This window comes from Nipponia nippon, unplaced genomic scaffold (assembly GCF_047370975.1).
Source record: "Nipponia nippon isolate SJK-2023a ecotype South Korea unplaced genomic scaffold, ASM4737097v1 scaffold_16, whole genome shotgun sequence".
Lineage (NCBI taxonomy): Eukaryota > Metazoa > Chordata > Aves > Pelecaniformes > Threskiornithidae > Nipponia > Nipponia nippon.
The window spans coordinates 7,460,794-8,502,272 of NW_028262332.1; the positions used below are offsets into that span (position 1 = coordinate 7,460,794).

Here is a 1,041,479-nt window from a genome sequence, read left to right on the forward strand (position 1 = left end):
GGGCAGCTGTGAGGGGATGAACCCCACAGCCATGAGCTCGGGGTCTCCCTCAGCGCCGCGGGGCCCAAGCATGGCGCCTCACGGGCTGACAGGAGCCGGGGTGCGTTTGGTGGCTCTGCCGTCCCCCAGCCCTCCTGCTGCCTTCGTGAGGGGCCGGGCACCCCGCCAGGCCCAGCTCCCTCCCCTCAGCCCGCCGGGGTGTGTGTGGGGCGGAGAGAGGGGCTGCGGCCGGAGGCAGCCGCCATGGCCGCGGCTCTCCCCCTCCCGCCGGCCCTCTCCCCTCAGCACCGCCTTCCCTTCTCCCCCCTCCATCTTGGGCCGCCCCTGCGGCGCCGGCGGGGCCCTGCAGGCGGCGCTGTGCGGAGGGCGGCGGCGCGGCGCCCTCCCGCGCGGGATTGACAGGCCGGGCCGGGGGAGGAGGAGGAGGAGGAGGAGGAGGAGGGAGCGGCAGCGAGAACCCGTATCGCCCCGCATCCCGCCGCCGCCGCCGCGCAATCCGCCGCCATCCGTCGCGCCCCGCGCCCATCGTCCCTCCGCACCCGGCTTCCCAGGAACTCCCGGCTCCCCGCCACCACCACAGGTGGGTATCGGGGGCCGGCGGCGGCGGCGGCCGCGGATATTTGGGGCGGTGAGTGGGGCCGGGGGGGAGGAGGAGGAAGGGGAGGGAGAGGGAAGGTGGGACGAGGCAGCCCTAAAATGGAGCCGGAGCCAGCGGCTGCGGCACCCCGCGGCCGCCCGGCTCGGCCCGGCCCGGGGGAGGAGGCGGTGGCGCAGCCCTGGCGGGTCCCCCGGGCCGGGGGCCTGGCGGCGGGGGCGGCCGTGGGGCGGCCCCCCCACCCCGGGCTGCTGCAGCCGCCTGTGTTTATTGTGCGGCCCCCCCGCGGGGATGGAGGCGCCAGGGGCACCGCGGGGCCTGCCCGGGCCGGCCCCGGCCCCATCCCCGGTGAGGGCCCGGTGGGCGCCGCCTGGGCTTGGGCCCCGTTGGCCGGGCTCCTGCCCCCGGGCCTGGGGAGGCCCGCTGCGTGCGGCGGGGCTGGAGCCCCCCTCCCCGGCCGACCCCGCTGCCCGGCGGGGTGCAGCAGGGGCTGGGGGCGAGGGGAAGCGGGGTGGGGGGGCTCCCCGCCGCAAAGGCAGGTTGTTTTTCTTCATCGTCTGGAGTGTGACACAAAGATATTTTTGTCGCGCCGTGTGTGTGTGTGTGTCTCAGCAAAACAAGGAGGGGGGTGGCATCCAGAAGGCTCGGTCGGTTTGTTATTGTGCGGGAGCCTACAAAAGGGTGGCTGAGGCCGAAGGCTGAAATGCGGCTTCGGGGCGGGGGGTGTGCGGGGCAGCTGCCGAGCCTGGGGGCCGAGGATGGAGTTTGTGCTGGGTAGGTTTGAAAAGGTGGGGGTTTTGGTTTACGAAGGAGTTTTTTCATCTCTGTGTGGGAGCAGATGTGCTGCAAGCTGGGGAAACCCTAATGCGGGTCCTGGGACACATGTGCTGTGCATCTTCACCGGGGGGGGTGGTTTGTTTAGTAGCGTTGGTTGTGAACTAGGAGGGTTTTTTCGTGAAAGTGGTTACGAGCAACCCCCCTGGTCCCCAAAGTCAAAGCTGGCCGGTGGGGTTTGAATGAGCTGGGAGTTGTGGGTTTTGTTAGGAAAGTTGTTATGTTTTGGTTTTGTCTTCTGAACCTGCAAAGGGCGAGGTACTCCTTCGAGTATCAGCTCATGAGATATTTGTATATTGATGTTACTGGTGTTTGGGGTGATAACATACAATAAATATAAATGTTTAGGACTTTAGTAATTTTGTTTCTTTCTAGGAGCGGGTATTAAGTATAAGCACATTGCAGTGCCTACATCATCTGCTGTAGTCTGCTTAGGGGGAAGGCATCCCGCCTCTTCCAGGACTGAATCGAGGTTTATAGTGGAAATTTTGTTTGTGTTAAGCCTTGTCTTGCAGATGCACGTGGGGCCTCCACTGGAGTGGGCCTTTTTGTGATGCATAAATAGCTGGTCCCTGCCTTGGAGAGCCCAAGTTTGGAGAATCAGTTCCTGATGAGTAGATTTCTCAGCTATAAAGTGGCAAGGATGTAGCTTTTGGATCTGCCTTTTCCATGCCTTTTGCACGTTCACTTTGCGCTGGGGTAGTTAAATCCCAGCGTCCTAAAAGCTGGTGCTCTGGGCCAGGGACTGGGGAATAAAGTCACCTGGGAGAGGTAGGGAGGAGGAGGAGGGAGGTTGAGACCATATTCTGAAAGTGGAATTTAAAGAGAGGAAGGAAAGTGATGGTTTGGGGATGATTTCTGACTGTAAAGTTGAAATATCTACCTGCATTTTTCACTTCAAATGAAGTATTGTAAATGGGCCTGGGTTTTATCAGGAGCGCATCTGGGGTCCCTGAGATCTTCATGGGTTCATCATGGGCGATGCTGCTTCTTTCAGGACTGTGGCCCGAGGGTCTTCCTCGTTGGCGGAGTCTATTTTTGGGGTATGATAAACAAGACCTCCCCTATATCACCTCTGAAATGGGCTGGTACATTTCTTTTTACAGTTAAGAAGTTCAGATTAAAAATCATACTCTGACAAATCACAAATACTGTTTGAGGTTGCTGGGGGTGTTTTTATTTTTTGTTTGTTTGTTTTAAATTACATGTTTCTTCAAACGAGTATGAGTACGTCTGCTGTTAGCTGTATTTTGATTTTGTGCTTAATTTGATATGTACATTGAATGTAAGTAGATGCTTTTTTTATTTGTTGGTCTGGTCTGCTTTTCTGCACAGCTTGAGTAGACTAGATGTCACACATTTTAGGATGCTTTCAGCAGTCTTTGCTGATCAGAAAATATATTTCTACATGACTTGAGCAGATACCTTTCCTTCAAAAAGAAAATAGTAAAAACACAAGCTTTATATAGGTGTCCAAAGTTGTCATTATATAGTGCCTTGGTGCTTTGCTTTTTCTAAATTTGGAGTATTTTTAATTTGGTCTTACAGTGCATTTTTTGATGAACTGTGGGCTTTTTTTTCTTTTTCTGTGTGTGCATGGGAGCTTAAACGTGAAGCTCAGCCAACTGGCTGAAGCTGGAAAAGTGAGTAAATAGTCCATACAAACGCTGGAAAGGAGGAGATGCTGGGTTTAAAAATATTTTAATAAATATGAGTCATGTTCCTAAAGAATTTTTATTAAAATGATTTAACTTTATAGTGACATTTTAATAAAGCCTTTTATTAAAGCTTTGGGTAAAACCTAACTTCAAAGGTTAATTTACTCGAACAGCCTCCTTCTAAAAGTAGGGGTGGCATTAGAGTCCGTATTTGCCTTGTGCCTGACGCGGCGTGCCGTGGTATCTGAGCGATGGTATAAAGACAAACGATCCTCAATCCTCGTGTGTGGCACTGATGCTTTTGCACAACACCCGATTCCTGTACCGTGTCCTCCTCGTCCTGTAGTGTATCGCGTCTGAGGTGTAACTGGGAAAAATCAGGACCGTGGTTTTGGCATGTCTGGTAGGGCTTCCAGTTTGCCTGAGCTGTACCGTACAGAGCCTGTTAGATTATCCATTACAGAATTACCTGCCTATTTAAGATTCAAAAGTGTTGGTTGCTCAAGGCCTTCGTTGTACTTACCTGAGTAATTGAAAGTATTTAAGGGCGAGCCGAGCTAACTTTCTTAAGTGCTGCTGCATTGAAAATAATAGTAAGCCATTTTATTTTTTCTTTTATGGTGATACTTTGTACAAAGAGATTTTGCTATAGTGGCATTTCCACTTGTAATTGTGTATTTTCTTCTTGTAAGAATAGAAGCAATATGAACAGGAGAAACTTACTGAATACAGGATGGTAACTTTAGGGGAGGGAGAGGGTTTATTCAAGGGCTGGACCTCTGGTCATCCCTGCTCCTCTTTACTAGATTCCTCATTTATTCTGCAACTTGGCAGTGAGTGCCTTGCTCTTCAGCTAATCATGCCTTGTAAGTGGGTTTTGTTTTTCATGTGGCACTGACTCATTCTCCTAATAGGTCGATAATTTCACAGCTCCTTATCACTAGTTTGTCATTTGGAACAGAAGAAATACAACTGTGAGTCTGTCAGGTATTAGACAACGAGGTGAGAGCACAGTGAACAGGTAAAGGCTGGGGAGGTGCAGCCGTCTCCTTTGCAGAACATCTTTTTCTAACTGCTGAAATTAAGTTACTTTGTTAGGGAGGTCCTGAGAGCGTGCTCCTGGAAAGCACCTTCTGAAGGGGGTTTTGCAGATATGGGCAAAACCCATCTCGTTTGATTAAAGAGTTGTTGTTCCCCATAGAAGGGAAAAATGGGGCTAAAGCAGGAGATTGTGTTATAATGTTAAGCCTCACTGAAAAGTAGCTCGGGCTCATTTTTAGTTAGTAACTTGTGCTGGTATTCAGGATGTCCTCTGTGTGCACAAGTGCTTCCTGCACAGAAGGAACTGAGAAGTTCGAGCTTATGGGCCGTTTGTTTCAGAGCAAAGCTGTTCGGATGGGTATAGCTGTAAATCCTGATCTCTTTTTTTGGTCTGGGATCATTGGGACCATAATTGAAGTGGACTGGAGGCTGCTGTAGTAGCCCTGGGTTGCTCTGTATTTACCCTGTGGCGTTGGTTCGTTGTGAAGCTGCTTGACTTGCAGTGCTGGGGGGTCTGGGAGGACAGAAGGTGGTTTTGAGGAGTTAAAAGGTGTGCGTGCAGTTCTGCAGGGGGCCATTGTACTTACAGCCAAAATACAGTGTCTGTATTTTGGTTCTGAGCACTTACATTTTTGGGAAGGTGCTGGTAACCTGGAAGGGCCAAGAGAGCTCACTGTTACATCTTTGTAAGACACTACAGCTATTAATTTGTGGAGGACTGGTGAAAACAATCATACCTTGAGTGAAAGGAAAGAGGTACTGACCAGATTTGAAACATGCAGAAGCAAAAGAGGAGGTGAAGGTGAGCCAGGCTTAAGTGCGAAGAAATACAGGAGAAATACCAGGAAGAAAGGGAGGACTTGCTAACAGCACCCTAGGGTCTGGCCAAGAGGACTGCTACTGTGTTGGACTGCAGTACTTCAATGTCCACAGGGCTTCAATTAGCTCTTGGGAGCATCCTCAATAGCCTTTGAATTTCAGGTGAGTAGCACTTAAGAGGAGTAAACTATATAATATTTGTGGGGTTTGCACGCTGTTGGAAGAGGGTTGGTGGAGGAATCCTTCCTGGGTAGCCGTTGAGACATTTTGGACAGGAATTGTAGTGATGGTGCTGCAAGGAGTGAATAGAGACATGTTTGAAGAGCTTGGACTGGGACTTTGCCTCCCACAGGCACTTCTTGTGTGGGAATATAGTGATTTTATTTTTTTTTCCCTAAGAGTTCTGCTGTGGGGTAGGTTCTTCAGCTGTTCCTACCTGTATGTGGGCTGGGAGCCCGTACAAAAGCCTTGAGTGCTCTTGTTCAGAGTTTGGAGTGGGCTGTGAAGCAGGCAGGGGAGTAGGGACATGCTCAAGACATGCTTCTTCATGGCTGGAATAGTATGAAGTATGGTTTTATCTTTTTTTGAAATAACCGAAGAATCAAGCTCCCACCTAGCAATTGAAACTTCACGAACCGTCATTTAGGAGCGGATTCACGAGATCTGAGTGTTATTACGGTGTTAAGTGTTCTGCGTCTGAGCAAAATGTTGCCTTTAGTGATGCCCGTGATCCTGTTGCAGTGAAAGCGGTGTGTGGGGTGGTTCATTTAGGAGATGTTCGCAACGTTCCCCGTCCTGGCATGCAGACCTGCTCCTCCAGAACTCTTCTGGAGCAGGGCTTCATGCTGCTCCTGGCCCCGCAGCATTAGGAAGGCACTGTGATTCAGAGGGTGGTTTCCAGCCCCAGAAATTGGGAGGTGAAGGGTCTGTTTCTTGCTCTGCCACTCAGTATAGCTGCAGAGTTCTGCAGTATCATTTTCCTCTCTGGAAAATAGAAGTGATGATGCTTACACACCTTGTCAGTTATGCACTGCAAATATCTATGTAAACTAAAGCATCTCTGAAATGTTTTTGCTTCCTGTCCGGGTCGGTGTAGTCCAGCTGTCTCGTGCATAGTCCGAGTTGCTTAGCTCTTCAGAAAAGCTAAAGCTATCTAAAGATACGTAAAGCTTTTTTCTTCAGAATACTTGAACCACACTGCATGCAACATTGCGTTCTTACCACTTTGTACCTGTGTCCTTTTCCCATCAGAATCCTGTTAGCATCCTTGGCATTCATTTGTAGTGCCAATGGCTCCTGTGAATAGGCTTCCTCTAAGAAAGGTTGCTGTGCAATGCTGCTTTGCTCTAGTGGTGTTAAAATTGGGGAACCTGGAGGAATACTTCCTTGGAAGCTTCAGCATCTGCAGTGTTTATGAACTGCAGGCTTGTCTGAACTGCTTGTAATCTTATTAATGGTTTGAACTGGCTGCATCAGTCTTGATGGCTGGGGGAAATCAGAGAAATTTGATAGAGAAAGATCTATTCAGCTCTTGCCAGGGCAGCTTTGTACCCTGCAGCGTGTGTGTTGGTGCTGGCCTGCCTGGCTGTAAAGGTGCCTGCCGGAGGAGCTCCCATCAGCGCCTTGGGGAGGAACAGGGCTTGAGGGGTCTGCTCAGCAGGGGTGGACAGTGTGGGATTGGCATTTACTGCCTGCTGATTAATGTCATTGGGTTTTATCTCTAGTCTCTCTCTTCATAAAGATAACCTTTTGTGCATAACCTGAATGGGAGCTGAGGCCCTGAAGTCAGCAGAGAGCCTGAGTGCGCAGAGGTGTTACCAAAGCCCAGGTCTGGTAGTGAGGCTCGTTGGCACAAGGTAAACACCCACCTCCCCATTCCAGTGTGATTCTTCTTGAGGCTGCAGAGAACACAGGGCTGCTTACTCAACAGTGAATGGCATTTGTGTGGAAAGGGCTGTATCCGTTCCTGAAAAAAGAACTGTTAGCCCTAAAGACTGCCAGTTTTGCTCTGATTTCATCTCTTGGAGCTGTGACATCTCTGATTTCCTCTCTGCTTGTTTGCTATAAAACCTATGTTTGCTGCTGAAGGATGGAGTAAGTTGCTGAGCTTTGGACTGGGTAAAGGATTTGTGAAATGTTTGAGAGTTCACTGGAAGAACTTCTGTGGTCACACCTCAGAATGCATCTGTTCCCTGGCAGCAGTCGATGGCGGTCCTTCCAGTTGTCCTTGCCCTGGCTGTGTAGGGCTCTCCAAGGTGAGCTACGTCTAACGACTCGGAGGCTTACATTTGGGTTCTGGAGCTGGCAGCACAGGTGTTCCACTCATGCCACTCTTCCTGTATCTCAACTCGGTTATATGGGTATCGTCACTGTGATGGTTTTTAAAAGTCTGTGTGGCACAAGTGTCAGGACTAAGGGAATTTCACAACCTTAAAATGCAGTGGTGTTCAGTTCAGTTGTTAGTGATGGAAGCGTCTTTGTCTTGAGCTGTCAGGCCTAAGACCTGATGCGATGGCCTGAGAACAGTTCATGCTGTGTGGGTGCCTCCTGCCCTCCTGAGCTCCTCTGAAGCAGTGGGCAGGATTGGTCTACTTTCTATTTCAGTGGACAGTCTCTTCCACTGGAAGAGATTGTTCTAGACGTGGCAGATGCTGCTGCGATGCATTCCCTCCTTGTTTGACTCTTCCTTACAACTTTGTCCATTGTGATCAAGAGCTGCATTTTCTTTGAGGGTCTTGGCGGTGCAGGTTTGGGTGGCTGGGGCAGAAACCTGAGCTCTGAGACCTCTAGTACTGCCTACAGTGTTACCTGAGCAAGCTGTTTCTCTGCCTCGGTCACCCAGACTGTAAAATAGGACTGATAGCACCAGCCCTGTTGCCCATCAGGAGATCCCTACCTCAGGAGATTCGCAGTCTGTTGTTGTTGCTCAGATACCTAAATGCCCAGTTTACCTTACAGTTCAGCTGAACGTTGCCAGGAGCTTTCTGAACAGGTTTTGCCAACAGAGCATTATGCCAGGGATTTCTTTTGTATTTGGATTTAAATTGCTTGCTCGTGATCAGCCTCCTTGCTTTGGCGTTGAGGGAACAGGTTTTGTATCTGTGTATTCTCTCCGGACATTCAGCTCTTGGAGGGACCTGAGCAGGGCAAAGTGGAAAGCAGAATCACTTTGGAGGATGTAGGTAGTGTGGAGGAGCTAGAGCGTTAAGTACAGCTCTTAAGGGTAAAGATCTGCATTTGAATATGAGCCCTCCTTTGTGCAGGCAGCTCGTGGAGATCACTGGGTCACTTCCCTGTCCTCTTGTACTGGAGCGGTTGGGGTCTGGATTTGTTGAAGCCACAGGTGGTTCTTGCTGAACTGAGCTGCTCTGTCCTCTGTGGGTTTTGCTTCCGAGATGTGAAACAGCAAAGAAATACGCTCCTTTATTTCTGTTGTGTCTTGCTGCAGAAGTGCCTACAGCAAGTCATGGTTTCTGAGCCTGGCAAGGTTTATAGATAGGGGCATCAGAGTCAGTTTGTGCTGGGTCTTGTCTCATTTAACACCTTTATGGTCTGGATGAGAGGGCAACAAGTGTGATGTTGGTAGTTGGTGCTTCATAAGATACCTTGCTGCCTCCCTGCAGTAATCAATTCCTGATTCTGAGGGGTGTGAAAGCCCTGCAGCGCTTCCTCTTGGGTCAGAGATACAGTTAGTCCTTCCTGGCAAGCTGGCACAAAGGGGTCAGCTCTTTCTTTACAGCATGATGGGGCAGATGGGGCAGAGGGGCTCTGTTTCTCTGGAGGGCTGCTGTAGGCAGACACTCCTTTCAAGAAAAGAATTTACTGCACACCTTGGGTTTTCTGCTGCTTGAAAAGGAGGGGGAGTTTCATGAGCACAGGATCTCCTAAGTACTTTCTGCGGGCTGTGGACCAGCTTTCTGGCTGGATTTTTTTTTTTGCTCCATGCCATAGTCTTGCATCCTCAGGATGAAGTATTTCTTATCTTTGTCTGCATCCTCAATTACTGGAGGTCAGGGCTCCTTTTCCGGGTGTGGTGTTGTCTGTCCAGCCCTTACAGAAAGGACCACAGAACTCGTTAATGTTTTTGTGTAAATACAATTGAGCTTTTCTCCAGACTCCAGTCTGCTTTATCTGTTTTACAGTAAGTTACAAATCCACCCTTTCTGGCTGCCTTTCTCTGCTGCCTGCCTTCCCGGAACTGGGAAAGCTGTTTAGGAGAGAGGTGAGGCTTCTGTATTTCACAGGCCAAACCTGAGATTATGGAGATCTGTCTTCTCTAGAACTGTGCAGTGGGTCAGTAACAGTAGTTGTGATTCCCAACCTGTTGGTACACTTATAAATAAGAGGGGGCAGCAGGTGAGCTTGGTGAAGACAGAGCTGAGAAGATGAGGTCAGGTCATCTTACAGGCCATGCCCTTTCTGCCCCCCCATGTTTTATCTCTGCCTGTACAGCTCCACACCACAGAGTTCGTGATAGATATGCTGTCCAGAAGACTTTGCCTCTCCTCCTCATGGTCCTGCTGCACGTCTCAAATCCAGGGTGGCTTGGCTTAGAGAGGCCTGATGATGGGGCTGGCCAGCGGGCAAGTCTTCTGGCAGACAGCCTCCAACAGTATTACTCAGCTAGCAGCATACCTCTGCAATAAATCATGGGAGACGTGATCCTTCTCTCCCATACCCTGTTTTTACAAGGAGACAAGGTTCATGGGAGATGCAGAGAGAAGCTGGAATTGTGCAGAATTAAAAAACTGGTATTGCCAAATATACCTGTTCAGCTAAGCAAGGAGGGTCCCCTTTTGTGAATCAGGAACTGTCTTTGCTACAGGGTGTCTATATTTTCTCTGCACTGCAGACTGCTGACTTGCTTCTCCCTGTCTGGCAGAACTCGGTGCCACATTCAGGGTCTCAGCAGGCCCTTTTTCAGGTGTACCAACAAATCTTAGCAGCTCCCTTTGGAAACAGTGCAACAGAATGACAGCAAGCGGCTTCTTGTGGCCTAGACTCGTGCTGCAGCCTCTGCCTGCTGCACAGCTCTTCTGCATTGATCCTATTGACTTTGTACTGCCATGCTGATACTCTCCTGTTGCTCCCCTCCTTACTAAGCAGTCTCTCCTAGGAACTGAACGCTTGTCTGCTCCCTTCCCCGCTGGGCTGATGATCCCTGCCTGGCCCAAATGGGCCTTCTACGGGATGTAAGTGCGTCTGGCACCAAGCCCCTAGGGCAGCTGGTCGCCCTCTTTCACCAAAGCTCTTCCAAGGGCAGCCAGTGGTGTCTTTCATCACTGAGGCTGGTGGTGACCGTTTCACGAATAGGCGATTCTTGGTGGGACGTGTTCCAGGAGAAGTAGTGGTATCTCCCTGTTGGCAGTTAAATGTTTAGCTATGAGAAGTACCAGCAAAGTTGACCGTGTGTATTTAAAGAAGAGCGAACATCACTAACCTTCTGTAAAACTATACTATGTTTTTTAAAAGGTTTCATATTACCAGTAACGTTAGAAACCCCAATAGATTTCAGCTTAACATCAACTCCAAACACTTCTCTTTTCTGAAAGAACAGTTCAGCTTTTGCAACCTGTGAGTTTCTGAACAATTTGTATAAAATTTCAGGTCAAAAATCTTCCTACTTCTGGAGAAAAGCCTTTTCACTGTTAATCTCCATCCTGTTGCTTTGTTTTGTGTTTGTGACTGCTGCTGTGAAGTGAGCAAGGAGTGAAGGTCTGCAGTGGTCTCAGGTCCTTTGCCCGAGTGATTGTGCTCAGTGTAGAGCTCAGTGGTGTGCGAGCAGCTGAAGAGATTCCTTCTAGTGTGTGTGTTACCTTTCATAAATCTGTTTGCCCTGCTCAATTAAGGCTGGCTAACTTCCAGGTATTCAAGCTCCATTGAAGTCTTGTGAATAAAACACCAGCAGCCCAGCCTCCTTCATACATAGATGTACAAAGAGCTTTGCAGACAATCCTGTTTGTCAGGAGTCTCTCCCTTTGGCTGTGTTTTCAGCTCGGGGGTTTCCAGTTGTTACCAGTGCCACTAACTCAACGTTTTCACATGGATCTTTTTGCAGGACAGGCTCCCCGTGCTCAGTAGGTCCCCGCTGTATCTCCAAGACAATCCTCTGGTGCTTAAAATGTCACTGTTGCTCTTTGGATTAGAACGTACCCCTTTAAAAGGCAGCTAGAGGGGGTCTATACCCACATGTGAAATCCAGGGCAACATGACGTGGATATGAAGACTCCTGGGTGGTGGAGCTCTCCGCCCAGGAGGCGATTCTGGTGCAGTTATTTGTACCCTGGGGTCTCTAAGGTAACTGGTCACACTGCAGTGTTTTCTGATTCCTCAGAGATGCTCAGATTTTGCACTCCAGTGCTGTCCCTGCATATTGCAGGAGACCTTGCTAGTCCTGAGAATGGGAAGAGCTAAGCTCCATGCTAAAACTGGTAGCAAACCTTCCCCCAAAGACCTCTATAAACGCAGAGAGAAACCTTGCAGAAACGCTGTCGATTTTTTTTTTTTTTTTAATAATTTCTCCACAACAGAGGATAATGCTTTCTTCAGGGTCAGCTATCGGGCACGGGGACCCTGAGCACAGGTCAGAGGCTTTGCCGAGACTGTCAGTTTTCAGTTGTCAGCATCGACATGTGCCTTCTGGTTCTAGCTCTCCTAATAATAAGCATGCAGGCTGGCAGTTCAATTCTTAATGAACTTCCATTTTTATTAGAAATGGCTTCGCTCTGCAAGACTGGAAGGCCTTGATGATCCCTGCCTGGATTCCCTGCTTGACTGTGTGGTGGGAAAATAGTCCAGTATCGTGACAGCCTTGGGAGGCTCTCTGGCCTTTCTGAAGTGCTGTGGGTGGGCCTGGGTGCCAAGCGATCCCCCTGGCCAGCACACCCATGGGCTAGCTCGGATCTGCAGCTGGCTCCTGTCGGGAGGGACAGGCACCGAGGTCCTGTGCCCACGGGATGGCTCCGAGGGGACTCAGCGCCTCTGCAGCCTCTTTGCACGGCGACCCGATGGAAAGTGTCTCACCTCTCCATGGACCTGTTTTCCCCTTTGGAGCGCGTGTGTAACGCACAAACAAAGCTGTTCCACGTTTTCAGCTTCAAAGCGTTGAAGGAATTCCAAGTAAATTTCACTTGTCCAGACAGCAGTTGTGGCTGTCCCAGAAAATGTGACAAGGGGCTTTATCCCGACATGTCCCCAGCTCATCTGCTCTGAAGTGGTTGTTTATTCCTCCCGCATCCTTTTAATGATATAAGATGTAATCAAGAGGCAGCTGAGACCCAGTTACATAACTGGTTGTCAGGGTTTCTCTTTGGCAGCGTTACCCTGCGTGCTGTTTGCATGCTGACTTTCAGGAACTTGGGGATTTTCTGTTAACCAGCTAACTCCTGAACCTGATGTGGTAGTTGTTTGTTGGTTGTTTGTTTTTTGTTGTTTTTTTTTTTTTTTCCCCCTAATGCCTACTGATTTTGCCTAGTTTGAGTTTTCTAAACCTCAAAGTGGATTTTATTGCTTGGGGTTGTGTGAGGTTGGTACAGGGTTGACGTGGTCCGGGTAGACCCCGCGCCGGGCTGGATGTACCTGTAAAAGCAGGTGGCTGTGCTCTCGCCAGCGCAGCTGAGGGCTGGTGTGCAGCACCCTCTGCTATTCGCTCTGCTCCGGGGCTCCCCACTGCTCCGCCAGTTCAAACAGGTCATTGTTCTCAGTCCAGCTTCCACTTTCCTGCCAAGTCTGTGCTAATCAGTGTTTTTTCTCCCTTTCTCTTTTATGTCTGTCCTACTGATAAAATACAGTGCAAATGGGCAAGTGAGGGAGGAGCTATTGTTTTCTCTGGCACACGGTGACCATCTGAGCAAAGACTGAACCAGACTGCAGCCAAAGATCTGTTTGCTGCTCTGCAGGAAAAGGTGCCTCAAGAACGCCGGCCAGCCCTCTTGCCTCCGCAAGCCTTCGTGCTGCGAGGCGGTCCAGCCGAGATGGCTGTGTGGGGCTTCTTGTGGAGCCCGGTGTTTTTCCAGAGCATCCTGTGGATGCTGTTACTGAGTGACAGAAAATAGTTTTCTTCCACTATCCCCAACTGTGCTGCTTGCTGCCCAGCGCACAGCTGCTTGCTCCTGCCAGGCCCGATTTAAATCCTGCAATGCAAGAACAAATGCTGCGTGGTGCCAGGTTTATTGGTCAGAAACTTGCCCCCTGGCAGCAGCCTTTACATGGGCTGTACTTGGCTAGTTGCAGATCGCAGTACATTCTCAAAACCGGCTGTATCCAACATGTTTGTGGTCTGCGCTTTATTTTGTATATAGTGCCTGATGGACTAATCCTCTTACCTGGAAATCACGTTTGATGAGGCATTGCTGGTGGAGGTTGTAGCGTCTGGGCAAATACAGTTTCTTTCAGAAAGAGTGATTTCTGACTGCATTCGAAACATGCTTTCAGCTGGATGAATTTCAGAAAGGGTGAAGGGTGGGAAGGTCCAATATATATAGCGTCTTACTCCAACACAGAGTTGCAACCCTAACATGGGACCTAGCAGATGGTATAATTAAACTGCCAGCAGTTTTAGGCTTGAAGTGGAGGCTTTACAACAAGAAATCTGCAAATCTAAATTACGTGTGAAAAGGTTAGATTAAGCTCCTAGATTTGAGAAAACTTAAAACAGAGAATTATGCTTGAAAAAATGAAAGAAAGGTCCATTGAAAGTAAGCAAAGTTTCTTTTCTGACATAAAAGTTGACCTACAGTGTTTGCGTTCCTCATGTTTCAGCTTTGTCCTAGGCTCCAAGAGCCAAAAAGTGAAAGCAAAGAGACTGCCTGCATGAAGGGTGTTAATCACAGCATGTTGTGCCAGCAAAGATCAGAGCGAAAAATTAACAAACCACATCCATTGTGAAAAGTATATTTATAGCTAAAAATGGTGTTGAAGGTGCCAGCAACAGAGAAAATGTAATCTTTTTTTATAAAGCATTTTCAGGATTCATACTAGAACTGCTGAACTTCAGGTTCAAGAATCTGAACTTGTTTCATTTGAGCAGTTTTTTTGGACTCCTTAACTCTCTCATGGGCAGCAGATGGGAAAAGGGAATTTGAAGAAATAACTGTTGCCTTCAGGTGATGCTTTCAAAGCGTTAATTGCTGGTACGAGTCATTAACTGTGGCCAGTGTAGAACCATAATCCTAAACATTAGAAACCTGGCTACCAGTGCTTCAGTGGGAAACCCAATGATAAATTCCAGTGTGGTATAAGGTAGTGCTTTTCTGTCATTTATGTTTAGGAATCCTTGCGCATAGCTGCTTGTTGTTAGACTTATTCTTTTAAAGCAAGGACTATGTTGACCACCCTCTTTTGTATTCTCATACTTAAAGAAGCTCACTTCTTTCAGCACTGGAGTGTCAGAAAAAAAAAAAGGATGCTGTGAGCAGTGTGTTCCTGCCGTTCTTTTCATTCAGTTTGTGAATCTTAAATCCCACAAGCTTCTTGCGACTAAAGAGAGGAGAGGGTTAAAACCTCGTAACTTAGTGTGTCTGCTCGCTGAATATCTCCAGTTCTAGCAGTTGTGCGTGTTTTACTTTTTACTCGTCTGTGGCTAAATAATCCGTTTGACGGCGTTTCCCTGGTTCTCTTTCATTAAAAGGCAGATCGGGAGCGGCGCAGAGAAATTTCCTTACTAGATGACATTTCATCGCAATGTCCGATCGTTTGGGGCAAATAACCAAGGGAAAGGATGGGAAAAGCAAGTACTCGACTCTCAGCCTGTTTGATAAGTATAAAGGAAAGTCAATAGAAGCTATCAGAACTACAGGTAAGAAATGCCTTCAGAAAGCTCCTTTTGGTGTCTTCCCAGAGTGTTGTTGCAGAGCTAATTCAGGTTGTTGGCCCTGTGGGTAAGATGTCCAGTGGGAAGCAGCTGGGTTGCAGAGCTGTTTGTGCTGGTGTCTAAGCCTGTGTTTCATTAGGTCTTTAAGGAAAATATGTGCGGTTCTTTGTGTTGCTGTTATTCTAGAGACAGGGAAGAATTACAGCAAAACAGCTGGGGGACTGTTGGCCCTTTTGTTTAGCCTGTGTCCCTGCTGCAAAGCAGTCAGGTTGCAGACTTGAGGGAAAGCCTTACCAGGGCCTTAGGCTATACCAAGACAGGGCAGTTAAACTGACTGAAGTGCCTTAAGTTGGTCAGACCTTGTGTGAGGTGAGAGTCAAGGACTGAAGCCTGTGGGCAAGAAACTGAGTTAGTTTTGTGGTGGAGATGTGACCAAAAGTAGATGGTGGGATCAGAAAAATGGAAGCATTGCCTGGACTGGCTCTGGATTTGGTGTGGGAGTAGAAAACCAAAGAAAATAAAATACCATCTTAATAAATGTGATCTGGTGGGGAGAGCTGGAAAATCTACACCTCAGGACTCCTGGGTTACGTTACCAGTCTGTCTGCTAAGAGGTGGACTTGGATGGCCATTTCCCCACGCTGTGAAAGGGTGATGCCGCTCCTCCTTGGTGAAATGAAAGGGGAGTATCTGCACAGGTAGCTAAAGACTCTGTGGGCGTTTTCTGTTAGGGAGAATTATTTCTCTCTCCCTCCCGGCTGTTGTAGGAGGCTGCCTGTTAGCCAGCTGCTATGACAGATGGCTGCTTCACCGTGGTCCTGTGGGAAATGACCTGTTTGTTGACATAGCAGCAGCGGTGCTGCTTGTCGTAGGGTTCTGTTGGGACTGCACCCAGCCACAGTATGCTAATTAAGGTTACTTATCTAGCAGGATATAGCCCTATATGACCTGCCATTGTTCCTTTCTCGCTAGTTATTCCTAGACATGGCTTACAGAGTCTTGGGAAAGTTGCTGCTGCCCGGCGCATGCCTCCTCCTGCAAACTTGCCTAGCTTGAAGTCTGAGAACAAAGGAAACGACCCCAACATCATTATAGTACCCAAGGACGGTACAGGATGGGCAAACAAGCAGGATCAGCCAGACCAAAAGAGGTAGGTAGAACTACTCTTTGCGAAGTTTTGTCAGGCAAGCGGCAGCAGTTGTGCGCTGCTGTGCTGTGTGTTGGACCTTACCATGATCAGGTCTCGGTTGTCCATGCCAGTGTAGAGCCAATATTAGCTTGATCATTTAGCTACTCCTATATTGCCGGAGTTGTTTGTCATCTTGCCTGCCTTCCCCTTTGATCTCACCTCTGCTGTCTCTTTTCAGTTCCAGTGCGACGGCTGCACAGCTGCAGGAGTCGCTGCCGCAGCAGGGTTTGCAGAAATCTGTCTCCAATTTACAGAAGCCGACACAGTCAATCAGTCAGGAGGTGGGTGCAGGCGGTCTCTGTGACTGCCACCCTGCTTCCCCTGTCCCCAGACAGCTTGAGGGTTTTCTTTAGTTGTCTGCATTGCCTTGCACAAGTAAGAATCAGCAGACTGCAAGTTACCGAACAGCTCCTGTATAATCAATTCTTGTCAAAATGATTGTCTTGACTCCCAAGTTACTGTGCCCCAGGAATGCTGTGCTGCAGTTAGAGTATAATTCTGTGCACGTTACCTCTGTACCATTCAAGTGTGTGCAGAAAATCTAACTTCAATCTAGAAAGAATGGCTGGAATGTGGGATGGCTGGTTAGCACTTCTAAACTATTTTACTTTGGGTCTAATTCAAGTGTCGCTTGGTGACAACAGATCCAGCTTTTGCTCCCAGCCTGATGAGACTTGATAAGAAGAGATCTGGTCATGTGGGAGAAGTAGCCAGTGTCAGGACCTGAAAAAGCTACTGGCAAGTAAGAAAGCTTCCCCAGAGAGTACAGGGACCTGGCCCCTCTGTGCTGCAGATTTCACACTTTTAGTTTAAAAAAATTTCCCAGCCCTTGAGGTTCAGGGAAATCGGGACAGGAGTTATGTTTTGAAGAGGAGAAGAGTGGTTTAATGTATGAGAAAGTAGGGTAGCCTTCAAGCTGAGGTGTAGCACGGAACAAATCTAGAAGATTGAGGGACCATTTGGGAAAATGCAACAGAACAAAGGGAAAACTTGATTAGAGAAGGAAAGCAAGAGGAATGGTTTGAGGAAATAGTTGGTGAAGATGAGTGGAGGAGAGATGAGAGGCAGGGCAGAGAAGAGGATTTTTGCTGTAGCATCGTAGCACACTGGAGTGGGGAACAGCTAACTTTAGCCCCAACAAGAAGCTGGGGAGACATGTGGTATCCAGTGACATCTGGGTGATCTGGAGGTCTGAACTATAACAGGTGCCAGCCAGGAAATGAGAAACAGTCATGAGACTTCACTGATCTGTGGGCGTTGGGGGTTTTTTGTGTTTTGTTTTGTTTTCAGAGTACAAATTCAGTGCCAGGTGGACCAAAGTCATGGGCACAGCTGAATGGAAAGCCAGCAGGACAAGAAGGTGGTGAGTATGATAAATGGAAATGGAGCTGGGTATGTGCCTACTTCTCTCAGGCAGGCATGAGATGGGATGGACTCCGTTTCTTCCTGCCCCCCCTGTCTAGACTGGTGCAGAATGGGACACAGCTGTCTCAGTTACAGTGCAGTGAGGACATATGAGTCTTGTTTTCAATCTCTGTAGTGTGTTGGCTGGAATGATGCAACTGCATCTGTTCAGGTCTGCCAGTGCAAGGCATAGCTTGAACAGAATGTGTCTCATCGCCACCTTGAACCAGAATGACTCATGCACTCGGGAAGCAGCAGGGAGTTCTGGGAGGTGAAGGTTTTGAAGGAGAAGGGAAATATTTGCCCCCTCATAAGCATCTTTCATCAGCCCAGAAGAGCATGTAATAAAGGTCCAGAAAACAGAGTGGAAGAGGGGAGGGATTGGTTTAGAAGAAAAGAAGAAAGGAGAAGAGAGGACATGGGAGACTGGAAATGCAGGCATCTCCATGGCTAGTAGCACGGGGAGCTTCACCTAATGAGGTGGTCAGAAGTGAGGCTGTAATGATAATACTCAGGGAGGCTGTACACAGCATCTGTGGTCCAAGGGTGTTACCGTGTCAGTGGCTGGAAGTGGCATTGAAGCTGTTGCAGGATGCACTTCCTTACGCCTTGGCTGAGGCCTTTCTATTAAGTCTCCCTGAGTAACTGTGCTGCTAATGGCTTCTGCTTGACTGGGGATCCTGAAGCAGTGTTAACATAAATTGGGAGTTTAGTTGTCTTCAGATGCATCCATTTCCACACTGCTTCCAGCTGCACTGAGTACTACCATTAAAACTGTAGTGAGAGTAACAGCTTGGTTCCACTGTTTTAATGTGAACAGACCTGGAACCATTCAGTTGTTGAGTGAAATTGCAGAGAGATTTGAAAGAATTGAGACAGCTGCGGATTGCAGAAATGGAGGGGACAAGCTTATGCTAAATTAAATGAGTCCCTTAATGAGAGGGTGTTTCTCAAAGCTAAATGCCAAAGCAGAGACTTGTGCGTGCCTGAGGTTGGTGGCTAGTGCAAAGACTGTGTCTTGTTTGGTTAATTGGTACTTTTTTCAGACAGTTGCTGTGTGGACCTCCTGTACAGTCATTTTGAAATCTGATCATCTAACAATGTTCTTAAAGATTTTTTGAAAACTCATTCTAGGTCACACTTATCAATATAGAGTTCTCAACCCAAGAAAAGAGTTGCATATGTGACTAAGAGCAGCTTAATTAGAAGGTAATTGAATCACAGAAGCACCAGAAATCTGGCTGAAAGGACTTCTTAGCGCATCCCATCCTCGCACCTCTTCTCCAGTGGCATTGAACAATTGCTTTTCCTTCTAAGCTAATACAGCAGTTCCTAATATTATTGACGAAGAGGAAGGTCTTTTGCTTTTTGCTCTCTTTTAGGTATTACTGCTATAAAATTTTTTTTGGAGGGCGTATCCTGAAGAAATGTGGTCTAGTAAATTAATTATGAACTGCTCCATGCCTGTGTCTTCTGTATAAGGGGCATTTGGAGGAAAAAAAAAAAAAAAAAAGATGCACCAAACTTTTATCAGTGTGCTGCTGCTTAGGGTTAGAGTGCAAATTGTTAATACCTGCACATTAACAGTCATTACATTGTGCAGCCTTACCTGGTGGGTGGAAGTCTCCCCTGAAAGACGCTTACGTGTTGTTAATATTCTCGTTGCCATTCCAGTTCAGTAGAATAATGCGGTAGAAATCAGAACTGTCGGCATATCTCAGATATTTTGTGGTGTATTTGAGAAATGTCCATGTGTATTCTCATCTGTCCAAAATATTTGAAGGTGTTGCGTGCAGCAGTTGCAATGTCTTCCCTGGAAATCTTCAGTTGGAAGGTCTTGTGCAGTCTGCAAGTTCCAGAAAGTGAAAATGACTTAAAGAAGCCAATCCTTCTTGACTTTAGGGCAAGGAAGGATAAAGATAGATGAGACTCTCTTGTCAGGTCTTCAGTACTCATTGCTGATACTTCTAACATGGTAGTTCTGAAATGCCCTTTTTAAAAAGAGCGTTAGCCAAGTAACACCAAGAAACAGTTCTCAAAAAAGCAATTGTTTTAATGATTAGTAGTGCAATAATGCTGACAATTGCCTTTTGATCAGTGTTATCTTGCCAACAGGTTTAGGAGAATTGCTGTGGGTTTTTTTCCAGTCACTGGCAGATCTTTAGGATGGACAGAAAGCTGTCACTCTAGGGTGGCTGGTGACTCAGCAAGACGTTTTGCCAATGACAGGAAATGAACCTGGCCTGATCCGGTCAGTGATCTGCATCTTAAAAATGCTGCAGCAGGGAGGAGAGCGGGGTATAGCATACAGCACTTGGTCCTTATCTGTGGTCTTTCACTGAGTATATTGCCAGAAATCTGAACAATAGACTTCCCCAGCAGAGAGAGATCTGAGCAGAAAGAGTCTGCTTAAAAATGTCAAATACTTGATAACAGGGTGTCACCTATAAGCGATCTTGCAGAATTTAGCTCTCTGCCTCAGTCTGAATTTTGTACTGTACAAAAATAATTGGAAGCTGAGAAAGTTCACTCTGACTTCGTTGAACATGAGAATTTAAATGAAGATCCCAAGTTAAGAGTGTGGGAGTACTGGATGAGGACATGCGTTGTCGTGTTGGTGACGGTGTCTTAGAGTGTTTTGGATGTGAGCTGAGGTGCTGGTACGATAGTAATTTGGGTTTAAATATGCTGGAGGCCTAGATTCTCAGGAAACGCCTTTCCAGGCTGATCTTGTAAGGGAATTGAAAGAGTGGAAAGATCTTTTCTGAGTCCCACACTTATTTGTCTGACAGGTTCAAGGGCCTCAAGCCGACTGTTATCCTTCTCTCCCGAGGAATTTCCGACGCTGAAAGCAGCTGGCGAGCAGGACAAGGCTGGCAAAGAAAAGGGCGCCTTAGATCCGTCGTATGGGCCAGGACCAAGCCTCCGCCCCCAGAGTAAGTGAATGATTGCATCTTTCTGCCTTATCCCAGCTCTTAACCCCATAGGCTGTGTTTTGGGCAGGGGAATGCCAGTTCACAGTATATCAGATATTCCGTCCCTACGTTTCCTTCTGTCTTTTTATGAGTTCACTTGTCAAGCTGCTTAGCAGATGACCGCCGATTCGCACGTAGTGCTGATGTTCACTGCCTGAGTTCTGTGGTCCAGACAGTCAAGTATGGACTGTCGGACTGTCGTCTACTAAGTTGTTTCATAAAAATTGCTGTGTGATGTTGCAAAGCAGCCCCCTTCCCCCTGGGCTAAGGGAGAGTCAGGAGCGAAATGAGTGGGTGGTGTAATGTGGCTTCTCTTTGAGTGTTTGTGCATGATCTAATTGGCCTTAATTCTGCAGGATAAGGACAGTGGAGATGGGGAGCAAAGTCGGTTTGAATTTAGGCTTATTGACAAATAAGAACACCACTGGTGCAGCAATTACTTAGTAATGGCTGATGCTGCTAGTCTCTTAGGAAAATAAACGCCTTTGGAAATTTTCCTTGGTCCCTGATGTTTTTCTACATGCTCAGTGTAATTAGGGCTTGACCAGAGTGTTTGAGTTTCGAGACTTTTTGGCAGAGTGGCTGCCTGCATTTAGAAATTAATTTAACATAATTATTACCTCCTTTCCAGATGTCACCAGTTGGAGGGAGGGCGGTGGGAGGAACATAACCTCTGCTACATCTCTGACCGCCTCCCCTGCTGAGCTGGGCAGCAAGACCTCTAGTACCGGAGACGGAGCCCCCTCCTCAGTGAGTGCCAGCGATCCGAAGGAGCCGTCTCTCCGCCCAGCTCAGCCTGTCCGCAAAGGGGCTTCGCAGTTCATGGGAAATGTCTACCAACCACCTACATACCATGACATGCTACCTGCTTTTGTAAGTTGCCCTTTCCCCACAGCTGCCTAACATCCTTGCCGCTTATAATGTGCATGTGTGTTGAAGAAGTTAGCTGATATGCCTGTTTTCTGGACTCTCAGTTGGTTCCCAGGGCTTGCTTAGGGATCCTTCTCTTGATCTATTTTTAGTTGCCCCTGTTGTGCAGTTACCCTTTCGTGCTAGAATGGTGTAGCACAGCCTTGCTCAGCCCAAGGAAAAGTTGCTGCTTTCCCTCTGGAGCAGGAGAGGGTAACCATTAGCACGTGGCCTGTTAGGCAGCCAGATGTGCAATGTTTGTTTTCCCTTTGTGCAAATGCAGCTACTGTGCTCGTGTTGTAGCCTAATCTGTGTAAGTCTTCCTGTGGCAAGGAATAAAACCAGACTATTCTGCTTTGCTGTGTTCCAGATGTGTCCACAACAGCCATCTGAGACCCCTGCATCGCTGGACCGAGGGTCTTTCCCCCTTCCTCAGCTCCGGCTTGAGCCCCGGGTACCTTTCAGACAATACCAGATGAACGACCAGGATGGGTAAGGCTGCCATGGCTGTCCCGCTTGCGAGGCAGGTTCAGCGTGTGACATGAACCTTAACCTATGCAAGAATTTGGGCCGAGGATCCAGTTGTGTGGGTGAAGCTGCAGGCAGCCACAGAGGAAACCTGATTTTTACCCAAAGAAGCAGTGCTTTGCTCCAGCTACAGCAGCATCTGAAATGTTGCAGGACTGCAAGTGCTGTGTGTCTGAAGAGCAGGTGGGGGTGAGAAGTAGCTGTGTGTGATCCTGGACTGGAAGGGTTGCAGCTCTGATCTGTAAGCCCTAGGAAGTAGGTACCTGGTAGAGAAGGGAAAGAAACTTTGTTGGACAGGGAGAGAAATTTGGAGCCCTTGTATGTAAGTGCATGGTAGAAAAGGACTGATTCACTGTTACAAACTCAGCTCTACATTCTTTTCTTTACTATTTGCTGTTTCTAACCATTTCTTTGCATTTCCCTGTAGAAAAGAGAACAGGCTCAGCCTGTCTCGCCCAACACGTCCAGTTCGGCAGCAAGTAGAGAGAGCACCTCGGCCCACCATTATCAATGCAGAGAACCTCAAGGGGCTGGATGAACTAGACACTGATGCGGATGACGGGTGGGCAGGTAAAGTGCTTCCGTTCTCTAGCTTCAGGCAACAGCTTAGGAGGTGAGGCAAAGTAGTTACTCCTCCCTGAAGTGTGAAATAGCCAGGATATTCTGGTGGCTCTGTTTCACTTCCACAGAAGGAAGGGGAGGGGAAGCAAAGAATGGTCTGTGTGGTTGTGAAATTGCTGTTGGTGTAAATGATGACACAATGGATCCTTCTGATCCTTCCATCACACTGTGCTCAGGGAACCGGATCTGAAGACTCCTAAAAGCTGAAAACACCAAACAGTAGGAGGATAGCAGTATGGCTGCTGGGAAGAAGAGTTAGTCCTGCCTTTTCAGTCACAGTGTTCAGTTTCCAATTACACACAGTCTAGCTTGGTGGCTGTCTCCTCATTTGCAGCCTCCATTCCCAGACTGTTTGCTGCTCCTCTTCTGGGAGCCCAGCTTTGCAGCAATGTGGGTCCACACTACTTACATTGTTTCCAGTACCTGTGGTGGACATTTCGTTTTCCAAGTAATTTATGCCAAGCCTGTGTGTTCTCTAGTTTAGTGCCAGAGAAGGCATAAGCTTTATCAGGACAAAGGACCTGTTTTTTTCCTCTCATGTATCCCTTCTCCCATCCTGCCTTTGTAGGCATTCATGATGAAGTGGATTACTCTGAGAAACTGAAGTTTAGTGAAGATGAGGAAGAGGAAGAAACTCTTAAAGATGGACGACAGAAGTGGTAAGAAGTGGCTGTATTGGCACCTACAGTTGTTTCAATAAAAGTAAACAGTACCGGGATCTCTTTAAAACTTGCTCTAAATGTTGAGGCTTGGTCCCCCGATCCATACTGTGACTTTGATGGCTCCACTGGCCACCATTTGAGTGGGCCTCAAGGATGTGCGTGGCTCTTGAAGCTGAGTGCCAGGATGCCAGGCTTTTTTCCTCCTCCCCTTTCTGTGTCTCACTGTTATCCTGCTGCACAATAGTGGTGTTAATCCTTATGCACCTTAGGAGGAAAAGTGCATTGCTTGTTCTGGTGGGTTTTTTTTGTTTTTTGGATCTTTACTTTTTGTTACAGTTAGTTGCCTTTGCCACTTGATAAGACTGCAAGCACTTTTTGAGGCAAGGAGCAAATATAACAGCAAAGCTGTTGATATGACAGGAACAGCTGGGATCCCAGAAGGCAGCGACAGTTGTCCCTGAGCTCTGCAGACAGTGCAGATGTCAAGCACACCTTGGAGGAAGGAAAGAATTGGGGCGACTCAGTTGGCTTGTCCCGGCCAGTCCGGAAAGTGCAGGATTCACAGCAGCCTCCGAGGAAGCTGAATGGCTGGAGCTCTGCATCTGAATACCAGGTAGGTTGAACTCATGTGAGTGGGCTTGTGCTGCTGGATGCGATGCATCGCTGTCCTTAGGAGGCTAGTTTGACATTTTATTGAAAACGGGATGCTGATGAATTTCTCAATTCTTTGTTTATATCCAGCTGGAGAGAAATCTATCTGCATAGCACTCCCACTAGAGAAGAGAAATTGAAGCTGGTCCAGAGCAGTGGGGTTGTCAGGCAGTGAGAAAATGGAGATGTTGAACCAGATAGCAATAACTCCCCACCAAAAGGGAGGGGGATTTGCATGAGGATAGAGGGGAGGGAGTCAGGAGGGGATTTTCTCAGTGTGGAATGCAAAGCTCAAGATACAGGAGATGTTTGGGCCATGCTTATTGAGGAATGTTTTTCCTTTGGCAGAAGCCCACACTGGGAAATATTCTCAGACAGCAGTCCCTCGAGGATAAAGAAGAAAAGGTGCCACTGAGACAGAAGTTTGTGCACTCTGAGATCTCGGAGGCTGTCGAGAGAGCCAGGAGGCGACGGGAGGAGGAGGAGCGGCGAGCCAGGGAGGAGCGTCTGGCAGCGTGCGCTGCAAAGCTGAAGCAACTGGATCAGAAATGCAAACTGGCTCAGAAGAATGGGGAGACCCAGAAACACACAGAGAACGAAGACCTGCGACCCCCAAGCACAGAGAAAAATGCTGTGCAAGAGAATGGTCATGCTTTCCGTAGAGGTAAAGAAACATTGCTTGCCTCATCATGTAAAAAGTGCTTTTTTGCTATTGTGCCAATCTCTTACCTGAAGTGTGGGGGGAGTTCCCTCCGAATGCTCCCTCCCAGGTACTTCAGTTGCACTGGAGATCAGCTGCTTCGTGTATTCTGCGGAGTATTTTGGATTGGTGATGAAGGTTCATTTAAAAAAAAAAAATCCTATTAAAACAAGTGCAGCCTTCTTTTGGTTGCCTTTGTCTGTGCTCAGTCAGCTGTGCTAGGAGAGGCCTTGTTGGAATAGGCCTCTTGATCTTCTCATGATTGGATGATGATATTAAGAAAGTGCTCATGGGCCACAGATCAGAAAATCAGTTATCAGTAAGTGCTGGCAGGTTTAAGGAGTAACAGGGGAAATGGCCTTTTTCCTCCAGTGCTTAAGCAGAAGGCTGATGGCAGAGGAGGATCTCGTAATTTATCACTAAAACAAGATGGACAAAGCCCTCTAGAGCTGTCAAGGCAAATCAGGGAGATTGTGTGATGTGCTATATATGATTCTAATAAAATTCAGCCGTGTAACACAGTCAGGACGTGCCCACACCTGTGTATGTTGTGATGTGGTGGTGCACTCACAAGCCCTGTCACAAGCAGGGCTCTTCAAGGCTTATTTTCTTCTCTGCAGCAACCCCTGAGTTTCACACACAGGACGTCTCTGTTGGCTATCTGGAAGAGGAGACTCCTGCCCCAGCAGCAGCAGCCCAAAGCAGCAGTGAGGAGGAGCTCAGAGAAGCTCCCTCCCCAGCACAGGAATTCAACAAATACCAGAAGTCTCTTCCCCCACGATTCCAGAGGCAGCAGCAGCAACAGCAGCAGGTAATAGGTGTGACACTCCCACCCCTCTTCCTTTGGACCCCCACCAAACCATTGTGTTTGCTTGGTTCTCAACACAATCAGCCCCAACTAACCAACCGTCTTTGGGCTGGGAGGTGGTAAATAAGAGTTTTACCCTGGCCTTTTTCAGTACTTTTGATCACAGATGTATCCTGTCTGACGGGGTAAAAGGGCTCTATACAGGTTACATGAATTTTATGTGCACCCTGTGATGCTGGAGCTGTTGTGGCTGGGGAGAGGCGTGGGCAGGCCAGGTTTGTCACTTGCCTGGGGGAAAAGTAGACACTGCTGTCAGAAATATCGCCTTGTCTTGCACGGTTGTCTGGGTGTCTCCTGCCAATGTGAAATCTTAGGACTACGTGGTTTGTAGCAGAGCTCTGGTTTGCAAATGTGTGTATGCAGGAGAGGCTGGGGATGTTTCCCTTCCCGTGTCCAGAGTCAAGAGAGCAGCAGTGGCTACCTCGGTACTTGCTGTAGGCCTGATCTGGTGAAGTCTCTAATGCCTTTAGCTGGCAGTGAACCTGGTGAACATCTGTTCTTATTTCCTGGCACAAGATGAGAGCCGCTGTTCTTCAGCACTGCTGCAGTGACAGGGAGCTGAATGTACAGGCCAAGGGAAAGGAAAACCTTTGGGGATCGGCTGCTTCCATTTCACTTGGCACTTGTTGTGCCCTTACCCTGTTAGCTGTGGGCAGCCATTTGCTTGCTGGGGCAAACTGTGCTTAGGTTGGCGGGTGGTTGGACTCTGCTCCTGGGCTGAATGTGAGACCTGTGAAGCGGCACACTTCTGGTTCCACCTCCTGCCTTTGCAGAGGAGAGGTGGGTCCTCTGCATCTGCTCTCATCTTCTACCTACCCAGCTCTTTTTCTGTGAGGCTCTTTCAAATCAGTATTTTCTTTGTACCATAAATGGGTTTGGTCTTAATTGTTTCACTTTTGTTTCACTGAAAACTCTCCTCTGGGGAGAGGCCAGCCTGAACTGATTTATATGTCTTGCCTCTTGCCTGGCCTTGCAGTGCTGTATGTGCCATACATACTGTTCAGCTCTTCTTCCTGATGCAGTGAGCCTCCTTAGGGGAGCAGAGTCAAAGCAAGGGACAGAATATTCAGGCTTGAGATAATGCAAAGTTAATTGCCATTCTTTGTAGAATAATCACTTGAAATGTGATATAATCAACACTGCTGCAAACCTTAGTGAAGAGCTCACATTTGGCTTTTGCTTGGAAGCTCAGTAATTGCTCTTTTATGGATGTTCCCCTGTGCTTGTTACTGGGCAGTTGACATTTTCATGATTCAAATGTACAGCAGCAAACGCTGCCAGTGTTACTCTTTAAAAGAGATGCTCTTAAACTAAAAATAATTGGATGTCTTTGCTGTCATGCTAATAATACCACAGGTCATTGCTACTGGAAGAACATGAAATTTTCATTTTATTTTCTCTTATCCTCTGTGTCATTAGTGTATATGAGGCAATTTGTATTTTGGCTGGCTTGTATTGCTGCTTTAGTAGCAATGGTTCCATGAAAAGAACAAAATAAAAAAGTGTTGGTATCATTAGTGAAATATTTTCTCCAAGGTACTGGAGCACTAGATAACTCGGATATAATCTTTGCATTTATCTGAGTTTCTCTCTCGCTGTAATGACGTGTCAGGTTCAGATTTAAGGGTGTCTCTTGCTCTGCAGTAGGGGATTGGCTTTTTTTATAAACAGTTACAGTATCTGACACTGTTGTAAGCTTAGTAAGAAAAGATGGTGGAAAGTTTGACAGGTAAATAGATGTATTTCATGTTAATTGGAGCTGTTTACCTTTTGAAAGCTTTCTTTGGTACACAAAGCTCCTTTCAAACACAGGTGGTTCTTGGACCTTTAGCAAAAGTTAAAGGTCAAATGGGATCAGTGTCATGACAGTCCTCAGCTAAAGGAAGGTGAGCTGGCTGTGTGGGAGATGGGGGACAACCCGAAGGTGTCAGCCCATCTCTGGAGGATGCACAGGAAATACTATAAAATATTAATAGCTCTCTTAATTGAGCTTAGGCTGTTCTTATCTAATCTGTTCGGCTAACATGAGTAGAACTAATATATATGCACACTAAATAACTTATAATTGCATTTCCTCCAAAGAACAACCTCATCTGAAGTGTTTGGTTCCAGTTAGGAAATTGTGTGTGACAGGAACCTGTCCTGTATCTCACAGAAGCGTTGAGAAAATGCAAACTCCAGTGTTGAAGCTGATCCCTTGCATTTGGCCATGTGGTGTGGCCCATAGTGGTGTGAGATTCTGACTGCAGCATATTCTGGCTGTTCTGGGTATTTGGAGAATAACAACTGCCACGTTCCCAGCTGGTAGTGAATCGCCCTTACCTGCTCTGCCCTCCCATCTGATCTGTTTCTGAGCCTCTAACACCTGGAATGTGTTTTCCTTCCGCTGGCCAGTTTGCAAGTGTGATTCCTGGCACCATGACCGTTCATGTCAAACGGCCCATCCTTCTTCCCTGCAGGAGCAGCTGTACAAGATGCAGCACTGGCAGCAGCAGCAGCAAGTCTATCCTCCCCCGTCCCATTCCCATCCCCAACGGACATTTTATCCGCCACACCCCCAGATGCTTGGCTTTGATCCTCGCTGGATGATGATGCCCTCTTATATGGACCCTCGCATGGCCCAGAGTCGCACCCCTGTGGATTTCTACCCTTCAGCCCTTCACCCTTCAGGTAAGGTGTTTTCCGTGTTTCCCTTCATCATGGCTGTTGACTTGGTCCATATCTGGAAAGTTGCTGTGCTTCACCCACCTTACCTCTGTCCAGACTTTGTGTCCTGGCTGGCTGTGATTGACCTTCTCTAGGGATGAGAAAGAGCCTGTTGCAATGAGAGCTGGTGAGGGAACAGAGGAGGTTGGGAGGGAGGACACCTGCCTGTCCATCCCCTGCGCTGCAATGGGAGATCTTCCCTAACAGCTTTGGAGCCTTAGCGGGTATAAAAGCAGATCTTGCCCCTTGGAGGAGAAGGATCAGTTTGGGAGTTACTGTATCATGTGACATCTTAATAGACCCCCTTCAAGAAATGTGATGGAGAAATTCTGTAGTTCCTGAGCTGTGTGCTCCCAGCACCTTCCTACCTTGTTACTAATCTTCAGAGGTGTGAATATAAACATCAGGATGTATAAATCGTTCCCTTGAGTTTGTGGTTTGTTTTCACACACCTGTTTGCTTCCAAGCCAGTGATGTTCTGCCAAATAGTGTTCTGTGCAGGCTGGGCTCTGAAAGCTGTGTCACCTTCTGTGCCACTCCAGGTGTTTTTCCCAGCTGTGTATTTCCCAAGCACAGGTTCCCCTCTACCAGAAAGGTTTCCATGGCTGCAGTCACTTGCAGCCCTGGAAGGGGAGTCAAGCTAGCTGTGGATCGTCAATTCTTCTTGGCTCTGAGATCCTAGTGTTAATGGTATAAACTCTGTCATGACCAGGAATTATGAAGCCCATGATTCAGCAGGACTCCATCGGTGGCAGCAGCTGTCGGTCTGAAGATCAGAACTGTCAGGCAGGGCAGGCAGAAAGGAAAACTGCTCCTTTGGATCCTGTGCCAGTGTGGGGCCAGGAGAGCTACACATCTCTGCAGAGCAAAGGGTACTCCCTGTCACATCAAAAACAGGCTGACAGCATGGCCATGGAGGGGCTGCATGCCAGGTGAGTGCAGACATCCCCTGTCCTCATGCATACTGTGATGGGAGGTGCTGCCATAAATCATCTCCTACTGAAAAGCAGGTGTAGAGTTGAGCCAAAGGATGTCTCTGAACAGGCCAAGGTAATGATCTGGTAGCACCCTTACACTGTTGAGTGTTTATATCGTGGAGGTGCTTACAGACTGAGCTATCCAGAGTTTTTCTCTATCTGATGCCAGTCGAGGCTGACCAGCTTGGAGCCTGTTCAGTAGGAGAGAGGCACTTGTCACCTACGTGAGTAGGTACAGAAAACAATGAGTCAAAAATTTTGATACTTTGTAGTTTGTCTCCTAATTCTTTGGGCCTTTCTGAAACCAATTCCTTGTTTTCAGATCTCCACATATGTTGGAGGCTGAATCTCCCTTTATTTCTTAAGTTTGCTGCCCATCATAGGAACTGCTTTCTTTATCCTCCATAGATTTGACAAACCAGGCAGTAAAGCCTGGGACCACAGCAGGTCTGCCCAGCATTCAGGTATTCATAGGCTCATTGCCTCATGACTTAGAACAAACCCCGATTTATTTATTTGTTTCCACCTCTTGTGCCCAGCCTGGGCCCTTGGAGATGTGCTGTGCTCTGCATTAGCTGGCTGACTTTTGTTTGTTGTTTGTTTCCTTCTCAGGAATGACAGTTACTCTGCTTCTTCTGGAAGGCCAGAGAGTCTGAGCACCCAGCGAGATCTCTTTGAGGAGAGAGGGGAGGAGTACTTGAATGCTTTTGACAAGAAGGCCCAAGCAGACTTCGATAGCTGCCTGTCTTCTCAGAGGATAGGCCAAGATCTCTTGTTCCAGCATCAGGAGACCGTGCAGGAAACCTGTCCTGCTGGCAACCGCCATGCAAACTTGAGGTGTTCACCCCTAGAGCCTGATTTTATCCAAGCAGAGAAGAAGCCTGAATATAATGGCTGGGATATCAGCCACCATCAGAAACCTGCAGAGACCGCAGCAGAAGCTGCCGAAGAAGTGCCCAGGGATGAGCAGTCATTCAGTGCTGACCCGTGGAAGAAAGAAGGAGCAAATACCAAACAGCCCACTGAAGAGACAACAGAGTGGGCTCCTGAGAACCGGAACACCAGTGGTCAGCACCAGGAGCAAATGGGGAGGACGCGGCGATCAGGCCCGATTAAAAAACCAGTCCTGAAAGCTCTCAAGGTGGAAGAGAAGGAGAAGGAGATGGAGAAGGTTAAACTGGAGGGAGAGGACACCTCACGCCCACTGAAGGAGAAGGCTGCTGTTCAGAAAGCAGAAAATGAGCCAGATGATTCTGCAGCCTTACTGAACTCCACGCGTTACCTGCTGGATGACAAAGGTTCTTCCCAAGCCAGCCTTGCCCGAGAGGCTGAGAAATCCCAGGAGGAAGAAGAGGAAGAAGAAGAGGACGAGAAGCCGGAAAGAACCTGGGAGAACAAACTATCCCGAGAGTCTGGTGATCTCCCTCCCACAAAAAGAAACAACTGGATCTTCATTGATGAGGAACAAGCCTTTGGTGGGAGAGGTCAAGGGCGTGGGCGAGGGAGAGGCTTCAGAGAGTTCACTTTCAGAGGCCGAGGCACCGTTGTGGGCAGCCGGGGAGTCTATAACAACCAGCGGAGCAGCCGAGGGCGAGGGCTTCGGGAGTTCAACCAGCCAGAGGACTTCCCCAGAGGCAAGCCAAGGCGCCGGATTGCGAGCGAGACGCACAGTGAAGGGTCAGAATACGAGGAGCTCCCCAAGCGTCGCCGGCAGAGGGGCTCGGAAAACAGCAATGAAGGCTCTGTGCTGGACAGGGAGGACAGTGATTTGAAAAAGGGAGACTTCAAAGAGTCTTGGAGGTCCAACAAAATCTATTCAGATGATCACAGTAGTCTGGATCCTAAGATGAGGGCTCCAAGAGCTTTCGGGAGATCTCTGCCGCCAAGACTGAGCAACTCCGGCTATGGGCGAAGGGGTTTCATGGGTAAGGAGCCCACCCAGTGGCAAGGCAGGAGCGGGGGAGCAGGGTGGCAAGAGTACAGCCACACCTCTCCATCAGACAATTTTGGGAGCAGGCAGCAGTCTGACAGGGACTACATTCAGGATTCTTATAAACACGTGGATTCCTTCTCCAGCCGGGTTTTTGACGAGAGTCATCTGGATGACAAAAGGCACTTTTTCCAGGAGGATTACTCAGCGGATCAGGAGAACATAGAGAACAGGCCATTCAGGAGGAGGCGTCCCCCCCGCCAAGACAAGCCCCCTCGATTCAGGCGCCTCAGGCAAGAGAGGGAATCGGTTGGCCAGTGGAACCCTGAGGAGGGAGGCCCCAACCTGCTGCCCAGCCAGTGGCCTGGACGACCCAAGCTGACCACCACAGAGAAGAGCAGCATCTCGGGCAGACGGTCTCCTGAGCTGTCCTACCAGAACTCATCGGACCATGCCAACGAGGAGTGGGAGACAGCATCTGAAAGCAGTGACTTCAGCGAGCGGCGGGAGAGGCGAGATGGAGTTTCAGAGAGCGAAGGCCAGCTGGAGGGTGGCCTCGGGAGTGGGAGCTTAGGAGAGAAGAGGGAGCTAGCAAAGAGGAGCTTCTCAAGCCAAAGGCCGCTCGTCGACAGGCAGAGCCGCAAGGCCGAGCCAGCAGGGTTTGCAGAGCAGTCCATCAGGACTGGTGTAGGAGCAGCTTCCAGATACGAGAGTCAGCAGAACGGGACACTGATAAAAAGCAAAAGGTAAAGTTGCATTCTGATGTACAGATATCTGTTATCTGATATGCAGATATTGGAGGAGCAGAGAGAGGCTGGGCTGTGGGTGAGGGGCTATTGGCTGTGTTTCTTTTCATCTAGTGCAGGTGAGTTCCTGCACTGTTTATCCAGCCTTATGACATCCAAGGGTTTCTTCATTGTCTGTTTTACAACTGATGGATGTCTTTGCTTCCATGCTGGGAATCCAGGTTTATGGAAGTTGCTGAGATGCTGTGGGCATGACATGTGCTGCTGCTCTTTACCTTAGTGTGGGGTCAAGATAGCTCTCTACTCTCTGGACTGCCTCTCACTAGAGGCATGAAAGATAATGAAGGAAATCCTGGTCCTTAGCTGCAGATCTGTTGTGTCCTTTCTCTGTTATCATGGGTCCCCAATGGAATGTAACAGAGCACAGAAGTGAGGGTTGGGTTCTCCTGGGATAAGGTGCTGTGAGCTGTGCGGGTTGAGCACCTGGATTCCCAGTAGTGTGGTTGTGGCATGAGCACAACGTGTGACATTGCCAGTCCTAGCTTTGCCTGAGCAAATATTTTCTTAGACCTTGGTCGAGAACGGTGATGAATAGCAAGCAGTGGCCTGGTGGGAGGAGTTCCTCCTGAGAGTATTTTAAGACAACTCCGACACTAGGGATTAAGTATTTCCTTGCAAATGTCTTGTGAAAAATCTGATGATCGACAGGATACTGGGTTAGGTGGGCCTTGGTCCTGGGCCAGTTTGACAGCTCCCTTGTTACCCTTTTCCTTTAACAGGAACAGGAGAAGAGTCTTGTGCAGTTGCATTGTATTGGGTTTAAAGCACTGATAAATAGGCAACTTGTTCTTTGTTTTCTGTCCTCTTGTGACCCATCTCCCTCAACTCCTGGATGTAGTAACTAATAGTAGTTTATATGGAAATAAGGGGGAGGAAGCTGATGTCTGGAAAGACGTATGCAGGTAGAAAGGGAAAGGAAGGGAAGGGGGGAAGCTTTTTTTTTCCCTCCTTCTTTAACCATGCCTCTCTTGTGAGTTGAATGCTTGGGAATGATGTGTGGTTGGTGGTCAAACGGGCAAAAAAAGTTCTGGGAGAAACAAAATGGGAAAATTATTGTTTTTTTTTTTTTTTTTCTCAATGTCATCAGCCTCTCCCCATCTCCCTTCCCCTTACCTGATGCTTGCCAAGAAATGTGTGTTAATTGCAAAGAGGAGCAGGGGTGCTGTTAAGCAGTGTCATAGGAGAGCAGGAGATGCTGTACAGAAGCGGCGCCCTCCCCATGGGGACAAGCTAGGGTACTAGCTTTGTTGTGGGGGCAGCGTGTTGGTTGACTCAAGAGTACAGGTGGTGTTCTCTTTCCATCCCCCTTTCCCAGTAACGTCCTTGTAATGGTCTGTGTGCCCAGAATTCAATGTCCACTTCAGTTGAGCAAAGGCTGGGGAAGCATGAGGTGTGATTAAAAAAAATGGTAAAGAAAATATAGCCCATATATTTTCTTCTTGCTACTTTTACTCATGTTCTAGTGACAGATCTAATTCCTTTCTCTTCTTTCCTTGTAGGTCTCCAGAAGAAGGAGGGGGCCTTGGCAACACCAGTGGTGGGAGCAGCCACTCCATTTACAGCTTGGATAGGGTCTCCCATGCAAACTCAGAGAGTGCTGAGGGGCCAGGTAAAAAGCCAGAGAAGGAGCCCAAATCCACTGCGCAAAGAACGAGTGAGAAGGGAGAGGCCTTGTCACAGTTTGAACTGAGTTATGGAAGTGAGTGTCATAATTAATTTGTTTCTTTAAAAGGATAACACATTGTGGCTGACTTCAAGCCAAACTGATTCAATTCAGTGTAATTTTAAATATCATGTTAGATTTTTCCATTTATTTACACAAACAATAAAATTTTAGTGTATCTGAATAGGGAAGACATGGAAGACAAAGATGATTTTAAATTTTAAACCCAAACTTCCAGCCAGCTCTGACAGTCTCTCAATGTTTCTTCTACGGAAAGTTTGGTTTTAGGGAGAATATTTCCATATTTCTATTTAAGATGTTAAATTTCAAGCCCAAAATACCTTATGTAGTGCGAAGGAAGTTGAAGTGGGGAATTTGAGTCTGAGCTCATAGCAGGGAGGCAAGAAATGAGTATCTCTGAAACTGTTGGCATTAGGCCATGACTCAGCTTCTTGCCGTTTGTAGAACTGAGGTTTTACATCCCGAGGTGATGGGTGTGTTTTCAAAAGTACATGTGCCTGTTTTGTCCTTGCTAATATTTGGAAAGGTGTGAGGTTTGTTTCAACTGATACTACACCTAAAGTTACCAGAGTTACCACATGGCTCACGTTCCCAGCTCTCCCAGCTGGAGTGTGCTCATCTTGAGGCAGAGGAGAGCAAAGCCCTGCAGGATAAAGTGACTGGTAGATGTCATCAGATTACCATGGCTTAGTTTTTCAAAGCTTAGCTGCAGTGCTGCTGGCTGAACTTGTTTGCCTGTAGCATGGATCCTATTTGGAATGGAATGCACTCTTTAAATGATTGCAATTATAAAGCTTTATATGCATACACACATGCACTGTTTTTTTCCCCGTCCATGCTTTGTTCAGGTACCATCATCGATAATCGGGTGTCGAACACAGCAGAAGAGAATGAAGTAGGTTCTATGGCAGGTGAAGGCTTCATTGAGGTTCTTACTAAAAAGCAGCGTCGTTTGTTGGAAGAGGAACGAAGGAAGAAGGAACAGGCTGCTCAGGTGAGGAATGGGAGGCAGAAGAAGCTTAACCTGACTCATTGTTTGGACTGCAGTCAGAGGAACAGGGCCCCAAAAAGTGTTCGGGTGAGCAGAAAAACATGCCGTTGGCCAAAGTAGTACAGATCCTGTATAAGGCTCCAGAAGCATATTTTGGCTCTGATGGGTAGGGACCATTGGTCTGAAAAGGATGGTTAGATTTCTGACCTTGTTTTCTAGCAGAATTGTTAATTGTGAGTTAAGGAGGGTTTTCTAAAGTGATCCTCAATCAGAGCAACTTGGCTCCCTAAGCCAGTTGCTGGCTGTAGTTGGTGGGATACTGGGCAGCAGTGAGCTGTGGAGGACCTCTGCGCTCTTGGTGTGTCAACAACGTGTTCTGGCTAGAACAGGATGTGGTAGCTTCCTTGCTGGAGGTGTCATGTTTGTGTCTGGGCACCTCACCAGAAAGAAACAAACAAACTGGAAGAAGCTCTGACAATTTTGTGTTCGTAATAGGGTAAAGGAGTTGATTTACAAGAAAATATTTAAGACTGCAGTGAGGATAGCTTAGCTAAGTAATGTTTATGAGGGGGCATTTGTCTATGTGTACTGGCAGCCTGCAGATTCTAGGGGGATACGAGAATATTTTGACACGAAAGGAGACTTAATGAAATCTGGAGGACTAAATGCAAATGAAAAGCATCGTTGGGAAATGCTTCCTGACAAGGAGGGCTTGTGGTAGGTTCAGAGAGTCTCTCAAGCAAAGTTATAAAAGCCTGGTTGCTTGGCATCTTTAAAATTAAGCTGAGGACAGTGTGTGAATGTGCAGTGGGAAAGGTCTTGCAGTTGCAGAGAAGTGCTCTCTTTCTATTCAGATCTTGGGTCTGTGAAAGAGCCATCTCTGTATTGTGAAATTACCAATCTTGCTTTAGCTGGAGTAAAAGAGAGGAATTAAGCAGCCCAAGTCTGTTGTAGTGTTAATTTTGCTTTGCTTTGTATCCTATCCCCCCACCTCCCCAAGAGAAAAAAAAAATCTCATGCTGCTGAAGGCAGCTTTTTTCACTGCCTTGTTAGACTGGGGGAACCTCCCAGTAGCCACAGGGTCCATGGGGGGGGCGGCAGGGGCGGGGAAGAGCAAGGAGGGAGTCAGAACTACTTTGCATGGTTCTGTTACATGATTTGGGGGGTTTTCACATTGCAGCATTTAGAAATGGAGGGTTTGAACTTGCCAGGAGCAGACTCTGGTTAGCCCAGTGTGGTGACAGGTCTTATGGTCTGTGCCTTTTCTCTCTCAGGCACCAGCTAAGGCCCGCGTCCTTCAGTCTCGCATTCCTCCTCGATTTGCTAAGAAGCAGAACAGCTTGTGCTTGGAGCAAAGTGATGTAACAGTTTCTGGAAACAGCCTGGGCACAGAGATCTGGGAGAGCAACAGCCCAGGTAAGTTTGGGTCGGTCTGTTCTGGAGTGTTTGACACAGCCGGGGAATCCTCTGGTGTGTGCAGGAAGGACAGGGTGTCTGTTCTTAAAAGGAGACAGCCTTCTCTTGTCTGATGCTGGAAGTGGGAGGGGAGCTAGCAGACACCTGGAGTAGCATCTGTTCAAAGCTGTACTGTTCAACCATCCTTCTCCTCTTGCTGACCACATCAGTCTCCTAATCTATTTCTTGGGTCTTCTTGTAACATCAAGATCCTACATAGCATTTTCTAGTCTGCTGGGCTGGATCTACTTCAGCCATTTTCTTACTTTGCCTTCCTCTGTTTTCTCATCCTCTAGCCCTGAATAGCTAGTACCTCCCTTGTTTCTATCTTTGCTCTTTCTCCTGTTGTTTTCATGTTCCTTAAGAAATCTCTTCCCTGTTCTCTGCCCTTGCTTTCCATACCCTGTCTTCTCTGTCCTCTGTCATGTCTCAGCTGAATGGGCAGCACTAGCTTTCTGAGACAGTGAAAAAGTCCTACCTCATGGCTAGAAACTGAAAGTTAATAGTGTAACATGCACGGTGTACAAGGTGTGCTCACAGTTGTGTTTCAAGCAGCTGAACCCTGCCCTCCGTTCTCTTCCAGCTCTTTCCGTTCAGTCTCCTGGCAGTGATTCCTGGAGCAAGCCTGTAAATACCTTTAATGGTACTGAATCTAGCACCGCTGAGGTAAGTGGCACCTAATGTGCTATTCAGGTATTGTGTGTATAAAATATTAACATAGGTGGCTTATGCTTCTCATTGCTCCATCTGTGCTTAGCGACTCTCAGCTCTGCTTGTGCAATTTTAAACTGTCTCTTTGCAGTTCTAATTTTGAGCTTGATGCTGCTCAAATCTTGACCTAGAGGGCCAAACACTACTTGGTGTTACATGTGGGTATAAATCTGGAGTAACTGTCTGGTAGAGCTATTCCAGGGTTATGCTCCTAACTGGACGCAGAGTGTGGTCGAGGATGGTGGAATCCCATAGGTCATGTTTGTGTGCCTCATGCCTGTGAGCAGTGTGTAGCTGTAGCCTTAATGCAGGGAGGGCGGAGGAGGACGTTCCTGAATGCTTCACCTCTGGAGACCAGAGTTCAAATCTGGTTTGGGTCACAAGTGAAATGAGTTTGGCAATCTCAGCCTAGTTGCTATGTGGGACACTTTTTCCTTATTCTAAAGCCATGGTCCAGTTGGTGCATTGGTTAACCTGTCTCAGGGTTGTGTAGAGCTGAAGCAGCAGTCAAGGGATGCTGCAGGTCAGGCCCAACTCCTTTGCAGTTAACCAAGAACGTGATTTGAAAAGGGGACACGGTCTTGCTGTTTTCTGGGATTTTTTTCCTCCTTTGTGGAGCTGGGTCGGAGTCTGGGGCTTTTAACACATTTCGTGCTTTGCATAGCAGGGTTTTAAAAGCAGCCAGGGGGATAGTGGCATTGACTTGAGCGCGGAGTCTCGGGAATCCTCCGCTACCTCCTCTCAGCGCAGTTCTCCATATGGCACCCTCAAACCAGAGGAGATGAATGGGGCTGGCCTGGTGGACCCAAAGCCTGACTGCCAGAAGGAGCAAGTGCAGAAGCAATCTGATAAAAAGGTAATCTGGATTTGCAGCCAAGCCAGAGCACATAGTGAGAGACCTTGTGAAGTGGTTGTGTTGTTCTTGATAGCATTTTTAAGGCTTGAGATTGGGTTATTCAGTCTTTGTGTCTCAGCCTCTCTGCTTTCCTGTTAAGGATTCAGATCAAGGCTCAGGACAGAACAAGGAACACAAGCCTGGACCAATCGGCAACGAACGCTCCCTGAAAAACAGAAAGGGTTCGGAGGGAACGGAACGGCTGGAAGGGAATATTCCCCCTGTTAATGGGGTGGAAATTCACGTGGATTCTGTACTTCCTGTGCCACCCATTGAATTTGGAGTAAATCCTAAAGTGAGGATTGAATTTAATTTTATCTTCTTGGTGATTTGAGCTTGTTGAGATATGAAAGGTGATTTGAGGCAGAAGGATTATTTAGAGGAAGCTTCCAGCTGTAGATTTGCCTTAGATTTCATTACTGACACAAACCAGGTACTCAAGATGTCTTGGCAAACACGTAATATCCTCTTGGATTGTCCCAGGGACCAGCTGGGGTGGTAACAGAGGTGAGGGACAAGATTATGGCCATCTAAGCCTTTGTGTGCCTCTGGGGGTTGCCTGCTGCTGAGTGCTGAGAAGTGTCTTTTTGTTCTCTTCCAGCAAGTCTTACTGGAGGACAATCTTTAGTTTCTAGTGTCATGATTCAGGCTAAAGTCATTCACCATGAGAAGCAGATGGGTGGCCCTTGGACCTGGATTTGAATTTTGTGTATTTTGATTTTTCAGGACTCTGACTTCAGCTTGCCACCTGGTTCTGCCTCTGGCACTGCAGCTAACCCTGTCACCAAGTTGCAGGATGCCTTGGCCAGTAATGTAAGTATTTCTTTTTTTCTTTTGGCATTGATTCATCGGAGATGCTCCTTAGTTAAACCTCAGATGCTTCCAAAGAGAGCAAGCATACTTCTTTGCAGTTGACTTCACACTTAATGCTTAGGCAGCACACATGACTAAAATCCATAATGGAAATCTGTGCCCTCAAGGTACCTTGATAAAATGGGCATCACTAGCTCAGAAGTGACATAGGGAGCAACTCCATTATCATTCAGTGACCTGTGTAAAGCAAGAGGTATTGCAGATCTGAGATCACCGTTCTCCTCCTGTGAGAAACAAAAGAGTGCTGGTAATGGACATGATGCAGATAGTGGCATTTTTAGGCCCGGACTGCCACCTTCCTCAGAAGGTCTCATCTGCCACAGTAAGGCAGAGAACTGTAACATTAGCCAGGTCCTGTTGGAGGTTTCCTAGCTTACTCCAGCCATCTGGGTATTTCATTATTATATGTGAAAGAGTGAGCACACCAGAAGCTCAGCTGTGGACAGCAATGTGAGAAACTCATAAAGCTGCTTTTGAAATGTCTTCAAGCTTGTAGGCCGTTTGATTTTGGAGGTTTGTCTTAAAGGGTGTTTCTTTTCAGAAGTGCTCTTTCAGAAACAGGTTTTGTCTGAAATGTAGGTAGGTTCCAAATACGGGACAGGAGGGGGAACTTCTCTGCAAATTGAAGTTACTGGGTCAAATTGATGCTTAAGTGGAAGCTGGTGTAACTTGACATAGAGGGTGTCATTGCACATCACCGAAACTTCATTTGTTCCAACAGCAGAATGGATTACGGTTGAATGTGGTACTTAACTCCTGCAGTACCACTGAGGATTGAATCCTTTGAGGTGTAGTTACTAGAGCTGCCAGCTGAGGCTCTGTCAGCCTTGGTAGCTTATGACATTCTCATAAGAGTTTATAGAGTATTCACCGTTTACGAATCTCCCCTCAGGCAGGGTTAACGCAGTCCATTCCCATTCTGCGAAGAGATCATCACCTCCAGCGGTGCATTGGCCTGAACCCAATGTCCTTCCCCACTGCAGACCTTACTCTTAAGGTAAGCAAGCTGGCATGTGTGTTTGTCCTAGGCACGGATGCCATGTCTCCGTGGCCAGAGTAGTAAGGATGGAGAGATCTTTCCCAGAGTGTTCTGTTAGGTACTGCTAAATATTTAATTAGCTTCTGGAAAAGTTGTGCATATATGCTCTTCAGGATGGGTGGAAGGGTGTGTGCTTCAACAGTCCTGGATGCTGAAGTCATCCTGGATTTTAGAACAAGTGCAACAGAGCTTTCCTACTATTTAAGTGTCTGGGTAAGATGGCTGTTCAGGGATCCTAGGTGCCTGATGGTTTAAAGAAGGAAAAAACAAACAAACAAAAAACCCCAAAACGCAAACATACAAACAAGAACAAACCCCAGAATAAACCAAAACAAAAAACACCATTGCCCCAAACCCAAAAAGCTCAGCAAATACCAAGGGCGACTGAGTGTTTGCGAAGGATGCTTGCCCAGTGGGAACTGGTGTGAAACCCCTTGACCTGAGACCCACCAGCTTTCTGCTATGACTAGACTAGATTGAATTTGAACTAATAGGTCATAGATGAGCAACTCTAGGCTTCAGTATTGTCCTCCCCATTTGAACTGTCTGTAGTTATTGTCCTTCATTTCCATAGATGGAGTCTGCTCGTAAAGCTTGGGAAAACTCTCCTAGTTTACCAGAACAGAACTCCCCAGGAGGCGCAGGTTCAGGCATCCAGCCTCCTTCCAGTGTTGGAGCTTCCAACGGTGTCAGCTACAGCTCTTTTGGTGGAGTTTCTATGCCTCCTATGCCTGTGGCGTCCGTAGCACCTTCTGCATCTATTCCAGGTACCCGCAAACTGCGGCAGCAGTATTTGCATTGTCTGGTAGGAGTCATCCTCGGATTCTAGTAGAGGAGAGCATGGTGAGAAGAGCTTCCATGTAAAGTAACTGGCTGGCTGGTATTTAACAGATTCTTGACAACAGTTCAGGGAAGACAGAAAGAGGGACCATCTCCCCACTTTGGAGAATGTTACTTGAGTGTGGTATAAACTTAGTACAAGGACGACTTCCCCTCTGTAGCGGCAAGTCTCTGTGATGTCTCAATAGATCCTGCTTACCCTTCACTGTGTGCTCAATTGAATAGAAGGGAAGTGAAGAAACCCATGGCTGAGAGACTTCAGCAGTCCCAATACAATATCAACCATTCCTCTGTTCATTTTGCTATTTAAGTCACAGGTTCTGAGCACCTTCTGCTCTTTGTACGTAATAGCAACAGCTTGCTTACAGTTTGCAAAACTCTGGGAGATGAGAAGGTGTTGCTGTCCTTGAGTTACAGAGGGAAAGCTTAAGGTCAGTCATGTTAGGTAGCGTGTATAGTTAGGGAGAGCAGCTGGAAAAAGGAAATGTACTTGGATTCTCTGGCTGCTGGATCCCAAAGAACCTCTCATGCATGCATGATCCTTCTCACTCAAGAATGGAGTGGAATACGCTGGGCAGAACTGACAGTGAGTGGGCCACTGTAGTGACTCTGTTACTAGCTTCCACTTGGAAAACAGATTGTTCCAAGGCAGGTGATTTCCTTCCCCACACACTCTAATTTTGCTCGTAAATCCCATGGTTCAGATCTGCACAGAACCACAGGAGTGGCACAGTGCTTTCTAATTAGTGCCACCCTTGGGGTGAATATGGCTGTTAGATCTCTTGTGTGAAGGTCTCGAGCACCATGTTTGCTCTTTCTGTCCCTCCTAGCTGCAAAGATGAGATGATTGCAGAGCAGGTTTCTGGCATTTAGGAACAGTTTGGAGTGCAGCTCACCAATTCCTGACCTGTTAGTGTCTCTGACTTTTTTGTGGAGGTGGGAAACCTGGGTTTACATTTAGCCTCTTAGAGAAAAGTATGATTAATTCTCACAAAGCCTGCTACTGTAAGTAGCCTGCTGGCTTTGGTATGTGGACTTAGGAGTTTTACAGGCTCTTCTGAATGGGTACTGTGTTTGTGTTGACTTCTGAGCTGGTTGCTGAGATGTAGGAAATAGTCTTGCCTGCAGGTCTCTGCAGTGTACTGTGCCTGTATCTCTCCCGTACCTTGAATTTACAGCCTGCCTTCTCTGATGTTTAGGTAACCATATTCCACCCCTGTATCTGGATGGCCATGTGTTTGCAAGTCAGCCCCGCCTGGTCCCTCAGACAATACCTCAGCAGCAAAGCTACCAACAGGTAAGGGAGAAATACAACTAGCTAGTGGTTTCTCAAGAAGTCGTCAGGGTGGCATTTAAGAAATGAGGAGCCCTTTATCTCTCTGATAGCCCAAAGAGGCTTACATGTGGCTCCCTTTCGGTTCCTTGAATGCTGCTTCCCAGTGGGTGTCAAATAGAAGGGAGGGAATTGAGGGTGTTTTCCCCTTTTGTACCAGTGCCTTTGGACTGGGTTTAACTGAAGCAGATGCAGAGGTGTCTGTGTGAGGTAAAGTGACTTTCAGTAAACTCCACGCTCAATACTGATGAGCAATTTCACTAGCCTTAGTAAATAGGGTGTTGATAGGGTTGGTGAGAGTCCCTTCAAGGTAAGAGTGCAGGCAAGTGAGAGCTGGGATTGCCAGTGCCTGTTCTGTATGTGGAGCACATTGGTCCCCTCGTGCGTCCATCAAATGCCTCTTGCAGGCATCAGTCTTCCCTCTCGGGTGCCTATGCAGTATCTTCCCCTGCCAGTGTGCTGCTGTTCTGTGGAATGACGCAGGGGCTGGGTAAAGCTGCAGTGTAGGTAATTGTCATGGCAGATTGACTCACAGAGGAAACTGATGGATTTTTAACAGCCTGGGAGAGTTTCTGGCTCCTCTTGTACCTCTGTCATCTTAATTTCTTCTGCAGGCTGCTGCTGCTCAACAGATTCCCATTTCCCTCCACACATCCTTACAGGCCCAAGCTCAGCTTGGGCTGAGGGGTGGTCTGCCTGTTTCCCAGTCCCAGGAGATGTACAGCTCCATACAGCCCTTCAGGTAACTGCTTCCAGTTTTTCATTACCTTGTGGTCTGAACTCTTATGTTCCTGATGGCCACGTACATTGATCAGATACTCCACACTCTTTTTCTCTCCCCCCTTTGTTGGCATCCTGCTTCCTTCCTCTAGTAACATTGCCAGGGTGGAGAGCAAGGATATCGGGGCACATAAGGCTCTCTAGCATGTTGGGTTTTTTTGTAGGTTAATGGCAAAGACCATCCTTGGAAAATTATGTTCAGTTGCTCTGCCTACCCTCTCAAATGGTGAGGCAAATCTTCATGTAGAAAGAGGAGGTTTGTGGGCTGGCAAGCAGACTTATTAGTGAGAAAGCCAGAGCTAACAGCTTACTCTATTTGGCTTACTACTGGGGAGAAGACGAAGAGACAGCTTGAGCTTGATCAGAGCTGAGTACCTGCGTAGCAAAATTAAATAACTGTCTCTATTTGATACAAACTACAAGACGAGAACAGAACAAATGCCTGTGCTTTGAAGAAAAAATTGTAAGATTCAAATTAGGAAATCAAATGCAAGTGTAGCAGCAGCAGTACTTGGCTACAGGAACTGCTTACTAGAATTGAAGGAATGAGACGTCCACTTCAGAGTTGGTCTGGCTGTGGGAATCATACTCTGTACCCCCTTCCTTGCATGAGATGAGAGTGAACGATCGGAATAGTCCTTCATGGCCTCAAAAACCTAGACACTGAGGTTTAAAAAAACCCTTACTTTGCTAGAGCTGTTTGAATCTATAACTTCTGATTCTTTTCTGCTTTGCAAAACTGCTGCAGACTTCTGGTAACCTGAATCCTCCCTTACTACTAATCCAGAGCTTATTGTGCAGGATATTGATGCATCAACTTTGGATAGGACACAATGTTATTCTGTTGAATATTCCTGCAACAGAAGGACATGGTTGTAAGGGTTTAAAAGTGGAAGTGAAAACACCTGTAACTAAAATGGAAAGTGGCATCACAGCTTATTTCTAAGCTGTCAGTTTAGTAGAGTCTGAGAACTGCTTGCTGTTTGCAGGCCAGATATGGTTTGGCGGGGGGGTGTGTCTGTAGTCTCCAAAGGTTTTCTGTGTAATGACTTGAGCATGTTTTTTTTCTCCAGGTCTCAGGTGTATATGCACCCCAGTCTGTCTCAACCCAGCACCATGGTCCTGACAGGAGGCACTGCTCTGAAGCCTCCGTATTCCGCCTTCCCAGGCATGCAGCCCTTGGAGGTGGTGAAAACCCAGTCTGGGTCCCCCTATCAGCCCATGAATGGAAGCCAGACGCTGGTTTATGAAGGCCAGATAAACCAGGCGGCTGGTATGGGAGCTTCCCAGATGATGGACTCTCAGCTTACACAGGTTAGGAGCAGGGCTTGCAAGCCACTCCCTTGTACAGGCTTTTTCACAGCCACTTGTTTCTGAGACTGGTTTGAAGCTAGTATTTGTGCTGAGTCATGTGTTTGTGTGAACTGAGCTCTTTGTAAAGAGGCAAAAGATTTCCCCAAGAGACTGTTCTGTGAACCACTGTTTCAAATGTGCAGCACCTTATTTAATGAGATTCTTGCTAATTACTTGTCTGTCCCTGCTGAGATGTCGTTTTGTAACTTGGAAGTCCTCACCCTCAATATAGATGTTTCATGCAGGTCAAACCTTGCAGTGCTTCATGCATAGGAGGCCGTGATGCAATAATTGTCCTAAAAGTACCTTTTCCGAGAGCCAAATCCCAGTCGTCTCCAGATATAACTCTGCTGCCAGGGTAACTAGGACCTTATATTAAAAGCTCATCTCCTCTCAATTCATTTGTTATCCAGGTCTTATTTACAACCTCTGCTGATCTGTTTGGCGGCATCTTAACAAGAATTTAATTGTACGAAAAAGCTTTTCTAAAGCATGGTTCAGTTAAAGACATTGAATCTTACTGGCAGCATAGCTGTATTTGTGGACATGTGTTCTGATTCACTGGAGAAGTTTGATACTTTTATTAAACTCATCTTAGATTAATTTTGTGCAACATGTTAAGGTTTATTTTTTGTTTAAAGAGGGATTTTTATGTTGTGACTGACATGAAGAGTTAATCCTGAAAGTAACTTAGCTGAGGAAAATATAGAGAATACTGGCAAACTAAATATTTGAAGAAATGCTTTATCCATCATAAGCAGTAACTTGGTCTCTTTTGCCAGCCTTAGATTTATTTATGTATTTATTTATTACAAAGTGTTGTCATAGAACCTCCCAAATCCAGCAATTGTGAGAACTGCCAGATGAATTAGATGGAACAGGAGGCTCTTGAGTCCTGAGCTGCATTTTTAAAAAATTACTCTTTAATTATTGCCATCATCAGTTTGAAGCTCACTGCAGAACATAGAGCTGAGGTCACCATCGCTTTCTCTAGAGGTCCAGTTCCCAAAATGCTTTGGCATGAAAGCATAGCAGACTTTCTGGTTTGGCATCAAAGCTGCAAACAAAACGCTTGACACTGAGCTGTCTGACATTGCCATCATATTAAGAGAAAACACACTCATGCAGCGACCGTGAGGAAGACGAAGAACTGGATGAAGGTTCTAGGTGAGGAGGAAAGCTCTGTGTCTGAGTGCAGTTATGTTACATCGATGCCATGTTAAAAGCCCAGCTGATGGGGTGTTGGCAACACTACCAGAACATGCATTTCAATGTGTAAGTCTCTCTGTTCCATTGATTTGCATTTATTCTGTGCCAGACTGCACTGTTTGTGAGATTCCTCTTAGCAATGCTGTGCTTTCAGGGTATTAGGAGACAGCGTGTCAAACACAAGGCTGTTACCACCATCAAGTAACTACATGTCCTTCTCACACAGCTAACAATGCCTGTGCCTGGCTCCCAGCTTCCTCTGCCCCGCTATGGCTCTGGCCAGCAGCCCCTGATTCTACCACAGTCCATCCAGCTCCCTCAGGGGCAAAACCTGCCTGTAGGAGCTCCCCGAAGAATCCTCCCTCCTGGATCCCAGCCTTCTGTTCTTGCTACCAGCAGGGAGGTAAGGATTAACTCCGGCGTGCTCATCTTGGCATTCATTAACCCCTCCTGCATTGAAGTTTTGCTTCTTGATCTTGCTTGTTAAAGGGGAGACTGGCTTGTTTGGGATCCTTAAATATCAAAGCCAAGGATTGGTGTTAAATTGAAGGAGCCCTTTTCCCCTCATCTCCAAAGCACAGGCCAGCAGTTTTTCAGGTTTTGCTGCTGGTCATCGTTCTGTTTCCAGGGAGCCACATCCTGCCTTGATCCAGTTTGGAGTCTCCAGTTTTATTACATGTTTACACAGGTTTCCCCAGAGTGCTTGAGGGGTGGTGAGCTCCAGACACAGTTGGAATACTGCCCAGATATTTCACACTGTTGTGAAGCTTGTCCATTTGAGTAGGTATATTAATGTCATGTCTGGTTTGATGGATTCGTATCATAAGTTTGTCTATTATAGGGGAGAGAGAGCGCACAGCAGTTAACTTCCAGGTTCTGTGTTTGCTTGTGCTGCTGGCTTGTTGGTTTAATACAAGCAGATTATTTCACTCACAAGCCTCACTTTCTTCACCTGAAAAATGTTTCTTCTTATAATGGGCACAATGGGTAGAAGGGCAAAGATTTGACTTAAGTGTTGATATGAAGTAATGAGTGATTTGTGAATGCAAAGATGATACCCTCTCTCACTCATTTTCCTCTGTAGTCCTCCCAAATGGAAATGAAAGGGTTTCATTTCTCCGATGGTAAACAGAGTATGTCCTCCGGAGGGTCTGTACCATCACCACATACATACAGGTAAAATGTGTACAGAACTTAGCCTCTGTAGTCAGAATGGGGAAGAAGTAGTGTTCCCCATTTGCAGTGACATGGTGCATGCATCATCCCTGTACAGGATTCACTTGCATTTTCATGTGTAGAATGTGCTTACTGTAGTCCAAATATCAAAATCCACAATCGTGGCTTCCGTTTTTGGGTGTGGGCCAGTGTGTATCTGACTTGGCCCTTTGTGCTTGTGGGAAGTGCATAAAGCTATTTGTTTACTGTGTCTGAAAGAGAAATTGGAATTGGTGGGTGCTTTTGTGTCTTCCTTGTTAAGGTGGAAAATTTGAGGATCATCGAATAAACGTTTTACTTTTCAGCATGGTCCTCAAGATGAGAGGTGCTGATGTCTAGACATACCAAACCTTCAGGGCACTGAGCCTTTTGGGACACGCGGTTACTGTATATTTTTTTTTCTCCCAACCAATCTATGTGTTGTCTCTTGGGCTGGGGAGCTCACTGGTCTGCACAGCACAGACTCGTGCCCTGTCTACTGCTGCTTTCTGCTGTCTTTTTTTGCTTTCACACATGAATAAGGTTCTCATTCCATTGTAGAATTTACTCCATGAATATTGTCGACTCTTCGATTTCCAGGCCTAGCTCTGCCAGCCCAAGCGGGAAGCCGTCTGGACCAGCAGTTAGTATGGGCTCTGTGCAAGGACACTATGTACAACAGGTAGTGTACATCAGGACTTTGTCTGACCAACAGTATCTGCTCTTCTGTACTGTCACGCTTGTGCCTTGGACTTGAGGAGTGGCAGAAAGACCTGTGTCCTTTGGGAGCTGTTATTTTCCCTGTAGGGAGAGTGGGTGGGCGGGTGTTCCACCGAGTCCAAGAGTAATGCTGTGTGATTCGAAAGTCAGGAGAGATTAGAGGATTACTTGTTTTACAGTGTCCGTGGTGTGTGTTGTTGAGTTTTTATGGGTTATTTGCATTGCCAGACATGTAAGACACTTATTGATCCTTACCTGTAAGGTGTTTTAGGACAGCAAAGTGTGACAGAACAGAAGAAATACCTGATTTTTGGAGCAAATTTGATGTCTTGCATGAATGATGGTTCACAGTTTGTTTTTTGTATCTGCCTAGAGGTCTCTGTGCTAGCTAATGCTTTGGTTTTGTATGTCAAAAGGCAAAGCAGCGGGTGGATGAAAATAAAGCCAACCTGGGAGCAGTAAAGCTGCAAGAAACAGCCTCCACAAACCAGATGAAGCCAGTGCGCACAGGGGCGATCAAACCTCAGGCGGTCAAAGTGGAGGAAAGCAAGGCCTAGGAGCACCTCTGATGCCCAGCTGGTCCTGCTGCCTGAGAGGCACTGCAGCTTAGACTGGACCCCACTGGATCTCCTGAAAAATCTCTCCCTGCCCCACATTGACTGACTACAGTGACATCATCCAAGTCCCTCTCCCAACAAAGCAGTTTGAAACAGTGGATATGACATTGACCTGCTTGCTTTAAAACAAACCAACCATGTGACTTTTGAGTGGCTCGAGCCATTTTTTTATTTTATCCCCCCCGCCCCCCCCGCCCCATCCACAGGTAGCTGTGATCGCTCACTTGGCAAAGCCCATCCTTCTCCTTCCCTACTTCTGTCTCAGCAGAGTGGCAACTGGGGGAGAGGGGTTAGTTTGAGGTTTTTCATTTTAAAGGCAGCTGAGGTTTTTACAAGAAAGCTATATCTTTGTTTATAGCAGAACTTTTATATGTTTCTCATTTCCCCCTCCCCTTTTTTCTGCTTTCCTCATTCTTTCCAGAAAAGAATTCCCTTCAGCTAAAATTGTGTTCTGACAAAACTCTGCTTAATTTTATATATGGTTCTGTGCTATGTTGAGAATCATGACTCTTCTAAATTGAATTTGTTTGGGTATATTTTCCCCAGATGATTTAGCCTTTCAGATTATTTGATTAAAAAAAAACAGGACAGTTATGGCATTCATTAATTTTTCAGTATTTTTATTTTAAGCTAGAAGCAGCGCTTGCGTTAGAAGTAAATGTGTACTAGAGGTATATAGTAGATCAGTGCATTAATCTTTAAACTTGCACCACTTTAATTGTAGCTTTGGAGTGCCTTGTGCACAACAAAATGTGGCATTTTCATTTTAAGGAAAAAAAGCCCCACCAAATTTCTGTTGCAAGCTCATCTGGATCTAGGGGCTTTTTTTTGTGTGTGTTTGGGATTTTTTTAATGACTGCCAAACATACAACAAAATGCAAATCATAGATTTATGAAATGTAAAATCTGTTGAGAAAAATCTCCTCACCGCACATGGGTCAGAAGAGTTGGCTAGAGCCAACGGGTCTGTATGGACTACTTTTTGTAGTTGTGATGCTCTCTTATGCTCCCTGCCTTGGCCGCTCTAATTCTTCATGTCTCCAGAGACTTGTTCTGTATTGTGTTCATCCCTTGGGGCTGCTCTCCTAAGCTTTGCTCTTCTCCCTTTTCCCTAGGTCTTGCTTTCTGTTCCTCTAACTCATGGCCTTTTGTAAAATTTGCATAGAAACGCATCGGTAAGGGAGCCCCTCTGTGAAGCAGCCGTTTTAGCACACTTGGAACCTCTTTTTTTGTGTTGGAAGCGCATGGTTACAGAGGCAGTTTGGAATCATCCTTCTGGTCTCCTTCCCCAGATGAACAGCAAAGGGTTCTTTATTTCTGATGTAGCTGCATGTAGTGCGTATACAGCGTCATCACCTTACACTTACCAATATTTCCAATACATCTTACCGATACTTGATCTATGAAAGGAAGGTCCCAGTGGGAGGGAGTTGGGGTTTTATTTCTTTGGTTGTTGGGTTTGGTTTATGTGCGTGTGTGTGTGTGCGCGCGTGTGTATAGATTTTAGGACGGACTCACAAGTTCCTGAAAGTGCTTGGAGTCCTTCAGCTGACAGTAGTCTTAAGTAAACTCAACTACTTTCAGCTAACTTGGTTTGTGCTGTTTAGCTCTTTCAAAATGTAAAGTAGGCTGGTCACTCTGGAGTGAGGGAAAGAAAACTTATTTTTGCAGGAGATGATAGCTTGCTAACTGGCTGTGCCGTCTGCCTCTGCTAGGTGGCAGCAAGTCATTTGTTGGTGGTTCCAAAGAAGATATTTTGAACAAAGAATGTATTTGGGAAGGGATCTGAAAGGTGTTCTTGTTTCTTCATTTGCTTTTTTCCCCCCTTTCTGGGAAAGATCCTTCATAACTTTCTAGGGATGCATTTGAAGTTTTAAGCTAGGTATAAATAAGAATTTTATACAGTAGCTTTAAAGAGCTTAGAAACCTAAACTAACTTAGAGATAGTAATGTCCCCTCTCCACAGGCGTCCCCATTGACCGTGGCAGAGAACCCGAAGGGAAAGGGATAGGATGGTACTTTAAGAAAAATAAAAGCTCTTTTTTTTTTTTACTCATGTTTTATGGATTTTTAACTTCAGAGCAGAGTGTGCCAGTATCTCTCTAGCATCCTCCTTAAAGTACAGGGTTTGAGATTTAGTGACAAATACTTCCCCGGCCTTCAGATGTTTCCCAGACCTGCATCCTCATCTGCTAGCCCTGCTCCCAACATTTTCCAAAGATTGCTCCACCAGTAAGTGATCCCAGCCCCCTTTCTGTTTTCTTCCTGGGAATATCATGAACAACAGAATTGTCTGTTTTTTCTTTTTTTCTTATCCTTCTGCCCAGCTGGCCCTAGCTAATATCAGCCCAGAATCTAACTGTAATGGCTAAAGAGACTTATCCGAGCCCCCCTCTTCTCATCTCTTTCCTACCCTAGACACACTACTTAAGCTTTACAAAGACACTAACCTCTTTCCTCCCACCTATATGACTTCAAAATGGTCAAATGTGTTGGAGAAACTGGGTTATTGCTAGATACAAGTTATTGCAGTCCCCCTGGTGTAAATGCCATCAGAACTACAATACTTCCTGTTGAAAAAGGTCACCCTTCTTTCTCTTTTAACCCCTCCATTCCTTCCCCCAACAGAATAAAACACTAGAATTTATTTATACGTATTTGATGTTGTAGGTCTAGGTGAAAAAGTAATTGTTTCACTGCTCTATTTATATATTATGTCTGAATTATTCTGTGCAGGAAAGGCCAAGAAATGCATGTGAGCTTCATTCCATTCCTCACCTTTGCGTGACTGTCAGCTGCAGTTGGCAAGACTCTCTTTCACTTAATGGAGTTTTGTGTGATGGAAAGCAGTTTTAGAGCCCAAATTTCTAAGGTGCAATATCCTTCTTCTCTGGTATATATTTTTGTTTGTTTGTTTGTTTAAAGCTAATACAAGGTTAGTGTAGTTTGTGGTGCTCTTGAGTCAAAAGGAAAGTCTCTGATCCTCAAGGTGCAGAAATGCCAAGGGTGCTGATACGCTGATACAAATTCAGCTTGGGGAAGAGAAGAATGGAGATGTCTAGAACGTGGATATGGCTTATAGGGGGATAATTCTGCTTGCCGTCTCCACTGCTGAAGTGTCGGGCCGTAATGATTTATTCTTTTCCGAGTTGCTTTTGCTTTGACTGGAAATCAGCTACCAAATTGCAGGCTCCTTCTGCTAGGAAAGGTGCAGTGGGAGGGAGAGGTGGAATCCATATTTTTAGCAACAATGGGTGAAGCAGAAATATTCAGAGGCTGACTTTGCTGCTTTTTGTTCAGCTGAAGGTCTGAAGCACGTGCGTAAACAGTTCTTTTATATGCAGTGATTCATGGCCTAGCAGCTGCATTCAGTGCTGCTTTCCTCTCCAGTTCAGCCTGCTTTTAGCTCTTAATTAAAAAAAAAAAAAATTGATGTTAGGAAAGAAAAAAGAAAAAGAAAAAAGGCGCTCTAGTATATTTGTAAATGACAAGTGGAAGCAGCACAGTCACCCGTGAAACAGGTATTATTGTTGATCTTCCATAGTTCGCTCCTGGCTCTGCCACGCGGGAGCTGTACAGTGGTCAGTAACTCTGAATGTGTTTGCAGCCCATTGGACTCCATATGTGTTTGTGTTCATGCAGAGGCACTCTATTTAACAGTTTCCTTGCAAGAATGCTGCAAAGCTACAAGCTGCCCTGTGGTTCCTGTGTATTTATAGATAGATATTAAAAAATGAGCCTAGCATTTTTGCTATGTCTCACCTTTTGGCAGGTTACTTATATTCACTTTCAAGCGAGCGCCACTGCATGCCAAGGACTTGTTCTGTTGCATTTTGTTAACCTTCTGTTTTGCTTCTGACTGGTTAAGCACAGGTTAATTCCTTGTAGCGCGGGTTATTTTTGACATATAGCAGCCCAGTTTACCTGTAAGAAAGATGCATTTATGAATAAGAATTAATTTACAGCAGGCATCGGGATACTTGGTTGTGGCCCATCCACAGAAAAGGTGCATTTTGCCGAAGCGGTGGAACTGCTGGCTGTGAAGAGACAGCAGCACTCCAACTACTTTTTTTTTTTTTTTTTTTGGGTTGTTTGGATTAAAACAAAGACCACCAGATTTTCCTAGTGGCCATAGACACCCCCTTGGGTTGAATGGCTCGTCCTGGCTCCTCAAGATGTCTGCAGCCACAGCCTTGACCATTCCCCTGGGAATCACAGCAGCAGCAGTGAGGCGCTCACCCTTTAGCATGTCTTGAGGCGTTGTCCTTAGCTGGAAATCCTTCCTCTGGTTCTGTATAAATTGCATTTGTTGTTTCTCAAGGGGATATTGTACTCCTTAAAGCTTTTAACCTCATGACCTGTATAGTAAATTTTTTTTGGCCTTTCCTCTCTTTGTCTTTTCATGTAGACCAGATATTTGAAAGGGCAGACGATGGATAATTGTGTAACGTGCAACCTGTTTATATTTTTTGGAAACATTTACTTGGACCGGAACTCGAATCACGGAATCACCAGGCCAGTTGCGGCACACTCTTTATTGCCCTTTTTCCTTGTTTCAGTACCTATTGTTTCTCCTTTCAAATATGTGATTGTATTAGCTCTTTCCATATGAAAGAATTCTCCTTATTTAAATAAAAAAAATAAAAAAAAAAAAGCAGATTATGCTTTTCTCAAATTCCCAAGTCCCTTGTCTGGTTCTTTTGGTTAAAAGACTTGCATGTATGTATATATATTTTTTTTTTTTCCCTTCAATGGAGGTGGCCAAAGCACTGATGTGTGTGGCCGTGCTCTGGCAGGGACACACGGGGACGCACAGCTTTTGGGGCGCTCCTGCGCCCTCGGCGGCGGTCGGTGGGAGGCCGAGGGCCGCGCTGGGGCTGTGGCCCGGCCCGGGCGGTGGCGGGGCCCTCACGGCCGCCATGGCGGGGCGGGCCGCGGCCCGGTCGCCACACGCTGGCGTTGCCATAGCAACAAAAGGGCGCTCTTCCCTTCCCCACCCTCACGGCGCTGCGTGCGTCTGACGCCACATCCGGCGCCGCGGGATGGCTCCTCCCCCCCCCCCCCCCCCCCCCCCCGGCGCGCTGAGGCGGGGGGGCCGCCATCTTCTCAGGGCCGGGGGGTCCCGGTGCCGCTGCCTCCCCCGGGGCACGGTGGGGCTGGTCGTCCTGCGGCCCCTCCTCGCCTCCGTAAGGCTCAAGCGGGCTGGGCCGAGGGCTGATGGCGGGGTTAGTGGCGCCGCTGCCCCCCCTCCGAGGCTCAAGGGAGAGGGGTACGAGGCCTGGTGGGGGGTGGCTGGTGGCCCCACTGCTCCCATAAGCCTCGAGGGGAAGGTGGGAGGCCTGGTGGCGGGTTAGTGGTCCTATGCCGCCCCAAAAAATGCTCAAGGGGGGCTACAGGGCTAGATATGGGGTGGCTGGTGGGTCCTGTTGACCCCATAAGCCTCAAGGGTGAGGCCTGGGCGTGGGGTCAGTGGTCCTGCTGCCCCCATAGCGCTCAAAAGGGGGAACAATGCCTGCTGGGGGGGTTAGTGGTCCTGCTACTCCCTCATAAGGAAGGGGATGCAAAGCCTGGTAGAGGGCTTAATGGTTCCTTGAGGAGGTGTATGAGGTCGGGGGGGGGGGGGGGCAGGTAATGCTGCAGTCCTGCCCCAGGGGTCACGGCCTGCCTGTGCTGCAGGGAGAAGCAGGGTCCTCTCCGTCAGGTTGTTCTTTGGGGTCTCGGGGCCTGCGAGGCGATGGCAGAGTGCAGGTGATGTCCCAAGGCAGGTGGGGCAGTGGTGTGCTGTCCCCAGTGCCAGCAAAGAGCACAGCTTTACAAGGGGCTTCTTACAAACGCCTGTTTCACAAGGCAGTGCGCAGCTGAACAGCGCTCATGTTTTGTAGATAGCGAGAAACAAGGACGGCGGCACCGCACTTGGTGGTGATGTGCTGGCATCTTGCTTTGTTCTCCCCTGATCAAAGCCATCCGGTGGATTTATTCCAGTAACACTCAGTCATATTGAGGTGAGGAGAGAGAGCACTGATTCTCTACTATTTTCTGACCTAGCTTTTAGCAGTTCTGCCTAGAGGAGTAGAGGTTCAGTCCTGCTTCCTGCAGCGCTCCCCCTAGGCTGCGCTAGAGCCCTGCAGCACCTACACCTCTGCTCCAATAACCAGCTTTTTAAGACAGAGGATGTTTGCGGGTTCTGCCCCCTGCCCCCCACCCAGTTTGCAAGGAAATGACTTTTTTTCTTTTTTTTTTTTAGCTACCTGAGCAGCCTGGTGCCTGAGCATGTGGTTTGCCAATCACTAGCATCAGAATTTGGGCTGGGAGGTTTGCTTAGCGCAAAGCAGAATATAGGCTCAAATTAAACTATTGTGTGAATTAAGCAGAACCAGTGTAAGAATGAGTAAAGTTTCTGGCTTACTATTGATGACAGAGAACCATATGCATGTAGAAGCAGGGTAGGTGAAGAGTTTAGTGTGTTAGTTTAGTAACTTCATTTTTACAGTTACTCCTGTAGATACAGCAGAAAACACATGAATGTGGAAAGCAAGAGAACTTTGGAAGATCAGTGACCATGAGCTGTAGCAGAAGTAGCAGTGTATGCTTTCTGTCAAATGATCTTCAGCTAGCGTTGAGCAAAAGGGTGACTGCTGCTCTTCTCTCTTTGCTCTCGGAGGTTTGACAGACCTTTGACAGGATGTTGGGATTTCTGAAGAACCCAGTTGTGGTTACTGCGGAGATAAATATGAACCTTGTGGCATTGACTGTGATGGGATTAATAAGCCGTCTTTGGGGACTTTCCTATCCACGGGCTGTAGTGTGAGTAGAATAGTTTATTTTCTACTTGAATGACACAGACTTTTGTTTTTTAAATGTTTGTGAGTAAGAATGCAGGAGCAGAGAGCAGAGCTTGCCCGATGTCAGCCTTTGTAAATATGGTGATAGTGTTTCCCTAATAGAAACTCCTGAGGGGAAGGCAAGGGGGCAAAGCCACCACGCTTCATTGTATTCTTAGCCTTCTGCCAGCAAATTAGTCTTTCCTTCCCTAGTATCCCCATAGCCTGCAGGATACTTCCAGTTAGACTTGACATGTTTCTGCCTCTTGTGTTTCAGTTTTGATGAAGTTTATTATGGCCAATTTGTTTCCCTCTACATGAAGAGGATCTTCTTTGTGGATGACAGTGGCCCACCTTTTGGCCATATGCTGCTAGCTTTGGGAGGTAGGACGTCTCCTGAAACTGGGAAGTGTCTATTGCCTCTTACTGTGGAAGAGAGAAGTGCTGGTTAGAAATGAGTTGTCAGATCCTGTTACTGGGGAAAAGCTGAGAGATTCTGATGTAGAGAGAATCAGCATTTCCCTTATTTAGTATTGTTAGGGGGCTATAGCATAAGTACTGGGGAGGCGACGGAGCCATGTGTCCATTACCTCATTGTTATCCAATCCTTTGGATAAAGAGAGAAGTAAGATGAGAACTGCTAGTGACTAGAAACAGTAGGCAGACTTTCAGGCCTGGGTTCCTTTCTGTAGCTGAGATATGCACAACATAAAAGTGTCTGTATGGGAAGGAGAGATTAAATATACATGTAACTTTGTCACCGAGAATCTGTTGTTCCCAATTAAAATTCTTCATGCCTCTGCACGTTATCAAGGACTGCTGCAGGCAAAACAGTATGAAAGGGGACCCGTTTGGGAAAGAGGGCTTTAACGTGTGGAAAAGCTATGTGTTTGGGAAATGGTTCCAGGACCAATTTAGCACCAGTTTTTATACTTGTTTTGAGATTGGAAATTCTGAATTGTTGCTCATGTTGTAGGTTACTTAGGAGGATTTGATGGAAACTTCTTATGGAACAGGATTGGAGCTGGTAAGAGCTGATTTTAACTGTCTCATTCTTCTGAGAGAATAAGCAGTATTTCAGCAGGTGACAGATTCTTTGTGCCTGACTAGTGGAAATAATGCTTTATCTGAAACCGTCACTTCTCCTCTTAAGTAAGTCTTCTGCAGGTCTCTAACAGAAGTTTAAGGCATTATGATTCCATAGCACAGATTTTTTAAATTAGTTAAAACAGTCCAACAAGATGGACAATACATTACTAAGAGTAGGAGTTAGATTTAACAACTTCTTGTAGTCATAAGGAGTTCTGTAATGATCCGTCTTCTCTGGAATTAATAGTTTCTAAGTTTGTGCACCACTGTTGCCTCCTGTTTCAGAATATAGCATGAATGTTCCTGTTCGGTCCTTGCGACTCCTGCCAGCACTGGCTGGTGCTCTCTGTGTGCCTTTAGCCTACCAGATTTTGGTAGAACTGCAATTTTCCCACTGTGCTGCACTTGGAGCTGCTCTTCTGATTCTCTTAGGTAAGATTATTCCCCTGGGCCCCATTCTTCATGCAAGGGGAGAAGGGACCCTTTTCCCTTTGTGAATTTTTAGGGCACATAAAAGGCTGGAGTAACATCTCCCCACAGAATGCTAACAACACGTCGGAGCCCACTTTTGGCCCTGGCCTGTATCAGTCTCTGCTGAGCCTCTCCAGTCCCCTCTGTCCTTACAGCTCTGCAGCAGGCTGCCATTCTAGGCTAAGGCTTTATACAAATTCATTTCATTATTAAGCAAAGTGGGCAGCCTTAATAGCCTCACAGAAAACCACGTTTCTCGTATCCAAGGAGGCCTGTACTCTCTTCCTCAGAGGTTTACAGGATGAGTTACAACACACTGGTTTTTAACAGCAGGGTGACCCTAGTTACAGTCAGAGCTCATCAAATTTCTTCATCTGCAGCAAACCAGTCTGTGTCCTTAGCACCATGATTTGACACTGTTCTGGTGTGTAGAACTCAGGTTGTTTTTTTCCTCTGAGGGTCTGCTGGCAGCTGCCTGAAAGGGAAAGAGCCTCTGCACAGCCCTTTAGCAGCCTGATAAGAGAAACCTGTCCTCGCTACCAGCTGCTCTGATTCTGGCTCAGGGAATCCTGCACAAAGCAGCTCGTTGCAGCTCCCTTTCTTGAAGATTTGTCATCATGCTCATTGCCTGCTGGGGTCACTGCCTTGACTCTCTTTGCCTTGAGAAGCACTTCTCAGGATTTCCCAGCATGATTTCCTTTGCCTTTGTAGGCAAGCGCAGCACCTTTATCTGCCTCCTGCCAGACTTTACTACTTGCCCACCTCTTTGTCCTTGGAGGCAGTTATGGCCATGTACTTTGCCCCTGCTGGAAGGTTTTTGTCCCTTTAAACCCAACACCTCCCTATTACAGCCAGTAAGATTTTAAATGAATTGGCTGCCCTTAAAGGGGCAGGTCCTTCTGCTGGATAATGATGTGATTGTCTGAGGTAGCACTTGCCTATGGATAAGTTTCTCTAATTTTGTGTCTGTCTTTCTTTACCAACAGAGAACTCTTTGATCACTCAGTCAAGGTTCATGCTCCTGGAATCAATATTGATTTTTTTTATCCTACTTGCAGTTTTGTCCTACCTGAAATTCTACAATTTGCAAAGGCACAGGTAAAGCTGGATTGTCTCCCATCCTTTTGGATATTCTTGTGGTGACTCTTTTTTTTGTCACAGACTGTGTGTTTTTTTCTGTGAGTCACTTCATCATTCTGCAGCTCACCTGATCTGTCTGTAAAATCCAATGCTTTGACAAAGTTTTCTCTTCTGAGCGGTGTTAAAGACTGTTTTAATTGGTAGCAAGGTTGTCTTTTTTATTTTACAATAAAAATAAAGTGCCTTTGGAGCGCTCCTTTGCCCACCCAGATTTTTTATTGGATGGTTTCCTTCTGTGCACAGAAACACTGATGATAACAGGTCACTTAACGCTCCTTTATTACTGTTCACAGGCACTGAATTTAGAGATCTTTGTCGCTTTTCTTGTGACTTCATATGTTCTCTGATCCTTGCAGAGGATAAAGTAATCTTTAGTAAAGTAAAATTATCTTTAAACCGAGCCCAGCAAGTGATTTAATACATTTCTTTTATCTGTAGTGTTAGAAGGCAGGTAGCATTCAGTTTTGCTTTCCAGGATAGAGAGAAGTACATTTAACAACACTCTGTACGTCAGGGCTGAGAGTTGGTGTCATGAGAGGTTCAGAATGAGATGCCTCTGAGTAGAATAAGGAATAGTGGAGTCATGCAAGTTTTTTTCAAGTTAAATTACCTGAATTCAGGACCCTAAGAAGGTGCCCAGCGTAACATCCTTTCCTTTGTCCTTTTATTTAAGTTCCTTCTCTGGAAGCTGGTGGTTTTGGCTTCTGTTGACTGGAGTAGCTTGTTCTTGTGCAGTTGGGTAAGTGATGACATCTTACTTACTTTTAGAAAGCTGACTTTCCTGCCTGCCATCTGAGGTATCAGTGGGCTTTGGATTTTGAAGACCGATTCTTGGTGCTGTTCTGAGCAGACATCTCCATGACTTTTTAGTGAGTTAGATCGTTTCTATAGAGAGGATGTCAGTTCACAGTGGGCAATACCAGGCATTAGAGGGTACTGTCCAGGGAAGAACAAAATGCATTTCTCAGAGATGGCTTTATGTTATAAATCAGCATCAGCATTTGACTCCTCCCTCCTAGTTGCCTCAAGCTTCAGTAAGTCTGAATTTAGGGACTCTGTGCTTTGTGATCTGCCACCAGGTTCTCTGTCACTGCAGTTATTTAATGTATTTATATATTTAATGTAATGTTGTGAGGTTATGCAGGGAAAAGATTAGAAAGGTGAAGGCCCAGCTAGAACTTAAACTGATAACAAAAATGTTTTTACAAATATATCAGCAACAAAAGGAGGGCCAGGGAGAATCTCCGTCCTTTGTTGGATGCGGAGGGAAACATTGCCACAAAGGATGAGGAGAAGGCTGAGGTACTTAATGCCTTCTTTGCCTCAGTCTTTAATAGTCAGACTGGTCATCCTCAGGGTTTTCAGGCCCCTGAGCTGGGAGATGGAGATAGGATGCAGAATGAAGCCCCAGTTGTCGAAGAGGTGGCAGTCACCGACCTGCTCCTCCACCTGGATGCTCACAAGTCCATGGGGCCAGATGGGATCCACCCGAGGATACTGAGGGAGCTGGCAGAGGAGCTTGCCAAGCCACTCTCCATCATTTATCAGCAGTCCTGGTCAACCGGGGAGGTCCCAGATGACTGGAAGTTAGCAAATGTGACACAAGAAGGGTCAGAAGGAGGATCCGGGGAACTACAGGCCTGTCAGCCTGACCTCGATGCCGGGGAAGGTCATGGAACGTATCATCTTGAGTGCCATTATGCGGCACGTGCGGGACAACCGGGGGATCAGGCTCAGCCAGCATGGGTTTATGAAAGGGAGGTCCTGCTTCACTAACCTGATCTCCTTCTATGACAAGGTAATCGTGTAGTTTTTAACCATGTTCATTTTTTTAATGTGCTTTCTTCTCAGAGTGAAATACATGGGCCTATTTACCTATATGCTGCTCTTGGCCATCGCAGGGCTCCACTTCTGGCACATGATAGGAGACCAGAACTTGTCAAATGTAGGTAGCACAACATGCAAAATATATTATGTGTAACTGTTCAGTACAGGAGCCAGCCAGCTCTGCAAGCCTGCAGATAACAATGCTAAATATCCTTGTCATAGTCTGCAAACTCTTGTGTCATAGAACAGTTTCCCAGCTCAGTTGCTGGAGAAGATGGAGTTAAATTTAAGATAAGCATGTGTGCGCGGCTGGCTTTTCTGCTCTTATCCATGTCTTGGTGATTTGTGGCTCAAAACCTATACTGTTTCACATACCTCCTGCTGGCGCCAGTTCATATCCTCGGAGGAAGTTATCCAGCTGTCCATGAAGTTATAGCTGAATGAGGGTGGTTGCGGAAACTTAAAAAAGACAAACAAAACAAGCCAAGTGCACTGATATTTTTAATATTTTTAGTATCTGGAGCACAATACCATTGAGTTCTCCGTGTTCTTCTAGGTTTCCTTGATGTGCCATTTTCTAGCTAGGGGACTGGCCCTCGTCATCATCCCAGTGGCAATGTACCTGTCCTTCTTCTATGTTCACTTGACTTTGCTGTATCGCTCTGGGCCTCATGACCAGATTATGACAAGTGCTTTCCAAGCCAGCTTAGAGGTAAAGAAAACATGGTTATGAAACTGATTTATTAGGGGAGAAGAGGAGGAAATCTGTCTTGTGTTCACTATTAAAAGAAAGGTGTGCATTCTTGTTCCTTTGGTCCTGCATATTTGTTCCTTCTATGTCATTTAACTACTTTGCTGCTGTACTACTGCTTTAAGATTAAGCAATAGTGCCTGAAGTCCTAATAATGGATGAAAAGCTTTTCCCAGTGAACCAAGAACAATATGTTCACTCTTCTGCTGAAGATTTGTCCCTTCCTACAGGAAACTCCACAGAAGTGGATACAGTACTGAGCTCTTAAGTGATGACGTTGTATACTACAGGATGATAGTATGATTTTCTGTAGAAGAGTGCTTAGTCTGTCTTTTAGAACGGTATAGCTTTAGGGATATTCCCTAAGACCCTGTAGTCTTTCAGGCATTGCTGTATTTACTGTCTGTTGCAAGACTTGATTTTTGTAGATACAACCAAAAGAGAAGGCGTTGTGCTAAGATACTGCTATGACTAGTGACTCTTAATAGAATTTAAACAGTGTCTGGGTTCTTTCTTCTTTCCACTTATCCTATCATTATGCTTCTCAGGGCGGGCTGGCTCGAATCACTCAGGGTCAGCCCTTAGAGGTGGCCTACGGCTCTCAGATTACCCTGCGGAATGTGTTGGGCAAGCCCATGCAGTGTTGGCTCCATTCTCACACAAATACTTATCCCATCAGGTGAGGAATCTGGTTGGGTGGGTATTGTTAGGGTGAAAGTATGCTCTGGTCCTTCACCTGCCAGTCCAAGTATCTCAGTTTGGGTTCTGGCAATCTCTTCACTAATCCTTCAGAGCACAGTGCAGATGCGCAGATTCTCTGTGCTCTGTAGAATTGAGCCAGTGATCTGGTGCTGGTTGGTATTGCTGTGACTCTGTTGAGCTCAGAAATGTACTGTTACACACCTGTGGGGTTTTTTTAACCTTCTGTACAGGTATGAGAATGGCCGAGGTAGTTCCCATCAACAGCAGGTGACCTGCTATCCCTTCAAGGATGTGAACAACTGGTGGATTGTCAAAGATCCTGGAATGTGAGTATGCAAGAGATTTAAATGCCAATTTAATGCGTAGCTTCTATATGCTTCCAAAACCTAACCAGGGCATAGGATGGATGGTCCATAGCTTGGATCGGACATAACTATTCTCTGCTTATGGGCGTAGAGGCCATGTGTGATCCTGAGCAAGTAATTTCAGCTGCAGAGTTGGTAAGGGCGGCTGTTTGCACAGTCGTCCTCAATATGGTAAAAGCATTATTGAGGACTCCGAAATTCTGTCTGAACTGCTTCTGCCAGAACATGGGCTGTGCTCTGCGCAAGGGGAACTTTAAAGGCTCATGAGACTGGTGGGAACTCTACAGGTGCTTTGCATGAAAGGGAAGTTCTGCTTTTTGAAGTGTGTGAGCCGTGGCATTAGAGTGCCTTGATGAGTTTTATGAAACTTGAATGGGTCTCAGAAGAGAGTAGAAATCACTTTTGCAGAATGAGTATTTCTTTGTATTTAAAGTGGGGGATGAGCTGTAGAATCTGCCTCATGGGGAGAGGGATTCCAGGTGGGTGCCTGTGCCTGAGAGGCCTGGTTCGTGCTGAAGTGTTTTGCCATTGTAACTGTCAGTGAGGAGCAGGACTCTCTATTCTTGTAGTTTTGCCAGTAAAAGCCCTTGTGTGATATCATTTCATACTGATCAAAAAGTTGCTTTTGTAGGCTTCTTATGTTGCTCTGGGAACTGTATAAACAGTCCTAGCAGAAGGACTGTGTGCCACTATAAATCATATCCACATTGGGAAGGTTTGTCCACAGTGCAGACCTTTCAAGCAGGGACTCTACCAGAACCACAGAAACCCGGTATCTTCTTAAAATTCTTCAAACTTAAGACTTCTACGAGCCCCGGAGGATATGAAGTCCTTCTATAGAACAGTAAAATAGAGGCAGCATTTAGGTGAACTGCAGCGTTCCCCCTTGCCAAAGGGGGGGAACCTGTCCAGAAACAAGATGAGAGTTTGGTCTTCATGGTGGAGATAGCCATTGATCTCTCTTATAATTCTGCCAAAAGTGACATCAGTTGTAGTAAGAACACCTGTCAGATGTCACTGAAGCACTTACATTTCACAGAAGCCACCAAACAGCTGCGTGATGGGAATAATCTGAATTCGCTCCTGACTGACCTGGATTCAGATCACTGACCTAATGGCTGGGGTATCGATATCCCATTACCGATCCTCTGAGTCATTCTGCCCTTAACTCGCCTTTGGCTCGATGAGCTTTGTTTCTATTCTGATACAATCTATAGATGGCTTGAATTTCTCAACTGCCCAAGTGTCTGTCCCTGCCTGCAGCTTCTTGACCCAACAGTTTGGTCATGACAAGGTTGCATTATATAGAAAACAGAATGTAACCACTTCCTCTTGGCTGTCACTCCACCAGGCAGCAGCTGGTGGTGAGTAACCCACCCCGTCCCGTCAGGCACGGACACATCGTGCAGCTGGTCCACGGCATCACGACTCGGTACCTCAACACGTAAGTCCTTTCCTCATCCTCTGCTCTGCCGAGCCTGCTGCCTCATTCTGCTTTGTTGGCTCAGAATAACTGTTGAGGGGGTTGATTCAGATGTGCTATAAACTGCCTGTTATTCATGGATTCTTAAAAGGGTGGGACTAGGAGGGACCTCATATCTTTAGTTATATAAGCCATCCCTGTGGCCCAGAGAAAGGACACTGTTTATTTTTTGCAGTTGACTTGGCAGTAGGATTTGATACTAACCACAGACTGTTCAGTGGCTTCTAGCTGTTTCTGGTCTTCTCTACTAGTGGCCTTTAGAGGGGCTAGTGGTGGTTTCACCCATGTTCACAATTCATGATAGTTCTGCAGTCCTAAATACATAGTCCCCTTGATGAGCCTGCATCCTTGCCCCTTCACTGCTTCCGCTCCAGGCAGGTGCAGATATTTAGTATTTTGTGTGACTGTTAACCCAAAGTCATCTACAAGCTCCACTGATTTTGATGGCATACTCCTGCATGAAGGTTGTGCTCTGACAGTTAGGAAGATGTGTTAGAGCTTCCTGCAGCATGAAATTGCCTCCTGACTGCTTCCCAAAGGGTGTCTGCGTGTACTTGAATATCACTCAGATTAGGAAGGGGTTTGTTCTGACCTTGGGTTTTTGCTATGTCCCTTCCAAACCTAATTTGTTCATTATTGGAAACCCCAGTGAACAGCATCTCTGTTTGTCACAATCAGTGCTTGTTTTTCAGCTTGGCATAGCGTGCATCCATAATGGCTTCCTCTGAGCCTGTTCCTGGCAGCTCTTGGTAGTGGGGAGTGTTCTCTTTCACAATAAACAGTGCAATCTGCATAAATGAGTTACTTGGGTTTTGCATTATTACTGAATCTGGTCTAAGCCAATTCAGTATGGGTTTTGCTTTTCATATTAATTTAGGAAAGGTGTTGGAGGATCTTACTTTACTTGTCTTCTAGGCATGATGTTGCTGCCCCTCTTAGCCCTCACTCCCAAGAAGTTTCCTGCTATATTGATTATAACATCTCCATGCCAGCACAGAACCTCTGGAGAGTGGTGAGCGGTCAAAGGGAAGGGAGGAGCTCATCACGTTCCAGCCAAAACAGCTGAGGCAACATGATGATCAAAAGACATCTTTCTGTTGCAGGAAATTGTAAATCGGGAGTCTGACACAGATGTGTGGAAGACGATTCTGTCAGAAGTGAGGTTTGTTCATGTGAACACCTCTGCAGTGCTCAAGGCAAGTGGATTTATGTTTATTTGCCTATAGCTTTTCCTCCATGGAGCTCTCGTAATCTCATAAACTACTAATCTCTCTGCTCCAAAATGCCTAAACCACTAAAACAAATGACCAAGGAAACCTTAAACTTCCACGATGTGATAAAAGGGCAGCGTGTGTTTCAGGTAGTCGTACTCATACCTCATTCCTTTTCAGCATGCAGAGCTGTCCTGCTTTTCAGGAGGTTGTGACCACTATTCACAACTGGGCCTTAGATACTGTCTCAAAAATTGATGCTGAGTCTGTGTGTAGTATGACACACAGCAGCTGGAATAGTTACGAATCTCTTCATGGAGTTTGTCAGAATGACTGACTTTATGGCTGTAGCATTTGCGGAGACAGTATTGCGTGGTGACTTCACATACTTTCTAGCAGTCCCTTGCTGTGATCCACTGCTCAGGCAGGGCCTAGGAACTTCCAGCCTGAAGTTCAAATTGGCAGGAGTGTATGTTTACAGTCATCTTTCACTTTCAGCTCAGTGGAGCATCTTTACCCGAGTGGGGATACCGGCAGCTGGAGGTGGTTGGAGAGAAGCTGTCGAAAGGCTACCACCAGAGCATGCTGTGGAATGTGGAAGAGCACAGATATGGCAAAAGTACGTCTCAGCCATGTTCTTGAAGCAGATTTCTGTGACTGTCTGTGTGTGTTCAGCAGGCTCTGGCTCTACCATGATGTCAGAATCCTTACAAATCCCCTTAGAGCACTCTCGTAGTCGGACTATGTATTGGAGAAGGGCTCCCAGGAGTCTGAGGAGCCAGGGGTATATCACCTTGTACCCTCTTCCCTTTCTAGCTTTCTACCTGTTATGTGGTTATTTCTGAGCTATGCTGTTTCCTTCCAGGCCAAGAGCAAAAAGAGAGGGAAGTGGAACTCCACTCTCCCACGCAGATGGACATAAGTAAAAACCTCAGCTTCATGGCAAAGTTCACAGAATTGCAGGTGAGTGTCTTCGTACTCCCTTCATCTTTGCTTCTGCCGCAGAGCGGGAACCTGGGCATTTCTGCAAACTCTGAGCCTGAGGACTCATTGTTTATTCCTTGCTGATAGAGTAGTTTGGCTTCCTTGCTGAAAAAAAATATTTCTGAATGCACTTAGAAGGGCATTGGAGAACTGTGCAACTATGCTATTCAGTAACGAATACCCAAGTAAGTGATTGTGTAAAAAAAGGAAGGGGAGGAAGATCAGTTGGGCACCCAGAAGCTGTCTGAAACTGAACTGGAACGTGTTGTATATGCAGTCAGTGGTGTTGACACCCCCTACTAACATTGCAGAAATTCACTAAGAAAAGTGCATTATATAATAAAAATAAAACCGTTATATTGATCGGTATTCAGTATGAGATAGGCAAAAATCTTTCTCCACTCCCAGGTTAAGAACTTGCCATCTTACATCTGGAGCTGTTCACCTATGCCTGCTCATTGTTCCAAGTCTGAAAGCCTTCTGTTTACCTTTTTTTCCTAGTGGAAAATACTCACATTAAAAAATGAAGACACAGAACATAAGTACAGCTCCTCTGCTCTTGACTGGATCACAATGGACACAAATATCGCCTACTGGCTCCACCCAACCTCTGGTGTAAGTACGAGAGGTAGAAGTAAACGTGAACCTGGTGAAGAAAGCAGACTTCAGGTCAGGTGTGAGCTCCATGAGTGTAGGTGAGAGCAGGGCTGCAGTTCCAGCCAAGGAGCTGCTCCAGGATGGACTCTTCCTCTATTAAGAATATTTTTTTCCCTGAGGGTTGGGAGTGTTTTTTTTAGCATGTGATACAGCTTTGACAGTAGTTGGTTTTAATTAAATTATGTCGTCTTGCACATTTTTTTTGGTAAAGGAAAACTGCAGTTTAATATATTTCCATTATTGATTCCATTTAGAAGATGAGTTCATCTCCAATAGCATCTTTTAAATGCCTTACTTTACAAAAGAGTCTTAAAGCAGCAAAGTCTATCAACTGGCTTTGTTCCAGGAAAGATCAGGTTACTAGCCAAGCACATTCTGACATTTAATTTAACAAGTATAGGTAGTATTTAAACTTACCTAAAAGAACTGCAGCACGCTCCTGCTACTGGCTTAGGCCATCTTCTGTTCTTCAGGCCCAGATCCACCTCCTTGGGAATGTTGTCATCTGGGCTTCAGCTAACGTTGCTGCTCTGGTCTACATCTGTCTGTCCCTGTGGTACTTGGTACGACGAAGGAGAAAGATCTACGACATTCCCGAAGGTCTGATTCCATTGTGGGTGTCTGTGTCGAGGTTGGGGGGTTGTCTCTTGTTGTGCTACACTTTAATGGATCCAAAGCCACATTTTTTTGCAACTATGTGCTTGGCTATGCTAGCACTTTTTCCTGCCCCCTAACCCTGAAATTTTTATTTGAGACACACAAACATCTAGAGTAGCCCACAGAGAGACTGATTATGGTCATCACAATGTGCCCATCGCCTCATGAGACAATATAGTAGCCAGCATAATATTTATTTGAATCATTCCCTGGATGTAAAAAATCACCAGGCATTAGATTTGGATTCGACTGAGCCCTTTTGTGATGACTTAAAAGAGGTGGGTGCTGGCTGTGTGGGGAGGGGTTTATTTTAGATGTTCCTTCCAGCAGAGGTACCATCTCCTCTGTGTGGCTGGGCAGTTTTACGCTGACCTTTCTGGCAGTACATTTTATTGTCATGCCGTGAAGCTGCTTCATGTTGGCTGTAATCTGCCTTGATGGGTACTCCATAAAAGTGTGACAAAATTTAACCATTTCCCTCCGTTGAGCGTGGGCAAGTTAAAGGTCATATTAGCACAAACCCTAAAGAGTGAGGGAAAAAAAACATACCGTGCAAGGAGGCAACCTCTTGGAGACCTTAGGTTTCCAGGGTCCATGCTTTGAGATCTCTCCTGTCTCCTGCAGGTGCATGGCAGCTGTGGGTGTCAGCCGGGGGGATCTGTGTTGGAGGCTGGGCTGTGAATTACCTGCCCTTCTTCCTGATGGAGAAAACACTTTTCCTGTACCACTACCTGCCTGCCCTCACATTCCAGATTCTTCTGATTCCCATCGTATTACAGCATCTCGGCGATCACCTCTGCAGGTATTTGGTTTTAACAGATAGACAAGTGATGCAGTTCTCTCCAGGGTTGTCACCTTGGCCAGCTGCTGCAGGGAAAGCAGTGATTTTTTCCAGCAGTGGCCATACTTTGGCATTTAGAGAAGATAGGCCATAGGTAGGTCTTCCTTTTGGTTGAAGTGTTTGGCCAGCCTTGATGTAACTTGACTGCTCTTTCCCTCTCTCATCCCAGATCCCTGCTTCTCAAGAGCATGTTCAGTGCATTGATCGTAGCCTGGTTCTCCTCGGTTTACCTTGTCTATTGCACATTCAGCCCCGTGACCTATGGGGAGCCCTCGCTGTCTGTTACCGAACTCAAGGACTTGCGCTGGAAGGACAGCTGGAACATCCTTATCCGAAAACAGTAACGATTACACTCTTGTTACAGGCAAAAGGGAACACCTTTTATGCAAAGCCAAGAATTTATTGTTAGTATAATTGAAATCTTAACAGTCTGATCAAATAACTGATAGTAGTCCAGATGATTAATTACAGAAAAAGAAAATAAAAGAATACTGTTACAAAAAAAGGTCTGAACAGTAACATAGCTGTTATGAGCACAGTTCCCCATCTCTACCCCGGTTACATTCACCCTTCCACTGCCCCTCAGGGTCTGAAGGTTGCTGACTGCAGTCCACAGCATCCCAGGCCCTTTGCTGGGAAGAGCATGCCGCAAGGGTTTCTTCCTCCTCTTCCCTGGGATGATGTTGATGGTGTCTTCCTTCTTGCACCATGTTGCACTTAGGGCTATTCTGTATGTTCCCTAGCACCTTGGTCTGCAGTTCCACCTTAGAACAAGTTACTATAAATGGATACTCTCCAACATAGCAGATACTTTTCTCTGTTTTCTTTGTTACTCCTAAAAGCTGGGTTTTCCCAGCTCCAAAGTTTACACATCTTTAGCTATCAGTAATCAGCCTTGCAGTCCTCAGCATCATCCCATGACTCTATTCCTCAACAACGCATTATTTGCCTCCACTTTCATTACTCTGCTATCTGTCATCCCTGTTTCATTACATTACACCATTAAGCTAAGTTTATAAATAGTTCGTTCTGCATAGAATAACGACTTGTTACTATTATCTATGTATAATCATTTGGCATAACCATAATTTTTATGAAGCTAAGCAAAAATAAAACAAATAGACATTAAAAAATTGCTGTTACAGCTAAACAAGCTAAAACAAAGCTTCGGGCAGGCCAAGAAGCCAGCCAAAGCCAGAAGAATCCTGTGGCCTGTTACTAGCAATGGCAGTGTTGTATTTACTGGGCTGCAGGGTTACACCGCAGATCCCCTGGGAAGAGGAACTCTGAGCAAGGTAGACCTGATCGTGCTGACAAAGAAACCTGTTCTAACTTGTACACATGGGTTCAGGGTGAAAACAGTGTAGGTAACTCAGCCCGTGCCCTGGCTTGCACCAGCAGTGGAATTCACAGGGCAGGAGAAGGTGCAAGTGAAGGACTGGGGAATCTGTAACACAACAAGGGTTACAGTACCTACGCCACAGGTGATTTTTTTTTTTCCCCACGCGGCTGCAGCAGCAGGATCTTGCAATACAGCTCAAAGCTGACCAAGAACAGCAGTCCTGGACAGACCAGGGTGTTTTTTACTGCTCTAACAAATGCTATTCAAGGCTGGCTTTAGCCCCCTTCTCCCCCCCACCAGAGGAAGGTATGAGCAACCACCAGAGTCATTCAAAGTAGGTTTTAGTGACTATTTTGCTCCTACTTAAATCGGCGCCAATAGCTAATGCTTCGGTGCAGCAGCTCACACTCTGTCACCCTGAGCTAAACAGCACCCAGCAGCAGTTAGGAAAGGAACTGCTTTCTCCTCAGCATTACAGAGGCGCACCGCTGAACTGTGGTGATCGCTAATAGCTAACGAACCTTTACCAACTTCCAGTGTTGAAAAGACTGTAGGGATGACAGTGCAGACTGCAAGTTTTCTCTAAAGCTTCAGCCATTACAGAACTAAAGCTACCAATTCTGCATTAAGGGGAGAAAGAACTGTCGAGTATAAGAGCAACCTGAACACCCGCAGTGTTCCCTTCTGTACCTTTGTGCTGGTGTCGTGCAAGTAGCACAAACACCTTTTATATAAAATGGTCATTTCTGCTCACTGTTTGTTCACTTGTTTATTAGCCACAGTAACACACCCACAACCAACACAGCCAGACCCTGGTTTTAGAAAACTAGCAAATATGAAAAAGTTCCTCTTAATGTTTCCCCCCACCCCCATTCTTAAAATTACACCCTAAGTCCAGATGTAGGAAGGATACCGCAAGGGCATTTTCAAAGGCTCACCCGGCACTTCATTTCAGAATTTTTTTTTCCAGAAACTTCATGTTGCTGCAGTATCACTGATCCGGAGTAAGCTACAGGAACTGGGATGTCACTGTTTATACTTCCAGCATCTCATCCGCTCTTTTTAGAAAACAGACATTCTTGAGTTTAAACTGCCTGAGTGCAGGGCAAGCGCTTTGGCCCTGTTTGAGGGTAGGAGCGTGTCCAGAGAGCTGTTTGTGCCATCGGGAGGGTCTTGCAATTCACAGCTTTCCCCCTTGCCGATCTCGCCTCCCAGCTCTGGAAGGGGATGGATTCCGCACAGCAGAATCTGCAACCAGCACTACAGAAACTCCCTAAAAGCCACTAATACTGACAAAGTCAGGTTTCTCTTTCCATGAGCAACTCAATCCAGCTGGAGCTCACACATTCAGTAACCCTGATAAAGGAGACTATTTAGGTACAAAAAACCAATCATAGTTGTAACAGGGTTCAGGAGCTTAGACAGGAATACATTAGGAACCAGAATCGCACAACTTCTCGGGCCTGTCCCCCGATGAACTGCGAGTTCCCATTTGTCCCAGACAGTCTCTGTTTCGCCTCTATCTCAGGGGAGAGATTCCTCTACAGGGCAATCCTTCTGCCCCCACGGGCTAAAAAGGAGGCTGGCCAGCGGGAGAGCAATGCCAGAACTCAAGGTCCCAACAAGGTACAGAAAAGCAAGGACTGCACCTGCTTGTTAAAATTAACAGGGTGTGAGCTAGTCTTGGATAAAAAGAGACTGGTTTTTTCATTTGAAAAAACAGGCAGCTAATTTTCCTGCTAAGAAAGATCAGCATCAGGGAAATGGGGTATCCTGCTAATCACCTGGTAGCACTTAATTTTCAGGGGAGACTTCAGCATTAGATCTCATTTTGAAAATTAAAAAAGGCAAGTAGCACTGCCTTTAACCAGTTCATCAAGTAACATAATTACTCCAGACATTGCAGGGAGAAAAGGGAGGGGTTTTGGAGGGGAGAGGGGCTGTAGGCCAACTCCCTCCTCTCCCCTCGGCGAGAATTTTCCACCATGGGACGATTTAAAGGGCACTTCACCAACCGTTCTGTTGAAGTCCTTTCCCAAAGTTGTCTTCAGTGTTGGTCTGGACCAGAGGCAAATCCTTCAGCCGCTGACAGGTTAGTGCGGCCGGCTGCTGGACTCCAGGTGGGAGCGCTTGCCGGCCGCCAGCACGCTGCTGCTCTCTGTTTGTTCGGGGAATGGGCGCTTGTACGTCCGACCGTGCCCGTTCATTGCCCCTCGCTGCCACTTGCAGATGTCTCCATTTAGGATGTCCTGGATGTGCTGCACTATAAGGTTTATAGCAACTGCAGAGAGGAACGGGAAACGCAGGACATGAGGGCTTTCTTGGCCGAGATAGCTAGAAAATGCGGAGCACCCAGCCCTCTTCAGCTCAAGTTTTAACAACAAGCCCTTAAATGAAACCATGCCTGCCCCCTGCAGCGAGGCCAGACCTCAAGAGAAACCAGCAACCGCAGCACCAGCTTTGACACTGGTGTCCTGCTCCGCATCTCCGATGGCATGCCACTTCTCCCAGCCCTCCACAGGCCGAGCAGCTCCCTCCCCTCCAGCCAAACACCTTTCCCTAGAAGCAGGCAGGCAAGGCGGCGGTGTGCCGCCTGCTCTCCTCCCAGCCCCAAAGCGGTCTCCCCAGAGAAATCGGGCGCAGAACTGAACTCCCTGTTTACCCATGTTGTCGACTCCTCGGGGGATGATCACGTCCGCATACTTCTTTGTCTGCAAAACAGCAACGGTGGTGGAGACTGTTAATGGGAAAAGTCAGCTTTATTCTAGGGAGAGGCTACCAAACACCAGAAAGCTGGGGGCAAAGATGGAGGGGTTTCTGCGCTCTGGGGCTGCAAGTTAAAGCTCTCCGTCACGGTAACACCTAAACGAATCGAGAAGTACTGGCTAACACGGACTGGATTTAAGGTCAGGGATTGTTCTTACTGTCCCTTTGCAGTGAATCACCAGGTAGAAGCAGCAGGTCAAGCGTGGAGGACTTGCTTTTACACTTCTGAAGGGTACGCTGCCTTCAAATGGGTCGCCCGCTTCGAGGCTGAGGTCTGTTTGCTAAGAGCTGGTTCTAATCAGCCTTTCACAAGCCACTGCTAAATCTCTGCCGAGAGCCAAGGTACCCGAGCTGCACGTGAAATCCCTTCCTGCCGCTGATGACATTTTACTGATCTTTACCACCACAGAGCCCCTGCTTTCCCCCCGCCCCCCCTTCTAGAAAGGCTGGCAAATTCAGCATTTCTAATGAGTGCTTTTACAGTCTCAAAATTGCTTTGATCTAGAGCAAGAGGCGCCTGAGCTAGCCTTTTCCATCTTCTTTAAGCCAGACACAGGATTTTGTTCTCAAAGAGCTGGGGGTTTTTTTGGTGTTTGTTTTTTTTCAAATTAATTTGATTACGTGCGCACCTAAATTGGCCCTGCATTATATGGCGTAGCAAGTAGATGCTATAATGGTCTGCTCCAGGTTTTCACCAGCGTTCCCTGTTGAGAGAGAGTCTGCTGGCAACCAAGCTCGTCTTTCTTCCTGCAAGACTTAAGAATAAATGCAGAGTGGGAGTGTTTCAGTCAAAGGGACCCACACTAAAATAGCCACGGCAGCCAGCCGTGAGAAAATGCCCACAGCCTCTAGGGATTTCCACGGTGCTTTGCCAGCAGAAGGGACCGACCGTTTAAGTTCCTTAAACAAGCAGCTTGTAACGGTTTCATAGATGAGGCAGAGGGGAGAGCGTGGGACCCGTGAAATATGAATATCAAAAGCCGCCGCTGCTGCATCTACAGTGCAGCGAAGCCCCAGGTGACCCTGCTCCTTCTCTCCCCCCAAAAAGCACAAATCAAATTAGTGAAACATTCAGTACCGGTAAGCAGAACTCCTCAAAGGCAGGCTTGACGAACGTGGTGTACTGGCTGAGGATCTGCTCAAGGTCCCTCCCACGTTTCATATCTCGCAGAACTGGCACGGGAAGATAAAACCCATGAGTTTTACCGCATGGCGGAGTACGGATAAGGAACACGCGCTGGCTGACGCTGCCCGTGACGGCAGAGCGTTACCTCTGCGGGACAGCCGGACATCGGAGTCCGTGTCGACAAAGAGCCGGAGGTGGAACATATCCCGAATGTCTTGATTGTAGAAAACCAGGATCCCCTCAAAGAGAACAACGTCAGCGGGATAGACCACCGTCGTCTCTGCCAGCCTGCCAGGAAAAGACACCCAGCGCACGTTGGGTCTCGCACCGCGGTCAAGCGGGGGACACCCACGCGCACGCCCCACGACTTCGCACAAAACTGAGACCCACCTAGAATGGGTCACAAAGTCGTAGGTTGGTACCTCAACCGTTTTGCCCTCGACAATATTTTTCAGGGTTGTATGCATCAAGTCGTTATCGAAAGCATCTGCAAGAGGAAGGTTTAAAGAGGAGGAAGTTCAGATGTTGCTATATCCAGTGTTCTGCTCAGATTTTCTGCTCAGATTTTTTTTCGAGGAAAAACTCTCTGTCCAGTATTACACCGGGAAAAAAGGAACTTATGGCTTATTCTTTCCTACCAGCAGCAATCCAACGCTCCCTGCCCAACCTAGAATTGCTGTACTTGGTTACAGAGTTCAGGAAGAGAGAATTTGTTGTTTATAAGCAGCTACAATACAATGAAATTAAGAACCCAAATGTGAAGTTGGTACTTGTATAATTTTGCCAAACCGCTTGGTAATTGTATAATTTTGTGCAACTCTTTTAGTCCGTTAGCTAAGAGTAATTTAGGAAACCTCAGACATCTTTAAGGCTTCTCATCATCCACCCTGGTGAGCCTACAGCGGGCTCTAGGCAGATCGCTGGCCCATTTGCAATCCCGAGAGCAGCTGTTTATGTGGACGAGAAACGTCAGGGAAGGATTTGGGGAGGGATGCAGTTTATTACAGATCCTCTCAACAGCCGAGAAGGAGGACATGGAGCGCCGCGCAAGCCGGGACGCTCTCCAGCTCCCCAGCATCACTCTCTGCAAAGGAGCGCCCAAAGGGCCGTCGGCTCTCACACCAACGCGTGCAGGTGACAGACAGACATTTTGGTGGGGGAAAGAGCATTTCTGTTATCCGATACTTCCCATTTTCTACGAGCCCTTTCAGGAAGCCCCAGCTGCTCTCTGACCGCGGACCCAACCGCGGCGCAGACGGGGGGAAAGGGCCGCGGGGCCCCAGGGCGAGCGGCCTCACCCGGGTGGTCGAAGTTGTACTGGCCCTTCAGCGCCTTGGCCTGCTGCTCGGCGGTCAGCACCTTGTAGAAGCTGTCCTGGCTGAGGATGAGGACCTTCCGCTGCCGCCGCTCCACCTCGTTCTGCCCCAGCAGCTCCATGATCTTCTCGCAGACTGTGGACTGAGGGGGGGATCGGGCAGGGCGGCAGGGACCCCGCCCGCCTCCCCCCGGCACCGGCCCGAGCCCTGCCCGCCGGCTGCCCGAGCCCCCCGCCCGCTGCCGGGGGCGGAGGAGGGAAGCGGCGCCGGCCGCCCGAGCCCGGGCCCGCCGCGCTGCCCCGGGGGCCGGCAGCGGCGATGCCCCGGCCGGGCGCTGAGCGCCGACCGCGGGCCGGGGCCCGGGCGGAGGCGGCGGCTCCCGGGTCTCACCTTGCCGCTGGCGGTGCCGCCGCTGACGCCGATGAGGAAGGGCTTGGGGCGGGGGAGCGGCCGCTCCGGCTCGGCGCCGCCGGCGGAGGCCATGGCGGGGCGCGGGGCGACCGCGGGGCCCGACGGGAGGTGTAGTCCGGGGGGCGGGGCCGGGGGGCGGGGCCAGGGGCGGAAGGGGGCGTGCCCACAAGGGGCGGGGCAGGGGCGGGGACAAGGCGGGGCCACATGAGCCGAGCGCGTCCGGCCTCAGCCCGGGGCGGTGCAGCCCCGCCGCGACGGGAGCGGGCAGAGCTCATCTATAGGTCTCAGCTCATCACCTATAGACCTCCTATAGGGCACCGCTCGTCTAGAGACCTCCTATAGGTCTCAGCTCATCACCTATAAACCTCCTATAGGGCACGGCTCATCTAGAGACCTCCTATAGGTCTCAGCTCATCACCTATAGACCTCCTGTAGGTCACAGCTCATCTAGAGACCTCCTATAGGTCACAGCTCATCACCCATAGACCTCCTATAGGGCACAGCTCATCTAGAGACCTCCTGTAGGTCACAGCTCATCACCTAGAGACCTCCTGTAGGTCACAGCTCATCTAGAGACCTCCTATAGGTCACAGCTCATCACCCATAGACCTCCTATAGGGCACAGCTCATCTAGAGACCTCCTGTAGGTCACAGCTCATCACCTAGAGACCTCCTGTAGGTCACAGCTCATCTAGAGACCTCCTATAGGTCACAGCTCATCACCCATAGACCTCCTATAGGGCACCGCTCATCTAGAGACCTCCTGTAGGTCACAGCTCATCACCTAGAGACCTCCTGTAGGTCACAGCTCATCTAGAGACCTCCTATAGGTCACAGCTCATCACCTAGAGACCTCCTATAGGGCACCGCTCATCTAGAGACCTCCTATAGGTCTCAGCTCATCACCTATAAACCTCCTATAGGGCACGGCTCATCTAGAGACCTCCTATAGGTCTCAGCTCATCACCTATAGACCCCCTATAGGGCACAGCTCATCTAGAGACCTCCTATAGGCATGTGTGCACGCAGACACCTGTGTAGGTGTGCGTGTGTGCATGCGTAGGTGCGTGCGGAAGCACACGAACGTACAACATAGAAGGGCACGGACACAAATGGGTGTATTTGTGTGCGTGTATATGGGTTTGTGTATGTATAAATACGTATATTTGTGTGTATTTCTGTATATGCCTATACGTACAGCGCGCGCACACGCGCGACGTGTATGGGAATATATGTACGCGACGGCGCTTGCCGCAGGTGAACGTCGTGTTTTAACGGACAGACGATTCGGACCTGGGGAAAAGAAAGGGTTTAAATGTGTGTAAATGCCCACCGGCCCCGTCGCCCCCGGGAGCGGGGCGGGGAGCGGGGTCCCCCCGGCCGGGGGCGACGGGGCCGGGGTGGCCGTGCCGGGCGCGGCCCTCGCCCGCCCAGGGCCCTGGGCAAACACCCGGTCAATGATTAACCCGCCCGGCCCCGCACCCGTCCCGCCGGCGCTGCGCTCCCGGCCGGGGCCATGCGGGGGCCGGGGGCCGCGGCGGGGCCGTAGCGGGGCGGGGGGAGGGGGGTGTGTGTGTGGGGGGGGGGGTCCGGGCCCCGAGCATCCGGCTGCGGGGACCCCCCGCGGGCAGCGACGTGAGTGGGGACGCGGCTGGGGAGGGGGGCGGTCTCGGCGGGATGGAGGGCGAGGCGCCGGCCGGGCCCCGGGGCTGCGGCCCCGCAGGCGAGGGAGCGGGGCGGGGGGCGACGGCGGGGCTGCCCGGCTCCGGCCGCCGCTGGGAGCCCCCCCCCGGCCGCGGGGACAGGCCCGCGGTGGTGGCGGCGGTCACCAACGCGGCCTTCGAGGGGGACCCGCCGCCCTACTCGCCCCCGGACCCCAAGAGCGTCCATCTCCTCTACCCGCCCTTCCCGGCCGGCTTCTCCCAGCAAGCGCCCGTCCTCTACCAGCCGGAGCCGGGGCTGGGGTCCTTCCCGCCCCAGGGCATCCCGCCTGCGCCCCTGCCCTACCCCACCGTACGTATCCCCCACCCGCCACGTCCCCGCCCCGCTCTGCAGCGGGGTCACCCCTCATCCCCCCCCCGCCCCGGGTTTGTGGGGTCCCAAGCGGCGCCTGGAGCACCACAGCCCGGGGGGGGGGACGACGGGGGGCACAGGGGGGCACGCGGCTCTGACCACCACCCCCCGTGTCGCAGTACGACGGGCAACCGAACGCGGGGCCATCGCCCGCCGGCCGCGGGCAGCGCCTGCCCAAGGACTACATGGTGGAGTCGGTGCTGGTGACCGTCTTCTGCTGCCTGCTGACGGGGGTCGTCGCCCTCGTCTACTCCCACGAGGTAAGGACGGCGCGGTTCTGGTTTACGCCGAGCCTGCCTGGCGCCTCGGATCCCCCCGCCCGGTGCCGCGGGTCTCTTCTAACCTCTCTCCTTCTCCTGTGCCAGACGCGGGCTGCGCTCAGCCGTGGGGACATGGCCCAGGCGAACGTGGCATCCAAAAGGGCCCAGTCCCTGGTCCTCTTCAGCCTCCTCTTCGGGTTGTTCGCCTCCATCAGCTGGGTCATCTACGTCCTGGTAGCCCTGTACCTATGACAGGGGCCCCGAGCCCCGGGGACACGGCGCCTGCGGGGGGCTCCTCGCGGCTCCCCAGGGGCACGGGCAGGTGGAGCGGCCGCAGCCCCCGCCTGGCATCGCCGGGGCTGCCGCGGAAAATGGGCGACCACAAAGCGTTATCGATGGGTGACCACAGCGCGTTATCGGGGCTGAGGGCCGGCGTCCGGCCTTCCTGGAGGGGCAGGAGCCGCTCCGGAGCTGCCCGCGCCTTCGCCCGCCCGCTCTCAGCCCCACGAACCATAGCATGGGCCGGACGAACCCAGACTGAAGCCATGCCGGTGCCGTGCCCCACCGGAGCCGGCTCTGGGCAAGGAGCCTCGTCGGAGCGGCGGCACCAGGTAGGGGATCAGGCTCTGCTGCGGGATGCTGAATCCCATCACCGTGGGCTGTCGCCTGGAGATGCGAAAGGGGACTCTGTGGCAGGGGGAGCGTCTTGCTGGAGCCGGAGCAAATGGCCGAGGCGTAAGGGAGAGGCCAAGGTGTGCGGCTGCTCCGCCGCAGCTCCTGCTCTGGGCGTGTGAGAAGCCCTCACTGGTAATTAATAATGTGAGAAGATATAAACCCACGTATTTAGCTTCTATGGTAATTTTGCAGGCAAATACACACACATGCTGTATCACCACCTTCTTGCTGCTTCCAGATTGAAATAAAATACAGGTGTAGCCAAAGCTGCTGTTTTCTCTGCACACCAAGGACCTTCCCCCCACCCCGTGGCTTTTTTCCGCCACAAAATTCAGGGCAAGTTCTCCCGTAATCGGGCAAATCAGGGTTTCCTCCGAAAGCAGGGGGGTGCCGGGGCTCCGGCCCCCGCAGGCCCTCGGGGAAGGGGAGCCCAGACGGGGCTGTGGTGGGGACGCAGCAGCCCCAGCTCCCGGGGTGCCACCCGCAGAGCCGCTGCGGGGACGGGGAGGACGAGCCGCTGGGTCGTCCCAAGGCTGCTCCGACGAGCCGAGCGGGGATGTAACCGTGCCCCGTGCCAGGCACCGGCTCTACTGGCGACCACGCTCACGTCTGCCTGCCGGGGGGCTGTGAGGGACCCCGCGGCCCCCTCGCGCTTTGCCGGGCCAGCGGGATGCAGCACCGTGGTCCAGCCCCGGCGAGCGAGCGGTGGTATGTGCTTGGTCAGTGTCTGGGCATCCTCCTCCCGAGCTGGCCAATGCCGATTATTTCCAGAGGAATTTTGAACCCCGTCCAGGACTGAAATAGTGCTCGGCCGCCCCGGGGGTTATTTATAGCCCTCAGCCGCCCGGCGTGCGGCCGCTGCACAGGCTGGGCCGTGGCTGGGCACGCACCCGCCAGCGCGCCTTCTGGGGAGCAAAGCCCCCCGGCACGGGGACATGGGTGCCCGGAGGAAGGTGACGGGAGCAGATATCCCCCCTCAAGTGTGGGGCTTGTACGGGGGCGAGACCATCTCCCTGGGAGGTACGGAAGAGATTTACAGGGGAAAAGTAAAAAGGCAGAGGAAAACCCCGAGGGGCACACTGGAAAACACGAGGCCACACCAGCGCCAGAAGTGGATTTGATTGTCACTTTAATCCACAGACTGCTGCATGCACTGTAAACAGGATCATCAGGCAGGTTTGTTATCGGTGTTTATTTGTCTTCAATATAAAAGGTACAGGTCTGAAATGTTCACAGAAGATGCCACCATCGAGACTCAGTTAGTGGTAAATATATATATAATACATCCGAACAGCTGGGGAGAGGCCTGGGAGCGGGGCCGGGGGCTGGCGACCGGGACCACGGCTTCTCCCCGCTCCCTGCCCCGCACGGGGAGGGGACCGAGACCCCTCCCTCCCCCAGAAAAGAGAGGCGACGGCCCCGAGGACCCCGCCTGCGAGACAGGCGAGCGCGGTCACGGCCAGTCTTGCAAAGGGCTCCCGCTCCCCAGGGGGCTGCCCTGGCGGGGGGCGTCTCTGGTCAGCAAACCTGAAGCTGGCCCCTTCTCTGGGGCCCTCCCAGCCCTGCGGGCCCAGCCCCAGGCCGGGACACGGGCCAGGAGCCGTGGTGGACACCCCGTGCGGCTGGGGCTGGCCGCAGAGCCAAGGGGAGAAGCGGGGTGAGGAAAGCCGGGGGGCTCAGCCCCACCGCGCTGGACAAGGTACAGCGGCCGTGCAGACCATGCCGCGGGCTGAGCCTCCGGCTTTCGGGGGGCTGGCGGAGGGCAGAGAGCGAGACCCCTCCTTTGGCACTAAGAGGGTTTCAAGCGCAGGGAAAAACCTAGAGACAGCGAGAGAGGAGGCGAGCACCCCGGCAGGGCTGAAGACAAGATGCACCCTCCTGTCCCCGCTGTGGCATCGAGCCCCAGCCATGACCGCTGCACCCCCGCGGTCCCCGCACGGGAAAGGGGAGCGACGGGCTGCGGCTTTAGTGCTACCACCACACACGACACTCCTAGCTACGCCGCAGCACACCGCCCGCGGGAGGTGCTCGGAGCCGGCCGGGGGGAAGCCCGCGCCAGACGCGGCCTGTATTTGCCTTTTCACAGTCTTGCCATGTTGGGTTTTTTTTTTTAATCTTATTTACAAAGGAAAGCACAAGCATTACTTCCTGCGTGGAAGGCTGGGAAGCCTTTGGGGATTGCAGAGCCTCAGCTGGATACGACACACTGCTCCAATGTGCCGTAAAAATAAACTGGTTTTGAAGTGTTCTGGCTTGGACGCCGCGTTTCAGCGCAGGAAGATCCCCGCTCCTCCGGCTCGGGGGTTGCACAGCACAAAGCAGTGCTGTGCCCCACGCTCTCCTCCCCCAGAAGATGCCCTCGTGGGTGGGGGGGTCTCCCTGCGCTTCAGCATTTGGCCACGGCGTTGAGTCCTGTACATAAATCTTCAGGAAAATAACCGAGCTGGGTACGATCCTACAAACAGGGCGATGCCGCTGTCGCTCCCTCCTGCCGCCCGTCAGGCAGAGCTGCCGTCTGCAGGGAGCTGGCTAAGACTTTCCAAACTGTTTGTAGAAGGAACTGTTTGCAACTGTGATTCACCCAGAATAAACAGAGGCTTTAGCAAACACGGAGCTGCTATTGAGAAATAAGTTAAGGATGCTCTGTGAAACACCCCGTCTGTATTCCCTGCAAGCCGCTGCCCTAAAACCACAGGATTTTGTTAGACAGAACTCTGTAAAAACCTGTGACCACACGACACAGTGCTGAGAAAGGCCTGGCAAGGCTGCTAAGACCTACAGCGTACGCTGAAACCCACAATCCACGCCGTAAACCATCGGATAAGGAGCGAGAGGAGGGACGTGGAATGGCCTGGCTGGGGCTGCGCTGGCGAGGATGCCCCGGGGGACACACGGAGAGGGGACAGAGGGGCTGAATAAGGCACACCGAACAGATTGGGGTTAACGCCGCGTGGGTGGGAAATGAGACCCCTCCTCGCTCTTCCATGCCGGGCCGCCCCTGCCCTGCTGGCTCTGGCACGGTGGGACTGGGGACGGGGACCTGCTGGGGCTCCTGCCAAAGCATGGATGACAAAGCACAGCACCAAGGGTCAGCCAGACGGGGACCCCCCAAAAAAAAAATTTGGCAACAGTGAGAGGAGACAGGAGTGGGGTGGAGGAGATGGGGCGGCTCGGCCGGGCGCAGAGCTCCTTCCCGGTTCCCATTTCCAACCCCAGTACGGGACCCGCGGGCTCCTTCGCCCGGCTCCTGCACCTGCTCCGCAGCCAGCACCCATGCGGCCGCCCCGAGCCTCCTTTCTTCCAGCACTTGGAACGACATTATCACTGGTTGTGAATTGTATACACACTGTTTTGCACTTTTGTTTTTTTCCTATAAACCCATCAGTATTCAGACATGCATCAAAAAAATCTTCAATGGATTCTAACACTAGCTATTTACAGTCTTGTACACTACAGCATTCACTGTGCAAAAGCTAGTACCATTGCTAAAAGATACGGGTTCCCAGGACAGGTGAACCGCCGTACCTTGGGTAGTTGATGTTTCCAGGGTTTGGAGAGATTACTGTTGCTTAAATAACGAGATCTGAGAGGAGGAGGGGGATACGATGACTGGAGATGGCGGGTCCCTGCCCACATTTTCAGTGCCTCTTCCATATCTACGACCGGTGCCTTCCTCCCATGAAGAAGGCGCGAGACATCTGGGGTAAACCGAAGACCCCTGTAAACACAAGCAGCTCTCTGAAGACAGAGCTCCTCTGGCAGGCAGCGGGAGACTCCTTCGTCCTCATCTCCTAGGGATGAACACGTTTCGAGGTGGCATTGCAGGGGAGACTCAAACCCTTGGCTTCCACGGCTGCTGCCTGCTGAACACCACTCCGGAGACAAATTTGGGGGTGCTGAGCTCTTGCTGACCCTCCTTCGTGGATGAAAACAAAAGCCTGGGTATTCCCGGATGCAATCGGCCAGCAAACCAGTAACACGCTTGCATGGGACCCTCCTTCCACAAAGCTCTCTCCCCGGGTTTAAAGCTGATTCATGGCACAGAGGGACAGGAGGAGAAGGAGGGCGAGTGCAGCGAGCACCGGCTGATCTGCACCCTTCGTGGCTGACACCTGCGGTCGCTTCTTGCCTGCCGCGAGAGCCCGACATTCACACGCCCAGGGATCACTGCCAGCTGGGAGGGAGGGTGCGCCATCCAGTAACAGGTACAAACACTGAACTCCAGTCTCATAGCTGCCCTCGGTGCGTCTGCGGAGCAATTCTCGCTCACACAACCCCTCCTCCTAGGTTTTCTCTTCTCGGTCTGTTTTCCGCCTCGTAATGTTCCGAGGTTTGATTTTGAGGGACAGTTCCCACAAGGCCTCCTCAGCCAGGTGGTCGCTGAAATCGTTGAAGAATGACACTATGTCGTCATTTCTTTTGATGTCGTAATGTCTGGAAAACCAGAGTAGGGCGGCAGTTAAACACGGGGCGACCTGGGGACCTCTCCCAACTTCGAGCCGCCCCTGCCCTGCTCTAAGGGACGTTCAGCACTGTGGGGTCTGCATTACCTGAGCCTGATACTTGTGACTGCGGCGTGACACCAAAAAGGGGAAAACCCATCATGCCCATCGCTGAATTGGGGGAAAAAAAAAGACCCTATCACGCTGAAATCAGCAGTTAGATCTGCTGCCTCTGCTGCAATACAGCAGTGAAGAAAACCCTCCGTGATCTAAAGAACATAGGAACCAGCAACAGCAAAACCAGGAGGAAAAACTATTGTCTGAAAGAGCAGTGGCAAAACTTTACTGCACTGGATCTCAAAAGTAATACAGGAAAAATGTCTTCACAACTTTTAGTCATAGCTAACGTAGTGAGGGAAGGAGACTGTGACCAGAGCCCCGTCGTTCCCAGGTCTCCTTACATCTCCATCACGATGCTTTCACCTCAGACTCCCTTCCCTCCCATGGGGGCTCCCGTGCCCCAGCCACCCCCCCGTGCTGCCTCGAAGCCAGCTCTGCCCCCCTGTTGCTGCACTTACACTTGTTGGAAGCACCTCATGCTGTCCAGGATGTTAAACTGCTGCCAGCGTTTGGAAAAGTTCACTTTGCTGTCAATGTAATCAGGGTTTCCCAGATGAACAAAGGTCAGGTCCTGCAGAATCAGGCCTCTGAAAGAGAGAAAGGGGCAGCAGGCCAGGGAGTAGGCAAACAAGTACAGAGGTTAGTCACACAGGCAGGACAGCCAGCAAAAAGGCAGCCACAGGCAATTTAACGGCCTCCTGCTGCTGCCACCATCGGCACTGCAACTTTAAACTAGAGGGGACGTCCCTCCCAGCAGCGGATCCAAAGGTGTTCGGGTGCAAGGCGCCCACCATGCCCAGCTGAGGGACCTCTGAGGCGAGGCACTCATGGTCACACCAAGGGCGCTGAGGTTGCTCTTTCGCCCTCCATGGAAAGGATGACCAGGCTGGAAGAAGGTGGCGATGGGAAGTGCCTGCCAGGGGTTAAACCTTCCTTCCAGCTTTAGGCAAGAGGGTTTCCCTCAAGCTGAGGTTTTTCTAGCAAGGGGGTCTGTGCTCCCTTCCTCCCTGGCTCAACCACGTCTCTGCACGGTCCTGCTGCGGTCCCCTGCCAGATGAGATGCCATGTAGCTATTCAACCTCCTCCTACAGAACTCTTTCCATGGAAGAAAGCAAGAGCAGGAGAAGCTTTACTGGTGTAAACCCAGAGTAAATCTGGTATCTAGATCAGAAGGCCCTTACGGAGAAGGGCAATGGCTTCAACCTTTCATCTAGAAACAGGATGAAGCAGTGTGTTTGACAAGGCAGACTTCTCATTTATCAGCTCTTGCAGTCAGCAGAACCAGAGCTGTCGTAGAGGAGCAAGCAGCAGCTTGAAGCTGTGGGATCTGTTGCATCTCATGGGAAAACTTCTCTTTCTGCACACAGACCCCAGAGAAAATATAGTCAAAAAGCATCAACTACAGATCCAGGCACTTGATCTTTCCTTTTCCACAGTCAATTCACAAAAGCCTTCTTTACCAAAAGACAGCTGCCACCCTGCTTTCCTCTGCTACAGGACAAATTGCTCCAGAGAGGGCGCGTGGGTTGATGTGGCACATTGCCGTCTTATTCTAGATGTAGGGCAAAAGGCAAGTGCTGAGCTGAGCCGAAGCTGCTGAGAAATCCTTGAAGGAACGATTTGAACATGCAGAAGTAACGGCAGAGGAAACAAAGTACCGACTCACAGGTAAGGTATGCAGGGAGGCTCCACATCAGCAAGAGCTGCTCGGTAGGCGCGGAAGGACGAGGAACTGTCGATCAGCGTGCAGTACTCAGCCAGGCCCTGGCAGAACACAAAGCCCATGGTGACACCACTGCTGCAAACCCATTTTCTTTGTAACCTCTTCCCAGAGAGCCATGCAGGCCAGGGAGTTAATGCCATCCTGCAAACACCTCCAACCGATTTCCTCAGCCTGACCCCGAGTGCGTATACACAGAGCCTCGCTGCCTTCAGCCTCACCAAGCCTTCGATTTGCAGGGAGGAGGAGGAGGAGGAGGCTGTTCTCACCCGTGACTGCGCTGGCACTCCTGCAGCTGTCAGAATGCCCAGCCACGCTGCAGGCTTCCAGCACTGTGGCATTACACGCACTGGAGAGCGGTTATCCGCCATCCGTTGCTGAGCTGTTAAAACTACCCAGCCGTGTCACACCATTAACAGTTATCTTTTTCCCCTGAAGATGACAACCCTCGCTGCTCCTCACCTCTGAGGTTTGTTTCTGCCACTCCAGCCTTCGGATGGGTGCAGAATCCAGTGCAGAAAGAATGGCCAGATAGGAATTAAAATTATTCAGCTTCCGTAAGTGCTGTGAAGAGGGAGAATATTCCAATTACTCCGGAGGTCTGAAAAGCCTTCTAGCATCAAACAGCTCTACCAAGCAGAAGGTCCCACTCCCCTGCTCCTTTAAGGAGCAGTGTGTCTGATTCACAGCAAGAACAAAGCTCATACCTTCATAATCTTTATAAATTTAAGGAGTAGCCTCTCTCGGTCTTGGGCCTTCTCTTGTAGCATAATTATTGAACGGACCCTGGAAGAACACAGAAAAAGAAGATAAACCCACGTAAGCAGATCTCAGATTTCTTCTTGTTTCATTTAAAAAACTGATAGCTGATAAGGATGGGCCAACAATACTAAAAAGCTCATGATACCTCCAACTTAAACGGAGCACTTTAATTCACAACAAAGACAGAGTAATTTCGAGGATGACCACAATAACCCTTCACAGAGTACATTTATTCGCAAGGGGAATGTCTGTTGGAAGGGCTGAATGGTACTGAAAATAATTCCTCTGGGTTACAGTGCCCTCCATAACCCTCCCGATTTTCTTTCTCGTGTGCTCTGGGGTCTTTGATGAGTGCCCTGCATCTACTTCCGGGCCAAAAATATATGTTATCCCACTTTTAACAAGGGAACCCAATTCTGCAAGGAATATTTTGAATATTTGTAAGGCGCTGGAGGTTAAGCACAGTTCAGGGCCAGGTTTGTTCTGAGCTCCTTACCAGTAGGACATGTTATTAAAGTGCTCTGTGAACTGGGTCAGGTTGGGGCTCTTCTCTTCATTTTGCTCCTTTGCCCAAAGCAAAACTTCTGGGATCTGCCGAGGAAGAAGAGGAGAGGGGTGGGAAAATACCACACATTAAAATGGGATTTCTGCCTCAAGATTCCCAGTCGCAGTCTGTGCTCACAGCCACTTGCTGACACAAGTTCAGCTGTCTCCTACAACGCAACAGATGCGCTTGGAGAGCTGGCAGGGCATACCAGGGATTGCAGAGGGTATGTGGTCGAATCCCTCCCACCGCCCTTACCCCATCCTCATCCCCGTACCTCAATTTTATAGAAGAGTTCGGCGTCTAGGAGGGTCAGCTGCTCGGCTATTTCATGACTGTGGAAATCATGCAGGGTCCCTGGCCTGTAGGAAACAAGGATGAAGTATAAAGGCTCAGAAAATGTGACCTGGTTTTCTTTTTCTTTCTTACATTTTGGACTGAAAAAACTCTTGTGTCCACAAGAAAGGGATGCCCTGCCTTTCAAAGGACCAAGATATGGCTACGTGCATCTTTCCTCACCTGGCTGCCACCCCACGGGCTGCAAGAGGTTTGATGGAATTGGCGTAGCTCAGCATTTTCTTCTGATCCACTTTATCAAGGATATTCTTGCGTAACACTCTGGCGAGGCTCAGCTCTCCGTTGCAGACCAGTCGGAAGACCAGGTCCATCAGCAGCTTGAGAATTTCCTCCGTCAGCTCCACTAAGCTGAGTGAAAGATGGAAAACCCAGGGAAGGCATCAGAGCTACGACTCTGAGCTAGAGAGTTTGTATCTGTACAAAGTCTTGTTGCTCTTTCCCACAAGCAGAACCGAGTGACTGAAATTCCTCCCCTTCCCAGCTCTTCCGTTTTTACAGATTCCCCTTTTACTAGTTATTTTAAAATCCCTGACAGGCACAGGACACACCGAGAAACTGCTGAAGAAGAGGGTTCAGCACTACAGGTGTCTCCCTGGTCAGGGTAGGGGATTTCAGCTGTCATCATAGATGAGAATTAAACAATACATCTTCGTAACTGCCAGACTTCTGTATTGTTACTGACCCCGCATCTCCCATCCTGAAGCGAAGAACGCAACTCACCACAGCTCATCCACCACTCTGACCAGCACGAAGAAGGTGTTCTTACTGACTCGCTTCTTAAACGTGTCTGGGAAGTGGCAAAACTTCTCATATGTGGTTGCAAATTAAAGAATCAACTGAGTGTGGTCAGATCAGCATCAGTGCAACTAACAGCTGCCTTGAGGAACATTAGAATAGCTGCTATTCGGTCTTGACTGAAACTGGTGTTCAATTTCCAGGAAATAAGGGACGCCAATATGGCTCTAATTAACATGGTATTAAGCTGCCACCAGCTGCAGGCAGGAGGGGTGTGAGGAGGTACTTACACCTTGCAGAACTGACGCTAGAAGAGCAGGTGTACCCTGAAACTGTTCTCTCTAAGGTGGAATTTAATGAGCAGCACTCCTCTACTGGGATCTCCCCCACTGGTCTGTGACATCTGGTCTCAACAGATCTCAGATGTCACCTCTACCTTCCTCACTGCCCAATTTGCTGCAAGGGGAATGGCGGCAGGGAAGACGGCACAGGTTGAAAAAGCTTCTGCCAGGTGGACAAAGGGAAAGAGAAAAAGGTTACCCTTAAGTCAAGTACTGACAAGGGCCTGCAGGAATGCCCCAGCCTGTATTGTCACTGACAACCGCTCTGCAGTGAGATCTGCTGTGTCCTTGGCTGCGCTGATCCCAGCAGGAGCAAGGGGAGCAGCGGCTCTGCTGCAGATGGCAGTGATGAGCTGCGACGCAGGACAGGGTGACGTCAGGCTCCCTTTGACGTGCGTGTACAGGACCAAAGCCCACGAGGCCTTTGCACTGCCTTTGCACTGCCTGAACGGAGACACTGACCCGCTCAGCTGACGGCGAAGGGAGCCACGGGAACAGAGCCAAAGGGAAGGAACTGCAGGCAGCGTGCTCAACAAGAAGCCTTCTCCATACTCTGCCAGAAACGTTAATGCTCACCCTGCCACGTAGGGGCCCTCGCCTTGTTAAGCAGTTACAAGCTCAGTGCAGAACTGGGAGGCCAAGAGGACATTATCTTCTGTGCTGCACGTCTTGTAATAAGAGAGAGAATAGCTCTTGATGGTTTTGTCATCTCTAGTATCAAACTACACCTGCCCAAGCAGGCAATCCCCACGGCCCCGCTGGAAGGCAGAAGGTGGGGCGATCCCCATTCTACAAACGAGATGCCGCCAACAAATGACCAATTCCCCAGTGACGTACAGAAAATCTGAACTGCTCTTCTCCCCTGCCAGGGCCCTCAGGAGACTACTCTCAGGTCTCTCTACTCCGCCCTGCCTGGACCTGCCCAGCAGCGTTTCCCATTTGCAGTGTGCAGAGGTGAAGAAAGTCCTGCCTGGGACACCTCCAGGGCAAGCACATTACTGACCATGTTGCCAGCAGGCTTTTGACCAAACAACTTGCCACCAACTCCCTCCACGATGACTGCTCAGCTCTGGTTCCTGGTGGGGGTGAACTGCCACTCATGCAAAAGGATATCTGTACTGCAGCTTCTTGATGAGCTCTTCAGGGGTAATAAATGTCCTGTACGTAGTCAGAAAGGCTTCACAGTACAGCACCAAATCTACAGAGAAAGACAAGAAAGCCTCAGTCAACCCTGCTTTCAGAAAAAGGAAGCTCCTTGTAAGGTTGAATCCAGTCTTACAGGAAGAGAACACGGACGCATTTTGACACGAATGGACTTCACAGAAATGCTGTGCTGTTGTTTCTTACCAGCAGATGGACCCTACGGCACAAGAGCAACAGCGAAACTGCCCTGTCCCCACCAGCCTGGCTCCCATTTGCAGCACTCAGGCTTGCTGCTTCGCTTATGGGACCACCAAAGGGGTCAGTGAAAAACACCTGTTTGTGGGACAGGAACTTTCAATAACGGGTCAAGGCAAAATGCGGTTTAGACCTTGGGGATACTTTAAAGAGAAGATCTGATGGTGAGAGGTGCGTGCCTGTGCTCTGTCTTTGCCACTTATGCAGCACAGAGCCCTGCAGAAAGACACGGTCACCCTTCCCTCCTGATCAGGAACGCACGTGTTTCAACATGATGATATGGTGCTGCAGACCCTCTGCCCTTGCTATGTTCCAGGAAATCTGCCCCAGGACAGTGTAAATATAAGATTATTTTCAGCCAAAAGAAGAGTAAACTGCACTGCAAAAACCGATGCTACCATGACCATGACCCTGCCACAACATAGACGCTGACACGGTGCACGTTTATTAATCTGCAGCAGTGGGTGCTACAGGCCCCAGAATCGCAAAGGCTTTGGCCATCATCATGGGCACAAAGGACGGAATTTGAAAAAGCAGGAGCTGCAAACGGGAAAGAAGATTTCAGGTCAAGACTGCAGTACACTCGCAGTCCCGGGCGAGGTTTGGTCACTGTGAACAGCAGTGGTCAAAATGGAAACTTGTTAGCCCTGGTATAAAACCACGCAGCACTGCAGGCAGCATGTGCAGCGGGATGGCACGCTGCCCCTGCCCGGTGCACTGCAACCACCGGCAGAGCTTTGTTAGGGGAGAAAAAGCTTCTGCCGTGCCTGCCCAGGCTAGGCTGTACATGTAAAGCTTGTTTCAGCCAGGACAGGGATCACCCACACCCATCTGCTGTAACATCCATCCATCGCGTGTGGAGGGTGGGAAAGAGCCGGGCCCAGTGTGCTAGCTGTGCCTCTCTACCTGCGGTGTTTCTCTTGGCAGGAGCCTGACAGAGACGCTGCTTCCTCCTGCTCTTAAATCAGAGCGCGCTGCTGCCTTTTGGTTAAAGGTAATCAGACACAAGCTCTAAAGCCGGAGGCTGGGTGGTCATGTCAGGGGTGAGTCCTAGGCCTCGTCCAGCTGTAATCCTGCACGCACAGCAAGCGCGTGTGGCTGTGAGGACTTAACTGACCATGGATTTTATTCCTAAAGACCACAAGTCTCTCTTTATCCCTTATTCCATTTAGCTCTTTTAGAAAACTCAAATGGACAAGAAGCATCATGCAACAGGGCGTGGAGTTACATTTATTCTGGGTTCCCATCTGCCCAAAAGGCAACGTGAGGTAATACAGCTGGTCTGCTCTGGCACTTGAAGCTGCCAAGAAATTCATCTTTAAAGGAAAGCCTCTTAACTATACCCCTCTGTGCCGTTTGGCTGATTGATTTACAAGCCCTGAATTCTTCTCATTGTAAGCTTAATTCATTAACCCTCTCAGTCACCCAAACACTGGGTTAGCATAGCAGAAATTCCTCCGTGCTCCATTCAGCTCAGCGGCTTGGCCGAGCCTGCGAGGCTAAGCTCTGTGACTATTCTGAGAAACGTGCCCCGCAGAGCTCCCTCCACCCAGCCGCTCTCCCTGTCCGCACCGCTGTGCATTCAAAATCCCGCTCTAGTTTTTCCTAGTCTTGAGAGATTCTCCACGGCTTCCACCTCACTGCCTGCAGCACCCTCAGAGCTCCCCATTCATGAACTGGAGCTCTAGCCACATCCCTTCACCAAGTAGCCGTCTTTCAACAGGAACAGTAGGCAAGTTCCTCCAATGTGATGCTTGTTCTGGAGAACAGCAGGAGTAAATCAGAGCTTCTCTGTTCCAGTTTCAGCATTTTTATAAGGGGTATTTCCACCACCTCATTTAGACTATTTTTTTTTAAATATACATATGTAGCCTTTGCGCAATCAGTTGCCTCCTCCTCTCTAGAATGTTCCTAACTTTGGTCCTTTCTGCCTGGATTCGATGCCTGATGTAAACACGGAAACACAGGTGTCAGGGGAAGGATTTTCTTGCTAGCTGAATGGTGCTGGTAAGTAATTGCAAACACCTTATGCTATAGTAAAAACCCTGCCATTTAAAAATGCACATTGAAGGTATTTCCCCTTTGACTATCAAACCTCTAAAATATGAGCGCTGAGTGGTTCAGCGGGTTACTGCATTTTGCCTTGCATCCCAGGAGATAAGGAGATCAATTCTGGTTAAGGCCATCAGCACAAATGTGTTTGGCAGGTTCAAAATCACTCTCTGGAAACATTGCAAAGGCTGTCTTTGCCACAGGTCTTGGAAAAGAGCTGCTTCATGTGGGCAGTGACTGGGTTTGGAGAGATAAAGTGGGGTTTTAACAAATCTAGAGCTAAGGGTTGCTGGCCTCCCTTTTCCTCCCCCACATCTCCTTCCTCGTACTGTGGATTCCCTCTCTGAACCGGTCTGGGTGGCTACCAGCATGCAAGTGGCACAGAGCGGGACTAGGAAGTAACACGGTAAGTTGAAAATGAGGGGTGTCAGCAGACCAGCGCCTGGACAGCTTGCCCGATGCCCACAGGTACTGCATTAGACCCAAACCAACGTCCGTCCTCTCCCGCTTTGATGCAACAGTCACTCCAGCAACCCCTACATCACCACTGCCCTGAAGTTCAAAGGGCAAGGAGCACCTCTGAAAACAGGCTCCGTGCCAGAACGTGCCACGGTCACACCTGCACTCGCAGAAGGCGGTGGCCTGCCTTGGCAGATACAGACACCCCAACACAGCACTGTCACCAGCTCCACTGGTGCGCCTCGCCTTCCAGTTCTGGGCAAGGGCTATGAGGAGTTAATACCATCCCTGCTGCTAAACAGAATGAACAGGCGCTTATCCAGCTTACCTCTGTTTCACCAAAGATAAGCACAATCCCCCCCGCAACTCGGAGGATCACGAATGCAGTCCTCTCCACCCCGGCCCAGCTGCCTGCAGTCGCATCGCGACTGCGCACGCTACAGAGACGCAGAAGACAAGCAGCAAAAGGCCGCGCCAGGCTGCGCTCCTCAGCGCTGTTTTGTGCATCCACTGTACCTTTCCTGTCGGTCTCTGTTGCGTGCACTAACAAAATATCTCCGGATCCACCGCGAACATCTGGCCCATCATCTCCCTGCAATGAGAACAGAAACACGTTAGGCATGGCCCAAGCTCCCTTCGGCCTGGTTTACCATCTCTGGGGTTCAAGCTCAGCAACAACTGGCAGAGTACGCAATGTTCCTGGCACTGCTCACGGCGCAAGCTGGGACATGGCCTTCAGTGCTGGGCTAACCCTGGAATTTGAATAAAACATTTTGCGTCACAGATGAGGATCTGGGCTGATCCTCACTCGGGGTCTCTGACTCCTTAAGGCCAGGCTGTGAACCTCAGTGAAAGCTGAACCTTCTGTCCACAGCAGAATGAACAGAAATGTCCCAGACTCCCAAACGCTCCCAGAAGGCCATTAACAGAGCAGTAACACTGCGGGAACTGTCTCAAAGCGCGGGATCACGTACCGCAGCGGCTGTGGGGTGAGAGGTCGTGCATTCAACCTGCATGTTCCTGGAACATCAAAACCTAGCAAGTTAATTCCCTAATCTGGAACTATTTGGCTGGAGGTCACCTGAAGTGATCCAATAACTGGGAGCAGAAAACAGCCCTGCTAACGGCTTGACCCCTGCCTTACCACTCTCTAAAAACATCTTTCTTCTAGCTACTGCAATTCACAACTAAAAATATGCAAAACTGATCTATCACTCAGCCAGTGGTTCCCACGCTGCAGGAAACAGCTCACAGTGGCAGTTCTATACCGTTTCAAACACGTAGACCGTAAAGAAAAGAAAGAAAAAAGAAGTGAAGGGTTGACACAGATCTGCTGTCCCAAATGTTCAGAAATCACTGGTTTTTAATTGTTTTTAAAAGGAAATATTCCTGCACAGGAGACTGGAGTCATGCCTGGCTTCCCTTAGCAATGTCTTTGTCATTTCAATATGCAAAACACTGAAAAAACCATGGATTACAGCCATGGAGCAGCTATGTCTAAGATGTGAATTTTTCGGGTGACTCTCTGGCAAGACTCATGAAATACTACTTAAGGAAAGAGTAATAGCTTCTCACTCTCTCCTGCACATCTCGGCTGACCAAAGAACACTCCTAAAGTGCCAGTAACTGATACATTCTCTCTGTGTTTCAGACTAGCGCCCTGACAGTCTGAAAGCTTCAAAAGCCTGCATATTCCCTCAAGCTGCATGTCAAAGACAGCTCGGTTCAAGAGCATAGTGAGCAAAGCTGTCTGGGAGTGCACCCAAGGCTAGAAACAAAGCCATTTCTCAAATATAGAAACAGTTACTTTGGCTGCTCTTCCACATCAGTAATTTAACGTCCTGCTCGGGAAATCTGCTAAACCTGCCTTCAGATTGAAAGGCCAACACCATAAACCCGCACCTGGATTTACTGTGCTCAAGCGCTCAGGTGCTTTATTTCAGACTGTAGCAGGTTGAAGAGGTGGGAAGGAGCAGACTGGGAAAAGGGCACAAGATGAGCTGGTTTCTAGATATATCTCACATTTTGTTAAAGCCTCATTCCTTGCTGATGCTCCCTGCCTGTACCAGCATCTCATACTTTCACAACAGCCTGCACACATAAAGCTGCATACCACTTCTGCTGCAACCTAGTTTTTCCCACCAAATAAAAGCTGATTGTTTGCCTTGCTTGTGCATACAGAGAATCAAATTTCAATACAGCATAAACCAAAGAGTATGAAAGCAAACCCTGAATGCACCTACCTCTTGCTTCAGTGTTAACCTAGCCATAATTTCACTGTGGTCAATAAGGGATAGCTCATCTACCTCTTCCCCCAACTGTGACGATTCCAAAGCATCTGGTGACTGCTGCTGCCTGTAAAAAAAAAAAAGGCAAATACCCATCAGTGTCGCTGCCCATCCGAGGGAAGAGATGTTGGGTCCACTCGAGCTCAGCGTACAAACCTTCATTAAATGACAGTAAGTACGCAGACAGTCTGGAGGTAAATCTTTTGCAAACAAGCTCAAATGTCTAGCTCTAATTCTGTTGCTTTGTGCATCTCTTGAAAAAGAGAAAGATGAACCTCTAGGACCTGAACGCTTGTCTGCTTGCGTTTCTGGCAGACAGGATTTTACTATGCCCTGCATAAATACATGCTTCCATGTCTCCTTAATCCACCAAATTTTTAGTGCACACAAATCTAAGCCCTTCCTCAAATGTACAGAGACTGAGCATACTCTACACATATATATCTTAGTCAGCTCATGACCCATTGTGCTGCTACAAGAGGAGATGACAGGCTCTCTTTTTGCAGGAAGACAGAGCAGAAAGCTCTGATCACTTTTTTGGTGTACATCCACAACTCTAGTATTCCTTCCCCCAAAGGCTGGTACTCTTGAGCCTGGACACATGCTCTCTGTGCCTCTATTCCTAGAAAAAAAAAAAAGTACGCATGTACTTTATAGCTTTCCCCAGGCACAGGCCAAAATCCCAGGCACCAGTCAGTACTTTCAGCAGATAGTGAGCTGTGCACAGCACTCCTGCATTGTCTCCTTCACTGCAGGGATTAAAACCCCCAAACCAACTGCAGGAAGATGGGGGAGGGAAGTTGACTGTCGCACACAAAACAATGCTGTTCTCTATTTTTGCTTTAGAAATGCAATTGAAGAGCAATCTCAAGCAGCAGGGAAGCACGCACTCCACTCCTCCTGAAGCCCATCTGTTACAGCCTGCACCTCTTTATTTACATAGACAAATGATAGCTAAGAGCATTAGAAGGGATAATAAAGCCTCCTGCTTCGGGGCCTCCGCCAGCCTCTAACTGGCAGGGTTTGGAAGAAATTCCCCTCTGAAAGACTATTTCCCAACCAGACTTTTTTTTGCACGTTTCCCTGGAAGCGGGAGGGAGCAGCCACTGTCAATGACAGGACTGCCAATTAGATGGACTTAGGATGGCTAACACAGGCTGCATTAACCCCTACAGGCTCCCTGAGTTAAGTAACGACATCTGGCCGGGATCCTCCTTGTTCAGCAGGATCCCACCGCTCGCCAGTTGTGCAAAAAAAGTGGGCTTAAAGTTTAGAGAACACTGAGAAGGCTGAGGGCAGAGCAGGCAGGCCCAAGGACGGTTTGGTAGAGGGCAGGGCTAAGGGGACGTTGGTGAGACTCTGTACCCTTCGAGGCTGGGAAGCAGGGGTGCCAGGGGAGGCAGGCTCACCTTTCAGCACCATCTTTGCCCTCCTTCCCCATGGCACTGCTGTTCGAAGTGGAGTCTTTGGAGTGGCCGTCTTTGATAGAGGGAGATTCCTGCGAAGAGAAGGAAGTTTTTTGTTATTACATGGGGTCCCACGCCACAGCTAGCCTTGCATTTACAGTCTGACTGCCTCTAAACGGCCCTTTACTGTAAATTCCTACAGAGCGGTTAAAGACTGATGCAAGTTAATGCCAAATGCCAGGAAAACACAGAAGTTAATTAGACAGGAAATTTGGGACCATCTCTGGAGACTAGTGTAATTAGTACTGTTTGCTTTTAACATTGTGAAATGATGCTGAAAGTTACAACACAAGTCAGCTGTTGTCTTGGATTTTAACCCCCTCTCAACTTTTTTTTTTTCTGCAGCCCTTACTGTTGAAATACACTTGCCTTCTGCTTTAATCAAAACGGACACAGCCAGCTCTAAGCTCTCCCATTTCAGTTCCCCTCCTAGTCACAGCCCCCAAAACCAGCCTGTCTTAGGGGGTGGATGCACACTGTTCCTACCTCCCTTCTCTCCCATCAGAAGAGGTCACGCCATGATGCAACCTTTCCACTTCACAATTCACGGCTGTGGAAATGAGGCTAATGCAAAAAAGCAGAACCATCTGAACCTGCGGCATGGAACAGCAGGTAGAGAGCTCAAAGCAAAGATATAGCATTTTAAATTAGCTATTTATTAAGGAGAAAAATACCCATGAATGGCAAATGGGAATATTAATCTAACACTGCTAGAGTTCAGAATTATTTAATACCATGTAGACTGAAACTTGGAAATTCAACCTACTGAACAGACTGGACGGAAACCACCCACACGCTATCCACCTAGCCTGGAAAACGCACTGGTGAGTTTAGGTTTCTTAGTGCCTGCAGAATTTTTCCAGACTATATCTGTAAAGCCCTTTGCTTCGAAGTTGAGAACCAGCTCGCAGCTGCCCAAAAGCATGGGCCTGCCTAGATGTGTCTCTTGAAGGGAAGCGATGGGAGCGTTATCTCTTGGAGTATTTAACACCAGCACAGATAAAGGTCTCGGAGACATCCTGCAGGAGATGTGCCTTCCAAGATGAGGGCAGGCAAAAAGATCGCCCCAGACCTCTGCCGCTGCTTCCTATGACCCAGCAGGAAGACGGTACCTCCCTGCAATGGAAAACGCCCTGTCTCCTCTAGGAAATATCTAAGATACAAAGCTTGAGTAAAGGAAGAAACAGTGTGCGATTACAATGCTAAATCAATCACTTACTTTGTATCTAAATGGTGAAGGAAAAAAAAAAATAGAGCACAAGGCTTTCTGTATTAAAAAAGGGAAGCCAAAGCAGTTACAAGAATAGACACGGCCCCAGGACAGCGCTGGTCAGGGTGCAGCTTTCTGGAAGGGAACCTCACACAAGCAGCTCCAAACAGACAGCGAAGCACAAACGAAACAGCGTGGCTGGAAAAGCTGTCCCTACCTCCTGCCGGGGCTCACCGCGACCCCGAAAGCATTGCTGCTCTCCACCCAGACCAGGAGGCCACCCAAGCCTGCAAGCCAGGAGTGGGCAAGCAGAGGGACTGCCAGCAAGGGAGCAGGGGAAGCAGGACGGACACAGGAGCTCCACGGTGTGCAGAAGGGGCCGGTGCCAAGCGTGTCAGCCCTGGCGTGAACTCAGCATGCACCAGGCAGTCCCTTCCCGGTGTCCGGCCCTCTCCAGGTTACTTACTCCTTCAGAGCGAGGGAGTTCCCCGTTGCTCTGGCCAGAGGAATACAGATTGACGTATTCACCCTCACCAGCCTCCTCACTGGCGTTTTCACTCTAAGGGAGACAGGATGAAAGGAAATACATGATGCTGTCCCCTGCCAGCACTTAATGTTAGTGAGTGAACATGCCCACGGGCTGGGAGGAGAAGCGCTCTTGGCGGCTGCTGTCACCTAACTGGGAGCCCTTCCTCCGGCTCAGTGGCCAACACCGGCCACCGAGGCTGTACTTCCCCGGAGGTAATTATTTTCTGGTTCTTGAGGACTATCCCGAAGGCCCTGAGCTGCAGCAGGACAGCAGCAAGCACTGCTTTGCAAGAGCTGCCACGGACTCCACGTGAGACTGCGAAGGTGCAATATGCACGTGCGGATTTCAAGGTTATGGTAGCTGAGCGTTCAGAGCTTGACACACAAGCGCCTGTCCTACCCGCGCTGTAGTCCTGCCGCCGAACACAGATCAGCCCTGCAGCCCAGAGGGTACAAAATGTGTCTCCCAAACTATGCTGCAAGCACAGACTAGAGCCATCACGCCCAACTAAACCAAATTCGAGGGCTTCTGGGCTGTAACAAGGACCTAACGCAAGGAAGATGCAACAGCAAGGTCAGGTCCATAGTGTGAAAACTTGATAATTTACTCTGCAATCTGTGTCCTTCTTCCAAACTTTGTGAAGAGGCAGCACTACCGTGCACTGTGCTGACAGCTCTAATCCCATCAACTCTAGGCTTTGTAGCAAACAAAAGAGGAACTGCTTTGAAAACAAGGTGTTTAAAGAAGTAGCTGTAACGCACAAACCTGCCAAGTGATCTGCAGAACTGACGTGGAAACTTAAACTAGTCGTGCGGTATCAGCGTGGGAACTGTGTTAGTCTAACTTCACCAACACGCCACGCTTTGCACCAACGTGCGCTGCCTCCAAGCACGCAGGTAGGGCTGCTGGCAAGTGGAAAGAGCAGGAGCCTGGAGAGAGCAACAGGTTTATGCACAGGAGAGAGCGAGCTGGACTGCAGCCACCGCTGCTGGGGCTCACCAGTGGCTTAGGAGGGAGCAGGGCAGCAATCACCAAATCCTGCCATGGCAGCAACTGCAGGATGCGAACCACTGTTAGGAGTCCGTGTTTAGAAACCACCAGCCTCACAAAACACTCCTTTACCTTCCTCAGCTTTGTATTACAATTGCAGGAAGCTACAGCAACTTCTCCTCTCCCCTTCACCAGCATTTGACGTTTTATGTTTCCTACAGATGCGCTAACATTTTCTCAAACCTGCTGAGGTTGCTAATTTTTTCTAGGCACCATTTTTATATGAAATTACCTCTCTGCAATTCACACGCATGTTCGGAAACCAGATCACATTAAGCATGTATTAATACAAGAGACATTTTCTTTTAAAAAAAACCAAACAAATAAACCCAGCCTTGTGTTAAGGTGCATTATCTCTTTGGATAGTCTCACCGAAGGCGTCTGGAGAGAATCAGTGAAAGAGGTTTCAGAAGGAAGGCAGACAGGAGCATTCCCGTTAAAGCTGCTCTCCTGAGAAGAGGAGTTTGGCACATCCACAGTGCTGGGTGACCGGCTGGCTGCGGCAGGCACCGCTAGGTCAGAGCTCTGAGATGGATGGACGGACGGGAAAGGTGGGGTGGAGCAGGAGGAGGAGGTAGAAGAGAGGAAAGGAGGTATGGAGACTTGGTTGTGAGGCACAAAGTCCTGGGAGTAGGACCTAAACACAGATTTGTACTACAGGACACAGAGACGTACAACACAAAAACAAGGAAGATGGGGAAAGGAAAGAGACAGACAAAAGAAAAAGTAATTAGATCGGCAGTAGCGTAGCAGTGACAGCACAAGGTATTTCTAACACAGGCACCTCTCCGTCGAGAGGCCAACCCGAACCGAGGCAGCACCATTTTATCATCCACATGTTAGAGCAGGAATTGCCACTGGGACACGTCAGCCGGTTTTTTCACGGAGAGGCATGTTCTTGCACAAACAGCAGCCGGGCTGCTCATCTCAGAGGGAAAGCGGGCATCAGGGAGTTTACCTGCAGGTATCCAGCCTCCGCTACAGAGGGAGAAAGACTGGATATCTCAGTACTGTTAATGACAAAGTGCAGCCTGAAAATCCCTTGAGCGGATGAAAAGATGCAAAGGCATACAGAAACCACAACTGTGAGCAAGCTGGAAATATCTAGATAGAGAAAAGTACTCCAAGTGCTTATTGCTTTTCTGGGATTTTCCACAGGATCCAAATTTAAGATGCCGTTTGCTCCAGCCCTGTAATTTAACAGCTACTGTGTCAAGTCTGTTCCAGAGCACACAGCTCCCAGGGAGGAGTGGCTGGATACTGTCTTCAAAGTTACACTGAAGGATAAAGAAGATTACACTGCTACTCCTTCCCATTTGAGAAACACAGGGAGCAAAAATGGTAATTGCCCTCAGGAGCGATGAATTCCTTATCAAACCGATCCTTTAATGCAGCGCCTCGAAGAGTCAGCTGAAGAGATGAAAAGAGATCATCTGCGTAAAGCTTTATTTCACTATCTCTCCTAATCATCAGATTACTGTTCAGATAATATTAAACAGGGTACAGTGGGAATACGTTGTGCCAAGAAAAACAAGAGCAACCCTCTGTCTTTTAACATCTGGTGCTAGCAAGATTTGCCATCAGGGTAAGTCCAAAACAAAGCCGACACCCACCAAAAAAAAAAAAAAAAAGACAATAATGCTAAACCTGCTGGAGAGGAGTTTATTTTAAAACCTGTAGAGCTCAGCCACTAGCAAGATCTGTGTCGTAGCCAAGTGGACTGAAGGAAGAATCACAAAAAAAACCCACGCTGAAATGACGCTGTGTCGCTCAAGTGATCTGCTGCAGAGGCATGGTGCACGACAGAGCTCTCAAGCAGCACAGACACAACTTGCTCAAACCAGGCTGAAAAGTGACACCGCTGTGATGTAAAAAGGAGAAGGGGAAACAAAGGCATGAATCGGAGAATTCAGGCTACATTTTCTCAGGGGAGCTGAGCGGGTGATAAAAAGCAAAGCTCAGTCTCACCTGAGCCGAGGCAGCAGCATCCTGTTCAGCAGTGGTATTTTTTTTTTTCTACCTAGGAAAGATGTGAGCTTAAAAATCTAAACTAAGAACAGCCTCGGGCCAGAAGCCTGACCAAAAAAGCTTTTCCACTACAAAGGAAAGGAAACGTAAAGGTCAATGGCTAGATTTTACCTTCCACCACCTTAATCCTTGAGTGGTTGCCCTCCTCCGTGTGTGGAGCCCGGCAGCGCTCTGGGTGTATTCTCGCAGCCCAAAACAAATTGCAGGCCACAATAGAGAGGAGCAGAGGGAGGTGCTTTAGAAGGAGAGCTTAAAAGACTACTGAAAAATAATTAAAATGCAAATCCCTACCACATGCCTGTGGCTAAAAGGCGACTAGCTCTAGGACAGGCTCCTCTCTCTTCCTGCCCGTTTCTTTCCGGATGAGCAGCCCTGGCTCCAGGGACACCGCCAGCTTTTGGTGCTGCCTCAGTAACAATGACAAATCTAATCTCTGTATTTACTTTCTGCCTGGATAAATGCTCTACATTTATTCATTTTCACTTGCATGGCACAAAACACTAAATCCCTCATAAGACGCCAGGCTCATGACATCATCTTGGCTCAGCAGATTCATTATGCCTGCCCCGTCTCCCTGGTATTTCATGATCTCACCGACAGTAATATGCCAACTATTGCCCCAAGTCCCAGGCTAGACCCCCCCCCAAAAAAAAAGAATAGGAGCAAAGCAGATGGAGAACGTGTACGCCCACCAACCACTGCTGGGTCAAGGTGGCACTCAGCAAACTGCTGTCCCGATAACAAGATCCGCTGCTCCAGTAAAGAAAATAATTTGCTCAAACAGAACCTGTGTGCCAGCTCCCCTAGAGCTGGGCTTCCTGCGCCCACATGAGACAGGCGGCATCCGCTGGCCTTCACTTTGTAATTGATGGACATCTTCCACCGAGGAGTCTCAAGGGGTTTTGTCTCTGACCTGCCGAACCCAGAGAAGAAGCCAGGTTTTTGCAAAGCAGCAGCGGAGCTCACGCAGGGCACGAGTGAAAGGGAATCGCTGTCCTCAATCATGTCACTCTGGGACAGGCAGCTCCCTGCGAAGCTCTCGCGCTGTGTGATGGTGCTGGCAGGGTTAGTTCGGGCCAAACGCCGGCCGGGAGGCTCAACAGCTGAGACGCTGCCTGGTGCACTGCCTGCAGGCTGAGCTAGCAGCTTGGGGAGATGAACTACTGCTTCTGGGGCAGGAAAATTTGCACAGCTTCTGCCTTGCATAGTTTCAGAGACATTAATTGCAATTCAAAGGCAATTTAGACCTAAATATAACGTAACATTTCATAAATTTTAAAAGTTTGAATGCAGATACATTACTACTGACAATCACTGTACATTCATCTCTCCTCGGCCTCATCAATACACCTTTCAAAACAGTATCTTGGCATGAGATGTGTTGAAAACACTGGTTTAAGGCCCAGGTACCCAGGAAAATGCATTAATCTTCATTATGTGATCCGCAAACAATCATTTAACGACGCAGACATGCTCTCAGCATGCTGTTAACAAAGGGAACAGTGCAGAGAAGCCTTTGGTGCACTGGCATTAATTAGCCAGGCTGCTCTCGACTTCCAATCCTGTTGTAAAGTTGCATCTTGTAGAAAGCAAGCCAGGGAGCCCCCTCCTTCCTCCAGAGTCTGCAAGCAGCTCTGGAATTCCAGCTATGCAGTCATGCTGGGACAAGAGCCAAGAATGAAGCGTACTTTTAAAGGGGAAAAAAACCACCCTGGTGGAGACGATGTCCATATGGCACCCATTCCTGCTGCTCCCCAGTCCAACCCAGCCCAGCCCAGCCAGCAGCTGCAGCAGGAATTGCGACAACGGCTTCCACGGGATTTGGGTGTTGTACATCTCTTGGAAGCCCTGTCATCCTTTAAAAGACATACTTCTTTGGGGAGGGGACAGTCCATTCAACAGAACTGTCACAAGCAAACCAGTCATCCTCTAGCCCTCTCCCCGAGAAATCACAGGCAACAGTTTATCTTGGAAACAAATCAGTGCTTGTTTTAATCTGCTTCTTAGAGGTTTCTTGCAGGGTCAGTAAGGCCTCAGTTATGGCAGTACTGACACAACCTCCAACTCCACGGCTTTGCTTTAAGTGAAGTGCTTCAAAATAATCTCTGGGAAAGCTAGAAAGCAGGGTGCAACCGTATCCTTTGAGAAAGGATGCTTTCCTCTATCCAAACTCCGGCTGTGCTGCCAGGCTCCCACCACAGGACTAGAAGTTGGTCTCCCAGTACGAGTGATCCTGACCTACGATGGCAAATGGCCAGCACAAGGAGAAGAGAGAGAGATCCCTCTCGTCTCACCAGTAAAGTGAGTTTTAAAACAGCCTATCTGCCACTTGGGAAGTACTTCCACAAAGCACGCTTTGAGCTCAGAGCAATCTCGTCTCCTGGGAACAGCAGGAAGCTAACATGGCCGGACCTGAACGGTTACCACACACCGTGACACACACAGGTCTTTCAGAGATGGCATCTTTCAACGTTTTCAATTTGCTGCCTTTGATTTTTTGCAACGGTCAATATTTTAGAACAGCTTTCCATCATTAGCAGCAGTGTTACAGGATGTCCCAAAGGTCAATGACATTATGACCATTTATTTGGATTAGATGGCAGGAGATAAACGCTCTAATAGAAAACTTATTTCAGGAGTGATGCTCCTGTACATTGACTAGGCATGGCTGACCACAAGTAACAGGGAGACAGGGTGTTTATATGCAGGGAGTCACTGGTTGCGAGTAACAGCAGTCTCCATCCTAAATTCAAAATTGAATTCAATTATATGGCTGTCAGAGCATCTGCAGCATCAGCAGACACAGTCTTTACCTTTTAAGCACAGCCTTCTCAGTTACCCTACGGACTTCTTCTGCCAAATCAATCTGCAATCCTGCCAGACACTCCCAGATCAGATAGAGCATCAGATTTCCAAAACATGAAGCTATCAGAGGAAAGGATCAATCTTTTAGATCTCCTCTGCTAATGCTATTAAGAGAGCGACGTGGGCAACGTGCCAGAACTGGATGCCCAAATTCTAACAGTAGAGAACTACGTTCACAAAATACTGGGTGTTGTACAAAACTGCTACACCCTAAGAATATAATTGCATAGACAACTATTGGAAAAGACTTCCTATCTCATGACAGAACGCTGGGCTTCCAGGTACTTTTGCTAATGAGGAAGGAAATGCTCCTACAATGAATGGCTGGAAACACAAGCTGCCAACAGAATGGCTTCAAGCACTGCCACAGGAAAGGCAGCAGCTCCTCATGCTTGACTGTTTCTCAGCAAAGCCTCTGACCTGGCTGCACAGCTGACCTCCCTGTTTTTAAGCGACGGTTAGCATAGCAGATGGATGGATGGGGCTTGCTGTTCCCTTGGGAAAGGGTCTCCTGGCTTCTGCACGAGAAAACGCAAAATCCAAACTTCTCCTTAAGTGAGAGGGGTTCTTGTACATCTTTGCAACAAAACAAATAAGGGGGCAGGGGGGGAAGAAAACATGTTAGATTTATTAACCATGCTATCATGCATCCCTCTTTCAAACTATCAGAAGAATTCAACCTGATCCCACCTACAGCATCAACTCTTGTTTAGCCTGTAGACAATACCACCGTATCTAGCAAGCAGATCTTTAAAAGGCAGAGCCTGCAGACAACGACAAGGCTCCTAAAAAGTCAGTCACACAAAAAATGTGACCTATGAAGTCAATGGGGACTGTTTAGAGAGATCTGCACAGAGACAGGTAGTGCTCCAACTGCAACAAAAATGTATAAACCACCGGAGGAAGTGGTTCTCAGAAGCAGGATTCAGTGATGCCAGCATGCAACAGCACTATTAATACCACTATCCAGGCCTGCCGTGGGCAGTGGGAACGAAGACAAACGCAGAAGAAACGCTAAACAGGAAAGGCAAAACAATACCTAGGCCTCAGCAGCTGGTTAAATGGATGCAAATCTTTTTTTTCCCCCTTCCTTCTGCTCCAAACTAAGGAGCCAAACCCTGCTTAGGACAGAAACGAACTCACACACTATGATCTCCTAGTCCCAGTTTGATCGTGGCTCCCACCATCGGACCACCATATGAGTCAAAACAGCTCAGTCTCTGCTGAGGGCCAGAGCTACGGCGCGTGTTGCAGACTGGAAGTGAGCTACACGAACAGGAGCGAGGCGGGGAAAACATGCGAAGCACGTGTCTGCATTGGGCGCGTCTTTAAACACTTATCTGACCCTCCTTTTCCTGAACAGACGTTAGCACACGCACAAGAAAGAAAAACAGTTGCTGTGAATTTTCTGTGTGCTTGCTCAATTTGCTCAAGAATGGTGGGAACAAGTGAGAACATAAACGCTGAACTGGAGCTTTCATAAGGAAATTACTTGCGCCTTCTGCTGGAATCCAACACTCAATTTAGTTTCTGGAAAATTACTGGAAATGTTTCTTAATTAACAAGAAAACATAAGAAAAAACAGCATTTTGAGAAAGGCAAGTTAATTCTCCATAGTGGAGCACGCAGCCAAATTTCCACTAATGGCATGTACGTGCCCCGGGGAAACAACTGTGTTCCTTGTTTCAGCAAGGAAAAACTTCCTAGCTGTAACCAAATGCAAGACTTTCTGCAGCCAGTGGTGGAAGTGTGTGGATGGACAGCAGTAGCGCTTGTCACCGGACTGATTTCCTCTATCAGTGCAGAGCTCCCCAGCTGCCAGGGAGTAACGAGATTTCAAGATTTGATTCCTGCCGTTTGGCTACCTGCCCACCCATTTCCAGTCAAACAGCACAAGGAGTTAATGAACCAAAGGGCAGTCTTCACAAGAAGAAGGGAGGGAGGTGATCACCTAGAGAGAAACTACTGCCAACAATGACCAAGGAAGATGATTTCTTATCGCATCCCTCCTTTCCCACTGTTTAGAAACAGAAATTACTTTCAAAAGAGATGGGAATCCCTAAACTGACTCTTGACGGTACCATCCAGTTGTCCCCCCGATACGGGATTTAACAGCTTAGCTGTGCATGGGATGGGGAATATGATGCTGCAGCTCCTTAAAGTATCAGCTCACGCTACAAACACGACCCTTGCTGGCACAGAGGTTAGACGTGAATCGGACTCAGTTAAAAAACAGGCTCAACTTGCCAAACCCACGAGGTTTGATCCAGTTGCTCAAGATCTGCCTCTATCCAGTAAAAGCCATTACCTCTGACACAATTTCCTGCAAAGAAGGGAAAAGCGCGATTAGTGGGTTGACAGAGCGGCGGTGGCTTCTGGACTGCAGCAGTGTCTGCAGTGCCGATTGGAAAGAAAAAAATCTAGAAAAGAAATTCATACACTAAAAATGAAGAGTACAGATGCTCTGAACAACTTCACCTCTTTTTTGCTTCAAAACACTGCCTGAAAACAGTCTTAAGCCCTGTAAATCAGTTGTAAGGCACTAGTCCTTCACCTGGAGAACAGAGCGAATGGGCTAACATGCAAACATGGTGTAGGCTCGGCTTTCCTGCTGCCGGCACGTGAACAGATGGGTATGGGGTCAGGTCCTCCCTCTGGGATTGAATCCTGCTGTCCACCCCCGGACAGTCTCTAGGGAAGGAAAAAAGCACAGGGCACTTTCTGAAAATTGGCTACGCTTGGCAAACCTGGAGTGCATTGCTCACGTTGGGTCAATGGACAGCCATTCCGTTTATCAGCTCTGACTTCCTGGGATCGATCTAAGGAGGGTTTTGCTTCCTGTATGGAATGGATAACGATTAATGTAGGAGACCTATCATTTTAAGAGATTTGATAATCACCACTGATATATGGGTACACAGGAGGCCAACTCCTCAGTCGGCTGGTGTGCTCTCCCTAGCATTAACTCCCTTGCTGGGGCTGGTGGAAAGCTATTGCTTATTTTTTAACAGGTTTATTGTTCACCGCGGTGCTCACTTGAGTGGCCTTTCTTTTGTGAAAGAGTTAAAAATGAAGACATGAGAACAAGAGGAGCAGAGCGATGTCCTTAAAGCGTTACTGGTGCAGCTCGTGGCATCCCTGGTGTGAAACCGCACGGTCCTTCCAGCCAGTGCTTGGGAGTAGATTGCAAGAGGGGCTCTGGTCCTTCTTAGTGCCGAAATGCAGGGTGTCACCCTGGGAATGAGCCAAACCTTGACAGCTGTTTCACATCTCTGTCTTATTAGGGAAAATGGGATAAACCATGGTTATGGTATTACGTGGGTCAGCTGTGATGCATGTAAGGACATTGGTATTTTGCAGCTCGGAGACAAAGAGACACTGTCATAGTGAAAAATCTCATTTTTGCCTGTGAAAAAATAGACCAGCTAGAGTCATGAGCAACTATGAGATTATCATAATTTAAAGGCATTAATGGAAAAATCACCATTTTTAATTCAGCTTATTTCCTTTGTGCATCTGACAGTGCACTGCCTAATTGTTCTCGTTGTTCCACATGCTCCAGCCATTTGTTTTCCCCTCACCAAATCCTTACAAAAACGAGTAAGGATTTTTTAATGCAGTTTTAACATTTCATAAAATAATACATTCACAATAATGTAGTCCAAAGCAAGATGAGAACAGGTCAGAACAATTTAAGGTAGTAACCATTTAATCCAACCAGGACACTTTTTTAAAGTGCCACATATTTTTAGAACATTATAGTATCATATTTATAGCCTCTCAATTAAAACAAAAATAGTCAAGTGCTTTTACCTAGTCTTACAGTTCTGTGTTTTGCTTCCAAAGATCACTATCAAACAAGAGAGCTGTACAATTCAGAACTTCTGCATTACTTCAAATTTTAGAACTGTTTACCACAAATTCGTGCAAGCCCTAACCTTTCCGCACCTCAGCCTTTTCATCTGTGCAGCAAAACTATGATACTGCTCTCTCTCACGCAAGTAGAAGCCAAAAGCTTTAATTCATTGCTTGTGAAGTAGCACTACTTGTAAAGTACTTGAATACTTTCTTCTTCTTTGGACCAACGATTACCGCTAATTTTTAGAGAATGAGTAAGTGTTGAAATGGGAAGATAGCAGTAGCACAGTGGGAGGATACAATTTTCAAACATTTAATATTAAACTAATTGAACACTTCTGAATTTTCTCAAGTCTTGCCTGATAATTTCTCCTCCAGAAGAAGTCTAATTTACTAAACATCCAGGTCACTGTTAAAAAATAGTCTATTCTCAGTTGTCATCACACGGCAATCAGAGCATAACCACGTAGTTTTACATGCAAACGAGCCCCATACTGATGAGCTGGTGGAATCCCACGGTTAGATTTAATTTCATTATATTAACACTTTGTTATTACTACCATTTAATTTAAGCAGCTGATCACAGATTTAAGCAGTGCTCTAAGATTATTCTTATTTTGATTTAAATCATTCTCAGCTCCTCCTGCCGTTCTCTCAGGCTGCTCACAAGTGCTGTAGGAAAGAAAACCCTGCTCATTCGTCAGCAAATCATACAAGCTTACTGAGCTTCTCTGGGACCATGGAGACGTGAAGGGAAGCAGACAGGCAAATATGAGATGAAAGATCTGGTAGAGGCCATTTTCTAGAAAAAAAATTAAGGAGCTGCAGCCACTGTTCCACTCGTTTGACTAAATCCATGTATTTCGAGGACGGCATCTTGTTATTTCTCCAAAGGCCAGGCTCACACAGCAGCCTTTAATCGACTCATCCACATCGCTGACATTATGCAACGGAACAAAAAGACTTTGCAGCTCCAGCATACAGCCTGGGGAACGTGTAGGTTAAAGGAGTGTGCCCGGGCACACAGGCCAGCTCTCCTTCGTCAGTCCCTCGCCACAAATGTCAATACCGACGTGTATATAAAGTAATGAAAGCCACATCTCCCCTGTGCTCCATTTAGTAGGATTTACACACAGGTTTTCTCGCCTGGCTGATTACTACATGAGTCCAAAAGCCCCCAAAAGACCCTTCACCTTTACCTGCAACTGAGAGCATAAGCGCAGAATTTGCACGCAAGCGTTAAACCGAGACAAATACGTATGCACGCATGTTAAAGTGCGGAGAGCAACTCACCGAATGCACAGGAAAGGAGCTGTGCCGGTTGAGAAAGGAGTTAGAGACTGACATAGTGAGGCCCTGAGTGGCACCGGTGTCCTCGGGGGTGAAGGGCACTTTAGTTTGCTGGACACAGTAGGAGACAGAAGAGAAAGAAGAGGCAGCATAGGAGGCCTGCTGAAGAGGGGGGAGAAAGCAAGAGACAGAAGACACAAAGAAAGAGAGCACAGAAAAGGCTATGAATAAAGGATACGAAATGCTATCTGTAAAACAATGCATATAATGGCTTGCTAAACAAACAGCTATTCATACAGTTCATCAGAGCCAGACACACCAATATGCCTTTCTTGAGCTCAAGAGGCATGACAAAAATCACAGTTCAAATCTTCTTTGTTTCACAAATCCCTCAAAAATAAACTCCCGCGTCCCCCTTCCAGTTCACCCATGGACAGCTGCTGTGGGGAGAGGCAAACTGTTCCTTGTTGCCCTTTTTTCCCCATGGCACGGGGGGCAGATGCCCAAAGGAGGAACTGGCTCTCGCTTCCAGCTGTTAAGCCGTCAACTCTTGCAGGTTACTATTTTTCTGTGGCAACCTGCAGACTGGGAACTTGGTCTTCCAGTGTGATCTATGGGCCCTCACTGGTACTGCTGAGATACTGGATAACAGTGATGTCCAGCCATTTTTCAGTCCAATCCAAAATGATATATCATTTGCATGAGAGGGAGATATTACACTGTAAGTAACAAATACTATTAAGGAATTTCTCCTGAATTCCACTATAGTAAAGAGTGTGAGGGAAGCTGAGGTATATCTAGGTTTTCTCAGCTCTGACTTCTTGAATATAATGTACAACTGTTTTATAAATAAGATCCAAAGCTCACAAGAAAGGACTTCCTAATTATTATTTTATAGAGGAGTCCATCCAGCAAAACGTGCCTACTGCTAGAGCGGCCGATGCCCACGTGATTTGCTGTTTCAGAAACTCTCACGGCATCAGGAGCAGAGGAACAAGAGTCTGGTGGCTTTTACAATGATTGCTGAATAAGCCATCGTCTGCTTGCACCACTTTCCCAACAGAGGGATGAAGGTAAGGGTGGGAGGCTGCACTTGAAGAAACCTTTGCTTCAGGGGAACTGCAAGCAACACCTTGATGGTATCAGCTTGCAAGACTACAAGGATGCCTAGCAGGCAAACCAGTGACAACGTGGCTGCCCAGACAATGATTAAAGGGCAGCAAAGAAATGCTTTGCTTCAGCTGACAAATTCAGAAGAGGAGCAGAATTTCCCGTCTGCACAATGGCTACAGTAAATCTGTGCTTTACACACCCTCTCTCGTGACCATGTAGACCAAGTCACCACTGGAAACTATCACTAGAGTGTAGCCACCTCTAGGAGGAGGAGGTAGGGCAAGGGACTACAAGGTACAAGTGACAGCGCAAGGATCACACTGACAAGGGGACCACGGACTCTGGAGAACTGCCTGATCCTTCAGAGAGGAGTCCTGTAGACTCTTCAGTGCCCCTGCAAAGCAGATGGGACACGGGCATTTAAGGTCTCATCCCCACAAAGCAATAATGCATAATACTCAGTTTAGCGTAGCTGGAAATGTTACTTTATCTTTTTAGGACTCCTACCTGCATCACAGGAATGTAGTTATGCAAATCCCAAAATTAGAGTTCTTGGTTGCTTTTCGCATTTGATTAAAAAGTAACACCCTGGGACAGTCAAACTTTAGCATAGATAACATGAAGAAATACTGCAACAGTCACTCTCACGATGGTAAGACCATGGCTCTGTTCCCACATTTGCTCCTGTTTCGTTAAAGCTATGGCGAATTTGTTCGCTACATCAGCACAAAAGATACTTGCTTTTTTTTTTTTTTTTAAATAGAGCAAATCAGATAATTAATATAAACAAAACCCCTAAGGCTGGAGTTAAAAAAAAAAAAAGAGAAAAGAAACGAAGACCCTTAAAAAGAAATAGGACAAAATCCCAGCTCCACTGAGGTTGGAAACAAAACTGCTGCCACCATCACTGAGGCCAGGCTTTCATCCCCCACGTGGAAAATGGCGCTCGTTGGACTGTTAAACCCACCACCCAACACACATACACATGTGGATGTGCCTTTTTGTGCTGGGAGTCTGGGAGGGCCAGCAGAATACTGAAAAACAGGTAAAATCCTGATCACGCAAGGGGACTAATGTGGAGAAAACATGCACAAGTTCAATAATGGCTATACCAAAGCTCTGTGGCTCTGGCAAAGACTGAGCCATAAAAGCAGTTATTATGTTTAAACGGTTATTATTAGTGGCATCCTTGACAACAGTTTCAAAACAGCATTGGGAACAACAGTGCAGCAATCTCTTGAAAATCGTCTTGCCCAGCATGTCAAAATCTTGTCGTTACACAAGCCTGTAGTCTGGCATAGATTCAGCCATGCCATGCGGAAGACTAACGTTTCATTTTTAGGCATTTTAGGACTTCGGAGTTTATGGAGAACAGCCTGAACATGGGGTTAGAAAGCAGATCAAAGTAGATGATGCAAAATGCCGAAAAACACGTTAACAAGATGACAAGGAACACGATGCGGTAACACCACCGAGACATCCTCCCACCACCATAGCCTGTCAGAAACAGGAGCAGCAAGAACAGAGCTGCTCCCGGGAGGCTGGCGTGCCCCGCCGGGCAGGGCACTGCGGAGGTCACTCACCAGCTGCCGCTGTTTCGGTGGGAGAGCAGGAGGAGGTGCCAGATCTTGAGAGGGGTCTAAGCTGATAAAGGAGTCATTGAACCCATAGACTTCCATGAGGTGCTTGTTCTTCTGCTGGTAGATGTGCTCGTTCTGAGGGGTCTGGTAGAACATGGACGGCTGTGGCTCTGAGTAGTCTTCCACAAACTGCATATAGGCCATCACTGCAAAAAAAGGTCACATCACTGCTCCTGGTCCGCACGCTGCAGCTGCAACAAGCAGGCATTCTCAAAATGCTGTAAGAGTAAGGCCATGCCACTCTTAGTCGGGCTCTGCTGCAGGCGGGGAGCAGCAAGGCATCCGTGCCCTCTTCACAGGTAGCTCACACAGTCAGCTGCCATCCACCTTGCAGGAAAGGATCTGAATATCCCATCCTGCAAGCCAGCACGCAACAAACATAATCACAGGCCACGAACACATCTGACAACAGTTTCAGGAACCAGTGAGGTCTCCAAACAGCTACTTGAGAAGTCTGATTCACTGACTCTTAGCCCGAATCCCTTTCTCATGTAACCCATGGCAATTTTGAGAACGTTCCTCAACAGCTAATGCCTAAAGTCACCAAAAAAACCAGAATAACTTCAGTCTGCTTTCTAGGAGGCACAAATCATCTTGTACAAAGATGCAACCTTGACAATAAATCTATATAATTCTTGTACCTATAATAAGGCTCATGTGTAGTCAGCAAGCTTTCTAGAACGAGGAGGCTTACAGCCTTTCTCCATTCTAGCAAGCTGATAAAACTGTTATTGGAAAACACCTACCTGCGAGACTGGGTGTACCCCTCCCTCAGCTATTTATATGCCGCTGCCAACGCTGGCACAAGAGACTTACCTTTTAAAAGCACCACTGATCATGCCTTCCTACCTCCTTAGCTCAAATCCAACAGCCTTCGCTCGCATCCCTTTTTAAAGTATCTCATCATCTCCAATTCTCGAATCCAATTGATTCAAAAGCTTTTCTGAGATGTGGTTCGATGGAAATATTAAATGGGATCAAATCTCATTTAGAGGACCTTTCCATCTGTACAATATCCTTCCAAAATCTATGAAAAAAACCCACACAGGTCTGCCTACGCAGTTCTGACAAAGGATTAGTTACTGCTGCAATATTTTAGTGTTGCAGAGGGAGAATGACACCCAGTGTCACAGGAAGACTACAAACCCCCAGAGTTATTAAGGATCAGAAGTGCACTTAATAAACGTAAAATAAATGAAGAACTCTCTTCTATATACCTGAGAACAGGAGCAACAGATGTACGTAAGTGTCATAAAAAGGACTAACATAGGCCTTTTTGTAAATATGCTGTCATGCACAAGATACTCTGTGATCATTCCTCCCTTTTTCCTGAGAAACAAGCAGTTGTCAGTTTTTGTAAATCTGGTCATTAGGTGACAATTGTTCAGCTTCTGCTGGCATTTCAGCTGTACAGCTGAAATGAATGGATGACTTCAATGAAAGCTATAAATACGACGACCACAACGCAGTATTTGCACATCGTGAAGCTGGTTCCCACACTAGCTGCACGGCAAAGCCCTCTGTTCACCTGCCAATGCAGATCTACGGGCCAGCCTATTTCAAACAGGATGCAGCCGTGCAAACGTGTCGGCAGGAAGGAGTCGCTTTGCACCTGTCTTTTGCACCTTTTTTCAGATTTCCTCTAATATTTTAAACTGCATTTAGAAATGGAGCTAACACAGCTGCCCCTTCCCACAGAATGATATCCCTCCTCCAAAAAATAGAATAAAGGGGGGGGGGGGGGGGGGAAGGTCGTGGCAATCAGAGCGCAGGAAACCTCAGCTGATGGATTTCAATCCCGACCGGTAACACCTGCTGTCCCCATCCTGTGACCCCACACGGTGCTGCCAGTGGACAACCTGTTCGTGTCCCGCAGCACTGCCAGCTCCTGCACAGCTCTGCCAAGCTGAAAATCTGACCTCCAATACCCCCTGCTACCCGAGCTTCGCTCCTCTTCCTCCCTCAGCCGCCCTCCTGCCTTCCCAGCACCACTTCACAGATGGAAGTCACCACCCTTGCTGGTTCGGACCTCTCCTTTTTGAAGGGAGCGTGACAGAGGTTTCAAACTGCCTGCACAGGCGTGTTGGTGTGTGTTTGTGCCCCCTCACCTGCCAGTGTCAGCACTCATGTTAAAGCCAAGATCAAATTTGCTCATGCACGTGAATTCCAGCCTAAGTCCTAACAGTGAAAAGAAGCACATTCTGGTAGTATTCTCTTATTTGAATTCATGGTGAAGGAGTCTTGGTGTAGAAAATACAGAATTGCAAAAATACTGTTTCCAAATACCAGTGATTTGGTTGAGTAAGGTACTCCTGTTAATACCCATGCCCTGAAAAATGCCTTGGTATCATACAACAACTTTAGGGGATAAGATCTAAAGAAGGCTTATGAAAGATATTTCTCTAGCAGCAAAAGTGAACTAAGGATCAAGACTCCTTGGAGAAGTGTAGAGGACAAGAGCTTGAGGGAAAAGACCACATTTTGAGTGCTCATCAACTGAGTAGGACAAAAGCCAAGAAGTCAGGCTTGGCAGTCTTGGTATCATGCAGCTGACATTGCTGAATTCAGACCAGCCCTTCATGTGGAGTCACCTACAAAACCAGTGCTTCACTGAACGTCCAGATCTTAAGACAACACTCAGGATCGATAGCCGTGAGTTCCCGGGTTCAGACGTCTGTATGACACTACAACCCGGGAAGTGTTGGCAAAAACAGTATCACATTAGACACTTGCGTAAAATCAAATTACTGTAACTCAAGGTAGTAAGCCTGAATGCTGTTGAGAGCCTTAACTCAATCTGCCAGGGAATAATGAAGAGCTCTTTTATCTCAGCTCTTTATGAGGCTAATGCATCCCATCGCCATGGCAGCTCCCCTGCCTTGCTTGTTACAACTAGTCCGGGGCGGGTGAGCATGCCTCTGCTTCTACTTTGTCTTCTCTGTTTTTACATGAAGCGAAAAACAGTTGGGATGGTGAAATACAAACCTGGCTCGGGAGTAGAGACTGCACAGTGCAAATTAAAATGCGCGTCAATAAAATGCTGCCAATCTGGAACAGGAGAGTAAGGGAGCAGGACCACTCCTGAGCCTGCTGTTTGCAAAGGGTCTTCTCTCCCCCCTCTCCCTCCATCCCTTCCCCTCTCTGCCGTGGTATTTAACAAGGCAGAAATTTAAAAAGCAGATGGGAAATTACATCACCAGCTCAGATCAGGCTGCACGCCCCGCAGCGACTCTGTGCAGAGGGAGGGATGGGGGCTGCAACCTCCACGGCGAGCAGCCGGGGTGGAGTGACACAGTCTGAAGGCAGCACCCCCGGGAGAGAAGGGAGGCGTGAGAGAGAAACCTCTCCCATCGCAGTTCCATGCCAAGCTTACATCAGTTCTGAACCTAGACAGAAAATATTTGAAATTAAAAAAAATAACACCTCTGAGGCTAGGAACACCTTCCCAGCAATCCGCTTGCAGTGCCTTGGCTGCCGTTTCTGAAGGAGCTAAAGCTGCTCAGGGATTTCTATCACACGTGGCAGAAGTCACAGGTATTGCTCGAGTGCACCAGCAGCACCTGAGCCAGCTCGCCATGCAGCTGCTGGTCCTGGAAGCTGTAAGGAATTGCTAGAAGATGATCAGCAATAAGGCACATCTGCAGTATAGGTAAGGTATAGGAGTACCTGATGAGGAGGACTCACTGAAGGTCTAGCCTGACCCTCGGCACCATGTCAGCAGCCTGTGTTACAACTGGCCCTGAACAAGCGCAACAGATTTGTGTGCATGGGCAAGAGCCAAAATAATGGAAATTCTTAAGCTATACCGCACATCGACTCACTGGAGAAGTCAAGGTCAAATAAGCCCGTCTTTGCTGTCACCTCTGGGAGGAGAGCTGTTTTTCAAAGGGCTCGCATTATCCGCTGGCTAAGCCCAGGCTGCCCTCAGCATGGTTCCTGCAGTTAAATACCAGCTGCTTACAGGGCACCAGGCTGCATTTTGTTCCCACTGACAGGGAGGGAAACATGAATAAGTGCCTGGCTTCTAGTCTGCAAGCTGTTTGCAGGGAGGAACTTGTTATTTCTGACTCTGGGCTCTTCATGGCAGAAGCTGCTCCGTGCCCGCGTCCTGTACAGCAGGAGCAGGGTGCTGGTGCTCAAGCAGAAGTCTGGAGTAATTTGCCCTTAGCACAGTAACATGCACTCTTACAGCACAGTAAAATAACAATAATTCATGCCAGACTAAAAAGCTTATCACTCCTCTGTTTAAATTATACAGAAGTCAACTCTTAGAGGTCCCTCTGAGCACAGCTCCCAGCAATACACATGGTTAACCCTACCAGGATTTGCTGTATATTATCAATAAAAAGACCATTAAAGTCTCTGCTGCAACATTTCCTGCCAACTACCAAAACATGACCAACAACAAAGGGACTACAACCAAGTCCCATCTGTGTGAGCTCTAGATCTTTTTAATAAATGCATGCATCTCCTCCGGATCCCAGGAGTTTGTTGGGGTTGCGGAAGCAGCACTGCCTCACCTATGTGATTACACAAGAATATCTACATGCATCAGCCAGCCTCCAGGCAAAAAAATCCTGGGTGCTACCATACAGCCTGAGTAATGTTTTACTGCCCTTTTAATGTTGAAAATAAAAGTAAAACTAACAACCACAGATCTGTGGTATGATATACTGTGGAGTAAAGACAATCTAAAACAAGTTCTCAGTGACACATAAATGCAATTAAAAACTCTGCAGCAGTCAGGTAACAGCCCAAATACTACTACAAGCTTTGCAGGGTGCTTTATCAAACCATCAGAGCTGACAACACATTAGATAAGAGCTTCTACCTTTCCTAACAATGCAATCTGATCAATACTATGAGAGCTTCTGATAGTGCCAGATGACCAATGACAATTAACTCTATTCTAACATCAAAGAAAATTCACAAACAAGGCCTTGGTATCGAGGTTAAAAGGGTGCACAGGCAATAATGGAGAAGATAGCTTTTAAAATTTTTTTAAAGTAACTCCTTGACATCTCATATGATAAGAAAAAACAAAGGTCTCTCTTTCAACTGTCAAATTGCCTCTTACCCAAGGTTCACGCAGGCGTCTCTCCCTGCTAAAGCTGCCTACGTGTACAGAGGTGCATTTCCCTGCATCCATCCCAGTCTGCGTGGTGTAAAACCACCTGGACCCAGCCCTTGTTATTAACATGCAGAGCCCACAAGGACCTGATCCTACAGCAAGGAGCCGCTGTACCACATCCCCTTGCAGATGGTACTGCTGGCAAGTATTTTGAACAGCACGAACCAGAACAAACAACCCTGGCTATGCCCTGTGCCAGCATTTGTTTCCTTTCTGGTTTCTACAAACATCTCGGCTCCTTTTTAGCTGCTTTCAGTATCTTTTAACTGCTTGCTTACCAGAGAGAGATAAAAGTCATTTCCTACTTATGGGGACACTGACCCTCACTTTCAGGTGGGTCAAGCCTTGTGGTTCGATTAAAATCCCAGAGGGTTACAAATGTGGACTCGTCACTTAGGGATAATGGAAATGCTTTTAGCCAACACACTTTTAAAAAAAAAAAAAGTGACTGGCACAGTAAGCTACCATAGAAATGGACAGAATACTGACCCTGCCGCACGACACACCAGTCTCGCTTCCCCCTCATTCTCAGTGACAAGACTATGAACTGCAGAAATGAGTCAGAAGGCCAACTCGGCACTTTCGAACCAGCTCTTCACTTGGGCTGCCAGCCATACAACGTAACGTTGTTGATCCAGATCTTGTATACGCTACCTCCTCATGCAACGTACAACTGCAAAGCAAGCCAGTGACTAGTAAACTAACATCTGCTGGATCTCACTATGTAGTCCGCAGCCTTCCTTGGCAGGTCAGTATGGCTGCTTTTTTGGCAAGAGGTTTCACATGTTTTCAGCCATGAACATTAAGAATATCAGAATAAGGTCGTGAGCTTGAGTCGCAGTCAGTACTGGTGTGCCAGGAGTCTGGCTAGGGATGGCGAGCCTTCACATTTAGAGGCTGCTCATATTAACGATGTGGGAAGTTCTTAGGCATCCAAAGGAAATGAGATCCCCTAGCAAAACAGCCGTACTGGACACTAGGTTAATAGTGTTGTCTTGCACAGCCATGTGGGTGACTATGTTCCTATTGCCAAATAACTGCTCTGGCAATGCTCGCTTTTGGACAGAAAAGCAGCCCTTTCTCTGAGCTCTTGGAGAGTACCCAATTCTTTTCTGCAGTGGGAAAACATTTATAAAATGGGGGCAGGGGGGAAGGAATGGACACAAAAAGGGAGGATAAACCAGGAAGATCTGCAAGGCAGAGTGCCTCAAAGACTCATGCTCAGGTAAACAGAGAAGTAAAATAGTCTCACTACAGTAATGAAGATGCTGCGTGATGCCAGCTTCCCTGGGCCTGGATCGGTCCTGGCTCCAAGAGTCACTCCCTGCCCGCCGAAGGACTGACAATTCCCTTCCATGCCTTGACACTCACTAACTGATTTTGACACTCAGCCTCACGTAAGCAAGGGCATTACCCTGGGGTTACCATTACTTAGTGGTCATCAGATGTACAAGAACTGCAAGGAAAGGGAAAGGTGAAAGTAAAACCCAAACACAACAACTTGCTTACTGTGTTTGTTTTTCTTCTCTGGCAGAGGTGGTGGCTTTTCTGGGTCACTGTTAGAATCTGGAGCAGCAAAGTCAGCAATGAATTCAACTGGTGCTGAAGAGTTTCCTTGCTGGAAAGGCAAAACAGCAGCAAATGGTGTGAAGGGGACTGATGGGACAGACGCTGCATTCTGCATGTCATCCTCCGAGATGTTATCGTATTGGGAAGGGTGCCTCTCATAGGACACCCTGCAGCCTGAGTTATCTGAAGTCTGAGAGGCTGCGCTCCTCCTCTTCTTTTCTGGTAAAGCTGGAGGAGTCTCTGTTGGCTGTGCTGCTCCCGAGAGGCTGCAGAATTCCAGTGGAGGAGAGCTGCCCTGCAGGAGCTGGAAAGCATGCCCATGGAAAGGGGAGCCAGACTCACCCAAGGACTCTGGCAATGGGCTGAGGATACCTGGCACCTGCTGAGGTTGATCAGCATTGGAGAGGTCCTGCTGCAGGAATTCATAGTCCGGATCATAGTGATCTGATTGATCTGGTTAAACAGAGAACACAGGAGAGTCATACATTAGTTTCTCTCTTTCACTGTTCAGCCCTTCTCAGTTCTGCCCCTCCCATTCCATCAGTTAATTAATCAGTTCATTTAATCAGAGTGGTACTTCCTTGCAGCAGGGACCGTCTTGCTATACCTTCTGTAAAGTCCAGCCTTAATAAAACTCTTTATTATCTCTTTACACTAGCAAACAAACAACAAAAATTCAATAGGTAGACCATTGCAGGATTATTTATATTTCTGTTTTATTTTCTTTCCTAGTACGTAGAAACAACATCGCTTTAGTCTACCAGGACTGTCATTTCTTACTGATGTCTGCAGACAAGGCTGAAATCAACAAAACATTCCACTTGAGAGCTGAATTGAGTTTGAACACAGAATCATCTATAGCTAGGGAAACATGTTCCCCTGGGCTTTTTCCTATCCGACAGAATGTAATTCTGCATAGAACCGCCTGCAGCAACTACAAGATGACAGTTGCAAGCACAGTCCATTTACTTCTGCATCACAGCTACGACAGCTCCCAAACGAGAGTGATGGGGGCTCCTCCAGCGGCCCTGGACAACCCCCCGCTTACCTAACGTTTCACAGCTTGTGTTGCGGGAGCACTGACCACTGTCGCGGTCCAGAGAAGAGAGCTGCTCGTCAGACTTGCTGAGTTTGCCGATGCTACTGCACGGCGAGAGGCGAGGAGATTCCCCCCCATAGGAGTGGCTTCCACCCGACAACCTTCTCTGGGCATAGCAGTCAACATCAAAATCCTTAGGCAAAAAAACCAAATCACCGTCATTCTTGGCAGCTTGCTAGCAAGCTAGATGCAGCTCGAGGAGCAAACACCTCACAGCTGCATTAAGAAAACCAGGAGGGGAGAGGATGGGTGCTGCTAGCTCTCTCTAGTTAGACAAGCTGGTCAGGACCACAGAAAACCTCTGAGTTGGTAAAGAGCCCATGCCAGGGAGCTCTGTGTGTTCTTGCTTCCAGGCAGGGCATGCTGTGACCCACACTGGACTTCCCAGATGCTGAGAAGATGACCGTGTTCCTCACCACTACACAGGTCTGATGACTGCTTGTCAAGACACCAATACTAGGTAACCAGACTGCAAGATTTCTCATTAAATAACTGGGGCTTTAGCAAATACTTGGTTAGCTCAGGTGCATGCAAAGGGAAAATAACCTATAGTGAGATACAACTTTCTGTGCTTATGACTACACGTCTATTTCGGAGATTACCTCAAGCTTATCAGCCTGCAAGTGAACCCCTCAAGTATTCCCACTCCTGCGAAACAACCTAAGTGTGATTGTACTAGTAACTGAAGAACTGCCACAGCTTTATCTGGGTCAGCCAAACAACTGCAGAGGCTCCCTAAGCCAGAGCTGAGGCTTTGGGGATGAGGACAAGATTTGATTTTGGTGCAATTTAATATGGTTCAGGCCCTCACTGCTGAGTTAGTAAGTTCCTGAATGTGTAAAGCAAACCCAGCCATTTACAACCTCATAAACCCCAGACTAGCACCAGCAATGGAATATGACTAACACACACATAGTCCCAAGTTTTCCAGTTTTCTACCAGAAAATTTACAAATTTCCCCAAAGCACCAGTGGTCAGAGCAGTTGCTCAAACTACCACTTGGGTTAAAAGATGTTTTAAATTGTGACTGGATGAAGACAGACTTCTGATCTCAATATGCCACATGCTCCCTTGGCCTGTTAAGTAAACCTTGGCGAGATCTCAGTAAGCTCAGCCAGCCGCTTTGTACCCTGATCTGTTCAACATGGCAACACTCAGCCGCTCACATCTTCACACTCTGGTACAGCTCAAGGCAACAAAGTTTGTAGCAATTTGTTAATTAAACCCAACAGCACTGTAAAAAAAAATTAAGCTGTTCACATTATTTATTATACTGATGTTCCTGCCACTAAAACTCCCGCTCCAGAGCTCTCCCATACAGGGACAAGCAGAGGCGTGCAGGGAACTGCGTGGCTGCACATCACAGCATCTCTCTGAGCTTTTGCTGCAGTTCACAGCACGTTTCCCTTGGCTTTCATAAAGGGGTTATGCCATTACCTGTCTGTTGATTCCAACAGGTAAACTGGACCCACTGGTGGCTCGACTCATGGGGGCCACAACTGCCACTCTGGTTGGGGAAGGTGCCGACTGCCGTTTTTTAGGGGGCAATGCTGGTGGAGGGCTGCAAGACACAACAGGCGTTGATGCTTCCATTACTCATCTAGCAAAAAGACTTCTAGAGGCTTCACAAGCTTGTTTTCCAGAAAGCCTTTGACTTGCCAGGCTCAAAGCTCACAGGTTCTTCTTCAAAGCTGGCCATGAGCTATTCAGCAAAGTGTATCCACTAACAAATACCAATTCAGGAATACTCTCACACGTAAGGTCCTGTTCAGTGATTTATTTTTTAATGTTGGAAAAGAGTTGGTATTTCTCAAACAAAAACAATTGCTGTTTTAAAAATTATTTCTAATGGAGCTAATTAGCATGGTAATTATTTCTTAATAAAAGTGGTGAAAATCCAAATTAAATGTTTTGGTTGACCCAAGTATTGTTTCCATTCACAGAAGTCCCTCCTCCTCAAACCTTCCAGGTTTGAAATATGTTCAAAGTTTCAAAAATTTACAGGACAGGAAAATTCTTTTTCTGCCCTTTTACTCTCCCGGTGAGCTTCAGGGAACAAGACGGTCAGTGTGGCTCTCACCATATGACGGCCCATGTTTTGGCATGAATCTGTTTCAGGTACACACATCAGCAGTAACTAGTAAGATTTTAACCACTGTACTTTTAGGTTTTGCTTCTAATGACTCATAGTTCTGGTAATCGTGAAGCCTGCGAGGTTCCCAAGAGCACACATATTCTGTTCCTGGAACATACTAGGAAATTCTTATATAACCCGTGAGAATTCATAAAATACATAGAAATGTGATTTTTTTTTGCCAGCCACAGCCCTTGATGCCACATTTTCAAATTAGCACAACATGTATTTTTCACACCATGCATTAACACCAGTACCAGGGAAGAAAAACATCATACACACAGACCAAAAACCTGTAAATTGGGGGTTTTCTCTTCCTTCTCAAAATAGAACACAGAAACTTTCATGTGGTTACTCGTAGCACAGGGTAAGAACAACCAAGTAAAAGATTTTTTTCACGCACTGTTGGCTCCTTTCACTCTTAAGCAATGCAGAACAACCTGGATGTGCAGGACAGATTGATAATTGCCAGCTAAGGTTAACAGAACATTTCCCATTGGATACAACAGCACCAGACACCTTTGTACAGTGCGGTATTCACATCGTTTTAAATAAGGTTCTTATGCATTTATGTGATGCCTCTCAGGCATGGATCTGAGGGCATGGCACTATCTTCACATAAAAAGAAGGAAAGGGTAATGAAGGGTATTGCTCAAAACAAGACAGAGAGGACACAAAGTCATAAACAGAGTCCAGGAGCAGGGAATAATTACTCTGAAGGACTGGAAATTCAGAGGCATCACTAACCCTGCTCACGACCTCTCTTGTGCACATTTTGCAAAATTGTTTAAAAACCGAGAAGCTGGTAAGAGCCACTGGTATTCCTCAGTTAGCTGGTTGGGCAGTATTACCTGTTTTCTGCCACACGAATGCTAGGCAGAGGGGGTTTAGGAGGTGCAACTTCTTCATCCATGGAGTCAGTCAGTAGCTCGTTGGATTGAGTCATATTAGTTGTTTTGTTGAGAATCTCCATTTCTCGGTCTGTAAGGGGAAGTTCTGATGGGCTGCAACAAGCAAAATACAGATTGCAGATCATAAACCACAGTTGGAATGCAGCATGCTGACAGTTAACTACATATTTTAAATCATATGCAATATGAGAGGTACCTACAGGAGAAGGCAGAATTTGCATCTGCAGGTGGAATTTCATGTATATGCAGAATACAATGTGCACGTGTCACGGCCAAGCCGTGTTTCATTGCCAGATTTTGGTATCTTCCCTATCAGAGCATATTGTTCTCTTTAAGTGGTCCCACTGTAACAGATGAGGCTACATAAAGAACACTACGCTACCCTCTGTGAAGAATAACTGAAGGCTTTAATTCAACTATCAGTAGCCAGAAATTACCCCTTCTATATTTGTCCTGCACACAGAAGAAATCCTTATCAGTGACCCACCTGTCAGAGTTACATGCTGGTAAACTGGGTTTAACTGGGCTTGTGGGAGAGGGATGCTCCTGCTTCTCAATCGTGAGTCTGACCAGCTCCTGATGGATGGAGAGGAGAGAAGGAAAAGAGAATAATCATTTTTCGCTGAATGCTGCACTCAAACACCCTAGAACAGAATGGGATGCTACTGCAGTAAACGCTTGGTTACCCAGGTTATGGATTAACGATGGCGTGGACACAGAGAGAGCTGAGCTGGGTCTAAGTCTGGTACAGAGCCATACAAATGATGCAGCACTGCCTCTAAGGAGCAGCCTGCACCCAGCAGTAGTTTAACCATATCTGAGTTAAGTTCATAAACCCTGGCCCTGTGGGGATTCTGCACAAACCCACATACATGTCTTCTTGCTGTGCTTCCTCTTTCCTCTATCGTCACAAATGTGTTCCAGTCCCCACAACACCCTAGATAATAGCAAATTCACTTTACATACATAAATACAAGTACAGAAGTCTTACACAGTGAAGTACTTCCCCTAGCCAGTAAAAGAATTAAAGAATTGCTTTATATTTTAGAAACAAGTATGTATTTGTTTCAGAAAGCGAGTTTTCTGTAAGACGCCCAACAACAAATTAAATAGTGAACACCTTTATTAAAAGGCCTGCTTCCCCTGAAGCCATCTTTTAACATGTTAGCAATGGAAGTCTTAATCATTCAAGGAACTGCTGTAATGTATCTGTTATAGGCAGATAAGGCTCTGGATAAAGAGATAAGGGCATGATAATCCTGAACTACAAGTCTGCCAGCAGTCAAAACAACAATCATTCACGCCAGAAAGATGGAGAGAACATTTTATGGATGTCTGAGGCCGACAAATAGATCTACTGCTAACAGATACAAACACATGCCCTCTTACAGGCAGGCTGGGAAACTGGCACTGCTTCCTGACAGTATTGGCTTCCCAGCATATTATGCAAAAGCAACTACAAGGGATCAATTTTTAATTTTTTTTTTAAAGCAGTCTGAAGTACAGTGTCATCATTCCGGTGCTGTCTTCACACCCATGTCTGTTGAGCTTGGAAACAACTGTCATTGCTCTCTCAATGCAGTAACTGCAACTGGAATGTCATCATCATCATCCTTCTGAGGAAGAGAAATATTCTAGTTCTCGTATTTTTATATAAGGCTCTATTTAAAGCTGAACTTCTATGGGTCAACACATGCACAGCAAGAGGAATAAAGTACTGCACTGGATGTGCAAAGGATGGCAAATGCAGTCCAAATGTCCACCACAGCTGATACTCGTTTTAATGTTCTACTTACATTCTTGGTGTGACCTTGTGCTCAAAAATAATTTACACCATGTCAACCAAAAACAGGACAAAGTCAGCTTTCCAGTTGTCCTGGAAAATCCCACACGTGGGGAAGGAAGAGAGGGCACAAACAGGGCACATCAGATGTCCATGCAGGCTAATGCTATGAAGATGTTCCTGTCTGGGACAGACAGACAAGAGCCCTGGCGAGGAACAGCATGTTCTGAGAAGTGCCCTGATGAGAAAAAGCACAGCACCAAGTCGACCACAGCCGACCAGCTCCCACCTCCAAGGAGGGCCACGTCCCCCAGCGGGGAAATACTCTGCAACAGGGAGCAACAGACCGCCAGGGCTTTTGGCAATCTATCAGCTCCGCGGTGCTAATGTACGTTACACAGCGTATAGGAAAGTAAAATAATTGAGGCCCTTCAGTCACAGAAGAGCTACGGTGGTAACAGGGACACTGAAATGACCTCAGACTTCTCTGCTGAGTGCCCCCAGTTACTCAACAGAAACTATTTTTAAAAAATGTACTTTCCTCCGTTTCATCCTCTCTTTCAGAATGAACAATCTTTAATTAAAAACTTGCTATTCCTTTTAGACTTTAGAAATTCCCCTATAAAGTTAACAGAATATCACTAGGAAAAACAACCATAGGACCTGGGAGCCTACAAACCCCAAACAAGGCTTTTCTGTAAATCGGACGATTTGGAAATCCCACAGTGACACCATTTGACTCTTCTGGCGGCAGCTGGCACCATGCTCCGAGTTGCCATCAGGAGCGAGTGATGACACAACGGATTGCCACCGTCCTGCCCTCTGGACAAACTTCCACTGCTGAAGAGGTTTCTGGAGACGTTCGTGCACTTCAACAGACTCGGTGTCAGACCCCGTGGGGCTATCGGGTACCCGCCAGCAAGAACAGTTGCTCCACACAATGCGTAAGAGCACAATAAGGGAAATAAAATGTATGGGCATTCAAACCAAAAGCCAAAATACTCCTTAAACATCCCCCTGACAGGGCTATGGAAGGGAAAATGTTAACATCGCCTTTTTGCTCAACTCTCTTCACCACATTTAACACCTTAAACCAAACCAAGGCCAGGGTTGCAGACTGCGGTGGTGGCAGCTGATCTGCAGCAGCGCTCATGAGCCCCTGACACCCGGGGCTGAAGCCCTCAGTTCTCCTATTTTGCCAGTCGTAATGGGCACACCCTGATCCACCACATGGGAGTGTAGGTTACAACAGGGGAGAAAAACAATCCAATTTGGCTCAAAAGTATCTTTAGAATGATTCAAACCATTGCTGCTGTGAAAAAAAACCCCAAACACCTCCCACCAGAGACAGCGAGACAGCATGTGATTGACAATACATGAGAGGATCCCTTTTTCCTCTAAAATTTAACAAACACCACCAGATTCCCTGGACCCTGACTTTTTCTCCTCCCTACTAACCCCAAAAATGAGAACTAGTGTTTGAAAAATCAAGCCAAGATCTTCAGTGTACACACAGAGGTAATCAGCACACAACCAAGCCAGATGCACATTATGCTATTCCTTAGCAGCAAGTAGAGATTCCTGCAGCAGTAATTAGAGATAATTAAAGCCTCTCTACAAACTTATGCTAGTTCAGCAAGCTGGAAATTCCAAAATGAAATGGATTTTCAAGAAGTTACGTAATCAAAACAAGGATTTTTTTTTTCTTTTTATATATGCCTAGCAAGGCACTAAAACCTGAGATCAGAACAGCAAGTAACATAAGTGAACAAGTGACTCCTTTATGCTCAATTTTGAAAATAAAGGGGGAAGTAAGCACTGAAATGTGGAAGTGGATCCTGTGTGATCTGCCAGAAAACCAAAAAAAGGCTGTCCACAGCAGAGAAGTGTCCAACTTCTCAGTTCTGCTTCCAGATCTGAAAGCTGGCTTGGCCCTTCTAAAATAAACCTTGTTCCTCACTATGCAGTAGGAGATGAGCGCACACCGCTTCCAAATGCTGACCTGTTGATGGGCAGACACATTCGCGCCTACCCAGACAGCCACACATCTGCTGATGCTCCAAGCTGACCAGACATAAGCCAGCTCCAACTGGAAGGCCAAAATAACTTTAAGTCTTACAACAAAGTAGAGACCGATATAGCCATGCCGCTCAGCGGGGCTTAATAGCTCAGGCTTAGCACTGCATGGACATGCCTGCATCGCTTCCAGCCTAGGCTGGCTCGCAGCGCGGGCAGAGCAGGCATCCGAGACCTTCCCCCCATCCGCACAGGCACGCTACTTTGGCTGGAAGGCAACAGGTACCGAGGGTTTAAATATTGCTTGAAGCGCAAGGACAGCGGGTGTCCAAGTCTCGTGTGATGAGACTACACAACTCTATCCTGGATCCGGTGATAACACAGCTCTCCATGGGATCGTGCAGATTCATTAAGTGATAACAGAATGAACCGTCTCGTTATTTGCTGGGGTATTACAGTTCAGATACCACAGCGCAGATTTTCACGTACTGCAAATTGCTGCTGAATTCCAACACTAACAGCAGCTGAGACTTTACGCTGAACTCTTTTTCTCTACCCTGCTGTGCAAATTTAAGATCAGCTTTACTTTTCAAATCTGGAGCTTAAAGGGCATATTGTGCAAAATAATCCTGGAAAATCTGTCTTCTTTAGGTGATGAGAATAGTTTGTTTCAAAGATGTTTGTTTAAAAGGCTTTATAAGTAATAGTAGATTATAGTATCTGTGTTTGAGCAACATTAAAGAGATACTCAGAGAATGAAAACACCACACCAAGACTCCTGAAAATGTGACAGCCAAACCTTGGGAGATCCAATTCATTTTTGCATTCAGCTCCAGTTAATAAAAACTAAGCTGAGTTTGAGTGCAGTGAAAGATGCCTGTTCCTGATACACTAATCCAGGTGAAACACCTGCTGCAGTTCTCAAAACTCTACCCCAACTTTCCTTCTGTACTTGATCTAAATATTCCCCTTTAGATTCAGCCCTGCTGTTGAAAGAGGCTTAACTTCCTTTACAGTTTGCAAAATAAGGTTCCCAAGAGATATGATGGTCTCTCTGCTGGTGCCCTGAGCCCAGGTCAAGCAAACTTTTAACTGCAGTGCTAGGACAGCTGAACGAACAGCCTCTGTGACCATCAGCCCAGAGACGAGCCTGGGAAACAGAAATAATGGGTACCAAAAGCTTACCGGGAAGCAGAAGGAAAGCCAACAGCTTTCCCTGGGTGGGGCGGGGAGGGAATGCTATAAGCAGGTCTCACAAAGGATACAAAGGTTTCTGTTAAACGTTTCCATTAGTTATGTAAAGTTAATCTCCAGAAAACTGAGTTTAGCTCATCACCTGTTCCACACCCTAATCCAACTGCTGAAAGCGGTGATGTATCACTGACGAATGCCTTGAAATTTATGATAAAAGATGGAGCTGGAGTCTTTGATTCTCTGTGGGCATTGAAAGGAAGCATTTCCATTCTATTTTGCCTAGACAGAAACTATGCAAACTCCATCTTGTAATCTGCACAGGAGACTGGGAATGACTTGCTGAAAATGTAATACAACGCTCAATGAAGATTTACTGTTTCTTCCCATTCATCCAAATGCCAGGGTGAGCATTTCAGAATTGCACACTAAGAGCCAAACCGTTTGTGTTAGTCTTTAACCAGCGCACCAAGCAGGATCATTTCACTTATGGAGCAGTGGATTTAAGAGGTAGTTTACTGAAGGCAAGAATAGGATCTTTGTATTTTACCTGCACTTGAAAACCTCTTTCAACCAGATCTCTTCTAAAATACATTATTATATACTTTATATAATATAATTTACAATATTTGTCTCATGTACCTTGACTCCATCCAGAACAGCTTTTATGACACCCTTCACTGTTGTCACCATCTCCTTGTCTTCTGAATTCACACCTTCCAGCATCACTTGATCAGACCAGCGAATTAGATTGGCCAGACTCTGGTACACGCGGCTATAGCAGGACGAGATGGCAGAACTGGACGGCAGGGGAGGAAAGAGTTGAGGAAAAAGAACAAAATGAAATTACGGAGATACTATCAAATGTTTCGGGAGTGCTTGATTTAAAGCACATTTGACGCTGTTAAAGATGTGATTGTTCTCCTTTTCTCTCTGACATTCAGAATTTGTGTTTAGCAGGTGACAAAGGCCGGGTTTCTCCTCCGCTGCAGTTGCTCTCCTGTCCTCCAGCACCAAATGGGATGACAGTACAAACAATCAACACTTTATTCTCAGTTAACAGAAGGAATTATCTGGGCTGCAGGTTAACACAGCAATGCTAAAAAGAACATGATTTCCATTTAAACAGCTCCGTCCTCTGCCTTAACTTCAAAGGTAAATATTTAAGTCCTATACTTAAGTCTAAGTTATATTATATCAGTTTTATCTATGCTTTCCTTCTTCCTTATTTACTCTCCCAAAAAATGTCTGGGATAATTGAGAGCTGACTGTATTCATTCCTTTACAAATCATTTCCTCACTGTTTATAATGCCTGAAAACATATAATTAAAGCCTGCTTCTTTACAGAAATGGAACTGAATGAATTTCAGGTTTGGAATAGGAAGGGTGTTGCTTTGTTTTGTTTTTAATGAGAAACAGAATTGAAGCTATTGTTCTGAAGGGGAAAAAAAAAGGAATTTTGGAAGGATGACAACTCTAAATAAAAGTTAACTGTAACAACAGTGCTCACAGGCATTTTCCTGGCCATTCCGAAAACACTTACTTCATTACTAAACAAGGTGTGTTAACAGTGCTGCTGATGGCAACGCTTCAACAATTCTTTGTAAAGCTAAATCAATTTCAAACTGCATCAAAACCATAAACAGATAAGAGAAGGTGTAATCTTACCATCATTACTGATACAAGCGTTCCAAATCGCCCCATTTCTCTTTGGTATCCATTTTACACTGGCTTAACTCCAGTAATTTCATTATCCGTGAGAAGAGAATCAAGCCCACAAGCTTCAATGAGATTATTTAGGTGACTGAAATTTGCAGGACCGGGGAAAGAACTATTGTCAAGTTACAACCAGGGGGATACAAACAGCGGCAAGTACTTTTTTGTTTGGCTGTTTGTTTTTTTTTTAAAAGCATGCTGCTTGCCATTTGTTCTAATTTCAAATGACATTAGCTTGGTAGGAGATATTTCCTAAATAGGGCCCTCCCCCATCTCTAAGGCTTTGATTTCTCTGCCATTAATCTTCAGCCTGCTTCCTTCTAAGGAGGCGGTAATTGAAAGCCAATTTTGTGCTAGATTTAATTACTTTTTTCCTTGATGCAAATGCTTCCCCTAAAGCGAAAAGAAGTCCAGCAATAATCGTAGGGCTTTCTACCACACTGACACAATTCTTGCTCACTTTTCTTGAGGGAGATTTGCTATCAAAATCACCCCTTTGTGTCCTGCCACTACTCAAAAGAAATAAAGTGCACAGGTAGGCACGAAAGGACATGGCTTTTTGAGAATGCCAGATCCCTTTTTTCTGTGAGGCTGAACAAGGCAGAAGATACATAATGGGATCTGTGCTGTAATACATACCGTTTCCAGAAAGAGAGACTTCTCACTATGTCGAGGACTCCAATGACTACCAACTATGAAAATTCTGCTTATATGGGTAAATACGGATATCCAACTGTCAAGGTTGCATTAGTTCACTACTAAGAGAGAGCGTATAAGGAATTTGACGAATAGAACTGTCTGAAATACTGCTGCTGCTGAAGACCACTTAGTTGATATTTATTTCCAAATATATTCTCGGAAGGAAAGATCACCCAGCGAACACCCAGTGGATACACAAATCAAAGCAAGCAACTATAAAGATGACATGTTCTATCCTAAAAATATTTGCTGACATTTTACATGTTCTCCTGGTGTAAGGGGAATGTTCATTCTTTCTTTTATTAAGTGAAAGCAGGTGCTTGTCAGGAATTTAATGGCTGTGGGAAACCTGATAGCAACTGAAGAACCTTTTGTGTCTCTGTCCAGAAGCCTGATGAATGTTCCCATTCCAACAGCTATTGCTCTTTGTAGTTCTACAGATCTAACCTGAATTAGGTTAGGTCTCTCCTGTCCCAGCCACAGCTCTGATACTCACCCATTGCCTCCTTCCTTTCGTACTGTCAGATACAACCCTGGCCTATGCATTAGGGCCAAACACAGCCAAGCATCTCTGTTTGCAAAATATTTGGCACCCTACTGCAGTCTCGACCACACTGTAAGCCTTTCTTGCACCAGAATTGAAATAAGCATCCTGAAACAAAAATTTTGGAGATGCTTAATGGGAAAACAAATAGGAACACCACAAAAACTGGCAGGATTTCAGGAACCAAACACCTGCATTTCTCTGCCTAGTTTTGTGCTTTTCTCTGTCTGCGCTAATTTTGCTCTTTCTATATTATTCAACGACGTTTGCTTGTTTTGTGTGAATCAATTATTCCAGCATCTATGGGATGAACAGCAGCTGTATCTCTATGGCTTGGCAACTCTACAAATTCTTATATCCATGCCGAGCTTTGCTGTGGCAAATTTGTACTTCTTTTCTGGCTTCAAACCCACTGTCTAACTGGTCAAAACATAACACACATCATCTGTTAAAACATAAAACAAATAATCTGTTGAGAGCGCATAGGAATGAACTTGGCCTGGTTAATCTACTGAAGTACATCTGTTTACTTCTGTATCTGATCCAGTAAAATCAAAAAAAGCAGTTAAGAGTGCAGGCTCAGACTTCTCTAGTATCAGGATGGATAAACTGAACACAAAGAGGGATTACTTTGAAGATAAACTCTTTTTCAGGTGAAAGCTATTGGATTTGTTAGCTTTTAGGATATCATCATGGACTGCAGAAACAGTACAGCATCTGAGGAGAATCCCCTGCTAGTAAATGATGAATTTCCAAGTTTATGCTAAGAATCAGCCCTTCCTCCTCTCTGAAACCATTCCGATTTGCTTTATCTTTCCACAGCACGGGCTTCTTCGCAGCAGGGAATCTGCTTTTAAATTATGTTTGAAAACTACCACATAATTAGTAAAAATAGCCGTCACTTCATTAGCCACTGCAGCATTCCTGTCTCCTGCATGATGCGATTCTTCGGACACAAGAAGGGGAGAAGCTGGGAGCCTGCTGGTCTGTCACAGACCCAAAACCCAAGAAGGAAACTCACCTTTGCTGGATGCGTGGATCGGTTTGCACCAAGGGCAGGATGGCTTCCAGCACTTTACTTGCTGAGCCTGGCAGCATCTCTAATACTTTCTTATCAATTGCCATTTTGTCCACAATAGTCTTAAAGTAGCGCAACGCACTGACGACCTCCTTCTCCTTCTCCTCTAGCCATGATACATTCTGAAGAGGAGGAAAAAAGGAGAGATATGTTAAAACCTCAGGATTTTTAAGGGCAAGGTTACTTTAACTTACCTGAAATACAGCAACCTTGAACGAGGTACATTCCATGAGGACTGGAGAAAACCCCTTCTACCACAAACACTTTTAAATTGAATTACTACTCTGTCAAAAGAACAGTCAGTGCAAAATTGCACCCACGCTTTAACTTTCTGAATTACGTGCATTCCAAACTGAAGGCTAATCTTGATCAGTTTTAGGCCAAGATTAACACTACTGATGACATGAAGGGCACTGCTTTGAAACCCACATGCCAAACTGGGAGGGTGAAAGAAAAATAGTATATCATTACTACCTGCACTCGGTAATGCAAGAAAGGAAGCAACAGCTACTGGTTTTAAATAGAGCTGCCCCTCTGATGAGATCAAAATCCTTTTACCTTAAGCACATCTCACTATCAAAACGTCTTTTCAATCAGTAAATGCAGTGGATCAGCCAAAGGGAAAAACAAATCAAAAACAGAAAAACTTCCAAACTCCAGAACAATCCAAACAAGATGCCTCCATTTTTGTACTCATCCCTGATAGTTTCAACGACATATGCGGTGTTCACCTGTATTATTCCTTGTAATTCTGCTGACTCCAATATGCCTACTTGTATGAAAGTGGGCGATAGTCTTGTCTCTCCATTTCCAAACAAAAAACTCCATTCTGATCAGCCTCCAACCTAAGTCATTCTGTGATGCTGCTGCAACAAGGGAACTCGCACGCTTTCCAGGGGGACAGACTGTGAAAGCTAAGTTTTGGCATCGGTGAATGAATGTTGCAGAAGGGAACAATTCATTGGAATAAAGCTGAGTTGTGGTCACCAACTTCTGTGCCACCACCAACACTAGAAGAGGAAATTCAGAAGTGATACATGATATCTTAATGGCATTCTGGACAGGGATATTTTTTAAAAGTTTACCAGAGTATGCCTGGAGGACTTTTAAAGCCACAAGTAGTTCCTAAGTGAGATTTAAATTAACTACTGAACACTGCTAGAAAAGGAGCAGAGAGCTTAGCAGAGTCAGGTTTCATCCATTATCTTCTCAGTAAATTCAGCTTCAAGAATTAATGACCTATGGGCGTTGTGTGCTCCCCATACTCTTGTCAGCTGCTAAACTGCTGCTTTTCTGCAAAATCAGGCCAGCAGCCCAAAAGGTTTTAGGAAGAACAATTTATAGGCAGCACTGGTTAGTAATTTGGGGCCAGTTGCATAAAAGGATTAGAGTCCCAAGTCCCATCTAGCTCCAACTTTAGAAGTCCCAATCCAAGATCTGCAAACCACCCTGTCATTTTCCATCTCACCTGGGAAGTGCCCAAACTCTGCTGCCGCTTCCACTTTTTGACAATATTGCTTGCCAGAAACCTCAAGTTCTGCTCTGCAGCCCACAGCACCCCAAACTCCCCTGCTGAGGAGCATCCCGGCAACTCAATGATGTCGAAAATGCCGCTTCCCATTTTTCAGCATGTGCCCTAACCACTGCACACTTTATTCCAGGATACGGAGAGGCTCAGTCCCTCCCATGAAGGTTTTGCACTTCATATGAAATGATCACACATTTCAGGGATGAGGGAGCCCGTATATTCCCCAAGCGAGTATGACTATGGCCCAGTGGTCAGAGCTCTCAAACTGGAGTGAAAAAATGTGGATTGCAGTTCCTGCTCTGATGGTTGTTTATGTATTTCATTCGACAACTGTTTCCTGTAGAAAGGCTTGCGACTTAATAGCTTAAACACTCTCCTGGCGCAGAGGAGGGATGGGCTTCACTCTGAGAGTTCAGTGCTGAGAATGACAAGTGGAAACACAAATTCTTCCGCTGAGCACATCAAGGCATACAAATCCAGCCACCGGACACTATTTGGGACACAGCCCTTTCTTTGGAACTTCCCTTTTAGCTCTTTGAGTAACAATCCCATAAGAGCACTTTTTATGAAGGTCCACATTTTTGAGGTCCAAAGGTACCCTATATACGTATGTATACACATGCACACAAACACACCCAAAGAAAGCCTATACATCCTACACAGGATTGCAGGTTCTGCTACAGAGCTCAGATATGTAAATGTCAGTTGTTGCTACGAGGCTGAAGTTTCTGGTGTTCAGTGCTTTACTCACTGAGGCCTGAGAACAACAGCAATAAACGTAGAGAAAGGAATAATAACCTGGTGGGATGGATGGACATTAATACACTCCCGTGTCTGCATCTCACAAGACTAATGAGATTAAGCTCTTCCACCAGACATTTTAGTGTGTTCCTAAAGCCAAAGTAAACATGCAGTGGTACCCCTCTGGGTTGGCAGAGAGGACCTGAACTGATCTCTCATTTCATTTCTCAGTAGAGGTGAACTCGCCCCAGCAGTTACCTTACCCCAGCGAGAGAGCAGACTGGTAACTGGGAGCCGCTAAAGCGGCAGGACCGCTGGATTCACCCATTTCCCTTTTGGGCATTAAAGGAGATCAACTTAACGTTCAGGCAAAGCAGCATCTCCTCTCCACTCCCCTGCCTACCTGACACATAGAGATATTTTTGCATGATTTTTGAAGTTTTCCCTTAGATAATCGTTACAAATGCATCACGTATGAGATACAGCTGACCCAGAAAGGGTTGCAGCGAGCTGTACAGAATACACCTGATTACAAAAGCTGGAACGGTCCCTTTTTTTCCCTGCATTTTGGCAGTGAAAAGCCTATTATAACTTTATGCATATAGTGTTGAAGGACACTACTGTTCCTACAATATGCCCTACAATAAGAATCAAAGATAGGGTCCATGGGACAAAAGAAAGCTCTGAAAAAAACTCCCCCTACGTTGCCCAGATCTAGGTATAAAGGGGAAGAGGAGAAGATGTCTGCGTGGCTTGAGCATAACCTTCAGGTTACACGTAGTGATTTTGCATTAATTTTTAGTATTGCTATTTCTGCTCTACAGTGATTATCTACTTCAAAAGTATAAAAATAGCATCTTAAGCACTTAAGAGGGAAGAAAGGATGATATTTGGTTTATCAAGTGTGTCTTCTGACAGAAAATCTCCTGTTTGTCAACTGATGTCTGCATTCCAGTGAGAGAACCTGGTGACAACCCAGGCATATCCTCTTCTCCACTCCCTCCTCACAAAGCTAACAAGCTGACTACATCCAAATAATTGATTAGCTGGACAGTAGCTATTAAAATAGATAAGGAATGAGCCAGAAATCAACAATATTTCACAGTATAAAAATGTATACAGCTTAAATAATCATGTACGATAATAAAATTATTGCAAGTGTTTTGTTTCCCAATAAACAAACTCCCAACCTGTACATAAAAAAAGGTTTTACATGTTCAGCATGCCTTATCAGTAAATCCTCTTGCATTGTTTTTTAGAGAAAAGAAAGAAAAGCAAAAACTTCACTATTATTAACATGCTAATATATATTTGCTATAGAATAGCATTTTGAAAAGGGCTCTTCATTTTCTAATTTATTTAATATGTGGTTAGATATCAATTTAAAGGAAGGCCTCTAAATTATCTCAATATACCATCCTGTAACATCGTTGGAATTAAAAGCCTTCAAGGAGTACTCCCAGATTTTTTTTTTTTGTTTTATTTTTTAGTAGCAGTCAGCAATACAAGGCGCTCGGCTCCCTAGAAAGCATAGCCTCCTGAGGAAAAAAAACCTACAGCCTAGGAAATACAAGCCTCATCATCTTCCACCTGATGGTGCAGAACAAGGCTAGGAAGCCCTGCAGTGACTTCCCTGGGTGTTAAGAACATCACACAGCATAAGATAACTGTATCTTCCTGACTGCTCTCAATAACACAACAACCCTCAGCAGAGATTATCTAAACAAGTTTGCATGCCTGGCGCTGCACATTGGATGAGACTTTCAACAACAACTGGGAAAGATTTTGAATTATCATAAATAACCTTGACTATTCTTAACTTTGGGCTTAGATTTATACTTGAAAACTGACTGCAAGAGTACTGTTGCAGAGATAGTCTCCAGTCTACATCATCAGGTCACAGCAGCAGAGGAGATAACGCTTTGATAGGTTTGTGCTGGGAAAGAGTGGTGACCTCGGCTCTTAGAGGACTTGAAATACGTTGGGTCTGAGGAACGGTGTGCTGGAATCAGCAGCTGCTTGAACGCATCTGTTTGACTCTCCCTGCTGATGTCGTCAGGATTAAGCACATCTTTGGACCAGCTTCAAGGATGTGCTCGCCTGGGTTTTGGGGTTTTTAAAAGGATCACACCCCAAAACCAGGAAGTTATTTGGAAGCTGTAAGCCTAACCATAAGGTGTGCATGTGGGGAGGATGTGTCAGGCCATAAACTACATTCCATAATGAGATATTTAAACACTTATGGAAGGAGGTCTCATCAGGCTCTCCAAAGGGAAGTACACGCCTTAGTTGCTCTTAATTTATATAAAGTAACCCTGAGAATCCCTGAAGAATCTGCAGAATTCTGCAGAGGACAAAGTCACGCACTGAAAGCAGGGCCGCAGATTTTGATAAACTGAGTACCAGCAAGCAAGAAACCAGCAAGACTAACAGAACGTGTCCTTCGTGCTTACTTTGTTCGCTGACTTCTCTGGTGTTTTCACTGTCAGGTCAGCTTGCTTTCCTTTCTTTGAAGGGGTTCTCTTTATTTTTGGTGAATGAAACTTGCCCTTCAACTTCATAGTGAACGAGGAGAGATGGGAACGCTCAGAATCTAGAAAGACACAGAAATGCGTTACTGGATTAGGGTAAACTTGTTGAAACCAGGGAAGTTGTGTTACAGCGTTATCTGGAAGACCAGGCTATGAAAAACATTGCAACCATGTAAATTTATTGAGTGGAACAGGATAAAAAAAAAAAAATAATTTGTGGCTCCCTATTATGTTTCCAACCGCAATATCACCATCATTTCCCGCTTCCCCTCGGAGGCAGCAACGCTGCAGTGCAAAGGCAGGAACAGCGGGATTGCTACTGCTCTGTGCCTTGGAGAGAACAGGAAAAACACCTCTCTTAAAAGCACTTCTCTCCAGCAGATCCCAAAGTACTTTACAAAGGAGGTAATCATCGTCCCTCTTTTGCAGATGAGCAACTAAATCAAGGGGATGAAGTGACTTGTTCACAGACCTCTGGCAGAGCAGAGCGCCTGCCCGTGTCTTGGCTGGGGGTCAGTAGCCACCGTGGGTCTGCAGGCAGGGTCCTAGCCGGTACCCAGGACCGGTGGCTGCTTCAGGAAAGGAAAACAAGTCCAATGTAATGCCCTTCCCTGCTGCTGATCCCTACCTCCACCCACTTGGTAGCATCACCTTTGAATGCAGCTCCATGGAGAACGTGAACAAAAATGCCAGCCCTTGTCGTTCGCAATGGGTTTCACTTCAAATGTACCAGACAAACCAGAGAACAGGGGAACTGCTTCAGTACCGGGGCATCCTTGAAGAAGCGTAATTACAGAACTGCTCAACCCTTTAGAAAATTTTATTTTCATGGGGTTTTTTTAATATCTAAAAGCAGAAGTCTCAAAGGTTTGCAATCATGCCGTACGCAGGCTTACTGTTGAAATGTATTTTTATCTGTTTAGCCATGAAGCTAAATAAAACTAAGCTGCCTTGTAGAGAGCAATTTAGAATGTATTTTGAGCAAAGAGCACTTTAATAAATGAAGGTCTGACTTGCTCTCCAGTGACGCAGATAATTCAGCAGAAGACACCAAACTTGTCTTTAACTACATTATCAAGAAAAGTAAGCAGTTTTGCTGCATGTTTCATTTTTCTTATAGATTATTTAGGAATTGACTGCAGTGGCTGTAATGAGTCAAAACGACACAGTCCCATGCATGCAGCACTGCACCACCTTGTCAGCATGCAGACTGCAAACAGAAAAGGCTGCTGAGTCAAATCTAGCACCCAGAAGCTAAATACCACAGTGCAGCGCCAACACTGCCCCTCGTACTCAGAAATTACCTAACCACAACTCGAGGGAAGGAACCTGTGCTTGCCTCCCCGTAAGGGCTGTCTCCCTTGAAACGTGGTTTCCTGGTAACGCGTTAAGACCCTGCCATTAACACCTTCACCGGAGCCAAAACTCTGCTTAGATATGTCCTCTAGATCAAAATTTTGCAGGCATCCTATTAATGGAAGCTGTATCAGCACCGATTCTAATCTAGTCTGGCTGCAGACCTGCTTTCCGTTTACAGGAGTAAATGTTTTTTGAAGTTTTCTTTGTATCATGAAGTCCTGTTTAATGCACTGAGGAGGGAGGCACTAAAACCTTGGTCACTACCAATAAATCCAGACCTATCGGTTGGCCTCTGAAGAATCACTTACAGCAGCTGGCACCCTAACTTAGCAACAATTTACGTCATTGCTTTACATCCACAAGGGGATCTCCAAACCTTTAAAACCTCTCCGGCTCCACAGGCTGCTGAAGGTCACCACTGAAAACAGTTCCTGGCTGCTGTGATAATGCTCTTGTACTGCCCCCGCCCCCCTATAATTCGTATTTATTTCATACACCATGTAAGAATTTCTATATATGCACGTGTATGCACGCTTGCCAAGAGAAGTCATGGCTTTGAATTTATTTTTTTCAAGACCTAGCAAACAATTACAATAATTAATCTACAGGGAAATAATGGTAGCAGCAACAAATTGCATCTGGCTCCTCCACGGGCTGCAGCGAGATCCAAACTGCTAGTCTGAGTAAGAAAATGTTCAATACCCACAAAACCCTTGGTTGCTTATGGTGATAATTTCACCTTGTAGGACAAGAAATTTGGAAGGGAGAAAGATTTCAGAAGACGACAATTTCCTTTTCTCCTTGCCGCCAGACATCTCTACCCACCTCTATGGGGCAAGCCCACGAACAGCTGAACCAATGCGTGTGTACGGTCTGGAAACTCAAAAAGGAGATGTCTTCTCAGCAGAGAAAGTTTCTCTTCTGCTGACAGCACATTCCCTTCACCACCACCACCAGCCTAACCATTGCCCTTCACTCTCTTTACCCGTCTGTCACATCAAACACTGGATCATTTGCGCTCCGAGGGGACACAGACCAACAGAGCGAGGACAGGAGCGAGTGACTGGAGCAGAATAGGAACTTCTTAAAATAGTACTAATGAAGTAAACCAGCTGACATTTGCAAAAATAATAAACGTTATTGTTTGAACAGCCCTGCTAAGTTCTACTTTGAAGATCACAAATGAATGCAGCTTTTTACTACCATGTCTTTCCATCTACAACAAGCATTTTCCAGATCTTATCTGCTCATAAGTTTCTGATGCATTTGCAGTTAAACAAATGAGCCACAAACCAATATTCCCTTACACTCAATTACACTTAGCACTTAAAATACTGCTTTTCTTGTTCCAAGCACATTACAAACATATCTTTCTCATCCTTAAACAGTTAGGTCTTAACATTACTCTGCAGATGGGAAGCCGGCACAAAGGTGAAGCAAGTTGTCTAAACGGAGCAGAGGGTGGGTCAGTGGCACCAGTACAGCATCTCCATCAAACTGCAGGCCCTCGTCCCCCTCCCCATCTTCATGAATCAAGTGGTGGAGCTACTGTGATTATATTCAGTGACGGCCAACAGACATTATCCAGCACGATGGGCTTTATGGTTTTCAAGCAGATACATCATTCAAGTGTTACAAACAGAATTTGCATTTTAATGAACCTGGATGAAGTGGTATAAAAGAGAAGTTACACTTAAATAGGAAGGTATCCTAGCTCCAAGGTGCAAGTTACCTAAGCTTTTACAAATGAAGATGAATCTCTCTTGCAAAAAGCACAGCTGAGCAAGACTTCACTTTCTTTACACTATATCCTAACTTGAATGTCTAACATGTCCTATGTCTGTCCAGTTAAAAAGGTCAAACAGCACAGCATGCCTTTACAGATCAAATAATTGGATAACGTACAGAGAGAAGCAGAAAACAGAGCCATGGCAGTGCGCAAACCCCTTCTCCTGTCCCTCTGCTCCTTCTTGCCTGTCTGCAGTAACCAAACCCCTTAATGCAGCATTGAGGTTGTTCCTGAGCTTGGTAGCCAGCCCGCTGGAAATTGTTCTATCGTATTACCCTCGCCTCTTTCTGATGAATAACCGGCAGTGTTTAACTGGAGTCCCGGCACCGGCTTTCTGAACTTCTCTTTCTCCTTTCTGATGTGCAGGAGGGTACTCCGTATTTACTTCTATGCAGTGTCCAAGTATTTGTAAGACGAATAGGAAAAGACAGAGTAATAAACTCAATGCAGTTATTTCAACTGGAAGGGGAAAAAAAAAAAATACTGTTGTATGTACTGCATGTACTGTTCCGTCCCCTCGTATTTCGTCTGTCTGGATGCTCTGTTGCTGCACACAACTGCAAAAAAAATCCCTTCAAAATTACTGTACTATGGATTTGAGTTTCTTGATTTCTGACTGGAAGTTTTAATGCGTCACTCGTTTCATTGCTAATTCCATCCCCCTGTTAATGAGGCTCCTGCTCCGTTGTGCTTGAACGTGCTCCAGCTGTTGAGTCACGGCCCTGCTCAGCTCTCGGGCTCGCCTCCCCCGGCCGGCACGCGTCTGGGGTCCCAGCACACACACAACACGAGAAAGCTCACATTAGGCACCTGATCCAAGCAGCCCGGCTACCCGGTGTGGCCAGAGGGTTTTTTCGGCACCCCGTGAGCCCCCGGGGCCGGGGAGGCCATGGCCGGCTGGGAGCCGCCTCATCCCCTGGCAGCTCCACCAGCTCCAGCAAAGCGGTGCTGCCTGCCAGTTTGCTGACAGAAAGCTAAATCTGGTGAGGAAAGAACTGCAGATTTTAAACGACGACAGAGGATTAAGAGGCACAAGGGAAGGCAGATAAATCAGCTTATGCGCTTGTGGGCGAAGAAACTAGGCTGCTTAGGAGAAAGCCGGCAAGTCAAAGCCCAGCGTCCACCGCTGCCATAGTCAAATGGTCACTTTCCACTCGGGTTCAAACAAATGCCAGAAATTAGATCGAAACACACTCATGCTGGTAAATTCCACCAACCTAAGCCAGCAGCAAATTATTTACTTTAAAAGTCAAAGTGAAAGTTCAGCCTTTTACAGAGCTCAGTCACAGCAGACTTTCCAGCTGCCGGGTCCTCCTCGCCGGCCACGTGTAACCAGCACACGGGAGGCTTCAGGGATGGGACACAACCCCCCGTCTGCTTCTGGACCTCCTGGTCATGGTCCGGCACAGCTCAATGGCAGGCGGGTTCCAGCAGCAGGGATGGGCAATTTAACTGTTCAACTTGTCTAGTGCTTGGATCATACAAAACAAATTGAAAATAGGCGTTTTTTTAATTTAAAAAACCCAACTTTAAAATACAGTACCTTTTATTTCCTTCACCTGAAAACTAAAACCCTCCATCTTCTCTCACTCTGTATGTGTTCACACACCAAAACCCTGCAGCTTTGGAGGAGACAAAGCCTTAAAAAAGGGTTAGTTCATTTTCCAGCTTAAACCGACTCTTGCGGCTCGTTAGAAAGAACGAAGCAGAGTCTAAAAATCTTATCCCACAAATGGTTCCCTTTTCAAAGGCCATTTGGGTCTCTGCTGGATGCATATATTTAAAAGCTATCATCAGATTAAAAATAACAGCAGACATCTCTCCTCATGTCATAATGAAGCTATTGTGCACATTTTTAATCAACCGCTCCTGCCATTTATGCCACGAGTCCTCCGAAGGCAGAGGTGACTTATGTAATGAGTTATACAACGATGCCCATTAAAACGGCATTTGTTCCCTTGGGCTCAGCTCCATCATTTGTGGAAGACAAAAGGCAAGTTGCAAGGCTTCAGCTAAACCCTAGCTGACAGGGACTTTAAGAGTTCTGAAGGAAAAGGAAAAAATAACGAGCTGGAGTTCCAAATGACCTTTCCGCTGAGGATGTCTGTTTGGCGCTGCGATGTGCTACCCAGCGAGAGGTTACAGGGTTGGGGCTACGGCTCTGGCTCCTCTAGACCCAATTCTGCTGTCAGAAACACAGAACAGGCGGATTCAGGACGGACAGATGGGCACATGAGAGCTTCCCACGATAATCACAAAACATGCCGCAAAGCATCGGTTTTTCAAGATTTTATATGAATATTGCTAGTGTTCCCAACCGTCCTCCTTCCACCTTTAAGGCAAGGGCTGTATCTACTAGATACCTCTAAGTACACAGATCCATGGGTCTCTGCCTTGGCTAAAGCTTTTGGGCTCTCCTGTAACGCAAACATTAAAATAATAGTAATTGACAGAAAATCGAAGCCTTTGAGCTCTGCAGAGATGTTGCTCTAACCTGAAACTCAAACAGCCTCTCCCAACAGCCGAGTTCCTCCGCAGAAGAGCTGGCAGAGCCGCCGCGGGAGGCACGATGGGAAGCTCGCCGGGGGGCTGTGGGCAACAGAAAGCTACCGCGGGGGCACTTTGAAAAATGATTTTTAATAATTTTATGGTGGAAGGCATCTCTGTCTTTCTTGTGACAAAACATTCAAGCCTGCCAGTGTGTAGCTATGAGGATGGAGAGGAAGCACTAGGCTTTCAAAGAGGGTTGAAGAAAGAGATGAGGCAAACCCCAGATATGTTCTCGGCCCTTTCGCACCTGCAATGTAACTCAGCTCTCGCATTACGCAGCAGAACAGCCTTCTGCTACGTTTCACGCCCTCTTTCTTCAGAAGTCCTGGGGATGTTTATAAGTCTAAAAATGCTGATATGCAGCATTTGTGCGATGCTCTGTGTTCTCAAAAGGATGAACTGGGATCCTGAATACAGAAAAGAGAGCGTGACAGAACAGAATTAAAATATTCTTTTTAAACATCTGAGCGTATCACTGCTGCATCATGGGTGCTACAGAAGCCTCAGACCTACCACTTCCATCTCCGTGAGTTTACTTTTCTCAACTTTGCCATTACCCCCAGAGACTGAAGCAAAGAGAATTTATTCAGAAACAAAAAGAGACTGGGCAGGAGATCCAGAAAGGAAAAAAAAAAAAGGGAGGGTCCGGTCTCAATCAGGAAGTTTGCCCACCCTAACCTTTGTACCTTAGGTGGAGCTGTTTGTAAGCTGCTCCAAGTCCCTCTCCAGGGAATCCGATTGCTAGGAGAGCCGCCAGGTTTTAGAGGAAAACGGTGGAGGAAGGGCAGCTCGAGAATCAAACAATCATTCTTGAGCGCTAAAGAAACTTTAACATCACGTCACCTTCGAAGCAGCCAGCTTTTGGGAGCGGAAAGACCGAATGCCCTTTTTCTTTTTTGGCAACATTACAGTGAATGAGCATAAACCAGCGAGCATTAATGATGTGCAATGACAGCACACAAACTTCTATGGAAAAGGGAGGCTCAGTTCCCTCTCAGCTGGCCAGGCAATGCTCACTGACTCACAGACTTCATTATTTTTTATGCCGCCCTCTGGGGCCTCCAGAGGAAGCAAAACATTTTTATTTGTCAGAGAGCACATTTTTATTTTGATTTTTTTTTTTTCTTTCTAAGCAACCGTGAATGAGGCATCTCCAGCTGCAGCAACCTCATGTGGAAAGAGCTCACAGTGTTCGCGAGGGAATTGGGAGGCACAGAGGGCAACTTATGAATTCAGCCACGTCCCCCGACTGCAGCGAAAAGGATTGGGTCAGTCAACAGCATTAATATTATGGTGCATTACTACTACAGCTCTTCTTCCTTCCAGCTTCATATTCAGAAGCAAATCTTCAGGCCGCAAGGAAGAGAAGATGCACCAGACCAAGCAGCAAGTTCAGAGCAGCTGACCGGGTTCCCTCCTAATGCTCTTTTAACCTGAAGTATTTCAGAAGACAGAAATCTCCTTGCATGCAGGCACATAAACCAGGACTCCTTCAGCTGCTGAAAAATGCAGCAATGCCACCAAACCGATTTACAGGGGAGGGAAAAAAAAGGAAAAAGGTACAATTAATTGAACAAGGAGGGATATAAGGGAGTAGAACTTTGCTACCCAAGTTCAGTTTCTTCCAGCACACCAAAGCTGGCTTTGAGACTTCTTTTTGAAAAAGATACTGTAATTTATTGTTAAGCAGCAGACAGGGCTTTTGCTCTGTTTCATCTGAAAGCAAGCCGCTCCAGCAGATTGGTCCCATATCAACTCACAAGCAGAAATGTTGCCGTTTACCGAATCACTAGCAAACCTTTGTGCAGCATCTGGTGAGTCTCTGGTAATTTCCCATTTAAGTACTGATTTTGCACAGCCCTGCAAGCCCGAGAGAACTAATGGGATTACAACACTGGTAACATGACTCGTAACTCCCCCCGTGCCAGCAACACTAAAACAACAAGAGAGTCAAGTAGCTTCCAACATCAACATGACTGCTGTGGTCCATGCTCACCCTGCTCTATGCGTAAAAACCACCAAGGTTGTTAACTAAACATTTAATTTTAAATGGAAAAAAATAATCCAGCTACAAGGCATAGCCTCTGCATTACTTCAGCAAACAGCTCTGAGCACAGAAATTGCAACGGTTGCGAGGGAATCTGTTGAATTTCTCTGTTCACCAAACATGACTTAATATGGGGTCCGTGGGCATCCCCACTCGTCTAGCAGCTTTATGAGGATACGGTCACGACAGTGATTCAGACATCTAAAAATAAAGCCCTGAAGGCACAAATATGCATGCATGCTACCTGAGTCACTCCAGGCTGTAGGGAGCATGTGAGCCAAAGCTAATTCGTTTCATTCACACTGCTGCCATGGCAAAGCAAAAAGCCTTGTCACTGAGCTCCACTTAAACTCTTTCTCCCCTCCTCTCATTTTACTTGAGCACATTTAGACTCTTTCCACGTTGAAAAACCTTTGCTAGGCTTGGGTTTCAGTCATATGGCTGTCAGCTTTGAAACTTGGACCTGAAAGCTTATAATCTGATGTTGCTGAAGCTGTTTATCCATCTCCAAGGTGACAGAATGTCGTCACTGGCACTCTGCAGGTCGGCAAGCAGAAATGCATTATTTTAGATGCTTTAGGGACAAGCCTAATTGCTCACAACCTGCCTACAGGTTCAATAGCTGAAAAACAAGGTCGTAAATGAGAGTCTTGACTTCGCATCTGCCCCACAGCACCAGTTTTGAATGGGAAAAACTCAGCCCTCTTTCATCCTCGGAGAGTAACCTCAGCTCTCATTCATTAGGCGATGGAAAAAAAGACAAGCTGGCTTGGATCTGTCTGACACAATTTCCACTTGCTTTGGACATTACTAATTATAGTCATCTTTATTTTTGACCTCTGATTACAGACTCTTTGCACATTCAGTCTGAATTGCAAAGCTAACCCCTCTTTTCTAGTAGGCTTGGGAGGAACCTCATACCCTGCCCAAAAGCCACCGCCCACACTCATCTGAGCTGAGCCCAAGAAATAAGATCAAAACATGGAAAGCATTTGCTTAAACATGCTCAATTTTGTTTCCTTCTTTAGCAAGTGCCATAGATTAAGGGCAGCAGTCCAGGTGAGAATGTGATGTAAGCTCTTTTCCATGCGTGTTAAGAGATGAGCTAACTGCTCTGCAAGGAAGCCTCCTTTCTCGCTGTTCTGACTAGCACTGTATCCTCGGGGCTCAGATGCTGAGAAGCAGATATTCGGTTCGGTAAGATTAAACATGTCTGCACAACTCCAGTGCATCATGCTGGGGGCTCAAATCTCTGCAAGAGAAAGAAAAATGAATTTCAGGAACCAGGCCAGCACTATCTCCTGCAGAGGCATTGCAATACTAGCGTAAACTTCCCTCCTATGGCTTACTCAATAAAACAAGGCATCACAGGAGGGCTATGCAAATCACCAAACTTCGAGGTACTACTATACTGTTGCCCCAAAGGGCCAGCACTCTATCTCCACATACACAGACAAGCATGCGTGCAAAGTGATACAGCGGCACCAGAGGTGTGACGTTGCTGATGTGATCAGGTCAGAAGCTGCTTTTACATCATTGTTGTGCTGCTTGCATAAAGGGTTAACAAGCTGCAGGCCATATCCTCAATTCCATACCCTATTCTATACCTGATAGGATCTGCAACCAAACCACCAGCTTTATTGCCTGCCTACAGGCAGTAGGAAATTTTAGCCTTCTATAAGCACGATTTGAGACATCAGTGCCTCCAGCAAGGGGAAAATGAGATGTTAATCGAACTGAACAGCCCAGGAGGGAGAGGAAACACAAGGCCTCCTCTTTGTCAGCTGTAGGATTAGCACATCCCTAGACCATCATGGCAGGAAACACGAGGTAGCTTACGGAGTCTAACTGGGACGTCTGTCTTTCACTCTACTGCACCTAAACATTAAAAGTTACTTTAGCAGTAAACAATTATTTGTGACAACTCTCTACTTGATGCCCAAATGAGTCATATCTCCTCATGCCTGAATGCAAATCGCCTGCTTGCATCGCTCCTACAGACAACAGGTTTCAAGGAGAAGGCATACTGCTTACAAACACCTGCAGTTCTCCCCAGTCTTCTCAGCAAATCTCAACTTTAAAACAAACAAACAATCTTAAGAAAGATATAGAACAATAAACTTCTACAGAAGCAAATCCTAGCGGATCTGTACAAGCATCACCAGAAACACGAAGGGAATCTGAAGGAATCCATGCTAACACAACCAAGCCTATGAAGGCTTGAGGCCTCAGTAGCGTGGAAACAGTCACTAGGATTTTACTTGTTAATTTATGCTGAAGAAAAAGCAGCTATTCCCCAGGTATTTCAGAATATTATGTAGCCTAATGCAGTGACAAGTTTGGAAACCCACTTAAGGCGACAGCTGAGCCTGATTTCTTTGGAGCTTATTTCTTTGCTGATGTGCAATGTTATTTCTTGTATCACCCTGGCTATCGGTATTAAACAGTTACTGTTATCTTTCATGGAAATTACCAAAAGTGGGCCCTACTAAGAATCAGTTTCTATTTTTGAATGAGCTTCCAGTTTACTGATAGAGGAAGCTGGACTGCATTTCAAGAAGAAACACCTTCAGTGCTAACATACAACAGCCAGGCCATAGCTAAAGAGAACTAAGCTGAGAGGATATTTTACCAAAAACAAAGTTGAACCTTATCTCAGCATCTCTTTACAATCCTGCTGAAACAATGATTTTATCACTGAATAAATCTTGGTCAATTAACAGCTACCTGAGTGAGGTTTTTACTAACAGCCCATTCCCTTATCATACCGCATCCCAGGCAGAGCATGGCATCGGCTTTCAAAAGCGAGATCTTGCCCAAGAGCCGTACCTGCCAGGGAGGCACAGGGTGCCACACCAGTGCATTCAAAGACCACAAGCCACTCCATGCAAAAAACTGTGTTTTAAAACCCCGTGCCCAGATTCGGTGGCAGAGAGACCTCAGGGTTCTATAAATAACAAATAATTTTGTACAGTATTTATATTTAATTTGGTTTTGACAGAGCAGCAAAACCACAACTGCCAAAGCTATTTAAGTCTCTGCAACACAATATGCGATTGTGTGGCGATCCTGCCATCCAGCCCTGAAAGGTGAATCAATACTAATTTCAGCTCGTGGTACATTGAGCAATACTTCGGGAGCTTAGGAGGTCGGGTTGGAAAACAGCAACTACTCTGTAACGGGAAACTTCAGCTCCATGAGGCCTCAGGACGCGCGGCGCTGGGTCTGGCAGCCCCGGGAGGGCTGCGGGTCGGGTCAGGCTACGCTCCGTCACTGCCTCTTCGGTCAGGCTAAGCCTGGTGCTTTGTCAAAGCTTCAGGGTGATTAACTTTATGCTCTTTCACTGTGAAAAACATTCGATGACCTACTGATTTCTGCAGCGGATTTAGTAGGTCATAGCAGTTGGGTTCAGAAAGACATAAAGACATGTTTATAAAAACACCTTTGGTGCCATTATCAGAAGGGTAAATACCTCCCAGACCGTCTCTGCTTAATATTATCAACTGGTAGTGCACAACCACCCTGCACAAGCTTCATCCCTGTTGGATTTTGGGAGGCTTCAACAGGGTCCAGCTAATGAGTCAAAAAAATTACACTGCAGTAAAGCAACAAGAAACGCTGTAAACCATCTTTCAACTAATAAACAACTGCCTAAAATGTTGCAAACACAGAATTGATTTTGTACATACGATTCATGTTTATTAATATTATTTTGCAATATAAGAAGCATCTTGTACTAAGCTTTGTGGCAGCCTAGTTAAAAACCACAGCTTTCTAATTGCTATCTAATAACACGAGCTAAAAAAATACTTACGCCTAGGAGAGTATGTGTCTGAGACTCTGCAATAACAAAAAAAAGGGGGCAGACTGGTGGCCCCACAGCCCATTTTCTCTACTCTTATCTGAAAACTCATGGGAGGCATGTGTGGGAGGAAAAAAAAGGAGGAAGAAGAGGAGACGGGGTGCTGCTCGGCAGAAATGGCCATGAGTTGTGGGAGGGGGTTGAGAGGAGTTGAACACTGCAGCCATTGACTGCAGGACCTCAGCAAACATCTGCTCCCCGCAAGGAGAGCTCTCCCACGACGCCCTGCACGACTGCACAAGGAGATTTCCAACCTGAGCTTGGACTTCGTTTATTTTAGCATGTCTTTTGGGGGAAACTTCCCTTTCTAACCTACTTACAAATTTACACAACAAAATCAATTTGCCTCCCTCCCCAAACAAACAAATTTTGCCTTTTTTCTTCTCTGTGTACTCATGAACTCTACTCTGAAGCTCAGCAAATAAGCTCTCAGCTACATCTACTTCTGAACTGCTGATTTCTGTAGAAGAATGACAGATCTCCCCTGCTTCATTTTTGGCAACTCTGCAGTCAGGAAAGTCTGAATACACTAAACGTGCCATCATTCTTCGTTAACCTGAAAACCAGCTATGTATTTATTGCAACGAGTGCAAAACACGAAGATGTCGCAAACAAATCTTGGAAAAGGCATTTGACTTGGGAAAACCTACTTCATTAAAATGTGTTGAGAGTCCTGAGCTCCTCCGCAGGAGGCCCCTACAGTCTATGTGACTTTAAACAATACCATTTCCACAGCTATCCTGATATTACACACAAGCCATAGGTACGAAACACCCGTAACGGCTTGACTGCTGCTGTTTGTTAAAAAACACCACTATATATAGCAGTCACAACGTTACATTATGAAACTGAACCCACTCATATGGAAACTTTGAAAGATGCCCCTCACAGAAGACATTTTCAACTGGGATTCACATCACTTATAAAAGAGAATTAGAAAATATATAGAGAAAATACTTCAATACTTCAAGCACAGTCAAGTTAATTTGCCATTCACTGGCAGAGAACAGAGCAGGTGAGAGCTGAGCTGGTTTTCTGGCAGCTGTACAAATCTCTACTTTTAGGGAGATCACTTGAAACTATAATACACCGGTAATTTATCATGATAAACCGTACCAACATGCAAAGCCACAAGAACCTTATAGCTCAGCCTTTATAAATGAGAGGGCTTTTCCATCCAGGAAAGTTAATTCAAATCAAGGCGAAGGTTGGAAACTCACACACAGTATTCCCCATTAATTCCCTACATCGTTTTACTTTGGAGTAAGACTGCCCACTTGCAAAGTGGAGTTAGCTAATTAGAAGCCAAATTGGCAATAAAGGGAAATATTTAGGGATAATTCTCATATATATGGGAAACAGTTTCTCGAAGTCCAGCTTTGACAAACACACGTAGATGACAAACCTCCACAGAGGGAATTTTTCTTGTAGTCACTCTCCCTACAATCCAGCAACCTGTTCTCAAAACCTTTTGCATATATTTCTTTTTTCCCAGTTGGTAGGAGTGGTTTTATTTTGTCATTTTTATTTCTTTAAAGGGCACTCTTGTGGTAAGGATTCAGGAAAGCAGAGGAACTAAACCTGTTCCTCCAACAACATAAACCCAACATTTTCCATTGTAAAGCAGAAATTCCTGTTTTGTGCTCTCCTGTTAAGAATTGGGTCTGCATTTGCAAAACAACCTAACAAAGAAGTGCCAGCTCCACTGAAATACTTTGTCATTCACGAAGCCAGTGGAAGTCAACTGTAGACCTAGTAGCAAAGCTCTAGGCTTATTGTTTAGACAATAGTCTAAACAAAGCCTCACCTAGCACCAAACAGGCATCTAGTTTTCACATAGGAATTTGCAGAATGTTTCTTTTGCCCCTTTAATGTCAAAACTGCCACCTCTCTGTCTCTGAAATGACTGTGCGATGGTTTTGCATTTTACACAGCCAGAAATTCATGGCACAAATGGACAAGAGAGGGGGATTCAGAGCAAGTGACGCTAGACATCAGTCCCATGAAAAGCTAATGCAGAACAGGCGCAAAACCACGTCAGTAGTGGCGGAGGACCTACCTGGATGATGGCAGCTCAATTCTTGATGTCACCATGAGTGGCATTAAAGGACAAATGGCCTAACCATCATCCTGAAGCCACGTAATATTCCTATAATCGGCTTGAAATGCACTGCCAGTCAACAGGCAGCAGATAGTAAAGAGTTTGGCAAAGCTGTCCAAGCAGTTACCAGGTTACTGTGAAAGAAATGACCAATATTCACAGCAAATGACCCAGCATAACCAATCTCACCATCCCTAACAACTCTCCAGATGTAACAGTCCGAATGCTCATAGTCGCTTTCAACATTTCAAACCAAGAAACCACTCCCTCATATTCTTAGTTGCTTCCCACAGCAAGACAGACGGGGATTTGGAGTCTCCATAAATTCTTACTAGTAGAGAAATCATCCCATTCATTTTCCAACATTAAGTCTACCAGGCTTATTTTATAAAATTACTAGCCAAACCAGAGTCCAATAATGAGATGATCTATTTGCAAATAATATTTTGCTTGGAGGAAGAAGAGAAACACTCTTTTCGTCTATAATACCCATAAATCACTTTATTTACAGAGTACACCTTGGGGACTCAGGGCCAATCTAGTGATAGGATTTCTCTTCTATTTGCATCATGTCAGCATCTGCTCTCTTCATGTGAAAACAAAAAGCTGCCCAAGGACATTATAGCACTTTCACACCCTGAACCACCCATATCCCAGAGAGCCTGCCTAGTTCAGTCAGTTATAAGCACACTACATTTTGCATTTCCTACCATTGCAGTATCGAAAGTGTTTAGCTGAATATGTGATAACACTGACTGGTAGAGCAGCTCTTGTTCAACTTCAAACAAATATAAAACACTTCTTTATTTGAAAAGCTGAAGTCAAATGCTCCAAGACTTCTTTCAGAAAGTGATCATGCGGCAAAACGATGAGCATACAAGGTGAACACCAGTAAATACAGTCAGAAGTACACGCTCCACTCCCAAGACTTGTTCCTACTGTTCAATTATACTGTGGTAGACATGGCTTGTTAAACGATTTTCACACGCCTAAGGAGCCAAGTCTGGCAGTGATTTTTTTTTTTTTTTAATTTAAATAAACATTCTACTCCTATATATACATAGTGCTTTTAAAGAGAAGCTCTTGATTGTGCTGACTTACTGTATCAAGAAACAGTCATCTCCAAGGTAAAAGGTAACAGCCAAACATGAGAAAAATCACAACAGGAAGAAGAGAAATGATGTTCCAGATATGAGAGCAAACGACGCTGCTTTCAAAGCATGCTAGGGGCTATGCAGAGCCCACTTATTGCAGATAAGAATTCAGATTGAATTTTGGAGGTCTAATCTGAAATACAGAGGGTCATACTATTCCTGGGGGTAAGCAGCTCCAGAGATCATCAGTGTTACAGGAGGAGGCTTCTTCTACCAAATTACCATCACTCTTACTTGAATTCCCATCTTCTGGTTGTGTATTAACACAACGATCTTGTATCATCTTAACCTCAGTCTATCCTTTTACCTCCACAAAAGCACAGGCCAGAAAGGGAATTCCAGAGTTCAAGCTCATTCTCTTGGTGGATCATAAAAATCACAGCATAACCATATCATACAAAAGGTCACCCACTGGGACCTGATGAAAAACAAGGAAAAACAAAACAAGGAAACCAAACAAGGAAAAAAAGCAAACAAGGAAAATCCTTAAACAAAGAAGGAAAATCTTTGAAATCATCAGTCCATCCACATAAGTGCTGTTAATTCATGATGATCTTGATTCTTATAGCTAGTTCTAAATTTTCAACACAGTATGTGTCTTTTTATTTAAAAAATACAACCTACATTTGAATTTCTACATAAGAGCACAGATGTACACAACACTTTGCATGCTAAATACGTGGCTTTATAGTGGCTTAAATTTCACACGTGCCCATTATTTCAGTGGTAAATCTGTTCTGACATCGCTTATTGTTATGGGATCCAAAAAATACAGAGAGTGCCTAACATGCGAGTTTTGATAGCAAACAGGCTATCTACAGGGAGGCTCAACAGACAGTGAAGGAAAAAAGAGGACGATCAGTCGTCAGTCAGACTCTCTTTAATCAGGTTGAAACGCTTTGCTGTGGAGAGGGGGGTTCAATCTCTCCAATCCACATTCCCATCCCTCATGCTGCTTTCTTAATTAGCAGCAAGTGGACAACAGCTGTCAGTAGCCTGGAGGCCAGAAAGTTATCAGCAAAAAGGGGGCGCACGTGTTAAGGAGAGAGGCATGGGGGCAGCCACAGAACGGGTCTGTTAAATCCATGAGTGGTCAAGACACGCAAGAGAACCGGCCGCAGCCGAAATGGCACACAAACGCAGGGCCTCGTACCCTGACACTGAGAGGATGCTCTTCCTGCTGGCTTTAGTCTGGTTGTTTTAACATATGACTAATTGCAATTTTTTTTGTTTGTTTTTAGTATTCCCATAACAGGAAAATTTTAACTGAGAATAGAAGGAAATGGGAAGGCCATCCTAATGTCTTGATGGAAATACATGGGGGTCAATTCGAAGGCACAGTGTAATAAAGTCTTCAAGACTGTTCCTGAGGTTTTAAGCAGAAAAATTGAAGCACAGGAGAGAGGGGTAGAAAAGATGTTTTACTTAAACAGCAGAAAGAAACTTTAGCAGAAGATATAAACTCAATCAGAGGCAACTAGAAGCCATAACCTCAAATAGCATAGAAGAAAAAAAACTCTACTCAGTCATTATTATTTGTGTATTAAATCCTATGAGTCCAAGTCATTGGTTATGACCTTACTGTGCCATGATCAAAAAGAAATTTCTGTCCTAAAGAGATGATACCCTCTGGTCAAGCCGTGTGCTTATCTGACAACACAACTCCCCGACTCTCTGGATGATCATGAGTCTCTGGGAGATCAAGAAATAAAAGAACAGCTTCCCTGTTGGACATACTAATTACTGTCATTTGTAGCAATGGGGGAACTCGATGCAATTGTAAGCAATAAAATGTATTATTAAAATTTCCCACTGCCCATTTATTAACAAAAAATTGCCATCACCCTAACTTCAACTTCTTCAAAAAAGCCAGGCTTCTTTCAAATTTGGCTTTAACCTACCCAGCAAGCATAGATTTGGAGCAATTTTCTGAGGGCTGTCTGGCAGGCTGCAGTCCTGCCAGTTCTAAATATATACCAGCTTTCTGAGCTTGAACCTACACAAGGGAAGCTGGCCTGAAGATGGAAGCGTTTCCCCAAGCTGCCAGTAGACTAGCAACACATTTAAAAACCCTCATCAAATTAAGTGCTTAATTACAACTCAGACTTTGAGACTCTGGAAATTAGGATAATCTTCTGGGAAATTTATTAGTCTCCCGCAAAAGCAATTGCAACATACAAGCCAAAAAAAGCACAGGGCTTGGAGAGCGTTAGCCCATCAAATCACACCTTGTACTAGATTCCTCACCCTAATTCCCGGAGAATATGAGGTGAGATCTGCAACTTAATTTCATATTCTTGATCCTCCGTGAAAGATTAGGATCAACATAACCAGGAGGCTAAATCATGAACAGTAGTCTCATGTAAAAAGTTGAGAAATGTTTGTTGAGAAGAGTTGATGGAAAGCTAGCTGTGCATGGACCCTCTCACGCTTGACTTGGTGAATGTACTAGAGGCAGGGCCACAAAGGGCACCGCTTGGAGAAGGTCTCAACATAGCCATTCGCACAACCACCTCAATTTTGCCAGCAAATCATGGCAACAGCCTTGCTGGCCCGCTCCATTCCTCTAGGTGGCATGCTCTTTGCATGCAATATTACCTGCATCTTCCTACAAATGGAGAGATGCCACCACTATGCAGCACGACATCTTCCACTCTCGCTACCTAATGTGATCTCAAATGCCTTAAAAACATGAAGTAACAACCCACTCACAGGGTATACAGCTCCAGTGATAAACTGAAAAGCCCACAGAAGCTTATGGAGAAGTAGACATCATCTGACCAAAGTAACAAGTTAAATCATACCAGTAAATGAAACGAGGGCAGAACTTGTACTCGCTATTCTCACCTCACTACAGACAGCACTTCCCATCACCACCCATCATAAAGTCAAAAGTACAGAATATATGCTTGCACAACACTCTAAAAATGTAAAGCTCTAGATAAACACTAAGCATTACACATTTTCCTTTTTGATTCATGAAATTATTGCGTCAAGGGAAATTGAATCTTGTTCCCAAAATAAGCCAGAACATCCCCCATTTCCCATTGCTACCACCCTCATGAGCCATGGCCTGAGAATGGCAAGAGAAGCTCTACTGCTTGGGCAAGATGTGTATGTAAGTTCCTTTGCTGTGACATACGTACCACTATTTGCTGGCACATCCCTATACATCTCCAGGACAACCCTGCTGAATCAAAACCCTGTGACACAGGCTCTTAGACAGGATGCATAACAAGCAACGTGATTGTGCGCACCAAAAAATTGTAAACTAAGAGAAACAAAGGGCAGTGAGAGGTGGCAAAGAAGGAATCATATCCTGGTATCAAAGACAACAAGGAACAATACAAAATGAAAAGCAATTCAAACACAGAGCTCAAATGCAGAATGAAGGAAGTAAAACTGAACATGGGTTGGAAGTATCTCAGAGGTTGAACTAGGAAACTATTGCATTGGGTTTACTTGTACAACGCATCAGCTATATGTCAAGGGTTTTCCCCTTCAGCGGCTTATCTCTGCATACTCAGCTTCCAGACAGGTTCACATTTGGAGTGCAGTACTTCTTGGTTACTCTTTTTTTTGCAAGCCAAAGGTCAGCAGTTCTGCTACAGCCACCCGTAGCCAGGAAGAGCCGACCGGAGCCCGGCGCCTCCTCCGCTGCTCGCAACTGGCATGGCTCGGAGGGTTTTGGACCAAAATAGTAATGTCTTTTTCCAGAAAATGTCAACTACAGAAATTCACTGAAATGTCCATTAACGCAAACCAAACTTTTTGGTGGAAAGCTATGGAAATCCATGTATCAGCCTCGATAAAAGTCAGCTCTGTGATTAAAAACAGAGACAGACTATAACAAAAAAGCCCCAACTTACTGATTAGGAAACTCAGGACAGGGAGGGGACGACATTTCAAGTGTGTGCCCTGTCTAATACAGGCCTTGGTAGAAACCCAGTCTAAGTAACACTGGTGCTACAATGCTAGGGAATGCTAAAAGCCACAGAGCCAGTTGAGATGCCTACTTACAGAGACAGAAACTGCTACATCAACTCAACATGTGATAAATCAAATAAATTTGCACCCTGGAGCAGGAGTCTGGGGAGTGTCCAGACAAGCCTTTACAAATATTAACTAGCCTGAAGTTAAATACCTCTCTGTAAACTATCCTACAGACTTTGATTCCATAAGAACCAGAACCTTTTTCCGATATAAAATTCTGAGCAAGTGACAATATGAAAACAGTTCTTGATACAGCTTAACCACGCTGTGGTGCTGATCATTTAAGCTTGCGCTGCTGCCTACTGATATTAAGGTTTTCACAAGATTTTTCATATGGCTTACTCATAATGAACAGCTGCTCTGGCAACTGCTGGAGTCAGCATGTACTTCCTGCCTTGAAAAAAAGCCATCAATATATCTCAGTGCAGAAACTCATACTCTCTTTAAAACAATTCATGATAGGGTTTAGATATCAACTGGCTACATGCCACCGACACTCCCTTAAACAATGGTTACACCCTCTATACAGCTAAACATTAAATAGCTGAAAGGGAAGACGTTTTATACAAGTTCCCAGGGTGAAACACATCTGAGAAGCACTGGTCTGGGACTGACATTGTTCCACTAAAAGAATAAATATCTGAGTCCAAATCATATTTCCTTCACCACCTTCCCAGACTCGCACAAGAAGAAAATCCATCCGAGCTTTCCTTTTACACTTCTGGTGCTCTGTAACAGAACGAAATCCCAGCATTTTATAAAACTGTTAAATAAATTAGAAGTGCTGCAGCTTACGATTTAACCTTTTGTTGACATTGCTTGCAGCACCAGTGAGACCGCTTGCCAGCCAAAGAGAGGTCTGAAACTCTTTCAGTGTTGACTTTACGCTGAATACAAATGTTGAGTGATCTGCCTGTACAGCGAGTCCTCAACCATAGAGATCTCCTCGCGTAGCAATGCTGCTTACAATGCCGCCACAGTGAGACAGGGTGTCAAGACAAACAGCATTGTATTCATTGCATCTGTTGATTAACCGGCCCAAGAACAGCCTTGTTTCAATCATAGGCTTTGTAAGACGGTACTGAAATGTTACTGTAAGTGTTGAGATGGATGGTCAACAGCTAAAATACAAAAGCATTTGTAAGGAGACTCTCACTGGAGTAATTTGATAAGCTGCTCAGCTACACAAGATGATGGTCTTTATTGACATAGCTCTCTCATATAGTCCGTAACTGGGTTTTATGTTTCAGTCTTGGTTTTTGCAAGCTTTCCAGTCAAAGCTGGGCAAACACACATGTACCGTTACATTTGCAAAGGTGAAAGATGGGTAAAGATGTGGAACCAATCTGAAAATTGTTTATAAAGTTGTATTAGATACTAATCCTTCTCACTTGGGGAGTTTACAATGGCTCTCCTCCGCATTTTGGAAGCTTTCCTTGACCTTGTGGAGTGAAAGACCTTTCAAGCCAACAGAGAATGTAAGACTGGGGCCTTGGGGTTCACACCAACGCAGGAAGCACTGGCCGCACACTGTAGGCAAGCCTCTCCTTCCATTCTCACCTGGCTGAAATGATTTCTGCGATGCCACGCAAGGTCAGTAGATTCAAGTTACTAAAAAATGACATTTTAAACCTGATATCTCTCTCATCCAAAACCCTCTGCAATTCATCTTTTAAGGCTGAGATTATTCATTCCGGCGGAATTATCCACTTATCAGCTTTTATCTCCAAACTAGGTCCTCATGCTTGCAGCTAGGCAAGAGCTCAGGCTGGCAGAGGTTTTGGTTCGCTCCGCTCTCACCAGAGGCCACAGTAACACAGAACAGTCTCAAAAATACTTTTGATTGCAACTCCATGACAAAAGGCAGGTCTGTGCTAAGGAAACTGGCACCAATTTACCGGCCAACACCTCACATAGCCAAGGTACAGAGGCACAAAGCCAGGCTTCAAGTTATGAATCCCCTCTACTGGGCTGGGCCTTAGTTCTTTACATCTTCCTGCACAGGGAACCGTTGTGTGTGTTTCTTCCCCACCATAATTTTATAAAGTAGAATAAAACCCAAGCAAAACCAGAAGGCACAACAGGAAAAGGGCATAAGGACTCCAGTGTTTCCCCCAAAATACACGTAAGCAGAAAGTGGTCAGCAGTGACGTTTGGCTCTGAAGCACACTGGCTCACTAGCCTGGCTGCTATTCTGTTCAGTACTTGTCACAGTCAAGTGCGAAACTCAAGAGGAGCGTGTGGTCAAGTGAGTCAATACCCTGGGTTCTGCAAGTCCTTCTCCCCTACTTTTTACATCTCATCCTTTTGCTACAGCCCTGCCCTGTTCCAGCAAAGCATTTCGTATCGACTGCTCATTTGCTACAAAAGCGGTTGGTTCCATTCACTCGCCCATACTATGTACCAGCACGAAATTCATTTACCTCTCCATCCCTCAGAGCAGATATCCCTGTTCTGCAGGGGCTTCAAAGTAAGATGTGTCCTTTATTGGCAATTATCATGCAAAAAAATCAAAAATCCAGGCAGGTAAGTCACCTCCTGCATTTCACCCAGAAGCCAAGGCAACTACTGCAAAACCTGCAGTTTGCATCGGTAAACATGGCAACGGAATAATGTTGGTTTATCTAATTTTCAATTTTGAGAAGTATGTAAAAACAAAACCAAACAAAACTCAACCGGATTTCTCCTGACAAGCGAGCTGTTGAACTGGCCAAAAATCATATTTTACCCACTGCAAAAGAGAAATTCTGGAGATTCTTCAGCTGGTATGATTCAGGATAAAGGGCATTTTATAGCTGTACAAGTGAGAACATTTTGGGAAAGAGAGATGTTTTTAATTCCCTCTGGTTCATTTAATAAAATCTAAACATCATAGCTTAAAATAATCCTGACAGACAAAGCAGGCCAGACCTTCCCATCCAATACAGCATAACCATGTACTGCATCAAAACTGTTCTATATCCACTCCTTGGGTAAAATAGCAGGGGTGGAGAAAAAGAAACCATTTACATAGAAGAGCAGGAATCTCTCGACCCAGACCCATTTGTTTTACTCTGCAAGTATTGACAGATGAGTAATGAAAACTCTGCTGCAGACACGGGCTCTTCTTCAAGGCAGCATCAGTTAATAAACCACAACCACAGCTGCAAAAATATTAAGGAATTTAACTAAATGACTCCTTCAAGGGCACAGGACTGCAGGAGGAGCCAGCTTTTGTGCTTTGTTTTCATCCCAAAGGTTAAGATCATAGTGTGCAGCATCAACACAAACCAGTGTTACTTTTCTGGATATGAGAGCTTTGAATAACGATTTCATTAAATGTATACTACTAGTATTTCTAGCATGATTGTTTTTCCCACTATGATAATATTTGAAACTTAGCATACTAGGTTGCCAAAGCTTTTAGATGTGAAGTACCTCATCTGAGAAGTATTAAATGATAAAAACAAATGAAAATAATAGTAATAATAAAACCCACAGCCCGTTAGGTCTCCCCACAGGACAAGCCACAGCACTGGTAACATTGCCAAGAATGGTCTTTTGCATGAATTATCAACTTTGGATGCCAAACTCAGATCACGACCTTGATCAACATTCATGTTACCAGCACATGCACGCTGGGAATGATTTCAGAATCAGTTATGCTTTCAGTTGATGGGGGAATTTTTTTTGCATATTGCCAGTGGAGCTCCAACGGCCTGGATGACCAATGGCTGTAACCTTAGCTGGTATTATTTATACCAGCCCCAAGTACTGACAGAACTTGAGAAGTATCAAAACAACGACGTAAGCCATCAACAACCTTCCAACGTTGTTACTAGCACTCTTACACACCTTGTTGCCAGAGACTCTCAGGATTTAGAGATAAACTCATCTGCCCAGCTGCCAGAAATAATCCCTCGGATGTTTCCTTAGTTTTCCCTTCTTTATCATGTTAACTTCAGCCAGAACAAAAAGTGTAAAATACGCATTTGGGTAGTAACCCCGAACACAGATAATTGCGATCAACTGCCAGGGAAGTATTTTTCCCGTGTGCTGCTCCACATAATAAAAAGCCACAACAATCCTTACAACCCCAGGCAATGACACCGGTTACACCAATGTCTGGTCCAAACGATGGGTTTGATCCCTTGGACCTTGGCGCTCCCCAGGCTGCCAGCCAAATGGAAGCTCGGAGTTGTTCTCCTGTGCATCGCTTGCGGTATACCTGATGTCCCCAGGGAGCCCTAGAAGTACTACCAGTGAAATGTACACCTCGGATTTGAGGTCTAATGAACAAGGCTGTAATTCAGGATAAAACCTAACAGTAAGAGCTGTCAATGCATATTTAAAAAATTTATACAAGTGCTTTCACCCAAGACAGACAGGAGCAAAACATCTTTGTTTAAAGTCTACCTGGAAATATACACAGACAGTAATGAGAACCAAATTCTCTCTTTACACAGTGTTTAAGGATTCATTTGCCCTGACATTTTAACTATGATACTTTGGCTTTTAACAGCAACCCACCCTTCACTGCCCTCGATGGGCTCCTCTGAGCTGTCCCCAAAAGACACACATATTTGCTTTTCTCCCAAAGGATTTTGCTTTTCCTTGGTATTCCCTGTTCCAGGCCAACCAGTTCACAATTCAAGTAGTCTTTGTTCTAGCAGCAAAGGAAAACATATTTTTAATCAGTCTTTTTACCTTTCAGCCTGATGCCAAATCATCACAGGCTTTTCCTATAGTCTCTGGTGAAAGATAGGCATTTCCAAACCAACGTAACAACTATCAAATCCTTTTGACAACTGCTGGAATCCACAAGGGACTAGAAATTATTAGAACAAAAATTATATATATATAAAAAATATTTGAGACTTTGTACATTTGTCTATTTCAGTACAGGTGCAATTTTGAGCCAGCTTCACAAAACTGACTAATTCTGAATAAGTATATTCTCAAATCACCATAAATCTCTCTTTTATGTATTTATCTTACCTTCACAAATTTAGAGGCAAAAGCTTAAATGACACAATCAGTTTTTAATTAATACAAGTGTGCTGGTGCAAGAAGTTTAGTGGAGAAATGAGGAAAAGTTTCTAGGGAATAAAGAATTTATATTGTTCATCCTTAGACCTTGCCTATACATGAAGGTTGCATCAATTAATCCAGCTGAGGTTAAACTGGAGTAGCTCACTGCACAATTTTCCTCATATTTTTTTCAAAATACAGTCAGATTTATCATAGAATCGTCAAGGTTGGAAAAGACCATGCTTGTGAATTTTACAGTGCAAGATAAACGGAGACAAGTTTAGACTGACAGACTGCTTATGCAACTGAATGAGCATAAGCTCCTAACGTTAGTTAAATCATCAAACAGCAAACTACATCATCCAGGTCTTATTTAAAAAAAAAAAAAAAAAAAAAAAAAAAAGCTTTTTTCTATGAGCAGCAAAACTGGTGAATCTCTATCTATTCTTCTTCCAACACAAGAAATCTAGCTTCTTTGCATCAACCTTGGCACCCCTCTGAACAAGAAGCACTACGTGTGTTAGTGATTGTGAAATGACGTGTGTACCAGTTGACATGTGGGACAGCTACATTTTCCCTTTTGCCATAATGAAGGCACTATTTGTGGTCTCTTCATTCTACTCAGTCTTCTACAGAAAATGTGGAGAAATTTAAATAAATTTCTAATATCAATTCCTCTGTAAAGTTTGACTGAAATTGGCCAAGAGGTCCAAAAGTTCTAACAGAGGACGGATAAGCCATCACTATTTCCTTATGAAAAGATGCTACAGATTAAGTAAGAGAGGTACAGACAGAAGAAGCAAGCTTACCTCTGAGCAGACGTGCCAAGTTACGCATCGAGACTCAGTGGTTCTTCTTTAAAGGGATGCTATACACCCGAATGTCACAAAATTGGCCATATTTGAGAGAGCCAGCTCATTGTAAACAATGTATTTTAAATACCATTTCTTATATTCATTAGAACGTTTCAACAGAGTGGTTCTACAACTTTCCAAAGTGTCTCTCCTGTAAACTACAACAGACCGGACTGACAGAGCAGGAGACAGAAGTGCCACTGTGTCCAGTAACAAAGAGAAAACAGCTATTCAGAGCAAACAGAAAAACTAAGCTGAAAACAGAGAAACTCCCCACCTCAGTTTCTGTCAGTTATGTCCTCCTAGGTATTGCTCATAAAGACACAAGAAGGTGGGGTTTTTTAAGTCATGTAACTCTCAGATGCATAATGTTTTTTTGGTACTGCAAATTTCTCCCACATAGTAGCCCTGGAGAAGTAATTCCAAGCAGTGAAAGAGTAAACTCAACCCCTGCACCACTCTTACCATGCTCCATCAAAAATCTGGCATCAGACTTAACATACGATTTCATGTGACCTTTGCAAGGATATTTATACAGACAAACCACCTCCTGCACAAACCAGTGCTCTACATTTTCTGTAAGTCCCTGTAAATTCATAGATGAGCTCTAACTAAACCTGTTGGTAGACCTCCCTAGTTCCTCAAACTTATTACTCTTGCATATAATTCAGTTTAAAGCTGCTTCTAATTAGAAAAGCAGAAAACATACACTTAAAAAAAAATAAGATGGAAAAAATACATCCAGATAGGGATATTCAATTTCTTTGTATAGGAAAGCTGCAGCACAGATCACTCCCAACACTGAAATGCAAGGTTGCACTGTTGAGCAAAAAGTGGATGGGAACCATCTGCACTTTCTCTCCCCCTACTCCAAATGACGAACCTAAGTTAATATAGTTAGAGCACAAAATGAAAGGATAATACATCACCCAAGGAAAACTGTGTTTTAAACAGTATTGTCCTGCTAACTGAAGCACATCATCAGATGGATTCACTGAGCTCTGCTCTCTAGAATTGGTTGGAATGTGCATCCAGAACTAAAATATTGATTTCCCTGGGTGCCCTTTATCGCATGATGTTTGGTTCATAAGGGAAACTTTCTAAATACAGAATTAATCCCTGAGGCTATTTTACCACCTCTTGGGCAGTATGGACAGGACAGATTGGTAGACTGAGAAGCGCAATAAAAACATCACAAGGTAGGGGATAAAACAACGCATGCTGTACGTTGGGAACACACTCCTTTTGCTCCCATTTTAAGTATTAAAGATTACCTGCAAACTACAGTTTAACAGATACAGAACTACATATTCCGTCTCTTGGTAAAATTCTATCAAGGTTTAAACAACTAACCAAGTTGCAGCATCTCCTTACTCCAACTTTACCAGCTATGGGTAACTATTCTTTGATTTTAACCCTTACTGATTTTTTTCTTTTCTTTCCGGAAGCCTAAAAAGAAAATTCTCATCTCTTTTCTTTCAAAACCCAAGATTTTTGTACATGTGAGGGATGAAATTAAAGATCTTGTTTAGAATATAAATGGGACTGGTTCAGTGAATATGTTAAGTACGCAACAAAGGGCATCCCCACATGAAGCCTTCAGAGAGAAAGAATGAGAGCATGAGAGTGCAAGCAAGCTTTAACCTTTCTCCCTCAGCAGAATAATGATTTAATATTTCCTTAGAGGCACTGATGGCCGTACCAAGATGTTAACTTGAATCATAAAATGCAGAGTATTTTCATGATACCAGAAAAGCTTTACACAAAGCAGCAGAGACCGTCACCCAGGTAAAGTAAGATAACGCAAAACATGCATTTGCTTAATTCAAAGAGCCTCAGCCCCATAATTAACAAATCTCTTCTTCGGGTGCCACCCATGCTCAATCGACCCTCTCGGTGGTATGAAAGGGGGATGAAAAAAAATGAAAGAAACGTGAAACTGAAATGCTAGCCAAAGCTTAGAATCTCCATACAGCTCTTGCCAATTCTCAAATCTTTTAGATTACTTTCCTAAATATGATAAAATAGAAAGCAAGTGTAGGAGAACCATTTCTCCCGCATACCATCGATATTGTTATCTCCCACAACACTAAGTGAACGCTCTGATACAGACCATCTTTTTCTTATACTTGTTTCTATTCACTTCTTCCTTGCTCTCAACATGAAAACATTATCTTACAAACTCCAGAGAAGGTGAGCCATGGTAGCAACGAAAACAGCAAACAGATTTAACATCAAGAGACTGTTTCAAAGCTGAAGAGCTTTAACTGAAATATGCAATGCAAATAAAAGTAGACCAATAATCTGATCCATCGACTTTCTCAGGTTGCTTCACGGATATGCGGGGATATAATTTCTCTCTCACATAGATGAAATCGTTTCCTCTATCAGCATCAATGTCATCCACCACAAGAAGAGATCTGAAATGTATTTGTGAGATCGGATGCTCTGGGTCAGGTAATGTAGCTGTAAATTTGTCAGGCTGCAGTAACGCAAATAGCAGAACTGCAGAACATTCCTTTGGCAGCACGTCCCAACCTGCAGGATTCCTGCAGCTTTTCCGGATTGCTGAAATCCATCTTCTGTCTCTTTGCTTTGGAACAGACTCCCGTGAAAGCCGCCGGGAGCCTCCTCCTTGTCCGCTTTCCCTTTTTGTCATCCATCTGCCTTTTCCTATCTGCTCTACTTGCGCACAACTTGGCCCACCGTTCCCTCCTCTTCTAATATCCAGGGCTTGCCCGTCCTCTCGCTCCTTTTCTGGTCTTTCCAACCATTCCATCAACATCTCCACTTGTGATGTCCCTTTTTCCTTCTCTGGCCACCTTTTTATACACCTTGGAGTTCTGGGGCTGCAAATCCAAACTTGCAAAGGTGAATAAATCTAGCTTTCCTCCAACCAGCTCTCCCTTTTCCTCTAATCTCTACGAGAGCCCCGAGAACGACACACTGTTCTGTTACCATCCCCTCATCCCATTATGCTCTCCAGTATTTCTCAACTGTACACCATGAAAGCCAAGCTTTGGTTATTTAGACAAAACTGACAAATAACAAAGCTAACATTCTTGCAATAGCTACATGATTTTAATACTCCTTCCACACTGCTTCCATGACAATGGCTGAATCCTATAGTTTGCTAACGTTAATAAAAAAAGACAGCTGTAACACCAAAGCAGCATTTCCCAAATATTCAGGCACTTACAGAACAACAAATTTTCGATTGTTTTCAGAGAGAAAAGCCTATTCTGTCATAAATTTGAGAAGCTGAAGGATCCCTCTCCATGCACAGGTTTTTCTCCAGATAATGTAAAGGCTCCACAGGAAGAATACAGACTGGACGGATTCATTTCACTGCTAAGCGACAGCACACAGAGGTCAACAGCTTTGCAAACCGGCAAAAGACCCCAAAACTCCAGATCTCTAGTTTCAGCAGAAGAATGTCGGGATGATTTGCATGTGTGGTGAGGAGCATGAGAGGAAGGCGGCTATCAAATCACCTTACCTGTAGCTCTGACATGTAATTTGTTGTTTTTAATAAAACTCCAACAACTATGTTGTATATCTGGCATAAAGACAGGAGATGCTCTCTATCATCTTACCTTCGCTGGGGTACAAGGATCTTCCAAATTAAACGGTATGATAACTAACAATTAGAGCTGTCACCTCTCAGTAGCCCAACTGAGAACTATCCAGACATCTCCTGTAATACACATAATGATTGAGTGCTTGAATTAAATCTGATTAGCCATCAAATGCCTCTGCCAGGGAAAGGTAAAACATCTCTCTAGTTTCTTTAAAATAAAGTCTAGAAAGTTAACATTTCATGTTCCTCTACTTGTCTACTTGCAGTTAAGATGCTGCAGGCTTCGGAATCGAATGCTCTCCTTTGAAAGGATTTGTAAGTCAACAGCATGGCTCGTTTTGCCAATTCTACCCACAGGCTTTCAACTTTGGAATAAATAAGGAGTTAATGTATAGTTTTTTAAAAAAGACCCACACCTCTGCATCAGAGTCTTTCCAATACAGCACAGATGCGCTTACAGACAGAGTTATTAGAATATCAGCTGAGGTATCAACGACAATTCAGAACTTCCAAAAAGATGAACAAAACCCCAAGGAAGCCTTGAAAAGCAGTTAGAGATATACTCCCTTCCCTAGGAACAGATACCAGGTTTCTTCCACTCATTGCAACAAGTAAAGCCATGCCGATGGATACCAGGTCCCTTACAAATAGGAAATGTTCTCTGCAAGTGAAGCAATGGACCTGGATGAGGGACATTTGCGTTACGATCTTGACTGACAGCGAACATCCACCCATCTCTCTGCTTGCCAGGAGGTTAGCAAGAGCCAGTAAGAGTTACCACCACATAAAAATCACACCAATAGATATATTTAGTCATTGCGGTTCAAAGAAAACGACTGCTTGCACTGAAAATAAATTTAGCAATTGTTTCCAGTTTCTGCTTTTTCACTGACTAAGGCACAACCCAGCTGCTTCACATTCCAGTAGACTTCAGCTGTCTTTTTTCTCCACTCCTTGTCCACTTCCTTCTTACAACTGCTATGCCCATCTCAATCTTGCAGCAGTTATCCCACAGGCTGCATTTCTGAACGCTCCAGTCTTGAAGCTATGCAACAGAACACCTGTCAAGCCTATGCCGACTTAGAAAAAATGCAAAATTCTGCTCTTTGTGCCATTTTGTAGGAAACACTAAATAGCGATCACCTCGTACCTGTATTTTGCCTCTACACAAAACAAGACTGAATTGTTGATGCTTTTTAAACAAGTTACAAGAAAACACACGTGCAATGTCACTATCCGAGGGGCATACAGTAGGAAATGCAGTCGGTGCTAAAAGCCCAAGTAAGGAAGACTTGGAACTGAATTTTTAGGGTTGTGAAGTGAGTCTTGAGAAGAGTTTAATTTTCAGATTCCGGGACAAGTTTTACAGAGAATTTTTACTTCGTTTGAAAACCACCAGTAGAGCAGCACTTACACTGGTCAACTGCAAAACTTCTAACCTGAAAGCCTTCACGTATACTGAAGAACATGGTACGGTGGTGAACGCACAGCTGCACTGAGAAAGAGTTCTCCCTAGTAACTCACCTAAGCAGACCTTAGACAAAGAGAAACTGCAGAAAACTGTACAAGTGTAAAAAACATGCAGGATAATTTCCATAGAATGATCCAAGAGATGATAACAGTTCAAAACATATCCTCCCCAAAAGTAAGATTCCCCGGGAAACTTCACATTAATACAAAAACATTGACAGACGCATAATTCAGAATCATGTAAATTGGCGTGGAGGACTCTGAACAAACATTAAGTTCCTATAAAGACGGGAATAAGCTGGCCTCCTGAATTGTTTCTTCCGTTTTGCCATTTTCCTTAAGAACAGAGTTCTCCTGGGATTACCCCTAGATGTTTATACCACCAATACTAAAGGAGGAGACTTCAGAGATGAATTTGCTTATCAGGGAAATGCTGATGAGTAAAAGGTGAAGACAACAGCATTTTCAGTCTGCTGGGAATAAACACATCCAGTTGAGTCCTGAGCAGGACAGAGATAACTGACTGCACTCCAGGTAGCTAATGCTTGAAACAGTTATCTCAAACAGCCTTTAGCAGACAGCTATTGAAAAAGCAAGCTTACGTGGGATATGAAAACCCTGCAAGAAATTACAAGATTAAGACTGAAAACATCAAGTAGAATAAACCTTCAAAGTATGGCACCCATATGTTCTTTGGTTTTAATAAAGGGCATTCTCGAATGGACCTGCTTCATGGAAGAGCTTTTGTTTTGGACCTGATGGTGTCTAACTGCTCCCTTATTCTCCCTGAGCGACGCAGAATAGTTCAACTCCCTGGAGCACGTAATCCACCAGGTAAATAAACACAGGAATTCATGCATTGCCATGGTAACAGGAAAGCCAAGCAGAACCTGTGACCATCCCCACTCTTTCTTGGCATCCCTATTTTGGATTTTAGATCAAAACTGTAAGACTAACTAGGGTGAGAGCAAGTATCTCCTGCAAGTGAAGACAAAAAGTCACAGTTTACAGTCACGAAAAACCCACACTGGGTGCCATTCCTTCTCTTCAAGTTAATGGGGATTCTGCTTCCAAAAAGTATTTGGAAGCCTCCTGGCTGGAGCCTAACGAAACAGGCGGTCTAATACTAGTGAAAACAAAATATACTGTCTCACTCTACATTACCAGATGGCTCCCCTTCACTCCAAAGCAGTGCTCTGAATCGCTCTACAGTGACCCTTCTGTTGATTAAACAACAGTACAGAGAGGCTCCAGATTGAGCCCTGTCCGCTCTTCTTGGTGGAGAAGATGGTAGCTGTTATTTCTAATCATTTACTATTGTTTTTTATTAAGTGCCGACAAGGTGTTTCATTTAAGGACCCAGGGAGCAGATGTATGTAAGATCTCTAGGGATCTAACCCTATAAGGTAACACTTCTTTTCCCAGCAGCCTGACTAGATGAACATGAGCGTCAAACCAAAGCCCAAGCCAACTTCCAAGTTTGTCAAGATGGCTTGTTATCAGGCAACAGCCTATTTTATTTACAACATAATGGGTTTTGCATGTATTTCCGTTCCCATAAGAAAAAAAACAATTTCAAATGTACACAAATACGCAGACCTTAGACCTCATAGCGTTTGTTTCATGACTCTGTATGCTTTGTTCTGCTACTGTATACATTTTGACAAATACTATCCCAGAATTACTGCGGTATTACAGACTGTGTTTATTCGGTGATGCTATTAACTGAACTGTTTGTGTCAATCAGAAGTTCAAACATCCAGAAACAGTGATCAAGACTGTACTGCACTGAAACAGCTGGCTTCCAGCCCTCCTTCCCTCCCCTTCCCTGTCTCTTCTCCTCCAGTTTATATTTGGACTGGATTTAATTTTTTTTTAAATACCCTTCTTCCAGAAACGAAAGTACAAGCAGTTGAAAGAGGACAGTTTCCCAGATTTACAGTTTCTCTTGTTCAGCAAATCATCACTACGATACACACCCACTAGAAAGAGTGCCTCCACATCAAGGCTTCACCCACTCCATCTTCAAAACTGTACATTTACAGCACTGACCTGGGGATGGATCCTGCATGATGTCTTGAGTTCTTCAATGGGAGTTCAGTGTGTTGCAAGGTCGGGTCTCTAGGTTGCGCAGCGTATGATTTTTGTATGGTATTTTTGGCCTTTCTGTTCTATTGTTTATGGAACCGCACTGCGTTTGTGTGTGTCTACAGAGTCATCTTCCCGCGTTTGAACTCTTCACGCTGCTTCGCTGGTGTGGAGTTATATTTACTATTCTCACAGGGTTATTTACTGCACGCGAATAAACAAAACGTGATCACTTATTTATACATCTGTAATTACTGTCTATAGCACTATCAGCAGTTACTAAAATCCCAAGCCAAATTCACCTCTAGCATAAACAAGTGGCAATTATTTTAGAGCTGGCCCCAGGTCTACATATGCTGCTAACACCTTCCTTACTCAGTTCCCCACTTCCCAGACAAACAGTTGCAGCGATATACCAGTAAGCATTGAAAAGACATAGCCAGAATCCCAAAGCAAAGCGTTATGTTGCGATTCTATGTAAGGGATCGTGCATCAGATTAACCTATGATATTTCTGGAGTAACATTTGTCCCGTGATGTGATGCACGCTTGTGAGACAGTAACTTAGCGCTACGAGCTGGAAACATGCCTACGTACTGCACTTAAAAGCCGGCTGCCAGGCAGCCAGTCTGCTTATCCCTGGCGGCTGCTCCAGAACCCCTATCGCAGGAGAACATATTCGTATACAGTGCAGCGCAGAAGCCAGAACAAACCAGGACTGAATGATCAAAACCAGAAAGCACTGCTACCAACTTTACTCCTTTGAAACAGGAATCTTTCCTAAACGGGTGGCTGCTGTCCTGGAAAGCTTGAACGCTGTACCTCCCACGCCCTGACTCAGACCTCTACGCTACGTTCCCCAGTTGGAAACTGCCTAGCTATTCCTTACAATAAAAAATACAAAACAGCATTGATTTTTCTCTGCTAATTAAATGCAACATAATTAAACTGAATAACTTCACTGCTTGATTTGCAAAACACTAATTGAATCTTTAAACATACTGCTCCCGCTACACAGAAAAACAGGGACGTTCAGCCATCTAAAGTGACAACTGAGAACCAGACACGACTCCAGAAGCACAGAGAGACAACATGATCCGTGCCTGAGCCTTTCCTTGCGAGAGCAGAGGAGATCTCAACAGCCTCCCCCGGCTCTGGCTCTAGGCGAGCACCCCAGGTTGAGGGCAGAGCTTTGCAAGAGAGAGGAAAAAATGAGCAAGTTCCCTCTGACATTTGCCCACAGACTCATCTTTTCTGATCTTGCACAAACACCAGAAGAGGAAAGTTGGAGAAGTTGCAAGTAATCATTGCGTGTAGGCCCGAAAGCGTTGCAGCGCCCCGGCTTTGCTGATGCTTTGCTACATGGAAAGAACAGCAGGGGTGCGGGAAAATAAAATAAAAAAAAAAATTAAAAAGGAAAAAAGGGGGAAAAATAAAAAGGAAAAAGCGGACGAGAAGACAAAAAGCCTGACCCAAACGGCGCCCGGGCAGCCCAGGACCAGCCCCCGGCAGCGCGGCGGTGGGGGCGCCGGGCAGAGCATCCCCCCGCCGCTCCCCAGGCCCGGCCCCGGCCCCGGCCCCGGCCCCGCTCCGCCTTGACAGGAGCCTCCCGCCGGCCCCGGGGCGCCGGAACCCGCCGGCGCGGGGGGCCCTGCCCGCCTCCCCCAGCCCCGCCGGGCCGCGCCAGGCCCGCGGCCGGCGGCTCGGGCAGCTCCGGCGGGCCGCGGCGGCGGCGGGGCGGCGCTGAGGGGAGGGAGGCGAGCGCGGCCGACCCGGCGGGCTCCCCCCCGGGCCTCCCGCGGCGCCCGGCCCGCTCACCTGCTTTCTCGATCTTGCCGGACATGTCGGAGCCGGGCTCGGCGCTCAGGCCCGGCCGCGCAGGTAGCCGGCTGAGCGGCCGCGGCGCGGCGCGGGGCGGGGGGGGGGGGGGCTGCCAGCCGCCGCCGCCTCCCGCCTGCTGCCGGCCAGGCCAGCCGCGATCCGGGAGAGGCGCTGCGGCGGCGGCCTGTGGAGCTCGGCGCCGGCGGCGGCGGCGCAGGCAGCGCCCGCCCCCCGCCCGCTACCGCCGGGCCGCGAGGGGAAGAGGCGGCCCGGGGCTCCCGCCGCACACGCAGCCCCGCCGCCCCGGGCCGCAGCGCCGCCTGCCGCCCGAACCGAGGAACCGCCGCCCCGGGCCGCCGGGCGGGGCTGGCGGCGGGGCGGGCAGGGCCGCGGGCAGCCCCCGGGTACCTCCGGGCGCTGGGGGCTCCGCAGCCGGGGAGCGGCGGCGCCTCAGCGGGGTCCTGACAGGGGCCGGCGGCGCTGGGGGCAGGCGGCGGCCTCGGCAGGGCCCCCCCGGAGCGCTGGTAGGGGACAGGCAGGGGACAGGCAGGGCCGCGGCGGGTGCTGGCAGCGTCCTCAGGGAAACCCTCGCCCGGGTCCCCGCGGCTGTCGGCGTGGCGGGACTCGGGAGGCCGCGGAGCCCCGGGCAGCTCAGTGCCAGCGGGCCGCTGCGGGCCCCGCTCCTCTCCCCGGGCCTCCACCGAGGGGATGGGGGAAACCCGAAAGAAGGAGACGTCCCTGGGGGCAGCCCTGGGCCTCTTGGGCGGTTTTCCCCCCAAAACGCAATCCTCTGTATGCAGGTTTGGGAAGAGCAGGGACCCGCTGTCCTGCCCGCCCATGCTCCTGGCCCTTGAGAAGCTCGTCAGGCCTCGCTGGCGCGCTGCTTTTTTCCAAATTTGCTACTACGGCAGGATCTTTCTCTTAGAGGAGTCAGCAGCAGCATTACCATTAACCAAAGGGGAATGAGGGTAGGATTTGTGCAAACCCCAAGACGTTTTTTAACTCAGACCTGACATTGGTGCTGCTGCCACAGAGCATCCTGTAAATACCCCAGCTGCAGCACGCACGGTGGCTTCGGCTGACGCAAGCCCAGGGTCGCCCGCTGCTGCTTCTGGGAGCCCTGCAGGAGCCGCAGGCAAGGGCTGTGCTCCAGCTGCCAGCTGCCCGACACCCGGAGCTCTGCTGTGCTCCAGCTGCCCGACACCTGAAGCTCCACTGGGCTCCGGCTCCCGGCTGCCCGACACCCAGAGCTCGGTGTTTGCCATCCTGACCTAGGCGCTGGGTTTCATTTGCGCCCAGGAAGCGGTGGCAGCTCCCTGGGGAGAAGTGGGTTCCCTCTAGCGGGAAGCGACAGCAGGGACGGCCCTGGGCAACAATAAAACGCTTATGGTCCTATTTGAAAATTAACTTATTTCTACAACTTAATTAGGGACAAATGTCACAGCAGTACCTTGACTTGCAAGTTGTGCCCTGTGCTATGGGCCAACACATCTCTGAAGCCTGCCGAGCCGTCAGAGGCTGTTTACTTCCCCCCTATCGAATAAATCATTCACGAGTCTGCTGGTTTTGTAAGCTTCACACGCAACTTTTAAAGTGACTTCATCAGCTTGTTTAAACACCTCACACAGTTGGGGCCGGGCACAAGCTATAGGAGGAAATCTCTAAAAGGGAGAATATGCATTTTTTTTTCTCATTAATTTGTTTTTGAGAGGCTTGTGGAGAGTTCCTGAGTGCATTTGCTTAATAAATCTAAACGAAAAAGATTTGGGGACAGATTCTTCTGTTACTTACACAGGTGTAAAAGGTCTTATAGCCACACTGAGCTGTGCTGAGTCACTCGTATTAGTGAGCAATAGTAACTAGGAGCCGTAGCGGGTGCTGCTAATGTGAGCAGAACCGGCTGTGAGTACACACAGGAAGCAGATGAAGTAAGAAGCTGCTATTCTTACACCCTCCGTTTTCAGACTTGGGCAAGGAAAGAGCGTGTGTGCAATAATGTGTGATATGAACAGAACAGCTACTAAATTGGAAGGTCTTTTCATAGTCTCTGATATAAAAAGCCCCGTTTTGCCCATGATGGATCGCCTTCGGGGGATGCTGGAGTTTCTCTTGTGCTTTCTGCATTAAGATGTAACTCACAGCACCGGGAAAACCTGATGTTTCTAAATATCCCATTGAGTTGATCGGGGGAAAAAAAAAAACACCCCAGAGCTGATTGTGTCAGCGTGAATGTGCTGTTACGGACAGAGCCGGGGCCAGAGAGCAGGAGGAGAGCGGTGAAGACAGACGTGACTTTTCATGCTGGTACGTAGTGGCGTGAGACCCTCTGGAGGTGTTTCTTGCTGCAGGCTGGGGAGAGAGAGGAAGGGGATGACGGTAGCTGGTTACCTTCAAGAGGGAGCAATACTGAAGCACCCTGCAAAGAGGCAATTTTTCACGTGCCAATGCTACGTCAGGAAGAAGAGGAGAAGCATGTGTTGGATCTTGGTACCGATGTGGATACCTGCTTTGTTATCAGATGAGAGTGCGGTGCTAAAGTTCACCTGGCAGCAAGAGGCATGCGAGGCGGCGGGGCAACAACCGGAGCCTCCTTCTCCAAATGTTTCTTTGCTGGGAGAAACTACCGGGCAGCAAACCTGCCAGCAACTCTCGGCCGGTGGTCGGTCTCCATGTGCAAACCCCTCCGACTGAGGCTGCTTCAGCCTTGTCCACCTGTGCTGACAGCAGCTAGGGAAGGCCAGCAGACACCAACTGCAGCCCCACAGGGTCAGTTCCTGCAATGAGTCACGGAACTCTACAACTGACCCGTTGAGCAGGGGAAATTGTGCAAGAAATGCCAATAAAACTATTGAGATGTGCAATTAGAGAAGAGCTCTCCTGCCCTCTAGTGCCCTTCCCCTCGCCCGGGCGGCTGCCTCCCACCCCAGCCCTCGCTCTCCTGCTCTCCTCCGGCTTGTGGGGTCTGGGGTCGGGGCTGGGGTGATGCAGTGTCCGTCCCTGCTGAAATGCCAGGAGATAGCGGCATTTCACCCCCAAACACAGCTGTCCAGGTGGGTTTCAGTAGCAGGGAATAACTGGGAGTACATAGAGAAACACAATTTAGCCGACTACCTTCTTGCATGATGGCTTCGGGACTAGCACTGGCCTTGATAAGGTCGCTGGTCAGTGTGGTTGCAATTTGATTAAGACACAACCAGTTCCCCGTAAAGACCTTATTCAATATGCACGAGGATCCCCGAGTGACAGCTACACCGCGGTGACCTGATGTGCCCCTGCCGCCACGCACGCTCGGCCCTCAGGGTGGAAAGCTTTGCAACAGGAAAGAGGTGAAAAAACTTTAGTGCAAGCAAACTAATGCAAAAGGAAAGATTCCCACCTCCTGTTAATGGCTGCAACTCCTCTGAGGTCTTCGGTGGTGGAAAAAATAGTAGTGAGATGCCAGCGTATGGGGGAGGAGAGGAGTTGTTCAGGGAAGGAGCACGATCACGGGCGACAGGCGCTGGGCGAGAGACTCAGAGGGGCGATGCAGAAAGGGCCAGAGCCGTGACTTGACGTAGGCAGGAACAGAGCTTCTGTACCAGTCCCCTGAAAAAATAGATACGTGATGTCAGCTGCATCACTTCATACGAGCAAAAAAAAGCACAAATGGGAGACCTTGCTTTTGGGTACACCCCCACTTTCACCTCCGTGAGGCAGCCTCTGTGTTTTGCGGGGTTTTTCAGGGCAGTGCCTGGCTGGTGGTCCCAGCTGCGGGACGGCCCCTGCTGTGCTACGCGCTGGAGGGAGAGGCAAGCCGTTATTCGGAAAGCTGGTGGTGTGGGCAATGGAGCAGGCGGAGACGTGGTTTCCCCTGTGGATCCCCCCCATCGCTGCAGTCCGCGGCCGTGGGGGTCTCTCCCTGCCCCGCACCCCGCCGAGCCCCCGGGTGGGGGGAATTTTCTCTGGTTCAGCCACTCCGATACATGATTGACAGGACTTGTTCTCTACCAGCTTTTTTTCCTTTAAAAAAGGGAAGTTTGGGTGCTGACTCTAGAGGGCAGCAGATGCCGGCACATGGGGCTGGGGGGCCGCCGCGCTGACCCCCCCTGCGCCCGCCGCGGCCGGAGCCAAGCACCCGCTCCCCTGCAAGGAGGGAGGACAAAATTCCCGGCGCTCGTTATCCCGAGGAAGCGGCCGTGAGGATGCTCGCCGAAGGCGCCCGCTGACCTCCCATCGGAGCGCAGAAAAGGGGAGACCCGGAGGCAGGGAGACATCAGGGTGGGCAGTGAGGGGGCTCATCCCCGTCTGCAGGTGGGACATCCAACCCTGAAACATCTTGGTCCTTTCCCTGCTTGGTCACAGACTTTTGGGTTGGTTTTTTTTTTTTTAGTTCCCCAGACAAATCTCCAAAAGGAATGAAGTACCAAAACCAAACATGGAAAATCTCAGCCCAAATCCCCAGCCGCTGCCTAGCCCCGCGAGCTTGTGCCCCTGCCAAGGCAGGGCTTTGCATCCGCAGACCCCCTGCCTCGGGCTCGCTGCTGGCTTCAGGAGTCCAAGCCCGACAGAGCCTTTGGCTGCTCGAGATGTGTCGCTCACTGTTTCAGGGCTCCCCACCTGTAAAACACAGACAGCCCTGCGGACTGGATGCGTCGGTCACTGGGGCTCGGTGGGTTAACCAAAAAATAAATTGCATTTTCAGATGCCTTAAAGTAGCAGCTTCAAGTGAAGATTTTTGATATCCCTCAGTCTTTTGTGAAAGCAAGTAAATAGGAAACAACTTTTTGGCCTCATGCTGCCAAAGGAGGATGAGGTGGGTTTGAGGAGGAAGGCTGAGAAGAACTTCAGGCCCTGGGATTATTAAAAAGAAAAACAGAGAGAGAGATTAACAATCCCCTTGTACATTTAAAGTAATTAGGAAGGTGAGGGTGAAAGGAGAAAAAGCTATAAAGGTTCTTTCTCTGGCTTAATCTTATCCCTCTTCTGGGAACTATATTTCACAGTGGGAAAATAAGCATGTGAATCACCACAAAATATATATTGGCTAACACCAAAGGGAGAGGCTAACAAGCTGTCTGGTACCCCAAGGTGTTTCTGTCAGCACTTGCTTAATGGTCAGATGTCTGGCTGTCCTTTCACCGCGCGCAGAGGTTCACGTCGATAGCTCATCCTCTTGGGGTTTATTGAGATAGTGGCATGTAATTCAATAAAGATCTTTGCTGTGCCTGGTTGGATCTCAGCTGCTGACTTTGCTGACCAAATCGTGTGTCCATCCTTGCTGTCCCTGAAGAGCAAAAGCGGCTCTGAGCAGGGACCCTGGAGCCTGTCCTGACTCGGGTGCTGTGAGTTACCTTCTGCCTCTGGAGTCTGTGTTGCTGAGGACAGCAAAGGTGGGAAGACTCTCCTTGCTTTCAGAGCCCAGGGGACAGTACACCCTGGGCAGTGCTTTCCGCCTGCAAGCTCTCAGGGCATCTTCCCAGAGACACAGATGGTCCCGAGTCCGTCCCCATAGGACGGCTTGCACATCAGCAAGCACCACTCTGCATCACAGAGCCCGTAGACAGGCACTGTAGCTGGAGCTACAGAATTAAATGAAAAAAAAAAACCAAAAAAGGAAAAGAAAATGTGGAGATTTTTCTCCGACCACCAGCTGCTGCTGTTGCAAAGGGGACGGGCTGGGTGGCATTTCCCTGTGTTGCAGTGGTCCACTGGCAGCAAAACCGAAAGAGAAGTAACTCAACCCACTGAAAACAGCACCTGCGTGTTTGCCCACAGCCAGCAGCCACCCGCTCATACAGACCGTGACCGTGACCGTGACCGTGACCGTGACCAACCTCTGCACTGAGCAAGCAGAGAAGAGGGAAGTCTGTCCCATCATGGCACAGGCTGCCGGGTGCATCGGCTCTGCGGGAAATTTAGACACTGCCTGGTACAACCAAATTTTTCCCTCATCTGAAGCATCATTACGGGTCACTGCTGAAGACGGGACAGAAGGAGGTAGACATGCTTCTGTGGCAAACCCTCCCTTTCGATCAGAAGCTGGTCCTGCTGGTCTTGTTGCCCACAAAGATCGGAGGAGCTCCACATCCAGACCTGCTCCATCGCAGTGCAGTTCACGTCCACCTCCATGAAGGACCTTCTGGAGAGGGAGACAGGTCACCACGTAGGCTGGGGGTATTCAGGAGGGACAGGATGGATGGGCCCAATTGAGAGCATCATATGCAAACCCAGCCCTCCTCCACGTGACCGCTCCATACACAAGCACTCTTTAAAACCTTGCTTTTCTTCCAGGTCATTTTCCATGGACAAGTGACCCTTCCTGCCTCACGCTACAGAGCAAGCAGAAGTTGAAGGTGACCCAAATCCCTCCCTGCAGGAAAGAGTGAAACCAAAATGAATCAAAAAAGGAAATCAAAATCAATATTCCAAAGTCAAATAATAAAAATCGTGTTATGGAAACAGAGGTCACCCAGAGAAAAATGTAATCAGACCTGACAGCCCAGCTCTGATCTCCTCTCGCTGCCAATCCTGGGTGGGGAGACCTTGTGCCCAAGCCGAAGTGTCACCTGCCCATGTTACTGAAGCACCATACGGTTCGTACAGCTGCCAGCAGACACACAGACTGGGAAGGATGGGGGAGAGAGACCTGAGGGAGCTGGGTGAGATGCGGAGGGTCATAGTTTGAAATAGCAGAGGTCTTGCAGGGCAGGAACGAGCCGTGTTGGCAAACCTGCCTGGGGAGCCCAGCACTGAATAAAAGAGGCTGTGGCAGGTCAGGATTGAGATGTGCTGAATCCTGAAGACTGTATGAGAGCAAAGGATCCAGGCTCGGGAAATGCAGCGCTCCCTCTGAGCAGCGAGCGGCACCAGCACAGAGGCTGTGCACGGGAGAGAGGAGCTGCATTTGCTTGTGGAAGGGCATTGCTTTCAGTGCAGAAAGCTAACCTGGCACAGGCAGGCCTCTCTGTGCCTCAGTTTTCCTTTTTGTAAAAGGGCCCTTTCACCTTTGCAGTTAGACAAGAAAGTCACAGACTCCTCTGGACCTCACTGGCGAGCACAGCAGCCGGCCTGGCAGCCGGTACAAAGACGAACCAGTGAGTCTCACCCAGCCCCTCCAAGGTCCCTCTCAGAAGTGTGCGGGGTGATGAGCTGCAACGTCTCGTGCGAGTCTATTTTGGCTGTTCTGTCCCTGGAGGAGGGACCGGCCCACCCCCATGCCGCTTCCATTACGCCACAGAAGTCCCAGCTTGCATACATTTCAGAGAACATTGTAAATGTGGGGCACGTAGCCCTGATAATGATGCAAACTTCAAACCATTATTTCTCAGCCCAGAGCGCTTCTCTTCATTGTCAAGCCAGCCCTGATGGGTTGTTTAGTGTAGTCTTTTCCTCCTTCCTTTTCTTTTTTTTTTTTTTTTAAACTTGACCTCCTGATTCTGCCTGGGAATTTATGTAGGATTCTTTTTATTATTGCTTTTTTTTTTTTTTTTTTTTTTGCACAAAGTTAGCAGCAGGGAGATAAACTTCCCATGAAGTCCATTTGCCAACAAAGCTTTCTTTAGCAGAACAGACAATGGAAAAGCAAAGCTAATGCTCTGGCTGGACATGACATTTCCAGCACCATGGTGACCGCAGCGGCTGCTCTCTGTCCCCCCGCAGCCGGCCCAGGGGTGACCTTCAGCTCCATGAAAGGCTGATTTCCTTGTCAGCTCTGTCAGCCTACCTGGGCTGAGGGGTCCCACCACAGGAGCTGGAGCTACTCACCTGTTTGGCAGCCCCGTCTCGGCAATCGCCTCTCCAATTGCTGTTACCAGCTTCGTTATCTTGTTTTGCTTCTTTTGGTCTTCAGTGCTTCCCTGCAGGCTGGGCTATTTGGGGGATGTCTCCTGTGCCCTTAGGGGTGGCTGGATTTAACTGAGGAATAAGGAGAGAAAGTAAAAACTGTGGTGAGATGGAGGGGTTGAAATCCCAGTCAGAGTCCTGTCTCCATTAACCAGGGAAGCTCCAGGGCACTGGGGAGAAGGCACAAACCTCACAAACCTGAATTCTCCCCCTGTCTATCTCTGCACGTCTAACTGGAGCCCCTCAAAGCAGCCAGCCTGCCTGGGGAGCTGTGATCAGCCCCAGGCTCCCAGCTCCCCGGGCTGGAGCCCTGCGTGGGGTGATGGCGTGGTGGCGATGGGTGGGCGCAGCCGGTCGGGGTGCTCCTGTCATCTCCTGCCTGGAAGACGAGGCACAGATGAGCTTTTCAGCAAGAGCAGCCCCTGCACTCCTGCAGATCATTCAGCCTTCATTTCTATTGCCATGGGGCCAAATCCTGTTTTCTCCTCAGCTTAAAGGTGGCTGGGGTTTAGTTCCATTTCTGAGAAAACTGACACAGCTGCAGTCTGGATGGCAGAAAACCGGGCGTACAGCACATTTCAGATGGACGTTAAGACCCATTTCCTTGCGGCTGTGACAGGAAGAAAATAAACCTCCCATTAGCCCCCCCAGCAAGCTGGAAAAGCAGTAAAAGCCAAACCCCAACCTGAAGGAGACCCAAGGGATAAAATCAGGGAATCATAGACCAGTCGCTTTCTAATAACAAGGAAATGAACCGATTTAACTAATAAAGTATCGAGGTGAGCATGATGAGTGGGGACAACCCCTTGGCAAAGGGGATTGCCCCCCAAGACACCCCAACAGCAGGACACACAGCGCAGGCAGTGGGGAGCACTGCCTGCCACCCCAGGCTTACCACGTCTCCCAAGAGCCCAAAGAATTTTGTTTAAACTGGGCCACCTCCCCATTTAAATGGGACCCTGTACACTGCCTGCATCCCCTGCCCCGGTGGGTCTGGATTTGCAAACGCAAGAAGCTGCTGAGGCTGCGGATGTGCTGGGAGAGAGCTGGGGCTCAGCGGAGGCCGGGCGGGAGCGAGCCCAGGAGGGGGAACGCAGTCGCTCCCTGTGACGCAGGGATGCTGCGAAGGCATTGCACGGACCAGTGGCGTTGCTTCTGGGCCCAGAGAGGCTCTGGACTGTGCAGCAGCAAGACCTGTGGGGGATTCAAAATAGTTATCCGAGAGCCAGTGACAGCTGAGCAATGCCAGGGAGAGCTCAAGAAAAGAGCAGGGGCTGGGCAACACAACTGCGGCTCTCACCTACTGTGACAACTCCAACACCAACAGACAGGGAGAAACCCACAGATCCTTCTGCTGGAGGATGGGGTCTTACTGAGCGCTAAGTTCTGGGGGAAGCAGCCTGGGGATTGCCGCTGGCAGGTCCAGGAACGTGCAATGCAATGGGCAGAAGCAGCCCCTTCCCCAAAGTCAGCGGGTTTGGGGAACGCGGGGAGAGGCGGCAAACCTGCAAATGTTGCCGTGACTTTATAAACTTCACCTTCAGTGGGAGTCTGCTCTCATCACCCCATCATCTCAGCAAAGACAGAATGGAAATGGAAAAGATCCAAAGTGCAACAAATAGTATCAATAATCCATGAGAAGAGATTAAAAAGATTTAGGACTATTTAGTTTAAGAAGAAGAGGGAATGGGATAGAGGTGAAGATAAGGAGGGCATGGCAGAGGCATACAAATACAAAGCAATGGCTGGTGTAGAGAAGGTGCCTGGGAGCACAGATTTGCCCCTGCAGCACCAAAACAGAAGACATTCAATGCAATTAGAGGATGATACCTTTCAAATCAAGAGCGGGGAATACTGCCAGGCACAACTGCAGGACTCCCTGCCACGAGCTTTCACAAGAATGTGGAGTTTAGCAGGATCCAAAACACCAGTGGGCATAAACCAGAACTACACTGGTGTTTTCCAGGGTTAAACTGAATAAGATACAAACTGTCCTGTCCAGGATTTTGTAGCTTTGGGGTCTCCGGCACGGTCTCTCCTGAAGACAGGACACAAGGGTGGGGAAACAAACCTCCGGGGGTAATTCCTACACCTCCAACAGCCTCATGTTAAATAGCCCGAGGACAGGCCTGGAGCTACTGATGGGGAAACAGGAGCTGGATTTCAGCATCTGCCTGGAATAGATCCTGTAAGCGTCCTTGAGGGACTTGGCTGTGAGATGAGAGAAATACATTTGAGGACCTATTAAAAAAGCAACAGTGAAGAATAATACTTGGCACCTACGGCGTGCCCTTCATCCCTGGATCTCAAAGTGAGTGCCTGTGACTCTCTCATGTCTGCTTCGAGAAACTGAGGCACGATGAAACACGGACACACGTACGGCAGCTCAGCTGAGAGACCACAGCTCCTGCACGCGTGTGCAACGCACCGACAGCTTTCCCTCCCTAGAGCTGCACATCTAGCTGGCAGCAAGGTATGTAAATACGAACGCAGCAGAAAAAAAGGAAAGCAGATTATAAATTCAGGGCCAGGTGGCTACTCGAGGAGGGCTCAGGGATGGAGGAAAGGCTGCTGGCATGCTGCGGGTGCTCCTGAGGCATCAGCTGCATCGGCTTGCCCCACTGCCCTGGAGCAAACAGCATCCCCAGGGCGATGTGGGGACAGTGGGGTCTGCAGCCAAAGCAGCTCAGGTGCCTCCTTGCATAGCGAGGGGGATGGCGGCACCGGCGGGAGGAGGGACAAGCCACGTCTGGCTCGGGGCAACGGGATAGCGGGAGCAGCGGGGACCACCTGGTTTGTTTGGAGGGTTTTGCTGGTTTGCTGTGAGAGGCCAAAGAAGAGGATTATACAGGAGCCTCTCAGGAGGCCAATGACATTTATAAAGTATTAAGCCCTGCGGTGCGTCACTCGCCAGCATGTTTGATAGTGGCTCTGTGCTGGCTCCCGTGGTCTCTCCCCTCTCTGCCGCTCAGGAGTGGTTCTGATATGCTTCAGGGACTTGCTGGATATTTTTTTTCCCCTAGTCACTTTTTCTACCAGGAATTCCTCCTCCTCCTGTCCCACAGCCGGTCTCTCCTCCTGGATTTACTGCGTGGCTTGCTTTGATCGTCTGCTCCCTCCCTTCTACCCCAGGCCCCCAACTTCTCTCCTTCCCAGACACAATCCCCAGTGCCGTCTTTGCCAGCTCAGCCCTATTTCATCTTTAAACGAGGCTTAAAAGACTCTTTACAGGGGTACCAGGGGGAGAAACAAATATTCTTCCTCCATACATATGCTGGCACCCCCGTGCCGATTCCCCGCCAGCCCCAGCCCGGCCCAGAGGCACCCAGCCATGCCGGGCTCAGGGAGCATCACACCGCGGTGACACCGCCGTGACAACTTCTGTCACTTGGCTGCCCTCAGGGAAGAGAAAATGAGCAACTCTAGCTTTAAAACAAAGATTAGATGCAATTTTTTTCCTCCTCTCTCCCTCCCTTTCTCTCTCCTTTTTTAAAGGGAACTTGTCAAGGTTTCCATCAATAATAGATAATGGTGCATCACTCTGGCAGGTTACACCCGCCGGCTGTTTTGATATTTTCCAGAGAATTTGTCAGCAATCTTACAGCAAAGGAGGGCTGGGGGAGGGGGGTGGGGGGGGAGAGGCCTCATTAATTTTTTGTCATTTGCATTCCCACTGTTAAATAATGTATTGATTGCTCTTTCTCTTTCCCTCTTTTAATTCTCTCTCTTCTGCGGCGTCTCACAGCCGATGGCCCTCACTCTGTGACAGATGAGTTTGTCAGAGGCACCAGACAGCTCACGCTCTCCGGGACAGGGCTGGCAGAGCTCAATGTGACCCCGGTGCCGGCTCCAGCATCGCTGCACAAGTCATGGCTCCGGCGGCACCGGCTCCGCGCAGGGCGACGCTGAGGTCTCCCTCAAACCAGTTGCTAAGACATCCCAGTCCATGACTTAGTGCTTCACCTCCATACCCAGCTCCTGCGGTTCAGGAGGTCAAGGACAACAGTGCTTGGACGTCATAAAAAGCAGGAACGGCCAAAAAGTTGGAGGAATGGTAGCAACGCACAGCCAGGGGAACCATCGCCCCTGCCCTCGCCTGCTGCCCCGCTGCCGGCCGAGCTGCGGGGCTCTGCAAGGAGCAGCCGCAGGAAGAGCCAATGTGGGCGGCCCTGACCTCGGGAGGGCAGGAAAATGGAAACGTTGAAGTGATTTTGCTCCTCCTAACTAACTTCAGCAGGAATCTGCTTCCCTAGCCCTTAGATAGATCTGAGCCCAAGGTCCTGGGAAGCCAGATACAAGGTCCATTGAATTGGCAGCTGAGCTAAACAAGAATTTGCACGTGATTAGGGCTTTGCTCGGCTTAATGCGGCTTGGCTTCCTTTTTAATTAATAAATACTTAATTACATAGTTAATATTTTAATATTTCCTTTTAAAAATGTCTGATTTAATGGAGTTACTGCCAGCTATTTGTTTTGTATGACTTTTATGTTTATCTTCCTCTTTCATTTCTCGTTCCCCCCCCCCCGCTCTAATCCCCGAAGCTCCTGGTTGATCTTTGCTACTGGAAATCAGCAGCTGGGCTTTCAGCTGAAATGGAATCTGGCCCTTGGTGCTGACATCCATCAGCCAAAGGTGCTAATGTGAGTTATTAGCACTCAAGATACTTCACTGCAAATATACCAGCCCCTGGGGAGGAGAGGGGAGGTGAGATGCTGTGGAGCCGTCCGGGGAAGGGAGGTGGGAGAGGAGCCGGGGTGGTGAGTGGGTACGGGGCTGGGCCACCCCCAAGGTCATCCCCAAAGGTGAGGAGAGCCCAGAGCCTGTGTTTGCCATCCAGCCGAACCTTACCCTCATGCACAATTTGTCTCAGGAGCAGCACAGAGGTGTCTAGCGGTGTCTAGGGATGGAGAAGGGCCCCACAGTGAGGATGAAGGGGTGATGGATGTGACTCCCTGCAGCAGTGATGGCTCCACACCTCCTCTCCTAAGCCTTTGTCTCCTTGCTCCAGCTCCTCTTGCTCCAGCTCCTCTTGCTCCAGGGTGGTGCCCCTGCCATGCCCTGCACACAAGCGGGTGGATGCATTGAGAAAGACACTGAATTAAAGCAACTTTGGCTTCCCGTCCCCCCTGTCCCAGGCAGTCCCCTGCCTCACAACCAGCTCACCCGACCGGCAAAGCCCGGCTTCAAAGCAGCGTTCCCATGGCACGGGCAGACTGAGCCGTGGGCTTGTGCCTCACCGGGGGTGGCATATCTCCTCCAGCCTCTCCGGAGGACCACGCGGTGGGGAAAGTGGGTGTTTTCGCAGTAATCTCCATGAGCAGCTTGCCGGGATAATAAAACAAATAAACAGAAGAGTTATAGCCAAGGCACTCGGGGCACCATAAAACAGGCTAAAAGCAAATACAGCATCGTTAATCCATCATAAAATAACAGCCTCTTACAATCCTGAATGCATCAAAATGAACGGGAGACCAGCGGGGTCGCAGTACAACCAGGGACGTGTTGAATGTGAAGTAGGGCTGTAAGCGGCGGGGTGCAAACAAACCCCAGCCTGCCGGGTACAGGGTAAATTAGGACTCCAGGAGTTCAGACCTTCCTGCCCAGGTGGGTTTAAAACCAGTAACACCAGTTCAGACCAGGAAGAGAGTTGTCCTGCACACACCTTTGTCTTGTCGTCTCCCTGCCTCCCGTTGCCCAAGAACTGGGATATTCCCGGCACGGATGGCACTAGCAGAGGCCGGCCAGCTCGGTGCATGTGTGCTGATGAGCAATGTGAGCACAGGCCTAGCGTGGGGCCGGGGACATCGCTGGGGTCCCCATGGCTGGGCAGGGGGAGCAGGGGGTGACCCAAGTCCCCGGCGGGACACGAGCACCGCGGTGCTGGGTCCCAAACCCCTGTGGTTGTGGCAGGGCCTCGCTCATTCTGCCAGTGAAGCTGGAGGTGACGGGGCAGCATGTCAGGAAAGGAGGAGATGAAACAAGTTGGGACGGAAGCTTAACGGGACTCTTAAGTGCTCTGTCTTCCCCGCTAATGAGGTCTCTGCATGCGCGAGGGCGAGAGAAGAAAACCCACGGCGCGCTAATAAAGCCCCGTGACTTTGCTGACTGGAGGCACTGGCGCTAATGAAGTCACCAGAGATTTGGGATTCCTTTGGCAGGTCTGCCATTGTTCTGTATAACTGTTATTTTAATTCAGTCTGAGGAAACAACAATAAAAATAAAAAAGCCACGCACGGGTGCGACATGCCCGGGCGGCAAGCGATCCCTCCGCTTTGCCCGGTGGCTGCAGAGCCCAGATGGGCGATGGGTTTGGGAGCGGGGATGAAACGAGCCCCTCGAGGGATGGGGTGCTCAGGTCACCCACGGAGAAGCTCAGGTCGCCCCAAAGCTGGGCTGTGAGCACCTCCTGGGTGCTCACGGGGGAAACGCAAGCCCCGTCCCAGAGCAAGGAGATGCCCCAGGGCTGTACCGTGCTGTACCAGGGGCCCTGGGGGCACGCGGGCAGCAGGAGATCAAATGCGTGGAGAGGAGGGCAGGGACAGACGGACAGGCAGACACTTACCACCTTTGATTTCATAAATGCCTTATGCAGACTCAACGCCGCTGACAGAGAGCCATCCGTAGAGAAAACGCCCAGCAAGGTCCGGTCGATAACCCTGCAGGTTGAAGGTTGTTTTCTGAAAGAAATGGCTTTGCATATACAGACATATATTTAAATATATATGTGAAACATATTAAATAATATCCCTAAATATACACCACCACCACCCCATATATATATAAAAAAGCTCAGGGTTTTAGTCCGGCACCAACAGCAGTGACTTTGGCAGAGACTATTTTTGGAAGCCTCACAAATGTCCACTGGGCTCCCCATTTCTCCCTGCAGCGTCTTTTATTTGAGCAGAGACGTTAAGGAGGAGCTGCTTCGGCGTCTGGGAGCCACCGGTGCCCGGCTGTCCTCGCTGTCACCTCGCGGGCAGGGAGGAGCGGGCGGACGCCCCTCGGGGCCCTTCGGTGCCTCTTCTTAATTAGAAACCTTGTCTCTTAAGTCTTACGTGCCCTTCCGCAGGGTTAGTCGCTCTCACCTGCTTAATCCTGGGAGATTATTTTCTGGTCTCTTTTTTAAAAAAAACCAACCACCCCAAACCCTTCAGTCTTCTTTCAATTCTTTTCATTTCACTTCATTTAATTCCTTGCCAGCTTAATGACTTGGTAGTAATGAATAAGATGAAAATTAGGGCTTAATAAGTGTTAAGAAAAGACAGTTTTCTTACTGATGAAGGGAGTGTGCTGGTGGGAAAGTGGAGCCTGAGGAGAGCACAGAGATAACCCCAAAGCTCTTCCTGACCTTGAGATGGGTGATGCCAACACCGGTGACAGTGACAGGCTGCAGCTGGGACCAGGGGCACGCCAGTCCCAGGAGAAGGATGCTGGAGGGAAGCGGGATGGGATGGATGCAAGGTGGGGCTGGTGCAGGGGCTGCCGGAGGGGAGGCGAGGGTGCCCAGCTCAGCATCCCAAATGCCCCATTGCTCTCTGGCCAGGGCAGGGGCTGCACTGCTGGGGTGGCACTCACTGGGTCTGCGGCCAGGGGACGACGGAGCCCAGCAAGGCAGCGGTAAATCCAGCCCCAGGACTGCGATTATGGGACCCAAACTGCTGTAATGTCACCATGCACGTCACTGACCTGCCGCCGAGCCTGCGAATGGGGCCAAATTCTTCTCTGGTCACCTCTGTGCTGGCATTACGCTGGGATCAGTGTCTGGCCGCAGATGGCATCAAACTGGTAGAAATGTAATATTGCACCCGCCGCTTTGTTTGCCGGGAGGTGCCTGGGGAACACCTCCGACAGCACCGGTCTTCCCGGGGGCACAGCCCGGCACCACTGGGTGGGTGGGATGGTGCTTTTTGCTGACTCAGCCGGAGCGAGGAACCTGCTGACTCAGCAGAGGCGTTGCTGGCAGGAGTTGCTGTGTAACGCTGGCAGACCCGGAGCAGCCGATGGCTACCGGTACCCGAGCACCGCAGGCTTGAGTGTGACCCTTGGCACGGGCTGTGCCGGTGAGGACGCCGGGACACGTAATCAGATCAGCCGTGGCCTCTACCCCAACTGCAGCTAATGACAGGCCAGCTGGCCGCTCACGCTGCATTAGCTGGCTCTGGATGTACGCTCTAATTAACGATATTATTGGGACTGACAGGTAGATCAGGGAAAAAAGGGCGCAGAACTAATTGACCTGCCAGAAAAACGTGTCCAACAAGATTCACCCCGCCGCGCACACCCAGCCCCTCCATAACGCAAACACTCCCCTGCCGCCCCTCCCCAAACACAGGGCAAATGCCACCGGCGAGCCTGAGCGCTGGGCACTGGCACGGCCGCACCGCGGGCAATACTGATGACTTCCTAATGGGCCCTGAGAGCCATCTCCATCTCTGCCGCCGGCCACATTATTCAAGCGAGCGGCTCCTCGATCATGTCGTTTGCGGGACCCCCGGCCATCCCCTGCACCTAATCTCTTTTGGGTGTCACCAGCGCTTTTTCCTCCCAGAGATTGGTTTGCTCCTTCTGCTCCCAGGCGCTGTCACTTCAGAGATGCTGGTCATTTTTTAAGTGCGTTTCTTGCTCTTTTGATCCTCATTTTACTTCCCTTGGAGTAACTGGGCACGACCAAGTGAGAATACTGGATCCGAACCCCGGTTAACTTGTCTGCGTGGATCTGCAGAGGGCTCTGAGCACAGCCCAGGTTAATTCAGGGCAGGGCTGTTTTGGAGAGAGGGTTTTTCCCAAAGCAAAAGCATAAATCCCAATACCTCTAATTAACCCAATGAGGCTGCCAGGTGGCAATGCTGGCAGTCCTGGCTGGGACTGAGGAACAGGTCCAACCCTGCCACCATCCTTGCTTTGCTTGGCTGAGCAGGGCCGTGCCAAGAGCTGCGCATTGCTGCAGGGCCACGGAGGAGCGGTTTGGGTTCAGTGTAAGAGTGTTTCCCATTAAAGCCATGCGCTGGAGGACTGGGGTGGATGCACATCCGTACACCCACGCTGGGACGATGCGACATTACACACATGCAACTTTAATTCCAGGCTTTCCAGACGCAACGAGACACTGAAACCCCACGACCGCAAAGCTGCGCAGGGTTTGCAGGCGGCGGAGCTGCCCACCCATCGCCGCCTCCTTTTCCAGGCGCAGAGGGGAGGATTCAGGCAACACAGGGGGATTTTGATTCCCCTTTGCAAGGAAGAGAGGCTTTCCTGGTGCAAGGACTAGAGGTGGCTTTCCAACATAGAGGTCAGCCAAGCTGCTGAAATCCTTACCCAAGGGTGATACAAGTAGAAAAAGAACTCCCGTAGGCTGAAGAGGAGAGTGGATGAGAAGCTCAAAGAGATGGGGCAAACCACACCAGGCTCAGGAAATTCCCTGAGCCAAAACCAGTTGACACTAAAAAACTATTAGAGGGCTCAAATGGAAAATATTATGGGGAATCAAACACCCTGACCTGTCCCTGCTCGCTCTTGTGCATCTGCTTATGGCTACTATGGGAGACCGGAGACCTAAACAACACTAAAAAGCCACTATTTTGTGGCAGGCACCTCCAGCAAACCCCAGCGGGGAGGAGCACGTGGGAAACCCCAGCCGGGCGAGCTGGTGTGGCGGAGCAGCTGGAGGCGGCGGTGGGAGCTGCATGGGGCTGTGCCGTGCCGGTGGGCGCCCGCCGCCGTGCGCCCGGGCTGGGTGATGAGGGGGTGGGTGCATCTATTTTGAGGGGAGTGCGTCATGCTGGGAAAACAACTGATTTAGATGGGGAAATTTATTCTTGCTGGCACTGTGTACTATAGATCCATAAATAATCAGCCCTTAAAAGCAATTGCCTCAACTAGATCAGAGAGGCACATAAACATCCCAAAGCTGCATGACTAATAAAGGGAAATTATATCGTAGAAGAGGCTTCGCTATTCGCCTTCATGTCTGCGCGGCAGAGCCCGTCCTGGAGAGCCTCTCCCCATCACTTCAAATGCGGCGGCACAGACGGCAGCGGTGTGAAAGCTCCCCAACGCTTTGTGCTGGCGGAGGTGCCCCCATGGCAGGGAGGGCTGGGAGCAAACGGTCCCATTTCACTGGCCATGGAGGAAACAGGAGGGAAAGGGAAAGCAAATGCTGCTCTTCTTGCAGGAAAAAGGCAATGACCAAGGAGGGGATCTGGGATCTGTCCCACCGACATTATCCTTGTGCATCCCCTGGGTGCTGCAGCGGGTGCAGGACGGGCTGCGTCCGTCCCTCCGAGCACCCCCACACACGAGGCTCTGCCAGACCAGCAGCAGCAGAGAAACCCCCAGAAACCTCTTACCTTTCTAGTGTCCCTTTGGAGAAAGCTCTGCTTAGGCAGCGCTGGCATTGTTTTCCCAACCTCCTGAGAGATGAGGTGCCCCACAGCGGAGGAATAGGCCTGCACGTGGGCTATGTCCTGTGACGAAGGTGCTGGGGCTGCTGCTGAGAGAGATGCAGGAATCGCTGGGGCGCACGTGGGCATGCACAAAATGCCGCATCCTCGAGACCTCATCGATGGCACGAAGGTGAACAGAGAGGAGCCTTCCCCCTCCCTGGGCTCCAGGTGCTGCAGCACCCCCAGCCCCCCCACCTGGACCAGACCCTGGTGTGCCCTGACCCACTGCTGCCCACAGGCTTTTATTCATTACCAGACCAGAGAGCAGCACTTGGATTCAAAAAGGATGCTCCAATCCCTAAACCCTCTTTTTAATTTTTTTTTAATATTTTTTTTTATTATAAGCCCTATAAGTCTCCTCCAAGTCTGGTCCTGCTGTGACAAGCAGCTTCAAAGAACTCCTCCCCATTAAAATTGGATCCTGCTCCTGCACAGCCCGAGATCAGAAACACCTGCAGTGGGGATCGATTGCCTGATTAGGGGGAATTGATTGCCCCAGGCTCATTAGCATATCGTTAGTGCTGACCCTGTGGCTGGCCCCGCTCGGGCGGGCCATGACCTGGATGGATTAAAAAGCGCAGTGCGCCGAGGAGGGATGGGAAATCAGTAAACAAGAGAGGGGGAGGCAAAAACCCCAGTCAATAACATCCACCTCGTTACCCCGCTGAGGCTTCGGGCGCTCGACACCCATCGGCCCCGGGAGCATCACAGGGGACGCAGCCCCTGGGGCGCGGTCCCCTGCCCATAGCGGTCCCCAAGCGGAGCATCCCCCGTCGGGACCATGGAAGGTTTCTTTGGGAGCTCCAGCCCTTTTGAACGTTGACTAACAGTTTGTTTTTTTTTTTTTTTAGTGCCGTGAGTCAGTAGCCCCATATAGGATTTCCATCTGCGCTGTGCGAGGCCTCGCCAGACTGTGTTTTAGGCCTCCGTCCAAATGAAGCTGAAGAACTAGTTGGGTTTGATTTGTTAGGGTTTTTTTTTTTTTTTTCTTCCTAAGTTTTGCACACAAAAGAAGGGGAGAGGAGCCCAGGCTGTTCCCGAGGCCCCGTCCAGCCCGAACCTTCCCAAATGACTTACCCAAGGTCAGAAGGGAACGTGCAGCAACGAGCCTGGTCCAGGCTGGTACCAAACGGGCGGTGGGTCACACCGAGGGGACGGAGAGCCCCCAGCGCCCAGCTTTGCAGGAAAATCGGGGTTTGCCCTGAAGACCTGGGCTGCAGCACATCACAGCTCTGCTATCGGCATCCAAGGAGACACAAAGTATTTCACTTTGATCAAAGGACCACGGACTCTGGGAGGGAGTGGAAAGAGCAGCTTCATCCAGAGACCTGGGATAGCTGCTGCCCAATGCCCCAGGGTGACATTCACCCCGAGCTGAGCTCCAGCCACATCCCTGGAACCAGCATAATCCATTCTGGGACTTTTGGGCTCTCCTCTGGACTGATTTGCACAGGAGCCCCTGTGCATCCTCTGCTTTCAGCTGGAGAAGCCATTCCCAGCCCCAGGGAAGGCAGGAGCGTTAGGAATGCAATCAAACATGCAGCACCAGCCCTAATATTTGACTGCAAGCTAATGAAGTCCTGGGCAGGAGCAGACTGGGCATTTTTCCAAGGCCCTGTTAAGCACCCGGGGCCGTTCAGGAGGAGTCAGTGCCAGCAGCCAGCCCGAGGGTCCCAGCCGGGATGGGAGCCCCAGAGGGGTCATGGCCACGTGTGCAAGAGCGGGATCGTTGGGGAAGTCTGTTCTCAGACATCCTTTGAGCATCCAGGATCAGTTCTCTCCTACTTTTTTGTTTTAAAAATCTGATGTGTAGTGAGAGTTATGAGGAGCCAGGATGCTCAAGGACCCACATGTGCAGCACGGGTGACCTTGTGCAAGGGCAGTTGTCCCCAGGAGGTGGCACTCAGGCATGGAGACCCAGGGCCCATCTCGGGTGACAACACCAGGAGCCAGCGCGGGCTGGACAACGCCGGGAGCATGTGGGGTCCCCCGGGGTCCCCTGCCCGTGCTGTGCTGGGGGGATGTGGGGATCCCGCCTTCACCTCCGTGCCTTCCCTGTCTGCAGCGTGGAGGTGCCCATGTCTGACTGACAGCAGCACCTCGTGTTGTTCAGGTTTATGATGCATTTTCAAAGTAAAAGGTGCTAACAGCAAATAAATGCTGGTTTCCCAAATAATCAGCCCGGATTTCGCAAAAAAAGGGTTTCCTTGCTTCCTCGCTGCCATTTGGGATGTTGCTGCAGTGAAGCTCCCGGCTCCAGCCTTGGATGCAGCAGTATCCCCACCTGGGATGAAGTCCTCCATGTCGATGCTGTCCATCAGCTCTCATTACGGTTCGTTTTCTACGTTGGGTGAATTATTGCAAAAGACTCCTTGCTGGCAGTCCCTGTTCAGCCCTTTGCTGGCCGGATACTCTAACACAGCAAATTAATTAGCAGCGATGTGATAACTACCCGCGAATCTCATAACTGTAATTGCACCGCAGTGCTCCAGCAAGGAGCATTTGATCTCCTATCGATTAATGAAACAGGTTTCCCCCTTCCACAAGATGTCTGGTTTCCTACTGGCTTTCATGCCACCATTTGTGAAGGAATAACTTGACCGAGGAAGAGCCGGAGCGCAGGAATCGCAGCTGCCTGTGGGACGGATGCAGCAGCCGGGTCACCCCGGTGCTTGCAACAGTAGTAGGGGGAGAAGAGGTCACCCAGGGCTGCCGTGCATCCCACAGCATCGCTCAGCTTCTACAGGTACCCCAGGAAACGTGGGACAGAGCCCTGCTCCCTCCTGCTTTTTGGCTCTGGAGCCCTGAGGCGGCACTCAGAGGCATCCTCGTCGCAAAGCTGGCATGGAGGTAACAGAGCGATGCTGCACAGACTCCGCGGGTACGGCTCTGAGACGAGGCACTCACTTTGCCCCTCCGCAATGGGACAGGGTGGGAAGCTGCTCTGTTCTTCACCTGATCAACAGGGACCGTGTTTCAAGCAGCTTTTTCCAAGAAAAAACCTTCCCGAGCTTTCTCTGTGTTTTTCTAACTGCAAGAAAGGCAAGTGCCCCCGCTCCCCTCCAGCACCGGAGGAGCCTCGACCCCCTCAGTGCCGGGCTCTGCCACCCCTGAAATGGAAATGAGTAAGCAGGATTCATCTGAATTACAGTGACCCTTCCAACCCCAATGCTTTACAGGAATGATTACACATTATTTTATGAATACGTAATGTCTTGCCACGGATTTCCACCTGTTCTGAGCATCTCCCTGTGATCTCTGTGGCTTTCAGAAAGGGAGCTGGAAACACAAATCTATTTTGCAGGCAGCAGAGATGTTTGAAGCCTCCTTCATCCCGCGTTTCAAGTGTTTATCTCCTTCTCTCGGCGCAGCTGTGCCTCCTTCGTGGCAGGCGGGTGTGACTGAGCAGATCAAGCTCTTGATGGAAAAAGTTTTCGCTGCTGCGGGTCCATCTCCCCGTCCAAAGGAAAAGTTATCCTGAACATCATTAAGCCACCAAAGAGAGAAACGAAACCCAGCTAAACTGAGTTGGCAGCTGGGTCCCAGAGACTAATTCATTAGCTGATTAACCATCCATGTGTCCAATGTGGGCAGCTTCTACGTCGCTTTGCTCCCCAGCAAGGGGAACCTGGGGTCTGCAGGGAGGTGCTGGGATGGCAGACGCGCTCGCCGCGCTGCAGAGGGGAAGGCAGAAAAGCCCTCGTCCGCTCGGCCCGGTGGAGATAAGTGACTTAAATATCTTCCTTCTCCTCTATGTAACAGGCCAAGAATTAAATAGCAGGAATTGCTTCATTGTCCCCTACCACCTCCACCTACCTGGCAAAAGGCAGAGTTATAAAAACTGCTGTGACCTTCAGGAAAGAAAAGAAAGAAAGAAAAAATCCCCCTCAAGCTTCCTCTTTCCTTCCCCTGTCAAAATAAACACATGAAAAAGATACTGAAAATGTTTTACCACCAACCCTAATGTCTCACGCTGTTTAGGTGTTCCCCCTCTTTATGAAATTAGAGTTGGCCAAATTTAGTTATTTTAGCATCATTTCAAAACAAAGAGTCAAGATACTCCATTTCTTAAGTATTATGAAGAAACATTTTGACACAAAACCCAACCCCCCATTCATCAACTCCTTGTCTAATTCAGCACAAGTTCATGAATAATTTCCAGCAGCCTGAAACCGCTGATCGCTGGGGAGCCTTAGCCCAAAGCGCCTGTACCGACGTGGGCCCCCTCCCCGCTCCCGGGAGAGGCAGCAGCGAGATGCCCCCAGCTCCTGGGCGCTGAGGACCTGCAGGACTTGCTGGGAAAGGTGACCCCAAAGTCCCTGCCAATCTTCTCCTGCGTCCAACGTGGGGCAGACTTCATCCCTCTTCTTGCTCCACAGCAAATGAACGAAGACATGGATGAGTCGGGTGAAGTGGTGCAAAACCTCCCAACACACCTTCCTCCCCGCAACCTGGGAATATCCCAACAAACATTTTGCACCAGTTTTGCTGTTCTGGCAAACAAGAGCTGTTTGGAGCAACAAGGAAAATCCCACCCTGGAGTGAAAGCCACAAAACAGGGGCCTGTGGAGCCACCGAGGGTCCGGCCCCAGGGTCTGTCCCTGCACCCCTGGGGAAGACCTTGGCCACGCTGAGCGCGAGGGGCTGTGGTGGACACGTCTCTGGTCTCGGCTCTTCTCTCTCCAGAAGCCCCCAGCTCTGCCTCGCCCCTCTGCACGCCCCGCTCCCCGGGAAGGGGCGCGCTGGGCTCGGCCAGCAGCGCTGCGGGGCGACCTGGGGGGCTGGAAGGCAAAGAGCTCCCATCTCGCCTCCCTCCTCTCCGTGGCAGGCCGATGGCAGCAGCGGTGCCTGCTGCCCTCAAGGGCTTTCAGATGGCTTCACACACACCTCAGCAGGGCAGGGGCTGCCTCTTGTTCTCATTTTCCTAAATAAGCTTTGCTACAGCAAAGATTTTTTTCTTGCACTGATTTGTATTAGCATTAGCGGGTCCCCCCCAGATTCAGATGCAGCCCCCCTGCACCTCCTGCCTCCACCACCACTGCGAACCCAGCTGTAAACCAACGCAGGAATCTGAGTCTACAGCTTGCAACAGAGTATTTTTATCATTAATTTTTCCTTATGAAATCTTTTAAACCATGTTTTCCCTTCCTGGGATCTCCTGGAGTCAGCGCGTGGGTGTTCGGTGCGGTTTTGCAGCATCCAGCTTCACAGCGAGTGTTGATCAGTGGGGTTAAGCTGGAAGCTCTTCTCCTTACGACGTTCGCAGCTTTGCACGGTTGATTTTAAGCAGTTGGTAAAGATCCAGCTAACAAATGCTACCAGATAACCTGGAAAACATTAACCACCGGTTAAAGCACCCGTATGGTGTCAGCGGGGTGGAGCCCAGGGGCCAGAGGCAGTTTTGGCAGCCCGGGGTGGCCCTTTGGGCAGCCGGGTAGATGCTCCCAGGGGGTTTGCGGTCCAGCTTTTCTAGCAACACGCCCCAAACACCAGCAAGGAAAGGTCCTCAGCCCCCACCGAGCCGCCCCAGACGTCACCCGGCAGAGCTCGGCTGGTGGAGCCATCCGCTGGGTGGGATGCTGCCTCTGCCCCAGCCACCCACCGAGAGCCAGAGGAACAAAACAGGCCTGGGGGGGGAGAAATAAAAAAAAAAAAAAGAAGAAGAAAAAGGAGATTAAAAATTATAAACGGCAACAGACAACAACAACAAAAATATACAGCTTTCTCCTCAAACTGTTCTTTTAGTCCCAACAGCGTCTGCTGTGCAGAGCTCACGTCTCAAAATTCACAGCTGCTCAAAAAAAAAAAAAAAGCTCATGAATTATTCATCCCCGCTCAGATCAATCCTTCAGCATGCTGTCAGCGAGGAATCAAAGCCCCAACAAGGCAGGCAGGGGAGGAAGCGGCTTCCAATTCCCCCGAGCGGCCGGCGGGTCCATCGGCTCACGTGCCACACCTCGCCCCCTTCCCTTCCCTCCCCGTCCCCGTCCCCGTGCGGCCGCGGTGCCCGTGCTGGCAGGAGCCCTGCACACGCGCCCCATTTCTGAGCTCCTTCCAAGACCCTGCGTATTAATAATTGATGGCAAAAGCTTATTTTAAGGCACGTAAGTCACCTTGTTCCCAGGGAGGCTTCTCTCCCTCAGCCCCAAAATTCAGCCTGTTTCCACCAGCATGGCACTAATCGAGGGCGCTTCGTTCCTGGCTCTGCCTTGCCCTCAGTGACTCCATCTCCTGCCTGCAGCCTCTGAAACTCTTAAAATCCTGTACCTCTTGCTGCAGCCAGCACCTGCCTCCCTGCTGGCTGTTTTCCCCCGCAAAGTAACAGGGAAGTTAAAAAAGAGCAATTGCAGCAGCCGAGGGAAGGAACCGACCCCGTCCCTGTCCCTGCCGTCCCCCATCTCTTCGGGGCTCTGCAGGTGTCTTTCGTGGAGCTGCAGATGCAGAGGAGAGCAGAGGGTAGGGGCATGTGGGGACTGGAAAAATACTGCTCATCCCCCCTGTTCGGTACGGAACAGAATGGAGGGTGGGATGGAGAGAGAGGAAACGTTTCAGCTTATTTTTCTCTTTGCTTTTCAGAGGAAAAATCTAGCCTCGCAAAGAGAGATGGGCAACCGCCCTGCGTGGAGGGATGCTCCAGGCTTTGCATCGTGACCAGGAGCACTCGCGGCACGTGGAGGCCAGGCTCTTCTCTCACCGCCCCGGCGAGGCCCACGGGAGGGTTTGCAGGGGAACAGCACAAGGCGACGCTGGTGCCGGGGCAGCGGGGCTGGACGGCAGAGCCGCTCGCGAACCCGCAGCCCAACGTGCCGCAGCAAAGCACCCCAATGTGCTAACTCGGTGCTTTGCCCCGTTGCTTTGGGGATAGACAAGAGCTTCCCCAGAGGAAAGCATCCCTCCCCGCCATCGTTTCTGAATTTCAGGACGTTACATCCTTACTGACAGCAGCGAAGAGCCCAGCGCAGCATCTGCTCCCAGAACTGCTCCCTTTGCCATGAGCTCCACCAACCCGCCCTAAAATTCACTTGGGCCCCCCAAAGCCCTGCCCCGTTCCCAGGGGGAAGACCTCTCCACCTGAAAGCGCTGGTTTTGGTCTTTCTGGCTTCCCCACCCCAAGCCTTGTGCTGTCAAAGCACCGGTCTCAACCTCTTTCCCACAGCACCTCTCCTAGAGCATCTCCGTTTCCCAGGGTGGATGCAACGCTGCTTACTTAGCCCCTGCAGAGCGCTGGGTCCGTTGTTAACCTCCCTCCTGCTCTCGTCCCGGAGCGCATTTTGTGATGCCGCTGCAGCTCCGCTCCTGCAAAGCCCAACCGCAGCTCGGCAGCTGGAGGGAAAGGCAAGAGCAGGCGTGGGAGCCGGCTGCACCCAGCCCGTCCCCTGCCGTGCCCCGGGTCCTGTGCGAGTTTGCCTTTGCCTGAGCCGGCTGGCAGGCAACTCCCTGCCAAAAACCCAGACAAACTGCATTTCCCGCTGCCTTAACCTGCCTGTACCCCACTCAGCAAGGGGCGGTGGGTGCACAGGGCTCAGCTCTTCTGCTGGTGCTGGCCCGGCTCCCCCTCCACGCTGTCCCCAGCCAACACCCCCGCGATGCTCCGGGAGAGCATCCAGCGCAGCCCTGAATTCCCGCAGCACCTTCCCTGGTGCAAAGCCATTTATCACCGCATACAAACAGCTTGCTCGCTAAAGGCCACGCCGTGACAAAACGCCAATAGGTGTATTTACATTCAATATGTCCCGCTAATCTGGCCTTCAGAAAGCGTCTGCTGAATCTGTCCTTTCGTTCCTGGGCATCACCTCTTTAATCAGTCTCTCGTTACTGATCACAGATTGATTTCAGTTCCAGTAGCTAATAGGTTTTCCTTTTCATTTTCACCATCACGTTTAATTAAAGCAAGGTGGGTCCGACCCCATCAAATCATATCAAAGTCTGTCTAAGCCCCAGGTGAGTGAAAACACCAGCATAAATTATTGATTAATCTTTGCTCAGATTAATCTATCACTGCCTTTCCCTGGGCAGCACGAGGACGGGGCTCGCGAGACGTTTGTCTCGTGGCAGCTGTTTTGAGGCTGCTGACGACAGCGTGGTGTCTCCAGCCAGGGAGGCACGGCGAAAGCCTGGTCCCCGCGAGCGCCGCGTCCCTCGCCCCCTTCTCCCAACAAACCCCAGCCTTGGGGCAGAGCGGGTGCAGGCTTCACCCTGGGAGATGTTGCTAAACTTCCAGAGCTTATTATCCTCTGGGAGAAGGACGCAAACTGCAGTGAGAAGTGGGATTAAAAAAAAAAAAATCCCCATTTCTGCACAAAGCCCAGACTAAAGGCCCTTGGGCTGGAAGGACGAGTGATTTTCCCCCGTCTGGGAGGCCCTGGAGCTGAAGGGTTGGTGGGAGCGATGCTCGGGACAGGGAAACCCTTCCTCCCTGCCCGGCCGCTGCTGCCGAAACAGATTTCCAAGTGATCAATGGAAACCACCACAAAGCTCATACCTGGAGGTGGGTTTATGTCAGCGTGCAGAGGAGATGAGGATTGACAAGAGATGGCTGTGATGGGGAGAGAAAACCAAGCAGACATGAAGGGAGGTGCCCGCTGCCGCTCGGCCGGCAGGCGCTGGCGAGGTTTGCCCTGGGCGAGCTCTGCCAGCGCCAGCCCTGAGCCGGGAGGATTTTCTGCCATTCCCAGGCTGGGCGAGAGCCTGAGCTCAGAAATGATCCCGAAATGCTAAAAACCAGCAGAGCCTTGGAGCACCGGAGCGGTCCTCTGCGGCTTGGCCGGAGCCAGCTCCTCCGGCACTGCAGCAACCCAAACCCGGAGAGCAAACACGCCTTTCGGATGATGAATAAAGATCGAGGCGAGGCGTCCCTCCCGCTCCCGCCAGCAGCCGGCTCTCCTGCCTGAATACTAATTGCCAGTCTGAGCTGAGACCACTTAAATGCAGCTTTGGGGCCAGGGTCTGGAAGAGGCAATGGTGTATTTGCACCGTTTGGGGGAAAACAGGTGGCTTTGCTGGATCCAGAAAACTTCTGTTCTTGGAATAAACTTTGGATGCTGCCAAAACCTGAGGGGGGTGAAGGGCTGGATAGAAATAGCTGGAGACTGGGGAGGGATTGCCAACAGCATCAGACCGGCTTGTGAGTCAGCAGCATTAGCTCTCACCTCAACAAGCAATCTGCAAATTGTGCAAATCTGCTTTTCACAGTTCACCTCACCTGCTAAATGGCCTCAGATTTACAGCCTGGGTGTTCACGCTCAAAAATGACTGAGTTAATGAAGAAATGGAAGGGAGGGGGGGAATTAAAACAAACACACAAGAGTTTGGATTTCATTTGAGGAGATGGCGGCAGCCGCCCCGCGCGAAGGTTTATGCCACACGAGGCTTGGCTGAGCTCGTTTTGCAATTACATCCCTAGAAACACCTGAGACCGGTTCCCGAGCTGGGCATCCCTTTTGCTTCCCTGTTTTTCCACCTGCTTGCTGCAGCTGCAGCCCCCAGCTGAAGCCCTTGCCATGCAGGGGGGCTCTTTGATCAGGTAAAGATTTCCAATCCTTCTGGATTAAAATCCTCCCGTCATCAAATGCAAACCGGACAAGGGGATCAGTCCATGCAAGGAGAAGATGAAAGGGGCCGTGTTTCCCCTCCCTTTGTAAAGCAGTGAGATCAATACCGAGTTTCCACTGGGATAAAAGAGCCAGCTCGGCTGCGGGGGAAATTGCCTGGGAAGGAGGAGGCAGGAGGAGAATGGTTGGGTGGAAGGAGCCACCCCAGGGTTTACTTTTAAAGTATTTTTAGCACCGAGCTTGGGAGAAAAAGCTGCAACTGAATAGTTCAGAGCAGGACAAGTAGAGGACATCTGCGTGTCGTGGAGTTACCTTTGTGCAAAGGTCCTCAAAGCAGAGCCGGGAACCGACGAGGGGGCCAAGGGGAGCAGAGAAGGTTGCGGCGAGTTCGGCTGCTTCTTGCGCTGAGCTGCTTGAAAGCGTGTGAACGGAGGATGGTGGCTTTAAAGTGTCTCTTGGGGTCTCACCCCTTGGCTTTTAGATCTTTGAAAGAAAATCTATCAGCTCTTCATGCAGGGCTGTGCGTGGGAAGGTACCTGTTAGTCCCACACGTCCGATATCGCGGTGTTCAGAAACCCTCGGGTGATGCGCTCGATAATCTTCAGCATTTCATGGAGCTGTGCCACCATTTGGTCCCTTCGGTGCCATCCCAGCCCCGAGGCCGAACCACCGTCTCTGAGCAAACACAAGTGCCCACGCTTTGCTGCGGGCCAGGTTTAATGCCGATCTATGCATCGGGGCTTTTCCACGGGCACAAGCACCTTTTCCCACGGAAACTGGGAATGTCGATCCCATTACAACCCTTAATTCAAACGGTGTTTGCTCTCTTTCCAGATAATGTCATCTTAATGTTCTCCAACTGGCTACTATTAATCTTGCACCGCAGACGGATCATTATGAATGGGGGGAGTGGGGGGTCTGTAGATTGGACAAGCACGTTACAAAAAAGCGATGTGATTTACCTCTATATTACACCACACGTTAGGATATTTCTATAAGCCAGTCCCTGAGCAAATACAAGTACGTGCCCCCCACACAACGGCATCGTTTCTTTAACTATCTGTGTAACCACAATGTGGAGACACTTAATGGGATATAATTAAATCCTGGGAGGAGAAACACCTTCCTACAACCAGTGGTTGGAAAAGACGACAGTCCAGTGCACCTCTAGCCTGTGCTGGGGACCTGACACCTCCCCTGGCCCGGTGCTGCACGTGGGGCACTGCGAGGGCTGGCGGGTCTCCCCATGGAGTGACCCCCCCAACCCCTCTTCTTCAGGTCTGGACCCCCCTTCCCTCTATTTCTCAATTCCAGGCTTCATTTCCTCTTCTCATGCAATGCAACTGTGAGATGAGCATCAAAGAGTTCATCCCTTCTCATCCAGCAGCCCTAACCCCAGAGCCCACGGGCACCCCTGGGAGCGCCCCACCTCACCGGTGCCCCTGCGCCGGCCCAGGGGCCCTAGGCACACCCCGCTTCTGCTGAGCCTTCGTCCTCCCGCGTGTCCCGTGCTCAGAGACCGCAGATGACACCCTTGGAGGTGTTACCAAACCAACAGTGGGATCCAGGCTCTTTGCCCAGGCCCATCTCCGACCTCTTACTGCTTGGGGGGTTCACAGATGCCTACCCACAAGCTACCTCTATTTTATTCAGCCTGATAAAGCATCTCCGCTTGTCCTAGAGCATCACCTCATGAGGTTTAACAGCTGCTGCATTCCCTCCCAGAGATCGTTGCATTGCTGCACCCTGGGACCGGTCCAAGATCTATCGAAGCCAGTGGAAAACTCCCATTGACATCAATCAATCCAAGATTAAAAAGGGTTTGCAAAGCCTATGATACCTCAGGGATGAAAGATAAAAACATTACTAGTTTCAAAATTTACATTTTAAAGAAATCTGAGTTTTCATGGCCAACAAAAAAACAGCATTGCCTGTTGTAATGAAAATCAGGAGATCGTTCTCATCCTACAGACACTGAGCACGGGGGGAAAGCTGCTGAAATCTAAGCACAGACTTGGAGGACGGAGTGGAGCCCCTGTGCCAAAACCCGCTTCTGAGCTCACGTTGAAGAACGCTACAAGCCAGGAGGTTCTTCACAGCACTGATGGCCTTAAGTGCAATAAGAAAAAAGAGCAAATAAACCCTTTTTTTTGCAGCTTCCTCGAAATAACGCAGGAAGAGGACAAAATGCCAGGTATCCAAACGTGTAAGTTATTTCGTTGGAATAGGAGCCTAGGAAGGAACAGCTTTATCTAAAGCTGGTAAAACAACGGAATTAAAATGGCATTAAAATAGACCAAGAGCATGTTACTTTGTGCTAACAGTCTTTCAAGAGAAACTTTTGGTTGGCGGCACCAATTTAAAATGCACCTTACAAATCACTGACTTAGGGGTGGGGGCTCTTTTGTTTCTGTTTTGGGGCTTTTTAGATTTAATTACTTTGCCTTCTGGAAGCCCTTTAAAAGCTTTACTTTTGCCATGTTGCGTCTCTACCAGGCCGTTTTCACACGGTGCTTTGCAGAGCTCTTACGGCGCTGTGCTTGGGGAAAATAAAGTAAATCCACTTTTAATCTCAACGGCTGAAGGTGTTACTTTTTGTTTATATCACCACTATTTAATGATAAATATTTTCAGTGCTTCTGATAACCTGGGTGAGGACGTATCGATTTCTGTACCTTGTGGCTTGTATTAAAAAAGAGATAACTCAGCTCTTTTCTAGTTCGGAGCCTGCTAGGAAAAGGCCCATGTTTGACTGCTTTTTAAGTAGTGGTGACCACCCCCTTCCCTCATCCTCAAGAAAACCCTTTAGAAATGTTCTTAGATGAAAAATAAATACTAACCTTTCTGCTGAATTTTGTAACAGTCCGTTAACAGTAAAACAACCAAAAGAATTGTTAACAGCAGCAAACAAACTGGTTTGGAAGCTGAGATGTCAAACGTGGGACAACGCCCAAGGCTTAGAGTTAAATTTGTGAAGAAACTGTACAGTTTTAAAGCGTCTCGAGCGAGTACGGGCATTTCTTTCTTGCAGAGGGCAGCGTCCCCTGCACGCTTGCAAACTGGACTGGTGTCAGCTGCAATGATGTCTGAGAGCTCCCCTCGAACCCCCAACACCATTCACCCGCTTGTCAGCAGAGGTTGAGCAGGACTTTTCTTCCTTTCCGATCACCCTCTGCTCCTTTAAGGATGGAAAAATGTCACGGCGCAGTAATTGTAAATGTTTCATAGCACAGCTTCTCCACTCTCCTACATCAGCAATTTGCAGTTTTAATTTCACGGGTGTCTGTAATTATGTGAGCACAGCGAGGTGCACAGTAAAAACAAAGAGAAACATCTTAAGAGCTTAGCAGCTTTACTTTTTGGCATGCTTTGTTAAATACTCTCGGTTTAATTTCCTCATGTTTTCAGTAGGAGAAAAATATTTAATACAAAGAGCCTAATTTGACTGTAATCTTCCACGGCTGTTGCCTCAAAACCATGTGCAGTGGTGGAAACTGAATTGAATGGGAGGGCCGGATCATGAGCACATCGTACCTCAGCATCAATCACTCCTCGCCGTGGGTACAGGGGGGGAATCGTCATCCAAAACTCGGAGGCGAATTCACCCGGCGCCTGAGCAAAACAGACCTTTGCGTGAAGGACCGGCACGGTTTCTCTCCCTTCCCTTAGCTGGGGGCACAGCTGAGTCAGAAAACCAGGTTTTGGGAAACTTAGGAAGAAGGGTTTGGGAGGTGCGTGAGCGTTTCGTCAGAACAGGGTCACCTCTTGGCTCAGGAAGAATTTATCACAAGAGCTGGGTAAAACCTCAGAGAAAGAAAACAAAATGTAGTTAACCCTCCTGATGAGGTCCTGTTTTAGCGATTCTTGCTCAAATCCAGCATTTTGAGACCTGACCTGCCCCCGGGGCTGGAGAGGCTCTTTCATCCCGGCCCAGGGACCAGCTTTATTCCCTCCGCGGGCTGCAGACAACAACCAGCCCCTCGGCAGTGGGTCCCTGAGTTGCCATTCTCATCTGACATTTCGCTTTCCTTCAGGTCCCCCGGCGGGTTCCAGCCTCTTCAGCTATAGGAACCGGCGGCTGGCTGACTTTTGTTATCTGGCAGAAAACGAAGGGTGTCCACAGGTCGCCTCTCCCTGTAGCTGCTCTAGAGATTGTTCTGAAGCACGGGGAAGCCACAGCCCCATTGTCATTCCTGAGCCCTGGCCGATGGGACTTCAGCGCCTTTAAAAAAAAAAAAAAAAGACTCCTGCTTTCTTCGCAGCATTTTAAAGAGGGATCGTCAACAGTAGCGAGGCTATAAGCAAAGAAAAAGGACTAAAAATACCTTAATAAAACAAAAATGCATGCGGGAAGTGCAGATGGTGAGAGACAAGGGCATGGCAGCGCTGCACAAGCACAGGCTGCTGCTCCCCGCTATCGGTTTTATTTTTATACCAAGGCTACGGTGCAATTTCCTCCTAATAGTTCTTCACCTGCAGATGCCGAATGAGCAGCTACTTGTGAAAACTCAATAGCTGAAATGGTGGTACCGTGGGTTAATTGTAATTGGGTACATAAATCCCAGCCCGCGTTACTGTTTCACCAGCGTAACTCTTACAATCACATTCTCAATGCAAATATTTGTTCTCATGAATTTGAAATTCTCTCACCATTAATATTTTTCACATAGTTGTTGTTTTCTGGAAATGTTCCTCAGCTGATTTGCAGGAACTTGTTGGAGATGTTGAACGACGACCGACCCAAGGCGTGGAGCACGCAGGCATCTTCAAACCCAGAGCGACTCGTCCCAGCACCCGAATAACAAAACCGCTCCGTCCTTGATCCCAGCCCTCTGGTTTTCAGAGCAACTTTTTGATCAGCACAAACCCCTCTGTTACCAACTACAAGCACTCTCATTTTAAATTAGCCTCCTTATTAACATTAAAAAGTAAATGAGAAATGCTCAGCTGCCCCTGTGTTCTCACGATCCGACGTACAATAAAAGACCATTTACATTCCTACGCCATACTTCATTCTTTTAATCCCCTTTCGTTTTTACGACACAAACCTGGTAATCAGGTATTAGTCCCACTGTTGAGCTTTACAGAGGATAAAATGCAGGATGATAAAAAAAAAACCCTGGTTGTTGCAAAGGCGTACACCCCTGACCTCCCCGAGGGTTCACCGCTCCCCTCGTGTTAACAAGGAGCACATCTGGAGATGCCTCTTGTTTTGATCACTTGGTTTTAAAAGGGGAGGAAAAAAGACGACCTCAAAAATTCTAACAAGTTCCTGACACATACACGGCTTTATAGCAACTAATTATCTGATATTGAAATCGGAGTCCCTCAAAGCAAGAGGTGACACAAACCCCAACGGCTCCACGCCAGCTTTGTTGCAGGGCTGTTGCTCACAAAACAGCCAACTCCATCCGTACCCCGGCTGCTTCCGACCAGCAAACGACCACGGGCAAAAAAATTCTGATGTAAAGAAATCCAGCCAAAGGCAACACTTACCCCGTTTACTTGCAGCAAATCTCTCCTGAAGGACACGGGGTGAGTTTAGGAGAACAAAAGCCTGGCCTAGCAATGGTGCGTTCGTGATAAACTGGGGACTTTGGCGTGGGCTGCGAGGTTCAAACCTGATGGAGGAGGCAGTGCTCACGCAGAGCTGGGGGGAGTCCGGGACATGGATTAAGGTGCTAAGCTTACTGATAAAACCTGCATTAAGAGCCAGCGGTGAGGTTGATCTGCCACCCTATTGCATGTATTTGAACTAAATCCAAAGTATGAATCTGTACTGAGGTCACACAGGGAGAGGCGTGGACGGCAAGAGAAAGATTTCAGGTTTCCACGCTGTGGTGGGCAACAGCTATTGAATCAGACAACCGAGCCTCCCGCTTAACCACTTGGCTGTGAGCACGCGGAGCCGCATCTCCCACCTCCAGGGGCTCTGCTCTTTGCGTGTCTTGGTACAGAGCAAGGAGCAATCGAGTCCCAGCTAAATACCAGTCGAAAGACCAGTCACAGGGCAGTTACAGGGGTGTAAAGATGCCTGGTCCTGGCACTGCCTTTATGTAAACCCTCCATCGACGGCGGCCTGGCTCCTTTGGAAGGTTTTGCTCGTCTTCGTAATTCACGGATCCGGAGACATCAGAACACGCAGTCGAGCCAACGCTCGAAACGAGGATCCTCGAGACATGCTGCAGTTCCCCATTTGTGCTCTCACGGCTCAGTGCTACCTAAAGGACCAGCACAGGACTGTGGCATCGCTGCACAATGCAGAGCTCTAAGGCTTCCAGCGAGACACAAATATCCTGATACTGAAGCTGCATTTTTACCTTGAAAAGCAATTTGCAAACCCACAGAGTGATTCTGATAAGCTTCTCTGGAACCACATGTACTGAGTTTGCAAGAAAGATGCATTTACCCACCAGCCAGCCCCAGGATTCAGGTCAGATGAATCTCCTTTCACTTTATCATCATCATCGCTTAAAAATGTTCTACAAGACACAGCGGGTCTCACGTACGCTGGCAGGAACTCATGGTTTGCAGAGCACGCAGGCAGCGGTTTGTACGAAACCTGATGAGCCTTCGGTGGGTTTAGCTGCGAACGTTAACTTGTGCAGCAGCACAGCCTGGTACCCAGCGGCCAGGTGCTGTAGGTATGAGCGGGGGTGCTGTACCACCGCGGGGGCCTTCCTCTCTTCTCAGTAAAATTTAAGGCCGTTGGGAGAGACCAAAGAGAAAAGGCAAGCACTGTCAGTCGTCTTTAAGCCCTTCTCCAAAAGCTTCGGCAGGAAGGATTCTGGCTTTGAAACGGCAGACCGTACCTAGCACTTCCCGCTCTTCTTACATCTGATGGGTTAATATTTTGATGTGGATTGCTCTCGGTGGCGCGTAGCTCCCAATTAACCTAGGGACTAATTCAAAGAATGTATTTGTTTCCAAGTAGACATTAAAAACTTCATAAGAAGGTAACAAATATACAAGAAAGGGAAGAGAACTAAAAGGCTTTGGTTAGAAAATTAAAGTTGTTTGCCATGGCTTGATGGCTTAATCAGTCGATCAATATTGTTCACAGGGCAGGCAGGGAGGGAGCCATGAGCTGTGATGAAAAATGCATGAGGGGACAAGGGAGACCTGGGAGTAGAAAATTAAAAAGTCAGCCTGTTACATTTGTCCAATATTGGCAGAGAAATTAAAGTGGTTTGGGGAGGGGTGCTGGGAGGGAAGAGGGGAGCCGGCTGCAATATGCACTGCGTAGCTGCTGCGGGTTGCCTTCACGAGGGAAACTTTCACATTAATTAAGTCGCTTTCTTAGCAAAAAGATGGATTTTGTAACCTTTAGCACTTGCAAGCGCCACAAGCGCAGTAGGTGGGGTTTGCACATGGGAAAATAAAATGGGATTTCTTCACATCAGGGATGCAATCGAAGACTGCGTGTTCGGATTAGGGCGATGCTAACCAGGGTGAGGCAACGCGCTTCTCCTGCAGGGGAGATTCAGAGATCATCGTGCTATAAACAACAGTGCTGGAACGATGCAGCTCTATACCACGCACAACCTGAGCCACTAAAAGCAGCACTGTTGTTTCTGCACGTAGATTGGTTTCCTTTCCTCTCTCTTAAATTTGGCTGCTAGGATCCTGCAGCGGTGCTTGCCCTGCAGAAACAAGTACCAGGAGCAACGCCCTAGAAGAAGGGAGAGCCAACCACCCTTCAGGGATCGCGGTCCTTGCTGTTTGCCTTAAAGATTTGCGCTGTTTTAAAACCTGCAACAAAGTCCACTGATAAAAACCAAGCAAGGTCGCTCATCCTGCAATTAAACTGCCTTTTGTCACCCATCCCTTTTAACTAAGGGTAGAAAAATAATAATAATGTCCAGTAACCAAGCGACAAAGCTGAGGAAGAACAGCAAAATGCTGCCTTGCGAGAACAGCTTTTTAGCTAGAAGCCATCTCCCAGTTTCTATCCCTCACATTCAAAACTCGGAGCGAGCTCCTGCTTGGCCTGGAAATCCAAGTCTGGGTGACCATCAGGCACCGGCCACCCAGCATTCACACTTGCAGGACAAGAAGTAGAGACAAGCACATGCTGTATCCAAACTGCCGAAATTCGTGAGCTTTAGAAGGATTTAGACAGCTCAATTCCACTCCCCAAACGGCAATAGTCCAACCTGTTGCACTTAGAGGCTTGCAGGGACAGAAACCACTGCTTCTCCCCGGGCCTCTACAAGGGGAGGAGATTCCCTCCCCCTGCAGTTTTCCAGGGGAAGGAACGTGGCAACGTCGCACGTCTGTAAGACAATTATTTTTGTACTGAGGTGCCTACAGTGAATTTGATGACTCTCCATCAGGCTCGCCAATTACAGGTTTAAAATTTCAGGCTCAATTAACACACAGACTGGCTGATGCTGTTTTCTGCAACTAATTATCTCCAAGTGCCAAGACGCGATTCCACATACAATACTTCCGCGAACTTCGGGATTTGCTTTCTACACCATTATTTAAGCGTAAACAGAATGGAGCAGACAGCAGCGCCTAAAGCAGGCTGGATACCATACTATGACCTTTTCATTAACAAAAAAAGAAATGCTTACACTATCAGAAACCCAGGCCTTCTAATTAGTACAGTAACAGGACGGATAGCAGGGACGCTTATTTACGAGGTGCTCTCTCATCTAAGATGCACACGTTGCTGTCTTGGGCGATCTCTGTACTGAGAAGGCTACTTGGGTCAAGCAACAGCGCGGCAAGTTGTCATTAGGCAATTCAATGGCAGCCGGATTTGAAACGGCCGTTATCCCACTGCTGCGGCCGTGTTTCTCTTTGGGGATTGAGAGGAAAAAAAAAAAAAAAAAAAAAAAGAAAAAATGTTGAAAAAAGACAATCTCACTCACCACCATCCTCCAACAAATACACGCTCGTTCTTCACCCAGAGTGTTGTGCCTCCAAAGAAGTCACAAACATGTATTTCCTTTCAAGTTTCTCTCTTTTCTACGAGCCAGTCTCGCACGGATTTCTATACCTAGAAAGCTGAAGTTCCCACGTCGCGCGCTGTCCTCGCAGGAAGGAGCTGTTGCCTTTGGGAGCTCAGGCTTTTATGTTACCAGCAAACACAGTTAATTTAGTATCACCCAAGTACAGCGTGATACTCGAGTTTCTTCATTTTTCAGTTCCACAGCTATGAAACGGGCTGTTTCATAAACAGTGTAGGCTCAAATTAAATTCAAACAAGTGCTTCAAAAATCTCTGAACACCTTATTTCAATCAGCTGCAAAAAAACAAGAGTCCCTCCCCTTCCTGCCCTGTTTTTTTGTGTCCCCCGCCCCCGCCTTTTTATTAAATGTGATTTACTTCACTCAGCATTCCTTGCTGAAAACCAAACCAAACCTTGCCACCACCAAAGCCTCCGAGAGCGGTGTCTTTTCTTTCTGCAGCAGCTTTTCACACTGGCGGAGGGAACCTCAAAAATTCGTCTGCAGCACGATACCTTAATGTCGGCTTAGCTGACAATTAACCAAGTGACAAAGCTTCCCCAGACCTCCCCTCACCAGCTCCCCAAAGCAAGCTTATTACCGAAGCCTTTGTGGCTTGTAAAGGAAATAAGGGCGCACTAGCAGGAATGACAGTTGAATTAATCAAATCGGCTATCAGGAGAGGACAGATGAAACGTACTGTCCTCAAGAAAATACCAGAGGAGACACTTAACCCGCTACAGCCCCGGGCCAGCGAGCATTCAGCTGGGCCAGGACCAGGGACCTTCCCGGTCTCTGGGTGAAGGAAAAACGGCCGGGGCTTGCAGGAGCTGAACACTCCCATCCATCCCAAGTGCAATGATTACCAAGGGGGATCTTACTCTTTGCTGGCGTGTTGCATGTAAATTTTAAATCATTTAGGAAACATGCTGTATGTGCCTGTCCTGCAGAAGCTGTGCTTCAGGGCTGAATTATTTTACTACTTTCAGTCCTAAACCATGACGAATTATGCACACTGTCACTGCTCATCACACGTTTTCTAACCACTTAATACACGCGGCTTTTGCTAACATTTTTCATTACAATTTTAGTAAAGGGAAACATCTGTTTCCCCCCGCCTTAAAAAGTACACTGCATCTTCTGAGCTGCCACATGCCTTTGAAATTCCATGTTTAATCAATGCCACAATCTCTTCCAGAAAAAGACCAGCACTCAGATAGGCAGCCTTGCAACAACAACATCCCCCATCATATCAGCATGCGTGTTTAAATGCTTCCAGTTTTTCTAAACAAACGAGCAGCGTTGAAAAATCCACACTGAAACCAAGGGTTTTGTTCATCAAATAATGAAATAAATAGCACAAATTCTGGCATACAAAATTTATTTCAAGCTTATAAAAGTCTTCAACATTGCAAATTCTGTCGCAAAACACAAACTGTAGGCAGATATTCTCATTAAGGTTTAGAATAATGATTATTACTGTCAGATCTCCCCAGACATATCATTTCAGCTCAGAAGCATCAAGCAATCGCACACAGCTTCTTACCGTCTTCTTCAAAATACATTCGTCTCATGTGTACCTTGCAGACTGATGGCTTTTAAACAGCCAAATGTATTAGTGCAACCTCACTACTTAGGACAGGACGAAAGGTTCAGAAATGGAACCACCTATTAAAGCATCAGCTCTCCTCCGAGCCCGACAGATTGTTCACTCCTCGTGTATCAACGGCTGGGCTACTATTGCCTGCAAGTGTCATGAAAAGCTTCAAGTGTTCGGAAATCCCTCCATGTGGGTGGCAGGCCATCCTGCAGAAACTTTCCGCAGCGCTGGCATGGAGCCTGGAACAGCTTTATATAACTTCTTAACCAGGTCTAAAAGGAAAAGAGAGAGAAATTAAGAAAACTGGATATGGATGTTCCCCTTTGTCATCATTCTTGTCAAACAGCGATAGCAAGGACAGAGAATGTACTTTGGCAAGGCCCCAGTGAGGTATACAGTGATTTTATAAACAGAAACATGCCGAAGATTACAAGGTCACTGTATAGCTGAATTCCCACTTTATTAATCATCTTTTGCTTTTTTAGTCACTTAAGCAGATTTGTTAATAGAAATTCATGCACTCTGAGCAGGAGGTATTCGCAGCTAGAGAATCACGATGGCAGGCAAGTACTGTAACGCTCCTCGCATTTTTACTGGGATATAATTGTTCTTGATAGGTACCTTCTCAACCGAATATTGGTTTGTCTCTTCCTATGACCATCTATCACGCCCCTGCTGCAATCATACTGCAACGGTCTGAACTCTTCACAGCTGAAGACAGAAGGACTTTCGCAGCAAGCTAACTAACTTCCTCTCTAATGCAATTTTAAGATCAATACTCATTGGTCATAAAAATACTGTACCATTTTAAATCTGATTACACTGATAAATATATATATATATATAAAAGGCTAGTGCTGAACCACACAAGAGTAAGTTCAGGTGTTTCCAGGTAAAGCTCCTGCCTCTACAGTGGATTGTTCCCACCGTCATACATCGCAATGAGCATTACGTAACTCAATTCCCAACTCAAGGAGATAGACAACTAAAAAACACCTAGACCAGCAGACTTATACTGTGAAGGATGCACATGAATCTTGTCATTTAAAGTCCTATTGAATTACATCGATAAGAGAAAATTGTTCTCTGAAGAAGAGGTCAGCCGAGTTTATTGAAACAAATCCTTCCATCTTCATCAGAGCCTTCTCTATAGCAACCGAACCTTTGGCCGTCAATAACTCTCCTCCAAAAGAAGTAGATCTTCTCCGGGTTTAGCAGTAAATATGGGGACAAGGGCAACAGAACACTACAAGTAAATTGCTGTTATTTACTTCAGCTTGGATGGGCTTTGCTTGCACTACAGAGGAATCGAATTTTCTGAACCGTAATACAAAAATAGGTAAATGAAGTTAAATTGTGCACTTGAGACATCTGTTGAAAGAAAAAAAAAAAAGCGTTCTTCATTCCCATCAGAAAATGAGGGCTTCGCTACATCCTGTCATGTGGATTGCACACTGACATGTGAAAGGACCAACATATTGACACTTCTGGTGTACATCTGGTTTTGCTTTGTTAGAAGTTTTAGTAGTGTTTTATCAAATCAATAAGGCAGGTCCATGGCTTAAACAGACGTGCTACCCATTCTATTAAACATCAATTTTCAGAAACATGTTGAAACATGGATTTGACCAGTAAGAGTTGCTTTCACCTTTCAAAACCTATTATTTTAAGATGTACTCCAAGAGAAGAGACCTTTGCAAATCTCTCACCTTAGTGGCCTTTTTATTAAATAAACAAACCAGCACAGCAGGTAAGGGAGTCTGACTGATCTGAAATTACACACTGGAAATTAGAGACATAGGAGACCCAGTGTTACTGTGCACACCTAAAGACTGTGAATGGCAAAATTAGATGTTTGCTTTCAAAAGTCCCAGTTACATTGCTCCAGGTGAAGGGGTAACGTAATGGAAGTTAAGTGAAGGAAAAAGTCTGAAGAGCAGAGAAAACTCTCCCAAAAGCCTCCTTTGGGAGACTGCAGGGCTGCTTGTATACAAGTTTATTTCACAAATAAAATTCTAAATACAAGCAGAATTAAAGGTGATAAACTTAAATCTGCATACAAGGTAGAGCAGTATTTGATTAATTTTATTCAGTAAGAAAACAGCAGAATACTTCAGTAAGCATCTCCTCGATTCCCAAAACCACCTGCTGCTGTGCCGGGCAAGCACATGCAATTCCTTAGGAACAAAGTTGGGGCTGAAAGTGGATACAGCAGAATGGACTCTTCCCAAAAGTTTCCTCTTACTGGGGTACTTCCAGTGGAGCGGACTTTCTACATACAGAACTCAGCTCCTTGCACAGTACGAACAGTGTGAAAGGGCTGGACCATCACGAAGATTTTGGTTGAGAGAGTTTTTCCTATTGTCTTTAGAGATGACCCAGAGTAGCTTTGCAAATAGGAATCATCAAGCAAATACTGAGACCTGTGACAGAAGAACCGTATACAGCTCAGTCTTCTATCACCAGTTATGCCAGGGTAATGAGAATGAGCTCTTCATCCTTGCTCTGGTATCAGATACAAAGAATTACAGTCATTCTCTACTGTCTAGCTTGTTTAAACAGGGGAAATTACAACTGCATCAGAACTGCCTAATGTCAGTCACTGTAAGCATGCTGAAGTCTATCTGGAAAAATGTATTTTGCAATACACTTACCATGAAAGATCTGACTACCACATCTGGCATTTGAGGCAGCTGGTAGTGCAATAGAGCAGTGGTCGCATGATCTGTCACCTGTATCAGACAAAAGGAGAATATACGCTTATTCATTCTGTATTTCAGACCAAGCAGTGTTAATCTGCAGGAAAACAGTATAAATTCCATGGGGAAGTAGCAAACCAAGGATTACGTGACTCTGAAGACATTCTCAAAATACTTTTGGGTAGCTTTTGCCAGCTAGCTTCCACTCCCTCCGCCAACTTCATACAACAATCAGCTGAATCAACCATGATAAATAACTTCATACGCGTACAGTAAAATCAAACACACCTTGGAAGTTCAAAAACGTGATAAAAGCTAATAGTGTTGGTAAAAGAATCTAGACTGGTGGCTAATGCAAGCCAAGTGATGAGGAAGGCATCCAGCTCTATGCCACATGGAGCAGTACTAAACTAACATGCGTCGCTTCCCACTTTGGACTACCAAGCCAGCCATAAAAAGGAAAAAAAAAAAAAAAAAAAATCTTCTGTACCATACAAAATAAAAGCATCCATAGCAAATAATTTGCCTAACTTTCAAATGACTACAGGGTAAGAGCAGAATCTGTGCTTCTGTGATTGAAATCCCATGTATTCTGTGAAATCATAAACAAGCAAAGTCATCAAACAAATCATGTCAGAGGAAAGCACTTTGGTCTTCTCTTTAAATGTTCCCATTTTTGCTTTGGTCATTTTTTTTTAGAGAATATATTCCCTTAATCTATGATGATTTGCTCAACAAAAGAAAAAAACATTATCAATAATGTAGCTAAATTAAATAGTTCTGGAAGACTAACTTCTAAGAATAGAGGTTAAGACTTCAAAAAAACCCCAAAGCTTTGATTTTGCTCTGTTTTAGTGAAAAAATACCTCAACCAAACAAACCCAAAACCAAAGCCTGCTCCCTCCCCATAGGATAAAATACCCTGAATTGAAACTGCATTTTTACAGAAAAATGGGTACACTCCATTTTTTAATGGGAAAACTTAAAATATTTAACTCTTGTAGTCCTAATTTCAGGTTGCTTACATTGAACAAACAGGAATTGAGCTCTCAGTTTCATTTCCTCTGAAACCAGGAATCAATTAATATGATGATGGTTTATAAACACTTGCACTAGTAAAAGATTTCTGATAGAAAGCTTTTTAATTTCCCAGGCAGAGGTACAACATTATCTTACATCTGGGAATTACAGCTAGACAGAATACATATAAAATGGGTATTTATAATAACAAGAATAATTAAAGAAAAAAAATCAGGAAAACCAACCAATGCTTTGGTAGATCTTTTTTTTTTTTTTTTTAATCCTACCATTTTAAAATGTCAGCTGTCAGCTTCCTAAGTTATTAGCACAGTCAACAGCTTGCTGCTTCTCAGAAGGTCCAGGCTTAATGCAGAAATTCTTGGCAAAATTCTTTGGGCTGGACTATTAGAGAATTCGAGACAACACAACCGCAAGAGCTCCTTCCCATCTTGTAACTTGTACATCTATTAACGGTCCTCATCAGTAATATCAAAGCATCCAACAAACTACATGATTGTCTAGTTAGCGATTAAATTGTATTTTCTAGTTTTAACATGGAGAAGTAGTGCTCTTCTCAGGGCCTGGCTATGTATTTCCCAGGGCTTGTCTATATACTATAGTAAATTTTGAGTAAGATAAAGTGTGAACTGAAATTACAATTGCTATTCCCAGCTAACTCCACTTGTTCCTAATTTGTATTTAGTCTAATTCAGCAATGTGAATTGTGCTGAAGCACTCAGACTTTCACTGGAGAAAGAGAGGCTCATGCTTGAAGCTATTCAGGGAGGTGAATCTGTAAAAGATATATTCCTGAATAAATGCATGAATAGACAGGCTCTAATTCACACCATACAAACTTCCTCCGCAGAACACTACATCAAATCAGTCTGTCCTACACTGAATCCAGTTTTAAGTTATACTACAATTTTAGAAAGGGATTCTGCTCCCCATCATTTGTGCACATGCCTCACTCCAAAAGCAGCTCCATTCAGTGTGAATACGGACATGAGATTCCGACATTTGGAAGGGAAAACTTTGGGCACTGTGCACATTCTGGTGAGTCTGCAAAAATATTCACAAAATGGACCTCAACCTGCTTAAGCCATTTATATGCTACCATATTAAAAAAAAAATTAGAAATAACGTGATTAACAGTGCATTAATAGCACTGCATAATTCAAATCAGTCAATTCTTTTAAACACATCTCATGTAGCGTTCAGAAATTACTGTAATCCAAGCCCTAGTAGCTATGTGAATTTTTTTCTTTTAAGATGGTGCTTTTATAGGCTAGTACCAGACATGTCAAAGAAGAGAAAGTTCTGAAGATATTTATGAGCAGCCGCTCTCCTTCTGCTGTATTTCTACTTCTAACAAAGTGTATTTTTTTTCCTGAACAACAAAGTTGTTTTCTCTTGGCACTGAAGAAAGTTGCTTTAAAAAATACTGCTATTAACAAATTTAAATTGACTGGCCACTTTGGCAAAGTTGCACATATGCTGTTCCTATTGTAATGTAAAGCTAATGAGATTCCACAGGGAGATAAAAGCCATCCCAGCATTGCTAGAACACTAATAATGTTTTCCGAACAAAAAGGAGGCAATTTCTACCATAAGCAAGCGCTGATAAAGTGCTTCTAAAAAAGATCAAAGTGGGTGTCAAATGTGAGGAAGGGGAGCAGGGGATGACCCCCACCCCCCAACCCAGCAAAGAACACGATGTCGAACAGAAAAGAGCCGGGCGGATGATGAACTGGCCAGCGCATGGGAGTGAAGGAAGAATCAAACCCCCGCAAGGTAACAGAGATGATGAGAGAAAGCACACACTGGCCAAGATTAAAAAAAGATTAAAAAAAAAAAAAAAAGAAAAAAAAACCCCAAACGGGGGGGAGGAAGATCAATACCGAGCTTTACTAATGGCAATACGATTTCACACCAAAGCAAAGCAAAACAAACTGCATATGCGCCAGCTCACTTAAGGGACACGCTTTTTCTTCCAGCCAACTTGGAATCACAAACTAATTTATTCTGGGTGTAGGATGACATTTTGTACATTTCAGGGTTTGATTTTATTAACTTCACTTTCATTGCTCTACCTTACCTACTGCTAAGTTATTGGTCACTTTCTAATTTCTCTACCTCTTTTTATAGGGAAACATATTCAGAAGAGCACACATCGATTGGGACAGCTGTTGCTCTGTACCTTGAAATAGATTTTCAAGAGATCTTGCAGAAAAGCTCAATATTTCACAATTCATATATTGAAAAGCACTTGGAATTTTTGTCCGAAAAAAAAGGCAAGGCAAGGCAATCTCCTGAAACACAATTTTGCTAAATAAAATAGCTATTGTTTAACTAAGCACTTTGAGACAGAGGAAAAGAGACTTCAGTTACATGGAAAAAAAGAATTCTGGCAGAGAGACTCAATTTGAACAAGAAAACTTCCCTTCTTGTTAATAGCTAATTGTATCACCTGAGATTTTATTTTTTTTCTCCTTTTCTCTTCCAAATTCAAGTTGACTATAACCATGTACTTCTTAAATGCATCTCTGCTCCCTTGTCTGGGGCACCGTACACATCAGGAATACAAAACGGACTGATACGGGATCAAACTTAATCTTCATTGCGACTTCGTGCAAATGAAATCCTACATGCTTGTCACTCCTGGCGAACAACCAGGCCCCAGCGGGGCTGTCTGGGTACCGGCCCGCCGCGAGAAGCTCCCTGCTGAGCCCACGCCGCTGCTATGCGGCAGAGCGGGGAGACACGGACTCCCGACGTCCCTCTCGCAGCCGACTGCTCAGCTTGCCTGCTCGGTAAAGTTATAAATAGCCCACGAGACCAACACCCAGCGATGAGCAGAAAAAATCTCAACCGATCCAAAACCAGCCATTGCTATAGCATTTCTTTACCCGCTTGATAGTAACGCTCTGCTGAAAGGTGCTTTCCAAAGGTGACACGTTCAAAAAATGGCATTATGGGGCCTTGATGACACTTGTTAGTCATATAGCATTCTCAAAGCTGAAAATTCATTTAAAAAAAAAAAAAAAAGCATTCTACAATTCACAGGTTGAGAAAACTGAACAAGTGCTTCCTCTAAGTGGAATAAGAAGCACAAATGCAAAGACCTATGGTGTAGCTTTGCTCCACCGTAGACTAGGTATGTTCCACAGATGTATGAAGCTATTCCTGGCATAAAAACTAAAACATAAAAATACAAACATCACACAACTAAATTATAGAAGCTGTCTCTCTCCTAGTATTTTACCTGACCGCCAGTAAATAAGCTTTTCAAAACTAGGTGCAAAACTTCCTTCAGGAGTCATAACTTTCCTTGCCACTTACTTATTGGTTTATTCCCTCAAGTACGGCACTGACAACTCCATCTAATATAAAGGGATTCTCTAAGTCCCCTGAAAGTTTTTTCTTTTTTTTTTTTTTTTAAACCTTGCTAAGTTCATGGCCTTAACAGTAGCCTGTAACAATCAGTTCTGGAGAATGACCACAGCACTAAAAGAAAAAAAAAAAATTTAAAAGGAAGTTATTTTATTAGTGTTTAGACCTTTTATAGTGTGGAAAACTGCACGAGGGCCTTTGTTCATTTCCAAGGATTCCCATTACTCAGTCTTCTCTCCAGGACCACATTTGAGTCTCTCTGGAGGGAATGTGGTGCACAGAACCCGGTGCCCGAGAGGCGCTCGGAAGGATGATAAATGGTGCCCCTACGAACAGGCACTGATGAACTCCACACAAATCCTTTACACAGCCTTCCCCACTCCCAATTCAGTAAAGCACTACCAGATTTCTCTGAAGCACAGGATTTATCACTTGTTTTCAAGAGCTCACAGAGTGTTTAAGTTTGTATTTCGCTTGTTCTGCTTACTTGGACCGGGTCATAAGAGATTTTATTTCGCCTAAGCAGGTCTTTGAACAGAGCCAAGTACTGATCGTGCACAGGAGCAATCACGCAGGTGACCCTGGAACAGTCCATCTCCTCTCCTTGAACAGGCACCATCAATAGCCCAGTATTTGTCTCATGCATGCATTCATCCTGCATGTGATTTTATTCTGAGATTATTGACAAGAATACATCTTCATACATTACAATACTTATGTGCCCTTGTAGTGGTGAAAATTGTGCTCCTGAGTTCCATCGCTTTGGGATCACACAGCTCACAAACAGCTGGATAGGCACAAGCAGCTTCTCAAGAGTTTAGGTTAAAACATGCCTTGGGAAGAAGCGTATCGAGCCAAAACAAAAACAGTTTGTGGCATGCTAAAATTGATAGACCATTTAGGTGAAAATAAGAATAGGACTCTCAGATCAGAATGAAATATATGGGTTAAAAGTTACGAATATTGCACCATTCTCTACAATACGTATTTTTTTAATCCTCTGCACAATGACCTGGAATCATGCAGCCCTCAGGTACACTCTTCTTCTCACCAAGATTTAAGCCCCAAAATATTTCCTTATTTCTTGTTTTGTTCCTCCTCTTGCGCTAGTGGATCAAGAGATGCAAGGTGTTAAAATAAGGAGGTTTAAGATCAAAACAGTTGCCTCTCCTGTGGAGTTTAAATGTCAGACCAACATGGAAATCTGAAAAACCTTTTCTTTGCTCCTTGTGCTTTTGCCCTTTCAGCCTTCCCTCTCTTATTTCCCAGCTCCATTCTCTGAATCTAAGCCTGCTGGTGGATTCAATGCCTATAAAGCTTATTCACCCCAGGACCAGATTCAAGGAGTCTCCAGGGAACTTAGAAAATGACTGTACACTTTAACAGTAATGGGCCCTCTGGGAGCCGTCCCCCATCAAATTATACACAGACGGGTATCCTGCCTAATAAGAAGGAGAGAGAAAAGGCTTGCTGACACAGCCAACGTTTGCAAACAAAAAGTCAGGACAAATTTAGCTTCGTTTGACAGGGTTGGATTGAAGATCAGAGGTCTCTGGTCCTTAACCCAGAAAGTCATGCTGCAACCCTGTGAGAATTTGACAGGCCTGCAGCTACCACTGGCAGGTATCTCGCGAGCTCCAGATGTTGTTATATTATCATTGAAGACAGAGCTGGAGAACTTGGTCCAGCTTTTAAAGAGAAACGGCCCTGCCCTTCAGAGGGGTGATTGATTTTACAGTATTAAAGGCGGCAGAGCTGAAAGGGCTACCCAGCCTCCGCGGTGGGAACAGCTACTCATCCGTATTTCTCCTTCTCGGCACGGCACTTCCACATCACGTTACTGGTGAGTGCCATGAGAAACACATTTAAGGAACATTCAGATGTGCTCTGACACATTTACTGATGATTTTTTAACGAGATGAAAACATTTGTTCTGAAGATCCTGCAGTACAGATCCCACACTAGTAACAGAGTATAATAGTTTCTCTAACACTATTTTATCTAGTTCCTTTATTTTGCTACTGCTACATTACTATTCCTGGGTATTATAAACAGATACAAGCGCGGCTTCAGAGAATAAAGAGAAAACCAAACCAAGCACAGCACCACAGGAAGAAAAAACTTACTATGCTGAACCACAGCATTTTCTATCATCTGTTTGAAAACCTGATTTAGGTCCTAGCCTTAACTTCTTTAACTAATCAGCTCAATAGTACAGAATGTATTGATTAGAAAGTACCATCACCTTGCATTTTTATCACATTTTTCATGCAAGAATCTGACAGCGCCATGCAACCAATTCAGCAACAGCTCCTGTGAAGTCAGCAAGTATCACCCCAGCCTAAGGGATGCAGAAAACCGATCCAAAGAGAGGTTAAGTTGCCCAAGGTAACACAGTGACAGAGCTGGGAACAAAAAGTATAAAACCACTATAAAAAAATGCAGACAGCTCTTCAACTGGTTACAGGCAATGCTTTCTCCCGCAGTCTTTTCTTTCTGTTTTGGTTTGGTTTTTTTTTTTGTTTGTTTGGGGTTTTTTTGGTAAATATTAATGCATTTGATCTTACTTGCAGAGAGGGAACTGGAGAACAGGAATTTAATATTCAGGGCACATCACAATATTTTAGAGAATTAGGAAGAGAATAAATATTCTTATTTATCCATAACGCAGCCTCACAGGCAGCAGTAAGAGGGGCGTTTCACGTTTCCTCACTGACCTCTTCCACCTTTGGTCTCAAGGCCATTACCTGGACCTGAAGAGAAATTTACTTTACGTATTTATGCTGCCCAAGTCCCTAACTTGGACTTCTAAGCAAACTGTACATTTAACTCTACTCTGTTACCTTGCATATAGACAATTAAAATTATATGATCAAAACCTCACGATTTATTATCATTTAGCACAAATTATGCCAATATGACCTAACCCTTCCAAGTTATTCTAAACCAAAACATCCAGGAAGACAATCTTATGCCCAAATGAGCTTACAGCCAAACACACACGGGGAAATTGAGATGATGCACTTAATTACAGAACCGTAAATTTATTCCATTGCAAAAATTACTTTAAAGCATACTGATAGACAAGTTACTAAGATATACGCTGTTTTACTTCCTGCTGTATTACCCTACTTGACACTACATATTTTTGAGGAGCAAGAAAAAAAAGGAAGAATATTTAATCCACTAATCTCTGAGGTAAAGAATCAACTGCAGGAAAATTTTGCTTTAATGCTAGGCAGAGAGGGAGAGCAACCAACCTCCCCAAAAGCTGTCCTTTGATCTCTAGCAGGTTAATATCATAGGTCAAATGCCTTCCCTTCTGACTGCATCTGAAATCTTGGAAGGAAGATGCACAAATACAGCCAATATGCCATACTTTTCACCCCCGCTTTTATGCCCTTTCGAGTCCCTGACCCCTATTTGTTACACAAACTACAAAAGTAGATGAAAGGAAGCTAGCCCACTAGTAGCTGGAGACTCAAGCTCCTTGAACTGTGGCTTGAATGTAAGGAAACCGGAATTTAAAGCCAGATCAATCTGAACTTACAGCATTTTGACAAGAGGCCTTCAAAGAGAAATCTTCTCTTCCCTGCCTGGAAAATAGCAAATTTCCAAAATTTCCAAAATACACTTCAGCCTTCTTAGTAGTTTTATACTTAGTGCTCCCATTCTCTCATCGGTCTTCTCTTACTTTCTGGAATGGCGTTCATTTCACTAAGTTATTCCTTTTGCTTACACCATCATGGGAAGAGAAGCAGGCAAAATAACGTCATGGAAAAAACTTCCAAACTCGTTTTGGGAAGCGAGTTCTACTGATTTATTAAACTCAAACCCCCACGAAATGGAGGAAACCAAAACCAATGAAAACAACAAAACAACATCCAAATGAACCTGAAACAGTCCTTCCTCCCCCAAGACTTAAACTAAAAAAATAGTACTTGAAGATTCCTCATGAAATTTGAAGACTAGAGTAGTATAATCTCCAATTTCCTATTCCAAACCATGGACTGGAGCAGTGATGGGAAATAAATCCAAATTAAATAACAGCAGAAGTGATCTCCTTTTCTACTCACAGTTTTCCATTATTACAGATTACTGTTTGTTATTTGCAAGTTGTGATGACAAAGGAATAAATTCTGAATTCTTTTACATAGGGCCTAGATATTTAAAATAAACTCTGCATATCTCCTATACACATTATGTAGAGAGAAACGATGTGAGTCTTACCTTCTGAAAAACTTGATAGTTGGATTTAGACCATATGTCAAGCTACAGTAGGGGGAAAAAAAAAAAAAAAAAAAGAAGAGTTATATATTACCACATGTGGTTACGGAGAAAAATAAGCTAAACAGCTGTTCAAATTAAAAGAGCAGGCAAACAGATCTACGGATTTCTCAGTTCACTATTTTGACCCGTTGCCTTTACCTGTTGCAATCCAAGAACGGGAATTAATGACGTATGATTTCCTTTGTATTGAAATGAAGAAGGAACACAGTTCATCACTGTTTCAATAAAAAACCCTATATATATAAGACCTGTTGAATTAACGCGTTCTCTTTAAAAAAAGCAAAATCTTCATTTGTATGGGGTTGTGGCTGATCTATGCAAATATTCATCAGCTTCAGTCTGTTTCTAAAATGAGGGCATTTTTACTAAGTTTATGCTTGTCTTGTGTCTGAATAAGTGGTTCAGTTACAAACGACACAAAGAACATTTAGCTGAATTAAGCCAAAGCACCGGTCTACTGGGGCTAAATAAAACATCCCTTAGGAAACTGCATTTACATTTGCAGACAAAAATCACACTAAAAGAGATTTAAGGTTGTAGATAACTGCACAGATCCATGACTTAAATGTGTGCTCAACTACAGACAAACTAAAAGAACAAAATTGAAATGTTTTTTTATTAACCCCAGAAACCAGAAGGTAAGGCTGTCCTTGTTAAACAACCAAATGGCTCACATGTTAAACCATTTCAACTGACACGCTAATGCTCTTTTAGCCCCGGACTGTGGAATATCTTCTGCTCTGTCAAGGAAATGCAGCAGGGAAAAACAAGAAGAATTTCCTTCAATCCCAGACTTGCAAATCATTTTTTTCCTGCAGATCCCACTGTACTCAGAAATTCCGTACGCACAAAACTTGTCACAGGAAAGGTGTTGCTACAGTATTAACCTCAGGAATCTTAATCTAGGCAAAATCATTTCTTGAGTGAATTTATGAAGCAGGGATAGCTCCTCTAGTGCTTGATAATATGGTCAGACACGCTTTCCCACAATGGGGGTTTATCTCCTTTACTATAAAGTACAACTGATTATTTTAATTCTGGCTTATGGTACTGCCCCTAAGTTCTAGCTGAATTTACAAGTCTTCTAAAAGGCACAAAAATGAGAGTCCGAAATGAAGGAAGCTATATGAAGTGAGTAAAACACACGGGGCGGGGGGGGGGGGGTGATGAAGGAGAGGGGGAAGGATGCTGAACCCAAGTAATTAATTCACATTGCTAAAAGGGTTCAGAATGCTAAAAGTTCTCATTCTTTTAAGAGGAACACTGTTAAGTGGCCCACTTCCAAATACTGGTACAGAAGTGACTCTTGAATCCCCAGTCTTCAGTCTGGGCAGGAGGTGATGTTAAAGACTTTAAAAATCACGTCAGGATAGCTGTTTCATGGCTTAGTACTGCTGACCTTGCCGTGAGACAAAGGCAGCTGATGTCTCGATGCCTTTCCCAGGTTAGATGAAGACAGAAGTACCCTGAGGCACAGGCCTACAACCCTTTTTACATTTACTGGCTCTTAGGGTGGGATCCACAACCTGTGTGAACACCAACAGCATTCATACTCTAGAGTCCACAAGCAGCAGTTCAGCCTGGACTTGGACCTGAGCTTGATTTACAGTGTAGTAACAGACCTGGGCCTGTCAGGAAGGAAGCACTGCATTTCCATATTAGAAAAGTCTACATTTGAAAATAAAAAATTAATGCATATTTTTTAAAAACTGTTTTCATGTTATTTAAGGCTTTCTTTGACTGCAGACAGAGTTGCTATAATTGGAATGTATATATGGTTTTGCTAATCTCTAGTGATCAAACCAAGTATGTGATCTTCTCTAGTTAGACTCAAGCAAAAGAAAAAAGTCCACTTCAGATGCTGCATTAAGATGAGTCCAACAGGTTCTGAATGTTCATTAGTTGGCATGAAGATTGAAAAGCTGAAAAAGTAATGAATGTCTGTCTTACAGACATGGTGTTATCCAAGTTAAAAGAAAAAAAGAAAAAGCTACCAAACCCCCCCAAACCACATGCACACATCCTAAATGACTGCCCACCTTTCGCCCTGAAACTGAGGATTACGGCAGAGGCGGATTAAAGAATGCATCGTTATAGGTCTATTATTCTTCAACTTTTCACTTTCAATCAAGACACACATTTGTAACTAAAAAACTGCTGAAAGCACAATTTCAGGGCATCCTCTGCATGTGAATTAAACTGGGGCTTTTTTTCCCAATGCCCCACTCTCCCCACCCACCCCCAGCACAAGCAACAAGAGGCTATTTTCTGAAGGTCGTCTGAACGATTTCAAAGGCGATAACAAATCAGAATGTTCCCTGCATCTAATATCAAACAGGTTCGGTGCCAACACTTATTAGAGAAATCGGATTCAACCCCCCCTTCACCCAAACACACACACATCCAGCTTTGAAGTGGAAAGAATGCAGGGATCAGAAATTACCCAAGAGACAGCTCTGCCTGTCTTTGAAGCTTTCCTTTGATACTACTATTTCTTTTTCTCTCTTACGCTAGGAGGCTAAAAGCTGCCTTTTCTTATTGATATGGGGTAATTAATGAAGCCATAGAATTAACATAACCCAAGTTCCTTAACATGATAATTCAACAGAGACACTTAGTGTTTCTTCAGTTAAGTCTAACGGATGCAAAAATAGGAATTTGTCGAGGCAGTGATATTAGGTACCCACTCTAAATACGCCCTGTCAAGGTGGTTCTTAGTCTCGGCATCCAAAGAGAAGCAGAGTATTACTATGCCAAAAAATGCCAATATGTTTTTATTTTTATTGGCAGACTAGGGCCACTAATAGCTCGGCTGACAATAAGCCTACCCTGCAAGGGTGAGCTGTATAGCTTCATTTATTCAGGAATCAGGACAACACTAGTAATTAATTACTATCCATGGTTAAATTCCAGCGCACAATGGAGTATGTCAGAGTTTGAAATTAAGGGTGGCACGGTGCCATCACTAAAACCACGGGGCTAATTGAAATGCATCAGTAGGTGGTGGACGCAACGGGTTCGTACGGTAAGCAAGAGCGACTGCAGAGCGATCAGCATCCAGAACCCACGACGTGACAGAGGCTGCCAGATCTCACCTATTGTTTTTGCAAAGTGTCACCAAAAATGTCTAAGTTATGCAGCTGGCAACTTGGCAAAGACATATTCTGCAGGGTTTGTGAATAATTCACGAGAGAAGTACATGAAGCACTTAAGAAATGCGATGATTCTTCGTCTGTATAAGCAAAGCTTGAAAATAAAACCCCAGAATGTAGCGTCTTATTTTACTCACTGCAAGCTTAAGACTTCTATTTTTTCACCTTGATTTTGAAAGTATTTAAATCTGTAAGAGGGAGTACCCAATTTAACTAGACTTCATTACAGCAGAAACGACATGAAGCTCGCACGTAAGTACCTGTCAACCTACACAGCACAACGTACAAGCACACAGCCAGCTAAAGCAACCTGGATAATGCAACGTCAGCTTTCCTGTGCAACTGCTAGTATGCCACCATGCACAGTTCCACAACTACAAGAAACACCCATATTTGTTTTTTTCCAGACTTGCCTGACTACCAGAAGACTATCAACGCCTCTGCTGTTTGCACTCACCTCTTCCTTTTTTCTTCCCAGGAATGCGAAATTTGCTAAAGCAGTTGTACTTTCAGAGATAAACGATGACTCCCCTGATCCGCAAGCAAATTGTCGGCCTCTTCTGTGCACAGTCAATTTTTCACTTATTGTCTGTGTGATCATTCAGTCTCCTCATTATGGCCATGTCTTCTTTGTTTGAATATTGCTGAATGTATTTTGTTGCCCCAAACCCCGCTCTACCTGGAGAAAGCCCCCCACTGAATTTCACTTTCGTTAGTTAAAGGACCCTCTGACCCGTGCAGTCAGGAGGACGACTCAACAGACTCTCATTCAGCTATTTAAGTGTAAAGAAGCATGACTTATCCAGTGTCCCTTCTTCAACATGGCTTACAGAACAGACAGGAGCTTCGAAATTGCCATGTTGTACGATACCACCTAGCTAATCTTACCGCTGCTGTTTACAAATATTAAATGCTTCCTAGGAATACGTAAGCAAACCCTCAAATCAGCGATTACTGTGTAAACTGCTCCCTGGAAAAACGATCACCTCCTACTGTGATCCTGAGGGTTCTCCGTATTTTTGTTATTTAATAAAGATACTCGCTGATCTTCTCCTTTTTCATACTCCTCTGTGTGTCTTCTGAATGCTAGTGCAATTTTCCCCCTATCAGGCTAGAAACTGAGAAGCTAGGCTAGTATGGTGAAACCTCACTGGAGTACTTTCCCAACAGCATCTGTTGTGACAGAGAAGGAATTGGAATGGACTATGTTTGCAATTGACTGTAATCGCTCATTCCCAGCAGGCACAATAAGTAAAGCGAATCATTGCAAGAGGACAATCTTACTTTTATTCTCCAATTACCAGCGTAGTTAATTAGTGAAAAAGAAGGAGCTCGCTGTTTGTCAATACGCGCTCCAGTTGGCAAAACTCGCAAGCTATGCATTTATTCAATCTTCCAAGCCAAATTTACTCATGATTTAAGTGGCTGCACCTCCAATTCTCCTTAAGTCAAATGAAATGTTCCTATTTATACCTAAAACGCAGACCTTCAGGGATGGCCCAATGGAATAGCAAACTGCCACGTAAAGGTCACAGCTCCATGCAGCCTCGTGGGAGCAGTCACATAGCCTAGCTTTGGACACAGAAAGCTGACTTGGTAGAGAACAGACTTCCCTGCAGACTGGCTTAAAGCAAGAAAATGAGCCAGGTGTTAGCACCGGTGCTCTGGAGAAGCTGAACTGCTCCCCACCGAGAGCAGACAAAGGTTAGTGCCCCGTGCCCAAAGCTGGCCTTGGTGAGTCCCGCTCTCCCCCTGGCAGCAAACGATGACAGAGAAACGATATACGGCTCTCAGGAGAGTTAACCTTGAGCTAAACAGAAGCCCAACGCCAGATGCCAAGTTTCAGAAAGGAACTCTTTTACTTAGCTTTTTGGTATATATAACATTATTATATTTCAAGGGAGCTTCAAAGGAAACTGGATTCATCAGAGAAAATGAGCACACCCAAATGAAGTGTGACACAGGAATCCATCAAGCACTGTCAGCGCTCTTTAGGCAGACTATCATTTCACTTCCGAGCAGAACCTGGGGTGAAGAGGGGCTGGTGCTATAAGCCTGTATTTATATGCTAATATACAGGGAGTACAGTGCAGCTGCTTCTGCGGCAAAGTGGTATTTAAACCTGCATATTTGAATAATGCAAATCAAAATCAGGCAATTTTTATTTTACTACTTCTTAGGCCAATCCCCCGCCCTTTGAGTGAGAATCTCTCACCTGGGAAATACAGCTGCACTATTTCCTTCAGCAGATCAGCTCCTGGCCTTTTCTAGAGAACAGAGGTTCAGACTCAGAGCTGCTGAACTCTGGGCCAGTAGACAACGTGCTTCTGTGTGCTAAAACACAGTTATCACTTTTGAAAGGAAAAAAAAGTCTCACCTCATTATAACATGGCCTATGGGTGCCAAGTACTCATCTTGATATAATGAACTTTTTATTTTAATAGGCTTCATAATCAGAAGAGAAAGCTCCAGAGAGAAAATGTGAAACATCGAGGTATTTAGTACTGTTACTGGCAAAGGACAGTCCTGGCGGATGTCTCGGTAAGAGAGACCATTCCACCCCGAAAGGAGAAACAAGCTGAGCTGAAGGCCGTCAGGTCCCATTAACATCTCCTGATGCGCTAAAGAGAGCCATATGGAGCGTGCGCAGTCAGACGGAATTTGAGGGTTCAAGCAGGGTGAATTGTTCACAAAACAAATCACTTGTGGAAACAGGTAACGCTTGCTTCAATAGCTGCTGTTCAAGATGTGCTATTACTGACACGCAAATTATTGAGGACTACCTACCAACGATTCTCACAGTTGCGTTTATCAAGTTGAGCACAAAACTAGCCCGAGATTTCCCAATGGCTCTCGGGAAAGAGAAATCTGAACCTTGGGCTATTGATGTGCTGGTACACTGAAAAAATGTTTTCTCAGTAGACACTATTAACGAGGCAACTGGGGTCTAAGGTGATAAATTAGAAATTCAAGCGAGGGCTTCAGAGCTTAGAAAGAAGTCAGACATTTGGGTATGAAAAATCCAAGCAAAGCATGATAAATTTAAACTGGAGCATTCTGCAAAACATCCAACGAGTCTTTTGACAGTTTTATGTTTCTAGCGTACTTGTGATGGGATTCCTCTTCTCTGACATTTAAATACCAGGTAAAAATAAAATTTAATGTTGCTGGATATACAATAACCTACCTTGCCATCTTCAGTATAGACATTTTCGTTGTACCCTTTTACTATTGTCCGGTCAATGAAGAGGCTCCGCATCACCACTATCACTTTCAACACTTTTCCTAAGGTAACCTGTGAAGAAGAAGAGAAGGACAGAAACAAGCTGAAGGAGAGTCGATTCACAAGACCATCAAGTTAACAGCTTAAGTTGATGCAATTTCAGTTTTCAGTATTTTATAGACAGACCAAAATAAAAGATCTAAAACCACCGTGTGTGTTATGAGGAAGAGATAGACTATAAAGCGCAGAACAAACAAACATTCATTTGCAACTGAAAATGTATGAATTCACAGAATTCCCTTGTGTAGACATGACACTGCCAAGCAACTCTCTCAATTTTATTAACATCACAACTCAATAACTTGTCAAAAACAATGAGCAAACGTGATTATTTTCGATGTATTTGGTATTCTCCAATATAAGCCCACTTAGAGAAAAATAATTTGAAAGAAGAATCAGACTCTTCTAATGCTACCTTTTAAAACCATGGCATGAGTTTAACGGAAAACATTTTAGGTTCAATAAAAATGTAAAATTATTTAAAAGGAAACTACAGCTACAGTGTAAAAATGTTACATTTTCAAAGGTTTAATTTTGTTCTGTGAAAGCGGTAAAGAATAAAACTAGTATCATGGAAAATATATAGGGTCAGTCAGAGTATAACAACAGAAATAAGCCTAAACTATATTATTGACAAAAATGCAACAACGAAGGCATTTTAATCTAAAAATCAATTTACATTTCAAAGATGAACTTGCACTTCAATATTGTTACGATGTGTGTCTAATAATAATTCTGTCATTGTGTATTGTTATACAGAGATTACAGAGTTTTTCCTCACCCAGAAAAGCATAACACTGCGATAAAAAAAGAAATAATTAGTTCATTTTAATATTTCCCAACCAGCAGCAGCTCATTTTCCATTGCCTGTGTTCCAACACTTCGTCCAGTATAGATTAACAGAGGCTAGAACAATTGTGTTCCTAACCTCAGCAGACAAATCCACACGCAAAGAAATCAGTCAATATGCATCTTTACTGATTTGTTACAGGCTTTTTCTTTTTAACTCCTGCTAATGACTCCTACCTACCACCTTGTTTCAACACGAGTAACCTCAGCCTGATGCTGACTAAGAGACTAACAGGCAAATCAACTCTGAAGTGCCAAGATGCTTTCCCCCCAAGGAGGAAGACAAAATCTGGCACAAAGACTCCACCTCAAAGCTGATGGGAGCTAAGGAGGGTTAGGAGGGGACATGGTGGTAGGAACGGGATGACGATAGAGGACTTTGCGGAACAGTTACCCAAACTACTCTAAATGCTGCTTATTACATCACTATATAGCAGGACAGAGTTACAAATACCGAAAAGAACTGATGACAATTCTTTGGCATGGGATATGGAGAAAGCAACTCTAGGACACGAGAATCTAAACAACAGGGAAGAAAAAGTTGATGGCAAGGGAGGGGACAGGGAAATGAAAAGGGGAAAAAGTGTCAACTTCAAGAAGACAGGCTGTTAGGTATAATTTTGCAAGAACATGAAGAGAAAGAGCAGCTCAGAAGAATGGGTAACTTTTTGAAGAAAAATATTACAGGCTGAAGGAGGGTAACTTGTACCAAGGCCTGAGCCATGCACATACCATGAATAGCTTTTTCTGGTTCCTACCTTCTTACAATAAACTGGGATTTTCTGAACATGCCTAGTGTTCTCAGGCAACCATATCATGGTATCAGGTACTGTGAATTTGGGTCTAAATGTAGGATCTTGCTGGGATACTCTGTAATAAGACCTAGTTGGTTTGCAAATAAAGGAAACTGCCAGAGTTATTTCAGCATCTAGCACTGTATCAATTCAGTTAAAAATACAAAGTCATGACCCAGAGGTGCCCGATCTATGATGCTGATCGTCCACTAGAATCACAGATACGGTTTTGTTGTAACTGCTAAGATGAGGAAATGGAGTCACTTTGAAAAAAGTTGTCAGCACACTTGGAGTTAACAGGTGTTGATTTATTTTTCTACCTTAGTAAGACTGGCACTTCTCTACTAAGAGAACTAACTCTTAGAACTTCACACCAGGCATCAACCATATACACAAAAGGAGGAAAAGAAGAAATCTTAAACAAAAGGAAAAGAAATCTTCTTAACGGAAAAGCAAAAAGGCTGCCCTACAAACACCCAGACCCAGCTTCATAGATAATATTTTCTATCTCCATTGCCTTCACACACTTTAGTGGATGCTCACTTCTTTCCTCTTCCCTTACGTTCTGCATTCATGATATCTCACGTTGCTGCCAGGTGGAAAAAAAATTGGATGATGTTGATCTGAAGCCTGTGTGGGATGTTCCTGAAAATCCTCAGAGTGAACAGTGGAACATAACAAGCCAAAAAATCCCATGTTTGGCACTCCAGCTTGCTTGAATATACTTATTGCTGGCCTCAAACCTCCCCACAAGATTTACCTGCACAAATGCTTTCAAAATGCTTCTGCATTAGCTCATTGCCTTTTCCCAGGTCATCTGTTTTCATACCCTTCCAATGATTCGCTCCACCCTTTCAGAATCCGTCACAGCTACCCAGACTCCAGCTATCATCCATCATGCAATACTGAAAGGTCAAATTCTGCAGACTGCTCCGGGACAGTAGCCTCAATCACCCATTTGCTTGAATGTCGAACAAGCAGGGTTACACTGTCTCCCACATGTGTAAGGAGCTGTGTAAACCCATCCTTAGGTGGGTACCTAAGACTGTGAGCTCTCTGAGGAAGCCACTACTGTTGCAATCTCAACTTAGACCACGGTTTGTGCAAGGGGGGTCCTCTGCGGGAGCAGGGGCACCCAGGCATCATGGTAATACAAATGAACGATCAAATGCATCGCAGCTTTGGCCGGGTTAGTGCTAGGTTGTCTGAATTAGCTCTTTCAGTGCTCTGGCACTGAAACAGAAAAAACTTCCCTATTTTGTGCCACTATTGTTTTAACGTGGGATTCCTGTAGATTTTACACCAGCTGGAAGAGAGATCGGGACTTTCAGATGATTTTTGCAGGATCACTAGTTAAGTCTGACAGAAGTAGAAATTTTATAAAACTAAGTGTAGCTCAGAGATATTATAGTTCATCATTTTAACATCATTGAAAGAACGAGGCTAGTAGCACAAAGAATGAACAACAGCCTGTCACTGGACTGGAGGATGCTGTTAGATTTGGAAGCCAAAAGTACACTCCACAGGTATTTTCAGGGTAAAGCACATTGCGTATTGTACACAATAAATGGGTTATCCTTTATTTCTTCCTCTAATAATCAAGACTTGTAACTGTGTGCAGGACTTAATGTTTTTGTTCACCTCAACCGTATTTTACAAATCATGTTTTCCAGCAAACCATTTTCTTTCAATGCCTGCTCAACTTAGCTACCTGGAGTCCACGTTCAGAAAAGGTCTATGTATGGGATATAATTTACACCTATAGTCATACAACTGTGTCCCTACAGATCACCTGAAAGAAGGTAATAAAAAGCTAATGGCTCTGGTAAAAAAGTAATTCGATAGTTCTACTCTAAGCTCCAGTAGTGCAGGTCTCTCCTTCTGGAGGTCGAGACTCACCCAGATGGTCCCTATTTAATGGGCACTAAAATGTCCCTGCATTTCCACAGGTATCAACTGAAAGAAACTTCTTCCATTATACAGAAAAGATACCTTTCCATTGTGACAAAAAGGCAACAATTTCCTTTCTAAGCCAACTTTTCCTATTAAATTTCAACAACTTCTGTCGATATCCTGTTAAGACAGCACTTGCCTTTTTAATATTTCGCCTGAAGGATATATGCCAACTCGTCCTTGATGTAGAAAATTTTAATTCAAATCAATACATGTACAAGGTCACTTTAAAATTCAATTAATATGAATGAAAAAATATGCCCCACAGTTCTGTAAGCTGAAAATGGAACAGTTGCAAGTTAAATACTTCTGTAGCTTCTGTTTTGGTCTGGGTAATAACAATGTACTTCTAACTTCCTTTTAACTAAAGTATACTAAATTCAGACAGTTAAGTTATTCATAAATCCCCTGCTTCCTAAAACAGCAAGCTCCAGAAGAAGGTAGGACAGGCAGCTGATTGAAATCTGCAACATTATGCAGCTTTTCTGACAAAGATATATAAAACAAAAATCTTCTTGAAATATCCCAGTTTTAAAAATATTTTGTCTATCACCAAGATAATTCTCAACGAGCATATGACAGACACTGTATGCCAAGAAAGGGGGAGGGGGAAACAGAATAATCAGTGAGAATGGCTTAGATAATTTCTTGTAAGACTGCTAAAAAAGTTCCCATTTAACATCACTTATGATGGGAAAAGAAATAAGTATCTCTCTAAATAAGTCAGAACTGGGGGCAAAATTAGTTTACAAAATGAGAAAGGATCAAAATTAATTTACCATGCCAGAATTCTGCCCGGAGGAAATAGCTTGAAATCCCCCCCTTTAATTTTGCCCCCTCGCCGAAACCGATACCAAATGAAAAGCCCTGTTATAAACATTTTTTAAAAATGCATTAACAAACATTCTTTCTTCTAATTTATTTAAAGGCTTGATATTAGGAAAACGTATGCTGACAACACCACGCTCCAACACTTTACAAAAAATTCCCAAAGCTCCAGATTTCCTCTCAGCATCCCAGGGCATTTGCTGCTGATTTGAGCTGCAGATGCTCTGCAATGCAGAGCTAAAAGAAAGAACACATTATTTTCAGTTAACATGGGTACCTCCCCGCTTGTATAAAAAGGAGCACAAGTTTGGATGCGTTTTTTATTCACCTTAGAAAACAATAAGGCAACATCAAACCAGAGCTGTAACCAAGCTGTACACATTTCCAGCAAAAGGCCAGACATCTGCTCCTAGAGCCAGCCATAAGCTTGTCCTCCCACTTGTGTGTCTATCTTACTAATCAGTACAATGCCTGGAAATCATATATATATGTGTGTGTGTGTGTATATATATATATAAAGTAAAAAAAAAAACCAAACACCCAGACTTTCAACTAGTTGTTTTTTTTTTTTCCTAGGTCTCATCTGCTGCTGGTATGAATGCTGTGCTTTCCCTCACATGCTCATTATTCTTTAATGACGCCTATTTGTAAATAGCAAGATAAGATGCAATTAAGCCATTAGAGTCTAAATAAACAAACATACTAATTACGTTCTTTACAAGGATTTCTTTTTTTATGTAAGGGCTGGAATTTACCTTTCATTAATCTAACCTAATTGCAATAGTGCATGATAAAAAGTCAACATAAATGAAGGACTTTAAATGATTTTGCCATATTAGGGATGAGCGGGTGATCCCCTCCCTCGGTAACGTGGCATATTCTCTTAATAAAGCGCACAAACTCGCACAGAATAGCGTTCAAAGGTGAAAAGACAGATTTTGCCAGTGGCCAGTCACGCTTAGGGAAGGGTCACCCTAGTCCAGCATCGCTACGGATGATGAAATGGATTCTCTCTCTTTTCCCATTCTAAGTTATAGCACACCAGGAATTTTACAGGGACGAAAAAGATGTCTGATCTTGCAGAGTATAAATCTATGGGAATATCAACACAGCCCCGTAAGCCTTTGGGACTGGACGGCAACCCTGGGGCACAGTAATCCTGTGGAGGGAGTAAAGCCGAGGAAATTTCTTTGCTGATTCCAGACATTCTTCCTCCACATACGTGACCTCAGATGCTGGCTTAATGCTTTTTAAATGCTGCTTCTCAATCTTAAAAGACAAACTGTGAAGCCACCGCAGTCCCAACAGTCCCATTTTGAGCTCAGAAGTGCTTCCTCCAGATTCAGCTCAGACAAGAGACCCCAGTACCTCCATCAAACACCAAAACCTAGCGAGTGTCTCCAAGAGAGCAAATCCCTAAATTAATGTCCATCATCCGTGCCTAAAATTAGGTGCCTAAGCCACCAAACGTGATCATCAAATCTACATCCCTGTCACAAAGCTGCCTACCTCTATCCCGTGCCTCCTCTGCTCTAGTTTCCTCCTGAACCACCAGACTGGGAAGGAGAAAACCTTACGCTGCAATAGCGTTCTGGAGAAGAGAGATTGTTTTGAAAATAACAGCATTAAATTGTTTCTGATCAAGTATGACATCAATACCCATTTCAAACCACTTAGCAAATTTCCCTCCCCCCAGTTCTTCAAGATCAGGGTCTCCTGAACAAAAATCAGTTTGGTGGCCTTTCTTAATGGGCAAATAATACATTTCAGAATCCAGTTTTCCAACAGAAAATAATAACAATTTTATGTAAAACACTGATAAACAAAAATGAGACACAAGAAATTATTCCGTTTTAGTGAACAGATGTCTAGCCTATCTGCAATTAATACAGCCCACTTCCATATAATCAGACTGTTCAAAATGCTTGGAACAAGACTTGGAAGTTGAAATGCAAATGTGTCTGATTTTATGGAGAATGAATAAAATTGTATTAAAACATGTTTCATATTTTTATGTGAAAGATCTAATAAAAATCTAGGCATCGGTATAAGTTTACCAAATTAATTTATCATCAAAAATTTGTAAGATAATATGAAAAAGAGAAATCGTGATTGCTGCCATGAGCTTTGGTTTGGCAGAAACAATTCAATTTTTCAAATTGGAAGTTAGTTATACATATCATTATCCTGTAGAAACAGCTCGTAGTACAGAAAACTAATCAATTATCTGTAAAAATATTTACGCCGTGTTGGTAACTTCTATAGTAGTGCTTTTATATAGCTTTACAAACACTGGGGAGACAAACGATTTTAAAGACAAAGTAGTTCCCAGATGAAGACAACAAAATAAGTTTCTACACCTGACTAGGACCGGCTAGGTACAGGACCCTGAGGAAGTTATATTTGTCAACTGGAAAAGTGGGGCTAATGTTTACTGTTTTCTAAAGTATTTCTCATATTAATGAATGAATGAATTGTACACAGGAATGAAGTGTTTCACACTGAAAAAAAAATATTCTGAATGCTGATAATGGAAACAAGGTGTGTGAAACAATCATCTAATAATCACACCATCAAGTTATTTTATTAGAAAAAATAATGTATATCTAGGAATACAACTAATCATTCGAAACAAGCAAAAATCTAGGTACTTTTCATTAATTAAAAATCAATTCATGTTTTCTTAACACACGAGATGACGTTTATCTATTTACAATTCCTGGCATTTGACCAACAAAATCTCACAAAAACCTTAAGGAGTCCACAGTTCCCTCTGCTGCTGCTGGAAATTAATTTTGCATAACACTGTTATTAAAGCTGATATAATTCTCTATTTAGTCTTTTTTATGTCTATTGCGATTAAAAGATTAATTGAAAAATCACTAGTGAAGATTGGGATTAAACAGCACCTTGAAACGCCATGATAAACTGCTTTTAAAAATCAGCTGAGGATTTCACACAGCTCTGAAAGGTTTCAATTATTTATGTGTTTGGCCTGTGTAGCATAAATCCAGGCTAATGAGGTACAATTGCTGTGTATAAATCTAAAGTATAAAAAACCTCCTTATTGTCTGGAGGGAACAGTAACCTCAGAGGACTAGGGGGTAGCAACCTTTCAAGACACAGCACTTATGCTCTCAGGAATAGTTTATTTTTCTCTTTGCTTAACGTTCTCAGCTTATGGGAAAGCTGTAACCTGGTTAGGGAGAACCCAGCGTAACACAAAGGTTACTCACCAGAAGAGCTTGACCAGCAGGCTCACATGGCTGCTAGTTATTCCTCTTGAAACACCGGATGAATCTTAGACCACGGAAGTCCCACCTCTACAGCTAAGGACATTAACTGACTTCCACGTGCACATGAAGTTGTAGAGTCTGGGGCTGAAACTTTCCGTGTTAGGCCTTTTTCCTAAAGATGATTTATTTGGCAAAGTCTCCAGCTATTCTGAAGTTTCAAAGAATCTCACAGGCGCTCCCTTCCCCTTCTTCCCCATCTCCTTCCAATCATTTGCACATTCTTAAAATATGTATAGTGCTTACCAGTGCCTTTGAAGATGCATAAATATTTTTTTCTGGTAAATGGAATGATTGTGTTTAAAGATGTTTTAATATAACAACTACACCTCTGCGTCACAGACCGTCAAAAGCAAGGGCAGGTATGATATGAACAGTCCAAGGATGAAAATGGTTGAGATTATACAGTTAGTTAATTAACTCTGGGCAAACAGTATGGTTGTGAAATATTTTTAAATAAAATAAGCATTATCGGAATCCTTTGGTATTGTGGTAAGCCACGCTGCTGCAAGGGAGCAACTCCAAATCTAACTTGGGAGAAGTTCAGAGTGAGAAATCACAAGTACTGAAAAAACCTCCCTTCTTCTGGGGGAGGTGCTCTTCACACTGCCCATCCTGCAGCACCTTTCACTGAACGATCTGTGGCTGAAAACAGCAAAAGCTTTTGTAGCAGTCAGGGCCAGATGGAAAGTGCCATATTGGCAACATCAACTGAGACAGATGGGAAAGAGGGAAAACCTGCCTAAAAGAAAAAATGATAAACCCATCACACAATCACATGCAAAAATACTTTAAAAAACAACCTTTTTGATCTCTGATCCAAGGAAAATATGCATACCACTGGTTCAATACAGGGCTGCTACCTTGCAGCAACAATAACGTCCTTGATTTAGAGAGAAACCGCAACACGGAATTCACTAAATTACTACCGCTTGTAAAATGGGCTTCTTTTACGGGCACCACCCTTCCACCCTACCTTATTCCTTATCAGTGACATCCAAGATAATTTACCTAATTTCCTCATTGTGCCTGAATCTTGAAAAGCGTCATCTATTTTCTGACCCCAAAAAGCCATCAGAAGTGGAAGGTACTTACTGGATGCAAAGAGGGGCTCTAAGAGAATGGAAAGGGTTTCAAAGTAAGGAAGGAAAACCAGACATTTTTCTATAACAAAATGGTTAAATATGAAGTCAGCTTAAGAGGAAACGCAAAAGCCTCCAACTCTTATAGCTCCTTAAGACTGCACTGATTAATTCAATTCTTTTCTGGAATATATTGTTCCACTTGGTGAATCCAACAATTGCAGATTAAATGTTTTAATGCCAGCTGTTTATTTTAACCTCTGACTCACTTAATCTCTTGCAAATTTGGGGCAGTTCAAAGAAAGTTAATAATGGGATGTTAGACAGTTGATTAATTAAAACTAAACATAATCACAGCTATACTTACTATAGAGAAATTAAGAGAACCTTTGAAAAATACAGGCAAAAATCTAACCATAACAGTGTTTTAAAGTCAACAAGCTCTAAAAACAATATAAAATCTAAGGAGCAACCCTAACATTGACTTATGTTGACTCAATAATTTTGTTTTGACAAAATATCTGATTTTCAGATTCATTTTACCATTTGCTTGAAAACAAGAAATACCCTCACACATACACTACGCCCAACCCTTTTGTAACAGCCTATGTGAGAAAGGAAAAAATAAGTGCCATGAGAAATTTGAGATGGAAAAGACTGATCTGGTCTCAGTTCTTCACCTGTGTATACAGTACATTTTCTAGTTTTATTTAAAATTTGGCAAAAGATGCAACTTCTGCCTTTCACCCTGCTAGAGGAAAATCAGCATCCAACTGCTACGCTACAGACTCCACTTCCACGTTGCTGCCTTAAGAGTAAAAGCTTTAAAGACTTCTCTTGCTATAAGCACAACAGCTGCCTGTGAAAATTGATGTGAACAATAGGTTCTTCTGGAATGAAATCTTGCTTGGTCAGGCAGAAATAAGTCAAATGTATTGGACTTGTTTATCTCTAATCCAGCCTTTACTGCTCATTTACTTCAAAGGCAAATTCTTGACTTCATCATATAACAGAAATTCACTGACCCAAGAACAACTTGAACAAATTTAAATCATATTGGTTTCCTTCTTCTTTTCTTCCTCCCACCACTCTTCTCCTTCTTAATTATCATGATTAAGACTCACTCATTGCCAAGAGTGCTGAAAACCACAGTGAATATTTGAGTTTGCACTCGTGTTTCTACAATCACATTTAAGAATAAAATGTAATAGATCTTCCGTTTAAAGGTGAAATTCTTTTTATCACTCATTTGCCTAAGAGTAAGAAAGATCCTACATTGCTGTGACAAAAGAACAGTATGTTTCTGGGGGGAAAAAAAAAAAAATCTTTAATAACCTGCATTTTAGCAACAGTAATTCAATCCCTTAAGAAATCCATCTCAAGGGATTAACTGATCCAACTTACCAGAAGCATTGCCGAGGTTCCATTTGGCCGGGATAGCTGGATAGACATTTCAGGGAACATCCTATCAATGCGATTGATCACATCATCAACGTATCTAGCAAACAAACCAAAACAACAGAATTAACACACACGCTCCTTGCCACAGACTCAGATTATTACTCCTTTTTAACAATGTCCACAGGACTTTCCTGAAGTAATTTCTCTTTGATACCTGCACATTCTTCAAAAATGCATGCAAGCGTAATTCAAAAAGTTATTGGTAAGAGGAAACATACCAAAGCCCTATGTAAGTTGTTTTGAAAATTAATTACTCTGCCCTTAAAAACATGCACTCACTTAATTTTTAGTCCAAATCTGTCAGCCTCAACTCTTGCCATCATATTGCTGTACTTTTGCCTCAGGGGGTCGAAGGATACATTATCAAAATTACTATTCCAGCACAGGAATTCATAGGTTGTCATCTCCTTACCCTCTCTTTGATAAACTAAACAGAGGTTTTCGCAAAGTCTTCACACTATTCTTAGGGTTTTTTTTTTCTGAATCTTTCCAATTTATTTCATATACTGGTGACTCTGAAATTGGCTAGGACATTCTAGGAGTTTCTCTGGGGTGATCAAACACAGAGGTAAAATAACATCCTTTCTGCTGGGTATAATCCCTCGGCTTATGCAGGCCAAAGCGAGCCGGCATACATTTGTCTTGGTTCCCTGGTATTGTATTAAGAGCTGACATCCATTAACAGCAAAAACTCCCTTTCAGAGAGCTTGTTTCCCAGGACACATCGCCCCATCCCATGGGCACGTCTCACATCCTTCAGCCATTCCTCTGGACACATTAAAATGCACAGTGTTTGCTTTAGCAGAGTTTACAAGACAGCCTGCCTCATCTGTGCCCTCATCTGTCCTCCGGTACTACTCTCCGTTCTCCTGAAGTACGCAGAAGGGAGGGCCGCTGCTGCCTTGCTATCATATCCATCTACAAGCTCTGCAACTTGACCAGATCCATCAGTTAATTTATTGATAAAACTGTTTTCATGCTAGCCCACATATATGCTCTGAAAAAAAAGATTTTGGAAAAATCAGTAGCCCCAGTTAGATTTAACAGTAAAACTGAAAAACCTAATTATTTCCCTTTAACCTGATTAAATAAAGGCAAAAAAATATTGAATTCTTGCTCTTAGAAGTTATTCAGTTCTAATGTTAGTTGCTAACCCCCTCCCCAAAAAACAATGCGGTGCTATGCAACAATTGCTATTTCGTAAGGGATTAAAAATCATCAGAAAAAAATAAGATCAGGAAAGCTTCACTTATACAGCTGGTAAAGTCAGCCCACTTTTAAAAGTAACAAAAGAATGGAATTAGTTATGACGATTTTGCATAAAAATCTTAATCCGCACTTCTCCTTGTGCAGAAAAAGTTTCCCCATTCACTTGAATGACTCATTAACAGCTTGCTTGCTGATAAGCAAAGTCAAAACATCCATAAGCCAAGAACTTCCATAGCACGGTGGAAGAGGAGACGCGTAAGACAGTGCTTCAGGATGAGTAAGCCACACATCGACAGTACGCACCTAACTAATTTTAAACATTACTGAATCCCAGAGGTTTTTTTATACAGCATGAGAGTTCATACTGTTTCGTAAATGCAGTTACTCCAGGCTCTGCAAATAAATTATCGCTTGTCGTGAATAGAGTTTCTGTGTTTCTTGATTAGTATGTGGTTAGGAACATGTCTTACAGCCTTGCACGCTACGATGCAGATTATTGCATAACTTAAGCTTTCTAATTTTCCAAGCTTTGGGCAATAGTAAGTTAAAAACAATCAAAATATGAAGTTGCATAAAAGAAGGGCTGCTTACACACTGACACAGTCTATATGCATTAAGGAAGGAAAATTCAAGTAATTTTAAATCATACAAGCAACAGTTAGACTTGGGCATTTGATCTGCTTAAGTCCTTCTGAAAAATCCCAAGGGACATGTACATTTATTCTTTGAAAATGTGATCCAGGCTGGTTGGAGGTAACCAATTCTTCAACTCTTTCTTAGATCTGATTATTTTTGAAATGTAAAAATTGTCTTGACCGTGTGCCTCAAAACTTCACTCAAACCCAAGTGTCACCTTCTACTACCTGAGCAGTATAAGGCAGAACAGGGAATTCACAGGGAGCTTGTGAAGAGTCTTCCCTTTAAGGGAAATCACACATACAGCAAAACAGAAATCTACTTTGTATTAACCAGCTCCTGAAAGAACCTAAAGATGAGTTACAAAGATACCTTGGGCTTAGAAGTCTGTTAATTTTCATACATACATACATACAATGTCCTGAGTTGGAAGGGACCCACAAGGATCATCGAGTCCAACTCCTGTCCCTGCATAAGACAACCCCAAAATTCACACCGTATGTCTGAGGGTGTCGTCCAAATGTTTCTTGAATATTGCCAGGCTTGGTGCCGTGACTACCTCCCGGGGGAGCCTGTTGCAGTGCTCCACCACCCTCTGGGTGAAGAACCTTTTCCTAATGTCCAACTTAAACCTCCCCTGGCATAGCTTCCTGCCGTTATCTGTTTCTATCCAGCAGTGTAAATACCTGTTTGATTAGAAATTACACCCTGCTCCTGCAGACATGTTTAACTTTACAAACCACTATATATCAAATAGAGTCAGATATCTAAATAACTTTGCAGATCTTGGCCAAGATCTCTCAGCAATTACTGCAAATTCATTTCTATCTTGTCTTAGATCACACCTTCAACAGGAAAGCTCAGGTTAGCTGCAGCATCTTCTGCACCCACACGGTGAGGCAATGCTCCAGAGGATCACCAGAAGACAGACTTCTCATTTTCTGTAGGCCTTGGCCCGGACAACAGAGCCACAGAACCTGTACCTGTAACTTGGACATCTATGGACACTTTGAGATGCCCGCAAAGACTGTCACAATTTTAAAGAAAATAGCCACAAAATCCCTTGGAGATGATGCCATTTAAATGTCTTAATTCTTTACCTATAACATTTGGAAAATGTAACTACAGCTTCTTACACAGGGATCAGATAACAGGTTTGGGGTTTGGTCACGCATCATTATTCTCTGAAATATAAAGCAGTTCTTTGATATACTCTCTGATTGACATTTAGTATACTGGCTGTACATAGAAAACAAAGTACTCATATTTTTTCAAACATACAGCCATATGCATGTATTCCCAGAACTAGAGAGAGAGAGAGAGAGATTTTATCTATGTTGGCATTTCAGGAACCTAAAATTTGTAGTCGTTTTTCTTAAAAAACATCATTTAACCTTCCAAAGCTACAGGTCTAAGGTCAGTTGCAGGCCACTCGTACCACTCAATTTTGTACCACTCATCACAAGTCAGTTGACAAAAAAAGAAAATTAAAACCACACACTTAAGGAAATAGAACGTTTTGCTTTGGCAAGGCTCAGCAACTCTGTCAGGACCATCCACTCGGGCAGCCTTTTCCTTCGCTTCCCAGTTAAGAGGATGCCAGAGGAAATCCAAGCCCAATGTGATAAAAGAGCATTGATGTAGATATCATTGTTTTGCCCCTTTGCCTTTTTTCAAGTAGACATCAGGGTTTCCTGAGGACTCATCAGAACAGAAGGATTCTTCAAAGATGCATATATAATTACTAAATTAGCCTGACTACATGGCGGCCTCAAATATAAAATGACAAACAACCTAATCTAAGACAAAATTCTTCTATAGATATGCCCTTCAGAGAGGACATCTGGTAAAACATCTTGCGAAGGGATGGATATGATAAATCAGATGCAGCAAAGTAACGTAAAAGCGTAACTGGTGACGACTTCAGAGAAAACTGAAGAACATATGATAAAGTGCACTCCTAAGGCTGTCTGGAAAGAGGGTCAGAGAAAAAGCTGCTGGCTGGAACTTATTTTACAGAGCTGAAATACATTAATTTAGTGCCAAAATAAGCAAAGTCACAATTTACACATCTCCGTCCAATCCGTTTTAGCTCAAAAATATGATAGTTCCTATTTATGTTACAGAACCTCTTACACAGTCTCAGAGAAGCGTAGCACTTAAGGATGGAGAAAAGTCTAATTTTACTTTGCCAATAAGCACTTCTAACTTTTGACATACTTACCACATCTCAGTTTTCTCCTACTTACAAAAGATGCTGGTTGGAACAAGCGTTTACAAACCCAGGAGAAATAACACAAAGCAGGGAAAGGCAAATGGAAATAGATTTGCTCAAACATTTGGCATATCTTAATCTTAAGAAAAAAAATCATGGAATTCTCAGAACTAAATGAGAGCTGAAATGATACAGTAGTAGCTTCCCCGCTCGTCCTAGGACAGGCATTGTTCCACCTACAACAGAACAGAGTTGAATAGAGTGTCTAGGCAAACGCCCTCCCCATAGCTTTTCCACCATGCAAAGGATGCTCAAAAAGGCCTGCAGACAGATCGCAAACGACTGCGAAAGATCATACCCAGTAATCTATATATTCAATTACAGCACAGTATTTAAACTCTCTATAGACGGAATTTCATCTTACTTATTCTTCTAGGCCTCAAAAGACAATACATTAACACCTTATAATTGCGACATCCTAAGTTAGTCCCATTCTATTCAAAAAAGCTTCAAGTAACTTCATCAATACCTGCATCTTAATCCAGGCCTGTACGCATCCTAGTCAGGAAAGAACAACGGACTCGACCGACAGGACTTCCGATCCTTAAATCATATCAAATACTAAAGCAATTTTGCTAATGTAATTTTACCGGTCAGAGGGAGGATTTTTAAAGAAGCTTTAATAGCAGGTTTGTACCAACTTCCCTCTCCCATTTTTTCTCATCCTTCTCTCCTTCATGACACAGATTCATAATTTTTAAGGAGGTTTTAAAATTATATTTTTGACAGAAAATCTTTATTTTAAAAATGATAAATAGTATCATTCAGGGGTATGCATCTGAACGTGCAACAGAACCAGCCAGTAAGATCAGACCTGACATCAGATGCTCTCCAAGGCTGTCAACACTAAAATTCGTTATTTTTATTTTAATTTAGTAGGATGCTTTTTCTACAAACACATTATATTAATACTGCAGAAGTCAAAACACAACAATCTACTTCATGAACATTAGCAAAGACTAAAATTAATTCGAAACGTTATACCCCAAATGAAGTCTTGTTATGAACATGCAGAAAAATCAACACTAGAATAAAGCAACAGAAATATTATTTGAAAGTCTCTCCGCCATTTTGCCAAGAAGCGTATACATAAATCCTTTAGTCCCTATTAGAGGAACAATGCCTGCGACAGAAGACGCTTCTGAAGCCGGTTTGAAAATACTGTTTATAAGGGACTCGTTAGTTATGCAAAATGCCAAATGAGAAGTTGCATGCTAAAACATCAGGCTGGCAAGGTAAAAATAATTCAGGAACCATCTTTGTAGATAAACAGTCTTGTAACATCTCTTTGATTCACACAAAGGCCCCCCAAAAGACAGTAATATAGAAAAGTAATTCACTATAAATGCCTTTCAATTCCACACCGGACAGATGGTTTAGTTTTATAATGTGACCTCTCTCTTTCATTTTTTTTTTTTTTACTGGATTAGATCCAGTGATCCAATGTTAGTGTGATGCTTAACAGCTTAGACAAGATTTAAATAGCATTTATCCCACACAGCGTTTAACTTGCATGCTGTTCATTTTTTCCACTCAATACAACAATTTAAAGATTAGCAATATAAGTATCAACAATAATTTTCTGAGGAGGCCTTTTGGAAGAAAGAAAATTTTGCTAAATGATCTTAGGGAGACAGAGAAAAAGAGAGAGAGAAGAAAAAAATACACATTTGCAATATAAAAGAGCGCAATCTTTCCTATACGCTCAGTGGAAAACGCCACATATGAGATGAAGAGGAACTCTACGATTCTGTTGAAGCTGGATTCATGATATTCTGGACAGCAACAGGGAAAACGCCACACATGCTCTCACTTACTAGCACAGTATTTACTTGCTCCCAGCTTTTTTTTTTTTTTTTTTTGCTTTCAGTTACTATTTTCAACACAGCTAATAATTTCTTTTCACATGTCTGGTATTTCAGCAGCATGGGCTGGCCCTGCAGACGCTCGCTAGCATATGTAGTGTTCGCTAATAAAGGCATCGGTGCAAAGAGCTGGCCGGCACTTTACCGAGACCTAAGGAACAGCTATTTTTTGCAGAACCAGGCTCAATATGTAACTTAAAGCTTTTAGCAGGGGCAGGATTTTAAATATTACAGATTTCATACAGAGACTAAATAGTTTTCAGGCAACTTGACTAGAGAAATATTATATTTTAAAATTTACAAGGTAGTCACAGTTCTAGTGTGATTTATTAATCAATGAATTAAAGTTTTAATTTGAATCGGGTACCTGCTGAGCAAGTCTCTGCAGGTAGCAAATTCAAGTTGATAGAAGGCTTTTCAGAAGCATCAATTAACAATAGTTATTCAAACAGTGACCTCTGCCAGCCTTTGTGAGATGATGCTTCCTGCTTGGATAGGCAACGGAGAGCGTGAAAAGAAATTCAACCACTCTCAGGCTCAGAAAGCGACTTTCAAGTCTCAAGACTAAATGAGACAGCTAGCACAATCCGTGACATCTGTATGTCAGTCCTGGGAGTCTATGCCTCTCTCCCCAAATTCCACAGGTTGTGTTGTTGTTTGGTTTTTTGTTTTGTTTTGTTTTTTTTTTTTTTTTTTAAATTGTTAATTCAGGCTCTTGCTCTTTTCTTCTCTAGAGCCTCTATAAAAAAAGCTCACGTTTCCTGGCTCCAGTACTAAAATCCCTTGCTTGTTCTGACCAGCTTCTCCTCCAGCTATAAACTTCCTTGCCAGGCTGTCTTTTCTTATAGTTGTTAACACTGTCCCCTTGTCCTTTCTGAACAAACTGCTTCAGTGGCTTCCTCTCTCTCCTCATCCCATTTCCAAGTTTCTGTTGGTGGAAGACTCCAGCCGGGCTCCTCCTGGCTCCTCTTGTTTCCTTCTGTTCCCTTCTCATCTGCACACTAACTCGGCTTCTGCTGTTCCTTCAATGCCTCCGTTCCTGCTGTGAAATCTTTATTCATGATATGTTATAAAGGAAAAACGTTACCTCTTTCAAATAACTAACTGACTTCTAACTACCACGAGGGAAGTTGAGGGCAGAAGGGGCAAACCTGACTCTCTCGAGTTATACACAGTTCTTCAACACACGAGCAGCATGAGGGAGTTTCGGCACCGAAGCGTCTTGGTAATATGAATCCACAGGTGTGGGAAGAAGCAATCCAGAATGCACAGATTGTAAGGAACAAATTTGCTAAGAGACCTTAGGCAAAGGTCCTGGGACAAAGGTCCTAAGGAACAAATTTGCTAAGATTCATGCCCAACTCCACCCCACCCTGCAGCGGAGAAGTGAAACAACACACACCTGAAAGCACTGACAGAGTCAACTCCAAACCTGAAAGAAGGCAGATCTCTATTTATTCTTGCAAGTTAGCTTGTTTTCAACTTTCCTAGAGATGTTATTTCGGTCATAGAGGAATTACATTTTATTATTGAGTGGATGCAAAAGATTAAGTTATGTGCCTAAATAGTCTAGAAGTGTTTACATATAAACACAGGGTGGTCTGCTTCAAAAGCATATGCACATATAGCTGCATCAAACACTTAACCATCTGCACTTCTCACTCACAAAAGGCCAAACCTGGTACAGCACTTAAGGATGCATGTGAAGTCGTTTGGACAGTTCTCTAGAAGCCAAGACAGAGTGTTTAAGGGTTGGATTTACAAAGACATTTAGAAACCTGAGGCTGTGATTCAACAATTTTCAGTCTTCAGCACCAATAGTGCCATAAGGCACTGACACATCCCCTCCCGCACGCTGCAGCGTACAGCCCCCTCAGCTGTGCTGTGCTGGGAGAGCTGGATCACACAACTGATCTGGCTTAAAAAAAAAAAAAAAAACACAGAAGAAAAATGTATTAGTTTAAATCTAAACCGGTTTCATGATTCAGCTCCCTGCGTGGCTGCACACGCTGTGTGCCAGCACAGTTCCTGCTGGGACCATGCATCGTGGGCCAGGAATACTGTACATGGGGGTCAATTACAACAATAAAATACTGGTTTATGGTAAAATGTGCTATTTATACTGTATTGTTTATACAACAAACACAATTCTGAATTCTTCAGTGCTACTCTGAATCCACTGATAAGCAACGTGGTGTACACCTGCGAGGAATGTCCTCAAAGGTACGAGCCGAGAGTGGTGCTGTAAATGCACGCAGGCCCTCACGCTGAACGCTTATGAAATGCAAACCTGCCCCTGAATCAAACAGCCTCTGGACATCTGCACATTTAAGTTAAATATGAACACCTCTTTAATGCACTCTGAAACCAGAATTTTGTCAGTGCATAGTTTGTTTTTTAAGATAGAGCAAAAAGACGTGTTCACAATATTAAAGTCCAGTGCACCACATTAAAAAGCGTAACTTTAATAAGGAAAACTTTAAGTTATAAATAGAGACCTTGCAGTCAAATTCCCATAGATACTTTATTATATTGTTGAAATAGCTTTCTTTATACTTATGTGGAACACTCTTCAAAATGCCTTTAATTCACAGCAGAAATCAAGAGAGGAATATGGATATTAGAATGTGTGAAAGCTGGTTAACAAAACAAGCATGCATCTACTTTACAGTCATCACCAGGATCTTGTCTGAGCCTGTTACTAGTCTGTGCTTTATGGAAAACATTAACTCCTTTATACGTACCTCGAGAGGAAAAAAAAGCCCTTCCCAACTATGCAGCATCAGTAGTAATAGAATTTCAGAAGCAACACTTCACAGCACATATGTATTGTTTATATTTCCACTTCTGCATGAAACTAGATGTTGCTCCACAGCCCAACAATAAATGCTAACAACAGTAATTTTCATGGGCCTGGATGAGAATCAGAATTATTACGTCAGTGTTTATCTACAAAGATGGTTCTTGAATTACTCCTAACTTGTCAAGCCATTTCTGCCCCACCTGTTAGCCTAAATTTGCACATGCACATACGTGTTTCCATACAGTAAAGCCGTGCCAAAAGTCCTCAGGAGAAACTCAAGCCAAGAGATCCAGCAGGCCTTTTAAAAAAAAAAAAACAAACATAAACACACAAACCCAAAAAGTTTGCACAAACTACAGACAGTTCTCCCCGATGGGGTGTCAGAGGTGGATAATCCCCACCCTCTCCACCACCACCTGTGGCGCAGCTGAGTTCACCTGCGGTCGCTTGGGTCCGCACTGTAAGGTGGAACCACCTCTCCTGCACCCAACAGTCAATCGTGCAGCGAGGGAGAGAGGATTAAACTGTGGCATGCTGATGTTCAGTAAACACCAGGCGGTGCTTTGACAAAGGCCTCAAAATAACGCATCAAGTTCAGCCCTGCTTCTAGAAAAGACGACGGGCTGGGCTGGTTTTCAGCCCGCCTGCCCAGCCAGATTCCCAAACAAAGTAACCGGGGCTCCCTGCAGATGGGAAAGGTCCCGTCGTGTGGACCGGCCGCCTGATGGGATCCTGATGCTGCACATTACTCCATGCTCTGCCTCCTGAATTCAGCCTTCTAAAGCTAGCATTCAGTATTTTATAACATGTTATTTTCAGCTCTGCTATTGAAGAATTACTTCAATAGCAAAGTCTTCTCACTTTCTTTGTGCTTTATTTCTCCCTCAACAGAGCAGAAATTACAGTACTTACCTCCTTTTATGAAAAGCAACAGATGATGCATGATACCTGTTATGTATTCTATACCTATCAAAACCAGTGAAATTTTACCTTTGGGTGGGGAGATTGATGAATAGGAAACACACTGTTTTGCACAGTTAGACCTTTTTATACACGATGCTTGACCACATAACTAGCACTGCTGGAAGGAAGAGATCTTAGCAATCATTTATGTTAGGCACATCAAGTCCCAGAACTTAATGAAGGCAACAAAAATTCCAGAGGATGGGAGGAAGGGAGGATTAAGGGAATGGCTAACATACCAAAACAGGAGAGCAGAGCGGACCATTTCATAAGACAGCTTTTGTTTGTACCAGTTAAGTTACCAAAGCCCTGACATTTTCTGCTTTTAAAAAAGTGTCCTCTACTTAAATCCTACTCTGACGGTTTGCAGGCAGTATCATGCGGTTTTAAAACAATCTTTAAATTTGCAATGGCTCAATACTCTGAAACCTGTCTCATCCTTACCAAGTTTCTTTTAACTTTGGCTAAAACCACAATACCTTACTGTCTCTGCCACGTCAGCATCTAATGCAGGCACCCGCATGCCTACCAGCGCTTCATCATTTATTTCACTATTTAATGCATGTAGGGTGCGTTGTGCTGTACTGTTATTGACTCTATCATATCTAATATTAGTTTCACGACCTGTCAGAAGCTACTGGGATAAGATACCCAACCTTTATGCAAAATGGTTTAAATTCTACAGATCGAAGCTAAGACTTAGTGCTATCTATTACCTTAGAATCTGCACTGGACTCTTGTTGTATTTTGCAAGCAGATTTCTAAAACTTGTAACCATGCTACCATCTAAGCACACTTAGGTAACGACAGAAGTGCCTGAAGGAGCAAAGTAGGCAGGAGAAAAAGCACAACCAAAAAAAACCCACCACAGACATGAAGGCATTATAAGTATGGCCGCTGACATTTTGTTCAAGTCCTCACAGTGATGTATTATTATATTTCTAATTTCTTCCTTTAGAATTGTATTATTCTTCTAGAACAAGATGTTGGAATCCATAGGACTAGGAAGTAAAGACTCAAATTTTAGGTCTCACCAACAGACTTCAAGCAGCCACTCAAAAAGAGCATCCACTTCAAGATCTAGTGCTTTATTAAAATTACAAACTAAGGTTAAAAACAGACAAGCCTTAATAGCACTAGTTCTAAGGGTACTTGGGATACTTGGTATCAGCCTTTAAGGACACTTACGATTCATTTGTTCTTCTAATTAATAGGGAAGTAAAGGTGAAGAAAAAAACCAGAAAAGATGAAATACTGTAACAAGTGATTGCTTGTACAGCCCAGTGCAATTTATTACACAAACTTTTACCAAATACCCATTTCAACTTTTGTGATCACCTCCTTTAAGTTTTCTTGAGGGAATTTCATCATTAGTCCTGATTTTTTTCTCTCCAGGATTATGCTCTAAGTATTTCGATCTGCCTGTGATACTACAGAGATGAAAAATCTATCTTAAAACTCAGAGGTTTATCAAAAGACTCCTTCAAGGTCATCTTTACACTCAAGTACAAAAACTGCATATAACAAGTACAATTAGACATTTATAAACTCAAGATTCTCCCAGTACAAACATTTTGCAGAGAGAAGTCCTTCAAAATATTATTTTCTAAAAAATACACTTTCATCACTTCATCCTCCAACATGACAAGCTGTTCCTTAGGTTGGGATTTTTATAGGGCTTGTGGAAATTAATTGCGTGGCTTCCACTGAAAGTCCATGTGGGGGAGGAGGGCTAATTCCCTTAAGCAAATTCTCTGAAAAAATTTTCTCTTTAAGCATCACTGCCACCAGCAGAAGTAAACAACAGAGTTGGTTAAAGGAAAGGGCTTATGGCAGTTACTCTGGGCTTGCCAAACACAGTCCAGACACCTCAGCAAAGCGACTGCAGAAATTCGTTACACCTTTTTGGCCGTTTTCCCACTCTTGTAATCAGGTTCTTTCTCCTCTGATGTTATTTCCCCTTGCAGACAAGGATCAGCGTGCAACCACAGCGGAGATCAGACAGGCTTTGTGTTCACTGTGGCTTTTCAAACGCTGGAGACTCTGCTTTGCCTGCGTTCCTCCACTGCACGAACAGGGAGAGCAGAGTTTAAAGTACTTCGCAGGGCTGAAACCTGGACTAAAGCCAAAGAAGTACCCCGGTAAGCAAATACAGTTATGGTCATAAGTATATTCTTGTATCTGCATCGCTTTACATTACCTGCAGAGCTTCCCTAAGAAGTAAAACATAAACCAGCCTTTATACCAAATATATCTAAAGCAGAACAACCGCTTTAGAACTCCTGTGCCTGGTGCTATCAGGGAGAAATGTTCAGCCTATTAAAAAAAACAATACAATTCTGTTTATGTACGTATACTAACGGAAAAAACTGCCTAAGTGAAAAAGAAGGAGTGAAGATCCCCTTAGGTAAATACAAACATGATTATTAACGCTGCCTAGTTTTGTTCCTAGATATGTTTCCCTAATTCTCAACATCCACCTCACGAATATCGGGCTCAAAACTTGTAAAAGGCAGGTTCCTTTAAGGAATGTCAAGTTGATTACCCAAAGTAAAGAAATTCCAAATTGTCAGATAATTTCTAATAGTGAATAGGTACAAATTAAAAAAAAGGAAAGTGTCTATGCATTCACAGTCCTTAATAAAAAAGAAAAAAAACCAAAACTGCCCTCTGTAACGTCAGTGAGTGGCATGAGATAATCCAACACCGGATGGGACCGCACATGGTCACAAGCGAGAACCTGGACTCTGCCGAACAGCATCTCAAAAGTTCTGCTACAGAACAGACAATAAAAGATTTCTTGCAGACCCTGAAGACACCACCAGCCTGATCAACCTTTTCTCATCAGCAGCAGCCAAAGCGTCTCGCCTGTCTGTCAGTGACAGTGTCTCTCAGCAGGGAGTGGTTTATTATTCTAATAAGATGCTATAATAAAGAGAGGGTCAGCTATGAATCACTACCATGAGAAGATTTAATTAGATTTTTACACTGACTAAAGACGTTCCCTGCACACAGAAAAAATTTTAAATATGGAGATAAATGATAGCGTATTTTAAGGCAAGGTCACTTTTGGTTTTTTTGTTTTAAACTTACTGTTTACATTCTTCCTTTTATTGAGATTGCTGCTCACATTATACAGTTGCACCGTCCAGCTTAAAGGTTTCTTGTGAAAAAAAGTTCAATAATTTTTTGATTAAATACTCTCCAGACAAACCTTCTGAAGCATTCCACCCAACAGAAAGCTCTATATTTTCCTAGGAAAAGGTCTGATGACAGCATAAACAAAAACCTATACCCAACTAAAAAAACGCAAAAAATCTCTCCATCGCAGAGTAAAAGCTACAGAATAGTTTGATATCAAACACGTGTACAATATATACCAACGTATTATTGTAGTACGGTGTTTTAATTAAAAATATACTGCATTAAGAAGAGACTGGGCCTTGGCTATATTAATACATACGGCTGCAAACTGTCTGTATTAGCAGACAGAACTTTCATTAAGAATAACCTTATATCAAACATTTTTCTAAAAGCAACCAGAGGAAAGTTGAAGTCAACCGTGAGGGCCAGGGCTATTACAGCTATTTCGGTCATTAGGAAACCATTATCTCAAAGTCATGCTGCTACCAGGATACAGGTTCACCTAGTAACATGACAGCAAATTATATGATTAATTAGCTAACATGTAGCTACTGAGAGTGAACCAGTTGAAGCCGATGCCCTACAGAAACAGATAAAATATTACCAAATGTTATCTATCACCTCAAAGGATTGTCCTGCAGTTATATTTCCAAACATCAGTGAATTTGCAAATGTTTCAAGGGAGCTCTCCGTTCCTGCTCACTTTGCATTCAGTACTCACTGCATTGATGTGCATTTCTCTTTTTGACTTCTATCTAATCATTTAATTATTCTTCACTTTTTGCCTAATCGCAATCATCAAGTTTTCTGTGGATTCAAAACACAAAGTACAATCGCATTGATGTAATAAGTCAGGCACATTCTTAATAGCATTTTATAGGTATTTTTTAAAAGGAGACAAAAATACTAGCCGTCGATGGGATTGTATAACTACTTGGCAAAAGACACGAGACCAACATTGCACAACATCTCCGAAAAGGAAGCATGAAGATGGGAAAGCCAAAAGCCTGACTGAAAACAAAACAAATGCAGTTATAGTTACGTCCTCAGCACTACGCAGAGGTTTGCTGCTTTGACTGTCCTTCTGCAACCCATCCCATTATACTGAAAACAGACTTCTTTGTAAGCTGCAACTAGTGAGAAGTCAGCAACAGTGAAAGACAGTAAATATGGGCAAACAAAACACAGAGCTCATTTTACTCTTCTCAAGGGCTTAAAAAAAAAAAAAAAAAACAAACCCTAAAACACTAGCTTAAATATATGTGTGTACATACATTTCACAGTATCACAGAGCAGTCGAGCACTTTCCATCCTTGCATGCCGGACTGCATCAGTGCTAACTGACACATCTGGAGAGGTACTACGCTCAAATCAGAGCTGAACTTTTCTTAATATATACTATCCTTCACACTCAGGAGATGGAAATGAACTACTTATTTCGATTTGAAAGCTAAGGGAGTCAACTATTTGGACAGACCTTATGTGAGAGAGAAAACCTCTTGAAATTCTCTGAAACAACCAACCAGAAGTAGTTAACAGATAAGGAAATATCTAAAACAACCTGAAAACCAAGGGCCATCCAAAAACCAGGTTCTCTACGTAGCTTGTTTACGTCAGCATTTTAAGATGCATGGAGAAGAACTTCAGCAGAAGGTATCTGGGAGATTTGCAGATCTTTAAGATCCAGTATATAGTTACACTTTAACAAAGCAATTAATAGCAAACAAACAGTGGTTCACTTGCATAAGAGCTTGCTGGTAGAAGATGATGCCCAAGACACAAAAAAAGTTAAGTGGCTTAAATACATACAAACATTGCAACAGATGATTCAACCATGGTACTGCAGACATGCAGAAGTACATAGCAGGAGAGAAGGAAGGATATTAAAACACTCAGGCTTCAATATCAAAATTTCTATCCTCATCGATGACTTAATAAAAAACGGAGGGAAGACGGCAATTGTGGAACAACAAAAAGAAATTAGTAGCAGCAGATAGTATTTCAGCTGTACTAACAAAAACTATAATTGATTTTCTGTCTGTGGTGTTAAAGTTGCTATCTTCACATTGAAAATAAATTTTCATTTTAAAAGCATAATCACACGTTAAAATAGTTCTACCTGGCATTTTCTGTCAACAGGCTCATTTTACAAGTGGCACCATTGCTCTGTCATGTCAAGATACTCATTTCGCTTCCTTAGAAATACCTAAGATTAGATGGCATTAAATTTGCTTATCGTCTGTTATGCTGTAAAATCACGTTGTTGAAGAAGTAACCTTTTGTCTAAATGAAGAGCAACTTTCAAAGTAGAAAGGATCATGCAAGCAACAACATACAAACTGCTCTTAAGCCAAATTTTAAATTAAAAAAAAATCATACAAATATTATTTTAAATCCCAAGTACTCCTCCTTGTAGCCTTCCTTTTAGTTAACTCACCTGCTTCTCACTGTCTGTTTTTTAAACAGGCTACTATAATCTACATTACTACTTAATGCAGATTCTCCAAAAATATTTGCTTTTTCTCTCCATCAGCCACCCCCCCAAACCTTCCTCAGAACAGGGTGATTTTCAAGATGTGGGTTTTCAGCAGGCCTGTTTAAACAAGAACAGCACTAACCTGGCCTCTAGAAGCAAGTGAACTGCCTTGATGATAGCTACAACTGTAGTCTTCCATCCCTGGAGGTTTTCAGGATTCAGCCAGGCAACTTCATGGCTGATCTGATCTAGTTGTGACAAGAGACCATCTTTGAATGGGAAGCTGGACTAGATGCCCTCCCGAGGTCCCTGCCAACTCAATCTCCAACTAGAAATCAAAGCGAATTCAGAGTTGAGAGTCTGGAGCACCCACTGCCACCGCAGACTTTTCCATTAATGCCTACTTGACTAGAAAATACAAAAAGCTGCAGCAGGCAGAGGGTTAGCAGAGGCGGTAGCTGAAGAATGAACGCACGGGAGAACAGCTGGAGGAATTACAACTACGGAGTCTATTCATTGCACCCAGCGGACAGATCGCACTTCGGTAACTGAAACACCAAACCAACGATTATCAACCAGGAATTATTTCCTAAACTTTCAAATTTATGGGTTACTTGCTAACAACGCACCTCAGCAACATACAGCTAATCAGTCTAGTACCCTCTTTTCTTACCTTAAATTTAAAATTGAACGATAAAAAAAGTTAAAAAGCAATAAATGTTTAAACTTAGGTATTATTTATAATAAAGTACTGTTAGATATGACTATGATTCTTCAAACTATGAGTCTATCACGTAGCTGATTAGCCCTGAATTTAGATCCAAGTTTGATTTGTCTTTCAGTCCTTCACAAAAGGCTCTTTTATAAGACCTGTCTACAAGGCACATACAAATTTGTCATGAGCAAAACCATCATCTTTGCTGAGCAACTGTCAAAATGCAAAAGCCAAAATGAAAGAAGGTTTTGCATGTAAAAATAGGAAAGTAGCGAAGCCTGGTTTTTGGCTTGAGGGGAGCTCAGTTTTATAGTGCTATTTTGGACACAGCTATTAACTTTTGATTTAAAATACATCAAAACAGTAGGGTACTTTCTGCCACTTCTAGAGCACATTTGATTTTAACACCAAACACTGAATGCAACAATCAGCAAAAGAGCTCGACAATTTAAAGATTCAAGAAGTTTAGGGAGCTTGACACAGACTGACAGGCTCCAGCCAAGCTTGCTGTGTAATTATTTCATGTGTCTGCACTTTGTCTTCCATCACTGAAAGGAACACCTAAAGGCAAGAACACAAAGGATACAGAATAATACATCACCATTCGTTTATCAGAATGAACGCTGACAGTGGGTAGTTAGGAAGCTCTATTAGGTCTTGCAAGTAGGGATGATACGGTCATTCATTTTTCACAACGTGCCACTCCTGGACTTTGAATTTTGTAAAAAATTAACTGGTCTTGAACAACCAGCAATAAAAGACAAAAATCCAGACTCTTCCCCCAGATGAAAGCATCTGCTTTATAGTTAATGCTTTCTCTTATCCTAGCTTTGTACAAGTATTACTCGAGTCGCTCTCGGCACTCCTGCACAATTTCCAGATGATACAATTCACACAGTTCACATGGGGAAACCGAGGCATAGCGCAACTCAAAAAAAAAAAAAAATCAGTAATTTGCTCTGCAACAACTTATTCAGCAATCTCTGTGTCTTTAAGTGCTTTTAAACATCTGTGGTACGGAATGAAAAGGCTGAACACTATTCCACAATCATATTCTGTGCGGGATGGAAACAAAGTATTATAGGCAATAATGGAGCACAATGATCACACACAGAATGTAATCTTTATTTCGTTTCATTCAAGGTGGCCAGGTAAACTTAGCAAAGGTTAAATAAGCGATTAACTACTTTACTATGATCTCTGTGCCAAGCTGCTTCCTTTCCCAAAATAAAATGTGTAAGAACAATGCTGAAAAACACAAAAGAAAAATTTAATTTCAATGCAAAAATTGCTGCACGGAGATGCTTTTGGCTAAAATTAGAGGACTTAATACAGGATTCCCCTGGCCATGACTCACAGACAACAAGGAGATTTCACACAGCCACAGAAAACAGTCAAAACTAAGTCTGCCAATATTAAGGTGGTCTTCCCTGTCCACAGGGAACATACTCCCTATGTTAACCATGCAAAAGTAAGAATCAGGGAAATAAACTAAAGTAATAAGGCAAATGTATCTATGTTGAATTAGAAACGCGCGTTACATTATTAATACACTTGTTTTCAAAATGACATACACATACTACTGAGTAACATTACTGAAATTACAAAGACACTGCTAAGACTTCATTAGGTAAAACCTATAGAGCCAAGCGGAAGCGCTCTGCAAAATTAAACCATCAGGAATGAAAGTAAGAGTAGAGTAGCATCTATAAAGGGATGAAAACCAAGCTGCTTCACCCAGTGAAACTTCTAACGGTTGCATTTTATTTATTTTTTCCACTGTCAGTTGGGAAAATGGGACAAGCACGTAATTGTGCCAAAATACTTCAAATCATTACAAATGCAGATTATGTGTAGAGGAAAACACTATGAAGTCACCAGCTAGAATTTGCTACCCAAGCTTTTTTCATTTAACCCATCCATAGGGTTCCTTGTAAACACATGAATACCCAGAGAATGCCCTAAAGTGAAATTAAAAAGTAATAACATTTATTTTTCACATGAAGTAAAGAAAGCAGAGCAAAGCAGTTCTCCTACTCTGTATCCTTTCTAGTTAGAAAGGGCATTTAACTGTCTCAAACTCAGAAGTCCGGTCGGTTGATGGGTGCTGAACACAGCCGCTCGAGGCAGCGCTGCAGCACGCCAGCGCACCATCCACTGCGCTCCTCAGGGAGGGGAACCGCCGCTTTAGTCCCCAGGTAAATCCCCATCCGCGGTTCGTTACTTCGGAAAACTTTCCCTTTTTGTAGAGTTACTGTCAAAACTACAGGGGGCTTTCTAATTGCCTTTATTTTCAGGTACGACTTACGTTTCAAAGTTTTCTTACTGTGATACACCTAAAGCTTCCTTCTCCTTAACAGTACAGGTTTCACATTTGAAAGTACTTTTATCCCCTCTCACAGTATAGCTGTTTAGTTTTCCTCTCAAATAGCTAAAGGCTACTTCGAATCCTGTAGAGGTACAGAAACACGGTCATTAATAAACACATTCACAATATGTTCATATTGCATCACATTATACAATACGATCGTGCAATAATGCCATTCCTGCTAAGCCACCAAAATAGACCTTCTCCCTCCATCTTATTGCAGCTCTGCTTTTTTTGCTCATCCTCTTTGACAAGGGAATATACAACCAATGCAGATGGAAACACTTGCTATAATGTGTTCCTGAATTTGGCAAGCAGCAGTTTTAATTTATTCTTTTCAGATTGATTGTCTGCTGCAGGAAAGCAGCCTCTAATCCCCCTCCCCCAAATAGTCAAGCTAAAAAAAAAAAATAGAGGGTTAAAGCAATCATATGATAAAATCACAGCTTTAGCAAAAGCTTTGATATCATTATTAAGTTCATACAAATTTCCTCTCTTTTCTAGCTTGTTCTTCACTGTCTAATTAGTCCAATCACTGGTAGCGTGTTCGTTTTTTTCTTGACACAGAAAAAAGCAGTTAAACTAGTATTTGCAGTCTTTAATTACACATTAAAATCTTCATCCTTAACTTTCTTTTTTAGTGAAAGTACAGGGATTCCCTACAGTGCAATATTAGCATTCTGCTCTAAATGCTGCAAGGGCATCTTTTAACGGCTGGGACTGTGGAACAACTTTTAATTAATTGCCACCTTTTAATGGCACGGTTCTCACACAAACATTACCTTTAAGGCAAACATACATCAAAGAGGCAGAAATTTGCTCTTTTACAAGAGAGCTGCAATCCCCAGTAACCCTGACGTTCACTAAGGGCTACACGCTGCTCTGGATCTGCGCGTATTCCGGAAAATGAACACGCGGATCAAGGCCGGTACGCGGCCCCAAGTTTCCAGAGAGATACGGCGGTTTCATCCCCCAGATATGGAGTGCTCCAGCTCATCTGCAGCAAAGTAGGTGGGAATTACTTCAAATCACTGTGCTCAGTCACACAGGGCTGCACATCACACTCGGAGCAATCCTGTTTGCGGGATTAGTTTGTGGAATATGACACCAAAATATCAACAGCAATCAGCCCCAGGCCCCTTTTGGCTCACGTCTTCAAGGCAGAGATGTTCACGGAGGTGTTCACTACAAAGACATTTGAGCTAAGGCAATCAGTCCGTAACAGCTCACAACACTAGTAAGCGAAGCTCTATACACTGTAAAGAAATGACAAAATCTTAATTACATGCACCCTCCTTCCACAGTGGTTGATTAAAATATTTGTTGAAAAGTGAATAAATAAAATAGGTTTTTCCTTGCTGTTAAAACACACCATAAAGTTTTACAACACAAGTAACGTACATTTCAGCAATTTACTAGGGCTAAAGCGATATCCAAGATCCTTGTCTCTTGTACTTGTACGGATAGAAATTATTATCCTGTTAATGAATATCATAAGGAACATTTGGTTTTAGTCAAAATCTTTCCTTTGGACAATCTGTGTTGATCAATGCCTGCTGGTTTTTTGTAATTACTTTGTAAGAAAATACGCGGCTGTATAGTACTTAATGGAATGAAATGAAATTCAGCATATAACTATAGCCAAAAAAAGCACTGATCTGGTATAACAAAACAAAGAAGATTATAACAGAAACCCCTGCTGTCAGATATATCAACATATTACGAGATTAGATCAAGATTAAAATTTTTAAAAGAATCATTTCTAAAGATGTTGACTCAGTACTGAGTTACCAAGCATCACCAGGCTCTAGAATGGCAGCTGTTACAAAAACCACAAAACAAAACCCAAAAAGCTTCCACACAAAGTCACGTTGTACCCCAGTAGCGGCAACGCGGAGGGTACCCAGATGACGACTACGCCTCCGGCAACACTCGGTGGGCTTCCGCAGCAGTCGCTCTATGACCCACCTACAGACTGCGGCAGGAGAGCGTCACGCAGGGAAGCGCCTCCTCACCCCACCTCTCTTCACGCCACACGTACTGGGACCAAACCTGCTAAAAACCACACCAGTTTATTATGGAACTCCTCCCTCTTACCAGTATAAGGGCCTAGTTTGGATCCTACCCCACTCCTCAAGTCATACAGCTCTATCTGGGGCTCCAACACTTGGACTGATAGGATATAAACATAAATGAAAATCCAAAATATATTAACACTTTAAGAGGGTTTCTCCTATTGTCCAAATGCTGGTTTAATACTGTTAGAGTACTCAAGTTTACAGTGCAAAAACAGTTGGATTTATATTGTATTACAATAGGCCATACAAAAATTGAGAGATGCGGATGTGGGCTGTGGGTCCCTGCAGCTCTCTGTTGTAGGACTGAGAGCTACAGCGCATTTTTATCATCTACAAACTTTAAAAGCAGATCACATTTTTTCCTTAGATTTCAGATTCTCATTAAATCTGTGTTGGTCCACTATTCAAAACTGTCCCTAACTAAAGAAACCGCACACATCCTTAATAAAGCACAGAAAAGGACAATTGACTGACCTCAAGAGCCCCGCAGGACAAACAGGGAAAGAAAGAAGGGGGGAAAAAAAACCAAAAACCAAAACCACAACAAAACACCAAACAAGCGAACATCTGCCTGCCTTCTGTATCTTTGGTACCTAAACAGGTTACAAAACACATGTATGGTTCCAAAGTTCACATAACTCAAGTGAACAACAGTGAAAACAAAGCAGAGGCATAAAACAAATTAACAGCACCTTATTTTAAAATTTACCTTTTACACTGAAATCGAAAGTTCAACTGGATTACCCCCTTCTCTCTTTTTTGGAGCAGAGCTTGGTAACGTATCTTTGGCTACAAATAGTAAGATGACTACTCAATGTTATATCTGCAGTAAGTTATTGGATTTGCTCTTGTTGGAGTTGCCTAATAAAGCCCCTCATAATCAAAACAGTATTTTGGATTTTTTTTCATTCCAGTTAAATTATACTGAGCGCTGAACAGTAAATACCACATAACCAAGAGACAGATCACTATTACATTTAATAGCAGGCTGCTTTTTCCCCCCAGTATTTAAACAAAACACACAAGAGGAAACAGGAGAAAGCACTGGCAGGCCCAGGACCACCCTGTGCCCGAGAACAGCCGGCCGCTGAGCCCTACGAACTGCTTGTCCCTGCTGTTGACATGGGCCATTAGGGAAAAAAAGAAAACAACCTCTCTTTAAAAGCTTAGAATCATCTTTCATCCAAATGACAAGGACTAGTTAACTCGCTTGGGTTACATTCGAAAACCAGAAAGAACAATGTGACACCCACGTGCACAGCTGTTCTCCTGATAAAACTCAGTCCAATAAAGTTTAATGGTGTGTTATCACCTCGGAATTTTCCCTTGTAATTTGTAATACAATATGGGTTCAATCACGGCAGATGCTTCCCCCACTTTGGGAATCAAGAGTGTCCCGGCTACTGAATCTGAGAAGAACCAGACCAGCTCCAAGCTGTCTATTAAATGTTGCCATTGAGTTTAAGGATAACTTAAATCAGAATTTCTAATACCGTGGTGGCAACGTACTTTGGAGTAATCCAGACAACCAGATTGCTGAGCTTTCAGCGGTGGGGAAACATTGTTGAGAAGAAAATGAGGAAATTAGGACTATGTAATTATAACTTTTCCTCCCATGTCCTAGAATACAACTTTAATACTTTCTGTATTGAAGGAAACTAGAAGTACCCGAGGGTCTCACTAAGCCGAAAACGCAAGGTGTGCTCTGTCTCTAACAGGGTCCAGTCCCATTTCCCCAAAACAACTTGTCTAACAGCAATTGTTGTCATCTCTGCTTGGTAGGCAGAAAGGAAACCTGAAGAAAAATCCAAAACAAACCAAAACATGTGTGTATCTTAAAATAACTTAAAACTATCATATTTCCAATAGCTGCTAAAATTCATTATGATCTGAATTTCTCAGCACTCATCCTCCTGTAACAAAGCTGTCAAAATAGTGGCTTCCTGTTGGCTCATTATTCTCTATTATATTCTATATGGTTTGAAAAATTCGCTTGGGGACGTTGCTGTTCTCTGAAGCAGGGTTGTAGGCGGCAGTTTGAATAGGTTCATATTATTTTGTAGTCTTCCTCTACAGAAACTAAGTACTACATATACACTATTTGTATTCCTTTGAAAAATTTTAGGGGAATGCACACCATGCAACGGCATTGTCGCATCGTACCACCCCACCACCACTATATTTAGAAAAGAATGGAATACTAACCCCTGAAAGGCATAGCATGGATTTTGTAACTGAACTAGATTTTCCTCCAGGGAAACGCTCACAAAACGACCTGTTTCATGAGCACGATCCTTTTCGCCAGAGGTTACTAAGAACTAGTACTCTACCTAGCTAGATTAGCCTTGGTAGTTAAGATACCAGTATCTGAGGGGGGGGAAGCCAATATGTTGGACCTTCTGTGCAAAATTATGGAGCTTATTAAAAAGCAAGACAAAGAAGTATTTAACAAAGCTTGACCATATACAACAAAAGCATACACATGGGCAGGAAAAAAAAAATAAAAGAGCAAAGAACCAATTGGCTAAGATTCTTTAAGGGAAAGTAAGAATTATTTAACAAGCTGATGAAATACAATATAGAAAGTTTTAAAGAGACTTTCTGTTTAGTTGAACCAGGTGAAATATTAGAGACTTGAGTATCAAAGGATCCTGGAAGATGTGCACATAAACTCCGAACACACTAAAATCAGTATACCAGTTAAGGATAAACGCAATCTCACTGCATGGCCATACACTGCAACTTACACTAACGCAGCTTCACAAAACATCTGCAGAACAGGCGTTCATCGATTTACTAAAGATAAAAAGAAAACAGTACAACGATGTGATCCAAACTGTGCACAAGATACCAAATACTAAAATTACTGTTCCATCTACATGGTACATGGCTGCAAAGTAATTAAACTTATTCATGTAAATATTATTGTCTTACAATATAAAGAACTAATTTTTAATCTTTTTTCTTCATCTAAAAAGGGATTAATTTGCAGAGCAAAAGGGTCACGTAGTTCAGCAACACGTTCTTTTACAGTTCCTGTTGCACTGTCTTGCTAAAGTCAAGCTAAAGGAATACCGTGAGAAACTTAAACATGAACAGGGATATTAAATGAGCTCCTAGTATTGAAAGTTATTGGAAACTGATCTCTTCCTTATTAATACAATTCCCCATCATGTACAAAAAGATATCTCCATGTTCCAGAATGCAAACAGAGTTTTAATCTTTAATTATATTCTCAACCTCAACTCTTCTGGAAAGAAGTGCAGACGTGGGTCTGAGGATTATTGCTTTATTACATTATCATCTCTGTGGTATTTAATGAATATTGATACTTAATGCAGCTTTGCCAGTAGGGGGAAAGAAGAATTTTAGAACTGCACAAGGAACTTCTAATGACTTTTCTCAGAACGGAAAATACAGCCACACACTTCGCTCTTCTACTCTTGAATACTTGTAAGAAGAGGCCCAAATGTTAGAGGACAGCTGATGATACTGAATGCGATCACGGCAATGACAACGCTTGCATGTTGAATGACCGCATTCCCCACAGCTTACATACCAGGTGTCACACTGAACTGGTACACTGCGTTCTGGGTTTCAAAAGATGAATCCCCGGCTGGGATTTCAGACCTCAATAACACAGCGAGGTCAGACTAGATAAGCATAATTTAAACATACGGTCTTAAAAAATACAAAACCTATGAACATTTATTGGCTTAAGCATGCTTTGCCATTATCTTTAGAATAATCTACCACTTGCTTTCATAGTGAAAAACCCTAAACCTAGGAAGCAATTAGATGCTGTTTATAAAACAAAATGCTGAAAAAAACCTTTCCTCCAAAAACTCTTGGCAAAGGGCTCATCAGGATTTTTCTTAATGTAAAAATGATAAATTACAGAAGTTAAGTTCCAAATAATTTATTCTGGCACATCGGATGACTGGGTGTATAGTTTATATATATACACATACCTTTCAGTTAACTGTTAAAAACAGCGACTTTTTTTTTTTGAATAGTACATCACTGACTATTCTAAATTAAATCCCTTCCTCAAGATTCAACTTGTATGTCCTGAAGAAAGCTCTTGAACAAATACAATATAAGTAGTACTGTAAGGTGCTATGACAGAAACATTAAAACTGATAGGGCATTAATGCTATGAAAGAACAACACTTTGACTCTGCTGGTATTGAATCAAGCTACAGTAAACACAGAGTTCGGGATATCTGTAAATTTATTCTCCAAATCCAGATGGAACAGATACCTGCTGAGCCAGTAAATTAAGCTTTTAAAGGAGAGCACTCACTAAAGAGCATCTTTTGCTAATGTAGCTCCAAAGGATGGAGGAAACATGGACTTCATTTGAACATATCCATCTTCTCCGGAAGAACCTCGATGGATTCTGAGGCGTAGAGAGCAGAATAGAGACCTCCTCCATCTCATCCAGCACAAGTGGCAGAAACAACCTGGCCCTCCTGGGTCTCTGCCCAGCACTCTATCCTCAAGTCCTTATCTCCTAAAAGAAAAATTATCTTCACAGCTTTTTGTTGCTCATTTACCTAGAACAATTTCATGGGCAGCACTGTCTTTTTTTTGTTTTGTTTTGTTTTGTTTTAATACAGGAAAAGTAATTTTGCTGGTCTGCTCCTAGCAATAGAGTACAAATTCACAGAGATTTTTACTCAATCTATTACAATGTTTTCACTGTCAGGTTAGGGCATACATCAGCACACAAGAGATTTACAAGACAAGTTGAAGTGCCCTAAAACAAAAAATTGGACTCTCTTTTACTCAAGCATCTCTGTCCATTGAGCCTGAAGTTGTCAAACAAGAACCAGACTTCTACTTGTTTATTGTTTATAGTCTGCTTATTTCCCCAAACCCGCAAATGTCACAACAAATGACCCTAAAAGGCACCATAAAGGGCAAGAGTCTCAGTACCTTTTGTGGTGAGCAGTTCTTGTTCTGGCAATTTCCTTCCAGACAGAGAAGACAGATGATTAATCTGGGAACACTGAGAAAGCCCCACACAACAGAGCTATCCCAGTCACAAGGTTTTCAGTCGAGACCCCTCAAAGTTCCCATTAAAACTAACTGACCCTCTTGTGTGTGCCAATGAACACAACTGCAAGAATACAGTCAACATCCTGTGCTTCCTCCTTTCCTTCTTCCTCCTCACCTCACAGTAACTCACTGCTGTCGTTTTCCAGCTAGACAGTGGCATACCAGAGTCTGCTGGGCTCTCAGCAGGGTGGCCCACTGGGCAGGGCTACCTCTGAGGGCTCACTGCTACAAGCCACTCCAGACTCTTTGGGGCACAGCCCTCGGCTCCCGTGGGGTTGAGGAGCCAACTTCCTAACCAGGAATTTGCTTTTGAGATGTGGTGCCAAGCAAAATAATACAAGATTAATTAACTGCGTCAATTACTACATTTCAAGAGGAAACTAAAAAAAAAAAAACACCTAAGAGCCATCATTTCTTATCATATTTATTTATTTATCTCAAACCAGAAGCAGCCATCCCAGTTTTCAGAAGGGTTGCACGTATATGCTTTCCTAGCCACTTGGAAGGAGCTGACAGCTTTCAGCACTTCAGCAAACACTGCTTTGGGATTCTTTAACAGAAGGAAGGAACCAGCAGCCAGATGAGAAGCATGTGAGGGAACGCATCTATTAGCAAGTACAGGGAGATGTCTTGTTAATAGAAGACAGAAGGAGGGACAAAGCAGGGAGAGAAGGAAGCCAGCAGTTAGTCATTTTCTCATGCAGATACATTTGGCTAGAAACGAGGCACGTATCAATCTAGTATTCCTTTCTGCACTTTCAGAGACAGTGAAAACCAATACTGAAAAGCAAAACTGAACACTTAAAGGCCTTTCTTCAAACCTGTTCAGCACCCTTAGAAGCCCTCAGATAACAAAAACAGTGAGAAAATGACAATTTTACTGATAGTGGTTGCATAGGACAAAGACCTTCAATTTTTAAAAATAACAACTTAATTCAAAATGGCTGCTGCTGTTTCAGATATCTACTAGTGAAAAACTAGAGGTTCTCACTTCCAAACCAGAGCACCTAAGGCCTAAGACCTAAGGCACCAGAGGGCCTAAGGCTAGCAAGGGACAGATGAGTGGGCCTACCAAGAACCAGCTTTGCCATGAGCAAAACCCCTTCTCCGGCTCCTTCTGTGAGCATAAGGTAGGAGAGATGGCTGAGCCTCCAAGACAGGCTGAGAAGGTTTTGGATTTGTTTGTTTGGTTGGTTTGTGGTTAGTTCTTTTGTTATTGTTGGTTTTTTCTTAAAGCCATTTTGGAAAGCAACGGAGAAGAAAAACCACAGCAGGGAGAGAGACTAAGGGCTCAAGTGAAAAATGAGTTGACATGGCACAAGAATCAAGTTTTGTATCACCACCCTCATGAGAAGAGACACTATTTGGATATGTTCAGTCTGCGGAATAAAACTCAAGTCTCACCACAGCAGTAAGGACCAAAGATATGGATTAGCAAGATAATTGCTCAGCTTGTGTCATTACCGTTAAGAACGTGATGTGCCATAGCAAGTGTTACCCGTGCAGTTTCTTCAAGGAACAGGAACATAAACAAACAGATCAGTAACTGCTCTCCAATGCCACCCTTAAATTAAGACATGTTCGATATCAAACTATCCATATGCAAAATCTGCATGAAAATAAAACAGTTTTTAGAAGATTTTTTTTGTCCAAATCATCACCTATGCTACCTCATGAGTAACAGTGTTTCCTGCATTCCTTTGCTGGCTGAAAAGGATTACTGCAGTATTGCTGTTTGCTCCCATCTACTATACTAAAATGACATTTGGGCATATAGCCTCCTTTAACTACTTACGTTTAAGAAAAGCTCTAGATAATATAGTTGCTCTGAACAACATTTAATATATACTTGACTCATAGCACATTGTTACTCAGCCCAAAGATTGTCACTAAACTTAATTTTAATAGCATACATTAAAGCAAAAAAAGACAAAGGAACAGGTACCCCTTCCCTGACTAATCAATAAAGCAAAAAAAAAAAAAAAATTCCCTGAATTACCATGGCAAAATTAGTATGCAGTATGCCCTTTCAAGGAGATACGTAGTTTTGCAGCTGGATGCTTTCTTCTTTTGCACTTTAGAGAGAATGAAGAGAAAGAAAAGAAAAAAAAAAAATCACAGCATGATTCATCATTATTTGCATGAAACTACAGCAAAATCAAGATATTAAAATCCATTTGCCATACTTCTTTAAATTCTTTTCATAAGTCTATTTTCATAAGTCTTTTCATAATCTGCTTCTGCCTTGTGTTGGAGACATGATATTGAGCTCAACAGGTATTTGATTTACTATTATTCTCTTCTTAAGACACACCAAGATAGCAAATAAGGACAAATATGGAAAGGTCAAAGAGAAGCCAGAGAGGAGGAAACCAGGCACAGATAAAGGGCCAGCTCAGCATAAACATATTTTCCCTGTGAACAATGCGTAAAGCGGTAGTAAGATACCGAAACATAATTCAACTACTAGCTAAAGTTTAGTTACCACACTAAAATGTCATTCTATCTGCAAATTCTAGGTAAATGCACCACTGAAGGAAAAAATCACCTGCAGATAAAAAGACACAGAATACTTTTAAAAGTGTATATTACATACCTCATATTAAGATTTATACAGCTGCAACTGTTTAAGTACAGTCTTTTCTATGCAAAAATAGAAGCTAGCTCTTTCTCTGTCACTATACGTACTTTTAGTAACTGGAGATGTCATGATTAAAAAAAAAAGCCACCAAAATATTTTAAGACCTCTGAATAAAAACTGTGACAACTGGTATCACAGTACTCTAGTTTATAGACTTCTTGGAGAAGTTCATTTTAAGCTCCAAATAAACCCGATACCCCAACAAAGGAAGAGAACTGATTAGCCAGTTTGTCACAATATGTCGCAATATACCCCTGTTCTTTCACAGGTGTAAGAGAAACAACATCTGGTTTTCAAACCTGTAGTTCTGACAGAGCTGCCCTTCTAACCATTCTTCTTCGTCTGACATATCGGTAAAGCAATAGAACATTTTATGGATTCTTGAATTAGCAGCCCTTTAAAGGTTAATATACAAGGGGAATGCTCTGTTAACTCTGATTTTTTTCTCATTTCATATAAGCAAAAAACTCTAAACTTCCTTTGATTTTTTCATCAGCTTAGGCCTGTGGACTCTGGTGACAACAGGGACTTCTTTATTACAACTATGAAGTTTTTAGTAGCATAGTGTTTATACATCAGTGACTCTGGTTCTGTGAAAAAAAGCAGGCAGTTTCCACAAACTACAAGGATGCTCAGTACAATGAATAATTCCTTAGCACTTCATTTTCTACATAATAATCATTTTCTTATATGTAACTAAATATTTTAAGCATTTTCTTAATTTATAAGCTTAGTTGTGGACATCTCTGTGTTTTTGGCATCAGTACACAGACTGCCTGAAGTGTTGATGCTCTATGTCCTCAAACAGTTTCTAAGTGTCCTCATAATTGCTTGTCACCTGTAAAAGAGGTTTAGATCCAATGCAAAATTAACATATGGTGAACAGATGGACTCAGAACAGACGTTTGTCAAGGAAGTACTCACACCAAAGACTTTTTGGCTTCAGCCTTTTAGGACCTTCAGAAAAGTCCTACTTGAAGCTCCAAGTCATACTAATCAGGGGAACATCACTCCTCAATAACAATCTCATGTTGCAAAAACTTTTATGACCTGCTACAAAGAAGAATCCTTGCAACTTTTCTGTTGTCGCAGTGCCTCCATAAACAGAAGCAGCAAAATATTGTTTCCATAGGGTACCCCACCCATCCAACAAGAATAATTCACCTTGTATGAAACAAAAATGCAAGCACAAAGCTGCAATTATAATGATTTAAAAAAAAATAATTACAATAAAAAGTTTTTAAAAAAATCCCCCCTCTCCCACCCATGCAAACTCTTCAAAATATTCCATTACTTACTGAGCAGGTAAGACAAGAGTTGTTGGCTGGGCTTTTGGTCTGCGTTTTGCAGATACTCCCATCTGGTTGGCTGAACGTTTCAAAGACTGCTGATTCAAAAGGCCAGATGCTAGCCCGGCATGGTACTGCAACTGGATAATAAAAAACACATATATTAAAATACACACCACTGCAGTGTTATGTCAGACCTCTACTATCTGTATCATCTGATTCAAATTACAGCCAGTCAGTAAGTTAATATATGAGATATAGATATATATATTGCTTGGATGGACGATTATATGAACAAAAGCATATAAAAAAGTCTGATGTGAAATAGGTATTGCAGGGAAATCATGCTATAGGGCAAGTAAGATGATGAACCAAAGACTTCCTCTTAAGTCCTAACTCTACTGATACTTGGGTTTGCTTTTAAACGTTAAGACCGTTTCTCCTCTCAAGGGATCAAGCATCCTTACTTTTTGGAAGAAGATACAAGGAAGAGAAATGCAACCCTTTCGCTACATAAACCAGCTTTTTAGAAATAACACTCACCTTTTTCTCTTAAACATAAAACCACAAAACATTCACAAAGAAGTTTCTACCACTGTAAAGAAAAATCTAGCCTTTAAAATACCTGCTAGCACGTCTCCATAGCATTGCAACAGAAAGATTCACATTCAGTAGCTTTCTCCTCTAACCTTTTATTTTGCTTGCCAACGAAAGACAAATTTTTTGAAGGACACGACGTGAATCTGCAAGATTTTGAGTGCATTCCCACTGCTCACAGATTTAAGAACAGCTACAGCGCTGTGTCAGTCCTGAAACCAGCCTTAAGTGCAACAAGTTACAAGCTACCTCTGAACACTTTCCATTTACATTCTTAGTTCCCCATTTCTGAAGAGAAGGGGGTGGGAAAAAAGCTGAAGATTCACTGTCAGACAAATGCAATTTCCTTCATCGTTCTAGTCCCCACATCAACGCGCTCATTATCTAAAGAGCTGTTCTGAAAAAAGGTGAACTGTTTAACACATTAACAAATCTAATGCCGTGATCTGCATATAAAAAAAAGGTTGCAGTTAGGAAACTATGACTTACAAACGTTCGGAAAATACAGTGGTCCTAGGCAAAGCTACTCGGCAGGGTACTGAAAATGAGGGAAGCAAAGCTTGGTAAAATGATCTACTTCAAAAATGGCTATTAAAATGAGTGAAGCTATCCTGTGAGCCAATTTGACTCACATGTCAATGCTCAGAGCATGCATAAGGCTTTTTAACAGGCTCCTGATTTACTCGGCTGCGTTGCCACGTGATCTCGGCGGTGGCACAACATGAAGACACATCGCATTCCTAATGGAAAGGGAACCGTGCTCCGCCAGGGAAGGGGGGGATTGCATTGCCCCAACAGGGCTGCTTAGACCAAGGAATTTTGCTCAAATTTGTTTTTCTCCGACAGATTTCTGAAATGGGGGGAGGGAAATCAATGAGAGCAATGGACGGTACATGTTTGAAAGGCAATGTTTCAAAGTGTCAGGGGCTTAGTTTTCAATCTTCGCTACCAGAATTTGCAGTGAGTGCAATATGCAGGGAATTAAAGGGAAAGACAGCTCTGGCAGAAGAGCCCTCTGACTCCAGGAACACGCTTTTCTCTTTTCTTCTTGCATCTTATTACGAGCAGCCCTCCTTCAGCCATTTTCTGCTCTTGACACCATTCCCTTGCGCTCGCTGCGCAGAATGACACTGACAGGTATTTCACGTAAATAACATCATTTGGACGCTTGCTCAGAGACGGAGGTAATCACAGGTTCTAATCATCGATGAATTATAAAGGCAACCTTTTAAAAACATTTCATAGCCTCCCGGCTAGTCTGACATTTAGTGGTCAGGCAAAAAAAAAAAAAAAGAATGAAAAATAAATATATTCTAAAACACAATTCTGTCCTTGAAGGCTCGCTCCCAGTGATTAAGCTATTTCTACTAATTGTAAGTATTTCTTCATAATCTACCTTTGCCCCCAGGAATGCAGATCCAACTGTCAAAATCTATAAGGGCCATTAAATATTTACCAAACCATCCTTATAATGGGAGAAAAGGTCAAAGTTAATAAAACTGACAGGCAGCTTCTGTCCAACTTGATTTATACATTATTAAAGTATCACCTACTGCACTGCACAGAATGCATTCCTTTTTGGGGGCGGAGGGGTGTTAACTGAAGAGATTGGGCAATTGTTTCTTAATCATTTGTTCTGAGGAACAGAAACAAGACTGCAAATAGTGCCAAAGCAGTACCACTAGCATCAAAACTATAGCCGGGAGATTCGACGGTCCTGATGGATTACAAACGTACCATTCAGTTCATTTTTCCTCTTGCAAAATAAATACCTTTGTCTGCCAGCATCGGCCACGAGAGCAAATCTCAGGTAAAAACATACCAATCCCCTCAAAATTTTTGTTTACTAACAAGGGGATGCCATTTCCTAACATGTTATCTTCACCTTAGGGAAGCCACGTGAAACATACTGTCAGAGGATATTATGGGTGCTAAAAGGCTCACGCAGGGAAGCTGAGATGAGCTCATGGGACACAAACCCTTGGAGGTTAAACACACAGAAACCACATTTAGCTCAAGAAGTCCCTGAGACAGAGACCGCTGATGGCCGGAGGAACACTGGGGAGAACATTGTATACAGACACACGCTCATAGCTACTGCTGGAGATGAGACACGGGGCTACACGAGCCTTTGGTGTGACCCGGCAGAGCCGTTGCCTTTCAGTTAGTGTCTACAGAGGGGTGGTCCACACGGGTCTAAGGGATCCTGCGACCCAACGCAGCCAAAAGCGAGGCACTTGTGGATGGTCACGACTGCCTTCTGCAAGTGTATTCCCAACCACCTTCCATCTGCTTGTGACAACCGTGCTCATTTAAACCAGCAGAATGGTAAACAGCAATAGCTTTATCCACAAAATATGCTAAATACTCGCTGAATTTGAGTATTGGTGCAGCACTAGGTAGTACTGCAAATCATCTCTTCATCAATCGCTAAGGAATTCCCCATCAGAGGCTTTATTACAGCAAGCATCCGTGTCTTTCAGCTTTGGGGAATTCCAACTGGTTTATGTGAAGCTAAGCTCTTTACTTCCTAATGAAATATTCCTCCACAAAATTTCAACAAGATTGATCTTTTTTCCCCCCAATACATGCAGATGAAACATAAAATCTATTTCAGAAAACCAAGAAATAAAAAACAACAACAGCAAAAAAAAAAAAATCAATTTATAACACTTAGCAGCTAGGCTATACACCAGTGCCAACTTGTACAGTTTTATGATGAGTCTCATGATAGCTGATACTTTTCTTAAAACTGTGGTTCCAACTAGATGTGTGAATTCCACATTTTAAAATCAAAAGAGACTCTAGTTCTCAACGATGTAGGAAAAGTACTGAAAATAACACTTCAATACATACAAAAGCTTTACCTGAATGTAAATAAAAACAGATCCTGGATTATTTTTTAATTTCATTATTTCTGAGATTCATGATTTTTCTATGTTAATGACAACATGGCCTATATTTTCTAGAAGAAAAGATTATCACTAATGTTTTACAGGTGCCATAAATCACATTTTCACAGTGTTCCTGAGTATATGAAAGCAACGTTCATATATTAACAGCTCTCAATCTTCCTCACAAAGTGAAATACATCATAACAGAGATAGCACTTCGGAGTCACTTTTCTCACAGTTGTAACTGTAAGGAGAGCAATTTCTTCATTCACGTAAGATGTCTTTGGCTTTCACATGAACTATTTAAACAGAGAACGTGTATTAGAGAAACACAGACTGGATTTAGTTCCAAAAGCATTAATATTTTCTTAAAAGTTAATCACTTAGTATCTTTTATTTATTCTACTCTGGTGACTCTCTTCTTATCAGAAGCAAGGCAACACACACCCTAAAACAATCGAAACAAACAAAAAAGAACCCCTTCATCCCCCCGAAAGATCACACTGTCTTCTGCAGATGATCTTGAAGGTTTAGAGCAGACAGAGAACTTCTGCTACAGCCAAAGGGCTTAAACCAGAACAACGCAGAAAGGCCCCTTCATTCAACAGCAATGTACCGACCGTATCGCGACAGCTTATATTTTGGCCTATAGGATTGCTCTACAGTGTATGTTATGAAACTACGAACATGTACACAGTGCTAATTTAAAACTTTTAAAATTAAAGCTTCATCATTAGAATCATGCTGGGTCTAAAGGTCTTTTGTTTACATAATTCATGGGCTGGAGATTTTGCGTGTGCTGACTGCTGACCAAACAAGTCATTACACTCCACTTACTTACAAGGCCACTTAAAAGTTGCAAAAACTGGTTGGGTAGGACGAAGGTAAGAATCAGGGAGGGGAAGAAAAAAACCCAATCACTTGGAGCGCTTACAATGGATCATGTCAACTCACAGTTGCACATTAAATTTACATATTACCATTATTTAAACTTTTTAAGCACCAATAGGTTTTCTTTAAAAAAGTGAAATCAGAAGAACAACTTTTCTTTGTGATCACATTACCCTGTTGTGATATTTTTTCCATTCTCATGTAAATACTTACAGACCACATACATAAACAGAAAAGCATTTTCTCAGATATAGGCAATATAAAAAAAAAAGTTCATTTCCATTCCTCCAAGAAATGGAGTTTTACAGAATACTTGCTCATCACGGAATTTTCCGAGTTCACTGTAATACTGGTGAATGCATGCATATTTACCTCCTTTTAAGATGCACAGTACTTTGCCCCTCATCATTAAATTATTTCTCCCTTGCAGCTAACAAGGGATTTGTCTCTTATGATAAAACCCTAGTTGTTCTTCTGAAAAGAGCAATGAGCCAGCAAGCAGGACACTCCCACAGTTTCATCTCTGCAGACTAAAGTAGGTGAGAGAGAAATTACACTACCTTAATTGATATTTTTAAGCTTCTCTCAGATAATGAGGCCAGTTTGGAAATTCTCTTTCTCTCCTAACAATGTTTGATCATTTTAGGATAGTTGAATTCTTGACTTGGCCAAAACAGCATCAATAAACCACGAGAGCAGTCTCCAATTTATTTACTCATTGGTCTTCCTCTTATGGAACTAGGTTGCAGGCTTTTCAGCTAATAGGAAAGCCAGACTTTGTGCCTTTGCTCTGGTTTACAATTTAATTAGCACACTTTGTTCTATTTTTTTAAAGCATTTATGCCCCCCAAACACTTTTCAGTTTACAAGAATATTTAAGCAACAAATACATTTCCATGACGGGAACAAAGACTACCCCCATTCCATTCTTTTTAAAATGGCTGTACAAAAGTTATTGCATCTTTTCCTAAACACCCTGATCCAACTAAACTGTGAAACTAATGAACTCGCACTTCTGTTAAAAGCCTCCCGCATGCCACGGCTCTTATTTGCATTGCATTGAGATGCACAGTGCCACTGCCTCCCCCTGGTCACTAAACCAGGAGACAGGGAGCATCCTGCGGACACCCACCTGCACATGCCCCCGCCCAGGCAATCCTGCTTCTCCCTCAGGTCTCTCCTCCTCCCTCCCTCCCTCCCAAGGCTAGGGAGTTGAAAAACAAGTTTAGACATTTATACATATATATATATAAAGATACAATAGTAGGCAATGCATTGATACACATCGATACCCTGTTCCTTTTAACATCTTGTCTTCACTACATCTTTTATTCCATTGTCTTTGAATTCCTATTTTTGCTGAGAGCGCTGTTTTAATTAGTGTCGGATTTCAGCCTTAAAGTGTGTTCTTCCCCTGCTTTTCTTTCGAAAACATTGAAGTCCTGCTGATGAATGACTGTATCAATGTTCCCTCGCTCCAACACTGCTTGCAAGTCTTTGGCTTTTTACCATGCAGAGATAGCAAATCTGGTGGCACTTTCTTCAAGGAATTGGTCAAAACTTCAGCAGCTGCATCCTTACTGCCAATAAAATTATCTGTGCTGTTCTAAGTCTCTGCAAAAGCCACTCCTCCTCCTCCTCCTCCAGATTTTCTGGAATCCATTTAATAGTTACATCGGTGACATATTCCTGCTTTTTGGATAATGTCAACAGAAAGGCACACTACACAGCCCACAGGCTCTGAGGTTTAAAGAGATCTAGTATCTGAAATGGATGAAGAGGCAGAGTAATCATAATCTGAGGCTACACACTACCTTATTTACCTCTTCATAAGAATAACTATATTTTATGCTTAAGATGTTTATAAACACTTCTGGGTGCTCTGAAGGGCTTGAACATACATATTTCCTGAAAGATACCTAAATGAACTGGCATTTCATTGGGTATGCAACTACAACCCAGAAACATATACAGAATCACAAAAAGCGGAGTAAAATTATTACATTGCGTTCTGCATCTAAATGAGAAAAGAAAACCACGTGCAGTAACAAACAGTTGTATTTTCAAGTAGCCTCGAGCTCAAGACTAGTAGTTGGTACACAGGTTGTCCACTAATACGGAGACAGTCTTAGTGTTGCTCTATGTGATATATTCACACTTGTGTGTTCATTTAGTGGAATTCATTGAAGTCTAAAAACCCAAAAAGTGCACTTCATCAATATTTGACAGAAAATCCGAACTCCTTTTTGACAAAAGTATTATCTTTGCATAGGACAAATCATCTGTAGCAGGGAAAAGTCGTCATTAGACCTCAAAACTGACCAAGGACACAGTTATCTTCGCCCAGTGCTGCTGTGCTCCCTTCAACAGCCACCAGAACTCTGAACTGAAGACACTGGTCTCGTGCTACAATTAATATTTTCTAAAGCCCTAGACTCTGTCTTTGGTGTCAGGGGCTCAGGCGGCAGCTATGTCAGTATAAAGTATGGCCTGATGCCTCAGCGACAGGGGATGCTCAGGTGCTTATATAAGAAATGTGAAGATACTTTAAAACTGAGTGGTAGAATTAAGGGCTGGAATCGGCTACAGAAACACTCTTCAAACTGTCTAGCAGCGTGCCACGATTTGCAGCACTGTGGTTGGGCTACAGCAAACAAACTACTTTCTCAGGCAAATAAATAAATGAATACTCTTCTTCAATAAAATGTCTACAAGGTGCAGCTTTTGTAAATCCAACTAGTCCAGTTGTGCCATCAGACAAAGGGGAGAAAGGCAGTCAAAGAACAGATGAGAGGGAAATCCGTTATTGGATAAGCAATGTAGCAGTAATGACCCCGGCTGGTACTTGTGCTGCTAAGTTTGGGGTTTTTTTCTAACTCATCAAATTTAATTATTTTAACTTCTGTTAAATGCCTTTCCTTAGCTTCGGTCACTCACACAATAATTAGAATGCACCACATATTTAGACTAGCAAATACCCATACCAAGTGCCAGACAGTAGCCACTAGCCTCGCCGTCAGCCCTTCTGCCAGCACAGGGCAACCTGGCTTTACTCGGTTCCCCACGGCCTCCCTGAAGGGGAGGCTGTACTCAAAGATCGGCACTCCAGCACGCAGTTCATCCTGACGCGGGTGTGCTGGGGGCACATGGGTACACTCTGCAAAGCTCTACCAGACATCACCACTCTCATCTCCTAGAGGTTATCACACTACCGCGCCAGCAGAAGGGCTTGCATGAATACGGTTTAAACTCTTTGAGCTGGATCTGCCAAATTAGGCGAGAATTCTTCCTCAAACGGTTACATTGCTATTATCTTCTTTCTTTACATCTAGCAGGCATCCCAAAGCAATGCTGCTGGGAATGCTAATTTCCAGCCCGCCAGCAAGGACAACCAACTAAAGCTTGAAGCAGGACAGTTAGATCTGAACAGAATGTATGTGGCCTATTTCCCTATATGAACATTCCTACTATAGCTTCAGAATATTCGCGATCGGACTAATTTACACTCCTTCCAAGACAGTATAAAGTAACCCACAGAAAGCATTCATACACAAATAAGAGCAACTGATACAGGTGACTTAAAAGTGGTTAGAGAGAGAGGTTTAAATTCTCGCCCTCCCTTGCAACAACAGATTTTTGCAGAGACAAACCCCAGAGTCACCATAGGTGGCTGGAACTTAGAGGTCAGCTGCATTCTGGAGGATGAGTATCAAAAAAGAAACACATCACTTTCCCCTGTAAAACATACTGCATTCAAGACTGCATGGACATCTCTAGAATACTTGTCGGAAAAGATGACCATAACCACTGTACTTGCAAGCAGAATGCTGGAATGTCATGGTCAACACAACCTGAAACTTTTTTTTCCCCCCACAAGGCAATTAAAAAAGAGCTCTTCCGCCCTTACTCAAGTTTTCTCTGAATCCTGTCTTCAACCTCACACCGACTTTTGGGAGACAGAGCAATCCTGCTGATCACTAGCAGCAGCGTGAGCTCTTGTTCTCCGAGAAGTTTTGCTGAAAATTTTCTGTAGCTAAAGCAATATTATGAATTAACTAAGAACTCTAAATTAAAACACACTTTTTTTTTTTTTTTAAACCCTTCAGAACAGCCATTTATGGCTTACAACATGGACTTTCAGGAATTTTGTCTGAAACAGAACACCAGGCTTCAGAAAAATTAGCTCTCTGCATTTAATTAGGACACTTACATGAGAAGCTGGATAATCACAAATCTGCAGTCCTTGTCATTTGTATACAAGGTAGAGAACTCATCTTACTCCATACTGCTGGAGACCAAAACATGTTTTACTACATCAGTTTGTGCAATGCACTATTGATAATAGCAACATATGGCCAAATTTTATTTAAAAAAAAAAATAAATAAACCCCCTACCCTTAGTGATTTTTGAATGTCTCTGCTTTTAGGTGACCAGGCTGTGATGCATGAAAAAAACAACTTTTGGAAAATCAGTTTAAAAGGTATTTCAGGTTAGACATCCAAAAAAATAGGTAGACATTTATAAAAGTCTTAGTCAAATTATTTCCTCAGACTTCAAAGAGTTAAGCTATGAATGTTTTTAGGAATGAAAAAAGAATCTATCAGGTTTGATTGATAAAAGTGTAGCTTTTAACTAAGACTGAAAAAACTGAAGACTGGCAACATTTCTTCCAGAATAATATGCTTCCTCTGCTTTTTTTCAGCACGGCGCACATAAATCATAGAAATGTTAAAGAGGCCCATACATCACAAGCTGGCGTTTCTAAACTATCTACAAAATCTGTAATAGTCAAGAGGATGGAAGAATATAGAAGTGTGACCAGCAAAGTTACTGAAAGAAAAAAAAAGGCAGTTCTACCATCCGAGCAGGGTTAACTAAGGTTGGAAACAACTCTTGATTGTAGAATTTAAATATCCTAAAACAAAACAATCCTGATAATGCAGGGTTACAAAAAGCAAACAAGACAGTGTATCAGCCAAAACAGAGAGAAGGTGGATTTGAGCAACATGCTTGTTCCACAATGAAGCACACAGCTCTGAAAACAGATAGAGCAAATGCTCTAATAAGGCTTGAAGTACGTACAAAAGCAGGGCTGACTTTGCACCTGCAAAAAGACAGCCCCAAAAATATCAGTAACTCCGGTGCTTAGCTACGTATCCATCAAATTTTCACATCCCGACATCTTAGCATACAACAGACTTTTACAGATGAGGTTTTCCTCAACAACTTTTACAAATGAGAATCTCATCTCCTCTTATGAAAGGAAAGACATGGATTACGGAAAGTTTATCTGTCCATCTGTTGCAGATGTCACACTCTGACTAGAGAGTGCAAAAAGCACAGAGATGTTTTACAACCAAATCCAAAACTTACTGTAGTCTGAACTAGTGTAAAAGCCATATGCGTTGCAAAAACACCTCTTTTGCTACACATTTTTTTACCACAGCACAAAGAGTAACAGTTCGAAAGCTGCTGTTCGAAACAGTTCAAAAGCTGCTTTATTTCTGAAAATAGATCACATATTCTTACTCTCATCTGCCACGCTTGGGTAAGCTAACCGATCAGAAACCAGAAAAACAAGGAAATACTACGCCGTGCAATGAAAGCTAAAGAAGAGACGCTTCGTTGCAAGAAGTTACCCGCGGTTCAGAGGTAAAGCAGCAGCTCAGCGAGCCCAGGACAGGGAACAGGACGACGCGCCCAACAGAACCCTCTGGTGGGACGGCACGTAAGGCGGTTTTACAGTTTGCTCTGTCGGTGTTGAAGACTTCCAGTAGGAGTATTTCAGATGAAGCCAGGGGACCTCAGAAATGTCTTTAGGAGTAAAACAAATGGAATGCACGTCACATTATTTTCATGGGAGCTTATAATGATATTGTAATTAACTCAATTACACCACAAGATTAATAGCCTTTAAAACGCTCCCAGTCATTCATTACAGGCCTAATTAAGACTCTCTTTTGGTGCTGAGCCAGCAAGAAGTATGAAACTACTTGCTAACTAAATACCATATATAATTATATATGGTATTATCTTTATCATGCTGTTTGTTTCCGTGTTCACAATTCAGTGAACAGTTTGATTTGTTTTTTAAGAAAATAATGTCAAAGACAGAAGAAAAATGGACAAGATGCCACTTTAGAGGCTTCAACACCTGCAACAGCATATCAGCTCACTACAGCTAACCAGTTTATTTCTAGTTTTGCTGCAACAGTTAAGGTCTTCTACAATAGCAGATGCCTCTCCTCCCACACATCAATTAATTTGCAAATGCACTCAGGTTGTAGAAATAATGACGTGCTGAATGCTTTTCTATTGGCAAGTTTTGCTGTCAGGAGGTGGATGCTGTAGGCGAGGTGCTAAAATGCGCTGCTGCTATATGCATGCCAAAGGAAAGACATGCCACATGAAACTTGGTCGACAGCTAACAGGGCACATCAATTATTTTATTTATCCCTCTCTCACTGGAACCAAAAGAAAGAAACCCTCCTCCAAAAGTTTTGTATTGTATTTATCTAGGTATTTATAACACACTGTTTACAGTGAGATTTGAGCTTTCGTGCTGATCCAAGAAACATTTCATATTCCAAAGCTAACATAGAGGAGGAGAAAAGTAGTGTTTTCTCATGTATTGTTATATATGCTAAAAAAGTTATATTAAAATGGTTAAGGTTACAAATGAAGTATTCAGTAACGAGGAAATGCTTGAATTCATATCGCCTATACAACCTAAATCAGTCTGCTTGCAGCAAGGATTCAGACTGATTACGTGCTGCTTTCCAAAGGACCTCAAGTTACCACAGTCTGCAGGATCGCATGGATGAACAGGCAGTTATTCAGCACCCATTTTCATGCACAGAATGTTATTTACAGTATTTCACATAATGTCCATGCTTATCTTCTCAGATGTCTTCTATCTTCTCCTGCTTTATCTTGCTTCTTTACAAATACTGTTAAATTTACCTTCACAATTCTTATTCTACCCATGCTGGGTGCGGATCTGAGGAATTTCAGATTTTAAAAACATTTAGTGTTCTTAATTACTTCCTATATTTGTACTAGACTTCCTATAGATAATAACTGCAGTCAAGTGCTCAGCAAGTCTTTGAAGCAGCGAGCAAAAGCTTTAAGCCAGGTCATGGCAAGGTTGGAATCTCTACCCCCACCCACTTCTATCACTTGAAATAAAGGATCAGTCAGTAGCAGTTCACCATTACTTTCTGTCTCAATCAGCCACGAATTGGAACTGAAGCACACCTTGACAGCTATTCTCTGAAAAGAAGTTAAAAACTGAGATTCTGAACTTCCAAACTAAATTCTACGCTCTGGAGGACAGCACGTTCTCATGGACACAGACCCTTCTCTGAGTCCTCAAATTAGAAGGCATAGAGTTAGTGATCACAGCACAGGCAAAGGGGAAAAAAGAAAAAAAAGTTACGTCATGGTTAAGAGACTGGATTCTTGGAGTCAATCCTTTCCATAAGCTTCCTAGGAAATATTAAGTCAATCTAAAATAACCTTTGTGAACATTTAGTCTTGCCTCTTCCCTAATTCAAGTTACTTTTGTGTTTAAAATTTAGCAAACATAGTTAGAAAAAACAGAACATGCATGCGCTCACCTTTCAAGTCTTCCAAGGAAGGCAAGTCCCGTACTATTCCCCTCCAATTGTTCCAGTGCTTAATTACCACGAGTGTTCAAACCATGCACCTCAGCTGTAGTCTGAATTTGTTAAACCTCTATTTTCAATCACTGAACTTTTTTGTCTTTGCTTGCTATAATGAAGAACCCTCTTATCCACTTTTCCCCCCCCTCAATAAAGATGTTGGTACAAAGCAAGTGAGTCATCCGTTATCTTTTCTTTTATGAGTGAAATAAATTGAACTTGTTTGATCATACAGAAGGAGCACAGGAACTCAAATACTTTTGATCAGTTCTCACGTCTCTCAACTAGAAAACCCCAAATTAACAGGCACGTAGACACATGGTAACTAAGTAGTTTTACGTTAAAGTAATGCTTAAAACCATTTTCAAGCTTTAATAACTGAAAATGTTATTAGCACAGGTACTAACAGGTAAGGAAGTTTGTTGTTAAAAATAGATGATTTTCTGCTTTTTACAATACGCAATTTTCAGGCTGACCTTGTCCCTGTTAAATTTTTATAGCATCTTCAGTTCCAATTTGAGATTTTCATATGGGGTAGGCAAACCTTCTTATGTTCTATATTAAATGCAAGACACCTTCTTGTCATGATCTGCAATATTAATAATATAACAGTACCGATTTCAGGAGCAGCAATGTAGCATCAACACACGCATACCTACATGAAGGGAATTTAACCATGTATATCACGGAAATCTTTAACACATCATGGAAAAAAAAAAGCAGGTCTAAGACAGCTCAAACACAATTTGAAGTTTCCTCTTTTGCCATACAAACACATGACCTTGTCACGCTTCACAAGGTAACACCAACGTAGCTGATGCAAGGAAACATATGCTTCTCTTTACTGGACTCAAAATAGGAATAGAGGGGAAAGAGAATGATACTCGGGGCCAAACCCAGGTTTCTGAAGACTAGACTTGCAGCTGTCACTGTATTCAGCACAAAACGTCCCCACCCACACAAACCCTACCAGCACTCCTATCGCTAATTGCCACAATAGAATTTGAAAAGTACTTTTTGGAAATGATAAATACTACAGCTACTTTATTTAGCTAGGAATTTGCACTGATGTTATGAGAAGAGTCTTAAGACTTTGAGACTGAGCCATTTTTAAGTTGCTGTGGGACACAGTTAAAACCACAGGAAAACCTAAATGATTAATTTTTATGGATTTCAAAGGGGACTGACATACATTTGACTTTTCATGCATCATCTGTCTTCCAGGCACTCTTCAAAAACCCAATTACCACTTAAATGTCTACCATCTAACCCACAGGCATTTCAGCTCCTCATCTAAATCTGCACATACCTTCTTATTGCTATATCTTGATATCACTAAGAAAATCTTACCGGATCAAAAACCAGCAGTTCATCAGTACCCCAGTTTGAGGCACCAAGTAAACAGACACTCATCTCACTGCTTTGTGGACTTCATTATTAATGAAGTAAAAATTGCAGACATCAATCTATTGCTTCAGGTGGCCATCATAAGAAAAATAAATAGAAAGTTAATGTGGCTGGCCACAGTGGCTTATCTGGCATATTTACTGGAAGGTAAATTAAGAGCACTAATGACCACAGTGCTACAAGCAAGGTATTGGAATAGAAAATTCTTCTATACAGCTTCATCTGACCAAGAGCTGTTTCCTCCCTCAAACCATAAAACAAACTTCTGTGACTGTTTCAACTACTTTACCCTCCTCTACTGAAGGCCACGCTGCCAACAAGCCCTGAGGATATACTGGTCAGAACAAACGGATGCTACTACTACTTTTTCCTCTTTTTCTGAATGCTCCCCATTACAAAGAGAAAAAAAAAGTTATATAATCACAACATTACTTAGTCTCTTGAAAAAAGGTAGGGAGGCTCTGAGGAGGTTCTCCTTCCCCACATCTCTATCACCCAGCTCGCAGCTCCCCAGAAGGGAGCCCCCAGCGAACAGCAGAACTACCCTGGCACGGCACGCCGTGGCGGAGGCTGCCCCGCGCAATGCTCCCCGCTGCCGTACCTTGCAGCCCGACTGAAATAGCAGCAGCAGCAGCAGCTTATGAGGCTTCAGATGCTATGGAGACTCAAAGCCTTCAGCTAGATTTGAGCTGCCTGACATTGTATCTGAAACACAGAGAGGGCAGAAGCGTTTTCCTTGCGGTTCAATTCATTTCATGGTATATTATCAAAACCACTCCTCTAACCTGGGCTACCTGGGCTGGAAAACTCCCAAGTCCAGCTGATTTAGGGGAACGACACCGACTTCCCTACACACAGTTTCCATTATACTAAAATTTCAGTTCCACCCTATTATGAACTGGTATCCACCTCACCTTATCAACTGCTTCTCATAAAATCACGATGCTCTGATATACATGGTCTGCCACCCTCCAAAACTTGCCAGTCCTGAACAGCCACAAAATGCTGTACCCTATATTCTCACTTAGCCTTACCTTTCTCACCTCAAAAACCAAAGCAACCCCTTCTCCTCCGACAGTTTTGAGCTGCCCAGAAGCAAACACCTGACGGAGCTAAGCATGCCACGGTGCCCATCGCTGCAGCTACAGTGGGTGCAGCACCCCAGAGAACTATTGGAAGTGACTAGTTTAGCCTGAACAGTGAATTGAGAAAGTAAAAACATATTATACATGTAAGAAAAAAAAACAAACTTGCATCTTTTTGGTCTTAAAGATAGGCAAGAAAATTACATGAAAAAAACTGCACAGTTGTTACATTACAATTAGGTTTTGAAACGGACACAAGCTAATAAATTCAGCATTAAGTTTTCCAAAAGTATCCTTAACTCTTCAGCAGTGCACGTACTTACACAGCCTTCTTACTGCGCACTTACTTCACACAGAAAAGGATCTTTCTGTATGAGATCACGCCGCCAGCAGTATGACAAACTGGCAGTGTGCATTTAAGGAAACTGGGGCGGTGGGGGAGCAAAATACTGCTTTTCGCAAACCATGATTTTTTTAACTTGTTTCTATCACTTCTCTAGCTACAAAATCTTTTGTAAATGAGGACACTACCTACCTACCTCCCAAAGTTTATTTTATCAAGCCAATAATTCAGCAACATGAATGACCGACAATTGACTCAACTATAGTTTTTACCTGAGGCATTACAAAAAAAAAAAATAAAAGAGCAAGGAAAACTTATAAATGGTGCTGAAGACTTGCTGCCGGCACACTAAAACAAACAGGAACAATCGAAAGCCACGGAGCAGTTAGTAATTTATACTACTGAGCCTAATGCTTGGACAGTAAGGACAACAGATGGCTCTGCAATATGGAGATGGCTCCATGAAAAGCAATCAGCACAGGGATGCTGCAATAACGTAGTAGCAATAGTTTGTCTGGTCGTTGCAACAGCCACAGCAAACTGAATTGCATCATTTCAGGGTATAAAACAAAGCAAAACTTAAGCAGAGTAAAACAAAACAGAACTACTTAGTTCAATAAGCTTATATTCCTTGATAAAGCATGGTCTAGTCTGTTTTTTCGGACAGTCCTCAACAGTTCTGTGCAAATAAGTGAGCCTAATCCAGCCGGCACTAGCAGTGTTCCTCTTCCTGTCCCGTCCTCCTCCCAGTAATTCTGCATCATACCAAACGCCTAGGAACGTCAGCTATTTAGTTCTACTTTTAGCTCTGCTTTAAATAAAAGTGTGCTGAGTGCAAGCTGCATAATGAAGGCTCAGAACCATGGAGATGGCACAGACTGCAATTGGGCAGCATCACCAAGCTGTGGGGTTTTTATTTTTTGTTTTTTCTTTCTGGCAGACTTATTTAATTTGTGGAACGAAACCAAAATTTGCCAAGGGAAGTTTCCGACCACATGCTGGAGCAGACAAGCAGCTGGCTGGTTTCAAATGGAAGTCCTGCTTCAGACCTTGAGGACATACTCAGAGGCAAAGGACTCACAGTGCACGTGCACACAGAAACACATGAAGAACACGTGAAGGACTTCTTGACAAATGCGTAAGGAGCTCAAATTCATTTGTTTTCTTTAAGTATTACATTTCAAGGCCATCATGACTAAGGAATACATCAGTCACACAAGGACTTTTAATAAGCTAAAAATCTAACCTGCAACTTTTCAGAAAGGCCAAATCATTATAAACTCTTTGACCACAGGAACCTCTTAAAATATATATATATGCTCTCTAGGGAATCAGAGCACAGATGAAAACCTAGGTTTAAAGCCAAGCAAAAGATTCTTCTTCCTCTGCAACTTTCCTACAATAAACCATGTTGTTTAAAGGGCAAGGTCAGTAGCTGGAGTTAACAGAGGCAGCATCATCTTGCCCTGCACACCATGAGAGGTGCTGCTGTTCAGCTACAGATTATGCTGACCTATTCTCTGTTTTAGCAACAAGACTATTTGAATTTTAAAACATCCATTAAAACAAGTGCTTTACTGTAGAATATGGCTATTATTTTTCTTAAATCAAAACTCACTGACACAATTGCTGATGCTGGTATAAGGCAGTGGAAACCAAAAGCCTCAGCACACAGTTTTACAAAATGGTTTAGAGCCAGGAAACTCTTGCCGAAGCATCAGCCCCCCATGCCTCTGTGAAATATCTTCCACATCCAAACTTTCCTTAGTTCAGGAATTTGATTAAAGCACTTTCCAGGTATTGTTTACTCAATAACGTTACTTATCAGTGTTTCCTGAAATCCAAATGTTTCCCTACGAGGCTGCAACAACTTCTGGAATGCAAATTCCACCATAAATCCTGTTGAAGATGAGAAAAGTGAAATTTGTTGTAAGTAAATACACCAACATATACATGGTGTTAGAGGTGACAACTGGAGTTTAAAAAAAAAGTAGAATAAATTGGTCTGAAGCATTTCCGACGTGCAGGGAAAGCGCGCTGTCTGAACGCTGATGAAGGCGTAAGCTCAGCAGTGTTAAGAAGGAAGTCAGCATTAAAAAACAAAACTGACTGCACTTGCGTTTAGTTTGTAAAGGAAGCATGAAAGCACAAGTTTATTATCGCTCTCAGTGAACAACCAAATATTATTGTTCTTTAAAGTAATAATCAAGCAAGACATTAGTTTGTTTTAAGGAAGATGCTTTCAAAATACATTTCTCTTCTTCTGGATTTAAGCCTGATAAGTACATTGTACAACAGGAATTAGAACAGAACCTGTAAACTAATTACCAGCATGTATATTCACAGCATTTTGCCAGCCCTGACTGCTGCTACTGGTATTGCTCTTCTCAACAAAACAAACGATTGAGATTGATTAAATACCTACCTTGCTGAAAATACTCTTGATAATAAAGGGATTTTTCTTCCCCTTTTCTAATAGGTTTTTTTATGTTGGCAACTGATGGATCCTATATTAAACTGTTTTCATTCAAAACAGCACTCTGCTGCTACAATTACCAAGCTGAAGAAAGGAGGGATGTTAGAGCCCTGTGATTTGAAGGGAAAACAAGAGGACAAACAGGCATAAAGTTTGCACGACACTGTAATATTCCTGCTGACAGGTTTTTTTTACCTTGCAAACTTTCTTCCAGACAGAAGCATTCTTTTATAACTTGACCGTTCCCTGTGACCTGGAAGCTTCATGAACGTATCATGTACTCTTGTTTTTAATCTCTTTGAAGTCCCTGCAATAATCTCTTTCTAACCTACTGATCAGGATGACATGCAACTGCGTACATGAAAAGAGCAATCACATTTCCAGTACCATACACGCACTACTTCTGCACTTTAGAAAATTCATTGTTTCCATAAATACCCTTCTAATGAAGGCAGACATCATCAGGGGTTTAAAACAAAAACAAACAGATTTAAGCAACTTGCAAGAAAACAAAAACCAAATCAGGCAGTCAAGGTACTGTTCTGACTTCATCAGCCACTGGGAAAACCACAAAGGATTTGCTGCTACTCCAGTTTGATCATGCAAGCCTCTGAAAACTTTGCCTGGTCCATTATTTATTTAAAAAAATATTCTTTCCATATTTACCATAAGCGTAGTGAACATGAGACATTAGTTTCCCAGACTGCACCTTGTGGCTGACAAAGCAAAACGCATACTGAAGTTAGATGGCCATCACAGCGCGAATCTCTGAAAAAGGCCACCTTAAATAAATGCACAATAAATGTCTCCTCAGTCCACTGAAGCAGAGTCTTCAGCCACTGCTCTATGTCAGTGTCTATTTTAAAAGCAGGTCATGGATGCTTATAGAAAAGCTACAGACCCTTGATTTCTACACATCTGGGAATTACTACATTTTGCAAGTTAGCACATATGAAAATGCACCAAGGACAGTACTCTCAAAGTTAATTTAGACTCTGGGAGTTCTGCTACAAATAACCTTTGTGAAACAGTTAGCGTTCCCTCCAACAGATTTTTTGGAGGTAGCGACTCTTATGAAGAGTCATCTTTCTGCGTACTGTTAACGCAACAAAACCTTTACTATAGCATGACCATCATAAAATATGCATTTACTAGCCATACAAAATCATAAAGTTACTTCCAAATTTGTTTGAAGATTAGCTAAAAGCTTTTGCAATGCAGTATTCTCTGATTCAGGAATGGTTCCCGTGCCATTAAAGCCTATTGGGTTTTCAACACTTTTTCTCCTCTGTTGCTCTATGGAAGATCTACACAGAAGGACAGCAAGTTTACCACTACAGGAAAAGAGCAAAACTTGACAATGAACAAAGTCCTATCAAATTAATATAGCAATAATATCGTTCATGAGGGAAAAATCTTGAAGAATTGAAAATCTTGAAAATCTTTTGGTTTATCAACTTAAATTAAACCATCTTTTTCCCCCATCAACCCCTTTTTCATTTCAGGACTCCTTTTGGTTTGTTGCAGGGAAAATGAATTGTATCTGAGCAGGTGAATGTTCTACGTCCCTGCTGCTTTTAGTTCACCCAGCCTGCTAGGGCAAAGCAGTTGTCTCATTTGGGTTGCTGCAAAAAATTAACAAGAGACTTATTCACCTCTCTATGCAGATATGGTTGCCTATTACATGGAAATAGGACTTTAAAACACCATATTTACAAAACATAATATTCCAAAGCTGCTTGGTCTCTATGGACATCTGTATACTACCAAGCTGCCACATCAAACACTACTAATGAGATGTTCTTTTGATTCCCCACAATCAAAGATCTCCACCCATTAAGAGGGTTATGCCAACTCTCTCTTCCATCTGTGCCGCACTTTGAACGGACAATATCATCCCTTGGATGCGTCAGCTCTAGCAACTGAATGGATCATCTAACGAGGCAGCTAGACTGCAGCTTTCCTCACAGCCTTCCCCCAAAAAAGAGATTTGTTCCTTCCATTTCTGTAGGGTGTAGCGGACTCCTCTCCACTCCAGGGCTTCCAGAAGGAAGGTGTTGGCTTGGAGGAAATACAACTAACTAGCTCCCTCATCGACAGGAGAAAGCAAGCACGTTGACTCGTGCCCTTTATGTATCGATGCTTTAGCTGAGTAAATTAAGATGTACAGGGGAAAAGCAAAGAGTACCAGAAGAGGGTGTATGACCCAGAAAAGCAGTCTCACTTTCATATCTTCTTCAATCTTCCTGAAATGTGATTACAGTTGACCTTTAAATCTAGTAGATCAACCAATCAATTCTGCTGGAACAACCCTGTATATGTGATTTAAGAGTGTACCCATACTTAAAAAACTTCCAATGGCTGCCTGGCACAGTCATTTTATTTTGCTGTAAAAGTTACCAAGATTTGTCTCCATTGATTTTACTTGCAAGAAAAACACAACATCAAAACTGCAGCATCAGCAGACACTAAAGGTCTTCGCTTCTTGCAGGATGAATGCAGTATCAATAGTTATTAGGATGTATTCATACAAGGTACACAAGAGGGATGGAAAGAAGATGCTAGCGATCTCACTTAATCCTAACGCAGCCCCAAGTCAGGTTCTTTAGACTGCGGGAAAAAAAAAAATATGCAAGGAAACCAATAAACACTCCAAAGTACTTGCCAGGCAAAATGTTGAATTTGGAACTGAAAACATATTTAACAGCTCTTTAAGTAGTAAAGCTTTTGTGTTGTATTAAATGTTAGTTTTATTTCAGCTGATAAATTCTGCTTTAACAAAATAACCCAAAAAGAGGCTTCAGGATGGTATTCACCCATAGTGGGCTCAGAAGCGAGATCAACAACCACCAGTGATCCTATTTGTATGCAGCATCTCTCTCAGATTTCTCAGAGTACTCGTTCTGTAGCACAATCCTCATTTTATAGATGGGAAAACAAAGACGTGCATAACAAAGTGACTTGGGAAACCTCATCCACCAAGCTAAGGACAGAGGAAAGAAGAGGACGCACAACTCCAGAGTCCCTCCAGTCCCGTTATAAACCTGGCAACACTGTCACTCCCGACACCTTCAGCCTCCTCATCAGAAATGTTTTGAAATGTCCACACGTGGTATCATCATACGCTTGTGTGCACACAGTCAACTAGATAGCAAGTTCTTTTATGCAGAAAGTCGTAACTTCACTCCGTATTACATGCTAGGTTGCCCAAAAGAACCAGAAAATTGGAAATTTAAGGTTAGCTTTTGCTTTAGCAGGCACAAGAGAGCTTACAGACTTTTCTACAAACAGCTTTGGAAGAGGCACCAAACAGTGCAGCCAACCGGGGGGGGAGGGAGGAAAAAAAGAAAAAAAAAAAGAAAAAAAAAAAAGATGGCACTGAGCAAACTGAAAATGCTACATTGAAAATTCTGAAAATACAAGGTTTGACTCCAGAGTAAAACTGAACCATAAGGCAAGCCAGAGAACTTGTTAAGTCTGAGTGCAGAGACAACTGCAGAGAAAACTCTAAATAGAACCCAACTGAAAGCACATGGGTAGGGCAGGGAACATTAGAATAAAAATCTAACAAATGTAAAACACACTGATGTTTTTTCTTAAAAGTCATGTAGGAAGAGAAACATATATCCAGCCTCATTGAGAGAGAACCCTGGGGGGAGGAGGCAGCTATTATTCTTTTAACTGCAGCTTATTTGATACAAAAGTGACATTTTCTCTGAATGAAGAATTCTTTTAACATAAAGAAAAGCCAACTTCTGAAACGAGAGAGCACCCAGTAACACTGCAGTAGTTGAGAATGTCATGATTTCCATCAAAAAACTGTTTTGCAGAGATTAGGAACAGCTGTTTCAAACTGAATTAGACTAAAACTGGAAACAAGCTGTCAAGACCCAAAAAATATATTTTATACATAAAAGAACGTATTTGATTCAGCTGTTTTATCACGGTGGTCAGCCAAAAGGGAGAAATAAAGTAACATTCTGAGATTCCAGACGTTGTCGCAAAGACTCTCTCATTTTTAACACTCTTTATGTAGATTTATTCCTTTGAGCATTTGGAATAGGAAAAATGTCAAACAGCTCATATCACAGATCCTTGAATATTTTCAAACCATGGGCAGCTTAAAACAGTTTAAAGACACCTGAGGACTCTTTCTGCTCTAGACCACGTTCTCTGCATGTTCTGTAGCAGTAACAGGATGTTGCAATAAGGAAAATACAATCAATTACTGTTGACATGAAGAGATTAAAATAATTCACTTTAACCCACCACTTGTGAGTACCAGTACATGTGTACAGCTCCTTTTTGTGCATGCTTGCAGATCCTAGGAGGCTTTTAGTGGGTATTTTCAATATCGATTTCCACAGGAATTGCAGTTGCATATAATGAGAAGTAAATACATCTATTTTAGAATATACTGTAAAATGTCACATCTAGATATAATTCCTTTGTGTCTAATGGCCCATGCAGTATACAGAGCACCTCTTATACTAGGACGCTGCCAGTTACAGAAGCTTAGAGAATCCAAATACAACAACCAAATTAATCAAGACTGGTGCTAGTTCTGAATCGAACTCTTTGTTCCAAAGCGCAACTCCAAACATCAAAGACCCCTGTGATTTTATTACATGCCCTAAGATGTAGCCATTATACTCTGCTTTCCAACCAAATCTAAAGAAATCTTGAAAATATCCTTAGCATTTCAACATGTTCGTTACTTTTCATAATAATGATATATACTAATTCTACCCAATAAGCGCATTAGTTATTACTGTCAGCTTGTCAGTACATGTGCTTTTGAAGAAGAGGTATCTGGGAACAAGCCAATTCATGAGCATATAAAAAAATGCACACTCCAAGAAACGCACTTTTAACTCGCTAAGACACCAGGCAAGCGTGCAACTGCAGTCGTGCACCATTTCAGCTTTCAGATTACTCACACGGTCTAGCTGTAGGCATTAAACTTGAGTACTGAAGTTCTCAGCAAACTCAGTGGAGCACCAGAGTACGACTGAATGCTTCACACTAAGCCAAGAACCTTACAAAAGAGCACAAGAAGATAACTGCTGCTCAGCATACATAAACTTTTGATCTTTCTGTGAAAAGATTAAAAACGTGAAAGACTAGCACCTGGTAGAATCAATCAGCTTTCATTAAATCTTCTTTTATTAATTCAGAGGACATCTTTTTCTAAGTATACCGTAACTGAACAAATGTCAATGGCTAAAAGATTTTATTCATGTTTTTTGTTTCTTGTGCAAGTGGAAGCCTTACATTCAGGCATTTAAAATTAGATAAAATGAACTGCTATACATGCTTGGGCTAATCTTGCATCGGCAGAGAAAGTGATAACATGTACTGATAAGTCATCTTTACCTCCAGAACGTCAGGATTTTACAACTCTGATCGATTTAAATGCTAGCTGACACCAAGATGATGTACCAACAACAAATGGAGTTAGGAGTGAAGTAGCTCGGAGTGCAATGTTCATATTCTCATCTCTACTCTATTCTATCAACCCCCAAGCCTGCCTGACTGTGGCACTACTCAAACTTCTAGGAGAGCCAAGATACGTTTCTGCAACTACCGAACAAGCCTGACAGTCAGCCATAAAGTCACATAGGCTACAATTCTTAGTACCACGCTTAGAATATTGTTTTTCCACATTTCTACTCCCAGCTGACCCAAGACAGAAGAATATAATTACAGGGGGCAGCGGGGAACTAAAAAACCCAAGTCCATTTCTCAAGAGGCAGCATTTTACAACAGAAGCAAAGTCTTGGTTTTCTATAGAAAGAGAGTCATTCATCAGAGCTCCTGCAGAAAGCAGAGCACCAAATTCAAGTATCCCCAAAAGCTGGATCAGATACCCGGACAGATCTGAAACAAAGTTCACCTGCAAACCCAAACATTTTCAGAAGAATGTAAAATGGCCACATCTACTGGAAAGCGTGGACTTCCTTAATGGCTTCCTTAGTGTCATTAGTGAAATCTTACAACTTTGGGCAGAACAGACAACTTGCTTCAAATTATCAAGCAAAATTTTATTTTATTAACAGGAATACTTTGGAAGGAGAAAATTCACTCTGAAAAGTCATCCAAGATCAACTGCACATCTTTTTCAATACACCTCTATCTACATTAAAACCAAAACCCAGGCACAGATGTGAACAGCGATGGCACTGATGTCATGGTCTGTAATTCCTTACTCACATTCCTCAATCCTCACGTCACAGCATCAGAGCCACAAGCAACACTCCTGCAGGGCAGGATTATTCTTTCCCCCCAGGAAAAGAAAAATCAGTATGCATTGATCCCAAGAGGCAAGAGATTTCAAGAATCACTGTAGACCTTCCGGGTTACATGCCTTCAACATCAGAAACTCAGTATTAACTATTGCTGAATATAAACTGTTGCCACATTTTTGCCAAACGTACATTTCCATGAAGCAGTAACCAAACCAGTGGTCTGAACTGCAATTTAATTACATACAGTTCCTTACGCAAACTATTTTCAATTTTATTAGCTTTTACGCGATTTCCACGTTTTGTAGCCCAGTTATCAATAGTATCTGATTAAGATGTAATGAGGAAGAACTGAGTATTGCTTATATGCAATTCAAACAGTTAAATCACTCTGTGAACTGCCTGAGGGGGCCAACATTAGCAACTCCAAAAGAGAACTCCAAAAAAGATTAGAGATGAGTGCACTTCTGCATTAAAAAAAATCAAATAACAGTCACACAAAAAGACCTGACAACAACAATAGTAGAGAGCAACAGGGTGACATCATTATATTTTCCATTTTATTTGATTTCCTCTAGAAGCTATAAAAAAATCGTTTCCATATAAAGAATACCAATGGGATGCTTATCACCTGTATCAGTTATTTTATATTAGTGTTCATATTCCTTGAATGCCCTTGATATGAAGGTCCCCAAACACTTTACAAACACCTTTAATTTGCCTCAAAGAAAGTGAGACACAACTTTGAGTCTCTGAAAACATCCTCTGTGCTTTCACAGTGGCCACCATCCACTGGAAGATAAACCAGGCTTTCACCACCAGCAGCAAGCCAGTCTGAGCCACCAAGGGCTGAGATAGCAGGCAAATGCGAAATTCAAAGGAGCGCTGGGTCCGAGGGTTTCTTACAATGCTCTCCTTGTTCTGCAGTCCTACATATTCTTCAGTTAATCCCTAGACAACATGGGTTTCCAGTTATACTTTGTTATATTTCTCGACTGCTAAAAGTAAAGCCTTTTCTTCCGATCTAACAGTTGCACCATGGCTTATTCAGCTACATACTGCATTTCTGTGCCTGGGCACGGCTTAGTTCGATTCAAAATCTGTTATTAATACAAAGCGTTGCAGTTTTAATCAATCTGGTTTGATGACCACATTATACAGCTTAGAAAGGGAAAGTGATCACTGACTTACAAAGTACATAATCCAGCCATCCGACATTAACTGTATGAAGAGTTCTTGCAGATGCAAAAAAGGAGTTAGGGGACAAGGAACCGGGAGTGGGCAGAAGTGTTTTGGTTAAAATAGAGCAACATCAATCATTTCCATCCTGAAATAGGCTAACAGCTAGAACATTAATACTTATCAAAGAAACAGGGGAAAAAAACCACTCATTAGCAAATAAAGGTGTTGTAAAGCATTAAATAATTCCCACCAGCTGACAAGGGGGCTGTGATTTATAATAGTGTGTATTGATATGTCACTTCCCATAATTAGGAAAAGTGAGACTGGTACAGCTTACAGCATTATTTTGATCAGAGCCTTGAAAAATACGGTTGAATAACAACAAACACCAGGCACAACAATAGAAAAACACCCTATCATGCTCTCAGGCTGCTTCAGATTTGAAACAAAGTATTCGAGCAAAATTCAGTAAGAAAGGCACATTCTGTTTGGACGCATGTAACCTTGTTTCACATAGCATCCTAGTGTGAATTACTACTGTTATAACTCTGAGAAGATCACAGATATAAACCATCCAACTATATAACAGACAAGCCCAAATCAAAGGCTAATTATATCTCTTTTTTTTTTTTTTTAAGCGACAAAGGTACTCATCATCACTTTTCTCTTCCTGAGGTAAGAAACTAAACTCAGTCTACTAAAATGTCAATGAAATTCAACTAACCTTCAAGGGAATTATACTGGCACAAGGCGGCAAATCCTCACCTGCCATAGCATCTTTCCGGCAGCGCAAAGAAAAAAGAAACTGGTAATTTTCATTTCTTTTTGTTCCAATTATTAGGTGTCAAAACCACTTTTATAGTTATAGGTGGTAACAGTAAAATAGTTAGGATCGCCCTGGGTTGGACTTCTGTTCAAAACCAGCACAGGAATCAAAGACAAAGAAACACAGGAATCCAAGAGCTGCAGGTTCCAGGGACTCCCAGCTGAGGAGGGAAGAGGCACCCTCCAAAAAGAAGCAGGACGTAACTGGTGTTATCCGTCTCCAATGCCCCCAGATGCTGCTTTAGGCAGGATCCCTAGGGAAAATAAAACCCACCCAACATACAGTAGCTGGTGATTCTGCCTTCACTTTTACTGTTGCTATTATTATAAGCTTCCTTGTTTTCATTATGGTTTTCACTATTTTTCCCTCTCACTATATTCACTTATTTTTAATTAAACTGCCATTGCATAGCTGGGACACCCTCAAAAAAATTTCTTGTCCCACCTTTTCCCTTCTCCGGTAAAGTATAAATAGACTATTGTAATTCCTGTGCCCCCCCCCCCCCTTATATTTTGGTACAAGCTCTTTTTTCCTCCTCATAGCTGTTTCAGTGCTTTTTCCTGCAGCACTGTAATATCGAGGATAATTTGCACACTACCTGAATTTGCCACCCCTGTCATAGTTGGTCACTAAAAATCTACTCTGCAATAATAAAACTCAGTATTCTCCAGGCAGACAACTGAGCAAGAATTAATAACTATGGCAATTGGAGGCAAAGAGCTAACCACCTGTTTCTTAGCCATATTTAAAAAAAAAAAAATTGCCTAAAATCACACAAAATTAAAAGCCCATAGAAGGCATTTTTCCAGACTGCCAGGTAAACAACATTAGTCACTAGCAGTATAATATTTGGCATCTACAAAGCATTTCTGTCCAAAGGACCCAATGCACTTGAGACACATTTAGACTAGAAACTCTCCCAAGAAGTAGGTTAAGTATTATTATCCTGTTTTATCCATAAGAAAAATGAGGCACAGAAAAATCACACATCCTGCTCAAGGTTACAACAAAAATTAATAAGAAGAGCAAGAATAGAATCTAAGTGGCCCAGCTATTTTGTGCCCCCTGTGCAAGAAAACACCAGTTCGTGCATTGTTCACTTCTCCAGTGCAAGAATATAAACTCCCATGGCTCATCTGCACAGGAAAGGAGCCCTCAGGCGGTAATCCCCAAGATCCTTTCCCCTCCAACTCCCTCTATGAAGCACTGATTCTGCTCTTACAAAACAGATTAAAATGTGCTCTTCAGAATGCAAGACAGATATCCTTGTAGGAGCTTGTCACTTCGCTTCAATTAAAATCTTATTTTATTTTTTAATTTGTTCCCTTCTGTAAGCAAACCAAGGGATTTTGGTCACTTCAAATCTTTTCTGAAGTAACTTCTTTAGCGCTCCCGCTCACTGAGAATACCAGTATCTCAAGCTGCACCGCTAACCTTCCCACTCTTACCCCAGCAAGCACAGGAGATCTTCAAAAGCAACCTGCAGAAGCACTGGGCAAGCAGATGATCCAGTTACCATGATATAGTTTTCCTCACTGCCACACATCTGTCACTGATACTACGGTACACCTGAAAAGAAAATGTTTCCCAATTTGGGTGGATGAAATCTCAGCAGAATAAGCTGGATCTCCAGGTAACAGTATGTCACAATATCACAACACGGCATTTTTGTAGAAAAAAAAGAGTCCTGAAAGGACAAAATCTTGGCCATCTGCCTGAACTTCCAAAGAACTGCCAACATAATAATTCAGTTACATTGTCCATGCTACTGTAAAACTACATTAAATTCAAGTTTGAGCACATCCAAAATTTAAAATTAATGTTCCTTGGAATGAACACTTTGCTTTACAATCAAGTTGAACCAAAAAAAAAAAAAAACCAACCAAACCACCTTCAACAGTGTTCCTCTACTATTATGGTTAACATTTAATGTCATTTATTGTCATTAAACTCAATATTTGTGTCTAATCAATACTAAGCTACCAAGGGCAGTCGTAACAAGTCTGGACTTTCTCTACAGGCTCTATTGATTTCTTTTTTTGAGACCTACAACAAACACAATTTATACAAATAATTTATCAGGGAACACATCAAAATAATTTAATAAACAAAAACTATGTATTCTTTTTCACTTCTGTCATGTGACAGAAAATCATTTTAACTCATTAACGGTAATTATCTCAACAGTTCGATTTTAAATTTATGTAAAAACAAGAGGAAGCTATGAAGTAACAAATTTAAATCCAAATATTTTTTAGTGTATTTCAACATGCGATCAACAGTGTATTAATTTTAAATAAATTTATGACAAATCCTGTCCAGCTTTGTTCACTTGGAATATTTATTTACAATACACTGATACTGTAAAGTTTATGCAAGTTGCCATAATCTTCTTTTCACAGATGAGTAAATTAATTAATTTGATCTAAATCCCACTCACCCAGAGAGTCACAAAGTCAGAAAAGTTGATTTTTTGCTTTCTGCTTGAAGTGGTAGATAACAGCCTGTCCAAACACACAGCTGTCATGGTTTTTAAGTACCATTTCATGATGATAAAACAATACCACCACCACTCACATATACCTACGTACGCAGGTTCAAACTACAGAAGTGTTGGAATTGGAGTATAGCAAACGGACAAATGCAACTCTGAAAACCGTAGAGCATAGACACTGCACTTCAGTGAAGGTAAAAATCAAGGAAAAAACATCACCTGTTCAAGACTCCAACTGTTCTAAATTTCCTCCACTTCTACTGCTGCTAATAATATTACTTGAAAGTCTGAAAACAAACTCTTTACTGCAAAGGGGGAAAAAAAGGAAAGATGACTTATAGAAGACAGTATTTTCACTTGGGCAAGTAAACTCTGCTAATACTGCTATCACTCAGCAACGCAGGGAAGATTTAGTTCACTGTTATCCAACAATCTCAATGTTTCTTCAGTCTGGTGGAAAGAGTAATTCTACAGTGTTGGTTTGGTAGTTGATCCATTTCGCATGTACCTTCCAATTAAACAAACAAAAGCAAATAAGCAAAAAATCTACCAGGGATTAGAGCTCAAATGTTGGGCAGGAATTACTTGACAGCACCCCATTGCGAGAGAGGAAACTTGCCCTATAAAAGCATTTGCCTTGCTCAGTGGACATATAATACGCTGTATATTTTCTGTTCCACTGGAGTCAATGCAAACACCTTAACAGACACTGCCTCAGGCATGCACAGGGCTAGGGTATACAAATGCTTTGCCAAGGGCAAAGAGGATGAACAAATACACATTACAGGCAATAACTAACCTCACTAAAGAAGCAGATGGAAAACAAAAAGTTTATCCCACTCAAATAATGAGTTCAAACTCCTGGATTCCAAAAAACCCGCATCTACCCTGACTGCCAGCATTACTGTAGCTGGATCAGGCAACCACACCATCACAAGCTTTATTAAACATTTTACATATGGATAAGTAGATAATATTGGTTTAATCACATCAACAAGTATCTTTCCCCCCACAAGACCCCTCTGTCACCCAGTATTGAGAACAAATATTAAGAAACATGCAGTTGCTTAGTAAATGATGCTCTTACTCATGAGATCATGGTCTCATCTACTGCAGAAAAACAGCACCCAGGAACACGGAAGGCCAGCGTAAGGGCATTTGTTATAGAAGCGTCCTGCAGAGCAACAGAAGCAAGTTCTTCAAGTGCTCTGTCACAAATACAAGGTCACATCTCTTTTTATAAAAATCAAAACTTAATCAGTAGTTCAGTCTAGTAAGTGACTTTTAAAAATTCCTTTCATCTAAACTTAGAGCTGATGCACTCTCCCCTGTGGCAGTTTCCCTTGAATTCCAAAATAATACAAGAAGCAAGCACCTGGTGACGAGGGGTAAGGCAGCAGCACCCTGCAGCTCCAGTCCAGACTCATCCAAGTAGTATCAGGCCACGCACATATAAACCAGAAACCCTTCCAACTGCTACTGTCAGATTTCAGCTGCTCAGACACAACAATCATATTACAAAAAAATTCCAACAGCTAAGACGTACATAACCACTAAAACCAGAATTCAACTACGATTACTAAACAGAGACAGTCCACATGAAAAAAACCCTTCTGATTTCTACAAACTCCCTAACTTACTGGTAATGCTTTATCTGCATTACCCATACAGAATGATAGCTCATTTTTATCTTATCTAATATTGTATCTTCAGTAGTATATTAGAGGGCACGTATGGATCCTTCTGGGAAACAGAACTTCAATTGTAATGAAGAAAACCTCTTTTCTTAAATAAAACTGAAGAGGAGGGGGAAAAAAAAAATTATCAAGTAGACCTAAATACTGTTCCACGGCTACTACATGCCTCCATGCACCCCACAGTCAGCAAAGTAATTTACTTGTATGATTTCTGCTAACACATAGAAGAAGCTAAAGCAAAGACAAAAACCATTTCGCTCTTGCTTGCAGTAAGATCAACTTAAACTTTCTGTGTTCTTCAGCTATAGCTTGGAAGCCCTGTTAAACACCTGGAAAAGTCAAGTTCCTTTACAGCTGCATGTGTATGCAATTAATGCATTCGACAAACTGTTGTGTTCGCAAACAGCTGCTTCCATTATACAGACAACTTTACCATCTGCAAAACTATTGGGTAAACTACAGTAAGTAAATATCAGGATAGCAGGTGCTAATAAATAACAAGCGCTGCCAAGATAACACACTTCTGTAAGGAAAGTTTTCATTTTTCCCACTGTACTTTTCCGTACCTCTGGAACGGGCAAACTTAAGTTACTCAGAAACAGAGGAACTAGCGCTGGGACTCGCAGGAGCAGTAAAATAAGGTTTGGGGCAAACATCTCTGAAATCACAACTAAATGCAATTAACCTCTACTGCACTAAGCCAAAGAGTTAGGTCAGTAAATTTGCACCTATAAGTGAGTCTCCTCACAATACCTAACCAGCCACAGCTACACGTATTAAATGTGGTAAATAAAGCAAGTTGAAAAGTGTCAGGTAAGTCTAATCTCCTATGTCAACATTCATATCTTAAACAAAATTTTCTATTTATGCCTGTGACTATGACCTTCACTACACTCTCCATCCAGCACCGCTACTTAACCCAAAAAGCTTGTCCATGCATCCAAGACCAGACCAAAATTGGGCATTTGCTTGACCCAGCACCAAAACAAAGCTGCAAATATAAATAAATAACTGTTCTAACATCCAGTACCTCAGGAACCACAAGGAACATTGATTGATACAGCCTCAGCTGAAATTTAAGAAAACAAAACTAAACAAGCTCTTACTTGTGCAGCCAATTTTGCCGGAAAAAGTAAGAGTCACATAGGTAGATATGATCCACCTCCAGATTTACAAAACTGCTTAAGTTCTAGGTACATTCATACACTTAAAAAAAGAACCAATTTGGTAGTACTGTGCTTTAAAGAGCTTCACGTGGTTTACGGTATTTGCAAGATTACTGTCACTGTATTCTCCAAAAACTGGCTGAGACTATCATTTCCAAAGCAGAAACACCGATATAAGTGGACGAACTAAAAACCTCAGCTTTTAAACAGACTATTATATAGGATAACTTTTGAAATGGTGGGTTTTTTTTTTCTCTGGGTTTCTGGTGGTTTGGTTTTTTTTAAGGATTACCATTTCAGGCCTCTAATTGTTCTTTCAATTTTAGATAAAAAATAATGCACCAAAGCTATTTTTTTAAATATATAGTATTATGTATAGTGCTTTGATATACTAAACAATAATTCGCTTCTCATGAGATAGCTCAGTTACTACTACCGACCTTACTCATTCTTGTCCTACAAGCTACTACTATCAGCTCCTCATGTTTTAAAAATAAACAGAATGCATTGAAACATGCAACACAAAGTCTGTGCACTCATTCTCCCTATATTTCACAAATGCCCTTTTTGAATTACACCATAGCCCTGAAACTCTCCTCCATCTATCCTCCCCTGGCAGCCATGTGGCTGTTCATGCCATCAGTAATGCATGAACAATCAAAGAGAGAGGAAAATGCCCTTATCTCAGCTCATCAAAAATACAAGCAAGCAAGCCACAAAGGGGTCACAAATTAAAAATTAAATGCAGACAGACATAAAGTGTATTGACACATCGCCACATCTAAATCCTCCCTTTGAAGCAACAGAAAACACCAGACCCATGTAATAAGAACAGAAGGCGGCCAAAAGATGTACTGAAATAACACTTATTCAGGAAGTGTATTTAGCAATGAACAATAAAGCAGCCATAGACACGAGCATCAATAGGGTCTTCGCTGCTAACGGTAAATCCGGCAGCCAATACCCTCACACAGGCAACGCATCTGCTGTTAGAAACGGGCAACCTCTCCATGCCTGCTGGTTACTGCAAACCCTAGAAAGGATGCTTGCAAAGTTCAGGAGAACCATTAGGTAGAAAGTAGCTATTTAAATACAACTTAAACAGTATCTTTTATTTTAGCTGTATAAACGGAAGTCAAAGACAACAGAGATAACAAAAAATACTGGTTTTCTCCTGGAACATATAACTGTGTATATGAGCGCACAGGATGCTAAAACTTTCTGCTTTCTGAAATCAGAATCCACTATTACAAAAAACTGCTCTTCAAAGCTCCGGAACACTCTACGTTAATAAAAAAGTCCATTAGAACAACTCTGCCAAAGCTATTTCATTACCAGCCGAGTTTACTCCGATAATAACCTAAAGAAGTAATTAAATCACTGAAGACTTAACTGCATTACAAGTTTAGAAGTTTTCATGTATAAATGTCAGATGGTTTCATTTTTTTCTGAAAGTAGCAAATGAATTATTTTTTCTTCAGTGCCAATAATCTGCTGCTAACAGCAAGAAACACAAGTAAACATGAAACATTTTCTCAATTAATAAATCTCTACTTAAAAATCCTTCCTGTCCCTCATTTTCCAACCATACCAAACTTCTGTCAATGCTGAATTCTACTGATTTTAGAAGACGTTAACACACATTTGTATTCTGAAAAGTGACTGTACAAACATTAATGTGGTATTCATACAAACATTATTGCAGTATTCTATTTTAAAGCTGAATAATATTAGATTCGTTGGCTCAACATATAACAAGAATTTGCCTATGAAGTACTTGTGTAGTCTGAAAGTCTTCCTTGCTCGTGTATCGCAATAAATAATTTAAAGTGGAATTGTTTCTTTTAATGCCATAAATATTTTCAGATTTATTATTCTTGCTTACTCCTGCTGTCTTGTATAAGGTTGTTAAAAGCTACAACTCTGGAATCTCTCACTAATAACAATTATCATAACAGAAATTAATCCACCTTTTACATTTTGTAGCAGCTCACTAGTATTCCAAAGATAATTTTAAGAAAGCTTTTAAAGATATATTCATTTAAATATTTCTATAAAAAGTAATAAGCATGCTCAAAAAATTCAGGATGGGAACATGCAACCTGAAACATAATGGTGCTCAGACAGAGACCAGTAATAATTGCAATAATGCAATGTTTACTTATTTATTAAAATCAGGTGTGAGGAAAGGAATATTTTTGACCCACAAGTAGACTATGTTCAGAGCAGAGAAGGAAAGATACCGATCCAATTTCTGTCTGTAGATATAGTCAGCATACAGGTTTATACAACTGAATTATGCTCATGAGAAAGAAGTTTCTTTCAACAAAAACAATTTTTTAAAAATGCAAAAAACTGCATTAACATTATCTGCCTTTTTTTTTTTTTGACATTATTTAAAATTCAATGCAATATAGACAACCTGAAAACACTAGGGATGCCAAAGCTGTTAATACAAAGTTACTTCTGAGACCAGGTGCAAATTCTTTTTAGCAGCAGCAAATGGTATGGAAAGGCATCAAGATTTCGGATGATGACAACTTCCCTATATGTTTCTTTCCTAGAAATAGGTTTGGAGGTGACATAAGCTCTTGATTCTCTCTTTTAATATCCCACTGCTCTCTGCTGCAGTGTTTACTGCCAGATGCAAGGACACAATATACTTTTATATCTACATAAGATGCTAAACAGGGATGGTCACACTCGAAGAGCTGTGGTCAATGGCTCGATGCCCAAGTGGAGACCAGTGACAAGTGGCATTCCTCAGGGGTCGGTATTGGGACCAGCACTGTTTAACAGCTTTGTCAGCGACACTGACAGTGGGATTGAGTGCACCCTCAGCAAGTTTGCTGACGACACCAAGCTGCATGGTGCAGTTGACACGTTGGGAGGGAGGGGATGCCACCCAGAGGGACCTTGACGGGCTTCAGAGCTGGGCCTGTGTGAACCTCATGAAGTTCAACAAGGCCAAGGGCCAGGTCCTGCACACGGGTTGGGGCAACCCCAAGCACAAATACAGGCTGGGCAGAGAATGGATTCAGAGCAGCCCTGAGGAGAAGGACTTGGGGGTGCTGGTTGATGAGAAGCCCAACATGACCCAGCAATGTGCGCCTGCAGCGCAGAAAGCCAGCCATATCCTGGGCTGCATCAAAAGCAGCGTGGCCAGCAGGGCGAGGGAGGGGATTCTGCCCCTCTACTCTGCTCCCATGAGACCCCACCTGGAGCCCTGCATCCAGCTCTGGGGCCCCCACCATAAGGAGGACATGGACCTGTTGGAGCAAGTCCAGAGGAGGCCGTGAAGATACTCAGAGGGCTGGAGCACCTCTCCTATGAGCATGGGCTGGGAGAGTTGGGGTTGTTCAGCCTGGAGAAGAGAGGGCTCCGGGGAGACCTTATAGCAGCCTTCCAGTACCTGACGGGGGCCTACAGGAAAGCTGGAGAGGGACTTTTTACAAGGGCATGTAGTGACAGGACAAGGGGTAATGGCTTTAAGCTGAAAGAGGGTAGATTTAGATCAGATATAAGGAAGAAATTCTTTACTATAAGGGTGGGGAGGCACTGGAACAGGTTGCCCAGAGAAGCTGTGGATGCCCCATCCCTGGAAGCATTTCAAGGCCAGGCTGGATGGGGCTTTGAGCAACCTGGTCTCATGGAAGGCGTCCCTGCCCACAGCAGGGGCATTGGAACCCGATGATCTTTAAAGGTCCCTTCCAACCCAAACCATTCTACGATTCTTTTCTGCTTGGGAGTTAACTCCCCCTTTGAACGACAAGGGCACACCTCGGTATCGCAGAAAAGTCTCCTCTCAAGCACCATTTTTACCCTTAAAAGTACATTTAGGTACATATTATGCTCCTGAACTTCATAACAAACTCAGCCGTTTTGACAGTCTCAAACACTCAGAGGTCTCCTGTACCACAAATCAAACATTCTGTAGGAAATACACAACTAAATTACACTGATGTATTCTGTTACCTTATTTGACCATTTGTAGGCTTGAAGAAGTTGGCTGTAAAGTGGTGTTTTGTCCTGAACAGGATCTAGGCTCAAGAGCCCACTATTGTGCAGGGGATGGTTCTCAGATGGTTTACCAACTAGGTTGCTCAGACGCTCCAGTTCACTGAAAGAAAACAGAATGGCATTTTTAAAGTCAGATTTGCAGATACAGATATCCGAGATGTACAGTCCTCCTGGAGGGACAGCAATCACGCATGAACTCTAATTTAATATCTATGCGAGTTCTAAATACCTGCCCAATTCGATTAAAAAACAAACAAACAAAAAAACCAACACCGACTTAATCACTGTCATGCTTCTAAGGAGAGAAGCTCCTGCTCAGGTGGCCAAGAGGGCCAATGGCATCCTGGCCTGTATCAGGAATGGCCAGCAGGACCAGGGAGGTGATGGTGCCCCTGTACTGGGCACTGGTGAGGCCGCACCTCGAGCGCTGTGTTCAGTTTTGGGCCCCTCACTACAAGAAGGACATCGAGGTGCTGGAGCGTGGCCAGAGGAGGGCAACGAAGTTGGTGAAGGGTCTAGAGCACAAGTCTTACGAGGAGCAGCTGAGGGAGCTAGGATTGTTTAGTCTGGAGAAGAGCAGGCTGAGGGGTGACCTTATTGCTCTCTACAACTCCCTGAAAGGAGGTTGTAGCGAGGTGGGGGTCAGTCTCTTCTCCCAAGTAACAAGCGATAGGACAAGAGGAAACGGCCTCAAGCTGCGCTAGGGGAGGTTTAGGTTGGATATTAGGAAAAACTTCTTTTCTTCACCGAAAGGGTGGTCAGGCCCTGGCACAGGCTGCCCAGGGAAGTGGTTGAGTCTCCATCCCTGGAGGTGTTTAAAGAACGGATAGACGCGGTGCTCGAGGACATGGTATAGATGGACTTGGCAGTGCTGGGTTAATGGTTGGACTCGATGATCTTAAGGGTCTTTTCCAACCTTGACGATTCTATGATTCTGTGATTCTATGAAAGTACAAGCCAAGAGTCTTTGTAAGACAACCGGGAAAGATTCAAACTATGGTGGGTCCTGCTCACAAGTACTTCCAGAACCCAAAGCATCCTCTGAGCAATGCATACCCTCAGAAACTTCAAAATTCTGACTTGAGCATTGGCTGCAATACTAGCGGCAATACAAGAAATACTTTTTTGCCCATCAAGCAGGCAGATGCCTCATCATTTCATTAAAGATCTAGAAATTAAAATTGTCCTCATATAAATACACAGAAGAGCTGGCCTTAGTCCTAAGCCTGGAGATGGTCCTGCAAAGTCTGTGATTACTCTCAGCAAGTACACACATTCCAAGTCTTCAGGGCAAGGAAGCATCTTCTGTTTTCCACAGGCAATTTGTACATTTGTAGACGTGTATAAAATACTGAACTAAAGCATAATAAGCACACTTTTCCCATGGAAAAAAGCTCTGTGAAATGATCTATTATTGCTTCATATCTCATTTGTCAGACACTACATTTAATAATAACAAAAGTTAAGCAATTTTTAAAACTTGCATTAATCAGCTGTAGAAGAAAGACTGGCTACTTTGCACAGATATAAAATGCAGTTTTTCAAGTGACATGACTAATCAGGTGCCTTTCCTTTTGATTTCTGAATGTTACAGCTTACTCTGAACTTCAGAACTTCCACTAGATTAAAAGCAGGATTCAGACCCTGCACAGGGTGACTTGAAAATCTCTGTAAAGAAAAATCTCAAATGTCTCAATTTGCATTTAATGAAGGTTACGAAAATAAATGCCAGCAATCAGGGAACTGGCAGTTAAGAGACTTCCATACTTTACTACTACAAAATTCTCCTTTATTAATCATCATTCCTTCAAGTTTCCATGGCCTACATTACTTCTAAGCCTCTGGTGCTGTGAACACTCATGAATGTGCTTAATATTTCTTGACAAAATAATATAATAAAATAAATGTGAATAGACATAACAACTAAGGATTTGTTGAACAGGGATCCCAGTCAATACTTTCATGATATGAGCCAAAAGAGACAAATCAAATATACTCTAAATATTAAAAAAAATAAGTTATCTTGCAAGGAATCAGGAAAGAAATGGTCACCAAAGCACTGATAAGCATATCCACTAATGGTGTGGAAGAGATGGTGAAAAAGGAACCGGTGAAGTTTGATGATGAAGCTGCTCTCAGGTATGGTAGTAAGGACAGGGGCTGACTGCAAAGAATCACACAAGAACTTCACAGCACTGAAATACTGGATGATAAACTGCAAAGTAGAGGAGTGTAAAATATTACACACGAGACAAGACAGGTCAGAGCCAATTGCTATCTATTATTGTTTGGGAACAAGATTTCAGGGTAATACTAGATAATTCTTTAAAAAGCTACTGAGCAAGACAAGAAGGATCACCAAAGGAATGGCACAGCTTCCACATAGGGAACCATGAAGCCTCCTCAACTTGAAAACAATAAAAACCAAAGGGATACAACAGAAGTCTATAAAGCTGTGTACAACATCATTTGTAAGAATGATTACTTACCATCTTTCCCAAGAAAAGAGAAGAAGTAGGTAACAAGTTATATTACCACGATCAGAACCAAAAATCAACGAGGCCTGTTAGCCAGCAAGAAACAAGTTCTTGTACACAAGACCCTGAACCCTAAATCTCAGGGGGCCAGATGATGTGCTGGGAAAGGGTGATGCACTCACCCTGCCCTCGGACGCCTCCCAGGACAGCACTGATGGCTTCCAGGAGGATCCAACTGAACCCAACAGTCCACAGGATCCACATGGACCTTAAGCCTCAACAGGTTCTATTTATTATTTCTATTTATTATTTTCTCAACAGTCTCCATGTACCTGAAACACACCTGCTGGCACTAAACAACTACACTTAACGTGTACTAACTTTCCAGCCTTCCAAGTCTGGGTCATGAAATGGTCATTCTTGAACTGCTTGGAAGCTACTGAATGGTCGGAGCCTAAAAAGTGATGATTTTTAATTAAAAAAACCCAAAACCTTCAGAAAACAGAGAAAAATCTCCCTGCAACCAAAAGCATTCCGCTTGCCAGCGCAATCCCACCGACAGCTCCTTTTTTAAAACAAAACAAGAACAAAACCCAGGTAAACATTACGAGCAGCACTCATCCCTTCGGAGGCTCTGGCATGAAACACCACGGAGGGGTATCGCGCACCACGCTGGAAGGAATAAACCGGGGCGTTTTCGCATTTATTTGCCTAAAACTTTCTCCGGGAGTGGAAACGGCACCGCCGGGCGCCTCCGAGGGGCCAGGCCCGGGGGACCCCGGGACCCCTCTCCCCGCCGCGCCGCCGCCCCAGGGCCGGGACCGGGGGTCCGTCTCTACACCGCCGCGGGTGGAAGCCCCCTCAGGGCCGGGTGCTCACCCCAGGTCGCGGCTGACGGAGTGCAGGCTCTCCTGGAAGGCGGCCACGAAGCCCTTCTCCCGGCCCTCCAGGGTCTCCTTGTTCCGCATCCCATCCTTCAGGCAGTCGAAGACCCGCGTCACGCTGGAGCGCAGCGCCTGGATAGCGGCGATGGCGTGGGAGAAGGCCTCCAGGTTCACCCCGGGGCTCAGCACCCCATCCGCCATCTTGGCCGGCCGGGCCCGGCCTCCTCCCGCCGGGCCCTGAGGAGCGCGGCGAGGCCGCCGCGGCCCGGGGCAGGCTGGGAAATGTAGTCCGGGCTCTGAGGGGGGCGGCGGGAAGCGGGGCGGTTCCCTCAGGGGCTGCCCCCGGCGGCGGGCCGGTTAACCGGCACAACAGGTCGCTTTTAAGCCTTTTATCCTCTTTTTCTAACCTCAGGGATTTCTTCGGCAAAGGCGGGTCTGCCCCGCGCGTCCTGTGCCCACCGCCTGCGACGGGAGCGGCTGAGATGTCTGCCCGGCCCGGAGCAGGAGCCAGGGGCAAAAGAAACGAGCACTGGCATGTGCATCTCTAAAATACCTCTCTCCTTCCTCTGAATAATTTTTTCCAGTCAAATGTCCTCTTTTCGTCTATTTTCCTGTGCTGTGCATCATTCTCTGCTTATAATACAGGCTATATTCCCTCCTCTGGATGCTCTATATGGATTTTTCCAGGCATAGAGCCAGAAATAAAACTATTTAAAATAGGAATCCGGGGCCCCCGTCCTGCTGCAACCGTGCTTAGCTTTAAGCAGGCAAGAATACTTCTATAAGCCTTACGCTCATGGACAGACTGAATTCAGATGTTAAGGTTGGGCTCCATGTTGCAGTGCATGTCTCAGCCATGATGTCTACTGAAATCAACAGGACGAGGACCCGGCCTTCGTTATCGAGTGTTTGCAAAGCACTGCAAAGTTCAAGACCGCTATCATAGCACTAAGTAGTACTAGCTGGCCTTTGTAGGAGCTGCTTGTGTTTCCGATGCCACCGCCAGCTCTTTTCACCCTTAGAGTGCAGCTAAAATAAACAGAGCTAAAATAAATGAACGCTGCGCGGGCCAATACTCAGTCCACACAGAGTGAATTGCAGCACAGGGCTAGGTTTTCTGTTTTCTCAACTTCTAAAGTAAATAACAACCTCTTTCATAAAGGTATTAATTAAACTCAGTAAGCACAATCCACACAGACAGATCCTTTAGTCAAGGGTGCTTTTTTTTTAATATGTAAAATGGAAATGAGTATGACAAGGACAGGCAGATGTGTCAGTGGCCAAGTGAAGCGAGGCTTTGCCCTCCACTCAGTGACGCTTCTCTGTCTATCAGGCGGCAGATTCTGAAAATTGCATCTGATCAATTAAATGTTCTCAGACAACATGCAAGGTATTGGTAAGTGAAACCCTATTACTTAGCATGAAGAATGAGAAAATGAAAAGGCTGTGGTTCTACTTTTCTTGAGTGTAGTATCTAAGTGCAGAGGTAAAGCAAACCTGGAAGCAATATAGGCTGAAGCAATGTAGTTCAGCCTACATAAATGGTGAAATACATAGTGGTGTACACCAAAGAACCAGCAATGGACTGAGCACACTTAGTAAGGCAAATATGAACAAGATAGACATAGTTCTTTATGTAAAAAAGCACTGAATCAAAGAACAGCAGCCAGAAGCGGAAAGGACAAGACTATCTCAGCCAGACTGGCAACTTAAACTGTTTATGGATCTATAATATTAGATACGTTAGACATAAAATACATTTCTTTGGACTGTAATAGATTGGTCAAGAAAGTATTGTGTTATTACAAGGGAATACGTGTAGGTTGAAGGATCATTCCGGCATGGCATTATTCTTTTTTCCTCTCACTGCAAAGTTCAGACTCTGGGTGCACATTGCAGATGTCTGTAACTTGTTTTATATGTTATCCCTTGGAAATGGATGATTCTTTTCCATTTCTTGCCCTCTGATGTAAGACATTATTTTTAAACATATATTTTCAGCTCTTAATATCACATTTATTTTAACTATCTCCAAGATCCCTGTCATTGTGGTGCCCAAGTGCAAGGATTTCGGATTTTATATCCTACCTGGAACAGTAAAAGGGTTTGACAGTTGGTTTGCTATTTTTAAACTGCAATGACAAAACAGTGGCTTGAAAAAAAAAGCCATAAATACATAAGGAACCATTTGGAACTTGCCCCTAAAGAACAAAGAGCACAGTATAGTTTTGGCTTAGAAACTCAAAGGAAGGCATTCATGTTGTTTGCTTGAGGACTCTGCTTTTCCTTGCATAAATGAGGAGCCAAGTCCTCCTGAACAGGCAAGGGGTAATTCAGAGCACTACGAACTCTGTTGGCTCCGTGGGGAGTTAAGGCAGACTCTGTTTCAACACCTAAAGATAATGGCTAAAGAAGAGAGCCAGAGTTCCTGTTCCTCTCATTACTCCTCCTCCGGTTGTGCCGCATCTAGAAGGAGAAGACTGCATAGTTTGGTGTGCTCATTTGTAGGGCATTGCCTTGCCTAAGTTGCTCACTGCTTTCTTTTAAGCAGTATTCCTTAAGTGGCAGCTTGCCCAAACCAAGGCAGTATGCTGATTTCATCTTCATTATAGGTATATTGTCAGTGGGCATTATGGGCATAAAATACATGAAACCAGGATCTCTCTAAGGTATTGATAAAAATCTTTTTGCCTTAAAACTACTAGTAAAACATAAAAGCAAGAATCCAGCTGATATTCAAAACACCCAAAAATCTTACTATCCGACAGCTGTTGAGTGGGCTGCAAAATTATTTGGGTGGCCCAATATGAACATGTATCCACATCTGAGCAAGCGTCAGAACTGACATCTTTTATCCTCCCCACCAGAAGTTCAAGGACGTAGTGATCTCCCTCCACAAAAAGATCACATTTAAAGCATATGGGTTATATCCACATTGCACAACGCAGTGTCAGATAGAGAGATGCAAACAGCAACCGCAGTGCTGGAAGCAGCCTGTTCTGTTATTTCAGCATTCTGACCAGGCTAATAAACCCTGCCTCTCAGCATTGCTAATTAGCTCTGGCAGACCACTGTGCTAACACGGTGATACTACAGCTAGCCCAGTTATCTCCACACACTGCTGCACCGTGCCGTGTAGATAGACTAAGAGATGGAATAGAGAAGACTGCAGTGAACTGCCAGTTCTGGATCTGTTCTGTGGCTAAAGAGAGAATTTCATTTTGGGTGCTGTCAGTCTCGTAACGTACATAAGCTCTGAATTCACTTGGAGAGAAAGGGGGAAAAAAAAGTAACAATCCAACCTGGCATCACATGCAGCCTGACAAGAACAGCACAGTTCTCTTCTGAAGCAGAAACTTGACTGGGGAGCATGTAATTAAGATGAACCTTTCACAGCAAAGTATGCTATGGCAATGTTACTCAAATTGCAGCTACTAAGAACCAAGTGGGCTGTAATTAATCAGCAACATCAAAGAAAAGGGATGATTTCAGAATCCTTGCAGAGGAACCGTAAACAATTTGTTAGGGAAGAAAGTGCCCAATTAGAAATGCATTCTCATTTAAGAGAAATTAATTTTGTTGTCAGGAGAGACAACTAATGGTGACTATTGGGTTTCATACCAAGCACAGATAATCTCACATGAAATGCCTGGACAGGACTCAACATTTGGAATAACTGACATCATAAGAAACGATCTTTATCTTCCTCTGAGATAGATAAATGCTGGTATTTATTCTGTGGCAAGCTGGACTGATATTCATCAGCAGGGCCTCTTCATTTCTTCATACGTCATTGCTGCATTCTTGACAGCACTTCAGATAAATACAATAAACTGACTTTTTTTTGTTCAAATAATTGTGATGTTCAGTAGTGCAATTGATAAGATATTCTTGCTATCTTTACATTCCTATTAATTTCTTTCAGGTTTTCAGTTAGCCACAGAGTTTACTACACGATGCATTATTAAAACAGAAGAGAAGCTGGGGGGTTATCGACTCACGTCTGAGGCTTCTGCCTAGAGGAGGGAATGCGTCCTGCCTCCTTTTAGACAAGGTTGGAATGGCAAGACATTTTCAGTGTGGGGGAGCCTTGATCTTTGGTGCTATTTCTTTCCTATTGTTCCCTGAATCAGAATCTCCCACTATATCCAACAATAGTGAGTGAAAATCTTATCTGAACACTCCTGCCAGAAGAAACAGTGAAATAATGAACTGAGCTGACAATGATGTAGTTATCATCAGATTTCCCGTGGGATGAATAGAGTTAGCTTAGTATTGTTTCAGGCTCTCGGGCGACCTGGCTCACATTCGAAAGGATCTTTCCCCACATCATGGTGTGTGGAAAACAGACCCGGAGGCCTCCCAGTCCCCTTAGGGGGTCACTGTAACTGCAGGAGCTACAATTTTCGGATGGCTATTCAGTTCCTTATCCAGAGTGTTTTGTTTCATTTTACGGCTATAAAGTGTCCACATCACACAGAAAATCCAGCACGTAACAGATTTGTCTGCAGAACCACTAAGGACTGGATGGATTATGATTCTTCAATTCCCCCTTGTCTGATGAAACTGGCACCCTTGATATCAGTTTTAAGATAATTCAAAGAGATCTGCTGTTATGCTGTGCTGCTTCTGGAGTTTCGGTCCCTGGGGAAGTCAACTTAACACCTTATCCCAGCACTGAATTTACATGAGAAGTGTAAAGCAAAATACAAAAAGTAAACCGTACCCAGCAAAACTCCTGGTGTTATTTTATGCATGCGGAATTCTGGCCCAAAATATGTCAAATTTTACTTGCAAAAATAAAAAGGCTGCTGTTTTATTCTGTATGTGTGCAATCTGCAGAGAAGTATACTCAGCCACTTCTTTCCTTCAAACATTCAGTGATCAAGTGTGGAATCTGATGTAAAACCGAATGGGAAGAAAGTATCATTATTTAAAGGCTACATAACTGCTTAAAATTAGAGCTGTGAAGGCATCAAAAAATACCAGAAATCACAGATGGTTTGCAGATAAATTCACATTGCATTTAGTCCACTCAACATCTAAAAAAAACCTATGCTTTTGCCTTGCTTTTCAGTCTATCTGTTGATGCCTGCTCAAAACATACTTTCTTTAAATTGGGCTTTGAGTCGTGTTCTGTTGCCCTATACGTTCAGATTCTAGTCACTTTGAAAAATCTGCACAAATACATGTATTTTTACACGATGTAGTTAAAATTTAATATATTTTGCACATTTTCCAAATGACAACTATCCTGAGCAGGTTAAATAAGACATTAGCAGGGATGAAATAGGAGCAAGAACAGAGAAGTAGTTCTGCAAAATGCAAGTGGCTGAGGCAGAATGACCCAGTTGCTTCTTCTTGACTCTATTGATGATTCTGCAGTATTAGAGTCAGTTAAACTCATTGTTTTCCCTATCCGAAGACTGCAGGATCAGGCTTTTACATAATTCTGGGATATTTGTGTATTCTGTAATTTAACTAGTTAAAGCCTACTTGCCTTTTTTAATGCCTGGGCTGTATTTTCAAATGTTCGGTCTTGTCCCCTGGGTTTTCTCTGACACTGGTTTGCTCTGGGGAAAATTCCACCTCCGTTATCGTGAAGGGCCAGGATTTGGCACAATCATTCCAGCTTCACTGCCTAGCAGCAGTCAGCAGAATTTCCTTGAATATATAATGCTTGAGTTCTACTCCTTACCAGTTTCTTGCGGAGGTAGGATTTTGCAGCAGGCAAGGGGAAGCTTGAAACATGATGGTTATTCAATACATGGTTGAGCACATCCACTAGCTATTGCTCTTCATTGAACAGGCGCATGAAAGTTTTAGATGGCAGTGTATCCGCTGTTACGACAGTAAATATGATGGAGTTCATGGTACAATATATGGTATTTCTTCTTGCCAGGAGCAAACTCTAACGTGCAGCTTGGAAAAGCAGAGGTTGCTTTTCCCCAAGCTCTTTAAAAAACCTGACAGAGTAACAATTGCTGAGACAAGTTCAAAGTGTTCTGAAGTTCCTGATTAGGAAATATTATTTGAGAAAAGTGTAATCTCAGGACAATAAGGCCTGGCATGAACCAGATTCAGGCATGATTTTGGCAATCTTCAGCTTTATTCCTTCTAAATACGAATGCAGCATGCCAAGCAACCGTCCTGCCGAACTCCTGAGCTTAGCTTTCCCCGTTCCACCAGCCACTTGCCAGGAGTCATTTGCTCCAGTACTTCTTACAAAAGCGAAGCTACTTCTCATAACTGTCCATCCTAATTAAGGTACTTGCTGGCTGTTATAATCACCTCTCCATAAACCAATCAATCTCAGCAGGATTTCTAACAGATGAAACTGGGCTGATCTCCCCTTAAAGCACCAGCCATCCTGAAACAACAAGGTCTTATTTTTCACTCTTCAGCTTTTCTTGCATGCCTTCTTTCATCTCTTTTCCAGCTGTAAAAGAGAGAAGCCAACAACAGAAGTAAATATAGTCAAATATGCTTAAGGCTGAATGAGGCCATAGAAACCTGCAGTTTTCCAGACAAGCCAAGCAGTTGCAGCAACTGCATAGATCAGTATTTTCTTTCAAGCTGTTTCGCACTCAGTATTGTTCATCAATCCATTAAGAAGGACAGACAACCATGCTTCTTAACAGAAATCCAGACAAAACAGGCAGAATAAATCAAAGTTCTGGGATATTCAGAACTTCAGCATTTCAGAAATTCAGTACTTCAACTTGACCTTTATTCAAGAAAGCGTCTGAACCAAACTTGGAGTACATACAAAGGGCCTTTTCAATCGATAAGCCTTTCTACAGCCCTGCTGCCTGCTTCAAGACCCTGTTTCTGGAATCTGTAGGGCAGCTAAACTGAACTCAGTTCACAGAATCTGCAACCAAAAGAGCATGTCCTCTGGCGTGGGCTCCATGTGGAAGGCACACATCCGAAAACTGCGCAGAGCACCCCGGGGTCACTGCAGCACTCTACAGGTTAGCAGGACACAACTGGCATTGCTCAAATTGCTACCAAATTGCTACCAAATTGCTACCAAATTGCTACCATGCTATCAGCATCCCCAGCGAGCATCTGCCCCCTCTGGGTGTTGCTCCACCAAGACCAGCAGACCCAAAAGCAGCATGAAGGAGCGTGTGTTGTAGGTGCTGGCCTGCTGCCACGCTGGCGTGCCAGCTACCAGCATCCATGGGCTAGGGAAGGACCACAGCCATGTGTGGCATGATCAGCAGATACAGAACACATTGGATTTTTTCCGAAGGCTATTATCTGAAAAAGACTTTGCTTTATTCTTGGGCCAATATGGTAAACTGTGTCCAGTTAGCTCAGGGAAAGGTCAGAGATATTTTAAAGTAAAGAAAGGCCATCTCTGGCAGCTGTATCTAATTCAGAGAGATATATTATCCCTGAAGGAACATGAGAAAAAAAAAAATCCTTATTTATTTTATTTCTGCATATTCCACTTACAGTTACCCTGCTGCATTCATGATACGGAATTGAGCTATGTTTTCAAGCAGAATCCAGCCCGTCTTTCCTGAAATGAGACAGAGATTGTCTAAACAGACAATCACTTCCTGGAATTTGCAGGTCTAATTCCATACTTCACTATTTAAGGTCTCCAAAAAAGTGACATCCATCTTCCCGCTTAAAAAGAAAGAAAGAAAGAAAGATTTTCCTTCTATCTAGAGATTATTTAGTGCTCTGTTATTGACACTGTTTCTATTGAAAGATTTAAAGATAAAAATGCAGTGTATTCAAGTAGCGATCATTTTTCATCGTCACTTCGTGACAGTGCAGCCCGTAGTCAATTGCAGCAGATTTATCTTTTCTGCTATTGATCGTGTGGGGGGCTAAGCTGTTTGCAGGTACCTGGCTGTCTCTCTTCTGAACGGCAGCAAGAAATGCAAAAGGAACGGACACGAGTGGTGCCAAGCAATCTTGTTTTCATTCTAAAGCTGTTTAGTTATTTCCCTGTAAGTGGTGAGATAAACTGCTAGAAGATCATTTGTTTATGGACACAAGGCATTTCCTGCTGGAGAAAAGGAACAGCACATAAATGCCATTTCCCGGCGTAGCTCAGTCTACAAAGTGTCCCAGGGAAGTGAGTTCAAGACACTAGATGCAAATGAAAACTTCAGGTATCGGAGGGACAGAGGTTTTATGAAAAGTAGGGGCTGCCAGTCAGGTCCCTAAAGCAAACCTCCCTTGACCTCCTGTGGTGAAGATGCTCTCTTGTACTCTCGCGAGGATTCCCATCACATCATGGAAAGATTCCTTCTGCTTTTTGAAGCCCACAGAGAATGGAAATTATTATCCCAAGGGTTTGGAGCGCTCCAACCTCCAAAGCTCCGGGAACAATTTTTATACTTAAGACATAGGGATTAATTCTGGTCACCTTCTGAGTTTAGAGTGAAGCTGAAGGAGAAAAAAACCCAAAACATTGAGATGCAAGGTAGAACCTGCTTGTTATCAAACAGTACAATATTGGATCCCAGACTCCTGTCTCAAACACATCTACTATTTTAAACAGAGCCAGACTTCTATATATGCTCTTGTGCGCTTAAGCCAAATACATCGGTAAGTGCTGATACAGAGGCTGTGAATTTGATGGCTGAATAATGCTTGCGGGAATCCTTAAGAGACCAAGAAAGCTTTCTCTAGGAGCTGTCGTGCACCTTCCTGATGGATCACAGCTCACAAACCATAAATGCACTTAATGTGGGGAGCGGTCAGGACCAGATCTTTAGCTTCCTACAGCAGTCGCTCTGTTATGGAGCTAAAAGGTGCGTTTGTGCTTGTTTCTCTTACCAGGTACTAGCTGAAATGTCACCCAGACACCTTTAAAGTTTCTATGTATCAGGCGTAAGTTTTAAATATAAGCTGGAAAAGAGGCATACAAAGAACTTCAATGAATGAACAGACCATGGTGCCTCAGTGCTATCTGCAGCTTTCTCATCCAAGTGATGCCATTTATCCACGGTCCCCACTCTGACTTTGGGTCGCTCCCTTTGTGGATACTGCCCACATGGATTAGAAAAGGGAAAGGCAAGCATTGGCCGTTGCCTGGACACGGAGACCTATTCTATGCCTTGTCCCCCTGCTTTTTCCTTCCACTCCTGCTGGGGAGACCCATACAACAACATTCATACAACAGCAAAAAGCCCCAAACATGGTAACTGCAGGAGCTACCCTGAGATGAAAATCACATACTTTATTCTAGAGGCAGTGACTTAACCAAAACCAAGCAAGCTATACAAATAAAGCACATAATATAGGTTCACTCCAGGTATGAACTTTACAATGTTCTAGCCCTTCTCTCCTTCCTTGTTAATCATGCGCTGAGGTTCATTTTCTAATCACTTCTACGAAAGACATTCTTCTCCTACAGAGACCTAATCTTTTTACACTCCTCTGCAGCTAGCTCTGACTCCCTTGTCATTTCCTGATCCAAACCCTTTTGATTAATCATCTCTTAACAGGTTTATCAATCTGTTCTGAAGCCCGTACACAGGAACATACATGTTCAGCAGATATTTCCTCTATAACTTTCTCTGCTACACTATTTTGGAGAACTGTTCCAAGCTGTGCCAGCTAACTCTTGCTATTTGCAGACATGGGAGATGGGATTCTAAACCATGAGGATTTGCCAAGGTAGCTATATGAGTATACTAGCAAAAGGATATTTCTCCTCTGTATAGCTCATTCCTGTTCTTCAAATAAACTGTACTAGTAGAAGGACTTCCACTGCCTCAGCAGGAGGTTTTTGTTGATAGGAAATTAGTTTCACCTCTTGCATTGCAAACCAATATAGCAATGATAACGCAGCTTTTGACCAGGATGAGTTGTTTTCTCCTCGGTATTCACAGCTGCCAAAAAAAGGAATGTGATCACTCTCCTAAAGAATAAAAAGTGGCTTAATTCTGTCCCCCAAAATAACCTGCACTTTTGATCCATTCTGAAGTCTTTTTCTTGCAAGGCTTTCCTGCACGGATAACCACGTTAAACAAGTTAGCAAATTACTCTCTCTGCCAGAGCCAGGTCATATTTCACCATTAGAGAAGGAGTCTGATTTTTGCTTGGGTGAAAATAAATCCACAATAACAGTATTTGCTATCATTCCTGTCTCAACATTCCCCCTCAAAATAGTTTCATTTTGTTATATTTAATGCTTCAGCATTACATTTTAAAATAATGTCAATAATTACAAATCTCACTGTTTTATTTTAGGCACTGTTCTCCCGGAGTGACAGGAGCACACAGATTGAAAATGTTGCTGAAAAGATTGCTGGAAGATAGGAAAAACACATGCAAGCTTTGCCTAAGTGGTAAAAAAGAAAGAGATGCTCTTTGGGCACAGCAGCAAGGAGATTACAAAGTTTCTAATGTTCATCATTTGCTTAAAGCCCAAACAGGACTCTCTGATAGTAAACGAAAGCATTGCAGTATCGTGAGTTCATGCTGTACTATTTTGGCCCTTGTGGGATGTTATACTGCAATATTGAAATGAAGGATCATACTCTGAAGTCTGCAATCTGGTGCCCCTCTCTGGCTGTCATACCTGATTCCAGACAGAAGAAACCCAATAAAGCATATTGATCAAACTCTGTCTGATGTGTCAGGTAAAAAATAGCCTTTCACATGTAAACAAAAAGCTACGCAGACCAAGAAAGTCTTCAAAACCTTCCTCTCCTTCAAGTTATTAAAGCTCTTCCTGTTGATATACAATGAGAATACTTTTATAAGTTTTATGAGCTCTATCACTGACCTATTCATTTTCTAATGCCTGAAAAATTACAGATCTTCTCTTGCCCATTGAATAAAAAAGCAAAGCCCTTTACAAGCCTATTAGGAAAACAATATTTACAACAAAGCACCAAGGAAAATCCTCCCATTAAATTTTACAGCAATTTCCTTGGAAGAGTCCTTTCCACTAAGAACAGCTGGACTTAATTGCAAATGAGCTGACTGAAGGAAGTACATCTGATTGCAGATGTAATAAAATTCATGCTTGACACCTTAATTTTTTTAATATATATTGGCCACCATCAAATCACTGCATTTGCTGGTTTGCAGGCTAAAGCTATCAAAGTTCTGGCAGGAGAACAGACAGGGAACGGAAAAGCTTGTGGAGTCCTTCAAAGCTTGGTGCTTAAGACACTGCTTTTTAATGCTATTGATTCCTAACAATCAATATTTTTTTCAATAAGAAAGTCTCATATTACCCCTTTTCCCAACCACCCTTCACAATGAACTTAGTTAGGATGAAAAAGCACTTAATGGTTTTCTTTTGAGGTCTTTTTTTCATGTTCATTGCAGTCTCGTCTTCCTTACAAAGTTCACCTCCCTCAGCCCTACTGGCTGATACTATGTGGTTGTGGAGTGGTTGGCCAGATTTTCTCCAGCATAACAACCTGCCATCAGGTTAGAATTTGACCGAGAAAAGCTAACTTCTTTGAAATTAATGAAATTGCAACCACATCAACCTATTGCCTTTAAGGTTATTTGCTTAGAATCTACCACAAAAAGCAAAGACTTGTACTTCTTCCTCATTCCTGTTGTCTTTCTGTGAATAACTTAGCTAGGAATGAGTTTCATGAACAAGGTTTTAAAGTACCCTTTTACCGTTAAATTTGAACCAAAGCAGTCATTTCTGATGGGAGTCTTATACGATGACTTTTCAAAAAGTAGGGCTGGGCATCTGCTGTTGGCAAATGCAGTCCTTTTGCATCACGAGAATACGAAGCTTTGCTTAGAGAGAGAACAGGGGGAGTAAGAACTGTGATTGCTGCCACCTGAGATTGCCTAAGAACTGAGTTTCATTGCTGACTAATTGCAGGCAAATTGCTCCTGCTGGAATGTATGTTGAGTGAACAGTAGCAACAGCGTTTGCCTGTAGAGCAGCAAGTTTAACAAGGACGGAATAAACACTAAATGCTGCCGGAATCCTCCTGCAGTGGAAGTATATAATCCCCTTTCCTCTTCAGTCTGTGATATGGGACCGTGATATGTGATATGGGACGTGTTCTGCTGAAGAAAACATTGGGATACTCTTCCGATTCTCTCCTGTCCCCTAACCTGAGAGGATTACTCCTGGACAGAAACACCCGTTGCTGTGAAAGGAAAATAGCTCTCTTTCAGCAACGTGTTGTGAGCTGAAACTAATGATCAGGGCTCATTACAAACGGAGGCTGCTTTTCCTTTCATTTTTTTGCAGAGTAACGCAGTGTGTGGCATCCCAATACTTTAAAAATAACCTGCTGCTCCGCTGGTATCTAGCATGATACTAATAAGAGCTTCATATAAGGGATGTTGCAGAATCTGTAATAACGAGCTTCATTTTTTTAAAAGGAGTAGCATTCTCTGCTTGCTTCTGTAAGTGGCTGTTTACCTAGGCCTACCAAACATTGCAGATATACATACAAATGCATTTTAATCAACCACAAAACCACTCTGTAGCATAAGTAGTTACACAGCTATGCCCACAAGAGCACAGGTAAGTAGGCTAGTAAATATTTGATAAACTATTGTTGCATGGGATAGTAAACATAAATATTTAGTATAATATTTATTTACATTTATAGCCTATGTTTAGAATAATATTATGTCTAAAGACAAGTATACATTCCAATGTTTGGTCTAGTAATGCTACTCCTAGCCATGTGCTTAGGTAAGATATGTAATACAGTGTCATGATGCAGGCAAGAAAATGAAAAGATTAGGTTATAAGATAGATACACAGACACACAACTATATACATATTTAGTTTTCTTTGTGGAGTAATTGCACTGTAAGAAACAAATGCAATATAAATATCAGCATCTCTGTGCAAGGTGGTATATGTTGGGCTTGTAACACACGACTTGGCAGGTGGTAGGGAATGACCTTGGGGGGCTGCATTACAAAATGCCGGACTGGCATGAGGGCAGATTTTCAATGAACACAGTATGAAGTGCAAATATCACTCCCCCAAGGCGTAGCCCCAAGCACAGGCAGATTTCATGCCTTTCTTATAGAGGAAAATGGAGGGTTTGGTGATTCTTTAGAGAAATGCAGGATGCAATTACTGCAAAGAGAAAAATTCCTTGCCAAAAGCCCTGGGAACGCACCAGCTCCCTAGCAGGGCTGCGGCTCATCCCCTGTAAGGCTGTCTTTTGCCTCCGTCCTGAAATAGAGGTGGCGTGCGGTTTGACACATTAATATTTATTACAGCTTGCAGTGCAGCAATAGTCCTATATCAGAGCTGACTCTATTAAAGAAAAGACCTGCATTATAGCAAGAGGTGGCCCTTTACAGGGATTTGGTTTTTCTGCCTAATAACACGTTTTGGACTACAGAGTCTCTATATACATTGAAAATTCCTTTTACAGCTACATCGCATTTAAGATGACAGACAGCCTTTATCTCCAGTTGAGGGCCTTTTCAAAGAGTTCCTTGAGTTCTGATTTTTTTTTTAATCAATTAAATGAGATTTCTTGCAAAATATATATCTGTATGTGTACATGCAGGCTTGGGTACTGTTTAGTGCCATTTATTTTGGACGCCTGGCCAAAGCCGTGATGTCAGCTTGACCAGAAGATTTTGTGCCAAAGTAGAGAAGTCGTCTTTGGAGGACCAGTAAAGCAGTAAAAAGCATTTAATCTCTAATTCATGGGCTTACATATGGCGCATGTTACTCAGGACTGTTTTCACAACTGCTCCACGATGACCTCCGTGCGATGTGGCAGAGCAGTGCTTCCCGTCTTGGTGGATACTCGTTGCCTGTTGTACAAAAAACATTGTCACTGTTAATATCTCCGACAGAAAGACCTATGTGCCGTGTTGGGTTTTGTTGCTTTTTTTTCTTTGCACGCACTGTCTTTTTAGCGATACGCCTGCTGAATATTAACTGCGCTAATGATCCCAGCGCAGCTTCATAGCACTGCTGCTTCCTTCAGTCCTAGCTGAAGTGATTTTCTGCCTTGGTAGCAGTTTCAGTAGAGGGGCCAAGGACTGGCAGAACTACAGCAGCTGAACAACCTTCCTCTTCTTCGCAGGCAGCTCCCAGCCAGGCACCAGTGCTGATGCCCAGGGTGGGAAGCTTTGGTTTTGTCTTATTGATACCAATTCTGTAGCGCCTATGCCTTTAGACCTAGGCTCGGCTCTGCTGTGCACCACACAAACACAGGGCGAAGAGATGCTCGGTCCTCTCAGAGTTTATCTCTGAGAGTTAAGGACTTGCTTACACGATCTCCCCTGGATGCAGTTGGGCTGGCTGACGTGGCGGCTGTGTTTGGAAGCCCATCCCTGCAGGAGGACACCGTTCTCCCTTCTGTCCACCAGCTTGCCTGGACTGCACGGGGTGAGGGAAGGATGATCTGGGTCACAGGGCCAGCGGCTGTCTAGCAGGGCTGGGTGAGAGGCAGAGGGTGGTGCTGGGTTGGGATTACCTCCAGCTGGAGCATGCAAGGGAGCGGGAGCGCAACACGCAGCAGAGAGCATACAAGGCAACCGGTCAGCATGGCGGGCAGGAGCAGGATAGAAAATGAGCGAGTAGGAGGGGGCTGAAGGAGCATGAGGTGGTTTCTCAAACACTCATGGAGGAATTCCCTCATGGGGATATACTAGAAAGTCAGAGGAAGGGTGCAAAGAAAGGTAGGAAAATGCTTCTACTGGCAGCTTCTGTAAAAACACAGGAGGACAAGGCTGTGTCAGTCATGGCCGAGAAAGGATGTCGGCTTTATCAACACACAGGAAGACAAACCACGAGATTAAGTCTAGGCCTGAATTTTGTCGATGTGGATGGATATCAGAGGCTGCATTTTAGAGATGCTACACAGAAAAAAATCCATACAATCTAAACTGGAGTTGAGGACAGGGTGGGAGATGCAAGGTGGATGGGGTGCTGTGGCAGGCCTGAGTGAAGGACTGGCATGACTGATGAAGGAAAGCCTGTGGTATTCGTGTTTTGGGAACACCAGATGAGCTTTCAACAGCATGAAAGGGAACTTGTACAGGAGACGTATCAAAGAGCCTAACTAGAGCAAGAAGGGGCTAGGAAAGTTTCCGAAGAATTCTGGAAGACAAACCAAACAAATATAGTCAAAATAAGGAAAAAAAGACCACTTGAAATGTCTCTTCCACAACCGGGAAATACTGAATCCACAGCCTTACTTGGGGAGATGAGCAATGAGAGGGAACCGCTTTAATCTGCCAGTTTCCTGGGTGAATTAGTTATTGCCAGGTAGGGAATGGAAACACAATACCTCCTGTGTCGGAAAGTGAGCAGGTCTGGGAACAGAAGAGGAAGGCTGAGCACAGATGCGTTGACACAGGGTCTGTAATCCTGCTGCTCGGATCCCAACTGCACCGGGGAGAGTTGAGAAGAGGCAGGAGGAACTAAGGAGGAGACCAAACTGACCTCTCCCATGTGCTGTCAGCATTTCACCCCTTCAAGCGCTGCTGCTCCTTCCACCTCACCCAGCTGCAGCCAGGACATGCTGTGCCATCCGGGGGAACGAACCCATCCAAGTCTCTCCTAAAAAAGGGACTCCTCCCTCGCTCTCTCTGACTTGCCCCCCAGCCTCCCCCCAGGCACACTTCATTTTTCATTGACTGACTGGTAAGATTGTGCCTGACTTCATTGAGAGGCTTTTAAAATCTTAGTCTTTGCTATTAGTATTGATTAGCTTTGTCCTCTTAATGGGCTATTTTTTTGTCTCCTGGCTTGTTGCATCACTGGGTTATATATTACTGTTCAGGGTTCTTTGTATGGATTCATAAATGTGAGTACAGTTGGGGACCAGCTAGAGATGCTAATCTGCCGAACAAACCCCCCAAGCCATCTTTCAGTGTTTAGGAGACCATTCGCAATGAGAAAAAGGATAAACAATCTGGTCATTGCATTGGGGGGGGGGGAAGGAAAAGAAAAAGAGAAAAGAGGGAGAGCAAATTGCTCTTCCAAAGGGACGGTGTGAGTATTTAGTAACTTAGTGAGCCAACGCACCAACCTTATCCCTGCAACTGTGGTTTCTCAGCTTAAAAATACAAAAGTAGTAATTAATAGTTTGCACTTATGTAGCATTTTTGCAGATTAACCTCTCCACCGAAAGGTCACCTAAATCTAAATGCAGCCATTTCTGGAGTGGAAAATAGTGGGAGTTTAATAATGCATAGAAACACCATGCAAGAACTCAAGTCAGGAATATTATACAGAAATAAAAATGCAGGGGCAAGGTTCATAGTGAGAGAACTCTCTTGCTCTGGCTCGAATTGCTTCACACAGTCCGGCTAATAACCTGCCTTACGAAGTTGTTGCTGAATTGTTAAAATATTACAAGTAGGTATTACAAGTACACTTCAGTTCCATATCTCATCTTACAGCTAGCATCTCCCAGAGCATGGTGCCTCCAATCTAATACCACTGCATTAATCCAGTATTGATTCTAGGGAAACAGAGCTTCTGAGCCACCCAAACAGTGTTTTGCAGCACAGAAGGTTTCCATTGAGATCTGTCCTCAAGCCTCTGACCCAGCGGTCCTGTTAGATTGTGAGAGCTGCAAATATCACCTCGCAAGGTGATGTGGGTGCAGCCCATTGATTTGATGCTCTCATCCTCATCCTCTGGGAATGCATCCATTGCACAATTTAGCTTGGATGTCAGAGAAGTACTGCAGGTGAGAGAACTGCCTCAGAAACAGATGATAGTTCTCCCAGTTTTTCTATTGCTAGAAAATGCTATTTGCTATTTCTACGCCTCATTCACAGTCTCCAGTCCTTACAGTAGTTTGGCATCAGTCGCTTGCCATGGGATGGGGAGCAGGGGTCACTTTTAGCCCTCTTCCTTGGGTGCTTGTGCCTGGGGTTTGACATTCAGCCGCCTCAAACACATGAGCTCACCGATACCCCCCGTGGGGTTTGTTCAGCAGCGCCCATTACTGTCAGCTATGACCTCTCCGGCAGCTCACGCCTTGGTCCTTCCACCGCAATGAAGATGTCCTGCGACATCGGGAGCTGGAGATGTTGCTCACGTACAGCGAGTCCAGCTCCTGAAAGAGGGAGAATACACTACCGAGGGGACGTTTGCTCGGCGGCTGACCCCGGGTGTTCCTTGGTGGGACTCTGCTTCCTTCAAAATTCTCTCTTGAGGGTTGAGCTCTAGTCAAATTAATTTGTCTGCTGGCCCGCGAGGGATAATGGGAAATCTGAAGTCCTGAAGGCTTATGGAAATTTGCCCACATGGAGCATATAATTTTTAAATATAAAGGAGAAAACGGATTTGCAAAAGAAGCTATAACAGAGAGCACAGCAAAAGGGAGAAAAGAGTCTAGAGAATACTGCAACACAGCTTGAACACAAGGGTTTTGTCTGAGAAAAGCAGTTGCTTGTAATTTTACTGGAAAGGCATTTTACTCTGAAAATGAAATCTAGACAGGATGTTACTGATGGTCCACATCTTATTTTCAATAAATGATGAACCTTCATGTCCCATGAAATATGAAAGTAGAAAGCTGCCTTCTGTTATATTCAGCAAAGGTTTTTCCCCCTTTTGTTTAAATATATTCATTATCAAAGGTATAGTGCCCTTGAGAAGCTAAGGCAGTTGCTTGTATTGCTGTGCAAGGAATTTAAGATACTTACTAAAGTTTTTACGAACGATGATGCAGAGATGTGTAGCGTGTCTTTCAAGACCCCCAATCCATCTATTCAGAGCTGACACTTAAGCTGTAGAGAGACATCCTTGTCAAACTACTTACATATTGCATATACAATGAGATAGCTCTTCATTTCTAGCACAGTAGTTGCAGGAGTTAGAATTTAAAGCAGAAGGGCTCTAGACCTCTTATTTCAGACTCTTGTGGCTCCATGGGTGGAAATCACATTGGCAATAATGAAAGTTCAGCATTTACATTGAATGCATAGTACATGAGAGGGCATGAAAATATTTTGATGAAAAAGAATCTGGCTAGATACAACAATGTTTCTGTCCTGCGCTTCAGAAATCGTTAGCGCTCTGTGAGGCTGGAGGGGGGGGCGAAAGGACGATACTTGTTTGGGATGCAGGTTGTCCCCACACATCCTTTGTCCTGCTGTTCAGCAGTGACACTCAGGAAAATAAATACATTTGTATGTACCATACGGACCTACAATACAAAAGAGAGAAAACAATCTCCGATGGCTGATTTCTGAAAGTCAGTAAGAATAATAAGCTTCAGTTCAGCCCTCAGATACATACCAATGGTTCCATCTTATGATTTCTCTTTACTTTCTACACTTCCTACTTTTACTATTATTTTATTTTGCTAACACTTCCTAACTTCTACCTGTCCTTTAGACACACTGATTACTATTCCATATAATATTTTCATTTTTAATATGTGCTATGCCCTCTCACATGGTTTAAAAGCAGGAAGAATTATTTGTCTTCTCAAAAAATAAGAGTGGTGGCTATTAACCAGATTTTGGTCTCTGCTGTGCCCTCAAGAAAGGGTGGCTCAAGCGTCTTATAACCCAGGCACTGAAGTAACTAGAAGTCGATGCCTAAGTTGACAAGAAGCTTTCTCTTATGATTATGTATTTCAAAGGAAAGAACTCCATTGGCATGTGGAGTGCCTACACCAGTCACGCTGGGTACTAGCCGAGCTCCATCTTTATGCCGGTTTTTGTCCATGACAACTTCTCATCGGCAGCCACATAAAGTGATGTGAAAAATCTGAAAATGGATGTTAACAGTTCATTTTCTATATTTGCTTTGTTACTGTAACTTAATAATTTCCAGGTACCAACAGCTTGATTGTGCCTGCTAGAGTTCACTAGTTAAGTAGTTCTCCCCATAAGAAAAATCTCTGGGTAACATGGGCATCATCTGAACCAACTCGTTCACTGCCAGAAAATGGCAAGATTTCTTAGAATAACAATGATCTGGGCAGCTTTTTTACAAATCAGTATAAGTTCAACAACTGCAAAAAGGGTTTCATGGGGAAAATCTCCCAGGTACAGCACCGCTCCGGTTTGGAGGCAGGCAGGAGTTTAAGATTTCCTTCTGCCTCCACGACTCCGCGGGAACGGTGCCTTTCCCCCAGCGCCGTTCAGAGCAGCAATAACACTGCACAACACCAACTCGGTCTTAGACAGGCAGCCTCCCAAGGCCGCTTCAGCAGCTGGAAATCTTTAGAGGTGCTTTATAAATATGCCCACTCTTACAGCAGGTGCCACATCCTATTCCACCAAGGAATTCTCCTGCATCTGCTCCACGCAGAAACCCATGCGAGGCTGAAGGTCACAGCTCTGAGAAGTCCTTGCATTAAGTGACCTCAGCTGGCTAGGATGTGGTACCAGTAACGTCTAATGGGTTTCATATGACTCAGGTTTTTCTCCTTTGTCCTTCCCTCTCCTTCACCAGCATGCATTTTGCTAGTTAGTGGTTATGCAGCAACAGCTGCAAAGTACCATTTTAAGGCAAATTATTATTAATACCACTTTGCCAAATTGCCACAAACTATTGAATATCATTCTTCCAAGCAGCCTGGGCGCTGCAACCCTCCAAGCAGAGCATGCATTTTCGTCTTCACACGCATTTTTATCCTAAACCAGTGGTGCGTAAGGACAAAAGTCAGGAGCCCTGCCTGCCTGCCAGCAGAGGCGGGCGATGCTCTGAGCGCAGCTCCACCAGCCCAGGCTCCGGCTCTCACGCCGGGTACTGAAGGCAAAATCTGCTGTAGTGAGCAATGTTTCTGCGATGTGCCAGTTCAGTAGGTGGCACATGAAAGCTAATGCTCCAGTGCGATACTAGAGGGCACTGTAAACCTGGCAGTTTTGCCTTCCGAGTGGGATGGAGTAAAAATTGAAGTGTTTGCTATTTGCGGTCATTAAAGCTCTCTTGGTACTTCGTGCAAAATTAGTGCTAACCCCTGGGTCCTGAACAAATTAATTTGTGGAATTACATTCTGCTGTCGTAGATCCCCCCCTTACAGTTACAGTCCAGGCTCCTTATTCGTTGCCAGGCCCTGAGCTGCTGCATCCCGCTGCTAGAGGGGCTCCACTTCCAGTAAACGAGCAGTCGGCATAGCGCTGGGAGCAAAGGGGAGCAAGAACCATTATGAGAACTCAGGAACTTTTTTTAAAGCTATCACTTAACAGTAATGTGTTCATTAATTGGCAGGCAGACCGCTGCCTGACTTCATTTAAAAACCCGATGGTTTCCTTTTATTGTGGTAGCGCAAGGTTTCATCCTGCGTCTTTTGTATATGCCAACATCAATTTTTCCTGTGTGCCTGCATAAGGATACATGCCTATCAGAGAGCAGGAGAATTCCTGCACTGCGATAAAACAAAGTTGCTTTTAAAAGAGTCTTTTAAAATGTATTTAAAAATAGGAATACGCTGTTCTAAATTAAACACTCCAATCAATGTGATCGATAGATTTCAGTATCTGTCTCCTCAGATATTCTTCATACACCCATGACTGTAATTTATAATTCAGTATTCAACTTAAATTAGTAAGATTTAAACTGAAACAACAACAGACCGACAAGTAAACAAGTCTGCCCAATTTAAATGTAAAATGTTTACCAAATATGCAGAATCAAGCTCTCCACTCTCACAATATCACCGCCACACACAATACACGTAGAACCACAGGGAATAAGAGGAGAAGGAATCTTGAGAGGTCACTTAGGCCACCTCCTTCCCCCAGGGCAGGATCAACCCTGCCTAAGGCGGTCTTGACAGGAGTTTCTCTAACCTGTTCATCCCTGGAGGTTTGGGGGAGATTCCACACGCTCCCCAGGCCGGCTGTTCTGGATGTCAGCTATTCTTACAGATGGAACATTTTCCCCAAAGTCTAACCCAAATTGCATTTGCTGCAGTTTAATCCCACTACTTCTGTCCTACCCCGGTGGATGTGGGCAAGAGTTCATTACTTTTGTAGCATCTTTTACATTTTGGGAGATTATTACCGTATTTTCATCAGCCTTAAGTAATCGACCACAGTTCTTTCCTTCTTTCATTCTCGGTAGGTTTGTTTTCTAGAACTCTGACCGTTCTTTTAATTTTCTGTATTTTTCTGGAAGTCTGATGACCAAAACCGCTCCTCCCCAGCGCTCAGTACAGATGGGAGCAGTGCACCATTCCACAGTCTCTTTATGTACCGCGGTGGCAGCTTTGCTTTTCTCACACCAGGGTGCCACAGTTGGCTCAGGGTTAATTTCTTGCCCACAATATTCCCCCTTTCCCTCAGAAATGCGGCCTATGCAGCCATTTCCCGACACACATTTCGATAGTTCTTGTACATTCTGCTTTGCTCTTGTCCTTTTCGAACATCGTTCTATTCTTTCCAGCCTGTTTCTTCAGTTAAGATTTGTGAATCTTTCTCCTGGTCTCTGAGAGCACTCGCAGCCCCTCTGAGCTTGGTATTGTCAGCAGACGCAATAAGTCTACTCCATATTCCATTACCCAAGTCACTAATGAAAATATTGAGTAATACCAGACCCTGCACGGACCCCTGCAGCGCCGTACTCAAGCCATCCTTCCACTTCAACAATAAACAGCCGATAGCTTTTCAGTGTGCTTTCCCAGCCAGTTTGGTACCTTACAGCATTTCTCCTCGACCATATTCCCCCACCTTGCTCCTGGGAACGCCCCGTGAAACAGTGTCAGTAGCCTCACTGCAGTCGAGACGTATCGCATCTCCAGCTTCTCCCCTCTCTGAGCCCTGCTGCCCTGTCACAGGAAAATTAGATTGGTTTGACATGATTTATTCTTGACAAAACCACGGCTTGTGGGGCTACTGTACACCTTATGCCAATGCCTTGCCTTTGGATCTAGCGAGCAAAATTCCATCCCCATTGAAGTAAGGGACAAAACTCCCAGCATCCAAGAAGGACTTTACCGTGTCTAGATTCCAGCCAGCAGGCAGGAGCAGTGGAAATACCATTGCACCAGTGCTCAGGTGGGTAAGCAATGGTTTATTGCCACTGAGAGCTGCAGATGCAGAACGTAGTACAGGGATATCGTACGTGGGTTTGAGCTTTGTACACCCCGAGTACCACCGCCTTGTGTGCATCCCGTCCCCTGCCTGCCCGAAACTGCATTATCTGGTGCTACCTCATTTCATCAGTATCCTTGGTGCAATGGGTCAGATTCAATATAGGTGGAAGCGGGTATAATTTACACGCTGAAGGGAGCTGGAAGAAGGTGTAAATTACTCAAGCACAGACTACCTAAGATTCACTTAAAATTCACTCTGAATTTGGCACCAGATATATAGGAGATAATCAAGTTTTCCTTTTCGAGATCTTGTGTATTTAAAACCTGCTGTGTTTAATTTTTGCAGTCACAACAATGCTCATTCATAAATATTTCCTAATGTTTGATCCTATTAGTATGTGCAGCGCAATGTTTGATTAATGGACTAGAACAATGGGATCAAATATATTTTGGGCTCCAGAATACCACTTTGTAATGCCTAATATTTGATAAGATATTACAGACAGGCCTGTCTTCTGCCTAGATGTGATTGCACTTGAATTCTGAGAAACTCAGATACAGATCTTGGATAAGATCTGAATTTCAAGTGAGTCCTAATTACACAGCACGCTGGACCAAACCTTGAGGTCTGCACATTTCCAGCACTGGATTCTTCACAGCTGAGATGCAAATGCTGTGCCTTAGCCCTCTCTCTCAGGAATTCATAACATATTCATCAGCTTGTAGTACCTAAGAGGCCTGTCCAACTGTATTTGGAAGACCTTAATTTGACTCCAGTAGAAGTTTAACACTATTAACAACTGATATTAAACCGGATTCGTAACGGGGATGCTAGGACAATACCCTTTGATCACTGCATTACTCTGGTGCAATTGTGTTTATATCAGCCTCGTTCATCCCATGTGTGCTCAGTGCCACCTTGGCACGAGTATGGAATATGCAAATCTGGGGGATACACGCTAATAGTGGGGCCATCTGCTAGGATCTTTTATTAAAGAGAAGTGTGAATGCAGTTGCCATGCAATACACTCTTACACACAAAGACCACGAGTTACGAAAACAAGAGAAAACACCTCAGGCTTTTGCCTTATTGGTATTTCACATTCCTCGTTTCTGCAGCCGCTTTTCGTTTTAATTTAGAAATTTTCACAAAAACGAAATTTGAGTGAAAAAGCTCAACAGTTAGCAATGACTGTGCGTATACACGCACGCACATCTCTTCCTCTCTAGTGACAGACAGGATATTACTTTTCCACTGCATATGAAATTAATACCAGAAGCATAAGAAAAAGCATGTAAATTCCAACCCTTAAAGCCTGAGCTGGATCTCACTTCTGCTGCTTAAGACAGCTATAACCGAGAGGAAAACTATCTGTTCAAGTTAAAAAGAAGATAATCCAGAGCTGCTGAACGGGGAGTCAAGCCCGAACTTCAGCTCAGCCTTGAATATGGAGTCATAGCCCAGTGCCTCCATAGGATACGGATGAACTGCTGTGTGCTGCTATTTCACTTTTTCTGTAATAAACAACTCTTTCAACTCTATCCAAAAGGAAAAGCTCCTATGGCTCATTATTCTTGTGAACCGCTGTGTCCTTAGCTTGTCTCTCCCGTGGATGTGTGCTGTTCCATGCTAATAGTTTGGGGGGAGTATGCCGTAATTTATTTAACAGTTGGCGGGTCAAATCTCTGTGCCCTAGATATGCAAGTGCTGATTCGGATGTGGAGTGGAGAAGGTGTCCTGATGACATAAAGTCAAAGTATCCATCTCGATGAGCGTTCTTAACCCAGGAACTGCCTTTTGTCCACCAGCCTGCAGGTACGGAGAGCTTTTGTCACCATAGCTAGTTCTGAGTCTCACTCTCACCCAGAAGGCCGGATTGAGCAATCGCTCCTTTATTCAAGGGCACTGAGATCTGAAGTACAAAGAGGGCCCATATTTTCCTCCTTGTTTCACAGATATTTGAGTAGGCAGGAGAGTAAGCAAGAAGAGAGGTTTTTTCCATATCTTCAATATGCAAATAGATTAGTGAGCTCAGCTCTCTATTCATTGCTTCCAACATACATGACACAGATGATGCTGTTCCCATTGTCAGACTAAAACTGGGGGCTTGATGACAAGAAATTCACTGAGTTTCCATCTGCATAAAGCTGAGATGATGGTTGGGTAAGGAAAGTCACTGCACTGGAATGTGTCAGCTCCACTGTCTACGTCCACAATTTATTACCTGTGTTTGGGATCTGAAAAGCCCGTTAGACTCCCAGTTATTCCTGCACGATCAGCTCTTAGTGCTACTCGGTGTGGCCTCATTTGTATCTACCCAAGGGACTGCCACCTTTCTCCCTTGTACAGGTGCAGCTGCTGTAACCTGGGCTGCAGCCAGCGAAACGACTGAAGTGAGTGTTCAACCAGCACATGACTCGAGAAAGTTAAGCGCTGCGATTGATTATATATGTATTTATTAAGTTCCAGTGATGCAAACAGCATATTAGCATAACTGGGTCAATTATTTGGCAATCGGCACATGTGTGCCCGGGAGGGAAGCATGTGCGTGTGGCTGCTGGCTTTGTGCTGCTGAACACATCACCTGCTCGGAAGAGAATAAACGTGTTTATCCCAATGCTGAAGAAAGAGAGAAAAAAGACAAGTCAACCTTCCACAGCTAGCTGATTATGCATTTTCCACATCAAATTGTCAGCGTTTATTCAATTACTTCACTCATTACAAGTGTGTTCTTCAACCACTAACCCAAAAACCCTCCCCGCTGCTGTCAGCTCCATTAGAAGTGACACGTTCCTTCCTCGGGTTAAAAAGCGTTTGTGGAAGGCATCTCCTCCCCGCGCGAGGCTCGGGGCTGCCGAGGAGGCACAGCCCCGCGGTGGGAAGGGAGCTGCTCTCCCCATCGCCGCCGGCCCCGAGCGAGGCCGGGGGCAAGGCTGGGTCTCCCCGTGGGAACCCACCCGCGGGCTGAGGCGAGCCCTCCCTGCGGTGCCAGGAGTTGTTTTGAAAGCACAGACACGCTCCCAGGCAGGGATTAGAGGAAATCGCAGGGCTCTGTCAAGGATACGGAGGAGATCCCCAGAGCCAAAACCGTATACTCTCAAACACTTCCATTTTAATAGTAAGTTAAAAGGAAAGTTCCCCTTCTGAGGGGTTGTTAATTATAGATCCCTCCTTTAAACGCTCTCCTGTTTTTATCCGTACTTACTCCCCCACAGCTGGTAGAGACAAGGAAAGCTCTACCTTCCCCAAAATCAAATAAATCTTAAATGCTTCCTGAGCTGATTCACTTGGCTAAGCTCTGATTTGATATATGAAACAAAAGCCAAGGCAAAAGACAAGGCAACAGAAAGCAACATATTTTCCCTGTGTCAAGGTGAAGTACTTTCCATCACCCAGCCCGTCTCTGCTGGGGTTAACGTGCATCAATAATATTTAAATGATCTAACTTTTTCAGCAAAGACAGTGATGGGTTTTTTTCTGACTTGTCATGCTTGTTTTCCTTAAAGAGGCAATGACCGGCCGTAGTTAAGGCTTGCCGTTTGGCACGCAGGAGCATTTTGAGAAGCGTTATCTCCCTGACAGAACAGCAGCCTCATGTTTCCCTGCACAACAACCTTTCTTAGCCTAAAATGCTTTGCATCCCATTTCCTTGATCTGGCTAAGTGCTTGCATGCTGAAAATCCCACCCTCCCTCCAGCTGTCCTTCTGGCAGGAAAGAGACAGCATCTTCTCTCTAGAGAGTACCGTCACTGCTCCTTTGGTTATCTAATCAGGGAGGGCAAAATTCACCCAGGGCCCTGTAAAACCGTCTGAGCTGCAGAAAATGCATCTGAGGTCTTGTGCAGGAGGGTGTGAGGCAGGGAGCCGGGGGAAGCCTCCCCTCCCAGAGCAGATGCTCTCTGCCATCTCCCCAGTAGCTTTCACAAAGGAAAAAAATAAATGTAGAGTACTCCAGGGACTGAAGCATTCAGCTCTTCCCTCTCCTGCTCTCTGGGGTATGTGTGTGCCTAAGAGCAGGGGACCGGTTAGCGTCTGCGAGTCTGGCCCTGAGGCTAGAGCAGCGATGTGCGGGAAGGGCAAGAAAATAAATATCCCCCACCCACCCTCCTGGACTGCATGTACCAAAGCTGTCTGTTGCTCAGTTTCTCAGGCTTTGTGTGGGTTTCCCAGCATTTCTCCTAACTACAAAATATTATGTCTCTCTTCCTTCTAAAACTCAGTGATTTTGTCTTTGCACCATGCACAAGGAACTGGGAAGCACAAACCATTCTGATCAAGCTGGAAGCTTTCTTCACGTTCAGCTTGCTCAGAACAAAAGGACGGTGCGAGGGGGGTGAAATGAGACAAGCCTGCCCCCGACAAGCGCAAGGTTCGCGCAGCCTTCCCCTCCATCACCCCTAAAACAAAAGCACCTTTAGTAATTTCCTCCCCTTTTCTCCGCAAACTTCTCCCCAGGGGTCCCGGCGGGCTGGAGAAAGCCACCGCTGGCACAAGGGGTCAGGCTGAGCTGTGCTTGTCAAATATTACCCGAGACCCTCCCTTGCACAGGGGTCTCTCGCCTGCTCCTGGGCTCGGAGCACAATTACGAGCCTTGTGTTTCCACCTAATAAAATGCTTACTCACTTGCAGTCGGCACTTTGACATCCTTGGCCGCACATTGCTAGATAAGGACTATAAAAAGAACGTATTGCTATTATAGGTGATACAGCAATATGTATCCTCAAATGAAAGATCCTTTATAAGCCTGGTTATTATTCTGGCAGTAATCTCGGATCTCTCTCCACGGACTCAACTCAGCTCAAGTGTTAGCAAGCACATCACCACCGAGAACGGGGACTGCGAGGTGTCACGTTTACCTTCTGTTGTTGCAGTATATCCTCTACCATCCCAAGTCGGGAAAACACTTCCCTCTTCTCCCGCGCATGTCAAAAGCACCGTTTGCCATTTAGATTTCGGGAGCCAAATATAGCCATAGTATAAGCAGGTGCGAGCCCACATATGTCAATAGAATTACACCTGCTTGTAATGGGTTTACATTTGGCCCTTGAGCCCCGGGGCTCCCTTTGGGAGCAGAGGCTGTATTAAATATTAAGGGCCTTATTCTCCACCCCTGCCTACGCTGTAGTAATTAAATCTCAGTGCAGACCCATTGATTTTCAACCGCGCTCTCCTTGCGTGAGAAGGTAGAGCTCAGCGCGAGGGAGCGGGCAGAGCTGTCCCCTCAAGGAAAAGCACATCCATTTTGCTCCTCGCAGAAATTTCACCCAGAAGGAAACAATACCCAGCATTAAATATTTGCAAAATGTGCTTGGGCAAAAGAATGCAAATGGTCTAAAATTAAACATTTGCTGCAACTCTTCCCCATTCCCTCCTGCCTGTGACAGCAGCGCTGCCGGCTGCTTTGCGGTCGCTTCCTTTGGGCTCCGGTGTCTCTGAGTGCCACGACGAGCTCTCTGCTTCCCAGCATAAGGACCCTTGGAGCCAGACCTGTCCGTTTGCCCCAGGAGCGGGAGCAGTGCGATTTCCCACCCTCCGAGCTTGCTCCTGGATCTCCTGAACCGCTGCACAACCTTGGACAAGCCAGGCAGCTGCCGCCCGCCTCTCCGGGGTATTACGCTGATTAGTTAATTCTGGTGATTTGCCTGGAGCTAGCACCTTTTACCTGTGTCTATACGCGTATTATTGCTAGCTTCTGATCTTTTGAGCTTGCAGGGCTGAGAAAAACGACTTTGGTTTTTCTTTAAATGCCATGTAGTTTAGAAGTGTGACAACTCATACTGTGCTGTTATTCTTTCCAATTGAAACCTAATGATGCGTGCATATCACTTAACTCTGATGTCAATAATCAGCACACCACTTGGTCTCTGCCGTGGCTATTAGAGGGAATGAAAATGAAATACCAACTCCTTTTCATCCTGTTACCGTACCATAATAACTAATAAAGGAGTAATAAGTGAGACACGGGGAATTTCCAGGGGAGTCATTACTACAGAGAAGACCTAAAGGCACAAAGTGAAATCCAGGAATATTAGCCAGCCCTGAATTCCCAGCCAGTGCTTCTCGCTTAAGTAATACTGCTGCCGTAAAATGCGTGTTTACAGAGAAAATTACCGTATGGAAAGTGTCGGTCTGTGCCCTGACCAGAGGAGCGGAGTTTGAGCCATAATCAAAGACAGCCTTGCAGGTAAAGACCACCCTGTGCATCAGCGCAGCATTTAGGCTGGGCCACGGTCAAGATACACACCGGCATTTCATAAATCTCACTTACGCTCCGGTATATGGGAAACATTTCCCAGAAGAGCTCTAAATCACCTCTGCCCGGTCACAGGATGGATCGCACGTTTTCCAGGGACTCTTAGATGGGAGAAGCCACAAAAAGACCTCAGAGCAATGGGCCAAAGGAAATCATATAACAAAATACTGAGTCGATGAGACTGCAAACCACATGCAAGTTGGACAATGCACTTTCTGGCTTAGAAATTATTGAATTCTCGGTTAGAAAGGAACAGTCATTTTTTGGTGGTCGTGTACGCAGGGGGCAGTGGGGATTCCTTGGTTTTCCTCCCTGTAAACGGACTGTCATTTATCCGTGTGCATGTCAAAAACCTGTCGCTGCTTAGGAATGATCCAGTCTCCATCATCTGCCTGGTGCAGGGCAAAGCTGGACCTTTACCTGCCACGGTTTTATCCACCCTGTCGATAGCTGGAGCCGCCTCTGCCCCTCCGTGTGGACACAGGAGAGTTGACCTAAGCGACGCCTATAGCTTCTGCATCCTCATGCTGGAAGGCGTTATCGCACCTGACACCCCTGTGTGTTAATCCCCTGCCTTGCCAAAGGAAACCAGGTTTGGTTAAATCCCAAAGCACATTCCCACCATTACCAAAGCGTTTCCCAGCCATCTGATTTCCCCATCTCCGAGTTGCTGCTTTGTTTATCCTATTAATTCCAACCACCCCCTCTTCCCCCAACACACGCACGCAGCCTCGTTTACAGCAGCTTCGCCAGCAGAAGCCTCCCCAAAATATTCAGGGCACACCAACCGAGAACTTACACGTGCGGGGAAACCCTCGTGACTACAGATTTCCCCCCCCCCCCCCCCCCGAGCAAACATGATCTCATGATTTTTTTATTTTTTTTTAAGCTCTTAAAGGGAAAAAAAAAAAAAGAAAAACCCCCACCAAGGAGCGGCTCGCCGGGCCTGCCGTTATCTAAGCGGCGGCAGCGGGCTCTGCCCGGCAGCCGGGCCGGCGCGGATGCTGCATCGCCCCACCGGGACCGCGGTACCCGGGAGCCGCCGGGGCTGAAGGCTCCCAGCTCGCAGCCTCCTCTTCCTCGGGTGGCTCTCCTCCCTCCTCCCTCCCTTCCCCCTCCCTCCCCGCTCGCATTTCCTCCCTGCACCTTTAAGAAGCACATTGCTCGCCGGTGGGATGGTGTGTGCTAAAGCTGCACAGAGGAAGTTACGCAGCCGGGATCAGGCACGGAGATAAAAGCTCCGATTGTGATTGAAAGTGAGAGCAAAAGGGATTTCAGCCTCGGCATTAACTTGCGAGGGGAGCCGGGGATTGCACAAAGCTTCCCCGGCCATCTGTCCTTGGGGGCCGGCGGCCGCCCGCCGGGCTGAGGGGGGGGGGGGGGGGGGCCCCGGGCCCCGAAGTTCGCTGCTCCGCCGGGAGCCCCGCGCCGCAGAGCTCCCTCCCGGTAAGGACCTGCAGCGCCGAGCACCGGGGAGAGGGCGGGGGGGGGGGGGGCGGGCAGCGCGCGGGGCCGGCATCTGCCCCCGTCTCCCCACACCCGCGGGTCCCCCCCTGCCCGGGCCGCCGAAGTTGCTCCGGGGCTCTCCCGGCGTCCGTGTGTCCCCCCCACCCCCGGGGCAGCAGCGGCTCCCCCCAACGGGACGGGTTTTATTTTTTTCCTCTTCGGAGTTTGGGAACGAGGGGCTGGGGAGGCGGGGTGCGCCGCAGCCGGACTCCTCCCGCTCAGAGCCCAGCCTCGCCGCCCCCCAAAGTCCTCCAAAAACCGGGGGTAGGGGGGGGAACGGCACGGGCTCGCCTGGCACCGCCAATGCACGAAGGAGAGCGGCTGAACGTAAGTGAGATTTACAGGTTTTTCTGTCGGGAGCCCGGGGCTCCTTGGAGCTTTGCAGCGCTCCCGGAGGGCTCAGCCTCCTGCCACGCCGCCGGCAGAGCCGCTGCCTCCCGGCTTGGCCCCGAGGGCGGCGGGGAAGGGCCGGGCGGCGGGGGCACGAAGCGAAAAAGTCACGCTTGGCCGGAGGGGGAGAGGGGCCGGGGTTGTGTTGCAGGCAACACTTCGGAAAGAAAATGGAAAACTCCTTCCCTGAGTTTACTTTCTGCTCTTAATTCCAGAGCCGCTCCGTTGTTGCTCGGTGTTGTCTCTTTATTTCAATAGGGTGTTAATCCAATAAGAATAATAATAAAAAAAGGAACCAGCTAAGTCAAGATACAATCTAATTTTGTGTTTTTAATACTCTGGCTATCAGTCCCCAGTGGTGGCTGAGTACTCTTCAAAGAAAACAAAGAGCATTGATGCTATTTGTTCCCATGAACTGCAGCTTCTTAATAATATCAGGTGAAGATATATTTTCGAAGGATCAAACCAAATCAAGCAGGGCAAAACCTTTAATTCAGAGAGTCCCTCTCCCCCGTTCGCAGTATGCTGCCTTATTTCAGAGCAACCTCGTGCAACTCGTTCTGCAAAGGGACTCTGCCGGCTAAGTGTTGCACCGCAGACTTCGCAGGCAACCAGCACGCCTGCCTGCCTGCCAGTAAATACATTTCTCCGGCAAATTTTTTATTTCCCTGGGAATCTATGATATTTAGCCAGCATAACAAGAAACTAATAGATATTATAGATCCTTCCTGCCCGGGTTTTTCCCCAGCAGCCATTCAAGTGCAAAATATAATTGTTAAGGCTATGAAAATAGATCCATAAACTTAGCAGCGCTGGAGTCCTCATTAAAACTACCCTGCTTGTTTTCTATACAATAGTGGAGTCCCGCGCTCTCCGCTGTTATTAGGCACTTGGCCGTGACCACTTTGATGTAATAATTAGGAACTGACTTGTTATAACTGAAAAGACAGCTCTGATGTCAGCGGGACTTATAAACACTGTGTCACACCGGTTTATTATTTTTACTACATTTACTCATAATGTAAAAATAGCAGCCAGTCTATTCTTTCTTGGGGAGTTTATTCAGGTCTAACGCAGCTATAATAGGCTCTTCTTTGAGACCTGGCGATGAAGCATGAGAGAGCTTCTCTTTTCTGAACTCATTCATCTCCATCAGCAATCTTTCAACCAAAAAGGGGGGAAAGGGAGATGGTAGCACAGCGCTGTGAAGCCCCCGAACACGGATCAATGCATCTGTTAACCTGGAGTTTCTGAGCTTTAGTAACTGAGCGTTATGAAAAAGCAAATCCTGAACGTGCTGTTTGAAGCAGACATCCCTAAATTGTGGAAGAAAAGTTGGGGACTCAAATAGAAAGGGAATTATCCAGAGCTAAATTTCTGTTCTGGATACGTGCCTCCCACCTTCTCTTATGAGATCTCCCTCCTGGGTCTAATACTGAGAGGGTTCGACTTTTTTTTTTTTTTTTTTTTAGTTGTCATTTTGTAATTACTTAAGGTTTTTATAGCTCTACTGGAAAGATGACAAAATTGCAGAAATGTTGCTCTAACCTGAAATGAATACTGGGGAAGGTCACTGCTCTTTGTATTAGGTGAACCTTAGATGTTATTAGGACTTTAAATTGTTTTTTATTAAATGTTATTGTTCAGATAAATCATATGTGGGGATGCTGGACAATGTATCTGTCTCCCCAGCTGTCTTATTTATTTGCTTATCTTTTTAAGACTATCAATTTGTCTGTCTGTCCCTGCTCTGTGTCTGCATATTCTCCATCTTCTAATGACCTATAGCTGCTGCTTGATATTATTTGAAGACCCATTAGAGCTCTTGTTGTCCAGCTGCTGTTACAAACCAGATACCCTAAATGGGGCAGCGCTCCTTCCCATCTCCCAAACAGCAGAAGAGCCATAAGCATCTTACTATGGATTTCTTTTTATTAAAGTTGTATATCTCCCTTTACAGAAACCTGGCTCGTGGCTCGGGAAGCCCAGCTGAGGGCTGTCTCTCCTGGGGCACCCCTGTTCCTACCAGTCTTGTTGCTCCAGCTGCCCCCCCTTGCTCCCAGCTAACTTATCTTTCAATTTGCTGCAGGTACAGGCTGCTGATGAACTCTCCCTTTGCCCTGACCATGAGAGAGAGAGGAGACCTCAGGTAGCAGCATGGCTCGCAGCTGAAGGCTTGGGGAACTTGATGCTCAGTTGCCAAAAGGCAGAGTCAGACAGAAATCCTCACCTGCGAGTGCCTCGCCACCGCTGCAAGACGCAGAGGGAGAAGCAGCAAGGCCAGTGCCGCTCCTGCCCGCCCAGCGTCCTACTGGGACCTTGCCACCCAACGTGTTTGTGTTGACACAACCATCCTTTGGGAGAAAGGCATTTTAGCTCCAAAGAATCTCTCTTGTCAGAGTCATACTGATGGCCAGATGCTATACTTATTTTATGTATTAATGTTGAAAAGCCCCAATAATTATTTAAGGCAGACCACGGTTTAAGGCACTTTCCACAGCGACGCATTTGCAGCAGACAAGAAGGTTGAGGAAAACCTGATCCAGCACCATCTCACAGCCTCTCCAATTTACTCCTATCAAATTTCATCAGCAACTCAGAACTTGATCTTTCTATTGATTGACTGGAGTCACCTCTAAATATTTTCATGCTGATTTGGAAGCCCTTTCATACAATAAAAGGGGGAAAAAAAATGAGGTTAAGGAAGACTTTTGACCACTGATCAGCAGCTCCGGCCAAAACTTTTCCAACCAAGTGATTTGCAAAGTTGGCTTCTGCGCCAAGAGAAATTTTCCACGTCCCCATACAGCGTGCGGAGTGGGATCGTTCCTGTTATCATCTGGATCTCCTTAGACTGGATCATTTTTAGATGAGGAGTTTCCATGCTGATCCCGAGAGCAACCCCTAGCCCAGTAGCTGCCTTCCTCGGGACTCTCGGCACTGCCCTCGCCCAGGGATCCCGCGCTTGGCCGCAGCTGCCATGCTCTACCTGGTTGCTCTCCTCTTGCACTGTCTCCCCTTGGCCATGGGACAGTATGACATTTGTAAGTCCTGGGTGACCACGGACGATGGCCCGTCATGGGAGTTTTATGCTTGTCAACCCAAGGCCATGCGGATGAAGGATTATGTGACGGTACGGGTGGATCCGGCAGGAATCACTTGTGGGGACCCGCCAGAGAGGTTCTGCACCCATGTAAGTGTTTCCCTCCTTATTTGATGTGTTATAACAGACTCTGCTTGCAGGTGGCCAGAGGCAGTACCCTGCCGAGATGCCGTTATAAGGACATTTTGGTTCAGGGTGGCAACAGTGGCTGCTGCCTTGAGCTCTCAGTCTCCTGGTCTGTAAAATGGGGAGAAGGTGTCCTGCCCATCCTGGTGCTGTGCCGACGAGAGGTTGGCCCTAGAGCAGGGATGGCGAGGAGGAGCCAGGGGGAGCTTAGCAAGTCCTGGTCTGGGGTGGTAAAGTCTGGGTTTTGGAAAAGCTCTGCCCCCAACAAGCACACGACCTGAGCTGCTCTGAGCACATCCCTCTGCTTGCCAAAGCGCGTGGGCTGTGTTCACCAGTCCCATCCCAAACGGCTGCGCCGGCACCGGGGTTTTAGGAGAGGTGGGCGCATCGTCTCCGCGTGAGAGCGAGGGGCAGGGCGGGGGAGGCCAGCGTGGCCCCGCACACCGGCAGCTCAGCTCAGGCAGTCGGTCTGACAGCCACGAGTTTCACTGGCGTCCGTGAAAACGCAGCTCTCCCTCTTTTCTAGCCTCCGCATGAAAAGACTCTCTGGGCAGACACTTGCCCTTGTAGTTAAAATCTTTAACTTATTTTCTCTTAAATATTAATCATCGCATTTCATTCCGTGCACCACAAAGCTCAGCAGGAACATTTGATTTATAATTCACAAGGCTTTACGTTGTTAAAAAGAGTTCGGGGGTCAAAGCAAAGAGCAAAACAGCATGGCTGTAACATCCCCTCCCAAATGTCCTCCAGGAGTGGTCTGAGCACACGCGTAAGGCACGGTGACCGAGCCAGTCCGTGCTGACAGGGTTTCTACTGGGGTAAGCACTGGACAAGGAGTATACTAGCATATTACCTGCCATGAGAAGGGGAGTTCTCCTCCCTCTAAATCAGTGGAAGAGGGGACAGGAGTCCCAGTTTCTATTGCCAGCATTACCCAGACTCAGATACCCCGTACCTCAGTTCCCCACCTAGGAAATGCATGTACACGTAGAAAATACCCTGGCCCCAACCAGCTCAGGGCATCTCTCAAAAATCCAACAGAAAAATGCTGCTTTGGTACCAGGAGATGCCAAACATTTATGACCATGAGAACATGCCACCACTATTTATTTACCCAGTTCTCCCCAGCCTAAGGGGTCTCATTAGTACCAGGGAAGATATTTTCACTAATTCCCAATAAGTAGCAGCTTTTCCTTTTAAAAGATCATTTGAAAAGAAAGATTAAGTCAAAGGCTGCAAATAAAACAGTTAACTATTGATGGGTCAGTCTGTATTTCCATTTATCTGACTGGCTGCGAAGGATTAAAAGGTGAACACCAGATTGCTTTCTGCTACGTTCACTGCAGCTATTTGCAAACACTTTCTGGCTAAGGATGCTCCAAGACTTCAGTTCCACTGACCTCCAAGGAAGCAAAAGACACAAACTGCAATCAGCTCTCTACATCTCTTGATTCAGTCAATACTGAGCTAAAATCTTTCTATTCTGGGCACCAACACTATTTCCTCGTAGCGTACGCCTGCCATGTGCTGGAACACTTGCAAACACAGTGTACAGCCGTGAATGGGAGTTACACAAATGCAAAACATGGATTTACCTTCCTGTCCCTGCCTCACCCCGGGGTGCGCGCCTGGCCCAGCATTCATCTCCCAGCACAGAAACCAGCATTCACCACAACATCCCCGAGCAATTCCCTGATGCAGAATCAAGCTAAGAACAGGACTAATGTATTGCAAGTTATTTTTTAGATTTTTTGGATAGGTTTATGAAGTCCCACTGTATTCATGGCCCTTTCTCCCCCATCTCGCACCGCTGCTGTCCTCTCCAGAGGATTAGAGAGCTTTAAAAAACGAAGCAGATGAAGAGCAGCCCTGCTGAGGTGAGCCAGGAGCCCCCGCAGCGCTCGGTGCAGAGCGGGAGGTGGCTGCAGGAGGGGTCCAGGCTCTAGCCCAGCCTAAGGACTTGGGTGGTGTGTGCTGGGAGGCCGTCGAGGTAAATTTTCACAGCCTCTGTCCCAGAGGACAACACATGTCCATGTACTGCTGAGCCTCCCCTTATGGTCAGTAGAAAGTGGAATCAGCAAGAAATGGCCTTTCCATCGCCGGTCCTGGGTGGTGACTTGACGCCTATTGACGGGCAGAGAGAGGCGAGCGGAGCCCGCAGGGGATGCTGGCGGAGCTTTGCTACCCCTGCGCAAAGGAAGCACTGGACAAAAATCAATGTCGCTGCCCACCGATCATTACAACCTCCGAGCCCCGGCCCTTGCTGCGAGAGGGGAGGGTTAGCGGCTCACGTGAACCCTGTGCAGCTCCTTGCCTGCTCGGATGCCTTTTGGTGTCCTGTTATCCTTTCTCTTCAGGTTTTAATTATTTTTATGTAACAGGTGGGTTCTCATAGGAGCCTGGCTTTCCAGCAGAGAAGTTCTTACAGTGACTATATTGCTTTCTTAGGTGTCTTTCAAAACAGCAGGGTACTGTCCGTGCAGTTAAACTAACGTTACTCAGAATTAAGCACAGCCCGGCAGGACGCCTGCACTGCTCAGACAACTCAAATCAAAATTAAAGACACACAAACATCCCTCCTTGCTTAAGGCAGACAGACAAGAGGGAGCCGGACGATATCGCCGTGCGGGGCATCGCTGCGGGCAGGCAGAGGAGGAGAGTCCTGGTGAAAGTCAGGGCCCTGTAAGGCAGGGAGGGTTTCCTACGGCGCTCTACCGGTGCCGAGGGGGCATCGCACAGCCCGCAGGATCGCACGCTACGGTTTTCGGTTTTAACAACTTCGAGCAGCACTCACAGAGAGTTCTGCAAAAGGTGTCTGGGGGATTGCAAGAATTATTTGGAGGATTGTCTTTTCTGTTTTACAGCAATTCTAGTCACATCTGGCTGCTCCCTTCTGGTTGGGAAGCGTTTTGCTGCTTATTAAAGTCGGGGGGTTTGCTTTTTCCACAGTTCCTGAACCTTCTCCTCTTCATGTCACTGCCTTTCTGGCAGGGTCACCTGAAAAATGAATTGTACCTTCCCTTTGGGTAGGGCAGGGGGAGCGGTGGGAGCAGGAGGACAGATGGATAAGTAAATAAAAGCCTGAATGAGTCTAAAAGTGTGACTGAAGACTCATAGGGAACAGATCTTTTAACCAAGGATGCCAAAGGAAGGGTGAAACTTCCAAGATCACATCCAGGGCATGGCACAGAGGAGCTAAATGCAGATTTCAAATGAGAGGGGTTTGCAGGAGAGGCAGGGCTGGGGAACGGCAAAGCTGCAGGGGCTGCCTGGGGCAGAGGGGAGATGCGGCGTTACTTCGCCAGCCCACCCTCCCGGGGAGGAGGAGGATGGCACCGCGGGCAGGGTGCTCCCAGGTATTGAGATATTCTGAGATGCTGAACCACTTCTTTGATACCAAGCAGGGACCTTTGAGAATTTCACTTTCAAGCGCTGGCGTTTTGCACGCATGATAAAAAAATATGCAGGTTTTGTGGGCAATTTACACAGAGGGTGGGCAGCGGGGAGCAAGCAAACACCAAAGCTGTGGTCCCTGCTCCAAACAGGTTTGCAGCTCAAGGGGTTTCCAAATCATTCTAGCAAAAGCAAGGTGGGGCATAGAGGAGAGGTGGCTGGGGCAGCCTGCCTGCAAGCCCACGGCCATCACGTAATGGTTTCGCTGCTCCTTGACGCCCCGGTGAGAGCTCCCCGCGCCCGGCCGGCAGCGCAGGGAGCCCAGCGCGCTGCCGGGCTGGGAGCCCTTCCCCCCCCGCCCCCCCGAGGTGTCGAGACAGTATTTCTTGTTCAGACAATGCTCTTTGATGCAGGGCCGAGCTCTCAGCCCGTATTGATGGGTCAGGGGTATTTTTATTTGGCATCAGCATTGTTTCATCAGCTAATAGAGCTTGTTGATTTTGGCACGGGTACATGAAAGGAAAAGGCTTTATTTATTCATTACGCATTCAGCCAAATTTGATGTTTAGTTTCATTCTTAGCTAAACTTTTCTGAATGACATGTGGTGATAAGGCTTGTACTAAAGAACTATTTCTCTCAGTAGACCGGGTGCTAAAATTGGAAAAAACAAACAAACTTTTGGGCACAGAAACCCTTTTTCCTACATTCTTAGCCTATCTTGTACAACTCCACCCAACCATATCTTCATACCCCTGTTTAGGTGCAAACAAAGGATTGTGGGTTTGGGGATGATTAACACAAGTCAAAGTTTTTAAAGTAAGAAGGAAAATGGAGTCACTTCAGAGGTGCTCTTCCAAAAGCATTTTTAAAGACGCAGCATGATCTGGTGATTAAAGGATGGATTCATCCCTTCTAGTACCCCGAGCAGAGACAAAACCCGCAGCCCTTCGCCAGCCCACCCGTCGCAGGGAGGTGCCCGGGCTGCCCCTGCGCCTTGTTTCAGGTAGGAGAACCGGGGGGGCAAAGCGCGAGGGGTCCTCAGCCTTGCGACCGCCCTGGGGCCCCAGGGCAGCCTTTGGGCTGAGCAGAGCCCCTGTACAAGTGAAATGAAAAATCCTTTCCAAGAAAAGTGGATGTTCTCCCTCCTCCTTGACTAAATCAGCGCTACCCACTGCTGGTTGCAAACCCATCCTTGGCCTTAGCAGAGGGCTGGGAGACAGAGCTCCCCTTTGCCCTTCCTTACGGGACCTGTATGGCATTAGGGACAATTACTTTGCCCTTATGCCAAAATTCAGCAGCACAGAAAATCCACTCTCCGCTGTCAAATTGCCCGTGACAGCTCAGACAGGGTTGTGGGGACAGAAAGCCGCATCTTTCTTCTCACATCTGTAGTATTGGAACAGCCCCCCTTCCCCATGACCCCCCCCCCCCCCCCCAAACATTAAATTAACACCTAGAAAACATTCCCCTTTCCTTTGAGGAGAGCCTGGAAAAGGCAACTGCTGCCATTTCCATCTGGATGGAGGTTTCCCTGATCCACCCCCCGCACCCGTCGTGACATTGCTTTCGAGCGTGGGAGAAAGGGCTGGGGCCTTTCTGTTTTGTGCCCACCCATAATCACGTCTCAGCATCAGGGCTGCTGCACAGAACACTTATTTGAAGTCAAGATCAACGACTCCTTGCCCTTGGGGCCAGACCCTTGGCTTGCATGTTATTAGCTGCTCAGCAAATTACACACTACTCCTCTGCTACCACAGAGGCTACTCCGGAGTGCGGCAGGATCTCAGTGTTACAAAAGCAGAGGCTTAACAGAAAATGAAAGAATACAATTCAGCTTTAAATTAGAGAGTGCTGAGCAAACGGGATTTCCCCTCACAGTCTGTAGCAGTTTCCTTAAATGCCCAGTTCGGGATTCATCTTGTTGTAAAGTGGGATGCTGCTCCCCTAACAAGGATCATTTCCACTTGCTGATGGAAAAGACACAGTGATAAAAATCAGGCTGTCAAGTAGATGTAATTGGTACAGTGAGCGGAAAGTTTACCCCCACCTTGAAAGAGATGGAGAAGAATAAACTGCTTTTAAGAAAAGCTTTGCTCTTCAAAGGGAAGAGCATCCAGATGGGAAAAGCTGGAGAGAACTGACTCCGAAGACTTGCTGGGGAGCGTGGCCAGAGCCGGGAGAGCAGCTCTTACAGCAGCTCTTGCACTCACTCATACGCCAGCTCCAGGTATCACAGTTCTCCACAAGCAACTTTTGAAGCTGAAAGGATTCAGGGAAGTCCCTCCTATTTATTTTTTTTTAAATCTTTATTGTATTCTGTAGCATAGATCTGATCTCCCATTAAACTTTAAAAGGAATTCTCCCTGCAGACAAGACTGCCTGAGTGGGAAGGGGTGCTCTCCTACCACGTTCTGCTTTCCCTAAGTGAAAGTCCAGTTTTAACCTTAGTTGAGCCCGATTACAGTTTCAGACCCCGAACACAATCTTTTACCATCGGGATTTTGAAGCATGGGGTTTAGGCTGTCCCAGCCCCACGACCCTGCCCGTTGTCCCACACCGGTGACAGCCACGTCCCCGCTGGTCCCCCTGTGGCAGCACTACAAGCTGCGGAGCCACGGCCGGTCGGACCAGTTCAGTGATCCGTCTGGAAAGCACCTCTGCAGAACGACCCAAACCGCTTTGCTTTCTGCTCCCGCAGCAGCTGCAGGGCCGAGCGCTTGGCTGCAGCGCTGCATGCACCAACGCCTGGGTCCCCTGCAGCAGCGACAGGCAGCAAACTGCAGAAGTGGGGTTGCAAAATCACGTACGGCACTGGATGGGCACCTCTCCCCCCACGGTTACGCTCTGGGGCAGCACGGCAACGAGCAAGCAATCCTGATGTCCTCAATGGGCGCCATCCAAGCTCTGCCCCTGGTCACGCCATTGTTTTGGCGAAGCCAAAAGGGAAACATGCCCAAGCAGCACCAAACCCTCTGTCCACGAGTCAATCAGCACAGCCCCTTCCTTCGCAGCAGCCTCGTTTCTCCTGCAGCCCCCACAGCACAACCCAAACAGCTCAACCTAAAGGCGCGGAGGGGCCTTTAGGAGTGGCTGGCCCCATCCGCGCCAGAGCCACGGGCCCCAGCACCAGCGGCTTCGCTGTTTTCTGCTGAGCTCAGCCCCACTCGCCAGAAGCAGCCAGACCCCTGCATCCCACCGGGGAGGTGGACGGGGCGGTGAGGAGCCAGCGGTCGCTCTGTGCGCATCGCACACCGTCCCTGCCCGGCGGGGTACAGAGCTTACAGCAACGCAGCAACGGCCGGGGGGTCCCCAGGTTAATGAATTCCTCCTCTGTCCTAGATGGCGAGCTCCATCAAGCGTGAGCAACAGCAGCTTGGCAATGCTTGGCTAACAGAGCCCGAATTTCTGACTTGCCGGAGTTATTATGCACATGGGCTGTTGCTGACCTGCTTAGCGAGTGTTCTCCACCGAGATGGTGTGAGCACCACTGCTGCTGCCACCTCTCGAAGGCATCCATCTCCTCGGGCACCCAGCCCACAGTGCTGAATACGCCCCGGGCATTGCTTGGGCAGTTCAATACAGTACATGGGTTCCTGTGCTGGAAAACACCAAAGGGGCTTTTTCCTCTATGGACTGTGAAGCGCTGCTTGATGACCGTCCAGGAATGCCTATGGGGAGAAGCCGATGCCTGGAAAGCCCTGGCTAAGACCCACCAGCAAACAGCAGTTTGGACTTCCAGCCTTCGCCCCAGGCAGATGTGCCATCTCCTCCCATGCAGCGCCCTAACCCTGCCTGCAGCCTCAGATGTGTCCCGTGAGGTCCCCTCAAGTCCCCCCATCTTTCAGGCAGGGTCCCCGGGCCCCGCAGAGGGTGCACATTGCGGCACCAACCCCGCACCCACCCTGCTCCACTGCCCCGACCTGCGCTTGCTCCAGCATTTGCCACCGGCGCCTCCGTGCATCTGCTCCATGCTGTGAGCAGGCAGGCTGAGGGAAACCTGTGGCTTTTGGCTCCAGGGGGGTTTCTCCATTTGTCATCTGTCCCCAAGCTGGCTCCAGCCGCGAGAGGGGACTGGTTGGGGCTGCTCTTCCAGGCGCTCCGTGGGTGCAGGGACGCAGCTACGCAGAGCCACCAGGTTGGGTCTCATCCCAGCCGGCTCCCACCTCTCCCACTTGCTCACATCTGTGCAGAAGCCACCAACGCAGCAGCCTCCCGTCCCTTTTGGGGGAATATCCCAAAGGGAGAACTAGCACAGATTCAACTGGTTTTTACACCCAGCCAAAGGGTTTGCGAGCCCCCATCCCCTGGCCAAGTTGCCTGCTTCAGCTGCATGGTGCTGCCATTAAGGGGGTTTGGGGGAGCCCTCTAAAGGAGAGGATTGCAGTCCTGCCCTCGGGGCCAGCCTCCCGCAGCAGCCAGGGCACGTTTCGGGCTGACCACAGCACCATCCCAGCCACCAACAGGCACCTGCTGAAACGTTACCCTTAAAATAGAGCATAAAGCAGCCAAATACTTTGCATGCAACAGCAAAAGCAGAGTGCTTGATGCAGCAGACACAGGAGCCCTGATCGGAGCGGTGTGGGTGGGCGCAGGGGTACCCACCACCCAGCCACGCTCCCCCCGAGAAGGCTTTCGGGGAGATCTGCACCCGCATTTGAGGACGGTGGCAGCACCTCTGCTCCCTTCTCTTTCCCACCCCCAGCCTTCGTGTCCTGCCCTCCCCCATTCAAACTATCAGGGCCTCTCTTACAGAATAAAATATTAATAGCAGCGTAGCGAGCCTCTCTGCAAAGGCTGCATGTATTGAGCTTACAAGGCGCACAAGCTTTTAGAGAGCAGGACACTTTTCCTACTTCCTAAGCATTTTCTGAGTCCCGAATCAATAATGCACTCGGAGCCCAGCACACAGGTCGCTGCTGTTGCGCTCCTGCGGGTAGGGGCTGCGGACATGGATATGTCTCCGTAGCAAGATGCAAGGGCTTAATAATCTGGCAGAGAAGGGATGGGGCAGGGTCCAAGCAGCTTAATTTGTAGACAAGCTTCAGGGAAGTGCCCTGCGAAGAGCAAAGCTTGCAACTCTTGGGTACAGAAAGTCCAGGTTTGGAGACGAGCTAAAAGACAGTCAATGGGATTAAATGGCTGCGTCTTTGAACGTTTGCCCACGGTTGCTGGCTGAGGGTTGTCTGGGTCATCCGCTTCTGATCTCGGGCTCTGGGTCACGCTGTAATCCGCAGACTCGCAAAAGGAGCAGTTGCAGGGGTGCAGCCCCGGCAGGGAGGTGGGTGCGGAGGTGAGGCCAGGGCGCCAGGAGGGACGGGTTAGAGCGGCTCGCCGGGGGATTAGCAGTTCACAAAGAGCGAGCTGCTCAAAAATTATTCCATGAGAGGCCAGGCTGCGGGTGATGCGTGTGTGTGCCCAGCACAGATGAGATTATCTGCTTAGGAATGGAATTTTCCGGGTGGTGTTAACCCTTGGTTAACAAGGGATGAGCCCACAGATGGGTTGCACATGCCTTTTGGGACAAGGTGCTGGGTAGCGGATCCGGCAGCAGAAGCCGAGCTGCTGCCCAGCCATCCTGGGGCTTTGGAAATGGACATGCTGCCCCGAGGTCACCGTGCAAACAGCGCGCTCGGGGACCTTCTTGGAGAGGTCACCTGCGGACGGGGCTCATTTCAGTCTGGAGGCTAAAATTCATCATGTCACCAGATTTTCTGACCGTTTCTGGCTTAGCCAGAGCGGGCGTGAAGGGATTTGTGTCTGTGTACGAGCGGCGCCGGCTGTGTTGCGAGGGCGGACAGTGACTTGGGCTGGTCCTTGTGTGTGACGGGCAGTATCCCCCTCCGGATCCTCCCTTTGCGGAGAGGATGCTTCCTGCCTGGATGTCAGCCTCCCGCAGAGGTTGTACCATCTACGGTGCAAAGATGAGTTCAGACTCTTTTCGTGGAGGTACTAAACAGACTACAGACAGAGTTTCAGAGACGGCATAGGGTGAGAGCAGAGATTTCCTTGACCTCCATGGTCTACCTTGACCTTCACGTCAACACTGGGTGAAGGAGCCACTACTTTGCCCAACTGCAGGTGCCTGGGGGAGCTCGATCTTCAGAAAGGTGGAGGCCCCAACACTCCCAGTGAAGCCCAGACCTGCTCCTGAAATCCCTCCCTGCCTCAGTTTCCCCGCCTGGAGCCAGGGCATTGCACTGCCACCACACAGCCCTGTCTGGCGCTGCGATGTTTCCCCACGGCTGGTGGAGAGAAGGGCAGAGCTGAGCTAGGATGAAATACGAACAAGATGCTTCTCGAATTCAGAAGCAGGCTGGAGGGGGAAGGGGAAGAGCAGCCGTGAGTAGGGGTTGAATCTCCTCTCTGGCAGAGAGACGGGCCCAGGGGAGCCCAAGAGCCTTGAACAAGCAGCGCGCTGTTCGGTGAATGAATATCTGCTTCAGGCCAAAGGGAAGAGGCAAAAAGCACAGCAAAATGTCTCGCTGAGCGCGTCCCGGCGTGTGCTCGCTAAGAGCCGTACCGCGAAGCCAGCGGTGCTGTTTTCTGCTGACTCACGCTCTCCCGAATCCCGCACGCAGGCAAAGTGTGTCCTAACGCCCGTGCCGAGGGGTGACCTTGTGCTCGGACAACCTCCGGTCCAGGAGGAAAGGGAAGAAAGCAGAGGAGCATTCAATCCCCCGAACCACGGCGCAGGGGGAGACGGAGGGAGTGACATTCAGCTGAGCCAGAATTAGCAGCAGATCTGTGGAGGGACCCCATTTCCACCCTATTAATAATTCATTCCAGCTCTGCCTTTACCTGCTCATAAACAGCAAACAGCTTGTTAGCAAGGATGGTTTTCTCCCCCTTTGCTATCTCTGCCCTAATAAGAGCCCCTTGCAGATGGCTGGGGGGAGGGAGGCGGCGAGGCAAGGGCACACGAGCGAGCAAAGCAGCCCACCCTGAGCTTCGCATCCCATTCCATCCCTGCCCTGTCCCCTGCCCCGGAGCCCGCTGCCTCCCAGCCGGAGCTGCCCTTCCCCTGCCGAGGTGAAGCTGCAAAATAATCCCTCACCGCCCCGTGGAGGTCTTGCCAGAACCTGCCTACACGCACAGGCCATTTATAAACGTCTCTTTGGAGGGTTACCACGAAGAAGGGAGCGATGCGCAGGGGCTCTGCTCGTGGCTTGGGGCCATGCTTGCTTGTGGGATGTGGAGATGCTGGAGCATTCCCCAGCACCCAAGCAGCTCTCAGGCAGCAGCCACAGGGGCGGCCCCTGGGAAAACCGCATCTTCTACCATACATGGGAAATGAGAGCACCTGGATTATCTAAAATATATATATAACTTCACTAAAGTGGTATTTAAAAAAAAATAGGAGAAAACACCACATCTTGAAGAGAGCTATTAAGATTTCATTTCAAAAAGGCACATTTTGCATTCAGAGCATCCCCAGCATCCCTGCAGTCCAATGCTGCAGTGCATGGCCCCATCCAGGACCCCTCCCTGCATGCCAACAGGCATCCCAAAACAGTGCAGGCATCCCAAAACGGTGCAGGCAAAGCCATTCCTGAGACATCTGCCGGGTACGAGTCACAGCCGTGCTGCAGGGAAAGCCGCTTGGGCACCGGGGGACGGGGTACTTAGCGCAAGAGGAGCAGACCCTGGCCAGGCAGCTCCGCGTGGCCTCCCCATGGCTCCCGGCGTCCCCCTACATTCCCCAGAGCATCAAGCGAGGAGGGCACAGACCTTCACCAGGGCTCACAGGGAAGGGCTGGTGTGGGGCTGTTTGGCTCGAGAGGGGCCTCGTATTTCTCCTCAATTATCTCTGTGCTCCCAGCCATCTCTGCTGGTGAGTTATGCCACTTGCCAGCTGTTGGAAATAATCGCTGTAAATTAATTACAGTTGTTTCACCCCTCTGATCCCTCCCAGCCCATGAATAGAGTGAAAATTAATTGTCAGAGAGTATTTCCAGTTCTCTGGGAGTCCCATCCTGGCCACTGGCAGGTTATGGTTTATGCCCTGAAGCATGAGATTTAATTACCCACAAATGTTATTTTTGATCATAAAATCACCTTGTCTTTTCATAAATCTCGATAGAGCAGTTGACCCCTCAGGTCAGAAGCAGCAAGAGCAAAACCACCCTGTAACGACGTTAGGATGAGCCCGCGTTTTCTCCCGGGTAAATGCAATTCTATTTGGGAAAGAGCATCGTGTCCTGGGGCGGTTATTGGAAGAAAAACCAAGGAAGTTGCCCAAAAGGCGCGTTGCTCAGTGTGGCCCTTGTCAAAAATTTGTGTTGCAGAAAATAGATTTGACTCAGTATCCGTGGGGAGGATGAAGGTGGTTGTCACCAGGGCCGGGTCGGAGACAGCATCTTCCCCGCTCGGCGGGTTATTTCCCAGGGCTGAGTCCTGGTGCTGACAGGCACCAGAGCGAACCCACAGCCTGGCCGGGCTGGGGACAGGGATCCCTGCAAAGCCCTGGCAGAGTCCGGGAAGCTGGAGCAGGGGATGGAGGCAAAGCAAAGCGCCATGGCTCAATCCCGGCGTGAATCGGGGGAACTTGGCTAGGCGTAAAGAAGCAGGAAAGCAAACGCGCCGAGACGATCATTTCAGCTTTATCCTGCAGCCTCCTGAGCAAACGGATCCAACTTGGTGCTGGACGGGGAAAGGGAGGGGGAGAAAACAAAACTTAGCAGGGAATGTGTGCCAGAGCACCTGCAGGAGAGGCAGGGACAGAGCGGGCTGGCCCCTGCTCCCCTCCGCAGGTTGGGGACCCCTGTCTCCCATGCCCATCAGTCCTCCCCATGACGGACAGGTTGTTCAGGGAAGGGGAGGCTGCAGGACATGGCTCGCCGGTGGCACCGCTCCATGGCGGGGACGTTAGCAGGGCAGGCAGGATCAGGTGCACACAAGGATTTTGCCGACGCGGTTGTTTTGCAGGATCTGGAGGAAATTTGATACGAACCTAAGGCTTTTGTTGCTGTGGGAGGCAATGTGGGGACTTTGTGAACCTCATCAGCTGACCTTTCAGCAGAAAATCAAAGGCAGCGTCGTAGGTGCCCTGCGAGAAGCAGAAGGACCTTGGGATGCACCAGAGAGCGCCTTAAGTATTCACGGCTAGATGGGGCGGGCACTAAGGAGGGGACTGTCCCCTCCTGGGTGGAGGTGGAGGTTCAGAGCAAGGTTTCCTCAGCCATGGGTGCTCCCGAGAAGGAGGTTTCTGTGCTGTCGCCTGCCCCACTGAAATCACTCCAACGACCGCCCAACTTGCAGGCCAGCAAAATACTGCTTCTGCGCAGGGATGTTTTTCCCCTGGATTCATAGAAGCATAGAACGTCCTGAGTGGGAAGGGACCCACAAGGATCATCGAGTCCAACTGCTGGATGAAAACCTACAGATAAGAGGGGCAGCGCCATGCAAACCCTCCTCACCCATGGCCCCTCCACCTCCCGCAGCGGTGGCGGGTGCCGGCTGCTGCCAGCAGCCCCGCAAGGGCCAGGAGGGCCAGCCTTGGTGGGCACCAGACCTTCTCCTGTCTGCTCCAGGAGCCTGGTCGTTAAGCAGATGTCTCATTTCGGAGCCTGCAGGAAGCTCCTCCTCATGTCGAGGGAGCCAGACACGGCTCTTTAGGCTATGGAGGGGGAGATCAAACAGCCCCCAGTCCCAACCATCGTTGGCACTTGCAGGAGAGCCTGAAGACACCCAGGGTCTGAGAGCGCTCTGGTTCAGTTTGAGCACCGGTTCTTGGGGAAAAAAGCCCTCTACAGAAGACAAGACCTAAGAGAAACCCACCCAACAGCATAGATCTTTGTGCCAAAGAAAAGCATTTAACTTTTTTCCCCTTTGATAAGAATCTTCCTATAAAAAAGCCCCTCACCTGAAAAAATAGCAAGTTTGGATTTCTGAAACTAGTCCAAGTCGATGAGACCTTGCCATTACTCTTATTAGGAGACTGTAATTAAAAACAAGTTGATCCCAGGGTGACCTAGGTTTTAGCAGAAACCTTGGCTTAAACAACACAACATCATTGGGCAGAAGAGACCCCTGAAAGCAAAGCGACTCCAGGGGGGTTCCCTGGCCAAGCCACCATCAAACACATCACACCGGGTTGCGAGAGCTGTGATGACCATCCTTGGCTGAGCAGTACAAACTTTCACATCACCTACATAGTTTTCCTTGCTCAAATCTTGGGGCTTTTTTTCCTTTTATTATTATTATTATTATTATTATTATTATTATTATTATTATTATTATTATTATTATTCGTCCTTGTGCAGCTAGTGGTTGCAATTGCTTTCCAGCTTCCCTTTGTCATGGAGATCTCCTAAAAGCTGCAGTTTTATTTCTGTGCAGCTTTCACCATTCACAACAGATGTCTAGTTTGTTTAAAATATTCAACAGCTTAATGATTAATCAAGTAATTTCACCTACAAAAATATATAATTTTATGCTGTGAGGCTTAAAAATGGCATTATCTGCCAGAAAAAAAAAAGCAAAACAACTTTGTGCGCTCATTAAGAGCCCTAGAAACCAGCTGGGCTTTGTAAAACCGGGGCCTTTTATTGCGGCTGTTTTCCCCCATTCCCTCCCTCCCCAGCAAGGTGGGGAGCAGCTTCGCTGCAGCATCCTGGATTCCTGTCATCACGCCTTGTCAGAGCAATATCTGGTTTCTTAAGAAATCCTCCTCAAGGAGCAAGTCCCCACTGTCACCTTCAGAAAGTCCCTTTTGCAGCATTTCTGCCCAGCACCGACCCCAGGCACCGAGAGGAGGCAAAACCCAAGGGCTGGGACAATCACCGGGACTGGGACACGTTTCCAGGCACGCAGCTCCCCACCAGGACACTTGCCCCGTGGAGGCACAGTCTTGCTGTGATGACATTTGTTAGGGCCACTTGTCCTCAACAAGGCTCTTGCAATTTGCCCCCGGGGATTTGCCCCTTTGGGCTGAGCTGGGGCGAAGCAAAGTTGCGGTGCTCTTTGGTGCACCCTCAAGAAATGAGCAACCAGAAGAGCATGCTGGAGAGCTGGAAACCTGCAATGTCTAGTTGCTGTGAGGACACTCACGACTGATTTAATAGTGTGAGACTCAAAATGAACTGGTTTATTTTAAGCTCGCTGAGACCAAGTTTGCCTGGCTAATGCATTCTGACTTTTAGATTGAAGACGTAAATATCTTGAGACTTTGGACAGATTCTTTGGAGGACACATGGCTTGGAGGAGGAAACCAGATTCAAAAATAATACCTGGAATTGTTTCAACAGTGCTATAACTGACCTTACCAGGACCAACAGAGCAGCCAAAGTATGGCCATATGTTTCCGCTCCCCCCTGCCCTCCCGGCTGACTTTAAACCACCCCACCAGCAGAAAATGCATTGAGCATCCCGTGGAGGAAGGACAATTCAATAAACCTAAAACCAAAAAGGAACACTTCATTTTAGCAGAGGAAGCCGTAGTGATGTGACTCACTCGGTGGCTTTTGAGGCTCTCCCCTGCCTTTCAGCACTGTCACTTAGAGGTTATTTTTGCGTTTGCCCTGTTACAACCACGCAGCTCTCGAGCTGTGTGCCGCTCCAGAGCATAAAGACATCTTAAAGGTGCTTAAAGACATCTTTGGGCTTGCTGCCTGCTGAGCATGTTAACAGGTTGGGGTGTACAGGAGCCATCAGGGATTGTGCACCTCCATTCCCTGATCTCTGGGACGAGCATACGGGAGACAGGCAGAGTTTTGGCTTAGCTTCTTCCTGCTCTTGACCTGCCAGGTCCCCTGCCAGGGACATGCCTGGCCAGCCCTGGCCCTCCAGACGGGACACTGGGAGGGGGATCACGCTTGTCAGACTCAGTTGCTTCCCTCACTTCTTCTGGGAAACCTGTCCCACCTCCCACCCTGGCCACCCTTTGCTGGTTTGGGTAATGTTTTCTTATTGTGGTTTGGTCACAGAGTCCTCCCCTTGTGCAGTTTGGCCACCGCTTAAGGAAGCCTCCAAAGAAAACCTTGAGAGGAGTATCATCCCTAGCCCTGAAGGTGAAGCTGGCCACTGTGGCCATGCTGGGGACAGCTCTAGTGGCAAATACTCAGTGGAGATTCATCTTACCGATGGCTGCCGCATGCAAGGAAAGGAAGCCACATGGCAAGAGAGCTCTTGCCAGGACGGCTCCATGCACACAGACTCCTGCTCATACAGAGCTGGTCTGAGCAGCAAGGCGCATTTATCGGGGAGTTTTGTGCTGCCGCCTCGAACTAATTCCCCACCTGAACCCACCGAGACGCTGCACTGCTGCACCCTCCTTCAGACAGGAGGTGAAAATGGACCTCCAGGATGGTCTTTTTGGGACCGTCCTATTAAGCCATCTGTATGACCACATTGGCAGTAGGACCATACTGCAACACAATATGTTGCCTCAGCGCAGCAAACGTACCCAACGCCCCCAGCGCTTCAGCTGATGGGGATTTTTCTTCCTTCTCCATCAGCCACCGCTGTAAAGCCGCGCTAAGAGGCAGCCACATCCCCCAGCAGGAAGCTGTGTCTCATTAGCAGAGGTAAACAATTCCTCTGAACATGACGAGTCAGGAGAGCATATTAAATATGTCAATATCTTAGGTTTTTTTAATCCCTGCTCCAGAACAGCATGTCGCAGCAGGAGAGGACCCCCCAGCATGGCTCAGAGCCCTGCTGCAACCCAGCTGGCATCTCCCCTTGCTTGGGGCATCTCCCCCTCTTTGGGAGGGGAGGGGGGAGCTCCTGGGCAGGTGCCCTCACCCCTCGACCTGACCCACCTGAGCAAGCCTGACCACTCCATTGATTTCCCTTGCTCAGCTGGCACAGCTGCAAGCAAGTGAAAAATAACAGAACTATAGCCATTTGCTTTCAAAACATCCATCAAAGCATCCATTTAGTAGCCTCCCTGCTCCGGGGATGGGCACAGCACCGGAGCTCAGCAGCTCCGGCTGCAGCCCTTCCTCCCAGCACACACGGAGATGGCAGAAGGCACCCGTCGCTCAGGTTAAGGCTGTAACAGGGGGAGCAAATCCCACCACGGCACTCGTGGCTTTACCGTCGGGCAGGTGTGTGTCTGAGCACAAGACAATGTTAAAAACAGTACGAGTTTTGTCCCATTTTATCAACTTACTTCTGCTGCTTTCCCTGGCAGCCTCGTGCACACACACACGACAACGCATGCTTTATTTACAGGCGTCCCCTTTTCTCCCTAAGGCCGCTGCAAAGGAGCCTGTGCTCACGTACAGATCAGCTGCTCGCTATTTTGTTTTATCCCCGCTGCTGGCGGAGCAGCCTTCTGCCTTATTTACAGCGTGCTACTCACACGCTGCTCAGAAGACAGAATTATTTATGTCCTCCTGAGCTTTTCTAGGCTTCTCGGTGCTGTGGCCTCCACTCACTGTGCAAACAGTTGCTCTCATTCAGCGCGGATCTCCGAGCTGCGGGGAGGCACCAGGGGCCCATTTTACAGATGCAGAGTGGAGAAGCTCCAAGTAGTTCCCAGGACTTTTGGTTGCCCAACTGGAGGTGGCAAAGCCCAGATTTTCCAAAGCAGTTCACGTTACACATGGTTTTCCACATTCAAAGCACAGCCACACTTTGCACCCAAGACCATCCATTTGTGGGAGCCAGATCCTCTCCTCTGCTTTGCCCAGGGTATACACAGGGCACCCTAAAAGCAGGTTACAAGCACTTAAGACTCCAAAAGTTTCCCAGGTCAAAGCAAGCCCGTGGTGCAGGATCAATCCCCAGTGCCATGGACACAGGAGCAGCATCTTCCCGCGCTTCCCAACGCTTGCAGCGGGGCTCTCCCTGCCCCGGGACACAAGCAGCCTGCACAGACCTCAGCCCTGTGCCTCATTTGAGCCCCCAGGTACCAGCATCAGCTCCCTGCGAGCCGGGGACCAGCAGCCACCTGCACCCCGGCACAGCCCCAGTGCTGCAGGAGGTCCCCGGGGCCAGGCAGGAGCACGCTGCTCCCCGCACGCAGCACCTTCCCACGGGCTCCCGACCACGCACAAAGCATTCACAAACCAAATCACAAAACCCGGCTCGGTCTTACCTTGCAAGTCCGCTGTGCTCGGGAGGGCCAGACCTCACACCCCAGCCGGCTCCTTGCCTCCAGCCATCAGCTCTGAGCAGCTCCAGCTGCTTTATCACCTCCTCCTCTGCCAGGTGGCTCTGCCTCCCTGACGAGGGTCCCACCGCAGCAGAGCCCGCTGTCCTACCAATCCCTCTCCCTCCCCGATCCTCTGGATTTTGAGTCCAAGAAGGAAGTAAAGCAATAGCAAAGAGATGCTTCATATGCAAAAAAAGATTTCCAGTGTGTTGCAGAGTATTTTTATGGACGGTACCCACTGTAACACAGCCCCACATCATCCCCAAAGCAGGTCTGACCACGTGCTCCTGGAGGCAGGGGCTGCAGGGCAAGTAATGAAGGGCTTTAACACACATAGGGATGAGCAATGAAGCCGTTGGCACAGCTAACCCTGATGCCCGCCTCCAAAACTTCAGCATTTGGTGCATGACCTTGACAATATGTCCCTAGTGCAGTTCAGCACATGTGTCCCTGCAAAACATGCAGGCTTGGCCGTGCATTGTCACTTGTGGGCAAAATGGGATGGCTGGACCTTTTCTCCCCTTGCCCAGGCCTGCAGGCAACGAGTGACGTAGCAGCGAACATTGTCATCTGGGTGGGATGAGCCATCCTTCCCACCGTGGTCCCTGCGGGTGGGCGAAGACCATTGCACCTCCTGCCTGCAGCTGGGGAAGGCAGCAGGGCTTGGGAAGCACCTGTCCCCGCGGGCAGCGGGACTGCCGGGCACAGCTACGTAACTCGCTTTCTGCAAAGACAGAGGTTAAGTCATGTTCCCTTCTATTTGCTATGGGCGCCTGGACAAGCAGCAAGTGGCTGGGGAGGGTGTTTAGGCTGCGGGAGTCCCGGGTCCCTTCTGGGCGTTGGCGGGTGGGCACAGAGCTGCCTGCCCCGTTCCCTTCCTGATCCCCTGTCAGCTCGGCCGCTGGTTAGCTTGGGTAGGTTGAACTGAGGAGTGACCAGCAATGGGCATCACATCGGGCTGCAGGGTGCACCCCAAGCGTACCTGCTCTGCATGTCCCTGAGGCCAGGGTGCTCTCCTGGGGACAGCAGAGACACCGGCCGCACAAATCTCTGCTCTCTCTGCTACCGCCTGGTCCTCTCCCAGCTCAGAGCTGGGGAAATCGGGTTTCCTTCCTCCAGCCGTGCTCAGAGGCGCTGGGGAGATGGTGTGTCCCCAGCCCATTCAGCATCAGGAGCCATCAGAGGCATGGATGTGCTTGGGGGATTTCAGCCATTAAGATCTTGCAAGGGAGCAGGGGTGAACGCAGCTCTCCGTAGGCTTGTAACTCAGCCAGCCTTAAGCAAAGTTTCTCAGAGACCGTCTCAGGGAAAGCGCTTTCTATGAAAATTGCCCCTGTGCCAAATTGAAAGGCCCTTTCCCAAAGGGCCTTTCAAAGGAAACAGCTCAGCCGTTCTTAGAGCAAAGGCAAAGCCATGTATTTCTGTCTTAAATTCATGCTCAGAAACAGCATCATCCAGAGCCAAACCCCCGGCATAGTCCAGTTCAGCCCAGCAGTTAACGTTTGACACAAGCAGCTAAAACCAGGGCCCAGTAATGGTGTGAGCTCGGCCGCGTGCCCGCGATGCCCACATGATGCCCACGCGATGCCCAGGCGTTGCCTTCTCTCGTGACCGTTGTTGTTGTTCCAGGAGAACCCGTACCTGTGCAGTGACGAGTGCGATGCCTCCAACCCGGACCTGGCCCACCCACCGAAACTCATGTTCGACAGCGAGGACGAAGGACTGGCCACGTACTGGCAGAGCGTGACATGGCGCCGGTACCCGGAGCCGCTGCTGGCCAACATCACGCTGTCCTGGAACAAGAGCATTGAGCTGACGGATGACATTGTGATAACCTTCGAGTACGGCCGACCCACCATCATGATGCTGGAGAAGTCGCTGGACAACGGGAGGACTTGGCACCCGTACCAATATTACGCAGATGACTGCATGGAGGCCTTCAGCATGCCAGCACGGAGGGTCCGGGACCTCTCCACCACCAGTGCCAACAGGGTCCTCTGCACGGAGGAGTATTCCCGCTGGGCGGGCTCCAAAAAAGAGAAGACCGTCAGGTTTGAGGTGAGGGACCGCTTTGCCATCTTCGCTGGCCCCGACCTCAAGAACATGGACAACTTGTACACCCGGCTGGAGAGCGCCAAAGGCCTCAAGGACTTCTTCACCGTGACTGACCTGCGGATGAGATTGCTGAGACCGGCCCTGGGGGGCACCTATGTGCAGAGGGAGAACTTGTACAAGTACTTCTATGCCGTCTCCAACATTGAAGTCACCGGCAGGTAACGGCTGCTGTATTTCTTTGGGCATCTCTTCTCGGAGGGATGAGAAGAGGGTTACTGCTAGAAAACTAAGCCATCAGCATTTCTGTTGACCGATAAGATTATCGGTGTTTCTTCCTCTAATACCCTCTCTCCCAAGGCAGGGCAGCATCAGTAATAAAACAGATGTGTCCTTGCAGGGAATGTCTGGGGCACCTCCAAGGCTGTGGCAGGAGCATCTGAGAGAAGGGCTGTGTCCTCCCGGAGCTGGCGCAGGGGGAGCTGGGACACGGCTTGGATTGGCAGTCGGGGTCTGAGTTCCTTCTGAGATACCCTGTCCCCAGCTGTGCACACGTGGGCAGCCTCTGCCCAGAAATCTCAGGGGCGATGCTAGTGGATCTGAGGGTGGTGAGGAATGAGGCTCGCCCCACTAAACTCCAGCTCACTGCCAGTACAAGCAGGATGGGTCATCCCGAGTCAGTCCTGCACCCCCGGCGCAGCCCCGGCTTCGGCAGATGAAGTTTGGGGTGAGGGTAACCCCCCGACAGATCTGGGGCAGGGGAAGGCAGGAAGGGGTGTGTTTTTCCTGGTTTTTGTTTTCCATTTCTCTGTACCATGCCATATGTTACGTTATGACATCAACCGAAAAAGCAAAGTAAGGTGGAAAAATGCCGAGATGGCTAATTTCCCATCCAGCTTGTGGATTCAGCTTGTGCGAGATTTACAGGTGAGAGGGGAAAAATCTCCCCATCACCCACCCTGTGCTAACAAGAATCACCACAGCGACAGAGGAGCCGTTTGTATCGGTTCCAAACTGTTTGCTTCCGAGACTTGCAAGCAAAAATGTTTCGCAGGTGCCACCAAGGCTGGCTTTGAATGAGCTCCAAGGGGAAGGAAGCTGCAGCGAGGGATGGGAGAGCCCTTTGCTCCAGCGGGGGGAGGCGGGAGGCAGCGGTGAGGGCAGCAGCAGGCAGAGGTGCTTGGCCTCTCTCGTGGCATGGTCGTCTGTGTGGGATGAGCAGCCGTGGCTCTCAGCTCAGCTGGCGGCGGCGGTGTGCCCGCCACCGGCGTGTCAGTGTGCCCGCCAGCAGTGTGTCGGTGTGCCCACCACCGGCGTGTCAGTGTGCTTGCCACCAGTGTGTCGGCGTGCCCGCCACCGGCGTGTCAGTGTGCCCGCCAGCAGTGTGTCGGTGTGCCCACCACCGGCGTGTCAGTGTGCTTGCCACCAGTGTGTCGGCGTGCCCGCCACCGGCGTGTCAGTGTGCCCGCCAGCAGTGTGTCGGTGTGCCCACCACCGGCGTGTCAGTGTGCCCGCCAGCAGTGTGTCGGTGTGCCCACCACCGGTGTGTCAGTGTGCTTGCCACCAGTGTGTCGGTGTGCCCGCCACCGGTGTGTCAGTGTGCTTGCCACCAGTGTGTCGGCGTGCCCGCCACCGGCGTGTCAGTGTGCCCGCCAGCAGTGTGTCGGTGTGCCCACCACCGGCGTGTCAGTGTGCTTGCCACCAGTGTGTCGGCGTGCCCGCCACCGGCGTGTCAGTGTGCCCGCCAGCAGTGTGTCGGTGTGCCCACCACCGGTGTGTCAGTGTGCTTGCCACCAGTGTGTCGGCGTGCCCGCCACCGGCGTGTCAGTGTGCCCGCCAGCAGTGTGTCGGTGTGCCCGCCACCGGCGTGTCAGTGTGCCCGCCACCAGTGTGTCGGCGTGCCCGCCACCGGCGTGTCAGTGTGCCCGCCAGCAGTGTGTCGGTGTGCCCACCACCGGCGTGTCAGTGTGCTTGCCACCAGTGTGTCGGCGTGCCCGCCACCGGCGTGTCAGTGTGCTTGCCACCAGTGTGTCGGTGTGCCCATTACCGGTGTGTCAGTGTGCTCGTCACCAGTGTGTCGGTGTGCCCGCCACTGGGATTGCTCAGGGAGGAGCCCTGGGGAGCTCACTCACATGGGCAGAGGCGTGGGAGAGCACTGCTGCACGCGTCTGCAAGCGCTCAGGTCTCGGTGTAATGTGCTTCTGTATAGATATGTGCAGAGAGACATTTTACACCTGCCCATAAGAAGTACTGCCAGGCACACTGAATAGCCACAGTCCTCAGAACAGGTCAGGATGGGGCAAAATAGCAAAGCAAAGAGGGTGAAGGGAAAGCAGGCAAAGGCGGGAGGAAAGGCCAGCATGTTGCCTTCCCCTCCACCCCAACCACAGCCAGTCCTGGCCCCAGTTCCGTCTGCCGCAGCCCTGCTCCCCCCCGGGCGGCCGAGCTGCCCGCAGGGATGCTTGGTGCTACCAGCAGCGGTGGCAAAGCCACAGGGATGAATTCCCAGCCAAAGCCCATGCTGGCCGGGGCAGCTGGCAGGATGGGTTGGAGCTGGTGTATCAGTTTATCCGGGCTGGTTAAACTCTGTAGCAGGGATGCAGAATTTTCAGCTCAGAAAGTGGTAAATTAGGATTAAATATTTGATGCCCTTGTGCAATGACCTTTGGCTTCCAAGCACGGAGATGACTGTGCAGGTAGCCCAGGACTTGCTACTGCACCTACAGCACCTTTAGGATACCTGATGCTTTAAGATACATGTTAAAATACTCAGGGTGTCCCATGAATGCCTTCTTCCCCAGAGGCTATCACCTTTTCTGCCTGCCTTGTGCCGGATATGTCACTTCAGTACTTTTAACTTCTGCTGTGCTGGTGGGATTCTCCACAAACCAGCCCCTTGCTAGTTGTCAGCTGTCTTCCTCCCCCCAGCAGTTCCCCAGCATGTTATGAACTCACTGTCCAAATGTAATGCCATTTAATAGCAGTGGAGATTGATTCAAGAGAGAAAATCCCTACAAACTTTGTGAAAAGAGGCACCTGGGGCAGGGGAGGAAAGCCCCTTCGAACACCCCAGGGAGAGGGGGGGCACAACCTCTATGAGACATCCGAGACTCCACAGCCACCTGCACCCTGAGGACAGTGCTGGTGAGGGAGGGTCGGGCTGCAAACGCCCGGTGGAAGCTGCAATGCTGCTTTTTTGCTGGGGCCAGAATGAGACGGGCTAGGGTCTGTTGGCTAATTCCTGGTGGCCTCCCCCCAGAGCTGGCCTGCTGCCCGCGTGGCCGGCTGCCTGCGTGGATGGCTGCCCGCGGCTGCTGCAGAGCAGCAGCCCCTGCTCACCTTTGCTTTCCTCTCGGCTCTGCTCACCGCGAGCTGCCTGACAGTGACTCCTCCGATGCAGCAGGGAGGAGAGGGCTTTTCCTTGGCTGGGGACAAAGAAAACTCCGAAATCTACTTTTTCTGGCCCAATCTCTAAGTCCTGAGCTACAGCAAGACCCAGCTTTGCTTTGCTCCAGCTCTTCCCAGATGTCCCCGCTTGCTGGGCTGGTCCCCAGAAGAAGGGAACACTCATCTTGGACAGGGAAAAAGCTGATGCCTGTCCTGGGCTGACTCTTCCAGCTTCAATGGGCGCAGGGCAGGGCAGGACGACGGGCTGAGGAGCTGTGGATAAGTGGTGTATAAGGTGGAGAAGCTTCATGTGAATTAACTCTGCTCCTGTGATTATTCTGGTCCCAGCAAGCAGGGGTTTTTTTCTGGAAAGCAATCTAATTCCAGCTGTAAGCAAAGCCAGTTACCGTGCAGGGACTAAAACCAAATTAAATCTTGTGTATGGCTCAACAAGGGGTGGGTTATTGAGAGGAAGAGAGGAGAAATCAATGTGAGCCTGACAGGAGGGCTGCGCGGGGAAGGGGGAGGCAGGGCTGGGGATGGGCGCACGCTGCCTCTTCCAGGAGGTGGGAACGACCACGTTTGAGGAACAGGAGGGAAGTGCCTAGATGAAATGGGGGGGGTGTTAGGGAGTCACTACAGGGGTCATGGAAACGAGGGGGAAGATGATTATGAAGAAATGAAGGCTCAAAGGCAAAACATAGCCAGAAAATCCCACCAGGAGAGCAGAGGCGCCAGTGACTTAGAGATGTGAGCAGTCCCAGGTGGACAGAGGAGCGGTGCCCGGCAGCGGTGTCTGCCATCAGAGGAGCAGTGCGTGGCATCGCCTGCGCCCCTGTATGGCGCCAGGATTTTGGCAGGCAGCTGGCAGTGCCCGCAGGACGATGAGACACTTGGCAGCTCATTTCCAGTTGATGTTCAGGGTCAAGGGAAGAGCAAAATGCTTTGCCGTCAGAGCAGACCAGGAGCCTGGGTGGTTCCTCATGCTGCAGCCTTAGCTGGTGGGTTCAGAAAGGTTTCTCTGATGCCTGGGAGCCACATGCTCCTGGGCCCCCATCCAGGCACACCCCATCCTTCACCCCTCTGCTTCCCACCAAGGAAAACCCCTCACCATGATCTCCCAGAGCTTTTGGGAAAAGCAGAAAGAGACGGAGCAAAGGACATGGGAAGAAGGGGAAGGAGTTTGCTGCCTTCTCTCCTCCTGTGGGCCAGATGGACAGGGGCGGTCAAGAGTTCGCCAGGATCTCCCGAGGGTCTGGTGAATCCTGAGGGTCACTGCTTCCTTCCTGGGTGTTGGTGCAATGGGCTGGTGCTTCAGGGCCTCCTCTGCCCGCTCCGTCCTCATCTCCTCCTCCCACAACCTCAGCCAGGTCCATTTCTCCGTTCATGGCCGACAGTTTATTTTTACTCTCCTTCTTCTTCTTGGTATCTTTTCTTTTTTTTTTTTTCCTTCTTCCATCCTGTCCCTATTGATCTGCAGAGTAACTGGAGATGCAGAGGAGTCAAGACAGGAATAGACACGAGCAAGCCCTTGGCCTGTGTGCTTGTGTGTGTGCCAGGCAGGGTGGGGAAGGGAAGCGGAAAGACTTTTCCCCCGCAGATCTCTATTCACCGCTTAGTTTTCTCCTCGGTGCAGCAATGAGCTCGGTCATCTTCTCAGGAATGGGTGAATGAGCTTTTCCTGGCCGCCAGGACTGACAGCCGGCACGATGAAAGCTGCCGGTTCTCTTTCCATTACACACTGGGTCTCTTTGGAGTAATTTTTTCCCCTTCATAACATCAGTCAGCGCAGTGCTCAGCAGGGCACGCTCCATCACGGAGACATTAATAAGCCATAATTGAAGTTAATGTGCCATGGCCAGGACATGTGGATCCAGTTAGGAGAAATCAGATTGAGCAGAAGTGAATCAATTTTAGGCTGATTATTAAGATTTCTCTCCTTCGTCCTCCCCTGCCCCAGTGTATGCTCTGACTGTCTGTCTGTCCATCCTGCTGGTGATGAGGAGTCCCCAGAGGACAGGAGGAGGGAGCGTTACTCATCACCAAGCAGCTCCATGTAACTGCCTCATCTCAGGCTTTGCTCAGGCCAAAGAGGCAACGACAAGAAGATGATGTTTCCAGTTTTGTAACGGCATTTCCTTTCTCCTCTTCACCAATTGCTTTTCTGAGGGTTTCCTTGGCTTCTCTTTTGCTCACACAAAAGAACTGAAAGGAAAGGCCTTCTACGTTCCCCTGCTTTGATCCCTGCCTTCCCCTTTTGTGGTTCTCGGTGCCATGCGTGTATGCTCTCTGGGAGGCTTTGCTCTCTGCATGACTTGAGTGGTGAGTTTGCACTAGCAGAGCAGAACAAATTTGCCCAGCCTGTTATGCTGGTGCCAACAGACAGGATCAGGCACTCCAGACCTGGAGGATCAAGACCATCCCCCAGAGCACCTCCTTCAGTAAATCAGGCTGGTTAATCATCAGTGGTACCCACATGCAGGGGATACTCTTTTCTGCCTGCTTGGTGACTCTTGAGATGCGGTGATGCTCGACGCTGTATTGCTGTTCAAGATGAAGCAGCTCCTGCTCAGCCTGGAGGCTGCCTCCTGCTTCTGTCCTCCGGGCCAGCACAATGACGGCAGCTCAGTGCGCTTCCCCTGCGGTTGTAGCGCAGCCTGAACTGGGGGTGCCAGCACAAAGCACGTCCCGGCTGCCCCAGGCTGCTTTCCCCTGCTTGGACGTTCCTCCTTCTGGCTCTGTTGATGAAGTTGTTGGAGAGCCTCCAGCCAATCTTGACTTCTTCAACAAAGCAGTCTCTAAAAAGAAGGAAAGCAGCAGGTTTGGTCCATGGAACAGTCTCTTGTTGAGGGTCTTAGATTTTGTGTAATGAGCGATGCCCCCATTGAGCACCTTTCCCTGAGGAGCAGGGTGGGACCTGCTGGCTGCACCACCGCTGCTTCACAGAGAGGGACAAGCAGGGACCTGGGGTCCTGATCTGTGAGAGCATGGGCATCCCAAGCTGAGCCTGCCCAGCCCCAGTGCTGGAGCATCACCCCCAAAATAGCCACAGTCTCACCCAAACATCCCCTGAGAACTAGCCCAACGCCCCTGCAGCCCGCGGCCAGCCTCCGCCCGTGCTCAGCAGCTTTGGGAAGACGACAACAACCTGGGCGAGCATCGCCTGCGCCTGGCCCCGCTCCTTCCCCCGCAGCTCCTGGCAGCCAGACTTCAGTTCCCAGGAGGTAAGAGCATCCTCGTGTCAAGGACGGCCAAGTCTGCGCCAACAGTGCACCGCGTTCCTTGGCTTGTCCTCGTCTCCGTGCCGGGCAGCCCCCGAGAGCTGGATGGCTGAATTTCCCTGGCATTCCTCCAGGCTGGAATTAGCTTGAGTTCAAGCAAAATCTTGCTCTTGGTCATATAGTTAAGTTAATGCACAGCAACTGTTTGCTTGGCTTTCCTTGAGTCTCATAAAGGTTTTTACTCCCACTGCAGCAAGATGGAGGGGAAACTTGCTGAGTGGGAGGGAGGGAGTTAGCGAGAAACCCGGAGAGCTCCTCCTTCCCCCAGACACTTGTGACACTTTGTCAATAGCCGGAGACAGATGCCCAAGGTCCTATTACCTGCTCCTGGCTTCGGTTTGTGAAGGTTTTTATTACCCCTCCGATTTTGTTGCCGAGTTGTGTCCGGCCCTGAGCGGATAATAGAATTTCATCGATAGACTGAGAAGGTGATGTATGTTAAAGCACTTAATATAAAGAGACTTCTACAGGAGCCCAAATTCAATTTGACCAATGAACTCAATTGCAGGCATTATTGCATTCCAGGAGAAAGACCAAGAGCATTTATACACATTACTCTGCAAATATTTATGTGCACGTATCCGTGTGATGTCCTCTTCACCCTTCCTCCCTTCTGTTGCCCGACCCCCTAATGGGGAAGTTTGGTTTCATGTTTGCTTTTTAAGACAGCTTTGAATGTAAATAATGTTCCACCAGTCAGCAGGATCTTGACAGCTGGCAAGTGTCAACTTATTTAAAATAAATAGCCTCTCGAATGGGAACAGCCAGCTAGCGTGCTCTCCACTTTGGCATCTTTTAAATTGTCTCCTCTTTGTAACCCAAACCTCAAATCATTTCAAAGGGCAGCAAAGAAGGTTCCTCCCCGCCAGGAGGACTATCCGTCCCTACCACACAACCAAAAGTGAAAACCCACAAGGAAAAAAAACCACTCACATGTCCCTCTGACCTAACCCAGGGGGGTTTTTTTCAGTTTTTTGGCTCTGCAAAAAGCAGTGAAACCCAGGAGCCTCCCTCCCTGGTTTGAGCGGAAAAAACCAACACGTTAAAATGGCTTTTCCTCCCCTTTCAGCCCCTGGACCGCAGGCTCAGTTACGCTCCCAGCCCTGCTCCTGGGATGAATGAGCCACCGTTGCCTTCTTCAGCCCTTTCAGCCCTGCTCCGCTCACTGGCCATAGCCAACCTCTGCCAGAGCCATCTCCCAGCAAGGCGAATCCTAATGTAACTGCTCTCCACAAAGGGACAGTGCTTCTTTCGTGGCCCAGCCATTAGAAGCTATTTTTACCTGCTTCTGCACACACAGATGGGCCAGAAACAATCCAAGCTCAGCGCCTGTTATGCTTTGCCCAAAAGATTTGCTCCCTGCTTTTGCTGAGCTGCCAAAACAGTTGCAAAGGTGCAGGTAAAAAGTGTGTGAGCCATGGCCAGGCAGCTGCCGGAGCGTGCTGCAAGCAACGGCTGGGGATGACAATAGAGAGATGCAGAAGAGTTATTCATGTTTCCCTGAGAGCCGAGATCAGTTGAAACATCGTTTTCCTTTGGGATGGAGAGGAAAGAGCTCCCTTCAAACACATGGTCCCATGAGACTCATTAAAGGCTCATCAATTACAGTGAGAGCAAACAATTCAGCGGAAAGCTATCATAAGCCTTCCTTCGGATGGCAGTCATTAGCAGCTCTCCGCTGTGCGCTGCCTCTCCGCAACGCCAGCTCGAGCGAGTGGAAAGGGAGCAGGGGGGCACCACTGCCAAGCCAGTGATGGTGGGGAAAGCAGGAGACCGGTGGCCTGGGAGCCAGCAGGAGGGGACAAGGTCTCCACAGCATCCCTGGGGCCACGCGGCTGTGCAGTAGCATCCTTGTGGGTGGAGATGAGAGCACAGGCTGGACTGGAAGGAGACTTGGAAGGGAGGTGGTGGCCCACCACAGTGGGCTTCTGTTGCCCCATGTCCTCACCCAGGCTCTTTTTTAAGGAGCTCAGGGCAAGGCAGGATTGGGCCATGGTGGGAGCTGGGCGAGAGGTGTATGGGGATGGAGCAGCTCTCTGGGTCTCCACCCAGCCAGCGGTTCCTCCAGCCCTACCCAGCACAGCAGCGGGGTCACGGCATCGGGCCTGAGCACCCCAAGGTCTGGCTCAGCCCCACAGGGAGGGAGGGGGATGAAGAGATGCTCTTGCCTTTCTCTGCCTTACTTCCCTGCTCTGCAAGTGGGGTTACAGACAGAAAAGAGGTTGTAAAACACATAAGAATCCTTGGAAGGAAAGCAAAGGGCTGGGGTAGCTTTTTAAAATTATTTCAAAAGTCATTATTAATGAAAGCTCAGGGACAGGGGCTGCTTCCCCACTCCCAGCATGGCTCCTGCAGGTTTGCGGCACTCACCCCCGGCTACAGCCCCTTTCAAAGCCTGCGCACAGGCATCTCCTTCCTTCGTGCGCAGGCTTGGCACCAGACGCCTCTCCAACCGCTCGCTGCTGTGACCTCCAGGATGCTGACTTGGAGAAATGCAGGGACGGCAAAGTGTTCTTTATGGCAAAAAAAAAAAAAGAAAAAGAAAAAAAAAAGGACGCTTTCCTGTAAACTTTCCTTGGCTCTCCAAGCTCCATGATGTTCCCTGGTGGAGGCATTGGCAGCATCAGACCACACTGCACCACTCCGAGGGAAGGCAGCAGCGGAACGACCTGCACTAAAATAAACTCATAAATACCCCATCGTGCAAACTGTAATGCATTGGGCCAGTCATTGCTCCAGCAACTTTTGTTGAGGAGCATCGTGAGCCAGTTTCTGTTTAATGCAAAACACAGTTGTGAGCACCTACTAACAGCCCAGTGCAGGACTTGGGTGTCCCCGGGCCATGGAGGGTGCCTGTGGGTGCTGTAGCTCCTCCAGGCTGTGCCCCACCACGGCTGCGTCCTACGAGGGCTCTGAATGCTCACCGAGAAACAGCACCATCACCGCCAGCCTTGACCCAGGAGCTAGAGAGGAGAAACACTCCCAGCTCTTCAGATCACCTCTGGAGCCAAAGAGACCATCTTGCAACCAGCCCTTCGCTGGAGCAGCCTCGGGACTGGAGCGGGGCCAACACTGCCTTCTGCAGGACACAGCGCAGGTGTCTGCCCCACTGCTGCTATTTAAGCCTCATTGCTAAGTAGCTCCTAACCTTTCCCTTCATCCTCTCTTTCCTGCGATGGCCAGCCAGCCGAGGAAGATGAGCAGAGGCAAGCAGGACTAGCAGCTCCCACGCAGGGGACTGGGCTAATGTCATTTGCTCCAGTCTCCACCAGCTGGATCTTGGCTGTGGAAAGACGCTGTGCACAGACCATCGGTGAGCGCATGTCCTTGGGCTGCAGGCCCAGAGAAGGAGGCAGAGAAGCCTGAAGAAGGGGTTAAAGCCAAGCCACCGAGCGAGAGCAGCAGGGAGGCCCGGATGCAGAAACCTTCACACAAAATGGGGTTGGCAATCAGGGCTGGCTAAAGGCACTCAGCTGTTCGCTATTAAATAATGCAGCCTGATTGATTGGGCTGAAAAGTGCTGTGTTGCGGGGTCAGCTTGCTGGGGTTACAGTTCTCTGCTTAGATTGATGATCCTCAAAGGTCAGATTCAGAAAGCAATTCCCCAGTAAAATTGATCCTTTGGATAACAAAACTTTTGCACAGTGGCGAAGGGCCGAACAGCGAGAAATATAATGACCTGGGCACAGGCAGGCAGGGTGACCAGCTGCCTCTGGTTTCTCTTTATTTAGTTTTCCTTGTTTACACCAATTAGGAAGTGAGGGTCTTCTCTGGGAAGAGCAGTGCTCCACCAGCCGTACCGGCGGTCCTGGGGGACGTGCCTGAGCACCCAGCCCTGTCCCCGTCCCGCTGGCAGGGAGCGTGCGGGTGCCTTTGCAGGGGAAGAGGCAGCTAGGGGCTGTCGCGGGAGCCGGTGCTGGTTTCCCAGCCCTCAGCAGCAAGCGAGCAGGGCAGGCGTACAAGCAGGCACGTCCGAGTGCCTCCTGCATGCATCCGTGCCGCGCTCTCCCGCTAGCGAGAAGGCTGGGTCCTGCTGCTTGGCAGAGGTTTTGTAGCTGGGGCCAAATGAACGGCGAGCGGGTTTCACCCTCCTGTGCGGCAGCAGCCTGAAGCCAGCAGAAGCACCCCAAAACGGCTGCTTGGCCCTCAGCAGGGGATGCCAGGAGCAAAGATGTGCTACGGGTGGAGGGGGGTGATCGAGGCTGCCCCAGGCCACGGCGGTGACCAGGTAGTGGTCACCCAGGGCTGACGTCCCCACTGCGAGACTAGGAGGGTCAAGCACAGGAGCCAAGCGCTACCCTCCACGTCGTCCCAGACTTCAGAGAAAACGAGGGGGATGCCAGGCCCTGCCTTCTTTGTATCCCCTCCCCTGGGGCTCTTAAACTCCCCCTCAGCTTAAGGCTGCGCCCTGGAGCTGGTTCCCATCCCCTGGCTCCCACCAGAGGTAGGAGGGAGGAGAGCTGCAGCTCCCAGAAGCTGTTGCTCTCATTCAGGCTGAGCCCAGAGTGGCTTTGACCTGCTTTAACCTGCTATCTTGCCTGCTTTCCTCCCGTCTGCTCATTTTGAAGTGAGAGAAGGAGGCCACGCTGTGTGGACACTGAATAATTCAGAGTCAGGCTCCGCAGCACCTCAGGGCCGGGCATTGCCTTTGCCAAAGGGCTGGGACAGCTCAGCCGAAATCCTTCCTCACCAGAGGCTGAGGGGACACAGAGCAGCTGAAATACAGCATCCCTTGTGTGTAGGTACCAGCCAAAGCCACTTCCTTCCCTGGACGCTCGGATTCACAGCGTGCTCCCAGAGCACTGATGCTCGGAGGCTGTTAGTGCTTTCAGCCGTGATGCGGCATCTCCAGCTCTTGCTAACACACAAATCCAAGTGGAGCATGCTGAGTGTCTCAGCCTCTGCTCCATGGACCGCATTTTCTTCCTTCCTCCCTTTTAGAGACTGCAACATTCCCTCCTGCTTGGTCAGAGACAGGGCAGGGTTGTAAGGCGGGGAGTGAGACCGTTCATCCAGCTTATGCTTAGCCTCTGAGCGGGGTTTGCTAGAATTAAGGACAGGGAGAGGAGGGGGAGAAAAAAAAAAATCATACATGAGGTCAGCTTATCCAGCCATGCGTGAGGAGGAGCAGAGCAAAGGCGGCCTCACTGGGTCAGGCAGGCGGCTGGGGAGCATCTCGGGGGGCTCCGAGGGAGAGGGGGAGAGGCACCAGGAGCTGGCGGGCACGCACGGCACCAGCAGCCGGGAGTGACCCAGCTTGCGGCTCCCAGCCTAATCCAGGTTATCCCAGCACAGACAGAGCATGAGAAGAAGCAGGCCATGTTCCCTCTATCTTCTCTGCAAGCCATTTGTTCCCCTCACCTCTGCATCTTTGGTGCAATTAGCCCTGTAAAACTAAGGACTGCCCGGTCGGACATCTCTACCCATTCACATAAGGCACAGCATTACTGTTTTCTAATGGTTCTGCTTCTGAGGGTGTAAATTCTTGCACAAAGCAGTGAAAAACCAGTGGGCTGTGCTAGGGATCCACTGTCTGGAATGAAATGAGAGGTTTTGGTCCCCAAAGTCTCTGATGGCCTGAGCTCGGGCCCGGGCATCACTAGAGCCACATGTGAGTTATGGGCTCAGCCTCTGTGCTCTGTGCAAGTCACCCCCGGAGCTGAGCAACAGGAATTATTGTGCACGGAGATAATTATTCCCTGCATACTGCACTACAGCTCATTAAAAGTTTGTTAATGTTTGCAAATTGCTGAATAGTGTTTTTCGTTGTTGCCTTCTCTGATGAGGCGGGGACTAAAAGGCGGATTCTGATGGTGACTTGTTCTCTGTGTTATTTTGGTCACAGCAGGCTGGGGCTGCGCTGCACACAGGCAGAAGGGTTTGTGTTGCGCAGCTTCACACCACAGGAGAAAACGCTCTTGATTTTAGCTCACTGCACAAGGGCTGAGGGGCTGAGTCCCACCAGTGTCAGCTATGCTTCCCCATCTAAAGCTCGAGACTGTCCTCTCTGCCTCCAAGTAAATTCCTACATCTGAGCTGATCACTCAGATTTCTGAAAAAAATGTATGTGGCACCTTACTGGAGTCTCAGCTGGAGATGTTGACTTACCATTAAATGATCTGTGCTACCGCAATCGGATGGTGGGAGTAAAGTATCTCTCGTCTTGGAACAGAGACCGCAGATCCACCCTGGGCGAGGATGCGGACGTTGTAACCCCAGCACCAGAACCTGGGGAAAACAGCTGAGTTCAGTGAAAAAATCCTGCAGAAGAAACAGGAAAGGGGTAACCGGCCCAGCCCCACCTCTACATTTTCATGCGCACGGACAGCACTACGCCAGGGGCAAGGAGGAGTTGCAGTAATACCTGACAGCTCTTCTCCTGTCTTCCAGGTGTAAATGCAACCTCCACGCTAACCTGTGCACCTTCAAAGAGGGCAGCCTTCAGTGCGAGTGCGAGCACAACACCACGGGGCAGGACTGTGGCAAGTGCAAGAAGAACTTTCGCTCCAGGTCTTGGCGAGCAGGATCCTACCTGCCTCTCCCCAACGGGTCCCCCAACGCATGTAAGTAACCTGCAGTGAGCCAGCCCTGGCCGCACTCCCACCTTGGGCTGCACAACGCCCACAGATGGGAGCAGATTCTCATCTTGTCCTTCTCCATCTTGAATCAGTGCAGGATGCTCAGCTTTCAAAAGGGAAGCGAGTATTTACCCGTGTCTTGGTACACAGAGAAATGAGAGAGGATCTGGGTGGATGCAGAGGTGACTTGTTGGCTACTGGTAGATGAGTGATGAGTCCAAATGATGGTCGAGAATAGAAAGGATAACTTTGGGCCAAGATATAGGTCCATGGCTTTGTGGCAATGCAAATTACTGTCCTTTGAAGAAGACATTATTTAGCCACCGTAGGGCACTGGCTGCCAAGTAGTCCGTGGGCTCAGCACTGGCACTGCTCAGCTGCAGTAGTGCAGGTTGGTTTCTGGATTGCTTTCTGGATCCTGTTCTGTGTACATCGGTATTTCAGGCAAGCGCCACGAGCTGCGGTCCCTCTGCGCAGCTCCAGTCTCATCCAATTGCCTGCTGGAGCGAGGCACTGACAGAAGCAAAGGCGCACAGACGAGATGAAGGATGCATACCCACCATCGTTCGAGCAGGGGAATTGGGGCAGGAAACATCACAGATGGGCCAGTTTCTCCTGGGTTTCTGTCCAGTCCACATTAGCAGACTTGTTTAAATGTCACGGAGCCACAGTAGCCACTCCAGCCTTTCAAGCAGCAGCTTTGAGCATTACCAAAGAGAATCTTTTCCCTCCCTCCCCCCAAATTTTTTGAAAGATTTATGTGCTTTAAGATGATCAAAGCTGAAATTCAGGCTCCGAAGGCCATGACGGGAATGTTTTGTGTGTGCCAGGGCTGGTAGACAAGCAGGTTCTTTGAAAGGGAACGAGCTTGTCAGCTCCCACCAAGCGGCTGCATTGCTTCAAAGGAGCCTGGGAGAGTTTCTCGTGTTGACAGGCACAGACATGCTGTTCTCTCTCTTTCCCTCCCCTCCATTCCTTGTGTCTCTTCCTATTTCTCTTTCTCCTCTGCTCTTTCTTCTCCCATTCATCTCTCTTCCCATCTGTCACTCAGTCTTCTTCCCCCACCCCACCCCAACTCTCTCTCTGTTGCTTCCTCCTCTCCCATCAACATCATCCTCTTCCTCTGCAACAGAGGCATTTCTCTGAAGTCCTCTGCTCTAGATTGTCCTGCCTCTTCCATCACTGGTCCTGTGCTTTATGTTCATGCAAAGCTGAGACTGTCCATTGTTCATCCACTTGTTACAGTAGGGAGAAACATGGCCATTAGTCTCCTGGGTGCCAAAAGCCAGAAGCTGGTCCTTGGATGGCCTTCGACTGGCGGGTTTGAAGCCGGTGGCTTCGCAGTATCCTGTTGAGCAAGTGCTGCAGTGGGAAGGGTGTTCAACCCTTCCCACTCACAGAGAACTGCTCCAGGTTCAACAACCTGGTTCAGACCCCACAGCTTGTACTTAGCCCAGTGAACCTCAGAAGATGTGTTTGTCCTTTGCTGGGCTTTATCGGTAGGTCAAGGAAATGGTTAACAGAAAAACCCATCAGCAAGGACCACGCTGGTTTTTCTTCCCTAGGTGAAAGGCTTGAGATGCCAAGACCCCAGGCAGCACTGTCTGGTTGCCTCTGTGGTTTGACAAAAGCAGCTTTTAAGATGTTGCAGCAAACTGATATGCCTAGGAGCAAGACCCTGCTAATTAACTGCTGTTCGGTCCCGCGTCGTGTATCTGTGTGATCTGCTGGTATCAGAGCCGACGGCATCCTGCTTCCAGTGACCGGGCTTCTTCTTGTTTTTTTCCAGGTGCAGCTGCAGGCTCAGCCTTTGGCAGTAAGTAAAAATATAACTGAAATGCTGGCATTTAACACCTCGGTGCATGGTCCTTGTGGATGTCACTAGGAAAAAAAAAATTGTTATTTTCTGTCCATTATCATTTTCCAGGCAATAAGTCTTCCCTAATTATGCCTCATTTTCTGTCCTGTCAAAGAGTCTTATATTTTCTTCCTTTGACTTCAGTAGACTCATTTTGCCTCTTCCTCTGGCATGGTTTCCCCCCATGAGGTTCGTTAGTATGGCAGCCGGAAAGGAAATAAAAAAAGACTCTTCAAAACCACCAGTGCTCGCTGTGAACTTTTGCCCCCCAGTATTGCAGACTTCTGCTCTGAGAAGGAGCTGGGTTTGAATTATTTGGCATAGCATCCAGTCAGGGTCACCTTGGGCTATCGATAAAAAAATATGTATAAAGCGTGTGTACATCAGTATGTATATGTGTATGTGTATGAACATATGTCTACGAAGTGTCGGCAGCAAAGACGGTAGAGCTCAGTGGGGATTTCTATTGAAAGATTGATGGTACGATAGGACTCCTTACTTAACAAAGCTGGAGGTAGTTTGATATCAAAGAGCCTTGAGTTTTGGGTGAGCAGAAGCCTGGGTTTGAGTTTTGTGGCTCGGAATTACCCTCCAGAAGAAACAAATCGGAGAGCTGAATGAATAATGAATTCTTTGGTTTGCAGGCAAGTGGAAAGACTTGGAGGAGAAATAGTTTCAGGGAAATGCAAATGCAATTAGGAAAAATGCACCTAATTGAAAAGTGGAGGACGTTTTTCTGGGTAAATGAACCATATTTAGATTTTAAGCAGTTAAATTTAAATGGTTAAAAACTTCAAATAAAAATTAAAAGTCTCCCTTAAGTAATTTAGGATTTAAAAAAATTAAATGTCTTAACAGTCCAAAATAGTCTTTGCTTTTCGGGTCAAAACCATTTTGATAACTCTTTTTTTCCCCCTTAACAGAGCTCGGCATTCTCAGTGCTACCTCTCTTTCACTGGAAAATGTTTCCCATCACGTTTTGCTGCTAGGGAGAAGCTGAGGGGGTGCTGGGAGCGATGCGCAGGAGGTGGACAGGAGGGATTTGTGTCCAAGGCCAGTTAAGGAGAGATTATTTAGCCTGCATAGGAGACTAGAAGTGACCTAAATTAAGTATTTAAACTAGCTCAGGGCTATTATGAAATTAAGCATGATAATCTGCATGAAGCAGTGGGACAAACAAGGACAGGAGGGCAGCAGGTGTAAGTTAAGTAGGAATTTGTGTTCCGAGCGTTATTTTAGTTCAGGCTGTTGTGGCGAGCGCGGTGGGGTGGGCGCCGCACCCGGGCTCCCTCCTGCTCAGCTCCACGGGGGCTTTCTGACGTTAAGCCATCAATTAATTTGCCCTGCTGAATGAAGGGTGCCAGTGGAAATGAATACATGCCAATGGTATGGGTTGGTTTTGCTGGTGCCTGGTAGTTTGCTGCCTGTGGGGTGGCAGAAGGGACTGGTGCTGTTTGTGAAGCCGGGGTAGGCAGGGCTCTGCCAGCCGGCACGCAGACATCAGGCAGCAGAAGCACAGCTCCCGGCAGGGCAGGCTGGGCGTCCTCTGCACCTCCCGCCCGCTCTTCGCCCCATCTCTGCCCAGGCATGCTTTCATTTCCCCTTTTCAGCTTAATTGGCAATTAGTTTATGATAGAGCTGTAAGTATTTAAGCCAATATCTGCACCAACAGAGTAAGCTGATACAGCCACAGCCTCCGGCCCCTGCACGCACGCACTCACTGCATCCAGCGTCATCGAGCCGCCATCGCCTTAATCCTCTCGGTGCCCCAGTTGTAACCGCGCTGAGAAATCGGTCACCAGTTCAGCCCCAGCAGCAGCAGCCTCACGGGCGTGCGGGCTGGCAAGGAAACCCTCCATTCCCCCCCAGTAAGTGCCTCCCACCTCTTCTCTTTCCTTGCTAGCATATGAGCGACCGCAGCGGGTTACCACCACAAAAACCACCACCGCAAAAACGACCACCACAACAACGCCCACCACCACCACCACAACCTCAACCACAACCTCAAGCACCACCACCAGCACCCCCCTACCTGCCACCACCACCCAGCCAGGTGGGTGCCATGCTCCCTGCCTTGCTCAGAGGGCCAGGACTCCACCACTGGGCTCCTCTTTTCGGCTGCTTCCCATCCCGGCTCCTCCGGTGGCGGTGGGGGACGCATGGGGCTGCTGTGTCGGTGGCCCTGGTTATCTGCTCTATAGGATGATAAAGGGACATGGATAAAAATCACCCTGACTCGGTTCACATCCCCCAGCCTCTCAGTAGTCCTAGTTTGCTGTTCTCTCTATTCAGTCCAACGGCACTTTGACACATGTAACACAGGCCAGGAGCAAGCTTTATGGTCCCTATAAGAGCCAGCCACCATGAGTCCACTTCAAAGCCAAGAGACAACCAGGCCATGGGCTGACATTCCCCCTCACCGGCTGATCTCACTCTGCTGTCGCTGTTATCATCAGGGCAGCAAGAAGTGAAGCCAGGACTGGATGCAGGGGAAGCAACGCTTTTCCCTTTTTTCTCTCCATTTTGTTTTTTTAAAAAGAAAAGGTTTTCAAAATCCATCCCTCCTAGAGCCACTTGGCAACATTGTGCTGCACAGGACTGGCAGGGCTGCAAGAGATGCTCTCCTACAGCTCCCATCACAAGGCAGGGCAGGAAAGCAATGAAGGCTTTACTGTCCCACCGTAAAATTAAACCACGTATCCAGTCTTGCCTGGCGGGAAGGAGCGGGGAGTTGTACCCCGTCCTGCTCTATCCCTGACCTCCACATGCAATACCAGAGCAGGCAGGAGAGCTGCCCCCGCTGTACTTGCTGGGTGCTGCTCCCAGAGTGCGATGGGGAAGGCTGGGTGCTGCTCTGCCCCACCAGCCGCTCGCTTGGATAGGGAACCTTCCCTGTGGAGGGCTGCTGCCTCGGCACGCGAGCAGCCCGACCCAGAGCAGCCCGCAGGTTTTGCTAAGCCATGCCAGGGACAGGCCGTCGGGTCAAGGGAGAAGGTGGCTCTGTCCTTGCCAGCTCTCCCAATCCTGCCTCAAGTCCCTGTGGATGTAACACAAGCTGGCTGCACCTTCAAGGGCAGTTTTCCTAGGGCAGAGCCGCACTCTAACATTCCCCAGGTGGCCGCTGTACGAGCAGCCAGGGAATGTGCAGGGCTGGAGCTCGCACACGCGCCAGAAACACCCTTTCCTAATTTCTAAAATCACCCCGTGGAGAAAAACTTTTGTCCTTTTTCTGGGGGTTCCTCCTTCCCTCCCCCTGCGAACAAGGAGACAGCCTTTTCACTTGTCTTTTGGAAATGAGCAGATAAAACTTAACAGCAGGACATTTTTTTTAAGCTTCTCATGGGGGAATTAGACACGCATTCCTCCCCTTGCCATGCTTTCTGGGCCTGATATTTCCCAGGAGGACGTTTTACACCCACAGTATGTTAGTAACAGTCTGTCTGGGGGAGCTGCCAGAAGCCAGTCAAAGGGATGAGGAAACTTGATTGCATGTTTATGCAAATATAGATATATTCATGGAAGTACCCTGCTTGAGTAGTTAATCGGGAAGCCGAGGGTTTAGCTCCAACTTCCATGGAGTTAGAGTGACCCTGGGCAAAAGAGTGGAAGTCTCTCGTCTGTTAAGAAGTGCTCCTCACCCAGGTCCATGCTGTAGATGAGCAGGAGGAGGCTCATCCACCACCCCTGCCCAGAGCTCACACCATCACCTTGTCCCCGGCAGCAACAGGGGATAATGCCTCCATCTGCACCACACACTTGGGGTCATTTGATTTTTATCCATGCTCACCCATAGCAACATTTTAGGTCTATTTTTCTGCAAGTGCCATGTACGTGTGGGTGGTGTGTTTAGTGTCTATCTTGTGTATGATTTGCAGTGCTCTGCCTCGCTTGTGTCGTACATCTGGGGCGGGCAGGACGGCATCTGTGTGGGGTTGGGTCATGGGGGGGCACAGTCTCTCCTGCCAAACTGCTTTGAGGGACCCAGGAGACGTCATGCACCTCGGGGTTTATTCCTTCTCCAAAACCTGCTTCCTGGGCAGAGAAAATGTTTTCATAATGCTTTCATTAACTGATGGCAAGGGACAAAATAAATAAATAAATTGCAGTCCAGCCGCCACACCTCTGGCTTGATACGGTCAGGGCTGAGCTCGGAGCTCCTCGCCCCTGTCCAGACCCCCGTCCATGTTTCTGCACAGCCAGGTCCAACCCCAGACTGGTGTGTCTGGGGATGGGGACAGCCCCTGGAGGGGCTGCTCCAAATAAGAAGGTAGTCAGGGCCAGCCAGCAGCTCAGGGACCTGCTGTCTTACCTGGGCAGCACGCTGGGTTTGGTGCCGAAGGTCCGTTGCGTGCCTTTGACCAGCAATAGGGAATCAAGGCACAGCCTAATTCTGATCTGCTTTTGACCAGAGACTTTCCACCCCCTCCAGTCCTGCAAAATATAAAGTACTTCTTTAAGCACCATGACATCCCAAAGGGGCCGTGAATGTAACTCGCTTGGACCTCAGGAAAAACACCTTGCGAAAGAGATGACCTTTGGAGCTCCTGGTAAGACACCCGTTTGCAGGAGACACAATAACCCCAAGCTGGGTCAGAGTCCCAAAGGGAGATAACTCTGTCATTACCTCCCTTCTCAATTTTAGAAGCATTAAACAAATCCCTCCTTGCTTTAAAGCCAGCTCAGCCAGCCAGACATTTAAAAAAAAAAGTCCTGCTAGGGCCCTGCCCCATCCCTGTGCTGTTTCACCCTCTAATCTACACACTGTCTTCTGCCCTCTGAATTTCTGCTTCCCACCGCAAGCAAGCATCATCAGACCAGCCTCTGAGTTCGCTGCCTCTGTGCCCATGAGAGAAACACAGAAAAAACCAGGTATTTAAAGCCAGACTGATGTGTTTTTCCCTTCTCCTTCATGCCTCCGCACACTAGTGGGTAGCGGCAAGGCAGAATGCAACGTAGCACGTAGGCTAGAGGAGTAGATTAGATTTGGGTTGTCTCTGGGTTGCATGGATCTGCTAGACATCTGCTTCCTTTGGCTGCTCGCGGTGTTTTCCGTGGTCAAGGTGGAGCTGTGGTCGTGTTCCTAGGACGCTTTTGTGCTCGGTCGCCTGCGGCGAGAGGGGGGAAGAAGAATGAGTTTATGGGCACGGTCTGTGGTCTGAAGGCAGTCGAGGCTGCCAAAATGGGTAGAAAGAAGGGAAATCGCAGAGTTACCCTAAGGAGGATGAATTAAGTGCTATTCTCATTTGCCTTCTGCAGTTCTGTTATTTCAAAACCTTCCTTGAAGCCTATCAAATTCTTCCTTGCCATTTGTTACATTTTTTCCACATTCAAAATAAGCAAAAAGAGCTCCCCCCCCCCGCTTCCATTTCCCCCCCGGGTTTGCAGCAGTTTCAGCAGTGCCAGTTCACCTCTGGGAAAAACAAAACCAACTTGAGCCCTGCTTGATGGTTAAGCAGAAAGAAGGCACCAAAAGCCTGGCTTTGCGTAGGTCCTGCAGAAACAAGACCCCATGTTTATGTTTTGAGGGCTTTTTTAGGGTCCTTCCCCACTACTCCAGTGCTGTTTCCCCCAGTCGTCTTTGCTGTAAAGCTCAACTTCTTGGGTCAATTTATTCTTCTTCCTCAGAAACCCACCAAGACCAGTGATTTCCATCAGGGCTGATACAAGCCCCCGAGATAAGAGCTGCCCAGCATTTCCCATTTGTGTGAATTGGGTTCGGGGGTGAAATGTGTCTCTCCCCCTCCTGAAATATAAAGCTGTCCATTAATGTCCCAGAGCTACAAGGGAAAGGTTCTCAGGATAATGAGCATTAATAATTTTCCTGGCTCTGTAAATGCGATTGAGTGGAGGTGTATGTGAATGACTAAAAAGCAAAATGCCTTCAGGGCTGTTTTTTATTGTGACTCTAATTAAACCCTTGCCAATTTGCACAGGGCTTTTTTCATATTCTCTTTAACACCATATTAATATCAACTGGTTTCCACTTTCCAGCTGAAAAGGACAATGTCTATCACCTTCTTAGAGCTTGTCATTAAAAAAAAAAAAAAAAAAAATCTTTTTTTTTTCTTTTTTATTCTGCATTGTTTATCATCCCCTTGACGAGGCTGGGAAATCACATTTCTCTCCTGCTCGGGTTTGTCCTTTGAAACTTGGCAAGGATCGAGATTTTTTTTTTTTTTTTTCCCTCCTCCTCCTTATGTTACCCAACTGGAGCTTGAAATTAATAATATGGCTTTTAAAATTTTATTCCTTGGTTTGTTTTCTAGCAAACCTGAAGATTGTTACCAATATTGAGGAGACGGGGAGGGGTATGGAGCCAGTGGGGGTGAGGGCTCGCAGAGAAATCAAACAAGTGATCTATAAATTTCTTGCTGGTTTAATTTCTCTGCAGTGGTTTGCAAATTCTTGAATTGGTATTTCTGAGGGACGAGCAGAGCCTGAAGGAGGGCCTAGAAGTTTGGATTAGAAACCAAGGCTTTGTGCCTCCATCATAAGACACCCGTGCTAATTCTCAGTTCCGTTATTTCAAAGCAAAGAGGGGCGCAGATCAGTGGCCGAGGTCCTTACGCAAACACATGAGCAAAAGGCCGTGTGTTCAGCTGGGCTGAGAACGGGCAGCTCAGCACACCGCTGCCCTCTGCATCGCAAGGGCTGCCCGGCCCCCCCAGCGCCCGAGGGTGCACCAGCTGCCCAACGCCAGCAGCAGCACTTGCCTCGAGCGGGCAAGGCACGGAAACCTGCACGGCACAGGGTTGGGGCAGTTTTGTCCTCCAAAGCTTGGCCCTCCATCAGAGCGCTGCAAAGCTCCCCGCTGGTTGCCACATTCCCCCCAGCGCAGCCGGTAACACAGCTTTCCCCTTTGATCGCTGCAAGACTACAGCGGCTTGTCGGCAGCTGCCCCGCTGCAAGTGGGCTCTCCCCCGGCCAAGGCTGGCCCAGGAGCAGAAGGTAGGAGACGCGTGGCTGAGCTGGGTCCTGCCAGCAAGTACCAGCTCCTGACGCTCATCGAACGCTTTAGTTTCTAGTGCTGCATCTCTGTTTTCCATGCATCTCTCTCCTCCTCCCACTTGGGAAAAAGCTCAGGGTTTGTCTGTGCCACACAGCTGGGAATCTGGTGAGGCTGGATTGAGCCTCAGGGTTTAGTTGTGTACATGAAAGATGAGGATGGTAAGTGGTAGAAGAGATTGTTCATAGCTTGCTGCTGGGGTGAACGGAGAGGATCATGGAAATCTTGTCATCTCCTGAGACCGGAGTCTGTTTGTAGAGCAGAATAACTTTGTAAATAGATAGGCTTGTGTCGTTTATAGCGTAGATGCCTTCTTATGTATTTCCTTGCTTCAGGTCTCCTGCGTGACTGCCTAAGGTGAGCTGCTCCTGGTGGGAACCTTGGGAGGCTTCATGCTGGCTGTTGAGGCTGAAGCTTCTCCTCCTCAGGGTTCCCACCAGCACACACACTTCAGCAGATGCCTGTTGGTGCTCAGCTCCCGTTTCCCATCCGAGATGCTCGTAGCTTGCTCCAGCCATAGACATTAGCATCCCTTCCAGTGCAGAGCACAACAACTGCTGAAGCTGGGCCCAGGACACAACCCAGTGTTTGGAAATACTCAACTGGGAGGCAGAAAGAGCTGAAATTGAGGCTCTTTGGAATCGTTGCGCTTTTAGACCCGTCTCTGGCCTCACAGAGAAACAAAACTGTATTCAATACAGTGACAAGGGATAGGCCTACACCATGGGCATCAGTGCCAGGTGATGCTGACGGTCTGTGCTGAACATGGGGGGCTTCTGAGTCTTGACAGTGGTCTGCAGATTTAGCTTCTCTCCATGCTTGGGCAGTGTAATGACCACATGCCAACACTCGCCCATCCAGCAGCTCTCACGCCCTTCCCTTAGGAGTACTTTTTCTCTCTCTCTTCACACTTGAAGACTAATTTCCAGGAGACTTTGTCTCTCATTCCTGCTTCAACACACCCTCAACCAGATATGGCTTCACCAGCCCACCCTAGATACCTGCCTAGAGCTCCCAGTGTCCCTTTGCCACCTTTTTAAGCAAACAAGAGGAGGATCTGTATTAAATCTGATGTTCTCTCTAACTGATGCTACCGTAAGCTGTTGAGCTCCTACCAAGCACAGCAGCACTTGGACTCAAGCCGAAGCCACCAGACCCTCCCGAGAACATTCGAGGTAAGGCCATGCCCATCCCCAAGGATGGGGCAGGACAGGTTTCTCCCCCAGTGCCTGTAGGCCAGGACAACCCACCCATCCTCAGCATGACCCACCACCGTACAATCCACTCTCCTACTCAGAGGGTCCACCTCAGCTCAGTTCTGCTCATCCAGCCCCATAGAGATCTTTTTGGAGATGTGTTTGGGGCTGGGATGGCTGCAGGGGTGTCGCTGGGCCCCAGGAGAGCCCATGGGCTCCTCAGCTGCTTTGGGAAGGGGTTTCTTGCCACAGGGCGAGGGGCACACACTTTTCCCTGGCCAAGATTAATTGGGCTGATCAGCTGCTCTGGCCAAGCCTTGTTAGCAGGTCACCCTGCTGCCAACATCCCAGGGAGCCTCCTCATGGCCATGGCCCCGTCCTCATGAGGGATAGGCACCACCATGGGGGCTTCTACACAGGGATATGGCCCCTAGAGCCACCACCTGCAGTGACACGGGGCTTAGGAGCACCCCAGGGACACACTGAGCTGCTCCTTCCCCTCTGGGCTGCCCCACTTCCCTCTTGGCAAGGACAACAGGCCCCGGTCCCCCTGCACTGTGCCGGTCCACTGCTGAGTGCCTGTGAGGAGAGGCTGCCATGGTCCATGCTCAGCCATAGTGCCAGGGGATGGAGGAGGCTGTGGTGGCAGAGCAGGGCCTGGGCACCATGGTGGCTTGTCATGGCCATGGAGGCTGGAGAGGCCATGTTGGTGGAGGAGGGTCTGGACACCATGCCAGCCCACCATGGGAAGCCATGGAGACCTGAGGAGGCCCCGGTGCCACAGCAGCCTCACAAATGGCATCAGAGGCAGGAGTGGGCACACTCTGCCCATGGCTGAGCCCTGGGGGTGGGGAGCACGGCCACCTTCTGCCATCGCTGTCACTGTGGGGATGTGACCAGCACCGGTGGGACATAGCTGGTGATGCCCACCCAGCAGGTCCCTGAGCACCACAGCACTGCGCAAGGGCTTGCACGCCACAAAAACCAGTGGGACCCATTCCTAAACACCCTGTGGGATCTCAGCACTGCTCAACCTTGCCCCTCGCTGGGGTTACCAAAGCACCAAACCCCATCAGCTTGATTTGGAAGCAACAGCCTTTACCCCCAGCGCCCCAGTCATTCTGTGTGGGACGGGGGTCTGGCTGGCAGCACAGCCCCGAGGAGGCACCGTCCCAGCCGGGGTAGCGTCTTACCCTGAAGGATTATCCCAGCCCAACCATGCTGGGCTGGCCCTGGGAGCCAACAACCACAGCACTCAGATATGTTTTATCCTCTCACGTAGCGGCTCCGAAGAGCAAAGCAGGGCACACAGCACACTCTGCAGGCAAGCGGCACGGGAAGAAGCCAGGTACGTGCTGGCAGGGACAAGCTGGTCTGGAGCAGCGCGTGCTCGGCAGGACCCTGTAGCAAGCCCTGCCAGATACCACCTCCATAGCATTTGTGCTCTTAGCTGTACTCCTAGCAGCTTTTTGGGTGCCGCTTGGCGTGACCTCCATCAAACTGAGGCCACGGCCAGTAGATTTATTTTAAGCTGTTTAGACTTGTAGATCCTTATCCTGAATAACCTAATTTGTGCCACCGTACGTGCATAATGGGGGGACGTGGGAGTAGCTCCTCTGCCTCAGCTCCCGGCTCTGCGCATTGCAATAGCGCGGTGCATTGAGTTTTTCATGCATCAAACTTTGAAGAGGGGAGAAGAGGAGAAATTTAGCAGCTACCAGCTGTCTGGTGCAGAAATAGATGCCGGCACTGCCAGAGCGGTGTTCTTGGCTCGGCTCGGCATTGTTCTCGTAGCAGAGCTGCTTGTGGTAGGGTAGGACGTGGAGCAGTGCTAAGCGGCGAGAAAAAGCGTGTCTCTGATTTTTCTTAAGCATCCTCAAAGAGCTCAAAACTCATCCGGCTCAAACCAGACTCTGGCCCAGTGGCTCCTATTGAAACATATAAAGGTAAGAGAAGGGAGCACGGTGCTCCAGGGCTCCCAGTCTTCGCCCAGGTGCTGTGGTCCAGCAGCCTCTGACATGGAGAAGATGGGGAGGGCTTGCCTATCTGAGTCGTGGTTAGCTGTACGTAGGAGTGCATCCCTAGGGTGAAACAACACTTGGGAATTGCAGCAGCCAGAAGTGTTTGAGCTGAAATTCTTTGGGTATTGGTCAAACAGGCAGAAGTTGTTTCACAGAAGGTCAAGATTACGACGTACTCTCAGCTCCTCCTCAGGCAGCTGTGAACCATGGGGAAACCTCTGCCCTGCTCCATCTTCCCTGCTCATCATTTCATTGAGACGTCTCCTCCTCCAGTCCCGAGTGCATGCCAACCCACACCCTTCCCTCCCTTCCCTCTGCCATCCTTGAATGTTTAATGTTAGAGCTTGGGAAAAAAACCAGCTCCAAGCCTCCCTCCTCCTCTCCAAAGGCTGGAGAAGCTCAGACCTGGCTGACACTGTTTCTGCTCATGCTGGGCCACAAGGCAACTAGGGTACCTGCTCTCCTCCTGCATTATGCTTTTAAACTTCCAGAAAGATCCAGCATCCTGAACCTAACACTGCAAGATAGTCACCATCCCATCATGGTAATAAAAAGCAAACACCAGAAGCAAGTAATCAAATTCCTCTGGCTACAAATTAAACCTAGCTGGTTGTTTTCTAACATGTGTCCACAGCTGGGAGAGGTCAGCCCCGTGTGCTGGGGACAGGAGCGGCGCTCGGCCAAGCGATGGTGGCATCTCCCACCCCGCCAGCACCTTTGCAGGCACCCTGTGCTGTGCCAGGAAGCCCTGGTTCAAACCCTCACACGCTTGCCCACCATCTTTTGAAGGACCCCGCACAAGATATGCTTCCTTGCACACACTTATTTTAAGCATTTAACCTAAGAGTCACCATACTTCACAACCAGCATTCATTTGGGAGGTACAACAGCAAGGGGGATGCTGAGAAGCGACGCTGAGGGGAAAAAACAAGAGAGGCAGTGAGGTTTTACCTGGGCACACAACAGCTTCAGCTCCACTTCAGCCTTGTCCAGGGCCTTCCCATCGCTGGGGGCAGCGAGCGCTGCTGCACCCTCCGCCATCCCCATCCTGCGGGCCAGTCCCCTCCTCGCCACAGCGAGGCAGAGCGCAGCCTCCAGCAGAGCCTTTGCCGGGGCTCTGCGCCCCAGCACAGCTCCCTTGCAGGCCCTACAGCCCCACCAGAGCCAAACCCAGCTGAGCTCTGCTCATTAACAAGGCAGCTCTTTAATGAACACCTGACTCCCCTCCACTGCCTGCTCCCATTATTATGCATTTCCTTAAAGAGATCGTGTCCTGGGATGGCCGGGGGCTGGCTCCTGCCTGTCCTCACCCCAAGGGGACAGAGGCCCCTGGCCCCGCTCTGCTGTCTGAGCAATGACTTCCAGCCTGATCCCCCATGGCAGGGAAAAACGGCAGCCGCTCTGCGCTCATCCTGCCCAGCCCACCCCAGCCCTGCGTCGGCAGCGGCCGTGGCATTTCCCCGGAGCAGGAGCCTCCTCCAAAGCCTCACGGCTCCTCTCCTCCGCCCAGTGCGAGGGAGGATGCTCCTGGCCCAGCTCCCCAGCTCTCTCCTCCTCTCCGTAGACTGCGAGTGCTACGGCCACTCCAACCGCTGCAGCTACATCGACTTCTTGAACGTGGTGACCTGCGTGAGCTGCAAGCACAACACGAGGGGCCAGCACTGCCAGCACTGCCGGCTGGGCTTCTACCGCAACAGCTCGGCAGAGCTGGATGATGAGAATGTATGCATAGGTGAGCGCTCCGGCGGCCTCGGGCTGGGGCACCGGGACGTGGGATGGCTCGTGAGGGACCTCACTCTATGGGGTGGGCTTCAGTTCAGCCCCTCTCTGGAGGGTGCTGTGTCCACCTGCGTGCTCCCCAAGGACAGCAGCCGTTACGGTCTCCACAGCCCACCAAGGCTTCTCTTCCCTGAAAACAAGGCCCAAATAACATCTTTCCAGCTTGATTCAGATGCATTGCTCTACCAGGAGCTGCTCAGCTCCAAAGGGGGGTGGTCTTTGCACCCATGGCTGTTTGCACTGTTGGAGCTTCTCATGAAACCACACATTCCTGGTCCCTTGGTCTCTAACAGCCCTCCCGTAGCATGCAGCCAGCCTTTTCCAAAGGCCCCAATACCTCCCTCGGGGCGTTAGCGGGCACACAGCCCCCAGGCAGGACAGGCACTAACAGCCCTGTCTTTGGCCAGAATGTAACTGCAACCAGATCGGCTCCATGCACGACCGCTGCAACGAGACCGGCTACTGTGAATGCAAAGAAGGTGCCACGGGGCCTAAGTGCGACGACTGCCTGCCCAACTACTACTGGAGACAGGGCTGCTTCCGTGAGTACCCCGGCAGCACCACGTCCCCCTGAGCCAGAGGGACAGAGGGAGGTGTGAGATGGGTCCAAACAAGAGGGGGATCTTCAGCACCGCCTGCTCGGGTGCCCCGTGATGCTCAGGGTGTAGGGTGAGCAGACTCCAGCCATTCCTCCCAAATCCAAAATGACTTAATAGCTTTGCCCCTGGAGTTTGCAGCTCCCACTGTGTTCCTCTGGCCTTGGGGCTGCTCTAGCGCTACGAGGACTGGATAATTTAACCCCTAGGAACTAGAGAAGAAAGCCAAAAGCTTCTAGTTTTTGCTGTAGCCAAGGGGTTTAACATACCCCAGATTAATAGCCACGTCCTTCCCTCCCTCCCACCTCGTAGCCAACGTCTGCGACGATGAGCTCCTGCTCTGCCAGAACGGCGGCACCTGCTACCAGAACCAGCGCTGCATCTGCCCCGTGGGCTTCAAGGGGGTCCTGTGCCAGCAATCCAGGTGCGAAGCTGACAAAAAGGACTGCGACGGTGCCCCCAGCGTGCACGGCAGCCTCGGCACCATCCTCCTCGGGGTGCTCGCCCTCCTGCTGCGCGGCTGGGTGGACCTCTGAAGCCGCAGAGGAGGGAGCCCAGCCCAGGCACGTCACCCGAGGGACCTGGGGAGACTAAGGTAACGGGTGGCTCTCCCCACCGTCTCCTCCGCCTTCCTTCACGCTAGGACTTGCACAACGTCTTCTGGTCCACTTTCCAAGCAGAGAGGTATGCAGAAAATCAGGGGCTGACTCCTGCCCACGAACCCACCCTGGCAGCAGCCGGGTGGCCGCAGCGCAGAGCCGGCGGCCAAGCAGCAGCACAGGGACTGCACCAGCCTGTGCCGGGGCCGCGGTCCCGCAGCCCGCTGGGGACACGGGGCCCGTCCTTCCCTCCGCGCAGTGACTCTCCTTCCCTGCTCTGCACAGGGCGACCTGGGGCCGGGGCCACCAGGGCCCTGGTGAAATAGTGCCGCGATCCAAGGGATTTTTTTTTTTATTATTACTTTATTTACTTTGGTATAGGCTGGGGTGTTCTTTTTATTTTTCCTCTTCTTAGTGTCCTATTCTGAAAGAGCCTGTCATGCCAACTCCAGAGCCCCGTAACACAACAGGCAGGGGAAGGGGAGGGGGGGAAGGGGGGATTCTGGTCCATCCTTGCTGCATAGTCCCACGTCCCATCATCGGCCCGGCCTGGCCACGCACATACTGCTGCCTACAACTCTAGTTGCTGCATTGATTTTGTATTTTCATTGCTGGGTTTTGTTTTCTTGCACTTACGGAGAACGCAGGGGCCATTAGGCATATGGTACGTGAGGAGTGCAGTGTCTTATCCACAGATTTCCGTATAGTGTACGGTTCAAATTCTTTTTTTGGTAGAGACTTATTTTTGTTTGGATTAAATGTTATAAAAGAACCACAACTTAAAGGGACATTCTGCCATGAGCATTTGATTCTGGTGTATTCTCCTCCAGTAAAGCAACTATCAATTGCTGCTTGATCACCACATTTTCCTTTTTGTGTGCACAGTTAATTACAGGTAAAGACTTATTTTTTGATTCATAACGTCCTCTTGTGTTTTCTGAGTCACTACCAAGGCGCACCACACGGTGAGGGAGAGGGGAGGGAGAGAGAGGTTGCCTCATCACCGAGAGCTGTTAATTATTTCTCCTAATTACTTTGCTGAACCTAGGTTAGACTACTCACTGTAGACAAGGAACAAAGCCTGAGTGATATATTAAGCACTGGTCTTGTGCGGAAAGGCCATTTCCAAATGAGCCCACGGCAGGAGACGGCTGGGTAGCCCGGGGATGCTTCTCCAGGTGGCCCTCAGCTGCGCAGCCCCATTGCGGCCCCCCCAGAGCTGGTGCCACGACACACCTTCGCAGAAAAAGCTGTTTATTTTGAATACCTTTAAGCGCCAGAGCCTGGGACTTCAGCATAGAGCTCACAGGGACTAGATCAACTCATTTAAGGCTTATAAACATGCCGCTATCAGAGAAAGCGTTTGCAGTCAAGCACATAAACGAAGGCAGGAGAAAACAGAGAGAAGAAATAACGTAACTCAATCCGAACAACGGGAATGTCACGAACACAAGAGCTTTAATTTTTGTCACGTCCAAAGATTTGCCAAACCAGGAGCTGACTGAGTGGAGGATTAAAAGACGAGAGACCTACCACCTCCAGCACGTTCAGTCCTGGGCTAGTTCTCCTGACAAGGCAGCAGCCCTCGGTCACCACCCCAGCTCTACCCAGCCTGCCTGCTCCCCGAACCAGCCCAGGAGCCCCACGCAATCCCGCCTTGAGCCTCCACCGGTATTTCCAGGTCCGGTGTCCTTTCCAGCATGCTACTCCGAGAGCTTCTCTTATCAACATCTGCTCTGTTTCAACGCTCGGTCTCCGTGGCCCTGTCCCCACAGCCCTCCCTGCTCAGCTGGGGCCTGTGCTGGGACCAACCCGAGTTTCAGAAGCGCCAGAGCCTGCAGTGTCTTCCAGCCTAACCCTGCAGATGCTGTGTACACAGCCCCTGCCCCCCAAAATGCAGCCACCGCCACGGAGAGGGGGGCAGCGAACTTGTACTTTGAAAAAGGAGAAGAAAACAGGAGCGAAGGTACAGAATAGATATTGTCACTTCAAAGAGCAACACAAACCTGGTGCACGTTTTGAGCAGCATTTAACACCGCGGAGGCAGGTCACAGGACTTCGTTAATCCCCCATAAAATAAATGAGGGTTAAACTCACCCTGCTGAGATTAGATCTTTGAGGCAGTGGGCTGCACGAGCATTGCCTCCCTTCGGTGCAGTCGGTTGCTGTCTGTTGGTATTGACACTCGCTCTTTCCATGTACTTTCTGACTGCCTGCAATAGATTTTAAAATCCTCATCCTGTTCTTACAAGTAATAGCATAGAAAAGACTGTAACGAGATCAAGATCTCTAATGGCACTTCTAGAAGGTGAAGCAACATTCTGCTTTCCCCGCACTAGTGTTTTTCTCTAGAATATTAGATCAAGCAACAGAAAATTTGCTACTTCATAAAGCCATATCCCAGGCAAACTCTGCACCCAGCAGACTCCCTGCAAACGCACGCTTTTATTGCGATGCAAGCAGGAACGTGTCAAGCAGCAGCACCTCATTCCCATAGAAAATAACCTCGGAAGGGCACGACAAAGCTCAGAACAGCCCAGGAACGAAGACTGCGGAAGGTGATAGACCACTGCACCGGACCTTTTTAGGTTTGGGGGATTTTCTCTTGGTTGATTGGGGGCTGGTTGGTTGGTTTGGGGGTTTTGTTTGTCTGGTTTTAAGATAAAACATCATTGGCTTCCTAACTCATCTCCAGAGATGGTACCACCTTCCTATGAACCCAGAATACCAGTAATGTTCAGTCCTGGACCTTCTTTAACCAAAGCCCAAGGAGTAGTTCTGGAACTTCAACCAGAAGCAGAAAGTTGTGGTGCTAACCCTCCTCCAGCTATTCCAAAGGACACCTGAAAAATACTGGGGAGCAAAACACGAGTCTGCCCTCCACACTACATATACCATTCTTAGGCTCTTCCTAGTCATGCAGAAGCAAAGCCTTCTGTGAAATAAGCCTTCTGTCCTTCTGCAAAGGACAAACACGACATGCGTCATCTCACAGGGGAAATCAAATGGCCTCTAGGCTGAGAGCGGAGCCACAAGCGGGGGTTTCAGCCTTCCCTCCTGTGGCTCTGCCCGCAGACGGGGCAGCACAGCTCACCTCCAGGCTCAGACACAAAGCTCCCGCGGGGTGGAGATCAGGACAGCACTTTACCTGTCCCGTGGTCCTGGAGGACTTGCAATCACGTAACACAAACCACTGCAAGACAGAAAAAAACCTCCCACACAAAACTTCAACTCGGTATTTAAGAAAATAATTTAAAGCTTCTGAAAGCTTCAGCACTGAAGATCTATTAACTGCAGACATCTGTTAGCACACGGGCGTCTACACAAAGTGAATAGAGCATTATTGAAGTAATACAGAGAGAAACCATCACAGCACGTACCCGCAGATCCAAAAGTTCATCTTCTTTAAGATAGAAACATTTATACATCGGTTAATGCTTCCAAATGGGAGAAGTTGTCCAATGAGCTTGGTACTTTACTTGTGGAAAGGTTAACCAAAAGGTACTTCTCTTTCCGAGAAAAGCCACTTGCGCTCTTTCAAGAGGTTTTCATGTGCATCCTGTCGCCGGTATGCAGCTGGCATTTGATTCATTTGAAAAAGTTTTTAAATCACAATTCTGTCTGCAAAAAAGTGACCTCTTCAAACAGTACAAGTAGAGCTTTTGATTTTTCTTGTTTACCTCCAATTCTACTCTGGTTTTAACTATTTAGAGTACTGACAAATCTAAATAACCCAAAGCAACAAAAATGCGCCTGATGTGAGAGACCGCTGCGGCCAGGCTGAGTCCGCAGCCCCAGCCGCAGAGAAGTCAACAGCCTTTATGCGTATTTGTTCACTCCCCAGATAAAATGTTAAGCCTACGGTCCCTGGGAGCTGGCGACAGAAGGAGGGGGAAAAAATTCCATTGGCACTTCCCAGGTCTGTTATTTGGTTTTATGAAGATGAGGAAGCAGACACCTCATCTCCAAGAGTGATTCGTAAGGAGCCCTGCGGAGGCTGGAGCAGCAAGAGAACCAACGCTTTAGTGGTAATAAAATTAACGGTCTCACCAGCCAGTTCTGTTCTGTAATTGGCTTTCATGAAAAGTCCCAAACGTAAATAAAACAAAAAGTAAAGGAGGAGCTGAGCGTTCTTGCTCAGAAATAAGAGCAGAGCTGGGTTTTGAAGAGGTTTGTATTGTCATCTTCTCAGCCCTGCCGGCAGGGAGTTGGAGAGTTTGGCCGCTATCATGCAGAAACGCTGATTTGAGACACAGAGAAGAGCCTCAGACTGTCCTAAAGGCTCCTTGGTCATTTTGATCCTCCAGGTGTCGTAACAAGTTTCACCGCAGGGTGAAACCTGTGAGGAAAGCCTAAAACCACCCATTTTTACCACCTTCCCTCCTGGCCAGCAACAATACTGGGCTCCAAAAGCTCCATCCCAACCCCGCTCTGTGCTATTTCAGGGATTCAAATAAAGAGAGGGGAAACTGATGGGGTTTCTTTGCACAAAGGGAGTTCTTGGTCGATACAACAGTGAGATTGGTGACAAAACTGACAGCCACGCCAGCGTAGCCCATCATAAAACAAGGTTTTCTACGTTCTCACAGTACCAAGTGTAATGTGCACTCCAACCACCTCCCTTTTCATTTCTATCACTATTTGCCTGGGAGATGGTGGCAAATGAGCCGAGGCCTTAGCAGACAGGTACCTATCGCTGGGAGGTCTCACGTGTCAGCGATATTCCATGTACAAAGCTACTTAGCTTACATTTATTTGCACTAAAGAGTAAGGCATTGGGCTCCTTTCCAAGCAGCTGAAAAAGACAAGAAAGGAGACCTTATATACGACTTGGGAATGGACCCGTTGTGGCAGGAGACTGTATTATATCATTAACATTATAAATTCCATTTACAATACAGCAGCCATTTCATCCATCATTTATCCATGCAGACTAGAGAGAACGTCTTGCATTTTTAGGACCATGGTTCTGCTCATCCTTGGTATTGCTACAGGCGCTGGGCTGTGAATGAGCAGCCCAGCTCCAGCTCTTGGCTACTCCGGTCTCTCCCTTCCATACACAAAAGTAAACCCCACACTTAAGTAACTGCAAAAAAACCCCAAAGTCTCAGCTCGGAAATTACTGGGGCTCCATGTTATTTTTTTGGATCTCAGCTGGGACTGGGAACGTTGTTCACCCTCAATCGATACGTTTGGTCACCTCAAGCTCACTCTTGCTCTGGAAGCACGCGGTGCTCGGTGCTTCCCCGCCATCGGTACAGCAGGGGTGGGGGCTGCTTCCATTTTACAGACGAGCCCGAGGAAGAGGCCGAGCGCCTTGCCCGTGTCCGCGCACCTTGCACGGCTGTGTCTCCCAGCTCCCGTGCCTCCGTCCATCGGGCCCAGCTGCTCATTCGTTACGGCACTCAGCTTATCGAGGAGACAGTACTGTAAAAGCTCGTTGCCCCACCAGTGCAACCAGCACTGGAAGGGTGAACGTAGACAAGGGACTGGGAGGAGAGGCTGATGCTTTCCCAGCCCCTCAGCGGCGTGGCACAGCTCTCCCGGCTGTGAGGCACCACCAGCCCTCAGCGTTCCTCAGGCCCAGCCGCTGCCACCATCACCCCACCGGGGAGCGACCGCCCTCCCTGCTGTGCTCCTGCAAAGGGCTGGTTTTCCTCTGGTGGGTCAGCAGACACCCGTAGGTGCGACCCATAAAGTCACCGTTAGTAAGGCAGCACTCCATAGCGCAGTGCATGTAGAATGAAACATAGATAAGAAAAACGTATTAGACAAGTACCTGGTTGGATATCATCATTAGAGATAGGGCGCTCGTTTGTTCTCGCATCACCATAATTTGGAGTAATGACATGGAAAACAATTACAGTAAACCTTAAAGGAAAAAGGAATAACCAGAATTATACTCCGCCTTTACTGGAAAGCCTATTTAGTGTACAAAGAATTAATAAAAAACCCCAAACTTTGAACAAAATATAGTCCAACACTTACAGGAGATTTTCCCTTCTTAATGATATCAAAGACTAATAGCACCGCAGAGAGAACTGGTTTTGCACTGAGAAATTAAGCTGCCGAGCCTGGAAGAAGCATGGAAGCCTCTGTATAAAACCCTGAATGCTGCTTCTTCCAAAGGTTTTTTGGCACAAACTCCAATTAAACTGTTTTACATTAAGTTGTGTTGAATATGTTCTTTACTGATTTTTCTGACTTTAACACTCAGCGGAAGAGAACGAGCACTGAAAAACCTCCGCGAACTGTCACTGCTTCTGAGATGATATTAAATGAATAGAGGAAGCCTACCCCCAGCTTACCAACACTGCCTGCCCATCGCTACTCCGGATTTCGTAACGCGCGGTGGAAACAGCAGAGAAGTTATGAAAATTGTGCTGATTGTTCCCCAGTGCAGATTTTATTTGAATCAGTGAGAAGTGCGCTTTGGCTTGGAGTTTGCTTTTCCATGTTATGGGTATTAAAGGGGGGGGGATTAAAACTACAAACCTACTCTGAGTGATATGTGAAGAGGGAAAAGCATTTTAAGTTCCAAATCCCAAACATTTTTTATTCAAGAACACACCATTAATGACACAGACTAATAGGGCAGCAGTAAGCTACCACTGGAAGATGGAAGAAGACAACTTAAGTCAGATAAATCTAGTACTAAATAAGCAAAAAAGTCTCTGAGCCACTGACCATGCCTCAAGGCTGATTTATGGAAAAATACAGGCATTATAGTACATGACCCAAGAAAAAAAGAAATGTTCAAACAAAATTCCTTCCAGCATGTGGTAAGTATAGCTCTCAGAAGAACACATTTTGAAATGCAGATTAAGGAGAAAGAAAACTGGAAGAAAAGTTTCAGAGAAACATTCTTTTGACAAAATTATATTTAATGGCCAGAAAAGCATTTCTTCATTCACGCAGTTGCCAGCTTCACTTTATTTACATCAAAACAGTCTAAATGGCTTCCACAGCCATACGATCCTACAGCCATTTGCAGAATAGCAGCCTTTTTAATGTGCTAAGTAGAAAGAGCAGGCAGGTCAGCACAGCCCTGCCAAGAGGAGCCAAGAGGTTTGAAAGATGACAGTATTTTTAAATATTCCTATTAACATAAAGGGAGATAACACACAGGGCATGGATTATGTGATGCGGGAGAGACCAAAACGTCCAATTCGTGACAGTCCGATTCATTCAAGCAGCCTTCCTTCTCGCACAAGGTTCACAACATCAAGGAAGAGTCAGAGCAGTTTTATAAGCGCGTACGCTGCTGACAAGACGCGGTCAGGGTTCACTGAAGCGATTAAGATTGCAACATAATGAATAACTGAAGCTAAATAATGCACATAGGCCGATTTCACTTCACAGGCATCTCAGAGATTCTCCCGTTACCTTAAAACGCTCTGGACTACACAGCGCAGTGAGCCGGACAGTCACAGACAGCAACTAAAAGCCTCCCAACATACCTACAATGCAGTCGGTACCAGTAAAGCACGTTTGTTCTGGGCTGGGACGCATTAAGGATTAAGTTTTACCAGCAACCGCAGTTTGAACCACTACCTGATGCTTTGTACGGCAAGGCACCTGTATTTCACTGAACCAGATCGCACGTACCTCTTTGGCAGCACGTTAAAAGGACAAAGCTAACACCAATCATTGCAATGAACGTGTCGGGACAGAAACAACTAAAGTTTATGGCTAAATTCTGGCCAGAGAAGTCCGGCAGCTCATTTGCTTAGGGAAAGCCACCGCCCTTACGTTGGTTAAGCCTAAGTCAGTTAGCAGGGGACAGCAGGATACTGCCTGCTTCATAGCAGGCTGCATTTTAACAGGGGTGGATGGAGGCAGCCCCCTGCCCCGCTCACAGCACACCCAGCTTGTATTAACGTAGCAAGGTGCTGCGTTCTCGGGCAGAGGCGTGCTAGACTATCTCCGTGCAAAACTGTGCACATGAAATGTTGCTCTTCACCTCCTTGAGACAGACAGCTACTCCTGAAAGTGATACTTCACAGTGACCCAAAGGCATTCGTAATAGAAATAATTCCACTTTTATTGTGAAATGTATGACGAGAGGAAGGTTTCTTAAAAATAGTTCGGTTTTTTCCCCCCACCCCATTTTACTGGTTATATATTCTTCATCAACACAGTGGAAAGAACACCTAGAATGAACTGCTTGCCCTTTTTACCTCTGTAGATCTCCGAAAGCTCTATACAAGGAAACTCAAGTGTCATTACCAGTAAGCGTTAACGAGATCTTTGACTAAGATTCCACAGTGCTGTTGATTATTCATCACATGGGCTCCCTGGGACCAAACAGACCTCGTAGGCTTTAATCTGCACTTTCTGTTGCCACTGCAACAAGAAAAGGATTCCAACTGATGAAGCAGCAGCAAGAGCAAAACTCAAGGCACATTTGTATAAACAAAAGCTCTTCTGTTCCTATAAAAACAGGCAATAAAATATACAAAATAAGTAGAATTCTCTCCATTCAACCAATATACATCCACCTTCAGTCTTTCCTGAGGCATGAGGAAGAATCACTGCTACCACGTTTTCAACATTCACTCTTTGCTATCAAATAAATTAGACTTACTAGTGCAAAGGGAAAGAGAAGTCTGCCTGCTTTTTGGATTTTGGGTTTTTTTTTGTTTGTTGTTTGTTTTTTTGGTTTGTTTGGGGGTTTTTTGGGGGTTTTTTGCTTTGCTCTGGTTCTTCATAAAAAAATTACATCACTAAGAAAATAGCATTTGCACAAGGAAACAAGAAGCTATATATTTGCCAAATTAAATCTTAAAATAATTTTGTATACTGTACAAATATACATTACATGTTAAACATTTACAACCTTAACTTCCTAGATGACAAAATTCACTGCTCTTCCAAGCAATGCAGCTATCCCAACTTTTCTTTTCAAAAGCTCAAAGCTACCAACTGTCAGGTATAAAGTCCCCTTCACAGTTAGGGACAGGATGGGAAACAGAAGGATCTACTGATAGTAGTGGTGTCAGTGTAAGGGAGTTCCAGGTGTCCTAAACAGTTTAAAAGACAGTCTTTGCTAGACAGAAATCTGGGAATAGATTTTCAGTAATGAGCCAATACTGAAGTCAGTGAAAGGTCTTTCTTCGCTTGGCACTGTTTGATCCTGTGCTCTGTGGCGATTCCTCTGATGTTCTCCTCGTTAAAACACGACAGCCTTTGTTCCACTTACTGCTATGACTTTGACCTCCTTCGCTGCGGGCTTCTGAACTGCTTTTCGATACAGAAGCTCTCCAGTCAGCCTCGTGCCGAGCTGCGTAAGACGATGCGGAAGGCATGTCGCACTGTCCCATTGTTTGCTGGGGCTTCTGAAAAGTTTCTGTTCTGGAAATCTGATCCCTGGCCGCTGCGGACACATTGAGGCCTTGCTGTGACGTTGATCCTGGATTGCCCTGGCCTGACCGATTGCTGTCTTTTGAGGCCTGCTCCTTCCCTTTTGTTTCAGTTCTACTAGCCATACTTGCCAGCCTCGGATCACGCGGTTTCTCTTGATCAGGAAGCACTGCAGCATCCACGGGTGCGGAGGCACTGCCTCTCCTGGAGTCTGCAGCCTGAGCCCGCTGTGGCTGCTGGGGCCCTCTGCTTCCTTGTGGCGCTGCATGGCCAGCACCAGCAGCGAGTTCCCGTGCGCTGCTGGCCTCCCTTGGATTTGCAAGCTCACCCCTCTTGCTACTGGAAGAGCCAGCCTGCAACAGAGATGTCTTTGTCCCTGCTTTGACTGGGGGCTGTACCGGTGGCTTCAGCTTCAAAATCTTAACCGCATCTTTCCTGTAGCTTTTTTCTGATGTCTTGATAATGGCACCTCTTTTCTGAGCATCCTGAATCAACTCATTCCAGTCCTTATTTTCCTTTAAAAGAAAAAAAGAAAAAAGACACCCCCCGCAAAAAAGTTACCAGGAAGAAATCAACACAAACAGTCAGAGGTGTCAGAGGATGCACAGCCTCTTTAATCAAGGTACCTGACACAACTGTCATGGAAACCACTGATATGTTCCTTCTGGAATGGAAGAATCTTATGTTTCACTTGCAAAACAGCAATAGGCACTCTGGCTGCTGTAACACAGGGAAGGTACTTTCAGCCATCAGTGAGCTACTACTTAAAATGACAATTTCTGTATTTATGAAGGCCACAAGAGTTTGCTCATACAGAGAGTGAAACAGGAACGTGGCTTTAATGCCCTCTAGTGGTGTAGCTAACCCCCCAGCCTTGGAAAAAGAATAAAAACCAAGTACTGTAAGACATTAAGTCTATTCAAGAGCACTCCCTGCACATTCAGCGGGCCTCTATAGTCCCCCCAGATACGTAGTTCTGTTTCAAAGACACGTGTTTCAAAGAGTACAAGCAAAGAGTATCCTCAGAAACCACAGGACTACACAAAGCAGTGTCAAAGACAATAATAGGAAGATCAGGGGAATGTTTTGGGATCATTTGTTGGGTTTTTTGTTTTTTGTTTTTCTTTTTAAATCATTTTCCTTGCTCAAGTATCCAGTGACAGCTGCAATAGCTAAAGCAACAGTAAGGATCAAGCAGGAAAGTATCGCTGCCATCATCCTGTCTTACCCGTAGAGAAAAGATTTTTTGCAACCCTCACACTTGAATTGTAAAGGACTGTATTACAATTCACTTACTAAAAATATTGCGACAGTAACTTTCTAACTTTCCTTCTTGGAAGCAAGGAAAAGAGTTTTGTTTTTTTAAAGCTTGTATGACAGTTACAGCCCAAGCTTTCAAGCAGAACCCTTCACAGGCCTGGATTATACTAATTTAACAATACGCTAGAAAACAGTCCCCTTTCATAGACTGGAGCAGTCTGAGAATGGTTTTCACTTCCCCAACCCTGACTTGACCTAAAAGGGTGGATCACAGAAGATCATCTGATTAACACTGCACCTACCATGAGCGTTTTCAGTCTTCCAAGGATAAAGAGGCTGAATCGGGCTCGGGTAATTGTAACGTTCAGACGCTGAAGACTTGCCAGGAACCTAGGTGACAAGACAAAACTAAGTTCCTAAACCAGTTCTTCCACGAGGTTTAAGTGTTATGAGAAAAAGAGAAAATACTCAGTTTCAGTGAAATGAAGAAAACAGAAGCATTTACAAAGGTGGCGGCAGTTCATGACCCATTCCCAGATCCCACTGCAGCAGCCCTGCCTTACATGAAGGACTTGGCATGAATTGTGTTTTCTTTCTTTCACCATTCTGGTTCATTGCAGGGAATTCCAGTTCTTTCCAGCTCTTGCCGTTGATGTTTCCTTTCTTAGAGCAAATCCCCTCTTAATGCCAACTACTGCTTCCTTAAACATTCCTCAAAGTACAGAGGACATCAACCTCACGGCACCTATCAAGACTTTAAGCTTCTTTTTGACTTGAACTAAAATAGATTAATAATATTTGGCATGACTAATAGGAAAATTTTCTACTGAAATACTGAACGCTGGACATGAATATTTTATTTTAAAGGTGACCTGCACTGGAAGCGCATGAAGGAAGACTTTTGCTTTGTCATGCTTCAAGAGTGAAAGGTATATTCTTGCAGAAAAAAATTTTCATAGTGCAAATATCAGACAGTCTAGTCTGTTTCTGCAGGATCACAAACCAAGGTACTGAAACCTAAACAAACAAATGCTTAGTGTATTCTTCAAGGTTGATTTCTGCTAGGGCTTATTTACCAAAACTCAAAAAAAGGTTTGTGAAACTAACATCAACTATTTTTTCTCTAATTAAAAAGCTCCCAAAATGCACAGCTTGTTCTATACCAACAAAGTCTGCAATATGAAGTCAGGTCTTTGTGCAACTTCATTTGAACAGGTCCAACATCAATGTCTGGTACTGTGGTCACAGCACTGAAACCTGCTCTTCAGCAAATTCACTACGCCTGCAGTAAAGACTGCAAAAACCCCAGAGCCACCCCAGAAAATTTGGGCAGTGCAGGAAAAAAGATGAGGCAAGCAGCAGACCAGGGAGTGGATCCAGCAGCACAGCTATCATAGTTCTCTAGGTCTTGGGGGCAAAAAAAGGGCTCTTGAAAGCTACTCAATATTCCTAACAGCTTTTAAAACTGAAAGACGAGATTATTTTCTCAGGAAAGGAAAAAAAAAAAAATCCGTTGCCATTTCTCGGAGAGTTTTCTCCTTCCTTTGCAAGTTACTTTCAGAGTAAATTTAATGCTGGACTAACAACCTTGGAGGCCAAAATACTTTGCTCAGCTACAAGATCGTAGGCAAGGGTGATGCAAACTTTCCCATCACACCTTGCCAATGACACCTGATCCTGAAACAGCGATGTCCAAGTCAACAGTATGTACTGCTTCTAAGGCATTGCACTGCCAAAGCTTTAATATATAAACCTTCAAGACAGGAAGCTAGAAAGTTTTCTTCCAAAAGACCAATAGAGGTTAAGTCCCACGTCAGCCAAAAGAACTGGCAGGTTCTAGCTGCCTTCAGTTTCCAAACTCAATCAACTAGATTAAGAAATCTTCAAAAAGCATCATTGTTGTTTACTGTAGGATTTGGATTCTTTCTCTTCCCAAAGCAGCATGGATCAGCACAATTAAAAAGCCCTTCATCTAGCAATCAGAAAATTAGTATCAGGGAAACATAAGTAGCTTAGTGAAACCTGGTATGTGGAAACAAAGATTTTTGTTTATGCAAACAGACTTCCCATAGTTTAACCTAAAAGCCAATGAACTATCAGAAGGCATATTTCCACTACCATTTTTTAAACTAAAATGATCAGTAAGTTACAGAAACAAATCAACAACTGCTGTAACAGCCTGGGGGTAAACAGCACACACAGTATCTAGTTCCTTCTGTTTCAGATAGGAAAAACCCATATAAAATTATCAAATCTGCTATCTTGAATCAAGACTTCCTGCAAATCTCCTCCTAACTCAAAGCACATTCACCTACAAATCAAAGATCCAGCTCATCTGCATCACACTCCTAGCGACATAACTCCTTAACAATACTTTTACAGACAGAATGCTGTATTAACAGGATAGCAACAGTCACAGAAAATGGATTTCATTTTAAGAGAGCAGCATTCAGAAAGTTACAATATATATATCAAAAGCTACAAGAACAACTGCTGCAGCACTAATGCAAAGAGCCAAGTTCCCAAGACCAATCCTGCCAACCTGAAACAGTGACAGGCTAAGGCAGCCACGCAAATTCATCAGCATGCAACACAAAACACAATACTTAGCATTTCCACGCCCCTTTTGTTCAAGAGTTCTCAAACCAGTAACGTTAATTCATGCATTAAGATACCCTTTAATTTGCTGGCTGTAGTGACTTGTTCTCTAACAACTTTCTTAGTGGTCCTATTAAAAATATAGTATCTAGAGTGTCATTGGAAATGGGATTTGCTAATCACTGAAGAGAAACATACCCAATTGACCCTTTAGTGGTGTTTGCCCGGACGCACGTCACTATGATGCAGTCTTTCTCTCGTCCCTGGAATGCATCCACTGTGTCCACTTCTCCTGGGCTGTTGAAGAAAGAATTACCAAGCCATTACATTATGTTAGTTGACTTTTTAAGCAACACACTGATGCAAATAGCCTAAACACTATCCTTAATGATCAACTGTCAAAATAACCCAGGGTAAATTTTTGCTTCAGTGTATGAAAAGATTCACTGTGTGAACCTAAAGCTAGATTTGCTTTTCTGATGCCAGCATCATCGCTGAAAAGCTGTTCAGGTCCACGTAGCTTGGAACTTTAGGTTTCCTTTTAAATCAGTTTTATTCAGAACACCAATATAATCAAAGCATGTGTCGTGGTTTAACCCCAGCTGGCAACCAAGCACCACACAGCCACTCGCTCGCCCTCCCCCACCCCAGTGGGACAGGGGAGAGAACTGGAAGGGCAAAAGTAAGAAAACTCGTGGGTCGAGGTAAGAACAGTTTCATAATTGAAATGTATAATAATAATAATTATGATGAAAAGGAAAACAACCAGAGTGAGAGAGAGAGGAACAAAACCCAGGAAAAACAAGTGATGCAACGGCTCACCACCCGCCGACTGATGCCCAGCCCGTTCCCGAGCAGCGATCACTGGCCCTGGCCAACTCCCCCCAGTTTATATGCTGAGCATGACGTCTATGGTATGGAATAGCCCTTGGGCCAGTTTGGGTCAGCTGTCCTGGCTGTGCCCCCTCCCAGCTTCTTGTGCACTTGGCAGAGCACGGGAAGCTGGGAAGTCCTTGACTTAGCGTAAGCACTGCTTAGCAACAACTAAAACATCAGTGTTAGCAACATTATTCTCATCCTAAATCCAAAACACAGCACTATACCAGCTACTAGGAAGAAAATTAACTTTATCCCAGCTGAAACCAGGACAACATGTATACAAGTAATAACTAAGAAATGCTACAAAGAAGCCATGCCTGTTTTAAGCAAAAGGCTTACATATCTCCCCTTTAAAGGCATGACTAAGTACAGATTTTGGTAGCACGGAAAAAAGTTTGAGAGTTTTTGCCATTAAGAGGATAAACAAAAGTACTAACATGCAAGAGCCAAGTCCCATTTGAAACCTCACATTTTCTTTACCTGTTTTTCTTTACCTGTTATTCTTAAACACTCTGTCCAATTGTTCTTGAATTTTCTTTTTCTGTGCACTGTAAGGGGTAATTATTCCAATGCGACGAAGACCCAGATCCTTCCTTTTCTCTTTAATTGTTCTAATTAATTCCATCACCAGCTTCACTTCCTGAGGATTACTAAAAGAGCTGAACAAGACAGAATGGAAACATTACAGAAACACGTTTGATGGGATCTTTCAAATTCAACACTTCAGCCCAATTTGTAGGGGCATGGCGAGTCAAAGCCCCTGTCTTGAATTTCTGCAGCCTCCTTCACATAGAGTCTAAAGAACTTGGAAAGCAGGCCCTGAGGAGGAGCTAACAACAATGAGAAGTGTTAGCAGTGAAAGGCTGCACTTCGCATTCCCTTAAAACTACATAGCTTTGCATTCCTTACAGAAGAGGCAAAAGAGAGGACTGAGCCTGCCACCTTCTGGCATTACCTCAGCATGCAGCTGTGAAAGGCAAGTCACTGATAAAATTTAAATCGGGAATCAGAAACTGTTAATAGAGTTAGCAGAGATTGTAGGCATTCACTGGCATCTAGCACAGAGTCAAACCAGGATTAAAACCAGTTTCAGACAAAAAAAAAAATAAAAAAATTAAACACCTGCTTTTTTTAACACCTGCTTTTTTTTGTAAAATTAAATCAAGTCAAGTTGAAAACGCAGTTCTGGCTACTTAATGCACACTGGAAACAACAGAGGAGAGAAGACAACTCTTCTGCATGTAATTAATTCTCAGCAAATCTAAAATTTGGCAGAGTAGAATGCAGGACTTACTCATTATCTCGCTCCTCACGACCGTCTCCTACATCAAAAATAAGGTAGGGCTGGAACGGCCACTCTGAAGAACATCTGTTCTCTTCTGTTGCTCTGTAAATAACATTTTTATCGCAAGGTAACCATATAGAACTTCTAAGAACTGATACTTCATTTATTTACACCATAGTTATCAAATACAAGCAACTTTCAGCTTTTTTTCCCCCCAGAGTCCTTAATTTTCACAGGGACCTGCATATACTGAGGCCTGAAAATGAACCCTAAGCAGTAAGCATGCTCAAGTTTAAGTGATGTAGTTAACTTACGTATCACAGACAGCACAGAGATGGAATGCAAGTTTTCTCCCATTAAGCACCTTCCCCTCCCCACAACCTCAAGAATTTTTACTCAAAAGATTATCCTGATATGAAAAGGCTTCTTTGAAATACTATCTGCTCAGAAAGGAGAACAGAGACCTACTCACTTGTCAGTCTTTAGAGTCCTGCCATAAACATAATTGGATGGGAAGAGGCAGATGTCTGGGTGCATCCGGTACTGCACAGTCAGCTGCACAACTGGCAGGCTTCGTAAAACATTCTTCTTCACTTGCTCCTCCAGGTGTCTGTGCAGGCGTGCCATCAGGGACTGATCGTAGCCATAGTCCTGAGCTTTCTGCCAGAGGGAAAACATGAGATTGACTTCTGGAGAATTATTTGCTTTTTGGACTTAAAACTATTTGGTATTTTCTTTTAAACTTCTAAATCACTGACAAAATGACAACTACTTGCACTTTAATTTTCTATTTGTATTAGTCTTATTATTTCAGTAAAGATCGCCTGCATAAATCCAAATTTTTGTCAGTGTAGTCTTCAGCAAGACAAAACAACTTTCCTTTGTGAGTCACAACATAGTAAAATTTTAAAAACATCAACAGTAATGAAAAGCAAGATCTTGCAGGTGGGATCTCATTAAATAAGCACACAGCCTCCAGACAATTTACCCTTCTAGAGAAGCCAGTCTGGTTTTCCTCCTTTCTTTATCAGATGCTTAAAACAGTCCTCCTTACTGTTGGATACAAGAAAGTGCTCCTATACGTTCACCCTTAGAGCATATCTGCAGGGTGAGGAAGTCCCCATACGAACAGGTAGTCTTCATCCTCCATTCCTTAAGGAACGTGACGCTGACTGAAGCTCACATGATGCAATAACAGAGCCTGCCACAACACAACGTCCATCACAAACCAAGTGCCAACTTGCACTGAAGTTTGTGTTGCCATAGCTATCCTTAATGGTGCATGATATCAGTTCCAAGCTACACCAGGGAATTCCATAGAGGTTGCACTCTCATATCTGCATTAGCTTTATTCTCACATCTGAAGGCAGTATTGATATGGTCTCCACATAACGGAGACTAAACTTGGCAGGGCAAGTTATTATCTGATACACATCACAATCTGACATTGAAGCGCCTTTTTTCCTTTTACACGTTTTTCTATAGATACTGTTCTTGTACTATAAAGCATGCAAAAACACAGTTTGAACACTTACTACTGATTTTACAGTAGGAGGGAGCTGTCTGGGATCTCCAACAAGGACAAGCTTATTACAGCGATGGATCAGTGGAATCAGTGTTTCAACCTCACAGGACTGTCCTGCCTTTTGTACATGCAAACAGGACAAAAAGTAGAAGTTGTAAGCAAAGGAGTGGAGGGAACTATGTTAAGTTTCCTGTGACGGAGTCAGAATAACTCAGAAATGCCTTCTGAGGCTTCTTAAAAAAAAAAGGGGGGGGAGGGGGAGAGAGAGAGAAAAATAATTTTTTCCTAATAAAAAACTCCGAACAGATTTTTCTTTTATTATTAAAACACACAGAGCTCTCTCCAAACAGATACAAATATAGTCCAACTATCTGGAAACCTCCATAGCAAAAGCCACACTTCAGCCATGATTTTCAAGTAAAAACCGTCTGCCATTAAAGCACCAAATAAGTCAGAAAATGAAGCAATTAAAAGTTATTCTTTCTTCATATGGCTCTACATGGCAGGCCAGGCTGGTTATCAGTTAAAAGGCGGGGATGGGGCAGTCAAGCCACAATATATTACCCCAGCAGCCAAACAATCACAAGTAACTTAAGCAGAGAACAAGGCAGACCTTTAGAGGGGGAACATGCTGTTGTTCTAAATAGCTTTACCGACCTCATCCACAATCACACAGCTGAAAGGATCAAGTCCTTGCCGCCAAAAAGCAGATTCCAGCAGACTTCCTCCACTTGTGCTCAGTGTGCAGCAGATGATGTCGGACTCCAAGATGATATCCGCCTGTACTTTCTGAGAGCGCACCCGAACCTTCAAGTACAACAGGACACCATGTCTCCTCTTTTAGTTTTCTTGAACCACCTTAGAGCAATTTCTAACTGCCCGGACAGTTCTAACTGCCAAACAGATCATGCATAATGCATCATCCCAATGATACTATCTCCATTATTACAAATTAAAGTCACAAGTTGACTTAACTGAACTGTTACTCTCACTTTAAATTATACCACCTTGGAGGTGGCAAACTGGAAAGAAGTATTCCTTTATCTCTACAGCTATGCAATCCAGACACAGTAACTACGAGCAAAGTTTAGTTTGCCATCACATTTGTGACTCCAAGCCTCCATGACCATTAAGAGTCAGCATATATTTGTTGAAGATGAACCTTCATTCATCTCATGGTTCATGCTACTCAGTCTTAATTACTGGTTTTGCTATCAGCGCCTATTTCCACTTTCAAACCTATCTCTTTCCACACACAAAGAAAATTCTTCCAGCTGTTGCTTTACTTAGAAACATTGAAAAGTATCTCAGCCCCAGTAGGACTGTAAGGGGCATGAAAGTGGTGATAAAGATGCACCCTAGAACATGAGGGTATGCACATTTCTATTACCTCCTTTGCTAAATATACATTCTGTTTAAAATTAACTGTAAGAGTGAATATTCCCATCTTTTTCATTTTTTTCCCCGCCAATATAGAGCCAGAGTACACCTGGATTTCACACCAGGCTGTCCATAACTTACTCACCTTATGATCTTTATCTGTTTACCTACTACTTTATCAATACTCCCAGCCACATCAAAACCAAATATCCACCAGAATTAAAAGATACCCAGTATATAAATAGATTAGCTGAGGTTTATTAAAGAGCTGCCCTAAAGATATATTCCTACCTCCTTTAGCTGAGAAGCAAGCTGTTGTCTCTCCTTTGAAAGTCTGCCAATTTCATCATCTAACATTTGACTCTAGATGGTGGGGGGGAGAGAAACCACATAAATATCTGGAATAATTAACATACATTTCCCATATACCTTTTTTCCTCCCATATCCTAATTCATTTCCTAAACATTTAGACTTCTTCAGACTGTCTTTTAATAACAAACATGTCTGAAAAAGCTGATCAGTTTCTTAGAAAATGGTCAACATATTTAGACTTCCCATACACAATACTACACTTTACATTTCTGTGCAATTGGGAAAGCAGTTTACCATCAGAAATCTGTAATTTGAGCACAAATGCCAAATTTTTAGACAAAAAAAAGGACAAGATTAAGTGCAACACATATCCCAAAATCTCAGATTGCAAGGTATCTTGCTACTCCCAGTTTGTAACAGAGTTTTAAAGTACACAAGTTAAATCATTAAGTTTTATAAATATGGTGACACTGGTCATAGAACCAAATGAAGACTACTGAACACTAGAGCAAGAAGTGGCACGATTGACCTGCTGAAAATACCAGTATCAATAGACAAAAAAATATTCCAGATGTAAAGTTCCTCATTCCCTTTCTAACTAACAAACACTTCCATTAGTTGAAAAAGCAGGTGAAGAGACAGTTACTGCTCAGAGATGGCATTAAGAGTTCTTTACCCTTTGGATTCAGTTATGAATACCAAAAAAACACAAACAGGATTAAAAATACTGTTGTCTTGCTACCTCCTTCTTCTCACATCTGTGCATGGCACGCTGACGAGACAGCATGTCCAGCTGTTGATCCAGAGCTTGCTTCTTCTTCTGAATATCCTGGTCACAGTCAGCTGGCTTTCGTTCTATAATAAAACAAAGGAAAACATAGAGGAGGAATAGAAAAACGATGTTACAATAACACTTGCTTTCAGTCATGCATCTTAAGTTATGAAGAACAAATGGACAAACTCATTTTTTGTTGCATTTTCCCTTTTTCTACTGAGGTCTTATCTTGTAAAACAAAGATAATGAGACTTGGTTCCAACTGCAGGTCTCAGATGCTGCATAGCCGCATTGCGTAAAAATGATGGCTTTAACATGCATTTGCTATAATTTCTTTAAAAAAAAAATCCAAACAAGAAGTCATCTTGTTTATTTCTTCAGCTTTGCTTAGATTTTAGGCCATATATAGAATCACAGAATCGTTAAGGTTGGATATAAGCTGACACTTTCCCAGTAAGACTGAGAAAAACAGTGCTTATGAAGCACTGTTGCAGAAAAATCTTTTACCAGATCTTCCTTCTTAAAGGACACATAGTCCCAAGTGTAAAACATCATCAAGCTCTTAAAGAAGACTGAAGAAAAGTCTGATTTGCATGTTACTTACTCATTCTGTGTTCAACTTGCTTATCCAGGCTAAATCCCCGGACTTCACTGTTGATTGCTTTTTCAGCACCAAGTCGCACTAATTTGATATCACCACAATTTCCTGTTTACAAAATCAGAGTCAAAATGCTTTTAGATTCCTCCAATCATCTCTGCACTTTGGTATGAGGAAAAAAAAATTTAAACATCATGGACATCAAACAAGGCTTTTCCTTTTCTGCTTTTCAGGGGATTGCAACAATTTACTTGTACTTATCTAAACAGAGCTACAAAAATCTAAAGTAATTCCAAATGCTAAAAAAAAAAAAAAAGACCTTGCCTATGTTTTAGTGGTGGCTAACAGTTAAGAATGTTATTTTGAATTAACAGAACCACCTCTTATTCTCAGGCATCTTTACCTAAAACTTACAGAATTCCTAATTTAGAAAATTACTGAGTACCATTGGTAACGCAGCTGGTAAGTCAATACTGAATTAACATTTGGTTACAATGTGGATTTTTTTTTTTCCCCACCACAGACTAGATGCCTTGCTCAGAATTCATCTACTTTGTATTAGTCACAACCTAGGAGGGGAAAAAAAAGCGAGAGGCTGTGACACATCAAAATTTTCATCAGTCTGTTTAGAATGATCAGCAAAGTCCAATTTTATTCAAAATCAACATAATGGTCTTGCGTTCAAATCTTTAAGGAGTACTTAAAAACTGGTGAACTGAAACACTATGAGGAAAGGGTCAATGTCTAGATAAAGACAAAGTGCAATTTAACTAAAAAAACCGTAATTCATCTTTTAGAAAAGCACACTAAAATTAATAACAGTATCAGGATGTAGCAGTCACGTTCTGCAAGAGAAAAAGGCTTCTCAGAGTAGCATGTAAGTATGATATGTAATCAGCTGTTCCAGTTTCTCCTTCAGGTTTTGTCTATTTAACATATAAACAGAATTTTAAAATAAACCATACCCAAAGGCTCCTGTCTGTTTTGGCATTTTTCCTTAAATGCAATGATGATCTTTTTCATGAGTTCATCAACAGCAGCATTTGATGGTGCACAAACTAGAAAACGGTTTGGCTTGATCTTGGAATTTGTTTTTTGACTTGCTTTCTGATTCCTAGTGTTCTGTAGATTAATTAACAATAAACCAAAACAGGCTCTTTAGATTGCTTTCATTTGTGATTTAAAAGCCAGACTGTATGCTCATCTTAATCAGCATGCAGAGTATGAGGACTATAGCACTTGAATATATCTTAAGGTATGCCTTAGACTGAGTAACAACAAGTCAAATTAATACTATTTGCACAAATTCCCTTCAACAACGATGTACTTGATGAATCTACTGGATGCTAATATGAAAACCATTAAATGGCACAGGCCAAATAACATTCTTTAATACATCAAAATATTAAGGTTTTTTTTATGTAACAAGTGTTTATACTACAAATTGTGCACGTTCTCTTGATTTTACTTTTTGACTTCCGTAAAATAAGTGTTTTCCAAGATGCCCAAAAGGTATTATTTCCACCCTATACAGTACAGATTTAATTAAGTCAGCTTAATTAATTAATACCCCCAGTAATTACCAATACTACACTTCCATTTAGTTTAAGCTATCATTGACTTCCATTGGGAAACCAAACACCAGCACGTGACGATCACATCACGTTCACTTACTTCTCTCAAAACACGAGACAGAAGTCCAACAATAGTTTTTGATTTCCCTGTTCCAGGTGGTCCATGGATGAGGCAGATCTTGGGAAGCCCTGGATGTTGCTTTAACATGGCATAAGCTGTCTCAATGGCTCTCTTTTGACCTTCATTGTACTCGTTCATATCGAATGCCTGAAGGAACAGAGAGGGGAAAAAATAATTAATTACTTAACATTGATCAAACCTTCCATGTTAATTTTAAATATTTTCAGAATGTCCCCCACCCCTCTAGCTACAACTCAAAAACCTGAAGGGCACGGAAGCTTTCGATTCTAGGTTTGCTCTAGATGCACACCTAATCCCGACTCGAAAGCTGTAATGAAGGTTTCGTTTACTCTACGCACCTTTATTTTGCATTACCTTTTCCACACCATACCTTATTTCCTGAACAGACACCTCTCCAGTAAGGAAAAAAAACTGAAAGCTGCTTAAAGTGCACTACTAGTATTTATGTCAATACAGCAGAAACACCTGAGCAAATTCAGACTCCTCTTTATCCACCCACCCAACCAACTCTGAAAAGCACAGTGCCTCGGTGCTTTTGAAACTTGTCTGTTTGCACTCGGTCATCTCAAAAAAAAGCATGCAAAACTAGTTTTGCAAAACTCATGAGATCCAAACGCCCACTTTGTCATCCCTAACTATCACTTTTAGCTGCAGGACTTACAGCACTTTCTGAAGCTACAGGCAAATCTCTGGGACAGAAGTCATTGTAACTTGGATTTATGATGGGTTTAGCCAGGGGACTCCTGCTCAATAGTAGTAGGCCTTTGAATGTTCGGTGTGTGGTCACCAGGGAGCCAACCACCACACACTTCACTTGCTTATTTATGAAGAATGACAAATTGCCTCGAGTTTGCACAGAAAGATGACAGAGAGTATGCTGCTCCTTTTGTCCTATTAAAAGAGGAGGAGAAAAAAAAAAAAAACAACAAAAACCACACAAGTTGTTAATTCAAAGAATATCTGAATTGTTAACTGAAAGATATTCAAACAGGTCACTCACAGAATTCACCAGAACCAGGTGCTGCCTGCTATTAGGGAGCCAACAACTAATTCTTGCAAAAACCCAACACACCCCACACCCCCCTCCCCTCAAAAAAACAACCCCAACCCCAAAACAAACAAACAAACAAAAAAAAAAACACAGTGCTCTGTAAAACAACTGAGATCACTGTTTTAATCAGGCAGCATTAATCTTGATACTTGGCAATCCTGGCAATTCACAACTTCAGTTCCAGAAGATAATGAACATTTTAGTCAGTGAGACCACTGGCACTTCAGTGAGTTCACAGCACTTAGTATCTCACAGCAGCGCACTTGAAGATGTATGCAGAGCACTTACTCATCAGTGGTTTCTGTTCTTATATAAAGTATTAATATCTGCATTGAAGGAAGTCCCTAGAAAAATGCAGGGAAAGCAGGTCTGCAGCTTCAGTTCCTGGCTTTTTACAAAGCTTCTAGCATGGAACAGAAATGCTACAGCAGAAAAACAATCCCATTTCCTCTGAGGTAAGTGGCATATTACAACTATCAACAGCCAGCTATGAAGAAGCATTTCACGGTACCAAGAAGAATCCCATTTTTATTTCAACCCCATTTACTTACTAGTTGAACAGCCAGACGCACGAGAAAATCGTGTCACAAGACCAACGTGACTCACTATATGGTTCTCCATCTCACTTTCTTCCCTAAAGTTGTCTTTTTTCTTTTGGACCACCAAAAAGATCAAGTCATCCTCCTTTGGATGAAGCTGCCTTGCCAAATCACTTTCTCGAAAATGAGCTACCCAAAACAGATTTTAAAATTAGAACATTTTAGGAAAATGGTTACAATTACTTCCTGACTAGAGAAGCACGATTAACATATTACATACACTCCAGTAATATCCATCGTTTAACTCTTAAAGCTATTAAAAGCCATAGCAAAAGACTATGAAGAGTTTTAACTCTATCCTCCATTTTTAAGATGGAACATAGCCCTGTATAAAAACAGAGCAAGTCCAGGACTATTTTATTTACCAAAAGAAGCTGAAACAAAATCCCAAATGAGCGAGATGGAAAGTATTCCAATAGCAATCAAGTAACTTTTTGTACTGAATACTTAGGGCACAAACTCCCTGCAAAATACGTATTTCTGTTATGTGCGTTCTGTAAAATAGCAAATTCAAGATCCTTTCTGTATTTAAAGCAAATAAAAATTTCTATCTGTAACTGCTAGCTCATTACAAGGCATTGTCTACTTGAAAATTAGAAGAGGGTTTTATAAAAAAAAAAAACCACACAAAACTCTTACCTGTAAAATCTGCTGTATTCAAGTCAGCACAGAAGTTCTGTAAGTAGAAGCAGTAACTCTTTTCTCTTACTCTCTGATTTTCTATCCACTCTTGTGCCAGCTACATGTTGGAAAGTAAAAGCTAAATACAAATACTTTGAAGGGTTTAGTGTATCAGAAGAATACCTTATCATGACTCAAAGTGCAAACATACTAAGCAGAAATAAAAGCTAACAGACTGTCAAGTACAAGACATCAAAGAGTCTTGCCCATTTCTTTTTTTTAATATATGCATACGCATTTACATATAAACACACATGCACAGGGCAAACAAAAGTGCTTCCTCTCCAGCCACCCCCCATTTAATGTACTTTCTTACAAAGCTCTTCAAAACAAATGTGGGTTCCCCCGATTGCATTTTCGCCTTAAAATACCAGTATTATCCTGGTATTGACTTCATTTTCTATCTTATTTCCATGGGAGAAGTGATGCAATGACTGAATTTGAAAGCATACAGACTTTAATTGAAGAAACACTGCATATTCTCACTATTAAAGTTAAGCTGTTTGGAAAAAAAAAACCTTCTCAGATTAACCTATCCTCTCACCTAAATTCTCAACATAAATCAAAACATTACGTTGTTATCCTCTTTTTACAGATGCTGTCATTGAAAGACCTCAGTTTCTTAAGCACAGATTTCTGTTTTAAACTTTATATGCTATAAAGAAAGAGGAACCACCTCCTTTTCCCCTCCTTTTGCATGCTATTGTGGATGCATGCCCAAAAAAAAGCTTCACTGAGGTAAACAACACTGACAATCCCCAATCTTAAACATAACTGTCTAGATTATTTCCCCCAAATCATTCCTCTATTCAGATCTGTATCTGAACATTTTCAGAAGGTAAATAGAGGACATAAAACAGGTTTTAATATCTTGGTAAAATTTACTCGGGTTGATGAAAACAAACCAAGAGGCAGACAGCTACTTACTGTTTCAAAGGCATTTAGCATCATCAAGGGGAAAAATGTATTAAAATAGTCATTGTATCCCTGAAATTGGACAGGAACAGGGCCTACTACAGACTGCAGGAGATTCCTTGGAGGTCCGAACTGGCTGGAGTTTGCAAACATTTCGTAAGTCCACTTCAGGACTTCATTAACAAAAATACTATGATCACGCTGCTGAGCGCCAAGAAAGGAAGAATAATATGCTTCTTGGGCAGGCCTTCTGGAAATATTTGAAGCATTGTTGTTCTGTCCGTTTTGTGACTGGAGAATGTTACTAGAAATACGGGGTTGAGGTACATTACTGAAACTCGGAGGCTTGCATGTTTGATTCCCTGTTGGTACAGCCTTTGCATTCGGTGGCCTGACTATCACTGGTTTCGCTGCATTCGCTTTGCTTTTTGAAGCTGGCTGTAGCTTTTTAACATCTTCAAGATCCTTGCTGAAGGCTGCATTCCGTGAAGAACTTGCCGAACTGAAAATTTTGGTAGTGGAAGGCTTTCTTATTTTAAAAGGTGGCAGGAGAGAAGGTTTGGCAAACAAGTGATCTGTTTCTGAGCCGGTGGCTGAATGCTTACTACAGTACTCTCCTGGTTTTTCCACTGTTTCCATACAGTCTTTGTACTTACATTTCACAATATTTGAAGATTCATTCTGCTGAAGGCTTTCAGCAGTATCCATTTCCTTTGGGTTTTTACTAGCCGTAGTAGTATCGCGAACACTTTCCTCCTCGGAACATAATTCCATATCCACAGGATCTAACTGAGTTAAAAACAGATAATCATCATCTTCACTGTTTTCATTTGGTTTACACCCATCTTCTTTTGAAGTTGTCTTCTCAGACTCAGGCTGGACAACGCAACCTCTTCCTGAATGTTCACCTTTATCATCTCCAACAAGTGCAGCAGAAGAGAGACTTGAATCCATAGGTACAGGAGGAACCATCATACTGTTATCCTCTGATCTTCTGTTCGAGTCTGAAGAACTAGGCATTTTAGAGACACAGGTCTCCTCCTCCACAGAGAGGCTTTCAAATTTTCTCTCACTGGCAGAGGGACAAACAGTCTCCTCCCTTTTTTTCTCTCTTTGGTTTTCAACAGGTCCTTCAACAGATGCCAGTTCAAAACTTTTAGGGTTTTGTTTCATAGGTTTTGCATCCACTTTGCTAACTTTTTTGTCTCTACTCTCAGAACTTCCTGCAAGATTTTTCACTCTGACACTTCTTTTGGGCCTTGTCTGCCTTAAAAACTGAAGGTCTTGGCAGGCTAGCAATTTTTTATTATGTTTTATAGACAAACTCTGAGGCGCAATTAGTTTAATCTTCTGTCTCTGTGCAGAGTTCTGCCCAACTCTCCCTGCAGCCGCACCATAGCTGCGCAATTGAGCTAGACTGTCTAAAGAGCGCTGGGATAATTCAAATGCTTTGCGGGGTGCCTTCTTCAGACCAAGTTTTTCTACAGTTGATGCTGGTACAGGACACTGCCGAACTTTTCTTGGAGGAACCACAGCAGGCATTGACCTGCCAGGCTGAGAACTTTTTGACGTACTTTGAAGTAGTTTTTTATTTTGTGCTGTTTTAAGAACAAGAGGCTTTTTAGGACTTCTTGGAATAGTTCTTGCTACTTTAGATTTTGCTATCTTCTTCCGTGGGCTTGCACTATTTTTCTTAAGGGCCAACTTTGAAGCTAATGAGATGTTAGATGTGGATGCTCCGGGTTCAGTCAGTTTTAAGTCCAGGGTGAAGTTTTTAGCAACAGTACCTTTGTCTGCAAAATTCTCCAGTTGATCTTTTGCATTGTCCTTACTAATAGATTCTTGCAATGTTGAATTAGTTACTTCTTTTGTAGTATCAGCTTCTTTCTGATGAGAAACAGTTTCCATTTGCTTTTCTATCAAGTTTATTTCTTCCATGGTATCAGCACTTGTGTAATCCTCATCATAACCCCATTCATTTGTGTGATCATTCGGTAAGGCATCTGTATTACTACTATCAACCGGTGCTGAAACATGATCTTGATTATACTCTTGAGTTGCTTCCATTCTATACGCTTGAGTATCTTGCCAAACCGAATAGACATCAACTTCTGTTTCAAATTCAAAGCACTGAGACTCACAGTCTTCCAGTGACAAGGCAGAGCTTGGCATCTTTGACTCTAGTTTGGTACCACTATCAGAAACGCAGCTGGAAGTTGAAGGCTGCTCTTCCAGACACACATTTTCATTCATTTTTTTTGTTTCCTCCTTGTCAGCCACACCTTGTTCTTCATCAGAAGAGTCTATAATTATGACAACTTTATTGTCAAGACAATCTGCATCACAGGGAGACTTGGTACTTTGGCCATCATTGGAAGATCTTACAGCACCTTTCACTTTCCTTTTAATATCACATACATTATGATGTACTGAGCTTTCTTGGCTTGAATCAAAGGAAAAATTGACACTTTTGGCATATGCAGCTAAAGACAATTTACTGAGTTCTCTATCAACCTGGGAGTCTGTTAAAGTATTATCTTCAGAAACCGTCTTCACAAAATCCGACTCTTTCTTCCCCACCAAATTGTTTTCTCTCTTGAAATATTCTGAAAATTTGAACAACCTGTCACTTGATTCACACTTCATTGACAGTGGCCCGATCTGAGAAGCAGGCTTGAATATATCCCTCTTGTTTTCAGAGCTAGATGGAACACGACCGTTTGCTGAAGTTTTATCCATACAAAATGTCTTTGAAATTTGACCTTTACAGTCATATTTAACCAAGTCATTTAAATTAGGCTGTTCCCGGTCTGAAGTTTGCATGTCAGTGTCTGTCTTAAACACAGACTTCAACAATGAACTTGATTTTTCTTCAGTAGATACTTTTTTCAGTAAGGTGTCACTAATCCCTGAAAACAGAATATCATCATCTTCATTTTCCTGCATACCAGGTTCATTTTTCAAGGAGCTAGAGCAATCTAGTGGTGTTTCTTTTGATACTTGTTTAGGGGGGACCAGTCCGGATTGAAAAGCACTGTTGACACTTTTCTCCTGGGTACTTTCACAACTCCTAGAAGGTGGAGTATCAACAGAGATTTCGTTTTCACACACAGTATTTGCTCCCTGATGTTTATGACAATCTTTGCTTGTACACAGATAGCCAGTGCAAAACTTAGGTTGCTCTACCTCTGCTTTTGAAGCACTTGTTGCTATACTGCAGTTTTTCAAGTCACATGGCTTCGCTGACTGTGATACTTTTGAGGGCCATTCAGTTTTCTGTACCTTGTTTTTCAAATTTGTGAGTCTGTGCACATCTATTTTAAACTTTGAAGAGGAACCGGAAGACATACTGCTTTCCTTTACATCTGAGCTGGAAACACATTCTGGAGAACCAACATGAGTTTGAGCAGCCAGACACATTGGTGTTATGGGTCCGGTTTCACATTTGTTTTCCAACTCTCCGCCTCTTCCGAAATCTGCAAGCTGGGCATTTGGATTAAAGCACTGCTTATCCATGTCATATTTCCCTACCACAAGATCATTGTTCCTATTTTCCTGAACTTTCCCACATACTTTTGTTACCAAAGAGTTCTGTGGGCAGACATATTTCTCAGCTGCCAAGTCATTAGCTTCCTTTTTAACATTCATCAAGAAGCCTTCTATGGATGTCCAAGATCTTGAACTTTTAGATGCATCTCTACATTCCTCTTCCCAGGCACTCTTTCTTTTAGAGAAAGGGTTCTCTTGACAATCTTCATCTCCGCCTTCCTTTGATATGACAGCAAATGGTGAACAATGGTCATCTCTGCCACGTAGACTCATCTTGCATCCATCACCACGTGCACTCTTCTCTTCCTTTACAGAAACGGTGGGCAAAGTTGTAGAGTTTGCATTGTTTCCTCCAGGCACAGGGCTATTCAGTGCTCTGTCCTTTATACTTTTTATAACTTGCCTCAAACACAGTCGTAATTCTTGGGTTTCCTGGTTGTTCAGCTGCCAACCTAAAGACAGATTTCCCCGCAGAAGAAGATTGAGTTTGTCTAGGTATTGCTTACAAAGAGCATGCTGCCCAATTTGATAGCCTTCTCTAAGAAGGCTGCGTATCAACTGCACACAGGCATGCTGCACAGAGTTAGAAGCTTGTGAAGATACTGCCGATGAGCCTCTTGCAGAATGTCCAGATGCTTTCTCAGTGCACCGTGTAAAAGCTACAGCTGGAAGCTTAGCACATCTCACCACCGCTTCCACCCATTCTTGGGAGCTAACCCACAGCAAATGCAGGCACTTTTTATTTCTGTGTAGTTCAACAATGGACACCAAGACCAGGAGAAAAAATTCAGAGATTTTGTCACACTGATGGATTCTTTCATTAAGAATATCTTTGATTTCCAAGCAGAGGTAGTGAATGACCTCTACTATATATGCTACACCCAAGTCCTTGAGATCCATAAGCGACTGAACAAAAGGGATGAACCACAGAAACGTGCTGTGATGGACACGCATATCTCTGCCAATATCAGACTGAAGCACATTAGCCAGTGTTTGCATATCTTCATACATGTTGGGGCAGTAGTCTGGACAAATGGCAGTCTTCCATCCAGTATCCTGAAAAATAAATTCACCACACATCATCCTCATTATACACATCTGCACAGTTCAATCTGCCATTTTTTCTTTCTAGCCATAAAGGTTACTTTCTCTCAAATATATGTTGATTAAATGATAGCATCTCTTATACCCTAATAAGTCGTCAAAATCTAAATTTAAAAAAATGCAAAAAATAAAGATCAAGCTAACACATGTATAAGGAACTCCTTTCCTAAAACACAACCTGTGAAATAAGTGTATAGTACTTCCTTTAAAAATCATTGTGAAACCCTCCAAAGATGTTGTTATGCTGACATAATTTAACCTCAGATAATCAAATGCACATTTAAAGCCTTTAAAAGACATTTCATAAGCACAACTCACCAACATCAAGAGAACACACTCACAAATGTTTCTGCTGCTTTATAACAAGAAAAAAATGGTGCCATTTTGGAGCACAGTCTAACATTTGAAAGTACATCAATGCACACCTCATTACTCCATACTCAATATATTAGTTCAGAATACTGAGAAACAAGAAGTAAAATACAAGAACTCAATCAGCAACTTTTCTTTTAAATTGAATTCAGAGTTTTCATTGAGGTACCAATGTTTGTTTCAATCTTGATACGAATTCTTGGGCTTTAATGCCATCTCTGCCTAATTCACAAACACATTCTTCTTTCCTCTTACAGCCTGAAAGTACCAAGTAAACAAGAAGTGACCAGACCGGCTGCTATTTAAGGCACACAATAGTTACATACATCATTTAATATTTTTTCTTTATAACATTACTAGTAGAAACAGAGTATCTTCCCCTCCATATTGTATAAATTGTTTAAACTGACAGTGTTATTCAGTGATCAGAGTTTGAAGAACAGGAAAATAAATTTTTTAATACCTTTTGAGGCTTTTCTGTGTTATAATTATACACAATTTGACTGCAAGTAACCATGTCATCATTGTAGTCTGACTCCGGTTCAGATTTTGTCCTAAAAAGAAATACAAATCATCAGACTCCACACAACTACCTTAAACTATACGACAGCCAACTGGCCAAGACACAGATTTCACTTTTCAGAGACTGACCACGTGACTATTAGAACTTGTCAGTGCTAAAACATACCTATGAAAAGATATCATATTTTAAGTTGTAGAGTTTGTTCCATCCTGCTTGTAAGAGGCGGAAGAAACGACTGCCTCAGGAAAAAGAGCTTTCTACCAAGTCATGGATTTGACTGCCTAGAACAAACACCCAGAAGAATTCCATTTCCCTTGAATTTTCCGTGTATAAACATAGCTCATTCGTGCCTACATACTCATAAACTTTGTATGCAACTATCTGAACACAACACTCAAATAGCTCGTTTAACAATCTCCTTTAATATGCCTTCCTCAGCTACCTATAACATTCCATATATATATATATATGTATCTGTAGTGATCTATAACATTATGGACCGTGCGTATATAAAAATACTGAACATTTAAGATATTGTCACTCAAAGTTGATTAAAAATATATCACAGGAAAACAGTAAACAACTGGTATGGTTATCCAGGTACTATTTTCCACGAATGTTTTTAAATTAGACACAGCTTCAGTTTTCAAAAATAGGAAGTGTTCCTCAAGTCCTGACACCTGGATTCTTACAAAAATCCTTAAAAGGGACAGCATGCCAAAAGACGGCGTTCAAGCTTACGTTAACAAAATTCTGTTCCCATAGAAGCTGTTTCTGGACTTCCTAGCAGTGTACTCACCAACCACTTCTGCACCGAACAAGCACTTTACCTAATTAACTTTCTGTTCAATACTGACAATACTGTCACTCAGAAGCGATTCAAAAACTCCATTTTATCTTAGGATTTAAGTATATGAAAACAAAACCTTTCAAAAGAGTATCTGATGCCTGCTATGTGATTTAAAGCACTTCCTTTCAGCAGTTCACTATGTTATCACTATGTATCACTGTGTTATCCAGGCCAGTTCCATGATTTGCACTTTATTACCTTCCCTGAAAGGAATACATTCAGAAAAGGAATAAAATTTTTAAGAACATATAGTACCATTAAGTAAATCTCATCTTGGGAAATATTTAAGACTTAACACAAGCTGAAAGTAAGCTCAAATCAGTTGTCATCTGGAACTACAATAAAAGCTAAAACTATGTCATCCACTGAAAATTCTGGAATTCCCATAATTTTACCAAGAGTCTCAGACATGGCAACTTTCATTAAATGTAAGAGCAAGTTGATTATAGCACTAAATAAGCACTAAACAATTAGCAGCCTTCCTGATGCAGGAAAAAAGTCCTGAAAATTGTAACAGACATCATAGCAGTCAGAAGTGAGCATATTTTTTTAAAAATAACCTCACAACTTTAGGGGACCTACTTCATCTTTTCACTGCTTGAAGTTGGCAACATCTGATTTTTTAACTTGCCATCTCCCTCCCCCAACACAAATTAAGGCAGCACTGATAAGAAAACCAAGACCAAGCTACTACACTACCTGGTATTAATAAAACTGTTCTAGTCTTAATAAAACTGACCTCTTAAAGCTACTGCGTATGTTTTTTATTTCATTGTTGTAGCTCACACTGTTGATAATGGTTTGAAAGGCTTGGACAGGATCAATAAGCTGACCCCATACTTTAGATCCGAGCTGATCCAAAATAACCATGAAACAATGCAGCGCTGGCCAGAAGGGGTCAGTAGAATCATCTGAAACATAACAGTAATATAGGGGAGAGTTGAAATGCAAGAGTCCTGTACATTCTTAGACTAAGCTGAAGTTGAAAGTAGTTGGTTTTCATTGACTTTTTTCTTAAATACTAATATAAAGATAGGTATTCTAGTAAGTTGCAACTAAACTTTTTAACTGGGAAAAAGAAAAAGGATGAAAAAAGCCAACCTCACTTATCTGTACAGACAGACACTGCTCTTTACACAGTCTTAAATCAGCAGGAACCTGGATAACTAATACTAACATTTCCCAACTCTATGAAACTGATTCTACCATGCTGATCCTTACAGTGCTGTTTTAAGAAGTAGGTACAACTTACATTTGACAATTTATACTTCAAATTTAAGCTAGAAGCAATTGGTTTTCTTTCAAGTGTGTTCTTCCTTCTTCATATAAGGTAATACTGTATCCTCAATAAACATACTAAGCTTATAAAGACCAAGTCATTTAAGCAGCAGCCCCGGTCTTGAGCTCATGTGCCATTCCCGAGCTATGCCATGGCATGTGGCCTACAAGAATGGCCCAAGAGCTACTAGTCTAAATTCCCAGCTGCAAAAGGGGTTCCCTCAGACGGACAGAAGAGTCAAAATTTAAGTTGCGGCGATTCAGAAGAAGGTGTTTCTTTATTTTAGGAGTCAATATTCAAACTTCATGCCACAGTGAAATGCACATTCCCATGTGACTTGTATATTGAATTAAAACAATACAGTAGAAGTTATAGATTTGTCCTCTCAAAACCTCTAAGCCAGCCTTACCCAAAGCACTGCTGTCTCTTCTCCACTTAAGGCTTTGTTTGAATGTCATTTTTCAGTATTTGTTAGTATTGCCCAATTACTGTTCAATATCAGCCATCTTTCAGAAGATAAATAAGCCTCAGTTAAAATCACCTCAGCATTACACTACTAAGAATTTACTCAATTAAACAAGGAAGTTTGATAAAGATGAAAAACAGGCTATGAACTGTCTTAATCTCAGTATCAACATTAATTACCAGCTGCTTCTTTTTCCATGGTGTGAAGAATAGACTGCATGAAATCGTTTTGTTTGTCTGGGCCCAGTAGCAAGGAGTCCATAGCTTGTTCTTCCAGCACTGTTAGCAACATACAAATCCCTACAAACAAACAAACAAGAAGCAACCTGTCCGTCTATTTGCAAAAAATTTGTTCTAATTTTCACCAAATCAAGGATAATTTTCCAAATGCCATTATCAGTGTAACACTTGACCAAAGAGATCATCAGCAACATGAAACTAATTAAAAACTACCTCACTACTGCAGTTGTGCAACATTCAATTTCCCCATCTGATATGCCCCAAAATAAACAGCACCTACAAAACAGTAGAGCTCTGACTTGAAAGAAGCACTTACAAGAGAGGCTACACATACAAATTCACTTCTGATCATAAATACTCACCTAGCCAATAGTTCTTGTAGTTGGCAGTATCATATAAATGAGATGGCAGAAGGACGAGTTTACCGTTTTCAATCATTGAAGAGCTGTAAATATCTGGATTGTCAAAAAGCCCCAACTCAATAACTTTGAACAAGCAAGTCAGCACCTCCTGTAAGTCATAGTAATCATCCCTGTCAACCTTCCCTAAATTCCTTGCTGTTAGGATGGCCCATCGACGAATCTAAGGATTAAAACAAAAAAATTATCTATCAATAAAAAGAACAAATAAAATCACAATGCTGTACGATTAGGAAATGGGACAAAAGTATATTTTTACTGAAGTAAGGTCTCAACTGCAAGTAAGAGTTAGTCTTTTTCCAAAACAATCTTAGAAACAGGCTTACTATACCTACCAGAAGATGTTGGCAACAAGTTAAAATTCAGGGTAATATATACAAATAAAACTCCTTGGGATTCATGTGATAACATTTTCTAGTTAGATAACTGTATACTGTAACAACAGATGTTAAGTTGTGCTGTCAGCACAGGACACTTGTCATTTCTTGCCTTGGTGGAATCATTCTCGACCTACTGAGAAAGCTTCAGAGTTTCAGCAAGCGCGAAGTACAACACTATTAAATCTTTTACTGTTTCTTAGGACAACTTGAAATTTTCTACTTTACATTGGTGTTTAAGTCAGTCAGTCTTGGAAACGGTACAGCCACACCCTGCCTGCCAGCCACAGCAAATGTAACCTGACTCTCCAGAACCGCATCAAATGAGGTGGAAAAATGAAGGTATGAACTCACACTCTCCGATACAAACAAATAACCCACTTGAGTTACAATTCAATACTCCTTTGAGAGTTACACATCCAAATTCACTTTACACAGATAAATACACCACACAGGGACTTTTCTAAGATCGTGCAAAGCAAGCACTCAATCTCCCTTCAGTATTAGCACGGTGCATGAAACCAGGGTTCACTGTTCCACCAGGCCCTCCCAATTGTAGCAGGGTGGATGTTCCTAGGTTCTCTGTATTATCACGATTTTTCAGTACTCTTCCTTATTATTGATACCAGGTTCACTTCTAGGCTGTGTACATGTAGTCAGAAGGAACAGCCTTCTTGCAGGATAACACATCACCTTCAAAACAATGTGGAAAAGTAGGCACTCAGGCACATCTGTACTGCTTTGAGAACCTCACGTCTGTTTTGTAATCTCTCAAATCCTTTTAACCAGCAAAAAACCAGAAATGTTAGTAACAACTGCAACGGCAAAGCCTCTCAACCCCTTCAACCTACACACTTCCAGTATTCCAAAACTTCTCTTTTTGTTACTTTAAGAGATTGGATTCAAAAAGAGAGCAGTCTCTGCTATGTACACTAGCATGAATGACACTAAGACCAGTTGACACTTGTAAATATCATACAGATTAGAGCTCTCCTGTTCACACTTCCAAATGAACTTTTGATCTCCGACTGTTCAATATTAAAATATCCTGTACGGATTCAGAAACAGGCCAAAAAAAAAAAAAAATCACAAAATACACAAATCCATTAAAACACAGTATTGCCTCCTTGTAACGACAAAATTCAGTGACAATTAAAGGGCATTTCAGAGGCAGTACACTGCTGAGCATCTCTTCTTGCAAGTAACTACACTATTCTCACTTTTTCAGTTTTTAAGGTTGTGAACATTACTAATATGTGAAAGCTTCTAGAGATGGAGAAAAAAAAGGAAAGGAGAAGAGGATTAATACCTGGCCCACTTGAGAAGAACTCCATTTGGGAGTATAGGGCATAAATTTACAATTCGGTTGAACACCTGCAACTTCTGCTGACTAAATGCACACAGTAAAGGGATTCTAGAAGATATTGCAAAAGAAGAGTCTTCTCTCCTTCAGCACGAGTAACTATATTCCTACTGAAATCTCATTTATATATGTACTGCTAGAGAAAAATACAGAAAATCAAACACTTAAAATTCTGAACGCTACTATTTTCATATTCTTGTCATTAAAAATAAGAATCTGTTCTGATGCTATTTAAAACTAAGTTTTAGCGGAACAGAAAAGGTAACTTACCACTTCATTCGGGTGTACCAAAAAGAGATAAATTCCTGGATATTTCTCAAAGACCTGAAAGGAGTTGTGACTTTGTTCCATTCTACAGAGCACTTCTACACACAGCTCACCTAAAAGGACAAACATAGTTATAGTAAGGGCTAATTTATATGCTCACAAAATAAGAAAACAAAACCTATTCAGTGTCAAAATAAATAAAATATACACACACACTGGTACTTTGGTTTAACTACTATTTGTTATTTGAAGCTCCTTCAGTAGAAACAATACCATTCCCTTCCAACTGTATACGATAAGATACGTACTGACTTTCTCGTGCAGCAGCAGATATGGGTATTTCAGTATTTCTAGAAGGGGCACTCGCAGGTTGTTCTCAAAATCCGGGCCCACAAAACCAGACAGCTGTGTCTCTCCATTTTCATCCACTATAAACAACTCATCATCTTCCCCAACCTCTTCTCGCATGGATTTCTCAATGTGGGCCACAAGACGGGAGGTTTCCAACTGCCACAAGACCTATTCAGTGGGGAAAAACAACTAATCAAAGTGCATTTGTGAAGAAAGTGATTAAGGACATTTATTATCACATGCAAAAACCTTAACTAGACTTTCAAAACTTAAAATTTAATTTTGAAAAGTTTCTTTCCAAGCGTGGTGTGAAACAATAAAGCTTTGACATGGCATTCAGATCGTGCAAATCACAAAACTCTCACTTCAGAGTTAAGATTATAATTTTTAAAAGAGTGGCATTCTGTGGTGGTGCATTTCCCCCCCGCCCCAGACTGCTTTATGATCTCTGCACATCAAGGCTTGACCTTTGTGCAATGAGCTGGCAGTTACGCGTCCCTTGACCGTACCAGGAACTCCTGCATGGCTAAGGTGGGAGTAGCACTGGCCGTGCCAGGAAGTCCAGTTGCCTGGCCGAGGTGGGGAACGACAGCGGGAATAACCAGTCATCCCCTGACAGCCTTGGAAAATACCATTGTGGATTGTAACTCGGTACAGGAAGATCAGTACCAGCATTGCTGGAATTTTTAAGAACTCCAGTAATTACCGACCTGGACTATGGCCAGTATAGAAGTTTACTGATGCCTAAAGTCAATCATCTCACAACCCTATAAAGAGTGGTACCAAGTGAGACTCTTTGAGCTCTCCTGGACCGCAGAGGGCTGCACCCAGTATCTCCCTCTGAGTGGGATGCTTCTCAGACTTTGCGAACTCTTAAGTTTGCAAAGTTCACAGGCCTGGCAACAGGACCCAGGTGAAATCCGGGTCGTCCCCCCCCACTCCTTGAAGCTCGACCTTCGCCCATTGAGACAATCATTTGAAGTGAGTAATGCACTTAGCTCGAGGGGAGTTTTTAACAGGTACGTTTATATGCATTGCGTGTGTGTGAATCGATTCAAATATTGTAGTAAATCCTATTTCATCACTTTGTAAATGCTAAATTAACCAATGATTAATTGCTGTTAAATTCCTGTGATTCTCTCTTTAACTAAACCTTAAACTGCTGCTAGACATATATAATCCTTAGACATAAACTGCTGATAACGACTACGGCGAAGCCTGGATCCAGCCGCACCCAGGCTCCTCTCTGAGGAGGAGTTTAGAAAGCAAGGGGGTCCATTCTGAACCTCCTGACTCAGCCGGAGAGCCTCCTTTACCCCCCTGTATTTTCAATCTCTGTATAAATCATTCTAAAATGCTTCTACCTCGGGTTTTTTTTTTCTTTATATATATTCCATTCATTTAATAAGTAATAGAGTGAACCTTGCCATTGAACTTTGTTAAATCATACTTATTTATAAAAGTATGATTCTATTAAAATCACTTCTTGCAAGTATCTTTGATGGTAACTTTCAGTGATCTAACCACTCATCCATGACACATTCAAACCAGAAGCATTTTTATAATTCTGTTAAATATTCATAAACAGTCTCAACAATTATTTCAGGCCATAGGTTAGTCGCAAAACTTTGTTCCACTGGCCAATATAAAGAAGTGCACAATACAGAAAGTGATCCTATCTAGGAAGACGGGAAAAGCAATTTTTAAATCTTGCCTTCTCACATATTTTGCAATGTATCAGTGAAGTGAATGTAAACAATGCGAACAGTCTGATCGATTTGCCGAATATTTGTAGGGGATTCGGCTCACATAACATTACTCATCTGAGGTTAACTGCTCCAAACCTCAATTAGAAACGAAGGTTATCTCCGACAGTTAACAGGCACAGAAAGGAACTTTCAGCAGTCCAGTCACTCCTCTTATTTCCAATCTATACTCAGATGGGATTGCCCCCCAGAGAAATCTAGCTGACTAATTTAAAGAGAAACCTTTTAGACATCTGTATTATGATCAGTTAGCTACAAATATTCATTTTACATACATACACACATAAGGGAAAACAAGCTTTCCAAAACACCAAATTGGACACTAATGAGGCAGAATTATAAAAGGCTTATAATAAAGAGTTTTTAAACTTTTTTGATTGTTTTTAATCACCAAATCTCACAGGCTTGCAAGATCAGATCTCTGAAATTCAAGCATACTAGAAAACTATGAATGAGAAATGAAGGCAAACAAAAAGAGGAACAAACCCAAAGCTGAAGAGAACCAAAGGAAGAAAATACATTAAAGAAACAGAGCTCTTAGTTTCTTTGGCAGGTGTTCTTTTTTTTCAAACGTCAAACCATCACAGCATGAATAAAATTCAAGCTGTAACGTCTAGTCAGCAACTTCCCACTACTGTTTTAGTTCTCACCGATTTGAATATATGCAAAACAAGAGGGTCCTCTTGTTTTACAATCGGCTCTTTGCAACTCAATATAAAAAAAGCAAGACAGTTAAAAAGCCACATACCGTATTCCCAAAAACTAATAAAACACAACCCCTGCACAAAACTCCCCCCTACACGGAGGCTGGACCCAGAAGTCTTCTGAAGTTTTCGTTCAGTTCCAAGTCCTCCCGCTCAGGAATAGACAGGAGCCAAATCTCTTAATTACCTCATGCAGCCTTGGCAATTTTTCCCTTGCTTTGTGGTATTCAACCACACACTCCAGGCAGTAACAGAGATCATCGTTGGATCCTTCAAGATCTTCCGGGGACAACCGTTTAGAAGCATAGCTCTTCAGGAACTCAGTGGTGTCAGAACCACTAGGCGTACACCATCGGCATGTGCTCATTCTTTGGATGGAGAGAAGAAGGAATTAACAGAAGTCCAAAGACTGAAAGTAGCAAAATATTTCCTTTCAGCCACAATAGTACCTAATTTTCAAGTGCGATGAATTTCAGGATTTATGTAACTCATTAGCAGCATACATGCATGTGTTCTTGGACGTTCTTATATCATATAGGCGCATGCAATTAAACAAAGAAATACAGATTAAAGCATTAAATGAACATTACAAAAGAACGCCTGCTGAATGGCAAATATTAAAAGTAAAGCACTGAAAAGAAGACAAACTACATAGTCTGCAAGCTACGAAACGACAGGTGAAAAATCACTGTACATACAAAAACCCCCCTCGTCCACACTTAATGCACACTTTCCAGAACTACAATGCTAAAGTTCATTATCTTGTTTTACTGGTATCTGTGGTATCTAGGTCTAATGAGTACAAAATTTAATTAGCTTTTTTGTCTTAATCTCCTGCTAAAATTTATAGGTCAGCAAATCCCTATTGTCAAAAGCAAAAAGTATTTATGCAGAACTTTCCTGTCCTCATTATTATTATAGTTAGAAAGCATCATAAAATTCTCACCACAGATTGCTTCCTCTAAAAACAGAAGTTCTTCACTAAGCAGCAATACAGTCATCTCAGATCCTACTAGTCTGAAAAACTCAACAGAATACTGGAAAAGCATGAACACTTGAACTAACCATATAAAAGGAATGACGGTAAATGCTTGTTTTGTAGCATAACAAGGAATACAAAAGGGAAATCTACGTAAAGTAAACCCATACATTTCCTCGTACCTATATACCGGGAAAACAAATTGTGGTATTTACCTTTAGAAAAGGAGGCTACTTGCTGTGCAGGTGTGCCGGCTCACATGGTGAAAACGAGAACCGCGCTGGCCTGCAGCCAGGGAGGGGGCTGGCACCCTCGGCCATACGCCGCCTCCGGACAGCACAGCAAAGCGGCGTCTTCAGCAGCCCATCCCCTGGTGACCCGGCGTCGATGGTGTTTCAAAGATCTACAGCAAAACAGCAATCATCAGAAATCGGTGCAGTTCACACGTTACAGACTAAGAATTGCTTTGGCATTTAGATTAACGCACTTTTTACTAAACACACATTGACTGAAGCGGTAAGTATGATCTGCAACTGAACCCCTTCTGTCGTTCGTAAGCGGGCAATACAATATCTAACTCTCCTTTTTCAAAAAAAGGCGTAAACACTTACCTACGCACAGAAAGCAAGGAAACGGCTTAAGCGAGCGCACACGGCCGCATAAGCCCCAGCCGCGGACAGAACGCCTTCCCTGTAATGCTCCGCTACCGACAGGCTTTAACGGCTGCTCACTGATGGGCAGCGACGCCTCCTCCCCGAAACGCCCACGCCGAGACAGAGAGCGAAAGCAGTTTCGGTTTCCCGGTTTCCCTCCCCCGGATTCTGCTTTCCCTCCGGGCCGTCCCGGCCGCCCGCGGACCCCCCCCGCACCCTCCAACAGCTCCTCCGCGAGGGCCCCGGGCGCGGCCGCTGGAAACACCGCCTCCCCCGCGGCCCTGCCCGCTCCCGCCGCCCAGGGAGACACCACCCCCTTCCCGCCAAGCAGCCCCGGCCCGACCCGGGCAGCGCCAGCCCTGAGGCGGCGTGAGGGAGCGGGACCGAGACAAAGAGAAACCCGAATGAAAGCCGGCCTCCCCCGCGGCGGCGGCAAGAAGCGGTGGCGGGAGGGAACCTCGCCCCGCCCGGTTCCTCTCACCTCACCTCACCTCACCCCGCCGCCGCCGCTCGCCGCCCCGGGCCCCCCCTCAGGCCGCGGCGTCCCCCGCGCTTCCGGTTCGCCGGCGGAAGTGGGCTCCAGCCTTCCCCCTGCGGGCGGGGCCGCCCTCCTCGCGCGCCCAACCCCGCCCCTTCGGGGAGAGCGGCGGCGCCTTAAAGGGCCAGGAACGAGGGGGGAGCGGGGGCGACGGCGGCGGGGAAACTGAGGCACGCAGGGATGGGGGAGGGGGGAAGTTGCGCAGTATCATAAGCGGTGTCAGAGCTGAGGGCACTGCCCGAAGGAGAGAATTACTTAAGCACCGAAATAATAAATTCCCACCCCAAATCCACGATCGAGCCAAGCGCAGGGCGTTGCCCAGCAGCCCGAAGCGGTAGCACCTGGGGGGAAGCGTCCTCACAGCCTCTGAGGCAGTGGAAACCTCTCCCACAGAGCTCCGCAGCCCCCGCGCCTCGTCCCGCACCTCCCGAGGCGGGAGAAGGGTTGGTCACCGCCGGTCTTGGAGACGAGGCCGCTTCGCTGGAGGCTTCTGTCCCCGTCCCGTTGCCCACTGACCCTCCAGGGCCCAGGCTGCGGGGCTCCGAGGAACCAAACAGAGAGTAGTTGCCTTTCTTCAACTCCTTGTTTAAGACTTTCCGGGAGAGGGGGGGTGAAAAAGGCAAGGCCCTGTTTGATCTTCAGCTGCTGCCACCGTAACACTCCTCAACTTTGAAGTGCTTCTCTGCTGCAAACACGACTCTTGTAACTCAGCCGTCTCCACCTTTGATAACGCCACACAGCCGAGACTTTTTCTTTATAACACCCTTCGGGCCATTAACGCACCAGGAAAAATGCTTGAAGCGACACAGCTGCTTGAATCACCAAAGTTTTGAGGGGGCTCGCGGTGCTTTTTAGACTTGAAGGATCTGTCATGCTCTTATTTATAACGCAGCCTGATAACACTGACAAAGCTTTGTGTATTTCCCTCATCACTCTGTGGAGCCTGTTTGTTTGTTTGTTTTTTAAACCTCTGCACTGTGTTTGCTGTTTTCAATAATATTCAAATACCTACATGAAACAATTGCCTCCCCGCCTGCGCTCCCATGCACCTTTATAAGATGATGGCAAAGGAAAAAGCCGCTGTCTTATGCCCTCTTAAGTGCCATTATTCAGCGAATGGGAAATTATATTTCAAGTATTAACTAATATAAATAATAGATATAGATATACATCTATATATAAACATATAAACAAGTATTCTTCCCCTCCAACCAATCATTTGTCCCCGTGCAAAGAGATTACAAACACCAAATTACCAAAGGAGACGTGGGTAAGGAATTGTTTTCCCTACTCCCTTCCCAGGGATGGGAGGAGGACAGACACTGTCTCCCTTTTTCCCTGTGCAGCAGAGATCAGGTTTATAGTTCCTGCCCTGGCTTACTCACTTGTTCAAAGCAGTTTCTCTGCAAAAGAAAGTATCAGCAAAAGTCTTCCTTTAAAGAAGGGAGTTCCCTTAAAGTTTCCCTTTAACACAAAGAATAAAATAAATCTCATTATCGAGGTAGAAGTTTGTTTCTGTGAGATCTATTCTACAAAACTCTACAACCATGCAATCGTTTGTGCTCTAGCCTGCAGAAAATTCAGAGGATCTCCATCTTCCAGGAAAAAAAACTTGAAAAACACAAACCGCTTCAATTTCAGAATTCCAGCTTTCAACCTTCAAACCAAGAAGGCAACAGAAGCAAGTCAAAGACCTCAGTGCAAGGGAACTGGCACATGTTTCTCCTCCCAGCCCTGTTTTACCTCTTGGCTGGAAAACTTACCCTTGTGCAGGTGGCTGATCTCATGGGGTGTCCTGCCTGTCCCACAAAATCGCATTATTTTCTATCTTCAGAGAGACTAAAGCCAGACTACAGTTAAATACGGAAAATTCTCATTTAACGTCCTTTGCTAGAAGTCACAATCCAGAAAAACCTCCCACAAGGCCTTTATTTCAAGCCATTGAAAGTTCTGCATTTTCAATGACAATTATTAAAGAAGGAAATTCTCACTTATCAACATGACCATCAAAAAGCAGTATGTCAGAGACCAAGTCGTCTTGCCTTACTTTCCAATACTTTCTAATAGGAAATATAAACAAGCCACACAAATACTTTACACGCACAGTAAGATTTTTTTTTTTTTTTTACATTCATTTGGTCAATTTACAAACAGTCACTCTAGGCAGATAGTTAAAGACATCATACGACGACAGGAGTACAACCGCCATCTTATCCCTCAACTTTCTTATTAAAATGTAGAAATTCTCCTTGGTGCAATAAAAATATATATATGTATGTATATATATATATATATACACTGTCCATTTTGTCTCTGTATTCCAAATATTAACAAAAACATTTTAAATGCATTGTTCTGGTTAGCATGAAATAACATTACAATTTATGAATAGTAACAGACAAATATCCCTCTTCTCTAGAAGGGCTGATAAAAATACAAGTCTACATCAAAAATAAAAATCAGTTGCTTTTAAGAACAAGGTATCTGTTAAAAAAAAAAAACACCTCAAAGTCACGCTGTTTCCATCAACACAGATGTCTTAAGATTTGTTCATTGTAGAGATTTAAAAGCAAATGGAAAGCCTTTTCCCAGTTCTGTGAATTTATTTTTTTAAAATGATTTAAAATTCATTCAAGTTCTGAAAACCAAGTTCATGCACAAAGGGTAAACAGCAGCTTTCAACTCCACAGAAAACAAAGCAGTGGAAAACATACTGGTTTTGAGACATTCAGAAAGCAACTCGGATGCTTAAAAAGACTTCTAAAACCAGAGCTAAATTAAGGTAACAAAAGGTGGCAGAAAAACTGTATTTACCTCAGTCTTCAGTGTGAAACAAGAAAATCAGACATGCATATCTTTACTTTTCCCATTACTAGATAGCCTGTGTACCTGCAGTTGTTGATCTGTGCCCACTTTCAACCAGACGCATTTTGCAGTTAAATATGCAGACTAGGAATTGTTTTTAAGGCCGTCAATTAATCGCTCTCTTCACTGGAGTCAAAAATGTCACTGAGTCGGAAAGCCTTCTTCTGTTGCTTGGCTGTGAAATTGTCAGAACTGAGCTGTTTCCCTTTCCTTTTTTCTAACTTTTCTTCAAGTTCTGGAAGTTTCTCTTCAAAAAGATAATCAACAATTTCTTTGAAAAAAGAAAAAAAAAAGTAGTCTTAATTGGATCTGTAGGGGAACTGGATGCCTAGGGGAAACAGGATCTCACAGACAGAAATGATTCTGTCAGCGTTAAATGTCAAAAATCTCACTATTCTGTAGTAATCACAGTGGCCGCAGGATAGATCAGTCACATACATACATGCAGAGATAAACTAAAAAAGCACAGTCATAAAACTTTTAAAGCCAAGGTATTAAAGAGAAGAGGTTGATAAGCACTGCATGAAGATGCCATTGAAAGTAAACTTATTAAAAAAAAAAAAAAAGCATTTAGTAAAAGAAGTATAAAGCCTGAGATTTTAGCCAGTTTACTTAGGGGAAAGCTAATTAAGAAAGAATTGAACTAGAATACATATCCTCTTAGATTCAAGCAAAAACCTTAACAAGTATACACAAACACCTGGGATACTGACCAGAAAAAGTCTTTTTTTGCCAAAAAGGGACACAGGTGACTTTTAGCTTATAAAATTTTGCTTGAACATAGGCTCTAGGGACATCTCTGCAAAGAGAAGAGTTCAAAGAATTAGTGGTGCAAGGAACTATAACAAGGTTTAGTTGTTACCGAGTTACCCATTCATGAGAGTGACGCCAGTCAAACAATATCTTAGCTTTCGGTAGAAAGGATGGATTTCAAATCCTAAGCAGAAGAGTTTTTCAAGACAGCAGTTCCTCTTGAAGGTAAGAACCTAAACCATGCCATTATACACGTGTATTATATGTTTAGTGAAAAGAAATAGTAAATGAAACAAAGTATGTGGAAAAAGAAAAAAAAAAAAAAAAGCACTGCGGAGAAAGTATAGCATTCACAGTATTGCTAATTTCATATTCAATGCTCAGTTTGTTTGAAAGAAGACTATTATATTGTGTTAAACATTCCTGTAACTATGCCTTTTCCTATGTGTTGATTAACACCTGGAAAAGTCTTTTATCAAAGACTTTAGCACAGACTACATAACACAGTTTTAGTACACAGAATGCACTGGGAATACAGTAAGGGTTGCCTGAAGTGGTTAAAATTAAGCTTCAGAGCTTACAGGCATGGTTTATTGCTCAGTACTATGCAAGGACATACAACTGTATGTTACCAAACTAAATGACATTTTCTGTAGTTGCAGAGGCCTACGAACTTCGATTCCTTTGTGGAATTTTTAAGACTGTCTGCTTCAACTATCCTTTGTATCCACAAAAAGAGGGAAAAAAAGCTTACCCAATAGCATTACTGAGTTCTTCCCAGTTTACTTCATTAGCATCCTCCGCTTTCATTTCATACAATCTGTGAATGTAATACAGAAGCAGTTTGTAGGCAGAATTCAAGAAATAATTCAACAATGCTCACAGCTCCCCCAGGCAGAAGTCCCAGGACATTTTGTCCAAAGAAAGAGCGGTTGCAAAACCTGTATGAAACCGCAGGCATGCCGTTCTCACCCTGCAAGCTTCTATAAACACAACGCAGAACGATAAGAGATGCAAAAACATTCCAGTAACTCTGAACGATACCTTTTAATAAGGTTGATCTTGGCCTGTAATCCTTTGGTCCCCCTATATAACTGCTGCCCTTTGGTCATCTTGCTTGTTAAAATTGTAGTCCTTTGAAAACACAAACAAAGGTTTCTATCATTTCAAGAAATTCCAAGCATCAAAAGGAAGTGTCTTCAAGATGCTACTGCTGCCACAGAGAAGCAGAAATCAGGCTTCACTGTCACAGCAAGAAGAAAACTTGCCACAGCTAGCAGAGTTATTTATTTGTCTCAGACACATTTGCAACACCTCTTGTCTAGTCTACAACCTATTTATTACCTATCTTACTAAACAGTTTTGCAGGACAGAGTTAAATACTCCCCAGAACACATTTTACTATCTCAATTTAGTATAAAAACTTACCATTTCTGTTTACATTGTCTCCAATATCGAGTTCCCACTTTAGCTTCAATCTCAGTCCATGGTAATTTCTGGTACAGTTTCTCACGGTCAATCAAGAGATCTCTATGTGACTTTTCCGACGATGAAAGAGAATTGGCATCTTCCATTTCCATTCTTTTCCTCATCACCTCCTCCACTGCATGCATTAACTTCTGGGTCTCTTCCTTTGACCAAGGACCGTAATTAATAGCTAAAATTGAAAAATAAGGTTAAGGCATCATTTATGATAAAAGTCTAGGAAAAAAAGGTAAAAGAGCAAATGCTTCACTTCGCATTATTCTTATTTACAGGACCAGCTTCTTAACACACTGCCCGGAAACTCTTCTGCATACCAGATTTGAGAGAGGAGTTCAGCCTAATCACTAAAGAATAGCCCTGATCCCTAATTTCTGTCTTTTAAAACTTGGTTGCCAAATTCCTCCCACCCTGCCCCTGAAAGCATCTATTTAGATGCCTATTCTATTTAATGAAGAGTTGCATTTGTTCCACTTCTTTTCCCTTTTCTGTCAGAGACTGTTCTTATCCCTTCCATATGAAAACACAATCAGTGATCTGGAAAAAAGAACCACCACCACAAATTAATTAAAAAAAAAAAAATCCACTCTAGGGATTTTTTCCTAAAGTTTAGGGCATGTGCAACATACAGTTAAAATAACTTCTCAAATTGAAATACACAGAATGAATTGTTTTCCTTAAAATTACATACCTGACTTGATTTCAGAGTATTTCATAGCAACTGAGAGATTAGAACGGGACATCATCTCAGAAATCTTCTTCCAATCATTGCCATGCAGAGCATGATACTTCTTTAACTTTTCTTTTTCTTCCTTAGTGTACCTAGTTGAGGAAATGGGCACAGCTTCAGCTGCAAATTCAAACCATTCCAATATCTTAAAAGAGCTGTAATCTTTACAGGTGTTTCGATGTTACTCATCACTACTACTTCAAGTCACATATTAGAACAGAGAACTTGATAAGGGCTAGTCAGAAAAATGAACTATCAATTAAATCACAGTAACTGGCACAAATGGGAGAGATAATCTTCATTTATATCTATTTTTAATGTACAAATAAACATCAGAGACTGATGATGAACATTCAGAAACTCTTTTCAAATTACTCGCTTACCTCCCTTTATAATTATTTGGGTCAAACATCTTCCTTGCTCGATAATATATCAGCCTCCAGGGTCGTGGTATGCCCTCAGCTAGAAGGTAAACGATTAATTTTTAAGCAACATTTCTCACACTGGTGAGGCCACTTCAAAAAAAAACAAAACAAACCCAAAACCGAACAACGTACATTTTCATGACCATGCTGCCAATGATAGATTCTCTCCATTCAAGAGAACGTACTCTACAACACTTCAGTAACTGCACAGCAAACAGCCTGAACAGAATCTCCTGAGGAGTTTGAAAGATGTAATTGTTACGACCGTGATAAGATTGTGAATGCTGACAGCTGGTAAATAATTGTGTATGTGTGTGCATACCTGTGGGTGAGTATCAAAAACTGAACTTTGGAACTCTCATGCACAAACTTGTTACTCACTAGCTACAAATTCTACGGACTGGCTGTAAATTTTTATAACGTATGGATCAAATGCAAGTCACATGCTGAACCCTCCCATTAACAGAGAGACAAGAGAGAGCCACCAATCAGGAGGCTGATGAGATATTGTGCTTCTGCATATACACTAGTTCGATGGGGAAACCCGGGGACTGGGGGCATCCAGCAAAAACAAAGTGAAGATCCTGGCTGAAGAAAAGATTCTTGAAGTGCGGGAAGATCCACAGCGACCAATACCTGGGAACACGTAACAGTCTTGGTCAGCAATGCCCGGGAGAGGGAACTGCAAGCAACTCGCCTAACACCAACAGGACTTCATGCCCAGTTTTCCCAGACCAGGAGCAATCTCCCAGATGGGAAGGGAAGTCAACACCAGGCAAACGTGATGATGCAGAGGGAATGACTGTGTGTGTGAAATGATCAAGGAGGAACAAATCTGTAGCCTCATTGATCCTTAAATAAATGCTAGTATCCAAATCCATTACAGGTTGTCATTTACTTTGTCTTGCCTATACTAACAGTACAGAACAAACACAGAACAGAAAGCCACTGAGAAAGTACACTGACTGGATTCATCAGAGATGTTACAAAACGAGCATGTTTGCCATATGAAGCGTGAATGTTTTCTAGCCAAGAAACGCCTAACAAAATGAGGAAAGAGGAAAAGAAGAGATGCTCCTCCCGCAAACAGAATCTTAACCATAAGAATTTTATTTTTCTCATGTCTTGGAAAATGAACTACTTTGGCTAGTGACCTAATTTCTTTCAGTTTCTGCCATCACTCAGTCCTGAACCTGCCACCTATTTATGTGCTCTAAGAACAGTTGACAATTTCAGACAGGACTTAATCACACCTCCCATTAATAAGTCACTACACTTAATTATAGCCTAGCAAATAACGCGCCTTAAGCCATAAAGCCCAAATGCAAGTTTGAAAGGCTGTAAGTGCTGCTAGTTGTGATGATATTTTAGTCCCTAAACTCTTCATACCCGAGAAAAGATCATAAGAACATTATACCGTACAGATTATCAACTACATACTGTCAGCAGCATGCTCCTTTTTGGCCAAATTTAGCAACATTAGTGCTTTTCAGTAAAAAATTATTTTAGAAAATACACCGTGATTCACCGGGTTGTGGAACGTAACATTCAGCTATTTGAGAAGGAGCTTAAATACTTACAAAGTTTTTCACAAAAAAGATGTTCTGCTTTTAGGCGATTGATAGTTTCTTTGTCTTCTGGATACCTCGAGGTAAACAGGAGTTTTTCAGCACTGTCTATTCCAGTAATCGATAAGAACTCTTCAACATTTTTCCGGATTTGATTATTTTCCTTCTGGGAAAATCTGCCAAACTTGACAGCAATACCTAAAATATACAGAAAGTTTTATTAAAAAAAAAAAAAAAAAAAAAAGAAAAATTATAGCAAGCCTCAAGTACCATCTCTTGTACATTTCAGGTTTTAGCAAAGGTATAATGAAAGATCAACAAATTCAAAAGGCGAAAAAAGAAAACTGAAAAGAGACAAAACAAGAGCTGGGAACAGGTAATTCACACGTAGGCTTTGGACTGTAAATTAACAATGAGGAAGTAAATGCTGTGAAGCAGAGAAACAGAAAATATGTCCGTTGGAATGAAGTGAACCAGACTCCATGGGTGTGATAGACGTGATACAAAACCAAACAATTTTCTCTCTATTGAAACATTAGCACAGCTGCACAGTCCTTCCTCCTCACTGCAACAATATTTTGAGAGCTCACCTTGTTTTTTAAACTGCTTAAACCTCACCAAGTCTCTTCCAGCCATCTTCCTGATTGAACTGTCCGATATATTCCTCACATGAGGAATAAACTCTTCCAATTCTTGTTTTGCAGTATCCAAATCCATGACTGAACACATAGTAGAGTCCAGGCACTCTTCGTCATCCAGACTAAGCTCATCAGAGGCTGCCATTTCAGTAAAGGAACTATTCTGGTCCTCATTTCTGTTTGATGCCGAGGGTTCCGGTGTCCTGATGTAAAAAAAAGGAGTAAAATAAAATACACCACTAGAGCCCCAAAACAGAGATTTTGTTAGTATCTCTACCATTAAAAGAATGAACATGTTCATTAATTAAAGAACAAGGAATACTTCACACATCCACCCCCTTCTATTTCCAACCTTTTAACACAGATGTAATTTATTATCAAATTTCTATACTTACAATATTCAGAGAGCTTGCTGAAGGTTTGAAAATCTGCACCTTTCCCACAAAACTCTCACACATGGACATACAGAAGAAATAGTGTCTCTTGCTACCACTGGCAACACAGAACTTTTCCATGTGTCTCTTACTAGTGGTCTTATTATGGGTTCTAGACACTGTAAAAGCACCAAGAGCTATTTACGTGAGCATTTGTTTGCACAGAACATTAAATTCTTTAGTTGACCTTACTAGTTGCTTGGTAAAAAATGCATGTTCGCTATAAATACCGAAACTTAACAAATTAAATCCCTTTCTCCTCCCCCCCCCTTTTTTTTTACTAAATATTAATTGCTTGCACATAAATTATTTCTATACCTACAGTTTTTAAATAGGAGAAAATATTCTACTTCGAAGGCAACAGTAGTGTGGTCTTACAAATTTTCATTATACCTTCACAAGATAACTATGCTCTTAAAGTAAGTCTCTATAACATCTCAACATACTGTAAAGGTTTTTTAAGTTGTTTTTAAAAATACATACAAAACAGACTGAAAACTCTGGGACCCAAATAATGTGATAGAAACATATGGGGGCGGGGGATAAAAAAAAAAAACCACAAAACAAAATCCCAAACAAAACCTAAACTTACATTACATCAGATTCTGAAGAGCTTTCTTCCATGACAAAAGCGCTGCTTTTTTTTTCCTTTCTAGCATGCACTGGAGTTTTTCGAGGAGATTGATCAGCTGTTTTACTCAGCTTGGAAAAATTAGCAGGTACATCCATAGAATCTTCACTCACGGCGGGAGAAGCATCACAGTCGCCATCTTCATGCCATCGCTGGGGCGTTGCCACACCACCCTCTTCTGCAGGTGACGGCAAGAATGTGTCTTCCTCTTGCCTGTTTTGCTCTGGAGATGACAACAGTGACTGGCCAACGGTTACATCTGCGTCTTCCTGCATATCTTGGGTACTACGGCCTCTTTTCTTCTTCTTTTTCTTTTTTGATCTTTTATTGTCATTTTTATCGTATGTTTCTGAGGTAGGCAGCTTGTGTACCTCATCCTCTTCAGACAATTTCTGTTTTCTTTTCTTCTTAACAGATTGTTTTAAATAAACGTAATCAGCATCGATCTCTTCACAACTACCACTGCCATGCTGATTTACTGTGACACAAGTTACATCGCTTTGCTCACCTGTACTATCGTTATACTTCCGCTTCCTTTTTTTCTTTTTCTTTTGGGAAGTATCCGCTCCAGTTTCATTACTAATTTCATGTTCCAGTCCTACACAAGAATTATCTACTGAAGACTGTTGCTTCTCCCCGTTGGTTTTGGGTTTTTTCTTCTTTTTACAGCCTTCACCACTCCGTGCTGCTCGATCTTCAAACAGCAGTGGAGAAGCAGGGCTAAGCTCTGCATTTTGTGTACTTTCTTTTTCATCGTTTTCATGTTTCTTATTGTATTCTTTGTGTTTTCTCTTCTTCTTTTTGAGAAAATCCCGAACTTGAAAATCATCTGCACTTGCTTTTTCTGTCATATTTTTTCTTACCTTAAATAAAAGATACAAGTTTTACTCAAGTGCTATAATCCAAGTGCTATAATCCAAGTGCTATATACCATTACACACTGCTACACAGTTAAAGAAAAAAAAAATTAAAAACCCATAAAAATACTATGGAACTACTCAATATTTTCTTAGAAACATATAATAAAGATACTTACTTTTCAATCCAGCTAATTTTGGAAACCGACTATGAAAAAGCGACACCTTCTTCATCAAACAGATGTGCATCACAGCTGTGTTCAGCCTTACAATTGCCTTCCTATAACAAAGATATACTTTAATAACTATTAGCTTTAAGTTGATTTTGAATAACTAAGCAATATATCCAATATATCTGCTATATCCAACTCTGCTTTCAGCACTGAAACAGCAACAAGCAAAAGTAATAAAGAAATATTGAACTAATGAGCACTAAAACCGAGTTCTCTAACTAGAAGGCTTCTGACTGGCTTTGGCCACGTTCAAGCAGGCCCAAGCTTGGCCGAGACCTGCCAGCTCCAACGGACTCCGTGACCAGAACAAATCTGCTCCTCAAAACCAGAGTTACACAGAGCAGGCAGAGTATTTTTTAACGCGTTTTCTACGGCCGGCACATAAAAAATACCTACAAAACAACATCTCATCATCTCTGAAACACAAGTCCTTGAATTTCACATCCCCAGCAGCGTTCCCAGCGCTGACCGGTACCAGACATTGCCGCCGGGAAGCGGCTGCCCTGAACCCCCGGGGGCAGACGCCAAAGCGCGCAGCGCCGCACGCCTCGCCCCGGCGCCCTGCTAGGCCGCGGGCCACAAGCCGAGGCCGCGGGCACGCCTGAGGGCCGGGGCCGTGGGACAGGGCCCCGCGGCAGCCCCTGCGCGGAGGCACCACCCACCGGCCCGCCGTTACCCTCCGCCTCCCTCCGGAGCTACCGACGGCGGCAGCCAGAACAGCCGCAGACCTTTCGGTGGCACCGAGGCGGGGAAACCACAGTCCCCTCAGGAACCCTGAGGCCCTCCCCGCGGCCTCCCGCCGCCCCCGGCCGGGTCTGCGCCTCCCGCCGCCCCCGCGGCGACAACGGCCTCCCGCCGCACCTCCGCGCCGCGCGGCTCCACCGGCGTCCGCCCGCAACACTGCTCCCCCCGCACACACAGACCCCCTGCTACCGGACTCTCCGTTCCCGCCACCCAGCGGAAGCGCTTCCCGGCCGGACCCATCAAAGCGAAGGACCCACGGCTTGGGGCGGCCGTTGCTAGGAGACGGGCGCCGCCACCGCCTCCCCCCGCTCACGGGCGGCAGCCGCAGCTCCGCGGCGAGGCCGAGAGCCCCCGGCCCGGTCGGCCGGGCTGCGCGCCCACGGGCAGGGCAACGCCGCCCACCTCGGCCCCGGCTCTGGTTCCCCCCACCCCGCCCGCCGCGGCGCGGTGCGGCGACATGGCGGGAGGCGGCGCTGCCCCCCCGCGGCGGCCGCTGTCCCTGGCCGAGGTGGAGCCGGGCAGCGAGAACGAGCGGTTCGGGGTGGCCCGGGACAGCATGCTGCGCAACCCGCTCATCCTCAAGGTGAGCCCCGGCGCCCCCCGGTCCCTCCCCTCCATCCCCGGCCACGGCCCCCCCATCCCGGCGCCGGGAGCGGCCACCAGGCCCCAGGGGGGTCCCTGCCGGGGACCGGCAGCAGCGTGGGATGGGTTTTCCCTCCGAAGCTCGGGTGTTTTTTCCAGCAAGAGCCCCACGGTTCGAGGAGCGCTCGGGGACAGGGACGGAGATGTCACCGCGGCTGCTCTCTGCCACCCCCCGCCGCGGAGGGGTCCCCACACAAACTCCAACCCCCAAAATTAGGATTGTAGACCGGCTGTAGAGGTTACGGTCACTTCACAAACTCCTGACGCTTCTCTCTTCCCAGTTCCCTTCGTATCCCCGGCCTGGGGCGGGCTGAGCTCCGGCTGGGCTTCAGAAAGCTCCGGGCCCCCCGGCTTCGGCCGCCTCCGCCCGACGACACCGCAGCCCCCGCACGCCGCGGTTCCACCGGCCCCGGCCCCTCAGCTGAAGTACAGCTCTCGTCCCCGGGGTGGCACTCGCGGAAAGCCTTCGTGCCCAGCCGGCTCCCTCCCACCCCGCTCCCCACCGGGGACCCGCCGCCGCCCCGCACCGACCCCCCCGTGCCCGGCCTCGCTCCTCTGAGCGTCCCGAGGGGGCGAAACGGCGGCCGCAGCCCCCGGCACCGCGCCGTTTGAGCGGCTGCACTTCTCCTCTTCTCCTGGGGAGGGCAGCCGGCTCTGCTCAAAAGCCTGAGTTGTTTCCCCACAGCGGGCAGCGGTGACATTTACACCGCGGCTGCGGTCGTTACGGTCTTGAGCTCCCCTGGTAATCGTCCCCCGGCACCGGCAGGCTTGGGAGTCGGCCATAAAATTCTGGAATTTTGAATATGACAGAAAATTTGAGTCTTGCAACATCGAACATTTTTTTTTTTTCCCCTCATGAAACTCTCAAAATCGACTTGGAAATTATATTAGGAAGGCAAAGAAAGAAAAGCAGGTTTTGCATCATAACTCAAAAGCAGCTTCGTTTTTTCAAATCCAAAACTTCTACTTTCTTTCTTTTCTCTGGATCCTGTAAGCCTGCTAGGAAGGGGCAGTATCTTTGCGCAGAAGTGGAACTGGGGCAAGATTTCCTCACCTCCCTGCCCCCCAGAAACAGCTGGTGGGGACAGATGTGGGCAGGGCGAACCTCCTCGGGGTGGAGAGGAGGCAGCGCCGCATCTTCCCCATCCCTCCGAACTGTTTCTGCATTTCTTAGAAGAGCGTGCTAGTAAATACATTTTTAGGTGATGCATGAATATGAATCAAAAGAATATGTGATTATATAGCATTTAAGGTATGCTACGGCATAATTGCAGGGGTTGGGTTGATCCTACTTATTTTCAGGATGCATTTACATTCTGTAAATTGAAATAGATATAAACCACCCGTCAGCGCCGTAAATCCCAGGTCTACGAGTATAACACTGGGGTAATCCTATAAAGGGCGGCTCCTCTCCTGTAGCGTATATGTTGCAGGTAGATTATGTGTGGTCATTAAGATTTGTTGATCTATGTGGGAGTTTTGCCTGCCTGGACGGGAGCATTCGGCCGAGCGCTGTCTGTCCCTAGAGCTCAGCTGATGTCTTCTCCCCTCGGATCCAGCAGTTTGCTCAGCCCCAGCTTCAGGGCTTGAGTTTTTCCTCGGCATAACTGTCACAGAGCATCCTGGCAGTGGGATTTCTGAGCGGTTATAAACTATGGGATGTTTTAATAAGACTCGATCTGGATTTCTGCTATGTGGCCAGGTGAAACTAAAATTTGAGCAAGTTTTGAGAAAAAGTAACGTTAAATTTTAGCACTATGGACAACTTCTCTCAGGGCTTCCTTGCAGGAGGATTTCCTTCACAGTAAACCAGCTGGTAGGGAGGTAAAGAGATCTGCATCCACCTGATGCAATTCTTTAGCATAAAGTAACTGGGCTATAAACAGGGATGCTTTTACTCTAGGAATCAGTGGAAATTACACCTCATTAAATTACATTGTAAAGTTTGTGCAGCAAACCGCTGACCCCCTGCCAACCACCTTCCCACACTGCGTCGTGCCCCACTGAATGCTGAATTTACCAGGGTGTCCTCCGCTGCCAGGAGGTGACAGTGACGGCGTGGCAGTTTACTGCGTAAGGACTGGCACCAGCCAGTCCCGCTCACTGGTGCACACACTGGTAGCGGCATACTCACAGCATCAGCCCTCTGCCACATCTCCTCTTCGTGCTTCCAGCTGCAGCCTAGGATCTCTTCCCCCTCACCCGGGAGAGCCCTGGGGACAAGGCGTTTTGGAGAGAGCTGCCGAAGGGGATGGCCAGCAGGTCCCAACCCTCATGCTGGGCAGTGCCACCTGAAAACCAAGGACACAAAGATGGTTTAGAAGAAAGGGACAAAAGGTTTTCAGACAACTGCTGCTTGGACAAGTGCTTCTGGCAGCCGTGGGAGGGCACTGAGGGACGCACAGCTCCAACAGCTGTCATTAAGATTCACAGGACAGCAAATAGAGAAGAACCTGAAGCCCAGTTGTGATGGATGGGACGCTTACTGCCCCATCTTCCTCCAACTAGCATTCGGTCCCCAAAACCTTAGTGCAAGTGTGAGAGACCTCCTACTTTGCAGCAGCTAACAACAGAATCCCCTACTTTCTCTCCCAGTTCTCTCGCATATCTTCTAAATGAGGCATCACGTACCCAAATGGAGACCGCTGCACAGACAACCGCCTGCGTTTCTGGCTGACCCTCCTGCCTCAGCTCTGCCCAGCCCCATCCTCCCACCAGGATGTGTCCACACACGCTGGCTGTCGCGGATTAAAAACATCATCTTTTCACATAAAGATTTCTAGGGATGAATGCTCTATTTTTCTCTGGTAGAATGTATGATGTGTTTTAATTAATCAAGGAATTAATTTAGTTTATCAATATATATTTGCTTGCAGCATAAAACTGAGGAAAGTATTTCATCTACTGATGCCAGTGAAAATCTGAGCAAAGCATTTTTGGTTTGTTTGTTTTTACCAGTAAAAGCCTTAGTCAAGCACTTTTCCCAGTACAAATGTACTGAAAACTACTGCATTACAAAAATAAGCCAGCTCTGGGCGGGAAACAAGACTTCACCACACTTAACCCCCAGCATGCCTGACACGCACTCCAGAAAAAGCGGCCCACGCCAGTTTGGTTACATTTCTATTAACATCTTTTGGAGAATATGCCATAATTAACTTCAACATATTGCTGCCAAAGTCATTGTGCCACCAGCCTGGCATGGGACATATCCCTGGTGTGCGAAGGTAAATGGGAAATCCCGGCTGCCAGCCCCACGTGCCAAAGCATCCTCTTACCTATTCACGTGTGGCCAGTGGACATGCAGAAAGTGGGGAATGGCTCTCCGTGAAACGCCTTCAGAGCTGAGAGGCATCCAACTCGCCTTCAGCACCCAAACTGCATCTCTCAACATTTAAAAGTTGTTTCAGAACTGGCAGTTCTGAGGAGGAGGAGGATGGTGATGGTGCTTTGCAGGCCGGGAAAGGCTGGCATCAGGTCTCAATCCCAGTCATCCAGGCTGCAGGAGAACCAGATTTAACAAACAGAAGTTTTCTGCACTACTGGAATGCGCAATATTTGTTTTAAAAGCTTGTTATTTACATGACAACTGATGCCAGGCTCTTTTTATTGGTCTGAATGCCAGGTCATTTAGGGTTCATTTTCCTAAGCTTTTCTCTCCAGCCCTGAGGACTGGAATTGTTTCTTTTTTCCAAATAAGATTGAACAAAAGCTACATGACTCAGGCAATAAAATTTTAGCAGCCACAGTCTCCAGAGGAAGAATATATGATGAAAAAACTCACAAAACCACAGGAACCGGCACACTGATAGCCTTGGTTTTGGCAATCCCAGGAGAGGAAGAATTAACTAGGCCAGGGAGGCCGAACTGCCCTTTTTACTGGAGGAGGGGGACAGGCAGGAGATCTCACCCCACGCTCGCCTGGGAGCCTGCTCCATGCCCAGGGAGAGCAGCTCGGTGCGGGTGATGGCAGGGCACCAGCCAGGCGGCCGTGGGACTCCACTCACTACGTGGGTACCAATTAAGGCAGAAATCACTCACCACATTTTTCTTTTTCCTTTCATGCCTATTGAGCCTTATAATGAAGTATTTTTGAGCCGTCTGACTTGTCACAGAGCAAGACACTGCAGAGAGTTGTTGCAAACTCATTTTGGTTTCTGGAGCGATCTATAGAAAGGACAGCTAAGAAAAGGAAGCAGTGGCATTTTATCAAACTAAAATTGTGTCACCTTGTGAAAAAAAGCTCTAATTATATGAGAGAGAAACACGGACAAGTGCATGGTGTGAAAAAAGATATTTACTTTGAGTTGTTAACTGCATGCATCACAAACATCTCTTGCAACAGTAATCACTGAAAGAGCAGGTTTTCCATCACTCTGGAGTTGAAACTTTTATTAATAGACCTGCATTGTGGCTGTAAGGGGGCTTTTACACACCTGAGCGTTGTGCTCAATCTTTGAGCCTTTAACCCTCACCTTCCTTTTTTCTTTTAAACCTTCTCTCCAAATCCACTCATCTTCGTCAGCTCTCCCAGCACCGGTATAGCAAAGAGCCAAGGTGAACCTGGAACGACACTGCCACCGCGCCAAGCCCTTTTTCGGGGCAGAGCCAGGAGGCACCACTCACCTTTGTAATCCTCATCCACCTTTGTGCAAGGACTGCTAACCTGCGCAGGAAGGGAAGGTGATGAAATAAAGGCTTCCTTAAAAATATACCCATGGCTGGATGCTCACGGAGCGGCCACATGAGCCATCAGAAAGCGTGCAGGTGTAGCGTCTGTGTGATGGCTGGGACTGGCAGACAGCAAAATCACTCCCTCTCCGCAGAGCACCTACGCACCAAGCGTGTCGAGACAGCGCAGGTCCCCGCGGTCTCCACAGCACACCTCTGCTCTCCCCGAATGATCTGGGCGTTCAGCCGCAGCCGAGATCGCATGGCTGCTTCCGTGTTGACCAAGAGACCCACATGTGGCAAACTGCACTGACACCACCACCACCCTGCAAAGCATCTTCCACAAGCATTTGGATAACTTCCCTCAGGTGTTACCTTTGGTGATTTAAATAACTCTGTTCCCTCTCCCAATACCTGCTTTCAGCTGTTTGGAATCAATGCATCTATTGAAAACTTGGTCAAGGACCAGATTTTAGTTTCTCCATCTCAGGTGAATAACCCCTGTAGCACAGAGCAGAGTAGCCACAAGTACTGTGAGCCATATTTGGAATAAGGTCATCTTTTATTTGGTGTTAATTATACTATTTACCTCAAATCACTCCATGTGCTGAGTATCCTGCCTTCTGTGCTTGCTGCTTTGGGACGCTGAGGATTAATTAGTGTTTATGCAGCATTTTGTGTGCTTATTACTATTATTATTATATGACTGCTACTATTATATTTTTGCAATCTAAGGCCAGTGTTGTGCTTTTAAAAATGTATTCTGAAATGTCTACACAGTACAGCTCAATAATTCATTAGAGAAATAAACTAATGAAGGGCTGGTTAGTCAAATAATCATTAGGTTTGGTTCTGAGCTTTGTTTTGCCAATGCTCTGACTTCTAAGGGTTGTCTTCTCAGCAGGAACTCATTTAAGATTTTAAATTAATTATTTGGTACACTAAAAATTAAACTCCTTATGAGCTTTAGTGCCCTCCCATATTTTGCACAGACACCACTGAAATAGATAAGGCATTTCCAAGAGGCAAGTAAACATTCTGCATGAATGAAAGTAGTGGGTTTTTCTCCTGGTTTTTTGAAGAGAGGACTTAGGCTGCAAACTGCCGGCTGTGATTCAGCAGCACCGGGCATTCGTAGCTGCTCACCTCCAAGAGCAGCAGGCAGTATGTAAAAGCAAGCAAAAGGGCATTTTGATCCTTTATGTGAACAAAACAATGCAAATTGGCGAGACTAATAAGCCCAGAAACATTACAAGGAGAATGCCTTTTATGTTCATGAAAATCTTCTATGTTTATTTGTCTGGTACAATGGAAATAAAGCTTCAAAGGCCCTTTGATTTAAAAGTGCATTATTGAAGTCAGCCAGCACAATAATAACCATTAGACCGAATTGTTGCATTATGACCCTAGTAGCAGCATTGTCATAGCAGAGAATATCTGCACTGCCTCTTGCCTGAGTTGTTGGTGATGTAAGAGCAGAAATTAAGCCAAAGGAAGAGAGAATGTAGGCAGAAGAGGAAAAAAAAAAAAAAGAAAGAAGGTCACAAATGGGTCCATGCGCTCATAGTGTATCCAGAGCTGCGGCAGGCTATAAATTTTTATGGTGAACTTGAAACTCAGGCTTTATTGTCTGAAAGACTTAAGAAACTTTGGGGGAGAGCCAGCACGTTTCCAGCATTGGCCCCAAACCACATTAAGCCAAGAGATGATTTTCAGACTAATTCAAACCGAAGGCACCGTGCAGAAAGTCAGGGATATTCCAAATCCCGATAACATGCCCTTACCCGCAAAGCCTTCTCCAGAGACCCTGAACCCAGCAGGCTGAGAGCAGCACCAGAGACCCAGCGAAAACCTGTAACAGCACAGGAACATCTCTGCCCTGTTTCCTCTCCGTCCTCAGCTTCCCACTCCACCAAGAATAAATATCCCTCCTTCTCTGGAAGAGGCACAAGAAAACGTCCTGAGCATAGAGGAAAAGCTGGTGGAGGCTCAGTCAGGACTGTCCTGGACAGGAGGGCATTGGGCAGGCAACCGGTGGCCAGCTGCCCAAAGAAAAGGCGAAAAGCTCTTCGCTTTTAAACCTTTGCCATGATCAATTCCCCTCTTTTTGAGTGCTGCCTCACAGAATATAGAGCAAACGAAGCATGTTCACAGCGATCACAGGGACCAACATTTTCAGTTCCACATTTTTGCAAGTTTTCAGCCACACTTTCCCCAAGGGCAGATTGCTTTCCATGCAAATTCTTAGAGATGCTCTTATGCTTAATTACTGAATTCAAGAAGCCTTTGTCATCTTGCAGAGATTGTTTTGTTCTTGCTTGGCTGCTCACATTGTACAGATTAGACAGAACCTGCATTTCTGAGGATATTTTCTTTTTTAACCATTTATACATTATAAAATGAATTACACTGACTTTTCTACTCACATTTATTTGAAGTAACGTAGATAAATGAAAGTGGTACCCTAGTACTAGATTTCCTATGACAGCCTTTAAGAAAACTTTGATATCAGGGGAAATATTTCTAGTTTGATTTTTTAAGCAAACCAATGTGGGTTTTGTGCCTAAAAATCTTACAAGTGAAATGCAATTAAAAATAATAGCGTAATTCCCAGGCTGGGGGGAAAAAAAAAAATCAGAAAAGCAACACAGTGAACCTTGTATTGCTTAGGGAAGAGCCAACTAGCCTGAAAAATAAAGCTGGTTTTAATCGCGAGCCTCGGGCTGCTCGCTCAGGTAGGAGAGCCCCTTTGTTTGCAGCACGCTTTTCAACTTCCCAACATCCCTTTACATTTGCTCTCTCCGATCACCCTCCTGCTCGCTGCCCGGCCCCTTTGGTGGTTCCCAGGAGATACCAATCAGCTGGTCAGGAGGCAACTGTAACTACACTAATTACCATGTATTACGGTGTGCTAAAGCTCTAATACACGCCGAAATGCAAGTTTCCCCGCACCGGCGCGGCTGCATCCACCGCCGCACTCTGCCCCTCTCCTCCCTCTCCGCGGTGCCACGGCGAGGGGCTGCCGCGCTACCTCTGCCGCCATAATCAGGGAGCTAAAATTGTTATCAGATTAGCCCCAGCAATGAAAAGCACAGTCCCAGATCACACTCGCAGTTAGTTAGCATTTAGATAGGCTGGGACGGGTGTCTGTACAATAGGCATCAAAGCTGAACTCTTGGTGCAGCGAGAGGGATTAATTTCTTTAACCAACATGCCTGATCTGGCCTATCTCATTACCCTGCCTTGTCAGTGTCGATATTAGATTTGATTGAAGATTATACCATTTAGGCCTTTCCCCTGTTTTCCACAGAAATCAGGCCTATTGAATTGCACATTCTTCCATGGGCCCCTGTCAATACTCAGTGGCCTGAGCCTCTAATTCTGCTTCATTTAAACTTCATCAACTTTTCCAATCAAGTGGAAGGATCTGAAATAGGCTCCGTAAGCAGAAAGGCCCTTTTTCCTTTTGTCAGATAATTTATTCTGTTTTCTCTTTCTCTCCCCCTCGCTTCCCCACCTCTTTCTCTTTTTCTTCTTTTCGCTCCCTTTCCCTGATGCTGAAAATGAGATTACAGTATTTAAATGACTATGATAATCAATCGGGGGACCTTGAGCCGAGATTGAGGTTAATTTTTCTTAGCAGAACAAAGAAGCGTGATGCCATCGGGGATTTGAAGGTGCAATCTGTGTTTCATGCTTGTATTCCTCCCCCCCAACCCGAAACTGCAGTTTTAGGAGTCTTTTCTTGTTACTAACTAGGCAGTTGTTGTGATTTTTAACAGAGGCAACCCCGAGGAGAGAAGAAATGTAATTTTGGGCTGATAAATAGCTAACAACCTTCAATCAACAATTTTAATAGGAAAAAAAAATTCACTTACATGGTGTGACTGCAGATCTAATGAAAGTGCTAGCATTATCTTATTTATTTTTAAATATACTCGGAATAATTTTCAGCAGTGCTATAAGTTAGTCCTTCCAGCCTGCACAGCAGAGTTGTGAACTTTTAACTGAATACCCCTTTCATCCAGCCACTCTTTCTACTTAGCAGCTTTCTTGGTTGCCTGGAAAAAAGTCGAGACTTTTGTCATGATTTTGCTAATCAGAAACGGAATCACTTATGTTTGTCTCAAAACCTGCATTGAAATGGCTTTTTAAGTCTTTAGATGATGTATTTTTGGTTGTAACACGCCAGCATTCGCTCACCTGGATCTTTCCCCTACCCTTCTCAGGAAGAGAGAAAGAGAAAAATATGCATTTCTTTGCTTCCATCCTAGCTGTCTTGTCAGTGCTGTTTTACATGCTGCCACCCAATGTTATCTTTTATTTGTGTCAGGAGAGAGAATTTGACATGTTCAGTATACAATGTTCATTTGGCAAGGCAAATTTTTCATACCAATTTTGAGCAGAAAATGAAACCATCTTTCAACACAACGAGCAACATCATTTTTGGACAGACTTATTATGAGAAGAAGAATTGCAAAACTTTATTTCCCTGCACGATCCAAAAAAACCCTGGAAATGAGACATTTAAACAAAAAAATAAATATATGTATGAATGTTTGAGGCCATCACTTTGTTTTAGAAATAAAAAATAACCACAGGCTGCTGTCAGGTAGCTGTGGCCTCCTTTTTGTTAATCAGATGCTGCTGAAATTGGTTGCATCATAATGTAGCTTTGTTTCAAATCTTTTAAGCTGTCAGAAGATTGGGAAAGGCAGACCGATTTCAGAAGTTTGTCAGCATTCGCCAAGCAAAACAGTCATCAGTCAACAGCACATAGGCTGAGGTTTGCAAAGATGCCCAGGCCTGAGCGAGGGAGGGACCTGGGGCGTTTCAAAGGGCTCTGGGTGCTTTGCCTCCCTCCAGAATCCTAAATGCAACTTCTGACGGTACTAAATACTCTGAACAATCCAATTAATGGAAAAAAATCTCGTTATAAATTCTGCTGTCCTGTGTGTGTCCTGAGTTACATGGGTACAGCAGGTTCCTTGGGGATGAGACTTTTGTTTTTGACAACCCCCCACCATAATGGGCTTCTGGTCCACGACAAGGACTTGCTGGTGCAATGGCATGGCGAGCACCCAGGACAGTTTTAACTAAATATTAATATTTAACTAAATATTTTCTAAGGAAGACCATGCATTGAAAAAGGGCTGTCAAACCTTCACTGGGTGACAAGTTCATTTTAGCAGCCAGAACCCCTGCAAGACTGGGAGGTGCAGCCTGAAAGCCACGGAGGGCTGTACGTCGTCCACGTTCTGCAAGTCCGAGGGAAACCTCAGCCTGTGGTGGGAATTGGGATGCTCTTTGATGCCCCAGCTACGACCCTCTGTGAATTTTACCCCCAACAAAAGAAGCAGGAGCCCCAAGATGCCTCCTTCAGCCCCACAAACTTGGAAGAAGCTGTGTGTGTCTCGGGCAGTGGTTTGCTCTGACAGTCTTCTCTCTTTAAGCAAATGTTGATTCACCATGGGGAAATTAAAACTCCATTAGACTATGCCACATTGTAGAGCAGACCCCATTACAGCGGTCGAGTTGCAATTAATTGGTTTCCTCAGATATTACTTAATTCTGGGAAGGCACAGATAGATGGGAAGGACAAGGCTGATCTAAACAATAATTTCCCAAAATAACATAATCTAAATAAACTAATGAAGCGATTACATAATTATTAATCTAAATATAAAGAAGAGTCAAGAGAAAATATTGGGTGTATAGCAATTTAGAAAAAACAGTGGAGTTAATACCATTCTGGTTAGACTCATCATGAGGCAATCAGCATTTGTGCTTAGGGATGGATGCTGGTTTAGCAGATTAATTATATTTCATGCAAATACCTGCCATTTCAAAGTGTCCCATCTTCGCTTTTGTTTGCTCTGTTGTTCATGCTACTTAACTTTTCAACACATAGATGGAAGGGGCCACTGCCTACGCGGCACTGCAGGTTTGGGGGTTGTTTTTTAACTAAGGTTGATGTTGGATTAGGAAATATAGAGCAAAGTAACCATAAAAAGAGACTCCCTTGCATGCAGATGGAATAATTAGTAATTTGGAAATTTTCTGGCCCAGGGAGGGCACTCCACAGGCAGTCCCTCTGCAGAGAGGCAGCAGGGAGCTGCATGCTTGGGGCGCCGGCTGCATCAGTGCCTTGGGTGCCGTGGGGCTCCCGAGAGCCGTGCAGCGTCCTCCCAGCCTGCTGCCAGTGCAGGGAGCAGACCTGGCCATCTCCCACATAGCTCTTCTGTGCAAAGCTCATTCGCTTGCATTATCAGGGTAAGAAAGTATTTGGCTTCAAAATAATAAACAACTAGGCCTTATAAGTCATTAAAAATGTATTACAAGAAAAATACAGTGTGGCTATAAATAGAAAACAAAGCAACTCCTATATAAACTTTTACAATGACTGTTACTCAGAGTATTCTCTCTGTTTTTAAGTGAGTTTAGCATCTGATCACTGGAGACTGATATCCCTTGAAGCTGCAGTTCTGCTCAGGCACTGGCAGTGCGCTGGCCTCTCTAAGCCTCCCCCAGCTTTGATGACGAGCCTTTAGTGACAGTGGCTCAGGCTGTGACCTGCTCAGTCTGTCCGAGTGGAGATGAGCTGAGACGGGGGCAGAGGGGCTGGTCAGTCCCAAGCTGGAACCTTGCTGGTTTTCCCTTCCCCTCTTTTTTTTTTTTTTTTTAAGTGGAAATATTTCACTTATTTCTAATTCACTTACAGTCTGACACACAGCAGTTACTTCCATAAAAGATATCACCTCTCCCTGCAAACCTCCACATACAGTTCTTGACTTAATATGAATTGAACTCTATGTAGCAATACATTAATCATTCAGTGATACATCATTACTGTCTTCCCTTTTGTTATTACTTAAACAGTGGTTCATATAGGTAAAGTCAAGTATACCTAGTCATTTTTAAACCCTTTTTGAGGAACATGCACATTTTTTGAAAAAGCTGATACTATCTTCACATTCTGCTTAGTGCTCCAACTGAAGTCAGGGCAAGCTTCAGGGGGAGATGAACTGCACTTTGTGTTTTCGGACTTCAATGTTAAGAGTTTGTCCCCTCTGGTCTGATTTTCTTTTGTCATATCAAGCAATAAAGTGGAAGAATTAGGTGGCTAATATACCTTAATGCAACTTGGCACCCAGCAGCAAAGAAGATATCTCAAATTTTCAGCTAACTTCAGCTGTGTGACGTTATAACTTTGAAAAATCAAATCCTGACTGTGGTCCCAACACGAAAACTCCATGCTAGAGTACTCACAGTGCTTAAACTCCTGCGTGCATCTAATAGGTTGCTCCAAGGTAAAGGCTGGGTTGCCTGGACAGTGATGAACAATTAGAGATCGCAGCACCCAGGTGTACTGAAGAGTCCATAGTTACATATTCAGGTCAGGGAAAGTAGGCCAGAGATCTAACAGGTGAATCCTAATAGTCTGAGACGTGGTTTCTTGGTAAGGAGGACATTTTGTGCAGCTTACGTCTTCAGAAATGTGATGTTTTCATCGCTGTTCTCCCAGACGCAAGACAGAAGCTGCTGCAGGATGGTCCAGAAGGAAAATGTTCTGTTTGTTTGCAGGACTACAAAATAGCCAGGGGCTGGAAAGCAGTGTTCAGATCTTTCCAAGTGTTGGGGAATTTAGGATTCGGGGTCACGCTGTCCTGTTCCTTTCCATTAACATGTCCCTGACTCATGACCCTGCAAGAGAGTGAGACATCTTGGTTTGCATCTGATTCCCGATTGAAACGTAGCGACTCAAACTACTTTCAAAATAAGCCTGCGCACTGCAATGGGGGTCAGTCCCGCGTTGCATGGGCGTGAGGGAGAGCAAATTTGCTCTTCTGCATGGACATGCACTCCGGACTGCACTCCCAGGTATGGAAACTGCTGGCTGGAAACACTGGCTGAGCGTTTCTTAACAGAACAGACCCACTGGGTTCATTTCTGCAAAAACGTGACATTCAGCAAGTGATGATTGGAAAAAGCAATCTCCTTTTCATGAAATGTGGGCGCTCGTTTTGTTTTCATCCTAAGCTCACAAGAACCTGTTTCTAAAACACTCCACCAACCTTCCCCAGTTGGGGTCTCATTGCTCACCTCCCTCCTGCAAGGCTGTTAGCGTGCAGCAGTCCCTTTAATTTGGGAATTTAACAAATAATTCTAAATTGGGACGTCGGGAAACCTGTGATCCTATCTACCATGTCTATCCTATCAGACGTGGTTCTGTGCTTTCACTGCCTTGAAAACAAAGGGGAAGAAAGTTGAACACATGGTATCCTCAACTAGAAAGGGCTTTGCTGTAAGAGGATATTGAGTTGTTTTATAAAGCCCAATATTACGCTTGAATTATGCCTGAATAAGGAGAAAGGACATTGTTAAAGAGCCCTAAACATTGACCATAGTGGATCTTCTTTCTTCCAAACCCTTCAGTGGTGTTGTTTTTGGCTGTTAATGATTTGGTATTGTATTTATAAGCCGGCAGGGTAATCCAGAGAGCAGCAGGAGGGGCAGTTGCCTTAAATAAAGCTTTACAATGCTGCTAATTAAAATGATCCTTCCTCTCCCTGTGATGACTAATGAGACAGAAAGAAGAACTGGGGAGGGTTAATGAAAATGTTGCCATGAAATTCCCTATTTTTAATTGGTCTTTTTAATGTTTTAATCTCCTTTATGGCGTGGGGGTGGAGACAGAGAAATTTTCTTTCAACCTTTCTTGTACCGCGCCCAATAGGTTTGTAACGCATGGCATTTGAAACCTGTATTTCTAGCTATATATTAAGAGTCTGTATCCAAAAGTCTGAGACAGAGTGTAGCCTTGAGATGGAAGAAGCAATTTTGGACTTAACTGAGAACAGAAACAAGAAATGTGAAACCTGTTTTTAAGCTCAAGCTTCCAAAACTCCAAGGGAGCATTCGTACCCCAAGGACTGAGGCTAAGATCTATTGTGAAGGATTGGCACTGATGCTCAATAGTATTTAGAGCTTTTGGTCATGATGCTCTGTTAAATGCAATATTTATCCCATGAGCATGTCACAGTTCACCTCAGATGTCAAGAATTCAATTAATATTCTATTTAATAGAACACACCATGACCTAACCTTTTAATACTCTTAGTGCGTCTGAGCCTTCCTTATTAGCGTCACTCTCTAACTTTCCTTCTCAGCTGATGCATCTAACAACAACTGGGATGGGGAAATTGGGAGCAAGGAGAGAGGGGAAGAGATTTAAATTACTTTTGGACCTCACTGTGAGGATTCAGCAGCTTTATCCCTTGTAAAACCCAGTTCGCAGGGGGTTAGCATACCCGCTTCTCCCATTTTTATGGGGTTGACATCTTGCAAGTTTCAACTTTCTCTTGATTCAAAACCACAAAAAGCACCACCAAATTTTTCATGGTTTGAGCCAGTCCAGTTTTTCATGGAAACAGTATTGCCCCTGCCTCACACCACGTTATCAAACTTGGGGTCAGGGCAAACCATTCATGTGGGTAACACCTGCAGGATGAAACCTTTGGCTTGAAATTTTGTCTGTGTACTGTGACGGCGGGTTACGAGTACTCAGAGGGTTTGGAATCAGCACTGCAGAAATTTCCCTGCATTGCATCTGAAAATTGTCTCTGAAAGTGAAATCCCTTGAATGCGTTGTGATTTTTCAGATCGGACTAGAAAATCACAGGACTCCTGGCCTTAAGTCTTCTTTTCCCTGTCGCTAGCAGCAGTGCCACAGCTGCCCAGCTCCCCCGTTTGTTGCTGAAATCAGGGGTGCAGAACCAGGTTTTGCCGTCCTTGCGTCACCTCTAGTGGGCTACTAGGAGAAAGCCATAACATATACTGTAAATTGTGCATTTCGGATCATATGAAATAGAAGACAGGCCTAATAATCTGATGGGTTTTATATCTAGCTTTTTTAAAGAATAGAATTAATTTTAAAAACTCCTAACGGGGATCTGCTTCAGGCCAATATCTTTTCTGTGCAAGAGCCGCATAACGCATTAGGAATGGAAAGAGACTGAAAGCGAGTACGTGTTTTAAATCATTCTCTATCCTGTAGCCTTTACATTTTGAGAAGCAGGCTTTTTTTAAGGCAGCCTTTCCCTGACTTCAGCCAGGCGGGTAGGATGGGGTTAGCACAGCAGAGAACACCTGCCTGCTGCTGGGAGGGGGCCACGCTATTACCACACCTGTGATTTCAGTAAGATTTGTTGGGAAGATCAACCAATAAATACAGAGTCTGTACTGCAGCTCCTTAGAGTGGGAGGAAGAAGAGACATCGTGCCAGATATTTTCATGCAACTATATTCATTATTTATGCAGAAGAAGAGATATTTCAGGAAAACAGAGCTGAACCGTGAGTGACAAGGTATCTTTCCAGAGCGTAGGGTGCAGGAAAATCGCACTGAGGTTGACAGCTTTTTAATGTAGAGTCTCTATTTCACTGAATTACTGCATGTTGGCATTTTGAAAGTACAAGATGACCTATTTATTAGCTGTGAATCAAACAGAAATTACATGCTAGAAAATAAAAAAGTTGTATGTTTCTTCCAGCTGGTAAGATGCTTATCCTACAGAAATAATATATACATAAAAGAAAACCTGCAAACAAAGGATCGTCAATCACAAGGCACTAAATTTCATGTCGTAGCACCTATATTCATCTTGTAGTATTGCGATCATATGTGCTTGTTCCCTTACATGTGATGTAATATTAAATGTATGTGTGTCATAATACTTTAAAATTTCACTACCCTTGCTCTGCTTAGGCTCCTATCATCCTCTTCCCTTTTGAAGAGGAAATACTGGCTTGGAAACTTGGCTTCAACAGTAACGTGTATCCTAGAGCAACACAAAATGGCTCGCTGAGATCAAGCTTTCCATATTCCTAGCTGCCCTCTTCAGGCATGTCCCCTCTCCGTGTACAGACCGGGGTCAGAGGCGTCCCTGATTTAGGGATGCCAGGCTGTCTAGTCCTGCCTCTCAGTACATGCAGCACTTCTTTTAGCTCTCAAAAATCCTAGCCAAGCTCGAACAAGAGCTGCCCGACATCACCTGTAGTGCAGAAAGCAGCACGTTAGGAAGTAATAATGTAATCGCTGTGACCAGTAGCAATGGATTATTTTATACAATATGAAGTATCCATCTTGCTATGCCACTGGATCTTCCAAATCCAGTCATCCTGAAAACGCAGCCACTATTCTTTTATGTAGAGGGCCTCCTGCAACACGTGGGAAAGGGAGGTGAATATCGCCCATCTAATGTCTCTCAGGCACACATGGATGCGCTTCTATTGTCCATCTAATCGAAGCAAACCCACCTGGCAATACTACTGTTCTTATTTTTCATTTGATAATGACGCTGTATTTCATTAGAGGTGGCATCATCCCATGGCTTTCAGGCAATACTTGTAGGTCAGCAATAGCCAGTGAATCTCAGAGCCTCGGTTCTGCCGCAGTCTTTCGCGGGCCACCATTAGAAAGGCAGCTGCTGCTCAGAGAAAAGCATGTTGTTTACTGCTGCTTTAAAAGTGTAACAGAGGCACAGCCAGCCCTGGGGCTTCTCTGTGATGTTGTAAAATAGTTGGGATTTACCCACGGCTTCCGATACAGGGAAACCACAGGTTTCTTTTAAGAAAAAGCTGAACATCAATATACAGTAGAAACCAAGCACTGCGTATTGGGCACGTGTGAGAGCCTGGAAGGAGGTGTCCTCTCCTGGTCCCTCTCTGCCTTCCTGTTTCTAAACGGGCAGTGCTGGAACCTCAGGAGGAAGGTAACCAGCTACCAAACGAAATGCTAGAAACTGCCGGGCCATGCAGACAGAGCATTTCCCCGGGGGAAAGGCAAAAGCAGGAGAAAAAGCTGCCAAAAGAGCCCGAGTAGTAGCTCTGCACTTTGCCAGAGAGGCAAATGCCACATCTAAAAAAAATACCTTTACAAAGCACAGCTTGTCATTTGGAGAATGAAATTCAGCCTTCCCTGGGAACTTTGATATTTAGGATCTGAACAAAGGCCAAGAAAGAAAAAGCTAAACTTGTTGGATGTGGCAACTGACATTCAAATGAAGGCGGAACAAGTTCCTGCCTGCTCTTTCCTCATGTTCTTACATAAAGAATTTAAGAGATAAGTTGCAGCAGCAAATGTCCAAGCCCAAACCTGGAGCAACGTTAAATACAGCTTTATGAATGTATTTTGTATACGTTTTGGCTCAGAAAGTAAATAATTTTATTTACTTTCCATTTTTCTCTCCCAAGTATCACAACCATCAATATGAAAAGTAATCCTCACACAAGAAAAGGCCAACGCATGGAATATGAAAGGATGCAGAGCATCATTCGAGAGAGGCATAGTAACACACACAGTTGCTACAAGTATGCAAGAGCGTAGAAGGAATACTCTGATGTACAGATTGATGCAGGCCACCAGCAGTCTGTAAATACAAAAATCCGCAGTATCACAGCGAGTAGGTGGCCTCATTTCCTTCCTTCGTCAATCCCTCCTGTTCCCCCCCACCCTCTGTAGCAAGAGCACAAAGTCTCGGTGTCTTACTGCGTGGCCTGGATGTTGTTTTCCCGATCAGAGCAGCAGGCTTTGTAGGGAAGATGAAATGATTGCTGACTCTTTTCTTCTCATTAAGTTTGTTTACACTGTGGACCATTGAGGTTTCACTGGCTTTGTGTCTCATGTACTCTGCTTTGAGAATCCCCAGCATTCATAAAAGTGAAGCCAGCTAAACCTGCACAACTCTTACATTACTTAGAAAAGTCCAGTATGAACTTTTATCACATGTGCATTGTTTTTCTTTTTTTTAAAAAGAAAACTGAAACCCACAAATTGGCTGTGTAGAAAGAAGATTGCTCCTAGGTTTATCCTTAGACCTGGCAGTTATCGTACCCAAACTCATTCTGGACCAGCAGCCTCCAGAATCGGGGCTGCATTATACTCCAGTGACTATGGCCAAGAGCACCAAACTCCTCCCGACTTTGCAATAACCTGACATGCATTTGACCCCTGTCCTGAAGAGGGCAATGAGCAATAACCTCCCAATACAATTATCATTTCTGCTAATTGATCCATGTGGCAGGGAAGGGGAGGACAGCATTAAAAACTGCTGGTCCAGCTGACTACGCCAGAAGGAAATGAAGAGAAGGAAAAATATTACAAAAATTCCTGTTGACTTATCTGAAACCCATTAGCAGAGGCACGTGATAAACTTTATAACTGCACCTTTGGCTCTGCCACTTTACCCTTCTGGGACTGCAAAACAATGTCTTTCACCAACCGTAAATTCAAATCAGCTTTGCGATTAATCAGCACCACTTGCATATGTATAAATTCTATCAATATAATTTTCAGACTTATCAGTATAGTGCCTACTTCCTCACAATAGCTGGATAAAGCGTATTTTTAAATACATGCTGATCCAAGTGCGTTTGCAATAGAAGCAGGGCAGTTATTTCAGCATTGCACATCCATTCTGAGCTAACACATAGGATCTTCGGGGGAAAAAAAAAATCTATACATTAGAAATATTTAATTGACCACTTGATATTATTCCAATCCCTCTGTGTTGAATCCTGAATGGTAAAACTTAACACGACTCTTTTTTGCTTGAATTATCCTCCTGCTCTTGCATATATACAAGCTACATGCTGTAATGCAAGACTCATACATTCGTCTTAGTAATTTATCTCATTTCCTTTGGAATGGTGTCCCTCAGTGGCTCAGAGAAAGTGGAGCGGTTGTTTTAATAGATTTGAGTTTTATCTGCCTCTCTATTTGCAGCAGGGCATAATAATAATAAATTATGATACTAATAAGTAGGTTGTGCAGAATGGACTACAGTGGTACCACTTCCCTCCCCCTCCAAAAAAGTAATTTATGGGTACATTCTTGTGACTTTAGGGGTGTAATAAATTATCAGGGTTCGTTTTTCCATCCAATTTGAGGCAGTGCAGCTGTGTTTTGCAAGCAATAAACTCTCTTGTTGTATTTCTTAGCTAAGCACTGAAAAACACAGTGTGATTTTTTTTTTCCCTCCCTTCCCAATTATTGTTGCAACGCCTGGTAGCTTCTCTGTAGTTAAGGGTTTGCCAGTGCTTCTATTATAAACCTCAATTTTCAGGGGCCTATAACTTTGCTCTTTTAAATCATAGAGGGCTAGAACTTGGTGTACATCTCTGTCAATCTACATGCTTTTTAAACTGAGAATATAAGCAAATTTTTTAAGGAGTCCAGAACTCCCAAATTGGAGCCACGTGTGGAAGTCAGAGGCACATGGATGTGAGTAGCTGGTAATGCTTGGATACCGCTTCAGCTCCTGAAAAGCCTATGAGTGCCTCTTATTTTAGACGCATCTTGGGGCAGTTCTTGGACCTTAATTATATTTTTGACACAGTGGACAGCAAGGGTAGCACCGTGTGCCACTTTGCTGCTGGAGGTTTGGGGATCAAGTACGAGTCAGCCATTTGCAGAAGCTTCTTCCTTAAAGGTGACGCCCTGCTGTTGAGTGCTGGCCCAGTGGTTCAGCATGCCGAAAATACAGAAGGTGTAACAGAAACTGCAGCAATTCGCCCTTCCCAAGCGCCAGCTTGCAGTCTTAACCAACCGTATTGACCAAAACACTGTCACAGGGTCTCTGAATTCAAGAAGAGGTTAAGAGCCTTTGTGGACCATTCCCGATACCTGCCCTCTTTGCATTTAGCCTGACACAAGCAAGGGTCAAAGAAGGAAAGAAGGAAATTAGAAGATACAATACCAACACTAGAATTGCACAATCTCTCTACAGCAACCTTGGAGACCCGGGGCTGGGAAGTACAGTACACGTTCAGCTCTGCCAGGAAATGGTGCCTTCCCTCCCCTCTGCAAAAGCTTCCTGAATGGGGAAAAAACACACCTGATTTTCTAATACTGCTTTGCACAGGTGCAATTATGTCCTGCTTGTATTGCACAGGCATCGCTCTGCAATAGGGCACCAAATACCTTCCAGCACAAGGCAGTAAACCAAGAGTGGAGTAAAAATGACTCTGGGTTTCCAGGGCGCTCTTAGGGGGAGCGTCGCGGCAGGGAAGGAGCAGCTCGCAGCCCCTTTGTGCAGGCTGCTGTTCCAGCCGCTCTCATATCAGGCCGTACCGCGCTGCCAGACTAATGCTTCTGCTAAAGCAGCCTTCTACGTGATCAGCAATTAAGCTGTGAAGTCAGCCCCTTAATATTATGTTAACATAGTTCAGTATATTAAATGTAAAACAAGTCATAATTTTTAAAGGTACCTCGGCTTACTGAGTTTAAATGAAGGCAGCAGTAGGACTATCACAGCCATATGCAAATCACCTGCATTTTAAAGCTAACAATAGATTTTGCTTTATTGTTTTGGCATTTAACGAGTGGGAAAATAATAAATTAAGCCACATGGGGAATCCCTGGTGCTTTTACAAACTGAAGCAGTGCCCATTTGGAGAGAGAACATTCCCCATTTTTCTCCCTAGCTGCATTTCTCTTAACCCACCACCTTATTAAAGCTTATAGGGCAAAATTCTCCTCTCATATTCCTCTGGCAGCTCTTAGTCCACGTTCAGCTCTCCCTACCTTCCTAGCTGTCTTTCATCCTACGAGCTCTCTTTGCAGACAGGGAACAGAAGAAGAGTAAAGACTGGCTGGGCCATGGGGAGTCAGAAGAAAGATGTTGTCATAGTTTTAGGAGGGTTACAATAGCTATTAGAGCACGGACAGCTTTTTCTGCCTGTTGTAATGAGGGATGCAGTCGGCAGCTACCAGTGCAAGGTCTGTGTAAGAGGCAGCTGCGTTAGGCTCTGGTCAGCAGTAAGCAGGATCCGTGCAATGAAAATAATAGGGCCTCTGCAGCTGCCTGGTGGGCCACCGTGCCAGGTACCAGCTACGCCACCAGTGTTTGCTTGGGGCCGCAAAACCAAAAGGAGGAGGGGACTAACATCTTAGTGAGATGACTTGTCTCGTTTGAAGCGTTTTTGAGTAGGGTGTTAGACTGCATCACACAGGACACAACCGGGGGAAAAAAAAAAGTGCAGTATTTTCATTTTAACTCACTCAGCTCTTCCTGATCGGAGCCAAAAGTCAGGCTTAGCTGTGAGGACACTGGTCATCTCAGGCTGACTCAGCGGGCAGGTGTTGATCTTGCAAATGGCAACATTTAGCTCACTTATCAGTAGCCATGAAACGTGGGTGAAAGCAGATCACATCGTGGATGTTGGCTCCTGAACGCCATCCTAGATGTGTCTTCTCCAGGCCATGTTTTTAGAAGTCACCAAAGGGAAAATAGACTGCTTCATTGCCCACGCTGCTCCTCTGTGTCAACAAGTGCAGAATTTCCTTGTGCAGAGCAGGCAAACGAGCACGTTCAATGCGTGCTTGCTTCCTGTGTTATCTGCGAGAAGTATCAATTATACATGTCCATGAACATATCCCTGCACCTGCGTTCCCCCAGGAACACTGTTTTACCAACACCAAAGGATACAACAGAAATCAGGAACCAAGGTAAACCAGCCAGCCTAAAGTTAACACAACGCTGCAGCATTAACTGGCAACAGAAAATTGCCAGGGAGAGTGAAAATTTAAACAAGACAAACAACAGGAATGTAAAGAAAATACTTTGAATGGAAACCTGCAAACCTCAGACAAGTTTGGAACGTGGCTAGGGATAATTCATCAGCTTCCATCTCGTGGCGCTGTACAATTTCTTAGAAAAGCCCCTGCAGTCTTGCCACACCTGTCTGTTTTCCACCAAATCTGCTGTTTGTCCTATTTGATGCATTTCATCTGTTGTGTATAACATTCGCACTTACGTACGTGCCATGTGGGGAAATTGTAGATAGAAGGGTTGTGCAGCCCTCTAAATATATGAAGTGCTGCACAAGGATTGTGGTTATTCTCATAATAATTCTCCACCACTGCCTATGTTTGAAGTCCGGGATGTCTGGTGGCTGAACCAGAGAAGCAGAACACACACAAAAGCCCAATTAGCTTCTTATCTCCAAAGCTCTTACAAACACTAATGCATTAATCATTGTAAAACTGAGAGATGAGCATCGGTCTGTACTCCGGGCTCAGTTCAGTTGGGCTGTAACTTGACTGATGCTCAGAATTACCTGAGGAATCTTGTCCGTTCATCCCCACTGTGCAGGAGAGGAAACAGAAACAAAGGCCGAGCATCCCACTGGCCACCCCGGTCCCAGCCCACGATGTCCCTTTGTAAAACTTGACCAGGCCTCAGCTCAGGAGCAAGCACATCCTAGGCTCAGGTTCAGCTGAGCATCAATCCTCCACGCAATGCTTTCTGTTACCCTTTTTAGAAAACCCAGATGCTGCTTCAAACATGGAAAGTCTAAAAATGACACAGGAATAGACATGGAAGAGCTAAACAGCAAAATAAGTGTTTGGTTCTGTAAGAGATGCAGAAACACACAAAAGCAAGCCGGCTCTAGGAAGAGCTTTTCCGATTACTTGAACGTCTCTTAAAAAAATGGATTAAAATACAGATTCCCCCTATTATTTTTCAATAATAGAAGTGCAGCACAGAACAACTCACTAGTGCCACAAACTACTTTTTCATTTCTGTTTTTGTTTCATGCTTCAATATCTTCTTCCAGCTGCTCATGTCTCCTTTTCCTTCTCCTCACTTTGATCTATTAGTTTTCCCCAGAAATGGGCTTTATAAATCATTGTAATGCAGCCCTGGGAAAGACGGTGCTTAGTGCAGGGAGAAATACATTGCAGCTAACAGCCACGGCAGGGAGGAAAACTCTCACCTCGTAGTGGGGCTTTGGCGACAGGTTACTGATGGCGCTGGGTTATTTTATGTCTGCATTCGTGCCATCAGGGGCAAGGCCGCAGGGAGCGCTGCCTGTACCCCCTTTGCAATATTTCAAGCTTCCTTCTGCAGGCAAAAACAAACTGCTCGGGGGCTCGCAAGGGAAAGGGGGAGGAAAAATTGCCAGAAGAAGGGGAGGGCAGGCAGGACAGGTGGGGATGGATCACTTAGTTCCTGCTTTTGCACAATCGCATCTTTTTAAAAAGAGACGTTTGTCTCTAACGCACCCTGAAAAGATGCAAATTTCATGCAAGTCCCATCTATTGGCAGCAGTGGCAGGATCCAGCTCGCCCGTGAAGATTTCCGCTCCTTTGTGCCAAAGCTTTTGTGTTCCCATTTTGCATTCGGGAAACTTTCTTGCTGGAGGCCCATGGGCACGGCCAACCCCAGCATCACCGTACGTTGGAGTCAGGGTGTACCGCAGGAGGAACCCCCTCCAGCGCTGCCCCTGTTCAATCCCCAGGAGAGCGGATACAGACAGACCTGCTTATGGTGTTCAAAAATCTTTTTGTATTTGAAACCTAAGGGTTGGGCTTCATTTTCTAGTCAGGCTTTTGAAAGTTGACTACAGCTATTAAAAGAATAATCTAAAATCTGAAGTTGGGAGCAGTGCACAGCTGGGCACCAGGTCACTGAGCAATCTCAAAACAGCCTTTCCAGGCCAAGTCGGTGGAAGGGCTGCTGTAGCATTCATGGCACAACACTGTGGCCAGCCTGGGGCGAAGGTCTGAGCATCCCCCCAGCAAGAGGAGGTCCCCTGAGTCCCCTCCCGGGAACAAGTGTTAGTCCTAAATCCAGAAAACCCAACATCAGCTATGGCCAGAGACAAACCTCTGTCAGCAGAGGTTTAGGTACTTATCTCCTGCCCTGGGGTATGGGATGGATTAGGGGAACCTATTGCCAGCCCTGTTTAATTAGGGAGGAAATCTTCATAACCTCCTAAGAGCAGCACAGTCACACACAAGCTACAGGCTCTTTGAAGCACTTGCTGTGTTTTTAGGATCTCCAGCTCCTAATAAGACCACCCCAGGCAGACATGCCATCCTTTAGTTTCGAAAGCACACAAAAGAGACACCATGCTGGAATCTTACCTCTATCTTTAACAAAGCATTACCCCCTCCTCACCCTCTTCCCCATAATTGCCTTGTTATTGTCATTGGTGCCATTGTTCATTGGCTCGGCCGTAGAGAGGCCCGAGGGAGCAGTTCTGCCTTAGCTAAACCAATATCTCCTGCAATAACCCCCTGCAGTTTCCCCTTTGCTATCCCATGTTGAATAAATCCTCCATCTCTGTTTGCTGAATGATCATAAAGATATGATTGAAGTTTCAGATTTATGGTTTCCTTCGAATCGAGGAGCAACTCCAATAATGCCAGAGCCTGTTTGCTGACTGCTTTTGACAGGATATATGTAAAAGGAGATTTGTAAGAACAGAAACAGGAATGCAAAGATTAAAGCAACGTATTTTTTAGACACGCGGTGCACACATATGCAGTCATGTGTAGGAGTTGAATTCACACAGACTTTCAGAGCATCCTCTGTGCAAGGACCTCACTGCGGTTCCCAAGCACCCTGCAAGGCAGAGCGTGCGCACAATATTTTACTCTAACAGTGAATCTGTCTCGAGTAACCACACAAGAGACCCACAAGAATTGGTTGCCTAGTAAAGGAGGATCCTAACTAAAGATCTCGCACAACTGTACTGAAAACTACTCTAAAGTGGTTGCTGAAGGCTGGGAGAGGGCTGTATATTAAGGTGGTCCTTGCTGTCAGCTTCCCTCTCTGTATCCCATGAGTTCCCTCTGAACTGTGTTAATGCAATCCTCTGGGTGCCCGGGATGCGCTTTGGGGAGTGCAGAGAAACCCTCTTGCTCCTACGGGAGAACATCCCAGCTCTTTCCTCTGATCAAAGCACCAACATCCAAAAAACCAACCAAAGGGGCGTTACACTTACAGGCAAAAGCAGCTGCCTCCTGAGGACACCCAGCATTGCACCTTCACCCTTGAGGCAACAGCCTCCAAGGGCAAACCCAGGGAATCTACTGCATGACTGTAAACTTCAAGCTGGGGGTGGTTACCACCTTCCCCAGTGCTGCTGTCTTGGCCTGGGTGTCAAAACCCTCCTTTCCCCGTCAGCCCATCCCAGCAGCATTTAGTGAGCCATCTCTGTCATACAGCTGTATCCCGGGAACTGCACATCGTGGGGCACGTCGGTATTCAGATTCAGGTCAATATTAATCTTTATCAGTAAACCACCACAAAGCTGCAATGAAATCAAGTTTGTGACTTTGGTGCCAAAATCTGAGCAGAGCATCTGAAATGCGTTCCCTCCAGCCCTGTGGCCACAGCACATTTGCTTTTCCCCGATTCACAGCCATTTATGCTCATTCTCATTTCAGCAAAAACCTATAAAACTCTTACAGCACGATGCAGTCCTAAATTAAATGCACTTTAACATCCCTATATAACAAGAGAGTCTTTGCTCTTTTAAATTAATGTGTGTAGCTGAGAAGGGGACCTTTCCTGGAAAATTTATTCCACTTTATTTGGAGACAGAAAACCCCACCTCATTCCTCCTTCTCTGAGAGCAAAGATTATTTTGTGTGTTATAATGAGGAATTTGTAATAACGAGAGCGTTGTGTGTTAGACTAACTACGAAGCGAACAACAGAAGACTTCTGTGAACAGCAGTGTTTGTGTGATGTATGGTAATATTTTTCCTCAGTGCATTACAAAAGAAAAAAGCAAGATAAAAATATCTTCCATTTTCTCCCTAATTTGTAGTTTTCTGGTGTTAGCAAGGCTTATAAGACACATGCTCCCAATTAGCTGCTCCTCTTAATTTAAATGCTTCATAAATTATCTCCTGCGCTTGTGGATTATCACTTCATAATGCGAGTTAGCATTTAAATAAATAGCTGCGATGTAGGAAATTAGGGAGGTTTACAGTCTGAGGCGGCAGCATAATGAAGGAAAATACCACAGCAGCTGAACAGGGGTTGGGAGAGATGTGATGAGACAGAGATTTTTTTTCCCCCCCTTTACCTTTTAGCAACCAAATTTGGACTGCAGCAGGGAAAATATGGGTCAGAACTCCAGCAGAGCAGGAGCCTTTTGTAATGGCTGAGCACGAAGTGAACACAGAGAATTCTTAAGTGCGTAAAACTTCTGATTTAGCAAATATGATGCAATTATGAAGTGACTTTCTCGAGCCAACTCTTGGTTGCCTCACAAGGTAGCCCCTTTGAAAGCAATTGGGCTACTCATGTACGTCACCTGAGCAGTATCTGACCCCTTATGTTCTACCCTTTCAAAAAATATAGGACTGGAGAGAAAAAAAACAATAGAACAAAGCAGAGCTGAAATTGTATCGAGAAAATTTGGTGGGGAAAGCAATGAGGGAGTCAGATGTAGGATTATGGGGAATTTTAGAAATATATATATATATATATATATATCTCTTTCAAAGATAACAAGCATTAATTTGTAAGCCAGATAACTTTTGACATGTTTTTAGCACCTTTAATAAGATCAACCCATAGACAACGACAGTTTTTAACCATTGGCAGCAACTTCCCAGTGCTATTTCAGCCCAGTTTCGCAGTTATTGTCATAAATGTAGAAAATTAGGAAGGCAGGGCAGAGAAAAACCTCACGACAACTCCTTGGGGGACTAAGGCTCTCTCCAGTGCTTGTTGGTCTTGCCTTTGGTGTTGCTGCTTCTTTTTCTGCCACAGGAGAAAACTCTGGGCAAGGTCCTGCGAGCAGTCAATCACGCTTGACTGCCACTGACTTCTTTAGGAGCTGAAGACACGGAGGCACGGGTGGGCTCAGGACCCTTTGGTGTTTGTCTTGCAGAGCGCCCAAGGTCGAGCACTGCAGCTCTCGGGGAAGTTCAGCTATTACAGCTCCCTGCTTGCTCACACGCAGAAGTCCCAACGTGTCAAAACCATGGATATTTTTTCAAAAACACATGGAAATCATAGAAGCCTTGACAGCCTTGACCAAAGTCCAGCCTTAGGCAGGAGTAAAGTTATTAGTTACCTTATTTCCCAGAGAAAGTCTGACACATTAGGATTTCACAGTAGCTGGCTGTAAGTGTAATGGGCAGGGTGTGATTTTGCTCGCTAGGTTTTGCAGTTAAATTTCAGCATGTTGAATACATTTTGCTGTAGGACAGAGCAAATGAATCGAGCAGATTCTTGCATTAGCACAAGACCCTCTGCGCTTAATGGGAATTCTGTCTAACTGACAGCACAATTTGGGTCTTCATTGTATTTAATATACTTCAAGAGCGGGGGTCAAATTGTCTCATCATTTACATCCGTACAACCCTGCTAATCCCAGGAGAACTGCAGAGTGGAAGCTCAGGACAACCTGTAACTGACTCAATTTTCTCTGCTTCGCACCTTCCAGTTAATTTTTCTAGCAACGTGCCCCAAAATGCCCTTGGTTACAATCCCAGTTCTTCCCAAGTCGACAGAACTGAACATGGGCAACTGGGCTGAAGTCTGTTGGAAGGGGATTTCTGCCTGGACCCCTCAGGACGCACTGGTGGAGTCTGTAGCCATTGCTTGGATAAGATGCAGTTCACCCTGCAGAGAGTTCAAGTCAGCACAGCAGGATCCCCATTTCCATCCTATAATTTTCTATTCTAACACATAGTGTTTAGAAAGTGAAAAAGGGACTCATCCCGCTCCAACCAACATCTGAAATGTTACAGGAGCTCTTCATCCCTCAAAGTTTCCGGGCAGTAAAAGAAAGGCTCTGTGGGCCAAACTGTACCCGTGCTCTGCAATGTCTGTCCTCTGCGGCGTATTTGCATCTCTGTTACCATCACTTTGTCATCTGCACCGAGCAACAACACAGGTGCTACTGGCTTCTTCTTCTGTGCTTAGAGCCTGATAAGCCTCTGTTTTGCTGGAGTATGAGGACACAGAAACCAGCTTTCCTCTCCCAGCTGCAAGGGCTCTTCAGGTCTAAGAAAAACATGGCAGATGTGCTGGGTGCTGAATGCAAGGGAGAGGACTGGAAAGCCCAGGACTAGATTCCTTCAGGGAGATGGTGCCACTTTTTACAGAATCACCTTTTCTTCTAAAAGGGCATTTTAAATAATAAAATTGGAAGCTGCCGCATATATCTTTCCAACTGATCTACTAATCATATTTCTTCAAATTTTATATCCCTGACCCTTGTAAAGGGATTGCAAGGAAGGCGTTTTTTAAGCTGCATTTTAATAAGTCAATATGAAAGCTCAAAATTATTTAAAGCTTCTTAAATAGGATTATATTTGATTTCTTGTGGGAATAGTGGGGGATAGTCTAGTAAAGACGTTCTGTCCTGCTGAGGTTTTATTACATTAAAGAAACAGCATCCTTTTTTAACAGCAAAAACTTCATCTATTCTCTAATGAAAATGGAGATTATTCTGTACATGAGGTGACTGAAGTTGGTAAGTTCCTGCATCTGTGATCAGAGATTAGAGTTTCTCCTTGAGTGAAAGCCGAGAGATTCCTGAACCAGAGGTTTGCCCGAATTTAACAGGTTGTCTGTTAGTCTGAAATATTTGAATATTTTGTTTTAGGAGGTACCACAAGTGTATTGACTTCAGGCAAATTCTGCTGTGAAATAACAGGTAGCTCTGAAGGCAGCCGGTGTCTCACTTGCAGCCAGGGATTGAATTTGGCCCTAAGAATCGAAGGTCTGTGCCACTGGGGAACTATTTTGCTATATGGGGAATGTGGCCATATTCAGTCTGCTCAAAAAGGCCCACAGTCAAATTCTCACTTGCATTCAACTCCTTTAATGTCATTGTGGCTTATATGGATGCTACGCTGGCAGCATTTAGCCTAATAGGTTCTATAGCGCCTGAAGAAATTCAAGAGGAGGAAATTAAAGCTACCTCTATGGAGTTGAAGGAGCCAGCAGCAAGTTACACAGTGTAAACAGCAGCTTCACTAAGTTGAGTTGTGCTGGACGTAATCTGGGGCAACATCTGGCCTTGAGAACATAAGGGGATTTTTCTTGGAGTAGCAGATGGGGAGGTTTATAGAACAGATATTACTAAGGATGAAGCACAGAGAAAAGGTCATAACTGCTGGAAGGGGAAGGAAACTTTTTTTAAAAAACATTGTCCCATCTCTTTAACATTTAGAGAATGTTCTCTCCCAATCATCGAATAACCCACATCCTGCTCCCAGCTAAACCTCGGCGCTCCCACTGGACCCAACAGACCCCGAGCAAAAGCATTCCCTGGCAGCTGTCCTCAAATCTCTCCCAGGCTGATTCCACCTCTTAGAGGCAAATGGTGGCTGTAGCTCAAGAAAGATCAGGTAAGACCTCAGTCTAGCGGTAGCTATAAACTGCACCCATCTTCGTTCAGCCCGAATAACCCGTCCTGCCCGCCAGCGGCTGTGTCTTATGACTACAGACCACGCTGCTGCTTTAGGGCTTGCAAGCAAGCGGAGGCTGATGTGAACTTCACAAACTGTGACACCCACTGCAGAAATGTGTACGCTTCTTTGACCTTCAATGCTGGCACAAAACCTTACACAGATACAAATTTATCTTAAAGTCAGGAGCAGATTTAATAGAGCAGGAGAAGATCGTTTTCAATATTTCCATCTCAATTATAGTCAAACACCTCTGTGAGTCTCAGCCTTTGGGGCTGTACCTGGGCTGCCCGCTCCCAGCGTTGAGACTGTCAGCAGAATCAGCAGAAATAGCACAACTGGGCAAGGCGGTGGTGATTTATCAGTGCTGAAGTAATTCATATTGACATGGAGGCACTGAGGAGGAGCTCGGGGTCCAGCGGGTGCCCCCAAAGACCTGAGAGTTATATGGTGCCACACACCAACAGCGGCAGACTTGGGATCTGACTCCCAAGCAACAAGCATCCTTTTTTTTCCAAAATCATTTTCAAACAGCAGAAAGAAGCAGCCCTGTTACAGAGAAAGATAATTTTAACACTTGCGATACCCTGCTGCTAAAATTGTCCCTCTGACAGCGCGTTATCTTCTAACTCAATAACGAGTGACTCGTATTCAGAGTCCCAGAATTTGGGGGCAAACAGGATTTTTCAATGGAAAACAAGAAGGTGAATACACCCATGAAGACAAATGAAAGTATTGTGTACGTAAATACTTTCATATCTGTCTGGCCCTTTAAAACCAAAATGATAGAGTTCATTTGCATTTAGATCTCTTTGGCTCCCTCTTTTCATCTAAAGACAAATCCTCACAAAGGCTGCTTAATTAGACCAAATTAGATTTCCACCTAGTGGCTTGTCATTCATTAGAAAACGCTGTTCTTTTTTTCTGTTTTGGTAATTATAGGCTGGTCTCGCAGTGTTCACTTCAGGCTCAAAGTATGACTTGCATTCATGATTTTGTGCAGATGAGAGGAAAATTATTCAGTCGCATCAAGTCTGCCCATTTTACAAGTTGGATAAAGATCATCACTGGAGTCTTTTATGTAATGGGGTATACTCTTTCTTAAGTCTTTAATGATTAATTGTAATAGCATATCTCATGGCAATTTTCAAGACTAAAAGCTAAGTACAAACCGTTTGCACGTGAAGCTACTGTACCAGATAGCGCGTGTGTTTCCTTAGATATGGGTTTGTGTCGGGAACCCACGTGCGTGGCCCTCCGTTGTCAGTGTTACGGCCCCACTGTGAGCAGAGAAGATGGGAAGGGGCAAGCTGGTGCCTGGGGTTGGGTAGGCAGAGCCCTGGGCTGGAGTTGCTGTCTGCAGCCCAGTTGTGCCGCCGGTGTGTAACCCAGTGAGGGGGACGCCTGCGTCCCACCCGTCCACCCAGTCCTCTGGTGCCTGCGTTACGCAGAAAGTAGCTACTAGAGAGGAAAATCTTTCATATTTAGACCTGACACTCAAAGGTTTCTAGCTAATAAGGCTACAGCCCCCAGTGCAGGTCAGTCAGGAGCACAGGTTAGTGCAGACTGCATGTGTAGACATATTCTGGGTCAGCAGTGTCTCTACCCTGCCTGGGGTAGGGGTTAAACTCACAGTAAGATCCCTGAGCTTTACCATTCCCGACTCCGAGGGCAACAGTTTGCCCAGCCATCACCCTTTTCTCTGGAAGACTCACACCGCTGTGGGACACTGTAATAATTTGGTCTCCCACCCTGAACACAGCAGAGTACCCGAACAGTCCGCTTCTCTCTCCAATCCAAACTCCATTCCCTTTGCTGTCCTGCATGGGCACATTAGTTCCCTGCCTCAGTTTCCCCACTATTACAGCAGGATTAATGTTCAGTGGAATGTTTTGAAGCTTAATAAATCAAGGCCAGATTTCACAGTCCTTCATCAAGCAAAACTTCCTTTCACTTTGATCTTTAATGTTTATGAAAAGCTTCGAAGACAAGTGCCAACTTGTTATTAATAATCTTCTTGGGAGTGGAAGTTACAAGCAATTAGCGGCAGGCAGCCCAGCAGCCACCAGGCCCTGCTAGGATTTCTTCTGCACTAACAAATCCAGATTTTCAGGTGTTTTTCTAACAACATTCTTGTTTTCCCAACCATTTTTTGTGAGAGAGGGCAAGTAAGTTTTTCCCTCCACCTTTAAAAAAAAAATCTGATCAAATTTGCCTTTCTCAAAACACTGAACATTCCCTTTCTCATCTACCTAAACCTGATGTTGAGTTACTGTCCCCCAGAGGCTTTCAGTAGCTCAGTTCTGATGTATCCCTGCACTTTGTAGCTCACTGCCTTCTTAGAGTGTAATCAAACATCAAGCTAAGTAGCAAATAAATCTCCCGATCTCATAAGCTGCACAGCAAGATCATGTAAATGCAAATGAAGGGCTTGATTTCAAGCTGTCGCGGGGGGAAGGAGGGAAAAATGCTGGGCCTTGTCACCGCAATCACTTCACTCTGCAAGTGCAGTAAATCTGCAATAATAATAGTAATGGCAGCGTGACGGGAGGCTTTACTGTACAAGGGGGTGTAATGAAACGGGGAACAGAAGGTGGGGAAGGAAGCGGGGCCTGACGGGCTGAAAACGCACCGGCACGGGGTGTGCAGGCGTCTGCAGGGCAGAGCCATCGAGGAGGGGACAGAGCAGCCCCGGCTGAGTCGGAGCAGAGAGGATTCATGGATTTGCCCAGCGTCCCCTCCCAGCGAAGGGCTGCCCTAGATGCAGGGATTAAAAATCCATGCCTCCATCTCTCACCATACCTCTCTGCACAGACACGTCTCCTACCCCTCTCGCGGTCTCAGTCATCTTTAGAAAATTGACGCAATGTGTGCCAATGGGCCATAAATACCAGGGCATGAAACACAAATAAGTCTTGCAACAAAACCTGGAATCCTTAAAGGTTTTGTACTTCTTTACAGCTTTGCCATGCACCCACCGCTTACAAACAGACCCATTTCCGAGCCTTCCTTCACAGCAAACATTTTCCAGCACACTAGACACTCAAATACAAATCCAGGGCTCAAACCCGGGGCTGCACAAATTGGAAACTACCTGGCAAAGGCCAGGGAGCTCGATACAGCCAACACTGCTCCCGTTGATCAAACACCCCCACCACTGCGGTGCGGCCAGGCTGAACGTGGCACCCTCCAAACCCAGGACAGACACACCTGGTTCAACAACGAAAATTATCGTGTCCAGGGGAAAAGGAGGCAGTAGGTGAGTCCTTAAAGACAGTTTAAGAGAGCAAACAAAGCCTCAGCGCACGTCTCTCGCAGCCCTGGGAGGAGGTGATGATCTCCGCAGGATGCTCTGGGAATGCTTCAGGAAAAAGTCTAGAGTTGTCTTTTCCGAACAGGCTGGATAAACAGTATTTAAGATGCCAGATTTTCCTCACTGAGGTCGTAAAGGGAGAAAACTTGCAGAAGGTACCCAGAGAAAATTAGGACCGCCTGGGATGCAGAGAGAGATGGTTTTAATTAGAGCCAAGAGGTGGGAAATAAGGCAGAGAAATGACATCTTAATGAGGTTTAATGAAGTTGTCTGCTGATGGGCACAGCTGTCAGACAGATCTGTATTCCAGCCAAGCAGCTTTGTGACAGGCTAAACCTGAACACGGGAAACGGTGCTGGAGCTGGGGAAGAAAAAAGGCCCTTCTGCATCAACTTCGGCTCGCTCTCCCTGCAGCTTTACGGCACAGCACACCTCCGACAATGCCCCAGGACAAACAAATGAAACCAGCCCATGAGGCTGCAACGACGTTTTGCTAATTTATGAATGAGAAAGGCTGTAATCTTGGATTACACTGAGCAAGATTCATTCCTGCTACCTCCTTCCCATTCTTTGCTTTTGTGGGTAAAAGATGTTGGCAGGCAACCAAAGTCCTCTCTCTGAGTCCGTTGATTTTCTTCAGGCACGGATTCTCTCCATGTTCAACATATTGAACCAGATTTTTTTTTTAATTAATTATCCAGCACCTTCAGCTTTATTCAGTGCAAAGTGACTGTAAAATGCCACCTGATCATAAAAGGAAACAGCACGCGCTCATTTTGCAATGGAGTAAACACCCAACTGTGTTAACTTGAGGTGCTCTGCAAAAGAGAATCTTTAAATCCCATAATTTCTTCCATTCTATGGAGTTCTGCGTTCAAAAGTCTGGAAGCAGCTTTGCCACAGGTTACAAGCCTCTCTCCTCTCCTGCAGTTTCTCAGCGATTTTCTCCCATCAGCCACACCTTCGCCGTCATAGCGGATTTCTGACCTCACTTAGCTGAGCCAGTATCAGAACACGATCCCTGGAAAAAGCCTTTTCTCATGCACCTGAAAAACGCTACACCATTTCTCTTGTATATCAGAGACAACTAATCTAAAAATAGCTAGCGTACAAATGCCTGTAAATACAGGAGAAATAGATCAGCAATGAAAGCTACTTTATCATCCCTGGCACCGGTTTATATGTTTTGCGCAATCTCCCTAACTCGCACACAGCATGCACATATGGTTTAGCACTGCCATGTGATATTTCAGTTGCGGTAGCGCTAAAAGCCCACTCGCTCCCATCGTGTTCAGTGCTGGACACATCTACAAGGGACAGTCCCGTCCTCTGCTAGAGGTTCACAGGAGGCAGCTGGAGGAAAGCAGCCACGTTATGCACAGGTTGTATCAGGTAGCTGAATCAATTGCTTTCAAAAAGCGAATTACTAAGGTCTGTTTGCAACAAAGGATGTATAGCATCCTAGCACAGGGCAAGGAGCCTGATGGGGTTTTCAAGTCCATCAAAGGATCTTAGCAAGCCCAGAAAATTCATTTTCTGGTGAAATTGTGCTCCTGAGAGTCACGAGGATACCATACCTGCTTTATAGCATCACAAGTGCATGGATTTAATGAGACCAAGATGAAGAACCTCCCTCCCAGACCTGGGAAGCAAGACCCTGGATTTACCTGAAAGCATCACCGTACGGGCTTGCAGGCGCAGAGGATTTCATCCCTATGATCACAAGCTGGCAAAGCTGACAGCCAGTTTGCCAGGATCTGCAAAGGAGCAGACCTTTGCTCTTGTGACCTGTTGTCACAGTACGGACAAGTCACTCAAGCAAGCGGGCACAATCTCACCCCTGGACATGCTGGTGAGGAGCCCGGTGCCACAGCCACTACGTGCTTTGAAGTTTTTGTGTAGCTGCATGTACAGACAGAAGCTGAGAAACCCCAAACTGAATGCACAAAAAAATGGCTCCAGGCAAAAAAGTTTGAGGAATTATGAGCAAATTCTAGAGACCTCAAGACAGAGCCCTCTGGAAAGGTGCCTATTTTGGGCAGGGGTTATTAACCCTCGCTCTCCAGGCAAAACTGGCTCAGTGAGAGCTTTGCCTGAGCTAAGGGTGATGCAGAACAGCTCAAGCTGCTCCGCAGCACCTTGGCGAGTACCCTTTAGCAGCACATTGGAAAGGGGCCACCAGGCTGGCAGCGTACGGGAGAGCCATGGCTGCTCCAAGGCCCTGGCCAGGGTTTGCACAGTGCTGGCTGGGAGCAGAACGTAAATTTGGGGTTGGATGATGTTGCTATACAAGCAGCTCTGGTATCAGCATCACTTATCGACCGCTGTACAGCCTTAACCTGCCATAGTGGCAAGTTGGAGGTGGTTTGTTTTCAGTCTCACTCTTTTCACTCAGTCCTTGCAGAAAGGGCTGCATTTGATTCAGCATCTCCTGATCGAGAGCGCGTTCACTCTGGAGTGTAATAATGGTCATCTCAATATTCAATGATTCACCCGTGAGAAGCACTAGAGCAGGATTTCAGCACTTTCATTCTCCCAATAAGACCTGCCACCACCTACAAACCCCCATCTTCCCCAACACCCTTCCCATGGAAAATAACCTATCCAAAGCACCCACGCCATGCCTCGGGGCTCCAGGAACTTGTTGCCTGACCCTGCTCCAGCTTCCCTAGCAGGAGCACACAGACCCAGGCTGCCAGGCTCTCACCCCTTCCCTCCTCCAACGCCTCCCTTTCAAGCGGCAATAAGGTTTCAAGACACACACATCCTGCAGTGCCTTCACCATGGAGATGGGGGGGTAGAGACAAAGGGGTGAAGGGAGGTCAGTTAATCCCACAGACACCACCAGGCTGGGACACACATGGGCTGGGGAAGAGTTCATTTTAAAACTAAATAGAAATGAGGTTAATGAGCTCAAGTTCTCTTCTGTGCTATAAACCCCAGGCTCTGCTCCCCCTTCTTCATCCCTCTTATCCTCCCCCTGCACCATGTCTTGCGTCTTGATTATTCCCAGGCAGACATGGTGACGTCATTGTGCTTGGGGAAGTTTGTGCCAGTTTTCTAGGAGGGTGCACAACTTGGAAATGAAATAAGTCAAAGGAAAGTTAAGATCAGCTGCAGAGTCTCCCCAGCAGACACCACGGCTGGGCATCCCAACCAAAGGAGAAATTAGCCAAACAAGGAGACTTCAAGTCCATACATATTGAGTCTGGATCCCTATTTCCAGCAAGGCTAGGTTGCTTTATAACTCGGGTAAAAACTTGTGTGAAATTCAGCATCCCTTAGGCTTCAGCTCTGGTGAAGCCTTCATGGCTGTGAGTTCTCCTTTTGCACTGTCACACTCACTTGTGTCCGGACAGCGGGATTCAAACCCGTGCCAAGCAGAACCAGAGCCACTCCTGGTACCTGTGGCCGCGTTCTCTTACAGATTTTTATTTTCAGAGGTTTTAACTTGTCAGGAAAGGTCTTTACACTTCTCCTTTCACTTCACTCTTCTGCAGGCAGAACTGGGGAAGCCCCAGAGAAACTGCTACACCCTGCCAGGCTTTGATTTTTCATACGGGCTGTACATCCACAGGACAGATGGAGGAGTCCCTGAAGGTAAGACAACACCACTAAAACATAGTCCTAATGCTATAGGAGGGACTCTCCTCTCCTTCCCAGTCTCTTCAATACTTCTCATAAAGCTGGAGGTGAAGAACTCCCTACTTTCATTAATATCACCCAAATTGCATGGTGACTAGTGAAGTTTCTCTGTCACATTGGAAACTTTTCTGGGATCACGCAGAGCCCAAGCAGAGAGGGGTACGGCACCTGCAAAGGGTGATACATAACTTGAGAGAGCTCTTACTTGGTGCTCTCAGGGACAATTCCCCTGTGAAATCGGACTTGCTGAGCAAGCCAGGGTGGAGGGTGAGAAACCGTCCAGTTCAGATGGGAGATGTCCCCACATGAAATGCAGTGGGATAGGATACGAAGGTCACTCCACAGTGAAACCGTGGCAAAATGCATGCAAGCCACACAAGGCCCCTGTGCGTGGTGCACAAACATCAGCCTGCCTTCCCAAATAGGAGTTACCCGAGATGTCCGATCTTTTTCTCTTTGCCTCTCATGTTTCCTTCCATCTCCAGCAATAGGCCACTGGAACACTGTAAAGCCCAGGACTGCTTTAGTTCAGAAGATGCCCCGAGACTTCATCACCATGAACCGTGGTGCTCTGAAGGCCGGTTATACCACAGCCCATGAATTTAATTTGTACTACAAGGCCAAGGACATTCGGCGCAAAGATGATGAATACAACCGCTTCAAATGTCCTCCTAAAGTGCCTGCAGACTTGACTTACGGCATCACAACACGGTAAGGGGGAAGGCTTGGGGCCCTTCTCAGAAGGAGATTATCCCTTCCTACCCTCACATCTGCATCTCCCCCACGTCTCAGCTAGCAGAGTCCCCAAAACAGAAGTCCCCTGAATCTGGCCATGCTGCAACTGAGTCACAGCATCACTTCCATGTCTGATTGCGCCTGTGTCTCAGATAATCAACTACCTAAATTTAATCTACATACCACTACACATCCCCATTTCACCTCTGGCACTAAGGGCTTAGAACCTCCTAAAAATATGTTCAATGCCAATCCTTTAACTGAAAGGAACATGAAGAGTTGTAAGCCAGAATAATGGCTTCCCAGGGTCAGAAAACCAGAGTCACAGCATTGCTGCCTGTTTTCACTGGTTGAAATTCTCTGGTGCAGTTGAGGATCAGTTCAAGTTCTTTATTCTGCTCTCTCCCACTTGTTAGTTCATCTCCCTGCATCAGGCAGAAACTAGTAGTACAGCAGGATGGAGGCAAAGAAGATTTTCACTGCACTCTTCTGCTTTCTTGGCCTCCCTCCCAAGGGCTGGAGAGGGGCTGGTACCTGCTGCTCCCTCAGCAGCCCCTCTAGAAGGGTGTAAGCCCACCCGTTCACCCCCTGCAATACAGCAGGGTGTTTAAGGCTTCACACTGAGTGCGGTCTTTTGCATTGCAGCATCTTCCAAAAGATTTTTATAAAGCATCCAGCATACGCGAGCCCTGCCTGACATTCAAACAGGTACAGCATTTAGAAGTGACCCATTTAACGTCCCCCTCGCGTACCAGCTCCCAACTGCCTGCTGTGCTGATTTCTCACAGGGAACTGTGCAACAGGGAGTCCGCAGGGGAGAACGTCGCTTAGACTTGCTTAGACTGACTTCTGGGTCCTTCTTGCTTAGACTGCACCTTACTTAGGCTGACTTCTAGGTCCTTCTGCTGCCTGTCCTCCACAGGAGCACGAGGCTGGAGGGGAGAGCCGTCCAGAAGAGCCAGCACAAGTCCAACACAAAGCGCTCAAAGCCTCTGAAAGGGGCTCCGAAGCAGCCCTGCTGCTGCTGGGGCATGGAGGGTTTTCTTGCTCTGTGCAGGTCTGGACCAGACATTAGCTTTCATTTTAAGAGCTGGATAATAATCAGTACCAGAAAAATAACAGCTACAAATTCTAGAGAAAAGACATGATGAACGGCACTGTGTATTTTACATGATAGTAAATGGGCTTTGCATATGCAAATTGAATGGATTTTAAAATGGTATTTAATGACAATTTTCGTAGCAGACATTAACATTAATTGCATCAAAATGAAAATGTAGCATTAGCTTGCTGTTAGCTGCAAATGCCCCAGCTATAAAGCTTTATCTTTATCAGTATCAGCCCTCACCGATGTGACAGGGCTGCTCTGCAAATTGCAGGCAAAAGGGCTTTTATGTTGCAAAAGTATCCCCCAATGTAGACAAAAATCAACATCAATTTTGCTTTATTTCTTCATAAACGGAGGTTAAATGGCTGCCTGTAAGAAGTCTAGGCACGTTTCAAAAGTTTTAAGGAAAATCTGCAGACCCCACAACAGCAGAAGTAGTGGGAAAGGGCTTTTAATTTAAAGTTGTTATTGTACAACTTGCCTGCTCCTTAATAGCTACCTTTTATTCAGACTGATTGTATTTATCCCTTTACTTTAAAAGCATGTTATAGACAAAATCAAATTACTGGGATTACCAAGGAGTTGTTAGAGCCATTTCAGTAAAAGTGGGAATTTAACACACTTTTCCATGACTGGCAAGTTGAAGATACCAGCTTTGGTGAGCACTCCCCAGCCCAAGCCTGTCCCTAGTCAGAGCTGACCAGGGCCAGCGAGACCTGCCCTGTTAAAAATTATTTGGTTGTCAATGGATTTAGGTTGCTTCTGCTTTCGGACTCTAAGCCCTGTACGACTGCGTTCTTAGTGCTGCTGATTGGGAAGGCAGCCACAACTAAGACACATGCTTGTCTGGGGGCAGAAGAGAACGGTGGCATACGGACTTTTTCCATGACTCCATGCACTTGCTTATCTTTAGGAATGTCCACTTTGATAAACAGCTCAGGTGCAGTGAAGTTCTGCAACAAGAACAGAGCCTGCATGTCATCCCCTAACCCAAGGCACGGCACAGACAGTACAGATAAGGTGGCCAGAGAGCAAAGGTGCCTTCCCATCGCCCTGGAAGTTGCTGCAGCCAGCCTGTCTGATGATGGCAATGCTCTGGGACAATCCCCAGAGCGCCAATGCAAACCCTCCCCGTCTGCACCCCCAGCCCTGTTGCAGCCCCTTCTGCGCAGCTGGAATCGCCAGTAGTGCCAGCACGCAGCCTCGGGGCTGGGCTGCCTCCCCGGGAACAGCAGCACAGGGGGTTATCAGCCCAAACAACTCGGCGGCTGTCACAGGAACGTGTTTGTGGTCTTGCAGCTGTCAGTGGGTAACGTGCAGGGGGCTTCCCAAGCCCTGACACCATATCCAGCCCCTCCTCAGGCCCTGGGCTGCGCTGCTGAAGGCTCCTGTCTCCTAAAGATACCAAGGTCAGGAGTGCTCCCCAGGCTCACGAGTATGAGCTCTCCTGGATCATCCCAAATAGAAATGAACACAAATGCTGTGGTTGCTATTAGTGCCTTATTAATCACGCCCTGGCCCTGCTGCTCCCTCTAGCACAGCAGATCGCTTATGCCTCTGCTTTCCACTCCTGGTGGATGTGTGCTGCATGGAACATTTCACAAGGCAGCATCAGACACTGGAGTGAGCTTTCTGAAGCTTTGAGGCCTCTTTCCTTTCCTGGGATATTTACCTTCAAAGGTCACCCATACCCCTCTATTAATTCCCCGTGGGCATCTTCCAGGGGAGAGAAGCAGCTCTGCTTTTTTGCTGATTCCCCCCCATTCTCTCCCTCCCTTTTCCCAGAGAAATGTTTGCTACGAGTCATGTGGCCAGCTTTGTTGCAAGAGTCATAAAAAGGACATTTTTCATCTCTCCTTTTTCCTGCTCTCGCTCCCTTCTCTCTCTCAGTATCAGACAGAGATTTATTCCCTCCCCAATGCCTGTGGCATTCGGAGCTGGGAGGGGTCAGGGGAGGCACTGATGGGACAATAATAGATAATACAGTGGTTCCCCAGGGTCTTGTCCAGCTCCGTAGACGATCCATCAGCAGGCAGTGCTCATGCCAAGGTCAGCGGTAACGAGGATGTGGTAGGGTCCCAGCCTCCCCCATGGGGCATCCTCCAGTCAGGCTCCCCCGATTCACAGTCCGGCTTCTGATCTCTACAAGAGCCACCTTGTGCAAGCCACGATTTGCAAAAAAAGCACGTGTCCACGGAGCGCAGGCGCTGGGGTAATGACCACGTTACAGTGCATGCACGCTCAGCTTCACCTGCCCCAGCCCTCAGCCCCACCACAAACAGGTCTGCAGGTTTACTTTCAAGGAAAATGCCCATCATTGGCAATACTTCCCCTCCAGGAGCTAAACCCATCTCATCCACGTGCTCTGTGCATGACACATTACATGGCTATAAGGTGGGTGCAGATTAGGGTTGCTGTCCTCCTGGACCCAAGTCCTAGGTCCTTTAATTTAAAATAATCCCACAATGCAGTGCTACTAGGAGGTGTATTCAGCCCCCATACTCTGTGTAATGACCTTGTTTTACAAGGGGGAGGACGCAGGGCACTGAGCGGGCTGGGTTTTCATTGTACTAGAGATCTAAAGAAGACCTCCAGGATCTTCACTGGTGTCAATACAGCTTGGTATTCAAGGTGCATTTGGAAACCCCAATAGATGTCCAGACCCACATTTATCCTCCTAACCACCTTTTCTGATTGAAGTTCACTGTGCATTGAAATTAGCAGACCTTAAACGGTCATTTTTGGAACTAGAACTATGCACAAAGATATGGATGCTGTCTACAGCTAGATTTTAGATTATATTGATTTGCACAAGGTCACACAAGGAGTTTGAAGCCAAAACACACCAGCACACAGTTGGTACCCCAAGCACAAGTTTTCTCCCCAGGAGCTAGCAGTGCAGAGTGCATCCCCAGCGGGAACACACTGTCCAGCATTTCCAGGGCTGCTTTTAGAGAAAAGCTTTCTTTTGCCTCTTAGTAGTGCAAGTTTCCTAATTCTGCATACTGTGTCCCAGAACATATTCCTGGACACAAGGACTGCACAGACGTGCCATTCTCTGCCATCCTACACCTGTACCTCCTTCAAACCCTGCATGGCCATAACCCTGCCTCCGACGTGCTGCCATCCACTTGGCAGTTGGCCTGTAGGTTGGGCTGACCTTGGGTGTGCTGGCAGGATTTCCCTGGCACTCTGTCATCCCCATGTCTCCTGCCAGGTCCCCCCTACCGTCTGCCTTCACTTCAACCATCCCTTTCCTGAATTTTGCATCCCATTTTCCTTCTAACTTCATCTCCTCCTAACATTGCACCTCCCATTCTCTAAAACTGGTCTTAATCCTTCGGCAGCTGCTTTCACCATGTTCCTGCAGCAAACTCAGCTCTCTCAAGCATTTGGTCACTGCAATCTCTTCTTCAAATTGTTACAATTGGCCAAGGGCATCAGTTATCCAGTACCTCCTCTTTTCTTTGTACCATTTGCAATTGTCCTAATGCTCTGTTGACAATCATCTCGCTGGCCTTTAGCAGCTCAGCTGTTGCCTTGGCTATCCCTGCAGCTTCCTGGCTTAACCAACTCCTCTGTCCTTAGCTTTCACCTTCCCCGAGAAGGGAGGTTTCAATGCTCATGCTTCTGCTTTACAAGCGGCCTTTCCACCCGAACTGTCCGTGATGTTTGCACACAGCCAAAGTTTAGAAAGCTGCCCAAAAGCTGCTTAGATATTTCCAGCAGCTCTTTGGCACAGAGAGGGCACTGGTAGGTTCATTTCTGAGAGACTTAAAGAACATTTCAGGTCATTAATATATGGCCCTGGAAAAAAGCTAATCTAGCTATAGACCAGCTGCAAAAATATGTCAAAGAAACAATACTGAAGAGCAGAGGGTGTTCCTGGAAAGAACCCACCAGGAAAAGCTGGACAGGCAAGAAAGATGAATATTGCAGCAAGCCCACATCTGATCCACGATCGCTGGAAGCCAAACGAATAAAGAGTGTAAAACCACAAAAATCCAAAAGATTGAGGCAAACAAAAGTTTTAGAAAAAAAAATACCTGAGCACTGACAAAACAAATTATAAAAATGTAACATAGTGACTGGAACCACTGTCAGGCTGAAGGCACCAGAAAAACGCAACCAAGTTAAAAAATATAGGACTCATCAGTTCAGATAATTGCATATCCTATCCAGTTCCTCAGCGGAAGGCACTTTGTGTCTCTGCCACCGTTCTCACGTTGCTAAGATAAGAATTTCTATTTCAAGAATCATTTTCTTCTACTGGAGACATTCCAGGCTGGGTATGTGCTCACGTCGCCGTGCGTATATTAGCTACCGCAGAGCTCCCAGCCGCATCCGCCTGGATCGTGCTGCCTTGCGCCCAGGCAGCTGCAGCACCTGGTTGGGCAGAAAGGCCTGTTACCCCTTCAAAAAATCCTGAGTGCCCCGTGAAGATACTGGTTCTCCTCCAGTGTAGTTACCGACTGCAGTTGTAACGGTTTCCAACTACTTCAGGCTCCCGGATTAAGAGAAAATAAACAGCCAAGTCATGGTTTGGCATAAGGTTCAGGTCCTGCACATCAGCCGCAGAGCTGGGAAAAAAAGATCTAAAGAATAGAGATTTAGATCCCTTATTACCAATTGCATTACACTGAATAGGAAAGTAATTTACTCTCTCACACAGACTGGCTGTTGTCCCTGGGTTTATCTCCATTGATTACGGCTGGCTGAAAAATTTCTACCATAACTTTTACCATCTAAGACTACTTCTTGCCACAAGTGGACTTTGTCCCTTGCAGACTGTTGCTTTTGCAGTCTGTGCAATGAAAACCTGGATCGGGGGAAATAGCCGCAGAATCCTTTTTGTGAAACAAAGCTTTTCAGCCCTCATTGACATCTTCTCCTTTCAAACAAAGTAATGTTCCCACCCAGCCGGAGAGATTCAAGCATGGGACGGAGGTCAAGGGGAAGACCTTGCTCTTTGATTTGTTTTGCTCAGTGTTGCAGGGGTTTCTCTTGGTTTTTTACTCATCAGGATGTTTTGCATTTGTTGATGGCTGCAGACTGAGCACTGTTCACTCTCAGCCATGGATCGAGACCTCCAGGCAGAATAACTCTGCCCCATAATCACGTCCCACCCGAGTTTCTCACAGGATAACAGCGGATTTCCAGTCAGCAGACAAATGCGTTGAAGACAAATCTAAATAATCTTCACTTAAGTCAGCCAAAGGGTATCTCCAACCCAAAAAAAAAATCAATGCTAATGCACAAATTCCAGCTTGTGAAGCCAAGTATTTAATGGGTAAGAGCTGGCTTGGTATCTTCACTGCAAGACACGTGTTTCCATGTGTGCATTTAGGACCGTTCCAAGTATACATCTCACTCTGGGCCTAGGAGGGAATAGTAAAGCAAATTGGTGCTCTTGTAACCATGTATACTCCTAAGTACAGCTATGAGCATCTGATAAATCTTTTAAAGTGCATGTTTACAATGGATTTTATTCTTTTTACTGTTCTAGACATACGAGCCCTCTGAGCAAAATAACAGATCCTCTGACACTTAGAAGAAGCCACTGCCTCATTGGCTGCCCACAGTGAAATAATTTATATTGTTATTTCCTCATCCAAATTACAAGGATTGTAAAGAAGCTTCCAAAATTCGGAGTAATCAGTGCTTCACCAGCACGGATCCTGCAGCTGCCGCACGGGTGAAAGACCCACTATTTCAACTGAGAGTTTTGCCAGCCCAAGGACTGCAAAAAAATTGGTCCCTGAGTGTTTTCTACCAATTTTTCTCTTGTTATTTTCTTCAGTGGTTAACGGAAAGTGAGGACAAGTGGAGATCATTTAAAAATGATCTTTCAGGCCTCTCCATGGGTTTATGGCCAGGACCTATTTAGAGGACCATAAAGCTGTAAGGGGCCTATAACTTTACCGTGTAGTCCACAAGCTTCTTAGGAAAATGAAGAGCCTTTACATTCACGCCCTGCTTGTTTTGCCATCTCTCCCTCTCCTTACAAACACGCCCGCACGCGTGTGCACGGGGACTGCTGGAGCCGCTAATTGAATTCACTCTTGTGAAAATGTTAACAAATTGTAAGTGACCTTTTATACAAATTTCAAAGTCAAGAATTCACCACTAACTGCACATCCCTCTTCTGCCATTCACTGTTATGCAAAACCCACAAACAATTAAAAGAAATAACGAAGAGCCCAGCGGCCCTCTTTCCTAATTAGCTGCAGGAGGCAATGCTTGGGAGTGTGGCTAAGTGCTTCAATTACCTCGGCCCTCCTCACTGCCCTTGTTAGAAGAGACAGGTCCAGTGGCCAAAGGGGAACAATTAAGGCGAGGCAGAGCCAGGCAGTTTGCAGGGGGATGCCGGGGCCATGCTGGCTCTCACACAAGGGCCAGAGCTGTAATCATGCCCCAGATTCCTGCTGGGCTACACAGAGACAAATTAATGGTAGATAGATGGCTAGCTCCAGCCCATCAGTAACGAGGGAGGAAGGGAGACAATATAGCAGTACAAGGGAGCTGTAATCAGAGTTTTCCTGTGCTATCAGCCCCCTTTCAGGGCAGAGGAACCTGAGCACTAATGGCTTACTGCTGCCTGCATTGGCAGTACCCCAAGGCCCCGAGCAGAATCACAGATCCCAGCTTGTGCTTTATTTGCTGATGTTAATCTGCACTGGCTGCACCAAAAAGCCCCGCGCTCCAGAGATGCTGGAGACCAAACTGGTTCCCAATAAGAAACCAATCTGAGGTGGTGGGAGCTGGTTTGGCTGTCCCAGCCACAAGCCGGGGGAGGATCTCTGTATGGACACTACTACCACGGGACAAATCCTTCCCACCATGAACTACACAAGAAAGGAATACAACGGCGGTGCCCCTGTGGCTGCCTCCCCTGCGGACTGAAGACCCCAAAGACAGATAGATCCTGGCTGTGCAGCAAAAGCAGATCATCTTAGATGGAAGGATGCCAGCAAGGACTTGGACGGACTCGATTTTAAAGGTCTTTTCCAACCTAAATGATTCTATCCTTCTATGACTAAACCCCCCTGAAACCTCATTAACCTTTCAAGAAAGGGTTAAAGTTTCAGGATAGGCAGTGGTGTTGCAACACAGTTTTAATATCATGACTGTAAAAAAAAAATACAATATATGATTTATCTGTTGCATAAGCACCCACGCAGGGCCTGATCCTGCTGCCACTAAAGCTGCCATTGAAATCAGAGCAGTGTTTTCGGCACAGCCCAAACAGCTGCAGAGCCGCCGGGGAGTCGATGCCCATGCACATGTCCTCCGCTCCCTCGCTCCGCTCCCCGTCGGAGCCCGTCCTGACCAGCAGTGGGAAGAGTGCTGCAGGAGCTGTCTGCACTGGCTGGAGAGCTACTCGGAAAATCCAAGGGCTGAAGTTTGCACTAAAATATTTACAAGCCCCTATGCTTTTGAATAATACAAGAAAAAGGCAATCACAAGTCAAGTTTTTACCCTTTTACAACACAACAATCAAATTGATTGTACCTTTTAAGCTGGTATAAACCCCCTTCCTGAGCAAAGTCCTTTGTATCCAATTTTGCCAAATACCTTTTATTCAGTTGATATATAAACCTTTGAAAATAAGTTTGAGGGGAGACTGACAACCTTGAAACCTCAAGAGCACCATGGCATTGATGGGTGCCGCTCCCTGAGCCGAGTATTATAGATAGATTTTAATTTCGTTTTAACAAAATAGCTGTCTCCAGTGGAAGAAGCATCAAGAGCTAAATGAGGACCCATCTTGAGCTGAATCACGTTGAACAGACCTCGGCACTGTCATTGATTTTCTGGGAAGAAAAAAAACGCCTCTGGCTACTAAACCAAATTAGTAGTCACTGATGACCAATTATTTTGCCCCGCTGTGAACGGAGAGGCGTACTAAAATTCCAGTTTGTCAGACCCAAGGCTCTCTTCTCAAACACCTTTCAACAAGCATGTACCAAAAGTCCCTCAGATGGTTCTGACGCCTTCCTGTTTTCGGCAACTTCTCCTTCTCCAAAGTTTTAATGAGCTGCTGCTCTGAGGATGGCCTGCCAGAAAGGGAGCCTTACCCAGCACTTTGGAGCACTATTTGGCATGGCACAAATCACAGCTGTCACAATTTATACACACATACACAAAAAAGTGTCAGCCTAATGTTTGCAAATTATAATTACCATTTCTCTTGCATGTCCCTGGTGCCTTCATTTTAGATAAATCCCAGCTCTGAGGTATCAGCTGCAAAGCACTGAAGGCCCATATTGAATAGAATAGATTTAACTAGTTTGTAGCTCATTTAAGGCCTACACTGTTTTATTTTAATATTGTTAATACTTTATTATACTTTTTAACATTGTTTTCACAGTAAAATAGCCTATTAGGAGGCTGCAGCTTCTTTTCCAGGAGATTTCTGGCAGACTAGACTACCACATTGTATAACCAAGCTAGCAGGTGCTTGTCATTTCAGTTGAAAATAGGTCTGTACCCTGACTCTTGAAAGTAAATTAGAGAGAGAGTCTATTAAAGAGACAGGAACTGTTTCAGAGATAATAGTTTTGAAAATGCGCACAGATAAATTTTAAAATATTTAGGAAATGTCAACATTAGAAGTGGCTCCAACTATTTGACTATAAAAGGAAGCAGCTGATTATTTTTTTTTCCCACAATTGTAAATAATTTGTTACATCCTATCAGAACTTCTTCGCTTTTCCTTTCTGTGGCAGGGTGCTTGTGCCAAAACAAGATCATCTGAGTTACTCTGAACAAGATGGGGTTTAATCCGCAGTAAGCGTTTTCAGCGGATGCTTCCTCCGCTCTCCCCACAGCATCTGCAGATAACAGCAAAATCCTCCCGGTTCAGAGGAGTGACACCTGGGCAGGGTGACAAAAGGAAACGGAACACACAAGCCATTCATTCCTGTCCTTAAGTAACACTAAGGCGAGAGGATGTTTTCCCAAAGGCTAGCTGCAAATGAGAAATATTGTCACGCTGCCAAGCGGCACCGATACCGGGGCCAAAATTCCCCATCCACTCCGATGGGATCAGCGTTTGACCTACAAAGAAAAAGCCACCTCACTGAAATTTCTCCGATAACCTTAGTCAAAGAAGTGTGTTACCTGGTATCCCCTGCTTTTCCCCACTTTCTCAGTATTTCTCTCAAAGAGGCAGGAAAAGCCAGACGAAGCCTCACGTCCTACAGCCCCACCAGACCTTACATCTATAAGCACACGAGTCATTCCCACCGATTTCAAAGAGGCAGTTCATGCGTGTATTATTCCAGGCATGATTCTATACTTTGCTGGATCAGGACTTAAATGCGATTAATCACACGGCAGGGAAGGATCTCTGAAGAGCATCAACCCAAATGTGTCCTTTCAAGCATTTACTTACAAGCCAGCTGTGGACTAATCAGTCATCAACTGGCTGGTCCACTGGAGATGGTAAAAGTCACCTCCATGGAGATGTGAAAACACATTCAGCTACCACAAAAATCAATAATCAAACACTACATACAAAGACTCAATGTTTTCCTGAGTCCCTCCCCGCTATTCCTGCACACCAGGAAAGCTCCTGCCTTGGAGAGCAAAGGGACAGGCCAAGGCAACAGGCCCATGTGCAAAGCCCACCACGTGCTTGTGCCAGGACTACCAAAATTTACACCACACAATGAGACTGGAGACCCACGCAGACAAAAGACACTCGACCACAGGTTTGCCACATCCTTTATCCACTGTAAATATTTTGCCCAGCTCTGATCAGTGTGAAATGCCAAACTGGATGGGAAGGAGCAGGGAGAAGAGGGGAAGACAAAGGGTAAATGTCAGTGTCCCCTTTGGCACAGGGTGTCTCCAGATAACTGTCTGGAGCAGCACAGCTGATTTGTAAGCAAAGCCTTGAAAAGCCCTGCAGCATGTGATCTATGAAAACAGGAGGTCTGCAGAAGGATATCTCCTCTGATATGAATGCCCCCTTGGGATGTATATTGCTGGATCGCACATCTAGCATCATTAGAAAACACGACCATAGATTAGGCTGTTTTGAAGCATGTGGTGTGCAATAATTAAGTAATAAAAGTCACCACAGGGGTGAAGGAACAAGAAACAGAAGAGTTACTATTTGCATACACGCACTGCTGGTGCCCTCTGTGATCATCAAAGGTTCTCCAGACTGTGAAAAGCTGGCTGCTACTGATGTTGGACCCGCTCCTGCCAAAAGCCATGAAGCACCAGCTCACTCCATGGCACATGGGCTCTCTCTGCAGAAAACCACCTGCTGGTGGAGCTGGTGGCCCAGAAGCAGCCCAGCAGGCAGCCCAAGTCCCCAGGGTCTTGCAGGTGGTTCGGACAGGCAAGGAAAGCACTGCCTTTCTGTTTCAGGAGCTGCAGCTGAAGGCACTGCAGGCTACAGGTGGGAGCAGAGCCAGGGCCGATGGCTCCACACTGTCACAGGTTGCTGCTGAGATGGGAAAAGTCCCTCCCCAGTGAGGTGTGCAAGGACAAGGACCAATAAAACTTAAGCTCGAGGTCCTCCATCACCTTCAAGTGCTTACTTCTGGGGGAAAAGGATAGCAGCACGACCACAGCAATAAGCGATAGGCTGTCCTCAAGGCAAGAACCCTGCTGCTGCCACTGCTGGTTCTGCCTCCCATGGTGGCTGATGAAGTTAAAGTATCCTCACTCGCAAGGAGCAAGGCTCAACAATTTCAGGCTGCAGCTCTGCCATAAGCTGGTCAGGTTAATGCCAGCTCAGAGCAGCTGAACGGGACACTGGCCAACAAGTCTTTAATTTTTACTGTTTTTCTAGAATCATGGTCATCTGCAGCTCCTCTCTGCTGCTGTCCCCTCCTGGCCAGGAGGCTCCCTGGTACCCTGTTTCAAGGGGCAAATACATCTGGTCTGCACAGCTGAGGCACTAGGCCAGGGCTCAGCAGTTCAGCTCCCCTTTCTGCTGCAGACACCTGACCATCTGCATCGAGTCCATTTTTATCCCCATTTAGATTGCTTAGGACAGCACTTACTCCTCTCACCCAATCCATCATTGCAGCTGTTTGCGGCTTTTTGGTATACCACAGTAGTGATATTTGAATAGCAAAAGCAACGTTATTTTAGCAAAACACACTTTGCACCCAGTGGTTCTTCCCAGACAGCTGCCATGGCTGTGTCAGGCTAGAGGGGACCCAGCCCGTCTATCTTCAGCTGGTCAGAGCCAGAGCTGCTCCTCTGAGCTCCAGGGTGGCAATGCAAAGCCCCAGCTCTCTGCTTCTGGGCATTGCCCCGCTCAGTGCTTTCCTTACCCACCATCGGGTACCAGCTGGGAAATGTCCTTCTGGAGCCATGGCAGGGCCCGTGGTTGAGCTGCAGTTTGTGGTGCTCCATGGTCCTTCCAGCACACTGGGGCTGGAACACGGGCAGTGGTATGGGCCCTACAGGCAGAGGTGTAAGTTGTGCCCGTTCTGAGGAATGCCCTAGCACAGTCCTGCTGCAGGTTACCAAAAGCACATGCAGGCTGTGGTGTATTAACTGCAAATGAATGCGGGTTTGAGTCTTTTTCAAGGAAGAGAAAGCCTTTCCCAGTGCAAGGGTTTATTCATGTTCCCACCAGTCACATTTTCCAGGAGCAGAGATGAGCATGGGAAGGTAAAGAGAGTCATTAACCCTGGAGATTATATTGTTGTCTTTTCCATGTTTTCCAGGCCTTGCACTCCCTTTTTTGACCTTCTCCAACACAGGTACAAGGAGTTGTGGATGGAGCAGCAGAGAGCACTGACAGCAGCCCAGCAAGTGGAAAAGAAAAAGGTGATAGTACTCCAGCAGTGCTCTTCCTTCCCGCACACAGCACTGCTACCAGGCCTAACCCCCCACTGTCCCACCCCACGATGGAGGGACTTTTCCCAGCCAGGGAGAGGGGTCTCAGGCTGGGAAACCGTCCTCCCTGACTGCTGGAAGGCTGGTGAAGCCGAACAAAGATCAGCTGCTTCCCAGCCAAGATGAGCCTGGCTCCAGCCAGAGCCGTGTCCTGTGGGGCGATGCTGTGGGAGAGAACACTAGATGTGCAAATTACAACGTGTGTGCACGTTGAAAGAGCTCTAGAGACAAAAGGGAAGGTTTTTTAAAAAGTATTTTTGTATCTGAAGATATACACCGGAGCTGAGCAAGCTCTCCAGGGCAGTGGTGCTTTGGCCAAGGCCTTTCAAAAGGCTCATCCCACAGAGACACCTTTCTGTCCATCAGTAAGCATCTCTCTGCATCAATACGTGTCTGGTCACAGGGTGCCCGGTTTTACTCCTGGTATCAACTAAAACAGAGGCTCTGCTTCTCTCTGCATCACCACAATACTAAAAGGCCCTGCTGTAACAAAGAATTAGGCTTCAAGTGATTTTTGGTATTTATGTCATCCTCATGCCAGGAACCCTGCAGACTGTCCTTTGGACAGCATCAGCTCTGCTCCGGTTACCTGTAACAGTGGACAAAGCAATGGAACAGCCAACAAATGTTCAAAGGACCATCACCAGCCCTCATCCTGGCATGGCGTGGTTGATGCCGGCACCCGCAGCAGTTGTTAGAGTGCAACGCTGTGCTGTTAAACATACCAATATCGTAATAACATTTAAAAGCAGCCAATGACTGTTTTATTAGTTAATGGCTCAAAGAAGAGTCGAGCTAATATGGTAATGACCAATTTCAATGGGCTTACTGCCATCACAAACTATGCTTTATAGTGGAAGTGCAAGAATACAATGTTCTTAATTAGCAGCTACTTTATGAATACACAAGCCTGGGATGTTGGAAAGTGCATCCCTACCTTATCTATTAATGACTGATGCTTTAAATCACCAAGTTCCCTCCATCAGGTTCCTGAAGCCTGCAGCCACCAATTACTGAGTTAAACAACACAAACCTACGCTCTAGACCACAGCGCAGGCAGGTTCCCCAGGGTTTCACACAGTGGCCGAAACATTCACCAGGTACCTGCACCAGCTTGTGCTGGGACTGTCAAGCACTGCAAGCTGCAGTTAATCAGGAGAGCAACACACAGCAGACAGCCAGGAAACCCCAGACTGGAAACCCAAACCAGGCACTTGTGCTCATCAGTCCAAAGTTACTTTTAGTCTAGCTCATCCCAGTGTCGTTACATTGCATGACACCAACCTGATGTATATAGCTGTGCATTTCAACCCACTCTTGTTTATCTTTGGTTACAGAAAGGCAAAGTGTGCGAAACTCGCACCACGTTTCTGCGAAAACACCCACTACCTGCAAAGGAGGAGTCCTTCTGGCACCTGCCCCGCTTGGAGAAGGTATGGAGCACTTGATTGAACTCGAGGACACCTCCTAACCTTGCCCACATGCCCTGATAACACCCTTAGCACACAATGCTCTTACCTCAGAAGTCCCTGAGGTCCAGACCATAAAGCGCTCCAGCACTGGATGTGTTCAAACATCAGCCCCTTTTGGACTTAAAGGTGGGATGTTTTTTGCAGCCATAAGCCCTGGAAGATAGGCAGCAGTTGCCCAGATAAGGACTTAATGACTTGTTTTCTGACTTGTGTGCACTTGCATGACCTTCACCAGAGGAGAAGCACCTTTTTGTATCTCCCTGCTAGTACTGAGGGGGCCTTTGTTCTCTGCTGGTACCCCCGCAACCACCCCCCACGAGTAGGACAGTCAAACCTGCATTTTGGTAGCCTGCCATTTTATCAGCTCTCACCATAACTAATTCAAACCACACAAGATGTTTCAAGAAGCATTTTCACCCCAAGAATTAGAGATTTCCAGAAAGCCTGCACTCTTGATACCTCTCTAAACTACCTGATTGATAATATTCACCCTGAGACTGAGCAAAGGGTCTAGCCAGGTTACAGATGTGCATGACACTTCCTTTAATTGATCCAAATAAGAGCCAAGGAGACGATTTCTTGTTCTAGTGATGGGATCTAAACATCTCCCTGAATTCATCTGCTCATCCTGCTGTGCTCTGGGGTACTTGTTTGAATTCCATTAGCTTTGTTTGTGGTGTAAATTACAGGGAAACTTCAAGTGAAGAGCTAGGGGGCATTTTAGGAAGGAAGGAAAAAGAGCTGGGCAAGGGGAACGGAAAGGAGACACCAGAAAGTCTGAAAGCACTGAAACCCTGCAGGGAGTTTACACGGCCAAAATCATATCTGGCATTGATAGATACCGCTGCAAAGAGCCTCTCAGCCCTCCGCCCTAGCCCTTGTTCTGATGGGGTTATTTTTTTTTGCCATGCTGTTGATTTTTAACCGCGGTTTAAAACAACGAAGAAGCCTTGTGACTTGCTGAAGCTAATTTACTTGTACAAGTTGGAGAGTTTCAACGAAGAAATGTGTTTTGCACCACCTTGATGTATTCCTCTTACATCCTGTCTAAGACTGTCCGATTAGCATATGTCAGTAATCATTTATCCTCGCTGCCTGTCAGCACAGAGCTGCTGCTGCGGCTAGTGTCAGGGAAAGAACATGACCGATCGCTGTTAAACAGATTGTGTAAGTCACACGAGATACTGGGGCAAGCCTCCTCTTTAGAGCTCCTCTCACCCCAGACCTTTCCATCACTATTCATTTTTCAGCCTGTGTTTTTCTTCATGCTTTCCCTTTTGTTTCATCCATAACTGTGGTTGGGTTCCTCCCCCAGACACAGCTCTCAAACCTCCAAGTCTTTTCTTCTTCTCTCTACCTTTCTCCTTCCTCTCCTCTTCCCTTCCTTCCCGGGAGCAGCATCCAAGGGAGGAGGGACATCTCATTTTGCAGAGCCTCTGCAGATTTTCTGTACTCCTCCTTTCTCATTACATTAACCTGGAAGGCTTGCCTTTCCCCAGCTGCAGATCTAACAGGCACGGCCCATGTTAGAACTTGGATCAGGAAATTCATTGCTCAGCTGAGTTTCAGTGCATTGTTTCCTCCATGGAAAGAAATTCTCTTGAACATCCATAAATGTTTACCCAGTTAAAAGCAGTAACAACCCAGAGAAAGTTGATGGTTCCCAAAGACACTTGGTAGCCTCCAAACTGTGCTTTAACCATCTCTGTAAAGTTGGGTTCTACATAGGTGGTGGTGGTGGAAGGGTCTTGAAAGACAAACTGGCCTGACCCTTCAAGCAAACCCAGGGACTCCAGGAGTCACTCTATCAATCCCTCCTTTACAAGGATGACAATAGAGAGCAGTGCTCCAAAGAGGTGAGGGAGCTTGTTCTTGCAGCGTTTCTGTCCTCATGAAACCTTTCTCAGGCTCTTCTGTGGTGATAGCTAACTACTTTATGGCTTTTTTTAAGACTCAATGGCCTGGGGAGGCCAGCGATTAGCACTGACCACTGTAGGCACTTTACCAAAACACTGTCTTTAATGCATACAAAGCTCTCATCCTACTGTGCAACAAGCAGTAGGAAAAGCAACCACAAAAATATCACTTTACAGAAAGCTTGTTAGCAGACTCCCATCTGCATATTAGTTCAACCTTCAGTGACATTGTCCTGCTCTGGCCATTACAGAAGATGCTCATGACCTGGGAACAACTTCCAACTCTGGACAACAACGTACAGAGACTCCATTGCCCTGACCACAGCCCCATTTTGGACTATTTTTACATGTGACCGAGGCTAGTGCAGGGGTGTGACATGTCCTCAAGCCACTCATCCTTGTCACTCAGTCACTGCCTGTCATCTGGCATGATGCCTTTCAGTCCAGCCTGCTCTGGGCCTGGGAGGAGCAATGCAGAGCACCCAGCTACCGAGATGGTTGTAAGCCAAAGCAGGGGGCAGCAGGAAGATGAGATTTTGTTCCTTTAGACCCATGAACATCAACAAGGAGGATTTTTCTATTCCCATCCTGACCTCTTACAGAGAGCTGCAGAAACTGGGCATGGATGTCACTACTGGCTCTTAAACTGGACTTGTCATTCAGTCCCTGCAAGACTATCTCCTGGCACCACGCTAGAGCTTGCAGGGGAAGCGGAAGAGAAGAAAACAAAGGAGCTTTGCCCTCCCCACTCATTGCCTCTGCTTGCTGCCTGCATTGCCAGGGCTGCACGACATTACATAGTCATTCAGTCAGTAAAGTATAGACAAATTGACTATATTTTCATTTGGATTTAGGTTTCAGCCCCGCTGCTTTAGAATAATGGCCCACGCTATTAAGCTAACCGGGTGATTCACAGGCTTTCCCACACCGGGTGATCGCTCCTGCTCCATGTCTCGCTCTGGAGGACCAACCTGGCATGTGGTCTCCTGGGCCCTCCAGCTCGCTGAGACAAACAGGTTGCAGGGAGCCAGTCATGTCCTGACAGGCAGTTCATTAGGGAAAGTGACTGAATTGGAGCATTTAAAAAAAACAACAACAAACAAAAAACCCCACAACAAACAGTTTAACTCCTTACTCACCTCAGCAAGATGCTTCTACTGCCCTTCTCTTCCTCAGTCACCCCCTCAAGGCAAACAGCCTCTGCCTTGCTCTGCCTGCAGTGACGTGACTCCTGGGCTCAGGTTTTGCCAACACGGCTGTGACTGTGCACCAAGACTTCATTTATTTGTAGACATGGGACTACACTCCCTGGGGACTGTACCTCAGGCAGCCAGCATGGACATAAATACTCCTGCCCGGCATGTTCATGGGACGTGTCCCGACCCTGTGTCACTCATCGCTAGCATCATGCTGGCCCAGGCAGGATGGCATCCCTGGTGTCAACCAAACCTTGCAAAGGACGTTGCTGCCAAAACACGGCATCCCGACAGCCCTGCCTATGCCAGCCCACAGCGAGGCTCCACCTACCTCCATCTGAATATTTGATAGTCACAATCCAAACCAGTAAGTCAATGCTGGCCACTCCGCAATAGATTTCCAGGGCTCTGTCAAGTCAATCCAGAAGGATTTCAGTAGCACACCTCATGTAGCAGTGATGTAGGACAGAATTCACCCGTGTGTCAAAATAACTCCGTGCACCGCATGTCACTGACACACCAGGGTTTTTCCTTTGCTCATTAGAGAATTCCGACTTGCACAGACATTCAAGGTGGTTTTCCAGGAAGAACAGTCTTGTTTACTTGACCAAACAGGGGGAGGAAAGAAAATGCAGCAACTTTGGACAAGACTTTTGTCAACACGCGCTGCCTTCCCGAGCAGATGAAACGAGCTGCGCTCGATGCGCAATATGAATAAGCGATAAGCAATTGACGAGCAAGTGTTCGGGTACCTTGGCAAAAGACTTAATTTGCAACCTGGCACAAAATCAAAGGCTCTGTCAACGGCTGAGCGGCTCTCCCGCATATGCCTTGCGTTACCTGGGAAAGCTCTGTCAGGTAAATTTCCACTGAAAGTAATTAGAGGAATCCCCACTGTATAAACTTTGCAGCAAAATTCTGGGCTCCAGAATTTGATTCTCACCAGGGATCCGATATCTGCTCACAGCCTGATCCTTCATCAGAATTAACAGTTGAGGTTTAACACATACACACAAAAATGTTCCACATTTTTTTTTAATGCCTTACCTCTATTTTTGTCTAAAGAGCTGAACTGACAAGCACAGCTCATGTAATCTTGCAACTGTTGTCTTGTCAGAAAAGCCATAGACTCTGCTTCAATAACCTAGGCTTGATATGCACAGCACATGGTGGGCTGGCTTTTCAGATACGGTGTTTATCCTCCCAGGTGTGAGGACAGCAAAACTTCATGGAGTGTTATAAAACTTGTCTCCTGGGCCCTAGATAGTGCTTAAAGAACAAAGCAATGAGTTCAAGAGCTTTCTGTCACCATGGTACCAGACCAAACCTCCCCTCGGCTGGGATTTTGGCTGACCAAAAAAAAAGAAAGAAATCCATGTCACCTGATGGCTGATGGCTGTTCAATGGCCCAAGTGACATGAATTGGTGGGTCCCAGCCCCACAGTGACGATCCAAAGCAGCACAGTGCTGGCCTGCCTACAACAGGCACAATGTAAAAAGAAAATACAACACCCTGCAGGGTTCCAAATGGGCAGCAGAGACCCAGCTACCCCAAGCACGATCCCTGCACATCTCCACTGGGCCCAGAGCAGGGATGTCACCTCCCGCACCGCAGCCATTCGGTGACTAAATGCAGGCTCCAGGCCCCAGTCACCATCACTACATTTTCTTGCAAATTCGTCAGGTTTTCTTGTTTTGCCTAACAGCTGAAATTTCCAGCAATGCAATTGCTCAAATCACAGCAAAGCATTTCCATCATCCAACCTTTCCCAGTATCCCTTTGCATGTGCCCTGGACACTCAGCCTCTCCATCACACCCTAATGCTGCCCTTCGACATGCTCAGCTCAGCCCTTCCTCGTGTCTCCCTCAGAGACATGGTAACCCCTCATTCCTCTGCCGTTTTCGTTGTTCTCCAACATCTCCTAACTGACACAAGAAACCACCACGCTTCCCTGTGCAGCCTTACAGCCTGGACCATCTCGAGGGCAGGCTCCACCTGCATCCAAGCCCTGGTGTCCAAAGGCAGCACAAGCAACTGTTGGCAACCTACGTCCATTGCTGTTATGGAGATATTCACCTGTAAAGGAACAAATCTGGGGTCCCTGCAGCCTCATGGCTTGCAGTAGAGTAAAACCACACACGCTGAGCTGGCTTACAGGTGAACACCTACCATTGCTTTCGGTGCTACCTGCTGTTTTGTACACAAATCCACAGAGGTGCTTTTGAAATGGACTTGGGGTTTCATTCATGGGCCAGTTCCGCAGAGATGCTATGTACCAACAGACAACTTCGTTTGAAGTAAAACTCTTGCCTGGCATGAAAAGGGTCAGGATTCAAATCTCAGAAACACTTGAGGTCGGTGCAAAAGCTGCCGGTTCTGGTCTGACCCCTGGCCATCTGCCAAGGGGGGCACACGCCAGGTTACAGCTCCAGTGCATTCATTCTCCTTTACTCACACTATTGCCCAGACCAAGTGACCAGTGAGCTCCAGCAAACATCTGCGGCCCTTATTTTCAGGAAACAAAAAAACTAATCCCAAATCTCCATGGGGCATTAAATACAGCAGCCAAAAATCGCTGAGCACTTTTTGAAACATTCCTGGTCTGAAGCAAATAAGGATCATTTAGCCCAGACTCCCTTGTCCTGCATTTCCCTACATTCTTGGAATTAGAAAGGTGGGGAGAGAAATATCAACTCCATTCATTAAACTGTTTAAGCGTGCTACTGCCAGGAAAAGCCACAGTATTTGTAACCCTAATAATCCAACACACACCTCCGAACGCAGCTCATCTTGGACAGAATAACGTCTGTTTTAAAAATACCTGCCTCTCTCTAACTTGTCATGGCATTTGTTGACAACCCTATTGAAAGCCGCTCTCCATGCAGCTGTGAAGGATCTTTCAGCACCTCTTTCTCTTTCCTAGACAGTTTTTGAAAGGGAGGGGAGAAAAAAAAAAGCCATCAATACAGGGGGAAAAAGGCATCAGCAGCCAACATCGGCTGATGAAGCACCTCACCTGGGCCCCCAGCGCACCGCCTCCAATTAAATCAAAATGGTTTGTTTTTAATGGTCTTTTACACTGACAAGTGGGCTATCATTCCAGGCCTAGAGAGCTGTCAGGGAGCCGAGGCAAATCCTCCGTTGATAATGCCCAATGCTTCCAATTAGGAGCCGAGGCCGCTCCTGGCGCACTAACGATTCCCCAGCCTCCCCCAAGGCCCCTTCGGCGCTGGCTGTTTCGTCTTCCCTCTTCCTCCGCCGCAAATTACTGACACAAAACGGAGGCGCCCCGGTGCCTCCTCACCACGCCGGGCCCCGGCCCTGTTGGATTTAATGAGGCGATGGAAGTTTTTGCGGATCTTTCGCTAAATTCTTTTCTTGTTTGACAGCTGCTTGAGTGTTGACCTTATAAAAGATTTAGTGTTTCTCATTATTTTCTGTCAAGCTTTACAAGTGATAGCTTCACGGAAATCATTTGCATCTCGATGTGCGCGCGCACGCGTGGTTTTTGTCTGTACGGGGATGCTCGGCGCGGCGTGCGTCAGTGTGTACACCCTACCCCTCTCTGTATTGTGTATTTTATTCCCTTCTCCCCCCCGAAAAAAATCTACAAACATGGCACTGTTGTTTAGTGTTGTTTTGGGGGAAAAAAGAAAAAAAAGGGAGGACTTAAAAGGCCCAGGATTTGTTAGACTCCTGTAAATGAGGGAGGTTTTGAAAAAGGAATAGAGATTGGTTTCCTGTAAAGAGAGCTCAAGAAAGTGTTTTGTCACCCGCTAAAAGGATTCGATCAAATGGATGATGGAAAAACTAGGCTGAGTCTAGGGGCGGCTTTGTTGTTAAAGTGAAAAATCGTGCAAGGCTGGGAAGCTGCCTTTGAGCAGGCGGGCAGAGCCAGGCAGGTGCCGTGAGGAGCGGGTACAGCCCCACCTCCCTGCAGCCGAGTGTGGATCCTTCCAGGGCAGGAGGAGAGCCAGGAGCTGCTTGTGGCTTGCTTCAGCTCTTTGCATGAGCTCATTCTCAACACCTCCCCCAAGTCATCACAAACCATTTAATCCAGCTATATCAATTAAAACTTTCCCCCCTCCCAGTGCAACTCTCACTTACCTTTCCCCCCAGAAGCTAATCTCACTGACCACCCAAGGGTGCTCACAGTGCCCAGCAGCTATGGCACACACCCTCCAGCACCCATCTCAGTGTCAACAAGCCCAACAGCACCCATGAAATCCCAGCCTCTGGGGTATGTGCTCTGCTGCCACCAGGGGAGCTCTGCCTTCCCTGTACCAGCTTAGCCTTTCTGCATCTTACAGGATTTATTAGTCCTCCATTAACAGACCTGCTTCTGCTTGCTACATGCATGTGGCTGTACCAATGCTTGACAAATGGTCATTTACAGTCCTTTGATTTCAAACATTATCATAACTGAGAAACCCAAATGAAAATAACCCCCCAAATACATATTTAAGTTTTAGGAGTGATAAGGCTTTTTTTATTGCCCCTCTAATTCTTTGAAGCAAGCACTGACATTAAAACATCCCAGCTGCAAGTGTCCTGCAGGTTTTAATTTGTCAATAACAAATGCAATCAGCAACAGCAAAACATTGCTTCCGATCAGCAGCTGAAAACCATTGCAGCTCCATCATCCTGCAAGGAAAACCACCAAGCTTGTGCCTACAAACTCTGTTCCTGTCCTGCTACAGCCAATGCTCCAACTCCACAATTCAGACAAAGTCCTGGTATAACAGCCCGTAACCCCATCAGAGTAATGGTAAAGATCATCAGCTGTCTCTAGAGGAAGTACCTTTGGGTTCATCATTTAAAATATGAATTAGAAGAATCGGAGATGAGGATTCATCACTGGCACTGACATCTCAACACCAGTCTCTGTCATAATAAGACCTTTGACCCAAGGACACCCTTATCTTGACTCTAATTACTGGCCTGGGACTAATCCATATTTCTCAACTGTCCCTCATTATGAGAGGGTTTCTCATTTTTTAAAACAGCACTTGTCCCCTGTCCTACACCTGGTGCTTCCCACTTACTCATGCTGAGGGCAGAAGCTGGCATCCCTCACAACTTTGTCAAGGGCTCCACTCATTTTAATTACTGCCAGTTGTGGCTCAGTGTGACATTTCTCACCTGGGAGCTTTGTACCAAGACTAGAGTGAATAAACTGCTCTTTCCTCCCCTGCGGCTTCAACCCAGTCCCAGACAGAAATTTCCCCCTGCCCAGTTCCCAGCACCAGTGGGCGGGGAGCACGACGGGGAAGGCAGAGGCACATTTGACAGAAGCAGCTCAGCTGTCCTTACCTGCCAGCACTGGGTTTTTCTAACAATTCCAGCTTCGAGGGAAAAACTCCTGGATCATTAATGGGAGGTTGGAGTTGGCCCAGCTGGGGCTTGTCCCTGCCAGCTCCCAGGGGCTGCCCACCTACTTTGGCAGCCCTTGGTTCTGCCTCTCCCACCTTTCCCTCCCGGAGAGGGGTTGTGTCACTGCTGCTACTTCTGAGAAAGCAAAAACATCCAGAAACAACTGTCTGAAGTTAGGCACTCAAATGCATATTTAAGTACCTGAATGCCTTTCTCCAGAGAGGGGGAATAGCTAAATACACTTTGTTTGTCTTGATTAATGAGATCACTAGCAAGCTTTTCAGGGCAAAGACTGCTGTGTATTTTTACATATGCAAAGCCTGACACCCAGCCAGCCTGAGCAGGGTGGGGGAAGCGGGGTGCAGCTCGGCACATCCACACAAGGCAGATACACGGCAGAAGGAATTGCACTGGGGCAGGTAAAGCCCATGGCCCCCCATGGTAAACCCACTCCGTCCACAAGGACGCACAGCTCAGTAACTCTGCACCTACTGTAGAGGCTTGCTGCATGCCGCTGTGTGTGAACCCCACCGCCCACCCCAAAGGGCCCTGGCACCTTTCTCCCCCAGGTGACTTCCCTTTTGTTTCTTTGTCTTGGGCACTTGTTCACCCCCTCCCCACCTCGAAGGCAATTCCTGGGGAGAGGCTGCCGGGTGCTTGTTGGTCATGCAAGAGTCCCTGACCCTGACAGGGGCTTCCCAGGAGCTCTGAGCCCATCCTGGCCCCCTCAGCAAAGCACACAAGTCCTGGGTTGTAGAAAACAAGTCATATTTATTTCAGGGTTCACCTTAAGGCACGCCAGCATTTGAAAACATCAGACAACCAACACACCATAGTAAGACTACAGGACCTTGTTACTAGAGCAGAATAAGAATCTCCTGAAGTCAATCAGAAAACTAGTCCTCATTTCAAACAGGTGAAGCGTTTAACTTCAGCTGGAGCAACGTCTCCCAAACAGGCAAAAACCCTTGCACCAATCTGCAGTCTCTTCCCTGTTTGTGCTACAACCTATTTTCTTTGGCTGGCTGCTCACTGTAACCAATCCTCTATCTGCTCCTTTCATTATAGGTTGGGCCTCATCTCAGTACTTTTCCAGACTGTGACACTCGTAAAAAGGCCTTCAATGCCTCCCATTGAGAGGTGCCTGCGAGCCGTGGTCCCCTTCCCAGCGCATCCACGCAGCGAGGACCGCAGCACTGTGCTGGGCACCGCAGCCCTTAGTGTCTGCGATAGCCATAGACGATAGGCTTTCTCTCTGGTTTTAAAAAGTTCCATTAATGCAGATACAGCAAATAAATGTGAGAGGAATGATTCTGTCTCAGCCTGTTCATTGCTTCGTGTGAGGTGCACAATACCTTAGTCTGATCACCACAATTCTCATCACGCTCAAGGTAACAACACTCACAGCAGGAACAGGGTAGCGCTCACACCAGTGCAGCCCCAGAGGGAAAGCAGGACAGCCTCCTTCGCTGTCTGTTCTGAACAAATATATTAAATGCAACCATATCCCAGTCGATATCAAGTCTATAATATCTCATAATCCATCAGTCCTTCTCATTTCGTTGCCAAGTAAGCTTCCCATCACTGCCTGCTTCAGCAAAGCCCTTGCCTGTGTGAAGGCATCCAAACACCTGCCTTAAGTGCTCTGCCAAACTGAGGCCCCACCGCAGAGCGATGCCTTCGCTTGAAGATGGCCCCAGTTGGTTCCACACTCGCCCTCAAACAGCTGCTGGTGCCCGGTGCCCTCAGGGCTGAGCCGCTCCGAGCAGACGCTGAACAAACTCAAACTCCACCAACACCAACTCAACGTCAGAGCACCCAAACCCCAGCCTGGTCACCAACAGGTGACAGCAGAGGCTCAGACAGGTACCAACACGTTTAAAAGCCATCTCCTCCCAACAGAGCATTTCACCTTAAGAAAATACCGCTTGGTAATAACTGCGATTGCTTTAACTGTGCAGCTCCAAGATTGCTAGCAGAACAATTAATTACTCTTAAGTAGTCTGCTTCCCACATCTACTGTTACATCTCAGATTGTACCAGATAATATTTAAGTCCAATGTTAGCTTTCAGTCTTTGTATTCATCATCCCACTGGCACCCAGAGAGCTCAGGTGTGCTCACCCCAGGACAGCCTGGGCTCCTCAGGGCCGTGGCCTGAAGGGGTGAGATCTGCAGCCCTGGGCAGCCCCAGCTCAGGAAGGGGCCGGTAACAAGCGCTGCAGAGGGGGTGGATGTGCCCAGCACAGCTTTGCCCTGACACCTCAGCACTGGGGCTTGCCCAGCCCTCCTGCACAGACCCCCCGGCAGCCAAGGGACACAAAGAAGCCATGCTGAGCCCAGGGCTTGTCCCCCACCAGATCTCTAGTCAAACTTTTAAAAGAGCAAAGTCCTTCATAACATTAAATTGTGCCATTTGAGAGACAAAAAAAAAAATGAAGTAAACTGCAGGAGCAGCTTTTCTTACCTCTCCCAGGACAAGGAAGGCTCCACACCAGCTGCAACACCATTTCCCACCCCTCCTTAGGGGCAGCTTGTGCCTCCATCTGCCCTTTATACAAGGAAGCAGCTGTAGCAAACTCCAGCATGCCCACACCTGAGCTGAGGGAGGAAAGAAATCACCTGCTCCACACAGGGGAGACCCTGGTATGCCGTTCCCTCTTTTCAGGACAGGCCTCTCAGTAAAACCCATCTAAAATAACTAGGAGGATAACAGTAGGGTTTGCCATGCTGGCGGGGGTGGATTATAACCAGAGACCTTTCGCACCTCCCCAGGGAGAGACAAAGCTGGGCCTTAAATGACTTGTCTGGCTAAAAACAACACTGCTCACAAGCGCGTGAGAAACGCAGGCACGAGGTTTGCCCTGCTGCTCTTGGTCCAGCCGCAGCATCTGCGCCTGCCTGCAGCAGCTGCTCAGGTCCTTGGGGCGTGCAGAGGGAAGGGAGCATCTCCAGCGAGTCCTGCATGGCTGGAAAAGGGCTGGCAAACAGACGCGGTGTGAACCAAGCCTCCACGGACCTGCTGATTCGGGACAGGTCCAAGAAGCCACCAAAGAGACCAGAAACCCAAAAAGCAACAGCCGAGTCAAAGAAAGTGCATTCAGGAGGGGACACCGCTGCGTGGGGCTTGTAGCCGACAGACCTGCCCCACTGCACCCCGAAATCCTGGGCAGAGTCGTGCCCCAAACGGCCCCAGTCTTACAGCTCGGAGGGGCTGTCCGGCGGGAGCATGGGCACCGCTCCCCGCCGCATCGGCACCCACCTGCACCCCGATGGGGAAAGCCCACCCTGCCCGGCCCTGCCGCGGGCTGAGGGCTGGAACCGGCCGGGCGACCTCGTCCCCGACCCGAGGCGCCACCCCGGGCCCGTCCCCGCCGCCCCCGGCCGCTGGCCAAGCTCACCGCGGGGCACAGCCGAGCCGCAAGCCGGGGTCCCCCCCCGCGCCCCGGCCCTGCCGGCCGGCGGAGCCCGGTGCCGCGGTCCCGACCCCCGCGCAGCCCCGGCCGCCTCCGGGCCGGACGCTCCTTGTCCTGCAGTGACACCCACTGGTAAAGGGGATTTTAACGCCGCTGCAGCTTCCCCGCCGCCGGGCCCTGCTCCTCCCGTCACCGCGACCCCCGGCTGTCCCCCCCCGCTCTCTGCCGCCCCGAGCCGCCCTGCCCTCCCCTCTCTCCCGCGAAGCCATTCACTTCCTTACCGGAGCATCCCACCGAAGCCTGTCGCTGCTGAGCATCCCTCTCTGCGCCTGCCTGGGCACGGCCTTTCCCGGCACCCAGGCTGGGTTCAGACAGGAATTCCGTACAAGCCTCCGGGGATTTTCCTCCCTAAGCCAGGCCCTTTCAGGATACTGGGCTGTGCACCACCCGCAGGTATTTCTAGACTGACTCTTGCTACAGCCATCACCACAGCCCAGCAGCCCGCGCCCTCCAACCCCTGGCCTGGCTGTGGAGGCATCCCCTGGCCCCGTCAGGGCTCTCCCCGCGCCCCAGGCCTTCGGGAACGCCTGGGGTCAGCCCTGCCCCATGGCCCCAGGCCCAAACCCGCACTGGCGACTGGTGCCAGGAGAGCCGGACCCTGTCGGTCGGCAGCACCCGGTGAGGTGGGATGCACGGCAGCTCCAAAAGCTGTCAGAGCCCAGGAGTCAGTCCCGGGGTGCGACTGGGGCTTGTGAGGAGGTGACTGGAAACGCAGCTGGCATCAGGGCTCTCTCCTTCTCTGGTGCGTGCCCATGTATCTGTGAACAGGAACAGCCTAGGAAACGGGAGTTAAGGGCAGGCACGCACAGGGCAGGCAGTGCACGCCGCTCGGAGGGCTGGACGGGGGATTTCCTACCTGTGCCACAGACACGTCGTTTGGACCCTGCCTGTTCAGCGTCCAGAGGTGTAGGGGGGACACCACATATGGGCAGAATGGGGCATGTTTCTGCCTTGGGGAGTCTAGTTCTGAAACAACTTAATAATAATAATATTAATAATTCATATTAATTAATGTCATCCACACTGACATTAGAACATGAGTAGCAAGTGCATCAAGTGCATCTGTAGCTGCTGGGAGCTCCAAGCGTGGCCTGGCAGCGGCAGTCTCTGTCCCCGGGGCCTTGGCTGGGATGGCACAGTACAGCGTCTGCTCAGGGATGCAGATTGGACCCCCTCCCTCAAAATCTTGCACAGCATCAGAGTGCAGATCTGATCTGGAAACATCCTTGCGGTTGTTTGAAGGCAGGTGCTTTATTCAAGAGAAGGAAATACAGCAGCAGACCCACCAGCCCAAACCTGTCCCTGCATGGCTGCTCCAAATCCTGATTCCAAACCCACTCCCAGCCCTGCTCCCTCTTCTGGTCCCATTCCTGGTCCCAAACACAACCTCAGTGCTGGTCCTGATCCCAGTGCCTATCTCCATCCCAAACGGGGTCTACTGGTTGGACAGGGAGGCTGCCAGAGCCCAGGAGCCAACACAGTCACCCTGAAAAGAGCTGGGAAACCCATCGCAGTCTCTGCCCCATTTCTCACTGGGACCAGTTCCTGCACATCTGTTGCTCTGGTCCAGCCTAAAGCGGCGCTTGGCCCAGCCCTGCCCAGGGAGGCAGAGGCTGCAGAACCGACCCCCAGCAGATCAAGACCCTTCAGCCTGGCCCCCAGTCCCTGGCACTGGGCAGCACCTCTGTGCTGGGAGGGGGACAGGGCAGAGCAGCGGCAGGGATCCTTCCCCCAGCAACAAGGGGGGACAAGCAGCCCCCAGCGCCAGGCGTGCTGCACCCCCAGAGCTGGGGCGGGCTGGGACCGGGACTGATGCTGATTTTGTCCCTGCACTTCTCCTCCTTTAAGGCTCTTTTGTTCCGCTGCCCCGATCCCAGCCGGCCCCGAGCCTGCGGGGCCGAGGGCAGGAGGTGCCGGGGCCCTGCCTGCGCCGCTGCCCGACAGCTGGCAGCCGGGCTTCCCGGGGGGCTGGGGGGGCTCTCCCCTCGCTGATCGCCTCCAAGCTGCCGGCCAAGGGCGGCTTTGGAAGAGGGACAAGATGCAGCTGCCTGGCCGGGAAGAGAAGAAATCGAGTATTTGAGAAATAACCGGCGACATCGCTTTAAAGTGGCGCGGCTTCACGCCGCCGGGTGTGGACATGTTCCTCACCTCCGCGGCCGGGGGTCTGCCCCCAGGAAAAGCCCCTAAATAAACCCTCGAGGAGGCAGGAGCCAGTCTGACCGGGAGGAAGGTGGGAGCCCTGCGGGAGCCGGTTCCCCTCCAGCCTGGGAGACCACCAGCAGCAAACCCTCCCGACGGGGCGGGAGGGAGGAAACTTGGTGTCTCCGGGAGAAACGGGCAGGGTGCGGGCAGGGCGGGCAGCCCGGGCTGGGTCCATCGGGGTTTTATTGAAAACGGGATTCACGGCAGGAAAAATCCGCCCTGAGCGCGATCCCTTCCCAGTTGCGCCAGTAGGTACCGCCGCCGGGCGCTGGGCGGGCGGAGCGGCCCCGGCTCCGCCGCCCGGGCGGGGGGCGATGCCCGGTCCCCGCCGCTCGGGCAGCGCTGGGAGGCCGCCGCCCGGTGGCCCCGCGTCCGCTCGTGCTAAAGGACCTCTCTGCTCGTTGGCGACCGATTTCCAGGAGATTCAACGAAATTCGCCGCTCCGAGGCTCACCTCGGGCTCAGAGCAGCCGCCTCTGCGCTGGGGCTTTGGGGAGGGCTTCGGTGCTGTTCCTTTTCCTTTTCTCTCTCTTTTTTTTTTTTTCTTTTTTTTTTTTAAATTTTAACACCCAGCAAAACTTTCCCTGCTTGGGAGGGACCGGCAGCTCGGCTAATTGCGGGGGGAGGCGAGCAGAAAGCAGCAACCCTTCGGCACCCCCCCCGGCTAATCACCCCGTTGCGAGCCCCATCAGCGGGATAATGACGGCAAAAGAGGGCGGGAACCGCCCGGAAAGCGCGGGGATGCGGGCGGCAATTAATTCTCGTTAATCAGGCTGCAAGGTGTCGCCGCCGGGGAGTGAGTGACATCCCCCAAAACGTCTCGCGGCCAATGGGCGCGTTCACACGGGGGGGAGGGTTGGGTGCTGGGGTCCCCGAGCCGGAGTGACACAAGTTCATTTTTCCCCCCCATTTTCCCCCCTCTCCCCCCCGCGCGGGGAGGGCGCGGCGCTCCCGCCGCTGTCCGAGGTGCTGAAGGCGCCGCCGGATCCGGAGTGACTCCGGTTCCCCCCCCCCCCCGCCGCTGTCCGAGGTGCTGGCGGTGAAGGGGGGCTGCCGCGGCGGCCCGACGGCTGGCCACCCCCTCCGCCCTCCCCTCGCCCTTCCCCATTGATTTCTGGATCATTAAGTGGTTAAGGCGCTGCGAAGCCTCACTATCGATCGCTGCCTCCCCACCTCCGGCTGGGAGCCCCCGGGCTGCCCCCCGGCCCCGCGCCGCCGCCGCTGCGGGCTAGGGTGGGGTGGCCGGGTAAGGGGCCGGGACCCCGGGTGAGGCTGGGGTCCGTCCCCCCCCGCCCCCCCACCCCTCTTCGCGGCCAAAGTTTGACTCTGCCTCCCTCTCCCCCCCTCTTCTGTCTGTCTGTCTGTGAGTGCAGCTGGGCGCGATGCTGAAGACGGAGCAGCCCTGGATCTAACGCCCGGCGCCTCGGAGAGCCTTGCAGCGATTGTTGCCCGGATCCCAGTCTGAACTTTGCTCCTTTTTTTTTTTTTTCTTTTTACCTTTTTTTCCCCCCTTTTTTTTCTTTTTCTCCCCCCCTTATTGTTAATTATCATTATCAAACCCCTTCCGCCGCGCCCTCCCCGCCAATGCCCGTGTGAGCGCCGGCACCTCGCGGGGGCCATGGAGGGCTCCACCGGCTTCGGGATCGACTCCATCCTCTCCCACCGAGCCGGCAGCCCGGCCGTGCCCAAGGGGGACCCGCTGGTGGGCGACGGCCGGTCCCCGCTGGAGCTGAGCCCCCGCTCGGAGGGCAGCAGCGGGTGCCCCTCGCCCCGCTCGCCGGGCCGGGAGTGCCTGGAGGCGGCGGTGCCGCGGCCGGGCCTGGATGCCCACCTCCAGCCGGGGCAGGTCTCGGCTCCCTCCCAGTCCCGGACCGTCACCTCCTCCTTCCTCATCAGAGACATCCTGGCCGACTGCAAGCCCCTGGCCGCCTGCGCTCCTTACTCCAGCACCAATGGACCTCACGGCGGGCAGGAGCCGGCGGGCAGGATCCCCACCAAGCCCGGCGAGGACTTCAGGGAGAAAATGGAAAAAACCACCAGCAGCTCTTCCTCGGACTCGGAGTACAAAGGTAAGCGCCGCTCACCCCCTTGGACTTTGCAGGGCGGCCTGGACGCGAAGCCTCCGGCGGCCCCGGAGCAGCCCGGTGCGCCGGCAGCTCGCTGCCGAGCCGGCTCCGGCGGGCCCCGGTGATCGGGGGGTCGTGGCACCGGTCGCCCCCGAAATGAGCGCGGGATCGGCACCAACTTGGGAAAACTTGGGGGGGTTCGGGGCTCGGTGGGGCTGGGCCCGGTGGAAGGGGCTGGGGCGACCGGTGCTTCGCCAAGCGCGCCCGGGGGAGGCTCCGGGCTGGTTTCCGCGGGGAAGATCCGGCTGTTTCGTTCCTACCCGCGGGGAAAGGGGAGAGGAGAACCGGGGGCGGATTTCTGCCTGGAGGAAAAAAAAAAAAAAGAGAAAAGAAAACAATAATAAAATAATGACGGATTTGCCGGTATTTCCCCTGCTCCGGTGAGAAACGAACAAGAAAGTCGGCGGGGTTTGATTCGATTTGTATTATTTCTATTATTATTTTGGAGATGGTTTAAAAACGAGCACGGCAGAGAGTGAGCCCCGGGCCGCACCCCCGGCGCCGGCGGGGAGTGGGGCTGGATGCGGCGGCTGCCGGCCCCGGGCCGGGGGCTTCGGCCTCCCGGGCCCCTCGCAGCCCCTTCCCGGCCTCCCCCTGCGGCGCCCGGGTCGGGGGAGACACGGGAGCAGCACGGGGAGGGGGGTTGAGGTCGGTCCTGCCCCCCGGAGCAGTTTATCCCGGGTACCTTCACCCATCCCGCCCCCATCACCCCTGCAAAAACTTTCACCCGGGAAAATTGTTTGCCGGGTGTTTGCGAGGGGAAGGCGGGGGTACCCAGATGGGGGGAGAGAAAGGGGCGGCGATGGCTCCTGATGGATTTGGGGGCCTGGCAGGAAAGTGGGGGGACGGGCCGAGCCCCTGCCCGGCTGCAAATGCGCCCTCGGCCCGCCCGGAGCCGGCGCGCTGAGACCCGGTTCATGGAGGAAGAAAATATTCACCCAAAAGAGCCTCTAAAAGATGCCCCCCCCCCTCCCCCCCGGGCATCGCGGGGGGATTTTCGCTCTGAACGAAGGCCGGAGCCCGGGGCGGGGGCCGGGGCTGGCAGGGACCCGGCGGGGAGGCTGGCATCGGCCCCCCCGTTCTGCAGGGCCGGGGTGGAAAACAGCCGCGATTCCCACCTTGGCGTTTTGTTTTCGCCTCCAACATCCCCCACCCCGAATTCCTTCAGTTCTTCTCCCCTTCCTCCAAATCTCCGAGAGGCGAAAGCAGCGAGGAGGGGGGGAAGGACGGCGGGTTCCCCGCAGCCCCGAAGGCGGCCGAGCCCGGGCGGGAGGGGCCGGTTCCCGGGGGGGGGCCGCTGCCCCGGCCGCGCTCGGCTCCTCGCCTGCCCCTGCGGCGGGCAGCCACGGCCGGAGCACAACCGCCGCTTAAATGGGGGGGAAACCTCCCTTAAATCGGGGGGAAAAAACCTCCCTTAAATCGGGGGGGAAAAACCTCCCTTAAATCGGGGGGAAAAAACCTCCCTTAAATCGGGGGGAAAAAACCTCCCTTAAATCGGGGAGAAGCCACCACTTAAATCGGGGAAAAAATACCGCTTAAATGGGTGAAAACCACAACTTAAATGTAGGGAAAACGCAGCTTAAATGGGGGGAGAACGTACTTTAAATGGGGGAAAAACACAGCTTAAATGGGAGAAAACACAGACTAAATGGGAGAAAGACACAGCTTAAATGGGGGAAAACACAACCTAAATGGGGGAAAACACAGCTTAAATGGGGAGGCAACCACAGCTTAAACGAGGGTAAAAGCACGGCGTAGATGAGGGTAAAAGCACGGCTTCTGTGGGGCAGCGGGTGAGGGCCCCGCTCCCGACGCGGTGCTGCTTGGCGGCGCTGCGGGCGGCCTTCCGCGGGCAAACCGCCCTGACTTACCGCAAAGGGGCTGCGGGGCCGGGCCCGACCCGCCGCGGCGGCGGCAGGATTTAGCCCATGCCAAAATGCCCAAAAACCCGTAATATATATTTATATATATATATATATATTTATATATATATATATTTTTTTTTTTTTAGTATAAGGGGGGATATATATTTTTTTAATATAAGGGGAAGCCGCCGCCGAGCAGCAACTTTTTGGGCGCCGAGGATGCGGCGGGGGCCGGGGGGATTTGCCTTCCCCGGGGTGCGGGAGGCCGGGCCCGGCTTCCCCCCGCCGAAAAACTCCGCCCAAACTTTCGGGTCTTTCCCGGGAGGGAGCGGGGCCGGGCCCCCCCGCCCTGCCCGCCCGGCTCCGGCCCCTTCCCCGGCGGTGCCGGGGCCGCCGCTCTCCCCGGGAGCCGGAGCCGGGTCTCCGTGGTCGAGGCCGGTCCCCGGCTCGGGCTCTGCCTGCTCGGCCAGAGCCGGCGGTTCTGGTTGAAGGGTTTCGCTCCCCGGTGGCTCAATTAACCGGATTATTGTCTTCCTACAGAGAGAAATCAGCTCCGTTCGGCCGCAGCCCCGTCCCTGCTAACCCCCGCCACCGGCAAATTTAACATAAACCCCCGTAACAAAAAAAAAACAACCAAACGCCGCCGATTTGTATAAACTGGGCCTTTTTGCTACCTAATCTCCTCCAGGAGGGTGGAGAAGGCGAACACAAACGCGGATTTCTTTTTTTTCTTTTTTTTTTTTTTTTTTTTTCCCCTTCCCCCGCTGGAAAATTTTCCCGTCACCCGTAACGTTTCGCGGCGTAAATCTCCGCGTCGCTCCGCCGGTGCGTAGGGACCGGCCGCGGTAGCGAACCGCCGCGGCCCCGCTCATTCCGCACTGCCGAAGCTCAGCGACGGCGGGCGCGGCCGGCGGAGCCCCTTCCCCGGGATTTCGTTGTGCGCCCCGGGAGGGGAGGGTTGCTCCGTGCCCCGGCAGCATCCCCGGGAGGACGGAGGCTTCTCCGCCGAGGGGGAGAAACAGAACCACCCCGGCGACTTTTCCCTCCACGAATGTGGGCTCAGGGTTTTTATTTTGGGTTGGTTTTGTTTTGGGTTTAAAGAAAGGGAAAAGGAAAAAAAAAAAAGAGAGAAAAGAAGGAAAAAAATATCTAAGCGTGGAGAAAGCTGTTGGGTTTGGGGGAACAAGCCCAGAGCAGGCTCCTGCCCCGTGAGAAATGCGGGGTGAGGGAGATGCGGGGGCTTCTCTGGGCAGGGGCGCGGCGGGGCCGGGCTCCCCGCAGCACAGCCCCGCGCTCCGGCCCCGCTCCCGGGCCCCCGGGACGGGGAAAGGCCGAGCCCGGCCGGGGGCCCCGCCAGTCCCCCGTGGGCAGCCGGGGTTAAAATTCGCGGGGTTGCAGAGCAAATGCGCCGTGAGCCCGGTGCGGTGCCTGAGCCCCTCTCCTCCGGCTCAGGGCTGCAGAGGGTTACCCCCTCTTTGAGGGTATTTCCCTTCCCTTCCTGCCCTGACCTGGCCTCTTTTCCTCCCTCTCGGCCCAGTGAAAGAAGAAGGGGACCGAGAGATCTCCAGCTCCCGGGACAGCCCCCCGGTGCGGCTGAAAAAGCCGCGCAAAGCCCGCACCGCCTTCACCGACCATCAGCTGGCCCAGCTGGAGCGCAGCTTCGAGAGGCAAAAATACCTGAGCGTGCAGGACAGGATGGAGCTGGCCGCCTCCCTCAACCTCACCGACACGCAGGTGAAAACGTGGTACCAGAACAGAAGGTAAAAACTGCACCGTTCCCTCCTGCCCACAGCGCCGGGGTCCCATCCCGCCCCTCTCCCCGGCCCCGCACCCCCAAACCGGGCAGGGCTTTTGCAGCTCCCAGCCACGCCGTCCCTGCTGGCACCAGGAAAGGTGGGGTTCCCCACACCCCCCTGCCCGCCCCGGGCCTGCCTGTGCCCCGGGGCCTTTCACCCCCAAGTACGGGGGAGAAAAGTGATGCCGAGGCAGGGCGGGTTTGGGGCGGGGGGGGCCAATCCGTGCCCCCAGCCCCAGAGAGCCGGGGAGACAGGACCGGGCTTCCAGCTAAACACAACAGCATAACACATCGGCCCATTAATAATAGATACCAATTACTGCTTTGGGCATCAATAATTAACACCCCTTACAGTAATGACACAATTATTATTATGATGAATAATTTACTGATGGAAATAGGTTTAGCGCTTCAGCGACAAATCTGTAACAGGGCTGGGGACAGGCGGCTGCGGTGGCTTTACCGGACACCCCCGTAGGCGCCTCCCCCGCCCCGGCCGCCACCGCCACGGCCACGGAGCGAGGGGCCCCCGGCTGCAGCCCCCACCCCGTCCCCTCGCCCCCCCCCCCCGGGTTTTAACCCTCCTTCTCCCTCATTTCCATCGGCATCTGCAAAGAGCCGCGACTTCTCAACACGTCGGGGGTTGGGGAGTTTAGGGGCGGCGGGGCTGTGCGCTCACCCCCCTCCCCAAATCCCTCCCGCAAGGACGCGCCGGGCCCGGCCGGGCCCCGGCCCCGCTCCCGGCCAGCCCGGCCCGAGGTGGGCGAGATCCCGGGGCCGGGGCTTCTCCCTGAGATCCGGCACACACTCGTGTGTATGCACACATACCTATATGCACGTATATATGCATAGATATAAAAATACACATACGTACATACACACACGCGCGTATATACGCCGCAAACGAATGCCCCGGGACGCTGCCCCACGCGTGTCTCCCCGAGGGGCCCGGCGCGGCCCCGGCTGCCCCGGCCCGGGGGGATCGCGGAGCCCCGGGCGCGGAGCGGGGCCGCGGCGGCCTCGGGCCCGAGCATCGCGGCGGCGGCAGCATCCCCGCCCGGCGGCGGGTGGAGGGGCCCCGTCTCACAGGCGAGATGCCGTACGCAGTTCCTAATTGGCAATCTGGAACTTACAGCCCAGGAAGGGACTGGAATGTTGGTCGCGATTTGTATCGTGACGTTTTACACCCCAACATCGGACCCCAGCCGGGCTGTGCCTGCGGGGAGGCTCCCTGGGCGCTCACGCTGGGCTGCCGCGGCGGCGACACCAGGGAGATAAAGCCCCTCGCCCCGTTAATGGGGCCTACGTCCCCCCGCACCGGACTGGTCCCCCGATCCCATCCCATCCCATCCCGTCCCGTCCCGTCCCGTCCCGTCCCGTCCCTGCCGTACAGGGGGACTGGCTCCGGGAGCCAGCGGCGGGGAGAAGGGATGCGCAAGGAGCAGAGCCCGGGGAAAGGGGATGTGCAAGGGGTAAAAAAAAAGAGCCCGGGAGCGGCTGTTGGAGCATCCCTCCTTCCTTGACCCCCTCTCTCGCCTTGTCCCCCCCAGGACCAAGTGGAAAAGGCAGACGGCGGTGGGCCTGGAGCTGCTGGCCGAGGCTGGCAACTACTCGGCCCTGCAGAGGATGTTCCCCTCGCCCTACTTCTACCCGCAGAGTTTGGTCTCCAACCTGGACCCCGGCGCCGCTCTCTACCTGTACCGCGGACCCAGCGCCCCCCCCCCCGCCCTACAGAGACCCTTGGTGCCCCGCATCCTCATTCACGGACTGCAGGGCGGCAGCGAGCCCCCGCCGCCCCTGCCCCCGCTGCCCGGCGTCCTGCCCCGGGCCGCGCAGCCCCGGTGAGCCCCGGCCGCCCGGGCGGCCCCCCCGGCACCCCCTCCCCGGGCCGGGGGGTCGGAGGGGGCCACCCCAGCTCCGGGGCTGAGAGCAAGCGACAGACTCCCGCTCATCCCCAAATATATATATATAAATGAGACCTCCCCCCGCTTCCTTTTTTAAGATATATGTAAAGAGTGCAAGAAGCAAGGGCGGGCTTGGCAGGACGGAGAGCGGCGGAGCTGCCCCCCGCCTGGGACGGCGCCGGGAGCACGGGCAGGGGCCGGTTGAGCCGGGGGGGGCTTTGCCTCTCCGCCCCCTCCCCAGGAACCGTCGGGGGGGCCGAGCCACCCCTGCCACGGCCGGCTCCGGGGAGCCCCCTCCCCGCCTTCCCCGGCTCCCCGCTGCCGGGGCACCGGCCCCGCCGCCGGGAAGGGCCGGGGGGGGGCCCGGGCCGCTGCCCCCCGCCCGCCGCAGCGAGACTTTGGGACGTCCGTAAATAAAAAAAAAAAACAAACAATAATAATAATAATAATAATAGTAGTAAAAAAAAACAAACACAAAAAGCGGCGAAATGTAAATACGGTGCGCAAAATGTATATGAATTATTTATTTGTGAACCCTGAGGGCGTATTTGTGTAAGTGGTTCTTGTCAGTCTGTATCCCGGGGCCGGCCCGGCCGGGGCGGGGGCGCGGGGGGCTCGGGGCGCCGCTCCCGCTCCCGCTCCCCCCTTTTTTAAATGTGGAAATAAAACTTCTTTACAAACAAACGGCTCTCGCCTCCGCCGGCCCTTTCTTCCCCTCCTGCTTGTTTGCTCTGGCGGATCAGCCGCCGCCGGGGGAAAGGGAAAAGCAAAGAGGAGTTTTCCCACCTCCCATCGCAGGCGGCCGCAGGGGCTCGGTTCCCGCCCCCCCCCCCCGCCCCGGGGCTCGGTTCCCCCCCAGGGCTCGTCCCCCCCCCCCCGGGGCTCGGTTCCCCCCCGGGCCCGGCCCCAGTGCCGGCATGCGGGGCCGGTGGCTCCGCCGCGGGGCCGGGGGCGACGGGTTGAGGCGGGGGGGACCGGGGCGATGCTGGCCGGGGCGGTGATAACCGCCGCGCTGGTGAATTATTAACGCTAATCTTAAGTGTATAATTGCCTAAGTGCTTTAAATGATCGCTTTGGAAAATGGATTGTTTCCACCCTTTAAAAGTGTCGCTCATCTGGCTGCGGCCAGCGAGCCCGGCAGCTGGTCCCCGGGACAGCCGGGCAGCGGCTCGCCGTCTCGGGGAGCCGACAGATGGGCTGCGGGCTCAGCCCGCCCGGCCCCTCCGCCGCTCCCCCGGCCCCTCCGCCGCTCCCCCGGCCCCTCCGCAGCCGGCGGGGCCCCCCCCGCCCCTTCCCCGGCACCCACCGCCCGCCCCGGCCCCGCAGCATCCCCGGGGCCCGGCCCCAGCCCCGTGCCTCCGGCCCCAGCCCGACGCCCCCGGCCCGGCCGGCCCCGGGGGGGCTTTGGCCCGGCACCCCGAGCCCCGGCGGCCCCGCGGGGAGGGTTATTGTCGGCTCGGCCAAATGCACAGCCACGCCTGGAGGAGAGAGCCCCCGGCCTTTGTGGACGGGGCTGTTCCTTTGCATGTGAATGGGGGAGTTTGGTAAATCCCCGGGCCTCGGTTGGGGCGAGGAGGAGGAGGAGGAGGAGGAGGAGGAGGAGGAAGGGGGGGTCGCTCCCAGCTCGGGGTTAATGAAGTGGGAAAGGAGTCTTTCAGAGAGGCCTGCAAACAACCCCCCTCCCCGGGCAACAACCCCCCGTCCCAAATCCTACATGGATTGACTTAAACCCAGGGGATAAGTGCTTTAAATTAATCTCATTGAATAAGAATGAGGCCAAACAAAACTCTTTAAAATCATATTAAAAATCTATCAAAGGACAACTTGCAGTGGGTGTGCTTTTCATTTTGTGAGTGCAAAGGCAAGGAGCATACAGCAACCTTCCTCCCATTTACACAGCAGGAATGTGAATCAAAGACATTCTCTAATATTTAATTGTCCTTGTAGCCATAGCAGATTCCTCCTCTTACATTAATGAAGTACAAGGCTTCGTTACACGTTTGTAATTGCAATATTTAAATTTGCCATTTCACATCTGGAAGAAGCTGGAAACTCCTCTGAAACAGCGGGTCTGAGCCAGCGCCGTAAGGCGGTGACGGGGGCCGGTTGGCGTTAGGAGGACGGTAGGAGAGAGCGGGGCAGAGCCCCGAGGAAACCTCGGCTGCAGGAAGGGGAACGGCCGTGCCGGGTCTGGCGGGGAAGGAAAGAGGGGACGTGAGGGCTGGAGCCGTCTCCTCCAGGGAGATCTCACGCAAGGCAAGCTTCAAAATCAATCAGTTTAGGGAAGACACCACGCGCTGTAGGCTCTCGTCAGAGAGCGCTGCGCTCGCCACATGAGCAGCATCTTCTGCAGGAAGATTTCAGCAGCCTCCAAAGCTGCCGACGGCCCAGCCTCACCTCCAGCTTGTGCGCGGGGACTGAGACGGGAGCCCGCTGCCCGACAGCGGACCCCACACCGGCACCGGTCCTGCACCTACAGCAGCCCCAGACCGGCCTGGAAACTCATTTCCAGAGGCCGGTGCCAGGCAGGCACGATCCTGGCGCGTCCTGAGGGGTGGGACAGGCTGTGCCGGGTTGAAATTAGATGAAGCAGTAAAAATGGCACAGTTGAGAAGGAGCATCAGTCCCATTAAGGAAACCTTTGGAGTATTGCACCCGTTCTGCTCCACCGATTTCTCCTGGGGTACTGAGACTCCAAGAAGCAGGCTGCTGGAGGGTGGCTTCTGTCAGCTCCAGGCTCTGGATCTGAGACACAAAGCAGTTAGTGCAGGGGGTTTGGCAGGACCAGACACAACCTTGGCTCTCAAGCCCCTTCTGGGCTTTTACGCAGCTTGAGGGCCTTCTTCCTCCCCTCCCGACGCAGCTTTAACTGGGACTGCCACCCTGGGAACAAAGAATGAAAGCTGCTCCTCTGAACATGCCAACCCACACAAATTCAGTGAAATCAGTAGAATTGCTTCTAGCTGAGCTATTTCACGGTTTCGTCTGAACACCAAACAAAATTATGCCAGAATGGAAAGCCCAGAACAATCGGCGCTTTCCCTGTCCTCTCCCCCAGCTGGTGGAGAAAATAAATTGTTGTAAAGAGGGAAGTTCTGTTGCTTTCTAGCCTGCTTAGTTACAGGCGCTTCTCAGCGGTGGCTACCAGCGCGAAGGTGTCTTGGGTTTGACCTGGACACTGAAAGCACGTGTTCAACCGTGGCCCTCGTGCCAACCGACCTCGCCTCTGCCTGTCCCGCAGCCTCGAGGTGTGAACTCACGATGTTCCAGCTGCAGAGGAGCGGAGGATGTGGGCTCCTATTGCTGGCAAAGGACACGGAGCCAGACGAGAGCAAAGAAAAGGCGCAAGAGCATCTCCTGGGAGAGGCAGGGCTCCAGGCGCGAGAGCAGGGAGCAGCAAGGAAGGCAAACCCAAACTCACCCAGGTCTGACTTGGGCAGCTTTACATAAAAGCTCCGTAGTGCCATTATTTCCAGACCAAATGCAGAAGCTTCAAGCCGCAGGGCAGCAAGGCCCCGACCATTCACCACAATTAAGACAAGAAAGCAAACCTGACCAAAGCCAACGCCAAAACTGCGGTTTCACCGACCGCTGCCAAGAGCCGATCTCCCCGCCCTTAGGAGCTGCGTAGGCAGCTCCCACCCAGCCAAGCCCCTTGCAACGCACACCGCATACCTCGGCAAAGTCAGGAGCCGTTCAGGGCGACGTCCACCCGCTCCAAGCCAGGGCTGGGCCGGGGGATCCCACCGTGACCCCAGCAGCTCCTCCAGCATTCGGGTGCTCAAGCTCCTGCTGCCAGCTGCTGGAGCTCGGCCACCCCTGCTCCAGGCAAGTACCACACCCTGCCCGGCCTTGATGAAGAGATGCTTTGAGGCAAGCGCAAATTAACTCCAGACCTTCCAGGTTCTTCCTAAATTGCATGATGCACAAGGATAAAGTCAGCTCAGAGCCAATCTAGAGCTGCCAAAGTGTAAATAAGGGCAGAATTTGATTCCCAGCTACAATTCAACCACATTTTGCACATTGGCCTTCAAGTTTATTAGGAGCAAACTCGGCTTAGCTTCAGGTGTGTGTGCATTTAACAATTTTCCTTTCTTCTTTAACAATCTTCTCCTTTTCCTTTCCCTAATCACGCAAGTAATCCAGAGCTATCTGCTAAAGGATGGTGAAGCTGAAAGAAAAAGGCATTCTTTTTTTTTTTTTTAATCCCATTATCCATCATAAACGTTTGGAATGCTACATGCCCCGTTAATGCAGACAGCAATGAGATTTCCCGACGCCCCTCACTGACGTGCTGTTGGCCTTTATTCCCATTATTCTGAATTTGCCAACAGTCCCTATTAACTCATACGTGACAGCCAGCCAGGAGAAGGTCATGTATTTTCCCCTCATGCCCAAGATCATGAGTTCCCAAACTTACACGCTCTGCATCGCTCTCTGAGTCATTTTCATCCTCAGGGGTTTCTTTTCTGTATAAGTTGACATTTGCCTTAGACCTGATGGCTCTTCCGAACAGTACTCACAACAAAATCAGGAGGGCTTTGTTGTTATTTTATCTTAATCTAATAAATGCTAGTAACTTAAATAATTTTATACTGGAGCCTTTTTAACATCTTTCTTAAATGTTCAGAAAAGTATTGCAGTAAAATCAGCGTGTTTGGTAATTGCCTGGGAGGAAAAAAAAAATCATTTTGGTTCTCAAAAGTTACATTCACTTCAGAAATTAAATACTTTTGGGCTGATTGCTTCCCTCCTACAGTCCTTAGCATGACTCACTGCCGCCCAAAGTAGGCGCCCTCAATTCTGTATTCACAAAGTGAGTATCCTTTTCACCTGGTTATACTCCTTTTGCAGTACTTTTTCCTTTCTGGCACCTGAAATTACCCCTGGATTTGAGCACTTTCTGGTCCTGCATTAAACTTGCCCAGCTTGGGTCACAGGTGGGTTGCTCTTCCTCATCCCTTTTCTTGAGGAAGACACATGCAGGCAGCAGAAAGTTGTGTTTGGGTAGGGTTTTGCACTGTTTTCAAACGTGTACTACTCGGTGCTTGTGTTCTAGGAGGTGCTGGAAGCGGCACAGCGAGGAAGACAGGGAGAGGGAGGCGGGTGCTCACCTGTGGGTCCTGCGGGAGTTTGTCAGGCTCCCGCAAGCCTCGGGGAGCGCCCGCTCTCCCCCAGCCTCGCCAGCTCAAAGGGGAGTTTTGTCACGCGCTTCACCAGAGCTCGGGCTCCATTTCACACGCTGGGCAATGGCGAGTGAGCGCCAGCCTCGGCACAGTTGGGGCCATGCTGCATCCCTCTTCTCAGCAGCACCAATTCTCCGATGAGAAGGAAGAACGAGAAAAAAGGCAAATGGGAAAAGCAAGAAGCGAAATCCATTAGCTTGGGACGTGCTCAAAAAAGGCCTACCCAAAGCAGGGAGACCCCCGAAAGCCGGGGTTACTACTGGCAAGTGTTAGCAAGAGCTGGCAAAGGCTTCACTGTTCAGAGAGGCGAGACTTTTCATACATACTCTGCGTTGTATAATTAGGTATGACAACACGCTGCAGGCAAGGAGAAGCTTGGAGACTGCTGGATTCCACACTGGCTTCTTCCCACATTGACGACGTTTGTTCCCAAACTCAGGAGTTTTGACATGAAGTTTTGTGCCCATGAGCTCTGCCCCAAAGGGACCATGTGTCATTACCCTGAAGAGCTCTTCACAATCCTACCGCTTGCACTGAAATCGGGGAGACTCCTTCTAGGTGGCAATATCTGACTAACCATCGGTGTCCAGGGGCAGACCTCGCCCCAGCGCACAGACGACGGGAGAGAAGGTGGCAGCAACCTGGCTGCGTTACCCGAGACAGGAGCAGAAGTGCCCCGCTGTATAACGACATGTCCCCTGTCAGCCTCTCCTCTCCTCTTAAACGTGCTCCTAACACCTCCTCTGCCACTACTGTTTATCTGGTTAAAAATAAGCAAGCAAACAGCGTGGAGTGTTTCTACAGGTCTTTTAAACAGGGAGGCATCTCCTGTCTGAGTACACTTGTCTCCCTTTCATGTTATATAGACATCACATTTCTCTGAAAACTGTGTTTAACACTTTTTATTTTTCTTGCAAAAACCACCTTGGAAACACGGTGCATCTTCAGAAAGCCACATGTAATTGTGGCAGTGCAACAGGACACGCCTGGATTCGCTTCCATTTGGACCTATGGAATGAGGGGGAGGAGGCCAAGATCCCCAAGATCCCTCCCATATTTGCCTGATAAATTGAAGCACTCCTCAGTTGATTTGGCAGGTCACCCCGACCCCCGGCTGAGGCGCTCAAGCAGGTTTTGCAGCCAATGACTGGAAGGTCCCGGCTTATGTTGGAATCTGCTGGTTGCCAGGTTTTCTCCGTTTTTTCTTCTTCTTGACCTTGGATACACCAGTGTCCATCCCACTGGAATATTCAGATCGCAAGATCTCAGCAAGGCGATGTTTGCCGTGGGTCTTCTTGAGAAGGTCAGACCTGGGCAGAGGGAAGAGAAGAGGAATTAGATTTCCTTCTCTCTGAAACGCTGCTAGGTGGGTTACTTATTTTACAGCTGTGGAAAGTGACATTTGCGCATTAGCAGAAGAACAGCTTCCTTTTCTTGAGGCTTGATTTGAAATTCTGTCTCATGCAAAATTAGATATTGTTGTGACAGGTTTTCACAAAGGTGGCAAAATATCATGCCGTTTTTAAAAGCAAGCCTTTGTTCTGTACAAATGCTCTTGCAGGGGTGGCGGGGAGAAGGAGGGAAGGTTGTGTGCTGAAGGCTGATGAATTAGGTGACACAGCAGTTTGAAAATTATAATAATAATAAAAAACCTAACAGCCTTAAGACATTGAACAATGGAAACATTTTATAAACAGAGCTTAAATCCAGAGCTTGAAAACACAAGAAACCCAAACAAACAAGAAAAAAAAAAAAAGTCAGGAGTTTAAACCCAACAGACTCTTTTCTTGCAGTGTCCTGCAGACATCCCATGCACCTTCCAGCCTCCCTCTCCAGAGACCGGCTTTTGCAAAGGTAGCTGCATTCTGCCCAGCCGCTCAACATGGATCTCCCTGTAGCCCTAAACTGCCAGCTATAAATATAAAAACCCACTCAGCATTTTTCCACCACAAGTTCTGCCACTGTCCTGCTCTATGACCTTGGGCAAATCTCATCCTCATTGCTGCTGTCACCCTCTCTTGCTGTTTAAACTGCATGCTCGTCAGTGCAGGACCAGTCGTTCCCTACCACGTTCCCACGGTCCCGGGCGCAACGGGATCTTCACGGCTATTGGCGTCTGCGCATACCATTCTCCTCCTTATGATAAAGGCCAGTAATAGATCTCAAAAATTTCCAGAGACGTGAACAGAAATCTATCTGTCCCTCTAAATACAACGGGGGGTTGAACAGAAGCCCCACATCCATGCCAGCGTCCATTTATGGACCTCAGCGGTCCTACAGGTCGCAGCCTTATAGCCCTGCCTCTCCTAATTCCTTCAGGTGTCCAGAACAGTGTTGGGGATCACAGGAGAAGGAAGCATTTTTGGCTGCAGCAACAGATCAATCCATTCATCAGGCCAAACACACAAAGAAGGGAAGGGAAGCAAACTCTTGGCTGTCTGGGGTATATGCTTGCCCCCTTTTCCACAGCTTGTTTTCCATCCCTGTGTAGGTTTCATGGCTGGAGTGGGTTTGGAAGGATGGATCAGAATGATAAGAAGGATGGTGTGATGATTACCACTGAAAGATGGTTTCCCTAGAAGGGAAAGCCTGGAAGACACAGGCGAGAAGACTCTGGTACCTTCGCTGTAGTCTCCATTCTCACACTAATTAAACATTCGAGCTCTGCGTTGGCAGAAGGGCTAGAGACTGCACATACCGGAGAAATAAAACGCACAGCCACCACCTGGTTTGAACCCTCAGAAACTAAGGCAAAAAGACAGAATCAACTCGAAAGCGAGCGTACAGCTAACGAAGCAAACGTGGTAAAGCCGTCCCTGCAGTACCCCCGCAGCAGAAGTGCCTTGCCAACCTGCCTTCCTGAATGCAAAAGCCACAGCAGCACGGAGGGGTGCTTGTGGGCGCACGCGCAGCGCCGGGCCAAGGTGTGCCCCCAGCCAGCCCAGCTGCAAAAACTTTGTAGTGCAGCTGTATCCTCCGCTCAGTCCCCTCCATCACTTGATAAAGTTTCTATTTGACACTGTCACTGCATCTCCAAGCATTTACTACAGTAATTCGAGGGTTACCAAGCAACAGATCAGTTTACTTAACAACAGGGAACTCTCTGCTGCAAAAGGACAAGTAATCCACCAGTAGCTGCCGGGCTGAGTTTCAGCTCAGCAGGGAGGTTGTCCAACACTTTATTATCAATCAGGTGAAATCACTGCCCAATTAGTAAATCAATACCCCCTGCTGTGGTGATCAGCTGTACACAGAAAAGCAAGGATGCGGGGAAAAGGCAGGTTTCTCCCTCTAACCAGGGCCACAAAAATCAATGGAGCTGTGCTGCAGAACCTGTGCTGATCACTGAGAGAAGAGGAGCAGCTGTCAAGGCCCTGTTTAAGCAGGAGATGGAAGAGCCACAGGCAACAGCAACAGTCTGCAGTGACAGCACACCAGGAAAAGTGCACCAGATCAGGATCCCTGGCTGGATTCTGATTCCTGTTGTAAACCTGTAAATTCCCCTCTCTGCTCAACTGGTGAAAGCCTCTGGGGCTTTGCCAGAGCAGTCAAGATAACATCGGTGAGGAAAGGCGCCCTGTGGTTATGAGACAAAGCCCAGGAGAACAGAGCGAGACCTTGATACTGACCCTCTGAGCATCCTTGGGCAAGGTATTTAATCTCTTTGGCCTTCATGTCCATTCTCTCACCTCACAACCCCGGATGACTGCATTTTCCCTATTGCCGAAGGCTGGTGTGACCTTAATTTAAGAGAGCTGTGTGGTGATACTGAATACTGTGGCAAAAAGCTTCACAGAAAGGCTGTAAATATAAGATGCACTTGCAACACAGAGAGAATCCATGTTCCCATCACTGAATAAACACATGGATTGTCAGCATCTCTTTCTGTGATCTCACGGCTAGGTATCATGGTATATTGAGCCCTAATGAGAACACATCATGTTGATAATGGGCAGAGAAATCCCCAGCCCTTTAAATCCCTCCCTCCAAACACAACAGTCAGTCTTTAGGTGGGGAACTACAAAACAGTGCAGCTCAGGGGAACTTGCAGGGGAAAAAAGATTCACTAATGACCGACCCATCCCAACGTGCTACAGTGCCAAGATTTCAGCAGGGCTTAAAGGAGAAAGGAATGTTCAAATGGATGAGAAAATAGCCACTTTTATTAGCTGGGGGAAAATGAGACAGGAATAGAGAAGTCATAACTCAGAAAATCAAACAGCCCCAACACGAGTTAGGAAGAACCCGTCCCTGAACACAAGCTATTTGACTTCTCTGTGTTACTGTCCAGCACACTGGGTGTTGAGTGCTGTGACATATTGGATGCCAGGCAGCAGCACCACTGGACTACCACTCTTTTATGCTAGATATGGGGTATCAGGACTCCCATAAAAGACAGATGGGAATTGGTAAGTAGTCAGAGGAGCCAGCAGAGATGAGTTAGCACCACCTTCTAACTTCAAGTGGGGGACACAGCATCCCTTCGTTTGCAAGGCTTAACTCTAGACCCAACCACTGCTTTGGGCTTTATGTGCCAGGTATAGGTCAAAAACCATATCACCTCAAGATCTATCTAATCACCTCATTATCAAGGGGAGGGAAAGGTGCTTTGCACAGTGAGGAAGGGAAGGCAGAGCACCTAGTAATTGCTTGGCATGGTCTGAGAAAGCTCCCTTCCTCCTCATGGAGACAGAGGAAAGAATAAAAGACCCAGGTTTACAGCTGCCTGTGCACATCTGTAATTAAGTTGCAACCTCACAAAAGCTGGCAACAAGAGCCTCAGCAGAGGGACAATAAGGAAATAGAGGAACTGTTCCCAGATGACTCTGTTATATCCTGAAAGGCTGGGAAAGACCAGGACAGAGACAAAGTTTTAAAGACAAAAAAAAGCTCTGTCCTGCTCTAGAAAACTGGAATGATTTTATTCACTCTTTAAACATGAGAGACTCGTGAATCTTGCTAAATACATTACTGAATGATGAAAAGGCAGGAGAGGAGCATTTGGAAGAAACAAGCGAGAAAGAGTGTCCAGTGAAGGAAAGAGAATAAAATGCTCCTTTCCTCTGCCTCAGTTTCCTTCTGCCTCCGTCTGCAGAGCCACTCCCAGCACCCAGCAAGCTGCTCCCCTTCCCTGTCCCACTCAGGAGCCGCAGTGGTCTGCAGGGGTGCTGATGCTGCCCAACCCTCCACCTCGGAGGAAATCTGAATGAATTGGACCAGTCTCCTTTTCTGGCCCCTTGACTCTCAACTCTTTGCTTTGCTCAAGAGTATCAGAAAAGATTCAAGGCAAATCTTTGTTCACATTATTAAAAAAAAAACCCAAACCCAAACAGGTGAATGCAGCATAGGTGATTAGCCTGAAATCCTCTCTGTTGTTTCCAGCTCTGTCTTCTGCTCTGCCACACGATACTAACTCACCACAGAAGTCCCACCTCGCTTACATGCAACACACCTTCACCACACTCAGTTTGTGGCTTCCACACACCCTGGGCGATCGATGGCTTTGCGAGCTCTGAAGACACCATCCGCTGAATTCCACCATCACTAGCAACAAGATGGTAGAGTAACAGAGACTATACTACGGCAAAAAAAAACCAAGACAAGTATACTGAACTAAACTTTGAGGATGTTCAACATAGCTGAGATCCTGTGGACAGCTCCAAGGCACAAACAGAAGAGTAAGAAAAGCATACACAAACCGTTCTGTTTCTATATAACATCCCATTCATCTCCCAAGCATTACTGAAAAGATCCTAAGAATGATCAAGTTTCTCCAGCTGATTTCATCAGATTGAATTTGTTACAATATGCAAACCATGATCCTGGATGTAGAGACTCTCAAACATTCAGGTGTGAAAGGACCAAGTGACAATGGTAAGAAAAGGAATGAGTATCTGACGCCATTTTTCAGTTTCATTTCAAAATGCTAATATGTGTGCTTCATTGACACATCTGCTTCATTAGAAAACTGAATCACAAGCTGATCTCCAAGCGAAGAACTCCTACATTCCAGAGTAGTGGTACATATACATGCATGGCTTCTTAGATATCATTTGATGGCTCAGAATATGCCTCTGTTTACCTAAATGGTGAGCGAGCTTGTTCTTAGAGATGTCTCCTTCAACTTGGTTGGCATTGCTGTCTGTTCCTTTGTCTTGCGCTGTGTGAAATGCTGGTGCAATGCAGTGCAGCAAGTGTAGTGACCTTTAACCAGCTCGCAGCATCTGCAGCAACCAAAGGCTCCCAAATTGCTCCAGCTGAGGAAGAAGGAGTATAAAGTTCTGACGCACAGTCCCAGAACTCATGGTGTGTCTTTGGAGGAGACAGGAGTAGGCTGTTTCATTTATCAGAGAACATTTCAACATGGATCGCACTATCAATCTGCCTGACAGCACCTCCAACAGCTCTTTGAAACTGTGCCAGCAACAGAGCTGGGTTACCTCTGGGCCAAGGCTGCTGCAACACCTGCTTTTTCTACTTACAGTGTTGGATGAACCATCTGCAGCCAACACAACCCTGTTTGGGTTGGTTTTTCTGCTGTTGTTTTCTGTGGAGTGGGGGCAAGAAATTCATCAGCAATCCTACACTGCTCTCGACAAGTCAACAGATGGCCTAGGTACTCTGTTATCAGCTGATGCAAATGCTAGCTTGAGAAGATCAAGGAAAATTATTACCCAGTCAGACCGAGCATCAAGCACTGTTCCAGAATAGGCAGAGCAGAGCAGTCTTCACGCCGAGACATGCTGAACAGTGAAGCCCACCTTACCCCTACTGAAGTCAACTGTATTTCAGCTACAAAGAGAGAGACAAAACCCCACAGCTTCACTACCATCCCTTGGTTTTCACCCTATGGAGCACCACTGGGAGGCTGGGAACCTGCTTCTGTCAGGCTCTTTCCCAGCCTAAAGACAGAATATATTTCAATTAGAGGGAGCTGATCGTTTTTTGGTGCGTATCGAACAGCACAAATGTTTTCCAGCTCCATGTGCAAAAGCCCTGTTAGCTTGCTCAAAGACGGAGCAAAGGCTCTGTGCTGCAGCCACAGTGGGACAGGGCAGTAATAAAGAGCATTGCTGCACGCAGATGACAATCAGATGGATTTTACAATTATAAAACTTTAATTTCGTAACAGGACTTTTTTATAACATCATGATGTGGTAAGCAGGACTCATCTGTGTCCCTGAACTGCCTTCATGACGAGTGATGGTGATGTTTCCTTTCATAGTAGCCATGTCTCTTACTCTAATTTTTGGATCCGTTTGCACTCTAGTCCATGAATACACACTCTTATCTGAGCTCCAGTCTGGCTTTCTAGAGCAGACTGCCCAAACCAAGTGAAATTCCCAGTGGACAGAATTCCAAAGTTGCATTTTGACTAATTAAGTGATATTAGGAAAGCTGTAAATGGCACGCAAAAACTGCAGGAAAACTGCTTCTAATGATTAGACAATTGCTGTGCAGAGAGACCCAGCTGCAGCCTTGATTCGCAAGCCCTGTCAATAGAAGCATCAGTCTTTCCAAAATTGTCAACGCCAAGACGTTCAAAAGTGGAATCAAGGATACGAGGTAGGAGAGAAGGTAAAACGCTCTTAGCTTCACCCAAAGGAGACTGCTGCCCTAGCCGTACAAAGGAGGACACGCAGGGTTACGAGGTATATTTCCCAGCAGGACTCTAATTCTATCCGACCACTAAATGCTGAAGAATGAATTGGTGCAATAATCTTGCCGTCAAAACCTTAAGGGCATGATGATATCCATATCCAGAGCAATGGCGGTGTAACAGTGATGTAAATCAACCCCCTCAAACAGAAGCACCCCGGACAGCTTTTCTTGATCCCATTTTAGTTAAGGGTTGGACTTAAACTCTGAAGCATGAGGTGATTTTCACCTTAATTTTTATACTCACTTTTTGCACATGCTGTAGCAACTATGAATATACTTGATACTCATATGTAAATTAAATCTTTCTGAGCATTTCTGGCATCAGAGATATCCTGTAGCAATGAGTTCCACAGAATCTATCGAACTTAAAGATTTATCTCGTTCTTTGTAATGGCTTGAATTCACAAATGAGGCAAATTAAGTTGCAGCTCCTCATTACAGTGAAACCCTTTGGGGACATACACCAGTCTTCCAGAGTTCAAAAGGAGAAAACAGACCATCGGTCGCCACAGAACCCCATAAAACCCCACTGATCCAAAATGCAGAAGATTGAGTAGCACAGGGGTGCTGGGTGGAATGGCAACAGGACTTTGGCATCTGCATTGTGAAAGAGTCAAAAGACATGTCTATCTGGCGTGTCAGCTACTTCCTGTGCATGCTGCTTCTCTGCAGTCAACGAAAGACAGTTAATCCCCCAATGGAAGTGGGATCAGCTTCCTTGAACCTACCCTTCAGTAAAAGCAAGAGCCCAGACACTTACTAAGCTGATGTACTGTAACTTAATATACAGTATCTGGTTCATGTGCTCATCTCTTACCTAAATACAGCATTTCAGCTTTCAAAAAAAATCACGAGCAATTATTTTTCCATCTTCAGATTGGGTTTTGCAAGAACGACTAAAGCTAAGAGACAGCTGGTTTGCACAGAGAGGTTTAAAAAATATACGGAAGTTTTACACAATGAATGCACATTCAGGAGGAGAGGGCTGCATCCACATTTCAGCACTGAACCATCACACACCTGGCTGCTCTGTCTCCCTGTCTCACCTTCCCCAAGCAGGCTCTGTAAGGAGGTGCTAAGCACAAAAGGAGACTTCAAAAGAAATGAAAAGTTTTCCTTGTCCTCTTAAGGAAACGTTTAATGATTGCCTTTACCCCACTTTCAACCTGGACTGCCTGTTCTTTATTCTCTGGCCAGGTGCTGAGAGATGAGACTGTAGCGAGCAGACTGATTAAAAACAAGTATCGGATGTTTGGAGACAATGTGTAATACGACAACCAACACTCATGGTATCATGTGAGAAATACAATTAAAAAGATTGCTCTGTGAGTATGCTGTTATAATTTCAAGCCTTGCATTTTACAATTAAAAACCATTTCTCTTCGAAACGGCAGGCTAAATTCTGCTTTCTGCTTTGTCAGCGTGGAATCCAAAGCAATTCTCTGTAAGTTAACAGCACTAGCTCGAATTTATGCTAGGGGAGACTGAAGTTGAATCTATATTCACTTTCTCTAAACTATCCTATAAATACTAATATATCTTCTCTCTTTTTTTTTTTTTTTTAAACACACACAGAGGAGGTTGATTAGAAACAAGTTTCACAGGCAAGAACAATTGTTGCACGTCAGAACTCTGGCTATTTCTGCAGGGTCTTAACTTTCCAGATGCTCCCGGATTTGAAATCTGGAGCTTGAGCTGTGATGAACCTGTGCAAAGTCTGCCCACTTTCCCTGAGCTGCAGTTATATGATCCACGTGCAAATGAGCTTTCAAATCACTCTCAGACCATTTGTTCTAACACCTCCACATCCCCCAACCCCACGCGTCCTGGCCGTAAACTACCTACTGTATCTTGAGCTTGTCTGTACTATAATAGGATGAAGACTTGGGGAGGAGGAACGCCATCTAAAAGAGGTTCGTAACAAGGGAAAAAGTAGCTCTAACAGAGTAGCAACATCATAGGAACAGAGAGAGGCATTGTTGCAGGCCAAGTAATCCTGTGACACGCTACTGTCAGTCATAGCTTGACACCCTGCTGGGCCAGCAAGACATCAAAGCCCACCCCATACCATCTTACATGCTCTTTATCGGCTAATCAGGCTATTCTTCCTGAAATAAAGCTCCGTTAAATCCCCTGCTCACAGGGGCATTCCCATCCTGTTGCCCATCTGCTGGTGAGGGTCAGCTGAAGCAGGAGGCAGATCAGTGGCCTGTCCCTGGTGGCTTCCCTAAGAAGGACAATGCGGTCTCCAACTTTTTATTTTAAAATCCCTTCCCCTTGCATTTTTTTTTTTTTGTTTTCCAAGACATGTACATGTGCAAGAGATGTCACCAGCCCAGGAACAATTACGTGGATTAGTGCTTTAATTGCACGGCTAACGTTTGCTAATGGAGTTTGCAGCAACGATTACAGGGAAAAAGTCACAACTGATACTGATAAAAGAAAAAAGATTTTCCTCCTTTGAATTATGGCAGTGATTTTACTGGCAAGCCAGAGGTTTGTATCCTGCCATTGAGCTACGGAAGACAGCGAGCCCTTAACATTGTAATCTCAAAAGGGAGGATTATCTGTCCTGGGGAACCAACTCAAAGTAGCTTGGATTGCATGTATTGAGCGCCTTCAGCTCCATTTCAAGCAGAGAAGAGGATTCAGGGCTCTGCTCCTCCAGGAGCATCAGGGAGTCTCAAATTCCTTACACAGGAAAGGAATACCCAGGAAGAGCCTTGTTCACACACCAAAGGGGGTAGAGCTCTAACTCTAGGTTTGCTACAGACTCTTCCTGGGAGACATCCCACATAATTCTGCAGAAATGCTTTTGCCAGAACTACTTAAATCTACTTAAATCTAAAACTAAAAAAATACACTGCAGTCCTCCCCTTTCCTTCAGGTACTAAGCTAATGTCTTCTTAGGGAGAAGAATAAGTAGCCCAAGCTGCAGCTGACCATTCTAAGGACGGACACAATTGGCCCCGTGGCAAATCTGACAGCCAGGAAACTGCTGGTGGAACCGCAGGAGAAAGCCCACAAAAGACTGCCTGTCTAGTGTAGAAAAGGTGATAAAAAAGGCCAGAGGAGGCCACAGAAGGCCTTTAAAGACAGTAAGACACATACTTTGCTCCTGATGCAGTGGTATTTGTCGAGGCCAGAAAGGAAGAGACTATCTTGTGAGATAAATCAGCACTCATAGAGCCTTGCTCATAAGGCGCAGGACAGTCAACTTCAAATTTGAGAAGTGAAAATATTCGTTTCTCTGCTATTTCCTTGATTCTTTTATCATCCCACGCCCTACACCAACAGCGAGTACTTATGAGCACAGCTGTATCTGTGAGAGCCTTTACCTCGACAGGGATGAGGACAAAGAGCTGCTGCTGCAGTTGATGCTGAGCCAGGGATCATAGCTCTCTGCAGGACCATGCGACTGGAAGTGGGGATGAGAATGGAAAAAATCTGGCAGCTTCTACTATGGAGGTGCTTGGCCACGACAACAGGACTGCTGCTGGAGTTCTAGCAACCAAGATCTGCACAAGAAAGAGAACCACTCCAATACTGGGGAAGTCTCGTGCTTCGTTCTGGAACACTGCCTGTACCCTTCCTCATCCTTCAAGGTAGCTCTCGAGTGAAGTATAAATAAATAAAATTTAGGCTGCTTCTGCTCATAAGGCTCATAGAAGATGGTGTTTTCCAAGTGCTCAGAAAATGGAAAAGCTGCAGAAAAACCCAGGCTAGTCTATGTAGGTGCATCTCCACACTTAGCAGCTTCCTTCAAAAAAAGAGCATCTTTATCAGAAGCTACAAAGCGAGCTGCTTGTTTTTGTTTTGTTGTTTTTTTTGTTTTTTTTTAAACTGAATTCCCACTTAAATGTTCAACCAAGTTGGTTTAATGAATGTAATTTTTAGGCCTTCGAAAGCCATTAGAAAAAGGGAATGAAACAACAGCTCAGACAGCAGTGCAACCTAAGCCAATGGCTCAAGATGATTTAGCCTCTCAGGAACAATCACACGTGACCTGCCCATGGCAGGGGGGGTTGGACTTGATGATCTTTGAAGGTTCCTTCCAACCCAAACTGTTCTCTGATTCTATGATTCCTGGAGCAAGCACAACAACCTTGAGGAGCAAAGCACACCATAGCTTGTCGTGGGGTGTTCCTCGGCTCAGGAACATCAGATTGGCCTACCTTTTTGGTCTTGGTTTGGTTTTCTTCTTTGAGCCTGCAGTTGGAAGAGCAGTCAGGTTCTGAGGGGCATCTCTCAGGCCAAAGCTCTTGGCCACGTGACCCAGATGGAGAGATTTGATGTGGAAGATGTGCTTGAGGTTCCTGGGATATGTGGTATAGGCACAAAGGAAAGACTGCAATGCTGAGGGAGAGGGGAAAAAAAAAGTTAGTTCTGTTTGCTACTGCATTTTTATTTATATATATATACTTAAAGATTCAGCTGTTCCAGCTGAAAGGACATTGGTCTTGTCCTTTGGGACACCTTCTGGTCAGCAGCTGGTAGAAAAGGTTGGTATGTTAAAAATCTGTGAAGGTTGTACAGTACTAGTACAATCCCGAAAGGAGAAGGTAGGTGGTGGAGAAGCGTTGGGAACTGAAACAAAGCTACATTAAGTTGCATTAGGTTTGCCTCTTGCAAGGATGCCCCCTCTGCCAGACAGGGTGATGTCTGTAGCACATCTCTCAAGAAGAGTCATTGACATCAAATGGTAGCAGATAAGGGGAGAGAGGGAATAGAGATACAGGGATGAAGAGAGGGAAGGAGAAGCATGGAGGTGGCATAGGAAGTCTCCTCTGATATTACAGTCCCAGTCGTCCATGCATTTTTCACCAGTTACTAGCTAGTCCCTTATAAATATCTGAGAGCCAGATGGATTTCCTGACTCATCATCACACTGAGAACAGAGCTCACCTTCTCAAAAGGGAAAAATAATAGAATTGCGTGCAAATTTCCCTTCACATCTTTATATTCCTGTAATGCCCTTCCCTCAGGGCTCATTGCTCTAAAGACGATCATCCACTAATATGAACACTACCACTCCTCCTCCATGTACCCGAAACATTAACTACACCCAGGCTGTCCTCTCTGCTATGGGGAATAGAGGGACTTTTAGTAAGGCAACGCTACAGCTCAGAAAATGCCTCCCTTCAATCCCCTGCTGCTCCTCTGCTTGCTAAACCTTCCGTGTCCCCCCAGCCCTCGCTCCAACCACCACCTACAGCTTTCATCTCCCTCTCAACCCCTGACAGCAGCAAGCTCTAAACTCTAACCTCTCCTGCCCTTGCCTGTTGAGCCACCGGACCAGCAAGTTTGCCCACAGCTTATGTCTAATCTCTTGGCAGCAGCCAGAGATTGGAGTTTATGAACAGTAATAAAAATGTCATTTTAGCAGATCAGCTCCTGGAAGGACCCAGGGAATCCATCAAAGCTCTGTTTACTGAGTAAAGCGAACTCCTTTTCCCAATCGATGAGAGAAAAAGATTGAGTTTTTTGCACCTTCTTCCCAATTTCACAATGCTACTCTTTTAGAGGCATCTGAGCATTGAGAGACCTGTATTTTCCCAAAAAGAGAATGCTAAATTCCAAATACCCTGTCTCATCTGAAAGCCATCCTTCTGAGGGATTATGAACTAGTTCAAATGCTCTCAAAAACCCAGTCTGCTGCTTTTTTTCCAATGAAGTTATTGGTCAAATTCACCTGCTATGAGAAGGTGTAACTCTTCAAAAGGAACAATATGAACTTGCTCCCGCTCTGAATTTGGTCCCGTTGGAGCTAATATAGCTGTCTTTCTCGCAGCATTTGAAATGGTTGATACTAAAGATCCTGTTATTATGAAGGCTGAGCTCACCTCCCACAGTTCTTCAGATAGGAAAGGCTGCTGGTACTAACTCCCCAGATCAGAGTTAGAGAATCAAAGTGTCCAAGGCCCCCCTCTTCCCAAAGTCCTGACAGACAACTGGCAGATCCAGTCCTGAGTCAGAGCATGCAAAACCAGGGAGAGCTGCAAGACACTAATCCAAAGCTGAACTAACAGCCCTGCCGCACCAGCAGGTCGAAACCTCACCTCATGCAACTGTCTCACCGCCGAAGAGCTCAGAGCTGCTAACGTTCATTACAGCACCCATGAGATTTAAATGAAGAACTTTGTGGGCGAGATTCTTTTTTTAAATCTTTACTATCTATCAGGTCTTTAGACTTCTCAGTGTTGCCAGAGTCATGTTTTCCAGCTTTTATGTGCAATTATAGTGGCCAGATATTAAAAGCTTTTTTTTCTTTTTTAAAGTTGAAATTCTTCTATAATTTTGTGATCAAAGAGATAAAGCTTTATGAAAACAACTCAAAAAGACTGGTAACAGTGCTGGTCAGGCCATACTTCACATAAAGGTTACCTCAGCTTAAGGCCACAGGAGCAAAGTGCCTGAGCTGTTACAGTTTTTGCCACACCAACATGAGTCCAAGGCAATATATACCGGCCTGGGGGGGATTCCGACTTGCACTCGTGTAAGAGAGTGGATTTAGAACGGTCCTTTGCACCTGTGCATCCCCACTTTTCTATAGGAAATGTAATTGTGGAAAGTCAAAGGGGGGAAAAAAAAAAATAGAAGAGCACATATGATGGAGGTTAGATAGGTTGGTTTGTTGTTTTTTTAAACAGGGGACAAGAGGGTAATGAGATATGAAAGTGAGACAGGTGACATAACCTGTTCACCATGCTCTCAGCTGGCAGCCAGTTCCCAGCGCCGGCCCCCGAGCACAGCCTCAGCCGCACAGCTGGATAAAGCGGTGGAGGCATTTTGCCAGCGTACGGAGCATGTGGGAACGGGAAGGAAGAACGCACCAAAGCCGCCATGGATTCAAGCACTGTGCCACAGCAGTGGGCTCCTGTTACTCTGCTGTCCCTCTCCACACAGGGGTGCTGAGGACAGAAAGGATGACACAAAATGCTCAACTATTGGCTAAAAAATGGGGAAACACGGAGGAGAAAAGCAGGGTTTGCTTCCTTACCCTTTCTGTAACCCCAGTGGCAAGGTGGCATGAAGGATCAGTCTCCTGAGCTCTACCTGTTCCCACAGCTCCAAAACAGAGTATCCGTCACCATGCAACCCTTCGGGTGAGAGCCCTCCATTTCCCAAGAGGGGCTCCACACTTCATGAGATTCATCCTTCAGGTAGCAGGGCCCAGCCGTAGCCCTCCTCCCACCCACCTCACCGCTGATCAGTCAATCAAGTTTGAAGGGCAGCACCTTCACTGAACCATTTCATTTGAGTTTGGAAAACACGGGACCAAGAGGCAGAAGGGGCGAGTGGGCAGGGAGCCACTCGGCTTTTGAAAGCAGGCTGCAGTCAAAACACTGCTTATTAACATTGACTGGGTCAGAAAATGGAGAAAAAGAGAAACAAATGCATCTCTGGCACAGTTTCCAATTGATTGTCTGCCATGAAAGCAAAAGCCAGCTGCCATGTTAATTATTCATGATGCCTGGCGCAGAGGGGAGGAAGAGGAGGCTTATGGAAGCCACTCAGCAGTGCAAAATTTGCATATGTAGATAGCAGAGGAGGAAAAAGAGGTGGAGTGCTCCTGTACCCGATAAATGGGATGCACAACATTTCAGCATTTCCTGATCTATCTTCTGTACTTCTTGTCTGTGGCTAAAAAAGTTATTAGTGCTGAGGCCAGCAACAAGTGTGTGTGTGTGTGGGGTGTGTGTGCGCACACAGTGACACATGCTGTACAGAGAGAAACCACAGAGGTTTCCTAAGTGGGACCAGAGCCATTCAGTTGTTCTGCCTGTCACAGTCATTTCAGGTTAGAAGTTCGCATGGGGTATAAGGAATCTCAGGGGAGTAACAAGAAGCTCATCCATGCAGAATCAAGGATTTGATCATATTAGTCACGTGCTTTGAGACTGTGGACTTAAAAGTGCAGCTATAAAAGTAATTACGCCAGTCAAGTAGCACAACGCAGCTGAAAATGGGTGCAAGCAAGCCGTTTGCGTAGCAAGCCTCTAACGCTTTCACTGTTAGGAGAAAGGTATTTCGAAACCCTGAGGGGAAAAAAAATCAGCACTGCAACTGTTAGAGGCACGGGGGTGAGAATCAGTACAGTGACACGCAGTGGCGGGGAGCAGAGCAGAGTGAAATGGTAGGATTTCAAATACCTCGCCCATCAATACGGCCATGCGTCACTAAAAGCACGCAGAATAATTTGGGGTAAGCAGGTAGTTACAGTACGAGCTCTAGTCGTTCTGCTATGTCATCACCTAACAAGTTAGTACAACATCCAGAGAAAAACAGCACCTTTGACCTCTTGAACAATCGCTTCTCGTGACTGCAAACAATTTTAATGCTGAACTTAACTTCTATCTTGAGAACACCCTTCCCTTATCCAGTTTCTACGATTACATTGTACAGCTCAAAGGCCAATTTCCCCATTTAGTTTTGGGCCCCTTAGTATGCGATTTATGTAGTTTAGTACATATGGTACTCTTTTACGCACACGCATACAGCAGGTATATAGAATGGTAAACAGAAATGATGTAGACCATTAAAATTCATGTCATCAGGACCCCTCTCTTCCAAACCTAACTGGAATCGCTGCAGAACTGAAATCAACAGGACTTCTGCACAAGCTTAGACAGCAGGATTTGACTCAGATCAAAGTGACAGATGAGGTGGAAAAGAAAACAATCAGGAAGGGAGACATGTGGGAAGAGGAGACTCAAAAAAAGGGGAAAGGCTCTAGTCCTATATATTGTGAGCAAGAGCGGTTTAGTCTCCTGCATAAAGAGTTTGCATTTTGTGGGCTTGTCTCAATATTTAATAACCAAATTCCACGTAATTGTCAAGGACCTTTGGGGCCTGACTTCCCGCATTCCCTTTACAACAGCTATTCAGTTTTCAGGTGCACCCAGGTCAGCCTTACTGGGCAACAGAACAGTACAGAGCAGAGGGGTGCCTACATTGCACCACCTTTTTGGCTCCTCTCAGGTGACTGCTTAGTGTTCTTTTTCCTAGCACATCCCTGGCAAGTTTTTAATCTTTCCCCAAAATCCACCTTCCTCTGGATTTTCCAAACTGAGAAGCAGCAGGGAAGAGTTTCTTGTACTGCTCAGTGACGATTGCTGTGCATCCTGCTTGGCAAAGATGGGAGATCAAATCCCAGATTTGCACCTAGCTACAATTATTATTAAATCCATCCCAGTTTTTCTTGTTCCTGCCTTTTTGAGTAGTTGCCCTCTCTCTCATTTTTCTCCCATCCCACACAACAACCTCCAATCTAAGATCCTTGCCTGTTAAGAGTTTCTCCCAAGGCACCCTGTCTTACAGGCTTCAAATTCGTCCCTGGTGTAAACTGAAAGCACCTAACGGGTATTGCTCCAGGATGCGGTTAAGCAGGTCACCCATGACCTTCCCAGCATAACACACATAATCTTTTCGCTCATGCGATTGGGTCAGAGCCCTCAGATGTGAATCCTATCGAAAGCCAAGATTAAACCTCATTTGCACGTAATACGGGAATGCAAGAAATTAACATTTAATATCATCGCAAAGCCTTCTGGGTCCATCTCAACCCCCTGCAGAGCCCAATGGCCCCAAAATGTTTCTTCCAGGCCTTTTCCCCGAAGCTTTCCCCCAGAAGAAAAACCTTGGCAGCTTATATGAGCCCTTCTGGAATAAACTGAAAAGAAATGCACTGACCTTTCTTTGCCCACCGGACAGTCCCCTCGCTGGAGTGAATGTAATTTTCAAATTTTGTCTGCAAGACCGTGGCCCGCTCCCGGACTTCCTGAGGGTCCGTGCCACAGGATTTCTACAAGGGCGGTGGGAGGATTAGAGGAAAGAGAGAATTTGAGTCAGGAATAATGAAGCAGTTTACAATAGATTTAATAACAGTAAAATCACACAGTAACCACCCAGGGGCCAACAAAGGTAATCCTTTCAATATTACTAGAGAAAAAAAAAATATAGATAAAGATGTTAAAGTCAAAGCAGCCAGTGAGCGCTGTGTGGTGAGGAGAGCAAATCAGTTTTAATTTTGTGTTTTCTAACATCTATCACGTACCTTTTTCCCTCGCTTTTTTTTTGTTGCCCTTTTTTTTTCCCCCTAGATTCAACAGGCCAGATACCACCGCTTGTTTCCAATAGAGTTATTTGGAATAACTCCCCCCAGACTCCACACTAACAGTTTTAGACTGATGTTGCAAGTTCCCCTGTGCAATTCCCCAAAACACCTGGCCAGTTCTTGCCACTCGTGGGGCAGGAGAGCAACGTTCACCCCCAAGCTGCAGAGAACGGACCAAATTCAGTACCTGTGAACAAAGCCAACTAAGTGAACCTCTCACTATTGATGCCTACATGAAGTTTTCTCACTGTCAACAAGTCATGCTTAACGGTAACTGCCATCACGTGGTTCCTCTAGAATAAGGCAAGCGCCTTGCACCAAAGACATGACAGAAGAAACTTCCTTAGATCAAAAGGGCAATTTTGCACATGCTCAAGCTTTCCCAGGATGAGACTATAGGATGCAGTTCAGGAAATGGAAAGCAAACATTCCTGGGAGCAAGCTGTTACCGGGAGGAGAGAAGAGGCTGGCTGTCTCTCTAGTACCCAGGCAGAGAAAGGAAGAGTGGACAAGAAAACAAGAGAATTTGTGATGGGAAGTTGACAGCAAAGTGCAAAGCCAAGCATCCATGGATGCAAACCTCTCCCAAGAAAGGGCCACAGTTCTCAAAAGCCACTCAGACAGGAACCAGCATCCAAGTCTAAGAGTGCCAGATCCAGGGCAGTAACTTGATATTGGTCAACTCCTCATCTGACCAGGGCTGACTGAAAGCAAACATCCAGCTCCCACGACTCCGTACTAGGCCTGTGCCAAGGCAACAATCCTGTTGTTCCTGCCTGGTAGATTTGCATGCTAATGCTGCATAACCCTCCTTCCCTCGCAGCTGCGAGCATCACCTCTGCACTGCTGCCAGTCCAGGGCAACCATACCACACTGACGCCCTGAACCTCGGTGATCATGGAAGCCAGGCAATGCTGCTGGCACCCTACACAAAATGTTTTGCTGATTCAAATCTGCCACTCTATAGCCTAACAGCAAATCTGCCCAGAGACAGCACCCGAATCGTCTGAATTCCATGCACAGTGCCCTCTTTTGAACTCAAGACCCCACAGCTTCCAGTCACTGGGTTATTCTGCAACGAAGCAAACACACGTGGGGACTAGGGTTCCTGCTCACTCACCACCTGGACTGACTGTCCATCTGCACCTCCAGCAAAGACAACGGTGGGTATTTTAAGGCCACACGAAGAGGCTCCCAGACTTCTGGTCTCTGCTGTCTGTCTCCCAATCCACTCGAGAAAGACTCACAACACAGCCCGTTTCACAGATGCCTTTTAGTTTGACTTAACGCGCACCTATTAATCAGTTGAGAGTCTCCAGTCGAGGGGCCTCTGTAAAGGTTTAATAAACTACAAGTGGAGCTGCCTCCCCGAAGTGGACACTCATTGCTGTGACTAACAAGTTTCCATTGACGTGAAACATAAAACTTTCTCCCCCCGCCTGCTCCTCCTAGCCCCCATCACTTTCCTTTTGTTAAGCCTCCTGGCAGCACAAAGTGTCACCTTCCCAGCGTTTTTTAATATGAATGTGAAATTAGTGAGGTTTGCCCTTTCCCCTGGCGGACAGAATCCTCTGTTATTAAAAAGTAAAGCACTTTAATAATGAAAACTTTTTCTCTTTTTCCTGTGTTTTAACTGTTTAAAATTAATGAGAAGGGCATAACGGTTGTCAAAGCGATATTGAAAGCCGGGTAGCCAGGACCGAATAAGCACGAAAATCCCTCCAGAGTGTTAAATAAACAGTGCTTCAGCCCCCTCTGAATCCCTCTGTTGGTTATTGTATACATTCTGTAACAGCACTCAGAATAGATCTGAGCACCGGGGAGGCAGAAAGGTTTCAGAATTCCAATAAAGGCCTCAAATTAAAGACAGCCTGGTGCGAATTCCAGGAGAAAATTAAAGAGACCTCAAGCTTAAGTGACAGGTGACTTGCTTCTGTGTCACAACTGTCAGGGGATTTAGTGATAATATGGCAATATATTACAAAGGACTTTTCTTATTCCCCCCTTTAGGTTTCAAAATGAGGCATCTCTTCTTCCTGGTGCTGGGGGAAAAAAAAAAGTAAGACAAAAATGAGGGATAAAAAACTAGGTGCATAATTTCCAAAGTGTGAGGTCAGTCCAAGAGAAATAAATGAAAAAAACCCAAATGGCAGGAAACATAATGTACTCGGAAAACAGCTTCTCCCCTCCTCCCATCTCCACCTTGTCTTTTATCCCCTTCAGCCCCTTGAGACAGACCTCATTTTAAAATTGCCCCCTAATGGGGATGAAAACAAGCTGTGTTTGATTCCTGCCTTCCAGAGAGGTTAATCTAAAAAAATATATATAATAATAATAATTAAAAAAAAAAAAATCTAAATTTAAAACTGACTCAGAGCCAAACTGTGAAAATAAAACCTGCAACACCATGAGAGCGCCTGGGCAGATCAAATAAAATGGTGCTACTGGAAGTGCACTGGAAGCCATCCTGTATGCTCTACTCACACAAGCAAGCTTTAATCCTGCTTGTATCCTGGGTCGGATGAATAGGACAATTAATTTGAGACCTTACACACTTTTCCAAGACCCAAAAGATAAAAGCCTACCCCAGAGGCCTGGTTGATCTACTCTCCATCTAGATGAATTTGTTACATCTGTTAAGGAAGAAGCATTATTGCCATTATGGAGAAATAGTGCGACAGGAGAACTTTTTCTACCCTGTGTTTGCTTAGAGTCAGAGCCTATTCTGGCAGATCCCGAACCACCAGCATAATGACTGTGATCAATAACAATATCGATAAGCTAAAAGAAGAAATGGGCCTAGTTATAGTGTTATTTAACCAGTTCAAGACATCAGGGGGACTCCCCTAACCACCAACTACACCAGGAAAAGACATACTTATCTCTTTCAGAAGAAAGAAACTTCTGCTTATAAAGACTGCAGCTTTTAGGTTTGAGAGGTTGGGATAAGTCCTGAAAGCCTCTGATTTCATTGAGAGAATATGTTAATGGGAGAAGGGATTGAAACACAATAAAACTAGACTGAGGTAGAAAAGTTCTTCCTTAAAACAGTAAAAAAAAAAAAAAGGGAAGGGAAGAAAAAAGTCCAAAACCCAGGCTGTAACATCTCCTGCTTCCATTATACTTCAAAACAAAATGAAGGATTTTGTTTTAATAACAACTTTTTACTAACCTCCACACACCTTCTCAAGAACTCACCAAGTCCCCCTGCCCCCCTCCATAAAAGCTGAAAGATCAAATTTATTCTCTTTGTAGGCAAGTGAACATTCACACACCCAGACATAGCCACATATATATTTTATACACCTAAATATAAAATATACATTTTACAGGCACTTCAGCTTGCTCCCTGGCTGCACACAGAAGCCCAAAAAATACATGTTCCAACGTGGTACTTATAATGGACTTCAGTTGAGGCAATGAGAACCGAAGAGCATTATAATGAGGTTCCTGCGTGCACGACTATAATATATACATGACTCAATGCATGGAGAGCTGATAAGCAAAGCTTAACTCTCTCGAATGGCAACATCACAAACGGATCAGGTTCAGCTCCTCACAACAAGCCCTCAATCACTCTCTATCCTATGCAATGTCCCATTGCATTCCCAGCTTATTGTACCATCTTTACGGCAAACTTATAGAATTTAATAGAGATTAACCCTCCTGAAAACTTGGAAACATGCCCCTGCAGCTTCTGAGAATGCATTGCAGACCATTTATAGAGCCTCTGATGTCAATAAAATACAAAGCTAACAAACAGAATGAGTCCTTGATTGCATTTAATATATTTTCCAAGTAATTCCTGAAGAAGCCTATTTGATACTGACAGAACTACTGTAATTTCATCCCCGTTAAATGGTATAGGGTTTTTTTCCATAAAGAGAAACTCTATTTCTGAGTCCCAATCCTTTCAGATTCTGAGTCACATAAAAATAGGTTGTTCTGTATTTATAAGTTCCTGCAGCAGATTCAGACCATCCTACAGCCAGTGTGGATACATCTCAGTTCCAGTGAAGTCAACAGCAAAATCCCATTCACTTTGATGGCAGAGGGAAGAGGGGAATTCAATCCGACCTTTGACTGCAAGTGAAAGGAACCAGCTCCTTCTGTACCTGCCCTCATGTACAGCACCTGGCATGGCAGGGTATGCCCAGGCAGCACTGCTGAGTAAAAACTAGAGTAATAGCTACTTTCAGTGTAGTTTGGTTGTTTATTTTTTTTTGAAGGAAAGGGAGTAAGACAAAAGAGGAGTATTTAGAATATTCTATGCTTAAATGCTTAGAGTATTTTACAATTTGAAAGCATGGTAGAAATACCAATTTGATCAGTCCTGGAAGCAAACAGGCTCGTTAGCTCTTTATCGCTGTTCCAAAGGCAAGGGTACAAAGGCACTGAGATGTTTAGGTGAGAATTTTCAAAATGGATCAACGATTTTGAACCTCCGCAAGTACTGGGCTCTGACATTCAGTAACATTCAGCAGGCATTTTCAAAAGCCAAATCATAATTTCCTAGAAAAAACATGTTCTCTTTTTTTCCCACTTTCCATGAAACAACACTTGTCCTCAAGCCCAGAACAGATAATATTCTGTCCTGTGTCAGCAACAAATTAAAAGTGCAACTTCTGCATAAATGTAATTGCTGAAAAACTCACCAAAGGAAACCCAAAGTTACCCGCCTATAAGCGCATTCAGGAGAAAAGGAAAGTATTTATACACAGAAGAACTATTTAAAATAATTTCTGCATTAACAAAGCACAACTAAACTTTTACATATTTGTTCAATGAGTTCAGGGGTCATATCCTAGGCATGTTCCAGACATTTAAAATACAGGCATTACAGGCTGATTTCAGTGAAAACTGCAGTGGTGGAAAAGAGCTTTAACTAGAGCTGTATCTCATATAAGCCACAGATCTGGCTTTCCGTGAAATATAGCGCATGTAGGAAAACTGAACATCTTTCAAAAGCATGTTTACCAAGAACACCACAGTTTGTAACAGTCATCCGCAGGAAACGAGAAGGCTCATACATGGTATAACAGAAAGAACGAGCAGGCAAAACAGCAACAAGAGGGGAAAAAAAAGCATGCTGCATCATGCTTGACACATTCTTGACTTCCATTCAAAATGAGGGTTGTTGGAGGATTTAATTTGCCAGAATGCAGAAATGCGAGAGACATCAACTGCAAATGACTGAATTCTGTGAATTAGCAACTTGAAGGCCGACCCAAAGCTTGCTGAAGTCAATGAAAACATGCCTGTCAACCCAGTGAGCTGTTTTAGGCTCCAAGTAAATACAGATAACAAAAAAAGCTATGTAACACATCACCAAATAAATTCTCCTTACTTCTTCAAGGAAGTTTTGTGTCATTTGTGATCTCCAACCATATTTTTGCACAGAAAAGCTAAGGAGAACAGAAACATTGTGGGGAAAAAAAACCAAAGCTTTTGCAGCCACAAACCTTTACTGTCTGTTACAAAAATATTTGCTGAAGAGTTAGAAGCAACTGTTTTTTGGGGACAACTGTTTAAAGATTGGACAATTGTGATACAAGGTAGTTCTATAATTATTTGCACTGCCTGACATCATGGATATACCAACCCTCGTATTGTAAAGATGGAAGCTAAGGGAGGAATACTTATGATGTTTAACTGGTAAACGAAAATCAGAGCAATTCCAAATCAGCAGAATAACTCACCTTGCTTCCTGGTCTGTGCAACTTGAAGCGATCATCTTTCATCAGACTGGATAATACCTTCTCCATCTTTATCTCTGAAACACTGAAGCAACAAAGACAAAAAATTACTCTTTCTCCTACTTTTCAAATACAGCGCGTAACGAGCCACAGGCTGATAACGGATAGCAAAAAGACTGAGATTTACAAATTCAACTTAAGAATTTATCCCTGAAATACATGAGGTTTTACCCCAAACATTCACTCAGCAACCCTAGAAGTGTAACTACTGCAAAATCTCGACTCCAGCTGAACTGGTGCTTTCACTGGAACAGAGACACAATTTTACCCGCAATCTTGTCCCCGTTACAAGTCCCCAACACACACTCCAATTCTAATAGAGCATCAAAACGACTGAGGGTGGACTTTCAGTTCACTGAGAGTCTCCTTGGTTCTCAACCAGAGTAACTGATTAAAGAAAAAATTTAGGCCTTAAATTATATTTCCGTTGTTTTAATAATTTTTCTTTCCTTGCATTGAGAAGCACCAAGACAACTGGGAACCATGTGCTTACATTTTCCACTAAAAGAAACTCAAAACAGAGTTGAAGCAGCTCGTAACACTAATGATTCTTGTAGATTTGCTTTACAACTATAAACAACAAGATCTGTAACCTCCACTTTGAAACCACAGGGTGTCAAACATTTTATTGTACGTTAGGTGCCGTGGGCAGGGAGCAGAAGGTGTCTGCATTGGGTTGCCTGTGCAAGCGTGAGAAAGAGACTGACTGAAACGTACACATAGCGGCTGGAAAGACGTGCTCTGCTTACTTTGCTACTTCTACATCTTGTCTCTGCGCCAGTTTAACTTCCAGATTCTCTGGAATCAGAGCCACTGCTCAACCCTCATTCAAAGGAACAAAGTGCTTGGATGTTTACACACATTTTTTTCCACCCACGTTAGCGACCATGCTCCCAAAACTAAAGAGCTGAAACTAAAGCTGTGTAAAGACACAGCTCCTTCCTCTCATAGTGACTCAAGCTCAGAGGGTAACAACAGGATCCCAAGGAACTTTTCCTATCAAACCGACTCTCCTGCAGCTTCCTTCCCTCTGGTCACATCATTGCTCTTTCCCACAAGATCTTACATCATTCCAACTTCTTTCTACATTGCTGGGGTCAAAGCTCAGAGACACGCTTACTGATGGACACACTCACCATCCAATTCACTTACAGCTTCAAAAGCCACCTCTGACACCAAATCCACAGTTTGATTTCCTTCCCCATTCTGAGAACTCACCTTTCCTCTCATTTGAAGTGTAAAGCCAAAGCCTGGCCCATTAGGGACCTCACAGCATTTTTTTTAAATACAGGAGACTCAGTCAGCTGTCCTAGCCAGGCTTCACACTGGGCATTTATTTTCTTTCTGTCGACTCGCATTCCTCCTGCAGATTCAACCAGGTGATTTATTCTCCAGTCCTGCTTGCAAGACACTGCTGGGTACTGTTACGGCCCAGATACTGGAAACGCTTACGAACCTGCTTAATTTTAAAGTGAGTGGTCCTACTTAGAGGTGCATTTACAGGAGACTAGAAATTCTTCCTCCTCTTTACCACTGTCTTGTGGGGCACACGCACACCAGGTGACACAATGCAGGAACAGCTGTGCAGCTCCAGGCCATTAATATAACAGCTGCATCCAAACTGGGTCCCATTTCCAAGGGAACTACTCAGATGATAAAAGCTGAAGTTTGTGGGCCCAAATTTTCAGCAATGGGCAAAGGTAATCTCTTGAAAAGAGATTCTTTTCTTTTTTATACCAGAATAAATAATAAATCCTGCATGGAAGCCAAGGAGTTCATTTGAGGTTACATCAGTCTAAGGAAGAGAGAAATCTTGGTGGTCCAGCAGTTCTCAAGACTCCTGAATCTCAGATGGTCAGAAAGATGTATGCAGTTTCTGCAAGGAAGCTCTGCTGATATTCTTCAATTTGTAAAGTATAGCAAGAAATTATAACAACAAGGATATCCGTTTTCTCTTCACGCAAAGACCTCTGAACACCTGGTCAGGAGGAATGGATGACTCTTTGCCACACTGTGTAACAGGATACCATGAACCTCGCTTGCCCCCCAGTCCTTCCCAGTTAAAGCAACAAATACCTTCACTTTTGCAATCTGCCTTTTCAACCTCAGCCAGCGCACCACCACAACATAAGGAAAGGAGAAGAGATGGTCCAGAGAAATGGCCATCTAGCCTGGAAGGTACAGGCCAGTGTGGCCACAAGACATCCTCTATGGGAGACAAGCCCCGTCGCCGTGCGGCTGGGACTCCTGATGTAGCAGATTCCTCTGCAGAGAATGCAGAGACAGACAGGCGGGGGAGTGACGGGGGAGAATGGGAAATGGAGCATAAAAAGACAACTGAGGGTTTCTCTGTTTGTTTTTGAAAAGTATAACAGTAAATTAAAACATAAATGGCAACCACTTAAGCAAGAGAAAAGTATACCTCCCCATCCCCCCCAAAGGTTGCTCTGACACCGCTATGAATGAAAATGTCAAACCTTTGACATTGATTTGTCTGAGATGTCCCCCCCGCTCCGATCCTCCTCTCGCCTGGCGCGCTGCCAGCTCGCAGCCTAACAGATATGTGAACTTGGTTCACAGCGGGGAGCATCATGTGAGGGGAGCAGGGGAGGGGGGCAAGCACAACTGCAGAGAAGGGAGAGAAATGACTCGTGCCTTCATGGTGATGCGTTTTCCTTTATAAATTAGTTAGGCCGCCGTTAGGAGATAAAGAAATTATCTGATAGCTGTCGAGGCAGGCACTGCTAGATTACAGTTGAAGGAACTGAGAGAGACATAAGGGGAGAAAAAAAAAGTGAACCTCACTGACTTTCTTCTGCTTCTTGCCTTTGAAGGAAAATCTGTTAGTTACGCTTAGAACCAAGACAGAACATTTTGGAGTCTAACCTTTTTTTTAAAAAAAAAAAAAAAGAAAATAAGAAAAAAAGAAAGAGGAAATGTACAGAAAACATGAGTGTGCATGTGTGCGCACACACGCATTTACAGTTAGGTAGAGGAACCACAACTTCAAGCCACACAAAGACCAAAAAGAAAGTTGCAGAGAGAGGCATGCAGCTTCCTTGAGCCCCAACGGGAATTACTGATCTCAGCAGAGCCAAAGTGAGAGCGTTTTGGCAAAGGCTAACGCTGCCTTTCCACAGTGGAAGCCAAGGAGAGGCTTCAGGTACCGGTGAAAATTAATTGCGAGCGATTTCCAATTTCAAAGGCAGTCATCCCTAATTCCGAAGTGAATTTTCATCCAGGAACAAAGCCACGTCTGCTCTCATTACTTCCAACTCTCAACATTTCTGGACTTACTCCCATGCATGCTGGGGTGGGTGGAGGGGCTTAAGAAAAACTCTGGGTCAGATCCTCATCCAATGTAAATCAGCACGGCACTGCTCATTTACACCAACTGAAGGCTGCGGGGACCCGTCTCATGCTTTGTCTTCTTAGAAATACATATTTTATGAAGTATTTACATTTCAATACACCCAGCGGGAATTTCATTTAAAAAAGAAAAAACAAATTAAAAAAAAAAAAACACAACACAAACTCATCCCCAACAAAAAACAAGAGATTTAAAAATTAAGCAAAGAATAAAAAAATGCAAACTCCAGTAACTTGTGCAGTCCAAGTCAAAAGCTACAAAGACTTAGGATAAAGAAACAAAAATTATCAGCGCTTAAGAGGATCGGTGACAGTCCAACACATGCTGTCTTTCGCCCTCGCACTGAATTAAATTGTCAGGATTATCACCATAATGCTCTGTTTATGAAGGGTAACGGCAATTTGTGCTGATGGCACTTGCTGCCTTTAGCTTCAAGCTGCCTTCCTGCATCTTCTCTGTAATTCATCAGCTCTCTTTTCTATCCCGTTGCCCCTTCTCACACCATGCGCTACTATGTAGGAAGAGCGGAGGATGCATGACTGCAAACAGGCCGAATCGCCCACCCATGCCAATTAGACACTCATTTTCTTCCATCTGAAGACGGGGGTCAAGGAAGGCAAATTACACTCCTTTTTTGGCAAGTGCCTCATCTGCAGGGCAGCACGTTTTATGAAGAACATAAAACAAACAAACAAGAAAAGACAATCCCCAGAGTTGTTTGGCTGTACTGATTTGAGAAGTGGAGGAAGAAAAAAAATATTCACATAAACCTCCCGCCGCTCATTCAGCACAGTCTTCTACAGATTCCTGAAGAACACTGGCTAGCTCAACAACAGGTCTCCTTAGCAGATATAATTACCAGCGTGAGTGACACTGCTCCTTAAACTTGTTAAAAAACAACAAAATCAGATAAAAGCATTAACATTTAAAATAAAAAAAAAGGGGGGAAATTTCCCTCTCCTTCCTCCAACACTTCGAAAATATTATAAAATAGAAAAATAGAACTTTCCATTTGGAGTTAAAAATTCACAATTATATGGGATTTCACCTTTAAATGTCAGTGCTGTTTGTTACATGAAAAAAAACCCTGTCAGCTTAGCCCTCCATGTCTTGCTGGTGTCTGCTTAATAGATAGTTACCTGGGATGATGGATGGCTCTTTGTTAGACCACTAAATGGCTCACAGCCTAGAATAAGCCTGTATTTACTGCCAACATTTGTTTGTTTCAAGGATGCAAAACCAAATTCGACTCCAAGCAGCTCCACCCGACATAAACACAAGAAATAAAAGAGAACTAATTTGTGCATGAGTTTACAGGGCTCCATCAACACTAGTACAACACTAAAGGGACTTGACTCGGCTGATGTTCTGAAACGCCGAGAGACAGCAGTGCGGGGAGCAAGGGGAGTCGCATACATCCAGCTGACTGCTGAGGAGGCTTGAGACCTGATAGCACTCCCAACTAGCAATGCTGAGCAGCGAGTTTTTCTCCACAAAAGGACCATTGCACAAGCAGCGCTGGACTAAAATCTCATCATGTGTCGGCCATCAGGTAGCTGACTGCGCTTGGGGCTGGTCCTTACCCAGCCTGGCTTGCTCTCCTTACTGTCTGCTCCCCAGTCCGAGTGTAAGGTAAGCTTTCTCAGCTAGCCTGGAAGCACACCCCACTTCTGGTCTGCAGAGCCCACCCCCCTTACTGCCTTCCAGGACCATACTGGGCACTCGCCACTTGCAAAAGCCTCTACTATTCCCGTCACAAGGCACTTACACAACGCATCTTGGCCAATTACCCGCTAGATATAACCCACAGCTCCCTAGCTATTTCTCCACCGGATCTCTCCTGAAGAGAAAGCGCAATCTCTGACAATATGGTGCCATGCAGGCAGATGGCCAGTTAGCATTTGACAGGCTCATTTGACTTGTGATCTCCACGTAGCCACGATTTGAACCCAGGGCCAGAGAGGTAACAACGGAGTGCAAAGGATCTCCGACTATCGTCTCCTCTCTGCCCCTCATCACACACACTCACTCACGCACAATCTGTCAGGCTGGTGATTTTCACACACTTCCCTTTTCTCGTTTTGCTAGTCTGGGGCCGGTCCTGGATCACAAGAATTAATAAATTCTTATTAAAACCTGCACAAGACACAGTCCCGCTGAAAGTGCCATGGAAGGTTAATTAGCAAGGATGAGCTGAAACTTTTGTTCGCGTTTCTGACTCACTTAATCTTGTGAGAAGCCAGCAAGCTGACATATTCTGCCTCTGAAGGCGCCAGGACAAGCAGGCTGTTCCCGTGACAGCCAATGCGAGCCGTCCTCCCGATCCGGTGGATGTATTCCGCAGGTGAAGCCGGAGCGTTATACTTCAAAAAGGGAACATGAGAAGGGAAAGGAGGAATTAACAGAACACAGCATGTTAATTATAAACGAGACACTCAGCCCGCTCATCTGAAACAAAAGGGATCTTAGCAAAACCCACATGCTGTACCTCCCTTGGAATTGGCCTGTTTATAAAGAGCCCATCGGGCTCATCCCTGTAACCATCACTCAGCCCCCTCAGCCACAGCAGTTTTTGACATGTGAATGTGACACATTGGCCAACTTTCAGGTAATAGGACAGTTTCCCCATCTCAGTGTCTCTGTTTGCCTTTTACATTTTATTTCTATACAGGCACATCAGGAATCTGTTTGCTTCCCTTAAAAAAAAAAAAAAATCTCGCAAAGACCTCAAACCAAACAACCCCCAGGACTGCCCATAGAGAGCAGGAAGCTGCCTGCTCTGCATTTGGGAGAAAAGCCATAAAATACAATGGATTCAAATTTAGAGTTGGGCTAAATAGCTTTGTTTTGATTAAAACAAATCATAGATTTCTTCTATCCGGTAACCAGCTAAGAGAGATGAGGGAGTTAAGTGCTTTCGGCAGCATATGATACAAGTAGCAATTGTCTTCCCATGCACAACTATCAGGCACTATGAAAACGTTGCTTAAAGCCCCCCCTAATATAGCAGTGCCTCTCATTTACTTCACCGGGAATCAAAACTGCCCAACCATTTGCAAGATCTGACAAAGGGTGACATATTTCCCTCCCTTTAACCTCCCCCTATTCTCCCCCCGCCCCCTTCCTGGAAAAATGAACATGCACAGAGATACTGCTCAGAAATGAGCCCTCAGCAGTTTAACTGGAAAAAACCCAACAACCAAAGCCCACTCTAGTGTTTATACCTGTGCCCTCTGGCAAAGTTTCTACTGGCTAGAGGTGTGAGTAAGATGCTGTGAGCAATCTAATTGCTCCCTGCAGGTCCTTGCTCTTGGACACAGCTCTCAGGACAGCTGAGATTTCGCCTTCTGGACACACAGAAGTCTCCCAGGGCTTTAGGTAATTTGCACTGCGTTCTAACACTGGCAACTATATCTTTGGTTAAATTATATTAATATACAGATCTGGGAATTAAAGACTTCACTTCCCCAGCCTTCTCCAACTAGCTAGCTGCTACACAATCTTTCTTTTTTTAAAAACACAAAATTAAAATCAAATTTGTTACCTGAAGGGATGAGGTAGAAATTAAAAAGCTTTGTTGAGGCTCTGTGCCCTGTTCTTTTTACCCAGGTATCACCTGATACACGAGAATCTCTGGATCAGTTTTTCCTCAATTCAACTAACCTTTTTTAATTATAAATCTTTTATAAAAACGAAATCTGCTTCATGCTCTCAGCTTCCTCTTTGAAATGACAGGCTGCTATTTTTAAGGTTCCATCCATCTCCCTTAGTTTTTGGTTTTTTTTCCAAAGACAATATTTCTGTCAACAGTAATGCAGCAGTGTTGGGTTTTTAGCTGGTTTTGTTGTTGTTTGTTTATTTTTTTTTTCCCAGGGAAAATCTGAACTATGCAGTTCTATTGAAAGCTGCACGCTTACAGCTACCCAGCCCCAACCCAGCAAAGCCTCACTTGAAACATTCAGGTCATTGCACAGACGCTATTGGGCTACTCAATGTTTAACATTAGGATCACACAAACTCCTCATGGAACTGCCTCCCCAGAAAGCTCAGAAAAAGAGAAACACAGAACTGCAAGAGAGGTGGGCAGTACTTGACAAGATTTGGCTTCCTGTGGGGGAAAACAGAGGGTCTTTCCTCCCAGCCAGTGGAATATTATTACACAACGGATAACAATGGAGTTACTGAAGAGGAAAACAGGCTGTCAAAACCAAAGATATGGTAGCAATGCTGTATCCTAGCAAAACCTTGAGTCCCAGTCCTGCAGTCAGGAACACGTGGGTCTCCCACACCTGTAAGCATCAGCACAAAGACGAGCAAACTGAAGAAAGAGGGTCTGGACTGGAAAGGGATTTCATCTGAGCAAGACTGCACTTAATACATAAGCACACACATACATACAGAGCAAACCTACCTGTACGATCCATGTAACTTGAGGCAGGTCTAGTCCACGTGCTGCAACATCCTTTAAAATTAATAAGGAAATTACTTTAGTAAAAATGCTTTGAAGACATCAGCAAAGTAAGAACCTTTCTAGGATGGCAATTATGCCAGGAAACAACTGGCTATGCAAGTAGGAATTTTATGTGCCTAGTTTGGGGAGAGATGGACTGAAGGTCAGAAATAATGTTGAGGGTTTAAAACACAAGGAATATTGTTAACAGACTAATACAACAAAAAATGACCCGCTACTATGGCCCAAAGCCTGGAGGATATAAAACCACCTACTTCAGGAGAGTGGTGTTGAATTACAGCAGTCTGCTACAGTCCCTTTACATTATATCTGAGAGAATCAACTGTCAATGGTAGCGATACCTTTGGTTCTTCAGTTTGTTTCATTGATGAAAACAGATCTTCTCGTAGGTGCTCGTAGGCATCTACTACCCAAACAGTGAGAGAGGCAGAATTAAATCTCTGGAAGGCAACACTATTTCTGAGCACAGCTTTTTCCACAGCAAACCTAAGAACTAAAACCAGGCTGCTTATGACGAAAAGGAAAATGACCATAAAGTAAATGGTCAAGGATCCTAGGCCTTCAGTGGAATGCCCAAAGATGCACTGATCTCCACCTACAAATAATTAGTTGCTTCCTAGGTGATGGTCTGAAGGTGAGGAGCAGATGACTTGCAGGTCACCTGGCCCTACAATAAAAGGCCAACAAACGAGTTAGCAGAATCTGCAGGAAGCTGGAGTACAGCTTGAGGAGAGGGGACTTCAGCTATCCCTTAGATTTTCACCAGTCTGGCTTTGCTTTGGAGAAACAAAACTCAGCCCCAAATAAAAGAGTCTGAAGCTGCTGTCGGGAGTGTTATTTCATGTGCCAGCTGGTGAGAAAACCCATCAACTTGGAGAACGACTTGCATGAGACCCTTTAGTTATCCACAGCCGGTATAGCTCAAAAAACATACCCTTTCAAAGAGAAAAGAGAGTTTAAATACTGTTCAAAACAGAGAGAGAGTGCAAACATGTTTCAATCTCCCTTCTTGATTTTCCGTTCATTAGTAATGTCCTCACATACTCCTTGGATTTTACATTCACCACGCGCAATAGCAGAGCAGGTGTGCAGATTTAACTCTGTTAGGAAATGTTTTGGAACACATGTATCTTTTAGCTAGTTGCAAAATAGAATATATTAAGAACGTAAGCAGGAGCTTAATGTACTAAAAATGTGTCAGCCACCCAGTGAAGTGTTTTCATGCAACTCCCACACACGTTAAAAGACTAGGAAGCTGATGTTTTGGCAGCAAAGGCCTTCCCATAAGCACTAGCCAGGTTGCTTTGTGGCTCCAACTGCAGTAAAAGAGGAGACACTTTCCACAGCGCCCACTCTGAAATCATACACGCTTTCGCTCCAACACGCTCATTAAGAAACTACTTGTTCCCAGAGTCAGAATGAACAGATGTACAAAAAGCCATTTAAAGGAGGTTGGAGAAAATAAATCAAGAGAAGTCGGGGAACGCGTACAGCAGTTACCGGGATAACAAGATTATAAACTCTACAGCACGATCAGACAGGAGCGCTGACGTCTGATTCCGATCTGGCTGGCTCTGTTATATACTTCCATGCTGACAAGTCTTTGGTCTTTTCCTATACTGTGCTCTTTCTCACATCCAGTAGTCTAGGAAAGGCTGCGTTTGATGAGGGCTCTGACCTTGGGACAGGGTCAGTTTACCCAAAATAAACAGATAGCCAAGCTGTCCCTGTGGTCAGGAGCAGGCACCTCCAACATGGCGAGAAGTAGATGGCAGGGGCAGAAGCCATCCTTCTCATCCATCAGAATTCTTTCCCTCCTCTTCTAAGATACCTTTTCTCAACACCTCTGGCTGGGAAACTACTGCCACGGACAGTATTGTTCTCATGTGCATTTGCCAAAGCGAGCAGGAAAGTTGAAAAGGTCAACCGAAAGCCTAACAGTCAGGGACAACATTTTAGGAGGCGCTCTCCCATCATCAGCCTTGCATTCACTATTGCTTTCACAATGCCACCAACTCCACTCAGCTGTTACTGACACATATCAGCAGCTATTCTCCTGGGGTTTAACTTGGCTTTCTTTCAGAAGTGTCTTGGGATTTACTGGTAATTGGAGTGTTTTGCAAGCTCTCAAAGATTCCTCAGTATCAGTCCACCTGCGTCTCCTGTAGCTCCCTTTCCTCAAAGACCCTAGTAGACAGCAGCAAGGTAGAATTAGGATAAAAAATTTGAGTTGATTTGCTTTCCTCCGCTGGCAGAGCCCATGAGCTTCTTGCTTCTCAGATCTTTAGAAAAATACTTGTGGGTCACCTTACCGGGAAAGAGAGTACAGTTCAAGCAACAATTATCCAGTTTTACTAGCACTACATTTATTCCACACACAGAAGCACTAACCTGCTGCCAGTGCTCTTTCGAGAAGCCCCATAGATTTCCAATGTACCACTCTCCCTTCTTTTCCACTGCCCCAGACGGCATTCCCCTTTTCCATGCATGACCTCACACCACCATGCCTTAGTAACAGGGAAATCAAGAATACGACACCTCAGCAGGTCACCGCTGATTCCTTTCAATGGGCAATGGAAGGGAGAATTAAGTGACCATCTCACAGGAGCAAGGAGAAATAACCTACACCAGTGCAATTTTAAAGAAAACCCAGATGCCAAGCAAACATGATGATCTGAAGCCTTGTTCCTGCCCTGATCCCAACTGCAAGCCACAGAATGGCACAGTATCAAGGTACAATCCACCCAAGGACCCCCAGAAAGGCTGACAATTCACGTTACCAGCCTGTGCTCGTGGTGGCGGGGTACAGAGGGGTGGGTGCAAGGGAATCAAGGGCAAAAAGGCCACACCGAAAGCAGGGCGTATCGGTGCAGAAGATCGGAACCAACACAGCCACAAAAGTTTTGCAAGGGCCTTGGTTTGCTCAGTCCCTCTCACACAATCTAATTAGGGCAAAGGAAATTGCTAAAGTTGCTTTTGAAAGACACTCAATGGTGAGGTCTTGAAGGCCCTGAGCTTGACAATTGGCTGCCTACATGAGGCCTAGAAGTACAGATGGAAGGCAGCTTGCTCAGGTGCCAGGCTGTCAGTTGGATTAAAATGACTCATTTATTTACCAAAGAACCTCACAAAGTGCTTTAGTTAACAGGCAGAGAGGGCCTAACGGCTCTCCAAGCTGGGGAAGAAGCTCTCGCGCCTTCCCGGCCTGCCAAAAGTCATTACTGCCGAGTGTGGAAAGCCATCAGCAGGGTAGAGACCCCCGTCGGCAGGGTGACAGATTGGGCTGCGTAATCAGAGGAGGAAGGAGAGAGCACAGAAGCTGTCAGAGGCGAAAGCTCTTGGCTGGGGCCGCCAGAAAACTGGCAAGATGAGTTAGCGTGACTGAGTAAACAGCAAACAATCTCCAAATGATCTTTCCTCTCTCCCTGGAAGAGATGAACTTGTTTAAAGGCACATCCCAAAGGAAGCCGCAAAGAACTTCAGTGAAGGAGAGAGAAATAAATCTGGATGAGACCCTCTGAGATACGTGGCCCTTCTTTATTTTCTTGTCTGCCAGCTTATATTGTCTGGCAAAAATATTTTATGCAATATATTAATATACATATGACACAGAGCAAATTAATAAAAGGAACAGCAGGTCCCATTGCTTACTAGAGCGGAAAGATGGGTGGAGAACACGGCATAAGGGACAAGGGAAGGACGGCAACATTATTTGCGTTGCTCTTTTGTGAGCCAGGTTTCAAAATTTTGTGGGCACAAAACGCGATTTTGCAGTGAAAAGAACAGAACCATCTTTCTGCAAAACATTTTTGCTGATATGAAGCAAAGTGTCAGAAAAAGCAATGCCCTCAGAGGCAGGAGGTGGTCACGGTGCCTGGCTGCCCTTTGGACATCTGCGTTGGGGAGGCACCTGTAATGTGGGACTAGCGCAAAGTGTATCTCTATATTAAGGTGTCCATATGGTCCCCATTACTGTGGTAACAGGCCACCTCCTGGTTTCAATGCATTTGTCCTCCCAACATCTCTGTAAGATAGAACAGTGCTACTATCCCCATTTTACAGATGGGGAGCTGAAGCACAGAGAGATTTTGGACTCAGACACACAACTTACTGTGCTTAACGTGCTAACCATGTGCCAGCTGAGCCACAGTAACTGTAACTGTCAGGATTTGCATCCCTGCCTTGCAGTAAATGCAAAGTAGCTTAGATTGAAACGAAGGAGAGTTACAATAAATGCATTACCTTACGCTACCCTCTTCGCGGCAATCTAGGTTAATTCACGTTACCTCCCATTTATGACAGGTCAGGAGCAAACACACAACTATCGCTGCTCAGCTGACATGTGGCTACTTGCCTTGTCATCACAGTTCCACATCCACTCGTACGGAGTCTGTGGCATGGCAGGAAATCAAACCACATCTCCAGTGTCTCAAGAGGGGGATCCCATCCACTGGGATTTCTTTATCCAACTTGTTCTTCTTCCTACCTTGTCAACAGCTGTACGTTTCCTGGCAGATTTTTCCTGCCACAGGCTGCATTTCCCCTTCAAACGGTCTCACCCAGGAACTAATAACCCAGTGATTGCAATGATTCTATTTTCTCTTTGTCTAAAATTGAGCATTCACTGTCTTTCCAAACTCAAATTAAACTGAAATTTCTGTAACAAGACACGTCCCTGAAATTTCTCAGTTATAGACAGCACGTGCATGAAGGAAGACAAAGTTTAGCTATTCATTATTTAGAATTTACCAAACACTTTTTATCTTCAAAACACTTAACCTACACCACTGAATGATTTAAGCTATGCTATCCTCCTCAGGTGAGACACTTAAGTATTACCTCTGTATACAGGGAAACCAAGTTATAGTTACACTGATGCATTGCAAAGATGCATTTTGACCTTCATCAACTCATTGAAAGGTTGTGCACACAAGCAGGACCAAGACTAGCATGTAACAAGTACAATTTTACAGGTGATACAATACATAATTTGGCAACGCTAAATCAAACACTCCTACATAAGTGGCAGTCCTAGTTTGAACTGCAGGCATAAAAATAAGATAAAATTCAGCCCCCACTCTCTGAAAAAAATTGCAACTGGTTTCCTTTAAGAATAATGTGCTGCAAGAACAGGAGTCGTTTCAGAGCTGGAGAGGGTTTCTCAGCTCTAATTACTCCCGATCGCTGTAATTTACAAGTTTGCGGTGGGTAGAAATCGCCAAGATTCACACATTTTCAGATCAACAGCTGCCACTATTAGAGAGCAAATCGTGCAGCCTTCTGCACCACTGCAGCAGGCTAGCTGTGGCACCGACAGGTCAGAAACGAGAAGCGGAAGGTGCCACCACAACACAAGGGTGCCAGCAAACTTCAGTAGAGGACAAGAATTTCTCCCTCAGCACCCTTGAAGGAAGCTTGAAGGGCAAAGCATGGAGAGCAGCAGAGCATGTGCATTTCTAATGACACCATTCTCCGGTTGGGCTTCCCTTCCGTCCCTGCAGGTTTTTGTTTTTAACCTTGGGGTAGTCATTAAGATGGGAAAGACCACATTACATCCAATCTACCTGGCAGTTATGGGGCACACTACACATTAGGATTGCGTTCTACTGACTGCATGTAGAGGGCAAGGTTCCAGCTTCAAATGAACAGATTTTTCCAGGTGTAAGACCATGCAAAATACGTAGAGGCCTCTTGTATAAGACATACACTTTTTTCTGTATATGGTACCTTGCAGGAAAAGATCATGTAACAGTTTGCAAAGAGGGCACCAGTCCTTATTTAAGATGTGAGATGCAGAAAAAGGAGATGACTTTCCTCAAGGTCAGACAGCGAGCTGGAATTAGAGCTCAGTGCCAAATCCTCTGTTCTACCATTAGGTATCAGACAGGCCCATTAGCGTGGAGCTGCAAAGGGACTCTAAGTTACTTACAGTGCAAAGCAAGATGCCAGTCTTGGATTTTAGGAACTCCTGGAAGACCTCTGTTCTTTCCTAGGGGATTGAAACAGAAAAATGAAAAGAGTGCTTATGCACATTACAATCAAACGTAAAGCAAATTAGTTAATGTAACAATTTGACAACTATGTCTCATTCACTATATCATGTACAGCTTCAAAAGCAAAGGAATGGACTTCATGAGTTCCAGTCAGACTTTTCCTGCAAATGGGGGGAAAAAAAAAAAAAATCTATGGCATACAGGTGTGGTCCCAGGTAGGAAGGCACAGTGTCTGGGGCAAGCCTGAATGCATTTGGTCAAATCAAAGCAGCCAACACCTCCACGGTTTGCACAGAAGCATGGCCTGTGTATGTCAAAAAGCAGTAACTATTTTACACGGAGAGGGGATCCACAAAACATTAGGCAGCAGCAACAGAAGCACTGAGATACTTTATGGGAAACACAGGCTTTTGTGAATGCAAGAAAAAGTTGGACATCTTAATTGCTGTCTGGCCAGTCACACGATGGGCAGGATAAGCCCATTTTGTTGACACAGCGATATAGTCACATCACAAGAGATCAGCCACATCATGTGCCCAGTGGGGCATGCAGACAGTTACTGGACTGACTGTGTAATTATTGAGTATCGGGGATGCTCAGCTGCACAGTTGCTCAAGTGAACCGTTGCGGGATAAGTCTTCAAAGTAACAGGGCAGGAGAGGTGAGACCTTGGCCAGAAACCCCTGCCCAAGGGGGCAAGGAGGCATGACTCCTGGGCCCTGCAGGCAGCTGCCACAGAGCTCCCAGGGCACCCTCCCACGGCCTTCCCACAAGAAAAGGACTCGTAGTGGCAAGAGCGACCAACAGGGCTGCTGACACTGGGAAGGAGGTCGTTCCTTTCCACAAGTGTCAGAGGCAGGTGCTTCCCAGCCTTGTCCTCATCGCTGGTCTGCACCAGCAGAATTCCTGCAGCCCCGACTTCTAACACGAGCTCAGGCTCCCAGGCAGGGCTGCCCACAGCCCCCAGATCCCCAATTACCCTGCCAGCAGTCTTTGAGCTGTTGACCCCCAGAACTGCAGGAACCCGCCAGCACGGCTCCTCTCTTACCTTCAAAAGCCTCCTGCTTTGTCAGTCCCAAAACCTTCCTGAGCACACTACAATTAGTTTAACTAACTACTTTGGGGTGTGGTTTTTTCTTGATAAAAGCAACAGAAACTCATTCTCCAGCTCACATTACATCACAATGATATTTGCTATCACACAAGACAATCTCTGAGCACTAGTAACTGAAGGCGTCAGCAGCATTTGGTCTTCGCTTGCCAGTACCACCTACCCACCTACACTCCCTCTCTCCTTAGCTGTGGGAAACAACCGCACACCCACACTCCCTCGATCTGATTCCATTTTTCAGAGCTCAGGCTGTCTCTGGCCTCAGAAACACCATACCCCTTTCCTTCCTGTCCTTTTTGCTTCCTCCTTCCAAAACATCCTTGCTTCCATGTTTCAAGCCTTCCTCCTCCCAGTTAAGTGAATGTCCTGTTATGCTGATGATATAGAAGAAACCTTACATACTTGGCTCCCAGCTAGAGGTACTGTTCTAGGAAAGAAGGGAAACTTGGGCCTTGCTGACATGCTGAACCCTCTGCTGACAAGAACTAAAGAAGAGAGCACGCTGTATCTTGTTGACAATGACAGCAGCCGTGCTCAGCAGTACCATATGGGATCCACAATTTAGCTCCATTAATGCTCTTAATTTGAAGACATCAAGCACTAATTACACACTGGGTACTAAAAAGGCAAAACCCTTCCCCTGGTGCCAGCTACTTAGTGGTGTTCTGTTGGCTTAACAGCTGGTCAGGGTAAAGTTGGGCCAGACCAGGCCTGCTCACTCGCTCAGGCAGGCAGGTTGAGGAAAGGCCAGACTGCAGGGACAGCAAAGCACATGTTTCTGGTCTCCACAGGATGGGAATGAGTGAGAAAAACAATGGGTCTTCACCTCTTGCTTCTGATGAAGAGCTCTATTCATTCACCGTCTCTGCTGTGCAGCTCAGAGTAGAGCGCTAACTCTCTCCATCACAGACCAAGGGCAGGATCAGGGGCTGAACTTGCAAGGGAGGTGAAATGCTGCAGTGACAGTTCATTTGCCACTCTTCTCCTGGCCTCTCAGCCCTCCGAAGCAAGCTCCAACCTCATCAGCCAGGCCTATCTGGCTAAAACCTAGACCTATTTTGGGGTAACCACTGTTATATTGCTATTATCCCATCCCAGGGAAAAGAGCAGTCTGTCAAGACACTGTTCTTCAAAACAAAAGCCAAACTGCTCCATCTTCATGTAATGGGGGCAACTTATTTGGTAGTAACGTTTTGGGGCTTGGATGAGGTTTTCCTTTGGCATGAAAAGCCTGTCTTGACTGCATCAGAGAACACCATAGATACACAAATGGTTAAGCGCACCCACTGGGAATACAGAATGGCTGCCTCAGCCTGCTGAAATAACACCTCTTACCTCTTCAGCTGTGTTTTTCAGATATAGCCACCAAGGTACTTTCCAGAAGTGGGACAATATTCTTATTCCCATTAGCAGATGGAAGACTGAGGCCCCTAGAGGTGAAATGACTCTCTGTCCTCTCTTCTGCCCTCCTCCCCAGAATAACCACATAATAAATCATAAGGAATAAAACTGTGTATCCTGACATTTTGAGAATGCTTACTTCCTGTTCCATGTTGCCGTGCAGTCGTAGAAACCGTAAGTGTGCAGAGGAGAGAGATAAATATTCGGGTTGTTCTGACTCTAGCCCTCCTGAAAGGACCTTTTGGAGGAGCTCATAGTGGAATTCCACTTGTTCACAGCTGGAGAAAAAGATGATCATCTTGTGGTGTTTTTCAAACTGCAAGAAAAACAAGAAAATTGCACATGACCATTTCCACAGGCCTCTCCCAATTCCATGATCATTATAAGATCTAGGTGGCTTCCACTTCTGGAGATAGGACTATCCGGGAAACGGTTACGGAGTTTGACACCAAATACCGAGCCCACAAGAGAAGTACGAGTACATGCTGCACAGGTATCTCACTGCCAGCACGAAAGACATAATAGCACCTCAGCTCTCATGTAGCTCCCTGTACACTAGATGCACTTCGAAGCCCTAGATCTAATCCATGCTATCCTTGACAGAGTAACAGATAAAGGAGTTGGAAAGGGCAAAGGGCTACTTAGTAATATAAATGCAAACAGAGTCTCACCTTGCATTTCTCAAGGATAAAAGCTGCTAACGTGACAAGCCTCAATTTGCTGGGGACCATCATGACATACTGCTTGAGCTTCTCCGGAACAGCAAAGTTTTCCTGCTCCATGCAGTCTGATGAACTACTGGCTTGTCTATCCATTTGTGATGCTGGTTTGAGTGCCTTCTGGATTTCATCTGCTATGGAAATGCTGATGGGATCGTTCAAACTGATATCGGCCAGCCGTGTTACTCCTAAATCACAGAAAATGAAAAATACATGATGTCCAGTCTGGGGTGCTGCTGGGGAGGGCGATGATATATTCACATAAAAAAACCCAACTAACGCAATTCCAGTGAAAAGCGGTGAAGGGCAAGGAACTAATGAGCCATGCCTCAGACACTGACAGAACACCTCCACAAACCTCAGACTTTTCAGGGCTTAGCCAGGCTTAGTTGCTGTGGACTCCACCAAAGGCATCACAGGACACAACTTCAGCCAACTGTGCTATTTTACATTACATAAATGTCTTGACCACACAGACAGCATTTGGCAGTGCTGTTTTTTAACTGGGGGGCAGAAAGAAACAGGAGATCTTCACTCTATCAAGAGTGCAGGAGTCATGGTGGGTCAATTCCTGCCTCAGCAACTGACTTCTTGTATGATAGCGAGCAAAGTACACAACAGCTGTCCTGTCCTGTCGTTAGCTTTTTGTCTTAATTCTACATTTGTAAAGCAAACAAACAAACCAGCGCTTCCCAGGTTCACAGTGACTTTACTCTGGAATTCGAGAGACGTATGTAAGGACTATGTAAGTATATACACTGACAGAAATTCCAGTAACAAGGGACAAGTGTCATAAGCCCAAAGAAATCAACAGGCATTACCCCACTTCTGCAAAGGGCTTCAGATTGGGCTGTAATACAATCAGACTCAACCAACTACTTTGCAGTTGCCTGTGCATTATTCAGCTAGAAGAGACAGCACCTGTCTATAACCTACCTTCTGTGAGGGTGGCTGAGAGCAGGACATTCTGACGTGTCTCTCTCTCAGCATTTAAAGCATTGAGTATCACAGCTACATCCTTCTCAAAGCCAAGGTCCAGGATCCTACAAAAAGAGCAGAAGTGATGAAAGATGCTGTAAGGAAGGAATGAGGAGAAAGTCTTAATGCTACATGAGCCAATTAGGAATAGGGGAAGTGCTAGAGCTGATCAGATCTTTGGCCCATCTAGCTTCATGTTCCATCTTCAACTTTTGCCAGGGTCAGACATGTCAGAAGACACTGAGAGAATCTGCAATGAATAACTGTACAATAATCTGTCCAAAGGGGACATTTCTTCCTAATCCCAGACATCTGGTGCTTGGCTGAGGCCACTGAGCATGAATGGTTTAAGATCGCATGTATGCTCTCTCTCTTATTTTTTTTAAATATTTTGTGAATTATGATGCAGAGGGTATCATAATTATTTTCCATATCTCAACACTTGGAAGTTTACCTGTCTGCTTCATCAATAATCAGCCACTGAGTGCGACGGAAATGTATACATTCTGTGGACTTGATGTGATCAACCAGGCGACCAGGAGTTGAAATGAGAATATTTATCCCTTTACGTAATCTGTTTAGATTAAAAAACAAAACCAAACCAAAAACCACAAAAAAAGGAAAAGAAACAAGAAAAAAGAGAGAAAAAGAACAAAATAAAAGAAAACATACAGGTTAGCAGTAACTCTGGAATAGGAACCCAGAGCGAGGAACTGGAACCTACAGAGGAAAACGTCATGGCCATAGTAAAATTAGCAGGGACAGTACTTTCTCACTGATTAAAACTGAAATTTCTTGCACAGCTGAATTTTATCCTTGATCATCACAGATACTCAGAGGCATACTCAGTGATAAGGACAGGGTGGAAAGAAATATTAATAATATTAAAAAAAAAAATCTAAAACACCCAAGCTAGGTTTTCTTTTCTAATTGAGTACTCTTTTTACTGTCAAGAGTAAACTTCTTTTTGTGTATGTTTATATATAGAGAAATGAAAATTCCATTTTGGATTACCAGCTTACAATTCAATTCTTGAAAAGGGAAAAGAAAGAGATTTTTAACACCAGGAAATCTCTTCTCCAGAAAGCAATTTCCCCCATAACAAATACTGTAGACAGCACTCGGTGGTAAGCAAATACAGGTGTTTGTCAGAAGAGAAAAAAAAATACTGACACAAGAGATGATCTTCTCAGAAGGCTCATCAACATTTTAGAAATAGATCCAACTGGGGGAAGCGAATGCTTCCTGCTGACCCAGCCCCTGTGTCTGTGTAAGATCCAGGGGGATCATGGCTTGATCCAAACTGACAATCCTCTCTCCCAGTAAGAAAAGCACTCTAAAGAAGAGTAACAGATAAAAATGCTGTAGAGCAGAAGAACCCAAAATACAATTTAAGAAGTTGGCTTCCTACCTGGCTTTTTCCGATTTTCTCTTTTCTCCCCCCATTAGCACTCCAGGCACAATCCAGGCAAATGGCTACAGAAAGGGAAACCGAGACCAATATAGACTCTTCTTAATAAAGAGACAGAGCCTAATCCAAAAATGATGTTTCTTGGCAAAAAGAGAAAGGACTGGGGCTGACAGCAGTGTGCATCTGGTTTGATCTAACAGATACAGTCTACATGCACTCTCTCACCCACAGCTACATATCAACGGCACCTTTAGTTCTAGCCATGTAACTTGCTTCCCACATCGTCTAGGAAGATAGAAATGCAATCATTTTTGCACCACTTCCAATCACATAGTAATATTTCTTTTCCTTCTCCCCATGTAGCCTAAATGTTCAAAGACAAGCTACAATGCCATTTCTTCATCTTGCCTTTAAGCATATCTTCCTGTGGCCAGGGAAAATTTAAGAAAAAACACAGGATCTATAAAGTTTCTATATACGTACACAGACCTACATGCACTCGGTCACCATGTCTGTGAACATGAAACGTCAGTCTCATTGATATTGGCAGGAGTTTTTGCCACTTACTTTAATGAGGTCCAGCCCTTCATTGAATCCAATATTGCCCAATATTTACAGGGGAGATAATCAGAGTACTGCCATTGCCTCACTCGAGAGGAAATGCAGGACAGAAGCAGAGCACAGCTTGTAAGGACTGCACCAATGCGTGACTGGTAAATAGGCTTAAGTTTGCACGGGTCACTGTTTGCCAGAAATGCTCCAACAAAATAGTTTCTACAAAAAGAGTTTCTTTTTAAGGTTTGAAATAAGGAAGATGTCTAAGCCAGATCCAGGCAATATAACCTCAGCAGCTGGCATTAGAGTAACTGCGTCAGGAGCAGCTCCACCAGCCTTTTTCTCTCTCAGTAACTACATAACCACATTGCACCCTCCAGTCGTCCAGCCCTTCCACGGTCCAGTCAGACCACGATCTAAATCTTCTGCTTTGGGTCACTACAACAGTTTACACTGGATTTGATGGTCACTACACATTATGTATAACAAAGAAAAATTAAAGGAGGTCAGTCCAGACTTTATCCTTTGAAGCACATCAAAAGTCCACTCATAACAACTTCTAATTACTATGGAAGAAGACCGAAGTATTTAAACCTCGGCATGACACAACAAAACCTTACTTGGTAATTCCAGCACTAAAAAAGACTGGAAAAAATGCCTAATTATTTCAAGGAAAAAACAGAAGAGGGAGTGCAAATATGGATTGGATAAACAATTTAGATACCTTCTAGCCCCATGGTAAGATACTCTGCCTCAATTAAAAGGAAAGCACTATCATTTAATGATTTTAAAAGCCTTCTAATTTCTCCAGCCATTCAACTGGTGAAGCAGTTCAAGTTCTACTCCCCATCTGAAACCCATCTGTCTAGTATTAGTTTCAGTAAAGCGGTACTTGTCATTGTGAGAGCTTCCATTCATAACTCAGACTGAAACAATGGTAGGTACTTCTAAAAACAAAACACTAAAAATCAGCTACGCTTGTTTATGAAAACATGGGCAACTAAGGTGCCATAATTAATCACTTAATTGTTCATGTAATAGTTTAAAACATGCCACAGGGAAATCACACACTTAAAGACAAACAGATTTATCTTTAAGGACTATGTATCTTGCCAGATGCTGGATTTCCTTGAACATCCAGTTGAATTCACAGGAACCGAAGTTGCTTACCACCTTACAGCAAGAGACTCAAGGAATAAGAAGAACACAGAGGACTGAATTCTTACCTTAAGTAGTTTCTGCATTGTATCAAAACTCTGAAGTGCAAGCTATGGAAATCAACAAAAGAAAGTGAGCTCTGAAAAAGTCCCTGGACTACAAAGATGGACTACAAGCCCCTTTGGCCCAACAATCTGTAAGATAATCTAGTTACATATATAATCAGAATTCTAAGTATGTCCTTAATTTTTCTTTTAGAAGCTGATTATTTTATTCTCCTGCATACTCCTTTTTTTATATTTGGACCTGTTAAAAAACCTCTCTATTGGTTCAGCTCCACAAGCCAGCTCTCAGACTTCTGCTGGCTTCTGTGAATGCCCCAGGGAGAAAATAAGCTGAAGTCACAGAAGATTTTGCTCCACTGGAAGAGTAAAAGGGAAAATGGCACAATTTCTGGAAGAAAACCACTATGAAAAGGAAATGCAGCCCAGAGGTTAGTTATCTTCTGGCAGTCAGGGCAGACCACATTATTCCCTCACCTGACCCACAGAGCGATCATACCAGTGGATCTTTCTACCCCTCCGTTTCCCAGCCAGCAGAACAGAGACGGTACGTACAAAGCTTGCAAACCGAAACGTCCCGTCAGCAGGAAGCATTTAGCTGTTGGGTTTCACGTGCTGTCTGACAGCCATTTCTGCTGTGGCAATGAAGACGACCGAGAAAAGCAATGGTGCCACCCTGACTCATTCATGGAATGAGTATGTGAGCAGGGCTTAGTAATGGGAGTAAAACTATTCTAAATGCTCTGACTACACATGCTACATACTATTATTTGCCAAGCTCTCAAGAAAGGCCATTGCTTTCAATGCAAAGTAAAAGTAACACCAACTGTAATTACAAATTATCTTCCTAAGTACTCTCAATGGCAGCCCTTTAAACAAGCTTATGAACAGTTTCCTACATGCTTAGTATTCATGCAGCATCCAAGAGAGGCAGTAAGTTTGCTGCTGTAAAAATTTAAATAGCTTCAGAGCTTTCTCCTTTCATGGAACTGAGCTGAGATATTGCACTGCACGTTGCATAAAATATTGTGCCCCAAACTAGATACCTGCAATCAATTCTCCACATGGAAGTTATTATTTGACATACCAAAAAAAAAAAAGTTGATACCCTCCTCTGAAATTGCCTTTGCAATTGCAAATAATATAAATCAAATACAAGAGAGTTCAGTGAAGAAGCCAACTCTTGGAAGCCTCATCTTCAGCATTCACTTATGGATTTGAAAAAGCTGCTTGAAAAATGAAACATTTGTATAAACCTACACATTTGCAAAGCCGATTTCATTGGTTTTACTTACTCCCCCTGTGTGAGCTAGGCAACCTTCTCCCTCCCATGCACCGAGCTAGAGAGTTTCTCCAATTTTCACAATTATTTCCAACTGCAGGAGGAAAACTTAGAGATTCCTTCTTTCTTACTTTGGTATGGCACTGAATAAAAATGAAAACACACATCCAGAGAGGAAACACTCTTTCTGTGAGGGCAAGATCTGAGCAAGAGGACAGACGACGTTTCCCAAGACAGTCCCCGGTGGGCCCACATCTACACACTAGAAATCAGTGTTCAAACACTCAGATTCAGACAGAATCAGAAAGAAAAAAGGCCACCTACCTCTCTTGTTGGGACTAATATGAGTGCATAAGGCCCATCACTGCGCTGGAAACAGAGAAGACAAAACGTCCACTGAGAAGAATGTAGCAGTGATAAACAGAGCACTTCCACATATAACTGCTATTAGCCAACAACGTGAATTCTGAAAGGTTTTAGCACAAGTTTGTACACAACAGTTTGGGGTATTTCCCCCCTCCCAGCTTTTAAAAAAAATCAACAGTCTTTCAAATATCAATACTGCATTGCCTTCTCTTTCCTGCTTCGAAACCTGCTCACAGTCATACCCAACGTTTTATTCCATACACATATTATTTCACTCTTGTATTTCTGAGTTGCAGAAATACTCTCATGGTTGATGCACAGCAACAATCTGTAGGTAGCACCTGCAGAAAGTAACAATCCAGGATGGGTTGGAAACGTTTCAACCCATAAGGAAAGTCAGGATGATCTCCTTCCAGAAAATGCACAAGAGATGGCAGATCTGCAGCAGCATTTTCTGGTCAACCAGATGATCCAAACTGGGAGCAAGTATCAAATCTCACTCCGTGTCAAAGATTAGAAACATGGCAGTAACCTCTGTTTTCAGTTCTCCCAGCTTCCAGACCATTGCCTCTTCTGCACTCGACCTTCTCCAAACTTGACAATTTAGCCTACTGCATGAAGTAACGGGGAATGTGTAACATTGTTCTTGTATCATGTGTATCTCAACAGTAGAGGAGGATCACACAAACCACATGTACAAATAAAGGGGAAGAGAGACTGCTTGACCTTTGTATGAAGAAGAGACAGTGATGACTACAAGATAAGAGCTGGATTTTATTTTTATTGATCTTAATATCCAAAGCAAATGTATTTAATTCTGTTGCACCCACCTGTATTTTGGATTCCATTCCTTGCAAAGACTGCACAAGCGGAATCCCATAGGCAAGAGTTTTACCTTTTTAAAAGGGAGAAAATTGGAAGACTTGCCATCAAAAAAAAAAGTGGCAACTACAGCACTCCAGAAAATTAAAGTACCATTCATCCTACTGTTCTTAAACTGAGGTCAGAGTCTGGGAAAGTTTTAATTAAGTAGAAAGTTTCCAGAATGGAAGACTGACAGGCAATTCACCAAAGGGTTAAATTAAGAAGAGGGAGGCGGTGGTATCCCACTAAGATCTATCTAAATAAATATCCCCACCCACCCAAGGAAATGAGACATCCAGACACAGTTTGTTGTAGAGCAAGCACATAAGTTTGCACGGTAGCGTGTGTGCTGCTTAGCTCTGCTGGCCTCCTGGATCTGCATCCCCGGCATGAGCCCTGGAACAGGCCCCCGTGCAACGGCTGGCAGCTGCACATCAGCATTCAGGCCCACCGCTGCGTTGTTACAGAAGTTTGCCCAGCATCTGTCTGTGTCACGGCAGTCCCATGCCAGGCTTCCCAGCCTGTCACTTTTATGAGCCGTACTGGGAACGTGAGGTTTTGGTTCTGTTTAGCACACCCTAGGGAAGGAGACTGACAATTAAATACTGACCTGACCCAGTCTGAGATCTCACTAGAGCATCTTTGCCTTGCAGGAGCACAGGAATTGTCTGCTTCTGAACACTGCGTAACAAACAAAACAGGTTAGGAAATACGAATGCAACACAGGATAGAATCCTAGGGTTTTAACATACAGCGACTGTTTCAAAACTGTTTACCCCAAGTTCCATGCATTCACCTCTGCTGTGTAGCTACATCAGTAGAGGTGATTTCTAAGGAAAATCACTAGATAGGCATCAGATGTGATAAACTGAAAAAAGATAGTTTTATGATTCAAGTACCAAATTAGAAGGCAGGGCCCCAAGGTTCCACCTTCAGCTGTGACAAATGACTTGCTGTGCAACTTACAAGTTATTTCTTGTCCCAAATTTTGAAAGCAACAAACGCTGTGGCAAATGGAACAGCTTAACTGTGGTCTTCACAAACCAATTACATATACTGAAACAATCATAGATGATTGGCTTTAAGGGGTAGTGAAGTGCAAAGTTTTTATATGAATTTGCTTACCTGGTCATGCTACTGATCTTCAGGACAGTGTTTATTGTGGATATCTAGAGAGATAATAGAGCAGTAAACAGGTTTCATTGTCAAACTGTTCCTTTTGCTACTTTTTGTAGCACAAGACAGAGCAAAAACCAGAAGACTGATGCTTATTCTCTACATTACTGGTCCAGGGCAACTGGATGTAAAAGTTCCCAGGTCCTGAAAATACTTCTTAGTTAATCAGACTTACACCATCATGAAATACCAGACCTGTTAAAATACTGCACTCCCAAATAGTTTTCTGTGGGTTTTTTGGCATTACAACTGCAAACAGCGAAGGGTGCTGGGACAGTGTGTTTGGGGATGGGTCAGGACACTGGCCAGCATGCTGAGCTCAGAGACTACAACAACATCAGGCAAAGTACTGGCGAGTCTGTCCAAGTCACCATGAATAAAGGTGCATCTCTCAGCTCTCTAACCCGCCCCCCCCAAAAAAAAGCACATTTCAAGGCACACAGCCTTCCTGGCACTCACCAGATGCGGATGGAGGTCCAACTGGCTAAAAGAATCCGTAGTGAAAACATTTTCTTGCACTTGTTGTACTACTTTTCTGAGTTAGGGGAAACAAACCAAACCAAAACAAAGCACATGGCATGGTTAAAAACTGTACAATAGTAGTCTACATAAACAGCAATGAAACTACACGTACCAAGCAACTGCTTTGCCCAAGCAAGGGCAAGAATTCAAGACACTGAATGTCAAGGCATTGAAAGGGTTTTTTTCCTCCCATTTGTCTAAAATACCTGTGAATTTCTGGGATATCAGGGTTGTTTCTAAACAGGCTGGACGTCTTAATGAAAGGTTTGCTTTTCTGGCTTTCATTTCGGTTGTCAGTCAACTGCTTCTTAGGAAGAGATTGTTGTGATGAACTTCCCTTTTCCCTGATGTCAGCTTCTGTAGCACGTTTCTTGAAGGTGCTTATTGATGGCTTACGTTTACGTTTCAAAGGTGGGTTTCCATGTGGTGACTGGAGCTTTCTTTTCAGAGCGTTAGACTGCTTTAATGTTAACAAACAAAGCAAACAGCAAGAATTCCTTAGTGACTGAGAATTAACAGCACAGTATCATGTTGAACACATACATAAGCCTACAGGTTCCAAAAGATCCCTTATTTTTGGAATCCCCTACCCCATGACTAAAGAAACCAAGTTTGATTTTTGCAGCAAGACAGTTCCTACTCTAACAGATTCACTACCATGACCTCTGAACACTACTGAAATGCAAATAGAAATCTAAAGTCATACATAGTGCTCCTCTCTAAAGGATTTAATTTAGCTTCTCCAGTAACTGTGCAGAACATGCTTTAAAAATCTCTCTGCAAATCTCCTTACATTAAAGCCACCCCTGTAGGCTTCCTTCTTTCTGTGGGCAGGAGGGATGGCCTCTACCTCACTCCAACTTATGCTTCTGACAACTTTCAGCATTTCTGAGCTCTTTATTTCTTCTTCTGCAGCAATCAGTTTATTTTACTGATCTTCCAATCATCTTAAGAAAAACTTTTGCTCTCCCCATTTCCCTCCAGAACAGTAAAGAAGAAAATTAAACTTTTGTCCTCAAAGCTCCTCAGTGTCCCCCAGCCCTTTATCAATGAACTGATTTTTCCTGACACGACTGCAAAACTCCTGAAACGTGCGAAACGCGAGCGCAATCTCGCCCGTCTTTTTCTCTCTCTTCCCCACTCCTAATTGCATGCTCTGATTTTCTCTGTCCTCCTAGGAACCATATTGTTTTCAAGCTCTATTACTTTTTTCACTTGTTTCTTCACGTTTTTAGCACCCAACCAAACCCCAACCCCCTTCCACCAATATTCACTATCAGAAAAATGATGGTGGTGGTGCCCTACCTCAAAGTACCTAACATAATCAGGGTAAATCCTGGCAAACACTTCACTCTCACATACTTTTGCATAATAGTTTAAGAACGATTTAAAAATTAAGAACAATAATTGAAACCACATAGAATCTCTACAACAATAACTTTAAAATTGAAAAATGCTATTTAACCCATTCTTGTTCACCTCAAACTTATGAGAGTAAAGCACCCATTCCTGCAACTCACAGCATTCCTACAATTACAAGTTTACTCTGAAACATAAGAGGACTTCCCCTCCCTGGCAGCATTTCAAAGCACCTCCAAACGAGCAGAGGCCTGTAAGCGTTCCCCGCAGCTTCGGCAGCCAGCCCCCAACGAGGCAAAAGCCGCGAACACCGTGAGGAGAGCGCAGAGCCGTCCCACAGCGGCCATCGAACGGGATCGGAGAAGCTCCGGCCCGCCCGTCCCCACCCCCTCCCCGCCGGGCCTTCCCCCTCCACAGCCACCACCCGAGGTGGCCGGGCCGCTCTCCCCGCCGAGCCACCAGCCCCCCGGGCAGGTCTCAACCCCGTCTCGGGGGCAAAGAGCCAAAGGCTCCATTTTATGAAGTTTGTAGAGGCTGACTCCGCCGCTGCCCGGGCTCCCCCGGGCCAGCCCCCAGCCGCTGCCCCCCCAGGTCCAGTCAGGGCACCCCGGGCCCCGGCAGAGCCAGGGCGGCGAGGGCTGGCTCGGGCCGGGCTGCCCAGCCTCCCCCGGCCGCACCTACCCGGCGGGGGACGCCGGGCCCGCGGCCCCGCGGCGCCGGGCTGAGGTTGAGGAGCAGCGTCCCGCTGGCCGCCATGGCCCGCCGCCTCCCGCAGGGCCCCGGGGCCGCCCCTGGGGCCGGGCCCAGCCCGCGAGGGCGGAGGGGAGGCGGCCGGGGCGCCGAGGCGGCCCCCCCATGGGAACGGCCGTTCAGCCCGGGGCCCCCGGCCGCGGCCGCCCCGCCGCAGGGGCTCGGCGCGGCGCCGCCCGCACCCCCGGGCCCACGGGGCGGCGCAGGCGGGCGGCGGGGCAGCCCCAGCCGGGGCGGCCGGGGGCTTCGGCGGCGGCGGCGGCGCATGCGCGCGGCGGCCCGAGCGGCCCGTGAGGCGGCGGTAAGATGGCGGCGGCGGGGCGCGGGGGCAGCCCCTCGCTGTCGGCGGGGGAGGAGGAGCCGCCGCTGGGGCTCGACTCGCTGGTCGAGGAGGCGGCGGCGGCGGTGCCGAGCGCCGGGTTCCGGCTGACGGCGGTGCGGCGGGAGCCGGCGGTGCGGCTGCAGCACGGCGTCAGCGGCTTGGAGCCGCTGGCCTGGTCGGAGGACCACCGGGTGTCGGTGAGCACGGCCCGCAGCATCGCCGTCCTGGAGCAGCTCAGCGACGTCCACAGCGGCGGGCAGGAGATGGTGATCCACCGCACGGCCGTGCCCGCGCCCTCCGCCGCCTGTCTCCTCAAGGTGAGCCGCCCCGCACAGCCCGGCCGCGGGCACCGGGGCTGCCCCGCTCTGTCCCCCCGGGCGCTGCGGGAGCCCCCGGGGCCGCCGCCCCCCCGGGCTGCTCCCGCCCCGGGCACAGCTGGCGGCAGCGCCCGCTGCGCTGATGGATTTTAAAAGCAGGAGGGGGGGACAAACACATCTATCCCGGTCGCGTCAGGGTGCGATACCGGCACGTATCGAGCGGATCTTAGGGATCCTAAAGTTTAGCTGTTTTTCTAAGAATCACTTGAGGTCCAGGACTTTGATGACACTTACTTCACTAACATTTTAAGTAGAAATCTGTCTTGGTTTGCTACCTAAACTGAAAGATTTTCGTAGCAGGGACTGTCTTGGGCTTCAGGGGGGCATCTGACAGCATCCTTAGCACAGAGGGGTAGCAAGTCTGAGTGAATCTCTTATTAAATAATAATTCTGTTGTTGCGGATCTGATTTTTTTTTTTCCAAAACAATGCTGAGAATATGAAATAACTTGAGTTGAAATATTGAGTGCTGTACAGCTTGACTGTTACGCCAAGTACCTTTAAGTACACACTTGAGAACAGAAGTATGAAAACAGGCTCTCTGGTTCAGCAGACAAAGATTCAATAACTGAAAGTCAAAACTATACAAATTTAGGCCAACGACGAAGCTTAAGTCTTTAAGAGTGAGGTTAATTAACCACTGGACCAGTGTAGCATAGATTGTGATAGAGGATGCTCTATTTCAAGGGGGAAAGTCTTCCTATAAAAATGTTCTACAATTGTTTTAAAAGCTCTTTTTGTTGTCTTTTAGGTTGGTCCAAAAAAGGAGGTAGCAGAATGTAAGGAAAAGTTCGCAAGTTCCATGGATCCAACGGTTAGTCAAACTTTTATGCTAGATCGAGTGTTCAATCCTGAGGGGAAGTCGTTGCCGCCTATGCGAGGATTCAAGTATTCCAGCTGGTCGCCGCTGGGCTGTGACGCGAACGGAAGGTGCCTGCTTGCAGCTTTAACCATGGACAATCGATTGACCATCCACGCAAACCTCAACAGACTGCAGTGGGTGCAGCTGGTGGACCTGACAGAAATCTATGGGGAGCGTTTGTACGAAGCCAGTTACAAACTTTCTAAGGCTGACACTCCCAGGGGAGAGCTAGGAGACTTCTCTGAATTTCAGCGGCGGCACAGCATGCAGACTCCGGTGCGCATGGAGTGGTCGGGCATCTGCACCACGCAGCAGGTTAAACACAACAACGAATGCCGGGATGTCGGTAGCGTGCTCTTAGCAGTACTCTTTGAAAACGGTAACATTGCAGTTTGGCAATTTCAGCTTCCATTTCTGGGTAAGGAGTCAATTACTTCCTGCAATACCATAGAGTCCGGAATAAATTCCCCAAGTGTGTTGTCTTGGTGGGAATATGAACATAACAACCGAAAGATGAGTGGACTTATTGTAGGGAGTGCTTTTGGACCGGTTAAGATCCTTCCTGTCAATCTAAAAGCAGTCAAAGGGTACTTTACGCTGAGACAACCCGTAGTCTTATGGCAAGAAATGGACCAGTTACCGGTGCATAGCATCAAATGTATTCCTCTTTACCACCCCTACCAGAAATGTAGTTGTAGCTTAGTGGTGGCTGCAAGAGGAGCTTATGTGTTTTGGTGTCTCCTGTTGATATCCAAAGCAGGCCTGAACGTCCATAATTCCCACGTGACGGGGCTTCATTCTTTGCCAATCGTATCTATGACTGCAGACAAGCAGAACGGCACGGTGTATACGTGCTCCAGTGATGGAAAGGTAAGGCAGCTGATTCCTATATTCACAGACGTTGCTTTAAAGTTTGAGCACCAGCTGATTAAGCTCTCGGAAGTGTTTGGCTCTGTCAGGACTCACGGAATAGCTGTTAGCCCATGCGGTGCGTACTTAGCAGTTATTACGACAGAGGGCATGACTAACGGTCTTCACCCGGTTAACAAAAACTACCAAGTTCAGTTTGTAACCCTTAAGACTTTTGAGGAGGCAGCTGCGCAGCTCTTGGAATCTTCTGTTCAGAACCTTTTCCGGCAAGTGGACTTGACGGATCTTGTACGCTGGAAAATTTTGAAGGATAAGCATATTCCTCAATTCTTACAGGAAGCACTGGATAAAAAGATTGAGAGCTGTGGTTCTACTTACTTCTGGCGGTTTAAGCTGTTTCTCCTGAGGATTTTGTACCAGTCCATGCAGAAAGCTCCCTCAGAGGTCATGTGGAGACCTTCACACGAGGATGCAAAAATCTTGATATCGGATTCCCCTGGGATGGGCAGCACTGAAGACGACCAAGAGGAAGGAACTTCTAAACAAGCCAGCAGGCAGAGCCTATGTGACACAGGCAAAGGTATGGACATAGATGACACTGCAGATGATTCTCTTCCTCAGTCAAGTGACGTAGGAGGCCGTGAGCCAATGGAAGAAAAGCTGCTTGAAATACAGGCACAAATTGAGGCAGTAGAAATGCACTTGACACGAGAACACATGAAACGGGTGTTGGGAGAAGTTTATCTACACACATGGATTACAGAAAACACCAGTATTCCCACCAGAGGAGTCTGTGACTTCTTAATGTCCGATGATGGCTATGATGACAGAACAGCACGAGTAAGTGCACCTCTATGCTCTGGGGATTTGGTGTTAGAAGTGACTTCTTTCTCCCTCCTCCATATCCTTACATGAAAATACACCTTTGGGGGTGGGCAAGAGACCTGTAGTCATGTCATCCTTGCCAGCCAGCTTCTATAGAGCATGCAGCTTAAGTTGTCCTTCCTTGAAATTATGGAGTAGGAGGGAATGTAAATACAGATGTTGAAATTTGGATCAGGTACAAGAAAGAATAAGCATGTCTGGGTTTTTGCAGAACAAGGGAGAGGACCACGGTTATTCCGCTGCTCTTGGTGGGTTTAGAACATGTACTGATTGAGAGGGACGTTTGTTTTCATGGCTAAGCTTATTTAATCTATCTTCTCTACAATACTAAACTTAGGAGGTGCTTCTTCTAGTCAGTTATGTCTGCAGTTCTAATTTTAAAGAGTTGCAGTATCACTTCTTAAAGTATTTGTAACTGAAAGTACTGTGACCGTTCAGGTGGTACATCAGGTCTTGTCATTGCTCCATGAGCCTTCAGTGGAGAGATCAGGTACAGAGGTTCAGAAAGTGATTGTGTTTTGTGAGTTAAATGCAGCGATTCAGAACTTTATGCAGGACTTTCAATTAACCAAGCTGACTGAATGTTATAACATACATGGCCTGAACCTTCAGGCACCCTTGCATTTATCGACCTACAATAAATAAGCATAACTGAATGCTTGGCCATGATAGGAACTCTTCCCAAACTTGCAATACTCCCTGCCAAAGTAAAAGCATCACTGCAAGGGCAGTACCCCGACTATGGCAATGTGTAGAGTAAGCATTTGTGGCAGGAAATAAGCGATCAGTGAAGCCTGCGCTGGGCAGTGAAGTTTTCTGAATAGAGATGTCAGACAAAGGGAGCTTCAGCGGGAACACTGCCATCAGCCTCCCGGCTCTTAAGACTCGATGACAGGAACGTCTCAGATGTCTCTGTACCTCTTTGTATGAGCAGAAAACACTTCTTTTTGGTACCTAAGTCCTTAAATCACTTGAACTCTAAAAATCAACCTGTACATTGCACCCAGAAGGACAGAGGAAGGAAGGACATTGCCATCGCTGATGTAGCGTGGTGGTCTCGAGCTGCTGGACTTAAAGCAAGCAGGCCACGCAGTGTGGCCATCAGTAATTCACTAGGAAAGTATTCTGGCAGAACTGCTGTGTTTTTCTAGCATCCAATTACTATGAATTGAAGGTTTGAGAGTTTGCTTTTCTTACCTTGTAAACAAGATTCCTCTTTTTATAGTGATTAAAAGCTGACTTCCAAATTCCATTTTATCTGTTCACTTTGCTGTCACATTTTAAAGGTCCTTGGGATGTGGTTTATATCTATTGAAATGTCAAAACCAAATTTGATCACATAAATGTTCTTCTGTAAACGTTACGTATACTCTAAGGTGACTGCTGAAGACATGCATCCAGGTAATTTCTGAACAGGATTTTTTTTTTTTAGCACAACCATTGTGATAGGCCTGAGAACGTGAAAGCATTGCTATAATGGTCAGTGGCATCCTCTAAAGTGGTACGATACCAATTTCTTCGGTACTTTTTAAATTTGCAAGTAGCTTAACATAACACGATGGCTCGTTAACTTCTGTATCCCTTTACTGTGGGACAGAAATCTTTAGGAGATGACAATAAAATCAGAATAAATTACTAATCAATGTCTTACATTTCTTATGCTTTTATTTCTTTGAATTCAGTGAAGAGCGTAGATCTTTGCATCCTCTATCACATTCCGAAATCACAATATCCTGCGAGATGTTTCCACCTTTCAGCAGGCAGCTGTCTTGCTATAAATGATGCTGACTGCTGTGTATTCCCAGGTGCTGATTGGGCATATCTTAAAGAAAATGAACAAACAGACTTTTCCAGAGCACTGCAGCTTGTGTAAAGAGATCCTGCCGTTCACTGATCGCAAACAGGCAGTCTGCTCCAATGGACATATTTGGCTCAGGTAATTGGTTCTTAAAGAGTTTTTGCCCTCCTCTGGGTAATTTAAACATACTTAAATAGCTAACCTAAAACACTTCTTCGTGTTTCAGTAAGAAGTCATGAAGCTTGTTATCCATGCTGCAGTTAATTGCAGTTTTTGCTGGCTGTTTTCTGTTCTCTTCCATGAGAGAGAGAGGGCCTTGTAGATTGGATTTGGTTCTCTTATCAGTACACTGTTTTTAAAATAAAATGCTTTGGATGGTCTAACTTTGTTCTTCAGGCAGGGGGAGGATGGGGGCAGGGAGAAAGTAGGTGAGGGAAAATCAAGCACAAGTCATCCTTTGGAACAGCACATGAAGGAGGGTTTGTTACAGCTACTTCAGCATTTGAAAACAAAGTAATTTAACAAAAAATGCTTGGAAACAGCCACACTGAGAAGTCAGACAAGTTCTGGAACATCTAGAAAAGGAACTCTTCCAACGTCAATGTATCGGGTACATGGTGATTGTCCCTGGAGACTTGGCAAGTCAGTAGTCTGTCACAAAGGAAAACCTTTGCCTGGCAGATATTATGTGCTCGTTTGGCTAAATAGTCATTGCCTTAAAGACACCGTGGTTCTTCCCCTGTGCAGTAACCCTCAAGCTTTTCGCCTCTTCTACTGTATGCTAAAATTTTTTGGCCAATGATGAAACTTTTTTCAATGGTATCTTGATTTTTGGCCTTTTTCATTTTGGTGACCATGTGGAATTGGGTACACTTGTGAAGCTTCATTTACCTGGATTAATAAATTATTAATTTTTTGTGTTTAATATGGCTCATTACTGCCTTTACTCTCAGAAAGCAAGGTCTATTGGGAAGAGTACCCAGCCTCCAGTCAGGGCATAGGAGCAGGTCACAAAACAAAACAGTAGAACCCCAAGCCTCTTGATAAAACTACTTATCCTTTCACAGGTGCTTTCTAACCTACCAGTCCTGTCAGAGTTTGGTATACAGGAGGTGTTTGCTTCATGACAGCATTGCACGGCATCCAGCCCCAGAAGGTAAACCGTTCCCGTGGCCCAAAGGGCCAGGATTATGTATTCTGAAGTTTTGTCCGCAAAATGGCTTGAATTAGTTTCACTGACTTTTCCCTTTTAGGCAGTTACCATGTGAAGTACTATACTCTGCACTGCACAGTGTCCTGTTGTCCATGCATTAGTGGCATACATTAATGACAAAATAGTGACTGCAGAAGTTAATTTATAAATACTACATTTTAATGAGAGCTGGGCAAACACATAATCTGCGCTGGAGTGCTACAACAGTTAGTTTATATTCAAGTTGAATATATTAGCGTCCAGTTCTGCAAGAGCTGAGGATCTTTGACATTCTATTTCAGTGCAAGCTGTATTCAGCCAGCACAGGTTAAGAAACAGTCGGCACCTTGCTGGCTTAGGTCCCAAACCTGCCCTAAGTACATCGTTCAGAGACAATAATGGCAGGCTGTGCGGGCCAGTCAACCCTTGCATTTTCAGAGTTTGAGGAAGGACAAGCTGTGCAAGAAAACTGTTTTCTTCCCAACTGGTACACTTAAAAAAAAATAATCATGGAGTTCTTTAACAGTTTGTCTTAAAAAGTGTAGGTGATACTTTTCCACTCCCCATAATATGTGGGTATTCCTGTCAGCACTAAGGATCAACTACAGAACTTAAACCTCTGTAGAGAAAGGCTGTAAACTTAATTTCCTTATATTGGAGAGGGACAAAGAAACAGGAACCGAGGACCGCATTATGCGAAGGACTTAATTTCAGTTAAGAAAATGAGAACGCTACGTTTGTGGCATGGTGATCCTTTAAATTTTTTTCCTATATAGCTATTTAGATGAGTCTGTAATGATATAGCATGGACTGTTTCACCTTAATTTTGTCCCCTGATGAAGTGGGATTTAAACTGGCATTACTTGAATTTCAAGACAGAAATGGAGTTGGATTCCTCTGAACTCTCAGTTAATCCTGCATGGTGAATATATACAAACTGTTTCAGGGTTGCTATTTCGTTTGTCCATCTCGGGTGTCATTCCTGCGTTTGTCTCTACCTCCAGCTTTAAACAACTTTTCTTACTTGCAGATCCTGAATGGATCAAGAGGTTATTGCAAGGACCTTGCACATTCTGTGATTCTCCTGTGTTCTAGAAAAAAGCTATGTAAAGATGGAAAGTATTTTCTCTACTGCATAAGCTCCCTTCAGTCTCGAAGGATACGGAGCACAGGAATACAGACTCTACTGGAGGGGAAAGACATTGTCCACAACCCTGTAAATACAACATCGGAGGTTCTAGAAACTCTGTAAGTCCAGAGCCCATTCCATGCTCCAGAAACAGGAGTACACCTGGAAGAGCGAGTTTATAAAGCGGTTTGGAAATGCGCCCCACTGAAGCATCAGCAGCTGGACACGCTTCCTTTGACTGAACAGGAACTGAAGTCTTAAGCACGCAGCGTGAGCTGTCCTTCCTGCCCGACAACCGTGCGATTTCCCAAAAGCTAAGACGGGAACAGCGGAGCTGCCTCTTGAATGGTCTTGGTGGGTAGAGAAGGCTTCAGCTTGTAGTGCTCTCGTTTGCTTGTTAACAAGCACTGGCACTTGCTGCAGAATATTAAACTATCAAAATAATTTGTGGTTTTAATTTCTTGCAGAGTGAAGCATATGCCAGTTACAGCCATATGAAAGAAATTGGCCATTATTTTCGCTTCACTTAAAGTCTAGAAGAATAACTGCCTCTTAACTGTTATAACAGTATTGCAGTCAGAAGGGTAATATTGGCTGCCTGGGTCAAATATGGATCAGTAAGAATAATTTTTAAATGTAATAATTATTAAACGAATAGCAATTAGATTAAACACTAATATATATATATAATTTCCAATGCTCCTAAGTCTCTTGCCCCACTTTCTTTTTCTGAACTAAGTTCTAACTGCTTCCTAGCTTTTGCCAATGTATATGCCTTTTGTTTCACGTAACCCTCTACCACGGCAGTCATCTTTTCCAGTGTACCTCAGTTACCAAAACCATTACCAATGTACCTTATTTTCAATTGAATTCAGAGTCTCTCTCATACAGAAACGGAGTTTTACAGATGTTTGGCACACAAGTAATCACTCCCAGCTGACAGTTTCTCTTTGCATAATAATGCAGTAAAAAAACCCACCCAAACCATGACCCAAAACCCAGCCACCGCCACGGCCGAGATGCTATAGGTAAAGTTTCCACAGGTGGCCATGGAGTCTGGTGAAGCTGTTTGTGCATAACCCTGACTTTCTCCTCAAGAGGTTCATGAATACACCAACGATGTAGCGTGGCTGAGCCCAGAAATTCATTCTGCCTTCTAACTGTCCTATCAGAAACAAACATCTTTCTGTCTTTGGCATCTGGTTCCTCTGGGGAGCAGGAGAATCCTTTTCAACTTCCTATGCAGTGTTAGAGGAATGATACCTCCAGAATGTGTGTGGTTATTTGGTACGGTTTGTCTTGTTAACTGAACTCCATGTTGTCAAATAATCCAAAGTTCTGTATTTACATGCTTCAGAGTACCAATCTGGACACGCAGATGTGCCGCCCTCTTTGTGATTCCTGACACTTCGAATTGCGTGTGAAGCCCTCTGTAGTTATGTGAGAAGTCAAGGAATTGCCCCGAGAGTATCGGTCTCCAACAGCGCACGTGTGGATTGGTGCTTAAGTTTCCTTGATCTAATGACTATGCATATTTCCTTAACGTTCCTTCACCTTTAGTAGGAGCAAATTTTTTTCAGCTAACATTAAAACAAGTCAGCTGTCCTTACTATTCAGTGTTTCATGCATTAAGCATGATAGTGCTTTGACTGAGCATATTAATATAGTAGACTAGAAGAGCAGAAGCACATTCATCTGTAAAATAATTAGCCTTGTTTGTAAATATCCTTGGAAGCGATACCATAATTGTATTAAAGAAATGTTTAGTTTTTTATTGCTGTGCATTGAAAATTGAAATTACTTCAGTGTGTCTGCCAAGAAAGAATGCGTGCGTAGTTTGAGGCCAGGTACCGCACCTGGGGCAGCGTTTATCTTCTCCTTCCCGGCGCTGATGGGGTGTGGGGGCAACAGAACGTCAGTGTCCGGTATGAGCTGAACAGGTTTAGTCACCGTGGCAGAGAAGCGTTTGAAGTGGAAGCTGCAGGTCCTTGCCCAGGCAGTCCTGACCAGTTCATCAGATTCAGAAATTCCCCTCACTCCGGAAAAGGCGAGAGCGCTCTCCACAACCCTACCAAAGTGCTTTAAAAAAAAAAAGCACAAAGAACACTTCTTTGATGTTGGTGTAGGAACCATAGCATCCCCATCTGCTGAAACAAAGTGTAAGTCTGGCTGACCAAAAGGTTCAGCATGATATCGGGAGATTAATTCCTGGTGATTACTTGTAGCAGTTCTCTTGAATTTCCCTGGATTGAGTTTTAATGCTTTAGACACGTAGAAGCTCAGTACACCTAGCATTAATGTTGCAGCATTAATGTTTATTTTCCTTGTCTTTCAAGGCAGTAGATACTCAGTATACCATTGCCAGTTTATTTAACCTGATTTATGACTGCTGGGAGAATGGAATTTTAAAGCCAACGGTGTCAGCTTTGTCTGCATGCCAGTGGAGATCCTTTAGCACAAAGCTTTCACTTCTCACCCTGACTCATTCACAACAGGTAAAGAGGTATTGCGATTTAATTTTTTTTTTTTTTTTAAAACCATCACTGGTCCCTAAGTGTGTTTTTAACTAGCGTAGGCTGGAATAGCATAGCACATCTCAGACCAGTAACGTTTAACCTCTGATGCTGATCCTGCTGGATTTTTCTGCCCAGCTACAGCCAAGACTTCCTTCAGGAAACCTTTTATCTGTTTCCGACTCTGGCGTGCAGCTGTAGGAACGCGGAGGTCAGTCCCGTTCCTGTTGGAGTACTGTCACAAGCTGTAGGGCTGCAGCAGCACCCCGATGCGTTATCCCTCACGTCGTCCTAACCAAACCCCTTGCTTTCACCCCACACCGGGAAGGCGAGCGGGCGCGGAAGGTACGAGCACCGGCTCCCACATCCTCCTGCTACTTTACCATTAACAGCGCTGCCTTCTCAAACTAATGGATAGCCGAGCTATCCAATATTAAGGCCCAGTCTGTTTTGAGACATAAAGTGAAGCATTCAAAGAATAAATCCCACAAAATCCAAGTTTATCTTGCTAAGTTTTTCCCTAATTTTTGTAAGGTAGCTCAAACAAGTGAGTAGTTGAAGGTGCTCCTCAACTGCTTCGCCATTTGGTGGTAAACACTGTGGCTGTTCATGGTGCCTCATCTCCAGAGGCAGAGTAACACGCAGCAGAGCGACTGAGCGGTTCTCCATGCACTGCTTGCCTTTTTTTTTTTTTTTTTAAAGGCTTGTGGTACTTGCTGTTACATCTGAGAATTAATAGCCAGAGATGCCGTGTTCTGTGTCTGAAGCCAACGTGTCGCTGTCCTTGATAAGCAGCTTCCGATAGCATTTAAGATTTGCTACTCATGCCAGTAACAAGAGGTTATCCCTCTTCCGCTGGGATGAAGAAACGCAGGCTAATCCAGGTTCGCTGGGGAAGCAGAACGGCTCTGAGCGTACAGCTGCTCGGTGCCTTGGTGCTCGATGCCACTGCCTGAACTAAGGGGGAGGTCTGGGGTCACAAGGACTCTGCTCTCCAGCCTGCACCCCCTGCTCTGGGACCGGTGACAGCGGAGCTCGTTGCTGCCTCTCACCTGAGTTCAGCTATGGGTTGGGGATGTCAGTGTTCAGTCATCCTTTCCTCTTGTATGTGCCCCCATCCCAGAACTCCTACTGTATGTTCCGAGAGAGGAAATAGTATGGTTGCTAATGCGTACATACAGGCAATAAATATTTCCCTGATTTTCCTAAACTTACCAGGTGTTCCACCGGCTAATGTATCACCAGTGGTTATGGGCAGCGTAACGCCATTTATTCTATCCTCATTAAGGGTTTCTTGACATGAAAGAACTGAACGCAAACATTTACAGGCCCAGTTAAAGGCTAACAAATCGCACTTGTGCTGGTAGGCCCTAAACTAACATTTACAGGGGACCTGTTTGTCCAAGTTTAAGTTCTCACATACGGAGCCCTTCCCCTGTTGTCCACCGTTTCACAAACCGGGTGGCCTTGCAGGCACAACTGCTGGGCTCTCAGTTGCCACCTACAGGTACGGCACCAGAGAGAGACCGAGGGGGAGAGCGCGTCCCCGCTCCCCGGAGCCCTCGCCACGGAGCGGCTCGGGGTTCATCGCTGAAGCTGCCGCTCTTCTGACAACATCTGAACTCCGTGCGCGAGAGAGGTGCGCGAGGCCGGTGAGGTCCATCGGCCGATGGATGATCTCCGAGGGGGAGGAGGGTGGCTGTGGGAGGAGGAAGGCACCTCCTCGTTCTCTCCAGCCTCCCTTCTGCAAGAGCGGGGCTGGGTGGGTCAGCGAGGGACCACCGCGTGCCTGTGTCCTGCTGCCAGGCGTGGGCAAGTGCTTGTTGGCATCTTCCAGCCTCGTTCCTGCTGTTCAGTGCGTTCTTCCCGGCGGTCACCTTGCAAGCGTGCAGTCAGTACCAGTCCAGTACTTAACAATATACTCAACTTCAAAATCTGTTGCTGCAGAGCACCAGTTCGTATTGTTGCAGCTGAAGGAAGGGCAGTAGCAGCCTTAGCCTCGGAGCGTTGGCAGCCACGGCAAAAGTCAGATTTACTGTAAGCAGCTAAATTAACTGGAAGAAGGCGTTTATGGATTCTCAGTAAACAGGGGTGAAATGCTCCAGGTAGTTACCAGTACATCATCTGCCCTCATCCCCCGCTTGTGTTCCTTTTGAAGCTTTCTGAATCAGGCTTGTCGACGCACGGATTACACTGGCTTTACTCCAGACTTACCTCGAAGTGGGTAGGGTTTACTCTTCAACCAGAACTGGTACAAACGTCTGCGTGGAGACGCCTGCTAGTTTACAGCTCTGCTGGTAAATACCAGGTTGGAAAGCTGCTTTCCGCCCCCCCACGCGGGTAAACGGGGACAACTTGAGCTTGGCTGTGTTCATCGGGTCCTGTCCTACCTGTCGAAGGTGCAGGAACCTTAACAAGATGGAGTCGAGCCTTCTCTTGGAAGTCTCAATCCAGAATAGTTTTTCACAACTTGTAGAGGTTACTGTGCGTGTACGGCGATGCTCAGAGCTTTAGTTTTCACTTCTAGCTGAGGAGGGCCTTGCGTACATACTCTCATTTAAATTTCCGTCTGTGCCAGTCTTTGGCTGTACTCGGTTCCGACTCGTACGTCACGCTGGGGACATTCCCAGACCCTTGCTGTCCGGTGGCATATTCTCACTCTGTCACTATTTTTAACACTAACTCGGTTTTTAGCACTCTTCGCTCGAAATCCGTGGGGCGGGCGGTGCCCTCGGGAGCGGCGCCGCTGCCCGTGGGGGACCGTTTGCATCGCTGCAGCGCAGCTGGGGCACGCGTTAGCATGAACTGCACCGCAGTTTGGGGCAGAAAGCGGGGTCATTCCCTCTGCCGCCCTAGGCCGCGGCTGAATCAACCCAAACGTGAACGTTTGGAGCACCCAGGAGGACTCGCGCTGCCGAGAGCCTGCGGCAGGAGTTACAGGGCTGCGCCAGCCCTGCAGCGTTCTTGACACGGAACGGGGAGGCCAGCCTGGAAAGGGAAAACCCAGGAGCCACCCGAAGGGAACCGTTCAGAAGAGAGTTTAATTTAATTGCTCTGCTAATCTAGTTGATCTCTTCATGCTACTTTAATTCCGTTCTGGGGTGCGAGTGTTGTAGCTGGCCGACCAGGCGGTCGCCAGGCTGAATGAAAAGCAAAGTTGAGTTTTAATCTTTAGTTTCTGGATTTTGCCTCTGAGACTGGGTTCGCGGGAGGGTCTGGCAAAGTTGCTGTGAATATCGATGCTGTGTATATGGCGCATTTTGTAAACGTGAAGCAAGCCTGGATGAATGTTTTGTATACTGCGACAGTAGCATTGTAATCCTGCTCCTTTTTTATTCTAAATAAATAAATAAAGTACTTGTTTGTAATGGCTGTGCTTTAAGGGACTGAATTCCTGGGATGCCACGAGCTGAGACTGGCAAGAAAGAGCAGTGGAGTCAAGCACCAGTCCTTCAGCACAGGACTTCACACTTAAAAAAAGCTTAATAATAAAAATCTGACTGTGGCCGCTGTCAGAGGACACCGGTGGCAAAGCCTGGGAGGGGACCTGGGGCCTCAGAGTGCCCTTCAGCCACACAACCATTCCCATCTCGCCAGCGCCGGAGCCAGCCCTCTCCCCGGCCTCCCGAGCTGCCGCGTGGCAGCGCTCCGGCGCCGGGAAACCATCCTGCTGGAGACCCAGCTTTCCGCGATGAGAGGGGCCTGACGCCGCCTGTTCTGTTCTTCCGCAGAATCAAAGGGTTCTTGCTGCAGAAAGAGGAGAATAACCCAGGAGAGCCTGCCTGTAGACAGCTTTCCGTACGAAGTACACACGGCGAGGCAAGAGCCCCCTTTCAGGGTCAGTTTTGGCAACGGCAACACCGCCGGGCAGTTGCAGGGCCACAGCCGCAGTCCGCTCCTCCTGACGATCGGCCCAGCTCCAGCCGCCCCTCTGGGAAGCCAAACGGAGGCCCAGGCGCTGCCAAGCCGGTCTTCGCTCTAAACCAGATCTTGAGGACCTGTCCGCACACCTTGCTGGCCCTCCCCGCATTACAGCCCCACAGCTTCCACAGCACCTGGTGAGCGGATGGTGGCAAAAGCAGCTACATTTCAGGTTTTTGTGCTGGCATCGTCAGCCAAGCCTTACGGGGAAAGGTGAGAAACCAAAGGCGGCGGCAGGGGAAATCTTCCAAGAGCTGCAGGGGGTCCCCGCAGAGGCGGTGCTGGAGGATCGGGGCTCCAGCACCCTCCCACCGCAGCGTGCTAAAGGATCTGTGTCTGGAGCAGGACACGAAAGTTTGTGGAACAGTTGGACATAGTCGTCTTGTTGCTGAACTACGTAATTAACAGCATAATATATAGGGGACAGCACAACCCCCACGCAGCCCTGTCTGCAAAGCATCTTCGGAAAGCGGAGTGATAAAAGACGTCCATTGCAGAACCGCGCAAGCTGGGCAATAAGTAACGTCTGGTTCCTGCTGCGTTCTTACCACCTCCCCTTTACCGTGTTTTTCTCATTGCTCAACATTTGTTTGGCCAGAATAAGATGCTAATAAAATCAAGCGTAGTTACCAAATTGGTTTTCAAGTGTTGCCTTCCAATTATAAAAGCCTAATTCCTCCTTCCACCCACTGAACCTTTTTGGTATTAACAGGCTTTACTATGCAAAGTGATGCAGGGGCTGTTTCGTTTACAGTAATTAAATGAATGTCAATTGTTTTAGTTGTTTCTGAGGGAGAGTTCTACATGAGTATTAGCATGTTCTGCTAACCCTTACGTTCTGCACTTCAGGCCTGCTGCAAACCCTTGGGGGTTGACCATTGACCTGAGACTCCGTACCCAGGCATGCCAAGCGCATCTCAATGAGACGAGCTCTTTTTCTCAGTTTCTATGGAACCAGCGGAGCGGAACTAATATAGCGTCCGCATATAGATGAAAGAATGAAGAGGAAAAAGGGCTTTACAGCTAAATTAATTAAGCAGATGTACCTGTCTAATTAAAGATGCACTGTCCCTTTTGTACCCTAGCTGCAGTACAAACAGTATTTAAATACACTCTCTATCCATTTCATCGATCAAAATATTTAGTGGGAACACTCAGATGAAGGTGATATTAGCAAGATGAGCTTCCCATGTATTATTAATAGAAGGGCTCCCAATTATGCATGAATGCTACAGCATATCTTTATAGCAATAGCATAAAAACCAGCTGCCCAAGCAGGTTACCAAACAGCACATTTGTATCAGGTAGAGCGGTTATAAAGGCCCTCGCCCAGCTTTACATGAGGGCTTGCGGCTGGGCCCCGCGCCGTGGGAGCAGGCGCTGCCTCGGCCCGGCGCTACGAGCCGGAATTTCCCGGCGCAGGAGGCACAGAGGACTCGGCTTGTGCCGCTGGTGCCAGAGGATTTGGCTTTCTTAGATTTCAGAGACATTTATTCTGAGATTTTTTCAAAGCTGCCCTCGAGGCTGGAAAGTCCAATTCTCATTCACCAAACCCCCCCAAAGGTATTGAAAATCCTGACCTTAAACTCTCCCAAAATAACACACTATCCCCACAGCCATCCGGATAACCAGGGTCTTCCCCCCTGAATTTACTCCACAGGAGCGAGGAGGGAATTTGGCACGTACGTCCCTGCAGCACTCCATACAGACCTAGACACACACGGTCAAAGGCAGCCACAGAGGCGCAAACTTATTTACAGAATAGGATCAGAGAAGTCACCTGAAACCAGAAGGCTCCCGGAGGCCTGGCCTCCCTGCCAGGGCAGGGCAGGTGCCTCCCGCACCCTCCCAGACACAGAGAAAGCTGAAACTCCTGCCCGTCCCCCGGTCAAGGGGAATTCACACTTGTACACAAGGGAGAAACAGAGGGAGACAAAATAGAGGCATCAAACTCCGCGCTCCTCTGAATCACAACAGCAAATCACGCCCCTTCCTTGCAAGTATTAGGGATGTGCATTCCCATAGCCACACTCTGAGCCAGCTAACAGCGTGCCGTGCTTTTCATCAAGGATTCTCCAGTGAAGAAAGACTTACCTGAGCGTTCACTGCAGCCAGATCCAGCCAGAGCCAAAAAACCTGGCCCCCACGCTGCCCAGCCCCAGCTCAGTCGGGGCAGCCGCAGGCGGAGCCCCCTCCCCGAGGGAACAGAATTTAGTAACCTCTCTGCTCCTGCAGCTCGTTATGGCCTTAATTGGGTTCTGAAAGTGAAGAACCTGCAACCAGTTTTCCAGGGCTCTGGATACTTTTTCTGGTTGTTGTGAGTCGTTCTGCCCGGCCGCAGGGTTGCGCTGCTGAACAGGGTGACGGGGACGGCCGGTGCATCTGCAGAGCGACTGTTTTGCCAGGACTTTTTAAGCAATCTGAGTTAAGAAGGGAGTAAAAACCTCTGCATCCTGGCCTCCAAGCACTGCAGTTGTCTTTGGGGAAAGCGCACCCCAGAGCTGCAAGCTTCGGTTTTCTCTTTGCTTTTGTGTTTGCTCGCAGCGAGCGTGGCAGTGAGGCAGACAGGTCGGGCGTGGGTGGTTTTGGTGGACAGCGCCGAGTGAATTAAGACACAAACACATCTCGTAGCTTTAATGCTCCAAATTGGCTTCGTGGGTATTACATAGTTAAGACAAAACTTATTCACCGAATCACAGAAACAGAAAAAGATATTTGAATTAAACACAGGAGCTTCCCTAGCCACAGTGCTTCGTACCTTGGATCACAAAACAAAAGCTGAAAAAAATTTCCCCTAAAGCAGAATTTCTTGCTCTCTGTACTTCACTCAGCCTTGCTGAGCTTCAGATTTAAGAGAGCTTGCGGGACCTCCTCTTCACGTGCGATAACCTGCCACGTCAGTGACCGGCCTGCAAACGTTCCCGGGAAAAGTTTAAAATCAACTGTTCCAGAAATCATCCTTATTAATTATAAACTTTTTAATTTTTTGCATGGAAGGGGCTTAATGATACAGCTTTCTATAAACTCAAAGACAACATGAGGGTCTTGGTCAGCATTGACATAAAAGGCATCTTCATAAAAATCCTCCAGTTCCTTGATGTTCCTGTAATAGGTTTCCACGCGCTTCTCAATATTTTCTTCCTTGTCTCTAGGGTTCTGCCTGAGCCGGGCTTGGATCTCCGGTGTGGGTGCTGGTCTGAACGTAGCGTGGTATCTGAGGATGAGATACAAATGCCACTGCTTCAGCTCAAGATGAGGATGCCGCAGCCATTTCCTAAGATACCGCGTATCACAGTTCCTTGGAAATGCCTCTTTCTTCTCTAGGTTGGGGTTTTAGAACAATGATTGGAAATTTCAGGGCAAGTAATCTGTCATTCCTGGTCTCAAGAATCCTGGATACTCAAAAGCCAAGAGTTTCTCTGGAGGTGACACAGAGCGAGGGCTGCTAGCGTTTATACACTTTACACAAGGTGTGGAGAAATCCCTACTACGTGCCCAGTGCTCCAGGTTCAGAAGCATTTCCAGATCTGCTCCAGATCCACTCCCCAGGTAACACGCTTTACTTGTAATCTTTGATTCCTATCTTTAAAAAAAAATCTAAAAAAGCCTAACCTGAAACCTTAGCATCCGTTAACAATCTTTGCTGTGGTTCACTGTTACGCTGATGCTGGACATCAGTCAGGAAAAAACTGCCGAACTTTGAGTGCTTGCTCTGCGTTGAATCAGCGAGCCCAAGCACAGCCCCGTGTCCAGGCACTGCCGAAGGCCCTGTAACTTAAAATGTGCTTAAGGCTCTCAGACACTGGGGACTTTCCTGCCAAGATTCAAAAGTGCAGCAACAGGGCTGGGATCACCAATATTAAATTTTGAAAGTATTTCCTATTAGCACGCACGTGGCCGAGTGCTTCCAGCGAGCGGCTGAAGGGTAGCGGGAGCACAGCCCTCGCTCGACACAGGCTCCAAATCACCACAAGCTCCAGCTTGAAAGACAGGTATGCTTCCTCTTGATACGCCACTACAAGTCGGGTTAGTACTGTGTTTGCTAAAGATCAACAAGTTAAGAAGACACAAATACTCTACCTCAGTCTCTATTTCTGGGCAGATACCAGCTAGACTGTAATTGCTAACATCTTTTTATAATAGCTGAAGATAAAAAGAGGTTAATTCACTCTGAGGTAGGTTTTGGTGATTTCAAATTTCCAAAATGCCAGAATTTGGCTTCCCTGAATTCACAGCTGTAGGTTCACTCAACCAGTCAGCAGGCTTCAGCAAGACAGAGGATCTTCGTCATCGGCGTCCTGGAGCAGTGCCGCAGTCCGGCTCGGTCTGCCCGGACCGCTGACACCAAAAAGAATTCTGACGATGTTTCTGCATTGCCAGAGGCTCCCAGCAATCACTAACGGCTCTGTTGCAAACACGTATTTAAATTTCCTGCCACACTAATTCTACTTCTGAGTAAATGTCTCCTGTGCCCTAATACAAACCCAGTTTATCCCTCTTCCCGCCCAGCCAAATTTTCTGAAACTGTTGGGGTAGATGCAAAACCAAGGAGAGAAGCAGAGCCTCGGTGTCTCTGCGCAGAACTGCGTTACAGCTCCGGCTGGTACAGTGACGTGGACACAGAGTTCATTCCACACTAGAAGTATTTAGAGCACAGCCGAAGGCCACCCTCTTCGCTGCACTGGGGCCAGCGGTGCAGGTTTAACATAATGCCGAGGATTAGATACAGCATCTAAAACAATTCAATTCACAATGAATTTGGAAGGAATAAAACCCAGAGTTTGGAAGAAGAAAGCGTGTTAACTGGAGCAGATACCGAACAGGCTAATCCTAATGATAAGAAATGCAGAGATGTGTGAATGATTTGCTTCACGCTGTTCATTTCTTCTGAACAACTGCATCGCTTATTGCTAAAACAAAGAGAACAGTTCCAGCAAATCACTGCTGCTGTCACAAGTTAATGTTGCACCTCGAGTGAGATGTCTGCATAATCATGTATCACTTTGGGACGAATCCAGTATTTACGGCCTTAATCTTTGAGGGTTCAGTATTTGTCCTGGATTCAATAGGATGCATTTAACCATTAGAAAAGTCAAATAGTGGTTTAAAATTTAAGTGTGGGGAATCACACAAACAGAGCACAAGTGCAGTTGCAAATCCACACCAATTCCAGCAGGTATTTAGGAAGATATTTCCTTGTTACTTGTTCCCCGAAAAACAAGGGTGGAGGAGGCAGTAAACCTGAAGGTCACTGGTGAGAGAAGGCGATGCGACTGCCAGGGGGATGAACTGCCGCATTCGAGAACCCAACCTTACAGTGACTCAGTGACTCAAATGAGTTTGCTCTACCGAGCAGGAAATATATTAATATCTCACAGCAGACGGAAGCATCACAGGAGCTGGGGGAAGTAAAATGCAGCAAGTTTTCCATTTTCCCTGGCTGGGAAGCCTTCAAAATGCCCACGGGAATGTCTGAAAACCATCTCCATTTAGGCTAGGTTTCAGACATCTTCCCTCAGCGTTATTTTACCAACCAACTTAGTTACCATTAAAATGTTAGATCTGAGCTACTTGCTACTGTAGATTTCAGGCTCCAAGATTTTAAAATGCCCTATTCTGAGAGCAGGAGCTTGCTGCAGCACGTAGGTGGGTTGGTACTCCAGTCCCTAAGCAAGAGTACAACATTCCTGAGTTTCCTTAGATTTCTACGAAGTCTGTCTGGTGCTTTCATCTCACTGGCACTCTTGAAAAATGTTAAACATCAGACATTAGTGCTAACCTTTCCCCAGTGACGGGATCAATCCTCCGTTGAGACAGTCGTTCCATGATGGATTCATAGGGGAGATTAAAGAAAAATACCCTAGGGAGAACATAACAATTAAGTGCATTAACATGCTGAGAACATCACTTGTGACATTCAGAGTATGAGTTAATCCTTACCCAAACGAACGGCACACACAAACGTGGAAGTGCCAGCACCACTCAAACCTGTGGCACCAGAGACCACTAGCCTATGCACAGGACCGCTCTTCTCTGGTTCTTCTCCTCACATCTTGGTTAGTCTCCAAGCGCACCAAGGCAGCAGCTCTCTGACACCCAGTACGCGTGGTGCTGCGTGCACTGTCAGGGCCTAACGGACAATGCGGTGTGGACAGCAGTGACTGAAATACAGCTGGAGCCGATCTCAGTCTGTCATAGCTCGCTCTCAATCCAGCAGTTACCTCTGAGCTTCCCCTGGATCCAGCGTCTCCACCCAACTAGCAAATACAATCACAATGACATTCTGCAAAAGGTAAATAAAAAATTGCTACCGTTCTGTCAAAGACAGAAAAAGAGCTTGTCTGCCAGTATTATGCATTCTTCCCTAATAACAGCACTGCACGACTCAGTGCCCATGAAAGGGATTTTCCTCTTGCTGTTTTAGTCCACTTCTTTTGCCCTTGCCTCCCCACACAGCCCCGCAGTGCGAGTCCTCCTGTCCCCCACTCCCGTCCCGCATCCTGTAAAGCAGACTGAGGAATAAGACCTAATACGTGCCACGTTACGATGCTGACAATTCCCCGTCCCTTCCGCTAGCATTGACCTGCAGAGAACAGCGCCAGGGCACAGAAGGCAGCTCGGTACGGCTTAACCCACTTGACAATCAGCCTTGCTGTTGAGACTGCTAAAGAGGAAATATTAATGTTTGATTTTAAGATCAAAATCTGCAATTCCCATTGAGTCTGAACAAGACCTAGGCGCTCAGCATCTTAAAAAGTCAGACCCTCGGTGTCAGTGATGTGGGTTCCATGCTACGAACAGCTTTTTACCAGAGCGGGATGGAGCGGGACTTTGCCAACTCATTTCGTTTAAACAGGTTACGCAAAGGCCCTGATTTCAATCATGGATGCAGAACCAGAAAACAACATACACCACTATTGACCCCAGTCACATTACACTGTTGCATAGAAACTGGTGTGCCCATCTCACGTTGACTCCTCCTTGGCATTTTGGTTCATTATAACGGTTCTGTTTTTTAGAATTTTACGTTCTAGTTCAAAAGCTCTTCAGCAGAAAATTCTTGACAAACTGCTGAGGATGAGCAGACGCGAGTCCCCTGTCCCTCAGCTTTTGGAAGAGGCCACTGCAATAGGAGACTAAAGCAGATCTGGACGAAGATCACATTCAATGATTAATTCAGAACAAAATAAAATATAAGGCTTCCTTTGAAAACTTATGAAAAGAAACTTTTCCCAACCAAACATGGCCTGAAGGCTGTAAATACATCTTTCTTTATAATACACCTTCTCCTGCTGCTGCCTTCAAGGCCAGGCTTCCTCTTTTTGTTTGTGTCTGCCTCTCACAACAGATACTGCATGCTTTAGACATTCACCAAAGGAACATTTTACACTGACTGGGTGGGATCAGACCAGATGAAAGGCTGAGCTTTACCTCGGCATGCACATAGCAGATTACTAGAATCCTTTGTAGGATTTAAAGTTATGAAAATCATCTCTCTTTTCAAATGTTTACAGATAATGACTTCTATTCACACTGTGGTAACAAAATAACAGCCGGGAATAAAACATTCAAGATCTCGGAGATTCCAAAGACAGGAAAAGAACAACAGTTTCTACACTCTTTTATCCCTTACACTCTTAACATTTTGTTTTTCTTTGTCTCTGTTGCCCAACAATGGCACAAAAACGTGACTGTCAGAACAGGTAACATCTGATGATATGTCTCAAGATGAATATTCTAGTAGAGAGGAACAACATTTATACAGTCATGATAATTGATACGGCTTCCTATTATATTCTGAAATAAACAAAACCACTAAAGCATTATAACCTGGCATATCAAGAAAGCTTGTCGTAATTCATAGATACTAACTCAAAAAGTATTACGGTATTTGAAACAGAAGAGCCTAAAAAACTCCACTTAAAAAGCTGCCAACAAAATGAACTCTGAAAGCCTTGTCTGAGATTCCCTTCTTTTTTATACAAGATGCTTCTTATTATCCAGTCTGGTGTCACCATTAAAGAAGAGTGTAGGGGGAAGATGTGGGAGAGTATAGACATTCCTGCTAATATGGATTTTTTTCCCCACATGCTTTGTGTAACGGCACACAGAATACACTATACAACAGCACAAACTCCTAATCCAGTGGTCCTTCCAGAGGAAGGTGGGATGCCTTACCCTGCCACACCGTACATCTCCTATAGATAAGAGAAAACATCACTCCCCGGGGCTGTCAGTTTAAAATCGTTCAGAAGCAGGAAAAAAAGATGAAGGGGAAAAACACTGACAGAGCCACCGTCTAGACTTAAAATACTTCCAATTAGAAAGCTTTATTATCATTTTGAAGGAGACACATACCACACACAGTCTATTATACAGCCCCAGGAGGCTTACTCACATGAGTAAAGCCTATTTACATGTATGCACTCTCTGTGAAGTATAAGCCTTGGGCATATGATACATCTCCTTCGGCTCCTCAAGGTATTTCTGAGCAACATTTCGCCCGTGTCCCTCTTGCAGGCTACTATGACTCTGATCACATAACAAACCTGACCCTCCAACTGTCCAGGTAACGTCTGTCGGATTTCTCCTGGAAATCCTCGTAAGATAGAGGGCTGCACCGACGACCTTGATTCAGCATTTAGAGCAGTAACTGGAACAACTCCTTACAAGTACTGGATTCATCTCCAAGCAGAGCTTGGCCCCTTTCACGTACCGAGTGTAATTTTTTTCACATAAATGCATCCTCTGTAAAGCTCGCTTTAGGAATCAGCCAGGCTTTGTATGTTGTAATGTGTCACAACTTCTATCAAGGGGAAATATGAAACAGATGTCATCAGAATTGGTAGACAGGGAGGCAAGGAAACACAGCCTCATATCAAAGTATACTACATTATACTGCTAGATTAGCATCTAGCGCAGCTTCTCTTTCAGAGTTGGCAAGCTGTTAGTTCAGCTCCGCAACAAGTGAGTAACGTCAATCAGCAGCAAGGCGAGGTGCGCGCCGGGGAGGGCTGGGCAGAGAGGCACCAAGAATCCTCCCTCCTGCATCACGGGCTCAGCATCTACCTAGCGGCAACCCAAAATCGTTGGCATCCAGTTACAAACTGGTGCTCTGCGGGGCATAACTCGGTAGAGCCTCTCAGCCCAGGCCTCGGAGGACAAATGTCCCCCTAACTACCACCGAGCAGCAACATTGCTGCTAGACGCAGGACTGAAGCCAAGTGATTCGTAAGCAAAGCTCTGTCCGCTCTCCTTTGTTCTCTCTCCCAGGAGAGGGATGGGAGAGAAGGTCCAGTCCTGTCAGCTAGCTTTCACAGATAATAAAACCGTGAACACAAATGTTAAAAGGGAAAAAAAAAATCTCGTGTCAGAATCCTGCCTCTTCCTCACTGTACTTGACACCACTTATCTAATCTATCACAGCTTTCAGATACATTAGAGAGATTAAACTCCAACAAATTAATAATGTTGATGACACCTTCACCGTGTACCTAGTCAAATGAGAACCAGTCGCCTTTGGATGACGATGAAATATATACGGCCTCTAACAGCTGGAATACAATGTTGTTTTCCTACCAGCCATCTGGCATTCCAAAAGGGTATTCCAACCGCTTCTGCCCTCTGACTGTTCAGACAGCGTCGTCTAAGATCCTAGAGGTCACCAGAGCATCCCGATAGCTTCCCTTGGCAGACGGCGCGAGGAGAAGGTAAAAGTATGGGTGGTAGAAGTTTGATTTCACACCTGATCATGAGACAGCATTTTTGGAAAAATGCATCACAACCATACAATAAGTGAAGAAAGGTTTTTTGACGTACACAACAGCATTCACCTAATCCTGAACTGCATTTGTTCCAGATGGCAACCAACCTAGTTAATCCAAGTTATTAACAATTGACAGTGCTCAGAGTTGTCCTCAGGAGAATTTTTTTGGTGGTGGTTTTCCTGTTTTGTGAATATAACATCACTGACTCAAAGCACCTATAATGGAAAAATTATGAGTGTTGCCGTAAGACAAGCAAGTGCCGTGTGCCTGAATCCTGGTAGCACGGAGCCAGGGATTAAAGCACGCTCCTCCTGCGTCCTGACAGTCACCTTCCAGGACAGCTCCGCTGCCTTGCCAGCTGCCTTCACATCTCAAGAGAACTGAAGCTCTGCCTGTAAGCCACGGCCTTTCACCAGTTTTGGTCTTGTAATGTAAACATAGCTTTTTTATGAGGCTAACCTAGACGGATCCAGATGTTGACTGTTCTAGACCTGAGCTATTTACTTAGGTCAGACTCTCATCCTTGGCATTTCCCATTACCTGCAGTTGCTCTGGGCTGCCATTGGTGGAGGGGAGCCCAAAGCCAAGCCCTTTTTGTAAAATTATTGTCTGTGAAATTTGACCTATACCATTAAATCTAATTGAATTCATACCTTGTTTTCATTTAAGGATGAAAAATGATGTAACATGATATCTAAGACAGAATCCTAACTCCCTAGCTGGCTTTTAAAAACAGAGACTACTGCCTTGCTTGTGGCTATATCAGGGCCAGATCAAGCCTTGCAATAAAGTTAGGATGCTTGAATTAAAAAAAGATACAACACCAAACACCACTGGGCCACTTTTAACATAGCATTTGAACTTTAGAGTTGAAACCGCAACTTTAAAAATAGTAAACTATTAATCTTTCCCTTATTTTCTTGACTCCTATATATCTTCTCCCTCGTAGGCAGGTACCAGCTGCCATATTCCCATTCTTCACGCTCTGCACTCTGCAAAAAAAAGAGGCCCCTGCTGGCCAATTCTTGTTTAAAATTGTGCATAATTGATAGTGGCAAATCTACCCCAGCTGTGTCTAAAACCTCTCCAGGGGCAAGAAAAACACTCTCTGTGACTGTCATTAACTACTAAATTAGCAAGTGCTCCTGGCAGTTTACAACGTACCACATCAGTTTGCTTTAAAAAAAAAAAAAAAGTGAAGATCAGATGCCTGTGTGATCTCAAAGTTACAGCAAACTTTGCTGGCAGAACTTTGACAGAACCCCAGCTACACCAGAGCAAAAGAGAATGGGAACGAGAGAGCAAGAGAGCGAGCGAAAGAACGAGAGGAAGGCAAGAAAGGAGAGAAAGGAGAGGAAAGGAGACAAAGTTACCCACTTTTCCAGGCAGACAAATAGAAAATGTTGAAGTGAAGGCTAGAAAATTGAGCCTTTCGTAAGTCACAGAACATCTTACTCAATATGGAGATATCAATACAATGTTACCTGATGCTATGGCACCATTCCCCATGGAAAATAACTCTCCTGGAAGACTTAGTTCTGGCAATGCAAGGGCTACAATTTTTGTAACTGAGATATAAAGCTGAAAAAAAGAGATGAATTTGTTGAAGTGTACGGATGCAGTAGCTCTCTAAAAGGTTACCACAGGTAAAATCCTTATGTGATCATTGGCACAAATGCAAGCTCCTCCCTTTGGTTCATAAAACAGAGCCAAAGCAGGCGGAGAAGGAAATAACACAGTTCTCGCAAAGGATGGAAAAGCCCTGGGGGGCATTACGGCCTGAACTGGCAGGGAGACAAGTACCATCTCTAGCCACTGTCCTGAATTCGGCTGAACTGTAAGACCCATTGTTAAAATTGACCATATTTTTTGGTTTTAAAAGCTTCCAAAAATGCACAAAACTACAAACTTCTGGATCCTACAGGGACCACAAGCCAGACAGGGGTGGGATGGCAGGCTTGGCCCAGATACAAGAACAATCTGCATTGCAAAAAGGTCTTTTTCTTGGGTAGCACCATTGAATTATCACGATAATATGGCAAATCAAGTTAGTGGTTCAAGCTGACAGGTAGAAGGAAGTTCAGGTTTGAATCCAAGTGACTAATCCCAGCTAAAACCCAGGTCATCTTGCTTTATTGACTTTCTAGCCGGAGATACCTGACTTGGATCAATCAGTTCCCCTAAAGAATGCTCCCTTTCCCGTAGTATAAAGACACCCTGAATCTGAAAACTTGGCTAAGCCTCTTCTCGAGAACTAAGGGCCCAGCCACAGGATCCTGAGCACATTATATTTCCATCATTACATTCTGCATCCCCAAATCCCCTCTTAAAAATTAAACTGGTTACATAGGTGCCATCTACCTTTTCCCCAGCCTCGTTCAGGTTTCTCTCACGGCAGCGATAACCCAGGTATTTTGCCCATGGGTAACCAGACTACAAATGATCTTCTGAGGCTGCGCTACTGGCTGGACATGGATCTTAGTTCACTTCCTACCCTAAATACCGCTCCTGCACGTCTCTGCAATGGATGAAATGATCCTTATCTCTTATTTATGGAAGGAGCTGTTGGGAGGTTTTATTCACTGATGTCTTTCAAATTCTGGGATATCTTCTGATGAAAGATGCTTGATGCTATTTTGGGAAGTAATTTCACCCTGTAGGTTTTGACCATAAGGGAAAATACATTGCATAAACACTAAAACACAGGTTAATCGGCACAAGTGTTTTGCTCATTGAGCTCCTATAGTGATTCATGGGATGACAAGCGATTTCCAGCCACTGGATCTTTCTTTTCAAATGGATGCATTTCTGTCGAATAACTACAAAAGGCAGCTGAGTGGGGCACTATTCCCAGGACACGGCTTCTGGCCAGGGGAGCGAGATGAACAACATCCTTCGTAGCTGCAGATGTTCCTTCCCTTCACCAGCAGTGCAGAGTAATGACTGTTAGATGTTTTCCACCCACCAGTTAGACGTGCTCGGCCTCCAACAGCCCAGACAGCCGAGGTGGCAGGGTCCCTCCCGCACCCCACCCCACCAGCCTGGTATCTCAGCAGCATCTCAGCGGGTGCCGCACCAGCTTAGGCAGGGGGAACAGGCGCCGCCTTGCCGGGTAGCACTGTCTGTCTGTTTTACAGAACAATGGGCTGGATCTCGAGCTGGGATAAAGCAAAGTAGCTCCACTGGCGTCACGCGGATTTACACCAGCGAAGAACCCCAGGCCTTTTGGCAGCGAGAGCCATTCCACGCGACAGTGGTCTGAAGAACTACCGGCTGTGTAAACGTGACAGAAGCACAGCGAAAGGCACGCGTAGACAGAGCAAATGGTTTCATACGAGGGGCTTCAATGCATTTTTAAAGCTTCTTTTGAGACGGCAATATTAACTCTTTCCACATGTAATAAGTGACTTGGATGCATTAGTACCTCCATTCAAAACTGCTTTACATTTCTCCCCTCATTTTTATTCTTTGCCTCCTTCTTACTCTCAGCTGTTATTCTAGCATCTTTGCATTCCCCCTGGAGTTCATTCCAGCGGTGCTTTATGAATCACAGAATAAGATGGCAGCCAGCGCTGCTTTAGAGTAATGTGGCTGGCACGATTTCCACTCTCCGCAAGGTTAATCAAACTCAGTCTCAGATAATCGAAAGCCTCTGCAGCCCCAGAGGCCCGAGGTCAGGAACCTGAACCCGCTTCCCCAAATGCAGTCATGTTTCCTTAGATGCTTGCAACCCTCCCCTGCAATAATTAGATTCTGCAAAGCAAATCTTGAGCGGAGCAAGAACTCCAGGGTTAAGCACTAGCAAACTCATACCAGAACTGATGGCTTTGCTACCTGTCTGCAGCTTTTCTCTAGTACCTCCTGCTCCTAACAAGGAAACCTGTACTTTTCTTCCTTATTAAATAAATGGAAACAAATTTATAGTAAATGATGTTTAATCTTAAGTGTTCCTATAAAATGCTACATTAAACTCCCCCACCCCCATCACTTAAACGCTAACTTTTGTTGTTGGTAGGATATTTGGTATATAAAATAAAATAAAGAACTGACACCAAAAAAATGTATGATTTGGGGGCAAAGGGAGGGAATAAAAGAATGGATTATAATGTGTCATTTTATATATGTGTCAAAGGAAACCGATTTCATAATAGGGAATAAAAATTCCCTGTTTAAATACTGTCAAATAAATCCTCAAATGTAATAGGGTTCACTTCTGGGGAAAAGAAAACTAAACCTGATTAAATATTAATGTGGCGTAGTATTAATTAAGAGAGAAAAAAGTCCATCAAGAGAACCCCAATATGTTTACTGTGTCCCCGGGAAGCTGGAAAATTTCACAATCAAGTGTGTAAATGTTCTAAAAAAGGCTCCTGAATATTTTATGAATATTTGTCATAAAACAGAAATAATAACCACTGTGCAGAGCTATTAGAATTAATATTTATGCTGCCCGCCATGAAATATTCATGGGGACAGAGAAAGGGGGGCCCGTAAGACAAGAATTAATTTACATTGGGCTTGGTTTACCCGCTGGCTTGATGTTTAAAGACGGGTTGACAAGCCTCCGTATGAATCCGTCAGTCACTTGCAGCAGTAGGTGGGGTGAAGGCAGGGGGAGGCGGGGGAAAACGGGTCCAAGCTGCTGACAGCTCACAGATTGAGTTTCTGACAGCCCTTAAAAAACCTAAACGGCCCCCCACCTTTTTTTCCTTCTTCCATTGCCCAAGGCGCTCTGTACTGCCACCGTTCATCCGATCTCCCCTTCCATCTGCTGAAATTAAGGAATTAATGAGCGCTATACACTTTACAGCGGGCCCCAGGAATGTTTACTGGTGATTAAATTATAATGCAGCCAAGCTGTATAATTCATGAACCAATTAAAGGAAGTGTTAGTTGATTTGATGGGATGAGGACGTACAAAAAGCATTTAACTAATAGGGAACCGTGGGCTGCCGGTCGCTTTGGCTTTCTCGGATTACGCGGCTAATTGCTCTGCTTTATAGGGCTGTCACAGATAGCCATACATATTTCATTGTTCTCAAATACTTCAATTGTTTGCTTTCGTGTTGCTGCTGTAATATGTAGAAGCCCAGCCAAACTTCAGTGTAGTTAAAGCACTACTCTGCAAAAGCAGGTTGCTTGGGGAGGAGGGAGGAACGAGAGGGGCAGAAGGAGAAGGCTGGCTGACAAAGGAGTAACTTAAAGCCTCAGAGTTAAATGTCACTCAGCAATTACATGATTAAAAGGTGCAACATATGATAGTCTTTTGTTTTACAACTTTTTGGACACTAATATTCTATGCTGACTTCACCGCAGAGAAAATATTGGTACACCAAGCTGCATTTTTTTTTAATACTGAGGAGCAAAAGAAGAAGGTGGGGAGGGAAGTATATTTAAAAAAATCCAGCAGGGAGGAGCTAGATTGCTGTGGTTATCAATACATAGTGTTTTAACTTATATAATTCGATATTCTAAAATACAGGAGAGATGAAGGAGGCTGATTTCCCATCTGGGAGAATGCTCAGTGTCTAATTCAGAGAGCTGCTGAATCGTGCTAGCTAGTCATCCCAACAACTTCAGTTTATTACACAAGGAATGTGGGGATTTACCATTTCTGCTGTTTTAGAAAGCGCTCCCCCCCAGCTGACAGGCCACAGGATTTGATGAAACGGATTCTCTTGATTTGAAGAGGCCTATCACTCAATTTACTCCTGTCCTCAGTCAAAAACAGGCACGTTCTTCTAGCAATGAAATTCCCAACCCATATACAGTAGTATATGTATTGCCGGAGAAATTAGGTACTATCAGATAAATATCACAAACACGTGCACTAACTTGTAGTTAGACCCTGAAATCTATTGAATAAAGAACAAGCTGGGTAAATATGCTATTTCTGTAGCTCAGTGATGAAGACTGTGATCTTCTCTGGGTCCCTAACAAGGTGTATTGTCACCCACCTGAGGAACGATGTGGTAAATCTTGACCTCCTGTCTAATTTAGAGCTTTAAATTTCCAAGTCTTCTACAAACACCAGCTAAATGACTTTCAAGATATCCTATTATGTAAAGCCTATAATCTGGTTCATCCCTTTCCTCGTGCCCGTTCCCTCCAGGATCTGGCTTCGGAGAGCAGTCCCTGCGGCGCGCCCTCCCTGACGCCCCGGTATGTGCCTCTCCTCCCCACGTGCTCCACCCTTCGGCGCAGAGCGTGAAATCCCCTCTCCATATCTGCCCGCTCCGGAGAAACAAGGGGGTGTGCTGCTCTGCCAGAAGCAAAACTGTGCAACACCGCACCAGTTTTGAGAAAGGTTTTGTTAGGTAGGGGCAGCCAACAGCTGGTGCTCAGGAGAACTTCAAAATGTGCCAGCTTCACTTTGACATCCCAGTTACGAACCAGCTCCCAGCCAAGCGCCACAACACTCAACTAAGAAAATCCATCTCTGCCCTCCTGTTGGAATTGTTCTGTTTTGTATAAAGAATTGCATCAAACCAGAAAAGCAGAATATCTTTGCAGTCGAATGCGTGTGTTCAGCAGGGAGGCAGGAGACTTACATTCAGTGAATACTTACTTTTTTCTAAAAAGCAGAGCAAGCGTAAGGAGCCCCAGAAGGAAGGAGCTGAGTGTCCCATTTCCCAGGACAGCACTCAGATTAGCAGGCTAGGGGTTGTCCAGGTGGAGAAACAGGTGGGAAAAAAAATCTTGGGATACTAAAGAAAAAAGATTTCTCATATAGCTTGACCCTGATGTTTAAAAGGTAGTATGCCAAAAAAAGAATTATTTTAAATAATTTCCTTTATTCAGAAATACGATATATTGTTAGTTTGTCCCTAGCTTCTGGGTTAAGTAATGCAAAACTTTGGCTTAAGACATTAGTTTAATAGGCAATCTCTGAAATAAGGGATAATGACACCAGTTACACAGCAGGAAAACTTGCCATTAACCCACTGCGTGGTTGAGTAAAATGGAAATTGGATTGCCTGTTCTAGAAAATAGAAAGGTTAAATTGTCTGGGAGATAAAGTTGATCCTAAACTCACCTAAGTGGGCAGTGCCTAGGATCTGAAATCTGACTAGCCAGATAATCATCTGGACAGTTACACACACAGTTGAAAGCCAACATGTGATCTTGTAGGCTTTGAATCATACCGTTGTTGGATTAAACACATCTGTAATTTGGTAAAATCCATTAAATACATTTATGACACTCAGCACCTGGGATAACAACAAAGTGCGTGTGTGTGTGTGCGTGCGTAGGCAAACTAAATGACCTCATGCACCGGTCCCAGAAACAGCGAGCTGCATCGATGTGGGCCTTACCTGGGGGAACGCAGAGGTGAGACGCAGGCCCAGGACTCACTTTCTGCCAATGACTGCTAACAAGAAACGTCAGAACTTGGCAATGTCAAGAAATGAGAGGCACTGCAGCAAGTATTTTCTTTGTTGCTTTTGAAGTGCCCTGGATACAATCAATCATATCGAAAAAACTGTATTTTGGTTCAATGCGGAAAGGGCTATTTGCATTTCAATATGTTCAACTTATCGTGCCAATAAAAACATGGAATCATGAAGAAGAGATCAGGCCACTGGAGTGAAAAACAAGAGATGACATCCTGCAGACCTTTCAGATAAAACAGCTCCTTGCTTGTAACATTTCTGTTGACGTCCCAATATTTCTGAATGATTGGGTTTTCAAATGAGATCAGTCAGCATGCAAATGAGGAAACAGGATCAAGACATCTCCTATATCTGATTGGATAGAGAAATTATCAAAAGACCCTTTTTTCATATCGAATTTCCATCACAAAAGGTCAAACTTTCAACTCCCATTACTTTTGCTAACTGCATTTCACTGTGCCTGCCAGCTCATTGCTGCTGCTGTTTTCAGAGGAAAAAAAGAGAAGTAACAAATGATTACATCTTCTCCCACATCTGTCATACAGGATGGACAAACATTTTCTAATCTTATTCTATTTTTCTCTACAGCCCTCAAAATCCTTGCAGCCAAAACATCCTTTCTAACCTGATTAGCTATTCCTAGGTTGTTTTTATTTTTCTTATAGGTTCTTTTCTTATTTTCTAGCCTACAGACTGACAAGAGCACCAGCTGTGTTGCCAGAATGTTTTGTTCTACAATTTGGCCATTTAAAATACTGTTTGATGTGTGCTTTTCTAAAATATATCTCCTTGTGCTGTCTGGCTGGACTGATGCCTAAATACTCAAGTAAGGGATGTTCCAGAAAAACAAAAGACAAAGAGAGAGCATCATTTCCCCTGAAATCCTCCCATAGTTATATTTTCCCTGGCAGACCATCCCTGACAGCAAACGCTGCCTGGCCTTCTGTAGGTTTTGATCCATTCCTTTAGTGAACAGATCATGGCCTGAGACTCCAAGGCTTTGCCCTGCCTGCTCAAAACACTCAGCTCATGCAAATTCAGAGAACTTACACCCTCGTGTCCAAACAGAGGAGCAGCTCAGCACCCCTAGGGCTCACAGAATCATAGAATCGTTAAGGTTGGAAAAGACCCTTAAGATCATCAAGTCCAACCGTTAACCTATCACTGGCAAGTCCACCACTAAACCATGTCCTCGAGCACCACTTCTACCCGTCTTTTAAATACCTCCAGGGATAGAGACTCAACCACTTCCCTGGGCAGCCTGTGCCAGGGCCTGACTGCCCTTTCCGTGAAGAAGTTTTTCCTAATATCCAACCCAAACCTCCCCTGGCGCAGCTTGAGGCCGTTCCCTCTCATCCTATTGCTTGTTACTGGGGAGAAGAGACCGACCCCCACCTCGCTACAGCCTCCTTTCAGGCAGTTGTAGAGAGTGATGAGGGCTCCCCTCAGCCTCCTCTTCTCCAGGCTGAGCACCCCCAGCTCCCTCAGCCGCTTCTCGTAAGACTTGTGCTCCAGACCCTTCACCAGCTTCGTTGCCCTTCTTTGGACACGCATCCACTGCTTTTTTAGGTTTAGAGCTGAATTTTAGAGCAGCAGAAATAGCAAGTGGGGCAAGCACAAGAAGATGAAGACATTAGTAAAAAGTGCAAGACTCAATGTATTTGTTGCTACTGGTCCCATAAAAATTCTCTCTCAACATTATTATCATTGCAACATATATAACCCATCAGATTAGTACCTAGAGATTTCTACTCTTCTTATTTTCTCTGTTCTTCTTATTACTCAACAACTAAATGTTTCACAAAGCCATTTCCTGCAGAAATATTTATGTTCCCAAATGTTTATTGGCCCCTCTATCATGATCAAGCTTTTATGAGCACTCCATACAGAACTCTGAATTAAATACGCAATTCCTGATCTATCAGATCTTGGCTTGATGCTGTGTTTGTCTGTTTTATACAGCAAGGCACTGTGGCAAACTACAGAACACCTTACAGAAAAACTAATTTATACAATAAAGATATTTCTGTTCAACACTGACTGTGTGGGTTAGTGATTACAGAAAGCTAATGAGGACCAGGAGGCTGTAGGGATTAAATTCCAGCAAAGGCACTTATTCATTGTGTTAGGTTTCCTAAACAACGTTTTTAGGTAATTTCTACACAACTACGGACATTAGGCTCTGTACCATCGCGTGCTGGAGGGAGATGGAAGATGCTCCTTGTAGATGTTACACCAACACTTCTCCCTCACTCGCTCCATGCCACGCAGGTGTCCGCAGCTCCCCAGAGTAGGGTGCCCTCCATCAGTGGCAGCTGGTTCTCTCTGTTCTTGCTGGCAGCTGCCAGTCACAACCAGTGAACAGCTCAGACTCTTAGCTGGCTCCAGGAGCTATTCTCCCAGATTACTTCCTTCATCTTTGATTTTTTCATTTTTCTTCTCTTCCCCTTCTGACCAAAAGTGCTTGTGGTGATTTGTGAATGTCTGTATGTATCTAGTGAACTAAAATTTTGGCCTCTTTACCACATCAGATCAAGGCAATGTTCTCAGCTCCTTTGTACCCAACAAATGCCAGTCGCAGAATGCAGGGAGACTTTGTGCATGTAAGTTCTCCAACAGCAAAATCGTGGTGATTGTATTTTATCTATTGGTCTCTATTCTTCACAACTCTATTACTATTGAAACACTAATCATCAGGCCACCTAAACAGATAAAAAGTCATTCTCTGGAAGGTTAAAATTTGTAGTGTTCTCTTTTTTTCCTGGGACAAGTCTGGTCAAAGGCTGTTCCAGGATGAACGGGGTATCTTACTCACTAGGTAAGGTCTGGAGTTCACCTGATTTAATAATGGGCTCTTCAATGTGGCTGAAAAAAATCTAAAAAGATCTGCTGACTGGAAGTTATATTTGACATTCAGATAGATACATTCAGAACTGAGGTGTGGGTTTCTAACAACGATTAACTGCGTAGCAAGTTACGCAGCCTTGGATTGATTGCCCAGGCAACTTTTAAACAATAATTTTTTTTTCAATCGAAAAGATACTACAGTTCAAACAAGACTCTGTCTGAATCTGTTGTGAATTACAACGTGTTTGGAATTAACCAGACAGAACCTGACATCTAATCAAAAAGAAAAAGATGGATTTTTATTCTTAGAACTGTTTTAAATAAAAAAGATTCCTGTTCCTTAAAAGGCCTAACAACTTTGCATAACTGTTTTTACCTAGAAATAAATTGAAGGTAAGGGCACTCACCTTCACTTGCAGTTTGTACATACTGAGAAACTGTGAAAAGCTGAAGAGTCATAGTTATTTTCTCCCTAATAAAACATAGATTCCTGCCTAACACCATAGTGAAAAAAAATCTTTTACAAAATCAAATCCTCCGGTTCTTCCAAGGGCAAAACTCCCAGATTACCTAACGATTAAGGATTTTCAAAATACCCTGTTCATACAGCCACACAAATTCACTGGCACAGCCCTACTTCATGCACCATGTAAGAATTAGGCATATTCAGAAATATCAGACCTTTGCAGCGCGTTTCTGCAAGGGTCGGAAGTAACCCAGAACGGGTTTTTGTGTAGGCTTCCAGTAAAGAGCTTACACTGCCATTACCATAAATCACCCCAGAATGTCAGCAGTGATATAGCGTCTTTCATTAAAAAAATACTGCAGCTTCTTTCAGAAGGACTGCCACTTGCCATTTCTTTTAGGTAATCAGATAGCCGTTAATTAATAAACCTGTCAGGTGAATCGTCCTGCTCCGGTCACCATTATCCATTCTGTAACAGAATCCTGCTATCATCACCGCCATCCACCCCATAGCTTCCAGCTCAATTAACTTAATGCTATGCAAATGAGAGGCTCTCCTCATCATTAGCTTATAGCCCACAAATGTTAATAACATAATTGGGCCTTCAACAGGGTAATTAGACACGATTTCTTCCATTAGTCTTACAAGGCTAATTATTGTTGATAGGAGAGAGGGGATGAGTCCCAGTGCTGCATGCAAAGAGGGGCATCTGGTTATAGCAAATATAGACAAAACATCAACATGGTAAAACAACAGTTGAGATCTATAGCAGGGTCAGGTAGGGCTGGGGGGAAGGAAGACAGCATGGTGAGAAACTTGGGAACCGCTGGAGAAATTCTTTACAAGGCAGGAACTAAAAACAAATATTCAGCCCGAATATGGAGCTCTCCTACACTTAGCAGTAAAACAACGTGATGCTTAATAAGTCAGAGGAAGCTGCTCTCAAGTTTTTGCAGACGGGACAATTTGGAAGCTGTACTGATCAAACTTCCTATGTTTGTAGTGCAAATATGCAGCCAAAGAAGGACATAGAAGAGACTTTAAGAAATTAATCTGTTCTTAGTTCTCCCTCGTCGTTACGCCCAAGCTTCTCTCCTGCCAACATCGATTTTGCTGTGGTTTATGGGATGATTTTTCTGAGTAACAGCTATTTACTGTAAGAATGACAGAATTGGAATAGAAGAATTTTTTAATAATCACTGAGCAAAATGCATTTCAGCTATTTATTAACAGAAAGTTAATAAAAACCTGCATTCAGTATAATGGACGGGCAGTAACATTTTTAACACAAAATGGCAGCAAGTTTTTGAGCTGTGATTATATTTTGAACGGTGGAATGAAAGCTGAGGGCTTGCTCCTATAGCAGGTAATTCTATGCAGTCTCATCCATGGAGGTCAGGAACGTACAACTAGAGTCAGAATTCTGTGAGGAAACCGAACTTTTAAAAGGAGAAAGTAAACTTTACAAAAATACGGGAAGTTCACCATACCCATCACTTTGCTTTGTGTTTTCCTGCAAACACCGCTAAGAAAAATATATGTCAATCTGAAGAGTCCAAGGGGCTCAAGGGGTTGAGGCACCACGTGGTTGCTTTATTTTGTTTCTGTTTTCTTTGACTTTGGGGCAAACTCATGGCCAATACAAATCCTTTGATTTCACTGCAAGTATGTGAAGAGGAACTCTTCCTATATACTTGGCCTGAAAATCAGCTTAACTTATGTTCAGAAAAGTAGGAGCATTTACTAGAAGGTTAAATGAAACAATTATTTTTTAACCTGCTGTACCTTGATCTTTGGTCAGTTCTATCAAAAGAACAGACTGTCTTCTGGATCATTTGCTCAGTGTGTATCAGTGGGATAACAAGCAGCATTCCTATCAGAACAATATTAGACTACAATTTTTTTTTTAAATCATTTTTAGCACATGCAAAGCATGATAGAGGTCTTACTGAGCTCAGAAATACAGCACATGTTAGAAAAGGATAACTTTTAAAAGCCCCTGTGGGACGGATAAAAGCCTTAGTCAAAATGTATTTCAAGCCTTACAAAGGACAGAGTTCTGTAACACAGAATTTTGTAAACATAATGTATTTAGGGACAGAAAATATGATCCTTACACAGCACAAAAACACTGGGTCACCACTTGCACCTGAGCCAAAGGAAGCCAATTTAAGTGATGGTGATTAATACATTTATGTGCCTGCAGGTGATCTAGACCAAGAGAATTAGATCCAGTGCATCTGTCAGACATAAGGGATCGTTCCTACATCTTTCCTGCAGAATAAGCTATGACAGTATTCAGCTCCGCTCTCTTAAATTGCCCTGCACTTGCTAAATTTACTTACTAGAAAATTCTGAACAAATATCTTGTTCCAAGGCAAACAGCAGTAAATCCACTCATGTTTTAATGAAGATTACACTTTCTAATCCTCATGGTAATGACAAACTAGTCTCCATTCAATATGCAATATTACTTGACAGTTTTAATCACCCAAGCCGTATTATATTTGCTACAGACTGGTGCACTTGTCTTCCCAGATCTTCAGCTTGGAGAATCTAAGCAAAAGCAGCGTAATGCCTCTTCTGCCTGTGGTTTTCAGTATGGGCCAATTTTGCCAGCCACACTAGCTCTGAGCAGTGGCTTACTCTGGGATTAGTCTCAGATCCAAAGAGACTACTAAATCAGAGCACAGCTGGCACAATCTTGTCCTAAGTTTTTACTCCAGAATTCCTCAATTCTAGTAATCCAAGTAGTAGGAGTTCAAAGGAGTTCAAAGGTAACATACATTTGTAATGTAGTTCCTCTAAAAGTAATGCCCCTGTGTTCTCAATATCAGACAGCAAATGCAGTAACAGACTTTCATAAACTCCGTTTTAACCTGTCCAGGCGTAAGGGTGACCTTTCTACTCTCAATAATATTCAGCCAACTTTTGCTACCATGCTGCTGAAGTAAATGGTAAGAGATCAACACAACAGGAGATACCTGACAACACCGGACAGCCCTCCTTTTCCTATCGCGCTTTCTCAGACACTAAGTGTTTATCCACAGCTCTCACACATGCAAAACTCTCATCTGTTTTATCGATATGTGTTCTCTTACAAAATGCAAATTAAAATGCTGCCACACCATTATATTTAAAGTTTTCCTCCCTCAGTTATTTTTCAAAAGTTTTTCTGGTTCCAGTCAGATCTTGAAACCAGTATCTTCCTTACAAAAAGGTCCTAAATCCTAAAAAATCAGACCTGCATGTATATGGTTCTTATTTGTGTGTGAACTACTGAGGAAATTAAGGTAAAATTTTGAAAATGACTGCTTTAGTCCATGAAGAAATATTCAGAATTGACAAAACACATAATATTTTACCCTGCTGAGATGAATCAGTGTTAGGTTCCACAAAATGCACTGATGGTGCATGACTGCGTGCAGCTACATCTTTTCCTACATACCTGTCTTAGCAAAATTATTAGTTAAAAGTGACTCTATACCATACAGCCTCAGAGAAGAGCTGCAGGAAGGCCCCTCAGGTTCAGTGCTACAGCACTCAAACAGCACTTTGAATACTGCTGGATCCCAACCCAGAGTCAGTCATGGAGAGCAAACTGGGAGACCCGAGGGAACCCAGGTCTGGAGTTCAGTGAGCTCTCAGGGATGCTCTTTGGTGACCAAAATGTGTGAATAAAAACCTAAGCAAAGGGAGTGCAGAGGGGAAAAGCACAGGTTAGATGACATGACTACTATTTAAATAATAACACCTTGATTTCCATGACTGCTTCATTTTATTTCTTAAACAAAAGTGTGTCTTAGGTGAATGCCCTGAGCACCCTTTGTTGATCTGCAGAGATTCGTACCATGAAGTTGTCATTGTGAATTAAGATTTTAAAAGCCTGGTTCTTCTTTCAGGCAGTTCTCAGATCTCCTCTCAGAATAACATATTTTCCCCTGACAAGATGGAAATGTGCAAGTTCCCCATACTGACCCCAGGACGCCCTTCATCTCAGCTTTCTGAGTAACACAGGAAAGGTTTAAATGCAAATGCGTGACAACTTGGCTAGTTGGTTCATAAAAATCTTCAGTTTCTTCTAGGAACTAGAGACAATCTCAAATAATAATACCCCATAGTAAATATTTTTTTGTCTATAAGGATGCAAGCCAGTCCTTGCCCTGAAGTGACTGAGAGCATGCAAGGGCAGAGGACTCGTGTGTAGCCGACCAAACCAGGCCTTCTTGGAACTTGACTCTTTCTGAGATGTTGCCTGATTTAGCCAGCTCCATCCAAACTGCAGAGTCAAGTATTCAAACAGAAAGCTTCCTGTAATGTTGAATTTGACATCATTCAAAGTTCTTCGACTCTTCAAGATTCAAATACAACCCAATGTCACCTACTCAAAGTCACCTTGTTCAAATTGCTGCTGCTACACTGGCGTCTAATTTTGGCAGCCAAAGGAGGAGCTAGGAGCTCTGCCTTGAAAGCACGGATACTTCATGGCAGTTTGCGAAGAAGCGCTGAAAGCATAAACGTTAAGTCCAGTGCTTTCACAGTTTGACTGTATCTGTTCCCACGTGGAGAAAGCAGAGACGTTGTGGGTTTGGTTTGCCTTCTCTAAAACTTGCTGCCATTGCCAAAGACATGAAAAGTAGCCCAGACTCTACTGCTTTTACAGAGGTTTTTTTCTCTCTCTCTCCCCAGTTAGGTATCGAGTGCAGAAAGGCAACCTTGATACCGGTGGCATCTTCTGAGAAAAATGGTTTCAACATAAGGGCAATCGGGATAGAAAGTGTTCAGGTTTCCTAATGTCTTCTCATTTGTGAGAGATAGCTACTGCAGAAAAATATCCCTCCTTTCAGCAGCAAAAAGAATGAAAGGATTGTGATGTGGTTTTGGGTCCTTAAAAAACAAAAATAAAAATATTGTCTTAGAAGTAGAAGCTTTTCTTCTTTCTCTTCCTGGAGACTTAGGAAGCTTGCTGAGATCAGAGATCTCCTTAATTGCTGTATTCAGGATTTCACCAAACTCCAGCCATCAAAAGGAGCTTGTATGAGGTAACTTCTAAAAATAATACCTGCCTCCCACAACTGACGCCAAATATACCTCCTATTCTTGTTGGAGCAGAATAAGCTTGCGACAGCAAATGCAGCATCCTACAGAAAGCCCATAGAAGGATTGTAAAACTGATGTTTTGCTATTGTTGGCTCAAGATGCATATTAACGCCTTTCCCCAGGATAGAAAGGCTCTCATGGTACCAATATAGGTCAGGCAGAACGTGCAGCAGAAGTGACACAATCTTTTTGTTGTAATCATCCAATTTTCTATATTGGATTATTTAATAGCACTAGCTTCTATTCAGATTAGCGTTTTGTTATGAAGGAAGAGAGAGCACAACCTACTAAGGACGAGAGGGAGAAGAGAGAATAAGGGTTCCCCACCAACAGCCAAACCTCAGAAATCTGCGTAAGGAGCTGCTTCCATCAGTTTTGTGTAGGGTAAAAGACTGCGTGTGCACAGCTTTTTGCACTACATGTGGAGAATTAGTTGTCACTATTAAGTAGCCCGTGGGCGTGACTGCTTAATAGAGCCTTCATGCTGGAGCAATGTATACCTTTTTATGCACAGCTGTTACACATAACGTAACGGGAGCTTCCCTGATCTATTTTGCCCATTATGGAGTGCTCAGCGATGCCTCTTGCAATAGAGGCAGATCAGGAAACAAAGGTAAATGACTTAATTAAAATCTCATCAATGAACAGGGTAAGTCTCAAAACACTGGCATCAAGAGATAACACAATGACTGAATCATTGTAGCTTGGAAAAGGCTACAGGGGTAGCAACCGTGGATTAAACTGATCCCACTCACCCAGTGAAGCAGACGAGTCATTCACCAGCCCAGGTGAGAGGAAGATTCGTTAACTTTGCCCAGGAAGCACAATCTGTAACGGATTCTGGCTGGGGAAAAAACCTTGCAATTTTTATCACTTGGCCAGGGTGTTCTGCTCCCTCAGAGCGTGGCTATGCGCGTACCTGATGTACAGGCAGTGTAGATGAGAGGTGAGTACCTCCACTGGACTGGGGAAGAAAAACAAGAATTCATCACCTAAAACAGTCTGCAAAATATGTTTTTATTTCATAAGCATACCATAGACTTCAAGAAGATCCTGCCCTTTGAGCTCCCACTGTCTTGCCCCTTGGTTTTTACCGAACCAGTCAGTCTGTTTGACTTTGAACAGGTGACGGAGGAGGAAGAGGCTAGCTGAGATGGGAGCGCTGATGTGCAAAGTGCTAATAAAAAGGAAACCAATTAGCGTTAGTGAAGACAACAGTCAATAAACCAGCAACCACATAATGGCTCTGGTAAAAGCGAGCTGCGTTCTAAACAAAAGACACAAAAACGAGAATGATTGAAACAGAGAATTGGTCTGCCTATTATTTTTACTACTTTCTTTATAAATTGAGCCAAATCCTACATAGGTCACTTGGACTTTTCCTACTGTTTCTCTCTCTCTCCCTACTGCTGGCAAATTTTATTGTACTGATTTAGTACCTTGATTACCGCATCATTTTTCTGTTGGTTTTTTTTTTTCCCCTGAAGATGAGGAGAAAATAAGAAGATATAATTATAACATTTCTTCTTTGTTACTCATCAGATTTTTGTATGCCATCAATTAAAAACACATCTATTATAAATACACAATATCCATCATTTAAATTAGGCCAAAGTTTTAAAAATGCCCTGTAAGATTTTTCCATGTCAGAATAATTCAATCACTATTATGTTTCCTTGATGCAACTATTTTGGGACTTAGCTTGTTCCTTGATAGGATTTTAATTAAGTCATTTACATTTAATTTCCAAATATGTAGCTGTTACAGAAGGCAGCAAGGAAATGAAAAGACAAAAAGAAACCTGAAGACAGCCAATCTTTAACAAAAATATTTCTGATATAAAAATGAATCTGAGGAATACACATTCAGTGATAAGTATTCCAGTCCATGTCTGGTAAACTCTCAGATAATGGCAGCATGGTAGGGTCACTGGGGTTCTATTAGCTCAATTAATGAGGAGTAAAATAAGGCTAACACCTAGCTCTTCAAACGGCTAAAAAATAGAGCTGATAGTAATGGAGTTATTAACCTTCGCCAGCCATTGAATTTTGCTGCTGATTCAAACTCCATTTCCTAGTTCAGGCCTCCATTAATAGGCTGTTTATTATCCCTAATCCACATTGGGATCAGCTGCAGAAATATGAAAGACCCATGTAAAGACCAAATAGTTAAAAAAAAAACCAAAATTTTCCATTCTGATTTTTCCCTTTTCAACATATTCACAGATTCTACCTTAGAAATGAGGAACTTCATTATCCTAAACTCTTTGAGTACAGGTTCTCGGAAGTGTGATGAAAAAGAAGCTTTAAATATGTTATGTAAAAAGATGACATCATCGGGGATACCGTCACATCGTTTTGAAGACCAAATAAAACACTGCTGGAAAACTTGCACTGGAGAAGCTACTGCTGTTTATTTTCCCTACTGGGAAAGAAAAAACTTTAATATTGGAAAAATGGGTATTTGAAATATGTTATATATGTATTGTTAGGTCAATCTTCAAGTTCATCCCTCCCCTGCCCAGCTTTGTCTGTCCACTTGTTGTGTTGTTTGTAGATACTACTGTAAGACAATTAATCAATACTGAAATGTAAAACAACCGACCCTGGATTCAGATCAGATGGAAAAAACAAAGGAAATGAAGGAACAGAGGAACTGGGAATCCCAGGACGCCCTTAGCAGCAGAGCCCATTGGCACAGACGGAAAGGCTTGCTTTATCAGCTTCAGGAGAACTCTAACACAAACCTGGCTACAAGTTTAACTACAGAGATCTTTAATTCAAGGGTCTTTAGGCTCCTTGCTGAGTTTGTACACGCTCAACTGAGATTTATGACACTTTGTCATTTTTCACTGTATTTTCAATGAAAGACACACTGTATAGTTACCATAGTTTACACACACAAGACATTCTTCCAAAATCTATCACAGTGACTTCTAATAGAATATCAGCAATATGAGTAACGGAGCTAAGATAAAAATAAAAAAAATGGTTATGGCAATATATATACATCTAGTATACAGTGCTACCCTCAAAACTGAATGCAGTTCTGGTTGTCCCACCTTAGAAAAGAAACAGCTAGAATAACTTAGAGAAGGTAGAGAACAGGGGGGCAGGATGGTCGGAAGAGTGAAAGGATTTTTGGGAAAGGACAGGATAACCAGACTGAGGCTCTTTGCCTAGGAAAGAGATGACTGAACGGGCATATATAAGAGGCTTATAAAATCCGGAGTGTTGGGAGAGCATGAACAGGGAATGCTTATAACTGTGTTTCAATAGAAGAAAGGAACCGGGGAAAACCACTGTGAAGTATTTTCATATGACACCCAGTGAAAAAGTAAAACTCCTTTCCGTACAACTTGGTGGAAGCCAAAAGTACAGTGTGTTGAAAAAGAGACTATAAAGTCAAGGAAAATGGGCTATTAGACAGTTGTCCAGATGACCCTCTGGCTCAGGGAATCCTTAAACTGCTGATTGCCTGAAGCTGGCCTGGAACCAGCAGACAGCTGGTCATGAACCAGCTGAAGCTAATGACAAGAGATAGATAACAGATGACACTGTTGCTGCTGAATCTTATTTGAACTGTAAGTTTGGGAGAGAGCAGAAGGGGATAAGAAAGATTTTGGTAGATATTAAATAGAGTTTTCTGTGTATTAGAACTATCCATGACTACACTATATATTTCCTATTGTTGCTCAAGCATTAACAGTAAAAAAAGTTAAAATACCTATTTACACTCACTTGGATGAGGAACTGAATTCAGTCCTTTGCGCTAGTAGTTCTGAGCTTCAGATACCAACCTGTAATTGTATTTGGATTCCCGCTTACCGTAGGCACTAAGAGGTTAATGGTGTTCTTTTACTAGATAGCTGAGAGACCACTAATAGATTCAGCTTCTTATTTGCCCTAAAGGCTGCCACAGTTCAATGCGATTAGGATCCTGTCCACTTAAGCAGTAACTGCTTCACAGGGAGGAACGCAGAAAGCAATGCCTGTCTTCTCTGAGGACAGAAAGAGCAGTTCTTTGGTAGACAGGTTTTGTCTGATACGGGCAGGTTTTCCTGTACCAGTCTGTAAGCAAGCCTGGGCTCTACTGCAAATTCTAATTTAAAGAAAACCCTGTACCTTACTTTTTCAGGGGAAAATGAATTATTTTCCTTTTTGTTCCAGGGCAGTTCTTTGGATGCAGTGGCTGATGCTGTATGAGTTTTTTTTATTATTACATTTTAACAAACTTTATAGCCCATTTTGTTTGTTTTCAAATAACTTTATTTTCCTTCTTTTCTACCATCAATTACTAGGTTTGTTTTTCTTTCCGTAAGATGGAGGAGTCAGGAGACTGATCCTGCTCAATGTGGTATAATTTAGTATTATGTGTACTAGCTTTATGAGGTGGGAGTCAGATAAAACATAGTATTTGAACACTAACCATTTATTAGCTCTAAGGAATAGATTTATGACTTGACAAGCAGACAATAACTCTGTGTTCTGATCAACCAAAGAGGTCTACTTTGAGTTCAAAACACAGAGTAACATACTCTTTCACAAATAATTTTGTTTACTGATGTGACTAGATTTTAATAATAAACTTGATATATATGTAAATTTATTTTAATCTAATTTCATCAACAGAGCCCTCCTAAAAATGAGACTTTGTAGATTGTTCTGTGTCTGATTTATAGATTTCTGCATCCTATTCCCAGATTGATTTCAAGGCTATAATTCTATCAGGTTTTTCTCCTGATGTCAGAAACACCACCTCTGCAGATAGTGTTTTATAACTAGCATCACAACTGAAACTGAATTACTGCCCTGCTATCCTATGCTGCAATATGTCCTTTTGTTTATAATCACCCTCTCTCCCTTATATACCTACTACAGTTTCATGGAAAGTATCAGCTCCAAAATCAATCAGGTAGCATGATGTCTATTTTCGTCCCTTACTTCAACCCCCGTATAAAATAGTAGGGGCCAAATTCTTAACTCAGATACGAATGTGCAGAGCTCTTTAAAGAAAATGGAAGCTGAGCAAATGGATCAGTGCCAAATTTCCACACATACAATTTTATAATGAGTTGTTGTTCCTCACTTGATGAGGTCTCCATCCTGGAAAGGAGCACATGGCACACACACGAGTATTCACCCCGATCTCAGGTACTCACATACATGCGTAGGGACTCAGGACCCACCTTCTAAATGCACATGAAGAATAATCCATGGGAAATGTTATTTAACTGAATCTAGCATAAGCTTCAAGATTCTTTCTCCCTTTTTTCATGAAATGGATTCCTGTTTAAGATGCATTTTGTCTTACTGTCAATAAATAAAGCTGCTGCTGTTTTCACATACTTTCATTTTTAAAGCTTGATGGCGTGGCTGTTAGCTCCCTCGCTTTTAACTCTCCTCTTTTCTCTCTTTGCTGGTTTTGGCTGGGATAGAGTTAATTTTCTTCATAGTAGCTGGTATGGGCCTATGTTTTGGATTTGTGCTGGAAACGGTGTTGACAACCCAGGGATGGTTCCTTACCGCTGAGCAGCGCTTGCACAGAGTCCAGGCCTCTTCTGCCTCTCACCCCCCCAGCAGCGAGCAGGCTGGGGGCACAAGGAGCTGGGAGGGGACACGGCCGGGACAGCTGACCCCAGCTGCCCAAAGGGACATCCCACACCGTATGGCGTCATGCTCAGCGCATAAAGCTGGGGAAAAAGAAGGAAGGGGGGGACGTTCAGAGCGATGGTGTTTGTCCTCCCAAGTCACCATTACACGTGATGGCGCCCTGCTTTCCTGGGGATGGCTGAGCACCTGCCCGCAATGGGAAGGAGGGAATGAATTCCTTGGTTTGCTTTGCTGGCGTGCGTGGCTTTTGCTTTACATATTAAACTGTCTTTATCTCAACCCACAAGCTTTCTCACTTTTACCCTTCCAATTCTCTCCCCCATCCCACCGGGGGGGAGTGAGCAAGCGAGCTTGACCCAAAGGGAAAATTACCTCTGCCCCAGCCAAAACGAGCACCTCTCTCCAACTCAATCTTACCCTTTTACATCTTTCCACTATACGCTGTACGGGGAGCGGGGAGGGGATCAAGGGCAGCCACAGAGAAGACACAGGAAGAGTAACTTTGCCAACTTAAACACTTCTGTGGGTAATATACCTTTTCCACTACCAGTTTTTAGATAAGAATAAGCTTCCTGGAAGTATAAAGACTACAAATTTCTGATGTATGCCTTTGGAGTGGCCACTGTGTCAGCCAGCGGTATGGACTGAACCAGGAACCCCTGGAGGGGAACGGAGAAGCCTCTCAGCTTTGATGAGTACATCAGCATTTCAAATTCACACCACCCTTGGACCAGCTGTAAAGAGTAACTCCATTTTATTTGCCTGGCAGTCATAACAGTTCTCTTTTGATGCTCATTTCTCTTATATTACATTTCTGAACACTTCATTATAGCTCAAATAAAACATAATTCTCATGTTGTTTTTAATTATTTCACAAAACCCAAAAGTCTCATAATGAGCTCCTCGCAATACTAATATAGTTCCATGATATTACGCCACTGCTAAAGAAAGAAGATGTAGATCCCCCCTTCTGCTGCAAATAAAATACACCTTCTGATATAATCCAAACTTTAATCCATTTCTTATGGTTTGCCTTTAGAGGCAACTCAAACAAATAACCAGAAGAACAAACCTTTTCTCTCTCCCACAGTTTGGCCATCTGGAGGATTTGTAAGGCCAATGCTCTATTTCCTACTCTCCAGGAGCAAGACCCCTTTTCTAGCTAAGGAAAGAATAAATAAATAAGATGCAACAGCCTATACAATGTCAATAAAGACTTGTATCTTTCCATAAACAAATTTTTCACCTATGTAATGTCGTGATTGCTAAATGTATATCTTACCTGTTTGGACTAAAATGCGATTTTTGCAGCTGTTCTCCCTGCTCTATGTCTCTTGGGAAGCCATAAAGCACCCACCCATTGGTCATGCAGTCCAGTGCGTTCAGGCGTTCCGCCAGGATCTTCGTAACAAGGTTGTCTGGGACTGCAAAGGATTAAAAAGATGACATTTGTTTTGTATGCTGAGTCTGCAATTAAGGAGGATACAAACTACTTTTTCTGGTTAGACTGCTACAGGAACTAAAACGCAGGGAGTTATTCCTGTTTATGATCGACAGATTTTGGAGAGAGGAGTTACTGTTGACTTTGCATATTTACTGTGCTATCGTGGAACCCCCAGACTCATAAGGAACTGTAGGACTAAAACAAAGTATTTGGTAAGAACTGATACCTACATAATTTTGCAATGTACTTTTTCTCTCAGCCATACTGGGCTGATGTCACAATGAAGCGCGTGACATAATCTTATCAAAATGCAAAAATAATTACCTGAGTTGTGTAAAAGAAATCCTAAAACAGGAAAGAAATTTCTGTAGCTTTCTGCATTTAACTTAGCAGATGATAATGGTTCTGCCACAGCAGGCTAGATGCGGTATTTCTCCAATTTGCCCAAAGGCTTGAAGCTTTTATAACTGAAAATAAATTTCCAAAATGTATTTCAACCACTGTAATTACTGCATTGACGACTCCCTAATTTTAGAGATAAAAGTTCTCTTTCCTCTATTATTATTTTTCTTTAGGGCAAGGGAGAACATCAGCAAGATGCTGGCTGGGATTACAATTACTATGCAGCTTTTAAAATTCTATTTAATGGGACACAGTGGTAAGGAGGTATCCTGCATATTTTCACTACAGCCTTCATAAAGTAAAACATTTCAATTGAGATACTTAAACTTATGTACCTTGTAATTTTTTTTCTTTTTACAGAAAAATGAGATGATTAGGTTCAACAAGAGTGACTATAAATTTTGCAAGGACTCTTGCAATGTGTTGGGTTTGGTGTCAAATAACCCCAAAGAAAGGTCAGCAAAATCACCTCAAGCTACTGCCCCAAAAAGCAGCCAAAACAATTGTCACGAAGCAATGAGAGTCCCTTCTCTTTATTTGTACAGTATGTCTAATACACTGTTGCCTCTACTGGAAACAAGCAATAAAAAAACGCTACATAAATCCACATCATGGAATGCTGATGTTTTGATACTCACCCTGCCATTGCATCTGCATACAAAAATACAACAACAAGTGCTTGTAGGAGAGCATATGCGTCAGATTTCTAACAATGCAATTCGCTTTAGGACTAGCTGACAGGAATGCGCCTGTATTTTAGTAGAGTATATTATTATCAATGCACATTTATACCCTGGGTACAAGCAGGTTTTAAACCGCAATAATAGAATCCGTTCGCTTCCTGAAATTTAACATTTCCTACAGACTTACACCTCGACCATGAAATTCTCCTTTAAATAATCAAATTACTGAGTTTACAGAATTGCACTCAGGATTCAATGTACCAGCAAAAAGGGAGGAAAACCGCAGGGAATTAATTAGAGAACAGATTAGTGTATTAATTGAGGATACCGACTTCACATTATAAAAAAAAACAAGTTAAGGAGAGTAATATCTGCTAACAGAAAAAAGGAGTGGAATAAAACCAGACACTTGACAGAGAGCAAAATGACAATGCAAAATGAGGCATTCTGTTAAAAATGGGATTCATAAAATTAACTATACAATAGTGCAGCAGCAGGCAGAAATGTTATTAGGCAGATGATACTTATCGCTCCAAGACCCGAGCTGCAGGCAGGTATAGAGGGGATAACAGGAGAATTTCAGCACTCTTCGCAGGGCACTTCTCCCTGCCCTCCAGGTTACAAGAACTAATACAAACCTGAGACATCCCGGTAGGAAGAAAGAAAAAAAACATCCCACCTTCTCTTTCCCCAAAATACATTCCATGCAAAGACCAGTGGAATTTTCCTGGTAGTCCTGAATTTCTGGCTGCAGCATTAAACTTTCTGTCTTGATGCATGTTATTTTATCATGATTCCTACTGGAATCATTAACATGGATTTACAAAGATGCCAAATGACGTGGGTTTTTTTGGAAACATTTTCAGAATGCTTAAAGACAGTTTTGCAAGGGATTTGAATGAAACCTATAAACCCAAGAGTAAAACTGCACTAAGGCAGGATTCTGCTGGAGCCGACATCCCTGTGAGATGAACGGGGAATCAGGGCAGAGGCTGAAAGCCCCAGGAATGGCACAGAGAAATAAGTGGGTATACTGTGTGCTGTTGAGCTTTCAGCAGCTCATAGGAGATTCTCCAGTTCCAGGGGCCAAGTTGCTTCCATCCTGCATACGGGAAACACTACAGCCTACGAGAAAATTAAAAAGCAATTTGTGATGGGAACCAGGCAGCATCTCCTTGATCTGATCACTTCCCATAGGCCGCCTGATGATTGAAATCAATCCGGATCATTGAATCGATCCTGATGATTGAAATCCCCTACTTGGGTCACTATTTTCGAACTAAACTGAAGCAATCACAAGAGGGAAAAAAAAAAAAATCTAACAAGATGCAGTGACAATTAATTAACAATTTATCTAACGGCACGCCAGGTTTGGGTTTTTTGCGTAATACTGGGGATATGTGGCAACCCCGACGCCTTACTCATTTCAGCGATGACTGACTAGAAGGTATCAGCAATACACTTTGGATTGCTTGTACGCTCATGTACGTATATACATCACTGAATAATATAGATGCTTACATATTTTCTGTGCCTCTCTCTAAAGCCTGATGGTGAGAAATAAAACATAAACAAGTCAGACAGCAAGCTCTGCTCTCCTCTTGATTAGCAAACGTACCTATCACTTCAACACAATAGGGGAACATAGCGTGTTGGCTGTTCGATGGCATTACAAAGTACATCAGCTGCCCTTGAACAGGAACAGTCACACTTAAAACAGCTGCATTAAAACTGTAAAACATCTTCCACAGACCAGAGGGGGAAAAAAAAAAAAAAACGGGAGAAAAAAGGAAGAAAGAAATCAGTATTATTCATATTTTGCTGTGGTACAGGCAGAGTAGGTAATGAAGAACTCTGCAGTATGGTATTCCTTTTCAGTCATGTGGAACTGTCTCTTGAATGTAAGGCAAATTAATAACCTGTAATTGGAGGGGCACACAGTCTGTAAGTAACTAGCCAGAGGTCTCCTGGCCTTAAGCACATGACCCAACGGGCTATATAGCAAAGTAAAATTGAGAGCTTTTCTGATGAGACAGTCAATCTACATGTTTTAAGTAGATTATGAAGCACAAGAGCTTTGAATAATCAATTCCTTTTCAACATAAGCTTGTGTGAGTTTCCAACTCTGAAAGTTGGGGGAATGAGGCCCTAGAGAGGTTTTAGTTTATCATTAGAGAAGTCCAAAGATAAGTTTCTTGTAAAAATTACAATGTGCTAAAAAGAGATATCCAGATTAGGTAATGTGGAAGCACATCTCTATTAAGGTGGGAAATCAAGGTACGGGAGTAAAATTCCCCCCTCAGAAGTAATGCTGCAGAGCTGCTGAGCTACAGCGATAGCCTGTGCCGAGGGCACCGGACACAGCTGCGGACCGAGGTCCCGGTGAACCGCAGAAGTGGTATACACGGCAGAATGAGGCCACGACCAGCTCCATACGGAAAGGTCATTCGTCCGTGCATACATTCTTGCCTAACATCAATACTGCACACTGTATCTCCTTTATCTCCCAGCTTGTCTGGGCCACGTTAATGGTCTAGACTATGCAGCTGAATTAGCAGCCGCGGACCTAAGAAGTGATCGAATCAATTCAAGGGTATGATCAGGCAGGGTACAGGGAGCCGAGGCTCAAGGTGCTGCTGTTCATGCTGGCACTGCTGCGTGGACACCTAGAGATTTTCTGTCTACAGGGCTGTCAGTCAGCACCTTCCAGCAGACCATTTAAAAAATAAATTTACTTCCCAGAGCTTCAAAGGTTTTCACAAGTAGAAAGTACTTCTCATGAAAAATACTTCCTTGTGAAACTCATAGGAATGTGGCCTATTAGCTCTTACCCAACCCACAGATCTGCAGGACTAATAGAAAACCGTATCAGGCAATCAGTTGACAAAATCATACCATCTGCTCCAGACAAAAGTAACAGAACGTTAAAGGCAGAGTCTGAAAGGCAAAAACACTACTTGAGAGATTACAGGACACTATTTTCCAATAGCTTCAATGCTGTCAGTGCTCCAAGCTATACAATTATCATATTTAAATTGATTCCTCCTCCATATATTTCCCTTTAAAACAGACTTTTGAAGGGTATTGACTCACTTCTCCAAACCTACAGAACCTCCATTCTAAGTACAGCATAAATGCATTTGCAGATATAAATTCTGTCAGCTTTGTGCTGGAAAAAGTTTAAGGTCCTTTTGACAATATTGTCCATTTATCCTTCTCTTGGAGATGATTTTTTTTTTTTTTTTAGCTAGGTCTGAAGACTTTCACAGCTAATTCAGACGCCTGAGGCTTGATCCCAGTACTTGACAGTTAACATCTTGCCCTGAGTATAAGCCACTGCCAAAGGCTACTTTCCTGGATTGTCCTGTCAACCCTCAATTTAGCAAAGCATGAGATTTGCTTGTCTTATTGCCCTATAAACTCTGGATTATTCACAAGGGGTCATTTTATTTGGGTCTTTCAGAGAAGCCTTCTGCATCCTTGTCCCTATTAAGGTCTTCAGAGATTGCATCCATTTGTTTGTAACGTGTTTGAGAACTATTTAACAGTGCTTTACCATCAGGTAGGTTGATGAATATTTTAATTTAATCCTGCCAACACACCAGGCTTGTTAAAACGAGCTGTTTTTCCATTTCATAGCCAATTTTGCTTACTCTAAAGAATAAAAAAAAAATAACCCAAGAGCGACTTCAATGCAAGCGGGGGGGGGGGGCGGCGGCGGGAGGAAAAGGCCCGGTTTTGCTCCGGTGCTGCAAGGCGAAGGGGAGCGTTTCCTCGGCCGGCGGCGGCGGGGCTCGGGGGGCGGCGGGGGCGCTCAGCCCGCGGAGCCCCGGCGGGGAACGGGCTGGGTCCGGTCCCGCTCGGTCCCGGCTCGGCCCCGCCGCCGTTGGTTGTTCTCTACCGCCACCTGCCGGGCGCGGCGGGCAGCGCGGGGCGGCGGCGGCAGCCGGTCCCCGCCCGGCGGGCAGCAGCCGCCGCTGCGGCAGGGACGTTTAACCGCCGAAACCTCGGTAATTCACGGGAACGGAGACCGCTCCGCAGCCTGCTTAGTCCTCCTTAATTACGGACTCCGCCGGGCTGCCGCGGAAAACCTGAACAGCGCTGGTTTTCTGATTTTTTTTGAAGCTAACGCGAAGCCGGCAAATAAAGAGGCAGCACAGCAAATAACAATATTGACGTGGCATGTGCAAAGCGCCGTCACACTTATTTAAGTCATTTCCTCAAATGGAAAATTTACACAGAAATACAGCCTCCGCTCGCTCATTTTACAGATACAGCACTGCTGAGAATGGCTTCCTGTAAGAATCGGAATAATTATTTTAATACAGTAAAATAAATAATATGATAAAATAGTTCATTTCCACATTTTAAATATTTTTGTTTCTTCGAATATATTAGAACCTCTTCTTTTTTGGGGGGGGGAGGTTAGTCATTTAAAATAGGAATGAATTGTATTAAAGAGGAAGCGATGACATTTTTAAAGCAGGTATGATCCCAAATTATCAATCAAATGATACATGATAAATCAAGACTTTCAGAAATGCACATTAAAGGAGCGCATCATGCTTTCCCACAGTTATCAAGCCAGAGATTCAGGAATCTACACCTGATCACATTTAGTGACTCGATAAGGTTCCAGCCCCTTACGCTGCTTTACCTGTTAGTGGCATCTTCAGATTTGGAAATTCAGTCCAAATTGAGTATCCAGCATACAAACGCAAAAAGCTTTTTTCCCCTAAAACCAGCCCCTGCGCTGTTGGCAGTGCCTGCGTGCATTTGCCTGATGGCGCAGGCTGCCAGCGAGGCACGGGATGATCCCGGGGCTGACACTAGGGTCCGGACCTGCACCGTGGCTCCAGATGAATTCGGTTTTCTGCCTTAGTTTACCCACCTGCAAGGCAAAAGCTACTCTGAAATTACCTCACGGGGATGTTTCTAACCTGGAAGTTTCTAAAACTGGTAACAAAATGTATATCTGCACTACTTCTTTTTACTCCTTCAGCTTCTGCAGAGAGAATACAGCTAGACACAAGACGGCAAGCGCAGTTCTAACCCATCTAACGCATCATTTCCATTATCAACCAAGTTCCCTATTTCCTCCTTATTTCTAAACTAGTTCAGCTCTACAGAAGAACACAGGGCTTGTGACAGGAGAGAATTTGGCCTACAAACCCCTTTTTGACAGTGATAATACTGAATATTGATAATATTCAAAAAAGAATAAATTTGGTCTGATAAACATGGTGAAAAACATCTTGGCTTTCTGTACCAAATACCGATTCACCATGCGATGAGAAGAGAGGACGTTAAGGGGTTTGTTGTCCCTCACCAACGATGCCTGGTGCCAGGACGCACTCCAGATCCCCAGCAGTGGGATCAGCTGCCCAGTCCTGTGTCTCTCCCCTTGCTGCTCCTCCTGACACCTACCAGCCACATTAAGGCCACAATCAAAAATGTAAAGCGATACACAAGAGCTATTCAATGTTTTGCCTGTCATAAGAAAAAAGTCTGTTTCATACAGGAACCTGCTTCTGTATGTACGGCACCCGGTGAAACAGAGCCAAAGCCAGAATTTGATGTTAAACTCCAAAGACCATATGCTGCCAACATGCAACGTGCTTTTCCTTCCAGTCGTCTTATAGAAACTCACGTGATTTCCCCATCCCAAACTCCAAAGAGAATTCAAGTCAGCAGCCCTTTGCTGAGGAGCGAGTGCTGCAAGCAGAGTACCAGGAAAGGAAACACCACATTTCTGAGTTTTTTAACGATGACTATCAGCAATGAAGATCAAAATAAATAGAAAAGATAAATACTTAGCATTTATGGTGTGCTTTGCTGTTTGAAAGTCCCTGCCAACCATGAGTCCCTGGCAAGCATGAGGCAAGCATGAGACCCTCACATCCACGAGGGTTCGTGGCACTTTGGTGGGGCACAATGATGCCCGCGGACCAAAAATGGGAACTGTGGGCACCTGATACATTTTAGCTTACAACCGTTCTACCCCCTCCCTCATGCAAACCCACAGACTCAGCAGCACTGTCCCTCTGAGCTGTGATGCCCGATATTGGACTATCGATACTGCAGTAACAATAATAATGGTGAATATCATTGCAAAACCAGGAGACCGGCAAAATTTATATAGGCAGGACCATATCCGCTAACTGACTGATGACCACAATGGCTCCAGAAAACAATTGCACCAGACTCTTAAATAAAAAATCACATTTATGTTGTCTAGTCTGGCTTCCAGGGTTGGCTTTTTGGGGTGGGTTTTTTTGTTCTTTTGTTTTGTTTGTTTGTTTGTTTACTCTTAAATGTGATGGCCTTTAAAAATGTCTTTGTAGACTGAGTCTCCCCCGTGTTACTTCAGCCCTGAATATCTGCTAGCCAGATACAGCAATTTTGATTGTTGCATGTTGTGTAGAATAAAGAAAAATATATTCTAGATTTTCAAATAAAGGAAAAGGGGACTCTGATGTATCATACTGTAGTGATTCAACGCCAAAAAAAAAGTAAAATTCAGGAAAGAAGATGACAACTTACTGCCTATATGCCTTCATGTAAAACTTTCTATTCTACAACCTTGCATCTTTCATTAAAATATGGACACCAAAAACAGAAAGAAAAAATATGTAAATTTTATTTTGTTCTCTTGACCACCAATTTTCTCCTAGTAGGAAAAAAGACTGCTACCTATTTTCCATAAAAAAAACCTTTGTAGCAGTCCCAGAGGAAAAGTCAAAAGTTTGACTTGAAAAACGGAGCTACTTCAAAAGCATTGTCAAACAGAGGTGAAGGTTTCTTAAAAATGCATACATTAAAGTATGGTGTATTCATAAATATCTCTGTAACTTTACACAGTATATTTGTGATTGAGGTGCATATATAGGTGAACATACAGCATCGTTATAAAACTAACTTAAATAAAGTAGAAAATCAATTTGTTTATTAGCTACTGTTTGGGCTCTGTGTGTGTGCGCGCCTGTGTGTGTGCATGTGTGTGAAAAATGAAAGAAAAATGGAGAGTTTTTTTCAATAATAAAAAGGGAGTTGCACTGCAGGGCCCCTAAAGCTTGTGAAAAATTAAACTCGACGGATTCAAACTGTCCTATTTCCACTTCAAAAGAGAAGAGGCACTGAGCTCTTCCCAACTTATCTTCAAACGCCCAGCACCCTAGAAAGTTTCTTTAAAAAAAATAAAGTCTCTAGTTCCCCCAAGCACTGTACCCGTTACTGTAGCTGCTGTCTCTCCCTCTTCTAATTATACCCATGTGAGTCTATTAATCAACTTGTAAATTATTTAGAGAGCCATGCGCTGTCTTCAGCTAGTACAAACACACTGCATGCAAAGACTTGCTGAAAACCAATGGAGCTCCCAAAGGGTCTCTCTCCAATGTTCAGACAGCTTGCAGCTCGCCAGTACAGCGCTGTTAAAAACAAGAAATAACACTAAGCTTACCTCCTCAGATATAAAGATTTACCCAGCCTTTCAACTCTGAAACTCTTTGCAAGTTTTTAACAAAGAGGAAGCTGCTCTATTGTCAAATCTTTACTTCACACTTAGTGATGAGAATATTAATTTGATGTCAAAAAAACAAACCCAAGTGCTTTCAGTGAGACTGTGATCACAATCACCAGGGGACCCCAACTTTCAGAGGCTACACCAAAAAGCACCCCCTTAAAACCATTCCGATTTAAAATAAGGGGGGAAAAGAAAATCTACATTTGTACAGTAATAGTTTTTATTAGAAAATAGGAGAAATTAGGGAATTCCAGATTTTACCCCCCACATGCAGACTGCCATTGGGGACAGCTTCAGATATTACTACTTAAAAAATAGAAAAAAGAAGGGAAAAAACCAACACAGATTGTGTGTGCTCAACTCTAACAGGCTGCTAACAGTGCAATGCTATCTGTCTTCCATGAATCAGCTCTCTCTACCACCTGAATCTTCATTTGGGTGGAAAAAACAATTACCCAAACTAATAGCGGTTCCCCCAGCTGAAAAGCAGGATCCTACTGGTTTGGGAGTGGGGTTGTTTTTTCCCCCCCCTGCTCTTCATGCTGTTTTCCTGTAATTTCACTTTTCTTGGCTCCATTTATTGCAGCCTTGCAAACAGATATATTAATTAGCAGTGACCACTCCATGCTATTTCACCATGAAAACACAGAAAATTGAACAGACAGAATGGGACGCAAATTTCTTTTCAACTGACTGATGACCTTTCCTATTTTTGTGATGCCCCCAATGCCAAAATGCTCCTGCTTCTATTTTCATTAATAAAATGCAAACGTCTCAAGGGGCAAACACACCGAGGACATTTACGGGGAGGAGGGAAGCAGAAACGCTTTCTGCAGGTTGGCTTTTTTTTTTCCTCACAGGGTATCAAATGCCGAGACACACCTTTAAAATGGTAAACTTAGATACTGCAGATGGAACTTTAAATTAATGCATGCCCACGTCCAGAACACAGTCCAGCCCTCTTCAGAATTAGAACAACCTGAGGACATGAATTCTGCATAAAGGTCTTCATCAAGCCAGTAGGGTCTATGAACAGGCTATCTACATATGCATCGTTTGTCCATGGCCTGAATTACTAGAAGGGGAGGACCAGTCTATGGAACAGTCTCTTCACAACGTTTCAGAATCAAACTGAATTAATTAATTTATGTGAGTTGTCTTGCTGTCTAGGGAAGGGTTCTGGCCACTATGCTCACCTCTTACTCCAAATGGGAGTCCTCCTAGGCTGCCCAAGCAAATGGTGTGCACTAAATTTAGCATTATTGAACAAGATTTAAACTAACTGGAGGTAGTGACCGGAAGACTGGTATCAGACTCCAATGATGGTAATTTTCTGCCCAGAGTATAGTTAGCAATAATTGCCTAGTATTCACAGAAAACCACAATATCCTAAAGGAAAAGTCTGTGCATTTCAGACTGGTTGTCCAAGGAACAACTCTATGTTTATGACAGACAGAAAGCAGTCAGGTTGCTGAACTTTTCACTGAAAATGCATTTTTTAATATTTAGTGTGCACCAACTGTAGACTAGAATGTCCTGGGAATTAAAAAATTAATGGGCTAAAAAATATCCATGCTACCTTCATTAAGCAAAATAAGTCACCATATACAAAATTGAGAAGTTTGATAAAGCAAGAGATAAAGTCTTTATGAGACAGCAAACACCAGAAAATACAGAAAATGGGAATGCAGTGAGTTGCCTTCTGGAGTGAATAATAGAATTGTCTGGGCTGTTCTTGAAATACATGCTGTATACATGAAGCAGTATTGCAGGAAAAAGCAATACAAAGAATGTTTGTGAATCCTAAAACCAAGAAGAGATCTGAGTGAGTCAACCAGAACTAGAACAGCATGGACAGTGGACAGCCTCAATACCTCAATAAGGAGTTAGCTTTGAATAAGCTGGTTTTGGAGCCTTTTTATGACACCACAACATACCCTTTTGGCATATCTTAAATGACTAATCGTATGCAATCAATTGTGACCAGAAGAAGGGATTGTGAATTGTGACCAGACCACACTGAGATCAGTCCCCAGGGCAGGCATTTTAAGAATATATGAGGCGTGCCCTCAAGATTGTATGGCACTAGTTTCATTTTGACTAGTAATGATTTTAGTGCAACATTTCTCATGGTCTGTCTTTGGTTCCAGGGTATTCTGTGATAACATCACTCGCATGTTTCCTTGCCCAAAGGAACAACTACACTTACTTGGTAGGTAACTAGAAATGCAATGACAATTTTGAAGTTCTAATTGCTTTTCCCGTTATAACACTGTCTGCTAGTGACTAAACTAACTCTATTCAAATGTGATTTTCTTGAAACTGAATGTAGTCAATAACAGTGTGAGAATCTTTCCTTTGTATTAACCTGGTTGTAACTCTGTAGCAAGACAGTAAGGAGTCTTTGCTCATCTTTCCTCTTCAGTACACTATGTTCTTTCATTTTCTCCAAGCCTCTTGTGAGGGCAGTAATGAATTCTTGTTAGTGTTTACTGATGTAAATTCATTCTTTGTTATCCCTGGGAGAGGAGGATTAGCAAAATGACAGAACTTATTATTTCTGGTATTGCTATATAATATTTACTTTTATTCAGCCCTTAATTTTGTAGTATGTCCCACCAAATAAAATACATGTGCATACAAGCAAAAACTAAGGGAGAATTTTTTAGCACAATGCACAGAAATATAGTTATGATTCCCATTAACATTCAGAAGCATCGTACAGATTTATCCTTGCATGCTATATTAAAAAAATTGATCTAAATCTGAAATAATTTCTAATTTGGAGGAAGAAAGGAATTACAACTTCAATTTCATTTTCCTGAAATGAAAGCAGCTCCCTTGGACTGAGGATGTGCATATTTTTAGGACTGGCTAAAAAGTACAGCCTGTGCAATTATTTTCCTCTACTGGGAATGCTTTTGGTATCTCCTTTAAGGAACTTTAATGGCTAAGATGAAGTTCATAAAATACACAAAGAGCGTTTTAGTAAAGAAAGCTCTTAAAGGACCTATCTTTGAATAAATCGATCATCCAAACTCCCATCTCAGCCATAACTGAAATTTAGAGAGCAAAATTTACAGTGGCTATCCTCTGCTTCACAGAGATGAGAAGAAAGTGAAATTACAGTACACACATAAGATTCTGAAATTAATGGATACCATGAAAAAGACAGAAAAGGCCCAGAGCTTAAAATGATCTCCACATGTGAGTTAGACTTCATACACAAGTAGCCACATTCAGGTCAATTGGGCGATACCCACGAAGAAGGGTACATACATAAAGATCTAGGATACATTGCAATTAATATACGCTAAGACCTCTTGCCTTTGTGTTAAATGGCCGTTCTGATTAGCAGTATCTCTAAATCAGAAAATCCTCTCCTAGATCTCTGTGCCCATGTTACAGAAGACCCAGCTTCTCTCTTCGGGCTGTAGACATTCATGCTTTCCACTCCCACGGTTCCTACATAAGCTCCTAGTCCCAGCAACATGGTGGCTGCCACAGAAAATTAACGCATTGAACTAGCCAAGTTACTGTATTACGAATAAATGCAATCCATTCACTAGAGATGAAGTTTAGAGTTAAAATGTGGCTCGATAAAGTGACTGACAGAGGGATAGAATGCCCAAAGCTGCAGGCTGCCAAAGGTCTTTTTGAAACGCTTAGAAAAGTACTGAATCTCTTGGTATGGTATCAAGGGAACCTCAGTTAATTTTATAGGCTCATGTTTCAGATCTGTGTAATTCAGTCTCAGAATTAAGCTATTGTGCAAAAAAAAGGGACTTTCAAGCTTTCCACCTCACCAAATGACTTTCTTTGCCAAAAATAAGAGACAATGAAGATTTCTCTTTGCTCAGGGGGGGTTTGCTCAAAATTCCATTAATACTGAGGCTTAACCGAGATTTCTCAATCTTCAGCAAGATTGTCTCCTTATACTTGTGTCGTTGGTAACCATTTGGCCTCTTGCCAGAAACAGGACTGAAAGTTTCTCTTCCAGGCCACTGTAATTCGGCAAAATAAACATTCTTCCACCCTACTGAAATACAACTTATCCTTTAGAACTACGGATCTTTTCTGATTTTTAATACCCACCACATACAGAGAGCTATCCTTGTGCAAGACAACTAGCAAACAGGTAAGTTTAAGCTGCTGCCCTAAGGAGCTTACAGCATTTATGATTTATCTGAAATCACTGCAGAGCCTCCCAAAAGCAAAGTATGCTTAGATATTCTTTGTGGTAATCCCCTCCTACAACCAAAAATGCTGATAGGAATGAAGTGCAAAGAAACTTTATTTTTAAGTTTAAAATATTTGCGTGAAAGTAGAGGAATCTACAGTAGCATTCTAAAAGTCAAAATCCATACACAAAAGCAGAGTCTTTCTTACAGCCCACCTGAAATAAAAATGAAACACAATACTGTGCTTTAAATAACAGTTTAAATATTTTAAAATTATACACCTATATCAGAATTCTGATTTTGATTTAGAGATAAAAACACGGAATTCAAATTTTGGAATGCATACGAGAAATCTGAATTTCACTGGAACAGTGAACTATTTGCTTTGAAGATATCGAAGAGCTTAGAAATCTAACTTCTGTTATGCAGTGCTACAAATCACATGTAACGAGTGGAATTAATCAACTTCCAGATTACTCTGATGTAACTCAGATTAGAATCCGACCAAGAAGAATTCACTCACAATTTATTTTTCACCACAAATTCGTAACTACAGTGTAATGAGACAACAACGTGCCCTACCTGGGTATCCATTGTCAATATAAGGCTTAATGAGTTCTCCAAGTTTTGTCTTGTCTGCAACAGCTTCCTTTAGCAGTTGCCCACAGCAAACTAACAGGAAGGAAGAACAAAAAAGACACAAGGTTAAATTTTAAAAAGGAAGCACCAAAGAAAAGAAAAAAAAAAAACCCAGAAGCTGCATACTGGAATAAGGTCACTGAATAAAATAAAAGTTGTAGGTTTTTTGGGTTTGTTGTTAGGATTTTTTTGGTTTTGGCCAAGCAGAGCAAAAAGCAAAGAGACTGAGCAGGGGAGAATACTGAATAAAAAAGAATACATTTGGCAAAGAACATATTAAAAACAGAGACAGAGAGAAAGATATTAATCAAATATGTTTCTGAAATAATAACTCAAGGGATTGCTAGCGGTTTTCACTTTTTATAAAACTTATAATTACTGAATAAAGTTACACCTGCTGAACAGCATCTGAACCGCACTGTTGGAGGTGCAGGATAATACGCAGTTCAAGGAAGTGACTCCCTGGATCATTTAATGATCATGTAAGAATTATATTTTAAAAACTGTGCTAATGCAATATTATCATTGACTTCAAATACACAGAACACCAGGAGATGCAGACTTAGAGTTTTAGTCAGGACAGCTGTACATGAAATAATGCTGCTTGGGGCTCGGGTAGCACTTTCTGACCAAATTTATTGAGTCTTACTGCCCCAGGTGAGTTAGATACAACAGTCCTGGCCCTTATTTTACGGAGAGGGAACTAAGGCATGGAGAGGTTACACAACATCACAACAAGTCCTAGTTTCAACTCAGTTTTGGTAAATATTAGGTAACAGTCACTCTGTCCATTACTGCATGACCTTTCAATTAATAATTGTAAGTTGATTCCACCCTTTCGGAAATCAATAGCACCAACATCTACAGTGGCACTGACTTTAACGGAAAAAGAAGCAAGCTCTTTCATCTGCTTTATCGCTGTTAATCATACTGTTTGGCAAACAAGAGTAAGAATACTCCACAGGAACATTTCTTGGATGAAGTTGATGAAGTTAAATGTTTAAGCAACAAGGGATGAACACAAATTTTAACAGTCACTACTTGTCCTGGAGAAGTAAATTCATATTCACAATAAATGGTGTAAAAACACAACAGAAACTCAGTGCATAGACCCCAACTTAAGAAAACTAATATCTATACACTAAATTCAATCCAATTCATGAGACTATGTAAATATAGCATTAAATTTTTAAGCCTGTTTTTCAATCCCTGTGGCCTAATTGGAAATTAAGTATATGCTGAATACTGTTCTGAAAAATGATGGTCTTCCGACTCTGTTTTAAATACTTAATTCTTCTAAGTTTGTTTATAGTATACTTAAAATTCAACATATGGGTAAAGCAGTGGTAATGCTATTTAGTAAAGAGAGCTGCAACTCTCTCATATAGTAGTCACTTTTAAAAAAAATGCAAATTTTGACCTAGATGAAAATACTGTCAAACTTTAACACATTCAAACATATTTCATTTTTCATTAAGCCAATTACACAATTATTAAAAATATAGCTTTGAATAAATCTACAAATATTTATTTTTAGAATGAAATCATAAAACACAGCAATATTAAAATAACTGATAGCATGAACATTCTATCAATTTTATTTGTACTTACCAGTATTGTAATATAGATTTTTAAATAATTTAAACTTACCTTTTTCAAGTTCACTGGATATCATTTGAGTCATATTCATGGGTTTTTTTTAAACACTAAAATAATAATGAAGATTTAAAATACAAAAATACTAAACCTAGAACCCCAAACTGATAGGCAGGCAGTTTCATAGCTGTTTCTGTGCCTTTAATGGAACTGCGCACACCTAGGATTAGCCCTTAGTTGGAATGATTATATGGAAGGCATACGGCTTTTTCTGAAGGTTCAAGTTCGAACTTGAAAAAATGTATTTCTTTTCTGAGCAGATCTACCAAACCTGTAATTGAAAACAATACTGCTCAGATCTTGAAGTTGTTATTCACATGTAAAGCCAAATCCAGGTGCAATGAAATCTTTTGACTTCACCAGGAGTTCTGAGAAGACACTAGCAAACTGGCACATCGCTATGGACAACTGAGCGAGTTCCACTAATTAAAGAATCTCCCAAAGATAAAAAAATCACTACCTACTTAATTCTGATTTTTTCATTTGGTATACATTGAAAGAATACTAATGAAACAAACATGCATTTTACTTAACAAAGAGGATATGACTCGTCAGCAAATTTTACAGGTATCAGACATTTGTTTAAAATAATTTATGGCTACTCCACTATTAGAAGACATTACGGAACACGGACACCTATTGCATTGATCCTATCACCAAGCTGTGTATTCATATTATAGGACTTTTTAACATTAGCATGCTAACCATGAACAAGCCTCATACAGAATTTTCTGGGCCTCCTTTACAAAAGAAAAGAGAATGCACTTTTAAATAATTGCTTCCTTTTCTAACACATTACTTCAGATGCACAGAACCTGAGCCTTCATTAAAGTTCAGAGTAAATTCTATTTTAAAAGTGCCCCAATTCTGGTCAGACAGCTGAAACTGCAAAGACATTACTCGTGATCCACTGATCCACAGAAGAATTCAGAACACTACAGGAATCTAACACATGGAAAAATACTGATGTAAAGGGTATAAAAAAATGATGACTAAAAAAATGTTAGAGCTGGTTTGTCACAGAATGTATGCTCTATTGGTTTATATTTCTTCATTGAAATACTTTTCACTTCCCTCAAAAATTTGACATCCATAGCAATGGACAAACAGGAATTTTATGAGCAAGTAAGAAAGACAGACAGCAAAAGATAAATGATCAAAAAGAGAAAAGGGGAATTGAGCAAAGTGCATATTTACTAAGAACTTACTGTTGACAACACCGTATTTCTGAGCTATTAGTGCTGCCTGCAGGCTCTTCCCACTGCCTGGGGGTCCACAAAAGAGAATCCGTGGTGTAAAGGGGGCAGCTGATCGGTGCCGTGTTTGGACATAGGTAAGAACTAGAACATGACAGAAAGGCAAGAAATACAGTTTATAGCCTATTTCTTTTTTTAAAAAATAATAAAAACATTGATTAACTACTCTCTTTTTTTTAAAAAAAAAGGTTGTCATGTTGATCATCATTTATTTTATCACTGAAACATCTAGATACTCCAACCAAAATCAGGACTCTGATAAAACTGTCATGTCAGCAACTTACACTGAGAGGCACTATAGAAATCTTACCATCATTACGCTCCTATACTTTCTTTCATCAGTAGATGTCAAACCGTTTTAAAGAGCAGATTCAATTAATAATTGCTCTTTTACCATGTTGTTTTTAGCAGAAGTCATTTTTGCTTGATAGGTACAATTTTACCATGCAAATTATAGAGGGATATAATTACATTTAATACTTTCTGCAGTTTCTGAACAAATATTTAAGTGTAAAAACTCAGGATGTTATATTAATATGACATTTATCCAGCTATGTGTGTGTGTGTGTGATTAACAGACTCCTAATTACAATATTATAGACTTGTAGCATAGGGTGTCACGACACAATACCGCATTGACAACACAGGACCGAGTATGATTTTATTCTTTTGTCCATCATTTTTGCATAATATGTAAAGGATATTTGAGTTTCTCTGTCTGATTCCACTCCATTTCTGGACATCATTCCTCTACATTTCATATCGCGTAGGAAATACTACATTCAGGTCTATCTACAGATTGCAAGAGCTTTGGAAAGACCACAGGACACATGAAGCATCATCAACATTGCTGTATTAGAGACAGCTGAGCTTCATTAGAATCTCAAAAGAGAACCTGATAGATCACCAAGAAGCTAAAAGACGACACGGCTTGGCAGTGAGGACAAATTAGATCGTATTTGGACACAGCCAAACACTCTTACTCTCCGTGCCCCTTTTATGGCTAACAACACTAGCAAAGTGAGCAGCTCAAGCTTCAGCACAAGCCATGCAAGCTTGCTAGGAATCATAGATGCAAACGCCAAGGCTAAAGCTCATGCCACCGCATCCTGACTGCCATGGTTATCCACGACTAAAGCAGCAGGGGCACACCTACACGGGCGTTGATTGCCTCTGTAATTGCAACGGACACAATTAAGTGTTAGCCCAGACATCTTCAGTTCATATAAAAGACTCTCTAGACTAAAGCGTCCTTGTAATAAAATGGTATTTTAGTCTAAGAAATAGGACAGGCTTAGACGTTAATGTTTGTATGAATCATAAGCCCATAGTAAAAAAAAAAATCACAAAAGGATTGATGGAAAGGATCAGTATTTTAACTACCATTGATAACACATTGCTGTATACTAACTAACAATTTTTCTGAGGACTCTGCTAGACACTTTGGTATCATTATAAAATCTTTTCATAATACAGAAGCATCTCCAGCAAACTCCAGCCCTACTATTTCTAGACAGTGGACCAAAAGTAACTCAAACTGCAACCACATGGGATCACATACATCTCTCTCTCCAGTGCCGCAAGCTGTACTGGGATATTACACTGTACAACTGAATGCGATGTCACGTATCCTAGGGTACATTAGCAGTAATTGCATTAAAGTTTAACTGTTTACAAAATTTTATAATTGTATGAAACAATCCATAATAATACTAATATTGATGAGAGACCTCCTCTTTCTTTTTTAACTCTATCTGTAGCAGTAAAAATACTTAACAAAAAAACCTGGAAAAGCGTAACAGAAAATAGTGTCTTTGCTGCATTAACGTCCTAAAACAGAAGTATCAGCTACCCAAGGAGTGCTCTAGTTATTCTGAACATTTTCCATAACCCAGTGTATTGAAAAGCACAAACATTACAGGCAAAGCACCCTGCTTACAAATGATGCTTAATTTGCAGTAAATAACCAAGTTAATTAGGAGTAATGATCCCCTAGACAGTCTCCACATCTAATTATTCTTTAAAAAAAAAATCTGGCTGCTTGATGCACTGCAGAAAAAAGATCTAGAGAGGATTTTTTCATTCCAGTTTTCAATTTATCTCACTACATTATTAATTAATAATAATTAATATTCAGGCACTCACATTTTTATTTACAATTCAAGGCATGAATTCTTTATGAATGATGATATGAACTTTTAAATTTAATTAAGTAATTTAGAGGTAATTAATGTGTAAATTCAGAATTATAAACTTCCTACTTGTTTATCTTAAAAGTGCAGCACTTGTTATTAAAAAAAGACCTTTACGAGATGCAAAATTACTGGGCTATAACAGATCATCTACAGACTGACAGCTACAAAGTACATTATCAATTGGTCTTCCTGGCAGTTTCCTTATTCTCTTCTTGAAGAATCAACATTGAAAGTCAGATTGCATTACAGTCAAGCAAAGGCAAACGAGAATTGTTGAACAGAAAAGCTACCAGCACAAACAGCTTTTAAATAATGAAATGTTACCGGCTTTGAACTACTCCTACTTCTTGTTATCAGACTTGTGGAAGGTACCAGCCCTTTGGGAGCCAATTGAGCCACAATGCAGCCTTTTAGAAGAGACTCTCGCAGAAATAACCGTGACATTTGCTCTACTGAGTCAGCTATTCCTTGGCAGGACTGTGGAACTAAGACTTCCCAGTTATCTGCACTTACGGTAGTCCTGTAAAATAATTACCAGGAACAGCCCAAACGCCGTACTAGAGAGAACTCAACTCAGCTGGGAGCCATCTGTGTTGACTAATCCTAATCCTACAAACTGGCTCTAACGGCTAGGAGCTACCTTTCAAATAAGAGTTTATCATCGATCAGATTTGCCATAAAGGTACGTATTTACCCTGTGAGAGGACATCCATGGAAGGCTGGTCTGCATTGATCGATTTCAAAACTTTTTGGTAGATCTGGAAAACTCCAGGGAAGTTTCTGTGATATTTCAGCAGTTTCTTTGACATCTCCTGTTCAGATAGATCTTCTGGTTTCACCAAGCGTTGCTGTACCAGTGGATCACTTGGCCAGTCGAAGGTCGTATGGTACACCTCTAGAAGTTAGACACTGATTAGGAACTAAGAGGATGATTTAATAGGTCTTGCTCAGCAACAAAAGGTTTCCTAAACAAAATCAAGGTCTTTCTTTAAGCGTTATATAGAAGCAATAACCTAGCAATAACCTAACAATAATATAGAAGCGTTATATACAAGCAATAACCTGTGCGCTTCCCTCCCTACTTGTACTGATAGCTGACTATTGCTCTGCAGATGCACAGATAGGAAGCGGCCAAGGTAACTGCCCACCCATGCAGCCAAGACACCACGATGAGTAAGACCCAGGAACTGGGAGCAGCTCTCCAAATTCTTAGACTGAAACTTAAGCAAGACCTTTGATAAGCAGATCTCCTTTATAGCAAATAAAAGCCATTTCTTTAGTTAAGAACGTACCTCCTAATTCCACTCCTAAAACATCCAACGTGATTTTTTTATTGAGCAATGTCAGGATTTTATTTCGTGATGGATGATTGATACTCAACAGACAATACAGAGCTAAGTCTATTTGACAGTCATGTAATGGAAGATATCTAAAAGCGTATCTGCACCTCAAAAAAAACAGGATCTAGCAAAGATGCATAGCAAAATGTAAGCTCATATGGACAGATCTAACCTTCAAATATTCTGTACTGCCATAGCTTGCAGGCTCAATACTGAGCTTTACATTTTCCCATATTTTATTGGCACAGAAAATAATGCAAGGTCAACAAATACTTTTTATAAACCGTTTAAATTTATAATTATAAATTCCTACTAGTTCTTAGAGGGATACCATTTAAATTGTAATCCCCCTGGTATTACAATGTTTCTGAGACCAAGCAACACTCCAGTTCCTAGTGGAGATCAGGAACAAACACATACTGCACCTTCTGTGAAGGGGTCAAGCCTTTTCCCACTGTTCCTCTCAATCAGCACAGTGTCTGGAGCATAAAGCACAACTAGGCACAATAAAAAAAAAAAAGAAAAAAGAAAAAAAGAAAAAAAAAGAAGAAAAAAGAAAAAAGTATAGCTCTTGTTATTTACTTGCTTTATTTCCTGTCAGGGTTTAGATGTAGCCTAATACTAAAGATGGACGTATGTATTTCAAGCACATGTGCCTCATTCTCCTTTCCCAGCTTCTACCTGCAAATGCTTTACTTCACTTTTAATCAGAGTTTTGATCCACCTCCTAAACAGTATAGTGGGACAAAATATGCATTAATCCAGTCCAGTACTAGCTGTCCCTGTCATCCATACCAATTAACAAGGTTCTCCCTTACTCATGTTGTATCTGGAGCCTAGGATGGAAGTACCCACAGATCACTGGAGACTGATTCTCTTCTATACCACAAACAATTACTTTTCACCCAGGTACTTTGGTAGTGAGACCAGGGAAACTTATTTTTCGATAACCTCACAGAAAAGTGTTCAAACTTGATTGAAAGCATCAAAAGATGGAGAATCTGTCAGTTCCCTAGGTTACTTTTGGCTAATCATCCTCACAGTTAAACACTGTAATTTAATTACTATTTTCAGTGCATTTGATTGCAGGTTTCAAACAAGTTCTTGTTATGACTTTCTTCTCTGTATCAAATAGCTCTTTCAGACACTTTTCTCCCTATTAAGGTACTCATACACCATAAATCTCATCTCCTCGCAATCTTCTTTTTGATTAACTACAGACTGAGCTTTAAGATTCTCATTCAGGTCTTGGTTGCACAGATATAATTGTGAGCAAAACTCAACTTCAGATGTTATTAGCTATATTAAAAATACATGCAAGTACTAGACATTAAACATTTTTGCCTAACTCTATTGCAGTGATTCCGAGTTCTTCATTAACAGTCAAATCTCATCCAAATCAAATCCAAAGTGACAATTCATCAAGTTCGCTAACATTCTGTTCACTATCCACTGGAAAGCTCTACATTTACCATTTTACACTGTATTCCACACAATCATAATGATTTCTTACATTCTAAGCAGGTCCTTAGACAACTGGCTGCTTCTAGGTGGCAAGGGAAGTTGTCAAGGTCTTGCTTATCAGTACTTTGACAGTAAACAAATGTTCTTCTCAAATCAAGTCAGAATCCACCCATACTCTGAAAGGTCAAGCTTAAAATCATGTTTCCGCTTCACTTGGTGGAGTAAAGTTTGCTAAGTTTGCATTCTCTAATTCAACAGAAGGACAAATTTGTATTTAGTACATGAAGAATTGTTTTGGCCTGAGGATCACTAAAGGCTGATTTCTAGAGACTGAAGTCAGAGAAAATTTGGACCCAACTCCTAGGACAGAAGCAAAGCTGCATACAGCTGCTCAGAGACACTTGCTGGGGTGGTTTCGTTGGTTTTGTGTTCCCCCCGCCCCGAAAAAAATACAGAAAATACTTACAGAGCTCTAATGTGTAAGAAGAAAAGGGTGAAAGACAGGATTTAAAATCTCAGAGGTTACCTCAAGTTTTTGAATGAATCTGAACCATACTGAAATATTCTGCTGTCTGGTGACTCTGATGTCTTCAGTATCGGTATTGAATTTATTGAGGACTTTTCGGGAGAAACACTTCTAGCCTTTCCTACTGGATGAAATCACACATAAACCTTGTGCTGCTTACCAACATGCCTAGGAATGATGCCAGATGACTGCAGCATCCATGCCTGTTCCTGATTTTCAGGGAAGCCTTCCAAAATCCATCCCTATTGAACAAAAACATGAAACAGTTATTGATCCTGGAAGAGAAAATACAAAAATTAGCACTAAATGTCAGTGCTATTCACACAAAAATTACCTCATTCTGATCGCACAACAGCACGTTATTTGTTATGGATGCTTGTGAGAGGAGAAAGCAAACATGGAGCATTGATATTTTTGTGAAATGGCATGCACTAATACCACTGCCACAGAGCAATGGGAACTTACGTATTGTAGCAATGATTTTTTTTTTTTCATGTTTCAATCTTAAAAAAAAAAAAAGAAACTTCTATCTTGAATAAAAAACATCTCAAAACAATTTCTACAGTTTTGAAATATTCAAAAGGATACCAGCCCACACTGTGTATAAAAAAAGAAGCTAAACAAATCTAAAGACAGATTTAATGCCAAGAACAGTGAGGAAAATATGCACGCTTTCATTATTTTCTTAAATTATACAGGAAAACTCACAGTAATGGAACCAGCGTTCCCAAAGCTAATGAAGCAACAGAGCAAAAGAAAGAAAAAAGAAAAAAGAGCCTTTTGCTCCCTTAAGTCCTTGTTATAGCCAGCTAAGTGTTGGATTGAGCATCTTTAAAAAAACATTTACAGATCTGTGAAATACCGTAGGAGAGCTGCAGCCTCACTCAGTTTCTGTGTGATGCAGTATTTGAAATCTAATCCACTTCCCAGCCTCAAGTCTGAATCTTCTAAACTTTGTCTAATTTATCTGTTAGTTGCTTAACCACACGTGTCCTTGGTCACTATATCCTACACCTCAAAATAACTTTGTGATACTACAATAAATCTGGAAACCATCTTTGTACTGAAATAAAGAAGATATTTTAATATTGCATTAGCTAGCAATCATTATCATCTCCCACATAAATTTGAAGCTCTGTCAGTATGGGGTCCAAAGGTTTTAGAAGTATTTCAGGGAAACATATCTCCATGACTTCTGTAGGAGGAAATTGGGACATGCCAATTATACAAGAAAATAGAGTAGACTATTTAAAATTCCTTAATTAGCCTGGTTTCAGGAACATGTCATCCTGCTGATATCTGTAGAAAATAAGAGACTCAAGTAACTGCAAGCCATTTTTGCCACTCTCAGTGTTTGCTCTATCGAATTAGAATGAACCGCTGTCTAAGGTCACACAGGTGCTGAGAAATCAATTTATCCCTTGGGACTTGCAGGAGGCAAGGCTGCACAATATTTTTAGCGGTATGCTAGGAACTTCAGCACTAGTTCTGAATATATTATGCCTGTACAACATATATATAGGCCCAGATCCTCTTCTAGGGAGAAATGGCATCAGAGGTCTGAAGGCAATAAATCTACGCCAATTTACACAGACTACAGATCTGGCTCACTTTCTCCACTCCAAGTGCAACACTTTTGGAAACTAAAAGAAAACAAAGACAAACCACCCCACAAAACCATTGCCTCTGCTGTCACTATAGCTTACTGCTCAAAATCACATACTGAGCAACAGGCAGTAAACACAGAATATTGTTTTTTAACGATGTATAGTGAAATTCAAGAGGTTTATATAAAATTTTCAAAGGTCCTCAAAGTAGGCAATAAGCAATTATCTAGCTAAAAGTTTTTGCAATGTAGGAAAACATAGCTCAATAAATAGCTTCCTGCAACAAATACGTTTTAAGGCATTAAACAAATGCAAAATAAACACACACTACAAAAATAGTTAGCATTTTGGATCTGATTTCCAAAGGTCTCCGAGTTCCAGGGTATCAGTCAGTCCCTAATTAGAATACATTATCCATCTACTTGACACTTCAGTGAAATGTCTATTCCACCACAGAGCTGCAGCTTTGTTCAGAACAGGTTTATTGATATTCTGCTGCATTCCCTCTCCATACCCCCAGTGGCTTGGTTCTGTTTTATCACACATCAAAAAGGCCGTATGCTCAGGGCACCCCATGCACAGCTCAGAGCTGGAGGTCTGAACAGCTGCAAGTAGTATGGTATCACAGGAGGGACAAGCTCCAAGCAGATGTCACAGATTAAAAAAAAAAAAAAGAAAAAGGAAAAAAAAAGAGTAAAAAGGGAGTGTGGCTTGGGAACGAAGCAAGAGGAAGCAAGACACAGCAGAGCAAGACCTGACTTAAAATATGCCTATCATGCTTTATGCAAACACTGGTCTTTTTTGCCCTCCTGACTATCATTAAAGTGTAATTAGTAACTTCACATGGTAAATTTGTTTCTTTAAGAAGTCATCTATTTTTTGTTCTTGATAGCAGTAACCTTACATCCATGCATGGATTGCACCTTATCACATCAAGGGTGGAACAAAGGCTAAAAGTGAGTAATTCCACGGTGCCTTTACGCTGTGGTCACTGTTCCCTCTCTTTCAGCTGGAAACCTCAGTCCTTTCCCACATGGAGAAATACAGCATTCTGCTGTTGCCTTAATGCCAGGTGAAGTGCTCCTTGGAGACCCCTGCCATGCTGAAAGTCAGCAACAAGCAAGTACTTTCAAAGCCATCGCTTTCCTCTCCAGATTTAAGCAATCTGGAGAAAAGGAAATGCTCAAGGTCATTCCCCAATGTAAATCTCATTCCTTTGCTGGCACTGCTCTCAGCTATCATACCAAACCTACACACTTTCACGCTTTCCACCCCAATAATGACGACTTGGGTATTCATTTCTCTTGTTATTTGACCTGCAGAGTCTCAATTTTTTTTTTTTTAAATTACAGAATCCAAAATTGACACGGCCTTAGAATAATGAAAAGGGATAGCGCAAAGAAATAATGCTGAATTACGTGGCATATCTGAAAGAAATCTCAGCCGCAAGCATAAAGATCAAAGGTCATGAATACTGCTGCCTTTACGAAAATGGCTCATCACAACAGTTTTTTCCACATCATCATTCAGAATTTTTGAAATAGTATTACATGCCTTTCACTCCCATCTGAAGAAAGGGGACAGACAATAATGCAAAAGAAGAATTTCAGTAATAGCTTTGCCAGTATGGATCTAAAATTTCTGAGATTTCCAGAAAACAGCAGACTGAGGAGTGCAGTAAAAATATTGTCAACCCAGCTCCTGCAGTCCATCAACATCAGCAGCATGGATGGTGGAAGAAGCTCTAACTTTACCAAATTTCCAATTAGAAAGAAACCTTTTATTCCCCACATTATTTTTGTAGGTTGAGTAAGCTGCAAAACTTTAAAAAAAGCCACATTCTTCCTGGAAAACAAAAAAGATGGTGAATAGGCAGATTCTCTCCCCAGATAAATCGATGTAACATCACTACCCTTGCACGGAGTTTCACAGAGACAACATGATGATCTTCATCTGCCAAGGTAAAACCAGAAGGAACCAACAGCCATTGCTCTCTTTGCCTTCCCTTTCAAGGATAGCCACTACCCTTCTGAATGGTTTAATACCAATCAAAAGTAATTCTGCCACTACTCATGCAAATCACTGGCCTAAGCTTAGTTTCTAAATGATCCTAAGCCATGAGTAAGGTTGCTCAGCTTGCTCTCTCACAAATTCATCACGTAGCAATCTCTTCACTAGCCTTCCCCAGTTCTAGAAATTCCCTCCACAACACCAGCAGCCAGAGGTGCCGTAGCCAACGTGTACTAACCCTGTAAGATGAAAAGTCTTCATATCAGCTTCACAAGTCCCAGGTTCTAACATAATGCTTGCCATAAGTTTTCTGCGCATGCTGGAACACCTACCCATCTGATCCCTTGCAGTCCTAACTACATTTGTATTAGAAGAACACACAACACAGAGCCTCAGCAGAGCTGTTGATCAATAAAAATGTTCTCCTTAGAGAATGCCTGTGACATCTATAAACCTGTGAGTGTCAAAACAACAGCACAAAAAATTCGGTATTCCTACTGTCACTGGGATGAAAGCTGTACAATTAATGCCAAGCCAATGACACCACAAGGAGAAATAAAACAAACAGCTGGTGGTATTATGGTCCAACATACTGCTCCTAATCTATTAACATTCTCAGGAAAAAAAAAAAAAAAGCTGACTCATGCTTTGAGAGAAATGGCATAAATCTGTTCAATGAAGTACAAAATCCACAGTATTAATTCTATTTCCAATCACACAAGGAAAATATTGCAATTAAAATGCATACATCCCCTTTCAAATGGAAAAGACACACCCAATGTGAGGAAGTTTTAGTGACCACAAATTACTATCTATTAATGAAAAGATTTTTAATGACCATCACAACTTTGAGAAGTCAATGATGTGTTTTTCCTAAAAATAGCTGAAACCTTAACTAGACCAATAACATCCACTCCGTTCTTGCCGAATGTCAGGGAAGCTTTATAAAGGGTTTCCCCCCGCTAGTTCTGTAACGCATCCAGCATTGATTCAGTGTTGCTGGTGCTAACAACGGGAACATAAAATGTAGGCAGGACACTATGCAGCTGTTGGCATTTTAACCATCTTGTCACCTTACTCAGAGTTTACATGACCTAATACTTAAAACAACAGGCACTGAGAGATCCTTCCTTCGCTACCGAAAGGAGAACTAGAACCATGCCAACAATTATAGAAAGCGTGGGGCAAAAAAAGCATAGGGTGGATGGAGCCTTTGGAAAGCAATGGATTTTTTCTTACACAGTGATGGTTAGTAAAACTCAGTTTAACAACATCAAAACAAACACCGGAAAAAATAGCTGTTGAAAACATACCTTCTTTTAATCAGGCAAAGAGGCTTACGTGAAAAAATAAGCATGTCGGAGAGGTACTGTTATAAAAGCCCTAAACTGAAGAGTTATTCACCTGCTTGCTACTTTACAGCAACTACTGCCATCCAACAGCTCTCACAGCAACTACTACCTTTGAGAGATCATGTGAGAAAATATTTAACCAAACCCTGGCATCTTCCCTATCCTACCTGCTAACTACTAGTAGCACAAGCAGCGAAGGTGTTAGTGTTAAGCTGAGGGGGCTGTGTTTGGGGACTGAAACCAGCCTAAAGCCTAGCCGTCAGCAGTCAGAAGAGCAGTTTCTCTCTTGGGTTCATCATCTTTCTAACTTACTTTCATTTCTACAGGTTTAAAGGTATTTTAAACATACTCACTAGACGAGAAGTTTCACTTGAGATAGATATTCCACGTCTTGCCACAAGGGCAAGGTAGTAAATCATACAATCACCTGACTTGCTGTATATCCATGATATCTCATTGCACTGCTTCCATAAAAAATGTTGACATTCATAGTCTTTTTTGCTGCTCATTTGCTAGTATATCCAGAGCTGACAATACTGGTTTCTCAAGTGTTCCTCAGCTACACTCTTTAATTCAAAATGCCACAAAAATTAATAAGATGGTACACCACATGCATGTTTTTAAACAGGTTCTCCTGCAAATTGAAAGGCCTAAGTCCTGTGTGAATTTAGTACAGACAAACAAATACATTAAATACTACCAGATATTTGATCTGGAGTGCTAAATAATAAATAAATAAATAAAATAGCTCACCTAAAAAGACCTTCAAGAGAAACCAGACAGACCCATATAATTCAAGCACAGTGACTAGCAATGCAAAAGTTTGATTCTACTCTGCAAATTCAAAATTAATAGATCAAATATGGAGCAAGGTGTACAGTGTTTTGTAGAGAAAAATTGATAACCCTTAAGTTTTCTGCCAATCTCTCTACTCTTTTTTCCCTAAGGATCCAAAAATCATTGTTTCAGTCTCCCAGATGATGAAGCATAGAGCAAGAAACACAGGCTCCTAAAACACAGAAAAAAAAATGGTCCATTTGGAAAAGAAGGGGAGGGGGTCACGTCCTTATACATAATGAAGTAGAAAATTCTTCCACAGTCTTGTGGAATTCTTCCAAGTCTGGGCCTTGATTGTACCAGTGTAGGAAGGGAATTCAAAGTGAGACAACAGCAAGGCTTAGGAAGAAAATAAGAGCTTGAACTAACAGCAGCGTGCATTTTGCCTAAAACCTGTGTCTTACCTGCACAGCAAAGTAGATTTTATGAGTTCACAGTAAGTGGAAAGAAGGTAGGAGTGGGCATCACAAAAATTCACACTTCACAGTTTAGAGATGCCAGTACATTTTAAAATCCTAACATCTCGATAATTCCCCATGAAAGCGAGTACTGGTGTACTTTAAAAGCATAGGGTTCAACTCATAACTATGTTACTCCAAAGTTGCAGGAATTCAATCCCACAAATGTCAATGGGATTTATATCTGGTATAAATCTACAATAATTTAGAGATGAGCTAGGTTTCCGTTTCATGAATTTCCCTTCATAAAAACAATTGATCACATTCCTCTGAGGGAGGAGGAGCCCTATACTGTCATTTGTAAGTACGTATGGGAGCCAGTAACGCACCCCAGATTTTTGTTACACTAAGTCTCTTGCTAAACCTGGATTTAGCTAAAAATGCAATGAACTGTTCAAAAATCACCCACATTAACTTATTTTTACTCCTTCAGCGCTTTCTCTACTGATGGAAAAGGACTTTTATAGCAAGATACTTCCCAATGCAAACAAGGGCACCGTGGTGCGCTCTTCTATGACCTGGCAAAAGAACAAGATTAGCTGGGCAAGGAAAGGTTTGGTTTAGCTTCATGACTTTTCTCAGTAACATTAAACACCAGCAGGTAGTATTCTAAATTAAATTCTCATGCAACCAGTGGATTAGATAATGGGATAGATCAAAGTTTAGCTATTGGTAGTTCTAAGCTACTGTTTAAGAGAGCAGCATACTACCTATTTTGCTACAGCTATATGCTCGCAACAGAAATATGACACAGACAGATGTCCTCTAGCAAACCTCTCAGGCAGGAACAATTTAAGAGATTACATCTCCAGCTATTCATTACCATCCCGATCAAGTTATCCTTTCCACAGTTCATACACGGTAATCGACCATCTGATCTAGCTTACACAAGGCAGGACCACTGAAAGCCACTTCCATCAGTGGCTTAAGCCAAGATAGTTGACTTTGCACTGAAGCAATCATTCACATATTATCTGAGTTCTAAAACCCAAAGCCGTCAATCAGGGGCAGAAAATTTTTTCAATTCTTCTCACTAGTTGTGTTGATGTTTTCTGCACCTATTGACACCGCTGCACTACAGAATTACCATCTTAAGAAGTACAAGGCAATGGCCCAGCCCCCAAGATGATTTTGTGTTACATGGATGGAAGGATCCAGTCTGCAGATCATTGCAGACTACACCAAAAAAAAAAAAATCACAGAGACAGAGAAAGAAGTACAAGACAAGGTTTTCAGCATTTCCAGTTTCTTTCAGTGCCTAATGCTAAGAAGCTTTAGGAAGCAATTTTTACACTTCAATGAAATATTAATTACCAGCCCTGCTTCATTCAACCAACAAGGCAGATGATGATGATGTTGAGAAACAACAGATTTTAATAAAACTATGAGCCTTACAGTACCTCTATGAGGTCAGGAAACACTAGTTATCCCCTTACCCAAAGGTGAGGGTGTGACAGAGTGACTGTTCTAAAAACATGTACTATTCATCTGAAAAAAGCTGTTTAGTCCTTCATGAACGTAACACCCACTTTGGAGTGGACTTTTTCCTCTCAAGAAGTGCATCAAATAATGTGCAGTCCATATTTTGGCACTGTTTAGAAACAGGGTTTTATCCATTAGATTAGTATGTCTCTTACAAATAATCCTTTATAATGGGCTGATGCAATAAACTCAATAAACTACAAGAACATCTGAGATTTTAAAGGAAACACATAAAAGATTTTGCTTTCCTTGAGTCCAGACATGAATTTCAACCAATATTAATCTACTTAAGCTCCCTTTTCGTTCTATGTTAGAAGTCTCTACTTACATTAAAGCCAAGCACACAGCGGGGCGGGGGGAAGCCACACATCTGTGAATACAGCTAAACCTATTCAGTTGCCTATTTGTGTAAACTAGCAGTGAACATATTAATTATTACCTAGAAGACAATATATTCAAATGCAGTTTTTCATAAAACAGGAAGAAAAAAAGGACACAATGAGGAAAAAAGAAAATTGATACGAATAATGCTAGACTCTTTTTCCCCCTTTCTCAATAAGAGTTAAAATCTTAACATATCGATTTTTATATATTTTCTGTTTATCTGTTTTGTCCACTATAACTCTGCCAGTTGCCCCAGGCAATCAACAAAGCTATGCTTGTTCAGCCTTTGATCATCTCTGTGCTAGAAGATTAGCATATGCATACTCTCATCCTCCCCTTTATCCTGTTAATAAAGCTCCAAACTCCCTCTGCTGATGTTCAAGAAAGCAATCCACTCCAGAGCCCCCAATGATTTGCCCCCATTCCCTCCTCTGCTCAGGACTCAGAATGCTAACTACTATGCACGAGTTGTGTAAGTGCTTATCCACCGGCCCTCTGAGGAGCAATTCTTACTTGTTTGATGCAGTCCACGTTTGACAGACGTTCCTGGATCAGATTGGCCCAAAGCGCGTTGGGAATTTCCTAAAGAAAGAACAAAAAAAGGCTGAATATTCACAATTGAGTTCAAAAGGAATTTTACCATGCAGGCATATTCCGGTTAAAGGTGAACGGAGATGTCTTCTTAAAATTAAATAAATAAATAAATAAATAAATCTGTGTGAGTCCCAAGTCATTAACATAATATATCAGAGAGTTAATAAGGGCACAAAAATCAGTGTTAAAGGTAAGCTGAACACAAAGCCTCCATCCACGCTTTTTGCACACTAACATGGAAGCAGTGCCAAGTTTTGCACGCTAACACACACATTGGACATCAAACCTGCAAAGGGATCCATAAGAACGTCACATCCACAAGGAGCCCTTTTTACCACAAGTATCTGTCCCACTGCTGCTTCATACATCAGTGGACTCAGCATTAGTGATCCTAAGAGCTGTCAGAATCTCAAACACAGAGCAAATAACAGAAAGAGTCTGATTTTCAGGAGATTTGTTTCATAGTTTCAAGTAACTCTCACTCTTTCATCACCCAGAAAGTTTATTTAAAGTACGCTTTAATGTTAAAGTTAATTTTAATGTTAAATTTAATTTATTTTTAAACTCAGGAACATGAAATGCAATTGAAACTGCAAGTACCAAGATTTTCAGAAGTGCTTTTTCTTTCTGTGACTGTTACTTTGCGCACATCTAGAGATGTTTTGTAAGACAGTATTTGCTATCTGACAGAAGAACAAAGTTCCTCTATAGATTTAGCATTTCCCCCCCCCCCCATAATATTTCTTCCACTATTGTATTAGATTTCCAGACAAGAAATTACCAACACCCTTCTTCCCTTCTTGTAAGAATTTTTCTTCACTATCTTGTTAATTTAGGCCTTCATTCTATGCTGAGCTTGGTTGAACAAACTCTATGTTAAGCAGTTAAAATTGACAAAGTCTAAACCTTCGGCCATGCCAGTCAGAGCAGCTGTTAATCATTGCACTAAATGCCTTGTCTCAGTCTCATTCATTTTCTCATTATTGGTAAAATGAATACTTGGAAAAAATTCCGCAGTCAGATTCTCCACTTCCCAAGTCAAAAAACTATCTTTCACTTAACGATGTGAGCTTGACTCTTTGTTCCACACAGTTCCATACATTGTGGGTTCCCATCTCTTTTTTGAACCAAACAGTCTGAAGGACATAATCATAAAAAAAGAATATTTCTGCAGGCTTATGTTATACTGAAGAATGTAGATAGATATAATGAAAACGTGACTAACTATGCGGAAAGATTTCATAACAATCGTCTTCATTAGATCATGAAACAATTTCACCAGGAGTGGTGGAAACACTACCACAGGAGGCACTTTAAAGGAGAGTGGAGCAAGCACTCCAGAATACACAAAGAGACCAGTCCTCGGCTGGCTGTGGAACGGACAAGGTGGCCCAGTCAGGCAGTGGGTTTTCTTGTTTTATTTATCTCTACTGTCCCCAGTTCTCAGTGCCTTTCCTAATATCAGCCATTCATAAGGCAACATTCAAGCAGGTAAAAGAGACAGAAATTGCTGTGTTTCTTGGAAGTCAGCAGGTCCCATAGGGTGGTGCGTCAAAGCCTCCTGCAGCCTCTCGCTGCTGGAGCCTGGGTCTGTGGCTTTGAGTCTGTCACCTTCCAAAGGTGCATCACGCTGCTATCAGAAACAGCTAGCGTCTTGCTTACTTCTTTGATGTGTCATGTCAAGACAGGCTAGCAACTGCCGGGGGTCCACTCTGCTAAGCCTTGCCAAACCAATTTAAACCAAAATTATACTAACTTCTTTCAGTGCAGTGGTATTCTTAGTCCTCTCTTTTGAGCGGGGTTTATTGCACAAAAACAATCAAGGAGACACATGCGGGTATTTCAGTCTTTTAGTTCCTTCTGCTCTCTGTGGCTCAATTCCAGTCTCATTTCCTGGTCAGTTTTCTTCCTACTGAGCAGTGGCCTACAAAATCATTTTCAATAGGTTGCTTGTAGAATGCCTAATTATTCAACTAGAAATCATTAAATTTGATACATATCAGAAAACACATTAATTTCTCTCTCATAAACACTCATATAAATATATCATGGGCCCGGTAGATGGGACTTCACCTCCCAGAAATCTGCAATAATCGACAATGACACACATACGTTTGATAACTGCAGAACCGTATCTACTCTAAGGCACTCGGAGCCTGTCCCAACACCCAGGTTAGTTAAGGGAAAGCCCTGCTGCTTGAATTGTTAAACCTTCCAAAAGCCATGGTATTTTACATTCAGACCACTCTTCTATACACACTGGTTTAATCACTATTTCCATACTTCTGAAAAAACTGTACTCATTCCTGATTAATTTCAAACATTCCATGTTATTTCAGGGACATCATGCCTGATCTACTCATTATGTTTCGGCAATCTTTTCATAAAACTGCTACGCTTTCTGTTGCCAGGGTGGGGGGAGCACTTTCCCTAGACCCTTCCATTGGAAGTTGTGGATGTATTTGCCCTGAAAACATCTACAGCTGAAAACTTCTGACTCGGTTGGTTTTACGGTTTGCACCTCAGAGAGAAAATCAGTCAAGTTTAAAGAAATTGGGTTTAGTATTTTGAAAATCATGAATGTTTAGATTTAGCTTGTTCAGATAAATACACATGAAAGGCCGGGTTTTTTGATGTATACACAAGACTGGAACAGTTCCTATTTGGTCCTTCATAGTGGCTTGTCCTGAAATAGATTAGAACGCTGAACATGCATAGATAAGGACGTCTTTGGTTTTCCTCTCTTCTATTATATTTCTTCTTAAAAAGCACAGGCATATGATGCAACTGTGGAGTAGTTTTAAGTCATTACGTAGTATGCAAACAGCTTAACTGCAATTTAGTATAGCATTAAGAGCACACCCATCCCATAAGCCCACAATTACCACAGTTGTTTCAACTCCTTATTTTATCCAGTTAACAGGAAAAGTGAAACATGCGATAGCTCATCATTAGACTTCACTATAGGAAACATCTGAAGGTGCTTCCTATTAACATTATAATAACTAGAGATGAGGGAATAATTTGCAATGATTTATCAAAAAATGTAGCCTCTTTTTCTGTTCATGGAATATTTATTGATAGCTCATGGTTCTTCAAATTTATTGAATATTCAAAAATATTTGACTTCTTTTCAGAATACTTTTACATGCAGAATGATCACATTTTGCTTTGAACAGTCAATATTTAAAATTCACTACCTGAGCTGTGCTCATTAGTAAGTGGCCAGGTGTGTGTTAGTGAATGCTTGCATGTCCAACTTTAAAAATTGAGCTTCAGAGAATAATCACATATTTTAAATACGCCTTCCATGAATTCTCGTGACAGAAAAACTCAAATGCTTTAATGTCCACTGGAATTGAACACAAAAGAGATGAAAGCTTGGCTAAAGATAAGTAAGTAAAATACGTGAACAAACATTTGCAGACCTTTTTGCAGCGTTTGTGCACATCTAGTAACAGTGGCCTACTGACCTCAAAATGAATGACCTTTGGCACCGGGGTTAATTGAGCCACAGTAACCTTATACGTGTGAAATATCTTCCTCTAACAACATTAAATTGCGTTATATGATCTTCACACCAGACTTTCAAAAACACAGTCTTAGTTCCTGCTTTTCCTCTTTCCATTTATTAAATTGCTTTGGCCAGGACTACAACTTTTTAATGCCCTGGTTGTATCAAAGACAGTATTAAACAGCTATTGTTCTGTTCCTGAACAGACATTCAAACCCTATTAGTGCTAATGGATGTTATGTATGCTAGAGGAGTCAAGTTTACCACTTGCTTCAGCAGAACCAGGGGTCAGTTACAGCAAAAGCAGATTTAGCCAGCAGACATGAATCAGTAAGGGAAAATATAGCTCTTGAGATGACAATTTGGCTACATTTTAAGTCATAGTAAAGCTTGCATAGATTAAGAGGAAGCCAGGAGTTCCCTCCTAGTTTTAGGAGTTACATTTGAAGAATCAAACTCATACAAAAGAACAAAAGAAGTGATTTAGTGAAAATGTTCTTCTAGGATCTAACGCCTCAAAAACAAAGGCAAACTGCACAGTGCGAAACCACCACCAGATTCTGCTCTTCGGGCACTCCTTACTACCTGATTAGCCTTGACATTTTTGACTTTCATCTTCCATACCATCCATCTTTTAAAATCAAATAAGCCCAAAAGGACACCCTTGAAAGTGCATCTGTATAGCCTGAAATATGTTAATAATTACAGTAATTAAACCAAAGGGAATTTTTGCTTTAAATTCTCCCCCTCTAAGTTGAAATTTATGAATCTAGCAAAACAATCTTTAATAATTAGAAAAAGATTTCAAAGTACATATTCTCGATAAGAATCATTTTATATCATCCCAGCCAAGAGCAAATCTTTTTGCCAGTAAGTTCTTTCCTCTCAGATCTTTAAGTATACTACTTGAGGCATCTTCAAACTTCATTCACTAATTCAGTGTAATAAACACTACCCTATTTTCAGCCTAGTTTTCTAAGGGAAAAAAAATTAATCCACGTATCACACCATCTACCATCTCGGTAAATTATGAATCTGTTGGCCAATTTCAATCAAATTTAGCAGCAGTGTAGAATTCTCAAAGAAACGAAATTGCTTCAGTTTTTATGAAAACAGGTGACGAGGGAGAAAAGAGAAACTCAAACTAGTGGACTTGCTAGAGAAAGTCACAGAAAACCAGACTTCTTCCATTCTGTTACTCATGGAACACCTTGACATCTGGAGAAAGGAATCAGCTAAAAGGGCAGGAATCAGAAGCAGAGATGCTTCTGTGTGTTCAGGATAGTCTTTCAACATATTTTTCCAATCTATTTGTCACTAGCCTTTAATAACAAGACAATTACACTGCTGATCAACTAATCCTGTGAGTCATGACATCTGGAAAATATGTTCCTTGGACCAACCCCTTTGAACATTAGTTAGGAGGCCCACAGTGAAGCATGAATGGATTTAAAAACCTGTCTGGAGCAAACCAGATACTCAGAGTTGGGTAGAGCGCAGCAACCCAAGAACTGAACTATCTCCTGAGTCGGTTGCTGTTGCCTCGGCTTGAGAGCTTCCAGGGTTTTCAATAACTGACTGGATTGTCATACTGCTTTTGAGTTAGTGCACCAAGTAAGTTGCGTCATGCTACAGAGAAATCAAGCATGCACAACTAAGTAGCTCTGTCAGATCAAAAAAAGTTCTTTGTGTACATATTTTCCAGAGCATTTTGTACCAAAAGAGACCTCAGAGATTAATGCTTATTTTATTGAGATTATCAAACATGCTGAAACAGAAGACGCTTTGTTTAATGATATAACGAACCATTCTTTAAATTGTATTGTGCATACCTGGACTTCTCTCAATTCTGTTGCTCATGTCTGGGGTTAGTGTTTTCAAGACCTCCATTACTTTACACTGTCTTCCTCCCCTGCCCCTATCCTATGCCCTGACACATTTTTATCTTTGTTCATATCTTCTTATCTAGCAGAGGTTACCCTTCTTCTCTGAAAGGCTCTGTACCTACATATACACAAACCAATGTACAAACCACCATAGATACAAGAATATTGACTCTGACCTGCTCAATTCCTAGCAGTGGAAATCATGGGAATGCCATATAATTCCTCTTCTGTGACATGAGAACTACTATTATTATATCCTCTTACACACCTCTTTTCTTTCTTTATATGCCTTTGCTTCCTTTGTCAGCGCTAATATTTCCTTGAATAACAAAGTCTCCTGAGAGATACGTATGGCATCCAAATGTTTACAAAGCCACATTGCCTGAGGGAAGAAGAAAAAAAAATACAGGTTGAAATATTTGGAAAGAAAATGAAGCATTTTTTCAGAAGGCTGCAGAAAGACAGAGCGTTTTCCTAGCCTCCATTTAAGTAAACAGACTATCTGTGTAACTTTATGCAGTTTCTTATAAAGATGTTCAAGAGTCTACAGCTTTGAATAAGGTCTTTTTCATCTACTGCACTATAACACAGATTTTAAAGAAGGAAGCATTCTTCCTAGCATGCACACACCACCATCACCTGCAAAGTTTCTGTGGTCAGCTTTCTCTGTGCTTCAAATACAACTTTGACATTTTCCGTTAAGCAGTACCAGTGGACGTGGCAGACAACTGGCCATGCAAATGAAGCAATCCACAATATCGGAATACCACAAACGTGTAACTATGGTACTCCTCCCAGGTTAATCAGGCCTGCTAAAAAGCTGGGAAAAAAAAGGCAGGCAGAATTCTGTTGCATTACAGCAGTACCACTACCTGCGCGAGTTCTCGCAGAGCTCACTTGAACGTTTCCATTTAACCGGTAGCGTAATACACAGGCATACCCCTTAGGAACGCCACCCTTCAACTTGTCGTGTGCTCTTCTATCACTTTGACAATTCTGAAAATTATTTTCTCAGAATAAAATTTTCACAAGCGCTGATCTCAGTAGAAAGTAAAAAAGGTAACTAGGCAGTGTTATAACATTGAAGGTAGTGTGCTTACAACTGTAGTTTTCCCAGAAGCAGGTGGACCCAGTACACAAATTCTTGGAGCTGTGAAACAAGAATATGTGAATGTCAAGATGCAGAACAGCAAAAATCCCAAACGGTTTCCCGCTATTGCATTGCATAATATAAATGTAATCACAATGAAACAATTATTTCAGTTGGATATCCGCCTAAATGGAGACTTCAGGATTGGGCTCCACCGGGGGAAAAAAAGGGGAAACACTAAGTCAGCGACAGCTGGGTCTTCCTTTAATCTCCATGGTCAATGAGATTAACACTCTGACTAAACATGGCACTTAAGCATATATATATATAAATATATATATATATATATATCAATAAGCATATATATATCAATAAATTTAAACACATGGATAGTTTAGTGGGTGAACCAGAGCATAAGATATGAACATTTCCTTATCCGAGTTTGACTTTTATTCCCAAAACACCGATTTAGACATAACACACTTTGTGATGAAAAAATATTTTAGCTTGTACATGCAGGACAAGACTATTTAAAAGTGACTATTATCATAATCATAGAATGATTGAGATTAGACGGGACTTCTTGGGATCATCTCTCATTTCTCTTACACAGGATGGTAGTATAAATACTTTTTACTTTGGCAAAGCTTTTGGCTCTCATCACAAAAAATCCAATTTCACTTTTTAGTTTCATCTAAATAGGTTGTGTCAGGGTTCAGAGAAGATGTAGATATTGCAAAATTAAGCACTCTCTCTCCCCTTTTTGACAGCTACCTTCAATTTTTCTAGTCATCGTTAAAAGCAATTTTCTTTGTCTCTGTATCTTGTGTTTCTCTACTGCGTGTCCCTCTCCTTTCCCTGAGGGGGCAAGGTGGGAAAAATGCATCCCGGTTCTGAGGAATTCTTAATCTAATGCCTACAGAGAACACAATAGGCATTACCGTTGCAAGCTTCATTGGGAATGAATTAGAGGCAAGACAAACAAGGGAAAATGGAGTAACTCTTAGGAAAGTATTTGGGACTTTTTCCATGAACACATTTTGGGCTGCAATCCCTTGAGCTGCCATTTTATATTAACATCGCTGATGTTTTCTTCCCCTAAACCTCAGGGAAAAAACCAAACCAAAACAGACTATGTACAGAAGGGACTGATGAGTATTCACTGGGAGTAACCTAGGTGAAAACAGAGGAGGGATCTACTCACCCCAAAAACCTCTTCAGCTCTTGATAACCAAGGGAGATACAGGGTCTGATGGCAGCAGACAGGGAAGGATGTGAAATGTATTTTTATGAGGCCTTCCATGCACGTAACAGTTATTGGGCAGGTGCAATTTTTAAACATACATGAAACCCAAATTACAGATTCATCTTTACAAAGTTATCTGACTTGGAAGGTTTAAGAAAAACTCCCCCCTTATTGGTTCTTGCAAGTGCAACAGAACTAGTACACAATGTAGAAAAATACTTTAAAAGGATACATCAGCTGTTTTTATCACCTAATTTCTTTCAAATGTAATGTGATTAAATCCTAGGTTTTTTTTTTTTTAATCTAACACCTTGAAACTCCAGCCCGGTACTTAGGAATTATTTATAAACAGCGTCATAAAAGAGTGCTCGGGTGCCAACACTAATCAACTTCTTCAAACCACTTCAAAGAAAATCAAAAAACCTTTCCATCCACAGATCCTTTTGAGGTTTAACTAGGAGCATGATTTAAAATTCACAAGAAAACCCTTAGGTATTGAAGCTTTAATACACAGCTTTCTTGGACAAACGTTTGATAAAAAACGAAACATACCATTATATACACCATATCATGCTTTAATATTGCCCAGGGCTACTGTAAATGCTCACTTTGTACTAAATCTGTTTTTCTCTCTGCTTAGTGGCTGGCAGCAGATGGGGCAGTGTAATTCACTGATTTACTCATTTGCACACTTGTAAGACTCCTGTAAAGCATTCTCCCTAAACATATGACACAAGGGCACAACCAGGACACCACCGTATGTAATGTTTAACCCCCTCCAATCAGCAAACAGTCAGTATTTAGTACTGGAGGTCTGAACCAGCAGCTAAACGAAGTCAGGAAAATCTAGAAACTGCCTTTTTCTTCAGTAACAAATCACATTTCATTCCATATTTAGTCTTGATGAGGTGTTACAGGATTTACTCTTCCAAGTAAAGTACGTTTTAACATTCAACAATGATTTTAGTAATAACAAAATTAATCCTGGAATAATGCAAAAGAACAGCTGGACTCACTGCGTTCCATTTAAGTCCAAAAGATTCTATGATTAATATTACTGTGACAAAATTTGCTTAACTTGTAAGAGAAATCCTTTGTCAAAGAGGAAAAGCACATAGTACATGAGGAACATTCTTGCAGAACTTTTTTACATTTCTTCAGAGGTTTGACTGTAAAGGAAGAATCCACAGAAATGCCACTTGCATCCTGAAAGCTTTTTTTATCAGCACAAACCAAGATACAATGTAGAAAACTCGCATCTTTTTATATGAAAGAATTATCAGTCTTCATGTGGTTCTTTAAGGCTTTTAGAAGGATCACATGAAAGAACAATAGTACAGAACCTTAAGCACAAACACTTAGCCACACATTTGACCTATGAGATTTTCAAGACAGTTGTAAGCTATAATCATCATTAGACTTGTTTATATTTTTAAGAGTACTTTAGATCCTATTATTAATTAAAAAGGTTTTCTAACTTCACACCTGGGATAGATGCAATGCTCCTTTTCCACACATCTCTGTTTGAAATTTTCTCTAGGGCTAAAACTGTCTAGCAAGGCAAGATCATGAAAATTCATCACTTTACTGATGGCTCTAATAAGGGTTTTTTCCCTTCTAAATAGTCAGCACCTTCCACCATGATCAAAAAGTAAAATCAACTCTGCTACACATTTCTGTTACGTTATTTTCCATATAATTTATTCTTAAAACATTTAGGCTTTAATTTTAATTGGAGTTCCTTCCCTTTCTTAATAGGTTTTTCCAGACCAAAATCAAACAGCATTTTTCCTTTGACAAACAACTGCTGTCGTTCTATCTTTAGCCTCTAAGTACTGAAGTCATGAAATGGAAACCTGCCTAATTCTGTTCAAATAATACCGTGGGGCTTAAGGACAAACGTTAGCTCGATGTGAAGAAATTTTATCAGCATTCTATCAAACCGCATGAAATTCTTCCGCATGTTTTCCACGGGTCTATAAAACAGATTGATTACTCATGCTGCCCGCATCAGAAAAGGCTGGACACAATTTGCAGGATTGGATTTTTTTTTTCTTTTATATTTAGCAGCATTTCAATCAACATCCATCTGATCACCACCACTAAGAGCTCACCGCACCTCTAGTGATAATTATTTCATTGATGCTGCAGCAGAACTTCCATAATGGTTTACTATGGTTTTAAAGAAACATCAAAGCAACATGACACCAGCTATCCCTGACAGCTCATGCAGAACAAAAATTATAGTTCAGTTGTGCATATCCAAATATAATCTGCCTAAGGGTGAACAGTTTGTAAATCAAATAATTTGATTGAGCGTACATGTTTTTATTGTGCAGAATACAGACTTCCTATTCAATTTACCAGGTTTTGTTATACATACAAGTAGGCAAGCTCACTGTTCCTTCATCTGAGATGCCACTGAGCAGTGGAACTCATTAACAGCACCCAGTAACTAACTAATCAAAAAACAGAGAATCTGCCAGCCCAGGTAGAATAGGAAACCAAATTTACACCTGACAAAAGGAGTAATTAGCGAGCTTAAAGACAACAGGAAATATCAGATGGGGCACAGAACGCATTAATAATTGATACACTAGAACTCTTTGTTATTCCCTTAGAGGGTTTCATTGTTATAACTGTTAAAGTGCATTTTTTATTAGATTACCCACTAAAAAAAGAAATTAAAAGCATCTTACCTATAACTATTCCAAAACGCTCACCTTTTTCTTTTTTTTCCCCCTCAAGACACAGTCTGAAAAGTTTTATCCATCATTTGCCAACTGAAGCGCAGATTTCAAACAGCTGTTTACAAATAAGGAATTGAACTATTTATGGTGTCTCAATTTTCACTTACCATCGTCGTTGTTTTGCTTTAAATGGTTTATCATAAACTGAATGGGATCATCTGGCTTATGAATTAATAGTTCTTCAAGCATGTTCTGAAAATAAATAGGACAAAGTCAGAGGAAAATTTAACATAGCTATGCAGTCATGATATATTCCATTCTTACAGCACTGTTCCAATGAGGATCTTAAAGAGTTTACAAATGCTTAAGCATTTTCTCAAGGCCCCTTTCACAGACAAAATTGAGACTATGAAACCTACTTGAGATGCTGAAAAAACTGAAGTAAAGCATGGTCAGAAAGTTGCTAATTAAAAAATAAGCTATTTGCTTTAGCTTATTTATGATACGTATAGACACCAGAACGGTTTGGTGACTGCATGTATCATACAGACCACCTCGAGTCTGGTGCCGATAACGGTTGAGTCAGCATTGACTTAAAAACCATCCAAGGAGTTTTGAAAACAAAGACAACTTAAATTAGTATCTCTGCAGGGCAAGTTAAACCTCCTTCTCGAGCACATTCCCACAAGTTTCCGACTAGCCTAGAGGACTGCAGAGCAGACGAGACCTGCAGAAAACACACAAACCCAACACCTAACCAAAGCCACAAAAGCAGGACATCTCACTTTTCTAACTGTACCCGTCTTCCTCCCACATGAAAGGGGGAGGCGGGGAAGAAAAAAAAAAAAAAAAAAAAAGGCTTAAAGCATTCCCTTGAATGTCTATTTTGGAGCCCATTTTCGTATTAAATGTTTGAGGTTATACAGGGCCTTGCTTCAGCTCCCACCGATAGCAGTGGGGATCTTCCGCCGGTTTCAGCGAGGATTGTAGCTTTACAGGCAGAGAAAGGAATAACACTGAGAAACACTAATTCCATCCATTTTCTTACAAGGCATTTCAGCACAGCCACGAATTCTGTAATTAAAACTAAACATCAAACAGCAACTAATGTTCTGCCTTAGATTACCTATTGAAAGGCTCACACTGGAATAGGATGTCTTTTTCTAAAAATCAGTCATAACGCTTTAATATTTGCAAGTAAATTCCATAAAGTCTGTACATTCCATAAAATTTTATACTCTAACCAATTGATTGTCTTTTATTAGCGTGGCCTATTTTCCTTTTCTGCTTCATCCTCTTCATTAGAATAATTAAAACACTCAATATTTTTTATAAACTATTTCACATGCAAGTTCTGATGCTTCAAGGTCTGCGTAGTACATAGCATATAGTATAAAAATTGTATTTTTATTGGAAGTTAATTCAAAAATTATTACTTCCCAGCAACATTTATTTAAACTAAGAAATTGGAATTTGGCACTACAATTATCAGTAGCTTTAAAATTAACAAACCTAGAACATTTGGTCTTAGGATTCTAAAGCGTTCAGGCTGACAGTGATTGATACTTTCACTATTTCGTGCCCAAATCCTACCGCGCACTTACGTGCTTCCTTCATTCTGTTCATCTCTGGGGGATGTTCACAGTTTGGGTCTCACGTTTTAGGTTTCACATTTTGAGTTTTGTAAATGTTTAAGTTCAGGACAATAATTGCAAGCTGTGTTTGTTTGTACTGTTATGTTGCTACAATGCAACTGAAGCATGAAAAGAAAACAACACTCTGAGTAAATCCCATAAGCATTTTATGTAATACGAGGACCTGCAACTGCATTCAGTGCCTCACGGCATGCAAAACAGAGTGTTTCCACAAAAACCCGCAAATATTACGCCATGCTGGTCAGGCTAAACGGCCTTAAAGTTACACGAAAAAAAAGAAGAGGAGAAAAAAGAAAAGGAAAGAAAAGAAAAATAAGCATTTGTGTGTTTTCCGATGAGATTTGAAAAAGGAAAAAGGCCTTACAACATACAAATCCGAGCTATGAGAAGCGTTAGCACCGGTACACGGGGGGAGTCTCTCCAACAAGTTCTCATAACCCAACAGTGCCAGAATATTTAGTCCCTCGCACAAACCTCCCCACGCTGGACAGAAGGGCTTTTCCCAACCCCACAGAACGAACCGTACCTTCCTCTAAGGCAGGGAAACCAACCTCGCTATTTACTGAAACCACAACGATGCCAGGAGTGTACTTCTCTTGCTTTATTTTTGACACACATCTCCCCAGAAAAGCCCCAACCGCAGCAGAAACGCACGGAGAGGCGGTTTTAAAGGGGTAACGCCGGTGAGGAGCGGCCCGCGCCAGGAAGGGCGAAGCCCTTTTCCCGCGCTTAAGTCGTTACTGCCTCTCCTCCTCCTCCTCCTCCTCCTCCCCCCTGGCCTGCCCGGCCCGCCTTGCCTTTCACGGGCTCAACGCCTTCCTTCCACAGGCTGCCTCTTTCTCCCGCAAAAGACGCCATGTGTGAACCCCAGCAACCGCCAGGCTGTTATTAAAATAATTAACTAAGAGAGCCCTCAGCCGGTGCGCGTTCCCTCAGACGAGGGCACCCACCCGCGCCTTTCCACGGGCGCCCGTTACCGGCCGCGGGGGGAAATGGCCGCGGCGCTGCCCCCCGGGCGAGCCTTCCCGGAGCCGCCCCGGGCTCGGGCCTCTCCCGCCGGTGAGGAAACCGGTCCCCCCCGGGGCCAGGCCCGCAGTCGCGGGTGCCCCTCGCCGCCCCCCCGGGCCGGCCAGGCCACCCCCGCGCTCCGGAGGGGGCTGGGGCGGGGAGCCCCCGCGGTGCCCCGGGGCGGGCGCGGCCCGTTCACCTGCAGGAGCCGGAAGAGCTCCCGCTCCTCCGCGTAGGCGCCCACCGGCGGCGGCCACGGCCGGGCGGGGGCCTCCATGGCCGCCCTAGCAACCAGCCCCGCCGCCGCGCCGCGTTGCTAAGGAGCGCGTCATCACGCCGCGACGCGGGAAGGCCCCGCCCCGGGCGGGGAGGTGGGACGCGGTCACCGCCTGGCTAACTGCAACGGGAGGTTAACGTCATCGAACGGCGACGCGCCCCACCCCGGTGAGGTGGTGTGCGACGTCAGCGCGGTTGCCAGGGAGACGGCGGCGCGGTTGCCGGGGCGACGGCGGCGCGGCGGGCGCTGCCGGGGCCCGGGGGAGGCCGGACAGGCGCTGCCCGCACCGGCCCCTCGCCGCGGGGCTGCCGAGCCGCCCCGGGCCGCCCGCCGCCGGTAGGGAGCCGCAGGGCCCGGCGGGGGCGGGGGGGCCCCGGGCAGCGGGAGGGGGCGCGGGCGGTGCCCCGGCGGGCAGCGGGGACGGCGCGGGGGCCGCAGGCGGGGCTCCCCCGGGAACGCCAGGTCCCCTCGGGCGGGCGGGGACGGGGGTGAGCCGCGGCCGCGGGCCCCCCAGCTCCGCCGGGATATACTGCCGGCCCAGCTGGCGCCATGTAACGCTGGAGGGTTGGAGCCACCTGGGCAATGGTTTTACGCCGCGTAAGAGAAGGCATCTCTCCCTTCGGTCCTTTCCCAGCGCTGTGTTTGATGCATTGCCCCATTATGTTTACAATAGACCCACTAGGGTTTATGGCATCTGATTGTCAGTGGTCCCCTCGGGGTTCTCTGCCTCTTTTTGCAGCATCATTACTACCTCATTGACTTACTGTTTGGGGCTCTGGGACTGCAGAGCTTTGACACAACACATCTTCTCTTTTTTTCTTCTTTTTTTCTTTTTTTTTTTAAGGTTTTCCACTAACCTACACAATTCCAACTCAGGTGAAAGCTAGAGTTACATATGCAGAATTGCACCATTTCTAAAAAGTAGCTTCCTTTCTCTCCTTCTCTCCCAAAATCCAGGAGGGGGAAAACATGAATGAGGTAAAGGAGGCTCTAAGAAACATAGAGCAGCACTACAAGCTCTTCCTGCAGCAGCAGTTTACATTTATCGGAGCACTGCAACGCACCCGAGAGAACGCACATGACATGATCAGACCTGTGGCAAGCATCAGCCAGGTACAAAGTATTCAGCACAAAGTTCTCTGCCGATGAGAACAGGGACCGACGCAGGGCTGTCACGCACTTGGGTCTAGTTCAGGGATGAATAAATGTTTTTACTAAGGGAAGATGCACAAAAACTCTCTAGTAATGTTTGTGTATAACTGCAAACCAGTGGCAAAAGATTAAGTAGGGGAGAGAAATACCTATGTTAGGCCTTCCCATTTACAGAGGAAGGGATTTTACTGCTGAGCATCACTTTATGATTTAGTTTAACACCATCATTTTGCTGCTGAGGCATAGCCAGAAATACAGGGTACAAGAAAACAATCAAACCAACCCTCCTTCCCCAGCCACACATGGAATCTGTAATCCTTAACTTGTAGTAACCAGCATGCTTGCCTCTTCCCCCTGGTATTGGTGCTGCTGTATCTTTCTATAGTGCTTATTAAAAATAATGGCTGTGTTACAAAAGTAGGATGATGGATTGAGGGCTGAAAGTCCCAAGTGGTCTAGGGGTTTTCTGAGCTGGTAAGTGAATTGTCTTGGAATTTTTATAGCATGGGATGTTTTAGGTAGTGTGAAGAACTTAGACCACCTGCAGGCAGAAGGGGAAGAAAAATCTAAATACAATTAGAATTGTGGATGGGAGACAGCAGAACCCAGGCACAAAACCCAGATGGATGCCAAAGCCAGAGTGAAAGCCAAGCTGTTGTTAGGATTAAGGCACGGAAGTGAGCTGGTTGTCTTCTCTAAGGGCTGACTCTCTCTAATACAAGGGCTTTGCTCAGAACATTGAAGAGGATCATGACAGACATTATGCTGAACCATTTTTTCCAAAAATAGCCACTGAGATTTTGTATAAAATTGTGCTGTTTTTAAAAGTGCCGATATTTCAGTGGTACTGAGCAAGCTTGGACTCTGCTTCTTGGCAGAGGTGGAAGGCCTGCTTGTTGTGGGGGTGAAACCTCGTAGGTAACAACATCAGCAACTACACTGATCCATGGCATCGTTTGTGATGCAGTAACATGTGAACTTAGTGGTGGCAAACTGTACTGCACGGATAGCCCTGAGGGTACAACCACGTTACCCCGGGGGAGGACGGGAAAGGGAACAGAGCAAGGTACTGGGGAGAACAGGGAGCAGTTGGTGCAGCGCGCACTGGTGACGCGTTCTGCAGGAACCGAACCGCTACCAAAGTAAGTTCACTGGGGACAAAACCAGACATCCATTTTATTTCACCACCATTCTCCTGAATCAGCCTGACCCTATTTTTAATTTTGCATGGGAGGGCGCAAGAATAAAAGCAACAAATGCAGAAATATGTGTAGTCTCAGCCTACAGCTGCCTTGATTGACAGCTTGCTTTGCATGTAAACATAGACACTACAGAAAAAAATGATCTTGCACTTGCACATCGTTGCATTTCTAACCCCTGAAAGCTGTATGTGGTAGCATTTTTAGTGTTGAGTGACGACATTTCTCAGAGAAAAAGCGGAGAGCATAGTAAAGTGGAAAGGTCGAAGAGCACACCACGGTCAGGCAATGGCAACAGCTCCTTAAAGACTTCTACATAGAGCAGGGTGTAAAGTCAAATCCCAGGTGGGTTTGTGAGACAACTCCTTGGTCATTGCTTCAGCCGGAGATTCAAATCACCCAGTGAGTCCCAGCACTGCAGAGCCTGGCTCTGGTCATGACATCGGCCCAGCGCAGGGGCTGTCCGTGAACTCCCCTGGCTGCAGCTCAGCTGCTCATCAGCAGCTGGCTACCGCAGAGCTGGGCAGCCCCTGCAAGCCGTCGTTCCTGTGGTCCTGGTCCCCGTCCTGGTTACGCAGGTACATTAACTCTCTGTTGTGGATGTGGACAAAAAGAAGTCCTGTTATCCCATTGGTGAACATCCAGGCTAAAATGCTATTCTCTTTAGGACTATTTCTGCTCGCAGCAGCAATAAAAAATCCTGCCACTCGCAAGGACACCACGCTCAGCGAACAGTGTGGAAGGAGAAATCTGTAGTGGAAATGGACCCTTAGGGGCCATTTTTTATTTTTCTTACAAACCTGCTGAGAATTTGCCCAAGCACATAGCATGGCTTTTCTGTATGCAGGAACTGTACCAATGTTGGAACAGCTACTTCATTCTTGTCTTGAAATCTTACAGAAAGCACCGAAGGTGTTAGGGTCCAGCTATGACTGCCAACCAGCCGCTCAGTATTTTATATTCTGACCACTCACGTCTGAAGTGCCTGTAATTTCTTTGGAGAAGATACTTAATCTCTTGGCACAACGTTTCGTCATGCAATGCCATTCACTCTGAGTAACAAAAATGCTCAAGGCAAATAGGGAGTATCATTGCTCTAACAGGTTAGCAAAGGACAATTTAGATTAAATGGGTTTAGTTTGCAGTCACATCCAGTGGTGCCAAATAAAGAACCACGAAGAACGCGCGTATGTGCAAACACATCCACGCTGTTACTCCAAACCAGGCCCGGTTTGGTCGCTGCCCTCACCTCCCACCCCACTCTGCCTAGGCGGCCGTGGCAGTGGCAGAGGGTGCCCTGCTCAGAGCAGACAGAACCCCCCCCTCATGCTCACCCTGTTTCTGCGGCGCTTACAGCAGAGCTGTGGCTTTGGCTGCGGTACTCCTACACATCTTCAAAGAGGGAGGAAGGCTCCCTGGTGTGCTGACGAGCAGATCGGTTACCCCAGCCGCCTTCAGTCATGATGAATGACACGCAAACATCTCAGGCATGTTCTAGAACTCTAGGCTCGCACCTGCAGAGTCACAAGAGAAAGCAGCTTCTCGTCACTAACCTGAGCAACTTGGCAGCATAAGTTGAACGTCAGTTAACATGCATGACTGTCTTTCCCCATGTTGCGCTCTACAGGTACAGTCCTACATGGACCATCACTGTAACAATTCCACGGACAGGCGTATCCTCAACATGTTCCTAAACATCTGCAACGATCTAAGCAAGCTCTGCCACAAGCTGGAAACCGTGCATTCTGGTAACAACATAACCAATGGCATTTTGGAGAGATGCAAGCTGCTCCTTAGCCACAGCAACGATCTGAGCACCATCCGAGCTAAGTAGGTCTCTCCATCAGCTTAGTTTCTTTACGGCGATTGTCAGTGCCGGGGGACTGTCACAAGAACGCGTATTCCCACTTGACTTCTCCATCAATTCTGTTACAACATCTTTCTGGCTTTAGTGAGGGTACAGGGTGCTACCCAGTTTACTATTCCAGCCGTTGGGAAAACATTGCCAGCCTCTGTTCACAAAAAGGGGTTTTGTTTGTTTATTCCTTCTTTTTACTGGTGCATGGAAGGGCATATGTAGGCAGGTTAGTACCCTGAAGTCCCATGCAATGCTCAGGCAGTTTATCTCCTCCTTCCTCCCGTTCCCGCTCTGCATGTAGCTAATTTCTGTGGGGCGTCTGTACATGCTCCTGAACTCTTCCAGATCTAGCCCAACAGCCAGGATGGTGTGTTTGGCAGGACTCCGTTCTCAAGATGCAATTCTATCCATGCCTTTCTGTTTTGGGGAAATGGCCGGCTGCGCATTGCTGCCTTCCCAGGGGGTCTCAGGGTGACGCTGGGGGCTCACCAGGGTTGCACTGCTGGGACTACTCTGCCAGTTGTTTCCTTCTGTCCCACAGATACCCCCATGATGTTGTGAATCACCTGAGCTGTCATGAGGCAAAGAATCATTACGGCGGTGTGGTGAGCCTCATCCCCATCGTTCTAGACTGCATGAAGGAGTGGGTAACCCACACCGAGAAGCTGCCACGGCACACGCTGTATAACGTGAGTGGTGGAGGTGCCACCTCTGAGAAGAGGGCACCCCAGAATGCACCAGCTAGCGCAGCCATTTCCCAAACACCACCTTCTGTGCACCCTGAAGCTAGTAACAAAGGTAATGTACAAGTGCAGGGGAGTAAGCATGTCCGGAAGAAGAATCTAAATGACACAGAAAATCACAGTGGGAAACTTAAAAGTCCCTGGAAACCACCAGGTAGACACGCCTTTTAAAGGATCAAAGTTCATGCATCTTCTGCTTACCACCTTTAATCAGGTGGCTGATTAAAGACAGTGAAACGAATACTAGAGATCCTTCCTGTTTGAGTCCACTTTCTGAAGAGTGAGCCCTGTACGCCAGCCTTGGACAGATACGTACTCTCTCCCTTGCTAATGTTTCCACTCCCCTCCTTAAAGCTGTATCCCAACAGAAGTAGCTGTAGCTCTACAGCTGGTGCCTTCGACCAGCACTGCAGTGGGAGCAGGGAATAGTCAGGAGCAAGCAGGTTCTAACTGCTCAGAGACCAATCTTGGGCAAGTTACTTGAAATGGGATTTTACGCTTTCTCAGACTTCTTTCTGAGGAACACCCACTCACTTGCCGAAGCCGGAGGTGTGAAGAACCTGCATGTCTGAAGGACATGATGCAGAGCAGCAAAGGCCTCTCACTATGGATTCAGATGTGTGATTTAGTCTGATTTAATCTGAGAAGTCTGATTTAGACTTGTCCCTAAAGTTCCCTCACCCCCATTGAAATTGCCTGGTTATTTGGACCAAAGAATCAAAGTCTACAGAACACTGATGATGTCTCCCTTCCATGCCACTGGCCACAGGAAAGGCCAGCGCACTTTAGCTGCACGGAGCGTGCTCTGCTGCATCCTTCTTGCAGGTTCTCACACCACTGCCAGTACGCACCACTCAGAACATCTTCACTGACACGTTTGACTCCTTTGCTGTCAGACCTAGAGGTCTAAAGGAGGACAAACTTCATTTTGCACTTCATAGTTTGGTGTACGACGGTATCCAAACTTGAATAAAACACCCCTGTCCCCCCAGAGCTCTGCAAAGCTAACAAAGTCATTTCCAGTCGACCCGATTCATGGGAGTCTGGTGGGAGCAGAGAGTGAGAAGGCCATTTTCAGATCATTCCTTTTCAAATTGCAAGTTGAGATGTCTGTGCTTTGCCTTTTTCGAGATGAGAATCTGGCTTGCCTAGCTTTCAAGGATGTTATGAGGCTTAGTTCATTAAAACTGCAACGCATTTGAAACAGTCTCACGCTGCTTTTATACCAGCACTTTGCAATTCCAGCACAGTGACTTTACACCAGTGCTGAAAGCAGCTTGCTTTCCAGACTGCTTCGGGAGGGTCGGCAGACTCCCAGGCTCTCCCCATTCCCTGTAGCCGATACGCATTTTTGGTGGTGCTTTTATTCAAGCACTGTTAACTACAAACTTAAGATCTCGATAATGCAGTGTCTTCCCTGTGTCTGACTGCTCTTTTCCCCTCCCACAGGCAAATTAGCTCCTGTTCTTTGCTTCCTGCTGGAAGACACTCCTGAATAAACAATTTCCCCTTGTGTACCTGGCTCAGTTTGCTAAAATTGTGAGAAAACTTTTGCCTTAAGATAACCGTATTTTGGCAACAAGCAGCCAAAAAAGGAGAATTAATGCAGAGGAGGGAGCACAGGACGGAATGGTAGCTCAGGCGAAATGGGAAGTTATTTTCAGGAGCATTTGTATTCCTCACATAACCCCACCTTCTTTTGCACTTTTTTCCCCTTCCCCTGTCCACATGTGCTACAATGCAACACATCTATCCACCCTGGAGTAGAGGCCTATTTTTAGGAGACATCATGATCCAACTGAATTGAACCTTGGAACTCAAAATGGTAACGAAGCTTGCCAGGGTCACAGGGAGACTCCTAGGCACTACTGGAGCCACAGCCAGCTAAATGTGACCGTCACCTTCTCAGGCTTTATTTGAGAGCCCTGTCGCAGAGGCAGCTTCAGGCAGAAAAATCAAAGTTGCTCGCAGCTGCCCTGTTGTGTTTCACGTTGCAAAGACGAGTGTCCGATGACAGGTGCTGTCTTGGGAAGTTTTTCAAAACAAGTACACGCTATGTGGACTAAAAGATGACAAATGTTGGGGACACAAGAGACACTATTCCCAGATCATCTTTCCAGCCTTCCTCGCCCTGTCATGTAGTTTAAATTTGAACACACAGGCTCTGATGAGACCAAAATTATCCTCCAGTTTGTAGTTCACTTCCAGCTTCCATGCTACAGCACAAATTGCTTGTCAGAGCAGTCCTACCACCTCCGCACCCTGCCGTTTAAAATGCCAATGCCGTTGTCCATTCGTACTTGGCAAAGGCTGCGATACGCACAAGAAACACAGTTCCCAAACCTTAATAATAATTTCTAGCCTAGCCCTATCCTTTCAATCTGTCTCATGCAGCCAAAATTTTAAGACACAAGCAGAAAAATGAGTGCATAAAACTTGCAGTCTGAGGTTTGGTAATGACATGACCAGAATCCGTTGGAAGCCTGCAAAGTTAAGTCTCACAAAAACATCTAAACAAATTACTTAATTTCCATACAAGTTCTCCTCTTCCAGAGTGGATGGACACTTCAAAAGACAAAAAGATACAGCAAGAATTGTTTTTCCCTACTACAAATCAAGCTGTTTGAAGAATTTACATAAACAGGATGTAAATGCCAAACACAGAAGTGCAATAAAGTTTTACTTTAGCCTCCGTGAGCATAAAATTCCAAGATACACACTGAGAAACCAGGCAGAGCCCCAGACTGACTTACCTAGAGATCTCTCAGCTAGTCCAGGAAATAAATGCTGCTTTTTTTTGTTCAAAGACTGAAATCGAGGTACAGGCCGGTAGTGGCTGATCTCACCAGAACGCTGGCGTCCGCAGGCCAAAGTGACCTCTGTGCTGCCCTCGATGCAGCCAAGGGTCGAACCGGGCTTTTGTCAACCTGTAACCAGGCCAAAATACTCCGGGCGTTAAACGCCTGGGTCAGCACCAGCCGCCAAGAGGCCGGGGTACGGCTCAGGCCCCGGGGAGCTGAGATCAGGCGTCAGGGATGGCGGTGGGCGCTTCAGGGAGGGAGAGGGGACCCTCGGCATCCCCAAACCGCCACGGCAGCCGGGGCGAGGCGAAGCGGCGAGCTTCGTGGGGCCTCTAGCGGCCGCCTCCGGGAAACGCCGTGGGAAGCGGCGGGGCCAGCGGGCGAAGGCTGTTAAAAACCGATTTTTAGCGGTTCCGACAAGGCCGCTGCGCCGCCATCCCGGCGCTGAGGGGGCTTTGCGCCGCCTGCGAGAGCCGAGCAAGGCCGCGGGCCGCAGCAAGGCCGCAGCGAGGCCGCCTGCAGCTCCGGCAGCGCGGTGGGCTCTCCCCCGTCACCGCCGCCCGCCGCTTCGGCAACAGGACAGCCCTGCTCCCCGGGCGGCCCCAGTGCCCTCGGTGGTGGGGCAGCACCAGTTGAAACCGAGCTTTTAGTCAACTGAAAAGCAAGCGCTGCGTCGCTGAGGCGGGGAGCAGAGACCGCTTTGGAAAAAACCCATAAATAGTGTTAAAAAGATCGCCACGTGGGCCCAAAACCAGCGGGTGCACCTGGACGGAAGAGGACTTCAAGAAAAAAAGGTTTCGCCAAGCAAAGCTCACAGACACGGAAATCATGAAGACCATCAGCCAAAATTATTTGGAAGAAAGTTTTTTTTTCTGAGAAGTAAAGCCTACGTGAGTGCTAACTAACCTTTACTCGCAAAGCTCTCGCTTCTATGAATGTATGAAGGAAGTAACCCAACTCTTGCTGATTTTCTAAACCATTTTGTAACCACTTACTTTTAAAATCCACCAGCAGCTAAGCACTTCCAATAAATCAAGATCAATCAGCAAAGATACTTTAGATTCAGGAAATTAAATTACTTCTTTCCCTAATGTCTACTGCATGTTTATTAATTACAGCTGGGTTATGAACTACCAAACATACTACTTAGCATTAGTCAGTAAGGAAGGTGCTTTATTTTTCTCTTTTTGTACCCTAGTGGATGTACTTCTCTGCGTAATATATATATATATATATTTTTTTTTTACACTGGCAAGTGCAGCTTCTCAATGCTAAGCTTGTTAAGGGATATGCAAAATGGATTTAAAATAAGGTAAGAGCAAGTCAAAGTCACTTTCTGCTTTGTTTCCATTTCACTTACGCTGGGCTGGAGAAGTCACCCCAATGCAGAAGGCCCACAGACAACTTTCGGTATCACCTAACCCCAAGATAATGTTTATGGTAACTTTTACATAAAATTCTCCAATAACACCGTTACTCGGCCAAAGCGCATTCACGAACAGATTGTGTGTCACTTGCGCCATCCCCATGCACGCGTTGTTGGTCAAACTGAAGATTATTATACTCAGTCCTTAATGCTGAGGTTCATGTATGAATTTCTAAATTGCTTTGAGCAACCTTTCAAATATTCGTTTATTTCAGGGGGAAAAAAAAAAAAGTAAGAAAGTGCCAGTCCAGAAAAAAGAAAAAGCAAACCAAGAAAACAACCGTAACCTCCTAGGCTGAGCCTACAGCAAAATGGCCCCGAAGCTCCCCTTGGTTTAAGAAACTGCCCTCCTGCGTGCACAGCGGCTCTCGGGCAGGGTACGGAAGAGAAAAGCGTGTAGGCAGGACACGGTGAGCCAGCCAGCTTCTGACAGCGTCCCCAGCTTTGCAAACCACAGTCTCTGACATTTTCAGCTATTAATTTGTCTAATTACTGTGTAGTCTCTAGACTACACGAACAATGCCATACAGAAAGCTAATAGGCAGATTTGCAGTACTGAATTGTTTGCAGTTAAGTTATGGATTATACCGTCACGTCGTCGCCGAGTTTGTTTTTCACAGAAGAAAAAAAGACTTTGCCTCCGTGCAGAAAAATGAGCTTCTAACGACGAACCCCATGCAAAAAGGGGCAGAAGCACTTGTCTGCTCTGTACTACGCAGAACTCGGAAGATGCTTCAATACTGAACTCGTTTCTGCATGTTTTGTCTTGGCACAGCTTGGTCCCAAAGAGGTCGGCTTGCAGGGAATTTAACACAGAGTAGTGCAAAACAATACATTTTATTTGTTCACAGTTAAACACAAGCAACTGCCTTGACATTTTAGAACATTCTAATAAGGACAGCAAAACCTCCTTTTGGTTTAAGTTCTCTTTAGCTTACGATTGTACCATTTCCTCGTATTTCATATTTATGGCATTTAATGTGGATTGTTTAACATGCTTACAAAGAGCGAGGCAGGGAACAGATTAACTTGACAAAGACAGCAATTTTAGATTTAACTAAAAGCAGTCAGTTAAAAAAATCTGTTTCCACTTCACTGATGGGACCCCTTCAAACAAACTGCAAGTTAACTACATACAGCAGATCCATGATTTTTAGACTTACAAAAAAAATTGCAAAATTTGTTCCTCCATAATCTTTGTGGTCCATAAACAAACCTAAAGTGGTTTCCATTACTATCCCGGTGCTAAAATCCTTTTTAAAAGAAGAAAAAAGCCACCTTATCAATGAGCTTGCGTTACCGCCAGGGCATTTTTGTAACCGACAACAAAAACCGCCTCTCCTCAGGACAAGTGAAGCCATCATATAAGCAAGATTCCTTTTTGGGCTCGGCAAAGCAGAAGGATGGGCTAGTGAACTCCTCCGACCCAACGGCATCCAACGGCTGAGCCAGCCCTTCAAGGGCAACGTGCAAACCGTTCACTCCTGGGGCTGGGACCCGGTGGGGCAAGGGGCAGGAAACCTCCAAATCTTACCAAAACGTACGCTACCACGTTTGCTACCGCTAAGTCTTAGAAAGCCTATAGACATGTCGACAAAACCAGTCTGTCACTTACAACCAACTCTCTATTTTCTATTCCATGCAGATTCAAGCTTTGACAAAACCACTGAAGTTCACCTTTACTTCCAGAGTTAGGACTGACCAACCGAAAGGACACGGAGAATAACTTAGACAGGCAGAAATGTATTTAGACCGTAGGTGTTATGGAAGAAGCGGAAATGGGAGGAAAAGTACTGTCAGGTGCAAGTTAGCATATTGCCAGCCGCTTTGACAGAGTCCTGTTCCGATTCAGGTTGAGAAGGGATTTGAACTACAAGTGCAAGTGTACTTGGACTTGATTTATATGCAAGACGATTCTTGAACAGCAGCTGCCACCCACAGAATGTTTAAGAAAAGAGGCCACGTGTGATGCAGGGTAACTGTGAAGCCTGATACGTCTAAGTGCGCCTGGACCCAGACATATCTAACATTTAAAACAAGCACACTGCCTTCCGAACAGCGGGCTCTGTTCTGTCACGAAGGAGATTGAGTCTGACCACTGACAAGCCCTGATCCCACAATCCTCCTTCACAGAAGGCTCATCATTGACTTAAAACATGATTAACGCAGAAAGGCTTCACGACAGAGTTCCGATTCTCAGTTTGAGCAGGCTTCCTCTTCACCCTTGTCTTCTAAGGAAACGGGATGAGGGCGAAGGGGAGCTACCTAGAGCCAAATTGACATTGCTGAGCTGAAAAATGTACTGCAGTCTGAGCAGAACAGCACTCAAAGGAAACCATATTCTCTAAGTCAAGCCTGAAAACGTATTCCCAGGAACAATGAAGCCAATTTCTTGGACTCAAAGCACAGTGGTCTTGCTCAGTCCGGGAACAAAGACCAGAACTATGAAGGAGGGTCAGGCAGCAGAAGTACTTCCCTGATTAGAGAAACAAATGCTCTTCTGCAAATCTTCATAAGCTTGCAATTCTACATACATGTTCTGCATGCTCTCCCTACTTGAGTAAAGCTTCCTTTTCCCTCTTCTCCCACCCCAGTTGCTTTCCCATATGAACCAGTCTGAGGTCAGTACCAGTCTGTCAGGCAAACACTTAAAATACCAAAAAGATCAGAAGCTAGTGTTTTAACAAGTCTTCAGCATATACGGTCTCTTCTGCATTACAAGCTCCAGTTCCTTATCAAGTGTCTGTTCAAATGTGACTTTCCAGGAAATGTTAAGGACAATATAAACATTGATCATGAATTAGGGTGAATGAATTGTTTTGCAGAGGTACACTGTTCTTTAAACATTTAGGTATTCAATCAGAGTCCAGCTTAATGAAGCCTGGGCTCTGAGGGATGTGGGACAGTGGACAGGCAAAATAGAGACCTTTAGATGAATGCACTAGAAATTCTAGTGCTGCGTCTTTCCAGGATGAAAGCAACCGAAGTCACCTGGACAGGCAGCACAATTAACTGCTCTAAATTGGAAGCTTGCAAGGAAATACAAAGCATTCGTAGTAGACTCACAAATGTTAATTTGGCCTCATATTGCACTCAAGTTCATAAACGCAGCCACTCACTGGGGACAGGGAGAAAGGGAAAAAATACTTGCAAATGCTAACAGTTGTCTCTTCAAATTAGTACACGCTGCTAAGGACTGAATTTGAGAAAGAAGCAGGAGTTAGGCTGGGCATTCAATTCCAGACCCAAAAATCCACTTTGCATTCATTCAGCAGCCTTCTTCCGTTTCTGGACATCAATCCTATTCCGCTGCATGAGCTAGCTGCTCAGACCAAAGAAACATAAAAGCTTTTAGTTAAACTTGCATTCACACCTCCTGTTCTATGCCAAGAATATGAAAATAACACTGATTGACTATCTTCCTTTTTAACTGTGGTCATGATGAGTTTCATTGTAGTCCATGATATGAAGCTGTCCAACACTGCTTTCCTGGATCTTAGGCGAGAGGCTAAGGTTATCGGGGCTTGGAGGGGCCTTTGTCTCCATGCTTGGATCTTTACATAGTTCGGTCTTTAGACCATCAGAAAGCCTGTTGATGGTTACACCCTCCTCATCACACTGGCTCTCACTCTTGTTGCGAAATAATTCTCGTGCCTTCATTCCAAGGAAGCTCGTGGAGCTGGGGAGTGAACCTACAGTCAGTGGGACAGTAGTCGAGGGCTCCAGCAACACGGATGTCTCCCAGCGACTGCTGAATCTCTGGTTCTGGGGTTTTTCTGGGGTGGAGAGCTCACTGCTGCTGCCACCCTTACTGCTACTACTACCTCGAGTGCTGGGAGGTTTGGTCTCTCCATTTCTACCAATTGTTTCTTCACTGTATCCCGCCACAGCATCTTCATTACTGCAATCCAACCTGTTTTGGAACGAGAGAGGATACAGTGTCAAGGAAATGGCAGCAACCGTTTGCAACGGAAAGGGAAATGCTGGGGAAGGCAGGTTGCTGTGATTAGTTTCCATTTCTGCTACTGCATATGTACTTCAACAGTTTGCCTTTCACTGATTTGTAGCAAAGCAGAAGTGACAGAGCGTAACCAGAAAAGTAAGTGTCACACACTCGGCTTTGCAACATCCAGTGTTTTAAAGTCCAAAGCTGACAATAATCCCAAAGCAGAATGGATCCTGATCCGTTAAGGTCAAGGAAGAGATCTGTACATCTTCCTTGGATTGCAGAACTGTCTTTTACCTAACCCAAGCACAGGTGATGGCCACAAATCTGCTGGCAGCGCAAGAAATTATCCTGATGCTGTAGCAGAATTTGGTGTAGAAAAAAAAAGGTATGATCTGAAGAAAAGTACAGCACTACCTAGACTCTTTAGGTAGACATACGTAAACCAACTACTTAAAAACAGTGTAACAATTTGTAGATTAGAGAGACCGGTCTCTGAGACAAACCAGGGGTTTCTCTCAAACTTTGAGTAACGGTTCAGCTATCTGCGAAGGACTTCATGAGCACTTCCAGTTTTGTCAATGACTCTCAGTAACCTGGGCACAGTCCTGAAATAGATTCAGTCTGTAAAAGGGGGAGTAACAGAAACATTTTGAGATGATGTATCCAAGTGCTAGGAATTCCACAAGGATATCAGCTTCCAAGGAGCTGGTCATAAGTCCAGCGTATTTTACATCGTCACCCTTACCTTTCTTCTGCTGCTTCAGCTGCTTCTGTTTTATCATCTTCAGGTCTTTTCAGTAGGCTGCTCTTCTCCAGCCGGCCAAACAGATCCAAGATCTCCAGCTCAAATGCCTGTGTGATTCTTTTCTGGGCCTTGTACCTACTTTCTACTGCTTGCAGCTGACCTCTGAACAGAAAAAGAAACCAAAACCCATCAGGTCCAGTGTCTCCAGATTCTGCCTCAACTATGATAGTGCATCTGCCAATGCACAGCTAAAACTTTACACGGGAAACGCCTACCTTGCTTGGATTTTGACATCTTCCAGGTATTTCTTTTGCTCCAGGAAGAGGTGGTCCTTTTTAGCAAGCTGAGATTCCAGTTCAGCTATCCGTTTCTGGGAAGCATCAAGCCTTTGACTTTGCTGTTGAACACACAATTTTGCTTTCTCCAGTTCTTTCCGAAAAGCAGTGTGCAACATTTCAACCTCCTCGAAGGAAAGAACACAATGTTAAAGTATAATTTGATCACGTGTTATTTTTATCAATATTTAGACATGTTTCTGATGCTATAAATAGGCACATTTTTAAGCAAGATGGAATAAAAGAAGCATTTCTAAAAACAGATATAGAAAACTGGATACTCTGAGGATGTACGCTATTAAGTTACTGTGAAAGTAACTATACATCACTGGAATTTATTAGCACATTAACGTTCCCTATGAAAAGCTCTTTTCAGCAAAGCAAACTTGCCGCTTCTGCACCACATTAGAATAGACAAACTCCATTTCAAAACCATTTTTGCAACATGACCTTCATTAAATACCAGTAAAAGACTTTTTTTATTTTTTTGGCTTATTATTCACCTTCTTTAATTACTTGCTCTCACGCAGAAACAGTTATATTGTTGTGTAATTTACTTGCTTCTAATTAAAAAAAGGCTCCTTTGAAGTCAGGAAGTAAAACCATATGAGCCACAGAAGTTTTAGTACAGTTAATACTGACTCTTAATAGGAAAATGAGCGAGTGAGAAGAGTAAGACTGCTTGTTTTAAAACAGCACCTCACAAAAACCTGTAAAATCCTGGTTCAGATCTTTCTACAAATTCTAGCACTACTACCCTACGTTATACACTTTCAGATAAAAAAGAGCCCAATGTTACTTTACCAGCAATAGTCTGCTGCCAATTACATTAAGAGCACAGTAAAGTCTTGGCCTTTGGCAAGAAAACATTGCTAAGAATTTACATCAAGTGGCTAAAACTGACTTCGGGTGTACTCTAACATCCCCTTCTTGGCTTTCAGGCACAGGGCACTGAAGATATTCCATAAACCTACAATGCACAAAAGTATCTGACCAGAAGATTAAATATAAAATCCAATCCCTGAAAATCAATTTCAAAACAACGCATCTGTTAAGTTCTGAAGCGTTTCCTTCATGCTGAACAGAAGGCTGAGAACAGCTTGATGATGACCTCAGGTGAAGTCCTCCCTAAAAGGCCTCCCCTCTGCAGCTCTGCAATCATACCTTCGTAGTGTCTGTGTGCTTGTGCTGCAGCTGCTCCAGGTACAACTCATTGACCTCCCCAAGAACCAGAAGTTGCCTGTTCAAGAACTCCATCTGCTGTTGCACTGATTCACTGTTGGAAAGCTTTAAGAGAAATTGAACAGAAGCAAACATTGGACTGAACAGTTCAGCAGGAGAGTCACAGCTGATAGGCACTGTGTTCACAGGGTATTTTTATAAAGAAGAGAGACAAAGACAAGAATCCAATGCATCATAGGTAATAAGTGTTAAATAAATCAGTTTGCATAAAGCTGGTGACAGTCCATTCAGAACCTCACCATATAGACACTGCTTCCCTCAACCGTGTTTCCACTTAGATGAGAAGTCCATTCAACTTCTGATACAAACAATATCTCTAAGATGCCAAGATTTAGCAGAGCTTTAATACAAGTTCATATTGCTCAATCTGCAAATTCCTATTGTGGAAAAAGCAGCCAAAACGAGAAGTTTCAGAAGTCTTTGAACTGAGTTTAAAGTTTCTTTACCAAAATACATTTCTCTGTGTTGGTTTTGTGCAATTAATATCAGATTCTATGGAACTAAGCATCAGCTTCTTTCAGAACAAGAAAGAAAAAGCACCTGATAAAAAATTATCAGAAAAAAAAAAAGAAACAGAAAGACACAAAGGGACCCTGAGGACAGTGACTTTTCTTACCTTTTGAGAAACTTGGCTAAGAAGCAATTCAGTGTGACACACCTTGTTGTTAGCCTTCTTTAATTCTAACCTCAGATCTGCAATCATATTCCGGCAGTCTTCCAGCTTGGTCTGTTCAAATAAAATAAAAAAACCCCCATCACTCAGGGTTCTGAAACTTTAACAAGGTCTAGCAATGGCAAATGGCTCGAGGGCCGTGACCCCCAGCGCTGTAAATCAAGTTATACTGAGTACCTGTGAAAGTCCCAAAACCAGCTAAGAAACTGCATTTCCCTATTTCCAAACTGAAGACAGGACAAAACAGAACTATAAAAGGACGATGACTAAGTCAGGCATTTCCAATTATGCACTGTCTTCTTCTGAATTAGGACAATATCTCTAATAGACATATATAACTTTCTCTCAGATATTTCATGCCATGTTATTGAGAAGGCTATTTTTAAAACCAGTAAGTAGATAACATAATTTTGTTCAGCGTCACGCTTCATACCTGCAATTCCTGGCTCTGGTTGTAGAATTCCTCCCGGTCGTGTTGCAGCTGTCTGATCTGGCTGTGAAGCTGAGCCACTATATTTTCATGTTCCTCCTGAAACTGGTGGTACCTTGCCTGTTCTTTCTGCAGACTCAGTTTCAAGGCCTGGATTTCTTTTTCCTGTAGTTTCAGCTGATCCTTCTGTTAAGAACCCCATATGAAGCATCAGACAAGACACCTGCTTTATCAGTTAGAACATCTGTCCTAAGCTGCTAGCTAAGTAAAGCACTAGTCTCAATTAACAGCATGCAAGCGTAACACTTTTCCATACGTAGAACATTTTATAGAGAGCATGTTCTTAAGGCTTTGGAGGGCTTTTTGGCTGAAAAAGAGATTAAATGGTGCTAGAATGGACAGGCTGAAAACTCCAAGTCACATCCAAAGGCACAGTGAGCAATAGCAGGTTATTCCACTGCACCTCATGCTTTTGACGGGGACTTTGGCTTCACAGCTGAAGCTACAGTTCATTTTCCAAAACCTGTTTGGAAAGCTATTTTTGGCTTTTCTACTGAATGATCAAAAGGTGAAACTGTAGCTGGAAGTAGCTATAATATGGAGGTACAGAATGAAACATGCCTAAACCTGTAATGAGACATCCTTCAGTGCACTTAGAACTTCAAATTTTATCATAGTAAATACCTCTGGAAAACAACATCTGAGTTTTCAAAGTTTTGGCTATTACTCCTCAATTGAGGAGCAGAAGGAGAATACTTCTTCAAATAATGCAATAAGGTATCTAGCCAGGCATTAAGTAACCACTCCACTAACTGTGAAGCCTTTAATATTATCCAAAGGGAAGCGCTGGCAGGGGTCAAGCACACAGGCATCCACTGATTCAGTTGCCTGCAGTCAAATAGAAACTACTGGTTTTAATATTCGTGGTGCATGTAACTCATCCTCAAGTCATTCCACAAACATTGACTTTAATAAGGTGAGAAACGAGGCTTACTTTTTTAATTGAGTGGTACTGAAAGATACTGGCCAAACCAATTAATACCTGTTCTAGCACCAGTGTGTTTAAATGACTGCTAGAGTTGTACCCCTGCTCACCATGGCAGCATTATGTTCCTCCAGTGCTGTTGCTTTAATCACTTTTCGCAAGAGTCGACGGTTCCGAAGGGCATGTTGCTGTCTTTTGAAGCGTTCATACAATAACTGGTTGTGCAGCAAAAGCAATTGGTTACGCAGGGTGTGAATCTCATCTGAAGGGGGAGAACCTGGATTGGAGTTAGAAGACACAACAGGTTACTGAACGGTACTGTCCCTGTTCCACACATGGGAAATATTTTCTAAAATAAGCAAATTAGATTTCTTTGACAACTTAAAACAATCTGTCTGTTCCATTTGATCTCCGACACAAACTTAAAATTTTAAACATTTTTCCCAGAGCAACATGTATATGCTTCAAATGGATTGCTCCTTCTATTAAGAAAAAAAGCCAAGCCATCACCACAGAAGCCTAAGAGCACAAAACTATGACACACATGTGAAACAGCAAGAGAAACAATCAGTTTTAGATTCAAGTAGTATTTCAAAGGTGGAAAGATCTGTTAGATGATCAGCATCACTCTGAAGGCTAGCAGATCTTAAATGGTCAAAAGTAGAAATGTTTAGAATTGTGGGGAAGGCAGTTTTCACTTGTCGAAGATGAAAAAAAACCAGCTCATCTCACTGGAACACAGACATCTATCTGCTAAGCGGATAAACCATGACTTAATGGAGGGCACCTTCTTTTTTTTTTTTCTTTTTAACTAATGCAGCAGAAAAAGTATGCAGGTCATTGTTTAAGCAAGTCTAATAACAGAGGAACAGATTGCCAAAACACGAGAAACTTCCTCACCTCCAAAGTGAGTCCAGTCAGCAGATTTGCTTGGCAGAGACAATCTGAAAAATGAAAATGCATCATTAAATAGTAAGGTTAAATATGCAAACACTCTGCAAGTCACTTTAAAATGGAATGCCCACCTCAAAAGAGCTTGCAGCCTAATGAAAGTACAATTGTGGTCAGTCGGTATGAAGAGAGTAAGGAGGAACCGTGCAAGCAGCAGGTTGCAAGGGCAGATGACGGAGGGCGTAATTTCTTGGAACTTGGAGAAAAAGTCTCTCAAGCACAGAAAACAACACAAGGACAAAGCGGAATACAGGGTAATAAGATGAAAAGAAGGAATATGGCAGATACACCTAAACCTTGAATCTGGTTCTCCAGTTCTTAGCTTCATGTATGTTAGAAAGAAGAAAGTGTCAATCTCCCCTTGGCCTCTACACATTTGCTTTTGACTATCTCGTGTGGGACTTCAATCTGATAAAGTAAACAAATCTCACTAACAGTGGCACCAAACCCTCACTTGCAGCACAGCCAACAGCCCTGCTTCTTCATCCCAAGCTCTGTCAGTGAAGGCAGGAAGAGTCCTACCGTCACAGCCCCTTTTGTAACACCCAAGCAAACTAGTTACCACTGCAAATACAAAAATCCTCCACCCAGAACCCCTAGCTCTGTTAACAGTAATGTTTCACAAAACATGGTTGCATTGTAGATTTCCAGACACACTTGCTTTTCAGGCACAGCTGTTAAAATAAAGCCAGCACAAAAAGGAGTAACGAGAAAGTTTGCAAAGATCTTCAGTCACCTACTTGTTCAGCTCCTTAGTGTGTGCATCTGCTCCTTGCTGTATCAGTCTGTCCAGTACTTCCACGGGAGAAGTAGAGGACGTGCAGTCATCCTCCTGGGTTCCCTTGGCTTTCTTTAGCAGCTCCTCAGTCTTCTTGCCAACAAAGAGGTAGGCAGTCTTTGGTAATGCAACCTCAAAAAGGTGCTCATATAGGAGAGGCTGCCCACTCCCAAACACCACTCTTCTTTGTGCTGGTACTTTGCAAGGGCTGGGAGTGAGAATACTCGTCTCCCCAGAGGTTTCTTCCCTGTTACCAGCAGGGCTTTCACCAGAGCCTCCACAAGGCTTGTCTATGGGAGTAAATGTTTGTTTGGGTGTTTCCCGCGCACTCTCAGGCCCAGGCTTGTCCAGAGAAGACGTTAAAGGCTCAGAGGTCTGACTGTGTCCCTGAACACTAGAGACTACTGAATGGGTCTTCTTTTGAGAGCCTGACAGACTTTCATTTGTGCGGTAAAACGGAGAGTCAAATCCTCCTCTAGGCACCATGTGTTCAGCATCGGTTGTGATCTCGGAGATCTCTTTAGATATTGCATCTGAGAAGGATGGGAGGGGGAAGCATAATTACACATCTTGTATTTCGACATTACAAACATTTCCTTAGCTAAGATATATGTAAGGATGACAGAAATTACCTTCCTCTCTGTCCTTTTCAGCACTATCTTCAAAAGACAAACCACCTAAAAACTCTGGAAGATCACTTAAGGTTACTGAACTTTTACTACCGGGTGTGTCTGAAGAAAAGAAAAGGAAAAAAAAGAAAAGTTAATTGTACAGGTGCTGTACAAAAAAAAAGGTAAAAAAAAAAAGAAAGAGAAAAACCTGTGGAAAAGTGTTTGGCAATTGGAACATGTGTCAATAAAACCAGGATTTGTTTACAAAAGATTATTGTAATGGGGAGAGGAAAATGGAGTTTTACCCAATGATTTATCGCTGTTTATGACATTTTGCTGTCGGTACAGTAAAGGCCTCCCAGGATCTGGTTTGTCCTCCTGAAAAAAACCAAACCAAAAACCAAAATAGATTCTTTGCATCACGCATCTGTTGGAAACCAACCTCTTGGACAGTTTCATAGAAAGGAAATTCCTGCAAATAGATGGCTTCAATAGCAAACCAATATAAGATGTCTTAAAACTGTGCAACTGGAAGTGCCAATAGTTGTCTGAACTTCAAAGAAAATGAGCTTTTGCAATAAAATGCAACATTTTTTCTAAGTCAGTTACTGATTTTCCTTCTAGTTATGGTCACTGCGTGTATGATGACAAGTCCATGAAAAAAATAAGATTTGTCTGGCAGAAGAGTTTTCTTATACCTTTTTAGGAGGCGTGGCAGCAGCTGAAGGGAGTGAAACATGCACAAAGTCATCTGAAGTGCAGGGTGGAGGAGGAGATGTGGCTGGCGTTCCCAAAGGGGTTCCTTTCCCCCCTGCTGAAAAGGAGGAACAAAAGTTTTCTCAGCAAACCTCCCACTACCTCATTTCAGCTGAATACTGTATTGAAGAATTATATGTTTAAACACTATCTCAACCATTTACTTCTTAAAACTCCTTCAACTATTTGTCAAGATAAAAGTGCACAGTTTCCAAAAGGCCTGTTTCAGACTTTGGCACTTAATTCACTGTAACTTATTTCCTACCTCAGTGTTTGCGTTAGTACTGCTCCAGATGACCAGGTACTCAGTTCACAGAAGTAATGACTTAAGCCTATCAAATGGCATGGTGTGGCGTTCCCATTTAAGAAGCTGACAGCAAAATCTACAGCCAGTATTTCTATTATAATAAACCTTGAAGGCCTAATTCCAAAATGCAGCACGTACCAGATGTGCCAAAAGCTTTGCTGTAAGGTTGTGATGCAGACTGGGATGACTCTGATGGGACAATTCCAGGGGAGGTTGGTGGAGTGGTCATACCACAAACTGCAGAAGGACTCCAGATGGTAACCTATGTAAAAGCAATACACAATAAACACAAATCAGTGAAGCTCAGAAAAGGAACATGTGAAGCATCTGTATCCAGATCCTGACACGAGAAATCAGATAGGTATTAAATCTGAAACGTACACTAAGTTCTGAAGAATTCACAGTACTTCTTGGAAACTTGCATTTTTTAGATTGTCACAAGAAACTATGAACAAAGTGCAAACAATTACAAGCATGCTGTGCTTTATCTTCTGCTTTACCTGCTGTGGCTCAGTTGACAGCCGTATTGACTGTGGGCTCAGAATCTGAGGTAGCTGCCCTGGCATTTGTGATAGTGTTAGCCGAGGAGTGGAATATGGGGTAGAAGTCCCTGAAAGTTTAAGAAAAAAAAAAATTAAAAGTATCCTACACATTCAATACAAATCAATGATTTTTCTGGCTAGTATTTAAAGGCTTTTAACCAAAACATTTCAAATCCATTCAACATACACAGTCATAGCTAGCAAACAAGAGACTTTTCTTCCAGCCCAAGAAAATATCTATTGAATGTATTACATCCTACAGCTTTATTTTTTTGGTTGGTTTGTTGTTTTGGAACAGGGGAGACAGAGGAGGAAGAGGCAGTGGAAAGGCAACTTTACCAACATTCTGTATGTCTGCATGACCACAGCATATATCTAGATATTTCTTTTTTTTTTTTTTTTTTTAAGTGACAGTTTATTTTCTGGTGCCTAAGAATTGGACTTTAAGCAGGATAAATTAGTAAGATGTCTTTTGCTATAGGGCCAGTTTTCCTCCAGGAAATGGGTACTCTTTAGCTGTCAGGCAGGTCTTACCATAGCTGCTCTGTGTGTCAATGTAATAGCTGGCACTGGGGTCAGTTTGATGATGTTTTAAGCTTGTGCAGAGTTTCCGAGACACAGAGTAATAGCCATCTTCATATGAGGCTTCTGCAGGGTCCAGGGAGATTTTGGCACATTCTATCACAACATCATGAGTTTCTAGTCTTTTCCACCTGCAGACAGTTTTTGGATCCAAAAGAGTAAGTTAGTCAATTATTGTTACAAATAAGAGTTCCTGGAGATATGAGGAATTGGCTTGTAGGATGGCTCATTTGTTCCAGACAGCTTTGCATGCTCCCAGCCAAAACGGGAACAAGGCACCATACAGAAATTGCAACCAGATGACTTGTAAGAGGGGGTCTCAGAGAGGAGACAAACAGCTTTGACACAGAGATCCATAAAGGTCTGCCATGGAGCACTCTGGAAAGGAGGAACAGCATACGAAGACTTGGTTGATCCTGAGCTTCAGCAGCTGTAGAAATCAGCTCAACTAGACTCAGATGTTGGTAGTCAAAATTTAGACATGCCAGCAGTGAGGGAATCTTATATTATTTAAGCAAACACTATCTGCAATGCCAGTTTCAGGTCTCTGTTTTTCCTCCCAAGTTTTGGGACTGTTTATTATTATTACTACCTCCTTCATTCTGAAAACTTTTTCTCACTAAATTAAGCAGCCAGATTAGATCTGCCCAATATTTCAGGGCATGGAAGTTCACTGTAAAGAAGAGAAAGCACAGCAGGCTCTCTCTTAAAGGCCGAGTTGCTTTTGAATGTTAAGATATTATGTGCAAGACACCAAACCAGAAGGCTTCAACTGGTGGTTTTGTGCCAATTGTACTCCTTAGTGGTGCCACCCTCCCCCCTGTCTGGGAGAAGCCTGCAAAATTGAGCATTGTGATATTCAATAGGTTCCCATTTAGCAGTGTTTTCCTAGTGGCTCTGAAAAGCAGGGCAAGAGCACTACTGTGCAGCAACAAGAGTCAATTTCTCCTCTTCAGTGGCTGGGCCTGTGGAGACAAGAGAAAAGCAGCAAGTGGTGCTGCTGCAGGCAAATGAGCCTATTTCTAAAGAAAACTAATACAGCTGATAATGTTAAGACATACCTGTTAAAAGAATTGATCTGTTAACTGAACCAATATCTAGGTACCAAAACAAGACACACTGAAGCCATTTTAAACACTTAAATCCCACCAAGTACTTCAACAAACCAAAAAAATATGACCCAAACTTTAAGCCAATGAAGCAAGTCAGTGGTAGTTTCTCTTTATTCATTATAAGCAAATCCTTTTAGAACTTTATGAGGATGTTTGATCATTAAGCCATAAAATTAAGACAAAGCCAACTGTTAAGTAGAAGACAGATTCTATCCCAGACACAAAATGAATTTAGAACCCCAACATTGTTGTTAATAGCCTTTCACAACAATTTTTGCTTATTCATCCAGCTGTAAGCTTGGATGAAGAAAGCCTTCATGTTTACCTGGCGTACCTATGAATATGGGTGGCAAAACACCACTGGCACACGCTGTTGCTGACAGAAAAGGTTTTGCTGTAAGCCTTCTGAAATAACCCAGCTAGAAGCTGCTCATTTATAGCCTTTCCTAATAGCAGAGTGAACATATATACCTTCGTGGGTCCAGTTCATGGTCCTTAGATCCAGTCACTAATTCTGGATGAATTCGCACGTGTTCCATCATTGGCTGGATGAGCAAGAGCAAGAAGAAGCATGTATTATCGGTACAGCATCTTTTGATTGCACTAAACTACACAAAGCTGGTGAGCAACCTATGATCCCAACAGTTCAGAATGTTACATTTAGCAGATAAAGCTAACACGCATCATCACAGCTTCAAGAGACGATCTTGCTCCCAACTGAGATTTCAGTCCTCCAATAGCCTGTTTTTATTCTGTATTGTTGAGTGGCCCTCAGTTAAATCAACATAGCGTATTCAATTGGCAAATACCTGCCTTTATACAGCTATGAATTCCTTGTCTCAGATAATATAGAGACAAGCAGCATTTTACCTTGACTACCTCTTCAAAGGTCTCCAAGTTTTCCTTCATACTGTAGTGAGAACGCAGAAAGGAGACAAAATTGCAAGGATACATTCCATAAAGACGATGAAAGAGAGCATAGACGCTGGCATGAAGATGGACAAGATAAATCTCTGCCACGTGACCTGAAAAAAGTAGTTAGAATCTTTTTCATTACATTGGAGAAAAGAACAAAACTTCCAAGAATGCAAGCAAAGTCCTTCTAAATTTGAAATGTTAACTGGAACAAGTCTTCCGAGATATGAACATTCCCTAGCGAAACTGTGAAGCCTTCTGAAAGAACAGGCAACACTTACTCATCAGCTCACAGCAAAAGCAAAAATTAAGACATGGACCATTAATTCCAACCAGTATCCTGTCATTCTCAAAGCACAGCATTTTTTATTCAAGTTAAAACCTGAAACCCCTCTAGATAGTGAGCCAGAGTTTTCAAGACTGACTGAACGACTAAAAAAGAAAACTAAGGTTTCCTTCACTTCAAAGGTAAAAACTAAAAGCTTGTATCCACAAAAAGCAATCGTGACAGACTTGAGTCTTACTAGCCATCTTATAAAGTTCCAATCCTGCTTGCAATGCAAAATGGCCCTCTAAATCACATCTCTATGTGCTTAACGTGGCATTTGTTCATACAGCCATGAGACACGTACATAAATAACGCTAGTGTTAGATATCAGACACCTTACAACAAATTCAGCAAAACCAATTCATCAGAACCAATGCTATAACTGAGAAGACTAGTTTTACCAACACTTTCGTGACTATTGATAGTTGCACATTAGAAGAAACTCTTACGTGTTGCTTCTTCCCCCTCCCCATCCATACCTGGGAATCTCAAATTACCAAATATCTGCCTCAAATGTTAGCATTTTCCCTTCTCTATCCATTATAATCAATCTCTGCTTTTCACTCTCATCAGGGTAGCATTTCGGTCCAGTGAAACTTCATGTAGTAGCAGCACCACATGGAAGAATCGAAGAGACTTCTGAATTTTGAGCAAAGAAGCACTCCCTGATGCTAACTATCAAAGAACAGAATAGCTTGTGGGCTTAATACATTATTTTCTGCGTTTAAATAATCTCAGACCATTAAGAGTCTCACAAAAGAATGTGCTCACCAACTGCATAAGAGTCACAAGGATACTACTAAACCATAACTGCATGCAACAAAGTTGAAATCTCACCTGGATTCTGCAAGCACCAGGCTGAGAGACGCCCAAAGATACCAAAGAAATCATGAAGGTACTGTTTGCCAGACTGAGGAATCATTGGCAACATGGTTATTAGCACTAGGACACCTGTGGTGAGTACTACTACATCTGTGTCAGTCTGCAAGAAGGGAAAAAACCTGCATTAGTCAGTTAAAAGAGTTGAACTTAAATTTTTCCAAGGATGAAGTGAACACTGAATCATCATCATGGAAAAAGTTCTCTACTTTGAAACAGTCCCTCTGAAACCTACCATAACTTAATGAACCAAGATTATTGTCTCTTTCATCCAGAACAACTCTAAGAAAAAAGATTTGGGATTCTTGCTCCTATTCTCCTGCTGCTTTTCCATACAAAAACTTGACTTAGTTAAAAAGAAAACATCACCACAGTTCCACAGTTGAGCAGAAAAAAAAAAAAAAAAAAAATCACTGGTATGTGAAGCATCTGATGTACCACCTTCCTTCTTTTGCAGAGCTAAGCACACACAGCATTCAGAGCCTAAGAAACCACAAATTTAATCAGGGTATTCAAGGATGTTGGCCAGTTACCAACACAAGGGTCAAAAGCTTTTCTATTAAACCTGGTTGATGACTCTGGCTGCTAAATATTTCATACAGCAGTAATTCAAACAATAATTAGGACCCTATGGCTTACACCGAGAGAAAGGGATGCGACAGTAAAAATCTTCAGCTAGATGAAACGGTGATAGAGAATCAGATTTTAGGACAGGACACAGAAAAGGTTCAAACTCCTTCCCTGTGGGGTCCCTACTTGCTTCCCCAGCACATTTTCCTCGATAGTTCCTCTGCTTTGTCAGGATAGGGGTGTAAACAGCATGGGTAAGCCTGTGGCCAGACGCCACTGAGCTGGTCTTGGTATCTCCCAAGAGCCGCTTGGGCTGATCAGACATATTCAGTGCTATCAGTTTTTCTTCCTCCGTGTCACCTACGGCCTCTGTTCTCCCTCAGTCAGACATAACCTTTCACAGCACATGTCCTGTCCATCCCTATCCCTCCATACACATCCCTAGCGCTTCCACAGCTCTGTTCTACTCTCACCAGCTTTCTGACGCTCTTCACTCCTCTCATAATCAGATAAGACTCCCACTGAAAAGGATAACAGAACTCTTGTCAGGAACATCAGGAGTTCCAGTAACAGCACTTGTAACTTCTTCTTTGACAGTTACAGATTCGTTGTGTTTTTGTTTTGAAGAGCACTGGCACTTGACTACAGTGTGCATTTTAATGACTTAAATGACTAATATGAATTCTTCACTATCATATTAAATGATATTAGTGACAACACAGTCTAGGTCTCAAAACGCTTTCCATTCTTTATTCACTGTTACAATACCGTACAGTATGATAACTGATAAATTTGCAGATGGGACAAACAACCAAAGCATGGGAAAATAGCTACCTCCTTGTAATCCAGCATGCCTGTAGCTAAGATGGGAAAGTCTGCTAATTCCAAGGTAATTTCACCATGGAATAGTCTATTGCCTGGCCCATCTACACTGCAAGTAGAGTATAGTACCTTACATGCACAAATTTCAGAATGCACTAATGGGAAGTTATTGCATTTCTCATTAAGTTCACATTCAAGATATCCATCAACTTCACCAATGGTCCTCTGTCTTTAACTTATATCTAGAAAAGTTTTAGTAAACTTTCCTAACTCAAAGTTATGCAGGGACAGTGGCTTTTAGAAACAAGATTCTCAGTAATAACAGGACCAGCACAGAGTATTTAGTTGATATAATTCCACTGTGGCTCAGTATTTTAATCAACATTTTCTCTCTTCTCACAGCTTAACTAATGACATCAAAACAGAAAACACATCTTGCATTACAAGTATGTATGTTTACATCAGGTGTGCAAGTGTTTTATGGACAACACTAACAGTTCTTACCTTGAGACATTTAAGTAATGAAAGTAGGAGAGGTGCTTGAGAAAGCTTATGTTTCCAAGATGGTTGTCGTCTTATCACGTGTCCCAGCAGAGAGAGAGTGGGTAAACGGGTAGCAGCTTTGCCCATATATTCATTAATTTTGTCCAGTAGATGCTGATAGAGGATTTTGCCAAGAGTAGTAGAAAAAGGAAAGGTATTTATATTTAACTGGTATATATTCTTTTTCACCAATCTCTATTCAGCAGTTTGCCAATGCCAATTATGGAAACTACGGGCATTTTACAAATATGAAGGATCCAAGCAAATAAAACCCAGCAATAAATGAAAGTCTGCTGGTAGTGAAATGCAAACTATTCAGTCCAGAAGCAGTCACTGCACTTCACAATGTTTATCATAAATAAATAATTTAAAAATTCTGGTCAGCAGAAGTAAAACAATTTGCAGTGCCATTCTCTCAATCTATTTAAAAATCCTTGCTTGCTCTCAAAATACCCAATTTGTTTTAGACTAACACATCCAGCATTGAACAAGCAGCAGTAGCATTGCTGAGACATTAGTCCTCAGAAAACTTTCATTTATAGAGGTTCTTTGCTTAATTGAGTCAGTTTAAGCAACCCAAGAAACAGAGACCTTTGAAGTTTTTTTAAAACTTAACTACTTTTACTACAGAGATACTACATTGCTACAACAAGGTAATTCTATACCAAATGGAAAAACAGAGTTCTAGCAGATGCTATTTAAAGGCTGCTTCAATACCAGGCTAAAATCTGCCATACTTAATAACAAGATTTTTTTTTTTTTTTTACCTTGTCATGAGGCTCTTGCAGTGTGGACAGTATATGCAGTGCCTGCTGAGAATTGGTTTCCAAGTAATAGTCCACCAGGTTGTTCACAAGCATAGGTCCACGGTCTACCAGTTTGTTTACAGCAAGAAAAAAAACCCCACACATTCTCAATACAGTACAAATGAAGCATTTGTTACAGGGACATTGCACAACTTTTTAACAACTATTACACAATTTATAACACAAACCAGTACTTAGTGTTTAGCAGACCTTTAGGAAAATGAGACCTCTCAACTACATTTTCTAGTTCCTAACCATTCAAGCAATTGCATTTGGCTCAGGGAAACTAACTATTTTTTCTTTTTTAATAACTAACAATTATCATCTAACCTTAAAAACCCAGAGGTAGCTGAACTGCAAGAGTATTTTACCCAGTACAGGTAAAGAGTTCAGGAGTAACTTTACATTCTCTCCCTTCAGCAGATAAAGGAGAGCAAGTTCAGCGACAAGGATGCTGACAGTGCTCTCATGCTCAGAAAAGGCTCTGTCAACATAAGGGATGCCTTAATAGCAGCAATCATTTTTTCAAGAAAGTCTGGGTCTGTTGTTTTGTTTGGGGTGGATTTCTTTTGTTGTTTATTTTTTGAATGAAAAAAATCCCACTACTTCCCATAATGTGGATGACACCTAATTCTTTCTAGATACACTTGACAAAAAAAGTTTCATCAGCTCACAACTTGAGGTTATGCCCCAGGAAAAGCTAGTCATTTTATAATAGCATTTTAACAATTATATAACAGACCTTCCAAGAGGCATGCCATTAAGCAAAATGGACTGAAGAGAAGCCTCAATCCTTAAAGCCATTTCAAACCCAAATATCAAGAGTTTCTTTCAAGTTGCATTTGCAAAGACTGTGTTTGATAGAAAAAAAAAACATTATTCTACCTTTATTGGTGTAAAAGCAAAACCCCTCCTCCAATTACATATAAGGATACATACCACAAATGAGATTATCTTTGAATGCAGTTGTTATATCTTCCAGGACACCCAGAATTGGAGAATCCAGCATTGAGAGGAGCTCAACAACATTTCCTTGCTGTGCCATGATGCACGTACTAACATGAATGTGGAAGTTAAAATTTCAGGAAGTTCCTCATTGGTGCCTCTCTACCAGACTAGGAGAGAAGAGAGAGCAGATGAATGAGCTTTCCTTTTTCCCTTCCCATCTTAAATCTCTCATCACTTCCCTATTTCTTTTCTGCAGTATTGCCCATTTAACAGTTTTACACTGAAAGGATTGCTAGAGTTTACACACCGGCAATAAATGCTGTAAGAGAAAAGTTTACAAAGAAGCCAAGGAGTCACGAGCAGGGTTTTCTTCATCTTTTTTAAATAGACATTAAACTGTTTTGTGGAAGACCTCGGCTAGCATACATAGACTGTCAGAGCATTCTGTTACCATATTTTTTTAATTTGGTCTCCAGGTCAGTCAACTAAGACTAAAGTTTTGAATAAAATGCAACTAGCTCCCTGGAATCACTCCATTCTTGCTGTCTTACAGCGATTCCTCCTCAACCAACCTTTCAAGTCCTTTGCATAGTGGTCTACGCTCTGGAGAAAATATGCATCTCAAGATCCTTCTCCACTCCTGTGGCTAGATTAGAAATTCACTGCCCTCGGCTTTGCATTATTGCATACTAATAAATTTGTGCTTTAATACTTGCAACGTGGCCAAGTTGCAGCTGTTAGGAAAGTCAGTTAGGGTTACTACAGCTGCTGTTCCTCAGCCACCCTGTGCATACTAAATCACAAGCTTAGCAGCACAACATACCTTGTTTTCACATGTATAATTTGTACATTATATATTAAAAACTCTGCAGTGCAAAAAACTGTATAGATTATTAAATGCAACAACAGCCAGAAAACACGACTGGTCAGCTTCACAGTACTAAGCAGGAGTAAATCTAAGCCATTTCAGGCTTTTAAGATGGCTTCCTCCCATGTACCAGCAAGGCAGGGATTCAGGTATCACATCCATCTATCTGTCACAAAATGAATCAAGTTTTTCTTCATCCATAAGAATCCTACGCTGAACCTTTCCCAGTGGCAGAAAGAATCTAGCTTCACATCACACCTAATTTTATTAGCAAGGGTTTCTTCTTTATTCCTACTTCCAGCTAACGTACATCTTTCACTTTCTCCATGGAAGGCAAGACAGACACGTACCCGTTTTACACACAAGATTTTTTTTTACTGCAGTTGTGTATACAGCACCTGTTCTGTGGACGAGTTGAGCTTCTGTCTGCAATGCTGTCAGCCACACACCTTTCATGATCACTAATAAAGAAAAAGCATGAAGAAGTTAACAAAAGGCACAAGTTATTTCTTCCTTATCAAACCTTGTGTATTCACAACAGCATTAAGTTCCTTCCTAAGCATACCAGAGCTATGTACCTCCTGCGTGAGGAAAGTCAGCCCTCAGTTTGAAAAACACCAAAAGGTGTTGCACAGTTGCCCTTTCCAGAATTGTCCACGGGTTAAGCTGTGCAATTGCCTCCAACTAGACGGCTTTCACAAGATTGTAGCTTTGTACTGTGAACCTTCAAAAGCTGCTAGAGTTTTATTTATGGTAGGTAAAATATTACATACAAAGAAGTCTTCTCTTATCCTACTAAATTCTGAACATAGAATAATTACTGTAATTGCTTAAGTCTTTAGAGTCTAGTCAAAACATTGTTAGACATTAGCGAAGGACCATGTATCAGCGCTCTATTTTAAATTATAATTCTGTAATTACTTATATACATATTACTTTCTTGAAAACTTATGTTTAACAATGTTACCGGGCAGCAGGAGTTAACCTGTCTACCAGTAAACTTTGTCATTTGCAACATATCACTCTGTACTTGCAGAACTGCCCAAGGTCACTTTTATTAGGGCCACAAGACATCAGCTTACTTAATCTGGCACTGATTGCAAATTCAAAGGTGATAACATGGCACCACACTCACAACAGGCATTTCATTAGCAACAAACTTTCTTGAAGTATTCCAGTAATCACAGTTCCAGAACACAAAAAAAACCCCACCCTCAATTTTCAATCATCAAAATTTCATCTCATCTGCAAGCAGCTAGCAGAGTCTGCTAATTGAAGTGTTTCAGATTTAAATGCTATTTCTCTTCACGTCCCATGCTGCCAAGACCTTAAAAACTGCAGACTTAAAACTGGCTCGTAGTGTAAGCAAGACTTTTGACGAAAGATAATAAATTAGAAACGTAGGGTGGGGGAAAAGAGTCGCTTTTTACTCAAATACAGAATGGATCTCTGCTTTCCAAAAAGATTAGAGCTGGGATTTGTTGCTGTTTGGGTGTGTTTTTAGGGTTTTTTTTGTTTGTTGTTTTTAACTCTACGTCGCGCAGACTTTCAAGCTTCAACTTCTTCCTCAAAGAGCTTGCTGTTTAGAAGGCAAGCAAGGTTGAAAGAGTGACACCACCCTTTCAAAAAGTTTAAAGCCACTCATCCATGCAACCTAAGGAGTCAACCTTCCACTTTGTTACTCGTTTTCAGGAGTCAACTGCTTTTTTACTTTCTAGTAACCACTGTAATATTTAATTTACTAAATTATAGTTATACTGAGACATCCGGAACACATGCGCAACTATATATGGGGAAACAGTTTACTACAAATAATCTATTCCTTTATTTCTGAGAACACTATCTTTGAGACCGTAAAGGGCTTGCTAACATAGGTGCCTCAATTTCTGTCAGAATACAGCCTCAGCTATGGTGAAGCAATAGATTCACCGGCTTCCTAAGCAACATGAATTAGTTGTTTCAAGTCTTGTTAACAAGAGATGCATGACCACACCCCCAAACCAGCTGCAAGCAAAACCTGTTTTGAGAATTAAAGCAGCATAAACACTAGTCTCTGCTTTTTTACCCCATAAAGACCTTGTCAACTCTTCTCTTTGATTGCCTGCCCCCCCACCAGAGCGAAAAGAATGCTTTTATTTCTTATTTTCCTCTAGCAATACTATTATACTTGGACCAGGTCTTCATCACACCAGTAAAAACCTCAACAGCAGGTTTCACTAATTCTGATATTGCCAGAGGGAAAACTATAGCATGGTGAAATCAAGAAATACGCATGTTTCTGGAAGTCAGCTTCAACAAGACACATGCAGACAGATGAGGAAAAACACCAGTTTAAGCGTTCAGTAGGTAAGAGGATTTCAAATTTTATGCTATTGGCCTGATGGCACGCACAAACGCTACAATCAAATAAAAACAAGGTTGGTAACGCAAGCTTTGCTGCCGATAACTATACACGTAGGTAACTAATAATTTACCAAGCTCCCTAAATTAATTAAAACAGATGGCTCAAGTGACCTTGTGCCAGTAAATCCAGCAGAGTTTAAATGAACTTGTCAATCAGTCGATCGTGCACTGAAGTACTTTACGTAAAGCGGAGTAATCTCCACTCCAAAAGCCAGTATTCAAAAAATTAATGAAAGTATTCCAAATCACATCTAAAAATGGGACAATATGACACATAGGTACTTCACTAGGTAGAAACTTTATCTGCTGAAGTTATGTAAACACCAGTATAACGTCACCCTGCTATACACAAATAGTCACAATTTTACAAAAGCGAATCACAGCTTTCTTGATGCAGGATCTCTTGTAAAGTCATTTGTGAGGAACGGATTTGAAATCCTAAGTAAGACTAAGGCTGAGATCCTCTGATCACATTGGGTCCACGATACCCGACACAAACGAACCAGCCAGGAAATTCCAGCAATAGTCTTAAATCCTGTCACACTTTTTTTAAGAAAAGACAGCTGAATAACTAGTTTACAGGCAACAGGCTTTTAATTGCAATTAGAAAACACCATGTTCCGGTAGATGAAGTACAGTTCCCAGGGGCCATGGTGTCAGTGTGATTTATGACCAGTCCCACCAGTAATTTGGATGTGATTTTCAAATCTTGTAGATAAGGAACTCGGGACAGGTCGGACTAAGGAACTTCCACTATCTTGTAAAACAGTGAGATCATCCATCGAATGCCACAGTATTTTGTATCTGGCGTTGACACAACATCTGTGGTGAACGGGATCTCCCTTAAAACTTTACAGTGTCACATCACGATCGTGTCTTCTCAAATACACAGTATACAAGATGAGTCTCTTTAATGCTGCCATCCCTAGCTACTGCAATCATTCCCCTGTTACAAGAATTTCCACATCCCTGCAGACATACTTGGAACGGACAGGATTAAAACAAAGTCAGTGACTTTTCCATATGGTTTGAGACACTGATTCTTCACTAACTTTTAAAATTAGTTTTATATAAAAGATCCAAGGCACTAGCTAGTAAGAGTGAAAAAAAATCTGTTTAAATGCCTTTTAAAATGCAACATTTTAACCTCACTGGAAGATATAAACACCAATAGCAAACTTCTTATTTTTATATTCAAGAGCATTCATAAAGACAGATTTTAATAAAAAGTATTAATTTTAAGTACCAATACAACTTTGGAGCCAGCTTACAGGAGAAAAAGGAGAAGCCAACAAGCCAAGAACCACCTTGTTTCAAAAAATTTTTTCAGTAGCTAATTTAACCACAACACAATACTGTTAAGCTACAAACTCAAGACAAAGTAAAAGACTGTAAAAATACTCATTGGAAAAGGCTAAATCGAGAAAGAGATAGCAGAGCATTTCAAAAGATTATGACTTCTGTAAGTATTTCTGTCAAGAGAAGATGTTCTGTTCAGTGTATTTTTATCTCAAGCCAAATGAAAAAGCAGCTGGTAGTGCCAGTTATGCTTCTCGGAGGGGTGGGGAGGAGGGGGACACACTCAACATACTCGCACACTCCTCCCAGTAGGTCCTCAGCATTTGCTGTAACAACGTAGAAATTCAGACACCAGAAGCACTTACTCTGGGGGGTGGTGTGGGGGGGATCAACACCAGCATTTCATCCCTCTTCGTTAATTATAAGTTAAATTTGGGACATGCCAGAAAATGGTTATTCCCCTGCCCCCCAAAAAAGGGATTTCAACAACAAAAGACCACTGCTGCCAGCAATGAAGTGAAGCCAGACCTCAAGACTTACATTTCTCCATCTGATTTCTGCTGCAGGCAAAGTAAGGTCCTCAGGTGCTGCTTTGGCAGAGGCCACGAATGAGGACACAAGTACTTTACGGCAATTGATCGTTGTTTTCAAAGACAAATTCAGATTGACAACAAAGCAGCCCTTCTCACTCACATCTTTGAAATGTTTGTCATGAAAGGATAAGCCTCACTCCCTCCCATCTGATATACAAAAATCCAAGCCTGTTTTATATTTCCTAACAATACTCAAGTTTGTATTTTCTTCACAGGTAAACTAAACATTACCATTACAGAAGTGACATAAGCAATGAATGAAAAGTGACAGTAGGGAGAAAAACCACTGGTGGCAATAGGAAAGTAAGCAGCTCATCATTCCCTTTTTCGCCACCCAGAAATAATAACTCCAAACACTTTAAACCTCAAACTGATCGTTACAATTGGCAGTACAATTAATTTAATTTATTTATTAATTTTTAAAGAATGAAGGTGTCTGGTTTCTTCTAGCAGTCCGTATTTTTCTGGTTATTTTAAGATCTGATATGAGACTCCATTCCTAAACTGGATAATTATTTATAGTTATAACTCAATATTATATACATTCTCCTGCACTTTGTTCCAGGTGCTTAACTGATGCAGCAACAGGAAGATCACAAAAACCCAATAACCCCCAACAAAGAAAGAGAATCATATTCAGCAATTTTTAAGATTCTTTTGAAACTATGCTGTGCTAATACACTATGCTAATTGCTACCCATCAAATTTCTGTCAGAGGGAAAATTGGTTAAAAGCAATGCATGTCAAAAAAAGCCCAAACATGGCAGGGCTGACACTTAACCCTTTGGCAGAAGCCATGCTAACAAGTCAGTTACTAACCTGAAAGGGAATTATTTCAATTCCTTATACACAACTACATATATTAATAGAAAATAAATAAATAAGAACAAGCATTGTTTTTCTATGCCAATTTAATTAACAGAACACAAGGAAAATAAGTTCAAGTAAGGAATCTTTTTAAAACTATGAACAGGTAAACAGAGAGCTCTAGACTTTGCAGTAACACAGGGAGCGAGACTCCTAAATCTCTGCAGCAGTTGTTTTGCCACCAAGAGAAACCTTTAAACATATTCAAAGAGTTAGGCTGCAATTCAGTAAATCTTGAAACCACTGCAAACTACCTAGTGTACTCAGTCGAGGCATTTTAACTACGCCAAGAATTAAACTAGGCATTACACAGAACAATACCAAGTGATGTGTAACTTTTTAATTGAAACCAAAAAAGAATAATACCCAGGAAAGCGATAGTGGTTCACCACTGCAAGAAGATTGCTCTGTATCTTAATGTGCTACCCAAAGAAACGCTTCTCCTAACAAAGGAAGTATTATTACTTGTCCTCGTTATGTTTACTAAACTACATGAAAATATAGCAGCTACATACCAGACCAAGATCGTAAGCTGTAATATTCTTTCAAAAAATATACACCTGTCTGCAACATACCATAAAATCTGGTATCCCTCCCCTGCCTCCACCATTAAAAAGTGCTTTGATTATTTGATTTGTTTATTAAGAAGGTACCTTTTCCAGAGAGAGGGGGAGAGAGATGTTTGTGCATGCATGCATGTGAGTTATAGGCTATTCAGTTCTTACAGAGACTTTGGTAATCACATCACCAGCTCATATAAGGTGTTTGGCAGTTGCAAGAATTTCAGGGATCAGTACAAGTCAACATCCCAGCAGTCCAGCTCTGAACAGGGCCAGCATTCTTTTTAAACTAAATAGTTACTAAAGTCAAATGTTTGTTCAAACACCAAAACATCTGCAATTGGACAGTATATACCACGTGAGAACCCTTTAATAGGGCTACTTTTTATTAGTCACCATGAAAGTAAATTCTCAAGTAACAAAGAGTTAAGCAGCCAGGATTAAACACAGCCAAAGATAAAATCATTTTCATTAAAGCTTATCTCATGACACATTAGTATTCTGACTATATTTTTGTCTGAGTAAGTCCATGCAACTCCTCATAAAGGCAATGTAGTACTGGGTTAACTAGGCTGTTAAGAAACTAAAACAACAGAACAAATGAACAAGCAAAAACAAACTAAAAAGCCGTTTTATCGAGTAAAGGATTTTGAGCCCATGATTTTATTTTAAGCTTAAACGTGGCGTAGCTGTTTCTGATAAGCAGAGTACATGACTGCTGGTTAGCAAAGTCAAGTCAACTGCAGACAAATGTATTCACAATGCTTGCACTAATTATTAAAACTTCCTTCATACATGTGAACTGAAGAGGAATTTTTCCACCTAATGGGATCGCTTCAGTAGTGCTTCCATTACGACAGATTTCTAACAACCTGCCACAGAAGTTAATGCCAGGAAACTACAGGATCAGGCCAGACAAAGAGTGAAAACCTTCTGTATGAGCATCCACTGGAAGGTTCTCTGGAAACAGCAGTTCTGGAAAATGTTCTGCACACAAAACCCGATCCCAGTTTCTCTGTCATTTCTATGGGTTTTGAATCATATATTCCTTTAAGGCATGTTCTTTCTTTCACTCATTGCCTTGTAAAAGACTCATTAAAAAAAAAAACAAACAAGGAAAGAAGCACTGACTAAACTGATAAAACAATGATAGAGGCTGCATCCACAGCAAACAAAGGCTGAAAACTTGAGAACTGCAGTCTTCCAAGTTCTCTGTGATAACAGGAAGCAAAACGTTTTCTTGTACAAGTAAACAACATCCTGACTTCACGTTACCTACCCACGAGCAAGGAAATAAGAAAAACCTTCCTCACCAAGGGGACAGAGTTTTAACAACTGCTTTAATGCCTAACCCCGGACGAGGGAACCTCCTCAGCAAGTGGCTGAGGCAGGGGAAGTCTGGAAATCGCTACTCAGAGTTTGAAACAGAGGTGCCGAATCTTTTTCGACAAACCCCGCAAAATTAAAGGGCCGCGTTGGCTGGGGATGGGGATGGGGGGGGGAGCACCCCCAGCCCCCCCGGGCAGCCCCGCCGCGGCGGGGGTGGGCAGCGACCGAGAGCAAGTTTGGCTGGGGAGAAGGAAAGGGGACGGAGGAGGGAACATCGCCCCCCCGCCAGGCTTTACCCTCGCCTTCCCCATCCCCCCGGCCCCTTCCCTTTCTCCTGCCGCCTCCTCCCCGAGCCCTTTCTCCCTGCCTCCCCCCTCTCTCTGTTCTCTGCCTCCTTCTCTGCGTCCCCCTCGTCTGCCTCCGCTCTCGCCCCGCTGGGGGAGGAAGGAGGAGGCCCAGTGCACTCACCTCTCCTTCTCCTCCCCTCAGCTGTTTACCACTCAGGGCTCCTCTAGCCCACAGGGCGCCGCCATCTTGGCCCTGCCTCCCCCTCCCCCCCCATTCACAGGGCGCTTCTCCTCTCGAATCCCTCCGCCGCACAAACTAGTCCCACCCCTCTGCCTCACGCCCCCCTCGCCCCACGCCGCGCCGCTCCCTCACCGCCCCGCTCGTCTCTTCCCCCGTCAAGGGCCTTTCTCCCCGTGGGGGAGTCGGGGTGGAGTGACGGCCACCCGCTCTCCCGCGGCGGAGGTATCTCGTCGGGGGAGCGATGCGGCTCCGAAGAGGTCGCGTGATGCGGGAGGCGGTGCTGCGAGGCGCCCCGGGCGGCGGGCACGTCACGTCACGTCACGTCACGCGGGGCGGGGCGGCGCGGGGCGGGGCCGGGCGGCGACCGGTAAACAAGGCCCGGCCGGAGCGGCCCGGGGCTCGGCTCCCGGCCCGGGGCTCGGTTCCCCACCTGGGGCTCAGCTCCCCGCCTGCGGCCCCGTGCGCTGCCTCCTTCCCCTCCGCCCGCGCTGCTCAGCCGGCCGGGGCGCGGATCGGGACCCGCAGGCCCCGGCTCGGCCGCTCGGGACGGGCCGGCTGAGGCAGCCGCGCGGCGGCTCCGCGGGCGGCGTCGTCAGCCTGGGTGCAGGCTCCTGGCTGGAGGCGCTTTTTCAGTGCGTGAATGTGCCGAAAGCAAATAAAAAGCGAATAAAAGGGCAGGCCTGTGTGCCTGCCGCGCTGTGACTGCTGGAGGGAAGCTCCAGGGCAGGCACCCAAAATCTGATCCCTTCCTACTCGATGAACATGCAAAGCTCCTTTCAGTCTTCCTATTTCAGACCCCGTAGCACTTCATGCACACCAGGGACAAGGATTATTTTCTTTCTTTGCTGAAATACAGCAACTCTAGTACACACAACATTTCAGCCTTCCTTCATGATAGGGTTTATCTTTCCCTGTGGAAAAGCCAGAGTTTAGGAAAGAAGAACGGAAATTACCTCGGGGCAGGTTCTCCAGCCTTCGGTTTTGTGTGCCACACCAACAGGTCTTCCACTCGAACGTTTCAGTCCCCAGGGGCAGCTCGGTGGGGATGCGCCGCGGGCGCTTGGCAAGCTGCTGGGGTAACCCTTCAATCCGTACGAATTGTCCTCAGATGCCAGCAGGAATCACGGACATTAAATCTGAAAAGTAGAAACTAGAAGTAAGAAAATAAAAGCGGGTTAGAACCCTATCTGAGCCGTACCAGTTGATTTTTAACTTCTGCAGCATTAGTTGTAGAGTTTCACAGCTCCCATCCCCGCAGGGCCGGGACGGTTCCTTCACGCTCCACCTGCAATAGGTCATCCCGCTTCAGGAGGAGATGGAGTTGCTTGGAGCGAGCATGTTTTTGATCTAGTCCTGCCTCATGCATGGCAATTAATATTTATTGCAGTCTGGACTGAATGATGGCATTTTTTCTCCTGCTGTGCCGAAGACATGTTTATTTAATCCGCCACAGAAAAGAGTGGAAATTAGGATGAGCTTCAGAAAAAGCTGGAAGCAATTAGTCGTGTTATTTTACTGTGACTTAATTACCGTAACATTCAAATTGACAAAGAAAACATGGATGCTACGGGAGGGGTTTGCTGCCAGATTTGAAAGGGAAAATGACTGCATTAGAATGGACATGATGTGTTATAATTAACCTGTTTATTATTGCTGAGTTGTACATTTAATAATCTATTTACTTAGGATGCAATGGAGCATATGAGATATAGCAAGAACTCACGGTAATACACAAAATTAAAGTGTCCTCGGATGCAAGCGGAACTCGCTGCACATCCACCATTGCCCGTGTGGGTCAGGGCCAGGACAAGCTTATGTGAGCCCAACTAAGCCCTCTGCAGCTCTCCGTGCTCTGCTGACCCTGAAATAAGAAGAGAGAACAGGGAAAATTATATCAACAGGAAGAACATAAAATAAGAATGACCACACGGGGTCACCTCAAAGGTCCTTCTAGCCCAAAATGGATCTCCGGCACTCTGTTTTTTTAATTCAGCTTGTATGAATCGCCTTTTGATGGCGATTTCAGTGGAGAGGAGAGGTGATAAGTTTAACAGAAGCCGTAAACAGAAATCTAGGGAGGAGTAAGAACACAACAAGCCAAGATGATAGCTGGCTGCGCTCCCATCCTGCAACTGTTTGCTCCGTAGGAACTCCTGAAATAAAATACAGGGAGAAGGGGTGGGTGAGAGCTGACGCGGACACAGCAGTGTCCCCATCTCTCATCAGGCATTCTAGTGTAGTGGAATAGTAATAGTCATAAAAGAGAGAATCTGTGCCCGTTATCTGAGGGATCAGTTTGTATGCAGGTATATCTGGGCTTTGCGGGATGATGGCTACTGGGGGAAGCAGGACAGCTGCTACTGGGAGATGTAGTCATCCTCCTTCTCCAAAGGACTGTGCCCGGTGCTCTTTGGAGCACCTCTGAAATCAGCTAGCCAGTGAGGTTTTACTGAACATGCTATTAGATTTTTTGCACCACTAGTTTTCTGGAGTTATTTTTGTGTGGCTGACTTGCTTTTACTCTCTCTAGTTTGAGAGCCACATTCTGCAGCCCCTTGCACTTTATGTCAATGGGAAGTCTGTGCTCAGGGGTCCTGGCAGAAGCTGGCTCCAAAGTTTCATAAAATAACATCTCAGTCCTTTCAGCAGCTCGTCATTTTCCTGTTTTGTTTAATTCCTGTAACTGTCTTCATATGAAACCCTGAAGCTGCAGTGTACATTTTGGTTTTCTGTTACAATGCTTGTTTTTGTAGCGGGAAATGTAATCCTTCAAATGCCTGTGTTTAAGAGGATGCAAATCAGCTTGCCAGCACAATGCTTTGGGAACGTTTCTTTCATGCAAAACCCAGCTAGATAAATAAGGAGGGGAGGAGGGAGAGGGAAAAGGGATTGTTTGCTTCTATAAACAACAAGAATTAATTATGCTCGGTAAATGACAGATGGGTTAAGATCAAAATCTGAATCTTTCTCAATGTGGGTGAAATCTACACTTCTATCTCTGCGTTGCATCAGAACCCATTGCACAGCCTGTCCGGTGCTATGGGGCAATGACAGGGCGCGATGACAAGAGCTGTGACTTGTGGCTGTCCCGGCAGAGCGCGCTAGGGCCAGCACGCCTGGCACCACCGCCCGCCACGGCGGGATGCAAAATACCTCCGCTATGAATCTGAAGTGTCTCTGGACCACATCTGCTCCATCAGGGAAACACCAGCCTACCGCCGATCCTGGTGCAGGGCAGAAAAAGGGTTATTGCTTCCTGGTGCTCTCACCACCCTGAGCTGCAGTAGGAAAAGGGACCAAACCGAGTCCTGGTTTAATGCAACCGACTGTAGAAAAGAGTGAAATGTCTTTGAAAGCTCTCGGGGAGCAGAAAAACTCCATGATATAAAGGCATTTCTCTGATGATGAGATCCTAGTACTTGGCACTCAACAGCTGCGTGCATGCTTATATCCATCTTAAATTATAAACTTCTCGGAAGGCAGCCCTGCTGTCCCAGTGCCAGCCATGCACAGAGCGTGCCGTAGGTGTGAGAAGGGATGACCGAGGGCACATGGAGCTCATGCCACTGGGCGCTTGCACAGTCGGGAAGCTTGTGATAATCAGAGAACAGGTGAAATCAAGGAATCGCTTCAATCACTTCCCCCCCAGGCATTTGGGGAGATGAGCTCTCCTTGTTTGTCCCCAAATAAGCATTGTGGCCAAGGATTCTTGCAAGAAAATCACTGCTCTCCAGCTCCTGTTCCCACCTCTACTAGAGAAGAACCGGGTGGTCTGAGAAAAGTCACTCTGCCTCTGCTTCATTCTCCCTCCTTCCGCCCTGCCGTTGCAGGGGGGTTTGGCAGTCGGTTATTTCACATTTGCAAACCCATTTTCAAACCTTTTTGAAAGCAAGTGATAGAAGTGCAAATTCTTATTATTGCTCTTGAAGAGCTTTTTGCAAAGATGCTTGTTAATGAGCTTGCTTAATGAGCTTTCTTAAATCTATATTTATATCCTATATACAGCTGTATATAGATAGAGCAATGCCTAAAATACGTATGGATTGCACACACATATGCCTAGGAAAATGAAGGCTGACTAACACGCATCTTTTTCAGTTATTACTGTGCAAGTATTTATTCCTTTTTCCTTGGAAATTGGAGAGATAAAAGATCCATTCTGGAATAAAATAATTTTGTGCATATGTGCTAGATGGTTTTGTTTATGAGACTGAAGTATGTGAGTGTGTGTATGTGAGACAGATGGTGTGTCTGTTTGTGAAAGATATGATGCGTGGATGAATGTGTGTAAAAATACAGGTTTCTTAAGAGCTATTCTGTCTTTTTTTTTTTTTTTTGAAAGAAAAGGGAAAATAACAAATGCCTGCTTGGTACGTTATTTCACCGTGTCATGCTCTTTGTCAATATGACAGAGGAGTGTTCTGCAGAAGGCGAAGCTGCCCCAGAAAGCGAAGGGTGCTGCCCCCAGGGTTTCGAGCTGGGCATCGTGAATTCTCTTCAAGTTTTCAAAGTCCTGGAAAGTTTTGATAAGCAAATACTTTCTGGGCTCTGCTTCTCTATTGGCTGTTTCTTCACCGCCAGATTTTGACACAAATAATCTGATTGAAAAATCAGGGAGGGGAACAGGGGCAAAAAAACAGAGAGAGAAAAAAGGAGAAGTATCTATTTCAGCAGACTGCGACTAAGTGAAAAGGTGGAAGAGGAATCCAGAGAGAAGACGACGTCTCGCTTGTCTGGGGGGATTTCAAGGCGAATCCAGTAAAGCGAAGTCCCCCAAACAGGTGATTTATTTATTCTTTTAATCACTTTTAATTTCATTGTTTTTCTCATTTCTCTGATATGTTTTTCTAAGCTTTTTCTTCTTCTTTGCCTTTGTTTGCAAATATGTAACATATTCCACTGCGTAAGTCACTTGTCCTCAGGATTCCTTTATAATAATGGCTCACTTAAATGAGTCAAACCTTTTAAAATTATATTTCATATACTTCACTCTCACAGGTGAAAATGGTAACAGTAGAACAAAATATAAACGATGTGACAATGGTCTCAGGTACCTGCGTCCCAGCAAGCTCCATGCAGTAGGAACAGTTTCCAGATGCAGACTTTTGTACTTAAGCATTGAGGAGAGGGTGGACTATATTTTTCCTTTTAATTGCTCTTTTACAGGGCCAGACCTTTAAATTCAGAAAACAGCACACCTCTGCTGACATCAATTAATCTATGCCAATTTTGCTAGATGAGAATTCAGTCTCTCCTGTTCAGGATTTTTGCTTCAAATCTATCTTTTACTTTATTATTTTTCCATCCTTTCTAAGTATATGCTGATTAGTGTAACAATTTTTAGCATATGGAATTAGCTATTTATAGATGCTCCGCATATACCACCAGATTGATTCAATACATTAAGCAGGAAAACAAATGATTTGCAAGTTCACACAGTAAGTGCATCTATACGTTAAGGGGATATAGAATTTGTTAGATTGCACTGTGTAAGTCTGTTTATCCATGGAAGCCTAAGGCAAAGTTTGTTAAAGCCAGTGGCATTCCCAACATCACTAGGAGCTAAATGAGGTTTCTAAAGAACAAATGCTGCAATTATATTCTAAACATTTTTTCTAGATACTACAGATGTACAAATATTTCTGTTCCACTTCTTGGACAAAGTTTCCACCATAATTTGCTGCCCCTGCCCTAGTGTCCATTTACCACAGGAATTAAAAATGTTCTGCTCATTTTTCCACTGAAAAAGCCGCATTCAAATTACTTGCCCCAAGTACATTTGATTTTGCAAGGGTGGACTGGTGAAGACATGATTAATTTTGCTGTAAAGAACTGAAATTCTTTTTGAATATGACTTTATATTTAAAGAGTCAGCGGTCCATAAAACCTCTTATTTTATTTGGGCTCTTAAAAATTTCAGACACAGGTTGTGTCCTGTTTTGTGCTTGTTTCTTCAAAAATGTAGTCTTCTGAAAGACAAACTATTCTTTAGTTTTGGAAGTTTCACCTTTGCCAGACAGAACAGAAAAAAGCAATATTAAGATTTAAATATAAATTAAGCAATGGGAAGGAAATAAGCCTCTTTTAGCCTAAAACTTTACACTCATCGACTTATACGAAGACATGTATCAATTGTAAGTTAAAATTCAGTATTTCCACTGAGTGTAGTAGGAAAAAGGGTTTCATCACTACGATTAACCTTGTAAATTTGAAAACAGGATTCCCTGAATTTAGAGGAAAATGAAAGTGAGCTTTAGAATGGAACTTACGCTGCAAACCAGGTTCCTGATTCAGCGTGGCACAGTCCTGCAAACACCTGATCCCCAGGATGGTGTTTTGTGTTACGAATCACCTCACTGAAGGAACCAGAGAGAACAGCTCCGTAATCCCATTCAGTGAGAATATGAGTGTCTTCTAAATTATATCAGAGGGCCCAATCCTGTATTTTGGGGTACTGGGCTTCATGAGGAACATAGGATCAAGTGAAATTAAGATCCCAAAGTCAGAAAACACCGCCTAAAAAAACCACCTTTTAATTTGGTTCTTGCACTATCTCCAGTGTTTCAGTATTACATTCCAGTTTTACATGTGGTACTCTGCAAAATCACCAGAGAGCATCACTGAGGATGAGGGAACTTTGAGTTTGAACATAGGAGGGGAACACGCAAATGCTGGGTTGCTTTCAGAGCTGCCTGGGGAATTTATAACTGGTAAAAGAAGTCCTTCTAAGGTGCTTCAAGTTAGGTACCCAAAATAGCAAAGCAAGTCCTTTTGGCTGTCTTTTCCTCGGGGCAGATTAGTACAACATTTTTGTACAGCTACATGAACGGCAAACAAATAAGAATGTCAATTTTAGCCGGCTACTGATTTTATATCCTGTATTGAATGCAAAAAAATGCCATGCCACTTCCATTTGGGTAGCACTCCTGCCCAAGCCATGAACTCCCTTGTGCACTTGCCAGTCAAGGTAGAAACTGCTGCCACAGGGGCTGGCAAGAACAGGCTCCATAAAAATAAAGTTTAATTTTTCGGAAAAGGTTGAAGCTAAATTCTGTTGGAAGCTTCGATGACTTTAAGATGTAGCGGGGTCTGTTGTCCGTAGCACTGCTTTCCCTGTGAAATACAGTTAGCCATTACTAGCAGCTGATCACTTGCTACTGATGATCTTGAGTTTCAAGGAGAGATTGTATTTTTTCTCTCACAATCTGTGCTTCTAGCTTTCCTCTAACCCAGCTGTGTGAATCACAAAGACAGTCCAATGCAGTTGTTAATTAACTATGCTTTGGGCTCCCAGTTCCTGTTTTCTCTGTAAAATGGGGTGGGGGAAGGTGACTTCCTTTTGTAACGTTCAGTGGTGCATTGAAGATTGTTGTGCTCGGCAGAGGCCCTTATCAGCAGTCAAGATACTGGACCAAATTTGACTTTTACATATGCTGGGGCAAACACATCCAGAAAATCCCGTTGATTCATGGGCATCTACTTTCAACCACCATCAGAACAGAACTTAGTGCCTTCGTGTACTTAGCGTATGGGTACTACCATAAAACACTGCAAGATTGCTTATGCCACCCATCTCCAGTCCGCTACCTTACCCGGCTAAGCTGTCCGGCTAATGCCTTGGGGGCCTCTGGCCGGTGGGCAGTGACTCCTCCAGCAGGCACTGCTGGGTGCGTGCTTTCACCCTGCATTCAGAGTTGCCCGCTGCCAGAGCCTCTTCCTCCACTCTGCAGGAAGCCCAGGGCAATTAATTGGTTAATTCAGGCAGAGAAATCAGATGTCTAAAGCTTGCTGGTATGAATACCGTCCATTGTGGACACAGTCCTGCCCCACCACATGGGAAAACCCCTTCGCCATGAGTGGAAATTCCATGTATAAAGGGTTTGTGGCAGGACTCTAACTTGGGGCACGTCTGTATCGTAGAGCGCGGCTCCGTGCACAGATACCCCATCGGGGACTGACCAAGAGCAGTGAGACCCTCTGAGCTGAGCACTTCTGCTGGGACGCGAGGTGCACAGGCCAAGCAGAGCACACTGCAAGAAGGGTTATGCCCGTCGCAGAACATGCCCGTGTTTGTATCGAGCTGGAGGTATTTCTGTGCACGCAGCCTTTTGCCAGGCAGAGAGACACTTTACAATACCTAGAAAGAACCTCATTAGAGAGTTACAGAAGAGTAAATACAGCAATGTACTTCAGCGTCCCTTCCCTCAAGGGCACACTTATGGTTCATTCTCAGTACTGTTTTGTCCTCTTTCTAAAATTAAATTAACAAATCTACTCTTGGCCTCGGTTTTCTCTTATTCATCTCAAGTTACATGCAAATTTCTTGGAAAAAGATGAAGAAAAACAGGTGAGTCATTTCAGAAGAAAAAATGGCTAGAGACACCAAGAGTTATCCCTGAAGGCATAGAAGAAACAGTGGGAATCCTGGACCAGATTTACAAAAACAGCTATAACTGCATTTCCAAAGGCAGCTGGGCTGCTGAGCCCGGGACTCTCACCAACAACAGCGGGTTTGGCGATCCACCTGTCCACAGCAGACCTCACTGCACGAATCCCACGCTACACATACCTGCCGCCGCAGGCACCTCTGTAAATCTGGCCCTTGGACCTTTAAACAAAACACCACTGGGCTATGTAATTACATTTAGCACGTACAGGTAGTGCGGGCGCTTCTCAACCCAAGGGAGCAGACCTTTTCCATCCCTGGCTGTTTGGGATTCCAGGAGCCCACACTGCTCTGTCCTGACTTACGCAGACGTTTCAGGTCATTCCTACTTAACAGGAGCAAACTTCGTTCTTTTTTAGTAAATAAGTAGGCTAAGCTTCAACTGCTCTCAGGAAAAACACTGACTTAATAATACACTTTCCCATCAACAGAGAGCCAGGACTTACTGCTGACTTTTCATATAAAATATAGCAAGATTTGCTTTTAGTGCTACTAGCCCAAACAATTACAAGGGAAAATGCAAATACCTATGCAAATAAGGCACCAGCTGATATTGCCGTACACAGCATCGAGCCTGTTGTCGTACTGCCTACAGGAGGACAGTTACTAGCCATGGGGAGTGGGCACAGGGCGGGCTGGGTTCTGGGTAGTAAAGATAACACATGCATTGCAAGAGAATTTTGTATGATTAAATTTCAGCCTTTTATGTTTGTTCCTAACCCATCGTTTCAACGGTCTGTGATATTTGAGTCAGATCCAAAAGGTAACCTCTCTCACCCAGCGCTTCTGCTCTGCCTCTGCTTGACTGTTGTTTGCCAGCCAGAATACAAAATACTCAAGCTACGGCCAACAAGAAGGAAACCCACCACACATCATGGCTGCGGGGATTTTCCACTGCGTCTCTCCTATTATTGATGCTGTTCCTATAATTATTATTTGTGTAGCAGTTTCACAGAGGAGCCCATGTCATGGCTTGGGACTGCGCTCTTCTAGGTGTGGTACAAAGGCTAAGACAGACCCTTTCTCAAAGGGGTGGTCTCCAACCTGTGGTCCCCACTGCATCCTCCCAGGGAGGGTAAGGTCAGAGATGCACCTGTAGCCAGAGCAGAGAGCTACAAAAGAGAGATTCTGGGTTCTGATGTATCCTTGCCACAGAAACAGTTTTGGTCTGTAACACAGCGCTCAGTTTAAGCATGCCTGTATTTCTCCACCTGCAATGCAAAGACAGCAGTAATCCTTTGCCTCAACCTAGGGGCAGATTATGAAGTGTAATTTTTATGGGGGGTACTGTAATCTGCAATCCCATCTTCAATCTGCAGTCCCATCTCTATATTCAGTGACAGAGGCTATCTGGCAGTAAGTCATTTTGCTTAGCCCCCTCCACAGCTATGTGTTTTCTGCAGAGTTGAGATCCATCAAGCACCTAAACCCAAGCAAACACTCCCTGCTCTTCAACTGAGCAGAGACCTTTGAGATGAACTCTCTGTCTCCCCAGTAGAAGGGTTTTAATTCTCATCCCTGCCGCATACGGAGCTGATGTGGTGGCGAACAAATGAGAAATTACCCCCCAAACCACAGAGATTTACCTGCCGTTATTCTGTGTTTCTGCCCAGGCAGTGAATGGAAAATGCCACGTTCCTTTTTGGTGAAGAGCAAAAAGGCTCATACCTATCATCAACACCGCTTTGTGGAAGATGACCTGCCTATACTCACGTGGGATCCAATAACCTCTCCCTTCACTGGTGAGTCAATCCATCCACTGGGCTTGTAAGAATGCACCAAGGCAAATCAATAATTGAGTAGGCAAGCTAAGGGAGTAGGATGAGTGAGCTAAAGAAAAACTAAGGGCTTCCACACAGGAATGTCAGTCTAAGGAAAAGCTGATCCCCCACTAGGTGCCCTCTGTCTCTAGGCCAAATCCACACTGTCCCACTGAAACCGAATTTAGATCTTCCCTTTGTTTCCTGCTGGGTTGCTGGGGAGATTTGAGATATGATTGCTGTGTGGAGTTGGTGACTTTTGGGAAAGGTGGCCAACTCTAGGCAACTAACAGTTGGGAGAAGAGCTTGCACTTGCTTGTCAGTCTTCTACAAACTCACAGCTCTGCCACCTTGATCTCCAGCTTGCTATGTTCACTGTCCACATTCTCTCTGGACCCACCTCCTCTCTACCCCAGTGTGTTACCACCTCCTCCCGATGATTTGCAAGGAAGGTTACAGCTAGAGTGAGAAGATACTAGTGATACCCTAACACTGACTGTGAAAGGAGTCGTACACACTCACCAGCGAAGGGCTGGCTGCTATATGCTATGTTAACACAAACCAACACTGCTTCTGTCTGTGCCTGCTGTCCTCCCTCTGCTCCTGTTCACGCTCTCCCACAGCCATCCACGCAGTGGCAGGGCCGCGGCAATTATCTTCTTCCTTCAGGCACCATTCAAATTTTCTTTATTCAAATCTAGGATCAACTTACCCTTTGTTCTAGCCCTGGCTATCAAATTAGAGTCCAGCCCTGTGATGAGTTTGATAAAAAGGAAAGGAGGGGACATTTTAATTTCAATTCCTGCCATCAGCCTTTGGCCATTTGTTGTCTCTCTGGCGCACAAGAGGGTTTGGACGACAGATGAATATTGTCCTTCAGCAGCCCAGTCCCATCTCCAGCACATGTATTGAAGCGCTGTCCATTTTAGATTCTTACTATAAAGCCTACTTCTAAGAAGTGCTGGTTGGTCTCTTTAAGGGCTGGGACAAGCATGGAGAAATGGGAGTGTGGGTAGGAGGAGGTGAGGCTCTGTGGTCACCTTTGCAACTGCGTAAGCAGTTACCTCCCCTCTCTGCTTCCCTTCTTGGCTGTCCATAAATTCAGGTTAACAATACCAAACTCTCTTAGGAGATGGGCGGGGAGGTTAATAAGTTAGTGATTGTTAGTTACCCACACAAATGAAAATGGTTCTAAATAGGGAAATGATTCTTACAGACACGCGGCCTTCTAGGGTTAATTTTCTCTAACTATATAGGGTATGAAGTGTCCTATCATTTCTTCCTGCCCCCCTCTACCTTGCCTATCTCATCCTGCTTGGAATTTCCCTTTGTCAGCAATGGACAGACCTTGATTGCCGTGCTGATTGCACCACTCTGCACTTAGTCAGGGAACTGAGCATGGGCTCATGTATCCAAGCATGAGTTCATACATAAGCACAAAACCCACCTTAACAGACTCTTCTCTTAACAGCTTGAATAAACTAACTGTGACTCCACTGTGTGATTACAGCCACAGAGGACAAGACACCGGAGGACATCAAGAAACAGGACCTAGAATGCGTGGTTCCAAAACAAGAAAAGGACCCATCTGAACTGAAAGAAGAAGGTGTCCCTGTCCAGTACCTGAGCAGGATGGTGCCAGGCCCTTCAGCTCAAGGTCTGCTACCCAAGACCACAATTGCAAAAGAGGTCAGGGCTGGGCTGGCTTTTGGAGCCCCTACGACTGAGTCCAGATTTTCAGTAAATGGCAGCTCTTATTTTGACATCAGTGGTCAAACTTGTCCCAGGCAGAGTGCATCAAGAGCATTCTGTGTTTCCCTTTACAATTCTGGTCTAGATCAGCATCTCCCTGAAGGATGACGCTATGATTCCCAATGAGTGGGCCTCCAAATCTCAAGGACTAATGCAATTTCGTGCTCTGTGGGTCAAGGGGGGTGGCCACATGGTACTTGTTCAAACACCACATGAAGCAGGGCTAGTAGGGGGAGTTAATATCCCCTTAGCATCCCCTCTCCCCTAAAATTTCCTCAGACTGAAATCAAAGTCATAATAAGAACTTTGTATGGGGATCAGGATTTGAATCAAAGAAGGAAGAGTTACCAACTGCAACTCCCAAGGTCAGGCAGGACATTAAATGGGGGAATGGTACCTGGGGAGCTTTTTTTACTGGTGCCGAGCTGCAGGCAACGGCATGACACTCACTTCTCCCTCTCCTTTGCAAACTCAGAGATGACCGTCCCAGGTCTGCAGATCAAAGACTGCATTAACGCGACAAGCACACCTACCTTCTACAAAACCGGCTTTTCTTGGGATGCTTTCCATTTGCCATACAGCTACCGACAGATGTCTTCCACCATGCAGTCAGCCCTCTTGGAGCACCCAGTTAGCCTGTACGGAAGCCACCTCCTGCCAAGCGCCGAGCCCCCTCTGGATTACAGCGTGCATTACTCCTCGGACATGGAGACCTACCACTGTGTGAAGTGCAACAAGGTGTGGCACAGGAGAACCTCAGGGATGGGGAGGGCCTGGAGTGATTTTCATTGCATGCATCAGTGTTTCAATGGGTTACACCAAAGTGCAATGCATGCGGCTCAAAATGGGTACCTACTTGTTCTCCTGACTGGGGACAAGGGCGCTAGGAACGATGCTATTCCCATGGCTCACGAGAGGGAAGAATCAAATAAAGTGAAGGAATCGAAAACAGAGACGGAGACACAGCTGCCTCATGTTGAAAAATCACTGGCATTTTGTTTTACAGGTATTCTCCACTCCCCATGGACTGGAGGTCCATGTCCGAAGGTCTCATAGTGGGATTCGTCCCTTTGCTTGTGAAGTATGTGGAAAAACCTTTGGACACGCTGTAAGCCTGGAGCAGCACACCAATATTCACTCCCAGGTGGGTAGCATGTTTCTAGAGAACCAGCTCTCCAGAGCTCACAAGTGCTTGGACTTTAGCTGTTGCTTACTCCATTATCAAGGAAGTGGCATTTCGCAGGTTACAAATGTGATGGCTTTCCTGTAGCACCCAGTAACAATGATAGGAACTCTGAAGACCATAGATCTTGGTCTCGCAAATCTCAGACTACCCTTGAGAATTCCTCAGATGGAAGGGGAGGATCGTTGCTACTGGTTCTTCTGTGCCTTGCCTCCTCCTTAAGGGCACAGGAGTTTGGATCACAAGTTGTAATCCATTTCCATAAGTAACCCTCCACACATTCTCTTTGTACTGCACCTAGCATATCAGTCCATGAGCCGAGGAGATTTGCTTATCAAATCTACTGTTCTCAACACTCTTAGCACTCTTCAAGCTCTGTCACATGTCTTGCAGCCACAGACATCCCATGATTTTCTTTCCCTAACAGGAAAGGAGCTTTGAGTGCAAGATGTGTGGGAAGACATTCAAACGTTCCTCCACCCTCTCCACTCATCTGCTGATCCATTCAGACACACGGCCCTATCCCTGCCAATACTGTGGCAAGCGCTTCCACCAGAAGTCGGATATGAAGAAACACACTTACATCCACACCGGTGAGAAACAAAATATTCCCCATAAGCAAATGCAAATTAGAGTCCATCATGTTGACACACATATATAGTCCCCAGACACAGAGATATTGGACTGGGGATAAGTGTCCAAAGGCACTGGGAAGTCATTCTTCCCTGTGTGGTAAGACAGCAGAAGGTCTAAGCATCACTGAGATGCGTGTCCCCTTCTGTGTGACAAGGAGGTGGTTATCAACCAGCCGCCAGTGCATGTCATGGTGGTACCCAGCCCTGGATGCAGACAGGGCGTGGGCCACGCAGCTGGGGAGGACTGCCTCTGGTTCTTCTCATCCTCTGGTGCTGGATCAGAGTGCAGATGCATTAGCAGGACAGCTGGGCTGGCAGCACCCTGATGCCCAAGCATACCAATCAGGTCTGAGTCTGCTAAAGGGCATTTCTGCCTCCCTTCTCTCATCTGCCAAAATGTTCCTTACCATTTTCTCTGCCCTGCAGGGGAGAAGCCCCACAAATGCCAGGTATGCGGCAAAGCCTTCAGCCAGAGCTCCAACCTCATCACTCACAGCCGCAAGCACACCGGCTTCAAGCCCTTCAGCTGTGAGCTCTGTGCCAAGGGCTTCCAGCGCAAGGTGGATCTACGGAGGCACCGAGAGACCCAACACAGTCTCAAGTAAGGGATGGCTCCAGGTCTTTGCTGGAGCTCCCACTGCCAGTGCATGCACCAGGGAAGAAGACTCTCCCCAGCATCTCCATCCAGTGTGGGGCTGCCCACCTCATAAAGCTCGTATAGCTTCCTACGTTCCCCTGGGGACTGGCAAAGTCATGTCACGTTGGCTTTGATGTTCTGTCATCCCAGGGCCTTGCACATCCCAGTAGGTGACAAAGAAACCTGTGGGACCTCTCACTTTTCAATTACAACAGGTACCAGCCCAGATCTGACATCACCTGCTCAAGTGCAAATCCAGAGGAATTCCTCCAAGGTCACTATTACTCTGGATTTATACCACATGCAGAATTCATTTCATCAGACTGACCAGTAGTGAGGTGGGAACTCCTGGAGTAGTGGCAGCAACAATCTGTGCCAAGCTAGTGCCATAACCATATGCTGCTTTGATGGTTAGGAAGATAAGGCTGGGGCATGCAAATAGATTGTATTCAGTGAGCTGTGTTCAACCTGGACAGGGCTTCTGCAGAGACTTGCCCAGGTCATAAATTCTGGTAACATCTAAAGTCATTTTCTTTCAGCGGTGCATTTACTGTGATCAAATGACAAGTTAACTGTGTTGTATTTTTAGCTTGGAGTGGGAGGAAAATACTGAAGAAACAGCTCCTATCCCTAGCTGATAGCAGGGGTCTCTAAATGCATTCCTCTTACACGCCATGCTGCAAAGATCCCTGGGTTAGTGGCAGCCAGCGAGCTGCAGCAAGGGCCATGTCACCACGCTAGGCATCAGCTAATAAGCCCCATGTCTCAGTACCGTGTGAGAGCGCCTGGCTGCTCTCGGAATCCAGGCTGGTATGTCCCACAATATTTCACTACATGCTGGACATACTGGTTTAGAGCTGTCCTGGGCAATCCCGTGTCACTGCATGGCCAGGAATGGCGCTGGATATCAATGTCAAGGGCCAGACCTCTGCTTTCCAGCCACACTTAAAGGAGGAAGTGACCGAGCCCGTAGACATTGCCATAGCATGCAAGTCCCTTACAAATATTACACAAAGAGCAGTGTTATTTCCTCCTCCTTCTTCCAGGTCTAGGGTTTGAAGCAAAGCACTGAAAGAGCCAGTTCCCCTCCAAGCTCTGCTACCTTCTCACTACATAACCTTTGGCAAGTCACTGCACTGGGCTTTTATTTCTCCACCCCTCCTGGGGATGTGGAGTCATTCACTCAGGTTTGTAGAGTCCCTTATGTTCTTAACAGGAAGGACAAAGTATTATTATAGCATTAAAAAGACAAGTGCTTTCAGTTAAGCAGGGCATTGTAGCAGCACACAGCCCACTCCATAACTACAGCCCTGAACGCATGGCCTTGGACAACGACGCCAGTGGGAAGCAGCCTGGAGAACAGGCTGTGGCACTAGCCATTTCATGCCAAATGCTTACGAAGGAAGGCTGCCATCATGGGCAAAGAAGAAACGGTCCAAGTGGGAAATTCATTTATTGCCAGGAGAGAAGAGGTCTGTCCTGCCCTCAGTTACACTGCTCTAAATCCAAAGCCATTCTCCTGATGAAGACCTAAAACGTACTCACCCCTGGTTTATGCTGTGCCTAAGCTGTTAGTCATTGATATGCATTCTGGAAGCTCAAAACAGAGTCTGTACCCCTGGCTTTACTTGTACACTGTAAATATGTATTTATACTTATTCTAATGTATATTTTTATTGCACTATACCAGACAGTGACAACATGTACAGGCCTGCTGGGATTTATCTGATAAATCTGTTCCCTCTCAGTAACTGGGCTAACACACTGTATTTCATGTTAAAAACATCCATTTCAAGAAAGGCTCGTACTTGGCTCTGGAGATGCAGATGGTGGGGATGGAGGGGAAAAGGAGCAGGGACAGAGCACAGCATTGCCCCATACAGTTCGAGTAGAAATAAAGATGGAAATTCATGTGCAGAACAGGGCTCCCAAACTTAGACATGAAAGAAGATGAATTTGGGGAGCAGGGGCCTATTGACTGCAGAACAGCGACGAACAACGCTCAGGGCCTGCATCAGGGGACATTCATCTTCAGCGACAGACTTGTGCAGAGCCCCAGGCAGGCAGCAAGTCAGCTCTCCGGAGCAAGAGGGCTGCGCAGCTACAACCACATCAGATGACACGGGATCGTCTGCCCAGCAGACGGTGTTATCGAAGCCCCCGCTAAAACTCTGCTGTCCTTTCCTGGGTCATGCCAGAACCTGGCCAGGGCAGGGACTCCAGGGGAGGCGTACAACATGCAACAGAACTGAGCCTAGGGAACTGGTCCCCAGGTCCTGACCATGACACCAGGCGCACACACGTGTGAACGCTCTCACACATGTACGCACGCACAAGCCTTACTCAAGGTAAAGTCATTTCAGCTCATTAAAGCTGCTGCCAAAAACGCAAACAGTGTTTGTTATTCCCCTTGTCCTCCACAAATCTGCAAACAGAAATATTTAAAGAGCATGTCAGCATCTGAACTGCTCAGGAGCTAATACCCTCCAGCCCCCAAACACACGGGCACACCAGCACCGCCTTCCCTGCCTGTGTCCTGGGGACAGCAGATGTGTCTGACTCATCTGAAGCTCCCCAGTTTTGGCCATTCTGGAGGGAAGTGCTGACACACACCAATCGGCACCGTGGCAAGACTGCCTGTAAAACCACTCATAAAAACAAATCAGACAGCTGGTTCTTCTGAGCCTGCTGAACAAGGGCTACTGTATCCATCAGATTTCCATTCCTATCTTTGATTTCCATGGTACAGAGGAGGTATAACCTTCAATGGGCGGCTGGGGTCTTCTGTGCTAAGGCTGTGCTTCTCCAGCCAGCTTCTCCCTCCTAACAAAGCACAGATCACCCCGGTCCTGTCTTTTATTTCCCCAGGACTCTAGGGCAGGCAGCTGCTTTCACCATTATTGTGGTTACTGAGCCCAGAGACTACTGAAGAGCAGTTACACCCGAGGAGACAGTGTCAGCCTTACCCTTATATTTGCAAGGAGCTTGGTGAGCCCATCCCCAGGAGGTGCAAGGACTGCTTTAGATGGATGGGCAGCGAGTAGAGAAACACACTGGGGTGGCCTTAGGCAGTGTGCTGCTGCAGAGCCGTGCTCAGAAAAACATGTCTGTGGCCAAAGCAGCCCGGGGGGCCCGGCTGACCCACTCCCACAGGCGCTGGGAGCATATCTCCAGAAACACGGGCTGTGGATGGAGGCCAGCTGGCAAGGGCGCCAGTGAGACGGTACAGCCAGAGTCAGAAGGTGACCTGAGAAGGGAGCAAGAGGAGAGGGAATTAACTTGCAGTGTTTTCCACGAAGGCACTACAGTTTCTTCCCCTGGAGTAACAAGGCGCCACTTTCAGACAACCAGGTAACACCGCCTGCCTCCTTTCTCCCTGAGCCCTGTCCTTCCTTTAGGTATATGGATGTCCGCAGCCCAGAGGAAAACTAGGCAGAGCCCCACAGCCCCTTGGTCGCTGCAGTCCCTCATCAGGGAGAGCCGACTCCTGAGGAGGAAGACAGAGGGACCAGAGCCTCAGGAGGTGACAGCAGCATTCTGCATGGTTCCCTGGGGTTCCCTCTGCACCGCCTGAAGCTCTGGAAACGGAGGTGAAGGAGCGAGGAAGGAAGCAGATGTGGCATCGCCCAAACCTGGCCACACCAGGCTGGGGAGGGCCTTCCTCTCCCAGCATGGCACCAGCCATGGGCAGGCCTGCTGCATGGAGAGGGCAAAGGGCTTCCCTGATCCTTGGAGCTACTGAATCCACACAGTGGGTACCCAAGGATGCTCAGCACCTGTCAGGATCAGGCCGTGGCTGTCACCAACTCCAAACACACCTGGCCTCGTTCTCCAAACATGCAAATCCTCCCCAGTTCTGACCGCTCTGAAAACAACCCCTTTCCCACCATCTCCCCTTGCATCAGAAAAAGCATTCTGGTCGGTCAATCAAGGAAACAGATAACAAAAAGCAAAATCTCAACTAATCTTTGTGGCTGAAGAAAGAGCTGATTGTTTTTGCCTCTCTCCGAGCCCACCCTGTATCCTGCACTTCCCCAGTCCTCTTCACACCTTCTTCCCTTTATGGCCAGCGAAAGAAAATCCTGGTCTTTGGGCTGTTTTGTTTAGCAAATGAGGGACATGCAAAGCAGTAACCCCAGGCATCTGTCAGAAGGAGAGAGGTGCCTCTGTGTCTTCCAGACAGCCTTCAGGTGCTGAGAGCAGCAGCCCAGAAATGCTATGATCAAGGGTGGATTTAAGTTTGGACACAGGATGCATCTTTCTCTTCCTAATGAAGACAGAGCCACAGGACTCTTGTGGGAAGCGAGGGGTGTTCCCAGCTAGCACAGCATTACACTGGAGCTTGTCTTCAGGTTGTATTAACCTCCACGGAGTGGAATCCTAGAGAAAGCAAAACCCTGAAGTTTTCATGATGTGCTGGCAATGGTTAGGGAAGGCCTAAAAGGAACTGAGAGGAAGGACAGGGAAGAATTAGGCTCCAGTTGGGTACAGGTTGCATTGAAAAAAAAAATTATTTGCTGAGTCCAGTTGCTTCCCACCCCAGACTTCACATGAAAGCATTTTCAGTGGAAAAAAATATAAGAGCAGAGACCCTTGTCCTCGCAGCAGGTCATTCCCCCAGGCCCCCGGAGTCGCAGGCGATGGGGACACACCAGCAGGTTAGTTCTAGCCCATCAGCAGAGCACACAAGGGGAAACCTGAAGGCATTAGACAATCTCCCAGAAATAGCTGCATACAGACATTTCCTTGCTTAGGGCGAACATTCCTGCCTGCCGTTAAGGGCCTAACCTGGGAACAGAGAGGGAGCTTGATCTGCAAAGCTGCTACAGAATAAAAAAATGTATACCTCAAACAATTTTTTATCACTTATTCTGCTCACAAAGCAGAGATGTTTTTCCACTTTTCCCCTGGAATAGCACATCCACACAGAGGAGAGAACCCAGAACAGCCACACCAAAATTATTCAAGGATAGTTAAAATCAGTTGGTTGCCTCCGTGCTGGATGAGACCTCAGAAAACGCAGATCCCTGCAGCGCTCCTGACCCACCATCTTTCAACTAACAGTCACCATGGACACACACTGATCTAAAGGCTGCAGCCCTGAACTGAGACTTGAGATCTGCCACGTTCCTGCATGACCTCGGGCAAGGCATGAGCGCTGGGTTTCTGAAGTGGTTCAGCACACTATGAAACTCACAGAAAGCTTCACCCCATCTGTGAGAGAAGGATAATAATTCTCCCTCTCCCCTTCATTTCACTTGTTTATTTCAACGGTAAGATAGTCAGGAACGGGACTGCCCCTCCTTATCTTCTACATACAGCACCTCGCACAATGGAGCGTTGATCTCAGCTGGAACACCTAAGTGCTACTGCGATACTAATAACGAGTGATAGAAACTTAATTCAGCAAAGCAACCTAATTCTGTAACTGGCTTAGAAAGAAATCCTCCAAGTGAGACCCCCACGTTAAAACCACTAAATGAGCAGAGAAACGGGGCGAGCAGAAACACAGAGACAATAACCAGACAGGCGCAGCATTTCCACAGGTGAATAATATTCCAAGGAGAGGGACAGAGCTAGATATGGATGCTACGAACATCCCACTTGATGCCCTCATTTTAAAGGTGCCGCTTCAATACAAGCATTTTTCAATCTGGTCCTTAGGCTGATTTTGACCTGCTGGCCCAAGGATGATCTGTGTTCACCGTACCAGATGGCAAGGCAGGCAGGGAGCAAAGAGTCCCCAGGAATGGGGAAATCTGAGGCTGGGGAGGAGCTGAGCGTGCACTGGGCTCAGCTTTGGTCTGATAAGTTTATCAAGCACTGCCGGCTGCTAACTGTCAGCCGGTGAGGCGGGCCTGTTAGGGAGGAGGAACAGCTCCCAGGGCAAGATAGGACAGCCCATGCCTTATCGGAGCGCCTGAGCCAAAGAGGGAACTGGAGAGTGAGCACTTTCCAACCACTTCAGCTGAACAACAGACAGATTGGCAGGAAGGGCCTGTCAGCCCTTCGCTTCTGCCACCCAGGCATCAGCACAGAGCCCCCATCCATGCAAATAACCCTGGTAAGTGCAGCATGAGAGTTGCAAATGTGAACATAGGGGCCTGAGGGAATGCGTGGGGTAGGTTTTCTGAGGAACGTTGCCCAAAAGGGAGTCAGATTTACAGCAAACAATTCAGATGCTTACTGAGCAAGCTGCTCCTGTTCAGTGCCCAGAGCAGCAGCTCTCCCCCATGCTGCCTTCCCTAGGTTTGGGAAGAGAATCTAGCATTTCAAAATAACACTAGTCACTAAGCTTTGGTGTACAGATAATTGCTTTGTTTTCCCTTTACTGTTTCTGAAAAATAATAAAAAAACCCCTAAGTGAATAGAAGAGGAAAAACCCAGCTGTTTCCATCTGAGCTGCAAAAGTATGGGCCAGCAAATACCCCTCCACACTTACTCCTAGGGCAGCAGTAACCAAATCAATACAGCTGAAGATCGTAGCAGAGAGACTCTCCTACATCTGGATGAACTCCCTTGGACAAGCACAGCCTGTGCAAGCTCCCCGTCTGTATACCTCAGCCATGACGGGGGGTAATAAGATTCCTGCATGGCACATCCTCTGCTTGGCTTCCCTGCTGAGGATGTGCCGTGCAGGATAGAACCGGCATCAGACCAGCAGCTTCAACATCCTTCAGCTAGTGCTAGACCGTACGGACAGCTGTCATTCAGCATCCGACCCACCTTTGGGTCTTTGGCTGGGTTCAAGCTGGTGACTTGGGTCCCACCTGTATCAGGGGATTTTACTGAGAGCTGGCCCCAGTGCAAGCCCTGACCCTGTGCTGGGAGGACGTGTTCACACTCAGCTGCCTGGATGCAAGTGCTGTCCCAAGCCCTCCATGGGATATGAGGCAGGAAACTTTCTGCAGCAGCAATGGAGGCCAGGATATCTCCAATGTGAGCTAGTCACTCAAAGGCTGCCTTTCTGGTAAGTAACATATCTAGGGAGCAATTTACCTCCTCCTAAAGCACATGTCTAAAACAGGACAGAAGGCATGTCTTCAACGCACTGAAGGGAAAGGGAGCCTAGTATCTGTAGACATCTAAAGTTACATGAGATGAGTCACACCCCTGTGGTTTCTGCACCACTCTCAGGCCAAATTTCTCACAGCTGTTTCTGCTCCAACCCATAATCTACTCTTCTCCAGGCCCTGAGCAACCTCTTAAGCTGTTTAATTCCTCTGCACATTAAGGGCTCCTAAGCAAGCTCTAAGGACAACAGCCACGTTCAGCACTGGCCAACACAATTCTGAGGTTCAAGGCTTCCTCATGAAGAATGACGAGTTAAAAAAGCCTACCCCATTGATTCCGCCTTCCTTTTGAATAATTTTAAAGCAATGGGACTTTATCTTACATCCCAGACCCTTCTATACTAGGAACTTTGGTGGGATTTTTGGCAGTGGTCAAGTCCGCTGGTTTCTTCTCTTTATAAAATAGAAGTTATCTCTTGTCTCAGTCGGGGAAGGGGAAGTCAGAGATGATGGAGCATTCCTGTTCTTGAAAGGGCCCCATCCTGACAGCATGGGCATGGTGAACCAGTGTGTCAGTCAGACATCCCTGCCCCAGCTCCTTATTTAGATCCAGCCTGTAGTAGCTTGACTGTAAATCAATCAGGCTCAGTGGACACCCAGGTGCGACAGCACCTAGAAAAGAGAGCCCAGGAACTGCAGCTGTATTTTCTGATATCGTAGCATCATGGAGAACGCTAAATATGAGACTCAAAACTCAAAGAAGGAGGATTGTATTCCTGGCTTTGCCATTGTCAGCTCATCTGAGCAAGTCACTATCCCTCTCTGTGTGTCAGGTTTCCCATCTGCAAAGTGGGGATAACACGGACACACTCCAAGATCTACAGATGAGAGCAAGGTAGAATTACTGCACATGCACAGCAATATTACACTGGAACAGCAGCCAGCATTGTGAAAAATCCCACAGAAAATGCATAAAGCATCAAAGCAAAGTCTCTGCATTGTGATCTGCCAACCTGATATGCATTTTTCACTTTAAAATATTTGCCCAAATTTGAGTAGGGCAACTAGAAATGGAACTCGAGTCACCTGGACTTCCAGTCTTGTTTCTTAACCAACTTTCTGTCTTACCTCCTTAAAGTATAACTTTAAGCAGAACATCCCAAGTTAAAACTCTGTTCTCATGAAAAGTATCATGTACTATTGGTGAGATTTTAGTTCTGAGTTCTGGAAGATACTTATAAAACTAGGCACAAAACTCATTTTCTAGTGCCATACATTAAGGGCAGAGCTGACAGAGCAGGAGAAGGTCTTTGGTTGCAGAGTGAACACACGTGGGACAGCTTAGGTTTGCCATCTTAACTGGAATTTAAGGAAACGATTAGCTAGAAAGTCAGAGAGCCACGTCTGTGTGCCTGCTGCATACTGTCACAACAGTGATGTTGGAGGACTCGGAAATAACAATGATACTTTGCATTTAAATAGCACATTCTGCCTAAAGATTTCAAAATGCTCCACAAAGATGGAAACACCTTATCTCTGCTTTCCTGCAAGGAAACCAAGAGCCAGCAAGAGAGAAAGTAACTCAAGGTCATACAGAGAGTGAGTGAAAGACCTAAGAAATGAACCAAAGCATTTTAGCTCCCAGCTCTTAATTTGATCATTAGGCAGTCGGCAAAATTCAGACCCGTTGTGGTGAAAACAGCTGCGTGAGTTGTGCCAGTGGAATTTGGTGTATCCTCTCCAAATAAACAGGCACATGAATGCCTTGGAGCCATGGCACATCACATCTTTGCTCACACTACACCTTGCTACTGCACGTCTGGAAGCAGCCTCTGCATACCATGACCTGTTTCAAGCCAAATCCCTATTTTCTTAACTATGTGTTCCCACTGAAGTGGGCACAATATACAACAGTTGGCAGGATTCAGCCCCTAGTCTAAGAGTTCTCTCACAGCATCATTATAAATTTTGCAGGAGAAACAACACAAACCTTGTGGTTGTCAGGATCAATAATTTATATTTTTGGGGCACCACCTCCTCGGCCCCGCTTCCTCAATCCCAAAGTCCCCAGCAATCTTAGCTCAGAAGGGAACGTGACTCAGGCCTTCAACTGAAGGGCTATCATCTACAAACCCTGAAGACTGGATGTAGCCGTGGTTTTATCACTGGCCACCAGCTGCCTCCAGAGCTCTTGCCTCCTCCCCAGTGATTCAGCAAATCTTCTTCCAGGAGAAAAACAAGCAAGCAAGTGAACAAATCACAATGTCAAATTACAGAGATGAGCGGGGAGAAACTGCGGCTCAAAGGAGGGAGATAAAAGCTGATGAAGTCACCCCATCCGAGGGCTGAAGGGCCTGACAAAGACTTGTTTTAGGAGGAAGGGCAATAATAATGTGAAAAATAAGGCTGTAATTTGGAGTCTTTACACCATGAAACATTGCTAACAATAAAAGAGAACACAACCTGGAAGGAAACGAAGCCTATTCTGCCCTCCGCTACCTGGGCATTGCACAGGGCGGATAGGGATTTTTACGGGTGTAGCTGAGCTGAATAGTCCATTCTGGTTTACACTGGAACACAGTTGCACCAAGCAAACTACTTCCAGAAGGAGTTTCTGCTCTCCATAACCGAGATTTTCAATAGTTTGGAAGCCCATTATCAGGCATTTTGAACATCGCTGTTCCTGAAAGAGGTTCTGTGTCCTTTGGCATCTAAGGCATGACAGAGAGCAGTTAGAAATAACATTTTAACTTCTGATGGTTTTGGCCACTGTATCATATTTATATATTATAGCCCTTCTCCATAAACTTTTTGTTTCCTGCTATGCCTGAGGTGGAACACAATATCAGCTTAACAGCTCATGGTACATGGTCTATAGAATAGAAAGTAAAGAAGAAGCTTCAGCCAGACTTCAGCTAGGACAAAGTATTTCCCCTAATGGCATTCAGCCCAGACACTTCAGTCAGAGCCCAGTCTTCCGAAAACGCCATGAAATCCTAACAAAGAGTGTTTGCAATTTATGGAGAACTCATGTCATGTTTGCGGAATCTCTCAGCCCAGTGGGTCCTCTGATATCTGTGAGACAGAGATACAGCCTTCCACTAGATTAAATGCAACACAAAAAATAAGCACAAAAGGAAGAGCTCAGAAACTGTGTGTACACACATCGTGTATGGATAAATTGAAGCTGACTTTAGTCTCGTATTGCTTTTACATTCTTCCTGATTTACCTCACTAACCAGCACAGAGATCAATGTTTTGACACTAAATTACAGCTAAGCAGGACTGACTTACCTTGCTGTGGGTTTGTATATTCTCTGTGAACATTTATGTATTCACCTCACCAACAACTTACAGCTCACAAAACCTCCTTGCCCCCTCTCCGAGGGAGCAGGGGTTCGGTGTACGTACTTACTGCACCGACTGCTCTTTGCTAGCAAACACAAAGGAAGCAACCACAGCACAAACCAGAGGACCCCCTCACAAGCTCAGCCAGGGCCATCTAAACCATGTGTGAATGATGCCAGGGCGGTCTCCTTTTAAAGCATTTCCCTATGCAGTGCTGGCACCTGCTCTCACAGGTTTGGGGGTTTCCTCTCAAGTCTAACAATAATCAGGTGTGCTCTTAGAGCTCGAGTGGCAGAGCCAAGGGAATTACAGTTTTTAAGCTGAAAATGCGGTACTGCTGCACCCTACAGGCTGAAAATAGCGAATATATAATTCCTGGTTTTTAATCACGATTTCTAAGCCAGGCTCATCGCTTTGGGGAGGGAGGTTGGCTCATGGCTCCTGGGTATTTGGGGCTGGCGGTTCTGCTTCAGCCCCATCCCAGAGGTCTCACGGAATGAACGCACCCATTGCCCTCCCTGCTGGGACGAGCAGGAGGAACAGCAGCGGCTGTAACACTGAGACACAAACACCCCCCCCCCAGACACACCAAAAACCCTGCCTGAAGGACTCCACAGCAGTGGGGCGAGCGGGGCTCAGCTGTGCTGGAGCTGTCCCGCAGGCCCTGGCCGTGCGCAGGGTATCCTCAGGAAAGGGGGAGCTCAGGGATGGCGGGAAGTTGGTTGCGTGGGGTGGAGATGGGATGGAGACCTTCACGTGTTTAAACTGCTGCCCTGTTCTGTTTAATCCCTCTTGATTTGGCACAACAGAGGCAGGCATGCTTGAGAAACTGCCTGGCAGCAGACACCTCAGCAAAAGTCCACTGGAGGACTTGCCGAGTGAGGGGAGCTGGTGAAGACGACTGCCTCCCCCAGCACGCTCCGCACAGCGTGGGATGCAGTGAGCCGGGCTGGCTGCCTGCTTCCCGGGGGCTGGAGCCGAGGGGGGAGCGTGCAGGAGTCGATGCCATATGTTCCTGTGACCGCGCTCGCCGGACCTGTTCCCTCCTGGCCCCGGCTTGGTTTTGCCAGAAGAACAATCTGTGAGATCTCCCACAAGAAACATCTTTCATTTTCTCACTGTAGTCCTTCATCGGCACGTTAAAAAAAAAAAAAAAGAAAAGACTTCAACTGCATTTCCATCTTGCCTTGTCCCTGCACCCTACTGAGCTGCAGTAACTACAGCAGAGCAAGCGCAGAGGGTGAAGCCTTTTGTGCTGCAAACACATTGCATACAAGTCAGTAGCCACCTGCCTGAAGGTTTTCTCTCAGATAGTACAGGGGACCTCTGTCATTGTGCAACTGGCTGTAGCTTTGCAGGGTTTGTTTTTAAATTCACGTTTTCTTTCCTCAGTGGTGTCCCAAGAGTCTCGTATGGTACCAGTGTGTGATTCCAAAATCCATAGGGAGGAGGGGCCGAAGGTAAACCAGCACATTGCTCACATGGCTGAGTCCCTTCTCTTCTGAAATCTGGAGCGCAAACTTCCATTTTCACGTGGTCCCGTGAAGGCCCCGAGTCCGTGTGTGCCACAGGCAGAAAGCAAACCCGGTCCTTTCCGCCTTTCTTAGGGAGGGATACAACAATCCCCAGGTGTCTGGTGAGAACCTGATTGGCCTCAGCAGGGCCCGTCGCCCGCACAACGCTATCTTTGTGAACTTTGGTGATGAAGAAATCCCAGCTAAACCCCTGGATGCTGCCGTACAGACCTGGAAGAAAGTGTGCACCAATCCTGTGGATAAAAAGGTGGAGGAAGAGCTGAGAAAGGTACGTGCCTTATTCCTGAGCTGGGCTGAGCACTATAGTGTGGCACGCAGACCTCGCCGAAAATTGTTGTGGTTGTAACTATTGCTGGCTTCTCTGAAGGTTTTGTGATTGTGTTTCCTGTTTAACCTTGTTAAGAGTGATATGGGCCTGCGTAATTAGGCCAGGAACCCAAACCCAGGCCTTTGGTTTCCACTCCAGTTTGATATCAGCTGTCCTTTGTGCCCTTAGCAAAATACATATTTGTTTTTTCTGTTCTCTAATCTATCAAACGAGAAGGGCTGTACTGGCATATTCTGCTAGGGATTAAGGAATATTTGGTGTCCCAAACAGCTGCAGCTCCCCTTGAAATGATGGATGGGACAAAAATTTACCAAGGTATGACAATGTCACGTCAGGAAAGTGAGTGAGCGGCACATACCTGAAATGCCACCAGGGCTCTGAAATTGTCTTCCTTAGAGTTGCCCGTGTTCTGAAAATGAATTTGCAATTTGTCTTCTGCAGAGCTCTCCAGCCCCTTTGGAGAGTAGACTGGCTGCTGGACAGACACTGTCTGTTTTTTGGAGGATAACAATGGGCAAATCCGAAGTCCGACTGATATAACAAGTCTCAGTAGACACCACTGAGACCACTGTGTTCAGTTCCATGCTTGTTTCTGCTTTACTTTAGCTCTTTGAAGTCCGTCCTGTCTGGTCTCGGCATGCAGTAAAAGCCAATGTCCACCCGGACAAGCTGAAACTTCTGTTGCTGTGTTTGGCCTATTACATGGTAAGGCTGCACATCTGCCCTTGTGCCTGTCTAAGGCTGTTAAGAGGCAGAGCCAGGGAGCATCAGCTGGGTGTTCCTGGTTCTCTACATCTTGTCTACATCTTGTGCAGGATGCTAGGCCTCAGACCCTGGGACATAGGGTTCCCATGCTCTGATTTTGCAGAGGGCAAGTTGAGCGAAAGGACTTTCTGAGGTCATCTAAGTCATTACCATCACATCGCACCTCCCTCCTTGCAGGTTAAAGGGTTTTGTTGATCTGATAGCTCTCCTCGCCCCACCTTGCTAAAGTCACCATACCCAAGGATCAGCCAGCCTTCACACACCAGTCCAGCACCTCTGTTTCTGAGCTAGGGATATTCTGCAGGGTGCTTGCCCTCAGTTCATTTTTGGTTTTCTTTTTTCACCTCTAGGTTACGCCCCTAATGATATGCCCGTGAAAGCAAAACGCAGCACATATAACTACAGTCTGCCCATCACTGTCAAGAAGCCAGGTATGCTGTGCCAGCAGAAGGGCTTTCTTTGGTTAAACAAGCAGTGAAGATGGCAAAGAGGAGCTCGCTTATGAGTCTGGAGAGGATGAGGATGAGGAGGAGGAGGAGGAGGAAGAGGACTTCAAGCTTTCTGATGGGAGTGAAAATGAAGACATTCTGGACTATGTGTGAACTCGGTGAACAGTCTGGCTGCTGCTGGACAGAATCGTCTCTGCTCTTGTTCCTTGAGTGCTGAGGGTTCAGCCACCATGCCCAGGATGTGGGAAAGCAGAACTCAATATGATTTCAGCCTCCTGCACTTGTGTGAAGCTTCTCAAGGCTTCAGCATTTTTTATGTTCTCTGGAGTTTTGTTAGGCTGAGATATTTCCTTAGGTTTGGCCTCCAGCCCACAAAAGCAACATCTGCAGGGCTCTCACACAGTGCCGCCAGTCTACCTCAGCCATGGTTTGGCCTCAGTCTACTGAAGGACAAGTGCGTAGAGGCCCCCCTGGTTTACCTTAGAGCCAAGACGGGTCATGGCATTGACACACAGCTGCACTCCTAGCTATATATATGTACACCTCCATTTGAGGACTGTCTCAGGTGTGCGCTCACCATGGCTCGCTGGGAGATCCTGTGCTTTGCCTTGTGCTCCTACCTCGGGGTAACATGGGCTGCAACCGTAAGTACCAAGGCATTTCTTACGGCTTTGCAAGACATTTTGCCTGTTCCTGTCTGATTGAGCAAACTCCTGCTACATCTGGTCTGGAGCCCATGAAAGAGGGCCTGCAGACCGTGACAGCCAAGGCAGGGTGTTTTCCTGCCCTAAACACGGCAAAGGCTCTCACCAACATTTTTCCAACAGTTCCTGCACAGTTCTTTGTCAGGTCTGGCCTGGTTTACATCTTAAGGCTGAAGGTCCTCACCTTCTGCCATTTATCTTTGGGAGTGCAGGGGAATTGCTGCTGCCTGTCTGCTCCAAAGGGCAGCCTGGAGGGCATGTGCACGGGCACATCTCCAGCAGCAGCTACCTGTGGGCTTTCCACAAGTGTCCAAAGGGGTGGCTGGGGAAGGTGGGCTGTGAGTGGGTCCATCTGGGGGACTGGGCAGGGCAAGGTGTGGGTGCTGGCAACAGGGGAAGCCAGAAGCATGAAGGACTGTGCAATGGATTTTCTCTTCTCAATGGTACCACATGTAGCTGGGTGTGGTGCACACCGAGGGCGGTTTTGTGGAAGGCGAGAGTAAAAAACTGGGACTCTTTGGGGACTACATCGACATCTTCAGAGGCATCCCCTTTGCTGCCCCTCCAAAGACTCTGGAAGACCCCCAACCTCATCCTGGCTGGGATGGTAAGATCCAGCTTTTGAATGCCTTTGGTTTGGGGTTTTATTTTTGCTTCTCTCTCTTTAGTCTGTTATTGACAAGCCAAAGATGTTGTTGCCTGCTTTTACCTACTAAGCAGTGTCAAGAAAAAGCTCTTAGTCTCATGGTGGGTATGAGAGAATGTGTCTAAATGTTCCTAAGCAATTCAGGTAACCACATGAAGTAACAAAACCTAAGCATGGCATCTGCATCTCCCCTCGCCATGCCTCAGCTGTCCAGAGCTAGTTCACATGGGAAAGGGTCCCACTTTGTCACTCCCTCAGACCAGCTGCAGTAGCTGGGGAAGCTTTGCTGCCTCTGCACTGGACTCACAAAGGAGAGGATGGATGGACAGACAGCTTGCAACCAAAGGATGGAGTTGATGCCTCTAACTAGGACCTGCTGTCTTCCCTCTCTCCTCTCAGGAACACTGCAGGCAAAAAAATTCAAAAATCGCTGCATGCAGATGACGCTTACACAAACTGATGTCCGCGGAAGCGAGGACTGTCTCTATCTGAACATCTGGATTCCTCAAGGGAGGAGACAGGGTATGTGCTTGGCAGAGACCTGGGGAGGAGATTCTCAGTTGCCTTTTGTGGACAAATTACTCTGGAGCATCTCTCAGCAGCTCTGTTCCCATAAGTGGGCAACTGCAGGAGCACTGATTTTCAGAAGGAAAGGTGGGAGTCATGTCAGCCAATGTCCCTCAGCTACAGCCTGTTGGGAGTTTCAGCCCCTTCTACAGAGCATGGACTTTCTTGGCCATAGGCTCTTGCAAAGCATCATGTCTGTTCATGTCCAGGTGGAGCACAGCTCAGCGTGTGGGTATGGGGATGGATGGGCAGCACCTTCTAGCTATGTTGTGGCTCACACTGCTTTTCTTCCTCATCTCCCAGTCTCTACCAACATGCCAGTGATGATCTGGATCTACGGCGGCGCCTTCATTGTAGGAGGGAGCCAGGGAGCCAACTTCCTTAATAACTACCTCTATGATGGCGAGGAGATCGCCGTGCGGGGCAACGTGATTGTGGTGACCATCAACTACCGCTTGGGGCCCCTGGGATTCCTGAGCACCGGCGATGCAAACTTGCCAGGTACCATAGCTGCTCCCTCTTCAGGGGACTCTGTCACGGGTCCCCACCTTATCAGCTTTGCTGTGCCCTTGCTCAATGGTGGGTGCTCTCTGTTGCTCAGGGAACTACGGGCTGAAGGACCAGCACATGGCTATTGCCTGGGTGAAGAGGAATATCAAGGCCTTTGGGGGTGACCCAGAAAACATCACCATCTTTGGGGAATCAGCTGGTGCCACCAGTGTCTCCCTGCAGGTGTGTTGTCCTTGTCAGACCCCACCAGAGCCACTTCTCTTCTCTGTAAAGGGGAGAGGTGGTCCCCTTGGCACTCTGCTGCTTTCCTCCACACACACTGCCTGATTAACGTCCTCTCCTGCCCGGGGACAGCAATGCTCACCCTCTTCACTTTGTAGTCACTCTTTCTTCTTCAGTTTTATCAGCCCCACTGCTGCAGTTATGTGTCCTTGCTTTTGCGACCTCCGGTGAAATAGCATTTACGTGCCATATCCCCCTACTCTGCTCCTCTTCTCACCATATCACCTTTTAACTTTAACTGCTGAGACTGTTAAACAGCACGAGAGCTGGCAGCTTCCCCGGGCCTGGTGCACAAGCTGTGAGGGGATCGGGTTGGGTCTGGCAGGCGATGGTCTCTTCAGGATTTTGTACCTGAAACCCCTTTGTTTCTATTTTGCACCACAGACATTGTCCCCAAAGAACAAGGGCCTGTTCAAGAGAGCCATCAGCCAGAGCGGTGTCGGTCTCTGCAGCTGGGCCATCCAGAGGAACCCACTCACCTGGGCTAAAAAGGTAACGTGCACGTCTTGCTTGAGGGAATGGAAAACAAAGAAAGGGATTCCCTAGAGAAGAGCATAGCTAGCAAGGGATTCGGTGGGAGCCATGCTGCCAAATGCAGAGCTCTGGAAACATGCTGCTTTGACATTAAAACTAACCTCTGCCCCCCTGAAGCTGGTAATGAAGCCTGGCTTCGGAGGGTAATGCTGGGAGGTTTCTCTCTCTCTCCTCCTGCAGCTTGCGGAAAAAGTGGGCTGCCCCACAGACAACACCACTGCCTTGGCCAACTGCCTGCGCGTCTCCGACCCCAAAGCTGTGACGCTGGCCTACCACATGCAGCTGACCCACCTGCCCGGTAAGTCCCCCGGCCCGTGCTGCGGTCCCCCACCCACACAGGGCCCACCGTGCCTTTGACGGGACGCTGGGGTGATTGCCGGGAGTGTTGAAGCAGTGCTTGTGTCCTTCAGAAAGGGGACAACAATGACAGATCTCGCAGTTGCCCTTCTGCCGGCAGGTGCACATTGCGCTGAATGAATGCTGTTCATCGTGCAGTGGCAGGGGTGGCAGAGGAATTATTCAAGGGGTATGCCTTGGCTCCGAAACAGCTGCTTGGGCTTTCTGTTCTATGAAAGCAGCAAGAGCAATTCCAGAACACAGCTTACAAACAAAAAAATAATTGACCAGAACCCTGCTATTTTCATTTGAGTCGCTGGGTGGAGTGTAGGGCTCTCACAGCAGTTAGGGAATGCTTCTGCTCTTGCTGCCTGTGAGAATTTCTTTTCCAAGAAGACTCTCCTCCGCTTGCTCTCCTCATGCTCCTAGTAAATAGCCCCAGTATTTAGCCTTGCTCAGGACAGAGAGTGGCCAAGCCACTGCTGTGCAGCTGCACTGGCTGGAGCCGGCTGTCCTGGCAATGAGTGAGCACAGCCAGATGGGGTGGGGAGAACTTCTGCTCTTCCCTACCTTTGGCTGGGCTTTTTGGGAAGGGGCTGGGGGAAGGAGGAGAGGAATTGTTGATGTTACCTGCCGGTACTTGGCTGGCAGATCTTTTGTTCCTCTCCCCCGCCTACAGGCATGAGGCTTACTGAACGTGATCCTGTGGTCACGCTGAAGTCACCACCCAAGCTCTCATTCACCTCAGCCTATTCCTTCCACAGCTCCTTGAGCCACGGGATATGCCAGGCCACACTTCTGTCTTTTCTCAGCTCCTAACAGACTCTGGTTTTGTCTCCTGCTGCAGCTCCCCTAGTTCTCACAATTGTCCTCGCTCCTGTCGTCGATGGAGACTTCCTCCCAGACATGCCAGAGAACCTCTTTGCCAACACTGCTGACATTGACTACATTGCTGGGGTCAATAACATGGATGGACACATCTTTGCTGGCATTGATTTACCTGCTATCAACCGCCCATTTGTGAAAATCACTGCGTAAGTGAAGGATGCTCTTAAAACCCTTAACAGCAGGAACCTTATCTTTAACGTAGCCCCCAAACTCCAAGGACTTAGACCTGGGTGGACAGGACACTACCTTCAAAACAGGATGTCGCTCCAAGCCAGGGTGCCTAGGGCATACGTTGCCAAGTCCAGAGCCTTCAAGAGAAAGGACCAGCTAGTGGGGAAGCCTCCTCATATACCTTTAAGGTGTTCCTGAACTCAGCACCAGTGATAGGCTTGGCAGCTCTGATGCTCTCTGTCCAGAGCAGGTACATGCCAGACATGCTGGGCGCCTGCCCTGTAAGACTCCCCTTTGCGGACAAAAGGAGCTTGTGGCCAATTTGGCCAGGAAGCACATGCCCGCCATCTAAGACCTGGAATGAAATCACTGGTTTTTACTCCACCAAACTGTTGCTAACCAGAGGGTTGGATGTGAACGTCAACGGGAGCTGGGATCCATTTCCATGAGCCCTGCCCCACTTGAAACTGCCAGTCTGTAGTTAGTTGATACTACTTGTCTTTTCAGGGACGAGGTCTATAATTTGATCAAAGGACTTACCGTGGACAGAGGTGAGCCTGGAGCCAATGCGACATACAATCTCTACACGCAAGCGTGGGGCGACAACCCGGACCAGGAGGTCATGAAGCAGACAGTGGTGGAACTGGCTACTGACTACATCTTCCTTGTTCCCACACAGTGGGCACTGAATCTGCATGTGCAGAATGCCCGGTGAGCAGCTCAGCCCTGGCAGGAGCCCAAAGCCTGCCTGAGGGCCGAAATGCTGCGTTTCCAGCACAGGGGGCTGAGGAGCACGTTAAGAGGGCTGAACATGAAGGAGGCAGGCTTTTTGGTACTGAGTACACACTTACACATGGCTCATACAAACACTATTTCTCTAATGCTGCAAGGGAGTCATGCTAGGAACTTGTTTTGAATTCCCACTGAAACAAGTTTTTGCTTCTTAAAACCAGCAGACTTCATCCTGGCAATGTTTGATGCCATGAGACGTGGCAGTTGGATGATATAAGGGTTAGGGTGAGAATCAGAAATGGGAGATAAAAATTACCAGATAGAAGGATGTTTTCTCCTGAGAGCACCTCTTAGATGCATGTGAGCATCTTCCAAGGCTGAATCTCTGGCTCTGCCGGTATTTGGAGCGTGGTTATGAATCTGCACCCCTTTTTCTGCTCTCCACTTGCAGCTGCTTAGCAAGTCTATTTTATTTCTCCAGGAATGCCAAGACATACAACTACGTGTTCTCCCAGCCATCCCGAATGCCCTTGTACCCAAGCTGGGTAGGGGCAGACCATGCTGATGACCTGCAGTACGTGTTTGGGAAACCCTTTGCCACCCCCCTGGGCTACCTGCCCAAGCACAGGACTGTCTCAGGTGCCATGATTGCTTACTGGACCAATTTTGCCAGGACAGGGTGAGTGATTCCGGTTCCATATTTGGGGCTTGCTGCAGCACTTCAACCTGCTGCTTTTGCCTATTAACTTCTCAGGAGCAATTCCCAAAAGCAGTGTCCTCTGTTTGTACTTCTGTTGTGAGCCTGGCTCTGTGTCTCCCAGTGGTGGAGTTTGCTCTGGGTCCTCCTCATCCAGAGAACACCTGGGGACAGCAGAAGCATTTTCAGAACTTGTGAACTCTGCTTAAACTTAATGATGAGGTTTGTTTCTGAATCCTGACGTTCAGACAGGAGTTAAGTCCCTGTTTGCAGCCCGGGACGATGCTAGCAGGGACCAAGGGAGGAGACTGCAGGTCGGCAAGTCGCTCCTAGCAGGCAGAATTGCTTTTGCTTGTCCCAGTGTCACACTCTCTCTTTGCACTCACTCAAAGCCTCACTTGAGCAGGCGGGGTCCCTGCCAAACACCACAAACCTTGCTGCATCCACAAGCTGCCCTGGTGAAACTGAACTTCTCAGTCTCCTTTTTCCCCAGTGATCCCAACAAAGGGCATTCAGAGGTTCCTGTTAACTGGCCACCCTACACCGCTGAAGGCGGTTACTACCTGGACATCAACAGCAAGATAAACCGGGACTCCGTGAAGCAGAATCTGAAACACCGGTACGTGAACTTCTGGAACTCGGTATATCGGAGTCTGCCGCAGGTTGCCAACATCTCCCTGACCGAGGAACTGCTGTGAAGCTATGAAAAAACACCTTTTAAAGATAGGCCAAATTCATTAAATGCTTGCTTTTAACTGAGCGATTCTGACTTCTCCATGTCTTTGCCGTGACGGGATTTTCTCCGTAACATTAAGGTTGGGCAGCAAGTGACACCCAGTCACTGGGCAAAGCGTGTTCCCCTGGCCCATGGGACAGCAACATCCCGGGAAAGCGGCTAACAGCGGAGCGGCGGCTCGGCCAGCTCTGCCAGCCGCTTGGCTGGAGGTTTGCTTTGCCTTGTTGCCTGCGTGACCCCCGGCAGGACAGGCCCAATCCCAACCTGTCCTCTGGATATCCCCATGTTACCGTCAACACCCACGCTAATAACAAACAGCTCTTAGGTAATTAGAGTTGTAATATATGCACGCAAGCCAGCTGGTGAACCGTTGCCATACGGGCACAGAAATCAGCTCAGGAACTTGAAGGGGAAAATAAACCCGGGGGGAGGCCATTCCGCACTGGTTCATGGGCACAAGTCCCTGCTTGGCAGAGGCCAGGCCGAGCTGGGGAGCTCCAGCTCGGAGCCCGGGCTGGAAGGGGAGCACGAGTGCCCGCCGGCCTCCACCTCCGCACCCACGCCGAGCCCCGGGCCCCGGGCCCGGCCAGGCTCCGCGCCGCCGCTCTAGGAACCATCGTGCGGCGGAACCTTTGTGCCGCGGCCCGCGGGGCGGGGGGGGCCGTCTGGCGGGAGGGACCGCGGTGGGGGAGCGATGGCGGCGGGGAGGCAGTGGGGGGAGCGGGGCTCGGCCGTGCTGGAGCTGCCCCGCACGCCGCGGTTGGTGTGCGTGGAGTACCCGGGGCTGGTGCGGGACGTCGGGGCCATGCTGCGGACGCTGGGAGGAGAGCAAGGCGTGTCGCGGGTGAGGGGGGGCCCGGGGGCCGGGGAGGGTGGGGGTTACCCGGGCAGAGGGGGTGTGGGGCGGGGGGCCCAGCCCCGGCCCTGGGAGGGGGCTGGAGGCAGGAGGAGACCGGGGCCACGGGTCTCCCGCTGTGGGAACCCCCTGTCCGGGCCGCTGGCGTCCGGCAGGTCCCCACGCAGGCTCCACGCGTGGTTTTGGGGTGATGCCACTCGCCTGGGCCGCTGCTGTCCAGGAGCGAGGAGCCGGGAGGTGTCGGGCAGGGTGGGAGCAGCTGCGCGTCCCCCCGATGCGCTGCGGTGTTGGTGGCACAGGGGTTCATGTCCCTGAGGTGGTGTGAGGGGAAACGTGGGGGTAAACCCCATGGTGAGAGGGCGTGGAGCCAAGTGGAGTCCAGGGGAGATGGGCTGTGCGGGTGCGATGCTGACGGAGACTGTGCCTGCCGTTGCTGACCCAGATCTACGCGGACCCTGCCAAAAGGCTGGAGCTGTATTTCCGCCCCAAGGACCCTTACTGCCATCCCGTATGTGCCAATCGCTTCCCCACCTCCACCATGCTGCTCAAGGTGAAGAGAAGGACCAAGAAGAAGAAGCAGTTGGACACCGAAGAACAAATCCAGCCAGAAGTCCAGTTTGAAATGGAAATTCTTGGCACTGTCACCACTGTTTACAAATTTCAAGGTAATAATACTTGGATTTGTGTCCACATGGCTTAAGGACGAGTATGTCTGATGGGAGAGGGAAGTGTTTTCCTCTAAGAATTTAGGACTGGAAGGACAATCAAGTCTGTTGTTACAGCCTCCTTGCTATATACACCTTTGCATAAACTTATCAGACTCCTGCTCCTGAAAGTTGAGTGTTGTGAGAAATCTTGTGATATACACAGTGAACTTCACGATGTTTTACCTTTTGTTTCTCACAGGAATGTCTGATTTCCAGTACCTGGCGATGCACTCCGGTCCTGATGGCAAACAAACCTCTATGTATGACAAAGTGCTAATGCTCAAACCAGAGAAGGAAGAATTTTTCAATAGAGAATTACCTCTCTACATCCCGCCACCAATTTTCTCACGTCTGGACACTCCCGTTGACTATTTTTATCGGCCAGATATACAACACCGGTTAGTGCCTTTTCTTGTAATGTAGTAAATAGCTCTGTTGGTTCTTAAATGGACAGGTAGTGAAACATTTTGCTGGTTTGATATATACTTCTAACAGACAAGTCCTCAAGTTAAGATTTCCTTTTCCATCACTTGAAGATGCCTCCAATCCATTGTGATTTCAGTGTTGTTATAGGATCTGTGCTCTTGAAGCATCAGAGCAGCACTAAATACATCGTACGTGTATTCCACCTGTTTAAACTGCTGCCCTGTTCTGTTTAATCCCTCTTGATTTGGCACAACAGAGGCAGGCATGCTTGAGAAACTGCCTGGCAGCAGACACCTCAGCAAAAGTCCACTGGAGGACTTGCCGAGTGAGGGGAGCTGGTGAAGACGACTGCCTCCCCCAGCACGCTCCGCACAGCGTGGGATGCAGTGAGCCGGGCTGGCTGCCTGCTTCCCGGGGGCTGGAGCCGAGGGGGGAGCGTGCAGGAGTCGATGCCATATGTTCCTGTGACCGCGCTCGCCGGACCTGTTCCCTCCTGGCCCCGGCTTGGTTTTGCCAGAAGAACAATCTGTGAGATCTCCCACAAGAAACATCTTTCATTTTCTCACTGTAGTCCTTCATCGGCACGTTAAAAAAAAAAAAAAGAAAAGACTTCAACTGCATTTCCATCTTGCCTTGTCCCTGCACCCTACTGAGCTGCAGTAACTACAGCAGAGCAAGCGCAGAGGGTGAAGCCTTTTGTGCTGCAAACACGTTGCATGCAAGTCAGTAGCCACCTGCCTGAGGGTTTTCTCTCAGATAGTACAGGGGACCTCTGTCATTGTGCAACTGGCTGTAGCTTTGCAGGGTTTGTTTTTAAATTCACGTTTTCTTTCCTCAGTGGTGTCCCAAGAGTCTCGTATGGTACCAGTGTGTGATTCCAAAATCCATAGGGAGGAGGGGCCGAAGGTAAACCAGCACATTGCTCACATGGCTGAGTCCCTTCTCTTCTGAAATCTGGAGCGCAAACTTCCATTTTCACGTGGTCCCGTGAAGGCCCCGAGTCCGTGTGTGCCACAGGCAGAAAGCAAACCCGGTCCTTTCCGCTTTTCTTAGGGAGGGATACAACAATCCCCAGGTGTCTGGTGAGAACCTGATTGGCCTCAGCAGGGCCCGTCGCCCGCACAACGCTATCTTTGTGAACTTTGATGATGAAGAAATCCCAGCTAAACCCCTGGATGCTGCCGTACAGACCTGGAAGAAAGTGTGCACCAATCCTGTGGATAAAAAGGTGGAGGAAGAGCTGAGAAAGGTACGTGCCATATTCCTGACTTGAGCACTGTACTGCAGCATGCTGTGCAGGAAAAACCTGCATGCATCCGTTTTCTCTGACTTCCCCAAAAAGTCTTGGTGATTGTAACTGACTGATACAGCAAGTATCAGTAGATGCTGCTGACACTGCTGCCTTCAGTTCAATTATGCCAGTCCAGATTTGAATCTGGCTTTGCAGCCAACTCACGTTAAGTTCCTTTTTGCGCCACTAGTTCTTGCATTACCATTCTGATAGCTCATACTAAGGGCCAAAGGCCCCGATACAGAAAAAAGTCCACTTGGAAAGCTGAACTGCCTTTAGTAACCCACTTCCCACTGTTTCCATGCTTGTTTCTGTATTATTTTAGCTCTTTGAAGTCCGTCCTGTCTGGTCTCGGAATGCAGTAAAAGCCAATATCAGTGTCCACCCGGACAAGCTGAAACTTCTGTTGCCATACTTGGCCTATTACATGGTAAGGCTGCACATCTGCTAGGAGGCAGAGCGAGGGGGCATCAGCTGGGCGTTCCTGGTTCTTTACAGTTACTGAGGTCCCACCACTGAGTACCTGAGCTTAACGTTATGTAAAGAGAAAAAGGGAAGGAAAGCTTTGTTTTTGAACAGAAGTTAAAACCATGGAGGATTCAGTAACTGCTCACTCCATTGGTTCTAATCAGCTTTGCAGTTCAGTCAGACACTCAAATTGACTGTCCATCTGGCAACGACAGCAGAATTTTTCCAAACAAATATTTTGTGGTGACCTTGCAGGTTGGTTTGTAAAAGCACACAAACATTTGGGCTCTGATGCATCGATTGCCCAAGTTTCAGTGTATAAATACTAGTGTGGCAAGTGAGGAAGAAGCTGGTAAAAGAAATATTTTTGGGGCAACAAGAGTAAATATGAGAATTTTCTAAGAAACTCTGCAACACTGTACTGTTTTTTTTGTAACCATCTTCCCCCATGTGTGTTTATGCAGTTAACAGGTCCTTGGAGAAGCTTATGGGTTAGGTTTGGGTATGACCCCAGAAAACACCCTGAAGCAAAGATTTATCAAGTACTGGACTTCCGAATTCGCTGTGGAATGAAATATGGTAAAAGGGCCCAAACCACAGAGACGCTCTCTCTGCTTTCTGGTTAATCCTGGTAGTACTTTTCTTTTTACTTGTTTTTCAAACTCTTTTGCCATATTTCTGCTCTGATGAAGATGACACCTTTTGAGGTCATTGCTTACAGTAGTTCCTCTATAAACTCCTTTAATACTTTATTTCATAGCATGCACTATGTCCTTCCTCATTTGGCACATTCCAAACCCAGTGGACAGCTGGCTGACTTTCCTCCTCCATGTGTTCAAAGCCCAAGTGGATGTAGCAGACCGTCTTCCCTCTCGCTCAGGGGAGGCACTGAGCAGTAGATTCTGTTCCTTACGTAGTAGCTTTTCCTCAAGGACCTCAACGTCTTGTGCAGGATGCTAGGCCTCAGACCCTGGGACATAGGGTTCCCGTGCTCTGATTTTGCAGAGGGCAAGTTGAGCGAAAGGACTTTCTGAGGTCATCTAAGTCATTACCATCACATCGCACCTCCCTCCTTGCAGGTTAAAGGGTTTTGTTGATCTGATAGCTCTCCTCGCCCCACCTTGCTAAAGTCACCATACCCAAGGATCAGCCAGCCTTCACACAGCAGTCCAGCACCTCTGTTTCTGAGCTAGGGATATTCTGCAGGGTGCTTGCCCTCAGTTCATTTTTGGTTTTCTTTTTTCACCTCTAGGTTACGCCCCTAATGATATGCCCGTGAAAGCAAAACGCAGCACATATAACTACAGTCTGCCCATCACTGTCAAGAAGCCAGGTATGCTGTGCCAGCAGAAGGGCTGCCTGGCTCTTCGGTTTCTTTGTTTACCCCATCCTACTCACAGGTCTTGAAGGGTCTTTCCGTGTTCCAGCTGAGCCAAAATTGGAGCTTTATTTCTGGTTGTAATATGGTGCTGCTGTTAAAGCCAGTAGAAGAGTCTCCTGCTGGAAAGTGTTGTGAGAGTCCTGGATGCACGTCTGGCTGAGCCACAGTATCTGTTTGTTAGCAGACAGAAGGGACTTTTGCAAACAACACTGTGGGAATTCAGCATTCACTTCTGTTCTGTAAGGGGAGAGTTGTTCTCTTGTCTTTGTCAAGGGAGAGTAGAAAAGATTAAAATCACGAACAAACGCACTGCGGAAGAAGCCGCCAAACTCACCGCTTTTCCTGTGAGTGTCCAATAGTGTCTCTGAAGAATGAGCAACACGTGCTCAGTTGCTAGGTTGGTCTGGTTTTTGCTGACCAGCAAAGTTGAATCAATATAGAGAAGTGACAGTATAATGCCACAGAGTGAAAGATGTCCCTAATTAGGACTCTCTTATTTTTTGTCTTTCAGTAAGTCACACAGTCAGTGTACATGATCTGAAACAGGGGCTTGGTACGTCTGGTGCATCCGCTGCAAAAAATCCTGCCTCCAGCAGGTATAAACTGAAGGTAAGCATTACTCTCTCTTACCAGAATCTTTAAATAGCTTAGTGAAAAAGGGGTGTTTCCTGTTTTGCCAATCATTGAGGGCAGTTGTGAGTTGATATCCTCAGGTTTTCCTGGGAAGCTGCTAATTGTACGTGTCACTACAGAACTTCACCTGCTGGGCACTGAATGTATTTCTTACATGCTGCAAGATGGGGTTGGTACTCTCAGCCCTGGTCTTAAATGTGATGAGCATTTTGTTTCAGTTGATAAGATTGGAACTTTATAGGCAGTGAAGTGCAAAAAATTACCATGTGTTTATCAGGTCATCCTGCAAAAGCCAGCAGGGCAACACAAATATTTAAAGAGGAGTCTTTTATTTTTCCCTTTTTACTAGAATGAAACCTATGATCTGCTGTTAGGCAGTAACAGGCTGCAGACAGAGTTGCAGTTTGAAGAGATGAAGTGCGTTCTCAGCACAACTGTGCTGTTGTGACTATGGCTGCAGCGAAATCTTGCTGCATTCCTCATTCAGCTCTATCTTTTGCCATATGCAGACCTATGCCTTGGAACTGACTTGTGTTGGAAGTGCTTTGTTCTTGAATCAGCGCATCGGAAATACTTTTCAGTTATGCTAGAGTTATCCTGTTACACCATTAAATGCACGTTAATCCTTTCTTTCTTTCCTCCTCTTAGGAATCCATCTACATTTTCCGAGAAGGAGCCTTACCCCCTTATCGGCAGATGTTCTACCAGCTCTGTGACTTGAATGTGGAAAGGTACCGCGCACTGGCAGCTGAGTCTGCTGTTGGAGCTAGATTTCAAAGCCTAGTGTTTATATCCAGTCCATTCCCCTCTCTCTCTCCTTGACCAGAAACTTAAGAGCTATTTAGCTTCTGAATAAAAATAGAACAGGCTTTTTGCACGTGAACTTCCTTTCCCATGCGACAATTATGTGAATAACCAAATATGCTAGTCCAACTCAATGAAGTAAAATGGAAGCAAGACATAGCCTGTCTCATTTGAAGCGTACATCTGAATGTAGAATAACGTTTCCTTCCCTTTTGCTGCTTTTTAGCCTACAGAAAATCATCCGTCGGAATGATGGCACAGAATCAGAATGCACAGAGCGGGATGGGTGGTGCCTTCCAAAGACTAGTGATGATCTGCGAGATAGCATGTCTCTGATGATAAAGCAGATAATCAGATCCACAAGACCTGGTAAGGACGCTTCTGAACATCAAAGTGTTTTACTACCTTACTGCCTACTACAGCGTATTACTACCTTCCTGATGGTGTTGAGACGTTGTGGGCTGAATAAGGATGTTGCAGTCAGCACTGGGGCAGCAGCGTTCCTGTATTTGCCTCCTCCTCGGTGCTACATCTGCTACATCTGGTATTCTTTGCGTTCTGAATCACTACAGCGTTGAGCTGAGGCTGTTGTCCTGCAGCGTGAACGTGGGCTGGAATTTGGAATGGCTGGGAGTAAAGGCTTTCTGTTTCATCTTCCCAGTATCACGGCCTTCAGGTTTTAAATGTCTTTGCCCAGTGATAATCAAGATCTTGCTCTTACTGATGTATCTGTTGGTGGCGTGTTACTTTTTATTGCTGTTATTAATTGAACAAGAAGTGAGGAAATTATTTTTGCATTATGCTGGGCCAAAGCAGTATCTCAGTGGATTAGGTGAGAATCAGCTAGGAGAGGAGGCACAGCACTGCAGATCTGCTGCTGTTCTGCTGGCGTTCCTGGAGTATGAAAACAGATTGCTTTGGGCTTGATCAAATTCTGTTAAGATGTGCAACATTAGCTGTGCCCCTCTGGCTTCTGCCTTCCTCTCCCTTGTTTTACGAACTCTACTGCAAATGCCCCCGGGTTTCACCGAGCGAGGCATCACAGTGTCTGTCTTTCTTTCTTCCCAATTAAGCTCTTTTTTCAAGTACAACAAGCAGTGAAGATGGCAAAGAGCAGCTGGCATATGAGTCTGGAGAGGATGAGGATGATGAAGAGGAGGAGGAAGAGGACTTCAAGCCTTCTGATGGGAGTGAAAATGAAATGGAGACAGAAATTCTGGACTATGTGTGAACTCGGTGAACAGTCTGGCTGCTGCTGGACGGAATCATCTCTGCTCTTGTTCCCCGAGCGCTGAGGGTTCAGCCACCATGCCCAGGATGTGGGAAAGCAGAACTTACATTTAGATGCCGACGATCTCTCTGCACCGACTTGCAGTGCCTGCTGATGGGCGTCATTCTGGATGTTTGGGAGCCCGTGCCTATACTTTCCTAATTGCTGGCTAATAAGCCCTTAAGCAAGCTCAACGAACTCCCAAGAGCGAGCCCAGAACCCAAACCAGCTGGTAATACACCAGAAAGGAGGAGAAGTTGCATTCCCAGATCTCTCCTTGTGTGGGAAGTGCACCTTGGCCGAGTTGGTGGCCATGTGGAAAACAGAAAAGGTGCCTGAGGAGGTGCTGGGGGAGCACTCCAGTGCCACTGGAGTCCCTAAGGCAGGTGCTACCCTTCTGCTTGTCTAAGGGGAATAAAAATACTGTGCCATGACTTCAGCATCGAGCCTCGCTGGTGATCGTGGAAATAAAGCCAGCAGGAAAACACGCTTTCTGGCAGTGAATAATTCCCCTCTGCGGTATGTAGTGTATGTTGTCCTCACTAGCTGGTGCACTTCTCAATTCCATTTTGATTTCCCCAGTAGTTAGCAAGGATGGAAGGAAGCAGGCAATGGGGCAGAGCTTCAGGTCCCCAGAGCTTGGCCACTCATTAGTCTGCCATTGCCGGCTGGATTGTTACCACCCAGTCACAGAAATTAAGGATCTGCTGGTATTTTCTAAGTCTTGTGCATTCCCTGGTGTGTTAGGAGTGCAAGGTTTCTCGTTCATGGCCAATAATATGCTCTAATGCATGGTTTAATATGATTTCAGCCTCCTGCACTTGTGTGAGGCTTCGCAAGGCATTTTTTATGTTCTCTGGAGTTTTGTTAAGGCTGAGAGATTTCCTTAGGTTTGGCTTCCCAAAAAGAAGCCCACAAAAGCAGCCTCTGGAGGGCTGTCATACAGTGACACATAGCTGTGCTCCTGGATACGTACGTGTGTGTGTGTGTATACACGTGTATATATATATACGCACACACACAGACTCTGCATTTGAGGCCTGACTCCTCAGGTTTGCACTCACCATGGCTTGCTGGGAGATCCTGTGCTTTGCCTTGTGCTCCTACCTCGGGGCAGCGCAGGCTGCAACCCTAAGTACAGAGGCATTTCTTATGGCTTTAAGACTTTATGAGGGGGGCTGTGCGTCGATCTGTCTGTCCAGGGGCACCTCCGGCCAGGGTACAGTGTAGGTCCTGGCAACGTGGGAATCCAGATGCACGAGCGGCTGTGCCACAGGCTTACCCTTCTCAACGCAACAGGAAAGGAAGAAAAAAGGAGAGATGCACTGGACATACCAGTGCCAGGTAAGAATACATGCTCGGGTATTACAGGCACCAAGAATAAACACTCTCAGAAATGCTAAGGAAAAACACCCGAAGCCAAGCTTTCTACCAACAGGAGGCCCAAGGCCAAAGCAGCCAGAAATCACCTGTGCCAGAGTTCATTTATTTCCCAGCTGTTTTCAAAATTCCTCTGTCTGGGAAGACTGCAGCAATGTGGATGTTTAATTCTGCCTGAGCAGGTAACGGCGTTACCAGCCCTGTCTGGACAACGTGTACTTTCATTTCCAAAAGCTGAGGCTTTAAACTAATCTATGTAGCCAAAGGCACAGAGACATTCTGGATAGTGCAGCTGCATCATTAATACCCCCACTCAGAATCACCACACCGTCCAATTAATCTCCACTGATGTCTGTGCAATTATAAAATAAAAAATAACCATGCTGGCCGTGCTGGAAAATGAGCCCTTGAGTGCCAAAGGAACGATGCCTCAAACCAAGGCAGACCGCTGTCTCCACACCATAAGGACCAACCATTGCGTTTGCTCTTAAAGCCATTGCTTCTATCAAAAGGAGTAAAACCAATAAATTGGACATCACATTTATGCAACTGGAAAATGCGCTGGTCCCAACAACTCACAGGTTCAAATGAATAGGGTTCATTTGAAAATCAGGCACTGGTCCCTCAAAACCAAAAGCCTGTGTCTTAATTCAAGCCCAAAACAAAGCTCAACTCAGCACAATTAACATAAGCTACGAACCACAGGCGCAAGTGCCGCCTCCTCCACGGTTGGGCTCACTCCTTTTTCTCCAGGAACGTGCTAGCGTTTTGGGGAAGGAGGACAGGACAACCCCTGCCTTGGGGGAGAGACATTTGAGCATCAGTATTTTATTGCAAAGACTAATTACATTGCTGTGTACAAGTCACACCAGGCAGTGTGCTCCTTCATTGAAGTGGTACAAAATACATATGATACAGCCAGTCCCTCCAGTGCCGGTGGGCTGCTGGGGGACGCTGGTGGGAAGGGAGGGGGGTGGTGGCAGGCACGAAGCAGCGGGAAGACCCTGGGATGCTGATGCCTAAGGGCAGAAGCCAGGCTCTGGGCAGGGTGGGAGGCAGGAGGCTGCCCCTGCGTCAGGGAGCCAGGGGCTCCCATCATGTGCAGCGACGGGCGATGCCACCCGAGGGGACACGGGGCTGGGAGAGCTCGGCGCCGGCCACGCTCACACCCAAGCAGCCTCTTCCCCGCCTGGTGCCAGGAGCCTGCAGCCCAGCGCCTGCTACCAGCCCCCGGAGCGTGGCCACGCAGCCTTGCTGCATCCCCAGGCGCGGCCCAGGCCCCTCTCCTGGAGCTGGGGAAGGCGCTGCACCCGCCCAGCAGCACGGACAGACACGGACAGACCGGGAACAGAGACGATGTGCTGGAAGGAAGCGCTTAAAAAAAAAAAAAAAAAAAAAAAAAAAAAGAGATGGAGCCAGGAGCAAAAAAAGGTCCCCTTTCAGTTAGTGTTTCCTACAGTGATTAAAAGAAGTATCTGCCCCTGCTCGAGCGACTAGTGGTACAGAAAGATGAGAGGGGGTGGCTGGCGGGGTCTGCACCCCGCGGGCACGCAGAGCGACGCTGCTGCTGCCAACGTCCCCCCCAGCAGCCTTAAATACCAGAGCGGGGAGGTGGGGAGCAGAGAGGGGCTGCGCTGCAGGGCAGGGGGAGGCTGGATTAGTAAAATGTACAAGTTCGTCTCTTCTATTTACAACCAATAAATATTGAAAAAAAAACCAAACCCCTCAGTAAACTTGTTCTATACAAAAAAAGTCTCATTGCTGCTTCTCCCATGGTCAGTGTTTGAAGAAGTCTGGTTAAAGCCCAAGGTGAGTGGCACTTTCTGCAGGTCAGGCAGTGGCAGCCGGGGCACCCAGAGCACCCCAAGCTCTCCAACTCCTCGCCCGCCTGCGCAGACCCAAGGTCTCTATTTACACAAGTTCGGACAGAAATTCGCTCTCCTCCTCCTCCTCGTTAGGCTGGCAGCGCTGCGGACACAGCGCAAAGCTTCCCCCGCCGGTAGGAGAGACACTGGCATTTGATCTTTGGTGCAAGTTTGAACGCGGGCGGACAAAGTCCAGCTGGAGGATGTGCTGGATCGGGGAGAGGAGCGAGACCAGGCAGGCTTCCAGTCGTCAAGAGCATGAGGCGTCTGCTCCATCCCGGCATGGACACAGCTCTCCTCCATGGGGCTCCAAGCACCAGTGCAGGGCTGCATCCTCTCCAGCTCCCCTCCCAGTCCAGGGCGTCCGCGGCTTCTCCCAAGGGAGGGACAGGCAGAGATGCACGGTGGTGGCAATGCCAGTTATCCCGGGGAGGAAGGACGTGGAGGTAAAACAACGCCAGGAAAGCCGGGAAGGAGAGCACCCCGCCACGTGGGAGGCTTTGCAGCCCCGGGGCGATGGCTCATGCTCCGCTCCTTGCAAACGGCCCCTCTGTGAGCCACCGCTCCCCGGCTCGCTCGGACACAAGGCACCTACGGCAGAGGCGGGCTCCAGCTCTGGGCTGGCCGGCAGCTGGACTAGTGTCGCACCGTGGAAGGTTAAAAAAAAAAAAAAAAAAGAAAAGAATAAAAGAGAGATATCCCCCTCCGCTGCCTTCCTGCGTAGAAAAAAAGACCTGATTGAAACGGGAGCTTGTGCAGAGAGAGGCGGAGGCCGACACCAGTTGCCAAAGCGGCCCGGCTCTCGGTGCAGGAGGGAGATGCACGGCCGTCCCCCGTGGGCGAGGGTCGCTCCTCTCGCCGTGCCGGGCGGCACAAGGACTGGCCGCAGCCGAGCTCGGAGCAGCCTGCCCCCAAGGCCCCGTCGGTGATGGGTGGCAGTGGGGCTGAGGCTAGAAGATGCCTTTGGCGATCTTCAGGCCTTTCTGCTTCATCCTGGGCAGGGTGGAGCTGGAGCCGTGCTTGATCTTCACCCCCTTGGAGAAGCCCCGCTTCTTGAGCACAAAGTCGTAGTTGGCAGCAGAGTTCATGGCGTAGAAGACGTTGGCGTTGTCAGGGATCTTCAGCTCTGGAAGTGACCAAGGATGGGGGTCAGTCATGCACCCTTTCCCTGAAAGGGGCCCAGAGTGGGGCTGAGCGTTGTCCCCGGGTGCTGGGACCCCTCTTGCTGTCACCTCCCAGCCCAGCTCTGAGCCGGTGCTGCCCAGGCTGCCCCCCATGCCCCAGCACACACCTCTCTCCTCTGAGATGATCTGAACGAGCTCATAGTCTTCAGGCCGGTCCCCATCCAAGTTGTGTTTGGCCATGGCTTTGCGAATAACGACCGGGGTCTTATCCTGGCTCGTCACCTGTGAGCACAAAGCATTATTAACCTGGGGGGTGCAAAATGCTGCAAAGCCTCCCACCACCGTCTCTCCTCCTGAAACGGGCCATGCCCACAACTGAGCAGGGCGAGCCACCCCTCCCCGGCGTCACCACGGGTGCCCCGTACTAACCAGGATGCTCTTGTACATGTTGCCGTTGTCCACAGCCAGGCTGACGCGGATGATGCAGCAGTCGTCGACCTGCTGGTTGTAGAGGGGCAGCGAGAGGGAGGAGTAGCTGGAGATGCCGGAGACTGAGCGCTTGTGGGTGCGGGAGGCCGTCACTGGCGTGGAGGAGACAGAAGAGGACGAGGCACTGCTGGAGCCCGAGCCGATGCCCGATGTATCCAGGGAGGAGAGGGAGGTGGATTCCCAGAACTGGAGGGCAGGGAGGAGAGGGGATGCGGAGGACACAGTGGTTTTAGCTTCTCCATCGGCCACAGACGGGGCGTACCAGCGCTGGGGGAGGGAGGCCAGAGGGATCTCACTGACCTGTGACAATGGGGGACCGACACGACTACAGTCGCCGGAGGCACAAGAGCCCTGCCACGCTGCCGGAGCAGCAAAGGGCAGGGGCCTCCCCAGCCCCAGGGGGTCAGAAACAGCCCCCGGGACCCCCACCCGCTCCCCCCAGCTCCAGCGCCAGGGCAGAGGCAGGGCAGCCCCCGCACGATGGCCGCACCTGCCTCTGGAGGCCTGGACCCCGCAAGCTGCCCCGTACCTTCTTCTCCTGGCAGTCAGGGGACTCGGGGATGAAGCTGATGTTGATCTCCTCCACGTCGGAGCTGCTGGAGCCGGCGGAGGTGACACTCACGGAGTCAGTGGCGTCCCCGCTGCACAGGTACTGCCCGCACTTGAGCTGGTCGAAGGATTTCGAGTGGGAGCTGCCGCTGGCGCAGGGCTCGGTGCTCGGCGGCTGCCGGCTGCCAGGAGAGACGTGGGACAGGTGAGAATTGAGCAGAGCGAGCGCGTTTGGATGGCAGGACAGCGGCCACCCCAGCCTGGTGCCCTGCAATCCTCAGCCAGAGTCGCCCTGCGCTGGCGCCCGCCTCCACCCCGCATCCCGCCGGGGATGAGCAGACTCACTCGCTCCATCGCTTGATGATGCCCGTGTTTTTCTTTGCCTTCAACGTGTTGCTGGCTGACTCTGACAGCGGCTCGATCTCGCACGACAGCCCGTAGCTGCAAGGGGAGAGACGAGGGTTTGAGCTCTCCGTGCTGGCAGGGCGAGGGAGGCAGAGCAGGGAGTGCGGCTCGGGGCAGCTGCTGCTCAGCAGCAGGAGATGAGCGGTGGGACCTCCCGATGCACCGGCAGCAGCACGGCCCCGGTTCCCGCTCATGCTCACCTCTCAGCCTCGCTGAGCCGCTCCAGGCTGTGGAACCAGTCCACAAACTGGTCCTCCTGTGTGAAGCTGTAGTTGTTGCAGGCTGACTGAAGCAGCTTGATCTGGGCGATGACTTCAAACTCCTGGAACAAACGGAGGCTGTGAGACCAGATCTATTTGCCAGCCCCAGCCTCTTTCACGAACAGCCCAGCCCCACACATGGAGAGAGATACGAAGGACCAGAATCCCCTTCTTCAAAAATGAAGAACATGACAGCAAAAAAGGAGAGGGATCAACTCCAAAGTGACCGGCGCAGCCTGGGCTTGCACCAAGCCCTCCTCCCTCCACCCGCTGTGCAGCTGCCAGGGCAAAGCTCTCACCTTCCTTCTCTTCTCAAAGTTGATCAGCCCGCCCTGGAATAAAGGAGACGAATGTCAGTGTGGAGCAGGCAGAAAAAAACTGCTCCCATCCCTCCCCGCCCCCCGGCTTGCTGCCACTGCAGTGCGGGCATCGCTGCCGAGGCAGCGCGAGAGCAGCCCATTTCCAGGGGCTGACAGAGGTGGATGCACAGGGTGCAGTGTCCAGTACAGGATGCACAGGGTGCAGTGTCCAGTACAGGACGCATGGGGGACCAGCCCTCCATTTATCAGCCCAGGCTCTGTGGAGGAAGGAGAGGAAGGGGAGGACAGAGATGGAGGTACATACGTCCAGGAAATCCTTCATGGCGGTGTCCAGCATCACCAAGTCCGTGAGGAAGGTACCAAGGTAGGGAATGGTGCCCTGCATCACGCCCTGTGGGGACAGCAAGGGACAGCGGGGTCAGCAGAGAGCTGGGACCAGCCCGGGCAGCCGCCGCAGAGGGGGCACGGGAGCAGCCGTGCCAGACTCACCATCTCTCGCTGCTGCTGCTGCCGCTTCTGAGCCCTCTTCGGGTTGATCTCCAAGGTGGCAAATTTGGATGTGCCCTCCTGGATGGTGGGGAGAGGTGAGGATCAGCGCGGGTGGGAAACTGCACTAATAGATGAGCTAAAATTCACCCCTGCTTTTGTTGGTACAGCTTTCCTTGTAGAGGGAAAGGGGGATGAGGGGAAGAGGAGGAAATCACAGCTGAGCTTGTTCGTGGCTCACAGGGAGGAGAGGCTTAGTGAATAGGAATTGCTGCTCCCGTTTCCAGCTCTGTATAAATAGCTCCTCAATGGGATGTTTTGTTCCCTTTTGCATTCTGTGTCCTCTCAGTCCCCAAACTGGAGCTAGGCTGGGAAGCTGCAGAGAGGCTCCACGGGGCAGGATGTTTTTGCTGCAGCCTTCATGAACCCTAAAACCCCACCTGAAACCAAGAGGCCTTTGCACCAGGCTGTTAAAACGCAGCTGCCTCTGGGGCGTCACCTGGTGCACTGGATCCCATCCCACTGCTTATCTCTGCTCGCTGAATTGCTCTGCAAGCTTCAGGCAACGACGACTTTTGGGTGAAGCAGAAAGCCCAGCCTGACCCGAAACCCCTGCTTGCTCCTCAGACTCAGCAGGCCCTGCCTGCACCCCTGCCTGCAACCCCAGCAGCGCTGCCAGGGCTTTAGCCTGGTGCCTGGAACACCACGGAAACTTCTGCCAGCATCAGCCCGAGCTCCCTGCCAGCGACGGGCAAGACAGGCAACGCGGGTGCCGCTTCCCCATACCTTGATGAGAAGCTCCCGGCTCAGCGAGTGGTTGTTCTCGTCGGAGAAGATCTCAGAGAGCTCGTGGAAAGTGCGGAAGCTCTCCCTGCTCAGGGAGAAACATGGGGAGAAGTCAGCAATGGTGCCACCCTGGGGCCTCCTCCTTGGGCTCTCTTCTGCTCGCCCAAAGGACCCCTGCAATGCTCACAGCTCTAGCAGGGCCCTGCTGTTTGGGGGCTGCTCCAGGGAGGAGGAGTGATGGTGCTTTTATTTCCTCACCCTCCTTAGGTCCCTGGCAGCTTACGCTGGCCCTTGGGTTTCGGGCACACTCCAAGAGGCAAAGCTGGAGCTGAGATGATCCCATCTACACATTCAAGGGCCACAGCCACAGCACAACCTCCCCCTTGAAACCTCCCCGCGGCCGCAGGGGCCCAGCAGGCGCTGCGTACCGTAGGACCTCGTCCCAGGTCTTCTTCAGCCGGTGAACGGCGTTGCACTGCAGAGCCGAGAGGATGGCTCGGAGGGAGGAGAAGTTCTTCAGGATGCGGCACTCCTGGGGGCAGACAAGGAGATGACGGGAGTCAGCGTTAAAGAAAGCCCAGGGATCTGCTGGGATTTGCACACTGCAAAACCTCAGCCCTAGGGCCAAGGTGGGAGGTGAGCAGGATGGTGAGCTGTCCTACCCGAGCCACTTCGATCCACCGCTCCACCACTTTAGCCCTCTGCTGTGGCTTCAGGGACCGGTCTCCGAGACATGTGGCAATGACACAGTTGGCCACGCTATTGAACTGCGAGACCGTGGCCCGGATGGTGGGCGCCAGGTGCTCTTTGCCCTTCTTGTCTCGCTGGGACCAGATGCAGCCCAGGCAGTGGTAAGGCACCACTTTCTTAAACAGCTCCTGGAAGATCAAGGGATGGAGACAGGTCTCTTTGGGGTCCCTGGGAAGGGAACAGGCCAGGAGGAAAAGGTGGAAGGGCGGAGACAGGCCTGTGCCCAGAGCAGCAGGGAGCAGATGGGCAGAGCACCATCGACCCGGCTGTCGAATGAATACTCACAGCATCCATCAGCGTGAACTGTTCTGCCACCATCTCTGGGGAGAAGGAGAGGAAATCCGGCTTCCCGTCCCCGACCCCGTCCTCCTCCACCAGCTGGAAGGCGCAGCCGCCGTGGTCCACAGCTGCGAGAGACGGCGCGAAGCTGAGCACTGCAGCGCTGCCGTGAGTCGGGGCCCACGCCAACCCATGCCAGCCCCCTGCGGACACCCACATCCCACCTCCCAGGCTCTTAATTCCCATCTGGCTTCACGCCTCGAGAAACGAGGCTCAGATAAAAGGATAGTCATTTTAAACCTGGACACAAGTGTCTGCAGAGGATTAAAGGCAGATTAGCTAATCCACTTAGAAATCCCACTTCGGGTGCAGCTGAATTAGCTTCCCGGTGTACCTCCATGTAAACGCAGGCAGGGTTTATGGGGGCTCAGCCACGTGGCAAGACCCGAGGTTTTGGAAACCCTCGATGCCAACCAGTAGCACTCTCTCCACCTGCAGCCCCAAACGACCCCCGGCAAGCGGGGAAAGGACCCCACCTTCCGCCTCGGACTCGCTCTGCTCTTGCTGCTGGAACTGGGCCAGCAGGATGCGGGCTCGGCGCTCCAGGTCCGAGCCGGGGATGTTGTGGCACACGTAGGAGATCAGCTGCTTGAGGCAGGCGAAGTCTGGGGGCTTGCGGAAGTCCTCTGAGTACTGGTCCAGCCAGGCGCCCAGGATAGAGGAGATGGTGCTGTGGGGAGGGGGGAAACACAGGCAAGCTTGCGTGAGAATTGGGTGCCAGGAGAAACCCGTGTGCACCCTCACGAGCCCCAGGCATAACACGCGCCTTTGTACAAGAACCAAAGAGCTATCACCAGAGCCACCCATCTTGTTCACAGCGCAGTCAGACTTACTTCTTCAGCTCCATCCTCTCGTCCACAGCGTGCCTGGCATGGTCCCCATTCGCCTGCACGTGGAGTTTGCCGTACCTGGTAGGGCAGAGCGAGGAGGCAGTGAGCATCCTGGCCTCAGCTGTGTCTCAGCACTGCCTCTTCTCCCTCCACATCACCCCCAACTCTGCCGGGGGGTCAAGAGGAACTTCTCATGCACTGTCCTGCTCCCCCCACTCTGCCATGGCCTCTGTGTTATGGGAAGAGGAAAGCAGCCAGCACTGACCAACTCGCAGCAAGGTACCAGCTGGAAGGGCTCCAGTTCACTGGGAAGTTGTGTCCTCCCTGCCCTGCCCCAAAACCTTCATGCTGATGGGATGGGGAGAAGCCCATCAGCCCTCCAAGACATGGCAGCAGAAGACGCTGGGGCTCTCCTGGCCAAGGGGGCTCAGACACTGGCCACCCCGGCTGCGTTTTGGGGCTCAGGGCAGCCTCACCTGTTAAGCAGCAGGTCCAGCACTTGCTTGGTGGTGGCGAAGGCCCGGTAAGTGCACAGGAAGATGGTGACGTAGGTGGAGTCATTGCCCTTGAAGGCTGAGACCAGGTACTCCACCAGCTTCTCCAAGGTCCCAGCTTTTATCGTCCGCACCTTACACGTCTCGTAGAGGTTTAACGCCGACTCGTTCTCAAACTGCCGGGACAAGAGCAGAAGTCAGTGAGCTGGATGAAAACAGACATGTTCAAGTGCAACGCAGTCCCACCAGCTTCACAAGCCGCTTTTGGGTCGAGGCTGGGACCATGGACGCCCTACAGCACCTGGGGCTCTCATGATGGGCCTGGGGAAGGGGAAGCCAGGTCTCCTCTGACACCAAATACCAGCAACTCAGCTGAGAAGACTTGAGCATTTACGAAATCCCAGGAAGGGCCTCAAGGTTGCCAAAATCTAGATGCAAATAAGGGTTGCCCTATTTCGCAAAATGGGGCTTCAGATTGTTTCCCCCGTGCCCCTTGCTGCAGGGCAGAGGCCAACGGGTGCTTCCATGTCCCGCTCCCAAATAAATACATGATTCCCAGATAAGGCTTGGAAGGATCCCCCTGGACAGGAGCGTATGGGGGAGCAAGAAGAGGGCAGGACATGGGCTGGTATCGACCCTGCCATCAGGTCACCATGTCTCTGGCAGGGCAGCATCTGAAAACACCCCGTGGCAGGAGGCTGGCGGAGCCCCCGGCTTACCCCCAGCCATCGCTGCCCTTTGTTGGCCGTGTGATGGAGCTGCACTTTCCGGAGCGATATGCTGTAGATCACACCATCCTCCAGCTCTTCTCCGATCTCCTGTGTGGAGCTCTGCACGGGAGGACAAGATACACCGTGAAATAAAGAGGGTGAAGCATGGCAGAGATGTTCTTGCAGGCTCACACGAGGCATCTCGGCAAGCCAAAGGCAACAGCCGGCAGGCAGTGAGAGTCTCCCTTGCCTGCTCAGAGATGCAATCCAGGCGACACCAGTCTTCCCGGCCAGCTTAACCCTGCGCCCACCTGAGCCTGCACACAGGCAGAGCCAAGACTTTGGGAAGCTGCTCTCAGTCTGCTCTGTGCCCCCTGCCTCTGCATCTCAGCCCTTCTGCAAACCCAGGCTGCACCAGCGGCGGGTGCCAGGCGGCGAGGGGAGCAGCGGGCAGCACACCCCCATACCCAGCCCTGGCCGCTTCCCCCTTCCCAAGCCTTTGCCTTTCCCGTAAGGTGACATTGCCGCCCGGTCTGACTGTAATCTTGGTAATCTGCCCCTGTGGGAACTGAGCACCTTGGCAATAAACAACCGTGAAACCAAGCTGCCCATGAGCTTCGGCAGCGCTGGCCAGGCACACAAGGCAGAAACTCAAGGGGGGAGCTCAAAGCTGGGCGAAACCCCAGGGAGCAGCACTGGGGTGGGCTCGGGCGCAGCTGGGACAGGTCCCTGCGCCCCTGGGGACAGGCCCCTCCGGGCCACAGCCCGACCCAGCTATGAGGCTCACATTTCTGCTCTGGGGAGATGGAGACCACCTAAAATTTGGTGAGGGGATGCTTCTCGGGGCAGGTCTCCAGCCACACACCTGCCCCAGCTCCCCCAGCCCCACATGCCAGCACGGGGCTCGGCAGCGGGTCCAGCCCCACAAGGATAATTCGGTTCCCTCCTCCTCCTCCTCCTCTCTCACCACGCTCTGCTGAGTCAGTGCCTCTCTTAAGAGGATTTATCCAGATCCTTTTAAACACCACAGGGATCTCCCCCGCCCTCCATCCCCCATGCCAAATGGCGGGACACGGTGTAACGCGCGGCAAAACCCACTGCTCAGCAGATGGGGAAAATGCCCGAAAGCAATAAGCCATTTAGCAGGGGGAGGTGACCATGCGCCAGGGTGCAGGGGCTCGGGGACAAGCCCCCCCTGCACATCACACTGCTAGCCAGGGGCACAGCCAGCCCGCGGCTTTCCCTGCAATCTGCCTCTCAGGAGCACAGAAAACCTTCAGCAATGGCAACAACGCAGAGCTCGACGGGGAAGAAGCTGGAAGCTGCCGTGGGGTGACCCAGGATGGAGCTCTAGGAGCACCGCTGCTCCCTGCAAAAATTCCTCCTCCTCCCAAACCACTCCCGTGAATGCGAGAACAGCCGTACCCAGGGCCCTGGCTTCAGACGATGCTGCACATCTCGAGAGAGGCTGAGCAGAAAGCGCCGAACACGACCCTGAGCTGACGTATCGAACGTGCACCTAGCACGCTCTTTAACCACCATCCTTTATCATCACCATCACAGCAGCGGTCACTGCGCTGTTATCACACCTTGCTCAACTCAAGTGCTTGTTATTAGCAAGGAATTAAGGCAGGGAACCACAGCCAGCTCAAACAGCAAGGGGAAAACTTTAAAAAGCCTCTCATTCACAGTTGTAATGAATGAGGACAGAGAATCCCCCTGGGCAGGGTTATTTGACTTCGCCCTCGCTTTCTGCTGAACCTGCTCTTCTCACTTCATGCCAGACTATCAAGAGGTTTGGTTTGCGGAAGCTCAAGGGGTTGAGAGGCTCCTAACTTCGGCTGTGCTGTGAACATCAGAAGTCTTTCCCAGGATTCACTGGCTTCCAGACCAACCTTGACAGCACCCGCACAAGGCAGCGGACAGACAGACATCCTTCTGGACACCTGCGTCAGTCCCCCTCTTGTTCTATGCTCTGGGATAAATCACGGCATAAATTTATGTTCAAGTGTAAAAAGGTCTGAATTTCAAGAATGGAAAAGGCACCAGCATGGTGTGCCCTGAGCCTTCCTAGACAGCATGACATGAAAATACATCTCCCTTCTGTCTTGACAAACCCCCAGGCTGGCTGCGGGGGTAGTGCAGACCTGACCCTAGCTTCCCCCCGCTTAGCTGGCCCAGGCCCAGGCAGGCTGGCAGCCCCGAGCCCCGGTGGTTGGCACCGCCCAGCCTGAACACTGACAGGGGCACCAACAAGCCCCTGAGTCCACCCCAGCCCAAACCCTGCTCCTCTGCAGCCCCATGTCACGTCCGTGCTGGGAGCCCCGCCAGAGCGGCCACCCATGCCATTGGCCCCGGTGCGGGGAAGATGAAGCCGTTTAAGCACATCAGCAAGGGGAAGGGGAGCTGGTGCGTAGCTAAAGGCACCAGCAGCCCAGAGAGCTGGGCTTCTCCCCCATCACCTCTCCACCAGAAGTTCACAGGAACGAGGTGCTCCTATGCCAGGCGAGTCACCCCCAACCCCACAAGCAGAGACGCCTTAGCTGGGAACCGGGGGCACCGGCACAACCTCGGGAGAGAGCTGCCGGCACTGCTAAAGCCTCACGTCCGCTCTAGATCAGCCACCTACAGTGATGCTACCTAACTCGATCCCGAGTCAGCCAAGTTGTCCTTCTTCCACCTATAGATGCTGTTTCCAGCAAAAAGAAAGAAAAGCTGTAGGAACTCTTCCCAGTTTGTCCACAGAGACCATCAGACCCTGGTGCCCACAGCTACGTGCTGTCCTCCAGAAGCGACAGCAGTAGACGCCTCCTGGGCGTGCAAGCCCGCTGCCCAAGGCGCAGCGACAGAGAAAGGGAATCACTACCAATGGTGCTTCACATCAGCTCCCCCAGGCTCCCTCCCAGTCTTTATCACCCACCCTGCAGATCAGCCCTGCCCTGCGTATCTTCCAGTTATGCTGCCTTTGGGCTGGAGGAAAGCTCTGGGTCCAGCAGGACCAGACTCCTGCACAATCCAACTCAAAAAGAGATCTGGCTGGGCAGTTGTAAACCCTAGACACAAATATCAAGAAAAATCAGATGCTTGTTGAGATGCAGTTAAATTAATAAAGAAATCAAATCACATGGGAGGACAAAACGTCCCAGGATCAACCCATGAATCATTGGCAGCCTCCGTGCAACTACAGTGGAAACTATTGCCATAACCGTGCAGGGGTTTTCACTCCGTATTTCGTGTCATGTGCGGAGGATACACCCATTTTGATGTGCGTAGAAGCAAATTTCATTTCCTTCCTATATTCAAGATTGTCAGATTCATTCATTTTTTGTCTTGCTGACTTGTGCGATATCCCCCAAAGTTCCCCCTTTGCAAACCACACACAAAGTATGCAGCTTCCCAGCGGTCTTCAGCCAGGCTCATGCCAAGAGCCAGGCAAGCTGCTACACTGGTACATTTTAAAATTTGGCTATTTATATTCTGCGTGAGCTTCCTCTTTCCTACCGCTGCTTCTCCAAGATGCTGATTGTGCATTCCGCGCATGTTGGTTAAAAACCAACGAAGCAAAAAGCAGCAGCAGGACAGAGCCAGTGAAGTCCCACTCCAACACCTGCACCAAATGCACGTTCCTCCCTTTGCAGATGAGGAGACACGGGGTGGGAGCAGGGCTGGGAGAGACACAAAACCTTGAACTGTGGCTTACGTACATGCTGGCCACCAAGGACTCTGCAATCCTAAGTCTGGCACTCACACCAGTTCCCTCCAGGACTTCCAGCGAGTCAATCAAAGATGAACATCTTCAACCAAAGATGAACACCTCCCTCTTGGGAGTTGGACTCGATGATTCTTATGGGTCCCTTCCAACTTGAGATCCTCTATGATTCTATGAAAATGGTCTCAAAAGAGCTTTGACAAACAAGTGCTGGTACGTATTGCTGCAACAGCTAATGCTCCCCGTTGCCTGCCCTACGCATCTGCTGGAGTTTCTGCCCCTCATAGCAGAAGGGAACACGAGTCGGGCCTCAGCCGGTACAACCACAGCCCAGCACCCACGTGCAAACCCTCCTGCAGCAGTGGTTCAACCTAAATAACTGAGCACCGCACTGCGGCAGAGATACAGGTGAACATCCCTTCCGCTTACTGCATCGCGCTGGTAGAAGAGATGCAGCCAACAGGCCCAGACAGCGCTTTAAACTGCTGCAACAAGATTCAGCAAAGCTTTTCGTGAAGGCACTAACTTTGAGCATGTTGATGCTTATGGCATTTGCACCTTCCACCAAACTCACACCAAAGGGACTCAGCACCCCAGAAAATTAATTCCAATGTATTTCAAATTGGGCACCAAAAAAGGGAAGACGTGGAAAATGAACATTTGACCACGATTTCTCCAGCTCAGTGTGCAATCCTGCTCCTCTCCACAGAGCAGGAAAAAGGCCTCTCGATGGAGGGGCACAAGGAAAAAACACATGTTTAACTTAGGGGTATCAGGCGCCCAATTCTGCAGAGTCGGAGGCTTTTGCAAAAGCAGCCGTAAGTGAACTCTGCAGGAGTTCATCCCCTGAAATATGAAACTGGAGGTCCGCACCAGATGGCTTGCCTGGTTTTGGAGACCGCCTCTTCCAACTGCAGATAGCCCCGGGCTGCGTGAGCAACCAGCTCCCCACCGTAGTTCAAAGCGTTTGTGACTACACCGGGGAGGAATTCCTACTCCGTGCAATAAACTCTTCTACTCTCTAGTGAATGTTCTAGTACACGGCACGGCGTTGAACCCCACGTCTTCACACGGAGGTTTAATAACGAGCTCTAAGATGTAGCCAAGGTTTACAGGCCTGGAGGAAGGGCTGTGGCGTGAGGGACCCTCGCAGGAGCCAGGCAGAGAGCAGCAGGGAATCTGCCTGCGTCTCTCCTCATCGGCTGAAGGGAGGGGAAAATGCAAAAGCCAAACAGCAAAGCAAAATATTGGCTAAGGATCTGCATTTTCGAAAGTGTTTGAGATCAGTCACAAAGGTGGTTTTAGTAAGATAGGAGTAAAGTATAGGATTAAGTGTGAGTGTGACAGCATCCCTGCACGTTACACACAGACAATTATCCAACAATTACTAGGTCTTAAGAGCTCTGGTCCCACGTGCCCCTGGGTTAGCACACTGGCCTCCAAAGACACAAAATAATGAACTGTTATTGGAAAAAGGTATTAATTTCAGCACACGTGGAAGAGGCAAAACTGCTTAAAGTGCTTTTACCGATGCTGCCTGGACAACAGCTGGTTTAAAGATCAAGATGTTCGTGCTACTCTGTTCCCTTTCAGCTGGGCTACACGAAATGCCTCTTCCACAGGCAGGTATAACACAGCACCGAGAGTTTCTTTGCACCACGATTTCCAAGGACCCCTGCTACCAGCCACAAGAGAGAAGCAGACGCTAACCCTGCCCATGGCACATCCCCGCGTCGGGAACCTGTGCCGGTTGGGAATTAACAGTGTCCCCTGGCTAAAGAGACAAGAGAAAGCAGAGCTGAGCCTCAGAGACATCACCAAGAGTTTCTTGTTGAAGCTCCATGTTTGCACAAGTTGAAAAGGACTTGATGAAAGCTGGTAAAGCCAGAAACAGAAAGTGGGGGTTTGGTCTTTACAGTCCCCAGTCTCTTCTCGGAATAATCCCTTCCCACCGGCAATGGGAAATGGGCCTTTTCAGAAACGAAAGAAACCTGCTTCACCAAGGACCGCGTCCTCCACGCTTGACACAAGCCCCGAGTTAAGTTTCGTTTCACTCCCGGGAGCAAATCCCGAACCCATACAACGAACAGCAGCGACTTTGGGGCCTCTTATGTAAACCGAAGCGTACGACATTATGTAAAAGGAAATACGAAAAAAGCCACCCCCATCTAGTGAAAGGAAAACAACTACAGTTCCGTGAACCAAAGATAAAGACCGCAAAAGCAGAAGTACCCTCTGTCCTACCCATCCAAAATAAGCACACGCAGCACAACACCCTTCCTCACGGGGACTTCCAGGCAAAAAAGCCCCGCGCTGGATGTTCCCCCGTGGCTCCGCCGGTCGGGATCGTCCCATCCGCCCCTCACACTCATCGGCGGTTTCCTTCCCCCAGCTGTGCTCAGGCTGGCTACAGAGACTGCCCAAAGCTGGCGAGGAAACTGCCGAATATCCCCCGTGTTCGGGGAAAGGAAAGGTGCCCCGTGCTGGCGTCTGCCTGCCCTCGGTGACCCATCGCACGGGCTTTGGTGTAGGAGCCCCGGGGAGGGCAGGAGCGTTCTTGCTCCCAAACACCATCCCAGCAAGGACCGTGGTGGCACTGGGGTACAGTGGTTTTTGCTGGCCACGGGCAGGTCGATCTCCTGCCGTCTCCGTTCTCCCTGAGCTGTGTTCCCACTGCTGCTGACGGAGCTCGAGTCCCCCACCGCAGCTCGGCTGCCCCCAGCCCCTGCCCCGGGCGCTGCTCCCCGCACAGAGATGTTAAGCAGATGGACATGTCTCCTTCGGGTTTTCGACGCTCTCTGCCTGCCTGCTCAGAGCTGCCTCTGACCAGGACCGATTCCAACAGCCCATTAAAAAACAACAACAAAGGAGGAAACAGGAAAAGAAGATAAAAAGGGCCAGAAGCTAAACTTAAACCCACTGTGAAAAAGGGGTGTTTTTGCCAGGACACCAAGGCAGTGGCGACAGCTGAGAGCCTGTTCTCACCCCATCAGCCACTGGGCTCGGCAGCTGGGCTTTCCCGACACCCTTAGCTCTGCTTTTGCTCTGCTTCAGGTGTTTCAGCATGGAAAGCTTCACCCAGCACCCACAGGGAACAGCCCCGGGGCTGTGCATCACCCAGCACCATGCGCTCCCGGGGAGCCGGACGGGGCAGAGGGAGAGGGCACAACACTCCATATCTGCCTCTTGTGGGGATTTTATACCTCCTCCCTTGGGGTCTGGGGCTGCCCGAGACCGACAGCAGGTTTGATCCTGTGTCTGCAACCCAGAGGGGTTAGAGACAATATTCAAAGGCAGTCTTCTCCACCCTCACGGCTTAGAAAGAAGAGAAAGCAGCGGCTGGGGATCGGTTACAAAGGCATCTTGTGACTTGCACGCAGTGAGTCAGTGGCTGGAGTGAGGATTAGGAGCTCAGCGCTTGGGTCCAGAAACGAGACAGAGCAGATACACAGGATTCCTCCCCGACTCGCTTTTGTTCTGCTTTTAAAGAAAACTAAGAGCCTTCCCACACATAGAAACTTTTTCACTCTTTTTATGGTCTGGAAATCAAGAGTCAAAGATCTGCAAAGTTGCTCCGTGTCCATTCCATCCCGCCCCAGCCTCCAAGGGGGAGGATCGGGCCCCCTGAGGCAGGGGTGATGCAGGTGCTGGGGGATCAGCCTTGCCAGGGGGGCTCCCCAGGGAAAAGCAAACTCCATCTGCAGCTGGCAGAGCCCGGGACACCAGGGATGATTGCTTAACTCCAAACCCTGTGTTTCCTGCACCCGGGAGTACATGAAGACCACCAGCACCTCTCCCTAGACATTGGCATCCTATGTGAAAACGTCACCAAAGCAGGACTTCCCTCAGGTTCCCGACCAGGGGACGTGCCGGGAAGGCTCCCTTCGCAGGCTGCTGAAGGTTAGAAGAAGACTGAGTGCAGCAGGTTTTGCTTCCTCTCTGAGTTGATGGAAAAAACATCCCGCCGACACAGCAGTTCTAGCTCTTGCTCCACAGTCCTTAGCTTTGTGTTCGTGATCGCTTCGGCGTGCGTTTCAGCAGCATCCATGCTCAGCGCCAACGCCTACGCAGAGTCAGGCTTGCATACGAGGGACGCAGCTGGCCTTTGCTTACAGAGCAACTGCTCCGCTACAAACTCGTCTAGAGCCCGGAGGGGAATCACTGGAAGTGAAACCAGAACGGCATGACTGGTGACAACGGGTGTATAAAAAATTAATATGTATTGCTCTATAAGGGTAAATAAAGATTGAGTGGTTCATAGTAAGTCATTTCAGCTCAGAACAAAGGTCTGTGCTTCACCAAGATGGAACAGAAAAATCTGCAAAAACCGTAACAGAAACAAGTTGAAAAATTATTATTTGGTGTGTGTACAGTAGCACCTGTAAGTCACGTGCAACCTGACAGCTCTATAACACCTTGTTCAAATGCAAAGAAAAACAGGGTGTGTGTCCCAAAGAGATTACAGTTCAAGCCTGATCTAATGTTTCTCCGTTGATTCCACTGCTGAAACAGGGCCCTGTCACACCAAGCGGGTTATTTCTGCGACAGCGAGAACTGCTGTATGTATTTGGAAAGGGACGGTGACCAGGTTGGCACTCGGAGCTGACGCACCTTGAAACCGAGTGGTATGCTCATTCCTGAAATGTCAGTCGTATCTTAACACACGTGAACCGGAACAGCCAGCCTTGTTTGCTGGTGCGACGCCAGGGTAACGCTTGCCCCTTGTGCACATCAGCATTTGCAAGCTATGTGTTCACCTATCCCAAAAGTCAAGTCTTTACGTTCTCGGAGACACGAAGCCTTGAGTCATTCTCCTGCTCTCAGCTTGTAGTCCATGTGCCAGCCCAGATAGCCAAAAAATTAATTTTAAGAAGTATTAGCTGCTCCTAAACCAGCTGCTTTTGTCAAACCTCCCCCTTGACCCCAGCATGTACCTGACCTGCACGAACGAAGATCACACCTGGGCACACACCTGCAGCACAAGCAAGGCACATGGGATATGCAGAAGGGGCAACGCAACAATGACGGCTCCAGCGACTGCCAGGCGTAAAACATCAGCCCAGACCTAGGAAGCGGCTTTCAGCCCCCCTCGCCATGCTGAACCATCCCACCAGCCCCACGCTGATGCTCCCAGGGAGCTTCGCCACACACCATTCCCGAGCAGCCTGGATAAACCGTAAATGACTGCCTATGCAGTAACCCACCTGCTGCAGCTTGCAGAGGGAAAAAGAAAGCAAAGTCCTTTCTTTCTGCAATTTTAAAGGTGCACAGATTGGGGTGGACAAATTGGAGGCTGTCCAAAAGCCACAGCCCTGTCTGGCTGCAGGCTGGCTTACGGTAACTGCACCATCACCCTTCGTTTCAATTTGAACAAGGTTAATTTCAATTTAGCTCAGACACATCCTTAGCTTAGATAAGCTGAACCAAAATAAGCCCTCGTGAAATAAATGTGTCCACCCATGTGTTTACACTACCTTACGTCAACTTACATTCCCTCCATTAAAGCTGGTGAGATTGAAGCGTGGGCAAAGCCGACAAGCCTAGACCTCTTGGGCCCCCATCCCCAAAATCCCGACGCCCCAGCCTGCACAGAGGAGGATGCCCGGGGGGGTCCGGATGCCCCCGGTCCGCCCTGACCCCAGAGCAGGGCAGGCTCGGGTGCTCTCCCAGCCCGGCTCAATGCCGTCACTGTGCTCCTCGGGGCCGGAGAGGGGCTTGCGGTGCCGGTGGCGCACGGACGGCCTCGCCGGATGGCTCGCTCTTTGTGTGCGTGTCTGCATCAGGGTGACCCAGTAAACAGCTGAAGCAGAGAAAATGCAGGAACAATCCAGCGCAGGGAGGCAGCGAGGGGCTGCCGGTGAAAGGACGGGAAGAATAAATGCGAGCCTTTGTTCTCCGGCCGTGCCCCTCGCGCCCGACTCCCACCCCGGCCGGGATGACGTAGGATGCCTCCATTTGCTGCCGGCATGCTTCCCGGGCCGCCCTGCGCCGATGTCCAGGCTGAGCCCATCTCGTCCCAGCCTCCTCCTGACACCCACAGCCCCAGCGTGTCCCATCGCATCCCAGCTGCAGGACTCAGGCCATCCCCTTCGCTCCCGGGAAGGGCTACTGCAGGCTGATCCCAGAGAGATTTTCCTCTTGGATAGTCCCCCCGTACTTGTTCCCCTCCCTGGGGTGCCTGTGGGAAGCTGGAAGGGGGAAGAGCAAGCACTTTTGCTTTGTAATCAGGAAAATTTCACCTTCAGAGCATTACTTAAATAGGTGTCGATGAGGCAGTAGGTGCTATATAAGCAGGTACAGAGGCAGGAGTCAACAAGCCAACACCTGGGGGGCCTGCAATCAGGATGCTCACTCAACTAAGTCTGATTTCCACAGCTGAAACAACTGAGAGCTTAAGTTTAATTGGCACCTTTGGGGAGAAAACAACTGAAAAAAAAATTAAAAAAAGATCCAGCTGTTGTCAAGTGCCTGAACACGCACACCGGGAGCCCAAGCAGCGAGGTTTGGACCCGGGCCCTGCCCCGAGCGCTGGGTGTGCCAGCTCCTGCGCATCCAGAGGGTGGAGAGCGGCTGCGGTAGGAGGAACGTGGGTGTCCAGGCAGGGTGCAGGCAGCCGGGGCGGTGGGATGAATTCCCTCCCCGGACCCTCAGCCCTGCACTTGCAGGTGTGGGTCCTGCCGTGGACTGTGTCCGAGCATCAGCCAGAGCGGGACCTGCCGGCAGCCATCCCTCCATCCCTCCGTCAGCTGTCAGCCAGCCCCCCGGGCGTAGCAGGGAGAGAGCAGGCAGCTTCACGCAGGGCTGCTCCACTTTCCCACCTACCCTGATTCAGCACACACTTTTGGGACCATGTTTTCTCCCACCACTTAAGACACAGTCTTTTTGCAGCGATGGCTGATGACAAAGGCGTACCAGCATCTGCAGCAGCACACCTGCGTTTGCTCAGGGACACCGGGATATCAACCCGGCACTGGGTCACCGCAGGCATTTGCTGGCAAGCATTCCCTCCCGTTACTAGAGCTCTTTCATGGCAGGTAAAGCACCACACAAGTAAGCCTGTTCCTCCTGGCCACAGCACTTTGGCGAGCCAGTACGGGCACGCTCCCACCCTGACTCGTCTGTTTCTGCCACCCTGCCCCTTCATCCCCTGGGACTACCAGCACCCCTGCAGCTCGCCCTCCCATTTAAAATTATTTTGAGGATAAACCCTGGGATACCCAAAAAGCTAATGTGCACAATGACCATGGGGCAGCATCGGTGCGAAGAGGGCAGAGCTGCCCACCTTCCTTCCCTGCCTCCTTTCCTTTGACGTTACCTTGACTAAGACAGGTCAAGCCTCCAACAGCCCCATCCTCCTAGAGCTGAGTTTTGCTGAGGAACATGGTGAAATCCATGGGAATGAGGACTGGGAGAGATGGATTTTGTGGGATACCCCCCCCCAGGCACCTCAGGGAATAAGTGTTTGTTATGACACTGGCGCGAGCCATAGCTACGCCATGAGTCAGCCCCGGCGCGCTGCGAGGGAGGGACCAGCCTGGCCCGTCTTCGTGTCGTTCTCACTGTTGCAACCGGGACTGAATCTAGTAAACCGCATTGTCTAGAAACCCAGTAATCACAGTGACGGTCACTAGCAACGGGCACCGCCGCCGCATTGCTCAGCACGGGGATCTGGCCAAGGGGCTCTGACCAGCAGAACTGCAGTTGGGACCAAACATCCATTAAAAAAAATAATCAAAAGCAAACAAATAGCAACATTTGGAGAAAAGCTGGGCTGCTTAAAATGATAAACCAAACCAAGCATTAGCCTTGCTCTGAAAAGTCTGCAGTGATCGTTGGGGTCGCAGCATGGGAGGAATGGGGGTGACACCATTGGCCCCAGTTCATACCCCACATCCTCCAGCTCCTGCAGCTCACTGGCTCTGCTGCTGCTCCGACACATGGAGCCAGACCTCACCAGCAGCAGGCCACCAGCTGAGCCTTTTAGGCAACTGTCTTCGAAGAAAATCCCTGGGGTTTTGGCCTAAACTGGAAGGTGAGGTCCTGAAGCCCCCGACCACACGAAGGTCTGTGCTTCAGCATCCTTGTTCACATCCTACAGCTGAGTTTTTGCCCTGCCAGTCTTGGGCAACATGCTTTGCTTTGCCCAGCTTGGCTAAACAATGGTTTCCTGAAGTTAGTTCCAACTCTTAAGAAGCCAACCCAAACCAAACACATCATTTCACAAACGAAAACGCCGGCTCGAGCGGGGAGCCTAGCACAGGCTCGCAGCTTGCGAGTCTCCATGGAGACCCAACCACCGCAAAGAGCAGGGAAAGGCTGCGTGGTTTTGCTCCATCACATGAAAAGAAGTTCTGGTAAGACGGGTAGCGAGCCCTTTGAAAAGCAGGTTTCCACACAGGCCTGCTGTTTGTTAAAGTGTGGTTAGCAGAAAGACAAGCCGCTCTAAAAATAATGCCTCAGCATTCCAGATGAAGTTGCTTCCAATGAGTTTCCTCTCCAATCTGCTCCGTTTGCAAGTCAAAACAACTTTTTTCCTGCCCTGTCAGCTCTGAGGGCTTGGCTGGTGCCTGGCAGCTGGAGCCATCTCCGTCCTGCCTCCGCCGACCCCAGGCACCCGCTGCCCGGGCACCCAGCACCCCACACGCGGAGCGGGAGGATGCCCTTCCCCGTCCCAGCATGTTCCTGACGGCAGGGCTCATCGAAATCCAGCTGCGTAATGAAAACAAACTCGCTGCTGTCAAGCCGTGCAAGTGAAACGGGCCACGCGTGTGCCTGATCTCCACTGACACTGAGCTGTCACGTAACTCCTGAGCCCCAAGTATGTTAGAGAGAAACTCGCAGCGATTATCTAATGTACAGGCTCTGCCCTATAAGAACCTGTACCAACGTAGCGCCTGCCCGGAATGTAACCAAAGACTTTAGAGATTATTTGCATAACGTTATTAAAAACAAAACAAACAAAATCACATGGAGAGAGACAGAGGCTTTAGGTGCTGCAGAGCTGCCACTTCATTGCACCGAAGGAGACCAGTGTTTTGCTCGCTGCAGCCCACGTGGCACGGCCCATGCAGAGATTTAGGAGAGGACTTTCCTGTTGCCTCTGGGAGAGCTGTTCCCGGTGTTAAGAGAACAAAGGGCCCATCCACAAAAGCCCTTCTGCAAACGCCAGATTACATATGTGAGCAAAGACGCTCCTGCGCTCGCATGCAGTGTGCACCTAGAGCAGGCTCGCCGTGCAGCACCCTCGCACCTCTGCCGCTGCTCCGATCCCCTCCCCGCGTCTCCATCCAGGCGGCCAAGCAGCGAGGCAGAGCCTCCGGGGAGCGGCTGGGATTATTCCATGCCAGAGCTCAGCGCTCCCTTTCCCTAACGACGCGGGAGCAAAGTCCAAATGCAGCTTTATTGGAGCTCCGCGAGCCAGGCGGGCTGGGGCTGCGGCAATGTCCGGGTGAGCCCTCACACGGGGACAGGAACGAGACCAACCAACAGCTGAAGTAGCCGAACAGCTCAATTCTTCCCCTGCTGCCAGTTTTCCCAGGCAGGCACGCTCCAGCCTGAGGCCACGATACAGTTTCAGTGTGATGCTTAAACAGGTCTCCCTGGGCACCAAGTCCCTCCTGGCCAGAGCCCTCGTGCCGGCCTCCCCCTTCAGCCTACAGATGCTTCTCGCTGCAAATGAAGGTCCCCCAGAGCCCCACGGCAAGCAACACGCATTCTGGACAGGCTGCGGATGCTGCTGTTGGGCCTAACCCAGCACCACGCGCACTAACCACACGGGATGAACAGGCTAATCTGTGGAGGCTATGAGTCCTGCAACTCAATTCTTTCTCCCCAAGGCCCAAGTGATGCTCAAATCGCGACCCCCCCCATCCAGACCCCACAGGTGCCATCCCACCAAAGCAATGCACAAACTCGGACCCGCCACGAGTTGCGCTGGAACCCCCCGGGCCCCCCGCCAGCAGATCGGCCAGCTTTGTATCCAAATCCCGCTCCTTAGCAACGACATTTTTTTCCCCCCTCTTGCTGGGTCCGTGGGAGATGAAGAAATATCTGAGAACTGAAACAGCCCTGCTGCAAGTATGTATTTAAGTAAGAGGAACACATCCGCTCAAAAGCCAGTCACTAGCAGCTCTGGAAATAACGGTGTTAGAGAAAGTATAAGCAGGGGATACCCAGCCTTTAAATGTGGTCTAGAGTGACCTAAATAAACTCTCTGCTCCTTCAATTACACATCCCTCGGGGGACAGAGCGGCTGGCAATTAGAGAGCCGGAAAGGGTGATGGAGGAGCCGCTAGTGGTGAAGCCCTTCTTATGGCTGGACCAACTCAGGTGGCCTTAAAGCCAGCCGTGCCCTGGCCCTAACTGGGGGGTGGTCACAGCCAGCCCCCCAGCTCCGAAACAGTGGTGCCGGCTGAGCGAGACCCATCCCCACAGGCACAGCTGGCCTGACGCTCCTTTTGCTCATCCCACCCCAAACCCAGGCACACAGAAGCATGGAAATCCTCCGAGATTGCATTTAGTCGCCCCTGCCCAGTAATCCCACCTCGATAGCTAGAAAACAGATGGCTGTAGCAGAGCAACAGTGTGATCTGGGGGGCCTGGAGCACCCCGAGCTGCAGCACGGAACCTCCTGCTTGCCCCGTTGCAGGGAGCCCCGGGAGCGAAGCCGGGGCACAGGGGTGCCGGGGATAATAAATAAAGATTTCCATTTCCAGAGCTGCCAGTCTGGTACTAAATCCACTAAAACCTCAGCGAGATCCCAGTACCGGAGGGTTTCCCACCCCTATGGAAACATGGCACAGCAGCCTTCAAGTAACATGATCCTTACACAAACACATTTAGAAACCTCTCTCCAGCTTCTCTCTAACCATATCAAATAATAATAAAAAAATCCCTCCCGCCTCTGTTATTCCCATCCTGCAGCAGCCACCAACAATCAGCATCTCAGCCTGCTCCTGGCCTCACCGCCGGCTCCAAACCCTTCTGGAGGGGGGCCAGAAGGTAGGTCCCCATCCAAGAAATACCAACAGATGATGTCCATCTGGCAAATTGCAAGGGGCATATCAGGTTGTGCCTGGGGGAGAAGAACGGGCTGAGAGAAAAGGATCTTCTTCCAAAGGCACCATAGGAAGCTAAAAGAAAATAGCTTTTAAGAAATATCTTTGCCCCTCCCTTGCCTCCTTCCCAGCTGTAAAGAACAAGCACTGATCTCCAAGGCATCTGGGCTGAGCAATTCAAGTTTTAGAGGATGTGTTTAGCAACTGAAAATCTCCTAATTGTTCCGAAAACAAATAGACCCAGAACAGCAAGGACACAAGCTTTTTTGATATGCATCAGCCCAGCCACTTGTCTAGAGGTTCGGCAACGTCGGTCTCATGACAGTTTCAGTCTGTGTCATCTGCAGTGCTGTTCACAGCAGGCTTGTCCAGCAAGGACCAGGAGGAGGGCCACCAAATTCACTTTGTGGCTGCCACTGGACAGGAAGGATTGACACTGATTTGGGATGGATTGGAACTGGAAAGGTCAAAGCAAAAGGTCTGCAAAGCTGCTCTGTCGATCCCTCGCTTGAGACAGTTTAAATTTTCCATTCCCTGTGGTTAAAATCACGGCGAGAACACTCGGCAGCACGTGGCCACGAGACCTCGAAGCGATGCCTGGGTGATCGACACCGTTGCTGCGGGACACAGGCAAAGGTCTGCCCTGCCGACATCCGCGGGCGCTCAGCCGAGGAGCGGAAAATGAGATCCGCGTTCCCCGCAACCTGCCCAGCAGCTTTCCAGGGATCCTCTATTCCCTGTGGGACCAGACTATCCACCCCATAAGCTGGCACAGCTCCATCGAAACCAGCTCTGTCCCAGCGCAGGGGACACGCCGAGCCCGGGAAGCACAACACCCTTTGGCGGAGGTGGCAACCCCAGGCTCCCTCCGCGGACCTGGGGACCGGCAGCAGCGCTGCGGGGCTATTAACGGGGGTTAGCAAAACACTGAAGGTCTCCGGGGGTTTTCTTATTCAAATAATCTGCCTTCTCCTCCCAGCGTGCATCTTGCAGAGTAACTCTACCCGAGGATTATAACCACACCAGGCTGCTGCCAGGACAGTTGTCACAACACTGACAATCGTATTTTTTTTCCTTTCCCCAGTTGTGCACCAATGCCGGCAGGCACAACCCGCCCGGCGGGGCTCAGCGAGCAACGTGGAGGCCCTCGCACGGGAACACGCTAGAGCTTAGCGGCTCTCCGAGCATCTCCAAGCTGCTTGGGAGGCAGTGGGTCACCACACACCGCTCTGGGATGCACCTTTTCTTGCAAATGGATGGCACAGAGAAGGGAGGAATCCGTCTGCAAGTTGTTTGGGGCTGGGAGGAAAGCCCAAGCCATCAGATGCCGGGACCGTGCTCTGACCATTACGCAGCACGGATCCACGTACAGCCCAGAGCAGAAATCTGGGCAAAAACGACTTCAGAGGAGGTCTGGCGAGCAATTGTCTCTCCGCTGTGCTCAGGTGAGCAGGGGCTTGCTCAGGGCCAGCGTGGGCCATGCAAAGCCGCCCTCAGCCCCAGTGACTTTTCCTTTGCAGCCCCCGTCACCCAGGACGCTGCCAGACCCTCTCCTGAGCTCCGGAGCCTCCTCCGGTCGGGGTGCACGGGGGCTCGCACGTGCCAGGCAGCCTCTCCCCTGGGGTAAGAGCAGCACGCCGCATCACCCCCTTTTCCTCCCCGCTCCTCCTGCTCTCCCTGCCAAAAGCGCGGCCCCTCGGCCTCCCGGAGCGCAGAGGGCCGGCGAGGCTGGACTTCCTGCCAGGCATAACACGAACCAGATGATGTACTCCAAACAATGTCAGTACGCCCACCCCCAGGAGAGAGAAGCAGGGAGGAGAAAGCGGGGGGGAAAATAAGCTGGACGGAGCTTTCATGAACTCTGGGCAGAGCTGATGAGCTCCTGCCACCAGGCCAGAGGTGAACCAATACAGCCGGAGCCTGAGATTATCCCTTCCCGTCCGTGGCTGACCAAGACTTTCCATCGCGGGTTACGGGGTAGATTGTTTAGCGCTGGGAGAAGGAGCCATCACCCCCCGAAACGCTGGCCGCCCTCCCCGGATATCTGCACAGCAACTCAGGAGGTTTTAGTGGCGATTCCCGCCCTCCGCCGCCCTCCTCCAGCGGGAAGCATCCAGAGCTGAGAAGCACATCTGCAGCTGGCTCTAAATCCCAGCAAAGCCAGACTTGCTGACCCTTGCTGATATTAACCCCCGCACCACCAGCACGCCGGCGCAGGCCAGCGCGCAGGGCTCAGACGCTGCCCTGAAAGCACCACCTCTGAAGGCCAAAACCTTCCTCCCGCTGAGCTTCTCCTAACACACTGTGTGCTTGGAATCAATGACATTCCCGGCACGTCGAAGATGATCATCCATCATCTGTGCCAAAAGGCACAGCTCTGACTCAGATTATTTCGGGTGCCTCCGCACGCAACTGCCATCAACAAACCACTCAGGCTGAGATCTCCAGGGGACCAGTCCGACTCTGAACCGCCTGAGGTTGAATGCAAAGAAGCACAAATATTTTGCATCCTCCAGCAAAGTCCTCCCAATGCCTGTAACCTTCCCAGAGGACACTTTTGTGGTTTGGACAAGCCTGGAGCCTTTACAAGCAGCTCAGATCTGAGCAGACTCCTGCCCCCAGCAGCCAGAGTCTCAAATAAAATATTAAAAACCCCTGGTTTTAGCAATCTGCCCCCTTCCCTGGTTTTCTTGAGGGAGAGCGTCTCTTTGGTTTTTCCCAGCAGAGAGCCTGGCAGCCTGCCTGCCAGGCAGTGGCACAGGGACACCAAGCAAGAAAACCAAGCAGGGGCACCCGTTTATTAAATAAAATGAAACAGCACTACACGTAGCAGACTGCCCGCAGCGATCCCCTTCCCAGGCTTGGGCCGGCTTTGGCCAGGCTGCCAGCGAGGCGGAGAACCCCAAACTGCCGAGAAGCGTGCGCCGGGGCCCGCTCCGCGCTCCCACCCTGCAGCGGGCTGAGCGCCCCCCCCCCCCCAAACTCATCGCAGCAGTGACCCCCCCATCCCCGCACTCACCTCCAGCGGCGGCAGGTCGGGGTCGAGCTGGGTGAAGCTGTGCAGCACCACGGGGCTGTTCTCCCCGGCCACCTCCAACCTGACGCCGCCCCAGAGGCTCCGCGCCCGCCGGCAGCCCTCGAACATCCTCTCGGGGGCGGGCGCGGCGGCATGGTGCGGCGGGGCCCGCCGGCGGCTCACCATCGGCAGCTCCGCCGCATCCCCGGCGCCCCGCTCCGCCGCCGGCCCCGCCAGCGCCCCCGGAGCGCCCGGGGAAGGCGGGGATGGACGCCCGGGGAAGGCTGCTGGGGGCGAGGGGGGGGGGGGGGAAAGGCAGCGGGCGGTTCGGGGGAACCGGGAGGCGGCGGAGCGGGGCCGGGAGAGCCCGCAGCAGCGGGGCAGGCGCCGGGAACCCGCAGCCGCCCCCGCCGCCGAGCAGCCTGATGTCACCGCGGGGCCGGGAAGGAGCCGGCGAGGCTGCAAAACCAGGCACTGGATTTCCTCCCCTCAGCCTCCGCCCGCCCCGGGGGCCGGCCCGGCTCGGCACGGCCCGGCCCCCGCGGGAGGGGAGGGACGCGGAGCCGGGGGAGGCGACCGAGCCGTGAAAAAATCCCCCGAGCCCACACAAAAAGCGAGGGGGGCGGCGGGGGCCCGCAGCTGCCGGGGGGGGCGGGAAAGGGTGGGCGATGCTCGCCCGAGACCGAGCCGGAGGGGGGAGCAGCGGGGGTGCAACCGGGGGGAGCAAAGCCATACAGGTGCTGGAAGAGGATCCTTGTATCATCAGGTGTTCCTACAGCACCTAGGACTGGGGTTCACCCCCCCCCCCAAAAAAAAAGTAGTATTAAATTCAAGTGCACGAATATTAACAGCCCGTATTTTTGTCTGAACAGACAAGTTTTATCTCATCACATGAGCTCAGCGCCGCGCCAACAGTGCCGTGTGTGTTCAGAGCTCTGCCCAGCCCTTCGCTTGCCACAGCTGGACTTTATGGGGTGATGCGGTCACGGCCACCGCGGGGGCGGGCGGCAGTGTCCCCCAGGGAGATGAAGGGATGTGACCGAGGCCCCGCAGCGAGTCAGTGCCGGGAGCTGGGTCTGACCCCTTCCCTGGCCCCCGAGGCGCGGGCAAAGGGGGGAGCAGGGACCAGGGCACCTCTGCTCTGTGGCAGGGACTCGGAGAAAGAGATGTGGGCCCAGGGGACAGTGGGGCTGCAGATCCCGCTTTAAAGAGGCCCTGAGCCTCCAAGATGATGCTGAAACCCTGCAATGTAATTTTGTTTTCAGAGGCAAAGAGAAACGGCCAAAACTGTTTGTCATTCATCATCCCTCCGCGCTGTGCACAGCGTGCTCTCACCCTCCCCTGGCTCTTCCCCTCACAGGCCGCTGATAAACTATCACAGGGTCCGGGCAGTTGCTGCTGACAACACCAAAACCCAGACTTTTACACCTCAGCTCCCTGCGCAGCTGAAATAACATCAGCCTCCCAGGGCCCTCCAGCCCCGCGGCTTTATTTCCAATGAGAAGACGGAGCCGAGGCTCGCACGTCCAGCTCTGCCGAGGGCACCAGCAGCTCCTGCCCGGGCAGGAAAGGATTAACAAAGCTGCCCGGGATGCAACGTGCTTCAAACGTGAAAGTTTACCAGGCAGGAGGATGAGCGAGGACAATGTGGGCTATTGTCCTGCTTATCTGACCCGCAAAGGGTCACGGGGACTTCCCAGGACACCCGGGGAAAGGGGAGCCAGCCCTGCTGCCCAAGGCAGCCCCGCGCCTTCGGGATGCTCTCTGGGGGGTAATGCAGATTTTAACACAGCCCAGGCACAGGGCCACAGCCCTGATCCCTGCCCAGGTCACCCCGCGGCGCCCATCAGGTCACCAGAGCTTTCTCTGCTGTGGAAAGGATGTGACGATGCTCAGCGCAGAGGTGCCCTCAGACCCACTGGCACGTCATGCAGAAACTGTGATACTGCAAGATGTGCTATGAAACGAGATCGGTGGCGTGCATCGTTTCCCTTGGTACATACAGAAATCGGAGGCAGTGCCCAATTCTGTAGCAGAAATCAGCGTTGCCTCTCTGGGCTGCAGGGTCTTTGGGAGGGAGACGGTGCTTTTCTTCGGTGTTTATCTCTTAGGGCAGTGCAATCACAGCCCACCGCTGGAATTGCGTGGCACTGCGCGAGTGCACATAATAAACAACAGCACTACTCATTTTCAGTTGGCAAAACCCTCCAAAACCCTCCAGCTTCATCTGAGCTCTACGGAAAGATGCAGCTCTCTCTTTGATGGGCAATTTTCACCGGTCCCTTGGTTGACCACTAAAGATGGTTTCAGGGGAGAAACACTTCTGATAATGGATAATAAATAATATAAGGCAGGAAGGCAACTGCGAGCATTTAAAAATAGCCAGCCAGTTTCCTTTCTCCTCTCCTGGGAACCTTCTGGGTCTGAAAAGCAAAACACTCAAAGCGGGGTCAGGAGCCCAAGTTCAGGATGTTTGCTCAGCACAGCTAACCCTAAACACTCAGCCGTCAGGGGCCAGGCTCTTGAAGATCATGAGATTCAAAACAAATAACTTTTCTGGGCTTCTTATTTGCCTCCCAACATAGAGCCAAAAGGGAACACGCAGCATGATGCCCTCAGGTTTCTCCCCTACACCTTTGAAGGTCTAGAAATTGTTGAAAAATGCAGTTATTTTATATGCACGTGACTCCAGGAGCAGGGGATTTAAGATGACTATCAACGATTGAGTGACTCATTAAAAAAATATCAATTTAGACTTGGCAAACTCAGCAAAAACTTTTCACAACACACTCAGCACTTTGCGTCCACCTCAGCTGTAAGCGTCCCGTCGCCTTCAGCAGGCGTGGGAGCAGAGACGGGCACGGGAAGCGGGCGCTGCGGGAAATCCCTTACTTCGTTTCTTTCTGCCACTCAGCAATCAGCACTCCGCTGAATAAATACAAACCCATGTGGCCAACACTGGAGCATCTACGGATCACAAATCTACGCTCCTCTGCCGCAGTCTCCAGCCCGCAGGCTTCCCTGCACAGTAAATAACGTGGAGCGGGTAACACAGAGAGGCTTTTGCAAACTCTAAGCCAGTTTCCCGGTTTAGCTCTATCCATTTGGGTTAGGACCTGCAGAGTCAGGCCTTAGTTTGTTTCTCAGTAACGGGGCTCAGCGCGGACCCCGAGTCGTCTCTCCCCGGCACGTACAAGCTCGTACACGCAGCCTTTCAGCATCCCCCTCAGCTCCATCCTCCAGCCCTCCCAGCAACTGCCCTCCTTCGCTTTCATCTCATGCTCCACTTCCGAGAAGGGCTTCCCAGCATATTTCCTACAGGACAAAACTCGCGGTGACCCAGTTCCTGTGCTCTATATTGCTGGGGCTTTTTTTTTTTTTTTTTTATCCACAAGGCCATGGGCTGAGTGAGCGAGGCTGCCCACCCCAAAGCATCGCTCAGAAATGCTTTCACAGCAGTGGCTGCCTCCTGCATGGCATCGGTTGCCTGCAAACACCCCCACTGCTCCTGCCATCGCCCCAGGGCACATGCCGGCACCCCTCGCAAAACCCGTATTTTCTGTGAGCCTCCAGCGGGACAGATGCCAGAGCAGAGAACTGAAAAAAGCTGATCTCAGCCCCAGCCACAGAAGACAAGAATCAACCCCAGCCACCTCTAGCCGAGCCCCCCTCGAGCATCGCATGGCACCAGCTTTCGCTGTTGGACAAGCGGATGAACAGGGACCCAAATCAGCAGCCTCCGATGGGAACCGGGCTGGTTTATGTGGGAGTTGCGACGTTATCCGGCCTCTGTCCCGAGCTCTGGCACCAGCTCACAAGGCGCGTCGAGTAAATCCCCGCAGTGCTCTGTGTCAGGCTGCTCGCTATAAAATGGAGACGATAACGCTTCCTTCTATTGTAGGGGCTGGGGAAGCCCTTTTCCTTGCTGTTCGTAAGGTGCTTTGGAGGAAAAGCGCTACCGATAGAAAAGAACTATTAACTAAAAGTCAGGCTGTTCATCACACTTGCATTGAGTCCTAAATCAAACCTTGCTGACATTGAGATTTTCATTTGAAAGGCTTTCATTGCCACTGCCCAGGCTCAACTGGAAGATTATTTTATAAAGAAATAATAATAATAAACTAGTACTATCTCTTCTGCTTCAGAGCCAGGGAAAAAAAAACAACCTCCAAGCTTATGCAAGAAGGGAAAACGATGGCACTGCTCCGTTCAGCACACTCTGTATGGAAATGTTAGATTAGAGCAGTTGCTCCCAGAATTTGGGGACCAACGGGTCGCAGCCAGCCCTCAGTCCCTCACAGACCCAATTCTCGCTTGCAAACACAGTCAATGCCCCTACGTAGCCAGATCGGAGGGGTGAGCCACACACCACTTGCCACGGCTTAGAGCAAGCGTGGATTTTAGGGAATCCTCCGCCGAGTATTTCAGATCCAGGGCAGTTGGATCCCTCCCTCTCCCTCCGGGTTTCAGGTGTTTCTCGGGGCTGTCTCCCCGGCGGACCAGGCACCACGAACTGTTTGTGCTGGCAGGGAGGAAGGCTGACTCGGGCTCTCCGCGCTCGGTGCCCCTTCTGCCAGCAGCACCTGTTCTCCAGCTGCAACACCCCCCCTCCCCACGGCCCCCCACGGGCAGCTACCGATTAAGCGCCAGGTTAATTCAGCAACGCAACTCTCCTCCAGCCTCTCTGAAGCACGCCAAACGTCGAACACAGCAAGGCAAGCTCCTAATTATTGTCAGTTCCTAGCAGAGGAAGCACACCAAATCCCCGGGCAATTAGGATCTAAAACTCTCCATCCAGCTTTTCTGTGTCTCATTTCCTGCAGCCCCTGTGCACAGCTGGGCTACGGCATCTCCTGCGGAGCCTGCTGACTTCTGAAGCTCAGCAACGGCGAGGCAATTACGCCACAAGCCTTGAAGACCCAACAGCTTGCAGGAATCTTTCTCCTTGATCCTACTTCTTATGCCATCCACTTGGCCGCAGTATTTGAGCATCTTCCATTAGGGCAGCAAGGGACAACACAAACCTTTGTTTTTCAGGCTTGCTGACCTCTCAAAACTCAGCAGAATAAGGCCAACATGGGGGGCGGGGAGGGAAAAATCAAGCCACTTCCTAAGAAACAACTGACCACAGCACGCTTTGTGCGGGCATTTCTGGGGAAAGGCACCTCGACTCCTTCGCAGCAAAGTGCCACACAGCCATTTACAGTGAAAAGAAAATACTCAGAAAAAGAAAAGGCAAAATAGAACTGCTAACATTAAAATATGCCCAGAAAGCCAAAGACAACAGGGTCCATCTTGTGAAAAGCACTAAGAGACCTGACAGCATTTCCAGGGCACTGGTGGCAGGGGCATGCAGCAAAACGAGCACAAAAGCCTGCCCAGAGTTCGCTGTTTTGAGGGGACCGTAAAATACCCAGCGCGTTTCGGTACGGCCCATCCCCACGTCGAGAGCGAACCGCAGCTGCGGCTCTGGGTCACAGCGTTTTCCTTTTCCACGTGCTTCACTGCCGCCGTCCGCGGCTCCCCTGCGTGCAGAGTTCAGCAGGCATTAAGCTGCTGAAGCCTGACAGGCTGCAGACACGCCAGAGCTCCTCTGGTAAAGACTATTATTTCTTGAGCTGTTTGTCTTTAAAGGCAGCTTTTATCTCCCTATCACCTTTCTGCCAGAATGTTTCAGTCAGCTCTTTTAACAAATACCACCTAAGGTGCTTGTAACTAAAAGAAAAACAGGAAAAACATTTTTCTGTGTTGCTTAGCGATCAGCGTACGACGAGTTCAAGTCTCCCAGGTGCTCAGAGTTATTGTAATTTCCATCCTTGCTTGCAGGGTCCTCTGCATAAGAGTTGGGAAAAGAAAAATCACTGGCAGAAAAGAGCAGAAAGGTTGTGAGGCCACAAAAATTGGCAGGGAAAGACGGGAATGGGTGTAGCCCCTGAAGATAGGGGAAACTCCTTTCTGAAATCAAAACAGCCCTTCTCATCTACCAGAAAAATAAGGCGACCCAGTGAGATTTCATTATATATTGGAAACACTGCGATCGCTGATGTTGGGCAAGGTCCAACGGTGGCGGTTTCATTGGCAAAGCACCCTGAGCCTCGCAGGGTCCCCCAACAGCTGGAGCCACTTTCCCGCAGCCAGCGCAGCACCCCGAGCCCCTCGCTTCCCACCCCGTCCCGCTGCGCTCCGGCACGGGGGCTATGCAGAGGCACAAAGCAAAGCGAATCTGCCTCCCGGCTGCATCGCTTCCCAAAAGAAACTCAACCCATCAAGGAATCTACTGGGCATAACTTATTCCCCTCACTACAACCTTCGTTGAGGGAGGTTATGTGCTGGATTTTCTGCGCACGCGGCTGTTCCTCCCTCCAGCACCTTTGTACCATACTACTGGGGCCAGACTGGGAGCACCAGCTCAGTTCAAAACACCGCTCTGTTAAATATGCCAAATATGTACTGCAACAACCGGCTGGTGACTGCCTACGAAACAGGGAGCGGCGTCACCCGCCGTTACGGCCTTGGGATGCACGTGTCTGCTGGTGGAGGGCCGAGCAGCCCCATCCCTCCCCAAACCCCCTTCAGCCTAGCGCAGCCCCTTCCCAATCACCCGCAGAGCAGCAAGAGCTCTCCGTGGCCAGGCTCGTGAGCCCGGGTGGAAGAGAAACAGAACGAAGCCCTGGCTCTGCTCACCTTTCAAAAATACATTCAAGGGCAGGCAGTACTTTTTTCCACCAACGATAACCAACCAAAATGACACGTTCAGCTGAATCGTGTAAAAGGAGACTCTCAGAAACAAGAGGCTCTGGCAACCGATCAATAGAGAAATCCCAATGGATAACGAAGAAACTTTGCTTGGCAGAGCGCCTGCCCTCATCCTCAGCTCCTATCCCAGCACGTTTCTCGCTCACACCTGCCCTGGCCGACACAAGTGGGCTGCGCTGCTGCAGCCATGGAGCGACAGGTACACCTACACCACTGCGCCAGACGGACAGACAGACAGGTAACTTGGACCGGCCTTTGGGTCTCACTCTCCAGCCAGGGGAGCGGGAGGGCAGCTTTATTCTGGCTCTCCTCCCGGGCTAGAGAAGGTGGAGAGAGGCTCGCCCCCAGCCCTCTGCCTGGGTGGCAGCTCCTGCCAGCACGTATGGGGCATTGCTGAGCGCCTGCACTTGCGTTGTAGCTGGGGATGTGCTCTGACCCCGCTTGTTCTCCCTGGGGACAGGGATGCAGGTTTGCATCTGCGTGACTACCATGACTGATGGAAACGCCGCCCCAGCACGCTCAGACTCAGCTCCCCGAACCTGATCAGCACCATACGTTCCCCTATCATAGAATGACGAGTCTGAACACACGCAGGGGAGGGAACGGGGCCATGAAGCTGCTACGAAGTCCAAGAGAAAAGTGATGCCATAGCACAAGCACGGGAAGCAGCGCATGGAGTTGGTATGTTGCACGAGATTAAATTATATCCAAAGCTCAGTTTAAACGCATGACCCAAACAGGCTGCAAGATGCCAGGCTGCAGTGCCAAGCTGATCTGAAGAGCTATGGGTAGCAAAATAAAACAGATTTACCTATAGCCTAAGTTTAGTACAGAGAGTTAGCCCAGTATAGGAGTAAGGTGGAACAGATTTAAATGCCAGATCCTGGAAATAAGTGAAGCAACAGTAAGGTGTACCACACACACAATGTTAACACCACAAGTAAATAACTGAGGTTACTTAAAATAAGAAATCCAGTTAAACAGGAACAAAGCCCCTTAATGGAGGATATGGAAAAGGATGTTCCAACAATGGTCCTGTATCTTCTTCGGCTGCACAGACGTCAGGGAAAGCATACATCAAAACCCGGACGCGTCGCAAAGCCACCATGAAAGCTGCAGGAAAGCTGACTTGATTTGAAGTGAGGAGTGAAACCTTGGAGCCAGGCTCCGGCAGAGCGAAGAGCTGATGTGATTGAAAGTGAGCAGCCGAGAGAGGAGCCAGAGGCCCCGGAGCAGCCGCAGGGATGAGGGAGAGGAGCTACAGCAGGAGCGCGGCAGGACAGACGTCCAGCAGCTGGACCGGCAGCCAGGGCACCCGGCTGCTTGCTGACACCGTGCAGCCCCTGCCAAGTCATTTGGGCCAAATTCACCTCGGTCTGGGCTGGGAAGCAGTGAGTGGACATGAAAATATTCTGCTTTAACAGCCTGAGTACACGCTTACTGGTGTCGGCCACGTGAGAGTCAGGAAAAGAGGCTGGCAAGAGCTGGAAAGGGAAAGTTTCATTGCCCAGCCCTGAGCCGGGTATCGCAGAGATGAAACAGTCAGTCACATGGCTGAAAAGTCAATTAAGAATTGTAAAAGTCTTTCAGTATTCCCAGGTATTGTTAGATGCTCAGACAAAGGATGTTTAAAAAAATGATTTTCCCTTCAGTAATTACCACTTTAAAAGGTTTCCGCTCTGCATTGTTTTAGCGGGGGAAGTTACTCCAGCGCCTCTCTCAATGGCCAGCAAAACTCTTTTTGTTGTGAGTTTTTGGCATGGAGGAGCAGTTTCTTCCAAACAATACTGTACGCCGGCAGCCGGGGGCCAGATTTATCTCTCGGTTACAGTGGCACAAATATCAACAAACTGGGCGAGCACCGCTGAGTCACACCGTGGTGCAGTCCAGCCGCCGTGCTGCTGACCCTCCCGACTTTTTACCTTCGGTTCCATGATTTATGCTGTTTTTCCTTCAAGTCTTGGCTCCGGGGATCACGTTGAGTGCCGAAGAATTTCAGTTTTCATTAAAATAAAAAGGTCATCCCCTGAGCACTCAAACTGCTTGTGGTGTTTCCTATGGTTTTGTGTCTCGAGACAGTCTTTGGTGCCTAAAAAAGTACGAACTGAGAATGAGAATGTTTTTGTGGTTAAAGCGTTTGTAAGAAGCATCTCCCACGTGGATGTTCTGGTGTCTAATAATACATGAACTCATGCTACAGATGTTTCGGGGCATTTACGAGATTCTTTTCCTCCTCTCAACTATCTCGTTTCATCATATTTGCAAAGACTTAATTATCTGCGAGCCCTCGGTCAAATTTGCGTGAAGGAGGCCAGCAGGTTCAGAAGTCAGCTGGGAAGAGAGGACACAGGCAGACAGACACCACGATGGCATTAACCTCATTTTGGTAGGAAATTAGATTTTAAGAATTTTCTGCCCCACTCACTGCAGGGAAAAAAGCTAGAAAACATGACCCGAGAATTTGCAGGAGGGTCAGCGACCAGACCGGCAGTGAAACAAGCTGCTCCCTAAGGGTCTCATCCAGCTTCAGTGAGACTTTCTGCAGCAGCGAGGGAGCATCTGCCCCCGATGAGCTGCTCCCATCTTTGACTCTCATGGCACAGAAAGGATGGGCTGCTTAATCCATTCCTGAGCAGCCAGCATCATTGTGGGTCAATTTATTTTTTTTTTTTAATCTCAGCAGTGAACATTATATACGTATCGATGATTAATTACCCATTGCTATTTGCGACACACTGGTAAGGAGCGGTGTCAGTGTTTCCATTACACGTGGGTGCGTAACCCGGTGGCACGCAGGTGCAACACCAGCCGGAGCAGGCACTGAGTCACGTTTTTGCGAAAGCCAAACCCCCAGAGAGCTTCCCTTTCCCCGCTTCCTCGCCCCGGCCCTGGTGGAGATTAACCGCCTTTTGCAAAGCTCTTTCCTGCAGTGGGCTCGCAGCAAGAGGGCCGGGGCAGTGGGTACGGTGAGCGATCGAGGGCCCCTGGAAAAAGTGGTTTGTTGTAGGTCTTGGATGGAGTCTGGTGCCACGATGCGACAGGCCGGAGGGTCAGCAGCAGCCCTGCCTTGTGCTGACCCCAAAATAACTGGGCAGGGCCAGTTCCCCCCAGGGCAAGGGCTGTGGGTGCAGAGGCATCGAGCCCTGTGCAGCGGGAAAAGGTGGAGCTGCGCCCCGTAGCTTGTCTGCCTCCTCCTCTGTGCTTCCCCCATCCCTCTGCCAAATAGAAAGGGAAATCCGGGATTTTCAGTTGCTTTCGATTCCCTCTTGCTCCGAACTCAGCAGGGATGGAAGGGATTAGTCTCTGTTTCCTGGCTCCAGCCAGCTCCAAGGGCTGCCCAGGCGGGAACCCCCCGGCCAGGGGCTCCCCGACCCACGACCGTGACGCTGCCGGACCCCGCATTGCTGCAGCAGCTGCCTCCATCCTGCCTCCCCCCATCCTCGGCACATCTCCCCAGAGCCCCCAGACGTGCCTCCCAGCTGCTCTGGTCGGTCAGCCTGGGGTCTGGCACTACAAACCGCATTTCCCCTCCTTCCTCACTTGGTTGCAGTTTCTAACTCATACTTAGTTTCCAGCATGGGAAGTAGAAGTGCTGGGGAGGGCACTATGATGAAAGAAAAACCCCAAACTCTCAGAGCAATGCACGTAGGAGCCTAAAGGGAGAAGAAAAGGATGAGCAGAAAGGGGTTATTTTTAAGGCGGGTTTTTTGAGTGCTGTTTCCTGGCAGGCAGGAGACCAAGCTCCCTCGTCTCGGGCCACCAGCGCTACTTACTGGGGGTGTTGCTCTGCGCTCGTTTCCCTGTCGCCACCATCACAGCCAGACACTACCGAGACTGTCACACTGCTCATCCCGACCAGCATCGCCACATCTCCAGAGTCAAGGGCCTGGATCCTGCCAGCTGCCCTCGGGAGCTCCCAGCACCCAGCCCCAAACTACAAATGCAGACGGCAGCTGTCAGCAGGATGGGATCAGGGATTCCCCACTCCTGGGCTGCCAGAGGGAGCAAAAACCCGAGGTGTCCAGCCACCGAGTGCTGCCACAGCCCCAGCACCCCCGGGGACAACCCCAGCACCAGCCCAGAGAAGCCAAGAGAGGAGCAAGGACACAAGGCAGAGGAGATGCCTGCAGGAGTCTGCACATCAGATGACACAAGAAAATCAACACATCAGCCTTTGGAAGTAAACAGCCCTCGGGGTTCATAACATCAAGACTTCACTTTAAGACACCAGAAGTTTCTTACCATAGGAGCACAAAGGAAGACAAGCACCTGAGACGCTGCTCACGACCAGCACTTGCACGGAGGTAATGCCTGAAAGCCTCAGCCAGGGACCACGATGTCGGGGTGCGCACTGCCGGCCCGCAACATGCTTCCCTCTCCAGACAGCGTGCGTGATGCCACGCACATGACTCCGGAGCCAGGAGTTAAAAACACCAAATATCACAAATTCTGCCCAAACCGAACCACCAGCCCTCCTGGCCTGTTACATTACAGCACTGTCATATGACAGAGCAAACGGCTCCGTCGCCGGGCAGGAGGATCTGGTGAGAGCCATCTCCTCAGGCCGAGACGGAGCCAGTCCTTTCAGCAATGTTAACACTAAAACAATGCAATTAAAGCACTCCAGGTTCGCACTAGACAGAGCCAACACTGAGCCGCATCTGGCTGTCCCCCGTCACTTGGGCTGTAGTGTTTTACCACCTCGCAAGCACATTGCACTGAAACCAAAGATGCTATTTGCATCAACACAGCACTCGATAACACAGCCAAATCAAGCTGTTTCAGGACGGGGCTCCTGACAGCATGGTTCCTCAGCCTTATTTGAAGCTCACATGGCTAAATTCAGCCCTATCTGAATACAGCAGCAGTGCCTATCTGAGCTCGGCAATGCTTAAGCAAAAGAAAATTGCTGTCTTATGTACGGGGACACTAATGCACAGTGAGGGTCAGGGGATCCACCCAAGCCATGTGTTGGCTCTGGAGAGGTGCTGAGGGCCCCAAGGCACGTCGGCGCTGGCCAAGGAGCAGCCATGCAGTGACTCTGTGCCAACGTAAGAACATTTTAGTGACAGCACAGACCGCAAGAGCGGAGCTTGTGTCAGCAAGAAGCAGTGCCACCCGCGTCTGCGGCAGCAGCCACATCTGAAGGCAGGCAGGGTCCAGCTCAAGGCATTTAATTGCGCGTCAAGCGCACACAGGGTGCACCTCTGCTTCGGTATTGCCACTCGGCTGTCTCAGCTGCCGCACGGCCCCGGGGCTTGCTGCTTGCTGCCAAAACATGGGGTAAATAAATAGGGCCAGCTCTGATGGAGCCCCTGGATGGGAGATGCCCAGGGCTACATCCATGCTCTGCTGTCATATTTGTGGCTGTGAATGGGGCGAAACCTCCGTTTCCCCTGTGTCTGCAGCTGGCATACTCCAAATCAAGTGGCTGTATCGATGACAGCCTCGTCCCTGGGCCAGCCCCGCTGCGGGATGCGGCACGGGAAGCCACACAGAGGAGGGATGGGGCCGCACTGGCAGGCAGGAGACACCCACGCCTACCCACTCGTGCTCTCTGCTTAGGGAGGGCAGGAGAGCCAGGGCCAAAGTGCTCCTGTGCTCTTGCAAAGACCCCAAGCAGGCACCGAGCAACCCGCCTTTGATTGCCTGTTACGTGCCAAACCAGTCAGTGAACCGGATTTGCCTTATTTGAGCACACACGGGCACCGAGCAGCACTGGCAGCCCTCGCAGCACGCTCCTGTGACACCTGCTTCTGCAGGCGCTGCACAGAGCCCCGACGCAAAGTGACAGATGACAGCAAATTGTATTGACGGGCCCTTATTGAATCAAACCATCAGGAGGCAGCTGCTCCGCGGCCCGCTGCTGACCTGCCATTCATCGGGGTACCCAGCCCCGGGGTGCGGGGATGGAGCCAACTACCACCAGCAGCACGTGGGCAGCGGGACCCGACTGGCCATTCTCAGCAGTGCCCCAAGCTACAAAAAATGCTGTGCTGAGTTCGAGGGTCCCCACGGTATCCTCAGGATGAAAAGTGAGAGCAGAGAGCGAGAAAGCCAAAAGCAGAGAGAAGAGATCCCATTTCACTTGAGAAAGGGAAAGTGCAAGAGGCAGAGCCTGCACCTCTCAGAGATGCACGTCTACAGAGTAAAAGCTGCCAGAGGAGCAAGCTCTTACAGCGCCCTCAGATTTCAGGCAGAGAAGCTGGTGCTGAAGGATGGGAAGGAAGAGCAAAGCAACAGAGAAACGCTCTGGGATGTCACCTTGAACATCAGTTCATGTCCTTAGCTAGAGATAGGTTGTAATGCCACCAAAATCGGTGGGTTTGCCTTGATTTACACCAGTAGAGGATGTGGCACACAGTATTTTACCTGAGTTTCTGCTCCACAGCTAGCGCCAGCAAGCATGGATCCAGCCAGGCCACTTACAAAAATACATTGAAAGCCGATCAATTGAACAATTACTGGAAACATCAGCTCCTTCTGCATTTGCAATACATGGAGAATTAGCATTGCTTTAATTGCACCAATAACTCCATTGGAGCAGCAGTGAGAGTCGGTCGGGCAATTCCTGCCCCTGTGGCGGTGGAGCGCCGGCGAGCACCCAGCACCCAGCGCACGCTGCGGCACACGCCTGGAGTTGCCACCAGTGTGACCAAGCCCGACCTGTCAGCTACACAAAGGCCAAGCATGGATGCTTGGTGAGTACCACGTAGCTCAAAATCCGCAAATGGGATGTCCCAGAGGCAATCGTGTTCGGGCCGTAATGACAAACCCCCGGGCAGGATGAGCCCCCGCGGCAGGCTGTACCCCAGGGAGCCACGTCAGATGCTGGTCGAGGCTCCAGAGGTCTGAGTTTTCATTCCACTTTGGCAACCCTCATCTTCCTGGCTGCAGCAACACAGTCCTGCTAACCGCTTATTTAAACTGCAACCCTGATATTACTGGCCTGGCACTCCCATGGCTGTATTTCACTTGTTTATTCAGTCGATGAACACAGGCGCATGCGGAGGTGAAGACTTTGGACACTTTAGCACCAGTGAACCAAACTCAGCAGCAATCGGTGACCCTTTTCCCCATCCCTTTAAGCCAGTGTAAACACTCAGCTTATCACACCAACCATTCCCCCTCTGCAGCCTCACCAAGGGCTGGAAACGGGGACTGTCACCACCCCAAAAACTCCTGGGACAGCCACTCGCAAAGACACTGCCTCTGCCATCAGCCAGCCAAAGGTGCAGACGAGAGCGCTCATCGCCTCGCACATTCACATTCGCGGCTCCTGGGGCCAGCGGACGGGGCAGTGGTTAGATACCCGCCCCGGGACCGATGGAGCCGGCACAGAGGCAGGGAGGCAGCAGCGGGGTTACAGATGTGGCCCGGGGGCTGCGGCGGCACCCCACAGCACTGCTGCGGGAGCCATGGACAGGCTTGACGCTGCCCCGTACCTGCACACGGGCACTGGATGGGCTCAGCCCTCAGCCTTGCCAGGGCAATTCCCAGCAAGCCCAAGACTTTACAGCTCGCTCCTGAATTTCTGCCCTTACAGATGAGAATGCAGCCTGGGAGACTTCTCCCATAGTTTCTAGTTTTCTCCAAAGAAACCGAGTGACGATTCGCCCAAGGAAAACGGAGAGTTTGGCCAAGAGCAGGGATGAAGGGATTGGTTGTTTTGTCTGTAACTGTGGTCAGGAAACAGTCCTAGCGCTCATTTTCAGCTCCTCCCTCTCGATAACATCTACCATACACAGGCAGTGGAAAAGAAACAGCCTTTGATATAAACATGACACAGTTTGATCTATTGCGGGGCTGTTTGCAGCTATCGCTTCACCCCAACGCTTGGCTTCAACCTGTGACCAACGTAAGCGCCAACTCCCCAGCCCCGCTTGGCTCTCAGTTAAAGCCTTTCCACCCCTGACGTGCCCAGGCTGGCAGAGCCGCACCGAGGGAGCGGAGGGATGCTGCCGGGGATGCAGGAGATGTTGAGCGTCCCAGGCCTGGCAGGGCTCAGTTGCCAGCAAGTGTTCATCAGCGGGACAAGAGGATTTCACGCCGTACAGCCCACCCCGCTCACCAACCCACCCTGTCACCCACAGGTGCCCACTGCATCCATGCCCCACAGCAACCCCGGGAAGGACTGAGCCCCACTGACCCAGCGCGGGGGAAGCATCTACCTCCCAGCCTTGGGAATTAAGCCTTCCAAACTTGGTGAGGAAGGTGCATTTCCAGCCCCTTTACAGTGCCATAAACAGGACGGCCGTCATCCCACTGTGGGACAAAACCATCGACTGCTGGACTGAATCCCAAGGCTGGCTCTGGTGCCCGTTGACTAAGCAGATCCCTTCACCCCTTGGTACTCGGGCAGGAACACCATTCCCACCCACTCCTGCAAGGATTAATTAGGAGCCATTTACACAGCACTCCAAGGTGATACCGGGTGCTGCAGACAGGAACAACAAAGCTGGAAATTAGTAGCTCATTACTGCTGATCTGAAAGTTTTTCTTCTGTGTGCCAGAGGACAACATTTCACCCAAGCTACCCAGGTTGCAGTCAGCTAAAACACTTAAAGCTCAAGCGAACAAGATCTCAAATGCGGCAGGGAATAAACCTGTGCTACAGCAAACCTGGGAACTAATCATTTGTTCCCATCTCCAGCTCCTCTGAGCCTGGCTCTGAGGTCAAACTAAGCTTTCATCTTCTCCTGTATTCCAGTACGCTGGGAAAAAAATAATATTAGGGGAATAAATTAGCATGTGAAATGTAATTTAACTAATTAGCCCACTGGAGTGGAAAATATTTGCTAACCACTTTGAAGTCAAACCTACTGCACTTATTAGGACATCACAGAGGAGAAAGGAAGGAGGCGAAGGGGGGGGACCGCCAGGACAGGCTCCGGAGGGGGCAAGTGCCTGAGCAGGACACCGAGGATTTCACCTGATCGTTCCTCTTTTCTGCTCACTCTGTAGTGCTGCACTCCCCTCTGACTTGCTATTTACTGGCCACTGCGACAAGGGGGTATTTCCCAATGATTTTCGCTGTGACACAGGGCTGGGTCAGCTGCATGGCATCAGCCTGGGGTGCCCAGCCATGAGCGGACCGACCCGCCGGGCAGGGGGGATGAACTGCGAGATGGGCCCGGGCAGCAGCACCCCACCACCGCGGGACGTGGGCTCACTGGTCCCTCCCAGCCCTGCGGGCTCCCGCTCGCAGGCAGCGGATATTGCCAATTAAGCTGACAAGACAGCGTGCCATAAAGCTCCATCATATTAGGGAACTGCCTGAGATGCCACAAAAAGCCGTTATATCACTTGCAACGGTCCATTCATTGATTTCCCCATTTCCCCGATACAGAAACTGTTGCTCTTTTATTAGCAAAGCTTTTGAAATCCCTTACCCATAATAGTAAGAGAGGCACCCTGGGAAATTTTGCAACTGCTGTGGCTGAATTATGAAATGGAGGGATTGACAGCCCCATCGAAACCTAGCAAGGGAGACAGAGACGAGACCTTCCTCTGCCCGACGTGAACCACCGCGTTGGGGGTAGGCTGGGGGAATTTGTTCCCTTTCCAGCTCTCCACCCAGCGAACATGGGCACAAGCAACCCACCTCTCCATCACCTCCAACAGTCTACTGCCAGCTGGTGAAACACTTCCCAAAGGAGCCCTGCTCCATGCTGGGGCAGAGCAGTTTTCCTGAAAAACAGGAGCATAAGATGTTAACCCAACAGAGCTGCTGTCCCAGGGGAATGGGCTTGAGACAGGGGCTCATGTCTTGGCAGGGTGCCCTGCTCCAGGCCTTGCCTGGCTCCCCTGGCTCCTTTTTGAGGCCAAAGCCCTGCTCCCCTGGGAACCCCACCTGAAAGGGGTCAGTTGTGTGTTCATCGACTGGATTTGCAGCATGAGGAAAGCCCATTTTTCAAGCCAGGCCTTCCCACAGCTATGGTCCAACTGGTGATGGAGACTGGCAGACAGAATCATGCAGAAGAGCTCGGCTGAGGTTATTTCCACACTGTGCCTTGCACGTGCGGGAGATCCAGGCCAGAGAGATGGCAGGGTTTGTCCCCCGGGGAGGGCAGAGACCTGACAGCAACGCGGGTGCGCCAGGTCTCAGCGGGAGCACACGCAACAGTGACCAGATGCTCCCGTGGCCACGTCAAAGCAGGTGCCAATGGGGATCCGGGGTGCAGCAAAGCACAGCTCTGCTCCCGCGGCTTTTGGCTTTGCCCCATGCTCCCGCCTGGGTCTCCGGTGCCGCTGCACCCTCCTCCTCCCCCTGCAACATCCCCATTCCTCACGGTTGCATCCCAGCTCCTCCGCCTCTCCCTCTGCCACTCTGTCCCTTCGCTGCATGGCAACTCCCACTCAGGGGGATGGAAAATACTCGTCCGACTCCTCACCCACAAAAATCAAATGGGGTCCTGATTAGAGGAAGGTTTCTGAGCACTCTGGGAGCATGGCTGGCTCTGACATGGAGCACGGCACACAAGCACGTGGCACAGCTCCGCTGGCGGTGGTACGAGCCACGGGGAGGGGAGGGCAGGGAGGGCTCACTGCAGTGTCCACAGGGTGTTTTGGGAAGAGGGGATCTCGGTGATGGGGCGTGATGCTCTTTTTGCAAAGGGCAGGGAGGGTTGCAAAGTGCCAACTCAACTGCGGCGATGCACCCGCCACCTCAGAGCACCTTTGCAAAGGGCAGCGGGGCTCGGGGCAGGTGGGTGACACAGCCAAGACCCACGGTGCTGGGAAAACCTCCAACTCCCTTCCCATGAAGTTGATTTGTTTTACCCTCTCCCACTCCTGCCTCCTGCAGACCTGCTGGAGCGCTCCTGCACTTGCAACAGGTCAGGAAGGCAGCGCTGGGCTGGGGCCAGCCCACTGCGGCACAGGCAGGGTTCGACCGCTTGTTAGCGCATTCCCTTGCTGAATTAATTTCTGGGCCCCCATCCCTTCCTAGAGCTTCCTTTGGGTGCCAGCATCCAAAGGTCCCCATGTAACACAGCTCCTAAACTTTTCCCAGCCTGCTTGTGCCATCTCCAAGAAGAAAGGCAGTTCATGAGCCTGGAAGTCCTGAAATAGAGGGGGAAATGCCAACACGGCTCCCTCCGCCATGCCCACGCAGGCTGGCAGAAGCGACGGCGGTGAGATGAGCAGGTACCCGCACGCGGGTAGGCGGGAGACACCAAACCCTGCCTGGCTGAGGGGAAGCTTTCGGCTGTGAAGGAGGAGTTTCCCCATTGCTCCACAGACAGAAATGCTGCTGGGGACTTCCCCGCTGGCATTTCCCCACCGGCCCGTGTTTTGCAGCAGAGGGAGGTGCCAGCTCCACAAGGGCGCGGGAGCAGCTACAGCCCCATTTTCCAGGAATGGAAAACGGAGCGAGCATCCTCAGCCTCAAAGCAGCGTTACGCGACCACGGAGAGGCAGAGCAGTCCCTAATCTGCCTCCTGCTCATGGGTGCTGTCAGCCAATGCTCTCCCCTGGGGGTCTCATCCTGCCCTGCCCAACGCAGGAGAGGGTGGGGGATGAAAGCACCAGTGGAGCCCTGGGCTGCGATAGGTGATCACGGCCAGGAAATGCACATGGTGCGCATGCAGAGCCTCAATTTAAGTGGAAATGGGGATGCTGGAGACCCCGCTCCCAGCCTGACCTCCTGGCAGTTCCAGTTTCCACAGGAAAGCGCTAGCCCTTTCTGTCCTGCACAATGGAGCTAACGCCCCAGCAATGACCTGAGCGCCGGGGACGCCCAGATGTGCCAGATTACTGACCGGTGCCTCACCGTGACACAGCTCCCGCGACTGGCTGTGACCCAGCAGTCGCCAAGGGGTTAGTGGGAATTGTTAAAAACCCAACCGACCAAACAAAAACCCCTCTAACACAGTACACAACCCCTTTAATAATGATTTTTCTTTTCTGCAATAAAACCAGGGATAAGATTAGCAAGCAGAGGTCATTTCCAAGCAACCCAGGCCAGGGCATCCCCCATGCCCCGTCCCAGCCGCTGCCCAGGTGAGCACAGGTCTCCAGCTCCGGCTTCCCCCTCTGCAGGGAGGGAAGCCTCCACCTGAGTCGGGCAAACCCTGAGGATCCCCCGCGCTGCACCACGGGCCGCAGGGAAATCCAGCGCCAGATTGCACTACTGAGCAGGAACGGATATCGTGTAGCGTAAGCCTTGAGAAATCTGCTGCATAAAAATCAAGCTAAATGAGAATAAAGCATCCAGCCGCTGGTTTGCCCGCTCCAGCCCATGCTCCAGCCACCTCCCGACGCCCGGCTGCCCTCCCTCCTTCCCACGCGTGCTGCAGGAGGCACCTGCGCTTTCGGGGCGCGTTTCCCACCCCGGCACACCCCGCCAGCTCTGCAGTGGCCATCACAAGTATCCTCATTAGTGCAGCAACACAGTACAGACCGGCAAAGCCCTGGGGTGTTTCTAAATATAGAAGGCTCCCTGCAAGTCCCCTGTCCCTGCAGACACACTTGCAGGCTGCTGAGCTGGGGCTGGGGCTTCCCGCCCCTGCCGAGATCCAACACATCACCCTGCAGGAAAGTCCTCCCTCCTCCAAGGGAAGCAAGCTCGTTTCTGTACCGTCATTTCACCTCTTTCAACAGACACATCATGTAGAAGAGAAGGTAACATTAACCATGACATACCAATTGTTTGCCATCAAAAAACCCCAGATTTAAGGCTCCTGCAGTGACAATACAAACACTAAACACACACAGCAAGAACATAGGCTTTCCCTGCTCCAAAATCAAAGGAAGTTTTGCCTCAAATTTGAACAGCACCTGGATCCCACCCAAAACCCTTACAGAGGCGGGACACCAGCCACTCGCCACCCACCAGCTCTGGAAAACATTGCCCCTATTTCAGGTTCTCCAGTAGCTTTATCGCAGGGTCCCTTCTTGCACAGGTCCGTGGTGTATTTCTGTGAGGGGCAGAGTTAAGGTGACAAGAGGAGCCCTCACCAGGAATCCCCTGAGCCGAGCACATCAGGACACCCCCACCTCGCTGCTGCAACCAACGCCAGTTTTTGGATCATGGACCAAACCCTGCACTTGGTTGCAGCTGCAGCACAGCAGCAGAGCAAGAGGGCAGGACCGATGCCCACACAGACGGCAAGACCGGACAGGGCAGTCACCAAAGTGTGTGAAGGCAGAGTCAAGCGCTGCGGCCGACCGCTGCCTCCCAGGTTTTCACACCCATCAGCCACCCCAGGGCAGCAGAGCCAGGACGCACACAGCAAACACTCCCTTTTGCACTGAGCGACAACACAAGTCTTTTTCCGTATAGAAAGGCTTCCCCTCCCTCCCAAACTCCTCCTTTCATTTTGGTGCCCTGGATTTGGCAAGTGCAAGACATGGTCTGCCTCAAAATACACCGCTTCAGGGAGGAAACGGTCACATCTGGAGGCGGTGCCAGCTCTTGGCATCTTTCACTTTGCCAGAAGTTCACCACCCCCGGATAGCGCTGGGGTGGGGTCACGGCACCTCTCTGCCCCTTGCCCACCCACCCCGTCCCTGGAGCCAAAAACAGGCTGGCGGCTCGCTTGCCTTCTACTTACATCATCGTCCTGCACGCTCAGGGGGATATCCAACATGCACATCTGCACAGGCTGCACCAGAGCCTTCTGCACGTTGAACAAAGGTTTTGCCTCCATCTTCCCAGGGATGGAGGGGCTGCTCATTCTTCTCTCTCTCCTCTGCCGCTCCTCTTCCAGGAGCGGGTCCAGCCCAGGCAGCGGAACAGATTGGAGATCTCTCCCTGCTCGATTTTGTCAGCACATCTTGCCAACAGCTGCTGCTTCTGCTGCTCTAAGAGGTCTCATTTCCTTCCTTGCAAATCAAAGAGGAGCTGCACCAAGAGGCTGTGCGTGCGCGTGTGAGCAAGCGCGCCTGTGTGTGTGTGTGCGTAGCCGGCGATGTTCCTGAGGTCGGTGAAGCAGCCCTTTGCAAGCGTACCACGGCACGCTGCCTTCCCCCAGCCTCTCCTTTCTTTCAGGGCAAGCTCGGTGCTGGCTCTGGCTGCTCTTTTGCACCGGCGTGAGGTTTTCAGCCTCATCTACATGCATGGCACTCGCAAACCCCGTGCATTGTCTCAGAGACACAACAGGTCCTGCCTGCTGTTGCTTTCTGATTATGATCAAACTGCGTCTGCAGCAGCTACAGCATTTCCCTCTGGCTGTTGTGGCAGGCAAATAAGCAGAACTGGAAGGATGAGAGGGTGTGAGACAGAAAGCACGAATGATCTGAGCCGGAGCCTCCCCTTTTCTTTCCTTCCCTTCCCTTCTTCCATCCCTGCTTTCCATTGTCGGAGGCAGTTTCAGCTCAATGCTTTCCTGTACTCCAAGGACCACAGTGAGGCTTAAATAATTCACATCCAGAGCGTGCTTGGGAACCTTATGGCACTGAAAATGCCACGTGGCCCTAAAAGACAGTGAATATTGGTGATCATTTTGCTTGCAGGTCAATTCTGTGTGGAAAGTTTTGCCCAGGTGAGCATGGCACCAGCTGCCTTTTCCCCCAGAGAGAGCCTGCGACTCCAAAACGGAGTTATGCTAAAGGGAACATGGCACAAAATGGGGTGGTTTTGCTGCAAAGAGCATTTTCCTGCAGAATTTGCACCAACAGTAGCAGTAGGATGAGAGAGTCGACATGGAGCAACATGTGCATCGCTTGCACACACGTATTGTGCAGACATTATTGCTCTCACAAACAAGAGTAAACCTGGGGCCAAGTCCGTGGGCCGTCTTCTCACCCTCATCAGCTGCAGAGATCAGGCTTAACAACTGGGGGAAACACCCAGGGTGTCTCTCTCTAGAGAGGGCAGCAGTAGAGAAGCAGTCTGGTGGGTTCATCGACCCGCACCCAGTGAGGGGAGTCGCTGGGGCCAGCTAAGTACCCAACAGAGGGGCCAAGTCAATAAAAAGTCCCCATTGCCCTCAAACAAACAGGCGTTTATGTCCTTACAGCTGCCCTTCTCGCTGGGCCCAGCGGGGATGACATAAATAGGGTGAACAGACCCTGCTCCAGGCAGGCATTTTTGGGTGGTTTCCCATGACTGCAGGCAGCAGTGGGTCCTGCTTTGGGGCTGCCCCTTGCCGCTTGCAGGGCAAGGGTCTGGGACAGCGCAGCCGTGTCCCGGCTTTCCCAAACCCAGCTGCTGCCCGAGGCCACGGGCCCGGTGCACAGCACTCCTGGGTTTCAGAGCAGCTCCAAGGAGCCCTGCTGAGCCGGGCATTCCTGCGGCGTTAGGTAAGCTGGGCTTGGCGAGCCCCGCTCAGCGCCCAGCCAGCGCCGGCCCCGCTCCCTCCCGGCCTCCCCGGCTGGGCTGAGTCATTCGCACAGGAGCCAGAGCCGGCCAAGACGCCGGGCTTAGACGGGTCTCACACACACACACGGAGCCTTCGTGCCGCTCGCGGCTGGAGCTGGGCACCTTCCCAACACGCTGGGGCAGCGTGGGACTGCAGCAGGATCCAGCCTGTTGCTCCCGGGAGAAACAAGGGTGAGAAAACCAGTGCTTACACGCTGCAGGAATGGGAGCTAACGGACAAGCCTGGAACAAGACCAGATAGGGTTAAACCCACCATAAATAAGTTTTAACTGGAAATTAGCAAAGTTTCAACCACCATATGGCCGAGATGAGCAGCAGGACAGGAGGCAGAGGGGAGGAGAGACAGGAGATCACAGCTACAGCACATAGATAATGCAGTATTTCCAGGGCCATCTCCCAGCTTCTGGCTGACAACATTTTGGCAACCGACTGGCTCTTTCCATGGCAGAGATGTAGTGCCACAGCCCAGGAAACACCCTGGCATGGCCGGTCACTGTCCCTCTACGTACACGATGTCTTGGTGACTCAATGCAACGCACACTCCCATGAAGGACAGTCCCATGTTTCACACTGCTGTCACCAGCAACAAAACGTGCCCCCAGCATGGGCAGTACCTACAGCTCTGGTTCCAGGAAAGGTGATTCAAACCCGTGCTCCAGCCCCAGCTCAGGTTACTCACCGCCCCGCAACAACAGGTCGGCAGAGCACCGCTTTCCAATAACAACTTTCCAGTAACAAGCTGGGCTTGGCCAGCTGAGATTGCACCTTCCAATGGGCCTAATTGACTGCACCGACATCCTGAGGACGCAGATTTCACACTCAAGTGCCAAAGTCTCCAAGGGTTACCATCCCCAGGAACCCACTTATTATCCCGCTCGGCAGCTAATCTTTCCCATGGGAACGAGAGTCTCTGCAAAGGTGGCGTGGAGGTGTAGGAGTCCCATCATCTGCTGGTGCCTGGCTCTCTGGGTCTCCTCCAGACATCACGGCAGCAGCAAAGGAGAGACAACAGCGTTGCTACCCCAGAGCACATGCTTCTGGCAGGGGTTCAGTCTGCTCTGCTGGTCCTCAGAGCCCAGCGACCTGCCACCAGGCAGCCGTAAGGATGCCAAAGGGATAACCCTCCAGAAAAGTCACAAACCACACAGGCAGACTGCGAAGCAAAGCAAAACTACAAGCGCAGAATCCCAGCAGAGATGCCAAGCACAGCAGCAGAGGTTGGACCACAGAAGAGCCACTCTGGAGAACCGCCTCAAACCAACAGCAACACAGTGGACAGGGGCCGACGGGACATGAGAGCTGCTGTGCACGGAAGGCTTCGGCCAAAGGTAGCCAGCCACATGTCACGGGCATCTGCACAGTCCCAGAGACAGCATCTTCCCCCCGTCACCAGGGGCCAGCTCGCGAGTGCCCACCCCCCAGTCTCCCCAGACACCTGCATAAGTCACTGGGGAACGTAACGGTCCTTCAACAGAAAGTGGCAAAGTGGGTTTGAACAATTTCCCATTGGGAGATTTTCAGCAGAAGTACAAGGCAAAGATTCCCCCGGCATCAAACCAGCCCAGACAGGACAATCCCACGCGGATTTTTGAACGACAGCCTCATCCTACTCCTCCTCCAGTCTGTCTGGCACGAGTGGGAACCGTGCGACGATCCCAGATCCTCTGGCAACAGCAGCCGAGCACCTTAAATGCACCGCTGCATGGATAACAGAAAAGCCATCCCCACAAGCACAAGACTAACTCAGTGCTGGAGCCCAACAGCAGCATGTGCCAGCCCAAGGAGCGGGGAAGCCCTGCAAGGGGTGGAGGAGAAATCTCCCCGTGGTATCACCTTACCCCAGCAACCACTTCAGCAGACAGGGAAGCCCCAGCACAGCCACTGATTCTTCCCCATTTCATTTTGCACTGGAGCTCTATTGTTTCCTGCAGATCCAGCTGAGCAGATGAAGCCCATCGTGAGACCTCACTGCTTAGCAACGATTACTGGAAAAACACTGTTTTCCAGTAACAGTCTTGGCAGGAACAGAGCAACTGCAGGGTAAATAAATTGCGATCCCTACACTGGATGCATCCTGCTCCACTGCTGCCCGGGGAGAGACCGACGCCTGCGTTAGGAAGTGCATCCATTCCTTAAGGTCTGAACAGCCTCTGCTACCTGGCAAGCACATCGTTTTGAGCACACCGTGATGGACCACAACTGAATCTCTGCATAGGTGGACGCAGGTTTTGGTGACAAACTCCCGCATAGGAGGATCTTAGTACCCAGCATAGCTGCAATGGTGTAAACATCCAGAATGCTTCAAGAACCAGCAACCAACCTCTCTCACCACGTTGGTCGTTCCTTACTCCAAGTGACTCGTGAGGACAAAGCCCCACCTAAGGAAGGCCGACTCCAATGCTTGATGTGGTCAAGCATCAAAGACTTCCACAAAACTAAAGAAATTCCACAGAGATAACAATGGCGAGTTTGTTTTTCAAAGGAAGTTGCAACTCCATGTATTGTCTGCAAGCCCAAACATCACTGCATGCTGCACATGCATGAGAATGCTGTACTTGAGAGAAATGACACAAAACTGGTTTATTTTCACTGTACGAGGCTGATAGAAAGGCAAAGAGGAAACAAAGCAGCATGACTAGTGAAAGGCAAATGGAAAATCCCACCAGCTCTTCCCCTTTCGTACTTATCAGTAATAGAAAGAGGAAATCTGCTTTCAAAAACACAGAAATCCCAACCTGATAGCATCCCTCTGAAGAAATGTGGCATTTACAAAAAGCCTACGGGTAGATTTAGAGAGGCAGATACAGGCACAGACATGAAGGTGGATGCCTAGTGGGACTTCCAGGAGACCACGAGCAGGTAGGATACCTATTTCTCAGCAAAAATCTATCTAAGCTCATGGGTGCCTCTGTATATCCCATTTGAAATCCATCTGTCTTACCCCAAATGAGTTATGAGAACAAATCCCATTGATTTGTATCTGCATCCTTGTTTTCAGGCATTTATTTGAAGAAGCCACCCTTGATCCCTCAAAGTTACTCCTGATAGTGGCCACAGCCCGTGCCACATCTCGTGCCTCCAGAAAGCCCATCTGGTATTCAGCATCCTGAGCTGAACAAATTCCCGTGCTCCCCAGAATAGATACGTATGCAAAATTAATTCGCAATCAAGCCCGTGCGAAGTACGAGACGGCCTTTTAAGAGGTGCAGAGCAGCAATTACCAACGCAAAGTGAAAGCCAACAAGCATTAAAGGGGGGTGGGGGAAAACTAATTGGTTTTCTTGGGATTCCTCCACACATTTGCCACTTGAGGTATTTCAATTTTCACGCTCCCTGGGGGCTGAAAGCGCACCCTGGGAGCCATCGTGTCCCCGTGGGGAGGGGATGGGGATGCTTCCCCATGGCCTCCCCCTCCGTGGTCCCATGATGCGGCTGTGCTGGACCGGTCTCCATGGAGACGGTCACTGCAGCAACGGAGCCCAGAGGTGCAGCTCATGGGGCTGCGAGAGGATGCAGGGAGACCGAGGACCACCTCTCCTCCCTAGGAAAGGGACCGTGCTTGCGATCCAGCTGCCTCATCCCGTGCTGAAAGCGCTTTATCCTGTTGAAATCAGTCCCACGGGAGCTGGTAATATTGAGCTGTCATGGTGGGTACGGCACTGGGAGGGAGCGGAGCTTGAGGCTGTCATGGCAACAGTTTATTGAGTTTCCATAACCGCACTCCCCCCGGAGACAGGGAGAGAGCCCAGGCTGGGGGCAGTGATGCAGCAGCCCCCAGGTGCCCAGGGCTGGGGGGCCCAGGGCGGGCAGAGCTGCTCAAAGAGGGGCACTCGCCGCTCCGGCCACGATGCCATCAGCCATCGCGCAACTGCCCGTGCACCGGGCGGAGCAAGGACCCCGTCCCTGGGCAGACGGCACGGAGCAGCTCCCCACTCCCTCCTGCCCCAAGTGGCACCAGCACCCCGTACCGTCACAGGATGGGAGGGCGAGGAGGAGGACAGCCACCATATAACTGCCTGCAGTTCATAGCTGCCCCCGCCACCCCTTTCCTCATTCACCCCAAAACTAATATCAGTTTCCCACTAGGTTGAGCCCTTTTAGTGACATCTCCCTGGCCTCCCCACCCCACGTGCCCCACACTGCGCTGCTGGAGAGACTCGGGCGCAGCTCTAATGCCGGGAAATCCCTGGCACAGGGCCTGCACATATTTTGTGCATATATTGCTGGGATGACTGTATTCACGCACGGGTGCCCAACTTCCCAGGCTGGGCATAGACGGCAGGCTTGGGAGCTGGGCGCTGCAGAGGTCCTAGTGTGGGAAGATGCTACAAACTCCCATGTGCCCATCACAGCAGTTCCCTGCCAGCTCCGAAAGTGAGGAAAAGCCCCATCATCTCTCAAAACATCTTCCCGTCAGGGGAGCCCACAGCACTCCAGCATTAAGACAGACCGGGGCCAAGAATAAGCTCCCAAACGTCAGCACACCCTGGCTCCTCTAGGGCCAGCTCCGGACCATGCCCTGGCAGCGCAGCCGCCATCTCGCTGGGACGCGGGCAGGCACGGCGCAGGGCACAGCAGAGCTCAGCCGTTCCCTCGTCGGTCCGGCAGCGTGACCAGGCGCTGCTCGCCACAAACAAAGTCTTTGCTGGAGAAGAGAAAGGTGCAGGGGAAAATAGAGAGCTGAGGGTACCAGCAAGCCACGACAATCCCTGCCGTTACCAATTATAATTTCTCTGCAAGGGTTTATTCCACCTGCCAACCAGGCCAGAGCAGCAGCCGTCTGCAGTGAGAGACCAGGCTGGCAGCAAGGCCAGGGCACCTCTCCGGGCACACGTCTGCGTGCATCCAGGCCTGCGCGCAAACGGGGCACGCAGACGTGATGCTACACGTTGCTATCTGGAGCACGTGCCAGAGACAGAGCATCTACTAATTCACCCATTTGGCCGAGCCTGCAGCCCGGGGCAGGGTTGCTCCCTTCAGCATGTTTTCCAGCACTTAGCTGAAGCTTAAACAAAACCAAAGGAGGAGATTCCTGTGCCCCCACCCCTGGAGCCTGCTCTCGCCCGCAGAAAACCGTGCCACGGAGTCTAAAACCGTCTCAGCTCCTCATGCATACTTTAGCCTACATAACACATGGCCAAGACGTTATCTGCAGATCCACATCACTGCTCTGTGTCACTTGGCAGACAACGAACTGCAGGCTCAGAGAGATGAGACATGGCTGTGGCAGCTCAGAGGTTTCCAGCCCTACGCACTAAGCCAAAGGCTCTCCCCATCCTGCCTCTTCATGCTTGCTTTGTGGGCTAGGGGGTTTAAAGAAGTTTCCACCATGTGCAGTCCCCTCTCTGCCAGCTTGCATTAGCCAGGGGGATGGGAAACACTTGGGAAACATGGCCAGATTCCTGAAGCAGGTTGACTTTCCTGGAAGTTTCTTTCAGGGCTCCCGTTCAGCTGCTCCCCACCCTCCTGTTATGACAGTGAAGGGTTTGACATTGCTTCCTCGGCTGCAAGGGGAGCCAATGGCTTTTGCCGACCTCTCCCAAGAGGCATGGCCCCGGATCAGAGAGGGAGAGGCATTTCAGCCTGGACCCCCCTCGCAGGAGGGTGAAGGGGGCAAGGACACGGCAGGGTGGGACTGGCCAAACCCCGAGGCTGTCAGCTTTGGTGGACACAGTCCAGAGAGCAGAGAGGCCCTTCCCTGACCTCCCCGAGGGCTGCGGCTGGACCTCAGCTTTCCCAGGCCTGGCCCCCACGCAGCACGGACGCGCAGCCTGCCACGGAGGGGGCTGCAGCCCCGGCCCCATCCCCGGCCAGCTCTGCAGCCCCTCGGTGCCGGGAGCCCGCTGCGCTTTGGGGATGGCGAGTTGTGAGCTCACTTTACACTGCACAGATCAATGAGCCGTCCCACCAGCCTGCTGTCCCCAGACGCTTTCTTAGAGCAGAGAGCAGGGCGAAGCCGCCTCAGGCATTCCAGCGCAATGCCTGCTCTCAGCTTTTAAGCCAAGCCCCTGCTTTCAGCTGGAGAAAGGGAAAATGCCTGGGTTCACCGCACCAGCCCAGCAGCGGGCACGGGAGCTAGGGCACACCAGCCAGCGCTTTGGGACAGGCAGGCGGTGCCGTGGGGCTGTGTCAACATCCTGACTGCCCGCGTGGTCCCAGACACCGCGCCGACCAGGACCCTCGCAGCCGGAGAAACACGCGGCCGGTGCTGGGAGGCCGAGAGCATCCTGTGCGTTTGCAGGAGGCCCCACTGGAGCGGCACGCAGCACGGGAGGTGGTCCATCTGTCCTCCCTCCAGCACCGTACCCGTCTCTCACCGCACACCCAGCACAGCCATCTAGTGACTGCACTGTAAATCGGATGAAACTCGGCCCTGGAGGCCCACCATTGATTTCCGTTGCCTAACGACAGGAAAGCTTTATAATCCTATTAACTAAACACCCTTTCAAGCAGCACTGGGAACAGCGCAAAGGGGAGTTGTATAAGTGGTTAGAGCCACCCGGTGCAGCGCCCGGCTCCGAAAGGTGCTGGGTGAATTCCCCAAAAGCGGGGCTGCAACAGCCGCAGCGGCGGGTGCAGTGGCGGCCCCTGCAAAGACATGTTGGATCCTACCAAGAAACACGTGCTTCGGCTGCAGGCCAGGGTGCAAAGGAGCGAGGAGGTCTTGCACAGGAAAATGGTGCCCACGCGTGCAAACTTGCAGGACTTGGCCCTTGAAATATTGACAAATATAACTGCATTTCAATCTCTTCCTAATTATCAACATCCTGGTAACACTTATAAACGTTTCCCAGCAAAAGATACACTGCTTTGACGAAAATATATAAACATTTCATGGAAGTATGTGAATTTCATTGCAACTTCCTAAGGAGAGAGGATGTATTTCAGAATACTTCTGTTTGCAGAACATTTCAAGATTGCATCCCTCCTGGCTAGTTTGCAACAACAGCCAGCGTGGGGGGGGAATCAAGCTTGCAGAGGACGCAAAATCCCAGTTTCCCACCCAGCCCCAGGTACCCCAGACCCATGCTGCGTTTCCGTATGAGGGCAAGAAGGCTCTGCGCCCCGGCGTGCTCCGAGGAAACGCTGCTGATCCAGATGCAGATGCCTGGCTGATACCTCATCGGACTAAAAGCCCTTTGGGTCCAGATCCCCTCCAAATGGCATGGCTGGGATATCTGCAGCGGTTAGCCTGAGGAGGAGGGTCTGCGCTGCAGCAGGAGGGAGATAACTGCCTTTCCACCAGTGGAAATGCACCTTCCCCAGACTGTGGATGCATTTATCAGTCATCTCCCCTTCCCTTCCCTTTAATTAGTTACCCACACAGCACTGCAAATTGCCAGGCCTAATATTTTCCACGACGGGTTGTGAATGCAGAGGCACAGGACGGGCTTTTTGTCTGGAGACACCATGCTGCAGGCATCCCCATCAGCGCCACGCGCAGCGACGGAGCACGAGGTCGGGCACAGCTCTCCGAAACAAAACCTTTCCTCCTTGTAGTGCTTATCCCACTGGGGGCAAAATAAACTGCCCTCCACAAGCACTAGGGAAGGAGCGTGTCCAATTCCCCCGTACTGGGACAAGGCTGCGGGGCCACAGGCTCCGGCTTGCAAACCCACCACACCGAGGCACGGCGCTTGCACCAGCCTCGTTATTTTGGTGCCACCGAGGACAGCACAGCCACCAGAAGCGCCTGCCTGTCACCATGGAAATGCTGAACGGGAGGGTTTGAAGCCCGCTGGGACTTCCAACCTCTGCCAAGCAAAACAAGGCCCTTAAACCGCGAGCCCTGAGTGTTTGTATGAGGAGGAGACTTGTGCTCCCCTTGGTCTGTCGGGCACGAGGCAGCTCACGTGGGACTTCTCCCAGGGAAAAAGCCACCCGGAGAAGGGACAACCCCCCCGCTCCTCCAGCCTCCGCACAAGCAGAGCTCAGCCCCATCCCTCAGCTGCTCCTGCCCTGGACCAGCTGCCCTCTCCCGGTGTGCACCCACCAGATCTGCCCCGCAGACGCCCCACAGCTCAGGCAGCAGTGGTTTTCCAGGTCTGTACAGCCAATGCTTTTGCACGCCTCGACCACCGCTGCCGTGGGAAGACTCCTCCACCACCCCCCAGCAGACCTGACCGCTGGCCCTCCCCCGGGGCTGCCCAGCCTCCTTGGAGGGGCTAGAAGGCAGCAAGGGCTGGCCGTATCCCTGTTCCCCGTAATTCAGAGCAGGGCACGCAGCAGCAGCCACCCTGACCAGGGTGTTTCCGCCTGCCCTGGCCCTTGCCATGCCACCCCGGCCGCCCGTCACTGTTTTTCACACCGGTGGCGTCTCCTCCCCAGGGAGGCGAAGAGCCGTGACCGCATGGGACCTGGCACCGAGCGGGATGGGCAGGAAACACACGGTAGGAAATCCGCTGTGAGACGGAGGCAGCGGGGCCAGAAAAGCAGGGAAGGGTGGCTGCCAAAGATTTCAAAGGGGCCTACGGGCTGCCCTGTGAAATGACCCCGACCTCCCCATCCCGTGCCAACAGCCTGCACAGAGCCAGGCGGGCTCCTTCGGCGCTGAACACGGCCTTTGGAGTGTTCGCTTCCTGCCGTCAGGCCAGGCAGGGCGTTTATAGCAAGGGAGCGGGAAACCGATTGGGACCGCATGGAGGAGGAAAGTTAAAAAGGAACAGCGGATGTCCTGAGAAACCCGTGAGGGTGCAAGCCAGACACGGCTTTCAGGGTAACATCAGCCAGCACGTGCCTTCGGGGAGGCTGCGAGCAGGTTCACGTGGCCGCATCGTGAGTCCCGGGCAGAGCATTGCCCCCGGGCTGTGCCAGCAACCTGCACCCCAGCTGCACGTCCCCTCCTCTGACCATGCCAGGAGCACTTCTCCCGCCACACAAGCGATCCCTCCTCACAGCGCTGGCCAGCCTCCAGCAGTCAACACCTACACCACACCTCACTCATTTTCTCTCTCCTCTCCTCCCTTTCTTTTCTAGGCCCTACAGGGAAGCGTGGAGCCTTATCTGGGATGCCTTGACATCCCAGAGCTCTGGCACCACATCTAAAGCCTCTGATTTTCTCCAGATCCTACACAGAGGCAGGACAGACCAAGGGAGGTCTTCTCCACCCTGAGCTGCAGCAGGCGAGCGACCCATCGGGGCACTGCTGCACCCTTCCTTCCCCCCCCCCGCCCCCGTCTTTGAAATCTCTCTCCAGACAGGGTGGTGAAGGACTGTATTGCAGCTACACCTACCCCAGGGAGCACGCGAGGTTCACCAGCCCCGAGCCCAGGAGGGCAGGAGCCCGCGGGGCCATGCCGGAGCACAGCTCAGCGAACCCAGGAGCAGCAGGGGGCTGTAAATCTTTGCAGAGGATGAACTGCCGCTGCGTTCCCGGGCCTCGAGGGAGCGGGGACTCTGTGATCCCCCGTCACGTCACCACCAAGCCGCCTTTGACGTCAGCTCACGTCTACAAACATTGTCTTTGGCCCAAGGCCAAAACTTGCAATGCAGGGGGAAAATCAGTGGAGAAAGCAAATACCCGCAGAGCGAGCCCGCAGAGAGGCCGCTCCAAGAGCGCTAGGCGGCAAGGGGCAGCGGGCCAAGGGCGAACGCGCAGGCGCACCCAGGGTGACTTGTGAGCCAAAAGGGCCCCAAGAAATCAAGGCATCAAAAATGCAAATCCCCGAGGAAAACAGATGGGTGAACCCTCCCCACAGGTCACGCAGGCTGAACTCGGGCAATCCCAAGCAGGGAAACCTGCTAACATCTGGAGGCTCCGCTGCTGCCAGCAGATCCCGCAGCAGCCGGGGCCGGCCCCAGGCAGAGCAAACTGGGTATTTGGGAGACAGCTCAGCACCCAAACTGCTGCCTGCCCACGGCTGCCACGGCCACCCATGAACACCCAGTGCTGCTCCAGCCACCGGGGCAGCACCAGAGCACCTTCAACCACGCTGCCCCATGCGCATATGTAAATGCTACTGCACCAACACTAACAGCACAGATGTGGCAGCCTGGAAAGCAGCAAAGGCACCTCTCCCAGCCGCTACTGACGGAAAGGTCACGCGTTCGCCTGTTCTTTACCGAGCGGGAGGGAAAGCTGGGGGATGGGTTGACTGGTGACAGTGGGAACCAGCACAAAAGGGAGCTGTGGATCAGGGCTTTCTTTTTATAGGAGGGATACAGTGATTGACACGGCCTCACAGCAGGCTCGCGGTGGCTTTGGGATTGGACCTCGGGTCTCCAAGGATGGAGCTGGCTCATATTACTCATCACCAAGAAGCCAAAGGCAGCTCCTCCTTGGTGAGCAAGACACAAATGCCAAGCTTCGCTGAGCAGATCCGCTCCCCACAGCGGAGCCCAGCTTGGCGTGCGTACCGCTTTCCAAGAGAGCCAGGCGCCTGCCATGCCCCGGCTCCCATCACCACTGACCCTTCTCAGCACTGAAGAAGACAAAAACACCAAGCCAATAACTCATAAGGAAAACAATAGTGCCATCTGCTGCACAGCACCGCTTGGCCCCGAGCAGCCGGACAGCCCGCGGCCTGTCCACACAATTCGCACAGGCTTACGCAGGTCGCGCTGGTCACAACAGCAGGCAAAAAGCATCCCCAACCAGCACGAAGCCAGGCCCAGAGGCAGCAGCAAGCATCACTGCAGCGGGAAGGCAACCTTACAGCAGTCCTGATGGCCACCCGCAGCTGTACGGTGGGGTACAGGCTCTGGTTTGCACGGGAGAGCAAAGGGCAGCAGGATGGGGAGGTGGAGCAGAACAAGAGAGTGTCCCAGAGCCCGCTTTAGCGACCGCAACGCGTGAAGGAGATGGAGGAAGAAGCAAGCTCATTTGGCAAAAGCAGGCGAACAACCCCTTTCCTCCATCTGCACCCTGCAGGTGAAGCGCATCTTCCAGCCTCTCTACAGGCAAGGGGAGGGGGGAAAAGGCAAACAGCCCCTAACACCAACCGAGCCTTGGCGAGATAGCTGACACCATCCCGAGCTTCTCCTTTGGAGACAAATCCCTGATTCTGGCACTAGATACCATGCACTCCCACGTGTACTTTGTCACCCTGATATCCCAGGGAAACTCCAGGTAGTGGAGACACCTGGGAGAGCAGGGGCGGCCTGAGGGAGCTCAGAGCAGTTCCTCTGCACCTCCAGCCCCAGCAGCTGTGGCTAGTTGCCAATTAGCCACCCCTGCTCCACAAGTGATCGCCATTTGGTGGCAGGTGAAGCAGTTTCTCTGCATGCACCGCCTGGAAAGCATGCTGGCATCCTCCGTGAGGCATGTGTTGCTATAGCAATGGGAAAGGTATCAGAAGCAAAACCAGCGTTGATGGATAGTGCAGATTGCTTTTAAGATTACCGCTGCTTCTCAAGGTCCGGTAGCCAGGCCCCACGTAAGGGACGGCACAGTGAAAACACTGCGAGGCACTGAAAAACACAATCCCAAAGACGCCCAGAATGAACAGAGTCCTGAAAAGCCCCTCCTCTCCCCACATAAAGAGCCATCTCAAAGCAAACTGACCCTGAAGAAGATAAACTGCACTGAGCTACAGGATGTCAAGTCAATCCTCACAGTATCCCAGACCAGAGGTTTATTCTGGAAGCCTGCAGCAATCGCTGCATCCTCTGTTCACATCTGATCGGCCCTTTCTGCGGGCACATCCACACACGCATGAGCGGGAGCTCCAGATGGAGCAGCTGAACCACACTGAGGAGGGACTTTGCGTCTCTCCACCAGCGTCCTTCCAGACCCTGCTGCTGGCTGGACTCTGGCTTGCTGTTGCCTGTTGCCAGCTCGCCCTCCTACCCCCAACGGAGCACCACCAAGAGTTAACTCCTACCCATTGGCGTCGCTTCAGACGAAGCTCCCTTCTCTGCCTCGGAGCAGATGACCGAGAGAGACACAGAAATGAATTCAGCTCCAGCCTCGCTCGCCTGCACTCAGGCTCTCTGCGTCCTGCCCTCAGCCAGGCCCCAGACCGCTTGGCCACCATCTGCTCCCTTCTCCAGGCCAAACGGCCATTAAGGGAGAGAGGGGACGAGTCTGCAGCTCCAGGAGCTTGGTTCAGGATGGAAGCCACCTTCTGACACAGCTCACATTCAGGTTTCAGTTTTAAAGGCTGAAGTTTACCCTTGCACACGAACCTTTGCGTTCGCATGTCATGACACCCTGAACAACACACCTGCAGCAATTAGATCAGAGATGGAAAAAAATCTCCTTGTTTGCTCAGCTTATTTACTTTGCAGCACTCGGTTTTCCCAGTTGTTTGTGTGGATCTTTCCCTTAGCAACCAGGGAGAGAAACATTTATGAGGCATGAAAAATGTAGCTGTACAGCCATAAGAACTGGCAGGGTGCGGCTGTGGGTGCAGCTGGAAATTCCTCCTAACTGGTAGTCATAAATGACGAGACTTCAATGAATTACACCCCTTAAACAGCAAAGTGGCTCGTCCTCTTCAAGCAGCACATGCAGGAAGAATCAGGACTTCTAGCCTGTGCTCTCCACCATACCACCCACCACCCAGGATCCTAGCCTTGTAAGAAATACCGCTACATGCCTCAGTTTACCCATCTATAAAATGGGGGCAAGTATAAAAAGTGACAGGAAGGCTAAAGTTGAGACCTTAATACAAAGCACTCCATAGGAATGCAACATGCATTCCCCAATATGGAAGGGAGACGGAGCTCTGGACATCTTTTTCTAGACAGCTTTATACCTCTAAATTCCTGGATCTCCCAGTAGGATTATTCTCCCCAGCCCACAGCCATGGTGACAGAGTGCTCTTGTTCTTGACCCTTGGCAGGGTCAGGATCCAAAGCCCGGTATTTTGGTTGCCATTCCCCTTTTCCAAAGAGATGTACCACAACGCTGCGTGCGTGCACGCTGGCACTAGCTCCTGCCTCACATGTTTACCCCCAACAGAGCTAGCTTAGCTTTTGTTTATAGGCTGGATCAAGGCAAGTGAGGCCCAGACCAAATGGCCCACTGGGTGCAGGAGGCGGCTCTGGAATCCACGTTTTCCAGTCCAAAAATGGATCCCAGCCCACTTTTCCATCACAACATCAGCCCTTGGGCTCCCAGGAGCCATCGCTGCTCACTTACCTTCCCACCACCCCCACAAGGGCAGCAGCACAGACCCCTCTTCCCTTCCCTTCCCTTCCCAGGGTTGGGTCAGAGGGGAACAGAAAGTATAAAGTCAGAGGAGCATCAGGACCAAACAGAGCACCACGTTCTGATGAGACCCCCAAATTTCATCCCTTTGCTTCATCCTCCCCTGCCCCAAAAGCACCAGTGGGTTTGTGAGCATAGAGCTTTTGTCCACCGCAGCTCAGTTTAGCCTCATTTAGCCTCATTAGCACACAGGCAGAGACAGGGACCCCCTGGTGCCACCTGGCCTAAGCGCTGCCCGGAGAGCTGCAGCCCTGGCTTGCTGGCACAGCACGCAGCCAGCTTCGCAGCCCGCCAGCAGCCACGCAGCTCAGTGACGGCTGCAGCATCGCGCTGGCAGCTAGACCCTGTCCCAAACTTCCATTCCCAATCCTTCATCCCCACTTCTACCGCCCGCACTTACCCATTACGCAGCTAGAAAGAAAAAAAAAAAAACAAACCGATTCCCCCCCTGCAACGGCTGCTGCTTCTCCTCTGCCAAAGCTCGGGCTGCACAGCAGGGGTCCGGACTGCTGGCACGTACAGTGTCCCCTACACCAGCGGACAGGCACCTGCAGTGCAGACCCCCAGGAAAGCTCCGACGGAGCCCACCCGCTACCCGGCACCGCACACGCGTGAGTCACCCGCCGCCGACACGCGTGGGCCGCCGTGAGCCCCCTCCGGCCGCGGTGCCGAAGGGGACCGAGCCCGGCCAACCCCCGCAGCTGCGCACCGGGGCTGGGGGGCACCCGGCAAGCGCCCCGGGGGGACAAAGCCGGCGGGCGAAAGGCACAGCTCACCTGAGTGTCGGTCATCATCGTGCCCCGCGCATAGCCTCCGCCGGCCGCCGCTCCGGGGCTCCGCGGGGCCGGGCTCACCGCCCCTCCGCGCTCCTGCCCGGCGGCCGGGGCCGCGCCGCCCCCGGGGAGCCGCCGCTCCCGGGGAGCCGCCGCCGCCAGCGCGGAGGGCGGCCGGGAGAGCGGAGCGCGGGGCGGCACCGGGCGGGGGCGGGAGCGACGGCAACGGGAGGGCGGGGGCCGGGGGCCGGGGCCCGGGGCCGGCTCCGCCCCCGGCCGCGGCCCGGGCCGGTGGGTGCGCACCTGCGGCGGGGGCAGCTGCGCCCCGGGCGCCCGGACGGACGCCGGCCCCCGGGTACCCCCGGGCGCCTCTCCAGATGCACCCGCTGCCTTGGCGCCCTGCGCACCCCAGACCTCTCTGCGGGTGACCCCCCGAGGAGGTGGGTGCCGGGCGGGGAGCGGGACCCGTGGGAAAGCACCTTGCAGGCCTCGCCACGGAGCGCGGGCGCTTTGGAGGGTTTTGGCACCGCGCTGCTGTGCAAGCTATAAATAGGAGAAGAGCTTCAGGCCAGAGCACGGGGTCATGCGCTGGGCGAGATCCCCCTGCGCGCGCTGCTGCCAAGCTCTCCCCAGCACGACGCCTCTAACGAGGCGAGCCCGGCACCCCGCCGCATCGGGACTGTGCCGCCAGCACATAAACATCCACCCCCGGCGGCCTCGTCTCTGCTCGACCCAACACCCAAAATGGGGGCACGGAGGGACCCGGGGAAAAAGCTGCTGGAGATTTCGGTGCCCAGTCGGTGTGCTGGAGCGTGAGCTGGTGAGGCAGCGGAGGCTGAGTGAGTGGAGTTGCCCTGGAAACTGCAGGCTGCCCGTGAACGGCTCCAGTACCCATATTTTATATTTATGAGGCTGATGACATGTGCCGTTGCAGAGTGATGCCAGGAGAAGCAGCAGCTGAGAGAAGGCTGCGTCACTCTCCATGGCCGAGTGCACCCAGCCGGTGCAGCGCTCCTGGCTCGGGGGTGCAGAGCCGGCCACCGCACTCCTGGGGACCAGCACCCACAGCCGGCACCCACGGGAGTGCCACCGCATCTAACAGCCCCTGCCCCAGGAGCCACTGAGGACCAACCCCACCAGGGTGGCTGCGACAAGACACAGCCCATCACATCTGACCATCCCGCTCCTCCGTGGCCGCGGGTCAGCAGAACCAGCAGCTCTGGGCGGGGAGCGCAGCCAGGAACGGAGAAGGTGCTGCCAGGCCTCTCGCTCTGGCACTAGATGCTGCTACAGAGCAACATCGCTCTAATTATAGTAACGGTGTCAGTGGGAAAAATACATACTTCAAAAGGCCTATAACTATGTAATTTGCTGCTGGCAAAACTCACTACAAAAAAAACCCAGAATGAAGCATTTAAAAAGTAATTTGTACTCATCTGATTTGCTTTCAATTAGCTAAAGGTTCAGCAGGGGGACAGGGGGGATGAGGTGGGCATACCAGCAGCAGAGGTTTCTGGTTAAAACTGCCTTTCTATTCATACGGCTTTATACTAGTTTTACATGAAACAGCGACATTTGGTGGATCTGTATTTAATCTAAATATAGCCCAAGAAAAGTCAAGTCAGTACAGCATTACTCTTACACTTAGAGAAAGGAGGGAGTCAGGGGGGTAGGCAGACATTTAAAAGTCACTTCTTCGGTACGTTTTGCTAGCAATGCTTTCCTAAATTATTCGATTGCGTGGACCTATGTGTGGAGCAGAACTGCAGGATTGGGGATTTAGCGTGAGTAAAGTGCAACCCACCCCTGTAAATTCCTTCTGCAGTTCCTGCTGTCCCTGAAAGCGCCTGTCACCATCACCGTCACCGTCACCCCACCTGGAGAGCAGCTGTTGCTCTCTGCATGTTTCAGCCCTGGGGATCCCACAGGGACTTGCTGGAGCAGCGAGGTGAAGCAGAGCAGGGGGAAGAAAACAGAATCATAGAATCGTTACCGTTGGAAAGGACCTCTGAGATCATCGAGTCCAACCGCTAACCTAACTGCCTGCCCCACCTCTAACCCGTGTCCCTAAGCACCACATCCACGCCGTTTTTGAATACTTCCAGGGACCGTGATTGCACCACTTCCCTGGGCAGGCTGTTCCAATGCCTGACCACTCTCTCCGTGAGGAAATTTTTCCTAATATCCAATCTAAACCTGCCCTGGCACAACTTGAGCCCATTTCCTCTCATCCTATCGCTTGTTCCTTGGGAGAAGAGACCGACCCCCACCTCGCTACAGCCTCCTTTCAGGTAGTTGTAGAGAGCGATAAGGTCTCCCCTCAGCCTCCTCTTCTCCAAACTTAACAACCCCTGGTGCCTGGAGCTGCCCTTTGAGATGAGAGCAAATCCCTGCCGAGAAAGAAACTCACTCTGTGTGTCTCACATTCACTAGTGAGCAACCAGGACTAGTTCCTGTGCGGGCGCAGAACAAGAGACAGTGCCTGCCTTGAAAAGCCACAGGCCAACCAGGTAAGACAAGGGTAGGAGAGTAAAACTAGCCGTTCTGGCAGGGAGCTCACAGCCTTCCAGCTCCTTTCCGCCACCGTGCTGCTTTTGCTGTATTAAGCCAGCCAGATGCACATTCCCCAAGCTGGTTTTGTGCAAGGAATGTATAACTGATGTTCTTATCCTTCCTCATCTGCGTCCGCTCAAAGATCATTTCATTTCCATGCCCCCCAACCGCAGATCTCGCACAGAGAAGGTTTGACGAGGCCGGTCCTTTCGTAACTATTGCTGCGTATCGAAGTGGTTCAAAATGACCTTTCTGGTCAATAATGTCAGGCAACACCACCGGGGGGGAAGGTTAAGGGAAATCCAAATAGGAGTGAAAAAGGGTGCAAGTCTGGCTTAGTGGAAATGGTTCTTGTCCTGTCAGCGGGGAGAACGAGAGGATCACGGTCTGGCCCCACCGAGGATCATACTCAGCGCTGGAATTTTCTGTTTCTTGCCCCCCCAGAGAAGTGTTCCCTTTGGGGATGAATGCACCATGCAAGTCACCGGCTGGGACAAGGAAAGAAAAAGCCTGTCAGATGGATTCTTAAATTAGAGGGACAATGAATGATGAGTCTGTTCCAGCCGAGCAGAAAGGGACGGATGGAAGAAGGGGCCCTTGGGAAGGCAACAAGCCCCCGATCTGAGGCTTGGTTAAGGACAAACAGGGCTTGAGTCAGAAATACCTTGAAAGCCTGATCAGATCCTTAGGCAGTGTAAATCGGCTGATGATTTATTTACATGTGGTGATTCACTTTTCATGCATCCGTGTTTCCCAGTCCAAAGTCCCTTGGCACAAGGACACGTGGGACAGCATTGTCCCCTGTGGCGAACGGAGGAAGACCTGACATGCAAGAGTGCCAGTGTGCTGCCTTGCTACCACGTGCCTCAGTTTCCCCACTGCGCAACGCATGTTGGTGGGGAATCCAGATCAGAACGTAGGTCCTTGTGAAGCTCCCACACTGCCCGCAAGCCTCAGGCTGCACAATCCAAATGAGAGAAGGAAAGCTGGCTGCTGGTGCTGGGGGAAGGGAATTAATCAGCAGGAGATGACAGCAGAAGTCCAGGCTTTCATTAATTACAGGAGGGCATGAGCTGATTCAGGGAGCATCTCCCACACTGCACTGGGGAGTGTGTTTCTGCAGTCACATTCCTCTGCTCCCTGGAGACATAGGGAGTTTCTAGGTACTGCTTCAAATCTCAGCCCTGTCGAGCAGAACTGTGTCACATAACGCGTGACACAAAACCTTCCCCTGGGGAGAAGCTGCGGGCCTGCCGGGAAGATAAACATGTTTGACACTGCACAAATCAGACTCTTACCGCGTCAATCACAGGGTCTTGGATTCGGCCAAAAGGCGGCTAGGAAGCAGAGCCAGAGATCAAGCCTTTCACAAAAGTTTTTCAGAACAGGTACCCCAGAAACACAGACCACCCTCTACCATGCATCATTTGTGCTGGAGAACTCCCTCTCACGGTACATTTAGTATAGGCTATGAATATCTGCACAGGAGTTCACGTAATTTAGTACGGCAGAATGAAGCCCAACGGCTGCGAATACAGGCTGCAAACACAGACCAATTTAGAGCAGCATTAAGGCACAAGGGGAATTAGCCATTGGCACAGCTGATCTATGGATTTGTGGCTGCTGTATCACTTCATGATTTTATTGGCTCTGAACGTTTTTCTAAGAGATCTAGCACAGCCCAGCTATGTATTGCGAGCTTGATACTGACATCGGGAGATCAAATTATCTGGCTTGCCCTGTGCAGATCAGATTAGACAGTTCCTTCTCGCTTGTAAAAGAATTCATATGTATACATATAGCAACCGGCATAATGAGACCCTAATTTCAGTCATGGCCTTTGGACACAACTGTTTTACAAATAAGGAATATACAGTATTAATCCTGGGTTTGGTGGGAATAGATCTTTTTGGAAATACTTGGATAAGGATCTTTCTTCACCCTTGTGGCTTAGATGTTGTGCCTGGTTATGAAATATAAATGTCTTCGGAGCAGATTCAGTTCTGGTTTAGTTATGCAGAGGGGGGTCTCCCTCCAGCACCACAGCACTAAGAACAGTCTGGAGAAAATGGGATGGGGTAGACCCTTTGCTGGATAAAGCATGAACCAACAGACCCAGCTGCCACGAGGGGTTTTGAGCAGGAGGTATTTTGTGTACCTTATCTATATTATGGGTACCGTGAAAGCTTTTCTAATTAGTCTTCTGGAAGATGAAATGCCTACAATGACACTGGCAAGTGCCATTTTCAGCTTGCTCACACAGGACTGAAATGACTCGTTAAGTCATCTGCAATCTGTGGTGGGGCCCTAAAGCTTTGAATACTTGATACGCTGCCGTACAGCAATTTTCTCATGTGAAGAGAAGCAAGAACAGTCAGGCACTTCTTCCCCATTTTCTCTCTCTCTGCCAAATAAGCCTTTTTTGGTTTCTTTTTTTTTTTTTTTTTTTGAAACTGTTCCCTTAGAAACAGTCAGCTTAGCCCTTTCACCTCTGCTTCTCTCTGCGCCGTACAGCGCTGCCATTCTCTGCTGCTCCCCGTGGTCCCTCTCCCTGCTCGCATTAAATGAGCACAGCCCAGACTTGCGCAGCCCTTTCGTATAGCATGCCTCAGGAGGTAACGGAGAAGATGTCGATGGCAGACATGCTGCGGCAAGGGAGGTGACACATGAACCTCCATGCTGTGACCTCAGCTGACGATTACGCAGTCGTCGTTGGCAAGCCGTGGCTGTTCCCCTGTGTTTGGCCCCCCCCGGCCTGTTCACCCGAGTGAGCTGTCAGGCTTTAAAGGCTGCAAAACGCCTGGTTCAGCTTCTCATCGCGTTCACGCAAAGAAAATGTTCACCCCAGCCTACTTCCATCTCTAGACTGAACTCACAGTTTCACTAGAGCATTTCATTATAAAATGAAACCACCCTGTTTGCTGGAAATGCATCAGCTCTGTCAGTTCCAGCCGCTTCTAGCCAATTTATTTCACAGAGCTTAGAAAAGTTGGAAAGGACTGAAGCAATGGATAGGAACATGAACCTCTCAATACCAGATTTTCTGTGTTGGAAAAGATTACATGATCTACAGAGACATGTGAACCAGGGAAAAGGTTCAGAGCACATCTGTCATTGAAATAAACCCAAAGAAGTTCATCTGGGTCTGAGCTGTGCCAGTTCTGTCTAAACTCGGGTCTCTGAAACACAGATTGGAATCTGGCAGATAACAGCTATATGAATTCACACTATTTGTCCTGTCAGACCAGGGTTCTTACTGGCAAGGGCTGGCACCAGCTCTCTGCTGAGAAGGTCCAAGAAATCCTGCTGCACACTAATCAGGGATAACTTGCTCTGAGCGCAAGCTAACTTGCTCCGAGTGCAAGTTTCCTCCTGATCCTGATAAAGGGTGTGAGTTTAAATCACAATGCATGAAAATTTGCCCTGCAAAATTCCTTTTTTTTAAGTGAAATGGTCTTTACTAAAACTCTTGGTCTTCTCCACAGGAACGTCAAATGCAGTCTACAGCTTCCGCACGAGGGAAGGAGGAGAGGCAGGCGCTCATCTCTTCTCCGTGACGACCAATGACAGGACCCGAGGGAACGGCAGGAAGCTATGCCAGGGGCAGTTTAGGTTGGACATTAGGAAAAGGTTCTTCACCCAAAGGGTAGTGGAGCATTGGAACAAGCTCCCCCGGGAGGCAGTCATGGCGCCAAGCCTGACAACATTTAAGAAGCAATTGGACAACTCCCTCAGACATATGGTATGATTGTCCTATGCAGGGACAGGAGTTGGACTCGATGATCTTTGTGAGTCCCTTCCAACTCAGGACATTCTATGATTCTATGAAATACGATTTTGATCTTGCTAAGTTTCTGCCAGGCCTGTGGAAAGCACTCAGGCAAAGGCATCTGCAGCCTTGCTATAAGGACAACCTTGCATTTGATAACTGGCCTTTTGGATGCCTTTTTGTGTGCTGTTGCCTCAAGCAGGATGGTTGTATTTACAAAGATTAGGGACGTAGAAACCTCTTCATTCTCACCTCCACTTTGGCTGCTGCTTCTGAAATGCATTGAGACTCCTGTTCTGCAGAGAAACTATCCACATGTTCCTTTCTCAGTTTGTTCACACTGGAACAAAAATTCATGATGGGGGGTGTTCTGTGGGAGCTAACATGCAGTGGGTTTGATTGTATGGAGGACATCTCTGCAGGGATCAGACGGTCAATCTCGTATCTCTTTGTAGTTCTTTTCCACTGTGGAAAAACGTATGAGGTGAATTTCAGGGGGCTTTCGCTTCCTGTCATCCCATAAATACTCTGGAGAAAGCACTTTGGAGGGTTTGTGGGAGAGGAAGTGCCTGTTGAGATGGCTTTCTTCCTGCCAGGCTGCCATGATCCCATTGGCTTTGTCCGTCAGGATGGTCATGTGGCAAGTCTTGGTGAACTCATAGACTTTCTTGACCAGCCCTCCAAACACGGCTCCTCCGTAGTAGAAGTCCCCTTCTCCATCAGGGATGTAGGCTGCTGAAGAGCTCCTCCTCTCATAAGGGAACTGGCTTCGAGGGACGTTGAAATAGCCAGGGTGTATGGCCGCTACTATATCACCCAGGGTCTCAGGCCCCCAGGCATTGTAGAACACCATGTCGATGTCCAGGCAGAAGAGGTAGTCCACTTCCTGATGGCTTCTCTCCGCTATGTGCTTGTTTATGGCCTCCATCCTGCGCATGGAGATCTCTTGCCAGCTGGGGTATTTCTTGATGGGGACCATGACAAGCCTTCGTCCAGGTTGCAGCTGGACATTGGGAATTCTCTCAGGGTTGTCAGTGAAGATATAGTAGTTCACCCGATAGCCTTTCATGAAGTGTTCCTCTGCTGACTCCAAGAAGCGGCCCACAAACCTCGTGTATCTGTGCAGACACAACATGTGAATAGCACAGCAGAGACAAGGGGATGCATGGCGGATTATGAAGGGTACTTCAATAAATGGAAGAAGGCAAGGGATAAAGAGTGTTGACTAGCTATTGCTGCAAGGATCCATACACTATACATGCAACAGGTAAAAGTATAGTGGAGGACAAAGAACAAGTGGATTATCCCTGCTTTGACCAACCAACCACCTATCTACAGCTCTAATTCCCAAGGCACATGCTAGTTCTTCAAAAATACTGACCATGCTTCAGGTACCTTGGGTGCCGAGTCTGTTCTCTTGTAGGCTTGTACGATTATGGACACAATACTTGGGCATAAAAGTTTACTACAGATTGGGACAGATGTCAGCTCTGCTGAGGACAAGAAAAGCTAAAATGATCTTTCCACAGAGGAAATACATCAACCCAAGAACTGTGCCCACTGAGTGGTTCACTTACTTTCCAACGGCAAAGGCTGTCACCCCTATGGTGAGATTCAGCGGCCTGTAGGCTCTGTCTAGGATCTCAGAATTGAAGGTTCCTTCCCAGATGATGGGGGCCAGCCATGGTGTGACTGTCAGCACATCCTGACGCCTGAAGGAAAAGAAAGGGAACGTCAAAGAAATGTAACGGTTCCTTTTGGTTTCAAGGCCAGTAAATGGGTAAGAAACACTAAAAAGGCAGCAAGAAGAAGAGTGTGGGTATCAGCATTAGCTCATTATGGATGGTATTACCTTCAGATCTTTTTCCCTGCCTTCTTATTTAAGGTTACCAAGCATGGACATTTCAGTTCCTGGGATTAAATTAAACCCCGTTTAACAAATTGGCAAAAACCCGGGGATCTACTGAAATCTCATTTAAGCTCATAGGATTTTTCTGCTGAGGAGAGTTTAATGACCACTGGACTCACAGAACGGGAAGTTATGCATATTTGCTATCAGTCTGATGCAGATTGCTACATACAGATTAAAACACAGGTAATAATATGAAAATCACTATAAAAATGTATCCCATTGCTTGTTATTTAAACACAGCTTGCAGCATGACAGTTTATTTTTCTAGTATTTATATATAGCTTTAACACATTCAGATACAATTTAAAATTCTGTATGTGAGCCAGCATTCAAATGTGTAACAAAGTTACAGAAAATCCTTAATCTCCTGTGTGGGTAGAGGAAACATTGAATATACACGCCACAGAGTCTGATCATACCCCATTACAGCTATGCAATGCTATTTCAACTTTCTTCTTTGTTTTCAAGGTTTCTTTCTTACCTTTTTGATTTTAAAACAAGATGTCATTTACAATGTGTAATGTACCCTGGCCTGCTCCCATTCGCCCCAGACCGTGATCTGTAGCACTCTGCTGATGACATTTGTCATGCCCGGCACAGGGCCGCACCTGGAGGCTGAAGCAGTCTCTCACCCGACACACGCTCCCGAGGCAGTGGAGCACAAGAAGCAAACCGAGGGGCCTGGGGGGAGCTGTGTGATGGCTGAGGCAGCAGGGCACTTTGAACCCACATCTCCTACTTTCAGTCTGACTGGATACGAGAACAACAATTTCACTCCCTCGTATAGTAATGCATATGATTAAAAGATTAAATTATACAGGAAGAAGAATTTGGTTTGTAGAAAATGTACTAAGTGAGCGAGCCGTTCTCTTTCTGGGTTAATTATCCTTTTTTGGAGGGGGGGGGAGAGAAAGAGGGAAGCAAATCTGCAAGTTTGGTTCTCTAAGCAGGGCTTTTTTCATTTCACTTTAAAGGGCTGCATGGAGTTTCCCAATGACTCATTTCCATGGTATGTGTCCTCTCAGTGCGCTCCCTTCAGAAGACACAGAGCACTAAAAGCTACATGATTCTCTCCGCATTTAGTCCAGTATATACTAGCTGATTTTGCACATTAATTTATTCCAATACAGAAGAGAGAAATATTCAGTCCTAGCACGTCCTGTTGAAATAGCGGGGGGAGGGGGGAAGAGACGTACCAACAGGGTGTGTTTATTAACTTGCAGAAGAATGGTGGCTGCTGAAGGTGAACTGCTAGAGATAAGAGTCAGGTCATAGGAGGTGGACCAAAGGAGACTGCTAACAAACACGAGCTGACAAGGAGCGCTTGCCGAAGTCAATTCTTAGCTGCTGCTACCTGAAACCTTCCATGTCTGTTTAAACTCACTGGTTTGACTGCTTCTCATAGAGGCTTGTCTGTGTGAGTGCCTGCAATTTCTTCCAGCGTAAGATCCAGCAGGTTAGCTGAAACCATTGCTGAAGGTCATACAAGGCACTGGCTTGATTTTGCCCTGAAATGGATTCAAAGCTCTCCCACAGCTGGCTACAGCTCCAACACAGTTCCAGAAGGTATTTCTCACTGTCTTCTAGTTATTACATATCTCCCATCTCAAAAAGAGTTCCTGGCAGCAACCATGTAGACACCCGTGTGTGTGTGCTAATGTATTAACTGGGAGTTTACAGTAGGTATGTTAGCAAGTATACAGTGACTAAACTCAGCCTTATAGCAGCATAGACAGCTGCAGACAGCCATATGGTGAGCCACATTTTGGAACAAGGTCCCGTGTTCAGTGTGTACCAGGACCTTGAAACTGTGAGTGCCACAGAGCAAAGTTTCTGCCAAACCAAAGTCAGCAGAAACAAACAACAAAGTTCAAACAAAGAAACTTACTTTGGAGCCAGCACTCTTGGCTGCTGATAAAATAACCTGTAAAAAGGAAGAAATAGCCACTGAATAATACACGACTATGCCCAGAAGAGAGGAACAGCAGTTTAAAGGTCAGGAAAGAAAAAGCCAGTACTTACTGGGGGAAAAGCTGGATTAGCTTCTCCTCTGTATATTGGAGTTTCATGGAGCTGCATGATGGGGTGGGAAAAGAAAGGGATTGTAATGCTTTTCCTAAAACAACACCCAGGTTCAGCTTCAGGACCTGCTGCTGTACTGACAGCCATTCAAGTCCTTGCTCCAGTTGCCGTGCTCACTGCTCTGCCTGGTACGGAGAGTTAGACATTGCCTGTACACACCTTCAAGGACTGCCAGAGGAGTAACCGTTGTGAAACAGAGCACGCAACAGAACAGGGACAGAGAGAAGCTGGCAGCTCTCTAAGCCTGAGGGTAAATGAGAGTTTAGGGGTCAAAATCTAGGGAAGGACATGCTTGTTGGGGACTGCCAGTACTGGCCATGTATGTGCTCCCTTCCCTGCATAACTCTTCCTGTTCACCTAGGGGGCTGAACTACCTGAAATACATCACACTTCAGACAGCATTCGGAGAAATAAGCATCTTACTAGACACAATGTTTTTTAATGGCTTGAAATAATCAGAAATGTCTCTATAAGAGATCATCTTTTCTATTTGCGTTTTTTTTTGTTTTGTTTTTACAAGATCAGTAGGTCATGATAAAGGATGGGAAAAGCCGTGGCTTCTGATGTTACAGCTATGGTCCGATATGGCAGTGAAGTCACTTAGGCCATGTACCCTGCTCCTCCACAGTGTAAATTCTCTTTTATGGAGCTTTGAGATAGCTTTTAGGACCCATGCTAAGTCAGTTAACTGTACATCAGTTTGCATCACGCAATGAAGCTGACCCTTAAACTGTAAGGTTTCTGGAGAAGCAGCTACCCTTTCATTTTGTTCAGAGCAGGTTTCTGGTCTGTGACTCAAGTGCTGCCGTAACACAAACACATTCATAAAGTGAGCGGAAAGCACAGATCGTAGAGTGAAGAAGAGGAACACGATTAGGAGACTGGGGGGTTATTCCTGACTCTGACAGAACTCCTTATGCGATGGCTCATTTCACCTCTCTGACTTACGCTTCTCCATCTAGCGAGCTGGGATACTTAATCCACATCTCAAAGCACAGTGAGATCCTGTGTGTACATGTGCACATGTGTGATTACACCCTGATAATAAAGCCAACGTTAACTTGTTAGTCATGGTCTCTGTGACCCACAACAAACAAGGCCTCACTCATGCTGTACAAATACAGAGCTGTCCGGAAGGGCAAGCAGACTGAAGCAGAAAAGGTTGCGTTATTACCGTTTTGTTTTACGAGAGTGACTAATTATAGATTCATAAAATAAGGAACAAGTGACTACTTGTTAATAACTACTGATACTGTCAGTGAAGTACAGCTCCTGTAACAATGATCTGTGTGATCAATTCCATACAAAATGGGATACTTACAAGATTTCTGGGCAAGGAAGATAATACGGGAGGTAGTGCACTTTTCCATTTCCAACCATAGTCCTGGGACAGCGAAGAAACATTTTAAGATAGGCAGTGTTGAAAGATATCTTCCTAGGATTTTCCAAGATATTCTCAGAATCTGGCACAGATTTTGAGAAGTAACTCTAGCTAACTGCTTGTCTACTTCACTAATTACTGTAGGATCCAGAGTATTCACGTTTTAACGTAATATACTGCTGCTAAGGCATAAATGGGAACCTCAGGACAAAATGAGTTCAGAAGCATCCAGCTTGTAACATCAGGTCTAAGTGTTTTTATTTACATCAAGTGGTCTATAAAATATAGGTCTACACATTTTTGAAAAGCGTATACAGATGGAGATGCATAAGGCAATGCTCAAAATGGATAAATACGCGATATACAGCGATGTGACATACCGGCACTTCCTGGAACTTTAAATGCTGTGTGTGCATTCTTTAATTTGCGTAGCAAATAGGCTGCGCAGGCTTTTTTCTCCCTTCAGCTTTGATCACAATCTATATAGACTTTTACATACAATCACTTAACTACTGGTGAAATGCAACCACTCACAATGCGAAATAAGAGCAAATTACAACATCAGAAATACAGTATCATTAAGAATAATTTAATAATGAATAATTTAATAGTTAACAGAAATGCCTCATCTCAGATTCCTTTCAAACAATGTTTGAGTTTGCTCAGGAGAATCTGCAAGGCATACTCAGTATTCAGTATACTCCAAGCTACAAACATTCTCAATGTTTGAAAGCAGCAGTGTTTGATAGTTGCAAAGCTATCCCTAGTTACATTGGAGTGAGTTTGGACTGTCTGAAGAGATAGATAATCATCTCTTTTAAGGCCTGAACTGAAACGTAACTGGAATATTCTGTACTTGAACATTTGTTTGTGAGTCAGATATGGTGTTAGCAGCCTAATTTAGACACAATTGGTCTTTTTTTTCTCTCTCCCTTCGGAGGCTTCTCCCTCTACTAGTGTTACGTTATCTATCATCGTATGAATTACTGTTCTTTCTTACAGCTCTAACAAATGCACTGCCTATATTTTTCTGCTACTATTCTTTTTACCACAGCATAGATGTAGACAGGATGTTTTAAATATGACCAAGCTTGCCAGCAAATGCTTACCAGATAAACGCAGTAACAACAAACAGACAGACAAGAGATCCCAACACTTTCCTGGAAATCATGTCTTCTAGAGGAAAAAGAAGGGCAACTTCTTACTACCAGCAGCTTTCAATCTGCAAAGAACAAAGAAGCAAGGGAATTGGCTATAAACACCTCACCATGAGAGAAATGGATTATTTTATTACAGAAGCATGAGGTTCTCCAAGCAGTTTCATTTCATTCATTTCTTCCTGAAATCAGGAACACGGAAGAAACCAGAGCGTAAGAGCCAGGCCATTTAGGCACTGAGGCAGTTCCTGTAAACCATTTCAGAAACCTCTCCATTTCAGTGGGATCTAATCACGGTTATAAGTGTGTGGGGATCCTTTCTGATTTGATTCTAGTTTCTGTAGATTCCATTTATTCATCTAAAGCGTGCACCCTTTGCAATTTAATAAATTCACCAAAACCAGTCATATCAGGTGATACATAGAGCTAATACAGTTACCACTTTAGCTGATAAACTCCATCTTTCACAGAACAGTAACTGCCAGAGACAGCTCCCTCCAAAGGTGCACGTAGGAGAAAGGTAAACTGAGGACCGATACAAGCAAAGAAACATTACATGACAATAATAATGCACATTGGGTAACAATATTTCTCTGTAAGTCAAAGAAATTACTCCCTTTTCAACAGCCATAAAAATCAACTTCCCCTAGCGGAGACGTCTTGCCTTAAAAGCTCAAATTAATCCCTTTTCTGTTCACAGGGAAGCAAAGGTTCCCCCAGGGTGAACCACGGGCCCTGTGACAAGCACACAAAGCCTTTGCATGTGGCCTCCAGAAGGGCACATTAACGGTTATAGGCTACATTCAGGATTACCTTTAGTGAATACAGAACCACGGCACTGCAGATACGTCTCTTGTGCGTGCAAGCTCACTTCTGCCTCCTCGGCATCCTCTGTGTCCACATGCAGTGCTCTTCTGCAAAGCAAGCTCGCCGGGCTGCTGCTGTAGGGAGCGTAAGGCGGTCTCGAGTTAGAGGAAAGCACTTTCTAGCATGTGACTGGAGCCTGGGGGGGGAAAAAAAAGGGCTGTATGTCAAACTCTGATTTATAGACAGTCAGTAGCGTTGGTGTTAGTGGGAAGCACTTCACAGGGCACTTCTTTCGGGGAGGCTGAAGTAAGCATCACAGAAATCTTTTCTGTCCTGGCGCTTGGTAAGGCATACAACAGCGCTAATGGATCTGAAAAGTCAGTGGCGATTTTCCAACTTTAATATCTTTGGTTATAAAAAGACAGGCAGTAAAAAGTTCTTCAATTTGCTTTATTATGCCATACAGAAATCCTCTCTGGTGCTTCTTCCTCACTCTCCTGTCAACCAATCTAATCAGATTTCACCAAGAAGCATTGCAAAAATCCCACCTTAAAAAAAAAATTATCTATCTGTACATCTCTCTCCCTCTGTCTCTCAGGGCATTCCACCATTTAAAGCCTTCACGGATTCATGCTGAGCAGATCTGGATTCTTGCCTAAAAATGCTGCAGATTCACAAATGTAGAAGGATTTGTAACCAGCCTGGACAAGTGCGCAGAGGGGGGTTCAAACAGTTGCTTTTCAATCATTCTTTGAGAGCTGGCTAGACATAGGGTGGGCAGGCAACCTATGCCCGTGCTTTATGGCCCTTCTCATCAGGAGGCTTCCCAATTCCCAACCAGGATCTCACTTGCTGCAGTTTAGGTCTGTGCCTTTTCATGACAGTGTTCATGCACCTGGAGACTCCCTTTACGTATCTGAAGTCTATGATGTTTCCTTCCCTCTTCTATTCTGTGAGCTCAACCACCACAACTCCTTCAGTTGTGCTTTGTAGATTATTAACTTCAAGATCCGTGATTATTTCTGTCAATTCTGTTTGATCTCTAATCAGTCCATTCTCATGAAGTGCGGTGCCAAAACCAAACCAAATACTTCTACTGAGCCCTCACCACTATTGAGTAAAGCAGGATTACCCCACAAAACTGAAATGCTGTGACAGTTCATGCATTCCTGTGTGACACTCGCCTACTTTGCAAGAACACAGCACTGGTGATGACATTCAGCCTGTGGCCAAATGTAATCCACACATCTTTTCTACGGAACCTCTCCTAGCCAGGTCTATGACATATAAGATGTTGTACTTGACTTTATGGAATTACACTCCATTTTCAGGCTATTTGTTTTTCTAAAACATCAAGCCTTGATTGAATTCTGTTTTCCGTGGTGCTTGCAGCCCCTCCCGGCTTGATACCACTTTCCAGTTTCACAAACATCCTCTCAAAATTTTCCCCCAAAGCACAAATGAAAACATCAGACAGTACCGCTTTGCAGATTGTCTCTGGGGATTCTCATTGCCTGCACCTGACCATCCTCCTGCACGTATCACCATGGCGTACAGAGAGCGACAGCATAGAACTTGGGTGATGGGCAAGGACAGAGGATAACGAACAGATAGAAGAAAGGAGAATAAAAGTTATCCTCAAATTGAATAGTAAAATTAACACAGAATAAGAGAGATGGGTGTTCTGGTTATTTTAGTGCAGTTTCAGCTATTCTAATAGGCATAGTGTACTTCTGTGTGTCTTTACAGAGTAAACATCTGATCCCTCAGGAAAAGTAATACACATATTTTGAAATATTGCACCATTAGAAGCACAGCTGATGCATTCCCCCTTTGCGTCAACTTCTCCGTTACAAATCTGCAAGAACACTGGAGCCAGATGAGTTCAGAACATCTCCTTCTATCTAAAGCCATCTCATTGACATTTACTGTATTTGTCCTCAACTGATTTACAACTCCAGGGTTCACAACGAATGCAAACAAAAATGAAATAGATGTGGTTACAGTTAGTGACAGAATCTCCTAACAAACAGAAAAATGGCTAAAGCATTTTTAATAGTTACACAGGCTCCTCGAATTTGTTCAGAGAGTTTTTTAAAAGCAATATGGTTGAAAATAGCTGTATTATTCCTGAATGAACTTGCTTAACCTCCCAGAACAAAGCAGTACTTTATCTTCCAGCCCCGCCTTGGAAAGCATTCTGGATTGCAGATAAATACCTCACTTGTAGACCATTCCATGGAAAATATTCTTTGCAGATCAACTGTTTCAGATTTCTAAACCTGTATTTCAGATTTCTAAAACTGAAGTAGCCGAGCTGTGCGTGGTGCCGTTCAGAATGTGAAGAAAGAGGATATCCGTGGGAAGGGCTTCATCTGTGCTGAAGAAAAAAGTTTCCTTGCTGGACTCCATTATTAAACAGGCTGCCTTTAACTATTATAACTTCAGACTGCACCACGACACAGACATATTCAATCATGCCTGAGTCTTGAACATGAACTTCAGTACAAATCCACTGCTTGGGCTTCTGGCTTTTCAGATTCTTATGTTACAGCTAGCACCATAACGAGTTAACTTCACTCTGGCTGAGATCCGATTAGGAAGCGCTGCACAGAGTCTACATTTCATTTACAGCACATTCGTCAGGTTTTTTATTTCAAGAGGCAAAAAATAGCTCTTTTCACCGTTGCACTTGCTCAGTGCAACAGAAATAAAAATAAAATAGAAAATTCTGTTAGACTAAATCTATAACACCACTGATATTAGTACAATCTTGCCAGTTTACACCAACAATGATCAGGACATCAGCAAGATTTGACTGATCTCATGTATAGAATTGCTTAATCTTCTGGATGGATCTCTTCCACCAATCTTCCCAACGCTGAATTGTCAGCAGCTGAGCTGTACTTTCTTCCTGGATCTGGGCAAACTGCTGCTCAAGTTTACATTTGTATTTCTGTATAAACAACAACAACAAAGGACAAAATTGGTAGTGATGAAATATAATTTTACTTTGCCTAAATCCAGGTCCTGATCCACTGTGTCAGAAGATTGCATACAGGCCACTTATCTTCTGCCTTTGACAACAGAACTATATGAACAATGAATTATTCACTGCCTTCCTTCTGTGTTCCTTTTAAAGATTTCTGAAACTAAATTATCAGTAGTATTTAAATTTTGCTAAAAATGCAAGATCTTCATTTCACTTCCATTAGCTCCTAAGATTAAAGAGCTGCCTTCTCTAGAGAACAGAGAGGAAAGCGTGTCTCTCAAACATAGAATGCACCTGGCTCTTGCCGGAACTTCCTAAGTCACGAGTATAAACTGAACTATTACAAAGCTGCTAAAAAGGTATTTCGCCTAAACAGAAACTTGTAGACTACCATGAAAACCTCAAGGCACCTTTATTAAAGAGTCCATGCTCCCAAAACATAAAATACTCTATTTTTAATGCAACATACGTTCAGGAAAATATTTCTGTGGCATGCATTTACTATATCACACCCTGCTGACAAAATACGTTCACTTCAAAACTGTACTGTAACCAAGTGCTTAGGTACCATAACTGGATACATAAAACAATCATGCAAATTTATCGTTTTAATGGCATTTGCCATTGTTGACAGTGCGTTTTACATTTCCATATTAAAAATATATATTTTTTAAAAATTAATTCAGTTCACTGGCAGCATGAGAACTTCCAGGACAGATGCATAAACACTGACCATTTATTTCCAAATTATTTAACGTAAGAATATTCTCCTAATTGCTGAACGCTACTGTTTCACAAGCTATTGCCAGTGCAAGTCAGAGTCTCAGAGCTGTCTGGAATGTGTTCATTCTTCTAGCAGACTTAGCGAAGAAAGAGTGATCATTTTTATGGTGGAAACAATGATCTGTGATGGTTCAGGATGTAAGATAGATATGAAGTATCTTACAGCCCTTCACCTTTTATGGAAAAATCGGCCTTTGTGATCTAAGGCTAGACCTGTAGGCTTTAGAAAGAAAGGTGAGTGAAAGCAAGCTGTATTGAAATGGCTTTGTGGCAGCAGCTACTTTTTGAATTGTGATGCTGCTGAAATGCATGGAGTGTCCTGTTTCTGACACCATCCATGCTTCTCTGCTGAAACAGTTCCCCATTGTAATGTATCCGAATGAGAGGGCTCCCTGAGAAACCAACTCTGTCTGCTTTTGACAGCATCGCAAAGAAACGGACACGAGAGAGGATTTCTATGCACAGTGACTATGTCTTTAAGATCTGAAAACACTGTGCATATTAAAACCTTATCCATATCTGTAATTTTCTTCTTAAAAAAAAAACCAAATCCACAACAGTAGCAGCCCCACTCACAGTCCTTTCCCACAGACCAACCTTATATACAGCATCTCTTGCTTCTACTGCTGCTACGTGGCCCAGCGTAGTCTTAGCTGTTGTAACTGATGCAGTTGCTCTGCAAAGAACAGAGTCTGACTTGTCTGTAAGAGTAGTCACGGGTATGCCTGGCCAAGTCCTTTAAAAAAACAAAACAAAACAAACAAACAAACAAAGAAGCCACATGAGAGACAAAGTTAGAAAAGAGAGCAGATTATACTAATTCATGTTACTTGTACTTAAAGTGCAAAAGATTAAATGCTTTTTTTAATCTCCACAAAGGGATTACCCTAAAAACTACCTTATTTAGTACAACCACCTTTTCTTTTAAAACCTCAGGATCTCTGCGCAGTAAATAGAATTCTTATCTTCTGAGTGAAAATACACAGTACATTCATAGATTTGAAAGTGCTGAATTGACAAATAGTGGCTAGCAAAGTGGCATAGCAGTAAAATTGAAATTGTATTGCTTTACAATACAATACGCAATTCACTTTTATTTATTTGGATCCATTGCTATTCTTTCTTTAAAATCATCGCCCACCCAAACTGCCCCATAACTAGTTAAATGACATTACTAATGATGAGCATAGTATTAAGCAGTTTCAACAAGTGCAGCAAAAAACTATGAGGACAGCGTCCAATACTAGTTTAAAGAGAAATTACATAGAACAGTGTTCAGTATCTTCAAATATTACCTGCTCCCACGTTCAATTAACTGTTTAACTTCACAGATATCCAGAGGAAGTCCAGCTTGTTTACGGCGGATTAAAGGGGATGTCCCCTCTCTTGGTGTTCCTGTTTCTGGGAGAGAGTAGAACATAGGCTCAGCACCAACAAAACAATGGCAGCAGTACCATTGCTTTGAAGTAACTATATGCTGCTAGATGCTCTTCACTTTCAAGAAATAGCTGTGCATGCTTGATCATGCAAATCTGTCCGTTTAAAGTACTATAGCATATAGAAGTCTCCTCTTCCTAGGCAAAGTCTCCTGCAATCTTTGAGAAGGAAGCAGAGGCCTGAACAAGCACTCTCTTCTTTACTTACTTGCTACTTGTACATCATCAACAGTGATACTTTCATCTAATTCCAGAAGCAGCTTTTCAGTGAAGGCAGCTAGTGCAGAAACAAAGTTCTGAGCACACTCAGCAGCACAGTCCTGTTGGGACATTGGAGACAGGCGAGAGGAATTCCTTTGATAATCTGATCTCCTCTCCTCTTAGTTTAGCTCCAAAAGAACTACACAAATATCCAACCTTGACATTTTGCAACAGCTGCAGATAACAGACATAAGGCTTGAAGTTGCACATAGCAGGGTCTAAAAGTGCCTCTCTGCAGTATTCTCAACACTACCTGATTACCTAAGGTAAAGTACAAAAAGCTATAGAGTTCTGTGAATAGTTCCCCAGTACTTGAATATTTGGGTTAAGCATCTAAACCTGATAAAACCAGCTACCTGTAAATGCACCTTCTGCCTAAATATATATATAGTCTGCAGACAATATAGAATTTTGAGTAAGTGGCCTGAGAGAAGCAAAGAGCTTTAATGCTGGGGAACTGACTTTCAATAACCCTAGAGGATGGAGCGGGAAAAGCGTTTTGATTCCCGAAGCTCTCCTGTAAAATTCTGCTTATTCTAGTTCTCAATTTTGTGTCGAAAAATGTATTTGCACTAGTGAAATGCACACAGAAGAAGCCCTTCCAGGCATTTGTTGTCTGCAAGTAACCAACCAGAGGATGTCACTGTTGCTCCCAATTTAGACTTAGAGCCAATAATTCTGCCGTTAAGGTAGAAGTCATCTCTTCTTTAGTATGTTCTTTGAATGATACAAAAGATCAGTTCGTTCCACAATAAATCTATGCACGTGTACATATGCGTTTATGTATATATTGATCTAATGCTGATAATACATAAAAGATATATGAACAGGATTGCCTAAAACTGAAAACATTTTCCAGTTCACTTTTGATGGGGAGGGAAAATGTATCCAAGATGTACTCTCCTTTCCAAAAGCAACATCTAAGTTCATATTAAGGCTTTACAATTACCTGCAGCATCTGTGTGTTGAGATGGATACCATCAGCTTGGTCTTTTTGCCTTTTTATTTCCTCTTGGCACAAAGCGTCCAGCTGAAGGAAGTTGTCTGGGTGTCCCAGAGAGGGATGTAACTGATTCTTGTGCGCAGCCTGTGAGTAAATACATAAGAAAGAAATGCCTTCAGCAAAGCATGTGCAATTGAGTCACAATAAGGAAGAAGTAAAACCACACATTTCTGTATGAAAGTATTCAGAAAGACAAAGAAAGTGTAGTGTATTCCTTGGCTGTCTAGAGATAAGCCTTGCAGTGCAGTATATACCAAATTGCCTATCTGCTGGAGAACAGGGCCTCTGATCTCACCTTGGCTTCTGTTCTCAACAAATAATAATCTCTCCTACCAAGTGGTAACAAGGTATTTTTTATATCTTTGTATTTCTTCCTGGATTTAACTTAATACTCAGAGAAACAAAATCTCAAGATACTACTCTGTAACATTTTCTGCATGATTTCCATTATGATTCTGTTATCAGTTCTGGTAGTAACAGACAAAATACACCTCTTTTTTGAAAGATAGTAAATAATGATATTTCATTATCCATATATCATAGTACCTACCAATGAGTGCACCCATACAGTATGAGCTGTATAGCCATACCACAATGTCACAGCCCTTAAAGAGTTTACAATCTAAGTGTAAGATGACAGGCAGAGCTGTACAAGATTACAAGAGGCAGCCCAATGCTGGAAGCAGTGAGAGAAGGGACTGAGTTACTAGAAACACAAAGCTTCCAGTAGAGCTACGCAGACTAACTGCAAACACAGGAACTAAATCTGTGGCTAGCTCAGCAGTGAGTGATTAAGCAAACAGTGAGATTAATAAAAAGAAAACGTTGTAATTCTGATGTGTTTAGCACTGCTTACGCTGGAAGCATTCCAATATGTCCATGATACATACCTTCACACTTTCCCAGTCTTCCAGCTGCTTATTGAAGACCTGCCGAATCTGGCCAGTGGAATAGCTGAGCTTCCGCTCGTGTTCTTTTAAAAGACTATCAAATGCCAACTGGGAGACATAAGGGAGCTCCTTCTCAAACAACTTCAATTGATCCTGAAATTCTTTTTGGAAAAGACAGGGTGTTTATGTGACACAGAAGTATTCATTGCAAGGAAAAAAAAACCAAAACACTCAGCGGAGTTGAATGTACACGGCAAGGGCCAAACCACCTGGAATTCTCTCTCATAGAGATTCTGACCCTGCCATTCCTTTTTCTAGGTCCAATGCTTTGAGAAACATACACTTGCTAAAAGATGTGACCTTGTTCAGGTCTTTCAACTTAGTCGAGTGCCCTTCTACCACGCTTTTTGTAGCTGATAATATATAAAAGATAATATTGGCCCAATTTCCAGTAAAATCAACTGGAGTTTTTCCACTGAGTGTGATGGATTAAGAAAGCTACATAATTCTCGATCACTGTAATTTTCAGTTTACATAACTGAAAAATTACGTACACAAGAAATTAAAAGTCTTAACTGAATAAATTTACCTGTAAGACAGGAATTGTAGTAAACATCTGTCTGACTTTGGTATGACAACAGATTCTGTTTGAGCACTTCTGCACAACGTTCAAATGTCTCTGGCAGATCTTCAGGCATTGTGATTTGAGGTTTCTCTTTTTGGTAGAACTCCTTCAGGAGGTGAAGATAAAACAGAAAAGCTGTTGATAACACATAAGTTGCATCTAGGCATATAACAGTAGCAGGGATATACAAGGCTATCAACCGCTCTCTTATTTGAGACCCGTTTTCTTCCTCCGATTCTGAAATGCTCAGTTAATGTTTATAAAGAAACCTGTGATTAAAGATACACTGTATCAAATGCTACTTAAAAATGAGATGCGCTGGCGAAGAAAGGAAAATTTTTGGATGGCCATCCAAACGTGGAAAAGAACCAAATTATTTAGCTGACACAGGAGTAGACCTATGAAACCAAAACTGACTGAAGAACACTGGGTTTTCTTACCTCAGCAAGGCAGAGCAAGCTGTTATTGCCTGTCCAGAGAATATTCATAATAATCCCCTTAAAAGTACTGAAAACAAACAAAATAAAAAAGTAAAAAAAAAAAAAAGAAGACAATCACACTGTAAAATGATCACATTGGCAATATTTACTGTTTTTCAACTATTTTGTTCAGGTTTATTTTAATACATTTTTCAGAGTACACAGAAACGAATATTCAGAATGCCTAAGAACCTTCACCCCCGCTAGTACAGATTCTCTTCAGAAGAAGCAAGGACTCTGAGCTATTGTAAATACTTACTGGAGAACACCTCCACATCACTGGAACAAAACCAGCAATCTTAGCTAACTTCCCGTGCTGAAAACTTACCCTAAGAGCTTCCCATGCATTTTTGAGAAACCAAAAATATTGGAAGGTGGGTCTAGGTGTTTACTGGAAGTATTTTGAAACACAATGTGCAACAAAATTTCCAAGCACTTAAACATCTTAGGCGTTAATTTTAATAGTTTTGCATGGCACATATGAAATATCTCAATTCTATATAGTAAAACTGCACATATCAAGAAAAAAAATGATAATTTTCTTAGAGAAGGAGAATGAAACCATTTAAAAATCACCTCCTAAAAATCACAGTTTGTTCCTTGTTTATTCATATAAATGTAATATTGAGCACAAGAATGTAGTGTATAAAATTTATTGATATTCTTAGAGGTGAAAATAACTGAAAGACAGGCTATTTTACATCTTCCAAGCCCATTTTTTGTAAATGTACAAAATGGGCTCCAATGAGGCCACCCATTTCAGACATTAAACAGAATAAAATGGATGACTTTTATATTCACTATTATTATGCTGCAAAAAGGAGCTGTTCTGTAAACACGTTGGCCCATAAATATCAAGGTTAAATACCTCAAAATTCAATGGTGAACTCTATAGTTCATGATTATAAATAAATAAATAAATAGATAAATATAGATAGGTGGGGTTTTTTTGCAGATTAACTTCTATTTCTGCAAATACATATGACTTACTCAGATTCTGGAGGCTTCTCTCCAAATATCTGGAATCTCTTGTCAGTGAGAACTGGTCTGGTGTATTTCTGTGTCCTAGGGATGCAAAACATTAATTTGAAACTATCCACAAGTATTTTCCTTCTCTGGCTGATTATTTGACCTAGTCAGTCACATGATGGACATGAAACCGAATAAAAATTGGGAAAAATGTAACTCTAAAACTAGTATTACATGAAAATATTTTGTTGATGGAAAAAAATTCTTAGGATTCTCTCCTCAACGGCTCTTCAAAACTTTTCTGTTGTTCTCACTATTACAGTAGCTCATTTCATCTATCTATGGACTAAGCTGAAGACATACTGTTTAGACACCAGACCTGAAAATCAAGCCATATTCATTTAAGGGTGTGGTTAGTCTATATTTCAACAGCTTCAAAATACAAAACAACAGCAGATGAAGGAGAACAAGAAGAACGTTTTTCCAGCCAAAATCTGAAAAAAAAAAATGCAGAGCTGATCATGAGGACATAAACAGGGAAGAGGTCCCAAATGATAAGCATTAAGAATTTTTCAAAGAACAGGCAGTGGACAAAGTTTAGGTAAATTTCTGCATAGGAATATAAGTGGAATTCCTCCTTTCAGGGGTCTTACCTTCCTGGTGGCTTCTTTTTCTTAACAGATGACTTCTTGGGGATCTGAGCGGCAGAGCTGTAAGCAGCAGAGTTCTGAGGACCTTCATCAGATACTTTTAAGTGAAAATTCTTCTTTGATGTGGGAAGACTTGCTTTATATTTAGCAAGGAAAGATTAAGAACATCATTGTATAAATGCTAACTGAAGTCTTTTTTTATACAGTTATATAGCTTGTGTTCTCATTTCTATAATGATTCCTTACAACATTAAGGGGACAACTATAGGAACAACCATTTCTGGCAGACAGAACTGAAGTAATGCAGCAGTGGCAACAACAATAAAAGGTTGTGCACTGGGGCATGAGTAATGGGAATGTCATAGAAAATGTGGTAGATGGGAGGAGATTTAAAGCAACATAAAGGCAGCGAGTAAGAAGCAGAATCAATGGGCTATATTCATAGTCTTGGCTGTGATGGGGACTTAGGAATGTGGAAGGGAGAGAGGATATTTTTGGCAGTGGCTGGAGGAGTCGAGCTCTGGAGAAGAGAGATGAGGAACACTAGGTAGGGAGCAGTTGGGGTTACCTCTGCACTCACCTTTGAGTGAATGATAATACACTGTGAGAAGGATCCCTGATCCCCTACCTGTTTTCATGACTTCTCTTCTAATTCCTTTCTCCACCCCTTTTCCCTTTTGCTATCACAAATATGGGTACTCTTTACAAAATTATTATCTCATTCTGCAGCATTCATTGGTTAAGAGCGAAAAATCATCTTATTATTGCAAAGTAAAGATATCCAAGAAAAAAAATTGGGATGCACAACTCTCTCAGAGCTACCATGTAAGCCACTGGCCTGGAACATGCTAGACCTGCTCCGTGATATGCTAGGAGCTACAATTTAGATGAATGTGATGTATTAAAAGAAATGCTGGCATACCTGGTATTAATGAACGCAAGTGATCACGTCTCTCCTGATTTCGGCCTGAAGATTTTCTGGATGGCTGAATTCTGAAACAAAAAAAAAAAAAAAAAAAAGAGCTAAGCGGCTATTGAATACCCTGCTATTTTGTATTATATACTATATTACATGTTACATAGAGAACTATGTAAGTTCTCTATCCCTACCATGTGCTAAGTGCAGTTAAATTTCTGGGATAATATTTAACAGATAGGATTACTTTTACAACTGACAGTGTCAATATAAGTACTTTCATGGGACTAACCAATTTTTTAACTCGAATTTTGGAATTTCTGCTCCCTACCTAGTGTTCCCATTTCCTCATCTCTCTTCTCCAGAGCTCAACTCCTCCAGCCACTGCCAAAAATATCCTCTCTCCCTTCCACATTCCTAAGTCCCCATCACAGCCAAGCAAAACTGCATTAAAACATTTATTTGCAAATCACACACATACTGTTCATTTCACACTTTGTATGTTCATTCAACTATGTAGCATGTAATCACTTTTTAACTAAAATAAGGCTCTAGAAGACAAAAATTTAACACCTAAAATTTATCATAGTGCTATAAACTAGATGTCACTTATTATTCACATTGGGGTATTTTTTGGCTATTAGAATTCTTGTTCTTAGAAAAAAAAAAAAACAGTCTCAGCTAGACTGATTTTTAAAGCTAGACAATCAGAAAGTATGCAGTAGTATTACTTAGGAACAATATATTCAATAGTTCTGTATATACAAAGGTAAACTAGAAAATATGAATTCAGGAAAACCTTTATATGCTTCCGGAATATAAATTTTTAAAATACTGTGGTGAAGCCCCTTGTAGCGTTATCATAAGCCTCATGAAGAGAAGAGGTATATATAGCAAATAAAATATAAATAAAGATAATGACAGATAAATACCTGTAGGCAAACAAGTACTTACTCAAGTAAATTTTTGATAACGCTTATTGATAAATCATCAACTGCAGACTTTCCCATTCTGCTTGGATTTAACAAAGGAAATTTGACAGGATCCAGCCCCATCACCATCACTCTGTTCTCATCTCTGAGACACTCTGTTCGAACGGCAACAGCAATCGGACCTTGTAAGGTAACATCCGTTGCAAGAGGGGTAAAGTCCTCCTGAAATGGGAAGAAAAATGAAACCCTGTTGACTGTAGCAGGCAATTAGTGAAAGCATTACATGTAGTTACTGATTACTAAAGCAAATCTTCCAAGCATACACTATTTTGCTTCACAGGCTGAAAGTCAGTTCTTTATGATTCTAGTAGTAATGTTGTTACAGCTATACAATGCTGAGACACTTGAAAGTAGTTAAGAGTACATTCTCATAATTATCATAAGCAGTATTTAAGTATATACCCTTAAAACAATGATCCACTGCAGATTACAAAATAAAGACAGACTTTCCAGGCAAGGAAGGGAAAAAAACCCACACACTTGATAAGAAAAAAAAATCTATTCAGGACACATTTGATTTTTCTTTTTTAAATTATTTAAAGAAACCCCTGAAATATGTATCTATGAATAATGCTACACCTTGAAAATGAATTCTTGCAAAGAACTGAGCAACTCATTGTGATGCTGTGCACCTTTAACATTTAGGAAACTCAGTGATGACTGATTTACTCAGCCTCTTAAAAAAGCTGACCTAATGTTACAATGTCCTGGACAGCTTGGCATAATGCAGCATCTTTCTTCATTTGAAAATTCAAAGCATGGATTCTGAAAAACCTTTAAAACATATAAACATAAAAATTCACTCAATATTAAATACAATATAGAGAAATTAAACGCTATCTTACATTGTCATGTGTCCTCGTTGCTTTTACTAGCAAGCAGCCAAGATACTGGCTCCTATTTTTCAGTTCTTTCAACACTACTTTGGCAAAGTCATACAGCTCTTCGGAAGTCAAAGCCTGAAAGATATGATAATACAGATGGTATTTACTAAACTAGCTACTTCAGACTTCTCAGATACGCTGACTGTTGCACACAACATCATTTGACTCTGTTCTGTCGCCATTTTATTTACACATATGTGAAAGCAATAAGATTGTATAGAGGCTATGGGTTTTGTTTGGCAAACAGGAAAACAGGTGCAGGACCTTCCTGAGCAAAAATTCTGTGGTAAAGTACTCTTTCTGCTCACCCCCGAATGTGTATAAACGTACGTCTACCTCAAAATATTAGTTTATACATTATACAAACACGCACAGTGAGTCAAATTAACACCAAGTCAAATTAAATACCATTTCGTGCTGATTAGAACTTACTTCTTTATCTGCAGTAGGATGAGCACAAGCATCTATCTTCTGATGGAGCTTCTCCAGATAAGAGTTTAATGTCGCTGCCTGCAAATTGGAATTTGCTACCTAAAGCAGAAACAGATATTGGCGAAGTGAAATCCCATTCAAGGGATTTTCAGAGGCTCCACTTCAAAACCACTAGACTCACAGGTAAAAACAATCACTGGTACTCAGAGGAGAAGCAGAAAACAGTAATTCACAAAAGCAACACTTCACGTCCTTTACTGCACCACACAAAAATGCTGGTCTATTCAGATGGACATACTCAATGTGCTGCAAGACCATAGTGTTCCAGCATAGCTGCAGCAGTAGTAAAAACATAGTTTAAGCTGATAATGACAGAAAACAGGTTTTGAATGAATATAAAAAGTCTTAATGTTTGTCCACTCTGAATTCAGCCAAAAATCTCTTCAATGGAATAAAAGAGAAATTATTATAGCTCATTTAAACAAAGTTCTGATGTTTCTGTTTGTACCTCTGATTTGATTTGCACTCGTAGATTTGTCAAAAATCGTTGGATCTTCTCCATAAAGACTCGATTCATCAAGAGATAACGGAACTTTGTTTCAGACTGATCGATAAGTTCAGTAGCCTTTAAGAATGCCAGAAACAAGAGACAGAACTAATTAATTATTACTTTTTAAAACTTTAATAATAGAACTCACCATTTCTACTTATTTTTTCCATCCTGTAATTGCCACACAGAGCAGTCTTACAATCCTAATCTGGGAGCACGCTGATTATAAATCACATCAAATATGCCAATATAATACATAACTTGAAAGAATGAAACCCTGCACACCTGCTCCAAGCAGCTCGATTCCAGTTTCTCCATATCTGTCTTGATTAAGCGTTCAAAAGAGTCAATATGTTTACTTTCTTCCTGAAGACGCTTGCTGAAAGACTTTACCTCCTCAGGAGAAAAGTTACCTCCCTCCAAAAATAATCTGAAAGCAACCAGCAAAGTAAAAGCAATTGGCTAGGAGTCTTCCTTTCTCAAAGACTATTTTAGCTAAGCAGCCCTAAAACATAGATATCAACACAAATGTGATGAAAACAGTACAATAATTGTGGCTTAACAAAATAAATTTGTTTTTTTTTTTAAATAGCAAACTAGGTGAATAACAAAATAAACTTTAATTTTACTGTTCTGCCTATGCAGCAAATGCTGATGCCCTAGAAATAGGTAACTATAAACAGGCATTACCTAGAAATAGGTAACTATAAACAACACTCCAATGAAATCTCTATACCTGCAAGCTTTGAGAAAATCCACATTTGAATCCCTTAATTTTCCTAAAGCTTCCTCCAGATAGTTCCGGTAACTCCTCATGGAAACCTGGATCACTTCCAGATGATTATGTAGCTCTGAGTGCAGACTGTTGCTGAAAGAAACTAACCTAACAGCAAATAATAAAAGACAGGGAAAGCATGTAGAAAGAGGAGCACACGTTACGATTCAGAGACTGCTGGCTGTAAAAACATGAACAAAATCTGAGAACTCAAGAGTGGTTTAGTATTCTGAAAGCAACTCACTGAACTGTGATCGTTTTGATGAACACTGGGAAGATATCAGCAAGCAGCTGATGCTATTGAAGAGTATCCTTCAGAACCAGTTAGTCAATTGCTATTACTGTGCAGGTTCAGTAAACTGAACAGATGAAACATCTTTTCTACTTTAAGACTGCCAGTGCTTTGAAAATATATGAAAATTGTCATCCATTCAGTACTGATTTTCATTTCTTCAGGGACAGATAAAGGAAACAAAAATTCTGTACATTTTTTTAAAGTTTCATGAAGCAGTCTTCATTGAAGAGTAATGACACACAAAATAGATTCAGAATGCAAACCAGGAACATCTCAGACAGCAATCAGGAGTATTTAACTATGGAAATTCACAGCCAGCAACACCTGTGGCACACTTACTTCTCAGTCATAGGAGCACTGCAGAAGACAGACTCCATGTCATGGATTCGCGAATGTAAGTTTTTGCTGATGTTATTTTGCTGATCACAAAATTTGATAAATTCAGCTCTCTCCTTTTTCAGACCTTCCACCACCCCGGCACAGTGGCACTCTAGACACTCTTTGTGAAGCAACAGTTCCACTGATAAGAAAAGAAATTTTACAATATCGTCATTATTCCCTGTTTACTGCGGACTATCACAACCACCAGCCAACCTATTATCAGAAGCAGTGGTAAAATAAACCGAGCCAGATCTCAGTGGCTAAAATGTACAAATAAAATACATCTGATTCTGTTTCTTTGACTTTTCTCCTGTGTTTGACATATATCCCAGGCAGCTCCTAATCCATTCAAATCACAAATGTCTTTTGTTTGCTCTAAGCCCTCGTTTTCCTTTATTTTTGGTCACTGCTGACATCTCCATTATCTCTCTATTCTCAGTCTTGTAACAAAAGTAAAGGTAAAGGATTTTTTTTTAATGGAAAATACACTTCTCCCTATGTTTGTGGGGGGGAAAAACAAAAATCATTTTTGGTCTCCCATCTGGAATGATAGTTGGATAAATCAAGAACCAGCCAATGAGCCTCAAGAAAACTGCCAGAGCAGGCACCTGTCCTCTTTGCAGGAAAAAGTGGAATTGAAAAATTATTTGCCTGTTCTCCCAAAAGAGAATTTTTTATTATTTTTATTATATGTTAAAGACAAACAAACCTGTCTTAAATAATGTTTTTCCACCAGAAAAACCTGACACTTGTCATACAAAAAAAAAAAAAAAAAAGAGTTCTAATTAGTGGTCAATCTGTAGCTCTTCAGTGATATTCCATATTGCTAAATCCTTCCTGTCCTGTATTCCAAAGCCAAGCCCTGGCATTTTGTCTCTCCCAACACTTGCTAATCCTTTTTCTGCAACACTTTTAAAATTATTTTTGTACATTGCAAACTCTTGTTAATTGCAAGGAGAATGAGGACTCAAAATATTGACAATAGAAACTGAATGTTCTACACCTTTTACAATCAAGTGGTTGATCAATGCACTGCTGGGTATTTTCCAAACATAAAATAGCACAAACCAGTACGAGCTATAGAAAAGAAACATCTTTTTTAAAATATATGAGTAACATATTTTACTAGGAATTAGTAGACACTCAACTGCTTCCTATTGTCCTCTACTACTGAGTCAACTGATGCTGAAACAGATTTTGGTCCACTTATGATCATCTCTAAATGAAGACATGTAATGCTGAGAGTAAAAAAAAGGTTGGTACCAGCTCTAACATTGTAGATATTTGTCTGTATATTCTCCTGCCTCTGTTGATGCAAGTGAAGACGCAGCTGAAGTTCTGAATTCAGCTCCTCTTTCTTGGCAGCTACAAAGACACGGGAGTTGGACAAGGACTCTGCAAACCATTTCTCCAAGTGTTCAAAAAAGCAGAGGCGAATCCTATGATTGAAAAAGAAATATTGCAGTGAGGAACAGTAAGTAATAAATAAGAATTTATTAAATATATTAATTCTAAGAATTTAACTTCTGACTACAGGAAGATATGGTTTCATTACCATTTGCACAGTACTGGTAGAGTTTTTGAGCTGGCTGCATACTACTGAGTACCAGGCATTTTACCTTCATGGCTCTGCAGGGAATTTGGGCAAATTACTTGCCTTTCTGGAACATGTTTTCTCACTAAATAATTTTCTGTAAAATATGAATGTTCTGTAAGAGGTAAACACTTGTGTGGTACTTTGAGAGTCATGGATGAAAAGCAATATAAAAAATTTCTCTTATTTTTATCAATTTAAAAAGAAGAATAACATCAAAATAATTAGATAATTTTTGCATCTTTAGTCTAATGTTTCTTCCGAACAGCTGAAATTTGTCTATTACCTAAAGGGAAAGAAAGAACATAAACTGTTTTCTACTAACCGTTTCTTTAGCTCTACAAACACGGTTTCTTTGATAAGTACATATTTCAGGTACATAGGAAGTGATTCTTTTTTTTCATATTTTGTAAAATAAGTCTCTGGGATGTCAGTCTTTCCTTCCTCTTCAATTCGAAGAACTGTGTAAGAGTTTCCACTAGAAGTGGAAAAGGTCTCAATGACAATTTCAGAGCTTTCTGTCTTGCTGCTGTTGAACATAGCCTAGGAAACAACTGGAAATCATCATCTGTTACCTTTAAAGGTATAAGCATAGAATCAACAGTGCGCAAGCTAATGTAAGAATCCTAAGGATATTAAGAATAACGCTCTTGTTCTCAATGTGAACAACACTCATACAGAGAATATGCTTGCAAGTCTCAATAGGCAGAGTCATCAATGTTTTAAAAGGTTTTTGTTATGGTAATAAATTCACGTAACTAAAGACCTGAAAAACTCATACTTAGACGCGAATACAGTTTAAATCATTCACTATGGGTTAAGAATACTATGATGAAAGAAAGAAAGATATTTAAAAAAAAAAAAATCTATGCAAAAGGTTTTTACAAGGGTAAGAGCAGTGCATAAGGAATAGTTGTAAACTCTTTTATACGCTCCATTTCCCCATAAAAAAGGATCTAAAGCCCTAATAGTCCAGAAATAAATGAAAACAATAAAGACTCCTGTGTGCTTTGTGTACAAACTAAACCTAATCTACTTTAAGGAATTTAGACTTACCTCAGCAAAAAGAAGACTTCATATTCATCATTGTTTTGTGCAAGACTTCCTTTGCCTTCAAATTTATCCTCTTGTTCACTTACCTGTGTAAAGCTTACCCCCTGTTCTGCATGCTGAGTTTCTTCACTTTCACAAGGAATACTCTTCCCATCTTCTTTTTCCTCTGTTTCTTCAGTTTCCTGTTCAAAGGTCTCCTCATTCTCAGCTGTGTTCGTTTCTTCATTTTCTCGTTGAGAACTGTCCGTCTCTTCCTCTCCTTCATTTCCTTGCACAACGCTCTCAGCTTCCTGCTCCACCAGATGTTCAGCTTCTGAAGCCTTCACTAGTTCTTTGCAGTTAAAGTAGAGTTTTACTGGTCACAATCCAAAGAAACACAGATTGAAAAACAAGCCAGCAAAAATACCTGTTTGTACCGTTGAGGTATTACCTTGATCTCGAAATGTGAAGTCTGTCTTTCCTTGCAAGTTCTAAAAGCAAAACAACAACAACAAAAAACCCCACACAGTTTAAAAATAAGGATTTGCTTGCTTATAAGAAATCCATATTCCTTCTCCAAATATATCTATTTCAATAAGATATGATAGTCTTGAACGGATCACTTATCTTCTAAAGAAGCTATAACACTCAAATTGATTAATATAATTTTGTTACCTTGCAGTTTTCTGTGAATTTGCTGAAATGCAGTTTGTAACAAGGACAGAGTTAAAAGTGTGGGACAGAGTGTGTTTCCCCCACCTCTATTTCTGCCAAAAGCACTTCAGTCCTATGGCCAAAACAATGCTTTAGTTTATATAATCTAAATTTTAAAGGTAACGTAAATTTTCCCAAAAGTGAAAAATTAAGACAGCAGTAAGATTTTAAACTAGAAGTAGTTTGTTTTCTTTATACCTGTTTGAAGATTTCCTTTACATTAAAATATTGGCTGATGGATGTACTGTAAGAAATCAATTCCTGCAAAATAGCTTCTGGGTAAGCCATGACTTTATCCATTAGAATTTTGTTGCACGTCTCATACCTGTCAAATTTAAGGTCACTGTTTAAGAGACTTAAGTATGTGTAGAAATAAAATGAAACATGACTACAAAGTCTTTAAATCCGAATCTAACTTTTTGACCAATGTCATAAAACCTTTAGGCTAAACGTTGTACTACATCTGTTTGGCCTGAATACAATCACATCCTGGCTTGTTAGTAGAGATTAGTTCATTACAAATATATAAATGCACAAAAGTTAAGAAATATTCACAATAAAGTATTCCAGATCTTTCATTTTGGATGGGAAATCATTCAAGACCTGTGCTTACATAAGGAATATTAGAAGTGAGAGGTCAAACTACTGTCTTTCATGTTAGTTCTGTATCATGCTCAGCTGTGACTGAAGCTTTTCTGGTTTATTTTCGTTTTACTTCGAAATGAAAACTAATGGTTCAAGCTGAGTCTGGGTTCAAGAAAAATCAATGTTCACACCTGTTTTCATTTACATTTACATTTGTTTTGTCTCCCATATGAAGATAATTATGGGGAAGTTATGTATGTGTTCAAATGTTCAGATAGATTACATTCCATCTCTGCAACCTCTCACTGTATTTTCACTCACCTAAAAAGGTACATTACCTTTGGGTTATTTTAAATTGTCCTAATGAATATGAAAAGTACTGAACCAACAGCTCTAAACACAATTACAGTGTGAGGTGTGTGCATGTGTGTGTATCTGCCCCTCAGGTCCACACTGCTCTTCTAATCTGCCTCCGATCTAACAGACAGAAAAGACTTCTGGGTGTGAAAATATAGCTGCTTCCTCTCTGGCTACTTAATCCTCAAACCTTCTGCTAAGATCTTCAGCAAGGAGAGTGGTATATGCCAATTTTGATGTGATTTTTAAAGATGCAAATGCCTGATCATGAGAAATGTAACAGGAAGATTACCAAAATATATACTTTGGCTATCTGAAAATTATTAGTAACTTCTAGTCCTTGCAACTTTGAAAGAGATCAAATCTGTGAGCGCAGCTGATGGCACAGACCTGCTTTCCGACCCCTGCAATTCAAGAATCTGAACTACGACTTTCACCTTCTGAATGAATAATTATCCCATTGGCATGGGTGACATAGTATACTACATAATGGTATTGATCCAGTATATTTTTTAAATGATATCAGTTTTCCTTAGTCCTGCTTCTAAAATGTGGGTATTATTTGCCTTAACCTTGTTCAATATGGAAATTATTTTATGTTACATTCTTACATGAAGTAGCAAGCGGTGTTTTTCTACACCTTCACGCTACAGCATAAACAAGACCTAAGTAGTACAACCAACATTCAAATATGCTTTACTTTTTAAGTTTGCACTACAAAATTCATACCTAGCTTTAATGTCATCTAAAGAAGAAAGGGCGTTCTCCAAATATTTCTTCATATTTTCTTCAGAGCTTGCTGTTCTCATTTTATCCAAAATTACATCCAGATTAGCTTCCATCATCTACGGCCACATAAAAAGAACCCAGTAAACGTGATTTAGTAATTACTAAAATGCTTCACAACTATTTAGGATTCAAATAATTTAATTATGTACATATATTTACACCAAGAAGGGGAGCTACTTTACCAAAACTCATCTACTATGAAGATCTTTCATAGATAATGAACATCTCTGATGCTGCCGCCCCAAGTTGCATGTTACACCCATAATATGAGGACCTGACATACAAACAAGACTCTGTACCTGCACAAGATCTTATGCATAATAGAAACTTGCAGCCGCTTAATACATAAAATATGATCTTTATCACTGTTGCCATATAAAGAATAAGACAGGACTGTCCATTAAGTGTGAAACAAACAGCTAGCAAAAATTGTAGCTGACAGAATGAAACTACGCTGTAGAAATTCCAGTATAAATGTCAAAGATTATGTTTTAAATTTTATACCAGGTATTTTGAATTCCAGAGGGTTCTCTGCATTAAGAAGTCCTTTCTTTACATCATACTGCATCCTCGGTTTTATGTTTATACCTGTATTAAGTTATCCTGTTTCCATCTGCATTCATCTAATTTCTTCTGAAGTTCACCTTCCTGCTGGGACAGTTTGAGTTGATGGACATCCCAGAGACCCATGGCCCCCTGGAAATAGCTGTACAGGTCTCTACAATTCCGCTCATTCTGTTTAGCCAGCTCCTCAAAGTCTCTCTAAAGAAATACATTTAAGTGAACCAGTTACTATTAAACTGTTTGCTGGAAGGTGAAATGAATGAGTAAAAGGGGACACATAACATGATAAAAGGCTGCCTGGAAGTACACTATCAGTAGTCAGCATGGTCTCTTCTGCTTGGAGAGGAAAAAATAGTCCAAGTAAACTGGATAAGAATGTGGATTTTTGTTCTAGAAGCTGAGAGTATCAAAACTTCTGTTTATTCTTCTGGTGCTGTAGAGCACAGAATCACCAGGTGCTGCATATGCCCTGAAGTACCTGGCCATCTATCATTTTAGGAACAACTGCCCAGTCATTTTCATGTACGGACTCATAAAAGATAGGATTGAAAGAAATTTGGGAGATCATTTAAACCTATTCCTCTGCCTCCAGGCAGGATGGGCCATACCTAATTCATCCCTGACAAGCTATTATAAATATAAACCAAACAATTCTGAACTCTTCTCCTTGAATCACAGCAAACTTTTTTTATTTGTGGGGCAGGTGTTCAGTCACACTGTGGACCTCTTGCTAACGTGACATCGATAGCCTAAGATGCACGTGGCGTTTCAGGCAGCAGCGCAGGAAGAACAGACTGCTCCCAGAGAGTAATAACAATAAATGTAATAAACATACATCCATATGCTCCAGTTCTTCTTCAAACTGACTTTTTAGTTTCTCAGTCAACGGAAGTAAGTCAGAATTCACAATTTCTTCAGCCTCTTTTTTTGTACAAACATTCCGATTCAACAGGTTGTTCTAAATGAAAAGAATGCTAAGTTATTGACATGCATATAATGTAACAAATATTGTGTGGCTTTTAGAGAGCATGGCTAAACTTAGTGTTTCTTCTTTTCTTGTGAATGGATAGAGATTCAACCCCCTAGATCTCACATTCTGTTAGGAAACAGTACAACTCTATTGGGACACAAATGGAGAAACTGAGGCAGAGGTGTGGAATTTCTTTCCCAAGATAAGACAGATTAAGCACAAAGGCTGAGGGTTCTGACCCTGCAGCCTCCACCTAAATGTGGGACGGTTCTCCTTTCATTACTGGCATTTGTTACTGCTTTTACTCATTTCAAGTGCAAATACCACAGGCTACTGTGAAACAAAATGGACAGTAAGTTTTCTAACAGAGTAAGATAGAGGTTAAAAATTAATTTCACTTGTTATCTCGATGTTTGGTGGATCCTCAAACATGTATTGCTGTAACAAGACACTGTACACTGTTACCAACAATCCTTCCAAGAATTCGCAAAGCTATGACACTCACCTTGCATAACTGCAATTCTGCCAAACATTTTTGCTGGAGCATCTCATACTGGATGCGTATTTTCATCATACACTGCACATTGTGGGCATCTGAAGGACATGGAGGAACAGACCATTGTAAAGATTTCCATATTTCACAGTGCAGCGTGAAATGGAAACATGACAGAGGACCTGGGCTGAGTCTCAGCACAGGTAATATATCCCAGTAGTGTGTTCACACTTGTACGACACTATCAACCAATAAAATAAGATGTTTTAATACAAATCTTTTTATCATTATGCTTGAAAGTAGTGAGCTATTTACAATTGCTAGCAACTTCGTGCTATTATACAGGCTACAAACATTAACACAGGATGGGCTCTGGAGAAAGAGAAGGTAGACACACAGAGGGAAGGCACACTACAGGACTCAGTGAAAGGAACCATCTCAAATACTTCCCCTCTCATTCTCCAAGAGGTAAAAGGGAGTATTTTTGTATGATTGAGAACTGATCTGCATTAAAATTAACCTTCTGTTTTCCCCAGATTAATTCTAACCAGGTCGGTTCCTGCTAGATCTCACCATGCAAAGACGCTTGTGCTGGCAAAAGGGAGGTGATGCAATAGACAGCTTATTGTGGTCATATTGCTAGCTCAAAGCAACTTAGAAGGTACATGGAAATACATGGAACAAAGAATACAGCAAACATATACTTTCAAAGCAACTGTCTGACTCATTACTGCCTGGAAAAAAGAAAGAAAGAATTGCTTGAATTCCAGACTGTTTTTATGATTTCCCAACTTACCTATACTTTTGTTTAAATTCACCAAAGATCTGTACCATTCATTTATCTCAGCTTTTGTGCGTGTTGGAGGCAACAAATCACTATTGAAATAGGAAACAAGAGTCAGATATCTTCAAATACAATCCAGTCAGTTCTTAAAGGATAAAATTATGAATCAGAGTAACCATACTCTTCTGCTTTATTTTATTTACAGCTGTATCAGCAATGAAAATAAAACAAGATGACTGCTGTTTTTCAAGGCCACTGTTTACTGACAAGGAACTAACTGTAACATGTCTTCTTGCTACATACACTGTAAAAGAAAAACTGTAAATATTGTAACGCATTGCACCCAAACCATCTTCTTCTTGTCAGGATGGACGTTCAAACATAGCAGTGTTGGATTTCTATCAAGACTCCTTTCTTAATTTCTTATACAAATTAAACTCCCACACAGAAATAATGCCTTGACAAGATCACCGATTTTTACTTATCTACCCATCCTTGTCTGCCCCTTTCTACTATGTTTCAAACGTTAGTAAGATTTACTTTTGTGTTTCTGCATTTCTAGCCTGCGATCACTCCCTATTTAGTGCAACTGGTGCATTAAGAAAACAGGAATGCATTTTTTCCATTAAAAAGAGCTTTACAAAAGAAGTTTAGGGTCTGCCTTACTGCTGCATTGTACGATTGCACACTGAAAGGGAGCAAAGTGAATTTTGTAGTCAAGTCCCTCATTAACTCTAGAAATAATTCTATTTTCCTTTGTTCCTGTTCACTCTTTTGTCATACCCAAGGTGCTGCAAAGACTCCAGTCTCCTTTCACTAAGTAAAATCTGATCCGTTATCATATTTTCCATTTCTGTTTTTACAGTTGGGGGATTCTGTATTTCTTCATTTGCCATAAATTCTCTGTAGGATGGAAGAATACATTTAAGTAAATATCTGTTTGGGAAAAATTCATGTTTGAAATACAAATACAAAATATGTTTTATACATACCAGGTAAAAAAAAAGAATGCTAAATTCTTTTAGCTTTTTAGTTTTATAATGGAAAAATGATAAAATATTACTGTTTGTAGAAAACACAATTGAACACTAGTCACTTTGTGTTATTCATACTCCAAAATATAACTGTAAAATTTCTGACCTGAAACTGTGAACTACATAGTTCTTTTGGATGAGCTTCCAGTCCTTGACTCTATCTTGCCATGTCAATCGATGTGCCAATTCTGTCTTCATCTCTGATTTCATTAGATTAAAGAACAGCTTGGCAATTGCCCTCTGATTAGCCAACAGTGCTCTGTTAATCATCTGCGTATTAAAAAATAAAAGCAGGAATAAAAGCAGCATATAACATGCAAAAAAAAAAAAAAGCCCGTTCTATGTAAAATGAGGGAAAAAGAATAAAAATGATAAAGGATAGCCTGCAAAATAGAAAACTCTCCTATATCACAGTGATTGATAGGTAGAAATAATGAATTTCAATTGGAAAAAAAGACATTCTGGGAATATTCAGATTGCTACCTTCTCGCAGGTAAACCAGACTCTCAGTATGAAAGATTTACCATGGCCTCATCATTCATGAACCTGTAAACATCAGCTGACAAGAAGAAGGAAATTTCCTCCAGTATCACAGTATACTTCCTCAGTACATCTGTTATCTGTGCAATAAAAGAATTAAGAACAAAACAAAAAAAAAATCCATATAACTCAAATGTCAGTTTCCCAAGTTAAGCAATGATAGGAACAAGACAATTTTTTCTGTTAGAATAAATTCAATTGGCTGATAGACAGATTGAGAAGTGAATCTTAAAATACCTATCTTAAATATCTTAAATACTGATTTTTTTAATCATTCATAAAAACAGTAATGAAAACATTCCCTTTTGTTACTACTCAACTGAGTTCTCTTTAATATCCGTGATAATTGAGTGCTCTGCAGACAGGCTGCAATCTGAATTTAAAAATCAAACCAACGTCCTTTCATGTACCTGTAGTGAATCCACCACTGGTTGTTTTAAGCAGACAGGAAATTTAAGCAAATGTGGTCATCTCTGGTATTTTTCATAACTAAACAAACAGAAAAGTTACTGGTGATACTGTTGGACCTATTCATCACGTCCACATCACAAAGAGAGGGCAAACTGATGCAGGTATAACAGATAGCTTTTGTCTGCCCATGCAGACGAAGCAGCACGGACTTCCTTATGGACTGTCCGTTTATTTATCCAAACATTTACTGTGATATCCAATGACTTTTACAGGTCAGGCTGAAGCCCGCATAACTGTAGAATGTCTGCTACTGATACCCAGCCTACCCATACTAAAATGAGCTAAGGCACATCTGTGCACGTTCTCAGCTGCAGCACAGGTATGTCCCAACAAAACAACATGAGACCTGTTGACAGTTTGACCTAAATAACCTGCAGAAGAATAAAAGCAGCTCACATATTCCTTGCAGCTTTACTACAGGTAATTGTGGAACAAACACCTTGTAACTGGAAAAGAAGTATCTTCTCCTGATTACATGGGTATAAAATGAGAGAATCATCCATCGGTGAAAAGACAGTAATCACCTACACAACAGAACCCCTGGCAGACCTTTTCGACTCCTGTGGAAACAAGCTACTCTTTGCTCTACATCCAGCATTATGAGCAAATAATAATCTTATGCTTAATTAACAGCTATTAAAACTACAGCTCACTTTATCAGCTCGACTCCATTCGACCTTTCTTAAGGATTCATCCGTTTCCCTAATCCATTTCCTTCTGGTCAAAGATTCCTGATGGATGATGTTCCACTGTTCTTCCAAACCCTGCAAGAAGGATTTACTCACAATCTCACTGAAAAGGAAATGTCAAAAAAAACCCCGACCAACCAACCAACCAACAAAAAAAAAAACCCCAAAACACAAACAAGCATTTATACCTTAAAACTACAGCAAGACATGAGAAGCTATGTTACACAGGCCAGGTACCAATAACTAAAGATGAGAAAACAGCATGAGCTGCCTTACTTCAATCGAGAAACCTTCCAGAGTAATGTCAAACTCAATCTTTCTAAACAGAAGTTCAATTTTTCTATCAGATTCCATCAGTTTTGTCAGAAGGACTTTTCCAGGCTCCAAAACAAAGGGTTCCATCTCCTAAAAAGGTAAGGAAGTCAGTCTGATCTTTTGAATATTAAGACCTGACCTTAGTATAGCACTCCAGACTATCTGGATTACAAAATCCAGTCTTACCCTGCCAATGCAGCCAAGCTCGTGATACATTGAGGTGACTGCTGCATCATGACGGCCTCGCCGGCGTTCTGACAGGCGTTCCAAGATATTACTCCTCGTTTCCTCAGGAACTGCCAAGAAAGAAATGAGGATGACATAGCTTGGAACTGTTGCTGCTGAATCCATAACGTGTCGGTGAATCACTAAATCCACACTGCGACCTCTGTAGTTTGTACAGCTATGACAGTGCACGACAGCTTTCCACAGGAAGGGAAATCTATGCAAATGTACGTTAAAAATAGTAAAACATATTTTAAAATTTCCTTTGATTTTATTAATTTGTGATTTTCAGAAGGGTAAAAGCATGGAAGCTATGAACTAAGTTCAGGTATGATGGAAAAAAACTGCAGCTTCCAAGAATGAGATCTGCTTACATCATAACTGGAATTTACCACCTAAACACAAACTGTGATTGACTGACAATTTTACAACCATTTTTTCTATAAGCAGACTCTTCATCTCAAAATGACTTATAAGTCATCAAAAATGTGTCAGGTCGTTTCTGAGCTTGATTTTATACTTTGTTCAGCTAAAACCATTATATGTATGGTGGCTTGTAAAAACGTAAATTGAAATACCTGACATTAAGGGAAATAAATTTTACCAACAAAATCAGGTAGGGATCCGACTTCCTCAGCTGCATTTACATCTACGCTTTTCCAAGCCTTTTGAAACGTTGTAGCTTCTCTGAAACAGAAAGAGAATAAAGCTTTGATTTCTACTAAATACGTAAGAGTAGGGATCTGCAATCGGTATAATAGTCAATTTAATTGGCAAAATGTAACATTTAAGTGAACATAAGCATCATTCTAACTTCAAAGAATGTGGTTCAAAGAATTAAAGTTGCTTCTTCTGAGATGAATTGGACTGAGTAATTATCTATCCTGGGTTGATCACAACCTCAAATCTGCTGTGATGGCATAAAAAGCAGTAATGCTAGATTTAATACAGCTAAACTACAAAGACATCCACACTATCTCTAAAAGGTATAAAAATCTATGAATTGTTAAGTAAGAACTAGCTAGAAATGTGGAAATAGCCTTTATCTGCCCACTGCTCTTCCCCCCAACTGGGGCACTGTTTCTCCTTGGGGGAAGTGAGAATAAGGGTGTCATTATTCAGCAAAGAGTTAGGGTGAACAGGATGGACGCGCTAATTTCTTTTCTTGGTCATTACATAATCATTACTGCATCATCACGTAAACCATTAACACAGTTTAAATATCGTTCAAAAATATATATCAGACTGGGCTTATATCTAGATTGCTTTGAACAAAAAAGACACACAATTTCTTTTTAAAAGAAAAGCCATGCAATACGTCTGTCATTGCAAATATTAGCCTGTCAGTCGGCACTTTAACAGGCAGCAGCTCATTATACTCAATTTACACCTGGCAAGGAGACAGTCTATGGCAAGCCGTTAGTGCTGTGACCAAGACTGCAGGAGCGTCTAGCTCCCAGTGCAAACCTTACAACTTCATACCTATAGTCATGAACGTATAATTGGGGTTTTATGCTTCTGTTCTCTACCTGTATGACGGTGGCTTTTCTGTGGAGTCATTGCAGGGCGTTCTTTCAACACGCTTCTGCTGGTAACACGGTAGTAGCCTGGCATCAGTAGAAATTTCTGAGTCCCTAACCAAAGCGAGCCTTTCATTCTTTACAGAAAACCTAGTCTTGTTCCTTACTTTATCCAAAGAGCGTACTAAGTGAGCCTTCAAAGAACCAAAATCAAAATGGTTAGAATTCTTTCCAACCTACTGAACAGAGAAAAAACAACAAAATAATAGATAAAAAGAGCAGGGCAAAGGTGGCAGAAGAGATGGGTAAAATAATTAACACTACTTGGCCCATGCATAGCAATTTTCATCCAAGACTATTTGCAAAATAGGAAAAAAACGATATCCCTTTCCTCAGAGAGGAAAACTGAAGCAAATGAGATTGTGTGCCCAGCTTATGGTTATGAGGAAAGTCAACAGCAGCGTGAGAAACGCCTGCACCTGGCTTACCATGCCTCTTAATGTACCTTTTACCGCTGCGTTATAATGATTCTACCTTCAGCTAACGTATCCTGATACACGGTGAAGACAAGGGAACACCCGTAGGTGCTTTAGAAAGTATATGCCGAAGATTACACAGTTGTTTTCTACTAAAACAAACAAAAACCAGAAGGGTTGAAACTGACCTCTGGCCTGAGGTCACCACTTTAACAGCCAGCGAACAACTGGCCCACCTAACTAACTCATTGGGCTTTTACCCCTTTACTTTTTTTTTTTTTTTTACCTGATCTTTAAAGATCTGTCTGCAGACTTCCCCGCTGGGCAGGAGGCGCACAGCCCCCGCCGGCTGCATGCGGCCCCGCACAGCCGACCTCCCGGCCCGCTTCCAGGCGAACTGCGATTTATGAGCCGGGGCCCGAGGGGAGATAAAACAGTTCCGTTTTAAAAGGTTCTCCTCAGGGTGAAACTACACCGCCTACCGCACGGTTTCCGCTACCTGCTAACGCTGCTGGAGGCGAAGCAGTCGGCGGAGTTAAAAATCCCACTGTGGTGATTTACCAGAGGCGGCAGAGCCCCGCCGCGCGCCCGTCGCCATAGCAACGGAAAGGGGGCGTGGCGAACAGCCCTCCCCGTTGCCATGGCGGCGCGGGAAGGCGGGGTCTGGGATTGCCCCGCCCCCCTCGGGCGATGCTCCGCCCCCCAGAGGGCTGATCCCGGGCGAGGGGTCAGTTGCCCGATGGCAACCACCGCACGAGGGCTTAGAGACATGGCCAGCACCGTACGCCTCTCCGGGGGAAACACCAGCAACCGGCATCCTCCCTTTAGGAAAATAATAATGCTAATGACGATAATAAATCAATCAGGTGTTTCTGTGGGATAGGAAATTTAATTAACAAACACACAACAGGCTTTTGGGTCGTTACTGGGAAGCCACGGCAGTGCCTGCCCCTCGGGCTGGCTCCCTTGGGTGCTGCCTCCTCCCGGACGGGGTAGCACAGCCGCACCAGACAGACGGAGAGAGGGACAGCCCGTCGCTGGCAGCACCCCCCTCCCCAGGCCGCACGGAACAGCCGCCTCCCTCTCACTTCAAGCCAGCTTTTTTCAAGTCCTCCGGCAGAACCCGGCCTTTCTTCCGGGCCCTGGCTTTCTTCTTCTCGATCTTGTCCTTCTTCTTCTTCTGAATGTTCTTGCGACGCTTTTCCTGCCGCTGCTGCATCTTTTCTACCACTTTTTCTGTCCGCTTCTCCCACTGCCTTTGGCGTTGCGCTTTACGCTTCTCCTTACGCTTCAGAGCTTCTTTCAGGCGCTCCTCGTTGTCACGAATCTTCACGCCTTCCGCCTTATAGAGAACGTTTGTCCATTTCATCTTGTTCTCCAGCTCCTGAGCTTTCTTCTGGTCCTTATCCTTGAGCTCCTCCAGCTTGTTCTTCCTGGTCTCCAGCCTACTCAGCAGCTGCTTGTAGTTTTTGCCCGTCAGAGGAGTGATGTTGCCTTTCACCGCTTTCCTCTTCTCTTTCTTCTTCTGGACCTTGCTCAACTCATTCTCTTCATGGACTTCGACCCTGTTAAAGACAACCTCAGCTGTGCTCTCCTCCTTTTTGCTTTCTGGCTCTACCGGTACCTCCTCGGTTTCTTTCTTCTCCATTTTTGCCTTCATCTTCAACTCCTTTCTTCGGCGCTTCTTTCTCTCTCTCTCGTACTTCCTTCGCTGCCTCTTCTCCAGGACTGCAGGGGGTAGTTCTTTGGCATCATCCTAAGGAGAAGGATGGACATGCATCAGGAGGGGATAAAGGGATTAAAGGGATAAAGCAGAACTAAAAGTGGGATGTCCTCAAGTTCCTGATTTCAAACTTCTCGTAAGAAACGCACTACTTGTGACAAGAAGCCGTGGGCTCAGCTTTCAGAGGCAGCAAACACAGTAAGGGCATTTCAGACCCTTTACTCTCTCCCCACACCCCGGAGCTATGTTCCCTTCCAGGCTCTTAGTGCTTTTCCTTTTCCTAAAAATCACCTTCCTCTCCTGCAAGCCAGGCCCTACCTTTTCTGACGTGTTTTCCCAGACCACAGAACACGCACAGGTCTCCCAGCAACACCCACAGCCACTTCCTTAGGAGATGGAATTAGCTCAAACCCTGAGCCTTGTAGGGTCCCCACATCCCCTGGGAGGCTAGGGAGAATTTATATTGCATAAACACACACATGGATACAGATTAAGAGTTCTCATACTTGTCCAGAAGCTTTTTTAATCTTCTCGTGTAGTCTCTGACGCAGGAGATTCATTGCGGAAAAAGAAGGGGAACCCAGTTCACTTCCGCTCCCTGAAAATGAGAGGCAGAAAATAAAAATACTTAAAAGACAGCACTAGCTAAACAGAAGGACTTCCTGTGGCTACGGGCAAAGCTCTGAGAACTCTTTAGATGCTGTGAATAGAACAGAAAATCCAAAGAAACCGAGAGTTTCTATTTCATTGGTTTCTTTAGAATTCCCCCTTTTCTATCCATATTATCATTCAACACCACCAGCTGGAGCGGCCTGGCATGCCCCGCGGCTGCCCAACAAGCCAGAAGACAAGTACCAAGCTACTGGAAACAAAGACACCAAGGACATCTATTCTTTGTGGTCAGGCTTTTCAGATGCATAATGGAAAGCAGGCCTGCCATGACACAGGTTGCATCCACGCAATAATTCCCAGAAGTTACCCAAATACATTAAAAGTCTGCAATTCGGACTAAACGCTCCTGTTTCCAGAGAGCCACCCGCCAGTGATGTTACGAATGTATGTACGTGTGCATAAGCTTTTAGGGCACGTGGAATAAGCAAAGATGTGTTCAATTCAGCTGAACTTCTTAAAGGCTTTCCAAACCATCCGTGTGGGAAGCAACTGAAAAGCAGCCACCTCAGCCCAGGTAACTTTAACCAGACCACGGCAACACTGGTATTCTTACCCGTAACCAAACTCTCATTTCTGCTCTGTGTGACACCCTGTGGAGATGATTTGCTGGCTTGAGGGGCTGCTTTCTGTCCTGGCGTAGATTTATTGGTGCTAGAGACCACCTGTTTGACTGAAGGGGCATTTGTCTTCTCAGCTTGCTTCCTGGGTTTCTTTCTCTTCTTTTTCTTGACCGGTCTGCCAGCATCCTCGGGCTGGCCTGGCTTAGCCACTAGAAGGCAAAGACAAGTTACACAAAACGGACAACGCTACATTCCCGCTTCATAACATTCAGTTACTACTGAAGACTGAAGTTCCAGCATCGCAATGCCACACCTTAATCTTCAAAAGTGACGTATTTTAGGATTTATTTAAACAGACCAAACATGCTCGCACACTTCACCAAGACCCCAGTTCTCCCACGTCCAACCACCACCTGTACAGAAGCGCTCAGAAGCCCCATGTCACAGCAGAGGTTGTTTTTCCTTAAAAACCGGCACAACGCAACTCCCCCGGCCACGCACCCCGCGGAGGGGGGCCTGCCACAAGCCCAGCCTCCCGCAGACCGGCCCGGAGGGACAGAAGCCGCAGCAGCCCCGTTACCAAATTTCCTCTTCCGCGACTCCGGGGCGTGCTGCACGCAGACCTTCCTCGCCAAGCCCTGCAGGTAGGAGTCCTGGGCGGCCAGGCTGGCCATTACGGCCGCGGGGCGGGCTCCCTCAGGGCGGACAGGCCGCGGAGCCCCGGCCGGGCCCCAGTCGCGCCGTCCCCGCCTCAGGGAAGCGTGAGGACCGCGGCATCCTCCTCGTGCGGCGCCCCCGGCGGGAAGTGACCTCAGCGCGCCGGCAGGAAGTGACGGCAGCGCGACGGCGGCGCGGGCCGGGAGCGGCGGGGCCCGGCGGAGCGGCCGCCAGCATCGCCACGGCGCTCGGCAGGGGCCAAGGGCCCGAGGCCCCCCCCGCGAAGCCTCGGGGCGCCGCAGCCGGACGGGGGGCGCCCGGGCCGCCCCGCTGCCCCCGTCTCCCCTCGTCGTCCCCGGCGCCACCAGCAGTTGTCCTCCGATTCGCCCCTGCACCGCCAGGCTCCGATCTGGAGGTCCCAAGCCCGCGTTTGCCGTGACTGGGGAAGCTGCAACCGGTTCTGTCCGCCACGGCGGGGTGCGAGGCCCCGACGGCTCTAACGATCGCGGTGGCTCCCGGGGCAGGGCTGCAGCCCCTACGCAGCGGCGGCTGCAGGGAGCGGGGTTTCCTTCCAAACACTCCTGGTGCACGCTCACTGTTGCCGTATTTTCACAAAGCCTCGTGGCTTGAAAACACACACTTTAAAATTTATACAAAAGAGTTAGTTTTATTAAACCACCTGATTACAAAAATAAATGGAATGGAAGAAAAATAAAACAAAAAAACATATGCCAAAATTCACATCCTAAGCAACGAGAGGTGACAGCAGGACGCTTGGGGAGGCTCGGCTCGGCCGCGCTGGAAGGCGCCCGCGGCTCTGGGCTGGCCGCGACACCGAGCTGCGCCGGCCACGCTCCCGCTCCGCTGCACCCCCCTTTCAGCTGCGCGGGTTCGAGTCAACGCGGAACAACCGCAAAGAGAAAGGGCAGAAGACGATGCGCCGAGCTGGTGAACAGCTGCAGGCACAGCACCAGATGTGCTGCTGTTGGAACGAAACCGCGAGAGTAACCGAGCATCCCCCGCTGCTCCGAACACCCCAGTCATCTCAAGGTTTTTTATTAGACAAAACTATTAGCCAGCGCAAGTGCTGGCTTCGCGTTAGCTCAGGCTAGGTTACTAGAAAGTTTCTGCGTAAACGCTGAAAAAGGCATCGGACTAACTAGAGCGTGTCGCTGCTTCTATCTGCGGCCTGGGGCAAGTGGCACCATCGATACCTCAGTCCGATTCCTCAGTTTGCCCCTTTCAAAAGGGGGAATGCTGCTCGCCGGTGAGGGTCTCCTGAGAGCCTCCTCCCAAACGACTGCGAGCAAGAAGTTCAAGTTTGTGAAGAACTCCGACAGCAAAGACTGCTAGGTAGAAAAATACAAGATTCTTACACATAACGGAGGTTGTCAGATGCCATCCTGAGAGAGCTGTAAAGCAGCCAGAATGCCAATAACCTTGGGAAGCAGGGTAAAATCCCCAAAACACTCACTGCCCCCACATGTGGCTCAAGTTTATCCCAAACAAATTCAATTCCCACCACTCCAGCATGTACTTATTGAGGTTCACATGGAAACAAACTCAATTTCTAATGAACTCTACATGTAACTGTCATGTAAAAGCAAACCTAACTCTAACTTGTTAGTACAATCAACTTTGTAGTTACTTATCACGGTCTCTCAAGGGAGAGGAACGCTCATGGCAATGTCCCGGGGGCGGTGAAAGCACTGTGGCTATCCAGTGAGCAAAAACCTGCAAATACGGCTCCAGCGTCTTCTCCCGACAGCGGGAGACGCTTGCTCAGTACAGCAGGAGGAAGACTTCCAGCAGCACAGCGCCGCCAGGACGACTGCGTTCAGCAGCGGAGGATCCTCTTCAGGAGTGCTCCGTGGGGCCTGCCCCGTGGCCGTTCACGTGAGGGTGCGATGGGGTTGAGCTCTGGGAGGTAGCAACGCTCTGCTCTGCCGTGGCAGCTGTCAGAGGCATGGAGAGGCTTTCGGGGGACAGCGTGGAAAAGTCTTGTCTCCAGTAGGCTTCGCACAGTGGAAGATCATTGCCGTCACACAGACTGTAGCTTTCCAGAACAAACAACCCCAGTAAGGAGAGAGAGCAGGTGCGATAAGAGAGGAGGGGAGGGAGGGAAGGGGTGGGGGGAGCAAGACAGAAGCAAAGCATTAAGAAAACGGCAAAAAAACGTTCATGGGTGCAAGGTCTGTGTTCCCAAACTCATCACAAGTCTTGTGACATTGGCCATCCCTAAGACACTCCTTAAGGGCTGGTCTTGAACCTCGCAGGCCTGGGGAGGAGCAGGGGGATTTCAGAGACAGAACTGTTGCTACAAACAAAGGCTCAGTTCTAATCGTAAGTCCGTGAAAAGATTTGGGCTGAAGTCCCGGCACCCCAAATATGGGAGTTCTCCTACTGATTTGAGTGAGACAAGGACCTCATCCATAATTATTTTACTTGGAATTAGAGCACAACCTATGTAAGGAAAAAACTATAAATCCTGTTCTAAATTTCAGTTCAATTGTTTTAGGGCCTGTCCCTGTCATGATAAAGAAGAAACCTATTTGCACCCTTGCCCTTTCAAAAAAGTGCTCCACAGAAGGTCTGGGGCTTCTATTGAAGCTCCCCAGCCTGGCTATGAAGTACTGACGGCTCCTACCGTTTCTGGCAGAACCTAACAGTTCAGAGCTAACAGTTCTTCGAACAGCAGCTTGCTGGATTTGACCACTGCAGACTATAGAGCTGGATGAACCAGCCGTGTGGGAGAATAATATTTTTAAACAATTGGCTAATTCTTGCCTGTGCTCTGAGGAAAACGCAATGTGGAAGGGCCAAAACTAAAAAGAAAAATGATGGGAGAAACTGGAACAAAACCAAAACAAATTCCAAAGAGAGGAAGGAGCTGCACACACAAGAGACGTCCAAGACAAAGTGAGTGCTGGAGCGGAGAGCGGCTTGCGTTCAGAGTAAAACAAACCCAATGGGTCAAGTGATTTTGTTGTTGCAGCTTTATTTACATTTTTAATGTATGGACTCGAATAGATGCTTAGGGAAATATTTTAAGTGCAGAAATATGAGACACTTCAATTGCACAAACAGGAAACACGTTGAGATCTGACCCCACACTCAAGACAGCTCCTGTGATCTCAGAGGAGGGAGCAATGGAACATAAATGCAAGTTTGGGGTTTAGGATGAGAGAAGGCAAGCTGGACTTGGAGTTACCGCTTTGGGGAATAAGCGCACAAAGCACTAGTTGCAAGCCTCTACTTCTGAGCTCTTTTCTGGCAGCAGCACCCAGCCGGTTTTGCAGAAGAAGTGAGAAGGCAGCGGATACAGGTTTTATATCTGGGGCCTTTGTAAAATCCCTTGGAAGATCACTTCCCTACAGTCCCCAACACACAGTGAAGCTGGGTTCAATTAGCAAAGACCTTCAGGACCAAACCAGAACTACGACTCCTTTTCTGTCAGTCTTAGACCTCGGGCCATGGTTTCCAAGGAGAACCCGGCCACAGCATCCACCACGTCTTGGCAGGGGAGTTACTAACAAAATTTTACCTGCCTCAGAAGCAGCACTGCTTCTCCTGCTGCCCCAGTGAAGAACAGTTCCAAAAATCTAGGCTTTGCCTCTCAAGTAACACTCCTCAAAAGTCAGGGTGAATGAGCAGCTACTGCACAGCCCACAACAGGACTGGCCAGCCTGCTACTCTGTCCTTTGACTGAGCGTTTCTCAGTGCGCATAAGGGACTTCACTGCTGTCCTCGGGGCAGGCAGTCAGGTCTTCGCACAGAGGAGCAGCTCTAGGAAACTACTTAACACAGAGACTGAAAGCAAAGATTCCTTCAGAACAATCTACTCGGCTTTAGTTTCAAGGACCTGCTTTCAGGTCTCCTCATCTAAACCCTGTGTACACATAAAAAGCCTAGCAACAAAACCCAACCCCACAGCTGAGGCGCATCCTATTAGTTACTCGCTATGGCAAGGGGCTGACTCCTAAGCCCCTTTAGCACAATGCAGTGGCAACTGCTGGGCCGGAGACACCCCCTGTCACTGCCTTTCCACAGCCATCGGGAGCGGCACACAGGGACCAAAGAAGCTACACAGCACGGGGCAGCTCTCAGCTTTGCAGCAACCAGAGGTGTGCTGCTGCAGGGAGCTCACTGTTCTACAGCCTTCCCTGGAGGGATGACCTAAAATCAACTAACCACTGACCTTCAGGGAAACTGGAGCATGGGGGAGCAGTTTAGCAGGATGGCTGCATGGAACCCGTGTCCTGGCCTCACGGGACTGCACACCGCTTTATAAATCCTGTGGGATCAAGGCCCACGAGAAAGTAGCAGATGGTGCAGAGAGGCAGCCCCAGCTGGGCTCACAGGACAGCAGAGAATGCCTGTTTGTGGGCAAACCGGCTATTGCATTTACAGCCATTTAAACATGATTATCACTCTACGACTATGTGACATAACAGAAACCTTTTCCCCCACATTAGACAATAAGGTTTCATTAAAAATATCTTAGTACTCTAATTATAAAAGGACTTTGAATAAATCACTGTTTTTATATTTACACACACGCAGTTTCTTTGGTGCAGAAAAAGACAGGAAAGAGCACAGGAAGGGAATAAAGGCAAACAACTAAGTGCTACATGACATGAGGCTTCAGTGGAGGGATCAGCTCTGTAGAGCTGCCAAGTTTCCTCACCTCGTGATTGCTCTTGTAAGAAAGAGCGCGAAGGCAAATTCATTTGGTGTATGCCAACGTTTGTGCTCAGATGTTAGTTCTGTTACGAAGGGTTGCTTTACGTGGCATCTGGTGCCAGGCGGGTGAACAGACCACGCCAGCATGGTCAGAACCCCTTAGTCCAGAAGTTAAAGCTACTGACGCACAGCAGTGGCACTCTGGTGACAGTGAGAGAAGCATGCCTGGCACACGAGGCACTATCATCCCACACCGCATCGCTTTGGATACAGCTCAGTATTATGCTGTATGCAGCCTGTGTAGTGGATGCACCCCTGACCCCTCAGGGCCTGGACCGGTGCTTGTGTTTGCGACCATCACTTTTCAGTTCCGAGATATTTCTAGGATCCCTTGCCACCACCCCAAAAAACGGAGTAAAGTTTGAAAAACAACTCTAAACTTTTACCTCTAGTTGTCTTCCAATGTCGTAGCCGTTCCTAAGCTATGTAATATCAATATCTTTTTACTCTTAAAATACGTATATTACCCATAAATAATGGCCTAACTTCCAAAGATATTGAGCACGTAGGGTTTTAGTTGACTTAGCTAGGGTTATAGGCATTCAGCATTTTTAGAAAGGAGGGAAAGGCAAAAATAGAAAACCTGGTCTTTAAAATTCTAAATAAGATTTTCAAAAGTTAAGTTTTTGTTTAGAAGTCATAGCATTAGTGCACTGACTTCACTTAGCTTGGACAGTGCAGCCAAAATAATCAGGTTCTCATTTGTTTTCTCCTGCTTTCGTTTACTGAATCATCAATGAGAAGTGCTGGAGTGCATGACAGAAAATAAAATAAAAAAAAATAAAGTGTCTGAATTCTCAAAAGCCTGTTTTCTAAGAGTCTTTAAAAATGTTAAAAATCCCACAAACAAATCAGTAATAAGTTTTTCGTAGAAAATCCTATCATAATACTTCATAATTCAATGAAACTGAGCAAGTCTTTTTTGCTCATTTCAAATGTTCACCCCAACAGGACTCCAGGCAGCCAGGGGCAGTGGGCTACAAGGAAAAAGGCACGCTGTGTAACCAGGTCACTTGTGAAAGGACTCAACACAAAGACGTGGTGATCTCATCTAACATCAGGAGCCAGCTCAGCAAGCTAGTCTCTCCAGGGAGAGAGACAGAGGCTCCTCCAGAGGGATACTCAGACAGAAGTCTATACCCCCAAGGAAATTAATCTCCTTTTACAATGATTACAAAAGAAGCCTAAGCAAATTATCTGTCAAATCTAGCCAACTAAAGCAGGCACCTAGAGTTCAATGCCGTGAATACGTCCTTCACCAAGACATTTACACCCTGTAGGATATCTACACAGAAAAGGCGGTTGCTTTAGCTGCAGAAAAAGAATGTGACCTGATTAAAAACAGGAGTGAAATTTTGTTGGGAACATTCTCAAGACCTACGCTCTAAGGACTACTTGTTTGTCTGGACTAACTACCCCAAAAGGGCTGGAGTCATAAGGCAGAAGTCCACTGCCCTATTTGTACCTGGAAGAGTAATATTCTTCTTCTAGCTCGTACAGGTCGATGGAGATCTCATCCCGTAGTGCAATCAACTTCTTGTCACACTCCTCCTGCAAGCTTCTCAGCTGCTGGTTGCGCTGGTTGATAGCTTCATTCACAGAGGGGAAATCATTGAGGATCAAGAACTGCTTCAGGTCAGACACAAGTTTCATCAGGGACTCACCAGCTCGGACCTTGCAGCAGGGAGAAAGAGCACATAGTATATCAAAACAGTGCTTTGCTCCAATTCTAACACAATATCTCCCAAGCTGCTCCTTCAGCCCAAGCCTTCAATAAAGTAGAAACTCCCATATTACGTGAGGATTCTGACAGAAGCCTGTAGCTGACAAGCCAGGCTACCCAGCTCTCCCCCTAGAGAAGGGACTGACCCAAGAGCCACCCCAAAATCAGGTTACCCTTCTAGCAGCAGTCCTTGTCAGAGTTATAAAGGCTGCCCTAGATGCAATAACGAACCCAACAGTACCTGAAGGGTGTGCTGCCCACTGATTTGAACAGCAGATGCTACTCACAATGTTTGCAGCTCTGACATGCATCTCATAGTTATCTTGTTCACCCTGGGTTGCTCGAGAGACTTGAGTTTCATCCTCAATCTAAAGAAAAAAAGTGTACATATCCACCTTTACGTACTAAAATCCTAGTACACGATTACTACGTTATAAGGCATCTCATTTCAGTTCAATCCACACCTCGAATCCCTGGGGTGGCCTCTGGGCTCTATGGCACCCACGGATCATCTTTGCTACCCTCCCCGCTTGCTTCTGCGGTTCTCCCCCGCTCAGCAACACCGCCAGGCTGCCCGCAGGGAGGCCAGCAGCAGCCGGGGAGAACGGACCGCCGCCCGCCCTGGGGAAGGAGCCCTCTTCCCTCACGGCCGCCCTCGGGGGAACCCGGAGAAAAGGCCCAGGGCCGCCCCCGGTTGTAAGGCCGTCCCCTCTCCCCTCAGGGCCGCTGCTTTCCCCTCAGGGCCCCCGCTCTCCCCTCACGGCCCCCCGTCTCTCCTCACACCTGCCCCCGGGGAAAACCCGCCCCTCTCCCCTCAGGACCCCGGCTTCTTCCGCGGGCGCGGCCCCTTCCCCTCGGAGCTCGGCTACGTCCCAGGCCCACCTTGGCGGTCTTGATGATTTCCGTGAAGTTGTCCATGATGGACTTGACGTCGTCCTTGAGGCGCTTGTTGTAGGACTGCAGCAGGGTCTCCTTGCTCTGCGGCAGCACCCGCTGCTGCGCCATGGCGGCCGGCGCCTTCCCGCCCCTCTCGATCCCGGCCCGGCCCCGCCCCGCCGCCGTCGTCCTCTCGCGAGACGTCGCGCCGCATAGATATTTCCCAGCATGCACCGCTCCGCCTTTCTCTTCCCCCGTCCAAGATGGTGAGTGGCGGCCGGAGCTGGGCGGGGGCCGCGGTCATCCGCCGCCATCCGCCTCCATCGCTGGGCCGCGGGCGGGCGGGGAGGGCGGCGGGGGTGCTCGGTAGCCTGGGGGGGCGGTGGCGGGGTGTTTCGCGCCCGATTTGCGGTGACCGGGGCCGGTCCGGGTGAGGCCGGGTCTGGGCCTGCCGGCCCCCAGCGCGGCGCCGCCCGGCTCGGGCCGCAGGCAGCGGGGCAGCCCGGCCAGGCCGCAGCGTTTGTCCCGGTGTAGGGCGGGTCCCGGGCCGGGCTCGGTGGCCGGTAGCCCGCCCTGGCGGTGTCTCGGAGCGCCAGCCTCTCTTTGGGCGATCGCTGCCCGGCCGAGGAGACCAGCCCGCGGTTTGAAGCGGTCTCCGTCTCGGGGAGGTTCATAAACCTGTCTGAGCCCAACGGAAGGATTTGCGCTCTCTGGGAGGGGACGGCTAGGCCGGGAGGTTGCCAGGCTGGTGAAGTGCCTGGGAAAACGCATCTCCAAGATGGACTGAAAGCTTTTTTAAGTACACAAGCGTTTGGGGCCAAAGAAGGAAGAGCGTATTTCTTGCTTGCAGCCGAAAGGAAAGAAGGCCAAGGGCAAGAAGGTGGCCCCGGCCCCTGCTGTAGTCAAGAAGCAGGAGGCCAAGAAGGTCGTCAATCCCCTCTTCGAGAAGAGGCCCAAGAACTTTGGCATTGGTGAGTAAGTGGATATTTGGGCTTCTCGCTCAAGGTTTTTCTTGTTTTATGCACAGACGTCTAAATCGCAAACAGAAGCGTATTGTAATAAAGCTGTAGAGTGGCGAGGGGGATGAAGGCAGTTGCCTTGCTGCCTGCAATTAAGAGCTGTCCTTCATTAGGTGTATGAAGGTGGCTATGGCTAATTTGCTGAATTTCTTGTATTACACAGATTCATTATGTGATTCTGTTGTGATGCATCTTGCCCTTTTGCATGTGGTGTGGTAAATAAATTCAGATTTCTGTAGTGTTGCTTTTGTACGGTGTGCAGATGATGTGAAAGAATATTTGCTATCTGAGTGATAGTGCTGACATATCGCCACCAAGATCACTGATGCACTCGTGCCTGTTCCGTGCTGTTGCTGTCCGGGTTTGGAACAGCTTTGAGTTAAAGTCTGTATTTTTAGGACAGGATATCCAGCCGAAACGTGATCTCACACGTTTTGTGAAATGGCCGCGCTACATCAGGCTGCAGCGCCAGAGGTCCATTCTTTACAAACGCTTGAAGGTGCCTCCTGCCATTAACCAGTTCACTCAGGCTTTGGACCGCCAGACAGGTAAGGATGTGCCCCGTGAAGTTCTCTTGATGTGGGTTGTTAGTGGGATGTGCCTCCGAGAAGAGAAACCAAAATAAGACTTAACAAAGGTAAGCTGGAGAGTATCTCTGGAAGCATTTTAGGCAGGCTTTAATAGTGACTGGGGTGATCTCAACAGCAAGCTGCTGTCTGGATTTGCTGGCTTAAGTCTTGATAGCTGCTGTGTACATGGAAAAGGGAATAGAAGACACCAAAGCTCCTACTTACCGACTCAAACCCAGGGTTATCTTAACTTCACGTTTCCATCGGAGTCCATTCTTCCAGCTTGATGCAGAACCACATAGGGTTCTTTTGACTGTGTAAACAGATAGTTTGTGAAATCTGTACGAGTGCAGGCCTTGAGGGAGAGCTGGCATCCTGCGGGCTGAGATTGATACAGGGGAAAAAGGGACTTCAGGGTTTTCTGTGAAACGAGTCTTTTCCAGGTGACAGTGTCTGTGCAAGAAACTTTCAGCCTGTGTAGAGTAACTCCCTCGTAGATGTTGCCAAACAGGTTGCTTGCTTTAAAGGAGAAAGTGCACCAGCTTTAACTGTAATTGCTGTGGGGTTCAACAGGCATTTCCTCATCCAAACAGGGAAGGAGCTCTCATTGCCAACAGAGGTGCACGTAGAGGTAAATATGGACTCTAGAGGTGCCCTGCTGGCTCTGCTCTGGCGCTGTGCAAATGATGCTGACTTTTTGCTGTCTAAATACACTTGATGACAACCACCAAGATCGCTGATGCACTGCAGGCTTTTTAAAAGTAATGCTTAGATTTTTTTTTTTTTCAGGTCATGCAACTAACTAACCAGTAGATGTTCTCTTCCAGCTACACAGCTACTGAAGCTGGCGCACAAATACAGGCCAGAAAACAAGCAAGAGAAGAAGCAGAGGCTGCTGGCTCGTGCTGAGCAGAAAGCTGCAGGAAAGGGAGATGCACCGACTAAACGGCCACCGGTCCTCCGAGCAGGTAACGTTGTACGTGGATTTGGCTGCTTGCACGTATGGGAGCACAGTGCTTTCTTAGAGAGAAAACTGAGGAGTTGGTGCTGGGCTCCAACCAACCAGGACTGGACAAGCTATTGCAATGATGTATGAATTTCTTCACCTGAGCTCCAAGTGAAGAGCAAAACAGACGAGCTTTTTAACCCTGAGCTTTAGCAGATTGTCCATGGAATATCTTCTCTGTCTTACGGAACAGATGTGAAAAGTTTTCGCAACTTTCATGATGCAGCTGCGCTATGGAATCTGAGCTGGTTGTATGAGGCTTATGTGAAAGCTCGGAAAATAGACTGAGCAGAATCAAAGCTCACATATAACTTGTTTTTCAGGTATTAACAGTGTCACAACTCTGGTAGAGAACAAGAAGGCTCAGCTTGTAGTTATCGCCCACGATGTAGACCCCATTGAGGTAAGCACACTTGCTGGTACAGGTTACAGGCTACCTGTGTAACTTAAGCTGAGGTCAGAACTGGGCTTGGGGTGAAAATGCATTTTAGGGCAAATTTCTTGCGTGAAAAAGGAATGCATAAAAATATTTACTAGAACTGGAATACTTATGCATGTTCATAGTTGTCGTGGTATTACGATGAGGCTTGGCCCTTGCAATGATGTATGAATTTCTTCACCTGAATCAACAATGAAGAGCAAAACGAGCTTTTTAACACTGAGCAATTGCCACAGCCCAGGCTGATTCAAAGAATAAAAAGATGTTCTCCCTCAGTAACACAGCACGTTCCCTTTTTTTTTTTTCAGCTGGTGGTCTTCTTGCCAGCTCTGTGCCGCAAGATGGGAGTGCCATACTGCATCATCAAGGGCAAAGCCAGACTGGGGCGACTGGTCCACAGGAAAACCTGTACCTCTGTTGCTTTCACCCAAGTTAACCCGTAAGTGTTCTGTGTGCTGACTTGATCCGCTGCAGTGGAGAAAGCGAACTGCCTGTAAGCACAGACTGTAGGGCAGGTGGATATCAAACTCGAGTCTCTAGTTTAAAGCAGTAAAACTTAACTACTACCTCTATAATGTCTGATACATATGTCCTTTTGTATTAAGAGCTCTATCGGATCCTGAAGGTACAGATTACTTTGCTTACCAAAATGGATAGTTACTCGTAAAGTACCTAAATGGAACAATGGAACTATTAACCTTAATCTGAGCAGTGCAGGTTCCTAAAGCATTGGTGGTTGGAGTGATTGGCCCTTTGCAAATGATGCTTATCTTATCCTGAAAAATCACATCGCCACTATGAGCTCGTAAATCCTGAAGCGAAAGATTTATGGAAAATGTTAAATTGAGGCTCTAAAGGAACTAAAACTGTCACCAACAGGGAGGATAAGGGAGCCCTTGCAAAGCTGGTGGAGGCTGTCAAGACCAACTACAATGACAGATACGATGAGGTAAGATTCTCTCTGCTGCTAGCCTTTTAGTTTATACTGTTAACGTCCCTAAAAGCTTCCCAGTGAAATGCAAATTATTTCAGACATAGTGACATCAGCTTAAAGCCTGTTGGGTCTGTTGTACCTAGCTTTGCATACGGCGTATCAGATTCTTTACCTGAGGGTGGGGTAAAATGCGAACGCTGTCACCAAGTTACAAGTAAATGGAGCTATCATAGGGCTTGGATTGTAGAGAGGGCAACAGCTTCTGCTAGGCTCAACTCCATCCCCCAAGTCCAGAAGTTACGTGATGGCTGAATCCAGCACCATTCATGGGGAAAAACTTTAAGCTTCTGTATCTCTGCGCTGCCCCGAAACGTAGTTCACCGCTTGAAATGGGTAGGACTTCCTAGTTGAGAGAGCTCTTCCCTTTGTGCAGAAAGGAGTGGAACTGAGCAAGTGGATTGAATGACGTACTAAGAGATGGTATGAGGCGTCTAACCTCTTCTCACTTCTTTGCAGATCCGTCGTCACTGGGGCGGTAACGTCTTGGGTCCAAAATCAGTGGCTCGCATTGCTAAGCTTGAAAAAGCAAAGGCTAAAGAGCTGGCTACTAAGCTGGGCTAAAGATGTACTGGATTGCTCATGTGTTTTCTGTACATAAAAAGAATAAACCCCCAGATTAAGTTTCAGTGGTCTCCGTTACTGGGAGTGTTGCAGCAGCGGGTAGCACATCAGCATTGTCTTATGTCCCTTTGCCTTCCAGCAAATGATCGAGTCGCGCCGCACAAACAGCTGCGTAGAGCAGGTTACTGCTTCACTTGGAACAACTGCCCGTAACTACATGTCCTGTGTAGTAATTCCTCTCCTCTGAACACAGCCCATCGACGGCAGCTCACGTGCTGTCTGATTGTAAAGTTGAATGGGCTAGGCTAGTTCTGGCTTTAAGCCTAGCTTGCTTATGCAAATCTCTCTCAGTTGGAAATGGCTCTAGATCATCTCCATTGGTACTTGAGGCGCGGTTACAGGATGGGTTACAGAGGGCGTTAGGACATTTTACCAGGCTCAGCAGGTGGGGAGGTCTGTCCTGCTGAAGTGGAGGCAGGCTGAAGTGGGGGAAGAATCTGGACCTTCTTGTCCTCCTCTTCTTTCCTGACTTGGTCTTGTGGCATTGTGGGAGGCTACCAGGCTTGATAAGGCTCCAGCTGAGGCAGCTGCTGTTTGGTTTTGCTAGCCCTCGTTGTGCTATTGCAAGCCACAGGCTGCCTTACCCAGCTGGACTTGAACATCCACAGTAACCTTTACTTCAGGTCTGTTACTGTTAAGATGTAAGATGCACAATGCAAATCGCAACGCAAGCATCTACAGGCCCTCTTTATTTATTCTGATGCAACTGCTGTGAACCACTCCTGACTTCAGGAATGATGACTCAGTGCAAAGAAGCTTTGATTTGCCAAATCCCTTGCCATCTTTTGGAAAATACAGCAGTGGAGAAGTTAAAATGTTGTAACTTCCAATGAACCACAACAGAAAAACATATCCTTGAGCTTACTGCATAAGTCAGCTTTGCTACAAGTCTTAACAGCCACTTACAATCCTGAAGGTCGGTGCTTCCACGCTGCAGCCAAATCACACTGGTAGGAGCTCAGAGTCTGCAGCGGTTGCTTAAAGCCTGGCTGCAGCTTGATAGCTGCACACCTTTACTGAACGTGTTGCCCCGAAACTGGGTGCTTCAGTTATTCAGGACTGATCAGACTGCTGTCTTCTATGAAAGTCTGCTCTTGACTATAGCGCAGAAGAGATGAGCCCTTCCCCTCACAGAGGTACCTTTTGTATAAATTTTCTGTACCACAGGAATGAAGTTGCAGCACATAAGCCGTACCTATGGAAGAAAACAAAACCACACGTGTACGTGTTTTCAAGATGGACTGGACCTCCCTAACTCAGCTGCGGTGCAACAAAACAATTATTTCAAATCACCTTGCACATGCTATTTAGCTTAAAACTTTAGGCTTTTGTAGCTTAAGAGCTCATCCAGTCTCACTGATGCAGGAGCAAGAATGCCAGGCAAAAATTGCTCCCTTGCTTTCAACAGAAGGCGGTTCAGAGCTTTCCCTCTAAAAAACCACGTGGAAGGTCAGTCAAACCGGGTAACTCACCAGGTGATGATGTACTGCATGTGCTCGTTTCTCAGGCTCACTCTTGTCTGGCCTCCGATGGGCCCCCCTGGGACTGTGCTTCCTAGAGGGACAGCACAGCGCACAAGTTAAATCTCTGGCCTGCGCCGCGTGGAGCTGCCCTTGCTGTGAGAAAGGGGATGAAGGCGGGCAGTTGTGGATGCCCTGCTCCTCTTCCTCAGGCGGCGGCGTTCCCAAGTACCAGCCGAGCCAGAGCTGGGGCGCAGGCGGCCCTGCAGCAAGCGGCTGGCTGTGCTCAAGGCATCAACCACCCCCCGCATCTCTTCGGAGCGCGCTACCCTTCCCAGTGCTGGCTGCCTGCCACCTTCAAAACAGCAAACCTAGCAGAGTACACAAAGAGAAAGATGCAATACCTTTCCAAGTGCCCAGGGGAAACAACTAACTGAACCAAAAGCGGGGGAGACCAATGTAAATTGGCTGTGGGGCTGGGTTCCTCCGTGACTTACTGAAATCTGCATCGATAAAGATGGGCTCGGCGCCGGTCACCTTTGCCATAGCCTCCAGGTCACGGTAGTGCCAGCGGTTTTTTTCAATGTTGTTTTCAGGCACAAAAGGTTTCCGGGTTTCTGATAACCTCACCACCCCAGTGAGATCAATTTCATCTTCAATCTGAAAAGAAGCGCAGCGGAGAAAAAAGGAATCCTTCAAGGTTCATTTCATATTCTGGGATACCAGGTCCTGGTAGAAAGGACCTTGGTAGCACTTGCCGGGTCTGATTATAAATCAAGTGGTCGTGCCCTGCAGTGGGGCAGTGCTGTAACACAGCAGGGAAAAAGGCAGCTCAAGAACAGCTCCTTGTTTGTAAAAAACATTATTTACTTAACAAAAAGGTGGGAAGAAAAGGTTCATCTTTGAAAAGTGCAATGCTGAACATGGCTGCTGCCTTTTATGGTTTGTCAGGAGTGCCTCTGGGTAATGACAGGGCGGAAAGTAATAGGCAACATTCCCTGTGTCCCCCTTACCTGCCCCTTCAGCCTGGTCTCCGGTTTCAATTTCTTTTTGGGCACAAATCCTCGGTTGACTAAAATCGTGACCCTAGAGTTACATAAAGAAGTACGGCTCATGAGTGAAAGGAAATTTATCCTTGCTGCTGCCTAGAACTAAGTACCAAAGAAAGAAGCAGCCCATACATTTGGTGCCACTTCTTTGTCATCTGAGTGCACATTATAAGGGAATTTAAAAACAATTTTGAATCGAGCCTCTGTGACCTAACAGACTGCGAGAGAGGCCTTTTAAGGGAGAGGGAGCGATTTATATAAACCAAACCACCGTGATTCAGCTTTTCAAAACAGAAGTGAGTTGCTCACATGAACGATGACTTTCATTGACTTACCCTAGTTCTGTGCAGTAGAAAGGAGTAATGACATTGGCTCCATTTTCTGGGTGGGATGTCAGCCGCCCCGCTTCTCTGGCTTCTCGCTCAGGGTCCACAAGTGACCGCGGCAAAATATAGAGTTCCTTGGAGTGGTCAAAACGCCCTCGGACCTTTACAGGCCTGTACTCCAATTCCCTCAATTCCATGGGGCTGCATGGAACGAGATGAAAACAAAATCACGGCTGCGATAAGTAAGTCAAATTTGGGGACTTTACCGTGGGATTCTCCTTTTCCCTAATGGTTCTCTCTAGGGTCAGCTGGCAAACAGAAACAGAAGACAAACACCTCATGGAGCAAGCAGCTGGCTTAATATTTTATCGCTATCACAGTGAATCAAATTGAGATGATCGTGAGTATCCAGAGAGCAGTTCTTTTCCCTGATATCTGCAACCCAGTGCCACTTGGATGGCACGCAGAGCTGATCGGCAGGTGGATACGCTGCACGTGCACCCAGCCGACCGGGAGCGTTTCTTTCCTTCCCCAGACCACAAAATCGAACAACGGAACTGTTTTGACAGTTGTGCCATACGGCCAAGTGGCCTTAAAAATCTCTCTCATATCTGACACAACTGCTCCATGCTTGGGGCAGGGCCTGCTAGCGATCCAAGACTCCCTCTCGCAGGAATAATCCCTTTGGGACATCACAGACACCAGCCACCAAGTCCTTCTCCAGGAGGATTACATAGGGTATGAACTACGTACCACATTCTCCTGAGCAGAGATTCATCCTTTATACATGCGTTTATAGCATCCCATAGGGAAGCATTCACTTATTGTTTTACTACAAATAAGAAAATTAACAGGATGTCTATCTTTCTAATTTGCTTGCATGTCCTGATTCCCATTGCAGTCCTTTGTTTTCATGCAGTTTAGTTTAGCAGAAGCTCATTAGTGCAGGGACCATATCTAATATCCCCAGCACACTGTCAGGGCTCTGTAGACCATAAACTGTCTCAGCTTCCTTACTCTAATGTCAGAGGGATGGGCTCTGATGTAATTCTTGATGCCAGTTGTGCAATCAAATCTAATTTCCACTTTCGCCGCTGAACCTGAAAGTATACAAACACAGAAGTAATTCCTTATGGTAGAACAGCGCAATGTAATAACCCCAGCAAGCCTTAAAATTCTGTCATAAGTTTCTCCTCAGACCTGGCCTAAAACAGGGTAATTGGAGATATGGAAATGGAGGCTACTGACTTTAATTTGAGGAAATACTTATATTGAAATACAAGTGTAAAAAATAAGAATCTCTCCTCTAAAGCCTTACAAATGGACACTTGGAAAACAGAAAGGTAAAATAACAGCAAATCGTTACCCTGTACATGACTAGAACTAGATTAAACAGACAGAGATGGAAAAACCTGACAGCCCTCAAGTGCTCATCTCTTGAGAAAATGAAATATTTACTTGTACCTGCCAAGTGCCGAGACAGAACGCGGTCAGAGGGACCAGGAAAAGGCCCCATTTGAGTAAGAGGTCCTCTCCAGATGCGTCAGCAGCTGTTGTAGAACTTCGTGGTCTGCAGAACCTCAAACAAACATCTAGAGAAAAAGAGAATGAGGAACAGGGTTTGTACAGGAGAGGAAATGCCAAATTCCTACAGAAAATTTCACCTCGTGGTATAAGGTTGAAACAGCGCAGAAGCCCAAGCAAATCTTTTCTTACCTTTAGTCTGCTGGACCAGACCAGAACCTGCTTTAGTTAGGGGATACCCAAAAAATGTTCTTCTGATCAAGCAGTGCGATACCTGCGTGAAGTAAGAAAGATCCTTTGTAGTGTCTCTGCTTTGTAAAATTTGTATCTAGATGATATCAGTTGCCTCAATGATTGCATGAAGTTTTGTTTACCCATTGATATATCTCATCTGAGCAAACACCTGTGAAACACTACAGGTTAGGTTATAATTAAAAAAAAACCGCACGAAAATCAAATTCCAGTTACAGAGCTGACTATAGCACAGCAAACGATCTATCCCTTTCCATCCACGCTACCAGCAAACGTACACACCATCTTACTTTGTTCTTGAAATAAATGCCAGCCGAGCACCTGCCCTCCCCGCCACAAAGACAGATTTACGGACCTTTTGCCACCGATTCCGCCCAGTTTTAGCACCGCTTCGCCCCGTGCAGCGAAGCCGGTGCCCACACCGCGACGGGGGGCACCAGCCCACCGCAGCCGAAGCCCGGGCCCCGGACACGGAAGGGCGGCGGCGGGGGGAGCCCGGCCGGGCGCACGTAGAGCGCCGAGCACGGCGGGGGACGGGCCCCGGGCAGGACCGGGGCCTCACCTGGCCCGGCCCCGCTCCCCTCAACCCGCGTCCAGCCTGGCCCGGCCCAGCCCCGCTCCCCTCAGCCCGGTCCTGGCCCCGCTCCCAGCCCCGCTCCCCTCAGCCCTCGCCTGGCCCCGCTCCCCTCAGCCGGTCCCGGCGCCGCTCCCCTCAGCCCTCGCCCGGCCCCGCTCCCCTCAGCCGGTCCCGCTCCCCTCAGCCCGGTCCTAGCCCCGCTCCCCTCAGCCCTCGCCCGGCCCCGCTCCCCTCAGCCCGGCCCCGGCCCCGCTCCCCTCGCCCTCACCCGGTCCCGGCGCTCCCGCAGCAGCCGCGGTCCCGCGCGCAGCAGCAGCCTCCACGTCGCCATGGCAACGCCGCCACCGTCCCCCCCCCCCGCGCCGCCACCCGCCTCCGGCCCACACAACCCCGGCGCGGGCGGGCGGGCAGGCTCCTCTCTAGCCTCCTCTCTCTATGGTGCCGGCTGCTTCCCGGCGGGGCCGGCACCGGAAGTCGAGGCGAGCTCCTCTCTGGCGGCGCCTCTCTATGGCGGGGCCGGGGCCTGTCGGCGGCGCGGCCGGGGCCGAGCTGCCCGAGGCGGAGCGGCTCTTCCTGCGGCAGCACCCGCTCCTCAGCCTCGCGGAGCCGGGCAAGGTGGGGCTGGAGCCGGAGCCGGGCCGTGTGGGGGTGGGGGGGCGCCTCGAGGGCCGGGGCCGCCCCCGGAGCGCGGCCATGAGGGGGGCTGGGAGCGCCTCCCTGAGGGGGTCGTGAGGGGAGGCCGGGGCCGCGTCCCCCGAGGGGGGACAAGGCCGGCTGGCAGCAGGCCGGGAAGGTACCCGCAGTTGGGCTCAGCCCCGGGGAGCTCCCTGGCCCGGAGGCTTCTCTCCCGCCGTGGAAGTCGGAGGAGGGCCGGGGAGGAGGACGCTGGTGGGAGCCTGGGGTCTCTCCTGCCCTCGCCAGCCCTGGGGCGATCCCCTGGGCCTCCCTGACCAGACATCGTTTTTCTTCAGGTGAGATGCAGGCTGACAGGCCACGAGATGCCATGTCGGCTGTCAGAGCTGCAGGCTTATACTAATGGCAAGAAGTATCAGCGGCTGATAAAGACAGCCAGAGAGTTCGACTATGGCAAGTTTGAGCCCCATATAGTGCCCAGCACAAAGAATCTGTACGTATTCTTCCTCTTGTGTGTTATGCTTCACACTTTGTTCAAATTCAGACATAATGTGGTCAACCTTTACAAAGTTCTTGAGTCTTTATGGGTTTTGGGAGACTGGGGAAGTCTTTATAAAGTATTTATCAACTTTGAGCACAGTGCTTATAAGTGAGAAGTTATTGAGTAGTAGCACACTTAAACTCTGTCGCTGTCTCTTTCTTTCTTTCTGTGTCTGTCAGCCACCAGCTGTTTTGCAAGCTCACTCTCAGACACATCAACAAGTTGCCAGAGCACGTGCTGCGTCATGTCCAAGGGAAGCGCTATCGGAAGGCCCTAAAAACATGTAAGTGGCTTTTCTGAAGGTACAACCAGCCAACTTTTTTTCCCTGAGCTGCTTAGATTCCAGTAGCTCTACATGAAAGAAGGGGATACATTTTCTTTAGGCTGACAGTAATGTACTGCTGTTGCTGTGTGTGCTCCTCAGCTGGGAAGGAAGATGCCAGACGTAGGGAGCAATAGGCCTCTAGCAAATACCTTGGAACGTCCTTACTTGAGAGGAGCGGTTCTAAAACTCCCCCAGAGAGGGTGGTTCACACGCCCAGCACAGTCTCTGCATTAACGCCTTTCCCACCTTTCATGGTCCATAGCATCGCTGTAGATTACATGAATGTATATTAGAGTTGGAGCTTGACATGCTTTTGAGTTGCATTTAATATAAGCTAGAGTTGGAAATGAAAAGCAGTAAGGTGACTGGGCAGCCTTGCTAAGTGCTGCCCGGCCCCTCGCGCTGTAGATGAGGAGTGCCAGAAGGAAGGAGTGGAGTATGTCCCTGCCTGCTTGCGACAGAAGAAGCAGCGGACGCAGCACCCTGACGACCAAACGAACGGGAGCAGGCAGCCTTACAGAAAAGAGGAATTCTGGGAGCCAAAGTCCAGCGATGAGGACGGAGAGGAGACGGACGACAGCATGAGTGACCTGTACCCACGTGAGTGAGAACGTTGGTATCGTCTTGTGTCCTGAAGGGAGTTTGTCGGCTCACTTTCTCCTGGCTGCTTGTGTGCCAGCGGCACATGACTTCCATCCAGTTGGGGGTTCTTGGGTTTCAGAAAAGCTTGCCACTGCCAAATAAGAAATAGCAGTTATCTCTAGGTAATAACCAGGGCTGGATCACATAAGGTGTGAGGGGAGGAATACAAGATCCACTGGGATTTGCTGCTGCTGCAGGTTTCTCTGCAGCAAGTGCTCCCGTCTGATGGGAGCTGGTCAGGCCGTCCTGCTGACTTCATCTGGAGACGCTGCCTCGCTGGAGGAGAGCGGACACAGAACTGCCTGGGCTGAGCAGTTCCCAGAACGGGGCTGGCGAGAGGCACGGTCCTCATAAAACACATAAAAAATGTGTTTATTTCCCAGGTATTTCAGTAGTGACACGTATCTGCTCGGAGACTGGGAGCAGCTTGGCAAATCACCTTTAAGGTGCCCTCAAAGTAAAGTTAGGGGAAGGCAGAGCCTGTCTGCACAGGGAACTGATCCCGAGCTAAATCTTTGTATTTTAGCCGCACTCTTCCCAGAAAAAAGCCCCGCAGCTCCACAAACCACAAAGGGCAGCGATGACTTTGCAACAGACAGCGAGGACGAGGGGGCCAAGCAGAACGGTGACGCGAATGGAGAGGACGGCGGAAGAATGGATGTCAGCAGAGCAGTTGGCAACAAAAGGGGAAAGGTGGGAGTCACGCTGCCGCGGAGAACCGAGATCCCATCCCGTAGGTGTTTGTCTGATCTATTCCTGTCTGAGAGCCAGCAGAAGGTGCAAAGCTGTTCAGAGTGGGCTTTCCCCGTGCGCCAGCCACTGCCTCGCATCCCGAGGTGTGAATTAGTACCAGTGAATGTTTATCCTGTCTGCTCTAACTAGGGATGTTCCTGCCTGTATAAATAGCTCGCCTTTGATGGGATCCTGCTGCACGCTCTCTTTAACAGGGAGACTGGAGAGCGTCTTGTGGGTTCTGTAGTCTTCCTCCCCATAAACACACGAACGCTAATTAAACCCTTTTGAAGTCACAGGGTCCTTCTAGACCCTTTTTCTGCCTCTGTTGAGGAGCTGGCCAGGACCTGCCTTGCAGGACATCCCTGATGCTTCTCAGTTTGGGAAGCAGGCAAATGTTATGTACGTAAAGACAGATAAATCTTTAACGCTCTAAGGCAGCCCCTGAGGGAGGGGCTGGATGCTTTATAACTGTATCAAACTGGAAAGTTACGGCTGGATGAAGTTCAGGCTCATTTCTACAGGGAGACCATTGCTGTTTGTAGCTCATGAAACCACGTGCCCGTCAGAGAAAGGAACGTGAACTTGCAGGGCAGGGCAAGGAGACACCTGGCTGGCTCTGCGACCAGGGCTGCGCCTGTTCTGTCTCTGCTGGTAAAGGAGAGAAACCACACTCGGTTTCTCTTTAAGCTGTCTTGGGCAGGGCTGGATTTGGGATTTGGAAATAAGCTGATTAACTTTTTTTCTCTACAGAAACAGTCGGGCCCTTTAAAGAAGAAATTCAAGAGTCATCATCGAAAACCCAAGAACTTCAAGAAAGCAACCAACGGCAAATAAATTTTATGATAAATACATGGCCTGAAGCCTGCTGTGTAACAATTCCAGAGGGTGCACAAGACTGCCTGGAGTGTTTGCCCATTCCAGTTAACCATTACAGCTGGGGAGAGGAACAGTGGGGTGGAATGAAGTTGTACTCTAACAGCCTCAAGCCACCCCCACCACGGGAAGGATGACTGCTGCAGCCAAGTACAGGCGGCCCGGAGCTCGGACCTCTGTATGGGAAAGTGATTTTCAGTAGGTGGGAGAGAAAGCTCACAGGGCCACTAGCCAGCATTTCCAGGCAGCCCATCTGCAGAGTGGCACCAGTCACACACGCCAGGTGGATACAAAGATGCCATTGTTTTATTTTGATTGTTTCCAAAAATCAAAACATTTTCAAACACAACTAAGGTACAAAATACAGCATAAAATGAGAATTTATACTTATTTCTTTTTCCACATAGAAAGCAAAAATATATTCAGAATGAATTCCAGAACACTTTGCAGAGCCAATTGATAGCTGACATCCTGCTTGTGAGAGCTTCTCAGCCACGGGGAGAGGTCACCCTATTTTTGGGAGATGCATGAATACAGCAGTGTATGTAGGAAACCAGAATCTTCCGCATCGGGACTCACAGTTAGTAAGTCTGCATATTGCGCTGCCTAGAAATATCTTATAATGCCCTCCACCTAACTCTGCCCCTTTAGTACTGAAATGGTTCTGCTGCAAGGGACAGTACCAGTTCCTTTTCTGGGGCCTTTGGTCAGAAAGGGGACTTGATTTTCACAGAGGAAACTGGTCAGTATTTCAGACTAGTCCGTCCTCCTAGACAGGACACAAAAGCTGAGAAAGCCAACTTAAGGGCTACTTAGAGGAGTTGTTTCTATCATTCCATTTATAAATACTATGAACATCAACAGCAGTTAAGATATCGGAGAATGGCTGCCTTGATGCAGTCTAAAACCATTCTAGGACCTGCAGTGAAACCAAGCAAAAGCATCCCATGCTGCATATCCGTACTGGAAGGACCAGTTCATTTTGCTATGAAGAGACAGGCACAGTGAACACTTGAGGTGAAAACTTCCCTTGCAAAACCTATTTAAAAAGAAAGCCGCCTGTGTAACCTGAACTTAAATGCTGGCTTCCCCTCCCATCTACCCCCACATACCAATGCGTTCCCTTCGGCAGCAGCACATCTTGCTACTACATAGGCTATTTTCCCCTTGAGATGAAATCACTGGTCTAGCATTCAACAGTGCTCTTCTATTCGTCATCAGTTTTTTTTCAGCCTAGTTTTCTCTCCTAAAATGCAACCGTTAAACTGAACCGTCCAGGTTAGTGTCCTTACCAGGAGACCCTGGTCAACAGCTCCTGCTGGAGGTGTTCAGCTGAATCACTCCTTGAACAAACAGCTGAGCAGCTTTCTCAAGGGAGACAACAGTGCAAGGAATCAGTGTAACCTCAGCAAGCTGGCAGGGCTCATGCTTTCTAGAATTCTTTCATGATCTAATGAAACAGGTTCACCTAGCTGACTAGCAGAGGACAAAAGGCCTCCTCTGAGCAGCGCTAAGCATGTTCATGGCACAGAGGTTGTGGCACTGAGGTGAATACGGGGCCTTCCTCTCTCCTCGCCGTGATGCTGAGGAGTTCCTCTCTGAACAGGCAAGTCACATCCCTGGCTCCTTATTCACTGCACAGGCTTTGCACTTGCATTCTTCAGCTATAACCGTTTGCATACAGAGTTGAGAACCGGGGCTATGGCAGCACGCAGCTGACTTCCACGTTTCCTCCCTCCACATCTCAGGTATGGTCCGAGATGGCAGAGAGAAGGGGCTGCACTCGAGAGCTCAGCACCCCAGCTCCTCCACTGCGTGGCCAACTGGGACTTGTACAGCTGGGAGACTGACAGAAGTGAATCTAAGAAGCAAAGACTACAGATTAGAAGATTGACTGCTCTCATCTTGCATGTACTGAGTGCAGGCAAAAGGGGAGTTTCTGTAATTCTGAAGACATCTTCACCAATAACCTGCAATTCAGACATGAATTTGGGGTATATATGGATGGCAGCTGGTTAATAGCAGAAAGGAGCTTTTATTATGGAACCTGCAGCACAACTTGATTCCCTTCTTGGGAATTCAGGAGGGGCAACTTTGGGGAAAGAATGCTGAATAGAGTTCTTTTGGCACAGAATTTTAAACAGAATCTAACATTCTGTCTCTTCAGGAGAATCTTCCCCCCCCTTCCTTCTTGAAATCTGATTAGCCATACAGGATTCCTGATTAGCAATACAGGCTTCTCCCTTGTTCCCCTCAAGAGCAGAAGCGGGACATGTTACAAAACCCTCTCACTCTTCTTACCTAGAGGGGGGTATAGCTACGTTCAGGGTTTTCTTTTTGCCTTCTATTTGGGGGCAGGAAAGACCTCCCCTCTTGTTAAACAAAATGGAATTACAGGCCTCTGAGCAGCAAAATAACAGTGAATTTTTTTTTTATGCTGCTTTCCACCTTGATAAGCAATGCTATAACCAGCAATGGAACTCCTTATGCACAAGAGTTTTGATGAGGGCAAGAAAGGGGATCCACTTTTTTAGTTATAGCCAGACCCCAACAGCACACTGAATGATACAGCTGTATCCGCTCACAGTACTTCAAATTTTAAAACACTGCTGACATTAAAGACAGCAACTGTTGTACTGCAACTCACTGAAGCATCAGCAAAATGCAGGTTCCTTGGGTTAGTTCCAAATCTAGGAAGTTAGAATAAGCCTAGGCAACATTCCTTGAAGAAATAGGATTTCATCTATTATATTACTGGTGCCACTGTAAATCAAATTCAAAACATCTGTGCCTTTAATAGGAAGGGGGCATGTACGTGTAAAATGCTGGCAGTTTTTGTTGAATCCATAGAGAATCAGTTCTGGACTTAATATCTTTTATGTCCCAAGAAGTGTTGCTATTCCTGTTACCACTCTTTTTTCTTCTCATCCATGGAGACTCCACCAGGGCCCAGTGCAACCACGAGGAGGAGCCCTCCAATTACAGACATGGTCTGGAAGAAATCGTATTTGAGGAAGTCGTGCATGGGCTTGTAGGCTGGGACGGTCCAGAAGGCATTGAAGTAGATGTTGATGCCAAACAGCCAGATGACTAGAGTCAAGGCAGCCAGCTTAGTCTTGAAGCCAATTGCCACCAAGATAATCAGGGCTGTGCCCACAATGTTCTGCAGAATCTGCAAGGAAAAACACCCACAAGCTTACATATGGGTCTTAAAATTGATACAGAAACATCAGAACAGAGAATGGATAAGTTCAGCAGGCCAAATTGTCACGGCATAGATGATTTAATAACTTCTCTAAATATTAATTCTACTAAAAGATAGACTTAAATGATAAGCCTTGAGTAGGTCCTGCAGCCAATCTGGAAGTTGGTACTACATTCTAGTTCCTTGACTCATACTTTTAGGCTCAGATACTTACAGAAAAGAAGTTCATATCAAAGTGTAGCAGTGTCATGAACATGAGGACCAGCAGCACACGGCCCCCCAGCTGCATGTACTGCTTGGGAGAGCTTTCCCGCATGGTAGGGACACCAGCGAACATGCTCTTCCCCTCTGAGCGCGACTCCGCCAAAAGCAGCAGCAAGCCTCCCCCAAGGGCAAGGTTCCTACAGAAAGACAGAAATGGGGAAAAAAAGCAGTTTATTAAACCTATGCATCAGTGCAAGCTGACAGTTTCAACTCAGTAAGAATCTGCATGCTCGTGAGGAGTGACCTACTCTGCACCTTGCGATGCGTGTCTGCATTAGACTTCACAGCTGAAACAGCAGCACTGTACACAACAACGATTTACACAAGCCCGTGTAGCCACGTACAGCCTGCCAGAGAAGTCCAGCACCCACAGCTCAGGCACAGTTGCTTAGCATCTGTTACAACGTGAATTTAGTTGTGTTGAAGTTATTTGGTACCTCAGGTTTAGCCACATATGCTAAAGTAGTTCAGAGGTTGCTTTGAGAAAACAGAACAGCAGTGCTGCTAGAAGAAGTTACACATTTACAGGGTTGTAGTAAGCCCAGAGTATAGTTCTCCTGCTGCCCCCTGCCCTGCCCTGCCCTCAGAGGAAAGGGGTGAAAAGGTAAGACAGCCATCACTCAGGATTTGACAAGAAAGCTCACGTTTAAGAACCCTGTCTTCTACTTAGTGAATGTGTTAAGAGATTCAAAATCCCAGAAACCACTCTAATATCTACATTCTTTAGTTTTCTTGGAAAATGGCTTCAGTCATGCATAACAGTTGCCATTTTACCCATTTAGGAAATAACAGCAGCTCACTGATCCAGTCTAGACAGCTGTTTGTGAGCTCGCAGCAAGCAGGTTCACAGCAGAAACACTTAGATCCTAGCGGGTTAGGATTAGTCTTTCTACAGCACTGAGCCTGCTGTCTATGGTTTAACACAGACTGCACAGGTATTTTTTTAAGTGCTGTCATTTCTTGTTTAATGTAAATGCATCAGTTATAAAATCTTTCTAGTCAATACTATGTACAAAGATCATCTCTGACAGAAAGTGGCAGTGACAGACAACAGTTTTCATTCTGTTTTGATAAAAGCTTTAAGAGGTAGACATACCTCATCAAGAACTTCAGGTCCCAGAGAATGCTGTATGCAATAGTCTAGGCAAAGAAGCAAACAGGTTAAAACACCATATAAATTACACTGATGTTCTGAATTCACGTTATAATCTTAAGCCTGTACTATCCACAGCAGGAGTCAATTAGAAGTATATTATACTGAAGGAAACAAGGTAGGTTACATCAATGTGGTCCGATGAGTCAGTGTAAAACAGGGAACAGAAGCCAGAATTTGACTTGTGCTTTAGCCCCCACAAAGATTCACTGGTTTTGAATAGGAAGGATGCTACTAGCTAGGATCCTTTGTGATGGGACAGTCCTTTTTAAGAGCTGTGTGCTGAAGGCCAAAGCAACTGCAAGTTCCACATTTGGTACGTTACTGACATACAGGTAAACGGCAAGTTACTTCTGCTAAATTGGTCAAGTATTGAAGCAACATCTCCAGCTGACTAATTGCAATTACAGGCAAGGATTATGGGGGGCATCAGAAGAACAGAAGCAGCAAAACAGTTCAATGCCATTGAGGACTGGCGCTAGGCCAGGGTGGAGAAAAATTCCAGGGTTGCGAGTTGTATTTATAGATATTGGTAGTACTGGGGCTAAGAGAAGATTTGAAAGATACGGTTTAGAAAGGCTGAAGACTTAAGCCTCCTACCTGTAATGCTATAATTCCAAACAGTCCAAAGCAGGCATATTGCACAAAGTTCCTACTCAGCACCAGGATACAGCCGCCTGAGTTGGGGAAATTGAACACAGTTACACTTCTACCTTGCACAGGAAAAGATGCTGCAGGAATGGTAGCTTGTTTTGAACTGAGCAGACTCCAATTTCTTTCAACTGTGCCATGGAGAACATCAGGCAGGAAATTTTAATGGCACACCAGCACAAATCAGTTTGAGAACCAAGAAGTTTTAGTGCATTTTAAAATATTTTATAATTCCAGAAGTATCTTATTTTACAAAGGGTAAGCACATGCTGAACACAGTCCCCAACACACAGCACTGTACAGCAGCTATCAGTGTTAAAGCATTAAAAGAAGTTAAAAAAAACCCTCAACTCATAATGGATTTTTTTTTTTTAAATGAGATAACTGTTCGGGCAAACATGCTGCACTACTTTGCCTTGAAAGCTTTTTGTTTTATATCCTTCTTCAAGCACTGACAGCCTTTGCCACTTTGACTGGTACCTACATTAAATTAAGCTGACTCTCTACACAAAAATATGAGGGTAAAAAAACCCAGACACAAGGCAAGAAATTGGCAGAGCAATCAAGAACATAACAAAAGAATTTTACTTCTCTCCATTTCTGATACCCTAAGTCCACCTAGCACACAGAGAAGCTCTGCTGCTGGGATTATTTTGATTCCTGGGCTTTGAAAGCCTGACAGAAGCACCTCTCTCAGGCTTAAGTGTACCAACTGCAGGATAAGACTTTGCCATTGAGATTAATACCCATAAAACTGGCAGGCTGAGAAAGTCTTAACACTGCCCTGTTTAAGAAAATATGAGTATTTCGTTTAGAGAATTCAGGGTGCGTGGTATGTGTTTATAGATCCGCGTACAGAATTGAAAACAGATTGTCCTAATGGATTCTTGGCATCTCTGACTCAGAGATAGCGTGTCACAATAAATTCTAAGACTTCTTCCAGGAAAGGCTGAAGCAGGTCAATTAAGAGTTCTTTTCATTCAGCCCATGTAGTATTATCAGGTCTAAGCTGTCAGTGGCTATTAAGAAATCAGTGAGGCGTCCCATGCTTACATGATTCACAGTGCTTACATGAGCCAGGGTGGCAGACACACTGGAGTGCTCTGGCATCCACCTTAACAGCCTTAGAGCCACTTACTCAGCTGTCCGAAGAGATTTATGAACACAAAGATGGAGGCCAGGAAATAGCCACAGTTCCATGTGCCATCAATGTAATCCCTCTGTTCACTCCACTGGAACCACATGCGGATGCCATCCTCCAGGAAGGTGCTGATCAGGCACAGGCGGGCCACGTGAGGGAGGTACTGCTTCGTCACCCTCAGGAACTGCATGGGCAGACAGCATCGTTAGCAGGGAAGGAAGGCAAGGTGATACTCAAGGCATAACAGATCCGTGCACTCCACAGCCTCTGAGGTCAGCAGTTCCCATGCACACAGGGTCATCAACATCTAGAGAAACACATACTTGGGACTTGGATTTAATGAAATTCTTCTCCACTCCAGTTTGTGAACACTTGGGAGCAGTGGCAAAACCTGTTGTCATGCTCCACCCGAAGAGCATTTTGGACTCCAAGGACTGGGAGAAAAGCAGACTCCAGCAGCCCCTTTCTATGCAATAAGAACTGTGTTTTGATGGAGCTCTTACTAGATGAAGGAAGGCTGACCTTGGTTTTAGTTTGTCTATCTCAGGGTTTCATGTTACAGCTCAACTATCAGATAGCCAGGAGCTGAAAGGGCAATCCTACTCCCACCCACACGCTCAGGCACTCAACACCCTGTAACAAACTGATTCAGGGAATCAGGCTGACAGAAGACTAATTCTGTACAAATTAAACAACTTTAATAAGCTTTCTGCCAAGCTAGTTCCCTCTAACAGCTCAGAAAAGCAACAGTGCAAAGCACGTGTACTTGTGGAGCAGCAGCAGCTGTTGGATCAGCATAGCCATTGCATGAATTGCACCCTCTCTGCATGTATACACAGTTTCTACTTCCATTAAAAAAAAGCATCCTCTGCAGAAAGAAAATAGGCATTTATATATACAATGCAGTGTGGTAGTTAAAAGGAAATTATATCATCACGCAACAGATGCTGAGCCTTAGCTCTTGGGAATGCAAGATGTATCTGGGCCCACATACCCCTTCATCCTGGAAACTCCCTGGTTAGCTTGCTCTACAATTACAATAATTATAAAGGCACAAATACCAAATGACCAAGGAGGGTCTAGACTAGTGTGCTCTATAGGACTGTGAGGTGCACAGGAAAACTTACTGCCTCTAGATTGTGACAAGCACTTAACTGTCACCCAGTTTCCTAAGCAGCACTGGTTATTACTTAATGGAGACTTCCACTAGGATTTGCATTGTCACTCAATGCAAGCTAGCACCCGGCTGGCCCATTTCTTGCACAGGTTCAGCTTTGCCAGATCACCAGGACACATTTGGAGTCAGTGTATGCTACTGTTTGAGTAAGCACAATCTAGTAAGAATCAAATGTAAATTTAATCTAAAACTAACTACAAGATTATCCAGCAGGTTTCTACCTTCAGGCGACAGGAGCAGTTTGGGCAGGTGGACACTTGTGAAAGTAGATGCCTATGCCACGAGCCTTCACGCAGAATTGCCAGACTCCGCAGAGATCCCTGCATTAGAACTAGGAGGAGGAGCCTTTTAACAAAACCCCAGTATCCCACACAAAGTTCGACGTGTTGTAAGGCACATTGATTCACACAGTTTATGCAATATTAGAATACTTCAAGCATGAAAAAGGGTGGGGGAACCCACATGTCTATAGGTGTCTTCCAGACAGCATTGAACTATATTATAAAAATGGACAGAAAAGGCACACAAACCTTTTCTTTCATAATTCAGTATTTACACTGACTTCAGGTTAGACAATACAGCTGATGGGTTTCTTTCTGGGCAGAATCTTTTTTTAAAGTTCTGGTAGCATTGCATGCTGTCAGTATATATAGGAGTGTAGAGAAAGGAGACTAAAGCCATTCCTGAAAGTTTATTCTTGCCACAGTAATCAGTAAATACTAAAGGCTGTTCCAAATCCTATGCAAATGAAAAGCCTTGCTTACTGTGTAACTGAAGATTATCACAAGAAAAAAAAAATCCAGCAAACATGCTTAATAGTTAATTAAACAGTTACTATTGGAACAAACTACACTAGTTGTACTTGCATGCATCCAGAGTCTAAGGGTCAAGATTCAAGTCAATCAAATGCATTTTAAGTGCAGCTGTACTCTGACTCAGGGCTGCCACTTCAGGCTTTTTTAAGCCATGTCAACAGTTGGATGAATGAGTCAGAAGAAAATTTGTGATCTTTGTCACTAAATGAGACACACATCTTGGTTTACAGCTTTCTTCCCTCCTGGATTTAACTGTGTGTTTAAGCAAACTTGCTGAGGAATACTGAGGATGAAGTTGTTCTGGAAATAGTACAAAACCAAAAGTGGTTTGTAAAGTAAGTCTGCCTTGTCAAGACACAGAACAGGCAACTTTGGTCTAGAAGGAAATGAAAGAGCACAAGTGCTGGGCATCTGTAGGAAAAGAAAAAACCACTGCTGTGGAAAGGCTGAAAAAAGCAGCAAACATTAGAGACTATACCTGCCTCCAGGGCTCATCTTTGTTGTTTTGAAATGGGTCATGTGAGCCGATCTCATGTTCCCCTTCCCTGAAACCAAACAACTGCCAACAGTCCAGGTGAAGAAGCCAAGAAGGCATTTAACATTTACCTGTTCTCGTGACATACGGAGAGAATTTAACGCTACCTATTAAACATGAGTGAGTGCATCCAATCAGCTTAAGACAAGTCAGAAAGACTGAAGCCTAAGGCAGCTGCAGTGTAAACAACCTTATGACACACATCATCTCTGGACATCCGTAACTCACGTAGCTGCATTTACTTAGCTACACACAAGTCGAAACCCCAGTACACAGCAAGCTTGAAGTAAAAAAAGCTTCAGAAAGACTGTATGAACAAAAACCCAAGCCAAAGAACAACTAGCCATGGAGATCCAAAGAGAAAGGAAGAACACAGTTACATGATAACCACAAGAAGAGAACATAAAATCACTTGATGTCTGTTACCTGTTATGATTAGAGGATTTGAGAATAAATCACCCAAGTAATTTAACTAAGGGCAGAGTAACTTATAAGAAACAGGAGATCTCTAGAAGTGGGACTGAACTAATAGTACCAGACACCCTGGTGTTGTCCCTACACATCACTAGCAACATGTGGCCCAAACGCTGCACCCCGAGACCACTTCCTACTTCCTTTATGATTCACATTGATAAAAGCAGCACATATGGGAAACTTGGTAGCTGCAGCAATAAACACATCCAACTAAGACATGGGACTTGAAACGCGCACTCCACTAAGCACAATAGACGTAAGACAAAACAAATCTGCCGAGATTGATGGAGGTGGCAGTGTTAAACTCATGACATGAAGTAATTGGATGGCTTATTCTGCTACAGGCTTCGCATCAACTGTTCTTAGCACATACTGCCTCCTTGCAAGAGGCAATACATCTTGAGAAAAGACAACAAAATGCTAAAGTAAAACTATTTTAAAGAAGAACAGCTGGTTCTGTGTTGGTGGCCAAGTCACTAACATACACCAGAGGGGCTTTGTATTGCCACTTCCCCCTCTAACAGGATTAGAAAGGCAAAGATAGATTTAAATGCTCCTCTTTACTCAACAAACAAAGATGCACAACAGGATCCAGGGATCCCTAAATCAAATCTCTGCTCAAAACCCATTTTTCAAAAGGAGGCTTGAAATATTCAAACCCATAAAGAGGCCTGCCCAAAGAGAGGTAACAAAGTGATTCTGTTTTGACTCTTACCATGCTTCCCAAACTGCATCCCACCTCCAACAGTCTCAAATTTGTTACAAATCCAGTCCATTTTGTTAAAAGCGTACATACCATACCATAATTACAGGTATTTTAAGACCAATACACAGCCAGGAGTTGGGAATTTTTGTGTCACCTAGGTATATTCTGTGTGTTCCTGGATCAGGGAAGTTATGATCATGGTGATGTTGAACAGCAGTCTGCTAATCTACACAGAAAGCCCTCCTGTGGGCTGCACAGCATTATTAGTCTAGAGCTTTTGATAAAAGCATATTCCAAATATCTAGCTTGTATTCATTTAAGGGATTGCTTTCTTCTGGGAGGACAGAGACTTCTAGCAGCCTGGGACACCAGTGATCTTTTCTGGAATAGGATGCTCAATCTTCTGGCAGAGAGAAAAAAAAATCACTTCCTTTCACCAACCTATGTATATCCACTTAAGGAGATCCCACCTAATAATCACAAGGACAGCACCACCCATCACATTGGGCTAATCAATGACTGCAAGTTATTTGTGAAAACTGGGAACAGAGGCTTTCCTGCTTATTTCAAAAAGCAAGAAGAGAGCTTTGACCACTAGAACATTGCCAGCGGTCTTAATCAGGTTTTTAATTGCAGGGAAATTTCTCATGACAATGCTTTTCACTCCTAAAGTGTGCTTTATACCAATTCCCTTTCCCAAAAGGCTATTTATTAATAAATGCCATTTTAAAGATTTGATTAGTCATGTATTACTTTTTGCTGTCTCTCTTCATGGGAAGATTCTTTCCCAGCCCAACCAGAATAAGCTATTTGGCTTATAACAATAAAGGATCAGTGCACTGACATGACTACATTACCGAGAGAGTTTCCAAATTCAGTTTAATATAAAACACAAAAAAGTTCAGACTGACAATTAAATGTTTTCTTCTCCCTTCTGTTTTCTGCAAAATAGGATATAGAGATGTTAGAATTAGCTGAACAACGTGCATCAGCATTTATGTTGGAAAATTAAATAAAACCTCCAGAGTCCAGTTCTCCCTTGGAGTCCTTTCACTGCAGTACAATGACTCAATAGTCTCCTTGCATCTTTGCCCATATTTTTTTTTTCAGAATGGCAGAAATACCAGGCACCCACATTCCTAAAGATTATTACAGACACCAGAAAAGTTGCTTTCAATCCTCATAAGAGGGAGCAGATCTCGGAGGACAGACAACCAGTTCTATAACCCTGAACAATCAGTACAGGCCCCAGACACAGCTATTTTCACTACGATGTCAGCAGTACATGGTGACTGCAATGAAGGGCTTAGCATGTAATATTACAACAAGTATTACTCAAAAAGGGCTTAGCTTTTGAGTATGTAAATTATTTAATTAATAACATCAGGCTGGTGTTATGGGGCTTAAAAACAAACCAACCCATAAAGCCTGTAGCTGGGCATCGTTCTGAACCAAGATCCTGATTTCCTTGCACTGTGTATCACCTAGATTTTAAGAACCCTTAATAGCTTTTCCTGGCCTCCCCAGTATCTAGTAAGTTGCCTTCTCTGAAATCAACGGGACGACCACCCCCCAACACCGACCGAGTAGCCATCTCCTCCATTGCAGTCCTTGGAAGCTGCTAACAGCCCAGAGCAGAACAGCTCGCCAGCCATGCTGCGCATCTGCAGGCTACAAACTCATGTTACAGCCAAGCTAAACTAGTGGCTCGTTCTCATCACAAGTGATCCCACCACCAGCATCGGTGCTCACTTGACCTAAACAAAGAGATAATTGGAACGAACAGAAAAAGTCAACTCAATTTTTCCTCCTGCCAGCTCAGTGCTAGTGTGACAGAAAAGGGGAACATAGCCTTGGGAGAAGTAGGGCAACCCCTTTCACTGATAGCTAGCTGTCAGGCAAGCTTAGCTGCCTTGTAAGACCATGCCTTCAGTGCACTAGTTCACCTCTGGATTAAGAGCCGCTTGTTACTACTGAGTATCTTGACATCTAAGGCATAATTTGCTAACTCGAAGGGAAATTACAGTATTTGAGAAAAGTTAAGCTTTAGTGTTTGAATGTAAGGAACAGATTATTCTTGCTTTTGTAAGAGACATTCAGGATTTACTGATAAGCCATGGAAGTAGCTGTACCATTTCCCACAGGGCTTTTATGCTACAGAAATTAAGGCTCATTAGCTCTTGAGCACTAGTACAGGGCATGGAGAAAGCAAGGATATCACTGAGAATGCATTCAGCTCCCAGAACAGCCATTGTCCAGCTTCACTACCTCCGCCTCCATCAAGGGAAATTTCAACATAACTTCAGTCCGAATGTTCCAAGTACTTTTTTAATCCAAGATGAACTAACACCTTCCATAATGCAAAGTGTTAACTTCGCAATATATACCAAACGTTATTGTTTAATAAATCTCTCCACTCCGGCACTGGTGTGATATGGATTTTTACCAGCATACACAGTACTGAATCAATTGAGCTACGAGGCAGCTATTTGGAGGCAGAATTATCAAAGGAGTTAGTTACTTGGAAAGCCATAAAAATTGTTTTGCAATCTGATGGGTAAGCATATGCAAACACTCCAAATTCTGCAGCTAAAGGAAAGACTCATCTTTAAATAGAACGTGGCCCAGCACAAATAAAGTTGTGCCATTTAAAATTCATTTCAGGAGGAAGCAAACTGCATTTTAGATGGACAAAAGAGCTTTCAGTAGTATGAAAAAAAGGGCGTTAAAGACATCTAGAAATAGACACACAGGAATAGAGAGGTGTTATAAAAAGGTCAGGACAAGTGTTGTAAATTTTGGCAAATAATTTAAAGACTATAGCGATAGTTTACTTTCTCCTCTAAAAGGAGAGGACAAGGTAAACATGATGAAGATGATCCAGACACCCCTTAAATTGAATACTCCACACACCATAAGAAGCGCTGTCTCTAAAACGACTCTTCCATCTGGGGGTGGGGAGGAAGTGCAGAACAGGTTTTCCCAGTGAAACTCGGTTAAAGACACAGAAGCAGCACAGCCCCCTCAGAGCCGTGATGTGTTATCGTGCACCACACAACTCACACTGCTTCAATAGGCAGAGTTGTAGAACCAGGCAGAATCAGATTTTCCAGAGAACTTGCTACATATGATTAAATAGTACCTCTTATTTTCAATTAGATGAATCACCATGACAATGAAGATCTTTCTGACACCATCACCAGCAAATCAACTACTTACACTCCAAATATTCCTGCACTCACATATAGCAAGAGATCACAAACTTGTACTTAACAGAGAAATCTGTAAGGGCCTCCACTGAAACAATGTAAAGAGGATTACAAGACAGCATCAGTTTATTTGCTTTCCTTTTGCTCTAATTCTAAGCACAGTACCGTGGTGCTGGCAAGCCTCTTCCAGTTATCAGTCAGGGCTTAGATTTTTGCTTTCCTGTCACTATCACCCCACCCTGGTTTCCCACAGCCCTTTACGCCCTATTTGCCAGCCTGGACGGCTTGCAAGAAGAGGAGAGCAGCTCGGCCTCCTGCTCTCCTTCCATTTATTTGCTCCCAGGGAAAAGCCCAGCTCCCAAGGAGGACTCGGCTGCTCCGCTGTACGGGCTGCCCGAGAGCAATCACAGAGCTCGCACGAAGGCAGGGGGCAGCCATTCCCGCGGGGCCTGCACCGGCCGCCCCCACCCCGGCGGGAGGCCGGGCCCCCAGGCTCCCCTCGGAGGCGGCGCGGCCGAGGATGCCCACAGCCCCGCCGGGGGGACAGGCCCCGAGGCGGTGACCCCGCGCCGGGCCGCCGCCATCCCCACCTGCGGCCCAGCCGGGCCCCTCAGGGCGGCGGCCTAACCCCCCTCCTCAGCGCGGGGCCCCCCGAGCCGCCCCCTCACAGCCGGCCCCCGTGCCCAAGGAAGCGGCCCAGCGGACAAAGGCCGCCCGGCCGGAGGAGAAGGAGGGAAGGCGGGCCGGCACCTACCTGGTCCGCGAAGTCCTCAGCAGTGCTCATGATATCGTTCTGGCCCATGGCGGCGGGAGGGGGGGGTGCTGGGGGGTGCTGCCGGCTGCTGCGCGCCTCGGGGCCCGGCCTCGGTCTGAGGGAGGGCGGCGGGAAGGGCGGGCGGGCGTGAGGGAGCGCCGGGCCGGGCCGCGCCGCCGCTCGGCTGCTGCTGCCACGTAGGCCAGCCCTTAAAGGCGCCGCGCGGGCGGCAGCGCCGGCGCACGCGGGGCGGGGCCGCCCCTCCCTGCCGCGCACAACGCCCCGCCCCTCACGCCCTGCCCGCTTAAAGGGGCCGCGCCGCCGGTGGGGGAAACGCCCCCGGGGGGGTCGGTTGGTGGGGATGGTGCCTGCTCCCCGCTTCTGCCTCTGCCCGCGGGTTTATAGCGGCGCTTTTTTGGTCTGATAAGCGAAGCTTTAGGGAAGGGGCTACGCCTGAGGGGCTGCTCTTGCCCTGGGCCTCGGGGTCCCTCCACACCCGCTGCCTGTCCCGCCTCACTGGGAGGCTGGGCCTTGTCCCGCCATGGAGAAATATGAGGTGCTGCCCCAAGGGCCAGGCCCTGCCCGGCGGGAAGGGGGTGGCTGCAGCTTTGTGGGTGCTGTAGGTGGTGCTGGTGTGGGTACATGGCCTTGAGGAGGGGGTGTAGGTACCCCCGGCGGTAGTACCTGGCCACGGGGAGGGGGTGTAGGTGGCCCTGAGGAGGGGGTGCATGGTCTTGGTGAGGGTGTAAGCGGCCCTGAGGAAGGGGCCTATGTGGGCCCAGGGAGGGAAGTGCTGGGGTGTGGGGGGCCCTGGGGAGATGAGGGTGTTCTGGTCAGCAGGGGGGAAGGTCCTGGAGGGGAGGGGAAGGCCTGTGTGCCTCTGGAGAGTTGCGGTGCACATGGGGGTGCCTGTAGTCCTGCCATAGGGAACTGGAGGTGTGTGCTGTGTGGAGGGTGGCTGTGGGAAAGTGGTTTGAAGGGCCTTTCTGCCTTGGCGGTTCTACCACTTGTAGCTGAGCAAGTCCATTAGTGTCTTTCCTCTGCCCTGCAGGTGCTGGAGCAGCTCCAGCCTGGGGCGCTGGGCACTATGCTGTTAGCTGAATTGAAAACAGAAAAGGGTGCGGAGAAGAAATACGTAATAAAGCAGGTGAGAAGGTTGTTGCTAGGAAAACAAGAGTTCACTGGCACATTTGTCATCTCCGTGGGCCCTTCTGATAGTAACAAACGCGTTAGGCAGCTTGGCCACTGCGTAGGAGTAGGCTTACATCTTACTGTGCTGCTGTTTTGGAAATTGGAAGAGTCAGATCAGTTTACTAGAATATTGAGGTTAAAATTGGGAAAGGGGAGCAGTGTATTTAGGTCCATCCAGTGTGTTTTCACCTTAGCTTACTGCTACTTTGACAGTGCAGGAGAAGGACTGGCTAGCTGTCGCAGACTCATTTAAAGCTCTGTTTTTGACTGTCTCCCAACAAGGCTGCTCCAAACATTAGAGATTGGAGCTATCATTGAAAATTTATGCCAATTCATACACAATGTGCAGTTCCCGTCATCTTGGCAAGATTGTTCTGGCTTAAAGTTTGCCTGTCTCTGTATTACAATCTCATCCTTGTCTTTTGTTTGGTGCAGGTTGAATGCATTGAAGAAAAGCAAGCAAATGAGGCCTTGAAGGAGGTATCAGTGCAGTTTTTCTTTACTACTTCACTTAGAAAGACCAAAGTCTTAACAGAGCGAAGTCTTTTATCTACAAGGATTAACTAAGTAAATAGTCAAGATGTAAATCGGGTAGGACTATCTGAGGGGTGTTCTCCCTGCCCTCTGCTTGAGCTCAGGCCAGGATTTTGTAGTAATTCTTCCTACATTTGAATATGTAGATTCAAATGGACAGCCTTTTTCAGGGTTCGTATTTGTTTTGTGCTGAAGACAAAGAGCAAAGCTCATCCTTTTGGCCTTTAAGCTGAAGGAGAACCATGGTCTGTTTATAGTTTATTATTAAGAACTCAATTTCTAGTTAGGATATTTCATTTTATGTTAATTTCTCGGAGTTGGATGGTTTTTGGTGTGAATGATTTGACTGGTTTTCTTCCTTTGTTGCACTTTTTTGTGCAAACTTGTTTCAATGCCTCGAGTAAGAAGCAACATCAGAAATACTATCAAAATACCAAAATTTGTTTCAACAAAATATGTGAAGTAGCACATAATGGATTAGTCTCACTGTCCAGTATGCATGACATCTGCAGCTGAAAATGAGTAAGAATACATGTCTGTACGGATGGTTCATCCCACTCAAGAGAGGTGGCCTCTTTATATTCTGAGATTGGCTTTACTGATAAAGTTTGATCCAATTTCTCTGCTGATGTGTGTGTCTATTGAAATAAATGCAGTTGTGCCAGCTGGGAGCGTGGCTTTTCTTAGTTTTTCTGTTGTGTCTGCACAGCCACAAACACAACTATAGGAGAGTAAGTTGAATTCTTTTTACCTTTCACATCATCAGCAAATTTGCTGAAGAATTGGTAATTGTTAGAGCCTTACGCGGAAACCAACTTCAAGGAGATAAGCATCTTGCTAGTGTCATCATATTTGCTGAGTTTCAAGATTGCATAGGGGTTACTGGAAATAGTGGCTACGCTAGAAAAATCATCTCGACTTTCATATTCTAAGATATGTTTTCAGGTTTGGATATTAGGAACTGAAGAAGGGGGTGGCTTGCATATTATCTCCCTAAGGATCAGTTTTTATCCTTGAATCTTGCAAGGCTATTACAGCATTACACTGAGTAGAGTCTTACTGAAATATTTTCCTTAACTTGACACTTGTGCATGCAAATATATAACAGAGCTTGCACATTGAAAGAATTTGATCAGACATGTGACATGAACAAGTCAGGAACTGGCTTAGGGTATTATTTAAGGTACTTTAAGTGGGAAGGACTGTATAGCTATAGAAAGCTCTCTCTATTTTTTTTATTCTATGCAGGCAATGGATTTGCTAAAACTTCATAATTCAAACATCTGTGCTTACAAGGAATTGTTTGTGACTTGGGATAATGAGGTGAGAATGAAATAGGATTGCTTAAACTGGAACACATGGTTAACGTTGTAGGCATGTAAGCATAAGCATTTTTGCAGGTTTAAATTTGGGGTCGTTTGTGCGAGATGCTAAAAAAGTTATTTGATTTGAAACAAGCCTGATTTTTTTAACTCCCGAATAAACATGCTGAAAAGCTGTGAAGATGTATGGATTGGAGTCCATCACGTGGCAGTATTGCACGCTGACTTGCAGGTTCTGATGTGAATCAGTGTGCAATACTGATTTTCATGCCTGCATGAAAACCCTTTTATAGAAGACTATAGGAAGCTGAAAGCCCTGACTTATTTACTTGCAGGTTTTATTCAGGGCTCAGGCAAAATTTGTGTTGATTTTATGGATGTATATTTGACTTGAATTGTCCCATATGGCTTCAGATAAGATGCTTGATAATGTTTTTTTTTTAAAAAAAAAAAAACCAAAACAAAAAGCCAAACATGCTGTATTTTTAATAAAAGAAAAATAAACGTTGTCTCTTCTGTGAGAGATTGATCCTCTCAGAACACCTTGGTATTGGTGAACATCACACTCACGAGTTTGGCCAAGTGCTCGGTTTTATCTTTCTTACTGGATATGTTATTACCTGCAAACAATTAGACGATTTTGGTGTAATGTTTTGTTACAGATATCATCTCTGTTCCTTTGTCTGGTGATGCAGCACTCAGGCCAAGGCGATCTTTCATCTCTAATCAAGGAAAAAAGGCAGAAGTCAGAAAAAATAACAGACATGGTAAAAAGTACAGCAGAGGCATCTGATTGAACTGACAGAGTCTCAGTGCTTTTATATTTCTTCCTCTATATTCCCTCTTTCTCAAAGTCCTCCCCAAAATCTTCAAAGCACAGTGTTTTGCTGAAGAATGTTTTTGGAAGCTATCTTCCAAAAGATATTTGGAAGCTACTGTCTTTATGTTACGCTTTCATGTATATTCCCCTGAACAGGTGATTCTGAAGTTCCTGGGACAGATGATGGATGCTTTGCTTTATATACACAAACGAAATATTTTCCACAGGTGAGTAGAAATCTTGTTCTCTTTGTCTGATAGGTCATTGTTCTTTGCAGAACAGGCTGTGATGGACAAGGTGTACTTTGTGTATCTAAAACAAGAGACAACTGTTGCATTCTATGTCCAGATAAATCTGTTGCAATTACAAATTTTAAAGCATTTTGCAGTAAAGGAAGAAAATAATTGTATTTCAGTTGATTATCACTTGTATATTTTAAAAAAACCAAACCAAAACCCACAAACAAAAAAACCCCCAACCCCTCACCACCACCCTACCCACCCTCTCCCAAAAAACCCCAAACCTTCTGATGCGTAAAGATGCTGGGAACCTGTATCATTAGACTCTGATTTCACAGGCTGACAGAAAGTATTTGTGTTGCAGAAATCTCAAGCCATCAAACATACTTGTGACTGGTGAAGCATCCTTCATGCTTACCGACTTCAGTACAGAAACACTTATGACAGATGAGATGAAATGGAGAATCAGAGTGGAAGAAAGTAGATATTTGTTTTACTCTTTTTTTTTTTTTTACTTTATTTTTAAAAGATTCAGTTATGGTGATTATTTTTATTCCTCAGAGAAAAATCAGCCAAAGAGGAAAAAATTATCTTCCCTCCCCCTTCTCTGCATTATACTATTTGCCTTCTAAAGTATCACTAGGATATTCATAGGCAGTTGCCTGCAGCATTAATTGTGTTCACAACTGAAAACTATAGACATGTCTGTAACAGATATGGTTGGAATCCTTTTTAGCTTGATACATATGCAGTAACATCTTAGAAAATTGTTTATTAGTTATAGTGTGTTTCTTAGTCTTGTGGCATATCACCAGTAAAAAAAGTCTAATCTCTGCAGAATATCTCAAAATTATTTTTAGACATAAAGCAATTGCCTGCAGTGCATGCATGTGCAAGCAAAAACTGTATAGTACAATGTCAGCAACGTTACCATATGATTCTTATTTCAACAGATAGCAAGTCTTGGATGGCTCCAGAAGCATTTGATTTTTCTTTTACTGAGAAATCTGACGTCTGGTCTCTAGGTTGTATTCTGCTTGACATGACGACCTGCCCTGTTCTGACTGTATGTAATAATGTTTCATTATAGATTTAAAATGTCATTGGCCCACCAGGATACCTGTAAACAAGCATGTGAAAGCTCTTCTGATACCATACTCTTTACAGGCGGAAGAGATAACTTCATTACTGCAGAATATTAGACAGGATACCAGCTGTCTTGAGGGAGTTCTGACACTAATGCAAAATGGAGATAACAGCTCTTTGCCTTTATTTCCAATTTTATTTATGATGCTACAGATTCAGCCCAGCATGAGACCCACAGCAAAGTAAGTTCTGGATGCTTTCCCTTTGGTTTTTTTGTCCTAAACCCACCTACCTTCACAAAGATGGGAATGTTAGCTGAAAGAGATTGAGTCAAGGTTGCTGATCTTACTGCCTCGACAAATTGAGTTATTAAACAAGTCAAAGACTTGGTGTTCGTTCAGAAGTGGGCATTCTGATACGCGTAGGTGTCCTGTTTTGAAGAGTTGCATTATAAAATCATGTACGCAATTTTACAAGCCATTAACTTGAAGCCTAAGCATGGCTTGTTTAATGTAAGCTCTTTCATTAACTGTTTTGAAGTAGATTGTGTAAGTTCTGTCAAAAATAATCCAGTCTTCAAAGAAGTATTGTTAGCTTTTTATATCAAAATGAAACAAAGCCTGTAGATTTTTTTTTTGTAACTTAGCAGTTCTAACTTACTGATACGGCTTTTGTCTCTTGTAATTCTAGGGATCTGACTGATGTCCCATTTATTAGGGAATGCCTGACTGTTGCTGGTGTCTCTTTAGTAAATCTGAAAAAGTCTTTGCCTCCTAAAATAATAGATGTTCTCCTTGAGGGAGGAATCGAAAGTATTCTAGGTAATAAGGAAAATAAGATTAACGTAATGGTGATTTTCATAGGAAATAAACACATATGTTTTCCAGTCAGCATATATTCTAGTTGAAAATGAATTATTGGACATTCATTTTACTTGAAATAATATGGGATGCTGTTTGGAGGAAGGATCACTATATAGCCTTTTCTATAACCTCCTAAGATTACCAGCCATACCTACTGCACAAGTTACATGGGGTCAGAGATCATAGCTCAGAAAACTGGGGAGCCCCACTTATTTTGTCTGCATTCTAACATGTTTGCCAATTTATGCCAACAAAGGATCTGTTTCGTTATTTTCCTTCTAAGCAAGGAAGATATTATCTTAATCTGAAAAGGCTATCAGAATAATGCATTTAAAGCCCCTGTCCCTGCTCTGATTTAATCTTCCAGCAGGTCCCCAAAATATATAATGACAAATACACAGATTATAGAGGTGAATCATAACACTTTGTAATATTTAAATGTTTGAAGCATGAGGGGAAAAGTTTTTCTCTTTTCGACAATCACAAATTACATTATTTTCATTTATATCAATTCACATCTTGCACAAAATAAAGAAAAATAGAGAAAACTTGAATGCTTTTTATAAGCATTTGTATCAAATAGTTAGAAGAATTTTCTTGTTTTATGTAGAATTCATGCAGGCTTTCTGGGATATAGAAGCAGTACAGGCTGAAGGCATTCAGCACCTGGCCACCTTTGTAAGAGATAAAAGTGGTAAGGCGCTATTTTATTACTTTATTTATTCTGCTCTTTCCTTACACTTTGAGATAATAGGAAGAGGAAAACATTCTCATGGCAATAAAGAAGAATGAAATTGCCCTCTTCCTGTTTCTCATTTTTGGATCGCACTGGAATAGGCCACTAGTTGATGTGATTGTGTTGGTACTTGTTTAGTAAATGCTTTTGTTGAACAGCAGAGGTGTTTTACTGGATAAGAAAAATGGGCACTGGAAAAAAACTTAGTGATATTTTAATTGGCAGCAAAGGTGAATTGGCAAACTGACATTTGAAGAAGGTAATTCATATCAGCGCTGGGGCAACTTGGGGGTAATGCCTAGGGCTATATGACTGATAGAGCAAAAGGAAGCGGCGTGTGTCTAGTTTCTGTGTGTCTAGTCAAGCTGTGTGCGAAGACTGTCTATTTTCTCCAGCATCTGCACATTTTTCAGACTAATCTTTCAGATCAAGATTAATATTTTCAAAGTACCATGTTCACTCAGTTACAAAACACGCTGCCATTTGGTAGTGATAGCATTTTAATGCTGGCATTGGCTTATGATGTTAAAACACAGGGGTGTTCATATCTGTAATCAATAAGGAAACAGAATAATTTGTTTTTTTCCTTAGAGTTACCTATATCTTTAACTCTGTTACTGAAGAAATCTTTACTCAGTAATACAGTGGGCTTTGGTTATAAATAACAAAATGAATGCATCTTTGTGATTTGTCATTCAAACCTATTGACAGCAATACAAGGTTGTGCACACATCTGACTGACTTGTTTGGCACTTTTACACCGTGGCTTACCACTGATGCTCACATCTTTGAAGGTGCTCAAAATGGATCCCTAAAAACCATCCAGTGTTTCCTCAACAGTTTGTCATGTATTTCTGGATTCACTAATAGCTGTATTAGCTATTCCAAAAGCTCAAAGTCTTCCTAGAACGAGGAGGCCTGGTGAAATACTTTCCTCCACAGGTTCTGAAAAGCATGGCTTTGGGCTTGTGCACAGTGTTCTGCCCCACGGCTTGCTACATGACCAGTGAACAGTGCCAGTGTGACTTAATGAGGAATGTGCTGGCTACACTTGGCTTGCATAGCCTTGCAGCTGTCTTTAATAAGAGACATTTCCCATAGAGACTGCAAAATTCACTCTGCATTGTTCTGTCTATACTTGCATTTTGTTCTCTTTGATTCAAGAATGTTGTTCTGCCATATCACGCTGTCCATAGGGACTCAAATTTATTTGAAACTGGAACTCCTCCTGTGTTTTGGAGCCTAGATACCCACTGAGCATTTTAAGCTGTGTAACTGAATGTTGTCTCAAATAATTTCTCTTCCATACAGCCTTGCCCTATCTGTTGACATTCACAGAATTGATTGCTTTTGCCATGAAGACTCATGTAAATTCTCTCAAGTTACAAGTAGACGGTTGCAGTTTATTGCTTGAAATTCTTAGTCAAGGTACAGTTATGAGACTTCCAACTTATGCTGGCCTATCTCTTGTAAAGTCAGATGTAGTAGATAAGGTTTGAAATGGGTTCAGTAATGATTTTGGGGGATAAATGTAAAATAATAGAGGAATTTAACCAGCATTAATAAGAGTCTGGATTCTCGTGGACTTTCTTCAGGACTGGCATACATGAATTCTGTGTTGGTGCTCATTTTAAATACAGGCTACTGATTGTAGGCTACCAAGTTTATTTTCATGTTATGTAGATTGTTACTAGACTATATAAATAAGAGACTCAGTGCTCTGATATTTGAATTTCAAAGCATAAAAGTGTAGAATACTTTCTGGTTTCTTGTGTTGTCCCTGCTGTCATTTTCTTGGCAATTTACCCCAGTAACACCTGATGATGATACAAGATTAAAAATAGTAAGAATTGTGTTTCAGAAGAAGAAAATTTAAAGTCACTTTTGGATTTGCTATGTGAAGAAATGCTGTTAATTGAATGTTTTACTTATGCTGGCAGCAGGGGGTTCAGACTTCATTCAAAGCCACTGAAATCTCTTTGTTCTGTTCAAATATTTACTTTTGACAGCTCTAGAACAGGATGTGGTGATGGCCCTGGATGAGAATGTGACCAGCTCTCTGTTAGAGACAGTGAGAAAACACTCTGAAAATGAAGAGTTACTTTTGTTGGTCTGCACGTTATTGATGATGATTTCAGCCAGCGGTGGGTCACCTTGTTTATTTTTGGGGAATATTCTTATGTTTCTACTTTTATAATCTAATCCAAGATATAACGCAGAACTCGTGACTTCACTGAGAGATGTGGATGTCTGTAGGTATTAGTTTAATAGTGGTAATATTAGTAAGAGTGACTGGATATTGGTAAGATAACACTCCTGAAAGTATAAGATACACTGCTGAGGCTTCAGGTACTTATAGAATTGTATCTATTAGAGTGGTCCTGTATCTCATCTTGTTTTGGAAACCAGTACAAACTGTGCAAATAGCAGTGCTTGGGAAAACGAGGGCACAGAACCTGGATTCTATTTTTGGCTGTGCCATGGTGAATTGAAACCATTCTACCTAATTTCTCTACTTTGTTTTTTCTCCTGAGATTGTAATTGTTAAACATTTATAGTATTATTTACTCGTTTTCAGTGTCAGTTCAACAGTTATCAGAAGACTGGTTTTATAAATGGTTACAGAAGGATTTAGCAGCAAGGCAATAATCGTAAAAAAAAAAAAAAAGGGGGGGGGGGGAGTAAAAGTGTCACGTACAAATGAATTTACCATCTAAGACCAAACTATTTTTATACAGTGTTTCCTAATTCTGAAGTGGAGGTAGCTTGAATTGCTAAATTGCAAACATTCGAAAAATAATAATTTATATCCTCTCCGTTCCTTTTCTGCTCTGTAAATTTCAGACCTGTAAGGAAAAAGGATGGCCAAACATCCGTTTGAAAGGGTCACTTGTGCTAAACACTATGCTTAAGTGCATCTTGTTAAAGAATTCAGTCTGTTCTCTTACTTTCTTTTGTCTGGCTGATGGTATCATGTTACTGGCTTGTTATCAGTGTTTAAATATGGTTAGTAGTGCTGTCTGTTTTGAGGACAGTGAGTGGGACAAAAATAACAGATTCTATAGAATTTCTTTTTCTGTGTTTTTCAGAAGTTACTGCAGAGAATCTAAGGAAAGTTGGAGTAATTCCAGACCTTCTGTCAATTTTAAGGAATTTTCTTCATAATGAAAAGATCTGCTTCTCTTGCTGTGGAGTTCTCTGGAGCTTGGCTGTGACTGGTAAGTAGAACACAGCAAGTATTGTGCCTAGACTCATGTGACAAAGGCAGCAGGTATTGTGCCTAATTGAGTTCAGACATTCCTGTCACTGGGACTGGATTTTTCTTCTTTCTCCCATTCTGGAGGGATGTCTCCACAGCCCTCCTAGAATAACTTCAAGTGATCTGGAGTGAAATCAGAGAAAACTAAAAACTAATGCAGGCTTTTCAGCAACCCTTTTGGTGATAAGGTGTTGAAGTCAGATCTTTACTGTTTAGGCCAAGGTGTGGCTTATGAACAGACTGTCAGAAAGGAAAGGGTTCCACACAGCTACTGGTTTCTCAGTCATGTGGTTTTGTTCTGCTCTTAGCAGAGGGAGTGCAGTGCAAACAGCATATTATATTAGGTATCAGAATAGCGTTTGGAATTAATAGCATCTTATTTCTTTGCATCACACTTCTCTTGCCAGCACTGGGCTAAATCTTGAGTTGGACATCTCCTAGAGACTTGCTTTTCCAAAAGAAATGTGTTTGGCAAGGTGGCAAGTGTGCTCCTCCCTTTGCCTTAGAACTAAACCAGCATCATCCCACAGTGTTGGAGAGCCACGGGTGATTGCTTGAGCTGACCCCTTCTTACGAGACCACGCTGGGAGTTTTTTAGGTGATTTGTTTCTGTGACATGCTCTTGTATAGGCGCGTGGTGTTCTAATCGTCAAGGAAGGCTGAGAGCACAGAATGCACAATTGAACTTGGTGTGTTTTATTCCTTCTGTGCAACAAACCACCCATTTGATTTATGTGACCAGCTAAATATCCATCCTGCTGACCGTATTCTGTCAAAAAGGTGGTTATTTTTGGAGGTTTCTTGCTGTGATCCCCATGTATAATTTAACTGGCAAAGAAAACTAGTTCCTGGAGAAGTTCAGCTTTCTGCAATAAACATTACTATTTATTAGTGCTGTAAAATTTGATTTGTTTTTGTACATTTTAAATTCCTTCCCTTTACTGTTGTCCATACTAAAATAATGTTGCATTACTCCAATGCCATCACCCATTAAGGTTTTAACTGATATAATTTGACATACAATGTGCTTATGATATTATTACTTGGTTAAGTAACTCTGCTCGATGCATTTCCTTTTTGTCATGGTAATTCAGAGAATAATGTAGACCAAGCATTGCTGGAAAGTGCTGTCCCCGTTATCTCTGCGGTCCTTCAAGAGCACCTCCAGAACGGAGCAGTTACGGAGTCTGCTTGCTCGGCTCTATGGGCATTGTCACTCCAAGGTGTGTTTTCCCAGCCTTCTTGTCCCCTGTGCACGGAAAAGGCTAGTATATGCCACACACGTCTGTCTGTTGGTGGTGATACTCGACATACAGGCTGCGTGGCCTTAGCCGGCTCTGCAGATGGCAGCAGAGTTAGGAACTTGCATCCTCTCTTAACCAGTCTCCCATGCACTTGCTCCCTAACACTCCCTAATGAAGCTATTTTTGAGCCGTAGCAATTACAGAACGAGATACTGCTGGTGCGTACTGTAACGATGGGCAGCTACAAGAACCTTGTTGTGCAGAGCATTCTCTGGCTTTTCTTTTAAGACCAAGAATCCTGTTTGTGTTACTCCTTTGAACGCAACATTAATGTTGTGCAGCGTGGGCTGGGAGGCTTGTTTTTATGCCATTTGCTTTGTAAATTGGGAACAATATTTCAGATTAAAAAATAGAATGCATATCTCTTTCATTATCATGTGCACCAAGAAATGCATCCTTGCAGCACTACTCTATCTTATTTCTTCCTCATGCAAGAATGTTGCCATATGTTCACCTGCTGCCCTGCGTTTATGCCATCGTTCCACTAGGAAGAGCTGATTAAAACACCCCAAGGAATCTCATTTCTAGTACCTAGCTTCAGAATAGGTTGGGTATTCAGGACTCTCTGTTCCTTTTGATTTGGAGAATGAAGGGGAATCTGGACATAGAAAACGTATCAGAAATTTCTCCTAGACCCCTGGATCAACTCATGATAAGACTTTATTGGGCCTTTTTTACTGCAATACAGGTTTTCACGTGCTTTCTTTGTAACTTTTATCGCATAATTAAGAAGTAATTTCAGAAACAGGAGGCAGAAGTTGAAATGCTGATGAGTGTTTTAAGACTTTTGAGTATATTGAAGTTTTGGGATTTTGTGTGGTGTGGTTTTTTTTTTTTTTAAAGGTTGCCTAACTGACAATGAATATGAGCCCACAACAGCGCTTCTGCTGGAAGCGCTCAGGATGAACCTAGAAAGACCGGTGCTGGTGAAGAATGCCTGCCTGGCATTAGCAAGCCTTCTAAGGCTGTCTGGTAACATTCAGCAATTCTTTGTTTATTAATTGCAAATCGCTCAGAAGTGGATGTTTCTGTATAGTTCAAGAGTTCACGGTGGGATTGGCGTTTGCTCTCCCAAGTTAGTATTTTCTTGCAGGACTAGAAGAGGAAATAGTGAAACTGGAGGTGTGAAAATTTTTTTCTTCCCATGGACCCAGCATGCATGTAGAAGAAGTATTAGATCAGCACAATCTGATCCATTAGTAACTTGAGTGTTTTATTACTTGCTTTACAATGAAGTTGTTTCAACTGTGTAAATGGGTAGAACTCAATCAATGCGAAAACAGTGAACATGAAAATATCACTTCTGCCATGCATGACAGTGTTGGCTGTGTATATGGTCTTCTACTTGTTGCCCACATATGCTTTAGAATAGCTTTTAGGAGGGCTGAAAATAATGGACATGACTTCCTGGAAAAATATGACGTGTGTGCTAGCTGGAGCAGGGGACTAGAAAGCAGATCATGCAGTCTGCAGCTACCAATTAGCCCAGCAGTGTTTGTCTCCCTTTCAGAAATATCAGCTTTGAGATTTATAATGGATTCAAAAGGCAGTGGAATAAACCTGATCAAAGATGCCTACCACCTTCACTTCGATGATCCAGAAGTGGTAGAAGATATCAGCGTGCTGATGAATGAGATGGCTCAGTACGGTGAGATGGTGGTGGTGGTTGTCAAGTCTCTTTCCTCTCCCTCACCCCCAAAAGACAGCAAAGAGAACCGTAACAGCAGCCGCTCAGGGGCGTGGTAGTTGCCCTCAGGAAAGACTTACTATATATCTGAGAAAGGAGCATGAATTGGAACTGAGTTAGTCCCACTTACTTTTGAATAATTATAAATGCCCCTCTGATGTTATAATATTATAACTTCATCTTATCTTGCCTTGTTTGTGTAGATCTATCCCCTCCCTGCTCTCCTTTAGCTCCTGCTGAAACCACTGGCAGTTGTAACCATAAATTATCCTGTTCCTTTACATTACAGATGACGTTGTGCTGGATATGCTGTCCCAGAAAATGGAAGAACTGCTGTCTGAAATAAAAAGCCGTTTTCCATCTAGCACGGTATGTAGAAGTCACTGTGATAATAAAGGGTGGATGCTTAGTACGTTATTTCTGGTTATGGATTTTATCATTCTTAAATAGCTGGAATTACATAGTGCAGAAATTTACAGAATTATGTGTATATGGGGTGAAGAATGAGTTCGTAAGAATATTTCGAACTATGGAAAATGAGTAGTTAGAAGGTTTTTTTTCTTTATGCTGTAATTTTTTAAAACTATGTTCTGGTCTCTTGCAACATTGCATTGCATTAATTTACTACATTCTTCATACTAAAACAGGCTAAAGTTTACAGGAATAAAGCATAAGTATATTACATCCAATTATTTTTGCTTTATAAGTGACATCCTTAAAAAAAAAAAAAAAGAAAAAAACCAAAACAAACAAGCAAACAAAAAACCGCCAAAAAAACCCCACAAAACCAACAAAATAAACCCTTGTGACAGTTTGCCTGAAGATTTAACTTGTATTAAATTCCAACAAGTAGTCATATTGGAAAAAAAACCTGTTGAAACACCAGAAACAGCAAAGTTATTCAAGCTGTTTAATGTGTGACGCTAATATTTCCTTTGCAATGGCTTGTTGTCAAGAAACCAGTAATTAGAAGTTTGTTCAGCAAGCCAATAAAACTGGTTAGTCTTATAACCTTGCTCTTTTTAGTTATGCATTTAGCCTGCTTACATAATTTGTCTCCGAGACAGTTACACGCAAACTTGTTCTCCAGTGTCTCCTGCAGGCATTGCCTGCACCATTTTAATGAATGCTGCAGCTATAAGGTAGCGCAGGAAAAAAAGAATTACAAAAGAGAAGAAAGCTCCCTCTTCTGTTGTAAATGTAATTTGTTGTTCCCAGTGTCCCCTCCTGACGGACAGCACAGACAGACAAGACCAGAACACTCTCATTCTGGCAACAGAGTGTGTGACATGCAACTGTTAAATCTCTGAAATCCATTGTTACCTTCCAGTATCCCTTTAGATTATTTAAATCACAGCATTAGTATTCAGTCTGGTAATTACGGTTGCTTTGGATTTTGCAGCATCAGACCCTACCTATGTTTAAAACACCACTCACTTTAAAGGCCTATGTTAGACACAGTGTTTTTATTAATAAGTGAATATAAAAATAAGTGAAGCAACAAGGTAATCTTCTATTTGACAATTCTCACATTTCTCTCCAGGAGATAATGACCCTTGTGGATGCAACGCTTTTGAAACTGCAGAAGTAAAAGAAAAACTTTTTGTATCAGAACAAGACTTGTACACTTCGGGTTCAGATATAAAAGCTTGGATCCTCCAGAAATATTTTTAAAGATTTTTCTCACCAGGAAGATTAATATTGGGCCAGTCATAATACATAAACAGTTATATGTTCTGTTGATTTAGGTACCACAACTGTGAGACTAACAGCAGTAATGAAGAATTCACCTTACTTTGTAGACTTTAAAATCTTTGAAATAAAGATTTTTAGTCTTGGGAGTTTCAGCAAAGCAGTGACAGCTTCTTGGTTCATCTATTGTAATTTAAAAACACTTTTTTTTTTTTTAACTTATTCAGTGTGTATTTCCTTTGCAGAAACTGAACCGATTAAGTACTTAACCAATGCAGGCATTTGTTTAAACACGGTAGTAGGCATTAGACACAGGTACCATCCAGAGGAGATGCTAGCAGTATTCTTGTATGGCAGCACTCCCATACCAGGTTAGGGAGTATTGTTCAACCAAGTGACTGATTCTATACAGTAGCTGCTGTCAGTTCTGAGTTCTCTCTACATTTGCCCTGGAATGTGACATGAAACCAGCAAATGCTGCAGATGAAAACACAGTTAGAATCATTCAAGTTTTAGAATTTTTGTTGTTAGATTTGTTCTTAAGAGCAGCTTCCCATTTCTTTTTCTCTAAGGTGTACAGTCTCATAGCTGCTTGTGCATCCTGAATCTAAAAGAGAACAGAACAAACAGGAGGCTTAATGAAACGTAGCTGACGTGGTTTAAGAACATTATTCTTAATAAGCAGCTAAATCTTCCATCATTTTAATGTATCCTTTCAATTGACGTTTCATGATCTCTTTCTAGATTTAGGTTCTGTGACTAGCGGCAAGGGGATGAGTATCTGTTCAGAGTGCAGGGCCCACCACAAGGCTATGCACCTCTCCTTCTGATTGTGACTTGGAAAGCCGTAATGAAAAATACTCTTGACACGGTATCTTGGAGATACCCTCACAATTTGCCCTGCCTTTTCAGTTCATTCCTCTGGTATATCCTCCTGTCCCCTGAAAGAAAGGAACTAACTGCTGAGATTCAGTAGTAGGCTCTCACATGATTTTATCCAACCTGCCATGGTAGAGTGGTGCAGAATGCTGCTTTTAAGGTAAGCAGTCAATACTTGAGAATTACTTTTTTCCCTGGGGATCTTAAAATAACAAGAACTAATATTTAAACAAAATACAGTTGACTTGTGCAAATGAAGTTTATGAAAATAAGGAAACAATCCAAGGGGTATGAGAGACGTAACAGTCAGCAAGCTTGGATGGCAATCTTACTGCATGCTGGAGTCCAAGCAGAGCTTGCTGACTTCCATTGAGAGGCTGGAGGGAAGCCACAGCATTTGGGATTGAATCCAGATCCTAGAGCGAACGTGTAGTACCTTGTTGATGTACCCCAAAATGTATGTTCTGATGAGATACATACCGAGCAGTGCTCCGACGTCTGCACTTGAACATTCAGCAGTCTCTCACAGAGCAGTTTCAATGATGGTCGTCCATTCTAGAAACAGAAAAGAGAATCATGCTGTCTCACACTACTTGAAATATATATATATAGACGTGTGTATATATATAAAAATATTGGTTTAAGTGTACTCCTCAATAAAGTGTAGCACATGTCAGCTTCTACTGGTGAACTGTCAAGAAGAATTAATGAGTTATGAGATTTATGCATGCACTGCTGAGTGGATTTCCTGTGTATTACCATAACCCTAAGATTTATGTTTGGGGTGCTTTGTTGTGAAAAAGAAAACCTGAGTATATAGTTACGAAACTTAAAATATCTCCTTATCTGAACCTTTACTCCTGCAGTCTAAGCAGAAACTTGAAGCCATCTATTTTTTTATATCCCTATGTACATGATACTATTAAGAAGATCACATAAGCTGGACTGTAAGTAGAACTGTACCGTCTTCGTTCCTATCCAGAAAAGCATTATGAAGAACATGCAAATACTAAAGAATGGGCGAGCCACTGAGTTTTGTGCACAGGTATTACTGGTAATGTTTGTACTGAATTAAGTAACTGATCGATATATTTCAAACACTAAGTAAGCGTTCAACTAGACTAATACTTTCAAACGACAAAAAGCAGGCATCCCTGTTTCAGGTAGGGGCAAGTGGAGGAGGAGTGCGCTAGCAGCTGGCAGTCAGCAGCTCGAGAGTCGGTTAATTGAGGTGCACCTTCCCGTCAGTTCCTTACCTTGACTCTCTGTCTGAAAGGCTTGTATCTTTGTGTGTCACGTATTTTCTTCTTAGGATGATCAAGAAATAGGACCTAGAAGAAATTACATTTCCAGTCCAAAGCGTGCTGTTGCATGGAGATTTATACCCAGTTCAAAACCATGAATGGACAAGACCAAGATCATCCAGACGCTGGCTGGATTCAAGAACCACAGTTCTGCTTAGCGTGAGAAACAGAAATGAATCCGGAGGCACCACCTGTAGAGACTACCTGCAGTGCTGGTACAGCATGACATAAGGTACTTGTCTCTGGTACGGACCAGACTGCTGGCCTTTGGGGATGAAGCAAAGCATGCAAATAGGTTTTTTTTCATCATTCTGTTTCTTTCCTGTCTCTTTAGTAAGCAGATCGGTGCCATTAGCAACAGAGTTTGGAAGTTGAACTTTAGTGGGCAAGTGACTAGGGCTATACTTGGTACAGCATGAAATGACAAGAAACTGAGATAACAGTAGTTATAGCTGTAGTTTCTAGGAGTTTAGGTAGGTTCATCTGACCCAGAAAGATGTATTAGAAATTTAATCAATCTTAAATTTTTGGAGCCTTGTATTGAAAATAACAAGTCTGCAGCCATGTACCTTTAGGTCATTGCGTAAAGCATGTCCAACTAAAATCCTTCCATTCAAGATGTCAGCGACCTCCTTCTGAACTGTTTTAAAATCTTCACCTAAAAATACCACACGATGAAACACTTTCCATTAGATGCATAAGACAACTAAGCAAGCTACAGTTAAAACACGGCATCTTTTTTATGAAGGCAATCGTATCCTTGGGACTGTAGTTATACAAATTTGTACAGTACACTAAATCCTCTGCTTGTTCCAAGAGCATAGAGAATTCCATAAAGTGCACAGCGCTAAAAGCAAGTAAACTTTGTATTATTCCCACACAGTAATCCACAAGTTAATTTCTTCTAGGGCATTAGTGACTACTCTGTAAAAGTACTTCTTCCCACGATTTTTCTTAGCATTCAGACTACATTTTATTTTCCATTTCCCAAAATAGGTCTAACTTTTCCAAGCTCAGCCAACGAGGCTTCTGTGATAGCCTGTTAAATTTTCCCTCCCTAAAGAACATTTTGGGGGAAAAAACCTCCTACCTGTACTTATATTCTCAGGGCGTATGCCACTAACAGCTGTTCTGTAATCAGTCACCTCTTCTGTAGGCTTGACATACTTGTCATAAATGCATTTTCCAAATTGGTTCACGATGGACACACGAGCCACAATACTGTCTTCACCCTTGGGTCCCACTCCCACCATCTCACAGTCCATGGCTACAGCGCGCGTCAGCCTAAAAGACAAAGGACAACTTGGTGACACCTCTGTTACAGGGACCGCACAGGGGAGTTCGTGTGTTGATACGAATGGGGAAAACTCGGCATTTTGTCTGTCAACAGACTCGTGGAGATGTCAGCTTACGCTGTGCACCTGCAAATCACAGTTATTAGAAGATAATCTTGATGGCTCTACTGCCATCCTTCCCGCTGGAACGCTACTCACCCTTCGGAAGCCTTTTCTTTAACCAGCACCTGCTCCACAGACTGTCTGGATTGGCCTGTTTCGAGTCCCAGATTTCTTCTAGCAATTTTTGCTGCTTCAGGTCCTATTGCTGCTTCAATATCTTTTGGATCAACGTCATCAAACCAGATTTCAGCCCTGATAAGTACAGATTTAATTACATATAACAGCCTTAAAGTGGTCTTACATCTTTATATCTTTATTTTTTAAATTAAGAAATCAGCTCTGTGAAAACTAGTCTAGTACTGTCACCTATGCAGGTTTGTTGCTATATCTAAGGAGCAGGGGCAGCATGTGTCTTATTTCTCCCAAAATTTAGTCTGGAAGAGTGCAGCTGTTTTGAATGTACTGCTCTGTGCTCCTTAGGTACACTTCCCAAATGAAATATTCACATGCATGTATGATGCCTGAAGTACTCACTCTTTGGGTTGCTGCTCCGCGTGTTCTTCAGCTTTCCTCCTCTTATGTTTTATATCACCTTTCTCCTTTAAAATATTGCCACTTTTCTTTTTTTCTTTGCAGCCTTTTCCGTCGCTTTTGATGCCATTTAAATTTTTATCTGTTGCAGCCCTCTTGGATTTTGGCTTAGCCAAAGGAGGACTGTCTTTAGCAGAACCATTGTCCGTTTTATTTGTGGGTTTGGCCTTTACCACATTCCTGTTCCCGTTGATAGCTGGAACTTCTTGGCTATTTTCCACTTTGAGCGGATGCTTCTTTTTAGGGTATGTTTGACATGTAGAGAGGGACTCGTTGGAGCTATTTGCCTTTTGTTTCAGGAGCTAAAATGACAAAAAAAAAAAGGAAAAAGGATTATCTCCCTCTGTTTCTGACCCCGCCATTGTTCCCGAGGGCTCCTGGCGTTCTGCCTCAGTGCCAGCTGGCCCTGCACTCTCCAGCCCTAGGGGAATTACCTGCAACGTGCCGTCCCAGATGCCTCCCTGCAGCACTTTATTTATTGACACAAAGATTATTTTTTTTTTTTAATTACCACATACAACGTGGGGCTGCCTTCAGAGAGTGACAGCATGGCCCCGGCCCTCCCCGGCTGGCTTCCCCGGCCCAGACGCCCGGGGGATGGCTCCGGCTCGCCCAGGCTCGTCTCCCCGGTTCCCCTCACCTCCTGCAGCGCCTTCCAGTTGGAGGAGAACTCCCGGGGGCTGCGGGGGGGAGCCGCCGCCACGGCGGGGCCTTTCGGCGCGGCCCCCGTCGCCGCTTCCCCGTGGCCGCGCCAGACCTTCCTCCTCCTCCTCCTGCCCTTCCCGCGGGCCGCGGCGCTCGGCTCCGGCTCTGCGGGGCTCTGCTTCGCCATGGGCCCGACCCCTCCGCGGGGCCGCCGGGGCGGGGGAAGCGGGTCCCAACCGGGCCGGGGCTACGGCTCCCCGCCACGCCGGGACCGGGACCGAGTAGCGCCGCACCGGCCCGGCGGGGAACGGTGACCCGCGCTTGGGTTCCGGGCTGCGGGGCCTGCCGGGCGCGTGAGGCCGGGGCCTGCCGCGGGGAGGGCCGGGCAGCCGGTGTGGGTTCACCCCCGCGGCCGTGGCGGAGGCGTGGGGCCCGTCAGGGCACAGGTCGAACAGCGCAGAGCCCCTTTCCCCCCGCAAATCCCCCCTTGTGTGCTTGGCTGCAAAGACTGGCTCAAAGCTCGTTATTGCCGCGCTCTTTGGCTGCAGTAAAGTTGCAAACATTGCGCAAAACCTCCCTCCCTCCAGCTGTTCCTGTAAAGCCTCGGGATGCAGGCCGTTCCCCCCTCTGCAGAGGATCAGCTCCCCTGTTTGTTTAAACCCTGCACTCTTCCCTTCCGCTCCACGTGATGCCTTGGGCCAAACATCGCCTGAATCACCCCTGGGCTGGCGCTGACTCCGCGGCGCTGGTTGCAACTCCTCCAACATGATTGTCAGCTTGACGATCCGGGCGCTCGTGATGCTCCCCTTGGGGTTCTGCTGGCCGTCAGCTTTCCAAGAGGTGAGTTTGACCTCCAGAAAACGCAGTTTCCAGGAAGCCTTTTTTATTTCTAGGAAAAAAAAAAAAAAAAAGAAGAAGAGACAACACAATGTGTTCTAAGCCAAAATCCATCAAATCTCACTAATCAAGAAGATAAAGCTGTTTCCTCTGGGTGGCTGTTGTGCAGCCCATGCTTAGTGCAAAATAAAGCCATGAGAACTTGGCATCGATACTTGTCGAGTTGTTCGCTGGCGTTCCTTCCAGGTTAGGTTCAGTTAAGTGATAGTCTAGTATCCAGTTGCTTTTCTTAAAAAAATGTAAAGCTATTCTTCTTCTTGCAGAAATTTCTCGGCGCTTTGGATGCGGAAGATGTTTTCTCTTATTTTGGAACCAGCTCAGTGTCTGATGGTATGCAGTGCTCGTTCTTGATTTTGGAACATGTCTGTCAGTTTATTTCTAATCCTGTACATTTGATAACGCTAAGAACACTTATTAATGAAGCCTGATCTGACAAGCATTTAGCATTTCTGAATCACATTACTCAGTGAGGCAATCCATGTTTCAGTGTGAAAGCGGTTGAAGAACTGGGTCAGTATTTAAAATCTGCTGAAGGAGATATGATAAATCTTCTTGCACATTTCTCCTGCGGTCCTCATTCTCTGAATTGGTATTTATCTATGAGATTAACAGATCCAGGTCTTCTGAGTGGGAAGCTTTAGGCTAAGAATAGCTTTAAATGCACTTGATAATTTTTTTGAAATAAACATGTGGAGAGACTAGTATTCTGGGTCAGGATTGGTGGTAGTTCAGAATAAAGATGCATTTTAAATTCTCAAATCCTTAAAGCAAGGTTGTTTTCTACTTGTGAGTTCACCTAGTGCTCATCCCAGTGTCTCTGTCTGGATTATGATAATTCTCAGTAATACTTAACATCTGAGGAAGTAAAACTGTCTCAGCCTTTGTTAAATGAACTGTTCTCCTTATCGAGAGAGCAAAAGCGCCGATAAATCAGGGGCCAGTTTCAGAGCTGTTGTCTGTTCCCTATCAGATTATCCTCACTTTGGAATACATGAAAGCATAGAAGTTCTTTGACTGTTGACACGATGACCCCGAAAGGCCACAGTTGTCATTTGGGGACTATTTTTTCCTAGGGAGATAGATCGTTACGTTTGTTTTCTGTGTATCATCATTTCTCATAACTGTTCCCCTTGTTCTGGTCTTGTTTGATTTCTTTCAGTACCCGAGTTTGTTGTTGCTGAGCCAACTTGCCCTTGTAAAGAAGAACAGATTGGGCTGACGTTCTGTCGTATTCAACATTGCTCCATTGAGGCCTGGGGAGAACTCTATGCCTTTGAATTTCTAGAGGACCATGCCCTCCTTTCCTCTTCCTTTGTGAGCAATCAAATGGTGAACTCTTCCTTTAGCTTACTGAAGCGATTCTCAGGCAACTGCTTTGCAGGTGGAAATCCACTGCAACCTCCCGGGGCGAAGTGTAGAGTCACTTACTGTGAAGGGCAGCTGGTGAGTATGCACTGAACTTTTATTCTTACAGGCGGTTACAGCCTTTGTAGGTTTGCAGCTTGATGCACCAAACATGTGTGAGCCATCCATTTAATAAATCTGAGCATTACAACGGAGAAACAGGAAGGATATGGCACGCAGTTCTCCACTGATAGCAAATGTCTTTGGAATAACTCAGAGATGGAATTTCATCTCCTTTAGCAAGGAGTCATCATTGCAGATGAGAAAAAGATTCATATCAAGCCTGTCAGAAGCAAAGATGTGGCCCTGCTGAAGGACCTCGGATTCTCCAGACCCCACATTCTCTTCAGAAGTGCTGCAAGAGGGGAAAATACAGCAAAAGGTAACGTACATGGAGAGGGAGCCCTGCTTGTTCTGCTTGGAAAAGCTGTCTCCTGGTAGTGGGGCTGCTTGCGTGAGCTCAGAGGAAAAATCTGTATCTACAAATATATGAGTGTACTTGATGGACGTTTCTCACCTCAGTGAGGTGTAATAGTGTGTTTTCATTTGGGTATTTGTTATTTTGATAGCATAAGTGTATTATTAAGGATGCTGGCAAGTGAAAGAAACCAACAGAAGTGGGAAACCTGAGCAAGCAACTGGAGGAGTGGTCTTCCAGCTGGGTTATTCTAGTCTTTCACGAAATGGGAGTAGATCTGTAGGACCTTTTCTGTTGTCTTACATTTTAAACTCTCCGTGTCCCTTTGTGCTGTTCAGCAGGGCGGTTTCCTTCTCGCCTGCAGAAGAGGGCTGAGGGAGCTGTCAAACATCTGGAGCTGATGGTCGTAGCAGGTCCAGATGTTTACTTGTACCACAGAGAGGACACGGAGCGATATATTCTTGCCAACCTGAACATTGTGAGTAGCTTTCTGTTTGGATTGCTGTCCCTGTGTGAGAGCTCACAGTGTTACAGGCAGACGGTCCTTTGTGACTGCACTTTCGGAGGAGTTCGTGGTTACCTGCTCCTAGTACAGCTGATAGTGCAGGGTGTTCCTCTCTGCTTCTCTTGGCACTACGTGGCAAGCTTTCCCTTGTACAAGAAGCTGCACAAGGAAAAGTGGATGTTAGAAGCTTTGGGGTTGCAGCCTTAAAGTCCATGTAGAAAATGTAGCTCTTCATTTCATTGTTATGAAAATGTCGTATGTCAGATACTGTAGCAAGAGTTTTATCACTAGATCCTTGATCCAGTCCCTGTTGCTTTCAGTGAGATTGAACAAGATCCACTGAATTAATCTTACATTTTACATTTCAATATTTTCTTTCTATTACAGGATTTCTCTAAATGTCTCCCTTTGCTATTATGAAGGATTTGTTTATGCATTTTCTGTGTGTGTATGTTACAAAAAAGTCTTTAGCATTCACTCTCCTACCCTATGAAACTGTTTTCCATGCAGATTTTTCTTTCTGCTTCAGAGTATCTGACGAGTCTAACAACAGTTCTCATCTGTTGACAGTTTTATTTACATTTATAGGGCATACTTTAATGTTGTACTTCCCCATGATTTTTATAGTTGCCTCTTGCGGTTACCAGGTGTGTTGCCTTTGTAGTGAATGCAGCCCTGTTATTGGGAACAAGTAGTGAGAGTCACCAAGGTGCCTTCTTTATTGAATCCTTTCTGTCGCTTAACAGGGGGCAGAGCTGCTGAGAGATGCCTCACTGGGTGTTCATTTCAGGGTTCACCTTATGCAAATGCTTGTTTTGAGAGAACCAGAGGTAAGCAGGGAGGACTATGTTCAAGTGTTATCCAAGGGGTTGCTAAAAGCTGTATGAAATGTGCAAACATGTGCCTTCACTCTAGGCAGAGGTAAACATCACAACAAATATCACATCCTCGCTGATCAGCGTTTGTGAGTGGAGCAAGAAGGTCAACCCCCAGAATGACTCCGACCCCCAGCATGCTGACATTGTCCTCTACGTCACCAGGTACTGAAGCTCCCCTGCCCAGGGAGGGGACTGGAAACAGGGCTGATGGTGTCCAGCTTTTAGCGCAGTGACAGTGATTTGTACTGGGTCTTCTGGCAGTTGGGCATCCCAGAGTCTTTGGAAATGAGTTGATTCTCCTGTTTGGGGTTGATTCTCCTGCCCTTAGTGTAATGCAGTTAGTCGGAGGTGCTGGTTCTTCAGTTTCTGAAGGAACTGGAATATTCCCCAAGCACTGACCAGCCAGACTTGAGCAGACATTGTGTGCTTCCAGAGCAGCACAGCCAAACCCACTGCAGCTTTTTGTGGGCAGAAAAGTCAAACAGTAACTGGAAGTGAAAACCCACTGGCGTTTTCTATGGAAGATTTCTAGTGCTATTCCAACTCGGACATTTTGTCTGACTTTCAGGGTCCTTGCTCTAAATTGCCTTGGCTAAATTTGTTGAAGGCAAACTTTTCTTGAGTGTAATGGCTTTGTTTGGGTTTTCTTCTTTGGTGCTCTTTCTTCAACGAGATGATGATACTGTTCTATCTTTTGCAAATAAGATTACGTCATTTTATTCTGTTCTGCTTGTCTGGGGTCATGGGGATTTTTTAATGTAGAATCACCACAAATTTTGAATAGTGGGCGTTCATGGGACCCTACTGCTACCATCTTGCCCCAAGGAGCTCATGTGTCAAAAGAAATGTTAGGTAGCTGGCAAAGTTAGATCAGGAAGGTGCCAATAAATTCAGTTGAATGTCTAGACTGACTTCATCAGCTGCAATGGTTCTTTGCTCTTTCTTCTGTATCTCTCTCCCTTACTTTAGGTTTGACCTGGAGTTACCTGATGGGAACAAGGAGCTACGTGGAGTGACTCAGTTAGGTGGAGTCTGCTCTTCCTTCTGGAGCTGTGTTATTACCCAGGATACTGGCTTTGACCTTGGAGTCACCATAGCCCATGAGATTGGGCACAGGTCAGTAGGAAAGCCCCAGAGCAGCCCAGTATGTTTTATTCAGGTAAAAACATTCCCCAGTTTAAGGGTTTCTGAAGAAGGAAAAGGATCTCTTGGCCTAACAGGGGGGTTCCCATAGATTTTTCAAAACTTTTGGAAAGAGTTCCTTGCATTTCTTGCATTCCTGTGTGTTCTGTGACAATTAGAAGCTACAAAGAGGAAAGAAAACCTTTGTGACAACAGCAGAAGGAAAGGCTGCAGAGGGAGCTCAGTCCTTGCTTAGAGAAGAGAGGCTCCAAGGGAGCCCAGCCTCTGGGTTTCTCCTCAGGGCACTGTGCTGCTTCTGTTACAGTCTTGGAATCCCCCACGATGGTGAGGGGAATCGGTGCAGCAGCAGCGGTTACATCATGGGTTCAGCAGGAAACCACAACAGCATCGACCTCGCCTGGTCGCAGTGCAGCCGAGAAGAGTTCCTGGCCTTTGTCAGGTAAGGCAATGGTCAAGTTCTGTGTGCCCCTGTGGGAGCGGTTCCCTGTGCTGGGAGCTTGGGAGAGAGCAGGGAAAGACAAGGACTAAAATAAAATAAAATTCTTGGAAAATGAGGAACTGTGAAAAGCTTGAGGTTTGTTCATTTCTTAGCACTTGTGTCTGTTGCTGAGGTTAAACCCAGTTTTTGCTTCAAGTGGCTGGAAATTACTTTGGTTAGTGACTAGCATGCCTGGACTGTGTTGGACTTCTCAGACACTAGCTCAGCCTGGAAATTTTATTTAAAATGTCAGAGCATCTAGGTTTAAACAAGCATTGCGGGTTGTGAGCTGGCTGGGTGAAGAACAGGAATGGGCTTCTGTTATAACTTCAGCAGCAGGGAACTGTGAGCATCTCCAGGCAGCTGCTGTAACTAAATCCATCATAGCCCACAGTAAGCATGTGTTGTTAGGGAAAGCAACAGCCAACTCCCAGAATGAAACTCAGCACAAGTTTGCAAACATGTCATTGTCCTTACTGCCCACAGCTGGGAAAGTGATATTTCTTATGTTTCTATCAGCACAGGCCAAACAAACTGCTTAAATGACCTGCCGGACATGGACGGCAGCATCCCTGGATGGAAGCCTGGCTTGTACTATGGAGCAGATGAGCAATGTAAAATAGCCTTTGGGAGTGTTGCCACAGCGTGCACCTTTGCTGACAGCAATGTTGTAGGTAGAAAGTTTGTCTGTCTTGCTAGGGGCAGCAGGGAAATGTTCTGGAGCCAAGATTCAGGAAGAGGGAGCTGGGGACATTTTTGTTAATAAAGGGATGGAAGGTGCTTTCCTGCCACAGATTTCTTGGCAAAGAACAAACCTTCAAAGGCTTTGAAAATGTTTCCCTTCTCTCCATCACCTCCTTTGTCCACATAATTCTCCTTTAAGGTTTGCACAGTACCCGGGGCCTTCTGTCCAAACGGGGGCCTGGTGGTGCTAGTGCTGGGTATACCTACTCAAGGTCCTGACTTAGGGAGCTCTTGCTCGTTGGATTCCTTCGGCTTCCCCGCCATTGCTCAAGTCCCCATGTCTGAGAAATGCAGCGTGGCCAATAGCTGCCATCTGGACATGGTTTGTTAATGAGGAAGCACTAAGGTGGGTGAAACTTTAATTGCTTCAGTTGATCATCTTCTAGCATTACAGCTGGCAGTGATGGCCTTTTGACGTGCCCACAACTTTTGCCCAGTAGCAGGAGAAATGAGGGGACTCGCTTGCATTGTTGGGTAGCTGTGGGGAAACCAAACACCGGGACATGCGCTGTTTAAACGGAGCAGCTTTTGGGACTGCTGGGTTGATGAGCCTAAGTGACTCTGAACTCCGTGATTTTCTTGTCACACCAGGACATATGTGAAGTTCTCTCATGCCACGTACAACCGGGAGACAAATCCAGCTGTACTCGGCTTCTTGTTCCCCTCTTGGATGGTACCGAGTGTGGAATCAATAAGGTAAGGAGGCTGCTGATCTGATGATCAGAAGTGAGTGTGGGTTCTATGGAGCTCATTAGACAGCAAGACATTGTTGATGGCTGGAAGGTACATGGTGCTCGCTGCCCCTCGGCCAGGGAGCTAAGGCCAGACACTCCAGTCACAAACTGGTACCAGCTGATCTTGGTGTTTCCACCTTGTCTGTATCTCTGGAGTTGCTTTGCAGTTCTGTAGCCTGATATCTGAGCTCTCCTCAAAGGCTTCGCTTTCCTCTTGAAATGACCTATCTGCTCTTTGTTTTAACCCCAACCTCATGTTAGACCATAATTAGGAATGGAGCTCTTCTAGGCTCTTGTGGGAAGGTGCCTCATTCATCTTGGGATTCTCTCTTACAGTCTGGCCTGCAAAAAGATGGGGACTTCTGCCACTGCTGTAGATCCCAGCCCTGCTGGGTTCACTGTGGTGCTGCTGCCAATTTTCTATATTCTTGGTCTTAGTGGTGCTCCAAGGGACAGTGCAGCTCTCTGGAAGAACTGAACCCCATGGCTGTAGTCCATGGGCAGTGGTCCGTCTGGAGCCCCTTCTCCTCCTGCTCCCGCAGCTGCGGAGGTGGGGTTGTGATAAGGCAGCGGTTCTGTAACAACCCTAGGTAAGAGGTGGGGAGCTGGGGGGTTTGCAGTGCCTCGTGGCTGATTCAGGGCCATGGGGTCTGAGTCTTGCTCTTTGCTTGGGACAAACCTGCCTCTGTTGAGCAGTTCTCCTGTCATTTCCAGGCCTGCTTTTGGGGGGCAGGAATGCCGTGGTGCCAGCATCCAAGTGGAGATGTGCAATACTCAGGTAATGGAGCTCATCACATCTTCTGAGCAGATTTAAAAAAGAAAAAACTTAAGAAAAAACTTAATGCTGTTTAACCCTTTGAGAGCTGTATCGTTTGGGACTGTACTTCTCACAGCTGACTGCTCTGGGAAGGAGGACTAAAGATCTGGCATATATCCTCCATCTGTCTGACAACAGGAGAGGTATTTGTTCCATTGTGTCTGAAGACAGCAGTATTATTTAATAGCATTGTTCATGTGTACTGAAGCATTTTCTCTATGCCTTCAGAGCAGGACAGATGCTGAGAAAATAGTGACTCACTTAATGATAGTTTTCTTCAGAGGGACATTCTTATATTGTTCTTATTTTCCTTATCCATTTATTTTGTATAAATAGCAAAGATATCAGCTTCCAGATGCAATTCTCTGCATATCCCGCAGCCTCCATTTAAAGTGGTTTTCTTTATTTGCAGTTGTTTTGGTGTTTTACTTACCAGCCACCGCTTTCTGCCTTTAGCTAGTGGGTAAAATGGTGCTTGGGATTCTGTGCTCAGTAACTTCCTCTCATTACCCATACAATTCTCTCTGGGATGTAGGACTGTTTGGTGACCCAGCAGGAATTTATGGATGAACAGTGTGCAGCAACAAATTTAAACCCACTGTATCTCACTGTAGAAGCGCCATCCTTTTATACCTGGACTTCTGCTGTTGGCTTTGCCAGAGGTAAGGAAGGAGTGAGAAACCGTGGATTCTTTGTGAAGGGGAGTGCTCATGGCCCTGTCTGTACTTTGAAGCCAAAAGGCCGTTTCACTGATTGTTTTAGTTTTCACGTGAAACCTGGATACACTTTCTGTCAGATCCTTTTGACTTCTACCCGTTGCTTGATGGTCAGCCACGTGCTTTTCTGAAAGAGTAACTCCTTGCTTCTTCTGTCTGCCTTCTCCAGGAGACATGCTATGCAAGCACATGTGCCGGGCCGTCGAAAACGAATTCATGGTAAGCCGTGAAGACAGTTTCGTAGATGGAACCAGATGTGAGCAGGATGACTCTGAGCGCCACGGGGCTTTCAATCTGTGTGTAATGGGAAGCTGCAGAGTAAGTGGCTGGGGAATCCAGGTGAACCTCTGACGTATAATCTGCCCCAAAGGAGTCAGTTTACTAGGAGCAGAGGGAAAAAACACGGTGTCCCAAACAACAGAGCGAGCTCTTCTCAAAAGAAACGAGTTTTGTTCTTAGCTTATTGGATGGAATCCAACAAATCTACTGTTCTGTCTGTGCATCCAATGCCAATGCCCTCTAGATAAGACATTCTGCTAATTATGCAGTAAGTACGTAAGGCTGTTCATCCCTAATCCAAGAAGCAATTGGTTTATGCATTGGTTGAGGAGACATCAGTAGCCGTTCAGCTTGCATGGTATGAATAGCCCTATAAAATGCTGACTCTGTTGGAGAAAAGTTAACATGATTTGAACATACCGAGGCAGTGGTGACATATGGAGTAAAACCTGGGAATCGTAAGTCGACAAATTGATTGTTGCAGTATCACTAATCAAAACTGAAGTATAACTTTTTTTTTTTCCTGGACTGGATGTGAGAAAGGCATTCTTTCATGATGAACTTGAATATAACTCCCCTGCGCTGTCTGCATTTCAGTGACTGCTCAGTGCTGACCCGGTTGTATGTTTTCTGTTGTTCCTTTACATTCCCAGAATACACTACTTAAATTTTATGTTTTTCTCATTATCCTCGTGTTCACAATGTTTTGTAATGCATTTCCACCTAATGAACAGCAGAGGGTGTAGGCATAATCTATTCTGATTTCTGCTGTTCTGTTGGCCGACAGCAATAAATATGTATGTTATGGCAGCATCCAAAGCCTGGGATCAGTGCCTCTAGCATAAATTCAGCAGTTGCACATGTTTTGCTGCTAAGCCTGCTGAGATCCTCCTGTAGCTTTGTGTAAATTAGTCTTGTTCGTGGGAATGAGGATAGAATCTCTTTCCTGAGCTCCATGGGATTGAAGGCCAGGCTGAAGGATGTGAGCTAGGTTTGGGTTTGGAGTTTGGGGAGCTGAAGATTCCTTTAGAACCTGCCACTCGTGTTTACTGTTCTCCCGGGCTTTTTTTTTTTTTTTTTTTTTTTTCCCTCCAGAAAGAGTTTGTAGAAAAGAGGGAATGGAGAGCCTTTGTTTTAGGTCACAGGAGAAATCTTTCTGGGCTGCTTCTTACGGGAAAGAAAATGTCACACAATTAATGAAACTTGTTGTGGTCTCAGCTAAGACTTTCCAATCCCTGGCTTTGCATACTGCTGTACAGTGGTAGATCTAGGTCCAAATGCGTCTTTGTCTATGTTGTCGTCTTAAATTTGAATTACAAATGAAAAAAGCAGTTTCAGGAATTCGGGCAATGTTGCTTTCATTTGCTTGTTTTCTTCTTAGAATAGGCAAGCCTTGACAGACTCTCCCCTTTGCTCAGGCGTTCGGGTGTGATGGCCGGATGGACTCCGAGAAGATAATGGACTCTTGCAAAGTCTGTGGGGGTGATAATACCACTTGCACCAAAGTGAGCGGATCTTACGCAGGAGGAAAAGCTAAAGGTGTGTAGTCCTCACCCTCAGGCTCAACATTATGGTACTGTTTGTATGCTGCATATTTGGATGCATATTCAGTGTTCATAATCTTCTGTATGTGACTTCTTGTTTCTGCTTCTGCTTGATTTTATTTTATGGAGGACATGGCGATGGAGTTTGGGTAGTCAACAGAGAAGGCAGCTACGATCTGTAGCAGGGAGGCAGCTGTTGTGTAGGCAGAGTAACTTTTTTGGTCATAGTTCTTTTCTGCACATGGACCAGAAATGTAGCCATTTGGGACGTCCAGCAAATTACTGGGAGCTGGGGGCTGTGCCAGTTGCTTCCTGAGATGTTAAGCATCCATTTGGGAACTGATCTGGCTCTTGCAGTGTCACATATAGATGTTGGCAGAGAACATAAAAAGAACCAAAGAAAGATGAGAACAGGCACAGAATTCAGCTCAGTTTTGTTTGCTATATCCATCACTATGTTCAAGCCAAGCTGATAAGGGAAGTGTGAATTTAGCCTTCTGGCCATCACTGTTGTATCCTTATTTTTGTTATATTAGCTATATAACCCCTGTCTACAATTAAGCTTTGCTGCTGCCTGTAAGGCTTGTCATCCAATGGATAGTGTGCTAGTAAGGCAAAGAGGGGTTGATTTGCAATTCCCAGCCTTTTTAACAGAGGTACAGTAACGGAAGGTGACCATATCTTCTTTCTTTCCATCCTTCCAGAGTACGTTACGTTTCTGTCCCTGCCTTATAACACCACCTTGGTCCATGTTACCAATCAGAGACCACTCTTCACACATTTGGGTGAGTTGGATGAAAAGGAGAGGAGGGACTACAGGCAGGGCTAAAACAAGCTTGTAAAAACAAGAAAATGGAATTTGGGAGGAAAGTTCTTGATGATGCAATTTGTGGGATGCTTTCCAGTAGGAAGTGGTAGAAGCTCTTTGGGATGCGCAACTTAGATCAAACTGGTTTCTAGCAAATGGGCAGTCTGTAGCTGTCAGCACCAGGGGATCCTGGTGACCACGTCATATCTCTTAACCTCACTGCTACTTTTGCCCCTCTAGCTGTGAAGGTTAAAGGAGAGTACGTGGTTGCTGGAAAAGGAAAAATCTCACTGAACGTCACCTATCCGTCGGTTCTGGAGGACAGCCAGATCAAATACAAAGTGTTTCTCACCAAGGACAACCTGCCAAGCCTGGAGGAAGTCCATGTGGATGGGCCAACACAAGAAGAAATTGAAATACAGGTAAATTAAAATAGCAGAGTTGGAAAGGGGCCAGTCAGAACTGGCCAAGCTAAGTTTGTGTAGCTCTGCTGCAGTGCAGAATCCAGGTGTAGTAGGCTTCGTGTCCGAGGCCAGTGGAGATGGTGTTCACCAAGAGTGATGGTGTTGCTCTTCTTGGGAAAAGTTGAGGGCTGGCTGCCTACAGGCTTTCTGCCGGTCTGGGGGATGGTTGTGTGGGGAAAAGCATACTGAGTTAAACATTTTGCTTGGCTTAATCTTATTTCAGTGCCCTGTGCACAGAATTTACAGGGTGAGTATTCTGACTGCATCTGGCAAGAATTGCGAGTCATAGCATTGAGGCTCAGGACTGGATGGAAAAAAGGGGGGCTTCTCTTATCTCTGTCCTAAGAACTGAGTCTGAGTTGCTTTGTGCATTGACCACAACTTTTTCCTTCACCAGGTCTATCGAAGGTATGCAAAAGAATATGGCAGTGCCACCAACCCAGACATCACCTTCAGCTACTTTGTCCCCAAAGAGAATCTGACATATACGTGGATTCCTCAGCAGGGGCCATGTTCAGTGACCTGTGGGGAAGGTGAGGCAGCAGTACTCAACCTTCACTTTTTATAGAGATGTGGGCAGACTTCTAGTTTCGCTGGCTGGTAGTCACTCAGATCTTTACTGCATGGGCTCTCCTGGGCTGACAAAGAAATGTGAAATCAGCGACAGAACTTCCTAAACAACTGAACTGAATTTAAAAGCAAATTGCTGAAAGTGAGCTGCAGTTGCCAGTGTTAAAATGAACCAGAGAAAAGAGTGGTACAGCTTTTGAATTCAATGAGCTGAATCATCAAAATGGTAGTGAAAATGTTTGATCATGAAGAGGATTTTTAAATAGGTTTTAACTGAACTTTTGATTTTAAGACTAAATAATTTTCTCAGATTTTTCAGTTATTGAAGACTGTAATTTGTAGTTGGCTAAACATCAAAAGTCTGAGACCAAAGTGGTATCTAGTGTCTAACTAAAGCCTCAGAGCTAATTATGAAACTTCCTTCTTAGAATTCTATTCCTGTGCCATGGCTAATCCTTTCAGTCTCCCTGAAGAAATCATAATGCAGATTGTAACAGATCACTCTGGTAGATGGTTTGACATCTTGTTTACCAGATAATACAGATGACACTGGCAAGCCTCTCAAGACTTTTATGACAAGGATTTAGAAAATACATTAATGAATACTTACAGAAGTCAATCTATAGGACTAGTTATGTTTGGAGAGCTTTTCTGCAGCAGATTCCCCAGGTGAACTGATTGCTGAAACCCTGAAGTAAAGAAGTCAAAATGCTCTAGGGCCTCCCAGCTAATGTAGTCACAAACACAAAAATGAGAAAGCTGGGACTTAAAATAGCAGAAAGTTGAGAATCCAAGCTGAAGTTGCATCTTGAGAGCTCGAAGTGATGAGCCCTCCTTATCAATAGACATTATTTGAAAACAAAGAGGGTAGTGAAAAGATAACATTGTTGATTGACTGATTCTTGACATTTGCTTCTCAGGGTCATGCTCTTAGATTCAGGAATGTCCGTCTCTCTCTGTGGCTAGCTCATTCACTGCAAAGGAGACTCTTACAGCTTCTTGAGTTTGGATTTTCACCCACTTTACCTGTTAGGTTCCGTATTGTTAAAAATCTTGTTTATAGCTGTAGTTTAATATTTCACTTCTTGAATGCCACCAGCACTGCAAGTCTGCAGTTTCTCCCAGTACCTCTAGTCTAGTTTGGGATATTGATGATCACTTTGAGGACATTGGCATGGTGCTGTCTGGGTACAAAGGCTGCGTGATGGTATTATATGATTAGTTCTACAGAACGTGATTTAAAAATGACTGACTGCTGAGCTGATTTTCAGTAACCTGTCCCTCATCAGTCAGGCATCAAGATCATTAGAATAATTTGGGGCAAATTATGATTGATATCCTTGTTCTTGCAAATGGCCAGTTCAGAGCAATCTTTCCATTTTGGCAGTGGATTATCCATCAAAATTCTTATCTTCTGGGGTGTTCATCTTGGAAAGTCACTTCAAAACTCTTGAGGAAAAGTTATATCAGAAAGAAGGGATTTGTGTGTTTATATTAAGTCTGTATTGTCAAATACGTCATTTTCCTACACCGATGATTTCAGTGAAGTGAAATTACTGCACCTTCCTAGCATAATAGAGGTGAACTGTTCGCCTTGTTTATGACTTCCTTTCCTTTTCCTTTTTTATCCCAGGGACACGACTAGTGGTTCATGTGTGCTTTGACCAGACAAAGAATGAAACAACAGAGGATCAGTGGTGCCTGGAGCTCCCACAGCCCCTTTCAGAGCACAAGCCCTGTGCCATGGAGCCATGCCTGTACAGGTTGGTGTTCCTGGAAGCTCAGCTGAATTCTTGCTTTGCTTGTCCTTTCTCTGCCAGCTAACCCAGTCTCTGCAGTCTCATTTGCATTGTGCAAGGTGGAAAAAAAAAAAGGAGAGGTATGAAGTAGTTTCTTGCTAATTATATTGGCATAGTGGATATCAAACCATGTTCTGTCTTTCCTGGTCCCATGAGGTAATTGAGATGTCAGCTGAATGAATGGGAGATAGTCCTTCCAATATTTTACAGTAGTCTGCTAAATGAAAATACTTAGAGGGCATGGCCAGAAGAAGATACCTGTTCACATCCTTTCCAAGATTGTGCCAACAAAGATTTGATCTTACTCTGGAGGAGACCCTTGTATTAATTAGACTGGAAAGAGGACCAAGAGCCAAACCTGTCTAGACATTGATCTCATAGACATTTTAGCATTTAATAAAAAGTGATTACACTGTGAACTGTAGCTCTTTAGCTTAGGTGCTTTTAGTCCTAGAGAGCTGTCAGTGCAAGGACTTAAATTTCCAGCAGTTGTCCTCTCAATCACATCCAGACAAGGCTCTTGAAATAGAGAAGCTGAATACTCTGTATGACCCATTTCTGTAATCAGTGGTGTGAGTAATAAACCTCCATGATCCAGTTGAGAAATAGGGTGATACAATTACTTCCCATTTAGGTGGAACATGTCTCAGATAGATGAATGCTCTGCTGTCTGTGGAACTGGAGTTGCCCAGCAGAATCTGACCTGTGTTCAGTTTCGTGATGGATTGGAGACTGTTGTGGATGACAGCTTGTGCCCAGCAGAAGAAAAACCTCTCTCCGTTGTGCCATGTGTGGTTAATGTCTGTCCTTTAGGCTGGGACAAAGTGAGTTTACTGGCTTGGCTTATTTCAGGAGTCTCGCTGGGAGCTTTGTGCTTGTGATCCACAGGAGGCTACCAGTTAAGAAGAACCACCTTACTACTGGAGTCTGGGAGGGTGGTTTACACCAAGGATGTCTGCCCAGTTAAAGGTTCATCCTGTCACTTTAGACAGCTCCGTCCCTCTTAATTGATGCTGCTGGATTCATCAGTTCATAGAGGTGGTTCGTTTAGGGCAGCTGTTGACTACGTTCCTTCTTCATTTCTCCTTGCAGAGTCCAACAAAACCAGAAACAGAAATAACCCCCGGTCCACTAGGAAAAACCTCACTGGCAAACAGAGAGGTTCTGACATGGTAGGGAGGATTGCTAGCAGGGAAGAGGGCTTCTTGGCACAGGATCACTGGTCCAAATCCGTACTGGGGAGCCACTGCCAGGTTTACATTTACGGATGGGGAAGATACTGTTTTAGGCATCTTCAGTCTCAGGTATCTCTCTTCAGGTAGTGTGAACTGGGAAGGCTATTGGCTGTTGGATGTCCTTAGCTATTCCTGGTACTTCTGTGTTCTGCAAAAATGGAGAAAGTGCTTAAATGTGCCTCTTTCTTCAGTGACAGCAAATATGTTGTAGGCTTGATCTGGAGGTATCCCCCAGCTTCATTAGGTTGGGAACAGTGTGGAAAGCAGGTACCAATGTCAGTCTGGGTCTTTTTGCTCTGTTCTGAGGAGGAAGATGCACACTTACTTCAGACTTCAGAGTCACTTGGGCATATCCAACTGGAAAATCGGACCGTGTATGTCTGGAGCCCTCAAGCTGGAGAGTGTTCCGTCTCCTGTGGTAGAGGTGAGATCTTTCAGTGCTGCAGGGAAATGTTACTTGGCTGTAGGCATGACCTCAGTGCCTAGGAACCTCAGGGACCTGGTCTTTTCCCCTCTACAGTTCTAAATGCATGTGTAGCTGTGGTCACAATTTTTTTGAGTCCGGAAGGGGGCCTGGCTCAGATAGCGAATAGTTTAGATGTCTGGCTGGCTGCTGCTGTGCTTCAGAGTTGGGGGGATGAGTGCAATAAGTGTGCCTGGGGCTTGGGCAGCATTTGCTTGTTTTGTACATGCAGATGTGACTGACACTGCTTGGCTTATTTTCAACCCTTGCATGCATGCCATGCAGTAAGATTGCTTCTCTTTCTAGGTATGACTCAGCTACAGTATGTATGTGTGGCTTTTGACACCAAAGAAGAAACCCAAGAAGAAAACTGTCATCCAGTGCCAAAGCCAGAGAGCAGGATGGAAGTCTGTGATCTCAGTCCCTGCCCACCAAGGTAAAGCAGTTACCAGCAGACAACGAGCCAGTGAGAGGTCTTTCCTTCCTCTCTGTCTCCAGGGATGTGGTAAAGTACGGGTCAAGCTACTTTGAGGATGTTATCTTCCTCTCCCCTCATTTGAAAGCACAGACAGCTGCAAAAACAGTAGCACTGATCCATACTAAGCAAGCTAACTGAGAGTCATTCTTGGGCTGGTATATTCTCAAGCAGAACTAAGTGAAGTCTTTGGAGTTTGAGTCCAGGGAAAAACTGAAAACCTCTTGATCCCTTATTACTCTGGGGAAGTAAGAACAAATCCGTGACTGCAAAAGGTGGTGACACGTTTGCCAGCTGTAGTTTCCACATAGCATCAAGGAAGGTAGCTAGAATTAAATGCTCTAATAATCTGGAATAGCTGCTCGGAGAGCTGAAGAAAATTGATTGCACTTTCCTTAGGATTTATGGTATTGCAGACTGCCCTCAGTGGGGTGAGTGCTGATCTCAAACATGAGCCAGTGTGTATGTGTGCATTAACAGAGTTCCAGTTGTACTTTCATAGTGTGGTTGGATTTAAAATCCAGTGAAGACGGGTGACAGCTGGAGGTACTCACCGATGGCTGCGTTATTCCCACATGGCATTCCAAAATGGTCTCATGCAGTGTAAGCTGTGGAGGAGGTGTGATACACAAGGCCCTCTGTGCAAGGGAGACTGGGGAGAAGGCAGAAGAGATTGTGGCAGTCACTCAGTGTGATGGTTTGCCTTGCCCAGAGGAGCAGGAGCCATGTAATTTGAAGCTGTGCCCTCTGAGGTCAAAATGGCCGCATGGACCACAGGAGCATGCACTGGGGAAGAGTGGTTGGCTGTGAGCATGTATGGTGTGATCTAGGATATGGCTCAGGGTTGATAAATAGGGCAGAGCTTGCCCTGCCCTATTTGCTGTGGAACTAGAAAGCCACTGGCATCTGAACTTTTTTTACGTGCTACCGGATGCCGCTCCCAGGATGAAATACTGGTTGGTTTCTGATCTGACTGTTCAGAGTGGTGTGCATTTCAGAGGGAGATAAGATTGTTTTTGCAGTTACGTCTGTGTATGTCACCCTGGGGAAGACTGTAACGAGCGCAGAGTAAAACTCAACGTACATTTCCAGTCTGTGGGCTTCTTGCAAAATGTGAATGCCCTCTGTTTGAGTCCAACTCCAAACCTGCTCCAGACTGCCCAGCCTTGTTTCAAAGGCTGCCTTCTAAGTACCATAGGCAGCAAAGCGTGTGAGGCGGAGGGGTGAAGAAAGCTGCTGAAAAGCAGAAGGGGGAAGGATGAGGGAGTTGCAGTGCATTTTCTGCAGTGAGAGATAGTAGAGGGTGGGGATTCATCACTAACTTAATTTTTCTCCTCCATGTCCCCTGTCAGATGGAAGGCAACCCCAGCTGGCCCCTGTTCCTCCAGCTGTGGGCTCGGCTTAGCTGTTCAGCTGGTCACCTGTGTGCAGATTCGCCAAGGCAAGGAGATTTTGCTGGAGGACCGTTTGTGTCCTGTGGCAGAGAAGCCCCTTACCAGCGTCCCCTGTGTCATCCGAATGTGCTCTTACGAATGGAGCTTCAGCGAGTGGACAGAGGTATTTGCGCCTGTTCAGATGCAGCTCTTGGTGTCTAGTGCAGTGGTTTTATAGCCCTTCACTTCCCTGAAGCATACAGGGGAGAAATACCGCTTCTGTCTTGTATATTTACTTCCCACAGAAATGGTAAACTGTTTCTAGGGATATTTTCCATCCTTTCCACTGCCCTGTGTTCAGCAGCCATAGGTCTGCTTCCCACCTTTCTCTGTTAAGGTTTTGGCTGCAGTTTAAAAATGGTCCTTGGCATGTTTTTTTCTGGAATGCAGATCTTTTTGGATTTTTTAGGAAGTGGTTCTGCAATTCAAAGATATAGTCTGGAAGATCCCCTGGGAGGTGGGCCATCTTATAGCTGATGAAGCTAGGGCACTGAAAGGGCAAGTGATAGAACAGCTTCAGTGAACAAAAGATCAGCCCCCCAGATCATGCCTGAGCCCATAAATGTATTTATTTCTAAATACCAACTGAAACACATGTATAAAGACCCGTGGGTTTCTTCCTCTGCAGTGTTCAACTTCATGTGGGAATGGCATTCAGACACGGCAGGACTTCTGCCTCAACCTGCTAACCCGTAAGCACGTGAACCCCATCTTCTGTAGGCACTTCCCCAAGGCCATTGTGGTACGTGGCTGCTCCGCAGGAGCCTGTCCTGAGCAGGTGGTGGGGACTGGGTCCCATGGAGCAGGACTGCAGACAGTGACGCCAGCCGCGCATCTGACGACAGCTGCCACTGCCAAAGAGGCAAGATACAAGGACCTGGATCTTCCTCCATCTGCTGTGCCAGAACAGGCAAAGACCGGTGGAGGTGAGGAGGACACTACCAAAAGGTAGAGATGGGGCCTTACTGTGTGCAGCTGGGTTGTGGTGACCCTACTGCCATACAGGGACAGGAGCATGGGAGGGAATACGCCTAGTTAGGAGGAACAACATGCTGTTCCTTCCAGCATGCCATGAGCTGTCCATGTTATCTGGGCTAGGAACAACGGCTCCCTTCCCTGGCCTTCCCAAAGCTCTTCTGACTTGGGACTCCTTGGGGCAGCAGCTGACTCTTCCTGTGCTTTTTACCCAGAAGGTGTGCGCTTGTCCGTTCATTGTGCCATGAAAGGAATGGGGGCTGTTTTTCAGCAGCTGTAGTTCCTTCTGGATGTCTTTCTCATCTGTCTCTGCTGTACAGGTGTCTGTGGAAAGCTCTTTCTTAATGCCACCGGGGTCATCAACATGACTGGTGTAGAGAACAGCGAGTGCACTGTGGCCATCGGACGGCCTCTCAGGGAGGAGATAACAGTCAGCATCCTGGAGAGCTCCCTCAACTGCACTGCAGGTACTGCCCAGGGCGTGCTGGGGACTAGCCTGGCCCTTCGGGAAATCCGCACCTCTTTTGCCCCTGTGCTTTTGGTGCCCTGAAAGGTTCTTGCTGCCTTGGAGCCTCTGTAATCTCTGAAACCATTTCACAAGTTTTCCTGTCCCACCAAATCATTGCCAGATGGGACTAAAATGCAGGTGATGCCTTTCCTCCCCCTACATCATGGTTTCTTACCTGTTTTGGTGATAGATATGAGATGAAAGGAGTTTATGGGGTTAAAGAAGCTGCTTGCTTTGGCCTGTTATAAACTCTCTCTGTAATATACCCTCTTGCTGGAATCGGTACAGTTAGTTTAGTTAACTGGGCTGTTTTCATGACAGATTTTGATAAGGTAGGGACAAGATGCAGAAATTGCTTGATTCCAGACCTGTATAAGATAGGTTGTGGACTTTTACTTAAGTAAAAGTGTTTCTAGTCTCTGTGCTCATCCATTCCAGGTGAGGTATTGCTGTTTTCTGGGCGAATGATGTGGCGGACAGGCTGCAGGAAGCTCCCTTTGTCACTGATAAATTCCAGAACGAATACACTGATTGTGAAACAGCGTGTTTTCCTGCCAGGAAATGGAGTCATTCTTCAGTACAACAGCAGAACTGCAACTAAAAAATATTACCAAGGTATCTTACTGAAAGCTTTGCTATTGCTTTGGATTAAGGCACCCATGACAAGGCCCACAGAGTTCCATGGCTCATGGTTGCCTATGGAAATCTATGGAAACCTGGCTTCATTTTTAGCAGCTAATAAGCCCCTTCTTGAGGAGCGTTGGAATTAATTAGTTGTGGACTACCCCTCCGTTTTAAAGGCAAGCCCCCTGCAGGTGTTTGCTGGTGCTTGGAGATTCCCAGATGAAAATCCTTAGAGAAACCTTTCTGCCTGTGTTTAATTTAAATGATTTCTTTCTCGGAGATGCTGGACACTTCTCTAAATCATTTTCTTTTCTGCTCCCTTTCCCCCTCTCAGACTGTGACAAGCAGGTGTTTGGTCCCCAAGGTGAAATAGTGAATCCTGTGCAACTGCCTGATCAAAGGCAAGAGGTGGTGTGTCGGACCTTCATCAATGTGGCTCCTTGGCATCGCATAGCTATCCGCGCCCTGTATATTGACCTGGGCCCTACCAGCAACCAAACACATTTTAATTACATCCTGGTGAGTCAGAAACCTAAAAGGGGTGATTTGGATGGGAACAGCCTCATCTCCTCATTAGAGATTTCCATCCCGATGCAGAGTTCAATCACAGATCCTAGAGGCTCAGGCTCTGATCTCTGTTACGTAAAGGTAGATGTGAATGAGCACTACTGCTGTCTGCTGCATTTCTTCTAACCTTTGTATAGAGCAGCTTTTCCCGCTGAGTGACCAATTTGCAAGTCCCCAGTATTTTGTGTGTACTTCACTCGTAGGCTGCTATGATATAATGGTTTGGTCTTTCTTTATGCAGGTCCGTGATGTAAGCACCATGAAGACGATGGTGTTCCATGGGAAACAACAATTCTTCTGGCAATCAACAGGGAGCCAAGCTGAAATTGAATTTCATGAAAATGTTAAGGATCACCAGACCAGTTTCTGGGCTGAATATCGTGCTATTGAGCCCAAATAAAAGGGGCCAGGGCCGCTGCACTGAGAAAGGCCATGGTCCAGTTAGTCACTGCTGCCTGTTCACTGCTTGAGATCACACGAGTCATTTAATCTTTTTGCAACTGTTTCACCATCTATTGAGTAAGAACAATAATACCTACTGACTCCTTTGGGATCTCGGTTAATATTCATAAAGGTTATGGAAGGTCATGTAACTACCAAGTATTCAGCAAATAGTCCTCATATGGAGTTTCTGGCTGTGTTGATTGGTATTAATGCAGTTTACATGTCTGCAGTTAGTGACTTGGACACTGAAGCCTCAGGGTCCTGCTTCTGTAATACGCTGTGACCCTTTAGGATAGTCATTTAATTTCTCAGTGGCTCAGTGTCCCATTACAAACCTCTGTGTACCACAAGTAGCTGTGATTATGGTGTAGCCATTAAGTTCACTCTCCTGCAGTGTAAATGCTCCTTAAAACTGAGGCCCATTGAAATTCTGGAACGTTATAAAGAAGGCAAAGATGTGTACGAGGACGAACTGTTAGTGCAAGAAGACTAGAGACGTGCGAGGGCAAGGCAGTTTCTTTGCCTGGGAGGGTAGTGCAACACTAGGACAGGTCGCTTGGAAAGCTTGAATGTTTTCAGGAGCTGGCTAGACTGAGGCACTGCTGGCCTGGTCAAGCCCTGGTGACAGTTGGCTTTATATGGGAGGGCTAAATGACATCCAGGGGTCCCTCCCCAGCCACCCCTTCTGTGCTTCTACTATTCTATATCTGACAGTGATACCAGTGCGTCTTTTCTATGGGAAAATAAAAGAATTCTGTCTCTTAATGATGGGTTTGGTGCAAAGACATACTTACTCAGATAAGAACAGTAGCTGTGCTATTAATCTGCTTGTATCTTCATCTCACAGGAACTGTGCAATGAGAGATTGTTGAGTTTGTAGCAGGAAGAGGTATTTTAGAGCAGTGACAAATATTCACTCAAGTTTGATTTAAATACATCTTTTAGGTTGTTTTTATTTAATATCTTGAACATTGGACCATACTTTGGTCCAAATCTGTCATCCTCCTCAAAATCACAATATATTGCTTAAGGGGTCTTTTCCGCACCTGGAGCCTGGCTGGACACATCTGCCCTTGCTCTTCATGCTGGATGCAATAAATGGTTCTGCCTGGGCAGGTTTAACCCTGCTTCTGCTTTCTTTCAGTTGAATTGTCTGACGTCTTTTTACAACTGCAAAATCTTATTTTCCTCTGTCGTCTTAATAGTTGTCTTTTGCTGGTTAAGCCTGGAGTTTTTTGCTTGCCAGCCTCCAGATTTACGTTCCATTCCTGGAAGAGCTAGAAAGTAGATTCTTGAAGCGAGATCCTCAAGGAGCTGGATAGATCAGCTCTCCCACTGCAGTGCGTGGGTGATGCAGGCACTGGGCCTTCATTTCCTGTCGAACAGGAGATGTTAATGAAAAGACATGCTTTTCTTAATCCTTTTTTGTAACCTTTTAGCAGATGGGATCTGTCTTCCCACTCTGCTCTGGATCCCAAGTCTCATTGCTATTTATTGTTCCAGATCAACTACGCAGAGTCCCTGGTCTGCAGAGATGGGCTCTGCTTACTGACTCTACGCTCCGTGTTAATTTGCAAAAAATGCAGCTGTGGTCTTGATAATTTAAGAGAATTAAGACTGTTTCTGTGTACCAGTTGTTTGGATACCAACAAATTGCTAACTAGGACATCTCTGACTTGCAAAGTCCTACTTCTACTCCCATTTTCTAGGGAGAAAACCCGATCCCATTCAGATTAAAGGGAGTGTTTCCCTCTTATCGCGAGGGCAGAATTTTGTAACACCGTTAAGTTCACGTTAATGCAAAAATTCATGGTTCCCTTTCTTCTGAGCACACGCTGGCTGCCTGGATAACAGCATCTAGCTGTTAGCCAGGGGAAGTGGGACCTGGAGCTCCTGTGCGCCCAGACCTTGGCGTGGGGTGAGCTGTGCGCCCAGACCTTGGTGTGAGGTGCCTGCCTGCGCGGCTGCTTATGAATATGTACACGATGGGCTCTGCCCACCAGCCTTTTAATGAGAGTGACATCAAAGCCCTGCCTGCTGGAGGAGGGGACCCACAATGCAATACGCAGGCAGACGTGGAGGCAGCTCCCACGGCCGCTGGCATCGCTGCTGCAGGCAGAGAGCCTCCATTGTCAGCCCTGGGGGGGCCGCCGGGGGCCAGGCCCTGCATGGGGGTGCGGGGAGAGGCCCAGCGGTGGCAGGGCTGGGTTTAGGGGCTGTCTCCTGGGCTGGCTGGAGGGGGACACGGGGCGAGTGTCACCTGGGGGGGGGGCATCCCGTGCTGCTGGGGCTCAGGCGGGGAACGGGGTGCTGCCCCCTGACCCCCCGGGAGCAGGGGTGCGATGAGCTCTCAGGATGAGCAGTTCCAAGCAGCAGCCCCTGACCCAGCGGCTTCCTCCGCCGATGATGGCATGACCTGGTGGTACAGGTGGCTCTGCAGGATTGCCGGGGTCATCGGGGGCATGTGTAAGTATCCCCTTCCCTTGCAGCCAATGTCCCCCCTCGGCACCGCTCGTGCATGCGAAAGCGCGCGTCGGGGGTCCTGCCTGCCTCTCCTTAGGGTCACATTTGTGTAGGGGGGTGTGCCATGGAACAAGTGTTTGGGGTTAGGGGTTTGTGTCTGCTCTAGACATTAGTTTGCTGCGTTTCGGGCAGAAGGAAGAGTCGTGGACATGCCTGAAGCGGGGTTCTTTTAGCTGGCACACGAAGGATGTGCTTTGCGCTCACCGAACTTGCTGAACTTTGGCACCTGGGAGAAGGGACATCACGGGGGGATCTGCAAATCCTCATTTCTTCTTGGGTAAAGCACTTGCTGGAAGTGATAGGAGCAGCAGCTGAGCCCCTGGTCCTGCGGGAGGGCTGTGGGCCGATAAACCAGACGGTGATGTTACTGCGAGCACCAGGCTCAGGGCGCTCAGCAGGGTCAGGTTCAGGGCTTGAACAGGAGCCACGGGATTTGGTTCATCCTATTGGACTGTGAGGTGTCTGTATGTTCCTGCAACTTATTTTTTTCCCCGTTCTGAACGTCGGAGCATGGTTCCTGTTACTCCTGTTGTGGATTACAGAGGGCCTGCCTGTGTTTTTTTTCAAGGCGAATAATGGACTTGGTTTGTGTTGTGTGTTTTTAAGGGATTTAGCCTTGGACACAGAGAAGGAGGGAGCCAGCGTACAGCAAAGTGAGCTGGCTGCGCTCTGAATTACCTGCTGCTGAAAAAAATTTTCCCAGGGAAAGAGTCCTTGCAACTTTGCCAGAAATCAGCCTGTCCTGTAGTGCTGTTTTGCTACATTCTGTGGAGAGATTAATAGCTCTTAAAAGCAGGAGGGACTGTTATGACCGCTTAGTCTGATCTCCTGCAGAGCACAGGATGGAGAATTTCTTCTGCTTCAGGTCCATGACTTCTAGTAAAACAAGAGCGTTTCTCAGCCAGTGCAGTCAGCCCTGATTTATTCCCTCAGCTGTAGCGTTTGGTCTGATCCCCCTTTCTCTCTGCCCCCTTCACATGCCTGCCTCTTGCCTCGGGACTGCACGAGCCCACGGCGTTTTTGCAGCCGCCCTTGTAGACCGTGGTATCGTCGGGCAGGCTCGTTACATCCCTTTTTGGCTAGGCTGGTAGAACATATGCTGCTCTCACCGTTTTATGTCTTAGGTGCTGAAATTCTGGAGGTGTGAAAAGATTTGGTAGGACTGCTCTTACGGGGTAAAACATACCGGCCTCACCATGCTCCGCCTGGGGCCCCTGCGCTTCTGGTCCCGGCAGGCGGCCAAGAGGCCAGCTGGGACGTGTCTTCAGCGCAGGTCCCAGGTGGGGGTTCAGTGTAGCGGCGTCTTTCCCACGGGCTGGGGCTGTAGCCGGAGCCTCGGCGCTTTTTATGTGGCTTTGGCCCGTGGGCAGCTCAGGGGGACGCGGACGGAGGGCGAAGAGCTGGAGAGGGCGGCTGTTGGGTCGTGTTGGTGGTGCTGCCCACCTCACGCTAGAGCAGCTCACGAGTGGCTTAAAAGCAGTGCAAGTCTTTGAAGACATATTTTTTTTCTCTGCCTTCATGTTTCAAAGCAGCTGAATTTATGCTTGGATTATTTTCCCAACCTTTTGTTCACAGCTCTGAGAACTCACGACCTGTTTTTAAAGGAAAGCTGAGAGTTTTACGTATTTGGGTGAGTCTGGGAGAAGAAGCTTTTGGAAGAAGAGCCAGGCTCTTTGCAGGATTGCCGATGATTTGGGGCGTCAGACAGCTTGCTCTGTAGCCCTGACGGTCTCCCTTCGTGAGGTTCATCAGGCAGAGAACGAGGCAGCGTGAGACAGACTCCTCTTACGAGCAGGGAAATGGGGGACTGTGGAAAGAGGGAACCCGCCAATGCCCTGTGCTAGTAATGGCCCTCTTCAAAACGCTTCTTGTTCAGCATCACCTTGTTGAAGGCGGACAGTTTGGAAAAGGGGTGACTAATAACATGGCAAGGCTGCTATTTTCAGAGCTTGCTATGAAAGAACAGAAATCATTTATAAGAATATTGAGCAACTGGATTGTGGCCCTGCTACAGGGCTGGATTATTTCTTACAGAAGGAAAAATTCCCTGTAGAAAGGAAGAGAAACTTTGTCAGTGGAGGGGAGACTGGCGGACAACGTCTACCGCATGCAAACACCTGCAGCCCACAACTTGCTTGAGCCAGAAAGGTCCAGGGGCCGGAGCAGGAACAAGAACAACAAGGTTCGGGATCTGCTTCTGGCTCCTGCGCAGGCTGGCTTGGTGACCTTGGCCCGGTCCCTTCTCTCCCTTGTGTTCCTGTTTGTAAAAGGAGGAGGAGAGTCTGTGGCTTTTGTAAAATGCTCTAGGAGCAAAAATAGGCTTGTGTTGAGGACAGTGACCAGCTGCTTGAAATGAATAGAGCCTTTGTAGGGGATGGTGTTCTTCCCCCTCACTTTAGCTCTCAGTTATTTGTGCTTCCTCAGGGATTCGGGATGGGACAGCAGTTAAACAAATGGCAGAACTGTCTGTCTTTCATAGCTTACGTACCATTGAGCATTATCTGCATTTTAAACCTATTGCGAGGCCTCTATTTTGCAAAAAGAAGTCTCTGGGTTGGCAGCTCCATGCCCTTTTGGCTCCTGAGGCAGGAGCTGATCCTGACCCGGTGGGACAAGGATGTACCAAGCTGCTGCGGGATGTGCTGCTCTGCGAAGGAGACCGAAGGTCACCGAATCGTTATCTCCGTGGCTGTTGGCAGCCACCACCGAGTGCAGTGTTCCTGCGATTATAAACCTTTGACTCCTTTCCTGCTGGTTGGTGCTCGTGCTGACAGAAGGGCTTGCTCAGCTCAGGCTTGCTGGGTCATTAGTCCATTGGCAACCGGGGTGGTTGCTTAGCTGAGACTCCTGCAGGGACGCGTAGTGCTCAGGGGTTGTTTTGGGGTGTTTGAGGGCAAACCCAAACCAGAGCCCTGACAAAACAACCCCTGGTTGGCTAGATTAAAAAAAAGACTAAGGCCAAAAACCTGCTTGGAAAAGAACATTCTGCCTCCCTCCGTTTGTTCTGTGGTGGAGGCCAATTTTGTAGCTGTGAACGGCTTGGACCTCAGGGCTCTGCCCTGCTGTTCAGCCAGGCAGGGTTCTGCCCCAGCCCTGGCTGTGGTTTGGAGGTAGTCGAGATGCAGCTGGTTTTTGCTGTACTGCTAATTATAAAGTGCCAGAAAGTCATGTAACATTATTTATTTTCAGAAGTGTGTTTTCCTGGGGGAAAGCAAGTGTCGCAAGCTGGTGGTGCTTCCCCCGAGCTCCTCTTCCACCAGCATCCAAGGGTTTGTTGGTCACAGAGAAGAATTAGAAACCTCTGTGCTGTGCCCTTGGAGCCTAGATGGTAACATGTCCTCTGGCATTTCTCCTCTGCTGGCTGATCTTGTTCTTGCAGGATTCTCCAAAAGATTTTGGGTCCTGTGGAATAGTCCTGGGAAGCCTTTAAGAAGAACCTTGTTTGGTTGTTTCCTAAAACCAGGAGGTCACTTGTTTGTGGGATGACCTTAGATTGGTCCTGTCATAGGCCTGCAGTTCTGTTTCTAGTCTGGTAAATAAGGATAACTATTTTTAAGGGAACTTTGAAGATTCAGCAGTGACTGCTTAAAAGAAACCTTGCAAACATGTGCCAGGCTTTTGAAGGTCAGGACTGCTCAGAGCAGCTCTGCTCAGGGATCCCCTTAGCAAACCACAAGCAGACATCTGAAATCCCCGAACCCAGGCTGGTCTCATTCCCAGAGACGGACTCTGCTGCTCTTCATTGTGCCGCTGATCGTCCCCAGGACTGTCTTTAAGGGCTGTATAATTTTAGTAGGAGTTTTGCAGGGCAGTGGGGTTTACTGTGGACTCAGCCCCTGTCTTGCTGCCCCCCCTGCCTGGGCTCAGGTTCCCAGGTGAGCAGCGGCAGCCTGTTGGTATCGGCGGAGGAAAAGGGCTGTATCAAGTGCCGGGAACGCTCTGCAAGTTTAATGAGGCAGGAAGGAGGCGCGGGCAGCCCCGGCTTGGGTGCTGCTGCCTGGTTCCTCTCCCTGCATTACAGAATCAGGAGAACTGGGGCTATTTTGGGCTCTGCTTTATCCAGCATCCGCTTCAATTTATATTAGCGGAGACCCAAACTTGGCTCTTTTCTGCCCATCTCTAGTGCAGAACCAGCACTGTGTGGCTGAGACTGGGTTCACCTCTGCTTTATTTATTGTTTGCCCGTGTGCGTGGTGCTGCAAGCTATGGTTTTGCTGAACTTTCCCTGTGCTGCTCAGAGACGGGTGCCTGCTGGGACCTCTTTGTTCATCCCAGGACAAAGCAGTAATTCCTTAGCAAATAGAAACCAGGGTGCCACAGGGTGCCACGTATGTGACTCTGCGTAAAAGCAAATGCTCTGTTGTTCTACACAAGTGAAATAGTTGTGCAAGTGTCACGCTGAGACACCAAGCATTCGGAGCAGAAGGATACCTGACCGGAGGAGCTGGGAACAAACCCTCTCCCCTGCATCCCGGGCTCCTGTTCGGTCCATCAGACCTTTTCAGTCCCCTCCTGTGCCGGTCTGTACAGGCTGCTCTGCAGTGCCTCGAGGTGCCGGCCAAGGCAAGGGCTCTTCTGGGCAGCCCCTGCTCTGCAAAACAGCCCAGACCACAGGAGAGCAAAATCACGCTGGTGTGGCTGCAAGGTCCTGTTGCAGGGCAGAGCTGGGAGGAGAAGGCAGCCCTGCCTGCTGGTCTCCGGCCCCGCTGCCCCTGTGCGCGCACGGGGTCGATCTTCATGGTCACTGAAAGCTGCTTTGCTTTCCAGCCTGTGCCTTCGCTGGTCTCTGGAACTGTGTCACCATCAACCCCCTGAACATCGCGGCCGGCGTGTGGATGATGTGAGCAGAGTTTTGTTTCTTTTTTCTGCCGGGAGGGAGGTTTGGTTCATCAGATGCCGCTGGGCAAGGGGCAGAGCTGCCCGGCTTGGGCAGTGGACGTGAGGGAAACGTCCGTCAGGCTCTGCAGGCTCTGTGAATTGCCAGATCATGCTCCATCAGGCGGGTTGAGACACTGGGTTCATTCTATTTATATTCTTTCTTTACCCCTTTTTAGGTAAACACTGAGATACCCTTATCCAAAATAAGTCTGGGGCTCCAGGGTATGGGGATTATCAAGAAGCAGGGAGGGAGCACCGTGGGGTCCAGCCCCACCATTCCCTTCTGCCTGCGCTTGGGCACGGGAGCGGCTGGTCTGCGGGGCCCGGGGGGCATTGCTGACCCTCGCTCGGGGCCTCGCGGGCAGGATTAACTCTGGTTTGCTCTATCTGGAGGCTCAACGCCTTTGTCCTGTTCCTGTGCGAAGCCCCCTTCTGCTGCCAGTTTATCGAGTTTGCGAATGCCGTCTCTGTGAGGGCGGACAAGCTGCGCCCCTGGCAGAAAGCTGCTTTCTACTGCGGGTGAGGATGCTCCTGGGGTGTATTGTGGTGGTGAAGCCATCCCGGGAACCGTGTTGGGATGCACGTGGGCATGCCGTGATGGACGACCATCCCCGCATCCCGTGGGGAGCGGAGCCCATCTTTGAGGGCTGCCTCTCTCTTCCAGGATGGCTGTGTTCCCGGTCATGCTCAGCCTGACGCTGACCACGCTCTTTGGAAATGCCATTGCGTTTGCCACCGGAGTGCTTTATGGCCTGTCAGCGCTCGGCAAAAAGTAAGGGATCTGTCTGCTTGTGGAGGGGCGGGAAGGTGGACCCCCAGCCCTTGCCCCCATCCGCCTCCCTATGGCTGTGTTTCCCTCTTATATTAACCATGCTTTCAGGTGTAAATGCTGCCGGAGAACATCTCCCTGCCATCATCTCAAAGGCCTGGGAAGGAAGGTCCTAGGGTTTGCGGAAGCTCTGAGCTTTCCCCTGGGAGCTCAGTCTAGGTTGCCCTGTGGGTCCCAGCCCTTTTTCTGCAGCCGTTGGATGGATGGGCTCAGCTCTGGGGGTGGTGAGCAGCGTTGGTGGGGCTGGAGAGGGCCAGCAAGTCTCATTTCACTCCTGGCATCCCTCGGTACGGAGAGGCCCTGGCGCCGGTTGGGACATCTCTGTGCCAGGTGCTTACCCACCATGGTGGGCACCCGGAGCTCACGTCCCCATGCTGTCCCTTCTCTCTGCAGGGGAGACGCCATTTCCTATGCCCGGATCCACCAGCAGCAGAAGCAAATGGATGAAGAGAAGCTCACGGGGGCCCTAGAGGGACAGGCTCTCTGAAGCACGTGAGCTTGGTGTAACCTCTCCTGGACACTGAGATGGTGAAGATACAGAAATCCGCTCTGCCCATCCCTCTGCCCACTCCCCTCTCTGTTACGCCACAATTTCCCTGGACACTGCAGCAACTGGAAATCTCAGGGGCTGGGGCAGGCTGTGCCCTCTTCTCACACCAGCAGCCAGACCTCAGCGCGTTGGCCCCTCTCTCCTCCTCAACCCTCAACCAAATATCTCGCAGTGCCCCTCTTTTTTAAATTTTTTTTTCCTCTTTTTGCTGCAGAGGTGCTGGCTCTTTGAGTGCTGCTTTACAAGCCTGACTAGGTAGCCTTTCTTTGGAGTGATGCTTGATAAGGAGCCAAGGATGCAATGCTCCTTTGGGAACTGCTCTCCGGATGGGGCGAGGAGGGACAGAGCTGACGTGCCAGTTCCTTGCCTGCGCTGGTCTCACGGGAGTCAGGGAGCTGCTGGCCTCATGCCTGAGGGTAACCTGCCATTGCACGTTACGCATTTTTAGTAACGCTCTCTGGTGTGGCTTTCCCAGGTGTAATACACTAATCCAGGGTTTAGCAATACATGGTGATGTTTAAGCTTCATCTTCTGCCGTTGAGTATATTTTAATATGGGTCCAGTTAGGCCAGGCATCGGAGGCATCGCTGCACGGGAAAGGACTTCCAGCAAAAGCCCCATGTAAAGACAAGACAACAACCATCCCTGCAGAGGAGCTGCCAGAGGTGCTGGGGCAGATCCTGATACCTACAAAGCACAGTCCCCCCTTCCTCTGGATACAGCTGCAAGCAATTTACTTGAATTATAAGAATTAATTACTTTGTCTTAATAAGGGTACTTTTCTTAAGCTTCATTCTTTTGTGGGAGAAGGGAAGTGAGGTTTGCTTTACCTCAGCTGAAAAAGGGTACTATTGCTTGAGCCAAGCAGGGTTTCTTGCTGGTGTAAGGGTTACTGATGTGCAAGAGCATCCTTCTCTTGTGAGCCCGGGAGTCTGCTCTGTTGTTTTTCACTCCCTGCATCTGCTCCTGCTCCCGTGACCCATCCCTCCATGCAAGGGACCTGCTCTTTGCTTCTGTCTGGTACAGCCTTTGTCTTTGGGCTCACGTCCTTTTTGCATCAGCCCTGAGCTGGTTTTGTATGGGAAGGTAGCATAGCCTTCCTTTGCAAACATAGAGAAGTCTGCGCCATTTCAGTGAGGACAGCTGGGATGTCTTGCTCCTTTATTCCAGGCTCCATCAGTGGTTCTTGCATCATATTTTCTGTTTGCTTTATATCATGCAGAACAAAACTGCTCACTAAGTCCAGATCCCCCTCTTCTTATCGTGGTTTCTTCTGGGGGTTTTAATTTATTTGATTTTACATGATGGCTTTTTATTTTTGTTAGGAAAAAGGGGAATAATTTATTTCTAGTTATTTAAGTATTTTGATGGGACTAATTTTCTCTGGACATAGGAGAAGGGAGCGCTGTTTCCTGTCCTTCAAAGGACTGCCTCATTGCACCGGGGGGTCTCCAAACCCAGGGAGAGCCCTGGCTGCTGTGACTGGGATGCTGTAACAACTGGGATGCTGTAACTGGGATACTGTAAAATCCTATTTCAGCCTTCAGAGCATTTCTCAGACTTTGGAAAGTGTGTTGTCCTTTGACACCTTTGTCTTCTGGGCCACTGGCTCGGCAAAGTTTGTTTTCCCCCACTTCTGGGAGAGAGAAGGGAGGAGAACGGGGCTGTAACTGCTGGACTGGGGGTTTGTACTCCCTCAGCAGCTATGGTGAGCAGCGGCAGCGGGGACTGCAGCCTGTTCTTACTCCCCTGCCCTGGGAGCTGAGCTCCTGCTGCCACCAACACTTCAGGGTCCCATTTGACTCACCGGGGTACCAGAAGGGTTGTGCTGCGGTCTGAGAGATGCTGCTGGAGGCTGAGTGCTGTCTGTCAGAAGAAGGGTCTGTCCGCCAGCCATGCTGCGGCTTCTGAGCTGTGTTGTGTTGGAAACTATCTATATAACATGTCCTTCCTCTAGCTACGGTGCATATTTGCGTTAGCTGAACGACACCAGAGCTTCCCTGGCAGAGCCTGGGATGGAGCCGCTGCTGGAGGGGGTGGCTGGGTACGGATGTAGCCTGCGCGTTGCAGCGGGAGCAGAGCGGTCCCTGGAGAGCGGGGGGCTAAGCTGCCGGCTAATGTTAACTGCTGTTTCTTCCTTGGAGTTCAGGGAGGTGTGAGGATTTACACCAGTCAGGAGCATGGCTTGGGTTTATTTACATGCACAGGCCCGTGCAGCTGGATGCTGGGTAGCCACTTTGTGCTAAGCCCCTCTCCCCCCAGGCCTCTGAACCACGATTGCTCTGACACCAGCTTGTCTGGGACGCAGAATAGGCACCGCCAGCCCAGAGGCAGCTTGTTTCAATAAAGGCTAGGCTGTTTCAGAGCCCCCAGCTCTGGGCTGATCCCTGTTGCTGCATGCAATGCGTGGGCCATTGGCCTTCCTTGTGCATGTATGCAGGGACCGCAGCCTCCTGCCTGGGTTGCGCTGCCTGCAGCAATGGGGTGCTGCAGCAGGAATGCACCGCAGCCCGTGGGATGCTTCGGTGGTAATAGCCTCTCTGCTCTTCAAGCCAGCGTTGTCCCTGTGCAGTACCTTTACTGGGTAGTTCAAGTGCAGAGTCCTGCCTAGCAAACAGGACACCTGCTTTGATTTCAGGGGGGTTTGGGGAGTTAAGTAGTGTTTAGTAGAGGAATGTTGCAGACTGATGCACGTAGCTACGAGCATGTCTTTGGTAGTGACTGCTTTGCTCTGTGAGTAGTTCCACAGTAGCTTTAGTGACAGGAGGCAAAAGGCAAAGCAGAGGTGATAGAGTAACACTTGCAGGCTGATCTACGCCCGTGGTGATGAACCACAGAACTGGTAGGACCCTCGCTGGCCTCATCTGACTGTCCTAATGCCACAGACCAGCAGCAGTCCCTGGGGCTGCTGCAGGCAGACGCTGCTCCAGGTCACCTGGAGGGCTCATTGGCATGGATGGGTCCGCTCTGCTCCCTTGGCACCAGCGGCAGAGGTCCCTTGGACGCCAGCAGCACTGTCATGCTATGTTTTGTGGCAGTTGGGTCTGACACTGGGGCCAAGGCAAGCGAACAATCTGCATCAGCTCTGCCACCGTTAGCAGGTTGCAAAGCTCAGCTCTGAACTCAACGCTCTTGTTGGAAATGGGCCTCAGGGACTCTTCTGTAAGAGCTGAGCTGGAGCCTTTGGCCACAATGCTTAAAGACACCAGGTCTGTTCAGTTTGTCTGTGCCTGCTGCCACAGGAGGTGTCTCAGATCCGTGCTCCGAGAGCGCTGACTCCTACAGATGCGTGTCTGGAGTGGGAGCTCTTGGGAGTTTCGGCTGCCTGTGGTGCAGCTGAAACCAAGCCAGATGCTGCCATCATTGCAGACATGGCTTGGTGACAGCACCCATGGCTTTTAAGAGTTGTAGTGACAGTTAGTAGACGGTCTCACCTCCATGTGGGCAAGAGGCTGTTTTTGTGGAGATAGAAAGGACTATAGAATAGTAGCATCACGGTAGTTAATAAACCCATTCACAGTGCATAGTGGTTATTAATTGTGTTTAGAGGCACCAACAGGGTGCTTGGAGCGGTGTAAGGATAAATGAAGTTAAAAGCCCTGCTCTAGAGATCTTATAGGCTCAACCCAATCCCTGCTGATGGCATCCAGGCTGGATGGCTAATCCATAGGGTCTCTGTGGAAGAGGTTCTGCTTGCCAGGTCTTGGAAGGGCCTCTTGGGAGACGATGGGACAGAAATTTTGTTACATGAGAACTCAAGAGTGGGTGATGCAGTGACTACAGTGAGTTATTGACGAGCGTGGAAAGACACCCAGGTACTGGCAGCATCTGCGCACTTAGCGATGGACTGTTACACCATTCACCACGTGTGCCGTGCATTTATACAGCATGCAACTCTTCCGTGTCCCATTCGGTCATGAAGCTGACAGCACTTGTGCGTATTGGCGCTGCTGTCCCCTGGGGCTGTCCATTCAGCGTGAAGAGAAGAGCAGAAGCTCGCTTTCTGCTGCGTACCCAGACCTCGCTGCTCTGGGCAGGAGCTGATTTTGTAACACCAATTGATTCTCTGTGTGTGCAGTGAATAAAAAGACCATTCTACCTCTGGAAAGAGCCACTGTGATTTCTCAGACTCTATATGTTGTAGCAAAAACCCTCTGACTTTCTATATGGAAGACAGGAGGTCACTCAGAAAATACTTCTCCAATGAGGTTCTTGCAGGACCTGAAGAGTCCAACCGCATTTCATATTCGGGCATTTCCTCCTTAGGCTGAGCCCTGGGAAGTTCAATTCATCTTCGTCATTTTTTCCTCAGGAAAAAACTTCCGCTATCTTCAGGGAAGGATTTCACTGAAGTGAAGATATCAAGACCTGGTCTATAGCCATGTGAGAAAGAGAACGCTCTAGCACAGGGCTGCCAGAGATCCTGATCTTCAGAAGGTCAGTGGAAACCAGAGGCTCTGGAGACCTCTCGTAATCAGGCCATGCTTAGAAACAGTCATATTCCAGCCAGGGCTGAACATCTTTTTGGAAATCGGTCTCAGCTGCAAAGGTTAGGTCTAATACTGGATTTTCTCTGTGGTTTTGATTTTGGCCCATCTCTCTTCCTCTGTCCCAGGCTGCTTTAAATTAGTCCTCTGATAAAACACATCTTCTCTTAGGTGATTTCTCTTATCTCCTGCTGCAGGGGATCTAAATAGCAGTTAGCATATCTTGAGATCTGGGTCAAATATGCTATGTTACCCCATGCTTCCTTGTCACAGCAGGCTGAATGTTCCAGGAGTGGGAGGACACAAGCATCTCCACCAGACCTCGGGATGCCAAGTGCATTTCAGGAGGTTGGACAAATGCTTGGGCAAATCATCTTCCAGCTCAGCCTGTGTTCTGCCCTTTTGGGAGGAGTTAGGTTAGATGTGAAATTTGTTTCTTGCAGCCATAACCACCTCCTGCAGCTGTGTTTTACCTAGGGTTAGGCTCTAAAAAAAAAATAAAAGTCCTTAATCTTGCAGGACGCACAGGAGAGGGGTAAGAGCAATTTGCTACTAACTATGCAGTTGAAATCTCGAAGTGATGGAGGTGGAGGCTCCACACACAACCACGATGGAGGCACATCCACCTTCCTCTTTGTGGATGAGTAAAACCCTGGGGTGGGAAGGGCCCACCCCAGTACGAAGTATCATCAGTACCTACTGTGTCTTTCCTACAGTGACTCACTTGCACTACAGCTGAATGTTTGTCTGTTCCCATTCTTTGTTTTGTCCTGGATTTTCTTTGTGAACTGTATGTGGTCTTGTTCATTAGGCTTCTAGTGTAATGTGTGTTTTTAGAGCAATAAAACGTGGCAGCTTTTTATACAAAATATCTGGCTCTGCCTCTTTCAAAGTCCTTAAGTACATGAGACTCATCTGGGAAGCTGCAGGCTGCTGTGGTCCCCTTGTCACCATCCTGGTCTGCTCTCCCATCCCACCCACCTGCAGCTCCTTTCTCTGCAAATCAAGGCAACATCTTGCAGTTGGAGGCAAAACTGTTTTATTCTTGCAACTACATCATGGACTTTTGCCAAAACGGCTACAGCTGTTAACTCTGTTCCAGCCAAACCCTGGGGCTCTTGGGCTGCTTGGGTGGCTGCTAAGCAAAGGACCTGCATGGTCTCTTGTCCACAGCCACATGCTCTATTTTCCAGGACATCTTCATCTCCAGCCTGGTGCTGGTTACGTGGTCCCATACCTCAGGTTGACGTGTTGCCCAGAGAGCAACAGGTAGTGTTGAATGATGGGAAGAGAAGGTAAAGTTCAGTTAGCAACTTCTACATCCAAAGCAAGATGGTCATTGCCGCCTGTTCCTCTCCCATTGCCTTTGCAGAGAGCTTCAGCCTCCACCTCCAGCAGCACAAGTGTTTTCTTCGTTGCCCTTGAGCATGTGGACTGGTGGCCTGGCACAGCTGGCAGATGGCAGCTCCTACCTCATGAACGACCTCCGGCCAGTCCTGAAGAAGGCCTCGATCTGTTCCAGGGATCTGCCTTTGGTTTCTGGAACGCAGCAGCCTGTGAATAAGACGTTCATGGCGCAGATGACAGCAAAGAAGAGGAAGGGCACCTCAAGGCCGAAGGCTTCCTGGAAAGCAGGACAGAAAGCAGACATGAGCTGGTTGCAGAGATGATCCAAGGAGGGGCTGCCGGACACCCTCCTGGGGCAGTACCCACCACGACACGGAGGAAGAACTGGGTCAAGGTGAAGGCTGTCAGCCAGCTCACGACAACACAGAGGCCCGAGGCCACCCCACGGGCTTTCAGAGGGAGGATCTCCGACATCAGCAACCAAGTGATGGGGCCCCAGCCCATGGCATAACCTGCAGGGGAGGAGGGGTAAGGTGAGGCTGTCGAGGCTTTAAAGCCCACTGGGGAGTGCAGAAGAGCCCTGTGCAATCCTGCCCTGCTCCTGCATTGATCGTTATTCCCCCCCATTCATGCTCTGTCAGTCCTCAAAGTGACTTCAGATGCCATCTTTCTTGGTCTTCCAGGGACATCTGCCTGCCTTCCAGCTCCAAGCCCAAACCTCCTTGCTCTGTATCACCCTGCCTCAGATAAGAAACGTCCCCCCAGGCTGGTACCCAGCCCTGTACTGTGGGTCCCAGGCTCTCGCTCTTTGCACCTACCCATTATGAAGAACATGGTTGCCAGGAGGGGGATGAGGGTGATGTAGTTTGTTGGCTCAGCAGGAAGGCTGGCAGAGCTCTCCAGGGTCTTGTTGGCAATGGTGCTGTTCTGAGAAGCTGGCACGAAGTGGATATAGAGCCCCATGGTCAGGTTGGAGACCAACATGACACCAGCTGTGGAGAGATGCAACAGCGCAGCAGGACCGATGGCTGAGTGATCCCCTCTGTGCCAAGGGCTGAGCTCCTGGGAATGCATCTGCTCAGGAGCTGAGCTACCACCAAAGGAAAGAGACCTCCCCACTCCCTGCCCAAGTGCTGTATGGCTGAAGTTTCCACTCCCGCACGTTTGCAGAGTTCCTGGAAATCCTTAAATAAGAGCTTCTCTTGCACAACAGTGGGAGAGAGACACACCTGATACAAAAAGAAGAATCTTCCTCCCAGCTTTATCCATCGACACAGCAGCGATCGCCACCGAGAACAGACGTACCAAGCCAACAAGAGCTGCATCGTACTCTGGTTTCTGCAATGGCAAAAGCAGTGGGGAAGCTGAGATGGGAGAGCCAGGGAAAGGGCAGGTTCCTACATGTGTTGCCTTGACTCTGGCCGATGCCTTTGTCAAAGCTATCCTCCTATAACAAGAGAGCAGAGAAGAAGAGCGTGAAGCTCAGAGGAGGAGAGCAGGGAGACAGCGGGGCCAGTCCTGCTCTCCATCCTTATGCAGCCTTTTGCAGGGCAGGTGCTTGGCAATTGCTGCCAACCAGGTGCTTTAAAAAAGGCTTCAAAGTTGGGGTGTTAGAGCTGCAGGGGATTGGGAGCATCGGGCAGCCATCACTGAAGACTGAGCAGTCCGAGCACAGAGCTCACCAGGATAACGGATGTTTTCTTGAATATTGACTGCAGGTACACAAGAACACAGGTGACACCAGAGAGCTGCTGCAGGAACCTCATCCCCACTGCGATCAGGATGGGCTTGTAAATGAAGGGGTCCTTGATCTCGGCACAGGAAACCCGCCGGCTCTGGAAGGGACAAAGCCAGAAAGCTGAGGTGTTACTGCCGCTGGGCTCCACCGCAGCACCCAGAAGACGGCCCAGGGGTTGCCCAAAGGAGGCTGGATTTTGCAGTTTTCACATTACATCTCTCCCGTGCTGGAGGTGGACCTCCTCACCTGCTTCCTCACACTGTCCTTGATCTGCTCGTATTCTCGGGCGTAGTCCGTGTCCTTGCCCCGCAGCCAGCACAGTGACCCCAGGGCCTCGTCATCCTTCCCCTTGGAGAGCAGGAACCGGGGCGAGTTGGGCATGAAGCAGAGCAGGACGATCATCGCGAGCACGGGCACCTCCCCTGCAACGGCCAGCCAGCGCCAGTCCAGGACCAGCCCTGCCGGAGCAGCACAGTTAGGAGGGGAGTCCTGGCCTTGCTTCCACAAGGGCACCCCGACAGCAGAGATTTAATAAATCCAAAGGGGGGGAAAAAAAAAAATCCCAAAAACTAGAGGGAGATTTTCCATGGTTTTCTCCTAGCAAAGAAGCGTTTTCAGCTGTTGTTCAATATGGGGAAATTCTAGCAAGCTCCCCCAAATCTTAGAGGATCCAGCAAGATCCTGCAGCAACCAGGGCACACGCTGGCAGGCGACGCACACGCAGTTCATCACATGCTGCCCTTCAGCCCTCGTGAAACCTCGGCAGGACCCAGGTCTGTAGGCACGGTGATGGCCAAGGGTCCGTGGGGGTTATGGGTTCATCCCTCGGAGCACACACACAAGTGCAGGTTATGCACGGGCAATCCTGTCCAGCCCCCCTTTGCACACCCGTGGTGGTGGTTGTGAGCTGGCTGAGAGGGGAAGGAATCCATCGACTTGCTGAGAAAGTTGTTTAAAATAAACTTCCCTTCCCTTAGGCTTCGCTGAGGGTTTCCTGCCCTCCGAACCCCGAGATACTTGCCCAGCGCATACAGGATGAGGGAGCCCAGCACTGCCATGATCTGAGGACAAGCGCCCAGCATGCCTCTGACCCCGGGGTGGGAGATCTCCGAGATGTACACCTGGAGTGGCACAACACATGCTTAATGGAGCTGCAATATACATCTGTCACCACCAAAACCTGTCCTCTGTCACCTCGCAGTCATCCACTGCGGCCAGGGGAAACCCAAACTGCTGGGAAACTGCCCTCTCAGGGTGGAAACCTGACCGGTCCAGCGGCACGAGCTGGTCCTGGCAGGCGGAGAGGACAGCTTTGCAGGCACCACCACTTCCCTCCCTCACCCCGGCATGGGTGTGAAGCCAGCCGCATGCTCAGACTCCCATTACTGGAAAGATGGGCCTCAGGGTTACTCAATTCCTGCCTTCCCCTCTGCATGCAACACGAGGTCGGCATTCAGTAAACGCTGGAGGAAATAACTGCCGGGAAGAACAGGGCAGGGATTGAGGACCTGCCTTCCCTTTTCTGTGGGCAAGAAAGTCCGGCACCGTGGGGGCAGCCCTGGAGCTCTGCTGATGCCTCCAAAAAGCAGCGGGATGCCCCAGACTCAGTTACGGCACCGCTCTGTCTCCAGCCATGCAAATCCCGGCAAACTCCCTCCCACAGCACGTTACCGGGATGGAGGCGGACGTCACGCCGCCGGCGTAGCCCGTCAGCACACGGCCCAGCAGCAGCATCCCGATCCCCTGGGCACCGGCCATCAGCGCATATCCCACGGCGGAGGGCAGCGCCGAGAACATGATGCTCAGTTTGCGGCCAAGGCGGTCATTGAGGAGCATGGTGCTGAGCCCCCCCGCTGCCGCTCCTAGTGTGAACACCGACTGTGGGAGACACGGAGAGGGGCCTCAGCGGGTCTGGGCTCTCCCTGCACACCCACTGGCTCTGACCCTGGCCGCGGCAGGGACAGCCCCGCTCCTTACCCCGAACCAGGATGCTGTGTGCTGGTCCAGCCTCAGCGCAGGGCTGGGGTGAGCCTCGAGGGCTGGGATGACGGGCGAGGGGTAAACCAGGGCGAAGCCGAAACTGAAGTTTCCCAGGACAGCGGCAAACGCAGCCAGGTAGAGACGCTTGTTGTGGAGGCTCCTGAGGGAGGGACAGAGGGAGGAGGATGTGTTGAGTGCCCTTATCGCACCCGGCAGAAATTTTAACCCCGTCTTGTGGCTTCCCTCAGCCTTTGCCGAGGCTCTCGTGACACCCACGGAGGGATTTTCCTGGGGAACGGCCCTGCACAGCCCCAGGCTGCTGGGGTTTCTCCGAGCGGAGCAGCAGCTGCTCCTGCCATGTGTCGGGGGGCGAGAGCCTGTGTCCCCAGGCACCGCCGATGCTTTCCTCTGTGCTGGGCTGTTTTCAGTGGGTTCAACAAACTGAGAAAAGCTGCAGCCAGGCAGCACCATGGACCCAGCTGGCAGCCAGCTCAGTGGAGCCGGGAGGGGGTTCCTTCCAAGGCCCCCATGCCCCCCAGCAGGACCTTATGCCCCTGTGAGAGTCAGATGCCCAAAAGCACGCCCGCCCGCAGCTCTCCCAGGCGGGCTCATCCAGCACTGCACACCCTGGGCAGGATGAGACCCCAGCTCAAGGCAACTCAGGAACAGCAGCAGTATGGAGCAGCTCTTCCACCAGCTCACCCCCACCCAGTGCTCTCGGGACAGGGGGCACAGCCCACCCCATAGCCAGCCCCAGCCCGGCCCTTACCGCAGGTACTCCTTGTCGAGCCTCTTGCCCGCGCTCTCGGGGAAGGTCCGATACGAGGAGCTTGTCTTCCTCACGAGGGGCTCCCGCACGCTCGGCTCCATGGCAGTGCTGTGGCCGGTGCCCGCCATGGTGTGGGTGCCGCTTCTCTCGGGGCCGGATGCTCGGGGCTGCTTCTGGGACGGGGAGGAAGAGGCCGCTGAAAGCGAAAGGGGAGAGGCTGCCTGGCGTTGCCTAATCAGAGAAATCTGTGCCTCGTGGGCTCACGCCTGGCTGGCTTCTGGGGAGGAAACGGGGGGCCAGAAAATCAGCAAAGAGCCATGGGGAAACAATGGTGCCCTGCAGCCTTCACCCAGCGCCTGCCCAGCCCCTGTCCCTCCCACACCCCATCGACACCAAAACCCATCGCTGTAGCGGCACTTACAGGGACGATCCTTGCAGAACCGTTTCCACCAGCAGAAACATCCCTTTGCTAAGGCTACGTCTCTCCCCTCAAGGAACCGGTACCAGTTAGACTGGCCAAACGCTGCTTCTTTTTACAACAGCAAATTACATCCGCGTGAGCCTCTGCAGCCACCCTGGGGAAGGGCTTTCAACACAGACCAGAGCTGAGGAAGAGGAAGGAGAGGAAACGAGAGGGAGGTGAACACGGAGGGGGCTCAGGGATCAGGTGAGGGTGATGAAGAGCACTGATGAGGATGGAAAAGGGGAGGGTGGCATCTGTGCTACATTGGGTGCAGCTGCTGGGGGCCCCTGGCTGCCCACGGGTGCCTTTGCCCCCTCGCCCTGATCCCCCCAGCCCTGCAGGCCTCAGCGGGCAGCATCGTGCTGGGCCATCTGCAGGTCCTGGGGGGCTGCAAGGTCCAAACTCATCCTGTAGAAAAGGGGGAGACACACCTACTGGCTTTGCACTTGGATTTAATTAGCAAAAGATGTCTTTTCCCTAAACTACTGTAGTGCTCCTCTTGTTTCCGTCATTCACCTTAGTCTTGGTGCTTTTGGGACCACCTGGGTGGTTTCTGCACCCCCAAGCCTGCCTGGGAGCCCCAGTGACGCTTCGGTGTCAGCCAGGACCCACTACGCTCTTCCCTCCGAGCAATCTGGTTCCCCTTCTGCAATCACCAAGTGATGCATTTAGTGTCTGATCGATGCTGGGGATTTACAGCTGACTCAGGCACTCGGGCCTGTGATTTCTCTGTGGGAAGAAAGGTCATGGAGCAAGGGGATGTCAGAGCAACAGGCCAGCTCATTCGAAAACTTTCCAGTGTCGTGTTGGTCCGAGCAGGGATGTCACAACAGCCTCCAGCCAACCTGGAGCTAGTCCCTGCACCCTGGGCACCCCCTCCATCAGCAAACACCATCGGTCACCTCCCTTGCTTGCATTTTGCTCCGTGCATCTGGGCTAGCAGCGCCGGTTTGCTTCCACGGTGGCAACGCTCTGTGCAAGGTCATGGCCCTGCATAGGGCAGCGGGGGCCGGGGAGCATCGCTGCTGGTTGCATCTTGCAGACCAAGGAAAACCTGCAAGTGAGTGGCCTTAGGGAATTTTCACTGTGTGAATTTGCAGCATCCTTCCTCTTCAAATTCCCTAATGCCAGTCACTGAGAAAGTTATTCTTTATCCCCTCTGCCCCTCTGAGGTCTCAGCTTTTTCCCAAAACCAGGTATACTGAGTCTCTGCAATGCAATATTTGCCGTATTGCACCCCAAAGCAGCTGCTTTTCAGCACTATGAGTTAAAAAAAGGGCCCCCAAAGCAGGATGCTGTTGCAGAGGGAGGGCATGCCGGGGGTGGAGGGCTGTGGGGTGATGCTGCTGGGGCTGGTCCAGGTGAAAAGTGGCTGCAGGTGCTGAGCACAATGGTGTTCACTGGGGAATGTGGCTGCAAGGTCTCCGGGGGTTGATGTTGCTGCAAGGTAAGGGCTTTTCTCTTTTTCCTCCCAAATCCTTGTTTTTGCTATAAATATCTCTAGCAAGGAGGAAGCTTTGGCCTTGCTGGTTAGTTATCTCTGGCTCTTTCCATTGTGGGTCTGCTTGGCTGCTGCTTTTTGGGACTGTGGTGGGGCTGAGCGTGCTGCCCTGTGCAGGCTTGTGCCAGCTTTGTGCTTGAGCTTCTCAGAGGGGTTTGTGTGCCAGGTTGTGGGTCCTTGCTGGGAGCACTACTGCTTAGAGCGAAGGTGTGAAACCTGTATTGCCTGTCTGTGGCGTGCTTGGGGGTGAGCGGAAGAAAGGCTTCTGTGCGTGTGGAGGGGTCTGTTGGTCTGTTGTCTGGGTGTCCTTTGAGTGGTCACATCTCTCGAAGACAAGGGCTGGGAGCTTCCCGTTTGTGAAGGTGAAAACTGAAGCAGGGAGAGATGATGTGTCCTGATGGGATGTGGGAAACCGGTGGCAGTGCTGGGCGCTGACCCGGCTGTGCAGTTTGGTGGCTTGGGTGGGGAGAAGCTGACTTAGAGCAGGCGACCATGAAATGGCTATCTGCATGCAACACCTCTTGCTAATTCACCTCCCTCCCTTCAGCTGTTTTTGGAGATCGATGTGGCCTCTGCTGAGGGACTACAGAAAGCGGGATCTGCATCTCCCCTCTGTCTGGGGCTTTGTACTTTGTGCTGAGTCCCAGGCTCTGGCAGCTCCTCGGGGTCGGGTTGTGCTTGGGTGCACAGACTGGGTGCTGGGTGGCCAGGGGCAGCCTGCTGCAGCCCCTGGGACCTGGCAAAACAAGCCTGGGACCTGGGACCCGCTCTGCTGCTGTGGTGGGGTGAGCCTGGCCGTGCTGGTGTGACCCCAGCATGTGGGTGCACAGGGCTGGAGCCCCGAGTGCCACCTCCTGCCCCAGCGGGGCTATTGCCCACATCTGATCTAATTCTCATGCTTCTGGCCATGAAGCAACTATTCACTCAAGAGTTATCAAGCCCATAAACATGCATTAGCTGGTTTTGCTGCCTTTATGTGATAATTTAATTACCAAGGTTTTTCCCTAAATAGCCCTGTTTGTGGGAGGCTTTAGGGAGGGAGCAGGGTGATGCAGCACAGGGAAGGCTGGCAGTGGCCGTTGCGTTTCCTGGGCTGGGAGAGGTGTTAGGATGGGGCTGGGGCACCTCCTCGGCACGTGGCCGCTGCATGCACTTGCCACAGACGTTGCAGAAGGACACGGTATCTGTCCTAAACCTGAAGCCACTTGAACATGGGACACAGAGAAGTGCTTACCTCAACTTTCCCCATCCTTATATTTGGGGAGAAAAAAATATATTGGAGAGGAGCTGTGAGCCAGAGCAGTCGGATCTCCCTGCAATGCGAAGGGTTATCCAGTTTCTGTGCAGATTTGTCAACTGCTTCAAACAGGAAATTACTTCGTGTCTTGAAAAACATCCAAGCACCTGTAACGCCGGGAAGCACGGGGGAGCTGGCGCCCGCGCTGGGCTCGGCTCAGGGAGCCGGGGCTGAGCCCCCGGGCAGGTCTGTCCCTCGGTGCGCGGGGGGATGGTGTCCCCTGGAGGGATGGGGGGTCCCTCAGGCGTGGTATAACGGGTCCCTGCACTTGCTTTTGGTGAGCAACATGTGTGCAGAGCCTCTCCGCTCTGCACTTGATGATTTCTTTCTAAAAGCGCTGTGTTGGTAAGGAATAAAGCACCCACCACCTTCTCCCTGCTCCACATCTTTCCTGGGACTCTTCCTGACTTTCTGTAGGTCCTACCAAAACGCACAAGGGGTAGGTAAGGTGAAAGAAGGCTCTGCATCAGTGGTGTCTGCAGTGGGCTGTGCTTGGTCATCGGCACGGGGAAGGGGCTCTGGCCCCGCTCCCCACCTCTGCGGCCCATGATGGGGCTCCAGGCCCTTGAGGGTGAACCGGGGAGGAACGAGGCACCCGCTTTGGGAAAGCAGCAAACCAGCCCGTGGCCGATTAAAGGGCAGTCTGGTTTTGCTGAGAGCTGTTGGCTGCCTTGGCCAGTGTGATGCATTGCTCCGGCTCAATAAGACCTTCCTCCCCTCTGACAGCTGTGCGATAGATCATGAACATATGCAAAAAAATAAACTGCATCAAAGCCACTTGGCAACTTAACTAACCCAATTCATAAATTAATTTCTATTCCTCTTGTAAGGGAGAAATCAGCCACTCCTCAAGGCTATTTGTCTCTATCGCTCATCTGGCCACATCCTTCCATAAATCTTCTCTGTAAGTCTGAACTGGTGATTGCTGGGTCAAGCTGTAATAACGCTCGGTGCCTGCGCCGGGCTCAGGGGCAGCCCTGGGGATGGTTTGCCCTGGACTGGGGCAAGGTTGCTTCTCCCTGCATCGCCTGCATCCCGTAAGGCTGTAGCAGAGCCGGTGTTTTGCAGCATGGTGCTGCTCTGTGGGTGCACGTGGGTGATTTTGGGGAGCACGTGGTCCCTGCCCGGGAGCCGTAGGGGTGGTGCAGAGGTACAACGGTGAACCAGCTCCTTGCAAAATGTGGGTGAACAGCATGTGCCGGGTTTCCAGAGCTGTGCAGGGGGTGGCCGGTGACTGCAGGGTGCTGGGGGTGCGTGGAGGGAGGGTGGGTGCTTGGTGGGAGTTGGCACTGGGCTGAGCATACCCCTGCGGCATGGTGCTTGTGGAGCCGGGGGAGTCTGAGCCCAGGAGGCAGCTACGGCTGCTCCCCCTGCAGCTTTCCAAGACCCCACGGCTTCGCAGGACGGTGCCTTGCACCCCCAGCTCCAGATGGGCATCGGTGCCTGGAGCCCCAGGTTAGCTGTGCCAACCAGGCAGACAGAAGTCAGCTCTTCCCTGCTGTATCCCTCGCCCCACTCCCCCCTCGTAGAAAAAAATCACCACCTTTTCAGGCTGCCATCTATTTATTTTGTTGGACTCGGAACTTGCTGAAATGTCTTTCGATGGATGAAGCAATGCAGAGTAGAAGAACAGAGCCTGGCAGGCTGCATGGTGAGTGGAAAATAGTTTTTTGGGACTTTCTGGAGTTTGAAGGCCTGATGATGGATGTGCATGCGAGGGATGGTAATGGCTTTGTAAGTATCAAAACACAGAGCAAAAGAATAACTCTGCCTAATAGACTGAGAAATATATGTCGGACGGGATCCGCTTCGCTCCGACACGGGCGAGAGCGGCGGTGCTGAATGATGAAGTGCTGCAGAGCTCAGAAGCAGAGGCTTGTATCGGTTTAATGTATTGGAAAAAAACGGTACAACTAGTTTTGAAAAAATATTAGATACTCGCTATGAATGTGTTGGAAAAGGCTGTATCTTGTCTCAAAAGGAGTCTCAAGGAGACCCATTGTGTTTGCAGCGATCTGTTCGAGGGGCTCGCAGCCACCCGTGGCTCTGCCTGTCCCTGTGCCTCCTGGCTCCCCTCTTGCTGCCTTCCCGCTCTGCTCCTGGTGTCCAGACCTACTGACAAAAGTGATGGTTTTATGTGGAAATTTTGTGGGGATAAATATTTGCCTGTCAGCAACGCTAGGTCAGAGCATGATTTCTCATGTGCCATTTGGAAATGACATTTCCAAACAAAATCAGAATTTCCCATTGAGGGGTTTTTTGTTGTTTTTAAGTTCGAAAAGGGCTGAATTTGGGGGGGGCTCTTGCCATGCAGATGGAAGACTTGTTCATCCCCCCATGCTTAGAGCAAGGGTTTTTGGGGTCCTGTTTCCAACCCGGCTAACTGAGAAGCTGGGATGAGCTGGAAGACATGTGTGTGATCTTCAGCTGGGTGTGGGATTTACCAAAAGCGGGATGTGTTTTTCCTGCTTGCAGGGCTTTTTTTCCAGGTCATGTGAACCCTTGCAACCAACAACTTCCAGTGCCAGCAGCTACAAGCGAAACCAAGATTGCAGGTTACCAGCCCTTCCCATGGGACGCGGTGGCTTCGTCACTCGCTGCATCTCCTGCAGCGATGCCCCAGGGATGCTGTGCTTTCAGACGGGCCAGCCCTGGGAAACAGCTCAGGTTTTCAGCAAAGTCCAGCGCTGGGCAGGATGAGCCGGGACGCGGCTGTGGCTGCCTCCAGCCGGGACAAGCCCTGGTGGGTGTCAGTGCCCCGGTGCTGAGCCGGGAGGGCGCTTGGGCGGTGTGAAGCAGCGGCGCTGGGTGCTTGTGGGGATGGGTGAAAGCTCAGTGAGTGCAGGGCTGCACCGCAGCGGCAGCGTGCGTGGAAATACAGACGAGCCTTGCTAGGCAGCTGGGGTGTCTCCAGGGCAGGCTTTAGGGGCTGGATATTACCCCTTGCGAGACCCGATGGCTTAGGTAACAGGCAGCCTTGGGAGGACGGTTCTGCCATCACCCGGCTCAGCTCACAACCAAAATGTAAGCATAGGGGCTAAAAATAGAATTTAAAGAACAAGCACAGGAAAGTTTCCTTTCTCAAATATCCTGTATATCCAGAGCCATGTTAAGGCACCAACAAGGTTTTTGACACCCTGTGTTGGTTGAGAGGTGGTGAGGTAAATAAAACAACTTTCAAGAAGAATTTTTTTAAGAAAGCTTTTTTTTTTAGTGTGTTCAGTTGAACTCCATGGGCTGCTGGGACAGGCTTTGAAGCGGCGCCTGTAGCGGTGCCACAACCTGGATTTTTTTTGGATCCCCCTTCCCTTGCTATGGGCATTTCTGCTGGGTATTTGAAGAGAAGCTGCTTTTTCTCTGATGGCGAGGACTGGATTTCTTTATGCCTTGGGACACAAATCTCCCCCCAAATTCCTGAGAGCTGCTGCCTGCTCCTTCCTTGGCTCTGTGCGGTTTTTTCCTGTTTAATATGCTTTTTCTTTAAAAAAAAAAAAAAGGGCAAAACACAACATATGATTTCCTTGATTTAATGTGAGCCAATTATGGCTCACAGGCTGTTAACTTCATCACCGCTTCTTCCAAGAAAGACCTTGGTATAATAAACCACCATGCCGGCGGTGCAGAGCTGGCAGCCGTGCCGGTGCGCCGGGACCTGCCGTCGGGCTCCGCGTGTGACCGGCAACGCCACAGCTCAAGCCATGGCATTTTATCCCCCCCCCAGCTGGAAAAAAAGCTAATGGCTCTGTCACACACATGCCCGCTAAAATATCCAACCACTTGTTGTACATCTGCTGACGGACACCAACTGGAAAGGAGATTAGGGCTCAGACTCCCGCGCTGGGCTGTCTGCCCCTCCTAATGAGGAACAGATTGGAGCCCTCGCTGTCGCTCGAGCGCGGCACGCTGCCTCCAGCACCCGGCAAATGGCAAAATCAGGAGGGCTGGGGCAGCCGGCGGATACCAGGGCGCGGGCCGGCGTTATTAAACTGTGCCAGCAGCCAGGCATAGCCCGGGCCAGGGCTTGGGTGGATGCTGCGTGAGGTGCTGGGGGGTCTGCAGTGATGCTGGGGTCTGTAATGAGCCGGTGGGACCCCGGGGTTGGGGGGCACCTGAGTTGATGCATGTTTGCAGGCTGGCACGAGGTACTGGGGGTGCTCTGTGGAAAGCTGTGCTTCCCCCAAGAGGGCCCTTGCCCCCGCGCTGTCCTGCCCATTGCCCCCAAGTCACAGGGATTCACGCATCTGGAGGCAGGATCTGACCCCTCCAACCTGGGCACCGCCGGCTTGGGGACCTGCAGCCAGATGGTGTCCAGCCACAGTGAAGTCCCGCATAGGATGCATCACCTCATGCGTGGCGTTTCCCAACCCCTTTGCCTTAGGAAGAAAACCACTCATGGCATTTAAAAGCACCTTGGGACCGTCCCCAGGAGCGGGGTGCAGGGCCCGTGCTCTCCCCCACGCACAGCCGTTGCCCCAGGGTTTTGCACGCCGGCTGCGGCACCAGGACCTGCAGACCGTGCGTGTGTTCACCGGCGGCTGCGTTGCCGTCTCCTGAATTGCTTCGTCCCTTGGCCGGGGGCCAGCACAGGAATGTTAACGTTTTTCTGCAGCTAATTTGGGGCTGTGGGCAGACCCGGTGCTGCCTTCTCCATCCCTCCCCACCGCTGGCGCTTGTTTTATTTTATGTTTCTTTTCAGCGGCAGTTGAATTGAAAATTAAGATGTGCTGCGACCTAATCCCAAATAAAAATGCCAGTGCGTTCCCTGCGGGGCCCTTGGTTTAACCTCCCAGGTGGGCAGCGCCATGCCGGTTGTGCAGCCTTGTGTGCGGCTCGGCCGTGGGGCTGCGGTCCCTGTCCCTATCCCAGGGCTGGGAGCGAGGGCAGAGGGAAACCTGGATCCTTCCCTTTGGCAAAACGCTTTCCACCGGTGGCAGGGTGGGATTCCTCATAAATGATTTGCCTTGCTGGGAGTTTGGGGGATTGCAGGGTGCCCTTGCTGAGGAGGATGGTGCTCTCTTGGGTCCCATGGGACTTTCATGCTGTGCATCATCTGCCGAGCGCCTGCCATTGCCGGCTCTCTGCGGGACAAGGGACGGGGACAAGGCCATGTCCCAGCTGTGACACCGTAGTGGGCAGGCTGGTGTCCAGCTGCCATCGACCCCCAGCCGCTGGCAGAGAGGAGCAGGATTGCCACGGTGGCCTATAAAAAGGCAAAGGTGAGCTGGGATTCCCATACAAGGGGGAATTGGAGGCAGCTGTGTCCTTGAAGCAGGAGGATAAGGAGCTTTTTATAAGCCCATTTTTGCAGGCACCTTTTAACCCGTTTATCCTGCTGACAGAAAATCTCGTGGATGAAATTTGGAGTGAAAGCAGAGACCTGAAAGCACATTTCTGCTTCACTGGCGATCCATTAACGGGATAATCTTGTTACAGCCACCTGTTAGTCCTGGAGTGAATCCTGAGTGGTCCTGGGCAGATATTAATTTATTTTATTGGCATAACAGCACTCTCTCGCATGATCCTGGGGTGTCCCCCAACACCCCAGCCCTCGGTTGCTTTCCCATTCAAGGTCATTGGAAGCAGCACTAAATACTTTCAATTGCTCTTAAACAAAAGTAGCTTTGAGGTTTTGAAGATCAAGGTGCACCAGATGGACCAGGATTTTATTCAGGGGCCTTTGGGTCAAGCCTTACGTGCATTAAAAAAATCTTTACACATCTCCATGGCCTTGAGTTTCTCCGAGTTTTGTGAAAATCGGTGGCTGGATAGAGGAGAAAAAACCCAATAACATGTCCCTGCCATGGGGGAAAACTACTATAGCCAGCCTGTGCCCGTGCCAGGAACCAGCCGGCCACCGCCTTGGCTCCTCTCCCTTCCCACCAGCTTTGCTGCAGCTCCTCTGGGTTTTTTTCATCGCATTTTTAAACCCCGTGCGGCGTGGGTCCCCCCAGCCCCTGAACTCTCCCTCACCCGCCTGTAGCCACTGCGGCAGGTAGGAGCGGCCCCGACCTCTTGCTCCCAAAATTCATTTCCCCTGGGAAAGCCTCCTAAGCCGCTTACACCTCCCGCTGCCCCCCGGGTACCTAACGGGCAAGCCAGACCTTGCAGGAGGATGAGACGGGAAAATTTGGGAGCGAGAAGGAGCAGGGTTTATACGGGACAGCGATGGGAGATGCCATCCCCGCTCGGTCCCCGTCTCATCCCAGGGGCTCCCCGGCTTTCGGGGAGCGCTTGCCCGGGCGTCCTGAGCCCCTGGGGCTCTGCCCGCGTCTGGAGGACCTCATGTGAAACCCATTAAAAGCGTAAGGAAAGGGAGCACGACGGTTGGGAATCATTTTGTTTGGGTTTCTAAAACGTGCGCATGAAAACACTGTGTGGTTTTCTGACAAATTTGAAACAGCGCTGCTCAATTCGCTCCAGCGCTGCTACTGTTGATCTAGCAGACTGTAAAGCATTTATTGGAGTTGCTTGAGGCGAACTTAAGCATCTGTGGAATAACAAGTCCAGGAAGTAATTGCATTCACAAGGAAAATATTTTTATGTATAATTCAGTGACCCATTTTATAAACATTGCGGTTCCACCTTGGACTTTTTTTTTTCCCTTTTTTTTTCCTTTTTTTTTTCCTTTTTTTTTTTTCTTTTTTTTTTTTTATCCGCAGCCTTCCCTATCCAAGCGTCTGAGGTTAGTGAAATATGAGGGGTTGTGCTTGGTGGCTCTGTGTTTGGTAAGGCATGGCGGTGGGGAGGAAAGCCCCAGTGCTGTGGGGGGGACCGGGGGTCCGGCTCTGGCGGGGCTCTGAAGGTGGCACCATGGTGGGGTCCCGCCGGCATTGGGCGCCCCAGAGAAGCAGAGAGACAGCGTGGATTGCTCCCACCGAGCTTGGCAAGCGCAGAGGAATTGTTTCGGGGCAAGGGCTTTTCTTTCTTCCTTAGCAAACCAGCTTTACGAGAAGATGAGTCATTTAGAGCCTGGGTGGCATTGCGCGGGGCGCAGGGCTGCGGAGCCCGGGGGCTCTCCGCATCGGGACGTGCAGCTCCGTGGGTGCCCCCAGCCGCAGTGCCCCTGCGGTGCCTCTGTTGAGGGGCAGTGGGTTCACCTTGTGCAGAATTTTTCAATTCCTCTAATGTCCAGTTTTCTTGGGTTTTCTGGGGTTTCGTTTCCGTGCAGTATAAATGCAACCCCCCGCCCCACCTTTCGTGACCCAGGAGCTCCGTTTGCTCTCGGGGCACAGCACAGGTCAGAGCGGGAAGGAGCCGTCGCACAAAGACATTTTGGAGGGGACTGGCCCATCCTGAGCATGGCAGTGGGCACGGCCGGTTTGGGAACCAGCATTAGATACAGGTGTTTAAATGGGTGATAGCGTAAAAACGTAGATGTACTCTAACAGAACAAAGTTATGAAAAGATAAAGCCACAAAACAACTTATTAAAATTGCACTTAATTTTTGTGGGGTTAATATTGTGGGGTTTTGTGTAGGTGTGCTGGCACCTCAGCTGGGGTAGAGCTGCCCCTCCGGGGGCAGGGGGTGGGATTGATGGCACAGGAGCTCGCTCCCCCTTCTCCAGCTTTGCTGCCACAGATTTGTTGGCATCTTTATCCTTTTGGGGGAATAAAAGTCCGACCCAGCCTGAACGGCGAAAGGCAGGTGGGTGCTGTGCCATGAGCCCAGCGGGCGTCTCGTGGGTCCCCATCCTCCCTGCAGCGCTGCGGGGAGCAGGGAAGCAACTGACCCCCCCAGTGCCTGCGCTGCTGGGGGGCACCCATCGCTTCCCTGCAGGCAGCGGACCCCTGGCTCCCGCCCCACTGCCTCTCCCTGTGCACAAGGCATGGCTCGAAGCCAGGCAGCACTGAAAACCGGGGGGCAAAACTCAAGTTGGAGGTGCCAGGCAGAGACTCCTTTGCTTTTCCCGTTGCTTCCATCGCCCCCAAACCCCCCCTGCCCATGGAGCGGCGATGCCAAGGGCAGCCACAGCCCCAGGGCTGGGCCCCCCTCCAGGAGGGAGAAGAAAACAAAACAAAACACGCCTGGGAGTAAATATTATCTGAATATAAAGGAACGCGATGTTTCTTCGTATGGGTCTAGAATTTCTGCCTTTTAACAGCTAACCTTGACTCAGCCAATATCCACAACATGCAGCCCTGGCCAAAATATGCTGGGCCTTAAAGTACCACAACAGCTGTTTTTCTTGCTAAAATATGACATTAAATTTTTTGGACGGCTGGATGCTTCCTTGATGAAAGTGGAATAAGGGGCTCTTTTTCCTCTCTCTCCTCTCTCTCTCTCTCCCCCCCTCCCGTCTTTTCTCCTCCTTCCGTGCAAGGCGATAAAGCCTGAGCCTTTGCAGACATCCCATGCGGGCAGCCGGCTGATGTGCCCGCGGGGCCAGAGCCCCAGCTGCAACCCGAGAGAGGGGGCTGCTGCTCGCTGAACCCCTCCTTGTTATTCCTGGATCCCTCCCACGCCCCGGCAGAATCAACGCCAGCAGCAGTTACAGCCCTGACATCTTGTTTTGCCGATGGTTTGTAGTATGTCAAAAATGTTCCGCCCTTAAAACGAGGGCACCGGCAGGGGGGCTGGGGGCGGTGGGGGTGGCGGGTCCCCCAGTGGGTTTTGCACTTTGGACCCCCTGTCCTCACAAGAGAGGCAGTTTGGGGCTTTTCAAGAGCTCCAGCTGAAGCCAGTGGGGCGGGGCAGGAGCCCGGTGGCCACATCTGGCCCCGTGAGCCAGCATTGGTCCCTCTCCCTGAACCAACCTGTGTTTTGAGGAATCACTGGTGGTGTGAGCTGGCACTGGCCAGGATTCACCCCTCTTCCCCCTGCAATGGCAACGAGGGTCTCACGTGGGATTTGCAGCCAGTCATGCGCCGGGGCGGTGCAGGCAACGCTGCGGTGGCTTTTGGTTCGGCAGTGTCACTCGGCACGATGGGTGCCTTCCCGGACAGCATGTTTGTCCGCGGGTGCTTTTGCTGGACAAGCAGTGTTTCCCAGGTTGCGGTGGTCACTGGGATGGGGATTTGCAGCAGAGTCACTGCCCTGGGTCTTAAAACACGGGAACGGCTGCAGCGGGAGCAGGGATGTGCGGCGAGGTGTGCCCTGGCCAGCGCGGCGAGGTGGCTCTGCTCGTCAGCACTGCGGCCACCCGTGAGCAGCGTCACTCAGTGGCACCTGGGTGCAGGTCCGGGGCAGCTCGGGGCACGCTGATGCTGATGTGCCTGAAACCCATGCACGGGTGATGTGGGCAGCGTCGGGATGGGGTGTCCACTTGCCTTGTCCCCATCCCATCCCCACCTCTGGAAGCACTGTGGTTCCTTGCCCGGCTCCTCATGCACTATTGAGAACAAAGTCCCTGCCCACACCTCAGCTTCCCCTTCTTTTTTCTTTTTTTAATGATCAGGTTGATTTTTAATGGGAGATAGAAGAATTTCTAAAATGGGGGAGGTGGGAACCAAACCAGGATGAGGGTTTCACTGCCCAGAGCCTCCTGGGCTCCTTTATTTCGCCTGGGGTCTGACATCTCACGGGCCGATGAACCAGGAGCACCAGCAAGATGCTGCACGGGCAGTGTGGCATCGCAGCAACGGGGTTGGGTCTGGGGGCTCCAGCCCCAACTCAAGGTTACCCATCGCTCCTCTTATTTCCTTAACGATTTTGCTGCAGTACCTTATTTACACCTAACAGTTTATCTGCCAAGCCGTCGTGCTCGCTGTGCATGTATTTATTTACAGAGACCCATGAGTACTGGTGGTGATGGGGATGCGGCCGGCGGGGTGCGCGGGGTGCCCGGCTGGGTCCCTGGCGGTACCCGTGTCTGTGTGTATAAGGTACGTGTTCCCCTTTCCCCGGCCGGCGAGCATGTGGTTGGAATTAGCGGCGCGGCTGCAGGGGGAGCGGGCAGCTGGGTTTCTCCGGAGCGTTTCAGTGCTTAATCTCTGAAGAATGCAGAATGTCTGTCTGGACGCCCCGGCCAAGATCAACTCCGCGGCACGGGGAGGCCAATATAAACGTTCATGTTTTGTGTCACCGAGATTTCATTAGATGTTTTTTATGTAATTGCATAAGTCGAACTACTGTGATGAAAATGCCACAGCGAACAAATGAGATGAATTGTGAAACCTCTCCTTCGAGGAGACGCTGGCCTCCTCTGGACCACGGGGATCCAGCTCCAGCCTCTTCCAAGGCGCTTGTGACCTTTTGGGATAAATAAGAGGCTGTTTGCCCATCGGCCCCCCCATCCACCCCTCATCCTGACGTCAGGGTGAGCTCAGGCCTCGGCTGGGCAGCAGGTCACCACGTGGCTGGCGCTGGGAGGCAGAGGGGCTGGTGGCCCCACACTCCGATGGGCTCCCATCCCTCCTCTGATGCCCGGGGGGAGGCGGAGGGACGGGGGGAGAGGAAGAAAAATCTCTCCTGTTCCTTGGCCGCCCGACGTCCAAGTGCTCTGTGGCATCTGAATGATATCACCGCCCTCTCGGTTTGGTTGAAGTGGAGAGGGTGAGCTGCAGGGCTCAGCTCACATTTGCAGCGATGCTGCACCCCATCCCTATCCTCTGACCCTCTCTGCGAATGATAACGACTTTGTTAATGTGTCCCTTAAAGGCCTGGCGTGTCTCCCTGATGGTACAGATTAATGCCAATCTAATTAGGCCTTAATCAGTGCCTGCTCGGTTCAAACACAGACACGCTCCTTGATGCCAGGCAGCTCCGTGGGCTGGGGAGCACTGGGACAGGACAGTGCCTCTCCTCCCCGGGATGCGAGGGCTCAGTAGGGCGGCATCCCAGCACCCGCCACCTTCCCCGGCCGTGCGCCCATCCCGGTTCTCCTTGGTGACTCGGCAGCATGGACACGAGGCGAGAGGCCGGACCCATCGGGATGGCAGCCCTGCACAAAGTCGCTGGGTTTTTCTCCCAGGGGAGGTTTTCCTGCAGATGCACAGTGGGGATGGGGAAGGCAGCCAGCAGCGCGGGAGTCCCGGGTGCTGCATCCCTGCGGCGGCTTCTGCGAGACAGGCTGGAACGGTCGCCCTCGCCGCAGACACATCTGCTGGGCGGGAGGGCCTGGAATTTGGGATATTGTTTTTCTGGCGGGGAGTGGTGGGTGCCAAAAGCCTGATAAATTAATCACCTCTGACATGGGTCAGTCCAGCTTCTGGCGTGCGCAGGCTGGGCCCCCCGAGCTGCTGAGCGGAGACGGTGCTGCTGCAACGCAAAAGTTCATTATGCAGCGAGGCGGCCCGGGAGAGGAGCAGGTTTTGGCTGGGCTGGGAGGGGGCAGCCACTGCTGGTGGGGGACTTGACCGCTGTGCTCCCCTGGGACGGCCGGCTGCAGGGGATGTGGTGGCACAACTCTTGCCAGCTGCCTGTGCCTGGCGATGCTGCGACCTGACAGTGCTCATCGCCTGTTTTGGAGCAGGGCCGGGCTGGGCTGCTGCACGCTGCTGGCCCTTGGGAGACGGGAACGTATTTCGGATTTGTGCAGCTTCTGGCACAGCAAGGTCCTTGGTCAGGGACTGCTGGACTGCTAGTGGGCATACAGAGCCCAGGGGAGGCTGCATGCGATGGGGATGTGCAGCGTGCAGGAGATATGCAGGATATAGCAAGGGCGCAGCTGCATTAGGCAGCTTATTGTAGTCACTCACCCCATTCCCTGCAGGCAGGTGTTGACTCTCGGGGGCTCAGGGCTGGGTGTCCCACTCTGCACGCTGGCGAGCCTGGCGCGGGGCCAGCGGGGTAATGGTGGTGCAGCCCAGTGCATGGTCCAAGGTGGGAACCACGCTTCCCCCTCCCGTGATGAGCAGCATTGTGGGCCCGCCACAGTGGGGCTTTGCTTTGTGGAGAGCCGGTCAGTCCAGTCTCTTTGCTGGCTGCTCAAGCCTGAGGCAAGGCAGGCTGAGCCCGTACCTCGCCAGGCTCCTCTTGCCTTTGGGAAGGGGATGGGGGGCCCGCAGGTCTGGTATGGGATGTCCATCCCTGGGGGGTGGCAGTCCCTGGCCCTGGAAGAGTCCCTGCTGCTCACAGCGCTCTCTGGAGAGCAGACAGTGAAGGGCTTCGTTCACCCACTGCTGGGGTTTCTGCACTGCTGGGAAACAAAGGGGATTTTTCTGTTTTTAATGACTCTGCTTACCATCTGCCTCCGCCCCATTTTATGTACTCTCCCCTCTCGTTTCCTTCTTTCCTTCCCAGTAACTGCCAGCATCTCTCCCCCTGCCAGCAGCCGCATTTGCTTTACCTTCCCCCGTCTTTCTTGGTACCACTTCTGCTCAGAAAAAGGGAACGAGGGAAGCGGAGCGGGGAGCAAAGCTTGGAGGAAAGGGTCCCACCGGGGTCTTTGAGCGTGTTATGGGCTGCATTTGTGCCTCGCATTCACCAAGGCGTTTACAGGCGCTTTGCAGGGCAGGACCGTGCTGCTCCGGGTGGCAGAAGCCGTTCAGGGCAGGAGGCAGCGGCAAGTGCTGCAATCCGCATTTGGGATCTGAGCAGGTCTTATCAGGATGATGCAGAAGCCTCCCTCCATCCCTCCTGTCTTCTCAGCTTGCTTGCTCTCCTTCTCTCTCCCCCCCCCTTTTTTTTTTTTTGTCCAGACATAATTAATGTAAACCAAATGCTTTGTGCACAGCTGCTGGCATCCTGAAACAGTTTTGTGTGTGGTCTTTCCTTTAGCCGGGACAGAGATGGAGCAAAACTCTGAGCACTATCCCAGACCTGCTTGGGTAGAGAGCAGCATCTATTGCACAAGAGGCACCTTGAGTTTCCCCGTTCCCCTCGTGGGATGAGGTTATGCGATGGCTGGTTGAACTGGTTTAAATAAAACCATGGAGCTGCCCAAAAACTTCATCTCCCAAATCCAGCCAAACCCAAGCTCAACTTTTCTTGCCGGTTGAAGGAAATTTGCTTAACTGAAACCCCAAATGTCTGTCTCATTTTCGTGGCTGCCTCTGCGTGTCTTGGTTCCCCCGGGGCTGGATGCTAACGTACCAAAGCCACTGCGGGAAGGATGTCCTCGTGCTGTGTCTGGCACCTTTGGACCTGGGGAGCAGCGAGATCTTGTGATATATTTTTTTCCAGCCAAAGGGCTAATTTTTGATCACTGCTGTTGCTTGGTATTGCCACTGGCTCTTTAGGGCATGAGGTGCGAAGGAAAGTATGTGGCCCTACCTGTTATACTCCCAAAAGCCCAAACATCGGCAGAGCCTCTTGGTCCCGAGCAGCTTCCGACTGACCGCAGCCCCTGGACTCCCCGCAGCGCCGGTGCCAGGGCTGAGGGGCTCCACATCTTCTGCAGCCCCACGCTTCGCTGCCCCTGCCACCAGCCCTTCCCAGTCCCTCTCAGACGGTGCTTTTCTCCTCCATTGCTCCGATTGCTCCCTTACAACCCCAGTGGGGCACCTGGGATCATCAGCAAAAAATAGCGACTTCCATGTCCCAGGTCCCACTCGCACTCTGGGTGTGCTGGGAGAGGGGCAAAGTACCAAGGGATGCTTGACTTTGAAAAAAATCCCTTTTTTTTTTGCCAAACACCCTGCTGGGGCGGCGGATGCGATCCTGCCACAGCGTGGCGAGGGCAGCCGAGCACGGCCGGCATGCCGGCTCGCCCTGGGCCCTGCGCTGAGTCAGTGGCTGAGCATTTTGCAAACGTTTAAGCTAAATGGGAAGCATCTGACGGCCCTGCCATGGACGTGCTTTGGATTCCAGGGCGATTAGGATGCTGCAGATGCCTGGGCAAGAAGGTGGGCTGGGTGGTGTCTCTGGGAGAGACTGCTTCTACACTTCTGCTCAAAAACTCTCCCCCTGTTGTGGCTGGGAGCTGGGGGTGACACCTCTTGAATTCATCCTCCCCATGGAGACCGAGCAACTGGGGCATATCTTGAGGTGGCTTCTTCTGGGGCGGCTCCGAGCAAAGAGCTGAGCAGAAAACCCACGTGCAACGGAGCAGTCACAGTCTGGGGCAATTTGTGCAATTTACTTTTCCCTTCCTCAAACAAAGGCATCAGTCTGGAGAGCGCGTGCATGTGTCCACACGATATTTTAGTTAAAATAATCTGACTTTCTGTGGAAGACTAGTTTCCGTGGAAAACTTTCAACCAGCCCATGGTGGGGAGCCTGGAGACGCTCACGTATCCAGAAGGGGCGATTTCTGCTCTCAGCGCTTGGTTGGGTGATGCTCACAGGAGAGGGGCAGGGTTCTGACTTGCAGGGAAATGCCCCCCCCAGCCCTGCATCCTCGCACCCAGCCCCAGCCCCGCTCCGGGATGCTCGTGGGGCTGGTGAGCACCAGAAAAAGAATTGTCTGCACCGAATGCCCCGCAGCTCCCGGGTGATGACAATTTTAAATGAGTGAGAGGTTGAAAAATAGTGAGTGAGATTTTTTAAAAGGTCACCTTGGCCAAGGAGGCAAAAATTCTTCCTTGCACGAGCGAGATGCTTTAGGAACTGCCTTAAAATTAATCCAAAACATGAGCCCAGCTCCAAATGAGTGGGACTTGGCAAGACTGCTGGACACATTATCTTTAAATATAGGCAGGCATCCCGGAGGGTTTCTGGTGGTTTTCCTGGTCACTTCTTATTCCTCCATCTCCCCCTCTGCTCCCCCCTCCTTGCATAATTCTCTCTATTTTAATGCCTCTTTCCACATTTTGGGTAGTCGTTTGTTTATTGGTATGAGGTCTCCCCGAACCAGACAGGGTTGCAACACTGCAAGAGCTTTTGTGCCGGGTTGTTTTGTTGGCAGTAGCACTTTTCCTCAGGAGGGCAGTGCCTGGGCGGCCGCTGGCCTCTGCCCTACGGAGGCTGGGGCTCTCGAGGGAAGGCGAGGGTTTTTCAAAGGTGGAAACACCTCTGGCTTTTGGGTTGGGGCTCTGATGGACCCCAGTCTGTACAAAATTGGGGTGAGACCTTGTGTGCTTCCGAACCTCCGTGCAGTGACCCGAGTGGGTCCTTGCCGGCCAGTGCAGCCCCCAGAGCTCCTGTGCCAGGGGCAGCGTGCCCGGCGTGCCGGCAGGATTGCAGGGACAGGCTCTGAGGCCCTTTCCTGAGCTATTCAGCTCCCTTTATCCTCTTCCCACCTTAAACACGAGGCTGGGGACATACAGAAAATGAAGGGGACTCGGTTTAGGCTGGGAAGGAGAAGCAAGCCCCTTACCACCAAAGCAGGGAGGCTCAGGACCTGCTTGGGCTTTGAAGAGGGCTGTTGGACATATCTGGACATACAAAGACACATCTGTCTTTAATCCTTCCCTCTGTAACTGAGACCAGGTCCAGGCAGAGCCACGGCAAACCCTCACCGCGTGCTGCAGGTACGTGTGCGTATGCGTTTGAAGGGCCTTGGCAATGCGGCGGTGCTAGACCGGTTAGAGCCACATGTTCTCGCAAATGCAGCTTCCTATTGACTTGTTAAACATTTGCTATTTATCAGATTTTGCTTTTAAACTGTCTGTAACAGTCTGGGAGAACTTGTGTCAAAATCCCTTCCAGATGTGAAGGTGCTACCCGATACTTTGGTTATAACCTGGACCCTCGCTCCTGCTCCGTTCAGATTAGCTCAACTACTGTGAAAACGAAAATGCAAATAAAGACATAGAAAGAGAGCAGAGATGCATGTAAAACTTCCCCCAAACCTTCCCTTTTACAGGCAAAACAGATCCTGCCTTTATAAGGAGATTGTGAGTTTTATCAGTGAACATTTGCTTTGCTGGAGAACCACAGGTAAGCAGGGGAGAGCAGCCACCCATCCCTGTCTGTCCACGCGGGTGTTTTTTAAAGCATTATTGACTTTTTTTCCCCACTGAAATAATGTTTCTTTGGGTCTGGGGCTTCCAGACACATCAGCTCGTTTTATGAGCATCAGATGATGTGTGCAGTTGGAAACCCGAGCGGTTCCCTTGCATTCGGAGCACATGGATCAGATAACGAGGGTTCGTTAAATGCTCATTGAAAGGCTGTTGCAAGGTTGGGAACTTTTCTTAGCAGCACCCGCTCTGCAGACACGCTGCCCTGTCCGTCTCCAGAAGAAGCTTTGGGGCCACAAGATATTCCCAGATTAAAACAACTTCTCTCGCTCCATGGTATCTGTCAGATCGTATACGGCCCGGGCCAGCTCCCATCGTAGTGAGGGAGGGTTTTTCCACTGACTTTAAGAGGCGCTGGACCGGGGCCATCCTCTGTGTAATGCGGATCTGGGAGTGTGCGTGATGCACTGCATGATGACAGAATTTCTGGGAGATTGGCCTAAAACAAAAACCTTGGACCGCCGCTCCCTGGGACCGCTCCGCCGGGGGAGTGGGGAGGCTGGAGACACCGAACCTGGACCTGGAGCAGGTTTTTGCAGCTGTGAAAGCATCCCTGCAAGAGCTGAGCAAGCCCGGCTGCTTTGCATCTGCCCTTCCCTGGGCTGGGGACTCGGCGCTCAAGTTTGGTCGCTTGGGTCGAGTCCACCATCCGCGTCCGTCTCCGGTGCTGCTGGGGGGAGCGGACACCTGCGAGCGTGCGAGGGGCTCCCTGCCCGACCCCCCCCGGAGCCGAGCGGCTCAGCCTGTCTGCGGCACCGCAGCCGAGCTCCCCTGTGCCCCAAAAATACCCCGTTGCTGCCGGAGGCTGCCGAGCAGTGCTGGGACGGGGCTGCCCTGCCCGCGCCAACTGGGCTGAAAAGTTTGGTTGGACATCTTGCTGAAAGGCCGAGAGGAAAGAGGAGGAGAAGAGAAACCTGCCAGGACATTGCATGGCGTTGTTTTAAGCAAAACCCTGATGCATCAATGGTTTTTTTCTCTTGCTGACGCTGGGTTAAGCTGCTTTGCACCCACGCAGGCGGCACCACTGTACTGACCCCCACAGCTGCATTTGCTCTAACTCCATCCTGCGCTGCTGCAGAAAGGTGGTGTGTCTGCAGAGCAGCACCGGCCATGGCAAATCCCACCCTGCTCTTCCTGGGTGCCCTCCAACACCTCTGAAGAGCAGGAGACCTTCTTTGTGCACCCAAAAAAGATATGCATGGCGCTGGGATAGCTGGAGTGAAGCTGAGAGATACCAAGTGGTCTGGGATAGGTGCTTCAGTTGCTCCATCTCTCCCTTTTTCCAGGCTGATGGATGGGGCTGGTTTCTCATAGTGCATCCGTACCATGTCCCAGGGCTGTGGTGGGTCTGTGTAGGATGTCGGTGGTGACTCCCTTTGCCCCTGCAGACCTGGTGTATCCCTGTTACAGGGCACAGGCATCTCCTGCACATCAGAACCGCAGGGCGATGGAGGAGCCCAGGGCAAGACCTCTCTCTGAGGCTCCCCACAGAGCTCCTGCCCCTACCTGCACAAAAAATGAACACTTTTGAATTTCCAGGGGAATCAGGTTTCTTTGGTCCCCCCTGGGAGGAGGCAGGACTTCCCTGAAAGTCCTGGTGGATGCATCTCCTTGGGTTGTCCATCACCACTCCCGATGAGCTGCATCTGCCTCAGGCTGGAGCAGCAGCACTTTCTGAAGTGGGATAGCGTCACTGCAGCCTAAAGGGCATAAAACTGGTTAGAAGGCAAACCTTGGCCCCGCAGTCTGTGGGTTAACCTGGCAGGGCTGGCCGGGCTGGCTCACCACTTGAACGTGCACGGACAAATGGCGGTACGAGGGTGAGGAGGGAAGAGCTGCGTGTGGAAAAACACCTGAAGTGGTCTTTCAAAATCATATGGTGATAAGGCATTTTCTGGAGTGCCCCATACAGCTGGCAGCAGAAACCAGGCTTTTATGTTTCAGTCTGGCTAGATTTTCACTTTCTGCAGCCAAAGGGATCTGGATAAAGTTTGCCTGGAAGATTAGCTGGCACCGAGCCTGACTAGACATCTCTGGAAGCCTCCCCTCGAGCAGGAGTAGGTCCTAATTCCCCTCTTGTTGTGGCCCTGCCGTAGGTGAGCATGGGGGGACGCGTGTCACCTGGGATGGTTCGGCCACGCTGCCCCAAAGCCCTGTCACTGCCCGCTGGCTCGAAGATCCCCTGCTGCGGGGCTGCAGCCTGGGGCCAGCCCTCTCCCGCGCCGGCACGCCGGGTCCCCGCTCCTCCCGCGGTGGGGATGCTGGGGAGCGTGCAGAGGTGAGCGAGGTCCCGGGGGATACCTGCCGCCGCAGTCCCTGCGTGTGGCAGAGGCGATGCCCCGCAGCCCAAGGGATGGGACGGGAGCATGAAGCCTCGGCACCGGTGCCTGGCTGTTGTGGCTTTGCATCAGCCCTTGTCTGGGGATGCGCGTCCTTCGTGTGGTCTGTCCCAACGCCGAAACCGAGCAGGGAAATGGGGTGCGTGGGAGCCCCCCAAGCAGGGCTGGCCTCCCCCAGTGCCAGCTCGGGGCAGATATGCCCCAGCCACTGCACACCAGATTCAGCACTGGCCGCGGTGTCCGACCACATCTGAGCTGCTGGCTCCGGGGCAGAGCTGGCAGGGGACGGAGGCACGAGAAGAGAGGCTGTGTGATGCCGTCCCCACGGGGCCAGCGGGCACCCCACGCTGCTGCTGCGGCCCAGACACAAAGCAAATGGGATTTTGTGCCTGGGGAGGCATGGCGGAGCAGGAGGGAGGCTGGCAGGCTCCTGCCCGCCCTCGTCGCTGCTCTCTGCCGCTGCGCTGGTAGCAGATGCCGATGCCTCCGGAGCGGAAAGCCAGTCCCTCCCCTCTCATTCCTTTTTTCCTTTTTTATTTCTCTTTTTCTTCCCCCCCCGGCTGATCTTAAAAAAAGCCCGGGCGGTTTGGGCTTCGTGAAACCCAAATGCCTTTTGCAGCATCAAGCCCAGATCCCATAAGTAATATCCCAGCATTCGAGAATAAGACAGTATATGAAGTAGACGGGGAGCTATAAAGACGCTTTAAAAGGGGCAATAAAAGTTTTGGGTTTCATATCGTCTTACCAAAGAAGAGAATAACAGAGAAGCAGGAAATTTCAGTAGCAGACATGACAAAGGTCACAGCACTCAGACTGCACCTTAGACGAAAACACCTACTCTTATGAAAACAGCAAGAATTTTTGGCAGGGGCTCAAGAGCTCTTACAGGCAAAGCTCTCAGCAGCACTAAAAGGTTACAAGAGACTGTTTTGTCTACGTTGCTGTAAATGTTTATAATATTTCCCTGCATTTGTATTGCAGGGGATATCCTGCACCAGCGATAGTGAATTCAGCCCATGTACCCTCCTCCCGGGTGTCAGGGTGCCCAGTCCCGCCGCAGCGGGTGCTGCTGCCGGCACGGGGCTGGTGCCGTGGCAGGGACCCTGCGGACGTGTCCGGCTGTGTTTCAGCCCCAAGGGTGGGTGCTGGTCCCACAGTGGGTGCAAAGGGATGAATGGTTTGCACAGGCGGAGCAGCACCCTGGGGCATCAGCAGGGAGAGGGGAAAAAAGTAACCTTGCCTGGGATTTTATTGTATGCAATATACTTTTGGGGTTTTTTTGGTGTAACACCTGGATGCATGGCAGGTGGGAGCAGGAGCTTTCATTTACTCAGTTGGGGCTCAGCTAACATGCCCTCCTTGTTTGCATGGGGTTTGCCACCCTTTTTTCCCTCCTGCTCAGCATTGCAGTTACCCAGCTTTACCTGCACAAGGTTCTCCCCATGCCCACGCTTTCCCGTGAACTGCCAGGGCTTGCTGCGGGGTTATGCGTGTCACCGCATGTCACTGCAGCCCAGGAGGGGCCGAGCAGTCACAAAATGAGTTGAGGGGTTTGGGTGCCTCTGATCAGTGGCTGCAGCAAGCGGCAAATGGTGTGCGGAGGGACAGAGGCTGCTGGCACTGCTGGTCAGGCTCCCGGGGAGGGTCAGCGTTGAGTATTTGTGCGTCGGATAATGCACACCCAGAGATGTCCTCGGGGTGGCTCAGAGGGAGCCAGCGTGGCCCTGGCCGTGGGACACCCGTGTGCGTGACCCCTTGGGAAGCGGCTGCGCACCCTCGGAGGCAGCTCTTGCATATAGTGCCAAGGTGCTTCTTGCACTCAGCTCTGAACTAGGAGTCAAAGCACTTGGGACTGTTTTTTGGGACACCCTGAGCAGTCCTTGCGTGGCAAAGTACTCCAGTAGCAGGCAAGCAATGGGGAAAGTGTTGCATGCAAACCCTCAGAGCATCCTGCAAAACATCCTGGGGGCTGGATGCTCAGAAAGACCTGGTGTGCTGCGTTGGTTTAGGTGCTGGTGAACCCTTTGTAAACTCATTGCTAGCGCTGCCTCTGCGTGCAGCTGCATCAGCTGTGCCACCGCTTGCCAGGGACTCTTGGTTGCTCGGGGGTTCATAATTCATTTATATTTTTGTTGGAAGCTCATTCAGTTTTGGTTGTTGCCCCGTTGCAGGAAGTTGCTCTGATAAATGACCGGGGTGGATTTCTCTTCCAGAGGAACCCAGGCTTAATGTGGGCTTTCTGTGGACATCACTGTATATCAATACTGCTCTAATTGTCCATGACATATAGTCTTGGCGTTTTTCCCAGACAGTCTAAATAAATCATACACTTCTGCTATAGTAAATAGTCTGTTAGAGGAGATGTTATAGGCTTACAGCCTTCCCCCTCCCTCCAGGAGCTTCTTTTCTCTGCCTAATTTTCCATGTACTTTCCATACCAAGGAGGCTCTCCGCAAGCGCACCTGCCGCCCGCGCCGCCCGGGCAGGTCTGCAAGGACAAAGTGCCCAATGTTGCAGCTCCCTCCAGGCCGGGGGGGCTGTGGGCAGGGGAGGGGGTGGCCATGCCCGGAGCTCCACGTTGGGGCTGGCATCTGCCCTCGACTGAGCGGAGCGGAGCTGGGAAGTTTCTTGCACCGCTTAGGAAACACTGGCATTGCACACTTGCAAAGTCTTTGTTAGTATGTATTATTTACATCAAGAGAATGCATAAATAAAATAGTAAATATCTCACAAAAATACAGGTTCTGTTAATTGGGCGTTACAAACGAAGCCCCGAGTGCTCAGGCTGGGCAAACTCCCATGGAGGGGACAACTCGGGTCCTCCTGGGCCGGTGCAGGTGACAGCCCGGACCGTGACATGGCCCGAGAGTGCCAGGGTCTCCTGAGGGTTGCAGCCCAGACAAGTGCTTCTCCAGGGAGAAGTACGGATATGTAACAAACCGCAAGTGCAGCCTGTGCTAGGGCTGGTGGTGGAAAGGTGAAAATTCCAGGGAAGAAAAGCCCGGGGCATGCACAGAGCTGGTGGGAAAAGATGCTGGTGTCCCAGAGGAAAATGCTGCGGGCAGGCATTTTGCTTTCGGCTTGCACCCCTCCATCACCCCAGGAGTAGAAAAGCAAGCGCCCCGCGCGCCCGGGCGGCTCAGACGCAGCAGCAGAGCGTGGAGCAGTCCAGCCTGGCGGGGGTCCCGGCGCCCCCGGCCTTCTTGTTCTCCTTGGGCAGCAGCAGCACGAAGGCCATGGCCAAGGCGCAGTGGTAGAAGCTGTGCACATAGGTGTAATCCCACTCCTGCAAGTGGGGAGAGCGTTAGCGAGACCTGCCGGGGCCGCGGGAGCAGCGGTGCTGGGGGGCTCTGCGTTAGGTGCAAAACATTAGGTTTTTACAAGTAGCCAAAAGGAAAGGAATAAAAAAAATTCCTGAGCCTTCTGCCTCTTTTTTGCTGTCAGAGAAGAAAGGATTTCCAGCCTTAAAAAAAAAAGCAAAGTGGATTTAACACATTCCAATTTGCACATTTCCCAATTCTTGAATGAAGTGTTTCATTACCCCGCAAAGGACGCGGCGGCGAGGCCGGGGCGCGGGGGGAGGCGGTTTCTGCTAAGTGACATTTTTATGTTCTGCTAGAATTTGCAATTACTAAATGCTTTGAAAAATAATCCTTGGGGATGACTGTGAGGTTGTATCTAGCAGCTCCCAATGCACAGAGCAGCCGTAACAGCGGGGCTGAGCGCAGGCGCGACCGGCAGCTGTGTCGGGGGGTTATCGCCTTCCCCGCGCGGGACAGACGGACCTTTTTGTGTGGGACGGGCGGACTGGCCAGCGGCGAGAGCAAAAGGTTATGAACACGAGATCAAGTGCCCCTGGGAGTCAACTGAGAGTCTTTTCTTTGGCGTGAGCCAGCTTTGGATCTGGCCATGCCTGGGTCATATCCAGTCCCTGCTGTGGCTCCGTGAGGTGTCCTTAAGTCACCCGTGCCCGGTTTCCAAAAAAACCCTGCTCGCATTTGACAAAACCATTTTGAGGACTGTGTATGGCTGAAGAAAGCGTGGCCCTTGTCCTTGCAACTCACTTAACGGGGGGAAAAGAGAGTGAGCATCACCCTGCGTGTCACTCGCTGTCACATCTGTCCCTGCCCACACCGCAGTTATGGGCCAGGGGATGGGGACAAGCAGGGAGGGACCCTCGTCCCTGCCGCCGGACCCCGGCACGCCAACCCTGGAGACCCGCACCTGAGCTAGATTTTGTCCAAGGCTGGATGCCCAGCGGTATGAAGGGGGAGGTCTCCTATCTTGGTAACGTCCTTTACACCTTGTAAAGTCAGAGGGATTGAGTGTGCAAACAGGTACCTCAAAGAAGAACCTCAGCATCAGTGCTAACGCCCCAAAACAGAAGCCAGGACCGATCTGTTGGGTGTAGACACTCTTGTCTGGATAGAGCCCTTTCTTCTCTTTCATCTTTTGTAGCTGGAAGGAAAGAGAGAGCGCACCAAGTGTATTCACCCGGATTTAGCTGGCTGCTCTGCATCCGAAAGATCCCATGAATGCTGAAATAAAAGCAGGCAAAGCCTGCAGCCTGGTTCCCCCAAGCTGCGGGGTCTGCCTGCACGTGGGGAGCACCTCTGCCTGCGTGCTGCAAGGGGTCTTCCTGCTTCATCCCTGACCATCATCCTGTTTTCTTAACATTCACCCCCAAACCCAGCTCGGGAAGCGTGTGCCCTCGCAAACCCAGCATCTGGGAGAGCGGATCCCAGCACAGCATCCTCGGGCTGAGGGATGCAGGTGGCCCTGTGCCTCGGTCCCCTCCTTGCCCATCCCCTCCCCATCGTGGCCACTTGCTTTTAGCTGCTGGCTGGGCGGCAGAGGGGGCTTAGTGACAGTTTGTAGCTGGGACTTGCATCACTGTATTTCCATGACACTTGGCAGCATCTTCCTGCAATTTTTACCCCATCACTGAATCCTTCTCCTTTCCTTTTTACGGCCATGCCTGCTCCTGCCAAGGGCTCTGCCACCCGTGCTCCGCCCGGGCCCGCGGCATCTGCTGTGCGTGGGACACGCTGCGGCACGGTGCCCGACTGTCCCAGGAGCTGCCAGCCAGATTCAGGCAGACTACAGGCAGATCCCTTCCCACTTTATCACCGTGTTTTATGCACATCTTCCACCAGCTCCGGGGCACTTTACCAGACCCCTCTGCCTCTGTGTAGCTGTAAAAACTCCATAAATACGTTCGTCCTGATTAGAAACGCAGGGACAGGAGATGTGGTAGATTGCTCAGACCAATCGAATCTGGCGTTTATCACAAAGGCTGCTTGCTGTCTGCCTGCTTTCTGCTCGGGTTGAAGGAGAAGTGCTGTTTAATCACCGTGATGGCCTGTGCTGCGAGAGCTGGACCTCGAGGAGGAAACTACTGGCACAGGTCGGACCCCTCCGTGTGGGGCTCAGTCCCTTCCCCACCGCAAGCATCCCACAAAGCCCCGGCGCGGTGCCCTTCCCTACGTACCCATTTCACGGTGATCACCAGGACGGCCGTCCCGATGGGTCCCGAGTAGACGCCGTAGCCCCAGCGGTCGTGGTAGATCCTCACGGCGATGGTGAGGACGCCAAACATGACGAAGGTCGATCTCTTCGGCTCATCAAACTCTGCCAGGGCTGTGCGGCACCGAGCACAAGGAGCATCAGCTCACCCACCCCCTTCCTCGGCTGCTCTCCTAAAGCCTTACTGGGGTCTGTCCTGCCTGCCCCGGTGACCCTCAGCATTGCATCCAGGTCTGGTTTGCCCTTCTTATGCCTTGGGGAAACTGAGGCACATGGGGGCAAAGCAAACTGTCCCGAGGCATTGGAGTTGTAGGTCTAAGAGCTGATTTTAGAGGTCTTGCACTCAGTGTTGCATGTGGAAGGTAAAGCAGGTGTCCCACCCGTATTCTCCTTTCCTGCCTCAACCCAGAAGTTGGAGGCGATTGCAAAGATGCTTGCACCCAATGAGCCTGCCATCGGCTCTTGGGTTCATCCTGCATCTCCAGCCCTCCCAAACTTTCTGGCTCACCCCGATGCAGCCTCCATCACCCCGCTCTGGTAGGACCGAGCTCACTGGTGCGATGGGGACCGGGCTGCCCGGCCGTGCCGGCACCTGCCTGAGATTTGCAAGCTGGAAGTCGCCAGTGTGAGTAAATTATTAGAGGCTTTTGTTTAGCACAGAATGGGGTAATAACTGATAAAAGTTATGGATCCCAGTGGGCTCCATGCTTTTCCAGCTCGCACAGCTGTGTTATGGCTGTCCTGGATTTGCATTCCGGGAAGCGTGCCCGAGGGTCTGTGTCCGCACATGTGCGCTCGGGCTTTACAAGCCACAGCGAGAGGCTTCCCTGGGCTTCAGTCACCACACCTTCCATGTCCTTGGATCGTGGTTTTATAGGGAGTTTGGCTAAGGGATAATGTCCGCATTTTAATCTCTGTTGTTTCCCTGCGGGTCAATATTTTAAACATTGTAGTCCGGGATTTGTATTTTTTGCAAGGTTTTTGAATGCAGTAATGAAGCAATCAAGCTGAATTTTGCTGCAGGGAGCCAAAGTGTCTGGATTGGCTCTGACCTACCCTGACACTGCTGTTATCTACTGAAAATGCCCTTTGGAGCTGATTTGTCTCATTGCCTTTTCTAGTCGAGCAGAGAGAGCACTGAAGTGCCATGGACAGTGTGGGAGCCCACATTGGGACTCGCGCCTTGGGGGAACAGAGCCATTTCTAAGGTTGATATTTCTCTCACTCATTTTCCCCTGCATGGAAGATTTATCCCATCGCATGCCCTGGAAAGGGAATGCTCTGTCTGCGCTGCTCGGCGGTGAAGGGAGGAGGGGTGGACCTGCGCCTGGTGACGGGGGTGCTGCCCCGCGGCTCCTGCTGGGCTCAGGGGCTGCTGGAGCCCCCCATCCCAGCCAGGGGTCCTGCACCACCCCTGCAGCCCCGAGGGGCAGAGGAGAAGGTCCTATGGGAGTTTTGGGGCTGTGCATCAGCCTGGTGACCCCAGCTCAGCACCAGGAGGGCTGGGGACCCTGCTTGGCTGGAGCGGGGACTGGGTGTGCGGCTGGTAGAGATGGTCCGAATCTGTTGAGCAAAGCCTTTGCTGTTGGAAAGTGACAGTGCCCTCATCTCTCTCCTTACCCTACTCTCTTCTCCTGTCAGAAATACTCACATCCTTCCAAGAAGCATGTTGACAAAAAGGGAAAACAATAGGTTTGAAGTCTTCGTCCTCCTTTAGTTCTGTCATATTTTTTTTTGTTTCTATTATACCTTGTTTCAGTGGCAAATGAGGAACAAAATGAGAAAAAAAGAGTGAAGGGAATGTGGGAAAAGGAAAACTGAGTAATAGGGCAAGGTCAGGGCTTTTAATAAAAAGGAAGTGAAATATATTTCTGCTTTTTCTAAGCAGATCTAATACTTCCCATCAGCCCAGACTAGGCTTTTGATAGACTAGGAAGATATATTTGTTTTGACTAAACCACTTTGATTTGCATGCTACCAAGGGAAGTGGCAGATTCTGCATTTCTTCATGCTCCCAAGTCAGGGCTGAACAAGCTGATGGGCTCAGTATGGGGAAAATGAGGAGAAATGGGAGATTCCCTGATATATGAGGTTTCAAACTAAGCCATCTCATAGTACTGCCCTGCTTGGAACAAAAGCACAAGGCTGCATGTGTTACTTGCCAATTTGAAATAAATAATTCTGCTGTTGTAAGGACATCCATAAGGGCTGGTGAAGGCAGAAGAATACCCCACTAACACAAACACCTGGCGCCAGAGCTCTGTTTATCTCCAAGAGCAAAACTTCCCCAGCCACCACTCAGGACGGTTTTCATGTGTGTCTGGACCCCATTGAGTGCAACGGCTTTCCAAGGCACGAATGATATAAAAATGGATTAAACCTTAGCACGGGCTGACTTCCATAAAAGACAGTCTCAGAGCTAAGTCTTGCAGATGAGAGCTCAAAGGCAGCAGCATTTCTGGGGGCTGTACCCGCTAACCGTCCCACCAGCGATGCTGACAAATCCTGCCCAACCTGCAAGCGCTGGTGCTCTGCAGGAGCCACGGGAGACCAGTGCTTACCCATCAGGGACACCCAGATGGACAGAGCTGTTCCATAGATGCTGAAGTACTCCAGGATATCATAGCGCATGAAGCACAGCACTGATAAGCCAGGGCCGTCACATGCATGGTAAATCTATTTAAAAAAAAAAAAAAAAAAGCATTAAGAAAGCTAGTTCTCTGCCCACAGGCTGCTAAGGTAAAATAAAATACTTCTGTTTTTATCAGTTGGTTTGAAACAGCCTTTTCATGGCTGTTGAGAGGATGGACAGCCAGGAACAGGACAGTCTCATATACACCAGGGTCACTGATATGCAGTAATGAATATACCTGAGATATAATGTCACCGTTCCCAATTGCAAATTGCCTGAGAATCAGCATTCTGCTCTCTTAGTACACATTATTTGTGGACGAGCTTTAGTTTGCCTCCTGGTCTGTGCCAGAACTTGCAATCTGATGACCACGCTGCTCGGAGCCGAGCCCCAGGCGGTGCGAGGACGTCCTCTCCAGCAGAAGGAGGACTCTGAGGTTATGGTTCTGATTGCGAAAGATTCTTGTAAAACAATTCAAAATGAGTGTCCTGATGACGTGTATAGATGCCAGGTCACTGTCAGGCTAATTAGAGTTTATATGGCCAGAGTCTGCATGCTGGAGAATTCACTCATTAGTGCATTCCCTTAAAAGCTGCTGGTTCCTGCCCGTTAGCTCATTGATTAGGTTATTTGCAAAAAAACCCATTGTCATGCAACATAGATGCAAACCAAGCCAAGAGAAATTTTCCAGAGCGATCAGAGGAACGCTCCCAGCGTTTGCCTGGCGCTCGCCTTTTCCTCCGAGCACTCAGCCCTGCGAGTTTTCTAGTGGTAGCACCAGCAAGCTTCGCTCTTTCTGAAGGAGTCCCTTCACCGCTTGGCAGGACGCCTTTGGAACAATCCTCGCTGTCATGGCCCAGCGGGGATGCTGATATTATTTATAATGGGAATTGCTGCAAGTCCTTTGGCTCGTTGCGGTTTCTAGAAAAGATTGCACCACGGCCGTAATTCTTTTCTCTGCTTGAGATTGGGTTCGAGCAGTCCAGAGACGGGGGGAAGAAGCGGTGGAAGACAAAAAGCGTGTTTCTGGCCGGCATCGCAGCACTTGTCTGCGATGGACATATGCTTTCACTGCTCTGATGAGGTCTCCTGGGGGAGGAGGAGGGGGATGCTACAAGAAAGGCAACAGCAGCAGCTGCTGCCCTTCCTACCCCCCCGACCATGCTGGCAGCTGCCTTCCCTTCCCCACGCACAGATATTTTGCCTCTTCAGTCTCTTCGAGGAGGACTTGTTCCACCTCCCGTCGAAACACATGCCAATTTTCCTATTGACTTCTCGGGGAGGTGGAGCAGACACAAAACCGGTGCAGAATGAAACTGTAGATGTCTGGCTTCCCTGGGGAGCTGGGGGGGGGCTCGGTTGGGACGTTTTTATTAACTAGTCCTGTAGTTTTTATGGAACTGGCAGAATTTCTCCCCCTGCATTGTGCTTTAATTGGAGGCCTAAATGGTGGATCCTTAGGAATAAGAGACTGGCCTGGTTCAGAGCCCTGCTTTACCCTCAGCGCTGCCGTGGAAGAGCTTTTCACACCACGAAGGTCCTTTATCTACTCCCTGCCTCAGTTTCTCTGTCTCTGTGCGAGGGATGTGACAACCCCTATGAGGTGCCTTGAGATGGGTGGGGAGAAGAGGTAAATGCAGTATTGGTTGAGTTGCTGGGCTATTTCCTTCATATTCTTTAGCAGAGCATTACCATGGGGTTAAACAGATTTTTTCCAGTGGGAATGCTGCTTTAGGTGCTCAACCCGTGTGTGTACAGAGGCACTTAGCGATACAAAGCGCAGGGCAGCTTACTGCCAGGAGCAGGAATATGAATTATTTTGTATATGTACAGACAACTGACTTTCTCCACTCATTATTCCCACGAAAGGGAAGGCAGGGTGGTTCTGAGCCTGGTGAAACACGCGTTTTCAAACTGCTCTGCCAGCGTGGGGGCTTCATAATTATTTTTCTTGATAGCTCAGCAGCATGTTTTAGTCTTTCCTTTCCCAGTGCAGAAACTCCCCTGACTCCAGCATTGCTCCCATCACCAGTTAGCAATTGCAAAATCAATAATTCGACTACGTGCTTTTGGCTAAAATGACAGAAGCATAGCAAGAGACTCTGGATACAATTTAAACTCCAAATTCAGCATGGCCACTTACCAGCTGTAAAACAAAGAGAAAAACCAGCTCCAAAACATTGCGAATCAATCAAGTTGCTTTGCACCCAGACCCTCTCCCTAACCTCACAACCATAAAACACCATTAAATCTATGTAAGGCCACCCCGTAGGACATCCTAAACTGAAGAATCAGCTACTCAGCGCTGCACACAGTGGGACATAACTGAAAATGGATTTTCTGGGGTCACGCTCGCTGCTGTTGGGTGAGACCCACCTCCCCTTCTCAGTGGAGACCCAATGCAGGGGGCATTTGGAGGGATGAAACACACGGTGGGGGGGGACGGGGACATCTTACCGCCACGAAGAACATGGTGAAGAAGTAGACCATGGCTTCCATGTGGAAGCGCCGCTTGGCCGCGATGCTGATGGTGGGGAGGAAGACCAAGGTGCTGATGGTGGGCAGAAGGAGCTTGGCCAGCAGCGAACCCATGGGTGCCTCGTCGGCCAGCGGCTCCCGGGGATGAGGTCTCTGCGAGCTGGACGGAGATGGTGGAGAAAACAGCCGTGGTGAGCGTACTTTAAAATTTAAATGCCCTGTGTGGCTGGGAGGGCTGCGGGCAGGGAACAGCTGCTGCTGCCGCAGCCACCCCCTTCACTCCTGTCTCTCCCCGACAGCGAAATTCTTGACGCAGCCGGCGGCTCCCAGCGGCAGATGCTCTGTGCCCCCGATATCGCCCCGGGTGTTTCTAAAGGAGCGAAGGGGAATGGCGTCCTTGCACGCCTTGTGCTGGGTGGCGGATCTGGGTGCACAGTGGGTGAGGACTGGGGGTTTGCTTGCTCCCCATGGGCACACCCCACCTCTGCATCCCACTGGCCCCACGCCGAGCCTGGGTCAGGGCTGCTGGAGCGGCCCAGCAGGGAAAAACCATCCTCTGCTCCGCGCTGGCACAAAGTAGGGAAGAACTGGTACATGGCAGGTACCAGGGGGTTTTAAAACAGTGGGACGTATCCTCCTACCCTTGCTGTACCTGAGAAATACACACCAAGCTCCAAATCTGCCTTTTATTTCCCTGCGAGGGCATACCTGGAGCGGGTGGCCCTGCTCTAGCAGAGCACAGGCATCGAGGAGCTCGTGCGATGCAGCGTCCAACGCCTGCTACGCCACGCGTGCCTACGTGCCCTCCTGCGCCTTCGGGTGGAGTTAAGTGCAGTTAAGTTTCTCAGCCATGCCCTCAGGCTTTGCAGAGTGGACACCTCCAGGAGATCTGTCTGAAATTCAGGAGCTGAGCGTCTCTGGGGTGGAGGAATTTGAGCAGCTCGTCATGCGGTGCAGAAAAGCTGGAGGAAAGGAGACCAAAAGCCAAGCAGCGTTTGGGCTGCTAATCCACTCAGTGGCTTCTCTCTTTTATTACGACTTTTTATTATATCACTGCTGCTCCCCTCCTGGGTTAATATCTTTTCCTTGGAGCCTCGCAGGGATTCTCGGCATCTTTTCGGTACAGCTGTTCCCGGGACGCAGGGAGCAGGAATGCTACGCTTGAGCAACTGCCTTTGTGGCTGGGAGTCTGGGGAGGAGGCTGTGAGCTGCGATATGAGCCACCATTTCTGAGGCCGATAGGACGGGCTCGCCTGTCCCCTGGGAGGGGGGCTGGTGGAAAAGCAGGCATGCACGGAGAAAAATAGGCTCTTTAAGCCACCCGAGCCAAGCTGGAAAGGGCGCCGGGAGGGGACGCGTGGGGGTGTTGTGTGTGCAGTGAGAATGGCACGGCAGCGTTAAAGCACTGACCCAAGAGGGCTGTGCTGAGAGCCTTCCTCGGGCACAGCTGAGGTGAGCTGCGTAGGGCTCCCATTTTTAGCTGATATTGCAGGAACCATCCCCGTTCCCCGGCCGGCTGCAGGCAGGATCCCTTCACAGAGCGCAGGGGCTCCACGCTGCCCGCACCCCGTCTCCAGCCGCCCTCCTGCCTCGACAAGCCATAAACTTACCACAAACCCCTGCAGAATTGAATCTCTACCAAGAAATAGTGCAAAACTCTGGTGTCCCTATTTACTGTGAAAATTAATCCCTCCAAGCCAGCACATAAATACCCTCTGCTTCTCCCCAGGCATCCAGCCCTGAGCGGGAAGCGGAGCCGAGCGCCAGCACACCCCGAATACCCTGTTCCTTTTCTGTGCCATATCCTCAGATGTATCCGTTATTCTGTGTTATTCTTGCATGAGCTGCTTGGAACGAGCAGGGTGCTCGGGGCCGCTGCGTGCTGCACGGCGGGGCTTGTCTCCAGGAGGGTTTCGAGTGGGGTTGGGGTTAGCTGGTTGCACAAACCGCTCTGGATTCCTGGCTGAGAAAACCGCGTCCGCCCTGCTTTTGTGGCCATGAGGCTGGTGTCAGAGAGGTGAAAAAAAAAGCTCAGAACCTGTTGGTGAGGACAAACTTCCACGTCTGGGTGCAAAGCAGCCCCCCTTGCCCTCATGGGACCATTTGCAAGGACGTGGCAGTTGTGCAACAAGCCACCATTTGCAAGGACGTGCAAGGGTGGTGGTTGTGCAACAAGCCAAATGGCATCAGTTGAAAAATATGATCAAGCAGTCGTTAAATGCATCCCCCTCGCCCCCGTCCCTTGCCCAAAGCCTAGCTGGAGCCCACTGGAAAGGAAACCCCGTTGGCTGCTGGATGCAGCGAGCGCCAGCCGTGGCAAGCGCTCCCCGAGCAGGGAAGTGTTGGAGCTCTCAGGATCAAGAAAACATTCCACAGGTTGTTGTTTCTTTTTTTTTTTTTTCTCTCCCAGCTGCACACCCTGGGCTGGCGTTTGGTTTGCAGCCAGCGCTGTAGGCATAGAGCAAAAAAAACCCACACCGGCTTGCACACGTGTTCCAGCTATTATTGAAAAAGAGACCCCAAAGTAAACCGCAAGGCAAGGGGCAGGCAGGTGGTGAGCTCCTGTCGGGAGCTGCTGCTTAAAAGGTCTTTGTTCAGGCTGCAAACAAACCGCAGTGCTAGACGTGGGCTTTGCAACCCTTCCCGGGAAGGAACCCAAATAACAAAGGGCCAGGGCTTTGTTCCTTCACTCCTAAACAGGTAGGAAATGTAGAAAGAGCAAATTTTAGCTCCTGCATTTAAATACTTCTGGAAAGGGAATTTTAAATCTGCATTCCACAGGGCTAATTTTGTGTGGACCAGAGTGCACGCAGGAACGGTGATATATATGGCTGAAAACTGGTTCCCAGATGCCAAAACCAGGTTCTGGTATGCTGTCCTGGATCCTTCCAGGGTAACATTAGCCATGACTTTCTGTAAGCACTTCTACCCTTTCAACTCAGACATTGCAGTGAAGGAGAGAGACACGGATAGCTTTGTTTTATTTTTAATATGAGGGTGATAGTTTGAAAGGAGTATATATTGGAACAGAGGATGAGGGATCTGTGCCAACTGAGAGTATGGAGAGTATATTCTCCTTGGGGTAAGTATAGGATGATCTTTCATCTGTGTGAGGTGTAGACTGTATCAGAATCGAAACCTGCTCCACTGCGTGTCCCCAGTTACTGCTGGGTTTGAAATAATGGTGATAACAACACTAAAATGGTGAGTCAAGGTTGCAGCTTCTGTATGGGCTTGCAGTTTGCAGCGCTGCAATGCAAGGGTTGGTGTGAGCTGGTATGCACGGACGGCTGCGCCAATTCTGTGCTTACTGCAAAGTGTTATTTACCACTTCCATTACGTCAGAGTCTAATTTTTCATCTCCACAACACTGACTCGTGCACTCTGGACTTAGGGATAACAGTGAAAAGCCGGACGATGGCTTGGTTTCAGCAGGACGATGTGCAAAAGCCGCGGCTCTGGAGCAGCACGGTCAGCCCCCAGCAGCCCTGAGCAATTTGACGAGCACGGCACCATCCAGCTTGCAAAGATTTCTTGTCTTCTTGCGGCTCTGCCTTGGGAATTTGATCAAGAAACCTCCTGGCGTGAAAGGGCCTGGTGCAAGCGTGGAGCAGCCCATGGGCACAAGCCCTTCCCTGCCCAGCTGGAGAAGGGACGGCTGTAGCATCTGGATAAATACCTCTCCTTACCTACCGCAGCCTGTGACCAGAGCCGTTGCGTGAGACGCCGGTGCACGCAGTGCTTTCTGGAGAGCTGAAATCCATACACGGGCCCTGGCACCAGGGAAAAGGAGCCCAATAAATGCAGAGCCACCAGCTGTGCCTGAGCCCCTCGCACGGCCGGTGCTGCAGACCCGGCTCTGATCAACCGCGGCTCTCACCCGCTCCCGTCCACAGCCCTGCCAAAGCACCTGCATCCTTCTTTTTTTATTAGTGGAATAAATTGCCACTTAAAATATCCATTCTCCGTAAGGCCTGGCCCCATTTTAGGCAACTTTAGCTGAATACTGGCCCTTAAAAAAAGTCCCTCTTCCTGTCTCCCTGTTGAATAAATCTGTTATGCATATTCCTTGCAGGTATCCCTGCTTCTTTTTTCCTTAAGGGTTTTTTTCACTCTTCCCTTCTCCTCTACCCTGTCGTGGCCCATTACAAGCATGTCACTGTGAACGGTGAGGACATCTCTTTTCTTGTCACCAGTTTCCCATTGCTCGTACCCTTCGGGGTGTCCCGGGGCGGCCATCCCGCTGCCAAATTCGGGGAGGCACTGCAGGGGTTTATTGCTCGTTTCATGGTGTTTAATGGGGCTTTTTTTTACAGTCACGACTCTTGGAGGCCAGTAACGATGTCAGGGTCTCAGCTCTCACCCTGTTGGTCAAAAATGTCATTTTCTGAAGAGAAAAGCTTGAAGCTGTGATGCTTCAAGGCTCAAAATCCAGAAGGGAATGAAAACAGTCTTAGGGTTTTGGGGAGTCTGACTCATGATTTTTGAATGCCTGTGGTTGGCAATGCTGCATAGTTGATGTCCCTCAGCACAATACTGCACAACTTCCATGCGAGACTCATTCCATTAAAAGAAAAGGCTTTGTACTTTTTTTTTTTTTTAAATCTTTGCATAGCTAAAATTTCGAACCAGGCGTGACTTGTCTGGAAGCTCCTCCAGGTTCTTGCAGGGATGTGTACTCTTTGGGGACAGGTAAAATTCAAGTCTGCACAGAAAAAAGAGGCCTTTAAAGTCATTGAAACTCTATGGCCATGACCATACCTGGGGTCACTGTGGTCACTTGTGGCTTTCAAACTGCCCAGAGATATTTTTTAATGGGAATCTGATGGCAAGAGCAGCTTGGGGGCTTTGGCTTGTTCAGTTCGACTCGACGTTTTGCAAATCTCCATGGATGAAACCCTCACGCTAACATGATATAAATCATCGCTATCCACATTGCATGGAGGCACGCAGAGATGAAGTGCCTTGCGCAATACTGCGCCGTAGGTCACTCTGCAAGGGACCAGAATTGCCTCTAAAGGACACTTTTTTGGTCTCCTCTTGCTTGTTTTAGTTACCCAGTGGTAGGCCATAGCCACAACTCTTGAGAAGAAGGTAGGGCTGGCTCCCAAGGCCTTTTTTTGGGGCTTCGCCACATTTTGATCCCCCTGGCAATGTCCCGGCCATGCAGGGACCTCACCCGCTCTGTGGATGGCTTAGATCTGCCCACACCGCTCCAGGCTCGCCTGGAAATAACGTGTAGCTGCGCAGAAGTGTTGAACAAATGGGTCACTTCTGTAGGCAGTCTTAAAAAAGAAGAAAATCAGTTAGTCGTCTCGCTCCTGAGCAAAGATGAAGTTGCTGGGGGGTCCTGAGCCAACAGACTCCAGACCATGCTCCTGCTCCTCCTCCAGCCTGGCTCTTCTGGACCTGAGCAGGCATGTTGGTGGGGCTGGCTATGACAAAGCCATCCTGACTGCCGCGCCGGCATGAGGGCTGGGCAAGAAAAGGGCTAATTTTGCTGGGAAAGCCATGCTGGAATGCTGTAGCCCGTGGCTGGGCCATGGCTCTGGTTCACCAAGAGCAGGTCCTCTGGTACATCATTCATGGAGGACCTGCTCTAGGGACGTGCTTGGGGCTCGGTGGTGCTGGGAGTCAGCTCTGACGGGTCGGAGGACTGGTGCTTGGGTCAGGATGGGAAGGTGTCCCGCGATGGGGAGCACAGCAAGACGCTCAACATCTTGTGCCTGGATTGGGGCTTACCATTTCTCTCTGCTCCAGGTCAAGGATGGAGGACCCTCTACCGCAGCAAAGGCTGCTGCGGCAAAGGGATCACCCCACCCCTCCCTCGGTGAGAGAAGGCCTGATCCTGCAAAACGCAGAGTGCCTCCGCTCAGCTGAGCAGCCCCAGCTCCTGCTGAGCAGCAGCAGTGCCCAGCCCAGCACTTTGTTGAACACATTTCAGCCAAGGAAACTCCTTTCCTCTGCAGGCACTTCTCTGGCCAAAGCAGCAGCCAGTCGCCGGCGACTCTCCCCTGGCTGGAGGACGTTATTTTGGAGTGTCTGTCACTCCTTTTATTCGCACTCTGAATTATGCACGGCACCGGTTTGGGATGGAAAGCCTGGCAGCTGCCTGCCGGATGGCTGCCGTGTGTCCCTCGGGGAGGCTGTCGGGGTAAGAGCCCACCGGCCCCACGCTGCTGCAGGGACGGGCATCGCGCCGGCGGCTCTGAGCCTCCTTGTGCGGTGCCGGGAGGTGAACGTGCAGCGCCGGCACCGCCGGACTGCCCTGCCGAAGTGCGGGATGTGGGGAGCAGGACTGGTTCAGGGACCCTCACCCAAATCCTAAATTTCCCTGGGAAAGTCCAATACGAGCCCTCAGCGACTGTCCCTGGGTGGGAAAGCCTCTCACTGTCCATGCAGGTGCATCTTGTCTCAATTTACTCCAAGCCCAAAAGTAGTAAATAACATCTGCAAATCATTTGTAACACTTATGCCAAAAACCAGGAGATAAAAAATGCTGTCGTCTGAGCCTGGCCGTCGGTGATTAATGCCATACCTGCCGGCAGCCTCGGCAGCAGCACCTGCGGCCCTGGGGTTTTGGGGACAGCACTGGCCCTGGGGTTTTGGGGTGATGGAGCAGGGGCTGGTCCAGACCCACGTTGGAGCCGTGGGGTCTGGCCGATGTGAAGCTGGACAGAGGCTTGTGTTTTGGATCTGTTCTCCAGTGCATTTTGGTTTTGGGGCTGTTTTCGCTCCTACCGAGGCGATGGCATCGCTCCTGCTGATTTCACGAGGACAGGCCGGGGCTGCGTAAGCCGTGCTGCTGCGGCCAGGGATAACACTGCGTGATTTATGGGAGCAATCAGTTGCCACTAGGAGCTGGTTAGGAATTTTCCAATGAAACGGGGATTGCGTCAGAAACCGCTGAGTCATCTCAACTGTTTCATAAAAAAAAATAAAAAATCCTTTGGCTTTGATGAACTTTTGGTGAAGCAGAGACCGAGTGCATCTCGCCTGCTGCCGGCTCCCCCAGCGCTTGCCTGGGGACAGCCTTCCCCACCCTCCCGCTTTCCTCCCCCCGGTGCTCCCCAGCCCCGGGGCATCCCTACGGCAGGATGGGGTGTGGGGTCACCCGGGGATGGGGTCTCCCGGGGTGCAACCTCCTGCCAAACCCCAGGGCTGGCGGGAGCACTGGGGGGACGCTGGGGCTTGCACAGACCCAGGCTGCTCTGGCGTTTTCCATGTGAAATATTTTGATGCTTTTAAAACCTCTCGTGTTCAGACTTTTCCCTCCTGGTTGTTCCAAAACGGAAAGGGTTTTCTCCTGCGTGTCTCGGGCTGGGATATTTTGAAATGCAGAAGTTGGGTGAACTCAAGTGCTAAATTTTCCCAGTGTCCTGGTCACAGCCAACCGGTGGAAAATTGAAAGTTGCAAATCAACCTGGCTGGGTAAATTAAAACAGGCTGGCAGACATTTAGCCAAACAGAAAAGGAGACTTCATTTCCCATGTAAATTTTTTGGGATGGATTCTCTGCTAAGCTTCACACAGCCATCCCTGGGAGGACCGGGTCCAAATTAACAACAGCAGGGACCCGCAGTGATTCCCGCAGGGTGCTGGGAGCTGTGCAGGGATCCGTGCCCCGCACCGGGGTCGGAGCACACCCCGAGGCCCTGCAGATGGGAGCTCCTGGCCCATGGCAAATGGTGACGGGGCTGAACATTGCCACCAAGGGCCAGGAGCCAGTGGTGATAACCACAATAAACTGCAGTGATGGCCTTGGGTGCAGAGCCAGTGCCGGGGTGCGGTGCCCCGCTGGGAGCACTGGTTTTGTCCTGTGTGGGGCAGGTCTGGGGGGGAATGAGAAAAGGCTTCAGCTGAAGCATCTCTGGTGCGACGAAGGAAATCGTTCAGGTGGGCTGCTCAAAGCTGCTGGGCTGTGACCACCGCGTGCGCAGAGGAGACGGGCGGAGGAGTGCGTAGGAATGCGTGTCCCCACGTAGGTGAGGTGTCTCATCAACCACCTTTTACACGTAAAGACCACAGAGAACGGACCACATATATTGTATATAGGTTGCACCCACCAGGTAACGGTGTCCTTCCTTACGCCACAGGCTTTTCTCTCTGACACATGCAGATATCTCAGATATGTGCACGGCTGTCACGGAGCCCGGGGGACCGGTCTCATCCAAAATGGCTCTGCACGTGCACCGAGCCCCTTTTCTGACCACCACCATTCTCCTGCGTGGCAGAAAACCGTTTCAAGCAGCACGACTGACGCCGAGCCTTAGCAAATGCCACCAAAAGCACAGGAGCACGGGGATTCGGTTTATTTTTTCTGCAGAAAGTGCAATTAAAAAACCGGGCAGACGGTACCCAGCCAGCCCTCCCGCCGCTGCCAGGGGCGCGATGCGGCCGCACGGTGCCTGCGGAGGCACCGGGAGGATTTTGGCCGCCGCGCTGGGATGCGGGGGTGGGCGGGAGGGCGGGGGGCAGCCGGTACCGTGCCCCCCGTCCTGGGGGGGTCCGGTGCCGCCGGTGCCGGGCGGGCGGCGGGGACGCATGCGTGCGGGCTCCCCCCGCCTGTGCCCCCCCGGCCTCGCCGCAGGAAACCGGCTGGCGGCCGCGGGCCGGCGCCGGGGGAGGCGAGGGGTTAACCGGGGTGGGGGCATCCCGGGCCGAGAGGTGTGAATTCCGCCCGCTCCCCCCCACCCCTTCCACCCCCCGCCGCTATAAGAGCGGCCGGCGAGGGCTGGGGGGAGCCACTGCGGCGGCTCCTCCTCGCTGGAAGCCCCGGCGCTTTTGGCTGCCCTTTGAAGTCGGAGAGGGAGAAGGAGGGAGGGAGGGAAGGAGGGAGCGTCTGGGGCCGCCGCCGCCGCTGCTGCTCCGCCGCGCCGCCGCCCCCGCCCGGCCCCGGAGCATCGCCCCCGCCCGGCCCCGCCGCCTCCAGGTACGGCCCGTCCCGGCCCCGCGCCCCGCCGGACCCTTCCCCGCTCCGCCGGGGGCCGAGCCCCGCAGCGCTGCCCGCCGCTCCCGCATCGCCCTCCCGCCGCTGGCGGCTGCCGGCGGGGCTCCCTCCGGTACCGGCTCCGCGCTGCCTATCGGCGACATCCCTCCCCCCCCGTCTTTAATTTTTCTTTTATTTAAACATGCAGCTCTGACCGACTCTAGGATAAACTCTGAGCGAGCTCTGTTATTGGCTTTGAGTCAGAAGTGTCTGGAAGCCTTAATGAAAACCAAGTGTAAGGCAAGTCGCAGCCACCTGTCCCCGGGATCCCCAGGCGAGCGCTCTGGGCTTCCATTAATCAATGGATCTGCCTCTTGGAAAGAGTCTTTTGCACGCTGGACCTCTACCCTGGGGCGATGGCAAAGCGGAGTTGGGGACCTGGAAGCCCTCTGGTAATTTCTCTAAGCCAGATATTAAAGCCATGCTGGCATTGCCGGCGATTCTGCGTTTCCAAAACTGCTACAAAAGCCCTTGCAAGAAGAAAAAGGGGTAGGAAAGAAGCTCTTTATGTTGCAGGTCTGCAGTCCTGCCCCCTCTCCCCAGGAGCAGCACCTCTCCCACCTCCCCATTTCCCAAAGATACTGTCTAGTTACTTTTCAAGGGAAATTAGCTTAGGGGAGAATATTTTTTTTCTTTTTCTTGCAGACATGAGCTGCTTTGATTGCCTGGAAGCATGATTTCCTGAAACCTACTCCTTTCTGGCTCTTGCAGTGAGGTTCACAATAAAACGTATTGTGGTTTTGAGCTGGGTTTTATTTAAGAAAATGCCATTCTGGGTTACTCTCTTTCATGAGGCAGGAGGAGAAGGAGATGAAAGGCTGACACTTGGAATACTTCATTTCTGCTCTTTAATTGTGGGTGGTTTCTCTTCTATAAGAACTGCCTTCTTCCCTGGGAATCAGTGGGAATTAGAGTGGAACAAATGAAAAAAGGAAAAATAATGGCTGTTAATTGCATTTTTTTGTTTATGAAGCCTTTCATCTCGTTCTTCTAGGAGTGATTCTGTAAATGGGGATATTTAAATGCACTGCTTTTATAGAGCCAGGGACACTTCTTGTTACTCGCTGCCTCTTGGGCAGTGCTTGCTTCGGTGTAAGCCACGCTCTCTTCCAAGACAGGCTTGGAGCCTCAGCTCACACTGGTGATATCAGGTGCAGCCACTGGGAACCAGTGCAAAGCTGTGGCTTGGAAGATAGCAACCGAGATGGGATGTGAACCTGTACCGCTTTAATGCTTCCACTAATTAAATATAACTTCAGGATCAAGCCCTTGCAGTCACTGGTGGTTGGTGTCCCTTAGCTGACCGGGAATGCTGAAGAAGACGTGTGCTGTGTAACCCAGGCTGCAAAGCAGCCCCTGCTCTCGACAGGAGGTGGGGCTGGCTGGGACTCTTGCTTAGCGCGGTGTTCGGTTGCTTTCTAGGATGAAGATACCTAAGCGGAGGTGGAGCAGCATCTCCATCAGTGCGCGATCCCAGCTGAAAGGCACCCTGGCCCTTCTTCTTGTGGGCAACGTTGCCTTTGTGATAGCTCAGGTAAGCTGGGGGGTCTCTGGGCTTTAAAATGGTGTGGAGTCTGGGATGGGTAACCCCTGAGACTTGCAGGACTGGTCTGTGCATGCATCAGGTCTCCAGCAAGTGTGAGAATGTATGACTTGGCTTAGCTCTTTAGTCTGGGCTTAACCTAAGTCGTACCTTCCGTGGCTAAGAGCATGCACAGATCATTTCCAGGGCTCTGAAAGGCTGTGCCGTGCGCTTGGGTGAGCACTGCTTTCTCGGTCCCTGCAGTGGTTGGAGCTTTCATTTACTTTGCTTGGAATATTAGTATCCCTTTCCCAGTAAACACAAAATTAACAGAACTCCCCTAACCAGCAGGTGATTCTGGATGGAAAAATACATCCCTCCCCCTGCAATGAGCAATAGCTGGGAGCTCCCAGGAGGTTCTGGGCCCCTTGTGAAGGGATGCCAAGGCCTTACTGAGCGCTGGCTTGTGGTGGTGATGCTGCCAGCGGAGCAGCTCCTTTGCCCTCTGATGCATGGTCACGCTGCTGCCTGCAGTGGCTGAGGGGTGGGAGGTGGGGGTGTCAAGGACCCTCCTGAAGTGACAAACCTCTACTTGCAGAGAGCACATGGGCTCCTCCAGCCTGCCAGCGCCCACTGGCATGCTCTCCTGCTGCAGCGTGGTTTTGCAAGGGTTTGCTTAAGCTTTCAGTGAAGCTTTTGGCTGCAACTGGCTCTTCAGCTCCCTGGATTCACTGTGGAGCAAAAGTCAGAGAGCACCAAAAGACTTGGAGGGTTTAGGGTTGTTTGGGACCTTGGTTTTGCCAACTGAGCAAAACAATGAACATTTCCTTTCCTGAGGAATCCCAAATATTGCCATTTCATTCCAATTTGTAATGAAAACACAATTGGAAAAATGCAGGGTTTCTCGCAAGATGGAAATCTCAGACTTGACCTCAGATGGCGAAGGGGATGCCCTGTTCGCTCAGGGCAGGCTGGGTGGGTGATGCCCTCGGGCGGATGCTGACTGCTGCTTCTCTCCCTCACCTGATGCTTCAAGCAGGACCTGACGCAGACCTCCAACAGCCTGGAGGAAGGGGCAGACGTCACCGCGTACTGGTGGGGCGAGTGGACCAAGTGGACGGCGTGCACCAGGACCTGCGGGGGAGGCGTCAAGTCCCAGGAGAGGCACTGCCTGCGGCAGAGGTAAGGTGCCCGCCTGCCAGGGCGTGGGGTACTCCAGCTTGCCGGACCTTCTGGACCAGAAGGTCATCGCTCAGTAGATAAGCACTGGTGAAAAGGTGTTGCCTGGCAAATGCTGCTTGTGCAGAAGGTAAGTATGTCCCTGAGCATGCTGCCGTGAGGATGCTGTGCCCTGGGCATCCCTGCTGGGAGGACCAGCCAAGCTATTCCTGTGCTGGCCCTGAAGTTTCTCCTGCAGGGATTAGTGCAGATGGGCAGCAGACATAGCATAAACCTGTTCTCAAGGCTTTTGGGCACAGCAGCAAGGATACTGTGGTGCGGGGCTGGCTGGGGACCTGCTGATCCCGACTGCACTGTGCGTGGCTCTGCCCTCTCCGGGCTGTGTGGTTGCCAGAAGGCACCTTGCAAACCTTGTCCCTAGGCCCTTGTCCCCATGATACCTCCTAGGATGCTGTAATAAAAATAGTTGATGCTGCAGGTAACAGAGCCAGACACTGAGACCGTGATAGATCTGTGTGGCTCTGCTACATGGAGACTGATCTTACAGAAGCAGGGGACAAATACATTTAAAAAAGGGAAAAGAAGGGTTTCTGACCCCTGTCTAACCATCGTTTCTTTATTCAGAAGAAAGTCAGTGAGTGGGCTGGCTAATAAAACTTGCACTGGAACATCCAAAAGATACCAGCTCTGCAAAGTACAAGTAAGGATATCCTTTTTCTCATTGGGAACACTCGATACAAAATGTGGAAAGTCATGCTTGCTTTGTGCGATGGCATTTCTGGGCCCCTTGGAGAGGGGGCACCATTTGTCCAGTAGCTGTCACCCCGTTGCCCCTCCAAGCAACTGGAGTTCCCTTCTTTGGTGCCCATCACCATTGTGTCGGGGCTTTGGGCCTTTTGCCTGCACTGGGGGCCATAAAACGCAGCGGGTGGCTCTTGCACCGTCTCCCGGGGGTTCCCCTGGCTGTCCCTGCAGTGGGAGGAGGAGGAGGAGGATGTGGCTCTGGAGAGGGCAGGCGATGGAAATGCTCCGTGCAGCCGGTCAAGATGTGCCAGAAACCTTTCCCACGTTTTGTTTTCATCAGGATATTAATATATCCCATTCTAGGAGTGCCCTGCGAATGGAAGGAGCTTTCGAGAGGAGCAGTGTTCATCATTTAACTCCCATGTGTATAATGGCAGAACGTATCAATGGAAACCTTTATATCCTGGTAACAAGACATTCTTTGTGTGTTTCATAATGCTTAGCCAAAATATTTTGATAGCTATGATGCTATAGCCTGCAGGAAGGCTCCTCCTCTGCTGTTTTAAAGTGATTTTTGCAGAGAGACAATCAGCTGTCTCCCAAGTTCAAAGGCGCGTCTTGCAGCTGCAGGGTAGCTTAAAAATAAAATAACAACATGAAGTTATGGCTGTAGCCTGTGTTGGTTATGGCTCCCGAGGACCGGAGAGCTGAAGGGCCAGAGGAGGATGTGAGAGCATGGGGTGATGAACTGCATTGGCTGGGAGAGTCCAGCTCACCCGAACAAGTGTCCTTTGAGCTGGGGCCATTACTGGCCACGTTGCGTTTTGGTGACATTTGCTCACTCCCACACCCTTCATGTGCTCTGTCAAATGTCACCGAGATGCAGTCAGCCAGTTTGGTCATCTGGGCTGAGAACTGTAGAAATAACTTAGGAGTTGGAGACTGAGATTTTATTTAATTTTTAGGCACATAACTCCCATCAAAATCAAGCATGAAACAAAAATCAGGGCCAATTTTTAGAGCTATTGGGAACCCAGGACCCTTCTCCCAAGGAGGAGGCTCCTGAGCACCGGTTTTTCAGATTCACAGTGCCATTTGGGTGTCTAAAAATAGACACGGGATCTAATGCAACTTTCTTATTTTAGGGGTCTCTGTACATACCTAAGAACAATTATGCTTCATGAAATTACTTGTTGCCTCCTTTTATGTGAAAAAAGGCCCCTGTCTCGCCAGCCGCCTTGGCAGGGTCAGCGTGGTAGAACTTGGCCTATGGCAGGCTGGTTAGCTATAGCTACTTGGCTGCTTTTGTCCCTTTCCTATGGCAAGGTGACAATTTCTTTAAACATATTTGCTCTTCAAGATGATTCACCAGAACAGTTACAGTGAATTGTTTTGTTTTTTAGCAGGCGTTCACGTGGCTCCTGGGGGATTTGCAGAATAATGTTTTGACATTGATGCTGTCTTGCTTGGGCACGCAGGCCAGTGGGTATATGACCGCTCCCTAGTTGGCGGAGTTCAACACTTAGCCTTGGGTTTCTGATGCAAATATGAATTTGTCATTTGCTTCCTGTGGATATTATAAGATGTGGGACTACTGTGCCAGTGGATGCAGCCAGCCAGTTGCCTGCAGAAAGCAAAGGGCGAATTAAGTCCAACTTGGGTGAATGTTTATGGAAAAGTTCTTATGTTTTAATCTGCTATGGTTTTGAATATACCCTTACTTGTATATGGATTTATAACAGTATATCTACATTAATTTAACTCATGTATTAAATGTTGATATGGGAACATGCATATGTTTTTGTGTAACGTGTACATACATCACTACCGCAAGTCCTTGCACAGAATAGAGGCTGTCGCCGCTTCGGTGCGTCCCCTGGGCTGACGTTAGCGATGCCGCTAGCGTCACTGGGCGCATCTGTTCCTGGCAGCGGAGGGGACTGCCTGGCTGTGCAAAGGTTTGCAGCAGTGGGCTGTCACGCTGTCAGAAGTGCGATCTCCTGTCCAGCCCGAAACACAAGAGATGGTAGCTTCTGAACTGCTGGCTGCTGTGCAACTGTGCTGTTGCTGCTGTTGTTTAGCTTGGCAGAGATTCATTGACATTGGTAGGATGAAAGTTATTGTGTTTCTGCTGTTTTGAATGTGTCTTTATATCCTTTCCCCTTAGATGACTATGTTCACATTTCTAGCAAGCCCTGTGACCTCCATTGCACCACTGTGGATGGTCAGAGACAGTTAATGGTTCAGGCTCGGGATGGAACATCCTGCAAATACACTGATTTCCGAGGGGTTTGCGTGTCTGGAAAATGTGAGGTTGTTAAACATTATAGCAAAAATATTGTTAGTAGCATTCAGAAAATTACAGCAGGTGCAACATTTGCCTGACCCTCAATACTCTATTTGTGCATTTTTTAGCCGATTGGATGCGATGGCATTCTCTTTTCCACCCACACCTTGGATAAATGTGGAGTTTGCCAAGGGGATGGGAGCAGCTGCACACACGTGACCGGCAGTTACCGGAAAGGCAATTCTCATCTGGGTAAGGCTTTTGGGGACCTTTTGCTTTATTTGTATCAGAGGGCTAATTTTTAAGCGCACTTCTTTTTTTGGTAAATAGCTTTCAGCTCTTACCACTGCTCTGCCTCAGTTTTTCCCGCGTGTTCTGTGTGTGTAAATGCCGCTTGTAGGTTTGGGCAGGGAAAGCCTTCTTTAAAGAAACCCAGTAACTTTACACGGTGCTTGTCAGAAGCTCGAGGTCTCTAATGCCGAGTGGTGCAAAGGGGTTATGCAAGAGGCTGGCGTCTGTTTTAGTCTTTCTCGTGACCCACTAAAACTAGAAATAAATGATTTGTAATAACAGGAAGCGAGGATATTTTGAAAGACCAGGATTTCCAAAATTAGTGTGATGTAAAGCAGCAGAACCTACTTGTCCTAAATGTAGCAGTCTAACTTGGGAATAATGATTAATGCTCTCTGAGGATCAGGTTAAGGTGGAGCAAGCTGCAGGAACTTCAGTGGCCTTAGGAGGACTTGTCCCATCACTTACCTAGTGCTAAGCAAAGGGAGATGGAGGAGAAACAAGTTGTAATCTCTTGCTGGGGTTTTGGGAAGACTGGCTAACACAGGGTTCACTACTGAACCACAGGACTGCTTCTCTAGCTAACAAAGCAGTCTTCAGATATCTTTTCTGACACCAGTTTAGCTAAATGTGATATTTGTGCATGTAAGGATTGCCTCTTCCCCCCCCCCTTGACTGTGCTTTTCCACCATGAACCAGGATGTTCACACATCTTTCCTTTCTATTATCAATAAGGTCCTGTTTGCAGCCTAACAGTTATTGACATTAGTTTTCTTTTTTTAATCCAGAACTCCTTAAAAATAATTTTGGATCAAGGCCAGTTTGCTTGATATATTGCAGTATTGACTACCCAGTGTTCTGTTCAGATTACTTGTTACAAAGTTCCTTTCATTAATCTGTAGTTTCCCATAGGCTATTCTCTGGTAACGCACATTCCTGCTGGAGCAAGGGATATCCAGATAGTAGAACGGAAAAAATCTGCAGATGTTCTGGGTGTGTATAACCTCTTGGTACTTCCCTAGAATGCATGCCTATACTAGCTAATGCTTTTTCCAACGCAAAGCTGAACATAGCTTTATTGCAGACATGAGCTAAATCCGTAGTCAATGTAAATCACGACTGCGTTGTCTAAGCCAGTGCGTTTCTCCTCTCTGCAGTCTCACCACCTGGGCTGTATAAATCAACACTTTGATTGCTTTAATGCAGAAACTGTTGGTCAATATTATTGCTACTTCAGTGTGGTATGACAAACACCCTGGTGCCAGATCACAGGTAGCCAAGTGACTTCACCTCTCTTGTGATCCCCTTGATCTTCTCCCACTTGGGGAATGTGCAATGGCTGCATGACAACAGCACCAAGGAGACGTGACCTCCGTGTTGCCTCACTGAAGTGCTGGTGGCCACACCGTCCATCTCACGATGGAGGTGGCAACGCTGCTCAGGAGGAGTGTGGAAAAATCTGGACTTGCCCAAGAGAAGCACATTTACTGCTGTCGTGCTCTGCTGCCTCAGAGGCTTGTGGCCATGTGTGGAAAGGCTTGAATGAGAAAGGCTTGATTCAGTACAGTTCCTGGGCTGGCTCTGGGTGACCTGTCTTGGGCCACTGCTGGGTTGGGTGGCATCAGCGCAGTGCTCCCAAGGAGGCAACTCCTGCTGTTGACCCTCTGACCATCTGCTTATTGTCTGCAGAGCTGTGATCATTAAATGTTCGTGCTGTGCTAGTGCCAAAAGGTGACAGGAGCCATGGACTAGCGTAAGCCACATACCCAGGATCTTGCAGTGTAGAGGGATGCGTGGCCCAGAGCTCTGGGCACATACTCGCATAAGTGTTGGAAATAGGTGACAAATGCATTGTAATGTAGGAGAAATAGTTGTTTTAGGAGTGTGACACTCTAATAGTTTTATCCTGTGAATGAACAAGTGGCAATATTGCATACCTCTGCTCTTACACGTGATGGCAATGACTTTTTTATTTTTCCTCTCATTTGAAGCTGTGGCTGATGAAGCTGGGTACTATTTCTTCAATGGGAACTACAAAGTTGACAGTCCGAAGAACTTCAACATTGCAGGCACCGTGTTCAAGTACCGCAGGCCCATGGATGTTTATGAGACCGGCATAGAGTATATTGTTGCACAAGGACCGACAAATCAAGGGTTGAATATAATGGTGTGCTTTGACTTTTCAAGTTTGCAAGGCTGGGGGTGATGGGGAAAGAAAAATCTGTGTTGGACTGAGGAAGGGGTGGGTGTGGGAGCTGAGTCTTGCTGTGGTTTCCCAGCTTTCCTGGGCAGCTTGAGGAGGGGAGTGGGGGCAGTGACTGTGCCCAATTTCTTGCACGAAACTATTTTATTTGCGTCAGTGCTCTCGGATGCAGGCAGGGCTGTGAATAACGAACGTGGGCTCGGTAACCCCTCTCTCTGCAGGGAGAAGATGCCTCAGGCACTGCGGGGAGATTTCTTTTCTACTCCTTGGCATTTTTATCCAATTTACCTGGCAGGAAGAGTAGAAATCAGAAAGTGGGCCAGATAGCTTAGAGAAGTGCATAAAACTTAAACACCAACTCTTTCTTGAAAGCAAACCACCTAAAACCAGGCATATGAAGGAGAGTAATTTTTCTTCTGGGCAGCCAGCCAGAGCCCAACTCCTGCCATCTTCCATATAGCCCTGGGCTCCTCTGGAAGGGGAAGGGATGGCTGCTTGGGTATTTAGAAAGCACTGGACCAGTAAAAGATGTTGTAGTGTATCAGCTGTGAGCCCCCATCCCCAGTGGGGATGTAGTAGCTGAAGGGATGCGTGTGCATGCTCCTCGTTCACCCTAAAGCCACAAAAAATGGGTTTGCAAGTGATGGGCAGCAACTTCTGAAGTGGCTTTCCCAAGTCTCTGGTTGCTCAGCAGTAGAGGGGAGAGTGTGACCTGCGGCTCCCAGACCCTGAGCTGAGGCTAATCCCCAGGGCAGTGCTGCCAAATAACTCTTGGAAAATTATGCTGGGCTCCAACTGTAAGAAGCTGGCAATATGATGGCAAGCAGATTGGAAATAGCAAAGTAGATGCTCACCAACTGTCAAGTCCAAGATGAATCACAAGCTTTGCGTGCCATATACTCGCTGCATCCGCTAATAATTTAATTTGTTTGCTAGGTCTGGAATCAAAATGGCAAGAATCCATCCATCACGTTTGAATACACCCTCCTGAGGAAGCCACACTCAAATCTGCAGCCCATCTACTACACCTTCTCTGAGTCAGATAGCGAAGAAAGCAGAGAGTTTGATGGAGACGTGCCATTGGGTTTTATCCAGCACAATGCAACCTATTTTGGGAAAATCTCCAGGGAAAGGATAGACTTGGAGAACCAGGTGTTTGGAAGGCAGGACACGGAGGAAGATTTAAACTTGAGCAAAGGTCAGGAAACCAATGAGGTCTATGAAAGAGCAGAAACAATTGACTGTGAGCCAAAACTGAAGGGCAAACAACCCCAAGGTAAGGAGGAGACCTGGGCCTCACTGTTCTGCTTCTCAGAGCTCTTGTTGAGAAACGCTCTGTTTCTACCTCTGGTGATTCTGCTGGTTTGTTTTTTGGAAACCTTGGAAAGTTCTTTAAAACGTCTCTGCTCACAAATCCTCTTTGCCCTTCAGGTTCTGGTTTCTGGTGGGTGGGGGGGGTGGCCACGGGTAAGATCTCCCCGTCGGTGCCCTGCTGTGCTTTGCCTCATGCCAAAGTCAGGAGGGAGCCCTGGGTGCACAGAGGTCCCCATCACAACATCTTCCATCACCTCCCACCTCTGCCCAGCCCCCAGTAACCTCCTTGTCACTCCAGTCCCTTGGGCACCCCAGCACCACACTGCCTTGAGTGCTTTCCTAGCATGATTGCATGGGCTCTGGGGCCAGGAGGGCATCTTCCTTTCTGACCTCTGCTATTGCTTGGGGCAGTGCTGGCAGGTGCTGAGCTCTCCTTTGGCCATGCGATAGCAGGATGAGACCCGCAGAGCTTCACACTCCCAAAGGGGTCCAACCCCGTGAGATTCCCCCTCCCCAAGACCCCAATTCCTGCCTCTAGCCTCCGGGGTGGCTGCTCAGGTTCTGGCGTGCCCCCGCTGCTCCGGGCTGCTTTCGCCTCCCAACCTGAATGCATTTTGTGGTTGTCACTGTTGTTTCCCCCTGTTGGCTCCAATCTAGATTCAAACGTAACCAGGTCTACTTACCAGACAGACCATGACGACAGAGACTTTGACCCCAGGTTCACCTCCAGGGAATTCCTTTCGGAGAACGCCATCATGGACAAGCTGCTGGACAAGACCTCGGACTCCAAGGAGTTGGTGCTCAACATGACCATGAACAGCATCTTTGCCCAGGGAGACCCAATCAACTCTGTGGGGTCACACATTGACAGCCTCTATGTTGACTATGAGGACACTGATGGCGTTGTGACCTACACCATTAATAGCACCTACATGGAGCTGAGCAACAGCAAGGCCATCAACACGTCTGCAGAGACGCCATTTTCAAATGTCACTGTCACCATGACCAGCCCTCAAGGGAACAGAACCCACAAAGCAAGGTAGGAGACATGTCTTTAACTATAGTCAATCCTATTTGTTGCTGTTCTCGACTCAAATAGCCCTGTACTCAATGCAGACCCCATTGTATGGTTTCTATCTGCTTTGGAAGTCAGAAGGTAAGTGGGGATAGGATGGTGTATGTGAAAACTTTCTGTTGGGGGTTAATTTGGAAGGAAGGGCCAGGGGTTTGGGAGCAGAAAGTCAAGAGAACATTTAAGCAAGAGGAAAACTCGCTGCCCTCCTTAGTGGGGATGTTGGCAAGTCCATGCTGATGGCTCTCAGCTTGTGCATTGCGCTCTGCCTGTCATAGCTCATTATCAGAGCCATGGCCCTAAAGAAGCCTCTTCCTTTTGTCTTCTCTTGATGCTCTGCTCTGATTCCCCAGGCCCCTTCCTCTGAGTTCTGATGCAGCAGAAGTTGGTCCTGGCCCCTTCTTACCCACCCTGTTGACTGCCACCCATGATGCTCCTCATTTGTGTTGGCAGGAACATGCTTCCAGCAGCTCCCAGGCATGGCCCTGCCTGCTTAACTACTGCTGGAGAGGCAGAGCAGGACAAGACAAGCAGAAATAGCCTGGGTTTGCTACCTTGATGGATGCAGAAGCAGGGCAATTTGTCACTGCTTTGACAAGAATGTCTAAAGCTCTCCAGTGGCAGCTCACTGATTGATATTAGGGCCGTCACTTCAGGATTCCTTGAATGGCTGGTTTGGAGTGGTAGTGTTATAAAAACATAGTGGGAAGGTAAAAAAAAAAAGCTTAATCTAGCTTTAGCAGCAGAATTCATCCAGGCAAAAATGGGCTGGGTAAAAGGGAGTCTCAGGATAGTGCTTGTCCACAAGTCCGTGTCTTGGGTCCTTTGGGATGCCCTGGGGCTCTCTGGGGAGCAGCCACAAATTAAAGCAATCCGTGGATAGCTGGGGCTGAAACTGGGGCCTTGGGAGTCATCCAGGTCCCAGACCCATAGATGTGGATTTGGGTCCTGCTGTGCACCCCCAGGGCTTCTGCGGCACCCAGACCTCCCCTGTGGGTCTCCTCCTGGCTCTGCTGCTTTGAGTCTTCTGTCTCGCAGTCTTCGCCACCAGTAGAACATGGGTTATGATGCTGAGCTTCAGATGCAAAGCGCTGAGCAGATGCTCTCTGGTTATAAGTTAGCTGTATTTACCCAGAACTTATACTAGCTTATACTAAAGCAACTTATGCTAAAGAAAATGTCCACACAGCCAAATGTATCAACAAACTTCTTAATGATAAGAACATTGAAACATTGCCAAGGGCTTGAGTCAATCATCTCTTCTCGCGGCTTGGCTTGGAAACTTTGCCTTCAGCTGCCAAAGCAGGCATTTAATGAGCGCTCTGACAGGCGAGGGCAGTGCCGTCAGCTCCCCTGCCTCACCGTGCCGGGGGCGAGGAGGGGGCTGCCCTGCCCCTTGGGGCTTGCCTGGTCCCCGCTTCCCTCCCTGGGTGGCCTTGCCTGGCACCCTGTACCTGCATCTCTCCCAGTAGCTGTTAAAGGGGTCCAATGCTCTCCTACTTCCTTGGAATACATTTATGTGCTTTAAACTTCAGAGCAGCTTGGCTATTGCAGGATAATCCCAAGATTGTCAGTGGCTCCAGTGCAGTTTTTGTGGTACTAAAAAGCTCCTTGCACTATCCCTGGCTGCCCTGCTATCGAAGACACAGGTCAGGGACTTAAATCCCTTCAGGAAGGATGCCTTAGTTGTTCTGCAGTGTTCCTTCCCTCTTATTCCCCCCACTCTAGAATAAAATACGAACTCTTCACTTGAAATGTTAATATCTAAAAAAGGTGTTAAGTTTTGGACTAGCCAACAGGCTGCGTCCAGGCCCAGCTGGGGCTGTAGTCCGGGCTGAGAGATGCTCAGCTCTTCCCTGGCTGTGGGAGGCTGGGCTCAAGGGCCGTGGGGTGGCTGAAAGGGCAGTGGAGGCAGATGCAGGGCAGCTGGGGTGCAGGAAACATGCTGTTTGGAGGCATGTCATTTTATTAATAAAAAACAAGGGGGGGGTTGGGGAAGGCAACAAAACAACCTCCACCTCATTTCAAAGAGGCTTTACCCACTGCATGGAGGCATTGCTCTCCACCCTGGCAGTTGGGAAAGTCCCATAATGTCATTGACAATTAGAGCATCTGCATGTGTGGGTGCTTGTGGAGGGGGGAGAGACGGGCATGTTTGCAGGCTCGGGATCCGGCTGTTCTGCCACCACCGCAGGAATGGGTGATCCTTGCTTCCAGGGAATGGGGCAGGAGGGACTGTTGGGCCAGCCAGTCCTTTACTGCTTCCCCCAACTCTTTATTTATTACTTCAAGCCCAACTGCAATTGCAACACTAATCACTCATCTATCTCCTGCCTGGGAATGATGATGAGAAGCCCCAGCTCAGTTCACTGAGGCCAGGGTTAAAGCTCCTGCTGGCACCCAACACAGCAGGATAAAGCCCCTACTGACAGCGGGATGCGGTTTTGGGTTTGGCGTGTCATGGGTAGGGTGCTGGAGCATGAGGCATGCAGGAGGAAGGGCGGCAGAGGGCACAGCCAGAAGCTGCGCTGAAGGAAATGGTGATGGGGGACGAGCAAAAACCTCTTGGCCTGGGCGTGGGGCAGGGTGGGGGAGCTCCAGTGTTGGAGATGGGCAAAACTGGACTGTGCAAGGCCCTGTGGGACCCAGTCTCTTATTGGGGTTAGCTTTATTCTGGGCAGGAGCTTGGACTTGAGATCTCCCAAATCCTTCCCAGGCTCAGTTTGGGATGGATGATGGCTTTTTGCTCATTTTCATTCCCTGTCAATGAAGAAGCAAGGGAGGATCATCTCTTTGCAGACTGTAACCAGCCACTCTGTGCACGCAGGACAGTGTTGGTTAGAGGGGGGGCATTTTATTTCTTTCTAAACTGTTGTAGTTCTTAGTGTGGATGGGGTTATCCAGTTACAGGAGCACCTTGCACCAGCGTGGTGTGTTATAATTTCCTCTCTGGGAACAAGCCCCCTTGGCATGGGAATGGGTTGCTCTTGTGCCGTGGTAGGGATGCAGTGCTGCTCTTCCTCTCCTGGAGCAGTAAAAGGCTTTCCACGGCATGCCAGGGCAGATCCAGGCATCCTTTGTCCTTCATCCCGAGCCCATGCTGCAGTATGCAGCCAGGGCTGATCCTGCAACAGGAGCCATGAGTTTCCCCCTTTGTTTAAAAATTAAAACTGAAATAAAACACATAATGTGAGCCCAGGGACTGTGGATGTTGATCTGTGGTGTTCATGTGAACTTAGCAGAAGAATAATCCTGACAGGGGGACTGTTTCAGGAAGATGGGCAGCCCAGACCTCAGCTGGGGGTGAGGGACTCATGCATATTTTTGGTGCAGTTGCTTGCTTGAAAAGCAGAAGCAAAGTGCAGGCAGGGAAGAAAATACTTGACTTTATTATAAAGCTCATAATAAAGAGAAAAAAATAAAAGACAAGACAAAAAACCCACCAGCTTTGTAGGACAATGTGCTGCTGTTTGCATTTAGAGGAGAACAAAATGACAGTTTTGTCTTTGCTTGAAATGGTAAGAGAGCTAAACACTGCCCTATGACCAAATGTCTGATTTATCTGGAAAGAACTTGTCCCTGCGACCTCGTTAAGCATAGAAGAAGCTCTTTATTTAGGATCACGTACATTAAAGGGACACTGTTGAAAGATTTTCTGTCCTCAGATGTAGTATAAAGTTTATTTTGAAGTTTATTTTCTCCTTTCAAGGGAGAGGAGTCCCACTCACAGGATAACTTGGTGGTTTTTTGGTGCCTCCGAGAGCAGGGTATAGACTGGAGGATCTAGGTAATACCCTGTTTTCTAGGCAAGCTAAAGTACATAAACCCAGATGTTGACTCTGTTTTAATGGATCTTACTGAAAACTGTCATCTTGTGAGCCCTCTCCTGGCTGGGTGGCAGCAGGCAGCGCACCCACGGCAGCTGGGGCTGAGCCGGGATCAGGGGCTGATGCGGGTCCCCAGGCAGAGCTGTTTTGGCAAGACAAAGCACTATTTATAGTGAGCCAAGGTTGTTATTTTTCCGCAAAAAATAGTCACATTCATTTCAGTTCCATTTCAAACGCAGGAAGCGACCATTTGCCAAAATGACAGAGACAAAATCAACAGGGAAAATGAGATTGTTGTTTTTCTTAATCCTTCTGGAGGCTCAGTGCTGGCGGTGGAAGGAGGGTGGGTCCGAAAGGAAACGGCTGGATTCTCAACAGTGTCCTTTTAAAGGTTGATTCGATAGACTGGACCTCAACTTTTTCTTACAAACAACTAAATAAGGCAATTTCAGAGCTTCTGCTGCCTAGAAATCATACAAGCTGCATATCTCGCCAGGCCAGAGACAACTGGATGTCAGGATACAACCTTGTACGCTATGTCAGTGTAGCCGTTTCAAGGGTTTGAACAAAGGTATGAGAACAGAATTGAAGACTTTTGTTGTAAAGGTGCAGTATCCCTGATGTGTTACAAGCTTACAGCACGTAGGATGCACTGAACTGGGAGAAGCTGTTATTCTTGCTTTGACAAATGCTTTTTCGTACACCAGGCTGACTCCGTTACTCCTTTCCCGATGGCATTATGTGTTTGAGCACAGCGTGGATATGAGAGATGCAAATTACCTATCTAAAATAAACCAAAACAAAACAAGAGTGGCAAAAGCAGCGGGTAGGCAAATGGCATGCCTTGGTGTTTAAAAGCAAAGTGTGCTTTGAGAAGCAAGCTTATAAACTCCTGTGCCACGTGAAGGCTTTCGGAAGGAGTGAGCTGCTGAGATTTGAGCAGCCGAAAGCTCTGCCGCGTTGAGCAGCACGAGTCGGCGTGCCCGGCCCTGGAGATGCAGGGGAGGAGATACTGCACCTTTAGTCGCTGTATGCCGAGGGCCAGGTGTATTTGAGCAGAAAATGCAAACTTTTGTTAAATTCTGAACTGTTTCTATTTGTGGGTATTTTTATCCCATTCTCTCTATTTCTAGACAGTGGAAGCTCTGCCTCTAACCGGGCTGGGGATTCTACTTGGGGCTCAGGACAGGTATGTTGTGAAACAAAACAAACCAATTAAAACAAACAAACAAACCCCAAAAAATCAGAAAAACCAAACCCAACCGCCAAACAAAGCAAATCCCCTCCCAAACCCGAACCCAACCGAACTGCAGCCTGCTGGCAGATGTGTGTGTCTGACGTGGCCTATCACCGCTCGCCTTGTAAATGCCTTTTTTGTTTTGTTTTGTTTTGTTTTTTTTGTTTGCTTATCGCTAGAAACAGATTGAAGTTGTTAAGAAAGGGCCAAGGTGTGAGTGCTGCTGACATGTACAGGTGGAAGCTTTCCTCCCATGAACCCTGCAGCTCTACATGTACCACAGGTAGTTATAAGAAGCAGCCAAATTCTGCACAACCGCTGAAATCACCTGGTGTGTGAGTCACTTTTATGTCTGTTAGGGATGGGAAGGACCTGGTGATGTGTAAGGGATCTCGTGATCTTTGGAGCTGGTTTAGCACAACCCTGAATCCGCTCCACCCGGGTGCAAACACGGGGAGAGGAGCCGGGGTGCACGGTGTGCGAAGCCCACCAGCCTTGCGGGTGCGTCGGGGGCCAGGCGTTGGTGCCCAGCGTGTCCGTCATCCTGCAAACGCTCTCCCTTGGGGAGCCCTGAACGTCACCTTCGCTTCCCAGCCCAGCGGGGATGCGCTGGGGCTTGGCAGGATCCCCAAACCTGTGCTGACTCTCAGCACGTTGCCTCCTTTTTTTTTTTTTTTTTCTCCTTCCTCCCCTTTTTGACTGTTCAGAGGGGTTTGAAAAGCTCAGCTGCTTCCCCACAGAGTGAAATTTTGAAGATTGTTCAGCTCTGGCAGGAAACAAAATAGCATTTGGCTTTTTGATTTTGTTTTGTTTCTCCCACTCCTTCTACCCTGGAGCCTGATCTCGGCTGCAAGGGTGTAAATCTGGAAGAGTGACATAGATGCCAGGGATATCAAAACCGAGCTTGATTCTTTTTGCACAAATTTCCCCTTTTTGTCCCCCAAAAAGCTTCAAGCCACCTGATCTCTCTCCTCCTTTACTCCTTGGTTACAGGGTCCTGGCCCCTGCCAGCCCATTGCTTGTGATGAAGCACGCGTGTGGGTCGTGCGCTCGCCTGCACCGCTCCCCAAAGGCACCGTCCCTGAAATAATCCAGATCCTGCGGTGCTTCTGGAATTAGAAAGAAGAAAAAAAGGGGGAGAGAGGACATTGCAATCTAAGGGACATCTCTTAAAAGAGCAAATGCAAGGATTTTATTTTTTTAAGCATTTGTTCTTGTCCAGCAGACACATGCCCGCAGTGTGCTGGCAGCAGGAGCTTCGCAAGCCATCCCTTTCCCCACAATCTCATCAGCCACGTGTTCTGGGACATTTTTAACTTCTTTGATCCCCTCTGAACAAATTTCCCCCTTGACCGGGCCGGGCTGCTCTGCCCCAGTTTGCAGCTAGCAGAGAGAGGTTTTACTGAAATTTCTCCTTTTTCGTTGCCTTTTCTTAATGACATATCACAGAGAAGCAATACCATGTCAAGAGCTGTAGATCTTTTTTAGTTTCATGTAAGCCATATGTTCCTGAGAGCTGCAATTCTTGTTACCTGTAGCCAGAGCAGCCTCCTGGTCCCCAGCCAGGTCCCAGAATGGGCTTCACAACATTTACTCTGGCACGGCAGGCTGCAGGGGGAAAAGGTCTCGGTCTGGCGACACTGGCTGCCTGTGCTTTCGGCGGGGGAGCAGGCGGGTGCCTCCTTGCGAAGCCCCTGGGAGCTCTTCCTCGGCCCGGAGCACTGGGTGCACCTGGGGGGCACCCAGGCACAAACGGGGTGTAATGCATCTAGAGAGAGTGGGTGGATGGAGTGGGTTGGGCACTGTTTTCTGTTGCTTCCACCCACGAGCCTGGCAGGGTGGGAGCTGATGGCTGCAAGGCAGAAGGAGCTGCCGAGCAGACTCATTGCCCCAAGCGTTTCCTATAAAAACGTGTTAGTCATGTATTGATGTTGGTGGCAAGCCCTGGCAGGGGTGGCCGTGCCCGCCTTTGGAGCTGGCCAAACTCAACTGCGCTGCCCGTGTTGGCTGGTTGGCCGCCACGGTCCTCCCCTCCCAGCAGCATCCACCCCGTGGGCCAGAAAGTCCAGCTTGCTGCTTTCCATCGGGAGGAAGTTTTGGAAAACGCAGCTTAAAAAAAAAAAAAAAAAAGGAAAAAGAAAAAAAGAGAAGAGTTTGGATGTCAAAATCACCAAGCATCCTCTGTTGTGTGTATGTATTCTCTTTGAAACTAGGAGTGATGTCCACATATGCTATGTGTGTTCGCTATGATGGGATCGAAGTGGATGATACGTACTGTGATGCCATGACCCGTCCCGAGCCCGTCCATGAGTTCTGTGCTGGGAGAGAGTGCCAGCCAAGGTACCACCTCGCCAGGGCGCTCCTGGGGGGCTCCGCGCTTTCTCTGCCGTGGATGGATTTGGGGGAGGGGGTTTGGTGTGAACTTGGGGGGGGGAGGGCAGCAGGGATGGCCCGTCGCACCCCCGTCCCTCCTCCCCCAGTTGCATCTGCCCCGGGCTGCACTGGGACTCAGCAAGACTTTCCTCCTGAGTGCTTTAGCTCAAGCTGCCAGGTTAAAACTTTGGTAAATCCTGGCAGAGTTTGCATCTGCGGCTCCCATCGAGCCCGGCTTCGGATAACACAGGCAGGATCCTGCCCTGGCCAGCGCGTGGAGGGATGTGTGCCTGAATTGGGTGGAGGGGCCGGGCTTGCAAATGGTGCCATGGATCCAGCCCTCTGGTCCCTTCAGCATCCTAAACATCGCTGAGGTTTGCTTGTATTAGGGCAAGAGCTGGTGCAGAGGGGAACCCATGCTGGAAGTCCTTCAGAAGGTTTCCCTTCTGATGCAGCTCTTTATCCAAAAAGCGTGACTGCAGTCCGGAGCCAGGCTGTACGGCTCGCGGCACCTCCGCTGCTGGTTTGTAACGCGGGGCGTGCTTGTTGTTCGACAAACCGGTGTCTGTCGAAGGGAGGAGGACTGTGATGGTGTTGGAATACGGACAGGGCAAAGGGAGAAGTAAAGCTATCTGGTGCATGCTCTGGAATGGTGTCACTCATGAACAGTGCAAAGCAAGATTAGAGCAATGCCAGGGACCAGGTATGGCATCTGGTTCCTGGAGAGTGCTTGCTTTCGCCTCGGGTAATTGTGAAGGAGGACGGGGGAGGAAAGCACGTGCCCTTTGCAGCGCAAGATCTTGCTGAACCTTGCACGTTAAGGCTGAAAGCCAAGGCAGGCTGCAATTGAGGCAAGAAAAGTGTGGGGAGGTAGATGGTGCTACTGCTGGGAACATACCTGCCCTGGAGACACCACGGGACTTTAATCTCTATTTGCATTAACTTTGTAATTTTTTAGCATGAGTATTAGGGCTATTTTCATGCTTAGATTATTCCACTGGTCTTTTATAAAGCCGCCCCTCCTTATAGTTGTGCTGTTCCAGCTCCATGAGCTGCTCTGTGATTTACCGGTGATTGCAGCTCGGGGGTGAGTAAATGAAGGAGATGCCGGGAAGTCAGCCGGGGCAGCCGGGCCCATTCACTAGCACTTAGGCAGATGGGATGCTGCTTGGGCTGGCAATGCTTTTCCAACAGAAAGTGCCAAGAGAATTTTACCTTATCTGGATGGGAAAGACCTTGGTTTCATCTCCCTTCTGGATTTAGGTGGCACCTCTAAATGTGTGGCATCTCCCTACAGCTGCTTGTTGTGCCTGGAGCCCCATGCGGGGCATGAGGCCGGCGTGCAGTGGGGGGACGTGGCTCTCCTGCTCGGAGAGCAGCAGCGGGTGGCCCTGGGGCATGCATGGGGCAGCCGCGTGTCCACAGGCATTGTGATTTCTGATTTACTTAGATTTTTACATTTTTTTAGATTATTCTTTAATTCAGAATTATTATAATATTACTGTACTGTAAAAATACTGAATTTTTATGTCTCTTCTCTTGCTTTACAAGCTGCTCTCCTCTTGCAATGTCAGGACAGTCGTGGCAGGGGACAGCAAGGGGCAGGCAGTGTCTCAGAGCAGATCCCAGCTCTTCCAAGCATGAAGTTAGCAGAGTTAGACTGATGGTGGTACATGAACGTCTGTCCCACCGGGGCACGAGCAGCTTTGTGTGACATTATTGCTGGAATTTCCAAGGTGATGAATGGTCGTGTCCTCTCTGTCCTTTAGCTGACTGGGCAAAAAAGAGTGGTTGAATGTGGGCAAAAAGCATGGCAGAGAAATGTGCTGGCACAGGCTGGGTTGCAGCCGGGGAGCCTGCAGCCTGCAGGTGACAAACTCTCGGCGGCGAGCGCACCGGCCCGTGCCTCACCGTGCTGGCGCCTTCTTCCTCTCAGCAATCTGATTTTAGTATCTGCCCTTGCAGGCATGAGCTCAGGTCTGCTGGGTGAAACCACCCTCTGTTAATACCTCCCATCCCGTGGGAAAACCTCACACACGCTGGCGGCCTGACTACAGCTCATTCCTATAGCAGCCGTCTCCCTCCAGCTGAGAGCAGGCAGGGTTTTCCCATGGGATGCTCCAGCCCGGGTCCAGCCGTGCCCGGCGCGATGGCCTCTCTTGCCTCCACAGGTGGGAGACGAGCAGCTGGAGCGAGTGCTCCCGCACCTGCGGGGAGGGCTACCAGTTCCGCATCGTCCGCTGCTGGAAGATGATCTCTCCGGGATTCGACAGCTCTGTCTACAGCGACCTCTGCGAGTCCGCTGACATCACGCGTCCGGACGAGCGCAAGGTCTGCAAGAACCCAGCCTGCGGGCCCCAGTGGGAGATGTCGGAGTGGTCCGAGGTAAGACCCCGGGGGCTGCTGGCCTGGCAGCGCTGAGGGCGAGCACGTGTGCCTGCGCTTCTCCGTTCCTTTTCCGATTGGAACTCATCCGTGGCCGTCAGAGACTCTGCCTTTTAGGACACTGGCTGCAGTCATTGCATGTGGACCAATATGCACCAGTAATTTTTTTTTTCCCTAAAATGAAGCCTTGGGTTGCCTCCAGGATGGGGAGGCCACCGCCATCGGTCACTCGCAGTCTTTGACCACACACAAGGTGCTGGCATTGCCCACTGAGATAGGGCAGGAGCCCGCCGCTGAGATCGGCCCGCCACTACTTGCTTGGCAGCCTCTTTGCCCCACAGTACAACGTGGCAGGGAGGAGATCCCACTTCACACGTGAATTACGTTCCCATAAACTTCCCTTCCTCACCTCCAATTTCACCGCACCACATGGAGAATTAAACCTTTTCCTAGCTGTGCCTTAAGCAGATCCCTAAAGCAGCTGGAAGGTGGTTTGGGGCGGTGCAGTGCTGCTCTTGCTTTAGCGTGCCGGTTTGCTCGGGAAAACCTGTGAAAGGATTTGTGCCCCTGAATTCATTTCCAGGCGCGGCCAGTGCTTTGGTGTGTTGCTTGCAAACATAAACCCATGGAAATGACCAAACCAGTGCCGCTTCCTCGGGGAGCCAGGGCCGGTCTCCAAGCTCGGGTGGCTCGGGAGCCAGTCCCTTGGCTGCCACCGGTGTTGCACTGGATTGACGCTCATTGTGCAGGGAGGGGGACCCAGCGTGGCTCACAGCGAAGGTATAAAACACATGGAGGGGTATAAGTATGTCCCCATGCATTGCTAGGAAACAGCCCTGCCTCTTCAATATATTCTGGAAACAGATGTGCATGGGGAGAGCGAGATTTCGGATCTGTGTCTGTCTCCGAGCTTGCCCAGGGTGCCACTGCCAGCCCCCCGCGATGGTGACGGCTGTGCGCAGAGCGTGGCATTTGTGCCCTGGAGCCCACACGCTCATTGACTCTCCGCAAAGGGGCAAATGTCGTTCCCGCTCCCACATCGAGCCCAGACCCTTTCTAAGCAGGAGCAGACTGAGCTCCAAGCCAAGCTGTCCACGGGTGCAAACCTGCCCCACAGTTTCCACCACGAGGGATCAGACTTCTCCTCCGGGGAGGCTCCCAAAATGTTCCTTGGTCATAACTTAAATGTCTCTCTTCCTCTTCAAGCTGGGGTGAGTCGTTTCCCTCGAGCCGATGGAGGGGCTGGTGTGTTCCCTGGTGTTGCAGGATGTTTTGACTTTCCCAGCTGGGTAGAGAGGAGCTCCCAGTGCACGTGCTGGCACGTTATTTTGACTGGCGTAGCTAACCAGAGTGGCTTATTTTACAGAAATCCGTATTCTCCTCCAGCATGTGTCAGGGACAGATTGCTTGAGACAGTCCTGGAGTAGTTCGTTCTTAGCCAGCAACAAAGCTAATCTCATTTGGATCCCATCTGAAGCAGGGTGCCAAGTTGGCTGGGGAAATAGGCATAAAAAAAAAAAAAAGCACATTTCAGGGATCTGAGGATTAACATATCAGTGCAGTGCGTCTGAGCGCTGTGCTGTTGACACTTTTCCCTGCTTTACGTTATGCATGGAGCAAATGTGTGTATGTGAGACTGTAGTAACTCAAATCTAGTTCTAAATAATGTCACGGGGCTGCGCGGTGCCAAATTTATCCACAGCATAAAAATCTCAGTTGTGCGGTTTGGAGAAAACATTCTCCAAAGAGGTGGAAAGGAGCTGGCTGTTCTGGGAAGGAGGCGAGGGAGATCTCACCCTGTCTCTAAGTGTCAGCTAAAATTTTTCAGCTCTGATCAGGCGTTTTTGGTGCCTTGGGTTTTCACCCTCTGGCATCTGGCATCACCCAGCGGAGAGCTTGCACAGCACCCAGGCAGGATACAGCCCTCCTGCACCTTGACCTGACTGCTGAAGCTGTTGAGGTGTTTTGGGGAAGAGGGGCAGCTTTGCTACGGATTGTTTTACAGACAGTCACCTCTGCATTGTCAGTGTGTGTTTTTAGAGTTTCACGTTGAAAACGTAAAAAAAAAAACAGAAAGCAGCTCCCAGTTCGGATTGCGGCGGGAGCCCCTGCTGACGCAGTCCCCCCATCCCTCCCGGCAGTGCTCAGCCCGGTGCGGAGAGCGGAGCGTGGTGACGCGGGACATCCGCTGCTCGGAGGACGAGAAGCTGTGTGATGCCAGCGCCCGGCCCCTGGCTGAGAAGAACTGTACCGGACCGCCCTGCGACCGGCAGTGGACCGTCTCTGACTGGGGACCGGTGAGACCCCGGGGTGGCCAGCTGAGTGGCTGTCACGACCCATTGCAGCTGGCCCTGCTTGCAGGCTTGCTTGTGTCTCCGGCACTGGGAGTTTTGGGATTGGATTCATCCTCCCCAGCAGCTCCCAGCTCCACCAGACCTGCAGCAGCCCGCACCCAGAGCCGACCTCCAAACAATTTGGCCGCTTTGGCTCTCCTAGTCCCCGTGTCACCTCAAGTCTCTGTCTCGTCACCAGGACTTGCCCGCCAGCGCGGCCACCCTGGGTCACCCTGACCGACTGCCCTGGCTCTGTGCCCGTGGCAGCACTGGGGTTTGATGGTGTTTGTGGGCACTGAGCCCTCCTCTTCGCCAGGCTCCTCCTTGTGCAGGGCAGGGATGAGCTGCTGGATGGGCTCTAGCACTGGGGGTGATCCAGCATCCCAGTGGGTCCCACGGCTTCCCAGCAGGTTCTCCCTTGCGGGGGATAGGGTGCAGGAGGGGGTTAAACACGGAGAGACCTGGCCGAGAGCCTTAGGGGGTGTCAGAATCCCCCTGTCTGTCTGCTGCACAGCGTACCTTGACAATGCTGATGCTCCTTGCCCAGAAAATGAACCTTTTCCCTTTTTTATTTTCCCCCCACTTTTTCTTTTTCTTTTTTTTTTTATTTTGCCCCCTTTCCCCTTTTTTTAATTTCTCCCCCTTTTCCCTTCCTGCACAATTCTGCTAGAGAACCCCTCCATCCCAAGCTATTTTTACCCAGTTTTTGATACATTAACATCAGCTAAAAATAAGTAGTTTCCATGGCAGCAGCGGTGCTGTGAAACACCGTACGTCTCTGCAAGAGCGGCCGCAAAAGAGCCGGGGAGCCCTCGCTGCCTCCACCGACGCTCAGGGCAGTGCCCGCCTGGCCCTTTGCAGGCGGGGGAGGAATATTTGCAGCCACTTGCTTGGTCCCCTGTGCCTTGACCTCTTCGAAAGCCACGCCGGGGTTCCCTGCTCACGGTGCTTCCCCTCCTGCCTGGCCTGAGGAGATGCTGAGTTTTGCTCAGCACCAGCATGATGGGGCCGCGGGATGGGTTGGCTGCAGCAGGGCTGCCCAGGGAAGGATGTGCTGAGCTATTTTAAGTTGATCCCCAATGATCCCTCCATGGTTTGGGGAAGGTGGGGTTGGGGAGGCCGCTGAGCCCCACAGAGGCATCTCGGTTCCCGTCATAGGGATGGGGACGGGGATGGAGCCATGCTGCCTTCCCCGCCGCTTACCGCCCGCCGTGTCCGGTATGGTTTCAGTGCAGCGGCGGCTGTGGGCAGGGCAGGATGATCCGGCACGTGTACTGCAAAACCAGCGACGGGCGGGTGGTGCCGGAGTCGCAGTGCAACCTGGAGACGAAGCCGCTGGCCATCCATCCCTGCGGGGACAAGAACTGCCCCTCGCACTGGCTGGCGCAGGACTGGGAGCGGGTAAGTGCAGCCCCCGCTGGGCCGGGGGGTGCTTGGAGCGAGGGCTTGGTTTTGGGGGGCGATGGAGGAGGGATGCCCTGCAGTAGGATTGGACCGGGGTGCATGGGTCTCAGCTGGCCCCGCTTGCAGTGCAACACCACGTGCGGCCGGGGCGTGAAGAAGAGGATCGTGCTCTGCCTGGAGATCGTAAACGGCAAGATCAAGACCCGCAACCCTGCCGACTGCGATGTCACCAAGAAGCCCATGGAGGAGACGACGTGCTTTGAGCGGCCGTGCTTCAAGTGGTACACGACCCCCTGGTCGGAGGTGAGCGGGGAGGGAGCCGAGGGCAGCTTGGGGGAGCTGTGGGAGGGAGATGGGGCATGGTCTGCAAAGGCAGTCAGGGCTCGGTGGCTGTGGGGATGAGCCCAGCAAGCGCGGGTGAGGAGCTAAGGGCTGTGGCCGGCTCCCTGAAAGCCCTCCTTGATGCAGCCCTCCTCGTCCGTGCTCCAGGCGCCTTGTTTTGTTTAGTCTTGCAAACCGTCGTTGCAGCCTATAATTAGCCAAAGCAGCCCTGCTGTAATCCCAGCCTGATGAGGCATCCGAAGGGCAGCAGGCAGCGAGTGCTGGGCCCGAGAGCGGCTCTGCAAACCCACGCCCGGGTGCTGCTGAGGGCTCCCACAGCCTCGGGGGGCTGCAGCCACCCTGGTGCCATGGAGCAGCGAATGGACTGGGCCAGCTCGTTCGTGGCCCTTTCAAAAGGCAGCAGGAGGAGGGAGGATCGCAGTGCCAGGGGATGGGAGCACATCCACGTATCCCCGGGCAGAGGCTGCTGCAAGTGGCTGGTGTTGCTGGCAGCAGAGACGGAGCAAGAGGCCAGTGGTGCAGGGCTGAGGCGTGACATTCAGCCAGGGGAAGAGTTTACCCCCCTGCCCTGGCATCTTCAGTGAACATGTTTTTTTTTAGCAGGTTCTGGCTTAGCACAGACCCCCCCATGATGGCAGGGTCTTGCCTCACCCCCTCTCTCTGTTCCCCAGTGCACGAAAACCTGCGGCATCGGCGTGAGGATGCGGGACGTGAAGTGCTACCAAGGGAAGGACATCGTCCGAGGCTGCGACCCGCTGGTGAAGCCGGTGGGCAAACAGACCTGCGACCTACAGCCCTGCCCCACGGAGCCCCCAGGTGAGCCCTGCTGCGGGCAGCACCCCCAGCATTGATTTTCCACCGATTCCCCCCAGGCACCATTGCCCAGCATCCTAGCTTCCACCAACCCCCAGTTTGATAGTCATCCCAGGGAGGGTGTAAAGGGAACAGCTCTCCCTCTGTGCCCAAGTACTGAGGCACTAGGCACTGGCTATTTCTGGAGGTAACCCCGTTAACTTAAGGGGAGAGTTCAAAAGAAGCATGCTCTGACCTTAAGATAAAAGGGAGCTTTGGAGAGCTGACTTGGGTGCTGCTTCTGTGTGATTCCAGATAATGTCTAGAAGTTTGGTCTGTGCCATTATTTTAATGATTTTTGGTCTCCAAATGTCCTGCAGGATTTGTAACTATCTCGTTATCTGGCTTGTCTGCTGGCTCAAAGCCCCTGTGATCTTTAGTGAACACATGGTTCTAATTCTTTAATAGGATTTGGGAATAAGGATGGTGTGGGAGAAAAGCATGAAAATGGGAGACAGGTTTGGGGCTGGCTCCTGGCTCAGCTCCAGACCTGCTGGGTGCCCTCGGCTGGCCTCTCCGGACCCGCTGGGTGCCCTCGGCTGGCCTCCCCTGCAGGGTCCGGGGTGCGGCACGGTGCTTGCGAGGTGCCTCCTGGCCCCCTTGTAGCAAGCTGCCTGCCCTAGGAGCAGCCTAGTTTCGTGCATCCTATGGATTTTAAGCAAAATATATATATATATATATATAAAACTGTAAAACCTATGGGTTTGAAGCAAAATATTGCTCTGAAGGGAGCTTGGAGAGCGTCATAGCGGTTTCTGCCCTCTTCTCTCTCTCCAGCAGCTCACTTGCCCCAAATTCCTGCTGTAATGCTGCTGGATTCCCATTCCCTTTCTCACGAAGCCTTTTTGGGGCAGAAATTGTGAGTGTGTTGGGTCACCCTGTGCCCTACCATGGGAGGCCCTTGGCTTGGGGACAGCTCAGTGCCAGGCTCCGTTGGTGGCTCCAGGAATCCCTGGGCAGCTCTGTTTCACAGGGAAGAGCTTGAGTTTTGGGGCTGGGACCGAATAAGGCTCCCCAGGCCAGGCCAGATGTGATGTAACAGGTCAGCCTTCTCATACTTTTGCTTAGGTTGACGATGATATTTATGGAGAAGCTCCATGGCGTTTTCCAGGGGCTGCTCTGCCAGCTATCGGGGAGGCGGCAGTTGCAGCCGAGGTGATTTGTTGCACAGCCTGTGGTGTCTTGGGCAGGCTGGGGAGGGGGAAAAGTGAGCTCCTGAGCTTGCAATGGTTTATTTTCTTTTCTATATTGGTGCCTTTTGCCTTCTCTCCCCCAGACGACAGCTGCCAGGACCAGGCAGGAACCAACTGCGCTTTGGCCATCAAAGTCAACCTGTGCAGCCACTGGTACTACAGCAAAGCCTGCTGCCGCTCCTGCCGCGCGCCCCACTCCTAGTGCCCGGCAGCACCCAGCACCCACTGCACGCACCGGCACCCACGGCACGCAGCGGGCCGGCGCCCCTGGCCTGCACCGCCCTTAGCAGGGGCTCTGTATACCATTTAGTAAGCACTACACATCCCACAGACTGGTGTTAAGGATACTTTTGGGTTGGGTTTTTTTTCCCCCGCCGATGCAGAACTACTATCCCTGTCCCTCTCCCGTGTAGAGGAACCGTGCCGGCGTGGCTCGGTTGCAAAGCCGTTACCGCTGTACATTGGTAGCCCTCGTTATCAGAGCTGTACATAAAGTCGTGTATATTTGATTCCCCCGAACTGCAGGCACATGCACGTGTTTCACAAGGTCTTGTCCTTTGGTTTCTTTCCTCTGTGCAAGTTTGGGGTTGAAGATGGGAAGGTGTGAACTCTGGGAAGTGCAAGTTTCCCTTTGCAAAGGGGATTAGTGCCTCTCTCCTAATTTATCCCTGAGACCTGCACTCTCTCGTTAGCTGCATTTAATGTGGTGGGAAGCTAATTTTTGTTTGCTAAATGAACTCAAGCCCAAGCCCTTTTTTTGTAATATGTAGGTGTATACTTTTTCAGAGAATTTTATCTTATAATCAAATGTTAGTTCCATAGTCCTTACAACCCCCCCGATAATGCTGACATATTGTATATAATATGGAAACATAACTGCACTTTATATCACAAAAAAGACGTGCTCTTTTTTAATATATTTGTTTACAGACTGAACTTTATCCACATAATCATTAATTTGTACTCATATGTATATTTTAATAAAGTTGTCATATTTATGGTGGTATCTTGTTTTATTCTCCAGTTTGTAGCGGGTGTTTGCCCCATGCGCTGGGAACACTGGCGTCAGGGCTATGAACTTGCCAGTGCCTGGGGGGAGCAGAGCAGCTCTACGTTGGGGCATCGCGGCTGCTCGGACAGTGATGCAAAGAAATGTCCAGCAGCGGGGGAGCTGGGGATTTTGGGGCGGTTGCTCTGGGTTAGGAGCCCTTTTTGAGGTTATGTGTGTGGCTTTAGGAACTGCAACCCCGAAGCTTCTCGGGAGCTTGCAAGGGAAGAGGTTTGATACAGTGCCAGCAAGAAAAGGGCCTTTCCATGCTCCCAAGGGTGGTTATTGCTCCATGTTTCTGCGGGGCCAAAGGCTCTTTAGCATCCCCTGTACCAGTGTGTGCACCCCAGTTACTGCTGCATTGCTCCCCTCAGCAGCAGGGAAACTCCTGCACCCAGGTGAAAGCTTTGCAAACAAAGCCCTGTGTTTGAAGACGCAGGGACAAAAAGGTCAGCCTCAAAACCCTCAAAAGCAGTTTATTTCTTTTTTTTTTTTTCTCTTTTTCTTGTTCCCCCCCCCCCCCCCCCCCCCCCGCCCCGTGATTCCCAAAGTCCTGTACAACAGATCACCAGGTGAAGGTTAGTGGAAGCCACCTGTTCACTTAATTTGCAAGGAAAAATGAAAAAGAAAAAAAGGAAGAAAGGAAGGCTGGTGAGAGAAGTACGGTCATGAGAGATGCAAAGAAGAGGAGGGCTCGATGCGTGGAAACAAACCCCGGTGAGAACTGTACACAGGAGCGTGGCCGCACGGCTGCCGGCCCCCCGGAGCAGAGGCATCGTGCTCCCGGGACATGGTGTCGCAGGGACTAACCCCAGAACATTAAACATGTACGAAATCAAACCCAGCCCCCCTCCCCAACAGAAACCCCCCGAGAAAGTCAAAGATACTCATTTGCAAAGACTGACTTGTACTCCAAAAGATTTCCTGTGGAATTAAAAGCCCTCGTGGTTAAAAGTAAAATATCCAGCTGGGCTGCAACCAGTGTTTGTGAGCTGATGGGGCTGAAGCAACGGCTTTTTCCTTCCCATCGCATCTTTAAAAAGGAAAGCTGACCCAGAGCACAGCGCTGAGGCCATTAGAGTTTCTATGCAGCCAGTCCATCCTCCGCTGCGGCTGAGCCAGCCATCCCCGAGTCCAGCGCGATGCTTTTAACCTGAATAATGCACAATCCAGGAGAAAGAGGGTGTTTTGTCAGACAAACTGTGAGTATTGCAGGGTTGGAGGCGAGGAACTGAGACAGCCAGGAGAAACCAGAGCATGAGAGTCCCCACGCAGGCACCGCTGCAAGGAGCGATTCCTCCTCCCAAAGCACTGAATGAACCGCAGGGCTCCTTTGCAGCACGTTTAGTGCCAAGGGATGCGCTCGGTGGCCGGCTCCACGCCTGCTGCTCTGCCAGCGCAGCCCCGGATCCAGGCTGGCCGGCAGAGCTGGGGCAGAGCCGGTGCCGCTGCCCCGGCCAGGCTGCCTGGCCATGGGAAATGGCAGGGTGAAAAAATGCAAAAGAGGTGGCTTTGCCTAAATCTAAAGTGTTTTGACACATTCCTGGATGGGGAGAAAATGTCATGTGGTTTTGGTTTTTTTAATGAAAAAAAACCCAAATGCATGTTAAAAATGTGCACGCGGGGGGGGGGGTGGGCACATACACGATTGCTCTCTTGCTCGCCCAGCACGCAGAACCCTCAATTAGAAATCACGTACGGCATTATTTGGAGCCACTCATTGGTTGGAGAGGGGTGGCTACGGGTATATTCCTCCATCTGAAACCACGCCATGCGTTATTTCCATGGCCAAGTAATGCGATGGGTTTGCAAAGCGCCCCCAGGCCACCTCCATCCAGGGGAGCCGGGGGGCCACCCCGGGGGCTCCAGGGCTGCGTACCCACCGGCCATCCTAACCCTGAGGGGATCGCGCCTGTCACCCAGGAATAAATGACCAACTTGAGGAGCGAGACAGCCTGGGAACAGGGCAGGGCTGTGCACACGCACACACATGCACGGCTGCAGTACGGAGAGGGCAGGAGGGGGTGGCAGAAGGGTGGCCAACAGCAGCTCTGCTTTGCTATGGGACCACGTACGTGTGTGTGTGTGCACTAGGGCCAGGAGCAGTCGGCTGCAGCGTGCCCCCACGACATGGCAGCAGATGCCCACTGACTTGCAGCACGAGCCATTTTGCAGCCAACCATGTGCCCCATTACTTGCTTGTCATCTCTCGGCGCTCCAGCCCAATGTTGAGGAGTGGGTGTTTACTCTGTATAAAAGGATTCACAATATCAAAATCCTCTTTATAAAAGAAAAAAAAAAAAAATTCAACACAGCGCTAGAAAACCTTGTGTCCCAGCTGCAACCATCCTCCCCCTCGCTCCCCTTTAGGTTATTTTTTTGCTCTCCCTTTATATTGCCATTTAGCACGTCTCTGCCTACAGAATGTAGAAATACATTCAATTTTTTTTGCTTCTTTCTTTTTCAAAACGCTTCCATGAATTTCAAAAAGTTCTCCCCGCTGTTAAAAGCCCCATCGGCAGCGGCGAGGCGCGATGTGATGCTCCGGGCTGGGCGGGCAGCCAGCACCTCACACATCGGTGCTTATGCTGCGGCTGCGGGAGAAAGCTTCCCGCATGGCCGAGAGCCGGTTGGGGTTGAGTGCTTGCAGGTTGGCCACGCTCACCGGCAGGTCGAGATCTTCCTGGCTCACCGTCTTGTAGCTCACCCGGTCACCCCCGTTGTGCAGCTCCTCGGGGGGCTCCTGCAGGAAGAAGGTGGGGGGCTCGAACGGCGCGCAGCCGGGGCAGCCGGGCCGGCTTGGTGCTGGCTTCTTGCCGAAGGGTGATGAGGCATAGAGGGACGGCCCGTTGGTCAGCACTACGTTGCGGTTGCAGTGGAGCGGCGGGATGTGGGAGTGCACGGCGAAGTCGGGCTCCTCCTCATCCTCCTCGGACTCATCCTTCTTGCAGCAGTAGTACTGAAACGGGATGGCCCCGCAGGGCTGGGGCTCAGCCGGCATCCCAAACCGCTCACCCTGGCACTGAGGGGCTGCTCCATGCACGCCAGCTCTGGGGACCGGCAGGCAGGGGATGCCGGGCTGCCCGCAGGGTCCCCTCCCCATCGCAGCACCCAGTGGGGCCACGTCCCCCCAGCCTTACCTGGAGCCTACAGTAGCAGAGGACGGCGATGATACAAAGCAAAATGACAGTCGCTAATATTCCACCTGTGATCACCACGGTCCCGGCTGTCATCCGCCCTCTTCTCCATTAACAGCCTGCAAAAGCAAGCGCACGGGGTGACGGGGTGCAGCGGGGCCCGGGTGAGGCTGGCACTGGGCGATGCACCAGGCAGCAGGTCCCCAGACCCTCAGCTCACCCATTTGCAGGGGGCTGGAAACCAGAAGGGCTCTGTGGGAGGTGATGGGCAGGATCGAGCCAGACCCTGGCACTGGGTGCCTGTGAAAGCCAACAGGGAGTCCCCGTCCCCCCTAAATGCCACCTTGCAGGTGCAGGGGGATAAAGAAAGCTTCATGCAGCGGGTGAGAGATTTAGTGAGCAGCAGCTCTGGGGTCACACCGGGCTGTGCTGCATGCAGGAGGGGGGACCCGAGGGAAATAAAACCTGCCCAGTGCCCATGGCACTCAGGGCACCCTCCTGGCTCCTGCCTGGTGGCAGAGAGCTTCAGTGAAGGGAGAAGGAGCTTTGCAGCAAGGATTCCTGAGCTGTACACATTTTTCTCTGAGCCTATAATCCATTTTCCCCATGAAAACAATGTGGTATTTTAATTTGGAATAACTGGAGCTGCTAAGTGAGCTTTTAATGACTGCAGGGACAGGCGCTCTCCCCTCCCTGAGCAGCGAGCTGGGGTATGGGATGTGTCTGCCCGCCACAGGAGGCACCGAGCTCCTCGCCGTCGCCACAGCCAAGCCACAGTGTTGGGGGGGCTGTGGGGGCACCGGGGACGATGCTTCTGAGAGCCTCGGGCAACCTGTTCATGCCCACCACAGCAAACGCCGCAGCTGGGACCAAGCATGCTGGACATCACGGAGACGCCATGGCTCAGCTTGGCTCCACGCTTGCGTTTTGGGGTACCACCAGCACCCTTCTCTCCCTGGAGTGCCCCTTAGAGGAATCTGGGTGCTGACACAGAACTGGTAGCAATGGAAGGTCCCTGCACCGCTGGGCGGATGCTGTGCATCAAGCTCAGTGCACAAGCCCTGCAACGCCAGCACGGGTCTTGCTCTGAGCATCTCTGCTCCGAGCGCACACACGAGGGCTTGAACTTCCCTCCATCCCACGCAGAATAAGACCGAGCTCTTTGCCACAGAAAGGACACTGGGCAGACGTGTACCTGCCTGCACGCACCTGCTAGAAGCTATGCAGACAGCAGCACTAACACCAGCATCACTCTGCAGCTAAAGCTCCAGCAGCCCTTTAGTGCTGCAAGTGTCGGGCTGGGACCAGGAGAAGTGACATAAATTAAGAGAGAAATCGGACCCTGACCACCTACTCTACAAGCGCTTTAACAAAGCTGGCCTCCAGCTCATGCTATCAGGTTAAAACAAAAAACCAGCCACCCCAGCCCCAAATTACTTCAGCACCTGAGGAAAAGCAACCATATCTGTCAGGGATTTAACCCGCTTCCAAAGGAAATAAATCTGTGGCATATTTTCAGGCGCTTAATGTCCTGCTAAAGTTGGGTAAGTGCTGAATGGATAAAGCAGTATCACATTTTATGTTGCTGCTGAGCAGCGCTGTAGGAGGGAGGGTAATTTATAACGACATCTGAACGCCTTCTCGCACCACGCGGCCACGGGGCAAGCACCGGGCCAAATCCTGCCCTCATTCCTTGGGCAAAATACTCTGAGGAGGCTCAGGGGGAGGAAAACAGTCAGGGGAAGGTTTTGCAAAAAATGCATTAGTGATTTAGAAACTTCGGTTCCTGTTTAAAGAGGGATGGAGACACTCGGCTACAGACCTTGGGCTGCACCCGGTGCCGTGGGTGCCTGCACCGGCCTGGCAGAACCGGCTGGAAATGCCCATCCATGGGTCCTTTGCTGCTCCCACCTGCAATCACTGGGCTCTCACAGAGCCCAGGGCAGGGCTGTGCGGGGCAGGCACAGGACCTGGCTCTGGGGTGGCTGGGCTCAGCCCTGCAGCTTCTCAGGGACGGGCGCTGCACCCATCAGAGAGGATCAGCATCTCGGCAAGCTCTTTGCCAGCCCAAGATGAAAGCTGACAAGCAGGGCTCAGGCAGGGAGGGCTCCCCGGCTTCCTTGACGGTTAATTAAATGGCTGCCTATCCCAGGGGGACAGTGAGGGTCGCACAGAGCCAATTTTCATGGTTTCTGTCCAGCCGCAGCCAGCCAGACGTGGCATCACAGCCACTGCTCCATCCAGAGCAAGACCATTCGCATTTTGCTCTTTTTCCCTCCCATCACATACTTGTCTGATTAAAGCTGTGTACCTGGAAGCATAAACTCTCCAGCGTGCAAAGGGGGAGGAAAGCAGAGCATGTGGAGGCCCATAAGCAGAACAATTCCTGTCTAGACCTCCTTTATACATTTGTTCCTAATTTCACGCTCCACAGGCTCCCAGATTCATATATTTAGTAATAAATATCCTGGTAAAAGGAAGTGCTTTGCAGCCCCACTGTGGTCTTGGAGAAAGTATGCAGGAGCCCTGGTATTAGGAACGCAGGCACTGAGAGATGCGGTCCCAGCAGACCATCGCTTGGCTCCTTCCTCGCCCCTCGGTAATGTTAGGAGCTCTCGAGCTGCCGAGGATGCCTGAACCCCCCCAGCCCCTCTGCCCCATCCAGATCCAGCCCCCAGCATGTCCTCCATCGCTGCCAGACAGCAGGGAAGGGGCTGCGGGGGCATGTGAACCCCGCACAGGCTGTTTGCCCCCGGCCCAGGAGCCCTTTGCTGTAGGCAAGCGGTCCCCAGCGCCGCAGGGGTGGCAGGGGCTGGTGCCTCTCGAGGTTACTGCGGACAGATGGAAGCTTGGGTGCCACACTCCCCCCTTCCCTGCACCCTGCTTTGCTTTCCCAGTGTGCAAAGGACAGGGTGTGCTGCAACAAACCGAAGACACGTCACTGCATGGTTGCTACAGGCTGCTCCTGGATGAGCTGTTTGGTTTTTAGACACAATTCTGTGCTGCTTGCCTGCTTTTGCCAGGACTTCTATTGCTGCAGCCACAGCGGCACCATCCCTGCAGCCCTGCAGCAGCTGGGAAGTCCCAGGGTGCGAGAAAATGGCCTTTTCTATTCCTTGCAGCCTGGAGAAGACACAAGCAGAGCTCCCATCGGCTCCAGCCCTGGACCAGTGGCTCCTTTCCTTGCTGACATCGCCCTGGACATCCCTGCCGTGGCTGAGGACATGGGCTTTGAGGCTGTGCTGCTCACTAGGAGCCAGGGCTGCGTCAGCCTCTGCTCCCCGCTTTGCCTGGGCACTGCCATGAGGGACTGACGGACCCTCCCGACGTGCTGCAGCCCAAGGCAGGGGCTGGAGTGGGGCTGGGGGAAGCTTCCCACAAGCAATAGAGAATGGGACAGCACAGAATTGCACTTGACAATGCAGAAAGGAGAAGAGCGGGGATGAGAAATCATCCCAAGTCACCCCCTGCCCCAGCACCTCGAATGCAGCCCCTGGGCTACCGAGGGTGCCCGGTGCGGGGAGAGGCTGCTCACAGCTGCGCCTCACTCCTGGGCCAGCTCTGCGGAGATGGAGACGGGGCAGACCGGCTGCGCAGCCAGCGCCTCTCGGGAGCCTGCGTGGGAGGAAGGCTTCAGAGCAGCCGGGGCGGCTGAGCTCAGCCCATCCGAGGGCTACAGCTAACACCCGGCTAACTGCGGCTCCGAAATGCTGAGCTCCAGGTGCTGGAGCACTCCAGCCATGCCGGCTCCTGTGGACTGGCTTGACCCTGCCTGCCGAAGCTGTGGGAGAGGGAGATGCAGGGAATGCTAAGGAGACCACTGAGGTTTCTTTAAGAGACCCTCAAGTGCCCAGCTAAGCCAGCTTCTGGGATTTACAGGTCTTAAGCACAATCTTCAGGCCAGACCTCTACATGAATGGGGCTTCCACTCATCGCATCCCTACTCCCATCCCCAGGGCAACAGTCACCCCAAAGCCTTTTGCGCTAGCTGAAAGTGCTGTCACAGCAAGCACCAAATAAAGGAACTGCTGGTCCCACTGAAACTGTGCCTGCACAAGGAGACCGTGTCTTACCTGCAAAGAGCTGTAGCCTATGGCTTATCCAACCTGCATCCCCCAGCAGCCCTGGGACCTGCTTCTGCTGCAGCCAGAAGCAGCACAGCTCTCTATTTAACAAGGGAGTTGGGAATTGCCCTTATTCACCTGACTCTAGAAGCTGCAGATTTAAACAAAGGCAAACGAGGCATGAAACAACAACTGGTAGCACAATGAGTGCTGGCAGGATTGCTCACACCTGGTACCCCTGCACTGGAGCAAGCAGGAGCTCAGATCCCACCACAATAAACACACAGGAATAAACACAGCCAGAAACACCCCACGCTCGAGGGACACTCAGCCCAAATCTTCTGCATAAGACCTCTGGCCCTCGTCCTAGCCAGTCTGCTGATCACAACGGTGGTCTCACATGTGCAGAGGGGAGCAGGGATCAGCTCTGCCCTGCACTTCCAAATGGCCAAGATGGAAAAAGGAGAGAAAAAAGGAAAAAAACCCACTCCACCCTTCCCAGGGAGCAGAGGAGGCCAGCACTGTGTCCTGAAGTAACACCATCCTGCCTTGTCTTGGCTCTGCTCTGCACTAGCACATCCCTGGCCATGCTGTCTGCTTGGCCGAGTTGTTTCTGCGCCGAGCCCTGCTGCTGTGCGTGGGTGTCCTCCGCACCCGGGAAGGGCCTGCGAGGGGGGAGCAACCCTACCAGCCCTCCGGGCAGGGTCCCCATGCTGCCGGCACTGACCCTCCCCGAGCACCACGAGCAATAGCTGGCGGTGGGTCAGCTTGTTTGGGTCACTCTGGGGAGAAGACCCAAGCGAGGGACCCCAACAGGAGGATGTTCAGGTTGGGAAGATTAAGTCCTACATGGAAACTGGGGGTTAAGCAGCTGTGTATGGGGGGAGCACAAGTCTGACCCTCCGTGGTGGAGGGTCACGAGCTCCGCAGGTCTTGTCCTGGGTGGGCAATGCAGCCATTTCCCAGCTCATCCATGCACAACGAACCCCGACGCCAACACTTCTGACCAAGCCTCACTTCAGAAGAAAGAAAAAGAGCTCAGCAAGAGGCCAGGGAAACAGGAGAGCACGTGAGTGATGCCGGCTGTCCAAGCTGCTGCTTCCCCGAGCTGCTGGGTCTTGCTGCTGCTGCTGCTTTCTGCCCCAGAGCTAGGTGCAGGCAGCATTCGGGGCCCAGGACCTGGGCCCAGAGTAACAAGAAATCACACTATAATAAACTGGCCAGGGCAGAGGAGACTGGATCTGGGCCCTTGATGCTGCAAAGTTTCAGGGTGAGCCTGGCTTACACCCCCCTGTTGCCCCCCCCAGTGCCACGGCTCTGCCCAAGGGTAAACCCCGGAGAGCAGCGGGGTGATGGAAAGCCCCCTCCCGGCCAGCAGCCACCAGCCTGGGAGGTGGGAAAGCAGCAAATAAGTCAAAAGCCAAAAACAGTTTGGTGGCAAATACAGCCTTATTTCTGCATTTCCCCCAGTTCCTGTAACCCTACCCAGTCAATGAATAAGAGCCGGGCTGCTAGGAACAGCCGGGCAGCGTGCCAGCAGAAGACTTTGCATTTACCGAGCCAGCGGACAGGGCAGCTGCCAGAAACACAGGCGGAGAACGTGGCTTTCCATATGAAAAACACTTTAAGCAGAAGGCCTGCATCACTTTTGTTTGCTTTCTCTCTCTTCCTCCTGACGGCAGCACTCCTGGCCTGGGGGCTGATGCTCTGCGTAAACAGCAGGGATTGAAACAGCCAGGCTTGACTGGAGTGGGCTGGGGAAGGGGCGCGTGGGGGCTCGGTGCCTGCGGACCCATCGCTTCGACAAGACCACGTGAGTGCTCCTCAACACAAGGACACTTGTGTCCATGATGAGCCATGTCTCATCAATCAACGCTTCCCCATCTCAGCACAAGTGCTTCCCATGTGGGACCCCCCCATATCTCCACGCACCCCATACTCCAAGTCGCTTTTGAACATTTTATGAGCAGAAGGCACTTAACTCCCTGCTGTCCCCTGTTTGGAGAACGCTACTCACAATTTCCCAGGCTGATCCATAGCAGACAGGTCCTCCTGGGTGCTGGAGACGGCTTGGAGGTCCCAGCAGCCCTGTCCTCCCATCCGCACCCGCTGGGACCGCGCTCGCCCACATCTCTGCTCAGACACTGGTCCTCTGCAGAGCAGCTCCTGTGCTCGGGAGCAGTGCAGAGGTCAAGCGCCTTCCCTACCCTAAAAATGGGCATTTGCACTGCTATTGCTAGTCCAGGGATTTTTGGAAGTGAGTCTATGGCTCATCAGAGAGGGCTCCGCCGCCTGGGAGATGCAGCCAGGTCCGGGCAGGCACTCGCAGGCCATAACGCCGCTGTGGGCTTTTAAATTACAAATCAGAACAGGGAGCAAAACATTTCACGCCCACCTGAAACTGCATGGCCCCTTCTGGTGGCCTTAGAGCAGTGACCTGGTTTGAAGCCAACTACAGAGGCCAGGGACACCCTTACAGAGGTAACTCATGGGTGACCGTTCAGCTACGCCCGCAGTGACCCATGCAGCTCCCCCCTGCTAACGCATCCCCAGCCCTCCTGCCCGCTGGGACAGACCCTGATACTGCAGCTCCCACTGATGTCCAGACCAGAAACAACACATTTCAAAGGCAATCTATACACAGTACTTGATAAATTATTCAGCGTAAAGGACATTGCTGGAATAGAGCTGAGCTCTGCAGAACAGGATCCCGGCCACCTCCAGGCTCCTGCACCGCACGGGGCGGCTTGGGACGGCAGCTCAGGGCAGGCTGTGCCAGGGACCAGGGCTCACAGTGTGCCTGGGAGCAGCTGAGGGCAGGAGGACACCACCATGGCCATGGAAAGGTGACAAGAGCTGGGGTGCGAGAGAGCCCTCTCCGCCCGCAGGCGCCAGCTCGGTGCTCTCCTGTGCTGGTTTTAATGCCCTGGCAGTGAGGGTTAAGCCTGGAAGTACATCAGGCTAATGCAAGACGAGCATCGGGACGATACGGGGATGTATCCCCCGTATTTGCATCAATCATAACCCACGATAAACTCCTCCGGGGACTGGAGAGGCCGGGGACTGTTCCCCTCCTCTCTGCCCATTCTCAGCTCAGCCCTTTACAGCCAGAAACACTCCTTCAGCGCTCCCGGAGCAGTGCCGATGGTCAGGCTGAGATGGGGAGCAGGGACACTCAGATGTCACAGTGACCTGCTCCTTCTGTCTGTCTTGCTATCATCCGATATAACGAAATAGAATAACTATATTATATACCATAAAAAAACAGAATTTTATAATCCACAGTGTTTTGTTAAATATTGCACAGCAGCCCAAAAACTCATAGAAAAGCCACTGCTTTTCCGATAAGTCGTATAAACTTCTTCCAGGTGCCGAGGACACACTGTATTCGCATCCGTGCAGGTGTCCCTGCTAGCGGTGGCACTGCCAGAGCGGCCAGGCTGCACTCCTGTGCGAGAGCAGCTCATCGGCACTGAAACCCAGCAAAGGAGGCCCGGGCTATCCGGGAGATACATCATACAGCAACAGCCACTCCGAATTTCGGGTTTTCCTGAAGCTTAAAAAAAGCAGAAGTTCATGGGACAATTAGGCAACCCCTCCCACCAATTACCATTATTAGTTTTTAAAACTGAGATTGGCACTTAGTGAGCCGCCTGAATTTTCAGCACACTTAAGCAGGCTGCCTTCAAAGCACATCGATCGAGGGGATGCCTGCCCCAGCAGCGCGCAAGAGGGAATATGTGCTCTGCAATAAAGAGGCAATAATGTCATTTAATACAACCAAATCACGCCTAATGAAAAATAATATTTGCACAGCTCATCAAAGCGGCATTGAGGCTTACTAAGCAGAACTCCAGGCATGAATTTAAATGACTGCAGATGCTAAATGGAGCACAGTGGTGCCGCTGGGGAAGGACGGGGGAAAACGCTGAATCACCTGGATGGTGTGAGCGCTGCCCTCGGGAAAGTCCCCTTCCAGTGCCCCTGGGGCCATCCAAAAGTGCTGCTATCTCTGCCCCAAAGGGACAAGGGAAGGTGTCTGCGGACACGTCAGCATCGCCTGGAATAAAGCAGGGTATATTCACCCTGCTCTGCCCTTCTGACCCTCTGTAAAACTATGCATCCTTAAAGCATCGATAGGGGTGCTATCGCTATCGACAGGGCTGCTGGCAGCCCTGCCCAGCGGTGCATCCCCGCACACCAGCCCTACGCTCGCATCACTCCAGGAGAGGTAAACCCAAAAACCAGGCCCAAGGAAGGAGCCGGTGAAGCCGTGATGGACTCGCCTCCGGGTCCGACCCCGCGCATGGCGAACTGCCGCAGCAGGGGCTCGTGTACAGCCGGTCTCTGTCAGGATTTGAACCATTTTAAACCATACCAGAGGGTTTTACCCTCCCCAGTCCCACCTTTCACTGCCCAAACAATCACACTCTGCTTAAGTACCAGGAATTATTTCCATACATCAGCTGGAAAGCAGGCCGTAATCCCAAACACACATAAGCAGCCTAAACTCCTTCAAAAAAAAAAAAAAAAAAAAGAAAAAAGAAAGAAAGACAAGCTGTCTTTCCACTCTGCATCATTTAATCGCCTCTCAAATTATGGTTTAGTCAGCCTGAGATATTAGCATCAGAGAGAGCAGGTTTTGGTATTAGCAGCTTGAGATAAACTACCGCAATCACTGCTGAGTGGGAAATAAGACAGAGGGTGTGGAGCACCCACCCACCCCAGGGACTTCTCCTACCTAGCAGGGCAGTTTCACAGGCTGGAAACGTCCCCTGGCCAACCTGAAAAGCTTGGGTTAACTTACTGAGAACTAACAGTAAATCTTACTCCTGATCAGTACTTTTTCCTGCAGTTCACTGAGCAGGCATTGCTCCCTCTCCATCACCATCCCGCAGGAGAGCACACCACAGCAAGGCACAGTCTGCTGGAGCGCCGGCAGAAAGATCAAAAAGCCTTAATTGTCAGAAAACGCTGCTGAAATGATGCACCAAAGGTGGAAAAAAGGGAATTTATCCTTCTGAAAGAGCAAATCTTTCCAGACTTGCTCCATTCACCTCGATTTTGAAAGCTCTTCAGGCTGAAAACCAGCCGCTGCTGCCCCGAGAGCCCGACACAGCCAGAGGAGCCCTGTGGGACCCAGTGCCTTACACCAATAGCTCACACCAGCTTTTCCACTGTCCTATCTCCTGGCAAAGGCCTCGAGAGCAGGGTTTCATGGCTCAGACGGGACTGCTGGGGCAGGCGGATGGGAAAAGACTCGCACAGAGTCGCCGGCTGAGCTCTAGGCAGATTACAGCCCTGGTGGGAGCTGGAGCTGCCTCCTGGCCCCAGGGGCACCGACACCACAGCTGGGATGGGTCCAGCGCTCCCATCCACGACGGTCCTGCGGACAAGGCTCTTATGGGCCTGGGACACTATGCAGAGGGAGAGCAAGGTCTTGGTACCCTCTGATGGCCATGTGAAGCAACAGGAGCAGCAGCTCTCATGGTGGCCCTCCCAGCAGTGGCTGCTTTAGCTCTGGGGATTTGTTGGCTCTCGCCCTGCAGTGGCATCTGCATGGAGCCTCATTCGTATGGGAAGACGTTGCAGCAACTAGCCTGGGGGAGATGGACTGAGTCAGCCCTGCTGGGCTTCAGCCCTGTGCTATCAAAAACACTACACGCTTCAAAGCTCGTATTTGCACCTTTTAGCTTTTGCCTCAGGCAGCCCCAAAGCCATGCAGACCCCTGAGCAGCACCATGAGGAGCAGCAGCCGATGCAGCCAGCCCCAGCTGCACATTCAGCCTTTGTGCAACGCCTGAGCTAAAGCCCCGGTTCAGCCCAGGGCCTCTGGCCCCGGCTCCTCTCTGGCTCTGGCAAATGAAGCAGTATTGTGCCCAAGAGGGAAAGCATTGCTGTGCCAATACCCATTTTACAGACAGGGAAACTGAGCCCTGGGCTGGTTAAGGCTCTGCTTTTGAAGCTAGGTTGCTTGAAATCTATCAAATATCAGCCCATTTCCAGACTAAGGTGGCTTCCCCCAGCCCAGGCACTGGGTAAGCAGCAAGCTGGGATCAGCTCCACTCTCCCTCCACCCGCTGCACGGGTGGTTGGGAAGGATGAGCCCCCACACCTGGCCCAGTGGCCCCTGCAGATGTCCTGAGACACAGGCGAGCCATCGATCCTGAGATGCAGGTGAGCCATTGATCAGGGGCGGGGGAAGGAAGGACACGTACAGCGTACGTTTCCAGTAAGCAAGAAATCCAACAGCTTTGCATTTCCAAGAGGCATGAACACAGATCCGCAGGACGGGAAGATCCTCAGCAGATTAAAGTCTTTGTGAGCTGCACAACTCGCTCTCATTTGCTCAGGATTCATGGACTCAGACTGGGGTGGAGGCAGCAGGGAGAACCATCTCCTGGGTGCTCATTAAATGCAGCAACCTGAGAGCTCCAGGGACCACCCTCCATCCAGACACAGTAACGGGCAGGAGGGGGACCAGCACCCCTCTGTCCTTGCCGCCCCGGCTGTGAGTGGGTGGCCAATGGCCGGTGACACCTCCAGCAGCCCCACACTGTCCCCCCAGCACCCCGCTGTCACACGCCCTTTCCTGAGCTGCCCTGGGCTCCGGTTCTCCATGCAACCCGCTTATTCCTCATCAGTCCCTGCTCCTCTGCCCTCGTGACACAGACTCCTCCTGGCTGTGACCACCCAGCATCTCCCAGAGACAAGCCCTCGGGGCTGCCTGACCAACCGCTCGGGCACCAGCAGCCCCACCTGGGATCTCCAGAGATAACTGTTCCTGCCTTGGAAAAAAAAAAACAAATCACAAAAAAGGGTAGGGAGTTTCCATAGCTACAGCTTTACATTGCTCTGGCAAAGGCTCAGGTTCAACCCATGTAACGAGAAGCAAGCAGAGTGTTTTTGCCACTCCAGCCCAGCAAGGCAGCATGGTGCATGAATAAAGACGTGAAGAAGGGAGAGAGGGAGCTCAGTGATTTTGGAAATAACGCATGAATGTTAAGGACTGGCACGTGAGGCTGCCTCCAGCACTGCGCTCCCTGCCCTGCCTGCCCCATCGCTGGGCCGGGGCACAAGTTGCATTTGCAGGTGGGGAGGGAAGGAACCCTCCCAGCCCCGCTCTCGTCAGCACGGCGAGCGAGACACGCACCTTCATGCTGCTTGATGTGATCAGAGGCCAAAAACTGCTCCATTTAAATTACTGTCTGTGTGGTGCTCCCAGGGCTGGGCTTCCTCCGGCGCAAGCAGTGAATCTGCGGGGATTAAGTGCTGCTGCCAATGCAGAGTCACTGTCCACAGGACCTGGGGACACGGGGCTTGCCTTGCTTCGCATCCGTGCCTTGAACGACGTACCGTCACGCTGGTGTCAGCACCGCATGGGGAACGGCACGCACATTTGCAAACCGCTCTGATCGTGAACAAGAGGGTGATGGGCTTCCTCATTGCTTGTGACCGGGAGTTTTCCTACAGGCAGCAAGATCTCCTTATGTTATCCTTTTTAATAAGGATTTATCATTGCTGCATCAGGGGAATTAATACAGACCCGTCTGAGAGGGTAATTTTCAGATTCTTGGCAACTTACACTGAACCGGTTCCAGTAAATTTTCCTTTTTTCCTCACCTTAATTCTGTTACAGCTTATCCTGGGAGATGGGAGAGGGAAAGACTTAGAAGATAAAAAAAAGAACTACAACAACAAAATCATAAGCAAAAAAGCGAAAAAGATAAAGTAATTCATACAGCTCAGCTGACAACCGTCATTAGGCGAATAAAGGAATAGAGAAAACCTTCACACAAATCGCTCTACCCAAAACCATGTGGGCTTAACACAGCTGCTGGGATCAAATGTTTGAAATATTGACTGTTCCCAGGGACAGCATCTTTCAGAAATCAAAACACGTGATGGATCATTTTTTTGCCTAGCGTCAGCATTAGGACAACGCAACCCCTGCCTTTGAAATGACTCCTTGATGCTAGAGAGGCCCTTGAGAGATATGCGGTGGTTTGTGCTCCCCGCACGCTCCCTCTCCCATCTTCTCGCCATCCCCAGGAGCCAAAGCAAGGCCACCACCGGCACCGAAAGGCCCGGGAAGCTGAGGCAGGCAGGGCAGGGTGCTCCCACCGCTCCTGCTGGCGTTTGATGCCTGCACGCATCAGGCTCTGCGCTCCCCAGCTCCTCGTGTTTGCAGCCGATCAGTGCCAGCATCTCCCCGAGCAGGCTGCAGCTTCTGCCTTCCTTGCTGAAATGATGCCTGGCTTGTGGCACCTCAAAGGACTAGAAAACGCCACGTAGCTTCTCTTTGAAAGCCAAGCCTTAGACCAGCGCTCTGAATCACCCGAGTGCTTGAGCCCTTCCTTGGCCTTGCTTGGGCCCGGGCACCAACAGCAGCTGTATGTGCTGTGGGATGGGCTGCGTTTCCCGCAGCCGGGGGGGTCGGATCCCGTAATCCCCTAGGGATGTGCCTGCAGGAATGTCTCCATCCATCCTGGAAAGCAGGAGGAGACTCACACCCCAGCACTGCCCCACTCCACCCTCTGAACTTCACCTTTCTTCACTTGCACGGTGAGCAAGCTCACTTCACTTGAACAGATTTGCTTGAATGCGTTGGGAAGGAGGTGCGTTCTGCTGTTAAATAACACTTTCTGCCCCAGAGCTAACCTTGCGGTTGCGATGAACTGGGAACCCATAACCAAAGTAGCAAAACCTTTCACTGAACCGACGCTGATGTAGACATCACCCTGGCCACGCTGACACTGTAGTACCACAACGAGCACTTCATTAACAGCCTGCCTCGATGGTAAACCACACAGAAACCTGCTTAACAAATACATTTAAGTCTTACAAAACCCAGACCTGCAAATGTGAGTATCTTCACTGCCCTGCGCCTGGTTAGCAGACCACAGCTTGTCGAAACGCAGGTGCCCAACTCGCGATGGAGCTCTGCCTGCAGGAGATGCCCCTTGCAAGATTAAACAGACCACAGGTCTCCTCCGGGAATTGGGAATACATTCGCTGCTGTCTCAAACCACGGCCCTATTTAATAAAACACCCAGCAAGCTGGCTGCCACTGCTCCTGGGCTTGACAGCGGAGAGACTGGGCAGCACATGGGAGCCCAGGAATTTCTGCTGTGATCTCAGGATGCTTCAGTTCTGCTTCTGGTTGGTTTAATCAGGATATCATGAAATTGCACAAGATTGTGATATTCGGGTTACATGGCGATGGTAGCATTTGTATCAAACAAAGCACTTTTCTGCAAATGTTCTCATCCGTATTCATTTTTGGAAATCTTCTCTTTTTGAGCAAAACCCAAGCACTGGCTACAGCAACAGCGTGTCAGCCTTACGCATTGCTGAGGCTGGGCAACTCTAATCCTCTGCAGTCAACAATACTGCCACAGCCCAGCAATATTCATGCTTTATGTTTACTACCAACCGAGTCAGACAGTATTTTAAAGACCAACCCTTTGTCTGCCAACCCTAACATTCAACAATATAACATAATATTTACAAAGGTATCCAGAAAGCAAGTAAGATCAGTGCTTGGTTTCTCAGAAACTGGTATCACAGTCTTGTGTTTTCTATAACCTATGCTGTTTTATTTAAAAATACAACAAAAACAAAGATGTGATGCCAGAAACACAAGGGAAAATATGTGCAACCAAGAAAACCCCACTTTCTGTGGGCTGAATCTGCTCCCACGAGCTACCGTGAGAATCAGGAATAACTCTTGAGAAGACAGTACTGCTAAACTGTTGCAAATCAGAAAAAGCAAGCTGAAACTGTCTAATATTAATTGCATTCATATTATGCTTGTCTTTATCTCAGGCGGCTATGCTGCCCATGGGATGTCACACCCAGTGCCAGCCAGAGGGGATACCAGCCGGCCTCCGCTGCAAAGAGCAGCCGGGACCATCCCACTCATGAAGCCGGACTGAAGCAGCCGTGAAGACGGCAGCCCCCGGGGTGAGCTCCCAGCTGCAGCTCAGCCTGTCCCGCTCCTCTGCACCGCGACGCCCTGCACGGCAGGCACCTCCGGCACGTCCTACAGCCCGGAATTCGGCACAGGGGGGTTGTGTCCTCGAGGTGCCAAATGCCCCGAGAGCTTCTGCCCGAGCCAGAGTGAGCTCGGCGGTGCCAGCACCCGGTGCTGCAGACCAGAGCTGCCTTTCTCTGGGTTCATCTTTGGCTCCGGTGCAACCAGTAAGAAAATGGCTTTGGTGACAGCTGGATCTGGGCAGTCACCTGGAAACACCTTTCAAGTGCTTTAATGCATTTGGGTGGGGAAGGGGGGGCTGGCCCCGCTCTCTGCTGGGGGCACGCTCTCGGGAGAGCTGCGGCCACGGGCAGCGGCCGAACCACGCAGCTTTTTGCCTGTCCCTGTTTGCACAAGGAAAGCAGTCGCAAAGGAAACCCACGGGACAGACATAAGTTTGAATTATTCCCCTAGCCCCTCCTTTGTGTAATATAACAATAAAACCACAAAATTCACCTAACAGCAAACCCAAATCAACGCTTATTATCCTTCCCCTCCCAACTCCACTCCCACTCTCGCAGCACGGCTATTTTTCCCCAGATCCCACCACTAATCTTTCCGGGGCTTAGCTACCCAGCAGGCGACACCAATCAAACCAAGACACCTCCTTTTCCTTCCACATGAGAGCCTTATAAATTGCATCCCTGTAAATCCCTGCTCGCCCCGGCTTGCAGAGGGAGACAGGGAGAGATCCCCAAGAGCGAGGCCGTGCATTTCCTAGGCCAGCCTCCCGCAGCCAGGGCACCACAGCACTTGCTTAAAACTGAGCCTCTGGCAGCCTCATACTATATTTTCTCCCCAGGGGAGAGTTTAGCTTGGATTGCCACAAAAGGCATCACGTCTTGCTATGTAACTCACGTATATTGTGTTAACAGAAGAGTGCCGATGTGCAGGCTATTGTTCTGCGGATGCAAGGGTGGGAAACCAGGAGGAAGAACGAGCATCGCTGCCTGCAGGGGCAATGCAGGCAGACACCCGGGAGGGAGAGCATCCCTGCGCCGCACAAGCTGTATTCTAGCAATGGAGGCAGGCAATAAAAAGAAGAGAGTTAACGGTTTGCCAAAGCTCAGGCAAAAAGACCCAAGACAGGCCTTAAAACAAATCCACAGTGAGAGCAAAGGGAATCCCGATGTAAACCGTGTGGCAAAGCCCAAGCAGCATCCTCCGCTTAAGTGGGGAAGCAAACACGGGCTTCAGACCAGGAGCTCTGTACAGGGATTGCGCTGTCCCTGCCGGTCACCTCAGAAAATACTGTATTATTTCCTAGGGAAAAAAACCCAAACAACCCAGAGGAGCGAAGGTGGGAATAAAAATGAGCAAAGCTATTTGCAGGTAAGTTATTTTTCTCGCAGGAAAGGGTGTCTGTAAGTGGATGCTTTAGCAGAGCTGCGATTTGCACGCTGCAACGCAGCCGCTTTGGGGACTCGTCTGGCACTTGCCTGTGAACTCCCTCTGTCTCCAGGCACGCTCCCGCATCATCACAGCAAACACCCGCTTCGACAGAGCCCGTATATCATCTTTTACAACAAAGTCCAAGGCATCTCTCTGCTGTGATCAGTGCTGGTTTACAAGTCCTTGAATCTCGAGACGTTTTGATCTGCTTCAGCTGAAGTGACCCGAGCTGGGGAGAGGTCAGGGGAGACGACGACTTCTGAAGCCCTCACAAGGCTGCGGCGGTCCCCAGAGGGTTTCAAAGCAGCCACGTCACCCAACAATCTGGGTATTTGTCTTCCCCCAGGCAGCCAGTTTCCTTTCATTAATGATGATGTGTTTTTCCCTTTAACCTCAAACAGTCCGAAACTCTCCGTGAGTGAAGAGACAACCTGGCTTTGACGGATGCCAGCTCTGCGGGTACAAGCGGAACAGGCAGTGCTACAAGAGGCCACTTCTGCCCATTATGGTCCAGCCTAGATTTTCAGGCAGCTGAGGAACAAGGGACCACTCTGCACAGGAAAAAATGAAATCACAAAGGACTTTTCCTCCCAGTTTGCTAAGAATCCCCTCCAGCAGAAAGGAAGGGAAATCCCAGCTGTGTGGCGCGCCCACCGCTTGCAATTCCCCCAATATAATGAGCTTATGAGCTTCTGCGGCTCAGACCCTGTGATGAACTTGTACCTAGAGAAAAGCCATAGCGTGGCCTCAAAGCCATACCTAAAGCTGGCAGTGCAGAGGGCTTCGTCCCCCACCTAGCAAGAAGATCATCTCCTTTATCCCTTGCCCGAGAGAGGCCAACCAGTGCAGCCTTGGAAGAGCTTAAGCTGCAGTTTAGTGGCAATTTAAAGAAAAAAAACCTACAAGCTTTTTCACCAAAGCCTAGTTTTCAGGCTGGCAGCTTACGATGGTTATCTCACCACCTAACTTTTTGTAGCTGATATCTCAGTGACTGACCCGCGGGAGGGCAGGGCTGGAGCACCAGCAGATGAACAGAAGGGAGAAGGCAGACGGGGAGCGGCAGGCTGGGGTGTGTGGGCTCCGAGCAGCTCTGAGCAGCTCTGCTGGCACCCGCTGCCAGGGCTCCTCTGCAGCGCTGACACAGCCCCAACGCAGCAGCAGACGAGGCAGAGGAGGGCTGGAGCCAACGCGCGGGACGGGATGGTCCCACTGTGGGCAGAGTGCTCCCGTCGGCTCCAGGACTCCGTGAGCACCCCCTGATCTCGCTTCCCCCCCACCTCCCCTCAGAGAAAATCAGTGGCAAAACCTAAAGAAAGATGTGGGAGACCTCGACGTGATTTCCTCCCCATCACAGCTCTCCGAGGGGCATGAAATTAATGGTGAGACTTAATTCTGTTTGCCCTGGGGCCAAGGTAAGAAGCCAGGAGTGATTTCTGCCAGGAGAGCATGCAGATGTAAGGCTGGTGTGAGTGACAACAGAGCCACATCTCTTCCCTTCTGCCACATGTGAGCAGCATCCTTGTCACCTGGGCGAGGGAAGGGGATGATGGCTGGCACTTTGCTTCTGCCGAAAATTCACTCGCCCTTCTTTTTCTTTCGTTTTCTTTTTTTATAAGGAGGCTATTAACTGAACAGGGACATGATGAATAAAGATGTGGGCTGCAGAGTGTCTCCTGCAGCGGCCTCGCTGAGCCCTCCGAGCACTGGCAGACCTTGCCAGCCCCCCGCTCCCTGCAGAGCCTCCCGCCCTCCTCTCAGGTGCTCAGAGGCAGTCGCTTTACCCACTGCTAATGGCATTTATTTTCTTTTCAAAGCCTTGGGGAGGACTCTTTCTCTCCCCCTCCCTGCTGATGTGAACACTGCTGCCCTGTTCCGCTGACCTCAGACTTTGTTTTACCGTTGAACCGGTGCTGGTCTCCCCTACATCCCCGTCTGTGCCCCCCAGCCTGCTCTTCCCACAGCCAGATGCACATTTCCCAGGCTTGATTCGACCAGCACTGAAGTAAAGAGAAAAACTCCACATTTTCAGGGTGGATCAGGACCCTGGCCTGGTGAGGACGGGCAGAGACTTGCTTTTGAGTTTCTGGTAACTTGCCTCTAAAATGTCCTTCAGAAAAAGGCAATTATCACAGTGCCATTAAGGCTTTCCCCATTGCATGGCCAGATAAGTCACTAGGAGTCTTTTGAAATAACCTTTAAACAATAGATCCTGTCTTGTTTACTCAATGTTTCTGAACTGAACAGTAATGCATCCAGATGTCACCCATATCTACTGTAGGCCTAACTATTTCTGGAAACACACCAAGGGCAAATTGCTTGGGTAATGTCAGATATTGTTGCAGAGAGAATGTGACACGTTTCCATCTCTTTGATAAAAGCTGTGGAGCAGAGAGATGTTTCCCAGGGCGGCAGAGCTGCGTGCACCTTCAACTCGGCCCCATGCAGGAGCTGCATCCCTCCCTGTAGCTCACGGGCAGGTACGAGCGACACACGCTTTCCAGCCGGGGAGAAAATTAGCCTTGCTGTCAAGCAAAGCTTGGCGAGCTCACAAAATGCCGTGCTGGGTGGTGTGTCGCTACGGGTGGCTTTTGTCCTGGAGGTAACAGATGGGGAGGGAAGCATTGGAGACAGCGAGGAGGGGCTGAGCTGCCCCCGTGGCCAGGCAAACTTGGGGAAGGCGTCTCGGCCCATCTCGTGCCATTACTCCGGATGAAGCTCAACACCAGCCCTGACCCATCACAGGTGCTTGTTTTAACAAGCAAGATAAAACTCTGCCTGAAGTGAGAAGCTAAACAAAACTCCCCAGCCCCTGACTCATCTCTTGTCTGCACTCCATGGCCTGGTGAGAGGAGCACCAGTGCACACCGAGGGGGATGCCAGCATCTCCCAACAGTGTCCCAGGCTGCAGCTTACGCTGCTGTGCTCCCAACTCCAGGGAGAAATCTGTACCCCCGGCCACGTAGGACGGGGCAAAATCACCAGTGTTCAGATTTTGGCCTAAATCAGCTCCGCTCCCGTCCCCACTCCGTGCTGCCTCTGGCACAGGCACTTCGAGAACCACACAGTCCACGGCAGCCAGGTCCTCCCTCTGGTGCCCTGAACTGCTATTAACCGGTCAGGGCCGTTATTAAGCTTTTCAGGGAGAAATGGGTCCGAGGATGTTTCAAAATGTTACTACGATTTTTAATTTTGTTCCCCAACCTTTCCAGCTGACCTCTGCCCAGGGCTGTTCTCGCAGGGCTCGCAGGTTCCTGAGGTCCCAGCCTTGCCCAGGTTGGCTTCAGCTGTGATCTGAATGTGGCTGGAAGGTCTGAAGAGGGTCAAAGTCCATCACCCAACATGTTTGTCATCCCTCTGCCAATCTGTGGTGCTGGAACATATGCTTTTTTCTCAGGCAAAGGGTGAAGAAATCCTGCCTACTGTAATAAATTAGATCATGAGGAGAGAAAGAGACAACAGATAACGACACGGGAAGAAGTGTAAATTAGAATGGGAACGAGTTGCAAGTTCAACCCCAACACCTGCCACCTCTCCTCCATCCCTTCCCTGCTCTTCTTCAGTGTTATAAGTCGCATCACAAGCCGTGGCTGCGGGAGCCCTGCCAGCGACAAGCACCTCTTCGCTAGCCATGTCCTTATCCTCATCCATATCCATGACAACGTGACAGCCAGGTACCAGAACACGACGAGTGAGAAGGTACCAAGTTATCCCCATTTCTCACTCCAGCACTAATACAGCCAAATGAGAAGGTCCGAATTACGTGAATACCACAGAGCTTGGCCAGCTGCAAAACCCCTCAGTGACCCCCGTGCTGGGCACTGAGGACACATCCTGACGTGCCCTAAGGCCAGTGGCACGGGCTGCTTCAGCCTGCAAGGATGCAGCTAAGCTCTCTGGGCTGCACGTCAGTGCCTGAGAGCATTAAGTACCTTTACGTTGTTGTATCTGGCCCCCATCAAAACTTTTAAAGGATCCTAAGGAGGGTGCTTGGGTACGGCTGCAGGGTCAGCAGGGGTTCTTCAGCTTTAGGCATGGGAATACCTTTAGAAAGACTTGGGTCAATAAGCCACCGACAGCGAGCAAGTCCTCTGTCACTTAGCCACTTCTGAACACGTTCTCCTTAGATTGCAAAGCCCGTGAGGTGGCCAGACCTTCAGGCTTGACTCTCGTGTCACCTACATGAGGGTCTGGGGACTGCTGCAGTTGCAATAAAAAAGGATCAGGAGGAGACGTGACAGCTAGACCGATCTACCAGGCTTTGCTGGAAAGCAAAGAGAAACACGGCAGAGATACAGCCAGTAGCCATGGCGCTGGTAATGTTCTGCAACTCTTTTGTGCTCACGTAGGCACAGGTATTTAAGAACTGCCTGTATGTGTAACCTGTGTTCACTGACAAGAAAACAGAAAGGAACAAATGCTGTTTCCTTCCTTTCCCTTCACATCCCCACATCTTTCATAAGCGAGAACCAATGTACTGAGGGGTGATAAATCAACATCTGTCACTTTGCGGGGGATTTTGTTGAAGTTCTTTATATCTACTGAGCACCAGCACCGTTCCTTAAGAGGTCCTGTCATCGTTCTGCACAGAAATCCTGACACGCAGAGGAAGGAGGTTACACTTCTAATTACAGCTGCACGGTCTTTAAGGTGTTTGAAATCTCTTTTCACCAACTGACAGCCGTCATGCATCTTTCTGCTCATTTCAGACAAGACGAAAACCAACCACAAAAGGCTGCAAACAACCTTCCGTTATTTACACGCCATCGCGACGGGGCAAGAGCCGAAATACAGGTGTGCGGATAGTTCAGGCACTTAGTTTATGCACAATTTACATAAACTATTTTCCCTTAAAGCATTATAATTTAGATGCTTACTCAGTGAAGACAGGATACAATGACTAAAAACCCCATCATTCTGGGTATTTTTGCTCAAACGAGGTCACCCAGGAGCACTGCCTGCACTCGAAACCTTGGGATATCCGCCAGGTTTCCTAAAGTGACAGGCATCCATCACGAAAGACTGAAGCGCATGATTTTACCCTCTAGGTTTTATGCTGATTTCACTGCTCTTTTTAGGCTAGAAGACAATCTGTTGAACCTCGAAGTGCAGTCTTCTCTTACCTTTAATTTATTCTGTCAGAAAACTGTCTACCTTAATGAGTATGAGCACACCCCCACTACCTTCCAAGTTTGGTGATCTGTTATGTCAAATATAAATAATCCTGTCTGAAACCAGTTGATATGGGGAAATGAAAAGCCATCTTCTCTTGGGGGATTTCTCTCTGCCTCCCACAGCCCCCCCGAGCCTGCAGGCTGCCCTTTAACGTACTGAACGACATCCATGTGCAGAGAGCGCAGACCTAGACGGCTGCTGTATTAACCAAACAGTGACCAAACCAACCCACAGGTAATTGTGCTATCACCTTCCTTGCATTCAACTCTGGATTCCTCTCCATCAGCATTGCTTCGTTGCGTGTGAGCTGGCGGGCTGGTTTGCTGCCTAACCTGGGGCTGGGGTGGTCTCTACAAACTCATCTGGATGGAGCGGGGGGTTCCTCCATCCTCCGGGGCCAGGACACGCGGTAGGAACAAACCTTTGTCCTAGACGCACGGCTCCAGGTGAGATGCCCAGAGAGGCCACCGAGAGAGGCCAGTTTCAGCCCCACGCTGAGCGTGCAAAGGAGGACGAGCTGTTCCTGGGGGTGGAGAAGGACAGGACCTGCACACGCAAGCAAGGCATGGGATGGGGGCAGCTTTCCTACCCCATCCCCGAGAGAGGCTTTCACGACCTCCTTCATAGGCTTTGAAACTAAAGCTGCTGTAGGATGAGGGAAAGGCAAGCCTGGAACACCCCGGTATTTTTCCTCCTGGTCTAAGGCGGTGGGACTTGACCAGTCCCCCGGCGACAGGCTGTTGGGGAGTGGATGCTGTGCAGTCCTCCATGTCCCTGTTCGCTCTGCCTCCCCCCTCCAGATCCCTTCCCAGCCCCAACTCTGGCAGCCGGGGCTCTCCCTTGGCTGCTTTCCTCCTTGCAGGCATCCCCCCGGGACGCGGGGGTTAGCTGCTGGGCCCCCCGGCGCACCGATCCCACCGCTGCTGAAAGGCAGTTTAGGATGCACCGGGAGCGGGGGGAGAGAGAAATAAACAGGGGGAAAAGCATCGCAAAAGACCCCAACGTTGCGAAGGACGGGGCACGGCCGGGGAGAAGGAGCCCGGGCGAAGCCGGGGGAGGTCGGGCTGCGAGCGGCGGAGCCCCGGCGCCGCTGCCCGCTCCGCCGCCCTGCTTACCTTCAACGGGGGAATGGTGCTGGATCGCTCAGGTGAGGACCGCGTCTCCCGAAGTCTCCAGCTCGGAAAGCATCAATGCAAAAATAAGCAATTAAATAATAACAATTGAAATAAAAATATTAAAAAATAAGGATAAAAAGACGGACACGCCAGCTCAGGGTGCGGAGCAGGCGAGCCGGCAGCAGCCACCCTCTCGGCACATGGCCGGGCCCGGCAGCAGCGGCTCTGCGGGGGAGCGCTCCCTCCCCGCCCCGCGCCCCAGCGCCGCGGGGCCGCCAATGACGGCGGAGCGGAGCGGAGCGGAGCGGAGGGAGCGGCGCCCCCCCGAGCCCCGCACCGGGGCCGCACGGGCAGCGGCGCGTGCTGCCGGCACCCCCCTCCTCCCCGCACATCCCCGCACCCCCCTACCCCGGGCCGCGGCAGAGCGGGGGGCGGCTGCCGGGTACCCCCCCCCCCCCCCCGCCTCCGGGATGCGGGCCTGCCCCGGCGGTCGGAGCCGGGGGGAGAGAGGGGCCGACCCCCCGGAGCCGGGTCACCCTCCCCGGAGCCGGGTCACCCCTCCCAGAGCCAGGGGACACCGCAGGTTGACCGAGGGAGCCTTCATCCCCAGTTGCCAGTGCAGGGAAAGCATCCCCCCCCGCCCCCATGCAGGGAGAAAGGGGAGAAGACCCCGCAGCGTCCCCCGTTTGGCCCCACAAGGGTCCCGGGGCATTTTACACACAACGTGACTTTGTCCCGCGCACCGTTTATCGGGAGTCGCACTGAGGTTTTTGCTCTCTGGTTGTGGTGGCAGCCATCCCCAGGGAGAGGAGCGTCTCCCCTCTTCCCAAATCCGTGCCCATTCCCGCACAACCTCAGCTACTTTAGACGTCCTCGTCCACAGCGTTCTCCGAGGACGCCAAGGCTGTACAGGGCACGTTTGGCACTAGCAGTGGTGATTCACAAGACTTCGTTGGTGTCAAGGTGGTTACCACGTCCCAGAGCTGAAAAAAGCAGCATTTGATGATAGCAGAACTTGGGACAACACCTGACGATTCAAGCTGCCGTTGCCCCTCTAGCAGGTGGGCAACCTGCAGAGGCACCGGCAGGGACAGAACTGTCACAGCCATGTATAAAGGTTGTCCCCCCCTCCCCAAGCTGCTGTGACAGGGAAGCAAAACCTGCCCCAGCTCTTCCACTGCCTCTCCTGGGCTCGGCAGCCGCTCATGCCCGGGCTCCGCTGCAGGGCAGCGCGGCACCTTCGCTCCCCCGGGCATGAAGGATGCTCGCCCTGTCTCTGGAGGCCCTGCCAGCCCTGCCTAATTGCACCCCTGCCATCCGCCTCAGCTGCTGGCCCCCACGTTGCCTGCAAGCCGCCACGCTCCTCAGGTAGCAGGGACCCTTCTGCAGGCCACTGCCTCTTCCAGCCTCCCGGCAGCGATGCTGAGAAGATGAGCACGTTCAGCCCCGAGTGCCTCCGCCTGTCGGGACGCGTGACTCTTGTCCCGCAGCGTTCATTTCCCTGCCCTGACTTGCGTTTGCAGTCCCAAAGTTATTCCTAAGAGCTAACTTAATTTTTCTCTTCGGCAGTTTTAGCCCATCGATACTTGTTCTGTCCTTGTTGACTGATGAGAATAATTAGTCTCTGGTCCTTTTATAGCACATCTGCTCTCTTTAAGATGGTATCACTTATAGCACTCTTTTAATCTATAGAGAGGGAAACAGTTGCATTTAATTAATTGCTCCCTAAATAAACTAATTACTGCCAGTAATTTCAGCATACTTTGCACGCAGTTCAGACGCCTGTGCAGAGATCTGAAAGGCAAGCCACCCAGCCTAATGACAAGAAATGAAAGCAAGGGGGCAAAATATAGTTTATCTTCAGAGAGTTTACTTAAGACTATTAATGTTTAATTATTATAGACCGTATCGGTTAGTACTGAACTGTCTACGGCATGGTTCCTCTTCAGTTTTGCTTCAAGGTTGCTTGGCCTACATGCAAAAGATATTGAAAAGCTATGCCAGGAAAAAAAATGCTTTTTATTACTTTTATGGGTCAAACGTCATTGTCTAGCAATTTATCATTGTATCTTTGTTCAGAAATATGAATAATAGAGGTTCTTTGCTTGGGCCATTCATTTTGGTTCCTATGCTTGGACTCCTGTACTGCAATAAACAACCTCCTTGCTCCCAGGATGGCAAAGCAACTCTCCACTAATCTGAGCCCCGGATAGACGCAAGGAAAAACAATGTTATAACAAGGACTTAGCAAATACTTGGGCTGCCTTGAGCAAATATAGCCCTTGTTTTCTGGACTAACGTGAGGTCCACTTACTCTAACAGCGATTATGTGAAGATCAGTTATCTATGAAGGAGACAAAGGTTTTTACAATATATCTCTCTGTTGCGGCGGTGTGCAAGACCTCCGTTGTGAGCACGGTCTCGTCGTGCTTGGGGCTGTACAAACACGGAGCGCAAAGAGCCGTGATCCCCTAGACTTTGCAACATAAATTTTTACAGAAGGAAAGTGCTAATTAGTATCCGCAGTTTGGGAGCCAGTCCATAGCCTCCAGAGCTGGCAGCTGCCCAGCCACAACTTTATCAACCCCTCTTGCCACTTGGGAAGTGTCCTGTGCCTGCCAAGTTTGTGGGATAAACAGCCCAGCAGCAGCCAGGAGCCAAACCGTTTCTAGGTTTTAAGTACGGTCTTCAGCTTATAATCACCTGCCTTCCTCTGCCACCACCAGCGCGTTATTCTCAGTGTCAGTCCTTCGGTGAGTTCATGCATTCACACTCCTGCACCCAAAAATTCTTGGTTTCCTCATGCTTGACTCAAGACTTGGGATCAAACTGCCCAGGAATATTGTATGATCTTCCCTTCGCTCAGCATCTAAGGCCACTCTCCAGACTTTTTTTCCCACCTCCAGCTTGCTCCATCCCCAGGGAGCAACTTGTAATGCGCTGCCATCAGGAGAGGGCAGGTTCCCATCTGGTGGTCGTGACCCTGGAGACATCTTCCTTCTGAGACTCCCCTTCACCTAGGGGCTACGTGACCACAAACCACAACCAAACCCAGGTATTTCTGGGAGGAATGGGCAACTGAAACACTGCCCAGTATGTATTCCCAGTGCTCCGCCAGCCTGAGGGATAGTGGTGCCGTTTCTAGATTCAAGCCTCTTTCAGCAACTGCAGTTTGGTGGACACAACACAAATCAAGTGCATGGCCTCTCAGAGATGAAAAAAAAAAAATACACACAAAATAGGGTAGCGGAGGGCACTTAATATCGCTAAAGGATCCCACTGCTTCTGCCAGTGCTGTGCTCCAACAGGGAAACGCAGAGTTAGGGCTCTACTAAACCAGCCCCGTGCGTGCTGCAGGCACACGCCACGCACCTTCTGCCCGTCGCAGGCCCTGGGAGCGGGTTTGGATGCAGCAGCCAGGTACCATGACAGCACGAACCTTGTCATCACCTGCCAAATACTGCCTTTTTCCATTCCTAAGGGCCTTTTACTTTGCTGCTCTGTGGCATTTGGTTTTGCTTTAAGCTCCCCAGCAGTAAATAGGACCCCGTGAGTGCACCTTTGCAGGAGGAGGCTTACCTCCTCGTAGTGACGCCTGCTCTCTGGTCCCGATGGAAGCACCGGCCCCTTTGCTCTGCCTCTTCCCCATGACTATGCAGGCACCTTCTCTCAGAGAGTCTCCAAATATCCACGACAGCAGCCTGAAAGGTCTCCACTGCACTGTCCTCTCGCTGGGATGTGAGCACATGCTCACAGCACCTCAGTCACCTTCGCTGGATTTAAATGCAAATTTTTGGTTTAGGTGAGAACAGCAGCCTGATCCTCAGGTTTGTGCTCTTCCACAGCAGCCTCTCCCCCCCTTCTTTAATCACCCACGATGTAGGAACCACCTGGCTCATAAACACAGCCCTAACAACTGCCCATAACCGGGACCTTCTTTGGTGTCCCTCTTGTGCCCACGGCTCCCCGCTGCCGTGCCTTACAGCACCGATTCAGGCAGGTATGGAGCTGAAGATGCCCTGGGTCCAGGCTTGCCATGAGTTACTCTGAGAGGTTTCTGTCCTTGAAGGCGACAACCTCAGAGTGCTGAGGGATGCATCTGCCTAAAAGAGTTAACAAAGCAACAACAGAGAGAAACTGCTTCTTAAATAAATGGTTTTAACCCAAACAGATGAATTACCCAGTGCCACAAGCCAGCGTGCTCCACACTCACTGTGTTAAACATCCCCAGCCCGTGACCAACACCGTACGCCGAGGCTCGCGGGGTGACATCAGCCTCAGCCAGAGCAACGTGGGTCAGAGGTGCTCTGAGGGAACGTGCAGGTAAAAGCCGCTCCGTGGCAGGGCTTGCCTGGCACATCATGTTGCATCGCACCCGTCAGCTCCTGCCTCTGCACCCGACATGACGTGCCAGAGTTGCTGGAACGGGATCCCGTGCAGCCGCTGCTTCGGCTGGAAGTGCCAACGAAAGGAAGGGCTTCGAGAGGCGGGGGGGCGAGTTTAAGGGTGTTCACCGTGGATTCCCTCATGTCCTTTTACACAGGGCAGTCCTCACCCCAGAGGCATGAATATCGGGGGGTTGCTGGCTTGAAGGGCTGGGGGAAGAATCCTTCCATGGGCATCTGGGCTGTGGTGGGAATAGTGCAGAGCCTTCTGCCACAGCCTTGGAAAGCCAAAGAGACCGTATCTCCTGGAAGCACCTTCCCCTTCAAGCTTATTGACCCCTTTAAGGTTGTCAAGAGTAGGCAAGTACTCGTTGTACAGAAGACATCGAGTTTTTTGAAGGAAATCATATTTATTCACTATTTCTTCCCTTTATTAGACCATCTGCTAACTTGTCTGTTACAAACCTCAAGCATGCAGGGCCTGCAGCCTTTGTCATTTAATGTGCCAACCCTTTTGCTAAGCTGATAAAGCTCCGTCTTCAAACTCTCAGGCTCTTTTTGCCCCATGTCCTCGCCTGGATCGGCTCCTCTTGATGTTGATCCTGGCTTGCTGTGTAATCTTCAGGAAGCAGCTGAGTGCCAGAAAGCAATGGCTAGAGGAAAAGCAACAAGAAAGGCTGGCATCAAAGAGCAGAGCCCCACGCAGAAGGGCTCAGCACCAACCCACCCCCCCGAGAACTCACATGGCAGACAGCCCTTCCCCTGGACCCATGCCCACAGCAGATTCCAGCTCCTTTTGCTGCCGTTTCCTACCAAATCAAAGAAGAACTCTTCCCCACCACTCCGGAGATGCAAGGGGTCGCTTCATGAAAATTGAGATGGGTCCTGCAAAATCAGGGGTGATGGGTAATGCAGGAGGGAAATGCAGGGTGTTGTACAGCTAAAGAGCAAAAACTGGGTTTGGTGTGTTTTTAAATGATAAAGCAGATCTTCCCTTACTGAGCTTGGTATTCTCCACCACATGTCAAAAAAGGAAGCATGGAAAGATGTCTGCTTGGACTCACCAGGAGAGCGATAGGGATGGATGAATGGTCGTCCCACGGTGAAAGGTGTCTGGAAGGCCATGAGGGATCTGAAGCAGCTCTGGGGCTGTCACCCACAGGTGAGCATGGAGGATGAGAAGAGGAAGCCACTGGTGGAGACTGGGAGCTTGGGGGTAGCACCTGCTGGGAAGAGAAAAGCCATCCCCGTGATAGGACTGGCGCGAGCTTGTCATGCCTCCCTTGCAGAACAAGGCTAGAGCAGGGTTTATCCTGCTTGGAGCATCTTTTGCAGGGACACGTGTATCTGTGTTACAATGCGTGGAGATGGTTATTGCAAAGCCACTTTATTTATGGTGTTTTTATTGGCAGGGGAGTGGGAGTGCAATACAATTTTAGCCACTCTGATGTCTCTATCTCCCTTACATCCCACCTCCATTTCTAGAGCAGTTTTTTTTCTTTAAATTACATGATTCCTCAAACTGTACAAGGGACTTTCTGTACCTGAGATGGTACAAGATTAGCTGGATGGTCTTGCAGGGTCAGGTGTGGGCAGTTCTGGGAGAGCTGATGACTGTACGTCCCCACCACCATCACCAGTCCTGGCCCCCACCAGCTGCAGGCAGCAGGATCTCCTTGCATATAGCAGAAATCAGGTAGGGCCAAGATCTGCGTGAAGCTCAGGTAGGATGAACTTCAGCATGAAGCACGATGCACTTCACACCATGATCTGCAGGGAGCCCGGCTCTCGGGTGCCAGCAGGGACAGTAAGCAGCCGAGCCAGCAGCACTTCTGTGACCATTTTAGAAAGATCCTGTTGAAGATCAGAGGGAGTCTCCAGAGCTACCGAGTCCGAGACCACTGCTCGGTTATGCTCCACTTCTCAAAGCTAACACAGATCTCTCCCACCTCCCACTGGCACTATCCACTGGATCACACAACCCTTTATAAACAAACCCAGGGAACACTTTTGTCTCTTCCTGTCCTTTTCAGATATTTTGGGTATTTGTGGCAATCTCTCCTGTTTATATAACAAAGCCACAGCCCAGTGTTTGTGGCACCATATCCATGGTAACCCTAATATAGCATGCACAGGCGACTAGATTTCATTAGGTGGCTCAGCTGCGGCAGCACTGGGGAGGGAATTTCTTTGGGATGCTGAGCTGTGCAAGCAGCCTGGTGGGAAGGGGCCTGGCTGCCCACCTGGCCTCGAGCGCCTGGCGAGGCAGCACCTCCCAAAGAGCAAATGATGCTCTCCTTTCGCTAGCTTTGGCCTTTTCCCTGTGGTCCCATCACCAGCTCACCACGGCGTGGTGCTGGGCACAGGCCATTCACCTGCCTTTCATGCTGCAGAAGAGCTGCAGGTGCAGAGCTGGCCCGAGAGGGGAGGCAGGAGAGACGGGAGCTGCTCAGCCTCCTCCGCGCATGGCAGTCCTCACCGCCGCTGCCAGAGCAGGAGCAGCGGGACTGAGCCGTACAGGGCAGCTGAGGTCCAATTCTGTCTCTGATTTGGGGAGACTCCTTTGGTGGCAGTGGGGAGGTCCAATGGCACGGTTGGGGCTGGGTCCTCTTCGGACACGGTCCTTGTGGGGGATGAGGCAGGGTGTAAGAGAGAGAAAATTTCGTCCTGAGGAAGGCAAAAAAGAGAAACAGGTTAGGAGAAAGGTGGAATGAGCAGAGGCTTAGCAAGAGGGACGTTACAGTATTTGTTGCTCTTGTGCTGTAAGGCACAAACTCACACTCAAGGAGGAGGGGACGGCTCTTCCTACCCACCGCTGCTGGGTCACGGTCTCCTCCGAGTGTCCTGGCTTGGTTGGTGTCCAGCACGTCTGCGGGTTAAATAGCAACTGCTGCAGTCCCGTGCAGAGAGTCCCATGCAGTCCCATGCAAGACAATGCAGCTCAGAGATAACCACCCCGAATCGTTCGCTCTGTGCCTCAGCAAGGCCCAGGTGACACAGAGACATTAAATGCTCTCCTGTGCCTCTGGTAGGCAAATGCAAACGCAGATTTGCAGCCCCAGCACCCTCTTGGTGCACGACGAAGCCAACGAGCAGCCTGCAGATCCCTTCTGATTTGTTATGGGAACAGGACTGAGCAAAGTGACCCTTTTAAAAGGGTGATAAACAATTCTCCCGACCCTGGGATGTATATCGAACAGTTCCTGTGAGCCACGGGGCTGCTCCAGACTCTACAGCTCTGGTATGAAGGGTGAGGGGGGAATCTGGCCAGAGAAATCGCACACAGCATTGATCAGGGCAGGGGTCCCTGGGACCCCGCACGATTGCCTGTGCACGTGAGCATCTCTCCTGCATGCCAGCCCTCTCTTCCCCCTTCTCATACCGCGTTGAGTCCAGCCTGAGTCAGACAGTGCCTAACCTCATCAGCACTGAGGCAAATTCGATCCTGGTGCTGGCTGGCCACGGACAGGGGCTGCGAACGGCAGAGCCCCCAGGGCACGGAGAGCTGCGCCCGCCATGCGGGAGCAGACAGCGAGCTTCCCTTCCCTCCCTGCCCTCACCCAAATTGAATTTCCATTTATGTTAGCGAGGCAATGGATTATAGCTCGGAGGGGTGCTGCCTGCTTCAGTCCCTAATTTGGTGCATCAATTGTGTTTAAACCTACTTACCTGTAAGTCAGTCTTTATTCCAGGCAGGCAGCCCTCGTCTCCTGCCGATGGAGGCAGCTGCCTCCCCGAGCTCCCCGCCACAAATGTCAGGCACTGCTGCTTTCAGGGGTCTGGAAACCACAGCTTAGATAAGCCTTTAGGCCTGGCTTTGCATCCGGGGTTGTTAGCGGCAATGAAAGGCCACGGTACTTTTAGCACGTCACCAGGAGGGTTTGGAC

At 47.0% G+C, this 1,041,479-nt stretch overlaps 36 protein-coding genes, 3 long non-coding RNA genes and 5 other non-coding genes across 147 annotated transcripts; 22 read left to right on the forward strand and 22 right to left on the reverse strand.

The window, feature by feature from the left end:
• Nucleotides 1-412: 412 nt before the first annotated feature.
• PRRC2B (proline rich coiled-coil 2B) lies at nt 413-47,895 on the forward strand. Of its 12 annotated transcripts, none has more exons than XM_087752774.1 (32): nt 413-628; nt 14,576-14,743; nt 15,731-15,908; nt 16,126-16,228; nt 17,238-17,310; nt 20,144-20,287; nt 20,958-21,199; nt 21,606-21,727; nt 22,191-22,333; nt 22,953-23,043; nt 23,467-23,659; nt 24,046-24,361; nt 25,018-25,208; nt 27,725-27,935; nt 28,684-28,903; nt 29,561-31,624; nt 33,184-33,383; nt 34,217-34,362; nt 35,634-35,775; nt 36,398-36,480; nt 37,190-37,381; nt 37,521-37,715; nt 38,147-38,233; nt 39,186-39,290; nt 39,907-40,099; nt 41,372-41,469; nt 42,120-42,247; nt 43,359-43,599; nt 45,074-45,250; nt 45,932-46,023; nt 46,603-46,723; nt 47,178-47,895. In XM_087752774.1, the coding sequence occupies exons 2-32, from the start codon at nt 14,629-14,631 to the stop codon at nt 47,316-47,318; spliced, it is 6,747 nt and encodes a 2,248-aa protein (XP_087608900.1). In that variant the 5' UTR covers nt 413-628; nt 14,576-14,628; the 3' UTR covers nt 47,319-47,895. The 12 variants fall into 12 exon arrangements, 10 of the variants coding, with proteins under 10 accessions (XP_087608900.1, XP_087608901.1, XP_087608899.1 ...); XM_087752775.1 differs by having other exon boundaries at nt 14,580-14,743; XR_015703665.1 differs by lacking the exon at nt 47,178-47,895 and adding an exon at nt 45,536-45,627 and having other exon boundaries at nt 414-580; nt 46,642-46,723.
• LOC148056236 (small nucleolar RNA SNORD62) lies at nt 40,341-40,428 on the forward strand. Its single transcript, XR_015703816.1, has one exon. It is a non-coding gene; the product is annotated as a small nucleolar RNA SNORD62 (small nucleolar RNA).
• Nucleotides 47,896-52,450: 4,555 nt separating the features above from the next.
• POMT1 (protein O-mannosyltransferase 1) lies at nt 52,451-68,472 on the forward strand. 5 transcript variants are annotated; one of them, XM_087752787.1, is made up of 21 exons: nt 52,451-52,564; nt 53,261-53,380; nt 54,040-54,182; nt 54,477-54,583; nt 55,176-55,226; nt 55,574-55,720; nt 56,746-56,857; nt 57,573-57,638; nt 58,751-58,844; nt 59,283-59,438; nt 60,026-60,156; nt 60,410-60,505; nt 61,896-61,988; nt 62,943-63,039; nt 63,131-63,223; nt 63,737-63,857; nt 64,104-64,201; nt 64,724-64,837; nt 65,353-65,479; nt 66,161-66,338; nt 66,547-68,472. In XM_087752787.1, exons 3-21 carry the CDS (start codon nt 54,061-54,063, stop codon nt 66,719-66,721), a joined length of 2,178 nt encoding a protein of 725 aa, XP_087608913.1. In that variant the 5' UTR covers nt 52,451-52,564; nt 53,261-53,380; nt 54,040-54,060; the 3' UTR covers nt 66,722-68,472. The 5 variants fall into 5 exon arrangements, with proteins under 5 accessions (XP_087608913.1, XP_087608918.1, XP_087608915.1 ...); XM_087752789.1 differs by having other exon boundaries at nt 52,457-52,647; XM_087752788.1 differs by having other exon boundaries at nt 52,457-52,603.
• Nucleotides 64,733-66,221, reverse strand: LOC148056237 (uncharacterized). The gene is made up of 3 exons (XR_015703667.1): nt 66,086-66,221; nt 65,297-65,539; nt 64,733-64,868 (listed from the first exon to the last, which is right to left on the reverse strand). It is a non-coding gene; the product is annotated as an uncharacterized LOC148056237 (long non-coding RNA).
• A 1-nt stretch (nt 68,473) lies between the features above and the next one.
• Nucleotides 68,474-73,457, reverse strand: UCK1 (uridine-cytidine kinase 1). Of its 2 annotated transcripts, XM_087752793.1 has the most exons (7): nt 73,318-73,457; nt 72,910-73,069; nt 72,002-72,098; nt 71,757-71,899; nt 71,564-71,658; nt 70,382-70,430; nt 68,474-70,000 (listed from the first exon to the last, which is right to left on the reverse strand). In XM_087752793.1, the coding sequence occupies exons 1-7, from the start codon at nt 73,408-73,410 to the stop codon at nt 69,813-69,815; spliced, it is 825 nt and encodes a 274-aa protein (XP_087608919.1). In that variant the 5' UTR covers nt 73,411-73,457; the 3' UTR covers nt 68,474-69,812. The 2 variants fall into 2 exon arrangements, with proteins under 2 accessions (XP_087608919.1, XP_087608920.1); XM_087752794.1 differs by lacking the exons at nt 68,474-70,000; nt 70,382-70,430 and adding an exon at nt 70,946-71,240.
• A 1,558-nt stretch (nt 73,458-75,015) lies between these two features.
• PRRT1B (proline rich transmembrane protein 1B) lies at nt 75,016-76,612 on the forward strand. Its single transcript, XM_087753240.1, has 3 exons — nt 75,016-75,351; nt 75,531-75,671; nt 75,777-76,612. Exons 1-3 carry the CDS (start codon nt 75,016-75,018, stop codon nt 75,921-75,923), a joined length of 624 nt encoding a protein of 207 aa, XP_087609366.1. The 3' UTR covers nt 75,924-76,612.
• An 846-nt stretch (nt 76,613-77,458) lies between these two features.
• RAPGEF1 (Rap guanine nucleotide exchange factor 1) lies at nt 77,459-167,205 on the reverse strand. Of its 8 annotated transcripts, none has more exons than XR_015703688.1 (27): nt 166,960-167,204; nt 133,208-133,347; nt 128,429-128,607; nt 125,090-125,246; nt 119,945-120,033; nt 119,398-119,550; nt 117,850-117,973; nt 116,362-116,545; nt 115,254-115,766; nt 108,557-108,759; nt 105,864-106,022; nt 96,192-96,473; nt 94,707-94,799; nt 92,974-93,062; nt 91,520-91,631; nt 89,793-89,868; nt 86,477-86,565; nt 85,012-85,100; nt 84,454-84,639; nt 84,212-84,296; nt 83,887-83,981; nt 83,336-83,414; nt 83,091-83,192; nt 82,575-82,672; nt 81,367-81,495; nt 79,843-80,780; nt 77,459-78,963 (listed from the first exon to the last, which is right to left on the reverse strand). XR_015703688.1 is itself a non-coding variant. In XM_087752987.1 (27 exons), the coding sequence occupies exons 2-27, from the start codon at nt 165,123-165,125 to the stop codon at nt 80,630-80,632; spliced, it is 3,675 nt and encodes a 1,224-aa protein (XP_087609113.1). In that variant the 5' UTR covers nt 165,126-165,346; nt 166,960-167,204; the 3' UTR covers nt 77,459-80,629. The 8 variants fall into 8 exon arrangements, 7 of the variants coding, with proteins under 7 accessions (XP_087609113.1, XP_087609112.1, XP_087609111.1 ...); XM_087752987.1 differs by adding an exon at nt 165,107-165,346 and having other exon boundaries at nt 77,459-80,780; XM_087752986.1 differs by having other exon boundaries at nt 77,459-80,780; nt 105,864-106,019; nt 166,960-167,205.
• Nucleotides 167,206-205,098: 37,893 nt separating this feature from the next.
• Nucleotides 205,099-301,560, reverse strand: MED27 (mediator complex subunit 27). Of its 2 annotated transcripts, XM_009476970.2 has the most exons (8): nt 301,302-301,560; nt 297,901-298,045; nt 262,967-263,097; nt 233,375-233,468; nt 223,076-223,183; nt 216,677-216,718; nt 207,989-208,066; nt 205,099-205,606 (listed from the first exon to the last, which is right to left on the reverse strand). In XM_009476970.2, exons 1-8 carry the CDS (start codon nt 301,505-301,507, stop codon nt 205,472-205,474), a joined length of 939 nt encoding a protein of 312 aa, XP_009475245.1. In that variant the 5' UTR covers nt 301,508-301,560; the 3' UTR covers nt 205,099-205,471. The 2 variants fall into 2 exon arrangements, with proteins under 2 accessions (XP_009475245.1, XP_087609384.1); XM_087753258.1 differs by lacking the exon at nt 216,677-216,718.
• Nucleotides 301,561-330,729: 29,169 nt separating this feature from the next.
• Nucleotides 330,730-383,448, forward strand: NTNG2 (netrin G2). Of its 3 annotated transcripts, XM_087752620.1 has the most exons (13): nt 330,730-330,965; nt 333,505-334,608; nt 353,772-354,415; nt 367,253-367,425; nt 369,230-369,256; nt 371,202-371,351; nt 374,099-374,167; nt 377,405-377,479; nt 378,783-378,848; nt 379,372-379,446; nt 381,086-381,253; nt 381,708-381,842; nt 382,209-383,448. In XM_087752620.1, the coding sequence occupies exons 2-13, from the start codon at nt 334,396-334,398 to the stop codon at nt 382,430-382,432; spliced, it is 2,019 nt and encodes a 672-aa protein (XP_087608746.1). In that variant the 5' UTR covers nt 330,730-330,965; nt 333,505-334,395; the 3' UTR covers nt 382,433-383,448. The 3 variants fall into 3 exon arrangements, with proteins under 3 accessions (XP_087608746.1, XP_087608743.1, XP_087608744.1); XM_087752617.1 differs by lacking the exons at nt 371,202-371,351; nt 374,099-374,167; nt 377,405-377,479; nt 378,783-378,848; nt 379,372-379,446; XM_087752618.1 differs by lacking the exons at nt 330,730-330,965; nt 371,202-371,351; nt 374,099-374,167; ... (1 more) ...; nt 378,783-378,848; nt 379,372-379,446 and adding an exon at nt 331,220-331,352.
• A 5,730-nt stretch (nt 383,449-389,178) lies between these two features.
• Nucleotides 389,179-423,311, reverse strand: SETX (senataxin). Of its 13 annotated transcripts, none has more exons than XM_087752609.1 (27): nt 423,186-423,311; nt 422,257-422,444; nt 421,512-421,586; nt 421,250-421,430; nt 418,550-418,760; nt 418,245-418,354; nt 416,178-416,397; nt 415,756-415,875; nt 414,571-414,742; nt 412,922-413,012; nt 407,446-412,038; nt 406,477-406,576; nt 405,790-405,966; nt 404,849-405,078; nt 404,146-404,313; nt 403,437-403,593; nt 402,478-402,579; nt 401,841-401,953; nt 401,077-401,148; nt 400,063-400,212; nt 399,416-399,523; nt 398,353-398,540; nt 397,890-397,982; nt 397,090-397,254; nt 395,915-396,013; nt 393,421-393,508; nt 389,179-392,373 (listed from the first exon to the last, which is right to left on the reverse strand). In XM_087752609.1, exons 4-27 carry the CDS (start codon nt 421,427-421,429, stop codon nt 391,594-391,596), a joined length of 8,487 nt encoding a protein of 2,828 aa, XP_087608735.1. In that variant the 5' UTR covers nt 421,430; nt 421,512-421,586; nt 422,257-422,444; nt 423,186-423,311; the 3' UTR covers nt 389,179-391,593. The 13 variants fall into 13 exon arrangements, 11 of the variants coding, with proteins under 11 accessions (XP_087608735.1, XP_087608731.1, XP_087608737.1 ...); XR_015703632.1 differs by lacking the exon at nt 421,512-421,586 and adding an exon at nt 392,485-392,578 and having other exon boundaries at nt 392,238-392,373; XM_087752605.1 differs by lacking the exon at nt 421,512-421,586.
• A 1,824-nt stretch (nt 423,312-425,135) lies between these two features.
• On the reverse strand, nt 425,136-434,911 carry TTF1 (transcription termination factor 1). Of its 4 annotated transcripts, none has more exons than XM_087753193.1 (12): nt 434,782-434,911; nt 433,795-433,895; nt 432,720-433,621; nt 431,646-431,896; nt 431,068-431,253; nt 429,446-429,524; nt 429,024-429,154; nt 428,279-428,507; nt 427,895-427,984; nt 427,605-427,670; nt 426,811-426,896; nt 425,136-426,368 (listed from the first exon to the last, which is right to left on the reverse strand). In XM_087753193.1, the coding sequence occupies exons 3-12, from the start codon at nt 433,607-433,609 to the stop codon at nt 426,208-426,210; spliced, it is 2,169 nt and encodes a 722-aa protein (XP_087609319.1). In that variant the 5' UTR covers nt 433,610-433,621; nt 433,795-433,895; nt 434,782-434,911; the 3' UTR covers nt 425,136-426,207. The 4 variants fall into 4 exon arrangements, with proteins under 4 accessions (XP_087609319.1, XP_087609317.1, XP_087609316.1 ...); XM_087753191.1 differs by having other exon boundaries at nt 434,710-434,829; XM_087753190.1 differs by lacking the exon at nt 434,782-434,911 and adding an exon at nt 434,577-434,715.
• Nucleotides 434,912-435,042: 131 nt separating this feature from the next.
• On the forward strand, nt 435,043-496,045 carry CFAP77 (cilia and flagella associated protein 77). The gene is made up of 6 exons (XM_087753195.1): nt 435,043-435,175; nt 470,951-471,050; nt 471,581-471,806; nt 484,638-484,740; nt 486,147-486,242; nt 495,837-496,045. The coding sequence occupies exons 1-6, from the start codon at nt 435,050-435,052 to the stop codon at nt 495,903-495,905; spliced, it is 720 nt and encodes a 239-aa protein (XP_087609321.1). The 5' UTR covers nt 435,043-435,049; the 3' UTR covers nt 495,906-496,045.
• A 6,017-nt stretch (nt 496,046-502,062) lies between these two features.
• BARHL1 (BarH like homeobox 1) lies at nt 502,063-508,075 on the forward strand. Its single transcript, XM_087753267.1, has 3 exons — nt 502,063-502,513; nt 505,973-506,195; nt 507,781-508,075. Exons 1-3 carry the CDS (start codon nt 502,063-502,065, stop codon nt 508,073-508,075), a joined length of 969 nt encoding a protein of 322 aa, XP_087609393.1.
• A 6,132-nt stretch (nt 508,076-514,207) lies between these two features.
• Nucleotides 514,208-564,618, reverse strand: DDX31 (DEAD-box helicase 31). Of its 5 annotated transcripts, XR_015703642.1 has the most exons (21): nt 563,887-564,006; nt 562,501-562,751; nt 562,232-562,307; nt 561,722-561,765; nt 561,207-561,277; nt 560,563-560,627; nt 559,691-559,735; nt 558,091-558,132; nt 556,310-556,374; nt 555,353-555,472; nt 554,857-554,963; nt 553,873-554,108; nt 553,341-553,517; nt 550,626-550,685; nt 544,637-544,687; nt 542,449-542,588; nt 536,799-536,880; nt 530,676-530,787; nt 525,158-525,338; nt 524,321-524,500; nt 514,495-514,630 (listed from the first exon to the last, which is right to left on the reverse strand). XR_015703642.1 is itself a non-coding variant. In XM_087752632.1 (20 exons), the coding sequence occupies exons 1-20, from the start codon at nt 564,407-564,409 to the stop codon at nt 514,483-514,485; spliced, it is 2,148 nt and encodes a 715-aa protein (XP_087608758.1). In that variant the 5' UTR covers nt 564,410-564,618; the 3' UTR covers nt 514,208-514,482. The 5 variants fall into 5 exon arrangements, 4 of the variants coding, with proteins under 4 accessions (XP_087608758.1, XP_087608757.1, XP_087608756.1 ...); XM_087752632.1 differs by lacking the exons at nt 524,321-524,500; nt 563,887-564,006 and adding an exon at nt 564,335-564,618 and having other exon boundaries at nt 514,208-514,630; XM_087752631.1 differs by lacking the exons at nt 524,321-524,500; nt 563,887-564,006 and adding an exon at nt 564,335-564,618 and having other exon boundaries at nt 514,208-514,630; nt 562,501-562,754.
• A 35-nt stretch (nt 564,619-564,653) lies between these two features.
• Nucleotides 564,654-578,896, forward strand: GTF3C4 (general transcription factor IIIC subunit 4). Of its 16 annotated transcripts, none has more exons than XR_015703638.1 (7): nt 564,655-565,042; nt 565,853-567,673; nt 569,524-569,654; nt 570,584-570,672; nt 571,739-572,191; nt 574,174-574,695; nt 575,053-578,896. XR_015703638.1 is itself a non-coding variant. In XM_087752628.1 (7 exons), the coding sequence occupies exons 1-7, from the start codon at nt 564,710-564,712 to the stop codon at nt 571,801-571,803; spliced, it is 1,764 nt and encodes a 587-aa protein (XP_087608754.1). In that variant the 5' UTR covers nt 564,656-564,709; the 3' UTR covers nt 571,804-573,609. The 16 variants fall into 16 exon arrangements, 8 of the variants coding, with proteins under 8 accessions (XP_087608748.1, XP_087608750.1, XP_087608751.1 ...); XM_087752628.1 differs by lacking the exons at nt 574,174-574,695; nt 575,053-578,896 and having other exon boundaries at nt 564,656-565,042; nt 565,853-566,381; nt 566,721-566,833; nt 567,170-567,673; nt 571,739-573,609; XM_087752629.1 differs by lacking the exons at nt 574,174-574,695; nt 575,053-578,896 and having other exon boundaries at nt 564,656-565,042; nt 565,853-566,381; nt 566,724-566,833; nt 567,170-567,673; nt 571,739-573,609.
• A 2,015-nt stretch (nt 578,897-580,911) lies between these two features.
• Nucleotides 580,912-654,960, reverse strand: AK8 (adenylate kinase 8). 2 transcript variants are annotated; one of them, XM_087752905.1, is made up of 13 exons: nt 654,778-654,960; nt 652,083-652,167; nt 647,990-648,039; nt 647,158-647,271; nt 641,409-641,477; nt 632,926-633,007; nt 631,201-631,272; nt 630,130-630,330; nt 627,193-627,324; nt 624,272-624,361; nt 610,740-610,881; nt 584,051-584,131; nt 580,913-581,485 (listed from the first exon to the last, which is right to left on the reverse strand). In XM_087752905.1, exons 1-13 carry the CDS (start codon nt 654,853-654,855, stop codon nt 581,239-581,241), a joined length of 1,443 nt encoding a protein of 480 aa, XP_087609031.1. In that variant the 5' UTR covers nt 654,856-654,960; the 3' UTR covers nt 580,913-581,238. The 2 variants fall into 2 exon arrangements, with proteins under 2 accessions (XP_087609032.1, XP_087609031.1); XM_087752906.1 differs by lacking the exon at nt 584,051-584,131 and having other exon boundaries at nt 580,912-581,485.
• Nucleotides 654,942-661,322, forward strand: SPACA9 (sperm acrosome associated 9). Of its 3 annotated transcripts, XM_087752911.1 has the most exons (5): nt 655,096-655,191; nt 655,813-655,968; nt 658,834-659,036; nt 659,606-659,753; nt 661,257-661,322. In XM_087752911.1, exons 2-5 carry the CDS (start codon nt 655,825-655,827, stop codon nt 661,263-661,265), a joined length of 504 nt encoding a protein of 167 aa, XP_087609037.1. In that variant the 5' UTR covers nt 655,096-655,191; nt 655,813-655,824; the 3' UTR covers nt 661,266-661,322. The 3 variants fall into 3 exon arrangements, with proteins under 3 accessions (XP_087609036.1, XP_087609037.1, XP_087609035.1); XM_087752910.1 differs by lacking the exon at nt 655,096-655,191 and adding an exon at nt 654,942-655,022 and having other exon boundaries at nt 659,606-661,322; XM_087752909.1 differs by having other exon boundaries at nt 659,606-661,322.
• Nucleotides 657,164-659,594, reverse strand: LOC148056239 (uncharacterized). The gene is made up of 2 exons (XR_015703681.1): nt 658,541-659,594; nt 657,164-657,797 (listed from the first exon to the last, which is right to left on the reverse strand). It is a non-coding gene; the product is annotated as an uncharacterized LOC148056239 (long non-coding RNA).
• A 3,530-nt stretch (nt 661,323-664,852) lies between the features above and the next one.
• TSC1 (TSC complex subunit 1) lies at nt 664,853-717,875 on the reverse strand. 10 transcript variants are annotated; one of them, XM_087752892.1, is made up of 26 exons: nt 715,707-717,875; nt 709,670-709,950; nt 694,014-694,151; nt 693,244-693,426; nt 685,110-685,172; nt 683,835-684,010; nt 682,857-682,960; nt 682,051-682,203; nt 680,113-680,257; nt 678,903-679,057; nt 678,504-678,577; nt 676,873-677,051; nt 676,297-676,406; nt 675,935-676,058; nt 675,432-675,547; nt 675,039-675,111; nt 674,755-674,853; nt 674,085-674,655; nt 673,294-673,337; nt 672,504-672,670; nt 671,412-671,594; nt 670,922-671,032; nt 670,228-670,350; nt 669,004-669,191; nt 668,729-668,890; nt 664,853-667,947 (listed from the first exon to the last, which is right to left on the reverse strand). In XM_087752892.1, the coding sequence occupies exons 6-26, from the start codon at nt 683,938-683,940 to the stop codon at nt 667,461-667,463; spliced, it is 3,474 nt and encodes a 1,157-aa protein (XP_087609018.1). In that variant the 5' UTR covers nt 683,941-684,010; nt 685,110-685,172; nt 693,244-693,426; nt 694,014-694,151; nt 709,670-709,950; nt 715,707-717,875; the 3' UTR covers nt 664,853-667,460. The 10 variants fall into 10 exon arrangements, with proteins under 10 accessions (XP_087609018.1, XP_087609022.1, XP_087609021.1 ...); XM_087752896.1 differs by having other exon boundaries at nt 685,062-685,172; XM_087752895.1 differs by lacking the exon at nt 709,670-709,950.
• GFI1B (growth factor independent 1B transcriptional repressor) lies at nt 696,914-708,615 on the forward strand. 2 transcript variants are annotated; one of them, XM_087752908.1, is made up of 7 exons: nt 696,914-697,071; nt 702,350-702,478; nt 704,007-704,153; nt 704,724-704,986; nt 705,255-705,392; nt 705,859-706,024; nt 706,493-708,615. In XM_087752908.1, the coding sequence occupies exons 2-7, from the start codon at nt 702,364-702,366 to the stop codon at nt 706,669-706,671; spliced, it is 1,008 nt and encodes a 335-aa protein (XP_087609034.1). In that variant the 5' UTR covers nt 696,914-697,071; nt 702,350-702,363; the 3' UTR covers nt 706,672-708,615. The 2 variants fall into 2 exon arrangements, with proteins under 2 accessions (XP_087609034.1, XP_009475253.1); XM_009476978.2 differs by having other exon boundaries at nt 696,945-697,071; nt 702,354-702,478.
• Nucleotides 717,876-718,727: 852 nt separating the features above from the next.
• CEL (carboxyl ester lipase) lies at nt 718,728-726,967 on the forward strand. Of its 3 annotated transcripts, none has more exons than XM_087752902.1 (13): nt 718,728-718,867; nt 719,534-719,632; nt 720,043-720,785; nt 721,302-721,452; nt 721,891-722,013; nt 722,362-722,559; nt 722,660-722,790; nt 723,235-723,342; nt 723,565-723,682; nt 724,568-724,754; nt 725,287-725,490; nt 725,993-726,190; nt 726,702-726,967. In XM_087752902.1, exons 3-13 carry the CDS (start codon nt 720,720-720,722, stop codon nt 726,904-726,906), a joined length of 1,689 nt encoding a protein of 562 aa, XP_087609028.1. In that variant the 5' UTR covers nt 718,728-718,867; nt 719,534-719,632; nt 720,043-720,719; the 3' UTR covers nt 726,907-726,967. The 3 variants fall into 3 exon arrangements, with proteins under 3 accessions (XP_087609028.1, XP_009475254.2, XP_087609030.1); XM_087752904.1 differs by having other exon boundaries at nt 718,736-718,867; nt 719,369-719,632; XM_009476979.2 differs by lacking the exon at nt 719,534-719,632.
• A 661-nt stretch (nt 726,968-727,628) lies between these two features.
• GTF3C5 (general transcription factor IIIC subunit 5) lies at nt 727,629-735,268 on the forward strand. The gene is made up of 11 exons (XM_087752680.1): nt 727,629-727,788; nt 728,243-728,465; nt 728,707-728,905; nt 729,987-730,182; nt 730,550-730,654; nt 731,157-731,271; nt 731,945-732,025; nt 732,585-732,682; nt 733,355-733,437; nt 733,737-733,879; nt 734,584-735,268. Exons 1-11 carry the CDS (start codon nt 727,639-727,641, stop codon nt 734,739-734,741), a joined length of 1,551 nt encoding a protein of 516 aa, XP_087608806.1. The 5' UTR covers nt 727,629-727,638; the 3' UTR covers nt 734,742-735,268.
• A 1,700-nt stretch (nt 735,269-736,968) lies between these two features.
• Nucleotides 736,969-799,493, reverse strand: RALGDS (ral guanine nucleotide dissociation stimulator). 5 transcript variants are annotated; one of them, XM_087752676.1, is made up of 18 exons: nt 799,360-799,493; nt 745,577-745,687; nt 744,840-745,033; nt 744,367-744,441; nt 744,010-744,203; nt 743,480-743,601; nt 743,107-743,322; nt 742,873-742,976; nt 742,445-742,529; nt 741,662-741,739; nt 741,477-741,563; nt 741,152-741,184; nt 740,793-740,914; nt 740,533-740,628; nt 740,168-740,369; nt 739,579-739,938; nt 739,317-739,431; nt 736,969-739,151 (listed from the first exon to the last, which is right to left on the reverse strand). In XM_087752676.1, the coding sequence occupies exons 1-18, from the start codon at nt 799,375-799,377 to the stop codon at nt 738,976-738,978; spliced, it is 2,388 nt and encodes a 795-aa protein (XP_087608802.1). In that variant the 5' UTR covers nt 799,378-799,493; the 3' UTR covers nt 736,969-738,975. The 5 variants fall into 5 exon arrangements, with proteins under 5 accessions (XP_087608802.1, XP_087608800.1, XP_087608799.1 ...); XM_087752674.1 differs by lacking the exon at nt 799,360-799,493 and adding an exon at nt 783,662-783,863; XM_087752673.1 differs by lacking the exon at nt 799,360-799,493 and adding an exon at nt 763,353-763,737 and having other exon boundaries at nt 739,579-739,905.
• Nucleotides 799,494-800,950: 1,457 nt separating this feature from the next.
• Nucleotides 800,951-813,161, reverse strand: GBGT1 (globoside alpha-1,3-N-acetylgalactosaminyltransferase 1 (FORS blood group)). Of its 2 annotated transcripts, XM_087752684.1 has the most exons (7): nt 813,024-813,161; nt 812,163-812,275; nt 810,994-811,056; nt 809,613-809,663; nt 809,479-809,514; nt 807,256-807,390; nt 800,951-806,796 (listed from the first exon to the last, which is right to left on the reverse strand). In XM_087752684.1, exons 2-7 carry the CDS (start codon nt 812,222-812,224, stop codon nt 806,112-806,114), a joined length of 1,032 nt encoding a protein of 343 aa, XP_087608810.1. In that variant the 5' UTR covers nt 812,225-812,275; nt 813,024-813,161; the 3' UTR covers nt 800,951-806,111. The 2 variants fall into 2 exon arrangements, with proteins under 2 accessions (XP_087608810.1, XP_087608811.1); XM_087752685.1 differs by lacking the exon at nt 809,613-809,663.
• A 2,667-nt stretch (nt 813,162-815,828) lies between these two features.
• Nucleotides 815,829-842,063, reverse strand: CCDC180 (coiled-coil domain containing 180). Its single transcript, XM_087752666.1, has 37 exons — nt 841,769-842,063; nt 841,016-841,200; nt 840,091-840,173; nt 839,448-839,557; nt 839,223-839,351; nt 838,911-839,021; nt 837,771-837,866; nt 837,353-837,516; nt 836,996-837,115; nt 836,225-836,304; nt 835,441-835,529; nt 834,801-834,923; nt 833,990-834,163; nt 833,342-833,457; nt 831,869-831,995; nt 831,408-831,447; nt 831,079-831,308; nt 830,250-830,467; nt 829,594-829,769; nt 828,289-828,469; nt 827,616-827,762; nt 827,165-827,309; nt 826,838-826,954; nt 826,330-826,428; nt 825,859-825,972; nt 824,976-825,175; nt 824,028-824,098; nt 823,109-823,241; nt 822,477-822,551; nt 821,448-821,514; nt 820,972-821,113; nt 820,383-820,543; nt 819,439-819,576; nt 818,437-818,548; nt 818,088-818,193; nt 817,390-817,528; nt 815,829-815,973 (listed from the first exon to the last, which is right to left on the reverse strand). The coding sequence occupies exons 1-37, from the start codon at nt 841,835-841,837 to the stop codon at nt 815,842-815,844; spliced, it is 4,719 nt and encodes a 1,572-aa protein (XP_087608792.1). The 5' UTR covers nt 841,838-842,063; the 3' UTR covers nt 815,829-815,841.
• A 288-nt stretch (nt 842,064-842,351) lies between these two features.
• Nucleotides 842,352-845,605, reverse strand: SURF6 (surfeit 6). Its single transcript, XM_009476980.2, has 4 exons — nt 845,018-845,605; nt 844,431-844,646; nt 843,712-843,803; nt 842,352-843,238 (listed from the first exon to the last, which is right to left on the reverse strand). Exons 1-4 carry the CDS (start codon nt 845,109-845,111, stop codon nt 842,567-842,569), a joined length of 1,074 nt encoding a protein of 357 aa, XP_009475255.1. The 5' UTR covers nt 845,112-845,605; the 3' UTR covers nt 842,352-842,566.
• A 135-nt stretch (nt 845,606-845,740) lies between these two features.
• MED22 (mediator complex subunit 22) lies at nt 845,741-852,667 on the reverse strand. 2 transcript variants are annotated; one of them, XM_087752693.1, is made up of 4 exons: nt 852,443-852,667; nt 851,848-851,928; nt 851,303-851,511; nt 845,741-847,150 (listed from the first exon to the last, which is right to left on the reverse strand). In XM_087752693.1, exons 1-4 carry the CDS (start codon nt 852,563-852,565, stop codon nt 846,952-846,954), a joined length of 612 nt encoding a protein of 203 aa, XP_087608819.1. In that variant the 5' UTR covers nt 852,566-852,667; the 3' UTR covers nt 845,741-846,951. The 2 variants fall into 2 exon arrangements, with proteins under 2 accessions (XP_087608819.1, XP_087608820.1); XM_087752694.1 differs by having other exon boundaries at nt 845,741-847,144; nt 852,443-852,578.
• Nucleotides 852,578-857,089, forward strand: RPL7A (ribosomal protein L7a). Its single transcript, XM_087752691.1, has 8 exons — nt 852,578-852,702; nt 853,287-853,407; nt 853,854-854,003; nt 854,852-854,992; nt 855,354-855,433; nt 855,778-855,908; nt 856,349-856,418; nt 856,920-857,089. The coding sequence occupies exons 1-8, from the start codon at nt 852,700-852,702 to the stop codon at nt 857,022-857,024; spliced, it is 801 nt and encodes a 266-aa protein (XP_087608817.1). The 5' UTR covers nt 852,578-852,699; the 3' UTR covers nt 857,025-857,089.
• LOC148056241 (small nucleolar RNA SNORD24) lies at nt 853,713-853,785 on the forward strand. Its single transcript, XR_015703814.1, has one exon. It is a non-coding gene; the product is annotated as a small nucleolar RNA SNORD24 (small nucleolar RNA).
• Nucleotides 854,703-854,768, forward strand: LOC148056242 (small nucleolar RNA SNORD24). The gene has a single exon (XR_015703815.1). It is a non-coding gene; the product is annotated as a small nucleolar RNA SNORD24 (small nucleolar RNA).
• LOC148056243 (small nucleolar RNA SNORD36) lies at nt 855,105-855,181 on the forward strand. The gene has a single exon (XR_015703813.1). It is a non-coding gene; the product is annotated as a small nucleolar RNA SNORD36 (small nucleolar RNA).
• LOC148056244 (small nucleolar RNA SNORD36) lies at nt 855,625-855,697 on the forward strand. Its single transcript, XR_015703806.1, has one exon. It is a non-coding gene; the product is annotated as a small nucleolar RNA SNORD36 (small nucleolar RNA).
• Nucleotides 857,090-857,752: 663 nt separating the features above from the next.
• SURF1 (SURF1 cytochrome c oxidase assembly factor) lies at nt 857,753-862,674 on the reverse strand. 2 transcript variants are annotated; one of them, XM_087752686.1, is made up of 9 exons: nt 862,541-862,674; nt 861,636-861,717; nt 861,384-861,511; nt 860,937-861,019; nt 859,929-860,120; nt 859,558-859,630; nt 859,042-859,204; nt 858,557-858,638; nt 857,753-858,279 (listed from the first exon to the last, which is right to left on the reverse strand). In XM_087752686.1, the coding sequence occupies exons 1-9, from the start codon at nt 862,601-862,603 to the stop codon at nt 858,213-858,215; spliced, it is 933 nt and encodes a 310-aa protein (XP_087608812.1). In that variant the 5' UTR covers nt 862,604-862,674; the 3' UTR covers nt 857,753-858,212. The 2 variants fall into 2 exon arrangements, with proteins under 2 accessions (XP_087608812.1, XP_087608813.1); XM_087752687.1 differs by lacking the exons at nt 857,753-858,279; nt 858,557-858,638 and adding an exon at nt 858,646-858,915.
• Nucleotides 862,675-862,683: 9 nt separating this feature from the next.
• SURF2 (surfeit 2) lies at nt 862,684-865,997 on the forward strand. The gene is made up of 6 exons (XM_087752688.1): nt 862,684-862,887; nt 863,244-863,398; nt 863,626-863,729; nt 864,180-864,371; nt 864,940-865,106; nt 865,899-865,997. Exons 1-6 carry the CDS (start codon nt 862,708-862,710, stop codon nt 865,980-865,982), a joined length of 882 nt encoding a protein of 293 aa, XP_087608814.1. The 5' UTR covers nt 862,684-862,707; the 3' UTR covers nt 865,983-865,997.
• SURF4 (surfeit 4) lies at nt 864,367-880,258 on the reverse strand. 2 transcript variants are annotated; one of them, XM_087752689.1, is made up of 7 exons: nt 880,106-880,258; nt 872,433-872,619; nt 871,244-871,320; nt 870,587-870,630; nt 869,441-869,627; nt 868,931-869,193; nt 864,367-864,504 (listed from the first exon to the last, which is right to left on the reverse strand). In XM_087752689.1, exons 1-7 carry the CDS (start codon nt 880,151-880,153, stop codon nt 864,489-864,491), a joined length of 822 nt encoding a protein of 273 aa, XP_087608815.1. In that variant the 5' UTR covers nt 880,154-880,258; the 3' UTR covers nt 864,367-864,488. The 2 variants fall into 2 exon arrangements, with proteins under 2 accessions (XP_087608815.1, XP_087608816.1); XM_087752690.1 differs by lacking the exon at nt 864,367-864,504 and having other exon boundaries at nt 866,306-869,193; nt 880,106-880,257.
• Nucleotides 880,259-880,414: 156 nt separating this feature from the next.
• On the forward strand, nt 880,415-894,878 carry STKLD1 (serine/threonine kinase like domain containing 1). Of its 4 annotated transcripts, none has more exons than XM_087752678.1 (19): nt 880,415-880,460; nt 881,157-881,252; nt 881,732-881,776; nt 883,079-883,153; nt 883,815-883,919; nt 884,129-884,199; nt 884,576-884,691; nt 885,165-885,277; nt 885,379-885,539; nt 885,988-886,118; nt 886,771-886,854; nt 888,208-888,324; nt 888,906-889,040; nt 889,986-890,114; nt 891,250-891,378; nt 892,303-892,431; nt 892,970-893,107; nt 893,436-893,515; nt 894,690-894,878. In XM_087752678.1, the coding sequence occupies exons 2-19, from the start codon at nt 881,193-881,195 to the stop codon at nt 894,735-894,737; spliced, it is 1,866 nt and encodes a 621-aa protein (XP_087608804.1). In that variant the 5' UTR covers nt 880,415-880,460; nt 881,157-881,192; the 3' UTR covers nt 894,738-894,878. The 4 variants fall into 4 exon arrangements, with proteins under 4 accessions (XP_087608804.1, XP_009475259.2, XP_087608803.1 ...); XM_009476984.2 differs by lacking the exon at nt 880,415-880,460 and adding an exon at nt 880,467-880,661; XM_087752677.1 differs by lacking the exon at nt 880,415-880,460 and adding an exon at nt 880,467-880,661 and having other exon boundaries at nt 888,235-888,324.
• Nucleotides 894,879-894,889: 11 nt separating this feature from the next.
• Nucleotides 894,890-899,849, reverse strand: REXO4 (RNA exonuclease 4). 2 transcript variants are annotated; one of them, XM_087752681.1, is made up of 8 exons: nt 899,650-899,849; nt 898,953-899,311; nt 898,515-898,670; nt 898,112-898,305; nt 897,591-897,679; nt 896,974-897,048; nt 896,198-896,272; nt 894,890-895,445 (listed from the first exon to the last, which is right to left on the reverse strand). In XM_087752681.1, exons 1-8 carry the CDS (start codon nt 899,839-899,841, stop codon nt 895,344-895,346), a joined length of 1,242 nt encoding a protein of 413 aa, XP_087608807.1. In that variant the 5' UTR covers nt 899,842-899,849; the 3' UTR covers nt 894,890-895,343. The 2 variants fall into 2 exon arrangements, with proteins under 2 accessions (XP_087608807.1, XP_087608808.1); XM_087752682.1 differs by lacking the exons at nt 894,890-895,445; nt 896,198-896,272; nt 896,974-897,048 and adding an exon at nt 897,077-897,286.
• Nucleotides 899,850-900,360: 511 nt separating this feature from the next.
• Nucleotides 900,361-921,657, forward strand: ADAMTS13 (ADAM metallopeptidase with thrombospondin type 1 motif 13). 4 transcript variants are annotated; one of them, XM_087752667.1, is made up of 29 exons: nt 900,361-900,494; nt 900,815-900,881; nt 901,711-901,994; nt 902,196-902,337; nt 902,712-902,851; nt 903,625-903,708; nt 903,794-903,918; nt 904,726-904,872; nt 905,204-905,338; nt 905,897-906,047; nt 906,713-906,817; nt 907,294-907,445; nt 907,570-907,633; nt 908,208-908,334; nt 908,558-908,706; nt 910,086-910,206; nt 910,916-910,996; nt 911,260-911,441; nt 911,881-912,016; nt 913,687-913,816; nt 914,487-914,676; nt 915,394-915,511; nt 915,857-915,986; nt 917,378-917,582; nt 918,087-918,384; nt 918,754-918,900; nt 919,380-919,556; nt 919,900-920,084; nt 920,374-921,657. In XM_087752667.1, exons 1-29 carry the CDS (start codon nt 900,420-900,422, stop codon nt 920,530-920,532), a joined length of 4,206 nt encoding a protein of 1,401 aa, XP_087608793.1. In that variant the 5' UTR covers nt 900,361-900,419; the 3' UTR covers nt 920,533-921,657. The 4 variants fall into 4 exon arrangements, with proteins under 4 accessions (XP_087608793.1, XP_087608794.1, XP_087608796.1 ...); XM_087752668.1 differs by having other exon boundaries at nt 915,397-915,511; XM_087752670.1 differs by having other exon boundaries at nt 908,558-908,607.
• A 993-nt stretch (nt 921,658-922,650) lies between these two features.
• On the forward strand, nt 922,651-933,470 carry CACFD1 (calcium channel flower domain containing 1). The gene is made up of 5 exons (XM_009476986.2): nt 922,651-923,042; nt 927,867-927,939; nt 928,371-928,496; nt 928,642-928,749; nt 929,200-933,470. Exons 1-5 carry the CDS (start codon nt 922,919-922,921, stop codon nt 929,291-929,293), a joined length of 525 nt encoding a protein of 174 aa, XP_009475261.1. The 5' UTR covers nt 922,651-922,918; the 3' UTR covers nt 929,294-933,470.
• Nucleotides 933,471-934,871: 1,401 nt separating this feature from the next.
• SLC2A6 (solute carrier family 2 member 6) lies at nt 934,872-940,265 on the reverse strand. Of its 3 annotated transcripts, none has more exons than XM_009476987.2 (11): nt 940,099-940,265; nt 939,678-939,850; nt 938,906-939,068; nt 938,600-938,806; nt 937,950-938,049; nt 937,175-937,386; nt 936,873-937,025; nt 936,420-936,528; nt 936,009-936,182; nt 935,557-935,702; nt 934,872-935,467 (listed from the first exon to the last, which is right to left on the reverse strand). In XM_009476987.2, the coding sequence occupies exons 2-11, from the start codon at nt 939,803-939,805 to the stop codon at nt 935,312-935,314; spliced, it is 1,548 nt and encodes a 515-aa protein (XP_009475262.2). In that variant the 5' UTR covers nt 939,806-939,850; nt 940,099-940,265; the 3' UTR covers nt 934,872-935,311. The 3 variants fall into 3 exon arrangements, with proteins under 3 accessions (XP_009475262.2, XP_087609214.1, XP_087609215.1); XM_087753088.1 differs by having other exon boundaries at nt 939,678-939,873; XM_087753089.1 differs by having other exon boundaries at nt 939,678-939,954.
• A 23,773-nt stretch (nt 940,266-964,038) lies between these two features.
• Nucleotides 964,039-972,563, reverse strand: MYMK (myomaker, myoblast fusion factor). Of its 2 annotated transcripts, XM_009476988.2 has the most exons (6): nt 972,406-972,563; nt 971,677-971,857; nt 969,149-969,263; nt 966,553-966,701; nt 965,403-965,519; nt 964,039-964,347 (listed from the first exon to the last, which is right to left on the reverse strand). In XM_009476988.2, the coding sequence occupies exons 2-6, from the start codon at nt 971,809-971,811 to the stop codon at nt 964,201-964,203; spliced, it is 663 nt and encodes a 220-aa protein (XP_009475263.1). In that variant the 5' UTR covers nt 971,812-971,857; nt 972,406-972,563; the 3' UTR covers nt 964,039-964,200. The 2 variants fall into 2 exon arrangements, with proteins under 2 accessions (XP_009475263.1, XP_087609391.1); XM_087753265.1 differs by lacking the exons at nt 971,677-971,857; nt 972,406-972,563 and adding an exon at nt 969,341-969,508.
• Nucleotides 972,564-980,513: 7,950 nt separating this feature from the next.
• ADAMTSL2 (ADAMTS like 2) lies at nt 980,514-1,008,210 on the forward strand. 7 transcript variants are annotated; one of them, XM_087753294.1, is made up of 20 exons: nt 980,514-980,628; nt 980,834-981,077; nt 982,108-982,219; nt 983,244-983,389; nt 984,011-984,086; nt 984,494-984,596; nt 986,298-986,443; nt 986,546-986,669; nt 987,621-987,701; nt 988,700-988,875; nt 989,848-990,187; nt 990,883-991,264; nt 996,541-996,644; nt 998,575-998,701; nt 1,000,906-1,001,119; nt 1,003,261-1,003,416; nt 1,004,683-1,004,853; nt 1,004,983-1,005,159; nt 1,005,870-1,006,014; nt 1,007,327-1,008,210. In XM_087753294.1, the coding sequence occupies exons 2-20, from the start codon at nt 980,908-980,910 to the stop codon at nt 1,007,443-1,007,445; spliced, it is 3,069 nt and encodes a 1,022-aa protein (XP_087609420.1). In that variant the 5' UTR covers nt 980,514-980,628; nt 980,834-980,907; the 3' UTR covers nt 1,007,446-1,008,210. The 7 variants fall into 7 exon arrangements, with proteins under 7 accessions (XP_087609420.1, XP_087609423.1, XP_087609422.1 ...); XM_087753297.1 differs by having other exon boundaries at nt 989,848-990,109; XM_087753296.1 differs by having other exon boundaries at nt 984,014-984,086.
• Nucleotides 1,008,211-1,008,834: 624 nt separating this feature from the next.
• Nucleotides 1,008,835-1,033,478, reverse strand: FAM163B (family with sequence similarity 163 member B). Of its 5 annotated transcripts, none has more exons than XM_087753085.1 (4): nt 1,033,208-1,033,478; nt 1,030,122-1,030,336; nt 1,011,432-1,011,547; nt 1,008,835-1,011,250 (listed from the first exon to the last, which is right to left on the reverse strand). In XM_087753085.1, the coding sequence occupies exons 3-4, from the start codon at nt 1,011,522-1,011,524 to the stop codon at nt 1,010,861-1,010,863; spliced, it is 483 nt and encodes a 160-aa protein (XP_087609211.1). In that variant the 5' UTR covers nt 1,011,525-1,011,547; nt 1,030,122-1,030,336; nt 1,033,208-1,033,478; the 3' UTR covers nt 1,008,835-1,010,860. The 5 variants fall into 5 exon arrangements, with proteins under 5 accessions (XP_087609211.1, XP_087609212.1, XP_087609209.1 ...); XM_087753086.1 differs by having other exon boundaries at nt 1,030,135-1,030,339; XM_087753083.1 differs by having other exon boundaries at nt 1,030,122-1,030,339.
• Nucleotides 1,033,479-1,038,036: 4,558 nt separating this feature from the next.
• LOC148056245 (uncharacterized) lies at nt 1,038,037-1,038,925 on the reverse strand. The gene is made up of 3 exons (XR_015703790.1): nt 1,038,657-1,038,925; nt 1,038,336-1,038,477; nt 1,038,037-1,038,245 (listed from the first exon to the last, which is right to left on the reverse strand). It is a non-coding gene; the product is annotated as an uncharacterized LOC148056245 (long non-coding RNA).
• Nucleotides 1,038,926-1,041,479: the final 2,554 nt, after the last annotated feature.

Bases quoted from the DNA above. Each gene is read 5' to 3' on its own strand.
- POMT1 (XM_087752787.1), top strand. From the start codon at position 54,061: ATGTTGGGATTTCTGAAGAACCCAGTTGTGGTTACTGCGGAGATAAAT. The intron at 54,584-55,175 runs GTAGGACGTCTC...CTCATGTTGTAG, and splicing joins TATGCTGCTAGCTTTGGGAG to GTTACTTAGGAGGATTTGAT. The intron at 55,721-56,745 runs GTAAGATTATTC...CTTTACCAACAG, and splicing joins TGCTCTTCTGATTCTCTTAG to AGAACTCTTTGATCACTCAG.
- TSC1 (XM_087752895.1), bottom strand. From the start codon at position 683,940: ATGGCACAGCAAGGAAATGTTGTTGAGCTCCTCTCAATGCTGGATTCT. The intron at 682,961-683,834 runs GTATGTATCCTT...ACAAACTGGTAG, and splicing joins CAAAGATAATCTCATTTGTG to ACCGTGGACCTATGCTTGTG. The intron at 671,595-672,503 runs GTGAGCAGGGGT...GGTTCTTAACAG, and splicing joins AGGAACATAATGCTGCCATG to AAGGATCAGCTGAAACTACA.
- RPL7A (XM_087752691.1), top strand. The intron at 854,993-855,353 runs GTAACGTTGTAC...CTTGTTTTTCAG, and splicing joins GCCACCGGTCCTCCGAGCAG to GTATTAACAGTGTCACAACT. The intron at 855,434-855,777 runs GTAAGCACACTT...TTTTTTTTTCAG, and splicing joins ACGATGTAGACCCCATTGAG to CTGGTGGTCTTCTTGCCAGC.
- SURF1 (XM_087752686.1), bottom strand. From the start codon at position 862,603: ATGGCGACGTGGAGGCTGCTGCTGCGCGCGGGACCGCGGCTGCTGCGG. The intron at 861,718-862,540 runs GTGAGGGCGAGG...TACTTCACGCAG, and splicing joins TGCGGGAGCGCCGGGACCGG to GTATCGCACTGCTTGATCAG. The intron at 861,020-861,383 runs GTACAAGTAAAT...GTATACTTTCAG, and splicing joins TCTGTCTCGGCACTTGGCAG to GTTCAGCGGCGAAAGTGGAA.
- SLC2A6 (XM_009476987.2), bottom strand. From the start codon at position 939,805: ATGGCGGGCACCGGCCACAGCACTGCCATGGAGCCGAGCGTGCGGGAG. The intron at 938,050-938,599 runs GTAACGTGCTGT...GTGCCACTCCAG, and splicing joins TGACGTCCGCCTCCATCCCG to GTGTACATCTCGGAGATCTC. The intron at 937,026-937,174 runs GTGAGGAGGTCC...TGTCCCTTCCAG, and splicing joins AGGACAGTGTGAGGAAGCAG to AGCCGGCGGGTTTCCTGTGC.
- MYMK (XM_087753265.1), bottom strand. From the start codon at position 969,508: ATGCTGATTCTCAGGCAATTTGCAATTGGGAACGGTGACATTATATCT. The intron at 965,520-966,552 runs GTACGTAGGGAA...CTTTCCTTCCAG, and splicing joins TGGTGATCACCGTGAAATGG to CTACAAAAGATGAAAGAGAA. The intron at 964,348-965,402 runs GTACCTGTTTGC...CCCCACTTGCAG, and splicing joins TGCTGAGGTTCTTCTTTGAG to GAGTGGGATTACACCTATGT.
- FAM163B (XM_087753085.1), bottom strand. From the start codon at position 1,011,524: ATGACAGCCGGGACCGTGGTGATCACAGGTGGAATATTAGCGACTGTC. The intron at 1,011,251-1,011,431 runs GTAAGGCTGGGG...ATCCCGTTTCAG, and splicing joins TCTGCTACTGTAGGCTCCAG to TACTACTGCTGCAAGAAGGA.
- REXO4 (XM_087752681.1), bottom strand. From the start codon at position 899,841: ATGGCGAAGCAGAGCCCCGCAGAGCCGGAGCCGAGCGCCGCGGCCCGC. The intron at 898,306-898,514 runs GTGAGTAGCGTT...TTTGTCTTTTAG, and splicing joins AAAGAAAAGGCTTCCGAAGG to GCTGACGCGCGCTGTAGCCA. The intron at 897,680-898,111 runs GTAGGAGGTTTT...TGGTATTTTTAG, and splicing joins CCCTGAGAATATAAGTACAG to GTGAAGATTTTAAAACAGTT.
- UCK1 (XM_087752793.1), bottom strand. From the start codon at position 73,410: ATGGCCTCCGCCGGCGGCGCCGAGCCGGAGCGGCCGCTCCCCCGCCCC. The intron at 71,900-72,001 runs GTGGGTCTCAGT...TTTTCCTGGCAG, and splicing joins GACTTTGTGACCCATTCTAG to GCTGGCAGAGACGACGGTGG. The intron at 71,659-71,756 runs GTAACGCTCTGC...TTCCCGTGCCAG, and splicing joins TGTCCGGCTGTCCCGCAGAG to TTCTGCGAGATATGAAACGT.
- CCDC180 (XM_087752666.1), bottom strand. From the start codon at position 841,837: ATGCAGCCGGCGGGGGCTGTGCGCCTCCTGCCCAGCGGGGAAGTCTGC. The intron at 818,194-818,436 runs GTAAGTAAAGAA...ACTCTCTCCCAG, and splicing joins TGATGATGTACAAGTAGCAA to AAACAGGAACACCAAGAGAG. The intron at 817,529-818,087 runs GTAATATTTGAA...GTTTTTTTAAAG, and splicing joins TTAATTGAACGTGGGAGCAG to GACTTGGCCAGGCATACCCG.
- MED22 (XM_087752693.1), bottom strand. From the start codon at position 852,565: ATGGCGCAGCAGCGGGTGCTGCCGCAGAGCAAGGAGACCCTGCTGCAG. The intron at 851,929-852,442 runs GTGGGCCTGGGA...TTTTTTCTTTAG, and splicing joins AAATCATCAAGACCGCCAAG to ATTGAGGATGAAACTCAAGT. The intron at 851,512-851,847 runs GTGAGTAGCATC...CCCTGCTGCAAG, and splicing joins ATGTCAGAGCTGCAAACATT to GTCCGAGCTGGTGAGTCCCT.
- BARHL1 (XM_087753267.1), top strand. From the start codon at position 502,063: ATGGAGGGCTCCACCGGCTTCGGGATCGACTCCATCCTCTCCCACCGA. The intron at 502,514-505,972 runs GTAAGCGCCGCT...CTCTCGGCCCAG, and splicing joins CTCGGACTCGGAGTACAAAG to TGAAAGAAGAAGGGGACCGA. The intron at 506,196-507,780 runs GTAAAAACTGCA...TGTCCCCCCCAG, and splicing joins ACGTGGTACCAGAACAGAAG to GACCAAGTGGAAAAGGCAGA.
- PRRC2B (XM_087752774.1), top strand. From the start codon at position 14,629: ATGTCCGATCGTTTGGGGCAAATAACCAAGGGAAAGGATGGGAAAAGC. The intron at 14,744-15,730 runs GTAAGAAATGCC...CTTTCTCGCTAG, and splicing joins AGAAGCTATCAGAACTACAG to TTATTCCTAGACATGGCTTA. The intron at 41,470-42,119 runs GTAAGGGAGAAA...TTTCTTCTGCAG, and splicing joins AGCAGCAAAGCTACCAACAG to GCTGCTGCTGCTCAACAGAT.
- CACFD1 (XM_009476986.2), top strand. From the start codon at position 922,919: ATGAGCTCTCAGGATGAGCAGTTCCAAGCAGCAGCCCCTGACCCAGCG. The intron at 923,043-927,866 runs GTAAGTATCCCC...TTTGCTTTCCAG, and splicing joins CGGGGTCATCGGGGGCATGT to CCTGTGCCTTCGCTGGTCTC. The intron at 928,497-928,641 runs GTGAGGATGCTC...TCTCTCTTCCAG, and splicing joins AAAGCTGCTTTCTACTGCGG to GATGGCTGTGTTCCCGGTCA.
- AK8 (XM_087752905.1), bottom strand. From the start codon at position 654,855: ATGGAGGCCCCCGCCCGGCCGTGGCCGCCGCCGGTGGGCGCCTACGCG. The intron at 641,478-647,157 runs GTGTGTAAGAGG...TTCTTTCTTTAG, and splicing joins CATATAAAGAAAGAAAAGAG to GAAATTCCCAACGCGCTTTG. The intron at 630,331-631,200 runs GTGCAGTATGTG...TCTAACTTCTAG, and splicing joins GCTTGACCCCTTCACAGAAG to AGGTGTACCATACGACCTTC.
- SPACA9 (XM_087752910.1), top strand. From the start codon at position 655,825: ATGAATGAGGTAAAGGAGGCTCTAAGAAACATAGAGCAGCACTACAAG. The intron at 655,969-658,833 runs GTACAAAGTATT...TGCGCTCTACAG, and splicing joins CTGTGGCAAGCATCAGCCAG to GTACAGTCCTACATGGACCA. The intron at 659,037-659,605 runs GTAGGTCTCTCC...TCTGTCCCACAG, and splicing joins CTGAGCACCATCCGAGCTAA to ATACCCCCATGATGTTGTGA.
- RALGDS (XM_087752671.1), bottom strand. From the start codon at position 763,535: ATGGTGAGCCGCCGGCGGGCCCCGCCGCACCATGCCGCCGCGCCCGCC. The intron at 745,034-745,576 runs GTAAGCCGGGGG...TTGTCCCGGCAG, and splicing joins AAGGGCAGCGATGGCTGGGG to TTTGAGAACGAGTCGGCGTT. The intron at 741,185-741,476 runs GTATGTACCTCC...CCTTTATTCCAG, and splicing joins CCATGAAGGATTTCCTGGAC to GGCGGGCTGATCAACTTTGA.
- ADAMTS13 (XM_087752667.1), top strand. From the start codon at position 900,420: ATGATTGTCAGCTTGACGATCCGGGCGCTCGTGATGCTCCCCTTGGGG. The intron at 903,919-904,725 runs GTACTGAAGCTC...CCCTTACTTTAG, and splicing joins ATTGTCCTCTACGTCACCAG to GTTTGACCTGGAGTTACCTG. The intron at 913,817-914,486 runs GTTGGTGTTCCT...CTTCCCATTTAG, and splicing joins ATGGAGCCATGCCTGTACAG to GTGGAACATGTCTCAGATAG.
- SURF4 (XM_087752689.1), bottom strand. From the start codon at position 880,153: ATGGGCCAGAACGATATCATGAGCACTGCTGAGGACTTCGCGGACCAG. The intron at 870,631-871,243 runs GTAGGAGGCTTA...TTCTTTGCCTAG, and splicing joins TTGGAATTATAGCATTACAG to ACTATTGCATACAGCATTCT. The intron at 869,194-869,440 runs GTAAGTATCTGA...TTTTCCTTGCAG, and splicing joins TTGATATGAACTTCTTTTCT to ATTCTGCAGAACATTGTGGG.
- DDX31 (XM_087752630.1), bottom strand. From the start codon at position 564,000: ATGGCCGCTGTGGGACGGCTCTGCGCTCTCCTCACGGTGTTCGCGGCT. The intron at 562,308-562,500 runs GTATTTTAGACA...CCCCTAACTCAG, and splicing joins GATATCCCAGAAATTCACAG to AAAAGTAGTACAACAAGTGC. The intron at 550,686-553,340 runs GTAAGCATTCTC...TCAATCCCCTAG, and splicing joins ACGGCAACATGGAACAGGAA to GAAAGAACAGAGGTCTTCCA.
- SURF2 (XM_087752688.1), top strand. From the start codon at position 862,708: ATGGTGCCGGCTGCTTCCCGGCGGGGCCGGCACCGGAAGTCGAGGCGA. The intron at 863,730-864,179 runs GTAAGTGGCTTT...CTCGCGCTGTAG, and splicing joins TCGGAAGGCCCTAAAAACAT to ATGAGGAGTGCCAGAAGGAA. The intron at 865,107-865,898 runs GTGGGAGTCACG...TTTTCTCTACAG, and splicing joins TTGGCAACAAAAGGGGAAAG to AAACAGTCGGGCCCTTTAAA.
- GTF3C4 (XM_087752621.1), top strand. From the start codon at position 564,710: ATGGCGGCGGCGGGGCGCGGGGGCAGCCCCTCGCTGTCGGCGGGGGAG. The intron at 567,674-569,523 runs GTAAGTGCACCT...GTGTATTCCCAG, and splicing joins ATGATGACAGAACAGCACGA to GTGCTGATTGGGCATATCTT. The intron at 569,655-570,583 runs GTAATTGGTTCT...ATCCTTTCACAG, and splicing joins AATGGACATATTTGGCTCAG to GTGCTTTCTAACCTACCAGT.
- SURF6 (XM_009476980.2), bottom strand. From the start codon at position 845,111: ATGGCCAGCCTGGCCGCCCAGGACTCCTACCTGCAGGGCTTGGCGAGG. The intron at 843,804-844,430 runs GTAAGAATACCA...TCTCATTTTCAG, and splicing joins AAATGAGAGTTTGGTTACGG to GGAGCGGAAGTGAACTGGGT. The intron at 843,239-843,711 runs GTATGAGAACTC...CCTTCTCCTTAG, and splicing joins TTAAAAAAGCTTCTGGACAA to GATGATGCCAAAGAACTACC.
- ADAMTSL2 (XM_087753294.1), top strand. From the start codon at position 980,908: ATGAAAACCAAGTGTAAGGCAAGTCGCAGCCACCTGTCCCCGGGATCC. The intron at 996,645-998,574 runs GTAGTTATAAGA...CTTTGAAACTAG, and splicing joins CAGCTCTACATGTACCACAG to GAGTGATGTCCACATATGCT. The intron at 1,004,854-1,004,982 runs GTAAGTGCAGCC...CCCCGCTTGCAG, and splicing joins TGGCGCAGGACTGGGAGCGG to TGCAACACCACGTGCGGCCG.
- STKLD1 (XM_009476984.2), top strand. The intron at 884,200-884,575 runs GTGAGTAGAAAT...TTTGTGTTGCAG, and splicing joins AAACGAAATATTTTCCACAG to AAATCTCAAGCCATCAAACA. The intron at 885,540-885,987 runs GTAAGTTCTGGA...TTGTAATTCTAG, and splicing joins AGCATGAGACCCACAGCAAA to GGATCTGACTGATGTCCCAT.
- CEL (XM_087752902.1), top strand. From the start codon at position 720,720: ATGGCTCGCTGGGAGATCCTGTGCTTTGCCTTGTGCTCCTACCTCGGG. The intron at 721,453-721,890 runs GTAAGATCCAGC...CTCTCCTCTCAG, and splicing joins ACCTCATCCTGGCTGGGATG to GAACACTGCAGGCAAAAAAA. The intron at 723,683-724,567 runs GTAAGTCCCCCG...CTCCTGCTGCAG, and splicing joins GCAGCTGACCCACCTGCCCG to CTCCCCTAGTTCTCACAATT.
- GFI1B (XM_087752908.1), top strand. From the start codon at position 702,364: ATGCCACGTTCCTTTTTGGTGAAGAGCAAAAAGGCTCATACCTATCAT. The intron at 704,987-705,254 runs GTGTGGCACAGG...TTTGTTTTACAG, and splicing joins ACTGTGTGAAGTGCAACAAG to GTATTCTCCACTCCCCATGG. The intron at 706,025-706,492 runs GTGAGAAACAAA...TCTGCCCTGCAG, and splicing joins ACACACTTACATCCACACCG to GGGAGAAGCCCCACAAATGC.
- GTF3C5 (XM_087752680.1), top strand. From the start codon at position 727,639: ATGGCGGCGGGGAGGCAGTGGGGGGAGCGGGGCTCGGCCGTGCTGGAG. The intron at 727,789-728,242 runs GTGAGGGGGGGC...TTGCTGACCCAG, and splicing joins GAGAGCAAGGCGTGTCGCGG to ATCTACGCGGACCCTGCCAA. The intron at 728,906-729,986 runs GTTAGTGCCTTT...CGCTTTTCTTAG, and splicing joins CGGCCAGATATACAACACCG to GGAGGGATACAACAATCCCC.
- MED27 (XM_009476970.2), bottom strand. From the start codon at position 301,507: ATGGCGGATGGGGTGCTGAGCCCCGGGGTGAACCTGGAGGCCTTCTCC. The intron at 216,719-223,075 runs GTAGGTTATTGT...CCCCTACTGTAG, and splicing joins TCTATACTGAAGATGGCAAG to CTTGACATATGGTCTAAATC. The intron at 208,067-216,676 runs GTAAGACTCACA...TGTCTGATACAG, and splicing joins ACTATCAAGTTTTTCAGAAG to GTGACAGATCATGCGACCAC.
- RAPGEF1 (XM_087752985.1), bottom strand. From the start codon at position 166,984: ATGTCCGGCAAGATCGAGAAAGCAG. The intron at 120,034-125,089 runs GTACATGAGACA...TCCATCCATCAG, and splicing joins CTGTTCTGGATGGAGTCAAG to GAGCTGGTCAGACTCACGAT. The intron at 117,974-119,397 runs GTAATACTGCCC...TGTGTCTTGCAG, and splicing joins ATTCGTGTGGCAGAAAACAG to CCCTCCACCAGCATTGCCCC.
- NTNG2 (XM_087752620.1), top strand. From the start codon at position 334,396: ATGCTCTACCTGGTTGCTCTCCTCTTGCACTGTCTCCCCTTGGCCATG. The intron at 371,352-374,098 runs GTGGGTGCCATG...TCCCACCGCAAG, and splicing joins TGCCACCACCACCCAGCCAG to CAAGCATCATCAGACCAGCC. The intron at 381,843-382,208 runs GTGAGTACCCCG...CCCACCTCGTAG, and splicing joins CTGGAGACAGGGCTGCTTCC to CCAACGTCTGCGACGATGAG.
- TTF1 (XM_087753193.1), bottom strand. From the start codon at position 433,609: ATGACAGAAAAAGCAAGTGCAGATGATTTTCAAGTTCGGGATTTTCTC. The intron at 429,525-431,067 runs GTAAGTATTTAA...TTTACCTTCTAG, and splicing joins TCTTTTTTGTGAAAAACTTT to CTGAGGGCATACCACGACCC. The intron at 428,508-429,023 runs GTATGTAATTTT...TTTCAATTTTAG, and splicing joins ATACTCTGAAATCAAGTCAG to CTATTAATTACGGTCCTTGG.
- GBGT1 (XM_087752684.1), bottom strand. From the start codon at position 812,224: ATGATTTCCAGGAAAGTGTTGGGATCTCTTGTCTGTCTGTTTGTTGTT. The intron at 809,515-809,612 runs GTAAGTACTGGC...TCCTTTTTACAG, and splicing joins CTAATCCAGCTTTTCCCCCA to GTTATTTTATCAGCAGCCAA. The intron at 807,391-809,478 runs GTAAGTTTCTTT...CTTTTCCTTCAG, and splicing joins CCAAGAGTGCTGGCTCCAAA to GCGTCAGGATGTGCTGACAG.
- CFAP77 (XM_087753195.1), top strand. From the start codon at position 435,050: ATGGCGGGAGGCGGCGCTGCCCCCCCGCGGCGGCCGCTGTCCCTGGCC. The intron at 471,807-484,637 runs GTAAGGGGGAAG...CATGTTTTCCAG, and splicing joins ACTTACGGCATCACAACACG to GCCTTGCACTCCCTTTTTTG. The intron at 486,243-495,836 runs GTATGGAGCACT...CTTTCATTATAG, and splicing joins ACCTGCCCCGCTTGGAGAAG to GTTGGGCCTCATCTCAGTAC.
- SETX (XM_087752605.1), bottom strand. From the start codon at position 421,429: ATGAGCACATGCCGATGGTGTACGCCTAGTGGTTCTGACACCACTGAG. The intron at 415,876-416,177 runs GTGAGTATTTAT...GTTTGTTTGTAG, and splicing joins CTACAAGAACTATTGGCTAG to GGATTTGTATGTTGCTAACA. The intron at 412,039-412,921 runs GTATTAAAAAAT...TTTATTTTTCAG, and splicing joins ACACAGAAAAGCCTCAAAAG to GATACTGGATGGAAGACTGC.
- PRRT1B (XM_087753240.1), top strand. From the start codon at position 75,016: ATGGAGGGCGAGGCGCCGGCCGGGCCCCGGGGCTGCGGCCCCGCAGGC. The intron at 75,352-75,530 runs GTACGTATCCCC...CCCGTGTCGCAG, and splicing joins CGCCCCTGCCCTACCCCACC to TACGACGGGCAACCGAACGC. The intron at 75,672-75,776 runs GTAAGGACGGCG...CTCCTGTGCCAG, and splicing joins CCCTCGTCTACTCCCACGAG to ACGCGGGCTGCGCTCAGCCG.